The sequence below is a fragment of the Mesoplodon mirus genome (assembly GCF_964341445.2).
Source record: "Mesoplodon mirus genome assembly, chromosome: 5".
Taxonomy (NCBI): domain Eukaryota; kingdom Metazoa; phylum Chordata; class Mammalia; order Artiodactyla; family Ziphiidae; genus Mesoplodon; species Mesoplodon mirus.
Genome location: NC_138980.1, coordinates 117456092 through 118609524, shown reverse-complemented (window position 1 = coordinate 118609524; position 1153433 = coordinate 117456092). Strand labels below are relative to the sequence as shown.

Sequence of the window (1153433 nt, the reverse complement as noted above, 5' to 3'; positions counted from 1 at the left end):
AAATGTGGGAAAATAGTAACTATAAGGAAAATGGAATTGGATGTACATTGTTACCCTCAACGGATGCTGTGAAAGAAAATAACAAAAAGCTGAGAACATTTAATTGGCAATTAAAAGCTAAGTGTGAAACAGATGCTCTCCTCCGTAGCCTATAAAGCAGTGCTTAAAGTGGAAGAGCAGAGAAAACGCCACCCAGCCGTGACAATAGTAGAGCTCCAAAATGGGTTAGGTGCCCAGCCAAAGCAGATCTGCTACGGTAGGACCTTGAAACAAGAGGCAGGGTGATGGTTAAAAATTTTGTGGACCCAAGTGTTCTAATGAGTGGCAAGGTTAGAGAAATAGCTACACAATGCTGACCCATGGAGAGTTTTCTTCTTTTTAACATCTTTATTGGAGTATAATTGCTTTAAAATGGTGTGTTAGTTTCTGCTGTATAACAAACTGAATCAGCTATACATATACATATATCCCCATATGTCCTCCCTCTTACATCTCCCTCCCACCTTCCCTATCCCACCCCTCTAGATGGACACAAAGCACCGAGCTGATCACTCTGTGCTAAGTGGCTGCTTCCCACTAGCTATCTATTTTACATTTGGTAGTGTATATATGTCCATGCCACTCTCTCATTTCGTCCCAGCTTACCCTGCCACCTCCTCGTGTCCTCAAGTCCATTCTCTATGTCTGCGTCTTTATTCCTGTCCTGCCCCTAGGTTCTTCAGAACCATTTTTTTTCGTAGATTCCATATATATGTGTTAACATATGGTATTTGTTTTTCTCTTTCTGACTTACTTCACTCTGTATGACAGTCTCTAGGTCCATCCACCTCACTGCAAATAACTCAATTTCATTTCTTTTTATGGCTGAGTAATATTCCATTGTATATATGTGCCACATCTTCTTTATCCATTCATCTGTTGATGGACACTTAGGTTGCTTCCATGTCCTGACTATTGTAAGTAGAGCTGCAATGAACATTGTGGTATATGTCTCTTTTTGAATTATGGTTTTCTCAGGGTATATGCCCAGTAGTGGGATTGCTGGGTCGTATGGTAGTTCTATTTTTAGTTTTTTAAGGAACCTCCATACTGTTCTCCATAGTGGCTGTATCAATTTACATTCCCAGCAACAGTGCAAGAGGGTCCCCTTTTCTCTACACCCTCTCCAGCATTTATTATTTGTAGATTTTTTAATGATGGCCATTCTGACCAGTGTGAGGTGATACCTCTTTGTACTTTTGACTTGCATTTCTCTAATGATTAGTGATGTTGAGCATCCTTTCATGTGTTTGTTGGCAATCTGTGTATCCTCTCTGGAGAAATATCTATTTAGGTCTTCTGCCCATTTTTGGATTGGGTTGTTTGTTTTTTTTGATATTGAGCTGCATGAGCTGCTTCTATATTTTGGAGATTAATCCTCTGTCAGTTGCTTCATTTGCAAATATTTTCTCCCATTTTAAGGGCTGTCTTTTTGTCTTGTTTATGGTTTCCTTTGCTGTGCAAAAGCTTTTAAGTTTCATTAGGTCCCATCTGTTTATTTTTGGTTTTATTTCCATTTCTGTAGGAGGTGGGGCAAAAAGGATCTTGCTGTGATTTATGTCATGGAGTGTTCTGCCTATGTTTTCCTCTAAGAGTTTTATAGTGTCTGGCCATACATTTAGGTCTTTTAATCCATTTTGAGTTTATGTTTGTGTATGGTGTTAGGGAGTGTTCTAATTTCATTCTTTTACATGTAGCTGTCCAGTTTTCCCAGAACCACTTATGGAAGAGGCTGTCTTTTCTCCATTGTATATTCTTGCCTCCTTTATCAATAATAAGGTGACAATATGTGTGTGGGTTTATCTCTGTGCTTTCTATCCTGTTCCATTGATCTATATTTCTGTTTTTGTGCCAGTACCGTACTGTCTTGATTACTGTAGCTTTGTAGTATAGTCTGAAGTCCAGGAGCCTGATTCTTCCAGCTCTGTTTTTCTTTCTCAAGATTGCTTTGGCTATTCGGGGTCTTTTGTGTTTCCATACAAATTGTGAAATTTTTTATTCTAGTTCTGTGAAAAACGCCATTGGTAATTTGATAGGGATTGCATTGAATCTGTAAATTGCTTTGGGCAGTATAGTCATTTTCACAATGTTGATTCTTCCAATCCAAGAACATGGTATATCTCTCCATCTGTTTGTATCATCTTTAATTTCTTTCATCAGTGTCCTATAGTTTTTGGCATACAGGTCTTTTGTCTCCTTAGGTAGGTTTATTCCTAGGTCTTTTATTCTTTTTGTTGAAATGGTAAATGGGAGTATTTTCTTAATTTCTCTTTCAGATTTTTCATCATTAATGTATAAGGATGCAAGAGATTTCTGTGCATTAATTTTGTATCCTGATACTTCACCAAAATCATTGATTAGCTCTAGTAGTTTCTGATAGCATCTTTAGGATTCTCTATGTATAGTATCATGTCATCTGCAAACAGTGACAGTTTTACTTCTTCTTTTCCAGTTTGTATTCCTTTTATTTCTTTTTCTTCTCTGATTGCTGTGGCTAAAACTTCCAAAACTTTGTTGAATAACAGTGGTGAGAGTTGGCAAACTTGTCTTGTTCCTGATCTTAGTGGAAATGGTTTCATTGAGAATGATGAGAACAATGTTGGCTGTGGGTTTATCATATATGGCCTTTATTATGTTGAGATATGTTCCCTCTATGCCTACTTTCTGGAGGGTTTTTATCATAAATGGGTGTTGAATTTGTCAGATGCTTTTTCTGCATCTATTGAGATGATCATATGGTTTTTCCTCCTTCAATTTGTTAATATGGTTTATCACATTGATTGATTTCCATATATTGAAGAATCCTTGTCTTCCTGGGATAAACACCAGTTGATCATGGTGTATGATCCCTTTAATGTGCTGTTGGATTCTGTTTGCTAGTATTTTGTTGAGGATTTTTGCATCTGTGTTTATCAGTGATATTGGCCTGTAGTTTTCTTTCTTTGTGACATCTTTGTCTGGTTTTGATATCAGGGTGATAGTGACCTCATAGAATGAGTTTGGGAGTGTTCCTCCCTCTGCTATATTTTGTAAGAGCTTGAGAAACATAGGTGTTAGCTCTTCTCTAAATGTTTGATAGAATTCGCCTGTGAAGCCATCTGGTCCTGGGCTTTTGTTTGTTGGAAGATTTTTAATCACAGTCTCAATTTCATTGCTTGTGTTTGGTCTGTTTATATTTTCTATTTCTTCCTGGTTCAGTCTTGGAAGGTTGTGCATATCTAAGAATTTGTCCATTTCTTCCACTTTGTCCATTTTATTGGCATATGGTTGCTTGTAGTAATCTCTCATGATCCTTTGTATTTCTGCAGTGTCAGTTGTTACTTCTCCTTTTTCATTTCTAATTCTGTTGATTTGAGTCTTCTCCCTTTTTTTCTTGATGAATCTGGCTTATGGTTTGTCAATTTTGTTTATCTTCTCAAAGAACCAGCTTTTAGTTTTATTGATCTTTGCTATTGTTTCCTTCATTTCTTTTTCATTTATTTGTAATCTGATCTTTATGATATCTTTCCTTCTGCTAACTTTGGGATATTTTTGTTCTTCTTTCTCTAATTGCTTTAGGTGTAAGGTTAGGTTGTTTATTTGAGGTGTTTCTTGTTTCATGAGGTAAGATTGTGTTGCTATAAACTTCCCTCTTAGAACTGCTTTTGCTGCATCCCATAGGTTTTGGGTCGTCGTGTTTTCATTGTGAGTTGTTTCTAGGTATTTTTGGATTTCCTGTTTGATTTCTTCAGTGATCTCTTGTTTATTTAGTAGTGTATTATTTAGCCTCCATGGGTTTGTATTTTTTACAGATTTTTTCCTGTAATTGATATCTATTCTCATAGTGTTGTGATCAGAAAAGATTCTTGATAGGGTTTCAATTTTCTTAAATTTACCAAGGCTTGATTTGTCACCCAAGATATGATCTGTCCTGGGGAATGTTCCATGAGCACTTGAAAAGAAAATGTAATCTGCTGTTTTTGGATGGTATGTCTTATAAATATCAATTAAGTCCATCTTGTTTAATGTATCTTTTAAAGCTTGTGTTTCCTTATTTATTTTCATTTTGGATGATCTGTCCATTGGTGAAAGTGTGGTGTTAAAGTCCCCTACTATGATTGTGTTGCTGTTGATTTCCCCTTTTATGGCTGTTAACATTTGCCTTATGTATTGAGGTGCTCCGATGTTGGGTGCATAAATATTTACCATTGTTATATATTCTTCTTAGATTGTCCCTTGATCATTATTTTGTGTCCTTCTTTGTCTGTAGTAATAGTCTTTATTTTAAAGTCTATTTTGTCTGATATGAGAATTGCTACTCCAGCTTTCTTTTGATTTTCATTTACATGGAATATCATTTTCCATCCCTTCACTTTCATTCTGTATGTATCCCTAGGTCTGAAGTCGGTCTCTTGTAGACAGCACATGTACTTGTCTTGTTTTTGTATCCATTCAGCTAGTCTGTGTCTTTTGGTTGGAGCATTTAATCCATTTATATTTAAGGTAGTTATTGATATGTATGTTCCTATTACCACTTTTCTAATTGTTTTGGGTTTGCTATTGTAAGTCTTCTCCTTCTCTTGTTTTTCCTGCCTAAAGGAGTTCCTTTAGAATTTGTTGTATAGCTGGTTTGGTGTTGCTGAATTCTCTTAGCTCTTGCTTGTCTGTAAAAGTTTTAATTTCTCCGTTGAATCTGAATGAGATCCTTGCTGGGTTGAGTAATCTTGGTTGTAGGTTTTTCCCTTTCATCACTTTAAATATGCCCTGCCACTCCCTTCTGGCTAGCAGAGTTTCTGCTGAAAGATCAGCTGTTAACCTTATGGAGGTTCCCTTGTATGTTAATTGTTGTTTTTCCCTGGCTGTGTTTAATAGTTTTTCTTTGTGTTTAATTTTTGATAGTTTGATTAATATGTGTCTTGGCATGTTTCTCCTTGGATTTATGCTGTATGGGACTCTCTGCACTTCCTGGACTTGATTTATTATTTCCTTACCCATATTATGGAAGTTTTCAGCAATAATCTCTTCAAATATTTTCTTAGTCCCTTTTTATTCTCTTCTTCTTCTGGGACCCCTGTAATTCGAATATTAGTGCATTTAATGTTGTCTCAGAAGTCTCTGAGAATGTCCCCAATTCTTTTCATTCTTTTTAAGTTATTCTGCTCTATGGTAGTTATTTCCACTCTTTTATCTTCCGGGTTACTTACCCGTTCTTCTGCCTCAGTTATTCTGCTATTGATTCCTTCTAGAGAATTTTTTATTTCATTTATTGTGTTCATCATTGTTTGTTTGCTCTTTCATTCCTCTAGGTCGTTGTTAAACGTTTCTGTATTTTGTCCATTCTATTTACAAGATTTTGGATCATCTTTACTATCATTACTCTGAATTCTTTTTCAGGTAGACTGCCTCTTTCCTCTTCATTTATTTGGTCTGTTGGGTTTTTACCTTGCTCCTTCATCTGCTGTGTGTTTCTCTGTCCTCTCATTTTGCTTAACTTACTATGTTTGGGGTCTCCATTTTGCAGGCTGCTCTGCTGGGCAGGACCATGTCTGGTATTGTGTTTTTGGGTGTCTGCGAACTTATTATGATTTTCGGCAGCCTCTCTGCTAATGGGTGGGTTTGTGTTCCTGTCTTGCTAGTTGTTTGGCATAGGGTGTCTAGCACTGTAGCTTGCTGGTCATTGAGTGGAGCTGGGTCTTAGCGTTGAGATGGAGATCTCTGGGAGAGCTTTTGCCATTTGACATTACATGGGGCCAGGAGGTCTCTGGTGGACCAATGTCCTGAACTCAGCTCTCCCACCTCAGAGGCTCAGGCCTGACACTCAGCCAGAACACCAAGACCCTGTTCAGCCACATGGCTCAGAAGAAAAGGGAGAAAAAGAAAGAAAAAAAGAAAGAAAAAATAAATTAATAACTTTATTTTATTTTATTTAAATAGAAAAAAATTATTAAAAATAGAAAAATAAAAAAGTAATAAATAATAAGAGAGCAAGAAAGAAGAGAGCAACCAAACTAAAAAACAAATCCACCAATGATAACAAGCACTAAAATCTATACTACAAAAAACAAAAACAAAATGGACAGTAAGAGCCCTGGGACAAATGGCAAAAGTAAAGCTATACAGACCAAATCACACAAAGAATCATACACATACACACTCACAAAAAGAGAAAAAGAAAAAAAATATATATATATATATATAAAAGTAAAAAAGAAAGAGATCAACCAAATCAATAAACAAATCTACCAATGATTATAAGCTGTAAATACTAAACTAAGATAAGCATAAAACCAGAAACAAATTAGATGCAGAAAGCAAACCCCATTTCTACAGTTGCTCCTAAAGTCCACCACCTCAATTTTGGGATGATTCGTTGTCTATTCAGGTATTCCACAGATACAGGGTACATCAAGTTGATTGTGGAGATTTAATCCACTGCTCCTGTGGCTGCTGGGAGAGATTTCCCTTTCTCTTCTTTGTTTGCACAGCTCCTGGGGTTCAGCTTTGGATTTGGCCCTGCCTCTGCGTGTAGGTCACCTGAGGGCATCTGTTCTTCGCTCAGACAGGACGGGGTTAAAGTAGCAGTTGATTAGGGGGCTCTGGCTCACTCAGGCCGGGGGGAGGGAGGGGTACGGCATGCGGGACGAGGCTGCAGCGGCAGAGGCCGGGTGACATTACAACAGCCTGAGGCACACCGTGTGTTCTCCCTGGGAAGTTGTCCCTGGATCACGGGACCCTGGCAGTGGTGGGCTGCACAGGCTCCTGCGAGGGGAGGTGTGCATAGTGACCTGTGCTTGCACACAGGCTTCTTGGTGGCGGCAGCAACAGCCTTAGCGTCTCATGTCCATCTCTGGGGTCCATGCTAATAGCTGGGGCTCCCACCTGTCTCTGGAGCTCGTTTAGGCAGTGCTCTGAATCCCTTCTCCTCGTGCACCCTGAAACAACTGTCTCTTGCCTATTCGGCAGGTCCAGACTTTTTCCCGGACTCCCTCCCAGCTAGTGGTGATGCACTAGCCCCGCTCAGGCTGTGTTCATGCAGCTAACCCCAGTCCTCTCCCTGGGATCCGACCTCTGAAGCCCGAGCCTCAGCTCCCAGCCCCAGTCCGCCCCAGCGGGTGAGCAGAGAAGCCTCTCGGGCTGGTGAGTGCTGTCGGCGCCGATCCTCTGTGCGGGAATCTCTCCACTTTGCCCTCTGCACCCCTGTTGCTGTGCTCTCCTCCGCTACTCCGAAGCTTCCCCCCTCCTCCACCCGCAGTCTCCGCCCGCCAAGGGCTTCTAGTGTGTGGAAACCTTTCCTCCTTCACAGCTCCCTCCCACTGGTACAGGTCCCGTCCCTATTCTTTTGTCTGTTTTTTCTTTTTTCTTTTGCCCTACCCAGGTACGTGGGGAGTTCCTTGCCTTTTGGGAGGTCTGAGGTCTTCCGCCAGCGTTCAGTAGGTGTTCTGTAGGAGTTGTTCCACATGTACCTGTATTTCTGATGTATGTGTGGGGAGGAAGGTGATGTCCACGTCTTACTCCTCTGCCATCTTGAAGGCGCCCCCCCATGAAGAGTTTTGGAGATAGTTAATGGAAGATGGTGCCCTGAAAGCCTATTTTTTTTGTGTGTAGAGAAAGGTTTATTTCAAGGACTAAGCAAGGAGAATGGGGCAGGGTGCAAGTGTGAGGTGAGGATGGTGAGGTGCCGGGAAGTGAGCTGAGGTAGGGGGGTGGCTTATCCTCAAAAGATCTGAACTCCGAGAAAAGGCATCTTCTTAAAGACAAAACTACTAGTCAGTGACCATGCCTTTCATTCCATTCAGAGCAGAAAAACCGTATTCTCCATTTTTCTTCAGTAGAGCAGTCAGCACATACGGCATCACTTTTTTCCTCTTTGGCAGCCCTAAAAGAACGCTCCTTTAGAAAATACTTTCTGAAGTGCTGTCTAGAGGTTTATTTTAGATGTGACCATCTGTTTGAGGTGCAAAGGTTATTTTAAAAGGAGCTCTTTCATTTGTCTTTGTGGGAGGAAGTTTGCCCCAGTCAAAATGACATCACGTTAGTGGGGCACCTGTGAAACTATGCGGGAGTTGGCTCAAGTACAAAAGACTGTTTTCCTTTTCCTTTCCTATGGTAGTTAACTTGATTTCTTCTCTCCATAAATTCTTTAATTGGTTTAATAAAATACAGTGAGTGCCCTTTTCTAGTAGTTCCAGTGTGAAGATTTATGTAGTGAAGTTTAAGTAACCGAAACATTGCATTTTGTGCAAAAAAGAAAACTTAAAGGTTTCAGAACAGCTAGAAAATACTTAAAAGAAGAATTTTAAAGCAGTAGGGCTTTCTTTGATAATAATTCTCACGTTCACATTAGTTGGTCTTAAATAAAACCTCCCCTGACATTCTGTAGGCAATAAAGAAGGCATAATCCTTCTTATTTTTATTTCTGTAGCATGTGAAGTTTTACTAGTGGGAGGGTTAAGCTAATGTTTTAAAGGACAGAAACAAGAGAAGAGATTTAATATTAACTGTTGCTGTGCCTAAGGCTAACCAGACAGCTGGGGATTGCCCCAAATTGATGTAAGGTTGTAGCATTTTCCAGGAAAGGCTTAATTTTTCTTTTGAGAGAGGACCTTATGTTACGATAAAAGTAGCACAGGAGTTCAGAATTTCAGATCACCTACAGATTCATCACTGACCCTTCAAATGACTTCACGTGCTTCTGTTATTGTTAAGAGGTAAAATTTCCTAGGTGAAGGGGCACAGAGAGGAAGCAGTATAAGCAGAGCCTGGTGAGGATTACTGTGGTTGAGAGCTGCCTATAGGAACTGTGGTCCAGTGGGGCAGAGCTGCTGCAAGGATCATGGCACTGAAGTAGAAAGTGTTGGGGAAGAAATATCCTAACCTGACACCTCTCTCCACTTACTGTCTGAAATCCCAGAAGCCGGAAGGCAAGGGAGCCTGGGTGATGCCATTATGGTGGTCACATAACAGTGCAGAAAATGGCTATTGGAAGTGGGTGGTCATATTTCCTTGTTTCTTTTCACCCTGTGTATTAGTTGTCCACTGCTGACAAAACAAGTTACCACAAACTTAGTGGCTTAGAACAACATAAATGTACTATCTTATAGTTCATGAGGTCCAAACTCTGAAATACGTCTCACAGGGCTAAAATCACAGTGAGTCTGTGTTCCTTAAAGAGGTTCTAGGGGAGAATCCATTTCTAACTCTTTTCCAGCTTCTAGAGGCTGCCTGTATTCCTTGACTCATTATCCCTTCCTCCATCTTCTAAGCCAGCAAAATCTGGCTGAATTCTTCTCACATTCCATATGTCTTGCTCTGCCTTTTCTGCCTCCCTCTTCTACTTACACCTCTTGGGTTTACATTGGATCCACCTGGATAGTCCAGGCTACTTTCCCCATTGCAAGGTCATTGGATTAACAAACTTAATTCTCCTTTGCCTTGTAACCTAACATGTTCACAGGTTCTGGGGATTAGGTCATGGACATCTTTGGAGGGGTCATTATTCGCCTATCACACATTGTTAGTTTAAAGAAGTTACCTAGTGGAATTCCTTGGCAGTCCAATGGCTAGGATTCTGTGCTCCCGCTACCAGGGGCCTGGGTTTGATCCCTGGGATCGTTGGTGGGGGAGCTAAGATCCAGCAAGTCACAGGGCTTGGCCTTAAAAAAAAAAGAGAGAGAGAACAAAGAAGTTGCTTAGGAATATTAGGACTCTGCTTTTGCCTCACAGTGTAGCAGATAAAGTAATGACCGATGGTCCATCTAAGTATACGTTCAGGATTCTCATGTGCATTCTCTCCTGGTATTTGTCACTGAATGAAGCATGAAGATGTCACTAGTGGAATATATACTGTCACAGATCTACAAGGATCCCATTTGAACACAGTTTTGAATTAAAGATCTTATCAGTGCTTCCCTTATTGGAACTCTTCATGATATTTCAGGATGTTTTAGGTTCTGGCTTTGGCAAAAGATCACATTTTAGGGCAATTATCGTCAACAGGTATTCAGTAAAGTCTGAGGGAAGGCAAGCCTATAGAGTGGGTCATGCATCTTTCTCAGGTGAGGGAGGAAAATGTACCATAGCCACTTCATATTATTGTTGGTGCTTTCAGGGATTTACAGCTACTTTACAAATTAGATTCATTTGAGGACCAAAGAAAATGCCTATTTTCTTCTATTATCTGTATCACAGCTAACCTAACTCAATTTAATTATACACAATTCTTAAGTTCTTTTTGGTAGATGATGGTAGCCAGCAATGGGTGCAGGTTAGCTATGCCTCTAAAACTTTGCTAACAGGTTATAGTCAAAGCAAGACTACAACTAGGTTTTGTCACACATAACAGATATTTATTAAGTCAACGTTCATTAACAAGCTGACACAAACCATTTTATAAACCTTTTCTAAAGGCTTGATAAATTTCCAGGTCCATGTTCTTTTAAGTGCCCTGACCAAAACCACACAGCACAGTGGCTACAACAGCATTCCAGAGGCAGCATTCTTAGCACTACCATCAGTCAGCCAGAAATCCCCCTAAGAAAATGTTTGGATGTAAGACTGTTTAGAGGTCAAGCACCAGGGTCCATCCCTAAAGGTAGAGACCATAGGCTAGTGCTCAATTCTTATATCCTGTTTTAAACTGTTTTAGCCAATTGATATATCTTGAATAACTTTGCTTTCACCAAGGAAAGCCCATTTCTAATATTCATTATGCTAGAAAATAGGCCACTTTTTCAACCAGGTGATATTTGTTTTCAACATTTGCTATGTTAATTATCAACTCCTGAGGTGTTGAAGGAGCTTAGATTAGCTGATGAAGCTCTTGTGATAGCTGCCTCTGAAGTTAGGCCTTTTCGTGTTTTCCTAACTGACCACTCCTGGACTGTTCCTCTTCCATTAGAGCAACTGACTGCTTCAGAATGAAGCTCAACTGACTGATACATGTATAATATCACACTGCTTATGTTGAAGTAGTTGAAACTTTATGATAGGCATCATAGAAATCAGTAGTGAGGCTTTTAAAGCCCACTAAAGAAAATTGCAGAGTTGACTTATTTGTTGATCAAGAGAAAATAATTTGTGGCCTGTGAAGTTGAGTTTTCTGGGCTAATGTAGGTTTACTATACTGTAAATATGTTCTGCATTCAGTTGACACTAACCAGTATTCACTTAACTTCAATACTGGGCATAGCTCTTTAGGTATATCTTCAATGGAGAAATCATCTCAAACCTGTGATTAAATCAGTGTTGGGAGTTTTAAGGGTACCCTATAAAGAATATCCTTTGAACAAACAGAATTAAGACAAAAGAGGAAGGCAGATAAAGGTAAGAGTATGGCCAACACATGATACAAAGAACAGTGGTTAGATCATGGACTTCAGATCATATGGGCTGCATTTGAATCCCAGGTCTGCCACTTCCTGAAGGTGTCACCTAGGGAAAGTTGCTTCCACTATCTATGTCTCATATTCTTAAACGTAAAATGGGGATAATAAGAGTATACCTGCCATAAAAGGTTGCTGTGAGGATTAAATACTTAAGAAAGTGCTGAGGGAAGAAAAAAGTGCCTGGTACATGGTAAGAAGTATGTAAGTATTAGCTATTATTATTGTTGGAAAATGGGGCTACTGTTACCAATCTCTAGAATTAAGAATATTTTACCCCCGTCTCCTGCAAGTCATGGCAGGCCTGGATCAGGCAGGCCTCACCCATAGAGAATCTACTCAGTTAAAACTTGCAGCAGAGAGGCTAGGAGGAGAATTCCCCCTCACAGCAGGCAGCTGGCCTCCAAGAAGAAAACAGAAAGTAGCTGAGCTGGGCGTGACCTGTTTACTCTTCTCGAATTTACAGATCAGATGAGTTGATCTACCTTCTCTGAGATGAAGTAAATGCACAGAGAGCGGCCAGGAGTATTTAGGAAAAACACCCCCCTCACAGAAAACAGGAGTAGAGAAAAGACATTCCTCACAATTGGCCTTTCTCATAGGACACTGTGAGGACCCTTCCAAATGACAGCAACAAAAAGCCAATTTTAGGGCCTCCCTGGTGGCGCAGTGGTTGAGAGTCCGCCTGCCGGTGCAGGGGATGCGGGTTCGTGCCCCGGTCTGGGAGGATCCCACATGCCGCGGAGCGGCTGGGCCCGTGAGCCATGGCCGCTGAGCCTGCGCGTCCGGAGCCTGTGCTCCGCAACGGGAGAGGCCACAACAGTGGGAGGCCCGCGTACCGCAAAAAAAAAAAAAAAAAAAAGCCAATTTTAGCATAAGTATAAAATGACATTTTAAACTCACATTACTGAAATGAATTAAGTGGAATGGCCTCACGCATGAAAGGTACAGATGGTTAAAAATGACAACTTTCTGCCTCTGTCCATCTCTCATCTCTACTTGACTCTGTTCAGGTTCATGTTGTCTCACTGCATATAGATTTCCTTCATGTGGCAGAGAGGAAGACCACTACCAGTTCCCCCTCATGCTCTTCCAACTCTGTGACACAAAAGTCAAGGCCTCCTCTCTTTTACATTCAAACTGAAAACCCTGAGGAGATGCCCACCTCTGAACTAGCTCCTTGGCTCAAGGGATGGTCTGGTTGGGCCACCTCCTGTCCTTTGTGGTTAGTCAATTGGGTTTTATGCTTGTTAGTTCAAAAACAATCACATTAGAAGGGAAGGCCCCTCAACTTTTTCCTTGGTTCCTGAGGGGATCCTGGCCTATTTGCTTGCATAGTGACTGACATGATATTGAATGAATGAATTTCACAATCTTTCAGATTGTGAGATTGAGAATCTCACTAGTTTTTCTATTTTAGACTATTCTTTATCTTCCTAGCCTTTAAAATGTGTTTTAAAACCTATTTTTCTGGGCTTCCATGTGGTTGAGAGTGGTTCCAGTGGTTGAGAGTCCGCCTGCCGATGCAGGGGACACGGGTTTGTGCCCCGGTCCGGGAAGATCCCACATGCCGTGGAGCGGCTGGGCCGGTGAGCCATGGCCGCTGGGCCTGCGCGTCCGGAGCCTGTGCTCCGCAACGGGAGAGGCCACAACAGTGAGAGGCCCGCATACCACAAAAAAAAAAAAAAGAAAAAAAATGTATTTTTCTGAGTCCTTAATAAATAATCATAATTATATCTTTTAGGGGATTTGTAGAGATAAAAAATAAGCTGTTTCTGATATGGCTTACAGCAACCAATTAGTTAGGAGCATCATTGGGTTGCAGGAAATCTCTTAAATCAAGGGAGCTATCTGGCCAGATAAAAAGCCAGAAGAGCCCATGTAGTTTAGAAATAATGGAATGAATGTACCAGTCTAAACATTAGCAATTAAATGGAGACTGTTAAATCAGCTATTCAGGCTATAAGTCTCTAAGAGAGACTTATAAAATGAAATGTATCTATTTTTCATGGACGTTTGAACTCGTTCATACTCCAGTTCCACCAGCTTCTCTGTGTATTCCTTGCTCAATTAGAGTTTTTTGTGGCATGGGATAAAATAATGTTCAGCCTAGTGTTTGGTAATCAATAGACTATAATGCTTAATTTAAATCCTTCCTTACAAATTCAGAGGAAAGATTTTCACTTTTTGATTTGGATACAAGAACAGAGCCAGGGATTAAGAATTGCAGGGCAGGGGGTTTACTTGGGAATGCCATCCTAGGGAGCAGGGGTGCAGGGAAGGACGAGTGAAGCAACAAAGAAGAACATTTTTAACGAAGTTGGACACTGCTGCAGGTGGCTCTCGCTTCTAGGGACCCTTACAAAACATGTCTAGGAGCCCATTCTCCACTGACCAAGGCTGGCCCCAGGGGCATTAATTTTCTCTCACTTCTGATGTGCACATGCATGAGTTTCCAGTAAGGTTTTCTTGGGTAGCCCACCTTGGGCTGTCAGAAATCCCAGGCAGGAAGGAGAGGAAGGGTGGATCAGGAGGCCTTTGAAGTGTTCAAGTGGTGTGTGATGCACTGGCTGTCTACTGCTGTACACTCTTCTAACAGCCTATCTCCTGACATTAACCATATCTCATTCCCTCACATACAATCATGTGTTTGCCAGGAAGCATCATCTTGGGGAGGGCACTATGCCTGGATCTGGTTCTCAGAACTTCTTTGAAGGCCCCTCTCTGGGATTTCCAGAATCTATTTAGGGCTATCAATTTGGTTTGTCTCTTCTAGTCTATAGCATCTATGATAGTTAATTTTATGTGTCAATATCTCTGGGTCACGGTGCCCAGATATTTGATCAGACATTATTCTAGATGTTTCTGTGAGGATGTCTTTGGATGAGATTTGCATTTAAATCAGTGGGATGTGAGTAAAGCAGGTTGCCCTCCACAGTGTGGGTGGGCGTCATCCACCCAGTTAGATACCTGAATAGAACAAGAGGGAATTCTCCAGCAGTTTGTCCACAGATTTCATCTGCACATTCTGCCGTTCCTTTTCTATAGCAGACTGATTTTGGACTCAAACTGCAACTCTTTCCTAAGCCTCCAGCCTGCCAGCCTTCTCCATCAGATTTTAGACTCGCTAAGCCTCTACAATTGCATGAGCCAATTCTTTAAAGTAAACCTTTCTTTGTATATATACATCCTATTGGTTCTGTTTCTCTGGAAAGCCCTACTTATACAGTAGTTATCACAGCTTCAGAGAGAAAAAGGAAGGGTTTTTTACAGGGCTTAGTGGATGGGGTTCTTAAAGTAATTGAATGGCCTGTTACCTAGAGGTCTTTGTTAATATCTGAAAATTAGTGGTGGAAAAATGCTGCTTAAAATAACCCATTTCATACAGAACCAAAATTTCATAGGAAAGTGAGAAAAAAAGCTTCATTGGGATTCACCTTAAAGAAAGCTCATCTATGTCCATGCCACTCTCTCACTTCGTCCCAGTTTACCCTTCCCCCTCCCCGTGTCCTCAAGTCCATTTTCTACATCTGCGTCTTTATTCCTGGTATGGACATATATACACTACCAAATGTAAAATAGATAGCTAGTGGGAAGCAGCTGCATAGCACAGGGAGATCAGCTCGGTGCTTTGTGAGCACCTAGAGGGGTGGGATAGGGAAGGTGGGAGGGAGACACAAGAGGGAGGAGATATGGGGATATATATATATATATATATAGCTGATTCACTTTGTTATAAAGCAGAAACTAACACACCATTGTAAAGCAATTATATTCCAATAAAGATTAAAAAAAAAAACTCATCTAAAGTTGTAAAAATCAGTCAGTTTTAATTATGTCAAATGAAATTTAGGTGTAATTGCAATTATGTACTATTAGGTCAAAAGGTATATTGTGTTGAATATTTTGCATATGATTAAATTTGTAACAAAAATATGACGCACTTTATGTTGACTTTGGCAGCACAATGACTAGTTCAGACATTTTGGCAAAGAAACCTTTTGACCCCTTCATCAATTTTCTCAAGAGCCTCTTGGTATTTTGATAGTCATTCTCTTGAAAGCTGGTGTTGCCTTAACTCGTGTTGATTTTTTTCTTCTTCAATTGCTCACCAGGTAAGCAGATTCTCATTTGTCAATGTCTTATGTAATACGTGAATGTTTCTCTAAAATCCCCTTCTATGGCTTCATCCAATTTTATGTCTTTCAGTAGATTTGCAGTTTCACTTGGAGAGCGGTTCATCATACTTGCATTGTACTCTTGGCTGTTGCACACATTGGCAGTTAAAGACTCTCCAAGAAGGACTCAGGCATGATGGGTTGAGATAGAAGCTGATGGTTAAACAGGGATGATGATGGTAGAAATAAATGGGGTGGTGCTGGTTCATCAGTGGTCAGTTCCTTAGTGCTATGACCAATTTTGTTCCCCTCTAGAGCAAGTTACAACCTGTAATTGCAGGGACTCCAAACAGGGAAAATAACAAGGAGTCCTTTTATCTCAAGACCGCTAGAGGAAGCTGGGTCTATGTCTCCAGGGCTCCCCAAGATTGGCTGAAGCCCAATTCCAAATCACATGGCCCAGGTTGCTGACCCCTGCTTCAGCTGTTAGACCATAGATCCCACTCTGCATTAGTTCGCAGTAGCTTGACTGTATTTCAGACTTTAAAGACATGTCAGAAACAGATGAGTCATGTTTCTTTTGGAACAGATACCAAATTCTGCTATTTTATCTTGGATTTCCGTAGAGACTCCTTCAGACAGGGCCTATGTACTTGGTAATGTTTATTGAGCAAGTTGATAGAGTTGATGAACTCAAGCTGCCACTTTAGACAGTTTCTGATTTTCTTTGTCTGCATGGAGGCAAGGTGACTTTCATCTAGAGCACATACACACAGTTTGCAGGAGCTTGAAGCCTGAAACTTCAGCAGATTGGTTATTTCAGCAAATAGCTTTGAGAACCTGAGCTAGTATGTCCAGTGACAAGATGCGAGAAAAACGTATGCTGACTGTTTTTGGTTGGGGGTCAGGTTCAGTACTGTAAGGAAGTAACCAGGCACTTTGCCCAGAGGTCTGTCTGGACAAAATTACCTGTGTATTTGGCCTTAGGTATGGTATAGTGATTAAGTGTGTGGCTTCAGAGTCACAGGGCTGGGTTTGGACACTGGATCCTCTGCTTAGACATTTTATGATCTCAGTCTAGTCCTGTTATTGCTCAAGTCCTCAGTTCCCATGTATGTAACTAAAAACATTAATGGCACTTGACTCCTTAGGTTACTGTAAGGATTATAAAAGATGATACTTGTAAAGGGATTACACCAGATGTTCCCAAACTTTCTCAGCTCATGGCGCCCTCAGGGTCTCAGTCATTTTTCACGGGGTTCTCAAGCCAAAAGAAATACCTAATGGCACAGTGAGGATGCACAGGTGTAATTCAGGTATGACTCATGATGGAAATATGGGAGCTGAATCTTTCATTTATTAAGTAGTTAGGGCCACATATTTTAATACATATTTATGTCCTAACAGTTTAGTGGATACTTGAAAAGATAATACATATACATTGAAAGATTAAACATATGTTTCATTCTTAACCAGAGTGTTTTACCCATGTGATTATGTGTTTGTTGGACACTGTTAAATTTCTCAAACTTTGAAATCAGATTGGATGTTGCCACTCTCATTTCCTGTTCTACATTGATTTTCCTGCAGTACTTGCTTTTTATCACAGTGCCTGTGGAAAACCCAGCTTCACAAAGATTTAATGTCATCAAAAGGAATGTAGTGTGATCTGATGTTGAGGGTGAATTACGTCAGGTTAGTAGGTCATGCAGTGTTCTGTAAGTGGAGAGGATCATGGTTTTCCTTGTAATGCAGAATAGCTCCCAGAGCTCCTTTGCGTTCACTGTGCTGCCCTGAGGCAGGATACCATTTGACAAGCTTGGGATGACACTCTCTGGCACTTTGATCCCTTATTAATTGGTATCCTGAAGCCCAGCTTTCCTATTCTGTTTGCACATATCCTTAAAAGCTCTTCCAGGTGACTTATACATGTAACATGCTTTGTTGGGGAGGAATGACACTTGAACAAGCACAGTGACAGAGTATGTTATCTGATGAAATCATCATCACTCAGTATCATCTGGAAGAGCAGTTGGGTAGCTACTTTGCACAACACCATTCTGGATTTTCATTGTAGGTGTAGGGCACTCCTGAGAACACAATATGAGTGATGTTCCTTAGAGCTTCGCAAAACGGAAACCCTAGAGTATAGGGTGACAGGCATCGTGCTAAATACTTCCTATGGATTATCTCATTTAATCCTTAAGAAAACCTTCAGTAAGCTTTTAGGAGAGGCAGTATGCCTTAATAATAAAGTTGTTTCTGGAAATAAAAGGTTGGTGTCAAAATCTTGGCTCTGGGTGGGATAGGGAGGGTGGGAGGGAGGGAGACCCAAGATGGAAGAGATATGGGGATATATGTATATGTATAACTGATTCACTTTGTTGTAAAGCAGAAACTAACACACCATTGTAAAGCAATTATACTCCAATAAAGATGTTAAAAAAAAAAAATCTTGGCTCTGTTGCTTACCCATAGTGTGATCTTGGTAAAGTTGCTTAATCTCAGTGCCTTAGTTTCTTCATCTACAAAATGAAGTTAATAATAGTCACCTACCTCACTGAATTTATTATGAGAATAAACTAATTTGTGTAAAGTCCTTTGAATAGTGCCTGACAGCTGATAAATATTAACTTTTACTGTAAGTACTATTATTATCTCTATTTTACATATTACTATTTATAATAGAAAATTGAGGCTTTAGAGATCTTAAAAAGCTTGCCTAAGTTTATATAGCTAGTAAGCAGTGATGAGAGGGTTTGTCTTTCTCCAGTTACAGTGCTCTGGGGGAAAACAAAACTGTCTCCCATTTGAGAGGGCCAAATGTCACCTAATCTACAAGAAAACTTAAAAATCTCAGGTCACTGATATACCCTTATAATTTAAACTCTTATAATTTATAAAATGTATGACCCATTTCCAAGTTTGTTACCTGCTCGTGTACACAGAGCTCTCTAATTTTGCCAATCTATGGCTCAATAGTAAATCAGTGCAACAGACTATGTTGTAACATTTTTCCATTAACATCTTATTTCATTACTTAAGGAAAATCCAGTGTCTTGTCTTGCACTTTACTCTCATGCAGCAAGACTCTATTTTCTGAAAGCCAGAAAATAAACTATGGTGTGTGCATGTCCAGCTTGTCTGTTTCCACCCATGCCTTCATCCCTTAATGAATGACAAGGAATGATATCATCTTTTACAAAACCTCTTAACCACATAACTCTACTGAAAAAATGGTAACAGAATGTCCGACTTTTGGCTGGGAGGAAGGAGAGAGAAATATTCAAAGCCTGGGCCCTTTGGAGAATACCATGGCATGGATGCCACAGGTTGTCAGGACTCTGCAGAAAGGCCTGGGGACCTGTGCTCAGAGCAGGACAGTAGGCCAGGGGAGTGAAGAAGGAGGAAGGACAGGAGAGAAGGGGAGGAAATGGGGGACATTCTGTTTCATAATTAACTTTGTCCAGTATTGCAGGCAGCCACCTGAAGGGGAGAAAACAGAAGTGAAAGGCCACTGACATTTACTAATTCCTGTGTTAAGTATTGTGCATGCATTTTCACATACTTAACCTTTTTACTCTACAAAATAACACTGCAGCATAAATACTATTTAACAGAATATACTGTTATACTGAAGAAATACAGAAAAGTAAGTTGCCAAGGGCTCCTGAGTGCTGGAGCTAGGGTTGCAAATAATCTCTGCTCCCCTCATTCTGTTAGGGAGTACTTGAGTGACTATTAAAATCTTTTGTAGTCATAGCACAGTGGTGTGCTAATTTGCAAGAGTTAGTTCTGCTCATATCTTCCCAGCTCTGAGCTCAGTGACATGTTGTAGCTTGAAATCAGCCCCCGTGGTGGTAGCTTGAAATTGTGGGAGCATGTATACATGTATACTGCAGAAATTGACAAACACTGCTTGGCTCCCTGGAGTAACGTACCACCCTTCCTTGGGGGTAATGAATGGTAGTAAGGCTTGGGATGGAAGGAGAGGTTAACTTTTTTTTAACATATAAATTTATTTATTTTGTTTTTGGCTGCATTGGGTCTTTGTTGCTGCGTGCGGGCTTTCTCTAGTTGCGGTGAGCGGGGGCTACTCTTCGTTGCAGCGCAAGGGCCTCTCATTGCAGTGGCTTCTCTTGTTGTGGAGCATGGGCTCAAGGCATGCGGGCTTCAGTAGTTGTGGCTCACAGGCTTAGCTGCTCTGCAGCATGTGAGATCTTCCCGGACCAGGGCTCGAACCCATGTCCCCTGCATTGGCAGGTGGATTCTTAACCACTGCACCACCAGGGAAGCCCAAGGAGAGGTTAACTTTTATGTGACGAAGAGAGAGAAGGGCATCTGGGAGGGAAAATGAAAAACATAGTTGAGTTCTCAGGAAATCAGTTTTAGGAAAAATATACTTATGAAAGTTGAAGACCTTCAAATTGATTCCCATGAAATTTTGGCCCAGGTGCCTGTATTTCTCCCAGGCAATCTTCATATCCTCTCAGAGGTATGTATAAACTAATTTGAAGATCACCAATGAAAAGATGTAGTATTAAGAAGAAAGACACTATCCCTTTAAATAGCTCACAGTGTAAAAAGAGAGACAGATAAGTAAATAGAAAAATAGAATATGGTATAAATCATGTTTATAGAGCCTAGTTATGTTCCTTCCACACAAGGTGGGAAGTTTGCAAGGCCAAGGGGATAGACTTATCCACAACATGTTGCCCTCTCTCTTTTAGACCAGGTGACCTTTCAGGATACCTGGGATCCTGTAATGCCAGGTTTGCTCAGCCTCTTCTCCGGGCCTGTCCTCCTGAGGACATTTGTGTGCATCTTCTAGGCCTGAAGGGGAGGTAAAGGGTAGTTGTTTGGAGGAATGCGGGCAACAGTTGAGGTTGTGGGCTGGAGTGTCTTCATACATACATGAGACACCTGCCATGCTGAATGGAGCCAGGGATGAGAGGATAAAGGAGGAGGACCCTGGGTCAGGGGAAGTCTCTTCCTGTGCAGCTAAGCACTGGTAGGGAACGTTGCAGGCCTGAGAAGTATATATTTGGATGAGGCATTCTAAATATGAAATTATATTTCTCAATAAAGAAAATAGAATATACTTAACAGCTTGCTAGTTTGATTAATAGGTTTCAGATAGTAAGGTGTATGGTAGGTGGACCTCCATGTCTGTTCCTACCCCAGGCCCTGAAAATGTTGGGATGCAAAGGTTGGAGACTGGCTACACAAACTTTCCAAGCATAATTTGGCAGAGGAGTAAAGTGATCAGCTTTGCATTTCAGGAAGGTCAGGCAGCAGTGAGACCAGCAAAGGGTAAGGGAAGGGACACAACAGCAGGAAGTCCAGACAAGAAATGATAATTCATTGGTATGATGACAGTAGGAATAAAAGGAAGGTGGGTTAGAGAAATATTTAGAATGTAGAACTCACAGGGCTTAGTTGTGACATTGAATTACCATTCAGTTAGAGACACCCAATTACCAGTTGCATATTTGGTCAGGATCTCAGGAGAGAAGTTGGGACTCAAGCTATAAATTTGGGGGTCATAGATGTGTACAGAGGTCGCTGAAGTCATGGGTGGGCAATGAGGTCACTTGAAAAGTAAATAGCATAAGGAGAGGAATCTTGAGACCAAATCCCTGAAGCAGCATCTAAAATACAGGTAGAAGGTGAAGAGTGCTTCAAAGAGGCTGAGAATGAATGCTAGAGAGTGGGCGAGAAACCCTGAGGACATGGTGTCAAGAGGGCAAGAGGAAGCGTGTTTAGAAAAGAAAGGTCAACAGTGTCAAACGCTGTAGAACTGTCAGATAGAATATGCACAGAATAGTGTCCCTTGGGTTGGTAGTATTCCACATCGATTTAGTCTGGTCAGTAAATACTCTTGACTGACTAGGTGTGGAACAGCAGAGATAGCGCAAATCTGTAAAAGAAGAAGTGATACAAAAACCCATGGGAAGTTAATGCAGCCATGCTCTCCTAGTAAACTTGAACTGTGATTGTGATATCATCAGGTAGTTGTCACCAGCCAAGAACCTGGCACAACCCTAGGTATTGTGGAGATGTTAAAATCTGACAGCATGTTGATTTCTAAAGAAGGGGGAAGTACAATAATAAAAACAGATGAATTTCTGTGGAAAAACTTTTTCTAAAATGTAAGTCAGTCGGTGTTATCTGTCGCCACAGTTCTTCCTGAGCTGCTGCTTTCTACCAAACCAAGTTCTATCCTTCTTCCACAACCAGCATAAACCCTACTTCTGCCAAAGCTGCTCCTTCAGGTTTGGCCCCTGCTCATTTGACTTTTCTTATCCACCTTTTGCTACCTGTGAACCACTATTCTACTCTAGTAATTTATCTGTACTATCTAATCACCCCAGTGATATTTTAAGGACTTTGTCCTCCTATCTATTTCCCATGGTAGCTGGCACGGTGGTTAGCAGATTCTCAAATATTTTTGAAGGAATCTTTGATTAGCACAGGGCAGGAAATGTGCCAAGTGAGTGGTGTCACTGGGAACAAGAAGGGCTACTTCTTTATGTCTTAGAAATGAATAATCACAGAACGTTAGAGTTGGAAGGGCCTTGACAAGGAATGGCCTTGTCTAACTCCAAGGTCCATTTATGACTTTTAATTAAACTTTCAGAGTGGACAAGTTATGAGGTATTATTCTTTATGTGGATTATGTAGGTGGTGTCTTCGGGACTTGTCCTCTTTGCTCTCATAGTCATTCCTTGTTCTTCTCTGGGATTGGGAGGCTGACCCATGTAGACTGCATTTCCCAGGTTCCAGCTGAGTTCAGCCAAGGACAGGCTGATGGGAGATTGGAAGGTGGGCGAGGGGAGCCAGGGTGTTTTGCCCTGGTTCTGCCTTGGCTGATGTTTCCAGCAGTGACACTGTCTTCTCCATGGCCCACATCCTGTTGGATGGGTTGCTGTGGTTCCAGGTTGACTGGCTTCTGGGCTCTGCTAATCCAGTGTTGATTCAGGGTGGTGGTGACTTTCTGTGTTGCTAATCTCTGGGCTACCTCACCATTCCCTATTTGGTTTCTAAACTATTTCGTCACTGAGTAACCAGATTTCCTTATTACATTCCCCTTGTTTGGAATACATAACATAAGGACAACCACAGAAATAAAGATATTAAGTGTAGTGGGGCTGGGGCTGGGGGACTTGAAGAAGAGATGAAAAAGAGAAATGAATGTTTTCTCCAGGAAAGAAATACAGGAATGGGTTACTAAAAACAACATGTGCAAAAACTCTGAAAACAAATGTGAGGCCTCACCAGAATTACTAGCAGCAAAAAGATTTTATCATTGGAGTAATTTGAGAATCGATTTCTCTGACTGAACACAGTGGAGCCAGAAAGGAGACAAAGGGGAGCTTGTGATCTGATGGAGATGAACTGGGAAAATTGATTTTGGCACTTTGGCCTGTGGAAGGAAGTGAACCATACATAAGTACATAAGTAGTAAAAAGGGAGTTAGCTGCTACTTGGATGAGTCTTGATTTTAACTTGGTGCCACTGATGCCTTTGACATTGTAAGACAGTTTCTACTTATACCAGATTGGCAATGCAGTGGAGTAAATAACCGAACAATTACTGGTATCAGGATAGAGTTTCTAGATTAGCATCCCTTTGCCTTATTTGTTTATAAATCACCAGTGGATTCATGTCCCGCCTAGAAAACCTCCTACATTCAAAGATGGTCTTTAGGCTCTGTAATTTCCCTGCTGTGGCCAATCTGAATGCCAGTATCTTTTTTAAAAAACTGAGCTATGAGTTTATGTTCCTTGAACTGGAAAGATGAGAGTATCCCAAGGCCCCATAAACCATACTTATGAAGGAAAGGGAAAAATATTCTCATTAAAAAAAAAAAATCCTAATTTATTTTTCTCTTTGTAATCAAGCCCAAGGCTATAGAAAGTTAAAGCAAACCCCTGGCCTGGAGAAGGATACATACGTGGCCATTCTGAATGTAACCAAGGAGGTAAAATCTGGGAACAGGCTCGTTTTCAATGGATTGAAAGCATTTAATCTTTGTAGTTTTTCCAGGAAATGCTGCCTAGATATTGGCTTTTTCAAATAATTTTGTTTTCAAGTTTTCCTGGGGTTTGGAGTATTTTGCTTATTGGATTGGGATTAGGTCGTGGGCTTTTGTGATGTAAATGAACGTTAGTATTCAGCCAAAGGCAGCCTTTGCATTATTTGGCGACATTTCCTCAGGATTCTCCAAAGGAAGCCAGAGACCTTCAGACTTCCACATTGTATCAGAGTGGGACTGTTTTTTCAGATTTTGAGGAAAATCACAATCTTTGCCCATTAAACTGGGGCTGTTCTGGTTTTGTGGACTCTGATTAGTTAGGGACTTCCTAGAAACCAAATCTTGCTCTGATATTCTACTCCTATCTCTTATTTTTTAAAAAGCATCATTCAAATACTTGACAAACTTTTCTTTTGGACTCTTTTAACTGCATTTTTATAGATTTATATAGCTATAGCATTTTTTTCTATATGCCTTACAAAAATTCCTTTTTCTAATTAATTTTCAACCTGCATTATGACTTCAAATACCAAAACAAGGCTCAATACTTTAGTAACAGCAGTGGGCCTCTAATTTATCAATCACTTGGCTTTTCCTTTTATAATATGTTAGTTGGATTTCAGGGGGAAAAAAATCCATAAATCCTAAAAGACTGGGGACCCAAGGCTGTATATTAATAAAAGTGGAAGTGCTGAGGGCAGGTGTGGTTCTATTCTTTGTTCTCTGAGTAGCTACTCCAAGACGGAGGGGAAGTGCTAAGCACTGGGATTCTCAAGTTCATAATGGACACAGAATTTGAGAACTAAAATTCCAGTTACTTGCTTTCTTAATGCCTCAGCTTCCTCATTGAGCAAAAGGATCCTTGTGAAATCATAATAGTAATTATAGCTAACATTTACTGCGTATTCTTCTACAGAGGGATTTACTAACCTATGGAAGGGTCCTGAGTACTATTGATATATATGACAATACATGAAGATCAGTTTCCAACTATATACCTTACAAGCCTACATAGATTTCATATACTTCAGGAAGGTTATGCTTTGAAAACTTAGCACTCCATCCATGGCCAGTCTGGGGCCACAAAAGCTTTCTAGCCCCCAGACTGGGGTCTCTGCTGAACAGAAGGCTGACCATAAGCTGACCCAGCACAAAGCCCTGGTTTCCACACTGACAGTGACTATTAGCCAGGCTCTCAATTACAGTATCAACTTTCTGGAGGAAGACTAGAAAAGAATCACACTCCTGTTATTCCCAGATATATGTAAAACAAGGCACAGTGGTAATCATAAACAATAAAGAGGAGGTTAATTTGCTTTCCATCTAAATCTGAATGCTAGTATAACCATTTAAATAGTGCCAACAATGGAAATAAACAGAAGACTGAGTTAAACCACAAATGTACAGGCCCACACCACTTGGCACAACATAAGAGCCAGCAGTATTGAAATAACAGCAATTAATGCTTTATATGTAAAATGAATCATAAGACTGTAGAGGGCCAGTAGAGCAGTTTATCGAATTGAACCAGTGTGACCCTAGAGAAAGGAATATGTCCTTTTTGAAATGAAGGAATGTGTTTCCATAACATTTCTTAGAAAACAGGTGAGTTCTTAAAACTCTTAGAGCCCAAATCTCCTTCCTTATTCTCCTTGGAGTACTGAGAGGCTGGGGAATGTTGAGATGCCAAGGTAGGGGAAGAGAAAAGGGCATTAGGTGGGGAGCCCTTCAGTCTGTCCTGTGCTACTACTGAGGAATAACGGCATCTTTTTTCTGCCTGGCACAGTTTCTCCACATTTTTTTTTAACCCTAAACTATTCAATATATACTACTCCTCTTGTGTCTACAAAGTGGAACTGCACAGTGGTTCCTCGAGCGTCTCTCTGCAAATAAATGAACTTTGTGTGACTAAAACACAGCATCCTGCATTAATCTTCATATGTCTCAGAGTGAGCAGGCCCAGTTCTTATGCTTCAGTCAAGCATTTGTACAACTCACTGTGTGTTCGGCTTTTAGCATTGAGTGGTGGTAAGTGTAGCTCATCGGAGCTATGGCGATGACATTTGGGGCCAGTCACTTGCAGGTTGTATAACCCCATGCAAATGATTTAATTTCTCTGTACCTCAGTGTAATCATTTGTAAAATGGGTGTGATGATCCTTACCTCATAGGATTATTGTGAGAATTAATTAAGACTGTGTATGTTTACATTCTACCTTGCAATGTGTCTGGTATTAATCACTTCTCAAAAATTAACTATCACACTATTATTACTGCGACCCAGTTCTGCCCCACAGACTTAGAGTCTGGCTGGGGAACATAGGATATATATTTATGGAACAATGAGTAAACAGGTCTTTGTTAGTTTTAAGTTGCAGCTCCCTAGATGGCACTTTCTCAAGCTGGAAGTCATTTCTCTCCTCTCCATGTCCCTGTGCCAATTTGTTGTCATTAGAATGGATTGCTGGGGAGGTTGTGTGAGACTTTTGTAAGCACCAGACTAGGAGTGGGAGATCAAACTCCATTTCAGACTTTCCCTTTTCTTTGTTGACTGGCTTTGCCCAAGTTCCTTAACTCCTTGGGGTCTCTATTTCCTCATCTATAAAATGGGAATAATACCATAATTCCCTCTCAGGATGTTTGTGAGGATCAAAGAGATCATGAAACACCAGAGTATTGAAATTTATTATTAATATTGTGTCGTGGTTATTTATGAATGTGTCTTACTCCTCAAACTAGACAGAAAGATTCCCAGCATAGGGACTTGAACAACCAGTTTTCAAAGGCTGTGGGCTAGTGGGGGAGATTCACTGTAAGAAATATGGCAGAGCAGCACTTAGATAAATATTTCTAGTCCATCACTTTATCTCTTGAGCCTTTGTTGCCTTTTTCCATATAAATTATTTTGATTTTTGTCCAAGGAGGATCCAATGAAGGGGGGAATAGACAGTTGGGACTGTCAGGGAAATTTTGCAAGAACCAGCCAGGAAGGGCAGACAACAAGTAGACAATAGTAATAAAACAAGGTACCTGTTTGTTGGGGTGAGTTTTGAACTATGATAGATATATGCAATGTATTCTTTATTTCCAGGACAAAAACACTCAAGCCAAAATAAACAAAAACAACCATTCACCAAGAACCAACCCAAGCATCAAGAACTCCCCTACTCAATATCATAAGAGCCAAAAAGAATCACAAGTAGTTTTAAGTTGCGGCTCCCTAGATGGCACAGAATTAAAAAGATCTCGCTGATGCTTAGGCCCAAAGCCTTCAATTGTGGACAGCCACAATCTGAGGCTGACTGCATGTATGTCTGGTGTCCTTACACTGGGCACCCAAGAGAAACCAGCAAAACTTACTGAGTAACTGTCACACATTCCTTCAAAGACTGGGAGAGGGGTCGTTCTTATTTATTACCACCTCTTATGATTTTAATGGGGTCCTGATTTGTGGTAACCTCATTCTCAAAGTGCAGAACCTGCAGATCTAGAGGGCCAATTATACTTCGCCATTTTATATAAGGGACTTGTGCATCCTCAGATTTTTGGTATCTGCAGGGGTCCTGGAAACAATCCCCTGCAGATACCAAGGGATGACTATAGTTCATCTTACAACAATCCTGTGAAGGACATATTATTTTTGTTCTATTGATAAGAAATAAAAGAATCAAAGAAGCGAATTAACTGTTTCAGTGCCACATAGCTTATTAATGATGAAGCCGAACTATTAAATCTGATCATGAATCCACTGTTTCTGGAGAAAGCAGATTATTTGCTTTTATCTTGATTTTTAGCAAACATCTCAAAGATTCCACTCTGGCCTTTAAGCAGTGCTTAAAGGACTTGCATTATTCCACAACATTGTGTCTAGTGAGAGGCATATGCAAAACTATCTACACTACAGCATACTTTTTTTTCAGTCTACTTTGTAGGTACTTTTAATCTGCATTTTAGGGAACTATTCTTTTTTAAAATTTTTTATTTTTATCTAATTTTTTAAAGGTTACTTTCCATTTACAGTTATTACAAAATATTGGCTATGTTCCTCATGTTGCACAATATATCCCTTAGCCTCTTAAACACAGTAATTTGTATCTCCCACTCCGCCTTCTATACTGCCCCCACCACTGGTAACCACAAGTTTATTCTCTATATCTGGGAGTCTGCTTCTTTCATGTTATATTCACCAGTTTGTTGTATTTTTTAGATTCCACATATAAGTGATGTCACACAGTATTTATCATTCTCTGTCTGACTTATTTCACTTAGCATAATGTCCTCCAAGTCCATCCACGTTGCTGCAAATGGCAAAACTTAATTATTCTTTATGGCTGAGTAGCATTCCGTTGTACATGTATACCACAGCTTCTTTATCCATTCATCTGTTGATGGACACTTAGGTTGTTTCCATGTCTTGGCAATTATAAATAATGCTACTATGAACATTGGGGATGCATGTATATTTTCAAATTAATATTTCTGTTTTTTTCGGATATATGCCCAGGAGTGGAATTTTAGTCTTTTGATAAGCCTCCATACTGTTTTAGGGAACTTTTTTTTTTTTTTTTTTTTTTTTTGCGGTATGCGGGCCTCTCACTGTTGTGGCCTCTCCCGTTGCGGAGCACAGGCTCCGGACACGCAGGCTCAGCGGCCATGGCTCATGGGCCCAGCCGCTCCGCGGCATGTGGGATCCTTCCGGACCGGGGCACGAACCTGTGTCCCCTACATCGGCAGGCGGACTCTCAACCCTGCGCCACCAGGGAAGCCCGGGAACTATTATTTTTATTTGTCTTCCACAGATTCCTGTATAATTCTGCAACAGGGCAGATTCTTGTAAGAAAGGCAATCATAGATTAGTTTTTGAACTAATCAATTGAAAAAAATTCTACCTCCAGTACAAAAGACTATCATGATTTGATCGTTGTTAAAATCTAATATGCCTAAATACAGGCAACTTGAAGCCTTGTAAATATTTTATTTTTTATTACATTGTGAGCAGCTGTTTTGGCTAAATGAGTTTTCTGGAGCAAGTGTATTACTGTATAATGAAAGTTCACTTCAAAAATGGGATTATTTCCTTCAGCAATTCTCTGATTTATGTAATGTTTAGCAAAAGTGGTGTCATAGAACAGGATATTTTAAAATATTTTTCAGAGGCTCTGGAAGTATTTCCTGGAATACTTTACGAAATTTTGATTTGAAAACTAAGCCAATACACTGTTTAGTTAGGAGTGTTTCCCTGTGTTTGCATAATTTAAGACACTGTGAGAAAAATGGGATCTTTAAGTCTGGGAAGTAAATTCTTTTCTCTTGAGCCAGCCTTATTTTGGTGATCAAAGTGCCTTCCTCATTTTCTTAGTGATTGACATTGAGGTGTGTCCCAGAGTCATCACACTATGTGGGATATTAAAGATCAGATATATACAAATATAGAGCCAAAAGCCTCTGTAAATGTTTTAGTGAGCTTCATGGTTATTCTGTAGTTTATCATCATTTCTACCAGTTGTCACTAAATGCATGATGAATGAGAATGAGAATCAGACTGAAGTGCAGACTGATCTGCCCCAAATTGTGAACTTGGCCAAGTGTGTGCTGAGTTCTTTCCTCTCCTTCCTCTTTTCCTGCAGTCCCTTCACATTGTGACCAGGTACCTAGTCACCCAATGTGTCCTCATGTTCTTCCACTTTGAGTCTCATGCTGGTTTACAAGGGTTAAACTTTTCCCTGTTTCCTTCTGTCCCAGAGTAATCTGGAAGGGAATTTATATCCATTGAGTACCTTCTCTCAGCCAGAATCTTGTCATGATTTTCTCTCAAAACAATCTCCAAGAAATATTAGAGGATATTATTCCCATTTTACACGTGAGGCTCATATACACTGAGCAAATTGCCCAACTCATATCATTAATAATTAGTGGAACTAGTGATATAAGCCCAGGTCTGTTTGACTGACAGCTCATACGCTTACTACCATGACATGCTGCTTCCCAATCTAACTTACTACTTCATTTTTATTACTTCTTCAGAGGCCAGCAAAGTGTCTGATAAGATCAACTCATGAACCAGCTCCAGATAAGTTGTTAATGGCTTGATGTCAAGTCAGTGAGAGTGTGGGATGGACCACCATTCATCTGCAAGTGGTTCCTCCTGAGGTCAGCTGTCTGTGCCCTTGGGAATCAAGGTTGGGGACTGTAGCACGAGGTGAGCCTGGGGGCCTTTACCCAGGAGGAATTTCATTTCTCATTTGTCCCTTTGAGTGTCCTTATTTGGTAAATTTTCTAACTCAAAGTGTGTTCCTTTTAGATAATATTTGTATTTTAAAAACATCCTTGAGTGACGTCGGCAAGATGGCAGAATAGGAGGTCCCAGCCCTTGTCCCCTCACACAAACACTGATTTAACAACCATCCCTGGATAAAAATACGTTTATGAGAACTTCATAGTCTAGGTGAGAGGTCACAGCACACATTTCTGGGGCACAGAAATGAGAAAAGATGCATTGAAAAGGCTGTATATATTAAGAATTTGCAGCTTTTTGTATGTCAGTCATACTTCAATAAAGTGGTTTAAAAAACAAAAAAGTAAAAGCAACCTTAAATGTCTTGAACTCAAGTGATAGAGTAGTGTAGAAATTTTAGGCACAGGGTAAGGGAGCAAGCACTAGTCTTCTCCTAGCTCCTCCCTTCGCATCTCATCCCGCAGAAATGACCTCCTAAGCCACCTACATAGAGGGCCAGCCCGTGAATTATCCTTGACACTCCATCAAGCCTAATCTCACCTGGCTTCAGATGAATAACTGTATGAATGTGAATGTGGCAAAGACAGTTAGTACAAACTAAATACTTCCTGTGCTTCTCTAAATCTGCTCTCCTCCCTGCAGTTAAGGCTGTGTGACCAATTTAGTTCAATGGACTGTGAGTACAAGTTAAAAGTCAATGTTCTTCCTCCATCTCTCGTCCCCTGCTTAAGGAAAGGTGGAAGAAACTTGGATCCCTGAATTATCAAATGAGCAATAGCTGCTCTGGAAAATTTGCCCCACCCACATCAGACTTACCTGAGAGAGAAAAGAATCTTTGTTTTGTTAAGCCACTGAGATTTTAGGGTTTATTTGTTACTGCAGCATAGCCTATCACGTTCTTAAGAACACAAGGAAATTTTGTGTAAAATGCCCTCCTTCTCAGGATAGATGCTCATTAAACTGACCTTGCAGAAACAGACTTGTTATTTGAAGAAAAGTCCTGCCTGAAAACTGGGAATTTGTTTCTGCTTTATAATGACAGCCTTGGAGAACCTTCAGACAGCAAATTTATATGAGTATCGAGAACATTGAGTATTGAGGAACAAAAGTAGTTGTAGTCATAGGCTATAGATAACTATGGTTCTGTGCTATGATTCTCCCCATTCCTGCAGTGAAGGCTTAGTTTTTATATGTGATGCAGCATTGCAAATACCCCTTTCCCAGGTCAAAATGGCTTGGATGATAGAGCTGCTATTTAATAAGAAATGCATCTGTGGCCCATAATGGGTAGTTCTGGCTTTGACACTGGCTTCTCTCTCAGTGAATTCTGGGGTTAAAATAGATGCTATTCTCTATATGATTCTTACAAAAAGAAGGATTAAAAAATTAGAGCACTATAAAGGAAGCTTACAGTGTTGCTGCCAACCCTCCCTGAACCACTTGGCCAGGACATTCCTGTGTGTTTGACAGAAGGCCGTCTGCCTCTTTCCGCCTCCAAACTCCGTGTCATGCTCCAAGGAATATGCAGATGGCAAGAATGCCAAACACACCAACCACATTTTTCTGGGTTGAAGATGTTGGGAAAATTGCAAGCAACTTATCATATTTTTTTCTTTTCATGAAAGTCCTCCTTAATTATCTTTATTGGTTAAAACTCTCTTCTCCAAACTCTCTCCTCCTCTCAAGTTGGAGCTTTTTGCCTCAGAATCTTTCCCCTTAGGCCTTTTGGGCTCTTTCCCATAATAGTTTTAGCCTCATCTCTCAAGGGATGTCTTGTCTGCCCTGACAGAGGCCTATGCAGTCTAAGCAGGCTCAGCTTTTGAATTCACTGCCTTGTTTGAATAGAAGTTTATTACACCAAAACTTGCTGTCTCTTCTTTTCTTTTAAAATCTCCTGACATCTTATTTATCCCCACCAGGATCCAGATAGAGCTCCCTCACATGTGGCTGTTCTGGCTTCATGACAGGCTCCATCCTGCCCACCCCCTGTTGAACTAAGTGAACTCTCAGATTCTGTTTGTTGTGTGTTTAGAGGGAGACACCAAAAGCAAATCTCAGAAAATGATGGTAGGGTCACTTCAGTATCCAAGTTCAATAGAGTAGCTGGGAAGTAGTATTACTGTCTTTTGGGACCATTTAAACCCTGCCTCTTTTGAGGACTATTCAGGAATGGCACTGATTAGTGTTTTAAAAGCAGAGAATTCACAATTCTTATGAAATGTTATAAAGCTATTTAGGGGGCTGAGTTGACTTAATGCCTTTCTTTCATTGAGGAGAGACTGTTAACTCCAAACACTCAACTCACTGTCCTTTACCCACACTTCTGAAACTCTATTAGGGTGGCTCAGACTCCAGATTCACCAGGAGTTTATATGGAGAGTCTGAGAAAAGAAGTGGTGGCTTTCCTGATTTGACCATCTTTATTTATTGCTTCATGACAGTATGGTCATTAATGTCATGACAGGTCATGAACCACAATGATTTATCAAACTCCAGTCAAAAATGGACTACAGTGAAGTCACATGTTAGAAAAAAGACTAAATTCCATAGGCAGTAAGTAAGTGAAAATCACAGAGACAGAATAATTCTTGGAAAGCTTTAAGGAAGATGCTCTGTTGGAAACCAAGATAGATCCAGTTTTCAGATTTTCAAGCAGATGAGCACCAGATGAAGAGGTTGGCTTACTTTTAGGGGCCATGCTATTCCAAAAATATGTAATTTTAAATACTCAAATCTCACTTAAGGGAAAAGTAGATTCACCTCTCCCGTGGCTAGGGCATTTTTTCATTGAAACAAAGGAAGGCAGGTTGCCCTCAATTGCAAACTCAATCCCCAAGTTTCTATGCCTAAATTTGTGTAATTTAGATGCACATATGGTGTGGTTGCACATATGATAGAACTACAAAGGTAGTTCCTGGAAGAAGGGTTGCCAGTCCCTAGTTTTGAGAGATAGGAAGGAGATCTGGAGTCTATTCTGGTGGATGTCACTATCGAGGACAGCAGAAGTGTTATAAAGAAGGGATTATTAAATGTAACCTCAGTGAGGAGAAAGAAACATCCATCTTCTGAATGAGGCTTTGACAGTACAGAGACTACAGAGATGTGTAGAGGGAATGAGGCTTCTGGAGAGAATCTCTAGGTACCTATATTGGAGCTGAAGTTCTAAGTGGATGAACTATTAATGGTTGCCAATCCAGGAGGTGAACTCAAGGGTACACTCTTGTAAAATCTGGAGAGCTCAGGTAGGGCTGTGGGTACCCCAAAGGGCTGGAAGATCCTTGATCGCTGTGATGTCAGAGTTTTGAACAGACTACTGTGTCGAAAGCAACAGTGACAGGAAGAAATATCTGCATTACAGTCCCTGGCTTGGAAACTCTTTCCTGAAATTTTAAAAGTTGGTTGGCAAAGTTTCACTGAAAAATTGTATTATTTTGTTAGTAAGCAACTTTGATGATTTCCATTGTAGCCAGTAGACTCTCTTTTTAATACTTTTCCTCTGGCCAGTGTAGTTTCGACTAGCAGCCCTGAGCTGCCAAGGAAAGATATTTGTATAGGTTTCTGGATAAGACTTGAATGAGGGAAGTCTTGTCCAGGGACATCTCTGCCATAATGTGGGAAGAGGAAACAGGATGAATTCTGACTTGTGTCCTCCGGACTTCATCCCCTAGAGGGCATACCTGCGAGGCTTCCTCACTAGCCACATTGGGATTCAAACCCTGACCAGGAGTCATTACTATTTTTCTGTTAAAGAAACCTGAGACAACATAACAGTGAGCTTTGATTGTCTGACAAATCAGTGGCATCATTGCCATGTGACCTCTGGCTCACACTTAACTGGTAATGCCTGTAAGTTTTGTGTAAGAATCCCATATTTTCATTTATATTAAATCAAATATCAATTTAAATAAAGGGGAAACAAAAAAAAAGTATTCATGCATTGAGAGACCCCAGATTTGGTTCTGGATTGCTTCTAGACTTGGATGAATGAAAGAGAGGGAACCATAGCAATTAGCTGGGGTTTTTTTTCCCTTATAAAGTAAAGTGATAGAGGGTTAGGCGGTGGGTTGTGGATGTTGACTAGCCTGAGATCGGTTGCTGGGCTAGCATTCTACAGGTCTGTGGATGAGCAGCTCTCTTTGCATAAAATACAAATGAAATGTGCTCTGAAACCTGTTCTTTACCTAACAGCTCTTCCTAGAGAGTGTTTCTCTGTTAACTGTGGTTCTGTATTTTGGATTTCAGTAAACAAAAAGATCCATGTGCTTTTTAATAATCCCTATGGTAATAGGTTTCTAATGAGCCTTGTGGCTCCAGAGCTGGGGTGCGTGAACAATTCAGGGCAAATAGGTAGATTAAATAGCCGATGCCAAGTTGCCAAAAAGAGTAATAATATCTGAGTACTGACAGGCATTCTATTAATTGCTCTACCTGCCTTGTTTTATTAATGCTCAAAATAACCCTATGAGTTCAGGATTGTTTTGATCTCATTTAGTAGATGGTTGTAGTGCGGCTTAGCGAGTAATGTCCCCACACTCACAGAGCGAGAAGGTGGCAGAGGCAAGAATTGAATGCAGGTTGCCTGTTGTCGGGAAGGCTCTTTTAAACATAGTGTGATGGTCTGTTGACTTTTTATGTTTATTGCATTAAACTCTTTTCTCAGGGCTTTTGGAAAATTGAAAATATCTTAAAAAGCTACATGTTTTAAGTGCTTTAAAATTGCCATCTAAAAACAAGCATGTAACTTAACCAACCGTTAAAAAATTTATATAAACTTACAGTACAATAAAATGTTCCAATTTTAAATTAAACCGATGAAAATAAATATCCAGTTTAATTCCCAGAACTGTCAGCTACTCTCTATCTATCCAGTCAACTAGACATTATCAGCTCTTTGTGTTTGTCAAGAGTTTTATTGAGTTAACCACCAGTCGTCCGGTGTTTTGATTGTTACTATGGGTGCCGTGGCTTTGCTCTGCTTTGAGAACTGCTGTCAGAAGCGATAACACGTAACTGAACTGGTGTTTTTCCCAATGAAAAGACTTTTAAATGGAAGACTGGCTTAGTGCTAACTACTTTTGATGAAGACTATGCACACAGTGAAACTGCCTCTAACATCCTCACAAGTAACCTTTCCTTGAATGTATATTTGAAAACCCCAAACAAAAGCCAGTGACAACAACAATATTCCCAAGGAACCTATTGCTTTCATGAACTGTCCCGAAGCCTCAAACAGCTTAAAGTTTTTCACAGCTGAGTTCACACATTTTCTGAGGATGCTGAGAAGAGTTTGAGGGGGTGGATCTAGAAAAGTATGAGTGAGGCTAGGGGGAAGAATGACTATTTCTTACATTTTAGTTTGACTTTCCTCCCAAACAGGTTTTATTCATGGGGACCTCTTCTTTGGGCAATCATGGCATTTTCTTATTTTTCATGGTATGGCAAAATATTTAACTTTTCTTACTGGAGAGAGTTGTCATAAAACACATGAAGGACACTTTTGTTTTTTAGCTGCACTAGTGTAATGTCCCCTCTTCCACAAACCACAAAAACTCGACCCCACCCCCTCTGTGGATTTCAGAATACCATTTCTGTCTGTTTATGATCAGGAATGTGTGAGATAAAGAAGAGGCAGCTCTTCTCACCACGAACCACATTTCTGTATGAACCCACAATAGGGTGGGCTTCTAGGAAGACAAGCTTCATGTTCTCAAACTTTATAAATGTTTTCCCCATTCCTCCTCTGCCTTTCTCATTGTTTCTGCTGGCTTCGGGCCTCTCCTGCCTTTCCCTGGCTGCTCTTACATCGATTTTCTCACTGGACTGGCCGGTTAGCATATTAAATATCGTGAGAATAAGCTGCTCCCTGTCCTGGCATTGCTTTTCGAAGGAAACATTTCCTTCCCTTGTGCAAGCCAAGGAGTTACTTCTATGAGGAGAAAGTTGGAGTGCTGATTGGAAACATGCATGATTGCTGGTTTAAATTTGGCTTATTTGCAACAGACAGAGGTTGGGAGAGATAGGAGAGAGGGATTCTCCTGCTTCTGAGGTGGTTCCCCCATCTGCTGCTTATTAGGAGCAATTGTGGAGAAAAGATTTTGAAATTAACTTAGTTGTGGAATAATAAAGTAGGCCTTTTAATATGAGGGATTATAAATGATTACCCTAGAAAATTAAGGGACGACTTTTTCTCCCCTAGGTCCCTTACTTTTTCTCAGGTGGTTTGGCACCAGGTAGAACCTGGAGAAGTATCCTGTACCTTCTGTATCCTCAGTGGATGAAGGTGCTGTTTTGTTCCCTCTGTGTAAAGAGCCTAGATTCAGGCTTTCGAGACCCAGAGTGTACAGCCAGCCAGAAGCCGTTCACCCACACGTCCCCAGTCTTCTGGGATCTACAACACCCAGGGGTATTCTTAGTGACATATACAGCTAAGTGTCTGTGGAGGGGCAGGCCTGCTGGTCTTAACTGTTCTGGAGCTCTCAGGTAGTACCATAGAAGGTGGCATTGGGGCACAGGACTTCAAAGAAACAGTATATTTTAAAACTTGCCTGACTATCTTTCTCATCGTTCCAGCTCCTGAACTTTTTTTAAGAGGTCAGCATCATAATCTGAACAAGACACCCAGCCCTCCTAAGAGCTATTCTCTGCATATTCTCATTTATTCATTTGTTTGTTTTTCTTTTTCTCTCCCCAAATTGAATGTAAGAGCTGCAATAGCAGAGCTCTTGTTACTATCTTATAATCCCTATGACCAGAGCAATGTTTGGACTGTTATAAGCAATTCACACTCAGATGTTGACTGAGTGAATCAAGGAAGCAATGAAGGAGACTCTCTGCCCGTAAAGGGTAATTCTGGATGCCACCTCAGACCCAGGATTAAAGGAGATGGTTCTGCATTGGGACTGAAGGCCCAGAGTTGCGATAGATCAGTAGAACCCCTAAAGTCAATTTAGCCTACATTTTGGGATTAGGCAGGAGGAAGCCTAATCTGTGGAAATAAGACCACTTTCTAGACCACTTTCCAGACCACTTTCAATTACCAAGATTTGGGGAGCTTTTACGTTCACTTGAAACATCCTCATCAGAGAGCTCTCAAAGTAGGAACAATAGTTGTCCATTTTTTATGGCATAAGTTTGCAGGCAAAGTGCTCAATTAGTTCTTTAAGGACCATCTAACTCCATGATTCTGATTTTCCCTCATTAAAGTGCTCCTAGATTATTGATCTTAAAGTTATTTTAAGTAGTCACTTTTGGTTTTAAGAGTCTGATCAGAAAATCATCAATTACCTCAGAAAACAGGGGTTTATGGTAAAGACAGATTTTACATCTTGTCATGAGAATTTTTTGCTTTGTTACTTTGTAATTTCTCTGCTAGAGAGTGATGAAGGTCACCTCTTCATGCCTCAACTGTGAGAGGAGAGGTTGTAACTGAAAAAATTTCCGTTGGTCATTTTGGGTGTAAAAGAGGAAGGCAGGTCATTCCAAACAAGAGAACCCATGAAAATTATGTCTGAGCTTGGCCCTCCTAAGACAGGGATGTCTCTAGTTGGTGCTCAAAATTCTGAAATGTTCATGGAGGGAAATCTCATCGCAGAGGACTGTGACTAATCACAAGCCTTGTCACTCATTATTTTTTAGTGTTAACTTGAGTAGAAAGCAAGGGGACTTTCTGAAATAATCTGCTAAACGATGTCTGTCTCAAAGAGTTCCAAACCTTTTATTTATTAGCTAATAACAAAAAGTCTAATTAATGTGGTACAAGTAAGGAGGAGCAAGCCTCCATAACCTTTGAATAAAAGTATTCTAAATTTCTTGAACTCTTTTAGTCTACCATGATCTCTCCAACTTTTCTGCTTGTAATGACTGTATATCTCCAAATTCTATGAGTAATTGACTTATTTTCTCATTCTAATTCCAAATTTCCTGGCATTCAGAGAATCTTATGGGTCATGCTCAGTTAGTTGCTCCAGAACATGGCCAGAGTCTGAATTCATCGTGTGAACCAAGTGACCATGATGGGGTTTGGGTTCAGCATTGGCTTCCATGAGGCTGCCCCTGGAGAGCTCTAAACAGAGAATTTTCCCTCAGAAGAAGCCACGTACACAGCAATGATTGAGAACCCTGGCATGTCTGAGACAGAAACCTGGCTTGTTAGTGCCTGCAATTCTTTGAGTGTCAACTCATTACAGAACAACAAGGAAGAATTTAGCTTCCATTGAAGCTGAAAGCAGCCTTGGGTAGTACTTAGATGAACTCCCTCATTTTATAGATCAGAATCTGATGAACAAATGCCTTGGCCAAGATCACAAAGGTAGTAAAGGCAGAGCTGGGAGAACTCAGGTAGACTCACTTGAGGAGTGAAGACATGGTTCTGACAAATTATCTCTAAAACCTTTGCTCCCCCACATTCCCCTCTCCCCCTATTTTCTTTAATTTCCAAATGAATACATTAAAATTATAATTAGAATATCAAGTAAAAAGGCAATAAAAAGTCCAATGTTCTGGTAGGTTTTCATGTGTTTAACCTTATCTAGCTTGTGAAATGGAAATAACTTTACCCAAAGTTTGGTAATATTGTTAACATTGTTTAGGCTGTTTGACTTCTCTCTGTAGAAATTGATAATATACCTCTGACTACATCAACGGAGGAAGTATGTAAGTGTATAGAGAAGATTAATATTAAACCAAAAACTCTCATTTATTTGAGAGAGAGATCCAAGTTGGGAAAAAGAAACAATTTATAGAAGAAAGGACATTCATTGATTTCAAATGCATAAAATAAACAGAGCCAGACTAACAATTTATTTATCTGATGGGGTTCGTAAGGAGACCTACTATGATGACAACTTAGTGTATTAATGTTTTGTAATCATAAGTTGTGCTTCTGGAGTATATATAAATTATCCAGAAATGGGGGTTTTACAAAACTAAACTTTATTGCAGACGTTGTTCTAAAGAGTACCAATTCTTATTTAGTACACCTGAACTTAAAAGTTTGGATAGTTTTGAATATTTTTGTTTCAAAATCATGTATTTCTCTGAGATTTCAACATGCTTTACCACAGTTAGGTGCACACACATATAATCTGTGGACTATATTTTGCTGATGAGTATGTGAATCTCAGGACTAAAGGAGAAGGGCAAGGATGGTGTTCACCAAAAACTGATTCTTAGACTAATGACTGCCTTAGGCAAGAGACCACACCCTGCTGTTCCCATTCATTCTAGATTTCATTCTTTAAGACTTTAGCATAGAAAAGTGAGAAATGAAATATGATAAGGGCTACTTATCATTAACATGTAGGTATTTTGAAGGAAAAATTGCCCTTTTTGTTCTTTGACCATGGGACCTGTGTTGAAAAGCAAGAAGAACAATGCCCTATAGATTGATATTTAGGACCTATACGACTCATCTCCTCTTCAGTTCAGGATCAATTTAGTCTCTGATGCACAGGGTAAAGCTCTGGAAAACAACCCAGTCACTTTCATCCTGTTTGAGGACTGCTGACTTTTATCCTTAGTCAGTCTTTTAGAAAAATTTAATTGTTGAATTTGCTTTGGCAGTTAAGCTTGATGTAGTGCATTAAAAAAAAATCGCAAGCCATTTAATTACAATAAAGGGAAGATAATTCCTTAATGGCTGCTGCTGTAATAGATAGTCATAACAGCTTTCTTCATATTTTTCATTTTTTCACCATTTCAGACAATCCAAAGGAGAAAGAATGAGAGGGCCTGTTGAGTGTACTGCCAGTGAGCTAGACACTGAGACAAAGAATATCAGTGACACGGCAGTTCCTCAAGAAACTCAGGCTGTTTAAAAAAAAAAAAAAAAACGAAAAAATGAAAAAACAAAAAAACATGAGCTTGAGAAATTTTGGTGAAACCCTTGAGGAAAAAACTTAGCAATATTAAAGGACATTCTGAAAGTTGCTGGAGATATTTATTTCACCCTTTTCCAAAAGACTTCATTGGTTCAATTCTATTTTATGAGTAGAATTAATAGGACCTCTCTCATTCTCCTCTCCCCTGTTTCCTCCCCAAAACTCCTCAGGACTGACTCCACCTCAGATCACTACAGAATATAGCTATAGACTCAAAGGGAATGCACGCACTAAACTGAACCATGCTCCCTGATATATCACATCCCTCACCCCCAGCTAACACATGCTTTTAAACAAAGCATACAGGGACCTTTTTCAAACCATCTTTGAGTCAAAGGGAAATAACAACAGGTGACACCCCAAGAGCAGCTGTGGTGGCTAGAGAATTATTGCTTCCTTCACTTTGTGGCTCTGTTGAGTCATCAGAAAGTACAAGTGAAAAATCAAAGCCAGATGACTTTGTTCTATAGGAAATGCTTCTTAAGATTCTGATATGGTTAGTAGGATAAAGGCCTTTGTAGATAATCAAACTTTATCTATTTATTTGTTCATTAATTCAAAAATATTATTGAATACCAGTTTGTGCTAACCATATGTTAAGTGGCATGATACAGTGGTGAGTAAAGCAATAGTAGACACCCTCCCTCCCCTCCTTCAATTCTTTACTTATATGTATTGTAACACTAAGTCCCATGCTGGCCACTCTATCTGTAATTATTCCCTCACTTCTTATCACACACTTCTTATCACCCTTCCTTACTTTTATTATCTTTAACCCTTATTACTATCTAATATATAATATATTTTACTTATTTATTACCTGTCTCTGTCACTATAATGTAAGCTTCATAAAGCCAGGAATTTATCTTCTAACGTGTCATAGCTATTTATATACCCAGCACCTAAAACAGTGCCTGGAAATAGGCACTCAATAAATATTTGTTTAACTAATCAATTAATTAATGAATGAAGAAATTGGAGGCAAGGACATAACTACAGAATGGCACCTAAAGCCCTTCTGTTTTCCATCTGGATCTATTCATTTGTATTCATTGCATTTTGTTTTTCAACTTCCTAGACATTTTATTGTTTCTTCTCCAAAAAAGTCAGGAATGACAGTGTCTCAAGACTTGGTAAAAACACAGTTGTGTCTGTGGTATTCCTCTGATCTACACATCAAAACTCCTAGCAGTAAAGGAGATCAGATTTGCCTGGAAAACTTATTCTTGATAACCATATGCTTGCACAAGGGCTCCAAAATCATCTGCTAAAATTTATTAATTGGGTTGATAATACCTACTTTGCTGGGTTTCTATGAAAAGTACATGAGATAAAGTAGTGAAAAACTGTGAAATCTGTATAATGTCTTTAGCTGGTAGAAGTAGTAACATTAATCTGTTTTATAATTTGATTAAGGATCAATATCAAAATCCCTGGCTTAAAATGTCTTGAACTATAGGTCACGGAGATGTAGAAGAACCAGCAAAGAACACCAAGTAGGAACAGCCAGAGAGGTAGAGAAAACCAGGCTATGGTGTTATCAGGGCCAAGTGACAAACTTTAATTAGTAGGCCAATGAAAACAAAGCAATAGCAAGGTGGATGTTATTGATGACTTTTATAAAAGCAGTTTCAATGGATTGGTGAGGGAAAAACTTTATTGAAATAGATTTAAGAAAGTTGGGGACTACAGGTATAAACAGCATTTGCACAGACTTTTGCTATAAACGAAAGGAGAAAAATGAGGTATGAGGTCATAAGAGTTTTTTTTTTTAATGGTGCCCCCCAATAATAACCTGTTGATATACTCTGGAAATGATGCAATAGAAAAGAAGAAAGTTACCGATGTGATTTATAGAAAGGATAATTTTGGGGTCTACTGGACAGGTAGTGATATTGGCCTTAACTAGAACAGAAGTGTTAACATTTTTGCCCATGCCCATGAACTATTAATAGATATTGCAAATTTGGTACAGATAGCTGATACACTGGATAATAAAATTGAAATTTAAAATGTCTTTCATAGTTCAAAAACAAAGTAGGCTATACCCTCAGTAAAAGAATAACCTTAACATTCTACTTTACAAAGGGAGATGCCAAGACAACCTGGACAGTAGGGAAAATATTATCTCTGATGATCCATAGCTAATGGATTACCCCACCTGAGTTTAAGGTTCAAAGCCAGATAATCTGTGATCAGAAAAGACTGCCACCTGAGGAATTATTTTATCATAACTGCAAATTGGTAACACTTCCAGGCACCAATGTAAAGGAAATGAATATTTCTTCTGGAGGAACCTAGTTTTTACTCAAGCTTCGTACAATTTTCATAGATAAATTCTCAATGAATAAGTAATCACAGTCAGAAATTACAGATGAGGTACTGTGAGGGAGAACAAGTAGAAATAACAAACAGCAAAACCAGACCCATAAAGCATCAGTAGTAGAGTTGGTATTTGAACCTGGACAGTCCAACTTCAGAGCCCAGCTCCTAACCACTATGTTATACTATATACTTTTTGGTATTCTGGAAACATATTTAAATAAATGAATGATGGAATCTAAAATGCAAACAAAGAATAAGAAAAACAAGGAAATGGAACATTTAAAAACTAAAAAAAATTGAAGTTAAAAACTCACTTGGAGGCATAAACAGAAGATCAGGTATAATTGGAGAAATTAGTAGACTGCAAGTTAAAGTTGAAGAAATTTCCCAGAAAGTAACAGAAAGGCAAAGTGATGGAAGATATGAGAGAAAGGTTAAAAGATGAAAATCCAAATGTTTAATATATATCTACTTGGAGTATCAGGAAGACCTATTAGATAAAGTGAGAGAAATTAAGTATGTGCACAAATAATGGCTAAGAATTTTCCAGAATTGATAAAAGACATCAATCATTAGCTTTAGGAATTCCAGAATATCAGAAACAGGATATCTAAAGAGACATAACCACACACAAAATCGAAGTACAACATACAAGAGATGAGAAGATTTTAACAAGTGGTCTAAATAGACTGACAGCAGTCGGTTCAAGTGCAGCAATGGAAGGCAGGTGGTGGAATACTATCTTCAAAATACTGAGAAAATGCTTGTTAACTCAATTGTTTATCTATTAAAAGTTATCTTTTAAGAACATATTCAGAAAAACAAAAACAGAAGCTACATTATCAGTAGAACCTCAGTAAAGGCATTTCTAAAGGATGTACTTAAGAGGAAATGTCATAGGAGTGTTTGACCTGCAAAATGAATGGTGAAATCAGAAAACTCTATTAGACATTGACTATCTAAAACAATAATAATAATGCCTACTATGTGAACCTAAAAATATAAAACTAAAATACAGATAATCAAAAGCAGGTAACTTGGGAGGGAGATAATTAAAGCTAAAATTTCAAGGTGGGTAACACTAGACTCTGTTAAATTAATTATGAAGGTCAAAAATTTTCGATGCAATCACTAAAACAAGGAAAGTGTACCTATCAGTCACTCTATTACAGAGAAAATAATGAAATTACAGAAATAAAATATCCATAGTTTTATCAACTGGAATACATGTAAGGAAGAGCAACCAGAATATCCAAAGATCTTGAAACAGGGCATGAAAATATTTAGTTTTGGTAAGAAAATACATTTGGGGGGGGGGATAGCTCTAATAATTTCTTGAATTTGATAGTCTTTGAATGTTTAAGATTTATCGTAAAAGGGCAGGGTTAAATGTACTATTTAATGCTAGAAGATTGAATTAGGGCTTTAGATATGAGTTATAGGGAGGTAATTTGGGGGTTTATTACAAGGGAAATATTTATATAAATGGAATGGTTACACTTGAGACACTGAGCTTTTCTTCACTGGAGGTTGTAGCATTGTCTGTCAGTCAACTTTTGTGTGGCTAACTCCTGCAATGGGTCAAAGTTGGACTAAAAGAACTAAATGAACTCTGCCAACTCTAAGATTCTAAAATAATACTATAGAATTAATTTGTTTAAATCATGCTAACCACCATAAAGGCAGTAATTTATTCAGTCTTTGCAACAGCACCATAAGTGTTGTCTCTGTTTTGCAGGTGAAAATGCTAAAGTTCAGAGAGTGTAAATAACTTGCTGAAAATATGTGGGTTGTATAGAGTATAACTGAGATTTCAATCCAGAACTGTCTTACTCCAAATTGGGAACCTTTCCAGCATGCCTCACTGAACCCCAGAACTAGGAGCATCAACTCAGTTCTAATCTTGCCAGATTCTCACAGGAAAAGTCCCCTCTGTTTCACAATATTTGTGTAGAATATCATAAGCCAAAATTGACAAAAGCAGACACACACACACAGGCTAAATTCCTCATACAGACATTGATGTCTCCTTCCTTTCTGGAAACCTACATATTATAAGCACTTAAAAGAAGCCTTCTTCATCCATAAAAAAATACATTTGTCAGTGTGAATTTTGAGGGTAATTTTGTTTTTAGAACTAATTCCCTCCATGTACAAAATAAACCTTTAATAGTTCTCATATAATTGATTTTCATTTGCATTGACCGATATAAAATTTGTTTTTCTTTTTTGTGTTTGATCCATTCAACGACCTTTAAGGAGGTTTGGTAGTGTTGGATATTCTTGTGCCAGTTCTGCTAATACATTTTAACATTGGCTTGTCTACTAATAAGAGAAGCCCAGAACAGCTGCACTACTACTGAATGAAAAGAAACCTAATTTGGAAGATTAGGTTTCAATTTCATTGTCACTACATGCCGATAATCAGTTGGCATGTAGTGACATTTAAGAGGGGAGTTAAGTAGAAGATAAATGGATAGAAATTATTTTAGACAAAATAGAATAAAAATTGAACATATCATGAAACTGAATTTGCACTAAGTTAAACTGCTAAGTGTTGAACATAGCCACAATGGTCCAGAGAAAGGAGACATTCTGTTACCCTGATTAGAGATGCACAGATTCTATAGACTTGAGCTAGATGGATCTTTCCTGGAAGCAAATTTTCTAGTTAGACAGATTTGATGGCATTTGGTTGGATTTAGGTGAGCTCAAAGTAAACAGTCCAGATCTAAATCCTTTCACCTGGCTGGTAAACCTGTTGGGTTCATAGGTCACTGGGGAAAAATGGCTCGTTTGACTGAATAGGTTTTGTCAAAGCTTCCAGGAGTTGTCTCTGGGCTAAGAAAGGGCATGGAAAAATTTGACCCCTAAGGAAACGGGGAAAATGTAGCGCACACTGTTGGGACCTGTCATCTCCTAAAGTTCTTGCTCACATGTAGGATGAGTATGCACTCTACCCTTCAGTTTTGTAACGGTTGAATTCCAATTTCTACAGCTGACTGCTAGGTATGTCATTTTTACTCTTCTTTTTAATCACCAATAGGCAACAATCACTATTACTGTTGAATTTTAGAACTCTACTTTTCCTTAAAAACACAGGTCTTACTGTGGGGAAAGCAGGGATGATGGCAGGACTGCTCATCTGCTCTCCCTTATCACTGATTGAAGAATGGAGGTAGAGTAGGAGAGAAGGGGAATCTGGTTGATAGTTCCAATCCATTTTGGCTTGCCCAATATAGAAGGTTTCCCAATTGTGTGTGTGTATGTGTAGGTATATGTGTAGGTGGCAATGTTTTGATGCTGTCTTCTGAAGAAATACTGACATAATCATGCTGAGGCTGTGCTTGATATTAGTTCCCTAAAGGAGTGTCCTGAAGGGATACCCTAGCTTCAAACATTGGCTCACTAGACTTACTCTAGGGGACCTGCTGTTTTCATTGCAACACTCCTTTCTTGGGAGACATATATCTTTCTTGCTTTATACAATTGCTAAACTGAAGGAAGTTTAAGCTAAGCTGTGTCTCTCTCATGTATGTAGCTAGGTAAGTTTAGCTAAGGTCAAACTAAGAAAATTTTGAGTCTGTGTCTATCAGTAGTCATCTTGCCTTCCAGGAGGAGAAAACCCACATGCAGAACAAAGTCAAGCAAAGAGAACTGGAGTTGAGATACCAAGAGATCCCTGCAAACAGTTTGGCCTAAACCCAGTTCTGTCCCTCCAGATCCCAGTTACATGAGCTAATAAACTTAATTCTTTTGCTTAAGCTTAGATTTACTTGCATTTTATCACTTCCAACTAAACCTGTGCAAACATACCCATAACCTCCAAGATTCAGAGTAAGATAGACACTGAGAGATCTATTTTATTTGAATCATTGTGATGGCCAGAAATTATATTTATCCAGAGCTCTAAAACTGGCATCGCCAAACCATCATGTAGGATTTCCAAGTGGCCTCATCTTTGCACTGCTTACAGAGAATGGTGGCTGACTCATCAGTATGACCTGAAACCCCAGAGACCCAGATATCCTCAGAGGGGATATCTGTCTCTGATAACCCCTTAAAGTGAATACATCATAAACTAATGAGGGAATATGTGGGCTTCTGTTAGCCTGTGGCTATTTTCCAGTCATTTTACTTGAATGGGACATTTATTTACTCCTTTTTGACATACAGTTTTGTGGCTCCCAGGTTTGATCAGATACTGTATTTTAGGTATTGATGAATTCTTCCTGAATGCATTATGTTTTTCTGTAAAACTCTCTACCAGTCTTCTTCCACTCACCATTTAGGATTTTGGGGGGGTAAAGATGCCCTTTAAATTGTCTGCATTATTAGAATATTATAAACATGGAATGCTAAGTTAAACCTGACATTCTTCCCCTTAGCTCACTGAACTATGACCTTTTTTTTTTTTTTTTTTTTTTTTTTTTTTGCGTTACGCAGACCTCTCACTGTTGTGGCCTCTCCCGTTGCGGAGCACAGGCTCCGGACATGCAGGCTCAGTGGCCATGGCTCATGGGCCCAGCCGCTCCGTGGCAGGTGGGATCTTCCCAGACTGGAGCACAAACCCGTGTCCCCTGCATCGGCAGGTGGACTCTCAACCACTGCGCCACCAGGGAAGCCCTGAACTATGACCTTTTTACTACAAGCACATAAGTTAAGTATGCACTGTCAGCTTTAATTGAATTTCCTAAGTTATATTTATGATTTAACCCTATTCCACAATTGGAATTTTAAAAAGATGAGTCCCATAGTTATCTTTACTAGATATGTATTTATGCTCATGTTCACTCTCACCAATTCTTCTGCCAACATGGCAGGTTTTCATTTTGAGTACCATAAAACTGCATTTGTTTTAGTGGACAGAATTACAGAATTACTGTATTTTAATGATGCTGTTTTCTTTATTCACTGTTCAGGCCATTGCTCTAATTTTCCAGTGCAGTCATGGCTAGGCAAACTAAAGTGTTTTAGGCAGTATTTAGGATGGCTTGCCTCCACCATCCAAAAACATGCTGGTAATACCATAAATCCTTAGAAACTTGGAGATTTTTCTCAGTGTGTAAATACAGAAGTGTGGGATGGATTTTGCTTTGGGTGATTTTGGAGGGGTGGCCATGCAAGAAATTGTTTTCAGAACAATCAGTCCCACCATCTGTGCACCAGAAAACAGATTCATGGGGCTGATAGCTACCCTTGGACACGGTCAGCAGAAAAGAACTCAGGAAACCATTGAGATCACCTACCTTTTATGAGAAAATAATTGGAAAAAATGGCTTTACAGAACTGCCTTTGCCTGGTGGAGAGAATCTGAAGATTATTAGGATAATGCTGATTTTTGTGTTGTTGTTTATATCACATGACTTATTGCTGCCTAACTGGCAAAATACTATCTTCCTTTCTCTTAATAATGAAAGTTTCATACCAGCATTATTAGGAGGTTCTATAAAAGGTCTAACTTTAAAAAGAATATGGAAAAATATGAGTGAGTAAAGAGCATGGAAATGTTGAATTTGCAAAGATGGACTGCTTTCCTTAGGTAAAAAATACCTTCCTAATTTCAAACTCTCTCCAGAGGGCTAAGGAAAGCTTTAAATATCCATTCAAAATTCTTCACAGCCAGACATCTCTTTTAAAGGATTTAGGTTACATCAGTTGATGTAATTAGCTCAGATTGTTTGGGTGATTCAAATCCCAAAGGTAGCAATACATCTGTACAGCATACACATTTCCCCTCTGTGCGAAGGCGCCAGCGGTTTCGATTTTGGTTGGTGTTTTGAGGAGGTTCGAGGGGGGGGCAAGAGAATGAGCTGGTGGAAGGTAATACAGAGGAGAATCATGTGCTAAAAATGTTTTCTGATGCTATCTGATTTCCTCTTAAATCATTCTTTGAAAAAGAAATATCAGTTTGGACTCTGTTAGTGGTCAAACGTATTAAAATAAAACATCTTTTGTTTCATTAGACCAGTTATTCTTTACTCCCCTTTGAGTATCTGGCAAGCCATATAGAGCTGGAAGGAGGTGAATCTTTTAGTCACTCGGTGAACTGGATGATGTGTCATTTATTCACCTCTGACTTGCAGGAAGGGGGTCCAGAATCTGTGCTTTCAGAGAAAATCCAGTTGCTTTATTTTATATTTGAATTTCATATCACATAGAATCTTTAAGCTATGAAGGTGTATTCATGCTTAACTATTTCCATCTCCTGATGGTGTTGCACCTGACCCATTTCATAGCTTTCTAATTCTTAAAAATATGTAGAGCGTCAGATAATGCCATCTTTCATGATAATTATTAAAAAGGCTCATTTCCACTACAAACCCACTCTATTTCTTGACTAGATTCTACATAGCTTTGCCAGTCTCTACTTACTCAGTGTCATATCAGCAATTGTGGAAAACAATTGTTGCTATCTTTTAGATTAAGTTATTTTTGAATTTAGATTAAAATCTTCAAAACTGATGATGTCTCCTATAGTGAGAAGATTTAGAAGAGGTGGATATAATGTGCTCAATTAATTAAGAACTTGGCATATATTTATAGAGTTTTTATTGACTGTGACTAGATCTCCAAAGTTAGAAATACATAATATTTTTACGAGAAAATTTTCTGTTAATATTTTATATAGCTTAGCTTAGTGTTGTGTATATTCATTTGTGGTAGAAAGTTATTATTTTAAGCAAAAGAAACTGTTCTGCACACAATTTTGTCTTTAAAATCAAGACTTCTTTGGTTTGGGAGTACTAGGATTTCGAAATCACATTTTATCCATGTTCTTAGAAATGTCTGGTAAAAAGATATCTGAGCCTTAGTGAAAGAATATAAAATGTAAGAATTTCAATTACACTTGAAAGAAAAGTGAAAGAAAAGTCTCCAACCTGAGACTGACCACAGTATTGGAGGAGCTTAGGTGTTTTTAAATAAATGTCTTAGTTTTTGGCCCATTTGTCTAAACATCACAAGGGAGAGTGCTTTTCCCATCAATTCTAGGGCCAATCTATACAATTCTGGTCAACTTTTTCTACCTCCCTCATCCACTATATATATTTTCCAGGGAACTTTCCTGGTTGGTAATGGTACAGCAAATTTACTCTTACTCCTGGAATTGTTCAACATTAGAGTTGCAAGAGTCCTTAGGAATCATTGTCCAGATCTTTTTTTTTTTTTTTTTTTGGCAGTACGCAGGCCTCTCACTGTTGTGGCCTCTCCCGTTGCGGAGCACAGGCTCCGGACGCGCAGGCTCAGCGGCCATGGCTCACGGGCCCAGCCGCTCCGCGGCATGTGGGATATTCCCGAACTGGAGCACGAACCCATGTCCCCTGCATCGGCAGGCGGACTCTCAACCACTGAGCCACCAGAGAAGCCCCAGCTCTTTCTTTTATAGGTGAGACTTCTGGGGTCCAAAGAGGTGAAGCAACTTTCACAGTGCCATACCATCAATCTTTGTCAGACTGGACTTAAGATTCACTGCCTTTGAGATTCTATATTCAGGCTCTGGAATCCATCACTCTACATAGATTGGTGGATTTCCAGTCCACCAATTGGGATTTTTGAAAGACAGGAATCAACCACTCTGTGTGGTGGTGTCGTGATAGACAAATCCTATTCCAAGCGAAGAGATACACTGCTTAAATGTGACCAGTCTTTAGTACATCAGTGCTATAGCTTGGCAGTTACTCAAACTTTCTGGAAACAATTGCTGCAATCCTCCAGTTGGACGAATTCACTTCTTTCACTTGCAAGGCAGGAAATAAGAATTTCTACACAATTACTGCCCCTTTTTCTGTACAAGGGCTTGAATCAGTGATCATTTTACATTGTTAACAGGTGAATTAGATCTTTTTGCCAGCAGTCTTTAGTCATAATGTTTCATACAGTCTATAAAAGCAGGTCTATCAGTGTGTTCACTTTTCTAGACCAATACTCAAGATGGAAGCTAGAACCATGTGGAACACAGTGGAGAAAATTCTCAGGGGTTATCCTCATCCAGTGTCTTGGTCAGGAGTGTGGGAAGGATTGAAGGATTGATTTTTCATGGTTTGAAATAGTTTTTCACAGAAGAGGGGGCAAGATTTTCTTTAAATGTATAGAAAAGGAATCATAATAAGCAAAATACAGATTTTTTCTGGATGCTCAGCCTGCTAAAATTTTTTTATAAAAGGTTGTTCAAGTTTGAACTATGTAATAGAACTCTCTAAAAATTATGTTTGCATGTTGAGTAGGGCCACACCAGGGAACTGCTCTCAAAGCTCCCTGCTGGGTAGGGAGAAAAAGTGCGTTTGCCCATCTGAGAAAAAGCTGATGTTTTGCTATTTGACACACAGAGAGTCCTGATACCAGATTACGGATGTCCTAATTGAATATGACCTCTGCGTTTCATCTCCCCTCCTGCCCTCAGTAAGCTGTGGAGGGGCCGAAGGAATCTGCTAAGTATAGGAGGAACCGTAGGAGCACAGGGGAGAAACAGTGAAGGAGCTGGTCAAGCTTACTCCCCTCCCCCGGTGCTGGCTTCTGAGCTGAGGAAGGGGAGAAGTTTTAAATTGGATAAGAGATCAAAGTTTTGAAATCACCTGGATGGGTCTTCTTGACAATGCAATGGTGTCTTCAAAAGGTTTTACCTAGGGGAGGGAATTAATAGTTGGTAAAGCAGGTTAAGAGGAGATTTATGAAAAAGAATAAAATTATTTCCTATTTGTGTCCTATTAAAATTACTCAGTAAACGAGTAATACTTAGAAAGTTTTCTCTGATAGGTTACTTACTAATTATGAAGGTGTTTCAATTTCACAAAATTCTGACTTTTAAGAAGTCAGTTTTTATAACAACCTGAAACTAGTCCTCCAATAGACTTTATAGCTTTAGCGCAAATTCATCTCTTTGGGTCCATCCAGAAGGAAACTAATATCTAGAATAACTCTTCTTTACCTTCCCACCTTAATTCTAAGATAACTCTAATTTTAGGTAATGTGTCTATTTCTTTTACCCTCCTGGTCTCAGCTCTGAATAAGTTCCATTAATATATTAAATGGAAGTGCCAGAGTTCAATGTAATTACACTGGAAAACAATTCTTAGTTGAATTAAAAAAAATAAAGAGCTTGAAATAGGTAAAGATTTAACTTTTGCAGTGGTGGTCTCTTTGAGACTATGATTTGGGGAATAGCTCTGTTCTCACAAACCAAAATCTAATCCTTCACATGACAGTGACTAAATTCTCACAGAAACCCTCCCCCACTATTTGTTTTTCTTTTTTGCAATTTCAGATATAATTTGTTGAAGGGGTAGTGAAAGAGTCAGTGCCATCCTTACTCCCTTGATTTCATAGCCACTGCCATCTTGCTGATATCCCACTATTCAGCAGTTGTGAAGGATGAACCCATTATGAATTGGGCAGGCTAGCGAGAAAAGCGAAAAATTCAAACCAGACAGATGTGTGTCTTGCTTCAAGTCTTTTTATGATTTATCCAGGTTGCAATTTTACCTCTGGCTTTCACTGAGTACTTAACTCCAGCAGATGAACAATATTTTGGCAGTGCTGTATAGTGAATGCAAGTAGAGTAAGGATTAATTTTGGAGGTGCTTCCAAACCATAGAACTGGTGGCAGAATGCCAGCCCTTCAGAATGCCTTTCCCAACGGCTCAAATCAGCAAACTCTTGGCTGTTAACAGCCAAATGAATGTTGCAGTTTTCAGTGGTACCTGTTACATTAAATCACATATTGATGGGGAAAGAAAGCAGAAACATCATGCCATTTTGTAGGAAAAAAAATGAAATCCAGAAGCTTTTCTGCCAGTGGTAGCCTAGTTTAATAAGTGAGAAACCGTTTTGGGGGTTTATGGTCTCCTATTTATTTGGGTGGAAACCAACAGAATTTTTCACATGTTACTGTGACTTTCTATGTTAGTTCTGAGGTTGTTTCTTCTCTGGCACGTGACAACCCTTGAGACTGTGCTTTCTACACTCCCTAGGTGTAGAAAGCAAATAGATGCATTAAGCAAAGCCCAGAATCCTAGTTAATAATTCACTGATCTGACAGACAGGTTATTAACAATAGTGTTACCTTCAAATAAATCAGTAAATTATCAGCACATTCCTAGATGTGTGAAGTATAATAACACAGCCCGGACTTAACTTACATTGGGCAGCGTGGATTGGATTTGTGGTATTCAAAGACATTCACACTGCATCCTTTTAACCCATCTCCTAAGTAGTCAATGTTCTCACCTGCCCCATTTTTCATGGCCCCACTCACACACTATTCTTATGGTTTATTCCAAAGCATGTCTAGTGCTGTCTCTGTGACTTAGAAAACACCAGCCCTTCTCTCCATTTCTCTTCAGTTTTCTTGGAGCAGTTGTCTTCACTTTGCCATTTCCTCACCTCCCACCCATTCCCCAATCAACTCTGATAGAGGTTCTATTCCCACCACTTTATCACAACTACTCCTGCTCTAGACTCCAAGGTCTAAGTGGCTAGTTCCAAGGGATGATGTCCTCCCCTCAGGCTACTGTTCTTAGTCTCCCTCCTCAGTATCACCTTCTCTACTTGGAAGGTGTCTCTACCTTAAATGTTTGACTTCCTCAGGGCTCCTCATGGACCTTCTTCTTTTTTCATTTTATACATACACACTAGTGAGTCTGCTCTGCCCCTGTGGCCTCATTTTCTATCTATATTCTCTCACCTGCCAGATCTACCTTCCCTGTTTCTTCTGACTTTTACCTGCATGGTAGACATCTCTATTTGATCTTGTGCTAGTGATTGCACAAGAGTACAACTGTACTCATGGACCTCCTCCCCCAAACTTAATTCTCCTGCAGGGTTTCTTATGTCAGAGAATGATGCCACCATCAACGAACTTGCTCAATCTGGAAATCTTGGAAACATCCAAGTGTTTCTAATGCCCCTTTTCTCTTTTCTCAATCTCCATTTAAAAACTACAACTAGTCCTGATCAATTTTACTTTATAAAAATCTCTTGAATATATCTATTTATCTCCATACAACAACATCCACTTTAATCTAGTCCACTGTCATATCTTAGTAGGTTTAATAGTTTCCAATTGCTGCTGTAACAAGTTACTATGAATTTGGTGGCTTAAAACAAAACAAATTTATTTTCTTACAGTTCTGGAAGTCAGGGTCCAAAATGGATTTCAGAGGGGCTAAAATCAAGTTCCACACTATAAATTAAAAAACTGGCAAACTGGGCTTCCCTGGTGGCGCAGTGGTTGAGAGTCCGCCTGCCGATACAGGGGACACGGGTTCGTGCCCCGGTCCGGGAAGATCCCACATGCCGCGGAGCGGCTGGGCCCGTGAGCCACGACCGCTGAGCCTGCGCGTCCGGAGCCTGTGCTCCGCAACGGGAGAGGCCACAACAGTGAGAGGCCCGCGTACCACAAACAAACAAACAAACAAACAAACAAACCCTGATAAACCAAGAAATAATAAAATTCATTAATCCAGATCAGTAGTAGAATAATGTATTAGTTTCCTATTGCTACTGTAACAAATGACCACAAACTTAGTGGCTTAAAGCAACATAAATTTATTATCTTACAGTTGTAGAAATCAGAAGTCTAAAGTGAATCTGTAGGCTGTGTTCCTTCTGGACACTATAGGAGACAATCTTTTTTCTTGCCCTTTCTACCTTCTAGAGGCGGCTCACATTCCTTGGCTCAGTGACCCCTATACTCACCTTCAAAGCCAGGAATGGCCAGTCAAGCTTTTCTCGTGCTGCCTAGCTCTGACATTGATTGTCTTCTGCCTCCCTCTTTCACATTTAAGAACCTTGTGATTACATCAAGCCCACCCAGATAATTCAGGACAAGCTCCCTATTTTAAAATCAGCTGGTTAGCAAACTTAATTCTATTTGCAACTTTAATTCCCCTTTGCTATGTAACATAAAATATTCACAGGTTCTAGGGATTAGGCTGTGGACATCTTTGTGGAGGAGGAAGAGGTAGGTATTATTCTGCCTGCCTACCACACTGGGCCAGTACAATAGCCTCCCAAATTGTTCTTCTGGCCACCATCTGGCTCCGGCCTATGCTACCAACTATATAACTATATATAGTTTTAATGATAAAATATGCATAATATAAAATTTACCATTTAAAAATACATATTGTACAACTATCACTACTATCTAGTTTTAGAACATTTTCATCATCTCAGAAGGAAACACCATACCTATTAAGCAGTCACTCCCCATTCTCCCATCCCCTTAGTTCCTGGCAACCATTAATATGCTTTCTGTCTCTACACATTTGCCTGTTCTGGGTATTTCATATAAATAGAATCATGTAATACGTGGTCTTTTGTGTTTGGTTTCTTTCACTTAGCATAATGTTTTCAATGTTCATCCATGTGGTAGCAGGTAACAGTACTTTACTCCATTTTATGGCTAAATAATATTCCATTATGTGGCTAGACCATTTTGTTTATCCATTTATCGGATGATGATTGATTGACTTGTTTCCAGCTTTTGCCTACTGTGACTAGTTCTCCTAGGAACTGCCAACCACATCTGATCTTCTCTCCCATGGCTCCCCACACCTTACTCATTTCTATCATTTTAGTGTCATATTCCATTATTTTTTTGTTTCAATATTTAATTCTTTAATAAATAAAATGAAAAATGAAAAACTAAGAATTCTTTGCACAAATGTCCAATTCAGGAGTCTGTGATACACTGATTTCTTTCCAAAGTGTTTTTGATTCCACTGTCCTATGACAGTCTAGTGTATTAGTTAGGTGAAGAGTTCACAGATGCGGAAACTGAGTTTAAAAAACATTTCAGATCACATATTTTGTCAGTGGTGTCACTGAAAAAAGAGGTTACATTACTCATGTTATTCTCTATTTTCATCTTTCCAAGGACAGACTGTCAGTGCATTAGGCATTGTCATTGTCTAGAAATTTTAAAATTGCAGGGCCTATTTTTCATTCTATGGGGCTGACCTAAAATCTATGTTATCCAAAAGGTACAAGCTGTCATAGGTCATGATACAAGATGATAAATGGGTCTAGAACAAGTTCTAGTTTTGGAGTCTTCTTATTTCATAAAAAGGACAATATGAGGACATTGATTGAAAGGGTTTCCACAATGTGAAGCCTCAACATATTACCCATGACTAGGAGCAACTTTTAAGGATGAAAATGGACTTTTGAATATGAGTAAGTGTTAAGTAAAAAAATCAAAAATGGAAATCTGGAGTATCTTTCATGATTTTAGCTTTTAATCTGCTTTTAAAAATTATCTTCAGGACTAAATAAAATTTGAGTTCTTTGATTTTTCTCAATTAAAAAATAATCACTCAATTTTAGAAGTAAAATCTTATTTAATGAAAATAGTAAAGCAAAGACAATTGTAAGTAAACATTACATGGGGATTTCTATTAAATATTATACATTTGTTATAATGTGTTGAATCAACAAAGTAAAAATAGAATGAGGAGAGAGGGAGGAGGGGGGAGAGACAGAGAAAGAGGTATGAAATACCCTTTTTCACATACACAGGTTTCTACTCAAATGGATTGATGTTATTGATCCTTAATGGGTCCTAATGGGGTTTAAAATAAATACTTTGAACTATTAAGTGATCTACTGACATTTGGTGTAAACCTCCATAGAAATGGTAGAAAGAGAAAGCATTGATTGAAATTCTTCAGTGTGTATTTTCTGAGGAACTCCTTCAGCATGAAAGAACTCATACTTTGTCGAGGCAATAATTGACCCATAGCAGGTTCTCAAGAAAAGATCAATGAATGGATAAATACTACATCTGCCCTCCCTCTCAACCCCAAGTGTATTTTCAGTTATACCTGAACACACACACACACACACACACACTCACTCACTCACTCACTCACTCACTCACTCACTCACTCACTCACACAGAGGGACTTACCACCTCCAGAAGGAACTCACTATCCTTTTGTACTGTTTTAACTGTTAGAATTTTTTTTTAAACATCAAATCTCTCTCCTTATAACATTTGCCAGTTAACTTTTGTTCAAGCCCCTAGGATCCAAGATAGAAAAATCTAACCCTTTCTTGCCCAATGAAATGGAAGTGGAGAAATGTTGTGGCCTCTTAAACACTTAACCACTCTTAAAATGTTGTGGTTCCTTTAACTATATGAAAATGATAGTTCTGATAGTCTAAGGTTTAAAATCTTCACACAAAAGGACATCTTAATTGTATCGGAATAAAATGGAATTTTTTCTCCTTCCTGAAAATAGCTAGAGGCAAAAGTGTATATTGAAAGCAGTTAGCTAAATTTCATGGAAACCCATTTTTCCTTATTTGCCATAGGAGCCATGAGCACCACCACCACCGTTAAGGGATTTTGAGGCTGTGGGAAATTATATCTTACTAGCAGGAGTCCTACATCCCTTCATAGGGTCACATAATATTTTAATTGAAGACTGCCGGACTGGCTTGTCTGAGGGTCAGATGCCTCTGCTTAGCACTTATATTATTATGGAATGATTTTGAGGTTCTCAGTCTGAAGAGATTAGGTTTACATTATAGAATGTTGTCAGAGTCTAGAAAAGATTTATAAATGTTTTGAACACTTGAAAGGACCCTGGGATAAATTGCCATTGAATTTGTTAAGGTCAGTGAATAAAAGGAGGGCTGAGCTCCAGTTCCGTTAAAGTACCTCATTAAGCCAAGAAATCAAGCTATTAGATAATCACTAATTGTTGAGCAGTGGCCATTAGGTTAGAAATAGAGCAATGTGTTTTATATGCTCATATGTAAGTAGAATATTGCTTTCATGAAGTGATCAGACTGATAAGGCATGTGCAAGACATGTCATGGACATGCGCTAAATTTCTTTCTTTTCTTCCTCTGTCTCTTATTTTGGGTTATACAAACCCAAAATTGTCCCCATGTGCTGTATATTGGGGCCATCAGACTCAGTGACCAGATTAAATAATTTGTCTAAGTTTCACTAATATGTCTTTATAGGACTTGATGGAAACTTCACAATGCCTGGCACTCTCCCTAAGAAAAGGAGGCTGCCACAAATGTGCAAAAAGACTTCTTTTGGATGCTTCCTTAGTGACGGAAGTTCCTTCCCCTCTTCTAACCGTGGTGTGCACTTTATACAGCTTCTGGCCACTCGGGGTGGAGGTGGAAACATTTGAGCTCGGGTGGCCAGCTTTCCTCCTGACAGATGCCCTCCCCTCAGTGAATGCAGCAGGAGGAAGAAAGTCCATGTGTGCCCTCTGGGGCAATGGTGGCCCCCTTTTCTGGTAGCTGTTCAAACTGGATAAAGGCTGACTTTTCTCTCCACAAAACGGCCAGAGGATGTAGAGGAGTTTATTTCTCCTTCACATCCAGGAGATGCTACCCTTCTTCTCTTACCTCCTCACCTCCATAGGAGAACCTTATTAACCAGGATGAAAGCTTTCCCTAAGTCATCCGAGATCATAGGTGAACACACTTCCCCCATGAGCCTGTGGTCCGGGAGCTGCCCTTGTGGCTCTGGGGCAAGCTACTGGTGATTACGCTGGAAGAGGATGGGTGGAGTGGATTGACCACAGGTAGTGTGTTTTGCTGTTAATTCTGCAAGGAGACTCTGAGAGGATTTACATGTATCTGACAATTACCCTAAAATGCTGCTCACTGTAATGATGTGTTGGGAAATGGAAAATGCTCAGGGTTCATTTAGCAATCATATTCTGATAGTGTTCTCTCAGCATATTATGGGGTTTTTTCCTCCCTCTTTATAGTAATATATAGGAGGAAACACAACAACTTTTCACAGCAACAGAAAATTCATATTCAGATGAGAACCATTTTAAACAACTAGGGAAATTATCTGAGAAGAGACCTCTTTGAAGTGTCTTGGAGGTTTTCATGAATAAACTTTGGAGGGCTGTACATTCTAGCTATCTTCCCCACAAATACAGTTTTTGAGCTTGTAAATGCCCACAGTGTATATGCCTGAACACGTACATGTTTTCATTATGTCCCACAATTCCCTGCCATAATTACCATGGAGAAGAAGGATAGAACACTTAGTTATAGTTAAATTCACACTTGTGAATTTAACTCTTAGTTGTCTTTCAAGGCTGTCCATTTTGATTAGAGCTTGCTTGATTATGTAAGACTATCTCCAAGCCTGAAAATCTGTAACTCTTAAGGAGACCAAGCTGAAGTCTTAACTTTTTTGAAAGTGAATGTCTTCCAAATTTCATCTCAGCTTTTTTTAAAAAGAGACTGTTATTAGAAAACTGTAAGTGTTTGTATTTAAATAGGTGTACAGTTCTATTTTATTGTATATGAATTAATGATGTATTTATATTAAGTTTTGCCTAAAAAGTAAATGTTATTACTATTGGATACATAATTTTATTATTTTTAATCACTAATATGAAGTTAAGTGTGTGGTCAGATGCCTGTCTAGAATCTCTAACTCAATTTTCCTCTTACTTAGTTTAAATCTGTTTTTAAAACAGTAAATCTTGCAAGCAGTTTTACTTTCCTTAAATATCATTTACAAATGTTTTTCCACTTTCTGAAACTCGATCAAGTATACTGTGAAAGGACTTTTAAATCTCTCTGCTTCTTGAAATATAGATAAAAGCTATAAAGATTTCCTACTGTATTTGCTGTTATAATTTTGTACTGAAATCCCACAGACCACAGTATTTACTAAATCAGGTTCTCAGAATAATGCATTGTTTACCAAGGCATGTAAATATGGTTTCCACAGTTAATAAGTACTATTGACTGAAGGGAACCACCAGAACAGCAGAGTTACAAGGGATACTTTATATCACATGAAGAAAAGTTTCTCACTAGATTATTAGGTTTTTGCGATTTTTTTTTTTTTTCCGGATGGTGTGTCAGGAGAATTAGTAGACTGGAAAAAGACTGCAAGGTCAATAGCATAAATTGTATGTAAATAGCCAAAACATATTGTTTGGGTTGCCAAACACCCACAGAAGATTGCATTATTAAGGTAGGAATTTGTACACCTTCTAAATACGAAGTGGCAACATTTCCAAACACACAGGTCATACTCACACGTATTTATGTCAAGCTGCATGGTAGAATGTCCAATTTGTTTATTTTTCCTTGTCTTCTTATTAGATGATGATGCTTGTCAACAATTATTGAGCTCTTGCTACGTGTCAGGTACTGTTCAAGGGCCCTAGATGCTCTATCGATTTATTTACTCCTCTCTAGCATAGAAAAACACATTTTTTTTTCTTGTGATGAGTGGTTTGTTGTTTTTATTCCCTCCTCGTGTAACCTCCTTCACTCCCAAGTCCACTGCCCAGGTAAATGCCATCACATAGGTCTGATTCCTGTCCTACCCTTTCCCTTCCTTTTCCATCTCCCACACCCAGCTCAGCAGCAGTGCTGGTCCTTCTAACTAAACAAGAAAAGTTTTTGTTTTTGTTTTTTTAATGGACACAGTCATTACTCAGCTTAAGTTGATTGTCACCATAAGATAATGTTGCTCTAGAATGATCATAATCTGGCTTTTAAACAAGAGAATAGAAATCTAGGTTTTACATGCAAAATTTCTGATTTTGAAATAATGGTTCAAGTTTTGAGGGGAAAAAACCTGAAAACTGAAAAAATATGCTCTTGGGCATATCTAGGCTGTAAGTTTGAAGTCTCCATTTCTACTCCAGTCAGTGCTCTGTTCATTGGTTACGATTGTAGGTGTTAAAAAACAACTGCTACTTTTATACGTAGAAAACTTTCGATTCCACAAATTACAAACTTCAAAAAAATTTAAAAGAAAAACACAAGGCATCACAAAAAGCACTGACTTCAGTAATTAAGAAATTAATTTAAGAACGATATAAGTCTCTAAGGTTCTTTGTTTTTCTATTCTGCCTCTCCAGTCACATTGCTTATTCTTTTACTTCATTTGGCAAACTTCCTTAGGAACACTGAAAGTTTAGTTAAAAACGCAATGGCAAGGGTTGCCAAAGGGGAGGGGGTGAGGGGAAGAGAGAAATAGGTGAGGGAGATTAGGAAGTACAAACTTCCAGTTACAAAGCAAATGAGTCACGGGTATGAAATGTATAGTGTGGAGAATATCATCAGTAATAATGTAATAACTTTATACAGTGACAGATGGTAGCTAGACTTACTGTGGTGATCATTTTGAAAAGTATAGAAACACTATATTGTATAACAAGAAGTAATACAGTGTTGTAGGTCAATTATACTTCAAAAACAAACCAACAAACCAACAAGCTCATAGAAAAAGTGATTAGATTTGTGGCTACCAGAGGCGGAGGGGAGGGGAGAGGGGAATTGGATGAAGGCAGTCAAAAGATACAGACTTCCAGTTATAAGATAAGTAAGTACCAGGGATGTAGTGTACAACATGATAAATACAACTGACACTGCTATACATTACATATGAAAGTTAAGAGAGTAAATCCTAAGAGTTCTCATCCTGAGGAAAAAATTCAATATCAAGCAAAAAATTAAGGCTTTCTAATTTTCAGCATCCCATTATTTGGATTGTCTTGGGGGTGGCACAGTGCACTTCACTGAAGTAAGCAAATTGTTTAAGAAACTATACCAGGTGGAAAGCAAACTTCAATTAACAGTAGAAAGGAGGGCCCTTTAAACAAGCAAAAACACTTGAGTGTTGTTTACAAGTTGGCAAAAGCCATCCTGTGGTCGAGAAGCTGATAAAGTCTTGAATGAGGGCCAGTTGGGTCTCTAGGCAGAGGAGCGGCCTGTGCACGGTCTGTGGTTCTTCTTAGATGTCTCTAGCAAGCCTGAGGTAGGGCCAGTGTGGATGCATAGGAAAGGGAGAGGAAAAGGAACAGGGAGAAACATTAAGAGAGAAAGAAGAGAGAACTGTAATCATAGCTACTATTCAATAGTGCTAACTATGTGCTGGCTTTGTTTTTTGGTTCTTTTTCTTTCATTTCATCCCCTCCTCCCTCCCTGAGTAAGCCTACAAGGTAAATGTTAATATTTTCATTTTATAGATAAAGAACCTGGGACTCAGAGAAGCTTCTGTATAGGTTAGACAGTGGTGGAGCTGATGTTTAAATTGAAGTCTGCCTGACCTCCAAGCTATTAATCACTACAGTATATGGTCCTCCCAGTGTCTCTTATGGAAAGGGAAATAAGGGTGCCCCAGAAGTTCCCTCAAAGGCCTATTGGCAGCTCCTGGACTAGGCCATAGGTGTCAAGATGTTAAGAACATCTACCTTGACTTTGGCTGTTCCAACCTTAAGATCACTTGAAGTCAATAAAAAATGGCTGGTGTGTCCCAGGGATTAGTTTTATAGATTGCCTAGCACTTCATGCCAAGAGAAGCAATTCCATTTCTCATGTGGCCCCATGTGGTTCCAACTCCCTTTCCTTCCTTGCTGTGCAGACATGCACTGTGGAGTATAAAGAGTGATTTGGTGGCCAAATATTACAGTATGGATGGAAAACCCTTGCCTTATGCAGAAGCAGCTGTGGGGTTCTTGGTATTATTCTTTCTTCTCTGACTGTCTGTTAAGGAAGCCAAGTGAAAATGGACTCTCCAGGATGATAGGCAGTTTATATATGCAGAACTGCACGCATCGACTAGGTTTTTGGTAGTTGGATAGTAGTTTTCCAGATAAAGCCAATGATATTCAATTATGGATGGAGATCTTCAGCATTCAGGTTCTATTTTTCTGACTCCCCAACACAAAACCAAATTATGGTTCATCTCTGCTGTGACTTCACTTCTCTTTTGCAAAAACCAGGATGCCCAAGTTTAAGTGGTTGATACTTTTTAAAGATTTAATTCAGCTTTATTTCAAGGCTAAAAGCCAAGTTCATCATGACCAAAGTATAGGCTGAAAAAAGGCGTATGTAGCACATTAAAAATTTTCTTGATTATGAGAAGCAGTTAGAACTTCCACAGTCTTAGATTTCCTGCCTTTTCTTTTTCCATTGCTGAGTTTTAGATTCTTGTGTATAGATAATATATCTTGTATATCTAGATGAAAATTTTGCCAGAGAACCAAAACAGTCACTATTATTAATCCCCAGTATAGATAAAACCCCAATTAGTTTGTCTTTTTCTTTTTTTTTTTTTGGTTGGGTATTTATTTCTGTTTATTGCTGTAGGTGGCAAAGATTAAACAGTACTGTTAAGTAATTTTTTAAATGTACTGAACATTTATTCTTGGTCAGATACAATACCAAGACATAGCCCCTGCCCTCAAGATTCCTATAGTACAAAGGAAGAAACAGGAAAATAAACTGACAAATACCACGCAGTAAGCTAAGTAGTTATGACCCCTGCCTTTGGTTGGCTGCTGCTTCTCCTTCATCCCAGTGAAAGTGTCTACTTCATTCACAAATGACATACCCAAAGGCTGAATCTTCCTGTGAACGTGTGTGTCTTACGGGAAAGGGAATCGAGGGAGGATTTAGGGGTCAGGAGGGAACTAACTTGATGTACAAGACATTCTTCCAGGCTCGAGGTAGGGTGTGGGCACAGGAGCCTGAATTCAGAGGATGACTTCCCGAGGATGGAGGCTCTTTGCCTTGTCTGGAGCAGCAAAGCTGCTGGAGAGAGATTTCAGTCAAAACTGATACACAGGTGGAGCATTGTAACATTCATTTTAAGCCAATTAAATAGGGTAAGAATGACAAGGAACACCTCTGAGAACTTTGTGATTGAAATGGTTTCCCTGTTCACTGAGTAGAGAGAAAGATGGGTGATGAAAGGAGAAGCATAGTTCTCAGGGTGTAATTTTCAATTTCAGAGCCAGAGTGAGTAATTTATAAAGAAGAGTAAAATAAAGCCAATTTTTGCCCCCCCAGAACAAGCCTAGCTAGTTCAACCAAGCGAAGGGTGATTTTCTATATATTTAATCCATGTAGAGAAGTATTATTTGGAGCACTTGCTAGAACTTCTTCACATTGGTCTATTTGATACATTTGCAGAAAAGTGGTTTTCGATGTATGTTTTTTTTATTAGTTTCTGCTTTATAACAAAGTGAATCAGTCATACATATACATCTGTTCCCACATCCCTTCCCTCTTGCGTCTCCCTCCCTCCCACCCTCCCTATCCCACCCCTCCAGGCGGTCACAAAGCACCGAGCTGATCTCCCTGTGCTATGCGGCTGCTTCCCACTATCTATCTACCTTACGTTTGGTACTGTATATATGTCCATGCCTCTCTTTCACTTTGTCACAGCTTACCCTTCCCCCTCCCCTCGATGTATGTTTCATTGGCCAAAAAGAAGGTTGTATTTGGCTTCCTAAAAGGTGGTTGTGTGTGGAGATGAGTGGAGGAAATTGTCATATTTTTGGTTATTTTAAATTTAATTGATAGAATCATGAACTGCATTCAAAGGCTATGTAGACCATCGTTTTCTGAGAAATTCACCAGATGTTATGTGGTTATATGTGAGCACACCTGAAAAGGATTTTAAACATTAAAGTCTGAATCCAAAACTATTCTTTAACATTTTAAATTTTTCTTAAAAAGACTCTTAAGACTGAAGGATAATAATGTTTAGGAGGTGAGCTTACCAAAGGCCCAATCAGTGAAGCCAGATCTACATGAAGCCCTAAATCAACTTCTGCCTAGTGGGGTCTTAGAATTGTCTTAAATGAAGAGGAAAATTGTCCATAACTGCAAGTGGAAGTAGTCATTAAGACAGGGTCAATCACCACCAAGATAGATCACTTTTCAATTTAAATGTGTTTCATTATTGGACACTATAATAAACCAGCACTGAACAATGAGATCACTTAAATTTACCAGATAGTTCACTGCCTGAGAAACTCGTTGCCTTGCCTTTCTCTCTGTTCTCTCAATACTCCAATACCTGATGCAGCAGATACTACAGAAACAACTAAGGAAAACTCGTCACCCCAGATTTGATCATATATGGGGAGTAAGATGTGATTGCCAAAGATTACAGGTTTATACTTGCCCAGAATATACTTGTGCTATCAGTCAATAGGGTATCTTTGAGTCCCTGTGGGTGAAGGGGAGGCAAAATTTTACCTCTGCCCATCTTAGGTTTTCAGCTGGGACTCTTTAACAAAAAGACAGATTGACAAGAGAAAAATAGTTTATTAATGCATGCAGTACGCATCATGGGAGAAACTTAAACCGAAAGTAATTCAAAATGGCAGCTTTGAGTTCCAGCTTATATAACATCTTCAACAAAAAACATTAAGTTACTAGAGACATGACAGACACAGTAAGGCAGTTTTAGGCTTCCAAAGGCAGCAAACTGGGAAGGTAAACATATGGGTGGAAACTAATGAGGTAAAATTTGTAGATTCCTCTGGTGCCACCTCTGGGCTGATAAGAGTCTGTCTCCAGTGAAAGGAGAGTTTACATCTTGCTTTTAGGCAGAAAAGGGAGAGGTTTTCTCTGCTTTTGCTACTTCTTAATTGCCTTCAGCGCAAAATTATTATTATTATTATTTTTTTTTTTTCGGTACGCGGGCCTCTCACTGTTGTGGCCTCTCCCGTTGCGGAGCCCAGCCTCCGGACACGCAGGCTCAGTGGCCATGGCTCACGGGCCCAGCCACTCTGCGGCATGTGGGGCCTTCCCGGACTGGGGAACGAACCCGTGTCCCCTGCATCGGCAGGCGGACTCTCAACCACTGCGCCACCAGGGAAGCCCCCAGCTCAAAATTATTTTTATGTCAAAGAGGGATATTTTGAGGTGACATATTCTGGTTTCCTTTTAAGGAGCACTTAACAAGGGCCTTCCCTAGCCAAAGGGTGTCTTTAGCCCCCTAAAAATATCCTCTTTCTTCTGGCATCCTGCGTACTAGTAACCACAATTGCTGTTACTGAAGTCTCAACGACGGAAAATGGTCCCATGCCTTTTTTATCTTGAGATCATATTATACTTACAGAAGATTTACAAAGATAGCCAGAGTCTCTGCCCTTAACCCAGCTTTCCCTAATGTTAGCCATTCTGTATATCACCGTCTTATTGCTGTTTGAATTTACATTTCCACAATGACTACTGATGTCAAACATCTTTTCATATGCTTATTTCCACCCATATATCTTCTTTGAGCATCTGCTCAGAAACATCTCCCATTTTTAAAAAATTGGGCTGTGTGTTTTCTTTTTTGGGGGGTGGGTTTGAGAGTTGTTTATATATTCTGGATATAAGTTAATTATCTATATATAGTTAATCTATATATTAATTTCTCCTGGTCTTTGGTGCTCTTTATTTCTTTTTGCATATTCAAGTTTTAGTCTGATTTCATATTCCTTCTGCCTGATGAACTTCCTTTAGCATTTCTCATAGAATAGATCTGCTGGCAATGAATTCCATCAGTTTGTATTTGTTTGAGAAAGTCTTTCTCCTTTAGTTTTGAAAGTTATTTTCACAGGCTGTAGATTTCTAGGTTGATGATTTCCTCCCAGCCCCGATACCATCACTTTAAAGATGTCTCTCATTGTCTTCTGGTTTACTGGTTTCCGATGAGAAATCTGTTGTCATAGTTCTCTTTCTTCCTCTCTGCATGTAATGTTTCTTTTTCTTCTAGCTGCTTTCAAAATTTTACATTTGTCTTTTGTTTTCAGCAATTTGAACATAACATTAGAAGACGTGTTGTGTCTGTATGTGTGTTAGTATTTATCCTGCTTGGTTTTCTGTTTGGCATCTGTAATTAATATTGGAAAATTCTTGGCCAATTTTTCTTCAAATATTTTTTTCTGCCCTGTTCTCGCTCTCTTCCCTTTTTGAGTTTCTAATTACGTATATGTTATAAATGTTTGAAATTGTCCCACAGCTCTTAATTTAGTTTACTTTTCACTCTTTTTTTCTCTTTGAGTTTTAATTTGGGTTATTTATATTGACTTCTCTTCAAGTTAATCGATGCATTCATTGGTAGAGTTAAGTGTACTGATGGGCCTGTCAAAGTCATTCTTTAACTTTGTTACTGTGCTTTTCATTTTTAGCATTTTCATTTGATTGTCTCTCCTGATGAAATTACTCATCTGATCTTACATGTTGCCTACATTTTCTTCAGAGCTTTTAACATATTAATCACCATCATTTTAAAATTCCCTATCAGATGGTTTCCACATCTGTGTCATACCTAAGTGTGGTTCTGATTATTGCTTTGCTTTGTGTCTTCTTTCTTTCCTTTTTGTATACCTCATAATATTTTTTGAAAGCTGAATGTCTTGTATAAGATAGGAAAGACTGAGGTAAATTGTTTTTATGCCTTTCATTAGGTCTTTAATGTGGGCATTGGAGTAAATATAATGAGCAGTTGGGCTGGTTTGAAGTTTGTTGTTGCTATGGTTACCCTCAATGCCCCACAGGCTTCAAATGTGGATGCCTTGTGTTTAATCTGAGAGTTTGGAGAGCAGTGTCAGTTTGGCCCTGCACTCTAAGTCTTCCCTTTCTACTTTACCTCAGGAGGATCTCTTTGTCCATTCTTGCTCCTCTGATGTCCCTCTCCCCACAGTATTCTTGTTACTTGTTATTTGAACTTTTTCCTTGGTGGTGGAGGACAGTGGAATGGAACATCCTCTACTGTTATAACTAAATCTCTGTCTTAGGTAGGGTCTTAGGAGTATGGCCTTCTCAATTCTCCTACCCCTTCTCTGACTGTAATTTGGGGCCTAGTGTGTATTCCTGCCCCTAACATAGGACTAACCTTTTGTCTTTTTCTATTTCCCTCCTCCCACTGCAAGTTTTCATCTGTGTCCTAAGGAAAACATCATTGTTATTCCCCCCTTCCCCAAAGATTAAGACTTTTGTTCCGTAGGGAGACTGGAGACACCGAAGAGGTGTCCTGCTTCTCCCACAGGGCTCCTCTTCTCCTCTCCCAGGTTTGCATTAAAATTGATATTTCTTAAGACTTTTTCTTTTTTGTGGATGAGCATCCAGTGGGGTTTATAGAAAAAAAAAAAAAAGGGACTGAGAGTATGGACTCTCCCAATTTCTGTGGTTCTTAGCTGTTTCATGCTGTCCACCCAGTCCTGTCCTGCCTTCAGCAATTCATCAGTTATTCTAGCTGAAGGCTCACTGGTGTGTGGTTGCTTTTAACCTGGGTTAGTGAGTGCTTATGTCTCCTCTCTCCCAGTAGGTGCCTGTTTCTCTTAAAATTTTGAGCAAGTTATTTGTTCTGCAACTGCAGGTTTCCGATAGGTTAAAAAAATGTCATGAATTTGAAGCTAGTTTAGCTCTTTTTCATTGCAATGCTGTGAGTAATATTCCTTCCAGCTAAGCTCAGCAGATAAAATACAAAACACCCAGTTAAATTTGAATTTAAGATAAATAACGATTAATCTTTTAGCATAAATATAATTCCATACAAAATTTAAATTTAACTGAATGTACTATATTTTTATTTGCTAAAACTGCCAACCCTACTCTGAGCTCTCTGTATCCTGGTGCAGAAGTAGAATTCCCATAGTTTTTATTTGTTTGTTTGTTTTGTGTGTGTGAAGTCTCATCACAAGCAAGTTCCATATTTAAAGAACATTTTAAAACAAGTGATGTTTTAAAAACGGAGCTGAAATAAAATATAATAATGAACGCAAAGGTATCAAGTCATAGTGACATTTGAGGTTTCAATGGAGAGGATATTTTTACTTGAGTTTTTTTAGCCTTTCTGCTACCTGCCAATCGTACCCTATAAGCTGGACTAAAATTTAGGTTTGGTGAACAGTTGCATTTTTTTCCCACTTATTCATTAATGATGTGATTTTTCTTACTTTGGGATCATGGAGTTCTCTGAGAAGCTATTGATAGTTATGAATACTCTCCTGGGAAAAAATTGTATAACATTTTCCACTTATGATTTCAGAGGTTCACATGACTGTAAAGATCTTTTACAAAACCTTAGATGAGGCAGAGAGGGAAGAAATATTGAATGTTACCTCAGCCTATCAATGTCATGTCAGACATACTGGGCTGTGCTATGTATTGTGGAATGGATGACAGCATACTGATTACTGTGAGACTGGAATATATCTATTTTGGTCAAGGAGATACTTATTTTAGAAATAGTTTTCTTTAGCCATTATCTGCATGAGCCTGTGCTCCATTTGCATTTTTATTTACTTCCGTGTTTGACACAGCTATCTATTACACAGAGCAGCATTTTTCTTAAACTTCCAAAGTACAGCAGACACACTGTGAAGCTGAACTTGGATGATCCATCAGTGCAGACAGCCCCGTTTCATGTTCTGGAAGTTTTTCAGAGTTATGTGCTTACTTCCATATGTACCACAATGACATCTCTCCTCTTTCCATATATTGTAATAAGCTAAAATATAGTGGTTGGGTCACTGGGACAAAAGGATGGCATAGAAACAAAACAATGTAACCTCACTCTATTGTTCTTTAAGTTTCTTGTTCTAGACTATGGGTTGGAAAAAAATAGTTGGCAGGCTGGCCCTCTTTTTATAAATAAAGTTTTATTAGAACACAGCTACACAATTTGTTTACATATTGCCTCTGGCTATTTTCAATCTACAAGGACAGAGTTGAACAGTTGCGACAGAGACTGTATGGCTCATGAGCCATGTTTAGTATCTGGCCCTTTAAGAATGAGTTTGCCGTTTTAGACAAAGGACAAAGAAAGATAGGAAAAGAACAAATTTATACATGACCACAAGCTGTTGTGCTACTCATTTAGTTTCCACAGCAAGGTTGTTGCTATGTGAAAAATTGCTTATTTATACTTAAATTCTTTAGAAGCCCCCAAGTTGCTCTCAGAGGCTCAGAGGCAATTTCAATAGCCTCTTTAGACTAGTTTGGAAAATCTCTCCAATTCTCCCTTCTACTTTAATTCCTCATTAGTCTTGGGATAAAAAATCGAGTAGAGTTGAGAGCCAATCAACTTGGTTTTGGGGATAAAAACTAAGCAGAGTTGAGAGAGAGAATTAAAAGTTTTATCTCAGCATGAGATCAGGAAGGGAAGGAGAGAGCTATGTAATCCAAGAATAAATACATTTTATTTAGGAGTCTTTTATCATTCTTGGAAATTTTGCCAATGATTTTAAATGAAAACTAATTTTCTTTCTTTTTTCTTTCTAAATAAGGAAATGCTGAGAGAGGCATTGCATTTTTCTTAAAAAAAAGATCTGTGGAATTTCTTGAAAGGTCAGTTGTAAAATGCTCTCTCTCACACATAGATATACACAGACACAGATAGCTTTTGCAAAAAATATTATCTGGATTCTGGGGCACAGACCATGGGGTTAGGATCTGGGATTTGACCTTCTTTCTGCAGAGAGCTGTCAGGCATTATACAAACTCTACAGGAACCAGTAGTGTTTGGGAAACTGCCTGAGATAGACTGGGTATCTCAGAGTTTACGTGCAGTTGTCCAGATACGATTCTAGCAGTAATCAGAGGTGTTCTTTTACTCATATCTCTGTAAAAATAACAAAAGAATAAACTGGGAGCCAAACCCACACTATGAAATTAACTTAAATATATTTGCTAGAGGTCTTCAGTTGGTGTACATGATAGGTGGATAAACTGCAAACGTTTCAAGTTGGGCCACTACATTTTGATCCAAGAGGACAGTGTATTTGAGTTGTAACTGAGTGTACATGCTGTAGCAAAGTCTGTCGGAGAGAATATTGGGCTGAACAAGTTTTGTGCCTGTGAGGTGAAAATGCTATAAAAAAGAGATGAGAGACGTGTAATAATAAGCCACAGGAAGAGTATATGTTTACTGGGTTATGCTAGAAATTTGCTTCTTCAATATATAAGAAATAGAACCATCAATATTCTAGCAAGTCCTTGACCTGGTAACACCATGCTAAGGGGAGACAAAGTACCTTAGCTTGGGTTCCCACACCCCAACCAAAAACAGAGCCTGAGACAAGAGCTTTAGTAATTTCTCTCTGAGAAGAGGTTAACAGGTGGGAGGGAAAGCCAATAAAGGATGCATAACTGACTTGGTCACCACTGTGAGCACCTGGTGCTTGATGGCACTGGGGCCTTCTGGGGGTCTACATAGACTGTCAGAACTGTCCTTTATGCAGCAGCAGAGGGATGATGATTCTGCTGGCTACTGTCCTACATGGGTCTAGGGTTGCCCCATAAGGACTAACTCCCTTGCACTTCAGGTAGCAGAATTGGCCATCCCAAAATAGGCCTCTTTGGCCTAAGGAAACTATGAGCTGATTATTTTGAGGAATTACAGATAAAGGAGAAACTCTGAAAACAAGAGGAGTAATACCCCTTTCATAAGGGAAATTTACATTAGAATGGGGGCCTGTACCAGGAAAGAAGATATTACCAGAGATCACTTTTTCCCCTGAGAGACTTATCTGCAGGGCAGGGCAATTTTGGTTACCAAACTTTTCCGCTTTTCACCTTCCCATGAATTACCTTCCCTCACTTGAAGCCCCAGACCCTATCCCTCTCCTTAGCTCAGGATGGCATATAAGTCTCAATCGTCTGGCAGCCTTTGGAGTTTCATATCTTTGTGGGGTGTACATAATCAACATTATTGTTCTTTTCTCCTGTTAATCTGTCTTTTATTATGGGGGAGGGAGGGTCTCAGCCACAGAACCTAGAAGAGTACTGGGAAAATTAATTTTCCCCTCCTACACAGGTTTGTACATGTGTAATGGTGAGCAAGTTCCCACAGGAGTCTTATACCTGTAGTGTCAGAAGTTTTGGGGCACGAAGTGCAAAACAAACAAGACAACTAAGGGGAGGTGCTGTCAGCTTATACCTGTGAGAAGCCAGCTGCCATAGCCACAGCTGGAATCAAAGTTTGCTGTGAAGATATTAGGAAGGGGAAGTGTATATTAGAGTTCTATATTGCTGTCTAATAAATGACCCCCAAATGTAATGCTTGAAACAGCATCATTTATTATCTCCATTTCTGTAGGTCAGGAATCAGGTGTGATTTAGCTCAGTCCTTCTCTGCACTGAAAAGCTCTGGATGAATATACTAACATACAAACAATGGAGGTTATGATCAAGCGGATTTTCACCTTTTCCTCAACTATTCTGAAACTTTTGAGATTTTTTGTAAGTTCTTAGTTTACTCATGTAATCAAGACAAATATACAGTTAAAATATATCACAGTTGCTTAAACACTGTTTAACAGATAAATATCAACCTCCTCAGCCAGGCACAAAACACACTTCCTGATCTGGCTTCCACCTATGCCTGGCCTTATTTCTCATAATTCCCTCTCTGCAAAGGCCACATTCTAAGGAGCAGAACTGTTCCCTGAAGATGCCATTCCCTCTGTCTGGAATGCCTTTTCTCTCCTGTTTGCTAAGCAAACTTTTATTTATCCTTTAAAGCCCATCCCCAAAGGTGGTACCTCAGTGAAGCCACATCTGACTCCCCAGGCTTCATCCTCAGACCTCCTTGGGAATGTATCTCTTATAGCCCTTTTCCCATGGTATTTTAAATCTTTCATCTCTCTCCTTCTGGATGGTGAACACAGGAATTCTGTATTTATTCTAAATGTTTCCTCTACAATTGGAAAGCCGATACTTATATGTTTATATGTTTATTTATATGTTTATATGTCTTCCTGTGCTACTATGTTAAGAACCATTTAGCTCAAGTGATACAAAGAAGACTGAGTGACAGAATTATAAATTAAAAGGAATAAATATTTTTCTATCTTTTCAAATTGTCTTTGTTGTGGATTAGTTATCTGAAATTTGAAATATATTTCTAGAAGTTAGTTTACATGGTAAGAGAGTAAAGGAAGAAAGAATGGTAAAATGTAAAACCAAATAGGTCTACTGTATGATCCAAGGGTGACTTTAAAGTCTTGCTATACCCTGAAAATTTCTTTTCATTTAACAATTTTGGATATATATATATATGTAAATATATGTAGTTTAAATTATAGCTAATTTTCCCCTGAGAAACTGAAGGCATCGAAGAGAGAGCTGGATTCTGTTTCACTAAACCAAGCTGACATCTCTGGTTCAATCCCAGCATCTTAAAGGCTACAAAGAGATAGAAAACAGCCCAACTTGCAGCTCAGACCATGAGTGAGTTTGCCAAGCTATACGTTAACAGCAAGCTCCACTGGGTTTATAAACTGCCCAAACTTGGCACATACTGGACTCAGTTTTATTCCTAGTCTGTTCACACTTCAACATCATGTTCTAGAATAATCCAAAATATCATGCTTAAGAAGAGCAATATAGTCTATGTAGTGGTTCATTGGGAAATAGCTTCTCCATGTTTTAATTACCTTTCTTCCCAAGGCATGACAAATGCTTCAGAGACAGCAAATAGGAACCCAGAAATAGTGCCCACACTTTAATGTTAAGTACATATTCTCCTAGGCTAAATGCACTTTTCCTTAAACCTAAAAGTCAGAATTACTAACTTTTAGAACAACTCAAAATGAGAGGACAGAAGGCAGTCTGCACTGTTTCACATGTTAAGCTTTAACAGAGTAAAGAGATGTGTCTGTTTGGCCAGTGGCTGCCAGTGCTAGACAGTGGTTGACCAAACCCTAATGTGGAGAAATATCAAACAAGACAAAGAAAGAATTAGAGGGAAATGGTACAATTCCTCATTAACAGCTAAGTGCCAATAAAAATGGAAAATCAAAATGAAAATGAATCAAAAGGAAATTGTCTGCCCATAAAAATCACTGGGGAAAAATAGACTGCTAAATCATACTGTCATTTTCTTTATACTCAGCTCTCCATTAGGAATGAAAAATAATCCAATTGTACTAAAACTTATCTTGGAAAATCTTAGTACCCACGCTGGTTTTTTGCACACCAGCCCCCTGCATGAGTCAGATCCATTCCCTGCTGTTCCCTGCCCTACTTTGGTCTGAAAGACACTGACGCCTAAGCACACTATTACCAGGGCTCCTTGAAGAATATCCTTGGCCAATGATAGGCACCACCAGGAGATAGGAAGGCAGCATGACAAAGGGGAGGTCATTTTTTTTCCTGTATCCTGCCTGCTTTGGGCTGTTTTCTGGCATTGGGTGCACCCCTCCACCACTAGAGGTCCTATTTTATGGGCCCTTCTCCCTGGCTCTTTCTCTCATTGGGCTTCTCAATGCTTATCTCTCTCCTGCCCCTTCAGGTCTAGGCATGATAATGCCTTCCTGTATTGCTAGTTCCTAAGAGATTCCAACATCGTTTTTGGTCTCTCTTCACCCAGCCTACACCTCTGTAAATGGTCCCTTATGAAAGTCTTTTTTATCATGTGAGTTGGATTCTCTTTCTCCATGGGAATTCAGTGATACAATTCTCCTGTGAGTCCTGAGAGGTAAACTTACTCCTGAAGCATCAAGGCACCTGATTTCGCATCCTTAATCCTCCTTGCTCACACCCCTGCTTATTGGCTTCAGTTGCATAAGAAAATGTGCTTGTTGATCGTAAGTACACTAGTGTAGTTCTGATGAATTCTACTCGTTAAACTCTACCCTGACTCACCCCCACTGACATCTTAAAAATGCCTTCGGTCACTTACATCTCATCATAGTGCTGCCCAGAGCACCAAACCACAAGCAAGTTTTGCTCTGGAGCTGATCTTATGCACAAGATGGTTGGGCGATGGTTGTCTAAAGGCGTGGGAAGGGCGACATGTAGGGAGACATCATGAGGAGGGGTGCCCAAGTTGAGAAAAGTGTGTGACGAAATCTTTTTCTAACCCACACTGAAAATTTGTTTAAGTGACACTTCAGAGAAAGTATAGAATCTTGCTGCTGGAGGGGATAGAATTCATACAGTCCAATGACTTCACTTTATAGATAAGAAAACTGAGGGTCAGAGAGACCCTCTGAGAGACTAAGTGTCTTAGTACAGAAGCAGGACTAGAACTCCAGCTGCCTCTGCAGCTTTTGTTCAATAAAATCTTATTGTGATCTCATATACTCATGGTCTATGGAGTGGGCAAAGTAGTGTGCCAAAGTCTGCAGCAAAAACAATTTATATTGATCAAAGAGAAAAACAATTAGGAACTGATTTTTATTTTAATTTTTGGATGCCAGAATTGCCATGGGATAGGAGATGAAACTTTAATTTCATAGTCTTGCTATATTTTAAGATGGCTTCTATTGAGGAAGAAAGGAAGGGAGGGAGGGAGGAGCTAGTTTATTTAAGACTAAACTTCCTGAGAAATCAAATGTCTACATCTTACATATATTAGTTCATCTGCCAGGTAGACACTGTCTCTCATCAATGACAAAACATGCTGAGTTTGCCCCTGACTCATTCAATATGGCTTCAAAATACAGACTAATTTTTCAGTCATCCTTTAGTCTAAAGCTATAAGTTTTCCTTTTCATTCATTTAAGTTTCCATGTTCATTTGCAGAAATTTTAAACCTACTTTCCACCATAACATGTGACCCCTCAATGTCTAAGCAGTATCATGTAGTGATTAGTTCATGGGTTTGGAATCAGACAGACTGCATTTAGGTGCCCCTCTGACATTTCCACTAACCATGTGACTTCGGGAAAATACAAAGCCTCTCTGGCCTCAGTTGCCTGCTTTGGTAGTCAAACGGGGATGCTAATAATAGTACTTAACCTTTTAGGGATGTTGAAATTAGAGTTTTAAAAGTGAAGTCCTTAATAGAATGCCTGGGGTGTAGTACATGTATGATATAGAATAATTATTATTAGTGGGAATAATTGTTTATAACTACCATCTTCTCTCTTCTCACTTAATTTCCCAGTTAATATTAAAAAAAACAAAACCTTTGCTGCATAAACGTATTTCATTACAGAGATGGTATCTAGCTCAGAGGATTAACTGCTAATGATTTAACCTAGATTTTATACTTCTACGCAAGTAATAATAGTAATTAAAGAGCAGAGCTGCCTGATTAGATTTAACATTTTTTAAAATCGTATCAAAACACAAAGGATTCATTGAAAATGTTATACAGAGGAAATTACCTTTGCCTCCTGTGTGTCTAAGGGAAACTTTTTTTCCCTGAAACTAATTCTATGACTTATTTTATCTTGTATTAAAAGTTTTAAAGGCTAATAAGAAAATTGTCCAACAAGGCAAGTAGTGGCCTGGAAGATTGAAGTACAGATTTTCATAAATCAGACTATTTTCTTTCTCTCTTCCCGTTATATCCAGATAACTGAATAAAAGTTTTGACTTTCTTTTGGTAAATGTTCAACATAATGATTTAGTTTTTGAACTTCAAACAAACTAAATAAACCCAACAGAAGACATAACTAACATAACTAAAGTCATTGCAAAGATAATTTCCCAGTAGTTACCAGTTACCATGGAAGTTCAAGGAATCACTTCTGAGGTCCCTTTTAAAAAATATATAAGTAATGCCTTTATTTGTTAGTCAGAATGATCAGTTAAGACTATTTCATAAATACCATGAATAATATAACATTTTAATTTCTTTTCGTTGATGTTGCTTGCACCATGAACAATTTTAATTTGAACTCGTAGACGTTACATGTGTAACCTCTGACCAGATGGCCTCTTCCAGTTGGTCAAATCAACAAGTCAGTCCATCATTCTAAAGACTTCTTAGGAATCTCCCATTATGTTTTTTTCAGTCCTAACTTTATCCTTATTCCTATTTCAAGATTCATACATGTCAGCATATAGCATCTTTATTATATATTCACATATTAGTCAGAAATACTCTTCTCCATTGAGGGTAAGTGTGGAATTATTATTGGTTGCTTTCAAATAAGAGTTAAACTTTCTCCTCAAGGTCAGCAAATGGGGTTTGAATTTTTTCCATTACCAATAGTATCAGAAAGGATTAGGTTCTGCTACCAATAACAGAATATTCAGACAAAAGTGGCTTCATCACACAGAAGTTTATTTTTCCTAAAGGTTCAGGTAGGCATTTGCTGGCTTGGTTTGGCACCCCTAGGATATCTTGGCCCAGCTCTCTAAGATACGCTTTTTTTTTCTCCTCATGAGTCCAACATGGATGCTGGAGATATGGTGATCATCCTCATTTCCTGGCAAAATTGCTTTCTCAGAAATGCCACTTAATAATCTCTGCTTCTATCTCATTTGCCACCTTCGTCTGTGAGGGAGGCAGGAAAATAAACTCTTTGTAAGAAAAAAAGAAGGAAAAAATAGATGTTAGATTGCCAACTTGTGTTTCTGCCACCCCATTCAGTCTTAGTTGATGTTAATTTTTCTATCTAGACCCTTCTAGGATATTAGAATTCTACAAGAGTCCTTACTTAAAATCACTTCCATATTTGACAGTTATTCTTACATACTTCTTTGTTTTCTAAACTCTGCTGCCCATTTTTGCAAGCTCATGTTCTCCTCAACATCTTAATAAATGAAACAAAACAAAACAAAATAGACAGAATGTATGTGGAGAAGGAGAAGGACCAAACATGTTGTTTAATCAGAAATGAAAAATAAACTGGCAAGGGGACCAAGTGCATCCACTGTATTGGATAATATGTGTGCAGTGGGATATGAGTGACTAATACGGATAAACAACAGATTGTTCTACCAGAGCCCTCAACAATTTCCTCAGGGTTGGAGGGGACAATTGCAACTGTTTGCATCTCTTGGCCCTCCTGCTTCTTCTGATTTGACCCTGCATTATATGTATTTTGGCTTTTGTGTGTCTGATGAAGCAGGCTGCAATTCCTGAGCTCTAAAGAGTGATTGAATCTCTCTTGCATTGTTAAATTCAAGCCAATGAATATATATATGTGTGTGTGTGTATTATATATGTATGTATGTGTGTGTGTGTGTGTATATATATATATATATGTATATATATATATATATATATATATATATATATATATCCATGAAGAAGCCAAAACTAATCCAAAAGCAACTACAAAGATATTTAAATAATTTCCAAGTGTCAGAGGGCACCTCATACCTGAAAATTCACTGTTAAAATGTGAATTGGGGAAGTCTGGGTAAAATGAGAAATAGATCATTAGAATCAAGAAAACTGAACTGCTGGGTTGTAATTAGATGTGGCATTTGCCATACTGGCTGTATATACACTGAGAGCTCTGTGTAAGGCTGAGGCTGTGACAGGACAAACTCTTCCCTCACATAATAATTTTTAACTTTTAAAATCTGTAGCAGTTGGAGCTCTTGTTTTACTGGTAATGGCCTGATACATGTAACAATAAACTATACCATAATAGGGCTTACAGTTGTTATGGGAGATTTTAGGGATTTAAAACCAAGTTCCCCTAGCTCCACCTTTCATTGGCCTACATTTGGGTGTCTGTCACTTCCATAAAATAAGAAAGTGATGTTCTTTCCCACCTAGAGTTCTGTTGTCAAGCTACGAGTCATCTCTTAGAGAGGTTAATGCAGCTCAATAAATACCATTGTGCTTACAGGAGAAGATACCATTTCTGATGACAAGAAGCTCTCAGTGAGTAAATGGTTGTCTTTCCAGCAGACACATGACTCTAGATCTGAGTAGTCTAGTCTCCTTAGGTGAAAACTTTTTGAGAATGCAGTTATTCTTTTTAGTTAGAAAAGTTAGTTATCACTAAAAGTTTATGTGGTTTAAACTGACCCTAGCACATGAAAAGATGCTCAACAGCATTATCCATCAGGAAAATGCAAATTAAATCTACAATGAGAGACTTCCAGTTTTTGATCTGGTATAAAATGAGCTTAGAAGTTGTCACTTTGTCCTAACAACAAGTAAAAAGTTGAACAAACTGAAAAATCAACAACTCCTGTTAGATCTGCCAGAGAAGTGAGATCATAGGAAAAAGGAAAAACTGCAACCCCCAATATTGGAGAGACAGACAGGAAGATACAGAGAACTACAACTTATTGGCGCAGGTATCCATGAGCAAAAATCTCCGTGGGAATCAGTACCTGTGTAGGAAAACCTGAACTGTAATTCACAAATTGCTGGAGCTCAGTGTGAACAAGTGTGAGTTAAAAACTCCAGGATAACACAGTTAGAGGGGCACTCCAACACTTTTGTGAGTTTCACTTCCAGGAACTCTACCATGTTTTTACAGTGAATACCAGAGAAAAATCCCTTCATGCTTCTGGCAGGAGAAGGGGAAAAGTCACCATTTTGAAATAGCCAGAGCATTCTGTTCTTAACAAAGCCTGTCCTCAGGAGAAACTGTGTTATCAGAGTCTAACCTGCTGGGGTTTTATCAGAGCCTATAGAACTCCCAGAGAATAATAGGAGAAAAACTAGATGATTTGGGGTATGGCAATGACTTTTTAGGTACAATACCCAAAACATGACCCATGAAAGAAATAATTGATAAGCTAGACTTTAATCAATTAAATTCTGCTCTGTGAAAGACAATGTCAAAGGAATGAGAAAATAAGCCACAGACTGGGGGGAAATATTTTCAAAAGACACATCTGATACAGAATTTTTATCCAAAGTACACCAAAAACTCTTAAAACTCAACCATAAGAAAACAAACAACTAGATTTAAAAAGGGGCAAAAACCTCTTAACAGACACCTCACCAGAGGAGATATGTAGATGGAAAATAAGCAAATGAAAAGATGCTTCACATCATATATCATCAGGGAAATTTAAATTAAAACAATACAGTAAGTCCCCTACATACGAACGAGTTCCGTTCCGAGAGCACGTTTGTAAGTCCAATTTGTTCGTAAGTCCTACAAATTTAGCCTAGGTATCCAACTAACAGAATCGGCTATATACTACCATACTGTAATAGGTTTATAATACCTTTCACACAAATAATACATAAAAAACAAGCAAACACAAAAAATAAACATTTTTAATCTTACAGTACAGTACCTTGAAAAGTACAGTAGTACAGTACAACAGCTGGCATACAGGGGCTGGCATCGAGTGAACAGGCAAGAAGAGTTGCTGACTGGAGGAGGGAGAGGAAGTGGGAGATGGTAGAGCTGAAGGATCATCAGCAATAGGGGACGAAGGGCAAGCTGCACTTTTATTCATGCCTGACATTGACGACACAGGTTCTGGTTCCTTGCTAGATTCAATTCTATCTACCCACTTGAAAAAACAATCCAGTGATGTTTGGGTAGTAGCTCTTTTTTTCTCATCATAGATGACACGGTAGCATGGGATTGCATTCTTAACAGCTGCTGTAACCTTCATGTACTGTTCTACTTTCAGGTCCTGTGTCTCAAAAACTAACAGTGCCTCCTCAAATAAAGAAAATCCCCTTTCCATTTCCTGTATCGTGAATCTCTTCGGTTCTTCAGTTACTTCTTCTTCCTCTTGTCTCTCTTTGTCCTTTCTCTGTGCCTCCAATTCCATTAAGTCTTCATTAGTAAGCTCCTCGTGTTGCACAGCAAGGAGTTCAGTGAAGTCGTCCTCCTACAGATCTAGCTTGAAATAAAGATGCTGTACTACTGTACTCTATACAGTACTGTACAGTAAAGTACACAAAAGCACAACCACTTGTAGAGGATGCATGCATGTGACAATGTATGCCGGACATGGGAACTAACTTACGTGATTGGACATGTAAATGCATGTTCGCATCTTTGAAAGTTCTCAACTTGAAAGTTCATATGTAGGGGACTTACTATAATGAGATACTACTATATACCTATTAGAATGGCTCAAATCCAAACCAATGACAAACAAATGCTGGTGAGGATGTGGAGCAACAGGGGCTCTCATTCATTGCTGATGGGAATGCAAAATGGTACACAGCCACTTTGGAAGACAATTGGGCCGTTTCTTACCATATGATACAGCAGTATTACTCACTGGTATTTTCCAAATGCATTAAAAACTTATGTGCACACAAAAACCTACGCATAAATATTTATAGCAACTTTATCCATAATTGCCAAAACTTGGAAGCAATAAAAAGTCCCTCAGTAGGTGAATGAACTGTGGTACATCTAGATAACAGAATGTTATTCAGCACTAAAAAGAAATAAACTATCAAGCCATGAAAAGACATGGAGCAAACTGAAAATACATATTTCTAAGGGAAAGAAGCCAAACTGAAAAGGCTACATACTGTATGATTCCAACTATATGACATCCTAGAAAAGGCAAAACTACGGAGATGGTAAGAAGATTATTGGTTGCCCAGGGTTAGAGAAAGAAAGGGATGAATAGGTGGAGCACAAAGGACTTTTATGGCAGTGAAACGATTTTGTACGACTCCTCAATAGCGGATACATGCCTTATACATTTGTCAAAACCATAGAATGTACAACACCGAGAGCGAACACTAACATTCAGGTGATAATGATGTGTCAGTGTAGGTTCGTCAGTTGTAAGAAATTTACCAGTGTGGTGTACAGACAGTGGGCATATGGAAACGCCAGAATCTGCACTTAATTTTGCTGTGAACCTAAAACTGCTCTAAAAAATACAGTTTAGTAATTTAAAAAACCAGTGAGCTATCCCTACACACCTATCAGAATTGATGAAATAAATATTGACAACACTACATGCTGACAAGAATGTGGAAAAATTGAATCATTCATACACTGCTGATGGGAAAGTAAAATGATACAGCCATTCAGGAAAACAATTTGGCAGTTACTTAATAAACTAAACATGCAACTACCATGCGATCCAACAATTGTCCTTTGTCCTCTAGGCTGTTTATCTCAGAGAAGTGAAGACTTAGGTTCACACAAAAACCTGTACACGAATGTTTACACCAGCTTTATTCATAACAGTCCCAAACTGGAACAACTCAGATGTCCTTATTGGATGAATAGTTAAGCAAATTGTGGTAGATCCATACCATGGAATACTACCCAGTAAGAGAACTGAGAATACAAGAAGTAACTGTTGATACAAGAAATATCAACAGTTGATACAAGAAGTAACCTGGGGGCTTCCCTGGTGGCGCAGTGGTTGAGAGTCCGCCTGCCGATGCGGGGAACACGGGTTTGTGCCCCGGTCCGGGAAGATCCCACATGCCGCGGAGCGGCTGGGCCCGTGAGCCATGGCCACTGAGCCTGCGCGTCTGGAGCCTGTGCTCCGCAACGGGAGAGGCCACAACAGTGAGAGGCCTGCGTACCGCAAAAAAAAAAAAAAAAAAAAGAAGTAACCTGGGTGAATATCCAGAAAATTATGCTGAGTGAGAAAGCCTATCTCACCTATCTCCAAAGTTTTTGCACACTGTATAATTCCACTTATATAACAGTCATCAAAGGACAAAACTTAGACAATGGAGAACAAATTAGTGGTTGCCAAAGTTTAAGGAGGGAGCAGGGCATGAGGGAAGAGACTGTGTCTGTGAAAGTACAATAGGAGGAATTGATGGAAATGTTCAGAATGTTGACTTATCAGTGTCAAGATCTAGTTGTGATACTGTACTGTAGTTTTGCAGGATGTTCTCACCTGCAGGCGGCGGGTGAGGGGAACTAGGTACAGTGTACACAGGACCCCTCTCTGCCATTACAACTGCAGTTGTCTATAATTATGTGAAAATAAGAAGGTTTAAAATAAATACATGTAACACATTAAAACTTTACAATTTTTTCTTCAGAAACAATCAAAAACCCCACAGCTGTCCTCAGAAGCGATTTGGCTTTAAAAATTTTTTCTAGCCAAAAGGCTAGAGACTTTCCTATGTGAATTTTTAAAGAGACTCGTCATCAGAAAAAAGAGAAAGCAAGTGAGGGAGATGAAAAAAGATGGAAAGTATGTGTAGTATTTTGCATGGTCCATTCATGCAATAAATGCCAAACTGCCAAGTCACTTATAGAAGAAAGGTTACTAAATGGGAAAATAGGTACTATGTATTAATACATTAAAACACAGGTAGAAGTATATAAATGTTGTCAGATATGTATTAATAGTCATAAATTCATTTGACAAATCTGGCATATTCCACAAAAAAATGCACTAATCATTTCTGTGCCAAGTAGTGGGTATAAAACAGTGAGCAGAAAAGCTCTTACAGCATCTGTCCTCATGGAACTCAATCTATTGGATGCGTGGACTTTTTTGCTCTTCTGTTTCCTTTAGCGTACTCTGTTAAGTTTCATGTGGGATCCAAAGGACATATTTTATATAGTTTGTGACCTTAAAGTGATTATAATTTTGGGTGCAGGGACAAGATTCATAAACACATAATAAAAATCAAAGAAAAGTAGAATATTGGGCATAGGTCCACATTGATAGAAGGTTTCAAGTCTGAGACATCACCTTGAGTGGGTGTGGAGGATGCTTAACTCTGCTGAGGGTGCCCAGACACTTCACGCACAGGTCAGTAGCAGCAAAGGGAAACAGAGTCTCCTATGGTTGACTCTTGGCCCCAGTTTCTCTGTGTAGCCAACACCTCACTGATTCTTCTAAACCAGATTTATTGTTTGAACATCCTTGCTCTCTGTGACTTCTCCCCTCCTAGCTGACACTAGTGTTGCATTTCCATGTTGTCTGTACACTTTTTGAATATGAATTTCCAGAGTCTGAGCCCAGTTCCCTTGTAAGGTTCTTCACTCCCTTTCCAAAGGAATTGGTAAAAATGTTTGACTTTTTTAATGTGTTGGTGACACCACTGAGCACATTAAAGCCTTCTCGGTAAGTAGACCTAAGGATAGCTCTGGAATTCTCTTCCAGCGCTGAGTCTCTAGTGGCTGATAAAGGCATTCCCCAAAGCAGTTATGACAGCATGGAGAAGGTGTGGGAAATGATGTGTTTCTATAGTGGCTTATGAAAGGGGAGTCTTTCATTCAAGAGCACAGAGGATGCCCCATGTAGGAGTGAGTATAGGACACCCTGCTGATAATGTCATTAAGTGAGCTCAGTGTAGACTTGCAGAAATAGAGCGTTACTGCCTGGCATAGCCACCACTGTACACTGACCAGAGGAAGATGGCATTTCATTATATAGTTTCTATGTATTCTCTTATTTTGGGGATTAACAGACACTTGCCTCCACCTCTGTTAAGCACTTCATGAACTAAGGCCTTCCCACTACCAGACAAAGACACAGTTTCTACTGGCTCTCAGGACTCTAATCACTTCTACATACCTCCACAACTCAAAATTCCATGAGGGGCTTCCCTGGTGGCGCAGTGGTTGAGGGTCAGCCTGCCGATGCAGGGGGCGTGGGTTCGTGCCCCGGTCCAGGGGGATCCCATGTGCCGTGGAGAGGCTGGGCCCGTTAGCCATGGCCACTGAGCCTGCACGTCCAGAGCCTGTGCTCCACGGCGGGAGAGGCCACAGCAGTGAGAGGCTCGCGTACCACACACACACACAAAAAATTCCATGAGGACCATAATTTTTTGGACACTGTTCAGCGAATGGGTGGAGATTGTTTGCAATGAGTCTCACTCAGCAACTCAGGGCAAACTGCTCTGTGTTCTGTTTTGTCCTAGTCTGTGGAATAAGCTTTAATAAAATTCACATGCCCAAGGCCTGTGGTTGCCTGTGAAACTATTTCATCCAACAATGAAATATTTGGATTGGCTGACGTGGGCTACCAGCTGGCTAAACATTGGTGAGGCTGGGTGTATTGAAATGGCGTCATTAGTAGACGTTGGCATACACTTTGTGGAGATACAACCACTATAACAGGACTGTGTCCAGCAGAGAATGGGAAACATTTTAAGGGAGGCGAAACCTCAAGCTTACAATATTTATAAAGTACTTTGCAATTGCAAATGGATTTTCTAAAGAGTCATTTTTCTCCCTTTCAAAAGTTTACTTGTATATCCAACATCATGATACCCTGATATAAAAGTAAAATAGTCCTCTAAGGAAACAATGGTGGTTTGTTAGGGGCCCCAGACCAAATTTCCTGAGAGACCATTTTACTGTTATTGTTTAAGTCATATTGACCTGGGGCTCAGAAAATGCAATCTCAGCAGCAGTCTTTATTCTTTCTACATGTTAGCTGTCTCCCATGACAAGCCTTCAGGGTAACAAAAAAATGTACATTGAAAACTCTCATTGTTTGTTTTTCCCGAAGTTCCTTATAAAATGTCAGTATCTTTGAAGGGGTTTTCCTTGAACTGAACTCCTGAGGTTGGAGATTTACCAGGTTGATTTAAGAGTTTGAAATCCTGGAGTGTTTCCATAAAATGAGGATTTACAGTTCATAAATATAATGACAAAAGTGTGAAGATACATTTTTGTTCTTGAAAAACTATTGGAACAAAGGTACTTTTCATAAAAAGCTTCAGTGCTGCCATTTCCTTCAGACAGAAGTCTATTCTGGCTTCATGAAGTGGCTTTTTATTGCCATTTGTTTGATTTGCTCTCCCTCCCTGCTTCATGGGGAGCCACTTCCTCCTGAAGGTGTGCAGATGGAAAGAGGAATTGAATTCTGGGGCATTTAACCAGTGATGAGCATAAAGAAATGAAAGGAAGACATGTTGCAAGGTAGAGCACATTCCTTCTGTTTGTCTCATCTCTACCTGGGTTCAGCTTCCAGATCATTATAGTCTGGTTTTCACATTTATTCTCGGATAGGTAGCTACATTCTTTCTTGCATGTGGCAGCAAATGACTCAGTTATTAATTGACGTTAAATTGGCTACTATGACTAACTGTTTGGGGAAAGAAAAATATGCCACACTCTGGCCTTACCCAATGGTATGGGGAACAATTAGGAAATTGTGTCGCTAACGGACCTTCTCAGTGGATGATAGAAGTGGTATGAGACCAGCTGTTGATGTAGCTCTGCAGAAAAAGACCTGTGTTGAATAATAACAATGGATTCATGAGTCTGGGGAAAATCTCTGGACTTTCTTCCAATTTAGTTGTAAATTGAGCTGACATGATTTCCAAACTCAGGATGAATGTTGGAGCTTACCTTGAAGTTAAAGAAAGAACAGCCTTCCTTCTTTATCCCAATGAGCTTACTTTAACCCAAATCTTAGAAAGGGAGAATCATGGTTCTGTTCTTCTCTGACTAAACATTCTGCTCTATAAATTTCTAGCAACCCAGAAGGAGGGAGGGAGTGTTGTGCTCCCCACACCCCTTAATGCTGATATTTGGTTAGAATTGGAAACAACTTGATATTGTGAAAAGAGCACTAAACCATGCTCTTTGTGTCAAAGGAACTATGATCTAGTCCTGAATTCACCATTGACAATAATTGACTGTCTTCAAAACTGGGATGTTTTGAGGGTGAAAGGGACGGCTATTAATACACCAGGACAACAGGCATAAACCAAGACTGTCTTGGGAAAACTGGGATGTATGGTCATTCTACTACTCACAATGTGTTTGGGCAAAAGAGCCCACTTCCTTAAAGTTATAGTTCCTCATCTGTAAAATGGAAATAATCCTATTTTATAAGATTATTGTAAGGATATAATGAAAGAATATGTGTGCAACTGTTTTGTGAACTGTGAACTATGAAACCATATCCAGTGCAGGTGAAATCATGATAATTAATTTTATCAGCCGTAGCTGTAAAATGCTCTCAAAGGAATGTCTATGTATTTCTCCTTGGACAGGAGCAGAGATTTGAGAGCAGCAATTGCAGATATAAACCCAGATAAGATGCGGTTTCTAGGTTTCTAAAGGAATATTGAAGGAACCAAAGTAGAGTGCTCTATTTTTGACAGATTTTTCCCTTTAAACCAATATAATTTTTAAGAAGAAGTAGGGCCTCATGTGAGAAGAGGACTGTGTTTGGGGAAGTGTTAGGAAATGTTGAAGATCCTGATAACAAAGTTAGACAAGTCTGTTTCTGTGTATATGCAGAATCTGACCTAAAATATAAAGGTCTGACATTTTGCAGAATTAACTTTACTCTTAAGTTATTGCAGCCCTGGTGAGGAAAACCCAAGGACTCTTGATCCTTCTCATGTCATAATTTGATGTTTTTTGGTCTGACTTTGCTGATCATCTTCAGGTCCTCTACCCCATTGTGTTAGTTTGCAGGATTAGAAGGAATCACGATGCCTTTTGTAGAGCTCCTGCCACCACACTGACAACTGTGTTCATGGTCCATGTAGCCTAACCTCCCCCACCATCATCCAGCCATCTGCTCAACCTACTGGCCATAGTTCTCCATTAAGCAACAGGAGGCCAGTCATTAACAAACACCTTCTGTTGGCTTACATGACCGTGACCAAGAAACTTCGATTGGCAGTTTGAGGTCACACAAGACACTTGACTTTAGTATGTTTTATGTAAGAAATTTAATTCACAGGCACGACCATGTAAGCACTATATACATGTCGATTACATGTGAATAATGCAAGGTCCATGGGCATGTATACACAGAACGGCTCTTTTGCCAAATAAGGAGTTTCTAGCTATGGAAGTATCCCTTTAAATCATCCAACACATATTTTGGAACATCTTTTAAGTTGAGAGTGGGGCTAGTTAGGTGATTGGCACAGATTTGTATTTCGTCTCCATTGAATACAGTTTGGTGCTGGGAGGCTGCTGCCCATTCAGGATTTCCAGCTCTTAGATTTCTAGCACACCTGACATAAGTGAAAACTAGTTTCTAGTTCTTGACAGTGAAACATGAATAGAGGTGGAGGTACCTTCCTCCAGTCTGATCCCCATATACTGGTTAAATCTCAATGTCTCCAAGAGCCTGGAGGAGGGAGGGTCCAGAAGGTGAAAAGAGCCTGGACCCTGAATAACCGTGTGGAAAGCTACGAAGCCAAGGAAATTAATGTGAGAAATATAATTCTATTATATTAAAATTTGAGAGGTTATCTGTTAGAGAAGCTAGTATGATCTTAAGTAACAAAGCTAGGCACTGGGACTTTATTTACAATTTGTTCACAATATATTTGAGATAACCTACAAGAATACAAAATTTAAATAGAAAATAAAAAATAAAAATGGGAAAATACAAATTAAATTATAAGACCAAAATCAGTGGTAATTTAGAACAGAAATACTCAGCTGAGCCACAATTTTGGCTCTTCAATTCCAGGAAACCAAAGCAATACTAAAAATAAATTCTTAAAGTTATATGATTCATATTGTCCATAAGAAGAGAGCATACTAATTTCTGAGGCAAAGTAAAAAATTTCCTGACACTTCAGTTTGAAAAAAAATTGTTTTATGGAGTGTCATTTAGAGAATATGTTCATTGAATAATAATGAACAATGTCCTCAACCATATCTCTTAGTACATATAAATAGTGACATTTGTAGAGACATTTCTTGTAAGGTGTTGGCATCTACCACAGGGCAACTTGTCAGTGTGATTTGGCAGTGGGGGCTAGTTAACAGAGATAAATAAGACATGTACCTTGAACTAGAGAAACTCACTTTCCCACTTTAAGTGGGAAAGAAAGATATGTTGCACAGTAAACATCAATACATAGTAATAAGTATGGAGAGAGAAGTATTAATCAGTATGTTCTGGTCAGTTTTATAAAGTTTTCTTTCCTTCTTAATGCTGTTTTTCTTTGGAGCATTTATTTTTCTTGGTTTTATTTATTTTATTTCAACAACATACATTTTCCAAGATAAGAATAAGGAACTTTCTAGATATTTTAGTTACTCCTAAGGTTACAGTCTCTGGAAACAGCACAGAGGGAAGATGAGGAGGGGTAGGCAGAGGCTGCAGAAAAGACATAGGCTTTGGATCACATAGCCCTGGGTTGAATTCCAGCTGTCACATTTATTAGCTGTATAACCTTGAACAAGTTCCTTCACATCTCTCGGTTCTAATTTGCCAGAATGAGACAATAATACCTGCCTCAAAGATAACGTACGTAAACAGTCTGATACTTCATTCGATCACAACTATAACCAATCGTCCTCAACACTACTCTGAATAAAAGATTAAAAAAACTAAGTTTTACTTAAATATTTTCCTTAAATCCTGCTTTCAACTTCCTTTTAGAGTTAAGAAGTGAATGGCAAAAAAAAAAAAAAGCTTGTCTCTTGAATCTCTGCATATATTCTTTGGTCAGTTCAAACCCAACAGTGTTTCTCAAAGTGTGTTCTTCAGATCACCTGTATAAAAATCCTCAGAAGGGTGCTTGTTGACACTTGCTCTTGGGTTTCACTCTCTTACTGAATCAGAATGTTTGGAGAGGGGCAGGAAACCTGCATTTAAAACAAATTCTCCAGGTAATTGTTATATACATTGAAGTTTGAGAACCATTGCCTTAAAGCACCTGGATTTGAACTACCTTAGTGAGAATGGCTACTGGCAAAAACACGTTTATCACAAAAGAAGAGTCATTATATTCACCAAACTGTTTTTATGAAGGTAGGAACATTCTTTTCCCATATTGTTTTAATATTGGTATTAAATATAAAATATTAGAATATAAGCAGTGGAAGGATGAGTAGTCATGAAAAGAGCTGACTTCAAACAACTGAATTTTCAGAAATATTAATTTGATGCATATGCATGCATAGAGATTATTGTACATAAATAATCCTCATAATTGATGTAATTAGCTTTACTTTTCATTTTTAGCCTTTTTTCTTCCTTCAGTAATTCTCCTGTGTCTATTTAGAAGCATCAGCACAGGCTGTTTTTCTCGGTATCATAACATAGTTAATTCTCATCATATACATTTGTAGTTATAGTCAGTTACTAGATGAAAAGACTGGTCCTTAGGGAAGAGTATTTTTAAGGCTTGAAGCTTCAGCTGAAAGAAGTCATTGTATATCTCAACCACTCCACTGCCTCCCAGCCTCATAAACCAATTTCTGATCACTCCTATATTTACTAAATTATTTCAGAAATGAATTCATCATCCATTTCTGAGCTATTCTCCATGACCCTACCACTTGACGACCAAGTCAGATAAATCCAGTAGTGAATTATATAGAAGAATTACAGTGCTTCTTGTCAGAAAATGTACAGGTGAGAAGAAAATGGAACAGCATTTCTAAAAATATCTTTCAGAAATGAAGGCAAATTAAAATAGCCAAGATGTGGAAACAAACTAAGTGTCCATCGGTGGATGAATGGATAAAGAAAATGTGGTATAACACATAGATAGAGAGAACAAAGTAGTGGTTACCAGAGGGGAGGGGGTGGCAGGGGGAGGGTAAAATGGGTAAAGAGGATCAACCTTATGGTGACGAATGGAAACTAAATTTTTGGTGGTGAGCAGACTATAGTGTATACGGAAGTAGAAAGATGGCTGTATTAGTATTCAACAAGATAGGGCTCAGAACAGGAAATATTACCAAGGATAAATGGGGATGTTTCAAAATAACAAACAGGTCAATACATCAAGAAGAAATAACAATCCTAAATTTATGTACACCTAATGAAAGAACATTAAATATCATAAACCAAAACCTGAAAATACTGAAAACAGAAATAGACCTGAAACTACTGCAAACAGAAATAAACAAATCCCAATTATAGTTGAAATTTCAACATTCTTTTCAAAGAATTTGATAAAACAAAAAGAAAAATTAAGTCAGGCAACAGAAGCCTTGAACAAAACTATTAAGCAGTTTGACCAGTCATTTATGGAATACTCCACCCTAAAAAAGAAAAAACACACATTCTTTTCCAGTACACATGGAACATTCATCAAGATAGGCCATATGCTAATTCATAAACCAAATCTCAACAAATTGAAGAGGATTAAATTGTACAGAATATGTTCTCTAACAACAGTGAAATTTAGTAGAAATTGCTAGCAGAAAGATATATGAAAAAAAATTCCCCCAATATTTGGAAATTAAACAAAACATTTCTAAACAACTCATGGGTCAAAAATCAGTCACAGAGAATTTACAACTAAATAATAATAAAAGGCCAATATATCAAAATTTGTGAGATAAAGCTAAAGAAATACTTAGAAAGGAATTTATAGGATTAAATAATTTTATTAGAAAAGAAAAAACAGGGCTTCCCTGGTGGCGCAGTGGTTGAGAGTCCACCTGCTGATGCAGGGGACACGGGTTCGTGCCCTGGTCCGGGAGGATCCCACATTCCGCGGAGCGGCTGGGCCTGTGAGCCATGGCCGCTGAGCCTGAGCGTCCGGAGCCTATGCTCCGCAACGGGAGAGGCCACAACAGTGAGAGGCCCGCATACGGCAAAAAAAAAAAAAAAAAAAAGAAAAGAAAAAACAAAATCAATGATTTAAGATTTCACTTCTAGAAACTATAAAAAGAAGAGCAAATTAAATGTAAAATAAGCAGAAGGATGGAAATAATAGTTGAATAAATGAGTTAGAAACCATAAAAAGCTTGTTCTTTGAAAAGTCAGTAAGATCAATAAAATTGATTAGTTTCCATACAGATTGAAGAAAAATTCACAAGACACAAATTACCTGTATCAGGAGTGAGAAGAGAGAGCATCACTAACGATCCTATAGAATTTAATTAAAAGGATAATAAAGGAATACTTGAAAACACTTATGCCAATAAATGTGAAACTTAGAGGAAAAGACACAATTTTTAAAAATATACTGCCAGAGCTTACTTAAAAGCAATAGATAACCTAAATAGTCCTATAATCTCTAAATAAATTGATTTCATAGTTAAAAACTTTCCCATCAAAAAATCCCCAAGCTCAAATGACTTCACTGGTGACTTCTTCCAGTTAATGAAGAAATTATACTATTTTTACTCAATCTTCCAGAAAATAGGAGGATAGAGTATTTTCTAACTCATCTTAGAAGGCTGGAATTACTGATACTAAAACAAGGCAAAGGCAAAATAGGGACTAAATAGAGAGTCCGGGTACAGATATAGACATATGGTTGATTTTTGACAAAGTTGCTAAGATAATTTAATAGAGAAAGAATAATGTTTTAGACAACTGGTGTTGGAACAGTTAGGTATCAAATGGAAGAAAAAGATCCTAACACCATATATAATTATTGATTTGATGTATCATGGCTCTAAACATAAGAGCTAAAAATGTAACACTTCTAGAAAAAAGTAGGAGAATCTTTTCTGACCTAAGTGAGACAAAAATATCTCAGGACATAATCATAAACTGTAAAATAAAATGAAGAAATTACCTCATCAAAATTCAAAATTTTGCCCTACAAAACTTTTGGCTTTGTAAAATGGACAAGCAAGCCACAGACTGGGAGACAATATTTTCAAAACATATGTCTGATAAAGGATTCCAACCAGAATATACAAAGAGTACTTCTATCTCCATAACAAGAATAGAAACAAATCAGTTAAAAAGTGAGAAAAAAAATTTGGACAGACACTTCTCCAAAGAAGATATAGAAATGGAAAATAAACATATCAAAAATGCTCAATATCATTAATCTTTAGGAAAATGCAAATTAAAACCATGATAAAATGCTTGTTCTCATTCACTAGAATAGCTAAAGTTAAAAATATTGACAATATCCATTGTTGGCTAGGATATGGAGCAACTGGAACTCTTACATATCACCAGTGGGGATACAAAATGGTGGGAATGCAAAATGGATAAAGTTAGGTAGTTTCTTAGAAAGGTAAGCAAACACTTCCCATATGTATTTTCTCAGAGAAAAGAAAACCTATGTCCACAGAAAGACTAGTATGTGAATGTTCATAGCATTGTTTTCACCGTAACCTTGAACCAATTGTGATATATCCATACTATTCAGCAATAAAAGGGAATAGACAGCTGATGCAAAAAACAACATGGATAAATCTCAAAAGCATTTCGCTGAGTGAAAGAAACTAGATATAAAATAGTGGGCACTGTATGATACTGTTTACCCTAGATTCCATAAATGATGGAACTACAGTGACAGAAAATAGATCAGCTGGTGCTAGGTACTGAGGAGAAGAGGAAAGGATTAACAGCAAAGAGGCAGAGGAAAGTTTGAGGTGATGAAAAGGACTTGATTATGGCAATTGGACCATATAGTCAAAATTATTGCACGTTGTTGTATGTAAGTTTTGCCTTAGTAAAGGTTATTTTTAAAAAAAGAACCTGAAAAACTGGTTAACTCCAGTGTTATGCAAGGGAAAATAGCTTCCCCTAGAATATCTTTTTGTGCCTGACAGTAAAGAACTGTGCAGAGAATACTGGGGGAATGTCAAAAGGACCAAGGGACCAGTCCAAAGGAAGGGGCTCTCACTGAGCAGGTCAGAGACAACTTGAACATCAAAATAAATACTGATATACTTCATGTGCATAAAGTGAGAATTGACCAATCCACACTGTTATAAATAAATTAATGAAAAAAATAAACCAGTGGGAGGAGTAAATGGAACACTTCTTTATAGCTAAATGCCATGCAAGTAAAGGTGGAATGGTGGTATTAGCAAATCATCAGTGGGCAGTAAAACTAAAAGTTTTACAACAGACAGGATATTAATGTAGTCTCAAAGTGTCCCACCCCTCCTAATTGTTCTTAATTATAAAGGGAAAAATGGTAACTTCACAGTGGAGAAAACTAACAGACACCATGTTAACTAAGTGATCAAAGCTAGTATGGCCAATACTGGGACAGAAGATACTGATAGCATCTTCTGAGAAGGATGCAGCAACATTTCCTTGCAAAAATGCATAACCTGAATCTAATAATTAGGCAGTACCAGAAAAACCCAAATTAAAGGACAGCCTATTAAAAAAAACTAGGATATATTCTGCAAAAATGTCAAGGTCAAAAACGAAAGGCTCAGGGACTAGAACTCCAGATTAAAGGAGACGAGGGAGAAATCACAGTAAAATATGTTTTGATCTTGGGTTCGATCAGGAAAAAAAAGCTATAAAAGACATTACTGGCAAAATAGTAGCTATAAAATAGCTATAAACAAATGACATTGTAGGCACAATTTGAATATGGAATATGAGTTAGATAACAGTATTATATGAACATTAAACTTCCTGATTTTGATAACTTCACTGTGGTTATTTAAGAGAATATCTTTGCTTTTAGAAAATACACACTCAAGTATTTAGAGGTAAAGGGGCATGATGTTTTCAACCTACTCCCAAATGGTTTAGAAATAGTATGGATACAGATGGAGAGAATCATAAAGTAGTATAAACAATTCATGAATCTGGATAAGACATCTATGGGGGTTCTGTGTAATAGTACATTACAACTTTCCTGTAAGCTTTAAATTATATCAAAATAAAATGTTGTAAAAAAATAATAACCTGGCTTAAAAGGGTTTGGGTCTCTTTTTTAGATTCATCTTTCATTCTCTTAATAACTTGACAGCCATCAACTGAAAATCTGTCATGTGTCAGGAATGGATCTAAGCTCAATCAGCTCTACAGAAACAAAGCTCAATATATTGTTTCTAATGTCAAGAAGTGCACTCCCTAAGAAATATAGAACTGGGATAAGTGATGTAGCAGAGTTGGTCCAGGACAACATGTGAGACATGAGAGAGGCACTGAGCAGATTTGAGAGGCAGGGAGACATCTGGGAGGAGATGACCTTTGAGCTGGGCTTGGAAATTGAGTGGGAGTTAACCAGGTGCAGGAGGCTTCCAGGCAGAAAGGGCACAGATACAAAGGAATGAGTTCAAGTTCAAATGAATGTGTTCAAAGAAATGCAGGTTGGTTTGTTATGAATGGTTGGGGAGAGGTGAGCAGAAGCAAAGTGAAACAGGAGCCCAGAGAGCAGCCAGGGTCAAATTATGAGCATCCTCGATGCCGTGTTGTAGATCTTTTCATTGTACCCCGAATGTGACATTTTTGGAAGATACTCAAGTGGAGATATCCTTCAACACAGAAGAGTCTGTGGCTCAGGAGGATAGTGCTGGGTTGGAAACTGACTTTTAGGAAACATCAAAGTACAGAGGTCATTGAAGCCATGGGGGTGGATGGACTCATGAAGAGAGAGGGAGTTGGAGCATGAAGAGAAAAAGATAACAACATGATCCTTGAGATCATCAATATTTATAGGACACTAGGAGGGAAAGGATGCAAGTTCAGAAAAAGAGGCCAAAAATTGGGAGGAAAACCAGGAGAGAATGAAATAGCAGAAACCAATTTTTAAAAAGCGGTGGGGGGATTTCAACAACAACAACAGCAATCCACAAAGCTTAATATTAACACTTTTATTCCCAGATGAAAATCCCGTATATAGTATCTGAACTAAAAATTCATCTCCTCAGTCATCTACACGTCCCTTGCAATGTGACTTACTGAGCCCTGTGGATAAGTAGGTCAACTACCTTTCCACCCTCTGTTTATAGAACTTCATCAGGAAAAGTAAGGAACTGTACCATCTGATTTCCAAAGTCTTTTCTGCTTTAAGTCCCTGTGATATTACAGATGCTTGCTCAGGATCCAGGACTCGGATTTTTCTATGTTAATAGAAAACAAAGTTGCATGTGTTTCATCTATACTGTGATGTGGCAGGAACTGCAGCTGGATGTGACTTATTTCCAAAGAGGGCAGAGGCAAGGCTTTGGAAACATATTCCAAGTAATTCTAACAGTCTGCAGTCATGTGAAACTTCAAGAGTTTAAAGCAACAGGAGAAACGAGACTGCTATTTGTTAGGCCTGCTCGACCACATGGCTTCATTTACATCATTACATTGGGCTGTGATGTGGGGCTGAGGTTAAAAGTTTAGTCTTCAGACAAAACAGGTGATTCAGATGGTGTCACTCGTGAAGGGCCCAGCCATATACTCTCACACAGACTGTTTCTGGTTTTTAAAAGAAAACTAGTTGTTCATCTACTTGAAAGTATTTGTACACACATATCATTTTTGTGCTTTTCCTATCAGTTTTGCTCAAATAACTGTCAAATATGTGCTTTATGTAAACCCAGTGCTGACCACTGCTGAGGAATAGAGAGATGAAAATGACACAGCCCCAGATCTCGAGGAACTTCCCATCTAACAAGGGCAGACTGACATAGAGGTGTGCGAAATGGGATCACTGCTATGGCAGGAGGGGAGAAAGAAGTCTTAGCTCACTGTGTCCCATTGCAGACACAAACAGTACACCAAACCTTGAGATCTGAGTTGTAATAGCACAAAGCCTTGGAAAGAACAGACAGTATGCATTTGAATTTGGCTATCACCTAAAATATTAATTAGAGGTGATACAAATTTACATGAAGACTTGATATTAAAAGTGGGGTGAAATTCCATTCCCCCTTGTCCCCTTTCCCAAGGGAAGGAAGAGGAGCTTCTGGAAGGATAAGGTAATGTGGTTGCCGTTGGGGCTCTAATATTGTGCTCACCTGTGAGATTCTTCAGCTCCCCGTTTGTGCTGTTTATATGTGAAGGAAGATTCTGAAAAAGTAAGACATTATGTATTTAACAGCCACTTAAGTAGCTCTTACTCTGTGCCAGGTACGGTTCTGATTCACAAAGAGTAACTCGATGCTTTTAATAAACATGTAAAACCTTATTATCCCCATTTTACAGGTAAAAAATTGAGGCATAGAAGGGTTAAATAATTTGCCACAGTCACATTTATTTTATTTCATTTTGTTGAAAGTTCTCAGAGGTGAAAATGGCCTAAGACATTGTTGAGAAGGGGAGGACCTGGCAAATGACACGACAGATGGCTCAGTCCTCAGGCTTAGAATTTTGATGCCGTCTTCAATGCCTCTCTCTCTGCTTTGTGTGCACTCTTCAGAACTTACTGTTCCTTCCCTATGGTATCCCGCAAAGCACTGCCCTTAGTCCTGGGCCACTGAGGCCCCTCCTCTGGGTCCCACACCTCAGGGCCACCCTTTGGTTCCTGGAACTGGCTGGGTCTACTGGTGCCATTCTGGAGGGTGTCCCAAGCCTGTAGGGGTCCTGGGTGGTCCCTGTTTCTCGCTTCAGGGCACCCTCCTTGTTCACTGAGGAAGTACAGACCACTTCCCACTCTTGCATCCTTTCAATCTAACTACAGATCACCTTTCCAACTCCACCTCTCAGGTGTTACACGCTGTAACAAAGCTGAACTGGCTCTTCTTCAAGCTGTCTGTCCCCTTCTTATCTCCTCACCTTTGCTTTTAATATTCCTGCCCCACTTCTGTCTCTCCCGTTTCTCTCTATTAAAATTGTACCCAATCTTGAAGGTTTCACATGCCTCCCTTTCCCCAAACCTTAAGTCATATGTCATAGCTCCTTCTTTTCATCTACAGTGCTTATTTACAAAACTATACTTCTTTTGTAGATTTTTCAGGGCCTCTTTAGAAGCTGACTTAAATGGCATGAAGACTAAGAGGCCTGGCCAGGGTTAGGGTTCAAATTAGTCAAATAGTCGTTCATATTGGCAGAAACATTTTTACTGCTGCCAACTATTGACACTTAACATGATTAGTTTTATTACAGAGAATCACAGACATTAAAGAGAATATGAAGCTTGTTCTTAAAGGGGAGCTGGTAACAGGAATAAGCTTGCAGTTCTCAAGATGAAAAGCCCAAATGCTATTTTGAGTAAAAACTAAGGACAAAAACAGTCTAAACCAAGACGGTCTAAAAATCTTATTAAATGCCATGCATCCACAAAGACATTTTTTTTTCTTTTGGAAAAGAATAGAGTAGGAGAAAAGCAGCTTTCTATCTTTTGCCTTTGTTGTCTTAAAAAAGCAGATTCTGCCAAAACTATAGCAATCGTGCAGATCTTGGCATCTGTGATCTCTAACAGGTTTCAGATTCCGGAAAATGACTTGAAAGTCGCATGTCAGCCAACTAAAGGGGCAAAGGGAAATGCTGATAGGGAGTGAGTTTTATGTGCTGTCGAAATTCTGAGGGAAAAAATATGCAAAATGCTAATCAGAGAGCCTTCAATCTTTCATCTTCCCTTTAGAACAATGATTAAGCTCATAATGTCTTTCAGAGACTTGGGCAAAGAAAAAAAGCTGGAAAATCAGTACAGCAAATGGCAAACATGCCATGGGTGTGGATTAGACTGAGAACCAGCATCAGTGAGAACATGGTATTTGGGTAACACTGTCCCAGGATTGGTAAACTTAGATCTGTTATATTTTTAGTCTGAAACACACTGAAATACACAGATGTGGATGTGAAGGCACAGATGCGATTAGAGCAGGCAGTTTGGTGATGAAGGTTCAGATACCTCTGATTTCATCTAGGTCCAGCCCACCTGTCACAGAGGAGGAAAAGAAGACTCCAGAATAGTGAAGTGGCCTGCTAGAGTGAACAGGCTAGCTGGTGACAGGAACACAATTAGAATCCAGGTCTCTTGATTCTTAGTGCTCTGTCTGTTCTTCACATTGTCTCTTCTTTTTCATTAAGCTCCATTCAGCTTAAAAAGTAATGTTAGATTGGGGGCTTCCCTGGTGGCGCAGTGGTTGAGAGTCCACCTGCCGATGCAGGGTACACGGGTTCGTGCCCTGGTCCGGGAGGATCCCACATGCCGTGGAGCGGCTGGGCCTGTGAGCCATGGCCACTGGGCCTGCACATCCGGAGCCTGTGCTCCACAATGGGAGAGGCCACAGCAGTGAGAGGCCCGCGTACCACAAAAAAAAAAAAAAAGTAATGTTAGAGCCTGAGATCCTATGGTTATCTTACTGTCAAAGATGAACAATTAGAAAATAGATCAAAATTGTATTTTCACTTCTATTGTGAAGGAACCCAACTTGATGGTTTAGGGAAGCCCTTATGTCAATGAGATATCAGGTAGCATGTGATGGTGCAATCGGATTGGGGGCTGGTGGGCCATTGGGTCATAATTAGCCCAGCTGAACTGCTAGCTACGATGACAGAAATATAAATAGGAGAATATTCTCATGTTTTGCAGACTTTAGAATGTTTGTGTGTGTATGTATCATTTACATATAAAAGGTATTTGCTTTATTTCTTTTATTTTTGGAAGTCAGAACCTGCTATTTCCTGAAATCAGTAGTGATTGGAGGGGTGCCTGGAAACAAAATATTGCTACTTAGAAACATATCTTTGGGACATGGACTAAGGGAATGTGGAAAGAGCAAGGAAGTACAGGCCAGATAGTGATCAACTAGGTAATTTGAGTTTTCCAGGTAAATAGGTACATGGGACCTTGAAATTTTTTTAAAAAGGTAATTTGACATTATATTTATTTGTTTGAAATCACTTAGAAATTGATGTGTCATAGGAAACCTTTCAGACCTATGCAAGTACACCAATTGCAAGAATTAGACTTTCTTTTAAAAAAGCAAGGGAGTGTTTATGTGGTAGGGTATAAACTGCAGATTTTTCAAAAAAAACTCTCCCCCAAGGCACTTTTGTTCCCAGCTCTAAAGCAGAAATCGAAGGAAGATATAAAACAGGGAACACAAAGATGTTTCTGTGCTGCTAACATGGCCCCCGGAGTCCAGCATGGGATCCATACTGCAGCAAGCTCATGTTCAGAGATCCAGGCAAGTACAGGGTGCTTTATTTTGTAGACAGCCCAGACTGTCCCAAAGAGATTAGCTCACACTAATAACAGTGCTTAGACCAAATAGCTCCATTCCAGAAGCCAATCCTAAAGCCCTCATGTCTGACCTCAGAAATGTCTTTTTATTTATTTGCGTCCCTGCTCTCCTGACATGGTAGCAAATGGCAAAAACCCTGGTCAAGGATATCCATGTAATGCTGACTTAAAGCAGGCTCAGGTCCAGGAGGGTGTGGCTCATATGCGTTTCTTTTGAAAACTAGGTTAGAAATGTGACCTAATGCTAGAAATGTCTGTAGCTCCCAGAGAGGAGGGAGCTGTGACAATCTGGTGCTGGTGAAGATGGCAACTTGCCATCCTGACAGAATTGCTCAGTCAGCTTCCAGGACACGTTCCTCCAGTTTATTTTAGGAACCAGTAAACTACACTAGAGGGCAGACTAACTTAGACCTTTTTTCCCCTTCCAGTTTAATCCATTGTGTTTGACAAGAACCATTATATCAATAGAAATGTAGTCCTGCGAGTGAATCAAACTGTGGCGATGTTTCATTATCACTGACGGAGATTGTGCCTCTGCTGGTATTTCCTTACTTAACTTTGTCCTAGGGCATTTAATGTCTTAAATGCCTAATCTAGGTAAGATTTAAGGACAATAAAAACAACAAAAAGCCTGTGAAGACAGTAGCTGGCATATAATTATTACAAGCTATCTTAATGGAAAACAAATACCACTGTGAGAAGGAGGTAATGATCAGGTACAAACAGAAACCTTTTCCAAAGGAAGAGGAAATACATGAGACATCATCACAGTGAGATAAATTGGATTCATAATGCTAATTTATGCTTAATATGGTGCTTTGTGATTTCTCATTTTTTAAACCATGAAATCTCATTTCCTTTTCTTTTATGTGACTATGAAGCAGTCTATGGACAAAGAGGACAAGCTGAGTGGAAATGGACAGTTCCAGAAATAAGCTCAGATGGTCCTATACCACCTCAGATCAGCCTTTTTCATAATTTTAAGATGTAGTGGAGAAGGGTGCAGAATTTTCAGACTGATCACTGGGCATAGATATTATGATGAAACTGCTTGATTGACACAACTGTTCACTAGTCATTCTTTTAATTTACCCAGCTAACAGGTATAAGAAATAAATATGTCTCATAACTAGTATATTCAGGGTTGTCCAGAGAAGCAGAACCAATAGGAGATATATTGACATATGTTAATTTACATATATGATATATAATAATAGGATAACCAGTAAGAGATCGATTGATCTATCTATCTACCTATCTATTTGCCATCTTCTTAACTATCTAATTTATTATAAGGAGAACTGACTTATGTGATTATAAATGCTGAAAAGTCCCAAGATCTACAAGCTGGAGAGCTGATGGTATACTTCCACTTCCAGTTATTCATCCAGAAACCACCCTCAACAGACACTCCCAGAATAATGTTTAACCAAATATCTGGGCACTCCATGCCCAGTCAAGATGATACATAAAATCAACCATTGCAGCTGGTCTCTTGTTGTATTTATGTCATGCTTTAGAGATTATAAAGTACTTTCATAAACATCTCTTTTGGTCCTTACCACAAACCTGTGAGATAGGTAGGCTATATTGCCACTAACCTTTTCACAGGTGATGACTGTGACCAAAAGTAATTATTAAGTCAGTGAATGATCTTCATGCCTTTTACAAATTATGAAAATGAAGCATAGAGAGATTTTGTAACTTGGCAAACATATAGTTTATAACAGATCTTCCAAATCTTAGCCCTAGACCCTTTTGACTACATTTCACATTTATTTCAAAGTCTAAACAACAGCTACAAGAACAATCAAGTCTCCAAAAGATGCATATTCTGATATATAATAAAAATTTCCTTGGCCAAGCTTGTCCCTGTTATAACGTACATAGTGTACCTGTAATAGGCTTGACATATTAGAAAAAATGTTAACTTGAACTCATGGTAGTAGAGGTTAAAATGGGCAAGAAATAAATGGAATAAGTATGTCAGCATAATTAATAATCAAAGAGCTACAGGAACTGCCCCAGACCAAAGACTTCTTCCCACTAATAACTCAGATTTGTCAGATTTCCTTTTCTTTGTTACTTTTCTCAGACAGCATTTTTTTCCCCTCAATATATTCCTGGGACGTGTAGCCCATTAAGTTTATAGGATGTTTTCATTTGGTGACCAGGGGCAACAGAGTACTTTAGGGGTGTGGCCTCTTAGTTGTGGCAGATGCTAAAAGGGGGCAAAGAGCGCAGAAAAGGGAACGGAATGCTGAATCAGACAGAGTTTTCATTCTCTTGGTTTTGTGAGTATATAGTAGCCATCCAGATAAAAATGTTAACTCACTCATTCATGTAACTTCTTTCTTTACCTGTAAATGAGAGTTCAGTGTAGTCACATCTTGCTTAGGGACAAGACCTAAAGTTGTCACATAAAGCAAAAATCATACACAGCCAAAATCACCCTTGAAAACCTTAAATCACCCTTGAAATGTAGTATATAGAGTTTTATAATCCTGTTTAACAATTTGTATGCCTAAATGTGTAATATATACTATATAATAAAAATGCATATGCAAATTTAAAAAAATAGACACAAAAATTATATGTATTAAAACCCTAGACTCACACTCAGCATGGCATGATGCTCATGCTTGGAGGGAAGTGTTAACTACAGGTAACTGAGGCTCTCACATCCCATCCCATCTTCCCTCATTCCATGGCCCATGCTCATTCAGTGGAATGGCAGATTGAGTTGCAATGTAATTTTCCTCTTTTAATATTTTATCTTGGCATAATTTCAGATTTACCAAAAAGCTGCAAGAACAGTGCAAAGAATTCCCCAATGTTAACATTTCAACCACATTTGCCTTATTCTTTTTGCTCTCTCGTATTTTTGCAGTAGATTTTAAAAACTGTTTCCCCTTATTTGTGCGTATATTGAGTTCACATATTTTAAGTGTACAAATGATACAACCCCACTCAAGTTGCATCTCAGGGAAATTATGAGAGCGATTTAATTAATGTCACTGGTGTGCATTAGAATCTGACAAAAATGCATAAATCAGAGCTCAGTGAAATAAAGATGCCCAAAATGTTGACCTGGCTAAGTAAATGAATGCTAACAACTGTAAAAAAATGAAAAACAGGCACTTCACTGTTGGTAAAAGTGCTATTTGGACTGAATTATGAAAATCTTCACTAAGCCAGAAAAAAGCCTGCCTTTTTGTAATTTGCATCACTAATGTGCTATTACACATTCATGTTTTTTTGTTTGTTTAACATAGAGATGCAAGTGACATGTATGAGCTCGTGAATAATTCAAAGATCCACTGTGAGTTCTCACCTCTGATTTCCATTGTTCCTCAGCAGAGGAGGTCAGCTTTCCATTACCATCGGAACTGGAAGAATTGTCACGGTGCAATATTATTATTATTAACATTATTACGAGTGATTATTGTGATTACAAGTGATTATTCTTACAAGTAATTATTAAGATCCTGAATTATCCGGTCTTCAAACATCAGGACACAACTCATGCATTTCAAAACATAACTCACTGCATCTTAATGTCTGTTTGCATATGAAGCTGGTCAGTAAGTTACTACCTGATGGAGAACTTGACCATCTTTGTGCTCTTGTACAGGCTTAGCATAGAAGTTACACTTTCTTAAACAATCTGTTTCAGATCATAGAAGATGCTAAAACACTTCTGAGAGCAGAGTAAGGAATATCCAAAAAGGGACCCCCAATGAATAAGTCAAGTCAATTGAAGTCTGCTGTTCTTTTTAGAAACGACACTTTGTCAGCTGGTTGCCTTTATGATTTTAATGATATATTCAATACCTGCAGTACTGTTTCCAAATTGATGTACATAGAACTAACCTCCGTGACTTCCTTTGTTTATAGGATACTTAGTTTTACTTGTTAGCACATCTCGGCCCATGCCCAACACCCGCACACCCCTACCCCACCAAAAAAACAGTGAAAAGATGGAATAGTCAGTGATGGTTCAGAAGCTCACAGAGAAAACAGTCTTTCAAATGAGTGCCTAGTGAACGTTGAGGAACACCAGCTGCTTGCTCTTATCTATTATAGGCTGTGGACATATAAGTCATTGAACCATAGTAACACTGTGAATAGAGTGAAATGTTTACTGTGGATATGGCACAGTGCAGGCACATCGTGGAAGGAAACTGAGGGCAATCCGAGAGCACGGAGACAGAGGACATGGGTCTCAGCACTGGATCTGCCATTTACTAGCTGTGTGACCCTGGGCATATAACTTAAGGGAGAGGCAAGAAGAAGGACTGTGTCTTTAATGCAGCATTTACTGGGACAAGAACTTATCAGAAGTCATGCCATTTAATCCACAAAACAGGCCCAGACACAGATGTTGTTAGCTGTATGCTATCTATGGGGAAACTGAAGCTCAGAGAGGTTGGAACCTGTCACCTTCTTAGAGCAAGGTAAACAGGAGGGCAGGCCACCATAAAGGTTAAGGGTATGGGCTCTGAGTCAGTCGGACAGAGGTTCAAATCCTCTGTCCTAGCTCTATCACTTATTGGCTGTGTATTCTCAGGAAAATTATTAAAATAAGCTTTATTTTTCTCATTTCTGAAATGGGAACATAATCACTTTTCTCTCCTGGGGTTGTTGTGAGGTGTAATTAAGATATTGCACTCAACTCCTTATCTCAGTGCCTGAGCCTATAAAGTGTTTAATTCTTTAGTTACGTTATTATTAATTTATGACAGAAGTGGAGTTTTTCAAACTCAAAAGCTCACAGATAACAATAATGACTCCCCTCTCTTCCCATATTATAAGCTTTTGGGGGAGCTGGTGAAATAATGTGAGGAAAGTATCTTGTAAATGGGTGTGTATGCACACTTTTGCAATTGTTCTATTTGTTCTTTATGAGTATGTCCTGGGTCTCTAGTCGCAATATAAGTTTCTGAAAAGCTGGAGTCATATTTTCATTTCTTCTAGACCTTGTGTTTCTAATTCAGATCTCTGAAAATGTAAAGTCCACAAAAAACCCTGATTCAGTAACTCTCACTGTCATTTATCTGCAGCACTTTTACTCAAATTAGAGTTTCTCAAATTAGAAACTTTTTATTTTGTATTTATCATCTTGGATGGAAAATTATATAATCCAATTTGTCTTATATAGAAGAAGGGTATTGAGACCCAAGAATGCCATGAGTCCAGCAATCACACTTTTATGATATTATAAATCTCCCCCTTCCACATGTCTTGAATATTGTTCATAGCAGCAGAAATCATTTTAAAGGGGCATGTTACTATTTTTAATACCCACAGGTGTTTCATTCTTAAACTTCTTTCTTGTCCACATGAATTGCTACTCTTACCCAGTACTGAAATAAATGCATATTAATTTTTAGGGTTGTTTATTTTATTTCTGCAGGTACATATTAATTTTGGAGTCCAGTTAAACCTGTCTAGACCTTAAATACCAGCAGAGCTCTTAAACACATTTATTTTTTATTGTTTTTGTTACATTCTTTATTATCAGAATTAATGAATGTAGTTTTTATAAAGCTTATTACTTACTTACCCTGAAGACTGGATTTGAGCGTGCTGTTCTGGTCTGCTGAGTAAATGGAGATTTAATTACAGATATTTAATTGCTTATAATGAACTTCACGGACTGGAACTAAATGAGCCCTTCTTACCCATTTTCCATATTTACATGCACTGTACAAACTCATCCTGGTCTAGCTTCCATTCTGTGCAGCTTTCACTACCAACTTATGAATCATCATCTCCTGGGGTTGTGATGTCAAACGTATGTATGTTGGACAGTCATACAGGGACAGTCCCTGGTTTTTAAAAGTATATAAAGGAAAAAATATTTTATTTGAAAGCAGAAATCAGGGTTAACCTTAAGAGAAATGAATTCATGAGCTAAAGAAGAAGATAACCTTCATTTTGGAGAAAGCATAATTGGAATTTTGAAATCAGAAACCTCACTCAAAGATTCAAGTGAAATGTGGAGTAAAATGAAACTCTAATATCTAACCATATTTATTTTCAAAAAAGTCAAATACAAAATGGGATATAATGGAATAGAGGGATTTTGGTGGTAGCAGGACATAGTATTAATATTAAACTGTAACAGTGATTGATTAAAGTTCAGTTACCGTTCCCCTTCACATTACTATTTTTTGGTGAAATGTTATGGAGAAAACTATATTTACTAAGATTTAATGGACTGAATTTTAGTAAAAAAATTATTTTACACTAGAAACACATTTATCCCGAAGTATAAAACAAACTTAAAATATGTATGTGATCCTGAAGGCTGATGAGTGCTTTAATCTGAACAATTTTATGATTAAATTTTCACTTCAAATTAAAACAGGTATTCATATTTGGACTTAGAATCTGGATACCGTTTATATTGGCTTGAAAGCAGGGAGTTAAAAAAAAACTAGTTTCAGCAAAACTGTCTCAATCAATATGACTCCCACTATGGTGCCAAATATACTGTAAATTCACAAATAGTTTTTTTTTTACTTTAAGTGTTCTTTGAATGTTATGTAACATCGTGGTCCCTTTTCTCTGTCTTGTGCATGTTTCCTTTATTTTCCTTTATTAGTAAGTCCATCTCCTTCTCTCAAACCTCACCCCTGGGATGTCCAAGAATCCCTCAGGGTGCTGGCTCAGGTCTTAGAGAGGGTCACCCTCACCTTGGTGCTGGATCCAACTTCAGCTAGGCCAGGGAACCTAGGAGGCCGATGAACTTCACAATCGTCTCTAGAGATAGTTGCTTCAGAAGGAGCTGCAGAAGATCTCAGGTCAAACTCATGGAGTTGTCCATTATCACCACTAAGACCACTTTTAACACTGTCTCCTGTTAGACCGGAAGTGCTGACCCAGGGGCTGAACTTTCTGGTCCAGTGGTTGCCACTGAGGCTGGTGTAAATTCCTTCTCTTGCGACAGTGCTTCAAGAATGTGATACTGGCCTCGGGCAATGGAGTAGCTCTTTTTATTTGATAACACAACGATATTCTCGCTGGCTGCCTTGGGTGTTGGAACATGTTCTCAGGGCTAGTAGTTTATAAATGTGGGGTATCCATTCCACTTTGGTCCTCCTCACCCTCACACTGCATGAACAGTCAGCCTTTATTCCCGTCTCTCATGGGGATTTTATTTCAGGGCTCTCATTACCCTTCCCTGTCACTTGCCGTTTGTAAGGATTATCTCATTTCACCTTGTTAGGTTTCAGTATAAATCTTTTGAATCTTTATAGAGATATATCAACCTTCTGCCCAACAACCTTCAAGATCTCCATCCAACATGTACAAAATATCAGTTCTGCCTCCCTGGATTAGCCTCTACAAATATTTTCATTGAAGCAATTGTTTTCATAGAAAATACTGTATTTCATGAGCTTTCCATTTATGAAATTACAGTGTTTTAGGTTTTGGATAATGATCAAGACTCAATTTAAAATTATCTGAAAGAATAGTAATTTAGTAGAAATTATCTTCATTTGAAAAAGTGTGATACCCTTTTAAAAATTCTTAGTTTGTCTCATTGAAGAAAATTGTACAATATATTCTGGAAAAATATGAAACCTAAATACTCATGAAACTGTACTTTATCACATTTCATGCAATAGCTTTATTATTTTACTTTTTTTCTCATTTGCTATGAGGATGACAAAATGAATATAAACAGTACTCACAAAATTTGACATGTTCACTTTTTTGACCTTCAAAAAAATCAGATAATACATGATAAATTTTAAAAACTAGCTCTGCATTACATGTGGTCTATTGGACACAAACCAAAATCAGTTGATGCTTTTGACAGAAAGGAACTGCAGACATAAGCGTACGGTAGGAGGTTCTCTGAGTGTCGTGGGCTGGAGGGGATGGGTTAGGAGTAGGTGACTTCAGAGTGACCATGGGTGAAGATGTGAACACTTTCCTTCCCGTATGACCCAAAAAGATAGATGGAAGGCTGTTTGAATGTAGTCTAGCTTTGGATGATTTAAGATATATGATATCTTAAATGTCATATATCTTAAACAAAAATATTGAACAATATTTTCAGAGAGTAGGGAACAGAAAAACATCTCCAGTTTAGTCTTTGACTCACCCTCAACGAGTTTCATGGCCATGACTATGAGATATTATGGCAGTCGAGGGTTTGGGACATCTCAATACCATGGGGTTAAAGTCAGCTGTCAGCAGGTATAAGCAAAGTCAGTATTCAAAACAGCACTTTTCATTAAACTAAGACAAATTAAAAATATGCATGCTTTCTTTCCCTTGAATAACACATTTGTAAAGAATTATTGGCAGACCCTTTGAGGGAAGGGAACATCAAGCATTGCGTTATCTCAGGGATTTGGGGAAAGATTAGTTCAGTCAGGTTGTTGGAGGTGTCAGCAGGGGAAGGAGGCTGACTTTCACTATCTCTGGTTCTTCTTGATGGATATGTCATCATGGACTCGGAGTGATTAATTGGAGTGATTTTCACCTCATATTTCTTTGACTCCTTGCACTTGGGCACAATTTTACTGATTACTCTTGGCTCTGTGACAGCCTAAGATAGTTTAACACTTCAAAGGCACAGCCATTGGAATGGAACCCTGTTATTTTTTAATAGGAAGGGGCCCTAGTCATTGTTTAGAGCTTTACCTTTACTTTAGACCTAAGACACATACAAGTTACTTGTTACAAGGATAGCAGGAACAGCTAACATTTATGGGCATTGTGATAAGCAAATAACATGGACAATTTCATGTAATCCTCACGATGATCCTGTGAGGTCCCCAAAGGATCATCATCCTATAGTCCCCACTTTACAGCAAGAAAACTGAGGCACAGACAGGTTTAGAATCCTGCCCAGAGTCACACAACTCAAAAGAGTAAAAGTGAAATTTGATCTAAGTAATCTGGCTGCAAAGGCAAAAGCTTAAATCTTATATCAATACTATACTGCCTTTTTATTTTATGCAAAATATTACATGGCAAATTAGTGCAACCCAGGTTGTCTGCCTCCCAGTCTTCCGCTATTAATCATTTGATTGAGCAATGGTAATAGCCTCCAGTTTTAAATATATTCATTCATCTATATTATATATACACACACATGCACACATATAATCAGCAGTCCTTACTTCATTGTCTTGCCCCTTTCCTCTATCTTTCTTTCTTTTCCCAGCTTTACTGAGATATAAATAACAAATAAAATGGTATGTATTTAAAGTGTACAACTTGGTGATTTATGTATATATTGAGAGATAAAGTTACCACAATCAGGTTAATTAACACATCCATCACATCACATTGTTATGTTTTGTATGTGTGTGGGATGAGAACACTTAAGATCTACTCTTTTAGCAAATTTCAAATATACAGTACAACATTATTATAGTCACCATGCTGTACATTTTGTATTTTCCTAAAGACCTTTGCCATGAGTTTAATTTACTCACCCTAAAGAATTTTGTACAACTGTTAATGTAAGTAACTGTTTGCAAACTAGGAGCATCTTTTTGTCCTTCCCAACCCCAATTCCCATATGTGAATTCTTTTTCCATTTGTTCCCCTTTCAACAAAAGGCTGTTTCTCTTCTGTATATTCCCTTGTTGATCAATTACTCTCCGTCAGTCCAAACACAAAATCCCACACTCTCCCAAGTACCTCTAGCAATTGATTTTATTTTTTGTCTTACTTATGAATTTATCATACAGAAAAGTGCATACACATAAGCTCCTTGACAGATTAATTACCATACAATGAAGCCACCCTGGTCAAGAAATCAAACATTGCCAACACTCAGAAGCCCTTTGTGGATGCTCCCTCATTACGCGCTCCCACCTCCCAAAAGGTAACCTCTATCCTCAATGCTGTGTTGTTTATTTTTTTTTAATATGTAGTTTTACCAGCTATGTATGCATACATTGAGTTTAATTCGACCAGTGTGATTCTCATTGTCTTCCTCTTCTCTTCATCTCCTTTAAGATGTCCTATGTTCTTCTTCTTGTCACCTTCACATTTCCAGTACAGAAACTCTCTGTTTAATCTTTGCATCATGCATATTTGTTCCACAGTTTAATCAAAGTTTTCCCTCTACCATTGCGGTGTACATTCATCTCTTGTGAATTCTCTGCTTGCCTTTTTCTTTTATTCATTGCTTAATTTTGTCCTTACATCTCATCATTCCCTAACATCATGAAAAGAAAGCAGAAATTCAGAAATGTGTTAGGGAAGGAGAAGTGGCAGGGTATGGCACTTAACTGTTTCTTACCTCCAGAGATAAGCACTTGAGTGTGGATTCCACACTTGGTGAGCTCAGATCTCCAAAAGGCTGCATGTCAGCTGCTTGCACTCCTCCACAAAGAGCTGAATCAGTCCTTCCACACCACCCCACCCCATGAAAAATCCTAATGGAAAACGGAAGACGTAACACATAGAACAAAACCTGGGATCTCTTTGTGCTTATTAGAAAAGGCCTATGATCTTCCCCAGCCAAAAACATTTCAACATTGTTTCATTTAAAGAAAATGACTATGCAGCTATCCCAAATCATGTTTTGAAGACCATTTTATGATCTGGGGGAAGTGCTCAAATTTCAAATTTTTTACAGTCAGTAAAAGAGCAGGACCCCAGACTCTATACAGAGCATAATCCCAATTTGGTGAAATAAATGCAAGGGGAAGAAATGTGGAGGAAAATATTACAAAATATTACTGTATTTATCTCTGGGTGGTGGTGGGATTCTGAATTATTTTTTACTTTGTTCTTTACATTTTTCTGGATGTACAGGCTTTTCTATAAGGAGCATGTTACTTTGAAACCTGAAAAAAAAATGTTATGTTAAAAAAAAAAAAAGGAAAGAAAATTAATGACCTCATCAGGTAGTTTTCTGCGTATTCTCTGACAAAAAGAAACAAACGAAAGCAAATCCGGGGAGAGTTATACAAGCCTCAGTGTTTGTCTGAGTCAGAGCCCTGCTCTACAGTCATCATGGACCATCGCCCCCCAGCAAGACAAAAGAGTGCCGCCCCGGAGAACGAAGTCCCAGAGCTGTCTGGGGTCTTGACCTGGAGGAGATTTTGTTTTGATTGCAGACATTTAGGCTGGCACTACTTTGCCCTTTCTGTTCCCATTCCTCAGGTGCCTTGATCTGGGCACTTTGGGGTCGTACTCAGCACCCGGACTTCTCACCTTACGTACCCCTAAGTGTTTCAGTAGGACCTGGGATCCGCGTTCCCCTGGTGAGTGAGGAGGCCGGGAGAAGCAAAGCGCTGCCTAATACTGCGGTCCTCGCCACCCCACACCTGCGTTCTCATGCCTGTGGGGGACACGTGGGACACCAGGGCATAGGGCGTGGCTGATTAAGGACACCCACTCTGTGGGTTCCTTTCTTCCTGCTCTGAGCTCGCCCCCCGCCCCGTACCCCCAATCGTTGGAGACTGCAAAACGATGGGCAGCGCCAGGAAGCAGCTAGAAATGTTGGGTCTCCGTGAAAGTGAGAGTTTGGGTTGCAAAGTTAATTGCAGTTTTCATCAGGATAAAGATATCCAGATGTGAGAAAGAATTAAGTCCTTGACCATGCCATGGAACAGATGACTGAGCTAAAAGAAACATTTATTCTATGAAGGAAGAAAATGAATACACCTGCATTACTTTCTGTCTATTCTCATGTTTCTCAAATTAAATTAAACCATCAAACAGGTTATACTCGCTAAGGGAACAAATGCAATACTTTACTCAAGAGTGTTTGATGTAAATTTCTTGATGAAGGAAGGATAAAAATACATTTACATGATATTTATGGATGTTGTAAGCATTGCAAGGGCTTACACAAAACTTCTTATTTCCAAACCTATCATATAAATGTGCTGAATCCATTCGGTACATTTTATCCATAGAACATTTGTGAGAAGTTATGAGAACAAGTTTCAGGTGAGGCTTGTATCTCATTACTTTAAAGTAGTACTTTATAAGATTTTTGACTGAATCGGAGAATTCTGGAGTTGGATCTCAAGGTTGAGATCATGTAGTTAATTTTTTATATGAAAAAAAGAAACACCGAGGTCCAGAAATAAATATATATACATACCCATTACATATATATGACTTGAAACCTAAATTGAAGTTAATGGAGTTTTCTTCACATTTTAAAATATCCTACAAGTTCAATGCTCTGTTATATCAATATTAATATTTGTCAGTTAACTAGTTGGTAGATTTTTAACCATGGCAAAAAAATAATATTAAGCAAGAGAAGTAAAAGGGGCTAAAAGAAAAAATATCTATCATGAAAGTGGAAACCATGGCTTGGCATATGAAGGAAATAATATGTTTTTATTGCTACTAGTTACACAGCATAATTTTTAGCAGTGTTCTCATCCCAGATGACAGAAATCACCATCACACACTAAATAAAAGCATGGGCTGTGGATTTAGAAAAGACAGAGGGATGATATTTGGGCCAAGTCTACAGTGAAGAGGTTCAAATATCTTATAGAGGATCAGACCAAACTGGTCTTTCAGAATTTGGGACAGTTTACTTTTGGCAAAGTCCAGTTTCCTGTTCACAAGAGCAATGGCTTCAGATTATTTTTTGAACATCAAACAGGCTTTTTTTTAGGACCTCATTTTGATGAGTTCTGATGGGTAATCAGAAATACATGGATTAACTCTGCTTTCAAATAAACATGGGTTTAGCAATTAAAGAGAAGAAAGCTTGGCCCAGTGTGCTCTGAGTCATGCCAAACTCTAAACATGGGACTCGGCAGTTCAGGGTATGGGATGAGAACATGTGGTTGAATTAGGCCTCCTCCAGTATTATCTTAATAACCTACAGGTCACCCGATTTTGCTCAGGTCTATCCTGGAGGATGAGCAAACTCTTGGTGCCAGAATATTAGGGACTGTCCATCAATAGCCAGCCACACTTGTGTGGCAGAGATTCGGGTGACTGATCCTGTGCCACCAATTCTTTGGGTTTAGATGTGTTCCCACAAACCTCATTAGCTTTCCCTTCACATGACAGTACAGCGTGGTGGGTGAGGGCATGGTTTCTGGAACCAGATTCCAATCCCAGATCATCCACTTCCTACTTATGTGGCCTTGAGCATTTTATTTAACCTCTCTGTTTGCTTACCTATTAAATGGGAACAATAATACTGCCTGTTTTATAGGGTTGCTGTAATGATTTTATGAGGTAATAAACAAGTGCCCAGTAGATGTAAGCCGTTATTGGTACCTATTTAAATTCTGAGAATTTGACTAAAATTTTTCAAAAATTTTGTCTCAGGCTCTTAAGAACAGACATGGATGGACCTAGAGATTATCATACTAAGTGAAGTAAGCCAGACAGAGAAAGACAAATATCATGTGATATCACTTATATGTGGAATCTAAAAAAAAATGATACAAATGAACTTATGTACAAAACAGAAATAAACCCACAGACATAGAAAACAAAAACTTATGGTTACGAAAGGGGAAAGTTTGGGGGGAGGGATAAATTAGGAGTTTGGGATTAACATACACACACTACTATATATAAAATAGATAACCAACAAGGACCTACTGTATAACATAGTGAACTATATTCAATATTTTGTAATATCCTATAAGAGAAAAGTATCTGAAAAACTATATATATATATGTATATATATATATTTTTTTATATATATATAGAACTGAATCACTTTGTTGTACACCTGAAACTGACACAACATTGTACATCAACTATACCTCAACCAAAAAATAAAATAAAAAGACTAGACAGCACCGTTAACTCTAATGATGTGATACTTCCAGAGAGAGCTGGACTAGAAAAGCGTTAGCACTTTGAAAGGTCACATTTGATAAGAGACAGATATGGGAATGCTGCTATTCTCAGCACTCCTGGGTAGGGATTTACATTCTTCAGGAAGAAATCAAATTAACTAGGTTTTACACTGTCAGCAAAAATATGGATAATGAGTTTAATAGGAGGAAAATATGGATTTTTCTTAAAGGCTGGTCTACATTAATAAAGTAGATGCTTGATATGCATTTAGATAAACATTTCCCAAAGTTTGTCCTATGGAACACCAATACTATAAGATGCACCTTGCAAAAAGGGTTCTATGGTCCAGTACATTTGGGAAATGATGATTTGCACTATGCCACTATTATCCCACCTTAAAAATTCATAAGGTACCTTAGCTTATGAAAGTCTCTGGTTAGTTCTGCTGTAAAGAAACCTATTTAACTTTAATCCAACATTTCCCAAAGTTATCTGACTGCAGATCCCAGGGGAATTTTCCATGGATCACACTTTGAAACATGCTAATATATATATCATCTAAGGAAACAATCATGGTTTCATTGTGCAAACTCAGGTGTACTGGAAGATTGGATTTCTTCAAAATCTTGCATATTGCTACCTCAACTGTAGGCTTTAAATTATTTAGTAGAGTGAACCTGCTTTATTCCACCAGAAATCTGTGACTTAATCTGTCTTTCTTCATCTGAAGTTACAGAGAAACTGAAATTTCTGCAGGTAACTTCCCAATAGCTGCATTTCAGTACTTTTAGGTTCACTTAGATAAACATTCTTTCTCCACTGTGTTTCCTTAGCCTTTGAATTAATTGGGAGCAAGGAGTGGCACATTCAGACTTGTATGGACTGGACAGAGAGCTAGTGGGTGGAGATCCACTGGAATTATGAAACCAAGGCCATGATTTGAATAACAAAGTGCCAGACCCTCAGTTACTGGGAAGAAAGGCTCTCCCTCCATTTACCAACTGAGCAGATGGGATTCATCCCTGGATGAGACACTTTGAGGACCCCAGAGATGAGGGACAATCGCATCTATCACATGGCAGAGATGCTCAGATTTTTTTTTCCCAGGCCCTACAATCAGTGCCAGAGTCCTTGGGACAGGAAACAGCAATGAAGACCAAGTCAAATTCCAAGCCTCTCAGAATATCGGAATAAAGTGCCCTGTTTTTAGTCCTAGTCTGTGGATTAACAGCTGGGTGTGGCATTGGTGGAGCACAGACACAGACCTTCTTCTTCACTCTGTTTAGAGCTGGGGCTGTGGGATGGGAGAGGGAAACACCAGGCTATTCACAGTGGAAGAGCAGCGCTTTACAGATGCTCATGTCTTCTCCAAGCTGTGGCGATAACAAGGGCAATGGTGTCTGGGGTCTCTAGGAAGTTCTTGTACTCAGTCCACAAGGAGGTTGTATGGGGGATAGTGACCCGGCATCAGGACCCCCGTGAGGAGGAACAGTACTTGAAATACCCTTGAGGCTTTTTATTCTTGCTGCAGCACTGCTGACATTCTACCTTCTACCCTACTTACATGTGAGTTTGTTTTCCCCACCAACTGCACGTGCCTTAAGATCAGACCTGGATTCTTCATGTAATGCCTGCTTCTCTGCACACAGTGCCCTTCACAGAAGCAAGTACTCAAGCAGAGACATATAGATTAAGTCCATATCTCAGATCTTTCTTTAGCTTATCCTGGATGAGGCAGCACAGCCTCAGAGAGTAAGACTGGCACCAATACAACAGTAGACCCTTGCAAAGGAGCAAGAGAAAGGTGTGGCACTGAGTGAAATGTGGCAGGTGGATTCACACGTGGCAGGAACGGGGTGCCAGTCATGCTTGGCAGAAGGTGAGACCAGCTGCAGGAGGAAGGATGTGCAGGGGTCCTAAATCAAAGCCTCATCATGAAATAATTCACCTTGCTTTTGTTTTGGGGTAATCTCTTATTCCAGAGATTAATGGGAACAAAGTGAACTTCAAAGTTCCACGTGTGTGTGAAGGCCTGCTCTACTACATATGAACTATGTTCAAGGCACTGCAGTGGATTCTGGGGCTCAGGCACAGTTCTTGCCCCTGAGGATCTCAGAGTTCAGGAGAGGGAAGCAAGACAAGTAAATGGTGGAGGCACGTAAGAAGGAGAGGGCAGATCTGCTAGAGTGTACAAGGTAGAACAAGCCCTATGAAACTCAGCTTTTGCTGATATTAGAAAATTAGTGGCTAATCTAAATGATTACTAGGTAGAAAGGGCATGGTAGCTAGAAGGGACCTCATGAATGAAGAAAAGGAGGTGAACTACAACCATGGGTGTTTGGTGGGGATGACAAATAGTTGAGAGGACCCAGAGCATGAGTGGAGGCGTTGGCATAAGACTGTAAAAGTAAAACAGAGGCAGGTTCCTGGAGGTCCTTGTCTACCTCCCTCAGGGAGGAGTGGAAGCATCTGACCACCTTTCACCTGGATCTGCAATGATTCATACGTGAATTTTTAAAAGACCACAGAGCTACAGAACATATAGAGGGCTAAGACTGCAAGACTAGAACAAAGAGATAGAAAAATCTGATAATAACTGCTATAAGAGAGAAGGGGGTCATAAAAGGATAGCAAGAGGGAAAGCAAGGAGAACCAACATAGAAACATGAAGACGAAAACATCAGAATGTACCTTCCTTTTGGTGTCTTGGCTCCAGAGTCTCTCTGATCAAATGCCATCTCTTCCAGGAGGACACCCTTTCCTTGACCACCCTTTCTAAGACAGTATCCTCTACCTTGGCCCAGTCACCTTCTGTCCCTTATCTTACTGCATTTTCTTCACAGACCTCATCACTCCCTGGGGTAACATTTGTATCTTGTTTATTGCCCATGAGGGAGGGACTTTGCCTTTGTCTCTGTATTCTCAGCAAAGAGAATTGTGCCTGGTAAGGATAGATACATAATAAATACGTTGTGTAAGAATGAATCGAGGACAATGGGGTCATTCATTGAGATTCCCACTAGTAGAGGAGTAAGTTTTTAGGAGGAAATGAAAAGCTTAATGCTTGACATACTGAGTTTGAGAGGAATCATCAAATACGTATTTGTAGGAACAATGGAAGTGAGACCTCCCTCCATGAGCTATGGAGTGGGGAGAGGGCCATCATAACAACAACAACCACAGCTAATGTTTATTGAGCGCTTGCTATGTGCCAGAAACTATTGTAAGCACATTGCTTATGCTAATTCACTTAATCTTCACAATAGCCCTCAGAAGGAGGTACCATTATTATTCCCACTTTATAGCTGAAAAAATAGAGGCTTAGAATGATTTCTGAAACTCCTCCAAGGTCACACAACTGAGAAGTGATATAATTGGATCTCTTAAGAACACAATTATTTAAAAGTTGGACAGCAGACTGGGAACTGGTGAAGAATACTGGAAGAAGGAGGCCAGAGACATTAGTGGACAAGAGAGTTTAAGAAGGAAAAAGATGACATTATTAAATGCTGCAAGATGACAAAGGAAAAGAGTTCTTTAGTTTGGAAGTTTCATTTACATTTTTCAGAGCTTTTTCAGTGATATTTTCATCTGAACACACCAGGTGTCAGTGGTTTGAAGAGTGACTGGGAGGTGAGTAAGTTGGTCTCTCAGATTCTTCTGAGGAGCTTGGCTGTAAAGGGCTGGAGAGAGATGAGGAAATAACCAGAAGTAGACACAAAGTAGGAAGAGAATTTAAAAATAGATAATATAGATATTATGGGCTGCGGGGGGAAGAAAACAGAGATGGAAAGAATGAAATTACAGGAGAGAAAACAAAGTGCTGGTTTTGAAAAATGTGAAAAGAGATGGGACAGAGAACACAGGTGTCAGAGAGATGACAATCAGGGGCTTGGAAAGTGTGGTTCAAGGCATGGCAGAGGAAGCTGACCAGGACCATGTAAAAGGACTGCAGGTTTCTGGACTTTCAAATAAATTTAGATGATACATTTCTCATGGACTCCGTCTATACGTGTGTGTGTTTGTGAGTACACGTGTGTGCTTACACAATAATACTTAGCATTCTGTGAGTGGAAACTAAAAGGTCACTAATGAGATTGAGCCAAAGTGGAAGGCAGAGTGGCAAGAGGATCCTGAGGGTTCTGGCTGAAGTGATGGCAATGGGGCCTTTGAGAGTAGAGAAGGAAACAGCCATGGGGAGGGTTACGGTCAATGAAAAAAGAGAGGAGGAGGCTTTGAAGATCTGAGATTGGAGAGCAGTTGCATTGGAATCGAGGGGGTGAGATTGCTGGGGCCCAGGACTGTATTCAGGGACCACTAGATGGAGCAACCCTAGGTGATGATGGGGCCCGGGAGGGGTTCATAAGGGTGGGTGGCTGGGGTGGAGTGCAGGTGAAGGTTGTTGGTTTCAGGAAGTGAGAAGCTCTGCGGGTGGGTGATGGACGTGTCACTCACAAGATGGTGGATGCTGTCCAGTGATGGCAGGACTTGGGGTGGAGAAGTGGACAGTATATTCCAGGAATGGGTCTCAGGGGTGTGTGGGCTTAGGAGGTGTGTAGACGACATAACAGCGGCAAGATGAGAGGAATGGCTGGGTGACACAAGCTGAAAGGCAGAGAGGTCATTCTACGAAGGAAAAAGGTTAACGTCCTGAAGGTGGTAAACGGAGGAATAAGCAAATTCTGGAAGCCATTTCCCCATCCTAGCTATTGCTTCAAACCAACTTAGGTACCTCTTGATTCTGTTCGTTTTAGGACACTCTAGATATACCTAAAAGAACCAGCCTTATGCTGCTGCTCCACCCCCTCCCCCCATCCACCTTCCGCCATATTCCAACCCCACCCCCATCTCCCCACCAGGGGTCACTTTCTTTGAGAAAGATAATGAATGCAGGTTTTCCAGTACAAGTGTCTCCAAAGAAGGCTAATATTTTAAGCTATCGTTGACTATGAACTGAGGTCTGATCACCTGTCCACTCAGCTAGGCAAGAACCTGAGAGACGAGAAATTGAATGAGATTTGCCAGAGAGTCTCCAGCAAAGAAAAGTTAGGTGCAGAGCACCTTCCTCTGGCTTGTGCCGGTGATCCAACCTGTAAATAGGAATTCTGACCCTGCAGCATGCATGGGCTACGTGAACGCCCGTGGGAAACTCAGGGGCACTGGACAAGCAGGTGACAAGTGGTGCTGCCCTGAGCCTGAGATGGATGCTCAGGGCCCTAATGGCAGGGCTGTGCAGAGACCTGGTTCCCTTATGAATATAATCCTCATGCTGTTTTTTATCCTTTCTCACTCTTTTAACTTGTTAAAAATAGGAACAGAATTATCTTTGCAGATGAGGCAGCACAGATAAGGAGGGACTGGGAAGGTTTTGTTAAGTCCCTATTTCTGTGTGTCTTGTTTGATGGGAGACAGGGCTCTAGGCTAGTCTTGGTTCTCCACCTACGGCTTTCTCTGAGCAGAGATTCCCGACCCTGTGACTGGGCACTTCAGCAATGTTTGCAGTGAGCCCAGAGAGGCAGTGTGCCAGCCTGGCAATCCAGTGGGCTCCAGCAAACAAACTATTCTCCTCCATCGGTAAACTGCTGTCTTGTCCTCCATCCCTGCTCCCAGACAGAAATGGGGAGAGTCAAACCCCAGTGCCAGTGTTTGCAAAGGTGCTATGCAGAGCTGTAGCTGGATTGTAATGGAGGAATGAAACACACAGAGGTACTGAAGCACAAGTGCTCCTGGGAAAGAGTCCACCCAGAGACAGCAGAGAAAACGGCTCTCTAAATGTGCCTTCATTATCCCAGGTATTTTAGTGGGTTATCTCAAAACAGGTGGCAAAGCAAATACATAACTTCTGAGTGCCTGATTTTATTGGGTGACAAAACATGCTGGGTAGTGAAAAGTGCCTTGGGTGGTTTGAACACTGTAGACACATACCACAGATAGTTTGGTCCTAGTTTTTTCCCAGATGTACAGACTGATTGTTCACAGGGGGAGGAACTATGGATACCCAATAGTTGAGCACTGCCTGCCTTTTCAACTCTTGGAGACCTAGCCATTGATTTTGATTGGGGTCTCCCTCATCATCTTGATGAACCGTGAACTAGTTCAGCAGTCAGCCCTTCATATTTTAAAGAGAACTCTCTCTCCAACAGGTGGGTCCACATATTCACAGTTCTCTCTGTTGCAGACAAAACAGGTCCGATTTCAAGTCTCAAGCCAGAAAAGGCCATTGTTATTGCTCTTACTGCAGGGGAATGGGGAAAGGAAAGGAAAAGCTAGGTAGAGGAAGGAGCTGGCTGGCCGCAATCTCTTCTTTAAGGCTTCTCTTTAGTCCTGCTAAATTCGCTTGATGTTTGTTCATTCTGAAGGTTTCATATTTTGTTCATATATGCATTTAGTCACAACGAAGGCATTTTTCTCTTTCATATAATGTGGAACATTAAAAAAAAATAAGAGTCTGGTGATGCACTGGGGAGGTTTGCTTTTCCTAGTGTGTGGTTCTTGGCCCAGAGTGTATAATGGTTGGAAAAAAATCAACACAAGGCTGCTCTGTACAATATTATGTCTCTGGAAGAGAGTGGTTTGGAGGGTTTTATGGAGCACGGATCCTAAAGGTAAAAGCCTTTAACGAGTCGCAACTTAGAGACTGATGAAACCTTACATTCAAACCTTAGATAAATAAACTAAAAAATTTCCAAAGGAGAGCAAGTCACCAAGTGTTCATGTTTGATTTAGATATTGCATTTAACTATTTTCCAAGTTTGATATATTCCCCTTTTTGGCAAGAAATTAATAAAACAAACATACATACATGTTGGTAATGCATGTCTCTTATTGATGTAATATCTTACTATTAGGATTTTACTATGTCCCTTCTAAAACGACTTGTCACTCTTCAGTTTTCCCCAGGAGCATTGGGGAAAGACCATCAAGTACAGTTTGCTAAAGACTCTTTGAGCAACCCTCTCCATTAAACTTCTCTGCCTTTTATATTTACTGGTCTTCACTGACCCCGTATCTTGGGTTTCTTTCCCCTTAATGACATCACTTATATTCAGAGAATTCCGTAAAGCCCATCACTAGTCTGAGGTAAGGAAGGCTTAGCATGCACTTACGATTTTACATATACCTCATGTTTTAATAAAGGACTGAGGCAGAAGTAACAGATTCTAGGGATGTTGCTGGCCCTCTGTAAGGGATCTTAGTGCAAGGGCGGGGATGTGGTGAAGAGGCTGCAGCACTTGATTCTGAGGCTAAATTGGCAGAGTGCATGATTACGCCTGGCTTCCTTAAGTGCTGTCTCTGCAAAGACAGGGATTTATTGTAAGGAACTTAGGAGTCATCCCTGACTCCTCACTTTGTCCTCATCCCCTAACATCCATTCATTTCCAAATACTGATTCGTCTAAAATATTCCTTGAGCCCAGGCCCTTTCATCCCCCCGCTTTGCCACGCTGAACTGCTTCTAAGCTGGATTGGCTGCCTTTGGTTGCCTGCCCTTTCCAGTCCATTCTCTGCTCTGTCACAATGAAATCTAAGTCTGATCACATACCCTTCCTGAGGAAACACGTCCGTGGACCTCCCATTGCCTACTGAATGAAGAACAAAATCCTTACAGGGCCCATCAGGCCCCAAACGATCTGCACTGCACCCACCTATAGCCTCATCTTTAATTAGAAAAAAAAGTAGGGCCTCCCTGGTGGCGCAGTGGTTGGGGGTCCGCCTGCCGATGCAGGGGGTGCGGGTTCGTGCCCCGGTCTGGGAGGATCCCATGTGCCGCGGAGCGGCTGGGCCCGTGAGCCATGGCCGCTGGGCCTGCGCATCCGGAGCCTGTGCTCCGCAACGGGGGAGGCCGCAACAGTGAGAGGCCCGCATACCGCAAAAAAAAAAAAAAAAAAAAAAAAGAAAAAAAAGTAAACCTAATGAGAGAGAGAGAGATGTTTGGCTAACAACAAACGTGATATTTGCTTGACGCACAGTGCAGTCAAAGAAACAAATAGATGCAAACACAAGTAGACATTTTAGCATAAACCCATGTAGTTCCAGGAACAAGGCTAAATTTTTTTCCCTCCCAATCTGCCTTCTCCCTTCCTTTTACTTTCAGCTCCACCCTACAATCTCAGTTTGGGGTTCTTTCAGGGTCCATGTAAGGTCAGCAAACTGTCTGCACCATGAATGGCCAATAGAAATACAATGTGAACCACATATGTCACCTTACATTTTCTAGGAGGCATATTTTAAAAAGTAAAAAGAAAGAAGTGAAATGAACACATTTCATTTAAATGTAATCATTTCAACATGTAATCAATATAAAAATGATTGAGATATTTTACATTGATTTTTTTTCATTCTAAGTCTTTAAACATCAGTGTGTGTTTTACACTTAGAGCTCATCTCAGCTTGTACCAATCTCATCTCAAATGCTCAATCAATAGTCACATGTCTCATGCCCACGCTATTGGGCAGAGCATGCCTAAGTCATTTATAGAGCATTGCAGGTTGGCCTGACATAAATTCCCATTCTTCACTTCTGTTTTTAAATATTCTGTGTTTTACATTCTGGGTATCCTTATAAGTTAAGACTATACCTCTGAGATTCAGGAATTAGGGTTTTTCCCCTAGAGGGCTCTGGAGCAGTATTCTTCCTTCTCTCCAACAAAATGGCCCCCAGATTCATTGTCCATCAGTCATTTATTTTGACAAGTCAGAGATTCCTAATATAGGGTCTGAAGTAATCACCCTAATTTTAGTTGCCCTCTGAACATCTGCATTCCAAAGTATCCAAGCATTGATGCTCATCCAGTGAGTGACTTAACAATGACTTGTCTACAAAAGGTATTCATGGTTCCTTATAAGAATCCTAAAATATGGAACTAGAAGGGATCATGATTATTATCTAATCCAATGCTGAGTTGTTAGGCAGCTTGATAAGGGAAATACAACCTAACAGTAGTAAGCACACATCTAGAACTTAGATTCCTGGACTCCTGGACCAGTGTGTATCCTGTCCATTACTTAGCATGAATATTGATGATTCACAGTCAGGACTCTGAGACCCAATGAACAGTGTTCCCATCAAGTGCCGTACTCCTTGACTTCCTCTCAGCACGTGATCAGTGAATGCAAATGTCATCTGGGTTAAATAGAAAGGCTGTGGGTAACACAGTATTAAGCCAACTATGCCCAAAGCAGCATGTCTTTTGGTATAGCTGAGTCAGGTATGTAGCCAGTCGTAAACCAAAATGAGACCTACAGATTGTTGCTTTTCTTGAGATAAAAATGCTCTTTTCTCACGCACTCTACTACAGTCTCTTTCTCCCACTTAGTTATGAGTGAAGAATCTCTATATACAATGACAGGATTCCTTTTGGTGAGACTAGCTGCTGCTCAACCCATGAACCACCGCCAATATCCTGGTCGGAGAGCGAGAACCACTCAGCTACTTACATTCAATTTTTGCTTTTGTTCCAAGCTGCTTTTCTCTGTTTGAAAAGCACCAGTCCCCTTATTTGTTCCACTTTGTAGTAATGTGTGAAAAGTGCCATCATTACTGGCAATAGCTTCCCGGGAGCTTTTCTTATCCTGGTTCAGCAGTTGCATGTTAACTAATCTGAAAATTATTTCCATGTTAAGTTCTCTTTTATGTTAAAAATAATAAACAATGTAGCCTGCCTAGGAATTATTTACTTATTTTTAAGCAGGCTTAGTGGACACAGGATCTTGAAAAGATGTGAAAAGTGCTCAGTCTATGCCTGACTTATTCTAAATCATGAAGTGTGGAGAGCGCACTTAAAGAACTCAGACCTGAGCTGTGAGTTAGACGTGTATCTCCCATACAACATAATTGTGGGGTCTGAAAGGCGCGGGTTGCCTCTGTGGAAATACCATGGAGAATCACGTGGGAGGTTTCTATAGCAGTGCTCTTTCCTGCAGCATGCCAGCGAGGCAAATGGCAAAGGAGGCCTGGGACATTAAACCATGAAAAGTCATTAGCACTGTCCTCTAGGCCAGATGATTTTCAAAGATTGCAATGAAGATTTCTCCCAAAGAAGATTGTCTGGTGATTGACTATTTGGCCACTTGAATAATTGCAAACTCATTTCCTTATGAGCATGGTTTCCTTTGGGTTGGCTCACTTGGAATCCTAGGATGTCAGGATCTTACCATCGCTGATGGTAAGAGACGAACGTGAGGTTTTATGACTTGAAAAGGGTCACTCAGCTGGGACTAAAACCCAAATCTATTCCTAATAGTTCCTCAAAACCAGAGGACCTGGTGTGTTGCAGTTTGTTTTATTAACTCATTAAGAGAGCTGCCTCCTGATGGAAATGTCAAAAGAGAATATACCAAATTCTTCTCTCTGGAAAACTATCTAAATACATAGTAGGCATTACTTCTAATATCTACAGTCTCCATTGAATGTAACAGAATACACACTTAGTATTTATATTAATTCTGGTTTTAAGCCTTCCCATCTTAGAACATAGGTAAGCCATTGGAACCAATGATGAGAAAACAGGTTAGTCCCCGTCCAGCCACTCCAACCCAGGGATAAACTAGATTTGAATAACAGTGACAGGGTAGAATTTCCTTACTCACCTCCTGTCTAAAAGAATGTGTGGGGACTTCAGCCTCTTTAAATTCCTCCCAGTTAGCTTAAGAAATCCCTTGAGCTTATTTCCCTATGTGATCATGTAAACAATACTGCTGGCCAATAGGTGGAGTCTTCCATTTTCTCCGGTATACACTTAAGGATGCTGTTCTGGTACCTCATAGAGAGGTAGCCCTTGCTTTCTCCCATCTGTCTGTTAGAGTAATGTTGAGCTCTCTGAACCCCATCTGATCCTCCTTGATGCATTATGTCCTGTGGGACTCCTAATCAACTCCAGACGTAAACCAGACAGACTAGTCAGGCTTCTGTGCCCTCTCCTGCTTTGCATCTTGTGTTGGGTTCCCTAAGTCCTGGTTCGGCATCCTGCTGAAGTGAAGAAAAATTCTCTATCCTAACTCGTCATACACTATTCCACGGTCACAAGGCTGGGCTGCCTCATGCTGTCAACGTCATACAGTGAGCTTAAGGAAATTGCATATTCGCTCCTGCTGCTGTCCTCTGCCTTTCAGAGGCTTCATCGTGTGGGACTGTGGCACAAAGCTGAAGTGGAGGAAAGAGCTAGAGGGCAGTATATATCCCAGTTGTGCTCACACCGTTGCCCTTGGTCCATACTTGGGTGAATCACATTTTTCTGTCCTTAGGATATGTTATTTCACATGGGGCTCTTCGTTTCCCCAGGCAGACATTGTCTTTGAGGCCCCATGCACGATGCTCAGACAGATGTGGATTTATACGATGCACGTGGCTCAAGTCCCTAAGATGAGGATGTTTCCTTCTAGAACAACAGAAGAATGCATTTAATGTAAACGAGTTTCTGATTTCTACCAGAGTTCAAGACACAGAGAGACTTTTTGTCCTGTAGTTAATTTCTTTCGGTTCACAGTTATCCACAAAACTTGTAGTCAATAAGGTACTGTTCGTTGTACCACGTATGAACCATGGAACATTGTAGTCACTGGTATGCTGGTAAATTATCAGCAGCTACCTCTGGAGAGGACAAAAACCCTGATTTGTAGCATTTGTTGATTTCCATGGTGTAAATACTCCCACCAGTGCCAGTTTTAAGCCACCAAAGTAACATCACTGAAGGTGGAATTGGGAAGAGACATTCAGGACCACACCATTATATAGTATTTTCACCACGTAGAGTCAATAGTTATAAATAACCTCAAGGGCAGAGATATTAATAAAACATAGTAAAATAATTAGGAAGTGGTGAATTTTGAGTATTTGTTACCTTTGCTTTGAATATAATTTATTTAATTGTAAATTTATATAACTTTTCAATAATGGCTGTGTTGAATAAGTGCTCACAAAATTTTTGAAAATTTAACAGTCGGTTCTTACAAGCCAGCACAGCCTGGCTCCAGCCCTCCGCTGGGTGTAATATAATGAGGCGAGTCTAATACTAATCTTCCAGAGCTGTGTGAGCTAGCACTGCAGATTGTCGTGAGGGAAAAATGAATGCATATGAAATAAAAATGTCTAGCATAACGCCTGGCACATTGGGGCTCAATAAATTCTGGGTGAGACCAGAATAGTCTTGGATAGTAGAAGAGGCAGGAATTAGTTTGGTGCACTGAAGCAAGTCAGAGCTTTCATCTTAATAATTCTGAGACTGTGTGCATATTGTGTCCCGCTCAGGGTGGATCAAATCCTGCAGTTAGAGACCGAGAAGGAGAAAGAGAGAGACCAAATGACATCATCTTGCTTATGCTCCTCAAATGGTCCTCATTAAGTTGACTGCACAGACTATAAAGAGGGATTTTAAGAGCCTGGAAAAGTTGAAGGCAGACAGTCCCTTGTTCAGAGGATGAAATGGGGGTAAACCATAACATATGTATCAAATAATATAGTCTTTGTTTTATGTAAAATTTATTTTCTTCCCTCCCCTTCCTGGACATGGAAGAGACCTAACTTGAGGTCAGTTCTCAGTACCCTTGAAAGCTGAAGAAAGGGCAGGACTGATTTGACGGCTTCTCTGGCAGGCACACGGCTGGAGTCCACTGCACAGTGGCAGCCTCGCCAGTTAAATTACGAGGGCTGCTTTGATGAGAGGAGGTTTCGTGCTTTATGAGGCTGATAGCATTCAGCGTTTAAACCATTAAATTTGCATCTGGGAAAGCCTTGGTCAGGAAAAGGTAAAAAGGTCAAATTTTCATAATGGCTTTCAGAGCCAAAATGGTATCTTTCCTGAGGGGCTGGCTGGAAAACATTCAGCTTTTTGTTGTAATAGAGGTCTTGCTTAATTGAAAACCAGTGAGATAAAGAGATCTTTTAACAGGATGCTGGATACTTAATACTTAAACTCATTGACAGATATTTTCCTACTAATGATTGGGACTAGTGGCTAAATATAGGGCACTGCTGTAAACAGAATGAATCTCCACGTTTAAAGTTGTGAGGATCTATTCCCCTGAATTCATCTTCATTGATACTGTCAAATTAAGCAGAGAATTGCCACACCTCCCATGAACTTAGTGCAGTGTAGAGTCAGACTTAAAGTCAGATTTTCCAAATTGCTTTAGATGGAACCCCAGAATTTAGTAGGGATTTTGTAATTTCATTGTGCCAATGACAGCTTATTTTATTATTTTTTGTTTGCTTGTTTTTTGGGGTTTTTTTTGCGGTACGCGGGCCTCTCACTGCTGTGGCCTCTCCCGTTGCGGAGCACAGGCTCCGGACGCGCAGGCTCAGCGGCCATGGCTCACAGGCCCAGCCGCTCCGCGGCATGTGGGATCTTCCCAGACCGGGGCACGAACCCATATCCCCTGCATCGGCAGGTGGATTCTCAACCACTGCGCCACCAGGGAAGCCCGACAGCTTATTTTAAAATGATGTTTACTGCCCTAATAGTTCTTAATTCTATTTCTCCCAAGAGCAGTTAGTTCTGCTATAATGTGACACGTGCATGCCTTAAAACCACATGCTATGCAAAATCATTTAACAGAAACCATAGAGCTTTGACACCAAAGCATGAAACACAAAAGGCAAAATTGACTGAACCTCATCAAAGTGAAAAACTTTTGATCTGTGAAAGACCCTGTTAAGAACATGGAAAGACAAGCTACAGACTGGGGAAAAAATTTGCCAACCACGTAGCTGACAAAGGACAGGTATCTAGGATATATAAAGAATTTTAAAATCTTAACAATACAAAAGCAAACAAGCTAATCTAATTAGAAAATAAGGAAAAGACATGAAGAGACATTTTACTGAAGAGGATATACAGATGGTAAATAAACACATGAAGAGACGTTCAACATTAGCCCTTAGAGAAATGCAAATTAAAATCACAAGAAGATATCCCCAAACCTGTCAGAATGGATAAAATAAAAAATGGTGACAATATTAAATGCTGGCAAGAATGTGGATTAACTGGGTCACTCATACCTTGCTAGTGGGAATGTAAAATGGTACAGCCACTCTGGAAAACAGTTGGACAATTTCTTAATAAAGTAAGCATGCAAATTCCATACAGCCCAAAATTTACACTCCTGGGCATTTATGCCAGAGTAATAAAGACTTAGGTTCACACAAAAACATTTACATGTATGTTCATAGCAGTTTTATTTGTAGCAGCCCAAAACCGGGAACAACCCAGATGCTCTTCAACCCTCAATAGTTTGTGGTACATCTGTACCATGGAAGGCTCCTCAGCAATAAAAAGGAATGAACTACAGATATATACATCGTGAATTGCCAGGGAATTACGCTGAGTGGAAAATTTCAATCCCCAGAAAGTGATATACTGTAGATTCCATTTACATAACACTCTTAAATTGACAAATCCATAGAAGTGGAGAACAGATTAGTAGTAGCCAGGCATTAAAGATGAGGAGGGAGACCAAGAGGAAAATAGTAGTATTTATAAAAAGGCAACAGGAAGGATCCCTGTGGGGATGGAATCGTTCTCTTACCTGACTGTCTCAATAACAATATCTTGATTGTGATATTATACTATCGTTTTGCAGGATGTTATTATTGGGGGAACTAACTAGGTAAAGGATACACTGGATATGTCAGTATTTCTTACAATTGCAAGTGAATCTACAATTATCTCTAAAGACAAATGTTTAATTAAAAAATTACAAGGGTACTTTTAAAGAATAATAACCTTATAAAACTGGTAGCACAGTTTTACACAGTGTTTAAGAAATACATAAATACCACGCTAAACATGGCACTTTACCTTAATGAAGAGCTGAAGTTTGCATGTGGAAGTAGGCTTTGCAGGGCTTGCAGTTGTGAGTTACTGTGATGTGGTGGAAGGAGGGTTGTTACAAATGGGATGAAGAGTTATAACACCAGATGCATTGGTGTGGCTCATAACACACGCAGTGAACTGAAGTAGCTGGTGATGTTTGAGACCTGAGATGTTGCACGTATGTGTTTTGTGTATTCCTGCTCATCTCATCATTGAGCTATGTACAGTTTTCTGTGTTCACCTACTGTTTCTTCCAGTCAAAATTACACATAAACACAAAATCTGTGTTATCCTAAAATTGTTTCCTGTTATATCAGTTGCTTTGAAACAAATTTGCATTTTTCAAAACAAGAATTAGAGCAGACCTGATTGTACATTCAGTAAACAAAAGTGATGGTATGTCCAGACAATTATTGGAAAGGGAAGAAAATCCGACTTCAAAATAGATGTCATCAAAGATTTCAGAGACTTTGGGTCATGTTGATCCTACATGTATTCCTTTCTACAACTGGAAAGTATGTTAAAATTTTGGCAAGATTTGGTTCTCTGTGTTTCTCCAATGTAAATTGATTAAACTTAAAAATAAATAAAACCTTCTAGATTTTGACTTAAAGACAGCATTAGGGTGGCATCAGATGTGAGCTAAAAGGAAATAACACAATTTGAGAAAAGAGATTGGGCATAAAATATTCTTTTTTTCTATTTTGTTTATCTTACCTTTACTTTGGTCTAACATGTAAGGGAGAGAAAAACATAGATGTGGTGAAAAATAATAGCTTTTTTTTAAAGGAACTTGAAATTTATTATATTTTGTTATTAAGAAGTATTATACCTAATGAAGTAGATGGGAACATAAACAGATTGAATATTAGAGCACATTATTACAGAATAGAAAATTGAGCCCATGGTTGATTGGTTCACTTAGGTAGAAACAGAGTCCTAATAAAACAAAGGCCATAAGTTGGAGTCCTATGGCCAAGTTAACTGTTTATTTCTGTTGATACAGATGGCTTGCCTAACCAGACCTGCCATCTTGCAATACATCCTATTGGTCACAGAAGAAATTTATGAAATTATACATTGTTCAAATCTGTTGAGACCCTATTGCTTATAGATCAATAGTATAAAGGAATTTTAACTTAGATACCTAGGCAATGAGGCCGCCCATGACATTACTATAATCATGGATTTATTTTTGTATAACTGGTCTCAGAGCTCAAACACTGAAATATTATGTGGTGATACACAAATTATGGGGAGAAAAGCACCAGATGATTTTCTTGTTCCCAACTTAAAGTTAATAACCCCCAGAGATAGTGGGATAAGAAGCGGTTGTGGAGAAAAAGTCTGAGCTGGATGTTGAAACATTAAAAAAGATTCAGTTTTCTAGATGTGAGAAGATGATGGTAACAATGACAAAAAGAGGGAGATACATGTGGGTAGGTTACGCTCCAGAAGAGGAAGACACCACGGGTAAAACTCACACTCTTTCTCAAACCCAACTGTGAACAATAAATTAGTGAAAAACTGAAGGGAAAAGCTCTCCATTTTTAATAAAACAGAGAAATAACCACAACCTCAAACCACAAATTGTAAAGCAAACCTTCCAAATACTGAGAAATCTACACCAACAAAAACGAGAGGGAGCTGAGTGCCCAGACAAACCTTTTCAAACATCAGGCAGGAGACAAATTTCCTTAGAAGTCAGCGTTACGGTCCTGAAAGGCTCAGCCAATGATCCTTTAATTAAAGGGATAAGAGCTCCAGACTGTGGGCCAACCTAGGGGAAGTAAGAGTATTCCTTATAGACAGCTAGCTCAAATAGCTCAGAATGGCCAGGAATTACGTCTGCTCTAGCCTCTTAGCCTAGGTAAGTGATAGGGCAAAGAGGAAACAATCTGGCATTTGAGGGATTGTACTGTGAAGAACACTGGATTTTTGAATGCCAATCTTGAAGGAAGAGAAATACGTACCCAGATAAGAAGAGAAACAGACACGATGAGAAAGTGTCCAATATAAACCTGTGTTGTAGAGTTGTTCATCTGTTTATTCAAATAATATTGAGAACCTTCTTTGTGCCAGAACAACTGCTCTCTGTTGGAGAAACATCTCAACCCTCACAGAGTCACCTTCCAGGGATGAAGTTGCATTCACATTCCCAACTCAAGAACACTCTTCATGACACTATTCTTTTTTTTTTTTTTTTTTTTTTAAATTTATTTTTGGCTGCATTGGGTCTTCGTTGCTCCATGCGGGCTTTCTCTAGTTGTGGCGAGTGGGGCCTGTAGTAATCCTGTAGTCCTGCATTGGCAGGTGGATTCTTAACCACTGTGCCACCAGGGAAGCCCCATGACACTATTCTTTAGCAAAAAGCTGGCTCCATTTAAAAATGAGTAATCATTAGAAAAAAATGAAAATGGATCATACACATGAAAAGTGAGTAAAAATAAAGCAAAGAAAGAACTTAAACAGCAGGTAAATGAAGAATATTATCTTTTTATTTTTATCACTATAAATGTTAATTTCACATCAATAAAATAAGAGTATGTTTTTAATTCCCAGGGACCAAAAATGAAGATGGAACTGAAAACCTCTTCTAATGCTAAGGCAGCCCTAAAGGTGTTTGCCAGTACCAGAAACGCATGGCCATCGATTTTAACAGCTACGTACAGGACAGAAATAAGGCATTAGGTCTGTGCAAGGTGGGGATTAGAACTAAGAATGCTATAGGGTAGGCAATAAAAATTTATGCTTTTTTGAAAAGGGAGACAATAAATTAATTTGTCTTTACAGTGAAAAAGAAAGAAATTCTCTCCTGAGAATTTGTAACTGGAGACCAGCCATTATGTGAGTTTGGAGTTTTAAATTTGGACTACCTGTGCAGTCCAGGAAACCTAAAATAGGAAATTAATTTAAAGTGATCATAAGTGTTCCAGAGTCACTGGAAGAAACCAATGCAAAACTTCTCTGGAGGAATGTCTCTGCCGCTTAAACCCTCATGATTCCCACAAACATAGATTACCAAACTAGGAGCATACACTCAAATTATAAACAGCAAAACAAACCCCACAAATTAACAGAAACAAGTAAGGAATTAAAGCTCAAAGGACTTCAAATTTTGGAAGTATCATGTAAGAAACATAAAGTGATTATCTTTAAATATATAAAGAAATGAGTGAATCTAAGAGACTATGAGAGCAAATTAGAAATGAAATGAAGAGTTTAATGGACAGGTTAAATAGGAGACCAAATACAATTAAAGCAAGGAACAATAAACTGGAAGATAATTCTGAGAAAATCATGCGGAATATACGTCAAAGGGAAAGTGAGGGAAAACATGAAACTGAGTTAAAGAAACATAGGGAGGGTGGTAAAATGAGAAACTCAAAATCTACCTAATTGGATTCTTAAAAAGAGAAAATGATAGAAGCCAATGTTAGAGATAACTGCCTAAGAAGTTTATATAACTCAAGAGAAACGTCAATCCAAAGATTCAGGAATCCCAACAAATCCCAGGAAGAATACAGTAAAAAATACATATCTACACACATTGTTGTGAAACTGCACAACAGCCAAACCAAACTAAAGATTTTGAAAGCACTTTGAGAGAAAAGAAACATTATCTATAAAGGAAAGAGACACTGATGGCTGACTTCTCAACAGCAACAGAAGTTGGAAGATAGTGAAATAATATCTTCAAAATGCTGCCAGAAGAGTATTATTAACTTGGAATATTTTTCCTAAAGAGCAAAATAGTCCACTTTCAGACAAATCAAAATGGAGATTAGATTACTAATGGACTTTCACAACAAAACCTTCTATGAGATGTACTTCAAGAAAAAGGAAATTGAACCCAAAAGTCCTCAGAGTCAAGAAGGAAAGATGAAGAAAGACATGTTAAACATGTGGGAAACTCCTCAAAAATATGAAGCATATAAAATAATAATGATTTCTTTAAAACAAGAGTTTAAGTATAGAAGCATAAATAACAAGATGGAAGATTAAATTGGACTTGTGGAATTTGTGTTCCAAGGTTTTTGTGTTGTATGACAGGGAGGTAAAGATGATTAACTTAAAAAATCACTAAAACAGTGTTAGGGAGTACCAAACATGAGAAGACTCTGGAGGGTGGAGAGAAGAAATCATGCCAGCTAGGGACTTTGGGATCGTTCTTATTTATTTATTTTTTCCTGCCTTTTCAATTGACAGATTTCATGCTATTACTTGATTGAATACTTTTTTCTTTCATTTGTTCTGTTCTTTTTTCTAAGAACAACAATGTATACATTGGTATTCTTTTTTTCTGCTTTTCGTCTTTTTTAGAATCACTTTTATATCTTTTTCTTTTCCATTTTATTTTTATATAATTTTATGAAACTTTTCTATCTCTTGTTTAGCTTTTATTGTTTTTAATGTAGCTTTCATCTGTTGAGGTTTTCTTTTTTTCTTCTATTCTTTCCTGAGCTTTAACTATTTGTTGGTCTTCTCCTGATGTTTTATCATCTTTTCTTTAACCTTTTATATGATTTATTTGGGATCCTTTTTTTTTCAAAGGCCATGTTTCAATCTCTCAGAGAGTATGAGAATGATATAGATGCTTTCTCTTTCATATAAGGTTTTCATGTCCTTCTCCTTTGAGGTGTGTGTGTGTGTGTGTGTGTGTGTGTGCATGTGTATGTTTCTGTGTTTGCTCCTTTCTCATCTTTGGACCCAAGTAACTATATTAAAGTTAGTATTTGCTGATGAATAGTGTGGGGAGGATTAGGACAGGGATCTAAGTCCATATGAGGCTTCAATTCAGGTTTGTTGTCTCAAACATCTTTCAAAAATTTGTTATTCTCTGCCATAGAGCTGCATATTCAAATCACTAATCAACATATGAAAAATGTTCAACATCCTTCATTATCAGACAAATGCAAGTTAAAATCACATTGTGATACACATCCACTCGAATGGCTATGATAAATTGACTGATATTATTAAGTGTTGGAGTGTCTGTGCAGCTACTAGACTATCATATACCATTGGTGGGAAGGATACATTGATGCAAATGTTTTGGAAAATGGTTTGGCCACTAAAGTTAAATATATATATATTCCCTGAGCTATACCAGCATTGATCTGAGTGTTATTATAATGATGGAATAGAGAAAGTCAAGGTGAAGAGTGGATTTAACTGTTACACCAATCTTATTCTGAGCAGTAAAGTATTCACACTTTATAGAGTAAAACACTAGTTTCTTATAGGAAAAAATTAGTATCAAGTTGATACAACAAAAGATACAGAAATAATAAACTTTTGGGTAGATAATTTCTTTATTCATGGAGTCATTCTACAAATATTTGTTGAGATTTACAATGTATCCCCCAGTACAGTTGCCATAACCAAGAGCTAACATCTGGTAGTAGGAGGTAGCTATATAAATAAACACAGTGAAGTGTTGTGTAGCCGGGATGGACGTGTGCACACTTACAGTGAGGGCACAAAGGAGGAAGTGGTTGGCTTTACCTGAGACAGTCAGAAAGGGCTTCATACAGAAGGTTATCTTAAGCTGAGTGTCTGTGTAATCATTATTGTTATTTATATTATCATCATTATTAAAGCATATAATTTAGAAATTTATAAGCATGGCAAAAATTACAAATTAATAGTGATAAAACTTGTATTTTTGATCTGTAGAGCAGCATCATACAATGGTAAAGAACAATAAAGAAAGCTTAGGAGAAAAAGAAAGAGATGGATCATTTTGGGGGGTACAAGCTTCTAATCATTACTTTTTACCCTTGAGTTTGTGTTTGTTGACTGTGATTCCAGTGACTAGGCACTGAAACCTGACAGTTTTTCAGGACTTCCCCTCCCCCTCTCCCCCTCCCCCATACTCCTTTCGTCAAAGCATGAGTAGACCCAGTGTACACACCTGTGAGATCAACTTTCCAGTCTAAATATCTTACATAAAAATCTTTTGAAAGCAACAGGGTGCACTCACTTAAAGCTTGAGGAATGGGAGCCAATTTTTAATTTGTTCCTCCTGTTTGCTGAAAATATAGTATTTTTCTTTCAAAGACTTTATTAGAAGCCTGGTTTTCTTATGGGAACACAGACAAGCAATTTACGGTGATAAATTAGTGATGATGGTTAGAGTCAAGAGTTTCTTCAGTTATTAGAGGTTTGTACTATTTTTCAAAAGCATTAAATTTGCACAAATATTTCAAATTTTAAAGGAGCTGATTCCAAAAAGAGAACTAAGAGCAGTTAATAATGACAGTCATGATGACAACAGGGACAATGATGACTACTACCATACCTCACGATGTGCCAAGAACCATACAAAGCATTTTGCATATAGATTCTCTTTTAAGGGTAAGTGCAAGTGAATGTCAGAGTCTTATTAGAATTATGTCAGGAAGTCTATTGTAAAAATGTTGATGGCAGAAGAAAAAACTTGCTTTGGGTTATTTTTTGAAGCCATAAAAGCAAAGGAAAAATAGGCCTGCTGCCCAAGGACAATGGTACAATTTTGGAGATACGAAAAGCTGAACTCCACATTCTATTTTGCTTCTCTTGTCCGTCAAGAAGAATCATCTATAGATGGAAAATGGTGAGATGAATATGAATAAGGGGAAATAAGCCCATTAAACACAAAATGATTCTAAAAGTGGCCCTAACAGCTCTAAAGGAGTCTACCTAAGGTAAAGACCAGAATAAATTCAACCACAAGGTACAAAAAAAACTTTCAAAGGAGAGCAGCACCAATCTTGGAATACAGAGGACTGCTGAGAGACCAGGGATGTGTGTGTGTAACTCTGCTATTTTACAACAGGAGAAAAGTATACTCCATGAACTGCTTTGACAGCCTAGATTGTAAGAGAGATTATTATATTTTCTTGATTTTAAGTCACACTTTTCTTTTTTGCACATTAACATTTTGGAAAATGAGAGGTGTCTAGTAACCAAAGACAAAGTACACCCTCAAGCCACCAGGCCCAATATAGATTTTTAATGCCTACAGATGCATTAGTGATGATTAGTTACCACGTGTTCTTCTGTTAAGTTATTTGCATTTAACATATATGGTAGATTTGAACTCAAATTTGGTTCCTTTTTTTGTCATATAAAATATCTTACAAACCATTTTGATCTATTGGAATGAAAAGCTATGGGGCATACAGAATATATATTACAAAGGAATGCAATGATGACTGGAAGGAATGGTCATGTTTTCTGGAATAGATCATAGAATTTTCAAAGTTCAAAGTGTTTGTTGCACTGAATCTATGTGATGTCCTCTACCTGACAAAAACTTCAGAGTGCATTTTTTTTTTTTTTTTTTTTTTTATTTTTGCGGTATGCGGGCCTCTCACTGTTGTGGCCTCTCCCGTTGCGGAGCACAGGCTCCGGATGCGCAGGCCCAGCGGCCATGGCTCACGGGCCCAGCCGCTCCGCGGCATATGGGATCCTCCCAGACCGGGGCACGAACCCGTATCCCCTGCATCGGCAGGCGGACTCTCAACCACTGCGCCACCAGGGAGGCCCCAGAGTGCATTTTTAAATTTTGTCAACAGCCAAGCCTAAAAGTAACAAGAGATCAAGACTATGAGTGTGGGTTGTGAAAGAAGAGTATTATGGCAAGCCAAAATTATTCAAAAGAATTCTTAGCTTCTGAATGTAAAGAAGGCTGAGATTTTTTGAAAGTAGTATATAATTATAGGGTAACTATGGGCTAGTTTTAATGAAAGACAAAAATAATGTAATTCCCCCCAAAATATACTATTAAATTGATGTAATTTCTTATCATTCTGTTATATTACAATTAGATAATAATGGCATTAAAGATAAACCCTAACACTTAGGGTTAAATGGTTTTAGATAAAGGGGCCAAGAAAATTCAATGAGGAATTTTCATAAATGATGCTGGATGCTGGACAAAAAGGTATCTATATGCCAAAAAAAAAAAAAGAATTTAGACTCCTTTCACCTTACACAAAAATTACCTCAGAGTGGATCATCAGCATCCATATAAGAGTTAAAACTATAAAACTGTTAGAAGAAAACACAGAAGTAAATCTTTATGATCTTATGTTAGTCAATGACTTCTTAGACATGAAACCAAAAACCCAAGTGATAAAACATTGATAAAAGGGACTTCATCGGGACTTCCCTGGTGGCGCAGTGGTTGAGAGTCCGCCTGCCGATGCAGGGAACACGGGTTCGTGACCCGGTCCTGGAGGATCCCACATGCCGCGGAGCGGCTAGGCCCGTGAGCTGTGGCCACTGAGCCTGTGCGTCCTGAGCCCGTGCCCGCAACGGGAGAGGCAACAGCAGTGAGAGGCCCGCATACCGCAAAAAAAAAAATAATAATAATAATAATAATAAAAAAAGGGACTTCATCAAGTTAAAAACTTTTGTGCTCCAAAGGATACCACCAAGAAAGTGAAAAGACAGCCAGCAGAATGTGGAAAAATATTTACAAATTATAGCTCTGTTAAGAGACTTGTAGTTAAGATATATGAGACTCAAAACTGAACAATAAAAAGGCAACCAAATTTTTTAAATGTACAAAGGATTTGAATAGACATTAATCCAAAGAAGATGACTAATTAGCAAATGAAAAGATGCTCAACATCATTGGTCATTAAGGAAATGCTGATCAAAACCATGTGATACCACTTCATACCCACTAGAGTGGCTATAATAAAAAGTGTTGATGAAGATGTTGAGAAACTGAAGCTCTCATCCATTGCTGGTGGGAATGTAAGATAGTACAGCCACTTTGGAAAATAGTTTGGTCATTCCTCAAAATGTTAAACATAGAGCTAAATATGACCCAGCAATTTTATGCTTAAGTATTTACCCAAGAGAAATGAAAACATATCCTCACATGAAAACTTGTACACAGGAGCATTATTCACAACAGCTAAAAAGTGGAAATAACCCAGATGTCTATTACTTGATAACTGGATAAATAAAATGTGGTATACCCATAAAATGGACTCTTATGCAGCAATAAAAATGAAGTATTGATACATGTACCACATGGAAGAACCTCAAAAACATTAAATAAATTTTAAAAAGCCAGTCACAAAAGAACACATATTGTGTAATGCCATTTAAAGAGAGTGTCCAGAATAGGCAAATATATAGAGACAGAAGGTAGATTTGTGGTTGTCTGGGGCTATGGAGAAGGTGAATGGAATGGGGCAGGGATGGGGAGTAACTGCTAATGGGCACAAGATTTCCTTGGGGGATGGTGAAAGTGTTCTAAAGTTACATTATGGTGATAGTAGTATAACTCTGTAAATATACTAAAAATCATTCAATTGTACACTTTAAAAGGGTGAACTTTGTGGTATATAAACATATTTCAATAAAGCTATGTTTTTAAAAGGCATTAAAAGTGAATAGTTTTCAAGCAAATTGAAAAGAAACCAGAGATCACAAGCGCCTGGACTGAGTTTACTAAAAGTAGGTCAAATTCCATTTTTCACAGGTGGGGTTACTCATCTACTAGATTGAGAAATGCCATTAACCTAGTGTATCTGAATTTTATTAAGGTATATTAGCAAGGTCTCTCATAAAGTCCCATTTGACAATTGAACAATTTTGGGAAATCAGACTTGAAATCATGGAGAGTTTGATGGATTCATAACAGAACAAATGTACAAAAAAGGGCTGATTGGGCTTCCCTGGTGGCGCAGTGGTTGAGAGTCCGCCTGCCGATGCAGGAGACACGGGTTCGTGCCCTGGTCCGGGAAGATCCCACGTGCCGCGGAGCGGCTGGGCCCGTGAGCCATGGCTGCTGAGCCTGCGTGTCCAGAGCCTGTGCTCCACAACAGGAGAGGCCACAACAGTGAGAGGCCCGCGTACCGCAAAAAAAAAAAAAAAAAAAAGGGCTGATTAATTAATATATATCATTGTTAGAGGGATACTTTGTTGTGAGTTGCAGTATTATGTATCAAATATTCTGATTAGCATTTTTATCAATGACTTGGTATATGAATGATCGATGAGAATAATCATTTATTGAATTCTAGCAGCAAATGCTATCACTGACAAAAGATCTCAATATATTTGCTAATATTTATCTGGATACACCTAGTAAAAGAAGCAAGAGGAAAATGAAACAAAAGGCAAGAAATATTTCCTGGGATGAAATTTTTATAGCTTATCATGTATTCATATGTTCCAAGTAACTATAAATGTTAAAATTTAGAAAAATGGGGTCTCAAGTTAGCTACTTATTTTTCTCCAAAGTTCCCCCAAATTTCAATTCTGAACTGAGTAGCTAAAGCCACTGGGTGGTACACACATACTGAACAACATTGCTAGTCTTGGCCAGTACAGTCCCCCATAGACTAGAGCTGCAAGCCGGCCATAAAGGGTAGTACTGGGTTATGTTTCCAGACATAGAATCCACTTGCTAAAGCAAGAAAAGGCTAAGAGACTCTTGGGGAATTAACATCCTAAAAGAACCCATCAAGTCAACCCTCTGCTCTTCCAGCCAGTTTGAAACAGAACTGATGATTCTGTGCACATGTTGTCCTTCTGGATTGCATGTTGGCTGCTCCATCATATTTACTAAAGGTGGAGAAACCAAGTACAACATGTTTTGGAAACTAAATACCTGGTGTTCTGACATACTTTCTGGATGAGCCGTGAGTTAGTGGGTTCCTCACAAACATTGGTCTGTTCACTCATTGTTTACTGGGAAAGATGTTTGCTCTACTCTCTCTCTCTCTTTTTAAAATTGTTTGGTTAGAATAGGTTTTTTCTTTGGACCTTTTGAATGAAGTTGGAAGTTATGGTTCTGCCAAAATGCAGGTTGCAAGGCACCTCTAGGTGACCTAATCTACTACACCAAGCATGAATCACATGCTTTCAACATTTTAGCAAGGGTCTTTCAAATACCAGTGTCTGTCCTGTTCTCCAATGAAATAGATACTTGATGCTTTTCTCCCGGGGCTTCTCTCAGCAACCTACTTCCACAAACAATGCAAAGCAGAAAAGTGGTGGCATTTAAAAGGATGAATGCTGAAGATTACATTTCTCCTCTAAATAACATATACTATGTGAGGGCTTTAATAATTAATCTAAAGTATTCATAACATAGTCATTTCTACCTAGAATTCTCTGATAACATCTCTTTCCTCAGTCATAATATATAATTTAGGTCAAACCACATGATTGCTTTGATTTGGATATGGGATTACTTTGCCTTGATTCTAGAGTTTTCAATGATTCTAGTAATCCTAACAATGCATACCATTTATAGAGAAAAGTGCCAGGCAGTTACGCCAAATATATGCCGTGTAACATGTCCAAACTTTTGGCGTTTCTGGAAGATAATATTACTGTTCTCATTTTCTATGTGAAGGTGTTGGCACTCAGAGTAATTAACTCATGCAGACTCAAAGCTAGTAAGTGGCAGAGTCAAGATTTGAACCCCTATTTGTCGGGCTCCAGTCTATTACCCCCTCTTCTGAGTTGGGTAAGGCAGTCCCACATTCCTTTTCTTTCAGATTTGCAAGGCTTTGTTGTTGCTGAAGTGGGAATATGTAGATGATTATGTAGAGTAATGAATATTAGGTGAGAAAAGAATATTCCACTCAGGGGTGTTAACTATATGTGATTTTAAACCTTCATTTTATAAAAGTTGTAATTAACCCATCTGTTTATTCATAGCACGGATTATTTTCTTAGTCTAAACCCCTACCATTTTTCTACCTATATTAAGTCCTGAGTCTTAGTTTTTGATTTGATATTTTATTATCTTTTCTCCTTACTTATTCTAAACTATACATTTAAAAATAATTTATTTCTCTCATTTATTTGTTATCTCCAATTTCATACTTTTCTCAGACAATTCACACATGAGAAGAATATTGTGGACCACTAATATCAGAAAAGATAAGACTACCAAAAAAAGAAAAAAAAACGCAATCCCTCCCCAAACCTCTATGTTCCTATTCATTTGTCCTGTCTTTTTTTGTGTGTGTGTCTAGCAAGACCCATAGCAGAGATATTACTTCTGTCCTATTTGTGTCTTATAATCAAAGATTTAAGAAGTGCTAGAGCTGCAGTATTTTGTAAGTAAAAAACAAAAAAACACAAAAACTTGATATAGAGGAGGGGAGTAATAAGACCAATTTATGTTTTAGGAAGCATATTCTGGAGATATGGAGCATATTTAGGAGATCATTGTAATAGTTTAGACAAAAGCCAGTGAGGTTTGAACAAAAATAGAGGGGATAGGTGATAGAGGTATCAGATATGGAAGCTGTTAAGGAGATACTATCTACTGAACTGGACGAATGATTGGATGACAGGTATGAGAAAGAGGAAATGTTCTAAAGTGCTTTCAAAATGAAGAAGAGTAGGTTTAGGAGGAAAGGTGACACAAATAGATTTTTTAATCTATTTGCTTATCACTCTACCATTAGACTGTAAGAGTCAGTAGGACACGGACTTAATTTTGTTTAATGCCTGACATTTAATAGGCACTCAATATAGGGTAAGTTTAGTTTTGATTATGTTGAGTTTAAGGCGTTCATGGGTCATATAGTTAGAGATGTAAAGAGACTAGAAGAAAACAACTAAAATACACTTGTAATTCACTCTGGTTGTTAGAATTATGATAATTTTCAATTTATCATTTTATTCTGAGTACCCCAAGTTTATTTTAGTATTTTATTTTGAATACCCCAGATAACTACAGTGAATATACATTTTTATTTTAAGAAAAAGGTAAAGCTTATTTATTGTTTCAAAAAAAGAATAAGACTGGACAGACAAATATGAAACCATCAAGGCAGCCTATAGGGACAAATAATATATATCAAAGAAATAGCTAGAAATTTGAACAGCAAGTTTATACTAATTTATATTCCAATCAAAATTTTGATAGTGCCTGTGTCACCACACAATAGATCACAGATGTCATAGCTTATTTTCAAATTTCATATGCTCCTTTATTATTTATTAGGAGGATCAGAGTTCAGAGCTAAATCACTTGGTCCTAAAGACTAAAAAAGCAAATAGCTGGTAGCATCCCTTACCCATCAGCTCCACTCTTAACATTATCCACTTATCCTTTTGTTTTGAGTTTCTGAAGTCTTTTGTTTTAAGGCAAAAGAGGTCACTATATCTGCCTATAACTGCTGCTAGTTGTCTTTCAAACCAACCTTTTACAGAAAAAATTTTCATAGCAGGCAGACTATTTTACAACAAAATGAAATATGAGGGAAATGAAATAAAAGCCACACATATAAATTAGATGTACATAAAACAGTTCTTTGTTTTTGTCTTTCCAGCCAGTGAAACTTTCAATTGAGTTTCTCTAAAACAGAAAGGGTAAGACCTAACTTTATATAAGTCAGTAAGGCTGCTTTTCATGGCAGCGTAAAGAAAGAAGAGAAAAAAGGCCGAAGAGATTTCTTTCAAGAACCATAAGAAACAAAGAATTAAAGGATGTTTAGTACCATAGAAGAATGGAAGAACTGTGATGCATTTGAGGAAACAGGAAAAAAAAAAAAAGATTTAGCAAGGAAGAGAGTAGGTACAAACAGAGCAGACATATTTCCTCCTGGTTAAAATGTAAAATATTAAGTATTCATTGCAGACAGCAATGAGAGCAAAGTGAAGAGATGGAGAAGGAAAAAAAGAACAAAGGCTGTCAAATGTCATATCGTGTTTCCTGTCATTAGCTTGTAGGATTTTAAACTCTAACCAAGTGCATGATACTCTGTATGTGTCTGTAATGTGGACACACACATTTGATATTTCTGGAAAACTTGACTTTTACTATCGACACTCTTCCTCTGCAAGAGGTTTCTTAGATGCAGACGTATTTTTAGTGAGATATGACAGATTAATGATGTACCAAGAACTGAGAATAAAAGATCTAAAAGGTTTCTAATGTCCCAAGAAGAGAAGAGGAAAAAAGATTACTTTGGGGGGAAAGCACCAAATTCAAAACCATCCTCATATTTCAACATTCAGAAAGAAGTTCAAAGACGTTATCAAGTGCCCCCTTCAGTATTTTACTGTGGGCATCTTCATTATAAAGTCACTAAGAATGTCATAAATGCCAAGTGTGAAAGAACATGATGTAAGGTTTAGAGACTGGGGAAATTCTTGAGTAACTTTTCAAAACCCATGTAGAGGGAAATAGTAAAAACTGCTGGCTGGAATATGTCATGACGTCAAGGATATATATCATTCATGTATTTATGAGCAAAGGTGTTGCTAGCTAGGTCATCATGCACAAGAGACATGGCAATGTTACAAAAGTCAGCTGTGGACCAGTTTCTAGGCAGATTTGAAGTATTTATAGAAGAATATAAATATAAGTAATAATCGTGACCAGGAGAGACTAGCATAAACCATCAATCACAGCTCTTTTTCATAACAGTGAAAACCTACGGAAGATATATTTGCCCTTAGATACTCATCATAAATTTGGGTTTTACATGCACTTAATTTGACTTGTGCAAAATTTAAACATTTCAGTTGTAGTCAACAGTGGCACACTATAACACGGAGAAAAATGTATATATTATATTATTTGCTTGGTAATGGAGTTTATATTTATTCCAGAAGAAAAGGAAAAATAGAAACAGTAATTAGGGTGAGACAAACTGTGAGAGAAATTGACAAATGCAGGAAAGGTGGTACAAGATGGCATTCAAGGGCAAAGTATGCATACATTAATGTATTATGATGCATGAAAGTTACTGGCCTAGGTTGTGAATTATATTATTAATAGCTTGGTAGACTCAGTGGCGATGATCTATTTATGTGTACATGGGTGTGATAAACTGATATCATTAATGGTCTCAGGTCTTCACCCTTCCCTAGGTCCCTGTCCTTTGCCGTGTGACTTTGCATGTGGAAGTGAAGTATATATCCTTGCTTCTTGATTCAGGCCCTCAGCTATGTAACTCACTTTGGCTGGTAGGATTTAGAAGATATGACCAAGCAGAGACTTGGAAAAGTGTTGGCATATTTCTGCTTGTGCTTTCGTCCTCTGCCATCACCATGACGACAACATGTCTGAGCTAACCAGGATGATAAGATCCATGTGGAATAGAACTGAGTCATCTAAGTCACTCTAGCCACAGCCATTAGATCAGCCTTTAGCTAGCCAACCCTACACGTGCAAATGAACCCTGCCTGGATTACAGAGATGCTTAGCCGCAGGCCCTAGATGTGTGAGCAATTGATGCTAATTGTTGTATGCCACTGAGGATTTGTGATTGGTCATTATAGGGCATCTTTGTGGCCATAGGAAAACAATTCAATGGGCAAGATGATTATACTTGTAATATCCAGGGCAGCCAAATGATTTCTTATGGATAGACAGAGTGGATCATATACTTTCGGTTATCTGTCACTCCTAAGATTTGTTTTGAATAGTGGGAAATGATCAAGTTTTCAAAGACTTTTGTAAATGTCTTCCCTTGTAGAAATCAAATATTTAAAATATTTTATTAAATGTATTAAGAACCTAATGTTAGCCATCTGGCCCTCTATTTTGAAGGAAGAATTATAAAAAATAGAAAAGACCCCATAGAAATTTTCAATTTCTATGTAGAACAAAAATTAAACATAATTTTTACCCATATCTATTTTCCAAAGGTTTATGTGCTTTACAATAGTTAACACTGTTAAGTGCTTACTGTGTGCAATATTTTAAGAGAGGTACTAACACTATAATTTACAGTGAGAAAACTGAGACCCAGAGAGGTTAAGAAACTTGTTCAGAATCGCTGAGCTAGGAAGTGATTGAACTAGGACATAATAAACCTCCACACTTAACCACCACACTTCACTAGCCTGAAAAATAGGGAATAATTAAGTGCTAGATTTGGCAATACACTTGTGGTTTTATTTTTAAGGCAGTATTTCAGTGTAAATGTATTTTAATCATTTATAAGTGCCCAATACTTGTAATTGCTTTTCTATTCAATAAAGTGAAAAGAAAGAAATGTAGAATAAGGCATTTGGACACCTGCTGCTAGTTCTATCACCTTTATTTTTAGATATTTTTAGATATTTTTACACAAATTAACCACTTTTGTCTTCATTTCCATCATATACATAACTGGGGCAATAGCTTTTGATTCATTAAAAAAATAGTGCTTTGCATTTCCTACATTAAAATACAGAATAATTATCATTGTTATTTGTTGCATTAATACTTAAGAGATGGTAGTGATGGCAATCACATGATGTCTAATCACATGATTCTGCAATGTATTGATAGAATCCTGATCTATTGATGGTACCACAACCATCAGTATAGATGCCAAGACCCTTTGTACATAGTGTCCCCAATCCTAGGCTGATAATAACCATGCTTTCCCACTTCTAGGCAGTCAGGACTAATACCATTTAGCTTGCAAAAGAGCTATGCCTAATGCAGGCAGAATATACCACTAATTTTTTTTTGGAAAAAAAAAGGTTTTTATTGGAACTCATCTTAACATCAGATATACCTGGTGTTGATTAGAAAGAACCATTTGTATATTTGATATTGATGGTGCCAAAACCAAACAGTGACTGGACATGATGGGGAAAGATGTTGAGAACAAAAACCTGATTTTGGAGAGGAAAATAAAAGCCAGTCAGATTCAGTGAGGATGCCAAACCTGGTACAACAAAATCCTTTTACAAAATATAAATTTATTATGAAAACCTGGAATTATAATCTGAGAAAGGGAAAGAAAGATAAAACAAAGCCAGCAGGAAGGAGGCAGGAGGAGGGAGAGAGGGAAAAAGAGAAAACAAAGGGGAAATGAGAGGAAAAAGAAAATATAGCTGAGCATGACAGAAGTGCAGAAACTTACCTGCCCAAATGGCATTAAAGCCTTGCTATGTAATCTCATCATAAAACAAAGCATGCTGGAATACAGTGCTCTACCTCCCATCCATTACACCACTTTTAATTAGTTACTATGACTAACATTAGACCCATAAAACTTGTGTTGGCTGCACCTCCAACTACTGCGGAGAAAGGTTGTAACATGGGCTATGCTTGTCTTGGGTGGATCCTGGCATTGTAGAGACCTAGAAGAAAAGGGTGAAAACATCTCACGCTGTTCTTAGGCAATAGCTGGAGAAAATGAATGATACAGACCATGAATTTTTACTACTCTTTCAAGAAGAGTTTTTCTAAATGTGTTCCTGTTATTCTTAAACAATGTGAAAGATCACATAGTGGAAAAATCATAGGTCTGAAGCAGAGGTTCTTAACTTTCACTATAAGTCTATGGTATTCTATTCTGGCAACCCAAGCTGACTAAGACATTGATAGTCACAGGAACTAGGAATACCACAGAAATTTGTTGCATACATTTAAAATGGAAAGAAATGTTTAGTTACAAATTATAAAATAAAGATATAAATTGGTTTTCCTATCCAAGTTCATGGATCTCCTGAATCAGAGTCATAAATCTAGGTTTCAATAAGGGCTCTGTCACTTACTGACTGTGCAAACTTTGTCATTTTAACTTTCCAAGCTGGGATTTTTAAAATCTGTAGAATGAGGGCATGAATATATACTTTATAGTGTTGTTTCATGATCAAATGAGATAATAAAGATGGAAAAGCTTCGTAAACTATAAAGCGATAACAAAATGTTAGCTAATTTTATTTTGTTTTTTTATACTTGCATCATTAAAGCAATTTTAAATTTGGTTTGGATTCAAGCCAAATTCAATAAGGTTGGAATCCAATTTGTTCTCTCCTGAAGTCAAATGATTCTTCAATCTCCCATCACCTTCTATGTAAACATAGGAATGAAAAAAAAAAGATGCAAGAAAAAGAGTTGAAAGAAGCTAAATAAAGTAGAGCAGGATCTAGTGAAAGGAGATTAACTGAAGCTAGTTCTCTCCTCTCTTCATTTTTTAAATGAAGTCAAACATTCATGTAGTCAAGTGCACAAAGTGCACAAATTTTAGGATTATACACCTTAATGACGTTTTACTTATCTACAGACCTGGGTAACTACTACCTAGAGCAAATTAAAAACATTTCCAGACATTCACAGAAAGGGAGACAAGATGAAAAGGCAGAGGGCTATGTACCAGATGAAGGAACAAGATAAAACCCCAGAAAAACAACTAAATGAAGTGGAGATAGGCAACCTTCCAGAAAAAGAATTCAGAATAATGATAGTGAAGATGATCCAGGACCTCAGAAAAAGAATGGAGGCAAAGATCGAGAAGATGCAAGAAATGTTTAACAAAGACCTAGAAGAATTAAAGAACAAACAAACAGAGATGAACAATACAATAACTGAAATGAAAACTACACTAGAAGGAATCAATAGCAGAATAACTGAGGCAGAAGAACAAATAAGTGACCTGAAAGACAGAATGGTGGAATTCACTGCTGCAGAACAGAATAAAGAAAAAAGAATGAAAAGAAAGGACGACAGCCTAAGAGACCTCTGGGACAACATTAAACGCAACAACATTTGCATTATAGGGGTCCCAGAAGGAGAAGAGAGAGAGAAATGATCCGAGAAAATATTTGAAGAGATTATAGTTGAAAACTTCCCTAACATGGGAAAGGAAGTAGCCACACAAGTCCAGGAAGTGCAGAGATTCCCATATAGGATAAACCCAAGGAGAAACATGCTGAGACACATAGTAATCAAATTGGCAAAAATTAAAGACAAAGAAAAATTATTGAAAGCAGCAAGGGAAAAATGACAAATAACATACAAGGGAACTCCCAAAAGGTTAACAGCTGATTTCTCAGCAGAAACTCTACAAGCCAGAAGGGAGTGGCATGATATAATTGAAGTGATGAAAGGGAAGAACCTACAACCAAGATTACTCTACCCGGCAAGGATCTCATTCAGCTTCGATGGAGAAATCAAAAGCTTTACAGACAAGCAAAAGCTAAGAGAATTCAGCACCAAGAAACCATCTCTCCAACAAATGCTAAAGGAACTTCTCTAAGTGGGAAACACAAGAGAAGAAAAGGACCTGCAAAAACAAACCCAAAAAAATTAAGAAAATGGTCATAGGAACATACATATTGATAATTACCTTAAACGTGAATGGATTAAATGCTCGAACCAAAGGACAGAGACTTGCTGAATGGATACAAAAACAAGACCCATATATATGCTGTCTACAAGAGACCCACTTCAGACCTAGGGACACATTCAGACTGAAAGTGAGGGGATGGAAAAAGATATTCCATGCAAATTGAAATCAAAAGAAAGCTGGAGTAGCAGTACTCATATCAGATAAAATAGACTTTAAAATAAAGAATGTTACAAGAGACAAGGAAGGACACTACATAATGATCAAGGGATCAATCCAAGAAGAAGATATAACAATTATAAATATATATGCACCCAACATAGGAGCACCTCAATACATAAGGCAACTGCTAACAGCTATAAAAGAGGAAATCAACAGTAACACAATAATAGTGGGGGACTTTAACACCTCACTTACACCAATGGACAGATCATCCAAAATGAAAATAAATAAGGAAACAGAAGCTTTGAATGACACAATAGACCAGATAGATTTAATTGATATTTATAGGACAATCCATCCAAAAACAGCAGATTACACTTTCTTCTCAAGTGTGCATGGAACATTCTCCAAGATAGATCACATCTTGGGTCACAAATCAAGCCTCAGTAAATTTAAGAAAATTGAAATCACATCAAGCATCTTTTCTGACCACAACGCTATGAGATTAGAAATCAATTACAGGGAAAAATACATAAAAAACACAAACACATGGAGGCTAACAGTATGTTACTAAATAACCAAGAGATCACTGAAGAAATCAAAGAGGAAATCAAAAAATGCCTAGAGACAAATGACAATGAAAACGTGACGATCCAAAACCTATGGGATGCAGCAAAAGCAGTACTAAGAGGGAAGTTTATAGCTATACAGGCTACCTCAAGAAACAAGTAAAATCTCAAATAAACAATCTAACCTTACACCTAAAGGAATAGAGAAAGAACAAACAAAACCCAAAGTTAGCAGAAGGAAAGAAATCATAAAGATCAGAGCAGAAATAAATGAAATAGAAACAAAGAAAACAATAGCAAAGATCAATAAAACTAAAAGCTGGTTCTTTGAGAAGATAAACAAAGTTGATAAACCATTAGCCAGACTCATCAAGAAAAAGAGGGAGAGGACTCAAACCAATAAAATTAGAAATGAAAAAGGAGAAGTTACAACTGACACCACAGAAATACAAAGCATCCTAAGAGACTACAACAAGCAACTCTATGCCAATAAAAAGGACAACCTGGAAGAAATGGACACATTCTTAGAAAGGTATAACCTTCCAAGACTGAACCAGGAAGAAATAGAAAATATGAACAGACAAATCACAAGTAATGAAATTGAAACTATGATTTAAAATCTTCCAACAAACAAAAGTCCAGGACCAGATGGCTTCACAGGTGAATTCTATCAAACATTTAGAGAATAGCTAACACCTATCCTTCTCAAACTCTTCCAAAAAATTGCAGAGGAAGGAACACTCCCAAACTCATTCTATGAGGCCACCATCACCCTGAAACCAAAACCAGACAAAATACTACAAAAAAAGAAAATTACACAGCAATATCACTGATGAATATACATGCAAAAATCCTCGACAAAATACTAGCAAAGAGAATCCAACAACACATTAAAAGGATCATACACCATGATCAAGTGGGATGTATCCCAGAGATGCAAGGATTCTTCACTATACTCAAATCAATCAATGTGATACACCATATTAACAAATTGAAGAATAAAAGCCATATGATCATCTCAATAGATGCAGAGAAAGCTTTTGACAACATTCAGCACCCATTTATGATAAAAACTCTCCAGAAAGTGGGCATAAAGGGAACCTACCTCAACTTAATAAGGGCCATATACAACAAACTCACAGTGAACATCATTCTCAATGGTGAAAAACTGAAAGTATTTCCTCTAAGATCAGGAGCAAGACAAGGATGTCCATTCTCGCCACTATTATTCAACATAGTTTTGGAAGTCTTAGCCATGGCAATCAGAGAAGAAAAAGAGATAAAAGGAATACAAATTGGAAAAGAAGAAGTAAAACTGTCACTGTTTGCAGATGACATGATACTACACATAGAGAATCCTAAAGATGCCACCAGAAAACTACTAGAGCTAATCAATGAATTTGGTAAACTTGCAGGATACAAAACTAATGCACAGAAATCTCTTGCATTCCTATACAGTAATGATGAAAAATCTGAAAGAGAAATTAAGGAAACACTCCCATTTACCACCACAACAAAAAGAATAAAATACCTAGGAATAAACCTACCTAGGGAGACAAAAGACCTGTATGCAGAAAACTATAAGACACTGATGAAAGAAATTAAAGATGATACAAACAGATGGAGAGATATACCATGTTCTTGGATTGGAAGAATCAATACTGTGAGAATGACTATACTACCCGAAGCAATCTACAGATTCAATGCAATCCCCATCAAATTACCAATGGCATTTTTTATGGGACTAGAATAAAAAATCTTAAAATTTGTATGGAGACACAAAAGACCCCGAAAAGCCAAAGCAGTCTTGAGGGAAAAACACGGAACTGGAGGAATCAGACTCCCTGACTTCAGACTATACTATAAAGCTACAGTAATCAAGACAATATGGTACCGGCACAAAAGCAGAAACATAGAGCAATGGAAAAAGATAGAAAGCCCAGAAGTAAACCCACACACCTATGGTCAACTAATCTATGACAAAGGAGGCAAGGATATACAATGGAGAAATGACAGTCTCTTCAATAACTGGTGCTGGGAAAACTGGACAGCTACATGTAAAAGAATGAAATTAGAACACTCCCTAACACCGTACACAAAAATAAACTCAAAGTGAATTAGAGACCTAAACGTAAGACCAGAAACTATAAAACTCTTTGAGGAAAACATAAGAAGAACACTCTTTGACATAAATCACAGCAAGATCTTTTTTGATCCACCTCCTAGAGTAATGGAAATAAAAACAAAAATAAACAAATCGAACCTAATGAAACTTAAAACCTTTTTCACAGCAAAGGAAACCATAAACAAGACGAAAAGGCAACCCTCAGAATGGGAGAAAATATTTGCAAATGAATCAACGGACAAAGGATTAATCTCCAAAATATATAAACAGCTCATGCAGCTCAATATTAAAAAAACAAACAACTCAATCCAAAAATGGGCAGAAGACCTAAATAGACATTTCTCCAAAGAAGACATACAGATGGCCGAGAAGCACATGAAAACCTTCTGAACATCACTAATTATTAGAGAAATGCAAATCAAAACTACAATGAGGTGTCACCTCACACCGATTAGAATGGGCATCATCAGAAAATCTACAAACAACCAATGCTGGAGAGGGTGTGGAGAAAAGGGAACCCTCTTGCACTGTTTGTGGGAATGTAAATTGATACAGCCACTATGGAGAACAGTATGGAGGTTCCTTAAAAAACTAAAAGTAGAATTACCATATGATCCAGCAATCCCACTCTTGGGCATATACCCAGAGAAAACCATAATTCAAAAAGACACATGCACCCCAATGTTCACTGCAGCACTATTTACAATAGCCAGGTCATGAAGGCAACCTAAATGCCCATCGACAGATGAATGGATAAAGAAGATGTGGTACATATATACAATGGAATATTACTCAGCCATAAAGATGAATGAAATTGGGTCATTTGTTGAGATGTGGATGGATCTAGAGACTGTCATACAGAGTGAAGTAAGTCAGAAAGAGAAAAACAAATATTGTATATTAACGCATATATGTGGAACCTTGAAAAATGTTACAGATGAACTGGTTTGCAGGTCAGAAATAGAGACACAGATGTAGAGAAGAAACGTATGGACACCAAGGGGGGAAAGCAGCAGGGGGTGGGGGTGGGGGTGTGATGAGTTGGACGATTGGGATTGACATGTATACACTGATGTGTATAAAATGGATGACTAATAAGAACCTGCTGTATAAAAAAATTAATTAAATTAAATTCAAAAAAAAAATTTTCCATATGCCAGATGTTTCCTTCATGCCCTTCCCAGGCTTGTCCAACCCTTACCCTTGAGATAACCACTATTCTGACTTGAACACCATTGATGATTTTGCCTGTTCCTGAACTTCATATAATGAATCATATAGTATGTAGGCTTTTATGTCTAGCCTCTTTGCTCAGTGTCTGTGAGCTTCATCCATTTTGCTGCATGTTATCCATAGTTCATTGCTTTTATTTCTGTGTAGAGTCCCTTCACTTTTAGCACTGGTTTCATCTTGCTCAGAATCCTACTAATTCAAGTTATAATCTGTGCCTCCACTTTAGAGATGGTACAAATATGTTGACCAGTTGCCCTCTTAGAAGAAATAGTTTCCAAGACAGCTCATAATTCGCAGATATTTCCAATTCGGGAAGAAAACTCTTCCATTTCTTGTGGGTATACTTTCTTTCTCTAGGTCTGGAATGCATGAAAACATAAATAATCTATAGTGTGAAACAAGATAATATGAACATTTTTGTGGTCTGTTCTGCCACCATCTTTGAGCAATTTCCCAATAGACCAAATCAACATTGAATCAATAATGACCATTGCTATAAATTAAAGGAAAAAAATCCAGATCTAACATTCACAATAGAAGAGCAGAAAATCATCTGAGACTCTAATACAAACCTCTTCGGGAATTTGTGAGTATAACTCTGGTTCCATCATATTAAAGATTGTTATGCTTACAGAAAAACTGAGACACTGGGATCTGTTTGCAATTACCAAATCAGAATGCAATTAACTAGTCACTGGGAACAAACAATGGTGTCTTTAAATGCCCTTTTGGAAATGTAGAATTGGTAACGGGGATCAGGTTCCCGAGGTTCGGATGTTTTCACTTATGAGTCTTCCTATAAAATATAGGTATGAGGGCCACTGTGGTAGTTTGTCTTAGGAGAGAGAGAGAGAGAGAGAGAGAGAGAGAGAGAGAGAGAGAGCGCGATGGAAAACACAAAGTAAATGGCACTTCCATCTGTGTATTGGAGCTTCTCTTATTCTCAGAACACTTCAAAGGAAACTTTCCCTCCATTCCCTGAGTCATTTTGTTCTGACCTCACTTATGTATAAATACATTTCAACCTAAGGATTGAGGTTTGCTGGCACATGGTCTTTTTTCCTTGTAAAATTATTATAGGAAATGTCTCTGATACAGCTGAGATGGGTAATTCGGGTTGAAAAAAACTTTGCTGCGTATGGAAATAAGAATATTTCATTTTTCTTTCTATAGCAGCATAGCTGACAAGATAGAAACGTTCATTTTCCCCCTTCTGTTTTGCAAAAGCATTTCTCTAGTGTATGATTTCCTAAACATTTGTTTGATGTGTGTTAGCTATTTGATATGTCTCCCAAAATCGGTCTTTAGTCAGCTTTGGGCTCTAGCTTTTAGTGGAGAGCAAAAGCATTGAAATAGATACGTAATGGTAGCAATAATAAAAACAAAATAATAACATTTTCATACTTCCAATACTTGTCCATTACAAGGGACATTAACTCAGTGAAATTAATATCCATTTTCTTTATATTTCTCCTGATACTGTACTGATAGAGGTGGAAAAGTGTAGTACAATTGTTTAAAGTTGAGCAGGAGAAGAAGCAGTGAAGAGCCTGGATGATCCATGAGCTATTTCTCAGACTCAAGTTTGGTTCACTAATGGCCCTATAATGATGATCTCAGAGAGGATCATGGGAGCTGTGAAGGATTCCCCCGAATTCAGTTGACTTCTGAGGCTTATGTTCCACTCACTCAGGAACAGTGGGTTAGTTGAGCCTAGGCACTTTATGCAAAAAAGTAGAAAAAACAATTATCTCTAAAGAGTGCTTCCTCAGCAAGAAGAAAGAAAGCAAGAAATCACTCCTAGTGATTGCAGGCCTGGGGGGAGAGTACAAATAGAGTATCTATACTGTTTCTCTAAATACTTAAACATGATACATCAAGAGAAAATACTCAAATAAAATATCCTAGCCTCCTACCTTAACAAATGTACCTTGATAACAAGCTGGAAAACCAGGTTAGAACTTGACCACTCAAGACTCCTGAGTTCCCAGCTGGCATGTGGCATATAAGGGAGGCTGGTCCAGGCTCTGCCCACCTCTCCCCATAACCCAGTCCCACTTCTCCTTCAAGCCCAGCTCCCTCCGAAATCTCAAGGTTTCTCATGGGTTCACGGGCAGACTAGCCCTCTGGTCCAAGCTCCATCCACAACCCCTGCAAACAGTCATCCCATGGCCAGCCTCCAGGCCTAGGGGTGTGTACATTATTGGCTCAGAGGGCCTCCCAGGAGATCAGACCTGCAGAAAGTGTGGCTCAGGTCCTTCAAAAAGCATTTGGGGCCATTTGTGCAGTGAATTCCGGGGTCCATGTATCTACAGCATAGTGTAGAAACAAGGGGAGGGCCCTGGGTGGGTACGCCCCTCAGCCCCAAAGAAGCCTCACCCCACTGGGAGAGGCATGACTGCAGGAGGCCAGGGTAGAGCCCTTTACAGAAGGGGCCCCCCTTGCTTGGGTCTAAGACAGTACTGAATAGCTGCTCTTGATTATATGTTAAAGGATGTCAGACACTCCCCAAAGTCTGACCCTTAATGTACCAGGGACTGTGCCAGATACTGCAGATTCAGAGATGAATCAGTTACCACCCTTGAATGAATTATCCTCTTGTGAAAAGGCTACTATGAAATGCAAACATTAACACAGGCAGAGAGGGGAGTTCCTTCCTTTCCCAGGACCACTGTAATGTGACTTTGCCCCTAAGATGGGCTAATTGTTCTATTCAATGGGTAGTACTGAAAGCCAGACCCTGGTCAGCACGGCCACTGATTCACATTTTCTGAGAGATATACATGGTCAGGTAAACAGCTCTTGACCTAGTTCCTGCTTCAGTCCTGGCCCACTGCCTGCTCCCCACCCCTTCCTCTGACTGCAGTTTCCTAATCACAAACTGAAGAAAAGGGACACTCCCCTGCCAGCCAGTACCCAGACTAACCCATCCGCGATTTAGAATCTTCCTGAACAGTAGACACACACACCAGGGCTCTCTCCTGGCCTAAACCAGAAACCAGGGGAGGAGGCGTCCAGAAACCAGGGGAGGAGGCGTCTGGGTCTTTTGATTTTTTCCCATCCCCCAGACCCCCAGCTAGATTATCTGAATAACCAGAGAAACCTAGAAGGTGAGACACTTTGCTGGACTACTTGCCCTGTCCCGTTAACAAATTGAGGTCATAATAAAAAGATTGTATTTGAATAGAGACCTAAGGAACCTAATAACCAGATGAAATGAATCTTCTTGGATCCTAGATTTGACAAACCAGCTGTAAAAGTGTTTTAGAAACAATTGGGTAAATGTGAATGTGGTCTCAGTATTGATTGAAATGAAAATTTATTAAAAGGGAAAGATGGGGCTTCCCTGGTGGCACAGTGGTTGAGAGTCCGCCTGCCGATGCAGGGGACACAGGTTCGTGCCCCGGTCCGGGAGGATCCCACATGCCGTGGAGCGGCTGGGCCCGTGAGCCATGGCCACTGAGCCTGCGCGTCCAGAGCCTGTGCTCCGCAACGGGAGAGGCCACAGAAGTGAGAGGCCTGCGTACCGCAAAAAAAAAAAAAAAAGGGAAAGATGGAGATCAGTGATTGGGAAAAAAATCAAGTTGGCAAAAAAATAAAAAAGTACAACACTTGCAGAAATATCTGTAAAGATATGCTTAAGAATTTCCAGTAGTAATCACTGGGTGGTGGCAATGTGAAGTTTTTATTTTTTTCTAATTATCTACAATGTCTGCATACTTCTATAATAAAAGTATTATTTAAAAATAATTAGAAGTTGTAATATTATATTTTTCTTTTTTTAGAGAATTACTACATACCTCTCAGCCTATTCTTTCAGACTAGCTCAGACCTGGTGCAGACCCCAGAGCAAGTTGTGATCTAAAAATCATGCATTCCCACAGGTATTCACAGGGAGAACCACATTAATCTTTTACCCCAAGTTTATTGAGTTAAGGTTAATGTTATTCCTTTAGCTTCCACAGAAATGAAATGGAAACATCCATTTGAAGAATGATTTAAAAAACTATAATAGAAGTCATTTTCTATTATTTCATGTGGTATCTCTTCAGTAAGTACCTAATTTATGAATTCTTTCTGGAGTTCAGTGCCTGGAAAAGAATGTTTTTCCTTTTATTAATTCTTTTTCTGGACAAGAGAATTCTATAATCTATCAGGTTTTCCTGTTATCTTGGCTGCTGGGGAACTCAGATGTAAATTTAGCATGTAATTGCATTAGCTAACTAATTACCTCAGAACTCGCAAGAGTCATCTATTTTCTCATTACATTTCATTATTATTTCATATAAATCTATTTTTAAAACAATTCTAATTGCCCTTTTCTGTTCATATGATCATTTTCTACACCATTTGAAATTCATCTGGGGAGAAGGTAGACTATAAATAAATAATAGGACTGCCCTACAGATCTCTGTAGAGCCTGCAGGCAATTTAACAAGTAGTAAATAGATAGTGTTTTAAAGCATCTTCCCAGCCTGACACTCGCCTCACTTTCTCTGAGTTGTGAGGCCCCTGGGGATGGACCTCCCCCACCCCAGCTGCAGTTATATAACTGGATTGGATGGACACATGACCAGATCCAAGCGTGAGAGACTCTATTCTGGGCATTTGGAATTGATAAAGTGAGTCTCTCTGGTCTTGCTTCCTTACTCAGGATGCTGTGAGGCATAAGTAAGCTAACAATTAAAACAGTATGTAGTTGTCTCTTTTTATCTTTGAAAAGAAATGTAACTTAAACAAATCGTGTTGAATCATCTTATTTTGCTTTTTCTAAAAGATGTTGGAATTAAGAGAATATTCTAAGTTCTGGAACCAAAGACAATCAAACACAACAGTACACTGTGCAGTGTTTCATGAAGCACCCTTAGTGAGGTGGGAGGGGCAGGAGTGAGGTGGCCATCATCATCACTTGGGCATTGAGGACCAACAGCACATTTCATTCCTGCATCCCCCAGTTCCCTGTAGACGAGGAAGATTTCAGGAAAGTTTGTTTTTTAAAGGCTACTGATAATTCTCAGGCCTGCCTGTATCCCTACTTCTTCCAGGAATGAACAAAGAAAGGATTTGTGTCCTTTTTAGTGATGACTATCCCACTGAGCATCATTGCAAAGGTAATGGTGTATGTGCAGTACAACAAAGTCCCTGCCAGGGAAGTGTACTTACTTCCCTACATATAATGATCATTTTCAATCAACTCCACCTTTGTAGTTTCATACAGCAATTTTTGTTGTTGCTGGTGTACTATGTGGCATTCAATGCACTGTGTCTCCAAGTTTCAGTTTATTATGAGCACCGGAGTTGTTCCCCCAAAACTAGGAATTACACCAAATCCATGTTTTGTCTCATCAATTTGGTCTCTCTAACTAAGTGGGTTAGAATAAGAGTTCTCTCTTCTCCCACCAGAACTGATTAGGTTAGTTTTCAATAAACGGTCACTGATTTCAGTTGAATTAAAATTAAGGTCACACTATTTTAAGTGGCATGAGATTGCAGCTTGTTAAATAAGTTCCTTCTGGTTTGGAAGGGTCAATGAGTTTCTCAGATGAGACAGGCTCAGTGCTCTTACAACTAAAATGCCCTGAATAGAGCAGTGAGAGGTGGCTGGGATAGTTAAACCTCCACCAGATCAAGGACCTACTGTGAATCCACTGTACTATCCCTCCCAAACCCCCGACTCAAATTCTCTGCACAGATTTCTGATCCCTCTATTTTCTGATTTTCACATGTCTGTTTAAAAAAAAAGTGATGTATTCTCAAAACAGAAACAGATGTGAGATCCAATTTCTTATTGGAAGTGACAAAACATATAAAGATTTGGCAAGATATGTGTTTCACATATTTCAAGATTTCAAAAATAGTCATCAAACAAATGCAAGAAGAGTTAGATAGCAGGGTGGTCTTTCTCTGGTTTCTTTGTTCCTTTTTCTAAGATTCCCATGATGGCCTATTGTCAATAAGATATGGAAAATACAGAAATGTCTCATATATAACAGAAAATACATACTATTAAAGTAATGATTCAAGAGAAAAAGCAGTAAATGTTCTCCTAGTTTTAAATAACTGAATATAATCATTTCTACATTTTAACGTGACCATAAACTTTCATCAAATCACTTTTAACCAAATGAGCTTTTTCTATTAAAAAGAGAAAAAGCTCAGAAATGAATAATTTTGCTCATTAAGTTCTAAGGGCAGTTGCTATACAGAGCCAAGAAGCAGGTGTAATAGCCTTTAAGAAAGAAAGGTGTGAGGAGGAGGCACACCCTGATGAGCACGTGTGATTGTGATAAGTGACTAAGCTTGCATTTATACAGCACCATTTCTCAGCATTTATACAGCACCATTTCTCAAGGGAGGCAATCAGTAATATATTCGCTACAGTGCAGGGCTCTGCTGTAAAACCCATACTAAAGAGAAATGATGTGGCTCTTTTTAAAATAAAGGCATTTGGGTCTGATGAACACTTATCTAGTTCTTACAATGTACCAGGCATCGGGCTAGATAAGGAATTCTTGCTGTGATTTAACTTTCACAATAACTCTCTTTGCTATCACTACCTCAATTTTTGTAAATGGGGAAACTGAGGGTCCAGAAAAATGACTCAGTCAGAGTCACGTATTTGGTGAATTGCAGAGCCCGGATAAGAATGCAGAACTTTCTGGGGCTAAAGTTGTTTTCACTCTACCCCAGTTAAATCAAGGGAAAATGCTACAAATTTTCAGGGATTCTTATATTTGAAAAGCACTTAAAGTTTGCAAATTAGTAGGACTCTATGGTAGAGATGAAGAAGGGTTTGCAGAGTTTCAGGGATGTGCCAAGTCTGCACGGCTTGGCCGCTTTGGGGGACTTGGTTTAGTGCCTGACACTCTAGTCAAACTCAACCATAGAAATGTTACTGCATGTGTTGCATGAAAAATCTGTTCTCCTTAGAATAGTTGTCTTCCAACTGTGTCTTGAGGAGCCTGAAGACCACTTCAGAGAGTCTCAGGTGGGCGCCTGGGAGAGAAAGGAAACAGCAGCTAAAGAACAAAGAACTGGGGTGGAATCCGTGCAAACAGGGCTGTAAGCAACTTCTCCCCTTTAATTGAGGAGGCTTGATTTAATTTGCTTTGTATATTTATCTCCCTCTTAAGACTTTGCTTGAAGAAAAGGGTTCTGTGGCCTTAAAGTGTTTGAAAACTAGATATTGCATCATTTTAAAGGTTTTGTACATTATGTATCCAATGCATTTAAGGAACCCAGTTAAAACCAGTGATTATGAAATAGACAAGAAAGGAAGGTGGTGCAGAGTGTTTAAGAGTGCATACGGTTATGCGCTATTCTTCATGATGTCACAGTCGATACTTACCAGCTGGTTAATGTTTACCAGTAAGCAGAAAACTAACCAACTCTGTCCATGTTGAGGCTTCTGACATCAAACTTAATAGATGTTCTTAACGGGAGCCTTGTTAGTGTCCCAACAGCTGTCTGTGGAGCCTGAGGAAGTGAGCACGACACTGGTGGTTAGACTTCCAATTTTTAGAGTCACTGTGAGTCTTAAAAGTGAGCTGTGCTAAGATTTCTTACAGAAGGAGACAAATAAATAGATCTCATTGTAGACACTCTCTCCCAAATTATCAACCACTTGGGGATATTCACACACACGCGTGCACACACACACACACACACACACACCCTGTTCTTCTTACATTGCTTCTGAGTCTATGCTCTAAAGAATTTTGTGCATACCGTTAGTGTAACCCCTACTATACAGCTACTGGTGTCTGTGTCTGTTTCTCCCACTGGCCTGTCTGTTTCTCATAAAGATCAAATATTACTCATTGTAATCCCTGGAGTTGGCACTGAGCATGGCACACAGATGCTTAATGACAATTCTTTGAGTATTAAAGACTATATTAGAAAAAAAAAGAGGACAGAAACATATCAACTCTCATTTGATCCTTGTTAATACAAAGAGAAAGAAGGTTTATCTTCAGGTCTTGAAAAGCAGTATGCTGCCTTACAACTTGACTATTATTCATAATTATTCCAATTTCAAAAGTATCTACAATTAGGAAAATTGGTAATGGAGTTAGAAAAATGCCAATTTCTTTTTCTGCAAGACATTTTGCATTAGCAAATATAAGTCTCAGAAGACTAGGTGGAAAGAATGTGTATAATCTGACTTTGTACCTTCCAAAGTCAGTTCGCATAATGATGCCTTTTTATAACAAGGGTGTTGACTGTTCTTTGCAGGAAGAAGAGTATTGGATGAACTTCCAAGCTTCCTTAATATCAAAATCAAAAACTATCCTGACTGTTGTACACTGGTTCTCTGTCATATTTCTTTTACTTTTTCTCAATTTTAATTGGGTTGAAGTAAAATGGCGTGGTTTCTATCTTGTGTGACTCAGAGTTTCCCCATTGACAATCCAGGCCAGTCTGAGCTCAGGGATGGGAACTTATTCCAGGGGACGGCTTTCCTTCTTTGGCACCCAGAAAGGCTAGTTGAGTCTGCTGAGAACAAGGGCCCTGGGACATGATCCTGAACCTTCCAAAGTTCTTACTCCTGAAAGGGGCCTCTCAGCTGCTACAGGGGCCATTGTGACCATTGCTCTATTCTGCTCCAGCCGCCCTTGGCACCTGCTTTATTCCCATGTTTAAATGTCCTTCCCCACTTTCCTCTGGGAGTTGAAGGAAAACATGAATACATCTACTTCTGAGTAAGTTGAAAGGAAAGATGAGAGACACCCTGTTTCAAGGTATGTGTACCTCTCTGTGTCTTGACTAATCTTTCTTCTTCCTTTTTAATATTTACAATTGCATCAACTTGGCTCCGGTAGTTCAGAGTTCACCTTACACACTGTTCTCAGGAATGCTTCTATTTTTTTTCATTTGAAGGTACCTGAGGCAAATGAGGTGGCTTGAATCATGAAGCACCTTGTAACTCCCCAGTTGGGTGGCTGGGACATGATAAGGGAGGTTTTAACAGCATATTCTGGAACAGAAGTTCTCAAGCTCGGTGGCCCATGAGAGTGCCCCCTGCACATCTGCCCAATTCTCTACAAATCTCTGAGTGTGGAACCAAGGCATCAGAGTTTCTTAAAAGTTCTCCAGGGGATTCAAAAGCATGGCCAAGCAGCCACTGCTATAGAGAGAGAGGTATGATCTTTCAAAAATGGTGATTGGGGGTAATCCATTAAACACATTTTATGGTTTGTTTCTTGCTGCTGTAATAGGCATCTTTCCATATCCTGAATGCAGAAGTCCATCCTTTATGAATCTAACTCACCACAAGAAGATTTGACTAAGCCAGATGGTTTTCTTTCAAATTTAGGTACATCATGTAAACAGCACAAAATTGAAACACTGTTCTCTCAGATGAACTCAGAGACCGATAATACATCTTTATGAGCCAGGAGTACTACAATTTAACATTTAGAATTCATTTTCACTGCCATTCAAAATAAATTGCTCAATCACTGATAATTCTAAATTCTTGACTCATACTAGATGATAGAAAACAAACGTGGGTGTCTGGTTCCCAAAAGCTTTCTCTTATAACCCAGTTTCTTCATTCTTTCCCCTCCTGTCAAAATTTGGTGTGAAGGATGAAGATTTATAAAGAAGTGGGTCTAGAAAATCTAATGTCAGTCCAAGAGCCATGTATGTTTTGCAATATCAGTGTCTTCTGTCATGGTTTTTAGTTTTAAATTCTCAGTCAATGTTTTAAAAGGCATAACTCATTTAAATGGCCAAATGTTTCTCTTTTCAACCAAGCCCAGAAATATTTCTTTTACTTTTTGGAAACAAACAGGGTAGGGATTCTTGCTGCTTAGAACACTTCTTGCTGGTAGAAAGGGAAGGCCTCTGTGTTTAGAAGGAAGTGAAGAAAGATCTCAGAGACATGATGTCATAGAGCAGTAAATTAGGGAAAAAAAGGAAAAAACTATTTTCAGACATCATTTAAAAAAGAGAAATAGGCTAAATTTGCTTTGTCAGATTTGATGGACATGCCATAAGCGGAAAGCCAGATTTCTTTTCCTAGAGAACAAGGATTAGTCTCTGGTTGGTAGCTACATTCTGTGAAATACCTTTCTCTTTCTTTAAAGTGTTTAAGAGTGGGTGTATGGCCTATAGTCTGGGCAGGGCATTGGGAGGGCTGCCTCACTGATTGCAAAGGCTCCATCAGTATCTACCCAGTGACGTTATCTTTACAGTGGTGGGAAAGGACACTGCTTTCTCTCCTTTGGAAGCTGCGTGAGTTAATTAATTAGTCTGATAAACCTATGTTACTCTTATTTTCCACAAGAGAAAGGAGGGATAAATCTAGAAATAGCCTCAAAACTGGGCTGAGGGAGCTTCTTTCCTCCATACCCAGACAAAGCGAAACGAAGGGAAGTGAGCCCTTCTCTAGTTCAAAGAAATGGAATATGTTCCCTTTTATAACATGAAACATTTTTATTCCTTCCTTTCAGGAGAAGTTGGAAATCAAAATTAAGGTCACAGGGCCTCTCTGTTTCTGGTGTTGATTATGAACATAATCAAGATCTAATGCCACTGAGAGAAAATCCTTCTGTTAAATTCAGGAGGGCTCTGCGTAGAAGGAACCTCTCTTTGCTCACTCATCTTTAGACACCTCTATCACGTCAGCCCTTTCGGAGAACTTTGTGACCGTGACGAGGAATCTCTGCATTCCTGTTACCATTATTTAAAGTACTTTCATTTATAAAATGGCATGGTTTGACTTATTTCTTTCAATTTGATTACTAACCTTCAGAGTTTAGCAAAACTATAAGTAGTAGGTTACTTACTAAATTAAATAAGTCTTACCAATTTTAAGGAAAATCTGATTGCAAGAATAAATATTTAATATATATAATTAGCACTTTCCTATAGGTATTTGACTAGGCTCTCAAAAGATGTTTGTTGGTTAGTGGTTGATTGATAATAGGTTACCAGTTGAAATAAGACAAGGACAATTCTCTCTAAATACTCAGTGAGATACTTTTGAGTCTATCTGAACAGCATACATACAAAAGGAATGAAGAATGAGCCAGAATAAGATTTTTGCACCTGAGCTGAACTCCAAGAACTATAGCCCATTCCTGGACCTTAGGCTATAGCCCATTCCTGGACCTTAGGTGTATTGATGATGAGAAACAGGCCTTGAACAGGGAGTTGAAGAAATTCAAGTTCAAGTGGTAGAGAAGATAGATGGTGACCTAATCGGGGTCAGGGGTCCAGCTTGGGGTCTGAGATAGCCTTCCTCATGGGTGCACCACACCAGCCATCTAGCTGCTAGGTGCAGGGAGCATGGGAGCAGTCACATGTGATACTTTCTTTCATTTCTCTATTGAAGGAACAAAACAACAGCAAAGTTATTGTTGTTTTCTGAAGTTAGTTTGGGGAGGATGGGAAAAAACATAAAACTAACACATGCTTTTTGTAATAATTCCAACAATACAGACATGTTGTATAAAGAAAATGTTAATGTCTCACCAAAGCTACTCCATTCCAGTAAACACTGTTATCAGTCCAGTGTGATGATGTCTTATCTGCCTTTTCCTATGCTCTTTATAAATATATACAAACACATTCTCACATAAGTCTTCTCCTCTATTATTTTTTTTACAAGCATAGGACCATAACATATATATTGCTTTGCAAACATTCTTTTTAGTAATTACATGATAAATTATAGTATGAATGTCCCACAGTTAGAAGAGGGTGGTGGTCCTTTTTTTCATGGAGGATAGGGGCACAGAAGTTGCATTATTGGGACAAAGAATTATTATGTTTAATAGATACTTTTCAAATATGATTTTTATATGCATTACATATATTAAAATTAGCACAGTGAAATAGAATGTCTCCATTTCTCATTCAGTAAGGTAAGGAAGTACATAAAGTGTGTAAGTTCTCAAGGTCTTTATCTCTACTAAAGACCTCAAAAGATGATGATGATGATGAGTGTGTGTGTGTGCGTGTGCATGAGTGTGTGTGTGTGTGTGTGTGTGTGTGTGTGTTGTATGTTAAAACAAGTCTGGCTTAATAGAGCTTGACCTGGGAAGTTATGGAATTCCTGTAGTTATTTTGTCAGTCAAGGTTCAATCAAAGAAGTAGAACCACTAAAGTATATTAATAGATCTATTGATATTTTATCTATCTATCTATCTATAGCTATATCATCTATAATTATAGATATCATACAGACTTTTAGAGTGATCTGATCTTACACAATCATGAGAGCTGGTTAAGCACTCTCTATAATGCCATTGTCCTTGCATCTGATGCTAAAGCCTGAAGTCTGCAGGGCAGGCAGCAGGAAGGGAAATGGGGAAGAGCAAGCGCAAGTTGGAATATATGAGGACACACACGTCGGTTTTCATTGTCTCTGACCTTGCTGGTGTGTGTCCCACAGAAGCTGGGGATCCTTTGTCTTGAAAGTAAACATAGACACTGGCCCAAGAATCAGAGAAGCTGAAGAAGTTCCAGGGAAGGGGGAGCAGTTGCAGTCTCCAAATCCCACAGAAGAATCTCTCATGGGGTCCACCTTAATGGGAAATGGACAGGAAAGGCAATTCTGGGAAACGTATTTCAGCCTAGCCAAGTTAACACTATGGTTATTATGCAAAAGACTATAATAACGTCTCTAACCAATCCTCAGTATTCCAGCAACATTCTCATTTGGTTTTCTGGCTAGCCCCCAAGAAATTTTTTAGTGATCTAAACTAGAAAAAACAACATTCCCAGAAAGGTGAGATTGTTGTGACACAAACTTGCACATGGGCACACACACACACACAAACATACACACATTCTTTGATTATGATTACTGCCAAGGTTCCTGTTTTAATGTCTAATTCATCTAAGTTTCTACTTTCACCATACACCCTGATTTCTATTATTCTACGACACCAATAAACTCCTGAATAATATAATTTCTGTGTCATCTAGAAGTTAAAACGTCATCATTTATTTTTATGCTTAAAATATGGTAAAATGGGCTTGAGGGAAATTTTTGGCTTTTGTCCAAAATATGCTAAAAGCAACTGCTTGCTGTTTGTGTTGTGTTGTGGTGTGTTCATACCCTGTTGGACAAACTGTATGTCTCCAATCCATCAGCATTTTGGATAGAAGAGGATCAATCTTGTCTTATGATGTCAATAATGTCTTATTGATGGCAACATTGTTTCACTTCAGTGAGTCTTGATTCAAATGATTCTTCTGTCTTTTACGATTAATACTACTTTTAGCCAAATGTATCTTTGTTTTTGGATCACTAACATAGGACATGTGTAAGTGGTTTTGAAGACGCAGGAAGCTAAAATCATAGATATCCTTAGGTGTTCCCTTTGGATGTTAGCAGAAGTATTATTGAACCCATACCAAGTGTGGTTGTGTTTATGAATGTCAAAGGGATTTTCTTTTGTATTGAATTAATGGTCTTTTTGACTTCCTGTCTTCTCATCCTCTATTGCCCACACTATACATTTCAGCTGAGATCACTTAAAAATATAGATAAACTCTTTCCCACCCTGTGTTCTGGGACCGATACTTTTCTCAGTCCTTCTAGACTAGCGCAGGTGAGGTGGCATCTAGTCAACCTTACCAAGTCTTATTTAGACCTCATGCTCTTTTTTTCATTTTTACATAATATATAGTTATTATTTAAAATGCAAGACAAAAATGACAGCTTATTCCAGCAGAGAGAGCATAAGTGTACATTGGGAAAGATTTGGCAAATATCTCAGTCCAACTGCATAGGAAAAAGGCAATGATGGAACAAGATATTAAAAGAAAAATAGACCTTCTGCTCTCAGAGCTCCCACTCCTAGGCCATGTGTGGGAGAAGCTTCCTTTTTACCAAAACGGCTGGTAGAAAAAAGGTCCCAAAATATGGTATCTGAATCACATGGTAAACTTTATAAATTTTCAGATCTCTAAGTCCCATTCCAAAAGTTCTTATTACCAGGTCTAGGGTAGGACCCAGGAAATAGTAAAGAAAACTTTCTCAGCTCTTTGAATGAATAGCTGGGTAGAGAGACAACTGACATGTTCTGTTGGTAAAGCAGCATTTCTATAGCCTCTGTTTTCTTTAGAGACTTACTTTCCAAGTAGAGAAAGTATCATTATTGACCAGTACACTGTTGCTTTCTCCTGTTTTGATCAGGATCAGTCTTATTGGTAGAGAGTCAATTTTGTGCCTCTGTGTTGTGATTTTCTCCCATTAACTTGGAACCTTTACTAAAGTTTTATTATACTTTACAGACTAAGTTTAGATATGCAGGGGGGGCAAGCCTTGCATTTTCCAGGACTTCCAGGGTTGCAAGTGACAGAAAACAACTCTTATTCACCTAGAGATCGTGAATTGGCTCCCAAAACTAGGAAGTCAAGAAGGGAGCTGGCTTAATTCATTGCTAGAAATAGAAATGTAGATGGTGTTGCTGGGGCCCTCTCTCTATCCATCCCTTGGCTCTGCTGCTTTTTGCCATGATGGTTGGATTGTCCCCCTCCTGCTGTAGCCCTCCCTATGGGGGCAGATGACATCCACTGGCACCTTGAGCCCCAATCTCTCCCCAGTCCTTATTTGTCCTTTGTATTGACAACCAAGCATTTGAATCCCAGTTTTAGAAAAAAGAATCTTTTCATATTCTATGTTCTTTATGCTTTGGATGGGAAGAAAAAGGAATAAAAATAGGCTTCTGAATTTAAGAAGAAAGATCATGAATATGACAAACTGCCTTCTTTATGAATTAGACAAAATACTACTTTTGCAATCTAGGTAAGAAGACTGAAAATGTTATCAAATATATTATCACTGAACATTGCAATATCAGCTTCTGAGAGTAAAATTAAAAATCATTTTTATTAATTTTTAGGTAATTAGAGCAAGAAAGGAATTATAGTCGGGACCTGTGTTTTCTTAGAAAAACAAATTAGTGAGATGAAAATGTAGTATGTTTAGGCCATGAAAAGAGGTAAATCTACTTTACATCCACAAAGTGGCATTTCTCTTTCCCTTTCAAAAATGAGTCTTTTTCAGCTGCAAAGACCCTCTTCCCTCTGCAAACTGATATGATAAATGGGAATATGAAATCACTATAGAAGTAGAATTATTATTCCTGTTGTGGGATCTGCTTTTCTCTAAGGCATCATAACTCCACGTGGAGGAATTTAGGATTAACACCACTGGCCTCTCTCTGCCCCTCCCTTACTCCTGCCCAGGGGAGGAGGAGAGACTGCACAGGGCCTCAGAGCTTCTGGGTTGGCTCATCAGATCACCTGGTCCATGCTCCGCCATGTTCTCTGGAGCCTTCACTTCATGGGAGACCTGCAGCTGCTTGGCTCTGTCGGAAACTTTTGGAGGTGTAAATGCTGAAATATAAAATCGCAAGCCATCTTGGCTGCAAATCAAAAGTCACATTGTCCAGTTTATCAGTAACAAAAGTAATACTTTGATCTCCATCTGTCTGACTCTTGGTTCTGTCTCTCAATTCTGCTTCGGAGTTCAGGTAGCAAAGAGAAGGATGCTAGATACTGATCCCCTAAAATCCCAACAATATTGTTATCATAAGCCACAGTAAAATTCATAAAATAAAGGACCGTGTCTTCTAAAGTTGTTTTTCACAGTAGCAAGTGCATGAACACATACATACAAATGGTGTTTGAAAGTGCAGTTTCCAACACCGAATTGGAACAGATGCCAAATAGTTTTCCTCCCTATGCAGCCAAAAGAGGAGAGTAACTCAGGCTAAAATCCAACATACATTTCCAGTCTCATGTGGGACTGAGACAACCAGAAACTGCCACTCACTTTCCGCTTTGCTAATATAATGTAACATATCTTACATCTTTATTTTTCTGAATAATCAACTTATAATTTGACCAATCTTAAAAAAATCAGAAACATTTTTCTTTTTGTTTTATTCTAAATTCCCACTTCAATATATAAACTCCAATTTGTCCTGAAAAGGAGAAAGAATGTATTCCATTTGACAAATTGAACCGCTCCCTCCTCCCTTACCTATCTCCCTTCCCGATTCCTTGTAATTCAGTTTGCTTTGCAATTGAAAAGAAAATACCAGATCCTCTAGATTTTTGGGTGTGATCCAAAATTGCTTTCAAGGATCCCGCTGGTTCTTTTGGTGAAGGAAAATTTCAGTAGATTACCTGACTGAAATAACAGGACCCCAAGAGAATTGGGCACTAAGCAGTGGTGCTTAGCTGCTGAAGTGAACTGGCTTAGTTACTTAGGAAACAATGCAAAATTTAAAAGTAATAATTACACATAAGAACCACTCCTCCCATTTGTTTTAGATTGCTTTTCTTTGTTCTCCTAAGTTGCTTAGATTTGGTCCACTTCCAAGTCCATTTAGAATTCTAGACTCTGGTAACGGAAAAGCCCTTTAATTCATCACCTCCATCCCTTGGATAACTCTTCATGTGTCGACTCAGACAGCTTAGCTGTACAACTAACACAGCATCACATACAAAGCCGACCAGAAAACAAACCCACCCATGAGCTTCCTTTTTAGTATTACTTGTTGATTTTCTCACTAACACTTGGCCGCGAGAATTCATAAGAAAATCTTTGAGAAGTCAGAAGTTTTTGTTTGGTCATTAATTTCAGCATGAAAGAAGAGTATAGAGAAAGCAGCAGAATCTGGGTAAATTTCCTTCTTCTTGATTCATAGTGCCTGAATAAAATGCATACAAGTTTACTTCTAGAAAGAACTCAGCTAGCACAATTAAGCTGACCAAAGAAAGCAGCTTTAATACGCAAGGATTGCCTCCAGCGTTTCACACCCCTCATCTCTTCCATCCCATTAATTCTTTGCCCCTGGATGTTTTTCTTCTCTGAGGAGAGTTTCTGACAGCTGAGGAGTGGGGAAGAGGGAAATTTCTCTCATCCAGTGTTGGGAATTGAAGAGCTACTGGTGAGTCTTGAGTGCCTTTGGGACACAATGGCCTCACTTAGCCAGCTTGTTAGAGTTGCTGTATTTATTTCTTCTTATTCATTGTACTTGCTTGGCCATCCTTTTAGCCTTTTAGTGTCTCCTTCTCCTTTGTGCTTGTTAACATCCTGCACAGCACACCCATGGATAGAGATGATTAGACAGCACAGTCTAGGCTGACGGTAATGGAAAAGCAACACTATCTAAATTCCAAGTCCCAGCTGCATCTCCAAAATCCAGTCATGTTGACTATCTTTTGTGGTTTTCCTACTTTAGATTGATTTTAGAAAGGGACTTGGCCAAAGAACCATTGTTACTCAAGAACTTCTTAATACGTGATGTGAACCATTTTGAAAATCCTAAGTTTCTGGGACTTGGCTTCTAGGTTGCCACCTCTGAGATGTGCTGTAATTACAGAACATTCCACTATCAACTAGAGTTGTCCCTTCAGACTGCACAAACCCCCTCCAATGTTTCACATAGAAATTCCTGGCCAGAGGTAAAAACAGCAAACAAATACAGTCCTTATCTTCTGATACTGGTTAGTTTGCTTCCAGTCCTCCTGTCCTATGAGAACCTCTGCCTTTCTCCTACTTCTTGTGATTAATCACACACACACAGACACACACACAGACACATACCTCCCTGGAAAAACAGTCGTGCTGTTTTCCTTTCTCTGAGGCTAGTCAGTGATAAGAACCATATTTGAAAGCCAAATAGTACAAAGTTAACCTCCCTTATGGCTAAAACACAAAATGCTATTTAGAAAAACGTTGATCCAATCACCTCTGGCTCTGTTAAATAAGGGATCCCTAATGTGGCCCGTGATCAAACTCACTTCCTCGTTAAGAGCAGGAGCATAGGAGAGACAGAGCCTCCTTTGTTTAACAGAGGCTGTGTGAACTCTGCCACGAGTCCCCAGACACCCCTAAGTCCTCTGTTCTGAACGTGTAATTAATTCTTAAGAAACCAGGTACCACAGCAGTCGTGGCTTGACAGTAGATTCATTCAGCACCAGCCAGATGTGAAGGGCTTTCAAAGGGACCAAAAGGCGAGCCTATTGCCTGGGGAAGCTGGAGATGGTAGCCTCTGGTTTGCAGCCTTGCCATCACCTGGTAATGCCATTTCTAATGTATTTCAGTTCACTCTTAAGAGTCACAGATGGTTTTGCAAAACCAAAGGTTATTGATTAACCCAGAATGAGTAGGAGGTCCCTATCTGAGTTCTTATATTTTTCAGCCTAAAATAACTTAAAAACCACTCAGTAGGAAATCCTGACATTAATCATATATTACTATTTTTTGTGCTGTTTTTCAAAGATGGTAATGAGTTATTTTCAGAGCTTAAAGGAAAGACACTTTCTTTTAAAAATTGTAGGTTCTTTAGAGAATTTGCTTCATGGAGAGGAATCATAAGTTTCCTCTGGGGAAACTCCATCAGAGTGTCACTAGATTCAGTTCTATTCAACCTCTATCAGCAATTAGGAAGCTATAGCAATTTCCCCCCCCTTTTTTTTTTGGCAATTAGAAATGACACAAATACTTTGAAATACTTAATGCAATAAGCTAATTTGGAATGAAAAATTATCTTGACATTAGAATCAACAAAACAGACTTTATCAGCAATAAATATGTACACTTACATTCAGGATTTAAAAATCAATTATGCAAGAACAGGATAAAGGAGGCTGGGTTTCTTAGAATTCATATGAGTAAAAATCTGGGGATTTTACTTTTATCGAGTAAAATTCACTAAGAATTGGCCATATGGTTTGGCTATGAAAAAAATCTAACATAATTTTGGACTACATTAATAAAAGGTCATTTGTACATTAGTCACATTGTATTCTGCCCTAGCCAGAGAATATCTGCAGTATTATACAAAACTTGGGACATTGCATTTTTAGAGTGACCCAGCTTGTCCCGAAGGTGCAAATGGCAAGGAATTTGGAAACTTTGTCAGATTGTGTTAAATAAACTGAGTAGACATCTTCTAATACAGCCTCCTAACTGGTGTGACAGCATCCATGCCCAATTATCATTTATCTTTGGCTGTAATATGTTCAGTTATAAGGAGCTCATTACTCTACATTGTTGGGCAGCTTCCAATTTTAAAGTCTTTTCTAACTCTGCCTTCTGTATTGCACTCTTAAATCCTAGATTATTAGTAATCTATTTCTCCTGACAAGCCGTTATAGATTTTGAAAGCCTGTTATGACTTTTTCAGAGAATTTAAAGAAATTGTTTCTTTCCCTCAGAAAAATGAACTTGTGAGAAATCTTATCAATACAGTAATGAACAAAGATGTCTATCAAGTATTTAAAACACGAGGATAGGTAAAGATTGTAATTCTCATAGGTTGTTATAATGTTTGATAGATAATCAAGCTTTTTAAAGACTTCTTCACCTATTCTTATGTTTTGTCCTTTGAGACCCTGGCCTGATCTTTAAACATTGTTAGCAAATTTATCTGATGTAGTGACCTTGAATTACTACAGCATTCTCCTCGGAGGTCATCTCTCTAGTCAATTTCATGATGCAAGTGAGCCACAGCTGGTAGTTTGGGAATGAGTTGATTTTTGTCTTTAGGAATATTTGGGAATATGACTGATGAAAGTAGTAATTTACTGTTTTAAGTTGGCCCTAACTACTCTTTACTCTTTACTCCGCTAAAGACTTACCACGAAATGGTGAAGAAAAACTATCGAAGATAATAATCTTCATGTTACACTTGTTCTTAATTATTTAAAGTCTGTTGAGAGAGAGAGAGATTGGTTGATTCAGACAGTCTAATATCAAGTCACATAAAGAAGGAAGAATGGGCAAGAGACAGGAGCTAAAGGATTCTGAATTTGAAGCAGCACTAATAACCCTAAGTATTAATACCAAGCTTGTTTACAAAACCTCACATATCAGCCACTCTCTGTTAAGTTTTACATCTGCCTCTGACAAAGACAATGATCTAGAGGGTAGTCTGGAATCTTTGGACTTATTTCCCCAAAGGTGATTTTTATCCAATGCTCCTTCACACTCTTTACACAGCGTCTGATTGTTCCAGGTAGGATTCTCTTCAGTCCATCTCTAACAAGAGCAGAAAATATGTCCTTGGCTTCCAAACTCAAGGAGACTAGTACAGAGAAATTCTGTTTGCTTTCATTTTTGCTAAATCTTAGTGGTAAGAGGCAAATTTCAGGGTCCCCTGAAGTCTATTTGAGAACTGAGGATGTCCCCATGTGAAATGTCCCCATGCACAAAAAAGGCTCTGGGTGATAAAGAGAAAAGAAAGGAAGAGAGAAAAGGAACCACACAGGGACTTGATGCCACTTGGATGGGAGCGCAGACAGGCAGTAGCTGAGGGGGGAGGCCGTGGCTATTGCCCTGTTAACAGGTCCCTCTGAAAATCCATCATTAGAGGCGAGTCCTGAAACAAGGTGTGGGAACTGAGAAAAGGAAAAACAGGAAATACACACCAACAATAAAAAGTAGGCTTTTTAATGAAAAACATATCTATAACGTCCAAAGATTCAGCGATGAGAGATGCCAAATTCATGGAAATATTTATTAGTGAAGTGAGTGAGTTCATGTTCCTTAGGATGATCTCTTTCCTCTCCTCAAAGAGAAGAATAAGGAGAAAATGCACAGAATGAAAATTTTATCCGTAAATATATAATCCTATGAAGTATATTTCAAAGCATTGTACAGAATTAATACCTTTGCTACTTCCAATGCTGCAGTTAATTAGCTCAGCCTATGTGGAAAAATGAAAAATGAGAGAACAATGAAGTAAAGCAGGTGCCAAAGGATCCTGGAATGAGAACAAAGACAAGGAAATGAGACAATTAGCAGCCATAGAGCAGTAATCCACAGGCAAATTTCCAGGAGACCTTTATGGTGGGTAATTCAGAAATATTTATTCAGCATTTATTTGTTTAAGACTGTCCTAAGTACTGAAAAAGAAACTATCTAAAAATATGTACAAATAGGTAAGAAACTAAAGAACAAAATAAGGCCATTTGTTTCCAGTAATGAATGTGCACATGAATGAAAAAATTGTGTGGGTGAATTTGGCGTAGACATGGAAGGATCTAGAAATGATATAAATGTTCAAGGTTCTGAATTGCATTTCAGAGACCCTGATAGTAGAAATCATCTAGAAATGAAAGAGATTCTAGCCTTCTACTTTCTTTTCAATCTGCGTGTGAAGAACAGGGAGCCTTTGTTACATCGCCTCATATACTCAGCACGTAGATGGGGAGCATCCTGGGTGACTTAGGATGAAACAAACAACCTCTGGGGTCACCAGCCACTCCTCTACAAAATGACACTTAGAATACTGTCACCTTAAGTGTGGTCTTTGCGCTCTGATGGTTATTACAGTGGTTCTAAGAGAGCCATTAATGGTTTTTTAAGCTTTACATATACATTAAATAATTCTTGAACAACCTCAAGTTTAGGTTCTTTGCCCCCATTTATATCTCACAAATCTAAAGGAAAGTGACAGAAAAGCTTTCCTCATATTGGGAGTGCCAGAGTGACTAGAGGAAATGAGTCATCAAGATAATTTATGATCTTTCCCATAAGTTGCAATGCACGAACATAGTAATCCTTTGTTATCCATCCCCTCAGTGACCAGACTCCCAGACCTTGATGGAACATAATTAAAATAGGATTTCTGTAGACTCAGGCTCTGCTGCATATCCCAAAATGGTTTTACCTCATTGAAATATACACATTTAATAATATTTACTGTTTTTTACTTTCCTACTATATAATCACATTAAGCTAGCCTCAGTAAGAAATTGTTTTTTAGATGAATGAAATAAATTTCATGGTTTCTCGGAGCTTATGATCTATAGGAGAAAAAGAGAAGCCCCCCTGAGAACCGGAATACTCAGTAAAGTGTGCTAGGAGTTACAGGAGAGGCTCAAAGTATTGGAGGAGAGAGAGAATTTACATTCAAACCAGGGGTGTTTGTTCAGTTGTGGTATTTTAAGATTTGAAGCTTCTGGATCAATGTGTAACTTCTAATGAGGTATGGGTTTTAAAACTCTGGTTATTTTTGAGACTCTCTGGATAGGAAAGCCAAAAGGATGCTCTTCAACTCATTTGCAGGAGGTAAAATGTTTAAGAAATCTAAGAGATGGTTAAAGTCCTATATTTTAAATAATAGTTTTATATTTTCATATATTTGTAAAATTTCACTTTGAGTGTGTTTCTAGGTTTATCACATATTACCTTAAATTTTCCCCCACCCCTGAAATGTGATTTAGCCTGATTGGGTGTTGAGGGGTATCCTCCAGGCCCAGAGCAAGGATAGCCTTTCACATCCGGTCTTCTTATAAACACCCTATCATAAAGCACTTATCCTTAACACCTTGGAAAATTGGGTAAGGCCAAGCCTTTTGTCTGCCACGTTATTTATCATGTAGATGTAGACCATTGACAATTCCAGACACCACACAGGGGCAAAGAAATTTCTAAAGTAACACATCAACCTCCCTCTTGAACATCAAACTCTATTCTGTGTGGGAATATTTGCTGAGTCAAACTCTGGTTTGGTAAAAATATTTTCTTGGGTGGATCCAACTCAGCGCTTAAAAAAGTTATCTGACTCATGAAGAACACATTGCACATTGTTTAGTCCTGGATATGCCAGCCCATTACCTACCCTCCTGGAGACATTAGACCACATATCTGCACATGTGCACATGCGTGGTCCATGAGGTCAGCTAGCAATTGCTCATTGAAATACTAGGTGCGTTTTCCTAAAGTTTGAGTATTAACTAAATTATGTAAAAACCATAACGATTTAAAATATTTTCTTCTAGACAATGCAGTCCAATTTTTGGTTTAGAGAGTATGGTCACCATACAGTGTATATACAGTGATGCTGCTGACCCACCTTCAGTATGGCATATAAGTCTTTGCAGTTCCCTAGTGATAATCTTGCCAACTTAAATGTCTGAGTAATAAATTAGTTAGTGAGATGCCTGGCTAGATTTTGCAACATTTGCTTAGCAAAATGGGTTGGAACCAAGTTATGGCCCTTTTAGGGAATAATCCAGGCAAAAAGGAGTATATGCTTTCTGAAGATGATGAGCTGAATGATAGGGAGAGAGTAAGATGCACAATAAATCCCAAGTAGAACAGAGATTCCAGAAAAAAAAATAAGTGCAATCACAATACTATACCTCCACTTCTCTGTCTCTCAGATGTTTCTAATCTCTATTCTGTAAAAGGTTTTCTAAAATGTGATTCGCTTAAGGCACACAATTTGTGCTTCTATGTGCTGCTTCCCATGTTTGGCACTTCTATTTAGAAAGATTTCTGCAACATGTGGGATTGATTTTTAAGTTGTATACAGGTATAAAAAGAATTGGTAATTAGCCAGGGTGTTTAATAAACATAGAAACACCTAGACCTGATCATTCCAGTCTTAAATCTAATGCTACATTAGTCAAATTAACAAATTATTAATAATTATTTCCTTCCTTAAAGGGTGATGTGGCGTAGAGGAAGCAGAATTAATCTTTTTAACAGTCTACTATAAGTTATGCAGTTTATGCACAATAAGTGACTTCTGCTTCATGACAAATGCTATTCTTAGCATTATTTTACTAATGAGAGAAATGGAGACTCAAATTAATAACTAGCCCGAGGTCACAGAACTAGTAGTCAGCAGAGCTAGAACTTGAATTTTGGTAGGCTGCAAAATCCAGGCTCTTTTTAAAACACTAAGCTGCCTGGATCAATTGAATTGATATTGCCTAAATGAAGATATTGATTGATATTGCCTAAATGAAGTTGAATTGATATTGCCTAAATGAAGAACAGTAAACCAAAAACATAAAACCAAGGAAAGATGGGAATATCCCTGTATGATCCAAATTTATTGTTTCTTCCTGGCAGCTATAACTATAGAATCCCTGGTGATCCTAAGCACTCGAAGATGAATGCATAAGGTATGAAAAGTCTTTGCATTGAAGAGCTAACTGATCAACTAATCATTCCAATATGTAGTCTGTGGCAACCTCCAGTGCACTGTGTGGCCGGGGGAAATGAGATATAAAGGAAAGTACCACGGCTTCTTTTATTGGACTAGAAACATAAAAGAGGGGGTTAAGCAATAACACATATGAACATTCATTTGCAATTACCTCTCTTCTAACTTAATGTAGGGCCTTGGGTCATTTGATAAACTAGCAGTTTGGGCAATTCAAGGCATAATAACTTCCTCTCTTTTCATAGATCAGAGTCAGAGAATAACTCTCCCAAATCGTGCGTTCCTAGAAGTCTCTACAATAAGCTTTTGGTGCTAACCAGTCTGGGATTTTTAGCCTTCTAAGTGACCTTCTAACACTTTCCTTCAAAACCTCATGCTTGTGGTTTGCTAAATCTTTCATGGGTCTTTTCATTAGGAACTGCTTCCTTTTCCTTATTTTGCATTGCTTCCCCTTGTTAATGGCAGTACTAAATTTACCAGTTGGGAATCTTCTTAAAGACAATGTGGAAATCAGTATTGGGAATTGAAATGAATTTCCAAAATGTTTATGTATCCAGATGAGTCCAAAAAGCCCAGTTAACAAAAAATGTCTCTGAGCTGTGGAACTGAATGAAGTACCATCCAACTTATCTCTAGTCATCATTTACAGCATTGTTAATATCAGGGGAAAAAATGTATTCCCAGTTCTATATTTATTTACTTAGTTAGTTAGTTAGTTATATAAGATATACTCATGAATGCCTTCTAAGGGCCAGGTTAAATGGTAAGTGAATACCATGAGCTGCTCATGGAGCATTCAGTCTAGTCAATTAAACACATTAACACACAAACACAAGTGTGATAAGGGAAAGTACAGGATGCTGCTGAATACAAGGCAGGGGCATGTAACAGCCCAAAAGATGAACAGGAATAAGCAGGTGAAGGTGACAAAGAGGAGGAGACAGGTCACAGGAAGAGGGAAAATGTGTGGAAGATGAAACAGGAAAGAACACAGTTCACTCAAAGTGCTTAAAAAGCTGAGCAAACTGGAGCTCAGTCTAAGAGGGGGTTAGTGACCGGATGAAGCTGGACAGATGGATGTGGGTTGGGCCTCAAGGGGTTTAGGAACAAGTGAAAGAGTTTAGACTTTGTCCCAGGGAAAAGGGAAGAGTTAAAGTAAGGCAATAGCTTTGTCGTATATTCTTTTTAAGAGATGCTTGTCAAACTTGGGAGTGCATAAAAATCATCTAGAGAACTTTTTAAAATATAGTTTCTTAGTCCCTACTTACAGAGAGTATGAATAGTGGTCCTGAATGGACTTGAGATTGCTGGTCCAGGGACCACACTTTGAGTGGTCCTGTTTTATAGCGTTCGCTCTGACACTCTGCAGAATATGTGGGAAAAGAGCAATCAAGAAATTCAAACTGTCATTTATTTGTTGGTTCATTCACTCATTCAACAAGTGTTTATTTTGGAACAGTCCATGCCAAATAGTAAACACAGGTGATATAGAAGTGAAGAAAACAAAATCTCTTTTCTCATAGAGCTTACATTCTAATCAAGGAAACAGACTCCCCCTGCAAAAAATCTGATAAATAGATAAACTATATGAGTTGGTGATTAGTGCTATGAAGAAAACTAAAACAGGATAAAGGGAATAGGGAATGGTGGTAGGGGGGTGATGCTATTTTAACTAGTGTAGTCAAAAAAGGTCTCCCCGAAAATGTGACATTTGAGTGGCGATCTGAGTGAAGTAAAGAAGCAAGTCGTAGATGAAAGGAAAAGCTTTTCAGGCAGAGGGTTAGCGTGTGCAAAGGTCCTAAGTGGGAAGGTCTGGGGGGAGGTGTTTTGGGGGAGGAATAGCTAGAATGTCAGCAGGAGTCAAAGAGGGAAAGATGGGCATCAGAGGTATCAGCCAAGTCTGGGAGGCAGGAGACTGTGGTAGAGATTTTGGATTTTCTTTTGAGAGAATTTAGAGGTGATTGAAGGGGTATAGGTGTAGAGAGTTTGTTGTTCAATGTTTGAACAGAAGGAAAATTGCTAGTAGCGGTCACTGTGAAGAATGCGGAAAGCTGAGACAAGGGAAACATAGCAGGGCTGCTGGGAGTGCTTGAGGATGCTGTAGTGAGTTTAAGGTGCCCATCGATGTGGTTGTATGATTTTTCTCCAGCTGCTCCAGGTACAGGTGAAGAGAAGGGTGGCAGATAGATTAAGTATTTTGCAAGGAAGATGATATAATTTAAAAATGAGAAACTACAACAATAAATAAACTGAGCCGATCTCACCATGGAATATGACAATTTGTGACTTGTGTATTTTATAGATATACTTTCCTAGATGAGCATATTATTCAATGATTCCAATCTTCTGAGTGCTAATATTCACTAAACATATTCACTAAGTGCTAATATGAACACTTAAAGGCTTTTCCTAAACAGCACATCATCCAAAAGTAACTTAGTTTTGGATATCACTGAAGTTGTATCCTTGCTGACATTTGAGTGTAAGGTCTCCATGTTAAGCCCACCTATCAAGCAAAATAATGAACATACCTTTTTAAGGATGTGGAAGATGGAAAGAATACTGTGTCTTCACTCTATCCTCCTGCTTGGCTGATCTTTTAGTTCTGATTACATTGAAAAACTGATGCAAGCACCCCCAAAAGCTGATGATCTCTAAGCTTGCTTTTAAACACCATCCAATCAGCAGAAAGATAATGGTTTTGGTTTAAAAGAAAGCAGTATCCAATTCCAAAAAAGCTGGAGTAAACAACCATCTCAGCCTCACAATACTGAGGGGCGTGTGTCAGGAAGCACGGTGGTGGGATGCGGTAGTAGTGGCTTGGGAATCACATAAACTGTGTCTTTGCTACTTAAATCTGTGCCACACTGGGCAAGCCACAGTGGCTTGTCTAGATCTTGACTTTCTCATCTGTTAAAATAAGGGTGGTTGTACCGAGATTGTAATGTGGTTACAAAAAACAACATGTAAAAAGCCTAAAGCTAACAGAGTGCCTAGTTCATGGTAAAGCTGCATACATTTTTAGCTGCCATTATTTTTTTTTTGTCTTGATTAACGAAGAACTTAAAAGATGATGAAAAAATGAGTAGGAATGTGAATGGAAGATTTGTGAGAAATAGCCTATATTGAAGGCAATTGAGAGATGGATGAATGAGGACATTTACATTATCAAAATTGTGAAAAAACACATTCAAAACTTACTTAACATTGTTGCACTTTGAATACTATAATCAATGAATATTGATTCTACTGGGAAATAGGCATTTGATGTACTTTTAAGTAAAAATTTAAATTAAAAATTAGGATACAATTAATAAATACAGTAGAAACTTTGGGTTACATTGCAGTAAATGCAATAAAGGAAATCACTCATAATCCCAGTGTCCAAAGAAGATGATCAAAGTTTTGGTGTATATCCTTTAAGCCTCTTACAAAATATACATCAATAATGTGGTTTATAAACAATATAACATTATCTTAAAATTAATTATGGCAATGATAGTGGTTTTATAGTAATGAGAGGTTCGATATTGTATCCAAGACAAAAGCCCATTCCATTGATTTCTTTTCTTACTGTTTATTCCTACTCAGTCAGAACTTCCTAACTCACAGTTATTAAGAATGGGACTAAGTGTTTGATGATTTTCTCAGATAACTCTGGATATTCAGATGAAACAATGACCCAGAAACCCTGGTGCCAAGAGAGTCCAGACAATAGTCCAATATCAAAGTGATAAAAGCTTGCAAGATGAGAATGGCACCAGCATTGTTGAAAAGTTCAGTGGTGATTATCCCCAGCACACATAGTAGGATATACTGTTAGACAACTGGGCTCCCTGGTAGCAATGTGGGTAAGAAGATACTAAAATAATAGAGGTCATATAGAGACTTAACTACCAGAAACAAAGTGGGTGCAAGTACAGCACTGAAAGGCAAGGTTAGAGGGGGTTATGGAGATAAAGAGAAGTTAGCATACCTAACAGCAAAGTGAATGGAAAGGCAACAAGGATATTAATCTATACAATAAAAAGAAATGAAAGATAGATAGGATTAGATGGCCTGAGGGCAGCTGTCCAATAAAAAGTTAAGGTCCATTTCCCAGTTTTAGAAACTGAGCTGTTTTGGGGCTCAGAGCTCACTGACCATAGGATAAGGTAGGTCCCCAAGAGGAAGGACTGTGCAACATAACAGAAATACATAGAGTAACAATCCCCCAAGACCCTTCTCAAAGGAGGCCATTTACTCATGTAACTGTATTGTGAGAAAAGGAGAATACTCAGATGTTTTGAGGTCTGCTCTAACAGGGTCCAGGTTGACATCAACATCAAGGCACATAAAGCATCAAGACGGAAGGTGGCCCTATTCAAGGGCTTACAGAGTGTTCGATCCACTGACATGGCATCCTAACTATCATCCCATCAGACCAAGGATCCCAATTTAAAATAGAAAAGGGGAGGCAGTGGGCACATGCCTAGGCAATTCACTGATCCTACCCTATACTGTAGCACCCAGAAGTTGCCAGCCTGATAAAACAATGGAATGTCCTTAAGTTGGTGTAGGTGAGATCGAGTTTGGAGATGACACCTACTAGAATGAAGTATTATCCTTTAGAACAGAATATACCCCAAATTGATGACTATTACATGATGCTTTGTCCCCATGCAACCAATTCATGGTTCCAGGAATTAAGAGCAGAGCAAGACTGGCCCTACTTACTGTTGTGCCCAGAAACCCACCTCCTACGTGGCACAGGGTTCCCAAGCAAGCAAAAGCAGAAGTTGCAAAGACTTAGTAAGACTTAGGTCCGGAGCTGACACCATGTTGCTTCTGCTACATTTCATTGGTTAAAGCTAATCACAGGGCTAGTCCATATTCAACAGGTATTTACTGCCTTTCCAGAGTAGAAGGGGCTCAAGGTAGATAGCTTGCCATCTTGATGCATCAGGTCCCCTGATTATCAAAAAAACTTTGGACTGTGTCCAGCTGTTTTCAAAATATTCAGGTATTTCCCTTTCCCAGAATGCAGTCATATGAGTACACTGCCATGGGCCCCGTTGGGGAAGAATGAGGGGATTACTACTCTACATACTTATTATGGTGTTGAGGGGGCTTCCTACTGGGAACCTGGTTTGAAAATGTTCTCTTTGGGGGCAACCAAAGGGCACAACTTCTAGGCCACTGGGAACCACCACTGTCACAGACTACAACACTCCAAAACAGCTCATTATTTCCCTTGGGTTTTCCATGGGAACCCAGGCTGTATCCAATTCCAAAGGTAGTGCTTCACTTGCCTTTCTATACCGTGTAGGAAAGCACCTCTAGCGTGAAGGAAGTGTGGGCTTCCCTTCTGAGCACATACCTGTTGTCTCCAAGGTAAGGGTTATAAACTTGGAGTTAATTAGTATGAATATCCTAGGCCTCTTCTTATGTGATCCTGTATTTCTGCTTTAGGGTCTTATTCGTGTTTTTGTCAGATTAGTGTTTTGTCAGATTTTTGTTGGATCTGCAGATCATTTAATAGTCCTAATACCTATCTCCTCTGGCACTTTACTTCTCTCTCCCATTTTTATTTATTAATATTTTATAGGCAGGTAGAGGAGGGAAAATCAGGAGTAAATAGTTTTCTGTCTTCATAATTAAGGATGAGTTTAATTCAGTCATTTGGAGCTGGGGTTGGTGAGGGGAGCCATTAGGGAGAGGAGAGGATGAGCAACATAATTAAGAAACTTTTCAAATTATGCACATAACTCTCTGGTGAGTTGGTAGAGAGGGGAAAGGGAAAAGTTTGAGGACCATCATCAGTACTTTTTAATGGAGAACATATTGCAAACATAATGCTTACTTTCCCAAAATTTATTGGGAAATGGGGAGTATTCATCCTTAATTTTTATCTAAACCTTAATTCAACATTTACAATTTTTAAATTCTTTTTACTCACAATGTGTTTTACAGAATCTGACCCTTAGCAGTTAGTATGAGCTATCATTGCTTTTTGTTGAAATTTTTCTTGTGTCTGTACCTACCTAATAGGTAACATAAAGTAAGTGATACAATTTCTGGAAATTTTGAAGATAGAAAGTTATTTAGAGAGAAAAATGAAATTTGATGAAAAGCCAAGTATTTTCAGCACTCTCTCCATGGCCCTCTTTAGATATCTCAAATTCCTTTGTTTCTGATCAAGTAGCTCCCTCTTTGACTTAGGCAATTGTCCTTTACAAGGTGACTTGAAGGCCAAGTGATACTCTGGGTCAAATTAGCATTTAGTGAACTAGAAGTTTCTGCATACCACCACACTAGCTTGAGGCTTTGATCATGCTAAAAGCCCATTGTCCTAAGTCTGTCAGTGCACCTCCGCCAGACCCAGAGTGAGAACTGTCTCCTTGGTAGCTCAATTTCCAATTGTAAATTCAACAATAAAAATAAACATGTAATATGAGCTGACAAATGGTTGATAAAATATGAAAATATGCTTGACCTTTCTCATAATAAAAGAAATGGAAATTAAAACTATACAGGACATCCTTTTTTTTTTTTTTACTATTACATAAGCAAAACTTTTAAATATTCCTAGTAAACAATGCTGAATAACCTATAGAGAAATAAGCATTCTCATATATTGTTGACAGGGGCTTACCTTGAGTAATTTGAGATCCAACCATTATTTTTAAAGGCTTTCTTTGTTTTCTAGAAAATTTTCAGAAGGTGTTACTCTTCTATTATGTAGAGTATTCTAAAGAGTTGTAATTTTGCTATTTGATAATTTTATTCTGTAGGCAAGTTTTTCATAAAAACATTCCTATTGCCTTGGCAATATACATTGTTTGGGTAATTACTCTATAATAAAATCTTGAGAAAAAATTTGGAAAGTTTTAGAAAATCATACCCAGCATGATTTCTCTTCTGCCTAAAATGACCAGATATCTTACAACTAAATGTGTGTTGATTTACTTACTGATTACTAGTCCAAGAATTCAATCAATATTTTATATACCTTCTCAACATTTCAAGATCGGTAGTGTTCACATAAAAATCCATATTTCTGGCCATACTTAAACTCAGTCTATATATTTCCATGAGAAATCAATGAACTGGAGCTGAGGTGCAGCTGGACACTTTAGAAGGAGCTATACTCTTTGAAGGGACACAATCCCACCCTGCCCAAGTTACTCTTTTATTGTTACCTACATGTCAGTTTATGGTGCACTTTCAGATTCCTACTGCGATTTACTGAGAGTTTCTCAACCTTGGCACCGTTGCTATTTGGGGCTGGATAAGTCTTTGTTGTAGGAGCTGTCCTGTGCATTGCAGGATGTTTAGCAGCATCCCTAGCCTCTTCCTGCTAGATGCCAATAATGCCCTCTCACCCCCAAACTCCATTGCAGCAACCCAAGATATCTCCAGACATTGTCAGTGTCTCTTGGGGGGCAAAATTGTCACCAGTTGAGAACCTCTGGTTTAACTACAATCAAAACTGCAGAAAATATGACAGTTTTAATAAAACATACTTTTCAATTTACCTGTGGATACATGGTCAACCCACTATCTATCTAATATTTAACCAGTTGCAATACAGTAAAAACAACTGTATTTTGAAAGTGATTTCTGCTAGGATCAATAGTCTCTTTCCTTACTTTACCTTAGATCATGCTGCTTCAGATGTTTTTAGCCATGGTTTATGAATTATGCTTGACATCAAGGTTCAGATTATTAGGTTAAGTAAAAAGCAATTTGAAAATGGTCCAGTGGTGGCAAAAATAAGATGTTTATGCAGGAATGTAAGTTATGTAGGATCATAAGGTTGTAAAGAGTCAGCAGCAGCTGTTTTGGGAGAAAGTTTGACTGCGTATCAATTAGGTTCATTAAATGGATTTCCACCTCAAATTCGAATTTGCCTAATCCTGTTCAAATCATTATTCATCTCTGACAAGATAAAACAATTACTAAAGAAAGAAGGTCAAAAAATTGTTTTTCTACTTAATCTTTCTGCGTTTGGATTTAGACAAGTACAGGATAGTCAAAGCACTAAGCTAGGGCACCTCCTTTCAAGGGGCCGATGGTGGGGGAGAGCAGGAATGCGGTGTAGCTGATTCACTTTGTTATGTAGCAGAAACTAACACACCATTGTAAAGCAATTATACTCCAATTAAGATGTTAAAAAAAAAAAAAGCTTTAGTGATGACACTGTGGTCCTCCCCTCCCAATTCTTTTGAAGGAATTTAAGAAAAAAATACAGAGTGAAGTAAGTCAGAAAGAGAAAAACAAATATCGTATATTAACGCATATATGTGGAACATGGAAAAATGGTACAGATGAACTGGTTTGCAGGGCAGAAATAGAGACACAGATGTAGAGAACAAATGTTTGGACACCAAGGGGGGAAAGCGGCAGGGGGGTGGGGGGGGAGATTGGGATTGACATGTATACACGAATATGTATTAAATGGATAACTAATAAGAACCTGCTGTATATAAAAAAAATAAAATTCTAAAATTCAAAAAAAAGGAAAAAAAGGAATTGCCACCTAGTATTGGACAGTATCCTCTTGTGGCTTTATCCTCTTAGACTCAGCCTGACTACAGTGCCTGCCCTGCCTACCTCATAAGGAAATTTTCCACACCCATGGTCTTTTATGCCTGGTTAGCCCTGATTTACATTTCCTGAAAAACCTCGCTAACAACCCCAGCTGATCAGAGGTGGACATGTGACCCAAGCACATCCAATTCCTGACAGGGGATTATGACATTGTTCCGGTCCTAAAAAATGAACTAGACCAAACGTATTTCGTCTTGAGGATTTAATCTAGGAAATATACATAGGAAGTTGAAGTTAATATACTACATCGAGAAATTGGCCAAGGGGCACAGTGAGGGTGTTAAGATAGAGCTGTAAGGCATCATGCCAAATTAATGTTATGAATAAGAAAAACATCTATGAGTATACAGAAACTGAAATATAGAACAATCATATTCAGAATAGAAGAAAAGAATAATTCACTTCTTGACTAGCTATTTGGGAAAGAAAAAACTATTTTTGAATTTCCACCTCTCTCCTTTCATTAGAATTATTTGTAAGGATTCCAGCAAAAGGTAATATTGTCAAGTATGTCAGTTGTGGAATCAGGCAGCCTGGGTTCGAATCACAGCTTTACTATTTAGTAGCTGGAGTTTCATGGTTGTACAAATTACAAAACTCTCTGTGCTGCAGTTTTCTCCTTCCTCACAATATGGAGAGAATAAAGCTGAAAGGAATCATTTTAGAAATAATTTTCTTCTTAATGAGTGGGTTTTTGCATATGCTTACCTTCTTTTGTTCCAAGCTCTCAACGTTGTCTGCGGCCTTCTGTTTTCTTGTTACTTTTTTAGTTCCTGAGAATGTTAAAAACAACAACAACAGCAAAACCACCACCCATTGTGAGCTAGTCACTAGCTTAGGATATTATACCTTCCTGGGAGGCTTTTGGGCAAGTCATTACTTTCTAGGATACTAACTGCTCAAAACATCCCAGGTCCCTACACAATATAGCTCCACCTTTTCCAGGTTTACCTCCTTATTTCTTTTCTGAGATAATCACAGTCCTGAAACATTCACTGATTTCAGATACACCTCTCTCATTGCAGGCTGGGCAGTATGGGAGGCATTTTCTAAGATGAATATGCTGGAAGGTTAGCAGGCAGCAGTCTTAGGATCAATGACTGTAGAAGGGGAGGGAAGGAAGCAAGATGAGCAGAGAAAGAAGCAGGGCTACAGAGCAGATCCAGCAAGGCCTGGGCAGGCCCGACGGGGGACATGGCAGCCAGGATAACCCTTCAGAGATTTCCCAAATCAGAGCAAGGGGACGAGACCTTTATACCCACGCTCACCCCATTGACCAGTTTTAGATGTGGGCGACCCCTGGAAGGGACAACTCTCATCAGCTGAATCAGCCCCCAGAGAGGCCCCACAATTGAGGTCTATTTGCGGGCAGCATCCCCAGCAGTTGTGAAAATACATCCTTCAGTCCTGAAAGGGAATCTTGGGGGGCATAGTCCAGGGTCCCAAACAGACCTCTGCAAAGATAAGGATATTGAGACCAGAAAGATCCAGTCTAGACTGTATCAGACAAGGTCCATATCGGTGTCACCAGCTGGCTTGTGACTCTTCAGCAGGTTTTCTCTTGCCCGTGTAATAAAGTACAGACTCTCCTACTTGGCAGCCAAGCCCCACTGTAGACCTTTCTCTCTCTCTCCTTCCTTTGCAACCCCCAAACCACTAGAATACTTTCTCCTGGGCTCATGTTTCTTCCTCTGTATGGAATACCCTTTGACAATCCAAGCTGTGTCCACCCTGGAAGCCTTCCCATTCGGTCCTTCACTGAACACTCACCCCAGCCTTGGCTACCAGTTCCTTCTGTGGCACATGTAGATAGTTCCATCTGCTCCATTCATCTGGGCCCTTGAATGCACCCTGCTCTGTGTAGCCATATATCTGGGCAATGTATCTATCTTGCTCTGCCTGTGAGATATTAAGCTCCTTGAGGCATGAACTATGTGTGTAACATCCAGCCTAGGGCCTGGTGCACGGTGCTCATCCAAAATACATTTACTCCTCAAACCCTGACCTACTTCAGATCAGCTGTGTAGAAGAAAAAAATCCTTGCTTCTTAAAAATGCTCATGAATGCCCTCCCTGAGCTCTCCTCATACCTGGGTGCCCCTGCTTCAAGAAGAACTCATAAGGCACTGCTTAGTAGACAAAAAAAAAAAAAAGACAAATAAAAGGATGGGGGCCCCGTTCAGATGTCCTCCTCGCTCACAGCATACTTCAGGACAGGAAATAAAGACTTCCTGCCCATTCAAATAGCATTATTTCTGTGTAAGCTTATCTACAGCCATGTAGAACGAAATACACACAAAGTGAGTTAATCATATATCGTATGAATTGGTTAAAATTGAGTTCAAGGAAATCAGAAATTTTTGAAGAATAACAAACTTCTGAAATTCACAGTCATTTCCTGAAAGTACAGTCTGGTAAAATTGGCTTATCACCTCACTTTTAATGCACATATACGATTTCCTTCTTACAACATTTCCCAAAGGGATGAGAAAAAAAAATATTTCACAACTAGGGAAGTTTTATAAGAGGGATTATCTATATTTCCTGAATAAGAAGACTTCTCCCTCTCCAAGCACACCTGCAGTTCCTAATAACCGACTTAATGCAATTTTCCTCTAATTGAATCAAAATTGGCAATGAATGTTGTATATGTCTCAAAAAGTGAATTTTTCAATCTCTTATTTACTGGTTCATGAAACTGGTTCCCTCTAGTTTCCCAGTCTGGAGGGGTGGGTTTGCAAGGAGCAATTAGGGATAAGATAGCCAAAGAAACACAAAGTCGGTCGAAAAAAGAAATCTGTGTGTCTGGCTCTCTCTATGAATTATGACTATTCAAGGGGGAAAAAAATCTGAACCTTTGCCAAAAGGCTGGCGTGTAAAGGAACAGCTGGAGTTTTCTGTTAGGGGTTACAATGCATTGCTTGTTCCATAAGGGGAAAAGGGGATCACTTACCACAGAGACTACACATCGCATGAGACACTGGTACATCTCTACCTCGTGAAGAATTTTCTTCAAAGGAAAAGAACTAAATATTTCAGGAAGGTCATTGGAGATCTTTGGGTACAGACATGCTGACCTTCCTGGTAGAAATTTGTAGCCTTTGTGATGTGCAGACTCCGTCTCTATAGATGCCTTCATGTGCTATAACTTTTATACAGGATGTATTGTTTAAACTGCCAACCCTAGTTTCAGTTCTTTTCAAGGCTCAGGAAATTCTAAGTGAAATAAAACCCTATGGTATTTTTCCTTGGTTGAAATGCAAATAACATTTTGAATAAGAATGTAAACAAGCACATAAACACGGTACCAAGTTGGAACCTTCAATGGGACTCTAAAATTGAAATGTTTTAAACAGCAAAATACAAATGAGTGATGAAGAATGGGGAAAGAATGATAACCACATTTAAAAATCTGTCAGAGAAACCAGAAACTCTGCCCCCACTGTGTTATGTCCCTGAATCTGTGCTCACAGTAGGTCTATCTGTTTGTTTATCAGCCCTGAGAACAGTACTAATCAGTGTAGGTTAAACTCAGAAGAACAGTCCTCCCCACCAGGGTCAAGGCAGAGACAGAGAAAGGGTCACATTTTTTCTAACACTACTTCTAAACAAACAAAAAGCTTTTTAAAGACTATTGGGCAAATCACGTTCAATGAGCTGTGATCAGTTTATTACATGCATTTGGGGTTAATTTCCTAAATTTCTAAAATCAGTGGAAGAGTCAGACTCCATCTTGCTGGTTGAGCATATTAATTTTAAAATTTATCTTTGACTTGCTTTAGGAAGTCACATGTTTAGATATTCATAATATCTATGGAGAGAAAAAGTAGAACTGATGAATTTAAACCAAACTTGAGGGTTTTTTTTGGGGGGGAGGTCTCAAACAAAGGGGAGCAGGTTTCCAGGATTCACTGTAGGAATCCTCTATCAATAGAAGGCAGCTAGCTTAAGGGTGGAGCATACACCAGCCCTTGTTTCTTCTTGGATCATGGTCTCAACAGTAAGCTGCACCAATGGGCCAGGGATTGTTCAGATTCAGGGGCAACTCTGAACCATTGTAGCAGGGAATATGCCACCCACTTGTCATTAGAGAACCCCTCACATATAATTTAGACGTCTGGCATTTGTGGTGAGACTTCAAAAGAAAGAAGTAACTATAGGAGACATGAATAATAGTTTCCAAAAAGGTTCTAGTTGCCTGACGGATTCCTATCATTTAAAATGTCTGTTGGCAGGTATACTGAATAAAAAGGATTTCTTCTCACCAGGATTTTACAAAATTGTTAAATGCTCATATTAATGTTAAAAGACTTGAAGGAAAATAAGAGGAGCCCACATTTTATTTTATGCCCTGTTTGCTCAGATCACATGTTAATGTTTCAGAAAGTAGCTTATTACCATTTCTATTAAGGAAGTCCCTTTCTACTTCATTTACCCGGTTGGATTTCTTTGTTATCCCACTGACAAAAGGAGTCTGTTTAGTACTTTTGTCACTGACCTTTTATCTTTGTTCATAGTTTACTCTATAATATCTTATGTGAGACTATGTATTTTTTAGAATGGGTAATGTCTGTAATCTTTTTTAATACCATACAAAGAAAAAAAGGAAGTCCTTAGTAGTAGAACTGTAGTTTTCAATCACATTTCCTTTTTTAAGCATCCTAATTTTTTAAATTGTGGTGAATACATATAACATAAAATTTAACCATATTAACCATTTTCAAGTATATAGTTCAGTATTAAGTATATTTCACAACATGCAACCAATCTCCAGAACTTTTTCATCTTGCAAGACTGAAACTGTACCCACATTCCTTCCTCCCTCCAGCCCCTGGTGACCACTATTCTACTCTCTGTTTCTATGAATTTGACTACTCCAGATATCCCATATGAGTGGAATCCTACAGTATTTGTCTATCTGTGACTGGCTTATTTCGCATAATACAATGTCCTCAAGGTCCATCCATGCTGTAGCATGTGTCCAAATTTCCTTCTTTTTTGAGGCTGAATAATATTCCATTTTACATATATACCACATTTTGTTTACCCATTCATCTGTCAATGGACACTCGGGTTGCTCCACCTTTTGGCTATTGTGAATAATGCTCCCATAAACATAAATGTACAAATACCTGTCTGAGTCCTTTCAATTATTTTGGATATATAAGTGGAATTGCTGGATCATCTGGTAATTCTATTTTTAAATTTTGAGGAACCACCTTACTGTTTCCTACAGCAGCTATACCATTGTACATTCTCTCTAACAATGCACAAAAGTTCCAATTTTTCCATATTCTCATCATGTTATTTTTGTTTATATGATGAGCCATCCTGATGGGTATGAGGTGATATTTCACTGTAGGTTTTATTTTCACTTCCCTAATAATGAGTGATAGTGGACATATTTTCATATGCTTGTTGACCATTTTTATATCATCATTAGAAAAATATCTGTTGAAGCACTTTGCCCCATTTTAAATTAGGTTATTATTTTTTATTGTTGAGTTGTAGGACTTCTTTATATATTCTGGATATTAATCCCTTATCAGATAGATAATCTGCAAATGTTTTCTCCCAGTCTATAAATTGCCTTTTCATTCTGTTGATTATATCCTTTGATGCTTTGATATAGTTCAGTTTATTTACTTTTATGTTTGTTGCCTGCAGCCATAGTCAGTCAATTGAGATTTGTACATTGTGTAGAGACTTACTAGATTTCTACATCCGTAGTTGAATTTAATGCTGTTCCCATTTGGCAGTAGTTTCTAGTAATTTTTCAAGTTTTTAAGCTTGATGGACAAGATGATGACTCTATCCCTTTAAAGGGTTAATTAGGTTGATGAAAATACAGAGATTAGGGTGTATTTAGAGAACTGCATTTTTTTGTCCAGCCAAATTTATGCTACTCGTTTTTTTGCAGTGAAAGACTGAAGGGATTTTTCATTACTATATATTTTAGCTCTCTCAAGCATAGTAAAAAGGGAGAACTGATGCTTTTAACGTATAATCAGAAACCTATGCATTAGAACCCAACAGAGAAAAGCAAAAGATATTGTTCCTATAATATGTATTGTAACTACAATTAACACAACCTGCCTTCCTCCAAAAACCAAATCTTTTGATCTTCACTGAGACCAAACAGGAGTTTCTTTGTATAGTCTTAAAAGTCCTGAATGCTGAGAAGCTAACTCTGGGGGATAAAATATTAAAGAAGCTCTGTTTGTGTTAAGAGAGCTGTTGCTCAACATTTGTGCAAGACTTAGTTACTCCACTTTAGTGAAAGTAGTACTGTAGGATTGTAGTTTCCTGGTGGAAAATATGGTAGCAAAATATCAATAAAAATTATATGCATTTACAGGTAAAGGGAGAAAGAGCAACAACAACAAAAAAGTACAAACACTTGTTATTCTTCTCAAATAGCTACCATTAAATTTTTCTTTTGCTTTTTTCCCCTCCATTCGATTGTGACACATGTTGAACTAATGGATCTATGGTGTGTAGCATTTATTGTTTTTCTTTACAAATCTGTATTTAAGCAGTTAGAAGTATTTCACTTTTCTTTTTTCTATGGTAATTCAGTAATTACTAAAATAGATAAAGTTTAAGGTCCACAGCTATCTGCGTTATTCTCTGTCTCTCATAGCAGACAGATTCTTACAGGTCAAATCTGAATTTGGTCTTTGTAGAAGTTTTAAGACCTCAAGGCTGTCTCACACTTGCTGTCATTTGCCACTTTTGACTCTCAACTTACTGGGAGAGGGTACATTTCTGCTGGTCATGGACAACTTTTTGTTCTCATATACCTGAGATTTATAAGGACCTGAGTAATGTCATGATAACTGTATGTCACCTCTCGAGATGCAAATCTGGTTGGATGATGCCTCTATGGCTTTTTCTGTGAATACTTGACCATCTATGGAAAGGCAAATTGGCTTATTACATTAAAAGGAATATTTCTTTTCTCTTTCTTTTTTTGTTACTTTGATATTAATACTCTTATTTTTAGTTTTGGAAGGCGAGTAAGTGTTACAGTGAGGAAATTTAGAAATAAACAGAAGGAAAAAATAGAAATAAAAGAAATGATGAAGAGTTAAGAGAAAAAAAGGAGAATGATTAGGAGGAGGAAGTTGGGAAGAAAAGAAAAAGTACAACAGAAGATTTTGATCTGCCCCTCTGCTAATTTCCTACAGTTTGGGGATTTATACTGTAATTATTATTCAAATGACCTTACACATTAGTATGGTAAAATGAAAAGAGTTGATTAATTGGGAATTCAAGCTAAAGGAGCCTTTGAAAGAACCTCATCTAGCTTAGCCCCACAGTTGCTGGGGAGGAAACCACACTGTGAAATGGTTTCGCCAAGTTCTTCCTGGTCATTAATAGTCGAACTGGAGTTAGAACTAATGACCAAGTCAGTATTATAAAGCGACCAACTCAAAATTTAACAAAGACCACCCCCCCATACATTATACACGCATAATTCATGCCACTGCAGTCTGTGTGAATCCTGCCCTAGGTGCTGTGCAACACAATGGAACTGGGTCAGAGGCCCTGGAAAAGGAATCAGAAACAAATTTAGGCCCTGACACAGTAGGCACATCTGTTCACTTTTCTGGTCCAAATATAAGTGTTGGACTGATGACTTCTAAAGTCTTTTCCAGGTCTGAAAATAGATTTCTAGGAATATATCCTCATTCAAACTCACATGGAACTCCCCACATGCTCAGTCCAGGAGCACTTTTCCCAGAGCAATATTTGCCTAGTGGATCTCATCAGCACACAGCCTGCAGTGTCAACACAGTCAGCCTGGTTGGCCAGTCAGGTGGGGATAAGCTTTGCTATTTTACTCACTTTGAAACAATCAGAGTTACACTCTTCATCATCCACACCACCCAAGTGTGTATTCCTGATCTGGCCAAAGTTGTTAAATGGCTCAAAGGGGAAGGAATTTTTTCTTTTTCTTTTTAAAATTCTCAACAGAGAACAAAGTGAAGGATATTAGAAGACCACACACCCACAACTCCTGCGCTAGGCTCTGTATGTCATCCTAGGGAGGACAGGTCCCTCTTTCTCCAGCCCCAAAAATCTAAAAAATAAACCTTAAATTTGTACAGCATGAAGTTAACTCCTTTGCAATGTGGAAAGAACCTCAAAAATAGACTTGGTTTACTGAAGAACAAAAGAATGAAAACAGACGTTAAGACTTTTGTAAACAGTAGAAAATGGTCTACAGATGGATGGATGGATTGCCATAAGAGCTGATGTACTTGTAACTAAGTGGAGGGAGCATACATCCTGTTTGGCCTGGGACAGTCGTGATTACTTCTCTTATCCCAGTGTAACTAATATCAGCACCTCCTTTCACTTCAAAAGTGTCCCACTTGGGACATAAAATAGCATGGTCATCCCTCAAATAGGCCACACTAATGAAAGTAAATCTTCCCCGTTCCAGGAGGGAAGGGGACCGCTCTCTTCAAGGCTCTGTTTCAAGGTCCTCACCTTGAATTCTAAATTCAAGAACATTGGCCTCCTGTATATCCATTACCAAGTTGATCCTCTCACTTCAGTTGCCTATCTGTCTAACCATGAGAAAGCTATTTGATCATACTTCTGGCTGATCCTACCCTTATGTTGGTCCATATAAAGGCAGATTGCCAAAGGCAGCATCTTCTGAGCCGTGTGTCATAACACTGGGAAAAGACCTTCTTCTCTGTTGAGAAACATTGGCTCTCTACAGCTTAACAATTTAGCCCTTATTCTCCCCTTTATGAAGGAGAGTGTGTTAACTGTTAACACGTGCCATTTGCCAGCACCAATAAGAAGGAACAGTTTCATACTGGAACACAAAAAATTAAAAAGCTTGCTTGTGGGCAAGAGAAGTAGACTGTCAATACATTGTGTGTTTTTACAAACGTGAGCCAAAATAAATTTTCAGATGTTTTCTATGGATCATGTGACTGGGGAGAGGAATTGTTGTTGCTGGGCAAGACAGGGCTTCTAGCATCATCACTCATGTGGAAAGTCAGATCATCGCACTGGGGCTTCGAACCAGGAAGTGCTGAGCATCCCATGACACAGAGAAACACATGTGGATGAACAGGGCATCCTCCGTTCCCCGTAAATCCAGATACATCCTGGGGAGCAAAGGGAAAGGAGATGAACCATCCACAGGAGGCATATTTATTCTGCAGCTCCCTCTTTTTTTTTCTGATGGTTGGTTTTAGTTTTAATTTTTTAGAAGTATATGGGGAATAACCTGGGAAGATTCATTTTTGCTTTACAGTGTCTCTAAACAGGCAGATGAGATGTCTCTGCATTAGACAATAATCGTATCAGCTATATCCTATGAGAAGAGCAAGAAGGATAAGATGTATATGACCTGTGATCATGTGTACAAGGAAAAGAAATCTCTTTTTTAATTTTTGCATTTTTTTCACCAGAAAACACTAACTGGAAATTTAAAGTGACCGTGTCTTACTCTGGGAGATTTTTTTTTTAACAGAAGCATTAATAAGGTGTTTCAAGACCTTTCAAAGTAACAAAACCAGAATAAATAATTCACTTGTTTTTAAGACAACAAATGTTAGTGTTATTATTAATAATGTTAATATTTAAGTAGAAGAAAAAAGAAGCCATTTATTATAAAAATATTTTAGCAAACTCAGACTTAGCTTTCTGAAAACAACACCACTCCCCAGTCAAGCTTATTCATCCTATCTAAAATTCTTGTTTTGTTTTTAAGAAATTTCTCATCATCCATATCCCTGAAGCCATGTCTTTCTATAATATTCCTTTGACATTTAAGTAAAGCTTTCCTTCCTAGTTCTGGAAGCCATTTCAGCTAACCTCTGAACACTTTTAAAATCACAAAAGGAGCTAGATTGAACTAAACTGTGTTCTTTTTTGACTTAAGGTAGATTCTGTTCCCTCAGTAGTTATTTAGCCAATAGTTCCCAGGGAATTTTCCTAAGATATAAAGTGAAGAGAATCAAATAGGAGACCCAGAATATTTGTACATAACTTTGGCATTGTATTTGCATAGACCTCCATGGAGCATGAAGTTTGCTTTCTGCCTAAAAATATTTGTTTGCTATGCTTGAGTTAATTTTTTTCTCCCAGTATCATGTCTTATCCCTCTTTGTACTCATTGCATCATTTATTAAAAATATTTATTGAGAGCGCAGAGCCTCAAATGCAGACAGCAGAGCAGCAGTGAGGAGGAAGCGAGAACCCAAGTCCCTCATGGGCCCCACACGGAGCTCAGGACCCCCAAAGAGGCAGCGGCAGGAGCGCACGGTGTACACCAAAGAGCAACTGGACGTGCTCAAGGAATACTTCCAGAAGAATGAGTACCCTGGCTACCAGGACCGCCTGTGCCTGGCGACCAGGCTCAGCCTAGAGGAGCACAAACTGCAGGTGTGGTTCAAGAACCGCCGGGCCCAGCGCTCCCGGCTGCAGCGACTGGCCAAGGGCCGAGGCCAGAGGGCCCGCGATGCTCCCACGGACCCCGGAGCCCCCCGCGCCCCGGGCCCCGCGCCTGCCCCTGTCATTGCCGCTGCCGCCGCAGTTGCCGGCCCCGCATTCCCAGACGGCCCGGGATTCCGCAGGCCCCCTCTGCCCAGCCCCGCGGGGATGCTCCCAGCGCCAGAGCCCAGCATCTCCAGCCACAGCCCGGCCATGTGGGCCCCGGCACAAGGCGCCCAGGCGCCCGTCCAGGCTGCTTCAGCCCCGGCCCCGGCCCCAGTCTGGCCTCTGGACCCCTACGCCCCCAACTTTGGCCCAGATCCTTTTCCAATTCCAGTGATATTCTCACGCCAAGACCCTTCCTTCCCGACGTCTGGGTACCAAACAGAAGATAGCTTTGTGGATGAGAACGACTTAGGCCCCGGCCGGTTACTGACTTTATAGGGTCATCTGTCCCCGCAAAGTCCTGCAGACCCCGCGAGGCCAGAGAGAACTAATGCGTTATGGGCGCAGATGCGGGAAGTGGTGGCCGCTTGTCTTCACAGCTGGTTACTCTCAGCCACTTGTCCGCACCTCCCTTGATCCAGCCTGGGGAGGGGGCATTTTTGTGTCACTGTGAGGCCATCAAGGGTCGCGCAGCTCTGAATGTCCCCCTCCCAGTTAGTATTTGGGGAACACGTGGGCATTTCTGTCAATGCCTAAGTCAGAGGTGGAATTACGTTCACAGTGTACATTTCGCTTTTGTGGATGCTCCCAAGAACTTTCTATAGGACCTTCACCAGCCTCGCAGTGAATTTAATTAAAATCGCGTTAAATCTTTAAAAATATATATATATATATTTATTGATTATAAAACTGTCCCATAGGGGCTTCCCTGGTGGCGCAGTGGTTGAGAGTCCGCCTGCCGATGCAGGGGACACGGGTTCGTGCCTCGGTCTGGGAGGATCCCACATGCCGCGGAGCGGCTGGGCCCGTGAGGCATGGCCGCTGAGCCTGTGCGTCCGGAGCCTGTGCTCCGCAATGGGAGAGGCCACAACAGTGAGAGGCCCGCATACCGAAAAAAAAACAAAAAACAAAAAAAAAACTGTCCCATAAATTGACTAATGAGAATAAATAGGTCTAAGCAGTCCTTGGGAGCTTTTTCATCATGAAAATGATTTCAACTTTTGAAGGGTTTTTTTTTTTTCTTTTTCCATTTTTGCTTCAATTTTTGTTTTTGTCCATTAAAGAGAGTATTCCAAGTAGGATGCTCTTAAGTGACATTCTGGGGGCAGGTCACTCCTCACATTTTTTTTAACTTTTTGGTTTATCAAGAAAAAAATCTAGAAGTGAGAGAACCAAAAGAGAGGAAAATGGCTTAGTTAGAGTCAGTGGAGAGTCTTTGAGGCATGCGAGATCATCACCTCGTCTCTGGGCTCCCATGTTCCCTGAAGCATGCCCTCTCTCGGGGCACCCGTCACCATCGTTCTAGCTACTCCTTACATGACTATTTCCCTCATCTTTTAATGGTTCAGTTGCTTTAGAAAAAGATCTTCCCTGAGCATATAAATGGAAAAATCATGAGGTCCCACTTCTCAAGATGTAATGACTTACTAGGATTTATAAATTTTTCAAAAATGAAATAAAAACCTGCAGATCCAGGCTGCATCATTGTCTCTTTTGCTTACAGAAGAGACTAGAAAGATTTGATGCCTAGTTCTTATTAAAACATCATACTGTTATAAAAATCCTTCTTAGCTGTACCAACTATCTGTAAACTAGATGCTTTCTTTGCCTTTAAGGCTGAAATAGCAGTCTTACTTTTCATACTGTTCTGTGCTTAGCCTTACTTGAAATAAAAATCATGTCCAATTTTCTCACACATCAGGTTTCTTCATATGTGAAGACATTTGCTTTCTTACTTCAGACCAATGATCTGATTACTGTCCTTTAAAAAATAATATCTTGGAGGGTTAGGGTTCATCAGTATTTATGTTCCATTTATTTGCATTCTATCCCTTTGAGAAAATGGCAAATCCCTTTGGTATGCCAGCAGGAGAAGGGATGTACTTACATACAAAAGCAGAAACAACTTTTGTTTTTAACAAATAATTTTTTTCATCCAGTTCAAACAAGGATTTCTGTACAATCTGTCAGTTGATCTTACCGTAACACAGTAAAGCTGACTCACCTGTTTAATTGACAGGAATCGGGTTTGAATGGGCTTGGATTTTTTTAATTTTTATTTTAAAGAAAAGAACTCAGCCTCCAGGAATACCATTTTAAAAATCAGGGCTTAATTCCTCTTCAGAGTTACAATTACTCAACTCTTGTGCCTTATTCATTTTTACATAGTAGTTTTCTAAATCGTTTGTTAACCACTTTACAGCCATTTTACAGATTCATGATGAAATGTATTAGTCTCAGTATATATTAGTGAATAGCTACTTATAAGTACTAATCAAAATGAAACAACCTAGCACTTGAATATTCATGCAGAGTTTTATCTACCGGATAAATTATGGTCACTTGGTTTGGCTGGTCTAGTATCTTAGGCATTAACTGCATAATACTCACCACTTTCTCCAACTCAATTTTGTTGAGAATTCTGTTGTGTTTAAAGGTATCCTTAATTAATACATAAATCCCAGTATAAAATGAGAGATACTAATCAGTACTGGAAAGACATTTTTCTAGCGATTATAATTTTTGTTGTTCATATGTTCTGTATTGATGGGGAAAAGGAAGCTATCTTCTGCATCTAAAGCAAAACTTATTTGTTTTTATTTTTGACAAAAAATTCTAAAACCATAGTTCCTGATAATACCAGAATCACTGAAGTTTTGATCAGACTTACAAAGAGAAGCATTAAAACGTTTTTGTAGTTTTTACAGAACCTTTTAAAAACTTTTCTCCTTATCAGTTTGATGATGATGCATCTTGGTATAGCTTTCCTGTTTCTTGTGCTTGAGGTTTATTGAGCATCTTGGATCTGTGAGCTTATAGTTTCATCAGTTTTAACAATTTTGCTCAATTATTGCTTCAAATAGGTTTATATCTCACCCCTTTCTTTCCTCTCCCTTGGGAACTCTAATTATATATATATATATATATATATATATATATATATATATATATATATATATATATATAGTCATTTGAAGCCATCCCACGGATCACTGATACGTTGTTCTTTTTTGTTGTTTACACATTTTCCTCTGTGTTTTTTCATTTTACTTCTCTGTCTTCAAGCTTTGTAATCTTTTCTACTGCAATTTTTGATCTTCTGTTAATCTCATGCAGTGAATTTTTTTTAATCAGACGTAGTTTTCATCACTCTAAGTTAAATTTGGGTTGTTTTTATATTCTTCAGTGGATAGAATGCAATTATAATAATAAATATTTGAATGTCCTAATCTAATTCCATCATCTTTGTCATCTAAAAGTCAGTTGCAAATGATTGGTTTATCTCACTATTTTTCTTGTTTTTTGCATACCTTTAGATTTCAGACACTGTGAATTGTACTTAGTTGGGTGCTGGATATTTTTGTATACCTGTAAATATATATATATATTTTTTTTTTTTTGAGCAAGTGAGAGTGAATGGTTTCTCACTTTTCCTCTCCAGAACCTGCTGGCTCTCCTGCTGAATGTGTGAGCACTGCTTAATGACCCAGGGGGGACTGCCCCACTGGGGTAAAGGCTTTCATCCAGCTAAGCCTTCCTGATATAATTATTTGGAGAAAGTGGGTAGCAAGATTTGAAAGTGAATTCTTCACTGAAGAATATAAACCAAGTAAGGATAAACACAGCAGTTACTACATGACTTCCAAGTCTCATAAACAGAGTTCTCAGAGCCTAGGCCTCCAGAATGAAAACTGGTATTCTTTTATTTATTTATTCAATAAAGTCCTATGGAGACTACCAGGAGTTAGATAGTCGGGTTCCAGGGGTTCAAACAAGAAAGACTTGAGCTCATAATCTAGACAAAGGCCAGAGAACACATCTAATACAGTATGATAAGGGCCAAGTATGGCAGATACAAGGCCACATGGAAGCAGAGGAGAAGCACTTGTTTTTGTTTTGTTTTGTTTTGTTTTTTACATCTTTATTGGAGTATAATTGCTTTACAATGGTGTGTTAGTTTCTGCTTTATAACAAAATGAATCAGTTATACATATACATATGTTCCCATATCCCCTCCCTCTTGCGTCTCCCTCTCACCCTCCCCATCCCACCCCTCCAGGCGGTCACAAAGCACCGAGCTGATCCCCCCGTGCTATGCGGTTCAGGTAGTTTCTTCACACACATGCCCCAATCAGTACTCGTCTGAATGCTCCTTTGCAGATCCCTGGACATCTATCTCCTGGGCAGCTATCTCCTCTCTGGTCCTCTGCAATCTCAAGGTACCTTGGCTTCCCAGACTCAAAGCTGCCTCCTCAACGCATGAACTCGCTGAGCCCTGCCTAGCTTCCCCCTCCTTTCCTGTGGCCTGGAAGCTTTCTCCAGGCAATTGTAGAAGTCAACTGATGTGTTTTCCATGTCTGAGAGATCCTTCTCCACACGATGCCCAATGTTTTGAAAGTTGTTGTTTCCTATATTTTGTCTGCTTTTCTAATTGTTTCAGGCAGAAGGGTAAATTCAATCCTTATTCCTCCATCAGAAGCAGACTTTACAGGATGGATTTTAAAACAAAATTGCTTTATGTCAGCCCCTTAGCTCCAAATCTCCAAATAGTTTCCCTTGCAACACTCTTTGCCAAGGTCCGCAAGATTCTCCATGATCTCATTACCATTCTTACTCCACTTGACTCTCATTAGTTGTCTGGCTTTTCTCCCAATATGCCAAGCTTGTTCTTGCCCCAGGGCCTTTGCTCTAGTAGACGTCTCCCCCTGGAACACCTTTTTCTCATATTTTCCGATAGCTGACTCCTCTTCACTCAAGGCTCTACTCAAAAATAATCTCCTCAACAGGGCCGTCCTATCTAAAAGAGTTCTGAACCTTACTTCATTGTATTTCCTTACACTGCTTTATTTTTCTAATGATCCCTTATTCCTGAAATTATATTATATAATTCTTTGCTTACTCACTTATGGCTGTTTCTCCTATAAAATAAGGGGAATGACTTTTTCTTATTCACTGCTTTATCATTGCCTGGCACTAAGTAAGTGCTCATTACAGATTCATTGCATGTGTGGATGGGTGGATGGATGGACATAACCTCGGAGTTAAAGGGTAGCAGAGGATCTATATAGGAATTTAGGTACTGATTAACATTTCAAACAACTCTTGTGTCATCAGCTGGTATAGGTGGCTGGAGAAAAAAAAACATTTTTTTGGTAGAAAATGGAAGCTAAAAAATTGCTCTCTTCTTCTTGTTCATTCAGAATTTAAAGGAAATCCACAACCCAGCAGTCAGAAAATGCAAGTGGTTAAAGGTTTACTCTGATGACCTCCCACCCCTTATTTTTCTTCCTTTTCTTGTTGCTTCAGCTGTTGTTTCTCTTTCATTTTGTCTGACAAAATCCTCTCTGTGGCTTGAAAGGCAAGTTCCCTGCCCCATGATGGCTGCATTCATGGTTCTTTTGTCTTAAGTCATGTAGGGCTACTTACTTTTGCCCTGTATGGCCAACAGCCCCATTCCTTTGTGGAGCCTGACACAACTTTGTCACTTTATAAGGCATAAAGATAACTCTTCAGCTGCAGAGGACACATCCTGCCAAAACTCCTATACCATCTTTCAAAGTCATTTTTAGGAACACATTTCTTTCCACTAATGTATCTATCACACATCTTCAGCTTGGCCGAAGTCATTCTGTCACTTGAGCTTGTTACTGAAGTGCCAAGCATCCTCAAAAATAGCATGTCCTACACCATGGTTTTAAGATACAAATTGGATAAGTTGATATTATTAAATACGATTAGACCTGATGCAGTAGATATCTTCTCTGAATGTTAAGTATAAAAGTCTAATTTTTTTTTCCAGATGAAAACAATCCTACTCGGAAATGAATATGTGGATTTCGTCTATGTCCCTCATTTATAAATATACACATTGGTAAAATATTACAAATTACTTCCTGGGGGAAAGGATCTCTCACTCCCCACCCCAAACTCTTGAGAATAAACTTAAATTTAGTGACTTACCAAGTTATGCATGGATATCCTTGCCCTAAAATATTGCAATGGGAGGGGAGGGGAGACATCTGAGGAAAGAACATCTAATTCTGGGGGGAGAGACAGAGGAGCTGAATTTGCAAATTAAGATTTCCTGACTTGATAAACTCCTACTTCCATGATGGTTATAGATGATCACATCATTTCAGGAATATTTATGATTGAAGTTGTTCATGGATTGATTTGGGAAACTAACTGCCATATATATTGATAATACTGTTTCTATAGGAAAGTGTATTCTGAATTACAAATAACCACCTTATAGCTAAGCTTCTTTTTTTATAGCTAAGGTTTTGAAACACAATTTTCTATAATTTGGGGACCCTCTGGATTCAGGGAACAAAAAGACATAATTGCCAGTAAGTGCCTCTAGTGGGGAAGAGAATGATTCACACCCGTAGAACAAAGTAAATCCAAAGAAGGAATAGGTTGGTCTTCTTTCAAAAGAGAAACTTCTGGTAGAGTAGAGAGTGTGAATTAGATCAGGGGACCTGACTCATCATCCCAACTCTGTCACTCCTAGCCTCAGTTTCCTCATCTATCAATTCATGACATTAGCCTTGATCTGTTCTTTGATTCTTAAAGATTGAAGGATCGGAAGAGTGGTTGCATGTGGCCTTGTTGCTACACTGAATCTTGTGACCACTGAATCTTGAGTCTTCCCAGTGTCAGGAGTGGGACTGCCAACCTACAAGTCCCTTGAAGTCAGCAGTCTGCAGCAGTCATCCACTGGAACCAGCTCTAGGCTAAATTGAAGAGACGGCTAACTTAGTCTTCATTCCCTCTTCCCTGCTCTCATCCTAGTGCCGTCCTTCTTGGTGCCCTAAGACTTCCTCTGACTTTGTGGGCTTCTCTTCCTCTGTTGACACCCATAAATAATGGTTTAAATGATGAAAAAGGCTCCATACACTCCTTTCTGGAGTGTGTGCTTTATAACAGAGGACAAAGCCTCTTATTAAGTCAAAGGAATTCATCCCTAAGTGTTGAATCTTAGGCATTAATGTGTTGTTTGGGGAGAAGCTCAGGGGAAAGAGGATTTTTTCAGCACCTAAGAAATCATACTGCATAAATAACCAATTTATTCTACTAGCTTTTCAGAAGTTGATGGTACAGTAATGGTTTTCAGCTCTCTCTGCACATTAGAATCTCTGAGTTTTTAGAAAATATCTGAGGACACAAGTCCTGCCCACAAAGATTCTGACTTATTTGTTCCAGGGTGGAACCTGGGCACTGGGGTATTTTTAAAACTTTGCAGGTAATTCCAGTGGGAGACCAGGATTGAAAGCCCTTCTTATATAGGTACAAAAGCCCCTTTGCCCTTTCCTCCAGAGACCCCTTCTTTCCCATTCCCCCTGGCCCTGCCTCTAGGCCTCTAACAAACCTGACAGTTCACCCCTCTCTCACCTCTGCCTCCTTGCTCCACAGGGCTGAGTGGGCCAGGGTGTCCACTCACTGCCCCAGGATGGAGGAGCAGCACTTCCCTGCCTGGAAAGGGGGTTTCTCTCAGAGGAAGATGTCAGTGGGGCCCCTGACTTGCCTCCTATGTGGGCCTGAGCAGGTGGGCCCTGGCCCACTGGGGAGAATAACATGCTCCTTATTCTCTAAGATGATTTTTCTAGTAGATGGACTTACAAGGGGAATTTTCTGAACAATTTGATCAAATTACAATCTATTTCTGCTCCTGTAAGTACCACAAATCAATAACAGCAGTTTCTATTGCAAGTTAGTGAGTTTGAACACTGGTATTAATGTTTTATGTGCTGAGAAATCTGTACATTTACTTGGAGTCTTTTTCTGAAAACCTTGATCACAGCCTTTTTTCTGTGAGCTCCTAAGAAAGCCATGCACAACTGATGGGCAGTTAATTGAATCAGTGAAGTCTCCCAATTCTATAGCCCTTGATTAATTAATTATTTTTGCAGAGAACTGGATCCACTTAGGCTGGTCTCTTAATGGTTCTCAATTCTGACTGCACATGAATCACCCAGAGAGATTTTTTAAAAAATATCTAGGCTCTGTACAGAGAGGAAAGAAAAACCCTCTGAGGATAGGGCACAGAAATGGTACTTATGAACTGTGCCCCAGGCCAGGAGATTTTAATGTGGAGCCAGGGGTGAGAATTGCCACTCCTCCACAGAGCTTAGCAAGTCGTTTTGGGGACAAGTCCACCGCTGCAACAAGTCTACTCAAACCTGTTCCACACACAGGTGAATTCTCTTCTGAGGTGCGATGTTTGGTTTGGTTTGATTTGTAAATCCTATAATGCTGAATTTTGAAGAATGATGTTGACCAGAAGCAAATGTAAGCAAACCTTTGGGAATCATCCGTTTTTCTGTATTTGAGGAGCTGTTTTATACATAACGTCATAAAAATTATAAGTATTTTTGCTTTTCCTGCCCAACCACGCATTACGGAACTTTGCAAGAAAGAAGCTGGCCCATCATGAGGATAGGACATTTCTTTAACACTTCTGCAACACGAGAATACTGGAGCAACACAGTGACCTCCTTTCCCCTGGCCAGCAGAAGGGAGAAGGACATCACCTGTGACTGGACACTAGAAGGGACTATCGGAGGAAACTTTCTGATATCAGAGATTATTTGGGGGAGGAATTTTTTTTTTTTCTGTCATGAGAAACTGGAGTTTCCTTGCCTCTGGCATTTAGGAGAGCCCTTTAACTTCCTATACTAAAACTTTGGACAGTAGGATCTGAATGCTGTCTTTACCAGCCTTGCTGTAAATGTCCTTTATGATCAAACGGGAATTTTCTTGGGATGAAGAAGAGAACATAATCTGATCACTCCTGTTTCCAGCGAGGCAGCCAAACAGTGTGTTAGGGCCCACGATAGGGAATATGTGCTCTGCAAAGACACAAACCAAATTTGATTTTCTAGTTTCTGTGGAAATCTAAAGATGACATTTAGCAACTACTTCTAGTTGGAATCTTATTCTAAGTAATTGTAAAAAAAAAAAGTACACATAAAGTATACATATATATGTGCATATGTGTATATGCCATTTTTGACAAAGAAGAAGAAAAACACTGTCAAGAAGAATGATGCTTAAAACATGTCAAGACAATTTTATCAAATAGAAAATAAAAGAAAGGGAGGAAGAGGGGCTTCCCTGGTGGCGCAGTGGTTGAGAGCCCGCCTGCCGATGCAGGGGACACGGGTTTGTGCCCCGGTCCGGGAAGATCCCACATGCCGCGGAGCGGCTGGGCCCGTGAGCCATGGCCGCTGAGCCTGCGCGTCCGGAGCCTGTGCTCCGCAACGGGAGAGGACACAACAGTGAGAGGCCCGCGTACTGCAAAAAAAAAAAAAAAAAAAAAAAAAAAAAAAGGGAGGAAGAGAGGGAGGGAGGGGGGAAAGGGAGAGGGAGGGAAGGAGGGAAGGGGGAAGGGAGGAAGACAGGAAGGAGAAAAAGGAAGGGAAAGGAAGGGAGGAAGGAAGGGAAAGGAACGGAGGGAGGAAGGAAATCCTAGACTGTGAGAACCTGTCTGTCCAGACCAGCCGTATCCATCCAAGCCCTGTGAGGATGCTGTGAATGCAGAGTGATGATGACGTAGAACAAGGGTGGAGTCTGGGAGATCTCTTTCTGTCCTTTAGCATCTGTATGACCCCAGGCAGGTCTTTCTTCACCTCTGAGGGCCCCGCCTTCTGAAAAAGGACAAAATTTCCTTTGAGTTCTGAGATTTCCCAGGAAGAGGAATGAGGGGAAAAGTGCCATCTGAAGGCAAAAGGGAAATTTGCTGACAAAATTAGAAACATGCTAGTCAAATTTCAAACAAGTAAAGGCAGTAGCATATTATAAGACAAGGATGTATTCAGGCTCCCCCCATCCCTGATGTATTGACGTGAGTGATATCGGGGTATTTCAGGTTTATTTAAACAGAGAAGCTCTGCTTTGTGCAACTGTATTGCTTATCAGCAGCCTGCAGAGTCCCAAGAAAGGAATGTTTTGAAAATATGGAAAAAGAATGTCAGGGGCGGAGTCTAGCTTTTTGGCCCTGAAACGAGATTGCCCTGTGTTCTCTGGCCATTTTTAGGAATCTGTGTTAGTAAATGGAGGCCACAGCATTCAGTTTTGAGGAAGGTGGGAACTTGTACCTCTTCCTTTCTCCTTCTGTGTCAGACCTTCTAGGGGAGGTTCTAGAATGATTAGGCTTTTTCCAGTATTAGTACGATGGCTCTAAAATCTAATCATTATTTAAAATCTGCTATACTGACTAGGTGTGAGTTTGGGAATATATAGCACCTGAATACCTAGGCGCGTCCTGCCTCACCAAGGAGACGCTGTTATGGAGACAAAGTGCTAAGCTTTCAGCCTTTAGCAAGGATGAAAAACTCCACGCAACCTGTTCTGTTCATCTGAGGTTTATAAGGCTCTTGCAATAATTAACGGGCGAGCCAGTTGACTTAGTGAGGTCTGTCCTCCTGGGAATTTGGGAAGCTGCCCACAAAACACTGGAGCTTTCTGCCCAAGCAGAGGATTACATCCTGATCCTTGGGAGAGACCCTCCCATTTGTCCTTTGAAGTGACTGCTTCTCTGCAGGTGTCAAGTAGCTAGCATCTTGGGGCTGGCTTGCAGATTTGGAGCTTTCTGCTAAGTACTCTCAGCAACGCTTCTCCACGGGTCTTTGGGAAATTTACTTAGTAATCCCTTAAAAGCTTTATGGATATCAGAGACAGTTCTGAAAGTAAAATCAAAGAAGGCTGCCCAGCACTCTCATTCCTGGCTTCAGTTTTTTTAAAGGTGGGGTAGCCCAGGTAAGGCCTGGAAGCCGACTACCTCCTCCTATCCACACATTCAGCGCCCTGCCTGCCTGTTCCCAGTCAAGCACATGGGTCGTAAGTGGTCGTTCTTTGTTAAATGTCCCATACCAGGATTTACTGCACCCAGGAAGAGGCAGTAGGGGTGTGTCCCATTCCTGCGGCCGCCTTGGCTGACATCCCTAGCTCAGCCTGGGGCTCCGGGACCAGCTGTTCCACCAGAGCCAGCCCCAGGTGTTCACTTTTCCTGTTTCCCCTTTCTCTCCCCAGCAGCTCTTTCAACCCCCTCTTAGTCAGGAAAGAGACATGATAGCCCTATTTGCCTCTGTGTGTATTTAGGATATTAGTATTTTCCATATTTTCTGATGATGTCCATTAGTGCTTTGGCAGGCAGGGCAGGACGAGGGGCCATGGAAGGTCACATCGGGACAGGATTCTTTGCTTCCTTCCCCAGCTGTCACTTTTTGAAGTTTAACTTCATTGGTTGTGCCCCTTTGTTTAGCTGTTTCTTTCAAAAATTTTAAAACTTCACCAGACTTAAATTTTATTTAAAATCTGTACATGACCAATTAATTATATTCATTTTACTTCATGGTACGGAAGGTAGATTTTTTGATGGTTCTTTATTTCACCAGTTTTGGTCAGAATAATTGTTAAATATTCTAAAAATGTCTAAATTTTTTTTTTTTGGTTAACAATAGACAATTTTATTTTCAAATAAGACTTGTTTGGTTTCAAGTCCTTGCCGTGTGACTTTGACCAAACTACTTCACCTCTGTAAGAGTCAGTTTCCTTAACTTTAAGAACTGAGATAATAATACCTACAGTCAGTGTTGTAATGATTGCATGAAGTAATGGTGTCCAGCTTTCAGGAGAACACCCGATCTATGGTAAAAAATCCATAAATGATAGTGGCTATGAGGATGATAAGTGAATGCTCTTTGTGCAGAGGAAGGCACAAGGTAGGTGGTAGAGGAGGAAATCAGTGTGTTGGGAATATGCAAGTTTGGAGCACACATGAAAGCAACAAAAGGAAATACTTTATTTAAAGATTACAGTGATAAACAACAGAAAAGAGCTCCAACAATATGTATAACAAGTAGTGAGATAGGCTTTGCTGACATGTACATCACATGCCCAAACACACACTCATTACCTCTCACCCACTTGCATATGCACACATATACATATAAAGTCACATACACACACCACACCCATGTACATACTCATCCACATACGATCATTTATGTATAGATATGTATAATGCATGGCTTGGAAAGCTATTGATAGTAAGGCTTTTAAAACTATGTGTTTAGCGTAATCAGTCAACCTGTCCTAGTCTTACTGCCACAAGTGTCCCTGGCTGTTTCCAGCACAATTCTATCCCAGATACAGGTCATTCACTTGACTATACATTGCATTGTCCTCGTAAACAAGCTTCTTTCCTTTCTGTGGCCCATGTGGTCTCTGTGGTCTTCTATTTTTTAATCTGTTAAAATACTTTGAAGTTCAGCTTTGTGGATTTGACATCCAGCTCTCACTGGAACCTAGTAGTGGTTTTCTATTTCTGGTTTATTGCTGAAGAGTGATCAAAAAGAGAAAGCATTAGGGCAAGGTCACTCCAATACACTAAAAAAGAAATATATCGATGGCGAACATTCCAAGGCAAAAAAAAAAAAAAAAAAAAAAGAGGGCTCTCTCTCTTTCTCTCTCTCTCTCAGGGTGATTTCCTGTCTCTGTCCTGTCTTAGAAAATGAACTATAATTCTCTGAATTATTTGCCACATTACTTACTTTATCAACCATGATATTCCAATCTTTCTATCTGCTTGTAATTAAAGAGAAGAGTCTCTGAATGTCACCAGGACACTGGGGTACAGGCAATGGGACTTGTAAGCTGCTGTAGAAAGATTTTGGTTAAAATTTCCTGCTACTTTAAAACTCCACTACTCAAAAAAACAAAAACAAAAACAAAACCCGTCTAGTAACACTTTACCCCACAAAGCGCTGCTAAACCTGCAGATCTGTGCCAAGCTGCTAACATGAGTATCTGTTCAGACAGATGATGTTTGTACAATCTGTCAAGCATAAAACCTACCTGCAAGTACAATATAGGAGAAGATGAGAGGGGAGAACTGATTATTATGCTCAGAAATGCTTGGCGATCCAAGATAAGAGTAAACACATCCAAATACAGGATGGTCGTGTTACCAACAGAGAGGGCATTTGAGAAGGGTTTGTGCACATGAATCTCCAAAGTAAAGTGTGAAGTTTCCCCTGACAAATAGTGCTGTGGCACATGGTTTTGGGTCCTGCATGCCTGCTGTGGGCCAGCACTACTTCTTAATCTGCTTGGTGTGGATACAATCTATGAAGGTCAAGTGGAGGCAGGCAAAGACGAATACAAGGTAAATGTAGTCAAGACCAACCTGGTGCCTTTGCAAGCTGCTTGGGTACAAGCCTCACCAGAATGATCCCTGGAAACAAACCTTTTGGGGCTCTGAGGGAGCTGTGGATGGATGCAGATTCAACCCTAACAGCACCAAATGATTCCTGGGTTATGGTTGAGAAAGCAAAGAATCTAATGCAGAAGCACTTTGTAAGCACATCAAGGAAAGAAGATAAAGGAGTTTATAAGAAACCATTTTCTCTATACGTTAAGAACAGCGTAACTCCAGACCTGTTAAGCATAGCTCTCTCAAATTCCTAAAACAAAAACAATCTTATCAAGTCTGATCAATTACCATCCGGTCTAGAATATCTCTATGGGACACATTTTAAAGAGGGCTTCCTAGGGTATAGACCCATGAGGCAATCAATTGTTGTCACCAGAGCACCATTACAGGACATGAAATGTGACAACTTCTGAATCTTAGCAATAATTCATTTTCTCCTCACTCTAAATGAGGTCAGTGAAAAGCCGATACTTGGGCTGGACCTCAAACTGTCATTTTAATAAAAACATATATGTAACTATATATGAATGGGAGTTGACGACCTCAGGGTTCTGGCCCTCTGTCAGTTGGCTCCCCAAATCACCTCTTTGGGGAACCCTTGAGAGAAATCCTATCTATGACAGACTTGCTGGCAAGGAAGAGTGGTGCAGAAGAAAGACCTGGAGTTTAATAGCAAACTGTGATCTTATTTAAGTAAACGTGTTCATAGATTATAGTCTGGATATGGGATTAAAAGGTGATGTGAATATAGTGATTCCTTTGACTTCAACAAGTCCATAAAATTTAGAAAGAAAAAAAATTTAATGTTGTGGAAAGAACTGGACACTGGCATTCTCATCAAGCTTTGGCCTCTAAGAATTATTTGACACAGACTAAGTAGTGCAGCCTCTCTAGAAGCCCGTCTTCACACCTATAAAACAGTGGGATTGGCTGAGAAAACCTGTAAGGCTTGCCAGTCACAGCCACAATAACTTAGAATTCTGGATTCCAAGTGTATGGATGAACATTCTTCTGAATTTCCCCAATATGTTGCCTATTCAGTACATTTTGCACCGATAATACTTTGAAACTTTATCAAGTTCAAAATTTCCTATTCAGGCAGAAACTAAAGAATAAAGAAACATTTACAAAATTCCTCTTTTAGTCATTATCTGGCATTGTTTTATGCCATGTGGACAATTTTAACCACTTAAGAATGATACCTTTACTCCATAAATATTAAATGTGATACTAATCCATTGTAATACTAAGTGCCAAGAGTCACAGATAACCATGCTAGTACAAGTTTTCTGCATTATGGTGAGAGAGATGGATTATACAGCACAATGCACTGGGGATATGAGGAGAACATGGAATTAGTAATAGTGTTTGTGTCGCTTTATAACAGCTTTTTGGTCTTTTAACAAGAATCCTGCCATGTGTGCCCTTTAGTGCTAAAGACTTTGCTCAGTGACTATCATTCCACTGCATTTTGCCCAGCATTGATATGTATGTAAAACATACAAAAGGATATCTAATCGTTCTTTTGTAAAAGTATCCATCCTTTTGGGTTTCTCTCTGGGATTGGACTGACCGTGAAGTCAGAAAACTCATAATAACGCTAGTGTTCCGAAAATACAATGGTGTGTCTCCAACCCTAAATAAATTGTAGAATGATGAAACACAATCCCATTATTCCATTTCTTTACATATGTGTCACTCTCCATTAGGTCATAAAATAAGGTTGCAAATTTAAATGTCTCAATGGACAGGGGAAGAGTGAATGAGTGAAACAGCTAGGATTAACATAATAGGGAATGATGGGGAGTGCAGAAAACTGGAAAGTGTGTACCACAACCTAGAGAATGCAAATGAACTTTCTAAAAGAAATAAAACAAAGCCCCCCAAAAACTATGGGGCCAAAAACTTATGACACTGTTCTTTCCATGGATAAGCCACTAAAGTGGATGTGGACTCTTCAAGGTGGAGGAGGGTAAATACTAGTGACTGGCCGAGGTTTAGAAGAGTTTTCATGTCAAGGAGTTTCCTGGTTCCCTGTCTAGCGATATGTTCTACTGCCTAGGGGAGTAAACCACTGCTAATTGCCCTTACTTAAATTTCTATTATCTGAGAAAACAGGAAACAATTTTCATCCCAATACCTAATTGCGCACAGATTAATTTTACTTCCATAGAGAAAATCAAGTGAAGATATGATTCCCCATAAGTGCTATATGACTCTGCTTGACATCATACAACAGCTCTTTCTCATTAAGCAACAGGCTTAAATTCAAAATTTTAAAATATCAACAACATGTTCACATTTTATAGGCAACCATTGCACATCGTGTGTCTAATTGGGATCTAAATTTGTGGCCCGTTGTCAGATAATCTCCTCACTAATGCTCACAACAAGTCTGTTATAGGATTTATTCATTTTGACAACATTACTTTCTTGGGTGTTTTCACTTTCTTTGTTAGGGGTCTCGCTTCAAACTACATTTGATGGAGTACGTGCTAAGAGAAATACAAGCCAGAAGTTAGAGCAATGCCACCAGTCAGATGTTGCTCTGAGGAAATCAAATCTTAGAACTTCCAAAGGAAATGTGAAGAACAAACAGTGCTCGTAAACTCTCGTTACGAGCTCGTTAACCCCAGAGAAGACTATGATGAGTGAACTCTGTTAGAATTTTAGATGATGCTAATGTCATTTGAAGCATCTGCTTAGGTAGGCAGTGAAGTGAGGAGATTAATAATACAGGCTCTGAAGTCAGAGGGCTTGGGTCAAGTCTAAGCTCATACTTAATCACTTAAGACTCAGGTTCTTCATCTGTAAAACGAGCTGCCTCATAGACTTGTTAAAAAGATCAAGTGAGAGAATTTGCAAAGGATTTAGTGTCAATTCTGACACATAGTAGGACTTAATAAATGATAACATATACTACTATTAGTATTTGTCTGAAATTAAAGCAAGAAATCAGATGGCATTTAATTATTTTTGGGTCATAAAGAAGCTTACATTCTACTATTCCTTATGCTGATTGTTTAAAAACGTCAACATTTGTATTATATATATATGTGTGTGTGTATGTATATGTATATATATATTTATATATATACACACACAAACACATATATAGCAGTTTTTGTAAGATTATAGTTAAAAAATGATAATTTTACCTAGAGTTACAATGATGAGGGAATTATCTCCATGCAAACTCCATCAGCAGTGTTGGAAACTATGGCAAGAAACTAGTGTAATTACTACACATTCAAGGCCCTGCATTCTTCTTATTCAATTACTGACTTCACTGAACTTTCAGATTCTTATTCAAGCATGGTGAAGAGTATATAGTATGTTCAATCTCTAGTTGAGTAATTATAAATAATTAAATCTAATTAAACCCTCATTATGCATAGAGAAAAGCCTAGCATTTCCTTGGGTCTTGAGATGTTCACGCAGTCTCATGACTAGCTCGGCTGGCTGTACACAGCAGCACAAAACCTGACTTGATAAGAAACTTAAAAAATCAGCAGATGCCAGGAATTCCCTGGTTGTCCAGTGGTTAGGACTCCGCACTCTCACTGCCAAGGGCCCGGGTTCAATCCCTGATCGGGGAACTAAGATCCCACAAGCCGTGTGGCATGGCCAAAGAAAAAGGAAAAAAAAAACAAACAGCAGATGCCACTAACTCACTTGTGCCCTTGAACAAGTCACTCAGTTTCTGTTAAGACTTAACTTTCTCACCTACATAGCCTGGGGTAGGACCAGTTCCTTCCAAGATTTCTTCCAGATTTCAAAGTCTGTGCTTATATGTTCACCTGCTCCACCTTTTTCATATCCCAACATAATTTAAGGAGAGCAGCACATTCCCATCATAGGCAGTGGGAGAAATCCTAAAATAGGAGGATAGGTGCCGCCTACTGGAGAGTATCAGAATTGCTAGTGGGGTAGGAAAGGGGAATTTGTGGTTTGAAGAAATCCCTCCACCCCAAGGTAATCTTTCAATGCCCTACAAGGGGACTTTACTTCCCTCTTCTCCACTAACTGACTTACCCTAACCATCCAAATATTAAATTTTAAAGCTTATATTATTTAGAAAATCTCTAATCCAGGGGTCAGAATGGGGTGGCTCTCAACCATTAAGAGCCTGTATTTGTACTTTATACAGTCAGTGTTCTTAAGACATTTGAATTAGTTGTCAAAACTTACAATTCAGGAGAATTCACAAAAATCTGAATTTCTGGTTTCCTTTGGAAATTCAGACGATCAGGCTACACTAGGCTCATGTTCCTGCAGAGCAATAAGTGACTGCAGCAGAGAGGTAACTGAATCTCCCTGCCCTCCCACTGTCCACAGCCCTGCCACCTCCCATGACCTGCATAATGTTTATCACTATGCATTGTTCTTTTTCTCTTCTAGTGGAGAAACATTTCTCTATACCCTAGCTCTATCGAAGGTAGGCCGAGTAAAGATAGACCATGCTTTTTACAACCACCCTGTTTCATTCATTTATCATCAGTGTGTCATCTTATTTGACCCTGTACTACAACCCCTTAGTTTGTTTCCCATGGACTGGCCAGTCCAATATCAATTTTTTTTCAGCTTTGTCCTTTTGAGAAATACTTATTTGACCATTTTTTACTTATATTCATACACTCTCAAGTTGATTGCCATATTTTTCTTTCCTTTAAATCCCATTTAACAAAGTATATTATTTGTACAGAAAAGCACACATATCATATGTATGTAATAGAACAAAATTCACAATGGACACAAATACTATAAGGTAAATATAAGAAAATATAAGCAAGAACTTCATATAGAAGATGACAAAGTATCTATGAAAGATATAAAATATCTAATTATAAGGAACAATATGCCATATTCATAAATAAGATGCAATAATATAAAAACATCATTTATCCCAAAATTCATTTATAAAGTCAATAAAATTCCTCCCAAAATTTAATATTTTTTGATGAAACTTAATAAGATGATTCTAAAATTTACATTTAAGTTTATAAAGGCCAAATCTATTGAAGAAAATTTTCAAAAAAGAAAAATGTAGAAGGACTTGTCCTAAAAATTTCAGGACTTTAAGCTATGGAAGTTAATATGATAAAGTATTGAAACAAGAATGAAAAAACAATACATAAATTGATACATCTGCATTCCTAGTTTCTATATTATGGTCTCCAAATATAATTTCCTACTAAAATGAACCAGGGCTCCTTAGAGAAATAGCTGATTCTAGGTTTGAGGTAATACATTTATAAGATGGTCTAAAATATCTTGTCATCTCCAAAGCAAGGAAGCTCTCAAAACTACTAAAATCATGACAGAAGGATTTAGGAGCCAACTTAAAGAGGTTCCCACAGACCAAAGATAATCTGAGTATCAATAAGAATGACAGTAAAAATGATTGAAGTAAATATGTATATATCCTTGAGATCACAGTGATACTACACAACAATAACCACCATAACACACCTCACTCATCATTTTTAGGGGACGCTACAGAACCAAGTCATTTTGCCAAGTAGTATATAAAGGTAAAGAATCAAGCATTTATCCTGACTTTCCAATCAAAACAATAACTCAAGTGATCCAAATAGGTGATGAGAATTTATTTTTATAAAAAGTTTTCAGCTAATAAATGAAGAAGGAATGACAGAATTAGAATATCACTACTTTGTAACCCTTGTGGAAATAATTAATCTAGGCAATGATTACTAACATCACCGAAAGCAAGCAATGAATCAATCAATCAATAAATAACATGGCTTGCTTTCTAATAGAAGTACATGTCTCAAAAGTACCTGTGGGAGTTTTATACATAGAGGTGACTGAGTGAGGACATGGAGAGGCTTAAGGCATTGAAAGAAGAATTTTATCATTGATACTTACATGTCCCAAGAGGAGGGGGCATGCCATGCACTCGGGGTCATGTTGGGGAGCACCAGATTTGGCCAGGAGGCAGAAGGGACAAGGGGAAAGCATGGCCCGTGGACTTCATTGTGTTTTCTGGTGGGAAAGCAAGAGAAACAGTTTAGGATTGGCTAGTTTGAATAATGTTGGCAGGCTCTGGTCTCTAGGGGTCATCTTTAGTTGTCCAGTACCTGGCCCTGGTAAGCAGGGATCTTGCCTCCTGGAATGTAAGGGCCAGATAGAGGAAGTGGTTCGGAGTCTGGGCTCTGAACTGGCTGGTGTATATATGAAAGTCCTTTGCTATCTCTAAGGATTGGCTAACGCTGGGAGGGGCAGCCTCTCCCCAGTCAGCAAGGCCACAAATAACAGAGCATCAAGAATACAGAAAATAGGAAAAGATAGTTTATACAGTACACACTGCCGCATATGAAATATTATTGCCTCCAAATCGAACCTGAAAGGTATAAACCAGCACACACGAAGTATTATTACCAAAAACAATTAAGCTGATCAAGATTTGAGACCTGACTGCCAATTTAAAGGATATAGATTGCAAAGAAGAAATTGTTAAAGGACACCCAAGGATACATTCAGCAAAATCCAAACTATAGGAGACTCTGTAAGACAGATAACACTGTTTCTTAAAAAAAAACAAATTGTGAAAGTAAATAAATAAATAGGAGAGGGGGACATATAAATTAAGAGATCACACATCAATCAATTGTAATATTTAGATCTTATTTGGATCCTGATTCAAATAGACAAACTAAAGATATACAATACAATTGGGAAAACTTGAACAGGAATTGGATATATAATATTAAAAGTTTTCATTAATTTTTTAGGTATGATAATGATTTTGTAGTTATTTTTAAAGAATCCTCCTATTTTAGAGACACAGGCTGAAATAGTTACATATGAAATAATATTCTGTCAGTGATTTGCTCCAAAATACCCAATGGTGGAAATGGGGTAGGTGTATAGGGAGTGGGTGCATGCCTGAAACAAGACTAACCATCAGTTGACCATTGTTGAAGCTGTATGAAATGAACATCAAAGTTCATTATATTATCTTTCTACTTTTTAAATATGTTTACATTTTTTAAAATTTATTATTTATTGGCTGTGTTTGGTCTTCCTTGCTGCGTGTGGGCTCTCTAGTTGCAGTGAGTGGGGGCTACTCTCCGTTGTGGTGTGTGCGCTTCGCATTGCGGTGGCTTCTCATTGCAGAGCACGGACTCTAGGCATGCAGGCTCAGTAGTTGTGGCTCACGGGCTTAGTTGCTCTGCAGCATGTGGGATCTTCCCAGACCAGGGCTTGAACCCATGTCCTCTGCATTAGCAGGCAGGTTCTTAACCACTGTGCCACCAGGGAAGCCCTATGTTTACATTTTTGCATAAAAGTTTAAAGTAAAAAGCTTAAAAAATAAAAAGCTGAGAAATTGAAATCTGACAATATCCAGTTTTGCAGGGGTGTAGAATACTAGGGGTATAAATTGATCCATTGACTGGATCAATTGGTAATTGTGAGGACAGGGGTACTCCATGACACAACATACCTGGTAATTGTGAGGACAGGGGTACTCCATGACACAACATATCTGGTAATTGTGAGGACAGGGGTACTCCATGACACAACGTATCTGGTAATTGTGAAGACAGGGGTACTCCATGACACAACGTATCTGGTAATTGTGAGGACAGGGGTACTCCATGACACAACGTATCTGGTAATTGTGAGGACAGGGGTACTCCATGACACAACATATCTGGTAATTGTGAGGACAGGGGTACTCCATGACACAACGTATCTGGTAATTGCGAAGACAGGGCTACTCCATGACACACCAGTTCCGCATCTACTTACTCCAGAGAAATTTTTCACCTATACATGGGAATATACACACAAGATTGCTGTTACTTGTTGCCAAAAAAAGAAAAAAAGGAAATAACCTAAATGTTCATTAACATTTAGGAAAAGATAAATGAATCCATGTAAACAAAAGATACACCACAAATTTAAAAGACATGAATGAGAGCTTCATGCATCTTTCAACTCTTTTGAGTTGAAAGAAAGCAAGTTGCAGAATAATAGGTGAAATATAATTTACACATAGCTTATATAAAGCTTAAAAACAAGCAAAATTAAATGGTATCATATTTATGAACAGATAACTAAATAGTAATAATATATGAAATATATGTTGGTCTGATAAACTCCAAATTCAGGACAGTAGTTACTGCTGGGAAGGAAGGAATCAATACAGGATCTTGGAGAAACCTCTAGGAAACAAATATATAAGTGATACTTTATCTCTGAAACAAAAATAAAACTAAAGCAAATATAGCAAATTGTTAAAATTCACTAACTCTGGATGGTGGCTACTTAGTGTTTTTCTATATTATTTTCCATAGTTGTCAACATGTTTTAAGTAGTTTATCATCCTAAAATAAAAATGGTGGTATGGGGAATTCCCTGGTGGTCCAGTGGTTAGGACCTGGTGCTTTACTGCTGGGGCTGAGGTTGGATCCCTGGTCAGGAACTAGGATCCCGCACACCACACGGTAGGGCCAAATTTAAAAAAAAAAAAAAAAATGGTGGTATGCTCTGTGTTAATAATGCAAGAATGGAATGTTGCAGCTGTTTCAAAATTGCCTTTAAATAAATTAATAATTTAAGCCAAGGTGAACACAGTAATCGGTCGAGGGAATTGAAAGTTTGAACCTCTAGGGTATTAAGTGAGTGTTGTGCTACCCAACTGGCCTCGTAGCAAAGGTTTAGCTTTAACTGCTATTGAAAGGGGATAAACATATATCATTATACTAGCTTCTATTTTTAGTGCACACAATGAAGATTAGCTGTATTCCTTCCCTTGACTTTTGAAAATCATTGTTTCCACTTGTAATGTAAAACTTTTTTTAGTACTAGCTTGGCTTTGTAGGGTGACTGCATTATTAGATGCCTCATATACACAAATGCTCTCTCCTAATACATTTTAAAGAGCCCAGGGCCTCCCTGGTGGCGCAGTGGTTGAGAGTCCGCCTGCCGATGCAGGGGATACGGGTTCGTGCCCCGGTCTGGGAGGATCCCATATGCCGCGGAGCGGCTGGGCCCGTGAGCCATGGCCGCTGGGCCTACGCGTCTGGAGCCTGTGCTCTGCAACGGGAGAGGCCACAACAGTGAGAGGCCCGCATACCGCAAAAAGAAAAAAAAAAAAAAAAAGAGCCCAAATGAGACATTCACTTTTTCTTTTTACACTGCATTTGAAATTAGGCTGTAGAAAACAGACAACTTAGTGATGACTATCTCCAAATACTGAAGGCAATAAGGAGCTGCAGAACAATCCACTCCTTGTTAGTTACAATGGTTTCTTTCCAAATGAAAAAGATATTTTAAATACTCAGAGCTTGGGGGTTTTTTTTCCTCCCTTTCAATCTTATTTTCTGTCTTTCTTTTTTGTCATTAGTATTGTCCTAGAAAGGAGGACCTGTGACATCTCTTCAATTCTGAGAAAGTTTCATTTAATACTATAGCCGTATTTTACCGTTCTCAGTTGGCACTTAGCATGTTCACTCTCACAGGAAGCAAGGTGTGAAATGTACTATAGAGCTGTCCCATATGCATGACTCCACAAAGATGCCTTCTGCTGCACAGCTGAAGCCTGTCAGCAGTATCTTTGGGGTGCAGCAGTAACAAGTAGTGGTAAATGGAGACAGAAGACTAGCCTCCGAGCACTACGAACCCTCAGCGTCCGAGGGGGGCTATTATTTATTCCTTGTTAAGAAAGCAATAGAGAGATTCCAATACACTTGGTAGAATCCCTGAAAGAAAGCTTAGTCAAAAATCTCTAGGATCCCTGCCTCCTTAATTTCAGGCTGGTAAAACAAGAAAGACCTAGCTCTCTGCTCAGGTGAGTGATGAGATGGCACAATTACCCAAGGGTGGCAGGCTTGGAGTAGACATCACTTTTATAATGTTGGAAAATTGTACATGGTCTTCAGAAGCAAGACCCGATGTAGATGTGTGTGTGTGACATATGGGGGACATTAACCCAGTGCTCTCCTGTTCAGACAATGATGCAGAACAAAAATGTAACAGAAAATCACTCAGGTTTGGAATGAATCATCAGATTCTACCCTCCTTCCTTTTCTTATGGGAGCACGCCAGGAAAATGGCCTCAATTATACAGGGAGGGAGAATGTGAAAGACTAAAGCTGTGCTTAAGTCAATGCAAAGACTATCATATTTTCCCACTCTCCTCTGTTGCCCTTTCATCATATTTCCTTCCTACCTAAACAGGGACTGAAATGGAATAGATACATGAACTCTTTAGTTTCTTTTTGTTAATCTGTACTTTTGCCTTCCATTTTATCTCCCTTGCTCTGTTCTCATCCCTCTCCTATTTTCCTTTCTCCTGCTTCTAGCTTGACATTCATAATAACCTTTTCATTTGGTTTTTACCCCAAACCACGTTTGCATATTTGTTCTTATAACTTCTGGTTATTGCAGTTGTCATAGTTCTTTGCTAGCTGTTTTCTCATCTTGTAACAGCTTCATCATAATTTGGATGTCTTCAACAAAATACATAAACTCATTCTCATACTAAACCACAATTTTTGAAATTAATCCAAAAAAATCATAGTATTTCATAAAATCCCCAGAGTTAATGGGTCAGTAAATAATCATAGGTTGTCTCCAAAAAAACCCCACAAAAAACCCAAAAAGTATTTTTACCAAAGTGAACAGAAAATACAAATGTTCCCTATGAGACTCTGAAAAATATATGAATAATTAATTCCTGTGAACAAAATTCTCCTCCCATGGTTGCGATTATTTTGACTGAAATCTTAAGATTTATTTCTGAGTTTTTCTTGAGTCTACAGAGTCTACCATCTAGTCCTAGGGGTCACAGTTTGTAACAGTTCTTGGAATAACAAGAAAATCACTGCATATGTTCAGTTCCTCTTTGTCTCTGTCAATGAACTTTCATTGGTCTAATATTTTGTCAACAGTTCATCAAGGTAGTGAATGAGCAGTCTGACAGTTCTATCTCCCGGGAGCACCATTTCCATCTGTGAGGTCTTCCAGTTGTCTCTCCACAGAAGAGTGAATGCATAGGATTGTTTTAGGGGCTGGGTGGAGGAGCATAGTCCTTTCATCCTCAGGAGTCTAATCCAATCATGGTAACAGGCCCAGGTCATTTATTCTTTCTCAAAATGTGTTTACAGAAGAATTTTTGTTTGTGTGCTCAAGCTCAGTTAGTTATGTAATGGTATGGAGCATTTAGCATCCAATTTTTGTTTCTGAAGGACTGACCAAGTAAGCTGACCAGACTGGAACCACATCTTTCTCATTGTTATACCTCCAGGGTTTAGCTAATTTAACAACACAATGTAGCACTTCACAGACATTAACTCATTTCATCTCCACAGTAGCCCTGGGAAATCAGGCTATTTCTTTGAATTTATCCCCCTTTTAAGGCTGAGGAAGCTAAGGCACAAAGATGTTCAGTGACCTTACTTAAGGTCACCACAGCAAGTAGTAGAAATTGGCTCCAAGTCTCCACAATTATGATGCTAGTTTATATGTCTCTGCTCTACAGCTTTTGGTGCTTCTACGTATTCAGTATAAGTCTATGGATGAGAGAACAAGTAGAAAAGAGAAAAGGAAGAAAGAAGGGAAGGTGAGGAGGAAGCAATTTTAAAAATATATGAATCTCGGGCTTCCCTGGTGGCGCAGTGGTTGAGAGCCCGCCTGCCGATGCAGGGGACACAGGTTCGTGCCCTGGTCCGGGAGGATCCCACATGCCGCGGAGCGGCTAGGTCCGTGAGCCGTGGCCGCTGAGCCTGCGCGTCCGGAACCTGTGCTCCACAACGGGAGAGGCCACAACAGTGAGAGGCCCGCGTAACGCAAAAAACAAAACAAACAAACAAACAAACAAACAAAAAATATATATATATGAATCTAAAAATATTATTAATGGTTCAGGGATAAAATTTGGATCTGAATTCCCTTGTTATTATGTAGCACCAGCTGGAATAAATTTATCTTTTTAATATATTTTGATAGCTAAAAAATATAGGTAATATTTATTTAAATTTTTTAATTAAAAAAATTATTTAAAATTTAAAGCATAATACAATGAATGTCCACAAAGCTAATACTCATTCAGAAACTAGAATGTAAGTCTACCTATGTGTTACTAACCTACCTCATCTCATTCCCCTGGGAAGAAGTAACAGCTAAGTGAATTTTGTGCTTATGATTCCCTTCCTTTTTTTGTATAGTTTTATCACCTATATAGGTAGGCTGAGCAATAGATTGTTTAGTTTTGCCTGGTTTTGAGCCATATTAAAATGGTATGATACTGCATAAAATCCTCTATAATTTGCTTTTTTCCCTTCACATTCTACTTCTAAGATTCATATACGTTAACTCTTCTTTATAAAATGTCCTATAGTTTTCAATGCACTTTATGTAAATTATCTCATTTGATTCACATAAAAATCTATTGATAATAGATAGGTTGGTCTAATTTTTCCTATTCCTTTTATAACAATAGTATCAAGGACTACTCTGGCAGCCACTAACAAACCCAGATTTTTAGCCCAGCCACCGTATGCATCAAGACCCACAGGTCAATTTGGGTGCTAAGACTTAACACAAACAGCAACACTACAAGCCTTCGTATCAATGAATATGTTTGAATGCTTGCAATTGTGAATTTGCTTTCCATGTGGTGTGGGTGTTCCCACATAATACTGCGAGAAAAAAAAGTAAAATGAGTCAACGCCCTCTTCTTAGGACTTCTTGGAATTTCATCTGATCTCCATATGTATGGCACATAAGTAAAGGTTTGTGTTCATTCCAAATATGACTGTCATGTCTAGTTCACCATATCCAATAGGATATGGTAAATAATAGCATATGTAAATTCCAAAATAATATATCTGAGTGAAGATTCTGTCTTCTATTACCTTCCAAATATCTTTTACAGACATTCTTGCAGCTGCCTGGCAAGCACGTGAGGCAGGAAAAGACCTGACGTTCCTGTGGTTGTCATGGCTTTTGTGTTACTTATTACTCAGTGATGTGCTAATATCTACCTTACAAAATAGCACCAGGTCAGCGGAGAAGTTAGAATTTTGCTTCCTACATGAAATGTTCAAAACAAATATGCCAATGGCCCATGATACCTGTGAGAAGATTAAGAATGCAGAAAACTTCTGTCAACTAAATTGAAAGGGTGCTAAATCCTCTGGTGGTTTCCTCCATGACATTGGACTAACTGATATCTCCCTGTCTAATGTGGTATATTTGACACAACACTGATGCTTTCTTCATGAGTTTTGACTAAAGTTATGGGTTTTTTTTGTTTTTTTTTTTGTTTTTTTTTGCGTTACGCGGGCTTCTCACTGCTGTGGCCTCTCCCGTTGCAGAGCACAGGCTCCGGATGCTCAGGCTCAGCGGCCATGGCTCACGGGCCCAGCCGCTCCGCGGCATGTGGGATCTTCCCGGACCGGGGCACGAACCCGTGTCCCCTGCATCAGCAGGCGGACTCTCAACCACTGCGCCACCAGGGAAGCCCTAAAGTTATGTTTTTATAGGGGGATTCATTAATGAATTGAAGAAACTAACAGGGCAATTCAAAGCATCCTTCCCTGACTATTGGGAAAGGGGTGAGAGGTAAATTTTCCACATAAACTTTTCAAGTTTGTTCTTGTTTGTGGATTAATTAACTGCCTAACCACAAAAAAAAAAAAATAGCCATTACATGCATATATGAGAAGCAGTGTATTCTGTAAAAATAGTGAGAATTGACTTGTGCTGAGACTAAAACAGTTACCATCCTACAGATAAGAACAAGTTGTCCTTTTTTTTTTTTTTTAAGTTGTCCTTTTAAGTAGCCAAACGAACTGCTCCCCTTTGAGTTTATATGACTTAAGAAAAAATGCAGAGCAAAAGTTGTTTCCTTTTGCCTCATTAGCCTACAGCACAGCAAGGAAGTTGAGGGCACTTGATTTGGAGTCAACCAGACTTAGGGTCAAGGCTCATCTTTGCCACTGATTAAACTTGGAGCTTAAGAAAATTACATAAGCTCTTTGAACCTCAGTTTCCAACATCATCAAGTGGGGATATTTTAAATGGTCTTTATTTCATAGAGTTGCTCTATGAGGTAAAGCAGATAGACCAGCTGACAGTCCCTGATATATAGCAAGAGCTTCTTATAATAGCGCGTCCTGTTGGGCGATGAGATCATCCTGCTCATTTAAAGAGTTCTGTCACACTTGCCATTCTAGGATAGTGCTTTCCTGCAGATGAAGTGCCAGTGGCCACACTCTTAGACATCATTTTGCATTTGGTTTCCATGTGGCCCCCCAGCTGGAGCAGAAGGACAGGCGTCAGTGCTCAGCAGCACCTGGGGAACAGCAGGTTTGCACTAGGGTTGCGCTTTCTCTACTCAGCCATCTGAGGGGCCGGCAGGGTCCCTGCAGCCTCCTCTCCAGCAGTGTGACCCCTATGGAGAGTCCGTATACACAACCCAATTTCATTCTGCTTCCACATGGTGATCGTTGTTCCTTTCTAGGGCTTCGTGTTTTCTTTCTTACCAAGTCCTTTTCATGTTGAAGTTAGTCAAGATGCACCTCCACAGCAGGCGTGCTCTCCCCTCCTGATGAGTATCTACTTCTTGTTTTCATCCCACATGGTCAAAGCTGGTTGTTTTGTGAAACAAACAGGCTAGGCTAGAGTGAGGGCAAACAGGCTGTGTTCCCACTCAGTGGGTGGCATCTATAAAGGAAAGTCCCACGTTCGGTACGCTCTCTTACCCAATGACTCTGTTTGAAATGGTCAAGAAGAGCAAAGCAAATCTGGACAAAAGGAATAAAGTTCATGCAAGTGAGATTTGCTGGTTTTGATCACAGCCCATTCTGTCTCAGAAACAAAACTGAGCATGGTGTTTTAAAGACAAGTCATTTGGAAACTGTAATCAAGTAGCACAAATGTACTTACAATATGGAACTGAAGTGAGGAGTTCCATTCTGAAAACTGAATGATTCCAAGGGGCTTCCAATGACTGGTATTTAACTAAAACATGACAATTTTAGCTCACCACTGAATAATACACACCACAGGGAGGCAGAAGATAAAAAGCAAAGGAGAGGGGGACTTTCAGGTTCAGTTCAGGAATGGAAACCATAAAGAACAAGGGTAGAGTGGAGAAAAGAAAAACTGAAGGACAATGTTATGGAGTGTATTGAAGGAGCTATATGTTTAATGAGAAATGGTCATGCTCTGAGTTAAGAGTTCTCTGAACTCTGAAGTTCTCTGAAGTCTCAAGATTCCTCCTTGTTCGATGCTTCCCATAGGCAGTCAGCTGGCAACTTCCTAGGTTGCATGTTCCTCTCACAATAGTTTCATCTTTGACTGTTTGGCTTATCATTTCTTTTTCCCAATATAGTTCTTGTACATACTGTCATTCTTGATGTCTATACAGTCAGCTGCATTGATTGAGACTGACTAGGATTTTCATCTTAAGCAGATTTTAAACTCATTTGAACATATTTCCAATTGAAATTATTTCAGTGCATTCTAGTACACTTTTTTTTTTTACTTTTGAATTTAATTTTATAAGAAATAAATTGAACTGTGGTGGTGGTTTTTTGAAACTGGACACTAAAAGGGTGAAATTTACTTAGTATCAATTATACTTCAAATTTTAAAAAGCTTTAAACAAAGAGAAGTAAATGTTGCAGAAGTATCTGCTAAATTAGAGCGCAATAGATAAACAAAACAAGTTGGGTATAGTATACTGAAGCTTAGAACATCATGAGCCCTAGATTTTAGGCCTAGCTATGCCACTAATTAACTGTGGGGCCTTGATGTGCAATTTAACCTCTAAAAACTCAGTTTATCATCTGTAAGATGAAGGGCTTATCCAGATTAGCATTTCTCAAAGTAGCATTTGGCAAAATGCTAGTTCTTCAGAATGTTTGGAGTTTTGTGTAAAAAAAAAAAGGCGGGAGGGGTGGGATTCCTTTGTCAAATAAATTTAAGAAGGGTTACATCAAACAAAATCAAATAGGTTTATTTGGTGCTGGACTTCTCATGCTTTTTGCCTATATACAAAATGTGTACAAAATTCCCTAAATGTATTTAATCATCATACCCTTTATCCTCTCCACCCCAGCCTCCAGCATCTAGTGTATAAACTTTGGGAGACACTTACTAAACCCTATTATCTTCTTGACAATTGTTCTGATAATTTTCTCAGGCAATAATTTTACTGTAACACTTAAGTTCAAATATAATGAAGCATCAAGCAAAATGAAGTTATTAGTTGCTTATTATAATACAGTGATTTGTCACAGGGAATGAATAGTCAGGACCACACTTCATGTTGCATGTGTAGACACAGACATGTTCAATGTATTCATCATATAAATACATTTCAGGTTTGCCCCAGCATCTTTTGAGTGATTTCTATGTAGAAAGCAGGCTGAGGCTAGCAGAAATGAGAGATAACAGTACAAGTATGGGCAGAGTCAAACCAAAGTCTACTGGAAAATATAAACAATGGTAGGCCTAAAAAATGTTTGAACTCTGTTACAAACTTGAATCAACTATTTTCTCTTTCCTCTCCAACAATTGTAAGAGCCAAGTCATAGTACAAAAGAGATCTCATTTTTAGCCCTATTCTGGGAGCCCCTATACTTATTGTTGGGGTGCAAATCTGGAAATGGGAGGATCTTTTTGAACTGAATGAACTAGATAAGCAGTAGACTGTTTTTCCACACTCTGATCAGCAGCCCAGCTTTATGCAGTAGTGCTTCTAAGAAAAAGCTCATCTTAACTTTCCCAAAGTTTGTTTGGTATATATCAAATTATTTATATGCTGTCAAAAATTGGCTGAAACCCAGTTATTCACAGCTATCCACAATTGCTAGAAAACTTAACATATAATGTTCCTGTGGCCTCTCTGCCTTTCTATGAGGAACTTATCTAGTTATTAATGGTTATTGGCCTCCTTTACCATTCTTTTGCAACAAAATCCTTCTGGACAGCACAAATATAGAAAATGTAAATAGGTCCCATATAATAAATGACTACTTTTACAATAGTTTGACTATATGCTGTATATGATGAACCCCAGCAGTCTTCTCTCTTTCCTAATTTTATTTATTAGCAACAGTGGTTGCTTTTCTTATGTTACCAGAAATAATACAGAATTAAGCAATTCCCAACATATATTTCTTATAAGTTAAATCCAACTAAAAACCTTGCAATTAAGTTAATGGCACCATTTTCTTGGAAAAAAAGTTGAACAAATGCAATGAGGAAAATATGAAGTCCTCAGTCAGAGTTGCAGAAAATAAAATTATGGTATACACAATTGGAAACAGAAGGATAACAGAAGTTTGTGGCCCCTCCAAGGCAAAATTTCAAGAGTGACCTCACTGGTCCTTTACTTGAGAAAATAAACCAATTTAGGTGTCTTCTCCTTCACAATATTAGAGATACTTATGTTTCATTTAAGCTTAAGAAGAAAGGAGGAAAACACATGCAGATATTATTGTTTTCTCCTGTATATTAGAGCAGTGTTTATCCATCAGCTAGTAAATAACTAATTTTTAACAGTAGGATGCTTCCTTCTACTACTGACTATACTTATGCTACTATACTCCAATCATCCTGTAAGGGAATCAGAAGTACCGATGGGGTCACTAATAAACCTCTGTAAATACCTTAAGTTGATATAACTCAACTTTGAATTAGTGAATTATAGTCTCACCTTCAGTCCCTAAACTATAACCTTTAACCTTTCCATAGTCTGCCTGGTCCCAGATGCTCCTCGGACCACTTGGGTGAAAACTGCTTTCATAATTGTAATATTTCTATACTTAGTTTGATATTGCTAACAAAGAATCAGATCTAGAGAATTAATACCATTAGCTTCTAAGACAGAGACATCAATTCTTGACCTAAATGTCAATAGTAAAAAATCTCATGGGATAATAAAATTGTATGGGCCTTTAGATTTTTTTGTTGTTGTTGTAATTTCCTTCAGTCCAGATATTTGCAAAAGACCTTAAAAAGTAATATATTTGATTTTGGTTATACAAGATGGGTAAGTCCGAGAGATCTACTCTATAGCATAATGCCTACAGTTAACAATACTGTATTGTATACTTATAAATTTGATAAAAAGATAGATCTTATGTCAAGTGTTCTTATCACAATAATAATAGTAAGTAATAAAAGGACAGGAGGAAACTTTTGGAGGTGACAGACGGATAGGTTTATCGCATAGATTACGGTATGGTTTCACAGGTATATACTTACCTCCAAACTCATCAAACTGTATACATTAGTCATTTACAGCTTTTTGTATGTAAATCAATCAATCAATCAATCAATCAATAAGCAAACAAATAAATGGAAGAAATTAATTTTTAAAAATAATAATATATTTGAACTTCTTCAAAAATAAAATAACTGCCAGTTATATATGTCTTGTTCCTGTTCTGCAAAGAAAAAAGACTGAAAATGTTACTTGAAAGTTTCCAGCAATACATTCAAGGTACATAGTAAGAGATTTTAAATGCTTATTGAATTGAAAGAATATCAGCTAATAAGTAATAATTTGTTACACAATACCTACTAATCCCAACACTCAAACGTTGCCAAAACTAAACTATGGGCTGAAAAGTTTCAAAAAGCTTTAGAACAAAATAGGAACTGGGCTTTCTTCCTATTGCAGCAGGAAAACAGACATAATGTGTCCCAGCCACAGGGAACATTTTACTGTCCAATGAGTCTTCTACCTGCTATTAAATGCCAGCAAATTCTTCCCAGAGGGGAAATCATGGACATTTTCTGTATTTTGGGACAGAGCAAGATGAGTCTGTGCTCTTCATACCCTTGCCTACATGTCCCTACTATGTGCTAGGACAGGACTGCCATACTGGGTGACTGGAAAAAGGTGATGAGCTACATTTGAGGAGCAAGAGAGAAGATGCCCCTGGTCCTAAAATATCATCCTTCCACATTTCCCAAATGGGTGTCCTCAATTCCTATATTACTGCTTCATGCCGAGACCTTGAAGACTGTTAAAATGAAAATATTTGGGTTTGCAGCACTTTGGCAAATAGGTTTGACCCCATTTGATTTCTCTGATCAAGTGGCAGAGGCTGTCTGTAGTGTGCTGACCACCTCCAAACTCAGCAGAAAATAATTCTGTTTTTGATTAGCGATGTCTGCTATGAACACAGAAGAAGAAATCTGTAACATGTAAGCTGAGTACTTCCTGACCCTGTTGTTTCTGCCACCATTATCTTGATTTTCCTTTGAAGATTCACTTCTTCCCTAACATATCCATTTGCATTCTAAAATATTTGTATCTCTGTTTTTTAACACATTAAAATTCAGATCAGTTTGATTAAACAAGAAATGTGTCAATAATCATAGGTGTTCCCTCCTGTCAACCACGTAGGCAAGCTATTTGGTTGGTGCAGAGAAGGGAGATTTGCTCTAACTTCAGTCCTATAATAAATGCATTGAAGATGAAAATTTTGCGTTGAATCATACACTTTGTGAAAACGTTCAGCAGTTAACAGAGCATTTTGCTGAGACAGAAAGAAAGAAAGAGAGAAAGAGAGGAAGAGAGAAGGAAAGAAAGGAGGAAAGGAGGAAAGAAGGAAAGAAAGGAAGAAAGGAAGAGAGAGAGGAAGGAAGGAAGGAAGGAAGGAAGGAGGAAGGAAGGAGATCAAAATATATTTCAAGCCAGTACAGGGTTGTTCAAGATATTTTAAAAGTGGTACAGAATTACATAACAAAACAATATATGTGTGTGTGTGTGTATATATATATATATATATATATATATATATATATATATATATATGATATATGAGAGAATCTGCAGCAGCAAATTTTTTTCTGAAAAATTAAAGAAGCTGTTTAAAAAGAAGGGCTATCTACCAGTGCAAGTTTCTAATACTGATGTGCTTGGTTTCTTCTGCGAAAGGATATCTTATTTGATGTAATGTACTCCTAAAATACACTTACTTCCATGTTTATCTCTTTTTCTCTAACCATTTATTTTCCATGACAGTTTGATCTTGCTATCTATGACACTTTTGAAGAAGTAAGTCCAGACTTTGTCAAAGGGGTGTTATATATCCTTTTCCATAAGAAAATCTTTGAGACTTTCCTAATAGAGCTTGATCTTGGGATCCATGCTTTCAAAAATAAGTTTAAAGATTTTCTTTATTGAGCTATTTATTTCCTCTGTAGCACTTACCTCAATCTGTAATTATTTTGTTATCTGTTTCCCCGTTCTTTGTCTACCCCATACACTACATGAGGGCAGGGACTTGTCTGTCTTGTTCACTGCATCTCCAATACCAAGCAGAGTGTCTGGCACAATAATTATGTGTGAAAAGGATGATGAATGAATGAATGAAGCTGATGGTGATAGCACAGAATACAGGTGCTTTTATTTTGCAAACAGGTTTCTTCAACAATTTAAATGGGAAGATCCTAAGTAGAGCATAGGAGTCTAGATTTCTAGGCCGCCACTCCCAGTGCATCCCTGCCATTCCTGGAATAAGGGATTATGAGCCCAAATCAGGTTTTCATGCCTCTGTTGGTCCTGACCCTGCCTGGAACCTTTATTCAGCAAAGCAAGCTATGGCACATTTTCTTCTCATTGTTTTACCATTTGAGTCTACACAAAAGTTTCGGCCTTTCAGTTCTCTGCCAAGAAACAGTCTCTACACCATTCATAACATCTGGCCTACAGCTTTTAATAACCCACAGGATGGCTTGACATAAGCAACAGCTAATTTCATATTATGCAAGGTTTTGGTAATATTAAAAAATGAAATAATATACATGAAAATGCTTTATAAACTATAAAACCCTATACAAATGAAATAGAAAATGATCATGATTATTACTATGATCATTGTTGCCTTAGCTAAGACAGAAACCTCTTTGAAAAAGCCTTTTCACATTCTGTTCTTTTGGCTTTTAAGAAATATTGAGCTACATGCTTTCAAGGACATTGTTTCTTGGCATTAAAATAGAAAAAAAATTTTAAATCACATCAACACTTCCAAGTGCTATGTTATAAAAAAGAAGAGAAAAAACAAACAAAACCATTTCCTGTTGACCCAGATCCACCATTTATCCAAAATGTGGAGGACAGGCAATTCTGGGTAGTTTACATTTATCGGGCATATAACGTAAGGTTTGAAATATACTTTCATTTCCTACCATGAAGAATGAGGCTGATTCTCTTTTTACACAAATTGTCTCCTTATCCTGCTTCACAGAAACTATCTCCTCAGGGAAGAGGCCTCGAATCAACACAACAGTATCTCAGATCACATCAGACTCATCATAAGAGAAATAGAAGTTGCCTTAAGTGTAACCTGAAGCATATCAGAAAGGTCCCCTAGACCCAAAGTCTCTACGTAGAGGTCTAGCCTTGAGTTCTGAACAGATGGAATAATAATCCTAGTCTCCCTGACTACTTTCAACTAACAAGCAAAAGTCACGCTAAGCAAATGGGAGTACAAAGATAAATACATACAAACATGCTTCTTTAGCATACAAACTGAATTACATGTTATCAAGAGAGCTCGCTGGAAAAAGGGCAGTATCAGAAAGGGTCTTACAAACAAATTCATCTGTTTCACAGCTTTGCTGTTCAAGAACATTCAGCTCTCTCCCACTACCCTGAGTAATATCACTATTTCCTAATAATCCAGATAAAATAAAATGTAGACCAAGAGTCCCTGAAAGCCCATAACTACTAAATAAATGATATAGCAGGATTCTGAATAAGTTGATAGAGATGTCAAACATGAAACATACTTTCATGAGGGATTGTACTAGAAAAAATCTAGCTCATTAATTTTTGGACAAGCCAAAGCACTTTTCAAGGCTTATTTTTGCAACATCAGTTTCTCTTCCTTTAGCTCCCCTCTAGTTATGAAGAATCGGAGGGGAAAGTAATGAAATCTATCTCTGGTAAAAGGCATCTAATTAAAGAACCTCGATATTATTTACAAGCATTTGACACTGACTTGAGGTTTCACTGATGATTGGACTGGAAATTGGCATTTGTGAAGAAGCTCTTAAAAATATGTATAATTTAGCTTTGGTAGTTTGCTTAAAGTAGAGGTTAGGCTCTGCCAATGACCATTCATGAACCTCTAGGAGTGGATATTCTTTTGGTGAAAAGGTAAAAAATAAAGACTCCTTTTTCCTACCAAGGTGCTAATTATCCTTAAGTTTATGTAGCTCTGACTGTTCATGGGAGATCTTTATAATTTACTACTGGGTAGGTTCTCTCTGTGAAGCTTCTTTTTTTTTCCCTTGAGAGAAAAAATTTTTTTAAACTAACATCCTTGCAAATTGGATAAGTGTGGCATTACAGTGGTTTGCAACCCATTGATAGAGGCCCATATGCTTTGAGCTTTAGTAACAGCATTTGAAAGAGAGATTAAAATCCCCTTAACCAGCAAGCATTCACTTTCTAAAAGTTCCTATTTCCAAGGCATGAAAGCACTGCATTTTGAAAGCCATGTAAGTCCAAGCAAAGCAAAATGTACCTCTACACAAATGAGTTCAGTGGTGGTCAGGGCTTTCAGAAAATGACTTTTTTTGAGGCTGTCTGCCAAAAGAGCTGGCCCTTCACTCAACATCACAGCGTTCTTCTGCCATCATGGTAATTACACATGTTGCCAACCCAATTAAGATTGCATGGGGAGAGATGAGTATTCATTGTAGCCATTTCACTTTACAGTCAGTGGTAAATTCTGTGAGAAAACTTCATCCGGTGACTTTCCCATCCTCTTGGAAGGGGGGCCCTTGGTAGTCAGCCAGAAATATGCAAACCTATCAGTATAATTCATGCTGCTTAGGGGTTCAAAAAAACAGATATTTCCCAAGGGCAAATTAGCCTTTGGCATTGGAGCTCTAGATTATTTATCCACTCAGGCACATCTATACAATGAGAAACAACTGCCTAGAAAGGCAATAAAATGTTGCATACAGTTCCCAGGGGAAGGCCTGCCTGATGAAGCATTTAATCAAGTAGGTCACAGAGCTGTTTGCCTTCTGCACGTGCAGGGGAGGTAGGCAGTGGAGCTGGTTGAGAGGAAGCCATCTAGCCCAGGGCCTGATTTTCTCCACAGGGCTCCTCAGGCCAAGTCCCAAAAGTCCATCTTCAGGCTCTTGGGGTGTTTCCAAGCTCAGAATGTCAGCTCTGCTTTCTCAGAAAACTCAGGGCAGGAAGGTGTTTATTCTCTTACACTCTTCTTGAACTTTCAGACTTGTGGTCAGAGCTTCTTGCTCATCATTTTGAGTGCTTTAGTTTTCTTTCCTCAATAATAATGTAGACTACACAAAGGCAGGATGATGACATGTCCCCCACAGCATCTAAAAGAGTGCTTAGATGGATAATTGGTTCTGAAAAATATGTCTCGATTGGTCTATTTGTGGCTCCTCACCTAAACAAAATTTTTATTTGGAAATGGGAATACCCCAGTCACTTACGTAAACACTGCCTTCGCTTTCTTTTGATCTAAGCTTTTCCCTCAGCCCTTTCCATCTAATGGTTCCCTACTCTAAAGTCTCCTGGGTCCAAAATTTGCTACTTAAAAAATTTTCAGTATATAGGTTTTCAAAGTAACTATGCATCAGAGCAAAAGCACAGTATCCATTTATCTAATAGTATTTTGCATTATAAGAATACAAGGGAAAAGATCTTCCAGAACTCTAGTTGATCATCTCTAGAGGAGTATCTGTACAGATTATCTGGCCTCCTTATTCAGGAAGCACAAAGAACCTTTCTTTATGTATTTGAGTATTATGGATGCATTTGTTTGTATAAAATGGGCAGGCTCTACAATGAGTTCTAGTGCTAACCCCCAGTTCCTCTTCACTGTAGAACTGCTGATGACTCATTTGGGGTCTCTGTGCACTCAAACATAACATAGGATAATTCCAGCTGTATTTTGGTCACATTATTTAGCTTTGATATCTCAAGTTTCCAAATCTGTAAAATGGAAACAGCGATAGTACCAGTTCAAAAGGCTGTTGGGGAGATTAAATGAGTTAATACATGTAAAGCACTTACTGCCTAACACTTGATGTGTACTCATCAATTAATAGTTTTTTTTTTCTTCCAGATTTAGGGATGTTCTGATGTGTCCTAGTAAATCTTGTCCCATATCAGCTGAGAGTAGTAGGGAGATGCCTCTTAATTTGGGATTCTTAGTGCTGAGTCCTTGACCTTTTATCATATACTTGTTCAAATGACAGGCTTCAAGTGATGACTCTATTTCTACGACCTCCAGATTATAACTTAGATTGAGAGATTCCTAAGGACACACTCTATCCTAAATTTCTTTGTATTACCCACCATGTCTAACACAGTATGTCACACAGAGTAAGAGCTCCGTATTTATTTTTTGTTGATATTTTTTTCTGTTTCTTCCTCTCCCGTTGTCCAAGGCTGATTATGGCAGCGTTCCACTCTTCATTCTCTTCCGCACCATGTGTGTTTTGATCTGTGAGGGGTTACAGAGCCTGTGAAGCATAAAGCAATGGGGAACTTAACCCATCAGTAACCAAACATGTGATCCTTGCCAGAACTTTTGCTCTTTAGATGGAAGAAGGGGCAGAGATTTTTTGGGACAGATTTGTGTCCTGGGTCATGTTATTTGTGGGCTACTGGTGGGTTACTTATGGGCAGGCATGCTGATAACATTGGAAGGCAATACAAAATTTTCACCAAAAATCAATTGAAGCCAATATGAGAAACATTGATTTTGATTGTAGCAACTTTGGCTACAATAGTGGGGGAGACAGTCCATAAAGGTGTGTTTATGAGAAATGCTCCACCATGTGAATGAAATAATGGATGAAAAATTCAAATTCACTGGGATAGACTCCTTTCCACACATTCTTATGTGGTCCAAGTACAAAATACCTTTATTCTCACCTATTCATTGCACCTTTGAATACAAATTCGATAGTGAATTGACTTCATTCTCTCCAGAGGAACTGTTTCCAGTGCTAAAAAATTCAACCACAAAAGAAAACCCTTGTAGAGGAATTTCACTCCAGTGGGAAGAATCAACCCCCAAGCTACCAGATTGTTTTTTCATGAACTTTTTGGAAAGTCCCTTCTCTTATTTAGTCCCTTACCTCCCCATTCAGCCTAATCCCCTTATTTTAGTTTCCAGAGTTATCTTGTGATTATTATTAATGTTATTAACATGCTATTTCAGACAGCCTACTCTCTGGTCCATAAGAGTGAAGCATACCCTTTCTTTCCATCTACTGGCAAAAGACCTCTCTTGTACTTTTTTTTTCTTTAAGTTGTGACTTTTCCTGGCACTTTGGTTTCATCTCATTTGTTCTGTGACCTGTGTACAAGGCATGTCTTTTTAGTTGGAAATGAGGTAGGGTTTTTGGTGATCACTTACGCATGTTGCCATTTTCCCTTTGTTTCTCTACCTACTCCATTCTAAACCCCTCACATGATAAGGTGAACTCAATTGATTTTGAACCAGGTGAGAATTGAACTTTGGACTAAAGTTTTAAACAAATGGGTTTTTTGAGTGAAGAGCTTTAATGGTTTTTGCTTTTAAATTTTGCTCTTTTCAGTCATGTACCACAATGTTCATTGCAGCTCTATGTACAATAGCCAGGACCTGGAAGCAACCTAAGTGTCCATCAACAAATGAATGGATAAAGAAGATGTGGCACATATATACAATGGAATATTACTCAGCCATAAAAAGAAACAAAATTGAGTTATTTGTAGTGAGGTGGATAGACCTAGAGTCTGCCATACAGAGTGAAGTAAGTCAGAAAGAGAAAAACAAATACCATATGCTAACATGTATATATGGAATCAAAAAAAATGGTTCTGAAGAACCTAGGGGCAGGACAGGAATAAAGACGCAGATGTAGAGAATGGACTTGAGGACACGGGAGGGGGAAGGGTAAGCTGTGACAAAGCGAGAGAGTGGCATGGACATATATACACTACCAAACGTAAAATAGATAGCTAGTGGGAAGCAACCGCATAGCACAGGGAGATCAGCTCGGTGCTTTGTGACCACCTAGAGTGGTAGGATATGGAGGGTGGGAGGGAGACGCAAAAGGGAGGGGATATGGGGATATATGTACACGTATAGCTGATTGACTTCGTTATACAGCAAGTAACACACCATTGTAAAGCAATTATACTCCAATAAAGATGTTTAAAAAATTTTTTTTGCTCTTTTCAATGCTTTTCTAAAACCTGGTTGTTGTTTATCATTAGTAGAGGGCATTTGAACTGCATGACTAAAAAGATATCAACTATTATTCAGTGTGTTACATATTTTTTAAACACATAAAATCAAATCAGAATTACTTGTTCATTAGTTGGTGACTTAAATTTGCACTATAATGAGAAGAATTTCATGCTATTGTCCAGCATGAATTACTGAGGCAATCTCAAATAAGGAAATCTTCTTCCATTGGTCTGAACATCAGAAAAGGGGTAGTCATGTATCACACTAGTTTCTGTGGCTGCCAAAGGGGTCAGGAAGATCCTTCATGATGTGGGATGAGGGCAGTGATAATTGCAAGAAACGGAGTCTCCTTAATTTCTGGAACCTAAGACAAACCAGAGAGAAGGTTCCTGAAGGCAGGGATGAGATCTTTCTTTCTCATCCTACAAGCCCTCTCTTTCCCACCAGAATCAATAAGAGGGAATTTAAAAAGTCTAACATTAAATCTGAATTGAATTTTTAGTTTCGGTTAGAGTGAAAGCCTTTCAAATCTCCTAGAAATAATCACTAGGCAGTTGCTCCCTCCCCACCATAGCAAGTTACTTAATCTCTGTCTCAGTTTCCTCATCTTTGAAAGCTGTATAGCTTACCTCCTCCACCATCTCTCACATACCCAAACAAAAATATCAGTCCTGCTTGTTACTCAAGCTGTACAGCTTTGTATCTTCAATGTAGGCTATTTCTACACAACTAAAGTGTAACAGAGAATTGAAAGTAGTATGAAGAATTGAAGTCTCAGGCCCAGTATCACTCTTGCAACACTCGGAGAATGACTATCTTTTGAATAGCTGTTTAAGTGCCCTGAAACTAGGCCCTGTGGTAAAGAGAGAAGTAGATGGTATAGGTAATATACCTATACCATGATATAAGTAATACTACTTTACAGCCCATTTGCTTCAAACTTCACTTCACTTCACACTTCACCCCAAGTTCACTAAAATGACTTGTGCTAAGACCAGTATCTTCCTAATTATCAAATCCAATGGAAAGCCAAGCTATTCCCATTCATTATCTTAAGTGACCTCTCTGGAGCATGTGGCACTGTGAAAACGTGGACCACTCTCTTTATCTTGACTCTTTTCTTCTTTTTACTTTGGAGAGATATTATAGAAGAGACAAGGGTACCAAGTCTGGAATCACATGCCAACCCCACTACTAGCTGGTACTCTTAGGCATGTTACCGGGCCTCTCTGTGCCTCGGTGTTCCCATCTTAAAAATGGAAATAATAGAACTTACTTTATAAGGTTATTGTGTTGGTTGAATTAACTGAAGCACAATGCTTAAAAAGAGCTCTCCCATGTAGTAGATTCAATAAATATTAGCTTCATTATTGATAACACTGTTTTTCTTAGCGTTCGTCCTGTTCTGATCATTGTCTCATGGTCTCCTTCAGGGGAACTAATTCCTTCGCCTAATCCCATAAAATCAGCATCCTTGTCATTCTTGCTCCATACACTCAGCTTACATGATCTCATTCACCCCAAACCTTCACTTACAATCAAGAGGTGAAAGCCCCTTCAATCTCAGTCTCCAGCCAGGCCTCTGAAGCTCCAAGCATATCTCCAAGTCTTTACTGTACAATTCCCCTTGTTTGTATTGCGGAAATCCCAAACGAACTTTTTGGCCAACCCAATGCTATCAGTACCTCAGATTTAATATGTCCACAGAGGAACTCATCAGCCCCTTTACAGAACTTTAACCACCAGAGACAAGGCTGTTCTATTCAAAACAAAATGGGCAACATGGGACGGGGCAGGGGCTTGGGGGGTGTGTGTTGAATGTTGACCGTTCTCCAGCTCAGTTCCAGCACAGGGTGGGCAAAGAGACTTCAATCCAAGAAGGTAGATTTGGCTCAGATTTTTATAAACCTTGCTTATAATTCTGAATCCCATTCCATAGGGAATGGGGGATCATTGAAAATTTCCGATTAGAGCAGCACCTAAAAATGTGATCGCATGTTTCTAGCTCCTGTGTCAGCTATTAGACTCTAATGATATCATGGATGACCTCAGTCTCTTTCTCTGTCTTCTATGTACCTCTGTAAAGAGCTTCCTGCTGTCAGATTTTCTCTGAGTGAGCTGAAAATGTTTAATATGTGAACACGAATCCTTTCCACCATGGAAACCTGAAGACCAGCTGCTCGGGCTCCCGGCCTTTTTCTGAAACCTCTGCTGAAATGAGATTATCCAGTTGCAGTTGCAGGACATCAGGCCACTCTGATAGTTGTTGTTTCATGGCCTTTTAGACTGCACTATTTTAACTTGTACCTAGGAGGGTATTTTTCAGATTTCCTGAGTTATGATAACAGTTTAATATTAGATATCTCAATAGATGGTAGATTCTGATTTCTTTACTATCCATATATTCATGCAGCAAAAGTCCAAAGGCCAGGGCCCAAACTGGTTGCTCACTGGTAATAATTTAAGCTACTCTAGAGAGTTAGCAGGGCAGCCAGACAACTCACAGGAGAGGCCCTCAAAGCATCTTTCCTTTATCTGGTAAGAAAATGTAGCAAGTCAAAGAAGATATCCTCACTCAAGACCATCACCTAACACAGTGCAGGACAAAAGAGGATCACAACCACACCAGGTTTGGATGGCATGGAGCATCCACATCCAGGAAGAGAAATTTCTGACTGTTATATGCCAAGTACACAAAAATTACTCAGGAGGAACGCTGTTATTCACACCATTTCATTCAATATCTATTAATTTAGCACCTACTATATACCAATACAAGGCACTCTTCTAGATGCTGGGAATGTTCCAATAAACAAATAGACAAAAATCCCCATACTCGTGGAACTGACATCCTGTTGTACTGAGAAGGAATTTGAGACATAAGAGAAAGTTTGGTTGGAAATGTTTGCTTACTGTTCTTACTGAGACCAAATTTCTTAATTGTACATCTATGCTCTAGTGTTAAAACAAATAATAAAGCACACACACACACTGAGATGTATGCCTATATATGTATATATTCATACATAATCATATATATCAATATAATTAACAACACCATTCCCCTCACCCCACATGTATTTTTACAAGTAAGAAGGTATTCTCTCAGATGGTGTCACAGTTGAAAAGAAAAGCAGATGGTGCTTCTGGACGAGGCAGCTTGCTTGCTGAAATGTCATGGATATAAAGAAATAAAGCCGAAAATGAAAGGCAAGAAAAATTCTCATTTGAATAACGAACTATCTCATGTTCCCTCAGAGCCACGTAGCTCAGATAATGAAAAGAAACACTCTCAGACCCTTTGTTCTGCATGTACAATAAAACTCAAACCACATGTCTGTCATGTAACAAGCCACTCTGGATAATTTCTTGAAGAATAATAATCACTATTTGATGGGACCACTTGTAAAATCCAGAAGGTACACCAGAGAAACTGGCACTCGGAGTAAACCATCCAAGGGGTAATTTGTGGGAACAAATGATACACCGAGTATTGCATTTGAACTTTGAAACAATCACTCACACACAAAAGAAAACTAATGTCTGAGCCCGCTCTCCACCCCAGCTTCCTGTCACTGTTCATTTTTCAGTGTTCCCCATAGTTGAAGGAAGCCCTCGGGACTCATGGCAGCAGATAGTTCAAAATGATGCCTATAAAGCTTTTATAATTATTATTATGTTAAACACATAATTTGGTGGCTTTGTTCTGTGACTCTATGTGCTTATTTCAGCCTTATAATAGTTGCCAGATTCTGCTGCAGGATTTGTATCCTGCAGTGAAACACACAGACCACGGGTTCTTTCCTCTGCACGCACAGTTCCACCAGCACTAGGCGCACAAACAGTGCCCATCACTGTCTTCCGGGAGCCTTGTCCAGACCTGAAGTGACGAAGGGGAGTGACTTTGGACAAATCAACAGCATGTCATTGCAGGTGAAGAGTTGGCCTTTACTCCCTTGAAAGGTCTTTGAGGCCTGGGATAAATTTTGACTCAACACCAATTCAGCTGGTTTTAGGATCAGCTGTTTACTTAAATCTGTAACATCCAGATTTTACACAAGCCAAGAGACCCACCCGCAGAGCCTGCCCAGAGTGTACTGTCTTCCAACTACCTTCTGGGGCAGGGAAAATCCTTCGGGAAAGATGAAATGAACGATACTTGAGATGTGACCTTTAGCACTGTCAGGGTGGACCAGAACCAAGCGGTTAAGGCCCCTGGGATCCCAGTGATGTGGAAGAGGAGCCGACCATTGTATAAACCCCTCTGATTGCCTTGCCCCCCCCACCCCCCCACCCCCGGCTTCCTCCTCCCGAAGCTGCTTCTGGGAGCAAAGCAATTTGCCTGCTATTTGGAAACAAACCACCCCAGGTCTGAACAGACAGAACACACATTTCTTTTACGGAGAAGATGAGATACCCTGAAAGCAATGTGAGCCAGCAAGGGAAGAGGTTTGGAAAATTGATTGAATTGTTTTCCCTTAAGAGTTATTTGATTGAATAGTGAGAGGCCAATTGTTAGGATTTGAAAACAATTCAGAAGCTGTAGAAATCCTTTGATTGTAACCTCCCTTGCCCAGACTTTGGTCTCATGAGGAAGAAAACGCTCCACAATTAGACTCAGCAAATAATGGCTCCACGAAGGTTCTCAGTAAGGGCAGATGAATCAAAGTCAACAGGAGGCAGCCGATAGCAGTGCTCTGCAGTCTGACAAATCCTGGTTTTAAAAATCAGGCCTCTCCTACGTAGTGGAGAAATCGGACAGCATATTGACCAGGTGGTCACAATTAAAATATCGAGGAAGGGCAGACAGACTTTGGTGCCTCTGGGTGTCATATCCTGAGAAGCACACGACCTCATCTCGGTAGTCGTCTGAACAGGACATACATAAAGTTGACTCTAATCATAAGGAAACATCAGAAAAATAATTTTGGAGCACTTTATTTAAAAGGGAGGAGTGAGGCTGGAGGCTTCACAAATGACAATGTGATAAAAGGCAATGAAAGGATAACATGTGATCTTAGACTGGCTCCTGGATGGAGGGGGAAACGCTATAAAGAACACTGTTGGGCTAATTGAAACATGGAAATATTAATTAGAGATTAAAGTATCCAATGTTAAATGCCCTATTCTGGTTATGTAAGAGAATGTCCTTGTTCTTAGGAGATACACACTGAAGTATTTAGAAGTAAAGGGGCATAATATATGCAACATATTCTCAAACAGTTCAGAAAAAAATATACATATATGAGAGAGAGAGAGAAGATGGGACAGAATGGAGGAGGAAGAGAGAACGAGAAAGGAAGGAAGAGAGGGAGGGAGGAAGGAAGGAATTAAGGAAGGAAGGAAGAAGAGAGGAAGGAAGGATAGGAGAACAGGAAGAAGGGGAAAAGTAACTGGAGCAGAATATGAACAATAGGAGAATCTTGGTAAATCATATAGTGATGTTCTTCGTACCATTCATGCCACTTTTCTATAAATTGAAATTAATTCTAAATAAACAGATTTTTAAAAAAGCTTTTAGGATGTATACCAGGGTGTCCTTTAAGAGAAGGCAAATTGGTTCCTCTATTTATGTGTTCTAGTTTATTTCAGAATCTTCTCAGATTAAGGGTGATTAAATGATGAAGGAAAATATACATGGCATCCAGGCATTAGCTAAAACCTATATGAAAGGTTGTGAGTCTATTTTCTGATTATAATATTTGGTTAAGAAAGTATTTGAAAGACATTTAATAATTTTTAAAAACAAATCAATAATACTATAATAGAGCATTTAGTAAACATAAATCAGTTTCTAAACTTAAAGAAAAAAAGCAGCCTCTTCAGCTGCTTGTCCAAGATTCTCAACCTTTCTGGGCCATGGTTTCCTTAGAGTAACATGGAAAAAAATGCTACCTCGACTTCTCCCTAAGGTTTACATGAGATAACATATGTATCGGTGTACATGTTTTACTGTAACTAAAAACATAACTCAAAATAGTTTAAATAGTAAGGGAACTTATTATCTCACAGAAGAAGGTGTTCCAGATCAGGATATTGTCTCAGAATAAATATGCTGAACTTACTCTACTCCCTCTTTTCATGTCCTGCCCGTGTTCCCATTGGTTAGAACCAACCGGAAGCCAGAGGACAAGACAGCCCATCCATACAGGTGCAGACAAGTCGGTCTTTCACAGCAAAGAGAAGGGTGAGAAAAGTAGATGATGGCTATGCAGGGTGAAAGGAGGATATCTGCCCAGCGCAGTTTAGGTTTGGTTGATTGATTTAATGACTGTGGCATCAAGGATCTAGATCCTTCCATTAGATCCTTCTAGATCCTTCGGGGTCTGCCACCCCGAACTTTGGCTTCTTCACCCCCAAAATGGAAAAACTCATTACTTTCAGTCAGATTTCCCAGATTAGGTCTCATGCCCAGCCTAAATCCAATGACCCATTAGGTGAGTGCAATGCTCTGATGGGCTTAAACCTGGGTTTTCAGAAGCCCCTACAGGAGAGAGAATGGAATTACTATGATGGGATTAGCCTGTTTAGAAACCATTCCTTTGTTGCTGCACAAAGGAAGGGGTTGGAATGGAGGTCAGAGAGTTAATCTCAGTGTCTACTATAGATGTAAAGCACCCCTACAATTCCTGGCACTGAGTGGATGCTTAATCATTTTTTTTTCTTCCTGCTGGGCAAGGCCCTCTGCCAAGCACTTTCCTTTCTTGCTTGCTTGCTTTTTTAAGATTTATTATTTATTTATTCTATTTCTTTATTTATTTTTGGCTGTGTCAGGTCTTAGTTGCGGCACACTGTGTCTTCACTGTGGCGTGCGGGCTTCTCTCTGGTTGTGGTGGTGGATTTTCTCTTCTCTAGTTGTGGCGCGTGGGCTCCAGGGCATGTGGGCTCTGCACTTGTGGCTCAAAGGCTCTTTAGTTGAGGTGCACGAGCTCAGTAGCTGCGGCATGTGGGCTTGCCCCGCGGCATGTGGGATCTTAGTTCCCCGACCAGGGATCGAACCCACGTCCCCTGCATTGTAAAGCAGATTCTTTATCACTGGACCACCAGGCAAGTCCCCAAGCACTTTTCTTGCTCCTAAACATTCTGGGCATTAGAATGTGACACATAATTTCTCTTTTTAGAGGATTTGTGATCCACATGAAGGAGATGAGGAATATGAACATAAAAAATATATAACCGAAGAATATCAGTGCAAAGTGGTATATTACTAGGGGCACTGATTTGGGGCATTTAGAATAGTGGTTTCCATGACATGGTCTCTTGTAGACGGGTGGAAAGAGTAAAGCATTACAAGAGTTTGGGAATCCAAGTGCTCATCAAGCATTAACCCTAGGTTTCAGGCTGTATGTGTTAATAGAATAAATATACACCCCGAGTGCACTCACATTTCTTGGTGGTGGAGCAGCCTTCAGCAGTCTCCCCTGCAAATGGGTTGGGTGGTCTAGCGCCACCAGTCCCTTACACACCTGGGCTTTTGTTAGCCACAAGCGGAGCATGGCAGCCATGCTCTCCAGCAGCTGGCTCCTGGCTACTCCTTAGACGAGTGTTGGTGCTGCCTGGATCCCCCTTCCAGTAAAAGTTCCTGCAGAAGTGACAAGTACCCTGGGGAGCCATCCCTCACCACCCAGTTCCCCCCAAGGCAGGCCCTGGTGAGCCAGCTTGTCTTTGGAAAGTCCACTCTCCCCTCCTGGCCATGGTGTTGGAATCCCCAGAGCTCTCAGACTCTCCCCAAGGCTCTAGTGGCATGATCCTCTGTGAACTGGCTGGGGAAGCCAAGAGGAAGCAATTGGGTGGCTGGCAAGGCACAACTGCAGTCACCAGCCTTCGTGTCAGAGGCAACAGAGCCCTAGCTAGGCAGGCTGCAGTGAGCACAGAAGCAGTTGGGTTTCTTTTTGCATCAAAACGCCAAAAACGGGGCTTCCCTGGTGGCACAGTGGTTGAGAGTCCACCTGCCGATGCAGGGGACACGGGTTCGTGCCCTGGTCTGGGAGGATCCCACATGCCGTGGAGCGGCTGGGCCCGTGAGCCATGGCCGCTGAGCCTGCGTGTCCGGAACCTGTGCTCCACAACGGGAGAGGCCACAACAGTGAGAGGCCCATTTATAGCAAAAAAAAAAACCCACCAAAAATGAAGTCAAGAGTACACCACTGTTACTACCCAAGGCTTTCCTTATGCAACCAGCAGAAGTAAAATAATAAAATAAAAATATTATCTGCTAGTATTTGTGAAATGTTAGATACAAATTAAAGTATTATTATATTCATGGTAGCTTTTTGCTATTATATATTTCACTCAAAACTAATATTAAATGAACAACCATTGTCGTAACACATCCCTGAAATACTTTTCATGCTTATGAGATATCAAACTGGAAAAAGTTGAGACCCCTGATTTAGGAGTTCTTAGTTGCTTTTACCCTTAGTTGTTTTACCCTCCTCCTCCCAGCACACGTTCCTTGTCTTCCTATGGGAATCATACGGGCTACTTCATTCTTGTCATGCTGTTCTGTGCCCCGTGAACTTTCAGCTGGAGTTTGTATTAAAGAAAGTACTGAGGAAAGGGAGAGATGTGCCTGGCAGGAGAACCTGACCCTTTTATAAGCTTCTGCTACCAGATCCCACTCACTTTGGCCTGGGCTTCAGAGCATCCACTCTTCTTTCTGGACACAAAAGTGCTCTGTCAGAACTCTTGGGTTGAAGACCCATCTTGCCAAGGAACTATTTTCCACTGACAAATCAAGAACCACATGTGTGAATTTTCTGAGGAAGAACATCTATTTTCCCTCATTTCCCATTCTCAAGAGAGCAATGTAATATTTTTCCTGTAGAGACAGAATTTCCTCTATTTCATTCTCTCTAGGGGATTTGAAATTAGATAGACTTTTTCCAAATCCTAACTCTGTATTTACTAATCGCATGACCTCAAGCTGTATTTTACCCATCAGTAAAAATGGCTTATGGTGAAAGATAGGATATTCATCTTTACACCATCAAATACATATAGGAAGAATTCAGTAAACTGTTGAGTGTATGAAAAAATAAGTAAATAAATTCCTAAACATCCCTATCCCAGCCAAACTAGACCATGATCTTCTTTAAAGCCATAGAAATAAAACGTTAAGTGGCAAGTACAGCTGGAATGGTCTTGGGTGATCTGGAGAAGACATTCTCTTAATTGGAAACCTCTGGCTATTCTATTCTTGGTATATATCCCAAGGAGGTGCTCACACAGATCCAAGAGGACTTGTGCAAGTATGTCCACTGCAGCATTACATGTGGTGGCAGAGAGTTGGGGCGACATGGGTGTCTATCACTGGGAGTGTAACTGTCAAAAGAAATGGATTCAGTATACACATGGCAACATGGATGTATCTTAAAACAGTGGTGCTTAAGGACAAAAGTAAAACACAAAGCAATTTACACACAGGCACACAAAACAGCAATAGTCATTTTGCCAGGAAAGCATGCAAACGAAAGATTCACAATAAAAGCCATTGCCTTTCTTTCTTTCTTTCTTTCTTTCTTTTTTTTTACTTACTTTCATGGCAGGCAAGGTGTAAAAGGGGAAAAATCAGTTTTATTAATCAGATGTTACAAAAGCAATATACCATTCCTTTTCACACAAGAATGAAAAGCAGGGGCTTCCCTGGTGGTGCAGTGGTTGAGAGTCCACCCACTGATGCAGGGGACACCAGTTCGTGCCCCGGTCCGGGAAGATACCACATGCCGCAGAGCGGCTGGGCCTGTGAGCCATGGCCGCTGAGCCTGCGCGTCCGGAGCCTGCGCTCCGCAGCAGGAGAGGCCACAGCAGTGAGAGGCCCGCGTACCGCAAAAAAAAAAAAAAAAAAAAAAAAAAAAAAAAAAAAAAAAAGAATAAAAAGCAAATCCAAGAAATTAGTTTGTTTAGTATTTCTTCAAATCACTTGACATTGGCAATAAAACATTAGCTGAGCTGGTATCTATTATAATTATGCATGCTGATGTATGTTATTTCTTATTCCATGGAACACGTGGCAACTCTCCAGAAACTCTTGGTCTGTTATTATATTGTGATATTCTTCAATACAGAGGAAAACTTTAAAAAAAAATTTTTCCACTTTTGTTTGAAATGATTTCCCATGCCTTTCATGGACCTTGGTAATGTTCCAATACTTTTCTAATCAATCTAACTTTGTAAGTTGTCAGAACAGATTTTCTTCCCTAAAATTTCTATGACACTTAACATTTAATATCTTTTATACATAAATCCTTCTATTGTTTTTTCTTTGTATTGTTTCCTTTGTTTCTTGAGAGTCATTTTTTAAAGATCTATTGAGTTATCTCCAATTTTAAAAGCTTTATTAAATTCTAGAGCTTTAGCTCTAGAATTCTATTTTCAGAAAAACTGAATCTGTAAAATCTTTTTCACAATTTTCTATCATGTTCCTTGGGGTTTGTGACTCACTTCATTTGAAAAGTTTCTAAAAAGAGGGGTGTTAGAACTTTGAGGAGTATGAACTGTTTTGATTGAACTAGTTGGCAAATTCAGTCACATAACCAGAGAATTCTGATAAGAAGTTTGATGATTATGGGATTGTTTTGTTGTTCTTTTCATATATTGAGTGGCTGCTTTTATGAGTTTACCAAAACAGAAGTTTTGTTTGTTATGTTTTTGCCTCATTCTAGTCCATAATCAAAAACTAACTATATCGAACATAAAAGTAAAGATTAAAATTAAACAATAATTGTAACTTGATAAATGAAAGTTCCTTCTTCATGTAAACAGTTTACAAATCTCCCATGTTCAGAAGTTGTTTTCATTGTCTTCTTTGGCCATTAGCATCACTGACATAAAAATATCACACTGCACAAGCTCTTTAATCTATCGACATGATATTGGCCTCCATTCCTAAAGAAAATCCTCTCTATGGTTTCTGTGGTTCATTGGATTTGATAATGTGAATAGAAAAATAACAATTGCCTGAAAACAGAACATAAGGGCTGCTTATGGTGTATTAAAATAATAGATCAGTTTATTGTCATTGGTTTGTTTTGTAGATTTTGGGTTTGTAATTGCTGTCATCCTCTAATCTCCACCTGCAGTGCAGTGTAATTTAGGAGTCACTGGGTGTTGGTTCCATGTGGCTCATTTATGTCCCTGCTACTCAGTGTGGTCTGGGGGCCAGCAACATCAGCATCTGCTATTGTTTTTTGGTTGTGCAGACTCAGGCCCCAATATGCACTTGAATAGACTCTCCAGATGCTTTGCGTGCACTTGACAGCTTTGACCTTCTAAACTGGCTTCTTCTTGCATTCATGCATGTTCCTAACACGACTTCAGTTTCTGGGATGAATTACTTGTTTGTTGCTTAATGAAAATGATTATAACCCCACCAGCAATACTGTTTATTTCTGTGGACTTCTTTTTCACTGTAAGCAGTAACACAAAAACAAACACATTGACTTTCTCCCCCAAGTTAATTAAATCAGCAGAGTCCCATTTAAATGCCCTTTACCTGAAGTTCTGTCTTTAGGAACTGCCCTTCTCTAAGATGTGGCCTCACTAGCAACTCAAAGCTCACCTCAAACATGTCTGTTAACAGATGTTAAAGTTATAAAAACCAAACAGTAAAAGTGGGTCAAGGAAAGAATGCCTGCAGGAAGGAGGAGTGCTTCAGAATGCTCTACTCATTCCCCCTTTGGTCCAAGGGGATTTCGCAGGTATCTTAAAGGCAGAAGGATCTGGCTACTGCAATTTCTGCACAATAACTCTCCTTTGCTCCTTTCTTGAATTTAGCTCAGCAGTTCACAAACTCTAATGTGCTGAAGAATTACTGTACAGCAATCTTATGCAATAATATACATCTTGGCCTCGATGGCCTAGTGAGGAAATTTAAGGGTGGGTTTGACTTCCTGAAATTTTTATCTTATGTAGTCATTTAAAACCTAATCTCCATATAAAATGGGGCTGTACTTTATTGTTTTAAACATCAATAACTGAAGTTCCTGAAGTGTTTGTATCATGTGATTAAATATTCAGAATTACTAGATTATTTTGGCATCAATTTACCAATTTTTTAAAGTACATATGTTATGTAGGTAAAATAATTGATAATTCGGGGAAATGCTCAAATGTTAATAATGGATTATCTGAGTGGGATGTAAAAATAACATTATGTAACAAATTAAAAGTGGAAAAACTGAGTCTGATATTCACCACATAAAATACTATTCCTCTCTATATAATGTTACCTTAGCTGTCCAACTACAATTAAGATTTGAGCTGCATATTATATTTCAGTATTATATTAACTTTGTGTGTTACTGATTGTTCTTTCAAGAACATACATTGGAGAATATATGCAGAATTCTATATATTGTTTGCATCTCTTAAAGATCCCCCAACCATTGGGAATATGTCAGAATGGGTACGTGCTGACCTTGGAACCACTTACCTTTGTGTTACTCCTGTACGTGCCATGTGGGGAAAAAAGGACTGAACATTAAAGAGTATGTGATTGACTAAGAACAGTAGAGACTAGCCAAGTCAGTGCTCATGAGTTAGTAAAAATCATAGTTATTTTGCAATATGAACTTTTCTGTTAATTTGGGTTTAAGGCTAAAGAAGCATTATATAAATACATTGACGTTAGACTGCTGACAAAGTAAAAATGTTTTGTTTTCTGAAAACACCACAGACTATTTCTGAAATGTTTAGACTTTGGCATTAACCAAATGTACTTTCCAAGTACCTTTCCCCTATTTATAAATATGAATACATATAGTCCATATGTTTCTGATTAACTTGCAACTAATTTATCAAAATTGGCAAGACCTATTTGCTAAGCACAAGGTCTAGGGAGTCCATGAAAAAAAAAAGAAAGTCTTTTAAAATCTTCCTTTTGGATTCAGTTAATCCAGAGGGGATTCAAGCTCTGATTATGAGAGTTTATTAAAAGTTGAGAAGCCATTGCATGTTTCTTTTCACTTTATTTTTTTCAAACTTAAAAAAAATTTATTTATTATTTATTTGGCTGCGCCGGGTCTTAGTTGTGGCAGGCAGGTTCCTTAGTTGTGGCTCATGGGCTCTTTTAGTTGTGGCTCGAGGGCTTCTTAGTTGCTGCTCACTGGCTCCTTAGTTGCAGCATGAGAACTCTTAGTTGCGGCATGCGTGTGGGATCTATTTCCCTGACCAGGGATTGAACCCAGACCCCCTGCATTGGGATCGTGGAGTCTTACCCACTGGACCACCAAGGAAGTTCCACTTTATTTTTCCTGTCTTATCTCCTTTGCCATTCTGAGAGGTCCCCAATTCTCCTATTGTTTGCTTTGCTCTCAGGATAGGTGGGACATGTCCATTAACAATATTAACAATGATAAATCCCCAAAATGTGTATTATGAATATGAATGCTTTCATCCCCCTTGATTCTTATTTTCCAAAAGAAAAAAGTTATTTGAAGTCAACTGTATAATAAATTCAGCACATGTGCTTTGAGTTTCTTCCATACTTAACTGGTGGTGTGTTTCAGTCTAGATGTTCTCCACTTAAACATTCCCTAAGACCCAATACAGAAGCTAAGTGTGCATATTAGCAATGGAACAGCTGAATATCTACACGTCAATCTATCTGTTAATTAATCAGTTAAGAAATATTTCATATTATCCAGTCTCCCAAATGTGCTTTATCATAGGACTTACTTGAGCACTTCCTTAACATACAGAACCCAGGTCCCTGCTCTGGAAGCTGCGGAATGGGTATATTTAAACAATGCCACAGAGTGATTCTTGACAATCTGGTCCCCAGAGACACTATGCTGGTTAATTATGCTGCTATGAAACAGAAGTTCTCAAAAGGCCTTGATTTGGGGTCATTTTAATCTTTTCAATGAATATTACATTTTAAATGTACAATTATATATGATTTAGTATTTACATATCATAAGACCTTTCCTATTAATATATTTATGAACTGGAAGATTTCCTGTATCAGACCACTTGTCTCAATTTTTCCTTTGGAAAAATGATCAACATAATATTAAGTATAGTCTTTTTCTTCAAGAAAATTGAAGAAGCTGTTTAGACAGGGGACATAATATGATGGTGACAGCCACAAACTAGCTTTGTGATTTTGGACAAGTTACTTCATGTTTTTGAAATTTATATTTGGCCACGAAGGCAAATATCAAAATTAGAAATGGAGTTGCATATACTTTGAAAACAAAGTAGCGCTATGTCATTGTTTTTACTTTATTTGGTCAAAGTATTTATTTTTACTTTGTATTTTAGGTAACATTAAAAGAGTGGTAAATGTGTAAGTTTACTGTTATAAAATGGGGGACATGGATTAAAACAGGTTAAGTATAGGTTTAGGCAGTGCATTTGTTTTCTATTGCTGTGTAGCAAATTATCACAAACTTAGCAGCTTCCAGAAACACATTTTATGTCATAGCTTCTGTGGATCAGAAGTCCAGGTATAGCTTAGCTGGCTCTTCTGCTCAGGATCTCATCAGTCTGTAATGCTGGATTGATTTGGAGCCTTGAATAGGGAAGAATCTGTTTCTAAGCTCATTCACATTGCTGGGAGAATTTATTTTGCTTTGGTTATAGGACTGAGGGCTCTTGCTTCTTACTGGTCATCAGCTGGAGGCCACCCACAATTCCCAGCCCTCTCCATTGGCAGTTTATACCATGGCCATTTGCTTTTTCAAGGCCAGCAGGAGAATCTCTCTCTCCAGTTCACTAAGATGGAGTCTCATATAACAAAACAATCAAGGAGTGACATCCAGCACCTTTGCTATATTCTGCTCATTAGAAGCAAATCATAGGCTTTATCTGCTCAAGTGGAAGGAATTCTACTAGAGGCATGAATCATGTGGGTCACCACGAGTGGGTCCACTTCAGGGGTGTCAACTAGATGATCTCTTGAGTAAGTTATTTACTTAGAAAATAGTGTGGCTTGAAGTATGGTCCCTAGACCTCATACTTGAGGATCTCCTGAACTGCCTTCTAAAAATACAGATTACTAGGTCCAAAGCCATACCTACTGAATCAGAATGTCTTGGAACAGGTTGAGGGAATCCTTGTTTTTCACAAGCTCCCAGGTTATTCTGATGCATATTAACATTTGGGGACATTATGATTCCTATGATTCTGTAAGTTAATTGTGGAAAAGTAACCTTTAAAAGGCAATGAGGATACCAAAGAAAAAATAAATTGGACTTCATTAAAATAAAAACGTTTGTGTTTCAAAGGACACTGTCAAGAAAATGAAAAGACAATTCACAAAATGAATAATGTACCTAATAAGGATCTATTTTCCGGAATATATTCTTACAACTAAAAATTCTTACAACTCAAGAAGACAAATAACCCAATAAAAAAGGGGCAGAGAATTTGAATAGACATTTCTCCAAAGAAGATATAAGAATCTTTCCATAGGCATGTGAAGATACTCAACATTATTAGTCATTAGGAAAATGCAAATCAGAACCTCAATGAGATACTACTTCACACTCATTAGGGTATTAAAATAAAAAAGATGAACAATAACAAGTGTTGGTGAGGACATGAAGAAATCGGAACCCTTACATATTGTGGGTGGCAAAGACCCCCTCCTTGATCAGACTTAAGTCAGGCTCCTCTGAGCCCTCATCTCCACTAGACATCATCCTTGGCCTGCCCATTCTTGGATTGATGAGCCCAGTTCAGCAAGAATCCTGCCAAGACAGTTTAGCAAGAATTACCCACCTTGATACCCAACTCAGATCCTCTTAATGATTTTCCATCCACCTACTCTCTCACCCTGCCAGCTGTCTGTAAATTCTCAGCTGTTCCTGTTATATCTGGAGTTGAGTTCAATCTCTCTCTCCTGTTGCAATAATTTTGAATAAGTCTTCCTTGCCTATTTAACTCCATCCAGTACAATTTTTTTTTTTTTTTTTTTTTTTTTTTTTTGCGGTATGCGGGCCTCTCACTGTTGTGGCCTCTCCCGTTGCGGAGCACAGGCTCCGGACGCGCAGGCCCAGCGGCCATGGCTCACGGGCCCAGCCGCTCCGCGGCATATGGGATCCCCCCAGACCGGGGCACGAACCCGTATCCCCTGCATCGGCAGGCGGACTCTCAACCACTGCGCCACCAGGGAGGCCCCAGTACAATTTTTATATGACAATGGTGAAAATGTAAAATGGTGCAGCTATTTTGAAAACAGTTTGGCAGTTCCTCAAGAGGTTAAATATACAGTTACCCAGCAATTCCATCTCTAGGTATATATCCAGGAGGACTGAAAAGATACCTTCACAAAAATAATTTGCACACAAATATTCATAGCATATTCATAATAGCCAAAAAACAGAAACAACTCAAATGTCTATCAACTGATGAGTGGAAAAACAAAAGGTAGTATATCCATGCAATGGAATATCGGTCATCCATGAAAAGAAATGTAGTAATAGATGTTAAAACATGGATGATATGAAGACATTTTGCTTAGTAAAAGAAGGCAGGCATATAAGGCTATATATAACATAATTCCATTTATATGAATGTCCAGAAGAATCCATAGAGACAGAAAGGAGATGAATGACTGTCAGGGCTGAGGGAGGAGGGGATTGGGGACTGACTGCTAATGGGTACGAGGTTTCTTTTCAGGATCATGTAAATTCCCTGGAGTTAGATAGTGTTAATGATTGTGCAATCTTGTGAATATACTAAAGGCCACAGAATTTTACACTTTAAGAATGTGAACTTTACGGTATATGGATTATATTTCAATTTTTTGAAGTATATTTTAAAAAGCAGTGAGGAAGAATCATCTTCTGAATGAACTTGCCTCATGTGTGTTTGTGTTGTGTGTATGTCTGAGTGTTGAAAATGAATATTCATTATGAGACTAAAATAGAAATTCTGAATGTTAATATTTCAAACAAGTACACCATCAGAATCCCTTCTCTTTTCCCAATCGCTATACCTAACCTTACATTAAGCTTTTAAGGATTTGTCATCCCTAAATAATCAATAGAAAAGACACAGGGAACTAATATGTGTGAATGAACCTTTTCTGCATCACATTATCAGAGATACACACATCTTCTCAGGTACATAGCTTATCTCACCTGTGCTTCTCTCAAGCTTTATGTTATCCAGGAAAGGGGGAAAAAAGAGGAGGAGGGGAAGGAGGAGAACAAGCAGAGGGAGAAGGAAAAGAGATCAAAAAAGAAAGGGAGAGGAGAAAGTCATCAACGTGCATCCCCAAAACTAAGCTTTCTGGCTTCGTGCTTTGAAGCTACTGCTGGTTTTCTCCAACACCTTCTTGAGATTAGGCATTTTGGCTGCAGAGCATGTTATAATACCTTCCATAAAACATTCTGCAATATTCATTTGTAGCTGTTGAGTTACATAGCCAGTAGTTTGGAAGGAGAGAAATAAACCGGAGAGAAATAAACCAGAGAGAAATAAACTGCTTTGCATAAGAAAGAAACAGGAAACTCATGGGTGAGAGACAAGCAATTAAAACAGCCTAAGGAGGGGTGGGAGAATCTATTTAAAAGACAGGGTCCCAATAAAATGGTGAGATGTCCGGCTCCGTGGCAGGGATTAGCCATTGAGAATGAGGAGGGACTTTTAAAGAACAGGATTCTCTAATACAATTGAAAGTCACTTTCTGAGTGGTGCTATAGTAAATACCACTTGCTTTCCCTCAAAGTCTGCTGAATGCACAGCCTTGTGCATGTAGTAGTGTGAGCGGTGAATAAAAGCCAGGGGTCAGGGAGAGACTCCAGTATACAGGTGAGGCAGTGTGTGGGTTGCAAATGAACTGCACATATAATGAGGTGAGAGAGTAGGGATGTGTAAAAAGCAGGAGATAAACCTGATGAGGGGATATCTTGACTGTATCAGAAGGACCCCTACATTTCCCAGTCTGTGTTCTGCTCAGCTTTCTTCTCAGGAAAGATGGTAATAAGGCCTCCTATGAGTCAACAAAGAGTAAAACTGAAAATATTAAGCTTATATGTTTCTTACCCTATGGACCAATTGTGATTATTTCTGGTCTGATCTTGAGTAAGGACTTGTAAGAATTCAATGTGCAGCATGTCACATACAGAGAATGACCCAAGTCCCTGCTAAAAGACCGGGTTTGAGCCAGAACACCCTAGCCTGCCCATCCAGCCATATTCACTGGGCAACTACAAAGTGTTTAATGCCTTGATCCATGTTTTGGCATGAAGATCAATAAAAGATGGTCTCTGCTATTAAGGAAATAGCTGATCTGTGTTTAAAATGCAAATATAACGTTAATGGTGCTCAAGTACAGTGCTACTCAGAGTGTGATCTGAACACCACTGCTAGTCCACAGATGTTTATTGTTTCAAGATAAGTACAGAAATTGAAAGTAAGTGTTTAAAACTTTTATTGTACATTGACAGAGTAATTTTGTATCTGTTGAATCTAATGATTAATAATTGTGATTGTATTATACATCTTTTTATTTCATTTTTCTATGAATTGATTTGTATTGTATTTTACAAAATTATTAGTCCATGATAGATTGGAGCTAAAAAAATACTAGTCCTTCACCACTGATACTTTGTGAAATTCTGTTCTGAAAGAGAGATGTGGGATGCACTATAAACTTTCCCTGGAGAGTCAGGGTAAACCTCCCAGAGGAGATGATTCTTCAGGAGAAACCTCAAAGATAAATAGATTTGTCAGGCAGGAGAAGGAAGAAAGGCATTGCAGGAAAGAAGTGCTTATACCAAGGTAGAGAGTCATCAGACAGCAAGGTGCTCTCAGAGAACTGCAAGTATTTCAGCATGGGTGCTGGGTTTGGGGGCAGGGGAAATTACCAAGATGAAATTGGAAAACGGCCTTATACCTAAGTTTGAATTTCATATTGCAGGCAATGTGTGAGGTTAGCAGGTAAGAAATATAGCTTGTCTTAGTCTGCTTGGGCTACCATAGCAAATTACTATAGGCTGGATGGCTTAAACAACAGGTGTTTATTTCTCACAGTTCTGGAGGCTAGGAAGTCCAAGATCAAGGTGCTAGCAGATTTGGTTCTTGGTAATAGCTTTCTTCCTGGCTTGCAGACCACCGCCTTCTCACTGTGTCTCTACATGGCAGAGAGAGGAAGCTAAGGGCACTAATCCCATTAAGGGGGGGGGTCCATCCTCATTATCTCATCTCCCAAAGGCCCCACCTCCTAATACAATCACATTGGGGGGTCAGGACTATACACATGAATGGGGGCAGGGGGCACAAATGTATCTCCAAACATTCAGTCCATAACATAGCTAATGAGTTGGCCATATCTTATTAGAGTAGTAATTGTACATCCAGAAGAGCTGCCCAGTAGGCAGCTATGTATACCAGCAAGGTACACTGCAGAGACTCAACTAGGTTCAAGATTCGGTTTGTAAAGTCATCAACCTAAAGGTGATAGTTAAAGCCAAGGAAGCACTATGATGCTACAGATAAGAAATATAGAGTGAATAAAGAAGAGGGTCAAAAACCATGGCAGCTCCAAGGTGCAGACAGGGAAAGAGGAATCTGCTTAGGATTCCATAACACTCCGTCAGAGAGCGAGGAGGAGAATGGGAATGCAGAGTCAAAGAAGCAAAAGAGAATTCCAAGGATGGGGAAGGGCTATTCAGGGAGCACTAAGAAATTGATGTACCCCCTAGTGCCTCCTATTGGCTGGCCTTGTTGCTTAAAATTTCATCATCTGATCATCCCAAATGATGGCAACCTGGTGGTGGAAAGAGACAAGAGTATCTTGACTCGGCTTAGTTTCAGTTCAGACTTTGCTACTTATTGTGTCACCACCAGCAAATCATTTAGCCCCTCAGAACCATAGTGTGGTCATCTACAAAAATCAGGATACTATTGGATTGGCAAAAAAGTTCATCTCGGTTTTCCCATAAGATGTTATGGAAAACCCCGAACGAACTTTTTGGCCAACCCAATATTTCTAGCCACGTCTTCTCCTTCATGGGGTTGTCAGTATTGAGTGAAACCATATGTGTGATTATTAAAATGCTATATCTGCAAAGTGATAATATTTTAAGAGTCTTCTGCTAAGCTGCAACATCTTAACTGAGAAGAGTTAATCCATAATCATATTTATGGATAATTAGTTCTCATCAGCTTCCTCTCAGTGATGGAACATATGCTTAGGTGATCATAGGAAATGTCCACGGCAGGAAATACAAAGTTGGGCATCAGAGGGACACTGCAGAGATGGATGACAACTAAGGACAGGGGCTGTTGAAGAGGAAAATTGTCCTGGGCCAGAATCACTGGGAATAGAATGGGTCATGAATTCACAGCATTCCAAAGTCCCTGCAATCTGGTGAAAGGACAGGTGATCCTTTGAACTTAAGTTTTAAAGTTACATTTAAAAGGCACATGCAGTAGAATAGGCCCTTTAAAAGAAATAATAGCTTAACTGTTGGCACAATTACCAGCAGGTTTTCTAGTGTTAAGTATACATTCTGAAAATAGAAAGGCCATTTCATAAAACTTCCTCTCTAGCCAAACAATCAAAAGCAAGTGTTAAAACTCTCAGACCTTTGGATGACAGAATTACTGAACTCAGGGAGGAGATACATTTCTTACCCTGGGACCTCTAAAATTACTGGTAACATGACTATGGAAAACGTGTCAAACAAAAACACCAACTTCAGACAACATAAGTTCCCAATTTCCCCATGAAGAATATCAAATGTTTTAGACTTACTGGGCCAAACATATGCTCAAGTTAGGTAAAGAGAGTGTGTTATAATATTTTTCATTTCTCTTGCTGTGCATTTATTGTTAATATATTACAAGGAAAATGAAGGTGATAAGTTGACAAAATACAGACTAGATGTCTTGATGGTCAAATTTAGTTCTGATTAAGGCAGCTGCTATTAGGGAATTTCCCATAAAGGGACTTAAGTCTTCCAGCCTTGGGCTTAAGGAGAAAGGGAGTTATTGATGTAGAGATAAATGAAATAAAAGAATAGGGAGATGCCCTGCCAAGTGAAAGATTCTAAAGGGAGACAACTTTTCTTGAAAGCATGTATTCATTCATAAAACAAATCCACACTACAATTATTAATTAGCCCTTTTATGTGCCATACATGTTGCCAGTGCTGGGGAGAGAGCAGGAAGAACTTGGAAGGGGCCCCTGCTCTTATGAAGTTCACAGTATAGTTGGGAAGACTTAGATCAATCAAGCAATTAAACAAAGCATCACCTAACTGGACAGACAATGGAGTGTTGGATGGAGATGAATGAAAGGTCATTTGAGGCTATGGATACTGTTAATGTCTATAGCATCCCCTTTCCCTCCGATTCCTATTTGCCTCACACACTGTGACTCTGTTCCAGCCTTCCTTTGCTTTTAACAAAAAAATCTGAAAGGTTGCATGTCAGAAACCGAAGAAGCTCCTTGGCTCAGCATAGAATCAAGTGCAAGTTCCCTCGCAGCAGCCAAAGTTCAGCCATCAAACTAATGACATGCGTACTACCTATTGTGCTTCATTGTAATTAACCTAAATGGTTCAGGGAAATCACTTTAACTTGTATTATGCCGACAGACTCAAACTACTTTTTTTGCTATTTTTCTCTTTACCTTTTAGTTTAATCTTGTCTGTTGTTGACATCATAGATCATGCTAGGAGAGAGACATCACTGTTTCTCCAATTTGCTACTGTCTGAAATTCCTTCCAAAATGATAAGAGAAAGGAGTGGTGTCTTGTATCCCATCAGCAGGGCTGGAATGAGTGACATTGAAGAGTCAGAGCTCCATATGCATGGGCCCTTCCAAGCAACTTTTTGTATTTGTAATTGTGTATTCTTTTTTCTTGAAGAGTGTCCCCAAAACCTGGATCCACCCTCAAACAAGATTCAAACTAAAAACACTATATGCCCCTGAGAATAAAAAATGTTGACTAAAGTATATTCCTATCATATCAACGGGGCATCACAATAAAAGATGTATTTGCAGGTGGGTCAGTACTGTCCAGGGAGGGAGGAAAAGGTATAGAAATAAACTTTACTGGTCTTCTTTACTCTTGCTTGGGGTGGACACTGTTCAAACATTCAATAATTCAACAAATAGTTGTTGTGTGCTCACTCTGTGCCAGGCAGTGTCCTAGAAAAGTGGGATTTATCAGGAAAATGAAACAACTAATAATACCTGATTTGTAGAGCTTACGATCTAGCAAGGGAAGACAGACAATAAACAGTAAGCATAATAAGTAAACATCTATTACCTTAGAAGGTAATAAATACAATAGGGGGGAAAGGTAGAGCAGGATAAGGGAGACTGAGAGTGTAGAGTGAGAAAACAAGTTCCACACTGATAGGAAAAGACTGGTTATTTTTGTAGCTCTAGTAACAAGACAACTTCAGTGAATCAGGACAACTCACCTCTGTGAACACACTTTTACAAGCCAAGCAATCAGTGTCAATCCCTTTCTTCTAAAAGTCAGCCAATCAGAAAGGAACTTGCTCCAAAAAATCATACTTCTGAGTGCCAACCCACCAATCAACAGCAGTCTCTTGGAGTAATCTCTCTTCTACCAATGAATTCATGCCTCTGAAATTCTGCCAATCCTTAAACTTCATGTTTCCCAAAACTTTATGTAAGATTAACGTAACAGTCTGCTCTCTGCTTTGCTTGGAGAAGCTGTGGGTGATCTGCATAGCTCTCTCTGACCATAGTAAGGAAAACAATTGAGCTTTGTCTTTTTAATCTCTGAGTTGCTAACGATATCGGGTGGTGGACAATCGGACAGAGTAGATCCCATTGAGAAGATGACATTTGAGCAAAGATAAGAAAGCTAGAGAGTTGGCCAAGTGAATAACTGGAGGCAGTACTAAGAAGGGATGAAAAAGGAGTTCACTCTTCCCTAGATCATTTCCTGAGTTCTTCTCAGCAGGAGGTTAATGTTTAAAAACATGGACTTTTTAATGACATGGTTCTTACATGCAAACTTACTACACTACTTGGTGTTTAATCAGAGAAACAAGAATCTATTCCAATATTGAAAGAAAAATTGACAGTGCTAGACATATTGAGAGATGGGCTGTGGCTCTCCAAAAAGGTAACTTCTTGAGGATTTTCATGGAAAATTTGATTATATCTAAATATCACTTTACTTACTGATTTTCAAACCTTATCATCAAGTAACAGGCAATTCCATTTGTATGGAGACATAATGCTGCTAACACTATATTTCAGGTACTATTAAGTAAGTTAATTTATTTAATCCTCATAATAACTCTATAAACTTATATGCATGCATCCCTATACACATACATAAAAATCCTATAAAGTTTTCATTTTACTTATGAAGGAACTGAGGAACTGAGAGGTTTAGCAACTTACCAGTCTTACACATGTGGTAATAGCAGAGCTTGGGTTTCAGACCCAGGGAGTCTGGCTCTGGAGTCTGAACTTCCACAAGACTAGGATATACTACTCTCTGAATGCTTTTATGATGAAGTACTGACTTTTGCAAACTCAAAAATGGTTACTTTCTTGCAAGCAAAGGCAAAGTGTCTTCTCACCAGGCAATCTGAAGTCACTGAATTCACTGTGTAGCCAGAAAGGTTATGTGTTGAGAGAGTCAAAAGAAATGTAGAATGTACAGACCCCTGATGTTTAGAAAAAATGAAACTCTCTAAGACAATAGAGAAACCTTCCTTGGCCTCTCCAAGTACACCGAGGTAGCATTTTCTGGGAATTAATCATCTGCTCATTCACCATTCTCCATGCCCCTCTGCACCTGCTGCATCCACCCTGCCCCTCCAGAATGGGAGCATCTGAGAAGGTAGAAATCTGCTGTCTTCCTCATAAAATCCTAGGTGCCTAGTATGGGGCCTGGCACAAAATAGAGTCTCAGAGTTGTTTTGAATGAAGTAATTAAATGAATGGGGGAAAAAAGGAATAAAATTGTCATTTACATGATGATTGACCTTTCTGTTCTTTTTTATATCTGTGTATGAGTCAAAAATGCAACCATATATTATTCAGTAACCTTGAGGCTGCTGCTTGTCACTTTCATGGAGCCCCAGGTAATTATGCTGTCCTGAAAACATCCATTACTTATGTAAAATCTTCAGATGTTTATCTCTAGGGGCAGTCAACTTTAGGTGACCTAAGGCAATTTTTGGAAGCAGTAGCTACTAAAACTAGTAGAGAGTGGTTGCTCTCTTTTATGTAGATGGTAAATTTGCTGTCTTTAGTGTTGCCTTCAGAATAAGAGAAAGTATGCGCTTTTAGGCTGAAGAGTAGAGATAATGAAATGGTGAGGAAAAGGCCAAATTCTTTGCTGGTTTCTAATGATTAGCAATAAAGACAGTTAAAGTTCAAGGGTGTGCTGTCTGAGGCAGAGTTTTTCACCTCAGGGCAATCTTTGCTTCTTTGTGAAACCAAACTGCCTAATTGGTACCCTCCTCTGGGTCCCAGGAGCCCTGTAAGTATCTAGGGCTCCCAGCTATCTAGCAATAATGGGGACAAGAGGGGAATAAATTATCATTAAAGACTCATTGTCCTCCAAAGCTGGGAGTTTCAGCATTTGAAAACATCAAAATGTGCTAGGTCATTTAATAATTCACTTCCTGAAGCGCAATCTAATCTTAATTGAAATGTATGTTCTAATTAGCACTTTGTGGGAAACCTAAAGTAGAACCACACTTCTAAAGGTATTTCTTTGAGGAAGCCTGGCTTTAGTTTTATTGAACAGCTTTCCCTTCATCTTCATAACTTTGTAGTTCACATAGGTTTTATAAAGATAACTTTATTTTATAAAGATAAATCTAAGGTGGGTTTTTTCCTTAGGATTTGTTCTCTCTCAGAATTCAGATGCCCGGCTCTACAACAGAAAGTGAACATGAGTGCTTTGCAGATGATTTTTACTTGTACATATGGCTATTATGTTGTACATTTTAAACATTATATTTAATGCAGTAAATTCAAGTGCTTTCCATATATTTTTTTTCCTCCAACTCCATGTGGGTTAGTTCTTCCTCTACTATTTCATAACCTTGAGGGATATATTAATAGGCCAAAGAACGACCACATACCAGCTTCAAATTGTATATAGTTAGGACTCTCTTGGCTGCAAGTAACACAAGACAGCTTAAACCATTAGGACAAATATTGTCTCATTAAATGGAAAGTCCAGAGTCAGGGCAAACTCCAAGTTTGATAAGCAGCCCAACAATGTCACCAAAGCCCTAGGTTCTTTCTTTCTCTCCTCTCTACTTAATTCAGTGTCAATGTCATCCAAAGGCTGGTTCCTCTTGTAGTACCAAGAAGGTTGACAGTGTTAATCAGGCCTTTATTCTTTCTTATTCTTGTCCAGCAGGGGAGAGAAAAGAGAATCTCTGCCCACAAGCAAGGTCTCTGCTGCCAGCCTGGCTGGGCAATCTTAGGCTCCAGATGAATTATAGTTTCCAAGGAAATGTAGTCAACTTAGACCTTCAGTGACCAATATGGTGGCCGCTAGTCACATATGGCTACTGGGCACTTTGAAATGTGGCTGGTCTAAGATGATATGTGCTGTAAGTGAAAAAGATACACTGGATTTCAAAGACTTAATATCAAAATTATATCACATATCTCAATAAGTTCTATATTGATTATATATTAAAATAATGTTAGATAAGATAAAATACATTATTAAAGTTAATTTTACCTGTTTATTTTTACTTTTTTAAAAAATGTGACTACTAGAATATTTTAAATTACATATATGACTCTCTGTATTTCCTTTGGACAGTGCTAACTAATCTGGATTCCGCCTGGGGGGTGGGGAGGTGGGCAGGTATACATTAAAACAAAATTCAGGGGTCTTTTAGAAAAAGAGAGAATTGGTGTTCAGTAAACATATGGCCTACTACATCTGGAGAACTATTTCTTTAATTACTCTCGCTGTTTTTATTCTAATTGCTAATTGGTGGCTAGAGGATATAGGAAAATCAGTAGCCAGAGGTGGGTTTCATTTGGTACATGACAGTTTTCTCTAAGCATTCCAAACCTACAACCACTGTCCTGTCCGGGAGTTCCGAGAGAGCAGAGATTTCAAATACTCTTCCTCATTTACCTGCAAAACCACTTACATGTGGGAACAAAACTGGATTGATCTCATAGGCTTGAGTTCTCTTTGACTACTGATGCCAAAAACTCGGCCTTTGTGCACCAGTGCTGAATTGAATCTTGGAGATAGAGTTTGGGGTGAAGTAGCAAAGAATATCTTTATTGCTTTGCCAGGCAAATGGGGGACACAGCGGGCTTGTGCCCCTCAAAATTGGGTGTCCCAACCCAGAGGGTATTTGGTGAGGAGTTTTATCACGATGGTTCCAGGGTGGGGTTTCTGATAAGGATCAGGGTGTGAGCAGGGCCTGCACTCCTTTAATCTGTCCTCAGGTGGTCTCCTGATGAGCTTCTCTGGTTCCTTTAATCTGATCTCAGGTGATCTCCTGCTAAACTTCTTGAAGTTATCAAACTGTGGCCTTCTCTGGAATGAAAAATGCTAACATCTTCCATTTCTTCGGGGTTTAAGTTCTGTAGAAGAGCTCAGAGATATTGTTATGTGTATCCCTTGAGGCATAACCAGGACCCTGCCACAAGGCTGCACTATTGTTTCTTGACTGTTCCTGCCTTGTCTCTGCATCCCCTCCCTTCCCTGATTAGCAACAGTTGGAATCTGCCTTTTGGAACTCAGGGAAGGTCATGGAGGCTGGAGTCTATTCCCTACAAACAAGAAACGGGAGGGCTACCATGGTGGCACAGTGGTTGAGAGTCCGCCTGCCGATGCAGGGGACACGGGTTTGTGCCCCAGTCCAGGAAGATCCCACATGCCACGGAGCGGCTGGGCCCGTGAGCCATGGCCACTGAGCCTGCGCGTCCAGAGCCTGTGCTCCGCAGCAGGAGAGGCCACAACAGTGAGAGGCCCACGTACCAAAAAAGAAAAAAAGAAACGGGAGACAAAGAAAGGCTCCCAAGCCCAGAAGCCCCACAGGATCCTCCTCAGTTTCACTACTTAGGCCTAAACAATTTTATTTTGTTCATATGCAGTATTTATTGTTATTAAAGCTATATGTAACAGCAGCACCAAATGCATAACATTGATTAAAGTGCTGTGGGGACAGGAAAATCATTGATGGGTATTGCTTCCTGCTTTTCTCCTCAGCACTATTTCTCTTTCTCCCCTTCTGTTTTCTTTCTCATGCTCATAGGTAGAAGGGTTCTTTTCCACATTTACCTTATTATGAGGTTATCCTTGTCTCTCTGACAGCTAATTGCACGACTGTTCTAAGAACAAGGATTCAAAAGAATTTGTAATCAGGAGAACTTTAGAAATTGGCAAAGAAAAATCAGTGTGAATTCTCAACAAATTATATGTTATGGTCAAGATTCTCAGTCATAAAGTGAAAACACTTCCTTTGAGAAAATTTCCCCTCTCTCTTCATTCAAGAAGTGCACATGGAGCAGAACTACATTCTCTTTTAGAGTCAACTATACCCAGAGCTGACATTCAGCTGGTGCAGCATACAGCACAGGCTATACCATGAGCTACAATACTGAAGTATTTGTGTAGTAATCAGTAAGTAACCATGGCCTCAAGCCCCCAGATGCCCTTTTTGCCACCCTGGCTCTCCTGGCCTCTCCCCTGCAACCGTGTTTTTTTCAAAAAACATAATTAACTTCCAAGATTAAAAGAGACCTAGTTAACCATGAGCATATGAATGCTGTAGACTCAGGTCATGAGGCCATAATGCCTGGGTCACTCTTCACCTAAGAACTTCCTCATAGAGCAGGCAGACAGCTGTAATTAGAAGGAAAAGAATCAAGTTCTACAAGTGTGCATGCCAACCTAAGCCTGCAAAATGATGGCCAGCGTCCCAACCATACTTTAGCTTTAAAGTTGGATTGAGAATGAAGCAGCTCTTTGTTAAAGCCAAAGTAGAACAAAGCATTTTTTTTTAATCATGCTTGACGTAGATAACAAAAGAAATAAATCCAAATTATAGCATGTGGTTGACCTTTTTTGGAGTGGGGGTGAGGATGGAAGTTGTTGAATGTAGACTTTACAAATGCATATTTGTTGCTTAGTAATATAAGGAGCAGCTTTTTACTAGGGGGGAGGAAGATGCAGGTGGAGAAGGCTTGAATCTGCTTTCAATAGGAACAGACAGGATGTATCTTCTCTGACCTCTTGCTACTCTCCTATTTATGTCAGGCCTTCTGGGTGATTGTGCTCAGTTTCTTATTTAAATCCAATTAAATCTGAGACTTGAGTAAACACACATGTATATCATCCAGAAGATAGTATTAAAGGATTCTGCACTTAGGCCAGAGCAGCTGTATCTTTTCTTCTATTTAAGATTTGTTCTTTTTCTTGGGATCTTTGGGGGAAAAAATTGGCAGTAAATATTGGGGGTTTTAATTTCATACAAAACCAAAGTGTTGCTCTTTTCTGGTCTTTCCCCCTTTTTGATCTAGGCCAGACTGATTATATTAAAACAGAGTCTGATTGGGTCTCCGTTTTCAGAGTCTCCCCATCACCCACAAAATAAAATCCAGCCTCCTAGGGGAACCTCAGATTCCCTTTATGTTCTAGTCTCTCCTTGCCTGTCTAGCTTTATGTCCTGCCACTTCTCACATAGAATATTCCACCAAACCCAGACTCTTGCAATTTCCCCTGCTCAGAGCTATTTCATACCTGCATGCTTTACCAGCCTCGTTTATCTTACCCACATTATTACCATGTGTGTTTGTGTGTGACTGATCCTCATCTAGCTGGTGAGCTCTGTAAGGGATGGTCCTCCCTCCTAATTGCCTTATACTCCTCAGTGGGTAGTACAGTAACCAGTACGTACATGGTTGATGTTCTGTGAACGTCTAATGAAAGAATAAGGCATCATGTTCCTGAGGTATAGGAGCCTGTAGACACTTTCATTATTATTGGATAGTTTCTAGAAAGAAGATGATTGAGGGCTACCTGTGAAGGGCAAGAGTTTGAATTTACGATACTTGCTTACTCGCTTTGTGCCAAAGTAAATGATAAAAGGTCATCAGAAACTATAGGACTTTAGCTGGCATACAACTGTTTTGCACTTCATGGACATGGATGTGGAGGGTATCAATTAATCAAGAACTAAACTGGGAGCATAACCATCCTGAGAACCAGCTAAGTGACCTTGGGCAAGCTGCTTAATCTCAGTATAATCTAATCTGTAAACTGGGAGCAATGATAGACTATTTGCATTCCCCACCTTAGGTGGAGGTGTTAGAAAATGAGAGAATATAATTTTTGTGGACATTTCTGAAAATGTAAATAAGGCAATTCCTAGCAAGGAGTGATCTTGCCCCACCCCCCAGAGGATCTTTGGTAATGTGTGGAGATATTTCTGGTTGTTGCAACTGTTACTGGCAGTGGTCACTGATGCTGGTAAAAAAAAAAATCCACAATTCACAGGACAGTCCCCGGACTCTCAAGAAATAATTACCAGGCCCCAAATAACACTAGCTCTAAAGTTGGGAAATCTCTATGTAAGGGGCACTGTGACATTTCTTAACATTTGGTTCTGTTAATATTTTTTCTTACATCTTTATTAAAGACAACAAAGGATGGCAATAGTACTTAAGTTTTACCAACTGTAACTTGGAGACACACTGGATTTATTGAATTGTAGATTGTCAACATGCCATTCTCTGCCACCTTGGTTAACTAGCTGCTATCATTGAGCCAGGTGCTATTCTAAGCACTTTACCTGTATTAACTCATTTAATCCTCACAACAACCCTATAAGGTAAATAATTTATTACCCCTATTTGACAGATGAGGAAACTGAGCCAAATTGACAAAGCCGGGTTTGAACCCAGTCTTGCTCCAGGCATCATGACAAAGATTCAGCGAAGACTAAGTCTCTCCACCTTCCACTACGAGTATCTCACTTCTGGTCTTAATTTTTTTTTTAAGCTTGTGTGATTTTCTTTTCATTGTCACCTTTGGCAGGGAAATTAACTCTGGTTTCTCAGGTCTTCTTAACGGAGGACCTACTGGTTTGAGGTGCTTGACTAACTGGAGAGGAAAACGGCAACAACATGGAAAAGGACATAAGGAAACAAACCTCTGAAGAATCTGGGATTTGAGCCTGGCAGTCTATGGAAAAGCACTTCATAAGTGGCAGGGCAGTGGTTTTCAAACTATAGCATATTCAAGAATTACCAGGGGAGCTTGTTAAAAATGCTGATTTCCCAGCATTACCCTAAGAGCTTCTGAATCAGAGGATCTAGGAGTCTCCCAGGAATCTGCCTCTTTAACAAGCTCCCACGTGACCCTGATGCAGGTGGTCCAAGCGCACGCCTTGAGAAACACTCTGGTATATGTAGGGCTTGGGGACAAGCACTAGCTGATCCCAGAAGAAGATTTGGGTTTGCCTGCACGTTAATTCAAACCACCTGCGAGGGAGCATATTCGTGCTGTTCTGGTCCTGTAATTCGCTAGCTTTAGGCCAAGGAGGTTGATTGAGAGGGCAGGGATGGGGAGGACGGAAAGGAGAAGAAAGGAGTAGGGCAATTACAACCACTTCCAGGGAGGTGATTGTTTCCCTGCTGACAGAGAAGGAGCTGTCACTGGAGACCCTTCTTCCTTCAGTGTCCCCCTAATTGGCTATTGTGACTATCGTTCTGCCCCAAGGGAGTTTAATAGAATCAAGAAGAGAGAAGAAAAGGATGCCAAATAACTTGGAGCAGGAACAAAAGAGGAACAGGGCTCATTTCCACCAGCATGGAGAGAAGCCCTGATTGGTCCCTTTCCCCAAGGTCCTCTTTCACACCATCTCTGTCCGAGACCTTTCCCCTCTTTTTTCTTTTCTCCCTCCCAGGGACCAATAAATGCAGGTTGTCTGGACAAGCAGAGCTTTATAATTATACAGGGAAAAATTCCGATGGCCCAGAATTCTGCCATAAAGTCATGTTGTTCTATTGCAGCAGCAAAGCCGGGGATGTTTTAACCTTCTCGCTGAATCACATTGCTTTGGAGATGAACACCAGGAAGAGGCTTTTTTATTCTGAGCATCTTTTCAAGAGATCAATTGAGTTATTTTGATTTTAATATCTGAGCAGTATATGACATGCGTTAACAACGTAGGCAACTTCCCTTTCCCTGAACTGAGTAACTTAAAGCCATTTCAGCAATATAGTGTAGCATAGTGATTAAGATTGCCTGGCTTCATTCCTAGCCCTGCAAATCCCTGGCTGTGTGACGTTGAAGATTACTTTACATCTCTAAGTTGCAGGTACTAATCTGTAAAACTGAGATAATAATAGGACCCCACTCTCAAAACACACAGGCGCGTGTGAGCGTGCGCGTACGCACGCGCGCGCGCGTGCACACACACACACACACACACACACACTTCAGTGGATTGTTGTGACCACCAGATGAGACAGTATATTTAAGATATTCTCCCTCTTTCACAATAAACCCACAGTGTTTGCCTCCATCATTCAACTTGTTTTCCCTGAATTATTAATGTTTGATATTTTAAACCCATCTCTGGACAAAAATCAGCAGAAAAACATAAGGAAAAGAGAAACAATGAGAAAGGTGTTTCCACTCTCTTCGCATTGAATTTCAAATTGTGAGCTGGACAACAGATGACTTCCATCCGAAGGGAAGTACACAGAACTTGAGAAGCAGACAGAGGAGAACAAGATAAATCACTCAGTTGCCTACCACACACATCGTGAGATATTCAGTGTGGATTAGAAGTTTCTTACCAACAGTTTGGCCTCCATTTCTTGAGTGGTTTTATATTTCCAGACTGCAGACAAATGATTATATGTGTGAAAAAAATATGTAATAGGCTGGAGGACAGATTCAAGTGAGCCAGAAGACCAGGGGCTCTGGAGTTGCAGCTCTCTGCACAAGAAATCCTCTGAGTGCAGAGTTGCCGCCAGGCATCTCGTTCACGGGCAGCTTCCTCCCGGTGGTGGCTCTTGAGAGTAACAGCCCCCAGTCAGTGTCGGGGTTATTAGCAAGCAACTCATTCCCATTTCGACATTCCAGGAGAGAAAGTCTTGATTTTAAAAACAAAAGAAAACCGAAAAACCCTGCTAAGCAGACTTAATAATACACACACACACCCTTCTCCTTTAAGTAAATTAACCCTTGAGGTATTGTACCTTTACCAGATAGCACAACCTCCTGGGGAAATCGAGTTAGAAAGCAAGCTGTAATTTTACAAAGTAACTTCAAGCACTGTCCTAAATTACTGCTAATAAATTTTATTTTAAAGTGGAACCTCTTATAGTGAATTATATCATATGCCTCATCTCTCAATTGGGTGCCTGAATGAAAAGCAACTATCATAATCTTAATAATAGTTTTAGCCACTCAATTAGCCAGTTTTTACTTTTGGACTTAAAGTTGCGCTATTTTTGTGTGTGTGTGTATTATCCAAGTCATACATGCTTATGGCAAAAATTATTACATTTAAAGTAGTTAATGCACAGATGATAACAATGAATAGTTGACTGGATCATGAGCTTATTTTAAGAATTATAAATAGATCTGTACATATTTGCATGTTCCCTACATACCCCCTTAGGAGGACACAACAAAACATTTTTGTGTTCTAGTTCTCACCTTGATTAGCGTTTATTAAGCATTGATGTGTGCAGAGCACTGTGCTAGACTCCAGGGTTGAAGTGGGAAAAGGAAGAAGAGACACCATGTAATGGCATAAGGTCCAACCACTCTAGGAAGTGTACATTTCAATGGAACAAATAGACTCATGCATAGATAAAGCAAGAGGTGGTGGGAAGAGGAATGAGAAAGCTCTTACTTATGTCATAATAATTGAAATTCCTAGCTTCAAATAGCCAAGTGATAGCATCACTGTTCTAACCTTTCCCAGGATTGGGCAGGAGAGCAGTACAGAGGGAGTGGGAGAGAATTAGAACTCCCAAGTAGAAATGAGCCTGGGTCTGACAGCAGGCTGTACCTTCTGACCTTTTTCACATCATGGTATATTATGTAAAAAAAAAAAAAAAAAAAAACACAATTTCATTTTTACAACGGATCAAGGCAAAAGGACTTGTGTTGGAGGAGAATGAGGCACCAATGACCCAGGTCTTATCCAGCTGCTTCCAAGTCACCTCTGGAGCCAGACATACCCATGGGAAGCCCTGCACATTCAAGACATGCTGCTTACATGGCTTTGCCCACTGAGGAGCCAGAATCTTCAGCATAACATGAAGGAATGTTGTCCCTACAGAGCTAACTATGGTCTGTGGGATGTAGTGTGCTTAGCAAGGCAAACTGAGCTGGGATGGAACCCCAGCCTGAACACTCACTAGTTTACATGACCTTGGGCAAGTTAGCTCACATCTCTAAATTTAGGAAAATGTCTAAATTTAGGGAAATAATATGTAGTGCCCTGTTGAACCATGTTGGGGCCTGAAACAAAAGGAAGAATATACCCTCCTACATACACTTATCAAAATACCCTTCCATATTTTGAATCAAGTAGAAAAAGTTAGCAGAAGCTCTCCAGCGAAAAAACATGCCTTTTTATAAAGCTCTGTGTTGCCCAGTCCACTCACGCCATTACTAACTCTAATCAAGTGGCTGGTGGAGGACATGCTGACTGGGAATGACTGTTCCTATTGCATAATAGTACAGGGTTGTGAGACACAACCCGAAATTTTTATTTTAAAAAAAATTAAAAAATTTTTTTAAATTTTTATTTCAAATTATGTTTTATTCTTCATGGAGTTTTTGTATTAGTTTTGATTTTTAAAAAAATATTACATGAAAATATTTTGTTAAGTACAGAGTTTTTTGATGCCGCTTTAAATTTTGCTTCTGTAGTGAGTACATCACCTGCCTCATCGTGGTCCTGAAAATAGGGACTTTGAAAGACTATTATAATTAGGAGTAAAGACTGTAAAATACCTTCACAAAATCAGTACTTAAAAAGAGTAGCCATTGTGATTGTATTTCTACAAGACCTGCAGAGACTCTTGTAGCTATCACAGGACACATTGGCTGGGAATCCCTGAAGCAGCAGTGTGAGGACCTGCAGCTTAGTCAACAGCCTTGAGAAGATGGTCAGTGAGTTCTGTGATCAGCCCCCAGACCCTTCTCATCAAGGAAGTGTTGATGATTCTTAACCAGAACCTGCAGGAGATGGGGTTTGGACCAGCTGGGATTTCTCTTAGGTTCTGGGGACTCTCTTGTGGATCCCAAGCTGCACGTACACCTGTCACTTTACACCGTAATGATTACACTCAGAGAGCTCTCAGTCTTCGCACCCAAAATAGTCTTAAGTACTGAGTTACCGGTAGATGTCTATAAAAAGCTCTGCTTCTCTCCTTCACATTCAGCAGAATGCAGACAGCCTGCTTGACTGTGCTGTAGGCCTTCTGTCTCTCCAGCTAGGGAACTCTTCTCTCTGGCCCAATATTGGGTCTCAGTGGCAGACCTGGGGATTTTAAATCCCCCTTGGCAGGAGGATCAACTCCCTGCTAGGAGTCTGCCCCAAAGCCTTCTCTGTTAGCAGCACTGGGCCTCTTCCTCCTCAGCAGGGGCAGCAACTCAACAGCTCTCCTGTCCAACCACTTCCCTTCTGATGGTGTGAAAGCTGCAGAAAACAAACCGACGTGAAACATCACTTACCTCTGCCTCTGAGAATATAGTTTGGGGGGATTTGATGGAAAGCATCGTAAAAGCACCAGCGTGCAGTTACATTCAACAAACACTGGAAAATTAGCACACTGACTGCCTCTAACTACCTCCACTTATTCTCTAACGTGGTGTCTAGCCAAACAGTTCCTGGGTAACTTTGTGATATGCTACTTTCAGCTTAAGAAAGCAAACAAATAGGTACTTTAACTTTTCATTCCCTGGGTTGTTTGCAGAGGGAAAAAAAAGAAAAAATCAACCTACTCAATACTGAAAAAATTTTAGGCATCAAGAGAAAGCGCTTACCAAAGGAAGGCCTTGACAAAACGTAATATCTAGACACAACACAGGCCTTCTCGCTTCTGATGCGTTTGCAGCCTAAATAGTAAAATATGCTCTTTCCCATTTCACCTTCTTTCCTCAGAGATCAGGCGGACAAACAGCCCATCACCAACAGTTATCACACTTTGTCTGTCCCGGATGCCAAAGGCTCTGTAAGCAGAGAATGAACAAATGTGAAATAAATGTTAGCTGCTGATTTCATTCTCACTCAGAACCATCCCTCTCTCACTTCTGAGTCACTATGGAGCTCTCAGATTTGCCTCAATCGGACTCATTTTACACTCTGGCTTTTCTTCGATCTGCTTTTTTCTCTTGGTGTGCAGTAAAAATAAAGTGCACTACAAGATGGTGCTGTGTTCTGCATTTGCTTGTTTACATTTTAATTCCAATTCCTTTATTATTTATTCTCATTACAAAGGCAATCTATGTGCTATAAGCTATTCCAAAATAGAAAGATAGAAAGAAAAAAGTGGAAAAAATCACTGATAATCTCATCATCAAAAAATAGTCACAAGCAACATTTTGATGTACCTTCTTCCAGATTTTTCCCTGCCTCCCCTTCCTTATTTATTTATTCTCTATCCATTTTCTTCCCCTGCTTATTTGAAATGCTAATTATATTACATAGCAAATTCCCAACGATTTGTCAGTGTGTTTTCTAGACTCTATCCCAGTGATTTTTTTGTACTGACTCAGAGCTCTGAGGGCTCTTCAGAGCCTTTGGGGTGTGGGCAGGAAGCACATCCGTCTGCTGAGAGCTGGAGGTTCTGGGTCTCCCAGTCCCCTTTTACCAAACCGATTTTTTTTTTTCCCAGACATTTGGGCTTGTGTGTGAGATTTTGTTAGAATAAAGAATTACATGGCAAAACCAAAATCAAATTCAGACTTCACATATTCTGCTCCATTTTCCCATCAGGGTAGACTTTGATATAACGCTTTAGTAGCAGTCATTTTGGTGTGACTGCATTGATGTGACGATTTTGAAGTTAGGATGTCTCTCTATGGCCTAAAAAGCAATCATTCCGTGGATAACTCATCAGTGAGTACTGTGTGAAATAGACGTCCTCACCAAATTCCTGAGCCATCCCTGGGCACAGTTGTCCTTTTCTGATGTCCCCTGTTGGTGCCTCTCTCCATCCCAGGGAAAGAAAAGAGTTCTCACAAGGTCTCCATTCATTCCTGGCTGCTCTCCCCTCCCATTCATGGTGATGTGAAAGTTGGACACACCCCATAGCACTAGAGGCCTCCACAGTGGCTGAACCTGACTTGCTACCCAGGGACTACCCACCTGATACACTAGTTTTCTTGCTGTAGTAACTGCCTCCATGTACAGATGGGACTATGGGGCCCCGATTGCTCTTTGTCTGTCTTCATAGGCCAGGGACAGCTCACCAACCCCATTGTCATCCCCTCCCCCCTCACATTCCCTCACTCGCTAATGAAACCTCTCAATGTCTCACTTCTGCTCCAAGACTAACCATTTCCCAGGATTACTGAGAGTAGGAAAGGACCCACTTCTATCAACCAGGATGTGGTCTTGCCTCATGACCAAGAAGGAAAATAACAGACAAGTTTTACATTGGTATATATTATATATTTAAAGTGTGGGTTATCTGTCCTACTCATGGCTACTTTGTCACATAAGCAAAGTAAGCAAAAAGTTTGTACATTTTCTGAGAATTTATTTGTATATTAAATGGTCTGCCTTTCAATACTTTCATTTCTCTATTTACTATGGCCTTATTCATGCACATTCAATTAATAAGTTATTGAACTCTTTACTAATGGCACTTATTTGAAGATCTAAAAGATATACACCTCTTTTTGTAGACTTCCTCCTTATTCTAAATCTATCTAAATCAACATAAAGTAGATACAAGAGAGTATGTATGAGAAGGGGCGGAGGGGGACTCAGACCTAACACTAACATTTATACAACGCCTCAATGATATATGTGAATTATATGAAATTTATAAATGGGGTTAGAAGAATAGGATTAATATATTTGGGGAGGCTGGTTTATAACAGGCTTTTGAAATATTTTATTGAATTCATATGACTGTAAAATTAATGCATATGTAATTTTTAAAATCCCAACAGTGTAGCACTGAGTAAAGTAAAAGTTCTTCATTTTTGGTGTAAGGGTTAGAGATAGAATAAGGGTAAAATGTGTCTTTGGTACAAATTTCTTGGAAATAAAAGAAAAAAAGTAGGATCACTTTTGTAGGATCATCTTGGTGTGATTATGCAAGAATATTTCAGATTGAAGGTCTACACCAAAACCACACAGTTTTCATTGCTGTAGCTTTATAATACGATTCAATATGTAGCAGGTCAAAGACCCACTAATTACTCTTCCCCCCATCCCCCCGCCCTCAGGATTTTAGTGATGACTCTTACTTGTTTATTGTTCACTTAAGAATCATTTGGCTAAGAATTGAATTAAACTTTGACCTTACAGAAACAGCATTTTTAGCAGCTAAGAGACATGACAATATCTAAAGTCCTAGTCTTTCAATGCAACACTATTATAGGCTATAGGCATTTTGCTTCTGTGAGCATCACCAGAAACTATCTTGACCTTTAATGCTTAACATTTGTCCTCATGATAAATTAGAATTTGTGAACACAGTTGGTGGTTCTTTCTATTTTTACACTGTTTTTCCCCCGGGGAATGTTTCAAAGAAGTGAGCGTGTTGTCCTGATCAATTAGCACTTTATTGGCACCTAAGTGCAGCTCTGCAGCTCTCTTAACAGGAATCGTAGGGTATAAACTTGGTGGGGAAAAGAGGAGGAAGAAACTTCACATTACAAAGTGGGAAGTGGTCTCTTGAAGGCTAATTTTGTTTTTCCTGCAGGTTGCTCTTTGTAACTTCAGAAAATTTATTCAAATGTATCTATACACACAGTTTCTAGGTGGCAACACAAACGTTTCACCCATTCCCCTTCCTCTTCTCCTTTATCTTATGTTCTTGTAGGTTGTGATGAGCAGAGACTCACTCAAAATACTCAGGTTATTGGATTTTATTTTAAAGATATATGGGAAAATGAGGACTCTTTAAGCTCTTTCAGGTTACAAGGAACAGAGAACCTTGCGATGGCGGTTAAATATAAGGATGCCCACTGAAGTAAGAATAACAGGGGGAAAAAAAGAGTTTTATATTGGCATGTATGACATATTTTGAAGTGTGTGTTAGCTGTCCTACCTATGAATATTTTGCTGCATAAGCAAAGCAAGCAAACAAACGAAAACATGAATTTTCTGAGAATTCATTTGTTTATTAAATGATCTGCCTCTCAAATACTTTGATTTCTCTCTTGACTTTACCATGGTTTTATTCATTTTTACTCAACTAATAAATTGTTTGAATGTTTACTAATAGCAGCTGCCCATTCAGGCCTCAAGGAACTAGAACATGTTCTAAAACGGCATCAGAATATAATGCTTCCTACTCTCATACGTCCTTCTAATAGGTCTCAAGTTATCTCTGCTTTCACTTCTTCTGAGAATTCACTTCTGACCAGCGCTCTCTACTCTTTTTTTTTTTTTTTTTTTTTTTTTTTTTTTTGTGGTACGCGGGCATCTCACTGTTGTGGCCTCTCCCGTTGAGGAGCACAGGCTCTGGACGCGCAGGCTCAGTGGCCGTGGCTCACGGGCCCAGCCGCTCCACGGCATGTGAGATCTTCCCGGACCGGGGCACAAACCCGTGTCCTCTGCATCGGCAGGCGGACTCTCAACCACTGCGCCACGAGGGAAGCCCAGCGCTCTCTACTCTTATCCTCTTTGCTTGTGAGCACCTTCTTACTCCTGGTACATGGCATCTCCCTATTGCCTCCTTTCTCTGTCTCCCTCAACCCACGCTACTCTACTCTGCCAAGTCTCTCTGGATATCTGGCGTTCAAATTCACCCGGAGGGAGAATCTGATTAGTTCAGCCTGTCACAATCCTTACTAAAAAGCTTTTGTAGTAGCCTCTAAACGGACTGCTTTTGTATCAGGCATCAGTCCCTGGCCCAGTTAACTGTGACCAGGGCAGGGTCACCTGGCAGAAAGCATGAGTCTCCATGCCAGGGAATCCCCCTGCAGCTGCTTTTCTCTGAAAGACATATTGCATATGACAGGCCTTCAGAGTGGAAGGGCCTGGTTAGTATGGGAAAATTTTAGATTTCTATTCATGCTCACTAAAGGGGTCAACACTTATACGGCCACAAATACAGGTCTTGACATTGGTCATTGAAATGATAGAGCACCACGAATGCAGCTCAAAGTAGCACATGTTGGCAGCAAAGATTTCTTGGCCTTTACCACTCAAATACAGCAGTGAGTGATTCCAGCCAGAAAGGCGTAGCTGATGGGGAGTATGGTATGTGATCTAGATTTCCCCAATCATACCAGCCTGGGGAAAGGACATCAACAGCAGCAGCCAAATAACATTTGTCAGAGTCCATCGTTTTGTGCTCAGAAGGAACTGTTTTTTTTTCACCAATGGAGCTTGCATTTCCTGGAGGGTTTCTCTCATGTGCTAGCAGAAATAAGCCTCTGGACTACTGTGGCGTATTTGACTTCTATCCCTCTTTTGTCATGACTCCTTGTGATGAAGACCCTAACTGCAGCTGATGCCAAGAGTAGCAGCTGTGCCGCCTGCCAAAAACACCATTGCAGCTGCTTCTGCTGCTGCCGCTGCCTTCCAAACAGAAACTGCTCCTGCCTGCAGAAAAAGATGTCACTATATCCACACCAAGTGTAACTCTGCCCACTGTAAAGACATGACAAACAGCCACAGCTGCAGCAAACTCCACTTCCACTAATGTTGCTGCTTTCATTGCCAGCAATGTTGTCACCACCACCAGTGCCACTCTTGGTGTCTATGGGCCAGATGCCTTGCGCTCTTAATGTCCCAGAGAGATGTAAGAAAAAATAGCTTTTTAACTTTTACTTGTTAAGTAAAAGTAACTTTTACTTTTACATTCAAATTTTATCCTCCATAAACTTGGCCATGAGTCCATAGGAGCTGGGCCAGGGCATAATCTAAGTGACAAATTGTGTCCAGAATCATCCCTCCCTTCCAGTATCAGCTCACTGGCTCCTCTCCATCTCCTCATTGCTTTGGGATGAGTTCTTTCCCACAAACTTCTTGGTGCCTCATGTGTATAGGAGTACGATCGGCCTCAGGCAGCCCACAAGCTGCAGAGTAATTAGCCACTTCAGGGGAATTAGCTATACCTTGTTATGTGATTAAGTAATTTAGAGATCACCCAGACTAAACGATATAGTCTATAAGCATGTGTTTAAGGAGATTAGGGGATATCTTAACATATATGATTGATGTGAACAAGAATTCGAATTTCATCAGCTGTATTCTTCCCAGTCTACAGAAAGAAAGAGAAGGTAGGTGGTCTCCCTGCATTACAGAAATGGGAAGACCAAGATGCAGAATTTTTGCACTTATTCAACATCTTTCAGAGGAAGAAGACACTGAATCTGGCAGACAAAGATATCCCAATCATTACGAATGCGTAGTCTATTTTAGCATAAAAATATCTTCTTCTTCACCATAGCCTGAGTAAAATATCAATACTTCCTCAAGATTATTCAAGTATTTGCTCTACTTGTGTGTTCATCAAGACATTCTTGTGGACTATTAAATACATTCACTTTGAGCATTAATAAATTTGGGACTCTGCAGGGAAATCCATCCTCATGTTTAGTGTTGGACACAGTATTAGTTTTCTGTATAATATTGAGTAAGTGTACACTATACTTACTGACTATATGCTACTTTAAAGTTTTAGAAAGTTACTCAAACTAAACTCTTTACTGCGAATTACAGGCACTCTTGATTCATAAACATCGTTATCTCCCTAAATTCATGTTCTTGTATATGATACTTATTTTAAATGGGAAATTAGAGAGACATCACTTAGTTTCTTTAAAAATAATAATTTTTCTGAAACTATAGAGAATGTGTCTTTTGTGAAAAAAAGTATTTATGCTGTCTTTTTATTTCCCCTAGGGCTATTAAACACTGTGCTAGTCCTTTATCAGCAGTGTTTATACTGCATGATTTTGTTTATTTAGATGCTTGTATAGAGTGTAAAATTATGGGTTTGGTGGTTTGCAGCTAAAATTTGCTTCCCCACTTCCATTCTTGCTTTTACTTGAATTTTGAAGGTTGTTTTTTTTTGTTGTTTTTTTTTTGGTATCTTTTGTTTTCCTCTGTAAAGCAGATAAAGAGTATGTAAACTCCCCAAGGAACTCTGCAGATTGATAATTGGGGAGAATTCCTCTCCATTTGGGAGGTGCACAATTTTCAAGTCCAGTCATATAAAAGGAGTATAGCTTGGGTCAGGCTGGGAATTGGCCTTGTAATGTCTGTAGCTTTTCCAGACCAGGGTAGTTCTTCTGCTTGCCCTTCACCTCTCCCAGAAGAGATCCTATTCTCTTTTTAGTTTAGGAAGCAACTTAGGAAGGCTGATTGGCTCAAAGCTGTGGAGAATATCAGTTTTCAGTTCATTTATTCTTTACATGAGTCAAATATAAGCCTACTTTGAAAGAATAATCTAGAGCTGAGTTGTTCACCTCTACTCCTTTAAATGGGTATTTGCTATGCACCCTCTGACCGGGGAACACCGGCCTTGGTCAACTTCTTAGATTGTTCTCAGCTCATCCTGATTTTGTGACTTCTACACTCTTAAGTCTCATGGACTCTTTGGAGCTAAAGTCAGTTTGCCTTTCAGAAGTCTACATGAAGTTACAATTATTGAACCTAACTCAATCATGCACAGCTATACAACATCAATTATATTAGTTTTTATTTTTGTTTTGTTTTGGAGGGCTAGGAAGGTCTGTTTTTTGTTTTTGTTTTTTGGTTGCAACTAACAGAAAATCAACTTGAACTAAGCCAGGCAACCAAAATAGGAAAGGGGATTTATTGGTTCATGGAGACTAAAGACTGAAGAAACAGGAAGGATACAAATGCATCTGGGTCTTAAGTCAACAGGAAACCTCCATCTGGATTTTGCAAGGTCTCTCTCATTCTCATTCTCTCTCTCCCACTTTCCCTCTCCATGACTCTCCTTGGCTCTTCTCAGGGAGTTGCCTTCATTCTCTTTCATGGAAGTCTTCTCCATGGGGCAAGAAACCACTGATGGCTTTTCATTTCCCTGTGTGGTTCCTATATACCAGAGAGGGGTACTGAGTCTCTTCTTGGTGGTTAGCATTGCTCAGGGAAGAGTTCGGAATGGCTTAGCTGGGAAGGTGCCCACCCCTGGACTAATCAAAGGACTAATCAACAGTACTGCTTTGTAAGAATTTGGTGGTTTCCATGGGAACCACGGGTTAGATGGGGAGGGAAGGAAGGAGGAGGAACAAGTCCCCCAGAAAGAAGGGGAGTAAGGGTGCATGGTATCCACAGAAAGGAAACAATATATGCCCATTTGAGAAATGTGGTATAGCTGTATGGACACAAGGTTATTCCTTTTCCTTATTGGAGTAAGCTGACGTATGTTTATTTGTCACTGCCCCACATTCACTCCCAAGATTGGATTTTCCCCCTTTGCAGTATGTGGGAAAAATAGGCTTATTTGTATGTACTTAACAATAATTAAGATCTTTTTTGTATTGTGGGATAAGTTATCTGATTAAATTCAACTTTTTACTTCATGAATTTGTCAGCTGATTGGTTGATTCTGCATCCACAAAGGAGTTTGAAGTGGGTTAAAGGAAACACATTCAGACTCCTTCCATTGTGTGTGATATGCCGAAAGTAAAACAAATTTTCCACACAACCAGTGCTGAAAATAAACTATGATTTCAATCGCAGAATCAAAGAGTCATCCAGAAAACCACCCTTTAGAAGTCTCATAAAACTGCCATTTGAGTTACTTTTTATTTTTTTCTGACTTTAAAGGTTATGTAAGCATTGTGCAGCTCATGGCTCATCCAAATATTGGACAAAGGAAAACTTCAGAAATCTCCCAGGAATTTCCTCTGGTTGTAAATTAATAGAAAGGATGGAATTTTTGACAGTCAATGGATAAATTTAACAAATGATTACTCATTAAAAACACAAACAAAAAGAAACCAAAGCCACCCTGGCTTTGAGCATTGGCCTCACTAGCAAGATTTTTTTCCCATTTTCTTCCCCTTTTGCTCTTATTTAGATGGCTTTAGAGCAAAATGCACTGTTGGAAATTGAACAAACCAATTATCTCTGAATACACTTCTTGCTTCCCTTTTCCCAGAATCCATCTTTGAATGCATACTTGCAGAAAGGGTCTGTCTTGATAGGCAGAAGGACATTTTCCACCAGAGGGCAATTTGGCAATACTTCAGCCACGCAATCTACAGACACTTACTGAAAGCCTACTCGGTGCCAGCGACAGTACTAGGTGCTGGGTTACAGCACTGAACAATCAGGATAAGGACCAATCTTCATAAAGTGCATAATATTCTCCAGTTTCTCTTCTTCCTCCTGCCATCAAAGTTCTGTCCTTGAATTTCTCTTTTTACTTGATCTCCTTTGATCATCACACGTAATGTTCCAGTTGTATAACTTCCGAATCTATAGCTTTGTGTGTTAAATAGAGTCCCATAGATCTAATGGCACGTAAAACTTGTCTGTATTTCTGGTTACCATCTCAAATTCAATATGTCCTGAAAAATGAATCATCGCCATCTGCCTTCAGTGTCCTCCTTCCTCCACTTCTGATCATTTCAGTCCCATTATTGCCACCCCATCACTCAGACTTAAAATCCCAAACGTCATTGCAATGGGTTTAACAGGTCTTTGGCTCCCAATATTTCCTCTTTCTTTGATCCAGATTAAATTTTGATGTCAGAGGAAAATTCATGACGAAAAACCAATCATTAACTCTGATCACATATAGGAAAGAACTTAGTAAATTACAAAAGTGTACCATGTTAGTTCTTTTCCATGTTCGTTATCACGTTACTACTCAGCTGAGGAGTTTTCAACAACTACCTACACTTCTCAAATTCTAAACTCTTGGACTGGACATTTGAGGCCCTATAAGATCTACCCCCTGTCTATTTTTCAGACTTATCTGCCTTCGATTTTTCTGTGCATTGTTCACTGTTCCTTCACAGCCACATTGAAGAGCCTCGTCACGCATGCTTTTCCTTTGTCCTGGAACACACATCTCCCAGTCCGTCCCTTCATGTCTCTCTCCTTGTGACCAACAATTGAACTCTGCCAGGAGGAGAGGCCCTAACGTGGGAGTAACGGGATTCCACAGGGCATAGGATAACTGTGACTTCATGGACCAGTTAATATAAACCTTTGTTTGAAAATGCCAGGCATGAAAAGCTACGAAGAAGTATTGTAATTCAGGGAGGGAAAACGGGCAAAAATTTTATGGGGCTTGAGCAGTAGGATGACAGTCAGCATATGCTACTTTCAGAAGTGGGAATAGAGGGACTGATCTTGGAGTCTGGGTGTTTGGACAGTCTGGAGTTTTGATATCAAGAGCTGTGGGGAGGATGAGTTAGGGGATACAGTCATTTGCAAGGGGATATAGGGGTGGGGAGGAACAGCTGCAGGGACCCAGGACATGTGAGAACTGCCGTGGAAAATTCTCAAGCCTCAGGTCCTTCTGGGTCTCTCCCAGTAGACTCATATCTACTCCACTGTGGATTTACCCTAGATCGGATAGCTAATACGGCCTCCTCTGAATCATATAAACTAGCTACAAAATTTTCAGTAAAGAGAAAGATGAATAAATTAAATTCTACCCTTCTTTGTGTGTGTGGTTCATTTAACTTGCACAAAGAACAACTGAAATCTGGAAACTTCCCAAGGACTTATTGTTTGTGCTTGTCAGCACACCTGAGTAAAATCAAACTCCTAAGAATTATCTAATCTAACTTTACAGGTGGCTACAGGGAGGAATAAATATCTAAATGCTTAGGGGCAAGTCAAGTGTAAAATATGCTTTGTGAAAATGCCTGATGAATTATGACATGATATGCTTCATTATAATAATGAATGATCTGAGAGTAAAGGACCCTCGGGCTTTTGAAGCTCATTGGTGTCAATTTGGGGAACAAGGGTAAAAGATTTAATCTTCAAGCTTGGCTGTTACGCTTTATATTGGGGTCTTTTTAGAAATGTTTATGATTGTTATTCAATAAAAACAACAAAAAGTAGATCTGCTATAGAATTTTTATATGAAAAATTATCAAGCTATAAATTTATCTTGTGATATTTAGTCTATGCCAACTCAATTTTGAAAATAAATATAGAAAAGTTAGAAGTTTATTTCTTGATTATTCATATCAACTTTCCATTTGTAGTTGTGACAGATTTCTCAAATTTGGTATTTCTTACACCGAACTCCTGATCTCCCTCCACCAGCCTGATCTACCTGAATACATACATGTCCAGCTCAGTAAATGGCGACTCCATCCTTCCAGTTGTTCAGGCCATGATCTTGAAGTCACCCCTGACTTCTCTCTTTTTTATATCCCAACGTTCAAGTGATCAGCATATTCTATTGATTCTATCTTCACAATAGATCCAGAATCCAATCAATCACTCCTCATGTCCTTCATCATCACCTTCCTGGTCCAAGCAACCATCATCTACTGTTTATTGCCGTAGCCTTATCCTTCTTTCGGCTTTCCTTCTTCACTCTTCTTCCATATAGTCTACTCTCAAAAGAGCAGCCAGAGTGATCCTCTAAAATCTCACATTCTTCTGCTTAAAACTTTTCAATATTCTCCCATTTCTCCCAAAGTAAAGATCCTTCAAAGTCTCTCAGAGCCTCCAAGGCCCTGCAAAATCTACCCCCTTATCTCATATCCTGTTTACCTCTCTGAACTCACCTCCTGGCACTCTCTCCCCTGCTGAGCTTCAGCCACATTATCTTCCCCGCCCTTCTTCCATTCTCAAGGTGCTAGTGGTAGCCTCTGGGACTCTTCCCTCCAACATGAGTTTTCTATTCCTGACCCCATAGGAGCTGCATCCCCTGCATAAGAATTCCAGCCTTGAAGCTAGCAGTGGACAGTCATCAGGAGAAAACGGTTCCTACCATACTCCTTTAAATTTCTTCTATTGAAGTCACATGTTTACTCTAAGTATGAAGAACAGCTAAATCATACGTGATGGAAAGAAAAGAAAGGGAAGATGAGGAGACCTAATGGAACTATAAATTTATGAGAATGGAGCCTTAAGCCACAGCTGAGATTAATTCCCAAAGTACTTCATATTATTTTATATTCTTACTTTTCATTAAAACGAGAAATTTCACATGAACATTTCTGTACCATTTAGAAGAGAGACATGAATATATAAATGTGTAGACTGTGGTTCCTAGGCACCCAATTAAAGCTGCCAGAGTGGGTTATCTTCCAGATTCTGAGAAACACTGGTCAGCTTTGGAAGACAGAAATATTTCATCATTGATACCTCTAGCCTAGGCAAACAACTGAATTAAGATTATGAATTTTAAGGTCCTAGACACTGACCGAAGAATAAAGGAAATGAAAAAGCAAAAAAAATGCATGTTCTATGAGGTCCAGATTAAGAAACATTGATGAAATTGACAAAGCAAGCCTTGCTCTTTTTAGTATGTTTACACATTTTCTTAATAAAATAAGACTGTCCACATGATTCATCTCAGGTTTCCAGCACTGACTGCAAATATGTTCATCCTTTGGGAAAACAGGAAAGGATATCTAATGATGCAGAAATAGTCATAGAGCAGCCAGGAAAGAAAGAGACCAGAAGGAGAAGCATGGACTGGATGGCAAGAGCTACACCCAAAGAGCTTGAAGTCAGCAATCAAACACCTCCTCAAACTATGCTTGACAATTTCAAGGGGTGGGGGAAATAAAAGAGTAACAGACATTGAACCTCACTCGTTTTTCAGATGTACTGTGATTTTTGCTTGACTTCATCAGTAAAAGTACGCATTACCTTTGTCTTTTATGGTCAATTCCTAGACTATTTTAAACTGATCAAATTTTGTCCAGAAACTGGCATTCTTTTCCTATGATTTCCATATTTTCCAAACTCCTGGAGTTTCCTGAAATTCCTAGCAAGAATTCTAGATATCATAGTGTTAATTTTACTTCTTGTTAAACATATTTTGCTCCCACCATCCATCCCAAATTCCCTTCACATTCCTTTTTTTACTTGTTTGTTTTATTGAGTTTTCAGTTTTAATAGACAAATAAAATTTTAGGATATTGAAAGGTAAAGATATTTACCTTCCTTGATTCCTGAATAGAAACACTTTTATCTATTTTTTGGTTCTTCTGTTGTTTCTTCCTGTATCTCTAGATTATAAATTTACCTGCTAGCTTTTGATTTGTTCATTATAGTCATAATCTGCTATTAGCTTCCTGCTATGATGCATTATGATTTAACACATTTACATAATTATATTGCCAAATTTTATTTTTCTTTTAGTTTGCCTTTGTTGTTTATTTTTGTTTCTATCAACTACAAACAGTATTCTTGACTCTGCTTCACTACTGTTCTTCCCCACTTTCAACCATCTGTACTTATTATACATGTATATTGTCAAATTTAATAACATTTCATTTTGTTCTGTGTCAAGAAATACTTCTATTTTTTAAATATATGGTTTGTTGTTGTTTGGCTAACACCTATTGAGGACTTTCTATGTGTTAAACACTGTTACAAGTGCTTTGTGTAAATTAACTCAAGCCTCACGAGACTATAAAATAGATAACTTATTATTTCTATCCTACAGAAAGGAAATTGGGTAGTATAGAAATCAAGAAAATTTATAGATTCATATAGCCAGTAAGAAATTTAGAGATGGTGCTCGTAACAGCTGTGTAATACTATCTCTTTAGGTTGTCTGTTCAAGTTGAAAGTCATTAACCACTATTTACATTCTAATAAGAAATCAAATGGAATCCATGGCAATGCCAAGTAGTGTGCTAGGATTATACTTAGTTTCTTATCTGGTCTGTTTTCTTAGAGTTCCTAAGTGCTTTTTTTTTTTTCTTACTTTACCTTCCTTTTCTGTCTCCTAAACTGTTTTAGGATCTCAGGAGTAGTATTAAATCTTTTTTTCCTTTGATACCTTTTCCCAAGCCTTCCATCATTCTGCTCCAAGTTGTTCTGATTTCTCTCTAGGATGGATCATCACAGCCCTCTCACAGATGACTGGATCATCTGTTTGCTAGATCTCATCTCTTCTTGGTTTACTGTCTCATTGTGCTATAGCATATTCTCAAGTAATATCCTAAGAAATAGGATAGTATCTTTCAGGGGATGTACATTTTTGAAGGTTTTAAAAATGTGTCCTTCTTTGGACAGTTGATTTGACTGCTTTTATGATTCTAAGTTGAAAATAATTTCCATTCAAAGCTTTGAAGGCTCCATTACCTTCTAGCATTCAAAATGGTTGACTGGATAACCAATGCCAAGCTTAAACTTATTATTTTTGTTGATATGCTCTTTCTTCTCCTTGAAAACTACTAGGATAGTCTTTCTCCATGGTATTCTGAAACTCTATGACAATATGACAATTAATCTGGGCTGTAATACATGAGGCACTCTGGATTCACTGGACTTATTTAGTCTGAAGACTTTTGTCTTATATTCTAGGAAATCTCTGTTTTTGTTTCCTCCCTTCTATCTTTTCTGTTCTCTTTCTAAAATTCCCATGAACAGGCTGTTGAGCTTTTGAATAATTATATATGTGAATATATATCTTAAAGCTTTTTTCTCTTATTTTCTTTTTAGCCTTTTGATTTTTATTCTAGAAAGTTCACTCAATACTCTCTTTTAACCCTTCCATTTTTTTGCTTTTCTATTTTTTAGTTTCAGACAACATATTTTTAAGTATCTAGGGATCTCTTTGGTCTCTGGTTTTTATTTTTCATTGCATCCTGTTTTGTTTTATGGATGCAAAGTCTTCTCTGATTTCTCTATATTAATTAGAAGTGTTTGGGGTTTTTTTTTCTGAATTAACTCTATGTCCTCTAGGATCATGTTTTCCTGTTTGTTAATTTTGATCTTTCTCTTTTTTTGTTGCAGGGTTTTCTCATGTTCAGTGTCCCTTGTTTTTCATTTATAGTTAAGCACGAAGCCACAGAAGAGTCAGTCTCTCTGGGGTGAGTGGGGCTAGTCAACTGGCCAGCTCTCACACTAGGGGACTCTAAAATGACAGAACAGAGGCATTTGCTCCAGTGCCCTTCCTGGCTGTCCTGGTTCTCCTTAGATTGTTCATTCAATACGATGGGAAAAGATCTTCCTCCTTTTTTCATTGGTGGGTTTGTTTGTTTAAGGAGTGTGTGCCTAGCTTCCAGGAGTGCTGTGTGCAGGGGAAGGGAAGGCTGCAGCAGGGTAGTCTATATTCTGTACTTCAATTCACTCCCTATTCAGTGCCCCCTGCTTCACCCCTACTCTCCACTGTCCCTGTGATTCTACGAGCCACATTCTCTAGTGCTGTGAGAGCTGATGAGTTTCCATCTGACCTGCAGCTCTCCCCTCCCCTTTCAGGCTTCAGCCTTCTCTCCTCCACATCAACAAATCCCAATCATCCTTGTCCTTCCAGGAAAGTATTGAAATGTCTATTCCGATGATGGCTCCCTTCCCATTCTCTTCAATGTTGAGAATTAATACTTTCACTATTAATGTCAGACCCTGCAATCTTCACTAACAGAATGTGCTAAATGTTGTGGTTTGGCTATTAAGACATTTTATGTCGGCCCTTTTTTCTCAAAATATACCTCTCTTCAGCCTTGCAGGACTGAAGATATTCCTTTCTGGTTCTTCCACCACAGTGTAATGAAACCGGAAGTTCTGGAGTGAGCCTTAGTTTTGGGTGTTTTTGGGAAGCTCTGAGTGACTAGAACATGCAGCTGGGGCTGGAAGGACTGCTTTTGCTGGAAGCACAGAAGAGGCAAGCTGTAGTCCATCTCAGTGCTGATAGATGTCTCTGCGTGACCTATTTCGAATATTCTGCTTTGGTAGACATTTTTGAAAGACTTACATGATAATATATTAAGTCATTAACTAAAGTTGAGAGAGTGCCGTATCAAGCTACTGAAGTGTTATCATCAAGTTCTGCTACTCGTCACGTGCAAGTAACTGTGTGTGTAATAGTTATAGGATCAGGACGTTGCTGACTCCTACTTTTCCATGGTGCAATGGGACGGAAAAGCCTCCTGTGATGTACGTCCACAAGAATGCAGGTCTCTGTGGGCGCTCATGCAATAAAGTCATGTTATGTCACTTTTAAACTTCCCATAAGGAAAAGTATGTATTTCTAAGTTAAGCATCTATCCCAGTTCAATTACCAGTAAATTACCAGTATGATAAGTGCCCCCCAGATACTATTAGAACTGTTCATTTTTAATGTGCAAGTTTATAAAACGTCTTGAAGCGTGATTGTGTCCCCTTGGCCAAAAAGCTCTGAGTTCCCTGCCCATGCCCCACTTTTACATTAAAGCTGCCACTCCTTGGAAGATAAGTTTTCCCAATATGAAAGAATTTTGAAATTCTAGTGTGTATCACCTGATGAGTTTATTAAAAATACAAAATTCTGGGCCTTGAGCTCAGAAAAACTGATTCAGTAAATGTGGCCCAGGAATCTGCATTGAATAAATTGTGCAGGTTATTCAAATGCAGGAGGTATTGAACCTTCCTTTGAGAATCACACTCTGAGGCATAGAGGAGAAAGAGGCAGATTAATTAGCAAGCCAGTGTCTTTTGATAAATACTTTAAGAGGAAACAGAGTAGAGAAAATCAGTATGTAAAGGTCTCTAAAGGACCTGAGTCCCACTAGTGCTAAATAGATGGTAATTCTTCACATTATACGTGTAAATGAACCAAAAAGATACGGAAATCATTATCAGGTTAATTTCATTTTTTAAAGAAAAACTCATTTACTTAGGTAAAGAACTTTTAGTTATCAAAATGCCAAACTTTGAAATGACAGTATTTTCATTCGCTTTGTGAAACCCTAATTCTACAGAATCATGCTTCTTCAGCATACAGGATTGACTTGTGTCTCCCAAACACAGAAGACACACAACCTCAACCTGCCCTTTTAAAATAAATAGCAGTTTTCATACTTGTCTCTTCCCAAGAATATCTCTTAGTCTCTGAACCTCTATGTGTTTGTTCGTTGTGTCAGGGCAAACCTCAGGCTCAAAGACAAAAGTGAACAGGTGAACATGTTGAAACTGGAGGCCTTTCTTTGCTGTCAACTATTTCACTCAGAGGAAAGATCACCAAAGGGGGCTAAATGGTTGAAGACAAGTATTCAGATGAAGTCAGTATTACATTCAAGCCACTCTATTCTTTTTTTAAAGAACCTGAGCTATTTTTCACTATGTTATCATAAATGTAGGCAGGTAGAAACCTGCAGACTCAAACTGTGAGGGAAGTAAAAGTGACAGAAGTATTTGTTAGATACTTAAGTAGCTTGGCCCATCTTCCTCTAGTGTATATCCACCAGACAAGCAGTTATGATTGCTTTACAGATATCAAATTCTTCAGGAAGGTGACTCACTCTGATTGAAAAGCCTAGCATGATGGGGCCCAGAATAACCATGGCCAGATGCCAAGTGAAATTTCCCCTAAACATGACCATCTTGCCCATTTCCACAATCCCAGACAAGGGTTGCTTCAAATCGATTCACCACCCACCCCATCCCTCTACTGGTTAGAGCAAAAGTCCTTGACTTACTTTCCCAGTCCCCTAAATTGTCCCTTCTAGCCTGCATTTCTCATCTGGCTGTAAGTTTGTGGCCAGTATTTAGTGGCTGACCTGTGGACGGACTTAGCAAAGCTCAGATCTGCTCATCTTGCAGTTTTAAAGATATTTTGATTCCCAAAATGATTAGCTTCTTTTTATACATAGAAATGTCCTCAATTACGAGGCTCATCACACAAGAGGGAGGAGAAAAGAGAGAAGGTAAAGGGAAAATAAAGGGGTCCCTGGAAGATGTCTGCTGTGAGCCAGCACTGGTTCTGCCTATGAACCCTTCACCCTCCTCCTTCAATAGGGTTTGGAAATTGGTACAAGTCTTTCCATTCTATTATTTACCTTGTGATTCAGATTTTATTTTTTTTTAAAAAGGATCAGTTTACCTATAACATATTGTGACCAAAAATAAAACTAAAATCAAGAGAAGTTTGCTAGTTGACTTATATTTTATAGGGTGATGAGAATATACAACGCCTTATGCCAAGTGAGTATCAGTGTTTCAACCATCTTCATTAATTAAAACTGCATGTACTGATGGCCCATTCTGTGCCAGGCACTGAGTTGAAATAAAGGTCCCACTGTGCTCGCTTTGGCAGCACATATACTAAAATTGGAAGGAAACAAAGACAGCATGGCCACTGTGCAAGAATGGCATGCAAATTTGTGAAGCATTCCATATTAAAAAAAAAAAAGGCAGTCCCACTGATCATTACATACATATCACCCAAACTTAAAAAAAAAAAGGCAGTCTTAATTTCTACATGCCACTTGAGTTTATTTATTTTAATTTTTATAAAACAGTTTTTCATTTCTTGCCCTTTATTATCACTAAAGAATATTTTCTGTGTTTTCAAAATCTTCTATGATGGTTCATATGTCATCAGTCCTCAAACTGTGGTTGGTACACGCTGGGATGGAACTGCCATCCAGGGGCTTAGAGTCTGGTTGGTGAGAGAGATTAATCAAAATATGATGATCTAATGCAGTAACCATGTCTGTGATCCTAAGTTGAGATTTTACCTAATAAGTAATAACAATAATTATTTCCTCATTTTTTTCCTGGGTACTAATGAACAACTTTAGAGAGATGCTATATTAATACAGTAACACAAAACACTCAAAATATTTCCATTAGATTTTAAGTTTTTTCTTTTAATTACAGTAGAACATAGGTTTAGCTTTCTTCATTTCACAATACTTTAAATTATAATACATCTAATGAATGAAAGCAGGTGGTTCTCCCTGGCTCCGTGATTGAGTTTTCTGGGCCCAGGAGTAGAAACAGGCTACCCTGTGCAGACAGCTGAGAGCACCACAGCAGGTGAAGCTGAGAAGAGGAATTGAGGAGATAATTAGGCCTATGAGAGTGAACCAAGTAGTGTCAAGTAAATAATTTAATTCTAGCCTTTTTTCATTAATATTAAAAAATTAGACAAAAGGGGAGTTTTGGCTGTCTCCTTCTGGTACCCATAAATTACATGTGTAGCATTAAAAATGTCTGTTCCTGGTCTAGGCTTTTAAAAAGTAGCTCAGGGATTAGATTAGCCATAGGAGGTCTGAGACTAATACCTAGGATTCTGACTCCTAAGGTGATGTTTTTTCACTACCATATACAATAGCCTGATCGTCAGCAAGAGATATCTTGCTGAAAGGGACTTTCTTATAGGACATAAAGGCGACTAATGATCTATTCTGGAATGCCCAGCAGAATTCTTTAGCTTTAGTCTTGAAGATTCAAGTGTGAGCAGCTGTCATAAAGAGCGAGTTCTCAGCAGAAACAAGGGCATGGGCACAGGGCAGGTAGTGGTGGGAGGGGTAAGGATTGTCTCTTCTCCCCCATCCTGCCCCAGGCCAAAATGTTCCCTTGACTCTCATTTCAGAATCACAAGTCAGAGGCAGCACTTGTAGAATGGCTGGATATTCACAAAAGCACTGCTCTTCCTTTCAGTACCCATCCAATCTGAAAACCAGAATGATTGTAATCTTTGATCTCTGGATTCAGCCACAGGGTTTAGAAACAGATGTACATGAAGAGAGACGCTGAGCTGATCAATTATTTTTCTAAGTCATTTTCTAACAGTCATATGAGAAATCTCATGACAAAACCCGACACAATTTAAACACAACTTTAAAAATTGCTTTCAGATATTATTATAAAAACACATCAATAATTAGTCGATAAAACTAACAATGTAATAGGGAGGTCAGAAATTGAGTTTTTACAATTAATAATAGAAATCACAGAAAACACACCATTCAAAGAAAGTAAGTGCTATTTAACACGTTTTTCTCCTTTTCTGGAAATGAAGGATGACAGTCTCAGAACTTCAAGAAGTAGAGGTATTTCTGTGAAAAGCAATCAATTAGATGGGTCAAATGACGCTATCAATCATTTACATCTATGTATTCCCATTAACATTTACAATCTGATCAAAGTTTTGGCTCTCCAGCTGGTCCCCATAAATTATATTCACAACACCCCAAATTTGTAAAGTGTTCAGTCTCAATTAAAAATAATTTGAAATTAAATTGGCAAGGGTGTGGTGGGTGAAGATTGAAATGCAAAGCAGTGCAGGCCAGAGGGTAAAGTTAAATTTGAACCAAAGCCACAGCATCTTGTTATAAATATGCTTAAAATGTAAAGTCTTTGTCTTTGTCAAATGATGTGGGAAACTGAGAAAATTCTGTGGGGATAATTAAAAGAAAGTAAAGAGAAATCCAAAGTTACCTTTGATTTGAGGTATTCAGAAAATTCAAAACCAAAAAGATTTTTGATTTCGTTTTGGCTTGAATTATCTAAACATAATTGCTATGAATTTCTCCACTTCAGTTATTATGTTTCCCTTAGAATAAAAGATAAAAGGATACTATTTAGAAGCATGTTTGTTGAACAACAGCTAGAGTGAATTAATAAGTATAGTCTATACAAACACGTAAATCCCCACAATATTTCCATTCTTCTTCTCACTTCTTTCTTGAGAATATCTGGAATTTTAATTGCCAATTATTCTTTTTTAAAGTAATAGAATACTATTTACACTTAACTATAAGTTCTATAGTTTTCCTTGATCAATTATTATTTTTTTAACTCATAGTTTTTCTTATACTCAGTTTTTTATTTTGCTGTAGCGTATCCCCTTGAAATTCTTTCTGAGAAATTCTGTGGGTGGTAAACTTCATGACTCCTTATAGGTCTTAGTATTAGTTTGCATTCTTGATTCAAAATTATTTTCCCACAGAAATCTTGAAGAAATTGTTTCACTATTTTCTTGCATTCAGTGTTGCTGATGAAAAGTCAATAGAACATATTGATCTAGCACAAAGTAGGTAGATTCTGGAATTTAAACAATGAAAGAGATAAAGGAGTTCAGCATTTTTACAGTGAGTGATTAATTTGAGCAAGGAGTGAAGGGTGGACAAAAGGGGGGTGATGAGAGTTTGAAAGTGGTAGGATCAATGGATTGGACTTCTTGACAAGGTCAAACGATAGATGGAGTGGGCATACAGAGTAGGTTTGATGATTAATTTTATGTGTCTATTTGACTGGCCCATGATGCCCAGATATTTGGTCAAACGTTATTCTAGATGTTTCTGTGAGAGTGTTTTTGGATGACATTCACATTTAAATTGGTAAATTTAAGTAAAGCAGATTTGAGTAAAGCAGATTGCCCTCTGTAATGTCTGTCAGCCTCATCCAAGCAGTTGGAGGCCTTTGGACTTGAATTGCAACATCAGCTCTGCCCTGGGTCTCAAATCTGCCAGCCTACCCTGAAGATTTTAGACTTGCCAGTCTCCATAATTGCATGAGCCAGTTCCATAAAATCTCTCTCTCTCTCATACCTATCTATCTATCTGTCTATTTATCTATCTATCTATCTATGTATCCAGGTACTGTCGATTTGGTTTCTCTGGAGAACCCTGACTAACACAATAGGTGAGCTGGAAGGAAGCACAGAAAGTCATGGTCAGAAGGTAAAATTGAGGATTTCTGATTGAATTATCTGAATAAATATATGTAATCTCTGATAGATTAAAAACATTAGTGAAAGTTTTCTAAAATGCTTAACCCATTCACAGGGCATTAATAAAGAGGCGGGAGTGTTTAGTTATACGCAGTATCCCATTTCCTTAGGATGTACTTAAGGTTAAGCTCTGTTCTTAAGGTTATACTTCAGATGATAAGAATAAATAATAGTAACAGTGATCATGGTGATGACACTGGTAGCAATAGTGATATTAACAGCTAACAATAACAAGTGTTTTGTCTATGTCAGGCTCTATGTTAAGCACTCCAAGTGTCTTACTGCATTTTAAACTTCACAGTAATTATGAGATAAGCACACTAGTGCACACTAGTTAGCATTATTTTAGAGATGAAGAAACTGAAACATATAAAGGTGAAACAAATTATCTAAGACCATATAACAACTAAGGGGCGATGTGGTCCTGGAAACCAGATCTGCTTTATCACTCCACTTACCTCTTTGTATATTTAACTTGGACACTAAGGTAGAATAATCTAGAATCACTACCTTATTCTTCTTCCCTTCCCCTCTACAATATCTTGCTCACGTGTTATTCTGTCCTCAGTCTTCTTCCTGGACTCTAGTGAGCCTGTGTCACTAACTAGATGCTCATCCCCGGGCAATTCACATCAGCCATGCAGACCTCGCCGTCTCATTCTACAATGTGAGGCTATCTTGGCCTCTGTGCCCCTCTTGCCCCCTCATCTTGTGAGCCTGTGCATTTGCCTAACATTTATTTCAGTAGCTGTACTTGTTTTCTTTCATTGCGTAACAAATCACCACAAACTTAGAGACTTACTACAACACAAAGTTATCATCTCAGTTTCTGTGGATCAGGAATTTTGGCACAATGTAACTGGATGCTCTGTTCCGGGCCTTACAAGACTGAAATCAAGAGTCACCTGGGGGGGCCTCCCTGGTGGCGCAGTGGTTGAGAGTCCGCCTGCCGATGCAGGGGACACGGGTTCGTGCCCCGGTCTGGGAGGATCCCATATGCCGTGGAGCGGCTGGGCCCGTGAGCCATGGCCGCTGGGCCTGCGCGTCCGGAGCCTGTGCTCCGCAACGGGAGAGGCCACAACAGTGAGAGGCCCGCATACCGCAAAGAAAAAAAAAAAAAAAAAAAAGAGTCACCTGGGGCTGTGAGCTCATCTGAGGCTCAGGTCCTCTCCCAAGCTCACCAGCTGTTGGCAGAATTCCGTTCCTTGTGGTTGTAAAGTCCCTGTTTTCTTGCTGGCTTGTGGTCGGGGATCATACTCAGCTTCCAGAGGCCACCTGCACTTGCCTGACATGTGGCCTCTCTGCAGTTTGTGTTTTCGAATCCACCAGGAAAATCTCTCTGATGTGTCTCTCTGTCTTCTAGAACCTCTATTAATAGGGCTCATCTGATTACATCTGACCAACCCACACTCAAGGAGATTTTTTTCTCCAAGCAATATGATTTAGAGGGCCATCCATTCTGATACATGTTGTTTTTGCTCATTTATTTTTTAGTTGCTATATTGAATCCCATTGTATGAACATACCAGTCATCCTTTGGATCTTAGTTCACATATTTCTTCAGGAAGGACTTTTCAGATCTGACAAACTCCCCCCAACACCTCATTACCATTTAAATAGATAGATAGATATAGATCAGTCAGGTCCCCTAATGAGGCACTCTCATAGCACTTGGTAGTTTTCTTTGTAATGCATTTTTACTACTCATCATTATTTGGATTACTTGGTTAATTTCCCTCTTCCCCACCAGTTCATAAGCCCCATGAAAGAAACAATCATGTTTATTTTGCTCACTATCATGCCCTCAGTTCCTAGCATGAAGGAGTTCAATACATATTTGTTAAGACTGTTCTGGTGCAAACATTTCTAACAGCGTGGTTCTGATAGAATTATATGGCCATGGGCATTGGTGAAATGTGGAAGAGAACTTCAAAGTCAAATCCTCTGTCAGTGAGAGCAGGAAACTGGAGGTTGGTGCACACAGGGCAACAGACTTTGGAGCTGCAATAATGCTGGATCCCTGCAGTGGAGGGACAGTCATTGCTTCTCTTTTCTCCATCAATAGAGAATTGTGTGTTTATGGGGCTCAAGGTTATTTTCTTTTGAGAGAGTTAATTGATGGAAGGTTAAATAAAGACACAAGTTTTTACTTAAAGAAAACAGAGAAAATGAAGAATTACTTTAATTATGAGCAATGTGTCAAAAGAAATGTTTCCAAAATTAATCTTTTCTGGGAGTGTAAAAATTCTTCCTATAATTCATTTTAACTCCTCTTAAAAAAGGAGGGGGCTACATTCTACCCAATCCTTCTCTTGTAGACACACACACACACACACACACACACACACACACACACAGTGTTCAGTTAGCTCCTGCTCAGATTACAACAAACAACATGAATTAATTACAGGCATTAAAGCTTTTCTTTCCAAGGTGTTTGCTTTCCAAAGATTAGTTTTTTCCGTGTTAGCTGCAGGAGGTACCCCTTTATGGTTAAAGAAGAGGCTCATTCTGGAAAGTGACTATAAAAGCCTTAGCACTGCTCCCCTCCTTCAAAATACCCCAAAACCAAGAGGTCAAGGGTCAGAAATGTTACACATCCAATTGTGTCTTTTAAAGACAGCTCAACTGAAATTCTCCTGGAGAAAGAGAGCAGAACAATCTTGGAATGGCTTGACTGTTAACATTTGTTCTTAATATATCAAAATTCTCCTACTCCTGTTCACAGAGTTTCTGAGTATTCTCTGAAACCTTTTCAGTTGAAAATCAGTCCAATCCCAGTAGTATGGGAGGATTTAAAAGAATGGAGAAGGTGTTCCATTGATTTCTTTTTTCCCTTCAATGTAGATTAGTGAGAACACTCTAAGACGTTGTTTCTTACAGGTCAGGGTTTGTTTGTTTGTTTGTTTTTCCTTCTTGGTCTCCCTAAGGGGAATGTGTTGGTAGGGGAGGAATTGTTGAAAAACAGGAAGGAGGAAGCGAAGTGTGGGAAGAGAAGGATCTAAGATTGAAGATGTTAAGTGTAAAGTGAAATTGTCAGGATTTAAGTAGCTTCATCTAACTAACCTGCCATGAGCTCTGTGTGGTGACATTATAATGGTCCTGCAACCTGAAACCCAGGAAAGGCAAGGAAAAACAGGGGGAAATTTGAGGTTTCCTATACAATAAATTCTGGCCAAGAGCCAGAAGCTTTGAGGGTTTTGCAGCCATTTTCAGACTGGTCATGTTTCTTTTTTGTTTTAACTTTACACTCATGCGGATTTTCTGGAAGTTCAAGGAGAGAGTTCACAATGTATTGGCCTTGGCTTCAGTGATTTGTGATAAACAGTAACCTTCTGCAGAGTTTAACAACGGTGGGACAAAGCACACCGTAAAGAATACAGGGTAACTTCATATAGTATTAAGGAGTCATTGACATAAAAGTCCATGAAATGTTAGGTCTGTGAACAATGGCAGAGCAGAGTAGCAGAAAAACAGTTACTGAAGATAAGTGGCTAAACCTAACGTTGGATGTAAGGCAGGCAGCAGGGGATAAAATGTCAAAAGAAGCAGGTCATAGATCTCTATCTCTTGTCTCAGCAGAGGAGGTCAACCAGATGTATAAAAACAACTAAGGATTTGGAAAGAGAACAGCGGGTCCTTTCCTTCTCCCCACATGCAAGGGAAATGGACATAGTTTTAAGAGAAATAAGTGAGGAATCGATATTCCCAGCTCCCCACATACCACCCCATTGTACTGACACTGATGATTTGCTCGGGGTCAGATGAATATCTTTAGAGGCTCTTAACATGGAAAATATTATGAGGTCCTTCCCACTGGCAATTTAAAACAATACCTAAAGAGTGAAACACAACTTGCAGGAATGCTGAAATTAAAATAGCCTCTTTCTAGATCTTTTTTAGTAAGAAAAATAGCTTTACTGAGGTGTAACTGACATATAATAAACCAGATGTTTTGATTGCAGAATCTGGCTGAGTTCACTGGAGCTTGACTTCTCTTATTGGTGTGGGGTTGGTGGCTCAGCTTTGTTGTTGCCCTGGACCCACAGTGAGTCTGCTTGTTGGTTGATAACCCCCTGGACTCCTTCCAGATCCAAACAGGGGCTGGAGAAGGCAGAGGGAGAGGACCGGGGCACAGGAACAGAGCTTACACTAGATAACTGTGGAAAGCCTTCCAGAATCATCTTCCCTCTGAAGTGGCTGCTGGTCCCAGGCCTCAGCCCTCCTGGCCAGTGAGGAGGGTGTGAAGCAGTCCTCTTCCCCACATGGGCTGGGCTGCTGCATCTGAGGTGGTGTGAGCGAGGGGAGAGCCCTGACAGTGCCATGGTGGTCACTTAGCAGTTGAACTTCCAGGCTGCAGAGTCAAGCCACTGAAGGGAAAATGTCTGTACTTGAAGTAATCATAGGCTTTCTCCTCTAATACCAGCCTGTCCTGCCAGAGTGTCAGCAGCACAAAGGGCCCCAGTATTCTTCCTCCATCACAGAGTACATGGCACATCCCCCTGCCGCTTGGCTCCCAGCTCCCTGTCTGGACAGGAACACAGCTGGGCTTTCATCTAATAAGGGGTGGATTCAAGCTGATTACTTTTGTTTGGCCTTCACTGAAGACAACAGAGCAGGAGGCATTTTACATTTGTCTTGTATTCGAAGCCCCAATGCAGGAAGACTCAAGAACATTTTCTTCTCAGAGCAAAGGCTGCTAGTGAAAAATCACATTAAGAAAATGCTCAGAATTTTGTACAGAAGGCATATATTACTTGCATCATCAGAAAAATAAAACAGGATTAATTTAAAAGAGGCAGAAAGAGAAAATCATCTTAATATTTTCAGTAATTGTCCAAAAGATAAATTGCTCTCTTTTCCTTACTCTCTCCTTGGCAATATCCTCTACCCCCATGGCCCCAACATTCACCCATAGGCTGATGGTTCCCCAAATCTATATCCTCAGCCCAGTCTTCCATATGAACCCCAAACTCATGTGTATCCAACTGACTGCTTGTTGTCTCAATATATAAATATATCACAGCTTCCTCAAACTTAACACTTGAGACACTGAAATTCTTTCTTCTTTCATGACCTTCCCCAAATCCTCACCTCCTTCTATATTCTTTCCTTATTTATCATGCACTCAATCAATAATCCAGTTGTTCAAGTTATCCTTCTCTCCTTTTTTCATTTCCCTTTATCCTAACATTTCCTATATCCCATCAATTTTCTCCTTCTGGTAAAATTATACTTTCCTGTATAATAATACTAACACTTATTTAGCACTTGTGTTGTTCCAGATACTATTCTAATTGCTTTGTATGTATTAATTCATTTAACCCTCACAATGACTCTAAAAAGCAAGTACTATTTTAATCCCTATTTTACAGCTGAGGAAACTGAGGTACAAAGATGTTATATAACTTGCCATATAATGTCATACAACAGGTAACTAAAGGAGGAAGGGCTCAGACCCAACTGAGTAACACCAGGGCCTATGCTCTCAATCCCAGTGCTGTTCTGCCTTCTCAAATTATTTATTATATACATTATATACATATGTATTTACATATACACACTGCTGTCCGTCCTCACCACTTACATAAAGCTCTGACCATAATGTATCTGAATGATTCCTCCTCCAGAATTAAGTTCCTAAACCACAAATGTGCCACACTCCTGCTTAATCTCAATGGATTCTTAGGAATGATTCTCAATCATTTTCTCAGATGGTCATTCTCACAGATGTGTTGCTGAATTTGAGGCAATATGCACGTGTTTTGCCTTATTGGTCCACCAGGGCTGATACTGTGGCAGTGACACCTATCACACAGAACACTGAATTGGGGTGATCATGAAATGATGGAGAAGGGGTGTGGGTTGCTAAGTAGCCTAGAGAAATGTTAAGTTGGGCCAAGGAAAGCACATGTCCACGGAACACGAGTGAACTTTTCCATCTTTGTATAATCAGGGCAGGATGCAGTTCTACTCAAACCGTTGGCAAAAAAGATCTGCCATAAATATGGATGCAAGTTCATTTCTCTCAGGTGCCACCAGAAATCCAGTGTACAAACAGATGTGAGAAACTCAGACCTGTTAGGAAAAGCAAGTCTAGAGGATAAAGTTCAAAGTCCTTCTCACATCGACAATGCCATTTGTCTATTCTCTGGTCCCATCTACCATCACCCCACTTCTCCCTTCACCCCAAACTCTGCTCCAGCTTTAAGGACATTATGTCTGAGCACACATTCCTCCTTCATGCCTCCCCGCCTAAAGTTTCTATCTCCTCTGCCTAGACGGCCCTTTCTTGGCTTTCTGGAAGGTGTGTTTTTGTTTTTTAGGGCTTCACTCAAAGATCATCTCCTGTGCCTCGCCTACGCTTTGCACTGCGTAGATAAGCTACTATTCTCCCCTATACTGTGTTCATATACTCACCTAAATCAAATTCTATTACAGTGTTTCACAGAACATCGTAATCGTTCATTCTTATGTCTCCCTCACTAGACCAGTAGCTCCTTAAAAGTAGGGTCTTTGGTCATCTTTATATAGCAATTCCAAGCATACTGAATAACATATTGTAGATGCCCCATAAATACTGGAATGAAGGAAGGTACACTGTTTCTAAACTATTTAGTGAATCAGGTCACAAGTGTGTTGTTTTGGCTGAAATGACCTGTATAGCACATTCTCTTTGACTTTATCATTTTTATGCTACAAAGGAGAAAACACCAGAAAGCTTTATTTCAGCTAGTTGTCCTTTTTCCTCAAATAACATGGGAACACCTATTATAAAAAGTGCCAGTAAAGGGCCAGAGATGCTTTAATGGATTCTGAGGATGAAGGAAAGGAGTTTCCATGTGCTAGCAACTTAATATTTTCCTGCTTCAGCTGTCCTGCCAGAGACTATAATTCGGGAACTGATCTCAAGCTGAGCAGAGGAAAAAATTAGTTGCTTAATGAAAATGGCCAAATGTTATCAACAGCTATTTTGTGAGAGGAGATGTGTCAGGAGCCATCCCCAGGTAAAATGGACTTCTGCTGAATTCCAGCCATCTGCAGGCTTATGAAGCCTCGCAATACATCTCCTGAGGGAGCCTTTTCAGTTTTGTGCTTTTTCTGATGCTAAGAAATCAGACCCTTGTGATTTACTACAGGGCAGTTATAGGGATGAAGTCAACTATTTCCTAGGAAATCTAAAGACTGAAATGAGAAATTCAGAAAATAAAAATATTTTCTATGTTAGAAAAATATATATCAGAAAGCTTGAAAAGTAGGAAAAAAATAACTGTGCTTAATAAAATGTAGAGTAACGAGAGTCTGAAAATCCTTTAGTTTCCAGTATATTTTTTAAATATCTAAGCTATATTAGTTTTCTTTTTTGCCTGGGGAATTACAATATTGTGACTGTGTAAAAGAGTATCATTCTAAATAAATATTGTTAATTTCATTGAATATATCTTTGAAGGTTTAGTGTTTTGATGTTTGAGGTCTCCATAGCATATTATAGAGAAGGAATATAGCACAGAAGAAGTATTAAAGGGCTCCAAGTAAGAAATGCTAGTCTGGCTTTATCATTTACAAATTCTGTGACCTTGAGCAAGTCATTTAGTCCCCGCAAAGTTTCAGGTACTTCATCTATAAAATAATTTTTTGATAGTGTTTTAAAATTAATTTATTGAATTTATTCATTTCTGGATGCACTGGGTCTTCATTGCTGTGCGTGGGCTTTCTCTAGCTGCTGCAAGCGGGGGCTACTCTTCGCTGCATTGCGCGGGCTTCTCATTGTGGTGGCTTCTCCTGTTGCGGAGCACGGGCTCTAGGCACGCGGTCTTCAGTAGTTGTGGCTTGCGGGCTCTAGAGCACAGGCTCAGTTGAAGTGGCGCACAAGCTTAGTTGCTCCGCGGCATGTGCGATCATCCCCGACCAGGGATCGAACCTGTGTCCCCTGCATTGGCAGGCGGATTCTCAACCACTGCGCCACCAGGGAAGCCCCTATAAAATAATTTTTAAAGATATCCCTACCATTCCACTCCCTATGTTCCTATCTCAGCTCATAAGGTGGAAATTGACCAGTACTTCTCACCGCATAGGCAATTCTTTGAGGCCAAACACAACTATTTTCTCTGCATTTTACTTTTCCTTCCCATGAGAGGAAGAAGTGATGTAATTGATTGATGCAATTAGGGAGAGTCTAATATCTATTAGTCTTGGTTTCTTTTTTGGAAGGGATAATGCCTTATTTTTTTCTGTTTAAATGTGGCCACTTTTTCGAGGTGGAAGGCTATTATCTTTGTTTTCAGTTGTTTCAGAATCAAGAAGAGGGGATGCATAATTAACTGGTAATCTCCAGTGATTCCCAACAATAACACTTGTGATGTTAGTTGCAGATCAGGAGGGCAGAACGTGCAGCAAACCTGCCATTGCTCTAAGGACTCGATGGAAATCCCAGTGATTTTAAGATATCATACAGCAGTACAAAAAAAAAATTTAATCTTATTAACAGAGAAGATAGTGAGGGGTTAGAGGTGGTAACATTCAGAACAGAGACTCTAACAAATTTTTGAAAATCTGAAAGGGTATAAAAGGCAATTGACATATGAAATAGAACACAGCAAAATGCAGGTCCAAATCCACTAAACCCAGACTGCAGTGGAGATGGAAGTGGGAGTCAGTTTTCCCATTGGAGGCCCCAGGCTGAAGGTGGCAAATAAGGAAGAGTGTGGGAGAGAGAAACAGAGCAAACAAAGATTATCTGGAGGTCTGTGAACCAAATCACTGCCCAGTGTACCTCTCATCTCTCCTTCCTCGCACCAGAAATAGAAGGTCAAGTAGCCTAAATTGCTTGAACTGCTAAGGCTTATGTTGTGGTATACAAGTTTGAAACCTCTTTGTCCTAGCATTTAGAGAAACCGCAACCTATCAGCTGATGTCCAGATCACTCACCCTGAAGCAAATCATTTTATTTGACACACCCTTGTCCACATACATAAAATTGTCCGTCAAATTTCAATGTAGTGGAGGGTACTTTTTGGGAAAAAACCTATTCACATACCAGCAGATGACACTTATACCAATCACTTAAAATAAAGAGCCTCATTCTTTTTTTTTTAAATAAATTTATTTATTTAATTTATTTATTTTTGTCTGCATTGGGTCTTCATTGCTGCACATGGGCTTTCTCTAGCTGTGGCGAGCGCGGGCTACTCTTCCTTGTGGTGCGCAGGCTTCTCATCGCGGTGGCTTCTCTTGTTGCAGAGCATGGACTCTAGGTGCGCGGGCTTCAGTAGTTGTGGCACGCGGGCTCAGTAGTTGTGGCGCATGGGCTTAGTTGCTCCGCAGCATGTGGGATCTTCCTGCACCAGGGATCGAACCCATGTCCCTGTATGGGCAGGAGGATTCTTAACCACTGCACCACCAGAGAAGTCCAAGAGCCTCTTTCCTTATTCTTAAAGTGATTGAATAACAAAAACTATAGGAAAACTAGAAGCACAGAAGAAAAAGGACAGAATAATAAAACAGAAAAATCAACTTGGCAGAAAACAGAAGAGAGTTTAATAACAGCACTTGTATAGCACTTATTTGATGTCAGGCATTGTTTTAAGGACTTTATATGTATTAACTTACGTATTCCTCACAACTACCTTGCCAAGTATGTATCATCACCATCCTCATTTTACCGGTAAGGAAACTGAGGCACAGAGAAGTGTGGTGAGTTCCCCAAGGGCATCCAGCTGGTACGTGGTGGAGGCATGATTCTAACAGGGGAGCCTGGCCCCAGAGTTTGCTCTCTTAATCAGTCTGCCAATTCTAATTAATATCCTACTGTGATGTGAGAAGACATTATATTCATGTAATAACAATAGAATGCAATATTTTAAAGGAATCTCCCTAAAAGTTGTTTAAAGATACAGAGGCAATCATGAGCAAGAGATACCATAGCTCCAATCTATTTGCCTAATTATATTCACAAACTGAATGTACAGACATTTTAGAAAAATTATGAAGTATTCTATTTAAACCATCCTACACAAGTGGAATCCATCCTAATATGGAAAGGTTGCCACAGAAGGAAATTCCACAAATTTCCTTTGTAAACCTTTGCAATATTTAACAACCCATCTTATTAAGAAATTCTTCTTATATCTAACCTAAATCCCTCTCGCTACATTTTTAAACATTTCCTTGTTTCCTTATTTGGTGGAGATGGAGAACAGCTGGCCAGCATTTTGCATATTTCACCTTTAGGCCAAAATAATGACAGTTGTTTTAACTCTTCCTGGAAGGCTGTGCTCTCTATCCCTTTATTCCATTTTCTTAGATCTCTTCTGAATCCCCCTTCCATCTTCTCTGCATTTCCGATTCACCTTTAGGGCCCGTCTGGGAATTGAGCAATGGGAAAAAATTAACTCAGTCCTTTTTCAACATTATCAACACCAATTTCTAATTTGTAAACAACACTGTTAGAAGTACTTGAATTCATACTGAGTCATAGTGAGTAAGTCACATCCTGAGAACACTGATAATGAAAGAGAAATTATACTGACGCCTCCAGGACATGGGAACATTATTAAGGGGCAACACGGACAAGAGGGCAGCAGGAAAGAGCAAACCGTGGGTGTAGAGCAAGGACAATGAGTTGTGTTGGATGGGGCTCTGCTGAAAGTGGGAGCAAAGCTACACTCCTATGTCCTGGGTGTGTGTGCTTAGGGAGGGAAGCTCTGTGTGTGGTGAGGCAACTAGGTCACTTCCCCGGGGTGATAGCGTCTGTGCACAGCAGATGGGAGCTGGCAGAGGTGGGATGAATGAGCCATTTGAATGGGACACACCAGTTATGAGGATGACTCTGTCTTCCGGCTGCCAAGGAGAGGGCTCTGCTGCTCTGATGGGGTGAGAGCAGGTGTAGACGGTGGTGGTGTGGAGAGACTCGGATCAGCCAGGCGAGGGCCTCCGTGGAATCCAGGACCAGTAACACCTTGTGTTTGCCCAGGATGGCCAACAAAGCACTTCCACATTCTTGATTTATGTCACACTTCGCCCTGTGATGTTAACAGGCCACACATATTATCACCGCTCTACTGGGAAAGAGAGGCACGCACAATCACATGACCAGAAAAAAAGGGAGGAAAGCCCCTTGCCTTTTTGCCTCCTCCTCTGGTGCTCTTTGCTCCACACCACCCTACCTTTCCTGCAAGAGTTCTCAGGGCACGTATCAGTGAGCATTTTGTTGAGATTCTTCTGTAAGGAAGAGGGTGCTGCTTAATTAGCTAAAGACTTCCGGTACCTGAACCCAAGATGTGCAGAGAGCATGCTCCATAAACACTGAAAGGAGGTAATAACTAATATGATGAAATGGCAAGGAGGAGGAAGTTGTTTCATTGGCACGTTGAATGGTAGCCTGTAGACTCCCCCAAACAACTGATTACCCTCAGGAGACACCGTTTACTCTGGTTCAGGATCAGACAAAGCTACCTTAACCACTGTTATACACCTTGGTGAATAAACACTGAACAGAAAGAAGACAAGTTCCTTAAATACATGTGCTCTTTAATCATATAAAAGAATATATTCAAAGAATTATTAATGTTATTTCCTATTCACAATACCCTAAAACCAAACATTATCCCCATCAGGGTAAGCTGTGTACATTGAATTGTTCATCAGTCAAGTAAGAACTGAATACTCTGTTGAAACCAAAGCAAAATTAGTTTTTTTTTCCCACGGTAAGAAAAGGCTTCTTCTTCCCACTCCAAGAGTTTCCACACAGATTAGAGAATGGTCTATTTTATTTTAACAAAGCTTTTGGCAAAATGTTAACCAGCCACAAATGTGGCCTCCAAGCCCAGGAACCAAAGAAACTGATACTGTTCCTTTGAGAAATACATAGTTTGTCCAACAGATGAGAGAAAGTAGAAAACCCTAGTTTGTAACACCTAGTAAATTAGTAAATCCAACTATCCCAATTATAGTGTGAAATTTCTCATAAATCAGCTGCCATTAAGTCACATTACACAATATCACTTTTTATTTTTACCATATTTTGTCATGCTTCCCAATATAAATTAATGGCTAGCTTAGTGTGCTCAGTTGTTTATTCATTCAATACTCTTACAGGAATATGGAAACATTCAGCCTGTACAAGTCAGTTAGACCACATGCAACCGCCAGTAAAGAGCAAGACAGATACATCTGGCCCCTGCTCCACAGGGCAGTCATATAGGTGGCCAGATCCAAATCTTCCTGACCAATCAGAAAGAACAGCTATTAGATATCTTGGAACCAACCATGGAAGTATAACTATGAGCAATAGAATAGAAAACTCATTCTAAATCCCATGAGGCTATCCATGGAAAAGTACAGAAATTTTTTTGTTTTGTATTTGACTTCATAGTTCTGCCATTTTAATAAAAAATATATTCTTGGTCCTAGGAATATAACTTCTCTAAATGATATTCCTTATTCTGTACAAATGTTCTTTATGTATTCTGATTACTGTAGGCTTAAAACTTCAATCATGAGATGATGGTGTTTATGGTGGTTTGTGGACCTACGTTCTCCATCTCATATATGTCTGAAGAATATTCAGTCTTATTTGCTCAGGGCATCAGTAGTTATAAACTGTCTACACAGTGTATCAAAGCATTCATTTATCTTAGTTCATGGTGTAAATAAGGCCAGGTAGTATATTTGGTCCCTCTAAGAGTCATGCATTTTACACAGTGACAAACTGCTGCTTGGTCACCCTTGAACAGACCACAAAGGGAATTGGGCATCTTTGGATGATTCATTCCAAGACCTATTGCCTGCCAATGAAAAATGAGCTCTTGGGAGCCACTAAATGTGGGTTCTGTTCCATTATGTTCATCTGCAACCTTCTAATCTGCTTGTGTAGCCATTGAAATGTTTGCCCATTTCACACAGCCAGTGATCCCAGAGAGAAGGCCCTTGGAGGGACCAGGAAATCAGTGTGGGTCCAGAGCTTCCACAAAGAGCCATCTTCACTGGCTGCACCACTCCTCTGTCCTGGCCTGGACTGGGTACCCTCTTTTGAACTTAGGCTGGGATGGCAGAGTTTCTCATCCCCTGTGATCATTTTTCTACACAGCTTTTATTAACTGAGCAGAGCAGAGAAATGCAACTTGCATTATAGCCAAACTAATATGTGGTAGAAATTCCCTGAGGGATTAAGGTGAACATACTGTCCCCTCCCTCTGAGAGACAAAGTCAGGAGAGTGACAAATCTGAGTTCTGCTTCATTATGCAAAATATACAATCCCCAAGGGCTTTATCTGAAAGGAATCTAAAGACTAATGAAATATAAAATTCCACCCTATAAATGAAGAAACTGACAAACCAAGAAGTTAGCAAAGTGATTAATGTAGGTCAGTGGTGGAATAATGTATTAGCTTCTTATTACCATGAGCTTAAAATACAAATTTATTTTCTTAGAGTTCTGGAGGTCAGAAGTCTAAACTGAGCTAGCAGTGTTGTGTGCCTTCTGGAATCTCTACAGGTGCTTTTAGAGGCTACTGGCATTCCTTGGCTCATAACCCCACAGTCCCTCTTCAAAACGAGCTATGTAACATTATCAGGTATCTTTCCTCTCTGACCTCTGCATCTCTTGTCACCTCCCCTTCTCTGAGTCATCCTCTTACAACGACCCTTATAGTTAATAATCTCCCAACTCAAGATCTTTAACTTAATCATGAACGCAAAGTTTCTTTTACTGTGTAAGGTAGTATATTCACAGATTTTGAGCATATGGGGTGGGGGTCGGGGAGGAGGCAGGATATTATTCTGTCTGCCACAAATAACAACCAAAAAGTCTAAACCTCATTAGTGACTAAGGATCTAGCAAATACATGTGTTAATTTTGTTTTAAAAAGTTTAATAATTATTTACTAGATCTGGGATACTGTGATTGACAAACATGGCAAAGCAAATAATAGGCCTGAAATTCTCTTTATTTACTTTGCAAAGGTATATTTTAAATGTAATTCGCAAGTAGAGAAGCCTTCTTAAGATCCTTAGAAAGAAAAAAAATTAAGAATAAAACTGTGCTGACATATAGGAAACAAAGACCTCATAATCCCAATATTTTAAAAAATGATCTTACAAATCAAAAAGAATGGGATGAACAACACAATAGAAGACATGGATAAAATGAGCAATTTACATAATAAAACACACAAATGGAAAATGCATATATAATAAGAACTCCTGTTTTACTTCTCAGATTGGCAAGATTAAAAAGATAGGTGATAATAATCTTTACAGTGGCCTACAAGGCCTGCATGATCTGCCTCCTCTCCCTCTCTGATCCTTCTCTCTCCCTCTCTGATCTGATCTCCTCCTCATCTCCACCTCACTTGTTTGCTCCATCCAAAAAAAGATGCCCTTTCACACACTGTAATAAAACAACCTTGCAATATCTACTAAAACTCAAATCTATATACCATTTGACCTAGCAATGCACTTATAGGAATTTAACTTTCATAAATATTTACACAATGAGGTTGTATTACAAAAGTGTAACTAAAAAAACTTCCCTGGTGGCGCAGTGGTTGAGAGTCCGCCTGCCAATGCAGGGGACACAGGTTCGTGCCCCGGTCCGGGAAGATCCCACATGCCGCTGAGTGGCTGGGCCCGTGAGCCGTGGCCGCTGAGCCTGCGTGGCCAGAGCCTGTGCTCCACAAAGGGAGAGGCCACAACAGTGAGAGGCCCGCATACTGCAAAACAAACAAACAAACAAAAAAACTTGGAAACAACCTAAATGTTCCTAACTAGAGATTTGGTTAAATAAATTAATGTAGGTTCATAAAACAAAATACTATGTGACAACTAATTTGAGTGTGTGCATGTGTATGTATGTGTGTAAAATATTTCTCAAATATACCGACACGGGAAGATTTCTGAATTGTGTCATTTAAGATAACTAGTAACATGTCTATTTTTGTCCTTCAGGCTGCTGTAACAAAAACATCATAGTCTGGGTGGCTTATAAACAACAGAAACTTATTTCTCACATTTCTGGAAACTAGAAGTCTAAGGTCAGAGTACCAGCACGGTTGGGTTCTGGTGAGAACCATCTTCCAGGCTGTAGGCTGTCCGTCTTCCCATTGTCTGCTCACACAGTGGAAAGAGAGATGAGAGAGCTCACTGGCATCTCTTTAATAAGGGCACTAATCCCAGCTATGAAACCTCTGCCTTCATGACCTTTTTACCTCCCAAAGGCCTCTCCTCCTAATACTATGTCATTAGGGGTTAAGATTTGAAATTATGAATTTGGGAGGGGTACACAAACATTCAGTTCATAACAATGTATGTTATGTATTATATACTTATTCATTATACTTTGTATTACTTATAAAACAACTGTATCCTAATACACATCCTTTCCAAAATACCTGAAAATGGCTGTAAGAGGAATGAATATTGTTTTCCATTTAGCTGATTATTGACATATATAAACTGTCTTAGTCCATTTGAGCTGCTCTAACAAATTGCCACAGAATGGGTGGCTTATAAACAACAGAAATTTATTTCTTACAGTTGTGGAAACTAGAAGTCTGAGATCAAGGAGCCAGCATGGTCAGGTGAGGGCCCCCTTCTGAGTGGCTGATTTATCATCATATCCTCACATGGCAGAAGGGGCTAGAGATTCTCTGGAACCTCTTTTATAAGACACTACTTCTATTCATGAGGATTCCACCCTCATGACTTAAGCATCTCCCAAAGGCCCCATCTGGTAATACCATCACATCACTTTTGGGGATTCGAATTTCAACATGTGAAGTCTGGGGGGACACACACATTTGCACCATAGCATAAACCCAGAGGAAACATTTCTTCAAATCATTTTTTTAATTCTCCCTTCCAGTCAGAGAGAAAAGACCTAGCAAAAACTGGCTTTGTCAAAATACTGGAAAATCTCATTCCTTGTAGTCTCTGTTTTACTAGTCAAAGTCACCACCGTCTGTTATACACATTATACTCAAAGCCCTTTGGATGTTTTCATTACATTACGTATTACATAGAGAAGACTTAGGCATCCTTAGAATTTTTATAAGCATATGTTCTTCCTTCCTTATGAGGAAATGTAGATCTCATTAAAGTAAATTTTTCTAAAATGAAATATTTTAATATATAAGCTTAGTAAGACTGCATCTGAAAGCCACAACTTTTGCTACAATCTTACGTATGACCAAATTGACCTACAGCAAATTTTACTAAAGACAGAGCAATAACAACTTTGTCTTATTCTTTAAGAAAACTCAAAGACAGTGGTCTTTGTGTAATTTCTTCTAGTTTTCACATGTATATTATTTTTGTTCTCACTAAAATGGTTTCTAATCATTAGTGTCACCAGTTAAAATTATTTTAAATAACCAAATTCTCTATTTTTACCTTTAATGGAGTCATTTCCAAACAATCATTTTCAAGGTTGTTTTTAACTTTTTTTTTCTGCAAATCCATACATGCAATGTTATAGGCAATTTCCCTCTGGACAACATCCTCCTAGCCATGCATGTTCAGTTTGTTCTCAATGTCCTACAAAAAAAAAAGCACTGTGTAAGGTTAAGTTGAAGCAGATTAAATTTGAATTAGAAACACTTTTGTATTAACATGGAAGTGTTAGTCATATTTCCCCCTTCTACTCTTGGAAATCAAAAAGACAAGAAATATAAAAAGAACCCACAAACTCCATTTTGGCAAAACTAGGTAGCAGATTTAAATTACAGTCTCAAAAATAAATGTGAAGGCTACCAAAAGCAGCCAAGACCAGGCAGAAGCCACACATAAAACATGAGGAAAATAGCAAAGAGAGTCACAAGATGATCCAATGGCAGCAGATTTCAAAAAAACACACTTCCTGCAGGCGAGAGGTTCATTGAGAGGTGAGGAAGCTGTATCCATGTTGGCAGCAATGGATGTAGGACCTGTGTGAGTAGGGCTGGCAGCAGAAGTCTTCATGAACACAGTTAATTAGAGAGAAGCAGAGAAGGCGGGGTTACATAAAAAACACCCAGCTAAGCCATATTAGAAGGAAGAAGTCTGTCTCTGAGGAAGCAGAATAGGAGAGAGCACTGCATTAGGAAGCCTGAAAAGCTACAGTGGTGTTTCTTCTCCTATAGGAGCTTTCTATGAAAAGTTGCTCAGGAAAATTCAAATTGTTCATTAATAAAAGGAGTTGATACAGTATTGATACAAAGGTTACATAAGAGAAGATATGGAAAATAGCACTAAAACCTTCAAGTACGAGTAACATTCGCCAGAAAATGTTGCCACAAAGCAAATGAAAGTTGTAGCCAAATACTTCATTGTGAATTAAAAAATTTAATAGATCAGTTTTCTCTATAAAAGAAAATCATAAAGCAGAAATAAATAAGTAAATAATAAAGATATGGAAGACTGAAGTAACATGATAAATAAGACATCTCGTCAAATCAACTGATAAAGTGATATATGCAAGAAGAAATTTCTGACTATGGTAAACAAATGACTAACCTTTCTTTATATCATTTAAACATTTTTTCAAACATCTGTTTTATTCATTAGATTATTTAGTTTTCTCAACAAAGAGAATTATTTTTAAATAGTTAATATTTCTCTTTGGTTTACCATCACTTTGAGGAATTTGGTGCACCTAGGTCAGTGTTTCTTGAATTTCAGTAATATAACATTTTAAATGAAGAGAAAAGTTCTTGAAGCATTAATGTTAACTATAATTTTTATTATATTTTTTAATTGTACATATACCAAAAAATTAACTGTAAGCTTGTCTCACAGTTGTGCTACAACTATAAAACCAAAGCAGACAAATCAATGTAAACAAAATTACAAACATGAAGAAGTCAAAATTGAAATTAACAGATTATGTGATAAAGTACATTGTGTGGAAATGAAGTCACCATTCACAAGACCAGTAGAGAGTTCACATGCCAACACCTCTGTGTGCCCTTTGAAGATTCAAGTCTCCTTCCAAGTCTTTTTCAATTTCAAATTATGCCTAATGATGTAATTTGTTCTTTACTTAGTGGGAAGCCATCATTTCTAAATTAAGTAATCTTTTGTTCTCTTTCTAACTAGCACACAACAATGACAAGGTAGTTTTTGGTACCAATAAGAAAGTTGAAAAAAATGCAACTGTAAGCACTAAAATCAGATGGTGCTATTCAGCTATAATCATTCAGAATAGCAAACTGAGCTTCTACTAATTTTATTTTAGCGTTTTGTGGAATACAAAACAGAACTTTGAAAGTTATTTTTAGTGTTCTTTCAAACCCCTGTTTGAGAAACATTATTCTAAATTTTTAGAAACCTAAAAATTCCCTATAACCATCTTTAGATAACCATACTTGGTATGTTCTTGGCAAGCCAAGTGTGATTTTATAACATCCCAGAATTCTTGCTGCCTGAGTCTCACATTACACACAAGAGTACTGTTTTGTGCCCTCGTTATAAGACTTAATATCAGTGTGGAAATCTCAGGAACTTAATGTTTCACCTTTTCTGAGAGTAATAAAGACTCCAAAAACTCAGGGTATGATTCTTTAGATTTAAGGGGGAGTCAATTAGAAGACTTCAAGATTCCAGAATACGTAGTTAGGGGTCAGAGTCTGAACCCAGTGGACAGATGGAGAACTTTGGAGCTGGGAAAAAATGAGAACATTAAGAACTATAAAGACATATAGTTTTATCTTCAGTACATATTACATACTATAGATGTAGAAGGGGAGATATGCAAATAATCAGTGATAGACTCAGAGTCACCCCAAAAAATAGATTGAGATTCCACCAGTCTCTTCTCCAAGCGCTGAGGCTATAGAGCCTCTAGGCTTTCACAAGGTGCCCTCCACATAGAAAATTCCCCTGGATACAGGAACTCACAAATCACTTGCTGGTCATCGTTAAGTTTTCAAAGATGCCTCTTTATGAGAATTATCATGCCCTCTTCTTTACCTCCCATACTTTCTCTGTCCACTTGTTCTAGAAAGAACTGTTCTGGAAGTCCCTTCAAGTTACTGTCTTTTCTGAAGGAAAATGGATAGCAGCAGGTGCTTGAGAGGTGTTTTCCCCATGAGAATAGATGGGAAATATTCCAGGTCTCTCTTCAAAACTATAATAGAATTAAGTTAACATTTAAGGCGTGACTAAGAGCTATAGGCAGAATCAACTAGTTCTTGACCATATTCTACATGTGCTTGTAATGGACTATAAAAAAAAAAAAAAGTGTGCTCAGGTTAAGAGTTCCAGGAACTGGTTAGTCACAGCTTTCCATGCTTTGTCATGGAGAGCACTTTTAAGCAACGAGAACAAATAAAAATACTGATCCCAAACCATATTGTTTTTATCATAAAAATATGGTAAAAACAGAGCCAGTGCAGTAAAAGTGAAATAACTATACAAATGTTATCATGCGACTCTGGTTTATTGAAAGAAAACCTCAACAAAACTATCATGTCTAGATCCAGCATCTAGGTCTCCTAGTCATAATGCACTATAACTAACAGAAGTGAGGGTTTATCCTTGCATTTGCTTAAATTTGCTATACTAACTTAGCTTTTTGTTTTTTTTAAGGGTGTATCAAAATAGGTTTACTCCCTTTGGGCTTTATCTCCAAATTATGGTATTTAGTTCAGTGCTATACCCAGCCTATAATACACTAGCAATAACGTGTGATGTACTGCTAATATCCTGGATATTTCTACTGGCTGTGTTCTTGAAGCAATGTAGCAACTTAGCACCATGCCTGTTGAACAGTTATGGATCACACGTGGGAGCAAATATTATCCTGTTACCTTTTGTTCTACTTTAAGTTTTTTCATCATGATGTCTCAAGAAATTTTACTATGAACTGCAAGTTTTCTTCTTTTCCTATTCTAGATGAGGAGATATTGTATGACACAGGTGTTTTCAGATGCATAAGTACACACATATACTTCTCATCGCCACAATCATTTTAACTGTCTGGATGGTATACTACCCCTGCACTTTACTCTTGGAAGTGGTCCTTGCTAACTAAGAAAATAGCTTTGGTTCATGTATTAGTCTGCTAGGGCTGCCATAACAAAATACACAGACTAGGTAGCTTAAACAGCAAAAATTGACTTTCTCACAGTTCTGGGGGTTGGAAGTTTAAGATCAAGGTGTCTGCAGTATTGGGTTATCCTTCAGCCCTTTTCCTTGGCTGGCAGATGGCCATCCTCCTGCTGTGTCCTCGAGCAGTCTTCTCTGTGCATCTCTGGTGTCTCTTCCTCTTTCTGTAAAGACACCAGTCCTGTTAGATTAGGGCCCCACCCTTATGACCTCATTTAACCTTAATTGCCTCTTTAAAAGCTTTATCTCCAAATACCATCACATTGAGGGTTAGGGCTTCAACATGTGAATTGTTGGGGGCATACAATTCAGTTCATAACAGTTCATAATCTTAAAGAGATAATGGGCTGGTGTCTCAGTAATAGATAAAAACAGTCACACATTTCTCCTCTAAAGTCTCCAGATCTTTTCATGATATGTATAATCTTAACCCCAGGGTACCGCATCACATCATGTGTCTTTCCAACCAACGTTATAATGGACACAAACACTTCCAGATGTTCACTGCTGGCTGAATCAGCCTAGAGCTGGATTCATGAGCCCTTTTCATACCAGAGATTGGAGAAATAATTCTATTCTCTGCTCCAACTGGATCAATGCATAAGTGGCTGGAGTTATTTCAACTGGTATCATTTGGTCTAACCAAAAATTAAAATATGGCCTCATGAAACAAACAAACAAGCAAAGAAAGTTGAAATTATTCAGGTTAGAGGCTATAGACCACTTTGACAGCATGATCTCTGCTGGAAGGAATGCTCAGGCAAGCAGATAGAGCATCTCTAATTATGAGGGTGTTATAATATCACTGTCCTAACAAGTGTCCTTTAAGTTAGAACTAGAAAGTCTCCTCCTGTGAAAATGGAAAGTTTGCTGGGATTATTAAATTTTCATAACATGGTAGAGTTAATCCACTTGTTCTAGAGGGCAGGGACTGGGTAAAACATGAAGACAAGGATGAAATCACTCAGTAGCCTGACTGAAGTCAGGAGAAGAAATCTGTGCTCTAAAATAAGAAATTTTCTCTGAGTACCAAAAAAATGTAAACTCTGTAGACTCCTTCTATCCCTTATCAAAGTCCACTGGAAGATACACAGTGGACAGACCAGGTCAGGAAAACAGAAAAGGACAAAGGCAAGACTTCAGTTCCTCTTTATTAACCACCTGAGTTTCATTTTGAAGTAGAAGAGAAAAGGAACCTCCTCCAAAACAATTTCACCATTGTCGGTTACTCTTCAGATCTCAGCCTGATTCCCTCCTCAGTTCTCTGAATCAGAAAAGAGCCACATAAGACCGTGAGTGCAAATAAAATCACACAGACCAGTAGGCTGAATGTTGATTTGGTGTAATTAGGCAGCCCTGAGAGCTCTCAGTAGAAACTGCTTTGATTTTTGACTTTTAGAAAGTTGTTCTACCAGAGGATTATTATGGTAATTGAAATTAGGAATAGAATTATGGTTGGACCCTAAATAACACGATGTGGATGCTAAAGCTGGTATTTAGCTGTTACACTGAACAGTTTGGAACAATGGGAGGGACAGGGTGTACTCGTGAGGGCTCTAATTTTAATTTTGGGATTGCCAATTTGTTAGCCTTTCACTGTTTCCTTAAAGGAAATGCAGGGTCTAAAGGAACTTGTTCAAGACCTATATTTAAGTAGAAAATTATGAGCTTCACTTCCTAAGGAGGAGATATTTAACTTTTTCTTTCTTTGAGGGTAGTTCACATTCACAGTTCTCAAAACCTCTGCTACAAAATGAGAGATACTCTACGATGGATCAGTTGTAAGAGCTCATTACTTTGGGAGCAATCCGTTTTACAAGTGTTTGTGTAACCCATTTTTCTGCAAAAAGGGTGTACGTAGGGGTGCTACTATAAAGACATGATTTATAGGCAAATGTATGATAGAAGATCAAGACTAAAATTCGCTTGTCATAAAGCATAATTCTGACAGTTAATTTGCTCTTATCTTCATCTGCAGACATTTGAATGAATGTATATCAATGGCAAAGAGTTGTTATGTATCTTCATTAGATGATAAAGAGGATTATTATGATAATTGAATTCAGGAGTCACAAAGAATCAGATTAGAAATTAGAGTCACAAGGAGCAAATCAGTGAAAAGTAGGGAATATTTGTTTTGAAAAACAGAATAGGCGTGGCCTGTTATGTTTTCCCCAAATTGACAGTGCATCTCACTTTTGTCCCTACCTTTAAAAAAAAAAAAAAATACATGTGATATTCATACACAACAAAGCTAGGGGAGAGTCCTTGTTATCTCGGCCTCTGAGAGAGAAGCACTATTAACAGTGCAGTGTGTTATTTTTTCAAATTTATTTTATGTATATACTATCATATTACTATTGCTGTAAGAATGGGAGTATATATAGTACATGTTGCTCTGTGATATTTTGTCACTAAACATATCATAGGTGACTTTCTATGTCATTTAATGAGAGAGAAATGTACAAATCACAGACATGTGCTAATAAATACATTAAAAGTTTTTGGAACAAACAGGAAACTATAAACTGTGCTTTGCTCTACAAAGTGAAAATAGAGATGAGGACAGTGACTGCAAGACTTTTAATTCTCCATTTTGTTTTCTTTTAAATTATTAAAGTTTTATATATAACCATGAATTATTTTTATCATAGAAAGCTAGAAAAGCAAGTGAGCAAGAAAGAGAAAAAGAGAAAGGCTAAATTTAAAAGGATAAAGTAGAAAAACAACCCAAGTTTCCTAGTTGTAATTTTTGTACTAAAAAAAATAATGAAAGATCAAATATTTAATCTATTAAATCTTTGGCTACTTCTAGAAAAGTCCATAAGCAGTAAAATTTTATCCAAACTCCCAGCGCAAATCGTTAGCTCTGGTACAAACCAAATCGACACCCCTCTCGTCCTCTGAGATGTGTTTTCATCGTGAGCTGCCCAATCTTGCTTTATTCATGTACTCTCCATGACAGGGAGGGATAATTCTAATACAAAGCATTGTTTTTTTGTGGCCAACCTAACTAATGACTCTAATGAACAGAAGGCCCAGTAAGTTCCCTGAGAAGTTTGATTTCTACAGCCTACTTTTGGGTTCTTTTTTATTCCAAGGTAATGCCTGGACCCAGTGGAGGGAAATCTTTGTTTATTTCCTTTGATCTTACTAAGAGCTCATTTAAAGCAAAGGTCCCAACTGGGGACCTGCACGTGAGGACAAATATACTAAAAAGTATGATTTCTTGGCATTGCGCATCTTTCCGGTACATTGCACAGCGTCTCCTCTATGAAGACTCCAGGGAGAAATTTCCTTCTGGTCTCAAGAACAGTTGAAAGCACCTGAGCAATTGATTTGTTTTTACATTATGGACAATGTGGATTTTCCAATAAGGCCTGTTTCTGGTTTTTATATTATTTAAAATATGTAACCTAGATGTCCCTAGATCACACTAGCCTAGGGGCACAAGTGAGTCACATTAAGATTAACTCCCAAATACTACTGGCTGATGGGCCTCAACCCATTGCAGAGAAGACCCCATGCTCCAAGCATTTCTGCAAATCCCTCAGGGGGAATCACATGTGTTTACATTCATTGATTTTTAAGTAGAAGAAACCAACTGTGTTAATTTAAGCAAAGAAAAACAAATTTATTGCAAGCATTAGGACATGACCCGTAGAACCTAAGGGCAAGAATGCATCCTTGCCTCAGAAAAGACTGGAACCAGAGATTCCAGTGTCATCAGGATGTTTCCTCATCTCTGTTTCTTGCTGCCTAATATTCTCTCTCTCTCCCTCTCGCTCTCTCCCTCCTCCGCCCCCAACCCCTCTCTTTCTCTCTCTCTCTCAGCTTCTCCTGCTGATCCAACTCAGTAACAGAAAATAAAGACAACTGAGGGCTCCCAGGTTTATATGATGCGCGTCCAGCTACCTGGAAAGAGACTGAAAAATATTTCTGGGTCCCTATTCTGAATTTCTGGGGAAGGGATTGAGAGCTGATAGTCACAGCTTGAAGAGAGTACTCACCTTTGTTTGCTCCAGCCCACTGTGGCAATGGTGACAAGGACATGTGGCCTTGCAATGGCCTTGTGGCTAGGTGGGTGGGAGGGTAATTCCCAGAGAAGGGGATGAGCAGAGCTATGCTGACAGCAGAAGACAGCTTCGGGGGAAAAGAGACTGCCCTCTGGGTATGGTCACCCACCCCCATGGCCCCAGAGTGAGCTGCCGGGCTCATGCAAAACTCTGCTCTGCATTGCTCATCTGATCCAATTGCTGAGCAGTTTTAAAAGAGATTTTTTTTAATGAAAGCAATATTTACTGAAGATGTGACCTTTGATACTGCTGATTGGTGAAAAATCTTTCTGGAAGAAAATTTGGAAATAGGTATTTAAGAGCCTTAAAATGCAAAGATCTTTCGACCCATTTCTGGAAATTTATCTAAGAAAACAGACAGATATATGTAGAGGTTTATCACATAACGAAATTGTTTATAGTGGAAAATTGATATGATGTTAAAGTGTTATAGTAGTTGGATAAATTATAGCACATTTGTTTCATGGACTATAACATCCATCTAAACATACAGTATATTTATTAACCTGGAAAGATGGTTGTGTATAATAATAGATATGAAACAGAACAGAACACGCAGCACAAAGTTAAATAGTCATTTCTGGTTGAGCAAGTATAGTTGATTTCTATATATTTTCTCCAGATTGGTTTATTTATGTTTTCTAATTTGTCCTCAATAATTGTGTCACTTGTATAATATTTTTTTAAGCTTTTGAAAAATCACACTAGTGATACAAGTTTTTTCAACACATAAACGTTACCCCAGCATTAGAAATAAATGTTTGTACATCCTTCTTTAAAAAACAGAAAGGACAGCTCTCATAGTTATAGAGACTATGCTATGTAGCCCTCTGTATATTAATTTCATAGTCAGCATTCAAAAATAGGAGAAGGAGGGTGAGAATAAAGAAAAAGTGCACAGAGATCTAAGGAAAAAACTTCTCTCTTTAACACCTTTGTCAGCTCTCCATCCTTCCGTGGTTCTCCAGCAGGGGTGGTACCACTCCTAGGGGCTGTTGGGAGATATTGGGCAGAGGACATTTTTGGTTGTCCAGGGACTAGTGAGCATGACTGACATTTAGTGGGTCGAGGGAAGAGAGGCTGGCTACCCTACAAGGCTTGGAAAATCCAGAACAAGAAAGACTTGTCCTGCTCAAATGTCAATCACACCCTCCACTGAGAGACCCTGCTAAACTAAACCTCTCTGAACAAAATCCAAGGCCTTCACTCGCTAACCCCTGCCTATTTTTCTAATCTCCTCTCTCCCAGCTTCCCTTCCTGTTTTATACCCTGCTCTGTCCCACTTTAATTCCTTTTTCCTCTGTCCCATGCCTTAACCATATCAAATTTCTGGCAATTCTCATAGAGTGCCAAGAAGTATTATGCTTCTCAGCTTTCATTTGGTTTAGATTATTTGCTCTGCCTAGAATACTCCTTTCATAAAGTCCTACTTATTCTTGAAGATTCAGCTTAATCATCTCCTTTGTGGAGCCTTTTTTTGGATCATAATTCTTCCCCTTTTTTGCCCTCATTGTTACTTCTGTGCATCGCTATTGTAACACTTAAAACACCATACAGTATTTCATGTCCGTATTCTCCTACTAGAGGTACAAGTTCCTTGTGGGCAAGGAGGGAATACTTATTCATGGCTTAACCCCAAACAAGAGGAAAAAAATCTCATGTTGCTCAACAAATGCTTGTTAGCTGGGAGAAAAAAATGGAAATCAGCTTTTCTTTCTGTTGCCATTGAAAAAAATAGAAAATTAATTCAATCAGTAAAAAAAAAAGGGTTTGATTTCTGCCTCCAAATTATTTTCCATTTCAATAAAAATAATGTTGACATCTGCTTCATTACAATCGCACAAAATGATTGGGGGAAAAAAAGGCAAGAAAATATATTTATTGGCTCCAAATGTGTCCAAAGGCTTAAATGCTAAGAAATCCACATTTATGTATGGTATGTGATATATATGTGTATCATTCTATTTGTAGTACAGTTTATTCTATTATAATGTAGACCTGCTGGCAAATGCAAAGCAAGTTTAGGCTAAGAAGAAATTCCAATAATCTTTATGATTGAAGTTCAAGGAACTCCGAGGAGATTCATTTTTACTGACAGTTGCCTCTTTTTGCTTACAGAACATATGCTATGTTATTGTGATCACTGAATTTAGGGAACTGAGCTATAAAAACATATTGAGCAAATTAAAATTAAGAGTCAGGGTCCAGGGCTTCCCTGGTGACGCAGTGGTTGAGAGTCCGCCTGCCAATGCAGGGGACATGGGTTCGTGACCCGGTCCGGGAGGATCCCACATGCCACGGAGCGGCTAGGCCCATGAGCCATGGCCGCTGAGCCTGCGCATCCAGAGCCTGTGCTCCGCGACGGGAGAGGCCACAACAGTGAGAGGCCCGCGTACTGCAAAAAAAAAAAAAAAAAAGAGTCAGAGGCCAAAGACAGTGATCTCACTTTTGTTTTACGTGTCTTGATCTTTAAGGTTAAATGTTTTCCCCCTTCTATTAATATAAAGTGTTTAGAAATATATTAGTCATTTATTAATAGGGCATCTATTAATTATGTTCATATTTTAGGAGACAAACACTGTTCTCTATTCTAATTAACAACTTGAAGCAATTAAAACATCAGATTTGTGAAGGGTGTCATAACCATCTAATGTTTCAACTGGCTATTTTATTCCACATCAGACACCACTCTTCCCCCTTGAAAATGATATAACTACAGTGTACTAAGCACTGTGTATATTACTGTGGCAGAAGCAAAAAAATAAGAATCTGAACACTCCCTTCTAACTGTTCAAACTTTAGTAGAAGGAAGAAAATATACACATAGATAAAGTAAAAAGAGTAATGACAAATCAGAGGAGAATCTTCTGGTTGCAGGAAATGTGAGAACATCTGAGGTAAAAATTGAAAGGTGGATAAGTTTTGGACTGCTTCATTCATGTGGATGAAGACTATGACAGATTCAAAAGAAACAGTCCTTGCAATCATAAAGATTTCACAAATAGTAAATTATTTTATTTGAAAATTAGGATGTATCTGTTCTTTATTTTAAAAATTATCAGTAGGATTTTTGCTTCAGGTCAAAATGGAATAACAGGGACTGGATCTACCCTTCTGCCTGAAACAACCAAAAATCAGAAAATACCTGAAACAATGGTGTTGAAGACACTAAACATCTATCAATAAAATACAATGATTCCTGAGAGATGGGAAAGAAACAAAGTGAGCAAATTGCCCCAGTTTACTGCTAGGGACCACAGCACAGAGAAGGAGAACTTGGGTGGAGTACTGCAGATTCCCTGAATTGAGGGAATAATGATGAGAGTCTGGGGAAATAAAAGCAGCAAGAGCTTGAAAGACAGAAAAACAAAGGAGAAAATTGCACAGAAAAAGAACCCCGGAGGCTCTTCAGAGTATCTCCATTGAGTATTCAACAGAGTATTGATAAGTGCATGCATGAGGAAACCACCCGGAGCTAGGGAAAAAACTACCCCCAAAATAAAAAAGAAGAGTACATGGGCTCACACAGGGCAAGAAGTATTGTCTGTCCCACCAGTCATACAGAAAAAACTCATAATTCAGAGGGCATCACAGAATACTTAGAATAGTCTTACTTCATGAGTGAACAATCAGTCCTAGTTTAAACATGGATCTAGTGCTGTTAACAAATCTTAAAATCAAGACCCAAAGGGATCATACTGTTTCCTAAGTAACTGAACAGCACCCCAGAACAAACTTCAAGAATATTCATAGGGGGCTTCTCTGGTGGCGCAGTGGTTGAGAGTCTGCCTGCCAATTCAGGGGACACGGTTCGTGCCCCGGTCCGGGAGGATCCCACATGCCGCGGAGCGGCTAGGCCCGTGAGCCATGGATGCTGAGCTTGCGCGTCCAGAGCCTGTGCTCCGCAATGGGAGAGGCCACAACAGTGAGAGGCCCACGTACCGCACACACACACACAAAAAGACTATTCATAGGAATATAAAAATGTCTAAAACCAAACGCCAACTTGACCTAATTAATATATGTGAGATGTTGCTAAGGAAAATATATACCCCTAAATGCCTATATTAGAAAAGAAGAGAGGTCCATCTTGGAAAAAGAAAAGCAAATGAAACTGAAAGAAAGTGATAAATAAGAGAGTATGAGAGTGGAAATCAATGAAAACCCAAAGCTAGGTTTTTAAGGTTTGTTTGTTTTTTTTAGGAAGATCAAGAAAAGTGATAAACTTCTATCCAGACTGATTAGGGAAAAAAAGAAAATATAGATATTACTGATACAGATATTACCAATATTCTGACAAGATTTGCTCTTTTTTTCAGTGAAACTGTTACTTCTTACTTGGTAGTAAATGCTAAATGATCTTTGAACACAAGTATTTTCCTACTTGTCTTGCCTCTTATTGAAAACAGAAATGTCTTTACGTTTGTGTGTACGAAAAACATTTAAAATATATAACAGATTATCTTATCAAAGAAACTGAAATCTCCCAGCACCAGGAGATTATGTCTGAAAATGAAACTGCTTATGACTACCATCATTTCAAAAAATAATTGCTCTTCATCAAGTGACAGTAGTTGAAACCTGATTTTTCTTTGAATGTACATATGCTTTACCTCAAAAACCTGTGACATGTTGCTATGAATTGAAGAAAGTCTTTAAGTGCTCAGACCTCAAGTATAAAAATATGTCCACATTTTCCTCTGATCTTGAAGATTGACCTGTACATCTTCTAACTGTGCTCTAAACATTTCTATCCATATTTGATTGCTCCAAAAAAAAAAAGAAACCCTCTGAGATTAGTTAAATAACAGGCAATCTGTTTAGGGTTTATTTCTGTCTTTTGGGCTTTATCAGGATGGAAGAAGCTTGTGATGTAAATTTCTCAAGTAAATATTCCTTGATTATCAAAATGAGATTTCTCACCAGCATTTTGCTTTTAACATCAGAAAGAAAGATGAAGGGAAGAAAGGCGATGTTTATACAGGGAAGCTGGGCAGTTGTTCAGGAATGAGTTCCAGATGCTATGGCCTTGAAGACCTTGGCTTCCATGGAAGGCCTTATGTCTTTCATGGTATGAGAAGCTCAGGAGAATAAATTTCCTTTCAAAACCAAATAACTCAATCTCTTCAGTAGTTGCAGCTTGATGGAAGAGGGTTTATTTACCCTGTCAGGTAATGTCAATACACCTAACAGGACCATGGTGCAGGCAGGTTATCGGAGAAACTGGAACATCTCCAAGGAATCTAGATGTATATAATATCAACTTATTATAGATTCTGCTGCTATTTCATTCATGATGCTAATTTATCACAATTCAAAAGAATGAGACGTTTTCTCTAAGCTTATGTATGAAAAATGGGGGACTTCCCTGGTGGCGCAGTGGTTGAGAGTCCGCCTGCCGATGAGGGGGACACAGGTTCGTGCCCTGGTCCAGGAAGCTCCCACGTGCCGCAGAGCGGCTGGGCCCGTGGGCCATGGCCACTGAGCCTGCGTGTCTGGAGCCTGTGCTCCGCAACGGGAGAGGCCACAACAGTGAGAGGCCCGCGTACTGCAAAAAAAAAAGGGAAAATCCAGACTTTTTTGGATGATGTAAATCTTCAAAAAATTTCTGAGGATGTTTTCCTTAAAGAAGAGTTTAATGGCTCTATAGGTGCTTGTTAAATAAAAGATTATAATAGATACAAACACATTGAAATGGCAAAGACTTAATCCTATGAGAAACTTTCTGTGAATTATATCTTGTCTGCTATGAATTTTATGTACATTATTAGGTTTAGATGAAACATTCTTTGTGTGACTCTATAATTTTGTTAAGAAGAAGGCTTTCTGTTATCAGTTTTATAGACTTGCCAAATCATGACAAATGTACTGAGCAGTAACTGTGTGGAGCACTGACCCTTGAACTTGTAGTTCATCCCTCATCTCTCAGTTTCCACCACTGCTCCCTGACAATCGATTCTCCAAACAAAAACAGTCAGAATGATCTTTTCTAAATGGAAAGAATTCATATCTTACTTCTGCTCAAGACCCTCCAATAGGTTTCCATCACATTCAGAATAAAACCCAAACTCCTTATTGTAGCTTTAGAAGTTTTTCATATTCTAGACCCTGCTTACCTGCCCAAAGTCCTTTCATTCTTCTCCCCATTCACTCACTCTGCTCTAGCTACCTGCACCCAATCAGCAGTGGGAGCAGAAGTTTCCATTTTTTGTGTGCAAACATGGAGACTTGGTACATATTGCACATTAACAAATAACATACATTGAAAGGAGTTATTCTGCAGGTATAGAATTTAAATATCCCTGGAGAGCATTCTATCCAGCTTTTCCTTCTAGGTATGGACAACGTACACTCTTACATTCATTTCCTCTTTATAGATCATTGTTATGATGGGCCCTCTGAAGAAGGAGATAGAGGGAAGAAGGAGATAGCTAAAAGTCCTCCCTCAAAACAGTTTTTAAAAATTGGTTTATTTCTTATTTTATGTTATATAGATCTCTTCTCAATGGTTTATGTCTACCTTCACAGATTGAGATTCATTCCATAGGGGGATGGAAATAATGATTTTGAGAAGCCTGGCTACGTTACTCTCATATTATTTACATTTTGACTGGTTTGCATTTGCTTACATATGGGTCCAGGAGGGGAAGGGGCAGTGTCAATTTGCCTTTAGGTTCATTTCTTCCAACTGCAAATATGAAAGATACCTGTCTCCACATTTGTACTTTAAGATGATCTGTTTTGTTATTTTAAGTTTCCTATACATTAAACAGCAAACTCCATTTTTCAGTTCAGTCTCCACCACCACTTCCAACTGTTGATTATTGGGCACTTGCTTAGAGCTGGAATCTGATCTACGTGGCTTAAATGAAGCAGCTCACAAGTGTCCTGCAAGGGCAAATCGTGGTGGCCCTTTCACACGTGAGGAAACTGAGAGTTTAAGTGGTTTATCCAAATTCATGCATCCTATAAATACAACTGGACTGAACAACCAGGGAACTTTCTTTTGTCTTGGCTGGTAAAGTATTTGTGGCTGGTTAACTGGTTACCTAACAGCTGGTTAGAGGCTAAAGTTCAGTGCTAATGAGTTGAAAGTCATAAACGGGAAGTTTAAGTGCAGGCTTTCCTGTGATTCATAACTGAAAGTTCAGCATTTAACCCTAGACAGTCAACATATACTGTTATTCACAAGGAGGACAGAGTGAAGGGTGGGTGGCTTAGTGTAATTCCATCACAAATGCAGGAAGCAGTACTCGGAAAACATGTTTCCTAATGAATAGCCAAAATCATCCTCTTTTTCCAAGAGCAACAATAAGTTACATTTAAGCTAGGAAATCATCAATAGTTTTCACTCTAATAGCCAGGCAATGGAAAAACCAGAGAATGGTTGAGCTGGATGCTACCAGCAGATCTCTCTGGTACAATCCCTTCATTTGACAGATAAGAAAACAAATTAAAATTCAAGAGCAGGGACAGGGGCAGGGATTACTGGATTATTTCCCCAATGTCTCTAAACCAGAAGTACAGAGTGGAGAGTAGAACTTGATTTCTCTGACTCTTGGTTTATGGTTCTTTCTACCAAACTAGGGAGAGGGTATGCTGCAGCCCCAGCCTGAGCCTGAGAGAAATTATTTTCTGGCTACCTCCTGAATGTGAAGAACACATAACTAACCTGCCTCCAGATGTAAAAGAGAGAATGGAATGCATTGTTTCCCTTAGGGGATGGCCAAATCAAGAGAACACTTTTTTTTTTTTTTTTTGATTCCCATTGAAAGCCTTTAGTTTTCCCTTAAAGCTTATTGAAATTTACATTTCAAATTTTTCTTTCTTTGCCTCATTAGTTCCCCTTTCTTCCTCTCAGAATCCTAAACCACACCATTCTCTGTGAGCAATGCTCCCAAGGTTGTCTTTCATGGATAAAACACCAACCAGCCTCTCCTAATGTCTGTGGGCACTTCAAGAACAGTGCCTGTTCCTTGTAGATTTCTTCTCTCTCTTCACATAGAAAATAAAAGAAATTTTCTAGAAAGAGATTGACTTTCATAGAAATACTGATTTCTAGCATATGTCTCTCTGTGTAGGTAAATTCTCCTTTCACCTTTAAATTGTGTAACTTGGCAGGATGTTGACAAAATAACAAACATGGAGACCAGGAAATTGTATAGAAAGAAAAATAAAGTAAAATAGGAATCTAAATATTTAGTATACATATATGATTCACCCTGTTTTCAGCCAGTTAGAGTCAACTTTTTATTCTTTGACTAAATTGAAAACAAGTGAAAAGAAAGCAATGTGATGGTGTAATACAGTTAATAAAGTCTTTTGTTTATATCACCATCACACTTTTAAATTATACTTTCTAAATTTGACTTCACATCTCCATGATACCTAATGAAAGCTGTAAATCAAGTAATTGTGTAGATTTTATTCAGAATTATAACACTGTACTCTTAATATTACTCATATGCTTAAAACAACTATGATGGAATTCTTTGTGATTTATTTAGACCAGTGGTTCTCAAATGTAGTGAGCATCAGGGTCACTGAGAGGGCTTGTTAAACAGAGATTGCTGGGCCCCCATCCCCAGATTTTCTGATTCAGTAGGACTATGTGATATCTGAGAATTTTCATTTGTTAAGAAGCTCCCTGGAAAGGCTAGTCCTGCACATTTTGAGAGCCACTGATTTATACCAATACAAGTCTGAAATTCTTTCTTTATGTTGGTGTAAAGAGACACCTTAACACAAAAGCAACCTCAGACACAGACCATTTGGCAAGAATCAGATTTGGATTTTTCAAGTGTCTGGAGAAAATGATTGTGGACAATTTCACTTTGCCTCTTTTCAGCAAAGTCTCTTCATCCAGGTGAGCCTCAAGTGACTCCCAGCCAGACTGTCAAATCTAATTCCAAATCCTAAGGTACTTGGAAAATACAATAAAATGTTTGTAAATGCAATTGATCTTGTGAATACATAGCAAGTGTCCTTAGAAACTAGCTGTTCATAGATCAAATTATGTAAATGCTGCTCAATGTTCATAATGTGCAAATGAGAAATACTGAAAGAAAGAAGCCCCACTCAACAGTTTGGTTATTAGGAACTACCTGGGTGGCACCCTTCATTCAGCCTTGTTCTCATCCTGAATGAAGTCAGTCCCTTTGCCCAGTAGTCAAAACAAACATTAGCAAGACAAGAAAAGAAGGAAACAATGAGGAAAGACGTAAATAATTACCTTATAGCTACTTGTAACATTGCTGCAGTTTTTATGCACAATAGAAATAGTCCCAGTTTTTCTTCCATTAAAAAAAAAAAAAGATCCTAATCATAAATATAAGTCGTGCTCATTTACTTCCTCCGTGACAGAGTCAGCTTCAACAACACAGCTGGCTGAGATTTATTGCGCTAGACAACTGTTTGAGATCCATGGAAGCCGTTTGGGGAGCAGATAAGCACAGCCTAACTAGAGAAACACTAGGTTTACTTCGGTGTGGTCTGGTTGGTTACTCATTCTTCCTGGACTATTTCCTGAATGGAAGTAATCTATTTTGCAGTGGGTCTGAGTACCTTTTGTGAGAGACACTCTATGTTCTGAACCGTAAGTGGGAACTTCAGGCTTCACTGCCATCAGGCCTCCCCTGAAAGGCCAGTAACAGCTACGAAAGGACTTGATAATTTAAGATGAAAAGGCATGATTATGAGTCTCAAAACCCTAAGTGCCAAAAAGCATTTAAACAGAAGACTGACAGGCTTGTCAAGCAGTAATGCATCTGTATTTGCATCTGACCTGAAAGCACTTTCAACATATGCAAAGAAAAAAAAAAATCAACTGAAGAAAAGTTTTTTTGGAGCAAAAGGTCACCCCAGCTCTTCAGCTGTCACCCCAAATTAGACGTTGTTTGGAATAGCTCTGTCTTTAGGGTTATATATTTGTTTTCTTGAAGGATAAAGTAAGAGCAAGAGGGACAAAAAGAATGCATTTCATGTCCTTTTAACTGCAGTGAATCCACAGGCACTGCTTCAAAGATGGAGACTGAGCTGTCTGTCAACTTGGGTAGACATCTCCTTTGTCAACACTTTTGTCACCAACTTCCGTCTGGTCTGCTCGTAGCATTTGTAATCATTTCCTAGTATAAGGGGTTGGAAAAAGGTCTCAGTTTCATTACATCAACCATAGGTCAAAGTCTCCATTGATAAAGTGTGGATAGTAGAAGCCAAAAATATTTTAACCTTGGACTTTTTATTTTGTTCCAGCATAATAAACCTATGTATGAAATCAATCGAATGGGTCTTGCAAAGGCCTATGCCAATTAGAGAAAAAAAATTAAACGTTTCTCTTACTGTTATCTGCCCATTATTCTCAACTGTCATTGTGTCTGTAACATAATGTGGATTCACTGGGTTTAACTAGGAATTTGAAGGTAACCTTATACACTGTATATTGTAAATGTTGTAAATTGATCAAATATATATGCCTTTGAGCATATATATTTCTCTTAAGAAAGAGAACTTTAGAGTAATTTTACACTCTTTTCCAGATATGCTTAAGTCCATTTTCTGTTGTAATTAACATAAGGAGAGCTCTCTTGAAGCTATTTACAGAATGCAATGTCTCTAGGGGTTAGTAAATTGCATGCTTTTGAGGTAATTTCCTAAGGAAGAAGCTTTTATACCTTACGATGAAATCTCTTGGACACCTCCCATGGAGCTACAGTTGACTTTCATATACAACATAATGACTACATGTCAAAGAAAGAGTGAAAACTTGTACGTCTTCAAAGAAATAGGAGCCCATAAGCTTGCTTTCGTTCTTTCGACACATTTAACATACAGTTAGCCCACAAAGACATTTGAAAATATATTTTCTTTTGCAAAGATGGGTGATTGTTTTCAACATTACAAAGCAACTGTAGCTTCCTTGTTTAAAATGTTTTGTTTATTACTGTTTTGTCGGGGAAGAAGAAAATTCTTCAACAAAGTAAGGATTTTGTAAAAATATAGACCTTAATGAAAAATCATATTATGTTTTATGAAGAAAACAAGCAAAAAAAAAAATCTCTTGGTCAAAGTTCCCAGGAACTTAATAATTATAGGCTATAATATATATATATATATATATATATATATATATATATATATATATATAAAATTTATATATATGAGCCCAGATCCTATATATCAGAACTTTAGAAATCTTAGACATTCTTCGTATTTTCAACTAGCATCATGATGCAACTCTGTCCTATCTTCTATCTGTCCTTTCTGCAATGCTTTTTAATTTATACTCATTAGTATAAATGAGTGTCACTGCTATTCATGAAATGTTTCAATATCTGAGGGTAGCTTAGTGTAGATACATATATATATATATAGTTATATTACAGGTCTGAGAGGGTTTTGTTTTTGTTTCTTTTTTTTGTTTTTTTTGCGGTACGCGGGCCACTCACTGTTGTGGCCTCTCCCGTTGCAGAGCACAGGCTCCGGCGTACAGGCTCAGTGGCCATGGCTCACAGGCCCAGCCACTCCACGGCACGTGGGATCCTCCTGGACCGGGGCACGAACCCACATCCCCTGCATCAGCAGGCGGACTCTCAACCACTGCACCACTAGGGAAGCCCTTGTTTTGTTTTTTTAATTACTGAGCTGTTCTAAGCATAACCAAATACTGTAAAAAAAGGTTTTAAGAAATAAATTATCCTGCTAAAAGCAATTTATATAAAAATATAAAATATTTTGAATGACCTTGCTCAATAGTAAATATTTCTAGCCATAATAGAAGCCAAAGAAATAATCATATTTTCTTGGGAAATTAAGTCAAAACAGGATAGGTTTTAGCTTCCTGAAGTTTAAAAAGAAAGTTATATTTGGGAAACTGGGCATCATAATAATATTATATTAACTTTCTGTAGTGCTTTTTGAGTTTGCAAAACACTTTCAGATATATTACCTTTTCTATCTTCAAAATAGCTTCATGAGACAGACAGTGCAAGTCATCATTTTCCAGATTGGGAGATTGATGCCCAAATTAGTTACCTGTCCAGGTTTATGCAACTCTCAGCCATGCCTCTGATTCCAGCCAAGTCATGGTGAACACGAGTATAGATTTTGACCCACTTCCTTCTGCCAGTGCCCATCCTCAGATATAAGCTCCTGAATGCTAGCTTCCTTCCAGGGGCTTCTCTATCTCTCGTGTGGGATGTCCATTTCAAGGGAGTCCACGCAGCATTGAGTTGAGCCACCAGAAGCATGAGGGAATAAACACCAAGTGGGGCAATTCTCAAAAAATGGGGGAAGGCAGACAATGGATAAAGCCTCTTCCTTTCATGCTCTGTGTAGACAATTCTGAGAAGCCTTTTAGAAGGAGTTTTGTGTGAGCCTTTATAAGGCTCCTGAGAAGACCAACGCAACATAGCATTCTCCAACACCCTTAGAATAGCATTCTCTCCTTCCATTTCCCCTTTGTCTGGTCTCCAACTTCTGTTCACATCCCCAAATAAACTACCCTGTCTCAGACTCTGCTTTCCAGAGAGGACTCAAGTTAAAATAGTCACCTACATAGTCAGAGTAGGTAGTGGGAAGTAGTACGGTTTTGGACCTCAAGAGAGGAGTAGACATTTGAGATACGTAGTTGGAAATAATTGTTTATTTAGTTTAATTGTTTAGTATGTAGGGAATTCCCTAGCAGTCCAGTGGTCAGGACTCCGTGCTTTCACTGTTGAGGGCTCGGGATCAATCCCTGGTTGGTGAACTAAGATCCCGCAAGATGCGCATCTTGTCCAAAAAAAAAAAAAAAAAATAGTGTGTAAAGCCTTAGGAATACATGGTAGAAGAAGAGAAAGAAGAGGGAGAATCCTGAAAAGAGAGAAGAGCTACAGACAGAACGGTAGGGAAGAGCAACATCAACAAGATACATAGAGGAAAAATATCTAGCAAAAGAGAAAGAGAAAGAATAGTCAGGGAAGTAAGAAAACCAGAAAAAGGTAGTCATGGAGGCCAAGAAAAGAATTTCTACAAGGAGCCATTTTCCACCTGGTTCAGTGCTGTGTTCCAAGATGCCCAACATGAAAGACTAAAGAAAAGTAGGAAAGATACAGAAAGGGGAAACAGTGTGCTATACTGGACACATGTTTGGTTTTTGTTGCACTACAGAGTATAGCACATGAGCACACAGACAATTCCAGTGCTTCTTCCCAGTGGCTGGTAGATGAGTTTCTAATTGTGACCTCCTATAACCTCAAGCTGAAAAACACACTTCACAGTGGTTATCTCTATGTATTTTCCTGAGTATGCTTTACAAAATAAAATGCCAGTTGTCCAGGGAGCTTATCATCCTATCTGAATAACCATAAAATGATCTAGAATACCATAGCAAAATAATTTTTCAAGATTATTAGTTTTCTTCTTAAAAGCATTTGCTGCAATCCTACATGTGTGTATGTGTCTGTGTGTGTGCATTTAAAAAGTTTGGAAAAACATATGCCAACATAACAGTGGCAATCATTGGGTGTTGGGATTACTGGAATATTTTAGGTTTTTTTTTGGGGGGGGTGAAGTAGAAAAGAATAGCTTTATTGCTTTGCCAGGCAATGGGGGACACAACAGGCTCATGCCCTTCAAAAACTGTGTGTCTCAACCAGAGGGAATTTTTTTTTTTTTACATCTTTATTGGAGTATAATTGCTTAACAATGGTGTGTTAGTTTCTGCTTTATAACAAAGTGAATCAGTTATACATATACATATGTTCCCATATCCCCTCCCTCTTGTGTCTCCTTCCCACCCTCCCTATCCCACCCCTCCAGGCGGTCACAAAGCACCGAGCTGATTTCCCTGTGCTATGCGGCTGCATCCCACTAGCTATCTACCTTACGTTTGGTAGTGTATATATGTCCATGCCTCTCTTTCACTTTGTCACAGCTTACCCTTCCCCCTCCCCATATCCTCAAGTCCATTCTCAAATAGGTCTGTGTCTTTATTCCTGTATTACCCCATTTTTTTTTCTTCTTAAATTCCATATATATGTGTTAGCATACGGTATTTGTCTTTCTCTTTCTGACTTACTTCACTCTGTATGACAGACTCTAGGTCTATCCACCTCATTACAAATAGCTCAATTTCGTTTCTTTTTATGGCTGAGTAATATTCCATTGTATATATGTGCCATATCTTCTTTACCCATTCATCCGATGATGGACACTTAGGTTGTTTCCAGCTCCGGGCTATTGTAAATAGGGCTACAATGAACATTTTGGTACATGACTCTTTTTGAATTATGGTTTTCTCAGCGTATATGCCCAGTAGTGGGATTGCTGGGTCATATGCTAATTCTATTTGTAGTTTTTTAAGGAACCTCCATACTGCTCTCCATAGTGGCTATACCAATTCACATTCCCACCAGCAGTGCAAGAGTGTTCCCTTTTCTCCACACCCTCTCCAGCATTTATTGTTTCTAGATTTTTTGATGATGGCCATTCTGACTGGTGTGAGATGATATCTCATTGTAGTTTTGATTTGCATTTCTCTAATGATTAAAGATGTTGAGCATTCTTTCATGTGTTTGTTGGCAGTCTGCATATCTTCTGTGGAGAAATGTCTATTTAGGTCTTCTGCCCATTTTTGGATTGGGTTGTTTGTTTTTTTGTTATTGAGCTGCATGAGCTGCTTATAAATTTTGGAGATTGATCCTTTGTCAGTTGCTTCATTTGCAAATATTTTCTCCCATTCTGAGGGTTGTCTTTTGGTCTTGTTTATGGTTTCCTTTGCTGTGCAAAAGCTTTGAAGTTTCATTAGGTCCCATGTGTTTATTTTTCTAGGAGGTGGGTCAAAAAGGGTCTTGCTGTGATTTATGTCATAGAGTGTTCTGCCTATGTTTTCCTCTAAGAGTTTGATAGTTTCTGGCCTTACATTTAGGTCTTTAATCCATTTTGAGCTTATTTTTGTGTATGGTGTTAGGGAGTGATCTAATCTCATACTTTTACATGTCCCTGTCCAGTTTTCCCAGTACCACTTATTGAAGAGGCTGTCCTTTCTCCACTGTACATTCCTGCCTCCTTTATCAAAGATAAGGTGACCATATGTGCGTGGGTTTGTCTCTGGGCTTTCTATCCTGTTCCATTGATCTATCTTTCTGTTTTTGTGCCAGTACCATACTGTCTTGATTACTGTAGCTTTGTAGTATAGTTTGAAGTCAGGGAGCCTGATTCCTCCAGCTCCATTTTTCGTTCTCAAGATTGCTTTGGCTATTTGGGGTCTTTTGTGTTTCCATACAAATTGTGAAATTTTTTGTTCTAGTTCTGTGAAAATTGCCGGTGGTAGTTTGATAGGGATTGCATTGAATCTGTAGATTGCTTTCGGTAGTAGAGTCATTTTCACAATGTTGATTCTTCCAGTCCAAGAGCATGGAATACCTCTCCATCTGTTTGTATCATCTTTAATTTCTTTCATCAGTGTCTTATAATTTTCTGCATACAGGTCTTTTGTCTCCTTAGGTAGATTTATTCTTAGATATTTTATTCTTTCTGTGCAGTGGTAAATGGGAGTGTTTTCTTGATTTCACTTTCAGATTTTTCATCATTAATGTATAGGGATGCAAGAGATTTCTGTGCATTAATTTTGTATCCTTCTACTTCACCAAATTCATTGATTAGTCCTAGCAGTTTTCTGGTAGCATCTTTAGGATTCTTTATGTATAGTATCATGTCATCTGCAAACAGTGACAGCTTTACTTCTTTTCCGATTTGGATTCCTTTTATTTCCTTTTCTTCTCTGATTGCTGTGGCTAAAACTTTCAAAACTATGTTGAATAAGAGTGGTGAGGGTGGGAAACCTTGTCTTGTTCCTGATCTTAGTGGAAATGGTTTCAGTTTTTCACCATTGAGGACGATGCTGGCTGTGGGTTTGTCATATATGGCCTTTATTATGTTGAGGAAAGTTCCCTCTATGCCTACTTTCTGCAGTGTTGTTATCATAAATGGGTGTTGAATTTTGTCGAAAGCTTTCTCTGCATCTATTGAGATGATCATATGCTTTTTCTCCTTCAACTTGTTAATATGGTGTATCACATTGATTGATTTGCGTATATTGAAGAATCCTTGCATTCCTGGAATAAACCCCACTTGATCATGGTGTATGATCCTTTTAATGTGCTGTTGGATTCTGTTTGCTAGTATTTTGTTGAGGATTTTTGCATCTATGTTCATCAGTGATATTGGCCTATAGTTTTCTTTCTTTGTGACATCCTTGTCTGGTTTTGGTATCAAGGTGATGGTGGCCTCATAGAATGAGTTTGGGAGTGTTCCTCCCTCTGCTGTATTTTGGAAGAGTTTGAGAAGGATGGGTGTTAGCTCTTCTCTAAATGCTTGATAGAATTCGCCTGTGAAGCCATCTGGTCCTGGGCTTTTGTTTGTTGGAAGATTTTTTATCACAGTTTCAATTTCAGTGCTTGTGATTGGTCTGTTCATATTTTCTATTTCTTCCTGATTCAGTCTTGGCAGGTTGTGCATTTCTAAGAATTTGTCCATTTCTTCCAGGTTGTCCATTTTATTGGCATACAGTTGCTTGTAGTAATCTCTCATGATCTTTTGTATTTCTGCAGTGTCAGTTGTTACTTCTCCTTTTTCATTTCTAATTCTATTGATCTGAGTCTTCTCCCTTCTTTTCTTGATGAGTCTAGCTAATGGTTTATCAATTTTGTTTATCTTCTCAAAGAACCAGCTTTTAGTTTTATTGATCTTTGCTATCGTTTCCTTCATTTCTTTTTCATTTATTTCTGATCTGATTTTTATGATTTCTTTCCTTCTGCTAACTTCGGGGTGTTTTTGTTCTTCTTTGTCTAATTGCTTTAGGTGCAAGGTTAGGTTGTTTATTCGAGATGTTTCCTGTTTCTTTTTTTTTTTTTTTTTTTTTTTTTGCTGCCTGAACTGCCATTCCACAGGCTGCGGACGTTCTTTTTTTTTTTTTTATTTTTTTTATTTTTTTTAAATTTTATTTTATTTTATTTTTTTGCTTTATAACAAATTTAATCAGTTATACATACACATATGTTTCCATATCCCCTCCCTTTTGCGTCTCCCTCCCACCCTCCCTATCCCACCCCTCCAGGCGGTCACAAAGTACCAAGCTGATCTCCCTGTGCTATGCGGCTGCTTCCCACTAGCTATTTACCTCACGTTTGGTAGTGTATATATGTCCATGCCGCTCTTTCACTTTGTCACAGCTTACCCTTCCCCCTCCCCATATCCTCAAGTCCATTCTCTAGTAGGTCTGTGTCTTTATTCCTGTCTTACCCCTATGTTCTTCATGACATTTTTTTTTCTTAAATTCCATATATATGTGTTAGCATACAGTATTTGTCTTTCTCTTTCTGACTTACTTCACTCTGTATGACAGACTCTAGGTCTATCCACCTCATTACAAATAGCTCAATTTCATTTCTTTTTATGGCTGAGTAATATTCCATTGTATATATGTGCCACATCTTCTTTATCCATTCATCCGATGATGGACACTTAGGTTGTTTCCATCTCCGGGCTATTGTAAATAGGGCTGCTATGAACATTTTGGTACATGTCTCTTTTTGAATTATGGTTTTCTCAGGGTATATGCCCAGTAGTGGGATTGCTGGGTCATATGGTAGTTCTATTTGTAGTTTTTTAAGGAACCTCCATACCGTTCTCCATAGCGGCTGTACCAATTCACATTCCCACCAGCAGTGCAAGAGTGTTCCCTTTTTTCCACACCCTCTCCAGCATTTATTGTTTCTAGATTTTTTGATGATGGCCATTCTGACTGGTGTGAGATGATATCTCATTGTAGTTTTGATTTGCATTTCTCTAATGAGTAAAGATGTTGAGCATCCTTTCATGTGTTTGTTGGCAGTCTGTATATCTTCTGTGGAGAAATGTCTATTTAGGTCTTCTCCCCATTTTTGGATTGGGTTGTTTGTTTTTTTGTTATTGAGCTGCATGAGCTGCTTATAAATTTTGGAGATTAATCCTTTGTCAGTTGCTTCATTTGCAAATATTTTCTCCCATTCTGAGGGTTGTCTTTTGGTCTTGTTTATGGTTTCCTTTGCTGTGCAAAAGCTTTGAAGTTTCATTAGGTCCCATGTGTTTATTTTTGTCTTTATTTCCATTTCTCTAGGAGGTGGGTCAAAAAGGATCTTGCTGTGATTTATGTCATAGAGTGTTCTGCCTATGTTTTCCTCTAAGAGTTTGATAGTGTCTGGCCTTACATTTAGGTCTTTAATCCATTTTGAGCTTATTTTTGTGTATGGTGTTAGGGAATGATCTAATCTCATACTTTTACATGTCCCTATCCAGTTTTCCCAGCACCACTTATTGAAGAGACTGTCCTTTCTCCACTGTACATTCCTGCCTCCTTTATCAAAGATAAGGTGACCATATGTCCGTGGGTTTAACTCTGGGCTTTCTATCCTGTTCCATTGATCTATCTTTCTGTTTTTGTGCCAGTACCATACTGTCTTGATTACTGTAGCTTTGTAGTATAGTCTGAAGTCAGGGAGCCTGATTCCTCCAGCTCCATTTTTCGTTCTCAAGATTGCTTTGGCTATTCGGGGTCTTTTGTGTTTCCATACAAATTGTGAAATTTTTTGTTCTAGTTCTGTGAAAAATGCCAGTGGTAGTTTGATAGGGATTGCATTGAACCTGTAGATTGCTTTGGGTAGTAGAGTCATTTTCACAATGTTGATTCTTCCAATCCAAGAACATGGTACATCTCTCCATCTATTTGTATCATCTTTAATTTCTTTCATCAGTGTCTTATAATTTTCTGCATACAGGTCTTTTGTCTCCTTAGGTAGGTTTATTCCTAGATATTTTATTCTTTTTGTTGCAATGGTAAATGGGAGTGTTTCCTTGATTTCACTTTCAGATTTTTCATCATCAGTATATAGGAATGCCAGAGATTTCTGTGCATTAATTTTGTATCCTGCAACTTTACCAAATTCATTGATTAACTCTAGTAGTTTTCTGGTAGCATCTTTAGGATTCTCTATGTATAGTATCATGTCATCTGCAAACAGTGACAGCTTTACTTCTTCTTTTCCAATTTGGATTCCTTTTATTTCCTTTTCTTCTCTGATTGCTGTGGCTAAAACTTCCAAAACTAGGTTGAATAAGAGTGGTGAAAGTGGGCAACCTTGTCTAGTTCCTGATCTTAGTGGAAATGGTTTCAGTTTTTCACCATTGAGGACGATGCTGGCTGTGGGTTTGTCATATATGGCCTTTATTATGTTGAGGAAAGTTCCCTCTATGCCTACTTTCTGCAGGGTTTTTATCATAAATGGGTGTTGAATTTTGTCGAAAGCTTTCTCTGCATCTATTGAGATGATCATATGGTTTTTCTCCTTCAGTTTGTTAATATGGTGTATCACGTTGATTGATTTGCGTACATTGAAGAATCCTTGCATTCCTGGAATAAACCCCACTTGATCATGGTGTATGATCCTTTTAATGTGCTGTTGGATTCTGTTTGCTAGTATTTTGTTGAGGATTTTTGCATCTATGTTCATCAGTGATATTGGCCTGTAGTTTTCTTTCTTTGTGACATCCTTGCCTGGTTTTGGTATCAAGGTGATGGTGGCCTCGTAGAATGAGTTTGGGAGTGTTCCTCCCTCTGCTATATTTTGGAAGAGTTTCAGAAGGACAGGTGTTAGCTCTTCTCTAAATGCTTGATAGAATTCGCCTGTGAAGCCATCTGGTCCTGGGCTTTTGTTTGTTGGAAGATTTTTTATCACAGTTTCAATTTCAGTGCTTGTGATTGGTCTGTTCATATTTTCTATTTCTTCCTGATTCAGTCTTGGCAGGTTGTGCATTTCTAAGAATTTGTCCATTTCTTCCAGGTTGTCCATTTTATTGGCATAGAGTTGCTTATAGTAATCTCTCATGATCTTTTGTATTTCTGTAGTGTCAGTTGTTACTTCTCCTTTTTCATTTCTAATTCTATTGATTTGAGTCTTCTCCCTTTTTTTCTTGATGAGTCTGGCTAATGGTTTATCAATTTTGTTTATCTTCTCAAAGAACCAGCTTTTAGTTTTATTGATCTTTGCTATCGTTTCCTTCATTTCTTTTTCATTTATTTCTGATCTGATTTTTATGATTTCTTTCCTTCTGCTAACTTTGGGATGTTTTTGTTCTTCTTTCTCTAATTGCTTTAGGTGCAAGGTTAGGTTGTTTATTCGAGATGTTTCCTGTTTCTTAAGGTGGGATTGTATTGCTATAAACTTCCCTCTTAGAACTGCTTTTGCTGCATCCCATAGGTTTTGGGTCGTCGTGTCTCCATTGTCATTTGTTTCTAGGTATTTTTTAATTTCCTCTTTGATTCCTTCAGTGATCACTTCGTTATTAAGTAGTGTATTGTTTAGCCTCCATGTGTTTGTATTTTTTACAGCTCTTTTCCTGTAATTGATATCTAGTCTCATAGCATTGTGGTCGGAAAAGATACTTGATACAATTTCAATTTTCTTAAATTTACCAAGGCTTGATTTGTGACCCAAGATATGATCTATCCTGGAGAATGTTCCATGAGCACTTGAGAAAAATGTGTATTCTGTTGTTTTTGGATGGAATGTCCTATAAATATCAATTAAGTCCATCTTGTTTAATGTATCATTTAAAGCTTGTGTTTCCTTATTTATTTTCATTTTGGATGATCTGTCCATTGGTGAAAGTGGGGTGTTAAAGTCCCCTACTATGAGTGTGTTACTGTCGATTTCTCCTTTTATGGCTGTTAGTATTTGCCTTATGTATTGAGGTGCTCCTATGTTGGGTGCATAAATATTTACAATTGTTATATCTTCTTCTTGGATCGATCCCTTGATCATTATGTAGTGTCCTTCTTTGTCTCTTCTAGTAGTCCTTATTTTAAAGTCTATTTTGTCTGATATGAGAATTGCTACTCCAGCTTTCTTTTGGTTTCCATTTGCATGGAATATCTTTTTCCATCCCCTTACTTTCAGTCTGTATGTGTCTCTAGGTCTGAAGTGGGTCTCTTGTAGACAGCATATAGATGGGTCTTGTTTTTGTATCCATTCAGCCACTCTGTGTCTTTTGGTGGGAGCATTTAGTCCATTTACATTTAAGGTAATTATCGATATGTATGTTCCTATTCCCATTTTCTTAATTGTTTTGGGTTCATTATTGTAGGTCTTTTACTTCTGTTGTGTTTCTTGCCTAGAGAAGTTCCTTTAGCATTTGTTGTAAAGCTGGTTTGGTGGTGCTGAACTCTCTCAGCTTTTGCTTGTCTGTAAACGTTTTAATTTCTCCATCAAATCTGAATGAGATCCTTGCTGGGTAGAGTAATCTTGGTTGCAGGTTTTTCTCCTTCATCACTTTAAGTATGTCCTGCCACTCCCTTCTGGCTTGTAGAGTTTCTGCTGAGAGATCAGCTGTTATCCTGATGGGGATTCCCTTGTGTGTTATTTGTTGTTTTTGCCTTGCTGCTTTTAATATGATTTCTTTGTGTTTAATTTTTGACAGTTTGATTAATATGTGTCTTGGCGTATTTCTCCTTGGATTTATTCTGTATGGGACTCTCTGTGCCTCCTGGACTTGATTAACTATTTCCTTTCCCATATTAGGGAAGTTTTCAACTATAATTTCTTCAAATATTTTCTCAGTCCCTTTCTTTTTCTCTTCTTCTTCTGGAACCCCTATAATTCGAATGTTGGTGCGTTTAATGTTGTCCCAGAGGTCTCTGAGACTGTCCTCTGTTCTTTTCATTCTTTTTTCTTTATTTTGCTCTGCAGCAGTTATTTCCACTATTTTATCTTCCACCTCACTTATCCGTTCTTCTGCCTCAGTTATTCTGCTATTGATCCCATCTAGAGTATTTTTTATTTCATGTATTGTGTTTTTAATCGATGCTTGATTCATCTTTAGTTCTTCTAGGTCCTTGTTAACTGTTTCTTGCATTTTGTCTATTCTATTTCACAGATTTTGGATCATCTTTACCATCATTATTCTGAATTCTTTTTCAGGTAGACTGCCTATTTCCTCTTCATTTGTTAGGTCTGTTGGGTTTTTATCTTGCTCCTTCACCTGCTGTGTGTTTCTCTGCCTTCTCATTTTGCTTATCTTACTGTGTTTGGGGTCTCCTTTTTGCAGGCTGCAGGTTCGTAGTTCCCGTTGTTTTTGGTGTCTGTCCCCAGTGGCTAAGGTTGGTTTAGTGGGTTGCGTAGGCTTCCTGGTGGAGGGGACTAGTGCCTGTGTTCTGGTGGATGAGGCTGGATCTTGTCTTTCTGGTGGGCAGGTCCACATCTGGTGATGTGTTTTGGGGTGTCTGTGGACTTTTTATGATTTTAGGCAGCCTCTCTACTAACAGGTGGTGTTGTGTTCCTGTCTTGCTAGTTGTTTGGCATAGGGTGTCCAGCACTGTAGCTTGCTGGTCGTTGAGTGAAGCTGGGTGCTGGTGTTGAGATGGAGATCTCTGGAAGATTTTCGCCGTTTGATATTATGTGGAGCTGGGAGGTCTCTTGTGGACCAGTGTCCTGAAGTTGGCTCTCCCACCTCAGAGGCACAGCACTGACTCCTGGCTGCAGCATCAAGAAACTTTCATCCACACGGCTCCTCAATTTGGGATGATTCGTTGTCTATTCATGTATTCCACAGATGCAGAGTACATCAAGTTGATTGTGGAGCTTTAATCCGCTGCTTCTGAGGCTGCTGGAAGAGATTTCTCTTTCTCTTCTTTGTTATCACAGCTCCCAGGTCTCAGCTTTTGATTTGGCCCCGCCTCTGCGTGTAGGTCACCGGAGGGCATCTGTTCTTCGCTCAGACAGGACGGGGTTAAAGGAGCAGCCGCTTCGGGGACTCTGGCTCACTCAGGCCATGGGGGAGGGAGGGGCACGGAGTGCGGGGCGAGCCTGCGGCGGCAGAGGCCAGCGTGACGTTGCACCAGCCCAAGGCACGCTGTGCGCTCTCCCGGGGAAGCCGTCCCTGGATCCCGGGACCCCGGCAGTGGCGGGCTGCACAGGCTCCCCAGAAGGGGGGCGTGGACAGTGACCTGCGCTCGCACACAGGCCTCTTGGTGGTGGCAGCAGCAGCCCCAGTGTCCCACTCCCGTCTCTGGGGTCCGCGCTTTCAGCCGCGGCTCACGCCCGTCTCTGGAGCTCCTTTAAGCAGCGCTCTGAATCCCCTCTCCTCGCGCACCAGGAAACAAAGAGGTAAGAAAAAGTCTCTTGCCTCTTCAGCAGGTCCAGATTTTTTCCCGGACTCCCTCCCAACCAGCCGTGCCGCACTAACCTGTCTTCAGGCTGTGTTCACGCCGCCAACCCCAGTCCTCTCCCTGCGCTCCGACCGAAGCCCGAGCCTCAGCTCCCAGCCCCACCAGCCCCAGCGGCTGAGCAGACAAGCCTCTCGAGCTGGTGGGTGCCGGGCGGCACCGATCCTCTGTGCGGGAATCTCTCCACTTTGCCCTCCGCACCCCTGTTGCTGTGTTCTCCTCCGCGGCTACGATGCTCCCCCCTCCGCCGCCCACAGTCTCCACCCGCGAAGGGACTCCTAGTGTGTGGAAACCTTTCCTCCTTCACGGCTCCTTCCCACTGGTGCAGATCCCGTCCCTATTCTTTGTCTCTGTTTTACTTTTTTCTTTTGCCCTACCCAGGTACGTGGGTAGTTTCTTGCCTTTTGGGTGGTCTGAAGTCTTCTGCCAGCACTCAGTGGGTGTTCTGTAGGAGTTGTTCCACGTGTAGATGTATTTCTGATGTATCTGTGGGGAGGAAGGTGATCTCCGCGTCTTACTCTTCCGCCATCTTCCCCGGAAGTCGAATTTTTTAGTTTTAAAAAATATTTTTATTTATTTAATGAGATTTGTGGGAAGGGTATGTTTTTCTCTTAGAATTAATACAAAAACTATCAAAAAATTTTTAACCTAAATTGAATTATGTAAAAAATGTTTCCTTCATAAATTGTTGGCTACTTAAACCATCTCATCTTCAATATGTTGTCAACTCTTCTATTTGCAGCCCAGATAAATGGGGTTTTCTTCCAAAGCAGTTACCTGTAGATGGAGGTAAAAGTGGTACAGAAATGTCTCCCTGCTGGCTTAGTGCAAATAGATCAAGGAAGGAAAACTGCACACTCATGCAGCTCTTGTTTTCTGTGGATTAAAAGATATTAGTCCTTATTGTAAATATCTGGGACATCAAGTGTGTATTAATTTTCCCCTTTAAGGAGAGGTGTGAAGGGAAACTCACAAAATTTAATCCTAAAAATGACCTAATTCTGAATCAGAGGTATTCTTCTTAGAAAGTGATGGTTGGATTTATTTTGTGTTTTTGGTTTTTAAATTTCATTTCAGTAGGCTAACAGATGTGTCAACTTTCATGCTATCATTTGAAATACTGAATGGATTCAGCAGAAGTTAGTTGATTTTCTCTGATAGGAACCTGAAATGTTTTCTCTTTTGAGGGTTTGGAATATATAAAATTGATTATAAGAAGGAAAATTCTTCAGCAAAAGGCTTTAATTTACAAGAAACAACTTGCATCTCCAAAGACATAACTTTGAACCCTGCTGAAGATTTGGTGTTGGGTGAACCCTGACAGCAATAAGAGTCTTTCTGGTTTACTGTGCAGGGCACCAAATCCCTTCCATCAGTGGTTTTCAACTCCTCAAGGTTAAAAACTCATTGTACCAAAACTAAAAAAAAAAAAAAAAAAAAAGACAAAACTCTCTGTAATAGTTGCTGTTAGGGAAATATATAATGTCAGAGAGCTATTATAAATTCATTATGTCTTTGAAATAAATGTTTTATTTTAAAAAATTCCATCAGCATCCACACACATTCGAATATATGTCATTTATCTGGGAGTCTAAACAAAGAAAGCATCAAAAGTGGAAATTTCCAGTTTTTCTCTATGACCATAATTTTTTTTAAATCTCCATTATAATAATTGAAGGACAATTTGTTATAATGCGTAATATTCAAGGAAGACATTGTGCAGTAGGAGCAAATGAGCAATATTGACAAATGTGGTATGATTCAAACAGGTGAAATGCCCACACATTGGTCTTGCTGTTTGTATATTTTGGCAAATAACAAATGTTTTAAAGATTTAAACTGCAATGGTTAAAATGCTTATTTTTATGCATCTTCTTTCTTAATATATATAACAGAAAGAAAACCCAAAAGAATACATCCAGAAAATTTGGAGTATACTTGTTTTGAATTGACGTATCTAAATTTTGGTAGTCATTAATTTGAAAGTGGTTATTTCCATTTAGTCTGAATAAACACCCTTCTACTGGGAAGATGTATGTGGAAGGGTAATTTTTTGAGATCTTAGCATCTGTTTTGTTTACTTTTTGATCTTTCCCTCCCCTGCATTGTGATCATGAAGCACAGTGTATCAATAAAGACCATGAGTAAGGACTCTCAGTCACAGTGCAAAGTGAAATCACCACAAAAGCTTACTGATTGGCTTCCCTAGAAAGTCCAAGCATGGCTAGAACCAAAGCTCAAATGTTGCTAACTGTCTCTGCCTATCTCTGCTCTGCTTTTCTTTGGACTGTTTCCATTGTCTTGTGGGCTCCCACCCCAGCTCTCAGCAGCTCCAGAAAAAAAGCCTTGGGTCTTACTGGCCTGGCTTGGGTCTTCTGTGCATCTCTTACCAATCACTATAGTTAAAGGGATAAAATACTCTTATTGGTCAGGATTGGGTTATGTGTCCAGCTCAGCAAAAATTCTTCCCATATAAGCCAAACAAACTAATAGTGGGGAAGAGTTGTATTCCCCAAGGAAACCAAGGTACTGTTACCAAAATAAGGAAAAGTTACAGGGCAGACAAAAGCAAATATATTCAAATCTCCCTGTCTCAGGAATTTTTACAGAGATGAAAGCAGATGTTGCTTGAAGACCACATTCCAGCAGGTCCTGAGCCCTTAGGGATCCAGGCAGCCTGGAGCCAGAGAGCAGTAAGCCTTGCAGGGAGACCAGTGAGAAATGCAGGGGCCTCCTCAGGCTTTGGTGCTACACAAAGACTGAGGACTCTGATACAGCCAAGGGGAAGGAAACCCAGTGATGATTATGACAGAATTTCCCATCAGCCTAGTATGTTGGGTGCTTGGTATTTGATGACTAAGATTTATGTGACCACCCATATTATTCAGGAAACAGGAAGTACTTAGAGCATATGGACTCATGCCATCTTTGACAAAACTATGACACTCTAGGAGCCTGTGAGCTCTGGGTTGGAAAGTAAATTCCAGATCCACTTCAGCAGTATTATGCATAAACACACTGTTGTGAAACAGATCTCCAGAACTTTTTCATTTTACAAATCTGAAACTATACCCACTAAACAAAAACTCCTCTTTTCCTCCTCCAAGCCCCTGGTAACCACGATTTTACTTTCTAGTTTCATTCCATTTGTGATTGAAAAAAATACTTTGTGTGATTTTAATCTTCTTGAGTTTGTTAAGATTTGTTTTGTGGCCTAACATGTGGTCTATCCTGGGGGATGTTCCATGTGCACTGAAGAAGAATGGGTATCCTGTTGTTGGATGGAGTGTTCTGTATATGTCTGTTTGGTCTAATTGGTCTTTCCTATTGTTTAAGTCCTCTATTTCTTTATTGATCTTCTGTTTGGTTGTTCTAATTAACCTTTATAAGTCTCAGTTCCTCATCTGTAAAATGATGAAAAAAGCAGTACCTACCTCACAGGTTGATATAAGGATTAAAAATGCTACTCCTCATTAAGTGTTAATACTTGACATGTAGTAACTGCTCTTTAATGTCAGTTACTATTATTAATCCCAAAGAAAGCATGAAAAGGTCAGAGTATATCCATCACCATATTTCACACATCAGTGCAAGATGCTTAGCCAAAAGACCAAAAGGTACAATTAGTTGAATTATTGAAGGACAGATTTGCCAAGCAGTGGAAAAGAGGAATATTACAAATTTCATTTGTATTTATTGTAACCCAGTTGTCAGCTGGATGCCTTCCTACCTCCACCTTCAGCCATCTACCAATCAAGAAGTCTTCCTGCTCTCACCTATATGCTCTCATCACAAGATTTAGGAATACTTGACATAAACTCCTAATTTTCATGACCCAGAAGGGTCCAGAGCCCTCCCCATACTTTCTACCGATTTGTAACAATTTGAATTCTAATATTTTCCCTGAAACTGTATAGGATGCCTTGTTTCAGCCTCTGCTGACCTAGATCCAAAATTCAATTTCTTAGCTGATGTCCACAAAAGATCAATTTGAGGGGACTTCCGGGTAAGATGGCGGAAGAGTAAGACGTGGAGATCACCTTCCTCCCCATGGATACACCAGAAATACAGCTACACGTGGAACAACTCCTACAGAACACCTACTGAACGCTGGCAGAAGACCCCAGACCTCCCAAAAGGCAAGAAACTCCCCACATACTTGGGTAGGGCAAAGCGGAGAGATTCCCGCACAGAGGATCGGTGCCGAGCGGCATTCACCAGCCCGAGAGGCTTGTCTGCTCGCCCGCCGGGGCAGGCGGCGCTGGAAGCTGAGGCTCGGGCTTCGGTCAGAGCGCAGGGAGAGGACTGGGGCTGGCGGCGAGAACTCAGCCTGAAGGGGGCTAGTGTGCCACAGCTAGCCGGGAGGGAGTCCGGGAAAACTCTGGAGCTGCCGAAGAGGCAAGAGACTTTTTCTTCCCTCTTGGTTTCCTGGTGCGCGAGGAGAGGGGATTAAGAGCACTGCTTAAAGGGGCTTCACAGACGGGCGCGAGTCGCGGCTGAAAGCGCGGAGCCCAGAGATGGGCGTGGGATGCTGGGGCTGCTGCTGCCGCCGCCAAGAAGCCTGTGTGCGAGCGCAGGTCACTGTCCACATCACCCTTCTGGGAGCCTGTGCAGCCCGCCACTGCCGGGGTCCCGGGATCCAGGGGCGGCTTCCCTGGGAGAACGCACGGCGCGCCTTGGGCTGGTGCAACGTCACGCCGACCTCTGCCGCTGCAGGCTCGCCCCGCACTCCGTGCCCCTCCCTCCCGCCCGGCCTGAGTGAGCCAGAGTCCCTGAAGAGGCTGCTCCTTTAACCCTGTCCTGTCTGAGCGAAGAACAGACGCCCTCGGGTGACCTACACGCAGAGGCGGGGCCAAATCCAAAGCTGAGACCCAGGAGCTGTGAGAACAAAGAAGAGAAAGGGAAACCTCTCCCAGCAGCCTCAGGAGCAGCGGATTAAAGCTCCACAATCAACTTGATGTACCCTGCATCTGTGGAATACATGAATAGACAACAAATCATCCCAAATTGAGGAGCCAGGAGTCAGTGCTGTGCCTCTGAGGTGGGAGAGCCAACTTCAGGACACTGGTCCACAAGAGACCTCCCAGCTCCACATAATATCAAACGGCGAAAATCTTCCAGAGATCTCCATCTCAACACCAGCACCCAGCTTCACTCAACGACCAGCAAGCTACAGTGCTGGGCACCCTATGCGAAACAACTAGCAAGACAGGAACACAACACCACGCACTAGCAGAGAGGTGGCCTAAAATCATAAAAAGTCCACAGACACCCCAAAACACACCACCAGACATGGACCTGCCCACCAGAAAGACAAGATCCAGCCTCATCCACCAGAACACAGGCACTAGTCCCCTCCACCAGGAAGTCTACACAACCCACTAAACCAACCTTAGCCACTGGGGACAGAAACCAAAAACAACGGGAACTACGAACCTGCAGCCTGCAAAAAGGAGACCCCAAACACAGTAACATAAGCAAAATGAGAAGACAGAAAAACACACAGCAGGAGAAGGAGCAAGATAAAAACCCACCAGACCTAACAAATGAAGAGGTAATAGGCAGTCTACCTGAAAAAGAATTCAGAATAATGATGGAAAAGATGATCCAAGATTCTATTTCCAAGATCCAAAATCTTGGAAATAGAATAGACAAAATGCAAGAAACAGTTAACAAGGACCTAGAAGAACTAAAGATGAATCAAGCATCGATTAAAAACACAATAAATGAAATTAAAAATACTCTAGATGGGATCAATAGCAGAATAACTGAGGCAGAAGAATGGATAAGTGAGGTGGAAGATAAAATAGTGGAAATAACTGCTGCAGAGCAAAATAAAGAAAAAAGAATGAAAAGAACAGAGGACAGTCTCAGAGACCTCTGGGACAACATTAAACGCACCAACATTCGAATTATAGGGGTTCCAGAAGAAGAAGAGAAAAAGAAAGGGACTGAGAAAATATTTGAAGAGATTATAGTTGAAAACTTCCCTAATATGGGAAAGGAAATAGTTAATCAAGTCCAGGAGGCACAGAGAGTCCCATACAGAATAAATCCAAGGAGAAATATGCCAAGACACATATTAATCAAACTGTCAAAAATTAAACACAAAGAAATCATATTAAAAGCAGCAAGGCAAAAACAACAAATAACACACAAGGGAATCCCCATCAGGATAACAGCTGATCTCTCAGCAGAAACTCTACAAGCCAGAAGGGAGTGGCAGGACATAATTAAAGTGATGAAAGAGAGAAACCTGCAACCAAGACTACTCTACCCAGCAAGGATCTCATTCAGATTTGATGGAGAAATTAAAACCTTTACAGAAAAGCAAAAGCTGAGAGATTTCAGCACCACCAAACCAGCTTTACAACAAATGCTAAAGGAACTTCTCTAGGCAAGAAACACAACAGAAGGAATATACCTACAATAACGAACCCAAAGCAATTAAGGAAATGGGAATAGGAACATACATATCAATAATTACCTTAAATGTAAATGGACTAAATGCTCCCACCAAAAGACACAGATTGGCTGAATGGATACAAAAACAAGACCCATATATATGCTGTCTACAAGAGACCCACTTCAGACCTAGAGACACATACAGACTGAAAGTAAGGGGATGGAAAAAAATATTCCATGCAAATGGAAACCAAAAGAAAGCTGGAGTAGCAATTCTCATATCAGACAAAATAGACTTTAAAATAAAGACTACTAGAAGAGACAAAGAAGGACACTACATAATGATCAAGGGATCGATCCAAGAAGAAGATATAACAATTGTAAATATTTATGCACCCAACATAGGAGCACCTCAATACATAAGGCAAATACTAACAGCCATAAAAGGGGAAATCGACAGTAACACAATCATAGTAGGGGACTTTAACACCCCACTTTCACCAATGGACAGATCATCCAAAATGAAAATAAATAAGGAAACACAAGCTTTAAATGATACATTAAACAAGATGGACTTAATTGATATTTATAGGACATTCCATCCAAAAACAACAGAATACACATTTTTCTCAAGTGCTCATGGAACATTCTCCAGGATAGATCATATCTTGGGTCACAAATCAAGCCTTGGTAAATTTAAGAAAATTGAAATTGTATCAAGTATCTTTTCTGACCACAATGCTATGAGACTAGATATCAATTACAGGAAAAGAGCTGTAAAAAATACAAACACATGGAGGCTAAACAATACACTACTTAATAACAAAGTGATCACTGAAGAAATCAAAGAGGAAATTAAAAAATACCTAGAAACAAATGACAATGGAGACACGACGACCCAAAACCTATGGGATGCAGCAAAAGCAGTTCTAAAGGGGAAGTTTATAGCAATACAATCCCACCTTAAGAAACAGGAAACATCTCGAATAAACAACCTAACCTTGCACCTAAAGCAATTAGACAAAGAAGAACAAAAACACCCCGAAGTTAGCAGAAGGAAAGAAATCATAAAAATCAGATCAGAAATAAATGAAAAAGAAATGAAGGAAACGATAGCAAAGATCAATAAAACTAAAAGCTGGTTCTTTGAGAAGATAAACAAAATTGATAAACCATTAGCTAGACTCATCAAGAAAAGAAGGGAGAAGACTCAGATCAATAGAATTAGAAATGAAAAAGGAGAAGTAACAACTGACACTGCAGAAATACAAAAGATCATGAGAGATTACTACAAGCAACTGTATGCCAATAAAATGGACAACCTGGAAGAAATGGACAAATTCTTAGAAATGCACAACCTGCCAAGACTGAATCAGGAAGAAATAGAAAATATGAACAGACCAATCACAAGCACTGAAATTGAAACTGTGATAAAAAATCTTCCAACAAACAAAAGCCCAGGACCAGATGGCTTCACAGGCGAATTCTATCAAGCATTTAGAGAAGAGCTAACACCTATCCTTCTCAAACTCTTCCAAAATATAGCATAGGGAGGAACACTCCCAAACTCATTCTACGAGGCCACCATCACCTTGATACCAAAACCAGACAAGGATGTCACAAAGAAAGAAAACTACAGGCCAATATCACTGATGAACACAAATGCAAAAATCCTCAACAAAATACTAGCAAACAGAATCCAACAGCACATTAAAAGGATCATACACCATGATCAAGTGGGGTTTATTCCAGGAATGCAAGGATTCTTCAATATACGCAAATCAATCAACGTGATACACCATATTAACAAATTGAAGGAGAAAAAGCATATGATCATCTCAATAGATGCAGAGAAAGCTTTCGACAAAATTCAACACCCATTTATGATAACAACACTGCAGAAAGTAGGCATAGAGGGAACTTTCCTCAACATAATAAAGGCCATATATGACAAACCCACAGCCAGCATCGTCCTCAATGGTGAAAAACTGAAACCATTTCCACTAAGATCAGGAACAAGACAAGGTTGCCCACTCTCACCACTCTTTTTTTTTTTTTTTTTTTGCGGTACGTGGGCTTCTCACTGTTGTGGCCTCTCCCGTTGTGGAGCACAGGCTCCGGACGTGCAGGCTCAGCGGCCATGGCTCACGGGCCCAGCTGCTCCACGGCATGTGGGATCTTCCTGGACTGGGGCACGAACCCATGTCCCCTGCATCGGCAGGTGGACTCTCAACCACTGCGCCACCAGGGAAGCCCTCTCACCACTCTTATTCAACATAGTTTTGGAAGTTTTAGCCTCAGCAATCAGAGAAGAAAAGGAAATAAAAGGAATCCAAATCAGAAAAGAAGAAGTAAAGCTGTCACTGTTTGCAGATGACATGATACTATACATAGAGAATCCTAAAGATGCTACCAGAAAACTACCAGAGCTAATCAATGAATTTGGTAAAGTAGCAGGATACAAAATTAATGCACAGAAATCTCTGGCATTCCTATATACTAATGATGAAAAATCTGAAAGAGAAATCAAGGAAACACTCCCATTTACCAGTGCAACAAAAAGAATAAAATATCTAGGAATAAACCTACCTAAGGAGACAAAAGACTTGTATGCAGAAAATTATAAGACACTGATGAAAGAAATTAAAGATGATACAAATAGATGGAGAGATGTACCATGTTCTTGGATTGGAAGAATCAACATTGTGAAAATGACTCTACTACCCAAAGCAATCTACAGATTCAATGCAATCCCTATCAAACTACCACTGGCATTTTTCACAGAACTAGAACAAAAAATTTCACAATTTGTATGGAAACACAAAAGACCCCGAACAGCCAAAGCAATCTTGAGAATGAAAAATGGAGCTGGAGGAATCAGGCTCCCTGACTTCAGACTATACTACAAAGCTACAGTAATCAAGACAGTATGGTACTGGCACAAAAACAGAAAGATAGATCAATGGAACAGGATAGAAAGCCCAGAGTTAAACCCACGGACATATGGTCACCTTATCTTTGATAAAGGAGGCAGGAATGTACAGTGGAGAAAGGACAGTCTCTTCAATAAGTGGTGCTGGGAAAACTGGATAGGGACATGTAAAAGTATAAGATTAGATCACTCCCTAACACCATACACAAAAATAAGCTCAAAATGGATTAAAGACCTAAATGTAAGGCCAGACACTATCAAACTCTTAGAGGAAATCATAGGCAGAACACTCTATGACATAAATCACAGCAAGATCCTTTTTGACCCACCTCCTAGAGAAATGGAAATAAAGACAAAAATAAACACATGGGACCTAATGAAACTTCAAAGCTTTTGCACAGCAAAGGAAACCATAAACAAGACCAAAAGACAACCCTCAGAATGGGAGAAAATATTTGCAAATGAAGCAACTGACAAAGGATCAATCTCCAAAATTTATAAGCAGCTCATGCAGCTCAATAACAAAAAAACAAACAACCCAATCCAAAAATGGGCAGAAGACCTAAATAGGCATTTCTCCACAGAAGATATACAGACTGCCAACAAACACATGAAAGGATGCTCAACATCTTTACTCATTAGAGAAATGCAAATCAAAACTACAATGAGATATCATCTCACACCAGTCAGAATGGCCATCATCAAAAAATCTAGAAACAATAAATGCTGGAGAGGGTGTGGAAAAAAGGGAACACTCTTGCACTGCTGGTGGGAATGTGAATTGGTACAGCCACTATGGAGAACGGTATGGAGGTTCCTTAAAAAACTACAAATAGAACTACCATATGACCCAGCAATCCCACTACTGGGCATATACCCTGAGAAAACCATAATTCAAAAAGAGACATGTACCAAAATGTTCATAGCAGCCCTATTTACAATAGCCCGGAGATGGAAACAACCTAAGTGTCCATCATCGGATGAATGGGTAAAGAAGATGTGGCACATATATACAATGGAATATTACTCAGCCATAAAAAGAAATGAAATTGAGCTATTTGTAATGAGGTGGATAGACCTAGAGTCTGTCATACAGAGTGAAGTAAGTCAGAAAGAGAAAGACAAATACTGACTGTATGCTGACACATATATATGGAATTTAAGGGGAAAAAAATGTCATGAAGAACATAGGGGTAAGACAGGAATAAAGACAGACCTACTAGAGAATGGACTTGAGGATATGGGGAGGGGGAAGGGTAAGCTGTGACAAAGTGAAAGAGCAGCATGGACATATATACACTACCAAACGTAAGGTAGATAGCTAGTGGGAAGCAGCCGCATAGCACAGGGAGATCAGCTCGGTGCTTTGTGACCGCCTGGAGGGGTGGGATAGGGAGGGCGGGAGGGAGATGCAAAAGGGAGGGGATATAGGAACATATGTATATGTATAACTGATTAAATTTGTTATAAAGCAAAAAAAAAAAAAAAAATACAGAAATCTAATTCTCCCCCAAACCTACAAAACACAGATTTACATTCCTTTCTGAGAAACTGGGCAATAAAATATTCACCAAAATTTTATATAACAAAAAAAAAAAAAGATCAATTTGAGCTAACAATTTCATGCATTCTAAAACGTTCCTAAAGTTTCACAAGGTCATGGGAAGAGGTCACATCCCACTCTGCCATTTTCCTAGACCTACCCTGTTCATTCTCTCCTTCCTTTGCTCCAACCACTCTAGAGTAATAAGCAATCCTTACTCATATCCCTTGGAATGAACTTTTTACTTTCAAGTACAATTATCAAGATATATTTTCCAAGCAAATGTAGTTTTCTTATTGAGGAATTCTATTGCAAATGTTAGACAACTAATATTTTTAAGCCCATGACATTCAGTTAGGCTCCATTATATACTCCCATTCAGGAGACAGAAACTGTGCCCATTCTTCATAAAAGTTATAGAACAGGAGCGAGACCTTTTTTTTTTTTTTGGCCACACTGCATGGCATGCGGGATCAAACCCATGCCCCGTGCAGTGGAAGCGTGGAGTCCTAACCATTGGACCACCAGGGAATTCCCAGGAGTGAGGCCTTGAGCAGAAATGCTACCACCTAATCTACTGCAAATGAAATAACATTACATGACACTGTACCAATAATGAACACCAAGAGTGTAATGAATCTGCAAGAATTTTAAAATGAAATATTACTATGCTTAAAACTCCAAATTATTATGACTATCTAAGTGTTTATAATTGCAGACTTACTTTTATCTCTGTTTTCAATGCTGATATTTTGTATAATTTGTATATATTTCATTAAACTCTGGGGATTGCAACTAAGACAAAGAACGTGATTTTCTGGTCTATAGGAGATTAAGATTCCTTCAAATTATCTGTGTTTCCAAGAGAAGATAACTCTGAGATTACAAAAGTATTTACTTAGAAAGTTAATAATAGATATAAACTCCAGGAAGGCAGGAACTTTTGTTCACTAAAGTATCCCAAGCTCATAGAATAGCATCTGGCAGGAACTCACTTCACTTTGGAAAAATTAATTAACGTAATAATTTATAGAACTTCATTTATCCAACTTACATTTATTATGTGCCTATTTTATGCATGGCTGCTTCTAGGTGAATTAGACTTTCAATTTATCCAATTTTATTTTTAAGGTCCCCAAATATTGAAACTTCCATCACTTTCTTAGAGAGATTAACAGCTCTTATACTTAGGAAGCTTTCCCTGACAATTAAATATTTTATTTTTCTTTTTATTCTTTCACACAGCTCAGTCCTTCAACTTCCTTCTCAGGTGATCTTTGCTGGCCTATGCGCAGCATCTTTTCTGTACAGTATGACTTGTGCTAAACAAAGCATCATGTTCCAGATGTGAACTCTTGAGTCATTTTGCAAGGAGCTATCAGTTCTCTGTTAAGCACAATAATTAAGTGTAGTTTTTTGTGGCATTCAATTTTTATATTTTTATTGACATAATTGCTACTGAAAATTACCTTTCCTTTTTTCCCTTCATTTGGAACTTTTTCGGGATGACTGTGTTTTCATCAGTATATTACTAAAGCTAATATCTAAAAAACTTCTACAGCTAACTTTGAGAGTCATTTTACCTACATTTTCTCATGTAATTCTCACAATAAAATCTCAGTGATATAAATATTATTATTATGGCCATGATACAGGTGGAGGATGGGGTCACATAGCTATATTGAACTGAGATTTGAATCTGTCTGTTGTGACTCAAACTCTTAACTACTCTGCTATTGTTGTCACATGTTAGATCGAGTTTATTTACACTTAACTACTTTTGGTTTAATATTTAAACTTTCCTTAACTACTTTTGGTTTAATATTCAAACTTCTGTGCTTATTGTTGGTCTATATCTCAGGACAAAATCTTGGGATGGAAAGGTTCTTATTTTTCTCCACACTCGGTACAATAATACACGTTCAATTTGGAAGTAGATGTTTGTTGGTAGCCTATCAGGTATCCATTCCTGTCTTTCCCCTTCCTAAGAGCAACCAGATTTTCCTCTGGGGGATCAATCTTCCCCCATTGTGCAGCAAGCATATGGTTTGAATGGAACTGACCCCACTTCCTGCTCTAGGTGTGGACTGTGATATCAATCCACCTGTTCATCCAATTCCTGATGGTTGAGGAAGGAACAGTCATTTAGATTAAAGTCAATCAGAACATGGCATTCATTTGACTTCAGAGACTGGTTTAGCTTGGTCCAGGGTGAAATTCAGATGTTTATGATATGGTGGAGGGAAGAAAAGCCCTCTCTCTTGCTTTGGATAGTGTCATGAATGCTAGTGAGACCTGGAATTGCTGCAACTGTTTGGTTATCATGATGGAGGCCAGTCTAGACAAACCAATGCATAGAGTGAGACTGAGCCAGGTGAACTGATGGGAATTTCAGCCAACTTCCTGGTTAAACCATGACTGAAGCCCACTCTGTACAGATGAACTAATAGTTATATGTGCCAATAAATTTCTTCTGTCTTTTGTTGCTTGGAACTGACAACATCCAAACTAATAGAACTACTCTCATTTTTATTTCTTCTTAATTTTCCTTTTCTGTTACTTGACCAAGAAGTTTCTCTCAAATTTCTACTTTTGAAGGATATATTCTGTGTTGAACTTTGTCCTTGGAATAACATAAATTTTAAAAACTCATTTAAATTAGTTTCTAGATTTTTCTAATTTCCTAGTCATTTCCTTTTTTGGTGCTTTATTCACTTGAAATCCTTTCCCTGAAGCCCATTTTTTAGTGTACTGAATTATCACAGTTCAAGGTCACCATAGCAAAGTTGCCTCTTAACTTCACATTGCCAATCAATTAGTTCCTGCCAGTAAGCTGTAAATATAATATAAATATTCCTGTCAATAAGCTGTGGATACAGTATGGCTTTGCATCCATTCAGACCACAAAAACCATATAATCTTAATGGTGGAAGGAACCTTAGAAGTCATCTAATCCTGCTTAATTATTTTACAGATTGGAAAATTAGAGCCAAAAGAAATTAAATGACCTGCCTAAGGTCACACAGCTAATGGTAGGTCTCCTGTGATTCCTGGTTCTTTCCAGTAAATCATGCCCCCCCATGTGCAATGAAGCCTACCAAAATTAAATAAATATAACCCAGTATTTCAGGAGACTAGTATAATTCCATAATGTCTCATGTAACCAGTGTGCCATAAACCTTGGAAGCAACATAAGAAGGGCACTGAAGTGAATTGAATGGGTTTTCAAGTCTCAGTGGAAATTAATATAGTTTTCTGTGGTTAAAATTCGATTTGAATTTTGACAATCACTGAAGATTGATTTTTAATACATTTTGGATCATAAAGTTGACTTCTTAATGCTAAAAAATTTCACTGAAGATACAATGTAGATTGTTTTCATAAAACAACAGAAATATTAAGTATGAAAGAACATGATTTTGGGTGGACTCTTCTTTCCCTACTTGAAGACAACGATATTTATATATTAAAATTATTTTTCACATACTTCCTATAGAGCAGATACACTCCTCTGTTGTTCTCCTCATATGTAGCATGGCTCTCATCAGAATCAGCCTGGGACAGTTCTAAAATTACAGATTCTCAGATGCATCTAGAACCAGAAGCTCAGAAGGAGAGCTCAGATATCTGTATTGTTTTAAAAGTTCCTCTGGTGATTCTGCTAGTTGGTCAAGTTTAGGAAGCACAGCTCTATAGCATTCTATAAAATATGTGTCTAGACATGTTTTACTGTAAAAACAAACAAACAAAAAAACTCCAGTGTACAAACACACACACTCATTCTGTGAACAGTGGATGATGACTACAATACTTAACAAGATAAATAGTCACATCTTCTGTGTTGGTGAAAAGAAGCATGCAAAAAAAAAAGCCAAATTTCATTGACTCCATGATACCATTGACTGTAAGATGCACCATTATTTATGTACCACTTGGGGGAAAGGAAAGTTACTAAGCTGACATGCCATCAGTTGTAACATGCCTTGTGATTTCAGAGATGATAAAAAACATGCATCTTAAAATGGATGAAGTACAGTAAGTTCTACTCTTGTAATTGGAGTTATAATGGTGCCCGCCAGGTTGAAAGTGAATAAAAGAGGGAGATTAACTTCTAGAATATTAGGATAAGGGGAAACCATATTAATGATCCTAGCAATGCTACTAAGAAATCTCTGTGGATCTTATATGCATCAACTTCCAAGGCTTTTCTGATAACCAGAAATCCATCCTGCTGAGATATGAGCTCCCATGACATCTTAGGGAGCTTTGGTTAAAATTGATGGTGGAACAAGACCCTTCATCTACAGATCTGACTTGATGCACACCACCTCCACCCACACCCTGCCCCCCACATTCTTCTCAGAGGGGTCACAGAGAAGCAAAGTACTGAAAGCAGAACATGCAGAAGAAAAAGAAAGTGACTGTTCATAAGGGTGGCACTCAATTTTTATTGTGCATTGCGGTGAGAGAATCTAATTTTAAAGGGTTTCATATTATTGTTTCTTGGACCAAAATTGTAGTTGTATTTTCTGTTAGGCTGCTCAACTTGGTTCCTATAGCCAACTCTAGAAATGCTTTTAGTTTATCTCACAAAAGAAAAGCCAAGATTTATTGAAAGTCTTTGGTATTAATAGGTGAATAGTGACTGAAAAGTATGGACTGAACTTATATTCTAACCAAAGTAAACCTCTTATCCTTCTCCCTCCTTGCTATTCATTGTAAATAATGATGCATTTGGATTTATCTGTCTTCTTTGTTTCAAAACTACCCATACTAATTTCATGGACATAATATCCTTCCTTGTTTATAATATTAATGTCATATATTTTAGCATTCCCTCTGGCTGCCCTGCTAACTCGGTTTCCTTTGGTCCTGAGGATACCGCCTCCCTTTATGCTGTTGGCTTTTCTTAAGTGTGCCTTAAGAAAAGGATTTTTTTGGATTGTGCCTTTATGTTTACCATTGGGAGTCCTTATTAGATTGTCTTGACACATCTATTCATGTAGTTTCTTTGGGAGAATGTGGGCACTGCTGTTGCAGCTTGCATGCCACGCTGCTTTTAGTGAGAAAGGGGGTAGGGCAAGATATGCCACTAGGCAGTAGCTGTTTTCGTGATCTGGGGTGATTCCTTCTTTAATCAGAGTGCCCGTTTTCGTTGTCCCTAACTGGAGGCAGACTTTAGATTTTGTGGTCCAAGGTAGGAACATGAATAGAGCTCAACATTCATTTCTACTCCTTATGACTGACTCCAAATAATGATCCTATCCAATGTCCCACCTATGCTTGGCTTCCTCTCACTCTGTCTGTGACCCACCGCTAGTGCTCCTCTGCACGCATCCTGGCCCACAATTTCTCAATTTAACTTGATGTCATCTGCTTTCTAACATTCATGGGTTCATCACAGGTTTCAGTCATCTGAGTTTTATGTCTTATTTTCATGAGCAGCTATATATTTATGCATGTTGTATGTGTAATTTTAGAGGTTTGGTGAAGGAGGGTTGAATGTCAGTTTGCCAGATTGGAAGATTGGAGGAGGGAAAAAGTCAGGGTATTTCCCTTCCGTTTCATCTGTTTTTTTTTTGGCATCTCTAGCAATAGTTCTGTTTTCTCTGCGGCTTCAATACCCATTTACCCCACGTTTAAGGATCCCAGACCAAGGCTAGACCAATAGCTGTATGGTTCTACCCTCTAAGCTGTGTTCCCAGAGCTTGTAAATAGTGGTTTCCTGCTATCGTATGCCTTTTATTTCTCTTAACATCTCCTCTTTTCCTTTCTACATTTTGATTGTGTGGTAACCAATCACCTGTACTAAATTCCTTTCATTTAAAATGCCTGGGACTTTCCTGGTGGTGCAGTGGTTAAGAATCTGCCTGCCAATGCAGGGGACATGGGTTCAAACCCTGGTCTGGGAAGATCCCACATGCCACAGAGCAACTAAGCCCGTGCGCCACAACTACTGAGCCTGTGCTCTAGAGCCCCACGAGCCACAACTGCTGAGCCCGCATGCCACAGCTACTGAAGCCCGCATGCCTAGAGCCCATGCTCCGCAACAAGAGAAGCCACTGCATTGAGTAGCCAGCTCACAGCAACCAAGAGTAGCCCCCGCCTGCCACAATTAGAGGAAGTCTGCAAGCAGTAACGAAGACCCAACGCTGCCAAAAATCAAAAAATTAATAAATTTATTAAAAATAAATAAAATGCTTAGAATAGTTTGTTTTCTTGCTAGTCCCTAAATGATAGAGTAGAAGACCAAAGCACCTTCTCAATCCACCATCTTAAAATAAACATTTAGAAATGTTAATAATGTTTTAAGAGCACAGTTGAAATGCTATTTAAAATCATCTAGGAAACCACAGATCTATTTTCTGTACCAGGTCCACAACTCCCTAGCTGAGTAATTTGACAGAGCAGTTGGGACCATTCTGGTCGTTACATAGGCTGCCATTTCCAGGCATACCTGCAACTGTGCTTTAGTGACAATGATTATTATTTATCTAATACTGTTTATATCCATTTTTAATTTGCAACCAGAAGAACTGTTTTCAACCTGCACTGCACCTGTTTTTATGTTCAAAAGAATTTTGATGTCAACTCCAGCCAGCTGATGCAGTTTGGTGTTGCCATGCTTGCCATGAAAGACATTACTTCAGCCACCAAAAGCCTTTAATTGTCTACATATTTTAATTTCTTTGGCAAGCACTTTGCCCATTTAACCCAAGAAATCAAAACTCTTGTATTTTCTTTGTCCAACGAGAATTTCCTCCCTGCATTGTCCTTGTCTCATGGCAAGTGAGGAAGAGACGGTTACCAAGGAGCCACTGTATGCAACTCATATTTCTCCAAGGCCCTTTTCTTCTCAAGAACCATCAGTAGCTCTTCTCCCAATTTACTCCTTGCTTTCAATTAAAATTTTAGGTTTAGATCAGTAATTACTTATTATTTTATATAGAATGATTTAAGATTACCCATTAACAAGTTCAGCATGATGGGTTTTTTTGGGTTTTTTTTTTGCAGTACGCGGGCCTCTCACTGTTGTGGCCTCTCCTGTTGCGGAGCACAGGCTCCGGACGCGCAGGCCCAGCGGCCATGGCTCACGGGCCCAGCCGCTCCGCGGCACGTGGGATCCTCCCGGACCAGGGCACGAACCCGTGTCCCCTGTATCGGCAGGCGGACTCTCAACCACTGCACCACCAGGGAAGCCCAGCATGATGTTTTTTAACAAGAGATTTTTACAAGGCCTAACTTCTTTTTTTCTCATGAATATTTATACCTCTGAGCTAAACACAAGAGCTTTAAGTCATCCAGGTGATGATTTGTTCACAGGTAGTTGTAATTAAAGCAAATCTATTTTAAAGTGACCTTCCATATGTGGACACATCTTGTACCTGAATTATAAGCATTCATTGTAATTGAATAGGACAGCTAAAATTTTCAGTTTGGATCTTCCCTCTCTAAATTTCTAAAGCAACTCAGATTTTTGTATAGGCCCTGAGAAACTGCAGTTTGATAACCACATAGCAGCTTTTGAAAAAATAGGCCTCTGACAAAGCAGATTCCAAACACAGTTTCACTAGACTTTTAAGAGGACCATCATTTCTTTGTCAAATCACACACACACACACACACACACACACACACAAAAACTCAGTCTAAAATATTCCATAAGCGTAGACCCTTTGAAGATGGATGAAGAACAGCTACAAGGCAAGAAAACAAAGTTTTCATTTCTTCTGGAACTTAGAATAGCTGCTTCTTCGTTCTGCACAATCTCACCCACTAATAGTTTCACCCACTGGTCTGACTGAGGCAAAATAAGTCATAGGCTGTATCTCAGATATTTGTTCTGACAGTCAATGTCTTACTTCTCAAACAAGCTAAAATAAGGCACCATGAACTCTCTACAAAGGAAGTAGACAATATATATCACCTCTATACTGGTTTACTCACCCTTCCCCAGATTTCCATCTGGAAGCACCATTTTCAAGCAAGCATCATAAATATGTGGAGGGCCAAATTGGCTGGCTGTGTAAGTACTTATGCCTCAGAAAACCCTTTTATTCATGGCAAGGCTGGATTCCACTGGGACAGCCAATGTGGGCACATTTAGCCTTGGCTTTTAGTCCTGGCTCATTCCTTCCCTCCTGAGTTTCTGAGCCACATATATTTTAATCATTCCAGCACACTGATTCATTGAAAAATAAACACTGGGGCGATAATTAATTAGAAAGGCTGCATATTCTTCTCCTACAGCAAGTTGAGTCTCTTCCTGCCAGAAATTGACTGTCAGGAAAGGAGGTGTGTAATATCCTTATGTTTTGGTTTACATTGGTTCATTTTTCATCAGATCCTCCAAGCTTTGATACCTGTGGCTTAATATTCATAACATTTTGCTTGGATTTTTGACTTTATTCAAAACCCGTAGAACTTCCACAACCAATTGAGACAAACCAGATGAAAGATTTCAACCACATCCACTCATCAAACCAATTTGTTGCTGTTTTCTTAGGTTTCTGATTCCCCCATCTGTGTGGCTTGGTTCATGTGAGGCCAAATTCAGAAATGGGTGGGAACATATTGCCTAACTAAAGGAGTGTTAATCATTTCCACTAATAGAGGGAACCTTTTTATTGCTACTTTACTGATGGAATCTTTGCCCCAAGGCAAGAAACAATAACAAAATCCCTCCTACCTTCCTGTCTCAAAAGAATTATAATCTGTCTGGGAAACAGCCATCCCCAAGAGATGTTTATTGAATGCCCTCAGGGGGTGGTACTCCTCTGGAAATAAGCAGCAGGTCAGGAAAGAGTAAGCACTGCACTTGGAGGCTCTGGGTTCCAGTTCTGGTCTGCCATTTATATCCGTTCTAACCTTGGAGAAGAACGGTCATCATTTACTGAACAGCTCAAATTTGCCAGGTATTTTCCATCCATTTAAAAAATGTCACTAGGGCTTCCCTGGTGGCACAGTGGTTGAAGGTCCGTCTGCCGATGCAGGGGGCGTGGGTTCGTGCCCCGGTCCGAGAGGGTCCCGCGTGCCGCGGAGTGGCTGGGCCCGTGAGCCATGGCCGCTGGGCCTGTGTGTCCGGAGCCTGTGCTCTGCAGTGGGAGAGGCCACAACAGTGAGAGGCCCGCGTACCACAAAAAAAAAAAAAAAAAAGTCAATAATGCTACAATAATGATTAAACCCCCATTTTATAGACTAAAATGAAGTAAGGCACAGAGAGGTTCAGTGACCTGCTCAAGTACTAATAGCTAGCTAGCAATTTGCAGAGCCAGGAGCTAGCCCTGGGTTTGATTTTTCAGACTCCAAAGCCTACTGCCGCTTCACTATACTATGACAAGTAATTTTCCTTTGCTGGGTTTTAGTTTTGATTTATTTTAATCTGAAAAAATAAGATGATTGGACTAAAACTTAAAAACCCCTTTGAACATGGATACCATATGGTCCTATAATTGAGCCTAAGCTTTAAACGTGTAGAGATTATAGTTTGGTTCAGTTCAACCCAAACAATACACATATTTATAAAATAAATTTGGGCGGCAGTGGGGAGGGGTGGTATGAGATTAAGGGTCTGGTATTAATCTGGGAAAGCTTCCGGCCTAAAGGGTTTTCATCTGGTACAGGCAGGAAGAGACACGATGTAGGATGGCAGATGGGAGGAGGTCAGCTCCAGCCTCCGAGGGTCTCTGGGCAAACGCGGTCGGGGAGGATTCAAAGTAAGAGAACATTAGCAGGTCTGACTGGCTGAATGACAGACTCTCTGGATCAAGGCATCCATGCTGAGGAAAAGGAAAATGGGTCCTTTACTCAGTATTCTTCCCTCCATGGGAATTCAATAAACATTACTGACTGACTAGCTGAGGTGAACTGAACTGCAGAATTGCTTTGAAGCCCATAGTTACAAGCTATAATTGAGAAACTGTCAAGAGATTCAAATTCATGGAAAACCAGGAAAGAATAATGTTTCCATGTTTCAGAGCTTGCCAAAATATAGTTCCCTTTCTGCTGTTCATTTCCTCCCCGGCTTCTAATTCATTTTTTAAAACTTTTCCATCAAGGAGAAGTCTATTTTGTAACTATGCATAATTACTGTTTAGCATCTTCCTTTCTTTTCAAAATGTTGAGAACTGTAACTTTTCTAGTACCCTAGGGGGAAAGGGGCACTAGTTGTAAAGACTGTTCTATTTGTTTTCCCTGATAAAGGACCCTATTAAGAAAGGAATACTAATATCCACAGGATCACTAGCTACAAAATAACCATAAATAAATGCAGGTTGAGAACTATAGCCCAACTCTGTACAGTGAGTTCTTCCAGTCTTTTTCCTCTGCCACTGTATTAATCGTTGGCTCCTGAGCGGCTTGAAATATGCGATCTTTGAACCTATAAAACAATCATATATACTATATGCCAGGCACCTTTTGCTAGACACTTTATGTGTATTACCTTTAATCTTTGAAGCAATTCTTTAAGGAAAAGGAGATGTCAGGGCAGAGTAACATGCCCATGGTGGTAAAGCCAGGTCCCAACGCTGGTCTTTTTGACGTCAATCCCTTTCTCCTTCCCCTCTGTACCTTACAGAAGACAGGTATCGACCAGCAGGTACCTGTGCTTGTCCTTCTGACAAAATCACTGATGTGATCTTTAATCATTCTTTCAGAGTATCTTTGGACTAGTCCTTTACAGAATCATGTGAAATGTGCCATAAACACAGCCACTTATACCCAGATATGTCCCGCACCTTGGTCTGGAAGCAAATTTTCCATTTTGAAGTTAATGGGTGAAATTTTAAAGAAAGGGCCTAGGTGTGAAGAACTGTTTACCAGAAAGTTAAAATTACTGTTTAAACAGACCTCTTCGTTAAGCGATAAAGGCAAACCTTGGGATGGGTGAGATCCTGCTACGTTCTCATGCAGGTTAATAATTGCCTTACAAACGAGCACAGCACATGGACACTCAGTTGCTCCAGGTCAATTTCCTGCAAAGATAAACAATGACATGGGCACTACTAAAATCAAATGCATCTGCTTAAACATATATGTCTATATGCCCATAAATGTGTACATATGGTATATTAGGTTGTTTTCATTCGACAATTTTTTAATTAATAAAATTCACTCACAATTTGACTCTCTAAGGAAAACCCAATGATTGATCATCTCCTAGGTTATCTAATTAAGTAGGTCTAAATAAAAGTTTGCTTTTCTCAAAGGATCCATGTAATATAAATATTAAGAAAAGTACAGAGTGGATTTGTCAGCTAACTCATCTTAAGTGAAGGAACAAGAGGTCTTGGAAATCACAATGATGTGTTCATTTCACTTTGTTGAATAAAAATGATAGATGCCATGGCAATTTCAACAAACAAAGCTAAGGAAACACAGTGTGAGGGCAGCCCATGAGGAAATTAGTAGAACATGGAGAATAAGCTTCTTGATCTACTGATTTTTGATCCATTGCAATTTATTATGTATCTTCATGCTCTTTGAATCTGTGATTCTCTGTGAAAGTTGTTTCTTTGTTCTTAAAGCAGAAGTTAGGTGCAAATACTAGGAATGAGACAGAAGTAAACCGATGTGGTTAGCCCATGAGCTCAGGGCTAAATCCCAAGCTATAAGTTTTTCAAGTCAAAACAAATGTGTAAACTAAGAAAAATGTCTTGGTAAATGCCACCAACCCAGCGATTCCCACAGGCACTCAAAAAGCCTCAGCTACAAAACTACTGTGGAAGAGTTGAGTATTTGGAGACATTAGCTAGGATAGCCTCAGTCAGCAGATAGCATTTGGATCAATAATCACTCCAAAAATTATCACTCCAAAAGCAGTCAAAGGCTTCTTATTGTTTACGTTAGATTTATTTGTGTATTTGCGCACTTACTCTTGCCACTAAAATAGCAAGTCTTTTGTTCAAAGTAGAAAACTGCCATTATTTTATTTATTTCATGCCTTCATGATTAATACATTGTCCTCCTTCTATGGCACCACTAATAAACTTGGTATGTTCTTTTTTGGCAAATTCTTGAAGATAAAAATTCAATAAAGACAGAAATGTTAAATATCTTGAAATCAATTTGGACCATTTTTCAGTTCTTTTCTCTATAATTCCTCCTTTTTAAAAAACACGCAAAGTTTAGACTCAGAAGAATTTTATTTTCAAATTCCAAAATTTAATTAGAAAACCTTACTTATTAAACAGTAACTGGATATCAGTTTAGAACCATTTTCTCCCAAAGGGCTGGCAGTATACGTGGGAGTCTTCGAAATTTTCTGGCACATCAAACACCTAACACCTTTAGCCTTTCCTTTCAGGGGAAGAACTTGCCCATAGAACTGTTTCACTACAGTTTTATTAAGCAACTAGTGACAAATAATATTTTTATATCAACCCAGGGAGGTAATCTAAGTACCTTAAATTATTGACTCACTGTTCTGAAAATGTTAAACATATATTGCCCTCATGTTTTAAAATGTATCCTAAGAAACAGACTTGCCTGGTCATTGCAGTGGACAATCTCTAGAGTGTGGACCACATTCACAGAAGTAACTGATATAATTGTCTGATATCTAAGTTATTGGTAACCTCCACCAGTAGCATACAAATGAACTTATTTACAAAACAGAAATGGACTCACAAACATAGAAAACAAACATGGTTACCAAAGAAGATGGAGAGGGGGGAGATAAATTAGGGGGTTGGGATTAACATATACACAGTACTATATATAAGAGAGGTAAACAACAAGGACCTACTATATAGCACAGGGAACTCTACTCGTATCTTGTAATAACCTATAATGGAAAAGAATCTGAAAAAGAATAGATAGATAGATATGTATAACTGAATCACTTTGCTGTACACTTAAAACTAACACAACATTGTAAATTAACTATACCTCAATTTTAAAACTGTAATTATAAAGAAGAAGACCAAACCTTCACTTTATGGTACTGGATTAGGCACCACACAATCATGTGCAATAGACACAATCTGTTCCTGCCACTAGCTCCAAAAATAAAAATGACTGTGTCTTCATGTTATCACATATAATGTATGTTAATTCCATCGATGTGATTTGAGTCCTGATTTCTAGTCTGCCTTAGTATAAGAAAAAAAATGAAAAAAAAATTGGGTTGACCATAATTCTTTTCAGGGAAGACACTGAAATTCTTCAGAAAAACTTTCATAGACTCTTGGGATTAAAGGTACAAGTAAGGCTGCTCTTCAAACTGTTCTGCAAGACCAAGTGGAAGAATTTCCTGGTTATATCAGAGAGGTATGGACAGGAGTGGAAATTAAAGGAAAATGGAAGAAGAGGAGTAAAAAGAGTGCTAACAAAATTCTGTCACTCCACAGTGAGACCCCATTCACCTAATATCTTCCATAAAGTTACAGAACCCCAAGCTGCTTCAGTTCATGTAGATGAATCAGTAAATTTATTCACTTTTTAACTTAGTTATTAAAACAGGTGACAGGAGGGCAGCTGGGACTGCAGGTTTTAACAGAGAAGTGAAGTAGACAAAGAAAGAGGAGATAAACTTTAAATCAAATTTTACTAATACCCCAAGGGGAAAATAGGCCCCAAATGGAGTGTGGGTTGCATACGGTTTTTCCAGACCTTTCCAAACACTGTGCAGTGAGCTTCCCAAGCACAATAATCTCATACTGTATATAGAAAACTATCTCCTGAAGGACACTGCTGTTTGCCCTAGTTTCATATGAACTTTTTTACTGACTATTCCTATATCATATAGACTTACCTTTTATGCCTATAATCCTGATATTCTTCAATTAGATTACAGCAGAGTTATGGACAAATAGAGGTATTTCAGGTGTCCCTTTACATACAGATTTCAAAATAATGTACATCTTTCAAAATGTTTAGAATTTATCATGAATTACATATTTTCAAGGTATGAAGATGAAGTAAATTAAAAATTCTCTTTATGCTATTACCATGTGGCAATCCCCACATGGGGGCTGATAAATAGAAATGCTTGTCACCCTTTTTGAATGATATGGGGAAATTAGTCTTGAATAATGCAGATTATTCAGGGTAATTGGGAATGTTTCTTTGGCATAGAGTATGATCACCCTGCTGTTAAAGAGATTGGAAAAAGCATCAGAGAGTAGCTGGCATGAGATATGGAACTTGAATGACAGGACTATAACAGGCAGAAATGAGAAGATATCATTTAGAAAGAGGGAAGACACGGGGACAAGAAATCAGATGTGTTTGGGGGAAGAGCCTACAGTCCCATTCATCTGTAGAGTGAAGTCCAGAAGTCAGCCTTGGGAGCCAGCTCTTGGCACAAGTGTCAGTGTTCTCATGATGGAACAGTGGTCAGCTCCTTCACTGAGCTTTTTATGAAGCAGGCGTTGACAAGAGGAAAGCAGAAAGGAAGAAGTTGGAAGATGCTAAGTGTTGACTACAGCTGGCAAATGGGTGTGATTGGGATCAAAATTATTAATGTATGACTGTTGCCAGCCTTTCCCATCCACCGACTGGCTCAAGAGGAGTTTTGCTTTTCTATGCCATTTCTTCCCTTTCTCCAGCCACCTAGGAGGCCCTTGCCTTGTCAGTTTCATTCTGTAGGTTCTCACAATCAAGAATGGAAAATAGACAAAAGAGCACATAATCAGAGAGGCAACAGAAGGCCTGTGCCATTGTTATTGGAATATAAAGGAGTACAGCAATCTTCAGGAAAACCCAATACACAAGCTGAAAACAGCTTTCTTTTTCTGTTTCTTTTTCTTTTTTTAATCCAAAGCAAAGTTAGATAATAAGAACCAGAAGTTTAAGGAATATCCTCTGCAGGGGGTAGCTCAGCACCATTGTAATTTAGACATAAATATAAATTATATTCATTGGTTAGTGGGATCAGGGCTATTATGGTAGGCATAAATAACAGACTGGGGAGATTTTGCTAAATTAGACAAAGACTAGGGAGACATTGAGGGCTCCTGAACAAGGTGGTGATGTGATTAGTATTCTTCTTTAGGAAAAATTATCTAACAGCTTTATCCACATAAATGAGAGAGGAAAAAAATTGAAGACAAGTAAAATCAGATAGACTTTGCAATATGCCAGGTTAAAGGTAGTGAGGAACTAAAAGAGGAGAGTGAGGACAGAAAAGAGAAGATGGCAAGGTATTTGGAAAGCAAGCTCAACAGTACCATGATGAGAGGAAAAGGAAAAGAGATAACAATTTGAGGTTTCAGGCCTCAGAAATTGAGGGAATAGAAGTGCCATTAACAAAAGTGAGGATACCAGAAGGAAAAGCTGACTTCAGGGCAGACATCGTTAGGTCAATTTTACATACATTGTTTTTTATGTACATCTGGGTGAGAATGTCCCATGGACAAATTGAAATGTAAGCTCCAAGAGGAAAGGCCTGTGTGTGCCTTGCTCCCTTTGCCCCATGGTATCTCTGAAGCCCAGCATATAACAGGTGATCAATAAACACTGCTGAATAAATGAAGAATGAAAGTCTACCCAATACTCTGAGTTCTTATGATACATGATTACAATTTTTCATGCTTGTTTCTCTTTATTTATAGATTCTGCTTTATACACATGCGTCTTAGATCTCCATTTCCGAGTGCCCTCAACCCTTGTTTGTTGAATTAATGTTAGTAGATGCTCTTTAATCGTAGTTTATGTACAACCCCATTCACAATTCTCATCTGCTTTTAGCATATTCAAATAAGATAAAACTCACTAAATGCCATATTAATATAAATAGAGAAATATACATGTCTCTAATACTTATTTTAGGGAAAGAGCAACAGATATAAATAACTACAGGTATAACTACGTAAATAACCATCAGCATTTCATCTGGTTATTCTGTTTGGTTAAGAGCCTACTTGAAGTTGTCAACTATTACATTTCCTTTCAACTACAAAGAGCCTGAAAGGGCTTCCCTGGTGGCGCAGTGGTTGAGAGTCTGCCTGCCAATGCAGGGGACACGGGTTCATGCCCTGGTCCGGGAAGATCCCACATGCCGCGGAGCGGCTGGCCCCGTGAGCCATGGCCGGTAAGCCTGCACATCCAGAGCCTGTGCTCCGCAACGGGAGAGGCCACAGCAGTGAGAGGCCCGCGTACCGCAAAAAAAAAAAAAAAAAAAAAAAAAGAGCCTGAAAAAGACTGTTGGGCAACAACTTGGAAAAGACTATTTAAAAGGTAAATATGGGTCCTGGTCGAAGATGGCAGCGGCAGCTGGAGCCCAGGTTTCTGGGCTGCTAGGTCGTTCCTGGCTGTTGAGCCAGCCTATGTCGAGTGGCGCCCACAGCGAGGAGGGCTCAGCTCGCATGTGGAAGGCCCTCACCAACTTCGTGGTGCTCCCCGCGGTGGGAGTGAGCATGCTGAATGTCTTCTTGAAGTCACACCACGGAGAGGAGGAGAGACCCGAGTTCATCGCCTACCCCTACATCAGGTCCAAGCCCTTTCCCTGGGGAGATGGTAACCATACACTTTCCGTAACCCTCATGTGAATCCGCTTCCAATTGGCTATGAAGACGAATAAAGAGAACCTGGACCACTACCCAGTGAAGACCACAACACTGGTTTGGACCATTACTCTGCACACATGGACCAGAAAATTGTACGGGACCTTAAGCTCACCTCCTTATATCCAGTGATGACCATTATACTTGATGACCATTATACTGATCTTCTGTCCCTTTGCTTATGGCTTAAATAAATAACTTAGTCACGAGCTGAAAAAAAAAATGTAAATATGTTTTAATTTCATGAATGGCTGGAGATTCCCTGTACTCAGCAGTAACATATGACTCACATTTGTCCATGGCACAAACTTGTAGAGCAGATACAGATCACAAAACTGACTGTCTCACAAGGCTCCTGTGATACAAACTTTTCCCAAGGTCCTCTCTCTCCTCCTGCAGTGTGTGAGGGCCTTCATAAGGAACATGGTGTTTCTATTTCAGAAAAACTGCACATCCCATATTCTATTTTAAAGGATTTGACAATATATGACAATATATGACAATATATGAACAGTGTATATATTTATATTGAAAAGGTCTCTTTGGTCATTATGGATGATTCACTGGAGATGTTCCTCATAAGCATGGATTTTAATCTGCAGTGATTCGCCTTACCCCTTGGACTGAGATGGCTTCATGAAAGTTAGATTTTTTTTTTAAAGGCAAACCTTGAAAACAACATCTGGTGTTGAGTTCAGAAATTAGAACCAGATATGCTTCCTTATCCATATTTCGGTTCACATGAGTAGGCTGCCAGGATGGTGAAAGGGAAAAGGTTTGCTAATTTAATTTTTGTTTTGTTTTTAAAGAAATAATAGAAATATTTTAATGCTCAAAGTAGTTATGGGTCTTTTTAAGTATACAGACCATCCCTGAATGTACATAAAGAAATATTAGAATTAATATAAATTTTAGGTAATAGTTAGCATTGTAACAATTCACATTCAAAGGATTCGCCGAGGGTTTCCTCTAAGTAACAAGAGCCTCATAGTATAAAGGCCTCATAGATTGCTTTTAAAACCAGTTTTCCAAATAATTTATGGTATATGTGTTCCCCCAAAAAACTGAGACAGCAAATAACTATTTGATTCAGCTATATTTCGAGCATTAGTATACATCCCATTCAGAATGTCAACATGAAAGAGCAACTAGAATTTTTGTTTTCTAAAACTTCAACAATAACTAAAGGTATGCACAGAAACGTTGGGGATGGTGATTAATAGAATTCTAATTTGGGGTTTACAATTTACCAAGCACTACAGAGCCTATTTTATTTTGCCTTTATAATAAGCTTAAAGTAAACCAAGCATATATTGTTATTTCCATTTAACAGATGTTAAAATTGAAATCTTCAAACATAATGTGTTACATAGTTACTTTCGTAGATCCAGTAAGTACTAGAACCTAGATCATCTGTATCTTAGAGCTTTTTCTATTATTTCATAATACCTTTCTGCATGATGAAAATCCAACCAACAGTGTCCCTAATTGGCTGGTATTTGAAACCTTGGTTTTAACTGCACTCAATTCTAGAAAAATCGATCTGAGTGAAACATCAGCATTAAAAAACAGACATACTAACATTGCACTTGGAATATCTGTGTGATAAGGAATCCATTAGATCTGGAACTCATTACTTTGACAGGATATCTCTATTAGTGAATTTTTCTAATTGACTTTGTAAGTATGATTTTTATCTTCTACTTTTTTTCAATTGTTTTACATGTAAGTTTCTCCATAATCTTTCCATTTCAAGCAATTCTACATCATGAAAATATGTCCTTTGTTCATCCAAGTGTAGAAAGGGTATAAAATTGTCTAATGCATATGCTACATCAATAAGATTTATTTTCCTTTTTTGGTGGGGTGGGGGTGAAAAGGCATCTTTTAAATTCTGCTCTACATCTTACAAATGAGAAAATTGAAATGGAATGTTTCCCTTTTTTAAAATAGGGTTTTTCTTGGTGGCATAGCCCTTTGGCTATTCTGTTGAGGTCAAAGTCTTATTCCAGCACTAGATTATTGGGTTTCCCAAAATGAGCATGAACCCTGGGACATTTTGCCTTTTTCTTACTCCCTCCCCAAATAATGGATAGTCAATCCGTCTCTTTATATGAGATTAATAGCAACAACAACAACAATAATAGATGTCTTTAATTATAAAATTTAGTGTTTCCAGGTGTGGAAAAACAGTAAGAAAGGATGAGAAAATTACAAAATAATGATAATGCATACTTTTTTTTTGTACTTTATAGTTAATACAATTTGGCTGATTCCTCAAAATCTATGATGTAGACAGTGAAATTTTTATTCTTTCTGTGCTCAAGAGATAGAAATAGGGGCTCAGAGAAGATAAATAAGTTGTGCAAGCTGATATGCTCAGTAAATGGCAGAGGTGGATTAAGAATCCAAGCAGCTCTGCTCTGCTACTGATTTGCAGTATTTATGCTACCAAGTTCTCTAATTCTGAAACTACATTCACTTTGAATAGCCAGATGAGACAAGTGCAGACTGGTCTGAAATTCAGGAGCTCTGAATTCCTGTCTCCACCCCATTTGGCCTGATTTAGTATTCTCAAGTAGCATGACATCACAGTTAAGTGCATGGGCTCCAGAGGCACCCAGACCTGGCCTTACATCCCCATTCCTCCACTTAGCATCTCAAGGAAGCTTCACAAGTTAGTTTCTCCAAGCTTTAATTTCCTCATCTGTGAAACAAAAATTGTTATGAAATTTAAATATAACAAATGTAAAAGTCTTGGCCACAATAAGTATTGGATAAATCATTGCTACTAGCACTTCACTTTATGCTGATTTCTCTTTTCCCATTAATACATATATTTCTTGGAGGAAAGAAAGTGAAAACCCATATAGGTTTCATCACACACAAAATGCTGACCACACACAGAGAGCCCTCCCCCAGGCACTTACGTTCTACCTTGGACACCTTGGAAGTATTGCAAAGGTTCTTGAATACAGATGTACAAGAATAATTTCTTTGAACTGAATAAGTAGTATGTCTTACAGAGCTATGTGACTCTATTTCTTTTATCTCTAGGGTTTTGATCTCATAATAAATAAGCTGAAAATTTACTAAAAAGCTTTATTGAATTCCAGTATAGATTTTCTTGATCAACAGATGGTTAGAGTATTACCATAATTGTAGATGGGGTAGGAAGGCATTGCTTTGTGAAAATATCTGACATTATTCAAAAGGGATGGGAATCAATGTTAGTTTTCAAACCTCAATCAGCATGAATTCATAAGTATTTCTAAAATCAGATGGTACAGTTTGATACTGATTCCTAGAGGCTAAAGGATTCCTTTTAATTTATGGCTTGGATTCATTTCCTTGAATGTATCCCAACAACTAAAAAAAGATCATGTTTGATGAAATAATCATAGTTAACAATGAATGCCCTGTTTTTTCCTTGTCTCCTTTTAATTCTGTTACCATTCCAAAAATATAGGATTGGAAATCAGTAGTAATAAATGTAAAGGTGAGAAACTCAATTATAATTCCAAGGGACTCATTCAAAGACACCCCAAAATCTTTACACAAATATTAGTGTTGATAACTCCATTAATATACTTATGTACATAAATTCAGAGTATTTCTTTATCATTTACCATGTTCTCAGTCACAAGTAATAGGAAGCTCAAAATGGATTAAACATTAAGGAAACTATTGGCTTTCATAGCTGGAAATTCAGAGGTAAGGTGAACTTTGGAGGAGGCATTATCCAGTGGTTCTGGTTGGGTTCCCTGACAGTTTTCTCTGCTCTGTCCCACTCCTCAGGATGGAGCAGAATAGCTTCAGAAGATACAAACCCCACAACAGCAAATGACCACAGCCAAGAGAATAAAAAAGTAGCATTCAGAACTCTCTCATAAAAGAGAGAGAACTTCTTTCTGAATCCCCCAAAAATTCCCCCTCAAATGTGTTTGGTTGAAATTGAGTTGCATGCTCATTTTTATTCCAGTGTTTGGGGTGGTAGAGTGATGGAATTATGGCCACTCAAGGTCAACTTTCCCTGAGGTACTTGGCTGTGTAGTAAAAGGGTAATGAATGAAACAAAACTGAGATTCTCTTGGGAAGGAATAAATGGAGAATATGTACCTCTACATAGGCAACGATCAGTGTCTTCTGCCTCTTTCAATATCTACCCATTCATTTTTCTAAGAGGTATTAACTGAGATAGTTAACAATATCTACCCACTCATTTTTCTAAGAGGTATTTACTGAGATAGTTAAGATCCTGAAACAAAAATACTCCTTCTGATATACTCTTGGAAGAAAAGTACAAATATTTTAAGTATTAAATAAATTGGCTTGAGCTATGAAATTCTTATATTGCTGGCAAGCAACCATGTCACAAGTCATGGACAAGATTAAACTTTAAGTTTAATGGCTGGGATAAATCCAAGTGTAAGAAAGGAGCACACTGCAAATATGTTTCATGCTCATACAATGGTGCATATCACCTCTTAAAAATGTAAACCAGAAGATTTCATGCAAACTAAAACACGTTTTCTCATAGAAAGCACTCAGTTTTGGGATAGGCATTCAGGAGTGGGATGGTATTAAGATTCATATAATGCCAGATGCTACTATGATCCACAAATTAATTTTAACCAGTGATCTGTCCAGAACCCAGTAACAAAAATACTTCCCTGGAAATGAGATTTTACTTAAAAAAAGATTTATATATGACTGTTAATGTTTACCACGATTTTTAAAAATGAAAAATGAAGATTTTCAGAGGTCTAATGAAGCCAAGAGGAAAATAAAGACTTTCTGGAAATGGTGTTTTGGACAGTGTTGACTGCATCAAAGTAGGAAATATTTTTTTTTATTTTAGAATTTCTTTTTATTCATGCCGTATAATTATTTTTAAAGCACTTACAAATCTCTTCCCCAAAAATGTTTGGGCTTTTCTCTTTTTTTAATATATATATTTTTTAATGTGACTTTATTTGGAAATAGGGTCTTTTAATCTATTTAATTTATTTATTTTTGGCTGCATTGGGTCTTCGTTGCTGCACTCAGGCTTTCTCTAGTTGTGGCGAGTGGGGGCTACTCTTCCTTGTGGTGCACAGGCTTCTCATTGCAGTGGCTTCTCTTGTTGTGGAGCATGGGCTCTAGGCGCACGGGCTTCAGCAGATGTGGCGCTTGGGCTCAGTAGTTGTGGCTCACGGGCTCTAGAGTGCAGGCTCAGTAGTTGTGGCACACGTGCCTAGTTGCTCTGCAGCATGTGGGATCTTCCCAGACCAGGGCTCAAATCTGTGTCCCCTGCATTGGCAGGTGGATTCTTAACCGCCGCACCACCAGGGAAGCCCTGGGCTTTTCTTTAAAACTAATTTAACTTTGAAAAATTATTGTTTATATTAATTGATTAAGTATAAAACGGATACTATACCCAGAAAGAATTAAAGTGCATAGTCCTGCCCTCAAGAATTTAAAATCTATTTGAGGACATCAATCCAAAAATATAAGAAACAATTAATAAACAAAAAAATGATAGCATTTAATTAACCACTAAATTGTGAATTAAGGCATAGTCATATAGAAAAGACCAGATGAGGAAAATCATGTACTTCAGAGAAGTTGCAGAAGCCTTATTAACATCATACTAACATCTATTGAATACTCACCATGTACCAGATATGTTTAATAACATATCATTTAATCCCACTACAACCCTATACATTCCAATCATTATCATCAATATTTTACAGACAAAGAAATTAAGGCTTAGAGAGATTAACTTGCTCAAGTTGAAAAGTTAGTAAAAAGCAGAATTGGGAATTGAGCCCATATAGTCAAATCCTACCATGTGGTTACTTAGTTACTAAGGTATTCTGCCTCCATGGAATATGACAAACTTGGTGAGCACTTTCAAGACTTAGAGGTCCTTCTAAATCAAGGAGGATAGAGAGAGGTATTTTAGGAAGGAGGACCAACACCATTGAAGGCATAGTTGCTGGAGTGTCCATGGTATATATTAGGGCCCTTAAAAGAAACTGCGCAGACTGAGTCTAAAGTTTGAACCAAGTCAAAGAGAAGAAAAGGTTGGACAAATTCAGTGGAGTTGGGTTACAGAGATTAACAGAGGCATTGATGGTTTTACAAAACAATTTCTCAATATAAAATAACCATTTGAGGGACTTCCCTGGTGGCGCAGTGGTTAAGAATCTGCTGGCCAATGCAGGGGACACGGGTCCGAGCCCTGGTCCGGGAAGATCCCACATGCCGCGGAGCAACTAAGCCCGTGCGCCACAACTACTGAGCCTGAGCGCCACATCTACTGAACCCCACATGCCTAGAGCCCGTGCTCCACAACAAGAGACGCCACTGCAATGAGAAGCCCGCACACCGCAATGAAGAGTAACCCCCGCTCGTGCAACTAGAGAAAGCCCGTGCACAGCAACGAAGACCCAATGCAGCCCAAAATATAAATAAATAAATAAATTTATAAATAAAAATTAACTGTTTGAACTCTTTCCTCCCCTCTCTTTCTCTTCCTCAGCTGCATCTTCAAATTCCAAAAGACTTGAAATGAATCACTAGAGACCACCCAACATCTTTCAGACATTTAGATTAAACTCAAAAGCATAGAAGTGTTCTTAATAGCTAAAAGGTTAATACTTTTCAAATCCTGGGTCAGCCTACCCCAGAGAGAAAGCAAGAGACATCCTGGTAACCTGGAAAGCCCCCAGGCCCCCAGGTGACCTTCCAGGGATGCTCCTCCACATTCCACATATTTTGCAGTCTAGCCTTGCCTTGTCAGTTCGAAATGGAATGTTTATAAATACGTGGTTAATCTCTGGGCTAAAAACTGGCCATTGTGATTGCCTCAGGGAAAGATAGCTGGATGGTTGGGGAACATTCAAAGAGAAGAGACTTGCTTTCCTTCTCCCTACAAACCCCTTGGACGTTTTCAATTTTGAAGGCTATACATGTTTATGCAATATGTTTATTGCAAATAAATTAACTTTTTAGTGGCCTTTTTGCCTGTCTCAGAATGCATTCAAAGCACAATTGCCAGCCAAGTTCCCAAAAGCACAGTTCCCATCACATCCTGCCCCATCCCAAACCTTCAGTGCATGCCCATTACTAATAACTAACTCACAAGGTTCACAAGAATTGATTTACTGATATCTTTTATGTTTCACACCACACTTTGAAGTAGGTTATGCCTCATATGACAAGTAGTAAAATGGCACGTAGTGAATTTAAAAGATTTGTTCAGGGTTACACAGCTAACTGGTAATGCTGCTGAGACTTGAGCTTTTAATACATGCCACTTTCTGTGATATCATGCAGCCTCTCACATACAGCATAATCAGATCAAAACTCTTTAGCCTACCATTGATTTCTAACCTTCCTTGGAAGTTTTCTCATGCAAATCCCCAACACCTATCCTTTGCTCCAGGTAAACTAGTACTTAAACACTGGTTCCCCAAATACCTCTCACTCTTCTGTCACTGTATCTTTTCTCATGTTCTCTCTTTCCCCTTAGAATGTCTCCCCACTTCATTTGTCACTGAAAATCTTCCAGTTAACCACAAATGGTCCCCCTTAATGCACCTTTCCCAGAATCCCCCAGTTTTCAATTATTCTCTTCTCAGTACTTTATTATATATCTCACAAAACTACATGTTAGTCTTAAGGCTCCCTGACTTCAGACTATACTACAAAGCTACAGTAATCAAGACAGTATGGTACTGGCACAAAAACAGAAAGATAGATCAATGGAACAGGATAGAAAGCCCAGAGTTAAACGCACGGACATATGGTCACCTTATCTTTGATAAAGGAGGCAGGAATGTACAGTGGAGAAAGGACAGTCTCTTCAATAAGTGGTGCTGGGAAAACTGGATAGGGACATGTAAAAGTATGAGATTAGATCATTCCCTAACACCATACACAAAAATAAGCTCAAAATGGATTAAAGACCTAAATGTAAGGCCAGACACTATCAAACTCTTAGAGGAAAACATAGGCAGAACACTCTATGACATCAATCAGAGCAAGATCCTTTTTGACCCACCTCCTAGAGAAATGGAAATAAAGACAAAAATAAACACATGGGACCTAATGAAACTTAAAAGCTTTTGCACAGCAAAGGAAACCATAAACAAGACCAAAAGACAACCCTCAGAATGGGAGAAAATATTTGCAAATGAAGCAACTGACAAAGGATTAATCTCCAAAATTTATAAGCAGCTCATGCAGCTCAATAACAAAAAAACAAACAACCCAATCCAAAAATGGGCAGAAGACCTAAATAGACATTTCTCCACAGAAGATATACAGACTGCCAACAAACACATGAAAGGATGCTCAACATCTTTACTCATTAGAGAAATGCAAATCAAAACTACAATGAGATATCATCTCACACCAGTCAGAATGGCCATCATCAAAAAATCTAGAAACAATAAATGCTGGAGAGGGTGTGGAAAAAAGGGAACACTCTTGCACTGCTGGTGGGAATGTGAATTGGTACAGCCGCTATGGAGAACGGTATGGAGGTTCCTTAAAAAACTACAAATAGAACTACCATATGACCCAGCAATCCCACTACTGGGCATATACCCTGAGAAAACCATAATTCAAAAAGAGACATGTACCAAAATGTTCATAGCAGCCCTATTTACAATAGCCCGGAGGTGGAAACAACCTAAGTGTCCATCATCGGATGAATGGATAAAGAAGATGTGGCACATATATACAATGGAATATTACTCAGCCATAAAAAGAAATGAAATTGAGCTATTTGTAATGAGGTGGATAGACCTAGAGTCTGTCATACAGAGTGAAGTAAGTCAGAAAGAGAAAGACAAATACTGTATGCTAACACATATATATGGAATTTAAGAAAAAAAAAATGTCATGAAGAACATAGGGGTAAGACAGGAATAAAGACACAGACCTACTAGAGAATGGACTTGAGGATATGGGGAGGGGGAAGGGTAAGCTGTGACAAAGTGAAAGAGCGGCATGGACATATATACACTACCAAACGTGAGGTAGATAGCTAGTGGGAAGCAGCCGCATAGCACAGGGAGATCAGCTCGGTACTTTGTAACTGCCTGGAGGGGTGGGATAGGGAGGGTGGGAGGGAGACGCAAAAGGGAGGGGATATGGAAACATATATATATGTATAACTGATTAAATTTGTTATAAAGCAAAAAAATAAAATAAAATAAAATTTAAAAAAAAAAAAAAAAAAAAAAAAAAAACTACATGTTAGTCTTAAATTGAGTTGAATTGGTATTTGTCTTAACCTCACTACAAAACTGTAAACGTTGAGAACAAAGATCATTGCTATCCATGTTCGTTTTTCCAAATATCTAGGAAACTATTTTCACTTATTAGAGGCTCAGAAACATTTGTTGAATTCAGTTTGATAACTGATTTTTCTGGAACACCAGGTGTGCGTTGTAAGATGAAGCAAACTTTGGAGAGAACCCAGAAACTGATTTTACAGTAGACATCACGAACTGGTAGTTTGTGACACTCTGAAAGACATGTGTGTTGTTAGCACAGGGTTTGTTTCTTTGGGGGTTTAATTTTTAATTTGAATTATTTGCCAGCATTTAAAATCAGAAGATCTCATGTAAAAATCTAAATTTCTAGCTTTTCTTGAAAATGGGAAAATCTAGCAACACTGAGCCTGCTCTACCACATGACAAAATTGGCTAGAGTTGGTAAAACCTGCCCATTTTCAATAAGGTGCAGGCTGTCTGGTGTGCCACAGCCCACCATTCATGGTTGTCTCACACCGAGGGGGCTATACTGATTTGTGATACCTGTTGGATGCTATACATTTACGTTTGCAATTCCTACCAGAAATGTTGATCCTTTTTCCTTCAGAAAAAAGTCCCTGAGGCTCATTACCTCTACCCAGAGCTCTACACCTATTTCAACAATGGGCTGGTGAAAGCAATTTTCTCAACCATCTTTGAAAAAGTAGCTTACCCTCCTCATGTAGGAAAACCTCAAGGAGAAGTTAAGTCAGTTGTTACATTCAGGTGTATTGATGGAAATACAGAGAAATTCTATACACAGAAAGAAAACTGTCATTTGAACTACAGGATGTCACACTGAGACATTGCCAGGGAAGCTATTTACTAGTGTCCCACAATTGGGGGGGAGCAGAATACAATGCAGGTGACAGAATCCCATAGCAAGAAGGGATCTAAAGAAAGGCAATCCAATGCTTTATTTTTATGACATTCCTACCAAATTGATTTTTTATATCTTCAGCTCTCTGATGAGGGCAAGCCCATTTAAATTTTCACAATTTGTACTTCAAAAGCATTCTTTTTTGCATGTAAGGAAAAGATGATTTATTGTAACTTTCCCTCATTAGTCCTTCATTTACCCTCTGGGGTAACAATAATCACATGTGACAAACTTTTTTTATATTTAAAGACAATGGTCATAGTTGCCTCAAAGTCTTCCATTCTTCAGGTGAAACACATTTGGTTTCTGGTTAGTAAGACTCTCTTCACCCCCTGATTATTTCTTCTCTGGTTCATTATATTCCATCAAAATTCTTGGCACCCCAAACTGGCCAGAGCATTACAAGTATTGTCTGGTCCAACAGAGCACAGCAGAGAATACTGAATCACTTTGTTACAATAACTTTATTTATGCATTCTTGAAGTTTAATTAGTTGTTTTGGCAGCTACAAATCTCTGTTGACTCACATGTGGTTGCAGTCAACTGGAACCGAGTTGCACCACCAAGTTCTGTTAAAGCTCATCTTCACCATCGTGTGCTTCCACAATTAGCCTTCTGGACTTCATATTTATCCCCATTAAATCTCATCATGTTTATATTGGCTCATTATTCCAACCTGTCAAGGTCTTTTTGGATTTGATTCTAGAACTCTCTCTCCTTGATTTCTATCTCTGAAAATTTCATGTGTAGTCAATTATTTCCTCCAAGTCACTAGAAAATAAGCAGAGCAGGAAAGGACTGTGCTTCAGGTCCTCCTTCCTGGTTTCCAGATTCAAGCTGGTCCCTCAATATGTTTTGAGAAGAGACATTTACCTGTCAGTGATCCACCCAACTCTATTGTTAGTTTTCTTTATCTGTCTTTAAGAATACTATGGGAAAAGAAATGTTGAATCCCTCAAGTGCACATGCATACACAAAAATATATACTTTCCTCGGGAGAGGATTCATAGCTTCCACTAGATCGTCAGAAAGTTTCCTGACATAAAAAAGATTAAGAACCATTAACTTATTAATTCTCCAGATACACAATATATTAAAATAGTTCTATTTTTTAAATCTCTGATGATCATTATTTATTGAGTGCCTACCTTGTGCCAGGAAAGCTCTAAATATTGAGATATCAATGTGAACATAATAGACCAATCCTCTGCCCTCATGGAGTTTACATTCTAGTGAGGCAGAACGTTGACCATAATGACCAAGATTAATAAGGAAGCCAATAGTATGTTTAATAGTAATTAGTGCTAAGGAACAAAAATAATATAGAGTGAGAGGATATGAAGTGTTGAGTGAGAAGGCTGCCTCACTGAGAAGATGACATTTGCGTAAATACAGCAGCAAGTGCAAGGCACCCTGTTAGCAAAATGCTTAGTCTACCCAACGAACAGTAAAACTGCAACAGAGGAAGCCAGGGGAAATAGTAGAGATGATTTAGGAGAGGACTGTGGGTAGGGAAGCCAAAATATTTCTCCAATGTGGAGGGAGTTTCCCCTTAGGGTGCAGCTAGAAATGTGGGAGAGAGGTTTTTTTAGTTGTCTCAAGGACTCCGGGACCCTACTGGCACTTTAGGGGAGCAGAGGCACTCTGTAGGACTCTTTTGTATGGTGGAAAGCTGTTTTGCCCATTGACAACAATGGACTTTACTCCAAATGAGATGGGAAGCCATTAGAGATCTCAGTGCAGGAGAGTGAGTGGTCTAACATATTTATCAAGGCTCAGCCTAGCCGTCGTGTTGGAGATGAAGAAGACCACAGCAGAAGCACAGAGACCAGTTAAGAGGCTGTCACAATAATCCATGTAAAAGATGATGATGGCTGAACCAGGGTGGTAGAAAGGAGGAGATGACAACTGGTTGGATTCTGAATAACTACTTAAGATTGAGTCAACAGGTATTGCTGATGCAGTAGAAGTGGCGTGAGAGAAAAAGAAGAGTAGAGGATGAATCCAAGATTTTAGGCCTGATTACTATCTATCATTTGGAAGGATAGAATCGTCATTTGTGGTTGTGATGGAAAACTCAGAGGGAACACAATTTTGGTTGGAGGCGGAGGGAGTAGGAAGAAAGGCCACATGGCATAGCCACTTAGACTGATGGATGAATGCAAGTATATAAGGATATGTATTGTATGTAGATACAGTTACAGAGAGATAAAGATACAGATATGAGTACTGACACAGAAAAAATATAGAAATGGGGATGTAGGAAGAAATCTAAAAGAGACCAAAAATGTTAACACCAGCTATCTCTAGCTTTTTACTTCATACGAAGATTTTTCTCTTACATGTTTCCTAGATTATTTACATTAAGCATGTCTTAATTTTGTGAAATGTAAAAATTTTGAATATCTACAACACTCATTTATGAAAGCGACAGAGCTCTGATGTGGTTTTTCTTTTCAGTAGACTCCTCCTCCCTCTCCAACTGCTTAGGCATCAGTTAGCAATGGACTCCCCACTTGCGAGGCCACTTGTAGGGATTTTAAATCTCAGCCTTACTCTACTGTGGTCATTATAACCATGCAATACATTTCCAGACCCCCAGGATTTTCATTTCGAGGAGAAACGGTGGAATTGTTAGCAGCTGGATCCTCTTTGAAGGAGCAAGCCACACATATTTATAGAGCTTTGGGGGATTGTAGGAGGAGCGAAACAATTGTCACTCAGGTCCCCTTTCCTGGCAGCACCTCAAAGGTTACCAAGTGAGAACAGCAGTGCCCAGCTGCCCTGAAAATCCAGAGAGAGTGAAATTTAAAACTTGAATTGCCTCTCTCTTCTCATTATGTATTATTTGTCAATCATGGATAAAAAGTGGTTTTTGCCCTCCAGCTGCTAGCCCTGGGGTGCACATATCACTCAGTGGTGCCACTTTCTTGTGGAACATTGCAAGAAAAATCAACGATTACACCTTTCTTTGAAAGGAAGTGTGGTCTTTCTTTTCCTCATTTTTTTTTTCTTTTTTCATTTTAACCTGATGGCTTAAACTAAGAAGGCAAGTCACTTGGAAAAATATAAATAAACTTTGTTGTTATGGTGATAGACATCTTAGATATGGAAATAATATGTATTAGAACACATACACTTTCCTTTTTCCTATTGGAGCCAACATGTCTGAAATGTACTGAATGACTACAGCCTGGTGGGAGAGGGATACTGTACTCCTTTGTACCGGACCTTGCAAGTGAGCAATAAAATGCACATTATCACTCTGTATGAAATTCAGACCTTTAAAAATAGATTCATTTTGATGCCCGCCTTTCAAGCTTGTTTTACAACATCAAAACACATCGCCCTCATTTGTACATTTCACTCATGTGATGATGGAGTGCTTTTAAAAAATTTTTAGCACCATTTTAGGACTCAGTAACTTTTTATTGTACTCTGCAGGGAGTGAAGATACAAAGCTCAAATACGTTTTCAGTTGATGTGATAAATACGCATTAAGCCATACTGTACACAACTTTCTGTCTAATGTTCTTAAACAAAGTACCAAAGCATCATCTGTTATTCAAGCACATTCAAATAGGAAACATTAGCATCTGTTTGTTTCTAAAATTTGCACCTTTGGCTTGTATAAAGGAGAAAAGTCCCAATAGAGGCAATGCTGAACTTTTTAAAAGATTTATTTAGTCAGGAAAAGTACACTAAAGGCATCAGTTGTCACAGTTTTATTCTTTTGTAAGTTAAATACCACTCACCAAACAATTCAAAATTGTGGTTAAAAGTACACCTTTTATAGGTGAATCAAAATGCTAACATAATTGATAACCTACAATGAAACAGATCCTGTTAAATTAAGATAAGACGATATGGTCTCCCTCTCATTCTTTTCTTTTTGTCATAATTCCACCTAGGCACAGACATTGATGCCAACTGGAAAAATCCAATAATGGAAGCCCCAGCAGGTTCAGCTTCCCCTTTCATGCTCTAATTGACATGGAAATGTGAGGTGATCACATATGTCATAAATTTTACAGAATGTAGGTTTGGGCAGTAAGGACAATCCAATAGTTTGGGCCCACCTATTTCTTCAAGCTTCTTATTTTCTGTGGGCAGGATATGCACCCTGCAGTAAGCTCAGGTTCAGATGGAACACACTGTACTGACTGGGCTTCTGGCCAAAGCTGTGCATTGCCATGGCATTTCATATGGTTTCCACCTGAGTACTGAGGATGTCTGTCTGTACCTATGAATGTATGTATGCAGGCTGCCACCTCAGCTGGTTCTGATTTACACCTAATTCTCTACAGGATCCCTAGAAGTGAACTTTGGTGAACTTTGTACAAGTTTGACCTTCAGAACAGACCTGAAATCCCAGTTTTGTCTGGGATTCAATTTCAAAGTGAGGACGTCTTTCCAAGTTACATGTTTCCAACTATTGTTGATTATTTGGCCCCAGTATCTATCATGTTTAATATTGTACATTACTGAATATCTAGACAGTGTTAAAGAACTGGAACTTAGAGGACCAGCACCATGGAATGGGTGGTTGTAGAACATCTACAGTTTCAAAGTGTGTCTCATTAAAGAAGCTTCCAAATACGTGAGGATTTTGTGGTGGTCCTTGGCAACAAGTATCTACTAGTTGCTTTTAATGCTCCTCTTTTTCTCTTTATACCTCTTTACTCTTCCCAACTGACCCATCAAAACTGAGATAATAAGTCAGCCAAACTGAATGCTTGCTCTTGCTTTGTTGATTGTCTCTGAGTTCCCAATTTTATGCCTTTGTTCTCCTGTCCTTTACATGGGCTACCTTTCTCTTTTTGCCATGTGTTCATAACCTCACTAATCATATGGCTCCATTTACAGCCTCTTCATCCATGAAGACTTTCATGACCCTGTCAGCTGGAAATAATCCTTCCTTTATCTGAGCTTCCATAACTCTGATGGAGTGGTATCATCACCATCATGTATATACATGTATTATCTCCCACACTAGACTATAAGATGCTTGAGGGCAGGACCAATTTTTTTAAAAAAAATTTATTGAAGTATAGTTGATTTACAATGCTGTGCCAATCTCTGCTGTACAGCAAAGTGATCCAGTTATACACATACATACATTCTTTTTTTAAAAATTATTTTCCATTATGGTTTATCACAGGATTTTGAGTATAGTTCCCTCTGCTATACAGTAGGACCTTGTTGTTTATCCATTCTAAATGTAATAGTTTACATCTACTAACCCCAAACTCCTAGTCCATCCCTCTCCCTCCCCCCTTCCCCTTGGCAACCACAAGTCCGTTCTCTATGTGAGTCTTTCTATTTTGTAGAGAGTTTGATTTGTGCCATATTTTAGATTCCACATATAAGTGATATCATATGGTATTTGTCTTTCTCTTTCTGACTTACTTCACTTAGTATGATAACCTCTCGTTGCATCCACGTTGCTGCAAATGGCATTATTTCATTCTTTTGTATGGCTGAGTAGTATTCCATTGTATATATGTACCACATCTTCTTTATCCATTCATCTGTTGATGGACATTTAGGTTGTTTCCATGTTTTGGCTATTGTGAACAGTGCTGCTATGAACATAGGGGTGCATGTATCTTTTTGAATTATAGTTTTGTCTGGGTATATTCCCAGGAGTGGAGTTGCTGGATCATATGGTAATGCTATTTTTAGTGTTCTGAGGAATCTTCATACTGTTTTCTATAGTGGCTGTGCCAACTTACATTCCCACCAACTGTGTAGGAGGGTTCCTTTTTCTCCACACCCTCTCCAGCATTTATTGTTTGTAGACTTTTTGATGATGGCCATTCTGACTGGTGTGAGGTGGTACCTCATTGTAGTTTTGATTTGCATTTCTCTAATAATTAGTGATGTTGAGCAGCTTTTCACGTGCCTACTGGCCATCTGTATGTCTTCTTTGGAGAGATGTTTATTAAGGTCTTCGAGGGCAGTACTAATTCATCTTCCTTTCACTCAATTGTTAGAAAGATGATAGAGTCACTCAAATGATTTGTTGAAAGAATAATGAATGAATAGATAGATGAATATTCATTATATTCAAATATAAAGTGACAGGAGAACTTAAATACAGGCAATAAGTATCATAAGAGAAGGCTGCAGTGATAAAAAGTATTTAAAGAGGAAAGACATTTTCAGGGCCCTCATTGCTCTTGTGTACTGTCTAGTTAGTGCCAACGTCACCACCACTGTGAGCCTCAGAAGGACAAGCACCTCATGGTCCTCATTCAAAGCTACATCCCCAGTCCCTAAGCCCGGAAACTGGCATATAGCAGACACTCAATAAATGTTTTTTTTTTTGAATGAATAACATGTTGAATTTTTAAAAGCAAAGACTCTTTATATAATGTAAGCCTCTGGGCTAGAAAGAGAAATTTTAGGGACATCAGGAGAAGATTTAAAAAAAAACACACAAAAAAAACCCCTAAAGCATCTTAAGGCAAAACACTAAAAATGTTCTCCCAATATCTACCTGTCTGACCTTGTCTGAGCCTCCTTGAGCTTTGAGTTCTCCCCCTGTTCAATGTCAAGTTGATGAGACAGCCACAAATGATAAACTCAACCACTCTCTGTGTAAACTCAACCACTCTCTCATTAGCCCAGAAACAGATTAAAAACTGATACTGGCTCTTGAGAGTTCTTCTGTTGAGCACTCTCTTATTTCCAGAGTAGCTCCAACTTTGATAAGATCCAAGCCTTTGGAGGAAAGATTAGCATCAAGCCCAGTGGGGATTTTTAATCACATTAAAACAAGATAACATGTTATCTGAGAGAAAATTAATCCTCACATCTAGGCCATGTTATTTATGCAACTTGACACATGGGTATTCTTTTAAATAGTTATCTGGTCCATTTCATTTCATAGACTTTATTGCCTTGACACCTAAATATCTTTAATTTATGAGCATTCAAATGTTTCTTGATTAAAATAACTAGAAATTTTATTATTTCTTGCTTCATAAAATAAGTCATATAGTCAAACTCCTAAAGAGAGCATGTTGATATCATATTTCCAGGTTTATAACATCAGGTACCCAAAACTGACAACATAAACAAATTCATTTAGTTCTGCACTTACAACTTAATATTAGTTGGAAGAGATCTACAGAAAATTACCTGGTGGCTGGTGCTCATTCATGAAGTGATGAAGAAAGGTGGATGCATGTTTGAATGAACTTTGTAAAACAACTAACTGCTTGTTTTGGTATCATATCCTACTTCAAAGTATGCAAAAGCTTTATTTATTTATTGAACTAGCTATTCACAACTCTTTCCACAAATGACTTTATTTTTTTTAACATCTTTATTGGAGTATAATTGCTTTACAGTGGTGTGTTAGTGTCTGCTTTATAAAAAAGTGAAACAGCTATACATATACATTTATCCCCATGTCTCCTCCCTCTTGCATCTCCCTCCCACCCTCCCTATCCCACCCCTCTAGGTGGACACAAAGCACCAAGCTGATCTCCCTGTGCTATGAGACTTCTTCCCACTAGCTATCTATTCTACATTTAGTAGTATATATATGTCCATGCCATTCTCTCACTTCCTCCCAGCTTACCCTTCCCCTCCCTGTGTCCTCAAGTCCATTCTCTACATCTGCATCTTTATTCCTGTCCTGCCCCTAGGTTCTTCAGAACCTTTTTTTTTTTTTTAGATTCCATACCTATGTGTTAGCATACAGTATATATTTTTGTCTTTCTGACTTACTTCACTCTGTATGACAGCCTCTACTTCCATCTACCTCACTGCAAATAACTCAATTGAGTTTCTTTTTTATGGCCGAGTAATATTCCATTGTATGTATGTGCCACATCTTCTTTATCCATTCATCTGTCGATGGACACTTAGGTTGCTTCCATGTCCTGGCTATTGTAAATAGAGATGCAATGAACATTGTGGTACACGACTCCTTTTGAATTATGGTTTTCTCAGGGTATATGTCCAGTAGTGGGATTGCTGGGTCATATGGTAGTTCTATTTTTAGTCTTTTAAGGAACCTCCGTACTGTTCTCCATACTGGCTGTATCAATTTACATTCCAACCAACAGTGCAAGACGGTTCCCTTTTCTCCACACCCTCTCCAGCATTTATTGTTTGTAGATGTTTTGATGATGGCCATTCTGACTGGTGTGAAGTGATGCCTCATTGTAGTTTTGATTTGCATTGCTCTAATGATTAGTGATGGTGAGTGTCCTTTCATGTGTGTGTTGGCAATCTGTATATCTTCTTTGGAGAAATGTCTATTGATGTCTTCTGCCCATTTTTGGATTGGGTGGTTTGTTTTTTTGATATTGAGCTGCATGAGCTGCTTCTATATCTTGGAGATTAATCCTCTGTCAGTTGCTTAATATGCAAATATTTTCTCCCATTCTGAGCATTGTCTTTTTGTCTTCTTTATGGTTTCCTTTGCTGTGCAAAAGCTTTTAAGTTTCATTAGTTCCCATTTGTTTATTTTTGTTTTTATTTCCATTTCTCTAGGAGGTGGGTCAAAAGGATCTTGCTGTGATTTATGTCATAGAGAGTTCTGCCTATGTTTTCCTGTAAGAGTTTTATAGTGTCTGGCCTTACATTTAGGTCTTTAATCCATTTTGAGTTTATTTTTCTGTATGGTATTAGGGAGTGTTCAAATTTCATTCTTTCACATGTAGCTCTCCAGCTTTCCCTGCACCACTTATTGAAGAGGCTATCTTTTCTCCATTATATATACTTGCCTCCTTTATCAAAGATAAGGTGACCATATGTGCGGGGGTTTATCTCTGGGCTTTCTATCCTGTTCCATTGATCTGTGTTTCTGTTTTTGTGCCAGTACCATACTGTCTTGATTACTGTAGCTTTGTAGTATAATCTGAAGTCAGGGAGCCTGATACCTCCACCTCTGTTTCTCTTTCTCAAGATTGCTTTGGCTATTTGGGGTCCTTTGTGTTTCCATACAAACTGTGAAATTTTTTGTTCTACTTCTGTGAAAAAGGCCATTGGTAGTTTGACAGGGATTACATTGAATCTGTAGACTGCTTTGGGTGGTATAGTCATTTTCACAATGTTGATTCTTCCAGTCCAAGAACATGGAATATCTCTCCATCTGTTTGTATCATCTTTAATTTCTTTCATCAGTGTCTTATAATTTTCTGCATACAGGTCTTTTGTCTCCTTAGGTAGGTTTATTTCTAGGTATTTTATTCTTTTTGTTGCAGTGGGAAGTGGGAGTGTTTCCTTAATTTCTCTTTCAGAATTTTCGTCATTAGTGTATAGGAATGCAAGAGATTTCTCTGCATTAATTTTGTATCCTGCTATTTTACCCAATTCATTGATTAGCTCTAGTAGTTTTCTGGTAGCATTTTTAGGATTCTCTATGTATAGTATCATGTCATCTGCAAACAGTGACAGTTTTACTTCTTCTTCTCTGATTTGGATTGCTTTTATTTCTTTTTCTTCTAGGATTGCTGTGGCTAAAACTTCCAAAACTATGTTGAATAGCAGTGGTGAGAGTGGACTACCTTGTCTTCTTCTGATCTTAATGGAAATGGTTTCAGATTTTCACCATTGAGGACCATGCTGGCTGTGGGTTTGTCATATATGGCCTTTATTATGTTGAGGTAAGTTCCCTCTATGCCTACTTTCTGGAGGGTTTTTATCATAAATGCGTATTGAATTTTGTCAAAACCTTTTTCTGCATCTATTGAGATGATCATATGGTTTTTATCCTTCAGTTTATTAATATGGTGTATCACGTTGATTGATTTGCATATATTGAAGAATCCTTGCATTCCTGGGATAAACCCCACTTGATCATGGTGTATGATCCCTTTAATGTGCTGTTGGATTTTGTTTGCTAGTATTTTGTTGAGGATTTTTGCATTTGTGTTCATCAGTGATATTGGCCTGTAGTTTTCTTTTTTTGTGACATCTTTGTCTGGTTTTGGTGTCAGGGTGATGGTGGCCTCACAGAATGAGTTTGGGAGTTTTCCTTCCTCTGCTATATTTTGGAAGAGTTTGAGAAGGATAGGTGTTAGCTCTTCTCTAAATGTTTGATAGAATTCACCTGTTAAGCCATCCATTCCTGGACTTTTGTTTGTTGGAAGATTTTTAGTCACAGTTTCAATTTCAGTGCTTGTGATTAGTCTGTTTATATTTTCTATTTCTTCCTTGTTCAGTCTCAGAATGTTGTGCTTTTCTAAGAATTTGTCCATTTCTTCCAGGTTGTCCATTTTATTGGCATATAGTTGTTTGTGGTAATCTCTCATGATCCTTTGTATTTCTTCAGTGTCAGTTGTTACTTCTCCTTTTTCATTTCTAATTCTATTGATTTGAGTTTTCTCCCTTTTTTCTTAATGAGTCTGGCTAATGATTTATCAATTTTGTTTATCTTCTCAAAGAACCAGCTTTTAGTTTTATTGATCTTTGCTATTGTTTCCTTCATTTCTTTTTCATTTATTTCTAATCTGATCTTTATGATTTCTTTCCTTCTGCTAACTTTGGGGTTTTTTTTTTTGTTCTTCTTTCTCTAATTGCTTTAGGTGTAAGGTTAGGTTGTTTATTTGAATTGTTTCTTGTTTCTTGAGGTAGGATTGTATTGCTATAAACTTCTCTCTTAGAACTGCTTTTGCTGCATCCCATAGGTTTTGGGTCATCATGTTTTCATTGCCAATTGTTTCTAGGTATTTTTGGATTTCTTCAGTGATCTCTTGGTTATTTAGTAGTGTATTGTTTAGCCTCCATGTGTTTGTATTTTTTACAGATTTCTTCCTGTAATTGATATCTAGTCTCATAACGTAGTGGTTGGAAAAGATAGTTGATATGATTTCAATTTTCTTAAATTTACTAAGACTTGATTTGTGACCAAAGCTATGATCTATCCTGGAGAATATTCCATGAGCACTTGAGAAGAAAGTGTAATTTGATGTTTTTGGATGGAATGTCCTATAAATACCAATTAAGTCAATCTTGTTTAATCTGTCATTAAAGCTTGTGTTTCCTTATTTATTTTCATTTTGGATGATCTGTCCATTAGTGAAAGTGGGGTCTTAAAGTTCCCTACTATGATTGTGTTACTGTCAATTTCACCTTTTATGGCTGTTAGCATTTGCCTTATGTATTGAGGTGCTCCTATGTTGGGTGCATGTATATTTATAATTGTTATAACTTCTTCTTGGATTGATCCCTTGATCATTGTGTAGTGTCCTTCTTTGTCTCTTGTAACAGTCTTTATTTTAAAGTCTATTTTGTCTGATATGAGAATGGCTCCTCCAGCTTTCTTTTGATTTCCATTTACAGGGAATATGTTTTTCCGTCCCCTCACTTTCAGTCTGTATGTGTCCCTAGGTCTGAAGTGGGTCTCTCGTAGACAGCATATATACAGGTCCTGTTTCTGTATCCATTCTGCCAGTCTATGTCTTTTGGTTGGAGCATTTAATCCATTTACATTTAAGGTAGTTATTGATATGTATGTTCCTATTACCATTTTCTTAATTGTTTTGGGGTTGTCATTGTAGGTCTTTTCCTTCCTGTGTTTCCTGCCTAGAGAAGTTCCTTTAGCATCTGTTGTAAAGCTGGTTTGGTGGTGCTGAATTCTCTTAACTTTTGCTTGTCTGTAAAGGTTTTAATTTCTCTGTCAAATCTGAATGAGATGCTTGCTGGGTAGAGTAATCTTGGTTGTAGGTTTTTCCCTTTCATCACTTTATTTTTATTTATTTATTTTTTTTGCGGTATGCGAGCCTCTCACTGCTGTGGCCTCTCCCGTTGTGGAGCACTGGCTCCGGACGCGCAGGCTCAGCGGCCATGGCTCACGGGCCCAGCCGCTCCACGGCATGTGGGATCTTCCCGGACCAGGGCACGAACCCGTATCCCCTGCATCGGCAGGCGGACTCTCAACCACGGCGCCACCAGGAAAGCCCCCTTTCATCACTTTAAATATGTCCTGCCACTCCCTTCTGGTTTGCAGAGTTTCTGCTGAACAATCAACTGTTAACCTTATGGGTGTTCCCATGTATGTTAATTGTTGTTTTTCCCTTGCCTCTTTTAATATTTTTCCTTTGTATTTAATTTTCGATAGTTTGATTAATATATGTCTTGGCATGTTTCTCCTTGGATTTATCCTGTATGGGACTCTCTGTGCTTCCTGGACTTAATTAACCATTTCCTTTCACATATTAGGGAAGTTTTCAACTACAATCTCTTCAAATATTTTCTCAGTCCCTTTTTTATTCTCTTCTTCTTCTGGGACCCCTATTATTTGAATGTTGGTGCATTTAATGTTGTCCCAGAGGTCTCTGAGACTGTCCTCAATTCTTTTCATTCTTTTTTCTTTATTCTTCTCTGCAATAGTTATTTCCACTATTTTATCTTCCAGGTAATTTATCCGTTTTTCTGCCTCAGTTATTCTGCTACTGATTCCTTCTAGAGAATTTTTAATTTCATTTATTGTGTTGTTCACCATTGTTTGTTTGCTCTTTAGTTCTTCCAGGTCCTTGTTAAGTGTTTCGTGTATTTTCTCCATTCTATTTCCAAGATTTTGGATTATCTATACTACCATTACTCTGAATTCTTTTTCAGGTAGACTGCCTATTTCTTCTTCATTTGTTTGGTCTGGTGGGTTTTTACCTTGCTCTTTCATCTGCTGTGTATTTCTCTGTCTCCTCATCTTGCTTAACTTACTGTGTTTGGGGTCTCCTTTTCACAGGCTGCAGGTTCGTAGTTCCCATTGTTTTTGGTGTCTGCCCCCAGTGGCTAAGGTTGGTTCAGTGGGTTGTGTAGGCTTCCTGGTGGAACAGACTGGTGCCTGTGTTCTAGTCGATGAGACTGGATCTGGTCTTTCTGCTGGGCAGGACCACATCCGGTCGTGTGTTTTGGGGTGTCTGTGACCTTATTATGATTTTAGGTAGCCTCCCTGCTAATGGTTGGGGTTGTGTTCCTGTCTTGCTAGTTGTTTGGCATAGGGTGTCCAGCACTGTAGCTTGCTGGTTGTTGAGTGGAACTGGGTCTTCATGTTGAGATGGAGATCTCTGGGAGAGCTTTTTCTGTTTGACATTATGTGGGGCTGGGAGGTCTCTGGTGGACCAGTGTCCTGAATTCGGCTCTCCCGCCTCAGAGGCTCAGGCCTGACACCTGGCCAGAGCCCCAAGACCCTGACAGCCACTCGGCTCAGAAGAAAAGTGAGAGAAAGAAAGAAAGAAAGAAAGAAAAAGTTAATAAAATAAAATAAAATAATTAAAATAAAAAAATATTATTAAAAATAAAAATATATAAAAGTAATTAAAAAAGGAAGAAAGAACAACCAAACCAAAAAACCAATCCAACAATGATAACAAGCACTAAAAACTACACACACTAAAAAAACAAAAACCAAAAAATGAACAGACAGGATCCTAGGACAAATGGTAAAAGCAAAGCTATACAGACGAAATCACACAAGGAAGCATACACATGCACACTCACAAAAAGTAAAAAAGTAAAAAATATACATATAAAAAAAGGAAGAGGGCAACCAAATCAATAAACAAATCTACCAATTATAATAAGCTCTAAATACTAAACTAAAATAAACATAAAACCAGAAACAAATTAGATGCAGAAAGCAAACACCAAGTCTACAGTTGCTCCCAAAGTCCACCACCTGAATTTTGGGATGATTCATTGTCTATTAAAGTATTCCACAGATGCAGGGTACATCAAGGTGATTGTGGAGATTTAATCCGCTGCTCCTGAGGCTGCTGGGAGAGATTTCCCTTTCTCTTCTTTGTTCGCACAGCTCCTGGGGTTCAGCTTTGGATTTGGCCCCGCCTCTGCATGTAGGTTGCCTGAGGACATCTGTTCCTTGCCCAGACAGGACAGGGTTAAAGTAGCAGCTGATTAGGGGGCTCTGGCTCACTCAGACTGGGGGGAGGGAGGGGTACTGTATGCGGGGCAGGGCTGCAGCAACAGAGGCCAGTGTGACGTTGCAACAGCCTGAGACGTGCCACGTGTTCCCCCTGGGAAGTTGTCCCTGTATCACAGGACCCTGGCATTGGTGGGCTGCACAGGTTCCCAGGAGCGGAGGTGTGGATAGCGATCTGTGCTTGCACACAGGCTTCTTGGTGGCTGCAGCAGCAGCCTTAGCATTTCATGCCCATCTCTGGAGTCCGCGCTGATAGCTGCGGCTCGCGCCAATCTCTGGAACTTGTTTAGGCGGTACTCTGAATCCCCTCTCCTTGCGCACCCTGAAACAATGATCTCCTACCTCTTAGGCAGGTCCAGACTTTTTCGGACTCCCTCCTGGCTGGCTGTGGCACACTAGCCCCCTTCAGGCTGTGTTCATGCAGCCAACCCCAGTACTCTCCCTGGGATCTGACCTCCGAAGCCCGAGCCTCAGCTCCCAGCCCCCGCCCACCCCAGTGGGTGAGCAGACAAGCCTCTCGGGCTGGTGAGTGCTGGTTGGCACCGATCCTCTGTGTGGGAATCTCTCCACTTTGCCCTCTGCACCCCTGTTGCTGCGCTCTCCTCCGTGGCTCCGAAGCTTCCCCCTTCCGCCACCTGCAGTCTCGGCCCGCGTAGGGGCTTTCTAGTGTGTGGAAACCTTTCCTCCTTCACAGCTCCCTCCCAGAGGGGCAGGTCCCGTCCCTATTGTTTTGTCTCTGTTTTTTATTTTTTCTTTTGCCCTACCCAGGTACGTGGGGAGTTTCTTGCCTTCTGGGAAGTCTGAGGTCTTCTGCCAGTGTTCAGTAGGTGTTCTGTAGGAGTTGTTCCACATGCAGATGTATTTTTGATGTATTTGTGGGGAGGAAGGTGATATCCATGTCTTACTCCTCTGCCATCTTGAAGGTCCCTCCCACAAATGACTTTAAATGGATTCTTCCCTGATATGATTTCATTAGAAGTGAAAGGGAAAGTTTACCATTACTTAACAAACTTTACCTGGTTAGTGAAAATGAAAAGTATAAATGAGATTATAAAGAGAGAGTTTAAGATATGTCAATACCTCAAATACCTTTAACAATTTAATAAATATCATTCATATATCAATTACCTAGCCAGGAAACATTGCTCAATCACTAATATTAAATGAAGCAAGTACAGCCAAAAGCTATTTAAATCCAATAATATGAAAATTAACATTATTACATTATAACCAAATTACATCCAGTGAACTACCAGTTATTCTTATTTACTTATTATAAAGAAAGCTAGTCCCAAAAGCTCTCTCTGTTACCTGGGTTGTTACTATTTATAACTGTAGCAATCAAGTTCCTATAAAGTCACTTAAAGCATATTTAATATCACATTCTCAAACTAAAATTTTACAACATCAATTACCAAAAAGGTGATAGTACAAACAAATTTATTTAGTTTAGTCACTTATTTTACTTTAAAATGTTCTACTTTGTGTGTGATATGCATTCTAGCAAGCTACTCATAGGATGCATTCTAATTTTCAGATACAAACTACAAAGGCCTGCATAATTACATTTCTGATTTGGACTAATGCAGTAAAACAGTTTCAAAATTCTGATAAGGAAAGCATTCACTCAATATTTTAGGTAATCATTAATTTTTCACCTGAAAACACAAAGTGACTACCTCAATGATGAGTTCAAGCTTAATCATAGGTTCCAAAGTGTTACGTTAGTTAAAACATGACAAACAACCACAAATCAGCATTTCTTTTCTACCCTCACTTATTCATGGAAATGCTATGACCAGGCTTAAACTACACTATCACATATTCCCTCTTTTTTGAAAATTAAAACCAATAAAGTAGGCAGAACAGGCATTCTCACTCCACTTTACATATGAGAATTTTGAGACTCAGAGATCACACAGTTGGTAAACAGCAGACCCAGAGAGCCAGATTGCTGGGAAAAGAATTTGCCAGCAAAAATTAATGAAGCATTTTGCATTCAGGTCAATCATAACCACTAGCTCTTCATTTCCTATATTTTTTCCAAGAACCCTTATTTGCTTTCCTATGGATCAACCTAATTTGTTTCTACTCTACTCATATAGTAGCATGTCTACTATATGTGATCCATTTATTCCAGTCAGATTTCTATTTTCCATTGTCCTTGGACTCAAGTGTTGGTATCCTTAAACAGTTTTGGGGGTTTTTTAGGTTGTCAATCAAAGGTCCTATAAGTTTTTCTACCTTTCAAAGTACCCTGTACCTGAGAAAAATTAGAAGAGCAGAAATAAAATTCAGCCAGGTCAAAAACATATCTTAAGAAGAAATTTGCTTTGTGTACTGCCATTTACCAAGTACTCACTTGATTCCTACCATGTATCTGACAATGATTGAGGGAGTCATTACCTAACAAGGGAGACATATAATAAGCCAAAGATGACTACATGTACCATGGTATGTGCTCTAATAAAAGCAACAAGTTAGAGAGCTTCCAGGAGGGCGTATGTAACACTGGGGGAATTAGGGAAGGTTAATAGAGAAGGGTCATTGAAAGATGAAAAGGAATGAGCAAAGAAGGCCAATCCAGGTGAAGAAGAGAGTTGCCCAACCTGGTGTGGCACTTTTAAGAACCTGCCTCTTTCTGGCAGAATGTGATGTGTGCCACAGTGTAGAATTTCCCATTGCATGCTCAATTTTACTAAACTTTTCTTCTTGAAACTCCATTTTTCACCAGCTTTGTATGACCCATCTGCTACCATTCTATACCTTGACCTCTACCCCATTGGCTCGATAAAGGAGCCAATCTGTCTTACACCTTGACCCTAGCAATGGTTCATATCTCAGCATAATTGTGGGAAATTCTTGGACAACACCACCTCCATTCAACCCAAAGTCTAGCACCTTCCAATGATCCATAGCTCCTTAAATCACTTCTCTATCAAGTCTGCCTCTTCCTCCTGGGCAGGACCTGAAAAATGGTGGGAAATCACAGGATATCCTCCAGAAACAGACAAAAGTTGAATACGGCTAGAAAATGTTTGGGAAAAAACAAATACTAGAGCTAGAAAAGTAAAAACAACAACAGTAATAAAAATTTTCAAGCATTGAGCAGTAGCTATCTGTTAGGCATCATGTCAAGAATTTTTGTGTTATCTAATTTAATCCTCACAACAATTTCACAGGGTAGATCCTCTTACTTTCTCTATTTTACACATGAAGTGACTGACGTTCAGAGTGGTTCAGTAATTCCTGAAAATCACACAAATGGTAAAGGAAACAGTCAGGCTCACCCACACTCCAGAACCCACACTCTTAAGCTATATGCCTCCCAAATGTAGATCGGGTTAGCTTGTAAAACCCCATTTCGTGCTTCATTAAAAATCTGAATTTGATTCTTATGCAATGAGCCATTGAAGGTTTTTAAGCAGTGGTGTGTTTAGACTTGAAATTTAGAAAAGGTCATTCTGGGGACATAGGATAAGATAGAGAGAATGGAGACAGTTCAAAGAGCGCTGCAGGACCCCATGGTGATGAAATGAGGCCCTCAACTTGTATGGTAGCCATGGCAAAAGGAAGTGATAAGAAATATTTGAGAAGTAACTTACCATGTGTGAATGGATGAGGAAGGGGAATCAAAGAGCATTCCAAAGTCTTTCATCTAGCTGGCTATTGGTGGCTGCGAACAGTATCAGCAAAGAGAGAGAACACAGAAGGAACTGGTTTAAGAGACAGGATAAGGAGTTGTATTACAGCCCACCACCAGACACACTTCCCTCCATGATCAAGCTTGCTTGGTCCAGATTGTTCTTCCAAGTCAATTTTATAGCTGAAATTTTTTTTTTTTTTAAGTAACTTTCTTGGAGATCTTTCAAAGAGTATAAAATCCATGGAGACTAAGAATTTGTGGACAGTCTGTTCTGATGGGTCTGGCTTCACATTCCCTTCCTACTCTGTTTTCTAGAATATTTCTAGGCACCACAAAGAGAATCCACTACTATCTTCCAAATCAGCATCCAAGCCTTACAGGAAAAAGCCCACCCAGCAGGTTTTTAATTACCTCTACATCTAACAACCCAAATATCTTCATTATCTTCTCTTTTTTTTTTTTTTTTTAATACCATGACTCATCAGACCACCAGGTAAAAAGCCTCAGGTCAGCAAGCCAGCAGCCAGGGAGAGCACAGAAAGGAGAGAGAATGGCTCTTAAAGTCTCTCACTTCAAAAAGCTTTTGTAGCTTATTCTTGCAGAGCAGAAAGCAACTTTTGAGTAGTCCAATTTATTGAGATACCACAAGGCTGACACAGTTGAAAATCAGTCCTAATATGAAAATATAAATTGGCTTCCCATGCTGAGAAAAACATTTCCACAGAGCCAAATATTTCATCACAATAACTAAAGCCTCTGTCTTAGTTCTAAGTCATGTGTCAATAAGAGGGTTGCTTATTTTTTAAACCTTGTGTCATGTGACCCAACTGCACCATCTATAATAATTTTCTGGAGTGAAACAGACAACCAGGACCCTCTCTCAAACACAAATACTGAGGCCAAGTCAAATCAGCAGCTGCTCTGTTTCTGAATGAGCTGTTGTAATTTAAACGTCTCATTCCATTGGGAACTAAGGGAGGTGACATAACCCAGAAGAAGCTCGGAAGTGAGAGTGTTTGTGGGGGTGGCTGAACTATGTGACCTTTAAGGTCACCTTTAAGGTCTGCCCTCCAATTCTGTCTTCAGGAGTCAATGAATGTACTTCAGGAGTTTTTGGTGCTCAGGACAAGCTCCTTGAGATTTTAATTTGAAAGAAAAAGAAAAGTGAGGCTACAAGTAGGTGGATATGATAAAAGGTTTTTCTTTACATCACCTTCCATGGAAAGTATTTTTAAGTAGCTAGTTAAACAGTGGATGTCTATTATGCTCTGTATTATGAGAAAACAGGAAGTTCGTTTTCTTGGACCAAATCCATACTACAATGAAGAGTGCTTGAGTAGCAGTAACGGGCAGAGATCAAGTTGATTCTAGGACTTTGCTTTAACTCAGCTAAGACTATCACTAAGCACTCTCTGTATTTTATTGTTTAAAAAACAAAATAGAGATAGTTAAAATGAACTTGGAACATGATACACAGACTGTCACTTCAGTAATGTGGTCAAATTTTCTCATGAAAGGTGGATCTCAGTTTTTATTCTAAATTGTACAGAGTCCATTTTTCTGTTTACTAAATGGTATCATTCAGTTAGCATTCAATAATGCCTAATTTAAAAGATCATATAATTAGCTCAATAGATGCAGAAAATCATCTGACAAGATGATAAGATTCAACACCCTTTCAGGATAAAAATCTTCAACAAACTAGAAATATCATGTAGTCTTAAAAAGAAGAAAATCCTTCTCGTTTGCAATAATATGGATAAAACTGGAGGACATTATGCTAAGTGAAATAAGCCAGACACCGAAAAATAAATACTGCATGATCTCACTTATATGTGGAATTTTAAAAAGTCAAACTCTTAGAAGCAGAGAGTAGAATGGTAGTTACCAGAGGATGGGGGTGGGAAAAATGCAGAAATGTTGGTCAAAAGGTACAAAGCTTCAGTTATGCCAAATGAGTACATTCTGGAGATTGAATGTGCAGCATGGTAACTATTGTTAAAAATATTGTATTGTACGCTTAAAATCAGCTAAGGGAATAGATCTTAATCTTTCTCACCAAAAAAAAAGATAACAATGTGAGGTGATAGGTATGTTAATTAGCTTGATTGAGTGTGGTAAACATTTCACAATGTATACATTTATCAAAACCTCACATCGTACCCCTTAAATACTTACAATTTTAGTTTGTCAGTTATACCTACATAAGGTTGAAGAAAATAATGGAAAGAATGGCTAATATACTTCCACTTAGAATTTGGCTTGTTGTATTATATTCCAGTTTGGGGAGGAGGGTACAGTATAAGACATAACTCTTCTAATTGACTAAACATTCCAAGCAGGGTTTTTACCATTTATTTTTAATATTCTTTAGAGAAAATTTATCAGCATGATCTTTTGGTTGGGCCAAGAGCATTTTACAGATTTATATTTGTTACATTGAATAGTAGTATGTACAATAAATATCTTAGAAATTTTCCAGCTAGTTTAGGCCTCTTATCCTAAAGTTAAGATTGCTATCAAAGCTAACATTTATGGAAAGATCATGATGAGATTAAGAAAGTATTGAGATTCTGTCTTTGTAAAAGCATATAAGGTCCCTGGGTATAAGGGTCTAATTATCATGGTATAAGGTCATGTGCCATATCCTAGACCTTACCATGAACTCTGAATTTATGTCTCAAGTGATATATAGTGCTAATTTCAATTCCAAAGGATCTAGAAGTTACTCATATTTAATCATTTATGTTATATATTGAACCAATTTCTCACCCTCTATGAGAACTGCCTGGGATGTTTTATGAGCCTGAAATTCCCCCATAGGCCATCTAGTGTGTATCCAAGTGTTCTGTGTTACTTGGATCAAAGTACTCTATTTACAGCCTTTGGAATACCACACAGCTTCCAGTGATTTCTGACCTTCTGTGGAAGTTTGGATATGGGAGTGCTCGTCAGATTTGTCTAGTGGACACCGCCTAGACGTGGGGTCCGGTCCTCCTCTGTTCTTGCCCTCCCTTGACCCCCAAATCCAGGATTGCTGGCAGAGTAGTTCATACATAGCTCAGCTTGGAAGTAGAGCACACCCATCCAAGCCTTAAGGACTGCTTTCAAAATGACATTTTGAGAGTAAATTTGGGAATCTTCTCAGGCCTTCAGCTGGGACTCTTTTCCAAACTAGTGCTGCTGCTTATTTGGTGCGCTCAAATTGGAACAATTTCTCAGGTACTCTGAGGCTGTCTTTGACTGTGAGGAGAGAAGCAGAAATGAAACCACTGCATCCACTTATCTCAAAGACAGAAGTATCCTAACCAGCAGAGATGATTCAGCCATACCAATCTCTTCCTACTTCTTCTGGCCTCTGATTGGCTTTAGTCTTGGGTTCTGGTTTTTTTCTTGTTTGGGCTTTGTTTCTATTTTCTAGCTCTCAACTTAGCTTGGCCCTTGTTTTTTATTGCTTAAATAGAGCTGTTTAAAGAACACTGATTAATGGATTAATGTGAAACTGGAGGGAGCTTTTCAGAAACCTGTGCAGAGTATCCTTTGCCCTATTGTCATACTCACCTATTCCAATGGCTTGGATAAGACATTATGCTTCTCAAAATTTCAAACTCTACATGGTAGAATTCATATTAATATTCTTTATATTTATTCAGGGCTTTGCTGTTTTAAAAAGTTTCTGCATATAGTATCTCATTTGACTCTAGGAATGATGGGTGCAGATGATAAGATAAATTTCAGTTCAGTATGAAAGACAGCTTTCCATAAATTGACCTGTCCACAAATGAAACAGCAAGCTTCAGAAAGAAATGAATTCCAGGCAGTGGAAATGTTTGAGTAGATGGTAAACAGTCAACTCTCAGGGATTTTGTAAAAAGATCCTTGGTTTGGGTGAAATCTTGGATTAAATGACACTGTGATGAGAAAGAGAGAAAATGAGAGGAGATACATATTAATTCAAATATATTGTCTCGGGAGAGAGAAAAAAATGAGAACACAAGCTACAGTTTTCTCAAAATCTTTGGCTAGATTATAGAACTCCCAAATACAGCTTTAATATAGCACATGTAGTTGAGCAATTCATCATTTTTTAGGTTTTGTTTCAAAAGTTCAATAAGAATCTGAAATGGTATAGGCTTAAATCATGGTCTCAGGATTACAACAGGGATCTGTGATTTACTTCTCCTCAGACCAAAATGACCTAAAACTGAAGAGTTAATGGGAATATCTGAAGGGTTAAGTGTAAGTGGGAGCAAGATGCATGTGAAGACTGAAGACACTGCCCGGGTACAGATAGAAGGATGGGGGTGGGAAGGTCAGCTGGCTGTGGAAAATGCTGGGGTGGCCAAAATGAAGAGAGTAGAATTACCAACCCAGCATAGGGCAGGGCTAGAATGAGGTCACTGCCCTTTTGAATTAGAAGCAAAGGAATCAAACAAACAGCAGAACTGGTTTGCATTAGTGCTTCCATAGTTGGAAGAAATGCCTCCCTTCTTCACTCCAAGACCAGCTCCAGTGGAATGTTTTAGTAAAATATTCACTTGGCCTAGTCCAACGTTACCTTAAGAAAGAAATCTTTTTGTAAGTTCTTAGAAAAAAGTTTTTAATGATTTTATGGTACTGGGACGGGCAGGTAGGGCAAGGGACCAACACATTTTCCTTTCTATTTTACTGAGGTGATTTTTTTGGGGGTGTAATATACTATAATGTAACATAAATAACATTAAATTCAAATCACTTGCTGTCTTTCATATCTGACTCACATCACACATAAAAAAAGATTATGAAAAGTGTTATTTGCTTGGCTTGGGTACATTTTCTATCCTACACCTTGATTGCCATTGACAGGAATGCCAGGCTAAAGATGCTCTTCAAATTTTACCATGTGTAAAAGTGTAACTTGGAAAACGTTCAGGATAGTTGCTCACTTTTTTCAGGGGAAACTGATTATAAATTACTAACAATGCTTTATAAAATGATAAGTACCTAGCAATCAGATCTTGTTGTTTTTGTTTTGTGTTTTACCATTCTCCAATAAAAGAAACCAGGGCTTCTTGGAGGAACATCTGATTCTAGGACTAGGACAGGAAATATATAAAATGATCCTGGAACATAGTGCCAGAAAGTAAGGAAGTTCTCAAAAACAAAACAAAACAAAACAACAAAACAAAAAGAATCTAAAAAGACCACAATGATGGGGGGGGATGTCAAAGAGATACAGGCACCAACTGAAAGCTTCCCAGTGGCCCAGCCAAAGCGGAAATGATTTGAGCAGCCAAGTAAATAAAGTTGTATTGGATAATAACCCAAAGTATAAAATAAATATTAGTGAGTCCAGACAGCTATAAGAAAATAGGATTGGTTAAAAAATAATAATAAATTGGGTAAAGAGACAAATCTTTCATGCAAAAATAATTCCAAATAATTTGTGAAGCTATTCTGCCCTCAGGGAGGTGGAGCATAATTCCCTACTATTTTAGTTTGGACTACACATAGTAACTAACTTCCTGCCCAAGTGTACTGTATGGAAAAGGTAAAAAAGAGAAGCTTTAGAGTGTAGAAATCTGACAAACACCGCCTGAACCAAGTGGTCAAGGTTAACATCACAGTCATAAGTCATATGCATAGTGTGTGATGAGAAGGGCACTTTACATGTGTGCTCTTCCTCCCCCAAACTCATAAGCTCAGTCTAATGATGAAAACAAAAATCAAAGAAATCCCAACTGAGAGCCATTCTACAAAATGCCTGACTAGTGCTTCTCTGAATTGTGAATGTTTTTACAAACAAGAAAAGCCTGAGAAACTGTCACAGCCAATAGGAGCCTAAAGAGACATGAAGTCTAAATGTAACGTGGTAGACTAGCACAGAAAAAGGACATTAGGAAAAAACTAAGGAGATCTGAATAAAGCATGGACTTCACTTCATAACAATGTATCACCATTGGTCTATTAATTATGACAAGTGTACCATACTCATATAAGATATTAATATTTGGGGAAACTGGATTCAAGGTGAATGGAAGCTCTCTGTACTATCTTTACAATTTTTCTATAAATCTAAAAATACACCCCAAATAGCTGGAATTATGCTACACTAAAGCAATTTCTCTGAGATGATTTTTGCTGCCATGAAAAACCACCTACCGAGATAAGAAGCTTTCTTGACTTTTCACGCTTATTAGCTTGAAGATTACATGTAAGAAGGGACGCTGGAGACCCACTTCTTGAAGGACTTGTCAGTGAGAAAATTTAAATGTATAATGAACTATGTGCCACTGTGTAGAGCACTTATACCAGCGCTTTTATGGGTTTACCTCTGAAGTGGAGATGTTGCTGCTTTCATATTCCACTTGCAACATTTTTAAAAGCACGAAAGTGTTCTAAGGCAGTAGTATCCATATTACAGCAAAGCAACCAGTCAAAAAATAAAATAATGACATATCAGTTGTTTGGACTGTAGAGGCTATCAGACAACCAGGGCGAACAATTAACAAGAGCCCGCTTAGTTTGCTAAATGTAAATTTCTTCTTGAAAGATGAGTGAAGAACAGGCTTCAGCTGGTATGGAAGGCAAATATGTGTGCTTTTTCATTTTGAACAAAATTTTGGCTTTTAACTTATTCTTCCTTGAGTGCATTATCTTGAGAAGAAAGAAATGAGAGCCACACAGAATGTTTCAGTTTTACATAGCAACATAGGTAGATCTGATCATAAAATTTCTAAATTTAATTAAAGTTTATCACTGTAAGCAAGATAAATCAATTGCCAACAAATATGGTCACCTTCTGCTCTGAGAGGCTCTTAGCCAAAAGGAGAGAAAGCCCTGTCTTTTTGTGGAAGAGCCTTGGGAAAAGAGGTTCAGTGAAGAATTTGTCTTACTCTGATGGGTAGAATTGAGCATGAGACGTGAGAAGGGGACAGCATAAAAACATAATTTATGTTACAGTTTATAACCTGACTATTCATACAATGGCATCTACACTGGCACTGCAGGAGATTCATCTTGAAATTGTAGGCAGGAGCCCAGTAACCAAGACTAGCAATCTATGTACCTAACACACACAGGTGAGAAAACAGAGGCACAGAAAGCCCAAGTTATTTGCAATCATACAGTCATGCAGGGGGTCCTGGACTGGGGCTCTGTGACCTTGGGTTCTTCCTAGGAACGATCCCTGCCTCTTTTACGAATATCAACCTCAGCAGATAGACCTAACTAGTGTTCTGGGAGGCTACAGAACACCTAATGTCAGGTTAAAAAAAACCTGCTCACAAAGTTCAGGTTGATTGATCCTGATTCTTTTCTTGAAGCAGAAGGAAGAAAAGATGCTCCTACCCTTTCACTGTGTCTCTCACTGAGACCTCAGAGTTAGGAAAGCTCTGTCTGAATGGTGTCACTCTGCCTCAGAAGTTCAACTTGATCAGCTCATATACCTATGCAAACCCCACCAAGCTTCTGAAGCAATCACACGAGGGAGTCTAGACATGTTCTGATGCACACGAAGAGCAGGAAACGTGTCCTGCGCATCTCAGCATCTGTGCGGGATGGATACGCTCACTGCCTCTGGCAGAAGCCAGCTCAGCGTGCCCCCTTGATTCCAGCTCTGAAACCCAAGTCCTGTGTTAAGAGCCAGAGGAGGGGGGCTCCGTGCTGCATTAGGCCAGCCCTGCCGTGCACGGCTGGAGAAGCACATCAGTAATAATTTAGCACTCAGCAGCTGCAAGAGCAGGGGTCCCTGCCAAGTGCCAGTCTTTGATTCTCCTCTCTACCAGGCAGTAGCTAGTTCATTTCCTGGGCACCCAGCCACATTTCAGAGAGAGCAGGACTGGTGATGGCTGGGACAGCACAGACACACAGCCCCCTGAACAAGTAACGGCTATGAACCAGCCTGCACCATTAACAGTGTTGAAGAATTGAGCTATTAGCCATAACTAAGAGGATACGGGGAATGATTCATTTATAGAATTGTAGAGTCAGTAAAACTGTAAAAAGTTCTAAATAAACGCATTATAATAAGCAGAACATGATTTAGAGCCCCAGCTTACAGGGTGGCTTCTAAGGTAAGATCCAGTTTTGTTTACATGGATTCTGGAACTCAACTGGTTTTATAATTAAAAAATAAACAATCCACCGTTTCCTGTCAGATCCCAGGGTGGTTCCTTGGAGTCAAAGGGGCATCCGTCATTCCAAACATAAGATAATCAATGGATAAGAGTGTGTATGTGGGAAGTAGGGTTTATGAAACAATGGCTGCCTCGGCGGTGTGTGAAAGGCTCCTCGAATTACCACTGCCCAACAGAAAATCTCATTCATATCTTCCCTAGTTTTTCACCATCAATCTCATCTAGATCAGATCTATGATTTCAACATCAAGTCCTGTTCGTGGTGGCATTATTGCAGCACTCTGTTTTTATTGGAAATGGCAGCTCTTATTTCAACAGACCCCCTGGCTTCTGTTTGTGGCAGTCTGGGTTTGTGTTCGTTGTCAGCCTAAGGGTTAAAATTCATTTTAAATTACAGCATGATGGATGCAATCCTTCTTTTCACTTGCTTCAGGAACCATTTGGTAATTTGCATTTAAAGTCACAGACTCTATTTGGGTTTAAAAGCGAATTGTATTATAATTAGTCTTTTTTTTTGAAGGTACAAGGAAAAATAAAATCATTATTTAATCGACAGTGAGCTAACCTGGCATGTTGCTGAAAAGTTTTTGAATACTAACGATAAGTTAATTCTGTAATTTAAGATAGATGACAAGGCAATTGCAGTCACCATGTTTTGAACATCTGTATGCATATTTTTTCAAGAAAGAAAGAACCTTGAATCATCCTGGCCTTAACCCCTTAGAAGTCCTAAGGGATGCCTGAGCCAATTAATAAGGAGCCCCTTCACTTGAAGTATTTGGAAAGCCAACATTTGTGGTTAACAGGGAACATCAGTTAATCACATATTAGGGATGATTCCTTTGTTCACTGTATAAAAGTGGTTTCTAGCAGATATTCTTATATTCCCATACACAATATTTATCTTCTCAAAGCCAAACAAATTCCAACAGCCAATGTGACCTTTAAATAGTATTTTTTTCTGTCTCTTAGAAAACAATTTAAGGGGTTTCACTATATTAGTGGGATTTTCCCCTTTTTTTTTCTAGTCTTCAAAAGATTTTACTTTCATCTTCTTTTGCTTTCTCTCCAGCTACAAAATGTGCTCATTACGGGCCTGTCTGCCAGCTACAAAAGGGAGGAGACTCCTATTTCAGCAGGTCTGAATCTCAATAGCCACTTTCATCTCCCAAGAGTTCAATTCTGCTCTATTTAATAAAACCCAACACTTCAGTTATCAGAGTCATTAGGAGGAAGCAGGATTGGAAGAAGGAAAGCCTTCATTTATTTCAGTGCCATATATAATTACACCATTTATTTCCCTAATGGGGTCTACACTTTTCCACTACCTTTTTTCTCCTTTCAGAATATTTCTAAGGAAAGCTTATCATTTAGAAAACAAAGACTAAGCAGTAACAAAATTTAAAAAAACACTCCTTCAGAAACCAAAGTAGTTCTAGTACCAGGCAGTTAACACCAAGTAAGTGCCAGGATGCTATTCATCCCTAAATAAACCAAACCCCCCTGAATATCATTGTCACTTTGTTTATTGTCTTTTCCCTTCAACTAAGGTGAAGTATTTTGATGAGCCAAGTTTTCCCTATGACACAGAATAAAAGGGATTTAAGTTTGATAACTCTAAAGGGCTACAAGTCTCTGTGGACTGCAGATATGACCGATAAAAGTTACAAAATGCATCTCCTGAAGGTGCAATCAGAAATCCAGTATTACATTAGCACATGAAAACCAAGCTCAATTAATTAATTATTTCTAATCATCCATCCTTTGTTTAAGAAACTAAAAGTTACAATTAATTGAAAGTGCAAAATATCCTGAAAATTATCTGTTAGGTCTATAGGGAAGTGGTTTTCAATGGTTTTCCACCAAGGTCATCCATATCCTGATTCCCCAGAGTTCTGTGAGCTATGAGATAAGCCATCAGCTCTTCCTGATTGATATTAATTCAGATGATTTAAAAAATGAAATCACATCATCCTAGAATTTTTTAAGCAGAAAAAAAACCCCAAACCCATATAGTTTGGAAATTGCTAACCTGGAGCTCATAACCTCCTGAATATATAAGCATAATTGTTTATAGGTATGTGCATACTTTTGGGAAGAGGATCCTTGGGTTTTGTCAGCTTTCTTAAAAGATTTATGACCCAAGGAAATGTAAAAATTATTAATCTAGTTCATTCTCCATCTCTGCAAGAACTTGCTATATAATAAAGCTGTATTTTTTTCTAATGTTCTAAGCTAATCCATGATTGATGATCAATCTGCATACTGTCAGCCAGAATTGTGTAATATTCTCCACATACAGTTGTTGGTTCAGTGCATTTAATGAACAGAATCAGAAACTTTGCAACACAAAGCAAAATGTGCTCTAACTTGCCCTTGGTCTCCTGGGTCAAGAGCTTTATTATAGTCGTATAGATTAATCTGACAATTTTCTTTCTTCAGAAATCATTGCTGGTTCTTATTCAATCTCTCTATAAAATATAATAAAAACTAATTTTTATACCTTTTTCATATTTTTTCAAAGCCTTATAAAGGTATGCTGAGCTATAATTTCTAGTCTTGATGGACTGAAACTGGAAATGTGAATTTCATTGAGGAGTGAACTGGAAACCTGTAAAGATTATGGATGACATGTGCACCATATGGAAAACATTGTTCAAAATTCAAATTGTTCCTTTCAAGTGTCTCTCACATCTCAACATGGCTTTGTTTTTCTAACATAAAAAGGTCAGATCCCTGGTATGAGGTGTCTTTTGCCTAGATTTGACATCCTGCAGCACCAAGAATCTTTTTTTGTTTTGTTTTTCTACTACTTTTCCTGGTGTTAGTTTACTCCTCATCTCTTCCCCACCTTCCGCATCACATGTATTCTCCCCTTCCTACTCAGCCTTACCAACCAGAAAAAGAAAATAAAACTTGTAATGTCATGTAAAAGTAGACCAAAATGAACTATCCTGACAATTATGTGAAAAACAACAAAATCATAAGTCATTACAATCTATATAGTAAAGCAAAAGTCAAAGACTCCCAGGCATCTGAAAATGAAAGGAAGGGAAAATCTTACTTTTTAAATTTATGTGAAATGTATGAAGACAGAGAAATAGATTTTAACTGGTGGTCACAAATGGTGGTGGTTTCCTCTAGATTTACTCAAGAAAAGGCTACATGTCTGGTTTAGCTGAAGCTAGTTCCCTGGCAAGAAGAAAATGGAGTTATAAGTGCCTCTACTTTGTATAAATGTATACACTGATTTCAAAACTGATGGTGTTCATGTGTCACTTTCCTTTTTCAGTAACACTTCCATGTATCTAGCTTACAGAATTCAGAGTCATATCACATGAAAAGGTCTAACCCTGGTGTCAAACCATCTAAGTCTTAGACTAGAGCCACCACTTACTAACACTGTAACTCGTCTCTTAATCTCCTGAAGCCTTCATATATTTAGGTACAAAATGGGGATAATAATAGCAACTACTTCAGACTTTTTGTGAGGTTTTAATAAGATCATGAATGTAAAGCAAAATGTCTGACACACTCAAGTTTGCCATAAACATTACCATTATTAGTACTGTTATTTTTATTATTATTAAGTTCCGTGCCTTGTGCTCTCATTTCAGAAAACAAGCCACAGTGCCCTTCTCGTTGGGATTCCAACGTCATTCAGATCATTTTCATCTTAACATCCTTCTATACCAGTGGTTCTCAAACTTCAGCCTGCATCAGAGTCACCTATCTGGCTTGTTTAAAAACACAGATTTCTGGGCTCTGTTCTCATTGTTTCTAATTCAAAAAGCCTGGGTAAGCCCAAGACAGCATTTCTAACAAGTTTCCAGGTGGTAATGATGCTGCTAGTCATGAATCATACTTTAAGCACCAATGCTTCTATATCAGGGTTGGCAAACTTTTTCTATAAAGCACCAGGCAGTAAATATTTCAAAAGCAACCCTGGACAATACATAGATAAATGAGTGTGACTGTGTTTTGGTCAAAGTATATTTAGGCACAGTGATACCCTGCATTTTATATAAGGAACTTGAGCATCTGTGGATTTTGGTATCTTGGGGGGGTGTCCTGGAACTAATTCCCCCGTGTATACAAGGGATGACTGTACTTGAATTTTATATAATTTTTATTTCATGGAATATCATTCTTTTTAAAATGTTTTAGTCATTAAAAAAATTTAAAAAAACATTCTTAACTTGTGGGTCATATGGAAATAGGCTAGGGGCCATTTTTGGCCTGTGGGCCATAGTTTGTCAATCCTTATTCTATGGAGACCCAAGTGCTCTTTACCTGCCCAGTCTGAAGCAGAGTCATCGACCTTCCTCCCTGGCTCAGCCTGAGCCTGGTGGTTTACTCACTACCAATTGGCATCTCACCAGCAGGTTGGATAAATTACTGGTTTTTTAGCCTGCTCACTACTGCCCTTCCTAGAAAGTGCTACTTCTATTACTCTAGCTTATTAGCTGCAGCTTCGGCCTCTCAGAGCATATACTTCAGTATGTGTAGAGGAGTCGGTTGTCTCTCCAGTGCTGATATCCCTTGTCTTCTAACAAGTTTACACTAATTTCCTTTAGGGTGTGTACTTAATTTCCTCCACTGGTAATGGCCCTGTGATTTGGGTAAGTTAGGCCAATCAGAGCATCTGATTTCCCCTGGTCATGGTGATTGGTTTAGGACCTCATTCTGGCCAATGAAACATGAAAGGACTTTTGCTGGGGAATCATGGGAAAGGAGTTTATCCACTCTTCATCAGGAGCTAAGGAAGAGGTCCTTTCTTTCCCTGTGTACTGCGTGGTAAGGAAGCAAATTCCGTAATTGCTGTAGCCATTAATGTTATTATGAAAGAAATAAGGGTGAGGCAAAAGCAAAAATATAGAGGATAGAGCTGAGAAAACTATATGTAAACAACCAGAGTCTTATTCACAGTTCGTGATCACACTTCTGGATCAAGCCACATCTGAATCAATTGGATTACTTATTAACTGTGATTAAGGTTTTTTATAAGATTCTCTGATTTAAGCAGCCATTGAAAAACTTCATCAATTTTTCCCCTCCTCTTTTCTCTTATGGGATATACTTCAATTAGGCGTTACACCCAGGGGTAAGGGATAAGAGAATAAGTAATTAAACCGTTGCTGTAATCTTAATTACCACTAATTGAATGAACCCTTGGTGTGGCAGAATAAGATTGTTTCTTGCAGTCTTTTTTATCAAAAGGCTATTTGACGGAGTGGATGGATAGTCAAGGCAAAGCTGGCAGGAATTATAAATATTCTTTGATTCCCTTTCTCATTTGTTTCTCATTATAGAAAGATGACCTATGACTTATTTAGAAACATCTGGGTATCTTGAGGCATATTCTAAGAACTCTCCTTATTATAAGACTTGAATATATACAAAGTGCTTGAGAAATAAGAAGCATAATTATGACTAGAGTCATAAGTAGCGTAGATACCACTTCAGTCATGTCTTATGTTTTCCAGTGTTTAAAAAGATCAGTTAGCTGTTGTTTGACTTCATCTGGGTGTCCCTGTCCTTGTTAGAAGATGGGAAGCATTCAACCAGCCACCTATTCTGGAGGATGTTATTAGAAGGAGCACTTGACAATGAGCTCTTCCTGGATTCTTTAGTGGGTATAAAATAACACTGCATAATTGTGAGAGTCTGTGGGTAACTTGCATGTCCTTGAACCCCAAGAGGAATGTGTTGGAATAGTTATTTTAGTTTCAAACAACAGAAACAAAATATAGCTAATTTAAGCAAAAATAATGATAATATTAAAATAAAAGGAGTAGGAAAGTTACTAGAAAGCTTTTGAGGGTTTTCATGAGGATCTCACCAGAATGCTGCCATTAATGCACCTTAACTCCACTTACTCCAAGACTCACTGTCTCTCCAAACTAGATTTCAGATACCTGGGGGAAAGAATCTGGTAGTCTCTCCTAGCCAGGTGTCATCCACACCTGGAAAATTCAGCCCTTTGTGGGGTATTCCCAGAGAAGCAGGAAAACTAAGCTAGGCTGGCAATCAGAAAGGGTCTAGCTCAGGAAACTTGTATCAGGTACACATCACTCAAACTCACCTGATCTTTAGGAAAATGCCCGAGTTGGGGGCAAAGATCTAACTTCCATAAGAAGGAAGAAGTCTATTTCTTGTCGAATTCAATCAGACTTAACATGTTTGGTTTTTTGTGGGGGTGTTTTTGTTTGTTTGTTTTTGTTTATTTTGCTAAGGAAAAATTCAGTATTAGGCATACATCTGCATTTTGATGGCCAGGGCACAGCCTGTTCCTCATTGCCTTGGTGTTCAGTACCTCATGTCCATTGAACTGGCAGAAAGATAGAAGCTGTTTAAGATGCTCCTTAGGAAGTGGGTGATGTTAATGAAAGTTTTGAGCCTATTTCTTACCTAGAGAAATCAGTATAATGTATGGTCATCAATAGCAATAGCAACAGCTACTTATTTACAAATTGACCTCTCCATGAGTCACTTTTGCTATACCAGTAGCAGTATAATATCTGGCCCATCTCTAAGCCTAGCAGTATTTTCTGGTGAATGACCCTGTAACTCTCTCCAGCAACAAGCTAGGTGAACCTAATCTGATGGTGGGGAAATGCATCTGAACTCAACTTCCCATGGGAACTTGGATCTGCAAAGTCTCCAGGAGCTGAACAGCTATCTCTTATTATTGTCCTAAACAACTAATGGCTTATTTTGCTTGGCAGCTGAGTCCAAATCATGTGTTCCTCCAACTAATGTTACTTTCAAACCTGACCTATGAGAAGGAAGAGCAACAGGGGTCAAGGTCCATTTCCTGGAGCACCCTTTATATTAGCTATGCACCAGCCCAAACATGCCCCCCTGAAGGATGTGGGGTAACTAGTTACCCATGGACAGCTCACATTTCTGCCTCTACATTCTTGTCTTCACCAAGTAATACCACTTGGGTTAACTCTAAACTTTTTGCCCAACACATAGATATGCCTGAAGTTACATTCAAGAAAGTTGTAGAAGTCAAGAGACTAGAGGTAAAATCAGACTAGATTTGCCCCAGATTTGTTTTCGTTTCAATAGCGGTGCTATCAACCTAATGATTGTTAAAATTCTTAAGAGAAAAGTGGTGTTTGGCAGAAGATTTTCCTGCTTTTTTTTAAGGAGTTTAACTTTTGCTCCTGGGATATGTGCATGTGCAGAGAATTGAACACCTTCATAAATGAGAGTGTTCCTTTCTTTCCTTTTCACATATATTTACTTCCAGTAAATCACTTGGGGTGTGAGGATGAGAGAAGAATAGCATATTGATTCAGGGTTCTATGTAAAGACAGGACAAAGGTCTTACAAGTATGATCATCTCATTGTCATTATTCTAGAGAAAATGATGTTTTTTCCTTTTTCCTACATGTAGCCCAAATCTCCAAATTCCTACTCTGATTTAGTCTCCACTTTCCAGGTATGCCACTTCTTTACTGTCTACTGAAACTCCATGGAAGGGAATGGGAAAGCATAATGACTGGGCACTTTTGATAGATATTTGTTGCTTTGATACCTGCTTAGCATTTGAACCCCCTCCCGGTAGGTCCCTTACTCCCCTACAGAAGTAGAAAGGACCAGATAGTTGCTCTACTCATCTGCATGGCAGCCAGGGCACTATCAGAAGACCTAAACTTGACCAGTAGTAATTGCCACTGGAATAAATTGAAATATTAGCCTCAATTCTTCATCCCATCCTGTGTGTGTGACTTTTGCTATGTCACTTCACAGCTCTTCTCATTAGAGGTGGAATGTTTTTTGTTGTCCCCTTGACTTTGGGCTTGCCATGTGACTTGGATTTGCCAACAGAATGTTAGTAGATTTGATGTTGCAGAAATTTGAAACATACTTATACAGTTTGGCTTGCCATCTTGAACTTCTGCCATCACCGTGAGAAGAGATGTCAGGCAGCTGACTGATGCAAAAAAAAAAAAAGAGATAAGGAGTTTTAGTGGAACCCAACTTGAGGTTTGGAGCCAAGTACAGCCAAGTATAGCTTAGATCAGCTAACCCCCACCTCACCCACAAATGAACAAAAATAAAATACTGTTATTTTAAGCCACTGAATTTCAGAGTGCTTTGTTATGCAGCTCTGGTGTGGGAACAGTTGACCAATACACTCAGCTTGGCACTTTGAATCTATAGCCCATGATGCATAGGAACAGACACTGAAGAATTTATCTCCTCCACAGAGAGACTGTATTCAGGGACAAGTGATGAAGTGCTGAGGACAAGGCTCAGTGTGCAACCAGGGCATTAACTTGGCTAAGATTTTGGCTACCCAGCTTCCCTCTGTTCTTGTTTGATTTCCTTACCTGGTTTGTTGGTCTTCTCGGTTATTCTATGAGATAACTAATATCCTTCCAGTGAACTTATTTTCTGCTTAACTTGGTTTGGGTCAGTATGTAGTGTTTGCAAATAAGAACCTGTCTGAATCAGCCCTTATATTTCACTGGAAGTGGAGGATATGGAAAAGCAGAGAGTGAAACTGGCCAAGAGTGGAGGAAGCAGGGACATTAGTTCATGGGTCCACAGTTCTGATGGCAGGGTGTGGAGAATTTCTGCATAGTGTAAGGTGGGGTTTTTATTTTATGCTTCTGAGAACTTTCAATGATTCCTACTTTCACATAGAGCATGTGAGTAATGAGGTCGGTGAGTAGGCTTTCTTTCAAAAGGAGTGATCAAACTTTTTCAGTCAGTAAACTATGTTCATCAACAATCGTAAAACTAATAAATTATGTCTCACTGACACTTCTATTCCTTATGTAATTGTGTTTTTTTCACATCTTTTTGGAGTATAAATGCTTTACAATGTTGTGTCAGTTTCTGCTGTACAACAAAGTGAATCAGCTATATGTACACATATATCCCCATATCTCCTCCCTCTTAAGCCTCCCTCCCACCCTCCCTATCCCATGCCTCTAGGTCATAACAGAGCATTGAATTGATCTCCTTGTGCTATGCAGCAGCTTCCCAGTAGCCATCCATTTTACATTCCGTAGTGTATATATGTCAATGCTACTCTCTCACTTTATCCCAGCTTCCCCTTCCCCACCATGCCCTCAAGTCCTTTCTCTATGTCTACATCTTTATTCCTGCCCTGACACTAAGTTCATCAGTACTGCTTTTTAAAATTCCATATATATGTGTTAGCATACAGTATTTGCTTTTCCCTTTCTGACTTACTTCACTGTGTATGACAGATTCTAGGTCCATCCACCTCACTGCAAATAACTCAATTTTGTTCCTTTTTATGGCTGAGTAATACTACATTGTATATATGTGCCAGATCTTTATCCATTCTTTTTTTGATGGACATTTAGGTTCATTCCATGTCCTGGCTATTGTAAATAGTGTTGCAATGAACATTGTGGTATATGTATCTTTCTGAATTATGATCTTCTCAGGGTATATGCCCAGTAGTGGGATTGCTGGGTCATATGGTACTTCTATTTTTAGTTTTTTAAGGAACCTCCATACAGTTCTCCATAGTGGCTCTATCAATTTACATTCCCATCAACAGTACAGGAGGGTTCCCTTTTCTCCACACCCTCTCCAGCGTTTATGTTTGTAGATTTTTTGATGATGGCCATTCTGACTGGTGTGAGGTGATACCTCATTGTTGTTTTGATTTGCATTTCTCTAATGATCAGTGATGTTGAGCATCTTTTCATTTATTTTTTGGCCATCTGTATGTCTTCTCTGGAGAAATGTCTATTTAGGTCTTCTTCCCATTTTTGGATTGGGTTGTTTGTGTGACATTGAGCTGCATGAGCTGCTTGTATATTTTGGAGATGAATCCTTTGCCAGTTGCTTCAGTTGCAAATATTTTCTCCCATTCTGAGGGTTGTCTTTTTGTCTTGTCTTTGCTGTGCAAAAGCTTTTAAGTTTCATTAGGTCCCATTTGTTTATTTTTGTTTTTATTTCCCTTACTCTAGGAAGTGGGTCAAAAAGGATCTTGCTGTGAGTAATGTCATAGAGTGTTCTCTCTCTGTTTTCCTCTAAGAGTTTGATAGTGTCTGGCCTTACCTTTAGGTCTTTAATCCATTTTGAGTTTATTTTTGTGTATGGTGTTAGGGAGTGTTCTAATTTCATTCTTTTACATGTAGCTGTCCAGTTTTCCCCACACCACTTATTGAAGAGGCCGTCTTTTCTCCATTGCATATTCTTGCATCCTTTGTCAAAGATAAGGTGACCATATGTGCAGGGGTTTATCTCTGGGCTTTCTATCCTGTTCCATTGATCTATATTTCTGTTTTAGTTCCAGTACCATACTGTCTTGATTACTGTAGCTTTGTAGTGTAGTCTGAGGTCAGGGAGCCTGATTCTTCCAGCTCTGTTTTTCTTTCTTAAGATTGCTTTGGCTATTCGGGGTCTTTTGTGTTTCCATACAAATTGTGAAATTTTTTGTTCTAGTTCTGTGAAAAATGCCATTGGTAATTTGATAGGGATTGCATTGAACTTGTAGATTGCTTTGGGTAGTACAGTCATTTTCACAATATTGATTCTTCCAATCCAGGAGCATAGTATATCTTTCCATCTGTTTATGTTATCTTTGATTTCTTTCATCACTGTTTTATAGTTTTCTGAGTACACGTCTTGTTCCTCCTTAGGTAAGTTTATCCCTAGGTATTTTATTCTTTTTGTTGCAATAGTAAATGGGATTCTTTGCTTATTTTCTCTTTCTGATATTTTGCTTTTATTGTATAGGAATGCAAGAGATTTCTCTGCATTAATTTTGTATCCTGCGACCTTACCAAATTCATTGATTCATTCTAGTAGTTTTCTGGTGGCATCTTTAGGATTTTCTACGTATAGTATCATGTCATTGGCAAACAGTGACAGTTTTAATTCTTCTTTTCCAATTTCTGTTCCTTTTATTTCTTTTTCTTCTCTGATTGCTATGGCCAGGACTTCCAATACTGTGTTGAATAATAGTGGTGAGAGTGGACATCCTTGTCTTGTTCCTCATCTTAGAGGAGATATTTTCAGTTTTTCACCATTGAGAATGATGTTTGCTGGGGGTTTGTCATATATGGCTTTTATTATGTTGAGGTAGGTTCCCTCTATGCCCACTTTCTGGAGAGTTTTTATCACAAATCAGTGTTGAATTTTGTCAAAAGCTTTTTCTGCATCTATTGAGATGATCATATGATTTTTATTCTTTAATTTGTTAATATGATGTATAACATTGATTGTTTTGCATATATTGAAGAATCCTTGCATCCCTGGGATAAATCCCACTTAATCACAGTGTATGTTCCTTTTAATGTGTTGTTGGTTTCTGTTTGCTAGTATTTTGTTGAGGATTTTTGCATTTATGTTCATCAGTGATGTTGGTCTATAATTTTCTCCTTTTTGTGATACCTTTGTCTGGTTTTGGTATCAGGGTGTTGGTGGCCTCATAGAATGAGTTTGAGAGTGTTCCTCCCTCTGCAATTTTTTGGAAAAGTTTGAGAAGGATAGGTGTTAACTCTTCTCTAAATGTTTGATAGAATTTGCCTGTGAAGCCACCTGGCCCTGGACTTTTGTTTGTTGGAAGATTTTAAATTTCAGTTTCAATTTCATTACCTGTGATTGGTCTGTTTATATTTTCTAATTCTTCCTGGTTCATTCTTGGAAGGGTGTACTTTTCCAAGAATTTGTCCACTTCTTCCAAGTTGTCCATTTTATTGGCATATAGTTGCTTGTCATAGTCTCTTATGATCTTTTGTATTTCTGTGGTGTCTGTTGTAAGTTCTCCTTTTTCATTTCTAATTTTGTTGATTTGAGTCTTCTCCCTTTTTTTCTTGATAAGTCTGGCTAAAGGTTTATCAATTTTGTTTATTTTCTCAAGGAACCAACTTTTAGTTTTATTGATCTTTGCTATTGTTTTCTTTGTTTCTATTTCATTGATCTCCACTCTGATCTTTACGATTTCTTCCTTCTACTAACTTTGGGTTTTCTTTGTTCTTCTTTGTCTAGTTGCTTTGGGTGTAAGCTTAGATTTTTTATGTGAGATTTTTGTTGTTTCTTGGGGTGAGTTTCAATTGCTATGAACTTCCCTCTTAGAACTGCCTTTGCTGCATCCCATAGGTTCTGGAGCATTGTCTTTTCATTGTCATTTGTTCCTAGGTATTTTTAAATTTCTTCTTTGATTTCTTCAGTGATCTCTTGGTTATTTAGCAATACGTTGTTTAGGCTCCATGTATTTGTGTTTTTTACTGTTTTTTTTTTTTTTTTTTTTTTTTTACTGTAACTGATTTCTAATCTCATAGTATTGTGGTCAGAAAAGATGCTTGATACAATTTCAATTTTCTTAAATTTTCTTAAATCACAAAGGTTGATTTGTGACCCAGGATATGATCTATTCTGGAGAACATTCTGTGTGCACTTGAGAAGAAAGTGTATTCTTGTGCTTTTGGGTGGAATGTCCTAAAAATATCAATTAGGTCTATCTGGTCTATTGTGTCATTTAAAGCTTGTGTTTCATTATTTATTTTCTGTCTGGATGATCTGTCTGTTGGTGTAAGTGGGGTGCTAAAGTCCTCCACTATTACTGTGTTACTGTAGATTTCTCCTTTTATGGCTGTTATCATTTCCCTTATGTACTGAGGTGCTCCTACGTTGGGTACATAAATACTTGTAATTGTTATGTTTTCTTCTTGGATTGATCTCTTGATCATTATGTAGTGTCCTTCCTTATCTCTTGTAACATTCTTTATTTTAAAGTCTATTTTATCTGATATGACTATTGCTACTCCAGCTTTCTTGTGATTTCCATTTGCATGGAATATCTTTTTCCATCCTCTCACTTTCAGTCTGTATGTATCCCTAGGTCTGAAGTGGGTTCCTTGTAGACAGCGTATATATGGGACTTGTTTTTGTATCCATTCAGCCAGTCTTGTCTTTTGGTTGGAGCATTTAATCCATTTACATTCAAGGTGATTATCGATATGTGTGTTCCTATTACCATTTTCTTAATTGATTTGTGTTTGTTTTTGTGGGTCTTTTTTTCTCTTCTGATCTCTGCTTAGAGAAGTTCCTTTAGTATTTGTTGTAAAGTTGGTTTGGTGGTGCTGAATTCTTATAGATTTTGCTTATCTGTAAAGCTTTTGATTTCCCCATTGAATCTGAATGAGATCCTTGCTGGGTGGAGTAATCTTGCATATAGGTTTTCCCCTTTCATCACTTTAAATATGTCCTACACTCCCTTCTGGCTCTCAGAGTTCCTACTGAAAGATCAGCTGTTAACCATATGGGGATTCCCTTGTATGTTATTTGTTGCTTTTCCCTTGCTGCTTTTAATATTTTTTCTTTGTGTTTAATTTTTGGTAGTTTGATTAATATGTGTCTCAGTGTGTTTCTCTTTGGGTTTTTTTTTTTTTTTTTTTTGCAGTATGCGGGCCTCCCACTGTTGTGGCCTCTCCCGTTGCGGAGCACAGGCTCCAGACGCGCAGGCTCAGCGGCAATGGCTCACTGGCCTAGCCGCTCCACGGCACGTGGGCTCCTCCCAGACCGGGGCACGAACCCGCGTCCCCTGCATCGGCAGGCGGACTCCCAACCACTGCGCCACCAGGGAAGCCCTCTCTTTGGGTTTATCCTGTATGGGACTCTCTGTGCTTCCTGGACTTAATTAACTATTTCCTTTCCCATGTTAGGGAAGTTTTCGACTATAATCTCTTCAAATATTTTCTCAGGCCCTTTCTTCTTCTCTTCTTATTCTGGGACCCCTATAATTTGAATGTTTGAGCATTTAATCTTGTTCCAGAGGTCTCTGAGACTGTCCTCAATTCTTTTCATTCTTTTTTCTTTATTCTGCTCCCTGGCAGTTATTTCCACCATTTTATCTTCCAGCTCACTTATCCGTTCTTCTGCCTTAGTTATTCTGCTATTGATTCCTTCTAGAGTATTTTTAATTTCAGTTATTTTGTAGATCATCACTGTTTGCTCTTTCATTCTTCTAACTACTTGCTAAACGTTTCTTGTATTTTCTCCATTCTGTTTCTGAGATTATGGATCATCTTTACTATCATTACTCTGAATTCTTTTTCAGATATGTTGCCTATTTCATCTTCATTTATTTGGTCTTGTAGGTTTTTACCTTGCTTCTTTGTCTGTAACATATGTTTTTGTAGTTTCTTTCTTTTTTTTTTTTTTTTTGATGGGTGGGGCTGTATTCCTGTCTTACTTGTTGTTTGGCCTGAGGCCTCCAGCACTGGAGTTTGAAGGCAGTTGAGTAGAGCCAGATCTTGGTGCCAAGATGCGGACCTCCGGGAGGCCTCACTCCGATTAATATTCTCTGGGGTCTGAGGTTCTCTGTTAGTCCAGTGGTTTGGACTCAGCGCTCCCACCATAGGAGCTTGGGCCTGACCTCCAGACTGGGAACCAAGATCCCACAAACTGATAAGAAATGGTGTGAATAATTTTTCTCCACTGTAAGTATAGCTTATTGTCCAATATGCCAGCCACTAGCCACATGGAGCTATTCAGCATTGAAAGGTGGCTAGTTCAGATTGAGATGTCCTTCACTCTGTTCAGTGGCCACCAACTGCATCCTTAGTTTCACTTAACTTCTTGGAAAACGCATGTTGTTGCTCACAAAGAGAACAGGAGGGCGTTGAGGAAATGTATCACTTCTTCTAACTGTGCTCCTGTCACTGGAATCCCTGCCTCACCCCATGGGCAAGCGGCCAAGCAGGCCCCTTATCTAATTGTTAATACTTAGATGGCTTTTTGATATTCTAAGAACTCCTAGTGAGGAAGGTGGAATAAATCATTAAGTGAGAAGGAAGGCTTCAATCATTAGCCACAACTCCTATATTATAGGCTTCTTCAACATGCCATTCATTAACCTGGTTTCAGTAATTAACAGAATTATAGAAAAATGTTTTAAATGTCCAAAGCTATACATAACTGCTACAAAATCATTCATACTCAGATTTTCTTACTAAGACTTGTCAAGTGCTTCATTTTTTCAAAAGCCTGAAAGTATACATAATTGAGTGGTGTAATAAATACTAAATTCTCTAGTATTGTATTAAGTATGTAATGTGAATGGAGATATGTTTGCCATTATTTTCATAAACCAGAGAGTCAGGAAATTTTATAAAGTTGACATCTTTGTGTCATGTAATTGCAGATAGATGCATATAATTCCATTTAAAATAAAAAAGAATTGAGTTTCATCACTTAAAAAAATAAATTCATTTACTTAGCATGAATTTTACATTCAATGCAAGACATTTATTTCTGGAACTTGGATCACACTCACTGTGTTGTATATGTAAAACCTTCATTGACTAGTATATACATTTTAAGTTTATTATCTTTTGCCTTTACACAAAACCCTTGGCAGACTAGTCTTAATGCATACATGTTGGAGATAACTGAGTCTGTTTCTTGTCAGTTCTAAATTTAAATGATTTACTTTTCTTGATGGTTGAAAATGCTTGAAGTTGGGGCATTAGGGGGTAAATTCAGGCCATTTGTGCTTCTTCAAAGAATTTAGAATTTACATGATAGATGAAAGGTTACTAAATACTGTTCACATTCTGGATTTAGAGAGGCAAATAGGAGTGCCCATCCTTAAATATATTAACTTCATATGAAACATCTAGTTTGAGAAAATGAGTGTGGGAGGAAGTGGGAAAAAGGGAAGATTAGAGCAACATATTTGGAGAGAAAATGACAAAGACCTTTTATATTCTCATGGGAATGAAACAAAGAGGGGAAAAATATCAATAAAGCAAGTTGCAAAGAAAGTTTGATGGCCTGAAAATAAAAGCATGAAGAAAAAAAGTAGAGCATGAAATTCAAATGTACATTTGTTGCCATTTATTTTATCATGTATGTTTACCATAAAAATACAGATTTAAAAAATAAAAGGAAAGAGAAAAACACTGTCATTCCTACCCCTAGAGAAAGTCATTCTTAGTATGTTGGTATATATTTTTACAGTCTTCTCCTAAAAATGTGTGTGTGTGTGTGAGCACACACACACATACACACTTACACGTAGAGGATTTTTTACACTAAGGGATCTCATTCTATCAAGTGTTTTGTAACATATTTCATCACTTAATATATTGTGTGCATCCTTTCATGTCAAAAATCGACTTCAATATAAATTTAATGGCTGCATAAATATTCCATTTTGTAGAATAAACAAATAAATGAATTCTATCAAAATATTCTGTAAATTGATCCCTCACAAATTCCATTATTAAAATGGAGCTACAGCCCCCCTACACCCTGAATGACTGAAAAACTGTGGAAGCAGAGGCATCAGTAGGCTAGAGTGCTGTTGCATACAGGAGTGCTTTGCTTAGTCTGAAGGATCTACAGCACTCCCACAGCCTCAGCTCACTGTTCAGTTTCCTGTGTCTGATGTTATTCAGTCTCTCTCACTTCCCAGATGCCTAATTTCTTTTGCCCAACCTGGGGAACATCTCTGTTTTTCTCAGTGTCCTGCAATGTTTGATAGAACTGGATTCAAATATGGTACTTCAGTGGCTGATTCCCCCATCTAATGCATGCACGTGCTTCACTGAAGACTCATGGTCTTGGGGGAGGGAATAATTTAAAATGCATCATGTCCAACTCTAGAGAAAACTGATAAAATATGAATGTTAAGCTTTTTAAGGGTGTGATTTCAGTTTGCAGGTAGAGGTGAAATGGAGAGATATTTCCAAGTGCCCTTGAAATAATCAGAAATAAGCAGTCAACTCTTTTGCATACATGTGCCTCTTATCTTGAACAAGAGACCTGTTCATGCAGACCTAAGTGGAACTTTGGAATATCCATTTAACTTAGGTACCTGTGTAATATACATTAATCTTAGAGGACACTGATATGATTTGTGCCGTGCTGTCCTTTTAAATATGTCATTACCAAAGTGGAAACAATATACTTATCCAATAACAGTCTATGGGTTAGATAAATTATGTTGTATTCGATAGCAGAATACTCTCCAATTATTTTTAAATGGTATAATAGCAAAAATCTATAATTTATGTAAAGATGTTCATGATGTATTTTTTTGTTTTAATTTTTTATTATTATTAAAATTTTTTAAATTGAATTTTCATTTTATAGTTGACTTACAATGTTGTGTTAGTTTCAGGTGTACAACAAAGTAATTCAGTTATACATATATTTATTCTTTTTTTAGATTCTTTTCCTATATAGGATATTACAGAATATTGAGTAGAGTTCCCTGTGCTATATAGTAGGTCCTTGTTGGTTACCTATTTTATATATATTAATGTGCATATGTAAATCCAAAACCCCTAATTTGTCCCTCCCCCGACTTTTTCCCTTTGGTAGCCATAAGTTTGTTTTCTATGTCTGTGAGTCTGTTTCTGTTTTGTAAATAAGTTCATTTGTATCATTTTTTTTAGATTCCACATATAAATGATACCATATGGTATTTGGCTCTCTCTCTCTGACTTACTTCACTTAGTATGATAATCTCTAAGTCCATCCATGTTGCTGCAAATGACATTATTTCATTCTTTTTTATGGCTGAGTAATATTCCATCATATATATGTACAACATCTTCTTTATCTATTCTTCTGTTGATCGACATTTAGGTTGCTTCCCTGTCTTGGCTATTGTAAATCGTGCTGCAATGAGCATTGGGTTGCATGGATCTTTTCAAATTATGGATTTCTTCAGATATATGCCCAGGAGTGGGATTGATGGATCATATGGTAGTTCTATTTTTAGTTTTTTAAGGAATCTTAAAAATTCCTTAGTGGTTGTACCAATTTACATTCCCCACAACAGTGTAGGAGGGTTCCCTTTTCTCCACACCCTCTCCAGCATTCACTGTAGACTTTTTGATGATGGCAATTTTGACCAGTGTGAGGTGATATTTCATTGCAGTTTTGATTTGCATTTCTCTAATAATTAGCAATGTTGAGCATCTTTTCATGTGCTTTTTGGTCACCTGTATGTCTTCTTTGGAGAAAAATCTATTTAGGACTTCTGCCCATGTTTTGATTAGGTTTTTGTTTTTTTGACATAGAGCTGCTTGAGCCATTTGTATATTTCAGAGATTAATCCCTTGTCGGTGGCTTCATTAGCAACTATTTTCTCCCTTTCTGAGGGTTGTCTTTTGATCTTCTTTATGGTTTCTTTGCTGTGCAGAAGCTTTTAAGTTTAATTAGATCCCATTTGTTTACTTTTGTTCTTATTTTCATTACTCCAGGAGGTGGATCAAGGAAGATGTTGCTGAGATTTATGTCAAAGAGTTTTTTGCCTATGTTTTCTTCTAAGAGTTTTATAGTGTCCGGCCTTACATTTAGGTCTATGATCCATTTTGAGTTTATTTTTGTGTTTAGTGTATGAAAATTGTTCTAATTTCATTCTGTTACATGTAGCTGTCCAGTTTTTCGAGCACAACTTATTAAAGAGACTTTCTTTTCTCCATTGTGTATTCTTACCTCCTTTGTCATAGATTAATTGACATAGGTGTGTGAGTTTATTTCTCAGCTTTCTGTCATCTTCCATTGATCTATATTTCTGTTTTGTGCCAGTACCATACTGTTTTTTGTTTTTTTTTTTTGTGATTCATTTTATTTTATTTTATTTATTTTTTTATTAGTTTCTGCTTTATAACAAAGTGAATCAGTCATACATATACATCTGTTCCCACATCCCTTCCCTCATGCATCTCCCTCCCTCCCACCCTCCCCATCCCACCCCTCCAGGCGGACACAAAGCACCGAGCTGATCTCCCTGTGCTATGCGGCTGCTTCCCACTATCTATCTACCTTACGTTTGGTAGTGTATATATGTCCATGCCTCTCTTTCGCTTTGTCACAGCTTACCCTTCCCCCTCCCCATATCCTCAAGTCCATTCTCAAGTAGGTCTGTGTCTTTATTCCCGTTTTACCCCTAGGTTCTTCATGACATTTTTTTTTTTAAAATTCCGTATATATGTGTTAGCATACGGTATTTGTCTTTCTCTTTCTGACTTACTTCACTCTGTATGACAGACTCTAGGTCTATCCACCTCATTACAAATAGCTCAGTTTCATTTCTTTTTATGGCTGAGTAATATTCCATTGTATATATGTGCCACATCTTCTTTATCCATTCATCCGATGATGGACACTTAGGTTGTTTCCAGCTCCGGGCTATTGTGAATAGAGCTGCGATGAACATTTTGGTACATGTCTCTTTTTGAATTATGGTTTTCTCAGGGTATATGCCCAGTAGTGGGATTGCTGGGTCATATGGTAGTTCTATTTGTAGTTTTTTAAGGAACCTCCATACCGTTCTCCATAGTGGCTGTACCAATTCACATTCCCACCAGCAGTGCAAGAGTGTTCCCTTTTCTCCACACCCTCTCCAGCATTTATTGTTTCTAGATTTCTTGATGATGGCCATTCTGACTGGTGTGAGATGATATCTCATTGTAGTTTTGATTTGCATTTCTCTAATGATTAATGATGTTGAGCATTCTTTCATGTGTTTGTTGGCAGTCTGTATATCTTCTTTGGAGAAATGCCTATTTAAGTCTTCTGCCCATTTTTGGATTGGGTTGTTTGTTTTTTTGCTATTGAGCTGCATGAGCTGTTTATAAATTTTGGAGATTAATCCTTTGTCAGTTGCTTCATTTGCAAATATTTTCTCCCATTCTGAGGGTTGTCTTTTGGTCTTGTTTATGGTTTCCTTTGCTGTGCAAAAGCTTTGAAGTTTCATTAGGTCCCATTTGTTTATCTGTGTTTTTATTTCCATTTCTCTAGGAGGTGGGTCCAAAAGGATCTTGCTGTGATTTATGTCATAGAGTGTTCTGCCTATGATTTCCTCTAAGAGTTTGATAGTGTCTGGCCTTACATTTAGGTCTTTAATCCATTTTGAGCTTATTTTTGTGTATGGTGTTAGGGAATGATCTAATCTCAAACTTTTACATGTCCTTGTCCAGTTTTCCCAGCACCACTTATTGAAGAGGCTGTCCTTTCTCCACTGTACATTCCTGCCTCCTTTATCAAAGATAAGTTGGCCATATGTGCGTGGGTTTATCTCTGGGCTTTCTATCCTGATCCACTGATCTATCTTTCTGTTTTTATGCCAGTACCACACTGTCTTAATTACTGTAGCTTTGTAGTATAGTCTGAAGTCAGGGAGCCTGATTTCTCCAGCTCCGTTTTTCGTTCTCAAGATTGCTTTGGCTATTCGGGGTCTTTTGTTTTTCCAAACAAATTTTGAAATTTTTTGTTCTAGTTCTGTGAAAAATGCCAGTGGTAGTTTGATAGGGATTGCATTGAATCTGTAGATTGCTTTGGGTAGTAGAGTCATTTTCACAATATTGATTCTTCCAATCCAGGAGCATGGTATATCTCTCCATCTATTTGTATCGTCTTTAATTTCTTTCATCAGTGTCTTATAATTTTCTGCATACAGGTCTTTTGTCTCCTTAGGTAGGTTTATTCCTAGATATTTTATTCTTTTTGTTGCAATGGTAAATGGGAGTGTTTTCTTGATTTCATTTTCAGATTTTTCATCATTAGTGTACAGGAATGCCAGAGATTTCTGTACATGAATTTTGTATCCTGCTACTTTACCAAATTCATTGATTAGCTCTAGTAGTTTTCTGGTAGCATCTTTAGGATTCTCTATGTATAGTATCATGTCATCTGCAAACAGTGACAGCTTTACTTCTTCTTTTCCAATTTGGATTCCTTTTATTTCCTTTTCTTCTCTGATTGCTGTGGCTAAAACTTCCAAAACTATGTTGAATAAGAGTGGTGAGAGTGGGCAACCTTGTCTTGTTCCTGATCTTAGTGGAAATGGTTTCAGTTTTTCACCATTGAGGACAATGTTGGCTGTGGGTTTGTCATATATGGCCTTTATTATGTTGAGGAAAGATCCCTCTATGCCTACTTTCTGCAGGGTTTTTATCATAAATGGGTGTTGAATTTTGTCGAAAGCTTTCTCTGCATCTATTGAGATGATCATATGGTTTTTCTCCTTCAACTTGTTAATATGGTGTATCACATTGATTGATTTGCGTATATTGAAGAATCCTTGCATTCCTGGAATAAACCCCACTTGATCATGGTGTATGATCCTTTTAATGTGCTGTTGGATTCTGTTTGCTAGTATTTTGTTGAGGATTTTTGCGTCTATGTTCATCAGTGATATTGGCCTGTAGTTTTCTTTCTTTGTGACATCCTTGCCTGGTTTTGGTATCAAGGTGATGGTGGCCTCGTAGAATGAGTTTGGGAGTGTTCCTTCCTCTGATATTGTTTGGAAGAGTTTGAGAAGGATGGGTGTTAGCTCTTCTCTAAATGTTTGATAGAATTCGCCTGTGAAGCCATCGGGTCCTGGGCTTTTGTTTGATGGAAGATTTTTAATCACAGTTTCAATTTCAGTGCTTGTGATTGGTCTATTCATATTTTCTATTTCTTCCTGAGTTAGTCTTGGCAGGTTGTGCATTTCTAAGAATTTGTCCATTTCTTCCAGGTTGTCCATTTTATTGGCATAGAGTTGCTTATAGTAATCTCTCATGATCTTTTGTATTTCTGCAGTGTCAGTTGTTACTTCTCCTTTTTCATTTCTAATTCTATTGATTTGAGTCTTCTCCCTTCTTTTCTTGATGAGTCTGGCTAATGGTTTGTCAATTTTGTTTATCTTCTCAAAGAACCAGCTTTTAGTTTGGTTGATCTTTGCTATCGTTTCCTTCATTTCTTTTTCATTTATTTCTGATCTGATCTTTATGATTTCTTTCCTTCTGCTAGCTTTGGGGTTTTTTTGTTCTTCTTTCTCTAATTGCTTTAGGTGCACGGTCAGGTTGTTTACTCGAAATGTTTCCTGTTTCTTAAGGTGAGATTGTATTGCTATAAACTTCCCCCTTAGAACTGCTTTTGCTGCATCCCATAGGTTTTGGGTCGTCGTGTCTCCATTGTCATTTGTTTCTAGGTATTTTTTAATTTCCTCTTTGATTTCTTCAGTGATCACTTCGTTATTGAGTAGTGTATTGTTTAGCCTCCATGTGTTTGTATTTTTTACAGATCTTTTCCTGTAATTGATGTCTAGTCTTATAGCATTGTGGTCGGAAAAGATACTTGATACAATTTCAATTTTCTTAAATTTACCAAGGCTTGATTTGTGACCCAAGATATGATCTATCCTGGAGAAAGTTCCATGAGCACTTGAGAAAAATGTGTATTCTGTTGTTTTTGGATGGAATGTCCTATAAATATCAATTAAGTCCATCTTGTTTAATGTATCATTTAAAGCTTGTGTTTCCTTATTTATTTTCATTTTGGATGATCTGTCCATTGGTGAAAGTGGGGTGTTAAAGTCCCCTACTATGATTGTGTTACTGTCGATTTCCCCTTTTATGGCTGTTAGTATTTGCCTTATGTATTGAGGTGCTCCTATGTTGGGTGCATAAATATTTACAATTGTTATATCTTCTTCTTGGATCGATCCCTTTATCATTATGTAGTGTCCTTCTTTGTCTCTTCTAATAGTCTTTATTTTAAAGTCTATTTTGTCTGATATAAGAATTGCTACTCCTGCTTTCTTTTGATTTCCATTTGCATGGAATATCTTTTTCCATCCCCTTACTTTCAATCTGTATGTGTCTCTAGGTCTGAAGTGGGTCTCTTGTAGACAGCATATATATGGGTCTTCTTTTTGTATCCATTCAGCCAATCTGTGTCTTTTGGTGGGAGCATTTAGTCCATTTACATTTAAGGCAATTATTGATATGTATGTTCCTATTCCCATTTCCTTAATTGCTTTGGGTTCGTTATTGTAGGTATATTCCTTCTGTTGTGCTTCTTGCCTAGAGAAGTTCCTTTAGCATTTGTTGTAAAGCTGGTTTTGTGGTGCTGAACTCTCTCAGCTTTTGCTTGTCTGTAAAGGTTTTAATTTCTCCATCAAATCTGAATGAGATCCTTGCTGGGTAGAGTAATCTTGGTTGCAGGTTTCTCTCCTTCATCACTTTAATTATGTCCTGCCACTCCCTTCTGGCTTGTAGAGTTTCTGCTGAGAGATCAGCTGTTAACCTGATGGGGATTCCCTTGTGAGTTATTTGTTGTTTTTCCCTTGCTGCTTTTAATATGATTTCTTTGTGTTTAATTTTTGACAGTTTGATTAATATGTGTCTTGGTGTATTTCTCCTTGGATTTATTCTGTATGGGCCTCTCTGTGCCTCCTGGACTTGATTAACTATTTCCTTTCCCATATTGGGGAAGTTTTCAACTATAATCTCTTCAAATATTTTCTCAGTCCCTTTCTTTTTCTCTTCTTCTTCTGGAACCCCTATAATTCGAATGTTGGTGCGTTTAATGTTGTCCCAGAGGTCTCTGAGACTGTCCTCTGTTCGTTTCATTCTTTTTTCTTTATTTTGCTCTGCATCAGTCATTTCCACTATTTTATCTTCCACCTCACTTATCCGTTCTTCTGCCTCAGTTATTCTGCTATTGATCCCATCTAGAGTATTTTTCATTTCATGTATTGTGTTTTTAATCGATGCTTGATTCATCTTTAGTTCTTCTAGGTCCTTGTTAACTGTTTCTTGCATTTTGTCTATTCTATTTCCAAGATTATGGATCTTGGAAATAGAATCTTGGATCAGCTTTACTATCAATTCTTTTTCAGGTAGACTGCCTATTACCTCTTCATTTGTTCGGTCTGGTAGGTTTTTATCTTGCTCCTTCACCTGCTGTGTGTTTTTCTGTCTTCTCATTTTGCTTATGTTACTGTGTTTGGGGTCTCCTTTTTGCAGGCTGCAGATTCGTAGTTCCCGTTGTTTTTGGTGTCTGACCCCAGTGGCTAAGGTTGTTTTAGTAGGTTGTGTAGGCTTCCTGGTGGGGGGGACTAATGCCTGTGTTCTGGTGGTTGAGGCTCGATCTTGTCTTTCTGGTGGACAGGTCCACGTCTGGTGGTGTGTTTTGGGGTGCCTATGGCCTTATTATGTTTTTAGGTAGCCTCTCTGCTAATGGGTGGGGTTGTGTTCCTGCCTTGCTAGTTGCTTGGCATAGGGTGACCAGCACTGTAGCTTGCTGGTCGTTGACTGAAGCTGGGTGCTGGTGTTGAGATGGAGATCTCTGGGAGATTTTCGCTGTTTGATATTATGTGGAGCTGGGAGGTCTCTTGTGGACCCGTGTCCTGAAGTTGGCTCTCCCACTTCAGAGGCACAGCACTGACTCCTGGCTGCAGCACCAAGAGCCTTTCATCCACCCGGCTCAGAATAACAGGGAGAAAAAGCAGAAGGAAAGAATTAGTAGAAGAAAGAAAGAGAGAGGGAAAGAAAGGAAGAAGGGAAGGAAGGAAGAAAGAAAGAAAGGAAGGAGGGAGGGAAGGATGAAGGATGGAAAGAGAGAAGGAAAGAAAGGAGGGGGGGAGGGAGGAATAAAAGCAAAAGGAAGAGTGAATGGAAGAAGGGAGGGAGGGAGGAAGGAAAGAAAGAAAGAAAGACAGGAGGGAGGGAGGGAGGAAGGAAAGAAAAAGAAAGTGGAAAGAAGAAGGGTGGGAGGGAGGGAGGAAAGAAAAAGAAGGAAAGGAGGAGCGGAGGGAGGGAGGGAGGAAGGGAAGGTAGGAAAAAAAGAAAGAGCAGGTAAAGTAAAATAGAATAAAGTATGAAATATAGTAGCGTTATTAAAATTAGAAAGTAATTATTGGAAAAAAAAAAAAACGGACCGATAGAACCCTGGGACATATGGTGGAAGCAAAGCTATACAGAGAGAATCTTACACAGAAGATTAGACATACACATTCACAAAAAGAGAGCAGGGGGAAAAATCAAAAATCTTGCTCTCCAAGTCCACCTCCTCAATTTGGGATAATTCGTTGTAAAAAGAGGAAAGGGGCGAGAAGTCTGAAATCTTGCTCTCTAAGTCCACCTCCTTAATTTGGAATAATTCGTTGTATAAAGAGGAAAAGGGGGGACAGTCTTAAATCTTGTCCTCAAAGTCCACTTCCTCAATTTGGGATGATTCGCTGTTCATTCATGCACTCCACAGACGCAGGGCACATCAAATGGACCGTGGAGCTTTAATCCGCTGCCTCCGAGGCTGCACAGAGAGATTTCCCTGTCTCTGCTCTCACAGCTCCCGGGTCTCAGCCTTGGACCTGGCCCCGCCTCTGCGCGTAGGTCGCCGGAGGGCGTCCGTTCTTCGCTCAGACAGGACGGGTTTAAAGGAGCCGCTGATTCGGGGGCTCTGGCTCACTCAGGCAGAGGGGAGGGAGGAGCGCGTAGTGTGGGGCGGGCCTGCAGCGGCAGAGGCTGGCGTGACGTTGCAGCGGCCCGTGGCGCTCCGTGCGCTTTCCCGAGAAAGCCGTCCCCGGGTCTCGGGACCCCGGCAGTGGCGGGGTGCACAGGCACCCCGGAAGGCGGGGCGGACAGTGACCCGCGCTCGCACACAGGCCCCGCGGCGTCGGCGGGCGTCGGCGTCGGCGTCGGCGGGCCGCGGCGGCGGCGGCGGCAGCGGCGGGCGGCGGTGGCGCCGGTGGCCCACGCCCGTCTCCGAGGTCCGCGCCTTACCCGCGGCTCACGCCTGTCTCCGGCGCTTCCCCAAGCAGCCCTTTTAATGCCCTCTCCTCGCGCACCAGGAAACAAAAGGGAAAAAAGTCTCTTGCCTCTTCAGCAGCTCCAGACCCTTTCCCCGGACTCCCTCCGGGCTAGCCGTGGTGCACTAACCCCTTCAGGCTCTCTTCCTGCCGCCAGCCCCAGTCCTCTCCCTGCGCTCTGACTGAAAGCCGATACCCGAGCCTCAGCTCCCAGCCCCCCCGCCAGGGCGGCCGAGCAGACAAGCCTCTCGGGCTGGTGAGTGCCTGAGGGCACCGATCCTCTGTGCCGTAATCTCTCCGCTTTGCCCTCCACACCCCTGTTGCTGTGCTCTCCTCCGCTACTCCGAAGCTTTCCCCCTCCGCCACCTGCAGTCTCCGCCCGCGAAGGGGCTTGTAGTGTGTAGAAACCTTCCCTCCTTCACGGCTCCCTCCCACTGGTGCAGGTCCCGTCCCTATCCTATTGTCTCTGTTTATTCTTTTTTTCTTTTGCCCTACCCAGGTATGTGGGGAGTTTCTTGCCTTTTGGGGGGTCTGAGGTCTTCTGTCAGCTTCCAGTAGGTGTTCTGTAGGAGTTGTTCCACGTGTAGATGAATTTCTGATGTATCTGTGGGGAGGAAGGTGATCTCCGCGTCTTACTCTTCCGCCATCTTCCTCCAGACCCCCCATACTGTTTTGATGACTGTAGCTTTGTAGCATAGTCTGAAGTCAGGGAGCCTCATTCCTCCAGCTCTATTTTTCTTTCTCAGGATTGCTTTGGCTATTTGGGGTCTTTAGTGTTTTCATACAAATTTAAAAATTTTTTGTTCTAGTTCTGTGAAAAATGCCATTGGTAATTTAATAGGGACTGCATTGAATTTGTAGATTGTCTTGCGTAGTATAGTCATTTTGACAATATTGATTCTGCCAATTCAAGAACATGGTGTATCTTTTAATTTGTTTGTGTCATCTTTGATTTCTTTCATCAGCATCTTATAGTTTTCAGAGGACAGATCTTTTGTCTCCTTAGGTAGGTTTATTCCTAGGTACTTCATTCTTTTTGATGTGATGGTAAATGGGATTGTTTCCTTAATTTCTCTTTCTGAGCTTTAATTGTTAGTGTATAGGAATGCAAGAGATTTCTGTGTATCAATTTTGTATTCTGCAACTTTACCAAATTCATTGATTAGCTCTAGTAGTTTTCTGGTAGCATCTTTAGGATTTTCTATGTATAGTGTCATATCATCTGCAAGCAGTAACAGTTTTACCTCTTCTTTTCCAATTTGGGTTCCTTTTATTACGTTTTCTTCTCTGATTGCCATGGCTAGGACTTCCAAAAGTATGTTGAATAAAAGTGATGGAGGGGACATCCTTGTCTTATTCCTGATCCTAGAGGGAATGCTTTCAGCTTTTCACCATTGTGAATGATGTTAGCTGTGTGTTTGCCATATATGGCCTATATTATATTGAGGTAAATTCCCTCTATGCCCACCTTCTGGAGAGTTTTTCTCATAAATGGGTGTTGAATTTTGTCAAAAGCTTTTTCTGCATCTATTGAGATGATCGTATGGTTTTTATTCTTCAGTTTGTTAATATGGTGTATCACATTGATTGATTTGCGTATATTGAAGAATCCTTGCATCCCTGGGCTAAATCCCACTTGATTGTGGTGTATGATCCTTTTAATATATTCTTGGATTTGGTTTGCTAGTTTTTGTTGAGGATTTTTGTGTCTATGTTCATCAGTGAAATTGGCCTGTAATTTTCTTTTTTTGTGGTATCTTTGTCTGCTTTTGGTATCAGGGTGATTGTGGCCTCATAGAATGAGCTTGGGAGTGTTCCTCCTGCAGTCTTTTGGAAGAGTTTCAGAAGGATAGGTCGGAAGGATAGGATAAGATAGTTTCAGAAGGATAGGATATCAAACATTTATCTCTTCTCTAAATGTTTGATAGAATTGGCTTCTGAGACATCTGGTCCTGGACTTTTGTTTGTTGGAAGTTTTTTAAATCACTGTTTCAATTTCTGGTGGGCAGGGCCATGTCAAGTAGTGAGCTGTGAGGTCAGTAAGGCTCTAGACAGCCTGTCTGCTGATGGGTGGGGCTGTGATCTTATCCTGCTGGTTGTTTGGTCTGAGGTATTCCAGCACTGGAGCTTGTAGGCTGCTGGGTAGGGCCAGGTCTTTATGCCAAAATTGCAACCTCTGGGAGAGCTTACACCCATCAATATTCTCTGGGGCCTCTGTCACCAGTGTCCTTGCTGCCCCAGTAAGCCACAGCTGATCCCCTCCTCTCCAGGCAACCCTCCAAGACTCATAGGTACGTCTGGCCCAGGATCCTATGGAGTTACTTCTTTTTGCTGGGTCCCAGTGCACGTGAATCCTTGTGTGCACCCTTCAAGAGTGTATTCTTTGTTTCCCCTAGTCCTGTGGAGCTCCTTTACTCAAGCCCTGCTGGCCTTCAAAGCCAAATGCTCTGGGGGATCCTCCTCCTGATAGCAGATCCTCAGGCTGGGGAGCCTGACATGGGGCTTAGAACTCTCACTCCTATGGGAGAACCTCGGTGACACAATTATTTTCCATTGTGTGGGCCACCCACCCAGTGAGTATGGGATTTGATTATATTGTAGAAGCACCCCTCCTACCATCTCGCTGTGGCTTCCTCTGTGTCTTTGGGTGTAGAATATCATTTTTGTAGGTTCAAGCTTTTTTTGTTGATGGTCGTTCAGCAGTTAGTTGTGACTTTGGTGTTTTCATGAGAGGAGGTGAGCTCAAATCCTTCTACTCCACCATATTGTCCAGGAATCTCCCATGATGTACTGATAAACAGGGAGGCTACAAAATAGCATGTGCTATTTTATAAAAATAAATTGTATGCTTTATCTTTACATAGCTATCTTTGCATGAATATCTTTACATGAATTATTAATGGTGGTTGTTTTAGACTGATAGGATTATTGGAAACTTCTATTTTTTTTCTTTTTGTGTATTTGTATTTTTTAAGTTTTCTGTAATTCATAGATTTCAATTTTGTAGTGAGATAAAAAAATTTGAAGGGGCTCATTATACCATCTCTCAAGCAGATGGCTTGTCATTCAGAGGTTGCCATTCTCTTAAAAGGCAGAATCAATAGCAGAAATTAGAAGTATCTCCTGCTGAGTGACTCATACTGTCTAGGGTGATGAGAGGTAAGGGGCAGCTACATTAGCATGTTTCCTTGGATTATCATGAGTAAAAACATTTGGACAGCAGAGAGTAGGGGGAAATGATTAGCAATTCAAGGCCTAAAAGTTATTTTCTTAATATTTTTTTCCTCCTTCTTTTCTTTCAAGTTGATGTGGACATTTCCCTTTGCATGGTGTAGCTAATGGGTGAGCTGATTCTTGCTGATATTCATAGAATAGGTTAATCTCAGGATTAGGTTTAAAAAAAAAAAAAAAGGAGCAACAAGCACATGCTCCCTGAATATTTCCTACTGAAATAACCACTGTTCAAATCACAGAATGTCTCCTGTAACTCTTTAAAATGATTGAAGTGAGTCCTTATAGAATTTCTGGCAAGGTGAATTCCTGGGTACATTTCACAAAGTAGAATTTCCAACCACAGTGGGATTTCCAAGAATATGTCTAGAAGAAAACAAATGAATCTTCACTCTCTAAGAGCTCTTTTTCTTTGTTTAACCAACTGCTGAGAAATATAAGTGGGGGCCAGTGAAGAACAGCTTGTGCTATAAATAGTCATCGGTTTTTAGAGCTGGACAGGCTTTTAGAGATCATCTAACTCAAATCTGAGAAAGATGAGGAGACTCGCCCCAAAGTTTTGTATCTATCATACAGATGGCGGCTCCCTTCTCACCACTTTCCCATTATATACGTGGAAAAGGAGGACTGCATTCACTTTCTTAGGCTGAAGCTCTGTTCCTTACTCATATTTTCTCATTATGCCTTTTGGCATTTGTGCCGCAACTGCAACTACATATGCTTCAGTAGATGGAAGAAGTGGGAGTAGGATTTGTAACATGAGCTATACCTAGATTATGTGGACGAGAATATTAAATAGAATGTACTCAGAGATATTTGTCCCCTTTCAAAGAAAATTAAGCATAAGAATTCAGTTTATTTCAGTTTTAAATCTCAACAAGTTTATTCTCTGAGAGCCAATTTCTCTAGATTTCCGTGACATTTTCAGATGGAGCAGAAAAAGTCCCTATGGAATAGATTAGAGAGTGTTAATATGCTTAAGTAGAAAGAAAACCTCTATAGAAGAATTAGTGCACGTGACTAAGGTTCTGTGAAGTCTGCTGATTGTACCAGCACCAGCTCACCAGTACCTTCCAATGACCACTTCTTTCCTTGTAACTCCATTGGGTGTGATTCAGATTGACCAAGATCATCTATCATTTCGTTGGACTTCTTCACAGCCCCTCTGCTTCCTAGCTGAGTTATTTATGTAACATTATTCCACATGGGAAAGTCCAGCTGTTAAAGTTTTAGAATCGGGAATAAGAACAGATTTTTATTAGATCTTTCATCTTGTCTACAGTGTGTTTTTCTTGGTTTAAATAATGATAACAGCATGCTAGCACCTCTGCCATAACTCACTCTCCTGTACGTGTCTTTGGAGGGGAGAATACCCTTGTACTTCTGGAGTTCCAGAATGAGGCTTATATAAAACTGAATCTGAAATCAATGTGTGGGATGGTATAGTCACCTGGTGAGTTTGAACTCATATGCCTGGGGTAGGCACTGCAGAGGTAAAAATGATAGAACTAAACTACAGATTGGCGGGAGCAAGGGAGGGATATGAGAGAGAGAAAAGAAAGGAGTTTAGGGGATTAGAAAGTTTCTATCATAGAAGGAAAGTTGTACTGTTTACAAAAATAAGGAAACCCAAACAGAAGCAGATTTAGAAGGGATAAACAGTTTTGTTTGGCATATGTTTTTGACTTGCTGGGAGGCGATCCAAGTGGGTCTTTAAGAAGATGTGATGCCCTTGTGTCAGCTTGGTTAGGCCATCCTACATTTCCCAGAACTCCATTTCCTCTAAGGTTTGGTTAGAGTGGGCCACAGGAGAGTCTCATGTGAAATTTGAGGGCAGAGGTGCAGCAACCACCGTTTTGTTAGCTCACACATGTTGTCCCAGGTGTGCTAAACTTTTTAGCATGAGGCAATGGCTGGGCCTATAACTATTCCACTTTCTCCTTCAGTTTCTCTAACCCTTGGCCAGACGTGTGTTTAGCTCCAAGGTGAAGGGCACTGGCTTCTTTCTGCAGGACGTCCACAGCACCAAGATCAGAGCAATAATAACTGATGGGTTTCAGTCCATCCTGAAGCTTCTAGCCTTTCCTTCCCAATTACCTGCCCTGTGGATTTCAGTTCCAATACGAGATCCAAGGACAGCCTGATAGACACTATACCTGTTCCAATTTTGCAAGCAGGTATTGACTCATCCTTTGCATGAGTCTGCCAGTCTTCTCTATGGCTCAAAGCACTGCATAATTTGGCTTATTTTTCTATCCAACTTCTACCATTCTTTGTCTTATTTAGTTCATGCTTGTTTCCTATCAACTTCTCCACTTCAAGTCCCAAGCTCTTTCCCATCTCTGGGTTCTCGAGTATGCTGTTCCTTCTGCCTCCTGGCTCATGCTCTTTTCGTCTGCAGGTCTTAGCCTAACCCATCAACTTTATGGACTGGCCATCTCTGACCACTCCATCTAAAATCATCCTTTGTTTGGTGTCTTCAAGGTCCTTACTAGAGGTTGTGTATGCCTATCTAATTATTTTGATTAGTTGGTCTTCATTAGACTCGAGGTTCTGTGACAGGAGGAGCTGTCTTGTTCCACATTGTATATGCTGATGCTGGCACTGTATCTGGCAAACAGCCAGTTCTCAAAGGATTCTTCTAGAAATAGAAAGGAAGATGTGGAGGAACCTACTTTGTGGGACAGCCATGTCAGAGGGATTAATTTTACATTCCTTGGAGGCATAAAGACTATCCTGAATTCTACCCTTATTTCTGTTATTCATGGCAAGTCAAATAATTGCCTAGGGATTCAGGAACCATCTCAATAGTTTCCTATGTCCAATTTCTGTCTTAACAGATTCAATTACGCCTCTTTGAAAGGATGCTTGTGATAGTAATACTTAAAAATAAAAACAACTAGGATTGGAGTTGCCAGTAGTATGAATGCAGTTTTAAGTTATGGGTTTTAAGTTCTGTTACTGTATGTTATTTTAGCTTTGATTCACTTAGAGCTCAAAACAGTGACCCATTAATAAAGATCTGAATGAGGTTTAGATTACATACTCATAAAACTAACTTTTCTGAAAACTCATCTAACTTTATTACCCTATATTTTGTGTTCTACAGCTCTTTTAATTTCATACTGTAAACTTCTTAAACATATTTTATAAGTCAAAGTACTCTCATCACTTTCCAAGATTTAATAGAGGTTCCTCCATTTGTGAATAACATTAGCTAAAAAGCAGGCAAAGAATAAACAATACTCTTATTAAATAAAATCAAAAGGAAAATCCTATCTTGTTTTTCTAAGGCCCTAATGAAATGTTATTGAAAGAGTATTCTACTTTCCTTTCAGTCTCCAAGATCAAATCTTTTGGTGTTACCCTGAGTCTGCAGATCATTTTTCTTTAAAACTTCACTACTGCAAATATTCCTTCTTTGATGCCAGCCTTCTTGAAATCCTTCATGCCTTAAATGTGTCCTTATTTCTTTTTAAGCAGTCTAATATCTTTGCACATTACTTTTCCAGCATTTAGCCTACACATACTACGTGATCAAAAGTGTTGAAGTGGCTCATAAATTAGACGTTTTTGGCAATTTGGGTACAAACCTTCGATTACTACACATTTGCTCCCAGGCTACCTCCCTTGCCAAATAAAGCTCAAACAGTAGTGGTGTCTGGGTATTTTGAAATTCCTGAGTGTTCTCATCCTCCACAAAGTGTGTGTGAAGTGACGTACCCTATTTCCAATATTTATGTTTCTCTCTCTTTTTTCCTCCCAGCAAATCTGTTATGGTTCAGGATATTAATGCAAACCCTCCGAATAGAAAACAGACTTTGCTTTCCTACTGTGTTAAACTAATGGTCTCAGGCAAAGCCATTTTGAATTCTTTTGATCTAAGTTAGAAATCAGAAACTTAGTAATTTTTCTCTATAGTCTCACATCAACTCGTAGTTACAGTGGAGCAGTGAGGGAGGTTTATAATATACACTGAGGATACAACTAAGATACTGTTTTTCTATTCGTATATGAAGTACTTTTTTTTTTTTTTTTTTTGCGGTACGCGGGCCTCTCACTGTTGTGGCCTCTCCCGTTGCGGAGCACAGGCTCCGGACGCGCAGGCTCAGCAGCCATGGCTCATGGGCCCAGCCGCTCTGCGGCATGTGGGATCTTCCCAGATCGGGGCACGAACCCACGTCCCCTGCATCGGCAGGCGGACTCCCAACCACTGCGCCACCAGGGAAGCCCTATGAAGTACTTTTTGAATTCAAAACTCAATTAAAAATATAGTTGTTGCAATTCACTTAGTTAAGTCAATTATTTCCGGTAACAGGTCTAACAAATGTTTGTGTGTTAACTGGGTGCTGGGAAGATAACAGTAGAAAGACCATGCTACCCAAAGCAAGGTACACAGTACATGTTTTTTTTTTTTTCCATATTTCTCAATAAATGGTATAAATTGGCTGAATAATCTCACTCTGATGGTCACTGCTCACAGATTTTGATAGCTACTTGCCAGAAGGCTTGGGCATCTGAAGGCTCTCAGTTGAGGACAAGTTGAAAGTCACTGTCAATAATTAATTGTTGGGTTTCCCTGGTGGCGCAGTGGTTGGGAGTCCGCCTGCCGATGCAGGGGACACGGGTTCGTGCCCCGGTCCAGGAAGATCCCACATGCCGCGGAGCAGCTGGACCCGTGAGCCATGGCCGCTGAGCCTACGCGTCCGGAGCCTGTGCTCTGCAATAGGAGAGGCTACAGCAGTGAGAGGTCCGCGTACCACACACAAAAAAAAAAAAAAAAATTAATTGTCACTTGTACTCAGAATCAAATTTCTACCATCTCTGGAGGGAATTCATGACTTCACATCTAAAGCAACTCATTAGACTCTTGAAGGCTCACTCAAAGAAACAGCAATATAATAGATTGAACAGCTTTAAGATGTAAAACAATATAAAAATAAAACTTCCCCAAACCAACCTTGACCAGCCATGAATTAAAATGCAGGTAAAACAAACAGAAACATTTCTCTATTCCCATCTTACTCAAAACATGGCAATTTCAATACTCTAACCAACCCCTAAAAAACCTTTCACTCATCTGACAATAAGACAAAACTAGGAGGCTCTTGCAAGTTCATTTTGATTTTTATTACATACCACAGACGTATGCACTAACCATAGAGTAGGATGATTTTTTATATTCTCAAGACCACAGGAAATATATTTCCACATACCCCCTTTTTTTTTTTTTCTGATATTGGAGTGGCATTTCAGATAACCATTTTGGGACTGGTTGAGGGCTAAGTAAAAGAAACTGTGGAAGGCAATGTATAGATTACATAATCATGAAGCTATTTTTGGAAGCTAGTAGTAACTTATTGAGAATAACAGGGCTGTGCAGTACTCACAATGCTGATATTATACAAGTACTTATATTTTGTTCATCTACTGTTACTGGATACCAAAGAAAGTAAAGAGGGGTCCCTAAGAATCTTCCATTCTCGATTTCAGTTTCCTATGATCCAGTATTTCTCAAAGGCTTTGAAAGGAGCACGTCCTTGTTTATTAGAAATCTTTTCTGTGCACCCTGGAAATGTAGAAATTGCAACCACCTTCGCTTCTTATGCACATGCGTGCTTTAACAATCCTGACTACTTTTGGCACTGATAGAGTATGAGCTACTCAGAGTTCCTGAAAATACTTGACCTGACTGGTAAGTTACCTTGGCTTTATGCTATGCAGGTGCCTCTGGAGAGGAATGTATTCTTGGTCCAAAATAAGGTTGGCATGGATATATTCAACCTTGTTTACACATACACCAAGGGAGGATTTTATTTTTATTCTTGAATTTTTTTGTCAGGCAGGAGGAAGCATATTCAACTTCAATTCTGAGGTAGATAATAGATGGAAATGAGAAAAATACAAGACCCTCTAGGATCTAACCTCTCTCCACCTTTCTAGGCTTATATCGTAGTGTAGTTGACCCTTGAACAATGTGGGGGTTAGGGGCGCTGACCGTCTGCGCAGTCCACACTCCAGGGATATCCTACAGTCAGCCATCCATAAGCGAGGTTCCGTAGCCACAGATTCGACCAACCTGGGATCGTGCAGTACTGTAGCATTTATGACTGAAAAAAACCCAACATATAAGTGGAGCTGCACAGTTCAAACCTGTGTTGTTCAAGGCTCAGCTGTACTCCCCAAGTGGCTGGCACAACAAGCTAGGTACTGATGGTCCATAATATACCCCTGGTGCTTTTGCATATTGCTCTTAAATTCAGCTTAAGCCTTGCTTCTCTGGAAGGAAGTTCATATCCCTGACTGAGCTGTCACCTTTTTATTTTCTTCTAGAATCCTGGTGTTATCTCAATAATAAATGCTATCACATTGCACTTCATATAAAATAACCTGATTTCTCTCTCACTCACTACATTATGAACCGCTAGAGGGAAGAAAACCGTGTACTTGTGTTCAGTGATAATAGATTGAATGTACTCTCTTAATGCCTCTTAAAAATGCTGAGGGCTTCCCTGGTGGCGCAGTGGTTGAGAGTCCGCCTGCCGATGCAGGGGACGTGGGTTCGTGCCCCGGTCCAGGAAGATCCCACGTGCCGCGGAGCGGCTGGACCCGTGAGCTGTGGCCGCTGAGCCTGCGCGTCCGGAGCCTGTGCTCCGCAACGGGAGAGGCCACAGCAGTGGGAGGCCCGCATACCGCAAAAAAAAAAAAAAAAAAAAAAAAAAAAAAAAATGCTGAAATATAAATATTCTATTGAAAAGTGGTAGGTCTTTTTCACAAAACCAGGCAGAGATTTTTTTTTTTTTTTTTTGATGCGGGTAGGAGTTTATTAATTAATTAATTTTTGTTGTGTTGGGTCTTTGTTTCTGTGCAAGGGCTTTCTCTAGTTGTGGCAAGTGGGGGCCACTCTTCATCGCGGTGCATGGGCCTCTCACTATTGCGGCCTCTCTTGTTGTGGAGCACAGGCTTAGTAGTTGTGGCTCACGGGCCTAGTTGCTCCGAGGCATGTGGGATCCTCCCAGACCAGGGCGCGAACCCGTGTTCCCCTGCATTGGCAGGCAGATTCTCAACCACTGCGCCACCAGGGAAGCCCCGAAATCTGTTCATTTTTGATTTTGTGAACTTGAAGAAGTTACTTCACTGAAATCTCAATTTTGTGCTAGGTTAGAACTAGACTGATCTGCATTTTACTAAGATGATGGTGTCTATTACAAGTTACATATTACTACTTTTCCCAGCATAGGACTGTTTTGAATCTGACGATGTACGAACATTCAGGATAGTAGTGTCTGGCACAGCAGCATAGGCATTAACAAAATACTGGACTTGAATCTAAACTTTTTTAAGCCACAGAGGGAATTCAGCAGACTATGTCTTCTTTTGATTGAACATCTTTTAAGACTGCCTGGAAAGAAGGCATGCTCCTGCCATTGGCAAAGCTGAGGCCAATCAGGAACTAAACATCAGCACAAAACAAATTCCAGGCAAGATGAAATCAAGAGATTCTGGAGCCAGGAAGGAGCTTAGGGAGGGTATTTGAATCTAGCAAGCTGTGGACGTTAGTGCCCATCATCCCATCTGGCCCTGCACCAAGACTATGTGACAGAGGCCGTCCATCTGATGTTTAAATTGATCCTTAGTCCTCTTCTGCATCTTACCACCTCACCAAGACCACAAAAGGAATATCTGAATATTCTGTGGGCTTAAAACTACCTACACCACCCTTTGGGTTAGAGAAAAGGATTTAGTGGTAATTCTTTGGAAAAAAAATACATTAAAGAAAATGCTCATTGCTTTTCTTCACAGGATCTTGTGTCTTTCACCACCTCCCAAAGAGCTTGTGTTTCAAAAGGTCAGAATGTCTGGGGTCAGAAATAAGCTGCTTCCCCTTCTGTTCAGCATCTACACACAGTAAAAAAATGTTTATATGTTGCCACAAATTTTCCAAAAAATTACTTCTTCCTCTACTTTCCACCTACCTCCTCTGAAATGCCAACTTAAAAGAAATGTCCTAGAACTGATTATCTAGAATAGTCCTCCCTTTTTCATATTAGATTTGTGTTAGTATATAAAAAATTAGTTGATATAGCTTTTGGAAAGTCTAGTTGGCAGCAGAGCTGGACAACAGATGGCCACTCAAGAAACTAGACCCAGAAAGGTGACTTACTCTGCACGTATATGCTGATAAGAGTCCTATTTTGGTGATACCCTGAAAATCCTTGACCTAATGTAAAGCCCAAGAGACAGTGCAGAGTAGGAACAATTATCATAACCTGATTAACCCGTTTAAGGCAAAATATACCATTTTAAACCAGCTATAGGTAAGCCAGAAATGTACAATAAATAAATATACTGACAGCCAAACAGCAGCTTTTATCTTTTGCAAAAAAAAAAAGCAGGCAATGTGTAACAAGATTTTCTTAGATGTTTCCTAGAATTCTAAGTACTTTAAAGTGGTCCTAAAAATAGGTAACTTTTAGTTCCATACTTTGTTTCTGCAGAAACAGCTACTGGAAGGCTCGTTTAAAAATAATTCTAAACAATTTTTTTTCTTAAAAAAAAGTTTATTCTTTTTATCTTTATGGGGAATTAACAGCTGACGACAATATCTAATTAATACTATGTATAATGGGCAATTTTTAGTTAAGAAGTTCTCCTTCGCTTTGAAACTTTAACTGAATTTTGAAATGTTAACCATAAATGTGTAATAACGGCTCTACTACAAAATTTATGCCACATTTCCAATGTTTCTCTTGCCTCAGTGAAAATTACTGAAGGTCCTCCTTTATCATCAAAGCTCAAAGACATTTATGCCATGGCATACGGTAAGTAGATGTGAAAACTGTTTATCATCATGTAGTAAGTTACACAAGATTCCAGTTCAAGTTGATAGACAAAACATAAACTAGATTTAAAGTGCTGTATTAAAAAACAAAAACACAGTTTGCATTTTGGGGTAATTAAAATGTAGAGACCCAACACTAAAAAGAATGAAAAACACGTGTAAGATTATCATTCTGTTTAGCTCTTTTTTACTCTAAGCATGTAGTCTTATTCCAAAAACAACAGTTAGCTGGTCAAATTTATGCTTAAGACATTGATCCATACTTAACCAGAGGTTTCAGAGGCGATAACACCAGTCAGGTATTCTGAATTCTTTTATGTTAAATAGGAACATTTTCTCAATAGCACTCTTAAGTCACTTCTCATTTATCTTCCTCCTTAAGAACTGCATAGGCTTGTTTTAAATAGTTTAAATACCTGTAATAAACTACAGTTTGCTAACAGTAGAGGTACTCTGGTTAATGCTCAAAATGATGTGGCCAGAGGAAAAGCAAGCATTATTAAATATGAAGGCAGTCCTTTCCAACACGAATTGAACCTTTTTTTTTTTCAATAAAAAAGCTAGTCCAAAAAGTCTCATTCTATAAAGATTTATCGTTTCCAAATCATGGTGAAAGGAACTTAAGTAATTTACCAATTTTGTTTTCTCTTATGTGCCTTAAAGATACCTCACTAAAAACTGGTATCTGACACAATAGAATGACATATGCAGAATGTAATATTGTAGTGACAGTACTGAGGTTGATTGTTACAGACATATTTAAACTCTGAATATTAAATGGTTACATCCTAATTATTTATATAGAACATTGGTCCAATAACAAAAATAGAGAACAGCAGCTGAAAATTTATCTCATTCAATGTTCAGAGATAAAAGGGTTAAACATTCTTTCCATTATTTTCTGCAGATAAGTCCTTTTTTTCATATTTAAATCTGATTGCAACTGAATTCTGGCATTTTTCCAATCTACTGTATGAAGAGGATGCTGAAGGCCATCACAATACAGCATACCGCAACATAAGGACTCTTCCGTTCACCTGTTGGAAAAAAGGTAGATATATTCACGTTGGTTAGCATAAGGTTATTACTTACTACAGGAAAGGGGCATATAAAAAACCAAGATAAAATTCTTGCCTATGAAGCCCATATATTTAGGGGCAGGGGTGGGCAAAACAAACTACATGCAACATAAAAATGAGTATACTCCAGAATGAGCTAAACTATACTGATCTATTTCTAAGACCACCTCCTTTTCATGCCTTTAGAAAACCCTTCATGAGCCATTTCAGTGTCACTGCATAAACCCAGATATTAAAAAATATAACACAGAGTGTAGGCTAAAGAGCCAAATGAAATTATCTCAAAAACTCAATTAAAACCAAAGAAATAGTGCTTGTTTTTTCCCTATAAAAAAGGGAAATTTCCACCTATAAAAAGAAATTCAACATACAGTTTCTAGCCATACTTTTTTTCTTCATTGATAGCAATTCATGACAATTATAAGGGGTAAAAAATAAGCATTCCTAGATAAAAATAAACAGAGGGTGTTCAATCAAACTGCATTTACAAAATCAACATAATGTAGAATGTTTAATAAAAACATATCAGAGAAAACTAAACTATTTCTGAAATGGATTTCATATCAAATCTTTTACAGTATAATTACTCTGGGTTAGAGATGTAGAACTTAGAACAACCACTTCTGTATTAGTCAATTTTCACATGTGTTTAAGGAGTGTTTGTTTATACTCAGAGACTTTCCTTTGCATGAAGTAGATCTGGAGTTGGCTTGTGAAACTGTCTTATAAACAGAGATCCTGCAATTGTGAGCTAACTCAAACTCATCTTGTTCTTTCCTGTTTCTTCAGTAATTGCAAGGCTGCACAAAGCACCAGGCATTTTTATGCTGCCTTGAGGGCACGTAAGAAAGGAAGAAGGAAGGAGAAAGAGTGATGTGCTACTTCTAGGAATAATCCTGGGTATGTACCTGGTTCCTTTACAGAGATGGTTTATACTCACCTCACCTGTGTTTTTCTATGATGTTTAAAATAATCTTTTCTAGTAACTAAGTTCCGTATTTCACTAGCAGGTTCAGTTAACTACTTCTGGAAAATGTCAATCTTGACCACTCTTATCAACTTAAAACCTTGAAGGTCATCTTCATTTTCAGAGCTTCCTCACTGAGATCATAGTGATACAGTCAAAAAATTTATATCTTTGTTCAATGGTAATATTCACAGAAGGCATTATACACATACAAATAAACATTTGGTGTTTTTCTGAAAGTTTTTTTCTATCCGTAGACATTTAATGGCCTGCATTCCAGCTAAAGGAAAAAATCTAGAAAGTGAGAAAATACAGTGTTTTTACAATATTATCTCAACTGGAAAAAAAAATCTTTTGAAACTACAAAATACCGTGGTTCCTCATTTTTTTAGCCATGCTGATTCTTTCAGGGTAAAAAACTCAAGTTATCCAACAAAACAACAACAACAACAAAACAGTCAGACCAAAATTTCTGGGAGATCTCATCAGGAAGCCTGTCACTCACCATAGGGCTGGATACTCTCACTGTCTAATATAGTCTTCTTAAACACTAAAAGAAGAAACTAATATTGTCCTAAATTTTCCATCTGCTGGAAATTAATTTTTGAGGAAGTTCTTCTCTTCCTCATCCTCCAACTTAGAATGCTATAATTTACATACGGGTTTCATTTTCCCGTTTTTAATTTTCTTAAAAGAGACTGCCATGTGGTAGAGGCTAAACATCTTTGGTTGAACTTGGGTTAGAATGTTACTTCTTGTCTGGTCTTAGGTCTCTATAAGTGAATGTGAAACAGTTGCTGTAATGTGATGTGTAACATGATAAGATGATCTGGCTGGGCCTTTTCCCATTAAAACTGTTTCCTTTCTTTGTGGATATATTCTGTGTCAAGATAAGAGAGGAGCATGTGGTTGAGAAAGCACCATATCACCATCAACATTTTCTAAACCACTTTGCCAAAATGAAAAGCTAATGCTTTCCACATAATTGGCAAAAATGAATAACTGAACCATTTAACCTATGGTATTCATATAGTCAAGACAGGAAAATGGAAATACATGGGCAAACAAAAAAAGGCACAGTTTATAATTAGACATAAAAATAGGTAGTACTACAGGATAACATGAAGAAAGCTATAAACTAGATGTCTGAAAACTTTAGCTATACTTTCAAGTAAAAATTGTGAACAAAAGGATCACCTGGATTGGCTACTAAATGGAGTTGTACATCGTTTTCTAATTTATTACACAAAAGGTGGATTTAAAATATCTTAATATTTTATTCATGAGCTAGCAACTTTAATGTTAGTATGACTCTAATCCAGTGATATTCTCTACTCCCTCAAACTGTCTTGCTCTTCCATATGTTCTCTCTCTTTTTTATTGAAGAATAGTTGATTCAATGTTTCAGGTGTTCAGCAAAGCGATTCAGATAGACAGACACACACACACACACACACACACACACACACATTTATACATATACTCTTTTCCATTACAGGTTATTACAAGATATTGAATATAGTTCCCTGTGCTATATAGTAAGTAGGTCCTTGCTATTTCTATTTTATCTATAGTAGTGCGTATCTGTTAATCCCAATTTCCTAATTTATCCCCTCCCCTTGCCCCTGCCTTTCCCCTTTGGTAACCATAAGTTTGCTTTCAATGTCTATGAGTCTATTTGTTTTGTAAATAAATTCATTTGTATCATTTTTTTTAGATTCCACATATAAGTGAGATCATATGATATTTGTCTTTCTCTGACTTAATCTCTAGATCCATCCATGTTGCTGCAAATGGCATTATTTCACTCTTTTTTATGGTTGAGTGATATTCTATGACTGCAATGAACATTGGGGTGCATGTATCGTTTTGAATTATGGTTTTCTCTGGATATATGCCCAGGAGTGTGATTGCTGGATCATATGGTAACTCTATTTTTAGTTTTTAAAGGGTTCTCCATAGTGGCTGCACCAATTTACATTCTCAACAACAGTGTAGGAGGGTTCCCTTTTCTCCACAACCCCTCCAACATTTACTATTTGCAAACTTTTTGATGTTGGCCATTCTGACCAGAGTGAGGTGATACCTCATTGTAGTTCTGATTAGCATTTCTCTAATAACTAGTGATGTTGAGCATCTTTTCATGTGCCTGTTGGCCATCTGTATGTCTTCTTTGAAGAAATGTCTATTTAGATCTTCTGCCCATTTTTTGATTGGGTTGTCTCTTTGATACTGAGCTGTACAAGCTGTTTGTATACTTTGGACATTAATTCCTTGTTGGTCACATCATTTGCAAATATTTTCTCCCATTCCATAGACTGTCTTTTCGTTTTGTTTATGGTTTCCTTTGCTGTGCAAAAGCATGTAAGTGTGATTAGGTCCCATTTGTTTATTTTTGTTTTTGTTTCCATTACTCTAGGAGTCATATCCAAAAATATATTGCTGCGATTTATGTCAAAGAGTGTTCCGCCTATGTTTTCCTCTAGGAGTTTCATAGTATCTCTTAAAATGGATTAAACAACTAGATGTGAGTTTATTTTTCTATGGTGTTAGAGAATCTTCTTAATTTCATTCTTTTACATGTAGCTGTCCAGTTTTCCCAGCACCACTTACTGAAGAGACTGTCTTTTCTCCATTGTATATTCTTGCCTCCACTGTCCTAGATTAATTGACCATAAGTGCGTGGGGTTTATTTCTGGGCTTTCTATCCTGTCCCACTGACCTATATGTCTGTTTTTGTGCCAGTACCATACTGTTTTTATGACCATACCCTTGTAATAGTCTGAAGTCAGAGGGCAAGATTCCTCCAGCTGTTCTTCCTTCTCAAGATTATTCTGGCTAATCGGAATTTTTGTGTTTCTATACAAATTTTTAAATTATCTGTTCTAGTTCTGTGAAAAACACCATTGGTAATTTGATAGGGAATGCAACTGAATCTGTAGATTTCCTTGGGTACTATGGTCATTTTAACAATATTGATTCTTCTAATCCAAGAACACGGTGTATCTTTCCATCTGTTTGTGTTATCTTCAATTTATTTCATCAGTGTCTTCTAGTTTTCCGAGTACAGGTCTCTAACCTCCTTAGCTTTATTGCTAGGTATTCGATTCTTTTTGATGAGATGGTAAATGGGGAAACTACTAGAGCTCATCAACGAATCTGGTAAAGTCGCAGGATACAAAATTAATATACAGAAATCTATTGCATTTCTATACACTAACAAACAACGAAATACCAGAAAGTGAAATTATGGAGACAATCCCATTATATTCTCTCTTTGTAGTTTACGTGAGGTATTATTACCAGCCTGTTCCTTAGCAAGATTACTTTTTTCCTTGAGTGACTTGGATCTTGAAGCAAGGAGTTTGGTGTATATATATTTACATTTACCATTAGCTATCAGCATTAGCCCTTGAGGGTGCTTTTTTGTCTCGTTCTCTCCCTCTTCTTGGTTACTTTTGAAGGGCTTAAGATTTCTTCTGTTGTTTCAGGGTTTGCATTGGGACTCTGCAAACGTGAACTAAAAGCATCAGAAAATACTGTCTCTTGGGGAGATTGGCCAAGATGGCGGAGTAGAAACACCCGGAGCTCACCTCCTCTCACAAGCACACCAAAATCACAACTATTTGCAGAACAACCATCAATGAAAAAGACTGGAATCTACCAGAAAAGATCTTCTACAACCAAAGACACAAAGAAAGAACCACAAGGAGACAGGTAGGTGGGAAGACTAGCTGTATAGTCAAGTCCCATACCACTGGGTGGACAACCCACAAACTGGAGAATAATTACATTGTAGAGATTCTCTCAAAGGAGTGAAAGGTCTGAGCTGAACATCAGGCTCTCCAGCCTGGAGGTCCTGCACTGGGAAGATGAGCCCCCAGAGCACTGGCTTTGAAGGCCAGTGGGCCTTAATTTCAGGAGTCCCATAGGACTTCGGGGAGAGAGACTTCACTCTTAAAGGGCACCCACAAAATTTCACACACTCCAGGACTCAGGGCAAAAGCAGTAATTTGATAGGAGCCTGGGTCAGACCTACCTGCTGGTCTTGGAGAATCTCCTGGAGGAGCAGGAAGCAACTGCAACTCACCCTGGGGACACAGACACTGGTGGCAGCCATTCATAGAGTTACTTCTACCATGGGGACACTGGTGCTAGCAGGTACCATTGTGGAATCTTCCCTCTAGCTTATTAGTGCTAGGACCCAACCGTGCCCTGGCCCAACAGTCTATAGGTGCCAGTGCTGGGACACCTCAGGCCAAGCAACTCACTCAGTGGGGATAGAGCCCCACCCATCAGCAGACAGGCTGCCTTAAGACCCCCTGAGCCCACAGCTGCCTCTGATCATGGCCCTGTCCAGCAGGGTCCCAGCATCCAGTTCCCCAACCAGTGGGCAGGCACCAGCCCCAGAAACTCCTGGAGCCCAGCCCTGCCCTTGCCTCTGGACCAGCCTCATCAGGTGGCAGACACCAAATGCAAGAAAACCACAATCCTGCAATCTGCAGACAGCCTGCCCACACCCCTCAGTAGGCCAGACCCTGCCCTGGGACCAGTTGGGACATGGTCCTGCCCACTAGCAGGCCAACACAAGTTTCAGGACACCCTGGACTCCATACAAAACTGTGTCAGGATCCCCTCCCCACCCCCCTCAGTGGTGCTGGGAAAACAGCTACATGTAAAAGAATGAAGTCAGAATAGTTTCTCATACCACATATAAAAATAATCTCAAAATGGATTGAAGACCTAAATGTAGGACCGGAAACCATAAAACTCCCAGAAGAAAAATTAAGTGGAACACTCTTTGACATAAATCATATTTTTTTTGGATCTGTCTCCTAAAGCAAAGGAAACAAAAGCAAAAATAAACAAATCAGACCTAATTAAACATAAAAGCTTTCACACAGCAAAGGAAGCCATCAGCAAAACAAAAAGACAAACTACACAATGGGAGAAAATATTTGCTAATGATATGACTGATAAGGGATTAATATACAAAATCTATAAACAGCTCATACAACTCAACATCAAAAAAACAAACAACCCAATTAAAACTGTGCAGAAGACCTGAATAGACATGTTTTCAAAGAAGACATAGAGATGACCAACAGGCAGATGAAAAGATGCTCAACACTATTAATCATCAGAGAAATGCAAATTAAAACCAAAAATGAGATGTTATCTCACACCTGTCAGAATGCCTATCATCAGAAAGAACACAACAAATGTTGCTGAGGATGTGGATGGTGGTGGGAATGTAAATTGGTGCAGCCACTGCGGGAAACAGGATGGAGGTTTCTCCAAACAGTAAAAATAGAGCTACCATATGACCCAGCAATCCCACTCCTGGATACATATCCGAATAAAACAAAAACATTATTTTGAAAAGATACATGCACCATAATGTTCAAAGTAGTATTACTTACAATTGCCATGATATGGAAGCAACCTAAGTGTCCATCAACAGGTGAATTGATAAAGATGTGGCACACACACACTCTCTCTCTCTCTCTCTCTCTCTCTCTCTCTCTCTCTGGAATACTACTCAGCCATAAAAAAGAATGAAAATTTGCCATTTGCAACCACATGGATAGACTTGAAGGTTTTTATGCTAAGTGAAATAAGTCAGAGAAAGACAAACACTGTATGATATCACTTATATGTAGAATCTAAAAAATAAAACCAAATAGTGAATATAGGAAAAAGTAAACAGATTCACAGATCTAGAGAACAAACTAGTAGTTACCAGTGGTGAGAGAGAAGGGGGGAGGGGAAAGACAGGAGTAGGGAGTTCAGAAGTACAAACTGTAATGTATAAGACACATAAGCCACAAGAATATATAGTACAACACAGGGAATATAGCCACTATTTTATAATAACTATAAATGGAATTTAACCTTTAAAAATTATGAATCACTATGTTGTACACCTGTATCTTATGTAATATTCTACATCAACTATACTGCAATAAAAAAAGAATACTGGCAAATAAAATGCATTTTAATTCATTTACTTACCAATCATTTGAGAGTCTACTATGTGCTGGGCACTGTGTTAAATGTTATTATATACATAGTGTTATGGGACAATGTATAGTATATATTGTTATCTAACCATAAACACAAACACACTTAAGGTGCTACTAATCTTATTATGAAAAGTTAGAAGATATCCACATTTACACAAAGTTCAAGTATGACCACATACATGGATTCAAAAGATGAAATAGTTCATGTTTTCTAAAAGCAACCAATAAGATTCTATGACCTAGCAGAGGGCGATTAGATGGTTGCTCAGCAAGCCTTTCATTAAACGGAAAAATCATCCTGTTATCAAAATGGTACACATCATACAGAATTGCATGCTCTATACTAAAGTATGTATGCATAAAACTATACATATGTCTGAAATCTCTCCAAAACCAGGAATGCATAGTATTTGATATCTGAATTAGAGAGACTTTTGTCATATTTTCCATCTCCCTGCTAATGAAGTATTATGAGCTATCTATGAAGTCTAGTTTTAAATAGTGTCAGGAAAAGAGTTAGGTGGAACTCTACAAACTACTGCAAAATGCACATAGTTGGGAAGGCTGCACTTTAAAAACTGACATTTGATTTGTTTGAATACAACAAGTAAATTGGCCAACAATTTACAGATGAAGAAGTGGAGAGGGATTATAGATAGATACTCACCAATTCTGGCACACTTCCAAAATATACCCAACAACCTGCAAAAGAATAAAAAAAAAGTAGCTACTGTTTACTGGGAAAGGTGAATTATTCAGAACTATATGGAGAATTTATTATATACTAGTATTTTAACTGCTGATGCTTTGCTTTAAACTGAAATGTAGTTGATGTTGAGCCACCACTTATGGAGAAAAGCAGGACACAATAATAGCTTATCAACCATCAATGTATAGAAACTGTCAGAAACTGAACATATGTTGCGTCACAGGTTAAGCCCAAAGTAAATTAATGTGAGAGTGGCAAAAATTTGCACCAGGGCTTACTATCAGAAGATTGATTCAGTCAACTTCAAGTGCTTTACCTTCAAAAGCAGAAAATACATATGCCCATTTAAATAAATGTTAACTTTGAGAAAACAGTAAATGGGAACAGTTGGTTCTGGATAAATTTTGACATTAAAAAATAAAACTCATACTGAAAAAACTTACTTCTTACTGAATATAGTTCTTTATTTAAATGATCTATAATCATGAACTCCAATGATAGCATTTACATAACTATAACATTAAATAAGGAGGAATACAAAAATATGAGCCTATATTTCAGTGTAATATATTCAATATAATATATTTCAACATATATATTTCAATGTAAGTGGAAAACCCTAGTTTCATATAATTGTATATGAAATTAACTAAATATGCCATTTAAAACACATATACTCTGGAAATAAGAAAAATTAGACTAATGTGTCCATTTCAGTTCTATGAATGAATATATTATGAATACATATTATATAGATATATCACTTATTTTGCATGCATTAAAAAATACCAGCTCAAAAAAAAGGACAAGTCATTCAATGAATAGAGATATTTTGAAAAAAAACACACTGTAGACAACTATTTTGTTGGTGTGACAAAAGAATAGAATTATAGTTACACATGGTTACAAATCAAGATAAATTAACATTACTTATTAGGACTGGTATAAGAAAATCATAATGTTTAAATTACAGGGAAATTTATAAATTTTTTTATTTTGCCCAAAGAGATGGCTGGCAATGAATCATTGTATTTGAATGGTTAAGACTGAAAGAAAATGCTGATTCAATTAAGTTCTATACACTTTCCTCCTTCGAAGTGTACAGTAAATTCCTGACATCAAAGCAAGAAGTCTCTTAGTACAGATTAAATGAAACGGGCAAAAATACAAGTTTATTGTGAGGGATGGGCATTCTGACAGGTGAAACAATTTTCTTCTCATAGGAATAAAAAGGACAAAAATCATATACATTCTTGAAAGCAAAGGATCAGGGCTAAATTGTGCCTAAGTTCAACCCTACTTAATTGGTTGCATAACTGTGGGCAAGTTATTTTACCTCTTTTATCTCTTTATCTCATCCTCATAGGGTTGTTACAAGGATTAAATGAGTTATTACACAGAAAGTCTTTAGAATAGTGATTAACATGCGCTGTGTTCAGTATTACACAGGCTAAAGGTGTATGTGACATAACTCCAGGTATCACTTAAATTGGCTTACATTTCATCAAAAAATGAAAGACAACTGGTTAGTGATCTGCAAAGCCCTGAATGCTTGATTCTAAAAGTCTATGGATTATAAAATGCATTACTGACTTAAAGCTTCTCTGGCTGAGGTACTCAGAGGCAGGACACCTGAAGTTCCTCTATGCTTAGGGCCCCACAGAATAATCTGAAACCACATGACCACAGTCAAGGTCTTTTCAGGTCTTATAGTCTAGAAATAACTAAAAGCCTCATTAGGAAATTGGTATAACACACTTAGCATATTGAAAGCTATTTAAATGAAAAAAATTTCCCAACTTGGCAACTTAAGAGATTAATTGGTACTGCTTTGGCCTTTTTCATGTATTTCCCTAGCTAGACATTTCTGTAATATCCCAAATGCTAAAAGGAACTTTCTTAGCTGGTAAAAACCAATGCAGATATGCTGCTTAGTTTCTATGGATATAAGCCAATAAGTATATCTGCTGATAAAACTATTAAGTCTACGAAAATATGAAGCAAGACAAAGTAGCAATCTTTCTTTGCTGCTTTTTAGTTCTATATTATTTGAGGCAGCAAAAAATTAATTTGTTATTTTCAACAGTGAAGTTATCAAGAACTCATTTTATCTAATTGGTCCAGATTATCTTCACTTTAGCATGGAATACTCACTATAATGAAAGGAAAGCTTATTTTTTTTAAATTTATTTTTTGCGGTATGCGGGCCCCTCACTGTTGTGGCCTCTCCCGCTGTGAAGCACAGGCTCCGGACGCGCAGGCCCAGCGGCCATGGCTCACGGGCCCAGCCGCTCCGCGGCATGTGGGATCCTCCTGGACTGGGGCACGAACCCGTGTCCCCTGCATCGGCAGGCGGACTCTCAACCACTGCGCCACCAGGGAAGCCCGGAAAGCTTATTTTGAGTCTCATAAAAATATGTATTACAACAGAACAATGACCAGTAAAAATTTCTTCTACAGAAAATACTTCACATGTACAAGTCAAAATAAAAGGGGCTTAACATTTATATAAATAGAAGCAAAGTTTTTAAAAAAAGCTTTGAAACTGTTGACTATATCATTATATATTTTAAAATGTGAAAATAGGCATGCTATTTCTTTGGTTTTTATGTAGGAGAAATATACTACTACTCAACCTCTACTGTAAGGTTGGCAGCCCTGAGAACTCCTTTTTTAATGTAGCATGTTATGGATGTATTCCTGCTTCCAAAGGAATGAGGAGCAGACATTTCCACATGCAATCTACTTTTTTTGTCGCAGCATCAGAAAAGTACAAATACACTGTTCTGCCACTATGAGATTATTCTTCAATGACATAAACACTTAAATTCCTTATTAGACATTATGTATTACATTAGAAAGCTAAACTAATGATCAATGATACTGTTTACTGGATTCTACCATATGCTTTAACTATAAGTTAATCGTTGGGGGTTGCAGAGGAAGGGTAGGAGGAAATAAAACTGGCTGGGTAGAAAGGCTTCAGGCACAACTAAGCAACAAAGAAGATTATATAATTTCAACAAAGGGACAAAGTATTGAGTGCTGAGTTCAGAGAAAAAGGTGGACTGATGAGAAGATAATGTCTACAAAGGAAGTGAGGCATTGTCAGAAAAACTGATGGACAAATAACATCTATTTTCACCTTCAGTAGGTTAAATAAAATCCCTCATGCCAATAGAGACAGACAATCAGTTTATTGGAACAGGATTATAGATTTTCATTATTCAAAACTGGTTAGGGGTTCTATTTATATCTTTATAGATGTTCAAACAAACCTATGTAATAAAAAGAAAGGAACAGTAACAAAAGCCAAATGATTTAGATAATAGGATGTTTGAATAAATGTTAATTATGACTCCAAAGATATAATAGAGTTGAAGGAAAGAGAATTATTTCCTCTCATGGTTGAGTATCTACTACCTGGCCTTTTGTAGGGGCTTTTTATTAGTGGAAAAGCAGAGTTTGACCTTGCAGGATCTTAATTTGGCCCTTTTCCTTTCATCAAAAACAAAAAAGGTGCTGGAGATAATTAATTATTTGTATGTGAAGTATTCTACTATTCCATCCTATTATTTCTTAAGATGATTAAGTGAGGTACAGGATCTTACCACAAAAGAATTAAGACAATTGTGAATTCAAGAAATAAATCTGTAAGGCAAAGAAAGTCTGCATAGTTTTCACCACATGGTCTCTGTTTTTTTACATACTTGTCCTTCTGGTTGAACTCAATATGCATTTCTGTATTAGGAACATGGCACTTAAAAATTTTAAGTCTTTGTGGTGTCATTTTTTTTTTTTTTTTTTTCCTTTTTGCGGTATGCGGGCCTCTCACTGTTGTGGCCTCTCCCGTTGCGGAGCACAGGCTCCGGATGCGCAGGCCCAGCGGCCGTGGCTCACGGGCCCAGCCGCTCCGCGGCATATGGGATCCTCCCAGACCGGGGCACGAACCCGTATCCCCTGCATCGGCAGGCGGACTCTCAACCACTGCGCCACCAGGGAGGCCCTGTGGTGTCATTTTAAGCTTAAATTTTTGGGGGGTGTGAACATATAATTAAAAGTGATGTGACATGCCCAAAACTTAATTTTCATTACTTTTTTAAGTAAGCTAAATAAATTTCTCCAAAGATGTTTGCTTTATGATACAGATGAGGAGCCTATATGATTAGACCAATCTTGGAATGAAGAGGCAATGTCTATATTATTATTTTTATGGACACAGCGCTAATAAGATGTTTAATGCTTTCAAAATATGATAACCAATTTTACTAATATTCTATTAAATACTAAGGCCAAATACTGTCTTTGAAAGTACTAAATTGTAGCTTCAATCTCCGAAAAAAATCTATCACATCTTTTAAAATACACTTTTTTTTTCAGTCCAACACATTTCAGGTCACTTCTGATATTTATATTTTTATTTAGTGAGCTTCTGTGAATATAAAGATTTGGATTTTTAAAAATAGGGAAAAAATAATATAAAAAGTTATTACAAACTAAATTACATACAGAAATTAAATTATTTAATGACTTTCAATAACTGACATTCAATATCTCTAAGAACTAATTTGGGTGATTAGACATTATTAGTGACATACCCAGTTTTATTCCTGTCCAGGAGGCTGGGTGCCAAGGATCGGATATAAGCACAGGTACATATAAGCAGCAAGATTACAGTCAACAGACTCTGAAAATTGAAAATGGCAGACTAAAAAGAGAAAAAGAAAAATTAATGTCACAAGATAAACTGCACAGGTAAAAAATGTCAATTTCATATTAAGAATCATACTTTTTTCTTCAAAAAGGCAAACAGAATGACATGTCTGAGAACACTTTAAAAGCAAAACCACAAGGTATTTTGAGAGCATACTTTCGTCTCCATTCTTTGGGCTAAGGAATTCAGAAGATGCAACAAAAATTCTAAATTCAAGAACTTAAAAACACTACCCAAAATGTCATGAATCCAAAACAGCTCACCAAAGCTTAACCAATAATTAATAGAGATATTATTCTAGGATCCCAGACTACTAGGCAGGATATGGGGTCTCCAAGCTCTGCAAGTAAGCTGGTTATATGACCTCAGTTGACTATTGGCTTCTCTAAATCTCTGTTTCACATCAGTAAAACTGGGTGGAGAATGGGGAGACAGACTCAATGCTGGCTCAAGTTTCTTTAAATGCTGAAATTCTTTTAGAATAAGAATGCTTTAAATTTAAGTAATCATGTTCTATTTATTGACTAATAACTACTAGCCTATTAGGTTTTGGTGAAAGAAAAGAACTTGCTCATTCACTGCTGAATTTTTAAAAGTTATTAAAATAAAATTTAACACAGGATTCTGTTCCTGAAGAAAACTGTTATATGTTTATCACAATACTCATCCCTGAAGAGTGGACATTGTCTATCAACTCTGAATCTCCAGCACCTGACTATGTGCCAGCCGCACAGTGGGAGCCCAATAAGAGATGACTGAATACAGAAAACAATTTTTAAAAAGTGCAGGAATACTACTGTACGTATAATAAAGAATAACATTTCCATTATATACAGGCAGCTAAAATATATCAATCTCACACAGTAGCCAGCAATATGCTTATTTAGTAAATTCAGAAGTACTTCCCGAGGGGGATCATGATGGCAGAGTAGGAGGATGTGAAGCTCACCTCCCCCAACAAACACATCGAAAATACATCTACATGTGGAACAATTCTCACAGAAAACCAATGGGAAACGGGCAGAAGATCTATACAACCAAAGCTGCAAGAAAGACCTCCATGTAAGTAGGTAGGACAGGAAAAGAAAAAAATGGATCAGGATGGGACCTGAGCCTCTGGGGGGGGATGTGTAAAGGAGAAAAGGTCCACACAGGCAGGCTTAGGGAGACCCCTTGCCTGCTGGGACAGACAGAGGGGCTAGAGAAGCCTGGACTTTACTTGAGAGGAGTATGCGCAGGCTGGCTTGCTAACAGTCACGGTGGAGGGAGACTGGTGCTGGCACCTGTACCTCACCACACTTCCCAATCAAAGTGTGAATCTGGTGGGGCTACAAATACCTACAGCAGCTAAGCAGTGAATCTTGGCAGACAAACCCTAGGGAAAGACTCCATCTAGCTGCAAGGAGCTAGTCCTGAGGGTCTGGGGTGTGGTCCAGGTCTAACAACAGAGTGCACTGTCCCGATGTCAGCACTCCTAAGGCGGGGGTGGGGGGAAAGGGGGTGGGTCTGGGCTTTGTCAGCAGCACCTGGTGGAGCACAGAAAGGCATATATCTGGTACAAAGCCTCTAGGGAGGAGTACTCAGTGCTCCAGTTCTGCCAACCCCACACCTCTGCTTGGAGTTGGATCTGGGGTGGACAGGTCCTGGGAGAGGCCTGCCACAGAGGCCGTCAAGGTCCCAGGCAGCAGCCCAACCATCTTGATTCATGCAGCCACAGCACCCTGGCCCCCAGCGCCAGCCTAGTCCATACCACAGCCTAGCACTACATCTAGGACGAACACAATGGAAAAAGGGAAGCAACTTTGGACTGCATGGGAGGTACATAGGTTCACCGTGACCACATGGGCCTCACCTGCTTCAGCGGTCACCTCCTTTGGGACAGGGCACACACTCAAGGGCAATGGAGCCTCATCAAATCCAACCCTCAGGGCTTCTACTCCAACAACTGGGGAGGAGGCCCTGACTCCAGCAGGCCATGGAGCAATGAGGGGGCTCTGCCTAACACCCAGTGCAGGCCCTGGACACCAAAACACCAATCACATACCCACCAAGGGGATGACAGCCAGCAGACTCTGGGGAGAAGAGGTGGCTGGCATCCATACCAAAACCAGCCCTCACACCAAAAATACTGGACTCACACAGAGTACATATGATGCTCCCACGTTGAAAACACCCCTTCAAGACCACAGTAGAAAACGTTTCTCCTAAATTCAGACAGAAGAAGTTAAGCAAAATGAAAAGGGAGAGGAGCTACTCCCAATTAAAAGAACAACAGACATCCCCTGAAAGAAATGAAGCAGACCTCACCAGTATCCTAGACCCTGAGTTCAAAAAGAAGATAAGAAAAATGCTAAAGGAATTAAGATTACCAATAGAAATGCAGACCACTGTAACAAGGAACTAGGAACTACAAAGATGAAGCAATCAAAATTAGACATCTCAAGTGCTGAGATAACAACCAATCTAGAGCAATCAACAGCAGACTAAATAACACTGAAGAACAAATAAGTGATCTGGAGAACAGAATGATGGAAATCACTCAATCAGAACAGCTAAAGAAAAACAAAATTTAAAAATGAAAACAACTTACGAGATTTCTGGTATAACATTAACCATACTAATGTTCACATTACAATGGTCTCAGAAGAAGAGAGGTAAAAGGGGATTGAAAATTTATTTGAGGAAATTAGGGCTAAAAATTTCCCAAGTCAAAAGAAAGAAACAGATATCCAGGTACAGGAAGCACAGAAGGTCCCCAAAAAGATGAACCCAAACAGACCTATACCAAGACATATCATAATTAAAATGGCAAAAGTTAAAAACAAAGAGAGAGCTCTAAAGGCAGCAAGAGAAAAACGAAGAGCCATATACAAGGGAATCCCTATCAGGCTATCAGCTGAATGAATTCTCTGCAGAATATTACAAACCAGAAGGAAGTGGCATGATATACTCAAAGTCCTGAAAGGGAAAAACCTGCAACATACTTTACCCAGCAAGAATATCATTTAGAATAGAAGGAGAGATAAAGAATTTCTCAAACAAGTAAAAACTAAAAGAATACAGCAATACTAAACCTACCCTAAGGTCTCCTCAAAAGAGAAAAGTAGCAAGAATTTATACGAAAGTGAAAATTACAATAGGAAAGGCAAACATATAAAAGAATTGAAGATCATTTAAATAAGACATTACATTGATTAAAAACAAGAAGGGACTTCCCTGTAGCGAAGTGGTTAAGAATCCACCTGCCAATGCAGGGGACACAGGTTCAATCCCTGATCCAGAAGATCCTACATGCTGAGGAGCAACTAAGCCTGTGTGCCATAACTACTCAGCCTGCGCTCTAGAGCCTGCATGCCACAACTACTGAAGCCCACGCACCTAGAGCCTGTGCTCCGTGACAAGAGAATCCACCACAATGAGAAGCCCATGCACCGCAACAAAGAGTAGCCCCTGCTCACTGCAACTAGAGAAAGCCCATGTGTGGCAATGAAGATGCGATGCAGCAAAGACAAAAACAAAAACAACAACAAAAAAAACTGTAAAAAGCAAGTAGAGATAGTTATGGATCAACATACTTGAAAACCCAGTTCACCACAAAATAAAAAACATACGATAGATTCACAAAAATCAAAAAGAAAGGAACTCAAGCATAATACAAAAGAAAATCATCAAACCACAAAAGGAAAAAGAAGAAATCAACAAAGAAGTACAAAATTAACTGGAAAACAAGGTTTAAAATGGCAATAAGCACATACCCATCAATAACTACTTTAAATGTCAATAGACTAAATGACCCGATCAAAAGACACAGAGTGGCAGATTAGATAAAAAATAAGAACCTACAATATGCTACCTACAAGAGACTCACTTCAGGGCTAAGGAGACACAGACTGAAAGTGAGGAGATGAAAAAAAATATTTCAGGCAAATGGAAATGACAGTAAAGTGGTGGCAGCAATAATCATATCAGACAAAGTAGACTTAAAGTCCATAAAGAAAAAGGACATTATACAATGATAAAGGGATCAATACAATTAGAGGATATTACACTCATTAACATATATGCACCTGGTATAAGCATCTAAATATATATCAATAGAATACTAACACATAGAGGGAGAAACTGGCAGAAATACAATAATAGTAGGAGACTTTAACATCCCACTGACATCAATGGACAGATCTTCCAGACAGAAAATCAGTAAGAAAACAGATGTCCGAAATGACACAATAGACCAGTTGGACTTAACTGACATCTACAAGACACTACATCCCAGAAAACCAGAATACACATTTTTTTTCAAGCGTACATGGAACATTCTCTAGGATAGACCACATACTGGGTCACAAAACAAGCCTCAACAAATTTAAGAGCATAGAAATTATTTTAAGTATCTTTTCTGACCACAATGGTATGAAACTAGACATCAACCACAGGAAGAAAAATGGGAAAACAACAAACATATGGAGACTAAACAACATGCTACTAAAAAAACCAATGGGTAGGGGCTTCCCTGGTGGCGCAGTGGTTGAGAGTCCGCCTGCCGATGCAGGGGACACGGGTTCGTGCCCCAGTCTGGGAAGATCCCACATGCCACAGAGCGGCTGGGCCCGTGAGCCATGGCCGCTGAGCCTGCGCGTCCGGAGCCTGTGCTCCGCAACGGGAGGAGGCCACAACAGTGAGAGGCCAGCGTACAGCAAAAAACAAACAAACAAACAAAAAAAACAAAAAACCAAACCAAAACAAAAACCAATGGGTAAAGGATGAAAAAAGAAAAAAAATCAGAAAATACCTTGAGACAAATGACAATAAAAACATAACTTTACACAATCTATGGGATGCAGCAAAAGTTGTTCTAAGAAGAAGTTCATAGCAGTACAGGTCTTCCTCAAGAAATAAGAAAAATCTCAAATAAACAACCTAACCTACTACCTAAAAGAATTAGAAAAGAACAAACAAAACCCAAAGTGAGCAGAAGGAAGGAAATAAAGATGAGAGAAGAAATAAAGATTAAAAAATCCCCAAACTAACAGAAAAGATCAGTAAAACGAAGAGCTGGTTTTCTGAAAAGATAAACAAAATCTACAAACTCTAGCCAGGCTCACCAAGAAGAAAAGAATGGGCCCAAATAAACAAAATAAGAAATGAAAAAGGAGAAATAACAATTGATACCACAGAAATCATAAGAGAATACTATGAATAACTATATGCCAAGAAATTGGACAACCCAGAAGAAATGGACTAGTTTCTAGAAACACACAGCCTGCCAAAATTGAGTCAAGAAGAAACATAATTTTTAACAGAACAATCAAAGTGAAATAGAACCTGTAAGAAAATACTCCCTGCGAACAAAAGTCCAGGTCTGGATGGCTTCACTGGGAATTTCTACCTAACCTAGAAAGAACTTAAACCTATCCTTCTCAAACTGGTCCAAAAGGTTGAAGAGGAGGGAACTCTACCAAATTCATTCTATGAAGCCACTATCACCTTGTTACCAAAGCCAAAGACACTACAAAAACAGAAAATTATAGGCCAATACCTTTGATGAATATAGATACAGAAATACTCAAAATGTTAGCAAACTGAATCCAACAATGCGTTAAAAGGATCATACACCATGATCAAGGGGGATTTAGCCCAAGGATGCAAGGATTTAACAGTATCCACAAATCACTCAATGTGATATACCACATTAGCAAATGGATGAATAAAAATCACATGATCATCTCAATACATATAGAAAAAGCAAACAAAATTCAACATCCATTCATAATAAAAACTCTTGTGAAAGTAGATACAGATGAAACATATCTCAACACAATAAAAGCCATTTATGACAAACCCACAGCCAACAATACTCAACCCTGAAAAGCTAAAGGCCTTCCCACTAAATTCAGGAACAAGACAAGGATGCACACTCTCACCAATTCTATTCAGCACAGTATTGAAAATCTTAGCCACAGCAATCAGACAAGGAAAAGAAAAGGTATCCAAATTGAAAGGGAAGAGTAAAACTGTCTCTGTTTGCAGATGATATGATACTCTATTTAGAGAACCCTAAAGTCTCCACACAAAAATTAGCAGAATAAATGGGGCTTCCCTGGTGGCACAGTGGTTGAGTCCGCCTGCTGATGCAGGGGACAGGGGTTCGTGCCTCGGTCTGGGAAGATCCCACGTGCTGTGGAGCGGCTGGGTCTGTGAGCCATGGCCACTGAGCCTGCGCGTCCGGAGCCTGTGCTCCGCAACGGGAGAGGCCACAACAGTGAGAGGCCCACGTACCGCAAAAAAAAAAAAAAAAAAAAAAAAAAAATTAACAGAATAAATGAATTCAGCAAGGTAGCAGGATACAAGATTAATATACAGAAAGCCATTGCTTTTCTTTTCACTAACAATGAACTATCAGAAAGAGAAAGTAAAAAAACAATCTTGTTTAAAATCATCTCAAAAAGAAAAGAAAACCCTAGAAATAAATTTATCCAAGGAGGTGAAAGACCTATATGCTGAAAACTATAAAACACTGATAAAGAAAACTGAAGATAACTCAAAGAAATGGAAAGATGTCCCATGCTCTTGGATTGGAAGAATTAACATTGTTAAAATGGCCATACTACCCAAAGCAATCTACAAATTTAATGCAATCCCTATCAAAACACCCATGACATTTTTCACAGAACTAGAACAAATAACCCTAAAATTTACATAGAACCACATAATTCCCAAAATTGCTGAAGCAATACTGAGGAAAAAGGACAAAACTGAAGGCCTAACACTTCCAGACTTCAGACAATAGTACACAAAGCTACAGTAATCAAAACAGCATGGTACTGGCACAAAAACAAACATACAGATCAATGGATAGAACAGAAAGCCCAGAAATAAAACCACACACCTACGGTCAATTAATCCAGAACAAAGGAAGCAAGAGTATATAATGGAGAAAAAACAGTGTCTTCAACAAGTGTTGTTGGGAAAGCTGGACAGCTACACATAAATCAATGAAACTAGAATATTCCCTCACACCATATACAAACTCCAAATGGATTAAAGACCTAAATACAAGACATGACACCATAACTCCTAGAAGAAAACATAGGCAAAACATTCTCAGATATAAATTGTAGCAATATTTTTTTTAGATCAGTTTCCCACGGCAAAAGAAATAAAAGCAAAACAAACAAATGGGACCTAATCAAACTTAAAAGTTATTACACAGCCAAGGAAACCATCAACAAAATGAAAAGACCACCTATGGAATGGGAGAAAATATTTGCAATGGATGAGACCTACAAGGGGATAATATCCAAAATACACAAACAGCTCATACAACTCAATATGAAAAAAACAACCCAATCAAAAAATGAGCAGAAGACCTAAAACTAAATAGACATCTCTCCAAAGAAGACATTCAGATGGCCAATAGGCACATGAAAAAATGCTCAACATCACTAATTAGAAAAATGCAAATCCAAACCACAATGAGATATCACCTCACACCCATCAGAATGGCTCTCATCAAAAAGTCTACAAATAACAAATGCTGGAGAGGGTGTGGAGAAAAGGGAACCCTCCTATTCTGTTTGTGGGAATGTAAATTGGTGCAGCCAGTATGGAAAACAGTATGGAGTTTCCTTAAAAAAGGAAAAATAGAGCTATCATATGATCCAGCAATCCCACTCCTAGCCATATATCTGGAAAAGATGGAAACTCCAATTTGAAAAGATAGATGCACCCCAGTGTTCATAGCAGCACTATTTACAATAGCCAAGCAATGAAAACTAGTCAAGTGCCCAACAACAGTGGATTGGTTTAAGAAGATGTCACACACACACACACACACACACACGCACACACGCACAAACACACAATGGAATATTACTCAGCCACAAAAAGAATGAAATACTGCTATTTGCAGCAACATGGATGAACCTAGAGAATATCACACTAAGTGAAGTAAGTTAAAGACAAATATCATATGACATCACTTATACGTAGAATCTAAAACATAATACAAATGAATCTATATACAAAACAGAGACAGACTCAGAGACACAGAAAACAAACTTATGGTTGCCAAAGGGCAAAGGTACATGGGGAGGGATAAATTAGGAGTATGGGATTAGCAGATGTAAACTATTATACATAAAAGAGATAAGCAATAAGGGTTTATTGTATAGCAAAGGGAGCTATATTCAATATCTTGTAATAACCTGTAATGGAAAAGAATCTGAAAAAAATATATCTGAATCACTTTGCTGAACACCAGAAACTAACAGAATATTGTAAATCAACTATACTTCAATTAAAAAAAAGTATTTCTTGTAAAGTCAGGAGTTAGACAAAAAATAAGAGTTGTAAAAAAACTATTTTAAGGTGAAATTGTTACTTGCAAATATAAAGTGTTACCTGAAAAGCCCAAAAGAATCTAGTGAAAAATGATTACAGACCATAAGGGAATTAAAATTGATTAAGGTGGCTAGGCACATATTTAAAATACTTAAATCAACAATCATCAAAATTACAGTATCAACCAGTTGAGAAACAAAATGGAAAAAATGGACTCCATTTATAACAGCAATTAGAACAAAACACTAAAATATATAGGAATAATCTTAACAAGAAATCTGTAATATTGGCATCAAAGGCCAATTGACAAAGCCTTAAAACATACTGAAGCATACAAAAGTAGAATGGAGTGGTATGCCAGGTTCTTATATTGAAAGGCAATACTGTAAAGCTAATCTATAAATTTAAAATGAACCCAACTGCAACAAGTTACTTTTGTTGAAATTGACAAATGATACTGAAATTCATATGGAAAAATAAGGAAGAATAGCCAAGAGATCCTAAAAAAAGAATTAGCTATCAGAAACTGTCATAATATTTTTTAACCTTTTACACATTTAATGATTTTTATTTGCTAACTATTCAAAACATTAAAAAAATTATACATGTTATTTGCCAATATTTTAAGGACAAAAAAATGCTTCTGTACAATGCTATGTGATGGAAAAACATGATTTCACAATCGGTATATCTGTAGCTATGTAAACCTTTATGCAAAGAGAAGACAATGAAGTGATTATCACTGGAAGGTTTTCAACCTAATTATCAACTTTTCTGGATTTCTCAGATTTTCTAAGTGTTACGATTATGGTCTGAAGAAGGTAAAATTGATTTGTAATTACTATTTTAATAACTGTTCTCTGTGCAAATCATTTCTTCATGGATATAATAAGGATAAAGTTTAATATGTCTTGTTTTTAATTGAACTGGATTTTAACCTTGCATCTGTGAAAGCAAGTAATATATATTTTTAAACTTGAAATAAATCAATAAAGGAAATGGTGATCAACTCTAGAGAGAAATCATAGTATCTCACAATGCTTATTTTTAAAGGTCATATTTTGAACATGTATATGAATCTGTCGATGAATAGTATTTGATAATAATCTAATAAAATATAAAGCAGAGGTTTCCTCCTAGCCAACATAACTAAACATGTATTTGATATCTACTTTGTCTGGAGCATGAGGGTAGACACTGGATTAAAAAAAGTACATAGCAAAACAGGAGACAAGATGGTGGAGCAGAAGGACTTGAGCTCACGTACTCTCATGAAAACACCAAAATTGCGACAAACTGTTGAACAACCCTAGACAGAAAAGACTCCAATCTACCAAAAAAGATATTCTACATCCAAAGATGAAGAAGCCACAATGAGACAGTAGGAGAGGTGCTTTTGGCAGGTGGGCGACCCACAAACAGGAAAATACTTATATTACAAAGGTTCTCCCACAGGAGTGAGAGTTCTGAGCCCCACGTCAGGCTCCCCAGCCTGGGGGTCTGGCAGTGGGAAGAGCAGCCCCCAGAGCATTTGGCTCTGAAGGCCAGCGCGGCTTTAATGTAGGAGCTCCACAGGACTGGGGGACAGGACTCGACTCCAGGGGGGCAAACACAAGGTATCACGTGCACTGGGACCCAGGGCAAAGCAGTGACTCCATAGGAGCCTGGGTCACACCTACTTATGGGGATTGGAGGGTCTCCTGGGGAGGCAGGGAGTGGCTGTGGGGGCAAGGACACTGCTGGTGGATGCCCAGGGAATACCCACTGGCTGCCATGTTGGCCTCAGCCAATGGCCTGCACGCTCCAGAACTGGGATGCCTCAGGCCAAACAACCAACAGGGTGCGAACACAGCCCCACCCATCAACACACAGGCTGCCTAAAGCCTTACTGAGCTCACAGCCAGCTCTAAACACACCCCTTGACACGGCCCTGTCCACTAGAGGGACAAGACCCGGCTCCACACAACAGTAGGCAGGCAACAGTCCCTTCAACCAGAAGGCCTGCACAGACCCCTGGACCAACCTTACCCACCAGGTGCATTCCTATACACTAATAACGAAAGATCAGAAAGAGAAATTAAGGAAACAATCCCATTTACCATCGCATCAAAAAGAATAAAACACCTAGGAATAAACCTAGCTAAGGAGGCAAAAGACCTGTACTCTGAAACCTACAAGACTTTGATAAAAGAAACTAAAGATGACACAAACAAATGGAAAGATATACTATGTTCTTAGATTGGAAGAATCAATATTTTCAAAATGACTATAATACCCAAGGCCATCTATAGATTCAATGCAATCCCTATCAAATTACCAATGGCATTTTTCACAAGAACTAGAACAAAAAAATCTTAAAATATGTATGGAGATACAAAAGACCCTGAATATTCAAAGCAACCTTGAGAAAGAAAAACAGAGCTGGAGGAATGAGGCTCCCTAACTTCAGACTCTACTACAAAGCTAGTCAACAAAACAGTATGGTACTGGCACAAAAACAGAAATATAGATCAATGGAACAGGATAGAAAGCCCAGAGGTAAACTCATGCACCTATGGTCACCTAATCTATGACAAAGGAGGCAAGAATACACAATGGAGAAAAGACAGTCTCTTCAATAAGTGGTGCTGGGAAAACTGGACAACTACATGTAAAAGAATGAAATTAGAACATTCCCTAACACCATACACAAAAATAAACTCAAAATAGATTAAAGACCTAAAGGTAAGGCCAGACACTATAAAGTCTTAGAGAAAAACATAGGCAAAACACTCTGACATAAATCATAGCAATATCTTTTTGGATCCAATTCCTAGAGTAATGGAAATAAATACAAAAATAAACAAACGGGACCTAATTAAACTTAAAAGCTTTTGCACAGCAAAGGAAACCATAAACAAAACGAAAAGACAACCCACAGAATGGCAGAAAATATTTGCAAACCAAGTGACTGACAAAGGATTAATCTCCCAACCTAAACATCCACCAATAGAAGAATGGATAAAGAAGATGTGGTATATATATATAATGGAATATTATTCAGCCATAAAAAAGAATGAAATGCCATTTGCAGCAACATAGATGGGCCTAGAGATTATCATACTAAGTGAAGTAAGTCAGACAGAGAAAGAAAAATATAATATCACTTATATGTGGAATCTAAAAAGATGATACAAATGAACTTATTTACAAAACAGAAACAGACTTACAGACTTTGAAAACAAACTTATGGTTACTAAAGGGGAGAGGTGGGGGGGAGGGATAAATTAGGAGTTGGGGATTAATATATACACACTACTATGTATAAAATAGATAATCAAGAAAGACCTACTGTAAAGTACTAGGAACTCTACTCAATATTCTGTAATAATCTATATGGGAAAAGAATTTGAGAAGAATGGATATATGTACATGTATAACTGAATCACTTTGCTGTACATCTGAAACTAGCACAACATTGTAAATCAACTGTACCCCAATATAAAATAAATATTAAATTTCAAAAGAGGACACAGCATGATTCCTTTTCAGTTTATAGCTGACAACAAAAATAACTGATACTCACAGAATTCTTTTTTTTGGTTATCCTATCTATCCTCATATTTGAGGCAGTTGTTATTAATATCCTTCTTTTATACATGAGACAACTGAAGCACACAGTAGTTATAATCAAGTTAGAATATTAAACTTTAAAAACTCAATAGCAACTCATAGCATATGTAAATGATAAGTCAGCAATGCTCACAAAAAAAAGAAAAAGAAAAAAAAAAGGCCATTTTCCCAAAGAAAGGTCAGGAGAATCTTCAAGGAGAAGGCAGGAACTGAATCAAGCCTTAAATGGCACAGTCACATGGCAAAGAATAGAGAGTAGGCTCCAGAGGAGACAAAAGCATGGAAAAGGTCCCCACTGAATCAGGAATTCGCAAGTTCAGGGAATAATGAGCAGACTTATTGTTTTAAGCAAAGGATTCACTTAGTTAAGTGGTTGGAAAAGAAATTTGCAAAGTAGGTTTATCATCTTCCTAATAGAGTATCTAAATTCATGATTTTGCAATGTATACTTTTTTTATTCCTTGAATGTCTTGTTAAAGAAACATGCTTACATGATATGTCTGGGATTGGTTTCTAAATAATCCAGTGTGTATGGTGGGAGGCGTGGGGCTGATGATGAAACACTAAGTATCTGAGACTTAGTTACACTCTTCTTTCTTCCTTTGTATGTTTGAATTTTTTCAAAATAAAAGATTTTTAAGAGGCACTTAAAAACATATTGTTATTAAAGAAGTGGGGTGTGTATATCTGTGTGTGAAACCGTTTACAACTGAAAACCATTTACAAGTATGCACTATATGATACATACAACTTTGTTCCTGGGGTTTATAGACCCTTAAATTTAAACAAATAACCTTAGGTGGTACAGTCTTTTAGATGTACTCAGTCTCTGGTCAAGAGTGTTTCAAACTCTCGGACACTAGCCTACCACTGCTCAGCCTACCTAAGCATTCCTCTTAATGCTTAGCATCTGTTGCCCACTGATAAAATTTTAGTCTCAGAGTTAAAGGAAACAGATGTTACTGTCCTTCAGAAAAATAATTGAGATTTTCAATACGAAAATGTTATTAAAGGGAAGGGAGGAAGCTAAGAAGCAAGCAAACATTCGATCACAATATAGAGGGTAAGATGATTAAAAAAAAGGTGATAAGGGAAGTAAAATTCATTTACTATGTTTTTTTTCTCAGATCCTTCAAATCATGCAACCTTTTTCAAGGTACTCTGTGTTTTTGTACATGCTATCTATTTTTTTCAACCTTTTGGTCTCAACTCAAGAGTCGCCTCTTCTGAAAAGTGTTCCTTGTACCTACTCCCCACACCAAGCAAAGTCTGTATCTTTGTACACCTATGTGTTACACACATACCTGCCACCCACCAAATTGTAGTGTAATTGTCTCCTCTATTTTATTGAGGTTCTTATCAATCCCCTGTGCCTATTAAACAAAATAGTGCACAGTAGTCACTGAAAAATGCTGAACTAACAGGAACTTGACAACAATTGCAAATAATGAACATTTTAACAAATTCAAGAGAACATTTTAACAAATTCAAAAGCACACTTAGATTACAAATTAACAATGCATGCTATGTTTTCTTTAAGAGAAACCTCCACACATTGCTTTGCATGTATATTTACTTGTCTGATATTTTGGAAAATTCAGAATGAAGAAGCAAATATATTTATGTTTATGGTAAGGGACCAGGCTGTAGGGTTTCTCCTCAGCATCCAAATCTTTTATCACTAACTGGAATTCAGAGAAAGTTCAATTGAGCAGCCAGCCTCGAGGTGCCTGCATATGGGAGTGTGTTTTTCTGAGTCCACTTAATTTGTAAGAGAGACACCCTCAAGAGTTCTGGATGCCTGAGTAGGCAAGCTGGCTGGCAGAAAATTCTTGGACCTGAAATAGTTCTCAAACCTAAGGTTTACCTAATTTTCATCGAGTACACCCAGTGGCAATGCCCTGTGACAATGCCAGGGAGTATACAATGGCACACTATTCAGTTTAATAAATTTAGCTAACTATTAAATAACACACATTGGAACTAAGGAGTTATAAAACACAAGACAATGTGTTTGTTCTGGAGGCTGTAGGGAAGAATCTCTTTTCTTGCCTTTTCCAGCTTCTAAAGGCTGCCCGATTCCTTAGCTTTGTGACTTCCTGATCACTCTGACCTTGACAACTTCTTTTGTTATGTTATGACTGTCCCGCCTCCCTCTTACAAGGATCCTTGTGAATAAACTGCCCTGTCTCCCCATAATTCAAGATAATCTTCCCATTCCAAAATTCTTAACTTAATCACACATGCAAAGTCCCTTGTGTCAAGTAAGATAACATATTCACAGTGTTTTTTTTTTTTAAAAAACGGGGTTGGGGAGAAGGGCATTGTCTACCACACCTACATTTCCTTTTTATAAAGAGGTATCCAGTAACATTCCCTAGACTCAGGGCTGCCTGTAGCAACTTCTGGAGCACATCCTCAAATACAATCAGAATGGTAACCTTTGGGGTCCTGGAATACAGGAGCCCTGCCCTGACCCTAACTGGCAATGAAAATCCCAAACTTTTTTTCTCCAAAGGCCCCTTTTACTATCCCTCCATATTCCAGACCCATCATACTACTCAGAGCTGATTAGAGCTTCTGATATGCTTCAAATCATTGTACTAAACTAACTTATCCAAACCAGAGGAAATACACTTAATGACTCAGTCACTTTGTATAATCAATCTGAAGTAAATCGCAATTTTGTTATTTTTGAAATAACAAAAATAATTCAGACTTTCAGTTGGTCACCACTAGATCAAACTGTTCATCAATGAAAGATAGAGATTGGCCAATGCAAAGCTTAGTTTCCAAACATGAAATAACCTCTAGTGTTGACACATCTCTTTAAAATTCTCTGTTCTCAAGTCAATTTGAAAAGTTAGGAATATTTATTTCAGATTCAATTTCTATCATTTTATCTATAAAGATATAATTTCTTATTTTCAGAGTCATTCCTGAACGTTAAAACTATATTAAGTATGGATATAAGGGCAAGAATTCAATACAGAGTTTTGTTTTTAGCTGTAGAAATAAAAATGCTTCTAAGTAAAAGAATACCCAAAACATTAGGAACAGAGGAAAAAACGGTGAAAAGATCCAAGCAACAGAACATAACAAATAAGGAAACATTGAGAAAAGCAGAAGAAATACACATATTGATATGCTAAACAGTGCTCTGCCCAAGATGCTAAATGACTGGTTTCTAACTGTACTTAATTGGCAGAAAGACTTCGACTAAGCCTCCAGTATATTCATTAGTCCTGGATCACTTGAGCTTCATGGAGCTTATTTACTTATTTTTAGGATTAGCAACACAAATTATTTAACCAATGTATTGATTAAGGCCCGTTTTTATGCATAACACTGTCTAGGAGCTTCAAATGTTGACTATGTGGGAAATACATTTTTACTGACACATTAACTAATTCTTCCAGTTTAACTGAATACCAGAATTTTCTAAAACTGCAAACACTAACAATTTTACTTGTTTTAAAAACCTACTGTTTTTACACAAAACTAAAGTCACTGATCCCTTTCTGGAGGTGGAAGGAAACCCAGAAATGACATTCCTGACCTAATTGTGATAGAAATTATACAGCACTGGAAAAGTGGGTCAGCATTTTATCATTTACAAATCTAGGTGAGGTCAGCATTTCCCAACTAGTTTCTACTTGTAAATTCATATGCACCACTATTATCCCTTAAAATGGAGAACGTGGAAATACAGGGACAAATGTAAGGTAATATGTGAATGTGCAAAGACACCCAACACTCCGTGTGCCCAAGATAAGTGACCACAGGTGACTGAAAAGATTTCTAATAACACACAGAAATATTAACATTTTCTTTTGCACCTCAACTCTATTCTCCACTGGCAACATTGGTGGTCATTTGTGCCTATTTTCATCTCATTGTCATGGTACCTAGAGTGCATTTGCTATATTTGTGCTGCTTAATTTGAGCTATTTTATGGACACCTCACATCTAAATATAAAGCAACAAGAGTGTCACAGGTATTAACAAGAGAAAGCATACATATAACTATGATTAATAGTAGACCTAAGAAAATGAAGATGTAAATGCTTCACATGTCCTTGATAAATTGATAAGAGAATTGATAAGAGATAAGAGAATTGATAAGATAATTGATAAGACTGATAAGAGAAACTATTCTGAAGGAAAAGTGCAAATTCTGCTATGAAAAAAGTACTCTGATCATGCAGTCAGATAAAGACAAAGAATGACAAAATGGAAAAACCTGCAAAAATATCAAGTCAGGGTAGGAACGCTGGCTACTCATTAGAATCACCTAGAGCTTTTAAAAACAATCAATGCCCAGAAATTTGGACTGAATTGGGTGGGCATATAGTTTCTCAAAGTTCCCTGGGAGTTTTTACTTGCAGTCAAGGTTACAAGTCACTGTGCTACAGAAGACCAGCATCTACTTCAGATACCTACCTATTAGCCTGAGGTAGTAGTTTTCAAACTGTAGTTTATGGAATCTTTTCATGGGTTTATGTAGTCAAAACTACTTTTATAATGCTAAGAAAATAACCTGCCTTTCTACTGTGATGTCGTTTGTATTGATGGTGCAAAAGCAATAGTAGCTACAGAATTGTCATCTTAACAAACTCCCTCCACCCTCAACCACTGAGGCATACAAACACTGCTTTTTCTCTTGAATTTCCTGTGGAATTATCGGCATTGTTGTATAATAAAAAGGGCTCAAGGTTTGGTGACAAACAGAGCTGTTAAGTTTAAATTTGAGCTTCACTATTTATCAGCAGTATGGTCTTGGGCAAGACACTTAATCATTCTGCGCCTTTTTCTTCATATGTACACTGTGGCCAATAATGTAAGTTTTCAATAAAGCATTGTATGTAAAACACATGACAGAGTAGGTGCTTAATCAATATTTCCTTGCAATCCAACCAATTATCTAAACTGGAGTTGTGCTTCACCACTCCTTACTAAGCACCATCAAAATGATTTTATTTATCCTTATCTTTCAAACCTAACTACTATTGTCAAGAGTTAAGGCATTCAATCATCTACTATCACTGTATTTGTTTCTAAACTAGTCTTCCAGATTTTAATCTTCTATGTAAATAGACCCTGCACATTGTTACCAGTTGGTTTTCCAAAATGCACACCATTCTTTTCCCTGCTCAAAGTCTTTATCAGGTACACAAACATCATCAAAATATAAAGGCCTTGAAATGACTTCAAGATCTGGCCCCAATCTTTCTAGTCTCATCTCTCATCATTTCACTGCTTAACTTCTGTTCCTGCCAGTCCCCAAGCAACTATTCGACTTCATGCACTTTGTGTCCATAACTACCATTTCCTTTATCTGTCTGAAGGATAGAAAATGCTTTCCCAGCTCTAGCTATTGATTCCTTCCCTAATCCCTACTCACTCCTTAATATACAGGTCAGAGTGTTACCTCTTTGGGGATGTCTCCCCAGCAGTTCTGAGCCACAATTACTCTTTGCTCTGTTTCTAACATATTTCCTATGTATCTCAGCTACAAGATGAGGGAAACTATCTCACACCCTTTCTCTGATATTTGATTTAACTATAAAATGGGGGCAATAGGTCCTACTTTGCAGGGTTTATGAGCATTAAATGAATACATCTATAAGTCACGTAACACATCAACAGAGGAAGAAATGAAGACAAACTTCCTCAGGTTGATCAAGCAAAGGCTGGGCACTGGGAATGATTCTAACCCTGTTTGGCTCAGTCTAAAGCCCATGTTCTTTCCACCACACATGTCGTCTCTCTACGTCCTAGCAGCTAACACATAAAATTTACTTATTTAATACTCGCCCCCACTGGACTGTAAAATCCTTGAAGACAATGAGCACGTTTTACATGACTTTGTATCCCCAGACTCTCATTCATTTGAGTACCAACTCTGACACTGTGATGTAGAGATTAAAAGACGCAGTTCCTACTTTAAGAGCTCTGCCTAGAGAAGGGAAAAATATAGGCAACACTTTACTGCTGTTTTCTATGCAAGAGAAGCACTGGGGGTATATACATGGAGTACAGATGTCCAAATAGATACCTAAAAGGAGCAGAAGAAAACAGAAGGTACAGGGAAGGCTTCTTGGGAAGAGACGAAATTAAAAGTATTAATTCATAAATGATATAATTATCAGACTGTTTATGCTTTGATACTTGTAGATTATTATTGCTGATAAACATTTTATGGTCTTCAAATGCATTTTAAAAAATGGATCATTAAAATACAGTAATTCAGATTTAAGTTATTATCACTGGGCTACCTCACAAATATACCAAGTGTAGGTACAAATTCAAAAAGAAACCTCATTGTGTAGCTCTTCCAACTACAATGTACGTTTTCTGAAATGTGGACAACTTAAGCTCACAGGAACAGGGCAGGAATGAAAAATTAACCACCGGGCAGTTGTTTCTATTTTCCCCCATGTCTGATTGACATGTTATATCTGATAGCAACAAATCATTACGACATATTTTATCCTCAGTTATGTTGTTTTTATTAACAACAGCATGAGGACTTCTGGCATCTGGACATTAAAATAAGTTTGAGTTCTGGCTTCACTACCTACTAGGTGTATAACCCCAAGCACGTCAGTCTCCTTGTGCCTGACTTCCATTGCCTGCAAACATATATTCAGTTTCGAGCCTGAAATAAGACAGTGCTTATAAACTGATTTTTCAAATGCAGCCTGGTACATAGCAAGTGCTAATAAACGAGAGCTTTATAGTTACTTTGAAAAAACAAGTATGGCCAGATGATTCAAATACTATTAATCTTAAACACAGTATGTCTTGCTTCTAGATAGCACATAAGACAGTAAGGTGATGAAAAGAATAATCTATCTCTGACTGTACTATGAGCAAAATAACCCAACTTCAGCCTCGAAGAGCATATGCAAGAATTAAGAGTAACAGTCTCTCTACTCTTTTTGAATTGAAAAAGGAACCACATTTTCTAAGTTAAATAACCGCTCACTCATGACACAAGTGTATCCGTCCTATCATGTGGTAGGTGGAAAAAGACGCTGGCCAAGGAAGGAATAACCCGCTAATAAACTGCCATCTCATCTATAAATGGTAAACTTCTCCAGGGAAGACACTGTGACTTATGCCCCAGCTATAACCAAAGTAGCTGGCATAAAGCAAACAACAATTAATGAGTTTTCGATTAAATGTCTAAGGGTTTTGTGCTGTATGGGATTCTGCAGGAACTTCTGGGAACACAAGCTCAGCAACTTTTCACTGTATAAGAGCTTTTTTGTCATGGTTGCTTTTGATACCATAATAAAAGGTATGCATCTTTTCCCCATAAATATGCTCATAAACGCAAATCTGGCACATGGACCTCATACATTCACCTCGAGGCCTGGTGTAGAGGCTGTTGGCATTTACCGTAACAAAGGTGAAATGCCTGCAGACATAGCTTGGGAGATTTTTGCTATTACTACTGATTATTACATCTGTCCTCTGCCTATGCTGGCTTTATTTTTCTCAACCTGGAGACGTAAGCATTTTGCGAAATTTTGTGACTTATTTCAAGCTTTTCTAAAAGGCCCAAACTATTAAAGGAATCTGCAATAAGACAAAGTAACACATAAAACCTTCTTAATGTGCGGAAGGGGAGGAAGGCCCGAGGCCAGACACACTCCAAGCACATTAAGCTCCTAGAAGAGAAGCCACCTCCGCAGACAACTCCAATCATTAAAATATAGCTCATAAAGTAGCATCTCTAAAGTTGAGAGAATGGAGTTGGAGGGACCCAAAAGGCCACTAATTCAACATGTGAAAATTAAGGTGTAGCACTTGGGGTTTATTTGACAGCAGGGAAATAAAAACCTGGATCAGGCCCGTAGAGAGATAAGGCGCCGCAACATAACAAGCGCAAACCCGGGCAGCGCTAATGCCTCAAAATGACCACAAAGAGTCTAAATAACTGATGGGTTAAACCAAACCAGCGCACTTCTTCGAAACAAGTCAGGAAAGTGGCCTCGGCGTGTGAGGAGGGGTTCCGCGGCCCCGGGGTCTTTCTTGGGCTGCCGGCCCTGGTTCTCCCTGGTTGGACGTGGAGGGGCCACATGGCTCCCGGGCCTGTGCATCCTCCGAGGCCCGGGAAAATCAAGTTAGTGACAGGGTTCCCTAGCCGGGGACCCGGGATCGCCGCCCAACCCTCCAGCCCTTGTGCGGGCCCGCAGCCCCTTCACAAAGCTCAGCCGCGACCCCAAAGCCCCGGTTCTTACCATAGTGAGGCCGGCGAAACACCAGCCACATCACCCTTCCGGGCCCTGGGCGGAAGAGGCGTGCTGGCCCGACTTGCCTTTCTCGCTCCTTCCGCGGTCTGGTTGGGCCTGTCAGGGTACCTCCTCCTGAGCCGCACGTCTCAGGCTCTACGATAGGCTCCTCTGTACCGGAAAGGGCGGGGTTTAAGTGACGTCATTCAGCCCCGCTGAAGTAAATGACACTCTCATTGGCTGCTGGTCGTCTGCCTGTGGGAGCGGGGCTTTTCGAGGAGACCGGAAGTGGAATTACTGACAGGTAGGGTCCTGAAGTGGCGACTGCCTCGGTGGTCCAGTTCTTTTCTTTTTTAGCTTTGTAGAACTCCGCAGCGCGCAAATTTTTTCCTGCTTGGATTCCCCCGCCTACGATGTGTAAGCTTTTGGCCCTTCTGTTTATGGACTCTTCGGGAACACCTGGGTTCCCTGGGCTTACACGCAGGGCGTTCATCTCCTGGGCTCCCTTCTCAGTTTCTCCCTTTGCACCTGAGAGAGATTCTTTGGAATGTAAAGCGCCTTTGAAATGCCCTGTAAAGTTGTGGGATTAGGAGGACACTTGAATTCGGTGGGTTGTGTTGAGAAGGTGTTGCATCATTTCTCTAACATTGGCGTTCTCTTCCAATCCCCAGCTTTTTGTAAATTGTAAATGGGTTCCATCTGGGGCTGAAACGTACTAGGCCCGTTGGGGTCAGGAAAGAACTTTCTGTGGTAACAAATGGAAAGAAACTGCGTTTCCTGAGTTCAGTAGTTGATTAGGTACTCCAGAGAAGGAGTCCAGCTGTAAGATCAATAACATGCCAACTTTTTCTTTTAATCAGTAGCATTATTATTTAGCTTTCTCTAATTTTAATAATCCCATTAGATAAGACTCTATTCCCCCCACCCCGAGATTCTTTTTAAAATGTTATCAGTTTTTTAATGCTTTGACTTAAAGTGGGGTAGAGAAAAAGAGGAAAGGAAACTCACATGAGGTGTTGATTTATGTGCTGTTCTTGGCCAAACTATGAGACCCTTCTATATTTAGGGCAACACAGTGATTAGAACATTTGGGTTTCTCCTGTGATTACATCGTTGGCTACAGCCCAACACGTTTTCTTTTTTTTTTTTAACCATAACTAACTTTACTTTTGAATCTATTGAATTGTTAAGAGTTGGTCAAATACACAAATTTAGCAAGTATTTAGCTGAGCTTTATTCATGGGATCATGAGAGTGCAGTAGAGGAATAAAGATGGCCTGTTCCTTCCAGGAATTTAATGGGCATGGGGAAGAGAGGAATAAGAAATGTATAAAAACGTACTGTACCCTCCTCCTATCAAAAAACAAGCCATAGTGCTCTGGCTTGTGATTGCTTTAGAGTATACCTTGCAAGTCTTGCCATTCAAATTAAATAACCTTGGCTTAGTTATGGGAAATTATGTTGTGCAACTCATCAAGCTTGGCTTCTAAAGTAGTAACTGTGTCTGCAGACATTTTGCTTTCATGTGAAGATTGTCTTCATCTTTAGGAACGCTTAGGGTAATATGTAATACCTGAAGTGCACCAGGAAACTGAAGTTGTTAGAGATCACAATTTACTATATTTATGGATTTGAATTAATTTTAGGCCATGGGCTCTTATGTACTTCAGCTTCAAAATAGGAAAGAACAATGTCAGTTATTTTAAAGTTACCCATAGAGGAGCCCACATAGCAATAGATAAGGCTGAACATACGTAAATGTGTAGTTTGTTTTTCATGTATCACAGCAAACAAAGTTAATCTGATGTGTGGCAAGATCTCTAGGGAGGTGGTAATTGAGTTATATGGTCATTAAGCACATAAACTCCCTGCTCTTGGTTTTCACTGCCAGTGAACTAATGTAAGTACTATCTTACATTGCCGTTTCCAAAGTCTACTTTCCATAGCTCTGCTATGGATTCTCATTTCAAACTATCTTGGATCATTTTCTTACTTACTAAAAATGAAATCTGACTCTATCATTTCCTTCTTCAAAAATTATTGTCTCTCCTGCATCCAGAAGAGTATTTTAAACTTTGGTTTCATGGGTTCAGTAGGATTGTATGCAAAAATAGTATGTATTTATGTTTTTCTGTGGAGAGAATGCATAGGCTTCCCCAGTTATTGTAAGGATTAAATGAGTTATTACAAGTAAGTCATCTAGCCAGGTATTTGACATACACTAAGCACTCAGTAAGGGTTGCCTGTTGTGTGCCTGGCTTGCTTTCTTCACTAAATTAAAAACTCTTTGAAGGGAGGGATAATGGTGGAGGGCTGATTGACTTGCATGTTAAGCACTCAGTAAAAGGTTTTTTAAATTAATGGTTTTTAAAATTAAATTGGTATTGCTTTTATACCACCAGACCACTTTCTTCCCTCTTCTCTTTTTACTTTGTGTCTAGTATTGATAGCGTTGATTATTTCCTTTTATCTGACTTCCTTTTTTCCCCCTCATTCAATGATATTCACATATGTTAGAAGACAATGGTTTTACTTAACTCGTTTTCTTTGATCCTCAACTAGTTTTCTTTGATCCTCAACTAGTCTCCATAGACTGAGGTTGAAGTTCTTTGTTATCTAGTGTTCGTCTTTGTCCTTTTTTTCTCCCTCTTTTTTTTTTTTTTTTTTTGCCGTACGCGGACCTCTCACTGCCGTGGCCTCCCCCGTTGCGGAGCACAGGCTCCGGACGCGCAGGCTCAGCGGCCATGGCTCATGGGCCCAGCCGCTCCGTGGCATGTGGGATCCTCCCGGACCGGGGCACGAACCCGCGTCCCCTGCATCGGCAGGCGGACTGTCAACCACTGCGCCACCAGGGAAGCCCTCCCTCTTTTTAAATTCTCTTTCCCCATGGCTCTTAGATTAAGACCCATAAAATTTTGATTGACCTGCATGTTATTTCTTTCACCTTAAGAAATGCTTCTTTTAACTTTTCTCTACTTCCAACCCCATTTATTTGCTCCTCTGAGCAAAAATCCTTTAAGGAGTTTCTATGCCCCAAGTCCCAATTTCCCTTCTACTGTTCTTTCTTGACCCTTCAACATGGCTATTGCTCCCCCAAATGCTCTTGTTAGCGTCAGCAGTCAGTCTGAAACTGTGAATTGTTCATTTCCATATATCATTGCTATTTCTTGTCTCCAAGCCTTTGCTCGTGCAGCTTCTTCTACCTGGAATGTGTTTCCTTGTCTTTTTCCTTCCACTCCTAAACCTTTTCCACCTTTTAAGATTTATATCAGATATAACTCAAGGAAGCCTCCCCTGAAATTTCATGCTGGTTAAGGTGCTACTTTTCAGACGAGCTCCCACCCTGCCTCTGCACTTTACAAGCTTGTATAATAATCCTCTTTGGGTGTTTCTATCTCACCAGAGAGCTGGGGATATGTCTTACTCATCTTTGAGATATGAAAGCCTGGTACATAGGATGTAGTCAGTGAACATTTTAATGCATTAATGGCATGTCCAAAGTCACTCAGCTACGAAGCTGTAGAGTTTTTATTTCAATCTGGGTCTTCTGAGTATAAAATCAGTGCTTTATTTGCAATACCTTGCTTTCAAGAAAGAAGGTGGCTATCTTCAAGCTAGTTCTTTTTGTACTAGTAGGAGGTAATTAATGCATTTTATAGCCCTGGGCAGTTTGTTCCTTGTCCTTTGTGAAGCTGATGAGAAAGTGAGTTGTGTCTTTTTCTAAAACACTGGCAGAAATCAGTGAACAGAGGGTTATTATAGTCAGCAATTTTTTTTTTTTTGCGGTATGCGGGCCTCTCACTGTTGTGGCCTCTCCCGTTGTGGAGCACAGGCTCCGGACACGCAGGCTCAGTGGCCATGGCTCACAGGCCCAGCCACTCCACGGCATGTGGGATCTTCCCGGACCAGGGCACGAACCTGTGTCCCCTGCATCGGCAGGCGGGCTCTCAACCACTGCGCCACCAGCGAAACCCAGCAAATTTTTAATATTGATAAAATTGGGCTCTTTCTAGAAAAAAAAACACCACTGAGACTTCTGTTGCCCAAAAGAAAAAATCTGTGTAAGATTTCCAAACTGTTGATGAGGCATTCATGCTTTTACTAGATGCCAGTATTGCCAATAGCTTTAAATTAAACTTTTGCTTTTGTGCTATTGGGAAATCCCAGGGTATTTACAAGGTAGTGCACAGATTTTCTCCCAATGATGGAAATTTGCTCTTAAGATTGAGTTAATGATGGTTAGTTTGTTAACATGATTTCTGATACTTGGCACAAAAGTTAGGTACACTAATTTTGCATATAAAACACTGTTTAATTCTAGATAATGAGCCAGACTTTCCAACTACCTTTTATGGCAGGCATTCTGGATTCAAACTTCTCTCTGAATATCATCATCATTGTTGCAGTCTGTAAACCAATCTTTTATAAATTTGTCTAGCTTTTAGGACTAACAAAAAAGGAAATAATTTAATTAGATAAATTCTGAAAACGCTTCGGCGGCTTTCACCCTTAGCAATGGGGTTGAAAATGATGATTAGGCTTGGAATTGCTGCAGTCAAAAACAAGTATTACTTGGAGTACACTCCTGAATTTGTGCCTTGTTTCTTTGAGCATTACTAACCCTGCAGAAGTGACCAAAATGTTGAAATAAGCAAGGAGTTCAGTCTGGTCTTTGTGTGAGAGGATGCTATTAGCTTACTTGTAATTTTGTCGGAACAGTTAGTGAGAATTTTATTGAATAAAGAAAGATCTTGCTCAGTTGGAACAGAAACAAGTGGCTGCCAAGAAATAAGATGCAGCCATTCTTGAAGAGACTCATCAAAGTGTCCTGACAGTATAAATATTGACATGCTGAGATATGTCAATATTTACCATAGAATTTGGAAGTTGCCAAGTTCCTGTTTAAGAAATGTGACCCTAGCATTGAACACAGTATATCAATAAATAAGGAGCATGTCCAAATGAACAGCTGCTCAGAGAAAATCTCAGAGAAAATAGGATAACATCTGTCTAAACTTTAGGGCACTTCAAAAGTTAAATTTTAAAAATTTATTGATGCTTCTTTGGTAATTTTTAGGTAGATACATGTATAATATAGTATATTAATATAGTTCTATATGTAGGTTTAACTTAAGTGTTTTTTAAAAAAAATACCACATGGTTGCAATTTATAACTTTGTAAATTAGTGGTGCTGTGATACTCATCTCTAAAATGAATAAAAAATAAATCTTGCCATAATATTGTGTTTAAGAACCAACCTCTTCATTTTAAGCATTATTCTTACAGAAATTGGCTCGTCATGCCTTAGATGTTACTTTTGGGAACCAAAAGTTTGTGCTCTGAGAATTTAGCAATAGAGAAAACATAAGCTTCTGAAGTTTAACTGTAATGAAGAAATTTGTCCTGGTTATTATCTGAAAACTATGTCTTAGAAGAAAATCTGTAGGGTAATGAGCAAGTAAAGTCAATATGTTTGGTTGAGTATCACAGATCACCACTGTTAATTCCCATATGAATATCACTGTAATATAACAGAGCACTTGGTGAAAAACAGATGTTTGAAACCTTTATATCAAGTCATTGGAACCACACAAACAACGTGACATCTATTTTGCAGACTTCTAGAAGGTTAAACTTAACGTTCTTAGAATAATAATAGTCCAAGCAGTCCTAGAAGAGCATAAACCATGGGTATTGGGACTGGTCCTCTCATTGCTTCTCTTTTCTGATAGCAAAGATTGATTTTGTACAGTAATCTAATCATGTTACCATATTGTAATGTTATGTTTATATTGTGAACAGTGAATCCAAAGTACAATTGAGGTCATATATTCTTGCAGAAGCTACATTTGTTTCTATAAATAACTCTTTGCTTAGAGGTTCATAAAAGGCTTTTGATCTATTTTCAGTGTATTAAAGACAGAAGCAAAAACACAATTTTAAAATTTAAATTGACTGGATCCCTCTTTTGGGGAGGCTTTGCCAATATTTTGAGGTAAGATGTTGAGTTTTAAGGAGAAAACATTAGAATATTAATTAGTGATTTTTAAAACTTGGGAAACATTTTTTGCCCTGTAACGAAGACTTGAACCTTTGTTTTGAATAGACTTTTATGATTTTTTTTCTAGAATCATTAGCGCCTTATGCAAAATATTTACCAGTTGTCTTCTTGAACCACCTGTTTACTGGTTATTTATTATGTAGTGACAACAAAGTCCCAGTGTTTTTGAAATGCCATGTGTTTTGGATTTGATAAGAACGGAAGCATATAGAGCTGAAAATGTAAAACTTCCTGTTTGGTATTGAATATTATGTTTAATAGAGTGTTTCCCAAAGTGTGTACTTATACCACTGATGGAGTATATACATTTGCTTACTTAAAACTGTTTTGCACGTACTTTGAGATAATTCACGTAACCAATGAATGACAATGAAGATTCGTCCTGAAATATGCCTGATTCCAAAGACTGACACAGGTAGCTTAAGGAAAAAGGAATTTCTTGGCCTCACACCTAAAACATTCACAGTTAGATCTAGATTTTGGTGCTGCTGAAATCAGATCTGACCTGCTGGCCACCCCTCAGTTCTACTTTCTGCTCTCTTGGTTTTGTTCCCAACAGCTCCAGTCTTGGTTTTGTTCCCAACAGCTCCAGTCTTACAGCGTCGTAACACCAAATCCAGTAGAGAAGAGTATCTATCCTTTATATTCAAATAAAAGTCCTGAAATTGAGCCTTACTGGCCTTAGTTGTCCTAACTTGAATCACGTGCTCATCTTTGAATCAGTTACTGGGGATTAAAATGTAATGTTGGTTTAGCCCGGGTCTGTGTTCTGCTGGAACTTGGGGCCAAAAGTCAGCTTGCTCATAGCCTGTGGATAAGAATAGCAGATGTGAGGGGGGGGGTCACTCGAAGTTTTATTGCTACCAGTAGGGAGTCTGTATTGGGTAACAAAAATCAACAAATTCTCTCTAAATGTTGGGTGAATGAACGCTTTTAACCTGAATTGTGGTGGGGCATGGACCAAGACACTGATGGCATTCTCTGACCAATGTTTAGTGACAGCTAATAATACAGAACTCTTCAGTTGAGAATGGAGGAGGAAAAGTATAAACTAGAGTCATTCCAATTGGTACAGATTAAATGAATTCAGCCATTTAAGTTAGAATCGTTTATTGATTACGAGTCAGGAACTATAATAGGTATTTAACTTATATTGGTTAGATAAAAAAATCAAAGATGTCATGAGTCTAATGATGTGCCATAGGATGGGAAATTTTGGAAAGTTTCAGTACAATTATTACTTCTGGTTTCTTTATTGTGGATATTCTGTGCAATCTTTGAATATACTTGTGATTCATATTGAATATTTTGTTCAATTAAAATTTTTTACACATTTTGGCCTTAAGACCAAATTACTATTTTTTAAAATGTTTGTTTATTTTACTTTATTATTTATTTTCTTTTTATTATTTTTTGGCCGCGTCGCGTCTTAATTGTGGCACGCGGGATCTTTGTTGAGGCATGCAGGATCTTTTTCGTTGTGGCGTGCAGGTTTTCTCTCTCTGGTTGTGGTGCGTGGGTTCCAGAGTGCATGGGCTCTGTAGTTTGCTGCATGGGGCTTTAGTTGAGGTGTGCGAGCTCAGTAGTTGTGGTGCATGGCCTTAGTTACCCTGCGGCATGTGGCATCTTAGTTCCCTGACCAGGGATCGAACCCACGTCTCCTGCATTGGAAGGCAGATTCTTTACCACTGGACCACCAGGGCAGTCCAAAGACCAAATTATTAATGTATAGCTGATAAATATTGAAATAATTTAGGTATTTTTATTATCACCTTTTCAGTTGATTATACAAAACAGATTTTTTATCCTTAGTATCTTTGATTCATTATTGTATAATAAAATTCAACAATGCATTATGCACTAGTATCCCTGGTGTAATGTTTATCAGATAGGAGTATTTACTAGGACCAATAATGAGTTCCATACTTCTTTAGATAGGCTCCTAAATTTTGAAGTATTAAATTATATATGTAAGAATAAATTTCTAATAGACGACTTTTTCTTTTTTACAGAAGTACCCTATACAAACAATTATCCTGATGGTCAAAGAACACTTTTTGAAAACACTTTTCTTTTTCTTTTATTTATTTTTTTAACATCTTTATTGCAGTATAATTGCTTTACAAGACTGTATTAGTTTCTGCTTTATAACAAAGTGAATCACTTATACATATACATATATCCCCATATCTCTTCCCTCTTGCGTCTACCTCCCTCCCACCCTCCCTATCCCACCCCTCTAGGTGGTCACAAAGCACCGAGGTGATCTCCCTTTGCTCTGCGGCTGCTTCCCACTAGCTATCTATTTTACGTTTGGTAGTGTATATATGTCCATGCCGCTCTCTCACTTTGTCACAGCTTACCACTTTTCTTTTTATACATTTTATTATGGAAAATTTCAAACATATGTAACAGTAGAGAGAATAATGGATTCCTATTATCTAGCACAACAATTATCAACTCATGGCCCATCTCATTTCATTTATATCTTACTCAAACTTCACTCTTCTTTTCTAAATTATTTTTAAACAATCCCAGACATCATATCACCTGTAAATATTCTAACATGTATCTTTAAAAAGTAAGGACACTGTAGAAAACATAACCACAATTCTATTAACATAGCTTAAAAAATTAACAGTAATTCCCTAGTACTACCAGGTACCTAATCTGTCTTCAAATTCCTCAAATTACTACTTCATAAATTTTAATATTTTGTTGGTTGAGTCAAGATTTAAATAAGGTCTTTAAATTGCAGTTGCTTGTGGCTTTTAAGTCTCTTTTAACTTAAATAGTCCAACCCTCCTCTCCCTTTTTCACTGAAGTTTACTTGTTGAAAAAACTGTCAGTTGCCCCATGAAGTGTCCCACTGTTTAGATTTTGCTGATTGCATCCCTTTAGTGCCATTTAACATGTTCCTTCATCCCTTGTGTTGCCTATAAATTGGAGGTTTGATCTGATTCTGTTGAATTGTTTTTTTTTTAGCATGAATATATCATAAGTAATGCTATGTAGAGTTTTATGGCTTTTACCAAGGCCACCAATGGGTTATGAGTTTTTTTTTGTATTGGTTAAGCCAGTGGGTTTTGAATTCTTTTCTGTTTATATCTCAAAATACAGTAAGTTTGGCTTTAAGACAGAATTTGTATTAGGAAATAAAAGAAGTCAGGATGTGGGGAAAGGGAAGAGGAATACTTATATATATAGATATGTTTACTGGCCATAAATTTGTCATTACTCTAGTAACTCTTCACTTCTCTAATTTTAAAACAAGTGATGTTAGGAGTTCCTGTCTTGAGCCATATAGACTCAAAGAATGTTTTTCTTTAGAATTTCATGAGTTCTCATTAGTAGAAGAAGGATTGGCTCTATACTTTGAAAATTCTATTTGTGGTTAGAATAATCTAAAATAAAGCAGTTGTTTGTAGAGAAGGTATGGTAAAGTTGTATAAAGAACTTTCCCTCTACTATTTGAAGTCTGTACCTGGGTTATTTTGGGTTATACATCAGGTCATGATTTAGATTTGTGTTAATACATTGTGATACTTTGTTCATAGGTTAAGGAAAAGCAATTCAGTACCTTGATAGCTATAAAATGAGAAAATTCAGAGAGAGGCTGAGAGCTAAGAAGTAGAGTTAAATATGAGACTCATAAAGAGGCTGTCTAGGGTTGAGACACTTTTAAGGCAGTGTGTTGGATAGACCTAGTTTTGAATACACTTCTATCTTTACTACACCTTGCTGAATTTCAGTTTTCTTGTTTTTAGAATGGTTCTGAAGATTAAAACAATATATGTAAAATTCTCAGCACAGTTCATGACATATGCTCAGTTCATTTTTGTTCCACTCCTTCACTGACAGCCATATAGCTTGAGTTTTTAGGATAAATTAATGACTTAATAAAGCTCTATCTGTATCGTACATTTTAATTAGCTATATATGTACCTTAATTTTTCTGTGTTTATCTAGTTGTTTTTGTTCTCAGATTATTACCACCCTCTTTTTCATTTTGTCCCGAGTCTAAGAACCTCCTTAGATATTAAACCAGATATACCTGAACTGAATGTTTTCATCTAACTCTCTAACCATGATCTTCATGTCCTAGAATAGTCTAACTTGATTGAATCTTATTGGCCATCAGTTAAATAGATACCTCTATTACAGATAATTTCCAAATAAGATTTAACCAAAAATTAGGCATTTCCAAATAACACCAGTTCTGTAAAATTGGTCATGGTCATCATTTGTCTATGTTTTCTGAGCAAGCAAGATACCATACTAAAAGACACAAAAAATTTAATATGATTTTGTTTTTGAAAATTTGATCATTTATTTTGATGTATATCTTTATTTAGTTTGGAGCTAGGTCCCTTTTTATAATGAAAAGCATTTATATCAGTGGGCATCTTCCTGGATATTTTGTGCTATGTTTCATTGGACATTCTTGTATCTTGGCCAAAGAGGAGTATTCATGCAGGAAGAATTGAATTTACTAATATGTGTTTCACTTGTTAATTAAAGATAATTTTCAAGGCATTGGATTACATTGTTGTTGTTTTTAGTGAATCTACGAGTTTATTATTGGAATTTTATTTTATAAACATTGGATTCCTCATATGGACATACTCTTAATATCTCTTGTTTTTGTTTATTTTGGGCCTGTAAGTTTATTTTTTTTTACATTATAAAATGTAGCAACTTCATATATCATCTACCATGTATTTAAGGTATCTCTTCCTTACTTTTTTATTATTATTTTAGCTCCCATCTAGCAAAATTATATACTACCTTGTATTTTAGTTATAATTTTGTAGAACTCTATTTTGTCATGTTCTTGTAACTGGATTAAAAGCTCCTGAGGGAAGGCATCATTCCTTTTTTTTTTTTAATTTGCTGGCGTTCTTATTGAGCACAAAGTTTGCACATAATGCTTCCTCAGTGAATGTTTGACTGGTAATGGAGTGGACTTTTTTTAACTGGCTTTCCTCAAATTGATATCAGTTCATTATTTCAATTTATGGAAAGTTTTGGTTTTGTTCTATGTACTAAGTGACTCTGAAACTAACTTTACTTTGAATGGCTGTTCAGATCAGCTCTTTAAATTCCTCATTGCAAAATTAAACTTACTTCTCTTCCACAAAGTAGCTTCATTTGTTACTAAATATTTTATTAATTCTTTGGGGAAAGTGTTTGTTTAAAAGATAATTATTTCTAAAGAATGTGATATTTCCAACTTCTTCCTAATGAGAAAAATCATCATTGATGACTGTAGTTTGAATTTTGTTGATGACTTTAATTGTTTTATAGGATGAACATCTCTGATTCAGTGCTATTTCATAATCTTTTTAGGATTTAGTTTCAAAATTGATGTTTTGTTGTAGTCAGAAAAAGACAATGGATTGATTAATCTTTCTGATTAATATGGTAATGCAAAGAGGCTCTTTCTTAGCTATGTGACCTTATTTTTTTGCTGCCTCCTCAGATATTGGCTGCCAGACACTGCCATTCCACACTGTAGAAGCACAGCCTCCAAAATTCTGATACCTTAATAACAAATGACTTTTAATCTAGGTTAACTTCATTGCTTGCTTTATTCAAATGTTGTAGAAGTCAAACCATAGGAAGTCAGCAGAGTGGTACTAGAATTCTGAAGCTGTCAAAATTCCATTTCAGAGTCAGAAGCTGTATACTCTAAACTCACTGTTGAGTGATTCAATGGGCATAATTCAGCTCAGGCCCTCTTCCATCAGGAGGAAGAGCTGGAAGAATCTCTCTGAACACGATGATCCTGATATCTTTCCTATATTAGACCTTCTTTCTTTTTTCCCCAGTTGGTGAATAAGATGATTGACAGCTGGGATCCTTGGAGGCTGATTCTAACTGCTTTCAATGCTTCTGGACCTTGAAAGGATGGATAGATATTCACAGGTATAGACCAGAGGTAGATATTTTAGGAGAGGGAATAGCATAAGCAAAAGGGCAGTTGCAAGGGTGCATTCAGAATTCCTACTCAGCCTTTAGGTCTTAGATCTCATTTCCTCTAGAAAACTTCCCATGACTGTCAATCTGGGTGTGTCTGATCTGGGTTCCCCTCTTGCCTCTTACTGCCTTTTTATGGCTCTTAACCTCAATGTTTTGTAACATGTGTTTATTTGACTTTCTCTTCATGAGAGTATAAATGTTCTGAGGTTAGGGGATATGTCTATTTTATTCATAGGTCTATTCTCAGCACCTAGCATAGTACCTGTTGTCTGGCAGGATCTAAATAAATATTTATACATGACTCGTCATATTTCAAAAGTCACTTTTTTTGTGAGAGGCCAATCTGGGCCTCTTTATCCAGTGACATTAGAAAAGACCAGATTTCTCAGGTAAAGATTCCCTATTCCAAGAGCTTGGGGACAAAAGAATTGATTTCCGATTTAGTGGAGGATATACACCAATAGCCTTAAATAAAGCTGGACTAAGGCTATTTTGTTTGGCAGATTGGGGTGTTTTCCAGCACCAATAACCAATTCTCCAGTTCTCCAATACCAACTAGGTGTCCGAAAATTCAATTTAATTCTTACACTGCCTACCTGGAGTTAGTGTCAGTTTCCATAGGTTAGAGGGTTCAGTCCCACAAGACTGCTGTCACTTCAGATGCCAGTTGCAGGTCCCGGGTCACCCATACTTCTGACCTGCTATAAATTGGGGGTTCCCATGACCATCTCCTCAGATTTAATAATTTGCTAGAATGGCTTACAGAACTCAGGAAAACACTAAAACACTTTACTTTTTAATTTACTGGTTCAGTAAAAAAGATACAGCTGAGGAACAACTGGAAGAGATGCATAGGACAAGGTATAGGTTAGGGTGCAGAGCTTCAGTGTATTGACTGGGTAAGCCGCTCTCCCAGTACTTAGATATGTTCACCAACCCAGAAGTACCCCTCCCCCAATTTCTTTGTTCCAGAGTTTTAATTGAGCTCAATCTCCAGTTCCACACTCCTCTCTGGAGTTGAGGTGGGGGTGAGGCTGAAAGTGCCAACCCTTTAATCTTTTGGCCTTTCTGGTGAACAGCCACATCCTGAGGCTATCTAGTGACCCCACCCTAAGTCAACTCATTAGCATAAACATTGGTATGATTGAAAGGGGCTCTTCATGAAAAACAAAAGACACTCCTGGTGTTAGGACTTGTACTCTTCATAAATTGTACAAGGCTTGATTTAAATTTTAGGGATGCAAAGTTTCAATTCAATTTGAGAATGCATCACATAAGGGGACTCAGAATTGAATCTTTTCTTTGATCTTGGAATCTCCTCCCACTAGAGTTATCCACAGTATGTTCAGGGATGTGTTTGAAAGTGACTCAGACTCAGCAATTACAGCATGGGAGGTAAGTGTGTAATTATTCATCCAGTTAGGTATGTTAAGTAATCATGTGCCATTTATAACTTAGTATAATTTGAACCATGTGAAATTGCCATTTTTTTATAGGTTAAAAAATGTGAAATATTGGCAATTTCATATGGTTCCTAAATTATTTTGTTTGGCTGAATTAGGTAGGGTCACCAGTTGAGGATATGTTGTAGGGTTTTTTTTTCAGGGTTAACTCTCATTTGTACCCCAGTCTTATCATTCATCCCCTTGTTTGCCATTAGAAAATAGGCAGATAAATGGGTATAGTTTTAAGTAAATGGTGGATTTGTGAATGGGGGAAAAGTATAGTACAAGTCTTGTTTCTTTTCCATACAAGTGCTTTTAGTTACATTTCAGTTCTGAGCAGCACATTTTTCTAGTAGAAGAGGCTTGAATCTTTTGATCTTTTTGATCTGGCCACCCAAGATGTCTATTCTCTTGATCTGTACATCCCCTGCTTAACCAGTGCCTGCTTCACCTACACCCTCCTCACAGGACTGACCTTCTTACATACGTGCCCCTGCCCCAGCTAGTGATTGTTCACATCAAGGGTCAGTGAGGGGCCTGTGCCCCTCTGCTAGTTTCCCTGGTAGTTGAGGAGCCCACCTGATGTCAGTTCCCCCTGTAACTGGGAACTTCCCCCTTCCCACCCCCCTGGAGCGAAGCCTGCCATCACATCCTGCCTGCTGTCTGCCACACTTGGTGAGGTGTTGCTCCAGGATCTTGCTTCAGACATGTAAGCTCCCCTTATACATTAAACCACTCATGTCTCTGTTACTGACTCCAGGCTCTTTCTTCGGTCTTGAAGCTGGGCAAGTACAGGCCTTGCAGGCCTGCATGGTGTAGCCCAACAACTTTGTGTAAGCTTAACTGATGGTGTTTCATAGGAACCTCTTCACTCTTTCTGAAATTAAAATATGAGAGAGGGTCAAAATTTTGAGGCTTAAGAAATCATAATTGTTAAATTCTTAATGAAAAAATACTGTTGCTTAAGCTAATACTATATTTGAGGTACTATCTTACTTCTTCATTTCTGTTAAGTGTCTTTCTCATAAGAAACTGCAATCAGAATGGAAGTATTGTTGTGAACATTTAGAAAGTTTCCAAAATGTTAAGTATACTCTCATTCTTTCTGCCAAAGTTGTTTGTAATCAAAAGTGTCCATTTGATGAATATAAAGGAAATCATAGTCTTGGAACTTTGAGTCCAATTCTAGGTGTTAGATTTTATGTGGGAAATTTATTCAGGCCATTTTATTGTTTTTTAATACTTCATTGGGTAAGAGAAAAGAAAGGAGAGGAAGTGGAATTTGAACAAATCACTGAAACTAATGATTATTAATGGTGTTTGTAAAAGATAAGCAGAGGAAATGAGCAGTAATATGATATTTGGAATGCCAGCAGCTGGCATTCCATACTCATAAGAGATAATTGAAAATAGTCTGTAACCATGGCAAAGATACTTTAGGTTTAGACTTATTTTATTGTTCTAATGCTTTATTCCTGAAGCATCAGATTGTTTATTTAATGTCTTCTTTGAATATCAGCTGTATATTACAAGTGTTTGAACAAGATTATACCAACAGTTTAATTATATTTTGCTCTTAGGGTAACCAACCATCCTAGTTTGCCTGGGGTTGTTGAGAGATTTCCTAGGACATGGGACTTTCAGTGTTAAAACCGGAAAAATCTCAGGCAAGCCTGGACAGATGGTCACCTTACTTTCATTTCAAATTTAATCGAATGGAGAAAATCCTGACATAATTAGAAAGGTATTTAAGAATCCTGTAAATTCTTTACCCTTAACGTTTAGAAAATTCTAACTTGAAAACATTATTTCAGGAAAGCATTTCTTCTATAGAAGGTTAGCTTTGTTTTAATTGCTTTGGAAATTTAAAGGTAAATTGATTTTTTGGTCATTTTTAAAAAAGACCTTAATTTACCCTTTGGTCACATAGATAACAACCAGCAAATCGACATGCTATTAATAATGAAAATGCTAGGAATAAATTATTAATTAAAAAATACTCAGTGTGGGAATTCTGATAAGATAAACAGGAATAGTCATTGCTTTTAAGAAGTTCTGAACAAATAAGAAAATAGTCTTCTTTTCTGAAATTGTTATATGATGTTTGTCTTAAACGTAAGTAGCTGAGCGGCTGTTGTATAAACCTTTCTTTCCTTTTTATATATCCTTGAAGTTTTGTAACATGATAAACTTTTAAAAATTTATCACCACACTTTTGGTTTACAATTTATATTTTTTTCTTTTCCTCATTTTTAAAAAAGGGAAGGTCAAACAGAATAATGTGATCAGGAATCTAATTACAGACTATTAACAGCATGTGCATGTGCTAATCTTTATTCTGAACTCACTTTAGTTATCAGCCTACTTTTCTCAACAAGGGGGCACTTAAGTTAATTGCTTCATTAGAAACATGCTTTTACCCCTTTCTGATCCATAAGTACGACTCCTTGGCAGAGCTGCAGAAGTTTGAACACCTGCAGCCCAAACATCTTGAAAGGAAGCCATAACTCACTATAAAGGAAAATAAAAGAAGCTCAAGTTCAAAATGGTGTTATCAATGATACAGTGTTGTCACTAACTTGAGCTGACCTAAGAGAATTGGCTTCTGCATTGCTTCTTATCAGCATCCAAAAGGGCATACAAAATTCTTTGTAAACTAATTTAAAAAGTGTCTTGTTTATTCAGAAGCAACTGTGAATGGTATTTGTTCAGAGTCTAGATCACATCAGCCAACAACTTATTTCTCTTCTAAGAGAGGAGCCAAGTATCAAAGGCACAAAGTACTAAAGATAAGCTTCTCAATTCTCAACTGTTCTGAGCTCTCAATAAAGCTACTGATGTACAAATTGGGGTGGGACCCAACTGTTTCCACCTGCAGGCTTGTCTTAGATCCTTGGCTCTGGCTCCGAGAGGTGCTGATACTAGTCTGACCTTTAGTGCCCTTAGAAAACAAAACGCAGGCTTTCTTATGGCCCTAATCAATCATTCCTTCTGAAGAATCCATCCCCTTTCTTCAAGTACTAGTCTTGGGGCAAAAAACCCATGGCTGACTATTCCCATTTACAGTGCTGGTGAAAGCAGAGATCCTTGATTCGCTCTTAGGGAATCTTAAAAGACATTATAAGTCATCCTTTTTCCTGTTTCTATGGTGGAGTCTTAGATGTTTTGTATTTGATATTTAATGAGAGGGTGACCTCAGTAAGTAAAAGAATGAAGTGCTTTCAAAACTGGTTCAAATAGTATATTATCAGGAAATTAAGACTCAGTTGATATAAAGAAAACATTTATAAGGCTATTGAGGCATAAAATACTTATAGGATACTGAGTTGTCACATTTGAGCTATTAATATGTTAAGTCCCTAAGTGTGGCCAGCAGGTAGCATCCAAAATTTCAAATCTGAGTTAACTAGAATAGAATCTTTAAAATAAAATCATTTAGTTTCTGTGATGAGTATCTAGAGTTAATCAGAAAATTGGAAAATATTTGAAACATGAATAATTCAAAGATGTTAGAACTAATCTGACCCCTAAATGTCTTTTTAACATTATTATGACTAAAACCTTTTGTATCATTGTGAAAGTAGGATTTACTGATAGGTATCTGGAATATTGAATTTCAAATTAACTTGTTTCTATAATTAGAAATTTGTCACTTGTTTCAAACATGCTAAGAAATAACAGTGAAACCAATTGCTGTTTTAGAGTAATTCTAAGTTTCATTAATGCTAAAAATAGTCAGGATTCTTCAGGCACATTTAAGAAAAAATAATCTGCATAAGTGTGTGTGTATCTTTGTGTGTGCATATAAATTCTATACAGGCAAAAAACTTCATCAGTAGTTTCTATTACATTCTTCCCTCCCAGAATTGTGGTTTTGGGCCCATTAGAATTATGTAAGCCTATAAGTATGTCTTTTTCAATGATCGGCATAGAAAAACAGTAACACATATTTTCCAGTAATTTTCGAATTTAAGAATTGCAGACCATGTGGGTAATTTACTGCATGTTAAATGTATTGACTAATTGACCTAAAGAAAATATTTACAAGTGGATGAAGCATTTCAGAATTAAGTACATCTAGGCAAAGAAGAGCTCAATGTAGGAAAAATTTTTGACTAAGTGAAATATTTAAAAATAATTATATTTTTTCAGTGATTATGATGTAGTCAAATCTACAAATTTCATATTTAAAAATATTAACATAATTTATATGGCTACAAATATGGTTATTTTAAACTGTCTTTTTCTTCTGGGAAGAAGAATAATTTTCTGAGTAAACTTTAGGTAGATATTAGAATGATTGATAACTTATCAATTTAGAGGTATCTTACACTCTTTTTTTTTGGAATTTTTGAATTTTATTTTATTTATTTTTTTATACAGCAGGTTCTTATTAGTTATCCATTTAATACATTTTAGTGTATACATGTCAATCCCAATCTCCCAGTTCATCACACCACCCCCCCACCCCACATTGCTTTCCCGCTTTCGTGTTCATACGTTTGTTCTCTACATCTGTGTCTCAGTTTTTGCCCTGCAAACCGGTTCATCTGTACCATTTTTCGAGGTTCCACATATAGGCGTTAATATACGATATTTGTTTTTCTCTTTCTGACTCACTTCACTCTGTATGACAGTCTCTAGATCCATCCACGTCTCAACAAATGACCCAATTTCGTTCTTTTTTATGGCTGAGTAATATACCATTGTATATATGTACCACATCTTCCTTATCCATTCACCTGTCGATGGGCATTTACGTTACTACCATGACCTAGCTATTGTAAATAGTGCTGCAGTGAACATTGGGATGCATGTGTCTTTTTGAATTATGGTTTTCTCTGGGTATATGCCCAGTAGTGGGATTGCTGGGTCATATGGTAATTCTATTTTTAGTTTTTTAAGGAACCTCCATACTGTTCTCCATAGTGGCTGTATCAATTTACATTCCCACCAACAGTGCAAGAGGGTTCCCTTTTCTCCACACCCTCTCCAGCATTTGTTGTTTATAGATTTTCTGATCATGCCCATTCTAACTGTTGTGAGGTGATAACTCCTTGTAGTTTTGATTTGCATTTCTCTAATAATTAGTGATGTTGAGAAGCTTTTCATGTGCTTCCTGGCCATCTGTATGTCTTCTTTGGAGAAATGTCTATTTAGGTCTTCTGCCCATTTTTGGATTGGGTTGTTTGTGTTTTTAGTATTGATCTGCATGAGCTGTTTATATATTTTGGAGATTAATCCTTTGTCCATTGATTCATTTGCAAATATTTTCTCCCATTCTGAGGGTCGTCTTTTCGTCTTGTTTATAGTTTCCTTTGCTGTGCAAAAGCTTTTAAGTTTCATTAGGTCCCATTTGTTTATTTTTGTTTTTACTTCCATTACTCTAGGAGGTGGATCAAAAAAGATCTTGCAAAAAAAAAAAAAAAAGATCTTGCTGTGATTTATGTCAAAGAGTGTTCTTCCTATGTTTTCCTCTAAGAGTTTTATAGTATCTGGTCTTACATTTAGGTTTCGAATGCATTTTGAGTTTATTTTTCTGTATGGTGTTAGGAAATGTTCTAATTTCATTCTTTTACATGCAGCTGTCCAGTTTTCTCAGCACAACTTATTGAAGAGACTATCTTTTCTCCATTGTATATCCTTGCCTCCTTTGTCATAGATTAGTTGACCATAGGTGCGTGGGTTTATCTCTGGGCTTTCTATCTTGTTCCATTGATCTATATTTCTGTTTTTGTGCCAGTACCATATTGTCTTGATTACTGTAGCTTTGTAGTATAGTTTGAAGTCAGGGAGTCTGATTCCTCCAGCTCTGTTTTTCCCCCTCAAGACTGCTTTGGCTATTCGGGGTCTTTTGTGTCTCCATACAAATTTTAAGATTTTTTTGTTCTAGTTCTGTAAAAATGCCATTGGTAATTTGATGGGGATTGCATTGAATCTGTAGATTGCTTTGGATAGTATAGTCATTTTCACAATATTGATTCTTCCAATCCAAGAACATGGTATATCTCTCCATCTGTTTGTATCATCTTTAATTTCTTTCATCAATGTCTTATAGTTTTCTGCATACAGGTCTTTTGTCTCCCTAGGTAGGTTTATTCCTAGGTATTTTATTCTTTTTGTTGCAGTGGTAAATGGGAGTGTTTCCTTAATTTCTCTTTCAGATTTTTTGTCATTAGTGTATAGGAGTGCAAGAGATTTCTGTGCATTAATTTTGTATCCTGTAACTTTACCTAATTCATTGATTAGCTCTAGTAGTTTTCTGGTGGCATCTTTAGGATTCTCTATGTATAGTGTCATGTCATATGCAAACAGTGACAGTATTACTTCTTCTTTTCCAATTTGTATTCCTTTTATTTCTTTTTCTTCTCTGATTGCCGTGGCTAAGACTTCCAAAACTATGTTGAATAATAGTGGCGAGAGTGAACATCCCTGTCTTGTTACTGATCTTCGATGAAATGCTTTCAGTTTTTCACCATTGAGAATGGTGTTTGCTTGGGTTTGTCCTATACGACCTTTATTATGCTGAGGTAGGTTCCCTTTCTTCCCACTTTCTGGAGAGTTTTTATCATAAATGGGTATTGAATTTTTTCAAAAGCTTTTTCTGCATCTGTTGAGATGATCATGTGGTTATTCTTCTTCAATTTGTTAATATGGTGTATCACTTTGATTGGCTTGTGTATATTGAAGAATCCTTGCATCCCTGGGATAAATCCCACTTGATCATGGTGTATGATCCTTTTAATATATTGGTGGACTCTGTTTGCTAGTATTTTGTTGAGGATTTTTGCTTTTGTTGAGGATCTATGTTCATCAGTGATATCGGTCTATAATTTTCTCTTTTTTGTGATGCCTTTGTCTGGTTTTGGTATCAGGGTGATGGTGGCCTCATAGAATGAATTTGGGAGTGTTCCTTCCTCTGAAATATTTTGGAAGAGTTTGAGAAGGATGGGTGTTAGTTCCTCTCTAAATATTTGGTAGAATTTACCTGTGAAGCCATCTGGTCCTGGACTTTTGTTTGTTGGAAGTATTTTAATTTCAGTTTCAATTTCATTACTTGTGATTGGTCTGTTCATATTTTGTATTTCTTCCTGGTTCAGACTTGGAAGGTTATACCTTTCTAAGAATTTGCCCATTTCTTCCAGGTTGTCCATTTTATTGGCATAGAGTTGCTTGTAGTAGTGTCTTAGGATGCTTTGTATTTCTGTGGTGTCTGTTGTAACTTCTCCTTTTTCATTTCTAATTTTATTGATTTGAGTCCTCTCCTTCTTTTTCTTGATGAGTCTGGCTAATGGTTTATCAATTTTGTTTATCTTCTCAAAGAACCAGCTTTTAATTGTATTGATCTTTGCTATTGTTTCTATTTCAGTTATTTCTGCTCTTATCTTTATGATTTCTTTCCTTATGCTAAGTGGGTTTTGTGTGTTCTTCTTTCTCTAGTTCCTTTAGGTGTAAGGTTAGATTGTTTATTTACGATTCTTCTTGTTTCTTGAGGTAGGCTTTATTGCTATAAACTTCCCTCTTAGAACTGCTTTTGCTGCATCCCATAGGTTTTGGATTGTCGTGTTTTCATTGTCATTTATCTCTAGGTATTTTAAAATTTCCTCTTTGATTTCTTCAGTGATCTCTTGGTTATTTAGTAACGTATTGTTTAGCCTCGATATGTTTGTGTTTTTTACGTTATTTTTTTCCCTGTAATTGATTTCTAATCTCATAGCGTTGTGGTCAGAAAAGATGCTTGATATGATTTCAGTTTTCTTAAATTTACTGAGGCTTGATTTCTGACCCAAGATGTGATCTATCCTGGAGAATGTTCCGTGTGTACTTAAGAAGAAAGGGTAATCTGTTGTTTTTGGATGGAATGTCCTATAACTATCAATGAAATCTATCTGGTCTGTTGTGTCATTTAAAACTTGTGTTTCCTTATTAATTTTCTGTTTGGGTGATCTGTCCATTGTTGTAAGTGAGGTGTTAAAGTCTCCCACTATTATTGTGTTACTGTCGATTTCCTCTTTTATAGATGTTAGCAGTTGCCTTATATATTGAGGTGCTCCTATGTTGGGTGCATATATTTTTATAATTGTTATATCTTCTTCTTGGATTGATCCCTTGATCTTTATGCAGTGTCCTTCCTTGTCTCTTGTAACATTCTTTATTTTAAAGTCTATTTTATCTGATACGAATTTTGCTACTCCAGCTTTCTTTGATTTCCATTTGCATTGAATATCTTTTTCCATCCCCTAACTTTCAGTCTGTATGTGTCCCTAGGTCTGTAGTGGGTCTCTTGTAGACAGCATATATATGGGTCTTGTTTTTGTATCCATTCAGCGAGCCTGTTTCTTTTGGTTGGAGCATTTAATCCATTCACGTTTAAGGTAATTATTGATATGTATGTTCCTATTACCATTTTCTTAATTGTTTTGGGTTTGTTTTTGTAGGTCCTTTTCTTCCCTTGTTTTTCCCACTTAGAGACGTTCCTTTAGCATTTGTTCTAGAGCTGGTTTGGCAGTGCTGAATTTTCTTAGCTTTTGCTTGTCTGTAAAGCTTTTGATTTCTCCATCGAATCTGAATGAGATCCTTGCTGTGTAGAGTAATCTTGGTTGTATGTTCTTCCCTTTCATCACTTTAAGTATATCATGCCACTTTCTTCTGTCTTGTAGAGTTTCTGCTGAGAAATCAGTTGTTAACCTTATGGGAGTTCCCTTGTATGTTATTTGTCATATTTCCCTTGATGCTTTTAATAATTTTCCTTTGTCTTTAATTTTTTTCCAATTAGATTACTATGTGTCTTGGCATGTTTCTCCTTGGGTTTATCCTATATGGGACTCTCTGCGCTTCCTGGACTTGGTTGGCTATTTCCTTTCCCATGTTAGGGAAGTTTTCGACTATAATCTCTTCAGATATTTTCTCGGGCCCTTTCTCTCTCTCTTCTCCTTCTGGAACCCCTATAATGTGAATGTTTTTGCATTTAATGCTGTCCCAGAGGTCTCTTAGGCTGTCCTCATTTCTTTTCATTCTTCTTTCTTTACTCTGTTCCGCAGCAGTGAATTCCAGAATTCTGTCTTCCAGGTCACTTATCCGTTCTTCTGCCTCAGTTATTCTAATATTGATTCCTTCTAGTGTATTTTTCATTTCAGTTATTGTATTGTTAACCTCTGTTTGTTTGTTTTTTAGTTCTTCTAGATCTTTGTTAAACATTTCTTGCATCTTCTTGATCTTTGCCTCCATTCTTTTTCCGAGGTCCTGGATCATCTTCACCATCATTATTCTGAATTCTTTTTTGGAAGGTTGCCTGTCTCCACTTCATTTAGTTGTTTTTCTATTTTTCCTTCATGCAGTAGAAATCTGTCTCACTTTTCATCTTGTCTCTGTTTCTGTGAATGTGGTTTTTTTCCACATGCTGCAGGATTGTAGTTCTTCTTGCTTCTGCTCTCTGTCCTCTGGTGGATGAGGCTATCTAAGAAGCTTGTGCAAGTTTACTGATGGGAGGGACTGGTGGTGAGTAGAGCTGGCTGTTGCTCAGGTGGGTAGTGCTCAATAAAACTTTAATCCACTTGTCTGCTGATAGGTGGGTCTGAGTTCCCTCCCTGTTGGTTGTTTGGCCTGGGCGAACCCAACACTGGAGCCTACTTGGGCTCTTTGTTGGGGCTAATGGCGGACTCTGGGAGGTCTCATGCCAAGTAGTACTTCCCAGAGCTTCTGCTGCCAGTGTCCTTGTCCTCACGGTAAGACACAGCCACACCCCACCTCTGCAGGAGACCCTCTAGCACTAGCAGGTAGGTCTGTTTCAATCTCCTATGGGGTCACTGCTCCTTCCCCTGTGGCCCAATGCACACACTACTTTGTGCCCTCCAAGAGTGGAGTCTCTGTTTCCCCCAGTCCTGTCAAAGTCCTGCAATCAAATCCCACTAGCCTTCAAAGTCTGATTCTCTAGGAATTCCTCCTCCCATTGCTGGACCCCCGGGTTGGGAAGCCTGACATGGGGCTCAGAACCTTCATTCCAGTGGGTGGACTTCTGTGGTATAAGTGTTCTCCAGTTTGTGAGTCACCCACCCAGCAGTTATTGGGTTTGATTTTATTGTGATTGCACCCCTCCTACCTTCTCATTGTGGCTTCTCCTTTGTCTTTGGATGTGTGGTATCTTTTTTGCTGAGTTCCAGTGTCTTCGTGTTGATGATTGTTCAGCATTTAGTTGTGATTCTGGTGCTCTTGCAAGAGGCAGTGAGAGCATGTCCTTCTACTCCACCATCTATTTTTTTTACGTGCAGGCTCAGCGGCCATGGCTCACGGGCCCAGCCGCTCCGCGGTATGTGGGATCTTCCCAGACCGGGGCACGAACCCGTGTCCCCTGCATCAGCAGGCAGACTCTCAACCACTGCGCCACCAGGGAAGCCCCCTACTCCACCATCTTGAACCAATCTCATTAGACTGTTAATTTTAGATTTTTTTTCTATCGTTCTGGAAGTTTCTCTGCTTCCTTGTGCTTTTTTCTGTAAGATAGTACAGCTCTAGCCTTCTATAATTAAGCATGCCTCTCATCCCCCAGAAGATAGAGAAGTTAGTTTTGTTTTGTGAAGATCTGACAGAATGAGTTGTTTTGATTTTCATATTCATTTGTTAATTGAGAAAAATATGATGCTTTATTTAGGAGAACATAATAGTTTTAAATTGAGAAAGCAAATTAAAATGACTTAAAAATTTGGCTTTTATTAAAACTTATTAGTTATCAATGAAATGTCAATTAATAATTTACCTTTGGATTGTCACAACATAGTATTTATATTGGTCATAAAACTTGGAGGCAATTTTATACTCTTAGCTTTTTTAGGATCACCTAGTAAGAGATTCATGCTATGTGATTGAAGAATAATTCTCTCTAGTTTTTCATCTTTGAAGTGTGTGCTTTGTTCCGCATTTTGACTTTTTATAATGTTTTTTCTTTGCATATTTGTAATTTTTAGGGTATTCCTTTAGTTTTGTTAGCATCTATAGCTTAAGTATCTCTTAATGAAATGTACATGGGCAAAGGATATTCCAGTATTAGAAAAAATATAGTTTTTTGCTTTGAACTAAATAATACGTGGCATATTGCAGTCTGGTAAGTTTGAGGTCAATCTGGGCAAGATTCTAGAGTGAATTACTGGAAGAAAAGTTTTTGAATTAATAGAAAAATAACCTGTAATCATTAGAAATGAGAGTGGGATCACTAAGAAAATGTCTGTCTTAATTTCTTTTCCCTCCCCTCCCCTCCCCTTCCCTTCCCTTCTTTTCTTTTTTTTTTTTTAATAGCACTCCTAGACTGGCAGAGTAGGTAGGTTTTACGAAGGACCATCTTGATATCCTTGTGACTTAAATGGAGGTATCAGCAGTACACCCACCTAGTAGTAGTGATTGATGTCTAAGAGAGGCTTGTTTCTAATGGCAGGCCACAGAAGTCTATGCTTGTGCTTATTCTGCTCAACATTTTACATAAATGATTTTAATACTCAGAAGGGAGGTTTATTAAACTTTTAAATGGCAGGGTCAGCAAGGGATTATAAATGTGCTGGATCACAGTAATAGAATCACTATTCAGTGTAACCTTGACAAGCCAAATGTATAATATTTGAAATTGCTCACCTGCAAAGAATGAACAAAACAAAAATTGAACCTTGTACACATATTCGGTCACATGATTTATGACAAAAGTAACAGCATTGCAGTAGGAAAGGGTAGTCTTTAATAAATAATACTTGGTCAATTTGATATCCATGTGGAAAAAATATATTTTGACCCCTCCTGACAATTGATGTACAAAAATCAATTCCATATGGATTGCAGTTCTAAATGTGAGAGGTACAATTATAAAGCTCTTAGATAAACATAGGAGAACATCTTGGTGACTAAAGAGTTCTTAAGTAGTACAGAAAAAGTATAACTATAACATACAGATTTTGATAAATTTTAACTTCGTGAAAATTGGAAACTGCTTTTCATCCAAAGATACCATTATGAGAATGAAAAGATAACTTACAGAATGGCAGAACTGTACATATATCTGTAAAAGGATTCATAGTCCAAAAAGTAAAGAACAAAACAAAAAGAAAATAATATATCAATAAGAACGTCAATAAGAAAAATACAACTGAATAAAAACATTGGCAAGATTTAACAGATACTCCACAAAACAGGATGTTCAAATGCACAATCAAGATATGAAAGGGACTCAACATCATTAATCATCAGGGAAATGTGAATAAACCATTGTGTAATACTACATACCCACCAAAATGGCTAAAATTAAAAAGATGAGAAATGTTTGTAAGGACATGTAGTGATCAGAACTGACATACCAAGTGTGTAAATTGGTGCAAACCTTTTAGAAAGTTTTTGGCTGTGTACTACTAAAACTGAACATATGCATATCCTCTGGTCCAGAAATTTCACTCATGGGTATATACTCATAGGTATATGCCCAACAGAAAAGCCTAGATATTGCTAGCATATTTATGGAAGCACTATTTATGCTAGTCAAAACCTGGAAAGTACTCAAAAACCTGTCGCTAGTAGAATGGATAAATAAATTGTACTATACCCACATAATGGAATATTATACAACTATGAGCATGATCTACAATTCTAAGAAGCATTTCTCAAACGTAATGTTCCATAAAAGAAGCCAGACACAAAATAAAATGTGCTGTATGATTATATCTACATGAAAGTACAAAGATACTCAAAATTCTAATCTGTTAGGAAAGTGGTTATTTGGGGACACAGTGACTGGAAAAGGGGCGTTGTGAGAATGAGTTCTGGGGTGGTAATGTTCTGCTTCCTGATCTAGGTACTGCTTACATGGATTTGCTCAATTATAAAACTTCCAAGTTAGGTTTTAGATATCTGTACTTTTGCCTGGATATGATACTTCAATATAAAGTTTTAAAAATGCAAAAAGTTTATTAGCCTTAGGCTCTAATAGCTTGATATAATCCATCTCCATTACAGGGTACTTCTATCTCAGTGGACAGAGTGAGTCCTGGGAACCCCTTTCTTAGAGAAGATGTGATAGGTATGGCCAACTCTTGGGTTCTGAGATTTTCTTTTCCAAATCTTTATGCTACTCTCCTTTTTCATTTACACAGTCTTTCTCCAGACAGAGACTAAGAACTTGATCCAATTTATCCTCACTAATTATAATCAGATTCCAATCCTGAGATTACTCCCAGATCACTCACACAAGTTCTTGTGACCATTTGTCGTAGAGAAAGAGGCTTTGGGGAAAATGTGATCTTCATATTGTTGGAGATGGTCATTTTTATTCAGCTACACAACTTGGGCAAATCATTTATGAGCCTCTGCTTTTATCTGTAAAAATTGTGAATCAGTATTGAACAGAACTGTGATTTACTGAGTTTGATGGTTGGCTATTATATAGCTTTTTGTTTTACTTATTTCCTTGGTGCTTTGTATAGCTGAGAGACCAGTACAGAAAGCATCATTATTTGATAGTCACGGTTTCCTGCAAAAATATTTTTTTTCTTTTATAACAGGTGATCAGAAATGGAGAGAAAAGTAAGCAGAATCTATCTTGCTTCTGAACCTGATATAATGCATTTTCTACAAGTTGCTTGGGAAAAAACACTAGGATCTGGTTTTGTTATTACACTTACTGATGGGCAGTCAGCATGGACTGGAACAGGTAATGTTAAAAGCGAATTTTTTAAAGAAAAATTTCAATAATGTGCTATTCTTCAGTCCTCAGTGATACTTCAAATTAAAGTGTTTCTTTAATAGATATTGGTTAAGAGGAACATGATTGCTTTTACTTGTTACTGCTGTCTGATTTACACACAGATTTGTAATATTAATATTATTTTCTGTAAGTAATTAATAGAAGGATAGAGAAATAACCATTTGAGTCATAGTTCTTGGAGTTGGTCAGAGTTTTTAAAATGATCTCTTTATACAAAACATAAATAGTACTTTTTATATGTATCTTTTCTTAGGACCCCAGGGAAATATTGGGAGGCACAGGAAGGTGGATTGGCTGGGCCAAGGCTTGGGAGAGTGGGGTGATGGTGGTTTTCTTTTTATTTCATATACTTACATTGTTGAATTATTTTCCAGTGAACATGTACTACATTTGTAACAAAATGAAGCAGAACTAGTAGCCTAAAACTTTGTAAACCAAAGTTCAAACCCATATATGGGATTTTGGCTGTTATTTTATGAAATAGACTTTTGCTTTTTTTATCTTTGGTAATAATCTTTTTAAAGAGGTTAATGACCCTGAAATCATTTATGGAACATTGCAGGTATAAAGTCAAAATATCTAGAATTATGTTTTACTCATATAGCAAAGTTTTGTTGATAATATACTTCTAAAGTGTTTTATTGAAAGATTTAAAAAGCTATTTCTACAGTTATGAAATAGTCATTTCTAGAGTTATGTTGTAAATGATGTTTTAGGTAAAATAATTTTGTCATGTTAATTTATGTGCTATTTGTATCTTCTATCAACTTTTGAAATATTCCCCTAAAATTTATTACTGTAATAATTATTATCACCTTTTAAAATCACAATACATTGTGAAGTTTTGTTTTCTTCTTGAGTATTACAAATTCTGTTATACAACATAGTCAAACTGAATTTGTACTTAGAGGGTTTTGGTTTTTATTACTCATTTTTTTATGACAGAGAATGAGGAATGGTAATATAAGTATTACTGTAAAATAAAGAAATTTCAAGGATAATGTTTGTAGTACCTGTTATGGTATCTATTTAAGCTGTAAATTTCTATGTAAGAGAATTCAGTTGTTGGTTTGTTGTTGCAGTGCAGAACTGGAGGAAGATTTGTCAGGTTAGCTCTATGTATGCTGGTGAAGGTATACCCAACTGACAATAACTCTGTTTTGGGGTAAATGGTACACAGGGTTGAAGACAATGGCAGTAGGCTAATGCCAGTTTTCAGGGAGAAAAGAACAGTTCCAACAGCACAGCCCAGGAGGCAGGTTCTAGGTGATGTGGTTGGTTGTATGTAAGGAATTTATAACTTAGATATTTCCAATTAACCAATGGTTTATTCTGTATAACAAGAAGTTATGGTCAGACGGATGACCTTGAGGTATTTTAAGAGCCTTAATTATCAAAGAAAAATATTAAATTTTGATGTAGTCAGTAAACCTCATTCACCAAGACAAAGAACAATATTACGTTGTTTGAATTTTTTTTTATACCATTAAGGACTGGGAAAAGAAAAAGAATACTGTGGTTAACTCTTAAATCTTAATTTAACCAGAAATTTAAGTTAACTTTAAATTTATGGAACGTTTTGTTTATGTCATACAAAATGTGCTGGCAGTTGTTCTTAATATTGTTAACATGAATATTGTTTCACTAGCCTACATTCATTGAGAGCAAAGGACACATCTGATTTGCCAACCACTGTTCATAAGTATTTCTATCAGTACATAGGACATACAGGCCTTGATGGATATTCTCTGAAAGAAAGAATGAAAGGATGCCTGAAATATATAAAATTGGTTAGGAAAAAGAAGAAAGTAAACTACTCATTTTAGAGTTAGCATATATTTTAATGAAAACTCCAGTTTCATATTTACTTCTTGGCATTGATCATAAATGCAGTATGTTTTACCATTTGTTTTTCAGCTAATGAAATTTAGTGTGACAAAAATGTGATATCAAACTTCTGTATCCCTTGGTGGATTGTTAATATTTTGGCTTCCTGTACTGAACAAGCTTTCAAACAGAAAATTTTATAGTGCACTGGATCTGGTCATTTATTTTCAAAGATACTGAAGTTTTAAATCTCACAAATGTTTAATGCCTTTTATTACTCACTTGTGTGAATTTCAGGGACAAAATACGTAACCAAATAATATAATATTGTTTCCATGTTTAGTTAAGTCTTATACATAAATATAATTTAGTTTGGCACTTTATAGATAGAGAATAAAATAATTAAGAATATTGAAACAATTAAATAATTGAAACATGAAAATGAATTTCCTTCCTATACCTCATCCTGTTTTTTGTACAACTTTTTGATTTCTGCAACCTTCAATTTGGATAATTTTTTTTCTCTTTTCATTTGAGTGAAATTAAAAGGATGTGGGGTTCCTTTTAATCTCCCACACACTAAACTCACTGATTTCTTTTCCATTAGCAATGTTTTATCTAATGAATGTTTTGGGGTCTAATTATCATGTGGTCTATCATCACTTCAGCATTATAGAGGATTGTATCACAGGATTAAGTCACAAAGTGGGTTAATGATCGATGACTGTTATTTGACTTTCATAAGAATTGCAGTCAGCGGTAAGAAACTTATATCACCCATCTCTGGAGTAAAGTTCATTGAAGAGTAAATTAAACTTTTTAATGCATTTATTATCAAATAATTATATCCACCTATATTTGTTCTAAACACTGATATGTTTGGTGACCTATATGGAGATTATGTGACAGAGCTCAGTAGAAAAAGGATTTTTAAAGAATGAAGTAGAAAAGTGGGTCCGTGATATGATGACTTATTAAGTCTGTGTGTCTTCTCAGCTCTGACACAAACTTAGGATATGCAGTCTTTTGGTTCATTATACATAAGGATCCAAAGTAAAGAATTTTCTTTCCTTACTTATATCTTCACCTACCCACAAATGGTGTTAAAGTGATGCTTTCTTGGATCCTACCTATCCGAGAACAATTCCTTGATTTTTGGTCATCTTGGCCTGCTCACTTTTTATGCCATATTATGTTGCTCATCTGTATCCTTGCTGAATTTTATTATTTCCATGGCTTTTATCCGTGGTCACTGAAGTTTTTAAAGGAGCTTTGACTGCTTACAGCTGTGCTTCCTGCAGCACAAAATTCAAAACCGGTGACCAACTTGTTTTTCTAGGATTGAAGTTCTAAATAGGCAGTCAGAATTTCATATTGACTGTTATAGGAAATGTTCAAGTAAATTTTTCTTCTTAAACTAATACCTTTTTTTTTTACAAAACATATTTTTTAAAGGAGAGGCATAAATAGAAATAATTTCCTTTCACATGTTTTTTTCCTGTCAAGAATGAAATATTTTGAAACACTAACCAATGCAGCATTCATAGATGGAGTAACATACTAAGAGGGTATCTGAAAGGTTATCTAAGATGTCAGCACTTGAATCAAGGCTCCATAAGCCTGGCATTTTTGTCTGTCTAATGGTTGTATCCCTCGTGCCTAGAATAGTGCCTGGCACATAGTAGATTCCCATTAAGCATTTTTGGACTAAATGAATTGAATCAATAAATTCTATTAAATATTTTCAGACAGGCATCTTTTCATTGTAATGAAATTTAGAATACTTTTTACTAGATGTTTTATCAGACATACTTTATTATTTTTTTAATTTAATATTTATTTTATATTGGAGTATAGTTGATTTACAATGTTGTGTTAGTTTCAGGTGTACTGCAGAGTGATTCAGTTATACATATACATATATCCATTCTTTTTCAGATTCTTTTCCCATATAGGTTATTACAGAATATTGAGTTCCCTGTGCCATACAGTAGGGCCTTGTTGGTTAGCTATTTTATATATAGTAGTGTGTATATGTTAATCCCAAACTCCTAATTTATCCCCTCCATCCCACCTTTCCCCTTTGGTAACCATAAATTTGTTTTTGAAGTCTGTGAGTCTCTTTCTATTTAGTAAAGAAGTTCATTTGTATCATTTATTTTTTTTCATGTTTTCTTATGTTTTTCTATAGTTGCATTAAAGATAGTTTCTACAGATTATTTCCTATTTCTCTGAGAAGTAATTTCTCTCTCTCTAGGTACTTATAACTCTTCAAAATTATCCAAACACAAAATATGAAATTATTCCTCAGATAATATGCATTTGCCTTCTTACTTTTATGTTTTTTCAGAAGAGCTAATAGGGTATTTGAAAGGTCAATAGATTTGATAGTGGTGATCATCTTAAATATGCATATGCTTCAGAGAGAGAAAAAAGTATGTTGAAGTATTTTAGAAGCCGTAAAATTACACAAGAATATTTTTATTCTTACCTTTTTTCAAAGGCTGTGTTGAGACTCATATTTCAATATTAGAATTTATCAAAAACTGATCAGGAAAAATATATGGATGCATTCCCAGGCTCTTTTCCTCATTGCCTGTCATGGGGCTTCCAGACCCTTGATAGCACATGGACCAATGTTATGAAAAGCTGTTATATTTTTAGGGATTCTTTTTTTTTTTTTTTTTTTTTTTTGCGGTACGCGGGCCTCTCACTGCTGTGGCCTCTCGCATTGCGGAGCACAGGCTCCAGACGCGCAGGCTCAGCGGCCAGGGCTCACGGGCCCAGCCGCTCCGTGGCTTGTGGGATCTTCCCGACCGGGGCACGAACCCGTGTCCCCTGCATCAGCAGGCGGACTCCCAACCACTGCGCCACCAGGGAAGCCCTTTTAGGGATTCTTTAATCAAGATTTTATTGTTTCTATATTATTTCATACCAGTGTGTTTTCTTAATATTATGGAAGTAAATAATTTAGCTAATGTCCCATATCTCTGCTTCACCTCAAACCAGAACAACCAGAGAGATATAAGTATGACCCCAGTTTTACCACTTACCTACTTCATGACCCTAGATCATTACTTGATCTCTCTGAGCCTCACTTTTATCTTTTGTAAAATGAGAATATCTATCTTTCAGTGTTGTAAGGAATAAAATAGATAAATGTAACCTTTAAGTAAAAAAGTATAGAACCCTATGAGTCTTTCATCATTGTGGTATCCTGAGTTGATACAGGAAACCACCCAACCATACGTACATTCCAAATAAATATTAGATTAAATCTTGTAATTTTAAAAGCAAATAAAGAGACACATTGCAGCCTTTGAATGTAAGAAAGGGAATCCCCAGGTGCCATGTGTGAAGAGGTATCTGAAAACCGAAGTGGTTAATGAGAACTAAAGAACTATAAGTTCATGGAATATCTGAACTAGTTACACATCTAAGTGACTGTGGTTGTAATACCTGAGTGGAGTGGCATGTTGAGACTGCAGGCCTCTTAAGGAATTTCTTTATCTCTAAAGATAAAGAAAGTAACCTGGAAGTGATCCTGTTAGAAAAATCTTTAAAAAAACAAACAAAAAAATTACTCTGGCTTGGAGATGTAGAATCAGAGTAGTCACGAAGGGTTATGAGTAAATTAAAAGTCCTAACAGAAATCAGAATCCTGTCTGTGTTATATAAATGTGAGGGTGGGGGGTTTAAATTTGAGCTCTCTTAAATTTGCCACGAGTGTAAAAACCAAGTGAAGAAATTAACTTTCAAAACTGGACCAGAACTGGTGAAACCTGTAGGGACTACAAGAAAGGCCAACCAGCAACCTTCATTTAAAGCCTTAAATGAAGGACTTCCCTGCTGGCACAGTGGTTAAGAATCTGCCTGCCAATGCAGGAGACACGGGTTCAATCCCTGGTCCGGGAAGATCCCACATGCTGCGGAGCAACTAAGCCTGTGCTCCACAACTACTGAGCCTGCACTCTAGAGCTCATGAGCCACAGCTACTGAGCCCACGTGCCACAACTACTGAAGCCCGCGCACCTAGAGCCCGTGCTCCACAACAAGAGAAGCCACCGCAATGAGAAGGCCACACGCCACAACGAAGAATAGCCCCCACTCACCACAACCAGAGAACAGCCCACGTGCAGTGAAGACCCAACGCAGCCAAAAATAATAAAATAAAATAAAATAAATAAATTTATTTAAATAAATAAATAAAATAAATAAGTAACGTCTTAAATGAAGACTTTCTGCTGTCCAGAGCACTTGATACTCTGGCTAGAGGAGAGTCATGTTCACACCTCACAAAGCAGGAAAGGAAAAAAGGCAGAGCAAGAATGTGTCAGCAGCTAGAAGAAATGGCATTCATACCCTAGGAACCACGCAAAGAGAGTGATCTGAATGAGATCTTAAATATATTTAAATCCTTCAAATATTGAAAATAAGGGTGTGGCAAGAACAAGATATTATGAAAAAGAAACAGAGGATATCTAAAATTGAACATGTAATTATTGAATTAAAAATCTCTATGGATGAGTAAAACATCAGCTTTAAATGTACCTAGATGAGAGAATTGGAAGCCAGATATATAACGCAAGCCGTAGAGGAGACAATAAATATTAATTCCCTTCCCTTTCCTTCCTCATCGACTCCCTTCATCTACCGTTTTTATCGTTGGCACATAATTAGATGAGAAGAATGAACTCCATTTTTAGTTTAATTTGACTCTGCCCATGTGAGTGAGAAATAGACTATAGACTATTTAATCTCTTTAATAATTGAGGCAAGGAAGAAAGATGTTTTAAAATATTGAGCTTACTAATCATTATAGGAAATAATTGCTATGACCTAAGAGCAGGTACACAAGATGGTTGTTTCTTTGGTAACTTATAATCCATGTATTTGATCTGAGGACAGAGAAAGAACACAAGGAGTCTAATGCTTTCCGATGAGATTTGAGACTAAATTAATGTCTCAAAAATTGCTAGTTCAGTTAAAAGGTATAATTTGACTTAAAAATGTGTGGTGCAGACATTGATTTTACTTTTTGTTTAAATTTCTGTTACATAAGTAATAAATTAGTAGCAACAGGTAAATATGTTTATTCTTAGGTTTAGAATTTATTTTCAAGTAAATAAGGCTTTTATTACTGTTTCTCATAGTTTGTGAATCAGAGATTTCCCAAGAAGCTGATGACATGGCAATGGAAAAAGAGAAATATGTTGATGAACTGAGAAAAGCATTGGTGTCAGGAGCAGGACCAACTGACACATACAAGTTTAATTTTTGGAAAGAGTCTTGCCACTTCTCCTTTGAGAAAAACTTGAAAGATGTTTCAGTAAGTAAAACTTTCCATAATGTTATAATTGGTAAAATGTTAGAGAATACTTATTGAGAAATTATTTAAGTAACTAGCATATTATTCCCAGAATAGCTCAGAAACAAAAGTTTAAAAAGTACTTGGTTTCCAAGTGGAAGAATGCTTCAAAGTTATATCATTAAATGCTTTATATTAATGAATTGTGAAAAAAATTATTGGAAAATATATTTCATTTTTAATGCTTTAAGACTAAGTATTATTGAGATAATTACATGAATGAGCAGTATGAAAAGTGGCGTCAGAAGTTTTAGACCGTGAGACAAGGCTTACTGAAATGAGTTTGGGGAAATACTGATTTTTGAGAAAGAAAATAATATATTTTTCTTTGAATATTTAATAATTATAACCTATTTTCTTCTTTATTAGCATGTATTTGCAATTACAAAATTATATAGATAAGTGTAGTAAGACATTTGATTAGAAATTAAGGTATTTTATTTATATTATCAAAGTTAGAAGTATTAAAATAGAAAGAAATAACTTTCAACCCAAGCTTTCTTAAGTTTACAGTTATTGAACAGTTTGTGCTGAAACTAAATTGAGTTTAAAAAATTCTCTTTAAAAAAAATCTTTAATTCAGAATGATTAAAGGGATTTCACCAATTAGAGAAACATTTGAAGCAACAGATGGAATCATTAATTTGAAATATATATTATCCTGTATAGAATAATACAGAGAGCCTGGCTTCAGTAATTATTTTTGAAAAATTTAGAATTATTCTGAATTGTTTAGAAGATACATACTTATAGTACTTAGCTGCCAATTTATGTAAGTTTCAATAAGCTGAGGTTCTTAAGATGATAATTTAAATTAGGGTAAGGTTTGAACTGACTATTGAAATTTTGTTATTTATCGCAAAGTGCTCTTTCCTGTGGCTCAAGTACAATCAAATGATGTTATATACTATGGAACTGCTGACTGTTTCTTCTAATATTTTGAAGCAGATCATTGTCAAATTGGTTATAATGCCATTTCCCACTCAACAAGCATATGTATGTAATGACTAACATTATTTCATGCCTCCAGTTTCTGGTTTTCATATGTTTTGTGTACACTGGTGCATAACAAATTAAGAGTGTGAGAGTACTTTTGGGTAATTGAAAGGCTTTTGGTATCTTTGACATGGTGAAAAGGAGGGTTTGGATGGAGTACTTGCCATGCTTAGCTATACATTGGAACTTGCTGCCTTGGTGAAGAAAGTCCTCATGACTTCAGTTGTTTACAATTGGCTTGGCATGTATCAGACTCAAAAACCGTGACAATAATCCTGGAAGATAGCTTGCTTACTACCCTGATATTAATCAACTTTATCAGAGCCAAAGGCTTGAACCACTAGCTTTTCAACAGGTTTTCTCAAAAAATAGAAACAGAGTAATAGATTCCTAGTAAGGCAAATAAGTGTTGGTTCCCTAACAAATATGCCCTAAAGCACTACAATGCAGTTTAGATACCTGCCTCACTATTTATTCATTTATTAATTTGCCTATGAGAAAAAGAAAGGCTACTTTCAGAATGGTTTGATGAGGAGGAGTTCATGACTTGGCTTACTTGAGAGATATTTTTGGATGTTTGAATGAGATAAAACTTTCAGTATGAGGTGCTACAGTCAGCCTTACGGATGCAGATGAAAATCACAAGTTTATTTGGCCAAATTTCCGTGGGAATCTTCTAGTGCTGTAGGATGTGCTTCTGCAAATTGAATTTTAGAGTGACAGTATCTTTTAAATTCATCTGCTGGCAAAAATATGCAGACAATTGGAAACATGGCAGAATACTTTTTAAGGCTAATTTTGCTTTGGATGACCTAAAACTTTAAAAGGAGTTTGTAATCCATTCCTTGATGACACAGATGTCTGATTGTTACCAAAAATGACCTCTTACACTTAGAAGAAAAGAATAAACATAGATTCACCTCAAAAGGTTATAGTGAATTACGTTCTGTTGTTGATATAAGGTTACTCTCCCATGACAAAGAATATTCCATGAGTTCTAAGTACATTTGCTACCAGTTTCATACCTCTTAGAGTCAGGGTTTTTGGGCATTTGTTGTCATCAATTCAAGAAGTTTTATCTGTCTAATTCTGTGTTGAAGATCACTGCATAATTTGAACATTTTGAGTATTCAAGTCATATGACTTATTTGAAATTTACATTTCTATCAAAAATTTTTTTCCTATTTTTAAAACAGAAGTAACTACCAATTTTTATATTCAAGAAGACCTGTTTTTTTTGAAATATTACCTTGTGTTTTAATTGTCCATTTCCAAAGCAATGAAATATTTAATATGTATAATGTATATGTTGATGTTTATATACATTTTTTGAGGGATGGGTCCATAATTTTCATGAGATTGCTTTTGAGCTCATAATACTCAAAATTTCATTTTTGCTCTCATTGGCTTTTCCTTACAGATAACATAGACTTTTAATTTTAGCTTAATTCTCATTGGGATAAATGTTGAATGGCCAGTTGGACGCTAACTCTTTTTCTCCGTACAGTACAAACCTCTGGGACCCTTCCTGCCCCATCACCAGGACACTTCAGTTGGCAGTAGATTGTTCTGGATGACAGCATACTCTAGTACAAGCCCTTAGAACTCATTATCTCTTCACTATAAGTACTGTCGCCTACTCAAGAGATTATCATGTACTTTGTGTCACCGTTTTCCCTCTGCCTTTCGCAGTTCATATGGATTTTGCAGTATATACTTTGTCATGCAAATAATACATCTTAATTAAAAATGTCTTCCTCTTCTTCTCTCATAATTTGCTCTGTTCCTTCAGAAAACATTTTCATTCATGAGCCATGTATAAAAGACCTAATTTTTTTTTGATAAGAGTAACCCTGGGGGGAGACAAAATACCTGTATGCAGAAAACTATAAGGCACTGATGAAAGAAATTAAAGATGATACAAACAGATGGAGAGATATACCATGTTCTTGGATTGGAAGAATCAATATTGTGAAAATGACTATACTACCCAAAACAATCTACAGATTCAATGTAATCCCTATCAAATTACCAATGGCATTTTTACAGAACTAGAACAAAAAAATCTTAAAATTTGTATGGAGACACAAAAGACCCCGAATAGCCAAAGCAGTCTTGAGGGAAAAACATGGAGCTGGAGGAATCAGACTCCCTGACTTCAGACTATACTACAAAGCTACAGTAATCAAGACAATATGGTACTGGCACAAAAACAGAAACATAGATCAATGGAACAAGATAGAAGGCCCAGAGATAAACCCACGCACCTATGGTCAACTAATCTATGACAAAGGAGGCAAGGATATACAATGGAGAAAAGACAGTCTCTTCAATAAGTGGTGCTGGGAACACTGGACAGCTACATGTAAAAGAATGAAATTAGAACACTCCCTAACACACACAAAAATAAACTCAAAATGGATTTGAGACCTAAATGTAAGACCAGACACTATAAAACTCTTAGAGGAAAACATAGGAAGAACACTCTTTGACATAAATCACAGCAAGATCTTTTTTGATCCACCTCCTAGAGTAATGGAAGTAAAAACAAAAATAAACAAATGGGACCTAATGAAACTTAAAAGCTTTTGCACAGCAAAGGAGACTATAAACAAGATGAAAAGACAACCCTCAGGATGGGAGAAAATATTTGCAAATGAATCAATGGACAAAGGATTAATCTCCAAAATATATAAACAGCTCATGCAGCTCAATATTAAAAACACAAACAACCCAATCCAAAAATGGGCAGAAAACCTAAATAGACATTTCTCCAAAGAAGACATATAGATGGCCAGGAAGCACATGAAAAGCTTCTCAACATCACTAATTATTAGAGAAATGCAAATCAAAACTACAAGGAGTTATCACCTCACAACAGTTAGAATGGGCATGATCAGAAAATCTATAAACAACAAATGCTGGAGAGGGTGTGGAGAAAAGGGAACCCTCTTGCACTGTTGGTGGGAATGTAAATTGATACAGCCACTATGGAGAACAGTATGGAGGTTCCTTAAAAAACTAAAAATAGAATTACCATATGACCCAGCAATCCCACTACTGGGCATATACCCAGAGAAAACCATAATTCACAAAGACACATGCACCCCAATGTTCATTGCAGCACTATTTACAATAGCCAGGTCATGGAAGCAACCTAAATGCCCATCGACAGGTGAATGGATAAGGAAGATGTGGTACATATATACAATGGAATATTACTCAGCCATAAAAAGGAACAAAATTGAGTTACTTGTTGAGACGTGGATGGATCTAGAGACTGTCATACAGAGTGAAGTAAGTCAGAGAGAGAAAAACAAATATCCTATATTAACACATGTATGTTGAACCTAGAAAAATAGTACAGATGAACTGGTTTGCAGGGCAGAAGTTGAGATGCAGATGTAGAGAACAAACATATGGACACCAAGGGGGGAAAGCCACAGGGTGGGGGGTGGTGGTGGTGTGCTGAATTGGGCAATTGGGATTGACATGTATACAGTGATGTGTATAAAATTGACGACCAATAAGAACCTGCTGTATAAAAAAAATAAATAAAATAAAATTCAAAAATTAAAAAAAAAAAAGAGTAACCCTGGGTTCATAGTTTAGTTTGCTCATATGTCTGTTTTCTCATCTATAAAGTTTTGAAGTGATTTCTTGGATTCATTCCAGGTCATCTAACATACTGCAGTTTTATGTTTCTAAAAATAGTCCTAATGAAGGAAAGCCATGAGGTTTGAAAGAAAATTAAACATGATAAGCACACATACACACACCCACACACACACTATAAGCATACACATGAAAATTGGCTTTAGGTTTCTATTAGAATTAAAATAAAGTCTTTTTGCATTTCTCTCCCTTCCTCTCTCCTGACCCCACCAGCAGATATTGGCTTCGGATATAGTTAGCCTGAAAATTTGATGACTTAAATAGCATGGAGGTTTGCTTTTCTCTGATGTAATGATCCAAATAGGCAGGCCTGGGTTAATACAATGATTTTATGATGCAGGGGCCCAGGCTTCTTCAATCGTGTTGCTTTACCATTTTTAACAAGGAGTTTTTATCTCATTGTTACTGTTATGCTCACCTTTCAGGCAACAAGACTGAGTTAAAGAGAAAATAAAGCCACATGCATTTTCTTTGACCATCACTGTAAAATTGCATGCATTACTTTTGCTTGCATCCCATTGTCCAGAACTGTCACATGGCTTCACCTAGCTGCAAGGGAATCTGTGAAGTGTGATCTTCAGCTGTGTCCTATGCCCAGAAATTTTCATTACTGTGTAAAAAGGGGAAGGTGGATATTGAGGGACAAGGAGCAATCTCTGCATGTTACAGTTTAGGAGAGATTGAAGTGTCATTCAATCATTTAGAAGGGTTTACTTTTATTGTTACAAGGGTCTTTCTCTAGAATTTTCATTATAAATAATTGTTTCAGTTGTTTAAAAAATGTTACAACATATAGTAAGATATAGGTTAGTTTGTATCTTACTATATATCATAACTATTTTTTTAAGTGGAAGTTAAAAAAGTTCAATCAACCTCCCTACATTTATTTAACTTACATTTCTCAGATATAGAAAAATGAAGTAAAATAAGTTAGCCCAAAGCAGTCAAAGTTGTTTTTAAAAACAGCAGTCTAAAATCCTATATTATTGCCATGTGTCCCTGTGGTTTGGGGGACTTTGAAATCAAATGGGTATTTCCAGATGAAGTATCAGAATTGGAGCATTTGTTATGGTACTCTGCCAAAGAGTTTGTCAAAAATAGTAATGATTTTCAGGTTTGTGGGAGTATGGGTTGCAAATGTGTTGCTTGAATGCCTCAAAAAGAAATTGTAGTATTATTTATTTCCATGATAAAAGTATTTGTATACATACGTCTGCCATTTTTGTATTAAAGGCTTTATAATTCCTGACCTTTTGGAATGTGGGAACTAAATCAGTAATGTAAGTGGTGCAGAAGTCCTGATCAAAGTATATGTTTTGTAGCTAAGTCATGGAAAAGACTTTAGAATTATTACTTAAAAAAATTAATTTTTAGTTATACAGTTTTGTATTTGAGAACTCATTTTCCTTTTCTTTTTTCATATTGCTCTGCTTTGATTTAAAGTGTTTTCTTCTTTTATAAGAAACACCTCAGTCATTATATTTTAATTTTTTCAGTTATTCCAGGATTTTTCAGAAAATAAACAACTTAGAGCAAAAACAGAAGTAGGAAGTAGCATGTAAAAACTATGCTCTGAGAACTTTTGAGTATTAATATTAATATTTGCTTATTATTTTTCAGTTAATCTCCTTTTCAGTTAACATGTACTCTCGCTTCATCATGTGGCATTGTCATCGTCACTCTCTGTATGTGAGGAAACAGTTGCTAAAAGCATAAGCAAGTTCCTAAGGAAAGCACAGGTAGTAAGTCAGGTAGGGTAGAATCCAGGTCTCTGTCAAAATCAAGTAAAATTATTGTTGTGGTTGTTTAGGTGTAGTGTACATACAATAAAATGTACCTATGTAAAATTCAAAGTTTTCATTACTCTAGACAGTTCCTTTGTGCCTCTTTGAGGTCAATCCCCAATTAGCCCCTTTCTTCCTCACTCTGCTTACTCTCCAGGCTCCAGGCAGCCACTAAACTTTTAAATTTATATGGACTTATACTGAGGCTCCAGATATAGTCTCTCTTGTTCAGTGGTCTTTGAACACTTGAAAGAAATGTTTATTCTGCTGTTGTTTGGTGGATTGTTCTATAAATGTCAGATCAAGTCAGTTGAGCTTGTTTAAGTTTTCTATATTTTTGCTTATTTTCTATCTACTTGTTGCACCAATGACAGAGAATGTATTCAAATCTGTAACTGTAATTATGGATTGGTTTATTCTCCTTGAAGCACAATCAGGTCTTGCTTCATGTATTTTTGAATCTTTGTTATAAAGTGCAAAACATTAAGGTTTGTCTTGTCCTTGTGATGATTTGACCCCTTATCATTATGAAATGACCCTCTAACACTTAAAATTCTTTGATCTAAAATCCACTTCCAGCTTTCTTTTGATAGGAGTTAGCATGGCGTATCTTTTTCCATCCTTCTGCTTTTGACTATTTTTGTCTTTATTTAAATTGGGTTTCTCTTAAGAAATATATAGTTGGATTTTGCTTTTTTAATCCAATCTGGCCATCTGTGTCTTTTAATTGGGGTGTTTAGGGCATTTACAGTTTATGTAATTATTGATGATGGTTTTAAAATCTGCTGTCTCTTTCTGTTTCACCTTATTTCCTTGTTTCTCTTATTGTGTCTTTTTTTGGACTACTTGAGTATTTTTTTATGATACTATTTAATCTTTTTGGTTGGCTTATAACTCATTTTTATGCTATTTTAAAGCTTGCTTTAGAGTTTATAGCATGTATCTTTACCTTATCACAGTCTACCTTGAAGTGATATACTGTTCTACAGATAGTTTAAAACTCTTATAGCAATATACATTATATATACACACACACATTATACATCCATTTTTTCTCTCCTGGCTTTTATGTTATTTTGGTCATACATTTTACTTCTATTGATATGTATGTTATAAACTCCACAATATAGTATAATAATTTGTGTTTTTAACAGCCAATTAACTTTTAAAATCTATTTTGAAATAATTTTAGACTCACAAAAAGTTTCAAAAATAATACATAGAGTTCAGGATACCCTGCACCTGGGTTCCCCAGTGATAACAATATATAACCATAGTACATTATTAAGAGCAGGAAATTGACACTGGCACAATATTATTAACTAAACTACAAACCTTATACAGATTTTGCTACTTTTTACAAGTAATCTGTTTTTTTGTTATGCTTTTTTGTTTCATTTTTGTGTGTTTATAGTTATATGAATTTTATTACATGTATGGATTCATATAACCACTACCACAATCAGGGTGCAGAACTGTTCTGTTATCACAAAGAAACCTCTTCGGTCCTTTGTGCTACCCCTTTATAGTTGTACCCGCTCTCCAATGTAACCCTCAGCAAACACTTATCTGTTCTTCATTACTGCGCTTTTGTCATTTCAAGAATATTACATTAATGAAATCATACAGTATGTAGCCTTTTGCGATTAGCTTCCTCCACCCACTGAGCATAGTAATGCCCTTGAGAGACATTCAAGTTGTTGCAAATATCACTAATTTATTTTTATTTATTTCTGAGTAGTCCATTGTATGACTGTATCAGTTTGTTCATCCATTAATGACTTAAGAACATTTGTGTTATTTCCACTTTTGGGCTATTACAAAGCTGCTTTAAACATTCATGCATAGGTTTCTGTGTGAATATAAGTCCTCATTTCTCTAGTGCAGACATTGGCAAACTATATCCTGTAAATCGGCTGCCCATTTTGGTAAAGTTTTACTGGGACATAAGTGTGCCCATTTGTTTGTGTATTGTCTGTGGCTGCTTTTGTGTTATAATGGCAAAGTTGAATAGCTGCAACAGGACACTGTGGTGTGTAATGACTAAAATATTTACTTTTGGTCCTCTTAGAAAGAGTTCGCTGATCTCCGCCTTAAGATAAATATCTAAGATTGGGAATACTGGGTTGTGTGATAAGTATGTGTTTACCTTTATAAAGAAACTGCTAAACTGTTTTCAAAATTGGGTGTACCATTTTATATTCCTACCTGAAATGTATGAAAGATCCACACTCTTTCCAGCACTTAGTGTTGTCTGTATTTTTTATTTGAGCCATTCTAATAGGCATGGTATGTATGGTACCTTATTGTGGCTTTAATTTCTATTTCCCTAATGGCTAAGGCTGTTGGTTTCATGTGCTTATTTGACATCTGTATAACCTTCTTGGTGAAGAGTCTTTTCAAATTTTACCCATGTTTTTAGTTGCATTGTTTGCATTTATTTATCAGATATGTGATTTGCAAATATCTTCTAGTCTATCATTGGTATGTTCTTTTTTTTTTTTACATCTTTTTTTTTTTTTTAAGAGAAATTGCAGAAGAAACCAGAAGTTTCTAGGAGGTTGAAATGAGGGTTTTTTTTTCTTTTTAAATTTATTTATTTATTCATTTTTGGCTGCATTGGGTCTTCGTCACTGTGCGTGGGCCTCTCACTGAGGTGGCTTCTCCTGTTGCAGAGCATGGCCCTAGGGCGTGAAGGCTTCAGTAGTTGTGGCTCGCGGGCTCTAGAGCGCAGGCTCAGTAGTTGTGGTGCACGGGCCCAGTTGCTCCGCGGCATGTGGGATCTTCCCAGACCAGAGCTCGAACCCGTGTCCCCTGCACTGGCAGGTGGATTCTTAACCGCTGCACCACCAGGGAAGCCTTGGTATGTTCATTTTATTAATAGGGTCTTTTGTAGAGCAGAAGTTTTAATTTTTGATGAATGGTCCAATTTGTGGATTTTTTTTATTTTTATGGATTATTCTTTGGTGTCATGTGTAAGGACACTTTACCTATCCCTAGGTCATGAAGATTTTCCATGATTTTCTTTAAAAAAGTTTTATAGTTTCATGTTTTACATTTAGATCTGTTATCTGTTTTGAGTTCACTTTTGTTTAGGTTAAGGTTCATTTTCTTGGATATAAATGTCCAGTTGAACTAAGACCATTAGTTGAAAAGACTCTCCTTTCTCCATTGAATTGCTTTTGCCCCTTTATTAAAAATCATTGACTGTACTTGTGTGGGTCTATTTCTGGACTCTGTATTCTGTTTCATGAATCTATATGTATATCCCTCCACCAGTACCACACTGTCATAATTACTGTAGCTACATTATAAGCCTTAAAATTAGGTTGTGTAATTCCTCTAACTTTATTCTTTTTTCAATGTTGTTTTAGATAATTTAGTTTCTTTGCCTTTCCAAATACATTTTAAAAGCAGCTTTACTCTATTTACAAAAAAACCACAATTGAATCTTCTAGTCCATAAGCACAGTATTTTTTAGATTTTCTTTGATATCTTTCATCAGTATTTTGTAGTGTTTATTAGCACACAGATCCTGTACGTGTTTTGTTAGATTTATTTCTAGTTGTTTCAGTCTTTCTGGAATTATTATAAATGGTTTTGTTTTTTTAAATTTGAGTTTCCAATAATTCTATTACCCATATATAAATATAGTTTATTTTTTTGTGTTGACCTTATAATCCCCAACCTTGCTAAATTTCCTTATTTGTTCTAGAGTGTTTTGTTGTTGTTGTTTTATTATATGTGTGTAGTTTTGTTGGTATCTTTTACTTATATAATAATGTCTGCCAGTGGGTATAGTTTTATTTCCTTTTCTCCCCCCCAATCTTTATGCCTTTTATTTCCTCTCTTTGCCTTATTTCACTGGCTAGGACATGAAACTACTATGTGGAATTTTAGTGGTGAGAACAGAAATCCTTGCCTTATGCCCCATTTTAGGGGGAAGGCATTCAGGCTTTCACCATTAAGTATGCTGTTAGCTGTAGTTTTATTTTTCAAATGCTCTTTATCAGATTATGGAAATTTCTTTCTATTCTTAGTTTGCTGATTGGTTTTATTATGGATAGATATTGAATGGTCTTAAATGCTTGTTTCTGTATCAAGTCGTGGTCATATGAGTTTTCTTTTTTAGACTGTTAATATGGTGGATTACAAAGATTGAGCTTTTGCCTTGAATTCCTGGAATATACTTGATCATGGTGTATGTTTGTGGTACTGGGGAGAAGAGTGCCACCTGATTAGTGCAGGGTGAGAATGGCTGGATGTTAAGTCCCTGCCCACCATTTCCATGGCCACAGCCCCAAGCAGAGAGAGGAAGGGACTTCACCTTCTGAGTTCAGGGTGAGGGTGGTAGACTAGGCTCCACCTGCAGCCTCCTGTCTTTAGTACAGGATTGGGATCAGGATGCGGATAGGCATGTTTCTTCTGGGTTCTTAGCCTGAACTGAGAGGGGAAGGGTTTTAGGCAAAAGGCTTCTGCCTCTCCTGGCTACCCTTTTCTACTTACCACAGCCAGACAGAAGTAGTTTTTCTTTTTGTTTATTTGTACCCACTGGTGTTTTCATGTTGCAGGCTTCTTTAATATCCAGGTTGGATATATGAAAGTCAACAAAACAAAACCAACCAGGGAACTTTCTGCCAGTCTTTCCTCAAGTTCCAAGGTTCCTAGTAAATCTGCTTTCTTTTCTCTACCTTAAAGAATCTTTTAATAGTTGCTTTAAGTCTTTCAGGATTTTTGTTTGTAATTAGTGAGAGTAATAGAATGTAATGAGCTATCTCCATCTTGTCCAGAATCAGAATTCTGAGTTGTCTTTTAAAGTGATTTAAATATTTTGAAAGTCTTTTATATTTACCCACAAATTTACCTCTTCTGGAGCAATTCATTATTCTGTGTAGATCCAGTTTTCCATGAAATATTATTTATGTTCTGTCAGAAGGACTTTGTTTAATGTTTCTTTTCATGAAGGTCTGCTTGTGATGGATTCTGTCAGGTTTTGTGAATCTGCAAAAGTCTCTATTTCACTCTTCTTTTTAAAAGATATTTTCACTGGGTAGAAAATTCTAAGTTAACAGTTTTTTTCTTTCAGTACTTTAAAAATGTTGCTCTATTGTCTTCTGGCTAGTCAGTTGTCATTGTTCATATCTAAGCAATGTGCCTTCTTTCTCCAGCTTCTTTTAAGATTTTTCTCTTTATCACTGTCTTTGAACAATTTGATTATGATATGCCTTAGTGTAGTTTTTTATCTTTATTGAGCCTCTTTGATCTGTTAGTTTATATTTTTAGTCAGTTTTGGAAAAATTTGGTCATTATCCAAATAGTTTTTCTGTTTCCCTTCCTTCCTGTTTGGAGACTCCAATTATATATATCAATACATGTATATTATGTTGCTTGAATTTGTCCTATAGCTCCTTGAGCCTCTTTTCTTTCTTCCTTTCTTTTTTTTCTCCCCATTTTTATTTTTGAATAGTTTCTATTGCTCTGTCTTCATATTCACTAGTTGTTTCTTTTGCTATGTGTAATATGCTGTTAATTCCATTCAGTGTATCTTTTATCTCAGAAATTGTGGTTTTCATCAAAGTTTGATTTACATCTATTTAATGTCTTTTCTAACTCTTCTTACCATGTTTCTTTTACATTCTTGAATATATGGAATAAAATTATAGTCACTTTCAATGACCTTGTCCATTAATTTGGTAACCTGTATTATTTTGGCATAGGTATTGATAGATTTTTCTGCCCTATCATATTTTCTGTGTTATATTTTCCCTTTTTGTTGCATGCCTGCTAATCTTTGATTGGATGCCAAATATTGTAAATCTTACTTGGTGCTGCATATTTTTGTATTTCTATGAACTTTTGTTTTGTTCTGGGACACAGTTTAAGTTACGTTGGAACAGTGTAATCCTTAGGGTCTTGCCTTTTAAAGCTCTGTTAAAGAGGACCAGAACATTTATTTTAGGTCCAATTTTACACCCTATTGAGATAAAAGACTTCCAACTCCCTTATCTGATTCCCATTCTTTCTACAGAGGGTAGTAAAATGAAGAATTTTGCGATTATGTGTAGCATGTTAGCTTTGTCTGTCAATTACAGTACCTTAAGTTAGATCACATGTTGTGATAATGTCTCTTAGATTTGTTGCTTATTTTGCCCCTACAGAAACTTTTAAAATTTGAGATGGTATTTCCCCCCTGGGTAGGATGGCATGGTCTTCTAGGTATCATGATGCATTGCATCATGCCATGCACTTAAGACACTAAGGTTAGGAAGAAGATTATCAAGACACCCGAGTTGTGATAATCTTCATTATTTAGTTACTTTTTTTGAATTTGGATTTTCTTTTAATTCTCATGACACTCCAGCTTTAACTAAGTCATTAAGTTATCATCATTTAAAATTTGAGTCTACTAAGGATAAAGTACTTAAGGTGATTCTAGGCCTTTGACATTCTCACTTCAGAATTTTAAATTTGCAAAATATTTTTAGGTCACCTACATTCTTTTTTTTTTAACATCTTTATTGGAGTATAATTGCTTTACAATCACCTACATTCTTAATACTGTTTTAAATTATTGCATAGAAAAAATTAAAATTAGTTATACTTAGACAACTTGATTTTCTGAAGCTGTAAAGACCTACGGTCTTCTTTATCAATTTAATCAAATTACATTCAGTTGTTTGTTTTCTTAGATAGGCATTGCTTTTTTATTTCTAGAAGAAAATTGTTTATTATGAAATTCAGTCAAGAATCAGATTTTCATTGACTGTTACTATCCTGAAATTGTAGGTAAATAACCAATTGAGAAAATTAATAGAATCTAAAATATTTGAGGAACATGTAAAATCAGATGGTAATGATGATGATGAAGGTGGTACATACTTTTGTATTAGCAGGAAAAATTGTGGAACATAATTGCTAATTAAGTTGATATTAAAACTAGGTATTTTAAAAATGAATGCAGAACAGAAATCTTTAATGTTGATAAAAAATCATAACTAATGTAATAATTAGACCACGTAGGATATTTCAGTGGTTAGGGTTGGAAGAGATGCAGTGTAGTATAGCTGTATGTACCTCTTCAAAAAATATTGAATTTAGGAAGTTTATAGAGAGAGAAATACTGTTCAAATGACTTTGAAACTATTATACATTTTTTAAAGGCTATACTTTTATACTTTAAAAATTCACTACTAAAACAGTTTATAGCCTACTGCACCTATGTAACCCATTCTGGACATGCTACTGTCCCATTGCCTGATGACCTGATTTGGATCTCAGGTGTGAGACTGTGGGCAGCTTATTCAGTTGTTTGTCCTCAGTTTTTCTCTTGTAATTCAGAAATAATACTAATACCTGAGTTAGTGATTGTAAGGATTTAATGAATTAGTGTATAGGTGTGTGTGTGTGTATACTTTTTCTAGGACAGTTCTTGCTTATAATAGGCACTTTATAAATATTTGTTGTTATTAATTACTTACTTGGGTGTCTCTTCCATTATACAGTAAAATCCTTGAGGGCAGTGACCATGTCTTAGCTGAGTTTGAAATTCCAGCAAATCTGGATGTCTTGGGAGTGACCTTTTGTTGAGAGGAAATGTGGCATAATGGAAAGAACTTGAGATCTTGTCTTGAGTCTTGTATCTATTTCTAATTATATGGGTTTCAGCAAGTCATTTGTCTTTATTTAATGATGAAAAAACTGAGTTCATATAGGCTAATAATGAGAACACCCAGAGTTTATGGCTGTAGGCAGTAAGATTGATGTGTGTGTGCAGATCTTTGTTTACTGTGAATTGTATGGTTTGTGACCTGTCCCATCAGGTTGGTGCCTTGTATTCAGAAGGGCCTCCAGCATATACTTCTGATATTATCTATAAATGGGTTTATACACATTGTCTTAGCAGATATTCTTTATGCCAGTTTAAAATTTTATCCCATTTCAAGCTATATCATTTGAAGCACACTATAAATAAAATCAATTTAAATATGATGATATAATTTTTGTAATCTTGATTTCACTTTTGATGTGTCTGGAGATTAAAAAATTGGGAGTGACGTAGAACTCCCTTGACCTCAGAGAAGCCTTGTTAAACACATGTTATTGTTATACTGTATGCTCTATCAGATGTAAGTTTACTGGTGGATCCAGAGCTTCGTTTTCTCTGTTGAATTTTCTGGTATAGTAACATAACATACGTTGATTAAAATTGGCCCCATAGTAAATAATTTTTATTCAAAACAGGAAGCATGCAAAAAAAATAATTGTTTAAAAAGGTATACCATTATAACAATTAAAGATTAATTGCTTTATTTGTGCAGCTTCTGGAGAGGGTATGATATTTCTGGCTACAAATGATCCAAAACCAGTCCAATAGTGGAGATATGCCCATGTGACTAGAACGATAGTGGTGGATTATAATGATGTTTTTCCTGATTTGTTATGGTTCTTGATCAATTTATATCTTTTGACAGCTATCTTTTTTAACACTTTAATTTTAGACTTATAGAGAAAGTGGCAAAAATACTAAGGAGAATTCCTGCATATCTTTTACTTTATATTCCCTAATATTCACATTTTGCATAATCATGGTACAGTTATTAACAATCAAGACATTAACATTGACTCAGTAATCTACAGATCTTATTTGAATTTTCCCATTTTTACCACTCTTAGTCTGCCCTGGCTTCCATAACAAAATACCATAGACTGGTGGCTTACACAGCAGAAATTTATTTCTTACAGTTCTGTAGGATGGGAAGTCCAAGATCAAGGAACCATCCAGTTCAGTTATTGGGAAGAACCTGCCTCCTGGCTTGCAGTCGGCTGCCTTCTTGCTGTATTCTTATGTGGTGGACAGAGAGCTAGCTCTAATCTCTTCCTCTTTTTTTTTTTTTTTTTAAATTTAATTTAATTTAATTTTTTTATACAGCAGGTTCTTATTAGTTATCTATTTTATACATATTAGAGTATATATGTCTTCCTCTTCTTATAAAGTTACTAATCCTATCAGGGGACCCTGCCCTTGTGAATTCATCTAAGCCAAATTACCTCCCAAATGCCCCACCTCCAAATACCATCACATTAGAAGGGGTTAGGGCCTCAATGTATGAATTTTGGGGAGAAACAAACATTTCAGTTCATTATGCTCACTAAAGTTTTTTTCATGGTCCAGAATACAAGTGTCTCACATTGCATTTGATGGTCTCCATTATCTTTTAGTCTGTGAAAGTTCTTCAGTCTTGGTTTTCCTACCTTTGAAGAACACTGGCTGGTTATTTTGTCTGATGTTTTCTCATGGTTAGGTTGAATTTATGGATTTCTACAAGAATATCAAAGAAATGATGTTCTATCCTTCTCAATGCAACATATTATGAGGTACATGTTATCTATCTGCATTATTACTAGTGATATTAACTTTGAATACTTGATTAAGGGAGTGTCTGCCAGGTTTCTTTCCACTGAAAACTTGCTATTTTTTCCTTTTGTTGTTAATAAGTATCTTGTGTTTAGGTAATTTTGAGAGTATACAAATATCCTATTTTTCATCATAATTTTACCCACTAATTTTAACATGCATTGATGATTTTTGTCTCCAACAGTTATTAGTCTTATATATCTAATTATGATTTTCTAGTTTCATCATTCCTTTACTTCATTAATTGGAATTCTTCATTAATTGGAATTCTCCTGTAAGGAAAAGCTGTTTCTTCTCTTCCATTTATTTATTCAATTATTTATTTATATGAGTGTATAATCTTATGAGTACATTTATTTTATTCTATGGGTTAAATTACTCTCATTATTTGTTGCTCAAATTGTCCTCGATTTTGCCATTGGGAACTTCGTCAACTTTCAGGTCTTTGAGATATGTCTCCATTACCTTGAGCCCTTCCTGACTTTCTGGCACTGCAAGATGTACCAGGCTCATCTTGTCTTTCCTGACTCAGCCCTGGAATCAACCATTTATCCAAAGAGCAATAGTTCCTTTTATTTAAGATTACATTTTATAATCAACATCTGGATACTAGCTGGTCTTCTTGCTACTGCGGTGCCATTGCTTCTGGGTCCTCTCAGTGGACTAGCAGAGCTAGCAAATACATGTGTAAACTTATAAATATATGTGCACACATCTGCATTTCTCCATTTGTATATATGTTAAAAGCCTTTAGTTCAACCCAGTGTCACAGAGTTTATTCTAGCCTTTTCCTCTTGCTTATTTGCCACTTCCTCTGGCAGTGAAAAGTCTGGCTTTCATTATCCACAATATGTTTACTTATTTACTCAGTCCTAGTGTAAATGTAAAGTAGTTTCAGAGTTGTTTACTTATATCCCAGTGAAAAACAAATTTTCTAAATATAGTGCACTATTTGTATATAGTTCTTTTTGTCTTTATCCTTACAATGTACATTTAAAATACGATTTTCCAAAATGTCTTAAATTAGTTTTGTTCCTTCCCATCCTTTCAGTGTTCCTATTCCATTTTGGGTTCAACTCACATTCCGATTGATATTATTTATTTAGTTTTTGGGATGTGAACAATTGCCAAGAATCAGCTATATACAAAGGTATATTCAGAAAAGGGCCACTTCTCCCTCATCCCTACTACCCTCTTCCCATTCCAATACTTTTTTCATTAAGTTCCCAGCAGCTCCTCTAGGTAACCAAGCTCATTAGTTTCTGGTTTATATGTCCCGTATTTCTTTTGTACAAACGAGCATGTATACTTTTTCACATTTTATTCTTTCTTATATGAAGTGTAGTATGCTGTAAACACTTTTTTTTTTGAATTTTTTATTTTTTCACATAACAACGTTTCCTGGAAATCACTCCATGTCAATTCATAAAGATTTTCCTCTTTCATCTTTACAGGCACTTCATATTCCATTGTGTGGTAATATAAAATTTTCAACTTCTCTCCTATATATGAGCATCTAAGTTGTTTCCAGTATTCTGCAATTCAGAGAGTGCTGCAGTGAATTATCTATGTATTTTTGCATTGTTGGGGGTTTATCTTCAGGGTAAATTCCCAGATGTGTGATTGCTAAAAAATAAGTGCATATATTGTTTTCTTAGATATTGCAATTCCCCTCCAGAAGAGTTGGACCAGGTTGTATTACCATCAGCAACATATGAAATTGTCTGGTTCCCCAGAGCCTCACTAACAGAACATACTGCTATACTTTTTAATTTTTTCCAGTCTGATAGGTACAAAGTGGTACCTCAGTGTTAATTTGCATTTCTCTAATTTTGAATGAATTCGAACACCTTTTTATATGTTTATGGGTCATTTTTGTATCTTTTTTTTTATATATGGTCTGTTCATTTATTTTACATTTTTTTCTGTTGGATTTTGGTCCTTTGTACTTGAAATGTTAAGAGGTCTTTCTGTGTTAGAGGCATTAGCCCTTTGTGTGGGTATTCTTTTAAAGTGTTGCAGTGAGATTTATTCAGTCAGTGTGCTTCTTTGGAGTTAAACTTCCCAAAATATTAATCTGAAACAGATAAATATATAAATAGCCTTGTGCTGAAAAAATAATGCTATTTCAATCTCTTTGTGACAGAAATGAATCAGATATTTTGATTACCTCTGTAAGGCCCTTGTTATTCTCTAAATACCTCTTATATATACTATCTTATGAAAAGTGCATATTTTTGTGGGTATGTGGAAATGCCTTATTCTTCAAGAAGTTTTCACTTACCTTTTTTTTTTCAAAACTGGTGTCACCTTTCTTGTTATTCCTATAGGTCATCGAATTATTTTGTAATTCGATTTACACTTGAGTTGAGTTCAATTTATAGCTGCATAAGGTCTGGGACATTGTAATTGTCATGTTTCATTATTTTACTGTGCTTAATAATGAGAATGACCTCTGTATGCCATACATTATGCCACATGCAACCCTGATGATTTTATGAAATAGGTCCTGTTTATTCTCACTATTATGGATGAGGAAACTAACATTCAGTGGTGTATTACTTAATTCGGAGCCAAATAGCTAGTGAGTGGCAGAGTTAGTGACTTCAAAAGCATGTGGGCTAATTACCATGCTCTATATAATATCTCTTAATTTTGGATGTAGTTAATGTGCTCAAATTTTTATTGAATTGATTTATTAAAGTTCTAAGGCATTCACTATATTCCAGGTGTAAAGTTGGGAGGGCCTTGGCTAAAGGAGCAGCAGTAAGTGGAAAGAGTCATGGCAAGACAAATTGCACATCCACATGCAGCCAGTATATACTGAGCTTATGTTGCCAAGTTTGTAAGGATCTTTGAAGTTTTGTCAGGGTAAGCTTCCTTATTTTTAAAGAAATTATCACTAATTTTGATTACACTGGTAAAATAGCTCATTCTGTACATGGCAACTGGGTAGATGACATCCCTGAGATGCCCATTTCCTTTGTATGTTGTTTCAAAATTGTTATTTAGAAATCCCAGCTGTGATTTTATTTTTATTTCTAAGTGCTAAATGTTAGACATTATTAAAATCTCCTTCAGATAAATTACTTGTTCAAATAATTTTTACAAGTCCTGTTTAACATAAATTTTTTTCAATAGGTTTGCTTGTCTATTTGGGATACATTACTTTTGATACAACTTCATTTATATTATGTGATCTTTTACACTTCATACCACTTAAATATAGAGATTCAAACAGTTATCAGTGACAGAATACTTTTTGATGAAAAGTGACAACTTTTTTTCATGTCATTTTACAGCCTCCTTATAACCCTGTGGAATAGGTATGATTATTTGTTAAGGTGATTCAGAGATTAAATGGTTTACCTATTCCAGTGCTGTTTTGATTTTTGGAGAATCACTTTTATTAGTATTTTTTTTTAATTTACTATTATACTTAGGTATAGTAAAGTCTGTTGAACATTTAAATTAAATGAAAATATAGAAATGTAATGTAAAACAGCTGTTACTTAATTTTTTGGGGGGAATAGCTGTTACTTAATTTTAAAGATATTCAATATAAGTTAATATTACAAGTTCACTCAAGTTGATTAACTTTTCCTCTTAATTAAAAAAAATATGACTGCTAAAAGCAAAAATTTTAACATTATACTGTGGGATTGCTATTTACCATCTCTTTTTGCTCCTTATTCCTTCCTGCTGATCTGTATTCTTATCTGGTATCATTTCCTTTTAGCCTAAAGATGTTGCTCTAGCATTTTTTGTAGTGTAGGTTTGCTGGCAGTGAGTTCTCTTAGTTTTATTTTATCTGCAGTTGCCTTTATTTTGCCTTCAATTTTGGAAGATCTTTTTGTTGGGCAAAGAATTCTAGATAGACTTTTGTTGTTGTTTTAGAAATTTCAGTGTGTTAATTTTCTGTTTTTCAATCTGTTGTTTCTGATGAGAATTTAGCATTCATTTGAATTATTGTTCTCCTGTTTATAATGTGTTTTTTTCCTGGCTGCTTTTAATAGTTTCTCTTTATAGTTGGTTTTAAACAATTTGACCATGATATGCCTAGGAGTGGAGTTTAAAATTACTTCACAGGGGTTCCTGAGTTTCTTGAATCTGTAAGTTTATGTCTTTCACTAAAATTGAGAAATTCTGGGCCATTATTTCTCAAAAAAGTTTTATTTACTGTCATTCTCTTTCTTCTTTCCTTCTGAGACTTCAGTTAAAGGGTCCTGAGCCTCTATTTATTTAAAAAATCCTTTTTCTCTCTGTTCTTCAGATTCAATCATCTATATTGATCTTTGTTCAAGTACATTGTCTCATTTTTCAATTCAATCCAGTAGTTTTTGAATTTAATATTTTTTATTTGTAATATTTCCTTTAGGTTCTTCTTTATAACTTTTATTTTTCTGCTAAGATTCTCTACTTTTTCATTTATTATCATCATATTTTACTTTAAATCCTTGATCATAGTTATATTGGCTGACTTAAAACCCTTGTCTGGGGCTTCGCTGGTGGCACGGTGGTTGACAGTCCGCCTGCCGATGCAGGGGACGCGGATTCATGCCCTGGTCCGGGAGGATCCCACATGCCGTGGAGCGGTTGGGCCCGTGAGCCATGGCCCCTGAGCCTGCACGTCTGGAGCCTGTGCTCCTCAACGGGAGAGGCCACAACAGTGAGAGGCCCGTGTACCGCAAAAACAAAACAAAACAAAACAAAAAAACCCCCTTGTCTGCTAATTGCAACATCTGGATAAACTCATGTCAATCTTCATTGATTGTATGTATTCTATTTTTAATATGTTTTTGTTTCTTCATTTGTTGAGAACTTTCAGATTTTGTCCTGGACATTGTGAATGATATATTGTAGAAAGTGGATTCTGTTAGACTCATTTGAAGAATATTGAATTTTATTTTTGCCTGTTTGTTTTTTAAGTCATTTAACTTGGCTGTACTCCAACTTCAAATTCTGTTTCCCATGTGGTGGGTGTTAGCTGAAATTTCAGGTCAGTTCTTTTAACCTTAGGAAGGCTGCTTGGAATCTTTGTCTTACATACTTGTTTTGAGGATTAGCAAGAGACTTGAACAGTTTATCCATAGAATTTAGAGCTTCCCTTCTCTGGTTCTCTCCTTTACAGAATTCTTCCCCTTACTTTCTTGCTGTGGTTTCCCTGGATTCTGTCTTTCAATTCTATAGGAGAGTAAGACTACTGTTTTCTATTAAATTTTAACTGCTCTTCATGGCAGGGATTGGGGTCCTAACTCAGGCCATAAAAATGAGAATCTTACTCAGTGCAATTTCCTTTTTTCCAAATTCAGCCTGCTTTTGTTCACTTTCCTGTGCCTTCAGTTCTTTTTTTTTTTTTCTGAACTATTTTATTCAGAGTTTATAATTGTTATCTAAGGTAGGGTTGGTTTTATGGGAACTATTTGACCATGACTAGAAGCAGAGATCTGTACTTAGCTTTTGAGTTCTCCAGTCCCTTATGGTCTGTGGCTTTTCTCCATATTTCAAAAGAAGTATGTTTATATTGTTGAACTTTATGCTTGTTCAGAAATTGGTGCTCTGGCCTAATTTCTTAGAATCAGTCTCTCTGCTGTCCTAGTTTATGCCTTGTCTAATTAAAGTCATGCCTGTATTTGAAAAGTGGACAATTTCCAGGGAAAGTGAGCAGCTGGTATTGACACTCAAAAGAGTTATGAAATGAAAGTAAGCAAAGGGCCAGTTCGGCTGAACCTCAGGAAAAAATATCTAATGGTGAGATTTGTGAGACTAAACAATCTGGCAAGGGGACTTTCTCTGAGCTGTTTCAAACTGAATTGGAAAAGTCAGAGGAAAAACAAGTAATCAGCCCAGGTCATGTATTGGCTGATGGACAGTTTATATGATCTCATAGTTACCTTTCCTAGTGGCTATTTGACTGTGTGGTCATTATCAAGAAAGCCTTTTAGGTTTTATTTTATTAACATGCGTGTCTGCACTGGAGTGACAAAATGGATTCCTCTAAAAAGTTTATAATTGATAGTAAAAATTCTCCTGGAAAGGAGGAAATAGTATGATATTAATTTTATATGTTCTTTATATAATTTTTTGATATCAAGGACTTGAACTGTTTATCATTGTATTCCCAACACCCAGGATAGTGCCTGGCTCATAGAAGGAATTCAATAAGTATTAGTATCCTTTGTGCTTTTATTATGCTTACTAAAAAACAACCTAATCTCAAATGAATGTCAGTTATTGAAAGTGACAATTAAATTTGATGTTTTCTATTATTTCTCTTAGTCTTCTCTGTTTCTGTTTCCAACCCTAAGTCCAGAGGCCTGAATTTAAGATGTTTAGGTGTGCTTTGTAGTTTTGGTCACAGGAAAAAACAAAAGGTTAATTTTGTTGTAACTGTGAAATGCACTGTAGGAAAACAGAAAATCAAAGTTTTTTTTTCTGGAAGAGAGAGTATTAAACAAAGTGGTTAACGGTACCAGATATGAAGTCAAATAGTTCTGACTTTAAATTCTGGCTACATATTACACTCGCTTGTGACCTTTGAAAACTTCCTTAACCTCTCTGAACCTCAGTTTCATCATCTTTAAAAAATGTGGATAATTAATACCTATTTCATGTGGCAGATGAGAGTTTAAGATGAGATTATTGTATAAAATGATTTAGCATCATACCAGATACACGATAGACACTCAGTAAAAGCTGCTATTTTGTGGCGATTCTTCTATTCATCTTAATCTTCTTTGTAGTTTCTTCTTTCTTGCTTTTTAGGTAATTTTATATTTTAACATGGGACCACTTACTTGCTCTGTGACCTTGAACCTTTCTGGTTTACTTTTGATCCTCAGTTAAAATGTTTATGAAATGAGGAATTGAATTAACTCAGAGTCTCTCCCTTGTGCCATCTCTGATTGATGGGAGCTTCTTGGAGCTCTATTCTTCAGAATACTCTGGAGCTACTTTCATGGTTCACTAGAGGACATCCTGTAATGATATGAATCTGAACCAGATTTGACATCACTTATCTATTCATAGGCTCAGTCTTCAACTTCCAGTAAAGGAGAATGTAAAACAAGTCCTTAAAGACATGTTTATGTAACTTTACATTTTTAAAGACAAATACTTATTGAGTGCCTGCTTTATATAATGCCTTGTGTTAGGTGCTTACTTTGGGTTTGTGAGGGGTGAAGATATCAGTGAATAAATGACTTTCTGTGGAATAGATAGCTTAATTAGGACATTTAGTATAATAATAATAAAGAAATTATAGTAAAGACACAAGAAAATAAGACACAAAGAAAGACACAAAGACACAAAGAAATTGTATTAAATGTACTCTAAATAGATATGCTTTTTAACAGAATATTTAACAAGCTGTAAGAACTTTAATTCCTACCAGCAAAAACAAGAGTTTATGATAATTTATTTTTTCAGTGTTGTACAGTGAATAGCCCTATCTAAAACAAGAAATTTATCATTAAATCAGAACACTAAAATATAGGGCATTTTGTATTTAATTATCAGATCATATAGTTGATACGTCAATATGACCATATTGATTTATATTTTTATTTCCTAATGGTTTCTGCAGCCAGGCAGAGATTTGGATCAACCCATTGATGGTTCTTTTTGATGGATCTTGAAATGTGAGAAAAGTCTCCACTTTACATAGTATTCTGGTATTCATAGAGTTTATGTTGGGCTCTTGTTCTGTTTAGTTAATCAGGGTTAGCATGTATTCTTCAAATGACTGAAACACATTGAAATGTGTTATATTACCTTACTCTTGGTCTACAATATTTTAATTTTTATTTTTTTGAGATATAGGAAACGTGTAATGAATGTCATTACATGTTACATTGTGTTACATGTTATACTTTAATAGCAGCGTAATGATTAAAGGCAGCTTTAAAGCAAAATGAATAATTTATTCAACACAACAAGAAACTCCAAATATTTTTAGTATTCTAATTATAATTCTTGTTCTCCTTTCAATTTTTTGAAGCAGTGATCAAAGAAGTTGCATTTCTGCGTGATTCAGTATTTTGAAATATTTAGTCCCAACCAAAGTAATATTTCATCAAAAGAGATGGTGTTGTTAGAACTGATTTATAAATGCACTGATATGCTAATTCTCTAAGCTGCTATCTGGCAGGTTGTAAATGTTTTATATAGGAGCACTTTTTTTGGGTTTTGATTAGAGTGAGCAGAGGATATTGTTTATTTCTATTAATGTAACAGTTTGTTTGGTATACTGTGGCTAAACTGACTGCAGTGTCAAAATGGACCACCCACAGAGAGTCCAGTGAGGGCTTACTGAGGATTGGCTGCTTAAACTGCTGCCACTTACCCAAATAGCATTGCTGATTCTGTGACTTAGTGCTTGATCTAAGTTAGTGATTACTTAGAAATGAATCTTTCCAAGTGCCTGAACTGCTGATATTCTATATTAAAAAATATAGGAAGAATCTTCTTTGGTATAAATCTAAAATCTGATAAGTAAATTGAATCTTCAAATTGTGGCTATTCTCTTAAATATTAGCATGGAAAACATCTTATTATTTTAAATAATGTCTAGCTTTCTATATAATGCTATCATTCTTCATAAAATATTATATTTGTATTGTCTGTCTCTGTTTTGCCACTACAGTGGGATTTTTGAGAATATTAAAAAAGCAGTTATCTCTCTGATACTAATTTTATTTGGTGTCCTTGAATGATGCACATTCATAGCAATCTACCATAATGAAGTAAGTGTTTTACTTTGCAGGAGAAGCCTCTTGCTGTTAAATCTTCCTAAGGATGATGTGGTAGATCAGGGTTTGAATGGTAGTATAACTGTTTGGTCTGAGGATATAGTGTTTGGAATAGCAGAGGTCACTTGGAGTTCAGAGTGTTTCTTAGGTAATTTAACTAACTGCTCAATTAAGGGAAAAAGGCTTGCTCTAAGATGAAGTTGTTTTTATTAGTCACAGAAAATATAGGTACAATGAAGATATTTGTGAGTATTTACTACTTACTGAGGGTTTAACATAAGTACACACACACACACACACACACACAAGTCCTCGCACTGATGGTATATGAACAGTGAGAAAGATTATTGGACTTGTGCGCTATGAAGTTTTTCCAAAAATTACTCTGTGCTCTGTCACACAGCTATAAACTAGTGTGAAGGATTTCTAGGATTTAGTGTGGTTGGAATTGTTACTTTCATGATAAACATAAACCTAATTATTCAGGGAATTGGGTGTTTGTATAATTCATAGTCTGCTGGTCAAGAGAATTTTTTTATATTGAAATATATGTCATATAAATAGAGCTCGTGTGTTTTTTTAATATAGTAAGTTTTAAAATAAGATTTGTTTAAAATAAAAACAAAATTCCTACATAAGCATTCTTATGTAAACATAAGCATATAGCACTTTTTAAGTGGTTTGTTTGTCTATGGCCCTCAATGTAGAGAGTGGTAAGTTAAGTGAAAATGAGTTAGTGTAAATTATGGTAATTTATGTTACAATTATAGTGGAGTCTTGAATGAGGGCTAAGTTTTAAAATCAGTTCCTAAGGTAATAGTTGAATGTAATAAAAATTACCCTCGAAAGTCCTTTAAATTGGTCTTAAGTATAACATCTATGGCACTATCTAAAATAAGTCCAGCATAGGCAGTTTTTTCCTCTAGTGATAAAAGATATTACTGCTTCTTTCACTGGCCACCAGGTAAAGTAGTAAAAGCTACCTTTAGTTTAGGTGCTTTGTACCAAAAATATTTGTTTGTATTTTTTTACATAAGTACATAGAGTTGATTTTGCGTATCTTAAGTATGTGTATGATGTAACTTCACAGTATTGCTTGTGGTAATAGCCTAAGGTAAGTATTTATAAAAAGTTGCCAAGAAGAAAGGAACATAGAGGAGCTACAAACAACAGCCAGAAAACAATTAATAAAATGGCAATAAGTACAAACCTATCACTAATTACTTTAAATATAAATGGACTAAATTCTCCAGTCAAAAGACATAGGGTAGTTGAATGGATTAAAAAAAGAAGATCCTGAGCTTCCCTGGTGGCGCAGTGGTTGAGAGTCCGCCTGCTGATGCAGGGGACACGGGTTCGTGCCCCGATCTGGGAAGATCCCACATGCTGCGGAGTGGCTAGGCCCGTGAGCCATGGCCGCTGAGCCTGTGTGTCCAGAGCCTGTGCTCTGCAATGGGAGAGGCCACAACAGTGAGAGGCCCGTGTACTGCAAAAAAAAAAAACAAAAACAAACAAAAAAACCCCCTGCTATTTGCTGCTTACAAGGGATTTACTTCAAACCTAAAGACACTAACAGACTGAAAGTAAAGGGATAGAAAAAGGTATTCCATAAAAATCGAAATGAAAAGAAAGCTGCTTTGTTAATACTTATGTCATAGAAAATAGACTTGAAAACAAAGACTGCAAGAAATGACGTAGAAGAGCAGCATAATGATAAAGCGGTCAGTCCAACAAGAGGATATAAAACTTGTAAACATTTATACACCCAACATAGGAGCAACTAAACATATAAAGCAAGTGTGAACAGAAATAAATGAAGAAATAGACAACAATATAATAATAGTAGGAAACTTCAGTACCCCTCTTACATCAATGGATAGATCACCCCGACAGAAAATCAGTACGGAAACAATGGCCTTAAACAACACATTAGGGCTTCCCTGGTGGCGCAGTGGTTGAGAGTCTGCCTGCCGATGCAGGGGACGTGGGTTCGTGGCCCGGTCCAGGAAGATCCCACATGCCACGGAGCAGCTGGGCCCGTGAGCCATGGCCGCTGAGCCTGCGTGTCCGGAGCCTGTGCTCCATAACGGGAGATGCCACAACAGTGAGAGGCTCACATACCGCAAAAACAAAACAAAACAAAACAACAACATAAAACAACAACACATTATATGGGATTAATAGATATATGCAGAACATTCCATCCAAAACAGCAGAATACGCATTTTTTTCCAAGTGCACGTGGAGTATTCTCCAGGATAGATCACACTTTAGGCCACACAAAAAAAGAAGTCTCAGTACATTTAAGAAGACTGAAATCATATCAAGCATCTTTTCCAACCACAGCACTTTGAAACTAGCAATTAATTACAAGACGAAAACTGGAAAAAACACAAAATATGGAGACTAAACAACATGCCACTGAACAGTCATTGGGTAAACAAAGAAATAAAAGAGATCAAGAATACCTTGAGAGAAATGAAAATGGAACCACAACTTTCCAAAATCTATGAGACACAGTAAAAGCAGTTCTAAGAAGGAAGTTCATAGTGATATTGGCCTACCCCAAGAAACAAGAAAAATCTGTAATAATCTAACTTTATATTTAAAGGAACTAGAAAAAGAAGAACAGATAGAGCCCAAAGTTAGTAGAAGGAAGGAAATAATAAAGATCAGAGTGGAATAAGTGAAATAGAAACTAAAAGTAAAAAATAAAGAGATCAATGAAACTAAGAGCTGGTTGTCTAAAAGATAAAATCGACAAAACTTTAGCCAGACTTATCAAGAAAAAAAGAGAGAGACGCAAATAAAATCAGAAATGAAAGAGAAGAAATTACAGTCAGTACCACAGAAATACAAAGGATCATAAGAGAATACTATGAACAATTATATGCCAAAAAATTAGACAATCTAAAAGAAATGCATAAATTCCTAGAAACATACACTTTTCCAAGACTGAATCATGAAGACATAAAAAATCCAAGACCAACTGGACCAAAAATCCAAGACCAATTATTAGTAATAAAATTGAATCAGTAATCAATAAAACTCCAACAAAGTCCAGATCCACATGGCTTCACAGGTGAATTTTACCAAACATTTAAAGAAGAGTTAATATCTATTCTTCTCAAATTATTTCAAAAAATTGAAGAAGAAGGAACATTTCCAAACTCATTTTATGAGGCCAGTATTATTCCTGATACCAATACCAGACAAAGACACTACAAAAAAAGAAAATTACAGGCCAATATCCTTGATGGAAATCAATGCAAAAATCTTAAACAAAATATTAGCAAACCAAATTCAACAATGTATTAAAAAGATCATCCACCATGATCAAGTGGGATTTATTCCAGGGAGGCAAGTATGGTTCAACATCCACAAATCAGTCAATGTGATACACCACATTAACAAAACAAAGGATAAAAGTCATATCACCATCTGAATAGTTGCAGAAAAAGCACTTGATAAAATTCAACATCTATTCATGTTAAAAACTCTCAACGAAGTGGATATAGAAGAAACATAACTCAAGATAATAAAGGCTATACATGACAAACCCATAGCTAATACACTCAGTGGTAAAAAGCTTTAAGGTATTCCTCTAACATCAAGAACAAGACAAAGATGCCCACTCTGGCCACTTTTATTCAACATAGTATTGGAAGTCCTAACCATAGCAGTTAGGCAAGTAAAAGAAGTAAAAGTCATCCAAATTGAAAAGGAAGAAGTAAAACTATTACTGTTTACAGGTGGCATGACACTGTACATAAAAAACACCAAAGACTCTACCAAAGATATGATTTGAACTAATAAACTAATTTAGTAAAATTGAAGGGTTTAAAATTAAGATACAGAAAACTTGCATTTCTATATACTAACAGTTATTAGAATGAGAAATGCAGAAAACAATCCCATTTATAATTGCATCAAAAAGAATAAAATACCTAGGAATAAATTTAACCAAGAGGTGAAAGACCTGTACCCTGATAACTATAAGACATTGATGAAAGGAATTGGAGGTGACACAGATAAATGGAAATATATACTGTGATCATGGATTGGATGAATAAATATTGTTAAAATGTTTATACTACCCAAAGCAGTCTACAGATTCAATATAGTTCTTATCAAAATACCCATAACATTTTTCACAGAACTAGAACAAATAATTCTAAAATTTGTATGGAACCGCAAAAAGATCCTGAATAGCTAAAGTAATCTTGAGAAAGAACAAAGTTGGAGGTATCACATTCTCTGATTTTAAACTACACTACAAAGGTACAGTAATCAAAACGGTATGGTACTGGTACAAAAACATACATGTAGATTAAGGGAAGAGAAATGAGAACCTAGAAGTGTAAAATGTTGCCAATATGTAATCAGAAGAGCTTGGGCTTTGGTGATAGATAACTCCCGTTATCTATCACCAAAGCCAGCCCATTCACTCAGTGTGTGGCCTAGGGCATTTTCCTAAACTTCTATGCGTCAACCTACTTACAATGGGAACAGTAATATTTCTCTGATAGTGTGTGAAAGTGGTCTAGTAATAAGTTAACAACAACTACATTTCTGTTTTCTTTTTCTATTTCCCCATGAATGTAACTACAAACACTTTTGAAAAGTAACTAGAATTACATTGGTTATTTTAAGTGCATCTAATTTATAAAGACTTTTTAAAGCCAAATAATTTGTTATTAGTCATAACACATTCTGTATCCCCTTCCTGCTTAAAATATTTTAACAATTCTCCAAAGTTTTCTGATAAAACTCAAGTTTTTATCATGGCACATGAGGCCCTTCATGATCTGGTGTTGTCCAACTTTCCCTGTCCACTTTCACGAAGAAACTCTTTCTGCTGGTGCTGCTAGTTCTCTCACTATCCTTATCCTGACTAACTGCCAGCACTTTGACACTTATCAACATATGCCCCTTGGTTTCTCAAGTCATCTCATCTCCACCCTGTCTTCTCTTACAGGTCTGAATTCTATTCCTTCTATGTATTTCCACAACACCCTGTATGTTGACATAGGTATTGTAAATATTTAACCTACCTCTTAAATGCTGTGCTTTACTTTATTTGAGGTTGTGGACCATGTATACACAATACGCAGCATAAGTATGTGAGATCATTAACCAATCTTTGGCTCAATTAAAATGTGGAATTTTGAAAAATAGAGAAGAGTTTATTTGAGCACTGCTCTGTTCCTTTGAAATAGTTTTTGAGACCCACAGTTTTCAGTTGCACACTAAACTGAATTTTTTATGGACAGTCAAGATTCCAACTGTATCATATTTTTATGTTACAAACTGAACATCGTTGCTTTTTGAGAACTGGTGGTTTCCCATGAACAATACAATGGGCTTGAAAATGTCTTCTATGCTTTACTCAGAGGGTTTATCACCCTTTTAATTCTATTGGCATCAGAAGACAAAATAATCATCATCAGTAGTCAATTTTTGTCTGAGCATCTAGACATATTAGTCAGAAGCACTTGTGAGAAACTGGTGCGCCACTGTAATTAACTAACTGGGTGTTGCATGGAAGCAGTTGGCAATGTCACAGTCAAGAGATTTCAACTGTGATAAATCTGCAGAGTGGTTTGCTTGTAAATATGGGTGCTATTTTAGGAAAAAAATATTGAGAACTGCTTTTCTAAATCAATGCTCAACTAGTCTGTTGGCCAGATGCCGCCTGTCTGCTGTTTTTTTAAATAAAGTTTTATTGTAACATAGCTACGCTGATTTGTTTCCATATTGTCTGTGGCTGCTTTTGTGCTACATGGCTGAGACAAATCATTGCAACAGAGAACTGCATTGTCCTCAAAGGCTAAAATATTACTATCTGACCCTTAGCTGAAAAAGTTTGCTGACCCTTGCATTAGGTATTTTGCCAGTTTTACAGTTTGACAAATGTAGTGAGAAATTTATATATACATGCTCTAGCAAGGAAAGTAAACTCCCTCAGATGCAGGTTAGTAAAATGAAACCTACTTTTGGTTTTTATTATATCTATTAAAAGTATACCTTTGGGCTTCCCTGGTGGCGCAGTGGTTGAGAGTCTGCCTGCCGATGCAGGGGACACAGGTTCGTGCCCCGGTCTGGGAAGGTCCCACATGCCACAGAGCGGCTAGGCCCGTGAGCCATGGCCACTGAGCCTGCAAGTCCGGAGCCTGTGTTTCACAACGGGAGAGGCCACAACAGTGAGAGGCCCGCGTACCGCAAAAAAAAAAAAAAAAAGTATACCTTCAAAATGTAAAAATCATGACTCTCCTATAAATATAAAATGAACCCATAAAAATTTCTACTTAACTCATTAATGAGGGAGCCTATGTTAAAAATATTTCAAAGGAGAATATTATATATATGTGTATTTAATCAGTAATTCTGAAATAAATTTACTAATCTACATAACACTGCATAATATTTTATAGGGCAATGTAATATCTGGAATCATATTTTCTATGGGTAAAAATGAGTGTATTTGTTCCAGACAAAATTCATTTCTGTGTACAAAATCATTAGCACTGTCAGTTTTCTATAACTTACCAAATTATAAAAGAGCCTTGTCTAAGACAGTTATGTTTATACACCTCTATAGAATCAGATAACTTGGAAGGCTCTAGAGAACATCCCGCATTCCATTGAAAAGACTGGGAGATATCTCTTTGCCTATTTCAAAGTCTTTAACAATTTTCCCAATCAAATATAAGCCAGTTAAAAAATACTTTGAAACAATAAAAATGTAGGAATTAAAATAAAAAATAATGCTATTAACTGTTGTTCCAAAGAAAATGAAACACTCAGGTATAAACTTACTAAAACATGTATAGAATCTATATCAGAAATCAAAGAAGATCTAAATCAGTGGAGAGATATATTATGTTCATGGATTGGAAGACTACGTAGTAAAGATTTCATTTCTCTCCAAATTGATCCATAGATTTAATTCACTTTCTATCAAATTACAGTAAGTTTTCTATAGACACTGTCAAATTTATAAATTTTATTCAAATGGAAAGGCATAGACCCTAGAATATCTAAACAATCTTGACAAGGAAGAATAAAGTGAGAGGAATCACTCTACTTGATATGAAGGCTTGCTATAGGCTACACTAATCAATACAGTATGGTGTTGGCAGAGACATAGACACAGATCAATGGAACAGAATTGAGAACCACTGAAAGACCCACACAATTATGACGTTGATGTTTTCAAGAAACGATTTTACTTTAATTCATTAAGTGTTGTAATCAAAGTAGATATAAAGTCCTGAGACAGGAATTATCAGGGAATGGTCAACTGTGGGTCAAGGAACCAGGAAGTGCCTCAAGAGGTGAGCATAGTAATTAAGATGGCTCTGCTCCACTTTGCATCATTGTTTAAGATTTATGCTAATCTAAAATTAGCATAAATTAGACTTTTTTTTTTTTTTGCTCTGGCTCTCCTTGAGGAAGATGGTGAAGAGAAGTGAAGTGGCTACTACTACAGCCACCTGGGACTGCTCCCCAATCTTATTTTTTTTTTTTCCAACTGATTTTGATAGAAGTGCAAAAGCAAGTAAATGGAGGTAGGATAGCCTTTTCAACAAATGGTGCTGGAGCATCCATAGGCAAGAAAATGAAGCTCAACCTAAACCTCATACCTTATACAAAAATTAACTCAAAATGGATCACAGGTTTGTTTGTTTGTTTGCGGTACGTGGGCCTCACTGTTGTGGCCTTTCCCATTGTGGAGCACAGGCTCCAGACACGCAGGCTCAGTGGCCATGGCTCACGGGCCTAGCCACTCTGTGGCATGTGGGATCTTCCCGGACCGGGGCACGAACCCATGTCGCCTGCATTGGCAGGCGGAATCTCAACCACTGCGCCATCAGGGAAGCCCCGGATCACAGGTTTAAATGTAAAACATAAGACTATATATATTTAGAAAAGGTGACATAAGGAAAAATCTTTGGGATATTTTTGGGATCTAGGTATAGGTAAAAAGCTCTTAGCCTTGATGCCAAAAGCATGATTCATGAAAGGAGAAATTGTTAAAATGGAACTTAAAAAAACTTAAAATATTTGCTTTGCAAAAGACCTGTGAAGGGCTTCCCTGGTGGCGCAGTGGTTGAGAGTCCGCCTGCCGATGCAGGGGACACAGGTTCGTGCCCTGGTCCGGGAAGATCCCACATGCTGTGGAGCAGCTGGGCCCGTGAGCCATGGTCGCTGAGCCTGCGCATCCAGAGCCTGTGCTCCGCAACGGGAGAGGCCACAAAAGACCTGTGAAGAGGATGAAAAGACAAGGTATAGACTGGAGAAAATATTTGCAAACCACATTTCCCACAGAGGACTAGTGTCTAGAATATATAAGGAGCTCTGAAAATGCATTAGAAAAAACACAAATGATTAAATTATAACAATGGGTAAAAGACATGAACAGACATTTCACTGTTCTGTTCACTGAAGAAAATATTTAAGTGGCAAATAAGCACATGAAAAGATGTTCAACATCATTAGCCATTAGGGAAATTCAAATTAAAACCACAATGAAATATCACTGCACACCTATCAGAATGACTCAAATAAGAAATAGTGACAGTAGCTGATGCTGGAGAAGATGTGGAAAAACTATCAGGTGCATTGCTTTTGTGAATATAAATTGTCACAGTCACTCTGGAAAACAATTTGGCTGGTTATTATGAAATAAAACATACACTTATCACATGACCTACCAATGATACTCCTGGACATTTATCCCAGAGAGATGAAGACTTATCTTTACACAAAAACTGTTCAATAATGATTATGGTAGCTATGTTCTTAGCCAGAAACTGGAAACAACCCATATGTCCATCAACAGGTGAATGGTTGTACAAACTGTGGTACATCTAAAATGGAGTACTACTCAACAATAAAAGTGAATGAACTATTCCTATACACAGCAACTTGGATGAATCTCAAGGGAATTATGCTGAGTGAACAAGGCCAATTGCAAAATGATGCCATTTATATCAAATTCTTGAAATGACAAAATATAGAGATGGAGAACAGATTAATGGTTGCCAGGGTTTAGGGACAGAGCAACACGAAGGATTCTTATGGTTGAAGAAACTGTGGTAATGGAATGTGCTCTTGATTCTGGTGATGGATACAGGAACCTACACATAAAATACCAATACTTAGAACTTAATATACACACAAAAATGAATACATGTAAAACTGTAGATATCTGGATGAGTAGAGTATAGCAGTGTCAATTTTCTGGTTGTGATATTGCACAATAGTTTTCCAAGATGTTACCATTTGGGAAACTGGGTAAAATCTACAGAGGATCTCTTTGTACTACTCCTACAACTGCATATGAATCCACAATTCTCTCAACATTAAAAATTTAATAAGAAGAAAAGAACATGGATCTTTCCAGAACATTCTTTTAACCTTAAAACAGTTATTTAAAATAAATATGTTTGAAGCCCTAGAACAATTGTACTTCTATATACAGGTAAATATTCTTAGGTATTAAGTTTAAATTAGGAAGGGGGGAATCTCTTAGTTCCTTAAAATTAAACAAACGTGGATATATATTTTTTAATTTGAATAATTAGAAATCAATATTTATCATTAACAGCAGTGAAATTAACATTTTTAATCTTTTATAGTTTGGTAACAGCTAATTCATTACTTTAGTTACCAAGAACTATTGTATCATTTAAAAATTTCTATAAAATACTAGTTATAAGTTAGTATGTTTTGTACTATATAGGCTTAGAAAATAATAAATAATTTTAAGCCATTCTTATGGAATTATAAGTAGTTCTGTGACTACCTGGCTAACTATAGCTCCATTTTAGAGTACTCCTTGGGATCAGTCCTAGTGTCTGTAGTGACAAAGTGCTTTAGCAAGGGAAATGATGAATATAGAAAATATTGTAGTTATGTATGGATTTGGATAATTTCTACTGAACTGAATGTGTATTATAAAACTTGACTGTTTTTATTCCACATTAAACCACATATTCAGGTTACATTATTATGTACTGACATCTAATTTTTTCTTTGAGTGAGTTCCTGACTTTTCCCTAGTGGTGCAATTTCAGCAGAAATGTATTAATCGGAAATAACAGTGCACATAGACCCTTGGTAATCAAAATGGAAAAATGTGTGTCACTGGTTTTAAATGAAGTTTTTTTATTGTTCTTAATAGAAGCACAACTAAAATGAAAATAGCTTCCTTCATTTTTATACTAACTGAAGATTTTATAGCTTTCTTGGAAATAATTTCTGTTCATCAGCTTTTAGAGTTAGATAAAAAATAATATACATTTAAAAACTTTTCATTGATGAGATTTTCTATAAACCTTCTACAAAGGAAAAGATAATTACTTTTGGATTCAGTTCAGTGACAGTTCTTGTTCTTCATATATCACTTTTTTGACAGTAGGTAAACCTGGTATACCAGGAAGAAAGCCACCTGCATACTAAATATCATTCTGGTCTCTCATCTTATTTTCTCCAATGTGACAGTCAGTGGCTATACTATTCTTATAAAACGCTATCTTGTGAAGAAAATACTGTCATGATTATGATATATGTTTTCCATAGAGTTCTGAATCTAATTTCAAGACACTATGTTTATTCTGAAAAGTAAAATACACATTAATGATTGTTTTAATTTTATGAAGACATTTGGTATCTTTTCCATGTTTGCCTGTGTCTAAAATTTATAGTTAGATACATAGATATAGATATATATAGATATCTCCTTGCTACTTTACAATACAAGTTTTTGCATATAGTAGGTATTAGTTTTCTATGGCTGCTGTAACAAATTACCACAAGCTGGATGGCTTAAATCAAATTTATTCTCTCACAGTTCTGGAGGCCAGAGGCCCCAAATCAATGTGTCTGTGTAGACAGGGCCATACTCCCTCTAGAGGTTCTGGGGGAAAATCTTTTCCTTGCCTCTCCCAGGGTTTTTTTGTTTGTTTGTTTGTTTTTCCAGTTGAAAAAAACTTGTGGTGAAAAATCATGTAGCTAGTTAACCTCTAAAGTCTGACTGTACGATCAATTTTAAATGCTACAAAGAAGTCTGATTGGGTTTGTCAGCTCAGGACCTTGGATGAGCTACTTACCTCTATATGCCTCACTGTCTTAAAAGGTGGGGATTATAGTAGCACATATCTCTTAGGCTAATAGGGAGAATTAAATGAGTTAATTCATAATTAACTGTGAGCTATTATTATAATTATTATCTGAAATGTACACAGTTCTTAGGGATCTACCCTCCCAACTAGAACATAAATACCACGAGGACAAGAAATTTGTCTTGTTGGTTGCTGGGACTCCAGAAGCTAGAACAAGAAGCTAGAACAAAACCTGACACACACTAGACCCTCAATAAACACACCTTGTTATGTTGTCTTTTTCCAGCTAACCTATTCTTTTAAAATCAACATTATTAACATTTTTGAAATTTAACTTTTATTTTATCTGCATATGAACATCTAAATACATTTACTACCTCCATCTGTGTCAGAGTTTCTCAGCCTAAGCACTGCTGACATTTTGGGCTAAATAGTTCTTTGCTGTGGGGGTGGTGGGAGCTGTTGTTGTAGGATGTTTAGCAGTATCTTTTTTTTTTTTTTTTTTTTTTGGCGGTACGCGGGCCTCTCACTGTTGTGGCCTCTCCCATTGCGGAGCACAGGCTCCGGACGCGCAGGCTCAGTGGCCATGGCTCACGGGCCCAGCCGCTCCGCGGCATGTGGAATCTTCCCGGACCGGGGCACAAACCCGTGTCCCCTGCATCGGCAGGCGAACTCTCAACCACTGTGCCACCAGGGAAGCCCTTAGCAGTATCTTTGACTTCTACTTACTAGATGCCAGTAGCAACTTCCCAGTTGTGACAACCAAAAATGTCTCCAGATATCGCTAAATGTCCCTGAGGGTCAAAATTGCTGCAGTTGAGAACAACTGACTTTAATTCAGATGTCTCTCTCTAGCTGGCATTTCCCTTCTCAAATGTCCTGCTTGACCCCAGGAAGTCCTAGTCCCACTAGCTTCCCCTCCTGCGGCTTCCTAGAAAGTTTCTCACACATTGGCATGGTCCCCTGCCTTAGTTCCCTATGTGATAACCAGTACGCTTTACAAGGAATTACACAGAGAAAACCACTGAGTGCTGAATATGGCTGTTCTGAATTATCACATTGCAGGAGTTAACAAAAACAACAAAAAAATGGTGAAATACATGTAACATAAAATGTACCATCTTAACCATTTTTAAGTGTGCAGTTAAATGACATTCACATTATTTTATTTGCCTTTTCTCGCTTTTATAGCTGCTGTTCCTTGTCTTGTGGCCACATCACTGTAGTTTCTGCCTCATCTTTATCTCACCTTCTTTGTGTGTGTACGTGTGTGTGTGTGTGTGTGTGTGTGTGTGTGTGTGTAAACTCCCTGTCTTATAAGGAGGATAAGCTCTTTCTCTCAAGACCTCTAACTTAATCACATATTTTGCCATATAAATTAATATTTACAGGTTCCAGGGATCAGGAAGTGAATATATTTGGGGGGAGCCCATTATTTGAGACCATCACAGTAGACATTCATTAAATATTTAATTATAGACAAAATATGGAGTTACTTTTAGGATTATTTTATGTAAGTGATTTCTTTACATATCAACTTTACAAATCAACTGGACAAGTCACGAGGTAACTACAAAGTGCCTCTTGGTCCCCTACAGGATATGGCTCAAACTTCTTCACATAGTCTTTAAGGTGCCTGTTACTTGGCTTGTGTCTTCATCCCCCTTCATCTCTAATCTTTCCCAGTCTTATGGATTCTTATATATCCAGACAGATGCATGTGGTCTACCCAGAAACTACTCTGTTATTTTATTCTGTACTCTTGCTGATGTTCTCAACTTATCCAGAATTCTCTTTTTTAGCCCTTCATGCATTCTTTAAAACAAATAATTCTTAGGTTTAGGGCTGAGAAACAAGGAAGAAAATGGATATAATTTAAACAAGCATATCCAGTATTATAATAATCACACATTTGGAAAAGTAACAGTTTGTTTCTTTGTTTTAAATTTAAATTACCACAGTTTATTTATCCAGTCACCTACTGAAGGACATCTTGGCTGCTTCCAAGTTTTGGCAACTATAAATAAAGCTGCTATAAACTTATGTCCACACAAAGACGTGAACAGGGATGTTTATAGCAGTTTTATCCATAATTGCCAAAACTTGGAAGCAACCAAGATGTCCCTCAGTAGGTGAATAGATAAATTAGCTGTGGTACATCAGATAATTTAATATGTTGATAATGGGGGAGGCGATGCATGTGTGGGGGGGTAAATGGGAAATTTCTGTACCTTCCTCTTAATTTTGCTGTGAACCTAAAATTGCTCTAAAAAAGAAAGTCTTAAAAATTTAATTTCTAAAAACAAAGCTTGTCAGATCTTGCTTGCTAAAAGTATGCTCAAGATTTGATTCTCGATCAGACCTCCTTGGGGGAGTCCTCATTAAACTCTGAAGAGAACCTTGATGTATTTCTAAAGAGGGAAAGGATTAAAATACTTTAACAAAATATTACTTTTGTCACCTTTAGACAGTTAACAAAATACTACTTTTGTCACCTTTCCCTCAGTTCCTACATTCAAGCAAGTAGTATACAAAACTATTAATTGCTCCATACATACCTGTCACCTGCCAGTTGTATTTACTAGCCTAAAGGGGTTTCATGTGATCTTACATTATGTGAAATTGGAAACTAATAAGTTAGATGTAAAGTACAAAATAAATGTTTATTGAGTCTCTAACTCTGTCCTCAGTGGATTTCATTCCAGCAGGTGAAGATTCATTTTAAATTAGCCTCTTCTAGAATTATTTAGAGTTGAAATCAGGAAGCAGCTCTTAGATGATCATAGTTTAGGCCTTTTTCTAATACATCAAAAAATGAACCTAAAAATGCTGTTCAAGCTGTAAGAATAGACATGATTAGAATATGATTAACTAATAGTAATTTAGCATGTAGAATGCTTTAAAATCATTTACACAATTTGAATGTCAGTATTCATTTTGGTACCAAGAGAAACTTAAGAAAAGTCATTTTCAACACAATGATTTCTTTCAAAAATCATTTAAAAACTAGAAACTTCTAGGATATTTTGTTTGAAACTTTTATTTTAGCTGTTTTTTCTCTAGCTTTATACAGGCAATATGAACTGTAATCTTCATTTTTTTTTTTTTTTTTTTTTTTCGGTACGCAGGCCTCTCACTGTTGTGGCCTCTCCCATTGCGGAGCACAGGCTCCGGACGCGCAGGCTTAGCGGCCATGGCTCATGGGCACAGCCGCTCCATGGCATGTGGGATCTTCCCGGACCGGGGCACGAACCCGTGTCCCCTGCATCAGCAGGCGGACTCTCAACCACTGCGCCACCAGGGAAGCCCTTCATTTTTTTTTACATGTTAATTTTACTCTCATTAGTTAAATGCTTTCTGGAAATTGGTAGCTTTAAAATGGAAGAGTAAATTAAACAAGTTATTATAACTGATAGGTCAGTTGTGAATGAAATATGTTCAGTGCCAGAGAACTCTTAACTATTTCATTTCAAAATTTTTAGAAGGGCAAACTGGAAAGGATATAACCTTTCATTCTGAAATGAGGTCTTCAAGCATCATTTATTTACAAAAGTATATTCTTCAGGGAATGTAACCTATCTTCTTTGCCTTTTGACAAACAGTTGAAAATTTAAGACATTCATCAAAGCAATTCCCCGGCCAATAATGGTCTGGTCCAGATGGGATTTTCTCAAGTGCTTTGTCTGGGCTAGTTCTCAGATGTGATCAGGCTTAAGTGAAGGGGCGTTCATTGCATACCTAGGGAGGTTATTGCATCATTTGATAGACTTCACTTTAAGAAAATGTTTTGCTTTGTTTGGATTTATATTGTTATTGTAGTCATGCCCTTTAAGCCACTTCTATTTTTTCCTTTTACTCATCCTCTTTTTTGCCCCTACTGCTATATTTACATTTGTTTCAAGGTGATTTATTCATTGTATAGAAAGCAAAATGTCTTTTATGGAATGATTCACATAGTACATGTGAGTCTTAGGAACTGAATTTAGGTTTCTAGAGGACCTAAATGCTAGTAATAGTAATTTCTACATATTATTGTTTTTAAATTATGTGTACTTATAGTATGTTTCATAGATCTTTTTCAGCTATTCTTTAATAAGTAAGAACTTTTATTTTTTGAATTATTTGAATGTTTTATATTTAGGAATACTCATACCTATTTTGATACATGGAATACAAACATGGAAGAGAAGGGATTATGGCAGAATTACTGAAAGTTTCCTAAACAGGCATACATAATGTTATTTAATTTTGAGTATGTATTGTGAAATCATATTATTACTATATAATATAATTATGTAATTATATTATGAGTTTGTGCTAATATCATCTAAAATAAATGAACAAATATAGTTACCATTGTATTTTTGCTTGTGCCAAATGTACATTTTGTATAGTTGAGTAAATAATAATTACATAACAGACATCTCAGTCCTAGTTACTGTATATGTCTTTACATTGTGTATTTCATGTAATAGCTTATTTCTGGCTGAGGGTTTTATGCACTTTGATTTCTTTTTGTCTCATCTTTCTAAACATTGTTCTTTTCGTGGATAATATGGGGTACAAGTAGTTTAAAAAAACTAACTGTGGGCTTCCCTGGTGGCGCAGTGGTTGAGAGTCTGCCTGCCAATGCAGGGGACACGGGTTCGTGCCCCGGTCCGGGAAGATCTCACATGCCGCGGAGCGGCTGGGCCTGTGAGACATGGCCGCTGAGCCTGCGTGTCCGGAGCCTGTGCTCCACGACGGGAGAGCCCACAGCAGTGAGAGGCCTGCGTACCGCAAAAAAAAAAACCAAAAAAAAATTAACTGTGTATTCTATTATCTTAGTGTTTGTAGTGTAATTAGAAAAACTTAATAAAAACATTAAAACTAAATGATAAAATTCTCGATGAAGACTATGACTAAAGGCCTATAGCTCTGAGTGTATCCTTGGTATTCAAGAATTTACACTGTTGTGCTTCCAAAATTTGTGATGTAAAATAATTTCTTAAGGCACAAATTCAAATCCTGTATACCGCAAAGGATCTTCTGTGGAAGTTAAGTCACTAAGTGAGAGAGTAAAATTGATAAATTGATAACTCAAAACAATTTTGTCTTTTTGCAACCCACAATGTTATAAACAAAAACTATTATGAAGTAATAAAACTATTTCTTTGTGAAAATCGTTATTCACAAGGAAATGAAAATGTGCTAGTGATGAACTGGCATTAAGAAATAAAATGTAAAAAATAAAAGTTAGGCAAACTGAGCACTACCATGTGAACATGCCATTTATTACTTAGGCTATGGTAGTTATTCTTTAAAAGGTTACAATATTTCGTGAGCATTAAAATATTAATATATTCTCAGTGATATACTTTTTTTAACATCTTTATTGGAGTATAATTGCTTTACAATTGTTTGTTAGTTTCTGCTTTATAACAAAGTGAATCAGTTATACATATACATATGTTCCCATATCTCTTCCCTCTTGCGTCTCCCTCCCTCCCACCCTCTCTATCCCACCCTTCTAGGTGGTCACAAACCACCGAGCTGATCTCCCTGTGCTATGTGGCTGCTTCCCACTAGCTAGCTATTTTACGTTTGGTAGTGTATATATGTCCATGCCACTCTCTCACTTTGTCCCAGCTTACCCTCCCCCCTCCCCATATCCTCAAGTCCATTCTCTAGTAGGTCTGTGTCTTTATTCCTGTCTTACCCCTAGGTTCTTCATGACCTTTTTTTTTTTCCTTAGATTCCATATATATGTGTTAGCATACGGTATTTGTTTTTCTCTTTCTGACTTACTTCACTCTGTATGACAGGTCCATCCACCTCACTACAAATAACTCAATTTCGTTTCTTTTTATGGCTGAGTAATATTCCATTGTATATAGCCACATCTTCTTTATCCATTCATCTGTTGACGGACACTTAGGTTGCTTCCATCTCCTGGCTATTGTAAATAGAGATGCAGTGAACATTTTGGTACATGACTCTTTTTGAATTATGATATACTTTAAAAATAATCAAAAGTCATAACTGAGAAATACTATCATATACATCAAATTAAGTTCCTTAGTGAGATAATACTTTTAGGTAGTGAAGAGGTCTAAGAAATTGATGAATCTTACTTAAAAATTAGTTTTTATTAGTTGAACAAGGAAATGTTGAAACTAGGGAGTATCTCTCAGATCTATGTCTTAAACATATCTAAAATCGAAATCCTCAGTATTTATTTGGTAAAATATTAATTATTGCAAAACCACCTATTTTAAGGTACATATAATCTTCAATATGAAATATATCACTAATCTTATGGCAAAACTTTTGGTTATTTAACTAGCTGGAGATATATATACACACATATGTATTTTCTCTTCCTTTCTTTCTAATAAAATTTATATGCAGTGAAATGCACCTATTTTAAACATACAGTTTGATGCCTTTTGAAGATGTATACACCTATGTAACCACCACCTCAATCAGGGTACAGAACCTTAACATCACCTCAGAATGTTTTCTTGTGCCCCTATCCAGTCAATCCCCAGCCCCTATAGGCAGCCACCCTTCTGATTTCTCTCAAGGTAGATCAATTTTGCTTGTTCTTGCACTTCACATAAATAGAATCATACAGTATGTAATCTGATATGGCCAGCTTCTTTTGCTCAGCATACCATCTGTGAGATTCATCCAGTTGGTGCCTGTATCAGTAGTTCATTCCCTCTCATCGTTGAACAATACTGTGTTGCTTTCATATACCAGAATTTGATTATCCATTAACCAGTTGTTGGACTTTTACATGGTTACAGTTACAACTAGATTTGGTTTATCTTATTTCTTTAATTGTTTTTTTTCTCATCAATATTTTTAGAGCAGCTGTAGGATCACAGCAAAATTGAGAGGAAATTACAGAGATTTTCCGTATATGTATAGCCCTATTCCCACGCATGTACAACCTCTTCAGTGATCAACAACCCCATTTGTTACAATCAATGAACCTTCATTGACACATCATTTATCATCCAAAGTCCATAGTTTATGTTAGGGTTTAGTCTTGGTGTTATACATTTTGTGGGTTTGGACTAATGTATAATGACATGTATCCATCAATTACAGTATCATGTAGAGTGTTTTCACTGCCCTAAAATCCTCTGTTCCTCTGCCTACTTATCCTTCTCTCCACTTCAGTCCCTGGCAACCACTGATCTTTTTATTATTTCCATGGTTTTGCTTTTTACAGAATGTCACATAGTTGGAATAATACAGTATGTAGACTTTTCAGATTGGCTTTTTAAATTAAATAATATGCATTTAAGATTCCTTCATGTCTTACACAGCTTGATAGCTCATTTCTTTTTAGTACCAAATATTATTCCATTGTCTGGATATACTACAGTTTATTCATTCACCTACTGAAGGACATCTTAGTTGTTTCCAAGTTTTGGCAGTTATGAATAAAGCTGCTATACACATCTATGTGCAGGTTTTTTTTGTAGATAAAGTTTTCAAGTCCTTTGAATAAATACCAAAAAGTGCAATTGCTAGATTGTGTGGTAAGAGTATGTTTAGTTTTGTAAGAAACCCCCAAGCTCTCTTCCAAGGTGACTGTACCATTTTGCAATTCCACCAGCAATGAAAAAGTTTCTGTTGCTCTATGTCCTGTCAGCATTAGGTGTTGTCAGTGTTCCAGATTTTGTGCTTTCTGACAAGTGTGTAGCGGTACCTCATTGTTGTTTTATTTTGCGGTTCCCTGATGACATATGGTGTGGAACATCTTTTATATGCTTATTTGCCATCTGTATATCTTCTTTGGTGAGGTGTCTGTTAAGGTCTTTCCCTTATTTTCAAATTAGGTTGTTTGTTTTCTTATTATTGAGTTTTAAGGGTTCATTGTATATTTTGGTTAACAGTCTTTCATCATATTTGTCTTTGCAAATGTTTTCTTCCAGTCTGTAGCTTGTTTTTTTATTCTCTTGAAATTATCTTTTGCAGAACAATTTTTTGTAATGAAGTTCAGTTTATCATTTATTTCTTTGGTGGATTGTGTCTTTGGTGTTGTATCTAAAAACTCATTGCTGTACCTAAGGTCATCTAAATTTTCTTCTATATTATCTTCTAGGAGTTTTATAGTTTTGTACTATACATATAGTTCTATGATCCACACTTTGAGTTAATTTTTGTGACGCATATAAGGTTTGTGCCTAGATTTTTTTTTGTGTGTATGGATGTCCAGTTGTTCTAGCATGATTTGTTGAAACCAACTGTCTGTGCTCCATTGTTTTGCCTTTGTTCTTTTGCCAAAGATGTTTTTCATTAATTTTTGAATGTCAGAGACTATGTTTATTTAACCACTGTTCCTCAAACATTTCCATTCAATTATTCTTTTTGGCTAAAGGGAGTGAGCTGGGTGTATGGCCTATTAGTTAGCATAAATGCAAAATTTCCTTGAAGTGTATTGCTTTAAATATTTCATATGATGCTTTCTGTTAACATGGCAGAAACTCAGTATAAATTCACAAAGTTAAGAAGAATAGCAGAGGATATCTAAAAAATAGATCAGCTCGGTGCTTTGTGACCACCTAGAGAGGTGGGGTGGGGAGGGTGGGAGGGAGACACAAGAGGGAGGGGATATGGGGATATATGTATATGTATAGCTGATTCACTTTGTTATACAGCAGAAACTAACACAACAATGTAAAGCAATTATACTGCAATAAAGATGTTAAAAAAAAGAAATATCTATACAATTTTTGAAGATGGGAGACAAACGATTTGTAACTCAGTAAGTGGAATGGAAAAAGAGTCTAATTCTTTTAGGAGAGGTTGCTACAGAGGCAAACAGATTCCTAAACAGAAAGCCTCAGGAATTGGAGGTATCAGTTATATACCTCCAAAGCTAAGGGTATAGAACACTGTTAAAATCATGATAATTTGTTTAAGGCTAATAAGGGACACTTAGACCACCCAGGTAGCCATGCACCTAATTTTCCCTCTTCTCATTCTCAGAAAAAAAAAAAAAATCTGCGTTTACAGACACCAAACAAAGCTGAAGAAAGGTTGAGTGACTTTACTAAAAACATGAGGATTAAATGAAAGTCTCCATAATGAACACTGGGAACAGGCTCCCTTCCCTTGCTTAACTGCAAGAATATAAGCAGCCAGTCTTATAACTCCTAAGGACAAGGATGAGCTGATCAAGAGTAAAGACTCGGATATCGGCAGATGGTGGTGGTGGGGTCTTTGAATACAGTGACTCTGCATGACCACACTATACTGAGGCCTCCCTATACAGAGATTACAATCAGGTTTTAGTTTTTCACTGTCAAATACAGATGGCTAGCAAAGATTGCCAGACATTGGGGGAAATCCTGTAATATAAAACACAGTGATCAAATCAAATAAAAAATATAAAACAACTTTGAATAAACAGAGATACTGAAGGGGAAAGAATAAATTTCTAATAACTTATAATTAATATGTTCAGATAAATAAGAGAAGTTTGCATTAGTAAGGCAAAGATAGGATATATGCTATTAAAACAGAGCTGTCAGAGAAAGGGCAAAGGGTCTGGGAAATTAAAATAAGTTTTAAAAAATATTAGAATAGTGGAAGATAAACAAAGGCAGTCTTCTAGGAAGTAAAATTATAAGAAAAAGAGATTAACGAAATGGGAGAGGAAAGAAAATTTGATAATCAATCCAGGAATTGCATTCTTTAGTAAGGGTTCCAGAAAGAAAGAAAGAGGAAAATGATAAAGAAAAAGTTAATTTTTAAAAGACAAAATACAAGAATATTTGTTGGATACGTGGGACATATATAACATATATGAAAGTGTCCAGCACAGTGAATGTAAAAAGACCCATACCAGCTCACATATCATTGTGAAATTTCAAAGCACCAGTAATATATTGATGAGCCCCCAAAAATCTGGAAAAGGAAGAAAATAGATAGAATAAATATACACTAAACATTGGGAATGAGAAAATATTTGTAATTCTCAATAGCAATACTGGAAGCTATCAAGAAGTAGACCAAATTTTGAGGGACAATAAGGTTTAACCAGGAATTCTTTCATAACCAACCAAACTGTCAGTTGTCAATAAGGATACTTGCAAATATTCAAGGTCTCAGAAATTTTATCCAACAAAAATTCCTTCTCATTAAGTTTCTTAAGAGTGTGTTTCACTAAAACGGGAGTACACCAAGGAAGAAGGAAAATACAGGTAATTACATCATAAATAGATATCCAAGGAGAGAAGCAAAGGGAAAGATAGGTTGATGGTGATGGGGTAAAATCCCAGGATAACTGCTTTGTTTCAGCCTTAGGGAGTAACCACCTGAGAGTTGACAAGATGATGGAGGGCTTTAGGAAGGTTTTACCCAGGGGAAAATGTATTGCCTAATTAATGGTTGTCCATGTTGAGAGACATTTATAACTCTGTTGGAGACTTTGGGGATGAATTAGTGATAAGCATGTAGAATACAGGTGCAAAAAATGAGGCAATAATTAATTCAGAGAAAACAAATAAAGTTGACCCTTGAACAGTGTGGTAGTCAGGGGCACTGACCTCCTACCCAGTCAAAAAATCTACCCGGAATTTTACAGTTGGCCCTTTATATCCACAGTTCCTCTGTATTCCCGCTTCCTCTGTATCTGCAGCTGTGCATCCCTGGATTCAACCAATCTTGGATTGTATAGTACTATATAAGTGGACCCATGCAGTTCAAACCTGTGTTGTTCATGTTAACTGTTGCTGTACAAGAAAGAAAATAATAAAACATAGTGTATTATGTAGTTCAGCCATGAACAGTTTTACACATTGCATCATTATGTAAACACTGAAATGATTTATTAAGAAGTTTAACTGTGGTGAATGAGTGGAAGCAGAGAAAATGAATTAGGGGTGAAGAGTGGTAAAAAGAGTTAAATTCACATCTTGCATAGTGAGGAGATTGAAGAAAGACTGTAAAGGAAATAATTAGTGAATGGCTAAAATTGACAAGTTGTGAAAAGTAGCTAAAAGCATGAAAAGGGATGCTTCTCTGGAGCTGGGATCTGGGTGTGGGAGTGGAATGGGGCTTTTTCAGAATAAATCTTGTAGAACTCTTTGACTTTTTAAATTACATGTGTGCATTATTTTGGTTAAAAATGGAATTAAAATATGCCCATGACTTCAATATTCTCTTCCATATTGTACTTGTAATAGTTTTAATATTAATAAAAATTTCTACCTCTCAAAATGCCTGAGTTAAGTGTTCACTGGATGTGCCAGTTGAATATGTGGATTGCTGTGCCCACTTCCTTGGACCATAGCCGCATACTTCTAATACGATATAAAACCTAGTCTGAGAAGTATAGATTAAAATTTTTTTTACATAAAAATCGTGCTGTGAACATTTAAGAACATGAATACATTTTTAATAAATAAAGTTATGATAATGGCCACTAGTGCACAAATGAAAGCTGTTAAGAAAAACACAACACCCCCAAACTTCGGATATTCTGTGATTGAAAACAGCAATCTTTGTTTTGAAATTTGTTGTCCATCCAATCTGCTGTTTATCAAGAACCTACATTTAGGTGGATAGTACATTGTATGGTGAAGAGTTTGCTTATTCAAATGCTATTTGGAAGTTTTTGTAAATAAAGATATGACTGCTTTATAATAATCTCATTGTATTGAGGAAGCACTCCCTAAATCTAAATGCTTATGTGGGATTTTTATCTCTTGAAAACAAATTGAGAAAAGCTGACTGTATTCAATAACTTTAAATTTGTGAAACCATGGGATTTCTATCAAGTAAAGGACTAGGACATCATCTTCTGTAACAATCTGTCATGCTTCTGGGCTAGGAATAAATCCATGACAGGAGATGGATTAGATGATCTAATAGTTATTTTTCCTTTTAAAAAGAATTCTTGTTTTCTTTTTAATAAATTAAGAAAAACAACCACCCCTCATATGACAGGGATTAGATCTCCTTCTAGATTGTGAAAGAATTATTGTCTATATTTTAGAAACAATATAAGAGGATTTTATATTGATAATTAATGTAAAACCATTGCCAACCTATGAAAGAGACTTTATCTTGAATGTATTTTAAAAAATAAACCAATAAAATTTACCTAATATACACAAAATAACAGTTACTTCATGCAAAGATGATAGTAATGTCAAATACTGTAAAGTATTTGTAAATACTGTAAAATACTGTAAAAAAATGAATTTTGAGAAACAAAAGAGGAAGGTAGGGGGAAGTAATTTATGATTGGGCAAAGACAACTTGATGTTTGTCTTTTATGACTCATAATGAATATCACAAATTTGTTTTTCATGAGACTGTGGCATATTAAGCTGGAGAACTGTAATAGATTTTAATCGTAGGAGACAGAAGGGAATGTTGCCCAGTTTTGCTGAGAGAAACTGTGCTTTTTTCTTTAGTTATGAAATAGAAAATAGGATAATCATAAAGAACTAATCTTGTGTGTACAACATTGAGCAAAAAGTATTTATTTTTTAATTCTTATAGTTATGTTCATTCCTTTCTTAGTTTTCTTATACCACTCACCAAATTGCATTACTTCTCCAAGTAAAGGTATATATACTTCTCCAAGTAAAGATATACTTCTCCAAGATATATGCCACTATGACACAGACATCCAAATTAAGAGAAGAAGACAAAGTATTGAGTAGAGTTCCCTGTGCTATACAGTAGGTCCTTATTAGTTATCTATTTTGTATATAGTAGTGTGTATATGTCACAAACTTAGACTTTTTTTTAACATCTTTATTGGAGTATAATTGCTTTACAGTGGTGTTAGTTTCTGCTCTATAACAAAGTGAATCAGCTATACATATACATATATCCCCATATCCCCTCCTTGCACCTCCCTCCCACCCTCCCTATCCCACCCCTCTAGGTGGTCACAAAGCACTGAGCTGATCTCCCTGTGCTATACAGCTGCTTCCCACTAGCTATCTATTTTACATTTGGTAGTGTATATATGTCCATGCCACTCTCTCACTTCATCCCAGCTTACCCTTCCCCCTCCCCGTGTCCTCAAGTCTGTTTTCTACGTCTGTGTCTTTATTCCTCTCCTGCCCCTAGGTTCTTCAGAACCTTTTTTTTTTTTTAGATTCCATATATATGTGTTAGCATATGGTATTTGTTTTTCTCTTTCTGACTTACTTCACTCTGTATGACAGTCTCTAGGTCCACTCTAGGTCCATCCACCTCACTACAAATAACTCAATTTTGTTTCTTTTTATGGCTGAGTAATATTCCATTGTGTATATGTGCCATATCTTCTTCATCCATTCATCTGTGGATGGACACTTAGGTTGCTTCCATGTCCTGGCTATTGTAAATAGAGCTGCAGTGGACATTGTGGTACATGACTCATTTTGAATTATGGTTTTCTCAGGGTATATGTCCTGTAGTAGTATTGCTGGGTCGTATGGTAGCTCTATTTTTAGACAAACTTAGACTTTTTGATGATATTTTCAAATAAGAGTTTACCTACAGTTCCAGAGACACCCTGACAGGATAAAAAAATAATATTTTTTTATCTTACTTCTTAAAATTTGAGTCCCATTGTCAGATTAGATCACCTATATTGCACTATGAATATTATTTATTATTGTAAATGCATGATTTTATTATGATTAGACGTGCATAGAATTTTATATTAAACCGTTGTAAAGGCACATAATTTTATGTTAAATCAATAATTTGTTAAATGTAAACATTTAGAAGAGTTCCTTATATTTAAGACTGTGTTTAATGTTTCTCATTTTCAATATGTCGTGAGCTAAAATTTTAAAAATAAAAAAGAAGTGGAAGTGGCTCTGAATCTTATCTTCCAAATTTTACCCTATTTCTGAAATTAAATTAAAAAATTAAGCTTATTAAATAATTACATTTCTGAGAGCCCTGTAAAAGACTAACTTTTAATGATAGGGTATGCCATTTGAATTGTATCAATCAGATAATATTAAATTATTTCAGGGAACACAAAAGAAAAAGCTCAAGGAGCCTATGCTTGTGATTGTACAGCAGTCAGCTTTCAAATTCATGATCAAACACATAAATCATATTCTATAGATCTTTGATGCATTATTATTAATTATAATTATGTATGTGCAGTGTCTATTTGGAAAGTAGTCTAATCAATTCTGTTTCATTTACTTGTATTTCCTTGAAACGTTCTAGTAATAGCCTCTTTGTTCCAAGTTATCAAATTTTTTATAACCAAAATTAGATATTAAGTATGTGTAGTCAGCTATCACCAGTGTACCATATAGGATGATTGATAACTTTTGTTTATATTATTCTGTGAAGTTCTTTTGTTTATTATTACTTCAGATAGTGTTCTTTCAGAATTCTAATCAGATGGCATTTTCATGTAGGAAGTCAGATTGCCTGTCATTAGAGTGTTCCTGCTTTTCTTCTCAGTGTATCTTCATGACTTATCTTTTGGTTGTTTACAGACTGCTATCACCTCAGTGCCATAAGAGATAGTGTAGACCTCTATGTCTTTTGTCCCCCCACTTAAGAAGACCAAATATAAATTTGATTACTTGGAAACAATTATTTTTAAATTTTGTCACATGATAGTCTATAAGTTGTCATTTTTCAGGCACTTAATATAGCATTTATATGAGCTAGGATTGTTATAAGTGCTATATCAGCTAATTTAACAATAACAACTATATGCAGTTGATACTATTTATTTATTTATTTATTTGGCTGCATGGAGTCTTAGTTGAGGCACACTGGATCTTTTAGCATGCGGGCTTTTAGTTGTGGCATGTGGGATCTAGTTCCCTGACCAGAGATCGAACCTGGGCCCCCTGCATTGGGAACACGGAATCTTAACCACTGGACCACCAGGGAAGTCCCTTGGTTGATACTGTTATCATCCCCATTTTACAGATGAGGAAGCTGATACACAGAGAGGCACATAGCTAGTAAATGACCATTGTGCCCTCAGTTCTTTTTATTTTTATTGGATGAATAATAAGAAATTTTTTTTTATAGCGTTTATTTTTACTTGTTGACAGTTTGCTTTATTTATTTATTTATTTATGGCTGTGTTGGGTCTTCGTTTCTGTGCGAGGGCTTTCTCTAGTTGTGGAGAGTGGGGGCCACTCTTCATCGCGGTGCGCAGGCCTCTCACTATCGCGGCCTCTCTTGTTGCGGAGCACAGGCTCCAGACGCGCAGGCTCAGTAATTTTGGCTCACGGGCCCAGTCGCTCCGCGGCATGCAGGATCCTCCCAGACCAGGGCACGAACCCGTGTCCCCTGCATCGGCAGGCAGACTCTCAACCACTGCGCCACCAGGGAAGCCCCCAAGAAATATTTGACCTTAAAAAGCGTCCCTATGATTACAAATCATACCTTTTAATAAATAAGAATAAAAACAGTATCTGATTAAAGAAGTCTAAGGAATCCCTTTAATACTTATTAATATACTCAACTTCCATTTATTTTATTTCAATTCAAATCAGTTGCATTTTTTTAAGCCTCAATAGAATTATGTGCTAGTAGAGCACTGGGTTGCTCCAGGTTACTCATGAAGTACTGTTCTTTCCTTCACTAAGCATATTTGTTCATTTGTCTTTTCTATTAGAAGTATAAAGAACTTTAATAAGTAGACTATATTTTCTATATTGTCCTTGAATCTGGACTCATAATTTCATGTGGATTTGCTACTTTTGGCTTACTTATACCAGCAACTGTTTTGTACTCTTACCTTAAATTCTAGTTTGGCATATGCCTTTAAATCTTAGTCTCTATGAGTAGATATTGAAGTCCAATGCTTATGTAAAATTTAAGTTCATTTATTTTCTGCAGTGAGGATGCTAATTCCCTTTTATGTTGGGTTACCCTGCTTGCTGTTGTCATTTTTAACTAAATAGCTATGGACTATCCGAACTTCGCATGGCTAAGCATTAGTTGATCAGGGGAAAAATTAAATTAAATTGCGTTTTATTTCCTGTCTTATCTTTGGATTTCTATTTTAATGACAATCAATTTGTAATAGTGGAGTTTATGGAGTTTACCAATTACAGTAAACTCACAACCCACCTCTTCAGCTGCTTTGATTATTGAAAAAGGAAGGAAGAAATATATCTGGAAGGCTTTTGATTAACTCTTAGTTATATACCTACTAAAATGTATCACACATTTTGCCACTGGGACATTTTATAGCTGTCTCCTTTTTGTTTTTAATACACTTTTTTCCCCATGTGAAGACATCTCTAAAGTTACTGGGTTTCTAGAAACATAAATAGAGAACAGATGGCCACTCACACCTTATGATGAATACAGTGGGGACAGAGGACTTTCATCACGTCATGGGCAACATGCTAGCTGTCATGTGGTGGACATCTGTGACTGAAATAGTCCCTGCTGCTGTTGTGGAGTCTCTCAGGTCTGGTGTCAGTCCTTTTTACAGTAGCTTATTTTCAAGCAATTGGGTTTCTCAGTTGTTTATTAGTCTGAAAAAAAGAAAGATAACTCTGAATAAATAAGAGTTAGGAAGTGTCCCAAATAAAGTTGTTTTTCTTTTAGATTGTCCTGTAGTTGTGCAAACTGATTCGTTAATGTTGACTGATATCTCATTACTCATCAGCATTGCCAAATTTGGGAATTGAATTTCATTAATGAAACGATCTTAATGGACACATTGCTATACTTGTATACCTGTGGACAGAGCACTGTAAAACAAAATAAAGCATTGCAATTTAGATTAACTCAGGGAGAAGACCAAAGGTAAAAGTTAAATCATGAATTATATCAGTAGGCTTCCAATATTTATAACTTTAATATCCAAATCATGAGCAATCCCTAAGGGTCTATGACAGGACAGAAATGATCAGTAATTTTCTGTAACTATGAATTTTAATTTTTCATCGCAGATTCTTAGATGGCAGAGTTTCCTCTTTATCCACATATAATATGATATTTTGTTACAGTAGCCTTTGAAGTTTCCAAAACATTGTGTCTTTTTGGAAAAATGGTCATCAGATCAGAAGGAAAATTTTGGTGAATATTGAAAATGCTCTTAACTTGTAACAAAACATATCTGAAACACATCTCCTGAGAGCAGTGTGGCTTTGAAAATGTTAGGAGCTATTAGAAAGGTTTATGTTTTGTAAATGTGAATTCCTAAGGTCTTAGAAAATCTAACCATCATGTCAAAGGTCTTGTATGAAATTTGTAAATAAATGGTATAATAGAGGGCATTAAGGTTCTTAAACAAAACAAAGCAAAAACAGAGACAAAACCAAAAATTACTGGTTGTTAACTTAAAGGATAAGTTTTAAAAATTACCTGATTCTTAGAAAGAAATTTGAAGTATTTGGAAGTCTTATCCACTCTAGTGACCTCTATATAAGAATTTACTAAACAGAAAAAAATCTCAGTTTTATACTATCTAAAGTACCATGAAATTTGAAATTGTAGAATATATAGTAATTAATTTTATTCTGTCAGCAGAGCCTGTGAGTTAATTTCACATATTTAAGCTGTTCTTCAGAGAAATTTTTGTTACACATGTTTTACAGTAACATTTTCAATAGATTATTCTTTGGAAAAGTCAAAAATCATTACTTTTTAGATAGTATGAAGATTAAGGACAGGAAATTTTAAAATTTTACACTTTGGTATATATTTTGGGCATGTAACATATTATATTAAAGTATTTCCATTAAAAAAAATTCTTTCAATCTCTCATATTTTCTCCCAAGCTAAATAAGACTGCATCTATGAATCACATTGATTTTATTTTGTTAAAGACTGTAAGAAATTATTAGGAGTAAACTCATAATTATAGCTGGCAATATAAAACTTGTTAGGAATATGAATTTGCTTTATGGAGGATGTATAAGTTATGATTGTGTATCGTTTGATGTGTTTATTTTGATATGTTTATTTAATTTTAAATAGTAATTAAAATTGTTTTTCTCTCAATGCTCTAAATAATGTGAAATGTTAAAGAAACTATTACCTGATTAGGTAAGGGTTTAAGATAATCCTATTATACAATAAAATAACATCCTAGAACTTTAAAACTTTGAACAAACATGCAGAATTAGTTACCATTTTTCAATTCAAAATGAAAACAAATGTGAAAGTTTCCTGATCCAGGGGATAATGAAATAACCCTCCTTTCTAAATAGGTATAACCTCTGAAAGTAAAATTAGTTTCTGTGAGGAGATATTCTTTCTGAAAAGTCTCTAGCATTTCTTGAGGTGAAATACATGTCTATGATTAGGGTAATCTCTGGACATAATTGATTTTATTAGATTTATCTTAAAATATTATGAAGAAGACACTATGGAATTAGAGGATTTTATGTTCTGGATAGAAAACTGGAATCGTGGTAATACTGCATGTTGAAATCGCGGAGGACAATGATGCATAATCCTCAGGCCTTTTGTAAATCCAAGTGGACAGAGAACATGACCTTCTTGTCATTCACATTTGTGCTGAGCTGATCACTCAATAAAATACCAAATGGTATTCATGAAAGTAATGTGAGTGATCAGAAAATTGTTATATGGATTTCTAGGACTGACCTATGATATAAGTCTCCATCCCATTCCAGGTACATAGAAATGCTGAGACATGAAAAGAGGGGTGAAATCTCCAGGGGACAGAAATGAAAAGATAACTTGAAGCTGGAGTTTTGCTGCATTGGCCAGAGAGGTCATTTGGCCAGTATAGTTCTAGAGACTTGAATTTAATGTCTACATGGTGATAGGATACTAGGGATTCACTGTGGGAGGCAGGGCAAGGGTGAAAAGGGAGGGAGCCTCTTGTGCACATGTCTAAATGGAATCAGAGTTTATAATGTCCCCACAGCACAGGGATCCCAGGCCAAGAGTTTGTCATAAATAATTTCTCAAACTCTTGCAAAAGCAAATGCTAAGCTATACAGAAGCTAGTGCAAAGCCCATGCAAATGGGAATCTTATGAAGAGAATACCCCTTCTGAAGACGAGTTCAAAATAAAAAATTCCAGCCCACATGAATCATCTAACATGACTAACATGATACAGTCAGCAACCACAATAAAAAGGACAGTTATTACCATGAAGTATGAAATAATATAAAAAAGTAATATAAACTTAAGCATATTTTAAGTGATTAAGCATATTTTAAAGGAATATGAAACAATAAAAGGGAGCAAAGGAAACATAAAGACATAGAAAATAGAGGAACAAAGTAAGATGGTAGAAATAAACTGGTAAATCAATTATGTGAATATTAACTCTCTTAATGAAAGAGATTCTAGATTCTACAAAATGCAAAATCCAACTTTATGCTGTTTATAAGAAAGACATCTAAAACATAAGGATCAAAATGATTGAGAAGAATGATAAAAGTAATGCACCAGACAAATATTAATCAAAATATAATTTATGAGGGAATTTTATTATTATACCAAAAATATACCTGAAGCCAATAAGTGTTGCTGGGAATAGGGAAGAACTAGAAAAACATAATAATTCTGAGAACCTGTATTCACCAGACAACATAATCTCAAAATTCATAAAGTAACAATTAATTGACTCAGTTACAAGTTGAAATTTAAAAATCCAAACTCATATGGAAAGTTTTTAAAACATCTCTCTCAAAAATCAATATATTAAGCATATGAGAAAACAGCAAGAAAATAGAAGACGTGAACAGTGTATTTTAACAAGATTACTCCGATGGGTGGATGGATGGATGGATGGGTGGATGGGTGGATGGATAGATAAGCAGATAAGTAGATAGATAGATAAATGGATAGATGGATAAATAGATCTATCTAAATGGGTAGATGGATAAATAGATCCCTTTATCTAACATTAGAGAATATACACTTCTTTTCAATCTTACTAAAGCATGACACAATATTTAACTATGTACTAGGCCACAAAGGACTAGTAAACTAGAGAATCAACATGCAGTTCTAGGGGCTTCCCTGGTGGCGCAGTGGTTGAGAATCTGCCTGCTAATGCAGGGGACATGGGTTCGAGCCCTGGTCTGGGAAGATCCCACATGCCACAGAGCAACTAGGCCCGTGAGCCACAACTACTGAGCCTGCACGTCTGGAGCCTGTGCTCCGCAACAAGAGAGGCCGCGACAGTGAGAGGCCCACCCACCGCTATGAAGAGTGGCCCCCGCTTGCCACAACTAGAGAAAGCCCTCGCACAGAAACGAAGACCCAACACAGCCAAAAATAAATAAATAAACAAATGAGGGGTTAAAAAAAAAAATTAAAAAAAAAAAAAGAAAAGCCTTACAGAATTTAAAAAAAAAACATGCAGTTCTAGTTTTCTATAAAGAGTTAATTACGAAAAGATTGTCTCTGCCACAAATATAAAGCATACACATATAAGAAAATTCATGGGCCAGAGAAGCAATTTAAAGAAAGTTTATGTAATATTTAGAATTGAACAGCAGCCAAAACACTGCATATCAGAACTTGAAGCTAAAGAGTTAGCATAGTTTTTAAACGCATATTTTAGCAATGATTGAAGATTGATGAGCCAAGCTTTCAACTCAGTGCCACGCGATCTGAGAAGCAGGGTGTACAACAAAGAGAATCCTCAAGATGATGCTGAAGGGAGATCCAGGATGACTGCACTACAGTTGACTTAGAGAGCATACATCCATCTTGGAGTAGTGGTTGGTCAGAGAGCCAAGAGGGATGAATCTGAGGGGGCTGGTAGTGGGTGTGATTATTTGTTGTGTTGGATTGTTTTGAGTTAAGAGTTGAAATTTGCCAAACGTAAGTTGTTTTTAATATTTCCCCATTATCATTTAACATCTATTTTATCCTTCCATTTTTTAAAGAATATGTTTCAGATTTATGTTCTAATTTTTTGTAAAATAGTCATTTTTTCATAGTTCATTTCCTTTTTAAAATTATGGATGATTTTATGTTGTTTGACTAAGTTTAAAGGGAAGTGCTTTTGTTCGGTTTAGAATATATGCTGACTGGATAGCAAAGAATACCACCTTGAAACTGTTCATCTGAGGACAACTCTAAATTTTAAATACTATTTTCTCAAAGATTGATTTTCTTATATTCCTTGATTTGGAGTAGACTTTCACCTTTAATCTAGAGGGAATTGTTTTGTTCTCTTTAGGGAAAGAGAGTTGAACTTTTACAAGAGGATTATGAAACACGAAGCGAGTGCTGTACTTGCTAACATAAAATGAACAAAATGGACACATCATGTCACGGGCTGCTTGTCTCCCTCAAGAGACAAAGACTAGGCCAATCTGGGCTCTCCTTCTATGAAGTTAGAACAGCTGGAGTTTGACATTTTTCTTCTCTAAATCTAAAGACTGGATAATGTTCATATTGGATCTTACTTGTCTTTCCCACTTTTGGTCTCCTGTGTTCTTTTTGGCTTGGGATCTTGGTTAGTGTGCAGGATAAGCTTGAGAAAAAAAAATCCTTCTCATTTCAGGATGAAATATTTAAAATAAACAGGCTGTGTGTTTATTACTGTGGAAACCAGACAGTAAGTATGACTGTAAACAGAGTGATTTCAAAAGACTAAGTGATTAAATGCCAACAGGACTGCAATAATGCTATCATTCTTTCATAGCTTTTATTTCTACCGTAATTATTGAAATGCTTTCTGAAATAATTTTATGAAACTTACGTTAACCTTTTGTCATACATACATGATTTTTTAAAGAGTTTTAGAAGAAATGTCATTTATTTTACTGAATGGAGAAACTTGAAGGTATACTTGTTTTCAGCAATTATGATGGCTAGACTCTTCTGAAAGTGTTAAATTCTCAGGAATCACTTAATAACATTTTTCATGTTTGTTAACCATCAGTGAAATAGTGATTTTGTATCTTGTGAGTTTGCTGCATCCATCTGCTTTCTTCTCCAGTCTTTTCATGGGAATGCATTCTGAAAACCTAGTTGTAACTGTCCAACTCCTCTGATATATAACTTAAGATTTTATGTAACACAGGTTATTTCTCATTCTAGTGAATCATTTTGTGCCTGATAGGACATTTGGGTAAAGCTTAATGAAACCAAAGTTGCTAGAAAATGAATTCGGCTTGACTCACTCATGGTAGTTGCACCAGCCTTATCTTGAATCAGTCCCTGTTGTTTCATTCAAAAAAACTGTATTTTCTATATACTAAGTACATTAGTTTTCTATTGTTATATAACAGATTGTCACAAATTTAGCAGCTTAAAGCACCATCCATTATCTCACAGTTTCTATAGGTCAGAAGTCCAGCCATGGCACAAGTGGGTTCTCTGCTCAGGATGTCACAAGTCTGAAATCACAGTGTCAGCCAAACTGCATTTTCACCTGGAGCTCAGATTCCTCTTCCAAGCTCAAGTGGTTGATGGCAGCATTTATTTCCTTGCTGGCTGTTAGTCAAGGATTGTTCTCAGCCCCTGGAAGCCACTCCTATGGCTCCCTCCATCTTCGAATCCAGCAACAGAGAACTTCCTTCAAGTTGACTCCTTTCTCTTCACAAAGATCCCAGTCCATTTTGAGGGCTCACATGCTTTGCTCAGGCCCACCAGAATAATCTGTCTTTTTAAAAGTCAGCTGTGCTATATAACCTAACCTAATCATGGGTGTGACTATCTCATTAAATTCTCAAGTTCTCACACAAAAGGAGAGGATTACACGGAACATGTACACCAGAGGACTGGAATCTTGAGGTGCATCTTAGAATTCTGCCTACCATTAAAATAATAGAGGCTGTTAGGTATGTATTTCTTCAGTTTCTTTTTTCCATCTTCATCTGTGTCTGTATTCTTTTCTTCCTCTAGTTTCAGAAAAGGAAGACTCTTTATTTGAAGTTTAAATTCTTCCTTCCTGGTCTTTCCCACCCCTCCTTGAATTTGCTCTATTAGACCTGCATGTGTTCTCACCCTCACACTCAGCTTTACTCTTGTATTTTCATTTCTCCCTGTCTATTTGCTCCTTCCCTTCAACTTATATGTTGCGTGGTCCTCAGTTCTCTTCACTCAAGTGAATCTGACTGCACTTTTCTATGGCTCAGGTTTAAGTCCACTATCTTTTTTGTTTTTGTTTTTTTTTTTGTGCTGTACGCGGGCCTCTCACTGTTGTGGCCTCTCCCGTTGCGAAGCACAGGCTCCGGGCGCGCAGGCTCAGCGGCCATGGCTCACGGGCCCAGCCGCTCCGCGGCATGTGGGATCTTCCCAGACCGGGGCACGAACCCACGTCCCCTGCATCGCCAGGCGGACTCTCAACCACTGCGCCACCAGGGAAGCCCCCACTATCTTTTTTGAAGGAACTTTTCCAAACAGCTGATTTTCCTGTCTCTGGTCCTCCCTACTCTCATCTACTACCAGAGGGACATTCTAAAATGCAAATCTAATCACACTATTCTGCTTAAAAATCAGTGGAAGTCCCACCTTGTTGCCTTTACCAGAGGACCACATATGGACTACAGACAGGTTATGTTTGGCCCTTATATGCAGAAAACACTTTAAACCAGTTTCCAAGAATTTAAATCAGGAGCTTATACCTAAAAATATGGATTTCTGGCCTCTCTTGAAAAATTAGAAATCTGAGTAGTCTGGCCTACATTTCTACAAGGCAACTACTCCTTCCACTATTACTACTACTAGCTGCCCCTGTACGTGGGAAATGCTCTGTATAGTTTTGCCAACCCATCAACTTCATTCATTTACTTTACTTGCCTAGCCCCTGAAGACAGTGACTTTACAAGCCCTGACCTAGAGAATAAAGACTAAATGTCTTAGCATTTATCATTTTTCATAACATCATTCCATTCATAATTTTCAAATCATGTTGCATCTTAGTTGACTGATTACGTTTCAGTTTCTCCTGCCAGATTATGATTTCCATAAGGACAGGAAGTATGCTTTGTTTATGCTTTCACTCTCAGCCCCTAACAATTTCTAACACATACCAGGAACTCAGTGAAATTGATTTAAATGGTGCTGATTGTACTTTCACACTTACATACTGATTTTATGTGTCCATATAAATTGCTAAAAAGGCAATACAGACAAAAGTAGGTATCAACTCTCTAGCACTATTGGAAAATCTTAAAGCATAACTTTATGGTCTACCAAAAGTGAATCAATAGAGTCATTTTGACTGACAAAGAATAATCCATTGTAATACTGTTATAGTGGCAGTGGTGGTGGAAACCCTTCAACATTTTCAATGTCTTGTTCCTTTTATACTTTCATTGGAGTATAGGAATTTGGACTCCCCTGACGGTGTTGTATGTTCAGAACATAGAGAAAATAGGGCTTCCAGTTAGCTCTTGTTCCTTTCTCTGTAAGATACTGAAAGGCTTTCTCTTTGCTTACATCCATCAATCAATAAATATTTATAATTTTTCGAAGTAGGTTTCCTAACCATTGCTATTCATTAAAGAGCATTTTAAACTATGATTTTTTAAGGTGTTTTGAGAATGATGGTTTTGGTTATTGGAGGTGATTAATAGAATTTCCACTGTAATTCTTTATGATTGGATTAAAGCATGAAAATGTAAATGGGATTATTGAATATACATAAATCTAGAAGGATGAAGTTTGTAGTGCTTTGTGTACTTAAATTTTCTTGTTAGGGTTTGTCTGCAGATTTTAGTTCTGTTTTTCAGAAATGTCATATTGAACTACTTTAAAAAAATCTTTCTCTCCAGTATCCCACAGAAGCATACTTGCATGGAATTAGAGGTAGATACTCATGTTAAAAAGAATCATAGATTGTTGTTGGCAATGAGAGGGAAATCATATTTAATCCAAGACAGGGTGGTTCCTCTAGGTTACTCACTGATGAGACAAAAACAATGGAAAAATTTGCATCATTGCTCTTTTTCTCCCTCTCAGTAAAATTGTGAACAAATTCTTTTTGTGATCCTGTTTTTGTGTTGATCTCACAAGTTGAAAACATTCTGGACTGTTCCCTATTTCAATGGTAGTTCACAGTGATGACGTGAATTGTCTACAAGAAATTGTTTTCTGCATATGTTCCAAAAACAGTCATTATTTGCGATATTCTCTGGTTTTATTTTTAAATATTGTTTCAGTCTTTCTTTATTTTGTTATTTATAATGTTCAATCAACACTCATTAAAAAAAACCAAAAACCTGGATAAAGGTAGTGCTTACCCACTTCACGTTTTTTTATTTTTTTAAATTGAATTGGCCAAAAGATAATCAGGGCACAGTGGGGAAACCTAAGAAATGAGTTATCTTTAGGACATAACCATAGGCACTATAAGACTGAAATACTACCTGTATTAGAGTTTTCCAGAGGAAAAAATATATATCTCCTATGTAAAGTATCTATCTATATAGATACAGATATCGTAAGGTATTGGGTCACACAGTATGGAGGCTGAAAAGTCTCACTATCTGGAGACCCAGGAAAGCTGGTGGTGTAGTTTAAAGGCCTGATAGCTGGAGAGCTGATATTGAATTTCCAGTTCAGGTCTGAAGCCCTAAGACCAGGAGAATCAAGGGCAGGAAAAGATCCATGTTGCAGTTCAAGTTGTCAGGTAGAGAGTGAATTTAACTTTCCTCTGCCTTTTTGTTCTATTCTGGCCCGCAGCTGTATGGATGGTGCCCGCCCACAATGGGGAGGGCAATCTATTTGACTTAGTTCAGTAATTCAAATGCTAATCTCTTCCAGAAACACCCTTACAGACGCACCCAGAAATAATGTTTAACCAGCTCTCTGGGCATCCAAATAAAATTGACACATAAAATTAATCACCACACTAGCTATTGCCAATCTTGATATTGAGAGTCTGATTATGGTCCTATATATTGATATCGTCCTTAAAATTTCACACTGCTACTATAATCCCCAAAATGTGCCCATCTATTCTGAGATTGATGAACTTGTGAAAAACATTGAATATAATGAGCATTTTTAAAAATTGAAGTATAGTTGATTTACAGTGTGTTAATTTCTGCTGTACAGCAAAGTGATTCAGTTATATATATACATATATATATTATATTCTTTTTCATTATGGTTTATCACAGGATATTGAATATAGTTCCCTGTGCTATATAGTAGGATCTTGTTGTTTATCTATTCTATATATGATAGTTTGCATCTTAATGAGCATTTTTAATAACACTTCTCATATTATATAACAGGTACCTTTTTATAAGAGTCTCTTTGTGGGCAGGAGCACTGTATTATTTCTTTGTACCTTTGATATATATATATTAGTATTTGGTGAAAAATTCCTTTAAACTGTTAGTTGGGTTAAAAGTGTGAGAATGAACAATTCTTTGAAGTTACATATTAATTTTTCTTTTTCTTTTTGAATGTCACTCATATATTACCTGGGAATTAGGGTAAACAGGTTGGATGATAGTATTATTTCAAATTTTTGAAGTTCAAAGATCAAGGTCACAGCTTGTTGGCAAAGCAACCTCATCCTAGACGATAATATTTATATTTTGTATATCTTGTTCTGGAATTTAAGTACCAAGAATGCGGATAACATAAAGAAGAGAATTTCAAATTTTAGAGCCATTTTGTGACACATCCCGTTTTTCTTCATATTTTTAGCTTCAGCCAAAAGGAAAATATACATAGGAAGAAAGAAGTGTGTTAAGAAAAAACAGAATTCAAATCTAATTGTCAATCTTTGATATCACATTTAGGTCTAAGAAATGGCTATTAAAACCAATTTAATTGTTACATTTGACAACATCAAAATTGTAAAGTAGACTTTGAATTTATGCTCAATAAAAACAGTTGCTGCTAAGATACAGAGTTGTTAAAAGTAAAAATCTCAGTTAAACAAATGCTAAACAAATAGGAATTTACATTTCAGATAGCTATTCCAGTAGATATTCAAGTTCAGAAAATCTTTCTAGATTGCAGAGTCAAGGTGGCCAGATTTCTTAAAATCATTAAGAGGAGATCTACACAGATGACCTTTGAGGGTGGAAGTATATTAGGTGTATCCATATGGATGAGAGTATTTTGGTTAAGGGGAAGATAAGGGCAGAATAAAAAATAGCCTTTTTTAGCCCCCCAATAATGCCTGGTTTCTATTTCCTATGAGACTAATGTGCAATGAACTAAAATATTAGCTCTGTCCAGTTTAGGAAAACAACCTAACCTTATGGGAGCCATCTTCTATTTATTTACTTAAAATTACTACTTCCGTAGTGATTCTAAGGAACATGGAATGTGATGATTGCTGTCACTTAATATATAGAATCCCTTTGGGAAGAGTTTAGGTCAAATCATTTCAAAAGCAGTTGGCCATCCCCATGTAACTTTCTTTGGCTTATGCATTGGCCCAGTTAGCAATACTTCAGTGGCAAATTTGAGTTTATCCAAAGCATGAACTTGTAAAAAAGCTTGCCATGAACTTCAGAAGTGTACTTACCCAGTTTAAAAATTAAGTAAACCTGTCAGAGCTCCCTTTCCAATGAGGAGCTCTGTATGTGCACACCAGGCATTATGGCCTCCTTCTTCAATTTATAACCAAACACTGATTTATAAAATTAAGTCATGGTAATTTTTAAAGAGTCTACATTCTGTGGTTTTCTGAACTGGCTTATTAAGGGGAGTGCTTTTTTTCTCCGTTAGTATGTTGTAACCTTGACGATAAGTGCCAAAGCGTTTCTCATAGCTAAATATAAACCTTTGATCTGACCTTTTGAGTCATACAATCAAAGAAAAATTATTCTTTAAAAATTTTATGAAATATTCATTTTGTGTCTGACATTATTTCCCCATTGGCTGTGACTTTTCATGTAACCATATATCTCAGTATACACGGTATTTTCAGAATGCCACCCTCCCTTCCATTGCTCCCTCACTTGAGTTTTAGAGATTCATCCCTTAGCACCCCATTGAATGAATGGAGATTACTACATTGTCAAAATACAATAACTGCTATACCATTTGGACATTTTTGGCAATGGGTAAGTGTTCTCATTTGAGATTGCTTCATAAGAAACAGTTCACAGAAGTGGAACTACAATATGCCAAAGCAGTTGATTTCTTTTGGACTTAACTAAGTTTCTGGTTTTACTATTTGCTAACAGCAAGGTGCTATTATATGTAACATGACTTATTTACATAATTACCACAAAACACTTGGTATTTCATCTAGTAATGACATTATTTCATTGAAAACAGTAATTTTACTACTGCAATATTTTGACATTTTTGTCTGGCTACATTTACACTTTGAGCTTTTAAAGGCTGAAAATTCATGGTTGTAGTATTATAGTTTGTATCAATTTTTCTAAAATTAATCTACTAACATTGTAGGCCTTATAAAATACTACTACCCTCTTTACATTTATGTAAAGCAGATATTCTATCTGGTTCATCTTTCTGTAATGTAGATTGCCTTGTACATATACATGGTAGGAACTAAAGAAAGAATATTTAATTGAATTTCAAGTCTTCATGTAGGATTCTACAGAAACTTATTGACCATATTTCATATATTCCTTGTACTACTTTAGTGTTAGATCCAGAGCTCAAAATCTGAATTTATTACGATTAGCCCCAGAGAAATATAATTTGATTTATTTCATCACATTGAGTGGTGAAACATATTCTCTGAACATGTCTTTATTATTTTGAGGACATTAATTCATTGACTTCTGGTATCCAACATTGCCATGGAAATCCAATGCCATTCTAATTCCTTATAACTCATTCACAAGTAACCTATTTTATTGCTGTGTAATCTCTTAGGATTCTCTTTTTGTCCCATATGTTCTAAAATTTGATGATGCCTTGCCTTGCTATGAGTCCTCTTTTGATTAAGAGTGCTGGGACCTTAGTAGACCCTTTCCATTGGAAATTTAAATCTTTCAGTTCATGTATTTCTTCTGCTTTTTAAATTCCTTCTCTGTTTTGTTGTCTCTTTTGGCTAATTCTATTATGTGGATTTTAACTCATCCTGTACTGTACTGATCCTCTCATTTTCTCTCCTATTTTCCATCTATTTACTTATGTGTGTGTGTGTGTGTGTGTGTGTGTGTGTGTGTGTAGCCCAGAATTCCATCCTTTGACACCTCAAGTCAGGAAGAGAGGACTCTACTTGTTCTACATGAGCTCTAGGACCGGACAGTGCCATGTGAGGAACAGTCATACAAACATGGATCTCACCCTATTTGAGTACTTTCTAGTTGCTGCCTGTTTTCTGTCATTCTTCAGTCCTTGAAATAGGTTTTGTTTCTTGGGTGTTCTTTTTTTTTTTTTTTAAGTGTGGGGGGGCGTCAGAGTTTATAATTGTTACCTCCAGGAGGGCTTAGTCTAATACAGCTTACTTTGCTATTAGCTGAACTAGAACTATCTCAATGTTAACTTTTAATTACATTTTTCTTTGTGAGAAAATTCAGTTCAATGCATGGTTACCATCCATTGTACTCTCCAATTCTTCTCAATCTCATTAAAAATAGTTGTTAATTTTTATACTTTACAGGCAGTTTTCCTATTAGGTAATTATCACCTAAAAAAAACTACCTTGAAAAATTTAAAATGTTTTTTAGACCAATAATTTCTTTTTATCTTGTCTCTATGTCAATAAAGAAATAAAGTAAATATTACTAGTTTTCTATATAAATAATTTAGATTGGAATTTGTTTTTTAGAGATCTGCCATTAAATTATAATAAGTATGCTTGTTAGGATTCTTAGTAAATATATTTGGATGAAAATCCTGACAGAAGAATTTTTTTTATTATTATTTTTTTAACATCTTTATTGGAGTATAATTGCTTTACAGTGTTGTGTTAGTTTCTGCTGTATAACAAAATACATCAGCTATATGCAGACATATATCCCCATATCCCCTCCCTCTTGCATCTCCCTCCCACCCTCCTTATCCCACCCCTCTAGGTGGTCGCAGAGCACCGAGCTGATCTCCCTGTGCCATGCAGCTGCTTCCCACTAGCTATCTGTTTGACATTTGGTAGTGTATATATGTCCATGCCACTCTCTCACTTCGTCCCAGCTTACCCTTCCCTCTCCCCGTGTCCTCAACTCCATTATCTACGTCTGTGTCTTTATTCCTGTCTTGCCCCTAGGTTCATAGAACCTTTTTTTTTTTTTTTTTTAGATTCTATATATGTGTGTTAGCATATGGTATTTGTTTTTCTCTTTCTGACTTACTTCACTCTGTATGACAGATTCTAGGTCCATCCACCTCACTACAAATAACTCATTCGTTTCCTTTTATGGCTGAGTAATATTCCATTGTATATGTATGCCACATCTTCTTTATCCATTCAACTGTCGATGGACACATAGTTTGCTTCCACATCCTGGCTATTGTAAATAGTGCTGCAGTGAACATTGTGGTACCTGACTCTTTGAATTATGGTTTTCTCAGGGTATATGCCCAGTAGTAGGATTGCTGGGTCATATGGTAGTTCTATTTTTAGTTTTTTAAGGAACCTTCATACTGTTTTCCATAGTGGCTGTACCAATTTACATTCCCACCAACAGTGCAAGAGGGTTCCCTTTACTCCACACCCTCTCCAGCATTTATTTGTTTATTTTTGGATGATGGCCATTCTGACTGGTGTGAGGTGATACCTCATTGTAGTTTTGATTTGCATTTCTCTAATAACTGGTGATGTTGAGCATCTTTTTGTGTGTTAGTTGGCAATCTGTATAACTTCTTTGCAGAAATGTCTATTTAGGTCTTCTGCCCATTTTTGGATTGCATTGTTGTGGGTTTTTTTTTTTTTTGATATTAAGCTGCATGAGCTGCTTGTATATTTTGGAGATTAATCCTCTGTTGGTTGCTTCATTTGCAAATATTTTCTCCCATTCTGAGGGTTGTCTTTTTGTTTATGGTTTCCTTTCCTGTGGAAATGCTTTGAAGTTTCATTAGGTCCCATTTGTTTATTTTTTTTTATTACCATTTCTCTAGGTGGTGGGTCAAAAAGGATCTTGGTGTGACTTATGTCATAGAGTGTTCTGCCTGTGTTTTCCTCTAAGAGTTTTATTGTGTCTGGCCTTAATCTTTAATTATCTTTAATCTTTAATCTTTAATTAAAGACCTTAGGTCTTTAATCCGTTTTGAGATTATTTTTGTATATGATGTTAGGGAGTGTTCTAATTTCATTCTTTTACATGTAGCTGTCCAGTTTCCCGAGCACCACTTATTGAACAGGCTGTGTGTTGTCCATTGTATATGCTTGCCTCCTTTATCAAAGATAAGGTGACCAGAGGTGCATGGGTTTATCTGTGGGCTTTCTATCCTGTTCCATTGATCTATATTTCTGTTTTTGTGCCAGCACCATACTGTCTTGATTACTGTAGCTTTGTAGTATAGTCTGAAGTCCAGGAACCTAATTCCTCCAGCTCCATTTTTCTTTCTCAAGATTGTTTTAGCTGTTTGGGGTCTTTTGTGTTTTGATACAAATTGTGCAGTTTTTTTGTTCTAGTTCTGTGAAAAATGCCATTGGTAGTTTGATAGGGATTGCACTGAATCTGTTGATTGCTTTGGGTAGTATAGTCATTTTCCCAATGTTGATTCTTCCTATCCAAGAACACAGTATATCTCTCCATCTGTTTGTATCATCTTTCATTTTTTTCATCAGTGTCTTATAGTTTTCTGAGTACAGGTCTTTTGTTTCCTTAGGTTTATTCCTAGCTATTTTATTCTTTTTGCTGCAATGGTAAATGGGAGTGTTTCCTTAATTTATTTTTCAGATTTTTCATCATTAGTGTATAGGAATGCAAGAGATTTCTGTGCATTAATTTTGTATCCTGCTACTGTACCAAATTCATTGATTAGCTCTAGTAGTTTTGTGGTAGCATCTTTAGGGTTCTCAATGTATAGTATCATGTCATCTGCAAACAGTGACAATTTTACTTCTTCTTTTCCAATTTGGATTCCTTTTATTTCTTTTTCCTCTCTGATTGCTGTGGCTTAACCTCCAAAACTATGTTGAATAATAATGGTGAGAGTGGGCAACCTTGTATTGTTTCTGATCTTAGCAAAAACAGTTTCAGTTTTTCACCATTGAGAACGATGTTTGCTGTGGGTTTGTCATATATGGCTTTTATTATGTTGAGGTAAGTTCCCTCTATGCCTACTTTCTGGAGGGTTTTTATTATAAATGGGTGTTGAATTTTGTCGAAAGTTTTTTCTGCATCTATTGAAATGATCATATTGTTTTTATCCTTCAGTTTGTTAATATGGTGTATCACATTGATTAATTTGCGTATATTGAAGAATCCTTGCATTCCTGGGATAAACCCCACTTGATCATGGTGTATGATCCTTTTAATGTGCTATTGGATTCTGTTTGCTGGTATTTACTTGAGGATTTTTGCATCTATGTTCATCAGAGATATTGGCCTGTAGTTTTCTTTTTTTGTGACATCTTTGTCTGGTTTTGTTATGAGGGTGATGGTGGCCTCGTAGAATGAGTTTGGGAGTGTTTCTCCCTCTGCTATATTTTGGAAGCGTTTGAGAAGGATAGGTGTTAGCTCTTCTCTAAATGTTTGATAGAATTCTCCTGTAAAGCCATCTGGGCCTGGGCTTTTGTTTGTTGAAAGATTTAATCACCGTTTCAATTTCAATGCTAGTGATTGGTCTGTTTATATTTTCAATTTCTTCCCAATTCAGTCTTGGAAGGTTGTGCTTTTCTTAGAATTTGTCTGTTTCTTCCAGTTTGTCCATTTTATTGGCATATAGTTGTTTGTAGTAATCTCTCATGATCCTTTGTATTTCTGCAGTGTCAGTTGTTACTTCTCCTTTTTCATTTCTAATTCTGTTGATTTGAGTCTTCTCCCTTTTTTTCTTAATGAGTCTGGCTAATGGTTTATCAATTTTGTTTATCTTCTCAAAGAACCAGCTTTTAGTTTTATTGATCTTTTCTATTGTTTCGTTCCTTTCTTTTTAATTTATTTCTGGTCTGATGTTTATGATTTCTTTCCTTCTGCTAACTTTGGGGTTTTTTTGTTGTTGTTCTTCTTTCTCTGATTGCTTTATGTGTAAAGTTAGGTTGTTTATTTGGGATTTTTCTTCTTTCTTGAGGTAGGATTTTATTGCTATAAACTTCCCTGTTAGAACCGCTTTTGCAGCATCCCATAGGTTTTGGGTCATCTTGTTTTCATTGTCATTTGTTTCTAGGAATTTTTTGATTTCCTCTTTGATTTCTTCAGTGATCTCTTGGTTATTTAGTAATGTATTGCTTAGCCTCCATTTGTTTTGTTTTGTTTTTACAGTTTTTTCCCCTGTAATTGATATCTAGTCTTGTAGCATTGTAATCAGAAAAGATACTTGATATGATTTCAATTTTCTTAAATTTACCAAGACTTGATTTGTGACCCAAGATATGGTCTATCCTGGAGATTGTTCCATGAGCACTTGAGAAAAATGTGTATTCTGTTGTTTTTGGATGGAATGTCTTATAAATATTAAGTTTGTCTTGTTTAATCTGTCATTTAAAGCTTGTGTTTCCTTATTTTCATTTTGGATGATCTGTTGGTGAAAGTGGCATGTTAAAGTCCCCTACTATGATAGTGTTACTGTCAATTTCCCCATTTATGGCTGTTAGCATTTGCCTTATGTATTGAGGTGCTCCTATGTTGGGTGCATAAATATTTACAGTTGTTATATCTCCTTGGATTAATCCCTTGATCATTATGTAATGTCCTTCTTTTTCTCTTGTAATAGTCTTTGTTTTAAAGTCTATTTTGTCTGATATGAGAATTGCTACTCCAGCTTTCTTTTGATTTCTATTTTCATGGAATATCTTTTTCCATCCCCTCACTTTCAGTCTGTATGTGTCCCTAGGTCTGAAGTGTTTCTCTTGTAGACAGCATATGTACAGGTCTTGTTTCTATATCCATTCAGCCAGTCTATGACTTTTGGTTGGAGCATTAAATCCATTTACATTTAAGGTAATTATTGATATGTATGTTCCTATTACCATTTTCTTAATTGTTTTGGGTTTGTTTTTGTAGGCGTTTCCCTTCTCTTGTGTTTCCCGCCTAGAGAAGTTCCTTTAGCATTTGCTGTAAAGCTGGTTTGGTGATGCTGAATTCTCTTAGTTTTTGCTCATATGTAAAGGTTTTAATTTCTCCGTCAAATCTAAGTGAGGTGCTTGCTGGGTAGTGTAATCTTGGTTGTAGGTTTTTCCCTCTCATCACTTTAAATATGTCCTGTCACTCCCTTCTGGCTTACAGAGTTTCTGCTGAACGATCAGCTGTTAACATTATGGGGATTCCCTTGTATGTTATTTGTTGCTTTTCCCTTGCTTCTTTTAGTATTTTTCCTTTGTATTTAATTTTTGATACTTTGATTAATATGTGTCTTGGTTTGTTTCTCTTTGGGTTTATCCTGTATGGTACTCTCTGTGCTTCCTGGACTTGATTGACTCTTTCCTTTCCCACATTAGGGGAGTTTTCGACTATAATCTCTTCAAGTATTTTCTCAGACTCTTTTTCTCTTCTTGTTCTGGGACCCCTAGAATTCGAGTGTTGGTGCATTTAATGTTGTCTCAGACGTCTCTGAGACTGTCCTCAATTCTTTTCATTCTTTTTTCTTTATTCTGCTCCCTGGCAGTTATTTCCACCATTTTATCTTCCAGGTCACTTATCCATTCTTCTGGCTCAGTTATTCTGTTATTGATTCCTTGTAGAGTATTTTTAATTTCAGTAATTGTGTTGTTCATCACTGTTTGTTTGCTTTTTAGTTCTACTAGATCCTTCTTAAAAGTTTCTTGTATTTTCTATATTCTGTTTCTGAGTTTTTGGATTATCTTTACTGTCATTACTCTGAATTGTTTTTCAGGCCGCTTGCCTATTTTGCCTTCATTTATTTGGTCATGTAGGTTTTTACCTTGCTCCTTCATCCTGAACAAATATTTTTGTCGTTTCTTTTTTTTTTTTTTTTTAATGGGTGGTGGTATATTCCTGTCTTACTGGTTGTTTGGCCTGAGACATCCAGCAGTGGAGTTTGCAGGCAGTTGGATAGAGCTGGCTCTTCGTGCTGAGATGAGGGCCTCCAGGAGGCCTCACTCCGATTGATATTCCCTGGGGTCTGAGGTTCTCAGTCCAGCAGTTTGGAGTCGAGCTCCCACCACAGGAGCCTGGGCCCCACCTGTGGCCTCGGAACCAAGATCCTGCAAGCTTCATGGCACTGTGAAAAAAAAGAAAAAAAAGGAAAAAGGAAGAAAAAAGAAGGAGCAGTACAATATCAAAGAATAAAAAACAAAATAAAATTAGAAAGATAAAAAATAAATTAGAAAAATAAAACTATAATTGAAACAATTGCAACAAGGTAAGAAAAAACCACAACAGGAAAAAGAAAAATAAAGGGGGAGGGGGCGGAGAACAAGCCAGAAGGAGAGATCACTAACAAAGTATAAAAATAAAATTAGAAAAGTGAAAGGTTTATAAACGAATCAACAACAATGAATCAATAAGATAAAGCAACCCCAATCTAAAAGAGGAAAAAAAAAAAAAAAGCCTTGGCTATAGGGGCAGAGTTTAGGCAGGGGGTGGAACTTAGGCAGGGGCAGGGTTTTGGGTGGCAAAGAACCTAGGCGGGTGGAGGGGTGATGGTTGAGTGTGCGGCGCGGTCTCTGCTTAGGACCTACACAGAAGGGGAGAGGTAGCGTGTTGAAAGGAGGGCCTTTGGATTGTGGAGTTCGGAGTTCTGGAGTTTGGAGGTAGGGCCCTGGGTGGGGTGTGTGGGTGGGGTTTAGGCCCAGCGTTGGAGGGGGTCTCCGAGTGTAGAGGTAGGGCACTGGGTGGGTGGGTGTAGGGGCGGGGCTTGGGCTCTGTGTGGCAGGAGGGAGGCTCCAAGGGCAGAGGATTAGGTCCTGGAGCCCAACAGGCTTCCCGTTGCCTAAGTGGACAGGGAAAGCACAGGCCCCGTTCCCTTCCGTTCCTTTGCACCCCTCCCCCACCATCTCCCCCAGGGTCTCCCCGTCACCGCCGGACCCCTAACCGTGGGTGGGTCCCGCTGGGTGTAGGAACTCCTTCCCTTCCCCAGCCGCCCCTCAGGGGTGCCGGTCCCGGGGGTCTGGCCTTTACTTTTGCTCCCCCTCCTCTCCCTCCCACTCCCTCAGGACCCGTTCGGCTGGAGGGAGCCTAGGTGGGCAGAGGATCAGGCTTGGGATCTCAGCAGGTTCCTGGGAGTCCAAGTGGGCAGGGGAAACCTGGTCACTCTCCCTTTTGATCCTCTGCCCTCCCAATGGTTCCCCAATTTCCCCCTTCAGGTGTGGGATCCCTTCCCCTCCCGCATCTGCCCCTCAGGGCCTCCAGTCCCATCCCGCCTCCACTTCTCCCCCTTCACTCCCCCCACACCTCACGTCCTACCTGGTGACCTACTCTGGGGGTTCCTCCCATCCCCTTAGGTGTCTGTGATCCCCCACCGGTGCCTGGTAGGTGCCCTAGTCATGAGGAGGCGCGAATTCCGTGTCCTCCTAGTACGCCATCTTGATTCCGCCAAGATGGAATTTTTTAATCCATAGTTTAAAAAGACAGTTATTAAGCTTTGTGAGATTTTTTTTGAAAGAAATTCATATACCAAACAAAAAATGGACATATTTTTTCTGGATTCCTATATTTTATCATTTCATTTAAACTAGGATTTTAAAATCCTAGTTGGTACTTCTATGGCTTTTTAAAGATCACCCCTTTTGAGTTTACTAGTTTATGATAACTGATTTTAAGGAAATGCAGTTATAGTTAACACAATAAGTGTTTATGATTTTCTTTGTTTGTTTCCAAAAATTTCTAATGTCAATATAATGCCTTTTAACTAGTCAAGGTGTTTCATGAAATATATATAGTTCAGTGCTTTGGGATTGGGAGAGTGGAGGTTGGCTTTAAGTTTCTGTAATTTTTAACTGATGAAAGTCCAGGATTCATAATCAGAAAAAAATGTAAGATTCTATTGTTTTCATTTAATTTTCCTAGAGAATGTTAGAGAGACCTAAGCAGTTGTTACTAAACAGTGTAAACTGGTTTAAATTCAGAAATAAATAGTCCATGATATTTTGTACTATGTCTTATTAAGATATATTTCCTAAGTATCTCATAGTAGATATTTTATCATATTGTAAGTTTTTTTTTCCCCAGTGTTGGCTTGCTTATTGTTTCTATGAGGCCTTAGGAGCTAAGCAATAGCACACAGTGATTCCAGCCCCAGTGAGATTTTTCTCTGTCATACTCACTCTGGAATGCTACTGTGTTAAAGTAATCAACCGTTTTTAGAAGACAAATCAATATCAAACTAACTTAAGAGAGTGGAGTTTTTTGTGCCGTTTGGTATTATTTCTGTTGTGGCTTATTTGTAAAATCCTTCATGCCCAGCCCTTAGATTGTGTTCATGAATGTCTTATAGGATAAGTCATTATTTTGAATACAGTGGTTATATTTGCTTGTTCACGACCCACTTCAAATAAATGTCAGTATTGGGATTCTAAAATAGAGACTGCTAACTTTCCCAAATACCATACAATCCTTTTGATATGACCAAGGAATTCAAAATAACAAAAAATAAGACTACTAAGTAGGCAGTTACATTCATATTTCTACCTACACATCATTTGGGAGTCTTATCCGCTACAGTGTAGGGAGTTTGATTAAAAAATAAGCAATTGGTACAGCCACTATGGATATAAGAGTATGTACATTCCTCAATAAACTAAAAATGGACCTACCATCTGATTCAGCAATTCTACTCTTGGGTGTATATCCAAAGAAAACGAAAACACTACTTTGAAAAGATATATGCATCCCAGTGTTCACAGCAGCATTATTTACAATAACCAGGATATGGAAGCAATTTAAGTTTCCATCAAGAGATGAATGGGTAAAGGAGATATGGTACACACACACACACACACACACACACACACACACACACACACTGGAATATTACTCAGCCATAAAAAGAGTGAATTTTTGCCATTTGCAACAGCATGGATGGACTTGGAGGATATTATGCTTAGTGAAGTAAATCAGACAGAGAAAAACAAATACTACATGTGTTCACTTAAATGTGGAATTTAAGAAATAAAACATGAATGAATGTAACAAATCAGAAACAGACTCAACAGATACAGATAACAAACTAGTGGTTGCCAGTGGAGAAGAGGGATTGAGGGAAGGAGCAAGATAGGAGAAGGGGATTAAGAGATACAAACTAAGAGGTATAAAATAAATAAGATACAAGGATATAATGTACAGCACAGGGAATACAGTCAATATTTTATAATAACTTTAAGTGGAGTATAATCTGTAAAAATATCAAATCACTATGTTATACATCTGAAACTAACATGACATTGTAAATCAACTATACTTCAATAAAAATTTTTTTAAATGAAAATAGAAACGAACAAAAAATTAACAATGAGAAACTTAACCAAAGGATATAAAAATAACCCTTGATTAGATAAAGAAATGCAGTGGTCCTGAATGGAGAAATTACACTGTAATTCATGTTGGAAATAAGTTAATTCCTTATAAAATAACTTGAAAATGAGTGTAATTCCAAACCAAATTCCTAGTATATTTTTTATGCTTCTTTGTTTGTTTTTAGTTTGTCTGAAATTCTGATATGTGTCACTTTTGCCATATTCTCTTAGTTAGAAGCAAGTCAGAGACCTGCCCACACTCAGGCAGAGGGAATTACATGGGGCCTGAGTACCAGGAGGTTGGGATAATCGGGGGCAATCTTAGAGGAAATGCTGAGTATTCTGTAAGCACTTGTTTTTCTGCCTGTAATCTTCTGATGGCTTTTTCTTAGAATAAGTTCTGAACTTGTTACTGTGGCCTACAAAATCCTATATGGTCTACTCTCCTGTATACCTTTCCAATCTCGTCTCTGTTCTCTACCTCAGTTTTTGCAAGGATTGTTCCCTGACCACTATATCTAAGCATACTCTGCCCTCTAGTAGCTATCTTATGACTCATTTTATTTTCTTCATTGAATTTACAACTGTGTGAAATTATTATTTGATCATTTGGCATCATCAGCCTCCTCTACTAAAATATAAGGTCCAAGAGATTGGACACATTGTTTTTCTTGTTCACAACAGTATCTCCAATGCTTAACATATAGTACACACTCAGAAAGTCTGATAAATGAAGGAATGAATACATTCTATGTTTAACCATGTAAGAATGGGGATACTAATTTGAGTAATATGTAGCCCCTATCCCTTTGCAGCTTTCAGACTAGTACAAGAAAAAAAGTTAATATTGTAATGCTATGATAATTGTCCATGTTCACCCACTAGACTACCCAAATGTAACTGAATGAATGTCTAATGGAAAGTACAGGGAGGAGTTAGTTTAGTAGTGAGAGAGATGGACAATGAATTCTGTCTTAGCATTTGAAGTTTCAGGTCTGTATAGGACATACTGGTGACATCACTCCAAAAATGAGTTAAATGTTTATAGAAGTCTGGACTTTAGGAGAGGTACCACCTGTAGATACACGTTTGGCAGTTTTCAGCTTATCTGTAATAATGGAAGCTGTGATTGTGGATAACCCTAAAACTCTACAGAGAAAAAAGAGAAGTAGGTCAAGGGACCATTCCAAGAAATATTACCATATAGGCTCTAAGTGGAAGACAGAAGTATGTCAAGGGACCATTCCAAGAAATATTACCATTTAGGCTCTAAGTGGAAGACAGAGAAGCATACTATGAAGATATGATTAGATGAATATTATGAGATCTAGTAGAGTGTCAGGAAATCCAAGGCAATATTTCTTTATCAGAACCTAATATCAAAATTAAAGTAACAGGCAAATAATCGGCAACCCCTGCCTTCTACCTACCCCACGACCCCCAATTCAGTTAACTTTTAGTTGATTCTAAATCCATGTATAGTAAAAATTTTCATTGTTAATTATAACCCCTAATTAGACCAGATAAGTCTTCTAGTTTTTACTATATTTTCCATGAACCAAAAGGCTCATCACCTCTATTTCAAAACATAATGGAATGAACATTTACAGTCATTCAAAGTAAAAGTAACTTCTGAGATACTCTTATCACGTGAACCTTTGGGCTTTTCATTCTCAAGGATTCTCTGACTCCCACAATGAATTTTGCAATTATGAATACCAAATAATTCTTAGATGGTACTTAATATATTAAAGCATATAGCATGGCCTTAAAATCTAATAATTTTTATCCCTATAATTAGAGCTCAGTGTATTTTCACTTTTAGATGATTGCATTTTGATTGTAAGAACCTATAGGATCTACAGATCTACAACTCTGCATACGCAGAGCCTTGTTTGATCATATAATCATCTTGAGATATTTAAACCTTGTTAAATAAGCTTTAAGAAATTTGGTCAAGAAAATAGTTGGAAAGGTGAGATTAATAGTCTCACAATAAAGCTCTCTTATCTGTTTAGAAAGTCCTTATCAGTATTCTTTTCTCAGTTCTAGCTACCTTGGAAGTTAAATGTGACCAGTTGTCAACCTAGGTATGTCACTGCTTTAGAAGATTCATTTGTAATATTTTTTATTTAAATCTAAAATAACATTTCGGCAGGTCACAAAACCAAAGAGTTCATGATACTAAGATCTTAGTAAAAAATAGTTGATTCAAAATACTTACAGTTGATGATTAACATAACTAGGCCAAAGTAATACAGTTTAGTTTCTTTTTTACTACATAACTTGACTGATTTCCTTTATTACTAGAATTTTACAACTATGTATTACAACAATGGTATATTTACAACTATGTATTTGTCTACAATAGACAAAATATCCTGTATTACAAACTATAATTGAATAGGCTTTACTTTTTTAGTGTATACATATCTAGACACAGCTAAACTTTTCTTTTAATACTAATAAATTTTAAAACACATACTGAAAAAAAAGGAGTTCCTATCTGACCATTATTGCCTAGGAATCACATCAAAATATCTTTATTCCTCCTTTTCCTTTAGCTTTACATCTTGGTTCCCAGGACAGTAACGAAGATTAATTTTGTAAGGTTATTTAGACTACTTTGATAACATATCAAAATTCAGCTCTTTAGTTGATATATTCTTAGCAGAGTATCAACTCACACCTTGATAATCCTCCTATCCCCAGAAACATTTGGAATGACCATAGACAATTCCCCTGGAATTAGTGTTTAGTTAGTGTATTTTACCAATACTATATATTCTCTTTTATCTGTTTGGCCACTCCAAAGAACCTGATAACTGAGTACATATATAACTTTATACATTCTTTAAAAAAAAAGTATGTTTTTAGGTTTTTATAAACTTATGTATTATCACAGTATTGAGAGCTATTATGCAATATTTTAACCATGCCCTTTTGGTTGAAATTATACTATTCAATAAAATAAAACTGTTACATCCTTAAACAGATTAAAATATTTCTTAATTTGTATTCAGAGAATCACTGTCCCAATTATTTCCTTTACCTGCCACATTATAATTGTATTCTCTTATTAATAAGGATCATTGCAATTTTTAAAAATTCGTCTTTATTGAGCACTTAATATATGTCTAGAACTGTATAAGACACTGTGGAGACTAAGGAAGACATAAGATAGGGTCTCTGACCTCAAAGAGGTAGAAATTTAAAGGAAAAGACTGCATTTCTGAAACAACAAGAGAAAAATATGGGGAGGATGAAACTGAGTGAAAAATTGTGTGAGACAAACTCTGAAGTATCAAGAACAGAGAAGCCAATGTAGGCTAAAGTAGTTAAAGAGAATTTGATCTGGACTTTGAAGTGATGAGTAAGGGGGTGTGCCATTTAATCTTGGATTTAAAGAATTGACAGATAGGTATCCAGAATAAAAGCCTGGCTAAAGAAAATGGATAAGTTTTCTGAAATTGAGAATTTTTAATGCAGATCAGATCAAAGATGCTATCTGTTTTGCTAGTTAAAATAATGACAGTTTAGAGTCAACTAGCGCAACCTACTATGATTACCAGTATTTAAGAAGTTAATTGTTTTCAACTTTTTTTTACATGGAAAAATAAAAACATAGCTTAAAATCTTAGATTATAGACTGAATGAGATGCTTAGTATAGGTCTGTGTACACTGAATTCTCCATACGATCTTGAGAACTAACTACAAGAAAGAAATTTATTTTTGCCCATGCCTCTAAAGAAGAGATATACTTTCAAAATGTCTTTAATTTGTGGTTTCTGACTCATTTGAAGTCCTGATTTCATATTGCAGATTATTTTGAAATTACAGAACTAATAAAGAACATCTGTGTTAATAGCCTTACATGTCCAACAAAAAACTAAAGTAAAAGATTTTTAAATTGACAAAAACATACAGTGTAACTTTTGTTGGAATTTGCTAGTTTTAAAAACAATACTTTTCTAAAGTTGTCACTTCATTTGAGGGATGGTATAAAGATGGGCTGAATATAGAGTTAGAGCACAAAAGTATTTTATGCTTCTCAACTCATTAGGCCTGATTTGAGGCCCTTCTATAAATGCAGTTCACATGGGCGTGTGGTCCCTTGCATCTATGAGGTAGACAGGCTGGAACAGAGGTAGTGAGAGTGGAAGGGTGCTTCCTGCCTTGGCTCTGAACCATACAGACAGGATGGTCCAGCAGACTCACTCTCTCATACATTCCAGAATTTTTCTACAAAATAAGCAAATATCTCAAGTAAAATATTTTTCTTGGATTGAGTTTTAAATACTTCTTGATTATTTTTATTGTTTGGAATAACAGATGTTCACGCCTGTTAAAGGACCCCAAACTAGTGAATATAATTAGAAAAAATAGAAACTGAAAAATACTTGCCTACTCTTAAGAGGAAATGACATTTTAAGTTTATTCTATACCGAATAGCCAAGAAGAAATTTAAGAATTCTCGTTTGAGAATGGACTTGAGGATATGGGGAAGGGGAAGGGGAAGCTGTGACAAAGAGAGAGTGGCATGGACATATATACACTACCAAACGTAAAATAGATAGCTAGTGGGAAGCAGCCGCATAGCACAGGGAGATCAGCTCAGTGCTTTGTGACCACCTAGAGGGGGATAGGGAGGATGGGAGGGAGATGTAAGAGGGAGGAGATATGGGGATATATGTATATGTATAACTGATTCACTTTGTTATAAAGCAGAAACTAACACACCATTCTAAAGCAATTATACTCAAATAAAGATGTAAAAAAAAAAGAATTCTCTTTTGGAATTTTGGATATAAGGATTTGAATGTTATTTTGAAAGAAGTTTCTTGTTATTAGTGATTTAAAATTATTCCCTTTTTCTTTTGCCATCTAAAATAGAATGTTAGGGGGCTAGACTTGTGATTACCTATGCATTGTATTTTACTGATTACTGTATTCAGGATCAGCTTGTGATCCTGAATATCACACTTTGAAATGGATAATGGATCCTTATCCATTTGACATTGTTGAAACTTCCAAGTGATGAAAAACTCTTTTCTTTCTAAAAATGTCCATCTTAGTCAAAGCTTCCTGACAATTGTGATAATGCGAGAATACAAAATCATGGTGTGGGTTTATGTTTTACTGATAATGTAATCTATTGTCTAAAGATAAAATAAGCTTATTTTTTCTTCTGTATCGACTCAAAAAAGTAATATTCTACAGCTAATCTTTATTTTTTGTATGTTTGTTTGCATAAGAGAAGCTTTAAAAGGTTATTGCTCAAATTTACTTTCAATTTATATATTCTTTACATAGATAAAACTTTCCTATTGAAACTTATATACTTGTTAAATGGACTCATTATATGCACTTATATGCAAATGTTTTTGGCTATTTGATTCTAAGTATAAGAGAAATAAATCAGATGTGACAAATAGTCTGAAATAATTTCAAAATTCTTAGAATTTTTCCAAGTCTCTTTTGGGTAAAGGTTTAATAATAATAATTATACTATTTTAAAATAATAATTTTACTATTAAAATTAGAATTCAGCTCTAATTTAGGTTTTATTTATCTATCTACACAACTGGATGTACTTATTGAAATATTGAAATAAAGGACAATTTTTCTTAATCTGATTCCCATTTTGTTAAGAAAGAGAAAGAGGTGAGATAAAACAGATAAAACAAATTAAAAGATTAAGAAGACATTGTGACCGCCTCGGATTTCAAAAAAAAATTACACAAATACATACACAATTTCTTTGTGACTAAACCAGTACTATTCAGTCCTCTAAAATGTGCCTATAATACAAGAATGTAAATATCCTTTGTTTTCCTTTACATTTTAAGAAAGTATATATAAATGTTTTTCAACACCTCGGAATTGTCAGTGTTTAACTCTTTTCACAGGGTTTCTAATATATTAAGTAAAACATCTACCTGTGTTTTCGATCTGAAAATTTTAAATAAATTGGTAAATATAATTCACCCAGAAAAGTTTACTGTGTGGGGTTAAACAACTAAATGCTTCTAAATTATAGGAATTAACTGAAATGTTTTATAAATTGCCACTCAGATTGCAAACATTGAATTTTTACTGTAGTGACTTTTAGTTTTATTTGTAAATTGACTAACAGTGATTTGTCTCAGAATTATCAATCACTGTTAAATATTTCTCAATCTGTATGTAACATATTTATAGAAATACTCCTTTACAAGCAAGACATTTTAGAAATATTCCTATTAGTGAATGCCATAATAGAAATTACTGATCCAGGAGACAAACAACAACACAAAACCAAAAAAACCCTTTTGTACTCTCAATTTTGCCACCTACTTAATGCCTTTAAAATATCTCTTCAGAATTATGTATAGGTTCTGAACCTAATTCTTCCTCTTACTTGTTTGTTTAGCATACTCATTTATGTCAGGAAACAGTGTAACAGGATAGTATAGTAGGATCTTGATTTTATTCCTTCAATATATTAGATAACTACTCTGAACCTCACTTTACTAATCTATAAAATGGATATAATAATAGTTCCATTTTGGTGATGATTAGATTAATTTGTATTTGTGCTATGCTTGAGTTATACTTCAATTATAAGGTATGGTGGCTATATAATTATAATTGTCATTTAAAAGCTTATTTTAGTTACAATAATTCTCATTTTAATAGTAAGGACATTATAGTTATTAGTAAATCATTGTGTTTCAGTATCTTTATCTACCAAATGAGGAGAGCCTGTGTTCCTTTCAGAATTCCTTAACTATAATAAAATTGTATTACACTGTTTTATTTTGTAGTGCCCTCTAACAGAGGAATTAAGATATTTTTATGTCTTACCTTTATGCAAAAGTACTCAAGTTTGACATGTGACATTATTATTTATAAGTTATAGTAATAAATTGTTGGTTTTTGATAAACCTGGTAACAGTCATTACTCCTTTATCTGTTTTTTAAAACCTGTTTTTTAAAACCTGTTTTTTATATTTTTCTTAGATATTACAAAAATTTTTCTCTTCACAAGTAGCTTCTGTCAGTTATTTGATTTTACCATCAGTACTAACAGAAACTAGAGTTAAGAATCTTCATGTAGGGACTTCCCTGGTGGTCCAGTGGTTAAGACTCTACGCTTCCACTGCAGGGGGCACAGGTTTGATCCCTAGTCAGGGAACGAAGATCCTGCATGCATGCCACATGGCCAAAAAAAAGAAAAAAAGAGTCTTCATGTATAATTTCTTTCCTTATTCTGAGCATAGTGACTTAAATTAGGTAGTAGCAAACAGATGGTAGTATGCTTATATGGTATTTATGTTGTTTTCTTTGCTGCTAGGAGGTGGGGGAATGACTTACCACTTAAAAAGAATTATTCTTAGGTTATATGTTGATTTATATGATAAGCTTTAGTAAGAAAGTAGGAAATTGCCCAGTAATTTTGTTCATTGTATTTATATATGGTAAATGCTCTAGATTTAAATCTTTTACCTTTTTCCCCTCAGAAGAAAATATGTGTATTTAAAACTGGGCCACTCAAACTTGATATTCTCCCCCAAAGCTAATCATGTTTTCCTTTCATCCTAGTTCAGACTTGGTTCCTTCAACCTACAGAAAGTTGCAAACCCAGCTGAGGTCATTAGAGAACTTATTTGTCATTGCCTGGACACCACTGCAGAAAACCAAGCCAAAAATGAGCACCTGCAGAAAGAAAATGAAAGGCTTCTGAGAGACTGGAATGATGTCCAAGGACGGTGTGTGCATAATGTGCTTGTATCATAAAAACACTAAGTTCTTTATATCATTGTAGCTATAAGTTAATGATTTATACATTTATAATATATGTAGACTAGCATATATTTAAAATGAAATCTGTCATTAATTATACCTTTGCTTAATATGATTAAACTAAATTATTGGTCATTATTGTACATTATATGAGTACATTAACACTTTTAGGTCCTTAGTATTTGGTGGCACCGGCAAACTAATAACAATAAGGAGTAATTGGACAATGAGAATCAGAACCCATTAATACTAATCAAAGTTTAAGAAGTTGATGTTTATAAGGATTAATTGACTTCAAGTTATAAGATTAATAATGAATAAAAAAGACATGAAATATAAATAAGCATAGTTGATTCCTTATTTGGAATCTTTTTATGAATGGCATCTATTTCAGGTGAAGTTTGTGTTTGGTTCCTAATAAAGACTTATTTTTGCTGATTGATTGAAAATTCATACTATCAGCATTTTAAAAAGAAGTAGTTGTTACTACTGGATAAGACATTTGAAAGTCTTTATTTTCCTGATTTTCTCCTTATCTTTTAAACGATGAAGAAGAAAGTGACCTATCTTCTCAATTATGCATTTTCTCAACTATATCATAATCTAGGCTGGTCCAGGGTGTAGCGTGTATTACTCTATTATGTAAAAGATGTTTGAAGAAAATAAAATATATGTTCTGAATATTTGTATCTCTATAAAGATATATTAATATAATATGCATGCATTTGTATATATATACATTGCAACATTTGAAATAATTATGTAGAATATATAAAATAATAATTATTATTATTACATCCAGTATGTAAAGTAGATTTTTTATCTTCCATTCAAACCAGTTGCTCTAAAACATAAGAACATTTATCCAATTTAGGGTCTTTTTAGGGCACTCACTAAGATTGTTCTTTATGGACATTAGTAAGTATATGGGGGAGTGCATGAAAAACGTGAAGGGTTTTATCATCATCAATATATGTATGTGAAAATGAGGTTGACTAGAGGAAATTGTTTCTATACATTTACTTATATTTATTAATTAATGCAAGGCATCAACTTAACACCTATCACCTAAAACTTGGTTCTATTTGGCTCTCATTTATTACATTAATAAAGTATCTTGTTTTCTTTTAGTTTTGAATTAATTTTTATCTCCAATTATAGAAAGTGATTAGACCAAATCAAAATTATATAAATGTTAGGAAACCATACAGAAAAATAATTTAGCGTTTCTCTTTAACTTTCTCTTTAAAATTCATGTTCCTATGAATTAATATCAAATATTTGTTCTAGAAAGCATGTTTTGGGGCTCATGTCAGTAGTTTGGGTGTGTTTTTCTATTTTATATACAAAATAAATCAAATGAAATGAGACGTACTCTGGTCGTGATAAGCCATTATATTAAAAACTCAAAATACCCTCAGGATGATTGGAAATTTGATTCACAAATTGCCCACAAAAATGCAGACTGGGTACTTGGTACTTGAGCAAATTGCTTTAAAATGTCTGCCAGAGGTTGAAAGAGGTATTATCTCATCAGTATTCAACAACACTGCCATAGGATGGAAAGCAGCAGGGAACAAAGATGAGACAGTGGAGACAAATATACCTTGTGCTGTAAAACAGCATATGAGGGTATATATAATATGTGCCCCACGGATGCTTGATTTGCTATTTCTGAATTACCCAGAAAATTCTTTTGTGTTATTGTGGCAAAAAGTTACCTATTTGATCAAAAGCATAGCCATGTAGCTTATCACCAGTCTTATGCTCCAGCTATTCTTTTTTTTTTTTTGTAAATACTGGATCACATATCTTCTTCAGGAATTGAAGATGTGTGCCCTTGGAGTGGCCCTTCAAACAGAGGAAACAAAATCCATTCCAGAGAATTCTAGGCTCTTGGTTGTATTCTAGATGTTGGATTAGTAGATTTATCTATTTTCCAAATTTGGTTTTCTTTCCTATCACAGAGAAAGTGGCCATTTTAAAGAACTGTAAATACACCTTGGTCGTGGCCAAGCAGTATTTCCTGAAGTGTTCCCTCTCCAGAGCCTTAGTACACTGGGAAATGAGTAAAGGATTTACAGCTCCTGCTTCCATAAGGCAGTAGTACTGATCAAGAGTCTTTAGAGAGATTAGAAATAGGATACAAACATAGTGAGTTAGGTAACTGACCACATAGATAGTAGAGTTGAGGTCATCTCATTAGGCCTGGTCACAGTTCAGTTTCCTGTGCTGCTTCTGATTAGTCTTATATCTGTCCATTCATGATCCAATCATTTCTTCCTTATCATTGTTCAAGACTATGTGTGCCTGGGAGAGTGGGGGTGTGGGGCACAAAATAGGTGCTGAGAATTCCCTTAGAAGCTATGGTACATAGGTCTGAAATATATTTAATACACAATAGGATATTATATGAGCAAAAAGCAGTCATATACATGTGTGCTTATACCATGGAAAATGTTCATGATGTGTTGAGGTGAAATGTGAATTTCCAAAAATATGAAGAGTATCTCATGTTTTTTGTAAAATATGTCTTTAGATAGAGAGTATCTAGAAGGAGAAAATTCAGTGATAATAGTGTGTGTCTGAAATTGTGGATTAAATTTTCCTTTACTTCTTGGGAGTATTTTTTGCATATATTTTTATATTTAAATATGTATCATTATTATAATCAGAGCCAAATCTAAAGCTATTTCCATTTGGGATGACAGTGGAGAATAAATAAGGTTTGAGTAAGGAGTGAGGAATTACAGTAAGAGTAAAAAGAATGAGCTTTAACGTGTAGACTTTTAACATATATATTTGCTGTTATTCTTTTATTTGCTATTTAATAATTGCAGTCTTAGCTCCATTTTAAACAAGTGACATTACTGGATTAATTTAATTCTGTATAGTTTAGATAAAGGAGAAGACATTAGAAATATTGTATGTAAATCCTTAGGTCATTAGCTATATTTATTTCACTGGTTTTTCCTATTTAGTTTCAAATAACAACTCTCAAGTTCCACGTTACTGAATAGGTCTTTTGTTTGCACTCAGACATCAAGTTAGAAACTCTCTAGCTTTGCTCTGAGTTATAGTTATTAAACCTATAATTGAAGGCAGTTTTCAGCATTTTGAATTGGATTGACGCTCATGGAATCATTAGAATAGAAGAGACCTTGAAAGCTCTTCTACTTCATCTCTCTGCCTTCAAGCTAGGATCACATTATAGCCAGATGAATTTAGTCCAATTTTTAAAGACCTCAAGAGGTATCTTCAACTCCCGTTGGTAGCCCATTACATTGTTTAAGAACAGTCACAGGCAGAAAATTCTTCCTTCCATCTATTGGTAATCTGAGTCCTTCATGGTGTACTGAAGGCCATTTCCTCTTGTTCTGTCATCAGAAAGGATGAGGAACAGCTGTTTACCATCTTCTTCAGTACTTAAAGGCTTATTAAATCTCTTTACCACTGCTTGCTTTTCCGTTTCTTTTTAGCATTCTTTGTCCTCTGAACTCTATGTAGATTTTCTTTTGCTGCACAACCCTGACCTGGATATAAATTTGATCAGAGCTGTAAATACAAGGATTACTGCACTGTTTCTAAGTACCACATGTTCACATTTACATATATATTGTTTTATTTTGGGTTATCATTTACTCTTTTATTTTGGATGTTATTTCTCCATGAAATTACCTTGTTTCTGCTCTCATTTTTGTTGTTTTTTTGACACTTATTCTTAAATTCTTTGTTTTCCCATCCAGAAATATTTTATTTTGAATATTCAGTGTTTTCCATATTTAGTTTTTACTCTTTTAGTTTTTTTTTTTTTTTTTTTTTAAGTACTATCCTTTGGTCTGAGTTCCTAGATAACCTCAGTCCTAGGCTGCTAATTAAACTTTATTGTTCTGTTGTCCCAGTCACTGTTAAAAGGATAAAGCATCATTAGGCCTTTCCTGTTTGATGTTTATGGTTTCATCAGGTTTGAGCTTTGCTTTGTAGATGATCCTTGGACTAGCTGTGGTCTGATCTGGTTGTATGTGAGTTCTCCTTTAGTATTGCTAAACTTAGCAATGAATCCCGTATGTCTCACTTACTAATACCTGTTCATTTCTTGAGGTGGAGGGTTGGCAGGAGGCAAGTATCAATAATATGGAAGGCATAGTAACATCATAATGCTGTAAGGGAGGAATGGCATTACAAATGTGATGGGAGGATGGTATGTACCTGTTAGTTACTGAATATTAAATAAAAAGATAGAGTTCTCTGAATTTGTTAATAATTAATAATCAAGAGTAAATTCATATCCTGAAACTATTCACAATAATACTATTTCCTAGCCAACCCCCACTCCCCAGCTTTGTCTAGGAAGTGTTATTCAGTTAAATGATTAGAGGTTTGGTTGTAATAAAATCCTAAAGCTTTGCTAAAACCAAGCAAGGTTAACTCACAGAATGCCATGCATTCTACTGAGTTTGCTTTCCTATCACAGAAATGTTGTTACCATTGACAATGTAGCCGTGACACTATCTATTTAGATAAATAATATTCTTTAGACAAAAAAGATATATTTCATTTTGATATCTATTTTCATTTTTAATTCATGAGTTATACCAAATGTTAATTTTAATAAAGGTTTGGAAATTTGCTTGATAGTTGATAAGTACACTTAATCTTTCAATCAAGAATTATTGAAGTGATTTATATGGAAATTAAATATGCCTTTAAATCAGATAAATTACTAATTGGTTACTATTGTTATGGTTTTACATATTAAATTATACAAGATTTTTATTTTAAATTTTTATAACTGATTTTTCCTTTGTATATGTTTAAAGTATTTTATTGTACACTCAGGTGTATGTTCTAGTTATCATTTAACATTTGTTGTTGTGTTACATTGGAAAATAGTACAAGAAAGTAAGAATATAATGTTTACAAACACTTTGCATCTGAAATATAAATGCAGTAACATCCCAGCTGAAAATAAGCCATCAGTATTGGCAGCTTCTCCTCAACTTTGGCTCTATTTTTTTCCCCACACCTTTTGGAGTACTTCTTTCTCAGAGAGCTTTGCTTGATGATAGAGGTACTGCTATATTAATATTTATCACAGTTTTTTTTGCAAGTGGATAAACAATTTTTTAAATTAAAGTTAAGCCTGTATAAAATGTTCAGCAAGTACAGATGAGTATGAAATTAAAAATCCTCTATCCTTAGCCTACCCTTGGAAGTAATTAATTTTTAGAATTTCTATTTTCATTCTTTTGGTGATTTGCTACATATACTTATTCACTCTACTTCTTAATGTTCTGAAATTTAAGATTTACTTGTTTGCTCCCTGCTATAAGATGAGGAATTTTGAGCACTTCCCCTGGTCTTGTTTTTCTCCTCTGAACCGCATCCCAGGTTTCATTTTAATTTTACTTTCATGCATCTTTTGGTCACATTTATTTATTTTTAAGTCCATTAGCCTTTTAGGCAATGTAATTGATTCCCTCTTTACAAAATATAAGCATTAAGCATCCCTACGCTCTTTCATTTATTTTCTTCCTTTCTATGCCTAAACTCTTTTAGCTGTACCATTATGTGCATCACTTAAATATCACAATTTTTTAGAAGCTTGAAGACAATGAAAAATATTACTGTTACAATAGTGAATAGCTATTAAAGGAGTGAAAAATATAATATTCAGAAACACTGGTTTTCCATTTCTTTATAAGATGTCCATATTAACTTGCTCACTTCATTCATTTATCTGATAAATAGCTATTCAACATGTGTTGAATGCCAAACACTATGCTAGGCACAGAGGATAAAGCAGCCAATAAAACATACATGCTCTCTGCCCTTACAGAGTTCACAGCCTTGGCAATGACTACGGTATAAGACTGCTGTAATTGGTCCCAGAAAATATAATGCCATATGTTCCCTTTCATCCCATGAGAGGCCCTAATTCTTTGCATTTCTAGCTAGGTAGTCTCTTGAAAGTATAAGGGCATGTATATCAAATTTTGACATTTTTGTTTCTAATTATTTCACTGAAAAATATATATAGTTAAATAATATATATAATGAAAATACTAGAATACCTGTATAAAACAACAAGTATAATTAACAGTATGGTAAAGAGAAAACCAGGCAGAGCTAAACTACTTTTAAAAGAATATATTACATGAAATAATTTATATTTGAATCTTTAAAATAGAGGTTTATTCATGGTGTGTGTGTATGCACATATCAAGTATATACAACCTCTACTAGTTTGCCTTCTTTATTTTATATATATCTGAGAGATTAAAATTAGTAAGTCTCTTGTTAGCTCATTTGAACATTGTAGGAAGAATTATAGACAGAGAATTTTATGTTTTGTCTTATATATCTAAAATTTAAAATGTATAGTGTTTCACATTTGCTGTTTCATTAATCTCCTTAGAAATTTCAAGTTGGATAAATATGTGTGTGTGTGTGTGTGTGTGTTTGCTGGGTTATAAGATACAACTGGGTATGTCATGTTCTTGTTGTGGAGCAGTTCATAATCTATTTGGGGAGAACAGATTAGGTAAATCACTTAATCACAAAACAAGATCATGGTTGCTATTATAGTAATATTAACAAAGTACAAGAAACATAGGCTATAGTTACTCTTGTTTGAAATTTCTCCCACAAATATGTGCTTTTGGAAATAAACCATAGATGTGAATAAGTTATTACATTTAGAGGTTTAGATGTTTTAAAAGCTTTTTTGCTATCAGTTTCCAATTTCTATCCTTTTCTCAGTATGTAAACTACAAACGCTAATGAACAATAAGTTCTAATTATTTGTTTACCTGTATAAAACTTTAAATCAATGAAAACATGTTTAAATGATTTTAATGGTATTTTTCTTGAAAAATTTTCTTGAAATTGTCTTCAGTATTAGATTGAATAATGCTAAAACAAAACACATGATTTATTTATTTGTTTATTTATATTTTAGATTTGAAAAATATGTGAGTGCTAAGGAAGCTTTGGAGACTGATCTTTATAAACGGTTCATTCTGGTGCTGAATGAGAAGAAAGCAAAGATCAGAAGCTTACATCAATTGTTAAATGAAGTTCAAGAACTGGAAAAGAACATCGAGCATAAAAGGTATTTTGACCTTTCTGTTTTGGGATGGCAGATGCAGACATTTTAGTGGAATTTCTTCCCAAACTTAATGAAAGTTAGATGCCAACTTTTTAGTAATATGAGATCATTTGATAGTCTGGGGTTGGATGCTCTGGTTGTTAGATGCAGTGGACTGGAGAATTCTCAACATGATCTCTCCATGCCTGCCCAACTGTCACACCTAGACTTAAATCATAAAACTGGCATGAGATTTACCTAAATAATATTAGTTTAATTCTTAGGCATCACTAAGAAATATATTAATTAAAAGCTTTCATCTTCTGCAGAACCATAGAGTTGGGCACACATTTGTAATCTCGATGTCTAAGCAATGCTTAATTTTAGAATCAAGTGGCTCTAAGTGTGAATATGTACTTGATTTTTAAGGAAGAATCATAGGTGACTTATGACTGGTATAACTTGGACAATCCTTAAACTCTCTGTGCCTTACTTGGATATCTTCGTAATAAGAATAAAGGTACCCATCTCAGAGTTTTGGGGAGACCAAATGAAAGAACTGCTTTGAGATCAGTAAAGTACTGATTACTCTGTGACCCACAGAAAGTAATTTAGAAGAATAGTATTGTGATTTGATAGATAAATAATAAATGATAATAAACTGACTCAAGAATTAATTATAGTGAGCACTAAACCACATGTATATAAGGTAAAAGAGAAACTTGTTCTTAAGAGAGTTAACATATAGTCTTTAAAGTGCTTTCATCCTAATTATATATATTTCAATATATATTTGTTTAATTATAATGTTTTTCCAGGGATATTTTCTATAATTACTTACTGGTGAATTTGATACCTAGCCAGGAATGAACCATAAGTCTACCTCTCTCTGTTTCTAGGGAAACTCCAACATGTTCTGAAATGACTACTGACAGAGATGCAATCTATGATGAAAGTACTGATGAGGAAAGTGAAATCCCACCTAATCCCTCTGGGTTAAGTCCAGGTAAAGTAAATACATTTATGTCCTTTGTTGGACATCTCACTTGGGCTTATTATTTATTACTTATTATGATAATAAACCTTAAAGAAAAATGTTATGAAAATAATTTTTTCTACACACATTCTTTAGGGTTTTTAGTCTAAAACCACAAGTACTTAATGTTAAAAATTAATATTTATTATAAAATGCAGCAACTCATTGGCAACAACAAAACAAGCAAGCATGCACATGTATATACATACACACACACATATACATCAAGGTATACTATTCCTCATTAAACAAAGATGCATAAGCGATAAGCAAGATATGTCTTCACGTCAAATATGTACCAGGAACTCTTCTATGCAGTAGAGAGCAAAACACAAAAATTTCCTCTTTCGTGGAGTTTAAATTCTAGCCAGGGAAACAGAAATAGCAAGATGAGTAAATTAAAGTGTGTTAGTGATAAATGCTGAGGAGAAAAATAAACCAGGGAAGGATGATAAAAAATGTCAGGGTGGGAATAGGGATGAGGGCTGTGATTTTAGCTAAGGCACCAGAAAAGACCTCGGTGAAAAGGTGTAAGTCTACCTGTGGGAAGAGCGTGCCAGGCAGAAAAAGCAGTTAAGTACAAAAGCCCTGATGTGGGAGTTTGCCTGATGTGTTCGAGCAATAGCATGGAGAGCAGTATGCATAAAGTGGAAAGATGAAGATAGGGAGTATTAGGAGATGAGGTCAAAGAGGCCAGATGATGTATAAGGTCTTCTAGGCCATTGTATGGATTTCAGTTTTCAATTTGAGTGATACTGGAAACTGTTACAGAATTTTAACTAGTCAAGTGACATGATCTGACTTGAGTTTCTTTCTTTTTTTTTTTTTTTTTTGCGATACGCGGGCCTCTCACTGTTGTGGCCTCTGCCATTGAGGAGCACAGGCTCCAGATGCTCAGGCCCAGCGGCCATGGCTCATGGGCCCAGCCGCTCCACAGCATGTGGGATCTTCCCAGACCGGGGCACGAACCCGTGTCCCCTGCACCAGCAGGCGGACTCTCAACCACTGCGCCACCAGGGAAGCCCCTGACTTAAGTTTTAACAGGATTAATCTGTTGTGTTGAGAATATAGGATGATAAGTGCAGAAGATATAACAGACAGAAAGCTAGTTCAACAGTGAGTGAAGGATGAGAGGGCCTTAGACGAGAGTGAAAGCAGTGAAGGTGGTAAACAAAGGGCAGATTCTAGAAATGTTTAGAGGCAGCAGAATTTGCTGATGAAGTGGGTATGGGTCATCAGAGAAAGATAGCGGTGATGGTAAGCTTTTTGGAATGAACTATTGAAAGATGCAGTTGACCTAGCAAGGTGGGGGAGACTGCGAGGGGAAGGGCTGGAACTCAGTTTTGGAAACATTAATTCTGAGATATTGAGTAGAGAGATGGATATACAAATTTGGACTTTGGGGGAGGGCTCCTGCTGATAAATAAGATGGTATTTAGAGCTGGCTGAGATCTGAAGGGAGTTTGAGAAGACTGAAAAGAGCAGTGGTCCAGGGACTCAGCCCTAATACACTTGAGTGTGCAGAGGTCAGGAAGATGAGGAGACCAACGCAGAAGACTGAGGGAGCAGCAAATATTGTAGGTGTGGGATCCTGAAAGCCAAGTCGACAAAGTGTTTCAGGGAGGAGACTGTGATCAGCTGAGTTGAATGCTGCAAATTGGTCAAGGAAGAGGAGGATGAGCACTGACTGCTGTATTTAGCAATATAAATGTTATTGGGGCTCTTAATAAAACATTTTCAGTGGAATGGTGGGGAATAGAATAGGAAGCACAAAAGGAATAAGAAGAGAGAATTGGAGAAGAGATAGCTAATATAAGCAACGTTTTTAACAAGTTTTACTGTAAAAAAAAAAAAAAAGGAAAGACCCAGGTCAAGAGCTCGAGGGGGAAGTGAGGTCAAGAGGGTTTTTTTTTTCTCTTAGATGAGAGAAATAATGCTTTGTTTGCATACTGATGGGAGTACATAAGGAGAGAGAGAAAAAAATGTCCAGGCAGTAGACAGAGGTAAGAATTGCTAGAATACTGTCTCTAAGTAGATAAGATGGGATCAGATGCACAAACGGCAGGATTCATTTAGCTAGGAGCATGGGCACTTCCCCTAATGACAGGAAAGAAGGTAGAATAAATGAACAAAGACACAGGAAAGTGTCTAATTACATTCATGGAAACGTTCTGTTGTTGATTAAATTAGTTGATTGATTAATCTGATTCTAATTAGATTTGAATTGGGTCAGTCACACACAGACTCTCATTTTGCACATGAGAGTAAAATTTCATTTGGAGGCTATGCTTGGTTTACATTTGTGGCCCATTTAAAATGAAATCCTTTTTTAAAATAATCAGATGTAATTGAAAGCTCACAAAGAAAGAGAATCTGTACTCTTTCCAATTTGAACGTTCTGAATTTTTATTAAACACAATGGCCTTTGATTTTGTTCCCTGTTCAGAGTATCTCACGAAACTTTGATGTAGATGAAAATTATTTTTGAAGAGAAAGTATACGGTTAAACATGGGTACATGAGAATGGGGTCCTTTATGTGTTGTCTCTTTTAAGCAAAGCTTTACGTTATAATTGTACTCTTTTAAATTTGGCAAAATTTCTCTTCAAAAATGTTTAGGTCATTGCATATTTTTTCTATATTTTACATGGAATTTTTTCTTTAACTCATATCTAGTTCACAACATATTTGACCATAGGTCTCTGATTCTAATTTTTTTTGTTTTGCATTTAACTTGCTTTTTACAAGTTTTCTATGTCAAGAATTAAGAGCATTTTTTATTAGAAGTTTTAACTATTCTTTTCTCTCTGCTTCAGCAAGAAGTGTTCATGAAACTGGTTTGCTAAAGGAAAAAAAAAGTAAATCTTAGATCTAAAATGCTTAATTTTGCATTAAGCACTAGATTCCGTAGATCTGAGGAAAAACATTATACATGTTAAATAATAAAATCAGCCTCATAATTTACCATATTCCATAATCTATTCTTTTATGGCGACAAAATATATTCTTAGTCCATGAGTTTTTTTTTTTTTAATCACAGTTTAGTCTTTTGGTATTTTATATATTACTACTATGTGTTTGGGGTACAACAGTGAGAATTTCTTCCCTATTCTGCTGTCTTGACAATAACTTCTTAGAGTACCAGTAAATACATGAATTTATTTTAGATACTGCAGGTTCATGTGTGTTTTCTGTACAATAAAAACTAGAGGAAAACAAATCGATGGGATTTAATACATTTATCTTTCAGAAAGCCATTTCTTTAAATGGCTAGATCTGTAACTTGATAGTAATTTTTATTATAAAATATATTTTCATTATTAATTATTAAAATCACCAGATTTCCTCATGAGTTGTTTACATTATTACCTCATTCCTGCATAATGAAGAGGTTTAGTGAGCCCAGAATCGTTTAGTGGTTCCACAATATTCATTCAAGTAAAAGATTTGAATGAATATTGTGGAACCACTAAACAATTTTTATGCATATACCCAGAAGTAGGGAAGGGATATTGTAGTTTGTAGGAAACTGATAGGTAACATTTTTATGAATAAGCAATCTGTTTTATTACTTTCTTCCTCCAAAGTTTTTAAATTTCCCTCATCGTTAGGATTGTTGAGGAAATAACTAATGACAAGTAGTTCAATCCAATAAGTGACATCATGTTCATATGTACTACACCATATTTAAAGGTTTAAGAAAAACCTTTAAAATATTCACTAACAGTTTATTAGCTAAAAGTAGATCTCTGAAGTATTCTAAAACTTGAACATCACAGTCGATAGCACCCCACGACTATGTTTTATGTTTTTCTCTAGTAAGATTTGCTTTCTCCATGTCTTAATTTCCAGAATTTCTAGAGAGGTAGCAGTTGTTTTACAGACTTTATTTTCTAAACTGTGACTGCATACTGAAGCCCTAGAGTTCATAGATATTCACTTTGTTTCAGATTAAGATTATGACAGATAAACTAGTTGCTGTGTTCCCTATTTATAGCTCAATTCCTGGATTACAAAGGAGGATGGGTCACTTTCATTCTCATCTAGTTGGTATTAACTCCTTGTGGCTTTCCTGGTTAGTCTGGACTCCTCCTGCCTCCAGAGTTGTTTTTGTTTTTTAATTCAATGGAAACGTATTGGGTTATTATAGATATTATTAAACAACCTTCTCTACAGGAAATCCTCTGTTTCTTTAGTTACAATTCAAGGTAATACCTGAGGTCCATCGCTGTGGAGAAACTTCAAGTTGAACTAGGTCCACTGAATAACAGAACCTCACCAAAATATACAGAGATATAAGTGTAATTGGTATAGCATTTTAGTGACAAAAGGCCACTAAGCAGCAGTGCGTGCAAGTGGCCTTTCATTTGCCCCAACAATAGCTGATCTAACCTAAGAAATAACTTAGGGTTATGCAGATTTTTATATTGTTTTATAACCATTTTGATACTGCAATAAAAGTAGAATTATGTGAAAACAATTTTTAAATGTATGTGAATGTTCTAAGAATTTTGGCAATTATTACAAAGCATTTCTTAGTCTTAACAGAATTCAAAATGCATGTGAATATTTAGGGAAAAATTGGGTTTATTTTATAGAAATAGGATCTTTATGTGAAGCATTTTGAAAACATATGGTTAATTGGCTCCTACTTAGCCACGACAAGAGAACTTATTTTAACATGTCATTAATTATTTTTAATATTATTTAAAATTATTTTCATGAATAACCAGTATTTTAAAATTATAGTTATTTCTATTAGAAATTGACAAATTTATAACATTTAGAGAACAATTAAATCAGCCTTACCAAAAGTTCAAATAAGAAATATACTTATTCTAGAATGTTTTAGCCTTCTTAGCTTCATATAAAGGTGCACAACCACTAAAAACTGATAAAATAAGCTTTCTTACCACTTTTCTGCATAATTATTAGCCCGAGATTTAGCACATTCATTTAATTAGTCCTCCTTCTTAACCAACAGGAAGGTCCCTGTATAACTGCTATCAGTAGTTCAGGCTTCTCTTAGTTGGTGGGCTTCCTGAAAGGAAGGGTAATCATAGAATAGCCTTTTTGAATATAAATGAATGGCCATGTCAAACAGTTGATGAATACTGATATAGTAGCTTTTAAAAATAGAACAGAATGCAAAATTTCCAAGTATCAAAGAGCTCGTTGCTTTGAACACTGAATGTCTCCTCACAGAGGGGATAACAGCATGTCCTGCCAAAGAGATTACTCAGAATTCAGCTTTAGAATCACAGACTCTGCCCTTAATATTATCCAGCTTGTTTATCATAGGCACACTTGTTTATAAATTCTGAGTAAAAAAGCTTGATTTAGTAGAACCTATCACAAAACTGGAAAAGCAATTTGAGTGTATTTCCTAGCGATCATGGGCTCTTATATATAAGCAACTTTGCAGAGGAATGATGGCATATATTTGAGAAATCTAGATCTAATATAGTTCTAGATCTTCTAGTACAAGCCCATCATTTTTCAGATGAGGAAACATAGGCCTAGAAATGTTAAGTACATTACTTTTGGCCACACAGGAGAAAAGAATGAGAAAATATTTGCCTTCTGTAACAATAGAGTGCCCACTTTTGCACATTTCTTTTTGAGGTATTGTAAAAACCCTTGGGACTTTGCTAGCACTAAAGAGACTGCCACTGATGCAATAGAATAATGAGAGCATTTTTTTCTTCTAAAGAGAAGAGAGATCCTATTTATACATAAATTTTCCATAGAGGTAGTCAATATCATCAGATTAAACAAGCTAGGCTCTATGATGTAAAGCTTGTGGAGAAAATTCCAGAATGTACATATTTCTATTGAGGTCATCCCTCTTTATATTTTTTTTAATTGAGATATAATTGACATATAACATTGTGTAAGGTGTACAATGTGTTGATTTGGTACATTTATAAATGCAATGTGATTACCACCGAAGAGTTAGCTAACACCTCTATTACATCACATATTTATCATTTCTGTGGTGAGAACAATTAAGATCTAGTCTCTTAGCAACTTTGAAGTTTATAATACAGTATTATTGACTGTAATCACTCTGCTGTGCATTAGATCTGCAGGATTTATTGATCTACTAGTTGCAAGTTTGTACCCTTAAACAACAACTCCCCAATTTCCCCACCCCCAGCCCCCAGTAACCATAATTCCACTCTGTTTTTATGAGTTCGGCTTTTTTAGATTCCACATATAAGTGAGATCATACAGTATCTGTCTTTCTCTGTCTGACTTACCTCACTCCCTGTGTATACTAATTGCTTTAGATTTTGACTTAGTATTTTATTTACCTGAGAACTCTCAAATGTACCAAAGGTATTTAGCAAATTTGTGATAACTTCTCTATACCCCACTATTAAAATATAACTTTGATATAACCTCCTAGGCAACTATTTCTACATTTTTTTATGTTCTTGGAGAGACAAAAATAAATTCTGTTAAGGATATTTGTCTCCGGCTATGGGTGATGAGAAGGTTGGCAGAATCTCTCCTCCAAAAGTAATTATGTATCTAAAATTGCCAAAAAAGAAATAAACATATACTTCATTGCTCTGGAAATGAGCAAAAAGCAAACAGCAATATTAGAAGTATTTATGCTTAAAAAAATTACTGAAATTCAGGTAAGAATTGGGAGTCTGTGGAGTTCTTGCCCCAGCTACCCGCGTTGCTGTTCCCGCATCCTCTGTTTCCTGAACTTGATAGATATGGAGTTCTGTCAGGACCTGGGAGGACTGGGAACTGTTTCCAGCCATGAGGACTGGAAACTGTTATGCCTGGACCAAATAGGTCTCACTTAATTATCAGTGGAAGGTGATACCCACATCCAACAGTGTTGTTGGTGGCAGTAACTATCTTGCCAACAGTGGCTAACTGGGTTGGGCCAGTGAATCTAAATAACGTGAGGTTAGCCTGCTATGTGGCTACATTTATACCATCTTTCTCCAAGTATGTATGACTAGGATTTTACAGAGTATGGCGACTTGACATAAGTAGTCATCTACATGATGTTTCAATGGGTAATACATATGTGAGAAAAAACTATGTGGTCACTTATTTAACTTAAACAATTTTTTTCTTTCCTGCATAATCTCTCCTAGTCTCTAATATGTTAATGTGCATAATGATGAAAGATAGAATGTATTGTGAAACAGATCTCAAAATTATAAGACCTTAGGAACTTTAAAAATGGGCTTTATTATTCTGTGGAACCCAAGTGAGAAACTCTGCTTTATATGGTTTTGAATCGTATATGAATTAGGTGAGAAAAAGGGAAGTATCTAAAGAAAATAAATATTTTCCCATATTTCTGTATGTCCCAATTTTAAGAGGACATGTACTAAACATGAGCAGAAGATCATGTAAATAAGGTTATAGTCTCAAAGTGTAGCATAACCCATGAGAATCATATTAAACCTTAGAACATGCAGTGACTTGCAGGAATTCTGAGAATAATTTAAAAATGTTATTTTACCATTCTTGTGGTAAGAAGCCTGATCTGAGAATGGACTTAGGACAAATGTTGGTTGATATAATTAATGTTAATAAGTGACAGAAACACTACATAAATGCTTTTTAATTTGTTCAATCCAAAGTGAGTTCTTAAACTCTGGTTCTTTTTCTTGTTTGTTTTTGTTTCGTTTTTATAAATTTATTTATTTTTGGCTGTGTTGGGTCTTTGTTGCTGTGTGCGGGCTTTCTCTAGTTGTGGTGAGCGGGGGCTACTCTTCGTTGCAGTGCATGGGCTTGTCATTGTCGTGGCTTCTCTTGTTGTGGAGCACAGGCTCTAGGCACGTAGGCTTCAGTAGTTGTGGCATGTGGGCTCAGTAGTTGTGGCTTGCAGGCTCTAGAGCTCAGGCTCAGTAGTTGTGGTGCACAGGCTTAGTTGCTCTGCAGCATGTGGGATCTTCCCGGGCCAGGGCTCGAACCCATGTCCCCTGCATTGGCAGGCGGATTCTTAACCACTGCTCCACCAGGGAAGCCCAACCTCTGGTTCTTAAAGAATGTTTAGTGGGGAGATCTTTGAGCCCTTTGGAATTATATGTAAAATTATATGTATGTATGCATGTATTCGTTTGCTAAGGCTGCTGTAACAAAGTACCACAAACTAGGTAGCTTATACAATAGAAGTAAATTGTCTTAAAGTTCTGAAGACTAGAAGTCTGAAATCAAGATGTCAACAGGGTTGGTTCCTTCTGAGGGCCATGAGGGAGAAGGATCTATTCCAAAATTCTCTCCTTGGCTTGTCAATAGCCATCTTCTCCCTGTGTCTCTTCACATAATCTTCCCTCTATGTATACCTGTGTCCAAATTTCTTCTTTTAATAAGAACACCAATCATATTGTATTAGGACCCACACAGATGAGCTCATGACTTTATTACCTCTAAATACTCTATCTCCAAGTGAGGTCACATTCTTAGGTACTGGGGATTAGGACTCTAAAATATCTTTCTGGGAGGGGATACAATTCAACTCATAACAATGGAAATGTACGTTTTTCTGAAGCAAGGACCCAAACTTTTTATCTTTTCAATAGGAACCATGTTCCAAAAAAGATTCAGAACCATTGACCTAGGAAAACGATGTTTAAACCAGAAAAGATGGAATAAGACTCATTAAAAGGAAACTTAAGCTTAGAATAAATGAGAAATTGAGGTGAAAAGAAGAGAAAATAGCCATGTTCAGACAGAAGCTAAGTCACCATCTATTAATACATTGGATTGGAGGTTTGTCTAGAGCTGCATTGTTCAATAAAATAGCCATCAGTCACTTGAAGCTTTCAAACAGTGGAAATGTGGCTAGTCCAAATTGAAATGTGCTGTAAGGATAAACCACACATTGGATTTCAAAAATTTAGTATGAAAAAAGAATATAACATGTCTAATAAATTTTGATATTAATTATATATTAAAATAATATTTTAGATATATTTAGTTAAATATAATATTACTATTAACTTCATCTTCTTTTTTACTTTTTAAAATAAGGCTAATAAGAATTTTAAAATTCTCTATGTGACTCACATTGTATCTCTATTTTACACACGTAAGATCTATTTGATCTTAATGTTTAGAAACCTTCCATCTCAGGCTGATTCTGTGGTTCTAGAACAGATTTAGAGTATTGTGAAAAAGAAATCAGATTTTACTAGCAAGTTTTTATGAAGCTCTTAAGGTAAGTCATGAGACCTTTGGGTGGGTGTAGATGATTGTGGGTGTAATTGAGTATTGTAATACCTAGTAAACGCAAAAGGTGTTACACTGTTTTTTGGATTCATTGTAGTAAAACAGATTTCAGAAATCTGTTTTACTACATTTATCAATTTGACTGAGAAAAATGAAGCTAAACATTTTCACTGGTGCTGTAAAACTGCAAACCCCTGTTAAGACAAAGGGGTGTAATGCATCAGCAATCTCTAAATCAGCTGAATGTCTATACAGTAATATGTAGGATTCTCGTCTCTCTGTGATTGTGACAGGGATCTCTACCACAGACAGCACATCTGGTTCCTTTAGCCATTTCATCAATATCACCTATAAGCCATATTTAAGATCAAAAGGATAGAGAAGGTTACCAGTGATGAGGTTCTGGAATGTTGCCAGCCCACCAGCATTGACAACGATATTTGCTGCAACTTAACTCTGAGGGCCTGGGGATGTGTGAAGGATGGATATCAGCAGGCTTGCTAAGCAGAGTCTGAATGCATGATGCAGTGAAAGAGAACAGTTACAAGTAGGGTAGGCAAAAGAAGTACTCAAACTGAGACCCTAAGTGCCAAATTCAAGCCTTGTAAAGCTCAAGAATGCTGAGAAATAGTAGCTGCAAATATATACCTATTGGCACTCAGGATTTTGTGGGGAGAGGGGAAGGGTTATAACTTGGGGGATGACAGAACCAAAAAAACTTAGGGTACTTTCAAGCACAGTGACTAGCTATATTAACAACCATATTAAAAAAAATTAAATGCATAACTTGGACTAAGTCAGAGGTTGTAAACTGTTATCCTTGTTACAATCTAGGTCACATACTTTGTTTTTCCTCGGTGATATCAGTGTTTCAAATAATAAATTTGAATGCATTTAAACAGGGCATAGGTTTCCTTGTTTTCTGTAGTCCTCAACACTTCTCTTAGATCTGGCTTACTTCATTCATTGATATCACTTGCATGATTTCTGGAAGTATTTGAGTGTGTGGCCCCTGGAAATTGATGCTTATACTGTCAATGAAGACTATCACAATAGTTCTTCTATCTATCATAACTATCATGTCATTACTACTACTACTCCTACTACTACTACTATCACCACTACCGCCACCACTACCATTACTACATCTACTTCTATTACTATTACTGTTCTGTTATGGTTCCACTACCATTATTACTGGTAGCATCATCACCACCACCACAACGACTACAGACTCATAGTTATTTTACTCACAGCCCTTATAAATGGGTGCCAGAGTCTCTTCTAGGTTTCTTAGATGCATTGTTTCATTTACATCTAATAATAATCCTACAAAGTGTGTACTGTGATTATGACCATTTCACAGCTGAGAGAACTGAGGCACAGAAAGATTAGAGAACTTGCCCAATGTAACAAGCCTAATAAGTTATGGAGTTGAGGTTCTAACACAGGCATCTAACCACAGAGCTCATCTCTGAGAATGCTTCCCATGCTAAAATTCTTCATGTTCAGTAAATAGAACACTAATTTATTAAAATCTTAAGAGTTCTGTATGATTTCATATTTTAATTCAAGTATATTTGATGCCTTCATTTTTATAAAATAATTTAAGCCTCCTAAAAAAGGAAGCATGGAATATTTGGCCTCCTTCTTACTTAATAGAGTGGGCACACATTCTACTAGAAAAGCTATAGCTTGGTGACATTAATGCACAGTTAAGATGAATGAGAATGTTCATGTCTCTGTTGGAAGTTGTGTTATGATTTGATGGCAAAGCAAATAAGGCAGGAGAATGGTGATTTATACTCAGTCCTTGTTTAAAAGCCTTGGGTAAAGTGCTAAATAAATATTAAGTAACACTATCAAATGTCCATATGGACATTAAAAAATATAGATTCATAGTTTTAAGTATAGACTTATTCTATATGCTGTTTATTTATTATTTGGTGGATAGAAATTTTAGAATTGTTTTATCTTTCTGGTGAATTGACTTTTTCTTATCATTATGAAATATCTCTCCTTATGTCTAGTAATGTTTCTTTCCTTAAAGTTGTCTTTGTCTGATAATAGTATAGCTATAACTTTCTTTTCCTTGCTGTTTACAATGGTTTATCTTTTTCATGTTTTTCCATTTTTTTCAACCTTTCATATATTTAAAATCTGTCATTTGTTAGCAATATATAGTTGTTTTTTAAATCTACCCAGATAATCTTTGTCTTTTAAATTGGTTTGTTTACTCCCTTTATAGTTCAAGTAGTTACTTATATACTTAGATTTAGATCTACTAAGACACTATTTGTTTACTTTTATTATTTAAACTTCCCCCTTGTTAATTGTGCATTAACTTGTTAATTATGCATTCTTGTGTCTTTTTTTTTTGTTTTGCATCTTTGTCTTAGTGATTACTCTAGAGATGGCAACATACATATCTGACCTATTACATTCTAGTGTAAATTTAACTTTCATACTTCCTAGATAATGCTAGGACTTAGGGCACTTTAACCACTTAGCCTCATCACTATTTTGCATTATTGTAACATGTATTTGAATTTGTCATATATTCGAGACCTCATAAAGTATTATTATTGTAACTTTGAAAAGTTAATATTCATTTATGTTTATCCATATCTTTACCTTTTACTTTGTTCTTTATTCTTTTCTATGCTTTCTGTTTTCATTCCAGATTATTTTTCTTCAACTTAGAGAATTGCCTTTAATATTTCTTTTAGTGTACTTCAGATTTTGACAAATTCTCTTGGTTGTGGTTTTTGTGAAAGCCTTCAGTTTTTTAAGGAATTTTTGCTGGTATGGATTTCTAGGTTGACAGTTGATTTTCCTTCAGCACTTTGAAGATGCCGCTCCATTGTCTTCTGGCTTCTTTTGCTCCTTGGAAATGAGTCAGCTCTTAGTCATATTGATGCTCCTATGAAGTTAACGTCTTTTTTTTATTCTTGCTGATTTTATCCTATGGCTCTGGTGTTTAGCAAGTTTTCTCTGATGTACCTAAGTGTGGTCTTCTTTTTATTTTTCCTGCTTGAAGTCGTAGAGCTTCTTGAATTGGTAGCTTGGCATCTTTTGTCAGTTTTAGAAAATTATTGGCTGGTAATTTTTCAGATATTGACCCGATCCTGTTCTTTCCCTTCTCCCTTTCTGAGAATACGATTACACTGATATTTGAGTTTTCCACATGTTAGAGTTTTCACCATGTTTCACACATTTCTTATGTTCTTTTCCTTAATTTCAATCCTTTCAGATTTCTGTGCTCCAGCCTAAATATTTTCAACTGATCCACTTTTGTTTATTAATATTTCCAATATTTGTTAATTTGTTCTTTACTTATCTCCCTTTTATATCAGGAGTCAATTAGGGAGGTATTTTAATCTACTATGAAGATATGTTTCTCTCCATTAGGTTGTTAGCTGTTCGAAGGTGGTGGTCCCTCATGGCACCTAGTTCATTCAGTGTCTTGCAACTAAAAGGAATGTAGTAATTTTTAAAAAATAATTTATTTAGTAAATTCAATTATGTGTATGCCCCATATTGTTTTACTGAAGAAAGATATATGCAATGTACTTTGAAAGTGTTTTTTCTCCATTGATGATATAAAAGTGCCGAAACTAGTAATAAGCATGTTGTAGTCATATACTAAATGGGTTTGTAGTAAACTGTTCATATAATTAAGAAGTAATTGTCTTAAATTATCTATATGGTTTTCTCTGGTTAATACTGTGCTCTGTGACATGCATTTTCAACATTGTTGTCTAAAGACAGATATTAGCATGTTTTCCAGTTGGGATGATTTCAGCTGCAAGTATTACAAAGACTCAGTTTTAGGTAGCAACAAGGAGTTTATTATCTCACATAGCAAGTTTGAACATAAAGAATTTCCATGGTTGGATAATTCAGTATGTCCACACTGTCATCAAGAACTCAAGTTGTTTTTATCTTTCTACTCTATTCTCTTCAGGCTTTTTCTTTCATGTGGTAAAATACTAGACGGCTGTCATTGCTTCAGCATATCTATCATATGTCTATGTACATTTCTTCTCAGGGCTTCTTAAAGAATTGCCACAAACCCTTTTCTGAAACCATCACTTGTAGGGAGAATGACATACCTTCAGTGATTGGCTTAACTAGTCAAGCCTTCATCCCTAAGGCTCCCCTGTGAAAAGTGAACAAAAAGCATTATCTGTAATCAGAAAAGAAGGGATGTTGGAATGGCTGTTGGCTAGACGTGGAAAAAAGCAAAACTAAGAGTCATCTCCTGAAAAAGTTATATTTTCCATGCCACTGTCAGGAATCCTTCATGCTTGGTGAAGTGGATTTATCAAGGGATTTCCTAGGAAACAAACTGGGTATCTATATTTTACAACTCTGCACTTTATTTATTAAAAAGGTCTTTATTTAATCTCAGTTCTGTGATCATTGAAATAATGTATAACAATTTTTACAATGAAGTATGTCTGTTGTTCATAATTTTGAATATATGTGGTAGACCAAAACATTGGTTTCATGCTGAATCTCATTGTGATACTACTTTTAGATATGTCGTCTTGATTATAAATTACTTGAGAGCAAAAACCAGGTACTTTTCTGCCTCCAAAGTTTCTATCTGAAGTAGGACTTGCATAAAGGTTTTAAAGAGGTAAAACTAATCTCTAGCCTAAGCCAACACTTGAAAAGCAATTATTGATAATATTTTCAAGAAAAACTATAATAAAATCACCAGTGCTCAGTTGCTAGAAAGTTGAGTCCACATCTAGGGTTTTAGATGCTGGCCAATAATTAATGAGCATCCATTCATAATAGATATCTACATTTCACTATTTTAAAAAACACTATTTTGGAAGATTTTTATTGTTGTTTTATTTTTCATTTATAGCATGTAAACTTTGGTGGTTAACTTCCTTCATTAAAAAAAAGAAAAAAATGTTCAGAACTGAAGTGCCCTAGATGCTGATTTTTCAGGTCATCAGTTTTGGCTACATTCTCTTCCATGAGGCCCTTTATGATATTCTGCTTTTTCCTTTACCTTAAACATTTACAGTCTCTTTTTTTGATTAAGATATATTTAGGCACGATACACCTTACCATCCCTATATTAGCAAAATGGGATTTATGTGTGTCAATAATAGCCAAATACTGGCAATTCTGTGTGTTTCAACCAAATATTACAGCTCCCTTGGTTCAGAAAAACAGAGACCAGCTTGATTTGCAGAGGATTTGTCAAGTGCAAATTAGCACCTTAACTGAATCCCAGCAAAAGATAATTAAAATCAACATAAACAACTCCAGAATTTAAACACTATTGTTCATTCTTTCCATGTCTCTTGATATAATGCTCCACTGTTTATCATTGGAGGTGGGCTTTATGGCATTGGGAGGGAACTAGGAATGGTGTTGCAATGTAAATGGGAATTTTAAAAAAATTTGGTGTGTAAGCTGGCCTTGATATGAGGCTTTGACATATACCATGATACCCTTAGGCATTATGATGGCAAATATTGTGATGACTACAAGATGCATTAACTAAGATTATACAAGTCAGGCTGAACTCTTTCCTCAATATATCACTTTGGTGACTCCAAGGTTATTAAAACTGCTGAGGCCAGTAGTGTTAACAGTTGGTGATAGGATTTCAGGGATAATTCTATTATTGTTGACCCAAAAGGCCAGTGACGGATTCTGAAGAATGCCTTCCTTTGAATACATTTGTAATGGTTTTTATTTGGAAGAAATGGTTCAGTTGAGTACTAACAGAAAGATAAATTTGAACTAGAGAAATATCTTCTGACAGATGATCTTCATTCCATTAAAAATATTCTAACAAGAAATATTAACATATTTTTTGCTAAAAATGAGTTTTGTGACCAAATAAGTTTGGAAAACACTGAGTTAATAAAAACTAAACATGTTTCTTCTAAATTGTTCAGTCTTTAATATGGTAATTAGTATGCACTTTTTAATACAGCATGCACTATTTTCCACATTTTACCATTTGAATGATTAGAAAGTTAATTTATTTCCAACAGAACATGAGATTATTGAAAATTAAATAAAATGCATAACAATATTTGATATACTTTTTAATTTGCCTTCCTATACTGGGATTAATTTCATTGATACTAGATTAAGTTTTTAATAACAGTGTTTACTGAAGTAGAGGATCTGTGCATTTATCTTTATTTACTTTTATTGGTTATTCTTTTTCATAGATATATTGGTAGCATACTTGATTTAGAAGTGCAAAATTATGAAGTTAGGTAATATTTTTAAAATAAAAATTTTAATAGTATCAATTTTTGAGAGATTAAAAAATGTCAAATAGGTTTAGTTTACCTGACAAAACACTTGGCACTTTCCTTAATAAAAAAGACTAATTTCAAAGGCTAATTAATGTGACTTTCTTCTTGAAAACTCTGAAGGCTTCTTTTCATGATTTTTCAACTGCAGATCAAGACTTCACAGATCTTTCTCTGCTATATTATGGTATAGCTTTCCAAAGTGAAATAAAATAGACTATGCTACCACTAGAGTCAGAATTCACGTGAACAATATCTTTAAAACATGGTGTGCAAAGTATTTTATACTTGCTGTAATTTCCATTACAAAGGAGATTAGCAATAATGAGTCATTTCTTTAAAAAATTTAATTGCTTTTTAAGTGACAGCCTTTCTTTTACATTTTATTTTAAACTCAAAGATAAACAAAACAAAAAAATAGCATCTGATAGTTAAATGGAGAACCTCCCATAGTCATGCTGTCAGTTGGAAAGCCTTTATTTTCAAGCCAATTTCTTATAGCTCAAGTTACAAAGAGTGTGATTGGCAGCTCAGTCACTTGGTAACTCAGAAGTGTGTCGCTTTAAAAACATAAGATGAAGGTGCTGCCACTTTATTAGCATCTTTGTGTTGCTTCATTCACTTCATGCTTATTTAGGACCAGAGAATTAAAAACCAAAAATTAAATACTTTAAGAACTAATCTGTGTGGCTCACTTAGAAGGAAATTTGACATTTGAATTCTGATAAGTCACCCTCTTGTAAGAATTCCTTTTTGCCTAAGGTTGCTTGTGTATTGTTCTATCTGCTTATTTAAATATCACATAAGTGGTAACAACCCACATATTTTAGATGGTACCTCATTTTAGTGCTACTTCTTTATTTGATTGTCAGCATCATGTAAATAAAATACATGTTCATAAGGAGAAGCATAGCCTATTTTAATGGAAAAGATTTAGACAGTGAGCTGAGAGCTCATGTCTAATCTTCCCGTTATTATTGTGGATAAGGATACATGTCCCTTACCTCTGTATCAGGCAGGGATTCTGGAAGCCATGTATCAATAATATATATGAAAGTGTTTGCACTCTCTAGAGCACATGGACTAGTATTATTCTTGTCAATGTTACTCTTTCATCTAGGAGATAACGTTTTTCTTTGTTTCCCATATTCTTTGTTCTGTGTTCTAAGAGGTAGATGAGTTAATTTACTGTTATTCCTGCATCACCTAGCACAGAGCCTTGCTCACAATAGAATTTTTAAATTTGTTTATAAAGTGGTGAATGCATCCTTTACAGTATAATTGAATATATTTGACATGAACATAATAAATGCAGTTTACATTGGATTATTATTTTAAATTCATTTTACCTGTCATGTTGCTTAAACATCATTAGTAAAATTTCACAAATTTGGTCTTTTATTGTTGTTACCTGGCATAACATCAGGACTGCCTCAGAGTTTATTTTAGCATCGTAATATTGCTAAACAAAGCCCAGCAGTTATGACTTTTATTTGGCGCAATTTCCTACCTATTTCAGAAGGATAAAGTATGGTTTATTCAGTTGTTTTTCTCTACGCTTCATAACACTTATTTAAACATTGTGTTATATCAAATTAGCCTAAAAGACTCCATTCATTCTCTGTTCTTTGGCTGGTGTGCCACTTACTCACAGATTCATTGACTATGATTGATTATAAACTGCCTGTGAGACCCACTTACATGGATTCGTCATTTGTTAGAGTTTAAATGAGTCACAATTCCCTCTGCTATTGGACTTTACAACGTGTTATAAGGTGTTTTTAATGACTTTCCCTGCAAAATACACTTCTTTCATCTGCAGGTCAGCTTGGTTTAAATCTCTATTTTGTTGGACATCACCCCAAAGAAAACTTTTATTCTTCATTATTCTTTTCTTTCCATGAAATATGTTCTTTCCTAAAATGTTTTAAAAGCCAAAGTGCAAACTAATTATGCTTCCATAAAATATTTTCACATAAAAGTTGCAATATTCTACATCAGCCTTTTACATTTTCTGCATTCCTGATCAATTTTAGAATGTTCAACAAATGCCACCAATTTAATCAGTTGTCTACTTACCTGATCATGAGCTCCTAAAGAAAAGGGATAATACCATGGTTTACTCTTGCTTCCCAGCATCAGCATAGTGCTTTGTACCTAAGGGGTAACCAACATTTTTTGTCACACTGAATTGTCCTAATATTTCCATAAAAGGTCTATGAAAGATCTTCCTAGGGAGAGCTCCACAAAAGTCTTTAGTAGAACTATTGCCTCAAACCAAAAATTCAAACAATAGCTGAGCTGTCACGTTTCTTAGGTGGCTGTGCAAAAGACTAGGCATTAGAGCATTAGGACTTTCATCTGAAACTACTCGTACAGTTTGAGGTTGAATATGTGGAGTTTTGTCCACATTCATCTAGATAACCTCTTTTATGCCCCTTTCATTCTAATATCTAAATTAGGATAACTAGGATTATTTTAATCAAATTCTGTTCAAGAGCAAGGTCAATGAGTCTGGTAAGTTTCTGGTCCAAAGAGTAATGGGAAAGTGAACTAACATTGATTTTGTGCTGCCCTGTTGGGATGCCATGCTGTGTGCTTTACATAATTTATCTCATTTAATCTTGACCACAATCAATATTAGGCCTTAGAGCTCTCAATTCAAGAGAGGTTAAGTAATTTGTCCAAGGTCATTCACTTAGTAAGATAAACAGCTAAAATTTGAACTCACTTGTGGCTGACAACAAAGTCTATGCTTTTTAATTACTAACTCTGTTATTCAGGTTCTCTTATTATCAAGTAATAACTAGATTTGGTTGTTAAATCTTATTTTATATGGGTGAACTGACAAGATTTAATATAAAGAATATTGAAGTCAGAAAGCTATTTTGACATTTATTATACTGGAAAATAAACAGTTACTTAGACATTATTTATTATTTAATTTGATGCATAAAAGGATCAATCTGTAAAGAACCCCTTATAGTTGAATAATTCCAATGTCAATATAAATCTTATTTCTCTAACTTTGACCTGCATACCCATGTGTTCTGTGTCTGTCTGTGCAATAGGCAAATGGAAGTACCCAACCGATTCAATTCTGATTTTCTCTGGATGTGAATCCAGAGAAAGAATAAAATCCTCCTCTACTCTTCCTTAATCTTCAGCGCTATTACTGTTGTTAATAATTGGCTAGAGTCCTTCCTCGGTATCTGTGGGGTATTGGTTCTAGGACCCCTGTGGATACCAAAATCCAAGGATGCTCAGTCCCTTATATAAAATGGTATAGTATTTGCATATAACCTATGCACATCCTCCCATATACCATAAGTCATCTCTGGATTACTTACAATGCCTAATGCAGTATAAAAGCTATATAAATAGTTGCCAGGGTACAGCAAATAAGTTTTGCTTTTTGGAACTTTCTGGGATTGTTTTGCCAAATATTTTTAATCCACAGTTGGTTGAATCTGTGAGACCAACTGTACATCACTTTTGAAGCATTAATTTAGTATAGTATAATTGATTTTTTGCTTACTGATTGTTGCATTAGGGGCAACTCATTCTTCCCCAGAAAAGCACAGATCTCTCTTGAATTAATATATTATCCAGAAATGTTTATTTCCTATAACTTCCATTAAAAAAATCTTATAACCAACAATAATTATTGAGTGATTTATACCGCAATTATTTACAGCACTATGAAACCTAGGATTCCACTGTAGTGCTACCAATACCTTAGTTCTTTCATCAAGGCATTTTTTGCTAACCTCTTGCATCTCATTTTTCTCATCTATAAAATTTAAGGAGAAAATTAGATGATCTCTGAAGTTCAGCCAACTCTAAATTTATGGTTTTCCAATGCATTTAAAGTCTACTGTTTATTCTACAATATAATGAGGTCAGGGGAAGTCTGTGGTGGCCTAGGAGATAACTATGTAATGCCATTTGGTAGAAGCATATTCCTAAGTTTTCTTCTACCTATTGCCATCCCAATAATTCTGAAAAGAATTATATAAGTGACTCACTGCTGAAATCACAGCTTTATTTCCCTCCATCTGATTTTTGGAAAGTCCTAAGGTATTTGATAATTCTGCCCATCAGAAATTATAAACTAGAAATATAATCAAGGGGAAACTTAAAAGGTATAAAATTTATCAGCCTGGGCTAGAACATTTCTTCTGTGTCACTAGGAAAATGTATGTTTTACCTTATTTGTATTGCTAAGTCGGGGCAGGGGATATATTAATGGAGACTACTATAAGTTCCAAAAGGTTTAAATTTAAACCTCTTTAAATAAATCTTTATGATTTACATATTTATATAGTATTAATTATACCTTTAATATAGTATCCATCAATACTCAATAAAAATTAGCTGAAGCTAGCATTATTATTAATATCGCTATTACTATTGGTAGTGGTCATGGTAAGATGTACCACTGTTAAATATTATATTTTATTTAAATTTTCAAAAAATATCTAAAGAGAATGTTGCCAATAGCATTCATTCTAGAAATTCAAATATTTATAAAAATATTCTTGGAATTTAATCTTAGTAGAATTTGATGAGATTTATGAAGAGTTATAGTGGCAGTACTCAGAAGATAAGAGCTTGCCTCTTGAACAGATACTTTTGATTTTGGGAAAGGATCTGCCAGTCTTCAGAGAAATGTAAATTGTTAGGATAAACAATGAGCCTTCATCCCTGTGTGCCTTTCAGAATTTGGACAAAGCTGCTGTGTGCTAATAATCTTTTAGTGCTTATTTGTATCAGTAGATGTTATTAAATGCTCACATAGCTCTTTCTTGAGCAAATTCTGTAATTTGCAGATTGATTTTAAATAGCACAAAGATAAATATTAAAGGATGAGCTATGAAATAAAATAATAAACACTAATAAATGCCAGTAGACCCAAAGCATTCATCTATGTGTGTATATGAGCAAATAAGAGAGAATTGTATTTACATATGTGATTTTGCTGATGTTGAAGTAAGTTTGATTTTTCCATGAGTCAATTTATTCTTCATAAAAGAAGCAAGCTTACATCATACCTTTTAGCTATATGGTTCCCAGGTTCATTAGTAATAAAAAAAAAAATTAAACCATTTTCTTAGGAAATGTAAAATTTTTTAAGATACAGAATTTTTGAAGCATAGAAACTAGGCAAAATAGGGTTAACTTTTTCTTTCAGAAATAGTTAGTTGCTAAGAGACCACCAATAGATGTAATGATTCCAAGTTTCAGGCATCTCTTAAATAGGCTTGTATCTCTTTATCAAAGTTGTTTAATTCCTGTCACACTAGACTATGTCATTAATAATTAAATGCCTAATGATTCTGTTCTCAGAAAATTTTAAATTTTGTTGGGGAGAAGAAAATAGTGTGTTAGAAAGCATCAAATTAATTTATTTACTTCAACATTTGTTAAGTGCCTGTTAGGTGTTGGGCCTGATGTCTGGCTCCAGGGATGCCACATTGAACAAGATGCTGTTTCTGCCTTTTAGGAGTTTAACTTCTATTTGAGGAAAGGAACAATTAATTACAATGTAAAGTAACAAGTGTACATCATAGAAGGTACTTAGTATACGGTAAGTGAATGAATGATTAATGAATGAATGTTTAAAATGCTATGTAGAAAGTGCCCTGAGGTAAAGAGGATGGTTTACAGAGATGGTGAAGTTTGAGCTGTATATTGAAGAGTGAGGAGTAAAACTAAAGAGTGAGAAGGCTGAGAAGGTAGTACAGGACATTCCAGGTAGAGAAAAAAACATATGCAAAGGCATGAAGGTGCTTTGTTTTTTGTTTGTTTGTTTTAAGAAGAATAAAAGAGTAGGACAAATTCAAGGAAGGGAGACAAGTTGTATGTGACTGGCTCCGAACATGTGTGGCAGAGTGGTGAGAAGTGAGCTGGACAGGAGGTCTGAGAGTGTTACGATTAGACTGACATTTTAGAAAGAAAACTCTGGTTAGAGTGTGGAGGATGGGCCAGAAAGAGGAAACCCAGAAGGCAGAGATGAATTAAAAGGGTACTGAATAAAAACAAGAGAAAATAGTGTCCTCCAGAATAGAGGGGAGAGAGACAGCAGGCTGTTGGAGATAAAATTTGACAGAACTTGGTGATTTCTTCCACACGAATGGGAGCATCCTGACTTTGAGGTTTCCATCGTAAGTTAGTAGGTAGATGGTAAAGCTAGAACTCAAAACTAATGAATTAAAATTTTCACATACTAAATTTATGTTTGGGAGACCATATATATATATATATATATATATATATATATATATATATATATATATTTTGGCTGTGTTGGGTCTTCATTGTCGCACATGGGCTTTCTCTAGTTGTGGTGAGCAGGGGCTACTCTTCGTTGCGGTGTGGGGGTTTCTCATTGTGGAGGCTTCTCTTATTGTGGAGCACAGGTTCTAGGCACACGGGCTTCAGTAGTTGCAGCACGTGGGCTCAGTAGTTGCAGCACACAGGCCCTAGAGCACGCAGGCTTCAGTAGTTGTGGTGCATGGGCTCAGTAGTGTGGCACGTGAGCTCTAGGCTTCAGTAATTGTGGCATGCGGGCTTAGCAGTTGTGGCTCGCGGGCTCTATAACACAGCCTCAGTAGTTGTGGTGCATGGGCTTAGTTGCTCCACGGCATGTGGGATCTTCCTGGACCAAGGATCAAACCCATGTCCCCTGCATTGATAGGTGGATTCTTAACCACTGTGCCACCAGGGAAGTCCCGAGACCTCAGATTTTTCAAAAATATACTGGAAACAGTTGGAATCCTGTATCCAGAAAGCACACAATGGTAGATGCTTGTGCCTTTGTGTGTAGGTGGTTTCTGAAGCTGTGAAAGTGGGCAGGGTCTCCAGGGAGAACCAGTACCATGAGATACTGAGAGCTCTGAAACTTACCCTCTAAGGGCACTGTCAGAAAAAACAAAGATTATTTTTGAGGGGTTTCTAAAGTAACCCAAAATAAGTAATACAGATGTGTGAAAACCAATCTTTATATTTGACATCTGGTTAATGTCCCACAGGACTTTCAAAGAGTGATTCATTCACTGTGTTAAAAATTCAGCAATAAAAAATAAAGAAAATAAAAATTTGAGTTGTAAGATTTTTAAGTTAATACATTTGTTAAATCATTGGATTCATATTATTTATTTTAAAATCCAAACAGCCCAAGTCTGTTTTTCTTGTAATGAATATACGTGTGAATTAATTCTGTTAAATAGAGTAATACTTTCCCAGTGCCAGTTCACTGATCCTTTTTTCTTCTCACCTCAGAAGAAAAGTCTATCTCTTTCAAAAATGGCTTATGCTCTAAAATAAGTCTTTCAACTTTTACTTATACAATAAGAATATATTTCACATATCAACTGAGTAAACACATTTGTCTGTATGTGTGTGTAAAGCTGACACACATTTTATGAAACACTACTTACGCTTGTTATATCTTATGATCTCTGATATTCTCTAGGATATTTTATTTTTTAAAAATCTGAGTACCGGGCTTCCCTGGTGGCGCAGTGGTTGAGAGTCCGCCTGCCGATGAGGCGACACGGGTTCGTGCCCCAGTCCTGGAAGATCCCACATGCCGCGGAGCGGCTGGGCCCGTGAGCCATGGCCGCTGAGCCTGCACGTCCAGAGCCTGTGCTCCACAACAGTGAGAGGCCTGCGTACCGCAAAAAAAAAAAAAAAAAAGTAATTTCTGTAACACCACATTGCTGTTTGTATTTGCAAACAAGACACCTCTCTCTCTAGAAGTAGCAGTAGTTGGTAAGTGTTCTGGTTATACACTTGTCTTCGAGGGATAAGAATGATGTTTTAAGGGCTGTGGTGTCATTAAGTTAGTTTTGCAATGACGAGAAGGTTGAGTGAATGTTCCAGCAAAAAATGAAAATATATTCAAGAGTGTACTGGTTTGCTAGGGTTGCCATAGCAAGCCTGTGGCTTAAACAACAGAAATTTATTTTCTTACATTTCTGGAGGCTGGAAGTCCCAGATCAAGGTGTCATCGGGTTTAATTTCTACTCTCTTGTTTGCAGGTGGCTTCCTTCTCGCTGCGTCCTCATGTGGCCTTTTTTCTGTGTGTGCATATCCCTGGTGTCTCTCTTCTTATAACGGCAACAGTCATTTTGTATTAGGGCCACTCATACAATCTCATTTAACCTTAATTACCTCTTTAAATGCTGATCTCTAAAATCAGTAGCATTCTGAGACGTATTGGGGATTAGGGCTTTAAAAATATGGGTTTGGGGGGGACACAATTCAGTACATAACAAGGAGTTTCTTATCATGAAAAAAAGGTAATCTCCTGCACATAGTTACCTGGATTGTGGATCAGTTTAATGAAAATGAGAGCTAACAAAGAGATATTGACAGATAGAGCACTGATCCTGAATACTGATGTCAGCAGGATAAAGGAGGCAATAGGTGAGGAAATTGGAAGCACATTTTTATGATGTGGAGAAAGGAAGGACAAGACAGGAAGATGTGCTAAATTTGTTAGCCTAACCAGCCTCCTTAGATGCAAGCATAAAGTTGATGTTCAGAGCTCTGCAAAGTTTACATCTTGCTTCATGCCAGACACTGAGAAAGTCTAAATTAATAGAGCATGGAGTAAGTGATAGTAGGAATGTGGCAGATGAAGGCAGGCTCTCAGAGCATATCTTTTTGAGATAATACATAAAGTTAAAATGTTTGGAATATGTGTGTAATTTGAAGATACTGTTTTTCTAAAATTCCAAAGATTGTACTATTTTACATGGTGAATGTAGTAGAAAACTGAATATAACTCTCCTCATCATGTACTTTAAGTATTAGTTATTTCTTCCTTATTATGGGTTAAATTTTCCTATTTTACATGTTTAGTAATTTTTTTTATTATATACTAGGCATTACGATCTTTATGTTGTTGAGAGTCTAGAATCTGTTGTCTTTCTTTAAAGAGTGTTGAATTTTGTTCTGGCAGGCAGTTAATTTACTGGCAAACAAGTTTGACCCTTTTCTTTTCTTTTTAAGCTTTCTTAAGGTGGGTTTAAACATTTCAGAAGTATCGTTGAATGCTCAGCATTTTCAATGTGGTGTTTTACTCTGCCTGTCAGAAGTTCTTCATCTCTCAGTATATATTTAACATCTGGAGTATCTATTCAGCTCACAGCTCTGGCTCATCAGCTATTTTCTGCTGAGCTTCACAGTCTTGCTCTCTGCACTTGCAGCTTGTTATTCATCCAATAACTTAAGGTGACCCTTTTGGGGGCTCATTTTTTGTGCAGTTATTTCTTTTTCAGTACCCAGCCCCGCAGGTTCCAACTATTTAAATGACACCAGACTCTGATTTCTGCCTCTTCAGTTGAGTGAAATCATTATGCCGGGCTTGAGTTCCATCTACCTCCCTGTGCTGCGGCCTGGAAAGTGCCACCAGTCAGAAAGACAGAGTGGTCCTGGGCTCACCTCTTGTATCTCCCTTTTTTCTGGAAGGATAGTCCTGCATTAACTACTGTCCAATGTGGAAACCAATTATTTCTTCCTGAGGAATTGAAAACACCTTTAACCTGAGTTATGATAAAATTAAATTCAGCTTTGTAGAGGTTATTTTTTTGCTGAGGTTAATTTCATATATTCATACTAATATTACTACTGTGTTGAAGAAGTTAAACATGGCTATATGTTAGCAACATATCAAAGATAAATCACACCAGTTTGAAACATTAATGTAAACCACTTTATAGGAACCCCATCCTGAGAAGGAGAAGCATGTTAAAATCGCTTGTGTTGAGAGAGGTGTTCTGAGGATGGTTCTACTAAAGAAAGTTTGTTTTCTTAGCTTTTGATGTCCTTGGGTAACAAAGTCAACATTCTTCTGTATTTAATGAAAATAGGTTTGGAAATAGCAACAGGTGTTTTGGTAATAAAAAACTATTCATGGCTTAAATCATTAGGGTGCCCTGTTTTCTTTATTATAATTACTGAAACAAGAGATTTTGAAATTAAACTGTTGCCCTGTAGACTTGAAGAAGGGAGTCTAGGAAGTGACCTTATTGATCTTTGGACCTATCATGTTTAGTATAACAACTTAGAGTTAGTAGATTTTAAAATAATTTATTGTCCAAAAACGTAAACAAAACAGAAACATGTAGCTACTAGAAACCTAAGAATATCATTTGTATTGTCATCATAGAAATAACATATTAATAAATATAAAATAAATAAGGAAAAGTTAGACAAATTACTTTTTGAACGACTGTATAAGATTTTTTTCATGAATGTCAAAATGTGCCAGTTTATTTTTTTTTTTTTTTTTTTTTTCTTTTTGCGGTATGCGGGCCTCTCACTGTTGTGGCCTCTCCCGTTGCGGAGTACAGGCTCCGGATGCGCAGGCCCAGCGGCCATGGCTCACGGGCCCAGCCGCTCCGCGGCATATGGGATCCTCCCAGACCGGGGCACGAACCCGTATCCCCTGCATCGGCAGGCGGACTCTCAACCACTGCGCCACCAGGGAGGCCCCCAGTTTATTTAAATTTCCAATTTAAAAATGTTATGTGATATCTGTATTTAAAAAGAATGATTATTTACCTAAAAGTTACATGGATAGAATAAATAATTGTTTGAGAGATATTTAAAAATATTTCATGTGATCAGTGAAGAAAAACATATAAATTAATTTTAGATAGAAGTTCAATAAATATTTCCTCCTTGGTCTGTCTTTTCTCCCTCCGAATCATTCTCCTCCGTCCCCTCTTCACCCTTTCTTTTTTTTTTTTTTTTTTTTTTTTTTAGGAAGGATTCTTTTTTCTTTTTTCTTTTTTTAATTTATTTTTGGCTGTGTTGGGTCTTCGTTTGCTGTGCGAGGGCTTTCTCTAGTTGTGGCGAGCGGGGGCCACTCTTCATTGCGGTGCGCGGGCCTCTCACAATCGCGGCCTCTCTTGTTGTGGAGCACAGGCTCCAGACGCGCAGGCTCAGTAGTTGTGGCACACAGGCCCAGTTGCTCCGCGGCATGTGGGATCTTCCCAGACCAGGGCTCGAACCCGTGTCCCCTGCATTGGCAGGCAGTTTCTCAACGAATGCGCCACCAGGGAAGCCCCCCCTCTTCACCCTTTCTGTTTCTCTCTCCCCCTCCCTGCTTTCTGACTTTATTTTAAAAATAAATACATAAATTTGGATCTAATATTATTGTGCGTTATCGTGATCTACTGAAAAAAAAAAAGCCTTGAGGCCAGGTCTCCCAAAATGGTGAGATAGTGATCTGGGTAATCAGGCAGAGGTTCCAGTTACTTCCCTGAGAGATAACATTTGCATTTTGCCAGTGTATCTGGATAATTGCCTCTAAAGCCTGATTTTCTGTAACTGTAGAGGCATGGCATGAAGGTGTGTTCATACCATCCTCTTTCCCAACTTTGACACTTTATGATTGAATTGCTTATTTTTCCTTATTTGTGTTCTTTCTACTTCCCTAAATTCAGGATTCAAGGCAATTGTTTGAGTGTCATGATGGGCTTGACATCTATGTTGTTACACTGGCAGCCAAGGTCCAGCTCTTGGCAAGGTCTTAAATCCTGCATGATTATAGTGGGAAGCAGCAGCACAGCACAGGGAGATCATCTTAGTGCTTTGTGATGACCTAGAGGGGTGGGATAGGGAGGGTGGGAGGGAGGCTCAAGAGGGAGGGGATATGGGGATATATGTATACATATGGCTGATTCACTTTGTTGTACAACAGAAACTAATGCAGTATTGTGAAGCAATTATACTCCAATAAAGATCTATTAAAAAATAATACTAAAAAATAAAAGTTTTGACAACATACAATATGAATGCACTTTAAAAAAAAAGAGAAAAATTTAAACCTTACAGAATTTCTAGTTGCTGCTTAAACCATTTTAAAAATGTACCAAGGGGCTTCCCTGGTGGCGCAGTGGTTGAGAGTCCACCTGCCGATGCAGGGACACGGGTTCGTGCCCCGGTCTGGGAGGATCCCACATGCCGCGGAGCGGCTGGGCCCGTGAGCCATGGCTGCTGAGCCTGCGCGTCCAGAGCCTGTGCTCCGCAACGGGAGAGGCCACAACAGTGAGAGGCCCGCGTACTGCAAAAAAAAAAAAAAAAAAAAAAAAGTACCAAGTGTTAAGAAAGGAAGGTGATTTTTTTTATGTCTATTTTCTATTCCATTGTTGTTCCTAGATTATTATCCCTTATGGGTAGAGATTGTGTCTATTAATTTTTTTAAAGGGCAATTTTATAAAAGGCTGGTATCTATTTAATGCATGGTTTTCATGACATATATATTTAACTAATGATCTATATTAGTTTATCCATAAAGAACAATTACAGGAGTCTGTATACTGGCTCAGCCATTTATTAGCTTTGTGATCTTGGGTACTTAATGTCTCTTGAATGATTTCTCATATGGAATATAAAGATGATAATAGTGCCTATCTCATAGAGTTGTTGAGATTCAATGAGTTAATCTAAATGAAACACTAGAATAATGTAGCTAGGTATTTGCCATTATTATCAAAATAACAGCTAATTTATTCATATGCTAATATGTCTTAAAGTCTTACTGTTATCAGTGTTCTATGTAAGCAATCGTACATCCTATGTGCTTCCTTATATAAACAGTAAATGCAAAGTATATGCATTCTGCTATGATCACAGTGTTTGTCCCCCCAAGATTCATATGTTGAAATTCTAATGCCCAATGTTTAGAAGTGAGGGCTTTGGGAAGTGATTAAGTCATGAGGGTGGAGTATTCATGAATGGGATTAGTGCCCTTATAAAAGAGGTTCAAGAAAACTCCCTTGCCCCTTCTACCATGTGAAGAAGGAGAAAAAAGTCAGCAATATGCAACCCAGAAGAGGGCCTTCACCAGAATCTGACCAATCTTGCAAAATCAGAATTTAGAGGTAATTATTCAGATACACTGGCAAAATGCAATCTTCACCAATCTGACTAGCCTCCAGAATTGTGTGAAATAACTCTGTTGTTATGAGCTACCCAGTTTGTCATACTTTGTTATAGCAGCCCTAACAGACCAAGATACATTCCCATTTTCTTACATAATATTATTTTGTTTCTGTTTGATTAAAAACAATAATGCATTTTCATTTAATAGTCTTATTAGAATTTAGAAATGTGACCTTTCAAAGTTGATTTTCTATTTTTGAAAGTATTTATTTCAATATATTTAAATGTTACTACACAAAGTGACTTAGACTTAGAAATTAGAACACAATGATCTAGTCTAATCCAATAATTTTTGTTTAGGAAATTTAGGACTAGCAGAGTTACTTTTTAAATTTCACTATTAGATGGTGTCTTAGATGAGGATTAAACTGTGATCTCCTAATTCACATCTAGTGTACTTTTAACTACTCTGTGCTGATATTATAGGGCTCAAAAAAGGGGGAGAAGGTCTTTGCTGTCCGAATATTTGAACAGAAATATATTTAAAATTGTCTAAGATATCTGATTTGGATGATAAAGTTTGTGGGTATGTGTCTTTCTCCTGCCTGGTAACTACTCTCTCTGTCACTACCCTTCTAATAGCTCACAGATTAACATACATATCTAAGAAAGAATTGTATATTATGAGCAAAGAAACACATGCCTAATTGCTTTTGCTGTGTAAAAATGTACTCTTTTTAAGATGTGAAATATTTATGAATTGACAATAACAAATCTGCTAGAAGATTTAAAGCACTCGGAACTTTGGTTCTTTGACTCTACTCTGAGGTTATCATTGGTAACTGGTATTTGAGTTACTCATCGTTAGCACTGCTGTGCTAATGGATTAACACCTGTTGAAACTTTTCAAAAACATAAGTAATAACCTATGACTTATTGCATCAGAATTTTTAACAGGTGAGGGCTGGGGTTTTACATTTTTTACGTGCTGAGGATTATAAAATGCACCTCCTGTTGAGAGCTACTGCTATAAAAGATAGTTTTGGTGGTTATGGGAAACGATTTAAAAAAACCCACCACCTAAAGAAAGTATGGTCCCTAGGTAATCTTTTATACTATTGCTACACCTGTATAGGAATCTTCCAATAATATCATTCCAAATATGTTGTAAAGAACACCAGTTCCTCAATATGTTAATAGGTTTGAGTAGGGAAGTTGGGGACGTATTCTATAAAGTTTTAGAATTACAAGTTTCAGAAAACACAAACTTCATATGTTTAAGATCTTCAGAATGTTAAAACAGAGTTGTTTCCCAATTCTTTTATGGATTCTTTTATGGTGGACTCTTTTGTATGTTCTACATACCAGAAACACATAAAACAAAAAAGCGTGGGAATATTCAGACTTAAAACTACATTAATTCTGAGAAATATTCCCACCAGAGGGATGACTGTGGGCAGGGGGACACATTAAGGTTACTGAATAAAAAATGTTGACACTTTCTCTCTATTAATACCAACTTAATTTGCCTACTTCTGAGTAATTATTTGACTCTTTTCAGTCATGATGAGTCAGAATGGAACTCAAAACCTTACTCTTCCCATTCCTGTTTCTGCTGAATCTGTACTCATCCTGAAAAATCATTCTTATACAATACTCTAAGATACTTTTGCTAAACTATTAGAGTTGGCATTAAAGATGATATCCAAAAAAAGTAAGTATTTTTTTTATGTTTCTGTTGAATCAGTACCTGAACCAGAAGTTTAAACAAACATTTTGTGCTGAGTCCACTCTAAGACAGTAACATCAGCTTTTACTCAAATGATTTATGAACTCATTAAATTTACCTTTTTTTCCTCTGCTGTTTGAATTGGTAAAATAAATCCAATGGCAATTATTTAGACAGTGAGTTTAACTCTTTGTATAGTCATCTACAATAATCATGTGACCAACAAGAAATGTGTTACTGTCTGTTGAATACTCATTCTTGAAAGTCTCCATTTCTTTCACCCTCGTGTTTCTATATTTTCTCTATCAAGTTATTTGTCTAAGTTTCTGACCAGTTATTTTTTTTTTTTTATCTTTGGCCTTGGTTAGGCATAATACTTCTCACTTTTATTTAGGGCATTTACAGTTTTTGGTTTTCTAATTTATGTATAATCTATATGTATTTATATAGATATGGATCCATTTATCTATCTGAATAAACACCAACACAAGTACAGACTTTTTTTCTGCTTCTGTACTTTCCCGGCTGTGTTATGGTAACTTCCCTCTGTAACTGTGTTTCTTGGCTAAGATGTCTGGTAACCATTATTTACAAATAATATACTCTTTTGTACAAGGTTAGAATATTCTCCACAAGGGCATTTTAAATGCCAACCGTAGTTTAATGTATTAGGTTTTGAAATCAGTGTTTGCTTTATAATGAATATTACAGGCTGTTTTTTTAGAAGTTATGTTTATGGATAAACAAATCAGTCAAACTTTTATGTTTTTTTTAAAACTTATTTTTATTGGAGTATAGTTGATTTACAATGCTGTGTTAGTTTCAGGTGTATGGAAAGGTGAATCAGTTATGCATATATCCACTCTTTTTTAGATTCTTTTCCCATATAGCACAGGGAACTCTACTCAATATTCTGTAATGGCTTATTTTGCTATTTTTGCTTATGTTTAACTGCAAAAGGTTTGCTCTCTTTTAGAGTCTATTTATAAAATCTTCAGTATTTTCCTTGGTGATGTTTTCAATCAACAATGATATGTTGAGCACCTACAACATACCAGGCAACATGATGAACTATTTTCCTAAATGTCAGTTTATTATGGATTAATTATAAACATCAAAAATGTGGGGATACACAGCATTTACATCATTGGAAAGACATTACTTATATTGGTAGTCTTATCATTTTTTTCATTTTATACAAAATTATAATGCCTAAAAATTTCTAGCTCTTCATAATAACAGTTTGTCCATTTTCATTTTTGACTAAACATTATGGTAAGTGCATCTGTGCAAAAGCTTGTTTTATGAATTTCAGGGAGAGTAAGACACATAACTCTGTGAGGCCAGCTATTGGTATGATGTCCCTACTTCCCATTTCATGATTAAAATACCTTGAGAGATTGAAATTTGGACTAGTCGTTTATGAATTATAGTGAAGTGGCATCATATATATACTTAATTTAACCTTATTTAACTAAATTTTCTAGATAAATACAGATTTTACAAATGAAGAAAATCACAGTTTTAAATAGTTCTGCTGACTGCCTGCTATTCTACTTAACAAGTCTATGTCTACAGTGGTGGATATAATTAAGCCTGACAAGAGTAAATACCATTGTGAAAAACCTAGGAACAAGTATGACTAACTTTAAAGTTTGGGGCTATTGACAAGGAAACGGTAATTACTGATTTAGGTAGCCAAGCAAATAAGGTGATAATGTGACCCAGGAAAAAAAAAACAATGAAAAATTAATTTGGAACCAAAAAGAAATTTGAATAAGAAAGCATCAGAGGAACTGATACATCTTTCATAGAAGGTTAAGATAATGACATTAAACTAGAAGAAGTAGGAATTGAATCTTTCTGTATTGATGATGTGTTTAGATTATTGAAAACCTGGGGTGATTTTCTTTCTGAATGTAATTTCTCTATGAAACTATGTATGGTATTCATTAAGTAGTTATGTATGAACATTACCATACAGAGTTATATATACTGTGTATTATTGTACTTATTGGACAATTTAAGGAATTTTCAAGGGTAGTTTTGCTTATTGTGATTGTTTGCCTTATTCACTGACTTTACAATAAAATTTAACCCCACTTTATCTACTTCTCCTTAGGAAAACCCAAAACAGTTTTTCTCTGTTTTCCTTCATCTGTGACCTTAATCACTCTTCTATACTGCAGTGATAGAAGGAGTAAAACGTACTATGAAGGCACAGAGAAGGGATATCTAATTGACACTTCTAAGGCCTCCTGACAGAGTAATATCTTTACTGAGATATCAAGGATGGGTGTGAGTTAGCCAGTGGGTGGTAGATGGTGGAACACTATTCCTAGAAGAAGATCACATGTGCAAAATTCAGGAGTAGAGAGAGAGGTAGAATGGAACATCAAACAAAATTCAGTAAGGCTGTAAAAGTAAGCTGAATCAGGAAAAGTAGGAGACAATAAAGTTTATTAGGAATTTTATCTTTTTCTTCAAGGCAGTAGAAGAGTACATGACTTGATCAAATTTGTATTTTTGGAACAATTCTCCTAGATGTTTTGTAGGGAATGAAGTGTAACTGCTTTGGCCATTTATAAGCTATAGCAATAATCTAGGTAAGAGATTATGGACGTACTGGGGATGCAGAGAATTATTAGACAAATTTAAGAACTTTTTAGGAGGTGCTGATTGGATGTGTAAGATGAAGTTTTGGAAGGCATCAAGAATGATTGTTTGGCTATTGGCAAGTTGTAGGGATAATGGCATTATGAAGGCTTTGTCCTGAGACTGCACATTACTGAGCAACATGTTGAAAATGATTGTTAGACAAGCTTCATAAACATGTGAAGAGTATATATTCTAACGTGAAGATCTAACGTGAAGAGTATAGATTCATAATAAACTAATAACTTTCTGAAGTATTACTCTCTGTCAAATCAATGCCTAAAATATTTTTTGCTCTTATTTGTTTACTTTTGAGTATTAAGATGAAAGAATATACAAATTATTTGTTTAAAAATAAACACTTTACAGGGTTTTTATTGAAAAATTAAAAATCCATGAGCATTATGAAACAGTGTAAAATGTTTGGAAATGTAGATGTTTGGAAATGAAATTTCTGAAGAAAAACTTTCTCATTTGGGTAAAACATTTAACCCCAAACTAACTTAAAAGTGCTTCAAAATGGTCTGAAAGCACATTTCTTTTTCTTACCAAATTTAGATAATATTAAGGTAATCATTTTTAAAAAGCATAATAACTTAAATTGTAGAATCAAGGCATTTTTTTTTCCCACCGGAAATAACTATTTGGTCTAACTTCTCCACACCTGATTTTGTGGATTAAAAATAAAAACCTTCACAGAATTGTTACGGGATTTACACTAAGTCATTAAGACGTTGATTAACAGAGTCAGGTTTAGGATCCTTGTGAAGTATTTTGCTAATTCTGTGTAAATGTTATCTTAGTTATTTGACCATTTGGCACATATTTTTTTCTTAATCCTTCTTAGTGAAAGTATTACTTTAATCACATTTGGTTTGAAAGATAGTTGGCACAACATGCCTAGCACCACAGATCTGGGAATCTCCCTTTTGAAAAGCATCCCACAGTTGTCAAGGGACACCTCGGAAATTTAACTTCATATTTGCCTCTTCATACAACTACTCCAAACTGGCTAAGTGATACCAGAGAGGCATTTACCTCATTGTAAAGGAGTTTAAATAAGTGCAAATAAAGCACTTTTTCTTAATGTATCAAAGTTATTCTAAATCTAAGATTAAGCAAATACTAGCAAAATGAAGTGGGAAAGTCTATCATGTCACAGAACCACAGTCAAGTTCTTCTTCTTACCCCTGTGAATATTCAAAGAAAGGGTTTGTGCTGCAGGTTAATGACTCTTACCTACCCAATTCATCAGAAGAGGAAATAGAGGTAAGTTTAATGAGTTCATAAATCATTTGAGTAAAAGCTGATGTTATTGTCTTAGAGTGGACTCAGCACAAAATGTTTAAAACTTCTGGTTCAGGTACTGATTCAATAGAAACATAAAAAAAAAAACTTACTTCTTTTGGATATCAGCTTTGATGCTAACTCTAATAGTTTAGTAAAAGTATCTTACGAGTATTGTATAAGAATGATTTTTCAGGATGAGTACAGATTCAGCAGAAAAAGGAATGGGAAGGGTAAGGTTTTGAGTTCCATCCTGACTCATCATGACTGTAAAGAATCAAATAATTACTCAGAAATAGGCAAATTAAGTTGGTATTAATAGAGGGAAAATGTCAACATTTTTTATTTTGACTTGCTAGTTACACTAGTGATCTTGTCCTAGTTCTAACCAGTTCACCTAGAGTCACTGCAGATAATATAATGGTAACACATTATTAAAATAGAAACAAACTGGAAGATTCCCTGTATCATTTCATTAGTTTTTGTATTTCACTTATTTTTGTCCATTTTTTTCAGTTATACTAGTTCAATAAAATCCTCCTGAAGCTATGTAAAATGTCCAGGTTTTATTAAAAGTTGGCCAACATAAAAGAGGATGAAAATTTTAAAAAGCTTTAAATCTATTAAGAAAATGCTGGAAAAAATGTCTTAAGTTGACAGAAGTCCATACCTGACTCATGTACAACAGTGAAAGCTTTATGTTGGCTCCAAACATTGCATGATGTAGGTCATAGGCAGAGACCCCTTCATAAAGCTGGTGAAAGCTGAAAAATTGTGGTTTTGTTTTCTGAAAGCTTATTAACCATTAAAATGACTTTCCAGTGTTTGTTATTTTGAATCATAAAATAATATAAATTGAAGGCTAATGTTGCTCTTTCATAAACTGCTTTTCCCTACTAATATTTTTATTTTCTTAATGTTAACTGGACTGGCAGCAGCAGGCATAGCTAATCGATAGCGTAGTATTTTATGTAGATTTAAAATAATTTTTTTAAAGTTATTTTTAACTCTATTAGTATTTGAAAATTTATGCCAATCAACTAACATTTATTGAGGAATTATTATGTATTAGAAACCATGCTAGTCCGTCTTATACCAACAGTGAATTAGACAAGCTCAGCCCCTGCCTTCATGGAGTTTTATAAATATTAGATAAATTATTAAAAGTATGATGAAATCTACTAAGGATGTTGTGGGGACTTATGAAGGACTACTAGTCTTTTAATTTTCTCCTTTGGGAAACCTACTTCAGAGCTGGCTGATACTAACAATTATGCTTTCATAAGAAATACCCATACAAGAAAAAAAAAACAAACCAAAAACCCAGAATGAGAAATCAGGTTACAATTGGTGTTTCATAATGAAAAAAGAGGAATTAAAGCTTCACAGATTAATTTGGAAAACAGTAAAAGGTTGGAAAATTCTGCCTACCTTAGAACTTTCAAATCCGTGCCTTTATAGTTGCTTGTGTAACTAATAGCTTTCTTGCAAAAATAGTTGTGTCTTTCTGCCCTTCAATTATACACTTTTTGAATACATGGTGATGGTGTCTTTGGGATAGTGCCTGACACATAGAAGCTACTCAATAAATATTTGTTGAATAAGTGAAAGAATAAATGAATCCTTAAGATTTCAAGAACTGAGTTCATTTAATATTAAAATTCTTAGAAATATATTTTTAAGTGGATTGTTTTGTAGATATGGAACAAAACTTAGTATATTCAACTTATATTTTTTTCTACACTGTGAACACTTCTGAAGCCTGTATTTTATCTTTAGTGGCCCACCCTGCCTCTGACATTGAAAGTATTGGATTTCCAAAGATGACCTTTTGGGTTACCCCAGTGTCGGTAAGTATTTGTCATTAAGTCTGACTCCCATCTGTGCTGGCTAAAAGAGGAGCCTGACTTTTGGAAAAGTGTATGCACATGGATGTGCGTGCATACATACACTTTTAAGTGTTTAGTGAGATGTTAATTATCAGTTTATTTGGTGATTGCTAATAATAGGTTAGACCATTGACCTTCTGTGTAAGATGGTCATCAGTTATTCAGGTTAGATTGTGAAAGCTGGGTAGAAACTGATTACAGATTTAGAAAAGGGCTATTTGACGGTGAGGAAAAAATAATGTTTGCTTGTTTGGTCAGATTAGAAATTTACTACCTCAAGATAAGTCACTTTAAGATACTGCTTATTGAAGTATGGTGTGACTAACCTTATCTAAGCTTTTTTTGCTTATCTTTATACCTGTCAGTAAGACAAACTACAGAGGCACATTGATTGGTTATTTTCCTTGGTGAAAGAAAGAGTATGTTTTTTGAAGTTTCAGCTCTACTTAGGGTAGTATTTTAAGGTTTGGATTTTGGTTTTTCCCCTCAATATTTTACATCTTTCAAAAGAAAACACAATGACTTATTGATTCTAACACTTAATAAACATTTATGAAATGAATAAATGAATAAAATAGAAAAAAACAGCCACAGCAGGCTGGCTGATCTATATTCATAACAGATGATAGTTCTGTGACAGTTGGGTTATTTTGAATTTGGAAAACCATGAATTTATTTTAATTTTTTAAATTTAATTTTTATGTGCCTAAGAAGCTTTAGAAGATAGCCTGAAAGCTCTTCAGATTCACCTAAATGAATCTGAGTATACAGGTGTTGAAGGGCACACACATTTTGTTAATAATACTTATTGCTGATATCAAATATTTCTGACAATATCAAATATTTCTGACACTATGATTTATAAAACAGTTATATTATCCCATGTAATCATGGTTAATATACATTTTTTCACAGAGGAACTTAGAGATTCTGTAATACGTCAAAGGTAAATGGCAGAAATAAAGATTCCAACTCAGGTCTTCTAATTGGATTTTTCCCTATACTTCTTCTGAGGTCCATAAGTAAATAAGTTTTGATTAAAAAAATAAGATACACATTTCAAAATAGGAGTTCAAGTCATCACGTTTCTCATGTATAACACGATTGGGTAATACATTAGGAATATAGCAAACTATAAGGCATGGCCTCTAGCTGTTGAGTGTTCATAATCTATTTGGGAAATAGGAGATATACATAAAAAGAATAACAATACAAGATAGTATGTGGAAAATGAGTGGTTCAAACTATAAGCCCTATAGAGAAAGGAGAGATTGCTATGGATTGGAACTACTAGGGGTGACTGAAATGACTGAAATGGGCTGTGCTGAAGGGGAGCACATAGTTGAGCCAATAGAGGATTGGAGGACATTCAAGACAAGGAAAGTAAGGAACAAAAAAGGAAGATGTCGGAAGCCTGGAGCCCTTGGAATAGTTTATATATTATGGTAGAAGGTTTGTGGGAGGTATGGTCAGAGAGGCAGGTGAGGGTCATGTTGTAGGGAGATTTGAATGTAGGACTAAGATCTTAGGACCTTATTTTATAGGTGATGGGGAACCAAAAGTTTTTTGTTTGGATATGGCATATTGTAAATAGCATTCATTTTTTTTCTGCTCCAGGGACCTGAAGATCAGAGCCTTCTTCATTCAGTAATTAAAGAGCTAAGGAGCTATTGCCATGAATAACATGCCTCAGGACATTAATTTTTTTGTGTGGGAGGGAAGTGGGTTCAGGGGCTGGAGATAGGTGTATATGTTTGGTGGGGGACCAGAAGGAGAATGGTGACAATCTCCATTACAGTTCCATAGACTCTTTGTGTATGTGAAGATATGTATATTATGAAGAAGGAAAAAAATCCATAGATATGAGATAATAAAGAATCCCTAATAAAATTAATTATAAATCTGAAAAATGATTTTTAAAAATATCAATATTTAGGTGTTTAATCATCAGAGACTTAAGTTTACCAGGTAGTTTAACTCATGGGGCTTAGGCAGTTTAGCCAACAGTGTCATTTCACTTCAACATTGAGAGCACCCAGGAAGGCCAAGACTCTGCCCCGCTCATGTCTGAACCACTGCTGCCAAGCTCCTGTAGTTCTTCTATCAGATGAGAAGAAGGGTGGCTTTCTGTGGAGCCTCCTTTTACAATAAGAAGGCTTGTGTAAAGATTCCCCATTTTCTAGATGCAGTGAAGCTAATTAGAAATTGAAATTCATCCCACAGCTCTGCCAATCAGTATTTCAGCTGTAGTAAGTTAATTGGCAATAGTTTTTTCTTTTCTTTTCTTTCTTTTTCCTTTTCCTTTCTTTTCTTTTCTTCTCTTCTCTTCTCTTTTCTTTTTTTTAATTTCCTGGAAATGGTGAAAGACACATTGTTATGACAAAGAAACTGATGATAATATTAAAAACTGAGAATTCTGGTTGTGGAATCTCAGAAAAAAGCTCCCCTGTCAATATCAGATTCATACTCTTCTGCCTGGATTTGAAAGCTTGCAAATTTATTTAACATGTCTCTCTATCTTCTTTTTCCTTCCTCTCCTTACCTGCTGCCCATACTTATCCAGTCTCATTTCCTGCATCTTTTTCTCTCATGAACACTCCTCCAAACAGGCCACACTCCTTCTCATTACCCTTTGAACATTTGTTATTCTTTCCAACTATATTCAAACTCTTCCTCACAGCTAAAATGAATATGTATTACCTGGTAAGCTTAATATGAATTGATTTTTTTCCTTAAAAATGGCATGCAAAACTTGAAAGTGAAAACTTTGTCACCATTAAAAATATGTAGGGTTATGAATAATATAGACATTTTGGAAGTTCCATATTTGGCTTTGTGTAGATGTAGTTCAGATATCTTCTGTTGTATATAAAACAGCTTTGCTTGTTTTGAGATCCAGAATCGTTGTTCAAGGCATCCAGAGTCAGAATAGAAATAAAGTATACAGCCTTGAGACCAAATGGAATGTGAGGACCAAACATCAGCACAAGTAGTGGAGAGAGGTGCGATGGCTTGAAATTTGAGGAGTGCTCGAGCTGAGCAATTTAACACGTAGGTACCAGATGTTTGGAGTAGCGCCTCATTTTCCTGGTTACTGGCATTGTAGTGCGAAGAGGAAAGGATAAGATGGAATGTTTTCCTTTTTTAAAAGGCTATATAATTATTATCAAAACTTCGTGTTAAAGACATATATATTAAGTGAATCTATTACAATATGATTCGCTATTGCATGTATGTAGTAAACTGAAGGGAAAACTTTTTCTCATGGTGCAAACACAAACCAGAAAAGATATACTTGGTTTAACCAGTAATTAAGCTTTTACGGTAGTCATTTTTCCTTATGGCAGTGTTACAGAGAGCTACACTGTAACTGTAAAGAGAAAGGAATAAACATGGTGCAGTAAACTGACGTGAAACTCTTGATTATACAAAACTCTTAAGTTCTTTGTGGTACATAATGGTAGCCACCAAGAAGTTTAAACTGTAGGAATAATAATAAATTATCAGATTAGGTTTTCCCACATATACAATTATCAGCTAAATATTTACTAACAAGTAAAGACAAAATAATTCATGAACTTGTTCTATAAGCTTGAAGAAGTTCCAGCTGTGTGTCCTTTTAGGTGTTCCAGTCACCCCCTCATATAAAATGTTCACTTTTGACAAATATAAAGATTCCTGAGGTAGGAATGGCAATTTTTCCTGGCATCAGGCAACCATAATCATCCAGAGTTCACAACTAGACACAGAACTACTTGAAGATTTAGCACAGGGCATTGTCTCTAAGAGTAAACAAACCTCATTGGATTCTTATAGCCTGTTCATAAAATGGTGGGGAGTATCTCTAAAATATTTTAGCCAATTTTTGTATCTTAAATGCCTTTAATTTTACTCATGAGAGCTCATATGCAATATTCATCATGCATATTTTCATACCTTGTTTTCACCAATAGATACACATTTTTGTCATTCAGTATACTAATTAGTGAATCATCAGTTATTGAGATGTAAATAAAATAAGTGCCTCTAGTAGCCCCCTCAAGTATATAGACTTTATTATTAGAATCCCAGAAAACTACTCCTGGTCCGTAATTCTTGAGTAGATGCCACGCTCTTACTAATACACACCTTTAATCACATTGAATTTTAAAATAAATTCAAGGCATTATAACAAATAATATAACCATTTGACGTATAAAATACCCTATTGGGTGCCAATGCGTAAGTTGTTATCTGGAGTTTTGAAATGAATGGCAGAACTTTTATGTAACTTTATTTTTTAAAAGTTCACCTTAGCTTTTAATTTAAACTTAACGTTCTTCCCTCATAATGTCTAACATGTCATTAAATGCAATCTTTCTCCATTTTACAAGTCTATCTACAGTTGAAGCATCCTCTAACTCTGATAATTTTGCTAGTTTTATTCATAGACAAGATTGTACTTTGTTGATTGCTTATGTGATTGAGTAAACCCTGTGTAAGAGCTGACTGGGTGAGAAATCAGAATTATCTTCCTTAGTCACCTCATAGCTTAATAAAAATCAGGGTATCATTCAGCTGGAATACATTCAGAGAAAAACCCCTTTTTATTTAACTTTCTTTATTCCCAATACATTTTTAGAGGTTAATAAAATAATGTATAAGAAATCTAATGGAACTTACATGTCTTAATAACTTAAGCAGCTTTGGAAAGTAAAATATGCTTTGATGAACATTCAGTTAATATTTTATCAATAAGTAATTTGCCTACCAAGCAGAAATATTTTTTAATTGTCATAATGATAAAATATAAAAGCAAAAGCTGGGCTTCCCTGGTGGCGTGGTGGTTGAGAGTTTGCCTGCCGATGCAAAGGACGTGGGTTCGTGCCCCTGTCCGGGAGGATCCCACATGCCGCAGAGCGGCTGGGCCCGTGAGCCATGGCCGCTGAGCCTGCGCATCCGGAGCCTGTGCTCCACAACGGGAGAGGCCACAACAGTGAGAGGCCCATGTACCGCAAAAAAAAAAAAACAAAAAAAACAAAAAAACAAAAAAAGCAAAAGCTGTGTGATTTGGGCAAGTTACTTAACCTCTCTAAAGTCTTGGTTTCCTCATAAATAAAATGAAGTTAGTAAGTACTTCACAAGGTTAAAGATGAATAAGATAATATTTACAAAACCCATAGCAAAGTGTCCAGCACATACATTCTCAAAAATGGTTGTTAGTTCCAGGAAAAAAAATCCAAAGAAGTATTTCAAGAGGGTGGTCAGTAGTGTCCAAGTGATGTCAGGTCACTCAGAGAAACCTGGACTGCACAGAATGAGAACTCAAAATGCAGACTTTTCTTCTAGAATGTGATATATGTGTACCTGAACAACTACTCACTCTGCAAATTAGCACACTAAAATTAATAGAGCTTATGGGGAAAAAAAGTTAAGTTTTGGGCAGAGCACTTAAAGTCTATGCAGCTTTACATTGTTGTTGTTAGTTCTCCAGTTACAATGCTAATAAAAACATCAACTCCATTAAATCTCTAACAACATTTGCACCAAGCATCACAGTCGGCTAACCCTTTGCATCATCATACTTCCTTTTAAACGGAGGAGATAGGAGGTATTGAATGCATTTGATTACACTCGTTTCATCAAAATTAAACATCTGATTTGAGATACAGGGAGAAATGTCTTCACAGCTCTTTAGGTGTAATTGCAGCTTCAGCAGAGAGCTTAACTTTTGAAAAATATAGGGTTCTTGACTCCACTAAACCAGCCCGTTTGTGCTAACGGGATGGACTTGTATAGGATTTTTAGACACTCATCTCCACTTTTTAAGGCCTTTATACATTGCTAAGGTTTTCTCTTTAATTGGGGTGAAAGCTTGCCCCTGATCACTTTTAAACATTAACAAGCTGGAAAAAAATCATATGAACCAACAGGACATCCAGAGTCCAAATTATACTGATATTGTTCATGATTTACCAATAGCAAAGGAGCTCTTTTTTACAGAAATATGTGTTATAGAGAATATACTGTGTATTGGATGAAACAATGAATATTCTGAACTCCCCTAAAGCTCTTGGCAATTAAGTTTTTCATAGAGAATAAAGGAATATAAATCAAGCCTGTTTCTATTGTTGCTTCTGTTTCATGTATATCAAACATTTTTCAGAGTAATTTAATGGTTTAGCCACATTAGAGACATCTGATAGTATTTTCTTAACATTTTTCTTGTGCTTATTCCCTACAGTTGGCTAAAAAGTTTATGAAAATTATCTCTGGATCACTAGAAGTCCCCATTCCTGCTAACAATTACTGTTTTGCTGTCAGTTTGATTCATTATTTCCATAGCAGTATCCCCCCCACCAAACACCTTTTAGAGTTGCCTCTAATTTAGTTTTATCTATGCATTTGAGAAGGTTGTTGTTCAAGATAGGCAAAGACTGTTTTGATCACGTTGTTCCGTGTGTACAATATACTTCAGATTTTATATTGGTATTAAAGTATTATATACTATCTAACTAGCTCACTTCACCAAATCTGAATAAATTAAAAAAGTAATTTTGCTATATTTCAATGTGTCACTTTATATCAGTGCTCAAGCGGCAAGTTGATACTGTGCTCAAAAATTATATGCATAATTTTGTTGGGTCACATTTTTATGTGATTTTATTTTAGCTACTGTAAGAAGAGATGATTCCATTATTTCAAGTCCTGATGTCACTGATATTGCACCAACTAGAAAGAGGAGGCAGCGGATGCAAAAAAATCTTGGGACAGAGCCTAAAATGGCTTCTCAGGAGCATCAGCTTCAAGAAAAGGAAAAGTAAGTCATTTTATTCTTTGCCAAATAGTGAGATGACATTTAAAAATCTAATATATAATCTTAAAATTATATTTTTATTTCTGAATTTACTTATGGCTATTTTTAAGAACAAAAATTATGATTTTGGAAATTGTAAAATGTTTGAATCCATTTATTTTCTCTGGTTTTTGGTTAATTCCTATTAATATTTAAAGTGGAAGTGCTAAAAATATAAGTAAATTTTTTTCCTTGTGGTTTTATGGATTAATTAGAAATGGCATGTAGGATACTAAAAACATTAGAATCCAGCTTGTGTTCAGTAAAGAACTTCGATCGAATTTACTGCTTTAAAGAGACTCATAGAACATTCGGCTTAGCCACTTGATTTGATTATGTTTGGTATTTTTTCAAGTAAAATGTCTCTTTGTAGTAATCAATTTATTCCTATTAGATTTTGGAATTATAAACTGTATTTTTGCTGTTTTTCACTTTTTGCTTCAGACTTCCCTCCTTCAGTATACATCCCAATTTAGTTGTCATATGTTGAGGTGTTGGGATAACTAACATTTCATTGCAGTAAAACAGTCTGCATTTATAAGGAATATTATCAGTTGAATCCAAAATGAATGTACAAATCATTTGTACGTGTGTGATTGATATATATATATATATATATATATATATATATATATATATATATGCCCTAAGGTTTTATTTCTTTTTCTCTAAACTTTTTATTAATTTAGCAAATGGTAGTTGAAAAATAGCCTTGTGACAGATGATATTACAGACCACTGGTATTCAAAGTATAGAATGAGGATCTGAGGGTTCCCAAGGCCCTTTGTGGTGATCCACAGGGTCATCCCTTCTTCAGTTCCATAGCTATGTGAGGCCAGATTTTCTTCATATATTTTAATTAAAATAATTGTCATATCTGTTTGAATGCAGAAGCTAATGAGAATCTAACTGTTTTCATTCAAGCCAGCCATCAACAGATTTGCAAAACATTGACCTCACAAGATTTTTTGTTTGGGAAATATAATGATTTTTGTGAAGAATGTGTTATTCATGTTATCATATACTCGGTTTATTTTTTTTTAATTATTTAATGCATATTTTAAGTTTTTCTCAGTTTTTATTTTGAATATGGCAAATACAGTCCACATGAACAAAAGTTCTTGAGGTCCTCAAGAACTTTTGAAAGTGTAAAGGGGTCCTGAGAGCAAGAAGTTTTAGGATTCTGTTATAGACAATGAGGATGCCAAGACAGGCACAATCCATGCATTCAGGAAACTGAGCCTGATAGGAGGGAATTTTCGAGTTTCTTGCATAAAAGTTTGCATTGTACAGTTAATAGTGGCATTGTTTTGTTGTCTGTTTATCATTGGGTTTTGAGTTTATAGTTGCATTACCATGGCTTATTAACCATTATATCCCATTAAATTTAGCTAGGAAGCCTGACTTCATTACTTGTTTTCAATTCTAAGCATATGCTGGATTTCAAACATTTCTGTAGTCGCTCACAATGGTATTTCCTCTGTATCTCCTGCAGTAGTCTCTCAGTAGAATTTACATTCATTGTATGACTACCACATGATTTCACATTGTCTAAGGAAATGCCCAGTAGTTACTGTTGTTTGTTGAGAACAAAATAATTGTGGCTATGGCCTTCCCTCATTCATTCGTTCATGTATCATTCTTTTAACATATGTTTACATGCTGAGCAAACTTGACACAGTCCCTGATGTCATAAAGCTTAGTCTACGTGAGAGGAGACAAACATTACTCATATGATTACATAGATACGAGGAGTACAGTAGTGGAGTAGAGAGCAGAGATTTAGGCAGAGGAAACAGCCTGTAAACGTGCTGAGGTGGACTGTGTGAGGGTGAGGGCAGTGGAGAGGGAGCAAGGAAGGGAGGGATTGCGATGAGGCTGAAGGCTGCTCAGAGGCCAGTCCTAGCTGGGCTGTGTGACCCTTGTTAAAAATTCAGCCTTGGGCTTCCCTGGTGGCGCAGTGGTTGAGAGTCCGCCTGCCGATGCAGGGGACACGGGTTCGTGCCCCGATCCCGGAAGATCCCACATGCCGCGGAGCGGCTGGGCCCGCGAGCCATGGCCGCGGAGCCTGTGTGTCCGGAGCCTGTGCTCCGCAACGGGAGAGGCCACAACAGTGAGAGGCCCGCGTACAGAAAAAAAAAAAAAAAAAAAAAAAAAAAAAAAAAAATTCAGCCTTTTCTCATGTATATGATAGCATTTCTGGTTCTCACATCGCAGAGGATTTTTCTTTTGGTTGTCCCTACCTTTTGATATTGCTTTTTGACTCTTCTTAAGGGTTATCAAAATATTAGATTGACTAGAAGTCTCTGATATTTTAGTCATTATTGTGTCTTCTTAGATATAGTCATTTAAAATTATCTAAAGCTATCGTCCTTCCTTTCTTTTTCATTTTTTAATTCTGCTTTCAAACTGCTGAATGTTGTACAGTTTTGGATTCCCAATAATAAAACTTTAATTCTTTTGAAACACAGGAAACTAGAAAATTGAAAACATACTGAAACTTATGTAGAGTACTCACAAGGATAATAGCCTAAATTGGCATGTGTTAGCAGTCCTGCGGTGCAGAATTGTACTGACATTTTGCCTTTTTCTTTTTTTTTCGGTAAATATAAATTGTTTTCAGGAATATTTTTAGATCTTTGATGATCTCCCACTTTTAGTAAGACTCTGAAATCCTTGAATCTGGTATCTATTGATAAATATTCATTAAAATTTTTAGTGTGACTAATCCACACAATATGATTATACTTGGGGAACCCTCATCCTGTCTGTCAACTAGCGTCAACACTAAGAGTTATTATTCAACATAACCATGTGGTATACATTCCTTGCTATTTACTATCTTACATCACTTGAAATTATGATTTGTAGAGTTGTTTGGTATGTCCTTTTAATTCTACATATTAAACAAAATGAACCAGCTGACAAAGACTACAGAAACTGTGAACTTATTTTCATCCTTATATACTTTATTAATATCATCAGGTAAAATTCTGAGTGTAAACAATTTAAAATCACTTTCTATAAATATACAATGGCATGGACTTCCCTGGTGGTGCAGTGGTTAAGAATCCGCCTGCCAATGCAGGGGACACGGGTTCGAGCCCTGGTCCGGGAAGATCCCACGTGCTGTGGAGCAACTAAGCCTGGGTGCCACAACTACTGAGCCTGCACTCTAGAGCCCGCGAACCACAACTACTGAGCCCATGTGCCACAACTACTGAAGCCCATGTGCCTAGAGCCCATGCTCTGCAACAAGAGAAGCCACTGCAGTGAGGAGCCTGTGCACCGCAATGAAGAGTAGCCCATGCTGGCTGCAACTAGAGAAAGCCTATGTGCAGCAATAAAGACCCAATGCAGCCAAAAATAAATAAATTTTGAAAAGTAAATTAAAAAAAATATATATATATATATACAATGACACAATATGTATTTAAATTAAATAACACTATATTTGGGCTTTATTAGACACCCAACTTAAATTTTTAATGCTTTATCATATAACATAATAATTGAGGAAGAATTTTCATTTCAATTTTTTAAATTTAAGAGCTCTTATTAATTCTTTCAACATCCTCAGAAAGCTAATATAATAAAAGTCTGTTAATACCATTTTGTTGGTATGACATGAAATCATTATGGCTAGGTAGACTAGTTGGATTATTTTAACAAAATGATTAATCCAGTCATTATTCACTTATTGGTCTAAATTGAATCAATGTCCCAGTCTGTTGAAATTAGCAACCAGTTAACAAAGTCAGCCAATAAACAAAATGCTCAGTTTAAGTGATTTAATCAATACTTTAATGTCTGTTACTTCTTCAACTATTTCAGCTCATTTCTCCCCACCTGCAAATTCTGCTTTACCTTCTTTTGGCTGTTCTGTTTCTCATTTCTGTAGATTTTCTTTATCAAAAGCAAACTACTTTTTTAAGAGATACTGAAATTTGTATCCGAACAAGGGACCTATAAATGAAAACTTTCTCTTAGAATCAGGGCTCCAGACCCTGGGAGAGGTGACCAAGAAGAGAGCCAAACCCAGGTTACAACCAAATCATGTTTGTACTGGAGTCCAAGACAAGGAGCCAAACACAGGGCTACACCATGCAGACCTAGTTACCAAAACCGGGATATGAAGTTCTTATTGGAGCAGGAACAAGGGTTATCGCAAATCTCAAGCAACTCTAACTTAATTCTGAGCTCCTCCTTAAATGACTCTTGACTAGAAAAAGCATTAGCTTCTGTAGTCAGAAAAGCTGCTAAATATATAGGTGGAACAAAATGCCTCTAGCTCCGAGATTTGAATAGGGGGGGCAAGAAAGCTCAGACGTTTATTCAAGTTAAATGATATTGAGTACAGAATTTATTCTTTATGATAGCATTCACAGACTGCATTCTACAGAATTATATAAAAGGAGATCTTAATAGGTATCCCACAGAGGGTTTCATATTCAAATAAGTTTAGAAATTGCAATTTCTAAATTCAATTGGAATTTCTAAACTTATTTGAATATGAAACCCTCTGTGGGATACCTATTAGTAAGGATCTCCTTTTACATAATTCTGTAGAATGCAGTCTGTGAATGAGAAGGAAATCCAAAAAAGAGGGAATATATGTATACGTGTAGCTGATTCACTTTGCTGTACAGTATAAACTAACACAATATTGTAAAGCAACTATACTCCAATTAAAAATAAATAAATAAAACTAAATTTCCCTCTCAAAAAAAAAAAAGAAAAAGAAATTGCTGCATACCACGCTCCCTTATGCTCCAACCCCTAAAACTTGGAGATTTATATGTTAAAGGATCTAAAAAAATCCATAGTAAATAATTCATTTGACTTGTTTAATCATTTTTCAAAAGTACTCAAGCATAGCACCATCATGCAGTCTGCTTTCCTCCCTCCCAAAAAGGGATTAGAGACAGTCCAAGGGGTAGCATTCTTTAGGGCCGTAGTTTGGGATATGAACTCTCAAAATTCTCAAACATTAGTGATTTTAAGTATATAAGATCCTTTCAACCATAATTATAGGGTTTTAGGCATTAAATGTATCTCAAGAACAAAATGTTAGTTTGTATATAGGACCTTCCTCCCCACCTCCCCATCTCCCCACAATCCTATTGCTTAGAAAACCTCCTACTTGTCCGAGCAACTGCCCTTCTGGGAGCAGCAGGGTCATTTTCCAAGAGAATTCTAGTGATTGGAACACATTCGTACACCCCTAAAAGAAGGAGTTCAACATCATCTCAGCTGCAGGATAAAATCATTAAAATAGTTTGGGCCAAAAGTACAAAAAAATACTTGTATAGTCTTTAGACACTTTTTTTTTTTTTTTTTTTTCTTTTTGCGGTATGCGGGCCTCTCACTGTTGTGGCCTCTCCCGTTGCGGAGCACAGGCTCCGGACGCGCAGGCCCAGCGGCCATGGCTCACGGGCCCAGCCGCTCCGCGGCATATGGGATCCTCCCAGACCGGGGCACGAACCCGTATCCCCTGCATCGGCAGGCGCACTCTCAACCACTGCGCCACCAGGGAGGCCCTGGACACTTTTATGTAGTCTTTGTTTCTGCAGGCTAGCAAGTAAAAATGTATAGGTTCACATATCTCATGTAAGGCACACAGACATGATTTAGTCTTCTTTGTGATGGATGTTTTCTGAAAACACAGAGTTCTAACACATTGTTCCAAACAACCTTAAAAATATTACCAAATTATAACTTTTCACAGATGTTGCTTCTTGAACTGTAAGGAAGAAGTTTTAACTGTGTGTTCTGAATCAACCTTTAAGTGGTCCCGTTAAGCAGTTGTGTAGCTGCAATATTTTAGGTGTTAGGTTGTAAATCAACATGTGCATCCGCACGCACATGCAGAGTCATGCACCCCTACGTTAAGTTCACGATTTAATTAGCCAAGGTTGCACAATCTTATCATAGTCCATGTGGCTGCACAGAGCAGGAAAAGGTGCAGCACATCTTAGCACAGTATTTCTTCACCTCCTTGGAGTGGGGTGAGGTACTACACAGCCACCACTGATACAATTTGTTTAAGATACAATCTTCCTCGACTCAGAAAAGCTCAGTCTTTCCTTTTTATTCTAGAAGCTTACAGCATCATCCAGGATGAAATTGCACAATCCATGCACTTTTGTTTAGAGGAATAATTATACACATCAGGCTCTCCTGGCTCTGAACCAAAGTTCTCATGTCTATCAGAGCTTTCCAGGGTTCTAGAGAGTCCACTTCCCCACTGTAGCCCAATTGCAGTCAAATAGAGTTTAAATGAAATATTTACTATTACTAAGATTCTTCTTAGGATGATGTGTTGAAGAAAGTTATTTGCCTTCTTCCTGTGTTTCTGTTATCAATGTTATAGATTATAAAAAACTAAATAAAACCTAACAGTAGGGAGGGAAAGAGCCCAGTATTTATTAATTAATTATCTTGCTTACTTTATTTTTTTTTAACATCTCTATTGGAGTATAATTGCTTTACAATGTTGTGTTAGTTCTGCTGTATAACAAAGTGAATCAGCTATATGCATATGTATATCCCCATATCCCCTCCCTTTTGCGTCTCCCTCCCACCCTCCTTATCCCACCCCTCTAGGTGGTTGCAAAGCACGGAGCTGATCTCCCTGTGCTATAGCTGCTTCCTACTAGCTATCTATTTTACATTTGGTAGTGTATATATGTCAGTGTTACTCTCTCACTTCATCCCAGTTTACCCTTCCCCCTCCCCGTGTCCTCAAGTCCATTCTCTTTGTCTGTGTCTTTATTCCTGTCCTGCCCCTAGGTTCATCAGAACCATTTTTTTTAGATTCCATATATATGTGTTAGCATACGGTATTTGTTTTTCTCTTTCTGACTTCACTCTGTAGGACAGACTCTAGGTCCATCCACCTCACTACAAATAACTCAATTTCGTTTCTTTTTATGGCTGAGTAATATTCCATTGTATATATGTTTTAGGGTAGTTTTAGGTTCACAGCAAAATTGGGTGGAAAGTACAGAGAGTAGCCATCTACCTCTGTCCCCACACATGCACAACTTCCCCCACTCTCAGCAGCCCCCATCAAAATAGTACATTTATTACAATTGATGAACCTACCTCGACAAATCATTATCACCCAAGGTCCGTATTTTACGGGTTCACTCTTGGTGTTGCACATTCTATGATTTGGACATATATATAATGTATATAATATAATATAATAATTTGGACATATATATAATATATATAATGTATCCATCATTGTAGTATTATACTGAATTGTTTCATTACCCTAAAAATCCTCTGTGCTCCACCAATTTACCCCTCTTTCCCCTTAACCTCTGGCAGCTACTAATCTTTGAAATATCTCCATAGTTTTGCCTTAACCAGAATGTCTTATAGTTGGAATCATACAGTATGCAGCCTTTTCAGATTGCATTCTTTCACTTAATAATATACACTTAAGTTTCCTACATATCATTTGATGATTTGATAGCTCATTTCTTTCTGGTGCTGAATAGTAATCCATTGTCTGGATGCACCACAGTTTATCCACTTACCTACTAAAGGAATCCATTTATTTCTCAATAAAATGAGGTTCATCTTCTTTGTTTCCCAATTGTAAAAGCACCGCATGCTTATCTCCCTCCCAAAAGCAGAAAGTATACAGAAACAAAATGGTAGCTAGGATATGCATAATCCCACCCACATGGAGACCACCACTATTACCACCATGGTATTCTGTATATTTGCAGATCTCTTCTCTTCCACACTTTACGTGCAAAACAAGGCTCATACTGTTTATGATGTAGCCTGCTATTTTATTTTATTTTTTGTGGTACGCGGGCCTCTCACTGTTGTGGCCTCTCCCATTGCAGAGCACAGGCTCCGGACGCGCAGGCTCAGCGGCCGGCTCACGGGCCCAGCCGCTCTGCGGCACGTAGGATCTTCCCAGACTGGGGCATGAACCGGTGTCCCTTGCATCGGCAGGCGGACTCTCAAACCACTGCGCCACCAGGGAAGCCCGAAGCCTGCTATTTTAATATTTAAATATATATCTCTACTTTAATAGATACATTGCTTCAACATCATTTTATATTTATAGTGTCCCCTTGTGTAAATGTATCATAATTTCTTTAACCATTTCCCATACTATACATTTAGGCCTTATCCACATTTGTCCTATCGCAAAGAATGTTGTATATACTTGTACATAAATTTGCACATATGACTGATTGTTTCCTTAGTATGAATTCCCAAAAGTGAAATTACTAGGTTAGTAATGTACTTATTAGGCATATGTACTTGTTAGTCCTTTGTTATGTTTTGACAGAGTTCCTCCAGAAAGCTATCACAGCTGGTACTCCCACAAGCAGTGTTTGCCTTTTGTTCTTTTGTTTTCCAATTCATTCTGATCATTGCTGGGTCATTTTAATCATTTAATCAATAAATAGTATCTCATTGTTTAAGTTTTGTACCTAGCCTTTAGAGACATCCTTTTTCTCTGACATTTATTGATTATTGATATTTCATCTTTTTTTATTACCTATCCATAACCTCAGCTGATTTTCAGTGGAGGTCTTTGTCTCCTATTGCTTTATGTCTAAAAGTATTAATTTTATTTTACCCAGACTATCATTTGCCTTTTAATTTTTGTTAATGATATTTTGTATTTACATAAGTTATTAGTTAATCAAATCCATCTATCAATAATAATGATAATATTTAACATTCACTGAATACTTATGTCCTAGATACTGTGCTAAACCCTTTATATACGCCCTTTATATGTCTCACTAAACTATACCCATTTTATAGATTAGGAAGCTCAGTCCTAGAGAGATTAGATAACTTGCCCAAAGGCAATGCTACGTCTGTGATTTTGAATCTAGGATCATCTTATTCCAAAGACCATACTTTTTAGCTACTTTATTATACTGCTTCAATAAGTAATATTTAATACGATTAGTGTGCGCCAGGGGTTGTGTTAAGCACTTAAATTCCTTTAATTCATTCATTTAATTCATTCAATTCTTACAGAAACTCAGTGAATTAAGAGATGAGTAAATATGAGATTCAGTGACTTTCGACTGTTTGTTCAAAATTTCTACAATAACACAGTAGAGATAGAACTGCAGCTCTGTGGGTACAAGGACTGGTTTAATAGTACCTCCTGCCTGCCTTTCAACATGGATATGAGGGTCAGATGAGATCACATGAATGAAAGCACCATCTAAGTAGGAAGCTCTAAGACTGTGATACACTGTTATTTTTAAAGCACTGTTTTCCCAGGGCTTTTGGCTAAATCTTGGAAATCTCTTCCTGGAAAGGAAACTTTGTTTATGGAGTTTTTTAACCTGTAGTGTTTCCTTTCCTCATAATTCTTATGGAAATGAGGATTGCCCATACCTTTCTATGGCACATTTGCTGAGTGTTAACTCAGCAAATCTTCTTTCCTTCCAATTAGCAGTCAATAAGATTATATTGAAGGAAAATAACACAATTGGAAGACCGGGTTTTAAAAGCAGTTGATAATACGTAAGTAAATAAATAGATAGATATTTACATATATTTACATTATATATATGCATTTGTATTCTATCATTTTGTTTCATTCAAAATTTAATTTCTAACTCATTCAAACATTTACTCATTTTTTACAGTTTATTCATTTGCATCTGCCAGTTTAGAATATGGTAGTTGACCATCCTATTCTTTCAAAAAGAAACTATTTTCATGTTTATACCTTGATTGCTTTTTTTTCTAATTTAAACCTCAACATATCTGATGTGTGTGTGTGTGTCTGTGCACGTGTGTGTATTTAATTTTCGTGGATAATATAATTTATCAGATTTAAATATCTAATTCTTGAAGGTTTTTGGTAACTGAACTTTAAACTTCTCTAGTGTCAAATTAGGGACATAAAATGTATGTGCAATTGCTATATATTTGCTTTGGTCATCATTAGCAAACCTCATTTTTTATACAACTTTAATTTTATCATAATGTTTATCTTAGTTGCAAAAGTAAACACAGTGGTGGTTTTAAAATGAGATAGGTTTTTATTAACTTCACTGTGTGTTTACCTAACTCTTCAGGCTGCGGCTCTCACTTTCCTTGCTGCATGTTTTGATTAATGGCCCCCTGGACTTGTTCCAGAATATACTGATTATGGTCAGTGCATTTCAAAGATGATTTATTAGTTGTGTTTGCAACTCAAAATAATTAAGTAAAGATTGATCATATGCATTATTATAGGTTTGCCAATAAAATCAGCAGTTACACTTTAAGATACAGGTTGCCTGAGTGGACTTTTTTTGCTATACAGAAAGGACAAAATATTAATATTTTTAAAAAACATATTCAGTATCAACCACAGCTTTATGGCCTTTTAAAGCATGATTATTAAATATGTCCGAAGCTTAGGCTTATAAGTACATGCATTTTAAGTTCTTTTTTAACATAATTTCAAAATAATATGTTTCAATGGAGATTACATAGATGTTTAAATAGAGTATTTCCATGTTTATAGCTCACCCTGGGAACAACCTGTACTACAATTCCCTCAGGCTATTACATGCATTTAGATTTCAAATTACTGACAGACTTGGATTTCTGTTTTAAAACAATTTTAATAAGAAGCTATTATAATCTTTCTGTGTTTTAGGTAAAGGGAATTTATCACATATTTCATATATATTATATTTCTGTCACTTGAAAGACTTTCTCACATAAAATTTTTCCAAATTTCACTTGATAATCATTATTGTTTCAGGCATTTTAAGTACTCTACCAACACAGAATAATGTGTAAATATTCATTATACCTGGTCAGAGGGGTTATTAATCAAAGGAAGTGACTCCCTGTTCATAATTTATAGTTTAATATTCTTTTCTTTTTTTTTTGCGGTACACGGGCCTCTCACCGTTGCGGCCTCTCCCGCCGCGGAGCACAGGCTCTGGATGCGCAGGCCCAGCGGCCATGGCCCACGGGCCCAGCCGCTCCACGGCATGCGGGATCCTCCCAGACCGGGGCACGAACCCATGTCCCCTGCATCGGCAGGCAGACTCTCAACCACTGTGCCACCAGGGAAGCCCTCATATATATTATATTTCTGTCACTTGAAAGACTTTCTCACATAAAATTTTTCCAAATTTCACTTGATAATCATTATTGTTTCAGGCATTTTAATTACTCTACCAACACAGAATAATGTGTAAATATTCATTATACCTGGTCAGAGGGGTTATTAATCAAAGGAAGTGACTCCCTGTTCATAATTTATAGTTTAATATTCAAAGAAATATAGGAGCATTTATTTTTTATTATTTGGCATACTGTATTCAAAATTTACATTTTAACAGTGAAATTCTATAACTTAAATCATCTACTATGATATGTAACTAAATGTTAAATAGGTATTTGTTTTGTATTAAACATCCTGAAATGAAATAAAATGGCTGTTTCATGTTCTAAGCTTGTGTGAAAGCATAAACTACTTATGTCAAAATAAGAAGATATAAACCCACAAGTAACTGAGATCTTGGCAAGTAGAGTAAGGAAATCAAATATGAGGATAAAGAAACAAGAAATGAACAAACAGAAAACCTAAATAAATTAAAAGTATATAACTATTCATAAGTATTATTCAAGGATTTTGTTCAGTTTTGGTAAATCATTATGAAAGGACAAAGAATACAGACATGCTTTGTTTAAACATCATTATTAAAAGTTTTTTCAGTAAAATTTTAGGACATTGTTTACTTGAAAATCTTTTACAATAATTTTGTTTCTAAGTAATTCCTTAAATTATAATTTATCAGTGACTTGAATAAAGCAATGTTATCATTACCAGCATTATTGAATGCTGTCTTCTGCATACACCACTTCTAGAAATGCAGAATAAAGACTGTGTCTTCTACAATCTTTGTATAGGAAATAAAACAATGAAGGAAGATTAATCAATAGCATACATTTATCTTTTCCTTTTTGGCCACATTATTTTTCCTGACAGACTATCTTTAATATGTATATAGCTAAAATGTGCTAAACTCCATAATAGGTACAAGAACTTTGAAATTTCAGAGAAGGGAGAGTTGATATTCCATTCGGAGGACTATGGAATAAGCAGATGTGATAAGATCAGAGAAGACTGGCTAGAAGAAGGTGATATTTGAGTTTAGCTTTGTAAAGTAAATGGGGGTGTCTAGAGACAAAAACTGAAGAAAGATAATGCAGAAACTAATAATTGAATCCAGGCTCCCAACTCCCCTTCTTTCTTTTAGTAATAGAACCCGTTCTGCCATCCCATGCATCTGCGTGTTTTAACAGGGCACATGGCTCCCAGCCTAGAGGATACATTTCCCAGCCTCCCTGGCAGTGAGTTATGGCCATGTGACACAGTCCTTGCCAATAGGATGTGAATGGGAATGATGTGTACAATTTGGGGATCTTGCCCATAAAATGATTCGACATACATTCTTGACAACCCTGTCTCTTTCTCCCTTCTCAGCCCATCTTCTACCAGGCATTTAAGGAAAACATCCTAGGAGATGCTAGAGTAAAAAAAGAGGAAGAATTGTAGTCCCTGGACAATCTTATGGGGCAGGGCAGCATATCCACCACGGACTACCCACTACCTTTAGACTATTGTGTGAAAGAGAAATAAATGTCTAGCTTGATTGAGCCATGGTGCTTTTGGGGTCTGTTACAGAAATGAAATATCTCCTGACTAAGAAGGGCCTTCCTGTCAGAGGAACAGAGTGCATAAGTAAATATATGGAGGAAGAGTCTGGAAGATAGGGAACCAGTGACCTTATCATGAGATGCAGAGAAATGTGAATAAAACTAGCGAGGTAGATGGAATTTGGTACTTAAATGCTAAGCTGATTTATTTGGACTTCTTTTATGAAAGCAGCAAGGACCTGTTAAACATTTTCAGCCGAAGAATATCATAATGAACAGTACGTTAGGAACATTTCTTTGGAAACCATACATTTGATGGAGGGAATGTTTACAGATTGGCAGTGAAGGTAGGATATTACAGTAGTCCAGGAAGAATTATCTGAAGAAGAATAATGATTATAGGTGTGAGCATGATTGAAAAAAAGGGAAGGGATGGATTGAGAAACACTTAAGGTTGCTATCCTCTTACTATGGAAGAACTGGGAAACCTCATCAGTTATTGAAAGCTATTTGTTAAACATTGTCTTTATAAAAGTAAGTCATCTGTCTTACTTTAGAAATCAGCCTACCGCAAAAGCTGGATAAACAAAACTTGGTGGTTATGGGCATTGACTTCCCAGAAGACTGGAAAAGTTTTCTTTGTCAGGCTGGGATATTTGTACACTCAAGTATATAGACATATACTACATTAATTTTATATTATTTTACTTCTTTTTATTTATTCAATTTTTTAAAATTAATTTTTAGCATATAAGAAAGTATTTTAATCAGTAGACTATGTCCAAGTCACATTTTTTTATTTATTTTTATTGTTGTCCAAGTCCCATTTTTAAAAAAGTTGTCATTCGGGAATGTGTACTATAGCCTCTGAAAGCCTTCCTTGATGTAGGTGGGGTTCTTGTTAGCTCCAATCCCAGGAAGTATTCCTTTTGGACATGTACTTTCATTGCAGTCTGAAGTTATGGGATTTTTCTTACTTGGAGATATATTCTACTTATGGACTACAGAGAAAATCAACTTTTTCACTGTCACAATCTGTTATGGATATAGTGCTGATTTTATAAAGTGTTTTGCCTAGGGCCAAAATATCTGACTTTGTAGGAATTTCCAGACTATAGGGGATAAAATAGGAATTGTACTCACAAATGAATTTGGCAAACTAATAAAGTTATGAGATAATGATATAAAGCCAAACGGACCTATATATTCAGAAACCGTGAAAATAATACTTTTTTATTTATTGAGGTTTATTTTTGGTTAAGCAATAAATGACACCATATAAAGCACAGAAACTGTTAAAGAAAATATTTCATTTGTTTTCAACTGCTATGTGTGCAGGTAAGACAAACGAAAATCTCCATATTCTTACTGAGTAATAAGATGGTCTTTCAGTCTAAAGTATACTTTCGGAGTCTTCCATATAAACTGTTAGGAACATACACCAGTAACTTCTAAAGGAGGAAAATAACCCAGCATAGGAAAGAAAACTAACCATTACAGATTATCATTAGATATGGTTATAGGCCTCTGTCTTTTATCTCCTCCTTAATATAGGAATGGAGTACCTATTATGTGTCAATTACTGTGCCTGGTGCAGGGCTACAGCACCAAACAAGATAGAACAGGTACTTTGCCTTTGGAAGGATATGATATAGTTGCAGAAACAGATCAATAAATAATTACAGTCCAGTGTGATAATGAGGCCATGTGATATGAGGTCCAAATACATTTGGAATGCCGAATTAAAATGAATACTAGAGGTAGGCACCAATAACACAAAGGAAAAATTATTACCTTTTTTCCGTTAACCCAGGATGGACATGCAGATAAGTGACTGCAAATAAGAAAATATATTACATTAATAGAGTTCAAAAATTAACCTCCAAAACTGGGAATTTCATACAAATCAACCATTACAGAAAAGAAAATATTCTACAACTAGCATGATACCTGGCACATAGTTGGTACTCTATAATCATCAAGTAAATGAAGTAATAAACAGGTCTATAATGAGATAAAGGAGATATCAAAGTAGATCTCATGCGGTTGAGTCTTCCCATTTTTTGGTAAATGTTTCTACCATCTACATAGTAATGAAAGCCTGAAATTGAATCATCCTGAACTTCTCCCTTTCCCTCACCCCACATCCAGTACAACTGCTCATCTCATACATTCTGCCTTTAAAATATCTCTTAGAATCTTTTCACTTGTTGCCCGTTTCTACTGCTGCTAAGCTAATGTAAACCACAATCATAATTTACCTAAATACTGCCGCCTGCTCCTTCTTGGTTTCCGCGTTTCACTTCTCCATCCTCTAATCCATTCTCCACATACTGAACTTCAGAAAAGAGAAATTTGATTATATCTTTATACTTCTCACTGTCTCTCCCACTTCCTATACTTTCCCTAAAATATTCCAGTGGCTTCCCATTGTACTTAAAATCTAAACTCATTACCATGCTCTGAATGACCTTGCCCCTGCCTATTGAACTAATTGTGTGATTCATTCGTTTAACAAAGATTTGGGGACACAGGCATATATAGTCAATTCTCATTCACAGTAGTTATGTACTATAAAGTTGCTGGGGACACTGAATTAACAAATACTGTGTCATTGTCTCTAGGGGAAATACAGGGTTAGGTTCCTGAAGCCTCTGGTCACATTTTTGCCAACCAATCAATACATAACCTTGTTTTATGTACATTTCTGTTTAAAGACACCATATTTGATATATATTGTTGATTTATTAACATTGAACTCATGGCCAACAGCACTATAACTCATGCTTGGATGAAGCTTATCTAACATATATTTTCTCCTATAAGGAATATCATAGCCTTCTTGTGATTGGGAACATTAGGTAGCACTCCAGTTCTATACTTGGGGGCCATTTAAAAAAGCAAAATCAGCAATAAAAAGCACAAAAATGGAAAAAAAGGCACTAAATACACTGCAAAAAGGACACTTGTGTTTACAAGTATGAGAGGTGAAACTGGAAGATGCTAACCTTGTTCCACCTCAGCTGGGCACATGTACTTCAGGGACTCAAATTTTTCACTGCTCCATGCATGAGCATGTCTGCAAATGACTGAGAGAACACTTTAAGTGTAGATTTGAAGGTTGGAAATAAATTTTAGCTAGTAGGTGAATCTGGAATTCATGAATAATGAGGATTGACTGTAATTAGTATTTAAACCATGGGATCAGAGAAAATTCTGAATAAAGGATACCCATGACTGAGCCTTTAGAACGTTTGTTTCAGGATTTGGGGATTAGGTTCTACATATATCATCAATGAGAGGCCAAGCTCTGAGAAAGGGGGACTATTACATAGGAAGAAGATGAGGTGATTATGATTTAATAGAAGCTAAAAATATGTTTTGAAAAGAAAAGATCAACTCTCAACTGCTACTGAGAAATCAATAAGGACAGAGACGCTACCCGGGTCTCAGGGAGTTTTGAGACAGATGACTAATTAGAGTGGAATGAGGTGAGAATTAGACACATAGAATATGGGTAAAACTTTGAAGGAGTTTTGCTCTAAAAATGAGCAGACAAGTAGAGATGTAGCCAGAGAGGACTGTAGGCTTGCTTTCTTGCTTATTTAATATAGGAAGTAAGAGAATGTGTTGTTATGCTTTTGTTGATGACCAAGTCAAGTAGAAAATAGTGATCTTGACCAAGTTATTCAACGTTTCTTGGCCTTACTTTTTCTTTCTAAAAAATGTAGGACTTAACCAGACAAAATTATCTTGATTTACTTTATATGTAGTGAAACACCATATTATAGTGATTTAGAGTATGGATGCTGAAATCCAACTGCCTGGGTCTGTGTTTTAGCTTCACAACTTACCACATGTCAGCTTGTGGACATCACACTCAACCTTTATATGCTTTGATTTCCTTATCAGTAAAAAAAAAAAAGGGTAATAATAGTGCCTACCTAGATTTGTGAGAATTTTTAGATAGTGCATGTAAAATTCTTAGCACAGTGCCTGGCACAAATACTAGCACTCAGTACATGTTAACTCTTTTCTATTTATCATCATTTTTATCATCTATCTCTAATATGCTATCATCTGTGAATTTCATGTTTATATCACTTGTTCTTTCAACTCTCTGCACATGCTCTATAGTATATACATAGTGTGGAAATGTCTTCCACCATTTTCTGTAATACTTTTATAAACAATGATAATTTCTATTAGTGAACCAGTAGGAAGTCCCATATTTAAAGCAGGACTCTTTGGAGGAGATAGTTTTTCTAATAAAAAAATTATTCAGCAAATATTTGAAGGCCTAATATTTGCCGGGCACTGTCTTAAGTGATATAATAGTGAACAAAACAGAGTCCTTGCTTTCATGGAGCTGAAGTCTTAGTTGAAAAAGAGAAATCTTGAACTCATCACAAATTTCAATTCCTTTTCGAAGTCCTGTAACATGTGTCTTTGAAAATTTAGAAAATCATGTTTTAAAAAAAAAGGAAAGGAAAGGAAAGATTTTTGGAAAGAAACAAATGTCAGAGGAAGAAAGAGAGGGAGTAAAAGGGAAGAAAAGAAAAAGGGAGGGAAAGAACCTCAGTATGATAATGTGTAAAGGTTAAAAGTTTATTTTTCTGGTTGTCTGGAGTCTTGTGTATATCTGCCAAATCCTCACTATTAATAATTTTTTTTTCATGATTTAAACATGCTGTCATTTAAAAAAATCATCTTCTAACTCTAATCTTAATGTTACCCAGTCAGTGGTGTTCGCTAATATGTCATATATATCTCATCTCAGAATTCAGGCCCACATTTACTGAGTACCAGACACTGTACCATTCCTTTTTCTCAAGGAGCTAGCAGCCAAGTCATCTAGTTAAAAAGATAATTTCTACATAATATAACAACTTTTAAAATACAGATATACACAGGCTACATATAGGAAAACAGAAGGGATTTTATTTAGCCCTTTATAATCAACTGCTGACTCAAATGTATTCCTGAATTATGTTTCAGAGGTAGTATTATACCTTGTCTATTCAGTGAACCCAACTGAAATTTTCTTTTTGTTAAAGTCACCTGAAACTTTGAAAAATCTTGTTTCTTTTGGCATTTATATTATTTTATTTCATTTTCTACTGTCTTTTGCACTTTTCTTTAAACTTTATAGTTATTGTAATTCTATTCTTTATTTCAAATAATTTATAATGATAAGACATCCAATCCAGTGACTCATTCAGTCTGAACTTTAGAGATATCATAGATCACTGATTTACTCTAAGATTCTTAAATTTATTACTTATTACACTCCCATTTGGATTTCAAGCAATGAAGGGGATGCTATTGTGCATTCTGTAAAGTAGCAGACTGTAATTCTTTTCTTCCTACTATTTTATTTTCATTTTGCCCACTTGCTTCAGATAATTATTGTATTAGTATTGGAATGAAATTTATTATCTAATCCAAAATATATGGTCATGTAACCTTTATATAAATATTTTGTGGGACAAAAAAGTTTTACTGCTTTAAATGAAAGCCTGTTTCACATGCCAGTGTCTACCTATTAGCCCTACTTCTTCTGCCTTCTGTGTCATATCAGATATTCTACATTAAAGTCACTCATACAGTATAGTGGAGTTGTGTTCTAAATGCAAACAGCTTATGCACATTCAGCATACACTCTCCATTCCCCTCTCCCACCATAAAAAGGGGAGGAGGAAGGAGATAGGAAAAAGAACAATTTAAATAGTTCAGGGCATTCTACTCAGACATGCCCAGGAGTGGATGTCAAGTGGGAAACATATCTTCTTATCCCCTGTTTTCTCATTATTCTTCCATAATATGAGGAGCACATCTAAAGAGAAACCTTTTTCATACAACTGGCCACTAAACACAAGATAACTACTTCACAAAAAGCCATTTATCAAAATAGCAGGAAAACCCCGTGGTGCTGGACCAATTGAAATTGGTATATCGTGATGGAGTATAATGTTTTCCGAAGGGCTTTTCAGGATAACTTGATTTTCACATTAAGACATACCATTAAAACCCAACCCCTAACTATCACTGCATTTAATTTGGAGACCATTTCATCCTCTGAGTTTTCTCCTCTGCACACTAGAAGAACCTAAGTTTACCAGCACTCCCCAAGTATAGCGTGGTTTTACATGGGCAGTCTCTTGGTTGGGGTTGCCTTTCACTGAACGTGTATAGTTTGCCATCGCTCCATTAAAGTCGTGTTCCCAGAGTCCCCTTATATTTCAGATGTGGTGTGATCTATACAGAGAAGAATGAGACACCACACTTCTGTTAATATGGGATGTTCCGTTGCTGTTACACCTTTTTTTTTTTTGCGGTACGCGGGCCTCTCACTGTTGTGGCCTCTCCCGTTGCGGAGCACAGGCTCCGGACGTGCAGGCTCAGCGGCCATGGCGCACGGGCCCAGCCACTCCACGGCATGTGGGATCTTCCCAGACTGGGGCACAAACCGTGTCCCCTGCATCGGCAGGCGGACTCTCAACCACTGCGCCACCAGGGAAGCCCGCTGCTACACCTTTTATTCTTCAGATGTCACTAATTTTTTTTTTTTTGAAAACCTACTTAAAAAGGTAAGTACGAATGCCCTGAATTTCCTAAACTTCAGTTGTGCATGGGCCACCATTTGGATTTGCATTGTATCTGAGTTTCACCGCCTCCCTCCACGACTTTTGCCACTTCTTGGTAACAGTTTCACTATGAGTTAATTATTGATTAAATCACTTTACTTTTTAAATTAAATAAACTTATTTAAAGAAGAAGCTACACTTTCTTATCTTAAATGGAGAACCAGTATCACTTGAACGTAAATGTAAATTTTCATACAACATAAAGTTAATGAATACAGTAAAATTTGATCGTTATCTGAAGGCTCTGCACCTGTCTATGGTTCCCTCTCTATTAAAAGGTCTACCAGCCATCAGCTCTTTGAGAGAGAGATCACTAATTTTACAGCTGTAGCAGCTGCTGCTGCTTCTCAGTCAGGACTCCCCAGGTAACTGCCTTCTAAGGACATGCCATGGAGTAAAGAATTAGAGATAGATTAATATCATAACTCTGTTCGATGCTGTGTGATTTGGGTCAAGATACTTTATCACTCTGAGCCTTAATAGTCTAATTTCTAAAGTGGGAATAGTAATACCCACCTCGTTAAAATTGATGAGGGGACTAATATAATGTGCCAGTCACGTGGTAAATGCTCAGCAGTGGTTACTACTGCTACTCGGTTCTTGTTCATTTTCTTTTTCCCTTCCAGTGTCTGACTGTCTAGGTTTGAATGCAAATTGTCTTTCAAGTTAACTACTTGTGATAAAATTATACTATGAAAGCATTTAATTTACGTATTATTACGTTTAATAATTTATAATCTAATAATTTTTATCACTGGAAATTCCAGAATAATTATAAAGTGGCCAAAGATGAATTTAGAAGTGTTATGTTATGTAACATTTGTTTCTTGCTTGCTGATACCGTGTACCTTGTACATACTCAAATCATAAATACCTTTTCAACAGATATTTGCTCAGTACCTAGCATGAGCCAGGCACTGATCTCGTCACAGAGGATATGGCACAGCACAAAACAGCTGACGTTACATTCTAGTGGTGTGAAATAAGCAAACAATAAACAAACAAGGACACATCAGATAATAATCAAGAGATATGCAGATAATTAAAAGAGGGTGACATGGGCTTCCCTGGTGGCACAGTGGTTGAGAATCTGCCTGCTAATGCAGGGGACACGGGTTCGAGCCCTGGTCTGGGAAGATCCCACATGCCGCGGAGCAACTGGGCCCGTGAGCCACAACTACTGAGCCTGCTCATCTGGAGCCTGTGCTCCGCAACAAGAGAGGCCGCGATAGTGAGAGGCCCGCGCACCGCGATGAAGAGTGGCCCCCACTCGCCACAACTAGATGCACAGAAACAAAGACCCAACACAGCCAAAAATAAATTAATTAATTAATTTTAAAAAAAGTAACAAATGTGCAAGTACAATTGGTGTCTTTAAAAAAACAAAAAGAGGGTGACGTAAAAGATAGTGATAAGATGGTTCCTCTTTATATAAAGAGGTCATGGAAGGTCTCTCTGAGGAATTGATATTTAAAAACGGAACCTAAATGACAAGCAGACATTGCTGCAAAGACTGGGAGGAAACAAGTAATGCAAAGGCCCTAAGGTGAGCCAAACCTGGCATGCTGAAGAAAAGAGGGTCCATGTAGTGGGAAAGCGAGGGAGTGGTATGTATCGATAATATAACTGTGTGGTCAGTGAAATGGATTCAGTCAGGTCATGCAGGGCTTTGAGGGCCGATATTCTTTAAATTTTAGTCACAGTGTAATGGGAGATTTTAAGGAGGGAAATGTCATGGTCTGATGTTTGTTTAAAAGATTGCTATGACCACTATGTTGAAAACGGATGTAGAGGTGGGGGTTAGTGAAAACAGAAGATCAGTTAGGAGGTTTTACGGTAGTCCAGGTGAAAGTCGGTCATGGCTCAGGCTATTTGTGGGGAGAGCGAGGCGTTCTTAGACCGCGGGTATGCTTTAGCAGTAAAGTTGCCAGGACTTGCTTCTAGGTTTGACTTAGAAGAATAAGGGATGGAGGGGAATCAGGAGGATTCCTATGTTTTTAGCTTGAGAAACTAGGTTAGTGGTGCTGTTTTCAGACACAGGAACGACTAAGAAAGCAGATTTGCAGAGCAGAAAAATGAAAAGTTCTGTTTTGGCTAGGTTATGTTTAAAATACTTAGTAGACATCAAAGCAGAGATAGCAAGATATATGATTCTGGAGTTCCTGGAAGAGTGAGGTCTGGAGATAAAGATTTGAGAGTCCTAAACATTTGGGATTTATGGCTATGATCTTAAAGTGAGAACACTTGGCATGAGTGAGTTTCTCTTCAGCAGTTCTTGAGTGATTCCTAATGTGGAGCTTTAAACAGTAAATACAGTAAAGGTAAAGAGAGATAATATTGTAGTGTCAGAGTTCCAGGCTTTATTCTTTAATAGATTGTAACATCTGTGGAAAAATGAATTCAGTCCATTTTTGATTATCTATTTTATGATTACACCTGGCTTGCATAGCCAGGTGATTACTTTCTGGGCTTGCAATTCATCTGAATAATTTTGTTATCTATTTCTGGCAACTTTCCGGTATCAGAACTGAACTTTAAAATATAGTATTGGGGGAAAATTTCCAAAAGGACATAATTACTTTACTGAAATCACACTTTAATCAAGCTGTTCTCTTCATGTACTGGATCAAAAGAATTTGTTGGGAGCCTTTTAAGTCATAGGTTCTAACTTCACAGTCCAGCCAAGTAGAGAAAACAAAGATACATGAAACCATAATAGACCAATTATTTGGGTGACTGTGATAGTCATTAGTTCTGTTCACTAAATATTTCCAGTTCTCTGTCATCTGGGCACATGGTAAAACTGAACTTCATAGCTATAGCTGAGTGCAGCTGTGATTCTAGTTCTCACCGGCAAATTTTGATTAAAAGTGAGCGTCGTGTAATTTCTGAGCCAGAGAACTTTCTTTCCTTCTGCCATGGTGACTGGCAATGCTGGTAACTGCCCTGTCATCCAAAGTCCTAGAATGAGGACAGCACAGGGTGGAGCCCCCAAGCTACCCGTGATGAACATATGGCACTAATGAGAAATCAAAGCTTTGTTGTTTCAAGCCACTGATTTATTGGGATATTTGCTACTGTGGTGTAACCTAACCTATTCCAACCGATAGAATAGAGTGTCTAGTCTACATATAGCATATTCTTAGTACCATCACAGTACAGCTTAAAAAAATAACCATAAGACAACATTGGTTGAAAGTTCAATACCACTCCCATGAAGTAAACATTGACACCCTTGCCATAAACAGAGTAGAGGGTCACAATAAGCCACTGTTTAGCTACATTATTACAAACTTATTGCATTACATTATTACAAACTTAAAATATATAACATCATTCCAGATGTTATGATCGGGAAGTTTTATTTTCTCTCTGTACCAGTGTAATTGCATAATATGGAAACTTTAGGAAACATCAAATTCTCAACAATTTTGCAAATTAATATCTTGTTTAATAAAGAAAAATACAGCATTTTCAGCTTTTTCTCAAGCAGGTAGTAGGGGTAGATTTTATTATTCACAGAGCTATTTAATAAATGCTCTTTTATAAACTCATCTTGTGCCAGTCAGACAAATGGAGTCCAGCTCCCATCCAGAAGGTTAAGAGAGAAAACACTCAGAGATTTGACATCACTTCACCCCACCTAGTGACTTCACTTTCCACTTGACTTGCTTGTTGTCTGGCTCCGTTATTCATTGAACTAAAAAATGTACTAACCAAATTAAAGCTGTAGTCTTCACTTGCACTAAGTGTGCAGGGATTAACCACAATGCTGATGACCCAGAAACTCATTAATTGAGTAATTTTTAGTCATAAAATTTTTGAGGCAGGAATGCAGTAAGATAGTCCCTTCTCTTCCTTTACCAAATACTTAATAATATCTTCATCCATTGTTTAGTTGTAAACTGGCATAGAATGTTAGCCAGTGAAGCATGGTAGATGGGCTTTATTCACGGTCAGTGTCTGTGCCCACTGTCTATCTCCTCATGATTTCTCTGTATATCCTGGAGTTTACTTTAGTGTAGAGTTTGCCTACACTATACTAATAGTATCTATAGGAAAAAATTCTGGTGTTTCAAGGTAATGTTTGCAAAGAATCTCCCCTGTAACTTATTAATTGCAAACCAAATAGTATTCTACTCAAAAAGGCATCCTACAATGTTGGTATAGTTATAAGAATATCAAGCAAGGGAGTAGGAGACCTACGTTCAAGTTTCAACTGTAATTTACTAAACTGTTTGCCTTGTTTAACATCTTTCAAATCTGCCTCCTCCGTTCCGTGTCCCTGTCACCACCTTGGTTTAAGCACTTGTTACATAGCAACCTTCCAGACTTCACACAGCTGCCAGAGTGACCCTTCTAAGGTGTTAATCACTTCAAGTCTTTTAATGAGTCCCTACAGTTTTCAGGATAAAGTCCAAACCCCTCAGCTTAGTACACAGAGCCTTTCATGAGCTGCTCCTGGCCTAACTCTCTAGCCCCGAGGTTGTAAACTGGCAGGCTATTAGCAAAATTCAACTCACATATGTGTTTGGTCTTGTTTGTACCATGTTTTCTTTAAAATTTGGTACCAACACTTATTTAAAAATTAAAAGATTTCTGGCTTCTCTTCAGATTATAAGATTATCCCCTCACATGGTGACAATTGGCTATACTGACATTTGCTCTTTAGAGAGGACATTAATTTACCACAGACCTCATCCATGAAGTTTCACCCATTTATGTAACTTGTGTGCATTCAAATTTTAACCCCCTAGTGTTCTCCTCTCCAGCCACTTTTAAAGGTTTATCCTTTAGAGTACTGAATTATTCCCAGTTCTTCCAAAGTTTTATGCTTATCCTTGCCTAGAAGGCCCTACAGCCTTTCCATTTCTTTATGTCACTGGCCCATTCACTTCCTTCAAAGTACAGTAAAACTGTTGCCTTCTTCAGAAAATTCTTCCAACCTATCCTTCTGAGGTACCTGCATTACCTTATTCTCCCCTAGCATCTATCACACAGGATAGTGTTGCTGATTTGTTTGTTGGTATTCCCGCTAGGCAGTCAACTCCTTGGGGACAGAGATAATGCATAATTTGTCTTTGTGTCATAATTTGGGCTCTAGGAAGCCACTGTGGGCCTTAGTATCATCATCTATAAAATGAAGAACATAGATAATCTCCAGGGTCTCTTCTTATTTGAAAATCTGCTTTATACTGTTCATTTTTGGGAATCTGGGGTCAGAGGCTGCTTTGAATAGATTTTAACCAAAGCTTAGATATAACAAATAAGACTTAAAGTAAGGCATGTTGTGCCCTAAGGCACCAAGTAACAAAGATATTCCCCTCCAAAGGGGACTATATGCTTTGGTTGGTCATTCCTATATAGAAGCTGACTGCTTGACTGATCATTGTCCAAAGAAAGCAAAAGACTAATCCATTGGGCATCTGGTGGCATTTAATAAAAACGAATTATTGGTGCTTCGAAGAGGGCACTTATTTAACCTTAATAGCAATCTGTTTGGCATCATGAGGAAGAGACAGAGAAGAAGAGGAAATATGTCAGAGAGAAATAGAATCTGATTCAAATGTTACACATGGGTTAGTTACCGTTAAAAGCAGAACAGAAAATGGGTACCTCCTGCTGGTGTCAACTGGTTTGGGTGTATTGCTAGCCTGAATTGGATCGAAATAAATATACTAGCCATTATCCCCATTATAATAAAAAAACTTTAACCCACTAGCCATTGAAGCCTCCACTAAGTATTTCTTAATACAAGCTACCACATCCATGCTACTTATAAGAGCAGTCATCATTAACTTACTATATTCCGGCCAATGAACTATTACAAAAATATTCAACCCAACAGCATCAACAGTAGTAACAGTAGCCCTGGCCATAAAACTAGGACTATCCCCTTTTCACTTTTGAGTGCCCAAGGTAACACAAGGCATCCCATTAATGGCAGGCCTAATCCTATTGACATGACCAAAACCTGCACCTCTATCAATCCTTTAGCAAATCTCACCATCAATCAACCTAAACCTAATACTATCCCTATCCATACTGTCCATTCTAATTGGAGGGTGAGGTGGATTAAATCAAACCCAACTCCGAAAAATCATGGCTTACTCATCAATCACCCACATAGGTTGAATAACAGCCGTCTTACTATACAACCCAACTATAACAACTCTAAACCTAGTAATCTACACTATAATAACCCTCACTATATTCATATTATTTATTCACAGCTCGGCCACTACTATACTGTCACTGTCACACACATGAAACAAAACACCTGTGATCACAACCCTTACCCTAGGCACTCTACTGTCAATAGGGGGACTCCCACCACTATCAGGATTCATGCCTAAATGAATAATTATTCAAGAAATAACAAAAAGCAATAATATTATTTTACCCACACTTATAGCCATCACAGCACTACTTAACCTGTACTTCTACATGCGACTCACATACTCCACTGTGCTGACCACATTCCCCTCCATAAAAAACATGAAAATAAAAAGACAGTTTGACTCTACAAAAATAATCCTCCTACCAACTATGATCGTAATATCCACAATACTTCTGCCCCTCACACCAATACTATCAGTGTTGGATAGGAATTTAGTTTAAAACAGACCAAGAGCCTTCAAAACCCTAAGCAAGTATAATTTACTTAATTCCTGCCTAGTAAGGATTGCAAGACTATATCCTACATCAACTGAATGCAAATCAAACACTTTAATGAAGCTAATCCTCACTAGATTGAAGGGATACATCTCCCAAGAATTTTTAGTTAACAGCTAAATACCCTAGTCAACTGGCTTCAATCTACTTCTCCCGCAGCAGGAAAAAAACAGCGGGAGAAGCCCCTGCAGGGTTGAAGCTTGCTTCTTCGAATTTGCAATTCAATATGAACAATTCACCACAGGGCTTGGCAAAAAGAGGACATCACCTCTGTCTTTAGATATACAGTCTAATGCCTACTCGGCCATTTTACCTATGTTCAAAAACCGCTGATTATTCTCAACCAACCACAAAGACATTGGTACTTAATATTTGATATTTGGTGCCTGAGCTGGAATAGTAGGTACCGGCCTGAGCCTGCTAATTCGTGCTCAGTTAGGTCAGCCTGGAACACTGCTCGGAGACGACCAAATTTATAATGTGGTATTAACAGCTCATATATTTGTAATAATTTTCTTTATGGTCATACCCGTTATGATCGGTGGCTTCGGAAACTGGCTACGCCTCTAATAATTGGAGCACCTGATATGGCTTTCCCCCATATGAATAGCGTGAGTGAGTTTTTGACTACTCCCTCCTTCTTTCGTATTGTTGCTGGCACTGTCAATAGTTGAAGCCAGTGCAGGTACAGGCTGAACCGTATATCCACCCTTGGCTGGAAATTTAGCACGTGCAGGAGCTTCAGTTGACCTTGCTATTTTTTCCCTACATTTAGCTGGTGTGTCCTCAATTCTAGGGGCTATCAATTGTATCACCACTATTATTAATATAAAGCCACCACTATAAACCAATATCAAACACCATTATTTGAATGATCAGTATTAATCACAGGAGTATTACTTCTATTATCCATACCTGTACTAGCAGCCAGAATCACTATACTGCTAATTGACCGAAACTGAAACACAACCTTTTTTGACCCTGCATGACCCTGATATAAGATGGGGGAGATCCCATCTTATATCAACACCTGTTTTGATTCTTTGGACACCCTGAAGTATATATTTTAATCCTGCCTGGATTTGGAATGATTTCACACATTGTAACCTATTACTCAGGAAAAAAAGAGCCTTTCAGGTACATGGGTATGGTATGAGCTATAATGTCAATTGGATACTTAGGGTTCATTGTATGAGCCCACCACATATTCACAGTGGGTATAGACGTTGACACACGAGCATAGTTTACATCAGCTACTATAATCATCACTGTCCCAACAGGAGAGAAAGTGTTTAGTTGACTGGCAGCACTCCATGGAGGTAACATTAAATGGTCCCCAGCCATGATGTGAGCCCTGGGTTTCATCTTCCTTTTCACAGTCGGTGGGCCAACAGGTATTGTCCTAGCTAACTCATCATTAGATATTGTCTTTCATGATACTTACTATGTAGTCGCATATTTTCACTATGTACTTTCAATGGGGGCTGGTTTTGCTATCATAGGAGGGTTTGTGCACTGATTCTCACTATTCTTAGGATATACATTCAACTCAACATGAGCAGAAATTCACTTTGTAATCATATTTGTGAGTGTCAACATAACTTTCTTCCCACAACATTTTTTAGGTCTATCTGGCATACCTCGACGATACTCCGACTACCCAGATGCCTATACAACATGAAACACTATCTCATCAATAGGCTCATTCATCTCATTAACAGCTGTCATGGTGATAATTTTCATTACCTGAGAGGCATTCATATCCAAACGAGAAGTCCTAGCAGTAGAACTTACTACTACAAACTTAGAGTGGTTAAATGGCTGTCCTCCACCATATCATACATTTGAGGAGCCAACTTAACGTCAGTCTAAAATAGTCAAGAGAGGAAGGAGTCGAACCCTCTTTTATCGGTGTCAAGCCAACATCATAACCACTATGTCTTTCTCCATAAATGAGATATTAGTAAAATTTTATGTAACTTTGTCAAAGTTAAGTCACAGGTGGAAATCCTGTATATCTCTACAGCATATCCTTTCCAACTAGGGTTTCAAGATGCAACATCACCCATCATGGAAGAATTACTACACTTTCACAACCACACACTAATAATTGTCTTCTTAATTAGCTCTCCGGTTCTTTGTATCATCTCACTAGTGCTAACAGCTAAGCTAACACGTACCAGCACAATAGACGCACCATCTGAACCATCTTACCGACCATTATCTTGTTTTTATTGCCCTGCCATCGTTCCGAATCCTGTACATGATAGATGAGATCAACAATCCATCTCTTACTCTAAAAACTATAGGCCACCAATGATACTGAAGTTATGAGTACACTGACTACAGAGACTTAAATTTTGACTCCTATATAATCCCAACATCAGACTTAAAACCACGGGGAGTTACAACTGCTAGAAGTAGATAACCCAGTAGTGTTGCCCATAGAAATAACAATCCGAATACTGATCTCCTCTGAAGATGTATTACACTCATGAGCCGTACCTTCCCTAGGCCTGAAAGCAGACGCAATCCCAGGGCGCCTAAATCAAACAACCCTAATATCAACACGACCAGGTTTGTATTACGGACAGTGTTCAGAGATTTGTGTATCAAACCTTAGCTTCATGCCAATTGTCCTTGAATTAGTACCCCTAAAATACTTCGAAAAATGATCCGCATCAATATTCTAAACTCATTAAGAAGCTAGATAGCATTAATCTTTTAAGTTAAAGACCAAGAGCTGAGACTCTCCTTAATGGCATGCCACAATTAGATACATCAACATGATTCATTACCATCTCATCTGTGTTTCTAACACTGTTTATTATATTTCAACTAAAAGTCTCAAAGTACACTTATTACCCCAACTCAGAATCAACACACACCAAAGTGTAGAAACAGTCCACCCCTTGAGAAACAAAATGAATGAAAATCTATTTGCCTCTTTCATAACCCCAAAAATAATAGGACTCCCTGTAGTTATTTTAATTATTATGTTTCCAAGTATTTTATTTCCAACATCAAAATGACTAATAATCGCATAATTTCCCTTCAACAATGACTAGTCCAACTTACATCAAAACAAATAATAAGCACCCATAATCACAAGGGACAGGCTTGATCATTAATTCTAATATCACTCATTTTATTTATTGGGTCAGCCAACCTTCTAGGACTACTACCCCACTCGTTTACACCCACCACACAACTCTGAGTAAATGTAGGAGTAGCAGTTCCCCTATGAGCCGGCACCGTGATGACAGGTTTTCATAACAGAACAAAGGTATCTCTAGCTCACTTCTTGCCGCAAGGCACACCCACCCCCCTCATCCCCATACTAGTGATTATCGAAGCTATTAGCCTGTTTATCCAACCAGTAGCACTAGTTGTGCAATTAACAGCCAATATTACAGCAGGACATTTATTAATACATCTAATTGGAGGGACAACTTTAGCACTAATAAGCATCAGCACTACCACAGCTTTTATTACATTCATCATTCTTACCCTACTTACTATCCTCGAATTTGCCGTTGCTATAATTCAAGCCTGTGTTTACCCTCCTAGTAAGCCTATATCTGCGTGGCAATAATAATGACCCAGCAGACCCACACATGCCGCATAGTAAAGCCCAGTCCTTGACCCCTTACAGGAGCCCTTTCAGCCCTCCTAATAACATCCGGCCTAATCATGTGATTCCACTTCAACTCAATAATCCTACTAATATTAGGCCTACTAACTAATACTCTAACAACATATCAGTGGTGGCAAGAGAGAGAGCACTTTCCAGGGCCACCATACACCAACTGTCCAAAAAGGGCTTCGATATGGGATAATCTTATTTATCGTCTCAGAAGTCCTCTTTTTTACCAGCTTCTTTTGAGCCTTCTATTACTCAAGCCTCGCCCCTACTCCTGAATTAGGCGGGTGCTGGCCACCAACAGGCATTCGCCCTCTAAACCCCCTAGAGGTACTGCTTCTCAACGCTTCCGTGCTACTAGCCTCTGGCGTGTCTATTACTTGAGTCCACCACAGACTTACAGAAGGAAATCCGCAAGCACATACTCCAAGCCCTCTTTATTACAATTGCCTTGGGTGTGTATTTTACACTCCTACAAGCCTCAGAGTATTATGAAGCTCCACTTACAATCTCAAACGGAGTATATGGATCAACTTTCTTCATGGCCACAGGGTTCCATGGCCAGCATTATGAGCCCATAATCATTGGGTTCACCTTCCTTACTGTCTGTTTTCTGCGCCAATTAAAATTCCACTTCACATCCAGCCACCACTTCGGCTTTGAAGCCGCTGCTTGATACTGATATTTTGTAGATGTTGTGTGACTATTCCTTTACGTATCCATCTATTGATGAGGCTCATAATTCTTTTAGTATTAATTAGTACAACTAAATTCCAATCAGTTAGCCTTGGTACACTCTGAAAAAGAATAAGAAACTTAATAATAACCCTACTAACAAATACAGCACTGGCTTCATTGCTCATACTCATTGCCTTCTGACGCCCTCAGCTAAACACTTAAACAGAAAAAATAAGTCCCTATGAATGTGGATTTGACTCCACAGGATCCACCCACCTGTCCTTTTCTATAAAATTTTTCCTAGTAGCAATTACATTCCCCCTCTTTGACCTAGAAATTGCCCTCCTACTGCCCCTCCTCTGGGCAACTCAAACAAATAATCTAAAAACAATACTTACCATAGCTCTACTTCTAATCGCATTATTGGCAATTAGCCCAGCCTATGAATGAACTCAAAAGGGGCTAGAATGAAAAAAAAAGGGGGGGGGCTAGAATGAACTGAATATGGTACTTAGTTTAAAATAAAACAAATGATTTCGACTCATTAGATTATGACTAAACTCATAACTACCAAGTGTCTTTAGTGTACATAAATATTATTATAGCTTTCACAATATCCCTTGTAGGGCTGCTAATATATCGATCCCACTTAATGTCCTCACTATTATGTCTAGAAGGCATAATATTATCACTATTCATCATGGCAACCCTAATAATCCTAAACTCACACTTTACCTTAGCCAGCATAATACCAACCATCCTACTGCTGTTCGCAGCCCGCGAAGCCACACTCAGATTATCCTTGTTAGGAATAATATCAAATACATATGGCACCGACTACATACAAAACCTTAACCTCCTCCAATGCTAAAATTTATTATCCCTACGATTATACTATGCAATGGGCGATCCTTAGGATAAGTTGGTATGACAATGAATACCTTAAAACCATTTGATCCAGAAATTTAGCCTCCAGGAATTATCCTAAGGAAATAACCATGACTGTGCACAAAGATCTGACTTATTTATAAAAGCAAAAACAAACACACAAACAAACAAAACCACAGAAACAGTGTAAATGTCCAGCATTAGGAAATTAAGTCAATGGTTTTAAACCAGTACTTGTTTGAGTACAGGGCTCCATAGAAGTGTGTTGACAATCACCTCAGAAAAACCCTGACCCTTCATCACCATTTCAGAGTATTTTCATTTTTATTTTTTGTACATATTAAGGTTACATGTGAGATTTTCTTTAGAAAAAAATGATTCTGCACATAAAAAAATTTGAAAACCACTGGATTCAATACATTACAGTAATTGATATAACAATAGATATGGAAACAGGTATGTTAACAGATCAGTTTATCTTTGGGTAGTGATTATAGGTCATTCTTTTTCTTAGTTGGGTTTGTCTCTATTTTCCACATTGCCTACAGATAATGTGTAATTATTTCTGTAGCCAGACCCCAAAAAAATGGTTTTTGAAAAAAAGAATTAGTTGACAGCAATAAATATTCCAGAAGCCATTAAAAATTTCCCAGGTTACCATTTTTGGCATTCAAATCATAGGTTTTATAAGCCCACTACCATTATGAAATTTTTCCCATGAAATATCATAGGCTGTAGAGAACATTGAAGATATAGTCCAACCCCCTCATTTTATATTTGAAGAAACTGTGATCCAAAATGTTTTAGTATATTGAAGCTAGGGCTTAGAGCCTGTGGTCTTGTGAGATTCCATGTGCTTTTTCTGCTGTTCACCTAATTTGTAGAATGGATAGTTATAATTTTCATTTCTCTCATTTTTGTGTACCTAGTCTGAGCATCTGTCATTGTGTTATTGCTTACTTTTTCCTATGAGTGAAAATTTGAAGTACCAATGGTCAGAATTTCTCTATTTAGAGAAATTGGCACAAACTATAAAACATTAAAATGGGTCCTAAAACTGTCATATGACTCATTGTTCTGATTTATACAATTAGAGTTTTATGATCTACTGTATTCCACTAATTCATTAAATGTGTATGTTCACTTAGATTTATAATTTAGAGCTGGATTAAATTGACCTCAAATAATTCTTACAGTTCGCCTTCACTCTTGGCATCTAAAAGGGAGACATTAGATACATGTTCCATCTGCCCCGCCTTCCTTCTCAGACATGAATGTACTTGGAAATCACTCTTAGTTGTGTTTCAGGATCTTAGCTCTGAGTTATCTTGCTATGATCACATTGACACCCCCCAAAATGTTATGGCTTTGTGTAATATTTTTTACATATATGTATATATGTCAGTACTTTCCTATGGTTCTTTTTTTTTTTTTTTTTTTTTTTTATGACTCCGTGTGTTTGGGACTTTGCTTCTAGGGCTGCTGGAGACAGTAGTGACACCTCCCATTGAGAGGTGTGTTTGCCAGTTTAGTCATTTTCCAAATCAAACCAGGTCCCTCTGGGAGTCCTTTGTGATTCTTTTATTTATTTTTTATTTATTTATTTATATATATATATTTTAACATCTTTATTAGAGTATAATTGCTTTACAATGGTATGTTAGTTTCTGCTTTATAACAAAGTGAATCAGTTATACATATACATATGTTCCCATATCTCTTCCCTCTTGCGTCTCCCTCCCTCCCACCCTCCCTATCCCGCCCCTCTAGGTGGTCACAAACCACCAAGCTGATCTCCCTATGCTATGGGGCTGCTTCCCACTAGCTATCTATTTTACATTTGGTAGTGTATATATGTCCATGCCACTCTCTCACTTTATCACAGCTTACCCTTCCCCCTCCCCGTATCCTCAAGTCCATTCTCTAGTAGGTCTGTGTCTTTATTCCTGTCTTACCCCTAGGTTCTTCATGACCTTTTCTTTTTTTTCTTAGATTCCATATATATGTGTTAGCATACGGTATTTGTTTTTCTCTTTCTGACTTACTTCACTCTGTATGACAGACTCTACGTCCATCCACCTCACTGAAAATAACTCAATTTCGTTTCTTTTTATGGCTGAGTAATATTCCATTGTATATATGTGCCACATCTTCTTTATCCATTGATCTGTTGATGGACACTTAGGTTGCTTCCATGTTCTGGCTATTGTAAGTAGAGCTGCAATGAGCATTTTGGTACATGGCTCTTTTTGAATTCTGGTTTTCTCAGGGTATATGCCCAGTAGTGAGATTGCTGGGTCATATGGTAGTTCTATTTTTAGTTTTTTAAGGAACCTCCATACTGTTCTCCATAGTGGCTGTATCAATTTACATTCCCACCAACAGTGCAAGAGTGTTCCCTTTTCTCCACACCCTCTCCAGCATTTATTGTTTCTAGATTTTTTGATGATGGCCATTCAGTATGAGATGATATCTCATTGTAGTTTTGATTTGCACTTCTCTAATGATTAATGATGTTGAGCCCATGGTTCTTTTTTGTTTTAATGTTAAGCAGTGAAAATTAGGTAGCCCTTTGAACTTGGAGATGCTGAAGAAATAGTGTGAAGTAATGTGTTTCAAATAAAGGAAATTGGATAGGTTGAAAAACATGTCACTTCCTCAAAACCTTCTCTGAACCCCCAGCTCCCCCGTCCCCACCAAAAGTGAGTAATTCATAATGAAAAGCAAACAGAACAAATACATGGCAGTTTTCAGTTTAGGTGAAGGTGATATTGTTTGTTATTGAAAAAAACTAGAAATGAGAGGGACTTTGTAGTGCATTCTTTTTTAACTATTTCCCCCAAGAATCTTAATGTCTGAATTTACTTAAAATGCAGACCTTCCAGGCTTATATCTTATAAAGAGCATTTTGCTAAAAAGAGTTGTAACTTAAACTGAAATAATTTACACAGTTGTTTTTACTAAAATAGTAGATTTAGCATAAATTTTAATATATTTTTAAATGTCATAGTTTTGCAAATCTGTTTTCTGATTTCGTTATTCTAACTGTTTTAATACATTAGGGCTGCTGTTCATTTACTCTCGGAATCAAGCACAGAAGCTCACAGAATTAAAAATTGAATCAAATTTGTAAACAGTTTAATAACTTGAGCTTACATGCAAATTTATTTTCTCATGATTAAACCTTTGATGTAATGCTTCCAATGAAGCATTCAAAAGCTAGGAATGCTATGCCACTAGCTAAATGTTTCAATATTGTGGCACTTCTTGGTTAAAATTTTGAGTTAAATACCTATAGTATATAGTTTTAGAATAGTAGCACTACCTGATTTTATTTTCCAGATAATATTTAAGAAATCACATTTTATTTATATATAAAACTGTACAGCTTTTAAAACACACACACATATTACTTCATTTAGTTTTTACACAAAACCTGTAAGAGAGGGAGATGGAAGATTATTCAGAAATGAGGATAGTGAAGTTAGTAAGGGACCCAAAATTTCATGGTTGTGCACAGGTTCTTAGAACCTGCTGTGTGTCCACCATTGTTTCCACTAATCTTTTAGCCTCTATAAATGAATATGTGTACCCTAGAATTTCTTACAACTTAATAAAAGCAAGTTACAAGATTGTACATACATTATAATGGCAATTGGTAAAAAACAGAACAGAAAATGGCAAGTATTTTCTATTGGTGAATAAAGGTTTTGAAAAGTTACATATACACTGTTAATAATGGCTACCTCTGATGCAGATGGGGGTTGGAATTGGGGGCGAGGGTGAGTATCTCAAACGAGATTTTAGCCTTATCTAAAGTACAGTCTAAGTACATTCATGTATGACTTGTAGAATTTAAAATAATTTTTAAAAACTGTAAGGAATGTATTGTTGGATTCTGGGAGTTATTGGACTATATCAGGAAAGAGAAGGGATAGATTGAGAGGTAAGTGGGGGAGTTACTACATTTTGTAAATAAAAACAGGTCATCAAGCTGTCTTTGGAATCTCTGTGTAAAACAAAGGAATGGAAAGTAAGTATCTTTTCAGAATCATTCTGATTTGTTCATAGTTTTGGGAAATACTCTGCAAAGAGAAACTGGCTGTGGTGCTATATTGTGCAACAAATTAATATCAATCAAAGTGAGGGGGGATGTTTGTTTCATCACAATAGCTTTGGTAAATTAAAAGTAATAAATCCCGCTGAGAACCATGAGTATGTTCTTGTAATTCTGCATTGTATAACTTTCTGGTCCTGTGGGTAATTCCTTTGGCCTTTATTTAGAGGGGTGGAGGCATGGACTGTGGTTACCTCCGCTTCTCTCCACCCTCCTGGAATGTAGCGTCTGATTTACAAAAACTTAAAAACATGACTTTTCACAGGAGCTCGCTATTACCTTTTTCAAAGTTTGCTTGAATCAGAAGTGGGATTCGTGTAAAATATCCCCTGACCTTGTCATGTGTTCCTTTAGAAAAGCCAGCAGATCCAGCCCTTAATGCTTGGTTAGTAAGAGAATATCCATAGCTGGGTGAGGTTCTAGAATAATTTAGCATCCACCACACATCTCTGACTGAAACCTAAATGTGACTCTTGGGACCAATGGACTATGACTTGGTCTGTCTGTGTGAATTTCAGTATCCTTTCTCCACTAATCAATTTCATGCCTAAAATCTCTAAAAGAAGCTCCCTGTTACAGTTCTTCTCTGACCTTTCTGACTCACACATTCACTTTTCCATCTGACAGCTTGTCACCTTTATTCCACGCCCAAAGCAGCCAACTGTGGTCTTCACCCTCACTTAGTGGCTCTCTGAAGTGATTCTCCAAGATCCTCTCTTTATAATACAGGCAACTCTCTACATTTATTTGTGATAACAGTAATAATGATAGCAATAATAACAGCAGCCATAATTTATTTAGCACCTACTATGTTTTCACCATTCACTACATAGATTCTCTCTAGTCTTTACAACAGTCTTGCAAGGTAGGTCTTGTTATCCTCATTCAACTCATGAAGAAACTGAGGTACAGGGAGCTTTTCCAAGCGAACTTTCCCAAGGATATGGCAAAGTAAGGATATAGATCCATGTCTAAATAGTATACTCCAAAATAAGCGTGCCTGATAGCAGATCTCACTCTATAGTGGTAACTGTGAGGTTCCAATGAACACATATTGCTATCAAAATCAGTTTTTTGCCACGCATCAGTTTCTTGTTAATTTTGATGTTTGCTATAAATTAAACAGATATGAGTTAAACTGTTGAAAGGTAGTTACTATTACCTTTTCCTGGCATTTTCTGCTTCAAAGTCTATATTAAATGCTATTTTCAGATATTTATACTAATCTGATTATCTGCTAGTCACATTCCTATCCTAGAAATTGTTCAAAAGAATTGCATACCAGTGGTCTCTGTTCTTCAATAACTACAACAAAGTCAACATATAGTCAGTCACTGGTTTGGAAAGGTGGAATGAATTCTATTCATTCAAAATCATTTCTTGGTTAAATAGCAGTTAAGAACACAGGCTTTAGAATCATGAGCTCCCAGCTTTTTTGACCTCAGGCAAATTACTTCATATCACTAAACTTTTTTCTTCTCTGTTAAAGGTCATATTAAGAGGTCATAGCTTGTAGTTTTTTGTTTGTTTGTTTCCTCTTGTTTTGATGTTGAATGAGATAATCCATGTAAAACACATAGCATAGTGTATATCTTATGATAATAAATGTTTCTCTTTATTATTATGTAATTTTTATTTGAAAATAATTGTTTAGCATTTGTAGCTATGTAGCATAATGACTTAACACACTTGACATACTGTAAAAATTTGTTGATTTAGATCATAAAACATTGCAAGGTTTTGGTGAAAGTTTTTATTATTCTTAGCTAGACTGCAAATACATACTAATGTGTAGTATATATCTTGAAGCCCTTATCTTCCTTAAAAATTTCTTAATTGGTAGTAAAGATGGAATTAAGAACAGAATTCGTTGTTTGGGACTTTTATCATGTGAAAACATATTTTCCCATTGCTGCTTAGATCAGATGCAAATAAAAAGTTATTGAACATCATTATTCCAGTAACATGAGCCATCTTCTTGGTCCTAAATGTCAAAGACCTAAGCATTGCATCAGTGTCACTGGGAAGCCTAAGGCAAAAATGAACAAATAGAAAATTTTGTGTCAGTCAAGGTTCTCCAGAGGAACAGAACCAACAGGAGAGGGGTGTGTGTGTGTGTGTGTGTGTGTGTGTGTGTGTGTGTGTGTGTGTATGTACACATATACACTTTCATTCATACATATATACACACATATGTATATGTATATATATGAATTGTGTGTGTATATACATAATATATGTATGTATACACACACAGTTCTAGTCAACATATTCTTAGATAGGCAATTGGAAATGAAAGGCATACATACTAGATCTGTCAGTGGATTTGGTATTCGGTCCATTCATAAGGTTTCAGGGACAATATGAGGAAGAAAAAGAAAAATCTTCAGTGCAAAATTATTGGCAGAAGCTTATCCATCTGACAAGGAAATCTGTTTTCAAACAACGTACAACTCAACATGCCAGGGCAACAGGGAGAAGATAGCACAGCTCTCTAGACCTTATTCTGCAAAAGTTAATCCAAAGGGTTGAAAAATAAAGCTGAGTTAAATTTTATTAATGTTGATGTTTGATTATTTCAGCCTGACAATTTACAACACCATTTTATAATGCAAATAGTTTTCTTTGCTAACCTTATAGATGATTCAGGATGGAAGTGCAGACAGGTATCTAGAATCTAATCATAAAATCCTTGTGATATATCTCATCCATAAATTATGCAAAAGACTGTGGATTGCTGTCAGTGTTTTCACCATCTGTACTATGTTCAGTCCTCCCCCAAATTTGAACATATTTTAAATTAATGAATAAATTCAGTATTATATAAAATATTTACAGTTCACAAGGTACTTCCATATACATTGTCTAATGTAATAATTTTTTTTCATCTTTTCATGAAACAGCTTTTGGCTTAATTGATTTTCTCTATTGCTATTTTGTTTCCAATTTCATTGTTTTTTGCTCTAATATTTACTGTTTCTTTTCTTCTCGTTGTTTTAAGCTTAAATTAGTCTTCTGTCTCCTCAAATGGAAGCTTAGGTTATTGATTTTAGATCTTTCTTCTTTTCAAATATATGCATTCAAAGCTACAAATTTCCCTCTAAGTACTGCTTTTCATCCATCCCACAAATTTTAATAAGTTGTATTTTCCTTTTCATTTACTTCAGAGTTTTAAAATTTCTCTTGAGATTTTTTATTTGACCCATGTGTTTAGAAGTATGTTGTTTGGAAGTAATTAGAAATATGTTGTTTAACCTCCAAATACTTTGGAATTTTCCAGCTGTAACGTTTCTGTTACTGGTTTCCAGTTTATTTCCATTATGGTTTAAAAACATACTTTGTATGATTTCTGTTCTTTTAAATGTGTTAGGCTATGTTTTATAGCCCAGTGGATGGTCTATCTTTGTGAATGTTACTTGTGAGCTTGAGAAGAGTGTGTATCCTGCTGTTGTCGGATGAAGGATTCTATAAATGTCATTTAAATCAAGGTGATTGATAGTGCTGTTCAGGCCCACTGTATCCTTACTGATTTTCTGCCTGCTTGATCTGTCAGTTACTCAAATAAGGGTATTGAATCTCCAACTCTAATAGTGGATTTTTCTGTTATACCTTTCAGGTCTATCAGTTTTGCTTCTTGTATTTTGACCCTGTTATTAGTTGCATACACACTTAGGATTATTACGTTTTGTTGTCTATTATATCTTTTTTTGGTTTTCTGAGAAAAGCATTATTTCTCTGATTTTGAAGGATAATTTCACTAGATATAGACTTTTAGATTTTTGGGCTTTTTCTTCAACACTTTAAATATTTCACTCCACTTTCTTTTTGTTTGCATGGTTTCTGATGAGAAGTCCACTGTAATTCTTTACTTGTTCCTCTCTAGGTAAGATATCTTACCTGCTCTTGCCTCTTTCAAGATTTTTTCTTTGTCTTTAGTTTTCTGCAATTTGAATATGATATGCCTAGGTGTATGTTTTTTGTTTTATTTTTTTTTCTGATGTTTGTCTAGTTTGGTATTTCCTGACCTTCCTGGATATGTGGCTTGTTTTCTGTCTTTAATTTTGAAAAATTCTCAGACATTAGTACTTCAGATATTTCTTCTACTCTGCTTCCTCTTCTTTCTTCTTGTGTATTCCAATTATTCATATGTTATACTTTTTGAAATCGTCCCATAGTTCTTGGATATCTTGTCATTTTTCATTCTTTTAATGTTTCATATTTCAGTTTTGCTACTTTCTGCTTACCTGTTTTCAAGCTCACTGATTTTTTTTCCCTTGGCTGTCTGCAGTCTGTTGATGAGCCCATCAAATATATTCTTCATTTCTATTATAGTGCTTTTGATTTCTAGCATTTCATTTTGATTTTTTTCTTAGAGTCTTCATCTCTCTGCTTACATTGTTCATCTGTTCTTGCAAATTGTCTACTTTTTCCATTAGCACCCTTAACATATTCATTGTAATTATTTTAAATCCTCTGTGTGATGATTCCAACATCTATTCCATGTCTCAGTCAGGTTCTGATGCTTGCTTTTACTCTTAACACTGTTTTTTTTTCCTTGCTGTCTATCATGCCGTGTAATTTTTTGTTGAAAGCTGGACATGTATTGAGTAATAGGAGCTGAAGAGGACTTTAATGTGAGGATTTATGTTACTGTGCTCGGAGTTGTGCTGTATCTAATGTTTATTGTCAGAAGCTTCAGATTCCCCCGGTGCCCTTGTTTTTGTCTCTCCTCTTATCTTTGGACTTCCCTGAATACTTCTCCTCAAAGAGAGTCTGCATCTTCCAGCTCTTTCAACTCTAATCAACTGTGTTTTACTGAAACCCTATTGGTGTGATGGTATGGTGTAGGAGAAAGGCATTCTACCTTTTTATGATTAAATATCAGTCTTTCAGCAGGCCTGTGTCTTGAGGCTGTGAGTTTCATAAGTGTTTATCTGGTGTTATAGCTCTTTTTCCCCCTCTTCTCTTAAGTGAAATAAGAAAGGGAGGGAGGCTGGAGCATGAAGAATATCCTTACCCGATGTGGGAAGAAACTCAGATCAGGTCTTTTTCCCTGGAGAGTAGGCCTTTGCTACAGAGAGTCTCTGGGTGTATTTCACAAAGATGACTCATTCCCTCCCCCCTGCTAGAATCAGGAGAAGATCTTTCTTGGATCTTCACTATGAGAACCTGGTGGGATTCCTGGAGGCAAAATCCAGGAAAAGGTGGGGATTCCCCAAAATGTGCCCCCCACCCCAGGAGTTTCTTAATCTCCAGCTAGTCTACATTCAGTCTCCAGCAATGCATTGCCATTTAACCAATTTATGGCTCCCGGGTCCTCAACTCCAGGGAAACAGATCTCAGCCTTGATAATCTGGATTAACGTATCTCTCCAGATTTTGAGGTGGTGGTTTCCTCTCCAATCTCAATTATCTGATTGGTCCAACAAACTGATTTTCAGTTTGTTCAGCTTTATTTGTAAGTATAGGAGTGATGACTTCCAAGCTCTTTACATATCAGAAATGAAACTGGACATCTCCCTTATGCAATACATTAAATTTACTTAATCCAAAACAGAGAACTGAAATATTGTTGACTAAATTCAGCTTTAACAATTGAGAAATTATAAAAATGTGGTTACGTATACATTATATAAGAATGATATATAAAGTGGGTACTTTTATTAATTCTGTTTAAGAAAGTCAAAACTTAAATGTCCATCTGTATTTCATTCATTTTATAAATACTTATTGCATGATAACTACATTACAAGTACTCTGATTATATTCTGTACCATGTGATTTATAAGGATTCTCTGCTAAAAATAAATCTTCATTACTTGGACACTTAAAAAGCACATTATTAAGGCTCAAGCTAGCAGTTTCTTGACTGAAAAATAGTTGGGAAGAATCTGTTTCACCTTATTATTTGCATAAAAGGAAATTTTTCATTATTTGTGACTTCTTGTTTAAGAGCTCATGTAGTAATTTAGAGAGCTCAGGGATTTTCTAAATTAATACAAAGAAGTCTAAGTTCTCTACAGTTTTCTTTTCTCTAAATAAATTGAATTTTTATCCTTTTGTCAATAGTCACTATTCAGAGATTTGTAGAATGCTACAAAATTACCAATCCTTGTGAATATTGGCCGGTAAAGATGTGCTTTTCTTTAGGCATGATAATAACAGTATCACTTTTTTTGGGGGGTGGCTGTGTTGGGTCTTAGCTGCAGCACCTGTGATCTTTGCTGCGGCACGTGGGATCTTTTGTTGCAGCACACGGGCTCTTCGTTGCGATGTGCAGGTTACTCTTTAGTTGTGGCATGCGGGTTTTCTCTCTCTAGTTGTGGCACACAGGCTCCAGAGCGCACGAGCTCTGTTGTTTGCAGTACGCAGGCTCTCCTGTTGTGGCATGCAAGCTCAGCAGTTGTGGCATGTGGGCCTAGCTGCCCCGCAGCATGTGGGATCCTAGTTCCCCAACCAGGGATCGAACCCACGTCCCCTGCACTGGAAGGCGGATTCTTTACCACTGGACCACCAGGGAAGTCCCAATAATAGTATCACTTTTGAAGGAGAAATGTACACTCAAAAATCATTACTTCGTCATGTTTTGTGGTCATTCAGCTTAGGTAGGTTATGCGTGTGTTGTCAAGACTTCAAAATCAGCAGATGAATATGAATAAATTCAGAAAGGAAATAAAATAAACATTGCTGGTAACTTTTAATATTTCGACATGTAAGTATGTAGAATACAAGCACAAAATGTATTACTATATCTTATTTTTCTGCAATGTGTGAAGATTTTCAAAAGCAAAACAGGGCTTCCCTGGTGGCACAGTGGTTGACAGTCCGCCTGCCGATGCAGGGGACATGGGTTCGTGCCCCGGTCCGGGAAGATCCCACATGCCATGGAGCGGCTGGCCCAGTGAGCCATGGCCACTGAGCCTGTGCATCTGGAGCCTGTGCTCTGCAACAGGAGAGGCCACAGCAGTGAGAGACCCGTGTACCGCAAAAGAAAAAAAAAAAAAAAGCAAAACAAAACAAAAATGTGGGAGGCACTCTGGTGAATTGGAAAGCCTAGGGGACAAAGAGTTGAAAGATTTGGGTTTTAAGCTCTGGTTAGGCAACGTGTTTGTGTGACTTTGAGTTCATTTATCACCTCTCCTTCCTTTTAAAATTTCATACATAAATGAGACTTTTGGATCAGGTCATTAGTAAGAGTAGTTTCAGCTCATAAATTATATAATTCTACTTCACAGTTCACACTAGGATTATGCAATTATAAATTTTATAAAATATGTATAAAAAAAGTTTTGTCATTTTCCTATAAAATTTGCCTGAATTTTCTTTCTCTCTTTCTTTCTTTCTCTATTTTCTGTTTCTTTCTCTGTTTTTTTCTTTTGTGTTGGGAAGGGTAGAAGAAGAACATTGAAAAATTTAAATACTTTCCCCAAAGAATAATAGCAATGCTTTCCTTGGATAAAAATTTGTTACTGGACTTACACGTAAACAAGGTGGATAGATGCTTATATAGAATAGTTGTTGGATCAGCAGAATAGAACATCTTCCCTCTGACTTAATCCACCTTCAAACTTCATTTACTGTTTATGGTTTATTTCTTTAGGTTAAGACAGATAGGCCTGTGCTTTTAAAATTTCTGTACACCTGATTATTACCAACTTTATCTGCCAAATCATTTTAATTTATTAGGTGCTTTTCTATGACACCTGATTCAGAGGCACTATGTGTTAAGACTTTTTATTTGGGAGAAAGGGAAGGAGAAAACAACTGGATCCTGGGGCATTGGTCAGAGAGGGTAAATTTTGATAGGTAGATAGATATGAAAGATACATACATACTTAAAATTTTGCATTTGTATAAATGTGGCATATATATTGTGTGTATATGTGTGTATTTATATATATTTGAGGTGTAGGGCAAGATGTGGGACTTGAGGACATTCTGTGAATAAGACATAAAGAAAGGTGAAGCGAAACTACCAAAGTTTGTAGGGAAAACTGAATCCCATCATTTCTCATAAAGCAACATCTCAGAGTTTGTTCCTTGAAATAGTAAAAGGAACTGTCCGGCAAGTAAGAGGTTCCCTAGCCATCTGCTTTGGGGAAACTTTGCAGGCTATAGCCCTTCCCTGAGATTCACAGTGAACATTTACGTGTTAGCTTTATTGAATCAACATTTCTCAAACGTGTTTGAATTTAAAACACCTTTTACTGGAGTGTCTCATGGGATTTTGGAAAACACTTGCAGAGAGCACTTTCTGTTTACAATTATTACAAATTCTAGTAAGTATCCTCCTGAATAATTGGGATTGACTAAATATTTTTCTGCTGAAGAATTCAGTGTTTTGTGGTATTCATTAGCAACAAACTTAAGCTCTAGTATCTAATTTGAAGTAAATCTTTAAATATGTATTCAACTTTCCCACTGTTTGCCTTATGGTAATGAAGTGGCATTATTTTACTTCATATAAATGAAATTTTAAATTGTACCATATTTCCAAAATTAATGAAATGATTTATTTTTGTAGATAAAATAATTTATAGTTCTGCAAGTTAAACACAGCAGGACTCTTTCTTTATTCTCATACTTACAGGCTAGTTAACATCCCAATGAACTTAATGGACCGGCAATTCTTTCTTTCCTCCCCCCCACCTTTTTTTTTTTTTTTGGTTTAGTTGTTTGACCAATCGCATATTAATGAAACTATTTTTTCATAAATTCACAATTTCATCAAATGTGTGTCTTTTGTTTATTTTCTAGACTAGCTGACAAAAATATATTTTGGATTTTTCTTAGTTCACCAGAAAAGAGAGGAACTTAAGTCTTTATTTTATTGTAGATTTAGTGACAGGATAAAGTGATCTTTTAAAACTCAGTATATAGTATATATAGGAACTAGAATTAGTTCCTATTGTCATAAAAATAGAAATAATAGTGAGATTTATTATTGGCCCATTTCTTGCTCAATGTAATTTTATTTAACAGTTATAATTTAAAATGTAAATAAAGATATGGATCTCCATTTTTGTCATCTGACTAAGCTGTTCTTTTCATGGATACATTCCCACCACACCAGCGACTTTGTCTCTAGTCATAGACCCAGTAGAAGATGTTCTCCACTCCTTATTATTTGTCACCAGTCATATTCATCTTATATATCACTATAGCTTCTTCCCTCCTCTCCCAAAGAAAATGATGTCCTTTTTCATGACCAAACCTCCACAATCTTATCTCCTAATACTACCCTATGCTTTACTTATCAGTTACTGTTCTCAAATCAGACTTACTGAAATTCTGTAAATATTTCTCATCTCTTCACTTTTATGTTTTTGTTTTGCCTAAACTCTCTGCTTGAAAATTCTTATTTCCTATTCTTTTATAGTCCTAGCCTTTAAAAGTCACCTCTTCTACCAGACTTTCCTGGAAATACTGAGTACAGTCTTTCCTCTTTGAGCTTGTAGGCTATTAAGTACATCATCTAATTTTTAATCCATTTTGCCTGGTATTTATGTATGTGAATTACCTCCATACTAGGTTTTTAAGCTGCTTGAATGCTGAGGCAGTGCTCCGGCACCTTCTGTATTCATAGAGCTTCCATGTTAGGAAAGTAACTTTGTAAAAAGTTGACAAATATAAAAACTAATCGTACACTATGATGTATGCTAAAAACAGGGAGTTGAGATACGTGGTCAGGAAAGACTCGAGGCAGGTAATATTTAAGCTTCATGTAAATAGAAGGAATAGGCTTTTAGAAGTGAGATGTTCCGTGAAGAAAGAAAGGTATATGCAAATGTTCTAAGGTGGATAGAACCTCGGCATGCTTAGGTAGTAACATACATAGGAGGTTAACACACACACACACACACACACACACACACACACACACACACACGGAGATGTAGGCAGGCCAGATCATGCAGAGCTTAGAGCCCAAAGTAAGGGAGGTTGAATTTTATTCTTTGTGCTTTGGGAAACTTGCGGGGTTTTAAACAGTGAATTTTGTTATTTGATTTACATTGTGAGATCACTTTTTCTGCTCTATGGTAGATTGATTGAAAGTGGTCCCAAGTGGAACTCTGGAAGACCAGTTAAAAGGCTGCTCTAATCCAGATGAAAGATGAAAGGGGTGATGTATTGTCAGATTCTAGATACAGTTTGATGCTTTGCAGTGGAAGATAAGAGAGAAGTAGCAAATAAGCATGACCTTGATCTCCTTTACCTCCTCTGCTCTTCTTTCCAGATAGCAGCAGCAGTGATATTTAGCATTACTTTTTGCCAGAGTGTAAATTATATAAATTACAAATCTCTCTTGAGGTTGACTTTATTTGATGTAACGTTTGGAAGAGTTCCAAAATGATTGGCAGAAACAATGTGTAAAATCACTTGGAATCACATCTACCTCTTTGCCTGTTCCATCCATCTTATTCTGACACTATTTCAGCACATCCTTTCATTTCGAATGAATCTCATTTTCTTTTATGATACTCTTGTATAGGACATGCAGATGAAAATTAATTTGGTACTATGAGAAATGAGAACTATTTTAGCAAGGATATGTCACCATGGCATTCTCTGCAATAGCTGTCCTTATCAGCACTATCATTTACACTAGCCAAGTGTTATTCCCCCTAAATTTAAATCTTGCTTCCTACCACTTATGGCCTTTGAGTCCATGATAGAAAAAGCAAAAGCAAAACTAAGGGGGGGACCTCTTCCATATAGAATGTTTATGCTACACAGACATATTATTCAGACTAATTTTAACTTCACTTACTCAAACTTAAATTACATATACTTTTATATGTTAGCCAAATTCCAAGTAAATGAAAATTATAAAGAAAATAGAGTTTTCTTTAATATTCGCTTCATTTGTGTTAACGAACTGAATGGCCTCAAAAATCTGTGCATAGAAATATTTTCTCTTGAGTTTTCTAAGATTATTTAGAGAATACACTAATATGCAAATATTTTAAGTATCTGTTAATAGCAAGTAACAGAAATATACAGTGTTTACTTTGGGGGATTGGCTGTGAAGAAATACCTAACAGTGAGGATTATTAAACTTTAGACGATATTAAAGAGTGAGATCAGAGAATACTTTAAAAATAGACTTATTTAAAAAATAAATCTATATCTGTTATCTATATAGTATGTGTATATACACACAAATAAAATATACCATAGCTCAGTTGCTTTTCCGTGTAGGTCATAGAGATATTGCCTTAAAGATTGCGTCTTAAATTCTCTCTTTTTAATGAATGAAAAAATTGTGTGCTTTAACATTTTCAGTTATTCACCAAAGAATTTTAAAGTAATAGCTATATATTTAGTAGACCTAGTTTCTGTTAGTTCTCTTTGGCACTGAAATTGTAAACAGGTAGGTAAATATCTGTGAAGATATGTCCTTTCACACGCTCTTCAAGCCCTCATTATTTCTTATCTGATGTATTATAATTTTTCCTAACACATCACCCTGCTTCTAGTTTTCCCTTTCTCTAAGCCATTCTCTGTCTTGCTGCCAAAATGATCTTTCTAAAACATATCTAATCATGCCATTCCTTGTTTAAATTCATTATTTTAAAATCCAAACCATCTCTCATTGCGTGTAGGACCCCTCAGTGCATCATCTCTTTCTGTTTCTGGTTACACAGCTGATGTATACCATTGTTACCCCATTTTGAAGTTAGGAGACTGAAGCTCAGAAAGGCTAAAGAACTTCAGCAATGTCACAAAGCTAATAAGTGACAGAGTTTAGGTTACATGTTATATGAATTCAGTCCTTTGAAGTTTGTTGAAAATTTTTTTAGGCACCATAAATGTTCTATATGTGCTAGAAGAGAATATGTCTGCATTTGTTGGGTGAAGTGTTCTATATATGTTCAGTGGGTCAAATTTGTTAATCTTCTTATTAAAATCTATATCCACATCCATTTTCCTCTGGTTATTCTATGAAAAGAGATGTGTTAAAATCTTTCACTACCATAATAAGCTTGTCTATATCTTATTGTAGTTGTTAATCTGAGTCTATGTTATTAGATAAAATAGTTTATCTTCCTGAAAAATGGAATCTTTAAATTATTATAAAATCACTCTCATTATTTCTAGTAATTCTGTTTATCTCAATAAAAGATATTAATATAATCACATGAGTTTTCTTTTTGTTAGCATTTACCTGGTATATATGTTTTTCCATCTTTGTTACTTTCTACCTTTAGATATCCTTACATTTTGGAAATCTCTCTGGTATACTGCATTTAACTGCATTTTTTGTTCGTTTTTGTTTTGTTCTGTTTTGTTAATCTCATCTGATAGTTTTTGTCTTTCAACTTTTGTTTTTTTACTGTTTTGGAGTAAATATACTGTTTCTCTTCTTTTAGTGGCTACTCTACAATTCCAACATGTTTTCTTAACTTATGAAAGTGTAGAAGTCAATCATGTACCCTTTTGCTCCCATCAGAGAACACAATATTTGGAACACTTGAATTCCTTTAAACTTTAATTCCTTTAATACCTAAATCCCACAAAGTTATATGTTATTTTAATGTATTTGAGGATAGTTAAATTCTTTTTTTTAAAAGACATTCTTCTTATTATTTCATATATGTAGCCAGTGATCATTTAAATTTATCTACAAATTTATAACTGTCACTGTTCTTATTTTCCTTTTTGGATTTAGAACTACTTGCATTTTAGAACTACTATCTGGGATTATTTTCCATTTATCTGAAATACATTCTTCAGAATTGCCTTTAATGAAGCTCTATTAGAGGCAAACTTTCTCAGTTTTTTAGTGGGTTGAAAAATGTCTTTGACTTTTGCTCTTGTGAAAATTCTACTGGAGCTAGAATTTGGGTTAGCAGTTATTTTCTTTCAACATGCTAAAGATTTAATTTCATGGGAAATTGAACATTTGCTGACAGTCTCACAATCACTCTTAGGGAGGTAATCTGCCTTTTCTCACTGGCTACTTTTAAGATTACATCTTTGTCTTTGGTGTTCTGAAGTTTCACTCTGGTACATCCAAGTGTGAATTTATTTTTGGTTATTTTGCTTGTGATTTGTGATTTTTAAGGAGAATGATTGGTCACTTTCATTGGTTCCAAAAATTTCTCAGTCATTATTTCTTCAAATATCTCTTCTGTCTTATTCTCTCTGTCCCTTTCTTTTGGAACTCAAATTACACTTAGGTAAGGCCATCTTACTCTATTTTCTATGTCTCTTAACCTTTCTTTGACTTCCTATGCTGAATTCTGCATAATTCCTTCTAGTCATGTTTGAGGTTACTAATTCTCTCTTCATATCTGAAAACCTAATCTCTGTTAAGCCTGACCATTGAATTTTGAATTTCAGGTATTATATTTTTTATTTCTAGAAATTGTATGTGGTTCTCTTTCAAATATGCTTTATCATTGTTTATAGTTTCCTGTTACTATTCTTAAGAGTATCTTTTATTTCTTGAAATTTAGTAAGCATTGTTATTTTATTGCTGTCTGTTAGTTCTAATATTTGAAATCTTTGCAACCAGTTTCTGTTGTTCTTGTTTCTACTGTTCTTGTTCATAAGTGTTGTTTCTTTATGAGTGAAGTAATTTTTTACTGTGTGATACTCATTTTTTCTTAGAAAATTACTTGTAGGAGGTCTTTGAGACCTAGTATAAAGGTGTTTTCTCTGAAAAATATTTGTCATTGCTTCTGCCACAAAGGGGCACTAATGGTCTTCAACTACTTTAAACTACCTGGTTTGAGGTGTTCTCATTTGTTTATTTTTCATTTTTATTGAGGTATAATTGACAAATGAAAGTGTAGTCTATTTAAAGTGTACAACATGATGATATGTATATATTGTGAAAGAATTACCACAATCCAGCTAACACATTCACCGTTGAGGGTTTGCTTTTGTTTGTTTGTTTTTTAAACTACCCAAGTCACATTAATTTGAGCTGCAAATACACCCAAGGGTAGGTTTGTGGTTACTAAATGAATCTCGGGTGACCCACTTCTATGGGGGAGGGTCTCCTCTTTGGGCAATCCCTAAGCTTTGTCTCTGTACCCCTGTGCTCTGCAACTCTGTGAAAACTGCAGCTTAAGGTCACAAAGTTCCAGTAAATGTCCTCATGCAAAAAAAGGCTTTAGTGCATTTTAACCCTCTAGGGTACTGCCTTCTTTAGATTTTCTTCTAATAATTTCCCTAGTACTTTATCAGCTCTCCAATGCTATTAAGAAAAAAACCCAAATGTATGTATATATATACACACACACACACACACACACGCACACACTCACACTCCAGCATGTTTAGTTCTTTTAAGCAAGAGATATTATGCAAACACCTAGCCTTTCAAATATTGGAAACAATCATTCAAATTCATAAGCTAAAATTTAGCAAGATTTATACTAAAGGTATAAGTAGAATAACTTAATGGGTAAAGTTAATCAGATGGCTATAAGGCAGCTTATTGTGACATACAAATTTCATCTTTAATAGAAAACAAATTGTGGAAGACCTAATTCAAGGAGAAATAGCTCATAAGGGTTCTTAGGAGGGTGAAAAATAACACCAGCAAAATTAATAATAGCTAATACTATTAAGGACTTAAAATGTAATGATTTTTCAAAGTGCTTTACATGCATTACCTTAGTTAATCCTTCCACTAAGTCTATGACATACCTAGTATTTTTATCCCCATTTTATACATGAGAAGACTGAGATGCAGAGAATCACAGATTATAAGTGGTATAAAAGGGAGTCAAACCTGGGTAGTAACAGTCTAAAATCCATGCTTTATCTATTGATATATTGCTGCCGTAACAGTAAAGGAAAATGATGGATATATATTTTTAAATTTATGTGTGAAGAAAGGTTTCAACTATATCTCATTGTGGGTAAAATTAAAGCAAAACATGCATTTGAAAGAACAGTTATTACATAGTATAGGAGAAATCACATAAATGTTGGCTGGTGACTGAATGTTCTTATAAGAAAGCTTTAATTATTATTGTGATAGTATAATATAAAGTATAAGGAAAATAAGTAACAGCAATAATCTACTATACTTCCAAATTGTAAAAAAGAGAGATTATTTTCATGGCAAATTTTAAAGAATGGGTCAATTAAAATAACTTTAATTTTATACTGCAATAACTTGTGAAAATCAAGTATAATCTAGCAAAAAAACCTACAAATAACACAATAGAAAATTCAATTAAAGAGACAAAGAATACCACATACCCTACTTATATTTAGTTAATATTATGTGGAGTAAACTATTTAAGAATGAAGGATTTGAGGGAATGATTCATCTGAGTGCAACTTCAAGTTAAAAAAATGGTTACAAATATAATTAGGGAAAACTGATAATATTTGCAGATGACACATGGCAAATCAGGAAACAATTTGAGAATATAGTAAAACTAATTACTTGGAACTCAACTACATTCAACCCTTGTTTAACTGGCATAAATGGGGTGACAAATAGATAGAAAGGAAACCACAGACTACCCAGAATCCTGGTTAAAACAAAACTGTAAAACTAATAACAATATGACATAAAACAAATTTATGAATAATCTAGTAGTTCAACACAGTCCACAGATGTTACCCAAAAGTGTAAAAGAAATACAAGTACTTGGATTTAAGACCATGTAAATTATCTGCCAAAAAAGTACTGGGCTGTTAAACAACTCTTAGTAAAGATCCTTGTATTTATGAGTCTTGAATTAAGCAGACACATGCCTCCTTTCTCTTTCATTCCTACCCTTAATTAGAAGTTCAACCAAACTTCTTGCTCAGTGGTGTTAGAATACAGGCATACCTTGTTTTATTGAGCTTCACTTTATTACACTTCTCAAGTATTGTGGGGTTTTTTGTTGTTTTGTTTTGTTTTTTACACATTGAAGGTTTGTGCCAACCCTGTGTCAAGCAAGTCATTTTCCAATAGCATTTGTTCACTTCATGACTCTGTGTCACATTTTGGTAATTCTCAGAATATTTCAAACTTTTTCTTTATCATTATATTTGTTATGGTGATCTATGATCAGTGATCTTTGATGTTACTATAGTAGCTGTTTGGGGCTGCCATGAACCACACCTATGTAAGACAACAAACTTAATCAATAAATGTTGTGTGTGTTCTCATTGCTCCACCCACCAACCATTCCCCCATCATTCTCCTTCTCCTTGTGCCTCCCTATTCCCTGAGATACAATAGGATGTTGAAATTAAGCCAATTAATAACCCTACAATGGCCTCTAAGTGTTCAAGTGAAAGAAAGAGTCTTACTCTTTCTGTAAATCAGAAGCTAGAAATGATTAAGCTTAGTGAGGAAGGCATGTCAAAAGCAGAGATAGGCTGATAGATAGGATTCCTGTACCAGTTAGCCACACTGTGAATGCAAAGGGGAAAGTTCCTGAAGGAAATTAAAATCGCTTCGCCAGTAAACACACAAAAGATAAGAAAGTAAAACAGCCTTACTGCTGATATGGAGAAGGTTTTTGTGGTCTGGATAGATCAAACCAGCCACAACATTCCCTTAAGCCAAAGCCTAATCCAGAGCAAGGCCCTAACTCTCTTCAATTCTGTGAAGGCCGAGAGAGGTGAAGAAGCTGCAGAAGAAAAGTTTGAAGCTAGCAGAAGTTGGTTCATGAGGTTGAAGGAAAGAAGCCACCTACATAACAAAGAAGTACAAGGTGAAGCAGCAGGTGCTGATGTAGAAGCTACAACAAGTTATCCAGAAGATCTAGTTAAGATTATTAATGAAGGGGGATACACTAAACAACAGATTTTTAATTGTGGACAAAATAGCCTTATACTGGAAGAATATGCTATTTGGACTTTCATAGCTAGAGAAGAGAAGTCAATGCCTGGCTTCGAAGCTTCAAAGGATTGGCTGACTCTTGTTAGGTAGAGGCTGGTGCAGCTGGTGACTAACTTGAAACCAGTGCTCATTTACCATTCCGAAAATCCTAAGGCCCTTAAGAATTATGCTAAATCTACTCTGCCTGTGCTCTGTAAGTGGGACAACAAAGCCTGGATAATAGCACATCTGCTGACAATATGGTTTACTGTTTTAAGCCCACTGATGAGACCTACTGCTCAGAAAAAGATTCCTTTCAAAATATTACTGCTCATTGACAATGCTCCTGGTCGTTCAAGAGCTCTGATGGAGATGTACAATGAGATTAATGTTGTTTTCATGCCTGCTCACACAACATCCATTCTGCAGCCCATGGGTCAAGGAGTCATTTTGACTTTTGAGTCTTATTATTTAAGAAATACATTTCAGCTTTCTTCTTCCTCTTCTGGGGACGGTACCTAGAGGCATTCAGGATGGTTCAGCGTTTGACATACCATCGTAGGCTGTCCTACAATACAGACTCTAACAAAACCAGGCTGTCCCGAACCCCTGGTAATAGAATTATTTACCTTTATACCAAGAAAGTTGGGAAAGCACCAAAATCCGCATGTGGTGTGTGCCCAGACCGACTTCGAGGAGTTCGTGCTATGAGACCTAAAGTTCTTACGAGGTTGTCTAAAACGAAAAAACGTGTTAGCCGGGCCTATGGTGGTTCCATGTATGCTAAATGTGTCCGTGACAGGATCAAGTGCGCTTTCCTCATTGAGGAGCAGAAAATCGTTGTGAAAGTGTTGAAAGCACAAGCGCAGAGTCAGAAAGCTAAATAAAAAAATGAAGCTTCTTTGAGTAATAAAAAAATCAAAAAGAAAAAGAAAAGACATACATTTCATAAGATGATAGCTGCCATAAAGAGTGATTCCTGGGCCTCCCTGGTGGCGCAGTGGTTGAGAGTCCGCCTGCCGATGCAGGGGATACGGGTTCGTGCCCCGGTCTGGGAGGATCCCATATGCCGCGGAGCGGCTGGGCCCGTGAGCCATGGCCGCTGGGCCTGCGCATCCGGAGCCTGTGCTCCGCAACGGGAGAGGCCACAACAGTGAGAGGCCCGCATACCGGAAAAAAAAAAAAAAGAGTGATTCCTATGATGGATCTGGGCAAAGTAAGTTGCAAACCTTCTAGAAAGGATTCACCATTCTAGATGTCATTAAGCATATTTGTGTTTCATGGGAAGAGGTCAAAATATCAACATTCACAGGAGTTTGGAACAGGTTGATTCCAACCCTCATGGATGACTTTGTGGGGCGAAAGACTTCAGTGGAGGAGGAAACTGCTGATGTAGTGGAAACAGCAAGAGAACTAGAACTAGAAGTGGAAGATGTGACTGAATTGCTGCAATCTCATGATAAATCTTGAGCAGATGAGAAATTGCTTATTATGGATGGGCAAGAAAGTGTTTTGAAATAGAATCTAGTACTAGTGGTGATGTTGTGAAAGTTGTTGAAATGACAACAAAGGATTTAGAATAAATATTGCACTAGCTTATTTAATAAAGCAATGGCAGGGTTTGAGAGGATTGTCTCCAACTTTGAAAGCAGCTCTACTCTGGGTAAAATGCTATCAAATAGCATTGCGTACTACAGAAAAATTGTTCATGAAAGGAAGAGTTAATCAATGTGGCAAGCTTCACTGTTGTCTTATTTTAAGAAATAGCCACAGCCACCCCAACCTTCAGCAACCACCACCCTGATGAGTCAGCAGCCATCAACATCAAGGCAAGACACTCCACCAGCAAAAAGATTGTGACTCTCTGAAGGCTCAGATGATGGTTAGCATTTTTTAGTAATAAAGCATTTTTAATTAAAGTATATGCATTTTTTAGACATAATGCTATTGCACACTTAATAGACTACAATATAGTGTAAACATTTATATGCACTGGGAAACCAAAAAATTCATGTGACTTGCTTTATTGTAATATTCGCTTTATTGCAGTGGTCTGGACCCCAATCCACAATTATCTCTGAAGTGTGCCTGTACCCCACAAGTACTTCTATATGAGCTGAGGGATAGGGCCTAGTCTATCAGGCTGTCTTAGGTAGCTCTGTACCATTTATTTATTACTACAAATATCTTTTGGTATATAGTTGTTTTATTCATAGTAATTTTCATTTGTTTACAAATATACTCTTTATGATTAATTATTACTTTAGTTTATGTTCTCCCAGGTAATCAAGAGTTGAGTGCCCTCCCAAATATATAATCATTTAGATATTGTCTAGAGAAAATTTACCTTTGCTTTTTTGCTGTAAAAATTTCACATAAACTATAGATTTTTGCATAAATTGATATTTAGATAAAACTCTAGGAATAATGTTTCCTTTGTTTCAGAAAACAAAAACTTTGTTTCCTTTAAAGACACACTCAGATTGGTTGGTATGATATAGCAACCTAAAAATATTTATTAAATTGAATTACTGAACTGAAGTTGAATTTCTAAATTAATAACAAGCATGGAAATAAACTAATTATAACTAATTCATATCCTGAGAACATTTTATAGTGATTGGGGAAAAAAGAAAAAAAACCAAACCTTACTAATCATTTTGCAGCTGAGAAGACCATTATACTGAGCTGACCAAGACCTCACAACAGCAGCCTATTAGAACGGAATCTTCAGCTTCCAAATGAACTTTTTTTTTTATGATGGACTATATTTTTTAGAATAGTTTTAATTTAGATTTACAGAAAAATTGAGAAAATAGTACAGAGTATTCCCATATATACCCCCCCTCATCTTCTATTATTCACATCTTGCCTTAGTATGATACATTTATTACAGGTAACACACCAATACTGAAACCCTTATTTTCAACTAAGTCTATAGTTTAATTCTGAAAATCACCCTTTGGAAAATTCTGTCCTACAACATACCATGGCCTACCACATTAACTTAGATTGGGTTAATATATAAATCTGAAAGCATTAAAACTCAGTTTCATTAGAATTATCTCTGGAAGTGTAGCTAAGAAATTAATAATAGCAGTTAGTTCTTAGAGTTATTGGCTGAAGGTATAAAAATGAAGGGAAGATCTGTTTCTTGTGTACCACTGTGTACCTTTTAAAGTTTTTACCAAGTATATATATTACCTATTTAAAAATTAACAAAAATTAGGGCTTCCCTGGTGGCGCAGTGGTTGAGAGTCCGCCTGCCGATGCAGGGGACACGGGTTCGTGCCCCGGTCCAGGAAGATCCCACATGCCACGGAGTGGCTGGGCCCGTGAGCCATGGCCGCTGAGCCTGCGCATCCGGAGCCTGTGCTCCGCAACGAGAGAGGCCACAACAGTGAGAGGCCCGCATACCAAAAAAAAAAAAATTAACAAAATGCTATAAATTCGATTACTCTGTAATTCAGTCTGTCCTGGAAAAAAGATTTTACTGTGTAAATATGGATTTTGTTACCATAACTTTTATAATACATGTCCACAGCAATAAAACATTGTTGCTAACTAAAATCATACACATATAACCTGTTCTCAAATATAGGATGGTAAATTGTTTAACATAAAGCAATCAGTATAGGAGTATTTTAGAAAATAACTAACACACGATGTTCTTAGATAAGATAGTGAGAAATCAGAGAATTATACTCACAAGACATGCATGTCTATAATTTAATAAAATAAATAGTGTAGTATGCCTTATTGATTTTAGTTTTTAACGTAATATGAGTAATATGTTTTTAAAAGTTGGTTATTCTGGAGAAATTAACCCAAATTTGCCAAAGAAAATCAAAATAAAAGTTCATTAAACAATGTGTTCTGCAAGGAGGGATTCATCATAATTTAGCCTCTGTGCAAGCAGCAACTTTCTCAGCCATTTCACTGGGAAGTGTCTATCTAAATAAAATTGTTGTAAAATACTTGGCTAGTGGGGTCTATACTATAGCATATTATTCTGATTTACAATAATAAAATTATAACCTACTTTCATTTATTTTCCATGTATTTATACTGTTATTATCATTATTATTAGTTTACCCTTTCAGTAGTCCTGGAAAATATACTTTTTTTTTTTTTTTTTGCGTTACGCGGGCCTCTCACTGTTGTGGCCTCTCCCCCTTGCGGAGCACAGGCTCTGGACTCACAGGCTTCGGACGCACAGGCCCAGCGGCCATGGCTCACGGGCCCAGCCGCTCCACGGCATGTGGGATCCTCCCAGACCGGGGCACGAACCCGTGTCCCCTGCATCGGCAGGCGGACTCTCAACCACTGCGCCACCAGGGAAGCCCGGAAGTATACTTTTGATGCCACTTTCCAAAGCAGGGGACGGACACAGCAATCAAAGGTCTTTTTCTAGGTTACCTAGAGATCTCAGAGCATCGTCAACTCTACTTTCTTGACCCAGGTCCAGGTACCCCCTCTTTATATTATACTCCCTGACTGTAACTACAGCTTAATTATGCAAAGCCTTAATAATTAGAAATTCAAGCAGAATTAATTAAAAAAGAGAAAGATGATATTAAGTATTTTTAAAATAACAGTGTCCAAGGAGCTTCAGAATAATCTCTCAGGATCACAACGCAGTGAGAACTGATTCTCAGGATGGTCACATGATGGAGATGTTAAACTTTAATCTGCAGGCTCTATTAATTAAATCAGGAAAGTAGGATGTATTTCACAAAAGTTTTCAGCGAACATCTCTTGCATTAGTGCTCAGTTATCCCGAAAAAACTCAAAACTATTAACCATACCAATTTTATCCCTGAACAGTCCAGTGAATTTTCTACAGAAGATTGCAAATTCTTAGTGAGCAGAAACCATGTGGTCCTCATCAAGAGTTGTTATGATACCTATATGTGCTGTTGCGTAATCAGTGCTTGTATCTATACATCAGTAAATATTCATGAGGACCAAGAAGTAGGAAAATGAGTAGTTATTAAAAACCATGGAATTTGTCATCACATTAAAATTTATTTGAGATTAATTTGTCATTCTATCTTCATCTCATTTTAGACATGTAAGGAGAAATATTTCAGTAGATGAAATCACAGATTATTGAATTCCCATGTTAGGCTTTATAGTCACAATTTAAAGCGGGGCCAAACTTAAAAACATTCAAGTAATCAGGTAAATCTCTTAAGATTGTGGACTCTTAAGATTGACTTCAGGTGCCAAATGTTTAAGATTTTATGTTAACAAAAATAATTTTATGATCAAAGGAGTGTCAGTGTCATAGAAATGGAGTGATACAGTTCCCAGCCATTGTTGTTTTAGACTTTGTATAGTTTAGGATTTTCAGCAATACCTGGCACTGGTGGAGAGTGGATGATGCGTGCAAAGCCACAGCGGCAATATCCCTCCCCAACTCCTGTGAGAGGGCTGATTAGGCAACAGGAATCTGCATCACTGAAGTGCTTCAGCCCGGCCAGTGTTTCTATCACAGAGGCTGGAAACACTGATTCATCTTTGTGCCTTCTTTTCTTCCATTGTGAGGCACAAAATACAGAACAGAGAACAGAGCACAACAAAAAACAGGGGAAAGGAGAAAGGGAAATGTTGTAACTCTAAAATATTTAATTGTTCAATGCTTTGGCCAGACCTTATTTCTGCGACAGTAAGTAGTCAGAATTGCTCGTGTTGGGGATTCAAGGCTATTACTACACCAGGGGAGAGCACAGTTTCCTTTATTCCTGCTCCCCCTGTTATGTATTCTAGCCTCACCCTGGCCAGATATTGAACAGAAGTACAAGACTTTTTCCCAAAGTATTTCAGTCCAGCACACTTTTTTGCTAATGGAAGAATTTGAAAAGCGCTCAGGGAATTCTGATGGGATTTTTAATTTTATTAATTCAAACTAGTAATGTTTACTCACTTTTTTCTAAAAAGTGGTTATACATGGTTTCTGCCAGTTGTTTGGCATTTGGGGGCAGTGGAGGAATGGTAGAGAATAGGTAATTTTTCTATCTATGGCCCTTCCATAAGCAATTCTGAAAGATCTCACACTATACTCAACACAGGGGCTACCAGCTTTCCTTAATGTTAACTCCCTAGACATAGCTATAATTTAGCTGAGAGATGAACAAGTACACAAAATCTATACTTCAAGGCAAAATAGAACATATATCTTAAGAAAACTGTAAGAAAATATTTTTATTTGTTAAGAGAATCATAAGCAGGGTGTCATAGACCGGGTGGAGGGCATACTGAAAGTCATGACTATCAGGAAGCTTTATACCGAAGTGGTAAAGAGCTGGGTTTGTGAATGGTGAAGGCAAGGCAGAATCCCAACAGAGAATGACAGATTTAGAAGCACAGGAATAGAAAAACAAAAAATATGTGTGAGGGGCAGAAAGCAGTTAGCAGTTCTTTTTTAGTTGAAATGTAGGGCATAGCAGGAAGATTGAGAGAACTGCGTAAGTAAGGTGAAAGCCAGGAGGCATTATGTGGTTATGTATTCAGTTCTTTACTACATGTACATGCTATAAAGGATTGGCTGTCTAGAACCATGTGGAATTCCAGATAGAAAATTCCAGATCAAATAACTATAAATGATTGAACCTTACATTTTAACTTTTGTGAAGAAAGCCCTTATGAAACATGCAGTATACTCTACGTCTCACTAAAGCATGTTATATATATTTCCCCCTTTCCGACTGTGTTTCATGAAGCCCTAAAAATTTGTCAGATATACTTTGGAGGACCAAGGGAGCTGGTGGTAAATGAGACGGTCTTCCTGCTACCTCCTCTCCCTCATTCCCAGGGCAGTTTAACGTTTTACTGTTTTTCTTGTTAGATTACTTCTACAAGATTTCATTTGAAGAAGGAGTTCCACCAATAACATGAAGTTTGAGTCCAGTGAGAAACCCTTGTGTAGTCAGATTACTAAGAAAGCATTGACGTATTGTAAGCAGTTTATTTTCTTTAATGTAATAGACATAAATGTCGTAGATAGATGAATAGATAGAAGCATAGGCACATGGATGGAAGTAGTAGTACATGGTAGGGGATATTTGAATGAAAAAATATGTGTGTGGGAAGAAGTTAACATCATATTATAGAAATAGACAACTTTTAACCATTTATCTTTTGGAGAACATAGAGATCTTGTTTAATATATGGATACAGGCATTTACAAAATAATTACCTGGTTTCCTTAGAAGGGTTAGTGCCGAAAGTCCTCCACACTTTTGAACATGTTTTTTGTCCTTAATTCAAAAGTTCTCTTTGAAAATTTTTACATCCTGAGAAAATGTAAGTACTTGTAATATTTGGCATGTTTGTTACCTAATAGAAAAAGATTCTTATTAAATAATATCTCCTAAACTTAAAATAATAGTAAATAGAATCCTAGTTGTGTTTTTTAAATGAAATGTTTCTAACTTTTACTCCTTGTATAATCCACAAGCCATTCATTAAATTTTAACTTTCATAATCATTAAATCTTTGTGCAACTTAGTCTTGATTCATAATTATTTCAATTAATATTTTTATCCCAATACTCAAATCTGACTTGAGTTGTCCATAGTTCCATGTTTAGGAATTCATGATATGAAAACCATCCTTTTCATTTCTTGCATAGCAAGATCAACTCTTAAGAGAGTATTATCCATAGAAAATGTAATGTGCCCTTTTGAGATGGCTATTTATGGTGATCACATTAAATTACAAACATTGAAATATTAAAATAGAAATTTTCTCTGTGCTCTGTTAAGCTACTTTTGTTAATATTTAGAGGAATGTGATTTTCTGTGCTTTTTTAACAGAAAGAATTATTTTGGGTCTTCTCACAAATGGATTAAGGATTTAGGAAAAAGGAACTTTTACATTCTATCTACTGTCATCTCTTTGTAGTTGGTGACTGGTCTAAGTACAAAGTGAAAGCACAGGAAATTAATAAGAATTTTTAAACTAATGTTTATATAATAGGAAGTTCAGAGAAAAATACACATATTCTATACATATAAAAATAGGCATATGCTAAAAAATGTATTAAACCTCCATGTTGTATACACCTCAAATTTATACACTGTTACATTCGGTTATGTCTCAGTTTTTAAAAAATCACTGTTTTAAAAAGGTAAACATGTTTTTTAAGCTTAGTAGCATGAATTTCCTTTTGCTGTATTCAGGAATGACAAATAATTAACTGCCTGTGAATGCAAACTAGAGTATCTGATGTCCAGGAGCTTACATTCCTTCTGGGGATAAAGATGTGGTCATATGTGAAGATAACTGCACACAGTCATAAATCTTATGATGGTAAAGGCAATATTACAGGATCCTAAAACTCTCTCTAAACTGAAGTGATGGGGGAAGATTTTAGGGAGTGGGAAGGATTTCTGTTGGTCCTGGCAATAATGAGGGAGAATTGAGCTGTAGGGAGAGGAAGGAGGAGGCCATTCCACCTCCTTCCAGATGGGGGAAGTTCATGTAGCCACTTGTGGACGCTTGATGTGCTCTAGCAGGAGGTTTATCTAGTAGAGCAGCAGGAGTCCAAGCTAAATAGGAAGGATGGGCCAGATGTGGGGAAGGTGATAAAAGAAAAAAATCCGCCTGGCAGCATTAAAAAGTTTATTTATTTATTTATTTATTTATTTATTTATTTTAAAATTTATTTATTTATTTATTTATTTTTGGCTGTGTTGGGTCTTTGTTTCTGTACCAGGACTTTCTCAGTTGTGGCAAGCGGGGGCCACTCTTCATCATGATGCACGGGCCTCTCACTATCACGGCCTCTCTTGTTGCGGAGCACAGGCTCCAGACGCGCAGGCTCAGTAATTGTGGCTCACGGGCCCAGTTGCTCCGTGGCATGTGGGATTCTCCCAGACCAGGGCTCGAACCCGTGTCCCCTGCATTGGCAGGCAGATTCTCAACCACTGCACCACCAGGGAAGCCCAAAAGTTTATTATTTTTATATCATGTTTTCACATGTGTTCTATACCTTTCTGTGGCAGGTAGGATAATGCTTCTTCCCACTCACCATCCCAAGATGTCAGCTTCCTAATGCCTGGAACCTGTGACTGTGTTATCCCATGTGACATGTGAAAGAGGAAGGCGTAGTGTGGTAGGCTGAATAATAGTCCCCAAAGACATCCAAGTCCTAATCCCTGGAACCCATGAACGTTATCCTATATGACAAGTGAATTTTGTAGTTGTGATTAAATTAAGGATAATTAGATGCAGAAATTATTCTGGATTGTCCAGATGAGCCCTAAATACAATTACAAGTGTCCTTATTTAGGAGGAGGAAGAGGGATATTTCAGACAGATGAGAAGGAGGCTATGTGATGAAAGCAGAGTCAGAGAAGATGCTGAGGTGCTGACTTTGAACACAGAGGAAGCGGACATGAGCCAAGGAATACAAGAAACATATTTCTGTACACTGGAAAAGACAAGGAAATGGATTTATTCTAGAGCCTCTGGAGGAAGCTTAGTCCTGCTAACACCTTAATGTGAGCCCCATAAGACTCCTTTCAGACTTGTGGCCTCTAAAACTGTAAGAGCATAAATTTCTCTTGTGTGGGTCACCAAGTTTGTTATAATTTAGCCACAGAAAATTAATACACATAAGGTATCATGTGCTCATAAAGTCATTGGAAAACCTGGACTGTGCTCTAGTGGACTTATAAGAATGGTCTACCTCAGGCTGCCGTGAGAACACAAGAAGTCATTACCATAACTCTAATCCAGTTGCCAGGAACCTCCTCTGCATGACAGCCTCAAAATTGGTGAATGGCCACTGGAACTTGTATTCTGACTGTCATCTCAGCCACAACAACCTCTTGACATACAGCTGAAAAATGGGCACAGGAATCTGCTGCAGGAAAAAAAACCCAAAAAAACCCCCCACCTCTTAATTTTCCATTAAGACTTTGCTTTTGGGGGTATGGGGGGACAGTAAAATAAGTCAAGAAGCTGTCCTTTGCCTCCTTTTCACCTTCTAGATATCTCAGTAGTTTTACAAAGGAGACAGAAATACAGTTTTTAGCTTTCCAGCTCCTGCAGTAGTAAAAAGTTATCCTAGAAAGAGAATGAATGAATGAAAGATGAGCAGAAAAATCCACAGAATTTATCACAAAGGTTTTGAGGTTATTTACATGACCACTCTGGCCTCCATCATTCCCTATGCTTTTTATAAAATTACAGTTGACCTTTGAACAACATGAGTTAAAACTGCGTGGGTCCATTTAAATGTGGGTTTTTTCCAATGGTAAATACTACGTGATCTGCAGTTGGTTGAATTTGCAGATAGAGAAAAACTGCATTTGGGGGGTGGATTTTGACTGTGCAGAGGGTCTGTGCCCCTAACTCCCCATTGTTCAAGGGTCAACTGTACTTTCTAAGCAATGTGAATTAATAAAATTGCCAATTAATGCAGCAATGTGAACAGAACATCTACTGTGTGCAGAGTATCATATGAGGTCAAGATGGGAAGATACTAAGGAAAGGAAAGACTTGGTCCCTGTCCTTTCAGAGAGTACATGCTTAATGTGAAACAGAACTGATGTGTGCATATAGGTAATACAGGATAAATTGTGTTTGGAAGTTCTGAATGAATTCAGAGAGTCGTCATGTGGGAGGAGAGTTTTGAAAGAAGAGACTCTTTCTCTGAGAAGAGTAGAAAATGCACCTCTGGATGATTGAGAACTTAGCTTATCTGTAGGATGGAGGCAGGAGGGAATGTAGTCATATGTGTGATTCTAGTTGGTTGGCACACAAGTAAGCATGGAGAAGTTATGGAAATGAAAGTGCTAAGGTTGACATTGTTGCTAAGTAGCCAAGAGGAAATTGAGGAACTGATTTTTCTTAGTGAAAAAGTTATTATGACCTGGTAAAATCATTGGAATAAGCTCTGAGAAAGGAAGTTAGGAAACAAGAACACTTGCGAAATTCATTTAAGGATGCTGAGATGGCATCCAAACTGCAAAAGGCAAAACTCTTACATCAACTGCTGATGAGGTTTGACTGAAAAGAGACCATGCTGCAGATACACAAATAGCTCTTTTTCTTGTATTTTTAGAGTAAAAGTAATGTGTAGAGAAGGTTTTTTTAAAAGTACAGAAAAGTGTAAAATGAAAAGTAAAAACCTCTCTCATACTCCACTCCACTTCTGGATCTTCTGTCTAAAGGTTCCTGCTATTAACCGTTTCCTAAGTATCCTTTTGGAAAGCATTTTTCTGACATAAAGACCACATGTAAATATACACAGATAGGATCATGGTATTATACAGTGCTTACCCTGTCCATTGAGATCTTTTAATACCAACACATTTAGATCTAACCTATTCTTGGTGTGACTCTAAAAGTATCTCATTGTACAGAGTTCTCATGATACATATAATCAGTCTACTACTGCAGGATATTTATGTTGGTTTTTTCCCCCCAGTTTTTACCTATTTGTCCCATTTACCTCTCTGAGCTCATCTACTCTTCTCCCTAGGGCTCACTCTGCTCCAGCCACACCAGCCTCCTGCATATTCTTCAAACACATCAGTTGTAGCCTTGCTTTTGCACAAGCATCCCTCTGCCTAGAATGCTCTTCCTTTACATATCGACTTGCTTCCTCCTTCACACCTTAGCTCACATCTCAACTTCATCTTTTTTTTTTTTTTTTTTTTTTTTTTTTTACGGTACACGGGCCTCTCACTGCTGTGGCCTCTCCCGTTGCGGAGCACAGGCTCCAGACGCGCAGGCTCAGCGGCCATGGCTCACGGGCCTAGCCGCTCCGGGGCATGTGGGATCCTCCCGGACCGGGTCACAAACCCGTGTCCCCTGCATCGGCAGGCGGACTCTCAACCACTGCGCCACCAGGGAAGCCCCTCAACTTCATCTTTGATTGTGCTATATGATATTGTAATTCCATCACACTTCCAGTCTACTTCCTTTTAAAATTTTTCTCCATAGAACATTTCACTCTCTAAAATATCATATGCTAATTTATTTTATTTGCCTCTTTTTTCCCCTAAAATTTAAGTTTCATAAGGAGAGTAATTTTGTATGTTATTTGTTACTAATACCTTTAGGAGTTAAGAATTGCTAGACGTGTCTAGACAAGAATATAATCTTAAATAAAATCTTATTCTCAATCAAATTATTTAATTATTGTTTAATCTCATCTTTGCTCCATATATCTCTCTTTTGATTTTCAAATATCTCCTAACACTGTAGACTTTTCCTTTTAGTAGATATTACTTTTATATTCCTTTAAAGAGGATGATCTTAGCACATAACAGACACCAGTTTAAAAAAAAACCAAAAACTGTATTAGTCAAATAAATAAATCATACCCCTTGCTCTAATAAAGGGATAAAGGTAATATAGTCCCATACTCTGATAATTATCCGTTAACACCATTTATAGGTAATACCTGATCTAGTGAAAGAAAATCATTTGATTGCACAAAAGAGTTCTAATTGCAGATAAAATTGTTATGTGTAATAGTCTGGATTCTCTGTACCCAAAATTGAAAGAGGGAGCAATTTAAATGATGTAGATGATAACAGCTTTCAGTGGACACTCTTGTTCCAATATTCAGGAAACAATAGTTTTGAGCATTATGGGTGCTATAAATTTATATCAGTTTCACTTCATTTTTTTCAAGTTGCAGAATTTGCCACAAATTTCATCAGATATTTTGGAATGACATAGCAGGGTGCATCAACAAAATACCCAAATCTTTTGACAGTAAGTGCTTTCAGAGATTTTAGATCCTTCTCCTTCATGGAAACTTTTATATTATTAACATAGAAAAACTTAGATTAAATTATTTTCTTGGTAGCTTGGTATGTTCTATTAAGCTACAGCAAATATTTGTTAATAAGGTTAACAATAATTAAATAGTTGTTAACAATATTCACTTTTTTATTTTTCAAATTGCTGTTAATCTCAAGTACACTTTGGAGAACAAACATACAAACAACTTGATACCTCATAATATAAAGTATGTGGGTAAGTTAGATCTGTCTACCTTCCAGGCACAAGTATAGAGGGCTTATTTCATGGCTTTAACTGGAATTGTGGAATACAGGTAGGAACATTAATGTAATTGCAGAGATGTAGTGATCCCTGAAGAATGGCCTCTATCATGACATTTATCATCCTTGATCAAGGTGTAAAGAAACTGTAATGTGTTGTGATATTTTCTCTTATTACTCATGATTAAGTCACACCAAAATGGCACGAAGACCAGGAAACCAGTTAGATGTTCACCAGTGGCATTCATATTTAATCTCTGAGAGATCCAATTGACTTCTATGAGTTAGTTAATAGTTCATTACCTAGTATGTATGATTTTCAAATAAAACAATCCTTTTAAAGATAATAATTGCAAATATGTGAACTGTATTTTTAATTAGAAAAATAGTGAGCTTGTACTGGTAAGCTATTTCTTATCATATGTTTGGTGCTGTCACACTTAACAGTTATTTAATTATTTGTAAATTTTTCTGGTTGAAGAATTTTTTCCTATTTGATGTCAGCATAGTTTTTGAGTGTTGTCAGACATTAAATGGGAACCTAATTATAAAACAAATTCAGCTGTTCAATATATATGGCCAGGGCTTCCCTGGTGGCGCAGTGGTTGAGAGTCCGCCTGCCAATGCAGGGGACACGGGTTCGTGCCCCGGTCTGGGAAGATCCCACATGCCGCGGAGCGGCTAGGCCCGTGAGCCATGGCCGCTGAGCCTGCGCATCCGGAGCTGTGCTCCGCAACAGGAGAGGGCACAACAGTGAGAGGCCCGCGTACCACAAAAATAAATAAATAAATCAAATAAAAAAATATATATGTATGGCCACTAATAATGCTATTATTAGCCTGTGAAAGCCTCTAGTCAGTTTTTCTTAATACTGAATTCTACTGAACACTATGAACTCACAATTTTGCATGACTTTATGTACAGTTAAAACCTCAGTGAAATTATGTATTTGTTTATTCAACAATTATATAGCATTTACTCTGCACCAGGTAATGTACTAAGGACTGAAGGTATCACCATGAATAAGATACCTCTCCCTCACTGAGTGTGATAGACTGAATAATTGCCCCCTAAGATGTCCATATCTTAATCCCTGGAACATGTGACTGTTACATATACAGCATGGCACAGACTTTGTAGATGTGATCAAGTTAAGGATCTTGGGATTATCCAACGATTATCCTAGAGTATTGAGGTGGACCCAAATGCAATTACACATATTCTTTTAAGATAGAGGTACAGGGAGATTTGACCAGAAAGAAGGAGAGAGAACAGTGTGACGGTGGAGGCAGAGACTGGGGTGACGTGCCTCCAAGCCAGTGGATGCTGCAACACGTATAAGCTGGAAGAAGCAAAGACCAGATTCTTCCCTAGTGAGTATGGAGGGAGCTAAGCCCTCCTGACCCCTTGATTTTGGTCCAGTGATACTAATTTTAGACTTATCGACTCCAGAACTGTGAGAGAATAAATGTGTTTTGTTTTTGGCTGCGTTGGGTCTTCATTGCAGTGCACGGGCTTTCTCTAGTTGTGGTGAGCAGGGGCTGCTCTTCGTTGCGGTGTGCGGACTTATTACGGTAGCTTCTCTTGTTGCAGAGCAGGGGCTCTAGACACGTGGGATTCAGTAGTTGTGGCACATGGGCTCAGTAGTTGTAGCTCGAGGGCTCTAGAGTGCAGGCTCAGTAGTTGTGGTGCACGGGCTTAGTTGCTCCACGGCATGTGGAATTCTCCCGGACCAGGGCTCGAACCCCTGTCCCCTGCATTGGCAGGCGGATTCTTAACCACTGTGCTACCAGGGAAGTCCCCAATGTGTATTGTTTTTAATCATCAAGTTTGTGATAATTTGTTGCAGTAGTCACCAGAAATGAATATACTGAGGTACTCAACATTTAGTGAGAGACAGACACAAAAACTAATAATTATTGTGCAGTGAGAGTGCTATGGGAGGTATGTGGGAAAAAGGAAGTGGGAGGACACGTGTGGAGCACTAACTCTGACAGATCAAGTTCTTATAAAGCTACTTAGAAGATCTGGACTGAGGCTTGAAGTAAAAATAAGAGTTTTCCAAGCCAGGAGAGGAGTACAAAATGGCAAAACAAAAAAAAATGCAGTGAGTTGTATTACAAGACTGTATTTTGAATTGCATATTTTATTTCAGGAAATACTAAGCGCTAACATAATTTTCATTGACTTTTAATATTTTGATTAGTTGTCATTTATCAAAGAAGAGCATAAGGCTGTATGAAGCATTCTTGGAAAAAGTAGTATCATATATACTACAAATAAGATAAAAGAATAATCCAGTGTTACAGAAGTAAAGAATAATTATTATTTCCTGTCATTGCTAGTAGCTGGGTGTTTTAGAGAGGTTATTACATGGAAATTTTGATTAAAGTCATCTCAACAGTGTTGTAGTGTAATCAGTTGGAGAGAGAGATCATTTATTCTAGTTATACAAATAATCACCAGCCACTCAAATCGTAGTAAAAATAAGGCAACAATTTTAATAAAATCTTTCTCTTATCTTCTTTCATTTTATTTGGATTATTAAGAAGTTTGCCTAGAAATTTTGGGCCAAGTAAAAAGTAGAGAGAGGTCATTTCTCTGTATTCTCTTGTCAAAATTAAACAATAGAAGTAGTGATGATGACTGAACAAAACACCTGATACTGTGTTGCGGATCCCTATAAATTTTGCAAACTGAACAGAATCTGCATGAGTTTTGAAATCTATTTTCAAAGTTGAATTAAGTATTAGAATGATAACAAAAAGATAAATCAAGTGGATATTTATTACAGCGTGCATCAGGTATCAGTGATTTGGCTGTGAGAACAAGATAAAGACAAATAAATTATAATATAAAGGACAATTAGATTATCCAGGATGACAAGAAAAGTAAAATTAAAAAAGCAGCTGTTGGTTTTAGTTCTTTTCCCAGAGCCAAGAAACTGGATTAGCTGATCACTAGATACTGAGAATTTCATCCCCACACCCTTCACAGCATTAGGCATTATCAAACTTTTTAATTCTGTAGGGAAAGAAGCCAAATACTGGCACTTCCCAAAACACTAGGGAAAACATTTTTTTAAATAGTGTTTTAGCCATATTCACTAGGCTTGCTCCCCTCCTCAGCATCTCCAACTCACCTGAGGGCCGTGGAGCTCACAACCCCTCCCCAGACCTTCCTGGACTCTGACCCAAACCCTAGGTAAAATGAACCATGTCTACACCCCACTCAAAAATAGATTTGTAAACTCAGCCACTCAGGGAGGTCTAATTTCACATTTCATTTTGGCAGAGGGTTTTCTGGGATAATTGCCTCCAATACAGTCTAAACAACTTTGCTATTAATGGAAATCGAAGCAGAACTGAGAAGGAGATTAGAATTCATTTAGATGGCAATATTCTGTTTTGTTTTGTTTAATCAATGGTCCAAGAGAGCTTTCCCATTGATACAACTTTAAAAATACTTTAATCATATGCACAGTAACTATACTTGAATAATGGATGGCGCTTAGTCTAGGAAATCCTCTTTCTCCTTATTTCTGTGAGCGTAGTTTCATTTTTTTCCTGTATATATCATTTTTTTCTTCTATATCCTATAAATATAATCAAGGTAATAGTATAATAGTATGATAACCTATAGGAACAGTACATATGCTAAAATTCACTTATAGAAAAAATTTATTTTAAATATTTTACAATTTCTACTTCTCATTTTACTGCAAAACAAAAGATTTCTATGATTATCCTAAAAATATACTTATCCCTTAGTTTTGTAATGAGATACCCAAGTGTTTCATGTACATTGGTAGTATCATCTGTTTACAGAGGCATATACCTTTCCATTGATTTTCAAGGATTTTTCATAAGTTATGTCTGTCAGCTACTCTGTTAACAAAAAATATAGTTTTATGCTGTCTCTATCTCTCTGGTTTCTATCCACATCAACCTAAGCCTGGAAACCAGTCATTACAAAATTATTTAGTCTGCTAGTCTCTAGACAACAAATTATTTCAGTTAGTTACCATTTGACAATAATAGGGAAACTAAGCTGAAAAGTAATTACCAGTTTAATCAGCCAATATACCAATGTGAATTTTACAAAAGTCACAGTTGTACTTGGGATACTGTGTTAATTTATTTAGAATGTTAACAGGTCTTATCCTTGCCCCAGCCTAACAGATGTAAGAGAGAAACAGTAAGATGTCTGCATCAATGCTTCTTTTTTTTAAGTACATAAGATGGGGTTGGCTTTTGCTATCTCTGCAGCTTTTTGTGCAGCTAGAAGAAGGAAAATACAGTTTTTATTATTCTAGGAAGAATAAAGTATGCTCTAGTAAATGGGATCTATTTGACATGAGGTAGTCACCTTAAGAGGGTAAAGATTTTGATTGACTCAAGATAATATACCTACTGTCACGATTTAAATTAAAAAACAAACCCACTCTGTAAAAACAGACTAAAAATCACTTGAAAATAGAATTATTGGGAACTCACAAGATTGATTTGGTCCCGGGTCATCAACTATAATGGGATCTCTCCCCACTTTTTGCTACTTTCACAGATAAGATAGGAGCCCTTCAAGTGATTTTTTATGAAGTTGCTTCCTAGAACAATGTAGAACAGTATAGTCTTTCTTGACATGTAGGCATTTCCTATTCTATTCCCTACTACGATCTAATTCCAAAGTCAATATTCCCTTTTTGCAGTGAGGCTGGAAATGTTTCTGCCTCATAATCAAACTATCACATAGTTGAGCTTATTGTACTTTTAGAAATTGTGACTTTACTTGCTTTCAGCCAGATTCTCTTGTTACTAATAGGCAGTTTTCCTCCAAATTCCATTTTATTTATTCATGATAGAATCTGTGTCTAATTTTTTAAGTATGATTGAAATAAATTAAGTAATCTTTCTAACCAGGCGTGAGCCATTTCACATTTTATATTCTTTATGGGAAAATCCGTTTTGTATCTATATATTCTATTAATACCACGTTTTCCACTCTTCCATTTTGAACTACAATATGGTTTATTTCTTGAAGTTTGGCTTTGACAAGTGTAATTTTGTCATTGCATAACATGAGTTTTTAGTACTGTACATTTCATTTGGTCTTATAGCGAGTAATTCTTGCCAGAAAGCATCTCATAATCTATGTCTTAAAGAGTGTAGAAATAAATAGAAAATCTTAAGAAGAAACATATTCAACATCCCTTGACAGTTTGAAACTAACAAGCCCCTTTCCTTAATCACTTTCCTCCATTACCAGAGGCTTGGTAAGGAACTCTTATTGCTATTCCATGGATATGTATTTCACAATTAACAATACACTGTATTTTTTTAATCAGTAGATTTTAAAAATAACTAACAGCATAACTCCCTATGTTAATCAGAGATGAAAAGCTCATCGTGAATATAGCTTGAAAATGCTCTTTCAGGGGAAAGATTGCTACCTGTTTTTAATTTGTATGTTTTGCTTATTGAGGAAAACTTACCATAAAGTAAAATTAAGGATTCTTAGTTGTATAGTGCTATGAATTTTGACAAACAAACAATAAAACTAGGAAATATTTCCATCATCCCAAAAAGTGTCTTCACGCCTGTTTGTAGTCAATACCGTCTTCCCACACTCAGCCCTGGCAACACTGATCCATCCCAATTTTTGCTTTTTCTGGACTGTCATATAAAATCATGCAGTATGTAGCCATTTTTGAGTCTGTCTTCTTTCACATAGCATAATGCCTTTGAGATTCTTCCATGCAGAACTGTGTCAATGTTTCATTGCTTTTAATGAGTAGCACTCCATGTGTGGCTGTATCATGATTATTTATCTATTCACCTTATAAATTCTCCCACTATTAATTATATTATTATTGTTATTATTATTTGGCTATTATTTTAAAGTACTTATTATGTGCCAAGTACCATGGCAAACTTTTTACGTAATTTGAATGATTTAATGCCGCAAATTTTAGCAGTGTTTTTTTTTAACAACAGAGTCAGACTTCAGGTTTGACTCCTATCTCCTCCACTTATTAGTTTTATGGCCTTGGGCAAGTTACTTAACACCCTTTAATTTTACACAACTATGCAAAGGTGATGATAATAATACTACTTCACAGGGCTGTTGTAAAGATTAAATGGGTTAGTACCTATGAGTGTTTGACTCTTAGTGTTCAGTAAATATCAGTTATATTTTGTAGGGGTTAGTCCCCAATTTGAAGAGGGGACAAACTCAGAAAAGTTCAGATTTCCTCAAAATCACATGATAACTAAAGTGGAAGATCCAAGATTTTAATCCAGCTTTATCTGACTCCAAACTAGGTACCTCTTCCATGACAAGACATTATTTATTGTCAGATTGAAATCACTGGATCTTTCTCTGATATTATGGCAAACTAGACATTCTGAGAGATCCACTAAAATGTAAAATGCTGAATTATGAATATACATATTTTTTCTAGTGCACACAAAAATGAGATTAAAATTATAAGAATCTTCAAGACCAAAACAGCAAGCTGAAGCCAAAGCAGGCACCTTGCTACAAGCAGTAAACAAACTGAAAAACTGTGCTGCCCTGAGATAAACATGCTGACTGAATGCAGCCACTGAAAGACTACATTAGGCCCTGAGCACCCAGGAGTAGTACCCCCTGCTCTCATTAGAAATAAACACAAATCCTCTCTGGAGGAAGGTCCTCAGATTTTGCAAGGAACGAGTCATTTTAATATTATCAAACTTTTCTGGCAAAGTGAATGGGAGAACACTCCCAACTCATTCTATAAAGCTAACATAACCTCAGTTCTGGAACCAAAAAAAAAGTAACAGCTCGACACAGAAAATTACAGACCCATATTATTCCTGAATATAGGTGGAAAAGAAAAATCCTGACTGGTATTAGAAAACTAAATCTAGCAATGCATATTTTAAGCATAAAAAATATATGATGAAAAAGTTGGGTTTATTTCCAGGAGGAATAATTATAATATATCACATTAGTAGATAAAAGGAGAAAAAACATATGATCAACTCAATTGGTGCATAGAAACTTAATGAAATTCACCACCCAAGCATAACATTTCCTTGAAAATTAGGATTTATAGGAATTTCCTTACGTACCTAACAAAAGCTCGTGAGAAATAGCAGTGTTGTTTGTATTAGATAGATAATAGATAGATAGGTAGATAGATAGATAATGTGTGTACATACACAACTATAATATGTATACATATGTATATAAAATCACACAATATAATATTATACAACAGTGAAAATGAATGAGATGGAATCATAGTTACTTAATGTTGAGTGAAAGAAGCAAGTCACAGAAGGCTAGCCATAGTGTGATTCCATTTTTATAGAGCTCAAAAATAAAGTAGGATTTATACATTATTTAGGAATCTGTACATGTGTAATAAAACTCTCCTTTTATGGCAAAGGAATGATTGACACATAATATAGGTTACAGTTATAACTCTGTGGGGAGGCCAGGGGAGAAGGTTGGGGAAGGAGCATGTTGGATGCAACAATATTAGTAATTTTGTATTCTTAAATTAAGCTGTAGCAATGCATTAGTTTGATTTATTATGATGATTTTTATATGTATTTATATAGTATGTATCAAATATTACATAAAACTATTTTTAAGTTATTGAAAACACTGAGTAATTTAAGGTAACAGGTTTGAGTTTTCCCTTTTGATGCTGGAGAGAAAGGGGAAGACACAGCAAATCAATCTGCCAGGACATTTTTGACTATGTAGTCAAACAATAAAAGAAAACCCTGGGGCTAAAGCATTAAAATACAGCTCAGTATTATGTCCCCAAGGGCCCAGGTTATTTGAGAATACTTACAACTGTTTCTACCTCAGCCTTAAACTACAGCAGGGCTGGTTGGATACAATATTCTAGATGCCTTTGATGCTGTGTGCCCACCTCGTGTATAGTTTCCTAACCAAAGTGTTCCATAGAAGTAGACTTTGGCATGCTGATTTTCCTTGTTTTCAAGGGTCTCCTTGAAGAAGAAAATTAAACTCTTAAAAGGCTTTGCTGTTAACTAGAGAAGTCCATCTCTACTTGTCAGATGGTGCTCTGACACATGAAGAAAACAAGCAATCGATTATGTAAATAGGTAGACAGCTTTATGAAACACAGACTAGTGACCCTTGGAGCTCAGAGAGTCAATGTTGTAAAACATAGATGATTCCTGACAGCTTTTACATGGGTTTTGTTTATCTGCAATGAATCCATATATATTGAATCAACATTTAAACTATATGCAAAAGAAAACATTTGTAGTCGTTTAATACTGAGCTCACATTCTGAGGTACTGTACATGAATACTTACCCTAACAGTCATTAATTAGATCTATAGGAGTTGTATGGCCACTAAACATTTTATTTTCTGTTGAAGTAAAATCCTTTGAAAAGGAGAGGATATAATGTAAACTTTATTGGCACAATCTTTACTAATAAAATGTAGCAATAGACATCTGTCCCAAAGATATTTGACTGAACACATATAATCATCACTTACCTCACCACAAGGATAATATAGCAAAGCAGCAGAAGAAGAGTTTATATTTTAACATCTCAAAGTACCCATTTTTGTATTTTCCACTACTTCAGGATGGATAGTACCATATGGCTTCCACATAAGTGAACCTGTTACCAATAAACTAGGACCAATGTGTAATTACATTTTCAGTGATTCATCTGTGAAACACCCTGGGTTATTTTACATGGAAGCATCTGGTTCACATGTGTACAGTGGTTATTCTGTGGTGATTGACATCTGTATTCTTCTAATAAAGTCCCAGTCTCCCAGATGTGAGCCATTGCCTTCTTTCTTATACAGACAAAACCTGCGTTTGAAAAATCCTTACCTCAACCCTGAATATGAACACTTCAGCCTTCTACACACACACACACACACACACACACACCACTTGCACTGTGACTAGAACATAATATAAATATTTCATGCAGTGTATTTCAATTGTTGAACAGATGTATGTGAGCACCTTTATCTCTTTCTATGTTTGTTTATACCATGACATCTGTTTTAGATTTTAAGCTCAAAGAGGGCAGTGACCATGTCAATTGACTATTATGCAGACAATGTCCAGTAAAGCATAATTCACTCTCAAATGTTTATTAAGTATTTGTCCATTAAGATGGTGATGTTAATGACTTTAAGGAAAAATAGAGCTTATAATCTGACTGTAAACACCTTTTTGTGCTTTAAGAAATATTTGCTGTAAATGGCCCTGCTTTCAATTTCACACATTATAATTAACCAGGTAACATATAGCTATGTTGTTTTGAGCAGAATTAGTTTACTTTATGTTAGAATAATTCTGTAGTGATGCATGATATGAGATTTCAAAGAGGCAGAGTTCAGGTCAAGTTTCATGAAGGTGTAGAATTTTAGCTGAGCCTTCAAGATTAAGTAGAATGTGGGCATGTAATAATGAAGGAAAAGACATCTAAGGCAAAGGGAAAAAGGGAAAGAGGCACTGGTTAAAAGCATGGAGGAGGCCAGCAGGCCTGGGCTCAAGTCTTGCACTGGCCATTTATGAATTGTGAGAACTTGGGTGAGTTGCTCAAATATCTAAGCTTTTGGTTTCTCATCTGGAAAATAGAGACTATACAGGACATAAGATTATTGTGACAATTACATGAATCAGGAGTTTAACGCAGTATCTGGCATAAGGAGAACATTTAACAAGTGTTAGCTGTTGTTCTCAGTGATAGATTAGCAACTTTGAATAGACTTTCAACAGAATTTTGAATATTGAATTTGAGAAAAAACAAGACAGGGAGGGCAGCTTCAGACTGTGTTGGAAGATCTAAAACTTCCAGGTGGGATTCTTATTTGTACCAAGAAAGGTCAAGTTTCTCTTCTAAAAAAGTTATCTTTTTCCCTCTTAAATTATTCTCTTCAGTTACATATGTGGCAGAGTGACATCAGAGCATGATTATGTATGCTTGAATTAAAATATCAATATCTCAATGAATAAAAACTTTTCAATGAGTTGTCACCTTTGTTTTTTGTTTTTGTTTTTGTTTTTTGTACTTTTACTTATCCTCTGCACACAAGGCTCAGAAACATTGTCTGCTCTGACTCTCCCTGAATTCTGTGAAAAAACTCTTTGCCTTATCTCCAAATTGATAATAACCATTTATTTCATGTGTAAGAAAGAGAGTTTGGCCCCACACGTCAACTAGCAGACACAAAACACTTATCTTCTGTAATAGGTCAGATGACCTAATCTAATTTCCCCAAGAAAAATAAATAAAACTAGCAGTCAGTATATAATATTTATGAGGTCCACCTCTGAAGTCCAATAGCAAAACCTTTTGACTTAGAAGCAAAGTGAGGGTGGTCTTCAATGAGAAACATAAATAATTTCTAACTATTTTCTATGTTGGTAATATTTTATTTATTTTATTTTAATGAGTACTCTTCACTTTCCCAGGTTTTTGTTTTTGTTTTGTTTTTAATAAATTTATTTATTTATTTATTTTTGGCTGCATTGTATCTTCATTGCCACATGCAGGCTTTCTCTAGTAGCGGTGAGCGGGGGCCACTCTTCATTGTAGTGTGAGGGGCTTCTCATTGTAGTGGCTTCTCTTGTTGCAGAGCATGGGCTCTAGGAGCATGGGCTTCAGTAGTTGTGGCTCATGGGCTCTAGAGTGCAGGCTCAGTAGTTGTGTCACACGGATTTAGTTGCTCCGTGGCATGTGGGATCTTCCCAGACCAGGGCTCGAACCCATGTCCCCTGCATCAGCAGGCGGATTCTTAACCACTGCACCACCAGGGAAGTCCCAGTTTCCCAGGTTTTAATCACTATTTTTTTCCAGGTTTATATATATTGTTACTGTGTTTGTTCTTAACATAGAACTTTCATCTAAAAATAATTTAATTTCCAGGTAGTTAAAATACATATATGCTACTTTCTTCGTTGTGAGCTGTACTTTTCCCCTTAGCATTCCTAAGAGTAAGAAATTTCAGGAACTATAGTCTTATAGTCAACCATTTTCATTTAGAATTAAATAGACCTGTTGTCTTAACATTACTTAGAAAGAGTATATTTAAGGATGTTCATTTAAATATAATTTACAACAAGTATTTAAATTATTTCTAGTATTTGTCTATGGATCAAGATTAGTTATAATTTTAAGGTAGCTCAGTGTGATGGAATACTATGAGGACATTAAAAATGATAATGTAGACCCATAATTGTTGACAAAGAGAGGTATTCCTCAATTAATTTTTAAGAAAAATATAATAAAAAGTACTTTTCATAGTAGTTACTTTAAAAAGACTTTGTATATATAATATCATGTATATAAATTCAGAAAAGATATACACTAAAATATCAACAGGTGAATGAATAGACAGAGGATAATCTTTATTTTATTCTATTTTGATGAAATTTTTGAAGTCTTTGTAATATACATATATATTACTTTATATACTCCCAAATAAATAATTTTTTTGTTGCTTGCATCTACTAGGATTGTTACAGGATTTTTGAATTTCTATATTTGAAATCTAAGTCTTCTTAAGAAATGATTAGGAAATGTCATTATTTCTTTTTACCAAATATTTAAGAAGTAACAATTTCATGCTAAGGAATTTTTTTTTTTTTTTTTTTTTCGGTATGCGGGCCTCTCACTGTTGTTGTGGCCTCTCCCGTTGTGGAGCACAGGCTCCGGACGCGCAGGCTCAGCGGCCATGGCTTACGGGCCCAGCCACTCTGCGGCACGTGGGATCTTCCCGGACCGGGGCACGAACCCGTGTCCCCTGCATTGGCAGGTGGACTCTCAACCACTGCGCCACCAGGGAAGCCCAGGAATATTTTTTTTATTATGATTCAACACCCAAAATAAGTTAAGGAGAGAAGGTTATACAGAAAATTTAGATTCATAACTTTGGATGAAACCTAAAAGTTGCACTAGTCTCTTCTATCCTGAAAATACAATACTAGAATTTTGGACCTACAAGGGAAATTCAGATGTGGAAATAGCCTTTTAACCCCATCCCACCTAAATGTTGGATATTTGGATTGGGTTTGTCTGGATAGTGTCTATCATTATTTTAATAAAATTCTCATGAGTATAAATAAATGTTTCCCTTAAGTATTCAGTGTTCTGATACAGCAATCAATTCCATTTTCTTTATGAGAAAAGTTGCTTAAGGAAAGAAAACAGTCATTGCTATTGTGAGTAAAAATTACTTTTAATCGTTAATAATCAAGTATCTCTTCAAGAGTTATGGGAAATTACCATGTAGTAAACATCAAAATCTGTAACATGTTTATTTTTATGTGTACAACTGCAAATACAAATAAGCCTTCCATAAGCACAGATGTGTTCCTGACATCTAGATTTGGAAAGTAAAATATTTTTTTAATCTTATAAATCAATACTTTGTACATACTTCATCACACATGTTATATTTAATTATTCAAATACATTTTTGTTCAACTGGACTGTGAGATTTTCAGAGTCTGGGATTATGTTTTATTTGTTGATCTCAGAAGCTGGCACAGTGCCTTATACTGAGAAAATATTGCTTGAAGTAAGAAATGTATGAAAAACAGATTTTTATAATTATGTTGACCACTAGTTCTCATCATTAATACTTTCTAATAGTTTGTCTATATCATAGGCTAAATAGTCTTAGTGGAATGATCTGAGAAAATCTATTATTTATAACATTTCTAAAAAATGTATCCTGAGTTTGTTTAAAAACAAACTCTATTAAGAACAATTCTTTCCTAAGTTGTAAATCTCCTATATGTGGTTAAACTATACAAAGATAAGCATGGTTCCTGCCTTCTGGAAACTTAACACTCTTAAAAATGGAATTTTTAAGTGGTCCTTCTAGTCACTTCCAAAGTTCTTAGTTATAGAAAAGTGTCCAGTGATAGATTAGGAAATGTCAAATATCTTTCTTCTTTTGCAGTATGATAAGCGGGCCTATTTTTACAGAAAGCAGTAAAAGAATGCACTGTAGACAGCAATTTAAATGAATTAAGATTTAAGATTTTCTCTGATTACCAATCCACAGAGGCCTAGTAACATTTTGAGGGGACTTTGGAGGTTATATATATTTTAAGGGAAATTATGATCAGACTGTAGAATCTAGCTGAATATTTTCCATGCATGGTTATAGCCTGTTCAATTTTCATGGTTGTCTTTTGGAGCTGCATGTGAATTTATGGGTGACAGCTTTCCTAATTCCAAACAACTGTTAGAATTTCTTGGTTTAACATTTAATTTCTGTTTATGGTTTCTGATTTTTGAAATCTGATTATTCTTCTTCATTGGTCATTGAAGGTGAGATTGTTGGTGGTACTTCTGTGTTGCTAACAGGGGTCACATTTCTTCTCAGAATAAAGGATGTATGGAGATGAAGATTTTATTTCACTTCTGACTTTTACTTGCATTAGTAATGAAAGTGTGATTGCTTCTTACTGTTTTTGTTTCTCAATAACCAGATAGAAGAGGTTTAAATTAACTAACACTCCTAAAGCTTAAGTAATAATAATAATAACTTAATGAAACTTAAGTTAATAGAAAATCCAACTAACTAGATCCTTCTAGTAGTTGAGTTCTGAGTGTGTGTTTATTTAGAAGTTGACCAGCATTTGCTAGTGAGGCTTTTAGCCATGAGGATTGAAACACCATTCATTTAACCATAGATCTCCCTTCCCAAACATTCCAGTGAAGTGGAGTATAACTAAACTAATGGTATTGTGTGAACTTGTAAGCATATAAATTTATAAACATCCAGAACTACTTGGAAAAGTAAATAATTTAAGTTACTTAATAATGGAAAGTGAGCTAACTAGTGGCCAGCAAAAGTTGTCAGAAATTAAAATTTCCTTGCTGAAGTATAAATTTTATGTGATTGCATTTCTAAAAATCTATATAGTTGCCCTTCTGATCTGGAATGGTTTTTATTCTGTGTAAATTGTATATGAAACTAGCTATAGCTTTTTCATACTCAGCTCTTAGAGAAAAAAGGCAAACACCCTCAATAAGACACTTCTTAGTCAGTTTCAGTGCACATAGTTCATTATTCTAGGAATTGTGCCAGATTCTGAAAGAAACAGTAATTCTAAATCATAGTCCTTGTTCTCTGATTGCTTACAATGTAAGTGACAAAGATGTGCAGAATTAAAGTCTGAGGTTGATATTCCTTCCTTTGAGAAGTGGTTTCTATACCCCCTCCCCTTGTATCTAGGTGGGCTTTTGACTCTTTTGTAAACAATAGAATGCAGGAGAAGTGATGCTCTGTGATTTCCAGAGAGGCTAAGTCAACAAAGGCACCTCATGCTTACAGCCCTAAGCTTTCATGTAAAAAGTCTGACTATCCTAGGCTGCCAAGCTGTAAGGAAGCCAAGCCACTGAAGAGTCTCCAGGAGCCAGTCCTACTCTTTCAAGGCTCCCAGCCAAGCACCAGATATGAGTGAATGAGCTTTTCAGAGGATTCCAGCTCCCAGCCATCATGTCAGCCCCAGTTTTTCTGGTATCCCCAGTTAAGGCCCTGATACCATGGCGCGATGACAGACCATCCTCACTGTGCCCTGTGAGATTCATGGAAAGTATGAACATAATAAAATTGTCATTGTTTTGTGCCACTAAGTTTAGGGTCGTTTATTACACAGCAATAGGTATAGGAACAAAGAGCTGCTTGATTTAAGATGTACTATGGGAGAATAGGAGATGATTAATTCCTCTGCCTAGGAGGGTTTCCCAGAAGCAGTGACATCTGAACTTGGCTTTTAATGATGAGTAGGAGCCTGCTAAGTAAAGAAGGCAGGAGAAAGAGTCCTCAAGCTGAGGGAACTGTATGGAAAAGTATGGCAATGAAGACAGAATGATGCATTTGGTGGATGACAAGAAGTTTGGTGTGGAAGAGCATTGGATAGCTAGAACCAGAAAGGCAGACATGAAGCTAGAAATTTTGTGATTTTGTTTTTTGTTTTTTGTTTTTTTTGCTATGCCAAGTGAGTTTCAACTACAGCCTTGTAGGAGTACAAAGTAATAATCAGACTTGTGTCGTAGAAAGCATTTGCAGCAGTTGGAAGATGGGCTGAAGGAGAAAACAATAAAAGGCAAGGAGAAATGTCAATAATTGTACAGTTCAGGGCTTCCCTGGTGGCGCAGTGGTTGAGAGTGCACCTGCCGATTCAGGGGACACGGGTTCGTGCCCCGGTCCAGGAAGATCCCACGTGCCGCGGACTGGCTGGGCCCGTGAGCCATGGCCGCTGAGCCTGCGCGTCCGGAGCCTGTATTCCGCAGTGGGAGAGGCCCCAGCAGTGAGAGGCCCGTGTACTGCAAAAAAAAAAAAAAAAAAAAGAAAAAAATTGTACAGTTCAGATGGCAGATGATCAAAGCTGAGATATATAGCTTTCTTATAGTAGCAAAATAAGCTCAGTTAGGTAACAGTGGTTATTTAAATTGCTGATCAGTTATTTACTGAATGTGTCTGTTCCAGCCTTAATAATTAAGTGCTACAGCCAGTCCAGCATTTTGGCAAATCAAACCAATGCCTTTACAAAACACTGATCTCATTACATTTGTTAATGATAGTTCAGTGCCATGTAAAATCTTCCTCCACTATGAATTTTGGAGAATTATGACTAAATAATACTATTTTTACATTTTTTAAGACATAGATTGCAATGGGACATTTAAAGGAATGAGACCAAACTGTACCAGTTAATACACTAATGGAACCATATGTGGCACTTACTCTACTCCCTCAAAATAAACATTAGTTCAGTAAAAAATCTTGAAAAAAAAGGTAATTTATGTAATCATAAAGATATCACAATGAGAAAGGTATATGGTGCACTTAGTAAAGATAGTTATCTAAACATAACACACAACTGCAGTCAACAGCTTTTTGTGTGGATTGGATTGTAGTTTAGCAGTGATATTTGAACTTTTTTTGAAATCATAGTACCATACATGTAATAAACTTTTCCAGGGCAAAAAGGTTAGATAGGTCTTTCTCCAGTCATTCTGAGCATATAGACTGAATCCTCCATGGCTTATACTGCCTTATCTCACAGTGACTTGCCACCAGTTGTGAGGTATAGTGATTTGTTTTAAAAACATTCTATACAACTTGGTTTTACTTTACACTTTGGTTATATTTTTAAAGTCAACTGAAAATTTTAATCTTTTTAATTAAAAATCAAAATCCACAGAATTTTGTAGATTGTTTCCATCTGCCTTCTTGCAGTGCTCTGACTCCTTTCTGGCATGTTTCTTTAAGACAGAACATCTCCCAGAATTTGAGCAGAGACTGTCTTTACATTTGCCAATAATACCACATTGAGTTAGTATGCTTTGTGAAGAGATGTTTTTTGTTTGTTCATTTTATGTATCAGTTATATGATACTCATTTTATCTAAAAGTTATATGATGTTGGTGGTGTTACAAAGTAGTCTGTCTTCTTTAAAATGTCTGGCTGCCACATGATCCTTGGTCACCCATTCCATGAAAAGCTAGGAAAATATTCAGGAAGGATTTGGGGCAGACTGATACTCAACAAATCAAAAGGGAAAGAGATAGGTAGGCCACAGCACAGGATGGCACTGATGAGAGGTTTGCTGCTTTGTGAGCCAAGGAATTAATTAGAGTGGGTAATTTTGAGAACACTAAGAATCAAGTCCACTAGCTAGGACTAAAGTAATGGAAAAATCTGTTAATTAAAATAGAAACTGAATTCTCTTACTATAAAACAAAAGACAGTGGAGCTTTAAAAGAGAGAGAGAGAGAGAGAGAGAGAGAGAGAGAGAGAGAAGGCAAGGGAGGAGAAGGAGAAGCCTAACAAAGCAGAGTATTTATTTGCCAGGAAACTACATTCATTCTTATTAATTTACAGGTCAAAAAAAAAATTACCAGTGAAAAAATTCACCAAGTAGTTCCCTGAAGAGAAAAAGCAAGTGCTTTTCAAGTGTTAAAAAGGAGGTTTACTGGTGGTTAGGCTAATTAAGGATTAAAACTCCATTCTGAATAGGACAGAATGAGTCCATACATCAGTACATAATTAGTTAAAAAAAAAAGTCCCATTGTTTATTGGTCCAGAATAAGTGTGAGCAATTGTTTAGGTTCAGTTTGGGTCTGGTGTATGAAGGTCACTGAAAGTGCGTGGTCTGGACAGACTGCAATAATTTGCAGGACCAGTGTAAAATGAAAATGCAGAGCCCTTTTGTTCAAAATTATTAAGAATTTCAAGACAGTGACAACAGACCATTAAAGCAGTGATGAGGCCCCTCTAAGCTTGTGGCCTTGTGTGACTGACAGCACAGTAACACACCCATGAAGGTAGCATTGTCTGTGGTTCTTTAATAGCTTCACTCGTTAGAGCTGTCATAGTGAAACAGTCTCTGTGTTATCCCCTAGACAAGGGTTGTAGTTAGTGTGTGTTCAGGGCAGCTCAGCCGCTCAGGGTTACCTCTGCCTTGGACCATTTGTTTGTTCCCTTTGTATCCCAAGCATCTTGCACAGTCTCTGACCCTTGGTAAGCACTCAGTAAATAGTAGACACGGTAGGTGATGGATGATGTAGTTGACAGCCTATCTCAATGATTCTGGTTCAGTTCATCTCTAGATAAGGAGCCCCAGTGTGGATTCTTTTGAGTTTCAGGTCATATTGCACAGACCTTGCAGATGCCTCCTCCAGCCAGCTTGAAGGTTTCTTTTAGCTCTGGGCCTTGTGGGTCCTGCTCTTTCTCAAAGCCTGTTTCTCTGTTAAGTGATCCTGAAACATTTAAACTGATAGATTAGAGTAACAGTTGAGCCCTAACCAAGTTAAGGCTGGAGCGGTAGGCAGAATAATGCGTTCCCCACCCACTGCCGCCAAAAAAGGATGTCAAAGTCTTAATTCCTGGAACCTGAGACTGTGTTAGAGCACATGGCAAAAGGACATTAAGGTTGCAGATGGATTAAAGTTGCTAATTAGCTGACCATAAAAGTAGCTAAATTATCCTAGATTATCCGGGTGGGTGCATTGTATCACAAAGGAAGAGAGAGGCAGAAGGAGAGTCAGAGAAAGATGTGACAAAGGAAGCCGGCTCAGAGTGATGTGATGTGAGAAGGTATCCACCTGCCATTGCTGGCTTTGAAGATGGAGGAGGGGAGTAGCCTCTGGAAGTTTCTCCGCTAGAGCTTCCAGAGAGGAGCACAGCTCTGCCAACACCTGCATTTTAGCCCAGTGAGACGTGGGTCAGATTGCCGACCTCCAGAACTGTAAGATAATGAATTTGTGTTGTTTTAAGCTGCTATGTTATGGTAATTTGTTACAGCAGCAGCAGGAAACCAACAGCTGGTTCCACATTGTGGTGAAACTATCACTCCTGGTCCCTGGTTCATTAGAAGTCACTAACCTCCATGGCTGGGTATTATTTTCTGCCCATGCTTTTTCCACTTCTCTTGGTAGCCTGAAGTAGAATTCTTTTTTTTTTTTTTCTGTGTTTTTTTTTCCTTCATTGGACCACTACATTTTTGGGTTCACGCTAGTAGGTATTGTATTCTCAGGAAAGCAAGCAATGCAGGCTGTTCTAGAAATACTCGTTTCTTGGGATATTAGTAATTGAGAGATAGTGAGAAAAGAGGCTTTGACTGCCAAATTCATTTGTAAAACTGAGGATAAACAAGCTATTTTTTTCCTTTAAAAAGATATAATCTGTGTATAAATTGTTTTTTTTAATCTCAACAGTTTAAGAGACTATCCAGCAAAAATTATCCCTGGCCTTCAGCCCAAGCTCCTCTCTCCAGAGTCAGCCATTGCTGGTTTCTTGTGAATCCTTCCAGAGATACTCTGATATTCTATATACATATAAATGCATACATACACACACACATATAAATTTGTACATATATGTGTGTGTGTGTGTGTGTATATATATATATACACACTAATTTTCTACACACACTCTCCTGCACCTTGCTTTTGTTTTACTTAATAATTTAACAAGTTTATGGAATGACTTTAATAGCTTTAAATGTATAATATGCACATGAAACACTTAGAGGACTTAATGGAGAAAAATAAATACTTTCCAAACATTTTAGACTGCAGATTTTATTTTTTAGAGTGTCTCATGGAATTACTTTTTCAGACACACTGCACAGCACCAACTTGCCTTCCTCTGCAGTAGAAATAAGAATTAGTGACTCCCATATACTGGTATAGTAAGAAGGGTATGGGTTTCGGAGTGAGGGAAATCTAGGCTAATACCCGGGCTTCATTGTTGACTTGCCTACCTGCTCACATTCATGTTTATTGGCTGTGTGGCTTTGGGCAGGTTGCTTAACTTTATTGAGGCTTCTTGTTAATACTGTCTACTTCATTCATTCAATCATTTGTTCATTAATTAATACATGCAATCATTGGAACGTTTATGAGCCAGGTCGTATAAAGCAGAGTCATTCTACTTGAAAAGCTTCTAATCTAGTGAGGGAGGCTTCATTTGTAACACACCAAGTAGCAAAGAGCAATGGCCTGTCTTAAAAGTAAAGTTGTGGAAAATCATTTTTTATTAAGATGACAGTTTTCTGCTTTTATAGGCACAGATCACCAGTAGCAAATGTCACCTATACCGTTTCAAAACTTGCAAGGGATACAGGAAGTTTAACATAGGGTTTTTCGGGTATTGAGTTTTTAAAGCATGTATGGGCTTTGATATTGCTGATCTAATGAATTATCACGGTAATGTTACTTATCTAAATAAAGTAGAGTAAGAATGACAAAATCTTCCAATTTATTATTATGAAATTCCTACATAAATTCTGGCATCCTTGTGGATTATGGACATATTGATCCTAATGTTTGTAACTTTAAATGTTAACTTGGATAAAACTAGAGAATCTTATTTTCAAACCCATAATATGAATATTTTACAGGGAAATTTTATAATTATTCTTTCCCAATATCTATAAAGCATGTAAGTGCATTTTAACATTGTGTATTTACTCTTCATAAGTCTCTATTCTATGTTTCATTCAAAATTACTTATTTCAAAAGCCTATTTCTATTTTATTCTTTTTCTTGATAAAGTTAAACAGCAAAAGAATATTCATTAGAAAAAAAATATAGGAATTTAGTTGAAAATAACTAACGCAATTTATTTATTTGCCATTTTGGTTGCCAGAAAGAAAGTTTCAACTTCTTTTCATTTTCTCAGACTAGTGAAATGCTGTTCTAGGCCTATTGAATTCCAGACAATGTTTGGAATTCACTTGTTTTACTGAATCCTGATGACTTCAGTCTGTTAATTTATTTAGGAGATGCTTTTGGTTTTTATATGGTCAACTAGAAATGTGTAGCTATTTTCCCATTTATTCAAAGTTCAAATATTTTTTTAAATACCAAAATTTAATTTGAAAATACAGTGGTAATGTTGGTGATGTCAAATCTTTAAGCCCATTATTTATAACTTTTCCATTTAAAAGATATTTCTCTAATTGAGTTTGTTCCATAATGAGAACTCTGTTAAGGCCAGTTCGATAGCTGTCTAGTTATTTAATAGTAACAAGTACATAATACTTTGACTTGGCTGTTTTTGTGGTCATTTTGATGAAGGTTTGATTTGTTACATCCTAAAAAACAAACCATTAGATATTTGGCTTTTATTATTACCATTTGGTAATAATATTCGGGTCTGTTTCTCTCCTAATACATTGCCCTTACCTCATCTCTTGCCACACATCTGACCTCTACCCCAGTCCCAGGGGAAAGTCAGAGGTGAGGTGGGTAGATGCCAGGGAAGTTGCTAGTAAAACAAAGCTCTCTTTCTCTCTCTCTTTCTGTCTCTCTGTCTCTGTCTCTCTGTCTCTTTCTCTCTCTCCCACTCTGTCTATCTATCTATATACATATATATATATATAAAATTATTTTATCATAATGTGAGAGAAAGAGCTACTTACGAATGCTTTGCTTTGGTGGCCAGGCAGGAGTTGACCATTAACCATTTTGCTAGATTTTTGCTCTGACAGCTGCAGTCCAAGGGTTTAAGACTTTCTTCCTCCCAAAAGAAAACATTCCCTGTTCTTCTTGTCTGTAACGAATCACAAGCATAGCAGCATCCTTCCAGCTTATTCTTCTCAGCTCCAGATAATTCTTAGTGGGTGAAAATAATTTACCTAATATGTGTTTACAGATTCAGCAGTCAAAGTTGTATAGAAAGCCAGCATTTGGGTGGCAAATGGGAGTACCACAAGCTGTGGGCACACAAAATAAACTCGGTTCTTGGTTGCCACAACAACTCTCTTCCCTGGTTCTCCCCATATCTCTTGAATCATTCTATTTCAGTCTCCTTTTATTCATTTCTCTCTCTTGCCATCTGCCCCTGTAATTTTAACATTTCCCAGGATTCTATATTAAACGTTTTTTCTCTGGTAGACTCTCTCTGGGAGTTTCTTCAACTCATTTGAAGATCTCTTCAACTCATTTGTCTTTAGTGGCCAGTAGTAATGGCAGTGACTGCTATCTCTGTACATGTAGTCCAGTCATCTCTCCTGAGCTCTACATCTATACAAGCATTTACCTACTTAACATCTATCTCCATTTAGATATCCTGCGGTCACTTCAGAGTCACCCATTATACCTGAAATGGAACCCTTTATGCATAGTACTCAACCTGCCCCTTCTGTAAAACCATCTTCACAATTGCCAAAGTTACAAGACTCAGAAATCTGAGAGCATTGTCTTGGAAGGGCAAACAAGATCCAGAACTATTATGTACATACACAGATACACACACACACACACACACACAATCAGTGTTCAAAGAGTAATATTTATATAGTTTTGCATGTTTTTGACTTTAAGTAAATAGAATCATATTGTGTATTATTTTGTGCCTTGCTTTTTTGTTCACCCATCATGTTTGAGATTCGTGCATGTGTGTAGCTGCATCATAGTCCATGGTGTGAAAATTCTATAATTTACTTGCCCATCCTGTGAAGAGACATTTGGGTAGTTTTCAGTTTTTCACTATTATAAATAATGCACCTGTGAACATTTGTGCACATATATCCTGACACACATATGCAAATATTTCCCGGAGTATGTAACTAGAAGTGGAATTCCTAGTTATAAGTACATAAATCTTCATGTACCTGGACAGTTATTGCCAAATTGTTATCTAAAGTAGTTTCAAATGTTTACACTCCAGCCAGTAGTAATTCATCTTGTCATTTCATGTTCTCTGTGATCTTTGCTATTGTTGGACATTTTCGTTTTTGCTAATCTAGTATAAAATACTTCATACTGGTTTTCATTTGCACTTCTTTGGTTTCTAATGAAGTTGAGCTAGTTATCATATGCTTATTTGCCTTCACTGTTCCCTCTTCTTGGAAGTTCTTGAAGTCTTTGGCATATATTTTTTAATAATGTTGGGTTTTAAAAAATTGTAGGAATTCTTTAGATAATCCTTTGTTAATAGCATATGTTGTAGTATTTCCTCTCAGTTTGTGACTTGTCTTTTCATTGTCTTTAAGATGTCTATTGATGAATAGGAGTACTTACTTCTAATGCTTCTTATGTAATTGAATTTATCTATGTTTACCTTTATGGTTTCACTTTCCACCTTAAAAAAAACTTTCTATCTAAGATCCTAAAGAAATTCTCCTCTGTTTTCTTCTAAATGCTTTAAAATTTTGCCTTTTCTCATTTAAATGTTTAATTCACCTGGAATTGAATTGTATGTGTAGGTAGAGATATAGTTAAGCCACATACAAATTGACTTTTGGTTTTTGACTTTAGAACCATTGTTTGTGTCATAGTCAAAGGAAAATGATTTTTCAAGTGTCACAGTGCCATCAATCATTACACCTTTTCCTGGACCTCTCAGTCTGCTCAAACTGGCACCTTGACATTTTTCAGAAATATTATTTTCAGAATATGTTATAAAATGCAAGTAATTCACTCCAAACAGTACTAATGATTCTCATTTAAATAAGAAAAGATTGATACTCCAGCCATGGTAATACCAATATAAACGTGGCTGAGAAAATGCCTTTACAAAATGAGCCAATAACTGGAAATAATCATTTTAAAAGATGTCGGTAATTTAACTCTCAGAAAGTTAGAAGTCAATCATTCCTTCTAACATTTAGAGAAACTTTCCCAGGATGAGATATTTCTTTTGACAAATCTAACTTCTGATCTACACTATTTACTTTTAATTAGATGGTGGTAATGCAATTTTGATTCAGGTTATAGAGTGTGTGTGTGTGTGTGTTTTAATGCAGTGTGAAATCAAGTAATAAAACATAAAACTCTCTGCAAATTATTGAGACCATAAGCCATTTTTTAATAAGGCTGTCATCATCTGGAGAAGTTTCATTTATTCACTTTATTTGAAAAGTCCTTATACTTTAGCCTTTAACTCTACAAAGACTATTTCTTATTCTGTCATTAACCTTTCCTTTTTAATTCACCTTTTTTCATTTATTCCACACGTATTTATTGAGAGTCTGTATTTTGCAAAGTAGTCTATTTGAGTATAACTGTCTCAGAATTTAGGGACTGAAAGAACTTCCAAGATCATTTATAGTAACCCTAACTTTCTACAGCTTAAATCAAGACAGAGATCCAGAAAGGTGCTGCCACCTGACCAAAATCTTAATGTGGTGAAGCATAAATAAAGATCGCCTAAGCTTGGATTCAGGATTCTTCCTTTTGAACCATGTTGTCCATAAAAACTATCTAAAAGTCTACTTGAATCCTATATACTGATTTAATGTTTATAGAAATTCCTAAAGGGATATATCACTGTGAACAAATTATATTACACAGTCGTTGCCTTAAAGCTACTTATAAAATGTTTAGGGTGAAAAAACATATTTGAAAAAAAATTAGAGAAAGTAAAAAGTTTAACTGAAAGATTCCTGAGGGCAGAAATTATGTGTTACCTTTATCAAATTTGTTATATTTTCCTAACACAATGAGCTGATCATAGTACATACTTAAATATTGATTAAAGGAAAAACTAGTATTGAAATATTGGATGCAGACATTTGGTACTTTAAATGATTAGAGAAAATGAAAATCAGCTTCAATGTGGAAAGTTAAAAAAAAAAAAGGAAAAAGAAAAAAAGTCTTCATGGAAGATTTAGAATTTAAAATGGGCCATAACTAGTGCTTGTAACTTAATTAGAAAGAGAGGAACTCCCAAGTTTCAAATTGCTTGTTTAGCTCACTTTCTATTAAGACTTCAGGTACAGGTTCTCTGAGTTATTTGCTTTCAGATTTCACCTATAAGCGTGAATGCTTGGAATAAGCATGCTCGTGAAAAAATAATATAAATATACTAAGATATAGGTATAAGGTTATTGATCGTTGTGTTGTTTATAAGAGCATTAAGAAATGGAACCAACCCAAACAGTCATCAGTGTATTCTTAGTACAAACAAATTAAAATTAATGATGAGTATAGATCTAAATATATTTTTCAACATGCAGAGACATTTCTAATATATTTTAGAATAAAGACATCAAGCTGAAAAATTATATGTATAATCTCATGTTTGTAAAAAAAAAAAGACATGAAAATACAAATGATGCAAAGTAGGATGGTGGACATTTTAATTTTCTTCATGTTTTTCAGGAGTTTTATAAAGTCTTACAATAAACATTTATTACTTATAAAAATGATTAAACTATTTTTTTGGCTGTGGGGAGAGTTCTAAATTTACTCTGTTGACTTGCCACAGATATGAAAGCTGTACAACAATGATCTCCATTCATGGAACAGCTTTCATTGAGCACCTATTATGTACTAGACACTAAGAACAAAAGAGTCAAAATCTATATCTTAGGCTCCCCGTAACTTTAGAAGGAGATGGGAATCTTAAATGGAGAACCAGGGATCTATTCCCTTCAGATCTGTAACTTCACAGTGGTCCTTTTGTCATATGCTGATTTTTTTTTAACTAAATTGATCACTCTTTCTGTTCTGGTTGTACAGTGTCTAGACGATGAATGAAATTACAGAGGTTTTTCCATATCTGGCTTTTTAATTGAAATAATTCAATTCTCTCTTTTGCAAGGAGGAAAAAAAGCAATTCTAAGATGTATAATGTGTTTTGAGTTGACATTGAAAACTTATACATGTAATAATTATACTTTTGTACTGTATCATTTTCTCCTTCTATGGAATATATTTTTAGATATTTAATTACATGTTACAGTAATTATGTCAGTATTTATTGTTAATTTTAACATTGAAACTCCCAGAGGGTAGTACTTGTCATCTTGACAATGCATTAATGTGTAGCACCTCCGCATTCCTGTGAGGGTTATGTTATCTTAACTTGGCTTGCTCAGGATAAGATAGAACATGTCCCAGGCCTAGTAGCAGCCAACCATGGTTAATTGTATGCAGTCATGAGGCCAAGGAGGACCCTGTGGTGGATTCATTTTTAATAATCTGTTCAACTAAGTATGGGTGCAGGCTTTTGGAAGTACTCATAATCTAAACATAACATTTGGGGATCTTTAGTTGATTAGTCTTTTAAATTAAAGAAACTATTAGCAGGAGCTCTTTTGTAATTTATGCAATATTAGGAGCTAATAATAGTAGTTTCCAAATGTTTTGTGGGAATTTACAAGCATTTTCATTTATAACATCTCATTTAATCTTTAGACCACCTCTGAGGTGAGAGAACAGAAGTCCAGTTAGGTTAAATGACTTGCCTAAAGTCACATGGCTAATAAGAAATAGACCTGGATTTAAACCCTATGTGTCCTGACTTCAAGTCCTATTCTTTTTGTGTATGTGGGTGGCTGTGTTGGGTCTTTGTCTCTGTGCGCAGGCTTTCTCTAGTTGCGTCGAGCAGGAGCTGCTCTTCGTTGTGGTGCACGGGCTTCTCATTGCGGTGGCTTCTCTTGTTGCGGAGCATGGGCTCACGGGCTTCAGTAGTTGTGGCATGCGGACTCAGTAGTTGTGGCATGCGGGCTCAGTAGTTGTGGCTCACGGGCTCTAGAGCACAGGCTCAGTAGTTGTGGCACACGGGCTTAGTCGTTCTGCGGCATGTGGGATCTTCCCAGACCAGGCGTCAAACCCATGTCCCCTGCCTTGGCAGGTGGTTTCTTAACCACTCACCCACCAGGGAGGTCCCTCAAGTCCTATTCTTTTTTAGCTGTACCAAACTGCTATGATGCTTCTGCCTTTGTAGTTGGAAATATGGGTATTTTACTGCGTATTACTGGGTTGATTCAGACAAGCTTTATACAAGGTTATAAATATACATTCCTAAGGTCTTCTTCTGATTGAGCTTTGTTACCCTCCAGCTCACCATTTTTGAAACACCAATTATCTGTTAGTGATCATGCCTTTTATCCTAGGACTCAGAGAACATTTACATAAATATAGAGATCAGTCCATTCATTTAGTAACTACAGTACTGAAACTGAATAAATTCACTTACTAAATGAAGATATGTAGATTCAGTAAATGAATGTGGACCAACAGCATTTCATCAACAACTGTAAAAACGTGAAGTCATTATATACACACAATCAAATGACCACTAAAAGAAATTTATGTGATCAGAACTTCCTGCTGTTGAGATTCAAATGAATGTTAATAGTTAGAATTTAAGGGAGCCGAAGGAAAGTGTAAATTGTGATGGAATTATTAAAGAAATGGCTTGAGAAATCTTCAGTATCTTGGCATAAAAGTACAGCACAGAGGATATTTTATTTCTTGACCTTAATTATGAATATTGTTGTAGGCCCTTGAATTTTCGTTAGCTCAGAATAGAGGCAGATTAATTCCAAAGCAGTTAAAGAAATTAAATGCCTTTCATCTCTCTTTATGTTAATGCAGCAGTTTGGAAACAGGGTTTAACTTTTATTTCACTTATGTATCTCTTAATTTTCTTTTACTCTGTATATAGTTTTTCAAAATAAAATTATCTTGATTTTTCTTTTTACTCTAGGCTTGATCCTCCACTACCTGAGATGCTGAAAAAGGATCACAGCCCAGCTGAAAACATGTCTTTAGAAACTCTAAGAAACAGTAGTCCAGGAGACCTCTTTGATGAGATTTAATTGTCTCAAAAAGTACTTTGATGTTCACAAGACTGTGTTTTCTGTTCATTTCCTTAAATGGCAAAAGAAAAATTTCAACTCAGCAGCAGCTCTTAGTGTGCTTTACAATGTAATTACATACACACTGAGCTGAAACCATTATGCAAAATGGATTACACATGTATATGAAGATATGATTTGATGACAGTAGTGCATTATTCTAAGCTATTCATTCAGCATGCCTATAATTAGATAAAATCTCAGACCTTTTTGTTGCAAAGGTCACATTTACCTTATTCAGTTCACACATATTATATGTAGTAGCTATCTATTCTGTCTCAGAAGATTTTGAAAATAGGACAAAGAAAATGTCTACAAATCCTTTTTTGAATAGTCATTCTGAACACTGATGTTTGAACATTTTAATTTGTGGAATGATGTGTAAAATCTATTTTTAGTTTGTACACAAACAACCTGAAAATCTGATGATAAAACTTTTGATTGAAGATTTTGTGTTCTTAATAAAAGATGTTATTTAGTTTAACTTTTTCCTGCAATATAGTAACAGGTCTTTATAGAGTATATATTAATATAAATGCAACCCTGTTTTGTATCAGAGTGTTTTTCAGAGATTGTTGATAAAAGCTTTATCTTATAGGTACAAGGGCCCTCTTTGAAGACAAGGACCTTGTTGTATCCACTTATCTACCCCCATTTACATCTGGCACAGATTTTTTTTTTTAATATTCATCGTTTCTACTTCCTGACCTCTCATTCACTTCTATCCAGCTGAACATCCATTCCCTCTATGCCACTCAAGTTAACAATGACCACCATGTTGCTTGTTGGTCCATTCCCAGTCCTCATCTTACTAAGCCTCTCGGCGAAACATTTGACAGAGCCAATCACTTCTCCTTAAGAAACATTTTCTTCACTTGACTTTTGCAATAACATATGCTATTTGTATTTCTCTTCCATTCTGGCCACTAATTTTTTAGACTTCTTGGCTGAGTCCTTCTCCTTGTCCAACAGTTAAAAGTTTCAGTGTCCTGGGCTTAATCTTTAGCCTTTTCTTTTCATTATTTACATTGTCTCCCTAAATTATCTGTGGTTTTAAATACCATCTATATGCTAATATCTCCAAACTTAAAATGCTTCCCTTTCTTCCCTTCCCTTCCCTCCTCTCCCTCTCTCTCTTTCTTTCTCTCTCTCTCCCCAACTCCCCCTTCCCCCCTCACTCCTGTTTCTCTGTCTCCCTAGAAAGTAAACCCCATCCTAGCAGAGGCATGGCCATCTGGTTTATCTCTCTACCTGCCAGTACCTAGGACAGGGCTGGATTCATAGAGACTTAGTAAGTGTTCGTTGAAGGAATAAATGCATGTCTATCACATAGTAGCCCCTCAAATCATCTAGTTTCTTTAAGTTACTAGATCACTTTGAAAAGAAACTCATTAAAAGATTGAAATTTAGCTTGATGATTTGATACAAAGAAATAGTTGTTCAGAAAGCTCAACTACCTTTTGTGATTAATTATAAATAAATATACATATATGTTTACGCATAGGCTTGACTACAGAGAGGGAATGAGAAGGAAATTATACATTATTGTTTATATCAGAAATGGGATTTTATTAAGTCAATGGAACAACAAAATATTTTAAATAGAAATTTTACTGTATTTTTATTTCTATACTAGCTTCCATTTAAGAGGAAAAATTTTAATTAAATGTAAATATAAATATGTGAAATATAATTATAAAATTCTACTCAGTCACCTAGGAAATTCACTATAATAATGAATTAATATAATCCAAGATTTACCTTGGATCTTTCCAAGGAGATTGTGTACATAAAGTACCAGAATCTCAAGATAATGATACCACATCTGAATAGACCACAAATGACTAACCAAAATTAGCATACATCAGTGTATATATATATGTATATATATATATTTTTTTAAGTGAAAGAGAAGAAGAAGAAAACAGAATATTGGCTGTTAACTCACTAGTGGTGAGAAAGGGATACATGGAAATTGTTTCCTAAGTAATCATAACAAGGGAATCTGTAAAGTTCATGGTACAGTTGACCCTTGAACAGCATAGGTTTGAACTATGCAGGTCCACTTATAAGCGGATTTTTTTCAATAGTAAATAATATTGTACTACACAATCTGCAGTTGGTTGAGTCTTCAGATGCAAAATTGCAGATATGGAGGATCTGAAGATATGGAGGAGCCACAGATAAGAAGGGCTGACTATAAATTATACTCAGATTTTTGACTATCTGAAGGGTCAGCACCCCATCCCCCATGTTGTTCAGGGGTCAGTTGTATTTTTTCAGGGCAGTGGATCTTTTCAACCACTGCTATGTGTCAGATTAATTCAGCTGGTTAGAACAGAAAAGAATAAGCCCATAATCATAGTTTCCTCTTTTCTATCTCTTGTGGTTTTAAAGTTCTTGTCCTCTATAGACAGATATCTATAGATTTGGTTAAGATGTCCAGATTCTATCATTCCATGCCATGATTTTTTTCCCACATTTTTCCATTGTCTATACTCTAAAATAGATTTTTGTGGAAGACACTGAAATGGAAGGCACAAGAATTGAGTTATAATGCAGCATGGCTTTTTTTTTTTAACATATATACAATTTTATTTGCCAATTATACCTTGATAAAATGGGAAAATTACCAAAGGATTTGAATAGATATGTTTACAAAGAAGATATAAAAATTGTAAGAAACACATGAAAAGAAGCACAACTTCATCACTCATTAGGGAAATGCAAATCAAAACTATATTGAAACCCCAATACATAAAACAGATAACTAATAAAGATCTACCCATAGCACAGGGAACTCTACTAAATACTCTGTAATGACCTACATGGGAACAGAATCTAAAAAAGAGTGGATACATGTATACATATAGCTGACTCATTTTGTTGCACAGCAGAAACCAACACACATTTTAAATCAACCATACTCCAATTAAAAAATAACTATATTGAAACCAGGTCACACATACTAGGATGGCATAAAGACTATGCCATATTGTCCTTATGCTGGCATAAGGACTCCTGTACAACCAAGGCTATAAGATAGATATACACATAACTGGGAAAAATGGAAAGAAAAGCAATTGGGTCAGGACTTGTGCTCCTGTGAGGGGATTCAGAGAAAAAGGGAGATTGTATGGGTGGGCACCCTCCCTGGGGAGTGGGTGGGTCGAGAGCCACAGACCCGGTGTGTCAGTTCCCGGGTCCTGTGTAGGAGACCAGCACCCTTGGCTGGTTGAAGAACCTCTGGGACAGATAGAAAGGCTGGAGAAGCCTGGACTCCTTCTTAAGGAGTGCACACATGCTGGCTTGCCACCAGACAGGTGCTTCATGTATTTCAAATATTTGTTCAGTTAAGATACCTTTGACATCTTCAGCATTATTCTTTCTGGAAATGTATTTTGTTTTGAAATTGATTTTATTTGATGTTAATATAAAGACTCTAGCCTTATTATTATTATTACTATTTGAATTGTACATTTTTTTCTGTCAATTTAGTTTTAACCTATAATATTTTAGGTTCTATTGTGGGAAGCATAAAGTTAAGTTTTTTTTTAAAACACATTCTGTTAATCTCTATCAGTAGATGGTGTTTAGACCATTAGCAATTAGTTTGATGTGATAGTTATGATTTTGTTTCAGTCTACCAATTCATTTTTTGTTTTATAAATTATTTTCTTGTTGATGATAATGATTATGAATATGATTTTGTTCTCATTTATTTATTTAATACCTTCATTGGAATATAAGTGCTTCACAATGTTCTGTTAGTTTCTGCTGCACAACAAAGTGAATCAGCCATACGTACATATATATTCCCATATCCCCTCCCTCTTGAGACTCCGTCTCACCCTCCCTATCCCACTCCTCTAGGTCATCACAGAGCATCGAGCTGATCTCCCTGTGCTATGCAGCAGCTTCCCACTAGCAGCATGGCTTTTTTGATCTTGGTGCCCTCACTTCTAAAACAAGGTGATTGCATTTCTGAAGGTTTTTTCAGCTTAAGATTTATAATGATTGACCCTGGCATCAGATGGTATGGGTCATGCTTCATTAGGGAAGTTCATGGAAGAAAAAAAATCCCATCCCAGGAAGAGAAGTCTTTATTATGTAGTTTTAAAAAAGGTCAGGAAACTACTTAAAACTTTTTTCTTAGTGGTTCATAACTCAAATTTATAAAATACTAGATCCCATGTTTTGGAGCCAAGCAGCTCTTGGGTAAGTTTGTTTCAACAAATGTTTCTAAGGGATTAGTTATGCACAAAATACAGAACTGAGCCATGTGGAGAATTTAAGGATAAATCCATCCATTCACCAGATATTTGTTAAGCGCTTGCGTCAATCTCTGTTCTGGGCACTAGATGAGGCAATGAATAGTACAACTGCTCTGTTACTGTGGAGTTTATAGTGACGTGAAATTTGGGGTCTGCTCTCCAAGAGTGGAGTATATGAGTGAGTATATGAGAGTGGGGTTGAGATTGGGCTCGAAACCGCTGTATGGTGAACTATAATATCAAGGAGTAGTAGGATAAGTGGCTTAAAGAGAAGGATAAAAAATTTAAAGTTGCGGGTGAGGATCCATAGAAGACAAAGGATCCAGTTGGGGGCTTAAGAGAAATTGGTAGGGGTTGGGGGAAAGTCAGCTGAGGGTGAAGCTGTCTTCCAGGTCAGAGGAGAGTACAGAGGGTCCTGGGGATTCAGGTGTGAGGTTAATTTCCAAGTTTGTAATTGTGAATCATCCGAATGAAGAAGACAAGTTAAAAGGTATCCCAGGAGGAATGTTGGCCCGGAGCGTTTAAGAATGTGAAACTAAGTTATATAATAAAGATATGGAGAGAATTGAGCTCCATAGTTCTAACTGGCACTTCCTTGGGAAGGTATGGGCTGCCAGAAAACTTCAGGTCATGGAACCCTTCCTGGGCATCTGGGAATGGGAAAGGAAGGCCAGTCAGTAGGCCCCTTAGCAGACATTTCCCTGAGGTGCAGCCAACCCTCATCCTTTTGTATCTCTCTCATTCTTTTACTCAGTTATATTTGTATAGAATCCTTTTTTAATAAAATGAAATTAAATAGCTGACATCTAAATTCATGAAAGGCCTCATGAACTTACCTATAAATCAGGAAATTTAAAAAAATAGGTAGTTAACACATTTTGTAAGGGTGAATGATATAGTCACAAAAGAACTATTCATGCATCCATGTGTAGCTATTGTCTGAATTAAAACTTTTCACTGCTGATCTGACAGCTTCTAGTAAATGCTTCTCAGGAGGGCAGATTTCATTTGCAAGTGTTCTGTGCTCAAACCTGAAATGATTTCCTCTATTTTAATAACTGGAAAGGATACCTTGGAAAATATATGACAGGCAAGCACCATCTCCTGTCCTGTCTCCCAGCTCTCTTTTACCTACTCAACCTAAAACACTCTCCAGCCTCCCTTTTACTCATTTTCTCCCTTTCAAATATCCACATTCCCTCTCATTTACCAACTATGATCCTCACTTTTTGATTTTCCTCTCCTCTATTTGAATAAAATTCAATATGAATTTTATTGTTCATATGTTGGTTTTTCTTCTCTCTTCTGGAGGCCCTTCATCCTAAACTCTCATCTCACAATCTCACTGAGAACTATGCTTTTTGAGTAAGGGTCTCTTTGTCCCTAAAGGCTCTTGGTTCTACAGAAAAAAGACAGAGATTTCCTTCTTGACAGTAGATGTTCCTATTAATGGCAGGAGCAATTTTGGTGGCCACTGTTCCAGTAAATAGAATGTAGGTTAGTCCTGAAACACTTACTTTTTTTTAAATTTATTTTTTATTGAAGTATAGTTGATTTACAATGTTGTGTTACTTTTTGCTGTACAGCAAAGTGGGTTCTCCCTCTCCCTCCCGCTTTCTGTCTCTCTCTCTCTCTCTCTCTCTCTCTCTCTCTCTCTCTCTCTCTTTCCGTCTCTCTCTCCCTCCCTCCCTGCCTCTCCTAAATGGTCCGATTGAAAACCTCATGAGACTTCTAGAGTCCCTACTGGGACAAAATGGTGGTAGAGATGATGAGAGAAGTAGGCTTGAAAGAGGTGGTTTTGTCCTTATGCTTTGCAAACATTTAGGGAACTCAAGCATGTGAAATTTTCCAGAGCCCCTACTAAATAATATTGGAAACAATCTTGTTCCACTCCCCTAAGAGATATAATGTATCTCTCTGAGGAACTAAGTTTACAGAGGAGTAATTAGATTACTATGAAAGATTAAAATATTGTCAATAAATTTTTGCTCTTCACCACCACCACTCAGTTGACTTGCTTTGGCTGATAAAATGTGGATGAAATAACAATATACACGTTTTTGAGCCTAGGAGTTAAGAGGCATTACATGTTTCTGCTTTTCCCTTTGGGAGATGCTGATCTCTGCCATGAGACAGACACGCCCCGGGTAGCTGTCACCCTTCCTGCCTGGGACCCTTGTGAGCTACAGAGTGGAGTTGGACTCAGTGCCAAGCTGGAGCCAAGCTCACTACCCTGAAACCTAGAGAAGAGCCTTCCGTCTGAGCCCAATCTAGATAAACTGAACTATAGTCAACCGTGCTGATTGTGAGCATGAGAATAATTGCTTTCTACTCAAAGCCACTGAGATTTGGGATAGTTTGTTATATAACTATTTTGATAAGCGCTGACTAAAACAGTTAATCACATAGAATAACAAAGACAATTTTGCATTTGTAATAGCTTTCAGTGTATACATGGCACAAAAATCTGGTGTCTTCTGGCTAGAACTTGATAATAGAATAAATAGGAATTAGGAATGTGAATTTGGGGACTTAAGCCAGGTTTCTACTCTGTGTCTGCCAGCTGTTAACTGTCTAACCTTGGGCAAATTCTCTGAACTTGAGCTTTCTTATCCATACATTGAGAATTAAGTAAGATAATGCACAGTGCCTGCTTCACAGTAAGTGAAGCACATAAGGAAGATTGTATGATTGTTACTGTTGTTCTGTCTTATGATGGTTGTGTTGCACATAATGAATCAGCACAGTTATGTACCACCAGATTATCAGTTACACTGACCCTCTCTTTGAAATTTATTAGCTCAAGCTCCTTGTCCCTGATCCGTTCTAAAGTCTGATGCTTTTCCCAAGAATTTTGTGAATTCCTGCGGGGTTTATTTTCATGGCTACCTCTGCTCTGAATTCTGTGGGGCTGAGCCTCATGTTTTATCAACCCCAATTTTCTTTTTTCTCCCATCCATGCCAACTCAGCCATGGAACTCACTTCATTTTCTTTGGTTTACATGACAAAAGCACTGAGAAATCTCTGTGTATAGCAGAATTTATTGAAGGTGTGGGTCAGAGAGGCAGTTTACCTCAAAATGAGTACTTATATTTGATTTTACCATAACTCTATTCTTTAAAGTCTTCTGGCTTTCCTACTCATGAATCTCCCATTGGCAACTTGTCTCCATAAGATCCAGCCTGCTGCCCCGTTGTCCATCCATCCCTTCCCTCTCTCCTCCCTCCTCTCCTCTCCTCTCCTCTCAGCTTTCCCCCAATTCTTCTTATTTTCTCATGCAGAACCACTCAGCTATTATCTCTTTCTTTTAATTGTTCCTTGTTTTTATCAGTCAGGGAACATGTTTTCATATTACATTTTCCCTAGTGTTAAATGTTAAAATAATACTGTCTACCCCCCCACCATACCTGCAATGTCATTTTTTAAAAATGGCATGACTTCTAGGCAAAGCAAGACCTGATTGAAGATATTGACCTATCTAAAGAAATAATGTAACTGTCAGAAGGGAGGTGGATTGGCCACTGAAATATAAAAAATGAAGAACTCCAGAGGAAAACATTTTAGGTGTCTGTCCAAGTGCTTTCTAGGGAAGAGAAAATCTATCCCAGAGCTTTAAGTATGTTCATGTATTCACTCATTAATTCATTTATTCATACTCTTCCTCAAAAGATAAAATTGCAGTTCTTCTGTATTGGCCATAACTGGTTATCTTTCCTTATGATTAGAATGTCAAAATTCTGACTTGGAGACAGATCTTCATACTTAACAATATATCATCTGGAGGCCATGTTTGTTTAATAAGAATTTTATATTCTGTAAGAATTATGGAATTTGAGGAAGGTGAGAGAGAGAAAAAAGTATATAATAAAACAAATACTAGTATTTTCTTGAGGACTTTTATATAAAATATTTACATTTCTGAAGGGCATTTCTTTTTTTAATTAATTTATTTAATTTATTTGTTTTTGGCTGCATTGGGTCTTCATTGCTGTGCGCGGACTTTCTCTAGTTGCGGTGAGCAAGGGCTACCCTTTGTTGTGGTGTGTGGGTTTCTCATTGCGGTGGCTTCTCTTGTTGTGGAGCACAGGCTGTAGGCACGCGGGCTTCAGTTGTTGTGGCATGTGGGCTCAGTAGTTGTGGCTCGCATGCTCTAGAGCGCAGGCTCAGTAGTTGTGGCGCATGGGCTTAGTTGCTCTGAGGCATGTGGGATCTTCCTGGACCAGGGATCGAACCCGTGTCCCCTGCATTGGCAGGTGGATTCTTAACCACTGTGCCACTAGGGAAGTCCCTGAAGGGCATTTCTTTGGTTTTTTCTATTACAGCCCTAACCTGTCATACATGACATCAGTAACTTTCATAATTTTTTAAAAATTTTTATTGGAGTATAGTTGATTTACAATGTTGTGTTACTTTTTGCTGTACAGCAAAGTGAATCAGTTATACATATATATATACACACTCTTTTTTAGATTCTTTTCCCATATAGATCATTACAGAGTACTGAGTAGAGTTCCCTGTGCTATACAGTAGGTTCTTATTAGTTATGTTTTATATATAGTAGTGTGTATATGTCAATCCCAATCTCCCAATTTATCCCTCCCTCCACTTACCCCCAGGTAACCTTAAGATTGTTTTCTACATCTGTAATTCTATTTCTGTTTTGTAAATAAGTTCATTTTTACCATTCAGTAACTTTCTAATTGCCTACAATCAGCCAATGTTGAATTTCTTTTGCTGATAGTAACCCAGTGGTACTTTCACTTTTACTATCCTTTGTATCAGTCATCTTATTAAACTTAAGAATTTGAAATTTGGATTCTGAACAAGGATATGGTACCTTAAGCTTACACACAATTCTCACTTATGGTTAGAACACAAGTCCTGACGTGTATATGTTCATTCATTCATCAAATGTCTACCCAACACTTTGTGCCAAGCACTCTGCCAGGTACTGGGGCTAGAAAAATAAATAAGACATCACTTTTGTCTCTCGGTGTCTGGAAGTCGAGACTAAGAAAAGAGGCAGAGCTGTACACAGACAATCAGGGTGTGGTAAGTGCCGTGAAAGAGCTGTGCCCCGTGTGCTCAGTGCACAGGGAGGATCAATCTGATCTTATTTTGTTGGGAGAGTACAGGGAGAAGAGGCTGTAGCCAAGGGAAACTTGAAAGAGGAGACAGAAGAAGTTTGAGCTGAATTCTGGGATGACTCTGGCCTTGCCAGTTGGCTGAGGGATCCTCAGCCGTGTGTGAGGCTCCGAGGAATGGGTGAGTGTGGCATCTTCTGTGCCTTGTGGCTTCAGTGAAGGGAGAGAGAAAAAATGAAGCACGAGGCTGAGAGGGTAGTGCAGGCTACCTATTGGTTTTGACTTGAGTGAACGTCTATAGAAGGATCTTAAGGGAAGTAAGGGGTGACATGATTAGATTTGTACTTTGAAAGGGAGCACATAAGGGCATAACCACAGGCACCCAGAGGTCTCCCATCTCTTTGTGGCTTGTATAACTCCATGATGCTTTGTCAAAACCCACTGCACACCACCACAGATTAAACCTTTCCGATAATCTTTGGAAGTTGCGAGTCTCCTGTTAGAGCGACATGACGCATTCACAACAGATGAACCCCTTTCTAGTGCCTGGGCCCAGGCCTTTGGTACAAGCAGAAATGGTTTCATCATTTCCTCTCAGAGCGATTTCAGGATATTTTTAAGCCTCTTGTGGAACTAGCCTCTTTCTTGAACATTCCCAGCCCTGCTTTGACTTCCCATTTCCTGCAGACTGCGGCTTGTATACACCTTTGGAGGAGCTGCCGTCGCTGTCCTCATTAATTCACTTCTTGCACCTCTTTCTGGAGGCTGTAGGTGCAACCACACTATTGGAAGCAATATTCACATTTATTTCCTAAGGCTTCAACACTTTGTACCTGTTCTGGATCCAAACCTCACCGGGGGAGGGAGGGCGTGGATTTCAATACACTGGTGCCATTCAATGGATGTTAAATAACATAAAGCATCATGAAAGAGGGGCTTAAATCCTGGAAGGAGACATTGTGAACTAACCCTTTATTCCCTGGGATTCTGATCTCAGGACAGTTAAGAGCTATAGAGTACCTTTTCCCAAATATAAAGTGGCAGAAATAACACTTTTTGAAAAATCAAATTATATTTTGTTTTCAACTTTCAACAGAAAACTTGAGACAATATTTCTCACTGTCTTTCTAGTAGATACATATTTTGGCCACTATTTCTCCACAGATTTCAGTGGGCAAGTGCGTGAGGAGGTACTTTTTCCACCTCACTGATGATTTTCTCAGTAACTGAACTTTATAAGAATATAGAAAATCTTCACAAGTCAGTCTTCCAGTGCACTTGAAAATAATTAGGTGTTCTATCACTTTCCTTTATCGCCTTATCAGAGGAGCATTTGCAACCAGGCCTTCTATGAATGTGGCTAAATCATACCATAGAATCATTGAGAATGTCTTAAATATTAAAACAAGTATCAGCGTCCCCACATCAGTCCTGCTAATGGAACAACCCAGCAGCCTGTTATAAAGAAATGTGAGGCTTAGTCCTTATTTTATTCCATTTAATTAGAGAACAGCTGAAAATCCTGTCTTGCATTTTCAACACATGTTTCCAATTAGTGTAGCGGAGCAGGACCCTGAATGTGATAAAAGCACTGATGTGTACCTTTGGTGCCTGTACAATGTACTCTTTCATTTTACAAGGTGGCTGAAGTGCAGTTTTAAATATCTTTTTTTAAATGTTAACAAAAACTCAGGGGTATAAACTTAGAAAAAAGTGAAGAGAGGCAAACACAATTTTGTTTGAATTGCTTGCCTAGACTTTTAGAACCCTGTACGCAGAAGGAAGCTTATTTGGTAAAATCTGCACTGGGCATTTACAGGCTTGTGTGCAAAAAGCATTATGGTTTATGCGAATTGTGCTCAGAGGCCATTAGACAGGAGATCCATCACCTCAGGAAATACCACTTACTGTACTGTAAATTTGCTTCATGTGACCGATCTGCTTAAAAGGCAATGGAAATCCCATTCAAATAAATTGTTTCAGACCATGCTATAACTGATAGGACATTTGCCTTCGGTGAAACTCTTTCTGGGTAACTTTTGGAAGTTCATATATCTTTAAGTAGGAAAGTAAAACTGGTATTCAAGAATCTGGGAATTAGATGTGGAAAAGCGTAATTTAGGTCATCACATCCCACCTCCTGCCAAAATAAAGGGAACTAGCAAGAGGAAAAAGTAAGATAAAACAAGTAAAATATTTTATGACTCCTTCACATGGTGTGTGTTCCAAGCTGTGCCAGGAACAGTGGAATGATTTTCCATTTTGGGTCATGGGAAAGCATGATGTCTTTAGTCCAAGAAGGTAGAGACACTTATACTGTTATAGGGTCCTACATGAAGATTAAAAACAAACCTCTTTGTGCCTGAATTTTATTTTCAAAGCTACCATTCCAGTTTTGGTTCATAATTCACAGACTAGAGAAATGTGCCCATCAAAAACAATAAACTCCATCTCCTAGACTCATTACCAATTACTTTATTCAGAAATAACCAAAAGTGCCAAGATAATAACAAAAATCTGAATAGAGGGCTTCCCTGGTGGTGCAGTGGTTGCGAGTCCGCCTGCCGATGCAGGGGACACAGGTTCGTGCCCCGGTCCGGGAAGATCCCACATGCTGCAGAGCAGCTAGGCCTGTGAGCCATGGCCGCTGAGCCTGCGCGTCTGGAGCCTGTGATCCACAATGGGAGAGGCCACAACAGTGAGAGGCCCGCGTACAGCAAAAAAAAAAGAAAAGAAAAATCTGAATAGAATAAAACTGAGTAACTGGATTCCTTATAACTAACTTAAACTTAAGAAAAAATAACTCAAGTGAGAACACTTAAGATCTACTCTCAGCAAATTTCAAGTATATAAAACATTATTATTAACCATAGTCACCAAGCTGTTTATTAGGTCTCTAGAACTATGTATCTTATAAACTGAAAGTTTGTGCCCTTAGATCAATATCTTCCATTCCCCAGCCCCCCCCCCCCAGCCTATCATAACCACCGTCGTACTCTCTGTTACTATGAGTTTGGCTTTTTTTTTTTAGATTCCACATATAAGTAAAATCATATGATATTTATCTTTCTGTGTCTGGCTTATTTCACTTAACGTAATGCCCTCCAGTTTCATCCATATTGTTGCAAATGGCAGCATTTCCTTCTTTTTAAAAGCTGAATAATAGTCCATTCTATATATATATATATATACCACATTTTCTTTATTCATTCATCTTTTGACAGACACTTACTTTATTTCCATATTTTGGCTACTGTGACTAATAATGCTTCAATGAACTAATTTTCAACAAAGGTGCCAAGAATACACAATGGGGAAAAGATAGTCTCTTCAATAAATGGTGTTGGGAAAACTGGATTACCACATGCAAAAGAATGAAAGGAGTCTTATCTTGCACCATACACAAAAATCAACTCAAAATGGATTAAAGACTTAAATGTATGCCCTGAAACCATAAAACTCCTAGAAGAAAACAGGGGGTAAGCTCCTTGATGTTGGACTTGGAAATGAATTTTTTGGAATTGACATCAAAGCACAGACAGCAAAAGCAAAAATAAACAAGGGGGACTGCATCAAACTAAAAAGTTTCTGCACAAGGGGAACCATCAACAAAATGAAAAGGTGACCTGTGGAATGGGAGAAAATATTTGCAAGTCATACATCTGATAAGGGATTAATATCCAAAATATATAAGGAATTTCTACAACTCAATAGCAAAAACAACAAATAACCATATTTTAAAATGGGCAAAGGTCTTGAATAGACATTTTTCCAAAGAAGAAGTAAGATGCCCAACAGGTATAAGAAGAGATGCTCAACAGCACTAATGATCAGAGAAATGCAAATCAAAACCGTAATGAGATGTCACCTCACACCTGTTACAATGACTATCATCAAAAAGTAAAAGATAGGGGCTTCCCTGGTGGCGCAGTGGTTGAGAGCCCACCTGCCGATGCAGGGGACACAGGTTCGTGCCCTGGTCCAGGAAGATCCCACATGCCGTGGAGCGGATGGGCCCGTGAGCCATGGCCGCTGAGCCTGCGTGTCCGGAGCCTGTGCTCCGCAATGGGAGAGGCCACAGCAGTGAGAGGCCCGCGTACCGCAAAAAAAAAATAGTAAATGATAGGGACTTCCCTGGTGGTCCAGTGGCTAAGACTCCATGCTCCCAATGCAGGGGGCCAGGGTTCAATCCCTGGTCAGGGCACTAGATCCCACATGCCGCAACTAAAAATCCTGCACGCAGCAACGAAGATCCCACGTGCCTCCACTAAGACCCGGCGCAGCCAGATAAATAAATATTTCTTTTTTAATAAAGTAAAACATAACAAGTATTGGTGAGCATGTGGAAAAAAGGAAACTTTTGTGCACTGTTGGTGAGAATGTAAACTGGTTCAGCCATTACGAAAAACAGTATGGAGGTTCTTCAAAACATTATATATACAACTGCCATACAATCCAGCAATCCCACTTCTGTATGTATCCAAAGAAAATGAAATCATTATCTTGAAGAGATATTTGCACTGCCATGTTCATATTAACTTTAAATATCCAAAATAAAGATCTGAGCCTTCACCTTATGTGACTGTTGGGCTCTTCTCTCTACAGGTTCTCCCTGGTCATCATTTATCATTTCAACCAACTATCTGGCTCAGAATTTAGGTCTCACTTTCTTCTGTGGGCCACTGATCATTCCTTTATCTTCCTAGAATGAGTTTCCTTAAGCTGCCACTGCCCCACCATATTGCTTCATCCCCAAAAGGGGCATCAAGCCTTCTTTGATTCCCCACGGTGCAGCAGAGACCAGGCTGTTACTTTAAATAAGTCTTTATCAAGGTCCCCAGAGAATTCCATATTGGTAAATGTGGTGGTCATTCCATGCTACAACCCTGATTACTTGAAAACCTAAAAAGTTGGCAATTATGCATGGGAAGTACACCACACTGACTAATTTAATTACCATAACCAGACCTATAGTGAGTCACCAGTGACATGCGAGCATGTTGCAAGAACCAGCTTATCATCACATACCCTCCAGCACACACATATGCACCCCCCTCAATGGGAGTCTCCCCTCCTGGCCCAATTACCTTGAGGCCCCAAAGGAAAAAGAAGTCATCTTAAGTCAGCTTCCTGGCCCATCACTGCATATCCCAGGATCTGTCTCTTTCCAGGATGATTGTGTTCATTCTCCAAGGGAAGCTCCATACTCTAACTGAACCAGCCTTAATCTATATATTTCAGCAGACAAATGTTTCAATATCAGTATATTTCTCCCAAACTGTGACTATTGAGCCATTTATTACACCAAGTATGGACATCTGTAACTCAATCAAAAGTCTTTTATAAAATGTCACGTTCAGACATACCCAACTTTCCTGCAGTCTTCAGATTCTCTGATACAAGGATCTTGTATGGGAACAGTAACGCATAAACACATGCATTTATGTACACAAACACACACACACACAGGCCTGCATGCTCTGAGAGGGTCTTCTTAACAATAAACAATATGCTATTGTAAAGCAGCATAAATCTATATAAAGAAAAATGTTGTCTGCCCTGGATTCTGCCCTCCTCCACCACAAAGAGTATCTTCAGAGAAACAGAAGTCTGTTAGATTATATTTGATTTATGTGACTAAATGGACCTCTGGGTTTAAAGTATCTGAATCCAGGTTATTATTTCTCCCCCAAGAAGAACAGAGGGTAGTTACTTTCTTTATTTTTCAGAACTGAAAGCCATATTGGATAGCTTTTCACAGAATCAAAAATCTGTCTGCTCTAGGTCTCACTTCTTGGGATATAAAAAATTACTTGCAGCGTCAAAGTGGCAGATTCCTCAGCTTCTGCCTTTTGGTGTACAAGAACTTTGAAGTACAGACATGCAGGAAATCCCATTGCATTTGATTTGCTGAGTGTTTGTGGTTTATACACATTACTTCTCTATAATCTGGGCTTCCTTTATCTATTAGATAATAGTGATGCTTTGCTTCCAAAAAGTTTTCATGCCATACAATAAATTCTCACAACATCTTTTCTGAACTGGGAAATGATAGCTGTCTCTAGAAGGAAGATAGTAATGTTTTTCTAACTGTAGAACTGTCATTAGGAAAAATTATAAAGAGACTTGCCATGTAGTTTCTTAGAGTGGCCGCTAAGAAATTAAATCTGATTAATTGCCTTTCAAATAAACTGCAATGCATCAGAGCCATCTCTTTTTTTTTTTTTTTAATTTCTTCTATGTGGGACTAGCACATTATGGAAAAAGAAAAAAAAGCTTTTCCCTCATTTGTCCCACTTGATCTCTCATGAGCTCTTCAGTGGGTCCCCACTGTTGTAACTATCTCTGACCTTCCCACTAACAAAATAAACCTGCCCATGTCTTCTGTCCTGGGACATTCCTGAATGACAAGGTGACTAATAAATTGATGCCAAAGATAGATGGGAGTTAATTTGTACTGGGCTACCCTTTGTCTTGTCATATGATCAGTTTGACAGGCCTTCGTTGATCTAACCCAGAGTTACTGACATAAGATTTTAGGCTTTGTAGCCAATCAGTAGGGTTTTTCTTTTCATCAGTCATTTAGTGGCCCTTGAGTGCACAATGCGGGCACTTCTGGGTTCCATTGCAGTAGAACTGCTTCAAATGCTGCCCAGAGACAACAGAGTCAATGCAGGCCCTTCGAACTGTTTTTAAAACATGGCTGTGGACCCTTATTTCAATAAGCTCTGCATTGAACCTCAGTATATAAAATAACAAAAGAAGAGTTGCTTGGTTGGGGTAGGATCCTGGAGCTATGCCCCTTCATCCTTTGGGAACAAAGTTGCAAGCCATTGGTCCAGTGATTAAGGGGACAGATTCAAGAGTCAAACAGTTGAGTTCAAACCCCAGTTCTGGATGACCCTTGGGAAATGTCTTCCTCTCCTTGAACTTCAGCTTTGTCATTTCTAAAATTCAGCCAATAATCCCACATTGCAGGTGGTTCTAAGGATTAAATGAGATCATGTAAAACAGCGTTTAGAACAGCGCCTGGTGCACAAGAATAGCTGCACGAGGGATACAGGTTATTAGTGTTAAAATGCCACTTCCATTGCAGCCAAAACTGTTACAGAGGAAGGATGGGGACTGTATGATGTGGGACCAACAAAAGCTGATGCTGGTGACTAACTAAACACTCCCCTGAGGATAGTGGAACAGTCTTATAAACTGAGCCACACTCCCTGGTGTGGCTGACAATGAGTAATTCAGCAGAAGGGAGTTGGCCACCCTTGTCAGGAAGTTGACCTGACTCTGTGTATAGAAATTCAGGTCACCGATGAGCCCTAATCCCGTAGCTCCTGCCACAGTTCTTAACTTAGAACAAATGTACTCATTTGTAGAAGAAATTTCAACCCTTAACATACGCTAATTATAATTTTTCTGGGCATTCCTAACAGACTTCCTAGAGTGAAATACACTCAATTAATGGTGTATTGATAGCCTGTTGATGAGGCAGATTATGTTGGAAATATTTTATGGGTAAAAATTATAAATATTTATAATTATAAATAAATACTTTATGTGTAAAATATTAGCATGGAGAGAGACAGAGGATGTGATAGATGATAAGTAATGGGAACGTGAACTGGAAAACTCATGTTGAAAACAGAAAAATGGTCCCCTTGCACCACAATATTTGAATTCTTTCATTTTTGTCCTGCTAACAGCACAGAGAAGCACAGTATTTCAACTAAGTGTGTTAGAAAGGTATTGGCATTAAACAGATATCTAGCAATTTGAATGATTTCTTCAAAGTGACTGAAATACATTTCCTCATTTTTTCTTTCACTTCTACATATTGCTTCAGATAGGATTGCACAAGCGATGATCTTGCAAGAAATAAGACCTCCACTGCAAATGGTTTGCACCATTAAAATACAAAAGAAAATTCACAAGCCAACAAAGCTAAGATGAGAAAAGTTAATATTTTTCTTCCCATACATCCAATCTGTCTAGACTCATTTCAACTTGGTCTGATTTGCTGATCCCAAACCTGGATATATTGCTTAGATCTTGCCAGGATCCTGAGAAAGGACAAGAGCCCCCCACTCAGGTTGTAGCTATTTCAGGGCTGCTTCTACTTCCCCAAACTCCTTACCCTCTATGACCACTGAGGCCTATTAAAGCCTATTGCTGAGAACTTGGCAATGAGGTCATGTGAGCTTTGGCACTAAGTATCTGATTCTCATTGCAGAGTCCTGATACCCCAATTCTCAAAGCCATGGCTCTTGAGCGGTGGCTTCTGTCTGACTGTCATGGGAAGTGTCCTCCCACTTAGAAGAAAGGTAGATTCCCCCTAGAAGCATGTCATGCCCACTCTCCACGTCATGCATCATGGGTCACTCAGATGTACCCCCTGAGATGGGTCGCAGGAACAGAGACATCATCATTATTTCCTCCTTCCTTTACTTATACTTGAAAGAGACAGAGGAGAGCCAGTATCTTTCAGGGTCCCCACTTCCTGTCTGTGTCTCTGCTTGTGAAGAGTGTCAACAAACTCAACGGAACTCATAATCTCCCTTCTGCTTTTAGCCACATCTTGTTCCTACTTGGGTGTTTTCCAGATGGGTGAAAGGCACCAACCTTATCAGGATTATTAATGACTCTTACACCTCCCTGACCAGATGTTGTTCCCTATCCTAGGCCCCAGCCAATCACCAGATCTTGCTGTTTCTTCCTTTGTAATGTTTTTTCTGTTCCATGAATACTACCACCATCTGTTGCCTGGATCAATGCGACAGACTCCTAACAAGTCTTCCTTCCTCTAACCTTGCCCCATTCCAATCCTTTCTTCCACTTCAGTCATTTTCCAGCTCAACATTCTTCAGTGGCTCCCCACTGCCTTCAATGAAAGAGTCCAGTCTTCTTAAATTGTCTTACAAGGGCTGTCATATGATTCCTCTTCCCTCCGGTGACATTTTTATCATTCCGCCTTTGTTACCCTTTCCCCCCAAATACTCTACATTTGACTGGCACTAAACTACTCCATCTCTCCACAATCTCTCTTCACCTCCAAGCCCCTGCATCTGCTCTTTTGTTTGTCTTGGGTCCCCTTTCTCACTTCACTTTCTCTGTTCTCTTCCCCTCCTATTCATCTTTCAAGTCCTGAATTAGATTTCACTTCCTCAGGAAAGTTTCCATGCCCTTCTACATCCTGATTAGGCATTCCTCATAAGTCCTTTCTTAACGCAGTGTTTTCCCCACCTTAATACTAATATCTAGCACACTTTATTGTAACTGTGTATTTCCCTCTCTGTCTCTCTCACACTGTCATTCATAAAGACTAGAACCCACTCCTTCTTTTTCACTGTTCTATTCTTTGTACTTAGAACAAGTCTTCCTGAATGAATAAATGAATGAGTATAGTTGATACAAACTTAAGTATTCAAAGGAGTGTCAACATGTCAGATGCGCCTTAGAAAAGCAAGTGAGCTGACAACCAAAAAGTGACCTTTGGGCTCATATGGAAGTGGCTCGTGATCATGACAAGAGCACTTTCAGTGGGACAACGGAGACAGAAGTCAGAGTAGAGTGGGTTGAAACTGGCTAGGACGTGAATTCATGTAGACAGCAAATATAGACAAGTTTATTGGAAAGTTGTGCCATGGTAAGAAGGAGACACTGTTGATGCAGGAGGGAGAGGGGGCACCTGTAGGAAGATACCCATGAAAGACTGGAGAAACTGCCTGTGAGAAAGTCAGAGCTGTCCTTAGGGTCACACACAAGGCAGCCACAAAAGAAGCGAAGCACAACTGGGCTAAAGTCTACAAGCACATTTTGAATCCCAAGTTCTGATGCCATTTGCTAAGACAAATGAGTTGAAATTCCATAAAGCACTCAGAAAGAGGTTTACAGTGTTGCTTAGCTCTGCTTTGTATAGCAAGTAAGAACTTTATTGGTAGACTTTGTTGGCCTATGGTAATAATATATATATATATATATATATATATATATATATATATATATATATATACTTTTTAAATTTATTTATTTATTGCATTTATTCTTGGCTGCATTGGGTCTTTGTTGCCGCGCGGGCTTTCTCTAGTTGCGGTGAGCGGGGGCTACTCTTTGTTGTGGTGCGCGGGCTTCTCATTGCGATGGCTTCTCTTGCTTTGGAGCACAGGCTGTAGGCGCGCGGGCTTCAGCAGTTGTGGCATGCAGGCTCAGTAGTTGTGGCTCGCGGGATCCAGAGTGCAGGCTCAGTAGCTGTGGCGCATGGGCTTTGTTGCTCCGCGGCATGTGGGATCTTCCCAGAGCAAGGCTGGAACTGTGTCCCCTGCATTGGCAGGCAGATTCTTAACCACTGTGCCACCAGGGAAGCCTTTTTTTTTTTTTTTTTTAACTGAGATGCAGGAAATCCTTGTGCTTTCATTTATTATTAAATATGGACGTTTCAAAGGTATGGAAAGTCATGCAGCAAACAACCGTGTATCACCACCTGCCTTAAGGAAGAACATATCGTTAAATGCAGTAGTGGACCTGCTACATCTTGAATTTAAAACAACTCTTCTAGTTGTTCAAGTCTCTATTCAAAACGCAATTCATTTTTTATCATGAAAGAAAAAAGTTTCCACTGCGAAAGTCATAACCAACTTGTTGAGGTTTATACAAAAAATATTTTCAGTAAACAAATCCAAGTACAGGGTTTCAGGAAGAAAGTGTGAGGGTCATGATGATAAAACTAGTGGAAGTCCAGCAGATGTGCCCCAGGCTTTCCTCATTGTCGTCAGTCATAAGCCTGTCCTACCCTGTGGTTCCCAACCAGTAGGTCTTGGGCCCCTGGGTGTAGCAGAATTTATTATAAGGGGCCTATATATCCGTATGCACATTTAGTATAGTAGACTAAATAAATAATATGTCATATACACACACACTACTATTTTTTTTAGATGTCTATAGATGAAATTTTGAATAAAATACCAATTTGCTTACTTGCTTTACTGAATTAATAGCAGCCTTTGGTCACTGTGTGTTTTCTCAAATCGTAGACATTGAAAATATAATGTATAGCATGATACAGTCCTCATACTCAAAAAGGTTGGTCTCTTGGTATAGTTATTTGCTAGAAAGCCACTGGATGATGAGTTAAACAGGAGGCAAAATGTGTTCTTTAATATTTTAAAAATTGTTGGCCTTATAAAAATCTGTTCTTCAAAATACTTGCAATATGTTTCAACACACAAACTTGTTTTATTCACAAACGTATGGACACCAAGGGGGGAAAGTGGCGGGGCGGGGGTGGGTGGTGGGTGGTGGTGGTGGGATGCATTGGAAGATTGGGATTGACATACATACACTAATATGTATAAAATAAATAACTAATAAGAACCACTGTATAAAAAATAAAATTCAAAAAAAAAACTTGTTTTATTCAGTCTTTGCTTCTGCAGGATGCTTTTGTGCTAAAGCCCACCTTAGTCCATACTCAACACAGCAAACACCTCAGATCTTGAACCATCAGAGCATCCAAAGGCCAATTCTTTAGGAGTCTGAGTGGGGTTTCTCTCCTTCTTTGACCACAGATAGTATTTCCAGAGGCAGAAAAGTAGGATCAGAAATCCCACCTTCCTTTTACTTCCCTTCTGCTTGCCATGCCCTGAGGCCCACTGGGCTGCTTCTATCAGACATGACTCATTTCTGATTTGCCCAGAAGAAGCACTGTTTTGTGTGTTATTCATGCAGAGGAGCCCAGGGGCTTCTTATGTGCTTTCATCTGGCCAGATACTTGGATAAGAACCCTTCATTGAGCGTTGATTTGTTTAGTCGTTATTTGTTTCAAATATATTTGCCCCTCCTCACCAAGAGAACAAGCTACTCGAATAGCTGAGCACATAATTCATATTGTGTGTCGAGTGGCATTGACTGTGGAGGAAAAGCAACACCCAACCTTGTCTCCAGTTCTCTTCCTCACGAGCATCTAATTGAGCAGCAGAAATGCTCTTTCAGTCAAGGCAAGTTTTACAGAAACTCTTCCCTACAGTATTTCCCAAGTTGAGAGAGCACACAAGATGGCACAGTGACCCAGCATCATTACTCTGAATCCTATAATGAAAAATTGATTTCTTTATCAATTTTCTCTCAATCCTCTGATCACACAAAAGAGATCTTAAGTTAGTGCTGGCATGTGTTTGACATTCCTTACAGTGTCCCCTGCCCTCTCTCCACTTTTCTTTTCTTTCTTTCTATCTTTTTCTTTCTTTCTTTCTTTCTTTCTTTCTTTCTTTCTTTCTTTCTTTCTTTTTGACAGAGAGAGTATCTAGGGCTCACATTCAGCATTTTTAGCACAAGGTAACAATATTTACCTAAACTTTAAAGCATTGTTTTATATTCATTATATATTTTATAGCTACCTCCTATTTAAGGCAAATAATATACTCTAACCATTTACAGTAGTGATGTAATCTTTTAAAATAGTAGAAAAAGTGGGTCAATTTAAAGAAGAGTATTATATAGATATTGGTGGTTTCACAGTACAGCAAAAACCATGTGAGTTATTCAAGATCAAAGTTTGTGAGATCCTGTCCTATCACAAAGCAAATAGATTACTAGGAGACACAGAATACTAACCTGTGAGCACGAAGTAGTTTATCAAGGTAGAAAATCCACTCATCACCCAGCATCCTTAATAAGAGGACCCAGAATAAGTCAGTGTTATGGCCATAGGGCTGTGAGTTCTGATTTGACCCTTTCTGCCACATTAGCAGACGCTGTTACCACTTGCATTGGCCCCAGCAACTCTGAAAGTGAAGAAGAATGATAAAAGCAGTTTTTCATCATGTTTTTAACCTGGCAGTGTATCATTTTTCCCATGCCACAGTGTCACAGGCTCCATTAATATAAGGGGTTAAAGATTATGTTCTGAGTGGCTGGCAAAACAGTTCTCAAGTGCATTACTCAGCTCAAGGCAGACGTCACAAGGGGAACTGGCTATCGTTTTCAAGCCAGTGGGTGTAAAACTTACTGTTCCTTTCTATTTGTCTGTGAGATAATTCTGGCTCTCCCTTTCCCTCCAGGATATGGCTGCCAAAACGAATTAATCCCATACCCCATTCGTTATGACCTCCACAACAGAAGTAAATGTTTCTTACTGCTAACTGGAAACATTCCCCCCAAATGATCTCAAATAGCGTGAGTGCCTGTTCCATAATTCCAGCAACAGTTTTTTTTTTCAGCAGAGTGGAGGTAGCGTCACAGTGGGATCAAATGGGCTGGAGCCACTAACTTTGATGTTCCAATCCTGGCTCTCCCGCTTCCTAGCTCTCTCCTCTCCAGCCAGCCACTTAACCTCTTTTTGGAAGGCAGTTTCCTCCAGAATGAGACCTGCTCATATGTACTTCTTGTCTGAGCGTGGATAAGGCAGATGCTGTAGGCAGTAGCCACAGCCTAATCGACAGTGCAGAAGTGCTTTCCAGAAGTTTTTATTTTCTAAGTGATTTCTTAGATCACTTAATTTCAAATACTCCCCACCAGTGCCCAAGACTCCAGCCAGACAGAAAACCCTTGCTTGTACTGAAGAATATCCCTTTGCCTGGTTGTGGGCTCATTAACCACATAGCATGATACACTTATAGAAATAGTGGGCTTGCTTTTCTTACTATCTCTACGTTGGTGGATATCATCTAAGTGGAAAATTTTTCAGTTTTTTTGTTGTTGTTTGTTGTGTTTTTTGTCTTTGCTTTTGTTTGTGCTTTGAGACTCTGAATTTCCAGATATCTGCAGAAACCGGAAAAAATACGCCTTACTTCCCAGAGAAATAGTTTTTATAAAACAGAGATGTCTAGGACTTCCCTGGTGGTCCAGTGGTTAAGACTTCGTTTTTCCACTACAGGGGGCTCAGGTTCCATCCCTGGTCAGGGAACTAAGATCCCACATGCCACACGGCATGGCCAAAACAAACAAACAGACAGAGATGTCATTTGTTATCCACAAAACATGCTTTGCCTTTTGACATCACCTGGAACGTTGACAAGATGTACTCATGTGTCTACTTGGGCTGAGAATAGATAGCCAAAGTTGATCTTGGAAATACATAAAGATGTCACTGTTATCTTTCACCTCAGCCATACCAAAGAATTGGATTCGGTTGGAATAGGTATTTGCTGAGCAGTAAGGAACACTGAGAGAACAGATTTTATTTAAAAGTGGCAAGCTAGAAGTGGTATCTTGCATGGACAAATTAGTTTGTGTGCTTGAGCCAAATAGTTAGCAGAGAGCAAGAGGCACCTAGCTTTTCAGAACCCTGCCCCATAGGCTGTTGACTCCTGGTAGCTATTTCCTACGTGATACTCTAGTGGACTGAAAAAGCCAAGTGACTTCCAAAATTTACCCTATGTTTACATAAAAGCACAACATACATGGAATGTTTTAGTCACACTAAATGCTTTGGTGTCTCATCTTTAATAAGGAGCTAACTGGATTAAATTTAAATCTCTCAGGTATAAGGTAAAACATACATTTAGAGCATTTTTACAACTTTTGTGACTATAGAAAGCAATAAATGTAAACCAATTTGTGAACCTAACCTTGATGCCCAGGGTTCAAAGGAACAGGTTATAATGGACAAGACTGATGAGAAACCACATGTGTAGAAGATCATGGTGAAATGAAATAAAAGAGGCCTCAGAGACATTTTTTGTACCTGATTTGGCCCTATCTATTGACCACTTTGGCTTTTCATCTGTCTCACTGGAAATAGTTTTCAACAAATATGTCCATTAGACAAATTACAAATGGTGTGTTAATGTGTTTGATGAGGTTTTTCGTTTTTCTTTCTTCGAAGCTCTGAAAACAACTTTCTGGTAATTATTATAATTGAAGTCCACTTGCAGACTGGATTCCCTTTATTTCTTACTAACCATGATTTTGGGCTGAATTTCCACCAAGGGAAAGTAGCACTGGTGCTAATCCCAACTTGGCAGAATTACTGGGTTCCACCCCAGCAGTCACCAAAACATTTGGGTTTAGTCAGAACACCAATTCATCACTTCCTAAAACCAAATCTCTTCTCCATCCTTCAATAACCTGTTCATAGACCATAGGGAGAGTGAGAGAAATGTGAATAGACTCATTGAATAATAGGGCCCAGGCCTCTGAGGTGTCAAGAGAGATCTGAGCCACTTTCATTTTTTTGAGTCTCCTGGAATATTAAAAAAGAAGAAGAAGAAATGCCAGAACAGGATAGCAGAAATTGTATCACATTTTAAGTACTTAAAAGCATGCTTTAAACACATAAAAAATAAACTAACCTTTTTTGGAATGCAGATCAAAAGGCCAGATTTGAGGCCCTTTGTGAATATAAGGCCCTGGCTAAATGGCTCTCCTGAAGCCACCTATTTCCCCGCCATTATGGCTCCTGCTCTGATCTGGATGGAAGTTCCAAGATCATTTAGCCTCATTTGATAGATAAGAAAACTGAGGCCAAAGAATGTAAATTATGTGCTTTGCAGCACAGTTAGTTGATGACAAACATATCTCGGTTTGCTCTGTATGTAGACAGGAGGCACAAGAGGAGGTCTTGCATGGGTGGAGTGACTACCAGCAACTGATCAGGTGACGCGTATTGAGAGCATTATTGCAGGGAAAATAAAAATATTGGTCAAAGGCACCATAAAATGGACTGAGTCATGGCCAGATGTGGCTAATCAAGACTCCAGATTTAAATATCCACACAATTTCGGTGAGTGCTGTAGTTGTAATGCTACTCCGTAAGTGGAACCCAGAAGTTCCTTATTTCTAATACTCTTTCTTACTCTGTTTTTAGTCCTCTGGTTGGGAATCTATGTGAGATCCCTGTGTAGAGAGGAGATAACTTTTTCCAATGAATGTCTAAGCTAGGAAGCAGGAACATTAGGAGTTGATTTTGACTCAGTCTTTTGTGAGACACTCTCTTCTCTGAGTCATGCATTAATAATTTGGATCTCAGCAAGGATTTTATTTATTTAGGGGAATTTTACTTTTCTAGACAGCCAGAATAATTCCTCCCTTGTAGATATCAGAAGCAGACACTGGAAAAGCTGCTTTCTGTGTCTTTCTCATAGTGCAGGGATTCTGGGCGCCTTGGTAACTTGGCCAGCCATCTTGAATCAAATGTTAGACAAGTATTGGCTCTATCTACTCAGAGATCATTTCCAGCTGTTAGCGCAACACAAATATGAGATCTTCTAAGGCAAGTAAACTTGAAATTTGTATTGGATCCCCCATACAAAGATTGGATGCAATGATTAAAAGGAAGTGTCAATCCCCTGTGTTTTGAGGGTGACAGGATACAGGTATCATAACACTGTTAGTGGAAATGTAACTTGATGCATACACTTTAGTAGGCAAATTAGCAATATGTATCAAAAACCTCAAAATGCATATATTTTCCAATTCAAGATGGCAGACTGAACACATGCATTGGCCTCCCATTTCTTCAAAGACCTCATTGAATTAAAAGTATGGAAATATAGAATAGAATATCCCCTTTATATCTATATCTCTCAGAATTCAGCCAGAAAAAGTTGAGCCAAATAGTTCAATAGAGGGAACTCACCATGGGGAACTATTTATGAAGGTGTAGGAACATGTTAAAAAAAAAAAAAAACAGATACATTAGCAACATTGGGTGCTACTATCAGCACTAGGGCTCAAAAGACCAAAGAAGAAGTTATTACCTCTGGAGCCTAGGAGCCAGGGCTATGTGGCAGGAGCTGGAACCATGCGAAAAGGGGCTGCTTGGGGTCAGGACATATCGGACAAGATGGAAAAATGTAGCCACTTTAGAGATACTGCCCAAGGCAGAAAGAAAAGAGAGAAATATCCTGCCTTCTCTCTTCTTCCTTCTCTCCAATATCCATCCTATCAGTTTCCCACTGGCTGAACCTAGGTGGAAGCCAGTTGGCATGGACATGTCATTTGCAGGAGTCACTTCCCTGTGATGGAGAGCAAAGCAGAGGAGTGGTGAATAATGGCTGAAAGCAAAGCAAGAAGGCAGCTGCCTGGCACAACAGACGGGAGCATGTGGGTGTGTCTGTGTTACTAAAGGGTGAGATATTTAATAACTTCTGGACTACAAAATATAGACAGGAGGCATTAGAGGAAAAGGGCAGAGAAATCATCAGCTTGGAGGAGACTCTGTCAGCTCTGTACGTAGAGGAAGAAAGCTAATCTGCCCCGTGGAACCCCAGATGCCTTTGGTACAGAGTCAGCAGACATAACAGAGGGAGAGAGTGAAAGATGGAGCTAAAAAGAGAGAGATTACTTAAAGGTCTGAATATGTTCTGAATTCTTCCAGTCAGCACCCCATCTCCAACATGTACACCATGAGCAGGCGGCCAGCAATTTACCCCCAGGCAAAACATGACCACTCCTCTCTAAAATTAAACAAACTGGGAAAAGATAACATTTCTAAATTTGTTGGTGCCTCAAAGGGAAGCCATTATCATTGGGGCATTTTGCAGGCACTCAGCCTGACAGCCAGTTCCCACTCCATTGATCCTCAGTCAGAGTTCACCAGTCAACACTGCCTGACCTATCCTAGGAAGAAATTTCAGAAGGGAACACACCCATTAGGAAAACAGTGTTATTCATACAGAAGCAGAAACATCTATTCCATCTACCCAAGCCTCCTTTTTTAATAACGGAGAGGAATCACTAGAATGTAAGGAGAACTAGCAATATAAAAAGAGAAATACCAAATTTTATAAAACAGAAAAACAAAAAAGAACTTTAAAAATCATCCTTATGCCCTCAAAAAGATTCAAGGAAGCATTACATCTACAAAACAATAAATAGAACAATGAGGGAACGAGAAGAGGTATTAGCAATTTAAAATGTAATTGCCAAAATTAAAAATTTAGTAGAGATACTAGAAAAATAAAAAAGAAATCTTCCAAAATATTAAACAACAAGCAAAAGAGGGAGAATATGAGGAACAAATTGAGAGGACCTATATTCAACCAATAAACACCTGGAAAGAGAGAGAGAGGCAAAGAAGTGTTGAAATGATTCAAGCAAATGATAAAAAGATATGTACCAGAGCCAAAGAAGGATAGAATCTTTAGTTTGAAATGGCCCACTGAATGTTTAACCCAATGAATGAAAAAAGACCCCCACCTAGCCACACTGTGGTGAAACAGTTTCAGAACAATATAATAAAAAATAAGAATCTAAAAGCTTCTAGGAAGAAAAAGGTCACAAGTTATTGCAAATCTGCTTGAGAGTACTTCAGCAGCACAGATCAGCAACCTAGGAAGGGAGGAACAATAGATCTGACCCAGGAAAGGAGTAAAGGGATGTCCCAGGTTGCCACAGGTCTAGGGGAGTGAGACCATAGCCCAGGGATAGGCTTCTGGGACGATCCATGGCTTGTGGAATAGCGAATATGACTTAGAGTGTGGGAAAACTAAAGGACAAATAACAAAAGGGATGGGGTCGGGGTGGAAATAATAGGAATTCCAGGGGAAAAATTGTACTTGATCAAAGTAGGAAGTAAGCTAAATGCTGTGATTTTAAGGAATTGGTGGACCTTCATGCTAGGAACAGTATTCTTTGGGTGGCCCCGATTCCTGAACGAGGGCCCACGGGGAAGGCATTGAAAGCCTAGTGCATCACTTTGCATGGCGTAGATCTGTTTTTGCATTAAAGCCTGACACCAGCAAATCTGTTTGTTGGTTTTCTGCTTTAAGAAACAACCCAAGGACATAAAACGGCAGATTTATCTGTGGTTCCAGGAGAGAACAGAATAGGAACTACCTGGATTATTTATATGTCAAAACAAAGCTAACAAAAGATGGAACAAAATTTTTCTGAGAGGAAAGATGGAAGGAAAAATAGGATACTAATCATCTCATCTTTTAATGGGGGTTGAGTATCAAGAAATACTGTCAATATAGGAGAAAGAAACTGGAATTTAGTTATATTATCTAATAAAATTACAAAAGTAATCAATAGTAGAAGTAGAAGTAGTAATATAACAAGCATTGAAAGAAGGAGGTGAGAGGGAAGAATGAAAAGAAGCAAACTCTGTCTTTAACTCAGGGAGTCACTGCCTGTTGTCGAAAGGAGTTAAATAGAAGAATATCCGTATTATCTAGCTCCTCAATACACCGAAGTGTGGTCTGCAGACCAGAGGTTTTTTTTTTTTTTTTTTTTGCGGTTGTTGTCGCCTCTCCCGTTGCGGAGCACAGGCTCCGGACACGCAGGCTCAGCGGCCATGGCTCATGGGCCCAGCCGCCCCGTGGCACGTGGGATCCTCCTGGACCGGGGCACGAACCCGTGTCCCCTGCATCGGCAGGCGGACTCTCAACCAGTGCGCCACCAGGGAAGCCCAGAACAGAGGTTTTTTTGGGTTTTTTTTAACATCTTTATTGGAGTATAATTGCTTTACAATGGTGCGTTAGTTTCTGCTTTATAACAAAGTGAATCAGTTATACATATACATATGTTCCCATATCTCTTCCCAGACCACAGGTTTTGACATCACCTATTAGAAAAGCCGAACCTCAGCTCCTCCCACCCCCGACCCCTTGCAGGACTACTGAAATGGAATCTGCATTTTAACAAGTTCCATCAGTGTTTCATATGCACGTTAGAGTTTGAATAGCACTCTTCCAAAACAGTGAGTCTCAGGTTTGGCTATGCATTATTAGAATCACCTAGGAAGATTTTTAAAATATTGTTTAATAAGGGGCAAAGGCCAGACCCCACCTTAGGAGATTATGCTTTAAATGGTCTGGGATAGAGTCCAGAAATAAATAATTTTTTAACAGCCTCTAAAGTGGCTGTAATGTATAGTTATGGTTGAGAACTTATGATCTAGAATGACTGTGGTAAATGACCAAGAGAATGGAAAAAAAACAATTTCGAAAATGTGCTTCTGGATCTATCTGGTCAATGGACTGAGGATGGGGAAGCATGGGAAAGAGCACGATTATTTTGATTGTAAGAAATTTTGTAATGTTTGATCTGTACCTTGTGAATGTATTACTTTGAAATATATGTTAATTTTCCATGCATATACCCTTTGACTCAGCAATTCTACTTCTAGGAATTTTCTTAAGAAAATAATTCACCAATTATACAATTATTTATGTTCATAGAAGTTCATTATAATGTTCATAATTTTAAGAATTATAAACTATAAATACTGCACACCCATATTTATAGCAGCACTATTCATGATAGCTGAGAGGCAGAAGCAACCCAAGTGTCCATCAGTGGGTAAATGGATAAACATAAAGTGGTACATACATTCAATGGAATATAATTCAGCCTTATAAAGGAAGGAAATTCCTTTACATGCTGTAACATGGATGAACCTTGAAGACATTAAGCTAAGTGAAATAAGCCATTCACAAAAAGACAAACACTGTATGATTGCATTTATATGAGGTATCTAAAATAGTCAAATTCATAGAAACAGAGAGTGGTACTTACCAGGGGCTGGGGGGAGAGCTGATGATTCATGGATGTAGAGTTTTAGTTCTGCAAGATGAAAAAGTCCTGGAGATCTGTTTCAAAACAATGTGAATAGGGCTTCCCTGGTGGCGCAGTGGTTGAGAGTCTGCCTGCCGATGCAGAGGACACAGGTTCGTGCCCCGGTCCGGGAAGATCCCACATGCCGCGGAGCGGCTTGGCCCGTGAGCCATGGCTGCTGAGCCTGCGCGTCCGGAGCCTGTGCTCTGCAATGGGAGAGGCCACAACAGTGAGAGGCCCACGTACCAAAAAAAAAAACCAATGTGAGTAAACTGTGCACTTAAAATGGTTAAGATTGTAAATTTTATGTTATGTGTTTTTCATCACAATAAAAAGGATGTATTTTGGTAAACAACTCTGTGTGTTTGAATGCATATTAAAAATTACAGAAGCGGGGCTTCCCTGGTGGCGCAGTGGTTGAGAGTCCGCCTGACGATGCAGGGGACACGGGTTCGTGCCCCTGTCCGGGAGGATCCCACATGCCGTGGAGCAGCTGGGCCCGTGAGCCATGGCCACTGATCCTGCGCGTCCGGAGCCTGTGCTCCGCAACAGGAGAGGCGACAACAGTGAGAGGCCCGCGTACCGCAACGACAACAACAACAACAAAATTACAGAAGGGTATGCAACAAATTGGTTGTAATGCCTAGCACAGCTACAGTTAAGACCTCTTGTCTTACCTTTCTAGATTCTCTAATATTTATAGAGTAAGCACAAAATATTGTTGTAATTATGAGGAAAATACAAAGTTCTTTTGATTTGAAAATATAAAACAAAACTTCCATTGGGGCTCACTATGAGTGAATGACTCATGTACTGCAATCAAATCCCTTATTTTCCAAGGAAGCAATTCCATTCTCCTGAGAAGGTCAAGGCTTCACAACCCTGTAGATCTTTGAATACTGTCTGGATCTTCTGAGACTTCTGCAGTTCTGTCTAGTCTTGGGAAGAAGAAACAAAAGCTAGTTAGCCCTCTTTCATGTGAAGTAGTAAAACTCATTATCTTCAAAGAACAAATCGTGTTTCATAAATTGCTTTAACTTCAAGGAACCAGGAAGCAGAGGTAGACATTGGGGAAAATAAGAGGTAGGGGGCCTAGGGAGGACATTAATTGCTTTGGACAAAATGGCCCAGCCCAAGTGTAAGTTGACATTTTAGCTTTGTGTTAACAGCTGTTTTATCTTGACCTCGCCTGTGTATCCTGAGCCACAGTGACAAACAAGTGGGTCATTACATCACAATTGTTTTACTACTATTTGTGTATTTGCCTTTTGGCGCTTGAGGCTGTGGTCCTTTGCTACACTATATTGTGCTGAAAGGGGATCATTAATCATTTTTCTTTTATTTTAAAAGATTGGCCAGATGAAGTATCTATGAAAGTATAAGAAAGAGTTAAAGATTTAAAGAAAGTTAAAAAGTTCAAGATTATTAAAACCAAATGTTCAGAAAAGGAGTTTCCTGTGAATGTCAAAGTCTCTCTGTGGCTCTGTAATGCTTTTACATTCTACCAGATATTAAAGTTCATCAATAAGACAATGTATATCTCAATCAGCAAAACCCATGGATCATACCTGTGTGGGACTTCTTTTGTGGGGTTTTAAGCATTCTAATACAAATGGCTCCAGACACCAACGCTGAGTGCTTTTTAACCTCATAAAAATCAGATGGTATGCAATAGTCTTGGCAATCAAGAGTTTAAAAAAATTGATAAAGGTATCATAGAATAAATATAGCAGTTAGATATATTTGAATCAAAGAATTTAACATGGGCTTCCCTGGTGGTGCAGTGGTTGAGAGTCTGCCTGCCGATGCAGGGGACACAGGTTCGTGCCCCGGTCCGGGAAGATTCCACATGCCGCGGAGCAGCTAGACCCGTGAGCCATGGCCGCTGAGCCTGCGCGTCCGGAGTCTGTGCTCCGCAACGGGAGAGGCCACAACAGTGAGAGGCCCGCATACCGCAAAAAAAAAAAAAAAAAAAAAAAAGAATTTAACAAATCTTATCTTCAATCTAACATTAGAATTGTGATCCTAACCTACTTCTATTCTTGTTATTAGGCTTGAATATACAGCTTTGGTTTGTCATTCTCATTTTTTTCTCACTTTTATTTTTAAGGAATAACCCTGAAATATCACATTTCTGGTTCATCTTTTCCTTCCTATAATCCATTACTCAGTTTAGAATACAACTTCCATTTTTTGAAGAGAATGAATGTAGTTGCTGAAGATAAAATAGTTTCAATAATTCAGTAATGATTTTTGCAGTATAAGTGACCCAAGTTTTTATATACTTAGTAATCTTTCATGATATTGGTTGTTGATATTTTAGTCATGAAAAAAGAAGGAGAGGGGGGATAAAAGTAAATGAGAGAGAACAGAAGTAAAGAAAGGAGGGAAATGAGGAAAAAAAGCAAAATAAAAAAGGAAGAAGGAAGGAGAGAGGGAGGGAGGAAAGAAGGCAAACAATCAGAGCTGACTTTTCAGATATGTGTTTCTTCCGATATTGGAGCTAGTCCAGAGTAATCAATTGAATTTCCGCACTAAGTCCAATTTGAATAAATGTTCAGATCTGTAGAATAAAAGTAAAACACATACAAAAATAGCCCCAAGTTGTTTTATTGAATCTAAGAGAATTTCTTTTTTTAATCTTAGAGGTAAAATGTTGCTACAGTGTTTCAAAACAACATTATAATTTTTAAATAATGTCATGCAAAGGGAAAATAAATTTTCTTATTGCCTCCAGGATAATTTGGGTAGCAAGCCACACAAAACTTTTGAGTGGATTTGTGCTGACTTAGAAAACATTCTCAATATCTGGGTCTTAAAAAAATTGTGCTAAGCTTGCAATTCCTTAGCAGATCAAGAATAAGAACTGTCTTAGGCCATTTGTTGGTTTTTCTTTAGTTTATATGTAGCCAGCTGGTTTCTGACCTCTTTGTGTAAATATCCAGCTTTTCACATAATCAGACTCCATATTACCTTGTTATGACATCATTCAGGGCAGACTTTGATCCCTTACTAACTTTTCCAAACTGTACACAGAGACTTAAATAACAATAAGAGGATGGCTGCTTATCCACTAAATACCACTGCTGGTGGTGTAAAAAAATGTATATATGTATACATATACATACTGAGAAGTATATCCTATTTGATACTGGATTACTGAATTTTCAAAAATGTATATCTCTAGTGAAATATACATTTAAGTTCCCACTTTCTGCAATAGTAACTGATATTTTTGTTCAACTGATATTTTTAAAGCAGGTGAATTGAAATATAGGATTCAGAAACCCTGTCACATATTATTTTTCTACATGGATAGATGAAAGTAAAAGTTAAGCTGTATTCTTTGGTGATCCAGGAACCATGGTATAAAACAATGATCTCGTAAATTATTTAAAAATGGCTTATTTAGTGTCTGATCAAGATAAATGACACAAGGCAGGTGTAAAAAGGATTCCCACTAGCCACTGACCCATAAACAGTAGTGTCATTTTTCATTTTTAGAGAACCTAAATCAATTTAAAATAATACCACATCTTTAGATATAGAATTAAATGTCCTAAATTCTGCTTCACAGGATATTTTAATTAATGTTATTTTTTAATTTAAAAATACATTAAAACATTCTGATTTCTATAGAACTTGGATGGCTATTAAATATGAATCATCTTTCTCTGGGCACACTGTATCCCCAACACCTAGAACAGTGCCTGGTACATAGTAAGTGTTCAATAAATATTGTTGAATGAATGAATATGAATAACATATTAACTCATGTGGAGGTTTGGATACTAAAAATGTTGTCACACACACAAAAGATAAATATACAGAATTAATAGACACATAATAGTAATGAATACTTATTGGCCACTTTTTATGTGCCAGGTATGATGCTAAGTGCTCTACCTGTCTTCTCTTAAATAATGATCAAAATAGCCTTATATAAAGTGGTGGTTAGGCTATCTCACATGAAAAACTGTGGCTTAGAAAATAGTAATAATATGTTCAAGGTTACACAGCAAACAAATGGAGCCTCAGTTAAAATTCACACCATCCTGGCTCTAGGGCATACATGTTTTTAACAAGTAGGTACCACTCTCTTCGACACACTGGTTTCATGGTGACTTTATGTTCTCTAGGATCAGTCATAGACTACAGCTACAAAGAAAAGAAAAACTACATTTTCTACTTCTAGAAGAATTAAGGCTCTCATGAAGTATTGTTTTCCATCAACAGATTAAATGTTTCCATTATTATAGTATGTAGAAATTTTAAAATCGATTGATCATATTGTGCTTTTTCTGCTCAATACATAGGAATTTATCCTGTAAGTACATTTGCACAAATGGGAAAAGAAGTAGGTATAAGGATTTAATGGTTGTGTTTTTTCGTAATAGCACGAAACTGGCAACAGTCTCAATGCAACTCAGTAGAAGTCTGATTAAGCAAATTATGAATGTGTAGTGGATGGCTACACAGTTATTAAGAAGACTGACAAATGAAATTCCAAATTTGAAAAAGAAAATAGCAAACTGCACATGGGTACCACAGACTTGGAATCAAGTGGATCTGGGTTCAGTCCCAGCTCATGCCCACTTACCAGATGTGTGACCCAAAGCAATTATTTAACCTTTGTGAGCCTCATTTCTTTCATCTGTAAAATGTGGATGCTAATAGTATCTACCACATGGAGTTGTAAATGGCACTGGTGAAGAAGGTGTGGGGGGTTGCGGGAGGGAGTTTAAATGCTGATCCAGCATATATTTTTCTGTCTCCATGCTGCAGTATTTGAAGTATCTGGATCAATATCACTAGATAATTACCAACGGCAGTCATAGGGAAAGATGACCAAATTGCCGTGCAGAGTTACAACATTCTCAAATTCCTTTTTATTTTTATTTATTTATTTTTTTAAACATCTTTATTGGAGTATAATTGCTTTACAATGGTCTGTTAGTTTCTGCTTTATAACAAAGTGAATCAGCTATACATATACATATATCCCCATATCCCCTCCCCCTTGCATCTCCCTCCCACCCTCCCTATCCCACCCCTCTAGGTGGTCACAAAGCACCTAGCTGATCTCCCTGTGCTATGCGGCTGTTTCCCACTAGCTATCTATTTTACATTTGGTAGTATATATAAGTTGATGCCACTCTCTTACTTTGTCACAGCTTACCCTTCCTCCTCCCCGTGTCCTCAAGTCCATTCTCTACATCGGCGTCTTTATTCCTGTCCTGCCCCTAGGTGCTTCGGAAACTTTTTAATTTTTTTCAGATTCCATATATATCTGTTAACATATGCTATTTGTTTTTCTCTTTCTGACTTACTTCACTCTGTATGACAGAATCTAGGTCCATCCACCTCACTGCAAATAACTCAATTGCATTTCCTTTTATGGCTGAGTAATATTCCACTGTCTATATGTGCCACATCTTCTTCATTCATTCATCTCTTGATGGACACTTAGGTTGCTTCCATGTCTTGGCTATTGTACATAGAGCTGCAATGAACATTGTGGTACATGACTCTTTTTGAATTATGGTTTTCTCAGGGTATATGCCCAGTAGTGGGATTGCTGGGTCATATGGTACTTCTATTTTTAGTTTTTTAAGGAACCTCCATACTGTTCTCCATAGCGGCTGTATCCATTTACATTCCCACCAACAATGCAAGAGGCTTCCCTTTTCTCCACACCCTCTCCAGCATTTATTGTTTGTAGATTTTTTGATGATGGCCTTTCTGACTGGTGTGAGGTGATACCTCATTGTAGTTTTGACTTGCATTTCTCTAATGATTAGTGGTGTAGAGCATCCTTTCATGTGTTTGTTGGCAATCTGTATATCTTCTTTGGAGAAATGTCTATTTAGGTCTTCTGCCCATTTTTGGATTGGGTTGTTTGTTTTTTAGATATTGAGCTGCATGCACTGCTTGTAAATTTTGGAGATTAATCCTTTGTCAGTTGCTTCCTTTGCAAATATTTTCTCCCATTCTTAGTGTTTTCTTTTCGTCTTGTTTATGGTTTCCTTTTCTGTGCAAAAGATTTGAAGTTTCATTAGGTCCCATTTGTTTTTGTTTTTTTTAAATTTCCATTTCTCTAAGAGGTGGGGCAAAAAGGATCTTGCTGTGTTTTATGTCATAGAGTGTTCTGCCTATGTTTGCCTCTAAGAAAACATAGTTTTCTTATATAGTCTTTGTGATTTCTGTCATAGAGTGTACTGCCTATGTTTGCTTATAGTGTCTGGCCTTACACTTAGGTCTTTATCCATTTTGAGTTTATTTTTGTGTATGGTGTTAGGGAGTGTTCTTTTTTTATTATTTATTTATTTATTTATTTTTTTAAATTAGTTTCTGCTTTATAACAAAGTGAATCAGTCATACATATACATCTGTTCCCACATCCCTTCCCTCATGCGGGAGTGTTCTAATTTCATCCTTTTACATGTAACTGTCCAGTTTTCCCAACACCACTTACTGAAGAGGCTGTCTTTTCTCCATTGTATATTCGTGCCTCCTTTATCAAAAATAAGGTGACCATATGTGCATGGGTTTATCTCTGGGTTTTCTATCCTGTTCCATTGATCTATGTTTCTGTTTTTGTGCCAGTACCATACTGTCTTGATTACTGTAGCTTTGTAGTATAGTCTGAAGTCCAGGAGCCTGATTCCTCCAGCTCCGTTTTTCTTTCTCAAGATTGCTTTGGCTACTTAGCATCTTTTGTGTTTCCATACAAATTGTGCAAATTTTTGTTCTAGGTCTGTGAAAAATGCCATTGGTAGTTTGATAGGGATTGCATTGAATCTGTAGATTGCTTTGGGTAGTAGAGTCATTTTCACAATGTTGATTCTTCCAATCCAAGAACATGGTTTATCTCTCCATCTGTTTGGATCATCTTTAATTTCTTTCATCAGTGTCTTATAGTTTTCTGCATATAGGTCTTTTGTCTCCTTAGGTAGGTTTATTCCTAGGTATTTTTTTCTTTTTGTTGTGGTAGTAAATGGGAGTGTTTCCTTAATTTCTCTTTCAGATTTTTCATCATTAGTCTATAGGAATGCAAGAGATTTCTGTGCACTAATTTTGTATCCTGCTACTTTACCAAATTCATTGATTAGCTCTAGTAGTTTTCTGGTAGAGTCTTTAGGATTCTCTATGTATAGTATCATGTCATCTGCAAACAGTGACAGCTTTACTTCTTCTTTTCCAATTTGGATTCCATTTATTTCTTTTTCTTCTCTGATTGCTGTGGCTAAAACTTCCAAAACTATGTTGAATAATAGTGGTGAGAGTGGACAACCTTGTCTTGTTCCTGAGCTTAGAGGAAATGATTTCAGTTTTCCCACCCCTGAGAACGATGTTGACTGTGGGTTTATCATATATGGCCTTTGATATGTTGAGGTAAGTTCCCTCTATGCCTACTTTCTGGAGAGTTTTGATCATAAATGGGTGTTGAATTTTGTTGAAAGCTTTTTCTGGCTCTATTGAGATGATCATATGGTTTTTCTCCTTCAATTTGTTAATGTGGTTTATCACATTGATTGATTTGCATATATTAAAGAATCCTTGCATTCCTGGGATAAACCCTACTTGATTGTATGGTGTTTGATACTTCTAATTTGCTGTTTGATTCTGTTTGCTAGTGTATTGTTCAGAGGAGTTTTGCATCTATGTTCATCAGTGATATTGGCCTGTAGTTTTCTTTCTTTGTGACATCTTTGTCTGGTTTTGGTATTAGGGTGATGGTGGCCTCATAGAATGAGTTTGGGAATGTTCCTCCCTCTGCTATATTTTGGAAGAGTTTGAGAAGGATAGGTGTTAGCTCTTCTCTAAATGTTTGATAGAATTCGCCTGTGAAGCCCTCTGGTCCTGGGCTTTTGTTTGTTGGAAGATTTTTAAACACAGTCTCAATTTCAGTGCTTGTGATTGGTCTGTTTATACTTTCTATTTCATCCTGGTTCAGTACTGGAAGGTTGTGCTTTTCTAAGAATTTGTCCCTTTCTTTGTGGTTGTCTATTTTATTAGCATATAGATGTTTGTAGTAATATCTCATGATTCTTTGTATTTCTGCAGTGTAGTTGTTACTTCTTTTGCATTTCTAATTCTATTGATTTGAGTCTTCTCCCTTTTTTTCTTGATGAGTCTGGCTAATGGTTTATCAATTTTGTTTGTCTTCTCAAAGAACCAGCTTTTACTTTTATTGATGTTTGCTACTGTTTCCTTCATTTCTTTTTCATTTATTTCTGATCTGATCTTTATGATTTCTTTCCTTCTGCTAACTTTGGGGGTTTTTTGTTCTTCTTTCTCTAATTGCTTTAGTTGTAAGGTTAGGTTGTTTATTTGAGTTGTTTCTTTTTTCTTGAGGTAGGATTGTATTGCTATAAACTTCCCTCTTAGAACTGCTTTTGCTCCATCCCATAGGTTTTTGGTCATCATGTTTTCATTGTCATTTGTTTATAGGAATTTTTTGATTTCTTCTTTGATTTCTTCAGTGATCTCTTGGTTATTTAGTAGTGTGTTGTGTAGCCTCCATGTTTTTGTATTTTTTACAGTTTTTTTCCTGTAATTGATATCTAGTCTCATAGCATTGTGGTCGGAAAAGATACTTGTTACAATTTTAGTTTTCTTAAATTTACCAAGGCTTGATTTGAGACCCAAGATATGATCTATCCTGGAGAATGTTCCATGAGCACTTGTGAAGAAAGTGTATTCTGTTGTTCTGGATGGAATGCCCTATAAATATCAATTAAGTCCATCTTGTTTAATGTATCATTTAAAGCTTGTGTTTCCTTGTTTATTTTCATTATGGATGACCTGTCCATTGGTGAAAGTGGGGTGTTAAAGTTCCCTACTATGATTGTGTTACTTTCAATTTCCCCTTTTATGGCTGTTAGCATTTGCCTTATGTATTGAGGTGCTCCTATGTTGGGTGCATAAATATTTACAATTGTTATATCTTCTTCTTGGATTGATCCCTTGATCATTATGTAGTGTCCTTCTTTGTCTCTTCTAATAGTCTTTATTTTAAAGTCTATTTTGTCTTTCATGAGAATTGCTACACCAGCTTTCTTGTGATTTCCATTTGCATGGAATATCTTTTTCTACCCTCTCACTTTCAGCCTGTATGTGTCCCTAGGTCTAAAGTGGATTTCCTGTAGACAGCATATATATGGGTCTTGTTTTTGTATCCATTCAGCAAGTCTATGTCTCTTGGATGGAGCACTTAGTCCAGTTACATTTAAGGTAATTATCGATATGTATGTTTCTATTACCATTTTCTTAATTGTTTTGGTTTTCTTATTGTAGGTCTTTTCCTTCTCTTGTGTTTCCTGCCTAGAGAAGTTCCTGTAGCATTGGTTGTAAAGCTGGTTTGGTGGTGCTGAATTCCCTTAGCTTTTGCTTGTCTGTAAAGGTTTTAATTTCTCCATCAAATCTGAATGAGATCCTTGCTGGGTAGAGTAATCTTGGTTGTAGGTTTTTCCCTTTCATCACTTTAAATATGTCCTGCCACTCCCTTCTGGCTTGCAGAGTTTCTGCTGAAAGATCAGCTGTTAACCTTATGGGGATTCCCTTGTATATTATTTGTTGTTTCTCCCTTGCTGCTTTTAATATTTTTTCTTTGTATTTAATTTTTGATAATTTGATCAATATGTGTCTTGGCATGTTTTCCTTTGATTTTTCCTGTATGGGACTCTCTGTGCTTCCTGGACTTGACTGACTATTTCCTTTCCCATATCAGGGAAGTTTTCAACTATAATCTCTTCAAATATTTTCTCAGTCCCTTTCTTTTTCTCTTCTTCTCTGGGACCCCTATCATATTCGAATGTTGGTGCATTGAACATTGTCCCAGAGGTTTCTGAGACTGTCCTCAGTTCTTTTCATTGTTTTTTCTTTATTCTGCTCTGTGGTAGTTATTTCCACTATTTTATCTTCCAGGTCACTTGTCCATTCTTCTGCCTCAGTTATTCTGCTATTGATTCCTTCTAGAGAATTTTTAATTTCATTTATTGTGTTCTTCATCATCATTTGTTTGCTCTTTAGTTCTTCTAGGTCCTTGTTAAGCATTTCTTGTATTTTCTCCATTCTATTTCCAAGATTTTGTATCATCTTTACTATCATTACTCTGAATTCTTTTTCATGTAGACTGCCTATTTCCTCATTTGTTTGGTCTGGTGTGTTTTTACCTTGCTCCTTCATCTGCTGTGTGTTTCTCTGTCTTCTCATTTTGCTTAACTTACTGTGTTTGGGGTCTCCTTTTTGCACGCTGCAGGTTCGTAGTTCCCATTGTTTTTTGTGTCTGCCCCCAGTGGTTAAGGTTGGTTCCGTGGGTTGTGTAGGCTTCCTGGTGGAGGGGACTGGTGCCTGTGTTCTGGTGGATGAGGCTGGATCTTGTCTTTCTGGTGGGCAGGACCATGTCCGGTGTTGTGTTTTGGGGTGTCTGTGACCTTGTTATGATTTTAGGCAGCCTCTCTGCTAGTGGGTGGGGTTGTGTTCCTGTATTGCTAGTTGTTTGGCATGGGGTGTCCAGCATTGGAGCTTGCTCTTTGTTGAGTGGAGCTGTGTTGTAGCATTGAGATGGAGATCCCTGGGAGAGCTTTCACCGTTTGATATTTCGTGGAGCCGGGAGGTCTCTAGTGGATCAATGTCCTGAACTTGGCACTCGGCTCTCGCACCTCAGAGTCGCAGGCCTGACACTTGGCCGGAGGACCAAGACCCGGTCAGCCTCATGGCTCAGAAGAAAAGGGAGAATGGAAGGAAGAAGGAAGGAAGGAAGGGAGGGAGGGAAGAAAGAAAGAAAGAAAGAAAGAATAAAGGAAGGAAGGAACAAAGAAATAATTATTAAAAATAAAAAGATTAAAATGTAATTAAACAAAAGAAAAAAGAACACAAAGAAAGAAAGAAGAGAGCAACCAAACCAAAAAACAAATCCACCAATGATAACAAGTGCTACAAAGTATACTAAGAAAAAAAAAAAAAAACAGACCGAACCCTAGGACAAATGGTAAAAGCAAAGCTATACAGACAAAATCACAAAAAGAAGCATACACATACACACTCACAAAGAGAAAAAGGAAAAAAAAATATATGTATATATTAAAAAAAAAGGAAGAGTAACCCAATGAAAAAACAAATCTACCAGTGATAATAAACTCTAAATACTAAGGTAAACATAAAACCCGGAACAAATTAGATGCAGAAAGCAAACTCCAAGTCTACAGTTGCTCCCAAATTCCCCCGCCTCAACTTTGGGATGATTTGTTGTCTATTCAGGTATTCCACAGATACAGGGTACATCAGGTTGACTGTGGAGATATAATCCGCTGCTCCTGAGGCTGCTGGGAGAGATTTCCCTTTCTCTTCTTTCTTCGCACAGCTCCTGGGGTTCAGCTTTGGATTTGGCCCCACCTCTGTGTGTAGGTCGCCTAAGGGCGTCTGTTCTTCGCTCAGACAGGACAGGGTTAAAGGAGCCGCTGATTCAGGGGCTCTGGCTCACTCAGGCCGGGGTTAGGGATGGGTACGGATGCGGGGCGAGCCGCGGCAGAGGCCGGCATGACGTTGCACCAGACTGAGGTGCGCCATGCGTTCTCCCAGGGAAGTTGTCCCTGGATCCCGGGACCCTGGCAGTAGTGGGCTGCGCAGGCTCCCGGAAGGGGGGGTGTGGATAGTGACCTGTGCTTGCACACAGGCTTCTTGGTGGCGGCAGCAGCAGCCTTAGTGTCTCATGCCTGTCTGTGGGGTCCGCGCTGTTAGCCGCGGCTCGCGCCCGTCTCTGGAGCTCCTTTAAGCAGCGCTCTTAATTAATCCCCTCTCCTCGTGCACCAGGAAACAAAGAGGGAAGAAAAACTCTCTTGTCTCTTCGGCAGCTCCAGACTTTTTCCTGTACTCCCTCCCTGCTAGCCGTGGTGCACTAACCCCCTTCAGGCTGTGTTCACGCCGCCAACCCCAGTCCTCTCCCTGCGCTCCAACCGAAGCCCGAGCCTCAGCTCCCAGCCCCGCCTGCCCCGGCGGTTGAGCAGACAAGCCTCTCGGGCTGGTGAGTGCCGGTCGGCACCGATCCTCTGTGCGGGAATCTCTCCGCTTTGCCCTACCCAGGTACGTGGGGAGTTTCTTGCCTTTTGGGAGGTCTGAGGTCTCCTGCCAGCGTTCCGTAGGTGTTCTGTAGGAGTTGTTCCACGTGTAGATGTATTTCTGATGTATTTGTGGGGAGGAAGGTGATCTCCACGTCTTACTCCTCCGTCATCTTGAAGGTGTCGTCCTCAGATTCTTTTTTAAAAGACTATTTCTGGTAGAAATATTAAATTTTACTAACAACTGTATCTTTTTTACTTACCAGTCCAAGTGCTTCTTTATATGACATAGTCAATGGACCTCCAATCAGATTCTTTTACTGAATGAGGAAAATGTTCATGAAATACCTTTCAAGGGAGGAAGAGCTGTCTGACAATGCCTTTTTTTCCCCCTTTTAAATCATTAATACTGTTAATTACATGTCAGTAAACAAGAAGAGAGACAAACATTTTAAGCACAACAAGATCAACTGTCTGCATCCAATACTTAAACTCCATTTTCAGTTGCAGCTCTCTGCCTATCAGTGTACAGTGAAAACATTCAGACTTTGGCCATAGAACTGGCTTCAGGAAAAAAAAAAAAATCTAAATAAGCCAGCTCTCTGAGCCAATCTTATTATCAGAAGCACAATGAACTCATTAATCTTATTCAGAGTTTTACCTTTTGTCATCATGTTTTTTGTTTACTTTCCTTCCTGAAGTAAAACATGTTTTCAGTTCTGAATCCAAACTCTTGATAATCTCCTCCCTTTGGAAAAGCTAGTCTGCATCTGTATAAGGAAAGCAGAGCTTCAAAGGAACTTCCTAAGTTCACTTCAACCTCAAAATAGGAAAATTAAAATTACATTTCCAAAGTTTACTATTTTACTTCCCTGTGGTTCACACTAAAAAATTGGGACATAAATGTAGGTAAGATTGGGAGCAGGTGAGACAAAAGCTGCTGGGACTCCCAGGCCTTATTGTAGGCAGTTTACCTGAGGATAAAGTCCACAGACTTTAACACGGCATACACAGCTATTCCTGATGGGCCCCTGACACTTCATTCCAATTTCAGGTTTTGACTTTTCTGAACATACTTCATTTCCTCACATGCTTATAGGCCTTTCAAAGTGCAATCCCTATTGCCTGGAACTATTTGCACCCTTACCTGTTCTGTGTGACTTCTCCTCTTAACTCCTACTTATTATTGTTTCTTTATCCTTCAGCCAAGATGTCACTTCCTTTGTGAAATCTGCTGGGGCCGTGATTGGCTGAGGTAGCTCTTCAGTATGCTTCCATGGCTCTGCATAGTTTTGCTGTCTTGATACAGTTATCACAATATATCATAGTCCTTCCTGTTCACTGATGAATTCCCAGGTCTTAGCATAGTGTGCTGAGACCAAAGGAGGAGTTTAACAAGTAGATGAATGAATACTGCATTTTCTAATACTGAGTAAGTAAAATATGTCTCTACTCCAGACCTGCAGAAGAAAGCATAAGACAGGTCACCATTGAAAAATAGAATTCTTATGTAAACTATTCATGTAAACAGCATGCATGAATCCTAATTGCATTTTGTTAAGTGAAAGAAGCCATACATAAAAGGCTGCATATAGTGTCAATATGATTTCATTTATATGTCATTCTGGGAAAAGCAAAACTATAGGATCAGGAGATAGATCAGCCATCTCCAGGGGTTCTGGGTGGATGGATGGGGAAACTGTAAAGTGGCAGCCCAGGGAAATTTAGGGTCATGGAATCGGTCGGTGTGGCACTGTGGAGCTGGATGCATGACTCCATGCATTTGTCAAAAATCATAGAGCTGTACACTGTGCAACCTGTATGCAAGTGTAAAAGGATTAATCAGGATGTTGAGAGAACCCAGGATGGGATGCAGAGTGTGACAAATGAATCTAACCATTAAAACACCACAGTACCTGCACTGTAGGCAGTGACAAATGCCGAAATTAGTGGGTGGAAACTTTAAGGAGGAATGGAATGTTTGCATCACTTTAAAGTATCTCCTTTATTTATGAATTACTGTGGTGGTTTTAACGTATGTCCATAAATTCAAGAAGTTGAAACTTAATGTCCTCCTCTGGCTGAACTTGGTGACTTGCTTCTAACAAATAGAATATAGAAAGGGAAAAATAGTAACTTCACATTGGAGAAATGTAACAAACACTAGGTTAACATGCATGTCACAGTCAACATCGCCAGTGATAAGACCTATCAAAATCCTGTACCTCGTTTTTTTGTTTTTTTTTAATATTTTCTTGGCCGTGCCATGCGGCATGTGGGATCTTGGTTCCCATGCCCTTTGCATTGGAAGCATGGAATCTTAACCACTGGATCGCCAGGGAAGTCCCCAAATCCTGTACCTCTTGACGTGATGTATTGAGAAGGCACATCACTTCTGTGGATTCCTCTTCCAGGACCCATAAGCTCAGTCTAATCATGAGAGAAAAACACCAGACAAATCCAGATTGAGGGGGCTTCCCTGGTGGCGCAGTGGTTGAGAGTCCGCCTGCCGATGCGGGGGACACGGGTTCGTGCCCCGGTCCGGGAAAATCCCACATGCCGCGGAGCGCCTGGGCCCGTGAGCCATGGCCGCTGAGCCTGTGCGTCCAGAGCCTGTGCTCCCCAACTGGAGAGGCCACAACAGCGAGGGGCCCGCGTACCACAAAAAAAAAAAATCCAGATTGAGGGGCATATTGCAAAATACCTGACCACAAATGTGTCACAGCCATAAGAGAGATGAGGAAAGACCAAGAAACCGTGACAGACTGGAGGAGACTGAGGAGACAGGATGAGTGCATGTAGTGTGGTGTCATGAATTGTATCCTGAAACAGAAAAAGTCATTAGTGGAAAAACGGAGGCAACCTGAATAGAGGTTAGTTAATAGTATTGCACCATTGTTAATGTTGATAGATGTACCATTGTTATGTAAAATGTTAATATTAGAGGAAGCTGAATGAAGGGTATATGGAAGCTCTGTTTACTGTTTTTGCAACTCTTTTGCAAATCTAAGATAATTCCAAGGAAAAAGATTTAAAAAGGAAAAAAAAGGGTACCAGATAGTTCATTGATTTGCTGAGATCATAGGAGTAGCAGGCTCAAAGGCCACACAACCAGAAGCACTGTCCCAAATGCTGTGGTGAAACTGACCTCCCCAGCATATGGCTCTCTCTGCTGTTTGAACTGCCAACACCACTGGCACTGATTCACCCAGAGGGAGCCATGGTCCCTGCTGCCCTGGGAATGGAGTCTTGTTGCAATAGTCACTGACTCTAGAAAGAATTCCCTGAGCTCCTGCTTTGTATCAATAGCCTTCTATTCAAAATATGGCATATGTATGTGATTAGTGGATGTCAGGTCTTATGCCTATATCTTGCTTAGAGAAACTGGGAAAGTGAGTGTCTGGCCTTTTTTCAGTTTGTCTAATGATGGATAGATAATAGATGAATATAGGAAGGGAGTTCAGATACTTGGCAGCCAAGGATAATGAAAAAAACCTGCTATATTTTGTGAATATAATGTTGGTACAATTAGAACATTCAAGCTATTATAAAAGAAGTCTAAGAGCAATTCGATTCAGCATGTCTAATTGTATAAAACAGAAAACTAGGTAGAAAGACAAGGTAAACAGAAGTGTTTTGTTTAAGCTTTGAAAGATATGTATTTTGATTTAACTTCCTAGTATTCAGTCTCCTACAACTCATCATTTTTCTTTTTTGGCAATCCTGCCCCTTCACGTTAAAAAAAAGGGGGGGGGAATGCAAACAAAAAGCTCTGCATCGTCTGTTTCCAAGTGAAAATATTTATTCCTCTCTCACTGAAGACAAGTTTTTGTCACAAAGGTTCTTCTTAATTTTAAAATATGCATCACTTATAAATCACTAATAAATATTTCAGGGATTTAATTTATGAAACAAACCAAATAGATAATGACTTGTACTCAAGCTTTAAAAATCAAGTGAGCATCTATGCTTTCTTTTTTCTTTTCCTTTTCTTTTTTTCTTCCTTTTTCTTTTTTTTTTTTTTTAATCTTCTGTGAGCAATGAACTCAATGCAGACAGTGTGGGCAAGTCTGAGCAATTATCATCATCCCAATATCGACAAGTTTCCCTTTGTTGTTACCATGTACCTTGGGACACATTCATGGTCTCTGCTTCTACCCCATCTGTTATCTTTTTAAACTTATGGACAGTTAACTGACTTCTGAAATGGAGAGAAATGGAACTGAAACACTCTGGCCAATAATTACTTTTTAACCTTCATAAGCGAGTCTGGCTGCCTCCATGATAAAGTGTCCAATGAAAGAGAAAGGGCAACAATGTCCTTTCAAGCATTAATCATTACCTATTGCCAGGGATTTGGAGAAAAAATTAAGAATGTCTTAATGTGTGAAAATTCATTATAAATTCCACCCCCCTCAACCAAAATCTTGGCTCATGATGGAGCTACCCATTCCTTACAACCATGATAGGAAAACTGGCCTTGAACTTCCCACTGTAACTCAGCCACACTGAAAAATGTGGCAAAGACTGGGTAGGCTTAGGCAACAGAAATCTGAACTCAGATTCGTGCCTTGTAAAAATGCCCTTTCAGCGGCAGGAAGGGGACAGACACATCCACCTGGACCCAGATCTCACCTCCAAGTTATTGTTGCCTGTGAGTGTCTTAAGCCAATTCAAATTTAAAAGTTTTCTTGGGATTTCCTTGGTGGCACAGTGGTTAAGAATCCGCCTGCCAATGAAGGGGACATGGGTTCGATCCCTGGTCTGGGAAGATCCCACATGCCGCAGAGCAACTAAGCCTGTGCGCCACAACTACTGAAGCCTGTGCACCTAGAGCCCGTGCTCCACAACAAGAGAAGCCACTGCAATGAGAAGCCCACATACTGCAATGAAGAGTAGCCCCTGCTTGCCACAACTAGAGACAGCCCGCACGCAGCAACGAAGACCCAAAGCAGCCAAAAATAAATTTTAAAAAATAATAAAAAGGTTTCTTTTTTATAAATCTGAAAGTAAAAAAACCAAAAGATTCTTCCCTTCTGACTGTGTGAGAACATAAACGAGTGAACTCAAAGAATAGAAATATAGTAAAAGAAAAACTTTATTACTGCCTCCCGGCATCCCTAGACATGGAGAGAAGAAGAGAAGGTGAGAGAAGGTCCTTTGCCTAGAAAAGATGTAAGAGTTATAAGGCTTAATATTCCAAGCAGGAGGGGAAGAATGACTCAAGTATTATGATAAAAATGCTAACAGTAATAACTAACATAGATTGAGTGCACACCATGTGCCAGATACTCTTTTAAATGCTTTATATTGCTTAACTTGTTTAGTCCTCAAAACAACTCTATGATATAGGTATTATTATTTTAATGACTTAACAGATAAGAAAGATGAGCACAGAGATTTTAATCAAATTGCCAAGTGACTCAGCCACTAAGAGGTGAAAGCAGGATTGAACTCAGGTAGTTTACCCAGACTCCACCACGTGAGTCTTTAAGGAGTCACAGGTCCATAGGATTTGAGAGGAGGGCAGCAGGTCCCTCAGCAGGTTCCAGCAGATTTAGTGGAGAGAGAACCAATCTGACTACATGTTCTACTGGGCCAAAGTGGTTGCTGGGAGCAATCATGACTCTTAACAGGATCAACCAGGCCTTTGCAGGTGAGGCCACGTGTACAAATAACACACCCATTTTCCCCAACACACATCACTAAATACCAATCATAATCTTTATTTAAAATGCAGCATTCGCCCCAGTGTTCATACTCCAGGACTGTTTTAGTTCAGATAAATAATGTTAGGTGCTGTTAAAATCCCAGTGACCTAATAAAGTAAAACTTATTCTCACTCTCGCCATTCTCTGATGCAGGTTGTCAGGGAGCCCCTGCCCCACCCACTTGATCAGGGACCTAATTTGCTTCCTTCCTCAACACAAGCTTGCCTAGTGTCATCTAGTAAGTGGATGAGGAAAGAGAATGAGAATGGAGGATCCCAAGAGAGGTTGTTAGAGACCAGGCACATGACTTCTACTCATGTTTCATTGGTCAGAATGTCAAGAGGCCAGGAAGTACAGTTTAGTGTTGGTTCCAGGTAGAAGAGGAAAGTTGTGTGTATATATAGGCACTGGCGTTCTGTGCTACAAAAATTCTAACCGATTTTACCAGTATGTTTATGTGGTAGGGTGTATAGGCTTCAACTAATTTAGGAGATTATCTGGGAACCAAAGGGAGAAATTCTGACTTCAAAATAGCTTGAAGTATCTGCAGTGCACACTTGTCTTCTGACCACTCTTCTTTGCTATGTTCTCTTGTTTGCTCATGGGATCAGTTTATGACCTGGCTTCTGGCTTTACAATGGTTTGTTCTTCAAGCTCATATTAATCCCTTAAATTCTGTCAATGAAATGTCCCTCCATAGATTTCTCCACCAGTAAGGTACCCATGATTATATTTGAGACTGTGTTTTTTTGTCTCCCCAACATTGTCTTAGAGTGAATTGCTATTAACTACTCAAATATTTCTTATTTTGATTTTATTAAAAATAAAATATGACTGATTCCTTAAAAGGTATATTTTATCACTAACTTTATAAAATACCAATACATCGCAATATGATATTCTGAAATCATAATTTTTAATATTTGTGCTGAGTGATATGGGCTATATCCAAACCTTCAGAAAAATTCTCTAAAATTAAGAAATCATGAATATGTTAAGAGAGCAAAATGACTCATAATGGATGGGTCACTCCATTAAAGCATTTAGCATTTCTTATTATATTTGCTTTGGAAAGTATCAACCTTGCTTTAGTGATGAAAGAACTTAGCTGATCTCCGGTGATTACAGGAGGGAGTAAAGGTTAAGAGCTTAGACTCTGGTGACAGACTTCTTGAGTTTTATTAGCTCGTGTTTTGGGGCAAGTCACTTAACCTTTCTGTGCCTCAGTCTCCTCAGCTATAAAACAGAAATAAGAATAGTACTTACCCCATAGGGTTGATGTAAGAATTAAATAAATAGTAATAAATAAGTTTAAATAAATAAGTTAAATAATTGTTATATCTTCATAACAACCTAGTGGGGTGGCTACTATTATTTTATACCAACATGTGAAAGCACTTAGAGTAGTGCTTGGCCCATACTAAGTAACCAATAAATGTTAACCACAATCATCATCAGTATTATCATTATTATTATTTATTATTACCCCTGCCAATCAAGAAATCATTTTTGCATTTTTAGATAAAAGCTTTATTTTTATTTTGAGATAGTTGAGAGCCAAAGTATTAGACTGTGGTCCAGAAGAAATACTGCACTGAGGATTAGTTGTTAATACACCCAATGGTCAAGAGTCAGCCAGCTTGAGCCCTCATTCTCAACTATAATTTATTCATTCGTTTATTCATTCAATCAATACTTATTGCATTTCTACAATGTGTCAATATTATAGCTCTGCCACTTAGCAGCTGTGTGAACTGGAGCAACTTTCATTACCTCTCTGAGCTTGATTTTCTTCATCTGAGAAGTAGAATAATAATATCTACTTTTATCTCTGTTGTGGAGAGTAAATTAAGTAAGAAATTTTATGAAGCACTGGCATAGTGCCTGGCCTGTAATAAGCACTCAATAAATAAATTATTATTTTTACAAAAATTAATATTAAAAGGTGTTTGTCCTGAGATATGGTTCTTTCATACAGTTTTTCAAAGTGCAGATCTTGATCCATTGGTAGGTGGTAAAATCAATTTTTAACATAAAATCAGCACTTTTAAAAAACAAAATTTGGGGGCGGAGTCAAGGTGGCATACTAGGAGGACACGGAATTCACATCTCCTCACAACTAGGGCACCTACCAGGCACCGGTGGGGGACCATGGACACCTAAGGGGACGGGAGGAACCCCCAGAGCCTGGGTAGGATGTGAGGTGTGGGGGGAGTGAAAGGGAAGGAGAAGTGGAGGTGGGACGGGACTGGAGCCCCTGAGGGCGGCTGGGGGAGAGGAAGGGATTCCACACCCGAAGAGGGAAACTGGGGAACCATTGGGAGGGCAGAGGATCAAAAGGGAGCGTGGCCAGGTTTCCCCTGCCCACTTGGACCCCCAGGAACCTGCTGAGATCCCGGGCCTGATCCTCTGCCCACCTAGGCCCCCTCCAGCCGAACGGGTCCTGAGGGAGTGGGAGGGAGGGGAGGGGGAGCAAAAGTAAAGGCTGGATCTCTGGGACCGGCACCCCTGAGGGGCGGCTGGGGAAGAGAAGGAGTTCCTACACCCAGCACGACCCACCCACGGTTAGGGATCCAGCGGTGACAGGGAGACCCTGGGGGAGACGGTGGGGGAGGGGTGCGAAGGAACGGAAGGGAATGGGGCCTGTGCTTTTGGAGCCTCCCTCCTGCCACACAGAGCCCAAGCCCCACCTCCATAGGCAGAACACTCTATGACATACATCACAAGATTGTTTTTGACCCACCTCTTAGAGAAAGGAAAGTAAAAACAAAAATAAACAAATGGGACCTAGTGAAACTTAAAAGCTTTTGCACAGTAAAGGAAACCATAAACAAGACGAAAAGACAATGCTAAGAATGGGAGAAAATATTTGCAAATGAAGCAATTGACAAAGGAATAATCTCCAAAATTTACAAGCAGCGCATGCAGCTCAATATCAAAAAACAAACAACCCAATCCAAAAATGGGCAGAAGACCTACATAGACATTTCTCCAAAGAAGACATACAGATGGCCAACAAACATATGAAAGGATGCTCAACATCACTAATCATTAGAGAAATGCAAATCAAAACTACAATGAGGTATCACCTCACACCAGTCAGAATGGCCATCATCCAAAAATCCACAAACAATAAATGCTGGAGAGGGTGTGAAGAAAAGGGAAGCCTCTTGCACTGTTGGTGGGAATGTAAATTGATACAGCCACTATAGAGAACAGTATGGAGGTTCCTTAAAAAACTAAAAATAGAAGTACCATATGACCCAGCAATCCCACTACTGGGCATATACCCTAAGAAAACCATAATTCTAAAAGAGTCATGTACCTCAATGTTCATCACAGCTCTATTTACAATAACCAGGACATGGAAGCAACTTAAGTGTCCATCAACAGATGAATGGATAAAGAAGATGTGGCACATATATACAATGGAATATTACTCAGCCATAAAAAGAAATGCAATTGAGTTATTTGTAGTGAGGTGGATGGACCTAGATTCTGTCATACAGAGTGAAGTAAGTCAGAAAGAGAAAAACAAATACTGTATGCTAACACATATAAATGGAATCTAAAAAAATTTTTTGTTCTGAAGAACCTAGGGGCAGGACAGGAATAAAGACACAGACGTAGAGAATGGACTTGAGGGCACCGGGAGGGGGAAGGGTAAGCTGGGACAAACTAAGGTAGTAAGATTGACATATATACACTACTAAATGTAAAATAGGTAGCTAGTGGGAAGCAGCTGCATGGCACAGGGAGATCAGCTTAGTGCTTTGTGACCAACTAAAGGGGTGGGATAAGGAGGGTGGGAGGGAGACGCAAGAGGGAGGGGATATGGGGATATACGTATGCATATAGCTGATTTACTTTGTTATACAGCAGAAACTAACACAACACTGTAAAGCAATTATACTCCAATAAAGATGTTAAAAACAAAAACAATATTTAAAAAAATAGACTAGGCTACAATAGAATAGTATACATGAAAGGAAGAGGTTAATATAGAGCAATACAGGTAACAGTGTATCACATGTACTGAAACATTAATTTTACCTATGAAATGCCTACATGTATATGGATATTGATTGTGTGTAAAACATATTTCTTACTATGGGTTGCAGTCAAGAAACTTTGAAAGCTTTTTAACAATATATGATAGTGCTATGTTGGTACCTTTAATTGCCCAGAAGTCAGAAGATTGTGTTTGTTATGAAGCTAGTTCAAAGAAATATCTTTACCAGCATGTGGCAGAAATTGCACATATAGAATTTTTAACTCAGTCAGTGCCAAGCTTCCTTGGTTTGGTGGAAAGGATTAAAACCATTATCTAAAAAGGAAAAATCAGCATTATTGATAAATTGCATTTTTATGTGCTACTTCTGCCCACTGTCATTCTGTAAAATTTAAAAAGTCATTTATCATGGAGATAAGTCATATGAATGTATGATACCTTCGAGACATTCTGCATTAAACCTGCCTTCTCAGATGCGAGGGGAAATCCAGCAGTCCTCTGTTGTTCCTCGTGTTTAGCCATGTAGACTACAGGGAAGAGAGCTGTCACCAATCGCCTGAAAAACTAGGTGAATAACTGCCACCTTCTCAGGAGTGTCCTTTGCCCTAAAAGCCTTCAATTCCAGATCATCTGTCTTTAGAGTTTCTTGGCCACAGAGGCTTCCTGTCTCTTTTTCCAAATTAAGGGCACTCAACGGAGCTGCCACACTGGGCACTAATGAATTCTCTGAGACTAATCTACACAGTAATGAGAACTGGTATCTGTCACTCACTCTCCCAGGAGGTAACAGTTCACACGCCATTACATCACCCTATTAAAATAACTTATTAGCTGTGTTACTTGTCCGCTACTATTCACTAAGAAGGTGCGACCAAAGAGACATGTATTTGCACAAATGATGAGATTTAATTTGATTTCTTCTCCATTTTGTTTTTATGGCTGAGTGCACACATGCTGTAAGTAAATGTAAGCATTTTATACAGATCATCTGTACCTTAGGGAAGCATCAACACAATTATGACTTTTCACCAATTAGATGAAAAACAAGTTAGATGAGACTCTGCATCCCATTCAAAATGTGTGAGGAACTCGTATACTCCATTCCTTGCATTTTTGTATCCCAGGAAGTATTTATATTTTTGCAGAGGCTTTCGTTATAGGCATAATACCATGAAACCACTGATAAATGATTCTGAGAGCTAAATTAGGGCGGGTAATTTTGGATGGAGTAATAGAGAGTTGGTACAATTTTTATCACAAACTCACCAAATTATGTAAACATTTCTTTGCTGTTTATTTTTGTCAATGTAATATCTCAGTAAGAGCACGGGCTTTTGTCCTTATATGGAGGTTACTTAAGTCCTGGCTTTTCCTTTTGGTGGTTGGTTGTGTGATCTTAGAGGAAATTACTTAGATTTTTATCCTCATTTACTTCATGTGTAGGATGAGAGTAAAATAATATCTATCTCATAACCTGAGGTCATTAAGAGGATTAAATGTGTTTAAACAGTGCTTGACCCACAGTAAATACTGAATAATACCAATTATTATTATCATTATCCAGTCTTCCTCCTTAAAGAAAAAGTCAGAAAGAGATTTTTTTGCATTTTTGCTATATTTTAAATTTTTCTTTTGATGCAGTTGTCTGAAAACAGTTCAAAAAATACTGGAAAGCAGCATCAATGCTTTAGTAAGCTCAGTGGCCCCATCAATTGCCCTGCAGGTCCATCCTCCAACACCGTTCTCTGAAGAAAAGCATTTCTTCCACTTATTGCTATGGCTCTGCCAGTTATTAGCTGTGTGATTATGAGCAAGCTTCTTTAAATCTCCAAGCTTCGTGTTCTTCTTCTTTGGAAAGGGGATAATAATACCTCCTTCATTGTATTGCTATGAAGATTAAATCAAATTAAACAGACTTTGTAAAACATCTATCACTGTGTCTAGCAGGTGTAAGTATTCAGTAACCTGCAATTGTAATGATTATTATTACTCATAATGCCACTGACCCATCATCTGTAAGAACAGTTCTGAATTACTTTCTAACAGTTGCATAGATGCACACTCTATCCTCCCCACCCTTGCCTAGTCTCTCTTGTGTCCTCAAAAGCCAGCAGTCCCAGGAGGCTGCCTGGAAGTGCACTTATTGTAGAACAGAGCTTTTCAAGCTAGACCATGTCATACTTAAATAGAATCTATAATTTTGGCCTCATTTGCTCAACATTAGAGCAAACTATACAAAGTAGCCTATGTTAGTGTCCTAGTTGTTTTATTATTATATCATTAATTGGATTAACTACTATTTAAAAATGTTTTAAAATAACATTTGTATTCATATTATCAGTGAACAACATAAACCACTCACAGGCTTTCAAAACTACTGGAATTAAAAGGATATTCCAAAAATATCAATCACATAAGGCCAATTATTCTATAACATAATAGGTTGAAGAAGAGATTTGATAATTTTGTATTTTTCAGAGTCAAGCTAAATTCATGAACAACTGGCAATTAAAATTGTACCCAAATGCTATTTAAAACAAACCAGATTCTTTCCTGCACTTTGGGACTTGGCATGAGAATGTTTTGGGAGTTTTATAGCCGCATGGTGCATACAAAATGAGGTGCTGAATTTCTGTCATTCTGCATGAAATATGTCTTTCCAGATTTGTGTTTCCCACAAATCTTATCATAGTTTTCTAAAATGCAATATAGTTTGGTTAAAAGCAAATTCTTAATAACAATCTTGAAAATACATATAAAGAGTTATCTCCACTTTTATTTTTCTTGTCTAGACTAAAACATCCTTAATAGATAGCTCACCATCTTAAATTAGAATAATAATAATAATAGTAATACGGTAATAATAGCAAATACTTCTTCCCTACTTCTACATCCTGCATAAGCCGCTTACACATATTTAATCCTCATAGCAACCCTATGAGGTAGGTACTATTTTTGACTCCATTTTACATTGCAGGAAAGTGAGCCCAGAGGAGTAAAGTAACTTGCTGAAGGTCACACAGGAAGTGGAAGAACCATGACTCAGACGTCAGGTTTTTACCCTAAAATATCACCTGGCTAAAATTGTTATGTGGTCAAAACTTACTCATCAATGTCAAACTTATGGCACATCAGTTGGTGATGAAGGCCACTGACTTGGAATGCAGTACTCGTATATAATTCCTAACTAGGAAGAAAAATTCCTTCTTTTCTATGGCCTGGTTTCTCTCAAACTAAGCTAAATTTCTTTCCTGTTTGCATGATCTGGGCTAGTTTACATGACTAGTTTAGATAAAGCAAGTAAGAGAAGATACTTTAAAAAATCACATTAGTATAAATTTCTAACTCAAAATTGAATCGTTTATTGGCATTTGAAAGCAACATGGTGACTGTATCAAGCTAATCAAAAAACAATGTAGGTCTTTTAGAAAAAGCTGGTTACAGGGATAGTGTAATTGACCTTCTAACATGCAGCAGCCATGTGGTTTGGGAGCTGACCCTAATTCTGGAGGCAGGTTCTGATTCGACTAAGCCAATTATAATAATCCTATCTTCCTTGCCAGTATTTCTTGAGGAACCCGTGCTTAAGCCAATCAGAATACAGCATTCCTCTGGCTGTCATTTGCTGAAGAATGAGTGACCTAAGTTGGCCCAGTCAGACTCAATGGGAGGGACTTACGGTTGAGAGGAGCTGCCTTTACTCCCACTGGAGAAATAGAAGTGGGATGAAGTTAATACTGTGGACAAGATAGAAGAATGAGAAAGAACCTGGATGTTTGATGACATTCTTAAGTTGCTAAATCCACCAGCCCTGAAGGCCACACTACCTTGAACTTCATCTTGAAGGAAAAAATACATTTTTTATTACAGTTTAAGTTTGTTTTAAGTCTGGCTTTCTGTTAATTTTTTCAGCTCAAGCACAGCTAGGAAACACATTTTCACCCCTTAGCACCTGCCCTATAGTCTTGGTTTTAAAGGGGCAGTTAGGATCTGTGCATTTTGAATCATTAATAATTTGGTTCAAACATATGAACTGACCCAGATTCATATCTATATTTATTAAGCACATAATGTAACACATGCCAATAAAACAATGTAGACACTTTCGTATACATTATCTAGAAGTACCTTCGCAACAGGCTCAGGGAAAGAGAGATCATTATCTGCATTTTTTAGGTGAATAAGTAGAATTCAGAGTGGTTATGTTACTTTCCTCCCATCACACTATTAGTTGTTGGAAAATTCTTACTTGAGCTCAGGTCTTTCAAATCCAGTTTCCATTACCCTGGCACTTTGATTCAGTGCAGGAAAGATGGGGATGCATGAAGAACCCCATATTGTATCATTTGGAGGCAATTTCTTTTCATGGGATAGACCCCTACTTACTACCATGAACCTTATACTCTAACACTTTTTTTCCCTGTTGTATCTTGTGGAAAATTACCAAAATCATCATGTGTGTAACATTCTATAATTCTATGAAAATTGAAGTAGAAATATCTATTCTGGCACAACTAACACATTTCTGAAGTTTCTTTGCAGTCACATAATAAAATTATGTGTATATATATGTATGAATATATATATAATATATATATAGAGAGAGATAGTATATCTGAAGCATACTTAATTTAGCTTTTAATTTCTTTATTGTCTCACGCTTCTCCCTTTCTTGGATTTGCTAACTTAAAACATTCTAATGCCATTCTAAATGGGAAATATTCCATACTCATTCTAGGGCCGCATGCTGAATTAGGTTTGAATAACATAGTAAATAAAGATGATTATCACACAAGAGAGTGAAACAACGCAATGTCAATCTCAGATGACAAGATCTCTGTAGAGCTCTGCTTTTTGCTTTTAAAAGCCTGAAGTTCTTCAGAAAGGGCTACTGCAGATTCTCTTGATTCTTATAAAATAATTTGTCTGGAAAGATAAAAACTCAAATAATCAAAAATTTTTCCTCTTCCTCTCCCATCCAGCGCTTTCTCTTGAGTGTTTCTTTTAAAGCCATTGCATTTGTTGCAGTTTTGGACTTTAGCATGAAATTAATTTTTACCATAGCCAACAACTGGTGTTCAAGCCCAAGTGTGGCATGCAAATTGTCCAGAGATGTTGTAAACCTAGATCTCAACCATAAGGCTGGGGAAACATAGAACTTGGGGAAGCAGGATAAGTTCAGACTTTGACCAGTCATACTAGCAATGATTTAACTCAGCGGTCCCCAACCTTTTTGGCACCAGGGACTGGTTTCCTGGAAGACAATTTTTCCACGGATGGGGGAGGGGGGATGGTTCAGGCAGTAATGCGAGTGATGGGGAGTGATGGGGAGCGATGGGGAGCGATGGGGAGCGGCAGATGATGCTTCCCTTGCTTGCCCACCACTCACCTCCTGCTGTGCAGCCCCATTCCAACAGGCCACGGACCAGTACCAGTCCACGGCCCAGGGGTTGGGGGATCCCTGACTTAACTTCAAGGATCTCAGTACGAACTAAGAGGCATTGTAAGGCTGCCCAGAGCGTGCTGGGCTGAATAGAAATTCCATTGGATATTGATAGGTAATATGTATTCCATGGATAGTAAGTACTCTATGGATAGTAAGTATTCCATGGATACAGGATGTAGGATTGCCTAAATTTATTTATCCGAAGAACCTATTGTGTGTGTGTGTCTGTGTGTCTGTGTGTAGCATCTTAGCAGACCAGTGCTCTACAAAACACACATGGGGAAGTGTAAAACACACTGTATAGAAAGGCTCCATTTGAAATAGGTTAACTACATGAAAATAAAGAGGATACAATGGAGAAAACATTTCTTTTTAACTATTTTTGTTTGGAAGTTTTACTTTGAATCTTTTCATTGAAATAATAACATTTTGTTTAGTGTAAACACTACTTTTTTCTAAATAAATCCCTCTCCATTTCTTCTTTTTACTCTCAAGGAAACTCTGAGAGGATAATTAGGACAGTTGTATTCTATTTTACAGTTGAAGAAACTGATGCAGAGAGAAGTAAATGTCTTTTACACTTAACATAGGCTAGGTAAGGGCATTGGAAAACTAGGGCCAAATCTGGTTTGCAGCTTATTTTTGTGCAGTCTGGAACTAAGAATTGTTTTAAAGGCTCGTTAAGAAAAATAAAAAGTGGAATATTTGCTATCTGGCCTTTTACCAAAAAAGTATGCCAACCTCTGGACTAAGTTATGCTGTGGTAACAAACAATACTTATATCTCAGTGGTTTTGTCAGACAAAAATGTATTTCTTGCTGACACTGCATGTCCAACACAGGCTGCTGGGAGTCTCTGCTTCCAGATCACTCAGGAAGCCAGACTGACAGAGACCTTGTGTCATTATATGCTTCTGTGGCTGCCACAGCCACTGGAAGGGAATATGATGAGATGAACACTGGCTCTCAAAATTTCCACCTGGGTGTGAAACATACCACTTCTGCTCACATTTCACTGGCCAAGCAAGTCACATGGTGTCATCTCACTTCAAAGGGACAGGGAAATGCTGTCCTACCTTGTGTGTACAAGAAGGAAATCCAAAAATATTTGGTGAACAATCGCACTAATACAGGGTACACATACTCGCACACACACATATGTGTGTAGGAAGCTAATTCAAGAAACTATATCCTGTGAAACTTGATTTATTGATCCTTTCTCTCTCTCTCTCTCTCTTTCTCTCTCTCTCTCTCTCTCTATATATATATATATACATACATACAAACATATATGTGTGTAGCTATCTCTATTATATATATAGAAATCTCTATTATATATAATTCTTATCCTATGTATAATTCCATATATATATATCTCAACATGTAATAGTTATCTCTTTATATAGGTAGACCTATGTATCTATCTGTTGACAAATATTAACATTAGAAGGAAACCTACAGCTGGTTCTAAGGAAACTTTTTCTATTTTATAAAGACAGGTGAGATTAATAGTGACAGATCCAAAGTGCAAGATTCTTATCAATTTTTAGGTTCCCGATAATCTCTTGAGTACTTCTTCCTGTACATTAAACTTCTTCTTTTCTAAGTAAAAGCCTTATATCATTTTGAAATCATGCTAGATAGATTTGTTTGTTTGTTTGTTTTTGCGATACGCGGGCCTCTCACTGTTGTGGCCTCTCCCGTTGCAGAGCACAGGCTCCAGACGCGCAGGCTCAGTGGCCATGGCTCACGGGCCTAGCTGCTCCGTGGCATGTGGGATCTTCCTGGACCTGGGCATGAACCTGTGTCCCCTGCATCGGCAGGCAGACTCTCAACCACTGCGCCACCAGGGAAGCCCTAGATAGATTTTTATATGTTCTCATGTTGGAAGTATTTGCTCTGTGTGACAAAGAGAAGTCTGCCTACCCCCAACCCCCACCATCCCCCCACACACAGCAAAGAACAATCTTGGTTTCCAAGAGTCATTGTGAATTGACAGTGTCCTTACTACATGCCTGCATGCACAAGGTCAAACTGTGCTCTGAAATAATCCCACACCTGAGAGCACAGTGGCCACACTCTTCCTGGCTCAGTGGCTAAGCAAGAAAATTTGGGGTGATAAGGAAGTGAAGGAATCATTTTTTTCCTCTTCATGTATGTGTCCTTCCTTCAACCAGAGATTATTGGTGGGTTTGTCTCCTTCCATCTTCAGCCCTTTCTCTTTACTTAGGAGATGCCAAATGAGAGAAACATCAATTGTGAGGTTTCTTAACCATACACTTGGCCATTCCATCCGTGTACACTTTGTCCCTAGAGAGCTATTACTGCAAAAATGGCAAGTTACAAATAACCAATTCCTGGTGAGGGGGAAAAACCCTGAAAGGGACAATTTCTTTTCAGGAGAATAAATCATAATATTTAAAAAGGGGAGATCTTGGAAAAAGCCACCAGTGGAAGAGTCCAAGCAGGTCTTCCATCTGTGTTTGGGGAATGGTTAACAGCAATATGTGGGAAGTCAAACAAAAATGGAGAGCAGAGATTTTCTTTGCTTATTTTTTTTTTAAAGGATGTTTGTTTAAGGAAAGTATGCGTGGGGGCAGGAATGGGGAGAGCCATGGCTCCAGTGAAAGAGATGAGTCTTGGTGAGACAAATACCAGCAGTAGTTCAAAGGACTTCTTGGCATGAAGATAGTAAATAAATGAAAAAGGCAATTTTCATAAAAAATATTTGCCCAGCCATAGAGGGAAGACAGTGAAATTGTAAGGTTGCTGTTCAATAATTAAATCCATCCTGTAGGGCTCAACTCATGAACATCACTGATATCCATCTCAGTTGGTCTCTGGGTTTTTCCATTTTTTTCTCTGAAAGTCTCCATATTTCCATTGAATTTCTTCTGGAATTAACCTGTACCTCTGAGAAATGTGATTAAACTGCTTTTTTTTTTTTTTTTTTTTTTTTTTTTTTTTTTTTTTTTGCGGTACGCGGGCGTCTCACTGTTGTGGCCTCTCCCGTTGCGGAGCACAGGCTCCGGACGCGCAGGCTCAGCGGCCATGGCTCACGGACCCAGCCACTCTGCGGCATGTGGGATCTTCCCAGACGGGGGCACGAACTCGTGCCCCCTGCATCGGCAGGCGGACTCTCAACCACTGCGCCACCAGGGAAGCCCCTAAACTGCTTTTAAAAGCCCCTGGTTTCCATCAGGAAAGAGAAAATATAAATGCAAAGAGAGTGCAATAGCTCCTAGCTCTATTTCCACGGCATCTGGATGTCAGCAAGTTGGAGAATAAAGTAAGGAAGGCATTTTATCAGACACTATGGAAAGTGATGCAGAAATCCCAGAGAAGATAGCAACTTTTTTTTTTAAAAGGAGCACGAACATCCAGTTATAAAGGCTACATTTTGGTTAAAGATTATGTCTGCTGAAATGAAAAGAGTTGGAAGAATCATTTTATATGACTTTGTTGGCTCATGAATATAATCAACTTAAAAATATTGTAAACTCTTACTTTGAAAGGACCCAGTAATAATTTTATTATTTGTCTTCAAAGAGAAACAAGTTTAAGATTCTCAGTTTTTCACTGATGAAATTACAGGCTATCTGGTTCTCTATGCAGATGATAAAGGAACTTATATAAAATTTTATCCCCACATATTTAAACCTTTCTTATTATTGTAAATTCAAGTCAATATATGAAAGTTAAAACATAGCTCATATTTGGACTGAAATTAAACTTATTTCAAAGAAAATATTCAAATATACAATGTATCATTCAATTTCAGAAAATAGAAAGTCTTCAGACTTTACATATTGCAGGCTTTATATGTTAGTGGATCATACTTAATCACTGAAGGGTTAATATTCTATGCATACTGTAATTAAAAATAAATAGATTTCTAAGCCATCTTGTTCTCAAATGTGCCAGATGAGGCAAACATTTCACTTCTGTAAAAATAACCTTCTAATTTTGAAGCATTAGTTGAGCCTCCCATCAAGGAATTCTGTGGTGTTTGTTCATTTATCTAAGATACTTTTTTTTCAGACTCATGAATATTTATGAACTACTGGGTTCAACTGAGTGTTATAAGAAGTGAGAGGTAGTGTCTTCCAGATGTAAAGGGTGCTTTTAATTCTATTGCTTCTCCAGATATTCACTGGCATCTTGTCATGCTTGAATGAGCCATTCAAAGTAGAGCTGCCATCTAATCGAAGTACCTGAAGTGCAAAGACGAGAGGAGAATTTAATGAAGCATAAATTGTCTGTTCGGTTGGAGATACAGACTCCTTTACCATAGCACAATTAAATAAAGCATAGTGAAGGCTTCCATTTATCAACTGCAGCCACCTTCTGTTTTGCAGACACAAAACCTACAAGATCAATTAATGTCTTTATTATGAAGTGTGATGCATGGACAGTAAATGTGTTCTGTGTGTGTGTGTGTGTGTGTGTGTGTGTGTGTGTGTTTATAATTAAGAGTGTACTTTGGGCTTCCCTGGTGGCGCAGTGGTTAAGAATCTGCCTGCCAATGCAGGGGACACGGGTTCGATCCCTTGCCTGGGAAGATGCCGTGGATCGACTAAGCCTGTGTGTCTCAACTACTGAGCCTGTGCTCTAGAGCCCGTGAGCCACAACTACTGAAGCCCATGTGCCTAGAGCCCGCGCTCCCCAACAAGAGAAGCCACTGCAATGAGGAGCCCGCACACCACAAGGAAGAGTAACCCCCGCTCACCGCAACTAGAGAAAGCCCACAAGCAGCAGCGAAGACCCAACGCAGCCAAAAATAAATTAAAAAAAAAAAAAAAAAGAGTGTACCATGACAGATGTACCACTCTGATGGGGGATATGCGGGAGGATAGTGGGGGGAGGTTGTACATGTAGGTTCAGGGGATAAAAAGGAATTCTTTGTATATTCCACTCAATTTTATTGTGAACCTAACTAAGACTGCTCTAAAAATGAAGTCTATTTTAAAATATGAAAAAATAATAATAAATAAAAGAGCCTACCATGTATAAGACACTCTGTTCAGTGCTGGTAGAGGATACTAAGATTAATCAAAATGGTCCCACCAGCTATAGGAAACAATAGCCCTTATCAGGTACCAACAAACTGGCTTATTGTTTAACAAAAAAAAAAAAAGTCATTATGCAGCTCTTCAGGCTAAGGCTGTGAAAAGTGCAGGCATTGGAATTTGGAGGAATGGCAACTAGAGTGGCTCAATGGAAAAAACCTCATCTATTTTTGGGATAATGAACTTTCTTCTGGTTGTGAACTGTATTGAATTTCTTAGTCTTATGGGTGTGTCCATGGGTGACTATGAGCAAGAAAGTCAGAAGCTTAGTCATTAAGGGGAGAGAAAGCAGAGGGCTGTGGGAGGAGTAGCAATGGTCAAGTACACACTCTCCCCACTTGTAATTCTATGGGAACCAAGCAGCTCAAGACATGGAAATGACAACTGGCTGAGAGACCAACCAAGTTCAGGAAATGGGAATGGCAACAAAGAGATCTAAAAATCCACCAATAACATGCTATTCATTCATATATTCTTTAGTTTAGAAACTGTTTCTTGAGGACCTATTCATATATGTAAAGTGTTTGGGGTGCTAGTCACCAGGTATATAGTAGTGAACAAGACTGACATATTTCCTGCCTTTTTGTCATTGATAATCTAGTGGTGAATGGTTGGCTCTTTGTGCCAGGAGGCTGTATCACCTGCCACTTTTCCTTTTACCATCACGGAGCTCCAGGATCCAGTTCAGGATCATTCATTGCATTTAGTTGTTATATCTCTTTATAGACTTCTTTCATCTAGAATAGTTCTTCACCCTTCCTTTCATTTTCTTGACCTTGACTCTTTGAAAAATACAGGCATGTTATTTCACAGAATTTCCCTTAATTTTGGTTGTCTCATGTTTCCTTACAATTAGAATCTTGTTTTCCTTCCATGGCTCTATAGATTGGTCCTCAGCCTAAGACTCAAGGGGACCCTTCTGCAGATCCAGAGCTTTCTGTCTGTGCAGTTCCTTCCTCTGGTAACTCTGTCGCATGAATTCTAACTCCTTGGCTTTCCTAAACTCAGATCTCTATCTCCTGAACTCAGTGAAACCAGTGTGCTTTGCACATTGCACATTGTACTGTGCTGTAACCTGTAAACTACCTCCAGGAAATAAGCTCTCCTCTTTCTTGCCCTTCTCTGGGATAATGGTATGGTGATTCCTGTTGTGCAATGTCTTAAAATTATTGTTTCACATGTTTTCTCATGTTCTCTGATTGTTTAAGAAGAAAGAATTTATTTGGTCCTTGTACCCTATCACGACCAGAAGCCAAAATCTATTATTGTCTTCTGACAATTGAAACTACAGCATAAAAATTTAGTGAGTTGACAGATGCTAAATGCCTAGATTGACTGTAGTTTCCTTCTTCAAGTATATGTGTCTGGAACCCAGAGCTTACTCCTGATCAACTACTCCAAATTGGACAAGTCTTTTCAATAAAGAATTATGGTACAACAGTCCTGATGGGTCCCAACTGTGTGGCAGGGGACGATCCCCCATCCCAACACCTGCGGGTACATGCACAGAATGCCCATGGTGCCAGGGAGCTCCTGAAGGGACCGCAGCAGCCACAACCACACATGTAAATGGATTAAACGCAACAACCAAAAGACATAGACTGGCTGAATGGATGCAAAAACAAGACCCATATATATGCTGTCTACAAGAGACCCACTTCAGACCTAGAGACACATACAGACTGAAAGTAAGGGGATGGAAAAAGATATTCCATGCAAATGGAAATCAAAAGAAAGCTGGAGTAGCAATTCTCATATCAGGCAAAATAGATTTAAAATAAAGCCTATTACAAGAGACAAAGAAGCACACTATCTAATGGTCAAGGGATCAATCCAAGAAGAAGATATAACAATTGTAAATATTTATGCACCCAACATAGGAGCACCTCAATACATAAGGCAAATGCTAACAGCCATAAAAGGGGAAATTGACAGTAACACAATCATAGTAGGGGACTTTAACACCCCACTTTCACCAATGGACAGATCAACCAAAATGAAAATAAATAAGGAAACACAAGCTTTAAATGACACATTAAACAAGATGGATTTAACTGATATTTATAGGACATTCCATCCAAAAACAACAGAATATACTTTCTTCTCAAGTGCACAGGGAACATTCTCTAGGATAGATCATACCTTGGGTCAAAAATCAAGCCTTGGTAAATTTAAGAAAACTGAAAGCATATCAAGTATCTTTTCCGACCACAATGCTATGAGAGTACGTATCAATTACAGGAAAAAAACTGTAAAAAATACAAACACATGGAGGCTAAAAAATGCACTACTAAATAACCAAGAGATCACTGAAGAAATCAAAGAGGAAGTAAAGAAATACCTAGAAACAACTGACAATGAAAACACGACGACCCAAAACCTATGGGATGCAGCAAAAGCATTTCTAAGAGGGAAGTTTATAGCAATAAAATCCTACCTCAAGAAACAAAAAAACTCACAGATAAACAACCTAATCTTACCCCTAAAGCAATTAGAGAAAGAAGAACAAAAAAACCCCAAAGTTAGCAGAGGGAAATAAATCATAAAGATCAGATCAGAAATAAATGAAAAGGAAATGAAGGAAATGATTGCAAAGAGAATAAAACTAAAAGCTGGTTCTTTGAGAAGATAAAAAAAAAATTGATAGGGGCTTCCCTGGTGGCGCAGTGGTTGAGAGTCCGCCTGCCAATGCAGGGGACACAGGTTCGTGCCCCGGTCTGGGAAGATCCCACATGCCGCAGAGTGACTGGGCCCGTGAGCCATGGCCGCTGAGCCTGCACGTCCAGAGCCTGTGCTCCGCAACAGGAGAGGCCACAATAGTGAGAGGCCCACATACCGCAAAAAAAAAAAAAAAAAAAAAAAAAAAAAAAATTGATAAACTATTACCCAGACTCATCAAGAAAAAAAAGGAGACAAATCAACCAAATTAGAAAAGAAAAAGGATAAGTAACAACTGACACTGCAGAAATACAGAGGATCATGAGAGATACTACAAACAACTATATGCCAATAAAGTGGACAACCTGGAAAAAATGGACAAATTCTTAGAAAAGCACAACTTTCCGAGAGTAAACCAAGAAGAAATAGAAAATATAAACAGACCAGTCACTAGCACTGAAATTGGAATGGTGATTAAAAATCTCCCAACAAACAAAAGCCCAGGACCAGATAGCTTCACAGGTGAATTCTTTCAAACATTTACAGAAGAGCTAAAACCTATCCTTCTCAAACTCTTCCAAAATATAGCAGAGGGAGGAACACTCCCAAACTCATTCTACGAGGCCACCATCACCCTCATAACAAAACCAGACAAAGATGTCACAAAGAAGGAAAACTACAGGCCAAATTCACTGATGAACATAGATGCAAACAAAATACTAGCAAACAGAATCCAACAGCAACTTACAAGGATCATACACCATGATCAAGTTGGGTTTATTCCAGGAATGCAAGGATTCTTTACACAAATCAATCAATGTGATAAACCATATTAACAAATTGAAGGAGAAAAACCATATGATCATCTCAATAGATGAAGAAAATCTTTTGACAAATTCAACACCCATTTATGATAAAAATGCTCCAGAAAGTAGGCGTAGAGGGAACTTACCCCAACATAATAAAGGCCATATATGATAAACCCACAGTCAACATCATTCTCAATGGTGAAAAACTGAAACCATTTCCTCTAAGATCAGGAACAAGACAAGGTTCCCACTCTCACCACTATTATTCAACATAGTTTTGGAAGTTTTAGCCACAACAATCAGAGAAGAAAAAGAAATAAAAGGAATCCATGGGCTTCCCTGGTGACGCAGTGGTTGAGAGTCCACCTGCCGATGCAGGGGAAATGGGTTCATGTCCCGATCCGGGAGGATCCCACATGCCGCGGAGTGGCTGGGCCCATGAGCCATGGCTGCTGAGCCAGCGCGACCAGAGCCTGTGCTCCACAACAGGAGAGACCACAGCAGTGAGAGGCCCGCGTACTGCCAAAAAAAAAAAAAAAAAAAGGAATCCAAATTGGAAAAGAAGAAGTAAAGCTGCCACTGTTTGCAGATGACATGATACTATACATAGAGAATCCTAAAGACTCTACCAGAAAACTACTAGAGCTAATCAATGATTTTGGTAAAGTAGCAGGATACAAAATTAATGCACAGAAATCTCTTGCATTCCTATACACGAATGATGAAGAATATGAAAGAGAAATTAAGGAAACACTCCCATTTACCATTGCAGCAAAAAGAATAAAATACCTATGAATAAACCTACCTAAGGGGACAAAAGACTTGTATGCAAAAAGCTAAAGGACACTGATGAAAGAAATTAAAGATGATACAAACAGATGGTGAGATATACCATGTTCTTGGATTGGAAAAATCAATATTGTGAAAATGACTATACTACCCAAAGCAATCTACAGATTCAATGCAATCCCTATCAAACTACCAGTGTGATTTTTCATAGAACTAGAACAAGAAATTTTACAATTTGTATGGAAACACAAAGACCCCAAATAGCCAAAGCAATCTTGAGGGAAAAAAACGGAGCTGGAGGAATCAGGCTCCCAGACTTCAGACTATACTACAAAGCTACAGTAATCAAGACAGTATGGTACTGGCACAAAAACAGAAATATAGATCAATGGAACAGGATAGAAAGCCCAGAGATAAACCCACACACATATGGTCACCTTATTTTTGATAAAAGAGGCAAGAATATACAATGGAGAAAAGACAGCCTGTTCAATAAGTGGTTCTTATTGTCCAGTGGAAAACTGGACAGCTACATGTAAAAGAATGAAATAGAACACTCCCTAACACCATACACAAAAATAAACTCAAAATGGATTAAAGACCTAAATGTAAGGTCAGGCACTATAAAACTCTTAGAGGAAAACATAGGCAAAACACTCTATGACATAAATCACAGCAAGATCCTTTTTGACCCACCTCCTAGAGAAATGGAAGTAAAAACAAAAATAAACAAATGGGACCTAATGAAACTTAAAAGCTTTTGCACAGCAAAGGAAACCATAAACAAGACGAAAAGACAACCCTCAGAATGGGCGAAAATATTTGCAGATGAAGCAACTGACAAAGGATTAATCTCCAAAATATACAAGCAGCTCATGAAGCTCAATGTCAAAAAAAAAAAAATCCAGTTAAAAAATGCATGGAAGACCTAAGTAGACGTTTCTCCAAAGAAGATATACAGATTGCCAACAAACACATGAAAGGATGCTCAACAATACTAATCATTAGAGAAATGCAAGTCAAAACTACAATGAGGTATCACCTCACACCAGTCAGAATGGCCATCATCAAAAAATCTAAAAACAATAAATGCTGGAGAGGGTGTGGAGAAAAGGGAACCCTCTTGCACTGTTGGTGGAAATGTAAATAGATACAGCCACTATGGAGAACAGTATGGAGGTTCCTTAAAAAACTAAAAATATAAGTACCATATGACCTAGCAATCCTGCTACTGGCCATATACCCTAAGAAAACCATAATTCTAAAACAGTCATGTACCACAATGTTCATTGCAGCTCTGTTTACAATAGCCAGGACATGGAAGCAACCCAAGTGTCCATCGACAGATGAATGGATAAAGAAGATGTGACACATATATACAATGGAATATTGCTCAGCTCTAAAAAGAAACGAAATTGAGTTATTTGTAGTGAGGTGGATGGACCTAGATTCTGTCATACAGAGTGAAGTAATTCAGGAAGAGAAAAACAAATACCGTATGTTTACAGATATATATGGAATCTAAAAATATAAAAAATAAAAAAATGGTTCTGAAGAACCTAGGGGCAGGACAGGAATAAAGACGCAGAGGTAGAGAATGGACTTGAGGACATGGGGAGGGGGAAAGGGTAAGCTGGGACAAAGTGAGGGAGTAACGTGGACACATATACACTACCAAATGTAAAATAGCTAGTGGGAAGCAGCCGCATAGCACAGGGAGATCAGCTTGGTGCTTTGTGACCACCTAGAGGGGTGGGATAGGGAGGGTGGGAGGGAGATGCAAGAAGGAGGAGATATGGGGATATAAGTATACGTATAGCTGATTCACCTTGTTATACAGCAGAAACTAACACAACAATGTAAAGCAATTATACTCCAATAAAGATGTTAAATAAATAACTAAATAAATAAAAGTGCAAATGAAAAAAAATGTACTAACTTACTGTACAAAAAAATGTTAGACAAATTTGTAACAGAGGTTAACAACTTTTACATAGTAGTTGATTATTGGCAGAAGAAAATTTGATCTGTGTATCCTGATTTCCAGCCTGAGCTTTTTTATATAAACTAAATAAAAGTTATTTCATAAAGTTTTATGACAGTGAAACACTTTAGAGGTAAGTATTAGGGACTAGGTTTTTCTCTAGTATTTTTTTTTTTTTGGATGTGTTGGGTCTTCGTTTCTGTGCAAGGGCTTTCTCTAGTTGTGGTGAGCTGGGGCCACTCTTCATCGCGGTGCGCGGGCCTCTCACTGTCGCAGCCTTCTCTTGTTGCGGGGCACAGGCTCCAGACGCACAGCCTCAGTAGCTGTGGCGCACGGGCTTAGTTGCTCCGCGGCATGTGGGATCTTCCCAGACCAGGGCTCGAACCCGTGTCCCCTGCATTGACAGGCAGATTCTCAACCACTGCGCCACCAGGGAAGCCCTCTAGTATTTTAAGTATATAAAATTGTAAACTATTTTTGAATGTTTTAGACTTTTGTTAAATACAAGTGATTTTTGTCAAGTACATTTTCTTTGTGTTTCTTTTTGGATTCTTCCAGGCTTTATTTCCTTAAAATGAATGTTTAACCTACTAGATTCACTCACACAATGACAATTGGCTTTCTAAGAACTATTAGATGGGCAAGAAACCTTTGAGCCTAATAATAGTTCATTCTTAGAAACAGGAAACAAAACTTTGCCAAGATTAAACAAGACCAAACACCAAAGGTTCCAGGTCAGTTTGAAACAGAAACCACAAATTTTGATTGGATCTAAACATGGCAGTGTAAGACTCTCAAGGATTGTTTCCAGTATTATATAGAGGAGATATATATACACAGTCTAACAAAGGGAGACAGGAAGGCCAGTTTAATCTAGCAGAACGTTCAGGGAAGGATTGAAAACTCAAGTGTGTTGTCATGAACATATACCTGGAGCCCCGAGTCTCATGTTCTGTCACTAACACACCTGGAGTAAGTTAACAGAAGGACAAATGCTTTTGGAGACGTCAACTAACTTTTCTGAGGTGAATGAATGACATACAGCACTATGCCAAGTACACCCTCCTCCTCAGAGAGAAAGCAAAGCTAAGAAATGAGAGTTCAAAGGATAGAGTTTAAACATGAAAAAATTAATTTCAGAATTCTCATTTTCTTAATTTATATGATGTAGTTAACTGGCCAGCATCCCCTCATTTGGTTACCAGGAGGCTAAGAAAAGCAAAAAGATATTCATGAAGTGTTTTCGAGTCACTAAAAAGAAAGTGGAAATATACATTAAAATGCTTTACTTTTAAAGTGCAACTATAAAAGAAATTGTTATTATACAGCTGGAAACCAGTTTTTCATTGTCAGTGGAACTCAGGGAATACGACTCTTGGGTTTGTTAGCACTTCAGTGTGTTTCTTAAAGGGCCTCACAGATTCAAAAACACAGACCATAACATTTTTTAAGCTTTTTTTTTTTTTACTATGAAATATAATGCACATAAAGAAAAGTATAATATATAAAATAACATTATTATAAAACAAAGTAACATGGAACCACCGCATACATCACAAAATAGAACAATGTCAGCAACCCACCGGTCCTTCCCAAGGTTTGTGACATATTGAGTTGTTCGTTAAAATAATCCATAATGTTTTCAGAGGATAAAAACATCATAAATCATGTCTTCAAAAATTCACATCCCAGATAAGAGGCATGTTCCAGACTCACTTAAACACGGTAAATTCAAACCAACAATAAGCCAAGATTTGTATTTGGTTTGAGTGAAACATGTCAAGTTAGGAGTTAGAGATAATGAATACAGTCAGTATCCAACAGAAAACTCAGCTCTGCCCTCCTGGTACTTTGCTTCACAATGAAATTATGCTGTTAAGATCTGAGACCCACCTACGGCTTTTGGCGGAGAGAGGCGCCTGAGAAAACAGGTAAATATCATAAGGCCTCGAGGCAAAATTTGTGTAGGAGTAGGTTAATATTGGCCTGATCTGGCATTCACTTTCTAGAGTAAAGGAAGAACTTGTCTTTCTCACAATTTACTTGGTGTTCTTGCTTCCATCTTTCCCAGACCCAATGCTTCCTCTTAATTGGAAATTGTTTCTGGCAGCAGGTATGTGGTCACGCACAGCTAGAGAGTCTTCACAAATGGATTCCAAGATAGCTTCTCTTCAAAAGAGGCCATGTGCCTACTATAATATCTTTTCCTCACCTCTTCGTCACCAAATCTTCTCCCGTATGTTTTGAGATGAGCACAGATTTCTGAGATTTTGCATACCAAGTTTGTTAAACTTTTGATAAGGATAACTCCGTAGCTGGGTGCAATTGTTAGGTGAGTAAACTCAATCTCTCTCTGTATATGTAGCTTCATCAAGAAAAACAGAAAGAATAAATGAATAAGTGAATGAATGAGTGAATGGAGTCCTACTTGTGTGTGCTTTCCAGCAGATTCTGGGCTGCTCATGTCTTGGAACTATTTCTTGTCCCAGCAGAAAGCATATTAGAAGCTTCCTGACTAGGACAAAATTGATTTGCACACCAGATTCTTGTATCCTTACTGGTTACCTGATCAACTGCTGCCCGTCTTCGCTGTCAAGGTTTTTTCCTCATCACCTTGCCTAACCTCTGGCTTCCCTCTTAATTGCCTCATGCCATCTTCCTGGTCTCTACTCACTTGCCTGGGCTTTGGCTTGTGTGGCATCTGACTCCAACATGGATCCTGCAGCTAACCTGGTTATGGCACAGCCTTGCTGTTAACCCCTGGCACTTATGTTTTCCATTTCTAACCAAACTGCCTTACCTTTGCCTTTGTTTGAGTCCTTGACCAACTTCTGAACTCACCTCCTCTCCCACACCCTCAGCCTTGCCTCACTTTTCTCAAGGCCTGCCTTTGCCTTGTCACATGACACATTCTGTTCGGAGCACCAGGCACTGGTCATTGTTTAATGCACTCTCTGTATTTTTATGGCCATGAGATTATTTGTTTCTCCAGCTATACTATAAGGACTGATTTAAGACAGGTGCCATTTCTGCACCTGCAGCATCTAGCTTTTTGCCTAGAACTTAATGTGCCTATATGTACATTTGTTGACGAAAGCTTTTAACCTGGACCAGGATGATGCAAGTGACATGGAGTCTAATCCCTATCTAATACTATAACCTTAGGCAAGAGATTTGATATCCTTGGTTCTCAGTGTCTTCACTTGCAAAACAAGGATGATCATTGGGATGTCCAGCTTCAAATTCTTCAACTGTGCTTGATACTCAGAACCTTAATTATGAAATCTTCCATAATGATAGTACTCAATTTTCATCCTAAAAGGGGGATCTGCATTGTTCTCACCATTATTCAAAACTGATTTTCATAGAAAAGTGATTTTGAAGGCAAACAATCCATATTTACCTTTCTCATGCCCATCACAGTGCTTAGCAGACAGGTTCTTCCATCCTAGGACTAATGTAAGAGATGAATCGCCACCTAGTGGACATGTCCCTAGCCTGTGCACTCCCCACCAGAACAAGAGGGAGCTTTGTTCTCTGTGGCTGATGGATCCTACCCACAGCTTCTTCCTCCACCTGACATGCATCTCAACCTTGTAACTGCTTTTGCTTTCTAAAAAAAAAAGTAACAGACACGTTCATTTTGGTAAGAAAAATGTATTTATTTTGACCATATTTGATTTAATTTTTACCTGTTTGTGTTTCACAGTTACAGTGTGGTAGGCATTTTAGGGAAAAAAGATAATGTCCAGCAAACTCAGACTGAATCTTTTTAGTCTCTTATCAGTTTGGTTTGAAAACAGTCCTTGAGCATTCAAAGACACCTTGGCTAGACACGCAGAAAAGGGATAGTAGAATTCACACGTCTCCCAAGCAGAACAGACTATAGGCAGCCCAACTTTTCATCCAGTTCATCACCAAAGGCTCAGAGTTTTACAGTTTTTTTTTTGTTTGTTTGTTTAAAGGAAGACCATTTAGAGGCTAATTTAGGGCTTTGGATTAGTAGTTATTTCTGTGTGGAGTGGAATCTTCGCCTGGATAATGTTTTCACTGAGCTTAAAGAAATCTAAGTGACCACTGCTTAGAATGAACAAAAGGATATAACTGCACTAGTTTTTCTTTCTCCATCTAGGAAAAAATAGCCATGAGTTCTGTCAGTGGAGGTTCAAAGAAGCTTAGGAGAGGGTGGTCTTAGTTAATTAATGCAATAGCAAGAGAATTGCTACAGATCTTCAACACAGCTTCTGATGCCTCTAAGGTACTTAATTATTTTAGCAACAGAAACATATTCATTTAGCCAGCGCTAATGATTCCTTCCAGCAGCCCCAGATTGTCCAGCTATTCATACTGTAATTGCAGCACAAGGCTCTACATTTCTCCCGCCTTCTCCACAAACACATTTTTCCCCTTTTCATTAGTTTTTCTTTGCCAGCCAGCTCATGACCTTCTGAGAATTTAATTCCTGTTTCCTACAACCAACAACCCAGAGCAAAATTTCTTCACTTCTCCACAGACTTTTGTTTAATTTCTCTCTCTGATATCTCTTACTATGTCTCAAAAAAAACTTTGGAAGTTCTTTGAACCTAAAAATAACTTTTCTATTGATCCTAATATCTATTCAAACTAAAGTTCTCTCCACCCTCCCTCCTTACCCCCTTCCTTCCTTCCTTTCAAGATAATCGTTCCAAACAGTTCTAACCAAGGTATTATTACAGTCTCCCTGAGTTCTACAGACATATTGCCCAGTGGCAATCCTGTAGAGCCTCAGTCCTAACTAAATCACTCAAAGGATTTTGTCAAGATTTCTAAGCCATGTTCTTGTACCTTGCTCTTGAACAGACTTTACAGGCTTGCTCTTTTTACCTGTATTTTCTAGAAGCAGGTATGTAAGTCAATCCAAATAACCAAATAGAAAGGACTCAGTAGGGGGTGGAGGGAGGAATGAAGAAATTATCAGCCTAGAGCTAGTCTTACTCATGCTTTCACACCCGACCCCCGAAGGAAAATATACTGTCCTACGAAAGCTATTCTTGTCCCTCTGCTACATTCATACTCTTAGCAAAATCTCTACAGAGATCAGGAAAAAAGACTAATTTCAAAATGAATATACTAATTGATAAGCAATCAATAAATATCTGTCAATGTGCGTTAGGCTGTCTTAGGTGTTGAGTAGAAAAGAGAAATAAATGTAAAGCACTGTACTTGGATTCTCCGAGCTTAAAATATTATTTGAATGTTGAACTAACATTTAAATATTCATGGAAAACATAAGCAGCCATGTCATAAATCACATGTAATTTTTTCTATAGAAATCATGGCAGAGTTAAGCCTTGTGTTGTTGACCAAGGACTTGATGCTCAGCCCTTCATGGAATTAAAAATGAGAGCCACATTAAGTATAAATAGTATATCTGTATGGTATAAATGTTTCTAAGAGGTGTATCAGGAGATCAGACAGTGAAATGTGGTATATTCTGTCAGATGGTGGACTGACAAAAAAAGTATATGTTCACATCTTAATCCCCGGAACCTGGAAATGTGACCTTATTTGAAAAAAAAGGGTCTTTGCACATGTAATTAACTTAAGGATCTTAAAGTGAGATTACCCTGGATTACCCTGGTGGGCCTTAAATCCTATGACAAGTATCCTTATAAGAGAAAGAAGAGAAGACACAGACACAGAGGAAAAGGTTATATGAACACAGAAGCAGATATTCAAATTTTACAGCCACAAACCAAGGAACCCCTGGTACCACAAGAAGCTAGAAGAGGCAAGGAAGGTCCATTCCTAGAGCCTTCAAAGGGAGAGATGCCCGGCTAACAACTTGATTGCAGACTTGTAGTCCATAATTGTGAGAAAATAAATTTCTGTTATTTTAAGCCACCAAGTTTGTAGTAATTTGTTGTGACAGACACAAGATTTTAATACACATGGTAACCAAGTACATAAAACCTTTCGATGGTCTTATTTTACTTACCATAAATTCTGCCTGACCTTTACTGTAATTAATCAGAAATTAAAGGTATAGCCATATAGGATTAACGAAATTCAGTAGATTTTCTCTGGGGAGTGTGATAGCATCTTTGAAGAGATGTGTGGGGATGATAAAAAAGATTTACAGAAACTTATACACATGTATCTGCTTTGCTCTCACCTTTTTCTTTTCTTTTCTTTTTTTCTAAATTCTGGGTAACACCTAAAGGAATTAGGGAGTAAGCTTTGGCTCATCTGTTACTCTCAAACCCAAGTGTTCCTGGCTTCTTGAGGCAAACCTAATTTTAAAAATTGTATTGTTTTTCTTATCTGTAACACATTTGAGAAAACCAGATCACAAATCTTTAAAATATTCGAACCAATCCTTTAATTTACCACAGCATTACTTCATCATTTTGGAATCCTTAAAGCTATGTTTGGATTTGATGACCAAATCGTTGTCGAAATTTGATCCTGAATGTGTATAATTAAAAGCGTTTGTATCCTAGTCATAAGACTAACTCTTTATCAGATATTGTTTGTAATCATAATCATTAGTCAATTTAAGGGAAATCCAAGATATAATCCTGAAGTAATGACATTGAATCCTAAACAATGCCAGGTATATAGTAGGCGCTCAATAAATATTTGTTCAGTGAATGAATTTATTCCGCTAAAAAAGAGTTTGACTTCAGGTAGTCCTCTGGTTAGAATTGCATAATAAAAATAAACCCATTAAAGCTGAGGATACCTATAGAAAGTCAGAGACAGTGATAAGATAATACAATGTAGAAGAAACAGCTGCAAATCCCTAAAGAGGCTGGAAGAGTGACGCTGCCTGGAGTGAGATAAGAGAGGGGTTGGGACTGGGGTAGCTAGAGGGCACACACTGTCTTGAGGGAGCAGCCACTACTCAGCTGTAGCCAATTGTCCCCATGCAGAAATTTGAAACTAATTAACCATTCGTCTGTATTTTCAAGAGAAGCCAGAAATATAGATGAGAACACTTGCCATTTTAAAAGTTGGCAATGAATTCACTTTTTAAAAAAATTCTCTGTGATGACCAAACAAAACATCTGCTGGCAAGATAGGGCTAGAGCCCTCCAGTCTGGGTCTCTGCTTCCCAGCATCTTTCCCTTTCTCTACCTCCCTCGAGTTTCTCTCTATTTCCTCTTTCTTTCGCTTTCTCTCCTCAGCCTCTTGAACCACTAATTGTCTAGAAACTAATGTCTCCGATAAAAGTTGTGCAGGGCAAAAAGACCGGAGAACTGGATGGGTTCTGAATGTCAGAACAAGGCTTACCTTGTGCAAGTCAGAAAACAGACCAGGAAGCAAGTAAATGGGCTTTGGATGTCATAAATGCTGGGGTTTAGTACATAATCTAATGAATATCTAATCACTGGAACATTAATTCTTTGGTTCTTAGTTTCTCCATCAATAAAATGGGGATAATTGCACCCATGTCAACTGCACCATTATTATGAAACCAAATGAGATAATAGTTTTAAAAGAGCCGCATCAATATAAAGGGCTGTACAGTTAGTAATCATACAGTAGTTACTAGTAATGAGAGGCATATTTGTGTGCTGCATGTTTGTTATCATATGATGGTTTTATTCACAGAGCACCAGAAATGTGGGTAGCCAGAAGTCAGATAGTCATAAATCAAACATGCTGTAGTGAGTTCTACAAGACAGTGTATAATTCAGTGCTAAATTATGTGGTAGAGACTAAAAGTGCTATAAAATTTCAGAGAAGATTGATGACAACTAGAGTAATAGGAGAAAGAGTCCTCAAGGAAGCTGGACTTATACTAGACTTTGAAGGCCACAAAGGATACTCATAATATTATTGGGTTGTTTCAGTTGTCAAAACAAATTTTACTTTAGAATCACGTTTTTATGAATATATCCTATGTAGAGCAACAAACAAGTTTAGTTGTTGGTTTCCCAAACTTCATTCATTCGTTCATCCATTCATCCATCCATTCATTCATTCAGCTGACACTTATTGACATCTATATGTGCCAGGAACTTTGATAGGTGCTAGGAACACATTGTCTGTGTCCTTGGGGAGCTTACCATCAAGAAGTTTGGAAAATGCTAGGTTAATCAAGATAAAACCTTTTTGGGTGAGGTTACTGTGTGTATGTGTATGCGTATATATATGTGTGTTTAACTGAAGAATTTTCAGATCTTTTGATATCCTTGAGTCTGAAAATATATAGAAAATGGTGTATTGAGAGTTATTTTACAGATTAGCAATTGGACCCAGCAATTAGCCACCTGAAAAATTGTCTAGAGGTTGAAGAAAAATATTGTATCATTTGAAAACATAATATTAGACTCTTCAAACATAAATTGATCTTCTGTTTCCTGCATGTATAATAATAGCCAATTTGTAGATTACAGAGATATTTGAAGGTATCCAGGAACTCATCTATAGTGAGGTATCTAGGAACTCATCTAGTGTCACTGGTTAATAGGGCTTGTACATATGTCTGACCACTGTGATCAGCAAAATACAAAACCATTTAAAATTGTTCAGTCATATTGTTATTATGTAGTTGGTCAATTTTTAGGATGTCTATCATGGAGTTGCGCTCAATTTTTAAATTTTATTTTAGAATAGGATTCTCTGACATACGTTACCACCAGTCTTAAAGACACATTACAATACTTGTGTAGTTTATTTTGTTCTACTGTTTTCTTACTAAAACAAAACCTCAACTTTAGGAGCTTCAAAATTTATTTGGAAAAATATTGGTCTCATGTAAAGCTGACTACAGTGGCAGGTCTATATCTTACCAATAACTTAAATTTTGAAACATGGAATTTCTGTGAGAGATTTTGAATGAAACTATTGTTTCATTCTTCTCTAAATCCATAGTTCATTCATTATCCCATGCAATCACCAATAAACAGGCACCTAGTATGTGCAAAGAGCACCAAGGTTCGAGGTAGCTTTTTTTCAGTAATGACCATGCATTTTAAAATAAGCTTTCTACTTGTTTGCTCTAATTTCAACTTCATGACTTTGTTTTTTTATAAAAAATGCCAAGTATCTCTCCATTTTTGAGGGATTAAATAAAGAAGCATTTAAGTAATAGTGTTTTTAAAGTAGAAAAGTAAGTTAGATTTAAGAAAAACAGACCCTAAGGAAAAATACAGAGAAAAAATAGGCATAAAACATAAGCAGCCTGAGCCAATGATTTTCAAGCAAAATTGTTTTCCAAAAAAATAATTTTCAAAGTTTTTCAAAAGGCATCTAGGTTTCTTGAAGATAAATTATATATTATAACATTTAAGGTAAAATTCAGCTTCTTTTTTATACATTAACCTTTATCCATTAACACAAATACTAATTGAATTTAGTTTACTAAACTCTAACATTTTTTGAAAATTAAAAATAATTTTAAAATTAAATTTAAATAATATAAAGCTTTATAATTTCTTCAGTAATTTAAGCTACTTTGAAGCATAGTAGTATTCTCTTTAAATTCCTTTAAGAAACTATCTTGTTTGAAAGCAGAATGCAGGAATGCCGTAATTTTTGTTTCTACTTTTCCTATAACTGCAAGCTCTTTGCTCTAGCTATCTCCATACCAATGATGTAGGTTTCTAGTAAGGCAGCCAGCAGGTTTTTATTCCCACTTAACAAATGTTAGTAGTAACAATGGTAATGGCCAATACATAAAACAAGCAAATCCACAAATCAAACCAAACCTAAACAACAACAGTAACAAATAAAGTTTTCACCTGTTGAGCCTAAAGGTGGAGTATGAGACTAGTAATCAAAGATGTGCTTATTAAAAGGAGAATAAACATTATTTATCACCTGACAGATTAGTGTAGATTAAAAGTAATATTTTATCTGATGATTCTGAGGGCACAGAGAAACAGTTGCACTAAATAAGTAAACTTCTGGAGGGAAATGTAAAATGTGTGCATCTTTGCTACCTGGTACTGAAATGTCCATCCCAGCTTTGGTTTCAGCAGACACCAGTTGGAACTATGCAAATAACCAATAGCAGAGGACTTGAGTACTAAATCACTGTACATCCAGACAGAAGCTTAAAGCATTTTTTAAAATGTTCAGTGAAATTGGTTTTTCATGAAAAATAAGTTCTTTTCAAATTATTTTAGCTATTTAGTATTACTAAGTATTATTATATTAATGATGTTAGTATTTAAATAATTTTACTCAGTGAAAACTGAGTAAAACATACTACAGAATACTTAGGGTGTTTAAGATGCTAAAGTACATTATGGATTTTCTAAAGGAAGGTTAGTATTTAATGTTTATGGGATCAGAGAATCCTTTTTCCAAGACATAGGTAACAGAATTAGTGCTCTAGGAAACTATATTCTCTGCTTTCTACCATATAACCTCTCCTTTTAATTCTATATCCCTGTTATTTCAACATTTTTAAAATTATAATATTTTTGAAGGTAAAAAAATCATAAAACATTGTATAAGGTGTAGTATTATTGTTATTTAATGCACTTAAAATATATGAAGTACATATGAAAAAATATGTATATATACTATATATGAAAATATGTAAATAAAAGTGTCTAGAAAGCTATGCATCAAAGAATTTGCAGTGCTTATCTCTGAAGAGTGGCATGACTAGTAATATTTCTTTTCTTAATTATATTAATATTTTCCTGTAAAGTATATGTATTGAGATAATAATTTATTATTTATTTCTTTAAATTATTGTTTCAAGAGTATAACATATAAAGATTAGGAAGGTGAGTAGTATGGGCTTAAACTTGAGATTTATAGCAGAGCATTAGGAGACCCATAAGAACAAGATAGGGGTCATTAGGAAAGCAGGTGCCTTAACAGGAGGGTGTCAGAGGGGAAAGCTGTATCTCTTGCAGAAAATGTATAACTTATTCACATTGGAACTGTGGTTCAGTTGTATCCATTTGTGAGCTGGATCTGGCTTGTACCATCATCATAGGGCCAACTGTGTGCACCTCTTCCCAGGAACTCATTCAGTGATACCACACTGATAACTCAAAATTGGCCACAGTGAGAGTATTTAAGCCATGAAAATTGGGAAACACTATAAATCAGGGATCCTGCACCTCTGCAGAGAGCCAACTGTTAAACACTTACCATCACAGTACTGGTTATATGCAAGTTGTTCATGCACCTAAAGTATGCTTTTCTTTTTATTTTTAATAAATTTATTTATTTTATTTATTACTTTTGGGTGTATCTTCATTGCTGTGCACAGGCTTTCACTAGCTGCAGCGAGTGGTGGCTACTCTTTGTTGTGGTGCGTAGGCTTCTCACTGCAGTGTCTTCTCTTGTTGAAGAGCATGGGCTCTAGGTGTGTGGGCTTCAGTAATTGTGGCATGCGGGCTCAGTAGTTGTGGCTTGCAGGCTCTAGAGCGCAGGAGCAGTAGTTGTGGTGCACAGGCTTAGTTGCTCCATGGCATGTGGAATCTTCCCAGACCAGGGGTCGAACCAGTGTCCCCTGCATTGGCAGGCAGATGCTTAACCACTGCACCACCAGGGAAGTCCCCCAAAGTATGCTTTTCTTACTGCTACCTACCACACATGTATCTCTTATGGTAAACCACCTCTGCTTACACGACTTAAAATCTTTAGAGGAAATGATTAGGTTGGTTTGGTCAATTTCAAGTTGATAAAGCAGGCTTAGGAAAAAAACTTTGAAGAGTGCTATCTACTAAATATGGAGATATTTCTTCCTCCATCTTGACTCCATCCAACAATTCACCCAGCCAGCCATCATTATAACCCTCAGAAGTAAAGAAAGAAGAAGGCACTCAACACAAAGTCTAATCACCTTGGATTATTTCCACCTGGAATACCTGAGGAGCTAAGGGTGTTTTCTTTCACTTGACTCTGTGAATTGACTCTTATTTTAGATTCAAGTTATTTCTGTGGCCAGAGATACTTATTTTATTTCTATATTTGGTGTTAATATTGGTATCTAAACTAACAACAATCCTAAAAAAATTAAGAAAGCAATTCTATGTACAATAGCATCAAAAAGAATAAAATACTGAAGAATTAATTTAACCAAGGAGGTGAAGGACTCATATAATGAAATCTACAAAACATTGCTGAAATAAAGGAAAGATAGATAAATGGAAAGACATCCCATGTTCATAGATTGGAAAATTTAATATTGTTAAGATGTCAATGCTACTCAAAGAAATCTACAGATTTAATGCAATCCCTATCAAAATCCCAATGCCTTTTTCTGCAAAAATAGAAAAACCCATCGTAAAATTCATACGGAATCTCAAGGACTCCAAGTAGCCAAAAAATCTTGAAAAGGAAGAACAAAGCTAGAGGAATCGTATTTCCTGTTTTCAAAACTTACTACAAAGCTACAGTAATCAAAATAGTGTGGAGTTGGCATAAAGACAGACATTCACTTATGTGAAATACACAGAATAGTCAAATTCATAGAGACAGAAAGTAAAATGGTGATTCCAGGGGCAGGGGGCAGGGGGGAGGGGGAAGGTGGACAGAAGAATGAGAAGTTATTATTTAATAGGTATAGTATTTCAGTTTTGGAAGATGAAAAGAGCTTTAGGGATGGATGGTGGTGATGGTTGCACAATAATGTGAACATACCTGATGCCACTGAACTATACACTTAAAATGGTTATTTAAAATAGTAAATTTTTTGTTATGTTTATCTTACCACAATACAGAAATTGGGGGAAAATAGTAAATTGATTTTTCAATAATTATGATAAAACATTGACTTTGGAGTTTTTAAAGACTTCAGCCTACACCACTTGAGCTTTCTCTTCTTTCTCACTCTTCACTATTGTTTTTGTTTTGCTTCACTTCAGGGCCTTTGGATCCAAAAAGTTCATGTTCAAAACTCTTGAAACATGGGCACATTTATTTACAGGCCTTTTACACACAGTGAGGGTGTTTCAGTTGCCCAGTTCCATCACCAGTCTGAACCTGCACTAGAGGGATTTATTACAAATGAACACCTTGTAGTCAGGGCCTCCTCTTTGCCTCAGGACACTCACCATCTTGAGAGGCTCCCCCAGAGGTTGCTCAGCCTTCTGGGAACCATTTTACTTCCCCCGGAGGGCTGCCACTTTCCACGCCACCACCTCCGATATGTGCATGTCAGTGGTTTCACCCAAAGGCTAGAATAATTTTCTCCTCTGAATTGGCTTTCATTTGAAACAATATAAAGATGGAAGAATAACATGAAGGGAATGGATACTTAAAATGTGCACTAATGAGAACCCTCAGATCCACAAGTCCATGAACTCTCCACTCTGTGACTTCCCAGAAAATGATAGCCAGTGACTCAGATGAGAGCGTCTCAGGGCTGACCTTCCTTTTGAGTTGTCAGAGAGCGGCATTTAAATTGCCCTAACTCCCCAAAGCTAGGAAATCTACTCTTCACAGACAAAACACCCTGCTGACACCAGAAAAGACACAAAGCATAATGTGACCTGTTAATCAGCCACCAGAGTACCTAGGGCAAGAAGGTTCTTTACAAACCCTATTTAATGAGAGTTGCTTGATAAACCGCATCAGATGTAAAGTATAATAAAGTGAAAAAGTCCTTAGAGGTCTCTCTTGCGGTTTAGCTGATGTGTAACTGGGTTTCTAAGCTACCCATCTTCATTAGTAAGTTCTTACAATTGACTGGGTGCGGCCCTTTTTCATTTTGCAATTCTGGACACATTAATATGTTTTTCACTCATATTTCAATAAAGCTGTTGGAGGAGGGGGAGTAGAAGGAGGGGGAGAGAAAGGAGAGGGGAGTCGCCACAAAGCAGGGATTTTCTTCTCAGATTTTAAAAATGAAAATAGATTGTCAGACACTAGCCTGATAATTGGTCATTGTTCCCATGGTCTGGGCCTTGGGCAAAGTCCTTTGTGTACATTATATCCTCTAATACCCACAAGAACCCTATGAGGTAAGTAGTGTCATAATCCCTATTTTACAGATGAATACACTGAAGACTTCTCTTTTGGGGAGATGGTAGAATTAATTTACTTTTCCAGGTTTATTTAGCTAGTAAAGTGGTGAAGTCACATTTCAAACCCAGGCAGTCTATTGCTATTTCAACCTTTATATGTCTATGAATAATTTTTTAATGACGACAAAATAGGTGCACTAAAGAGTTTATTTCATTTTGAGAACTGAGAAGGAAACAAAAGAATCTCTGAAGTAGAAATTAGATGTTCTTTCTCATCATTTATTTTTTTCACCAAATAATTTTTCAGGTTATCTAGATGTCAAACGCTGCTCCAGAAATCTGAGACACAGCTATAAAACAAAATAAAACAAAACGAAAAAACAAAAAAACCACGATCCTTGCTTTATAGTTATGTAACCCATGAATTTTAGCCTTCTGGGATAAATGTAATAATGGAAGTACATACAATTTATAGTAGCAGATTCCCTGGTTAAGAATCCGCCTACCAATGCAGGGGACACGGGTTTGAGCCCTGGTCCAGGAAGATCCCACATGCCGCAGAGCAACTAAGCCCGTGCGCCACAACTACTGAGTCTGTGCTCTAGAGCCCACAAGCCACAACTACTGAGCCCCCGTGCCACAACTACTGAAGCCAGTGCTCCTAGAACCCGTGCTCCACAACAAGAGAAGGCACCGCAATTAGAAGCCCGCTCACTGCAACAAAGAGTAGCCCTCACTCGTTGCAACTAGAGAAAGCCCGCGCACAGCAATGAAGACACAACGCAGCCGAAAATAAATAAATAAATAAATTTATTTAAAAAAAATTTTATAGTAGCTACCTCTTCTGAGAGGCAGCAGGGGTGAGGTAGGGGTGAGCATGGGACTACCTCAGAAAAACTTCATGGAGCACTATAAACTTAATCTAGGTCTTGAAATTTTGGTCACTTTTTTCCAGATAAACCAAGGTGGGAAGCAGAAAAAGAAGTTTACAGGCTATAGAAACAACATATGAGGCAGGCAGGGTGGTATAAAAGAGCAGATGTTTTCAAAGGTAGAAGCCACAAGGAAATTAATTTTTAAGTCAAATAAGAAAAATCATCCATATTAGAGTTGGAAATTTCTGGAACATGAAGAGTGTCCATTAGGCTATAGTAATTTCCAGAAATAAACATGAAACTCATTGTGCTTTACAGCCAAGATGTGAAAAAAGAAAAAAAGATGAACTTGAGGAGTTTAGCTGTGATAGACACTTCAGGTCACAATGTGTGACCTAGGATTGCTCAGTGCGTGGTATCTCAGTAAAATGAAAATAATTTGGGTCTGGACTAAACTTTTCCTGGTAAACTAAATTTTACATGGCAACAAGACCACCTCAAAGATATTTTAATAAATGAACTAATGTTTATTAAACCTGCTTTATAAACTTTACACTTTTATGAAAATGTCATAAGCTACTTTTCTAAATCCCACTTTCTCTTTAGGAAAATGGAGCACTTGAAATGCCCAAACTTTTAATGCTCATTTTCCCCTTACAGAGTCTTATTCTTATGAAATTGCTGTCTTACTTTTGTTGGAAAATTTTAAGTCTATCATTTTTAATACCATATAAATGGACGTTTCTTAGTTATCTTCTTAAAGAATTTATGGTTTTACTTTTATAGATTATTGACTTAACTTGTAAACATTGCATTAACTTTAAAGAAACCTCCAAAGACAGTTTTTTGTTTTTGTTTTTTTTTTAAGGCCAGAATTTCCTGAAGATTTTGAAACTTCAGTTCATGTTTATTATGACTACCTCAGGGACTGATAGGAGTCTGAGAACACGGATAAGTTATTACAGAAAGTCCTATTGAGCTTATTTCAAGAACATTTCTATCTGTGAGGGCTAATACCCAAGGCTGATGCTATCACATCGTGTTACTTTGAAGCTTGGTAGGGAAAAAAGAAAAAAAAAAAAGGTGAAAAGAAGCATTTAATTGACTAAAAGCAATGGAACAAAACACCGATTGATTTTTCTGTGTTCTTGCATAAAACTGAATGAGGCAGAAGACAAATTATCAAAATCAAAATAATACGTCCCCAGAACAGAGTTTATCATTACGTCCGGGATGGTAAGGATTTACAGAGCGCTTAACTAAGTCTGAGGCCACTTAAATGTGATAAGCAGTTTTGCCACACACTTCCCTTCCTTTTCCTCTTTTTTCTTTTTCTTTTTCTTTTTTTTTAAAGAGGGTGGGAGTAGGGCAGTCCCTGTTCTGTTCAGCCTCAGTTTAGAAAAGAAAAAGGGGAAAAAAGTGGCCCTCTATCTAAACAGTAAGAACTTCCTGGGAAAGTTAAAGAATACTTATTCTTTGGAAATTCAATTGTAACCTTTTCCTAGATTAAGTTTTGCTTTGGACCTGATGGTGTCTCAGGTCTGAGAATAAAAAAAAAAATTTGTCACAATCCACACTGTCATGCTCTCATAAGACATATATGAACTTGTTTGCTGTAATCTCACTCTTGCTCTCTCTGCCCTCAGTCCCTTTCTCTATCTCCTCCAAAAACTGTATAGAGACATATATGGTATGTTGTACATGGACATAGCAGAGGGCATCAGTCATATCTTGACTGCTTGAGGTAGTGCCTTTTTCCTCTGAACTTCAGGTTTCCCTTCTGTAAAGCTAGAGTAATCATATCTACTCTTCAAGATTATTATGAAGATATGCTTGGCTTATATTAAATACTCAGCAGTTGGTGGCCATTATTACTGTTATTTTTATTATTGTCATTATTATTCTTTATTACTACCATAATCATGTTTGGAGAATGAATGAAAGAAATTTAGAGCTCCTCTGAGATTGTAGTACCTTTTGTATCTTTTAGCCACACACTTTCCTGGAAACAAAATATTTTGGTTTCCATAACAAGAAGATAGAATAATGATTAGACTTATCACCAAAATAGAAGTAAGAAATCAATGCCAGCCTTGTACATTTACCTTAACCAAGAAGAACATCCTTTTTCAAACCTAATGGTGGTTGCCCCATTCAGTTTAAAAACTAGTTTTGGCTGCAAATTTTTGAATGTAACTTTAGCCAGCATTTTAGGTTAAAATTGTTCTAAAATCATTATTTCAAGATGGCTAACAGTACTGCCCCATGCCAGCCACACGAAGCCAGCACTCCCAAGGGCCTTCACCTCAGGCCACAGGCCCTCCTGCTTCCCTTCTTGCTCTCAGGAAGAACTGGAGACCATGTCAGCCATACAAAACGCAAAGCTAATTTTCAAGCAATATGAGAGTATTTGAAAGCACTTCTACTAATTACAACTTATGACATAGGAGATATAGTAGTATTTTGCTCATAGTAATACAGAACAAGTTAGAGTAGGAAAACTTCTGAATCAATAAAGAATGCTTGCTTTTAAGCCTATTCCATTTCCTATGAAACGTACTTGAACAAGAGGGAAAAATATATGACTTTTCAAGGAAGGGGAAAACTTGTGAATTAAACTATGAATTTTAGGGTGTTTTTAGAAAACTATCTCTTCGGTCTGTGGAGGCAAAATTCAGTTTTGCAGTTGCTATTATTATGCATGTGTGTTTTAGAGCAACTGGCAGATAATTGCAGAATATTGTTACAGTGCATATAAAATTTTGACACTATTTTTCTTACACCTGCAGAGTTGATATGATATATCCTATTGATGAAAATATTTTATACTTGTTTTCTTCTTACAAATTAATTATCTCAATCATCACTTAACTACATCTCCCAATTAAAGCACAATTTTAAGTACCGAAAATCAAATTGGACCCTTCAAATAAATGAATCCCCCAATATCACATGTTCTAAATAAACTAAATTTGAATTCAATATCTAATCTTTCTTTCATAAAAAAAGTCTCTAGTCATTTATGTCAAAATTGGACCTCCCCAATGGAGTTCCTATGTACCTATTTCCGTCCTCAAACCACTCATTTGGTTCACAAATCACGTAATTATGAGTACAAAGGGATCTTGGGAAGTGCAATCACTTTACTGGTGCATGTAAGTAAAATATGGCTGCTCAATTTCCATCTTAATGCATGCAAATAATAGACCCACACATCCAGGCATAACTGCCCCTGTGCACAGCCAGTCATGTTGGCTATCGAATTTAAGGAGATAACCCTGCTCCTCTGAACATGCTGAACAACATTCAGCAGAATTGTCTCCAACTCTATTTTTGTTTAAATGTCTTACTTTTATTTCTAAGTAGGTAAATATTGAATTCTAGTAATTAACTTTTTTTTTTTTTTTTTTTTTTTTTTTTGCGGTATGTGGGCCTCTCCCTGTTGTGGCCTCTCCCGTTGCGGAGCACAGACTCCGGATGCGCAGGCTCAGTGGCCATGGCTCACGGGCCCAGCCGCTCCGTGGCATGTGGGATCTTCCCGGACTGGGGCATGAACCCGTGTCCCCTGCATCGGCAGGTGGACTCTCAACCACTGCGCCAGCAGGGAAGCCCTACTTAACATATTTTTATCTTTTGCCTAAGAAAGTTGATGTGTTACTATATTTTATTTTATAATGAAACTACCACATTGTCCTCTGTCAATTCTATAATCCTTGTAGGGCTTTGGATCTAAGATTTGCTAAAGGTGTGGCCTAACCTCCTTGAGCTTTGCTGTCCTCATTGGAGAAACGGAACTGTATTTAGGGGTGCCATGCAGAGCACAGAGGCTGTACGCTGTGCAGTGTGAAAGATGCTTGCACAACTGGACACCACAGCTCAACTATCTATGTTAGGATACAGGTTTAATCTTTGTAACAGAGGCTCAAAATTAGTGACTTAACAAGCTATCAGTTGATTTCTCTCTCATGGGTCAGTCTGATTAACTGAATGTAAGCCAATCAACACTGTCACGGCAGAGTCACAGGTCCTAGGCTCCTTCCCCATTGCTTCTCTGCCATCCCTAGGCTGTTGTCCTATACACATGATCCAAGAAGGCTAACTGCCACATCTGCATTTCAGGTGGCAGGATGAAGGAAGAAGGGAAGAGGGGCCATGTTGCCATCCTTGAAGGACATATCCTAGAATTTGCTCACATCATTTCCCCTCCTGTCACATTGGCCAGAATCTGGTCATGCGGTCCTTTGTGATTGCAAGAGACTCTGGGAAATGTTTTCATTTTCCCAGCAGTGATAATCCAAGTATGCTATGCAAGAAGGAGTGACCTATTGGACAGTTAGTTGGGGGGAAGTACACCGACTGTATTTCTTTATTTTCTATGTTCTTGACACTCTAGCATTTGGGGCCTTGATCCTGGAGGGACTGCTCCTCCTGGAGCCAGCTAATTCCTAAATAAGAGCATGCCTCCCACTCAGAAACCAACCAATCCAGAGCCCATACCCTCAACCATCTCTTGTATCAAATGCTCACACACCAAGCTAACACAATCCCTACATCTTCCCAGAGCCAGGGGCTGAACAATTAGGGACCACCTCTACAGCCCAGGGCCTGCCAAACTATTCAAACTATCCAACCCCAAAGTTACTCAGTGAACCTACCCTGTCTTGTCCATACCTCCCACAAAGTAATGATAATAATAATAATAATAATAATAATAAAAGGCTCTGGATCATGTTCTGCTCTCGCTTCTCTTCTGGCTTTTGACCATCCTGGTCCTTCTCCAGGTGACCCTGTGGGGCATGCCGTTCATCTGTTTCTAGGTATCTGCAAGTACAAACTTCTTCCTTCATGACAATCATTTCCATGTCTGCTGTCTTACTATACCTGACTAAAACTAATTCTGGGTACTTTTTTTTTTTTAACATCTTTATTGGAGTATAATTGCTTTACAATGTTGTGTTAGTTTCTGCTTTATAACAAAGTGAATCAGTTATACATATACATCTGTTCCCATATCCCTTCCCTCTTGCATCTCCCTCCCTCCCACCCTCCCTTTCCCACCCCTCTAGGTGGTCACAAAGCACTGAGCTGATCTCCCTGTGCTATGCGGCTGCTTCCCACTAGCTATCTATTTTACGGTTGGTAGTGTGTATATGTCCATGCCACTCTCTCACTTTGTCCCAGCTTACCCTTCCCCCTCCCCGTATCCTCAAGTCCATTCTCTAGTAGGTCTGCGTCTTTATTCCCGTCTTGCCCCTAGGTTCTTCTGACCATTTTCTTTCTTTCTTTCTTTCTTTTTTTAAATTCTGGGTACATTTTTAACATAGGGAGCAACTAGGAGTCTCTGCCAGAGGGCCTGTTACTATCTTTCATATATACTACACAGGGATAGTTCAAGGATTAAGTCACTAGTGAACACTAACTTTGTAACTTTGTAAATACTAACATTCTATACAAATATAAAGACAGTTATACAATCCAAGAGTAAAAGATCTTTAATATGAAAATTTTTAATATTAATATTTATTGTGTCATGCAGTTGAAAGTAACATCCCTCACCACTAACTTTTATTCTGATTTGGCAAATGCTGTAAAAAGAATGGCCAGATTTGAGATGTGGGAGATGAAATCTCATCCCAGTGCTTAACGGTGAAGGGGCAAGTAGAAACTAGATCCCCCAAGTTTTAGACACCTTCTATAGAGCCTTCTTGTCTTTATTTTGGTTGATTGTGGGGACAATGGTAATAGAAATTTCTTCCATGAATTACTGAAATTTTCCTTGGTTTTCCTTGTATTACCTTTAATTTTTATCACTGAGCACACTAATAAGAAAACTAGAAAGACAGAATCTTCCATTTAGTTGCCTTTAACAATTAACACTGAGAAAAGAGGTGTTTTTTTTGTCCAAACTGTTTCTCAACTGTTGAACTTCAAATGTGCATGTATTACAAGGAAAAATCTCCCAGCAAAAGCTACAACCCAGATATAATACAATTCATTTGTAGGACAAAGTTTTTGTGTGGTTGACAAACTTGATACAAATGAGAATGACCCAGTGTACTTGTTTATATTGCGCATTCCTGAATTTCACTCACAGAAATTCCAATTTAGTGCGTTTGAAGAAGGGCTCCGGCACCTGCAATTTTACAAGCATCACAAGTAATTTTTTAATATACATTTTTGTTAAGACCTTTTGAGATATAATTCATATACCATACAACTCACCCATTTAAAGTGTACAATTAAATGCTTTTTATTGTATTCACAGAGTTATGCATCCATCAGTGCTAACGTAATCCATAACATTTTCATTACCACAAAAAAGAAACACCATACCCATTAGCAGTCAACCCCATTTCCCTGTACTCCCCAGCCCTAGGCAAAGCACTAGTCTATATTCTCTCTGTATACATTTGCCTATTCTGGACATTTCATGTAAGTGGAATCATACATTATGTGGTCTTTTGTGTCTGGCTTGTTTCCCTTAGAGTAATGTTTTCAAAGTTCATCCATGTTGTAACATGCATATATCATTACTTCAGTCCTCTTTATTGCTGAATACTATTCTTTTATATGGACATACCATATTTTATTTATTCATTCATCAGCTGATGGGCATGTAGATTGTTTCCACTTCTGACTACTGTGACTAATGCTTCTACGAACATTTGATTATAAGTTTTTGTGTGGATATACGTTTTCATTTCTCTCAGATATATACCTAGGAGTGAAATTTCTGGGGCAAATCAGTAACTTTATGCTGAACCTTCCGAGGAATAGCCAGACCGTTTCCCAAAGTGGCTGCACCATCTCACATTCCCAACGCCAGAATGTGAGGGTTCTGAATTTCTGCACATATCACCAATGCTTGTTATCTGACATTTTGATTCCAGCCATCTTAGTGGGTGTGAAGTAGTATCTCATTGTGGTTTTGAATAATATTTTCCTGATAGTTAATCAGCATCTTTTCATGTGTTTACTGGTTATTTGTATATCTTCTTTGGAGAAATACCCATTCGGACACTCTGCTCATTTTTTAAAATTAGGTTATTCATCTTTTTCTTACTGAGTTGTAAAAGTACTTTATATACTCTAGATACAAGTTCCCTAAGACAGATGATTTGCAAAAATCGTCTCCTATTTGTGGATTGTCTTTTCACTTTCTTTAAGCACAAAAGTTTTCAATTGTCGTGTAGCTCCATGTTTTCATCTTTCTGCTGTTGCTTGTGATTTTGGTGTCAGAGCTATAAATTCCAAATGATTTTTTGCAGTGACACAAGATATATCTTGAGAAATGCTGACCTACTTGCAGATGGTCCTTGACTAGTTTATTCTTTTTTTAAAAAAATAATTAATTAATTAATTTTGGCTGCATTGGGTCTTCTTTGCTGCACATGGGCTTTCTCTAGCTGTGGCGAGTGGGGGCTACTCTTCGTTGTGGTGCGCGGGCTTCTCATTGCGGTGGCTTCTCTTGTTGCAGAGCACGGGCTCTAAGTGCGCAGCCTTCAGTAGTTGCAGCACACAGGCTCAGTAGTTGTGGCGCACGGGCTTAGTTGCTCCGCGGCATGTGGGATCTTCCTGGACCAGGGATCAAACCCGTGTCCCCTGTATTGGCAGACAGATTCTTAACCACTGTGCCACCACAGAAGTCCTAGTTCATTCTTTTGGAGGCTGCTCTTGTGGATGTATTGAGAGCTATCCTCAAGGAGAGCTGGGAAGGTTAGCCTAAGCACCCCTGTTACAAGACAGTCTTCCATTTAGTCATTCATCTAGTAGCTATTAAAGTATTACAGACATTATGAAAATTAGAAAGAGGTACCAGCTGTGGGAAGATAGAATCTTTGGTACAAGTCTCAGTGGTAGGCTTGTGTCAGATGTGGAAGACCGTTTGCCCCTTTCTCCTGTCCTGTGTAACCCTGTGCTGGGTCAGTGGCTTAACTAACAGACCTTGGGAGCTATTTCAAGCCCTGCTTATTCGCTTGGCTGGACACTTGTATAGTGCACAGCTGTACATGGTGGCCTGGCCACTTTATTGGGTGCTTTGTTTTGTTATCTCATCAAATCTTTGTGTTAACACCTCTGTTGTATAGATATTGTTACCCCCATATGGCCAGTGAAGATATTCGGGCAGGTCAATTGGCTTCCTTAAGTTTACAAAACTTGTACGTAGTAGTAGAACTGAGATGTACACCCCCATCTGGTGACTTCGATTCTAACGGTCTTTCCATTATGCAACTTTCTTGTATTCTATGTGTCACTCAACTTTTAAGACCTTAAAGCTTAGTAAATTCCTCTATCTGAAACCAGATCAGGAACTACTTGACATGTCGGGAACCTATTTACCTTGCCTGAGTCTGAACTCAGATCACTACTACCTTCCCGTTGCTTCCCTACATCAAACACCTGCCCTTTGAACTCAGGGGCTTGGCAGTGTTCCTCTTCCTGTGCTGCTGGACCAGAGGAAGAGCTCTTCTACTTTCATGGAGTTGCCAAAATGCTGTGAATCAGAAGAAATTCTGGAATTTAGGATGGGATTACCTAATCCCTGGAATGCCTGGAAGGTTTTTATTCAAATGAGACGTAAAGGTCTGGGATATGAAGCTCATGAACACACACAGGTACACAAGGGCACAGAAAGAAAACCAAGGGGCTATGGCAGAGGAGACTGGAGGAAAGGCTTTTATAATTCCTTTCTTTGCCGGCAAATCCTTTTTTCACCCATGAGATACATATGGCTGCATCTCTGGACAACCTGACAACTTGTTGTTCACCTCACTGATACCTCTCACAACTGCTTTCCACCTATACTATGTTTCACTGTGTGTGAGTGTGTGTGTGTGTGTGTGTGTGTGTGTGTGTGTGTGTGTGTGGAGAGAGGGGCTGTCTATTTTCTCTCTTCTCCTCAAGGGAGAAATAAAAAGGAGGCTACAAGAGAATGATTCACAGAAATTCAGGATGTCTGTAGGAAGTAGAACTCAGCATAGGTAGTGGATTTGTTGCTCATCCTTGTACCTACCTGAACAGGAGCAAAGGTATTTGGAGAGAAGTGATTGGAAGGACAGAGGGCATGGGTAGCCTGTGTTCCCACTATGTGGTCTGGGAATAATCAGGGTTTGGGGTATTTTGATGGACTAAGTGACAGAGCAGAAAGCAGCTGCACTAAGCTGCCTTGCTGGGGTCCCAAGGGTGGCCTGTCAGACTAGGGGACCACAGCACCAGGGGATATGGGGCATATCAACTGAGATCAAGTGGAGGAGGGTGAAAGAAGCACAGCTGCATCTCCTAGGGCAGGGAATCGCACAGGGGGATGTCCCTTAGAGACTCTTGGAAAGTACACATGTGTCCTCCGTGGCCAGAGTTGGGATACCTGCCACACCAAGGGTATCAGCTGTCAGTCACTGTTATCCAAGGAAGCTTTCATGATTCCAAAGAGGATTAGAACAGCAGCCACTTAAGTAAGAGGCTCTTGTTCCTTTCCTTCACCCTCTCTTCTGCTATTTCATAACAAAGATGCTAAAGCCAGGAAAAGACCAAAAGCAGGGTCTCAGAGCAGCCTGCCCGGTCACATCCTCCCCTCCCCCATTCATGTCCCTTGAGCCACAGAAATAGAAGCTTTGGTAGAAAGAAAGCCTTAATTCATATATGAGGTTAGCATTTTAAACTCTGTAAAAACAGGCATAGATTAATGAAAAGTGTACACATAGTTATGAAATCTGCCCAAGATTCAAGAACTTTATTCTCAATGTGAAGGGGACTTTTGATATAGTAGTTTGGGTAGTGACTGGAAAAATAAAACCCAATAACTTCCAGGTTTTTATTTTTTCACCTCACTGAGTAGAGTCTGCCAGATAACCTGGTTTTAAGCAAACTAATTTTGTACTCACCTTTGCTCTTTACTACTCTCCAACTGTTTTCCAAACATCATCTACTCATCTGTTCCCAAGTTAACGCTGTCCTCCCTCAGGTTCTTCTGTTTGTGATCAATACCTTCTGTCTTCGTTAGGCATCTCTGGGTCATCTTAGGAAATAATTCCCAATTACAATCGAGTTTCTGGCTTATTGCTCAGGTGTGAGCATTCTTTTTTTTTTTTTTTTTTGCGGTACGCGGGCCTCTCACTGCCGTGGCCTCTCCCGTCGTGGAGCACAGGCTCCGGACGCGCAGGCTCAGCAGCCATGGCTCACAGGCCCAGCCGCTCCACAGCATGTGGGATCTTCCAAGACCGGGGCACGAACCTGTGTCCCCTGCATCGGCAGGCGGACTCTCAACCACTGCGCCACCAGGGAAGCCCGGGGTGTGAGTATTCTTGATCTCTACTTCTCCACTTCTTCCGCTCTAAGGACACAATTCTCTTTCCCACAGGAGGTATCCTTTCCTATTTTGTTTACAGTCTGATGTGCCAGTCTCTACTTATGAATAATGTAAAATTGTTCTTTCAGATCTCAGAATACATTGTCTCAAAGATTTTAAATCATGTGGAGCCTACTCATTGAGAGTATACATTGAGGGGTGCAGAATTAATGGTATTATTGTTTACAATTCCCATATGAAAATGCAACCACTGTTCCCACTTGGTTTGCTGGGGATTTGGATTCCTCAACTGCAAGAGGAAAAGGGGCTCTCTTGGCCCCTGGAACTGGGGCTCAGGTGGAGTCAGGGCTGCTGATGGCACATGGTGAGGACAGATGGCTCAAAAAAAGGGGAGCTGGGTAGGTATGGGGAATCTTCCCTGCCTGCTACATTTTGGCCCCAACCTTTCTTATTTATCAGGGCATAGAACACACTCAGCAGAGTGTTCATTCCACATCTATTCAACACATATATGCTGAGCACCTATTATGGGCCAGGCACTGGGCTAAGGAACTGTATGTACAGTGTGAACCTAACATATAAAGGCCCTGTTCTCTCAGAACTTCCACCAGCGACTACATGTCTGAAGTAAGAGGACTTTGCAGAAAGTGAATTTATAGTCCTTCTAGACTGTAACTTCCATGAATTTAAGATTCATTTACGATTTCCAGGACAGCAATTTTTAGGCCTCATCTGGCTAGTTCTTCCTGGAGGTTGAGTTGTATGAGGGAGTCAAACTAGATCTGTGGGCGGGAGAAGAGGCACTGAGATTCAGGCTGGGGATCCTGTTAACAAGACAGCACTGGGTGTGGGAAAGGTAGCAGTAGGGATGATGCTGGTGTAGGTGGAAAGTGGCCTAAGAGGGAGGAGCTGCTGGATGGATTCACACTCCTCCCTGATTCCTAAGACTGTCATCTCATCTCACCCCAACCCAGGTAGAAAACCTGTTGTTGTCAGCCCTGCAGTCCTAGCCAGTGCAGGTGGTGATTAGAATATAGAGAATTACAGCAGCTGTAATTGGTACCCCACCTGTATCCCCTTACTGTTATCATTTCCATGCATGCTGGACCAACTTCTCATTGCGGACCCAGCATCATTTAACCTGAGAGCTTTCTCTGGCCACCAGAGCCCAGTCTGCCTGCACCCATGCAGAAGTGGCAGACTTACCCCCTTGGAAAAGCCCTCAACCAATGACAGGTGTATAAATATTCCAGCTCCCTCTCTCTCAGATGGGATACCACTGAGGTTCATGTTCTGCATGGTTTCTCAGCATCCCCTGGTGAGACCAAGCTCCAGTTGCCCGTAGTGACAATCTGCTTGAAATGCACCCTTCATTAGCCTCCTTCCCTGCTCTGTCTCATTCCCTACTTCTCTATAGACATTTCTTGGCCTTGCCTCCCAAATAAACTACTTGCACTCAAATCCTTGTTTCAGGGCTTGTCTCAGCGGGAGCCCAAGCTAAGATAGACATTGTGTTGTTCCTGTTTCTAAAAAATGTCATTGAGGTTTTGATAGGGATCCCATTGAATCTATAGATATCTTTGGGTAGTATGAACAATATTAACTTTTCTAACCATGAACACAAGCCATCTTTCCAGTTATTTGTGGCTTCTTCAATTTCTTTCCTCAATGTCATTTAGTTTACAGTGCATAGAACTTTCACATCCACAGTTAAATTTATTCTTAACTAAATATTTTATTGTTTTTGATGCTATTATTTTCTTTATTTCGTTTTCAGATAGTGGTTACTGTGTGGAAATGCAACTGGTTTTTGTGCATTGATTTTGCATTCTGCAACTTTACTAGTTTATTAATGCAACAGTTTTTTGATGAAGTCTTTAGAATTTTCTATAAACAAGATTGTATCATCAATAAACTGAAACAATTTTACCTCTTCTTTTCTGATTTGGATACATTTTTTTCTTTTTCTTGCCTAATTGTCATGGCTAGAACTTCTAGTACTATTTTGAATAAGAGTGGTGAGAGTGAGTACCTTTGTCTTGTTCCCGATCTTAGTGGGAAAGCTTTCAACCTTTCACTTTTGAGTATGATGTTAGCTCTGGGATTATCATATATGGCCTTTTATGTTGAGAGTAGGTTGGTTGTTGCCAGTGGATGAGAGGTAGGGGAAATGGGGAGAGATTGGTCAAAGGGTACAAACTTTCAGTTATAAGATGAGTAAGTACCAGGGATCTAATGTACAGCATGGTGACTATAGTTAACAACACTGTGCTATATACTTGAAAGTTGCTGTTAGAGTAGAGCATTAATATTCTCACCATAACAACAAAAAAATGGTAATTATGTGAGTTAAAGGATGTGTTAACCAAGCTTATTGTGGTAAACCTTTCACAATATATGCATGTATCAAATCAGCACATTTTACACCTTAAACTTATACAATGTTATGTGTTAATTATATCTCAATAAAACTAGGGGAAAAAAGAAATAGATATTATGTGAAATCGTATGGGAAGGAGGAGGTAGTCACAGGCAGCTACCAACAGAGAGAAAAAGAGATACAAATTCCCCAAAGGAGTTGCAGAAATAGGGCATGGGAAGGGCCATTATACATTCACAACTGCATTTTTGGGTGAAACTATAAATTTGATACTATATTTAAAATAAAATTATTTCAACTTTCTGAGGACTAAGAAGAATAACAGTTTTTAGCACAATGTTCTTTTCTCTAGTTTTTTAATGTCTACATTTGACACTCATGTTCAACAGCCAAGGACCCTAGTGTCCTTGGGGTGAGCAATTTCCTTGAATTCTTTTCTTGTTAGAATGACATTTAATGCTTTCCTTCCACCTTTTAACTGTTTTTTTTTAACATCTTTATTGGACTATAATTGCTTTACAATGGTGTGTTAGTTTCTGCTCTATAACAAAGTAAATCAGCTATACATATACATATATCCCCATATCTCCTCCCTCTTGCATCTCCCTCGCACCCTCCCTATTGTACCCCTCTAGGTGGTCACAAAGCACCAAGCTGATCTCCCTGTGCTATGCAGCTGCTTCCTACTAGCTATCTATTTTACATTTGGTAGTGTATATATGTCCATGCCACTCACTCACTTCATCCCAGCTTACCCGTTCCCCGCCCCTCACCGTGTCCTCAAGTCCATTCTCTCCATCTGCGTCTTTATTCCTGTCCTGCCCCTAGGTTCTCCAGAACCTCTTTTTTTTGTTTGTTTGTTTCCATATATATGAGTTAGCATATGGTATTTGTTTTTCTCTTTCTGACTTACTTCATTCTGTATGATGGACTCTAGGTCCATCCACTTCACTACAAATAACTCAATTTCATTTCTTTTTATGGCTGAGTAATATTCCATTGTATATATGTGCCACATCTTCTTTACCCATTCATCCGATGATGGACACTTAGGTTGCTTCCATGTCCTGGCTATTGTAAATAGAGCTGCAATGAACGTTACATGACTCTTTTTGAATTATGGTTTTCTCACTGTATATGCCCAGTAATGGGATTGCTGGGTTGTATGGTAGTTCTATTTTTAGTTTTTTAAGGAACCTCCATACTGTTCTCCATAGTGGCTGTATCCATTTACATTCCCAACAACAGTGCAAGAGTGTTCCCTTTTCTTCACACCCTCTCCAGCATTTATTGTTTGTGGATTTTTGGATGATGGCCATTCTGACTGGTGTGAGGTGATACCTCATTGTAGTTTTGACTTGCATTTCTCTAATGATTAGTATTGTTGAGCATCCTTTCATGTGTTTGTTGGCAATCTGTATATCTTCTTTGGAGAAATGTCTATTTAGGTCTTCTGCCCATTTTTGGATTGGGTTGTTTGTTTGTTTGGTTTTTTTTTTGATATTGAGCTTCATGAGCTGCTTGTATATTTTGGAGATTAATCCTTTGTCAGTTGCTTCATTTGCAAATATTTTCTCCCATTCTGAGTGTTGTCTTTTTGTCTTGTTTATGGTTTCCTTTGCTGTGCAAAAGCTTTGAAGTTTCATTAAATCCCACTTGTTTATTTTTGTTTTTATTTCCATTTCTCTAGGAGGTGGGTCAAAAAGGATCTTGCTGTGATTTATGTCATAGAGTGTTCGGCCTATGTTTTCCTCTAAGAGTTTGATAGTGTCTGGCCTTACATTTAGGTCTTTTATCCAGTTTGAGTTTACTTTTGTGTATGGTGTTAGGGAGTGTTCTAATTTCATTCTTTTACATGTAGCTGTCCAGTTTTCCCAGCACCACTTATTGAAGAGGCTGTCTTTTCTGCACTGTATATTCTTGCCTCCTTTATCAAGAATAAGGTGACCATAGGTGTGTGGGTTTATCTCTGGACTTTCTATCCTGTTCCATTGATCTATATTTCTGTTTTTGTGCCAGTACCATACTGTCTTGATTACTGTAGCTTTGTAGTATAGTCTGAAGTCCAGGAGCCTGATTCCTCCAGCTCCGTTTTTCTTTCTCAAGAGTGCTTTGGCTATTTGGTGCCTTTTGTATTTCCATACAAATTGTGCAATTTTTTGTTCTAGTTCTGTGAAAAATGCCATTGGTAGTTTGATAGGGATTGCATTGAATCTGTAGATTGCTTTGGGTAGTATAGTCATTTTCACAATGTTGATTCCTCCAATCCAAGAACATGGTATATCTCTCCATCTATTTGTATCATCTTTAATTTCTTTCATCAGTGTCTTGTAGTTTTCTGCATACAGGTCTTTTGTCTCCTTAGGTAGGTTTATTCCTATATATTTTATTCTTTTTGTTGTGGTGGTAAATGGGAGTGTTTCCTTAATTTCTCTTTCAGATTTTTCATCATTAGTCTGTAGGAATGCAAGAGATTTCTGTGCACTAATTTTGTATCCTGCTACTTTACCAAAATCATTGATTAACTCTAGTAGTTTTCTGGTAGAGTCTTTAGGATTCTCTATGTATAGTATCATGTCATCTGCAAACAGTGACAGCTTTACTTCTTCTTTTCTGATTTGGATTCCTTTTATTTCCTTTTCTTCTCTGATTGCTGTGGCTAAAACTTCCAAAACTATGTTGAATAATAGTGGTGAGAGTGGACAACCGTGTCTTGTTCCTGATCTTAGAGGAAATGCTTTCAGTTTTTCACCATTGAGGATGATGTTAGCTGTGGGTTTGTCATATATGGCCTTTGTCATGTTGAGGTAAGTTCCCTCTATGCCTACTTTCTGCAGGGTTTTTTATCATAAGTGGGTGTTGAATTTTGTCAAAAGCTTTTTCTGCATCTATTGAGATGATCATATGGTTTTTCTCCTTCAATTTGTTAATATGGTTTATCACATTGATTGATTTGTGATTATTGAAGAATCCTTGTATTCCTGGGATAAACCCCACTTGATCATCCGTCTTTTAACTTTGATTTTTTTTATCAACTCTGGAAGACTTTCAGAAACTTAAAATGAATTCTGAGTACATATCTAGCCAACTGTTTTTATTATGGGAAAGTAAGAAACACAGTTTCTTCATCTATAACTAGATTAATACCCAGGATTCAATGTCAGTAGAATGTGTGTGTGAAGAGATTTTCTAGTAAAGGAAATAGATTTGTTGGGCTACCATTCTTCCCTGATCCATTTGTAGTCAGTGGCATGTTTTTAAATGATGGCTGAGTGAACCAGCCAAAGGACACACCCACACAAATACCTTTTCCCCCTCTACGTTCATTTGTCATTATGTAGGTCATAAGCTTGACTACTCTAATAAATTAATTTTTTCTATAGAAATTATAAACTTCTTTAGGATGGGAAGCATTTCTTACCTTTTGAATTATTCCTGCATACCTAAGGTCTAAAACAGTGCACATAGAAGGTGCTCAGTAAATGTTTGTGGACTTGAACAAAGAAAATAGAAACGAAATTGAGAGCAGTCTGTTTGTGACAAGTATTTGCTGAGTCTATAGATGTTCTTCTCTTCTTTTTTTCTTGATGAGTTATAGCAAATATTTAATCTCATTTGTATCACAGGGTTAAAATGTGGTCACTCATATTTTGTGACAAGAGCCTAAAGTCCCTGACATTCATCTCGTCCTTCAATTCTTTTTACTGATAGAATAAAAATAATAACTGCTGTTACTTCTACTCCCTGTTCTGATACCTGTACTAGAGTTCTCCAAACATTCTTCTCACTCTGCAGAACGTCCTTTGTTTTCTGTCTTACTTCCACCTTTGCTCACAGGAGACAGTAATGATGCTATGTTGGCTTTTTGCCCCAACCATGGTGCTTTCATTAAGCTTCTTGTCCTCTGGGTCCCATTGTCTTCTAATTAAATACATGGAGCCTGGTACTCACTGAAAGTACACAGCAACTGCTAAAGTTTTGCCTCTTAAGAAAACCTCTGCGTTGCTCTCTGCCCTGCCGCATAGATTCTAAGATCTCTACCGCTTCCTTGTGTTCAGAAACAAGATTTTTCGGTTTGCCTTGGTTCAATCAGACAGATGCTTTATAAAAATAAATTAAAAATAAAAACCCTTATACTTGTCAGTCTGTAGGAGGAAAAGAAAAGAGATTGAGAAAGTGACTAAGGAGAGGAGTAAGGTTGCTATCTTTGATTCAATTTAGTTGGGCTGCTTTATTTATGCCTTGATCTTTTCCTTTACAAAAACGATGGCATTTTTGATACTCTCCTCCAGGCAGCCTCCCCAGGGCAAGTGCAGATGTGCTGAGCCATTTGGCTGCAGCGTGGACCTACTCAGAGAGCCTCCCTTCTCCCCAATGAAGTCATCTCCTCTCGGCAGCCCAGCGTTTCCCATCACTCCATGTTGGAACTTGGCTTTGGCTTGCATAGTTCTGTCATGATGTAGATGGTCTTCCAGTTAAGTTCTGGAGAAATCTACCCAACCATGAACAGGACATTTACAGCAAAAAAAAAAAAAAAAAAAAAAGAGCCCTTTTATTGAAAGAAACATTTTACTGTAACATTTTGATTTGGAGGTTGGGGAGCAAAGGCTTGGTATCTGATTTCTGGGGGGAAAAATCACATTCTTCATGGCTTTCTAAGGATATTTGTCTGTATTTAATTTCTCTGAGTAATTTATATACTTCAGGCTAAAGTGTAATGAGCTTGTCACCATCACTTTGCCTTTTGTAGGGTTTCTTTTATTTTTTAAAGAAAGCAACAAAAACCTTATATTATTGAATAGTTCTGCATTTCCTAGAAACCAAAGAAGATTTGAAGTGTTGGGTAAAATGTCTTTCCCTAATCTGTAATTTTTTTTTTTAAAGCAATCTTAGAGGGTTGACTTCCTTTTTCTAGGGTATTTCACATTTTTAATCTTTCACATTCTTTCACCACCCAGAGAGGATATTTGCTTCATTGTGCCTAGGATCAGCCAGATCAGGGACTTGAAATGTGAACTCTGTTTTTGGAGTGTGGATGGGACTGGAACCTTGTCATTCCTAGTGCAGCAACAGATAATACGATGTCTAAGAACACTTCACCTGATCAATAAAAAAGGAGAAGACTGAAATGTGATCCTAAAGGACCTCAGAAGGAGGTTTAGATAAAGATAATGAAATTCTCTGGAGACCCACCTGACATCTACACCTTTCTTCTCTAAGTCTTTGGCTGTCTGCCCTCTGACCTCAGCCAAGTTCCTAAAGACAAGATCAAGGCAATGAAGCAAGGCATGTAGCTTCTGGCTTCTGGTTTCTTGTAGACACCAGCACTGGGAATGAAGAGCTTGTTTTATCTTCACCTGGGACCATGGAGTATACATACAGAACATTCCCAGTACAAGGACATGATTTAAAGGGGGATGCACAGAATGATATTTTAATTACTGTTTAATTCAGACAAGTGTATTGGGCAAATATAATTTTAGTTATAAAAGCTGCAAATATATATTTTCTCATTCAAGGACTTTTGATGATTTTTCAGACATAGGAGAATAAGAAATAACTTTCTCTCATTCTCTTTTTCTTGATTAAAGAAAGAGAGAAAGGAAGGAAGGAAGGAAAGAAGGAAGGAAGGAAAAGGAAAAGGGAAGAAAGGAAAGGAAAGGAAAGAAAGGGAAGGGAAGGAAAGAAAAAACAAAGAAAGAGAGATAAAGATGTCCTCAAGGAGAGTTACATATAAATAATACAGCTGTAGACTCTATCCTGGATGTACCAGGTATGCTTTCCTTTTTATTCTTTCTCTATCGTAAATAGCTAGAGGGTGAATTCTGCCTTAGAGAAAGAAAGCAGATATTCAGGGGTGTCATTTCATTCTGGTTATTTGACAGCTTGAAGAAGCATTTAATTTTCTAAATAATAATGTTACAAGCCAAGGTAAAGAAAAGGCATGCAGTTTAAAGCTTTTCAACTTTGTCCAAGTTCTGACTAGTTATGTCTGCCTGAGAAAGTGCCTTTGCCCTGTAGAACTACTCAATCAAGAGTTGTAATGTCTATGGACATTACAAGGAACCAAAACGTTGGAGGGCTGGAGGAACACATTTGGCAAGATAAAGGAAAATATCTCAGTATGTAAGGAGTAGCTGACCCATAATTTTAATCATGTTCCATTATGTACAGATGGTATTATTTGTAGTGAATGTTAACCATTAACATTTGCTTGAAAATGGATATTAATCTGCTATTAGTTTCTTGTTTCTGCTCTAGGTCTCCTTTGTAGAAAAGTTTTACTTAACTATATTATGAAGGGAGAACAGGGTAATGGAGAGATAATAAGCTTTTCAGATTGGCAGATCTACCACTTAAAAAGTGGCCATGGGCAGGACACTTAAATTCTTTGGAACTCAACTAGGTTCACTCAAATTTAAAAATGAGAATAATAATATATACCTTGAAGTGTTTCAGAGAATGATCTAACCTAATGCCTGGGTATAAACTTCAAAAAAGACTCTTTTATTTCATTTTTCTCCGTTTCTGAGTGAGCTCATCTTGGTCATAAAGATGCTATGAGGAGCACTGAAAAGACCACTGGGCCAGGAGTCAAGAGTTGTGTGCTAGTAACAGCTTTGCTATTAATCGTGTGATTTTAGGAAAGTCACTTTCTGGGCCTTAGTTTGCTTATCTGTTAAATGTAAAGGTTGAACTCCAATTCTGTTCTATGGCTCTGTTATTCTAAATATATTTTAATGGACTAGAATCTCAATGTTGGAAATGGTCGTACAATAACTGTACTAAGAATAAATAAATCATTGTAAAAACAAATAAGTTGATTTCCAAATCCTAGAATTAATAGTTACATCGTTCACTGTAGTGAGCTCATAGATAGATAGATAGATAGACAGATAAATAAATAATGCACATTCTGAGGACTGAAGTTCTCCTAACAAATCTTGTACCTGTTTATTAATTAAAATCTATGATCATGCAGAACACATACAACTTTCAAAAGAAACATTACAACAAGAGTCTAGGCTGCTACAAGTTTTAAAGTATGAGCTTAAGCCAACCTACTCAAAGAAATTCAGAGTGAAAATGGACTTTCTCCTTTAATTATCACTCTGTGAGGTGTTGTGTTTGATATAATTTTATAAGTAGGGACTTCAGAGAGAAGAATTATCTCATTTTCCATATTTGGAATACTTCCATATTTGTGTAGAAAGAAAAGTTTGCTCTCCACTCCAGTATCCCCAGTGTTAAACTGATGTGCACCTTGGATTTATTTTGTTTCCATTATATAAACTCAATACTTGACTTCAAAGAAAAGTAAGATACAAAGTCCCTCTTTTCTAAGGGGCAGAAATCCTTTGTGTCAACTGGTTGACCCTTGCTCTGTCAGGTCCTATTGGAAGTCTTTTGTAACACAATGCAGGGGACTCTTCCATGTGTTGATGCTGTTTACATAGTCGGGTGGACCCGGCTAGATATAAAAATCACATAAACTCATGAAAGATTATGGTCCCGTTTCCTGACCACAAGGATGGTGATTGATATATCCAAGGAACCTCTGTTACTCAGAAAAATTGCTAAATGTTCTACCATGAGGGGCACTTTGAAACACTGAGGGAAAGAAAGAAAGAAGAAAGCTGAATCTAGACTTCTGTAGGTTTGTGGCAGGGGAAGAGGATCTGTTTGAATCCGACAAGGGATTTGCTTCGGGGAATTTCCTGTCCAGCCCATTATTACCGGGGTCTTTGTAGATTGCGCAATGACGTTGGGTTCCCCGTTGGGCAGCTCCCGGGGAAAGCAATGGGGAATCCTTACACTTTCCCTCTAGGTCTCAGAAGGATCTCGTTTTCTCAGTGTCTCTTTCAGGTTGGCAGAAGCCAGGAGCCTGACACTTCCCTCAGATGGGACAGGCAGGCTCGGTGGCCGCGTAAACACACTGTAACCAAGTTCTTTGCTGATTTTACAGAGTTTCATTTGCTCCCAAGAAGCACTGACGGTACTCAGTTGTCTAGTGCTGGCCTGCCCCACAGGAGCCTGGGGGCTCCTTTCCCCTAACCCAGAACTAGCAGCACGGGGGGCGGGGAAGCGGAGGTGGGGAGGGGTGGGAAGGCAGTGGTTTCCTTGCGCACAGCGCGATGTTACTTAGTGAGTCGCTGAATGGGGAGCGCTGCTGTCCCCAAGCCGATTGGTACTTCTTGTCAGGAAGAAACGCCGAGAGGTGGGAGTGCCTGGGGAGGGAGGCAGGCGGTCCCTACCGCAAGCGCGGGGAGCTGCCTTTCCGCTCCTTTGCCTGCTTTCCAAGCCTGGGCTTTTAGGAGTGGCTGAAGCTGCGGAGTGCTTGAGGAGCCTGTGAATGAACCCTCCTCCTCTTCCTCCTCCTCCTCCTCGCTGAGTCTCCTCCTCGGTGCTGACGGTACTGTGATATAATGATGATGGGTGTCACAACCCGCATTTGAACTTGCAGGCGAGCTGCCCCGAGCCTTTCTGGGGAGGAACTCCAGGCGGGCGGGCGCAACAGCCGCGAACATTAGGTGCTGTGGACAGGCGCTGGGACCGGGCTCTGCGGTCAGCCCCGCATCCTCCCGCATCCTCCAGTACCATCCCGCACCCTTCCCCAGGCCACCGCGCTTCCTATGTGACCCGCCCCGGCAACGCCGAGCCCAATTCGCGCAGCGCTGAGGTGAATTTTTCCCCTCAACTGCAGTAAAGCCGCCTTTCAAGGTAATCACGTTTCTTTTGTTCCCCCTTAAAAAAAAAAAAAGAAAAGAAAAAGAAAAACTTATAGGAAAAAAATCGAGTTTAGAAAAAAGAAGTACGTTGTAATTGGTAGAAGGCTTTTAATTAAGGCTAAGAGAACTAGCTCTGAGAAATTAAGAAAATATGTGCACTGTAAAAAATGCAGGTAACTTTCAGAAGGATGTTTGGAGAGAAGAATACAGAGGGACCTTGGTGCTGAAAAAGATCCAGACAAAAGAAGCCCGGGGTGGGGTGGGAGTAGAAGGACAAATGGAATTGGGGGAAGGGAGGGAAGGGAATGCAGAGAACCCCTAGAAACGTCGTGGGGTCTTGAGCTGGAGAGGAGGGACCCGTGGCACCTTGATCCCTTTTTTTTTTTTTTTTTTAACCTGCTCGAGGCAAAAGTTTGAATGGGGACCACCGAGACTTGCCTACATACAAGTCCCCGAAGCCGCCTTGGTGCAGGCCACCTGGTTCCCGGTCCCTGATGTGTGGTCAGTGCCCGGCGTTCCTGGAAAGCTGTTCCCAAGCAGCTTCTGACAGGGCGATCCGGGACCTGCGCGGACGTGACCCCCTCAGCCCGCGGGCGGTCTGGGAGGAGGTCCGGTCGGGGAGGTGCAGGGTCCCCGGTCCGCGTCTCTTCGGCAACGCGGGGGCTGTCAAGGCTCTCTCCGGTGCCCCTGGGTTCTTTTGTCCTACGCGCGGTGCGCCGGAGCCGGCCGGGAGGGAGCAGGGAATGGGGGTGGGGTGTTTGGAGCGCCGCGGAGGTCTGCAAGGCGCCAGGGCGGGAAAAGCTTGCCCCGAACCAGTAGGGATGTGCAAGAATTTTATCTCGCCCTGAGGAGCGAAGTGGAGGCTTTTGCTCTGGTCTCAACGAGCAAACCAGCGCTCAGATCGCTCTTCAGACAAAGGTGGCGCGGGGACCCGAATCTGGGGCCTCTAGGACCAGCCCTCTCGCCCGGACTACTGCAGCCCTCCTTTTCCTTCCATTTCCCCACCCCCTCCCAGCCCGCGGCCCTAGTTGAGCAACTTTACTGGCGGGTCTTGCGGCGGCGGAGAGCGAGTGGCGGCAGCTCCGGGGGACGCCCTCGGCTGGAGCGCCCCACCGCCCTGCGGAGGCGTGGGCGCCGCCGGTCTACACCCCTGGTGCGTGAGGGCTGGGGGGCATCAGGGTTGTCCAGGCTCACTGGCTGTGTCACTGGGCGTGGAGCAGTCAGTGGGTTAGGCAGTGTAGAGCGAGGTAGAAAACTAGTGTCATAGCTTAAACTATTTGCTCTCGGATCCAGCTGCGCCGTAGCAAGTCCTCCTGCAAGTCCCCGGGAGATGCTACGGGAGGGAGGAGAAATCTACGCGGCGCCTGGAGAGCTGTCCCGCGGTGCGCACACCCACAGGCGGAAGGATAGTCTCGCTATCTGTGTCCCGTTTCTCATCTTTGTCTCTCCCTCTCTGTCTCCATCTTCTCTGCCTCTCTTCCCCTCTTCCAGCCTCTGCTTGGTCTCTTTCGCTCCTGTGTCCCCTCCCCCCACGGCTGACAAATGAATGGCTAGTGTGAAATCCCTGCCTCCTCTGTCCGCGGAGGCTGGCAAGGAGGGAGGAGCGAGGGAGGCGGTGCGCTCCTTCGGATCTACCCCCACTTGCAGTGCTTCGAGCTTGCAGAACCCAGATGTCTAGGAATAGGGAGTTTCTTGGTGGGTGTGGGCGCCCCCTGATGGAGAAATGAAGCACACGTGGAGGACAACGAGCCCCCCGCCACCCCAAACCAAATGAGCCGCTTTCACAGCCATGTATTCAAGGATGGAGCACCCTAGCTTCCCCTTTAGTTGTTAGTTTTCTACTTCGGAATCTGCGACGTAAATCTAGGGGTTTGGAGGGCCCAGGAAGGAGACTTGTCTTTAAGGGCCGAAGCGCCTTCTCCCGAGTCTGCTGGGACATGCGCGGCACTCTGGACCAAGCCTGCAGTTTGGTGGACTAACGCACGTGGCCAAGGGAGGATCCAGGTTTCGGGGGGCTTGGCGCTCAACCTTGGACGTCACTTTAAGAAAGATCATACAGAATGCCTTACTTTTGGAAATTTTATTAAGGCCCACGACCACTCGAACCCGAAGCTAGAGCCCCGCCCCAGACCATTGCCTAAGAAGGGACCCTAATCCAACGTTTAAATTTCCTCAATTTCACAACACTCGCCGAACGTGGAAATTTGGGAGGAGGGAGCCGGGAGGAAAAAGGAGAGAAGGGAAGGAAAGGGACGGTGGGGAGAAAGGGAAGAAGAAAGGAACAGAGACGGGGCACATGCACGCAAACAGCCGGGAGCGGACCGGCCGGGTTCCTTTCAAGGTTTTGGACTAAATTTCGCGTCTCCTTTTAAGCCATTGTTTAAATCCCCAAAGCGATAATAAACCCTACTGAAGCGGCGTGCTGGGAGGGAAGGCGGAGGAACTAGCCCCTTAGAGAGGCTGAGGCTGGGGGCATCTCTCCACTCAGCCCGCGCGAAGGGAAGAACCACACCGGGCGCTTCCCGCAGCGCCGGGGCTCACCAGCCGCCGCCACGTGGGCTGGGGCTTCAGCTCCCAGCCCGAGACGGGTGTGACTTCTTGGGCTCGGAGACAGCTGCACTGCGGGATCGGCAGTCGCTCAGCGCAGAGGCTGGCGGGGCGCCGCCTGGGTCCCCGCCCAGAGGCCAGTGGGGGCGTGGCTTTAGTCCTTCCACGGGACAGGGGCGGGGCGGGGAGAGCTGAGCCGCTGGGCGGGGAGAGCGGAGCGGCGGCGCACCCAGCGCTTAGGCTCCGGGAGGCTGCTGGAGCCGACCAGACTTCTATCCTGACGGCGCTAAACACTCTTATTAAATAAAAAAAATTTGAATTTTTTTTTGCCTTGCTTCTTGGGAGTGGTAGGAGGAGTTTTCCCCTTGCGGCAGAAAAGAAGTAAGGATTTACTCCAAGCAAACATTTTTGGCAGAAATATGAGACGAGTTTATCCTGTGATCCATATATTGACTTTAAAGATCACTTTTAGTCAATTACAGGATAATCACCTTCCATACGTCCTAAAGAGTTCGTCTAGCATGGCAAACAATTGCCATTGACAGGACTGATAGATTCCATGACCGCAAACCTTACGGGCTGTGAGTGTAACCCTGGTCCCTTTGCATCAGGAACTTTATTTTAGCTCGGGCCCGGCCCATAGTGGGAGCTCAGCTCATATTTATGAAATGACTGAGCTAGTGACTTGGGGGAATGCGGCTCAGAGTTGATGCCGCCACTTAGTGCTACATTTTAGACCCTCCTACTTCTTCGCTTTATCTTGGAAGAACAGAGTTTTAATGATCTATTCCATCTCCAATTCTGACATCTAATTGATCCCCTTTCCCTTCCTTTTTGACTCCTAAAAGCTGTGACCTAAATTCTTTTAAATACTGCTTGGCAATTGTGCCAACCCTACAGTGAAAATATTCCTCTAAAGACCTAAAATGGGATGTTTTGATTCTAATATAAAAATAGGAAGGCGTCAAAGTAAGCAACAACTAGTTTTCTGAGATAAAATCTGTTCCAGTTTGGAGAATATGTAACTTGGGATGTGAGGGCATATCAAGCAGAAGGTCTCAGAGGCTGACTTCTGGTTCTGCGTTCTATGTGAAAAAAGGAAGATTTTACAATTGTATGTGCCTGTCCCAACTAAACTGCAAAGGGTTCCATGGATTCCAAAGTGGCTGAGCAATTACTTGCTCCAGCAGAAAGTCCACGGTCCTTCATCTAGTGGGTGGTGGGAAGAGGGAGGAGATTCAAGACAATTGCTAAAGATTTGTGTAAGATTCAAAGTTTCGCTTTGTTTTCCTTAGTAGATAAAAAAAAAGAAATATAAAGTTAGCCCTAAATTGTATTTCCTGCTTTTAATTTAAAGTTTAAAAAGAATTTAATTTTAACTTTAATTCAAATTTAAAGTTCGAAAAGAATCCCCCTAGATTTATATATGTTTACAAGCATAGGTTTCTTCTTTTTCCCTGTGCCTACAAACTGGAAGGAAATACCTGTGCTATCCTAAGATACCTATATCTGCACCCTTGTAAATTGTTTGGAAAGGACCTAAAAAGTTAAGTTAAGGCTGAATATGATTAATGTTAAAGATATAGTCATTGTTCTTTCTTTCCTCACATTATTACTCTTAAATACTTTGTGGTTAATGATTGGTCAGTAATTGAACATCAGAGCCTTTGAGAGCACAAAGATCAACCAACACTGTCATCCAACAGCCATATAACTAAGTTCTTTTTGCCTAGTGGGATTCAAACATTTTTGTTGACTTTATTCATGGACAAACATCACTAGATACTGTATTTAAAATGGGATATTGCCCTGTGACTGAACAGAACTTCTCCAGACCCATGGTTCTTTTGAGGAAGAGAATGAATGACTGTAGTAGGCCATTATTCCACCACCCACCTAGAGAAACCAGTTAGGACTCACAAATACTCATTGTTGGGGGTTACTGGCTCTGGTATGAGAAAACATGCTGATTGTTGCATAGGTCTGTACCTTACCAGAAAACACAAGGCCCGTACTCTCTCTGATTTGGAATCAGAACAAGGAGAAGTAGAGATAAATGTCTTGGCCAAGCCCCACTTCAGTTAGTGAACGTTTGCCAGTTTCCTCTGGTAGCTTAAATGTGGTTAATTACTTATATATACATTTATACATTTATATTATGTATATGTTCTCCAGGGTACTTGACTGCCATGTTCTTATCACTGAATGTGCCAGAGGTGGTTCTATTTCAGTGGTCAGTGCAAAGCATCTTTATGTAATGTGTTTGTTTGTTGTGTTTGCCTGAAATGCCTCTGGATAGATCTATCATCTTTAAAAGGGTGTAAATGCAGTTCCACATTTAAATTTACCTTTTTCTCTGTATACATCCTTTCTTTTTCTGTGTACATCCTACCTCATTCTTCTTAAGAATTTTAAGAGGTGTTTATGTCTGTAAACATGAGATTACATAGTTTATGATAAACACATATATAATATATGTTATAATGTTTTTATTATTAAATTACTGAGTTGGTATTACCTGTGGTGTAGTGGAAGGAGCACTAGGCTTAGAATCAGAAAGCTTGAGTTGCATTTCCTCATTGAGGAAACCAGGTTAGACACAACTTTTAGACATTTGGTGTCAAAAATCTATTAAATGGACATGCAGTTATAAACATCAAAAGGGTGAATACCTGTGAAAGGGCTTTGATAAATGAGAACTCCACAAATAAATGGTGTTAAGATATATCCCTGGGGCTCATATTGATCTAATTCTATGATCTTAATAATAACAGCATTACCCAAATCATGTATTTCCTACTAAACCTACAAAATGTGTTAGAGAGGGACATACTGTTTTAAGAATTGTCTAGTTTCACACTTGTATGTGGAATCTAAAAAAAAAAACAATACAAATGAACTTATTTACAAAACAGAAATAGACTCACAGACATAGAAAACAAATTTAGAGTCACCAAAGGGGAAAAGGGGAAAGGGATAAATTAGGAATTTGGGATTAACAGATACACACAACAATATATAAAATAGATGAACAACAAGGACCTACTGTATAGCACAAGGAACTATATTCAATACCTTGTAATAACCTGTAATGGAAAAGAATCTGAAAGAAGAATATATATATGTGTATATCTATATATCTGAATCACTGCTGTTCACCTGAAACTGACACAACATTTAAAATCCACTATACTTCAATTTAAATAGAAAAAGAATTGTCTAGTTTCATTGAACAGAAGACAGAGTCCAGAAACAGGCTCAAACGAACATGGAAATTCAGTGGAAATGAAGAATTATTCAGTGAATGGATTGGGCACAGTGGATTGGTTCACTCAAAATACAAGTCAATCTTTACCTCATTTCTTATCCCAAAATAAAGTTAGGATAGATCTAATATGAAATGTAGGTAATGACATTTAAAAAAATAACTAGAGGAAATTATAAGATTTTTAAAATAATAAGCTAGGAGTAAGGAAACCTATGCTAAGGAAAAGGTGAAACCCGTGCTAAGGAAAATGTAAAACCCAGAAGCCATACTAGAAAAGATTAATAAATCTGACCAATAACAATTAAATTATTTACATGAAAACAAATAACACATCTGGAAAATATTAGCAACATATGAGAGACAAAGAGCTAACAACTATTTTGATATGCCAGGACCTTTTACAAAAACTAAACCACAATCTATCAAAAAGAAAAATTATCAAATGTTTTATGCAGGCTGCTAACAGAAAGAGAAAAATAAATGTTTTAAAATCATCTGAAAAATTGCTCAGTTTCATTCATAGTTAAAGAAATAGTAATTAAAACAACAATGATATTCTGTACCATTTTTTCATCAGTCAGAGCTGTAAAGATAAAAAAAGTTCAATGAAAGTTTGTGTTGGTCAAGTTGCAGGGAAACTGGATCTCTCATATATGTAAATAGGTTCATCTTTGTTAGAAAGTGATTTGGTAATAGCTATCAAAAAATTTTTTAAATACATATACCTTTTGACCCAGCAATTCCTCTTCTAGATATTGTCATATAGACATTGGTATGAATGCCACCCAAAACAAATGGCCAAGGATGCCCTTTGCAGTATTAGTTCATAGCAAAAATTTGGAAACACCTTAAAGGCTCATCACAGGAACTGGTAAAATAAAAGATGCTACATTTATCTAGGGGAAAACTATGCAGCTGTTAAAAATGACACAGACAAACTGTATTAGCTGATTCAGAATATTCTCGAAGATAAACTGTGTTTTAAGTGAAGAAAGTAATGTACCACATAGTGTAAAATATGCACCCAATTATGTACAAAATGGGCATATTCATTCATTCAACAAATATTTACTGGGTGTCCTGGGCATTGTGGATACAGCAGTGAACAAGACATCAAAAGCTACATTCCTGGAGCTTATATTATGGAGGGCAGAGAAAGGCAATTCCCAAATATACATATACAATGGGGAGATGTGCTATGATGTAAATAGAGCATGAGAACGGGAATGGAGAGTGCAGTGTGTTGTAGATCAAGGAGGAACAGGTTCTCCAGGCAGAGAACAGAGCAATGCTAAGGAGCAATGACATGAAAAAGCTTAGCCAAGTCCAGGTGCAGGAATCCAGTCACATGTTAGCGGTATATTCACACGATGCCATTATTCCTGTGAAGCAAATTCATGACACTTCATGTTTAAACCATGATATCTCTCTCTGCATTACAGCGTTTCCTCCTTTGAGAAAGCACTCCGTAGCAACATGATAGACAATGCTCTTTACATCTACTTTGTGGCTGAGGTATCCTGGACAATTGGTTGTCTAGGGTAACTAATTCAAAAACTGGAAGACAAACCACTGTGTCTGCATCCTTAAGTCACCCTTTGCTCAGTGGAGCTTCCCCAAGATCAAGGGAGAATACTAAATATCTGTTTACTAGAACCTTGGCTCTCTCTTTCTCTGAGGCAGCCCATAACCGGCCTGACCATTATCCCCTCTGCAGACACCTCTTATGGATAGGAATCCTGTTGACCTTGTCTCTTGTGTCTCCCAGGCAATTAAACAGCTTCAGTCAGCTGTGACTTGATTGTTGAATGACTTTTTCCTCTTCTCATTGACTTCACTGGAATAGAAGACTAAATATAGGCACTGGCTGTCATATCTCCCAGGTCTTTCTGTGCAGACAGACTCGTTATCACTAACAAATAATGCTTACAAGACCCACACACAGAAGAGCAGAAGAATAGAGATGGGGGTCGGAGTGGTGCTCAAAACAAAGAAGCTCCAGAAAGTTTCTCAGTTAGTAAAATCAAAGAAGGCAAATGGTGTGCTTTAACAACCATGACCATGAACACAGTCTTATAAAAATTACAGAAATAGAATGACATCCATGGGCTCTAAGGAAGAGGCAATGGAAATATAGTTCTGAGGTCAGAACTTGGTGTATTTGAGTTGCAAACTCTGGTGACTACAAGGAACAGGCATGGAGTGGAAATGTATGAGAGGCCAAGAGGGGCCAGTGCTAAGCTTGAGTGCACGGAGCCAAGGCCAGAGGCTGCTGCTTGCTTAGTGCTAATGATTGGCCAGCTAGAATATGGACCTTGAGCTGCTAGGTCTGATTTCCCAAAAAAAGTCAGAGATCTGGGACTTAGTGTGAACTGTCCAATTTTTAAATGTTGGCAACTTATTTAAACATATTTTTGCAAATATATTTAAAACATGACTGATCTCTCCCTTGCACTTTTAATGCACTGGCTCCTTCCCTAGCCTTGTCTTAGTGACAGTCTTACTTGAGCAAGTGATGAGTATACTTGTTATATAGATGAAGAACTGTTTCCTCCCCTCCCTCGAAAAAAAGCCACTTTTGTGAGGATGAAGTATGGCACAGAGTTAGACTTTTGAGTATCTGCCTTGGACAGGAGATCAGGATGCAAAAGACCCATTCCTGGTCAGGATTACATCTTCCCCTCTGGTTTTGTTATAAGATCCAACACTCTAGATATTGACAAACATCAGATATTATTGAGTCACAGTAAATATTAAATGTATTTCAGGTGTTAGTTGGCCCACTCACCCATGTTTAAAGAGATTGTTGACACTTCTCTTCAAAGTGTATTTCTGAATAGGAAATAAGGGCATTGGTCACACATTTGGTCAACAAACCTACCTCAAGGGTCACTCTGAAGCTGGCACTGTGGGTGAAATATTGTGGGAATTAATAAGCTGAATGTGATACCGGCTCTGCCTTCCAGAAGCCTACTGTTCTACATAGGAGATAAAACATGTTTCTAAATAATGATTCAGAGCACATAGAAATAGGTTATAGGACAATTTACTGTGAGCATGAAGTTGTACACAGCTATAGTAGTAACCCAGGTTATAATTTTCAAATCTAAGAGCTTTAAATACTTTTCTTTTTACTACTAGTGATATGAAACCAGGAAGAGAACACTGGTAGAAAGCTTGAATTAGAAATGTTAATAATAAATATTGAGTACTGAATATGCTGTGTATCACTGAACTATATTTTATATACATGCTTTTATCAATTCTCATTGTACTGCTTTTCATTATTAAATAGCTACTGGAAATGAGAGAGTTAGTAACTTACCCAAAATCACAGAGTATTAGCAGAAGATTTGGAAGTTGAATTCAGGGCTATTTGACAATGGAAATAGACTTTTAACAGTAAGCTTATAAAAGTTTCCTGAAAAAAAGAAAAAAATTAAGAAAAATTTTTCTTGAAGGACAATAAGAAATTATTGTTTGTAAGCACAATTAAAGAAAAGTTTCTTATTTGGATTCAGTTAGTGCTCATGGAATACACTGTCTTTAATAGCATTGTATGATACAATCTAAAATTTCATTTTGTTGAAAACTAACTGTAGGGTATGTGAAGTTGATATCTTAATTTTTCCCTGAAATATTGTTATAGTATTGAGATATAGGTATATGCTTCCTGCTTGCTGTGGTATCTTATTAAAAAAAAAGAAATGTAGAAACCTAATTTCCCAGTTAGTGTGTAACAACATCTATTAGCATATCTCAGTAATTATATGATAAATAAACTTAATTATCAAGGTTACTTTAGGATTATCAACTGTATATTTTTCATTGTGAGTTGTCAAATGGCCTATTGATGGAAAATATGAGACATATAATGTATTAGGTAAAAAAATGGTCTTCAGGACATATCTAGAATTTTTTTAGAAAGGTTCTAACACTTATTTCAATATATATAAAATAAAGCAATCAGGTAGAGAAGAATATCAAAAGTAAAGGTATAGCTGTCATAAATTATGAAATTGAATTTGAGCCCAAATTGGACTTGGATTCATTCTTATAGCATTTACTTCTTTTTAATCTAGGTTTTCTAAATCATACACAATTTAGATATTTTCTAAGGCAGTTATGCAGGGCACCTACTCAAATATGTGTCCGTTAGGATGCCTTCAGCGACAAGCAACAAAAATCCTTGATTTTATTTGTTTAAATAATAAAGGAATTAATTATCTACTATAAAGAAAGTTCAAGGTTATGGTTGGCTGTAGGTCTAATGCCTGAGCACTTCAGCCCTGCCTCTCCTGATTCTTTCTCAGCTTCATCCCAGAGGGTATCTTATATACTCATGGGTGCAAGATAGATACAACAGTTTCACGAGGTATATCCTATCTTGATAATGTCCAGTGAAGAAAAGCAACCATCACTTCCTTTTTTCTCCTCTTAAAATGAATATACCATTCCCAGGAGCAACCCCTCCATGCAAGATCCTCTCACATCTCATTGGCCAAAATTACATCATATACTCATTCCAAAACCAGTCATTGGCAAAAGAAATGGGACCAATGTAATGGACAAAGAATAATCAGGATCATCCCCTTGGGCTGGGGTTTGACCCAGGTTCCATTAAAGTATATGGCTGTGTGAAGGAGGGTAGATACTAGAATGGAATTAGAGTTTTGTTAGAAAAGAGAAAGAGGAATGGCTACAGGATAGCCAATCCACAATGGTTGTTATAGAACAGTCCTAAATGTAACTGAGAAGGGAATAACTGTGGAGATTAAATAACCTTCTGCAGTTCTTCTGAGCTTAGCTCTTTGATTTCTAGATGGTCCCCAACAATGGTACTTATCCTCCTCATAATGATAGCTTCATAGATATTTGAGCTGGAAGGGACCATGCTGAGACCCAGATTTGTTAAATGTCTTCACACAATAAATTAATGGCAAAGCCAAGGCAGGGTTTCTTGACTCTCAGTACAGAGTGTTTTCTTCCATTCTTTACCCTCAGACAGTTGAAACTGCTTTAAAGCTCATGGCAAGCACTGGCCTTTTCTGTAACTAACAGCTTCTTATAAAATATTTATTTTGTTTGCTCAGCCTCCTAGAAACTAAATTGAGTTTGTGCTTTAAAAAGCCTGCTGAGATCCTTGTTCTCTGTTCTGATACCATGTGCATGAACCACCAATGGGTTTCCTCCTACCTCACATTTGATGTGAATCCCTTTCTTTTAACATCTCTCTCAATTACTTCCCCATCTTCTCTTGCTCCATCTATGACCAACTTCCTGTTTCTAAATAGATTTTGTGGTCGCCCCTCCCTCCTTGTGCCAGCTCCTAGCCACTAGTTACTTAGGCTGTGGTCTATATTGTTCTTCCAACAGCCTACCCTGTTGTGGTTGCCCCACACATCCACATTGTTATATGTCCCCAGTTTGGGTTCTGGGATTATTTTGGTAACTACCACATTGGGTGAGAGTCAAACTAATAATTTAAAGTGTTGGGACAACTTCTCCTATTGCAAGTCTCCTCCTGTTTTTACAATCCAAGGGGAGCTGCTTCTTGTACTCTTATTACCTATAATGCACAAATAGAATGTGATGTATGGCCTCCCACAAACCTGAATGCTTATGATTTACTTTGTGTTTTTCTTCATTTCTAGGACAAGATGTTGATAAATATAAAGAGCATCTTATGGATGTGCTCTACCTTAATAGCAACCCATGCACTACAGAAAGGTGAGTGTGTTAACAATTTTTTTAGGACTAATTGAAATAAAAATTGAAGTACTGGGGCATGGAATGGGGTTATGGAATCATTAAAATAAAGGATGAATTTTGATCTATTCATTGCTGAACACTTTTAGCTAAAATATTATTAGGTTGAAAACAGTGGTTTTAAATAAATCAATCATAACAAAATAATGAACCAGGTGCTAAAGAAGCAAGTGGGCTTTCAGTAACTTCCCAGATTACTTTCAGACTGTGCAAAAAGGCTCACATGTGGGGCTGGGCATATTTTTAAGTTCTGCTTTCTTCAACACTGCTCAAAAATTTTCTATATAAAAAAAAAGACTACTAAACATTCAGGAGGATAGAGTTTGAAAAAAGTAAAGAAGATAGAGGGCTGATAGCCAAGTTTTTCCCCCACCTCCATTTCTTTTTTCCTTCCCTCCCTTCCCCTCCCCTCCCCTTCCCTTCCCTTCCTTTCCCTTCCCTTCCCTCCCTTCCCCTCCTCTCCTCTTCCCTTCCCTTCCCTCCCCTCCCCTTCCCTTCCCTTTCCTTCCTTTCCCTTCCTTTCCCTTCCCTTCCCTTCCCTCCTCTTCTCCCCACCCCCTTTCTAGTAACTGGATAAGTACACATCCACTGTTTTTGTTAGCTGTAAATTATATATCCATCTAATGAAGGTTCTGTGATTCCAAATTTGTGGACTCTGGTCTATGGAAAAAGATACTGTGCTGAGTTTCAGTGATCTGCTCCCATCAAGGGTCTCTCCAGACTCAGCTTCCACTTCTTTCTCATACCCACTCTATGCTTCTGGTCTCTGCAAGAATTTACAATTCCATTCATAGACCTTCTTAATCCCTTTTTTTTACATGCAGTTCCTTCTGCTTGACAGTCCCTTCTCTTGTTCTCTACAGTTCCACTTCAGTTCATTCTTAAGACTCAAAATTTAAGTATCATTCCATCTATTCATCCATCCATCCTTCCACCTATCCATTCATTTATCCATCCATTGACAGTGTTGTTTGAATACATTCTGTGTGCTATATGTTAGTCTGGGTCTCCAGGGATATATCGGTGGATGAGTCATACATAGTCTTGGATTTCATTAAACCTAATCTCCTTAGTTACGTGAGGTAAGCGATAAACAAGTAAACAAACAATCCAAGTACTTCCGAATAGATGAATATAAAGCAGAATGACATCATAGGAAATGGCATAGGGTGGGGGGCGGGGGGGGGATAAAGGGTCTTTGAGAAAGTCATACTTAAACTGATGTGGGAATGATGAGGAAGAGCCAGCCAGCTAAGATCTGGCCCAAGTTAGATAGTGTGTTTGAACAACAGAAAGTTCACTGTAGTTGGAGAGCAGTGATCAGGAAGAAAGTAGGAGATACAGACAGAGAGATAGTCAGAGGTCAGTTCATATAAATAGTAACAATATCTAATACTTAGAAAAGAGCTTCCTATGAGCCAAGAACAGTTTTAATGCTTAACATTAGCTTATTGAAACATTCATTATCCATAGAGGAAACTGAGAACCTAAGAGAGTTGCTCAAAGCCACACAACCAGTAAGTAGCAGAACTGGGAGATAAACCAAGGCTGTCCCAGGAGTGTGTGAGCTTTACCTCTGTTACATTTCTTATATATATAGGGCATTGTAGCTTTAGAAATGACTAGATTTTGTTTCCAGGAAGCACTGAAGGAAGCGCTGAAGGGTTTCAGCAGGTGAAAGACGAGTTGATGAATGTTTTCAAAGTTCCATGTTTGCTATTCTATGTAGATTTGATTGTAGGAGAGCAAGAGTGGCAGCAGGGAGATCATTTAGGAGGTTATTGTGGTCACCTGTGTGTGAAATGGGGGCATGGCAGAAGAGCTGGAGAGAAGTGAATTCTCATCTCTCCAACATGGAGATGGAGGATTCAGACCAACAAATGGATTGGATGTGGTGTGGTGAGGGCAAGAGAGGAATCAAGGGTGAGCTGACTTCGGACATGGCTCTCATTCCCCTTTCCAGCCAATTTAAAAGCCCTTTCTCTATGTTCCCATTGTCCCCTGTGCTGTGACATCTGTTATAGCCCATACCACTCGCTACGATAAGTTATGCTTCATTTTTCTTCCCAAGGGGAGTGTAGCTTCAAGAGAGCTGTTTTTTATTTTCTAGCAGAGTTCCTGACACACTGCTAGCACTTAATCAATTTATGTGTTGAGTGAATAAGTGAATGAATAAATAAACAATGTGTGAATACCACAGTGAATGACCTGGATGGCCGTTAGAGTCTAGGCTCCACCAATCCAAGAGCCCAGGAGCTGTCCTTTTCAGCGTTTTCAGGAAGTAAAGGTTGAAGTTCACAGAGAGGAAAGGACAGTGGCATCCAGTGAAGAAGGAAGACATAGAAAGGAGATAGAGAAAAGGAGTTGGTTTGGGTGGGAAGTAATAGGAGGGAATTATAGAGAAAGTAGTGGGAGAACCTTGAGGAACAGGGCAACTAACCCTCCACTTAAAACAAAGAAAGAACTCATACAAACAGTAGGGAAACGAACAAACACTTATGGTATAGCTCCTTGATGGTATTTTAAAATAGTAGTAATAGCTAACAGTATTGAGTGATTTCTACATTAGGCCTCGTTCTAAGTATTTTACTTTGTTAACCTTTTTTAATCTTAGCTCTCCGATGAGACACATGCTTTTATTCTCCCCATTTGGCAAATGAGGAAATTGCAATACCAAAAGATTTAGAGACATAGCTAATGTAGAAGATCATACATCAATTTAGTGATTGAGCCTGGAGGTGAACCCAGGCAGTCTGGCTCCACAGTCCATGCTCTCAACCACTGTATTGTACTTTATCCCAAGCATCAAGTTCTTTGCAAATCTGCAATCACTGTTAAGAGATGTCATTAGTTTGGGGCTAATTTCAGAAGAATTTTTACTTTTTCATGTGAGGGGTAAAAATTGAAAATGTAAGATCCATATGAAACAGGTTTGCCAAGTTCATAGTGAATCACAGAGCAGTAACTAGTTGAGTCAACACGAGTACTCGTATCTTAAGGTTTTCTCTATTTATGTCTAGGCATGCAAAAGGTCAATAACTAATGAACACTCTGTCTATTGGTTTCTGGATTTATTTTAATGCATGAAGAGCTCTTTGCTTTAAAAATACCCTTTATATTGATTATCTAGCATTCACCCAGTTATTTGGATATTCCTCTAATATTAATAAATGCAGCCATGCACAGTTATTAGTAAATGAATGAACAAGAGAGTGACATTAATACTTGAGAGGGTGATAAATTCCCCTATACTCACTCTGACAATTATTTGGCCAAGGTCTGTGTGTGTGTGTTTGTTCAAATTGTGTAGATAGAATTTGCATCATCCTTGCTCTGCAGAATTTATTGGCAGAGAATGAAACATAACTGATCATTCATTGTTCAGAGATTTCTCCCTTGCTGTATTCATTTAGACAACAAACTATCTGGTGGGAATAGTGAATTTTTTTTAAAGCAATTATTTTTTTTTTGAATTTTATTTTATTTTTATTTTTTTATACAGCAGGTTCTTATTAGTCATCAATTTTATACACATCAGTGTATACATGTCAATCCCAATCTCCCAATTAATCACCCCCCCACCCCCACCCACCGCTGCTTTCCCCCCTTGGTGTCCATATGTTTGTTCTCTACATCTGTGTCTCTATTTCTGCCCTGCAAACTGGTTCATCTGTACCATTTTTCTAGGTTCCACATATATGCGTTAATATACAGTATTTCTTTTTCTCTTTCTGACTTACTTCACTCTGCATGACAGTCTCTAGATTCATCCATGTCTCTACAAATGACCCAATTTCGTTCCTTTTTATGGCTGACTAATATTCCATTGCATATATGTACCACATTTTCTTTATCCATTCGTCCATTGATCGGCACTTAGGTTGCTTCCATGACCTGGCTATTGTAAATAGTGCAGCAATGAACATTGGGGTGCATGTGTCTTTTTGAATTATGGTTTTCTCTGGGTATATGCCCAGTAGTGGGATTGCTGGGTCATATAGTAATTCTATTTTTAGTTTTTTAAGGAACCTCCATACTGTTCTCCATAGTGGCAGTATCAATTTACATTCCCACCAACCGTGCAAGAGGGTTCCCTCCCTTTTCTCCACACTCTCTCCATCATTCGTTGCTTGTAGATTTTCTGATCATGCCCATTCTAACTGGTGTGAGGTGATACCTCAATGTAGTTTTGATTTGCATTTCTCTAATAATTAGTGATGTTGAGCAGCTTTTCATGTGCCTCTTGGCCATCTGTATGTCCTCTTTGGAGAAATGTCTATTTAGGTCTTCTGCCCATTTTTTGATTGGTTTTTTTGTCTTTTAACTATTGAGCTGCATGAGCTGTTTATATATTTTGGAGATTAATCCTTTGTCCGTTGACTCATTTGCAAATATTTTCTCCCATTCTGAGGGTTGTCTTTTCGTCTTGTTTGTAGTTTCCTTTGCTTTGCAAAAGCTTTGAAGTTTCATTAGGTCCCATTTGTTTATTTTTGCTTTTATTTCCATTACTCTAGGCGGAGGATCAAAAAAGATCTTGCTGTGAGTTATGTCAAAGAGTGTTCTTCCTATGTTTTCCTCTAAGAGTTTTATAATGTCCGGCCTTACATGTAGGTCTCTAATCCATTTTGAGTTTATTTTTGTGTGTGGTGTTAGGGAGTGTTCTAATTTCATTCTTTTACATGTTGTCGTCCAGTTTTCCCAGCACCACTCATTGAAGAGGCTGTCTTTTCTCCATTGTATATCTTTGCCTCCTTTGTCATAGATTAGTTGACCATAGGTGCATGGGTTTATCTCTGGGCTTTATATCCTGCTCCATTGATCTATATTTCTGCTGTTGTGCCAGTACCATATTGTCTTGATTACTGTAGCTTTGTGGTATAGTCTGATGTCAGGGAGTCTGATTCCTCCAGCTCTATTTTTTTCCTTCAAGACTGCTTTGGCTATTCGGGGTCTTTTGTGTTTCCATACAAATTTTAAGATTTTTTGTTCTAGTTCTGTAAAAAAATGCCATTGATAATTTGACAGGGATTGCATTGAATTTGTAGTTTGCTTTAGGTAGTATAGTCATTTTCACAATATTGATTCTTCCAATCCAAGAACATGAAATATCTCTCCATCTGTTGGTATCATCTTTAATTTCTTTCAACAGTGTCTTATAGTTTTCTGCATATAGGTCTTTTCTCTCCCTAGGTAGGTTTATTCCTAGGTATTTTATTCTTTTTGTTGCAATGGTAAATAGGAGTGTTTCCTTAATTTCTCTTTCATATTCTTCATCATTCGTGTATAGGAATGCAAGAGATTTCTGTGCATTAATTTTATATCCTGCAACTTTACCAAAATCATTGATTAGCTCTAGTAGTTTTCTGGTGGCATCCTTAGGATTCTCTACGTATAATATCATGTCATCTGCAAACAATGACAGTTTTACTTCTTCTTTTCCAATTTGTATTCCATTTATTTCTACTTCTTCTCTGATTACCGTGGCTACGACTTCCAAAACTATGTTGAATAATAGTGGCAAGAGTGGACATCCTTGTCTTGTTCCTGATTGTAGAGGAAATGCTTTCAGTTTTTCACCATTGAGAATGATGTTTGCTGTGGGTTTGTCATATATTGCCTTTATTATGTTGAGGTAGTCTCCCTCTATGCCCACTTTCTGGAGAGTTTTTATCATAAATGGGTGTTAAATTTTGTCAGAAGCTTTTTCTGCATCTATTGAGATGATCATATGGTTTTTCGTCTTCAGTTTGTTAATATGGTGTATCACATTGATTGATTTGCATATATTGAAGAATCCTTGCATCCCTGGGATAAATCCCACTTGATAATGGTGTAGGATCCTTTTAATGTGTTGTTGGATTCTGTTTGCTAGGATTTTGTTGAGGATTTTTGCATCTATATTCATCAGTGATATTGGTCTGTAATTTTCTTTTTTTGTGGTATCTTTGTCTGGTTTTAGTATCAGGGTGATGGTGGCCTCATAGAATGAGTTTGGGAGTGTTCCTTCCTCTGCAATTTTTTGGAAGAGTTTGAGAAGGATGGGTGTTAGCTCTTCTCTAAATGTTTGATAGAATTCACCTGTGAAGCCATCTGGTCTTGGACTTCCGTTTGTTGGAAGATTTTTAACCACAGTTTCAATTTCATTACTTGTGATTGGTCTGTTCATATTTTCTATTTCTTCCTGGTTCAGTCGTGTAAGGTTATACCTTTCTAAGAATTTGTCCATTTCTTCCAGGTTGTACATTTTATTGGCATAGAGTTGCTTGTAGTAGTCTCTTAGGATGCTTTGTATTTCTGTGGTGTCTGTTGTAACTTCTTTTTCATTTCTAATTTTATTGATTTGAGTCCTCTCCCTCTTTTTCTTGATGAGTCTGGGTAAAGGTTTATCAATTTTGTTTATCTTCTCAAAGAACCAGCTTTTAGTTTATTGATCTTTGCTATTGTTTTCTTTGTGTCTATTTCATTTATTTCTTCTCTGATCTTTATGATTTCTTTCCTTCTGCTAACTTTGGGTTTTGTTTATTCTTCTTTCTCTACTTCCTTTAGGTGTAAGGTTAGATTGTTTATTTGAGATTTTTCTTGTTTCTTGAGGTAGGCTTGTATAGCTGTCAACTTCCCTCTTAGAACTGCTTTTGCTGCATCCCATAGGTTTTGGGTCATCGTGTTTTCATTGTCATTTGTCTCTAGGTATTTTCTGGTTTCCTGTTTGGTTTCTTAAGTGATCTCTTGGTTCTTTAGTAACGTGTTGTTTAGCCTCCATGTGTTTGTGTTTTTTACGTTCTTTTCCCTGTAATTCATTTCTAATCTCATAGTGTTGTGGTCCGAAAAGATGCTTGATATGATTTCAATTTGCTTAAATTTACTGAGGCTTGATTTGTGACCCAAGATGTGATCTATCCTGGAGAATGTTCTGTGCGCACTTGTGAAGAAAGTGGAAACTGCTGTTTTTGGATGGAATGTCATATAAATGTCAGTTAAATCTATCGGGCCTATTGTGTCATTTAAAGCTTGTATTTCCTGCTTAATTTGCTATTTGGATGACCTGTCCATTGGTGTAAGTGAGGTTTTAAAGTCCCCCACTATTATTGTGTTACTGTTGACTTCCTCTTTTATAGCTGTTAGCAGTTGCCTTATGTATTGAGGTGCTCCTATGTTGTGTGCATGTATATTTATAATTGTTATATCTTCTTCTTGGATTGATCCCTTGATCATTATGTAGTGTCCTTCCTTGTCTCTTGTAACATTCTTTATTTTAAAGTCTATTTTATCGGATATGGGTATTGGTACTCCAACTTTCTTTTGATTTCCATTTGCATGGAATATCTTTTTCCATCCCCTCACTTTCAGTCTGTATGTGTCCCTAGGTCAGAAATGGGTCTCTTGTAGACAGCATATGTATGGGTCTTGTTTTTGTATCCATTCAGCAAGCCTGTGTCTTTTGGTTGGAGCATTTAATCCATTCACGTTTAAGGTAATTATTGATAAGTATGTTCTTATTGCCATTTTCTTAATTGTTTTGAGTTTGTTTTTGTAGGTCCTTTTCTTCTCTTGTGTTTTCCACTTAGAGAAGTTCCTTTAGCATTTGTTGTAGAGCTGGTTTTGTGGTGCTGAATTCTCTTAGCTTTTGCTTGTCTGTAAAGCTTTTGATTTCTCCATCAAATCTGAATGAGATCCTTGCTGGGTAGAGTAATCTTGGTTTTAGGTGCTTCCCTTTCATTACTCTAAGTATATCATGTCACTCCCTTCTGGCTTGTAGAGTTTCTGCTGAGAAATCAGCTGTTAACCTTATGGGAGTTCCCTTGTATGTTATTTGTCATTTTTCCCTTGCTGTTTTCAATAATTTTTCTTTGTCTTTAATTTTTGCCAATTTGATTACTGTGTGTCTTGGAGTGTTTCTCTTTGGGTTTATCCTGTATTGGACTCTCTGCACTTCCTGTACTTGGGTGGCTATTTCCTTTTCCATGTTAGGGGAGTTTTCAACTATAATCTCTTCAAATATTTTCTTGGGCCCTTTCTCTCTCTTTTCTCCTTCTGGGACCCCTATAATGAGAATGTTGTTGTGTTTAATGCTGTCCCAGAGGTCTCTTAGGCAGTCTTCATTTCTTTTCATTCTTTTTTCTTTAATCTGTTCTGCAGCAATGAATTCCACCATTCTGTCTTCCAGGTCACTTATCCATTCTTCTGCCTCAGTTATTCTGCTATTGATTCCTTGTAGTGTATTTTTCATTTCAGTTGTGTTGTTCATCTCTGTTCGTTTCTTCTTTAATTCTTCAGATCTTTGTTAAACATTTCTTGCATCTTCTCGATCTTTGCCTACATTCTTTTTCCGAGGTCCTGGATCATCTTCACTATCGTTATTCTGAATTCTTTTTCTGGAAGGTTGCCTATCTCCACTTCATTTAGTTGTTTTTCCTGGGTTTTATCTTTTTCCTTCATCCAGTACATAGCCCTCTGCCTTTTCATCTTGCCTATCTTTCTATGAATGTGGTTTTTATTCCACAGGCTGCAGGATTGTAGTTCTTGCTTCTGCTGTCTGCCCTCTGGTGGATGAAGCTAAGAGGCTTGTGCAAGTTTCCTGATGGGAGGGACTGGTTGTGGGTAGAGCTGGCTGTTGCTTTGGTGGGCAGAGCTCAGTAAAACTTTAATCCACTCGTCTGCTGATGGGTAGGGCCTGGTTCCCTCCCTGTTGGTTGTTTGGCCTGAGGCGACCCAACACTGGATCCTGCCCAGGCTCTTTGGTGGGGCTAATGGTGGACTCTGGGAGGGCTCACGCCAAGGAGTACTTCCCAGAACTTCTGCTGCCAGTGTCCTTGTCCCCACAGTGAGCCACAGCCACCCCCCCCCGCCTCTGCATGAGACCCTCCAACACTAGCAGGTAGGTCTGGTTCAGACTCCCATGGGGTCACTGCTCCTTCCCCTGGGTCCCAATGAGCACACTCCTTTGTGTGTGCCCTCCAAGAGCGGAGTCTCTGTTTCCCCCAGTCCTGTCAAAGTCTTGCAATCAAATCCCACTAGCCTTCATAGTCTGATTCTCTAGGAATTCCTCCTCCTGTTGCCAGATCCCCAGATTGGGAAGCCTGACTTGAGGCTCAGAACCTTCACTCCAGTGGGTGGACTTCTGTGGTATAAGTGTTTTCCAGTTTGTGAGTCACCCACCCAGCAGTTATGGGATTTGATTTTATCGTGATTGCTCCCCTCCTACCGTCTCATTGTGTCTTCTCCTTTGTCTTTGGAGTGGGGTATATTTTTTGGTGAGTTCCAGTGTCTTCCTGTCGATAATTGTTCAGCAGTTAGTTGTGATTCTGGTGTTCTTGTAAGAGGGAGTGAGAGCACGTCCTTCTACTCCACCATCTTGAACCAACCTCTCCAGGAATAGTGAATTTTTGTTAGCATTCATTTTTATTTCTTGCATTGTCAGAGTTTCAGACAAGTTCTTGCAGGTAGCAGTTTTTTTCTTCTTCTTTTTTTTTTTTTAGCATGCACAGTTGGTAAACATTATCCTTTGAACTACTAAATTTCTCTCTTAAAATATTTAGATTTGGCAAACTTAGTTCTTGTTACCCAGTGCCTTACGACCCAAGATTTCATACACAAAAGACTTGGCCACACAGCTTTTTGTTCATCCTGCTGTTAAGACTGGATTCTACATGAATATTTATTTACATCCAGCTGAAGCTTTTAATTTTCTTGTATCTGTAAACACCCAGAACAATAAATAACCCTTGGGAAAATGCCTGTTGATGTAAGTTTGTTCTAATATATTTTTTCATTACAGCACAGTTATTGAGTAATGCTCCAAGTGTCAGAAACCTCCCAATCAGATACATAGAGGTGAATCTCATATCTGCCCCTATACCTCTAAAATTGTGAAAAGAACTGTAATTTAGTAATAAATATTAAGGAATTGAAAGTCACTTATCTTAAACTCATTTTAAAGGAACCCATAAAGGGTCTTATAATTTATATCATAATTGATGTTGATGGTAAAGATGTTTATTCTCCATTTAAAAAGCAATATTTTGGGGCTTCCCTGGTGGCACAGTGGTTGAGAGTCCGCCTGCCGATGCAGGGGACATGGGTTTGTGCCCCGGTCTGGGAAGATCCCACATGCCGTGGAGCGGCTAGGCTCGTGAGCCATGGCTGTTAAGCCTGTGCATCCGGAGCCTGTGCTTCACAACGAGAGAGGCCACAACAGTGAGAGGCCCACGTACTGCAAAAACAAACAAACAAAAAAAAAGCAATGTTTTATTTGTGAAGTTAATGATCTATAATTCTTCAGGAAGGAAGATGGGATTTCCTAGAACATATGATGAATATAAATTAGGAGATTTTTAGTTCATAAAATTTTCACCCCTTCCCTTCTCAGGACCCCTCTTCTTGGCAAAAAAGTACAAAATATCTTTTTGTTGTCTTCACCTCCCTAATGGGATCTAATCTTTTTGAAGTTAAGTTTCATTCCTTAGCATCTGTATCATTTCTAATGCATGTCCATTTTGAGATGTGTGTTACTAATGCCTTTAAGCACTAATACACCAAGTGTTAGATACATATCATTTTGTTGATTAACATTATTTCACTCCACCTAGAGGCTACTATTACTATTCATCATATTTGCATGAACTGGGAGTTCCTTGTGCGCTAATGATAATTTCTATTCTTATTACCAACACATTGTCTACCCAACTAGTAGAGACTGGAAGTTGGGGGAAAAAGGGAGAAGAGAGGTATAGATTCCTATAAGAGTGAAACAATGTGGGGTTTTTGCATGTAATAGTATTAAATTGTAGTCAATGTGTTCTTTCTCATTAAAAGTTTAAGGGCTTAAACAGACAGGCATTCTGTAGATTAATACTTTAGAAGTTTAGGTGAACAGACGCTAACTCCCCCACCCCCTCAGGATATAATCTAGAGGTAATGTTTCACTGCAAAGTGATTGCAGCTGGATTTCTCATTACAATGAAAGTCTTTGGTTCAAACACTGAACCAAAGAGCATTCTTCAAGTTCTGGGCTTCCCCCTGTTCCAGTCTACTGAAGTATGTTTTAAAATTTTCACTTCCCCTTTGAGTTGTTTTCATTTCCTCTAAGGTAATGTGGCAGTTATCTTAATCATTTTTCTTCTTCAGACCTGTAGACTTAAATTTGTTTTTTAACGGTTCTTCCTAACATTGGTCCAGTCTTTTAAACCTGCATTGCTTAAGTCTAGTCTTCTCTTGCCCTTGATTGCTTGTCTCCCTACACTTGCCTTATTTTATCACTTATTTTGTTCATGTTAAACACTAAGTTACAAATACTTTAAAATGAATGCCATATTTTTAGCACATAAAAAAATAAGCAAGGGGCTTCCCTGGTGGCGCAGTGGTTGAGAGTCCGCCTGCCGATGCAGGGAGCATGGGTTCGTGCCCTGGTCTGGGGGGATCCCGCATGCCGTGGAGCGGCTGGGCCCGTGGGCCATGGCCGCTGGGCCTGCGCGTCCGGAGCCTGTGCTCCGCAGCGGGAGAGGCCACGGCGGTGAGAGGCCCGCGTACCGAAAAAAAAAAAAAAAAAGCATTATTAATCCCTGTCTTTGTTATAAAACATTACTAAAATTGTGTACTATTCTCTGTATATAAAATCATTCTAATTATTTCACATATTGAGGATGTAACCAACCCCCTGTAATGGTTCTTATCCATTCACATATTTAATAGACTCAGTTTGTTAATTTAGTATTTTCTCTTTCCTCTAGTCAAAGTGGGAAAAAGCCCACCTGTTAAGGGCTCCCTCTCTGGAAAAGTCAACCTACCTTGTCATTTTTCAACCATGCCTACCTTACCACCCAGTTACAACACCACCAGCGAATTTCTCCGAATCAAATGGTCTAAGATTGAACTGGACAAGAATGGAAAAGATTTAAAGGAGACTACTGTTCTCGTGGCCCAAAATGGGAATATCAAGATTGGTCAGGGCTACAAAGGGAGAGTGTCGGTGCCTACATATCCCGAGGACGTGGGCGATGCCTCACTCACCATGGTCAAACTGCTGGCCAGTGATGCAGGCCTCTACCGCTGCGACGTCATGTATGGGATTGAAGACACACAGGACACAGTGTCATTGGCTGTGGAGGGTAAGGCTTTGGGAATCTAGAAGAAGGTAGTATAACACGATACCTGGTTCAGAAGTGTGGTGAAACAATATTCAAAAGTAGCCATTGCTCAGGGTTTGGACAAGGCGAAAAAAATCAGTCAACACAACAGTCCATGTCTTTCACAAAAAATGAACTGTTATTTGTTCAGGAATCAAGGAAGGTGACTTTATACTAGATATAATGAATACCTCAAGACATGGTTTATAGCTCAAGAATCATTACTTCATTATTGAGACCCATCAGTGGTTATTTTTTAAGACTGTAAAGGCTGTTCTACATTTTGTTTTAATTTTAACATATGTGTATATGTGCATATACATGCATACACATACACACATATAGATATATACATACACACACACAGGAAAAAACCTCTTTCTTCCTTTTTCTCACTCTCCTAGCATGATTATTAAAATCTTTGAATTTGCTTTTAAGAAATATAAATTATATCTTAACTTACATTGAAGAAATAAGGCACCTAATAAGTACCATGGTATATATCACAGTGCTTTGAGAAAGCTAGGACTCAAACATTTGAATTGGATCAAAACAAGAACTCAGTGAATTTTTTTTAAGGTCAATGCACTGGTTGTTGTCCAGTGTCTTGCAATGAGACATTTTAGTTTTAGCCCACATTGAGCGGTGGTTTGTATGTCATTTGAATTTAAGTTAGGAGACAAAGCAAAGAAAAATTGCTTTAATTGGGTACACACATAATGCCATAGCTCTTGGAAGAAAAATATTTTGGCAAGTTATTAAGCAAAATTCTAATACCCAGACATGATGGAACAGATTTTTCTTCCAACCCTCCACTTCCCTATAAAATATTTACCTTTCAGAAATATATACAAAGGGTTTTATTAAAACTCTTTCTTGTGTAGCCAAAAGGAAATATTTTGAATTTCAGATGTGACAGATTAATTTTCTGAACATCCTTTTCCATTCAGATTCTATTGCTCCCTTCTATAAATCCATTTTTATGTTTTCCAGGCATCCACTAAACACCCTGGGCTCTTTGCTCTTTTAACCCTTTTATCATTTACTTTGGTTTGTCTAGTATTGTTTTTTCTACTGATCTCTCTCTTCCTCTTTTTGTATAATGTAATATACATGATAGATATATATATATATATATATATATATATATGGTGTTAGATACACATTGCATATAAATATATATATACATATATGTTTTTAAAATCCCACTTCTTACAATTTTCATCATTAAAGAATTAGCAGTGGATTTGCCCCTTGCCCCTTTGAAACAATGAAAATCCTCCACTTAATCTCCTTAGCCCCATGAGGTCTTCAAATTATCCCAGCAATTGCAGATACTTATACAGCCTGGTATTCCCTGCCTTGGTCATGGAGGCCCCTTTGTGCCCCCTTACTACCAATCTTCAGTGCACATGGAAGATTTTTAATTACCAAGAAGGCTATTTGAAGCTTTGATCAACATAAGACTAATTTAAAACCATTCAAAGTCTGGTTTAAACCTTAGAGATCATTATAAACTATCTTTCATACTTACTAGATAGCACCATATATACTTCCTGGTAATTTTAGAGTCATTCTACAAAGCTACAGATTTTATGAAAGGCATTTGATCAGTTTTTTCTTTGCAATATCAGAAATGGGAAAATGAATGTTAGTTGTCAGTGCATCTACTTGGTGCCTCTGCAGGTCTTTCTGTATTGACACTGATCAGAGGTGCTTATTTATGACATGGCTAGTCTGTTCCCTGTAGATATTTTATTGGCACATACCTGTTTTGGAAAAGAGAGACAATCTAAGGATAGGCATGTGGGAGACAGTCTTATAGCTAGAAGTCAGGCTGTAAGAGAGAGAGAGAGAAAGAGACTTGTCAACTCCAGGAAATTACTAGGAATAAAAGGAGAGTAGAAGATATCTTGGAAACCAAAATTAATTCCACCTAACAAAAAAGTGGTCTTAAATGATATGACTCAATAAAATCTCATCCATAAGACCCAATTACCCCAAATTCTATTTTCCAGTGACTTCCTAGGCACATCTGCTTGACTCACTTTGCTCTTTTATGAAAATGAGTCACCATATTTACTCCAGTTAAAAATAGAGATGCTTTTGGTAAAGTAGGAGAAGAGGACCAAAGCTCCACCCCCTCAGCTGCTCTTTCTTCAGGCCTTTGACAATTCTTTGAGCCCTGAAACACAGTTCAAGAACCACTAGTTTGGGCCTCCCTGGTGGCGCAGTGGTTGAGAGTCCGCCTGCCGATGCAGGGGATACGGGTTCGTGCCCCGGTCCGGGAGGATCCATATGCCGTGGAGCCGCTGGGCCCGTGAGCCATGGCCGCTGAGCCTGCGCATCCGGAGCCTGTGCTCCGCAACGGGAGGGGCCACAGCAGTGAGAGGCCCGCGTACCGCAAAAAAAAAAAAAAAAAAAAGAACCACTAGTTTATGTAACTCCTAAAATACAACGAAGTGGAATTTGAGGCACATATCAGGATGCCTGGCTTCTGCCCATGGGAGTCTGGAGAATTTTATTTCAGGCCTCCTTTGGGATAAAAATCATACATCTTACCTGTCAAAGCGGAGACCCTAAATTATGAATATGATAAACATTTATCACAGCAGCCTATCCAACATTTTTAAATTCTTTATCTAATTTGACCTTCTATCAATCAAATAACCTAAGCAATATTAGTTATACTTTATGAAGGGGGAAATTAAGACTTATATATGATTAAGGAGCAAATTAGAGATTGGAACAGGCCTTCTCACTCATACCTAGTCCAGCATCTTTTCCATTTTAGTATATTATCTCTGGAAGTAAGTATTACAATGCTTCATGTTTGTAGGAAGTGGTGCTGGTGAAGGCTCCATGTGCTTCTATTGAGTTGGCCCTGAGTAAAAACATGAAGTAGGAGAAGTTGATCTTGTGGCCCCCTTAACTCTTTGTATCTCTGGCAGCACCTACTCCATTTAATTGTCCAAGGTTCCCATAATAGCCTGAATACTACCTGCAATTAGGACAACTAGTCACCATTTGGGATTTAGTGACTTAAATCTTTTTTTTTTTTTAGATTGTTTACATGGGAACAGAAAATTCTTGAAACTCTCTAATGGAGCAGAATAGAACACCTAAGTGAACAACATTTCTGGGGCTCCTCAGATCACCATAATTTTGCATAATGCTACATAAAATAAAGTAAAAATAAAGAAGTATCATGATGTTATTACCGAGTTAGCAAGTAATTTGATGAATTACTCCAATGAGAAACTGCACAGTATGGTGGGAGACTTGAACTTGCCCATAATTGTTTGCTGCTATCTTTGCAGGGGTTGTGTTTCACTACAGGGCAGCGACCAGCAGGTACACTCTGAATTTTGAGATGGCACAGAAGGCTTGTTTGGATGTTGGGGCTGTCATAGCAACCCCAGAGCAGCTATATGCAGCCTATGAAGATGGATTTGAGCAATGTGACGCAGGCTGGCTGGCTGATCAGAGCGTTAGGTGAGCGGTCTGGGGGCCACCAGCTTTAATTCATCTATTTGGAGTGAGAATAAAGTGCTACCTACTAGTCCTTTATTTCCCCAGGTATCCCATCCGGGCTCCCCGAGAAGGCTGTTATGGAGATATGATGGGGAAGGAAGGAGTCAGGACCTATGGACTCCGTGCTACGCATGAAACTTATGATGTGTATTGTTACGTGGACCATATAGATGGTAAGATGTTCAAATTTCTATAGCTTCATTTGACCTAAGAAAATTGAGGAAAGACTGGGAGCACGTGGGGATAGAGCAAGTCTTCATGCTTGTTTGGATTCCAAACAGCAACATTTAGTTTAAATAACCGTATGATTCTGTGGTGAAATAAGCTTAAATTAAAGTGGAAAGAGAACGAGGGCTGTGTAAATGGTTATGTAGGTTTGAAATGTCTTTAGTTAATGGCAGGTTTGCTTTCAGTCATGCTGCCATTGGACTGTTTCCAATACACTTTTAGAGTATTAAGAATAGAAACCTGTAAGGGTGGTACCTATTCTTGTAAGAACTTCAGGTAAAATCCTGTGATGACAAACCACTGTGAATCCAAGTGCTGATAAACACCCCGAAGTGCAGCTGAGTAAGGCAAACTAGCCCAGGAAGGATTTTCATGGTTTGCTTCTCCTTGTGTTCACTTTGCTACACTAATATTTAGAGCAATCATTCATTCATTCAACCAATGAACACATTAAAAGAAAACACCTACTGTGTGATAGGTACTCTGCTCGTACTTAGGACGCTGAAGCCGAGTAAGATATAAGCCTCGCTTTAGAGATGCTTAGAGTCTGATTGATTCTGGCACTATCATTTCTCACTTAGCATGAGTTAGATTCTTAGAGACAAGTTTGAGTTCTCTTGTGGTGATGTAATCTAAGGACACAATGCAGTTTTATTATAAGAATAGAAATTTCTGTGACTTTTGAAGTGGAATTTCATTTGTAGCAACAGGTATCTTAGAAGCCTAAATATATAAATAGAAGTATTACATTGAGTTATACTTTTAATTTTGGCTGGCTCCACAGGAAAAAATGATCTCAATTTTCTTATGTGTAAAATAAGGAAGTAGGACTAGATAACTTCCATAGTCCCTTCCAACATTAAAATTCTATGATTCTATGAATTGAAAAAACAACCTCAGAGACTGAAAGCTAGAAAATAAGCAGCTTATATTTGCCTAATGCCCTAAATTTGAATAGGATGGCCTGCTTGCAAGAAAGCTGCTAAGTGTGGTTCTCTAGCATCTTAACATTCTTATTATAACTATTATTTAAGACTGATAAATGTGTTTTCTAAACCATAACTTTGATACTAACAATTTCCATTTTTTACAAGGACAAAGGGAAAAGATATGTAAAATCCATGCTATGAGATATAGATAGATAGATATAGCTTAGCTCCTTCCTTTAAATTTAATTTTATTTTAAATTTAGTTACCTTTTTTCATAGAATAGGAGATGGTTGGTGGGATTCTGGTTCTAGGAAATAAATTTGTTATTGCTATCTCAGTAAGATGGAAATTTGTATTCAAATTCACTAGGTGGAATTTGTTTTATCACTGTGGTTCTCCTTTGGAATAATATCTATTAGAGTGATAGTTATAAAAATTTCAGGAACACTGGTAATGCTGGAACTAAACCAGAGATAGTTTTTGAAAAAGTATACATAACTTCTAATTACCTAAAAGATCTTTACCAAATATAATTGAAATGTGGTTTTCAAGTATAAATCCATGGCCAATTTGATCCCAATATGAATAAGCATCACAAGCCAGACTCCTTGATGGAAAGACAGGCTTAAGTATTTACAATGCTCCTGGAAGGAGCACCTAGGGGACCCTCTGCATGTCTCTTCTTCAGTCTTATCCTGAGAGAGCTACTGAAACCCCAGTCTCTAAGGCTGCAGAATCCCTAACTTCTTTGAAGGCCAGAGGACTTTCTGCTTCTGCAGAAGTTCCAGAAATTCCTTGCCCTGTACAAATTCTGTGTGAGATACTTTTGACAGGTCTTGGTGGTAAAAGCCCTACCAAGGATTCCTAGCCACATTGTACCCACTGAGAGCTGGTTTCCCAAAATCTGTTCAGAGGATCAAAACTAGTGTTCAGGGAAAATTGACCTCTGTCAGAAGAGTCATTCTGAGGATGTATGCGTACACCACAATGAGAAGGATTTATTAGTCATACAGGAACACCTCCATAAACATCGCCACTTCTAGGGCAACTGGTATTGGTCAAACCAGTCTCTCCTCCAGTGTAACCCAACTGTATTTCATACAGTTGTGTATTTACTTGGGATAATTGTTCCACATATTTGATAACTGAAAACTTGTAATGTGTAATGTAGCATAACTTTAGTTGGAGTATTTATACCAAAACAACAGAATTTGAACTTTTTTATTTTATCACATAACAGCTGGAAGAAAAAGATAAAAGAATAAGTATAAATAGGAATTCAAGCACTGGCTGAAATTTGTGTCAGCAGAGTAGCAAGACGCCCTGATGTGGGCAACCTTGGGAACCTATCGCCTCTCCTTCTCTGGCCTATATTTTCCATGTTAGCCCTACCCTTTGGCTTTTCTTTCACCTGGAACAACTACCACCCTACCATTCCAATTCCCTGACCTTCACACAAGCTTCCCAGCACTTGGATGTGTCTGTATTATGGGCTCTCACACTGATCCCATATCCCGTTCCTAAGTCCCAGTTGGTCTCTCTCACCTTTACCATCTCCAATCTTTGAATGTGTGACTATAATCACCCTCCTGCAAATGTCTGCTTATTCCTCCATCTCTCCTACTAGACCATGGATTCTGGGAGGGAAGGAATCATGTGTATCCCCACTATGTCCTTGGCACATAGTAGGTGCTCCATAGATGGAGTTGAATAAAATGAGTGAATTAATAAATTAACCTCCAAACTCAGTGCCAACTCTACTCACATGGCTTTACACTTGCACTTTGGATAACTTTACACATCTCCGGGCTTCATCACAATTCTACTTCCCAGTTTTTCATTGCTCCAATGTCCTTACTGGTTCATTTAATTTCACTTTTGCTCTTTTGTATGTAAATAAGTCAAATGCCTTGTGGGATGAACAGGGCACCAAGAGACACCAAACAAACAAAAAAAATGAAAAATGATAATTTTTAGTTTTGCATGTCTAGCCCTGAACTCTCTTCTGAATTCTATACCCACAGTTTTATTTTGTGAATCATTTTTAAAATAAATTTACTTATTTATTATTATTATTATTTTTGGCTGCATTGGGTCTTCGTTGCCACACAAGGGCTTTTCTCTAGTTGGGGCAAGCGGGGCTACTCGTCTTTGCGGTGCGCAGGCTTCTCATCGCAGTGGCCTCTTTTGTTGTGGAGCATGGGCTCTAGGCGCACGGGCTTCAGTAGTTGTGGCGCACGGGCTCAGTAGTTGTGGCTCTGGGGCTCTAGAGCACAGGCTCAGTAATTGTGACACACAGGCTTAGTTGCTCCGCGGCATGTGGGATCTTCCTGGACCAGGGCTCGAACCTGTGTCCCCTGCATTGGCATGCAGATTCTTAACCACTGTGCCACCAGGGACGTCCCTGTGAATCATTTGTGTGTCTCATCTCTGGTTTTCTGTTTTATCTCACAAATAATCCCCAAGCCTTTAACAGTTCTTCAGGGGACCTGTTTTATGACCATCAAAGCACATAAACACCATGGCCATTATCATTCCCCTGCTCAGCGTTGTGTAGTGTGAATTTCCTGTTGCCTTCCTCCTCAGGCTAACTCTGCCTGACCTGCAAAGCCCCTCAATCCTGGTTTGGGAGTAACCTATTCAGCTGTGTTTCCCTCTCTCCAATATGATGCCACATATGTGCACCAGTCATCCACGGACCCTCTGCTACCTCCTGCCAGCAGTCCTGCTTTGATCCTCTCTGAAAACACAAGCCTCTCACCTTTCCAGCATTCTACTCTTCCCTCTGCCTATGAACAGACTGCCTCCAAGAGCCCGTCTTTGCCTCTTCCAGCTCACACTGACATTTCCTGATTCTGAACTCCCACTTTTCTTAGAGTTAGTTCCACATATCTGGTGTTTAATTCTTCTCTGGTTGCTTTATGTTCATCAGACACAAACTATTAACTGTTATTTTTATTTCTGAAAAACTTCTGTAAGCTCCTAATAGAGCTAAAGCCATAGTCATCTTCTGTAACTTTCCCAATGACAATGAAGAACCTATTCCAGTAATAGACACATCATAGTTATTCAAGAACTACTTGGTGGTAATTGCAGTATTTCTCGAGACTTTGTCTCTTTCAGAGGCTGTCTCCACCATGCTACCATTTCTACAGTGCTTGAAAAAAATGCCAAGCTTCGTCCACCAACTTACTAAAGATCTTTTTTTTTTTAATTGGATCACCATGATACTAGTTTTTTCTCTTTGAATTTCTTCTCTCACTCTTTTCTGTGGTGTCTCTTAGAAATAATTCCTTCCTAGAGACACTCTTTTCTCCTTTCCAGCCTCTCACAGTCATGGCCCTTTCTTGCCTTCCCAGCCAATTGTCCTCTCTGGCATCGGTTCCTTTGTCCCTATTCACAAATTACAGGTTTATTTTTCTACTGCTTCCTCATGTCAAAATCCAGGATAGCTCTGTCACCTCTATGACTTGTCTAATGCCTCCACGTCATGCTTGTGTCTGACCTAGAACCAAAAACAACCTTTCGTTTTTCTCTTAATGAGCTGCTTTAGATATGAAAAGCTAAAATTTTAGTTAAAAGGCTGAATGTCATTAAACAGGTCTTAGAGCAAGGCTTAGTTCCAGCTTCTTTAGAGTCTTTGATAGGATCAAAATCAAATATATCAGATCTGGAAACTGTGTGATTTCCTGCCTGTGGATGCTCAGATTGACTTAATTTTGATGGAATTTACAGCATGTAATCTACAGAGTACTTCACCAATGAGAGTTATTTAAGAATTAGTGATAACTTGGTTTATTCAGTTAAAAAGCCCCGTGTCAGCTAGAATAGCTTCCTGCACACTCTGGTTCAGCAGATGGGTTCAAATATTGATTTTGGATTATAGAACCTCTCCACATTGGTTGAGGTTGGTGCTAGAAGATGCTGAAACTTTTTAGTTATTCTCTGTAGAACTCACAGAATCATAGATCACAGTTATGGCTGTAGGTTCCCAAATAGACTTTAGATATTAACACACCTTGCTAAGGATTTGAAACTGAACTTGGAGTTGTTTTTGTTTAAGTGTTTGAATGGTCTAGCTAAGAGCCACTGAGGAAGGTGACCAGGCATGGCACCCTGCAGCACCTATGGAAAATGCGTCCTCATTCAGTACGGTGACCTGAATAGATTAACTGTGAGGTAGCTCCATAGGTAGGGTAAGGAAAGAAACTATTTATTATATGGTTGCATTGCCATTTAACTTAATTCTCACAAAAACCTTGACAGGCATTTATTTAAAACCTTTATTTTTACACATAAGGAAACTAAGGCACAGAGGTTAAGTGACTGGATTATACCCTTTTTCCTGTTCTACTGTAGTAACTTTTCAGGACCACCAAAGATTCCCCAGTAGAGCAACAGGCAGTCTTAAAAACCAAGAGGTTGCAAACTGCTCTTAAAGCTCCCCCAAATCTCTGATTTCTCACACAAAAATATCCTAATTCCTAAATCATTACTCATTATTTGAGTAATGACTGCATTCCTGTTTGGATTGCAGTGATTGGAATTGCTGGGTTAAATGAGAACTCTATTTTTAACTTTTTGAGGAACTGTTTTAAAATTCTTACCAGCAGTACATTAGGGTCCTGATTCTTTCATTCTTTTTTTTTTTTTTTTTTTTTTTTTGCGGTACGCGGGCCTCTCACTGTTGTGGCCTCTCCTGTTGCGGAGCACAGGCTCCGGACGCACAGGCTCAGCGGCCATGGCTCACGGGCCCAGCCGCTCCGCGGCATGTGGGATCTTCCCAGACTGGGGCACGAACCCGTGTCCCCTGCATCGGCAGGCGGACTCTCAACCACTGCGCCACCAGGGAAGCCCCTGATTCTTTCATTCTTGCCAACATTTGTTTTCACCTGACTTTTTGATCATAACCATGCTAATGTGTGTACAATGCTATCTCATTGTGGTTTTGATTTGTATTTCCCTGATAGCTAATTATGTTGAGCAACTTCTCCTTTATGACTATTGGCCGTTTACCTATTTTCTTGGAGAAATACCTATTCAGAACCTTTGCCCATTTTAAACTGGGTATTTGTCTTTTTGTTATTGAGTTGTAAGAGTTCTTTGTATACTCTAGATTCAAGACAGCCTATTCAGATACATGATTTGTAAATATTTTCTCCCATTTGCCGATCTGCATTTTTAGTTTTTTAGTGGGATCCTTTGACACACAAAGTTTTTAATTTTGATGAAGTCCAATATCTACTTTTTCTTTGATAGTTTGTGCCTTTGGTGCCATATCTAAGAACACATTACCAAATCTCAAGTCATGAAGACTTACTTCTGTGTTTGCTTCTAAGAATTGTCGTTTTATTTTTATCTATTTTGAGTTATTTTTTGTATATGGCGTAAGGTTAGAGTCCAAATCCATTCTTTGATATGTGGATATTCAGTTATTCCAGAAATATTTGTTAAAAAGACTATTCTTTCCTCATTTAAGGGCCTTGGCACCCTGTTGAAAATCAGTTGATCATAGATATATGGTTTTTTTTCTGGACTTTCATTGATCTATATGTCTATACTTATGTCAGTGCCACATTGTGTTGAATACTATTGCTTTGTAGTAAATTTTGAAATTGGAAAATATGAGAACATATTTTCTGAACAGAACAGAATTTTCTGTTCTTTCTGAAAAAGAACAACTGTGTTCTTCTTTTTCAAAATTGTTTTACTTCTGGGCCTCTTGAGTTCCCATATGATTTTTAAGATCAGCTTGTCAATTTCTACAAAGAAGCAATTTGAGGTGTATTTTCATCTTAACAATATTAAGTCTTCTGATCCATAAACATGTGATTTTTTTTCCATCTTTTTTTTAGATTCTTTACTTTCAACAATGTTTTATAGCTTTTATAGCTTTCAAAGTATAAGTTTTGCTGTAATTTTATTAAATTTAATCCTAAATATTTTATTCTTTTTGATGCAAATGCAAATGGAATTTTCTTTATTTCTTTTTCTGATTGTTCATTGGAAGTGTATAGAAATATAATTGATTTTTTTTTTTTTTTTTTTTTTTTGTGGTACGTGGGCCTCTCCCTGTTGTGGCCTCTCCCGTTGCGGAGCACAGACTCCAGACGCGCAGGCCCAGCAGCCATGGCTCACGGGCCCAGCCGCTCCGCGGCATGTGGGATCTTCCCAGACCGGGGCACGAACCCATGTCCCCTGCATCGGCAGGCGGACTCTCAACCACTGCGCCACCAGGGAAGCCCAGTATAATTGATTTTTGTATATTGGTCTTATATACTGTATCCTACAACCTTGCTGAGATTGCTTATTAGTTCTAATAGTTTTTTTAATGGAATCCTTAGGATTTTCTATATACAGTCCCTTTTATTTTATAATGTCACCTTAAATAAGTAGAAAGTAGAAATGTCTTGACATAAAACCCTTGAAGCATGTGGCAGTCATTTGCTTTAAGGTTTTGATATCAATTTCTGGAATTCTAAATCAGAAGAGCTTCTTTGGAAATACAGTGGCCATTTAATTCAGCTGTGTAAAGTAAAAAAAAAAAAACTAGGCTGATTCTCCTGTGTTGACCTGCAGCCATACTGAGCCTGTCAAACCAAATAACACACTCAATCTCATATATTTTGAAGACTCAGACATCCAGAAATGTTTTAGAACCTCTTTCTCACTCTAATTAAAATCTTACTGCTCTGTCATTGGGAAAGAATGAGATCCGACATCCTGCAAACCATAAAAATATGTTTAAATTTTAGTGGGATTTCCTGTGTCTTTAAACCTTTCAAATGACATATATAAGATCTTGTGTAATAACACATTGACAAATATGTGGATTCCCTTTCCCATGAATATGATCTGATTTAGAGAATGTTAACTGACTATCACAGCTGACTGATGACAATTCTCTAAAATTAATTAGAGGTTAAAATTTTCAAAAGTGTCTATGCTTTAAGCCACATTATGCATCTACTTCAGCCTAAAACAAGTGAGAAATTTGAAAGGTGCTGACCTGGCTTTCCAGTCTCATTACCCCTCAAATGAGAAACATTGCCAGCCTAACACTAGAATTGGATGAAGTTACCTTGGCAGCCCCAGAAGTTTTCTTGTCACTGTTAACAGAAGGTTTGTTTCTGTACAGGTTAAAGGATCAGATCTTAGGGGGAATTGACATGCTTTTGAATTACCTACAAATATTGGCTGTCAAGAGATTATATAGTAGTGTAGGTTAGCTGTTAACCAACCATGTACAGCTGATGGATTTTGTGATCCCGGATAATGAGTATTAGTCTTTATTGCTTTGATCTTGTATATATAGACATGGGCAAAAAAGAGAAAGATAGAGAGAAAAGAGAAAAAGAAGCTTCCTTTGAAAAAAAATAAAAGTCCAAAACTTTAAACCTAGTAATAATTATGTTGAATTGTCTTTATCACCATAATACTTGCCATATATTCTAAGTAGTTTTATCCTATGGGCATTTCATGTGACTGTTTCCAGTTCACACACCACATCTACTTTTGCACACATTTATTACTCATATACCATTTTGACCCACATTGCAATGAAATGTAGTAACAATCACAAATCTTGAACTTCCTTACAGTGAACAAAAAATCAGGAAGTTCTGTTCTCAAATGGGCAAAGGGACTCATGATTAGTTTATAAGAATTGATTTTCAGACCAGACAGTTCAGGATAGAAAGGTAATGAGCACAAATAAACAGAATAAGTATAAACGTTGATCACACTACCCAGAAAATAGACGCATCTAGATAATTGTGGTGATATATCAGCTTTGACTACCACAGGCAGCGGCCCATCAGCTGCAGTCCAGGAAAGAATTGAATAATTATCTGTGATCTGCTGATGCCAATTCCCTGTTTCACCTTGGTGATCTCAGGGAATTTTCAGTGGAAGAAAAATATCCTATCTTAGCTTTGCTCTGGACCCAGGCTCTTGCATAATTTTTCTGAGCTACTCCTGAGTGTAAAGTCTAGCTTTTGAACAGTGTAGGTCATCTTAATGTTTTGATTTGTTTTCATCATTGCTTGCCATTTTAGTATGTGTCATTCTAAAGTCTGCTAAGAAATAGCTTTTCCATTTAGCAATCAGAAGTGTGGAAAAATAACATGCATGGTCCACTTTCCAGGGAGTGTTTTAGCAGTTACTTGTCAAATTTAAGTATTTTTTTCTTAATATTTCTGATGATGTTAATTCCTATGATTAAGACAAATTTAGTTTGTAGAATGTCACCACATATTAAAGTCTCATCAGCAATGTCTTCCAGTTTCTTCTAGGACATCCCTGGAAAGTTGGAATAACAGGAATAATTCAAAGCCAGATCATTTAACTTGAAATTTTGGAAAATTAGAGGTTATATATGTTTTCCATATGAACATGCAAATTATCCTGTGTGTGAAATCCTCTGTTCTGCATTATAGTTTATGTGTGTACTAATGCAAATATATGTGTATACATGTCAGTAAATTCTTACTTACAACAACTTAACTTGGCATTTTACCTTAAGTCATGCATTGTTTTGTGTATAAAGGATACTTTGTGTATTTCTTTCCTGACATTTTATTTGCTTTCCTTAATCAGCGAAAAAGTGATAGATAATTTTTATTATTTAATTATATTATATCATAGATAATTATTTATTATCTATAATAATCTATGAGAGATACAATTATCTCATAGATAGATAACATTTAGAAACATGTTTCAAATCTGTATTCTTGTTACAAATTTGATAATAAATGTCCTATAGATGTAACTGTTTTGATGAGGCAGCTTCTGGAACTGAATAGTAGACTCCTTGTTAACTTATAAAAGTGATGCTTGTCTTCCAGGAAGGCATATATCCAGTAAAGCTAAAATACATTCAATTGTTCAGTCACAGTATTCAAGAGTAGAGCTAGAACACGGCCTTGTCCGACGCTAATAATAGGTGTTTTCTCTCTCAAGGAAGGCTTTGCTCTCTCTTCTCACTCGTAAGGTGATACTGTGATAAAATTCAGAAGGAACTTTTATTACTTACATCAGAGGCCAAAAGGTGCCTTTAAGATACCCTTGGGGTAGGAACTTATACAACCTGACTAATGAAGTCCTGTTGGAGAGAGAGAAGCTAAGCAAATGCACTGAGTTGCTTTGCTTGATTTCCCATGTTTGCTTTCTCTCTCTCTGTTCCTTTGGTTCCTGGTTTGGCTTTGCCTCTGGACTTTAGATTTTATCTCTTGGTATTTCCTCATATGATCATTCATTTTTGGACCAAGCCTAGGCTTACATTCCTGTTACTGGGCCAGACTTAATTTCTGTCTAATGTCATTAATGCTATGAATGACTGATATTAGAGTTTAGAACATATAATTTGACCTATAAATAATTCCTGACTATAGATTTTAAAACTGAGAGTAGATCAATAAAATCTTTGAAAATCTTAACATCTTGACTGCTCTTCTCAGTGTAAAAGTGGACAGTGTTTAGCCTAAAACCTGCATTTTTCTATGGGATATGGGATTGAAAGACTTGCGCCTACAGTTAGTGACTAAGGAGGAAGACTGCTACTTTTTTCTGCTCTACCTTGCTTGACTTTTTGCAAGAGCTTCTTTTAAGAAATGAGACACTTCTGTGTTCAGCTTAAATATGGTCTTGGACACTTTATCAAGGTCCCTGCTCTGCGCCAGATTCCTTTGCTCCCTTGCAGTCTCTGATACACCCTTGGGAGGCAATGGACTTCATATGCCCTTTGCTTTGTTTTTTGGCTCCTGCTTTGATTCTGTCTGATTACCTGGTCTACGCAGTCTGCTTCTATTTCGAGCAGGTTAACACATAGGCTACCAGAAACTTAATACTAAGTTATCTTTGTTATGGCTCAATTGAGATTCCTTTTCCTGATTGAAACATACATGTCTCTAGAGCAGTGTTTTCCAAACTATTCCATGAAACAGATCCATGGACTGTTAATTAGTCTTCTATGAGAAAAGGAGATTACTCTGGTCAAATGGCTTAAAAATCCTAAGTTCTTTGTGGGGACTCCCAAATAAATACTATAATATTAACTACTCTGAGAAGCCTTACAGAAACGAAGACCTGTCAGATGACTTGTATTTGTTTCCTAAATGCCAATGTCCACGAAACCTCTTTTCTTTGGAATACCTACTCATGTCTCAAGGATCACCAGAAAACTGTTGAAGACATTTTTGGAAATTATATTCTTAGAACTTGGACCATAAGTTAATAACCTTTCCAATCCACATCTTCAACAATAAGCTTTTAACAGGTTAATTCTGATTTAAACAGCAGATCTCCTTACATTTGTATTATGTTAGATAAAAAATATATAATGTCAAAGGATTATCTATTTAAAACCAGGCAACTAATGAATCAAAAAGTACTTGACAGGAAGTTATTTTAGTTTTGTCAATAAAATGTAAAAATAGATGTCTTAGAAATCAAGGACACAGTAATATGAATTAGTTCAGTTATTGCTATCTGTATATTACCTATTAATTCACTTTTTTTTTTCTTTCTGGTTTTGGTTTTAGTATGAAACTGATGCCAGGATATTCTGGCATATTTGAGAAAAGTAGATGTCTGGCTTTAATAATTTGAGGTTGAAACATAGGAAGGACAAAGTTTAGATATTCAACTTATTGCTTTCGGTAGAGATTGAGTGTCAATTCTAAAAGCTTTAAGACTCAGTAAGAGAATTCCATAGTGTGGATGCTTCACTATATCATTAGATTTTTGAAGTGGACAAGGTAATGTTTATGTTAAACAGTTATGATTTAGGAAGGCTTAGACTTTTTTTTTTGGAACAGAGTTAAAGTAAATGTTTTTCTTTTCCTTTTCTCATTATTTTGAAATGAAACAACAATTATGACATATATGATGACAGGCCACACATTATCTTTAGAGATGAATTGGTTTGATTCTCACCTTAGGGTAAACTCAATTAATGGCAGTTAAATCTTCCTTTTTCATCTGAGTTACATGAAACCCAATGGTGATATCTCTTTCAATAAGCTTTTAAAATTTTATTTGCAGTGTTTGATAAAATTTTACATATAAATGAAAAGGAAAATAGGAGGCTTTGGGATAACAGAATTTAGTTAAATAAGTAAAATCATTATTTTTTGGAGATTGGATAGATGGAAGTTGTATCCTCCAAACAAGTGAATTAAATCACTGTTTTGATATAAAGTCAGATTTAACAAGAGTTTTTGTATGAAAAGTTCTATAAGTAGTTCTTTATTGATTTAATAATAAGGGTACTCTCTTTTTAACCTGCCAGCACCTACTAAAGCCTTTCTTTCCTTTAATACCCCAAACATGTTTGCTATTTAAAATAGGGAAAGCAGTTACTCAGAAAATCATGCCGTCATTTCTCTTCATTGGCCCTTTGGTATGGCTGTGTTTGGAGAAGTTGATTTCTTCCATCATGTGGACTAAAATTGCTGTTTGGAGAAGCAGAGTTTTATTCAGTTAATTATATTTCTCTGTCCTTCTCTGGTTGGCTGATCACTCCTGTTACTGAAAAGGAACAGTACTCTTGCCTCATTGTAGAAGTACCTCACAATGCAGAAAATGAAGGCAACAAAACTGATATTCCAGCTGTAATAACAAATCCAAGTGTTCCACCTTGGAAGGAAGTGTGCTGGCCTGCTGCCCTCTTTCACACTTACATTCCTTTCAGACCAAATGCAAGTGTAATGCTGAGGTGAACAGGGCTGCTGAGGCTGCTTGGGGTGATGCAGTCTCTCTTGTCTGCCTTTCCCCAGGTTGCTTTGAGCCAAATCCATAGGTGAGTGAATCTCCTGTCCCAGACAGCAGCTACCCAAAGGTCTGCAGCAGAGTTAGTGCTCTTTAATGTGCTGCTTGGGAAGGATGGAAGAAAAAGGACCCCTTGTTTCTGAACAAGAACTTGAAATGCCATTCATTTAACAAATTATTAAGTACATATTATGCAACTGGTCCTGTGACCCTTAAGCTTTTCAAACTTAGCGGGAAGGGAGACATTCTAGGAATGGGGAGGGGGAATCTTTGTTCTTATAGTATATTTTTGGATGTGAGATTACTGTCCTTTGCCAGCCTAGATAATTAAGGACAAAAACCCATTCTCACCTCTACCTTGCTTTTTTCAGTCAGGTAAAAGTCATTTTTCTTTCTCTTCTTCAAATAGCTCTTATTGGGATTTGGCCTAGTTTCGTTGGTAGCATTTTTAGATTTGCAGTGAGAAGAGCTGATATGGGTGATTTGGCCTTTTTCCCCTGACTGATTTTTCTTGTGTTATAAAGCTAGGACACACGCACAGAGAGAAATGGCTCTACTCATTTTAAACAATCCCTTGTTACATATGGAGTTAGTTAGGTGAAGATCCAAATCATGAGAGCTCTGCATCCCAGCTGTCTAATGTCTCATAGAATCAGAGTGGCCTCAGTGAGACAGAAACAGGACCCACAGCTGCTGTAATAATGGCCTATCAGTATGTTAGCTTCCTCTCTACCTCATTTTATACTCCTCCCCTTGCCTGCTATATTTGCTTAGGTATTCTCTAATTCTGTCTCCTTTAGCCACTTATGTGCTCATGTGTGAAAAGCATCATTTAATTCACATTGCATTTATTTCAGCAAGTTATTATGTTAGTTACCCAAGTAAAATTCCAATTTAACAAACTCTCTGGCATTTCCAGAATACTTTATTGTGACATGTTAAGTGATAATGAACATACTAATTGGGTCTAATTGAGCCTGGTGATGAACAAAGTAAATGTTCTGCCTTTCTTTGTTCATCAATAAGCAATGTAAGAGTCTCTGCAACCTAGTTAGAGCCCCTGCTAGCACATACAGTAACTTTGTGAGAACCGCAAAGGGCGCTCCTTCTGGGCAGACAGATTGCAAAAGGTATCCACCCTGGGCAGAGCAAGCAGAAAAAGCGTGCCCCTTCCTCCAGGGAGGCTTTGGTACCTTTGGCTGGTTGAATGGGGTACTGGCCCCCATACACTCTCAGCCCTGCCCAAGTGCAGGCCATGACCTGCATAACTATCAAGGCAGCCTTGTGCCTAGGACAGGAAGGCAGGAAACAGCATTCCATTCTGCCTCTTTCCCGTCCCCCTCTTCAGACCCTGGAGGTCTTCTTGTTTTGTTGTTTGCTTTGATGGGAGTTAATCCATTTTGATGGTAGAGATAGATGAGAGAGTCAGAGAATTACTATTTGATTTTAGGGTAGACAAAGAAAAATAACCTCAGTGACATTTCAATGCAACTTTCTCTTTCCAACATGCAATGTTAATAAGTACATCACAACCTTTTTCATTCAAGAGAAAACCCGTTTCCTGGCTGGTAAACCAAAGAATAATTTGGAAAAGATTGTTCATTTTAAAGAACTGATTGTAACTTTATTATCAAATGACTGCTTCTATGGCCTATGGGAATATATGTATATAAAATGAAACTTTTCTGGCATGTGTTCTCTTTTTTTATTGTGTTATTTCTTATCATACACTAATAATAACAAAATGCGGTAACATTGAGTTTTCTGCTTTAAAGTATAGAAGCTGCTACCTTGCCATGAAAAAAAGAATTACGTGCTTTTCCCCATCTCCCATAAACAGAAATGGACTGAATAGTAAAATTTAGACCCTTTTTCCTCTTCTGATTGCAGGTGATGTGTTCCACATCACTGCTCCCAATAAATTCACCTTTGAGGAAGCTGGAGAAGGGTGTGAGAACCAAGATGCCCGCCTGGCGACAGTGGGGGAGCTCCAGGCGGCGTGGAGGAGCGGCTTCGACCAGTGTGATTACGGGTGGCTGTCGGATGCCAGCGTTCGCCACCCTGTGACTGTGGCCAGGGCCCAGTGTGGAGGTGGTTTACTTGGGGTGAGAACCCTGTATCGTTTTGAGAACCAGACAGGCTTCCCTCTCCCTGATAGCAGATTTGATGCCTACTGCTTTAAACGTAAGTGTTTGGTACCTTTTTAAACATTACGGATTTTTAAAAAAATACTTCGAAGCCATGCAATTGATGTTCAACTAGCCATTGGAATGATTCCATGTCTTGCAGTGTGTGCACGGAATGGAAACAGTTCAGTGACTTTCAAAACCAAGGAAATGCAACAACAGTGATACAGTTAAAATAAGAAGTTTGACAAATGGGTGTTTTTAGAGAGGATGAGGAAATGTCAGGTGCAGGCCTTAATGTGATGCATTGCACTTAGAACCATAGAACATGTTTCTGCATACTTATTTTACATTAATTGCAGTCCTTCAATGCAATTAGATTGTTGATGCTATAATGCTGGGACCAACTGTGGCTGAATTGAATCCTTGAATTCTGTTTATTTCGTCTTTGTTTGCTGTCACCCTTTCTTTTAAATGGCGGAGGATTTAAATTTCAGTAATTGCAGGTGAGTACTTGGAGCTGACGTGGATAATACCTAAAAATGAACCATGCTATAAATAAAAATCTTATTTTATCTCATTTTATTTCAAATAATGGAAATGTGTGCCTTCTAATGCTTAATTCTCTAGTATCACATTGAAGTACAGTATATGCTTTTTGCAAGCTCTAACATAAATAGGCTATCTTCAGTCAGGTTTACTACTTAAAATGGATTTTAAGTAACATTTCTCAGCATTCATGATATAATTATTTTAATTCTTCAGATGTCCTTAAATTATTTTAGCACTAGTAGTCACATGCTATAGTGCTTGTAGAATGCTTAATTAAACAAGCAAGTAATCCAGAGTCTCATTGTGATATTTAGTAGGATCTATATTGTGCCAGCAAAACAAATATCTCCTAGAATTTTTGGTGACCTTGAGTATATTCAAGATAGAGCCTCGTTATATTGAAATACAGTGAGAACTTTTTTTTTTTTTTTTTTTTTTTGCGGTACGCGGGCCTCTCACTGTTGTAGCATCTCCCGCCGCGGAGCACAGGCTCCGGATGCGCAGGCTCAGCGGCCATGGCCCACGGGCCCAGCCGCTCCGCGGCATGTGGGATCTTCCCAGACCGGGGCACGAAACCGTGTCCCTTGCATCGGCAGGCGGACTCTCAACCACTGCGCCACCAGGGAAGCCCCAGTGAGAACTTTTTACTAAGTTTCCAATATATATTGTTATAGCGATACGTACAGTCATCCCTTGGTATCCATGGGAGATTGGTTCCAGGACCTTGGGAATACCAAAATCTGCAGATGCTCAAGTCCCTTATATAAAGTAATAATTGCATATAACCTACACACACCCTCCTGTATACTTTAAATCATCTCTAGATTACTTATAATACCTATATTATGTAATAGTATATAATACCAACTATGTAAATAGTTGCTGGCACACAACAATTTCAAGTCTTGCTTTTTGGAACTTTCTGGAGTTTTTGGAACTTTTTAATTTTTTTAATCAGAAGTTGGTTGAATCCTCAGACGTGGAACCCATGGATATGGAGGGTCAACTGTAACTGAAATGAGTAGAAAATACACTAGCTTATTTTGTAATTGGTTTCTGAAGTGAAATATACAGACATTCTTCATCAACCAAAAAGACACAGAACTGGTATGTCTGAGTAGTCAGGAGAATAGGTGTTAGTGCAACAGAAAGGTATGATTTTACATACTGCTATTTCCCAGCTAAGATACTTCTGTTTGGATCTCTCTGTAAACTCAACTTTCTGAGTGTTAAAGCCACGTGTTGTGTATCAGTGTGATACAAGCTGGCCATGAAAAGCCATTGAAAATATTAGTTTTTGTTCCTAGGCCCTGAAACTACAGAAAAAGTCTTAATCATTTTTAGGAAAACAAACAAACATCAACAATAATAACAAAACCTTATCCCTAGAAGTAGAAAGAAGTAGAAAGATATCATTCCTTTAAGCCATATACCCATAGTGGGTTATGGGTATATTTTCAAGTAGTTCAAGCTTTAAAATCAATTTTACACTAAGTGACTGATGTGATTAAGGAAGAAAATCAAATCTGTGTGTGTGTGTTGGAGAGGGGATGGGGACAGGTGGGTTAGAGAGGTTAAATTAAGGAAGGAGTTGAATTATCCAGCATGACTACCTTGTTTGATTTTATTTTCTTGTGCTTTATAAACCTGGCACTAGAAAACTTTTAAACATTTTTGTTCTCCTTGAGAACAAATTTAAACCAAAGCCTGTCTGTAGCCACAAAGAATTCATCCTGATGTGTTTTAAATTATTTATTTAAATAAGGAATTCACATGAATGTGCAAAATAACAATGTAGTTAGATTCAAATAAAATAAACACCTACTAAAAATCTATATAAAATATGAATAAAATTTGAAAGCTTAGGTCCATTTTTTTCTCCCTAATTCATTTGAATCTATATAACTTAGAAATATATAACTGGCAAATATAATGGATTCAAATTTTCATTTTTCTCCCCACCTAAGCTAAAGGCTAGATTCTTATTTAGTTCTTCTGTAAGACTCTATCATACTCAAAATTTATTCAGCCTATAAAAGTTCAAGAAAGTTTAGTCATACATAAAAGCCTTCCTTAAATCACACACAATGCCAACAGCCTCCCTAAATTTCTAATTCATTTTTCAAAGATTCTTTTAAAATATACATTTTTTTTACTTTGAAAAATATTCTCAAAATGACTTGCCTGCTGTCCAGTTTCCCACATAGTTGAGTAGTGACTAAATTTATGGAGTTAAAGTTGGTAAGAGTTATGGCCTTAAGGACAATTCCAAAAGTGATTTCAGAGATGTACAGCTGGCTGGTTAGGTAGAAGAATTTAGAAATATAACGATATTTTTCTTGTTTGCTTTTACCAAATGTAGAAAGTATTTTTAAGGCCACTTCATGGTGAATAAACAATACCAGATCTCATTTTGCTATAATTCCCTTTTCCTTCTAAAATCACTGAATAGAACACTAACAATGTCTGATGATAAATATAATTAGAACCTGTTCTTGTCAAATAGATTTGAAAAACAAGTAAATTAATGTCCTTGTGAAATAAAGTTTTCCTGCACATTTCCCCTTGATGGTTAAATTGTGCACTTTTCATTTTTCTTTGACCTCAGAGTTAAGCAAGTTCTATGAAATAGAGTTATGCAGGGCTTTGAAGGATCATCCATACTACCCAAATTTAAGTGAATCAAAACTATTGAAGACTCATAATAACCTCTCACTTAATATTATTAAAGATCTCCAGGAGAGGGAGATAGGGAATATTTCCTAGAAAACCCATTCCAATATCCTATTACTATCACTCTCAGTTTTTCCAATTATCTAAATCCTTTGCATTAGAATTTGTGTTCATCTTTCCTTCTTAAGTTGGAGACCAAAATCTAAATTACAGCATTTCTACTATTGAAAACAACTGTTTGGTTGTCCCTCAGTGTCTCCCTCAGTTGAAATAATTTCCTTATTCTGAAATTTTAATTTCGGGCCTCTAATCACCTATGCCATCTTGCTTTGAACCCTCGTTGTTTTTCACGTCCCTCTGTTGGATTAAACTTGGAGCTAGAGATAGTGGTCTAGAGAAGGCTAAATAAGTACCCACCACTTCCTATGCTATCTTTCTTATATATTTGTTCACTTCTACAATTGACCTGCCCTTCTAACCAATGGTCAGTATATTATGTTTTTTGTGCCCTAGATCATAATCTGACCATAGGTGTCAAAACTTATCCTTCCCAAACTGGTATTTTTTAAATGTCTCTGTTTCTTGAATTTGAATTGGTTAGCATTCAATCACTCGTAAAACTTTAAAAATTAGTTTGAATTCTAATCTATCTCATTGTTCCAAACTTTACTCTTTCTGCAACCATGAACCCAGGATCAACTTATTGAATATGCAGTGATTTCCCTATAATGTAGGCAGTATGGGTATAAGTTAAATCGACCATCATGCTGCTGATAGGGTTTTTATCTTTTATTAGGAAAATCTGCCTCATGTCTCACAACAGAAGCACTGGAGAAGATAGTCCATAGGATATAAAATACCATAAAGTACAGTGATGTGAAACATCTGTGTGGCAGACAGCTGCAAATGTTGGAAGGGAGCTTTTGTGGGAAAAGAATCCTGCTGCTTTCTGTTGGCTTCCTTGATAATGAAGTTGAAGGGACACTGGTAGTTTTCCAGGGCAAAAATTTCTCCATGTGATCCTCCTTCTGGAGAGACACTTTTAGAATAATCTGGAGTCGTGCTTTCACCTTTGTAATAGTCATCATTAATACACTGGCATTTATTCTTAAGATATTTCTTTGTAAATATTTGTGTTTTTTAAAATTAGTTCCTTTGTTTTGGAATGGTTGAAGCAAATGGCTCAGATGCTCAGATATACTGAGTTGTGATGGAAATCAGCTGTTAAGTTGATGAAAAAGCAACCCAACCCCAAAAGGAAGTCTGAGGTTTTCCATTCCAAATAGTAGAATTAATCAACTTAATTATAAGCAGGCTTTTAAACAGGGCTCTCAAATTATTGAAAACCCTTGTTTTTGAAAACAAAGTCACATAGATCCTAGCTTTGTAAAGGAGATTCTCTGAGACATACTACTGTCATATTACTGTGTTCCAGGCCTAGAGGAAGGCAACACCAAACAGTTCAGTAATAAATGATAATGACAGACAGTTATGTAGTTTTTGAAATCTGAGTCCTTCACTTTTAAAATGCTATAAAAGTAATTTCATAGCACTGTGGAAAGTTGCTAATGTAGAACTTGGGTTGGAGCATAGGAAGACCTGATTCACAGGCCCTCTTTTGGCCCTATTGCAGTTATCACCTCCTTTTAAGTGAATTTCATCAGCTATGGAACTACTCAGAGGGAAAAAGCAAAATTAGCTTTTTTGTTGTTGTTAATAATAATATGATTAAATTTTCTCTAATGTGCAGTGTGCTAAGTGTTTATATTATGCGTCCATGGGAACTTTCTCTGTATGTACATTTTACTGTTTCCCCAAAGAATGCAGTTATAAAACAAACATGATATTTGGCAGTTAAATGAGGTAACAGTTATGGAATTTCAGAGGATAGAGAATTGAATGAAAAGAAAAATAGTCAACCTCACTTAGGTTCCTTAAGTTGTTCATGTCAATCAAAATAACAAAAGCTTCTTCCAGGAAATGAATGCAGAAAAAGCTTTCTTTTAAAAAAGGGGGAAAAAAGTTATTTAACATGTTTTTGAAGAGTGCGATTCTTTTTTGTTCTGTTGTTTAGTTTTGTTTTAATACAAAGGGATAAAAAGTGGCAGACTGAAGAATTTTTAACTACATCATAATGAAATGGCCACCAAGTTTTTGTTATAAAATTGATGAATCTGGGCTTTAAAATGGTCTGGGAAATGACCACAGCTCATACCAGACAAAAAATGAGGAATCTGTTACAGCTCAAGTCTGATTTACAACAAAATCGTATCATTTTATCATTAAATTTTTAAAATAGACTTTCTTTATTAAAGCAGTTTTAGGTTCACAGTAAAATTGAGTGGAAGATGCAGAGATTTCCCATATGTTCCCTGCCCGCATTCATGCACAGCCACCCCCATTATCAACATCCCCCATCAGAGTGGTACGTTTGTTACAACTGAGGAACCCACATGGACACAACATAATCACTCGAAGTCCATAGTTTACACTAGGGTTCACTTTTTGTGTTGTACGTTCTGAGTTCGGACAAATATATAATGACATGTATTTGCCATTCTAGTATCATACAGAGCAGTTTCAGTGCCCTAATATCATTAAGTTTTGATGGAGTAGCTGGAGCTCAAAAGTATCCAGTTTTGTTTTCCAAGGACTCTGGTTTGGGGATTATTAAGAGTAAGCCACAAGATATTGCAGATACTACAGATATTACAACTTTTATCAGGGGAACAGACATTACCCATACAACTAGTTTTAAATCATACAGGATGTAGCAAAACAATGACTACAGACTTCCTCAGATCAGTTCCTTCTGAGTCTAGTGGCAATCAGTTTTTGATTTTTGAAAATCTGAATTTAAAAAAAAAAGAATAACAAAATCTTTATGTGCTAAGCTGCTGCATTTTCTTTATGTTGAGATGGAATCTTATCTACAACACTCTCACTTTTATACACAACTTAAATTTCTTTAAACAGACCAGGCCATTCTCTGTAAATCTGGAGGCATTATAATGTAGCATTTTATGATGACATGTTACTTTTTATTGCCTGAGCCCATTCTTTCTGATGCTCAGGGTTGTTTCCAGTGATTTGTAATTACAGAGCTAAAATATATCATGTGGGTACTTTACTTCCTGTTCTATGTTTGCATTTCCTGCTAAAAGTAAGGCTGGAACCAAGACCCTTAAGAGTTACAAACATAATGGGTAGAACATAGAACAAGATGTAGAACTACAACAAATGCCAAGCAGCCTTGGCCAGAGGCATTTTATTATTTATTATAAACAAGGCTACTCTGCAGACTTGAAAGGAATATGAAGACAAATGTCCAACACCAGGGATCAAGTGAATAGTGGTGTTAATATCCTGTTTTTATGAAAGCCTCCACATTATGGACAATGTAATCATTGATATGTAACTCGTGTTCATTTGATGTGGCTTTTTTGTTGTTTTGCAGTCTGAGGCACTCCCTCTCCCCAGAGACATTATGTAGCTAGAGACAGAAGCCTCCAGAATAGTAGCACTAAGTTCTCCTACTAGACTTCAAGTTGGTGCTGTAGTTTCTGATAAATAACGTACCTACTCTTTCCAAACTCTGCATTTATTTATTTATTTATGTTTAACTTCTCCTTATCTTAAAACTACATAGTATTCACTTCTCTTAGCCAAGAACAGTCATTCATACCTATGGGTAAAAGCAGTGTTAACCCTTTCAATATAAAACAAGTGATGATTTGTGATGATTAAATGTTCAATTGTCTGTCTTCGGATTAATTTAAGTATAGTTTTTAGACTCCTCTCCATCAGAAAACACTTTGGGGTCGCCCCAAAGTACACAACAGCACTTAACAAACACACTGGACATACAACTTTTTATTAGTGACTTGTCTAATCAACTCTTTGAAATTATTTTCTAGCTAAACAGAATATATCAGAGGCTACAACCATCGAACTGAATATGCTTGCAGAAACTGCCTCACCCACTTTATCGGAAGAACTACAAATGGGACCCGACAGAACTACACCAATCGTCCCTTTAATCACCGAATTACCTGTCATTACAACAAAGTTCCCTCCTGTGGGAAATATAGCCAATTTTGAACAGAAAGCCACAGTTCAACCTCTAACTATCACACACAGAATAGCCATGGAATCACCCGCGCCTGATGGGAGTACTAAGAAGCCTTGGGATATGGACTATTACTCACCTTCTGCTTCAGGACCTCTTGGAAAGCCAGACACATCTGAAATTAAGGAGGAAGTGCCCCAAAGTACAACTGTCATCTTCCATCATGCTACTGATTCATGGGATGGTGTCAAGGAAGATATACAAATACGAGAATCAGTTACACAAATTGAACAAATAGAAGTGGGTCCCTTGGTAACATCAATGGAAATCTCAAAGCACATTCCTTCCAAGGAATTCACTGTACCTGAAACGCCATTTGTATCTACAACAATGACCCCGGAATCCAAAACTAAAAAGAAAGCAGTAAGCACAGTCTCTGAATCAGTGACCACAAGCCACTATGGGTTCACCTTGGGAGAAGATGATGGTGAAGACAGAACATCTACAGTTAGATCTGGTCAGAGTACCTCGGTCTTTAGCCAAATACCTGAGGTCATTACAGTATCAAAGACTTCAGAAGACACCACCCGCACTCAACTAGAGGAGGTGGAATCAGTCTCAGCATCGACGATTTTTTCACCTGTAACTATGCCTGACAGTGATGGGTCATCCATGGACCACTGGGAAGAGAAACAAACTAATGGTAGGATAACTGAAGATTTTCTTGACCAGTATATGTCCACCACACCTTTCCCATCACAGCATCATACTGAAGTAGAATTGTTTCCTTATTCTGGTGATAAAAGACTAGTTGAAGGAACATCCACAGTTATTTATCCCTCTCCGCAAACAGGAAGAGAAAGAACAGAAACACTAAGACCAGAGATGAGAACAGTTACTTATACAGATGATGAAATACAGGAAAAGATCACCGAAGATTCATTTATAGGAAAAACAGAGGAAGAAGGCTTCTCTGGAATGAAGCTCCCTACAGCTTCTTCAGAGCAAATTAATCATACAGAGTATTCAGTGGGAATGACCAAATCTTTTGATTCCCCAGCCCTGACAACAACAAAGCTAAGTGTGGCACCGGCAGAGGCAACAGATGTGGAGAAAGACTTTACGACAACTCCAAATGGATTAGAAACAGATGGCTATCAAGATACCACAAAGTATGATGAGGGTATTACAACAGTGCATTTGACCCAAAGCACTTTAAATGTGGAGGTAGTTACTGTATCAAAATGGTCATTGGATGAAGATAATACAGCATCAAAGCCTTTAGGGTCCACAGAACATGCAAGCTCTCCAAGATTGCCGCCTGCCTTACTCACCACTATGGGAGTGAGTGGAAAGGATAAAGAAATCCCAGATTTTACTGAAGATGGAAGAGGTGAATTCGCTCGTATCCCAGATAGTACTCAAAAGCCATTAGAGGAGTTTACTGAGGAAGACACAACAGACCATAAAAAATTCACAGTCAGCTTTCGGCCAACTACATCAATTGGTGTCACAGAAAAGTCAACTTTGAGAAGTTCTACGACTGAAGAAAGAGTTTCTCCTATCACAAGCACAGAAGGCCGAGTTGTTCATGCAACCATAGAGGGAAGTGCTTTGGATGAAGGAGAAGATATGGATGTCTCTAAGCCTGTATCTACTGTCCCCCAATTTACACACACTTCAGATGTGGAAGGATCGGCATTTTTAAATTATAGTAGCACCCAGGAGCCTACTACTTATGTAGACACTTCCCATACCATTCCTCTTTCTGTAATTCCCAAGGCAGAATGGGGAGTGTTGGTACCTTCCACTCCATCAGAAGGTGAAGTTATAGGTGAACCCTCTCAAGACATACATGTCATTGATCAGACTCACTTTGAAGCTACTATTTATCCTGAAACTATAAGAACAACAACAGAAATTACACAGGAAACAACTCAGGAAGAGTTTCCATGGAAAGAAGAGACTCCAGAGAAACCAGTTCCTCCTCCCAGTTCTACAGCTGACACAGCCAAGGAGACAACCTCACCCTTGGATGAACAAGAGAGTGATGGGTCAGCATATACAGTCTTTGAAGACAGATTGGTGATAGGTTCTGAGGGAGTCCCAGTTTTAGAAACAACTCCAACTGGAAAAATTGAGCAGAGTATGTCTTATCCACCTGGTGCTGTCACTGAGCCCAAAGCAAAAACAGATGGAGTGGTAACACTAATACCAAGCATGGAGCCAAAGGTATCTTTAAGCCCAGGGCCTGAACAAAAATATGAAACAGAAGGTACCAGTCCAAGAGCATTTGTATCACCTTTTAGCACCAGTGTTACCCAGCTTATAGAAGAAACCACTACTGAGAAAAGAGAGAAAACATCCCTAGATTATACAGATTTAGGCTCAGGATTTTTCGAAAAGCCCAAGGCCACAGAACTCCCAGAAGTTTCAACAATTAAAGCCACGGTTCCAAGTGATATCACTACTGCTTTCAGTTCAGTAGACAGACTTCACACATCTTCAGCATCCACTGAGAAGCCGCCTCTCATTGACAGAGAACCTGATGAAGAAACAACCAGTGACATGGTAATCATTGGAGAATCAACATCTCGTGTTCCTCCCACTACCCTTGAGGATATTGTAGCCAAGGAAACAGAAACAGATATTGATAGAGAATATTTCACAACTTCAAGTACTCCTTCCGCCACACAGCCAACAAGACCACACACTGTGGAAGGCAAAGAAGCCTTCAGACCACAGGCACTTTCCACTCCAGAACCCTCAGCAGGGACAAAATTCCACCCTGACATAAATGTTTATATTATAGAGGTCAGAGAAAACAAGACAGGTAAGTCTTTGCTTTCTAGACATACCAGTCAAGGCAACCAGCATTTTATCTTGAAAATTACTTTTGGAAAAAAAATAACAACATGCCAAATGCTGCCAGTAGAAGATAACTGGAGTGTGAAAAAATTCTGTTTTAGCTTCATGTATTTGTACAAGAATTGGAAGAATATGTTAAACAATTTGGAAGAATGTTAGATATTATTTTATTTTAAAAGTCATAAGAAGCCCTGCTTTGTCATCTAATATAACCAAATCATCACTGTTACATCACTTCAGAACATGCAGAACAAAATGTTTTAATTTCAGTGTCTTTCCATGTGTTACTACTCAAGTGTAGTACTAGACTGTGTTAACATTCCATTGGTCTTTAACTATTAACCTTCAGTACTTACACTGTGGACAGCTAAAACCGTATTGCATATGCCTAGGGCTGATAAAAAGACATCTAAAGGTTTGTTTTGGGTTTTCTTTTGCAGGTTTATTATACAACTTTTGGGGTGGGTAATGTGGGTCTGTAGTTTAAATGTTATTTTAAAGAAAGTTCAACATATTTTCAAGCTGTTTTCCTTGGGGTTTTTTTGTTTGTTTGTTTTTGTGGTACACGGACCTCTCACTGTTGTGGCCTCTCCCGTTGCGGAGCACAGGCTCCAGACGCGCAGGCTCAGCGGCCATGGCTCACGGGCCCAGCCACTCCGCGGCATGTGGGATCTTCCCGGACCGGGGCACGAACCCGTGTCCCTTGCGTCGGCAGGCAGACTCTCAACCACTGCGCCACCAGGGAAGCCCCTGTCCTTGTGTATTTTAATGAGGCTTTACATATTTAGAACAAATACAATCTACCTCAGTTCTAGGAAATGCTGTCATCTATTGTGTCAAATATAATTTCATAAAGTGGATATGTCAGCATTACCTCTGTTCCCTAAAAACCAGGCTGTAATTTTATTTATTTTATAATTTAGTTATTTTATCTCTAGGAATATTCACAGTGCCTTCTATTCTGTTCAAATATTTTATATATCTCTCTGGCAAAGTTCTTAAAAGCTGTTTCTTTACATTGATTAATACTTGCAATTTTTATCATCAAACATAACTTATTCCTTCCTAAAGGTCAGTCAACTGTATCTTCTAAATTCGGTAAGCTGAATTGCGAATACATAGTGTATGCAATTCAATAGATCTATTCAGGTTTGTTTGTCTTTTTTTAATTTAGAAGTTAAGATCATTGATTTTAATTAAGTTGCTGTGTTTTAGTTTTAATATGTGGATTAAAGGAATAAATACTCATTTTTCCTTGACCTGGCTCTGAGAAGTCAGGCTAGAAGAATGATCTTGAGCAGGTTTTCTCTCTTAATGTTGGGCTATAACCCTCAAGGTGTCATTTTTCTTAAGAGGGATGCTACCCTCATTAGCCCGCTCAGGGGTGCACCTGTTGGGAACACAGGTGGCTCTAATGTCAAGTCAGCTGGCTCCCAGTGCTGTTAGATGGTAACTTGGCTTCTATCACCCAGAACTTTCTCAGTGTAAAAGTTCATGTGGGGCAGTGAACAGTAGAGAAGAGAATACACTCCCAGAATATTGACGTTAATCTCCACTTTCCAATATCATTGAACGAGGCCAGGATTGGAGCATTATTTTCCTGCTAATAATGCTGTTTCTTGGAAACCATAACATATTTCTTCTCTCTTACATTCCTCTTCCGCCTCTTGGAGCTGGAGTTGGAGAGAGAACGAGAGCTGCCAAGTAGTGGGAATGAGGATTCCGGTTAGTAGGGTTGGAAAAGTGACAAGAAGATATTACTGTGAAGAAGAAAGAATTGAAGAGAAGCATAGGGATTACTATGAACACTTAATTTGAGAATTAAAAAGAAATACTTGAATGACTAATTATACAGAAGTTTTTCCCAATTTAGATTACTCTCTTCTTAGTGTAGATACTACATTGAATCAAATGATATAGAAAACAGTAAAAAAAAAAATGTTCTGCATTTAAAAACTCTTCTAAATGGGAAACTGTGCGTTCAGGTGAGGGTGATCAAATTACAAAATGGAAAAAGTGAAAGTCAATCTCCGTGGAAGAATTGGCAGTCATCAGGGAAAAACAAAATCTAAGTTTATAAATGCTTACTTGAAATGGAATGGAGGATCTGAGTAACCTAACTCAGAAACCATTTATACAAAGCATGTATTTTTATCTGAATTGTCAGCTTAATTCAGCTGGGTCTGGGAAACACAACTAGGTGTTTCCTCCTCTTTCTTCCACTTTTAAAACATGTGACCATGATTTCCCTTCAAACTAATTTTCGTTCAGCATTTATAACAATGGGTCAGAAAACTCTGTGGAAAGGGAATACTTGGTTATCTCCTTCGGCATGGGGTTCCAGTGAGTGGTGCGGGGTCTGGGGGTGAGGATAGGACATGTCTCTATCTAGTTCCCTCCCTCCATCTCTCTCTCTTTCCCACCACCCCAGCCCCCTCATCTATCTGGCTTTTTCGGGTGCTTTATACATGCCATTCTCCTTAAGAATAAAAACACTGTATTGTCTTGATAAGACAATGAGGTTGACTCAGATCCAACTGCTTTACTTATACTCATTTGTTTCCTATGTGAAATTTAATTTTTCAAGGATTTTTCATTTTGACAAGGGCAAACCCTAAAGCAGATGTTAAATTAATGAGTTTTAGGGCAGGTGTACATTAATAAGGAAAAATACATATGTGCCTGGAAAACCAACCTTTTTATGTATTAAGGCACATTTTTCCAAACTGGAAAATCCTTGGTACATGTACAAATTTATATAGATCTTTTCATAAACATAAAATTGAACTCTACACATACTGTATATTCAAGTAAGCAAAAATACCACGCATGCTACAGTAAACCAAGGCATTCATAATTTTTTTGCTGCACTCAGCAAGTCATATAAATCTTGATTTTCTAGAAAAAAGTTTTACTATTATGAAACAAAACATGCTATGCAGGACATGTTTATGTTATATTTGTTCCAGTGGATCTTAATAGCAACTTAGGGTGCTATTGCTAGAGGGCAACTGTAGTTAGCAGTTAAACAAAATCTGAAGGAACTTTTCAGCTCATAAAACTTTTATGAGCTGAAAAATGCTATAGGGTGGGTTTAACAGTGGTTCAGGGGATACTGAAAATATGACTCCTGTCTATTTCAGGAGTAATTTGCACACCTGCATTTGAAAAATTATTGAAAGGTTTTCTTTGTGAACATGTATGAAGTCTATAGAGTTTAAAGGCATAGGAAGAGTTTTATCAATTCTGGACTTTTTTTCCTTTTTTTTAAAGAATGTTCCTCGAAATCATCTGAAATGTCACAAGTTAGTGTAACAGGATTCTGAATGTTTTTAAAAACTGATATACTGTACTTTTAAGTGTACAGATATTAAATTTAACATTATTATGCAAATGTTCATGGTTATAACCTTAAAATAGGTGGCTTATTAGTTTTTTTAAACAAGTTTTAAACAAGTGTATACTACATACTATTTGTTAGGCCTGCTTGTTATTATTTTCTTGCCAGGTGTTCCTTTTTGCTAGTTTTATAATTTATATCTATCCAAATCTAAGTGTAAGACAGGTACTAAGCCAATATTAAACTAAAATGATATATATATATTAAATATTGATAAAATTATTAATGAAATGGCATTAAAGATTAATGAGATTTTGAGAAGAATAATTTTGGCCTCTAAATTAGAGTTCATTTTGCTTGTCTCCTTATTGAGTATTATGGTACTTTATTGCTGACATCATTCAGAAGTAATTCCCATATGATTAATCCCATCTGCATTTTTGTTTGTACATTCGAGAAATGTATATAGAGATAAAGATTTATTTTCTGAATATGATGCTGTTGAGGAGAGGGTAAAGAATAAGGGACATTAGTTCTGAGAACAGGGGATATCTGGGTAAATGCCAATATTTATATCATTGATTGTACAGTCATCATTTTTTAAAAGGTAATATTAGCCCAAGATAGCCTCATATAATTTTTTTAAATAACATTTTTCATTTTTATAGAATTTATTATGTAGGAAAATTATTTTCAGAGTTTTAATTATAGGATCAGATTCCTTTCTTCAAATAAAATGTTATTCAGGGCCTCTATATTTTGAGTAGATAAAAAGAGTGGCTGTTCTGGTTAGTGTTTGAGGGGGGTATCAGGAGGCCCATTTTCTTGGGACCTCTCCCTCACCCCCAGTGACAGTTTCTAAAGTAACATGTACCTCAGAACACAGCTAGAAAGAGAATGATAACATGTAAGTAATTCAAAATAAGCAGCAACATTTAATTCCTGAATGAATTGATTTTTTTAAGTAAAAACATTTTCTAAATTGGCCTAATTATCTATCTATCTATCTATCACTATAATGATACACATTTATTAACTTTTACCTTTGAATAACTCTGTATGATCCCATATAAAACAAATTAAGCAAATCTAGCTTCAATCTTATTGATACCTATGTGTAATCAAAATCATAGATAATTACATGTCAGAGTATGTGCAGAGCAAAGTCATCAAGCACACACTTAGAGCTTGATACTTTCAGACCACTTTTTACATATTTTATCATGTTTAAACCTCAGAGATAATTTGTGAGGCAAGTAGGGAAAGTATCGCAGATGGGCAAGGGGAGGCACACTGGGTCTGACACTTTGGCACTGGTCTATGTCTTGGCTCTCCTTGGTGCATTTTTGTAGTGAGGCAATTCTCTCCCCTGATGAACTCACAGGAATAATGACTCTCTATTGGCTCAGGTGCCACCCTGTCCATCAATTTCTGAAAGAACATAGACTCTGGAAAGACTGGCTTCTCGTTGGCATTCTATTGGTTTAAAAGCAGATGGCTTATATTTAGTTTGCTGCTAATATGGGACACTGTGTATGCTATTCAGATACCTGCTATTGCAAGAGAACAGCATGCTGAAATCAGTAGCTCTGATTCTGGGCTGTTTCTCTCCTGCAGAATTTTGGAGCACTTCCCTGAAAGTGGGTGGGGTGGGTGCCTGCACATTTGAGTGGTTCCCTTTGCTGGGCTCCAGCTGTGGCTCCCTTCCAGAGAAGCACATTTTTTTCTGCAGGGAATTAGGATGGCTTCCCCCATTTCTTCTTGGCTGTCTAGAAAAGGATTGAGTTCTTCTATTAGTCAAATAGTGAAAAAAGAAGAGACTGTCTATCTTCCTTTCGCTTCTATAGTAGGAAAAACAGAATTGACCTTAATGTTTCTAAATTATTAATGAGCTTAACGCTGCACTACAGACCAAAAGTTACCTTTTTACAAAGTCCTCCTAAGTGAAATATTTTGTATGTATAACACATACGGTCCCATAGAGACACACATGCAAACATACAGAGAGTCTCAATTTTTTAAAGCTTTTTTTTAAAAATTAATTTAATTTAATTTATTTGGGGCTGTGTTGGGTCTTTGTTGCTGCACCCGAGCTTTCTCTAGTTGCCGCGAGCAGGGGCTACTCTTTGTTGTGGTGCACAGGCTTCTCATTGTGGTGGCTTCTCTTGTTGTGGAGCATGGGCTCTAGGTGCGCAGGCTTCAGTAGTTGTGGCTCATGGGCTCAGTAGTTGTGGCTCTCAAGCTCTAGAGCTCAGGCTCAGTAGTTGTGGCGCACGGGCTTAGTTGCTCCGCAGCATGTGGGATCTTCCCAGACCAAGGCTCGAACCCGTGTCCCCTGCATTGGCAGGTGGATTCTTAACCACTGAACCACCAGGGAAGCCCGACTCTCAAATTTTTAAATGCTCTATAAATATTTTATTAACCCACTAATCTCAAGGAAAAATTTAAGAAATTGAAATTGTATTTCTCACAGGTTGAATTTTACTAATAAAAGAGATGTTCCATAGATAGCTAGAAGGAACTTGTTGTCTTCTTCCTAACATGAACCAATGCCTATTCTTTCTGAAAATGGCATTTGCAATTACAAGTTGCTATTATCAAAACTACTACTGAGGTAGGACGTTAACCAAAGGCAGATACCACTTAGTTCTTATTGGCAGTGACCTCTAGAGAAAGGCATACACTGTCTTCCAGCATAGTGCAGTCAATCAAGGGTTCTCTTCAGGTAAAGCTACAACATGCCTTGTTCTTTAACAGAATTAAAAGGGGCACAAACTAAACATAAACCATAGGCCCTGCTCCCAAGGATTTTAAGTGCATTTTGGGGAGCCAATATTAACACAATCAAATATAATTACAGTACAGAAACACATAATTACACACTTGGTATGAGGTACTAATTGTGAATGGCAGGTGAGGTCAGCAAAGAAGGAATCAATGAAGGCAGGGGATTCAGAGAATAGTTCATGAGGAGGAAGATATATAAGTTAGTCCTTGTTGGAGGGGTAGATCAAAAATAAATTACCAGAAACTAGTTATTAGCCAATTGCTTCCCAACAGAGGCTCACCAGTGGGGCTAAGGAGCCCCAAGTACGATCAGGCATTTTTCCAGATAGGGCTGGGATGACAGAGTGGGCATCCCTCCTTCAGAAGATGAATGCCTTCTTAGGATTCACCTAGAAACCTATACAGATTCATGGATACCAGAGATATTTAGGCAGCTTCCTCAGGAGGGATTGTTCTCACATTTTTCTGTTTTTTAATCATACTTTTTGATAAAGATAGTGTCTTCTGTAAGTTAAATACGTTGAACTTTTCAAAATACATCCCTATGAAGTATCACGGTTCAGAGTTACACACTTGTAAAGTTAAATGACAGAAAACTACTCTTTAAAGAGTGGGCTGCATGTCCTAAACGGTGATCTATAGGTTTATGATATCTTAATTCAAGTGAAATTTGAATCACTAATATTACAGAAGCAGGTGCTGTAAGTTGGGGAATCTAGAGTCAGTCTCTCCTTTGATTCTCGGCAATGCGGACCCAGGAATTTCTCAAATTTTCTGTCAGAATTTTTTGCCAGTAAAATGGATGTAGTGGTGATTATTGTATAAAAAGAATAATATTTCCTAAATTCTGACCCATACTCTTTTTTCCAAACCATAGGGATTATGAAATAAAAAGATGATTATATATATATATAAACACATATATGTATCCAAACATATATATAATATACACGTATTCAACAAATAGTCAAATAATTGCCATACACTAAGTACTACACTAGAACTGGATTTTTGAAGCACACTCTGTCTGTGATATTCTGAACGACCATGGATAAGTAGTTGGTTTGCTCCATGGGATACATGGAAGACGCAGTTGATGTAGTGGAAAGAACCTTTGGAAACAGACCTGGGTTCATGGTCAACATTGTTATTTCTGATCTGTTTGGTCTTGAGTAAATTGCTTGATCTCCATAGACCTCAGTTGTTATATCATTAAAAATACATGCTAATACTACAAACTCACCATATTGCTTAAAGGAGAAAGGATCTCTTCCAGGGTTTGCCAGTCATGGTGGCAGACACATCACACATTTAACACTCCTTAAGTGACTAGAAAGCACCAAGCACAGTGCCTAGCACGTGGCAATGACTTAGTACAAATTAATTCCCTCTCAGCTTCAGCACTTATTTCATTCTGAACTTCTAAATGTAGGAAGATTTGGACTGTTTTGTATTAAATAGGTTAAAAATGGAATTATCTTAAAATTCAAGATGATTTATACCAGGGAGCCAAATATAATTATACTATAGTATCGCTTAACTACAAGAGCTTGTTAAAACTTTAATCTTCTGTGGATTGTGTTTGTCTAGGATGATGCCATTTTGGGTGCAAATCAGAAGCAGCTGCAGCCCTTATTTAAAATTTAAATATAGTTATAGTATTGATTCTATAATATCTACATGTAGAATTCACTAGCTTTCTGCTCTTTTTCATGTGTGAAAATTGGGCTTGTGATTTTTGATAACTACCAATTTAATTTTGTTTCAAAGAAAAGATCTTTTTACGAATTCTTTACAAATTTTTCCAGGTGCTGGGCCAGGCCTCTTCTTGCATATTCATAGAAAACATGGGCATTCCCTGCTGTCTTTTTGTTGTTGTCAAGGAAACCCCCCAGTTCTCTACACAGGGATTACATTCTTCTTTCTTAATAGCTCTTAGATCATTCATTTGTGCAATGAATAAAAAATGTATTCACGGGCCCAGACAGTGTTCAGATCTTTGGGGGGGGGGGAAGGGGAGGGGCGTAGCCAAGGGGAGAGACGTGTGGTGAGAGGAGCAATAGGGATAAAAGAAATGGAAAAAGAAATGCTTTGTGAGGTTCCATTTTAATGAGGTAAAGTGAACAATTTATTTTGAAAAAGGCATTACCTGTTTTTGTCAGTTTACAAAATTTCTAACGTTGCACCTCATTGAGGCCAGTTTGTCACGTACAAATCGAAAAGCTGGTGAATAAGTGACTTTATTGATAGGATTCCAAGAATGGGGCCCTAGTTGAGGGCGTGGGGATGTGTTTTAGTGAAAACTGTTGTATATATTTTTTCATTTGTATGGAAGTACTTTGATTTTTTTTTAATAACACAATTGAGGCAATAGAAAAGGTAGAATATTCTTTCAACCTAGGGCATCATGTGGACAATTGAGAACCTATTTTATTGCATTAGAAAGTGTGCTCCTTAGAGAGATATGCCAGTGTTTAGACTTTGAGTATGGATCAGGAGGGAAACATTGATCTATTGGCATGAAGGCTGTAATTATTCTTAACAAGAGTGGTTTGATTTGGGGGAGGAAAATAAATTATGGTGAACCTTCTAAATACTTGCTAGAATTATTGTGATAATATATAAAGCATTTTTCCATGAATAATTTGAAGTCTAAGTAGGAGATCTGAAACTGGAAAGAAAGGATCTGTGGAGTGAGAGGAAAAGTTTAATTGTATTTCAGCGTCCGTGTCTATGAAAATCTGACGTATTGTGTCACAGTACTATACCCGGACTTGCTTGCACCCAGTATATAATCAGCACACACTACCTTGACTGGCTTCTAGTGACTTTATGTTTTCATTTTAATACCACAGTATTCCTGGCGTCTCACAGGGTGAGTTAGTTTCTTTGGCTGTATGCTGCGCATAGTGGTTTTTCTAAGTTGAGAAAGGGAAAAGAAAATATACTAATGTATGCTTTTGTAGAGTACAATGGAATATACTAAAATTATCATTTTTTATTATGTTGTGATCTTATCTTGCTCTGCTCTGCTCTATAGGGGAACCATTTTACTCTCTGCAGATAAAACATTCTCTGCCCATCTCTTCACACTCACCTCCAGGAAATATTTTAAAGGCTTGTTGAAATAAAGTCATTCAATCAAGCTGCTCTGTGGCTGGAGGAAAGAAAATAATGTCATCCATAGCTTAGTTGGGAAGGCAACTTGAAATAGTTAGTAAGCAACAAGAGTATGCAATAAAGGTTAGTTGGTTGCTTTAATAAAAGGAAAAATAGAGGTAATATGAAGTAAGTTAATATAAGTGGCACCTTTTAGCAGGCAAAGTCTCAGAATTGACCTCACAGGAAACTCTGGGCATTTATCCCCTCACTGAGCAGCCATCCATTTTACTCAGGAAGACCCAGAGTAGCACCAACCAGGCATCAGCCAGCTGGCCAACAATGATGCCATTCTGTAGAGGGGTTTGAGGAGCACCAAGAAATCTCCCAGGGCATAAATTTTGCTCACACTGCTTCTCAACCTTGGCTCTATATCAGAATCACCAGGGAGCCTCCAGATAAAAATATCCACTACCCCATCCTCCACCAGATAATTTGAATCTCAATTTCTAGTGATAAGGCTTAGGCCTTTGTACTTTTCTTTTTGTTTCTTTTCTTAAATTTGCTTTATTTATTTATTTTTAATATTAGGTATCTGTATTGTTAAATGCATGTGATTTTGATGCCTAGAGAATGTTGAATTCTACTGGTAAAGTAAAGGCTTTCTGACCTCAGACAGAGGCTGAAATATAGACATTCCTGGGGAAGGGGCTGCTTTAAGCCTCTGCAAGTTTAAATTGTATTTTACCATTTTTAAGGAAGAAAAAATATATGCTTAATTTAGTCTGCCCTGAGTGAAACTGTGGTCTTTGATCATGTTTTGGGAAGTGTAGCTTTTCTCACAAATGTTAAATGAACCTTGGCATCTGTAAGTAAGGAAGAAAGTAGAATTAACTATCATTGAAATATATGTTTTTTAAAGTCTCAGAATAATTGTAATTGAATCAAAAGTGATAGTGAAGAGTGGAGAATACATCTGGAATTACCCAGAACTGCATACCTCACTTTGCTGTACCCATATTACCTTCTCTCTATCAACATGGAGATTAAAAGGAAATAAATATGCTTATAGCTTAAGGACCCTTTTGGCTATACTGCCAAAGTGAATTTGTTCATTATATATTTACATTTGAGAAAAACAGTGTGATAAGCCTATACAGCTTCTAGATTTGGAAAGAAAAAGAATGATAAAAAGAATATTGAGACTGTGCCTGCATATTTACATTATCTGATTTTTATAACCATAGAAGTCTTTAGTATTTGAGTTATCTGTATGCTGTTTTAGTTGTATCTCAGAATTTGAGCTATTATTGCAGCCAAAAAACAACACTTTTTCAGTCCAAAAAAAAAAGGCAAGTCTTTCAAAGGAAGTATCAAACTAGTAAATGTAAACTTTTCCATTCTTTTTTTATAATTAATTAATTTTTTTTGGCTGTGTTGGGTCTTCGTTGCTGCACATGGGCTTTCTCTAGTTGCGAGGAGCGGGGGCCACTCTTTCTTGTGGTGCGCAGGCTTCTCATTGCAGAGTACGGGCTCTAGGCATGCAGCCTTCAGCAGTTGTGGCACATGGGCTTCAGTAGTTGTGGTGTGCAGGCTTCAGTAGTTGTGACGCGAGGGCTTCAGTAGTTGTGGCTCATGGGCTCTAGAGCGCAGGCTCAGTAGTTGTGGTGCACAGGCTTAGTTGCTCCGCAGCATGTGGGATCTTCCCGGACCAGGGCTCGAACCTGTGTCCCCTGCATTGGCAGGCGGATTCTTAACCACTGCACCACTAGGGAAGCCGCAATTTTTCCATTCTTGATGATAAATAAATGTGTAGACATTCATCCAACTAAATTCCCAAAAGAAGGGCTAAGTGGCTAGTGTAAGGAGAGCATTACATGTTTAAAGGATCCCTTCACTTTAATTATGGAATATAGAAGTTAGTAAGGAAGGTGAAACAAGTATATAATAACAACTAGGGAAGTTATAAATAAGAATAATATGACATAAGTCTTATGGCATACAAATTAAAGATACAGCCAATTTGGGCTGATGAGTTTTAGTGAAGAGATATCTAGGGGCTTCTGCTGGATCATTCATAAATGCAGGGATGAAGTTCAAAGGAGGGTTTATGAAGATTCCAAGTTGGGGACAGGAATGTTCTTGTTGAACAGAAGTGTGAGTTGGGAACGAGGAGGATCTTGAGATGGGGGCATGGATTCTCTGCATGCAACTTAGAGATGCAGAGAATGAGAACAGAGAAAAAAGGCAGAGGATAAATGTGGGTACAGTGATGGAGCTGTTTGAGCACCCTATTGAAGAGGTCAGGTGGCAGAGATGACTTTTGAAGAAGGGGTGGTGTAATTAAAATAAAATGGTGTTTGGTAAGTTTAGTTTAGTAGCTATAATTTGGGGGCTTAAAAGGAAGTATATATATGTATATATATATATACATATATATACACACACATATATATGTATATATGTATGTATTTATGAGAGGCTTTGTTTTACTTTAGTCAAAGCTTTTTTACTTAAATTTTAAATCCTTGATTTTGACCAAAGTACTTTTCTGGTGTTAGGACAATCTGGTAATTATTTGTCTATTATCTACCTCTCTGGCCTCTATTTATCTATGAAAAGCTTTGACAGTCTTAGAGAACTAACATGAAAAAGATAAGAAAAGTACTGTGGTATTGTTGGTTTTTGTTTATTTGCTCTGCTTTCAAAGAAACACTTAGAAACCAAAATAACCTGGATTTTCTTTCATATAGCTCTTTATCTTATTGTTCAAAAATGCTTGAAGGGCCCAAAATTACTTGATTAAGCTCTCCAGGAAAGCCCTTACTCTTTAAAAACTGGAAGTTAGGAAGTCCCTTGGGCCTCTTCTATAAGCAAGAAAAGCCCACACTCAGTGATAACTCCTTAAGGGCACTTAGACCAGATGACTATATCTAAACACATTCTTTCCACTTGAAAGAACAGCATTATTAGAGAATTATCTGAATTTGGGAAAAGAGTTGATTCCCACTTATCATCCCCATATCATGTCTGCCTCAAAAGTGAGGCCATCAGAAACACTTATATTGTTTATTACCCTTTTCTGGGTGTAAAATTCATGAATTGAAAAATATGGAGCTCCTCTCTCAGCAAGAGGGAGCTGTCAGTGTAAGACAGCATGCTTGGGTGGTGCACCAAATGAACCTCAGCTAGCAGAGCTACTAGGGAGATGCAGGTCACAGAATCCAATCTTTCTTTCTTTCTTTCTTTTTTTTTTTTTTTTGTGGTACGCGGGCCTCTCACTGCCGTGGCCCCTGCCGCTGCGGAGCACAGGCTCCGGATGCGCAGGCCCAGCGGCCATGGCCCACGGGCCCAGCTGCTCCGCGGCATGCGGGATCCTCCCAGACGGGGGCACGAACCCGCGCCCCCCGCATCGGCAGGTGGACTCCCCACCACTGCGCCACCAGGGAAGCCCGACAGAATCCAATCTTGATCTCCCAGCCTCTAGCGTAATCTCTCACCTCTGGAGGAATTGGGTATTGATATAAATATCACGTGATTTTCAATTATTAATGTAATTAAGTACGCAAAAACAACTGACAAGATTTGGGGAGGATGTTTGTATCTTTTTGCGGTACGCGGGCCTCTCACTGTTGTGGCCTCTCCCGTTGCGGAGCACAGGCTCCGGACGCGCAGGCCCAGCGGCCATGGCTCACCGGCCCAGCCGCTCCGCGGCATGCGGGATCCTCCCGGACCGGGGCACGACCCCGTGTCCCCTGCATCGGCAGGCAGACTCTCAACCACTGCGCCACCAGGGAAGCCCCGGGATGTTTGTATCTTGATCACTAATGTCAATTCTTTTTTCAACATCCTGAGTTGGCACCATTTTTAGTGCCTCAAATTTTGAAAATGATGGGGAATTTAGGATGTCTGAGACAATCTAGTTGAAATGCACATTAGGTGGTTTGCTTTATAAGGTGCCAGTTAGCATTTTATTTTAATTAAGAACATATCAAAAGGTGAATGAAATTGAAACATTTGTTTATGTCTGGTTCTTAGATTCATAGGTATATGTCAGAAAGCTTAAACATCTTAGAGAACTTCCAGTTTTCTCTATTTTAGTTCTATAAGTGTTTCTTAAGTACTTCAGTATGGCTGTCTATTGTATTTTTTAAATAAAGAACCAAAATCTTTTTTGATGCACATTAAGATGAAATCTATTTTAATAAAGAAATGTGATCCTAATATCTCTTTGCTGAGTAGATTTGTATATAATTACATTTAATTAAAAGCTCTTAAATTGTAAAATTCCCTATAGAGAACATGAACTTTAGCCAGCTGCCTCTGCATCTTAGCAACTATGTTTTGTGTCTGCTAACAGTAAGACTGGAAGACTTGTGCTATGTCTACAAAACTCTGCCATGAAGTACTTAAAAATACTTGGTGAATAATTTGAGGTCAGCTAGCAGTAAGGCTTTGTGTGAAATGCCATTAAAAGAAATCTATTAACCGTGGTACTAGTATATTCAAGTCAAGCTGTTAAAATACATTCATGTAAACATAGAAAAGATTATACATACACCTTGTGGAGTTTTGTGGTTTGACTCTTGCAATCCAAATAAAAGTTATATCACCCTTAGAATAAAATTCTAAAATAGAGCCGTCTTTTATAAGGACTTGTTCATCTAAGAGCTGGGAATATTAATTACTCCCTGAGGTTGCACTGTTGGTACAAAGTAGAGCAGATCACAACTTTGTAATGAAATACCTGCTTTCACGATAGCACAGGTGTCCCCCTGCCACACCCTACAAAGAAACTTTTCTGGTTTATAATAATTATAGCTCTTGCAACTCTCTCATAGCATGCGTGGTGGGTGATGGCGGTGACAAGAAAGGGAGATGAAGAAGTAATTTCAGAAACTAAATAAACAAAGAGGAGCAAATAGGAATATGGGTGAGATGTAGGTGGCAGTGGTAGGAAAGAATTCACCTATCTATACTAGGTAGGTTTCATGAAATTTTAAAAATATGGAAACAAACTAGCCACGCTGAGAATGAAATGTAGATTTATCTGTAGAGAATCTGTTGGCAGAAAAAAATATCTTCAAAGCCCTGGGCAATGAATATTTTCGTCACCCTCAAACCAATACTAAGAAAACGGAAGATACCATTTGGAACACAACTTATTTTAATAATAAATACTAGTAACTTAATTGTGAGAAGATTCCTCGGGAATCTTCCTTCAGAAAAAAGAAACTAATTCCAACTCACATTTCATATCTTCGTTTTATTTAAGAATTCTCATTTAGTGAAATATTTTTACAGTACATATCCAGTGAGCACTTTTAAAATCACTGTTTATTACGATGTGCTGATAGTTCTTTGGTCAGTGCCAGCTTTAAGGTACCATGAGAAGCATAAGATGAAACAGCTTAAAGTATTTCTGTGTTTTCTACCATTCTGAGGCAAGTCAGATCAGATGCTTGTAAGGCAAGTGGAAAAAGGAATCCTAATTTAAATTTAATGATTGGTACATTCGCAATATGTACACTGAAAAAGTGTCCTTTTTTTAAAAAAAAAATAGGGGGCCTCCCTGGTGGCGCAGTGGTTGAGAGTCCGCCTGCCGATGCAGGGGATACGGGTTCGTGCCCCGGTCTGGGAGGATCCCATATGCCGCGGAGCGGCTGGGCCCGTGAGCCATGGCCGCTGAGCCTGTGCGTCCGGAGCCTGTGCTCCGCAAGGGGAGAGGCCACAACAGTGAGAGGCCCGCGTACAGCAAAAAAAAAAAATAGGGAGAAAAGAGTTATAGTAAGGTCATTTCTCTAACCTATTGGCAAGAACATTTGTTTCAGAGAGAAAAGAGAGAGATTTAGAAGATACCCTTGGAGGTCTTAGGTCTCTGTAAAATTGGTAAACATGTGTCTGCCATATAGTCTCATAGATAATAGGTACTCAGTAAATTTTGTGCAATCAGTTGGTCCTGGGGAGATAACATGTTTAGGTGCCATGCATGTTTGTGGTGGTATGCTTAATTTTGCATGCAAAAACCAGTATGATGCCGAGCTGTGTTGTGAAGTATATGCAAAGACCACTCTCTGCTGTGTTTGTATGGCTGTGATTGAAATATTGTGATATTTATTTAGGTTAGAAAATATATTCCATCTAACATTTGAGTCTTTTGGTGAAATTTTCTAATACAATGGTCTAAAATACTAAGAAGTCCTCATAGATTTATGAGCAGTAAGAAATGTCAGAGTTCCTTACCCAAGTGGAAAATGGACTAAAAGAATATTATCCTTTGTTCATTGAACTAAAACTAGAGAATATAAAGTGAATGTCAGGGACATTAATTAATTGAATTAAGTAGACAATAAGAGTTGATAGTCAATGAAATTACTATATAAATTGTTGATTTACAATGACTTCTTTGTTTTCTTTGCTAGAAAAACATTTTATTTTAAATTATTCATTCCTTTGTAAAACATGTAAGTGAGCATCAGGGTGTCAGTTCCTTTGACATGCTGACATTTGACACACTGACATGCCTCTGTGTCTTTTCTCTTTCTGCTTTATTCCACCCCACTTATTTTTAGAGCTACCCAACATGATACTTAATGAAACCTCTATCTATAATTATTCACTAAAAAGATCGTGGGATATGTTTATATCAGTTTTGTTTTCTAAAAAAGTAAGGAATTTATTTAGAAATCCATACAAATCTATAATAACATTGAGTATTTTTACCCTATTGCTAGCCTAGGAGTTTATAAATAAAGAATACCAAGCAGTTATTTCCTTATCCATCCTTGTGTTTGGCTGGAGAAGCTTGGCTGAATGGTTAGTTTAATCTCCACTATTTGCAAAAAGGTACAAAATGTGGTGGGGATTTTTTATGTTTTTGACACAGACCCGTGCTTCTTATTGAAATTCTTTCTGTATTTAAATATAAGATGCTGTGGGAATTTAGCAACTGTATGTGTGATAATTCTTAATAGTGAATTCTCATTTACACCTAGTGAAAGCTAATGAAAAGTGTTGTAGGTAAAATGACACTATAAGCAATTTAAGATAAGCGTATTTTTGAAGTTCCTGTTAAATCCTACAGAGTTGAACAGAATAGTTTAACTGAGTGTGGCTTAATTCTACTATGTTCAAATAGTATTAACAATGAGAGACTACTCGATTTGGTGATTAGATAAGATTGTCAATGTGATATTTCAAGAGATTCATTTGTACAGAAAGCATTTAAAGATGTATTCTCATATACCTATATATGCACATGCATATATAGTCTCTCACATTCTTTTTTCTTAGTGAAAGGTAGCCTTCAACACAAGCCATATTAAAAGGTGTTTATCATCTGAAGATGTTTTCTTTTAAAATATATACACCATGAGGCAATATAAGATTACAGTAACAACTTCAGTGATCTAATATTGAACGAACTTATTCTTTTTGGGAAAAGAAAGGTAAGGCATTTAGCCATTTCCTTAAGTTTGGCAGTTAGGAGTAGTTGTAACATCTGTGGCAGAAATCATCTGTATTCATTTTATATTTTTATAATATACTGGAGTTATGTATTGACCTCATTTCTCTTTATGGTAGAAATATTTTTCATTCATTTGAATACATATACTCCTTTGTTTACATAGTTGAAAGGCTGAATGTATGGGGTGGAGATATAAGGAATGATTTGTAGTGTGTGAAAGTTAAATAGGATGGATATATATATATATATATATATATATATATATATATATATATATATTTAGGGAAGAGTATCCCACTCCAACACAAATAGTGTTTTATGGAGACAATACAGTGAAAATGGGATACAGAAAAAAAAAGAGTTTTCGTTTTTGTTTTTTTAGAGTGAAAGGGATAAATGTAAATATGGTATATCTTCCAGTTACATAAAAGTCTTGTGGTCTTTGGGGTTTTTTTTAGCAAACCATAGTTAAAAACAAAAGGAGCTCCGTAAAGTTTCTGTTTGTTTGTTTTTTTTTAAGTTACCTTTTTTTTTTTTGGCTGTGTTGCATCTTCGTTGCCGTGCGCGGGCTTTCTCTAGTTGTGGTGAGCGGGGGCTACTCTTCCTTGCGGTGCGCGGGCTTCTTATTGCAGTGGCTTCTCTTGTTGTGGAGCATGGGTTCAAGGCACGTGGGCTCAGTAGTTGTGGCACACGGGCTCTAGATCTCAGGATCACTAGCTGTGGTGCCCGGGCTTAGTTGCTCCGCGGCATGTGGGATCTTCCCGGACCAGGGATTGAACCTGTGTCCCCTGCATTGGCAGGCGGATTCTTAACCACTGCACTACCAGGGAAGCCCCGTAAAGTTTTTATTGACAGTTCATATACTTCTTATATATTTATGTTGACATAAAGAATATAAACAATATTGCTACCTTTTCAATAGAGTATTTTTCTTTTTTGACATCGGTAAATGCTAGATACTGATCCTTTCATGCGTGGAAGGGTGCGGCTTATTTATTTATTTATTTATTTGTCTGCGCCCAGCCTTTGTTGTGGCGGCATGCCCCACCTTTCGTTGTGGCATATGGGCTCTAGTTCCCTGACCAGGGATGGAACCCAGGCCCCTGCCTTGGGAGCGCCGTGTCTTGACTGCTATCCCACCAGGGGCATCCCGGGAGCAGATTCTTACAACAGGAGCCATCTCTCTACCAATGGGGGGCAGGGGTGATTCCATCGTAATTATTCCCCCTCTAAGTTCTCAGGTTCAGCCTAAGTGTGTGTGTGGCATGGATTAGGGCTAGGCTGAAAGTGAACTCTGCGACAGTGTTCCTGGGGCCAAAGGAGGAGACACGGGGCCATCCCCCGTGCTTCTCTTTGTCTTCTTCCTGGGTTAGCACACCCACAGGTACCTTTTTGCACTGCCGTGACACTGAGACTAGGACAGCTGCAGTGACAGGACCCTCTCCTAGGATGACTGAATTCCTCTCTGATGAAAGTGAGGGTGCAGAATGGCCTCCCTCCTGGTGTTTGCACAAGGAGCTTTGCTGGTGGATATCTGGAGACAGAAAAGACAATTGGGCTTAGTGGTTGGTACCCTGTGGCAATCTACAATCTAGGAAATGTTCTGAGGATAAGTGTTATTTAAAGTATGCTAGTTCTAATGTTTAGCTGTGACTCCTGAACTTCCTTTGGAGAAAAGGTTAATAAAAAGAATGATAACTGACCAAATCCAGGTCACCTCTCATGAAGGATAAAGGTGTAAATGTGTGGAGGGCTCTTCTTTCCTGGTGCTTTCAGTGAGCCATCCCTGCATGGAGACCACCCTCTCCCTCCAGGACTTCCTGCCTTTGTGTATGGGATGTGCCTGCAGCCTATGCAGCTAAGTCTTGTCTCACTGTTGCACTGGGGTGGGGTTGTCATCACACTGTGAAAGGGCTATAAAGAAATCTCTCTTTTGCTTTTCTAAAAACAGTCTTCTCTAGGACAAATTATGACAAGAGTCCAGAAGGAATCGCTTCTCATTTCCTTATTGAATAGAGGGCGTCTAAGCGTCCTCCTACATTAAGGACAGCAATCAGTTACTTTTTCTGTATGAGCTGGTGAAGTGGTCTTAACTTTTAACTTTTTTTCAGGTCACACAAAGATGAATTCCTATATTTCATGATTACAATGTGTGTATGTGATTCCTTGTTCCATTTTAAGGACATTGCTGTGTTAAACATGTTGAAGAGTTTTCATAACCCATTGCTACAATCAAATTAGATTTATTTTTCCCATTGCTAATATCAAACAGCAAATTCGAAGACTGAGAACCATGTATAGAAGGGTGATTGCTCTTAATGTGAAAAGATTTGAATCCTTCTTTTTGTGTGAGAGTGTGATCAGCCAGCCTTGCTATCAATTTCTTCTGTCGTACACTGCCAAATCTTCTATTTAAGTATTGTGAAAACTCTTTGTTTTTTTCAGGTCGAATGAGTGATTTGAGGGTAATTGGTCATCCAATAGATTCAGAATCTAAAGAAGATGAGCCTTGTAGTGAAGAAACAGATCCAGAGCATGATCTAATTGCTGAAATTTTACCTGAGCTAATTGAAATTGATCTATACCACAGTGAAGAGGATGAAGGGGAAGACGAGGAGTGTGCCAATGCTACTGACGTCACGACCACCCCATCTGTGCAGTACATAAATGGAAAGCATCTAGTTACCACTGTGCCCAAGGACCCAGAAGCGGCAGAAGCTAGGCGTGGCCAGTTCGAAAGTGTTGCACCTTCTCAAAATTTTTCAGACAGCAGTGAAAGTGATAGTCATCAGTTTGTAATCACCAAAACTGGAATGCCTACTGCCATGCAACCTAATGAGTCTAAAGAAACAACCGAATCCCTTGAAATTACATGGAGACCTGAGATTTACCCTGAAACACCAGAGCATTTTTCAAGTGGCGAGCTTGATATTTTCCCCACAGCCCCAGGCCATGAGGGAGAAGCCACAGAGGGGCCAGAATCAATCACAGAGAAAAGTCCTGACCTTGATAATCTGGTACATGAACATACTGAATCGGTACCTCTGTTTCCTGAAGAGTCTTCAGGAGATGCTGCCATTGACCAAGAATCTCAAAAAATGGTCTTTTCAAGGGCTACAGAAGGAACATTTGGTGAAGAGGCAGAAAAAAGTACTTCTACCACATATACTCCAAGTATAGTTGCAAGTTCTGTATCAGCGCATGTTTCAGAGGATGTATCATTTACCTTAACAGGGACTCCGCGGCCTGATGAGCCATTGTCCACAGTAGAAAGCTGGGTGGAAATAACCCCTAGACAAATTGTAGAGTTCTCAGGAAGTCCTTCAATTCTGATTCCAGAAGGCTCTGGGGAAGCAGAAGAAGATAAAGATAAAATGTTTGCCATGGTAACTGATTTATCACAGAAAAATACTACAGATTCTCTCATTATTTTAGACACTAGCAAGATAATGATCACAGAGAACCTTTTGGATGTTCCTGCAACCACCATATATTCGGTTTCTGAACAATCTTCTGCAGTAGTGCCTACCAAATTTGCAAGGGAGACAGACACTTCTGAGTGGGCTTTCAATACATCTCTTGAGGGAAAGACAAGGAAAGATGAGAAGAAGGGAACTACAGGTATGGCTTCTACAGCTGAGGTACATGAGCCCACACAGAGATCAGATCAATTAACTTTACCCTCTGAATTAGAAAGCTCAAATGAAACTACATCTAGTGATTCAGTATCTGCTACCAGAAAGAGTTTTATGTCCTGGATGACACCCACACAGTCTGAAACAGAAACAGCAAATTCTACTCTTGTCTTTACAGAAACAAATGTTTTAGACCATCTGGGGGCACAGACTGCTGAGCCCAGCCTTAGCAGTCAACCTGGGGTTCGGGAAGTGCCACCCACTGTCCCAGGTAGCCCCGTCTCTGTCTTTATGGAGCAGGGCTCTGGAGAAGCTGCTGCCGACCCAGAAACCACCACTGTTTCTTCATTTTCATTAAATTTAGAGCCTGAAATTCAAGCCAGAAGAGAAGCAGCTGGCACTTTGTCTCCACATGTGGAAATTGTATTCCCTTTTGAGCCAACTGGACTAGTTTTGAGTACTGTAATGGACAGAGAGGTTGCTGAAATTAAAAGCCAAACATCCAAGGAAAACATGATTTCAGAGATCTCAGGAGAGCCAACTCATGGGGCAGAAATAAAAGGCTTTTCTACAGATTTTCCTTTGGAGGAAGATTTCAGTGGTGACTTCAGAGAATACTCAACAGTATCTCATCCCATAACAAAAGAAGAAACATTAATGACGGAAGGCTCTGGGGATGCAACATTTAAGGATACCCAGATGTCACCATCTGTAATACCTACCTCAGACCACAGTAATCACACAGCTGACTCAGAAGAGCCTAGTAGCACCTTGGTCAGCACTTCAGCCTTCCCTTGGGAAGAGTTCACAGCCTCAGCTGAGGGCTCAGGTGAGCAATTGGTCTCAGTAAGCAGCTCTGTTGACCAAGTGTTTCCCAGGGCTGTGGGAAAAGTCTTTGGGACAGATTCCCCATTTATTGACCAAAGATTGGGTGAAGAAGGTGCTATCAATGAAACTGATAAAAGATCCACCATCTTGCCAACAGCAGAAGCTGAAAGTACTAAAGCTTCAAAGGAAAAGGAGGAAGTGAAGGTCAATGGCACAGTTTCAATGGACTTTCCTCCAACTATGGAGCTGGACAAATTATGGCCCAGGAAAGAAGTCAACCCTGTAAGGCAAGGAATTGAAAGTGAAATAGTGTCAGAGGAAAAGATTCAAGAACAAAAATCTTCTGAACCCCCTCAAAGTTCTGTTGCACCAGAACAAACAACTTTTGATTCACAAACACTTCCTGAAACTGGACTCCAAACCACAGATTATTCTACACTAACAACAAAGAAAACTTACAGTAACAATAAGAAAATGGAGGGGGAAGGCATTTCCTCAGTTGACGTGTCTACTCCAAACCTAGATTCAGAGGGCTTACAGTCATATACTACTCTCCCTGAAGTTACTGAAAAATCCCATATTTTCTTAGCTCCTGCCTCAGTGACTGAATCAATACCAGCTGAAAGTGTAATTACAGGTTCAACAATCAAAGAGGAAGAAAGTATAAAACACTTTCCCAAAGTTATGAGACCAATAATTGAAGAGTCAGATACGGATCTTTTATTCTCTGGACTGGGATCAGGAGAAGAAGTTCTGCCTACTACAGTATCAGTGAATTTTACTGAAATAGAACAGGTCATTAGCACATTATATCCCCAGACTTCTCAAGTGCAAAGTTTAGAAACCAGTATCTTAAATGACACAGCTGGAGACTATGAGGGAATGGGAAATGTGGCAAATGAAACCAGACCACTCATTTCCAAAACAGACAGCATTTTGGAAGCCAGTGAGACAGCATCCAGCACAACCTTACCAGAAATTTTAAGTGACACCACAACAGAAGGACCCTTCACAGCAACTCTCACTTTCTCTACAGACATGGAACATCCTCAAAATCAGACACACAGTTGGGCAGAAGAAATCCAGACTAGGAGACCACAGCCTACGACTGATCAAGTCTCTAACGAGAATACTTCAACAGCAGAAACTAAAGAAACAGCAACCTCTTCCACTGATTTTCTGGCTAGAACTTATGGTCCTGAAATGGCCAAAGGATTTGTTACATCAACACCAAAACCATCTGACTGGTTTGATGAACATTCTGGAGAAGGATCTGGGGAATTGGATGTGGTTGATTTAGTCCACACTTCTGGAACTCCTCAGGCAACTAGGCAAGGCAGCACCACATTTGTTTCTGATAGATCCCTGGAAAAACATCCTGAGGTTCCAAGTGCTGAAGCTGTTACTGTTGATGGATTCCCAACAGTTTCAATGGTGCTACCTCTTCATTCAGAGCAGAATGAAAGCTCCCCTGGTCCAACTAGCACACTGTCAAGTACAATGTCATATGAAACGTCCACAGAAGGTGCTGCAGACAGTTTCCAAGACCATTTTGGGGGATTCGAGGATTCCACCTTAAAACCTGACAGAAGAAAAGCCACTGAAAATATTATTATAGATCTGGACAAAGAGGACAAAGACTTAATATTGACAATTACAGAGAGTACCATCCTTGAAATTCTACCTGAGCTAACATCAGATAAAAATACTATCATAGATATTGATCACACTAAACCTATATATGAAGACATCCTTGGAATGCAAACGGACTTAGATACAGATGTACCCTCAGGACCACCTGGCAGTAATGAAGACAGCACTCAAGTTCTAGAGAAGTATGAGGCAGCTGCTAACCTCTCTTCAACTGAGGAAAACTTTGAGGCCTCTGGTGATACTCTTCTGGCTAATTACACTCAGGCAACACATAATGAATCGATGCCTCCTGAAAACAGAAGTCAGTTAGATCACATGGGCTTTATCTTCACACCTGGAATATCCATCCCTAGCCCAGAAACAGAATTAGATGTTTTGCTTCCCACAGCAACATCACTGCCCATTCCTAGTAAGTCTGCCACAGTTAATCCAGAGATTGAAGAACCAAAAATTGAAGCAAAAACCCTGGATGATATCTTTGAATCAAGCACTTTGTCTGACGGTCAAGCTATTGCGGACCAAAGTGAAATAATATCAACATTGAGCCATCTGGAAAGGACACAGAATGAGGATGAAGAAAAGAAACACGTGGGTCCCTCTCTTCAACCAGAATTCTCTTCCGGGTCTGAGGAGGCACTGATAGATCCTACACCCTATGTAAGTATTGGTACTGCCTACCTTACGGCTCAGAGTTTAACAGAGGAACCTGGTGTGATGGAAGGATCCAATCCCCCAGCATCCACGGATACGTCAGCAGTTTTAGCTGTTGCAGAGCTGTTCTCTCGGACACCATCATCTCCTCCACTCAGTGTCCACTTAGGCAGAGGAGCCTCTGAGTACTCAGAGGACCCCCAGCCAAGAGCTCTGCCAAGTACAGATGCCAGCACATCCCCAATACCCCCAGGAAAACTTGCAAATATTGAAGTGACTTTCAAACCCTCAAGTGAAGAGGACTTTCACATAACTGAGCCTCCATCCATATCTCCTGACACAGAGCCTTCAGAAGATGAAAGTAAACCTAAATTATTAGAACAAATGGAGGCTTCTGCCACAGAATTAATTGCTCAAGAAGAAACTGAAATTTTCCAAGACTCTCAAAACAAAACCAGTGTTCAACTTTCTGGAGACCCAGTCAAGGTATTTCCCAGTATTGAAACACCTGAGGCTGGGACTGTTGTCACAGCTGCAAGTGAAATGATGTTAGAAGGTGCTACACTGTGGCCACATTCTACTTCTGCTTCTGTGATTTATGGGGTCGAGGCAGGTGTGGTGCCTCAGGCCAGCCCACAGACTTCTGAGAGGCCCACCGTCCCTTCTCCTCTGGAAATAAACCCTGAAACACAAGCAGCTTTGATCAGAGGGGAGGATTCCACAGTAGCAGCACCAGAACAGCAAGTATCGGCGAGGATTCTTGATTCTAATAATCAGGCAACACTAAGCACCGCAGAGTTAAATACTGAGCTTGCAACACCATCATTTTCCCTTCTGGAAACTTCTAATGAAACCAGTTTCCTGATTGGCATTAATGAAGAGTCAGTGGAAGGCACAGCAATCTATTTACCAGGTAAGGGCACAACATTGATAAATCTGTTTCCAAGCTTGGAAACAGTCCCTTGGTCCTAACATAGATGTGTATATAATTTTTGCTGTGATGTTAAAATCAGTGAAGGTTTTTGTATTGTTCATGTAACAGCATGACAGGCCGTAGTATTGATTCCATAATGAGATGCAAAGAAAGTAAGTATAGACTGTTTGGGGGCTTTAAAGATATGCTTTGTATTTTTCTGGGTGTAAGAAACAACATACAATTGCAACATGGAAAAATTGAAATTGTTAATGGTATAAAAATTCAATTTGGTTTTACCCACAACTAAAGTATTGCTTTGTCTTATATCCCATAGTTATACATCTTAGTTTTAAAAACAGGAAAAACATCTTATTTTTAAAAAATCTCTCATGAATGGGTGCAATTATGGCAATATCAAAATCTGTCGGGTCTTTGAAAATGAGATTAGTAAATAACTTTAATAAACACTTCACATAGTTTATGCAATATTGGTTATCAGCTCATACTTTTGTGTAATTCCCGTGCTCCAGATTGTCTACATAATGCTTCTAACACAGTGCCTAGCCATAGGGAGTATTCATCCAGTATATATTCAAGCTCTGCCTGTTGAGAGAAGATTTCTGTTTTTTTACTGAATGAACAGGAAGCACGAATTTGATGCTGGTTCATGTAGACTATGTCATTTAAGCTTCAAAAAAAGGCTACAACGCACACGTTATTATCCGCATTTAAAAGGGTAGGACGTGGAGGTTCAGAGAAGTTCTGTAATTTGCCCAGGGTTGTAGCCACACACATCATGGCGAAAGTGGGATTTGAACCCAAATCAGCCCCACTCCAAAGTAGGTGTTTTTTTCTACTGGTCTTTGGTGGTTTCCTATTAATATAGTATAAAAATGAATAATTGATATTTAATGATATGTAAGTCAGAAATCTTGGAATGTTTACTGTGTAGAATTTATTTTCCTTTTAATCTAGCTTGATAATGTTGAAAAGTTCACTTTAATGGTGTTTTCCAAGAACAATGGAAATAACAATGTCAGTGGAATCCACAAGTAGCTATCACCACCTAGTTGCTACCTAGAAAAAGAAAAAAAAAAACAAAACAGTACTTCTAGGACTGTGTTGGTTGAAAATATGCTTTTTTTTTTTTTTTTTGCGGTACGCGGGCCTCTCACTGTTGTGGCCTCTCCCATTGCGGAGCACAGGCTCCGGACGCACCGGCTCAGCGGCCATGGCTCACGGGCCTGGCCGCTCCGCGGCATGTGGGATCTTCCCGGACTGGGGCACGAACCCGTGTCCCCTGCATCGGCAGGCGGACTCTCAACCACTGTGCCACCAGGGAAGCCCAAAAAATATGATATTTTGATATCATATTTATATGATATCAAATATATGAAAATATTTTAATTAATATGTTTTACAGCATGACTGTACTTAGAATTATTCTTCTGATCGTTTCAAACTTATCTTTTGTGCTACTAATGCTTCAGTTTGTTGTGCTTCAGATAGAGTGAAATAGTCATAAAGTGTAACTTTCATGAATGACTTGAAGTATTTCGTGAATAAAATTGATCAAAGGTGGCTGATGGATTTTTTTGTTGTCACTCTTTATTTAATCTGTAAATGATAACCTAGTAATCTGGCCAATATTTATTCTTTTGTAATTTAGTTGAAATATACTTCAGGTTAGATAAAATATGATATAGAAATCACTGGTAATAACTATATATAGAGAGAGTGTTGGATTTGACAAATGAATGAGAAATGTGTACCAGTTATCCAGTCCACAATGTTTACCTAGAATCAGAGCTTGCGTCTTCATTGCAAAACACATTGTCACTTTAGGCTAATTCAGTAAACAGTAGCTCCTGTTGGATTGCCTGGTCTATCTGTTGCAGTTTCAGCTTTCAGAGATGACTAAAAAGTGTTTAGGGGAGAATAAAATGCACAAAAACAAAACTATTCTAATCTAAACTACTTTAACTTCACAGCCCCCTTCCTTGTCAACTCCTTGTCCCATACTCTCGCATGGTGTCTCGCGTCTGTGGTAGGAATAATGCTGTACTTCACATTTGTGTGGCACGTCGCACTTTACCAAGCCCTTTCACTTAAATGTCATTTTGATTTTGCACTAAGAGCAGCATGTAGATGTGCTGTTGACCATAGCCTTGTCATCTAGGCAGTGTGCTTTCAAAAGCAGAAGGCTAAAATGGCTAGGGCGATTTTAAATATCTTTAGAACTATAGGAGAGTCTTAGCAAAATTGGGGTCGCTTTTGAAGAAGTAGTTGCAACCATCTGAGTTAACCTAATTTTCATGTTGAACCCACACCTGTGAATGTGTATCTATCAAGTCTTTCTAGTAGTCCAGAATTTTCTTAACACTCAGAAAGTGTGAGTTTGACTTTCCTGGGTGGGAAAGGCTCAGTTATCTTCTATAGCAGTACCTGTTTATCCAAATATTCATGTTTCATAAGTAGACATCTTTTCTTCATGTACATTATTTCAGACTTTCAGGACTTCAATTTTTGACAATATGGTTTTTATTCCATATATGACCTATTTATTTCAATTCTTTTGTAAAACATTTAACTCTCATTTGGATTCTTAAACATTTGAAGCAAGCAATTCTGGAAAAGTATTCAAATAATATATATAAGCTATTAATGTAAATAAAGTTATCCATGCAATATAACAGAATAATATAATGTATATATTATACAATAACATATGTAATAAAATATATATTATACAGAATAATAATAATATATTACAGAATAATATATAGTGTAAAAGTACTTGCATTTAGAAAACTCGTATTAAACTGTTTTCTCCTCATAAATTTGTATCTCTGGCCTTTATATTGATCCTCTAGGAGTGTCAGTTTTGTGTTTTAATAAGAAAATTGTAATAAAAATTTGGGGTTTCATTTAAGGTGAGGTTTTTGTATTTGGGTTTGTTTTTATACAGTAGAATTTAATCCATGTGTTGCTTTTCTTCAAGTATAGTTTAAAGGAGTACATTTGGAACGTGTTTTTGGAAAAAGCATATTAATGTAGCAGAAGAGACTTCAGTGCACACTTTCGAAGAAAAAGTTTCTGAGCATTAAGTGGTAAAAGGCAATAATAATTCAAATGATGGTAACAAGCCAATGCTAAAAAGAATGCATGTTCTGTGTATCCAGCCATTTCACATGAACTAACCTCGTTTAAAAGAATACATTTTCCATTCACTGTGCACATACGTGTAATCATTTTGACTAAAATCAATTGCCATTATCATGCCAACTAAATCTGCAGTAGAATGTATTAGTTGCCAGATACCATACAAAATATTGTTTAAAATAATGATGATTGAATCCCAGAAATGAATAGATGCAATTTGTAATAATTAGTTATAAAGCCAAGAAACACTCCAGAGAGAAAAGTTAATGTTAATTTTTAATGTGTAGTATCTCTAAATTGCTATGGTAAAGCTTATGTTATGGTAGCAAGAAGTGGCATTTTATGCTAAAATATGTTGAAACTTAGAGATGAGCCTAATTGCTTTTCTTTCTTTCCTGAACATGGTAGGACCTGATCATTGCAAAACAAACCCGTGCCTTAACGGGGGCACCTGTTATCCTACTGAAACTTCCTATGTGTGCACCTGTGTGCCAGGATACAGTGGAGACCAGTGTGAACTTGGTAAGATGTTCTCGCGTGAAAGACTGTAGTGCTTTTCCAGAAGATGTACTGGGGGAGAATTTATATTGCTTGAATCAATCAGAGGATTTCGGAGAAACCTATGTGTAGATGAATTACATGTTAAGTGAAATTAAAATCATAGAGTAACTTAAGTAGGGTGTGGGAAAGAGGGATAGATATTTACTGAATTTTGTTGATATACCCAAGACTCAATGAAGCTTACTGGGGTCAGCTGTGTCTTTGTGTGTTTTTTACACATAGGCTTTACAAATGTAAAGTTGCTTTAAGTATTGACAAAAAATTTTAATCTGTCCCCACATCTGCATATCAATAAATTATCAATTTAAATACAAATTTTGTAAGAAAGCTCTATTTAAAAAATAGGGAGTTTTTCTGTTTTGAGATAACTTGTTGCTCTCAGGTGGAACGGGAAAGCTCCTTCTCTGGCTGTCCCCGGAGACCAGCCTCACCCACCTCTCCCTCAAGAGCTTGTGACATTGTTGTCTTCCTCCTCTCTTTTGGGTTCCAAAGAATATCACTGTCTCTTTACTAAATCAGCTCCTTTTACTCCCATTCTTATTTAGGTTTCCTTTTCCTTAAAAAAATTTTTAAAAAGGACCCCAGTTTTTATTTGGCTGAATATAGATGTTGACTCTAGAAAAGAAATGATGGGATCTACTGACTAGGTGCTCCTTCTGGCAGCACCATAATGGTTTACTCATAATGATCGAATTAAGAAGGCCCATGGATTACACTTTAGATTACCCCAGCATTCATGTTAAAAGAATACTTATCATTAAAAAAAAAAAGTCAACAGAGCTAGTAAGCTCTATTTGTGTACTAATCAGTGAGGATATAGAGATCGCAATAAATAACATTTAAGAAGTAATTATATTTTAAATATCAAATTTACATATATATGTATAAAAACATTTCTGTGGCCCCCATTCTTTTTCACATTACAATCAGTTAAAAATAATTTAATGAGTTATTATATGTGAAGCTATTAGATCAGTGTGGGCTCTCAGCGAACACTATAAAAGTATTTGCCATCATTATTATATAATATTTTTCCTAAGGCCATTTCTTTAGGGAAGAATACAGTATATACCTCTTAGAAATTTAATTTACTTTATATATTCATCTTTAATACTTAATATAAACATTAATTAAAATTTTAGTGGAATTACAAAATGCTATGGAATAAAGGCATTCATTTCATCACAAAAGATCATAGAGGTCTATGTTAGAAAGGGTGCATTTGATGTAGATTGAAGTTGGGGAAGATTTTGATAAGAGGAGAGGGGGACTCAACACAGCAAACAAAAGCACAGAGACCACAAACTGCAGAATGCATCTGAGGGGCTATGAGTATTCAGGATGCCTACTTAGGGGTTTGTGAGAGAGAAACATTGGGAAAGAATATTGGAAAGCTGGTTGGATCTAGATAGGTCTAGGAAGGTCCTGGATCCAATGTACTGAAGAGGTTTACTTCATACTCTAGTCAAGTGATTCTGAGACTTAAGCATGCGTGAGAATCCCTTATAGGGCTTGGTAAACTACAGTTTGTTGTTCCCATCCTCCACAGTATCAGATTCAGTAGGTCTGGGGTGGGCCTGGGAACATGCATTTCTAATCTCAGGTGATGCTGATACTGCTGGTCCAGGGACCACACTCTGAGGACCACTGCCCGGGATAATTGGGGCCCTTGGAATGTTTAGAAGTCAATGAGTAAACTTATCTTGATTGTGTCTAAAGAAGATGACAATCAGCAGAGTGAAGGATATATTGGAGAGGGAAGAGCCCAGAGGCTATGCTCAGTTAAGCATTTTCAGTGTTTCACATGTGAGGTCATCAGAGTGTGAGCTGGGATAGGGGGTGGGAAGGCTAGGGGGATTCTTTATTGGTTTTAGGACTCATGTGACTCATCTAAAAGCAATGGAGATAATGACCCTACTCTGAATATGTTTGAAATTTTCTTCCGGTTGCCAGATTTAGCAAATAAAAATATTAGAAGATCAGTTAAATTTGAATTTCGGATTAAAAAAGATAATTTTTTTAGTATAAGTATGCCCTAAATATAGCATGTGACATACTAAAGTTTCTCCTTTTTTTAATCTGAAATTAAAATTAACTGGCTATCCTGTATTTCACCTGGCAATCTTACACTAAATAAGATCCTTTGACCTGTTTTGAAAGTAGTTTTGTGGCCTTTTATGATTTTATTTCAGATTTTGATGAATGTCACTCTAATCCTTGTCGCAATGGAGCCACGTGTATCGATGGGTTTAATACCTTCAGGTGTCTCTGCCTTCCAAGCTATGTTGGTGCACTTTGCGAGCAAGGTAAGAGCTCTTGCAACATTTGTATGATGAACAGGTTGATATTTCAACTGTTAATTATAGACAGCCCTTTTTTTTTTTTTTGAGCAATTTTGGCCATGCTGCAAATTCTTTTTTGTAGAGGAAATTCATAGGTTGCCTAAACACATTAGGTTTCCTGATGTGTTCGTAGCTCACAACATCTGAACAACAGTGTTGATTTGATCATTGTTGTTTAACTGATAGAATGGAATTGCAGACAGGCACACTGAGCTGAATTTAAGGACATCTGTCCACCTAAAGGAATGTTGTTGTATGTATTCCTCCTGGGGACAAACTAGGCATTGATCTTAATCCATGTACGTGGCTTGTACCAAGGAGTATTGAATTCAATGTTAGTTGCCTTTATTTTCTCCCCCTAAGCATGTGAGACTCAATGGGCTTATTGTTCATAGTCAATCATCTCTGGAGAATGAGTTAATACAGTTGTGTGAATACGTTCGCCTTGGCTTGGCAAATACTACAGAAAAGATATTGTGAACCAGGTTTCTTTCCTACTGAAGAAACATCTACTTTCATTCAGAAACATCTGAATGAAAGAAAGGCTTAAATTCATGATGGCTTGAATCATGTGATCCCTGTAATTTGCATTTTGTGGCCAACATGAGATGTATTTTGGGTGGTTAATGGTAACATTCCTGAGCCCATCAATCAGAAACAGATTGCATACTCAGCACACTCAGTTTTGGACCATCGATTTCTTCTACTTAAAGTCATACGGTGGTTTGGCTTTGACAAAAGTGCTTAATGCCAAACTTCCATTCCACCAGACAAAACGAAAATGAGTGTCTAATAACTCAGGCACATTGGGTCTGGCCTCACATTCAGCTTTGCAGCATTAATCTGGATGGCACCACAATTAAAGAAAAACTAAAAGGAGCATGCATTGAATTGCCAGTGGAAGGGGATGGATGATGCTTGGGTTTTTTAGGATTTTTTTTTCCTTTTTCTTTATTGCATAGGATGGGTCTGTTTCAGAATTTTAAAAGGTAAATATGATAATTGACCAGACAAGATCCTCTTCTTTAAGAAAAACAGTAAGAAAGATGCTATTTGTTGAAGAAAACAAAAGGGTGAGATACTTGAGACATTCATATATCTTATTGATAAAAACGATTCTGGCTTCGCTTAGTTCCAAGTATAAGGAGTGATTCAAAAAATCATTTGTTCAAAAAGTGTTTATTGAGAACCTACTGTCTTCCAGGCACTGTTCTGGGCACTGGCAATAGAGCTCTGAACAAAACAATGTCTCTGATCTTCCTAACCCAGAATAATTCTTGGCAGGGAATAAAAAGAGATAGTATTTGTTGGATACTTTATAATTTACCATATGCCTCCAGGGTACACCATTTCCTTTGGTTGACAGCAGTATTTCTGTGGGTTAAGTGGGCCAGAAATTGAGGCTCAGGAAGGAAAAGTGATGTGTTCAAAGTCACACAGCTAGTAAATTAGACAGTGGGCAAAATGAACCTAAGTGGCCTTGGAAAGCCCAGGTTTTTCTCAGTATCTTTATTCTTCTAAAATAACTTTTAAATATAAGCATTTTATTTATATGTGAATCTGATAGATTCAACAGTAACATACTTGGAAGGGAGTTTTGGACCAATTACCTTTTTCTTCTCTTTAAAAGAATATTAAAAAGGAAGTTTTCATTTTTTTTTTTCCATTTCTGGTACCACCTAACTGTCAGGTATATTCTATTTTATCTTAAAGCAAGTTTAACTTTCATCCACAATATTTGCTGAGAAACAGCTATCCCAGTCTGTTTACCAGATGCAGCTGTGCTCCTGTGATTTATTGCCAGGACACTGATTTTTTTTTCCTCTTTCCAGGTTGCCTAAGAACAAATGTTTTCTTCATTAACAGCAGCATTGTTGTCTAAACAATTTTCTATCCAAATTTCGGTGATGACTGTGTTGTTTCTTCAGCTGACCTATTCTGTTCTCTGCTTTAGAAACTTCACAACTCCCAATAACTCTGAAATAGGGGACACATTTGGTGGAATGATAACAGATCTTAAAATCTAGAAGAAGGTCTTAGAACATTGGAGAGACAGTTCTGTACACAGTTTGCCCCCAAAGTCAAGATACAGCTTGCCAGCCCAAAGTGCTGAAGTGTTGACAGTTTCTTAAGGCTTGAGGGCTATATGTCAGAAGTGTTGAAAACATTACCTATATAGCATAAAGAGAATAGATTTTTAGTGAGATTGTTTAAGAGTGACAGTTTCAGCTTCTGTGGTCATGAACAAGTGTTGTCGTACCCTTCCCCACCTCCCCCGAAACACACAGGCAAAATTAATCTGGGACCTCGTAATGTAACCTATGCACTATGGGAGTTTTAAAGTATAAGAAATATTTCCCAATGTAAGATAACACTTAAGAAAACATCAATTCAAAAGAGTTGCCTTTTAATAGATGATATGTATGTCACATTATTTTTAAGTAATTTGAAAAAAACAGACTGCTTCTGAAATTCTCCTTTCAGAATAGCCTCCTAGAAGATGCTGCTTGATACATAGTCCTTAATTACATATATGATGAATTCATGAATAGTAAAAATTAGGTGAATCATTGTGGATATTTGGCTTTTTAAAAAATAAAAACTCATCTGTTGTGTGATTTGCACATTATCTACAATCATTGGGAAGTTATGAGAGTACAGATAAATAATCTGTCCCTATTTGGTTTTAGCAGAACCACTGCCTCTATGTTTTGGACCCATGTCCTGATAGGAATATACACACCTGCTAATTGAGGAAGGTATTATAACAATGTCGTTGTCATGCATCTAAATTTTAGGATCCTTTGGTTTTTTGTGTGTAAGAGGAAAAATACTTAATCTATCTTAGTGATAAAAGACAAAGAAAGAAAACCAGACTAAAACCATTTGGGTTAATAGAAGATAAGAGTGTATAGAATAATTTTTTTCTGATATATTATTCAGTAAGTTACGGCTCCTCTAGAATCTTAAACTGCGTGTCTTCAAACAAATGATAATTTCCAAGGTTAAGGGAAGCTATGCTATTACAATATCATATCATTGACTTTGTCAGTAAGGGTAGTCTAAAAAATTTTCCAACTCTCCTCCCCTATAAACTAACCCCTTCATATGTGAAGATCTGTTTCCTCCCCACCCTTCCCACCTCACTTCTGAAATCTTCCATGTGAACTCCCCCCCCCAAAAAAAATCACTACATCCAAGTAGCCAAAATATGCTTCACTCTTGGGTGCCAAGTGCTACTGTTATACCAAACCACCTAACTGTGTCTTGAGTCCTTTCCTGTGAAATTTGGTGGTGTCCAAACAACTCTGTAATATAACTCAAAACTTCCGGTGCACATTGTTTAAATCAATTAGTCAGCTGGCTCTAACTAAGCAACAGGCCTGATAGACTAAACTGAAATAAAGACTGCTCTCAGAGATAAGCTGCATCTGTTGTATGATTATGGTCTAAATCACTGAAGCCAGGAAAAAATTAACTCTCTCACCATGCAAGCTTTCCCAGAATTACAGGACGAGGAGGAAATGCAGTGAGAATCAGGAGACAATCTGACTTTCAACTTGACCACCAAGTCAGACATATAAAACGAGCATTCATTTCATCTAGTAGAGTTTTATCTTCATCCATCAGTAAAATTAGGGGAGGGGAGGATGATCATTAGATAATCTGGAGTTTTCACAGTGTCTCCAATTTCATAAGCTTTGCAGTTTTGTTAGTTTTTACACGTAACTAGTTCAGTATCTTTGTGAGATGTTTTGTGAAAGTTAAAATTATTTCTATTGATTGCTTAATACATACAATTTAATCTCACCTGTGAGTGGTGGGCAAGTCCGAGGGAAGATTACCAATGAGAATGAAGTTCTAGGGACTTCCCTGGCGGTCCAGTGGTTAAGACTCCACGCTTCCACTGCCAGGGGCGCGGGTTTGATCCCTGGTCAGGGAACTAAGATCCTGCATGCCGTGCGGCATGGCAAAAAAAAAAAAAAAAGAGAATGCAGTTTTATGAGCAAGACTGCTTTCCTATGAAATACTTAAAAACTGGCAATCTAGAAAGTATAGCTGAAGCTTACTGCCAGTGCAAAATTTAGACATATTTGAAAAGTGTTTTCATCTCACCAGGATACTGGTTACAGTGTGCTTGTTGCAAAAGAGAAAAAAATATATGTATATACACATACACATATGCATATGTGTATATGGCGTGATGGAATGAGGGTACTAAATTAAAGTCATTCTTGATAAACTTCAAATCCCGATGCTTTTGCACTGGGAGTTACCCATATTGCCTCTCATTTTGGGAAAAAGGCTCACAGTCCTTAGCTATATCCCAGAAGCTGCCGACTGATGAAGAATTTTTTCCCTCTTAGAAAATCTTACAAGAGCCTGTGGCCATCCAGCTCTCTCTTCGGGAAGTGGGAAAGGACTATTTCCAGAGCCTTTGAAGTCCTTAAGCAAATAGAGCATTCATAATCCTTTTAACCAGAATTCTTATCTTATCACTTGAATGATGCTCTTTAGAAAAGTTGTGTTGGTAAGGAATTAGCCCCAATTGCTTCACAAGTGAGTCAGTAGACACTGCAGTCTAAGGAGCTTTTGAATGGCCCCTGTTCCAGTTTTTCTCCTGCTGAAACTGGCTTTCATCAAGGAAAGAGCAGTTCGATAGTGCCTTTCCAGTCCTAAGATATATTGCCACCCACTTGGCAGGAATCATTTGGGCTCTCTTTATCATAATTTTTTTGTCATCATGACCAAAATTTGTGAATCCCTTGCTTCGAGGACATTGCATTGATATTGGTTTGGGTCTTCTATGAACTTTTGGATGGGTGAACCAAGTCTGAATGACATAGATGAGTTTAATAAGCCCCTGCCTTGTTTCTTCCCAGACACGGAGACATGTGACTATGGCTGGCACAAATTTCAAGGGCAGTGCTACAAGTACTTTGCCCATCGACGTACGTGGGATGCAGCTGAACGGGAATGCCGTCTGCAGGGCGCCCATCTCACAAGCATTCTGTCTCATGAAGAACAAATGTTTGTGAATCGTATGTACCAAATATACATGGGTTTTCTGAAGCTTCATTCATTCTTACCACCTTTTTAGTTTTTCCTGTATCTAACTGAAAACAAATAGCTTTCTCAGTTGTGACTCAACTTATTAAATCCTTCATCTGTGAACTGAAATCATCTCTACTACATGAGCCCCCTACTTTGAAAAACATTCAACTGTAACATAGGAAGGCATTTCATGGTTTGCCAGCAGTAATAGTTGAAACAGCATGCTATAGGTCAAATCACATATGAAATTACTATTTGATCATATTTTGACTTACAGAAGTGACCACCTCTTATGTTTCCAATCTAATTCTTCCTAGGCTTTTGGTCTCTGTTTTGAATATGTACATATGCTGTCTAAAGTAAAAGAGAAAATTGCTTTCAGTTATTTTTATCCCACTAATTAAAATTGAATTATAAATAGCACCCTAATCTTATCCTCTGTGCATAATTGGTTCTCATCCAAGTTTCTAATTATTTTAGACCATAGAAAGTGGGCCTCATATTAAGAACATGAATTGAGGGAGACTGAAAGCTAATGAAACTTATCACCAGAGCTGTTTAATAACTCCTTAGACTATAGCAAAGAGGAGGGCAGCTAGCTTTTATGTAGAAATTTTTTGCTCATGAAGCATTGTTTGATGCTCTATTAAATATGTTCTCGTGATGCCTGCTCTCTCTTAGAAGTTTGTTAATTTGCAATCTGAGTAGAGGTTCATTTAACTTTTTTTCATGGTGTCTTTGCCTGTGACTCATTTCATGGTGAAAGTAATTATTTTTGAGGAAGTTTTGCAGATCTGTCCAGTCTAGGTGTTCACCATTAAAAATGCTTTGAGAAGAAACATGTGGCTTCCAAAATGAGGCTAGCATGGGTGAGATCTGTCACATTTTATTGGTTCACTGAATTTTTGCCAATTGCCCAATTTAATAAAAAAGTAAGTGGAAAGTTTGTATCATGAGTAAAGATGGAAAAAAATACTTAATTGTCGTGCACTGCTAGGGAAATAATTGTCCATGTCTGATATTTTAATGTTTCATGATATTTGTAAACTAGCTTTTTGGTTTGAAACACATTGGGCAGAAGAACAAAAGATAGACCATGAAAGATTTTTATGAGCAACTAAACAGAAATCCAGCCAGAAAAGAGGATGCATGATTCCTGCCAAAAATAGTTTGCTTCGATACATTTCGTCCATATGTGGGAAAGATAATAAAATGTCTGTGTTGTTCCCCTTCTCAGGTGTGGGCCATGATTATCAGTGGATAGGCCTCAATGACAAGATGTTTGAACATGACTTCCGTTGGACTGATGGCAGCACACTGGTAAGTTACTGATGAAAATGATACTGATTCTAGAACTTGGTACTGTGGGTTGATTGCAGAGGCACATTAGACTGGAGACCAGTTAAACATCTTGCTCAGGGTCACTCGGTGAACTAGACGGGGGTTAAAAATAGAGGTAGTTCCCTGAGAACTGATCCATCTACCAGTGCTCCAGTCAAGGTGGCTCTCTTAAAAGAAGAGTGTATCCAATTTCCATTGAACCCGTAAACCGCAGGCTCAGCAGAATTGCCTCAGGTCTGTATTTCAGATGGTTATCTTTGTTTTGTATAGCTTCAAAGCAAAAAGGAAAATAATACACATAAGAGAAAAGGTCCTTTAAAAAACACCTTTTCTTCTTACATAATTGCACTGCAAATCTGCTATAAGGCATGGCTCATTTTTATCCAAGCAAACATGCTCATTTTTTACATCTTAAAAAAGATTGTTGAATTATGATCTTGTAAATTTCTTTCCATTCACTCTGCTGACTAATTATATGGTTTTTTAGCTTTTTCTACTTCTTGAAGAAAGGAGTGATTTGATACCCACATCCTTGAGTAAGCTGCAATAAGGGTCTTAAGTCAGGATGGGTGAAGCTGTTTTGAGTCACTACTAGTAAATACACAAGTCTAATTCTTTAGAACTAGTTCAAGTGTGGTTAGCTATAGTGGTGGTTCTGGGCTCTGGCTGTTCATTAGAATCACCTGGGGAGCATAATTAAAAAACTGGTGTCTAGGCCTCAGCTCAAATTCATTAAAGCAAAACCTCTGGCAGCTATATTTTCTATGTGTTCCCTGGGTGATTCTAAAATGCAGACAGAGTTGGGATCCACTGGGCTAGACAGTTAAGTGTAAATTCAATTCTAACTTAGACAAACAAGAGGAAGACTTGAAAATAAGCACACACAAAAAGAGTTTAAAAATTAAGTTTCATTCATTACTGCCATTCATCTGCATTTAATGAGTTTGGCAAAACGTAAAGTTCATTCTAGAACAGAGGCCAAACAAATAATTGTTTTCAGAAGTTCTGCTCTGCCTGTTCAGGAAAGCTTCTCTGTGCTCTCCTGGACGTGCCCCTCAGTTTATGTCTGTGTCACTCATTGTACTCAGTGCTTTGCACTCATTTATTCTCCACAGTAACTTTAAGAGAGGCATTAAGTGTTTTGTAGGTAAGGCAAGGGATGGTCAGTTAGGCTAAGCTATTTGCCCACAGTCACAATGCTATTAAGTGGTGAAGCCATAGGCTTTCTCCTAGCTGGCACCTCCTTGACTTTAAAAAGCGTATCCCTTATCACATTTTGCCTTTAGGAACCCTAAAATAAAGCCTGGCTTGCCCTCTCTCTGTCATCACTCCTTATGTTTAATCAGCACTGTTTGTCATTTGTGTGCCTGAGTAGATTCTTTGGCAAGATGCAGAAAAAGTAGGGAAAGTAGCTTGTTCATAAAATATATTCCCCGTAAGGTATAGGATTACATCTTCTACATGAATAGTCTCATTTTCTTCTAATTGTCCTGGGTGGATGGTATATCTGCAACTGTTGTATCTGTATGTTTTCATTTTGCTGAAATGAATAATAATTTCAGGGAGATAATTTTGGTCAGATTAATAGTGGTTGGTATAGCATGACTTCTTATGTATTCATTTTAATTGAAGATAGACAATTTTGTTTTTACTAATTTAATTTATAAGTGAACATAAAAATTAAAAGGTTTTTTTCCTTTATATTACAGATAGTTTTTATAGACTTTTTATAATTTTATTAATGTATATTATAAAGTATAGGTATTTAGTCAGTTTTCCCTTGTTGAGTGTAGGCTTCATTCCTGTGGGAGAAATTAGGTCTAGGATACCCACTATTAAGACTTCCTCCCAAAGACTTTCCCTTATAAGTGGTCCAGTGAAAGTACAGAAATTAGGTCTAGGATACCCACTATTAAGACTTCCTCCCAAAGACTTTCCCTTATAAGTGGTCCAGTAAAAGTACAGGTTCTTGTGAGCTGTAGTGCAGAAGTTAAAATGCCAAGGACTCAGGTGGCCAGTTGCAGTTGCTACTTCCTTGTGCCTTGCAGACCTGGACCACGACTTATCTCAAAGTGTAACTGTTGGCTGGGTGCCTGTATGGTCCTGCCCTGAGCCTAAAATAGTTGCATTTGCCATAGTGAAGTGAATGTAAAGTCTGTCATTTGCAACATACTGACCTGATAGGCCAAGTCCCTGACTGTTTCCAGTCTGTCCTTGGTTATATAGAATTGATTTGTATATTTTCATTCTCAGCATTTTTCTGTTTTACTAGGTGTTTATTCTGGTCTCTCCATTAGCAATTCAGCTCTTCAAAGAAGTGGTTCTCTTGCCTGCTTTCTATTTCTGAAGGTGTGTAGGATAAGGCCCTATGCTTCTCGTGAGCTTGGTTAATGGGACTGAATATTGGCTTATAGCTGGCAGATGAGTGAGGTCTGTAAATTATCTTAGGGAATTTATCTTGCCTGTCAGGTGCCATCCAGGTGTACTTGATTTCATCAGATGTCATTATTCCACTATGCTGAAGCAAGCCAACTCAACTCATGTTTTTGTCTGTGTCCATTAATTTTTAATGGACTGTGCTGTGAAATATACTGTGAAAAAAATAACTTAATTACAATTTCCATAGTCTAGACTGGTTCTAAATTTGGTAAATAAGTGGGCATTGCACTTTGTCGAAGGAGAAATATTGATCTTCCTATGAAATTTTCAGAGGAAGATAACATAACCTAAGATAGATAACTATACAACATAAACAAGAAACGTACCCTTAATTCATTCACATTTTCTAATTGGAACCTAAGGGTTATGGAGAGAGCACCAAGGAAGGGCCTCAATTTGAAGAGGGCAGCAAATGAATTACATACACAAGGCAAAGTTTATCAAAGAAAGGAGACAAGCAAATCCAGGAAAAACTCTGACGGACCCTTGGTTTCTTCTTAATTCACTCTTTGTGTAAAATAAAAGTGTGCTAAGGAGTGTCCTTAACTTTGAATATTTTGGAACAGAAGAGACCATCTGCCCAACAGCCTGTCTCCCTCCCATTTGACTGATCTCTGGCCCACTTTCTGCTTTTCTAACCACCCTTGCCTCCATCCCTTCCTTTCAGAGACAGCCTAGGTGTCTCTTAAACTTGTTTGTAGTTCTCTCTACAGCCACCATCCCCTTAACAGGTTCCATATGTGCTCAGGCCTTTGAATAAAATAGTTCTCCTTTGTTTCGCTGTTTACTCCAAGTGTCTTGCTTTTGAAAGTAGCCCTAATAGTAAACTCTTCATTGGGAAAAGCAGTATCTGCTTACAATTGGGAATGGTGTTAACTTGACTGTGTGCAATTTCAAGAACTTTGTTTATGTTTTAGAGTGATTTCTCCCCTCTCCCCTCCACCCCCATTTTTTGTTTGAAAGGTTTATTAGAGCTTATCCTTCTTGGGAGGTGGAGCAGTATTAATACAAAAAGAACCTTTGATATTTACCGTATATTATCTTTTGTTATTCAGTCTTAGAGTAAAAACAAATAAGTTTATAGTAGGTCTCAATTTCAATCATTTCTTTTCTTGAAATAATTAAACTTTGCTTCCAATAAACTTGTAGTGTATCGTATTTAATACGATTATCCTTTATAGCTAGACTAATTCAATTTATATGCTTATACTAAATTAATAATTTTATTTGGCCAAGTTATCTACTTTGCCCTTATTCTTCAGATTCTGATGGATTCATCCCACATTATTGGTTTCTATAATAGGATGTTGATATCACTAATAAAATGCCAAATTCTTGCTTTTATTGGATCTTTAAAATCTTTTTTATTATTTATTTGGGGTGTTTACCCAGTAGATTTCACAAAAGTGTACTCATGAACAGAATTGGTTCTAGCCTTACCCTTGTGATTTCTATTAAGGTTATTTTCTCTTAACACATTTCAGTTTTCACTTTGTCACTTGGTTTCCTACTAAGCAGTCACATTTCAGTTTGTCCTTTGGTTTTCTACTCACCGGTCATTCTTTAACTTGACTATAGATTTCTAACAGCAAAATGCCCCAAGTGCTTATTAGAAAGCCTGACAAATAACTTCAATAATGAATTACTTTACTTGTCACCCAAGTAATGTCTTCAAAGACACTAAGTTAAACCATCCAAGTTAAATACACATTAAAGCTGGCAAACTTAAACAAACATTTCTTATCTAGCTTCTGTACTATTAGCTAACTTTTAAGTTCTTTCTTTAACCTATTGTTAAATGAATGACTAGTCTGAAGTGTTTTCCCCTAGATCTGTTGTCCAGTGCCTGTGACCTTCCTCTCCCCTTGCTCTGAACTCTTGTTACTCCCTTTTTAATTTTGCAAATGTCTTCCTCTTGCCTTCAGTATAAAATTCTGTAATTATTATCAAGGCATACCAAGCCCACTTACTCCATCTGCTACTTCCTAAGCTGCCTCATCTCAAAATACCCACAGTTCCAGGAATAAGCCATGACATCTCACTTCTGCTGGTCTTTGCATCCACTTGCCCTCGTGCTTAGAAAATGTTCTCACCTCTTGCCCTAACTTCATTTGATAAATGTTTGAATACCTTGTTTAGCCAAGAGTCACCTTCTTCCAGGAAGCCTTCCTAGTTGGGTGTGACTAAGAGCTCCTCCTGTGTGTTCTAGAAGCCCTTGGTACCCTCTTCCCATCCTACCACTGGCCTCTATAGAGTTAATTTCCTGACACTGAGCTTTCTGAGGTAGGGATTAACTTTCATCTCTATTTTTTCTGCACCTAGAAGAGTGGTTGACAAAAATAGATATTTGAATGATAATCAATATCCACACATTGCTCAACAAGTTCACTTTGTTATCTTTTCAATCCTGAAAGGACCAATTAAGTCTTTTGGCTGAATCTCTATATGACAATTTTTGTTTATCTAAATTAAATATTTTATTTAAAGTTGTATCAGTATGAAAAACATTAAAACATAATAGGTGGTACTTCAAATATGACGAAAAGAAAACAAATGTTTCTCAGAAACAGAAGTATGTAGCTGAGCATAATGCACTTACAAAAGTTATTAACCCAAAGGAAAACAGATGTTCCTACTGGAAATGATGACAGTTTTGTCCATGGTTGTCCCAAGAATACATAAGCTTTGGGAAGAAGAGATGGAAAGCAAACTTGTCGAATGTTTAAGTTATATCAGGGCAGATTTTCCATGAAGTTTTAGGAAACTGACAATTACTCAAAACTTTGACTTAAAAAAACCTTATTATCCAAATCCAAAATGTAGTGAAACAAGCAAAAGGAAATCTCACTCCTAAGTGTTCTCAGCTCATTTCATTTTTTATAGGTTGCTTGACCAAGGATGACTTGGTTGCCTAAGGTTGGACAGGGCTTCCTTTATTTATCCTTTATTTATCCACTATTTGAGTCTGTTCTTTCAAGCACCAGGGAACACTATGGAATCATTTATGTTTCTTCACCTATGTACATCCTGGCAAAATCATTTTTACAACTTGCTTTTCAACTACAGACTGTAGTGTGTCCATGGACAGCACAGTTAGGGAGATATTGGAAACCTGTAGGTGCCTTAATCACATTACTTTTTATAACATGACTTCCTAACCAATGGTTTAAAATCAAGCTGTGGACCTCAGAGATTTAAAGCTGTTACCGTCTTGCCCCCTCCTCTCCCTGAGCCCCAGGAATAAGATTCTCGCAGTGGCAATTCTCCCGAGGTCTGTATTGCTCCCTTCTGTGTTCTTTTTAGTGAGCTCCTGCAGCACCTCAAAGCTCAACCCTCACCACTGGGGATCGGATGCTTCAGTGGATCAGATGAAGTTACTTCAAAGGAAAATGTCACCTTAGGTTGCGTTGTCCAGAGGTTGAGGATTGAGTAGAACTGACAATCCAGTTCTCTTCTAAAAATGTTGAGGAGCTTTAGGAAAGTTTGATTTGTAAGGGAAAAAAAAACCAAAAAAACCTCTGACTTTATCCTTATACATTAAAAAGAACATTTTCTACATCTCTTTTACATTTTCCATCTGTCAACTCTATTTTATCAGCACTCAGTGTCAACCCATGCAAGGCTGCTGGCTTGTCAGCTTCCTGGGAAGTAGTCATGGCCTCCTTCTCACTCTCCAGTGTCCTGTTTGGAGAAAACAGAGACTTCCTTTCCTCTGCACTTTCTGGATCTAGTCAGAAAGTTCTCAAACAAGTTACTAATTCACAGATCCATAAATGTCTTATTTTCTAGCGCTAACCAACTTATCTTGCCCCTTGTTAGTTAGGATATAGATTCCAAAAGGCTAATTGATGGCCTTTTGTGCTTAAAAAATGCTACATGAAAAAAATATTTCTGGAAGATAACTGAATTCGGCATTTTTTTTTTCATTTTGATAAACATGGTTAAGCATTGGCAAACTGACACACCTAGAATTTGGGACACCCACTTGCCCTCCTGGTTATGCTGCAGAGTTAATGAAGGAAAATAGCCAAATCGGATGTGGAATTGACTTTAAATCCAGAGACCCATTTTCTCCTTTCATAAATAAACATGTCAGTCTGTCAAGCAAAGTATGGTGAGAAAAAAAACAGCTTTTAAAAAGGTAGAAACAATAAAGAAATAGCCCTTAACCCAGGAAGAGACACCTAAAAAGGAGTAACTCGCAGGCCATAAACCATTATTCTTTTTTCTGCAGGAATGTATTATTATTACCCTTTTATAGACACAAAGGTTCATATCCTCCTCCCTCTCCCAGATGTCTTGGACACTGAAAAGAGAATCAAGAGTATTAACTAACTCCCTGTGTTTTCTAAGCTGGTTTGTAGGTTTGTAGGTTTGAAGGATTGCAAATGATTTGGCAGAAAACAATGATACAAAACAAAACCCCCAAACCAAAACCTTAAGTTTTACTTTTTCTACCTGAAAATCTTAGAAGACTTCCTGTAAAGTGTTTGCAGATGGGTGTGTGTCGGCTGTGCTGTGGTTTTAGCTCCAAGTCAAATGCCACTTCTCTGTGAGCAAGTCACACCGCATATCAACATTAATTTGTTAAATCTCACAGGCTTCATTAGATTAATCTAAAAGCCAAGGAAAACATATGCTGTTTCTTCATTCTTTAGCACATTACTCACCAGTAGAAGAATTTTCAGTTTCTTTTCTGAGAGACCATTGAGCTCTTAGTGAAAATTTTTACTTGTGTTGCAGTTCAGTTTGATTTGAAACCAAGAACTGGTTCTTCTGATTCTTCACATAAAATATATTGAGCCATAGTGTAGTTCTAGAACACAAAACCCTCATCTCCGCCTTTCCCTTCCTTGAGTGCAGATGGCTATTGATGGGCAAACAGCTGGAAGAACAATATTTACCCACCCCTGGAAAATCATTTCATATTTGACAAGATTCTCCTTGAAAAACAGAAGAATTTATCAACGTGGTAGTTCCTTTTCACAGATGCTTTTCCAACAGTGCTCTGTGAAACCTTAAAAATCACACATGGTTATTTAAATTTAATTGCTAATTAGTTTACGGCAATGCATAACCATGGAAAAGGCCAAGAAAATGTTGAATGGGTTTGGCAGTTTCAAGTTGCATTTGGATCGTGAGCACTTCCTGACTGAAGACCTGTACAAACAAACTTGGGGCGAAGGAACCCACTGGCACCATTCATGGTGGGGATTAAATGCAAGTGGCTTAGTGGGGCTGTGCCTGGGACCCCGTCTCCAAGTGCTCTCAGAGTGGGAGGAACTCACATCCTTTGGAAACTGCTGTGGATAATTACTACTTTGTAGGGCAGTGAGCTCACGCTATTACACAAGATTAGTGCTGTGCTCCAGAGCTGGCAGATTGTCTCTCCCGCACAGAGATTTGCCAGCTAGGAAAATAGTGGGCATATTGCCACTTTCACAGCTATCAGGAGACCCCGAGTTAGTTTTTTTTCCCTTCGACATATTCATGTTTGTAGGATCCCACTCCAGGCTGCCAGCCTTGGGCAGTGACACCAAAACAAATGTCTCTTTCTCCTTTAAAACAAAGCTGCTCTTTTCCTTTTGGTTGTTCAACTAAAAGACAACAGCCAAACCATAACCTCCTTTAAAACATAAATAAACAAGGACCCAGACCAGAGTAACCCGCAGCAAGTACGCGGATCAGAGGAGGGAGGGTATATTTCTACCTTGCAGTGAGGTCATTTGCCCCAACAATTTAAAGAAAACAAAATTAAATATAATCCCCCACAGACAGCAAACAAATGCCTCTTGTGACCACAGCCATCTAGGGAAAAAAGGCATTTTAAAGTTAACACATGTTTTGATTTCTCTAATAAACAGTCCTTCTAAGCTCCGGGCAGATAACTGTTTGACCTGTGTTCTGAAAGGTGAGGGCCGGGGGATAAACCCAGAGTGGTTATTCTGAGTTCTTTATTTAGTGCAAAGGTGGTTTCTTATCAGCATATGTTTCAAAAGGGTAAGCCGTCCTCTAGGGACTGTGTTTTCTATTTGGAGTTTGCTTTTACCCTTTGGTGGTTATCTGCTTACCCCTGGCATCGACTGCATTTGGATGTTATTTGTGGCCATGTGAGTACAGCAGTGGCGCTACCGGTTCCAGGTGATAAAAGGAGTTTGAACACAGAGAAGCTCAGCTTTTCGTACAGGTGTCATGTTTTTATAGCTAATCTACATAAGTTTTTACCTAAAAACAGACTAAACCACATGCAGACATTAATTGTGTGCCTTGATGTTTATTTATGATCTGCCCCGTCCTAAGGATTTTAGGTGGCTATTATAGATTTGGCTTTGCTTCTGATGCAACTTCACTGTTGATGTAAATCATCTGATAATTTTAAAAGGACAAATAGAAAAAAATAAATATTGTAGTTGAACGTTTTAGTCAACTAGAAAATTCAGATTATAGCTATATTGGCCTGTAGCTAAATAGAATGGAGTTGGTAAATACTGTTTAGCTGAGGTCTATCTTTTAGCAAAGTGTTCTCTTCTTACTTTTCCTCACAAAACTGAGGGAACATATCACAGATAATCCTTTAATCTTTTTTTCCATATGGAGGAAATAATCATGGTTTGGGGCGGGGCGGGGGTGGGGGAGGACGTCTACATTGCTTTGTTAACAGTGACTTAGTTGGTAATTCAAAATCTAATGATGGATGGATATCACCACCTAGTGGCCATATAGTATTTTGCGTTTCAAAACTTCACAGTCCCAGAACTCCACTTAGGTCTCTGCAGGAATAGTATTCTCTGTGAATTAAGTCCCTATAGCTTTGGGTTTTAAAATTCTAGTATGAATTGCATTATATCATGAACCAGAAAGTTAAATGTGAAATGAGATGATTTTTCAAATGCAGCGTAAAGCTAATACATGGAGTCACATGCTTAGTAAAATCCTAGCAACTGAGGTAAGCATTAGGACCAATCTTTCCCGTATCTTCACTTTATACACAGTAATAGCAGTGGAAAGTTTTCCTTGGCTGGTTTCCTTGGCATGTGAACCTAGAGGACATTTTTGGTTTTCTTATGAAAATTTTTTTACAGTGAATTAAATCAGCAGCGTTTGGGGGAATAGAGAGTAGGTAGAAAGCAGAGACTGGACTGTTCACGGAAGAAAACTCCAAATTATAGCTTGAAGCCTTAATTTCTCCCAACAATTACCATAATATATTATGTCAGAGCATGGCTTTACTGGACAAATGTCAAGAGCGGTTTTTATCAATGGAATGTGTGTGGTTAATTGTTTAAACATACTTGGCAAAACTCATAATAGTTCTAAAACATAAAGCCTTTAATTGGCCATTTAAGATAATCTAAATTACAGTGAATTTAAAGAATAAAAGGTGACTCAATCTAAGCTGAAAAAACTATAGGTAAATATGTGGGTAGGTACAAGGTCAATGATAGAGTAGGCAGATGCAGATTCAAGATTTGTAGTTTCAAATATACATGAGAGACCCTGAAGATCCATAAATATGAACTATTTCGTACTTTTTGCTCAGGCACAAATTTGAACTGTACCCACTGGCTGGCTAGTCTGTAAAAATCATTCAATTAGCTAGCAAGTTTGTCCAATGGACAGCTCAGTTTTCCCATCTCTAGGGGTCTGTTGATATTTATTCTACTAACTATTTAACCAGTTTGGACCTTCTCTATTGTATTTATGGTGGGGACCTCTCTGCTACACAGGTCTGTGTGAACAAGGGCATTCCCAAAGGTCTATCCTAGATATATCCTTCCCTGCTGCCAAGAAATACTGTATTTGTAGGGGGGGGGGGTGTATGTGTGTGTGATGGTAGTAAATCTCAAATTTGTGTCCCACAAAAAGATGAACTTTAATTGTATCTAGTGTGTGAAAATTCCATTTTCTTTTTATTAGAGAGGAAAAGAAACCAAGAGATTCTAAACAGAGTATCTAACTGTTTAGAACTTGTTAGTGCCCATCGATTATCCTTTATAGTTATTTGACCAAATTAAATGGTAAAATCTCAATGAAAAGAATTTGAAATGGGTCAAATATTATGGAGAAGGGCTAGTTATCAACTAAGTTTTGATAAGCCCAGTTGCTTTGAAAACTTCTTAGTTTTAAATTCTGATAAAAGGGATTTAAAAACAAAACTCTTTCATGTTCCGGGAATTCTTTCTCTACTAGAGGTTGCAGCATGACCTTATTATCTTCAGGGTTTTGAATTTTGAATTGACATTATCTTCTAAAGACAAAAAAAATCTTGATGTGGAAAAACAAATACTGTTTTGGAATGTTGCATGAAGGGTAAGTCATTCTACGGTTCAAGAGCCTTCCGTGATCCAGCCTTTTCTTTTCACCATCCAGCTGCTTGCATATTTCCTCATAAATCAATTTGCTTATATATGTATCATATAAAGGACCAGCTGGGACGTGACTGTCACAGCAGTTAACTGACTAATACTGTATGGTCTTGTTTCCTTTCTTGAACTGAAAGCAGTGCTCAAAGCTGAACCAAGCAAACTCCTTTTGTAAAGCAAAGCAAAGCAAAGTACCTGATTTATTTTTAAATCTTGTGTATTTCTGAAATAATGCTTTTTTAAAAACTGAAGTATAGTTGATTTACAATGTTGTGTTACTTTCAAGTGTATAGCAAATTAACTCAGTTATATGTGTGTGTGTGTGTGTGTGTATTTTTTTTCAGATTCTTTTCCATTATAGGTTATTAAAAGATAGTGAACATAGTACCCTGTGCTATACAGTAGGTCTTTGCTGTTTATTTTATATACAGTAGTGTATATCTCTTAATCCCAAACTCCTAATTTATCCCTCCCCACCCTTTCCCCTTTGGTAACCATAAGTTTCTTTTCTATATCTGCGAGTCTATGAAACAACACTTTTTTAACCTTAGAAAAAAGACAGTGATCCACCTCTAGTTCAATTACATTACAGTTTTTTTTGGCGGTACGCAGGCCTCTCACTGCTGTGGCCTCTCACGTTGTGGATGGAGCACAGGCTCCGGATGCGCAGGCTCAGCGGCCATGGCTCACGGGCCCAGCCACTCCGCGGCATGTGGGATCTTCCTGGACCGGGGGCACGAACCCGTGTCCCCTGCATCGGCAGGTGGACTCTCAACCACCGCGCCACCAGGGAAGCCCAACATTACAGTTTTATCTTCCATTTATTTTGTACATGCTTGTGATACTAGTTATCTGCTGAGATTTCAGGGCCATTGATCATGGTGGTGTGTATTTTAAAGATAAAAGATCATCTGGTATCTCTGAATGACAGTTGGGACTCCTAGATACTATATAGTCAGAGTCACCTTGAAAGGATGTAAACCCTGTCTGACTTTAGTAGGTTGCTGGTAACTTTCAAAAGCAGAGACCCTACCCCCATCCCCAAACACAACACACACCTTTTCCCTCCCCGTATGTTGATTGAATTAAGTTGGAGACTTTGCAAAGAGCTGGGAAGGAGAGAGTAACTCTTCAGCCATTCTGCTTGAGAAACCTAAGTCAAGTTTGTCTTAGATCTGTGGAATTGAGATCACTCTCCAAGAGTGGAGAATATTGGCAGGCAGGGGAATCCCATGTGCTCCATAAGACCCGCAGGATAATTCTCTGCTTTTATGTTAATATAAGGCAGAAGTAAGTTTTTGACAATAAAATACAGATTATTTGGAATAAAATAATCTAAGCATTTGTAAAGTTTGATAGATTGTAATGAATAACTTCAGTCTGCTCTGACTTTGTCCTCTCAATATTAGGATTGGTTCAAAATGAATTCTCTGGTTTGTGGAGACAATTTTCATTCAAGAGAAAGGTACTTAGCTGTTAGATTTTGGCCAGGATTTTTAGAATCATTTTATGCTTTTGGCAGCTAACTTGCTTGAATCTGATTGGGGGGAAAGGAAAGAGAAAACAATAATTGAAAAGTTAATAAATCCAGTTTAGTTGAAATGGTTGTCTTTTGGGACACTTTTTTTTTTTTTTTTACACATACAAAGAGGTAATCATTTAATTGGAACACTACAAGTAACTTTTTCATATAGTGTACAGCATTAAGCAGTTCATACTAGGTATAAAAAAATTACTTCTTAATAAAATGCATGTTTGTTATAGAACATGTAGATAAGTTTACATCTGAGCTGGCTTTCCTTTACATCAACTACGTGACTTTTATGTCATAATTTTCTCTGCCATCAGAAGAGAACAAAAATGCACAGTAACTTAGGGGTTTCTTTTCAGACATGGGATTGATCTAATTCTGGTCTCTGGGGGAAACAATGAGAGTTCAAGGTTTGGAATGGAGAACATGAGTCTCTGAGACAAAGACAGGCTGAGGTCTGATCAGCATTTATTTTTATCCACAGTGTTAAAATGAATTCTCCCAAGCCATGCTGTTTGGAATAATTTTAGTTTGCCCATCCAGCCCTAGAAGAGGGTCGACCTGGGCTAGATCACCCAGGATGTTTGCTTATAATCCCAGCGAGGAGAAAAAAATCCAGATGGGAGCAGAGAATATTTCTCTGCTCATTCCAAGAGTCTACATTTCTGTATGTATGAGACACCATCTATGTGAGAGAGGCTCGATTACATTCTTATAGCTCAGAATTGATTTCCTGAGGAGAGATCTCTTCCTAACATTTAGCTTTAGTGAAAAAAATACATTATTGAACCTAAAATCAATGATTTATTTTTTCTACTCTGTTTCTCTGCAAGTGATATTAAATAAGGCTATAAGAATTCAGGAGAAAACAAAGAAAGTTGTTCAGAAAACTGGAGTTTCCTTTGCTAAGTCAGTTTGGCAGTAACATGGAGCAAAATCAAAGCATCCTAGCCAAAATAAATCTGCACAATGGAGCAATCAGATATGAGGTAATAGTGTGACATGCCTGTGGGTATCAAACATTCTTGTAAAAACCACAGACTTAAAATTTGGTCCTGCACCATTAAGCCACAGTTCTGCCAAGCAACAATACAGATCACTGCTGCAAGCCAAATGCAATTCCCACCCAAAACAATTAAATCTTTTACCAGAGGTCTGAGCCTGGGAAGCTTAAGGCCTGAGAATTACTTTGGTGGCATGGAATCAGAATCTCATTTCAGTGTGAAAATGAGATGGTTATTGTTCAGATCAGGAGGAAATGTCAGCTGCAAAATACATGGCAGTCGAGGGACTTGGATGACTTGAAGTGATGTTTGTTGAGGTTAGATTTAAAAAGTGTTAGCTAAGAAATCGGTAAGTTCTTTCTGATCACTGCATAGGTCATGTTATAATGTTCATTTTTACTGATTAGAAAAGTAATTCATGCTCATTCAAGGGAAGTTGGAAAATCTGTAAGAATATATAGAATAAAGTATTACCTTAGTCTCATATCACTAGATATAAACTTTATAACATTTTACTGTATTTTCTTTGGGTCTTTTGCATACACACACACACACACAGCTGCATTGAGAGTATGCATAAAATTTGGATTATTGTACATTTTTAGCACTTTGCTTTTTATTTAAGTTAACACTTCTTTTAGTATCTTTCATCTCCTTATATAGTCCTCAAAGCCAAGATATTTGATGGTTATATAATGTCCCATTTGTCTGGCTATACCATGATTTATTGAATATATATTTGCTCTATAGATTTTTCCCACTTACTGCTAGTGTAATATTTTAGATAAAATGTTGTTCATATCTCTGATTATTTTTTAGGATAGCATTTTAGAAGTAGAATTATGAGGTCCAAGAGTAGGAACTTTTTAAGGCTCTTAGTATGTATTGCCAACTGTTTTCCAGACCAGTTATTTACTTCTGCTGACTTTGTGATTGTCTTGCTTGCTGTTTGCCAGCAGCAAACAACATTTTCGAGCAGGGGCAGGTATGGATAGGGAGGAACGCAGCACACTCTGGGGTTCATTATTTCTAAATATGAAATTATTAATTAAACAACACCAGTATGTGCCAGGCATAGCTCCTAGCACTGGGGATACAGGAGTAAACAAAAGAAGCCAAAATCCCTGTCTTCAATGAGCTTACACTCTACTAAGGAGAAAAAATATAATAAGGAAGTAAAATGCATAGGATATTAGAAGGTAATAAGTGTTATGAAAAAAATAGAACAAAGAAGGGAGATGCATAGTGTGGTAAGGACAAGGAAAGGGGAGCACTGCACAGTTTACACATGGTATTGGGATGCTGGAAAATTTTCCACCTTTGAGGACATTCACTGTTTTCCTGAAAGAGGTCAGTTAGAAAGTAAACTAGAAAGTATTGAACTCTAAAATCCAAATTAAGTATATGAGGAACTCTGGGACCTTTCACCATAAAAAGTATTAAATGTAGATCTTTGTTAGTTTTAAGGAATTCTTATTCTTTTATTAATTTAATTTTTAATTTTATCCTGCTTTAATTCATCTGTTAAAGACAGCTTAGTTATACAGCAGCAGCAGGCTGAATGTGACATTTATATCTGCATTGTTACTCCATTTCCTTTTGTTATCTATTAAAGGAGGGTAGCCGGAAAAAAAAAAAAAAGGCAAAAATAAGGCTTGGTGGGTGGAGGGTAAGAGAAGATAAGGAAAGGAAAATAAGCAAAGAAAAGGAAAATAGAGAAATAATTAGAAACCCAGGTCAAATCAAATGTCAGTTCACGGTCGCAGGAAGACCTGCCAGACAGAATGCTTTGGTGAGTATGGTCCTCTGAGCATCTTTCCCAGGGCCACCTAGGGGGTAGCTCAGTGGTACCATTCAGGCTACTAGAGTTGAATTTAAATCCATATAATTCCTGGATTTCCACCAGAGAAATAAAAACACCCTTAATTCTGTGTTTTGGGGAAAAAGTCTTTATTAAGCTTCCCTTGGTTCTTTGAAGTTTTATCACTTTTCAGAGACTCTTCTTTACATAGCAGAGGTCTCTTGTCTCCTATCTTAATTTTGGCATGATTGAGGTGTATTTCAAAGCAAAGCTAAGCAAAGAGATTGAAGGAAAAGTAGAAGGTCTCTTAATCCTGAGGTTTTCAAACTTAACGTCTTCTTCTCACAAATTATTTTATCAAAGATCTAGGTTTTTACCATATTTTAAAGCTTTAAAAACCGCATTATTTTCTGAGAAGAAAGAAAAATTAGAGCCATTCTCTAGTATATTTATTATACATTTTTAAAAGACATAAAGATAGCCATGGTGCTTTTGGGAGTAACTAGCAGGACTGTTTTTTGGCATGCTCTGAATTGGAAACAATTGCCTTAACTCATATACAGTTCTTTCTTCTCTGACTTTGTCTTTTTCAAATAAAATCTCTTAACTCACTGTTTCAACCACAGACTCATATTTTTTTCCCCTTGGTTCTTTTTTTTTAAATTTTTATTGGAGTATAGTTGATTTACAATGTTATGTTAGTTTCAGGTGTACAGCAAAGTGAATCAGTTATACATACACATGTATCCACTCTTTTAGATTCTTTTCCCATATAGGCCATTACAAAGTATTGAGTAGAGTTCCCTGTGCTATACAGTAGGTTCTTATTAGTTAACTGTTTTACATATAATAGTGTGTATATGTCAATCCCAACCTCCCAATTTATCCCTCCTCCCCCTTTCCCCCTTGGTAACCATAAGTTTGTTTTCTACACACAGATTTATTTTAAATTTAATTCAAGGAAAGACTAATAGATCTGTAGGCCTAGAAGAAACAGTCACATTTGCCATTGTCACATAAATCTGAATACGTATTTCTTTCATATGAAGGAAATTTGTCTCCACCAGTCTGGTCAGCATTAGATGTGATTTAAACGTGACAGTAGGCAAAGCATATTGGGAAAGCAATACCCAAGTTGAGCCAGAGAAACAATGAACAAACATGTCCCATATCACATTCTAGTTAAGAGACCGGAGGCTAGAAAGCTTCTCTCTTATTTATGGTCCAATATTATTTTCATCTCACTAAAGTTTGTTATTTTTGAATAGGCATAAGGACTGTGTTTTTCATATAATTACTGGTTGATATGGAGGTTACATTTTAAGGCAACAAAAAATTGAATGTAAACCTAAAAGTCCTGGGTGTTTAACATTGCTAAGTTTCAAGTTATTCCCAGTCTTGCTGGATTACTGTTAGAGATAATGCAGACCAAGTACCAGAAGAGGGCTTCATTCATTACTGGTGCTGAATAAAAGACATGTATTACTGTGATGGAAGGCAAAAGATATTTCTTGTTATATCTCATTGCTCAAACTAGGGAATCAAAAGGTATCATCTAAAGATGTAGATATAAAGGTAACCAGTAGAAAAACATCAGGTCAATAAAATTCCTTTTAATTATCTGAACACACATTAAAGAAAAGCAAACATATATTTATAGTAAGACATATATTTTAAAGCATTATCTTGTATATTAATATGCATAAATGTGATAAATGTTCCTATTAAAACAACTTCCAGATTAGATCATAAAGCAAAACACAACTGGATGGTGCACATAAGAATCATATCTAAAACAGAATTACTCAGAAAAGTTGAACATAAAATGATGGGCACAGGTATATCGGGTAAACAAAAAAATAAATATAGCAAATATATCAATTTATATATATATCAACATAGCAAAGAATTTGGATGAAAACAATTACATTCAATAAGACAAAGGTACTTTATAGTGGTAAAAACATAAAAGAAGGAATGACCATTTTATTGCACTATAATCACCTCTACATAAAATTATATGTGCACATAGGGTTTGGAAGAAAACATGACAGATTAGAGTGATGAGATTATGAATTTTTTCTCTAGTCGTTCCACTTCCATTAATGCTGTTATAATTAATAATAATGACATGGTTAAAATTCTTAAACTGAGCATTGATTCCTTAGATATATCTCATCGCCAAAGGAAAATATATATATATTTGTTGAAGAGAGACTTTGAGATATATACATTTTCCACTCAGAGTGTAAAAATCTTTTTCTTTACCACCAGAATTATTTCAGCTAGATGGTTCAACAGAAATTGTTGAGTCCCTTCTAATTTAATCGTGCAGTAATGGCACTGTCGCTTTTATAATATGCTTCTCTTTGACTGTCAATAGTTATCTTCTCCCTCCATTTTTACAGCAATATGAGAACTGGAGGCCCAATCAGCCAGATAGTTTCTTTTCTGCTGGAGAAGATTGTGTTGTAATTATATGGCATGAGAATGGCCAGTGGAATGATGTTCCCTGCAATTACCATCTCACCTATACCTGCAAGAAAGGAACAGGTAATGATTACTCCATTAATAATGTATACTTAATCTGCATTTCAATTATCAAGTAAATTCAGGAAGAATAAATGTCATTCTGTTTTTTTGGGTTTTTTTTTTTTTTGCGGTACGTGGGCCTCTCACTGTTGTGGCCTCTCCCGTTGTGGAGCACAGGCTCCGGACGCGCAGGCTCAGCTGCCATGGCTCACGGGCCCAGCCACTCTGCGGCATGTGGGATCTTCCCGGTCCGGGGCACGAACCCGTGTCCCCTGCATCGGCAGGCGGACTCTCAACCACTGCGCCACCAGGGAAGCCCAAATGTCATTCTTTAAGACATAAGCTGGATGTCACATATGGCGTCTCTTATTGCTCTGGAATGGTTTACTTTTTCAATATAATTGAAAAGTTTGTTTTCAGTAATGTGTTCATCTTAGATTTCAAGTGCTTAAGATAACAATGTAGCATTTATGTAGAAAAACTACCTGGCAGTATTTTTAAGAAAAACAATTGCCAGCCCAAGGGCCTATAAACCTGTTTATTTTGATGAGGAGAGCATTAAAAAAAAAAAATAGTTGTAGAATAAATAAATAAATAAAAATTTTAAAGAAACAAAAAAAATTTTAGTTAGTTGTCAACAATAAAAAACTGGTATGTATCATAAAATAATGTGAAGTTTTTACTTAAAAAAAAAGAACACCTGGTGCCATCTGGCCCATGTTCAAATTTATCAGTGGTTTAAATACTGCAGCTGAAACTACCACCCTCCCTTCGTGGGACTGTGGTCTCCAATTCATTGCAGTCCTCATTCAGACCTTTCCTCCTTTTTGGTTAAGTTCCTGGTCTTTATAGGTATTTGAGTTTTTCACTCATTCCCTTAGAAGCTCCATCTGTACACATAAACCATAGGACAAAAATGCCATCCCTATATCTATTGTTGAATACCTTCAAAATATGATACAATAAAAACATTTATGTTTATAAGTTAATAATATAATGAGAATTGCTTAGTTGATATTAAACAGATAAAATTAAGAAAGCTGATTTTTGAAAGTGTTTATCATTGACCAATATGTTCAAATTCTAAGGCACACTCTATAGACTTCTTCCTTTAAAAAATAGGATTTCCATAAAAATTTATAAACCTATTTGCAATTGATAATGATGTTAGAACATGAGTATTTAATCTCTATACTCAGATTTTACCCACCTCAATTAAACATACAAAGTACAAATGCAAAATACAAAATCCATTTGACTTATTTTTGAATATAAAAATAATAAAACTAAAAATACACTCTATAGGTATTTTAGGAAAGACAAACACTACTAGAGAAATTCTATCAGAAGAAAGAGAACAGTAAGATACACAAAACTGAGATGAAACTCAGCTGTTATCCATGACTACTATACTCTGCCATTCTCTTGTCTAAAGCAGAATTTATTCTGAATATCTTTTATGTGTGAGCAGCTTTCCTGACTATGTACGTTACTTCCGCACTTATGCGATGGAACTTGTGAAAACAGCAAATCAAGTTATTTGCTCTTTTCCCTGTTTCTAGTGTAAGAAGTCTTTAAAGAACTGTTTGTCTTTATCCAAATGTCATGTTTGCCCTCTTAGATCTCCAAATGTTCCCTGGAGTCATGCTTTTCATTTTGTGATCCAAACATTCTTTTATTTCCGGTGTTGTTTTTTCCTATGCCAGGGTTTATTAGCAGCAGCACTATTAACATTTTGGGCCAGACAGTTCTTACTTGTTGGGGCTGTCCTGTGCATTGCAGAATGTTTAGCATCATCTCTGCCCTCTATGCACTGAATGCCAGTAACATTCTCCTCCACTCCACATCCTCCTTTGCTTTGTGACAACCACCCATGTCTCTAGCCATCACCAACTATCCCTGGGAAAGGAGGGAGAGGAGGAAAACTGCCCCAGGTTGAGAACCACTGCCTTATCTAAAAAGGATTCACAAAAGTAACATCATGGTAGACATTTACCAATGGGGAAAGATTTACAAAACATTAGGTCTACCTCATTAAAGGAGAAAAATAAAACAAAACAAAATTATTCATATATTTTATCTCCCTACTGTCTGATTTTTATTTGTGTAGACTTAATTCTTTGTTAATCAGTACTCTGGGGAATGTTATGAATTTTATAAATGTCTGTAGACTTTTATAAATGACACTTATTTTTCCTTTCAGATATTTTAGACATCTTAAACATGCAGACCTAGGTCGTTTTAATTAAACACTTGCAAAGAAGGATTATATTATATATAAAAGACTTTAAAAAAAAAAAAAACACCACCTCGTTTGATACTATCTACACATCTTTGGGGCATCCTGCAGGTTCCTTCCAATCCCATCCATTTACTTCCCAAATCCAGCCATAGATAATGACTTAATCCCCTTTCTTTTCTCTTTAGAATTATCACATATGCTTGTATCTGTAAACAAATTTTTTAGTTTTGCACATTTTTGAACATTAAGTAGAATCATACTGTTTGTATTTTGTGCATTGCTTTTTTTGTTCAGCATTATGTTTGTGCAATTTATCCATGTTGATGCATGTAGCTGTATTTCTTCATTTTGGCTGCTGTGTAGTATTACAGTATATGACTATATAACATCTTATTTATCAGTTCTCCTGCCAGTGGACATTTGGGTTACATTCAGTGTTTTCACTATTATAAACAATGTTTCTTCGACTATTCTTGAACTTGTTTGTGGTAGATCTCTGCAAGTTTCCATAGGGTGTTTTTCCAGGAGTGAAGTGCAGAGTCATAAGATACATGTACTATCAAATTCACTAGAAAATGCCAAATTATTTTCCAAAATGGTTGTACCAATTGTCACTCCCACGAGCAATGTGTGAAAGGTCCCGTTACTCCACATCTTCTCCAGCATTTGATATTAATGGACTTTGAAATTTTTGCCAATCTGGTGGGTATAAAATGTTATCTCTTGTGATTTAATTTACGTTGTCTTGGATACTTCTCCCTGGATATCTTTTCATACACTTTTATTTATAGCTCTTCTTTTGTAAGGTTTCTGTTCATGTCTATTGTATATTTTAAAAAATTGATTGCTTCTCTTTTATATATTGATTTGTGAGTTTTTTAAAATGTCCTGGTTATTTATCCCTTGACAATTATATGTTGCAAATATCTACTCCCAGTTTGTAGCTTGTCTTTCCCCATGGCATTTTTTAATGAACAGAGTTCTTCATTTTGTTGAATTTTCCTTTATGGTTTAAACCTTTTTGTGTCTTAAGAAATCTTTACCTATCCTAAAGTCAGAAAGCTATCCTATGTTGTTTTTAAATGTTTTATAGTTTGTCTTTTACATTTATATATTTAAACCATCTAGAATTGATCTCCCATGGATTCTCTGAGGTAGGGAACCAAATACATATTTTTTTCCATATGAATACCCAATTGTCCAAGTGAAAAAACTACCTTTTCCCCACTGCTCTGCCATGTTGCTTCCATCAAATATCAAGCATATATATGTGGATCTATTTCTGGTCTGTTTGCGTGTCCTTGCCAGTACCACACTCCCTGAATTATTTTAACTTTATAATAAGTCTTCATTTATAGTTTTGGAAGAAATCTGTATATTGCTTTCCTCTCAAATTTAAAGACAACTTTTAATTAGTCAGAATCAAGTATAGTGAGTTATCTAATTGATAATTTTTAACCTTCCGTATCACTTCCATCTCATTCTATCTGAAACTTGCTAGTATCTGGACCCTAGTATAGACTTTCCATATTACAATAAAAGAAGTGTAGATATCCAGATGTGGGTTTTCATTGAACTATATACATAGTGTAGGTTATTAATTGCAAATGACATATTATTATAGAAATCTCAGTTTATCTTCTACGAATTTGTAAAAATCAAATACATACACAAATGTTTCTAATTTCTTAGTTATAGATAGTAGGACTTTATAATCTATTTTTAGGTTATGTCTATCTGAGTGACAATTTCTTATGTGAATGAAAATATATGCTTGGATTGTGTTTCATTAAAGACAGCTTTGTTTGCTATGGGTCAATACATTCTAAGCTGTTTTGTCAGGCAGAAGTAAATTAAAGGAACTAAATATTTAAGTTAAACCTACATTTGTCATTTCAAAAGAATATGGTTATAAACAGCCTTTTGAATATGTAAATAAATTTAATATTCATGAACTTTTGACATCCAAACATCTTGGTACCAAGGTTTCTGGTAATCATCCATCCTCCCATTGAAGATTTGCATTATTTCATGAGAGAATATGACATGCTTATCAGGTGGGCCTCATGATGGCATTCTTAAAGTAAACTATTGATAGGAAATGTCATTTAGGGAAATTATATTGAAGTGAAGTTATATTTTTATTAGAGATATATAGCAAAACACAATCACTTAATAAAAGTTAATTTTTAAAATATATCATTTAAAACAAGTACACTAATATTGAATAAAATTACAAATTAATACAAATTCAGTTGAACCAATTTTCCCAGCTTCTTGAGTTTCGAAATTGTGAAGTTTCTTTTACTACTATTTCCTTTTTACTATTTCTACCATCACTAAGTTTGTTGATATACAGAATTTTTTATTGTGGGTTAAAAATGATGGTTATATATTCCAAGATTTACCTTTACTTACCCTGCTTAAGAGTTGAAATTTATATTTATAAGGTAATTACAAAATTGAAGCATGAATACTATGTCCTGACTTGCTCCCTGTCTCTGTACAGAAGACAGAAAAGAGCAAATAAACATAATTGAACCTGGAGATATTTTATTTATACTGAAGAGTCGGTATTTTATCCATATTTTGGACATATTTTGTCCACATTTTGAAGCTATGATGTTATTATAGATTGTAAGTTTTTTGGGGAGAAGTGACAATAATAGTTAATTATTACAAATCTATTATTATTTGAAGTGAAGGTGGGTAATAAATAAAAACATTGGGATGGTGGTGAAGACAACATCAACAGGCCACATGGTGGCATGAGACAGGAAATTCCAAATTCCTTTTAATTTAGAATTTTTTTCAGAAAAGTAGCACCTCCAAATGGACAGATGAATGTATGACCATATGCCCTATGGTTCTTTAAAAAAAAAAGCACAATTCAAGATGACAGAATCTGAGATTCAAACTAGGCCCAGAGCCTTACTGTTTAGTTTTGTCTTGAAATTTTTCAATTTCTTAATCTAAATGACTGCTGAAGGTGCTTGATTGGGTATAATAAAGAAGGAAAGGGGAAAAAAAAAGAGAAACTCATGCCAATAGAAATACTTAGATTATTTGGAAATAACCCAATTTACTTTTCTTTAGTTGCTTGCGGCCAGCCCCCTGTTGTAGAAAATGCCAAGACCTTTGGAAAGATGAAACCTCGTTATGAAATCAACTCCCTGATTAGATATCACTGCAAAGATGGTTTCATTCAACGCCACCTTCCAACCATCCGTTGCCTAGGAAATGGAAGATGGGCTATGCCTAAAATTACCTGCCTGAACCGTAAGTGGTCCTTTAGAAAGAATGGACAACCATGCTATAACAACTACTAGACACCCTCATTTTACGGCTACGGTATTGGTAGTTTAGGGTATGGAGCAAGTAATATTGTTGTGTTTTCTTTTCTTTCTTTCTTTCCTTCCATGTAGCATCTGCATACCAAAGGACTTATTCTAAGAAATACTTTAAAAATTCCTCATCAGCAAAGGACAATTCAATAAATACATCAAAACATGATCACCGTTGGAGCAGGAGGTGGCAAGAATCAAGGCGCTGATCCCTAAAATGGCGAACATGTGTTTTCATCATTTCAGCCAAAGTCCTAACTTCCTGTGCCTTTCCTATCACCTCGAGAAGTATTATCAGTTGGTTTGGATTTTTGGACCACCGTCCAGTCCCTTTGTGTTGCTGTGCTCGAAAACATTTTAAATGAAAGTATTGGCATTCAAAAAGAAAGCAAACAAAAGGAAAGAAAATAAGGGCAGAATGTAACCATTTCCAGACTATCTAATTTCTTTAGTTTTCTATTTGCCTCCAGTGCAGACCATTTTATAATGTATACCAGCCTACTGTACTATTTAAAAAGCTCCATTTCAGCACCAATGGCAATGTAAATAAGATGATTTAATGTTGATTTTAATCCTGTATATAAAATAAAAAGTCACACTGAGTTCGGGCATATTTAATGATGATTATGGAGCCTTACAGGTCTTTAATCATTTGTTCGGCTGCTTTTGGTAGTTTGTTTAGGCTGGAAATGGTTTCCCTTGCCCTTTGTCAGCAAGATGGAGGATGGCTTTTCCTGGACTATTAACAAACACAAAGTTTTGTAGATCACTGCACCATTTCCACCCTAGGTACAGCCAGCTTCCATGTGATGCTGAAGCCTGGCTGGCTAATGGGATCCCAACGGAACTAGAGACTGCAACGTGGAACTCTCTTTTTGCTGCATTCCTTTTTCTTCACTTACAAGAAAGGCCTGAATGGAGGACTTTTCTATGACTAGGAGCATTTTTTAGGGGTCAAAGTGCTAATTATTAACTCAACTGGGTCTCCTTTTTAATGGCTTTTATAACACTAACTTGCAAGATTACAGATCAACAACATTTCAAATGGATATAGACCTAGGGCTCTGGAGGGAGGGGTTTTGTTAAAACAACACACATTCAAAGAAAGAAATTTTGTATATATAACCATTTTAATCTTTTATAAAGTTTTGAATGTTCATGTATGAATGCTGCAGCTGTGAAGCATACATAAATAAATGAAGTAAGCCATACTGATTTAATTTATTGGATGTTATTTTACCCCAAACCTGAACATTGACATAGTATGTTAGTTATTTTTCAGTGTTAGCCTTTATACTTCCCTCACACAGTTTGGAACAATATAATCTAGGTAGTCTGTCCCTGATTAAATAATGGGATGGATAGAATGCATCAAGTGTTTATTATAAAAAGAGTGGAAAAGTGTATAGCTTTCAGCAAATGATGTTTGCCCATTCTAAGCAAGGAGCATATATATAGAAATAGTGTGGGTGTTGCTTCCTATTAGGTGGAGTGTATGTGTTAAAGTTTCTCCCTATCTCTTCCCACTCTGTTTTCTCCCCTTAATTTGAATAAAATGACTGCTGAAGATGACTCTGAATCATTATCCACTTAATTTAATGTTTAAAGAAAACCCTGTAATAGAAAGAAAACATTTAGGAGTCTTTCCCTAATTTTAGTTAGAATGATCTTGAGAGGACAACAAATAAAATACAAATAGAAGAAGAGCAGACCCAACATGGATTCTTTTTCACAGAACCTCTTTTGACTTAGAAGGAACCACAGTAGCCACAATCATACACACTGTTTTTAGGCAAGTTCCCTTGGTTGCTGCGTTAAATGTGATCCACCTTTGGGTGTTCTAGAGCACAGAACAACTCTGTGTCTACCTATTAGGTTTTAATTTTTCCTCTTTCATTACAATGCACATAATACGTTCCTGTATTTATATTATAACATGTATAGTGTAAAATGTGAATGAATGTTTTTTGTTTTTTTTTTTGTGAATGAAAATCTAAAATCTTTGTAACTTTTTATACCTGCTTTTGTTTCGCCAAAGAAACCTAAAATCCTTCTTTTACTATACTGTGACTGGTCTGGTTATTTACAACTTTAAACCCTAATGTGCACCAACATTTTTACATTCTAGAACTATCATGAAGTACAAGCTGCTGGCTTGGATGAAATTATTTTATGGCTAGCAGAGAGGTGATTATAAATGTCCCTGCAAAAATTGAGATAGTAATTCTGATAATGTTTACATATACATTCTTAGGCTTTAATCTCAAATATGAAGGAAACATGCAATAGGAAAAGTGATAGGTCACACTTACAGAATTCTTCCTATTAACCAGGCCAAGTGTTTTATGTGTATTATCTCCCAACAAGCCTAAGAGAGAGGCTGTTAATGTCTGATTGATGAGGGATCAAGCATAGAGAATTCAATTCATTTGTCCCAAGTTACATAGTTTGTTTGTAGTGGATGTAGGTAATCTCCAGAACCTGGAGATTAATAATACTCTCAATAAAAACATAAAATATTATGTTCTCAATTGTTATACATTTAGGAGGTTAATTTATTATTGGCTAGAAGATCATATCTAAAAAAAAGATCAGAAGATGTCAAAAACACCAAGTTCCTATCCATCCAGATATTCATCCACCCCTTTATTTTCATTCATTCACTATTACTAAGTACTTACTATGTATTAGGCACTGTACTAGGCCCTGGAGATTCAGCAGTAAATGAGCTAGACAGGTCTCTGCCAATGTAAGATTTTTATACTGGATGCATCCCATGGGAGTTATTTTACAGCCCATTCTATTCAATCTCTTTATTGATAATTTGGAAGAAATCCATTATATATTCTGCAGCTGTATAGAAGATATCATAAAGGACAAAGGTGAGTGGAAAATTATTTTGAGGTTTCTTTCTTGGAATGTCAAAAATATGTGGGAAGTTAGGCATGAATAGATACAGAAGAGATTCTTTTCCTTGCTTAGCTTGTCCTTTTAATATTCAATCTGTCATATCTTTATACAGAACTTTAAATAGAAATTACCCAAGAGAGTATATAAGAATTTATATTACTTGTGCATATACACCCTTATTAGATGTTTATAAATCCATCAGATAAATTTTTATTGACCTAGGTGCAAATAATAGAGTCTATGGGATGTTCCATTACCCACAATGCTGGAACAGAGTGAGAAGTTTAAGGAGGCTCAACACTACTCAAAGTCAGCCAGAGGTGGTTTTCTATTCACTTCTAAAAGTTAGGTTGCATATCAGGGGAAGAAGAGGTGTTTTCTTGGGTAGCTGAAATGGAAAAGAGGTATGAGAGATTGTATCGGGAGGAATACATCATTTTAATGTGATAGCAAGTAGAACTTTGCTGATCTTAAGTGAATTTTCAATTACGGTACAGGAAGTAGGAACTGGATTAGCCTTGAGCTAATTGTGCAGGAGTCATATATTATGCAAAATAAAGTTGTGGAGTTTGAAAATGGACAGAAAAAATATAATAGGTTTCAAAGAAGTTCAGAGTTGATTTTGTGCATGCCTGTGCAAGACTGTCTCCCAAGAAAAGAATCTGCAAGAGAAAATATATCTTAGATAAAAGCAAAAGATGTTATTATCAAGAAGGTAAAGACTCAGTGATGACTTCAACATTTTTTAATGTGTTTCTTTTTATGTTTCCCAGTATTACAAATGCAGTGAAGTGGTTTTTGAAGGAAAAGGCCTGCAGTGATGGTTTTGTACCATTTGTGCATCCTTTCTTCTTTTCTTTTAACTGTGCTGCAGTTCCCATTTGCTAAACAAACCAGAATTCACCCAAATGATTCTTTTCTAAAACAAGTCTATATACAAAGTTTATAAAGGTCTTTGAATGAGTCATTCAAGAGTGTATAATCTTTTCCCATTATTACTCATTTCTGAGTGTTTGGATCCCAGCTGGACAAGAAAGAGAAAATGCCAAACAAGAACAAGAATGGTTTTTGTTGAGATGTTTACAGAATAGGCAAAGCCTGGGTTTTCATTGGAATTTAAATTCACAGTTCTGTCTGAGTCCATCAAATGATCCCTGCTGAAGATTAAAAGTTGATTGCCTTAAGGCAGTAAGTCGTAAGTGATTTTTTGATAGTGTGTACTCTAAAATAACATTTTAAACTCTGTATCCATCACATTTTAAGTTGTCAACCAAAATGTTTTTCATCATAAAGCAAAACAGTTGTAAAGGATTTTAGTTTTGGCATATTCTAAATATTGCTGTGCTAAAATAAACATGTAATATCACTCTTTTAAATATATTCAGTGGATTCTAAATACTGTAATAGTTTGATTCCCACTATCATCCATCTAAAAAATACTTGAAGAAAAATACTCTTTTAATAGATATTTTATGTTTTTATTTTTGGACTTGCTTTTTTAATTTCAGTTCCCCCATGGAATTGTATCTAAATATTATACATTTATGTGCTTGAAAGTCTTCTATTGATTAAGCTATCAACATATATACATCAAAATTTGTACTTTCAAGTGGAAAATTAATTTTGTCTTATGAACATAAACATAAAGGTATAAAAGTTAAAAATCCTCTCCTGGATTAAGTTATCATTGTAATTTATAGGTATATAATTTCTCAAAACAATATTACACTCTTACAAAATCTGAAAGCTAATTACACAAATTGTAACATTTTATTAGAAATGTATTTCAATGAGATGATTAGGGCTGTTTTCCCCAATTCACATTTCCATGAGTAAATATTACCTAAAACTAGAATGTGTCATGGCTTAGCATCAATTCTATTCCTATTTTATTCTTACAGATTTAAACATTGAAAAAACTTTCTCACTTAAATAAGTAAATGGAAATGATAGTTTTATTATGCAGAACTCAATATTTTTAAACTTCTTTCTGAATTATATGCCAAAAATCATATAGTGGTCTGTCAAAAATTACTATCAATTACCTTTCACTTGACATCTCAATGAAGTCCTTCTTAAATTTTTTTGGTAAACACCTGACTTAAAAAACGTTTTGATTTGTACACTGTCACCAGAGTCATTCATTTTGATTCATCCTTTTCTCTGTTCATAATTTTTACATCCCATGTCAATGCATCCTAAGACTCAGGATGGATGAAAGGTGTGTTCGATGTGGTGGTTGTTTCTTTATGAAGTCAGAGTCTAAAGCCTTCGGTTTTCAAAGCTTGTTTCCTGAAACAACAACATTAACATCACCTAGGAACTTGTAAGAAATGCAAATCCTCAGGCCCTGCTGTACTGAAATAGAAATTTGGGGGAATGAGGAGAGCAACCTGGGTTTTCACAAGCACTCAGGATGATTCTGATGAATTCTAAAGTTTATGAGAACTGGTATAAAGAAGATGATATCAAAAAAGTTGAAGTTATGGAAATTTCTTCCTTTTGTGTGCCCATGTACCCCCCCCCCACCAGAGTCTTTATTTTGCATGATACATGACTTCTGGACAATTAGCTCAAGGCTAATCCAGTTCCTACTTCCTGTCCTGTATTGAAAATTCACTTAAGATCAGCAAAGTTCTTATCAAGCAACCCTGATTTGGAGACCACTGCTTTAAGATACACAGTCCTTAAAGTATTTTTAGATTTTTAGTACATTATCCATCTGTACTTGTGAGCATGTTTGGTGATTGCTTTCCAAATATTGAATGGGCCTCTGGTTATACAAGAAAAAAGTGAAAAGCTTTCTCTACAGGGAAAGCTGAATAAAGAGGCATGGTTAAAAATAATCATTTCTTAAAAGACAGACCTGAAACAAAGCTTGAAATGAAAGAATTAAGACAAATTTAAAAACTGAGAAATAGTAGAAGCAAAAAAGATAAAACTTCCTAACAATAGCTAGCCAAGAAAAGGAACTTCAAATTCAGTGGGGAGCCCTAAAAGAGGTCTAGATGGGAGAATCAGAGTGAATTGATCTATAAATAACTCCAGTTCCTAAATCAGATGACCCTCTCCAATGCCCATTAGCCAGATTGAACTCATCATTCATTCAATAATGTATATCGAGACTTACCATGTGCCAAGCACTCTGCTAGATATCGGGGATACTGTTATAAACAAGATAGGCCAAGTCCCTCTCCTCACTGGAATTTACTGTCTGATGGGAAAAATTATCAATGGCACTAAAGCAGGAAGAGATCTGAATTCTCAAAATGTTGTTGCTAAAGTCTCCATTCTTGGCCATCTCTTTGCTCTGTTCTCCATCTTCACCCGATTCCGACCATAACCATAGGCCTTAACTCACTCCTACATTATAATTTCCATATCTCTTTCTTCTGTGGGAAATGTATGTATCCAGCTGGTTGGGTTTCAGCAGTACATTAAGTTCTATATGTCCCCAATTGAAATATCCACCCATCCTACTGATTGTCTACACATTTTTTTTTAAACTAGGAGTCTAAGAGTCATCCCGGACTCCTAAGTTATGCCCATATTCAATCAAGAACCAAATTCTATTAATTCCACCTCCAAAATTTTCTCATATTATCATCTTCTTTCTATCCCAACTGTCCACACTATCTCATATAGTATTACTGTCTCTAGATGCATCACTTTCAAAATGATCTTTTAAACTACTACAGAGTATTTTTTCAAATGTGCAATCAGAGCTTGGTGTCCTACAGCTCAAAATTCTCCAGAAGCTATTGTTTACAAAATGAAATTAATTTTACATGCATAGCAAAATGCTTTGGGGGGAAAAAACTGTCTAGGTATTATGTGCTTGAGAATAGAGGAACTGATTTAGAAATCTTAAGTAAGTCAACAATTAAATTTAAATAATTTACGTTTTAATCAATTAAATTTAAGTTTTAGTTTTTTTCTTCGAATTAGATCCGTTTGGCTTCCTGTTCAGTCTCTGATGAAAAGTCAGTTTCCCCTTGTAGCGATTGTGTACAAGGTAAAAATGGAAGACCAGAAATGTTCTCTAACTTAATGGGACAGAGGGTTTACCCCTCCAGATACACTCTCTACCCTTCTCCTTCTGCTTTGTGCCCTGGGAGACTGACACCCGTCCCCACATAGCCCTCTCTACCTCTTATTCTCTACTGCTGTCTCACCTTGACCTTTCAGGACTGAGGGAGTAAGAGCTCTCCACTACTACTGGTCCATGGGTACTGCACTATAAATTGTGATTTCCTTAAGCTACCCATCTGTATATTAAAGAGTCCTTTTGTTAAACTCTCTTCATCTTACCCAGTTTGATTGTGTCATCTGTTTCCTACTGGATTCCTGACTGACAAAGAGTTTTTAGATGCAGCGCTTCAGTGAAGTTATGGAAGTAACCCAGTCCCTATCAATCACAGGACGGGCGTGCTACATTACAGTCTGGAAGCGACCACGTTGGTTCTCTCGGTTTCTTTCATAGCATCTTATTGTGAGGTTATATCTTTAGTCCTTCCTTATAGCCACTAAAAGCTAAACATGTGCTGGTTGCAACTGCCAGCCATTTTTCTGCCTCAGCTATGCATAAACATAGCCACGCTGCAGACTGCTTGGTCCTAAGGCTGTGTTCTCTGGCTTGATTTCCAAAATTAAATGTGATACTTCTCAGCTTGAAATCACAGTCAAGTTCAGTAATCAATGCTTGTCTTATAATAAGGAGCAAAGAAAAGAGTAGGTGTCAAGGTTTACATGTGCATAGCTTTCTCTGAGATTAAATCCCCAATATTTTTGAAGTTTTATGACCACACATGGGGAAAGTGGGAAGAGAAAGGAAGGGAGACTGGTATTTTAAAGCTGCCAGACCATTTTGTTTCTCTGGATAGAGGTCTGCTTCTGTCTTTCAGAGAAGTTTTTTCTCCCTTTGTTTTTGGAGGAGCCATTCCAGGGGGGGTCTGTAAGTTACACAAGTTTAAGACCAAGCTCCTACTTCAGAATGAATTGGTAAAAAGAGAAGCTGAGTTGCTCTGCATTAAAAAGTGGATGTTATCTTCTCATGCAAAGTGGTGTATTTTTAGAGTAAATTTTTACTTTGAGAAATATTCTGTTTACCTTCTCTAGGGTCTTGATTCCAAGGAGTGGAAAATTATTGGCAGAAGGGCCTTCCTGTGTCGAGGAGGGAAGTTAGTTTCAGCAACCTGGTAGTAGATGTGCTGAAATTAAGAGAAACAGGTCCCCACCTGTGGAGGGGCCTGTAACCTCTGTAAGTAGTCGATAAACTGCACAGTTCTGAGTTATTTAGCTGTGTAAGAATTCTTTACATTTCCTCACGTCCTCAGCATAGTTTTCTTAAGTTAGGGCTTAACTGAGCTTTTCAGAATTAAGGGATAGGCCATGCCCTCCTATGGGAAGAGTGGAGAGGTAAAGAGATCAGCAGCAGCCTTAGAAAGCCAAGCACAGATGGCGTGATGGGATCTAGAGTCATGTGCCTGGTACCAGAAGGCTGGCTGGGGTCAGAATGACATGCCAGGTGGATTTATGGGACTGGGCAGTGCGCCGGGAACATTTGGTGGAAGGAATCTGCTAAAATGTTTAAATTTTTTGTCAAGTAACAAGTGGTCTTGGAAATATTGTTTGAGCACTAAAGGGAAGTACAATTTCTTAACACTAAATGTGGGAACATCTGTTTACACAGGCTTTTTTATAAGTAATATGATTGTGTAATACGTGGCAATACTTATACTTTTACCATGGAGTCTCTTCTACCTTAAGATGTGAGGTGAATTAACAGATTCTTTTATTTTGCATAAGGATATGTAGGGCAAAATGAGTAATTTGGGAATTTAAAAATGAACACATAAGCAAGAAAAAAAAGTAACCCAGTAAAGTGAATAGAAGAAAATTAGCTAAGTAATTCCAGAAGAATGAGAGTAATAAAACAATACTATGCTTTTGGATAAGGATTTAGGAAAGGAAGAAGACTTGCTGGGACTTTGGAGGTTGTACTAATCTAGGCAGAGACAAAACATGTCATTAAAAAGCAGGCACTGGGATTTGGTGATGCTCTGATTATGAAAGAGGATAAAAGAAAAATATTAATTATAGCATTTTGAGTACAGCATTAGGGAAAATAGTAATGCTACAAAGAGTTCATGCTAAAGAGAGAAGGTGATTTACCTGAAAAACCAAGCAATATTTGAAGCTCACTAACAATGGGCAAATATCAGTTGCTTGGGGGTTTCTGATTGTATAAGAATGAAAAATGAAATCATTTAGAATGATTTTTAATTAACTGAGTTCTTGAACACAAAGATACCAGTCCTGTCCATCCAAAGGAGGAGGCCCAGGATGGAGACTAGACCAAAGGATGAGAGATGCTGAAGTTACCCAGCATAAATGGACCACTGTGCAAAAGCTGGAAAATATGCATCCAGGCTGAAAACCGTGTGGGCAAGTAATGTTTGTTGAATCATTTCCTGAATCATAATTCTCATTTTTAGATGCCATGAAAACACTTTCAGGTATTTGTTAAATTATGTCATTGCTCTTTTATTGTTCTTAATTTATTACCTAAGTAATCCCTGCTCATTGTAAATGCATTGGAAAATTCAGAAAAGCACAAGTAGGAAAATAAATGTTCAAGAGAATATTTGCTTGAGGTCACTATTTTTTACCCATACCGTCCCAAAGAGTGCTCAATAACTATGTGTTGAAGGTACTATTTACTGGGTGCCAGTCCCTCTCATAAGCGAATTGCCATCTGTCTTCTTTCATGAGAATGTAAGCTCCGTAAGTACGGGGACTCCTCTGTCTTGATCATCACCATGTTCCTAACACCTGCAATAGTGCCTGGCATGCAGCAGGCACTCAATAAATATTTGCTAAATGAATGAATAAATCACCTCTCTTAATATTCATGTCGATTTTACTGTCATTCCTATTTCCTGGTGGAGATACAGAAGCCCAGGGAGATTACACTGACAGCCCCAAGTCTCCTAGTGCATACTCTAGGATGTGCACCCAGAAAGCCTGACTCAGGAACTCATTGATACATTTGGCCGATACTCCTCAGATAGAGGGGGAGCCTGTTGAAACTAAGGTCAGTGGGATGAATTAACAACGCCATACTGAAACCAAGACAGAAATCCCTTGTCTCCTTGCCTCAGGTACCACCAAGAGCCTGTTATGTTATACTCATTGAGCAGTTCTATTAACCAGTAGCATCAGCATCAGAAGCTGAGGACAGAAAAAGAAAAATGTGAAGCCGTTTCTCTCTGTCTCTCACCACTCTTTGCTCCAGAAATATGCCATCCACTGTTGTCTGTCACCTAAGTTAGTGGCTGGCTGAATGGTTTAGCAGATGAGAAGCTGTTGGGATTTCTAGAAAATCACGTGAATGTTTGGAAAAATGCAGCTGCAATTTGTGTCTAAGTCTGCAGAGTCATGCAGAGTCAGTGAATGTCAGTGTCATTTCATGCTAGATGTCAGTCCATTGTGACCTTCACTGTTGCCTATTTAACCAAAGTAAATATTTGCCGTTAGAACAGAACCAGAAGTTGCTTTCCAGCAATATGTGAACAAATCTCCATGCAGCCATTTAACTTGATCCTGGAGACCAAGAAATTATTGCCTGAAATTTGCAGATACAGCCATGTTACAGCATTCACAGTAGTCACTGATATGTTTTATCACGTGTCCTGAGAATGTTTATGTATGTGAATAGGTATATGTATGTGTGTGTGTATATATATATATATATATTTTTTTTTTTTTTTTTTTTTGCGGTACGCAGGCCTCTCACTGTTGTGGCCTCTCCCGTTGCGGAGCACAGGCTCCGGACATGCAGGCTCAGCGGCCATGGCTCACGGGCCCAGCCGCTCCACGGCATGTGGGATCTTCCTGGACTGGGGTACGAACCCATGTCCCCTGCATCGGCAGGCGGACTCTCAACCACTGCGCCACCAGGGAAGCCCAGGTATATTTTTGAAGTGAATGTTGAGATTAAATAAAATACCCAAATTACTGCTTCAATGAGGATGTAGCAGAAAAAAACATGAAAATAACGTGCTCTAAATTTTCATAACCCTTAAAAATTTAATTAGATTTAGGGTACAGATTTAAAAGTACACATTTAGTCATTTGTGCACTCACTTTTACATTCATTCAACAGATATTTTTTTGAGCAGGAACTACACTCCAGGAACTATTCTACTGAATTTCTTAGATTCATTTCAGACTTTATTATGTTGTTCTGACAATAGCACAAGGCTCTTCTGGTTTTTAGAAGTTACTCCCAACAAATGAAAAATTTCAGCTTTCCAGAAATAAATTGAGAACATCCTACACCTATACTGACACACTGAAAATATATATGATCGGCCTCAGGATTAAAGATGTTTCAGAGTAAAGCAAGCTGTGTTGGCAGCTAGAAATAGCCTGTGAGTTCAGAATGGAAATAAATGTTTGGGGGTAGGGAGGAAGATTTGTATCTAAGCAACAAGTCGTTTGTAATAATTCTGTGATAAATAAGGACCTTCGTCTTGAATACATTGCTTCAAATATTTCTTTTAAAGTCATGTCTTCCACCATATTGTAAGGAGATTTACAGTGTACTGACATGGTGCCAAACAATGTTTGGGCTGAACTTTCTCTTCTTATGTCTCCCAGTTCATTGTCTGGGAGTTGGGAACTGAATACTTATGCTCCAAGTGGATGGCAGAGCCCCCTGCATATCCTAAAAGCCACTGAAAGATCCTGAGTTGACCCTGCAGAGGGTGCCTTCAGGGGGAGGGGTCATTATCAGACCACAGGCACTAGAGGCAGATTAGGTATGGTAGAAAGTAGATCTGCCTGAAATCAGAAGGCGTAGGATCAGCCCCCAGCACCTCCATCTACCATCTACGAGGCTTCTTGAGACTTGGTCCCTATGGGACTCAGTTTGCTCACACAGTGTTGCTGGCTCCTAACTGGACCTAAATGGTGTTTAGGATTTGGTGATGTCTGATACACCATGAAGAGATTATTCTTAGGAATCAAGTTTTATGAATACATTTCTACGGGGAATTTTGGTTTAGCTGAAAACTAAGGCAAAGATGTTTTCTTTGTTTTTTCCAGGTGAGGAAGTGAGAGGACAGGGACCTACCCCATCCATGTCTACCCCATGAGGCATAAGCGGAAGGCTCTATTTTTATTAGAGAACCTGACATCAAGGCTTATTCAGTGCTGTGCTTTAGGGACAAAACAAGCCCATAGTTAGGGGGAGAAAAGCAGAGAAAGTTGAGTGGCTGCAAGCCAGGCAGCAGTGGGAATGTTGAGACACGGCAAAAGAACCAGAGGCCACTTTGGGAGCTAGGGATGTTGTGAGGCCCTCTGAGCATAGACAGAGGCAGGAGTCAGACCATTTTAGCTATTTCAGCCAATGTGATTCCCTCTGAAGCTGTTCTAGTGAAAAGGGCAGGAGAAGAGGCCACTGGTAGCAGAAGAACCCTTCTTACTGTGAAAGGTTATTCCAAACCACGAAAGAAGAGCTCTCTGTGTCAAAAGGGGGAGAACTAGGAGCTGCCTGCTCAGCACACCAGGTACCTATATATATATTTTTTAAAGCTCCACCAAGCTTCCGATTTGTAGCCAAGGCTGAAACCAGTGTCTTCGAGTAGTGCTTCTCAAACTTGAATGTGCCTGCAAATCACCTGGGGACTTTGTTAAAATGCAGATTCTGCTTCGGAAGGTCCAAGATGGGTCTGGGGTTCTAACAAGCTCCTAAGTGATGTTGATTTTGCTGGAAGATAAAACACACTTTTAATCGTAAGAGCTTGGAGCACTGGTTCTCATACTTTAGCGGGCATCAAAGTCTGCCAGAGTCCTTATTAAAACACAGATAGTTGTGCCCAGCTCCCAGTTTCCAATTCAGTTGATCCAGGGTAGGGCCTGATAATTTGCATTTCTAATAAGTTCACAGGCAATGTAGCTCTGGACATGATCCTGTATGGCAGTGGTTCTCAAACCTGCCATAGCTGGGAAACTTACAAAGCATAGTCAGGCGAGGCCCTCCACCCTTCCCAAGCCTCCCCACCTCCCCAAACCCTGCTCTCACAGAATCTGTTCTAAAGCCCCCTGGGTGATCCTAATGCGCCCTCAGGTTGGAGAACCGTTGATAGAAAGCTTCATGGGTCACATAAAGGCTTCACATTTTATTCTAAATATAATACCATGTACTAGTTGGCTCTGCTTTTAGAAATAATTGTGACTGGATATAAAGGTGTTTGAAGGCAGATCACTGATGAAATCCTGACGACTGAACTACATGCCTTTATCTCTAAAGGTGAATGAGTAATCTCTATGAGGCAGACACTGTCTTCACTATCTCTTTTATTACAAATAAGGGAGACTCAGAAAGGTTAATCAGACGACTCTTTAATTCCTGTGGAGATATATATTAAAAGATACACAAATTGGTTAATTTTGAAATCTACTCATGCCAAACTGGCTCAGTAGATTTGCTCCCACTTTTCTATTAACTTTGGTCTGTTCCATTATGTGTTATGTGGCAGAAGCTAATTACTGGGAGCCTGTAATTTGAAGTGACAGGTAATTGAAACTTGGGTTCTGTAGGAATATCTGTGTAATGCATAATACATTATTAAACACGAATTATTTAAAGCACAAGTGAAGCCAGTTGAAGTCATCTCCAGCAGTTGGCGGTTCATAATAAAATTGAAACTACAGATAATTAGCATGGGTCCAAAAAAGCTCATTTCAAGTTGGCCTGCAAAAATTATTTTTCATCATTTGATATTAATTATGACATGCTAATATGTCTAATTTTATTTGGCCCATCTACATTCACCTCATGTACTCAGAATGAAAAGCAGAACGAAGCTGTAAATCCAAGAAAGAAAGAAAATGATCTATCCCACACTTCTGTTAATATTTAATCTTATTTACTGGATTAATACTCCGAGGTTGCCAACACAAACCTCAGTGGAAATGGTGACTCTTTTGAAAGAATGTGAAATCAGATTTTAGTTTCAAATGGAATATTATTACCTTATAAAATTTGATCACTTGATTTTTTTTAAATGGAGAAAAGCCTCATTAGAACAATGGGATGTGTATCACCAGTAGTTTATATATTACACACTACAGTAAATATAATAAATATGTAACATATAAATAATACATAACATAATGTATAATAAATATGTACATATAATATAAAATACCTAGCTCTATATGTATCTATATAATTTCCTTCCCGGTCTTTGCTTCTGAAATTGTCCATCTGAAGCTTTGGATCCTGCAGGAGCATCACTTATAATGATGATTGTAAAAGAGTAGACAAAATGTGCAGATTTCATAAAGTACAGTCAAAGTAATAGCTATTGATGAACGTACCACTGTGAATTGCAGAAAAGCCTCCAGAATCATGCAGTATGCATTTCTCCAGTACAAATAATGCCATACTGCTATGAAAATAACAGCTCTGACTTCCTCTGCCACCTACCTGCAACTTGGGGCACTGGCAGTAAAATCCACTTCTAGCCCATTTTACCATCTTTGTGGGACCTTTAAAACCCTAACCATCAGTATTTAGTTTTCTACAAGAGCAGCAATCTCTAAGGCTAGTTATCTTTGTAATGGAAACAAACTTTAGGTGTAAATATTTATAGTTATAAATGTAGCTAGAAACCACAGACCTTTCTGACCCCAGGTCTTTCTTGTTGGCGATCCATAAATAAATAAATAAGTAAACAAACAAACAAATAAATAAATAACAAAATCTCTTCCTAGTCCAATCCTTACCAAAAAAAAGGCAAAATTTTCCTAAGATTCTCTGGCCACAGAAGACACAACGCCTGTGTTTTATGCCAGGTACATTTGATCCAGTTGATCAGTCATTTAAACTCCTGCAAACACTTCATTCACTTGACTTCCAGGAATCACATTAACTTGGTTTTCTTCTACTCCTTGGGCATCTCCCTTGCTGGTCCCTCCACATCTTTTCTATTTATACTCTTTCTCTTGTTGATCTCATCCAGTCTTGTGACTGTAAACGCTATATATGTTTATGACTCAGCCTGGATATTTCCCTTGAATTCCAGACTTATATGGCCAATTGCCTACCCTACATCTCCACTTGAATGTTAACAGATATCTCAAATTTAGTGTGTCCAAATACAAATCCCTGTTCTTCCCTCCTACTTCATCCAAGGAAGAAACTGAGCACTGTGAGGAGGAATAACAGGGGGGAGGGTATTTACTTTTGATGGAATGGGAAGACCACCCTGAGGAGGTGACATTTAAGCTGAGGGGAGGTCTGAAGGATGAGAAGAAAAACAGGAAAGCAAAATATAAATCTGGGGCGGGGCGGGCATTTCAGGGAAAGAAAATCTTATGTGAAGACCCTGAAGGAGTAAAGAACATGGCATATTTGAGAAACCAAAAGAAAGCCCATGTGACTGAAGTGAGAGATTGGCAGTTATTTCCTGTAGGTTCTACAGTATCTGTGATGGTTAAGAGAGGAGTCCTAGAGCTGGACTCCTGAGGTCAAAACCAGGTTTCGCCTCTTAACAGCTTGTAATATTTGACAAGTTACTTTACTCTGTAGCATATATTTTAGTATAAATGGGAACATCTATTTTGAATTCAATTACTTCTCCCCACATCTAAAACTGCCACTTTGGTCCACCATCATTTCTGGTCCTCCTCCTAAAACTGCCTTCCATTTGATCTCTAGGTATTTACTCTTAACCCAATACAATCCATTCTCCAACAGAAGTCAGGGTGATTTTTTTTTTTAAGGGGAGTCTGTGTCTTTATTGGCCCGCAGGCTGCGTGAGGGGGATGAAGCGGGAGGAGTGGGGTCCCTGATGCCAGGCAGCCGAGCTTCACGGGCTTGTAGGTGATGGAGAACTCGCCTAGGTAGAAGCTGATCATCTCAGGGTCGATTTCCACCTGGCTGAAGGCCTGGCCGTTGTAAACATCCACCATGCTGCCCCGCATCTCGGGCGAGATAATCACCTCGAGCACGGGCGTCTTCTCCACCTGGGGCTTTTCCGTGGGCGGTGCCTCCTCCCTGGCCTGCGCAGGCGCTGCAGCAGCAAGTGCGGCTTCCTCCGCAGGCCAGGTCTCAGCGGCGCGCGCTGTGCAGCTGCATCCGCTGCTCCTAGGACGGATGTCCGGCAACTGGTTGAGGTCCACACCGAGGCAGGTGAACTTGCGGAAGGTCCGCTTCTTCTTCGGCTCCACTTCGGCCATTTTGTTGGTGTTGCGATAAGCCAGGGTGAGTTATTTTTTTTATAGAAGTGTAATCATGTCGCTTACCTGCTCAAAACTTTCCTAGATTTAAAGCAGATTCATTGAGAATAAAATACGAAGGTTTTCCCTGGCCCTCAAGGCTTTGCATGCTCTGACTCTTCCCTGCCATCCTAGACTCATTTTCTCCCGGGTTCCCTTCACTCACTATGTTTTCTGTCTCGTTTGCATTCTCATCTCCTGGCCTTTATATGTCATGTTTTCTGTATCTAGAATGTTCTTTCTCTAGCTCTCCACGCCTTATTTTTCAGGTCTCTGCTCAAATGTCCTCTTAATGACTTTCCTGATTATCACATCTATGCAGGCACATGCTTTGTCCTCGGTCCCTATGAAGCATTTACTATTTTATGTTTTACTTTATACTCTTCATCAGCTGAAATTTTATTACTTATTTCGTTGTTGCTTGTTTCTTGCTTGTCTCCCTTACTAGCTCTCAGTGTTTGTAACTGTAACATACTGGAGACTCAATACCTATTTGTTGAATGAGGGGATGCTTTTCCATATTCTGGAAAATGAAAGAATGATTGAGGATATTTGCTTGGAGTTTGTGAATTATTTCCACTTGTCAGAGATTCAGATGGAAAGTTTTTTTTTTTTTTTTTTTTTTCAGTTGCCTCACCTGTTTCTCCTCTATCAAGGATTGTGGTCTGGTGCTGCCTGTTGTTCAGTATCTGAAAACCATTGTTTTTCTATAGCTTATCTGTTTGTTTTTTGTTGTTTAAAACAAAAAAAGTAAATCTGGTCCCCATTTCTCTATCTTGGTGGGAACTAAACAATTGCACGTATATGATTTTTATGACTCCAAATGGTTGTTTATACTTTGTATGGACTTTTACAAATAGAGAGCATCTTACATAAAGGCAATTCATGCAGATCATTGTGTCCTTTCTCCATTTGTCTCCAGGTTCTTAATACCCAAGTCACTGTGCTGCCATCTTGGGATACCATGCATGATAATGGAAGTTTTATGAATACAAATTTAGAAGGGTCTGATAGCATTTCCTTAGTTTTTTTCCCTAGAGCTCATCTCTGTATGTCATATCTAGTTGGTTGAAGAGCCAGGGCAGATCCCAGAGGAGATGTTTCTGGGAGACCCATAAACCGAGATGTGACTGAACCCTACGTGGTGCTTTGAACAATTCTTACTTATTTTTCACTAAACCAGATAGGTTGTTTCAAATCTGAATGCTAGAAAAGGGAACACACTAAGTTAATATCTGCAAGAATTTAGTTGTTCTAAGAGTCAACCCAAGATTTTTATTGTAAGAAGAGTTTCCGCCTCCCCATCTTGGAGATATATTTAAATAATAAAATTGAATGTATGTGGAAATTTATTCAATAGGTCTATACTTGGAAATTTGGATTACAATTCAAAACAATAAGAAATATTTTCTATAGAAAAATCAGGCTTCTATTACATGGATTTCTAGTCAGAATATTTCAACTTAAATATCCTGGGATTGACTTTCTACAAACTGAGAAGTGGATAATTAGATACGAATTAATCTACTCGCACTTATAATTTCTATTTTCATTTCGAACAAAACATTTTCTCCATCAGTTAAAAGGCTGAAAATGAGTGATTTTATTACAGCGTAGAAAATTCCGTGTTATTTAATCCTTTGTGTAGTGAAAGGGAAACACGTAAAGAACTTTGAAAATGACTTTGCTGTTGGTAATTGTTCTGATGTGTGGTGCCAATTTCTGCATTCAGACCTGGTGTGATGCCAAGAAGTTGTGTATGGTTACTCTTAATGTATTTTTATTATAATAGAAATAAGGCATGAAGAACATAATGATACCCTGGAAGGAGGGAAAAAACTAATTTAGAATGAACAACCAGTTCTGACACAAATGAGGGATATCAAGTAGTGAATTTTTTATAATGTAACTTGAGTTTAGATGTAAATATAGCATTGAAAGTTAGTGTTCCACACTACTAGGTTAACCCTAAGGGCTTGACATCAATGTCTAGCTTTTAGGGACTAACTTAACTTGGATTAAAAGCTTTGTTGAAGTACTGATATTTTGGTTAATGAGTTGTTTAGAAGACTTTATTTATGAAAATCTCATTCACCAGAAGTCTCTGGGAGACACTTGCTATTTGTTGGGTAGGAAAAAGAGGGACAATTATGACAAGGAAGGAAAAGAAAAATGATTTTCTCAGTCAGACTTACATGGACCAGTCCCCAAATGATAGGTCCAAATTGCCCTGAAAATATTTCCATGACACTGGAACAAAATGTGAATTACGTGCATTTATTCAAGAAATGTATAAATATATGATATGCAGGAACTATGCTTCAGTCTTTCTTCTAGATATTTTGGAAACATCAGTGAACAACAAAATATCTCCATAATTCCTGCCCTCTTAGAGCTTAGGCCCTATTAGGGGATAGATACACAATAAAAATAAACATAACTGAATATATTACAAAGTAGAGAAAGTGAAGGGGGCTTCCCTGGTGGTGCAGTGGTTGAGAGTCTGCCTGCCGATGCTAGGGGACACGGGTTCGTGCCCCGGTCCAGGAAGATCCCACATGCCGCGGAGCGGCTGGGCCCGTGAGCCATGGCTGCTGAGCCTGTGTGTCCGGAGCCTGTGCTCCGCAACGGGAGAGGCCACAGCAGTGAGAGGCCTGCATACAGCAAAAAAAAAAAAAAAAAAAAAAAAGTAAAGAAAGTGAAAACAACTTTGGGAAAAATAATAGTTAAGTGGAGTGGGGGCAGGCAAACTGAATGCGTTGTCAATGATGTCTGAGTAGGTCTCATGCAAAGCGTAATATTTGATCGAAAACTTGGAGGAGATGAGGTCCTTGGCTAAAATGATATCAGAAGAACTAGTGGTTCCAAGGGAGTGGTCAGTACAAAGGATCTAAGATGGGAGATTCCTTGAAGTCAGTAGGAAACAGCAAGAATGGTGTGTGCAGAGCAGAATGAGCAAGGGGGAGGAAAAGATATTATCTCAGAGAGATAACAGGGAGCTAGACCTTTGGGTTTTACTCTGAGGAGCAAGATCCACTATGTGAGTCTACTCACCTACCCGTTCTTAAAAGCTTCTATCCCAAGAGACCCATTTTGTTCTACAGGTCTAAAATTAATTATGTACATCGGTCACTATGACTGAAACTGTACTACTTCTGATTCCAAGCACCAATCACTGTCTTCCCTCCCAGAGCATCAGCATCATCACTTACTTTATATTAAGGAGTGATAAGTCAACAGTACTTAACCAGTTGATGAAGAAGTCAATAGCAAAGAGAGCTTCATAAATTGCCACAGTCAAATTTCTTTTTGCAATGAGCTAGGACGTGGGTCAGCAAACTTTTTCTGTAAAGGGGCAAAGAGTAAATACTTTTGGCTTTGCTGGCTGTATGGTGTCTGTTGCACATACTCAGCTCTGCCCCAGTTGTGCAAAATGTGTAAACAAATATGCACGGCTGGGTTCCATAAAACATTTATTTACAAAACCAAGTGGTGGGCTAGATTTGGGCCGCAGGCTCTAGTTTGCTTTCCGTTATGATAGAGCACAGGGAATATATTAGCTTTGGAGAGCAGGGCATTAGCTGAGGGGTGGGGGGTGCAGCATGGTGCAGGAGAAAGAGCAGTCATTAAACTCTGGACTCATATAGACCTGTCCTTCAAGCTCAACTCTTCTACTTAGCCAGTGCACATAGCAGGTGTTATGGGGTGAATGTTTGTGTCCCACCCCATGCAGGGCTCCTTTTCTGAATTTCTCTCTCAGAAATCTATTTCTGGAGTGTCCTGCCCTTGCAAGACGGCCACCGTCTACTTAGGCCCTGTTTCCCCATGCTTGAATGTGTAAAACTACCTCAGAGGAAAATCCAGGGGGGACGTGGAGCTCACCTTCTATGCTTCCTTCTCTCAAGGATTACAGCACCTATATTGCTGGTTCTTCAGTGTCAAGCAGTTGTTTGGTATATTTTATCCAGTTCTCATAATGGCCTCAGCCGTAGCGTTAATCCAGTACAAGATACTCTGCCATGGCCAGAACTGCCTCCCCTTTATGCTTCAACTTACTGTAATATAATTTCCATCCCACTACCCCATTGAAACTGCTCTTGCTAGAGTCACCAATGATTTCCATGGTCCTACTCCAGTGGATTCTTTTTAGGCCTTATCCTGTTCCATCTCTTAGTAGCATTTGACACAGTTGACCACTTTCTGTCTTTGGCTTTCACACCATACACTCTTGGTATTCCTTCTACCTCTATGGCCATTTTTTCTCAGTCTCCTTCATTGACTTAATTCTCCTTTACTCAGCCTTTAATGTTGGAGTTCCCCAGGCCCTCCGATAGGACGAGTCTTAAGGGCTTTTTTCTCCTCACTGTACGCCCCCTGTGTAGGTGATCTCATTCAAATCTGATGATTGCCATTGTATGCTGGAAACTTTAAAATTCATATTTTCAGCCCAGGCCCCACTTCTAAGCTTCACAACTTAGATCTAATGGCCAACTTGAGAGCTCCACTTGGATGCCTTACAAGGTTTCCAAATTTAGTATGTCTAAAATGGAACTATTTTTGTGCTGTATGCCGACCTCCCTCTTCCAAGTTCACCATCTTAGCACAGGGCATCCTTCACCCCTCTCCACCCTGTAACTCTTGCCAGGCACTTGGGAATAACCCTTGATTCTTCCCTTTCACTTTAATCCACCAGGTTTCAGTAGCTCATCTTTTAATCAAACTTTCAACGCTATGAGAATCCATCTCTTTGCTGGCTGATGACCTTAGTTTGCTTTGTCCTGGGCCAAGTGCATTGTTCTGGAGCCATCGGAGTCTTTTTTTATTAGGGTATGTGAGGGTATAGGGGCACAAACCCTGAAATCTCACTGTATGGCAGCATAGGATACATACAGATATTCACAGGCAAGACCAAAGTCATCAAATAAAGACTAATGTATGTTCTCTATGCTTTAAGACATTTAGCACATTTATGGTTAGTTTTTAAGTAATTTGTAGGAAATTTTAGAAATTTAGAGGCTAATTTTCTGTAGATTCTGTAAGGCTCGCCTTATGGAAAATAGTCTCCATCCAGCAGAACTGTATTTACAATTTGTGAAACTGCTGCTAGCTAGATTGGCTTTCAGTTTATATTACACAGGCTGATATTTTAGGGTTTTTTTAGTTGTGGGTAACTGGGGGTTTTAGATGTATGCATGCCATGTAGTCTATTAAATATCTTGAAAATTAAAATGCTTATTAGAAAGAACAATATGTTTTAACTAATGAGAAATGGTCTAAGTAAAATGGTACTCATATTTTATATATTTCCTTCAGAACCCCTAGTCACAGCACAGTACCCACTGACCGTGAGTGACCTTGGGTATGTCACTTACCTCACGTATAAAATGGTGATGGTAATAGTGTCTGCCTCATCAGTTGCTATGAAGCTTAAGGGACTTAGTATTTATAAAGTGCCTAGAACAGTGCCTGGCCTAGGACAAACATGATAACCATTTGTTAAGTAAATTAAATAAGGTATTCCTAGCTTCTCCTTTTTAGTTTCTCTATTGTTTTGTGAAAGAACTAAGGAGTCAGGAACCCTGGATTCTTACCTCGGAGGTGTTATTGCTTAGTTGTGTGGCCTGTGTGCCACTTAGTGTCCCTTAGCTTTGATTCTGCATCTGTAACATGATAAGTAACACTTACTGGCTACTTTTCTTGTGCCAAGTACTCCATGAAGCACTTGACCTACATCATCTCATTTAATTCTCACAACTACCTCAAGATAGGTGGTAAAATAATAACTTTCATTTCATCTGAGACTTAGAAAAGCTAATAACTTGCCTGAAGTCGCACAGCTGGTAAATGTGGCATCGGGCAGCTTGTCCATTTCCAGAGCACAAAGCTCTGACCTCTGCTCTGAGCTCCTGAGCCTCACTCCTCATTCTTCCCCAGTGGCTGGCTGCTTGTTTCTTACAGAGCTTTTAGGCATTGAAAAGCAGCCCGGGTTTCATCCAGGCCTCTGCCTCTGCCTCTGGGTGGGCCTTTGTTCCCTGGCTTTTGGTTTTTCTCTGTCATTGCTTTCTTTCTAGGATGCATTTGCAGTTATAACAGAGAAATCATGCAGACCCAAAGTCCTGTGCTGCTTCTTTGGCATTTTTCTTCTCTGAACCAGGTCCTGGTTTCCATTGGCAACCATGTAACTTGATCCCCCACAAAGCAGTTCTCCCTGTAGTGTTAGCATTTCAAAACTGAATCCCTTGTCAATATAATTGTTTGTTGTCCAGAATCCAGATTGTCCTTACAGTGGCCTTCAGGAGACAACATGTATGTCTATTTGTTGTTTAATGCCTTTGTGACCCTAATGGTCAAAGGAGCAGGCCAGGAAGGAAGGAGGCAACACAAGGGGAGAGTGTCCTCAGACCAGCAGAATCTTGTGATTCTTCTTAAGCCACACTGTGTGTAGGGGGATGGGGGAAGGCTTCATCTGTTCCTCCACTCAGGACCAGTAGAATCATTCAATGTCACTGCTAGAAAGGATCATAGACCGTATCCCAGCCACCATGAAGATGAAGAAATCAAGACCATTATTAGTGGCTACTTGCCTTGCTCAAGGTCTCACGTCACCTTAACATTGGACTGGGACCAGCCTTCCTGACACCGGCGCTCTTAACCCTGTGTGGTGTCACCTCCTCCACATCAAACTCGTGTGTAGCAGGTATGGATCCCAGACCACAGATTCAGGTGTGCAGTGGGTTGAATTGTGTCTCCTCAAAGAGAAGGGACCCTGGTATCTGTGAATATAAATGTATTTGGAAATAGGGTCTTTTCAGATATAATCAAGATAAGATAAGGGCCTATTGATTAGTGTGGATCCTGAATCCAGTGGCTAATATCCTTAGAAGAAGAAGAGAGGACACCCAGGGACACGCACACGTGAAGACGGAGGCGGAGACTGGAGTGAGGCAGGCCTGCCAAGGCCTGCCAGCAAGCACTAGAAGCTGGGAAGAGTCAAGGGCAGGCGTCTCCCCTAGAGTCTTGGTGGGGAGGATGGGCCTGCGGCCACCTTCATCTTGTGCTTCTAGCCTCCAGAACGGAGAGATTAAATTTCTGTTTCTGCAAGCCACCCATTTTGCGGTAACTAGTTGTGGCAGTCCTAGGAAACTACTACAAGGTGGCTATTAAATATAATTTTATTTTTCTGTAATTCAACGTGACGTTTATTTTGTCTTTCAGTTCTGCCAGGGGGTAAACACTTAAACCCAGGCAACTGAGGTTCCTTCCACCTCCCAGGGTTGTGCCTAAACTACAAGTTGGGCCCAACCCAGTTGTCTGGGAACATGCCTTGTGTCCGTGCCCATGGCCTCTACATCTCTGATGGCTCCAGGGGCCTCCAGAACACCGCAAGGCACAACCGTCTCAGACAGGCAGTTTGCACTCATGTAAGCCTGATTGAGGTGGTCTGGACATTTCTGCAGGAGTGCTTCTTTGTCATTGACTCAGCCAGGGAAAAAAGCTTTAGGGCCCCTCCTCCCAAGACCCACCTGTGTCTGTTCTCTCATCTGTACCCCAGCTCTGCAGTTATGGAAAAATAATTATACCCACTTCGCTCTACCTCATTTCTTGGCTCTCTTGCTATGCTCATTATCGACGCCTTGATCCTCTAACTTCCTTACCTAGACTTTTGGGGTACAAAAGCCCAGATATTTGCCAGGTCTTTCAGCTTTCTGTCTGGCCACACCCCTCCCCTGAGGCAGTGAACCAAGAATATCTACTCTAGGGGAGGGGGGAGCAAGGAAAGTGGAAAATAGCAGTGGAAAAACAAAGAACATTAGTTGGTTTATCAAAACTATTATCTGGATGAATGTGATATGGAAGAAAAATGTGCTCCTGAAGCCAAAGAGACATGAAATCAGATGCCAACAATGCTACTTTCTAGCTGTAAATAGAGCAAGTTATATTTAGTCTCTCTGAGCCCTTGTACTCTCACTTACCAAAATAGGGAATTAAAGACCTACCTTCTGGAGTTGTAAGGATTAAATTTAGTGAGATAATATATGCAAAGTCGTAGTACTTCCATTTAGCAGAAACACAAAGAGGATACCAACTAGCCAAGCCAACATTGTCACAGAAATGACTTAAGAGTGGGTCAATGTCCCAGTTCTTTCCTAAGCAAGCAGCATCCGTGAAGATGCCAGCTATTTATTTAGCCTGAAGATTCATTCTGTTGTGGCCTCCCACTACTAAACAAGATGCCGCTATGGAGGCTGGCCAGCTGCTTAATTGTCTTTCTTGTGCTAAGGAATAGCCTGAGGATAGGAACTAGATTTTCAGTTCTTCCCTATCATCATCACTTTCAGGCTTTGGTGCACTTGGTTTTTTGTGCTTTCCTGAATCCAGATAAATACTCTGCAGACAGACAAATGCCTTATATTTTAATCCACTTGGCTCTTAAACTGGAACACTGCTGAACTCTTGTGGGGAATGAGGAGTGCTCTGGTGTTTTTTCAGGAGCTGGAGGAATCCAGCAGAGCCCTGCTGATGTTGCCAGTTTTCCTTTTCTGGCTACGAAGTTGTCATGAAGATGCAGAGCCGCTAGATGTCACCAGTGGGGAACCGTTCCGCCCTGCTCTCTGTGGTCTCTCCTGCGAGGAGAGGTGGTGATGTACTATAAGCCTTCTTTTTAAAAAATTGTTCTAAAAGACTTAATTTTTTTAGGGCAGTTTTAGGTTCATAACAAAATGGAGAGGAAGGTCAGGAGTTTCCCATGTACCCACTGTCCCCAAACATACCTGGCTTCCCCTATTATCAACATCACTCACCAGAATGGTACTTTTTCTTTTTAATCAAGGATGAACCCACACTGACACATCATTATCACCAATAGTCCATAGTTTACCGTAGGGTTTACTCATGTTGTTGTATATTCTATAGGTTTTGACAAATGTATAATAACATATATCCATCATGAGACTGTCGTTGCTATGGTCTGAATGTTTGTGTTATCCTCCCAAATTCATAGGTTGAAATCCTAACCTTCAAAAGTGATGGTTTTAGTAGGTGGGGCCCTTGAGAGGTGGTTAGGTCATGAAGATGGAGCCCTCATGAATGGGATGAGTACTCTTATAAAGAGCTCCCTAGCCCCTTTTGCTTTGTAAGGATATAAGGAGAAGTCAGCCACTCAGAAGGGGGCCCTCGCCCTACCATACTGGCACCCTGATCTCAGTCTTCTAGCCCTCAGAACTGTGAGAAATAAATTTCTTTTGTTTGTAAGCTAAGCAGTCTGTAATATTTTGTTTTAGCAGCCTGAGTGGACTAAGACAATCATAGCAGAGTATTTTCACTGCCCTAGAAATCCTTTGTGCTCTATCTGCTTATCTCTTCTCCATTTCCCTCGCCCCTGGCAACCACTTATCTTTTTTTTTTTACTTTTTTTTTTTTTGTGGTATGTGGGCCTCTCACTGTTGTGGCCTCTCCCGTTCCGGATGCGCAGGCTCAGCGGCCATGGCTCACGGGCCCAGCTGCTCCGCGGCATGTGGGATCTTCCCGGACCGGGGCACGAACCCGTGTCCCTTGCATCGGCAGGCAGACTCTCAACCACTGCGCCACCAGGGAAGCCCACCACTTATCTTTTTACTGTGTCTATAATTCTGCCTTTTACAGTGTCGTATAGTTGGATTTATACAGTATTGTAGCCTTTTCAGATTGGCTTCTTTCACTTATTAATAAGGTTACTGCACGTCTTTTCATGGTTCAATAGCTCATTTCATTTTATCACTGAATAATAGTTCATTGTCTGGATGTGTCATAGTTTATCCATTGACCTACTAAAGGACATCTTGATTATTCTCAAGTTTTGGCAATTATGAATGAAGCTGCTATAAGCATCCATGTGTAGGTTTTTGTATGGACAGGAGTATTCAACTCCTTTGGGTAAATACGAAAGTGCGTGACTGCTAGACCATTGGTAAGAGTATGTTTAGTTTTGTAAGAAGCTGCCAAACTGTCTTCCCAAGTGGCTGTACCATTTTCCATTCCCACCAGCAGTGAATGAGAGTTTCTGTTGCTCTACATCCTTGACAGCATTTGGTGTTGTGAGCGTTCTGGGTTTTGGCCATTCTAATAGATGTATAGTGGTAACTCACGATTGTTTTAATTTGCATTTCCCTGATGACATATGATGTTGAGCATTTTTTCATATGCTTATTTGCTATCTGTATATCTTCTTTGGTGAGGAGTCTGTTAAGATCTCTGGCCCATTTTAAAAATCAGTTTTTTTTTTATTATTATTGAGTTTTACGAGTTCTTTGTATATTTTGAATTAAAGCCTTTTATCAGATGTGTCTTTTGTAAATATTTTCTTTAGTCTGTGGCTTGTCTTCTCATTCTTTTAATATTATCTTTCACAGAGCAGAACTTTTAAATTATAATAAAGTCCAACTTAACAATTATTTCTTTCATGGATCATGTCTTTTGTGTTGCATCTAAAAAAGCATCACCATACCCAATGTCATACCCAATGTCATTTCCTATATTACCTATTAGGAGTTTCATAGTTTTGTGTTTTACATTTAGGTCTGTGATCCATTTTGGAGTTAATTTTTGTGAAGATGTGAGGTCTGTGTCTAGATTCAGTTTTTGCATGTGGATGTCCAGTTGTTCCAGCACTATTTGTTGAAGAGACTACCTTGCTCCATTGTATCACCTGTGCTCCTTTGTCAAAGATCAGTTACCTGTATTTATGGGTGTCTATTCCTGGACTCTGTTCTGTTCCATTGACCTATTTTCTTATTTTTTCACCAGTACCACACTGTCTTGATTACTGTAGCTTTATAGAATATCTTGAAGTTGGATAGAATCAGCCTTCCTTAAATATTGTATTGGCTATTTGGGTCTTTTGCCCCTCCATGTAAATGTTAGAAGTTTGATGATATCCATAAAATAACGTGTTGGAGTTTTGTTTTCTTTGAAGTTTGCTGATATCCATAAAATAACGTGTTGGAGTTTTGTTTTGTTTTGTTTGAAGTTTGCTGATATCCATAAAATAAAGTGTTAGAGTTTTGTTTTGTTTTTTTAATAAATTTATTTATTTAGTTTTGGCTGCATTAGGTCTTTGTTGCTGCCTGCGGGCTTTCTCTAGTTGCGGCGAGCAGGGGCTACTCTTTGTTGCCGTGCGTGGGCTTCTCATTGCGGTGGCTTCTCTTGTTGTGGAGCATGGGCTCTAGGTGCGGGGGCTTCAGCAGTTGTGGCGCACGGGCTTAGTTGCTCCATGGCATGTGGGATCTTCCTGGACCAGGGCTCGAACCCATGTCCCCTGTGTTGGCAGGCAGATTCTTAACCACTGTGCCACCAGGGAAGTCCCCGTGTTGGGGTTTTGACTGGGATTGCATTGAACCCATACATCAACTTGGGAAGAATTGACATCCTGTGTATTATGCCAGTCTCAGCCTTTAGACAACCCATGTGGTAGCTGGACCCACCCTTGTGGTTCTTACTATGATTGCAGAACACTATCAGTAATAAACATCAAAGAACTTAAAAAAATGTTTATTATTTACAAGTCCTGGAAATTACATGGCACATCTGGGGGCACACAGTGAAGTCACAGGTAGAGAGAGAGAGAGAAAGCACAGACCCGCTTTTATTGGGGTCAAGGGTGCAGGCCTAGGGAGGGGGCCTAGGGTTTTCAAGGCTCACTCTGTATTGGTGAATTTAAAGCATAAAAGTGGTAATTAAAGGCTCAGGAAGAGAAGAAATACAAGCAGTGCAAATGGTTAGTTATTGAAATCAACTAAGATGTCTAAAACAAAGGAGTCTGGGGGAAAGGTAAGGGAGGTGGCAGCCTGCCTCTTTACCTAGCCGTGTGGCTCTTACTAAGGACAAATGCTGAAGAAGTCAAGAATATGGTTAAAGGAAGGCACATGGCTCTTTCCTCTAGAATGGTGATGGGGCAGAAGGTGGGAATGGACCGAGCATTTCAGGACTGGGGCTGCCTGCGGCTCAGTGTTCCGCCTTGTCCAGGGACACACCTTCCCGGGGTGCCCACAGCCAATGACTGACTGGTGTATAAAGGGTCCGTCATTTCAGTGCAATGTGGTACAACTCTGCAGGGCCATCTTAACTCCAGAACTCCCCACAGGGTCAGCTGAAGCCGTTTATGAGGCCTGCATCATAGCTTGGCTTCTCCCTCAGCTAACCCTCCTTCCTTCTCCTCCCCTCCACGGGCACTCCCTAGTAAACGTTCTACTCCAAGCCAGCTTCTTGCAGAGCCTCTCCCACATCTGTGTGCGTGGAGAGACAGCTCATGCTCCACAGTCAGGGTTCCCTTCCCTGCTGGGAGCAAAACTGGGTATTCCCCAGTGTGAAAAGGCAGAGAGAGCAAAATAATTGACTAACACTGAAGACTAGCTGTGGTACCTCTTAGCTGGCTACGGATGGAGGTAACGTCGAACACAAGCGTATATGAAGAGTGGTGCCCCACACAGATCAGTGGGCATTAACTCCCTAATTCCAGTAGGAATTCATATTGTATAATTTTCTAACTCAAGATAATTAGGCGAACTCCTAGTCCTTTTCAAAATTCAGTTTAAATGTCACTGGTCCTGTTATTCTTTCTGTAGCTTCCTCAGAAAAGGTCTATCTCTTCTTTCACTTTGCTTATACAGCACTTGACATCCGTGTCATATCAAGGAGATGGGAGATAGTGGATGGGGGAGAGCAGTGTGCCCTGGAGGCAGGCACAAAGTGGGTACATTGTCTGTGGAGAATTTAAGAACAATAAGAAAACAGACTAAGGGTCAGCCTGCTTTCCATTATCACCAGGCATTGGCAATTCTAAACAATGTCAGTAACAAAATACTGCTTCCTCCAGTGAGGAGTGCTCCCTCTCCCACCCCCGTAATTCATACACTCCTTCCTACCTCTTGGTCAGGAAGACATACGACTCAGTATGTACCTTAATCATGGCACTTTGTATTATACTGTTTACCCCAGACTGTGAGTTCTTTATGTCTAATTTAAGTATGGCTGATCTTTGCCCCCTCTTTGTCATCTCTGTATTATCCCTATTATAATTCCTGGCCCAAAGTAGTCACCAATAATACTTAATTGAATGAGTAAAGGGTAGTAATTCAGTTCTTCATCTACATGTGGGAGTAGCAAGTTATTACAGAGATAATAAAGTCTTCTAGCTGTAAAGCTCAATCAGTGTCCTAAGTCAATGTCATTATGATCCCCTCAAACTTGATTTTCTTTTAATTTTCCACAGTTATTAAATCAAAATTCCGCTTTTCCTGGTACCACCAGCATAGTGGAATCGATGAAGTTATGTAACAATAATAACTTAAATGTCACTAGCCCTTGTCCCTATCTGCCTGCTCAGGACCAGACCCTATTTATTCATGTATTCAATTGTGCAATGGACAAGAATCCATATAGTAAATAAATATTGACTCCCATGTGCCAGGCACTGGGCTAGCACCTCTGACATCTCATCCAGTTATGTCTGAGAGTTCCAAGTAGATGTCTTAGCCATGATCACAGACAGAGTGAAACTTAAACACTCTTACATTTCTCTTGCTGATAGTGACCTCCTCCCATAATGAAACTTCAATGCATTATTTAATAGCAATGTCTCTGACTATGAATGAGTCTTTGCAAAGTCTCCTTCCAAGGATGAGGAGAAGAGGGCAAAAAAAGAAAGAAAATTCTCCCTAGCCACTCATCACCCTTCATTTCTCCAATCAATCCTTTACGTTATGGCCAGACTATCTTCCAATGTCTATATATAAGTTTAAGTCATCTTTCTTCATCAAATTTCATCAGTGGTTTCCCATTACTACAAAATACACCCCAAACCCCATGACATTTAACGCTAGTTGAAGAATAAAAACATACAAATAAATGTCACAGAACCAAAATGACAAACATATGGGAACTCTCAGGCTTTTTTTCTCCCTGCCAACTGAAGAGTGGTCTGGCTTTCCCCTGCTCAGTTTTTTCTTTCCTTTTCTCTTTTGGGGAGAGTTCTCCCAATGTTCTATGCACAGCTGCTTGTTGTTAGGTATAGTTCAGGGGCAAGAGGGAGAATGGGCCTGAGCTTCAGTGTGTGCTCAGCCTACCGAGTGGTGCCAGGAGATGACGGTCCATCCATAGGTGGCAGGTTTATCTTCTTTGCACAGAACTCCTGCAGAGTTGGCTTTTGTGAATCAAAATTGGGAGAAACGATGAGAAGGCTGAACAAGAAAAGAGAAGGAAAGGTGCCAGCGAGAGGATAGCTAGGACTGAAAATGGAGTTTTTAGGGTGGTTACTTTGGGAAAGGACCAGAGCAGCTGTGGGTTGGGAGGGAACTGGATGGGGGAGAAATGGGATTTTAAGAAGTATTGCTCAAATAAAGAATCTGAGTTACTTTGAAATTTCTTTTGGTTGCTGGATGGTGTTTTCTTTGTCTGCCATAGTGTTAGAAAAATCATTTTACATTCCAGACTTCACGTCTCAGTTTAACTAGCTAACCAGTTAACTAAGGTCTGCAGCTGCCTTCCAGGTGAATGAATGCTGGGAGAAGAAATACTCTCATCTTCGCATGTATCAGCTGTTTGACCTTTTGGAAGTTAACACTTTTCTTAATTTCCATGTTTTCATCTGCAAACTAAGGTGGTAATAGCACCTGCCTCGTGGAATGGTTGTGAGGATTAAGTGAAACCGTGCGCATCTACAGTGCTGTCCTCGGTGTTTCGCGTCGTGTGAGTGCTCAGTGAATGACAACATCCTGTTACTGTTCATGTTGTTAGCTGGAGAAACTCAAGCAGAATCCTTGGAAGTCTCCACAAGGAAATTATGTGTCCTGGCAAGCTAGATGGGCCCAAGAATAACCCTGGGGCTTGCTGAATTACAGTGACTGGCATCAAAGCATTCTACGCCTTGCAGTGGTTCCTGTAGTCTGTAGACACAGCATATTTTCATATCTAACTTCTAACATGTCAGATTTCCTCTAAGTAGTAGTTTCTTATGCTAAGCCTTTCATATAATTTTAACATTTTTCTGCATCTCATTTGCTTAAGTTTGTTTTTCTTTTTCCTTCCATATGCCGTCTTGTTTGCTTTTTCCTACTCAACCTCACTTCTAATAGAAGGATTGAAGGATCGCAAAGGGCTCCTCCAAATTTGAATTTGAGGTAGAAATATGCCTGTCATCTCAGCCATCTTCTCCATACGCCATTGCCTTCTTCCCTTTCCTGCTCCCTATTTCTCCTATGGACAACTTACTCTGCAAGACCTCAGCTCTTTCACCTTCAGAGGGGAAAAGGATGGAGGCCTTTAATCAGCTGTATCAGCTGTTTTTGTTTCATAAGGAAGCAACAACAATAAAAACAAAACCCGCACTGCCTCAACACCTACTTGTAATTATAAGCCAGATACAAATTAAAATAAAAGTCAAACAAACACTGGGGCAAAAGCTCCTTGAACTAGAGTGTTCCAAAGGGACTGTCTTTCCCTTGGTTTTATTTCACTTTCTCCTAAAGCTTGTTCTTTGATTATTGAATTGCAGGGTTCTATCCTCTCATACCATTTTCAAAGGCTCAGTGTTCTTAATCTATGGCCTGAGAATACCAGCACGAAAGCTCTCTACTGGAATCATCCATGGAAGTGTTTCAAGGGGATAAGACCCTTTATAACTATCTTAAAGACGTGTGTGTGTGTGTGTGTGTGTGTGTGTGTTCATATGTATAAACAGACCATTTTCTGGGAAAAGGCTCATATCTATTAGTAAAATCCCAAAGACCCCTCCAAAATTAATCACAATTGGTAGGACTTTAATCCTTCATCCAAATACTTAATTCCATTTATTTCTTTTTTTTTTTTTTTCTTTTTTGCGGTACACGGGCCTCTCACTGTTGTGGCCTCTCCCACTGCGGAGCACAGGCTCCGGACGCGCAGGCTCAGTGGCCATGGCTCACGGGGCCAGCCGCTCTGCGGCATGTGGGATCTTCCCGGACCGGGGCACAAACCTGTGTCCCCTGCATCGGCAGGTGGACTCTCAACCACTGCGCCACCAGGGAAGCCCCATTTATTTCAGTTTTGTTCCTGCTTCTCTCATTGCAGTTATATTTTCTTTTTACCCTAGTAGTTCTATACAGGCATTTTAGATCTCGAAGCAGAAATATTTCTTCCTTATTCACTATCATTTGAGAGGATTAACTCCCAGTTTAGGGCCTATGGAATAGACATTTCAATTAAAATAAACTTTTCAAAGAGTGTGGATGTGTGGTGATACAAAAGGTCATGAAGCCGGGCTCCTGCTGTCTAGGAGTCTATAAGTAAAACAGGAAGGCATATATATTTTTTAAAAAATGACCATCAACAACAACAATCACAGCAATGCAGTCATATGGGGAATAATGGGAAGGATAGACGAGGAATTTCTAAACCTATCCAGGAGAGTTAGGATGGAGCTGTTGAAATAGGTGATATTCAGATGTATCTTGAAGGGCCTTGAGGAATTTTTATAGGGAGAGCAGGTGGGAATGAGCATTCTTGGCAGGAAGGGGGACAACAGTTAGTTTGGGTGTGTCTGGGGCCTGAGGTAAATGGGTCAGTGCGGTGGGACCTGTGACTGGTAGGGAACCTTGGAGTCAGGTGAACGATCCCAGGTGGATGACTTGGGATTTCAGGTGAAATCATCTATGCATATATATGGGGTGTGTGTGTGTGTCCTTACATATATGCCTATCTAGAGAAAATGTACTTTGGGTGAAGTCTGCTCAGTTGTTGAGAACTTCCAGGGCGTGGGATACGGGAAAACAGAGGGTGAGCAGACAGAGACCATATTGGAATTGAGGAGTCCAGGATCTAGAAAGGCACGTCCAGGTCTGAGGTAGAGACACAGGGATAGTTCCCTGAGACGTGAAAGAGGACCCGAAGCTGCCAGAGGGGAAAGAAGCCAACACTGCTGTATACGCTGTTTGATTCTATGAGCACTTTAAAACGCAACAATGAATATAGACCCTTAAACACTTCAGTTTGATTGTTTAAATTGGGAGCTTTAAGCTTATTTTATCAAGAAGTATCTTGGGTTTTGTGAAGAGCATTGTGCAGAGTGCAGTGGTTTAGGTCATGCAGTTATGTTCCAAATGAAACCCTATTATTCGCTGGTAAAGGTCAAATACAAAATGACTGTTTTGAAAAGGTGACTCACGCATAATTCCTTTGCATTTTAATAAATAGCATGTTCATAGATACTTTATCCTGAGCATGTCTTTGGTGCCTTGGCAAATAGGGCCACATAATATTTTCACTGATAAACACATTACCGATGGCAGAGCCTATAGACCACAGAAAGCAAGACTAAACATTGTAAAGTTGTTTGTACGTTATGGCTCTCTGAGAAAGAACCAGACGTTTGTATCCTTTGCCTAGGGCTGCTTAGAGACAGTTTAGCTGTCACATAGTTACTAAATGGGCTTTTAATTTACTATATATATCTGAACCTGAGGATAATGTTGTGAGTATTTGAGAATTGGCTTGTGGAAGAAGCTACATTTGGCTGTTATCACTGCTAAAGGGGCCAGTTTGCAGAAAAAATATTTTTAAGGTGTGCTGAGATAATACATTTGAATTAAATTTAGTGGGCAGAGTATGGAAAGAGTTTGCTCTGAAGATAGCTTTTATCTAAGCCCTTTTCCATGATAAAGATAGAAAATTTTATAAGCTGTTGTTTTATTTGTTTTTTTTCCTCCATCAAATAATATTTACTAGTTATCTTTTTTGATGACACAGGTCTTGTTTCTTCCATTGTTACCCTTGCTGATTTTGTCTAAGCATGTTGCCAGTGTATACCCTTAAATCAAGAAACCCCAGGGTCTTGCTGGCAGAAGGAAGTGTGATAATTTTTTACAGGATATAGTCACAGATTATAGGATTTGTTAGAAGTGGGGGGAGGGAAGAAACAGCCACCTGGAAGTTGCTTTCCGCCTCTCAGAGCTGCAGCAGTCTGTGGAAATGGTGACCAGTACAGTCAGAGAGAAGACCCCCTTCCTGAGTCCTCCCAGGCATCCCCAGGAGGACACATTTGCAGATGGGAAGTAGCAGACAGTGCACCTCTTAGGGTCTGGCCCTGCAGGGCTCTGGACATTTCTGTATGCAGACTTTTTCCAGAAAAACTGAACTGTGTTAATAATGACTAAAAGGTGTTTCTCCATAGTTGGTTGTTAATAATAAACTGAAAAGCAGTTTATTAGTCTGATTTGACATCTTGTCATTACCACTTAACTTAGATGCTGATCCGCTACATTGATTTTTAAAGCTTTACGTATCCTTTGCATTTACATTGTTAGCTAAAAGCATTTTGTCGAAAAATTTCACCATCTGGCAATTTAATTCTTTCCAAGTGTCTCTTGTTTAAATATGAAACCACAGCTTACACTTTTATCTAGCAACCACTTAACTTGAACACAGTTATTTAAAATTTTTAAACTGTGGATAAACCTAGTCACATAAAATTGTAAATACTGTATACTTCAAAATATTACCAGCTTCTCCTAACAAAATTTAGTATCAGCAATGCTATTGCCCTGTGTGTTAACAAAACAAACAAAAAAACAAGAACCAACCCTGTATCTTGTTTAGAAAGGTTTTTCTCCTAAAGACAAAGATGCCATCAATGCTAGCTCGGAAGGATCCGTTTAACAGCTGGTGTGTGGCATGCAGTGCCTAAACACTTGTTACATAAAGATGGCATGAATCTAATAAATAAAAATTATTCAAATGGTCATAATTTTAAATGCAGTTAAATCAATGCATCTGGGTACATAGGATTTAAAAAAATTCTCTCTTCATCCGTAGCCTCATCTGGAGTTACTTAGCATGTTTGTTTTGAATCTCTGACTGCTAACCTTAATCCCATTTCTCCAGCATTCTGCTCAGCAGTTGTCCTTATATTATCATGAGGTTGTTGCCAATACTGAAAGTTTAGAATTTGCTTTGAAATTTCAGGATGTTTCCCTGCTCTCAGCACTATAAAAAAATGTATATATGTGAAAAAAAAGATTTTTAAGTTTCTCTTCAGTGCTTATAGGGAAGCTGTTTACCTGAGCACTTGGGGGAGAGAGGAAGTCCTCAGGGTGTGTGTGAACAAATTCAGTATTTGGGAAGAAAGATGCCAGCTGATACTTCAAAATATTGCACTACATCACGAACGTCTGTATTGTTTGTTATATGTGAGGTGGCATACATAGCTTGAGAACTGCTGAAATACATAACATTGTATGACTCGACCAATTAAGAAACATTTTAGTCAAACCTGGAAGTTGGTCTGCTTTTAAAACTGGTAGGCTTTCACAAGTTCCACTGGGACAAGTTACATGTATTTCCACTCCTCTATTTAGCAACCAGAGGAGCACCTACAGACTTGGAAATTTGTCTCATGACCCTAATTTCTTCCCATATTTACCAAGACCAACTCATATTAAATTGCCCAGCAAAACCTGAACAAGCATCAATAATATTTTCCTGTTACACAATTTGCTTTTCATTAAAGGCTACATGAAGAGGAGAAACTCAATTATTTTAAGATAAGAAGTTAGATTAGGTGGAACTCTGCAGATATGCCAGCCATCTGGTTCTGTCACAGACTCCCTAGGGATCCTGAACATGCTTGCAACTGAAAAGAATTTGAACCTGAATGACTTTTATTTATTTATTTTTTTTTAAATTTTTTTTTTTTGCGGTACGCGGGCCTTTCACTGTTGTGGCCTCTCCCGTTGTGGAGCACAGGCTCTGGATGCGCAGGCTCAGCGGCCATGGCTCACGGGCCCAGCCGCTCTGTGGCATGTGGGATCTTTCCGGACCGGGGCACGAACCTGTGTCCCCTGCATCGGCAGGTGGACTCTCAACCACTGTGCCACCAGGGAAGCCCTGAATGACTTTTAAATTGGGACATAAAATGTGGCAACCCAGACTATGCACAGATACTTAGCAAGGACTAAGGACTACCAATTTTGAGGTTTATGCTCCATGATGTTTTCTTCAGAGAGAACTAAAAGGGATGCAGACACTTGTTAATAATTGAATAAAAACTCTTTCCCTAAAATTAAACCATAGCTATAAGATATACATATAGATAGATAGATAGGTAAAGATATATTTTAATTTTTATTGGGGTATAGTTGATTTACAATGTTGTATTAGTTTCAGGTGTACAATAAAGTGAATCGGTTACACATGTACATTTATCTACTCTTGTTTTAGATTCTTTTCCCATATAGGCCATTACAAAGTATGAGTAGAGTTCCCTGTGCTATACAGTAGGTTCTTATTAGTTATCTATTTAACGTATAGCAGTGTGTGTATGTCAATCCCAATCTCCCAGTTTATCCCTCCCCCTGCCCCTTATCCCCTGGTAACTGTAAGTTTGTTTTCTACATCTGTGACTCTACTTCTGTTTTGTGAATAAGTTTATTTGTACCCTTTTTTTAGATTCCACATATAGGCAATATCATATGATATTTGTCTTTCTGTGTCTGACTTACTTCATTCAGTATGACAATCTCCATACATGTTGCTGCAAATGACATTATTTTGTTCTTTTTATGGCTGAGTAATATTCCATTGTATATATGTACCACATCTATATGATATATTTTAAATTATTCCAAAAAGTCTTTTGCTCTGAGTGACCTTTCTCATTTGCCAGTTTGCAGGGAAACACATTATCGGTAGTTAAATTCTTATGTAAGGAAACTTCTGTAAAGAAAATCTAAAGTGTTATATAGATTAGTCTAAAGACTATAAAGTAACAAATCTCATTTTCATTGTAGAATTTTCTTTTTTAATTGAAATGTATTTGACATATAACATTGTATAAATTTAAGGTGTACAACATGTTGATTTGATACATTTATATATTGTAATATGATTGTCATTGTAGTGGTAATACCACTATCACATTACATAATTATCATTTCTTTTTTTGTGGTGAGAATAAAATAAGATCTAGGAAAGGATTATTTTCATTTTCACATCAGACACCTCTTCAGCTATCTCTCCCTCAGTCAAGCTGCACCGTTTTTGAGATCTGCAGTGAGCAGTATATGAGAGCACAGGCTGCTGGACCATATAGGAAGTGGAGAAGTGTGCAGGGTGTTTGATCTCAACAAACTTGCGGTTTTTCTTTATCAAAAATGTCACATGTCAGAACACGGGTCCTATGTCAGAACACAGCTGACTTTGTAGTTTGTCTGGCAAACACCAATTTTAGATCTTTTAAAAATCATTAATAAGGACATTGCCTCCACAGCCTGCCACAATCCCCCATTAACTACCAAAATTGCATTTTCCTCCACTAAGGGACTGCAGTCTGTGCCAACACAGGCCTAGACAACAGATGTTCCAGGATGATCATTTAAAGATGTCTCAGACTTTTCATGATGTAATTGACAGTGATTTTGAGACCATTGACTCTGATTTTGAATCCTAGAGGGATGAGCTCTGATCAATGGAAAAAAAGCTTCACTTGCTACAGGAAGATATGCCAAGCCAGGAAAATTTTTTTGGTTCAAATGTCGCTAGAATTATATATTAAGAAAATTATATATTCAAGTAGTTCAGCCCATGCAGAAAACTTCCAAAGGAACGTGTACGGCATAAATCTTACATTGTATTTGATTTTACAATTCAGTAGGTGTTTGTAAACACAAAAGACCATGAATAGCCAAAGCAATCTTGAGAAAGAAGAACAGAGCTAGAGAAATAGGCTCCCTGGCTTTGGACTATACTAAAATGCTACAGTCATCAAAACAGTATGGTACTGACACGAAAACAGAAATATAGATCAATGGAACGGGATAGAAAGTCCAGAGATAAACCCACACACTTATGGTTACCTAATCTATGACAAAGGAGGCAAGAATGTACAATGGAGAAAAAACAGTCTCTTCAGTAAGTGGTGCTGGGAAAACTGGATAGCCACGTGTAAAAGAATGAAATTAGAACACACCCTAACACCATACACAAAAATAAACTCAAAATGGATTAAAGACCTAAATGTAAGGCCAATACTATAAAACTCTTAGAAGAAAACATAGGTAGAACACTTTCTGACATAAATTGCAGCAAGATCTTTTTTGATCCACTTCCTAGAATAATGAAAATAAAAACAAAAATAAACAAATGGGACCTAATTAAACTTAAAAGTTTTTGCACAGCAAAGGAAACCATAAAAAAAAAATGAAAAGACAGCCCACAGAATGGGAGAAAATATTTACAAACACAGCAACCAACAAGGGATTAATCTCCAAAATATACAAACAGCTCATGCAGCTCAGTATCAAAAGAAACAAACAACCTAATCAGAAAAGGCGTGGATTATCTAAATAGACATTTCTCCAAAGAAGACATACTGATGGTTAAAAAGCACATGAAAAGATGCTCAACATCACTAATTATTAGAGAAATGCAAATCAGAACTACAATGAGCTATCACCTCACACTGGTCAGAATGGCCGTCATCAAAAAATCTACAAACAAATGCTGGAGAGGGTGTGGTAAAAAGGGAATCCTCCTACACTGTTGGTGGGAATGCAAACTGATGCAGCCACTATGGAGAACAGTATGGAGGTTCCTTAAAACACTAAAAACAGAGCTACTGTATGATCCAGTAATCCCACTCCTGGGCATATATCCAGAGAAAACCATAGTGCAAAAAGATACATGCACCCAATGTTCATTGCAGCGCTATTTACAATAGCCAAGACATGGAAGCAACCTAAATGTCCATCAGCAGAGGAATGGATAAAGAAGATGTGGTACATATATACAATGGAATATTACTCATCCATAAAAAAGAACAAAATAATGCCATTTGCAGCAACATGGTTGAGTGAAGTAAGTCAGACAGAGAAAGGCAAATATCATATGATACTGCTTATATGTGGAATCTAAGAAAAAAAGCTGCAAATGAACTTATCTACAAAACAGAAATAGAGTTACAGATGTAGAAAATAAACTTATGGTTACTGGGGGTAAGTGGGGGAGGGGTAAATTGGAAGACTGGGATTGACACATACATACTACTATATATAAAATAGAAAACTAATAAGAACCTATTGTGTAGCACAGGGAACTCTACTCAATACTTTGTAATGGCCTACATAGGAAAAGAATCTAAAAAAGAGTGAATATATGTATATATATAACAGATTCACTTCGTTGTATACCTGAAACTAACACAACATTGTAAATCAACTATACCCCAATAAAAATTTTAAAAATAAATAAATGTTTGTAAAAACATACATTTGTGAAGAATTTTGGTAATTCTTTTGAAAACTACATTGTCAAGGACAGAATCATTGTGTCTATTAGAAATATGGGTACAATTTATGAGGCCCAAATTTTGACTGTGGGGCAAGAACTGTTTAGGTCTTAAATTGATCATCACCAGATTGAAGAAGGAATAACTTGCTTTGTGCAGAGCATGGTATATAGTAGACTAGAGGGCAGTCATTATAAAGTTGCTATTTGATTTACTGTGCTTGAAAAGGAAATCACAAATAATGATTATGATGATGATGGTAATGATGACTAATGATGAATATAGCATTTCTTGAGCACCTACTAGTGCCAGGCACCCTTAGAAGCACTTAACGCATTTAATCAGCAAATAGCCTTAACCAATGGGATAAATGCTGAGATGAGTTTATTTCCCTCCTAATCTCAGGCATTCATAAATGGACCACTGCCAATAAGATATTAGAGTTGGGTAAAATATTCCAGGACTTTTTGGAGAAGGTCAACCTTGACTGAACACCTGAGAGGTGGCTGGTTTTTCGGGAGAAGCACACTCATCTAGCTTGGGTGGATATTAAGGCAGGAGCTTGGTTGTGGCCACCTTATAGCAGATGTAGCAAAGCTCCACTGGGGCTTGAGTTCCACTGGTTTGTTTAGTTCTCCTTTTACTCTGATCATCCACCTTATAATAGAAAACTCAGGCTGTTCCCCAAAAAGGCAGTATTGCCTATCTTGAGTATGTATGGAAACTTGTGTGGTGTGTTTTGAGTTATTAGATTGATTGGAAGGGAGTAATCACTGGCAGTGAGTGGCTGGAAGAGTGAGGGATGTTAAGTGCCCTGAAAGGTGAGATAATTCCACACAGTAAAGAATCATTTTATCCAAAATGCGCATGGCACTTCTTGAAATGCAGTGCAGGTGATTCAGGTCCGCACCAAGAGATAGCCAGGGTGGCTTTATAGTGGCAGACCTGGAATCGAGGATGGTACAGTGGGCAGGAATTCTTAGAATCAAATCTGGAATACTTTTTTCCAAGTTTTTTGGAAATTGTTAGACTCCAGTGAGAATATGCTAATGTTATGGCACATGAATTTGTTAAACAATTTTTGCATAATGTACCTTTGCTGTGGAAACTTCAGAATTAGAAAGAAAAAGGATAACCCCTTTATGTTATGAGTTTGGTAGTATATATCTTGTATGTTATGAGTATGTTAGTGTATATCCTTCCAGGCTTTACTATGCATATTAATAAATTGACTGCACAAAGATGAGATCATAAAGACAACACACTTTCTTAATTGCCATTTTTGAGTATTTGCATGGAAGGGAATAAGTTTCATAGCCTCAGATAAATACTATATTCTTGTAAATTTTTGATGTTTTTTAAAAATTCTGTATGTGAAGAGACATAAATATTTAGATTTCAAGTAGCAGTAAGCTTTAGTGATATTTTAAGTGTTTTATTTGTCTTTGCTTTATTCCAAACAAGATTGGAAGTGGTTCATTTACATTACATGTCAGAATTGACTTGTGAAGTAGTGCTTTGGTGAGTAAGATAAGGGCATTTCTGCAGACCACTATCACAGGGATAGCTTTCTTCCACAGACTCTCTAAAGCATTAGGCAGCAGTCTCTAGATACTGTTATTCTGTCTATTGCTTTGAGAATTTCTAAGTTTCCAAAGTTCATCCTGAGCCGTGCTCTCCTATCAAACCCTCCAGACCCTGATGCCTGAACTTTCCTCCAATGACCCTTTAATAGGGAGCCAGTTCTCAAGGGATTTGTCATCCTTCAACAATTTCTTCTATCTTTTTGGTGGCAGGTAACTGTTATATTGTTAGTGCAGTTAATTTGTTCTTAACTGTTAGTTAATTTGTTTTTTTCTTTAGAATTTAGAATTTTTCTTCTGGGTGGGGAGGATACAAAACAGAGCTTTATGCTTTCTTTTTGCACAGGCAGTATTCTGATAGAAAGCCTCCATGCCTTGAGCCACTAGTCTTTCTTTTGTTAGTCTAAAGCCAGGGAAGGAAGGGCCAGGTCCCACTCCCTCTGTGAATGCTAGACCATTGGCCTCTGTGCTCTCTGGAGGGGCCAGGAAACTAAGGAAGCTGAAGAATGGCTAAAGGACATTTCAAGCTAATTTATTATTGAATTGTGTTGTTCAAGTCTTTCACTTGCCTCAAGGTGAGTTGCAGCTGACTCAGCTCTGTCAGATTCATAGGCCAGTTAGGAAATCACTTATAGCTTTATTAATGACATAGTTCATACATCTCATATTTACTAGAATTGATGAATCAATTAATTAATTGATTTAGCAAGTGTTTAATTAAAATCTGTAATGATGACTTAATTTTTATCAAAAACCATGACCTTTTCACATACATAATGGAAAATATGATATAAAATTTAACAGTATTTTTTCCCTGAATGTTTGGATTATGAGTAATTTTCATTATCTTTCTTCCCTATTTTACCAGCATTGTGTTAGCTTATTTTTTGTTTTGTTTTGTTTTGGGTCTGAGGGCCCATGTTGTAATATAAAGCTCACAGTGAGCATAGGTCTTTTTCCCTGAGATAACTAAATCTCAGAAGCCACTGGCTTCAATGTGGAGTTTGAATTCTTGTCCCCAAAATGTTTTACACAATTATTGTTATAGCTCTTGGATTTTGGTACTTTATATGGGAAAGAAGAGTTTGATATTAGGATACATGTGGCTTAAAGTAATTTTTACAGAAGTGACAATAATAAGGCAGGCAGGCAGATAAATAGCTTATTACAACACATTTGCTACTATAATGGGAACTATTACTAGAAGAAAAAGAGCAAATCAAATGAATTAAATGTTTACATTTGAAGAATTTCTAAGTTTGATCAAATTCAAACCAATTATACTATTTTAAAAAATTATTTTTTAATTGTGAACTATAAATATCAATCCAATCATATATCAGTGGGATGGCTTTGATTTTTCCTCCTAAGTCTGTTAAGACCAGTGTTTCTCAACCCTGGCTACTTATTAGAATTAACCAGGGGTCTGTGGGGGAAGGTTTAAACGATCCTGATCTCCAGGTTGTACCCTTGAGCATGATCTATGGAGAAGAGACCCAGACATCAAAGTTTTTCTAAAACTCCCTAGCTGATTCTAATATGCTTACAACTGCTTTGATAGATTATTGAATTTTTATGTATATTGAACTGAAAGATTGGCTTTTTTTTTTTTTTTTTTGTGGTACGCAGGCCTCTCACTTTGCAGAGCACAGGCTCTGGACGCGCAGGCCCAGCGGCCATGGCTCACGGGCCCAGCCGCTCCGCGGCATGCGGGATCCCCCAAGACCGGGGCACGAACCCGTGTCCCCTGCACCGGCAGGCGGACTCTCAACAACTGCGCCACCAGGGAAGCCCTGAAAGATTGGCTTTTAAAAAACATTTTTTTCCATTAGAAACGCAGAATTTGCTTCTCAGCCGCTTGAAATTTGGCTCCTATCACAGGAATAAGTATCTTCCCATGGAGCAAGGATGTTCAATTTGGCCGACCTTAAGTACAGGGAGAGCCACAAAGGACTGTATTTATCTTTCCCCTGGGCTCACAGCAGTCATTACACGCAAATATGTTTATTTATCAGAATAATAAATGAGTGGTTCTGCAGTTCTGTTTCAGATTCACATGCAAGATTCTCAGTATCTTCAAAGAAGGGCCTTTCAAAGACTAAAACCTCAAACTCCCTTGCTTTTTATCTTTTTCTGCTCTCTACATATATATGAGTTTTGGCAGGCAGGATTTTCATTGACTAAAATCAAAGGGAGAAACATTAAAAAAAATTTAAAACAACAACAGAAGAATCCCAGATATTTCAAGCAGGATGAAGAGCTGGCAATCGGGCTCCTTCCTTAGAAAGAAAAATATGGGAATACGGTATTCTTAGAATTCTATCCCCATCCAAGAATCTTACATTTGTTGATCAAACCAATAGTTTCATTGTTAGAAAATGAAGAATCTAAGCTTTCTCTCCACCTTGGGAATACTCTCCTGAATAAACGGACCTCAGGCTGTAGCCAGATACCAACTGAATGAAAGAGCCATCTTTTAGTAGCTGAGGCATGTGAAACTGGACAACCCCAGTGAACAGAGATAAGCTGAAAAGGAAAATTGTTTGATTTCAGAAAAGACATGGAGTTACCCTCTGGGCTGACCCAAGTTGTCTCAGATGATGAGTGGCTATGGAGGTGACAAAACTTTATTGGCCTGTAGGAAATATAGACAAAATAAATAAGCTTCGTTTGCTCTTAGTGAAAAAAAAAATGTGTGTGCAGTGAATTTCCTCCTTAAGATTGGAGTGAGTAGCCTGCTGTCAGTTTCCTAAATATATCACCTATAGAGAAGCACAGACTTCAGAGCCATCTTAAGCTCTGCCCCTAAATAATCCTAAATGAAGGGCCCAAGAAATCATACTACCCAATAATGCTTTAATGTAACGCTTAAGTTTTTTTTTTTGTTTTAAACTGTCCTTGCATATCTGACCATCCTGGACAGGGTTGCTTCTACTCAAGAATATTCTTAGTATTAAGCCTTGTCACCTGGTAGAGAACCAAGGCCATCATATCTGAACAGTGAACTTGTTTTTATTTAAGCACTATGAAAACCCATAGGACCCTTCAATATTAGTACCAAGCAGGTTTGTATATGACCTAGCCTTAATAATACAAGAGATTTGCTGGAAAAGTGAAGGTGATATCTTTCATCTGTGTGAGAACTTAAACACTAAAAGAAGATGATTTAATTTTATGTTATCCTTGGACTTTCTTCTCCAAGGTTGTTCAGTGTATTCCAAATAAGTATGGACAACATTTTAAAGTTCATTTTTCTGTTTGAATGTCAGCGACCCAAATTGCTTTAGGTGTGCTTGCATTCAAGTCATTGCATCAGCAAGAGACTCTTGCACCCAAGAAACCATTTTTAAATACCAGGAATATCCAGAAACTGTTTTCCACGTTGAAAATTCAGGAAGGAATGGAAATATTGAAAAATATGTTCCTTGTTACTGGCGTGTAAAGTGCTAGAAAGACTTTAGTAAGAAAATTAAAACCTTTTCAATTCAGTACTACTAATTAAAGTCATACAGTATCTCAAGTATGTAAATCTAATCAATGACACCACAGATTCCTGGGATTGCTGACCTGGTGAACAAAATAAATTGTACTTTGACATATAAAAAGCCAGTAGATTTGGGGATACTACTATTGCTGATTTAACAACAACACAGATGTATACTCTGTTTTGTTGTTCTTATTAACTTTACAAAATATAGGAAATGGGAATTCAATTGTGTTTACAATTTGAACTCAAATGTATCAGAACAAGGTTGGATTAAATGTCTTTTCTTGAAATAATGTATTTATAGAGTTTGACACAAAGAAAAGTAGCTAAGATTCTATAACTCAGAAGAATCAAAAGATACTGCAGTAACACAAAATTAACTTTTAATGTTTGTTTACCAGTTCATTGTATCTTACAGAAAATGAAAACATTTTTTTTTTTTTTTTTGTAATACAGATTGGTTCTTCTCAGATTTGTACTCGGTAGGTATTAAATGCCTTGAAATACTGACTTCCTTTTAATCAGGTGGCATAATGGCTTTTGTATTTTTCATTTCTCTCGTTGTACATCATTGCTGTGCTGGCAGTAGTGAGCTATGATACAGTTAACTTCTCAACACAACTGTGTCAGTTATCCATCGATCATTCTTGATGCATTCTGTGCTGAGAATGGATGGGTAATTCCCTTTTCATCCTTCCCTCTTTAGTGGTCAGCTACTCCTTGAGACCACCATGTTCTTTGGAGCATTGAAATCAAGAAACCCAGTATGGCTGCCAGCAACCAAATTGGAGTCTCCTTTGAGACTACTTCTAATTGCCAAAATAATAAGTGACTATATTATTGCATAAAATAAAACTTTAACAGGTACCGGCCCCCTTTCTATGAGAGAAAGTTTAAATTTACAAATACCATATTTGACTAGAAATTACTGTGATCAAATATGGCAGCAGTCATTAAAAGATGGCTTCCAGTGTTAACATGACTAACTTGTTTTTCTTCTTATACTGTCTTTTATACGAATCGTTTCTTTTTGTTTAGGTTTTCCCATGTAGGTGAGTCAGTGAAATGTGCAGATATACTTTGTTCCTTAAATGGGCCAAGTGTTAATTATGGACAAAATGATCAAAAGATTTCCTAACCCAGACTCCCATCTCATCCCTCTGATACTCTTGGTACCCAAGTCTGAGGAGCAATTTTCTGAATTAACCAGTGTTGTACCGACATTCTGTTAGGAATTGTGTTAGGATAACCTTTCTTTTTCAGACATTCTCAGTGAGATACCTTGAGGAATTAAGTAAGACAATAGACATTTGGTGGAAAATGGCAAAATAAGAACATTAAAAAGAAACTCTTATTCAAGGAGGAGTCCAAAAAGGTATGGGAACTCTGATCCTTTGGGGGAAGTCAGAAGAAGATAAAAATTCTGCCCAGCAGTATTCATTCTTTTAAGACATATATATATATATATATATATTTTTTTTTTACAAGCATGGAAAAATGGTGTGCAGTCAGTATAGATTTTAATCAGCTAACAGTCACTCCAGAGATTTTGATCAGCACCAATTCCTGTACTAGTAAGTATTCAAAAGTTAAGAAATGCTACTATGCTTAATATTATAAAGGTAGAGTTCTGCAGCAATAACTGAAAATTATATATCTGCTTCAATAGAAATTTGTGTCCACTTGCAATTCCAATAAGATTCTTGTAATGTGGGTAATAATCACTCAAGTATGGGTTTCCTCCAATGAGCTAACCCCCATATTTGAGGTACTAGAGTCACTATTTTGGAGATAGTCCCTCTTTGAATAATATATTCATCTTATCCTAGACCATTCAGGTATTTTTAATTTAGAAGTTTGAGTTCTATTTGTATTAGCAGTGTTTGAGTTAAACCTCACAATCTCTTTGGATTTATATTTTTTGTACAATTTGCATATCCAACCTAATGTAAAAATGTGCATGCATACATTCTCATCTTTTAATATGAAAGCATCTGAAAACTTCCAGATATGCTTTTGGTGGAAGAAATGATCTACTTTTATTTATAATATTCTGCCTAGATAATGTATGCATATAGTTATGATTTCATGGAATTCCAATTGTTCTATACCTTCCACACACATAATTCTACATTTATAGAGTAAATTTATTAGAATTATTACAGAGCTTTGAATGCAACCACAATCAATTCAGGAAACAGATTTATTTACTCACGTTCATGGGAGGAAAATCTACATAAAAACATTCATGAAAGCATACGAGCTATGTCATACTTGGATTATTATACTAAATCCCATTTATTAGAACTCATTGTGAAACAATGGGAAACCATGAAATGTAATTTGAATACAAATATTGGTCCCTGTGGGGTCTCAACCATCATAAAAATATAGGAAAACTGAGCTTTATTTAAGATTGGAGCTGCTAACAGGGAAAACAGTTTTCCTGAAGCTGTTCTTACCCTTTCGTTTAAAGCCCTGAAGATTTTAGTGTAAACTCTTTGATGACAGCTTCAGCATTTCATTTAAGCCTAATGATGATCAGCAAGAAAAGTGACATCACTGACCACATTTTCTATATGGAGAAAGGTTTAAAACTACTTTGTTGACTTTTTCCCCCAAACACAGGCACCATTTGGGCTTTCTAGTATATATACAAATAGGAATAATAAGAATTTTTAAAGTTGGGTTCTTATTTCTTGGTTAGACAAGTATAGTAATTCATTCCTTTTATGATTTAAATTTTTGTCGTGTCATGTAAATAAAGAAATATTAAATATTTTAAAGTTATTTTTATAGGACAATAACATTTCGTAGGCTAACATAAAATCAAGCTGCTAAATTTTACAATTTTTCTGTCCAGCAGTTTATCTATATAACTGCCCTGAGTAGATGCTAAATGCTGCTTAGCAAACGGCCCTTAGAATTTAAATATAACTCAGTAAAGCTACTCAAAAGATAAAACAATTCTTCTCAGGCATGTGTAATTTTAATTAGAAGAAGGTAGGAGTCTCATTGGTTAAATATTACTTGCTTATTTTAGTTTCATACTTCATATAAATGGGATTATTAAGGGGTTTTAACTGTGCTTGTTATTATACATTGGAGTCCATATGAATTTTTTTTTTTGGTCAAAAAGGCAGGATTTTAAAGAGTAAAATAATTCTGTCTGTTGGAGCTTTGAAATATTTTAGAAAAGTGTAGATTGTTCCCTTGTGAAACTAAGTTTTGTGCAGCCTCTCAGAATCTCAGTTTATGTAAAGAAGCCTGTATTTCAAATCTGTTGCTCTAATCTGTTTATTGTAGTGCATTTCAAAATTGTACAAATGTGTAAAATTTGTGCTTGTGGCAGCTGCTACTCTGAGTAGCTTTACTTTCCTTAATTTAATCCTAGCAATCCTTAAGCTATTGCATGCCCCGATCATGAAAGGATACTTCGTTGGGATGATGTAGCCTAAACAGTTTGGCTCTAAAGCCTCCTTATGTAGTGCTTCCCTTAAAATTATATTAATTTATAATATATATTGAATGATAGCTTTACAAAAACAAATTAATGAATTGGTCTTTATGAAAATGACTTTACAGTAAGTAAAAAAGGGTTATCACAGTTTTGGTAACTTGCATGAGTTCATATTGAAAAAAAAACCTTTCACATGTTCTTAATGACTTTAAAACTGACGTGCTCTAGGGGCACGCTCAGTTGTATGCTCTGAAGCAGTAGACACCATACAGCTTATGCTTTTTATCTGGGAAACCCACGAAGCGCACTGCAGCCTCAATAGGACTGCAGCGCCTTCTTGGCCTAGAAATGGGGTAGCGGACACTGCCGTCCGCCATCCAGCCTGCATCGCAACGGTCATATCCCAGAAGTTTCCAGGCAGTGAATATCTGGCCCACTTTAGCAATCTGAGCACCATCATTGAGACAGGCCTGCACCGCTTCGTCGTAGGTCAGCTTGGTGGGGTGGATCAGGTAGTAAAACCGGCCTGCGGAGAAAAGGAGAGAGGGTCAGTGGGCCTGCCTGTGGCTCAGCCCCACAGAGGTGGAAGGAGCCCTAAATGGAAGTGTTTCTCAACGAAGGGGGATATAGAGCAGTGTCTGTAAAGGTTCTGAAACACAGGATCGTCAGTTAAATGTAGTGCCCCTAGGTTGCTCTCCATTAAATTAGTTTTTTCCTTGTCCCTTAATGTGTGTCCAGACATGCCCTTTTAGAGCTGTAAAAAAGAAAAGGGAAAAGACAGATAGGTCTCTTTTAGCTAATTAGTGGCAAAAAGGGCCCTTCTGTGGCACTAGAGAAGACAGGATTCCATGTTAAAAGCAAGAGCTATTTAAATTCTAGCTGTAGCAAGACTGAAGCCCAGCACAAGTTTCTAGAGAGGCAAAATTTGAATGTGAAAGATCAAAAAACATTCCTGACAGAAAAGTCCATTTAAAAATAATCAAAAGCCCTCAAGGCCTTTTCATTACAGGTATCAATAAGACATTATTCTTATTCAAAGACTACAGTATGAAAATGCAAAACATACAGGAAGTCACTTGCCATAAATAATGTGAACTCAGTTTGTTCACTCACTAGCAAAGAGGAGGAAGTTAGTTATTTTTTTCAGTTTCCCTCTGTGGGAGCTCTGACCCCTAACCATTTCTTGATTTTACAAGAAAGAGCAAGTTAGTCTCAACCACGAATTCAATTGTGTTAATTACTGAGATTCCTTCAATTTGTATCAAATATGCATGAAATGTATAAAATATGACATCAACTGACTAAAGTGATACCCATCAGTGCAAGATTTTCTCAGACTTTTAGTTTCAGGCAGAATAGAATCAGACTGTCTAACCTGATTACACATTGTAATGTGATACCCTCCTGCCTCTCTTTAAATACAGATGATTGAAGTCTAAATTAATGCTTGCCTGTTCTTTCTAGACTAAGAGGATATGATTTGGAGAAAGGGCAGCCGTCTCGGGAACATTAATAAGAGGGTTAGTTCTATCATCTGTAGCTGAGGCCGGCAAACTACAGCGCACGGGTCCAGTGAGGTTTTATTAGAACGCAGCCACACCCATCTGTTTAATATTGTTCATGGCGGCTTTTGTGTTATAACGTACAAAGCTACATGGAGTAGTTGCAACAGAGACCATATGGCCCACAAAGCCCAAAATATTTACTGTCTGACCCTTTACAGAAAGTTTGTTGATCCCTGATCCCTTGCTGTTTTTGCCAAAGCATGTCACCAGGCACCTGAAATATAAAATAATGGGGCCAGGGCCAGCCTCGTGGGTTTGCGACCTGTACAGTTACACTGGGCCGCACGCGTGATTTAATGCTTTTCTGTGTCATCTTAAAATTCTTAATAATTGTTTAACAAGGAGCCCACATTTTCATTTTGCACCGGGCCCTACATGTTACGTCACTGGTTCTGGAAGGAGCAAGATAGGGTTGGGAGCTGTGTCGCATTCAATGAGTCAGTCATCAACACTGATACAACCTGGATCTCTCACTTCCGCTTTCACCTCCAATGTTATTTCTACTTAATTTTCTTGCAAAGGTCTCTTTATCCTGAGCCCTCTCTTTATCAGAGAGATAATGCTCTCTCTTTATCCTAAGCTTTGCTGATCATCTATGAATGAATTGACATTGTAATTTAGAGAAGAAGACCATGACACAGATGCCATCCTTACTTCAGTGGAGAGGTCTCTATCCCATGGAGGACACACAATGGCAGCATCATCTTTGGCAGTAAGAGAAAGACTCCATACAACATGACAGTTAAACTATTTCATAATAACAGTTGGATGCAATAAAACCAGAGAATCATGGAAATATGTACTCTTGCTTGATGTCTGTGGATTTTAAAAAATTATGACATTTACGAATTTCTTATATCTGGAGCAACACTTGAAGGCTTTTTTTCTTTTTTTGTAAGTAGATAAGATTAAAAGTTTAATGTCACATCATAGTATGTATTGGTCTCTGGGATAGGAAACAAGGCAGTATGGTTAATATCTTACCATTGAAGTTGGATGTAAAACAGAAGACATCGTATCTGCTTTTATCTTTGTCCCAAAACCCGTAGTTCCTGACTCCGGGCACTGTGTTCTGGCCTCCGCAGGGTTCTCTGGGTTTTGTGATGGGATACTGTACAGACCCATCACTAAGCCAGCCAGCATTGCACCAGTCCAGCCCACCCCTCCAGGCATCGTACAGCTGGTCAAAGGAGGCGATCACAGCATCCTGGTCCAGACAAGCCTGCTGTGCCTCGTGAAAATTGAGATTGTAGCGCCCCAGTCGTGGAAAATAAGGAAATACCACACCTGTCCAAAGGAGAAGGCAAGGAATCGTTAGTGGCACAGATAGTAAGAACTATGAGCAAATCCCACTTGAGTGGGGAAAAACCTAATAGAATCTCCATCAGATGAAGAAGCTGTCTTTGTTCAACTTGCAGTGTTTCCTCATGGACCCATTTCCCTTCAAACAACCTCTCAGCATCTCACAGTTAGCTCTTTGGTCTGGTAACTTCAGTGATTTACCTCTTTTGCTAAGAGTTCAGCTCAGTCCTCACAATTCTCCTTTCCGAAACGATTCGTCTGCAGATTATAGCTTCCAAATAGCGCTCCCTGAGAACTTACCTATTGCATATCTGGCAACAACACAATTAAGCGGTCTTATTTCATATTAATAAGGTAACTTTTTACAGTGAGGCACTTCCGTAAAAAACATCGTGGCTCTCTTATCTGTTTCAACTTTTAGTGTAGTTCTTAATCTTATTTAATTCTGTCCTTGAATAATGTGACTAAAATAAGAGCTTTCGTTTTTTTTGTTGTTGTTGTTTTTTTTTTTTTTGCGGTACGCGGGCCTCTCACTGTTGTGGCCTCTCCCGTTGCGGAGCACAGGCTCCGGACGCGCAGGCCCAGCGGCCATGGCTCACGGGCCCAGCCGCTCCGCGGCATGTGGGATCCTCCCGGACCGGGGCACGAACCCATGTTCCCTGAATTGGCAGGCGGACTCTCAACCACTGCGCCACCAGGGAAGCCCAGAGCTTTCGTTTTTAAAATGTTTCCATTACTATTTTTCAGTTTCCATATTCATGTATTGCAAACTGAAACTAAGCTTTTAAAAACATTTTTATTGCAAATAGGAAAAAAAAAAAGCTTCCAGAAGCTTGTCCTGTGCAAGGTAGGTACAAAACAGACATCTGTCAAAGTTATTGCCAGAGAATTAAATATTTTAGAGGACAAAAACCCTTAGTATATGTAAACACTGTGACTTGGCACTTGACTTTGGGAAGATGCAACAGCTTTCCAAAAGCATTTCTTTCCAACAGATAATCATGGGAGGTGTCTGAGCTGTTTCACAACTTTCTGCACAGTTTCTTTAAAGGATAAGGATTGCATCATAAGAAAGCAAAGTTGTTTCATTTGTTGGACTTTATGAAGGACCACTATCAAAATGTTTCCCCCATGGTTGCTAAAAGACAATTAATTTCAAGTGATTATTCAAGGCTTTGCCTTGAATTTTTAACTATAATTAAAAATAATTCATATTTTAGTGTGTGGAATGTAAAAAAACTGTCTGCTGACGCAGTAATTTGGTGGATTATACCAAATGTGCTATTTTATGAGACTGCAGACCCTATACAAGATGGGTCCACAGTCCACTAATAGTGTAACCAGTACACAGGAAATGTATTCTTTTAGAAATTGTCCTGGAAGACTCTACAAGAAGAAATTTCAGTAGCCTAAATCAAGTCACATCCACTGAAAGTCTCTGCTGGACACGTTTGTCCCTGTAGGGCAGTCCAGCTGGCACCATCCACTAGAGGCAGAGATCCAGGAAGGCTTCCTGATCTCATCCTGCCTTCTCAGGTTCTTGGCTGAAGGATCTGTAAGCTGAATCAGAGCCAAAAGTAAGGAGGAAAAGACGCCCTTCGTTGCCTTTGCCCCCTGCAGCAGTGGGCGGAATGGAGGTGGGGAAGGCCTGAAGATGACTCCTTCTAAGAAGTGCTGTGCCCAGGCCTCCAGCTAAGACTCAGTCAGCACTGGGAAGGAGCTGCTCTAGTGCTCCCCGTCCCCTCATGCCTTCCATCCTCTTTCTCAGCAACCCCAGGAATGCCAATGAAAAGGAAAATATTTAATTTATCCAGTAGAGGTTTCCTTGGCAGCTAGACCTTAAGTGAGAGACAATCTCAAAGTATTTAAACCTAAATTCAACCATTTAGGTTGAATTCCATTTCTCAAATAGCTCAAGATGGTAACAGTGGAGAATGTAGACTATTTTAATTTATAATAATTTTAAAGACCTAGACAACCTCTCAGTTTAAATTCACCAGACTGTGTTTGGTGGCCTTCCATAGGCATTGTGAAAATTTTTTCTTTAGTAATTTGTCCTTGATTAACCACTGAGTTATGTTTGATTCAGTTCCAAATCCATTGTAATATATTTCTGAGTTCCTTTCAAATTTAACATAATTTCATGCAATCATTACTCAAAGTGAAACCCTATATTAAAATTTTACTATTTTTCAATTGTAAGAATAAATGATCAACTTACAGTAACTCAAAGGATTTACTTAGCAGATTTTAATTAATGGTTGATGATGCTGAAAAGAACACATTCCAAGTAAATCAAGGTCAATTTCTGTGTCCCCACCAACATTTTAAAAGTTTCACTGTATTGTACACATTTGGTGCATACATTTCAACAATCAAATGTTTCGTGAAAGTGTGGGCATTTCTGGAACTGCACGTTTGTTAGTATTTTATTTATTTGCTCATTTTACTTTCAGCTAGTTAAGATGTCAACATCTAAAACTATAATTACAGAAACCTTCTTGGCTCTGTGGAAAAAAGTGCAATTCCTACAGCTGAATTATGGAGCAAATGGTGATTGCTTTCATCCGGCATTACAAAAATAAGAAAAGTTAAACCTTCATGGGTGAGAAAGAAGGGTATATGATTATTTTCCAAATATGGTTATTTTATACTTATATGTCAAAATATAATCAGAAGCTCTTTTCCATGAAGGGCTGGTATGCATCACTAAAAAGGGGATTAATAAGGAAGATACCTCACATGGAAAAGAATAATATCAAATGATGTGGGTAGTTTAGTCAACTGAAATGTTTTAAAAACATTCTTTAAGACTTACAGTTGCACAGACCAGTTCATCCTAGTGGTTGGCAAATATCAATTTGTTGGATATATGAAAGGTTTTCATGCCATGGTACATATAAAAGCTTAAGGAAATTTCAGTAACTCCACAAAGTAAATATTTTTAGTAATAAAAAGGTAGAGACCATGCAGAACAATTTTACCTTCTTCAGTGCCTCTCAGAGCCACATAGCCTTTCAGTGCTATGTATATATCTGAAATTAGCTTTCTATTTCTAAAAGTTCTCAGACTATATTTTTGTGTATTTGGCCCCATTTTCATCAATGGAACACCAATACAGTGGGAGATTGGAAGCACAAATATGTTTTTCATATCATTATCTATATGTTTATTGATTGCACAAATGAATTCTGTATTGGGCTACTCATGAATGTCTAGTGACACTCTCCTTGTTATATTCATATAAGGCTTGTCTCTTGCTGGGTGGTGTTGTTTCTAGCAGTGTGGGTAATTTGGTAGTAATCAGAGGGCTTTATCCTATCCAAAATGCTATATGAAAAATAATTGTGTTTCCACAGCTAATTCCAACTCATATGTAGGTCAGTTTTTCAAAAGGGTTTACTTTTTTTTTTAATCAGTGTGATTTGAAAAACAGATCTTAAAACACAACTAAGAGCAAGGCATTGTGCTCAGTACTCTAGGATACCTTGAGTTTGGAGTGTGGCCTGTTTCTGCAAAAAGTCTATGATTTGATACATATACTATGGATATATAAATTTGAATCCAAGACAGAATAAAATCTTATAAATACAAACCATACAATTTGGGCATCTTGAAGAAGAATGATATTTTTCTAATTGGGAAAATTCTTCGAAGCACATAGCATTTAGTCTGGTATTAAAGGACCAATATGATTAAAGGCATTGTACAATTACAGTTGGAAAGGCAGCCTAATTATGACATTCAAAATGATACACTTCCCTGGTCTTATTTATGCATGTTAGAAGATTGACAAGGAGCTTGAATGAAACTTGCTGATTGGTAGATGGTCCTCTATAAGGATGTAATTGGTAATGGAAAAAGGTCAGGACCTGGAATAAGAGCTAGTAAATGATAACCACAAGGTATCTCTTGTGCTACATGTGGTTTATCATAGCCTTCAAACTCTTATGTATATAATTGCTGCACCTTGAGCATCTACCCCAGACTAGGTGGCAATTGTCAAGTCCCTCACAGTGTCCATCCTCAGGTAGCAATCAAGGTTCCTCAGATTTTATTCTATAATTAAAATGTTGTAATTTTATTTTAAAATGAGTTCTTATCTCATGTTGAAGTATAGATAAAATAATGTCTTGAGAGTTTCTTGAAAATTATTCATTGGGGGTGGGAGTAAATAAAGCAAGATAAAATAAGATTGGCTATATCATGACATTTTTTGAAGCTGGTGATATATAGAGATTCATTATACTAGTCTTTCTACTTTTCCGAATGTTTGAAATTGGCTATAATAAAAAGTTTAAAATTTTTATCCCACCCCGTTGCCATGCTGAGCCTTAAACCAGTCAAGGTGGATGCTAACTGTCTGTGGCATCTGTTATTCACATTTTGGCCTTTGAAGAGTTTCTCCTTCACACCTGTGATGCCCTCCTTCCCGCTTTGTCATGCTCTCTACCCCTTGAAAGAACCAGGTTCACCTTTCATGGCCCAAATCAAATGTCTCTTCCTTTCCACCGCCTTCCATTTCATGCAGGCTTTTTTTGTACTTGAAAGTGTAAACCCACCGTATCAAACATTCACTCACCTATAAACTATTTACTGAGCACCGACTTTGTTTTGGCACTTGACTGCCTCAAGTAGATCCTACTTAGCAGGTGAAGATGGACAATTTGCAGATATTTACAAAACAAAATGTCATTAGAATTACAATGGAAATCTGTAGACTGTGCTCTGAGAACATCATAGCTGGGGGTGGAAGGGGAGGGCTCAGGGTAGAGTTCATCTTTTCTTTTTTAAAAACTAAATTTATTTATTTATTTATTTTTGGCTGAGTTGGGTCTTTTTTGTTGCGTGCGGGCTTTCTCTAGTTGTGGCGAGCCAGGGCTACTCTTCGTTGCGGTGCGCGGGCTTCTCATTGCAGTGGCTTCTCTTTTTGCGGAGCACAGGCTCTGAGTGCACAGACTTCAGTAGTTGCAGTGTATAGGCTCAGTAGTTGTGGCTCGTGGGCTCTAGAGCGCAGGCTCAGTAGTTGTGGCACACGGGCTTAGTTGCTCCGCAGCATGTGGGATCTTCCCGGACCAGGGCTCGAACCAGTGTCCCCTGCATTGGCAGGCAGATTCTTAACCACTGTGCCACCAGGGAAGTCCCTTTGATCTTATTCTTGAGGAATATATTTTCTCCAGTTCAGAAATGAATTCATGTATATAATGTTAAATATGGAAATGTCAGTTATTTCAAGGCAGAGCCTCTGGGTAATGACTGCTTCTTTGGCCAGAACAGTACAATGACTCCTTTTTATAGTACACAAGAAAGATGGAAAAACATTCTCTGCAGTGAGAATGGGCACACCAATTAATGAAGTATGACCAAAGGACAGTCCCTAGGTCATCTCCCAAATAACTTTGGGGCCTTTGAGAAAACTTCAGAAGAACTGAGGCTGTCAAACACCACTGTCTCTCTGAAACCTCCATTTTTTCCCACCCCAACAGAAGCTTTCTCCTTCCTGCAAACTCCCAGATCATAGTAGATAAAAGCATAGACTTCATTCAGTGCCCTTGGTATCAAATTCTAGCCCTAGCTCTTACTCCTAACCATGTTATCTTAGAAAAGGAGCTTTCCCTAAGTTTCAGCTGTCAAGGGACATTACTGAAAGTGAGCAAAATAAATATGCATATGATTAGAGCAATTTGTTTTACCTACTTACTTTACCAAATACTACCTTATTTTAAAGTACTTACTTTTGAAATATCTTAGAATCTTTAATGGACTGTAAGATTGTTGAATGAAAGGAACCATGATTTGGAATTTTTTTTTTTCTCATGGTACCAAAACAGCACTTGTAAAAATATTTATCAATTAAGTTGGTTTCTTGGACACATTTACTTAGCTCATATATACGTATGTGCTATATGGTAGAGAAGTGTTATGAAAGCATGGAAAACATGGAGATTTGGGAGAGTGCAGGGCCTATGCAGGAAAAATTACTCTTCTTACAATTCCCCTTCAACACCTCTGATTGTGTCTTAAAGGAAGTCTCAGTTTGACCGTAGAGTGTATTATCTTCTAACACGTGTTAAATCTGCTTTTCAAGAAAAGGGAGAGCTGGCTTCATGCTCAAAGCCACCAGCAAGCATGTATCCATTTATAATTAGAAATATCTTATGTTCACTGTACTTATTTTTATGGTTTCCTTCTATTTCTGGCAAGTTATACTGGTTTCTATTTATTTAAAATGTATTTTTAAGTAAGTGTAGGGAGATAATAAATGTGGCATGTGAATTACTTAAGTTTAAGAAAAAGTAACTTAACAGATAATACAGTTCAACCTATTGTTCATAGATTGGAAGCCAAGGTACAATAAGGATAAGTAACTTGCTCTGGTTACAAAACATATACTGACAAAGCTGGGACTAACATAAGCATCTTGATACTACTAGCGTCCAGTGCCTGATGCCCCTTTGATAAAAGAAAGTGACCCTCAATTAATATTTGATGATTGACTGTCTTCTCTAAGCCAATTACTTCTTTCATCCTGAATAATGCCAATGTTCATGGATATGGAAGTGAATCAATAAAAACTCAAAGTATAAGGTGGCATGCAATCAGGAGCCAAGAACTACAAATAAGAGAGACAAGAGAAGGTCACAAAAATGAACTTTACAACATCAAGCAATGTATCAGATACATAAAGCTAATAAACCTGCACGCATGTGATGGCACTCTGTGGGATTCAGAAGGTCACATCTTCAATGAAGTGCTAGTGTGCCAAACATATTTTTCCAAAAGCCACAAATCTGGCCTAGAATGTGGAAGGAGCTTCTAGCAAACACACACCTATAGTTTATATAAGGAAGGAAAGTCTTCTATTAATGCAGCCAAAATTCATCCTTCCATGTAAAGAAACACTGAAATTCATGAATAAAGGGTGTCTTGAGATACATGAGAAACTAAGGAGAGGCCTAAAGGGCTTTGGGCAGAGGGGAAAACAGGATGGCATGGATACATTTTATTGTTTAGCTTTGTATACACTTTGATCTTTGAACCTACTAAATGTATTACATATTTAAGAAATAAAACTCCCCCCACAAAATGCCTTGACCATTTGGTATTCAGTGTTTAAGAGACTCTGGACCATTAAAAAAAATTACTTCTTTACAAGAATATTTAAATAAATCTAGAGTCTACTTTTTTGTTAAATTAAGTTTTCACAGTTACTTTATAGAATACAATTAAATGTATTTTAGTTAGCAGACGTCCTTCACAAAACTTGCCATTATTTTGCAACTGAGATAATTTTAGAAGCATAATAAAAAAGCCTCCACTCTGAATTTCTTAATAACTATGTAATGAGATTTAAATTTTGAATGGCATAAGGCAGTTTCTGAATGTTGTTAATTCAGTTCCACTGCATGTTTCTCCTACTTGCAAATAGCTTCAAATTTGCATATAACCATTGTGTGTACATTTCAAATATGAAAGCTGGAATCATAGACAGATTGCAGGTTACAAAAGAACAGAAAAACATTCTTTACATGGACTTTTGATTTCTCACATCAGCACTGTGGTAACCATTAGACATTACTTGTCATGAAAAAAAAAAGCAATGATTAATTATCATTCCTAAGTTTAACATGATTTATAGATACTTACCTTGTAAATCTAATGCTACCACAGCAGTATCATCTTCTAATCCTTCAATCACCTCACACTTGTATCTCCCATAATCCTCCAGGGTAAGGTCTGTGATCACCAGAGAAGCATCATTATCACTGCCTCCTTTCAGAAACACTCTACCCTGGTAGCCCCCATAGGTTTTCTTGTGGTATCCCATGGAAACAAAAACATCCACTTCCTTGAGGTAATCTGAAGTTAGCTTGGTCCACTTAATTCGGATTTTGTGGGTTCCTGAGCCAAGTGCTGTAGGGTCTCGGTAAAATTTACATGGCAGTGTAATATTGCCACCTCTGTGTGAGAACACCTTGGCTTGTTCTGCTTCCACAAGTAGACGGGGGCCATTTTCTGCTATAATTGAAAAGAGAGGAAAAAAGGAAAGAACCATTAATATGCTTTTAGACTTTTTTATAATATGAAATATACTACCTACACAGGGTATCTGACAGTAGCATTAGCGATAAGCTTCTCTGCATTGTTGAGCAGTGATCTCCTTTGAACCACATAGAAAGGTACCTTTAGTAACTAGAGGGCATCTACAAGGTAGTCATGTCTTTTAAGCTACTGAAAAAAGGAAGGGTGTACATTGTAATCAATGAGAAATATTGGCTCTAATACTCTATAGTCATCTGAAGTTTGAAGATGTCATTGTAAATTCCATTTATTTTTCTTCTACAGTTAAATATTAAAAACGTAGAAACGAGACCAAGAGAAGTGACAGGGAACCATAACTATTTAGTCAATATAAACCCAAAACGTTCAAGCTAGGTAAATTGATCTCTCCCCAGCTGAGCTTTCTAATACGATAAATCTGTATTGTATTTCTAGGAAAAGTATACGGCAACATGATTAACTTTCATTGTACTGTCTGGCCAAAGGATTAGAATGTCCTCCCATCTCTGGCTTCAATTCAAATATACACCTGCGATATGCCGTTCTGGAGCATTTCAAGCAACATGTATGTATTATTTTCACACAAAGGCCAGACATCAGAAAGTTATTTTTAGTGTATCCAAAGTTATATTTATTTTCGAATTAACCAGATAATTATGTTTCTTTATTCCCTTAAATCTCCTTCTACACGCCCCCCCCCCACAACCGCCGCCGCCGCTGCCCCTGCTTTCTGCTGTATCTTGGTTTACAGAATCCTCTCGCTTTGCTTCTGCCTTGCCATGCCTTGCCCTTTCGCTTCCCTCCTCCCTCCTCCAAGGATTTTATTGCCTTCCTGGGAGCACCATGATATTCCTAGCCTGCCAAGTCAGCACGGCCGCCCGGCCTCTGGAGAGCCAGCTGTTATTTTCAGATCTTGGCTTTCTCTGGGGTTTCCCCTGGTTCACTCATTGCGCTTTTGACCTTGACAAGGTCTCTTGAGGATGCGCAAGCTTTGAAAATGAGAAAGCGATATAAGAATTCCTGGACACACATACCTCATCCACACACAGCTTTCAAAGGCTGCCAAAGCTGTCTTTCAAGCAGCCCTTCCTGCTTTAGGCTGGAGGTTCTGAATAAACCTTGGTCACGAATCGTTAACGATAGTACACAGGTCATCAGGAGGAGTAGCCAGTCATCTCCAGACAAACCTCAAAACTTAGTTATTTAATGGCGTACGTAGGATTCAGATTTTAAAATAAAGGGTCTAAGAATAGACAGTGGTTATATTTTTACCATAGAGCAATCAAAATTCATATTAAAAAATGAACATATTCATGTCAGCCCCAGTCCTCAGAAACTGAACAGTTTAACCACTTTTAAAGCCATCAGTGCCCCTACTTTGAATAGATCATAAAATGAGAGGATAATGGCTTAAGTAAAATGAATCACAAATCCAGCTCATTAAGCATTTCCTTTAGATTCTCTTCTTTATCTTCTTATTTAGGCCCATAGAATCATAAGACATAAAAGGTAAATGTATCCAACTCTACCCTATGTAGAATATTCCCCCTGCAATATCCCCAGGGACTGCATCCATATTCTACCTAAATATTTCTAGTATCTTCTTTCTGGGAGGAGGAAAAGGTGCTGTTTAATAAGTCTGCTCAGCAATGCCTGAGGCCCTAGGGAACATGGATCTACCCACTACCTTGGGAGGACACCTGAAGCTTGGCCTTCCCATGCTGGGACTTGAGTTTAGACAAGACATGAGGCCTTCAAAAAGTTGCAGTTTCATGATTCTCTCAAGCTTTTTTACTTTAAACTCAAAACTAATGCCCAAGTGCACTGGGCTAAAGGGGAGTTACAGTAGTTAGGAACATGGGCTTTGATGTGTTAGAGACCTTATTCTAACCTCACCTCTTCAATTTGCTAGCTCTGAATCCTTGAGCAAGGTGTGCAAGCCCTAAGCCCCAATTGCCTTACATGTGAATTAGGGAAAGTAATATCTACTATGTATAGTTGACCTAATAGACACATAAAGCACTTAAAATAATGACAGACCCAAACTGTTCCTACTGCATAGTTTTTCCCCTGTATTTCTCCTATATGATACTACCTAATATTGAGCATAATTTTGACATATATTAACCTTCCGTGGTTCCACTTACTTATAAAGTTTTTAACCATGTGGAGTAAAATAATACATACAATGCCACCTGTGTTATATAGGAAACTTGGAAATTATTGTGTGGTTTAGCATAATCATAAGGTATTCCAGAATGAATACAAGGCCTGTGTGTTTCATAAATTAAAGAGTTAAAGCACAGATCAAAAGTCTTGTACAAGAGACTGAAATTTCTAATTTTTTTCTGAGGTTAACTGTAAATCATCTTGTAGTATTCTAGAAGTATAAGCTTCTGATTATTTTTTAGGTACTATTTACTTATACTCTAGCATTCTGCGTAGATGATGACTTATGTGGTATAATGTTGAGAACTAAGCAGACACCAAAAATCCATTGGCTTCCCACAAAATAATTTTTCTAACAAGTCTGCTAGAATGTATAAATTTCTACCATTCTTATTTTTGGGGCAGCTGGGGTGTTGAGGTAGTAGATGCCACGAGGCCCTGGATAAAATTCAAAGAACCCTAAGAAAGTTGGGTAATGTGTAACACTTTGAGTGACTGAGGGCCACTAACGTTCATTAACCTAAATCCCCAACATGGCCTTTAGAACAATGTGTTTTATTAGTTTGCTTGCTTTTAGAAGCTCAACATTGCAGATTATACAGCATTGAGCATTGCTGGTGGGAGTGGCCTGTTGCAGAGCAGGTAAGATGTAGGAAAGAGCACTGGCCAGTGAGTCAGGAGCCCTGGGTTCTGTTGAAGGCTCTAGCAGGGCTTAGCTGTTTGAGTGACAGGTCTACATCATGAGAACATTGAGCTTAAGATTCGTATCTGGCTCCCTATGGCAGGTTGTCATGATAGGGATCAGCCAGGAAACACACTAAGAGGGAGAGGGTAAAGGGCTGGAACAAAGGGGGCCTATAATGCTGATGGCAAACTTTGCACAGTCTTGTCTAGAGTAATCTGATCATTGGGTTAAAAATGTGTATTGGTTTGAAATTAATGTTTAAGTCAAAACTGTTCAATCAGCAGGGCAGTTGTAAAACAAATCAAATGCAAAAGATAAAAATAAACCTTGGGCCTCCCTGGTGGCGCAGTGGTTGAGAGTCCGCCTGCCGATGCAGGGGATGCGGGTTCGTGCCCCGGTCTGGGAGGATCCCATATGCCGCGGAGCGGCTGGGCCCGTGAGCCATGGCCGCTGAGCCTGTGCGTCCGGAGCCTGTGCTCCGCAATGGGAGAGGCCACAACAGTGAGAGGCCCGCGTACAGCAAAAAAAAAATAAAAAATAAAAAAAATAAACCTTGATCATCAGAATGACTATTGCTTATCCTTTTTATTTTTTATTTTTTTTTAAATATTAACTAGAGAAAACCAAGCAGCATACATGTACTCATTTTAGGGGGACTGAATTTTTTTTTAAAGTTCAATCTGTAAGTTACAGGAATTTCATATTTTTATTAGTGAGTGTCAGTGACAGTGATGAAAGATTTGATGGCCTTCAAAGACCACAGTTGTCTCCAGGGGAAACAGCAGGGCTTCATTATTATTTTACAGTCTGCTGTGAAATCCAGAGGACATCATTCAGTTTCACCAAATGATGAAAGCAATGGCATGACCAAAAAACTGATCTTTGTATCACTCTGTAATTTAGATGAAATCTTTTAAACAATAGGACAAAAACAATTTAGAAATATGGTATTGGACTATTACCTATTGTTCTTAGTTCTATTAAAAGTTTAAACATTTGGGGGGGCAGTTCATTGCCAAAGAAATAGAGGTAACAGAAAGAAAAAAAAAGGGATTATGGGTCAAAGTTTGTCTTTTAAAAATAAATAACTTTTTGGATTGTACAAAATAACCAGTCTTAGTGTTGGTTACTTTCTCACTGGTGTATAATGAAGGAGCCTCTAGACTTTTGGTTTTCCTAGACCAATAAAATGTAAAAAGAACCCAAACAAACAAAACTGAGGAATATATTTAAGATGGTTAAAAAAGACAAAAAAATATTCCCCTCCCAAGAAAAAAATTCTACCACCATCATTTGATTTTTTTATTGTGGTAAAATACACATAACATAAAATTTGCCATTTTAACCATTTTTAGTGATTCAGTGGCATTAATTACTTTCACAGTGTTGTTCAACTGAGGCAGGAGATAGATGGGCCACAGGCTGAGCAGCTGGAGTTTGTCCCCTCTGGAGAGATACTTCAAGATGAAGATAACAGCAGGAGCGGGGAGAAGCTGAGCCTGCCCAGGTAAGAGGTACAGAGACCACATATTTTTCATTCTTGAGGTCAAGGAGACCTTCCCGACTACACCTGTGCAGAAAGGCTCCTCAGGGGTCAAAAAGGGAGGGAGTGCCACCCCACAGTAGGTGATGTCATCCTACCCATAGGCCTCTTTGCTAGAATCCATCTTGGCTAAGAGATGCGCACGCACACAGGGGAGGACCCTGAGACAAACCAAAGATGGACTCAGAGCCAGGCAAAGCAAGATGACTGGCCAGAGGAAACCCAGAAGAAATGCCCCATATAAGTGATTCAAACTACCACGAGGGCGCGACTCTCTCTCTGAGTCTGCCCGAGTGTGTGTGTGTGTCTGTTCACACATATTCTTTTTCCTCCTAATAAACACTTTACTTGTTTCACTACTTCCGCCTCTTTGTGGAAGTTCATTTCTACAAAGCCGATGGGCCAGGGGCCTTGTCTCTGGCCACTGGCCTTGGTGGTCTGGTGGCTAGGATTCAGCGTCCTCACTGCCTTGGCCTGACTTCAGTCTCTGGCCGGGGACCTGAAATCCTGCTTCAAGCTGCTGCAGGCCGAGGCCACCTGCGATCACAACCACCACCACTATCTATTTCCAAAACTTTTTCATCACTCCAAACAAAAAACTAATTCCTCCCTGATATTCCAAACTAGTAGGCAGACACTCAAGTGCCAGCTCCACAATGAGTCATTTGAAAGTGCTGCACAAGGATTTAAAGACGGTTCCTTATTTTTGTGGCATCTGTTACCACTTTGGTGGGTTGAGATGTGTAAGACTAACACTTTGGAAGCTGCTACTTCCTTTAGGGTAGCCAACCTGCCCGATGATGAGCAACCAGGATGGATTTGTATCCTCATCGTTGTGCTTACCACAGTCTACTGAAAACAGTCACTCTGTCTCCCTAGTCCACGTCTTGTTATATTGTTCCTCCAGCATCAAAATAGTGCCTGGCATGTGATAAGTGTCTGTGACTGAAATAGACTAATGCCCCCCAGAGGCTGTGCTCAGCTATGGCAGTAGACATAGACCCCTGCCCTTGCTTTATACCATATTGCTCTAAAATGAAAACACTTTATAAAAACAGGTAAAGAGGGCTTCCCTGGTGGCACAGTGGTTGAGAGTCTGCCTGCCAATGCAGGGGACATGGGTTCGTGCCCCGGTCTGGGAAGATCTCACATGCCGCGGAGCAGTTGGGCCCGTGAGCCATGGCCGCTGAGCCTGTGCGTCCGGAGCCTGTGCTCCGCAACGGGAGAGGCCACAACAGTGAGAGGCCCACGTACCGCAAAAAAAAAAAAAAAAAAAACAGGTAAAGATACATATTAAAGACACAATATTTAAAAAGAATACATAATTTAGACATTTGTCTCTCATCTTACACATTACATTTGAGTAGGATACATAATTTAGGAAAAAATCATCTTACTCATTAATCTTTAACTGTTTGTAACTACAGTCAGCCCTCTGTATCTGTGTGTGCCTCATTTGGGATTCAACCAATCAGAGATGGAAAATATTTGAAAACGACATTCCAGAAAGTTCTGAAAAGCAGAACTTCAATTTGCTGCTTGCCTAAGTATTTATATAGCGTTTACATTGTATTTACAGCTATTTACATAGCAACATTTACATTGTTTTAAGTATTATAAGGGATGATGCCTGTAGGTTAGGTGCAAATACTGCAACATTTTATACAGGGGACTTGAGCATCTGAGGATTCTGGTATTGGAGTTGAGTCTTGGAGCGAATCCCCAGTGGACATTGAGGGGCGACTGTATTTTGTTTCCTTCAGACTGGAGTAAATCCCATTGTTCCCGATGTTGCTCACTGGGACCAGACGCTCCCATCAGTGGTCTTGATTCTGCTGTGTCTTGTCAGCTTTGCATCAGAGATGTTTACAAGGGCCCTCCCCACTGCCCCTCCCTCTCTCCATCTAGTCTTTACTGTCCTTTCAGAGGGCTTTTCATTTATCAGAGACAGAGCTTTAGTTTCTTGCCCAGCTGTTCCTCAATGTAAGGACTCTGAGTCTCTCCTCTATGACTCAGCACTTCAGGAAGGGTGACCTGAAGAGGGCAGGAAAGAAGCTTTAAGGAGGATCCATGTCTGCCCTCTGCCCTCTACTACTTGACTTGGGTTTGAAATCCTGTTGTATTTATCTCTGGCCCATCTTTGCTTTTACCTGGAGTTCAAATGCTGACCTGAAGACATATAAGAATATGTGTGCTTCTTACCATTTGTGTAACTTGGAAAGAAATGTATACTTACATAAACTATATCTGAAGGAATCACTAGAAACCCATGAAACTAATAACCATGGTAGCCTGTGGAAAGAAAAGGTAGATGTCTGGGTCGAGAGCTCCTGGGATATTTTCACTGTGTATACTCCCATATTTAAAAATTTTTGAACCGTGTGCACGTATCACCTGTGCACGTACTAAGTAGAAATGGAATAAAAATATAAAAAATGGTTGACAAAAATTAAGAAAAAACTTAATTGCCAAAGATAAACAAAAAGCTTTCCCTAAAGTGTCTCTAGAAATACATACAAGAAGCTGGTAGAAGAAGCTGGTAGCCAGAATTGCAGTATATTGTTATAATTGGAAGATTATATTTCTGTAGAAGACCTATGGCTCTGTTAATAATAATGTTATATTTAAACAGGTCTTCAAAACCTGAAAATTTTACCTCATTTTTTCAATTCCTTTAAGATACCACGGACAAAGGTACTGACTGTCTTCTAGTTTTGACTATAAAGGAAAAGTCCAAAGCTGAAAATAAGGTAAGTGAAGGTTGCTCTTTGCTGTAAAGTGATTACTGCTGTTTCTCACCCTCTGTGACCCTGTCTTTTGGCCTCACAGGCTACAGGAACATTCTCCTCCCAACACCCCTCTGCTGGGGCCTACCTGCTCTCTAAGCACTGTATGGTCATTGTGCCCTGCTAGTTCCTATCAATCTACAGCTGAACCAGATTACCTAGAATTGTGTTTCCAGTTTCCTTAAATGGTATGTGACCGGCATTATCTGATGTGATGCGCTGTGGAGCATTCCCTTAGGTATTGACCACATCCATCTTCCTTCCTGTATGGTCAGACCACTCAAGATGGCTGTTCTCTTGCTTTCTGTACATCCCCTGCTCGACCAGTGCCTGCTTCACCTACTCCCTACTCTCATGACTCACTTTCCTACACAGTTGCCCCAGGCCCCAGCAAATGATTATTCTACCTTTAGATCAGAACGTCTCCACCATGATAGCTTATCAAAGGGGAGGTGAGGGGTGTGCTCCTCTTCTGGTTTCCCTGGTAACTGATGAACCAACCTGACATCAATTCCCCCTATAAATGGTAACCTCCCCTCCCCCCGGGGAGCTAAGACTGCAGCCAGGTCCTGCCTGCCCTCTGCCACACACAGTGGGGTGTCGCTCCAGGACCTTGCTTCAGACGTGTAAGCTCCCCAACCCATTAAACTGTTGATGTCTCTGTTGCTGACTCTGGGCTCTTTCTTCAGTCTTGAAGCTGGGCAAGTACAGGGCTTGTAGGCCTGTGGGGTGCAGCCCAACACTTGCCTTAGAGCTAAATTGATTCTGTGATGGGAGACAGCCCAACACCAACATATAGTGTTGTTTCGGGTGATGTTGATCATGAATGTGTACCATGTTATTATATCCAAGTTTCATAGTAAAAAATAAGGATAAGTGCTATCACTATTTTAGAGCCTGAAGGTTTTTTCAGGGACAGTGGAAATTTTTCTCCCCAAAGGATACTTCAGACAGATCTTTGCCATATAAAAGTTGAGCTTCTTTGCTGGAAATAGGCATCAAGAACCTCCAAGTAGTTCTAGGGAGTCCATTGAACGTAGTTCAAAAATCTGTGTTCTGAGACGTAAACCTGAAACTGGGTTACTATCTTGAAAAATATTGTCTCTTTTTAGTTCCTTTTTCTTCATCTTTTTCAACCAGGAAGAAGTAAAGTGTGATGAGGGTGTTTAGCTCTGTTCTACTAAATTCTTTGTGGCTTTTGTCTTTCCACATTCATTATTGTTTCAACTGTTTTCTCAGCAGCTATAGTTTATTGGTTAAGCATGTGGACTGTGCCTCTTACATGGTGTCACCTAACCTTTATGTGCTCAGTTTTCTCATGAGTAAAATGGAGTTAAGCCACCTTCTTTGCAGGGTTCTTGGGAGGGTTAAAGGAGGTGATATGCTGAGAGCTTAGCCTAGTGCCTGGTACCCTGAGTGCCCAGTAAATGTTGGCTGTTACTAACAAACATTTACTGAGTGTCCAAAGTGTGCCAGGTATGCAAACCAGCTTCTGTCTTCGACATTTTCTTCTTTCCTGTGCTCTTTCAGAAGACAGTTCCTAGAAAGTACTGATTCCTGAAAACTCGCATCTCATCAACTGATGATGATTCTCCTAATCTAGTGGTTCTTAATAGAATAGGAGCTCATTTCAGGACCACCACGTTAAAGACTTTTCAAAAACTACCCTGTATCTAATCCAGCTTCTTCCTGCTTCCTCCTCACGTTCCTTGGGGGTTCCAGAAAGTCTTCGTTTGGGTGTAGAGGTGGAATGTGTGTATTGGTAGCTGTCACCTCACCTTGCTCCTTGAACTGCTCTTCAGAATCACTATGGTGGCCTGAGGAAAAGTTTCTCCAAGGCTTGAGACCAAATCTTTTTTTCATAGTGATTTGATTTCTTCTGGAACATAATTATATCAGTTGAATGGAATAAAATGGGAGCCGTTTTTACCCACTGCTTCACTCAGAAGTTTTTCAGAGAAGGCTTAGATGGAGGCTGTATGGTTCCTGGTGGGTCAGGAGCAGAGGAATCAGCCTGCCTGAGTTTGAATCTCAGCTTTACCACTTAACAGCCATACGACCTGGGGCAAGCGACAGACCCTCTCTCAGCTTCAGTGAGGATAACCACCTTTATCCAGTGTGGTGGTGAGGGCTAAATGAGATGACCTAGGTAATGAAGTTTCTATTGTGTATCACACAGAGTAAGTGGTTTTAAATGTTAATATTAATTTATCAGTATTATTGCCATTGGTTAAGTCCAATATAACTGGTCCCAAAACTTGAGACAGTCATACTAGCTTTGTCAACTCGGAGTTGTCTGCTCTTGCTAATAATTTTCAGAATTTAAATTTATGCATGTTATCAAAGATTTCTGGGTAAAGAAATAGCATTTGATTTCTATTATTTTAGTCTTAGAAAAAAAATAGAGTTATCACAGATATAGAGAAATTAAGGAATACATTATAAGAAAATAAAATTTGAATGTTTCACTAATATAGTAAGTGACAATCTTTGAAGAATCATACTTTCCAGGACTGTAATACAGACTTCTTTCAAAGGGTGTGGAGAAACTGAAACATTAGCATGAGTCATTCTTCTTCATTAGGCTGTAATTAACCACACAGTCCCTAATATTGGAAATGTGTTTTTATGTGGTAAAGGACTCAGATCTACTTGTCTCTGCTCAGACTATTTCCACTTTGTGGTAAAACGTAAGGTCAAGTTATCCATAATTTGCAGAAAGGACACTGTAGGTTTTATACATTGGTATGCTTAGTGTCTTCACTTAGTGTGAAAGACATCAAGATAGTACTATACCGAGTCAGTTCTGGAGGCAAAAGAGAACTTCTGATTCTTAATCAACAATCATGAATTGATAGCATATAACGTGTCAAGTATTAAGTTTAGTGCTGAAACAAAATGAAAGGTAAGTCGAACACAAAAGCCCAGGTGGGCAAGGCTGAGGGAAAATTAAGGGAGCATCATGGTCTTGAGAACACAAGGAGTGAAAGGGACCGTACCATTGCTGGGTGCGTGCACTCCATGCTCACGGGGAGCAGGTACTCGTTCCCACTGATGTTGTCCAATGGGAATGCAGGCTGAAAAGCAGTAGGTCTTTGGATTTTTCAACAGCTGCTAGAAATACGCTTTTTTTTTTTTTTTTTTTGGCTGCACCTCGTGGCCTGTGGGATCCCACTTCCCCGACCAGGGATCAAACCCCCGCCCTTACACTCTTGGCAGTGAAAGCGCAGAGTCCTAACCACTGGACCACCAGGGAATTCCCTAGAAATGCACATTTTAATGTGAATATCTCCTATTTTTAAATACTTTCAATTAATTTAGATTTTTTTTAAAAGTTACCTGGGGAAAAAAATTACCACATATCAGTGATCAGGATTTAGACTCTGGGAAGTGAATATGTGACCTTTGTATCCTCCTTTATCCCACCTGTTGTTGCTGAGGGTTTCCGAATTTCAGACCCGGGCGATCTCCTTGTCTCTGCTTGCATTTCCTCCTTCTCCTGTGATCTCATCTAGTCCCATGGCTATAAATGTTGATGCGCTGGTGATTCCAAAACTTTCTAGCAGTGTACTTTTTCCTGAGCTCTGAACTAGTAAATCCAATGACCTGCTGGTCATATATTGGATGCCAAACAAATAACTTGAGTCCTCCTCTCCTGCCCAGACTTGTTCTTCTCCCAATCTTCCTCAGTTCATTTTATGCCTCCGTCATCTGTCCATTTGTTCAAGCCAAAATCTAGCAGGTGTGTTTGATATGTCCTTTCCCTTAATCCCTACGTCTAGTCTATCAGCAAGTGCTGCCATCTCTACCTCATTTTTTTTTTTCCAAATTGGTTCGTCTCCATCCATCTCCACTGCTACCATTGTGGTCCACACCACCATAATTTCTCACCTCAACTACCTGAAGACCCTCCTAAAAGTCTCCTCACTTTTACTCTTGACCCACCATAATCCAGTAGTCACCTGGTCTTTTGTACATGTAAATCATATTACATCATCCCTTTGCTCAAAACCTTTTAGCCATTTTCAAGCACTTTTAGAATAAAATCTGAACTCTATACTCTGAACCAAATAAGAAGTACAATGGTCTCACTCATGCCTCCTCTTCCAGTCTCATCTTAAACCACACCCTCTCCACTGCCAGGCTGTAGTCCCTTTAGCTTCTTTCTGGTTTGAAAATACCATGTTTATTCCCATCTCAGAGAATTTGCACTTCCCATTCTTTCTACCTGGAATGCTCTGTCCCTGGCTTTTGATGTGACTGGCTTCTGCTCGCTATTCAGAGCTCAGCCTAGCCCTTCCTAATGCCTCTCTATGGGTTCATCCTACAGCCCCCTAAAGGCTCTCTCACAAGATTTTCCCCCTTAAAAACACTTCTATATTTATTGTTTATATGTTCATTTGTTTTTATTTATTCAACTACATATGGAAGCCAAATAAATAGTTATAAGAAAAGAGGCCAAAACTTGGTTTGGGAGCACACTTTGATTTTAATGTATTATGGGCAGCCTATAAATAACTGTTATATTATACATCTTTTAAAATAAGATATTCCATTTACATGGAAACATCTCTATGAAGTATTAACGTCCAATCAGCTTTTCAGTATTTTAAGCTAATTAAGACCCTTTGTTAATGATTGTGTGATAAAAAGCAAGGCAAAGTGAGGACATAAAATAATCATATGTAGATTCTGGAGATTTAAAACCTTTCAGTATAATTTATGACACTTTTCAAGAGAAAATAAGAATTGTTCATAACCCACATTATTCTAGGGAAGAAAACTTTAGAATTTTCCTCTCTATTCTTGAGAAAAGCAAAAAACAGAAAAGGAAAAAACCCTTGTGTGGGGCTTCCCTGGTGGCGCAGTGGTTGAGAGTCCGCCTGCCGATGCAGGGGACGCGGGTTCGTGCCCTGGTCTGGGAAGATCCCGCGTGCTGCGGAGCGGCTGGGCCCATGAGCCATGGCTCCTGGGCCTGCGCGTCCGGAGCCTGTGCTCCCAAACGGAAGAGACGGAAGAGGCCACAACGGTGAGAGGCCCACGTACCACACACACACAAAAAAAACAAAAACAAAACTCTTGTGTGAGTGTTCATTATTTTTTACTAGCAATATTATTGGTCACAGATAATCATAAATCCATTGTGAAAAAATGTAGCCATATAACTAAGAAAATAAAAACTGTATGTAATACATACTGTAGTTTATAACGAAACCTGTCTTTAACTTACATGCCTTTCACCTGTTTCATCTGTGCCTTCCCTACCATTCAGAAACTCTGAGCCAAACGGACAAACGTCATTTCCAATGCTTTCCAGGAACAAGGCAAAGCAAGGAAGCAAACAAACACCACTTCAAATAGAATCCTCTAGAAGTGGAAATCTCCTCACTTCAAGGATATGTTTTCAGTGGTGTTTCTATTTTAAATTTATGATCTCTCTTTAGAAACAAGAAACGACTCTCCCTTCTTTCCACCCCCTTCACCTAATCTGAACCCTTGACTGTAGTAAATGCTCCCTGTTCTAACTTGCTTTGTTAATTTTGTACTTGATGAACTACGGTCTTTCTGTGTTTTTATCTTTAATGTCCTTGTCTTGTTTGAGTGGACAGTGTGTGGGAAAGGTAGGTAGAATTCTTGTTTCACTTGATATTCTTTAGTACATTTCACAGCATAATCCTTGAGTATGTAAAAACATACTACTCAGAGCTTATACATGTGGTAATTAGTTACCCAGTAAGCAGTCAAGTCAAGCAACCAACGTGTTTAATTAAAACAAGATTAAAATGACTCCAATTTGTACTGACTACTTGATAATCATTTTTGAGAACATATGTATTTAGTGCTGCTACTACATTGTAGCAATACAAAATACACAAAATGTTTTTGAAGTGATTTGTATAGAAATTTTAGATTTCTTATGCTTTCAGTGTCTTCATTTTGAAATAAAAAATATTTCTGTAACAAAGATCCCCTCCCACCCACTGGATATTTTCACTTTGATACCTCTTAATTAAATATTTTAACTTAGCACTTTGGTAGAGTTTTGTACTCCGAAATACATTCCTAAAAGAGTAGTTTCCATTTTCCATTTAAAATAAAAAGCCAAAGCAATAAAGAAATCTAACTATTCTTTCTTGGTATCTGGGAAAGTCAGAGAAATATAGCATGTTGAAATTACTTTAACATTAAGCCATTCAGCTATAGGTCAGTGCTTTAGCTGAGTCAACACTGGTTCCAGCAAAGCTGCAACCAAAGAAAAAGGCTTCTCTATTTAATGGATTTTTCTGGGGGGAAGAAAAAAAGCTTTGGGAAAGTTTCCAAACAGTCATTGGCTTCCTGCATAATTTGCCAATTTCAGCACTCAGGATGGAACAGAGAAAGCAATGGCTGTTCGTGTGAATTTGTTGCTACCTGAAAATATTAAATATAGGTTTTTATACCTGGAAATATTCTAAAATTCATTGTTTTAATAGATGCATTATAGAATAACATAGAATTCAGCATTTTAGGCTACTCAACAACAAGTTTAGAAATATTCTTAAGGTGTGTTTTATGGGTTTAAAAAGTGAGTATGAATACAAAATTCTAAATAGTAGGATATTTTTGTTTGGTAACTAATTATTCTTTTCTTCATATTTCAACCTCTATATAACACTTATTTTATTGTTTTTTGTCATCTTTGTCACCCCGATAATATTATCATTAAGCTCATTGAGGAGATGGTTTGTTCTTCCATAGAGAATAACTCAGTATTTTGCACAAAGAAGGCCAATGTTTAGCAAATGCCCGAATGAGTAGATTATTTCAAAAGGACACACAAATACAAAGAAGACTGGGCAATGGGCTAGCAAATGCAAAGTTGCATTTCATTCCTTGCTTTTTCTATTTATAACCGTTGTGTATGTGTGTATAAATGTATAAACTATATGTGTGTGTGTGTGTGTGTGTATCTAGTATACCAACTATGTAGTTGAGAAAAATTATTGCCATGCTTGACTTATACCTATAATTTAAAGAAACTGCTTTATTGAATGGCAGTTATCACAGTTAGTAGTTCTATATTCATAGTAATGTCTGCCTTTCACTAGGCCATAAGCTTGATGAAAACAAAGACCATGAGTTTGGGTCATCATTCTATTCCCAATGCCTATTAAGGTGCTTACTGTAGATGACACATTTGTGCCCCCCCCCCTCAAATTCATATGTTGAAACCTGATTCCCAGTGTGATGATATTTGGAGGTGCGGCCTTTGGAGGTGATTAGGTTATGAGGGTGGAGCCCTCATGAATGGAATTAGTGCCCTTATATAAGGGACCCAGGAGTGGTCCCTTGTCCCCTTCTGCCATGTGAGGACACAGAGAAAAGACGGCCATCTCTGAACTAGGAAGCCAGCTCTCACCAGACACCAAATGTGCCAGCACCATGATCTGGGACTTCCCAGCCTCCAGAACTGTGAGAAATAAATTTCTATTGTTGATAAGCCACCCAGTCTATGGTATTCTGATATAGCAGGCTGAATAAGTGTATATATGTATGCGTGCAGTATTTTTACATATGTATGTATATGCCTATATACATTTTCCTTCTTCCCTTTTGGTTTTATTTATTGTATTTATATGGTGATATTTTTATTCTGATCAAATGATAAGGCTGTGTTTAAAGCAGTAGGTTCTTATTAGCATATTTGGTTTCACATCCTATAGTAAGTTAAGAAGAGATTTTAGAATTAGGATGTTGCTTATTTTTATAATTTCATGATGAAATTCTCTAATATTTTATTTTTTTATTTTTTTATTTTTATTTATTTATTTATTTTTGTGGTATACGGGCCTCTCACTGTTGTGGCCTCTCCCGTGCGGAGCACAGGCTCCGGACGTGCAGGCTCAGCAGCCATGGCTCACGGGCCCAGCTGCTCCGCGGCATGTGGGATCTTCCTGGACCGGGGCACAAACCCGTGTTCCCTGCATCGGCAGGTGAACTCTCAACCCCTGCGCCACCAGGGAAGCCCTCTAATATTTTATAGCTCATAATTTCTAGATAGTATTACTAACAGTGTATACATTTAGCCAAATGCAATTTGGAAAAGATAGTTGATATTCATGGATTTTGCATTTGTAGCTGCAGATGGTGTACTCTGCCTCGAAAAGAAAAAAATAAATTATAATTTAACTTTTAGTAACAGACTCATGGAGTCTGAGTCCAAACAAGTTTTAAGTGGAAGAGAGAATGCTTATCTAGCTCTCCCATTAAACTTTGGCTCTGTAGATGGTTTATGATCATCCATTATTAAATTCACTTCACTCCCTTTGATCCTCTCTGCACCACCAGATCCCAACTCTTGCAGATATTACATAAGGAACACGATAGCATTGCAGTGACCAAATGTAAATCAAATACTCTTCAAAGCTTCGTGCACACATTAGGATTGCTGCATCCTGCCTCTGGTGGATTCTCCTGGATTGTAAGACGCTATGTGCAGTGTGGGAACAATAAAAAATGACCAAACAAAAATTGCTATCGAAACTCAGAATCCTCTTCCTTATCTGCTGCCTCTCATCGTACAAACTGTAAAGTTTCCTGATATTTGGAAAGACTGACTAGGACTTGATTAGGAAAATTTCCTAGATTTTGGTCCTGAATTTATTTAACAAGTGTATTGATTACCTATACTATGTGCCCAGTATTAGTTTAGGTGACTGGGATACATCAGACAAAGATCCCTGCCCTCATGGAGCTGATATATGTTCTTGTGGCAGAGATGGACACAAACAATTGCATAAAAATAAGTAAAGTAGATATCCAGGACTACAGAGAAAAGGAAAAGAAGATCAGAGATAGATCGGGATGCCAGAGGAGGGGAAGAGCACAGTAGTCAGTGTGCATTCATTAAGAAGGTGAAAAATGATCCCAGATTTGAAGAAGGGGGTTAGCCAAGAGAAACTGCTCCTCATCAGCCATGCAACCTGGGCCAAGCAACATTTAAGTGCTGGGTCTTGAACAATGGCATATTGATCTCAATGATCTATATTAAAGTCCTTTTAAGTTCTTAAATTCTGTAAACTATGATTTACTTTATGCCAACATTACAGAATGAAAGCAGTGATCTATTAATGTACATTAGGCCCACACAATGTGTCATGTGTTGCTAAATGCCATGGATGCCACAGGATTTGAGAAGTGCTCATTATGATAGTGGCAATTTAGAAGTGTCTCATTGCACTCATTCATGTATTCAGCACATATATTAAGCACCTACTATGTGCCAGGCACTACTGTATAGCTGGAGTGTTACAAAGCTGACAGTCTGATGCTAAGCTAGGATGGAAGAGTGGTTTGGGGCACAAGAAGGGGGAACCAACCACATTGAGTGGAGAGTGTCTACTTCTGCGAGGGATTCTAGATCTACATTATTTTTGCCACCCACAGAGATGAACTTCTGACAACACTTTCTTTAAAGAAATCTAATTGCTTTATCTTTTGAGAAAAGTGACCATAAGTTTTACTTATTATAAAGAAGGGAACTGTTTTCATCTCTTAAGATTTCCTCTTATTATTCTTTTAAAAAATTTAATGTAGCTTATTTGTGTTCACCTAATAAGTATATTAAGGGGAATAGTACTTAAGTTTGGAAAGCTTCATTTTCTACACGGAAAGTAAAAGTGATCAGATAATGTTTAATGCTATTGGAGAAATTTAGAACTGGAATTAAGGAGGGCAAAGAAGGCCACTTATAAAATGTTTATTACTTCATTAGAACTAAGGTAATGATATGGTTCTGCTAGCAAATGAATTTGAAAAGCATGACCTTTTCCCACCAGTATTTGTGCTCCTTTTTCTATTTAAAAATCAGTTTTCCGTAACAGTGAAGAAATAATCAACGTGGCGATAACAACTATCGTCTACTGGAGCTTATTGTGTTCTGGGTACTAAGCACTTTTCCATATATTATCTAATTTAATTCTCACAAAGCTTTATAGAATAACAGTGATTATACCCAATTCTATAGATGAGATAACTGAGACTTGAAGAGATTAAGTAAATTGCCCAAGGTCTAAAGCCAGTAACTGGCATTAGGGGAAAAACTCCTGAACTTGTCATCAGAAGACCTGCACTTGGAATGCCAGAGGCAGGAAACACTGGATCGCTGACACGGATAAGATCAGGCGGTTACATATTCAGTATAACTATAATTGTTCTGCAGCTATTTTGGTTAATAGGCAAATGGTCATAAAGTTTCTCTGCTGTCCATATAAATGTCTTTTTAAAAGTTGTATTTTAAAAAGTATATTCATCATCTCTGAACTTCTGCTGGTAATTGAAAGTCTACAAAGAGTTTTTTTAGACCAGATCCAAATATTTTAAAAATTGTGCTTTTGTGTGATTTAGTACTCCATATAAAATTCTTCCTAATGAACTCAAGTTTCAAAGGATTGAGAAGTTGTTTGACTAGGCACATCATGAAACGAGGAGTATAATCCATTAGTTGAGATTGTTATGGAGACAATGTCAACAGTTATCTCTTCCTGTAGAAGTATTTGAGGAAATTACTATCCCCCACACTGCAAACAGTATATGATACAGAAGCTGATATCTTGATTGCAAATTTTGAGCAGACTCCATGGACAAGTGTAGTTTACTTTCTTATATAACCAAGTTGATTCAATAAAGAAATTAAAGGAAGTGAATTAGTACAAGTGCAATTTTATCTAAAGCTTTTCAATAGAAACACTTTGCACAGGAATCTATACTTGCCATTTTTTCCCCTGGTATTCTGACTTTTTTTTTTTTAAGCCAGATTAAAAAATTTTTTTTGCCTATATCTCTATAGAATCTCCCACAACTAGATAAGGAGGAAGCCTTCAGAAAAAATAATTAGGTAACTCTTATGCATAAGAGTTAAGAACGTGCTAACAAAGTGTTCAGCATCTTTATCAAGGCAGCCAAGGAGAATTTGAGGATTATGTGCATTATTCCCCTGGTATTATTTAAGCCTGGGAAACTTGAGGTACAAAAATAAAAAATTAATTAAAAATGAGAGATAGAAAAGGTGTTTTTGTAGTAACACGAATTTTGAATAATTTTCTGTCACTGAGAGAAGCTCATACTGCTTATCAGTACAATTTGGGAATTTGAGATTCAGATTACTAATTTAATCATTTGATTGCAAAATTCTTATAAAATTTTATGAAGGCTTCAGCTCCCTTAAATTCCTTCTGGGCCATGTTTTTGTTTTGTTTTTGGAGGGCTGTGTTTGATAAATAAAAGTTTTAAATATGAGAAAATAATCCAGTATGTAAGTAATGAAGGTTATCTGCTTTAATGATTATCTGCTGTGCTATGGATTTATTTTTGTGTTATAAAAGGCAACTGAAATTATGGCAGGCCATTTGGAAGTGTTTCTCTGAAGGGCTGAGAACATGAAAGTTCAATCTGAATGCTATAATAAAGTAAAAAGAAAACTTTTGTTGGATAAAAACTAATGAGAACAGGTATTTGGAGCAATTTTTTAAAAAAATTTCAACTATGGATATAGCATCATAATATTGACCCAAATCACATATCAGTGTTAATTTCCACAAGCAAAATGTAGGCCTTGTAGTTTTTTGTTTCTTGGGTTTTTTTTTTTTGTAGTTTTATTACTTGAAAGCTCAGAGCAACTTTCTAAGAACATGAATTTACAATTAAAATGAAGTGGACTAGCAAGTGATTTTTTAAAAAATTGGATAGTGTAGGCAAATAATCTGGATAATTCTGATACCTTGTGTCAGCAATTCCTTTGCACTAAATTTCAGCAGAGTATATGGGAATGGAAAGACTGGAGCAACAGAAGTTTTCCTTGCTGAGAAAACTTGAGTCTGACTTACAGGCTTCCTTCAGGAGTCACTTTTAAAACGTTAATATGGTTTTAAAATAATATTTTTATACTCTGCATGAAATTTAGACTAAATGATTTATACATCGATAACAGGTATCTAGTCTAGTAATGGCTTGAAACCATTGCTAAAGTTTATCCTCCATCGGATTTAAAACTGCTATTGTTAACAATTACTAGGTATTACTGTCTGGCTGAATTGACTTCTGTGACTTGATGTTAAAAGGATGTTCTCCCTCATCAGAAATCTCTATGTGTAAATATCTTAAGTCTCTGGAAAACAGCTTTGATTCTACTATATATAGTAAAGGAAACAGCTGAGTCAGCAGCTTGCATAGTAAAACTTATGATTATGTAATTCCTTTTTATGGTCCAACAGTGAAAATCGTAAAGCTGTTAGAAACAAAGAGAACTGAAAGAGAAATGCCTAAAATAGCTAGACATTGTCAAATTCAGAATTCTATCTGGGTAGTTGTAATTCATGCAGGAAAATACTTCCAGCCAGACCTACACTATCATTTGACCTTCACAAGTCATACTTTTCAACAGTGGATGCAATTTTCTGAGACTACACCTTTGACCTTGAAGCTATAACTTGATGTTTTATGTCTCTTAGCAAAGTTATAATGCCTCTGGTCCCCAAACTGAGTTCATCTAAAATTCATACCATCATATGTTTAAACTGTTAAATCCTGTAATTCTTATTTTAATTATTCAGCATACAAGGGCAAAGAGAGAAGCTCCAGCTCCTTTAGAATTATATTTTTCTTATTGCATTGAAATGCAACATTGAAAGCTAAGTCTTATTGAAAGCTGTCTCTTAGCTTTCTTAATGCAGGATGTCCCTCATCTGAAGCTGGGGCTGAGGAAATAGCTGCATTGTACTGCAGCCTCAAATCCTGCTACAGCTCCCAGGCTTAGGATTCAGCTGAGCTGAAAAGAAATATGCAGAGCAATACATTGGTCTATGGGAACTAAAGCTTTACCGAAGGAGATTTTAATAGGGTAAGTTAATTTTTCCTGAACCTTAGCTTGTCTGACTTTCATTTTCATGTTGTTTTTCTTAATGATGATTCTAACAAAATGACCTTACATCTTAAGTTTTACTTCCTATTTCTCCCCCCCTTTTGCCTTGCCTCTAAATAAACTTTCTACCCTCCATTCTACTTAGAAGATAGCAACTGAAAAGCCTTGAACAATTGCATCAACTCCCTGCAGTTGGACATTCTTAAGCCAATCCACTTTAATTGTTCCCCGATTCTTAACTCTACTGTAATGCAATAGCATTCAAAAGCCAGGGAGCATGATCACCAATTCGCTGAAAGGGAAAGTCAATGCAGCAGAACTAAAATTAAGAAACACTAACCAAGCATCTCAACTCTAAGTAACTTGAAATGAATTTGACTTTCATAAGAGAAGCTGTGTTTTCTTACCTTGGATGTGAATAACTCTGTCATGATCTACAGTATAGTTGTCTGAATGATGATCGGCCCAGCAGATTGAAATCAGCACCAGAAGAAGGAGACTCTTCATCTTTGTAGCCCAAAGAATCTTCTTCACTGTGAAAGCATCACATACAAAGAGGCTTGTGAGATTTGGAACCCTTTGGAGTGTTGCACTGCACAACTTATTACTGCCTTATCATCATAGAATGGGTCTGTAAAAATATTTAACCCAATGTGCTCAGAAAGTTACTGTAGCTGTCTTTGGGAGCTGAAGACTGCAGCTTTGAACAATTCCAATTTCTCTTATGTAGCCAGAGTCCAAACAGTGTTTAACTCTATCTTTGCAGAATTGTAAATCTAGAAATTTATTTAGAACAGTATAGTTTCAATGTAGAGAGTTATAGCAAGTTACAAAAAGACATGGCAAGGATATACACAGACTTTTCAAAAATATTTAAACCTCTGAATTTGAAGTATAAGTTAATAAAACAGTTTGATATAGCTACATATGCATATTTATCATCAGGTTTAATTCAGAACTGAATCCATTCATTTTACATATGGCTTCCTAAGCAGGTTAGATTTGCTTGTTCTAAATAGAAAAGAGGACACACAAAAGAATGCCTGATTAAACAGAAGCAGCACATTTGTTACAGACTCACCATCTTAAACACTGCTTGGGTCTATGGTGAATAGTTGAAAATTATAGACAAACTAGGTTAGAGTTGTGCATGCTACCGGTGCAGTCATCCTGATTGATTTTTCATTCATTTCTACCTAAAATGCTGACGCATCAACTTGGAGTGCCAGGTAGGGTCTCTGCAGTCAGCAGAGCCACGGCTGCAGGGACCGTTCCTGCCAGCCTCCCAGGGCAATTAGGCAAATAAAGAGCTGAAATAGACAGCCAGGCGCAGCTCTAGTCCTGAGTGAAAGAGGCTGAGCCATCGCCTGGCAGTCCTTTATTGCAAGACCGATTTGACAAAAAGGGACACAATCCCCCCAAAGCTTCGTCATTCTAAGGACCAAAAAGTGATTCCAAATAATACAAACCAGACGACCTTTGCAGTATTTGCCAGGCAAGATTTTCAGGGTAGCTCCTCTTTTAATGTGGAAGCTGAGGCAGATATTAACAAGAGCTTTCTTTTTCTCTCATGCACACAGCAGCCTTAACAATACTTGGCTATTTTTAAGACTGAAATTGCACAGTAATGATTTCTCACACTAGTTTGTTTTTTCCAGGAAAGCCTGACTCCCTGCAATACTTATTAAAGAGCTCTGAGTCTGTTCCTGGAGGTCCTTGCAGGCCAGCCTCTTCTCCAGAGGCTAATGCACTACTCACAGACGTCCCCCAAGTCTCTTGGGACAGCAATACCTCTCTGTCTTCTCCCCTCTAAAAATCTGCATCGTTGTGATGCTTAACGGATTCAGTCTCTCATGTTTGCTTTAACCCTTTTTCTTCATTATGTCACAGAAAGAAGATGGTGGATGAGCAAATTGAGAAACTTACTTTCCCAGGAAACCTAAAACTGTCACCTGCAAAATTCTCTCTGATTTACTCATCTTGTTTTCAGGAGTTCACTTGCTTGCTCCTCTCAGGTTTTTTGGGAAATGATTATTTTTTTGAAGCAAGTGACTTTTTTCCATAGGAATACTGTTAACAAATATTACATGTTTTCAGCCCCGAACTACGCTTTGGGTGAACAGATATAATAGAGGTGACCTTTTGGAATTTGGAATATGATTGACACAGTTATAGACAGACACATAAGACAGTGGGTCAACGGGTATACGAGGTGTCCTGTGCTCTTTGCTCACCACGGGAATCAGAGGAGAGGGGGAAATGTGGAAGAGAGGGTGTGAGAAAAACATACAATTTTGACTGTTAAAGGAGACATTCTAGGGCTTCCCTGGTGGCACAGTGGTTGAGAGTCCACCTGCCGATGCAGGGGACACGGGTTCGTGCCCCTGTCCGGGAGGATCCCACATGCCGCGGAGCAGCTGGGCCCGTGAGCCATGGCCGCTGAGCCTGCGCGTCCGGAGCCTGTGCTCCGCAATGGGAGAGGCCACAGCAGTGAGAGGCCCGCGTACCACAAAAAAAAAAAAAAAAAAAAAAAAAAAAAGGCAGAGAATTTGCTAGATTATCTTTCACATTAGGGTGGACATCTACAGTATAATTTATAGGGAGTTGTGTACTCCCCCCTAAACACACACACACACAGTTATGCATCCTACCACAGAAGTCACCCTGATTTTTACTCATTTGTACCTAAAATATATCACACACAAATTTATCTACTTTAATTCCATATCATAGTATTAAAAATTATATCACTAAGGATTCATTCCATTGTGTCACAGTATTAAGTATCCAACGACCCAATTTTAAAATGCAAACATCCTGGGGTGGGGGCAGTGCTGGAGATAAATAATAATAACAGCAGTTCCTTTTAATTGAATGTCTACTATGTGCCAAGTGCTCTGCTAAGCACTGTGCGTGTAATGGCTCATGCAGTCTTTATAATAATCCTGTGAGACAAATCTTTCCATTTTTTCTGACACAGTTACCTTGCTGGAGGTCACACATCTAAGAAAGCGACAATGTTTGTATTTGCCTTAGGCAAAAGCAACACCTACTTTGAGTTGCACTTATTTTTCTGAAAGAGAAAGTTGTTTGTTTTGTTGCCTTTCTTATTTAGGCTCTTTTACTTGAATGTAGGTGATATGAAAACTTTGACTTGTTATATGTGAGTATAAACTTTTTTTTCCAAGGCTTGCATATGAGAGCCAGATGGCACTTTTCCTGGCAAGGTCGTGCCCTGCCTTGTTTACAGCACCACTCTGGTGCCATGAGCACCACCACGGTGGCTCATATGTGGGCACACACACGTGCATTCACACGTGCACCATCTTTAAAATAGCTGAGGACATTACACGTCCTCAGTGCAAATACCCCTCCATGGGCATCAATGCAGTCCAGGTAGGAGAAAGTGGAAATGGTCTCTGTTACCCTGGCGGTATAACAACTGTGTCACCAAAAGACATGAAACTAGGAAAGCAAACCTCAGGGACACAATTTTCAGGTGTTTAAGCAAACTGCAAGTACACACGAGGTACTGCACACCAGGTTGAGCTTCCTGAGAATGAGGGCTGTGCCAGCTGTCTGTGTGCTGGTCCCCAAAGGAGAAGGACACTGAACCCTGTTTATTTGCATTTGTAATGATGTCTTCTCTGACTATCCAGGTATTTTTGGTTAAAATTTTTCAGTTTTTGATAAGAGCAGAATTTAGGAAATTTGGGGGCTTCTATAGAACCAGTTATTGCCAGCCTTGAATTAATAGTCTTAGTTCACCTGCAGCTCACACACTGCTGGTCTCTTTCTACAGCCTACCAAACCATGCCACCATGATGCTATAGCCAGCTTCAAGATGAGTTCAAATTGAGATGTGTGTGTTCACAGTCACAGGCATGATAGTACTGTGATTTTACAGTTCTGCTTTGGTGACAATTGAACCACTATTTGGAAGCAAGATATCTGCCCAACCTGAAAGTCTAATAGTTTGATAGACACAAAGATATACAGTACCAATAAGTCTAATACCAAAGTGGCCGACTGCTATTTCTTAAACACCTACTTTGTTAAAATTATTGTATTAGGCAATGGGGAAATAAAACAAAGTGGAAGGCATGTATGCTATTTTCTGTGTCTTGAGAGCTAATGCCACATATTTCCTGAACTAGTATTACAGTGGGCCCTCTTTATCCATGGGTTCTGCATCCTCGGAGTCAACCGACCTCAGAACAAAAATGTTTAGGAAAAATATTGCAGAAAGTACCAAAAAAGCAAAACTTTAATTTCAAATATTTTCATAGCATTTACATCGTATTAGTTATTATAAGTAATCTAGAGATGATTTGAAGTATACAAGAGGATGTGCCTAGGTTATATGCAAATATATTAGGGACTTGAGCATTTTATTTTATTATTTTTTAATAAATTTATTTATTTTTTGGCTGCATTGGGTCTTCGTTGCTGTGCACAGGCTTTCTCTAGTTGCAGCGAGCAGGGGCTACTCTTCGTGGAGGTATGCGGGCTTCTCATTGCGGTGGCTTCTCTTGCTGTGGAGCACGGGCTCTAGGTGCACGGGCTTCAGTAGTTGTGGTGCATGGGCTTAGTTGCTCCACAGCATGTAGGATCTTCCCAGACCAGGGCTCGAACACGTGTCCCCTGCATTGGCAGGTGGATTCTTAACTGCTGCACCACCAGGGAAGCCCTTGAGCATTTTATATAAGGGACTTGAGCATCTGTGGGTTTTGGTATCCACAGGAAATCCTGGAAGCCATTCCCACAAGGACTCTGGGGACAACTGTACATGCTTGGTACTGTCCTTGAAGCTTCACCAACTTAACTGTTATTTCTCAGAACAGCTCAATTGAAGTATGTTAGTGTACACATTTTACAGCTCCGGAAACACGTCAGAGTGGTGAAGTCCACATCATGTAAAGTGAGAAGCTGGGGATCTGGGCAGTCTGATGTGACCCCAGAGTCTGCACAATCCACTGCCATCACTGGTGTCCGGTGTACCCTGAGGAATGCCGTCAGCTCTCACAACTCTTTCAAGGCTTCACAAGGAGTGCTTCTCCTCATCCTTCTCTCACTGGGTTGTAGGCATGGCACTGATCACAGCACTCTTGGCACAAGACGTGTGTACATCCGAAGTTGGAATGCTTTCCTCACTGCACGCCCATCCTGTGTGCCAGGAGGAAGTGTGAATGGAAAACTGGACCTGGGAGAAACCAGGACTAAAGGAGCCAAGACTGAGGTGAGTTTTTACACTGTTTAAAGATCACGTGTGTAGTTATATAGAGGACAGGTGAAGAGTTGTTTTTTTCCTCCATTGAGGGCATAATTAAATACACCAGGTTTCAATTCAGCACTTGAAATGTAGTTTACAGGTTATGAGAATCAATACAGAGGTTGCTAGAAACCGAATGAGCAAACCATAGAATCTGATTGGACAGAATTATTTTACAATAGACTGAATTTTCTCCTCCTTGATACCTTTCAAGTCTGATCTAGTTACAGGCAGAAGACGGTGCATGATCAGTGGTGCAGTGAAATGAAAAAAAACCCGAGGGACTGCAAAAGTATACTTTTTCATTAGGTTAAATTAATTCAACTTTTAAAAATTGTTCTTTTTTTCTGAAGAAACTTTTCTGACTATTTTTCTGTTAGAATGGCCTTTATTTCATGGAATTATAACTTTTAGACTTTTTAAAATTATAGATTATTTTATACTTACTTAGCAATATATTTTTAATGACAATCTTATGCTGACTCATCACTTGTTTTGTTTTTGTTGGTTGGCTTTGTTTTCTGTTTTGACTCTGCAGGTATGTAAAATCCAGAAGTCAGACCACTGACCCAAATGATGGCTAAAGAACTCAGACTACTGATGCATTTGAATTGTTCAGTGTGCGGAGGGACCCCTGGGTGTTTACTTAAGCCCCAGGATTTACTGCACACAATGGGGCAGAATGCAGAACTGCTTGGAATATACCCAATGATCAAAAGAGAAGCCATGAATGAAAAAAATCTGTGTTCAATTATACAACAATAACTACCCTCAGGGAGTGAGTCTGTATAAACTCCAAGTGAACAAAACATCTGCCCTGTCATCTTGCATTGTTCTATGAAAGTGCAAACTACTGAAGAAGTAGAAGAGAATTTATGATGCCCTGAATTAGATGTCTAGCCACAGACATTGTGGTAACCTCCTTCTCAGGCCATGGCCAGTCTGCTTGCTTCCTTGGCATGATCCTTTGGCAACCTAAGAAGCTGGAAAAAGTCCTAGGTCAGGAGGAAGAAAACATGAGTTCTATACCAGGTCTCATAATCAACACATCAGGTCTCAATTTTTTCATCTACAAAATAATAATAATTTTTTTCCCCAAGGTGAAAAGTGTTTTTGGAAAGTACAAAAACTATGCAGACCAAGGTATTGTTATCAGGCTGGCATGGCTCACCTCAAACCTGATTAGTTTTCATGGATAAATGTAAGAAAATAGCAAACTAAAGATATTTCCTTCTCAGAGGCAGGTGAGTTCTAAAAAGTTCACTATCGCTTGTATGTGGAATCTAAAGATGATACTTTAGATTTAGATAAATGAACTTATATACAATACAGACCCACAGACAGAAAACAAACTTATGGTTACCAAAGGGGAAAGGTGCGGGGGAGGGATAAATTAGGAGTTTGGGATTAACATATACACACTACTGTATATAAAATAGATAACCATCAAGGGCCTACTGTATAGCACAGAGAAGTCTACTCAATATTTTATAATAAACTATTGGGGAAAAGAATCTGAAAAAGAATATATGTGTATATATATATATATATATATATATATATATATATATATATATATCTGAGTCACTTTGCTGTACACCTGAAACTAACACAACATTGTAAATCAACTATACTTCAATTAAAAAAGAAGTTCACTATTTGGAATGAGTGCAGGAATCAAAACACAGAGGAGGGCCTGAAGCAGCAGCAGTAACAGCACCAGGCAACTCGTTAAAAAAGCGAATTCCCTGGGCCCTACGACAGATCTCCTAAATCAGAAACTGAGGGTAGGGCCCAGCTGGCAGTGTTTCACAAGCCCTGCCCCCTCCTCCAGGTGAGTCTGACGCAGGCTCAGATTGGAGAACCACGTGTCTAAGCCTTTAAGAATACCAGGCGTTCTTCATTTCGTGCTTGAGCTTCAGGGAGTCAAAGCTGAGTTATGAAAGGAAAGGATCACACCAAGGACAAGGAAGCAACAGACTGACCGTTTCTAGACTACGAGGTCACCAGAGTGTCCGGTAATGTTAAAGCCTTAGAATAATTGAGCATAGGGTCCTCACGACTCTCAAAATAAGCTGCATTTAAAATTTTATGACTTTTTTCCTTCCTCCTCCATACTTTGAAATCAGCCTATTTAATTTCCATTTTGCCCCTAAATTTTTCATTTCAAAGATGTTTTTTATCTTTTGCTTTTCTGCTTCTATTTCTCCATTTGTTACCTACAAATCTTACCCATCCACTGTAACTTCATTTTTTCCTCTTCTCTTTTCCCTGTATTTATTATATTTATTACATTATTTGATATTTGATGTGATCATATGATTTATCATCCAAACCAGGGCAGAGAGTGAACAGAAGAACTATTTATAACTGTATGGGAAACCAGTACCATGTAAATGGGGGCTATCCTAGGGAGATGGTTAATATGTTATGAGTGTGATGGAGGAAAGGCAGAATTTAGTTTCATTCTTTGCTCTGTCATTCCAGTTGTGTGACTCTTAAGTAATTCAACTGCTTCAGGGTCAGGTTTTTTTTATCCATCAATTAGAATAGTTGGTGACAAATGTCAAAGTCTTCCACACATTCTTTGTTGTTATTATTCAACTTTTTCTTAACGGAGATATCAGGCCCTCCATTCTACTTAACATTGCATTTTAGGACTGTTCACCTCAAAAAACAAATTAATGGATTTTTAAAGGGATGACATCAATAATGCTTGTTTAAGTAGCTTTTTTTTTTTTTTTTTTTTTTGCGGTACGCAGGCCTCTCACTGCTGTGGCCTCTCCCATTGCGGAGCACAGGCTCTGGATGCGCAGGCTCAGCAGCCATGGCTCACGGGCCCAGCCGCTCCGCGGCAGGTGGGATCTTCCCGGACCGGGACACAAACCCGTGTCCCCTGCATCGGCAGGCGGACTCTCAATCACTGCGCCACCAGGGAAGCCCTAAGTAGCATTTTGATTCACTTATTGCTTTTTGGCTGGTTATTCTTTGCCAGCTGTCTCTTGGAGGAATATTGATAGAGTTAGGGACAAACTCAGCAACTCTTCACTTAATCAAAGCACATTTGCTCCAGCTTCTCATTGACCCATCTGAACCTGCTTTAGATAATTCCTGAGACAGGGGTTAGACCTCTCCAAAACCAGCTTTATGAAAGGGTTCCACAGTGGTTTTGTTTGTTGATTGCTTTTCTAAAACAAACATAAAAAGCATATAGAAATTAAAGCACAAATTATATTTGGTGTTTATAGTGTTCAGTCCTGCAAGTTTTTATTGAATCCCTAGGGAGTATGGGGGAAAGCAGTGCATATACATACTAATAAGCACAGTGACTTATTTGGACTTTTCTTGTTTCTGAGTATCTAATAGCCTGGCATTGCTGAACGAATAAATGAATGAGGCATATACAGCAGGATTCTGACACTCCCAGGTTATAGACGATGTGAAACCCTAACCTTATAGTGATGCTTAAGAGCTGGGAACATTTCATTCAACGTTTATTTACATGCAATACCTTTGGTTGGAATTGTATTGGAGAGTAGGCAGCATAAACTATGCCTCTCCAATCTTATGAGATACCAGTGGACAGGTAGATGTCAAAGTCCACTCATATAACAAGATGGAAAAAATATAAGTTGTAACTATAGTAATGCCTGCGCATTTACACGGGCAGTCAGTAAGACTGTCTTCCCAGGTCATGCCAAGGAAATTCCAGACTTGCTCTCATTATAGTCCAATATTCTAGTTCTAATGCTAGTGGATAATTCACAATCTGTTGGAGAAAAAACTAGTATAAGATATGGGCAGGACTTAAGGTCTCAAAGCCCTGGAGTGTAGTGGACGTTGGTACAGTAGCTTGGGCATGTTCCTGTGAGCTGTCTGTGTGCCACCTGCAGCATTCTCACATCTACTCAAAAACCTTTCAGTTACATGAGATTTCTAGGTTTTTAGGGTTGGGGCCATAATTAATAGTTTGTTTCTTAACCAGAGAGTTATTAGTAAAGGAGGTCAATAAATGTGAAGAAGTACATTTTGATGATAATGGTGAGATTAAAAGAAAATGAATCTTTTACCTTCCCTTCTGTTTACCTGTGGGGAACTTATCCTACATTTGTTGCCCTAAAAAAAAAAATCATGATTTTACCATAGAACATTAAAAATTAGACTATAACTGATATGCATATTACATTGCTATGCAATTAAAAATGCATCCTTCATAGAATGCAGAAAACATTCATTTTCTATCATTACATGTAAAGAAAATTTTCAAAAATCAAATTGCCTCACGAGCAATTCTTAAAAGATGATTAAACCTGTTGGTATATAAATTAGCAATGCTGTCACTTCCCAAGCTCACTTACAATTTCTTTTATAGTTTGATTGCTAAATGCTGCCATGCTAAATGGTGTCTTGGCATTATAATCATGATCAAATTATGGGAATAATAAGTCCACATGCTAGAGGTAATTTTGACTAAAATTAAAATTTCACTAAAATTTTGTTTCTGGACTAGAATAATCTCCTCAAAAACCAAACAAGAAAAACTTGTACATATGTTAGCATTGTTCTGAAAAAAGTTTTTTTACTCTAAAGCATATACTTGCTAGTCATACTTGTATAGGAAACACATCATTTTATAGATTCATTCTTCCTTGAGTCCATGATCAAAATTCTCAGTAGCATCAATAACAAAGCATTATACTGAATAATATTAAATGTTAAAAATATTTTTCTTAATGTATAAAATCAAATGACTTAACTGCCATTCTCAGTAATACTAACTGATTTTTGAACGCTGACAAGGAATTTGGCACTAAATTTAAAACTCTACAAAGGTAAACATATTCCCTAGTGAATTGCAATGCAAATAGAACTTAAACACAGGCATTTTAAAGAGATTGGAAGGCCCCTTTTAACCAATGATGTATAGTAAACAGTTTTTCCTGAAACAATGTAAAAGAATGAATATATATATATATACCTATATGAGTATTAAGAGCTTAGATTGCTATCTCATTGTTTCCTAACATAACAAATCTAAAAACACAAAAGTGAATAAAATAAAACAACTTCCATTTTTATTAATCTTTTACATCATTTTAACACCATGGAAAATAACTCTTTGTATTTTAATGTGCAAATATGAATAAGATGAGGTTAGGACTGCTTTTAAATGTAGGTTACATAAAAACAAGTTACTCTAGCTCATATTCACACAACTAAATGAATCTAAACCTCTTAGCTATAGACTTTATAATTTGAAAGTTTTTTTATACTAGAAGTAGAGTTTATACATATAGAAAACTGATCATAACATGAATTTCAACTAAATTGCTTTTGAAAGTTTCTAATTAAGCTAGCAAAACAGTATTTTAAGGCTCCATTTCATTTAAAATGTTAGCATTTCTTATAAAGTTCAAAATTTCAACAGCTGTCAAACATTTTATTAACACTAGATCTAAAAATACAACTGCAAATTATCTACAACACAGCTTTGGTGCATCACAGATGCGACAGTAACAAGTTTTCAACATAATGCAAAATCCAACTCTAAGCTCCGCACTGAATCCTACATGGAATTCTAAACTAGCTGACAACAAGAATCAGGCAACTCGCAGATATTTTAAATGATGATCAGACTCTGAGAAGGTGTAGAAAGATTTTAAATATATGTCAATTCTGATTTTTTACTGAATGCAATGAAGAGTTTTATGATCAATGTTTTCCTGAGGTATCTGATCATACTAAGTCATGATAAAAACAAAAATAAATCCATTAATGATCTTTAGAGCATAAACTTCTCTCCTCTTTGCTTGATACAGTCCCCCACCTCTTTTGGCTGTCACTTTTAAGATATCTTCCAAGACCCTGAAGCAGGTTTACTGTTGGTCCACATCCTACGTCAAAGCATGATCTCATCAGAATTCAGTTCGTTGGCTTATGAATAACAAAGCCTGTTCCAGTCTGAAAGGCTGTGTCTACACAGCACAAAAAGGGAGAATCCAGTATTTTCCAATTAACTTGGCAAATATTGACTGCTAAGCTCATTAAATCAAGTTTCCACATTGGTTTTGAGATACAAGATACAACCCAAGAATATGTCTTAATAGATTAAGTTACAGTGATCTTTCAGTGTTTTTTAAGCTTTTAAAACTAAATAATCCTCATTTACATCTTCTTTAGCTGAGGAGTTTTTTCATTCTGAAAACATCATTTAATCAACCTTCTTTATAGGCACTGAAGCTTAGACAGTCAGAGCTCTAGACTCTAAAAATAGCTACATAATTTATAACTTTCATAAAGAAGAATGCCATTTAAAACTTTTATGTAATATAGGCATTAGTCTTGCCATTGACTTAGAAGTAAATAATCATCTGTGAGTATAATGCATAAAAATATGGGCAGTATTATCAGAAGTATGGAAAGTAGGTACACATAAATCTCAAAGGCTTTTCAATGTCCTAAATACCATAAAATTACCAACCCGAACCCTGCCGCAGACTTTCAATCTCCCTCCATATTCCCACCATTAGAATTACCAATACAAAGTTGCCCAAGGTCTTTTCCATTTCAAACTTGACCATGGTTTTGTAAGATATTATGGAGAGACTCAAGTCTATGCTAGTGAGAGCAGTGTAAAGGTGACAGAGTTCCTGGGTGGGTGCTGTTAGAGTTAAGAGGAAAGGAGCAACCATAAAAACTAAGTTTCATAGAAAGAAATGGCTGTTCATGAACAATTGCCTAAAGATCAGAATTCTCATCAATGCCGGGTAAATGACAGTTGAGGATTATTTGTGTACTAATGACCTTTGAATAATCTCATTTTGCTAACTTCAGCAGTACACAGATCTATCTGTATCTAGGCGATAAAATGTAATCCTGAGAATAAAGTACCTAGAAAGCAAGGGAAATGGTAACACTGTACAACTCCTCAAAAAAGGAACTGCTATTAAAAAGTTGTAGAAAAACCTCACCAACTCAGCTGTCAGTCATCACCCTCAGGTGTTGGTAATAACTGCAACCTGAAAATCATTTTTAGGGTACACAATACTGCAAATACTGAGAGAACCACGAAAGGTATAAATGTCATGGGAAATAAAATGTCAATGGCTGATTCAGAGTGTGCATTTGCAGACAAGCGTTTAAAAGGCAAAAGCTCCTACCACTGAGAAGCAAGCAGAAAAGAACAAGAAGAGGAGGAGGAGGGAGAAGAAAACAGCAGCAGCTGGGCGGTGGCGAAGGAGCAGTGTCCTTAGAGCTAGTGGACTCCTGAAAAAGGCAGCCAGCAGCACAGCCACTGGCGATGGGAGGAATGACTTGAAAGACAGATATCCCCATAGAGAAAAAATGGCCAGATAGGCTAAGTGAACAATCTGAACAGATCCAGGGAGGGAAAAACCAGCCTGACATATCTTGAGGGCTCCTAATATGTACCGTGCCATGTGAAGCCATAATTCAAGTAATTATCCATTGAGCACCACTTCATGCCAGACAAGTAGAAATAAGGTTCAGCTTCAGATCGCAAAGCAGTTACCCCTTGGGAGGCTGTGAAGCAGTAGACAGAGCAGGATGCTAAGCATATATATAGAGAGAGGCATCCCCGTAGGATACTACTGAAGAAGGAGGAGATCTCTGGTATGCAGAGGGAATGGCACCCCCTGGAGCTGTGAAATGCAGCAGCCTTGGCAGGCACCTAATCCTGTGCCTGGGAGGGGCTAGGAATGATTTCACAAAGAAGGTGACTGCTCAGCTGGATCTGAAAGAAGGAGATAGAGAAGAGGGAAAGGGATATCGCTGTCTATTAGAAGAGCACATGCAAAGGAAATGAGCTGTGAGAGGCTTGGGCTGCTTGTGTGACTACATGTAGCTCCCTGTGACGGGAGAGTAGGATAATCAGAATGGACTGGCTGGAAACGAGGCTGGACAGGCGGGCAGGGGCGGGGACAAGAAGGCCTTGCATGTCACGCTTGTTTGCATTTTTCCTGATGCTCTCAGCTCTTCTAAACAAAGTGCCACAACCACCGAGAGTTATTTATCTTTACACATCTCACGATAATATTCTCAAAATACAACCCTGTTAGAGCATATTACTAAGAGGAATTTTCTTTTTCTTTAAGTATAGTTGATCTACAATATTTCAGGTGTACAGCAAAGTGATTCAGTTATACATATGTATATATATCCTTCTTCATTTTTTTTCCATTATAGGTTATTACAGGTAATGAATACAGTTCCCTGTGTTATACAGTAGGTCCTTGTAGTTTATTTTATGTATAGTAGTTTGTCTGTTAATCCCAAATTCCTAATTTATTCCCCCCTCCCCTTTCCCCTTTGGTAACCATAAGTTTGTTTTCTAGGTCTGTGAGTTTATTTCTGTTTTGTAAGTAAGTTCATTTGTATCATTTTTTTTTAGATTCCCCGTGTAAGTGATATCATACATAGATAGTGTTTGTCTTTCTGTGTCTGACTCACTTCACTTAGTATGATAATCTCTAGGTCCATCCATGTTGCTGCAAATGGCATTATTTCATTCTTTTTATGGCTAAGTAGTATTCCATTGTGTGTGTGTGTATATATGTGTGTGTGTATATATATATATATATATATATATATATATATATATATATATATACCACATCTTCTTTATCCATTCATCTGTCGATGGGCATTTAGGTTGCTTCCATGTCTTGGCTATTGTAAATATTGCTACAGTGAACATTGGGGTGCATGTATCTTTTCGAATTAGAGTTTTCCTCTTTTCTGGATATATGCCCAGGAGTGGATTGCTGAATCATATGGTAGTTCTATTTTTAGTTTTTTAAGGAACCTCCATACTGTTCTCCATAGTAGCTGTATCAATTTACATTCCCACTAACAGTGTAGGAGGACTCCTTTTTCTCCACACCCCAAGAGGGATTTTCTTAACCATGTCATATATTCTCTGTTTACTAAGGAAGATGCAAACATAACATGCTTTAAAAAGATTTCCAATTTTTAATGAAAGTAACATGTAAAAATTTTTTAAAGTAACGGGTTAACTTTTAGTATTGGATTCTCACGCTTCAGGAACACCAGATTAACATAATATTGCTATAAATTCAATGATCAGTGTAATTATGGAACACACTCGAATTGTAATACATTTTCATATTGGGTTATAGCAAAAGGCTGTCAAGCCATGTACTTTAAAGTGCTTCTAGGAATATATTTTATAGGATTTGAGAGCAGAATCCAGCCCATTGCATGGATGCATAACAGCTGGAATGCAAGCTCCAAGAAGGTAGAAACTGTGTTCACCACAATATCCTCTGCACACAGTAGGAGCTCAGGGACGCTGGTTTTGCTTTGTGCACTGTAGGATGATGAATGGCAGCCTCCAGTGCTATATAGTACACAATCTGCACAACCATATGTTATAGCTCTCTAGATATTAGATATGCCACACACATGCACACACACACACACACACACACAACTTACCTATTGGACAAATCATCACATTTCATACAAACTTAGAAAACAGTCATTTAATTTTCAAATGATAAATGAAGCACCTAAAAGTGTTCGATTCCATGCTAATGTTACAAAAGTTTAAACCCCCTGAGGACAAAATATGTATTTTATTAGTCTTTGTACTCCTGGCACATAGTGAGTTTTCGGTGAGTGTTCAGTGAATGAATTAAAAAGATTGGCATTTCTGTGGTTCTAAATGCAGCTGATGGAGGGTGTACTAGAGTTAACTAAGTAATTACTAGAGTCACTACTAGTTACTCCATTTTTTTTTTCTGTGACCCTTTCTGGCCTGCCTCAACCTCAACCTGTCATCTTTCAAGTTTGCTGCTCATTTGAAAAGATAATCTACATAATCTGACTTAAAAGGACCACTTTTGGCCAAGAGCATAGGACTGCCTGTATCTTCCGGCAAGTGTTTCCACCCAGGTTCTTGAAGTTCATTTGTAGAACAACATAAGGCATAAAATCTTTAAAGGCATTTACATGGACTCTCATTGCTGTCTGCCTCCTCTACCCCCACTGCTAATCCCCAGCCCATCTTATTGATAGAATATTCTCACACTGATAGAAAATAAACACCATACAAGCCATTGAAGGCTTCGTATGAGTAGAATTGATTTTTCATCAGCACTTCCTATTTGATTTCTTCACCCGGTACTATGGAGATTGTTTGAAATTGTACTACCACCAACAGCAGGCTCAAAGCAAAAACTATAGATGTAAAATATAGTCAAATAGGGGCAAAAAAGGGAAAGAGCAAGACCTGAGGACAAATTATCTATCTCATTTCCTCCTACTTGCTAATTTAAAATTTGCTTAAGGATCATGACTTTTGATGCACTCCTTACACAATTATCCGACCTCTGTCATGAAAAGAGAAAGGTGTGACACGTAAAACAAAGAAGCAGCCATTGCTAGTGGTGAAAAAAAAAAAGAAAAGGGAGCGAGACCAGTCTGTCAAACGTAATCACCTTAGTGAGGCTCTCTGAACTCTGTTGTCCTTTTCTGCCAGGCTAATGGAAGCCTCCCTGGGCTTAGAGGAGAGACAAAGAGAGTGAATAGTAAGAGCAGCCATGAAGTAAGAAGGTTCAATGTCATTGGACTTCAGATGGTCGTTTCTAGCAATGAATGAGTTCAGGGGCAACCACGTCACCTCTTCATTCTGCTAATGCCGAAATGCGTCAGATCCAATGCCCACACGGGCATATGCCGCAGTCCCCACTCCACCCCGCCATGTTAGAAACAGTCTACAAGTGAGCTTAGAAACGCTCAGTGAATCTATGATGCTGGGCCAAAGGGGGTGGTGGAAGAGAGTAAAGTGGGTGGGGTGCAAAGTACCACAAAACCGAAGGTCATTTAAATTTCAGGAAGTTCAAGGGCAGGATAATGTTTATTTTCTTCACATCTGGAAGGGTGTGTCATTCTTTTCATTCATTCCTGAATTTCAAGGGAAGAATTTCATTCTGTCAAAATGCCATTGCTTAAAAAAAAAAAAAAGGTTAATAGGTTAAGTTGGCTGTTCGACAGTTAAGGTAGTTAAGGTGACAGGTATTTTGGAATAAGATTTAAGATTAAGATTTCCTCTTCCAAGAGGGGAAATGTGCTTAAAGTATTTAATAAAATGTATACAATAAAACTGGTATGAAAAAGGGCAACTTGTCATTGAAAAGCAAGCAAACAAACAAACAAACAAAAAACCCCACAGGAAAAGAGGAAGAGACAAGGATCTCATTGAACCATTAACTTCTATGATCTGGTTTAGGCAAAATCAATTTTTAAGAACTGCACAGTTGGCAAATATTCTCTCAGTATGTAGTGAATGGCCAAAGGATACATCTGCTGTTTCTCCAATTGAGAAGAAGAGCATAGCCTGCTGTTAGGAACCTCTTGACTACGATTTGCATTTTTAGTGATAGTTTAGGAAGGTCTTTGCAAAATAACCCTTTCAGCAAAAGCATAAATTTCTATTTAATCATATGCAAAGGCAGAATAAATAACTACTTACTGGCATCATGTGAAAAACATTTATTCAATAATATTTTAGAAGCAAGTATATAAAATGAAGTCTATATCACCATTATGGAGACCAAACCAGGAAGGACCTCTTTAAATCCCACTGGATCGCATTTGGTGTCATACTGATGTGATTAGACACTCAACTTCTCCAACTAGGATGCAGCTGCCTTGATCAGAGCAATGCCTACATTGTAGTATCTGTCCTTGAATCTTCAGCACGCAGGCTGGAAAAATACCCTCATGACTATCTTTCAATTTATATCTGTCAATTTTAATATTTTGGAACACCCTATTCTTTAATCTACATAATGGAAAGAGAAAAAAGAGAGAAAACATCAGGAGGATTGATAAACTTTTATTTTGTGCTCTTTGGTGTTGGAATATCTAAATTCTGGAAATGCATTTATATAGAACATTCCTAGTTAGTGCTCTTCAACTGAAACATCAAAAGAATATTTCTATCCCCTTGGTTTTCTTAAAGTACAAATATTAGCTAGACAAGAATTTCTAAGTCACAAAACAGGCCAAGTGGGACAAGCTAAATTTGCTCCTGCATCCCTCCATGTCTTCCTTTGTTTCCATCTTCTTCTTTCTCTGTTTAGAACACGCTTGTGTCTGGGGCATTTTAGCTACTCATGGATCTATACTTCCAGGCTCCCACCTCAGACCTGCTGTCCTGACCCTCTCCTCCCTTGAAACCAACACTTCCTTTGTCTTGAGTCTTCTGATAACTATTGCTTCTCTACTAATGCTTTTGATTCAAAGGTTTATCTTTCACAGTGAGCATATTAGGCAATGGGAGAAATATTTTGTCCAAGAAGTCATCCTGTTGACCACTGAATCACACCATCCACCTTGGCTGCCTGTTCTGGGGCACAGGCTCCATTTATCTCTATGCAGTAACATAGCTCCTGCCATTCTTTATTTAGTTCTCTTGACAAATTAAACTTTTTGGTGCCCACAATGGATCTGGCATAAGCTCACTGGCACAGTCCCACTTTAAGAAGTTCACATTCTCAACAGCAAAATCAAGCTGCTTCAGAATACTAGCATAATTGGCAAATCAAATTCCCTCCAATAATTAAACACACATGAAAAGCAAATAGTGGTTGACCTCGTTTGTTGGCATCCATGATTTTGGATAATTTCCTGGGATGGTATTTGCCAAATGCAGATTAGAGTCTTTGTGTGTGTGTGTGTGTGTGTGATAATGGGTACTTTAGGAAAGCTTATTTAAATGGGAGACATTTATATAGACTTGAGAGACAACAGCCCTAGAAAATGATGCATTCTGGGCAATGGTGGAGAGAAACAGGAAACCTTTTGCTTATGGACAGTGAGAAATAGCTGCTAATAATTCCACTAATAAAACAATGAGACAAGAAAACTAAGCTGAAGGCCATGACAATATTCATCTGCCAACCAAAGCTCCTTTGGCCAATCACTGATCAAGGTCAGCAGCACCATGGAGAACTTAAATTCAGTGTTCTGTATTCAGGACAATTCTTAGTACAGACATTGTATTTACACAACCAGAAATGCCATTTAGAATGAATTTGCCTGAAGGGTTTGCAAAGTCTACAATAGGCAAATAGTCTACCTTATTTAAATTTGCTCAGTCCACTAGCCAACCACCCCAATTTTTAAGTCCCTGTTTGTGGAAGGTTTTCTTTTTTCATGACAGAATTCATTTGACTATCCTTTCTATTTGGGGTGGGTGGGTGGAGAGGGTTTGGGGTTGCTGGATTTAGCCAAGACCAATATTGAGTGCTCTGAGTACTAAGTGGTGACAGTTTTCACCGTCAAACTGTTAGACTGACACATCTAGTGTAGTACTGAAAATCAGAGTTACAGGCATTTGAGTAGTGAAGATGACTAATATTGTCAGCCTGTCCTGTGTTTCTCTGGAGGGAATAGCTACCTAAATGGATATTTTTTTCAGGGAAATAAAAGGCCTCACAACTGAAAGACAATTTTTTTTTTCACTGACCAGCCAAGAAGAGTAACAAGGAAAAAGGAGTCTCTGGAAGAGAATGGAGTGCCCATAAAAGCAACTTCAATTACTTTAGTATTTTGCCTAGGGCAAGCTGTAATGGGGGGATAATATTGAAAGAACACATAGGGGTGATTTCAGACCCAAAAGTGGAAATGAAATGTGCAGGCTAAGTAATAGCCAATTTTCTCAGAATTGCACAGAGTTCTGTATTTACCACATGTCCCAGATATTTTAAATTTATTATACACTGATTTTAATATAGACTGCAGAATGTGTGTATGCATCTATTTACATATAAAAATAAGCAAACCACGTAGTTTACACACACACTCTTAATTAATTAAACTTGGCTAATTCTAAGCCCAAATATATACACATCTTTTTAAAAAGAATTTCTTCCATTGGATTTGTATAGAATTTTTCACTCTTCAAAGTCAGAGATGGAAAATTCTATATGAATAAACAAAAAACATTGAATTTCTCTTCATTCTTTCTTAGATTCAAAGTTAAAGGACTAAAGTTTTTTTTTTTTACATTTATAGTATTATTAGTTCACTACTTTCTTCAAAGAACTATTTTTAAAAAGACCACCCAGAAGTTTCAACTAATTGAGGAAGCAGTCTTCAGCTTACTTAAAAAGAAAGGCTGCATGGGACACATTCCTGGCACCAGTACTCTGTCATATCTGTTTGGGCTGGATATAATGCAAAGGACAATCTTAAATTTTGAAAGGAACTTGGTATTTTCTTTTTGCCCCTAAAACACCCAAAGCAAGAAAATAGTTAGGAATTTCTGATAACTTTTTCAGAGAGATTGTTTTATAATTTGAGGTTTAGTAACGCCAGGGAAAAAATGAGCCACCCAAGGAGATCATAAAAGCCAAAATCACAGATGTAGAAACAGGTTTTAGTAGTGTGATGAGTTTCCGAGTTTGGGGAAAGTATAAGATGTTATTCAAAGTGGATCATTTAGGCCATGGAATTCTCATTAGCTGTTTGGTCATGAGAGAAACATCTGTAAATGGGAACTAAAAGGCTTTATGAAAAATATTTGATGAATACATTGGGACTTGCAATAAGAAAAATCTTGGGTAATGGTAGAATTAAGTTGGAAATCAATAACAAAAAGATATGTGGAATATATCCATGTATTTAGAAACTAAACTACCAACCTCTAAATAATCCAAGGGTCATAGAAGAAAATCAAAAGGAACATTAAAAATTATTTCCAACTGAATGAAAGTGAAGATTCAACATATCAAAATTTCTGGGATGCAGCTGAAACATCATGTAGTGAAAAATTTATGGCTTTACATACCTACAGTAGAAAAGAGGAAAAGTCCCAAGTCAATGACTTCAGATTCCACCTTAAGAAACTAGAAAAAGAAGAGCATATGAAACCTGATATAAGCAGAAGAAAGAATTATAAAGATCAGCACAGAAATCAATGAAGTAGAAAACAGAAACAATGAGAAAATCAAAAACCAAAAGATGATTCTGTGAAAAGATCAATAAAATTGATAAATCTCTATCCAGGCTAATCTGATGAAAGATAAACAATAGGACTAACCATACCAAGTGTTGGAAAGGATGTGAGCAACTGGAACACTGTCACACACTGCTGGAAAGAATGTAAAATGATGTGATCACTTTGGAAATTGTTTGGCTGTTTATTAAATAAATAAACATAGTTGGATAGTTGAAAACTTTCTGGGTGATGAACGCTTTTATTATCTTAATTGTAGTATTAGTTTTACAGGCATATATACATGCAAAACTTATCATTTGTGCACTTTGAACATGTCCTGTTTATTGCATGTTGATTGTACCTTAATAAATGTTATAAGTTAATATAATCATCTGTAATTCCAATGGAGATTAATTTTGTTTGCATTTTATTTCATACTTATCCAAACATTTTAGCCAAATATAACTGCTTTTTATTTCTGCTGAGATGGAACAAAATTATATGGCCTTTTTAAAAGCGATTTTTAAAACTGAATATATCATGGGCATCTTTTCATTTCATTAAATCCTCTTTTACATAGTTTTTAATACCTGCGTGTTACACTATTGTATGTGTATGTCAAAATATTTTAAATAATTACCCATTTTTGGATATTTAAGTATATTTGTATTGTTTTACTAATAAAAAACATTATTACATAGCTTTAGGTAAATATTTTCTTCAGCTAGATTCTACAACGTGAGGTTACTAAATTAAGATGTATATCCACAAAGTTGTGCAGCCATTACTGCTATCTAATTCTGGAACATTTCATCACCCCTAAAAGAAACCCTGTACTCATGAGTAGTCACTCTCCATCCCCCCCTCCCCATTCTCTGGCAAGTATTAGTCTACTTTCTGTCTATGTGGATTTATCTATTCCAGACATTTCATGTAAATGGAATCATACAGTATGTGGTCCTTTAATGACTGGCTACTTTCACTGAGCATAATTTCAAGGTTCACCCATTCTGTAGCATGTATCAGTACTTCATTCTTTTTATGGCTGAATAATAATCCATTGTATAGATACACCACATGTTGTTTATCCATTCAGCAGTTGATGGATATTTGGGTTGTTTTTTCACTTTTTGGCTCTAGTGAATAATGCTGCTATAAACGTCCATGTACAAGTTTTTACGTGAACATATTATACACCTAGCAATGGACTTGCAGTTCACCAGTTTATATTTCTACCAGTGATGCATGAGGGTTCCAACTTCTCCATGTCCTCACTAGCACCTGTTATTGTCTTTTTAATTATATCCTCCCTAAGTGGGAGTGAAGTGGTATCTCATTTTGTTTTTTATTTGCCTTTCCCTAATGACTAATGATGTTGAGCATCCTTTCATGTTCTTATTGGTCATTTACATATATTCTTGGAAAAAATGTCTCTTCAAATCCTTTGCCCATTTTTAATTTTTTTTAAAGTGTTGTAAGAGTTATTTATATACTCTAGATACCATATCCTTACTAGATATATGATTTGCAAAATTTCTCCCAGTCTGTGTGTTGTCTTTACATTTTCTTGATATTGTCCTTTGAAGAAAGGTTTTAATTTTGATGAAGTCCAAGTTATGTATTTTTTATTGGTTGCTTGTGCCTTTGTTGTCATGTCTAAGAAAACATTGCATATTCTAAGTTCATGAATATTAATTTCTATGTTTTATTCTGAGTTCTATAATTTTAGCTTTTATGTTTAGACCTTTGCTCTATATTGAATTACTTTTTGTGTGTGATATGAGGTAGAGGTCCAACTTAATTCTTCTGTATGTGGCTACCTAGTTGTCCCAGCATCAATTTTTAAAACAAGTATACCTTCTCCATTGAATTGTTTTGGCACTCTTGTTGAAAAGATGGTACTAATTTTTAAGAACTCTTTGTATATTAAAGATACTGCTCCTTTGGTGTATGTTGAAGACATTTTCCCTCTATTTTGATTAATAGTGTTTTCTGTGTATAGAAATTGTGAACATTTATGAAACTAAGTGTATTAGTATCTTCCTCAATGATTTCTTCTGCCATTATTAGATAAATATTTACCTATATTTCCCCTTAGTATTAGTTTATGAAAATAATATAAATAGTTTTATATGGTGCTTTACATTTATTATCATGGTAGATTCTCAGAACTACAAACACTATGAGGCAAATACTATCAATCATTCTATTTTAAAATGGATAATGAAACTCAAGGAGCAATTTGCACAATGTACATAGGTGGTCACAGTAAAATCTGAATTGGGATTTAAGCTCAGGTCTACCTAACCCCATAGTGCAAGCTCCAAAATAACTGAAATAACTTAAATTTGAACTTCATCATGGATATAAAAAGTTGCCCCAATACTTCTCTAATGCGGCAACCTTATACATGATGCTCAATTCTATTTAAGGATTAGCCTCTCTTGATTAAGGGAAATATAACATTTTTAGTGTAGAATATGCTATTTCAAAAAATTTTAAACATGTTTAATAAATTTTTAATCCCCATGTAATATATTAGTTATGAAAAATCAAATTTACTGTTGTTTGTAAATTATCAATGATTTTAAAAAAGAGAGAATGCTAAGTCAGTAAAAAGTAAACTATCAGTATATAAAATAAAGTTGAGGTTTTAAAAACCATAAAGTAGCCAAACAAATGTAAAATATTTAATACAATGTATCTTACCATCAATAAACTATTGAAGGTAATTTTTTTTAAAGTATTTATTTATTTATTTGTTTTGGCTGCGCCGGGTCTTAGTTGCAGCACACGGGATCTTCGTTGAGCATGCGGGATTTTTTTTTTTTTTTTTTTTTTAGTTGCAACATGCGACTTCTTAGTTGTGGCATGGGGACTTCTTAGTTGGAGTATGCATGCGGGATCTAGTTCCCCGACCAGGGATCGAACCCGGGTCCCCTGCTTTGGGAGCTCGGAGTCTTACCTACTGGATCACCAGGGAAGTCCCTTGAAGGTGATTTTTGTTTTTCATAGAATTGATTCTTTCTGTCTTCCATCTCCTTCCATACTCCCCCTTGAAGTAAGTTTCTAATCCCTGTTACGCTTTGTATCTCAGCCCACAGGCAAAGGTTTTATAGAACCCATATGTAAAGATCTGGCTTTATAAATAAAGGTCCAGTTTGTCTGCATCTCCCTTCACCACTTTTCACTTGGCTGTTTAACCAGTTAGTAAACCACCAAGGGCAGATAATCTTGACAGAGATTATTTTTTATCAAGTGTGTGTGTCCAAAAAGTGTTTTGGTGACCTTATATGATGACGACTATTATTAGGGCATCTTACATAGAGCCTGTTCATGCTGAATGACAAGCACTTTTCTGGTTGTCCTTAAGGAGCATATATACAGTTCAAATTGTAAAATTTATTTATTGACTGATCGATTGGCTGCATTGGGTCTTCATTGTTGCACGCGGGCTTTTCTCTAGTTGTGGCCAGAGGGGGCTACTCTTTTGTTGCGGTGCGCGGGCTTCTCATTGTGGTGGCTTCTCTTGTTGTGGAGCACAGACTTTAGGTGCGTGGGCTTCAGTAGTTGTGGCTTGTGGGCTTAGTTGCTCCGCAGCATGTGGGATCTTCCCAGACCAGGGATTGAGCCTGTGTCCCCTGCATTGGCAGGTGGATTCTTAACCACTGAGCAACCAGGGAAGTCTGAATTGTAAATTATCAAGGCCCAGGATGCCTTTGTTTTACTTCAAGGAGAAATCCTATGGGCTGTGTAGAGAGTTGCTCTGCTCCTGAGCCATCTTCCTTAATCAAAGGCCCATAGGCATTACACAAAGCACGAGTGCAATTACATCAAAATCTCAACTTCACAGGAAGTCAATACACTGTAAGGCATTTTTGTGTATGCTTAGGTAATTTTCAATTATATGTCAGGGCACAGATGAAGGGAAATGTTTTTGAATTCATTCAAAATTAAGTTTCCTATACTGTTCACGCATGCACCAAAAATTCAGATTTGTGATTCATGGGAACATTCTGTTACATAAATGAAAAGTGTAAACAAAGAAAGAACTGATTCCCAATATATTTAATAGTAAATCAATCCTGTTCCATAGTTTAGGATAATAGGTTTAATGAACCACCGATTAAAATGTTGGTAATAATAGGACCATAATTCAGGCTACACTTCTACTTTAACATCAAGAGCAGAACACCAGAATTCTCCTGTTGGTAGGTTGAAACAAATGCTTTATTTAAAATCTACTGCTGTACTGTGTAGAAACCAAGAGGTTTTTAAAAGTGGGAGGCCTGGCATTCGAGGTATTGCAGATGTCTCATCTCTGAATGACCCTCTTGCCTTCCATCAGTGTGAGGTGACAGCTGCTGTCCTATGGCAAATCCATTACCTTTCAGAATTTACAATTAATATTATTCAGGAGTCACAGATTTTTCACTTCTCATCCTTAGCATGGATACTGCAATACTGGTGCAGACAAGGAGGATTTGGGTGGAGGGAAGCATTTTTTCAAAGAATGTACAGTAATACAAATTAATGTCACATTTTGCTTTATACCAATTACAGTAAATTGGTATTTTCTTTTAATGTTTAGATCTCATATTCTTCAAAATATTTTATCTTTGGGAAATTAGTGCATTACCACTAATCATAACTATTAGACAAGCTTGGTTTCAGTTTTTGATATCCTAACAGTTTAAGGATATAGATATTCAATGACGGTACAATGCTGTTTTCATTCTGCTATCTGAAGATTAATTTGAAATAGTAACAATACGTAATGAAGTGAAGTTCATAAAAGAGTGCAGTTGATCAATGCCTTCTGTTTTCAAAAGAAAGGTTTTCAAGTCTCATTGACATTTATTTTCCGTTTCTCTGGTGCACTGGCTATTTGTTTAATAAAAGGAGACCTTTCCAGTTACAAGGACATTATCTTACTCATTTCAATAATTCTGTGAGCACTATCAATCAAGAGGTTTGCTTTCAAGTCACGTTAATATAAACGAAGTTTTTTCTTTCAGAGTTTCAAGGCTCAAAGCCCACAAGGGCCATAAAGCCTAATACTAAGAGTAGTTGAAATGTAGCTTAGAAGCTACAAGAAATAAAATGATCTGCAGAGTTTGGAATGATGTGCCCAAAATAACAAAATTTTACAGAACATAACAGTGTTTTGCATTTAGAATTAGATTGCTCAGATATAAACTGGGGAAGGTATTAAACTTATTCAATGTAACTTCACAGGGCAAAACGAGAACACGTGGATGGAAGTTAAGGAAGCCAGTTTTGCACAATGTCGGGAAGAACTTTTTTGGTAAGTCCTCTAAAAGTGAAATGAATTGTCCTGTGAAATACTAGTGCTTTCTGCCGCTGCAGGTGTTGAAGCAGATCAACAAACATCTGTCAATTATACTACACAAGGGATTCCTAGAGTGGGTGGAACATTGGAACAGATTTGGTTCTTTGAACTCCAATTCCCAATCTAACCTTTCAGGTCAGAACTCTTTAGGACATCAGATGGATAAACAATCTGCTAACAAGAAAGACATTTCAACAATTAAATACAGTATAACACATAGAAAGTGTGCTAAGTAATGGTGATACAAATAAAATATTAAGAAAGAATTGAGAGAAAAGTGAATTCCAGCTAGCAGTACAATGTAAAAATCACTTGGAGGAAGTGCTATATGAAGGATCCTAGCAGGAGTCATATTTCAGGTGGGAGGAATAATGTGGTAAGGGATGCCCGCCTGAAAGGAGGGCATGAGCAAAGAATTAGAAGAGTGTAACTCCATGAATGTCTGGTAAGAGAAGAGAAATATTCTGGAGCTTTTAATTATCAGAATCTTTGTGATAAATTTGTATTTATTTTGGCTGCCAAGACCTGTCTTTCAATGCCTTAAACAAATAGTTATAACATTGTAAAATATCTGGCATACATAAAAAAGAATGAAATAATGCCATTTGCAGCAACATGGATGGACCTAGAGATGATCATACTAAGTGAGTCAGAAAGAGAAAGACAAATACCATATGATATCACTTATATGTGGAATCTAAAATATGACACAAATGAACTTATCTACAAACCAGACTCCCAGACGTAGAGAACAGACTTGTTGTTGCCAAGGGGAAGGGAAGGGGGTGCGGGAGGGAAGGACTGGGAGTTTGAGATTAGCAGATGCAAACTATTATATACAGGATGGCTAAACAACAAGGTCCTACAGTGTAGCACAGGGAGCTATATTCAATATCCTGGGATAAACCATAATGGAAAAGAATATGACAAAGCATATATATATGTATAACTGAATCACTTTGCTGTAATATACAGTAAGTCCCCTACATACGAACCTTCACGTTGTGAACTTTCAAATATGAGAACGTACGTTTGCATGTCCAGTCATGTAAGTTAGTTCACGTGTCTGGCGTACATTGTCACATGTGGCCATCCTCTACAAGTGGTTGTGCTTTTGTGTACTTTACAGTACTGTATAGAGTACAATAGTACAGTGTCTTTATTTTAAGCCCAGGATGTCCGGAAGCAAACGTAAAAGCAGCGGTGATGTAGCTAGTACCACTGTACTTTTCAAGGTAATGTACTGTAAGATTAAAAATGTTTTCTTTATTTTTTGTGTTTGTTTGTTAAGTATTATTTGTGTGAAAAGTATTATAAACCTATTACAGTACAGTACTATAGAGCCGATTGTGTTAGTTAGGTACCTAGGCTAACTTTGTTGGACTTACGAACAAATTGGACTTATGAACGTGCTCTCGGAATGGAACTTGTTTGTATGTAGGGGATTTACTGTGTGTATATATATACACATACACACATATATAGATAGATATAGGTATATATATATATGTATATATATATGTGTGTATATATATCACCGGCATAAATCATCAACTTCTCAATCATATTTATTTCTTCTTTGTAATCTAAAATAATCTTAGTGATAAAGATAGGAGACTCCCAAATTGCTTCCAGAATTTTCCTAGATAGCAATAGGACTGTACAGCATCTGAGAACAGATTGCAGGAACTGAGTCACCACTAAGATTTATCTCAGTGCAGCTCCTTTGGGGAACCAGCCACACTGCTGTCCCTCTAGGCTTGAAGACTTTGCTCTCAGAGAAAGTAGGCTGACTCGATAAGATCCACCCAGAAGACGACCAAGCCAACCCACTGATTTTTGGCATTTTCCTAAAGTGAAAAGAAAAGCAAAATTTCCAACTAGCTAATTTTGCTACTTGTTAGTCTATCTGAAGTCTTCTGTTTCTGGAAGTTTTTAACATTCTCTCTTTGTTTTTGTCAGCAGTTTTTCTATATCATGCCTGGCTGTGAGTTTTTCATTTTTTTATTTTCTGGTTTTTATCCTGTTGGGCTTTGTAGTGCTCCTTGAATCCCTGACATGGACAGTCACAAGTTATTCTTTCTAAGAGATTGTTTCTGCCCCACTTGCTGATTCTCCTGATGGGACACCAGTGTCTATACCCCACATGACTTTTACTTTTTTTCCCCTCCAGTATCTTTCATCCTTTTTCTATCAGGTTTCAGTCTGGTTATTTTTTCAGAACTATTTTCCAGTTTACTAATCATCTCCTCAATGTATCTAAACTTTTCATAAGCTCATGTATTGAGTTCTTAATTTTGGTTATTACATTTTCTCAGTTCTAGAGTTTCCATTTGAATCATATTTTTGTAGTTTCCAGTTCTTTGCTAAATTTCTTAGGACCCAGTTTCTTAAAATAAACATAAAATCTGCATCTGATAACTCTAATATTTAGAGCTATTGATCTGTTTCTACTGTTTTAATTTTTCTGGTCATTTGATCCTGTCAGCTGGGATGCCGGGTCACTTTAGATGAGAGATGAGGCTGGAAAGGTAAGCTAGAGCTGGTCACTGAGAACCCTGCCAATCATATTAAAGAACTTGGACTTAATTTTCACAGCAATAGAAAGGCATTGAAGGGATTTAAGCAGGCAAGTCTTTTCCATTTACACTTCAGAAAGTGTGAGAGAATGTGGGAGAATGCATTAGAAAAAGCAGTAAGACTTTCTAATCTAGGCAGTAAGACACAGAGACCAATGGGTAAGGTTTATAGGAATTTGAGAAGAGAGGGTGGCAATTCGGGGTAAGGTTTATGCTAATGGAGATAAAAAGGGTGTATATATCTAAGAGATATTTATGGGCTAGAGTCTACATGATGATTCCCATGTTTCTGGTTTTTGGAAACTGAGTGAAGAGAAGATGGTGCCATTTACTAAACTAGATAAAATTGGGGGAAGTTCAAATTCAGGAGAAAGAAAAGGAGTTGATTTGGGACCTGTGGAGTTTGAGGTGTTAGGGTGACTTCCTAGTTGTGAGATGTCTGTGGTCCGGACACTCGGGAGAAAATTCTGGGCCAGATGTAAAGCTCTGGGAGTCATCTGCACACAGGTGAGAGTGGTGTAATGCAGAGGAGTAGATGGAAGAGCACAGGTAGGGTGAGGCATCCTGGGTGGAAACTGTTCGAGTACAGAGCTGCCAAGGGGCAGGCAGGCTCTTGGAAGCCTGAAACAGACTGAGATGGAGTCAGCAAAGAAGTCTGTGGCAACTAGGGGAGTGGCTGTCACAGAAGCCAAGGGTAGAGATTGTTGTGAAGGGAACGTGGTCACCAGCATGAAATACCACTCAGCAAACATACTGTAAACAGCTCATTGGTGACCCTGGTGAGGAGTGTTCCACTGGAGTGCAAGGAGAGAGCACGTTGCCAGTGGGCTGAGGAGTGGATGGGTGAAGGGGTGGAGAGTGTGCACGGGGTGCTTCTTGCCCTCAGAGTGAAGTCTGGCTCTGAGGGAAGGAGATAGCTGAGTAGATAGGATGTATGTGAGGTTAGGGAATATTTGATCATTTTAGGACCAAAAGATTTGACCATGATCAAATGCCAATAGGAGGAAATTACCAGAGTGGGACAGGGTGAAGAATACAAGAGAGAAAAAACCTAATTAATAGCGAATATCTTTGAAAAGACTGGGGACTTCCCTGGTGGTCCAGTGGTAAAGAATCTGCTTTCCAGTGGGGGGACACGGGTTTGATCCCTGGTTGGGGAACTAAGATCCCACATGCTGCGGGGCAACTATGCCCATGTGCTACAACAAAAGAACCCACAACGAAGATCCGGCATGTCGCGACTAAGACCTGACACAGTGAAAAATAAATAAATAAAATTTAAAAATATTTTTTAAAAATTAAAAAAAAAAAAAAAGACTGGAGGATTCGGGATCAAGAACTCAGGGGGCAATGTCTGCCTGAGATGCTTAGAGGCAAAGGAGAGAGATCCTTTTCTGTTGTTTTTCCTAACAGAAGGGAAAAGAAGGTTGTGTTAGGGACTAGTTTTGGTGACAGGACAAAGAGGGAGCTCTTTACAGATGGTTTCTCTTTTTAGCAGGATTAGGGAGGCTTGGATATCTGCTGCAGGCAGTTGGAGAAGCAAAAACTTTCAAGCAATATGGTAGAATGGCCACATGGCATTAAAGATTCAGCTGAAATCAGATACCATGAAGCTGTGCCCTGGCCCCATGCTGCAGGGTGATGAGTTCTCCCAGCAGTTGCCAGCAGTTTGGAGCAGCTGTGGAGGAAAGGGACTGTTAGATGTACCCTGGAAAAGGATTTGAGCCTGCTGGGCCCCTCTGCAGACACCAGGACAAGGCTAATGAGAATGTTGACAAGTGTGATGGACAGTGGAGATGAAAGGGAGCAAGTAGGTAAAAGGAAGTCTGAGATGGAGGTTCCAGGTCTGTTCGATGAAACAGTAGTCTGTGACTCCACATTTTCTAGTTTGGGTGATTGGGATTATGATGATTTTTAACTTATATATAAGAAGACCGGTTTGCTTGAGACAGTCTTGGTTTATACCTGTTTTGCTGGAGTAATTAGTAAGGCACCCCATTTCATTTCACTTTTGAAAGTGTCCTGGTTTGGATAATAAATGAAATGTCTTGGTATCTATATAGAGATGACATGGGCCAGGCTTGGTAGAAGGGAGATAATGAGTTTAATTTTGGACATGTTGGGTTCAAGGAGTTTATAGGAAATTCAGGTTAAAAGGTTAAGTAGACCAAACATACAGGCAGATACAACCTATACTCACCCATAAAACATAAATTAATACAGTACTAAATGACTTATAATTTAGTGATTATCTCAAGGGATTTACTAATTTGCAGGTAATACATTAAACTCCTAGAAAATATTTGCATTAAATACTTGAGGGTCCTTTCTTGGTATTAAAATATGTGGCCTTTCTGAGTGAAATGGAAAATATTAATCCTGTGAGGAATCATTGTAACATTGACCAAATTGTCAATCTGGTACAACACATTAATGGACTGAGTTAAATTGGGTCATATCTCAAGACATCACAAGGTGGCAGCACAACTACAATAGGACATATAATTAAGTGAAAAGATCTTTTCAGATATTCTGCAGTTAGAATAGTTAAGAGTTTATAGCCATTGTACATTATACAAATTTTTCTAAATGTATTCTCTTTCATTTAAAAGCAATTAATTTGTTTTATTATTATTGCCAACTTGAAGATGTGAAAATTAAAAAGTTTTATTTTGAAACATACATTATTTTTAAATATTTTAAATGGACTAAAACACATCACTGATAGACACTCATGGCATTCTTAAGATAACTATTAGTATCCAGGGTATATCATACAGTAGTTATAAATGTTTTATAAATTTTCATCTTGATTGGTATATTGTAGTTACATCATTTTATTTACAGTATCTTTTTAATGCATTTGTGTCACTCATGAACATTCACTCAGTAACTTCATTTGTTGGCCTTTACAAGGGGAGTGTTCAGAAGTCTCATGAAGAAATTCTTGTTTGCCATATTTTGGCTTTAGTAACACAAATGTGGGAGGTGGGTAGGGTTATCTGATTTAGCCAATGGAAAATACAGGATACCGGTTAAATTTGAACTTCAGATAAACAGCAAATAATCTCTTTAGTATAAGAATGTACCATGCAATACTTGGGACATACTTATACTAAAAATTACTCAATTCTTCAATATAGTTTACATGGTAACCCAAGTAGGGGGCAACAGGAGGGAGAAGAACTAGGGGGAAAAATAAAGCAAGTTGCAGAGAAATCTGGGATTCTAGGCTCCAAATCTGACCTAAGATTTAGAGGTCTTCAGGACCAAGGAACCAGAAAAAGAATTATAAGTGGACTTGAACTAGGCTACATTCTGTGGCGAACTCATTTATATGTTAAGCTAAACAACACGGGCTAAGACTAATCAAGTACTGTGGTGAATTACTATCTACACCACACATTGATTACTGATTTTCAAACAACAAAATGCAGCAACATATATTTAAAGCTAGCTCAGTTTTGGACAAAATTGAATAAATAACTGCAATTCAGACATTTTGGGGGCTTACCCATGCTCAGGGTTATCATTATGAAAATCTGTCATTAGAGCCTGAAGGCTTGGAAATGCCATTTTAATTTCATTTAATTCAACAAACATGTCTGGCACCTTCTGTGTGCAGAGGACTGACTAAGACTGTGAGATATAAGAATTAATAAAACATTGATGTTATTCATCTCGGTAGACATTTATTGTTGATAAAATGAAAGTGAAAATCATATGTAAATAATGGCAAACTCATTCTTACCAATTTTTTCCTGGGTTTTAGTCCTTGGTCAACTGTTTCTCCCTTTTTTCTTCCTTGGAATGAACTCCTTTCTCTTACGTATGATTTGCAACTACCATTTTAATACTAAAGACTTCCAAATATCTATTCCAGCCATGACTTCTCCCCTGTACCTAAGTATGTATGTTTAACTAATATGAGTTCTTGGCTGTCCCATGGGCACTTCCTATATTAGACTCACCGTTTTCTCCAGAAACTTTTATTCTTCCTTTATTCCCAATCTTAGTCAATTGCTCCCCTCTTCATGTTATCATCTGCCCTTGAAACATTCACACAATCCTCAAATTCTGTCCCCCAGCCAGTGTATCCTTATTAGATCGTGCCTATACTGTTCTATGTCATTTCTAAACTCATTTCCTTCCTCCAGTCTCAATTTCCTTAAATTTAGAGATTTATTAAAATTATCAATTAATTTTATTTACATTATTAATTTTATACCAATAATTATTTTTTAGTCTGAGAAGAGTTTATGAATTTAATGACATTGAAAGATAAGAAGAAGACTGATAAGGAAACAAAGGCAGAGTCAGGGAATGGCCTGGGGTTGGGAGGTGTTCAGACATCTGAAATATAGGCACTTGGAAGAGAAGGTGGGGAGACCCCTCAAGTCTCAAGTTCAGCATGGTACTAGGCACTGATAGAAACAACAGGAAGCATTTATAGGGCACTTACTGAATGTCAGGCACTCATATCCCCCAGCTAGGTGACTGATGCAGGTCAAAGATCACTATCCTCTAAGCTGCAGGGAAGTAGGGGAAGGAAACCAAGTCTCTCAATCTGAGTCATTTAGTCCTAGCAATTTAAAAAGTGATGAACACATCTTTATATTACAGGAGCATCTTACAGGAGCATCAGTGGTGGCATAATCAAAGGAGATAATCAAAGAAAACATAAATAAATCTGAAACAACTAATAACGTGATTATCCGTATGCCCTATGTCAAATATAAAATAGGAAAATATTTAAACAAATGACTCTGATCATTTGTTTAAAAAGCCAAGGCAAATTTTCACTGTTTTTTTTTTGCTTCCTCCAGTTAGTTTTCCAGAATCTGTAGTTAGCATTGATGTTGAAATTTCTCTGAAACCAAATGGAAAGTACCTGAGCACACATTTTAAAAAGATGCTGGCTTTGACCCATATTTTCGACAAGATGGCTAATTCCTGTGCTTGTCTTATGCATATCCCTGTCTTCCTCCTTCAAAACCTTGACTTAGAGGAGTTCTGGACAGAATATGTGGATTCTCACTGCTCCATCCATCTATTTGGGGTGACATAGGGGCTCAAACAATAGAACATAAGAAGCTATAGGTGTTCTACCTGTCCAGGGGAAGCCACCCAAGCATGGAAATAAAGGGCTTAGAGGACCCAAGCAAAGAGAACAGGAGGGTTCAAAGGGATGGGCTGGGATGCCCCTTGCGGTGGGGGAGGGAGATTGTGTCTGGGCAAAGCACTGGGGGGAGGGTGGAAGGACAGGTTGATCAGGCCGTGGGTTAGCAGGACCCAAGGTCCTGCACATTTCTAGAAACAGGCCTTGAGGGAATCTCTGTGGCCTCACATATGGAATGGGGATAACAGATTGAAGACCATGGAGGACTAAATCGGCTTAATTATACACTGTGGTGTAAGGAAGGGAAGGCCCCCAGATGCTTGAAATTCTTTTCACAGAAAACAAAACATTTACTTTACAGAGATAAAAGGCTTGAAATGTAAATGCATGAGTGAAACTCATTCACACTTGGGTGTAATCAGTCAGTCAAGAAATCAATAAACAGAGAAGTATCAGATTCTTGGGGTAGGGAGCGGAGAGCAGGAGTCTCAGTTTAAGAGGTGGGGCGGGGGTTGGTGGAGGATTTGGCTAAGTGCCACGGAAAGAGACCCAGGATACTAGGAAGGCCAGCTTCACCTACTTGGCACATTTTACTAGTGATTCATGAGGTGTGTCCATCTGTCTTCTCCACTGGCTTGTGAACTCCTTGAGCCGGTGACTCTGTAACACCTAGCATGGAGCCTGGTGCAAATGCTAAGCATGAAATCATTCTGTGCTCAGGCTGAATTTTAGTTCCCAACTGGTGGACAGCAACTGTGTGCAAATGAATTTTTGCTTTTCCTGCCCATCCAAATAGACAGATTATTGGAACCCTTGCCCTCCTGGGGTTTTGGAGTGTCAGAACTGCCCTCTCAGGCCCATCTGTGCCCACACAACCAAGAAACAAAGCTCTTACTCACTCAGCTAGGAGACGGCAAACAAGGGAAAATGATTTTAAAGATGCATGCTCAAAATTCTCCTAATACAAAAACTATGAGGCGAGAACAGTTTGGTTGTTTCTGTCGCTTAAAATGTACCTCAGGATCTTGCAACATTTTCCATTCATTATCATCAATGTGGGCTTTTTGATTTTTTTAGTATCAGTTTTCATGGTATAAAGTGAAGGGCCCAGCACCCAGAGCTAGCACAGTGCCTGGCAAATAGCAAATGTTCAATAAATTTTTGTTGAATGAACAAATGAACGCATGAATGATCGATTGAGGTGATCCCCAAATTCCAAATAAGAGAGTCAAAGTGAGGAAAATTAACATCATATAGGTGGAGACTAAGCTGAAACATTATCCATGAAACTTTGTGAAAAGTTGAGGAAAATCCAGATTTATCATTAAAATAATTGAATGTTATTAACTTAATTGGATTTTATTTAATACAGTAAATGGAATTGGAATATAGTAATCAGAATTTTGGAACCAGTCAAGTAAATTGTGTTCTCTTTGGGTTAAGCAAGGTTGGCCAAAAGGGGAAATTTCTGTTGTCCTTATAAGACTGAGGACCTATCCCTGAACTTCCGTTATTTTTCTAGGTTATTTAGAAAACTCTGTGAGTTTGTTTGTTTTGTTTTGCAAATAGCCCCCTGGCTTTCTTGCAATACCCCCATCTCAGATATCACTCCCCTATCCCCTATTGAGCTATAAAACAATTAATAGAAGCTCAAAATAGTCCAGCAACATTTGCTATTTTAAACAAACCTGGTTTTGTCTGAACATAGCTAAGAACTCTTCAGCCCCAGCAAAGCCCCCTCCAGGTCTCCACCACTGGAAAAAGCCGTTATGCAGAGCTCCTACAATACAGCCAAGAACCTAGTAGCATCAGACTATTTCAGAAAGCTTGGCTGGTTCTCTCTTGTAGAGTTTGTTCTTCTCTAGTATCAAGTCTCCTGAAACCGTTAAAACTTCTTGTAACGGTTTTCCAATTCATGACTAAATTTCTACTTTGAGGACCTCTGACTTTTAGGCAATCTCTCACTAAAATGAATCTATGATTCACGCTGAATCACAAGGATGATCAGATGAAATCGTTAACAGAATGCTGTGTTTCTGGTGGATAATAACTCATTGGAAATAAGAATTAAGATAATATGCTTTATTTTACATGATTGCTGATGTTGATTCCAGCCATTACCTCCGATCAAGTCAGGATATAATTTTGTGGCATTAATGAAGAAAGACTTAATGAGCAGCTCTCCTTTCACAGCGTAGGTCTCCCTGTTGTACACAAAACCAAAGTCCCCTAAACAGGAAGGTTGCATTCCACATGAGCAGGCCTAACTCAATTTGTGGATTACACCTTCAGAGCTCAGCAAGCAACAAATTAATATTTTTCTTTTCCCCGACTGAGGCATTTTTCTTTCCAATCTGAATTTCACAACTTGTCTTGATTAAGGCTGATGTGCTGAATGCTGTTGCCATTAAGTCATGTATCTTGCAAAGAGCCAATTGGAGTAATAATTCATATATCTCCTAGAGTAAAGTTTTTCAAAAGTCTCTGTGCAATATTCTGATGGATTAATCTCCTATGATAGCCTGATGCTTTTAATTAATTTATTTATTTATTTTTGGCTGTGTTGGGTCTTTGTTGCTGTGCGGGCTTTCTCTGGTTGCCGCGAGCAGGGGCTACTGCTCGTTGTGGTGCGCGGGCTTCTCATTGTTGTGGCTTCTCTTGTTGCGGAGCACAGGCTCTAGGCGCACAGACTTCAGTAGTTGTGACACATGGGCTCAGTAGTTGTGGTTAGTGGGCTCAGTAGTTGTGGCTCTCGGGCTCTAGAGCACAGGCTCCGTAGTTGTGGTGCTCGGGCTTAGTTGTTCCATGGCATGTGGAATCTTCCAGGACCAGGGCTCAAGCCCATGTCCCCTGCATTGGCAGGTGGATTCTTAACCACTGTACCACCAGGGAAACCCCTGATGCTTTTTTCCAACAGTGGCTTTCCCTGTAATTGTTCTTGCTTAAGATTTTTTTCTATCATGTCGACTTAGAAGCAATGTTCCTGCTTCAAAACTACATATGAACAACAGGTATAGATGAAGTTGTTCTACATGCTGATCATTAGTGTCTGAGAACAATATTCTGTAAAACATACCTCACTACCCAAAAGCAATTTTCCTGCTTCAAAACTACATATGAACAACAGGTATAGATGAAGTTGTTCTACATGCTGATCATTAGTGTCTGAGAACAATATTCTGTAAAACATACCTCACTACCCAAAAGCAATTTTTACTCTTATCCTTTTGCATTTAGTGAAAAAAAATCTAAAGAATATGTAATAATATGTGCTAGTATCAGTGTGCTAACCTTTTAAGCTAATCATTAGTTACCCACTTAAAATCAGTAACAGTAAGCTTTATAGAAATTTATTTCCATTTGAGAAAGTGATTCAAGATTCAAACTCTCCCCACCCTTTTTTAAGCTAGGTCATGACATCTCTGCCAAAAACCAATCCTGCATTAGAAGCGAGTTACGGTTATTAAACTGTATCCTCATGGAGGCAGAAAGTTGATGGTAAATTACCCAGTAAAGAGTAAACTGATTTTAAATGCAGCTACCGGGAATTTAATCAACCGTTAAGTGGTGCCTTGATTTTTAAATTATACAAAAGTCAGCTGCTGTATTTTCTACTCTGAGCACCTACCCCAGCGTCTGGCCTGCAGTTAGTGTTCAATGACAACAAAATAGAAATCTCAGAATTTTTTACTAAGAGGCTGGTGAGAAAGCTTTCTTTGACTCGTCCACTAGGTGGCACATAGGGACCGTGCTTCACACGTGGAACCTTCACAGACCCTCCCATTCATAGTGTAAATAAAGAGCTGCATTATTAATTTATACCATCGCGTCCACTCTACACCTAATATTTGTTTAACCAGCTGTTTCCTCGAATCCTCCTTAAACACTATTGATTAAAATCCTAAGAATATTCAGGTTTCCATTCCAGTTTTTCCCCAACAATATATTGTTACCTTTAAATAACAGACTAAATATATTTAAATACCATAGGCTAAGAACTAGGGTTACTAATAAGGAATACAGGAGGTCGGAAAATTAACTAAAGGTAACAGAAGACTATAATGTAAAGGTTATTTTCAAATTTCCTCTGCATTTTGCTGGAATTTTAACTGGTGGAATACCATTATTTAAAAAATATAACCTGGAAAATAAAACATGCATAGGGCGAAAGGAAATGAAAAGAAAACCATTTCTGAAAAAGGGAGTTATTTTCTGAATATGCCTCTTGTTCATCTTTACAAAGATGAAGTGCTGTGCTACCTTAAGATTCAAAGACTTCTTCAACTACTCAGAAAATACCGACATTCCACATCCAAGATGCTAAAAGGCAGGACTGTTTAGTAGACCATCTATTCATAAAGCATCTTTCTGAGTTCGCCGAATGTATTTATCCTGGATGTGTTACCGGCTCCCAAAGGAAGGAAAAGGAAGTGAAACCACTAGGGATATAATGAATCGATTCTTCTCTGTGAAAGTATCTTCAGTTCTTCTAAATTACAGTGTCAGTCATTCCTCTGAGAGACAGGGCCTAGCTGACAATAAATGGCTCACTTTATAAGAACATGATGTTCTCCTCTTGCTTGTTTCTCACAGGAAGCCCAAGCCCACTGAACACTCCTCTTTGGAATACTGGCCTCTAGGTTCATTCTCTTTGGAGACCAGTGGTCTGGAGGTTGTTGGGTTTCTCTTGATCATTAAGTTACATTTAAACAAAATTACTTCTTATCTAGTTTTCCCATTTTTAAGCTGTTTTCAATTTTCTGAAGAGATTACCAAAACATGTAGTCATTCTCTTAGCTTAAAAATTAAATTAAGAACATATAGTCCCAAAGTGTCTAAAGGCTAAAGCTTAAATGCTCAACCAGCATTTGGCATACATTCTATTTTAGTGAATGAAAGAAAAACTTCTTTATTCATAAAAATATATGGAACTGAAGTTAAAAACTGATGTAAGGATTAAGAGATATCACACTAAAAGTTATCCAAAGAGAACTACTATGATGTATTTTTGGTGGAACAATATTCCCATTTTATGATTCCATTAAAATATCTAAGTCACTAAAGTGTGTATAAAATTACTGCAAATTTAGTACACTGAAATAATCAAATAGAAATGGTTACCAGAAACTACATTTGTAATGAATAAATATTACATTGCATTCAGAAATTAATTCACAGGCTTTATTTCTTAAGAACCATCAACTTCCAAGAGGTATGTTTGATTTTATGACATCACACTGGAACGTGTACAGGAACACTTTCCACCCTAAAAACTCCCAAATGTATTGGCTACTTTGTGTATTTTTCCAGGGGTAAATGAAAATAAAATAACTTATTTTCAAAATAATAAACCATCTTATTTGGAACACAACAGTCATAGTCAATGGAAGAGAACAACTTCATTTCAACCCAAAAGAGTTCAGATTTGCTTAAGATGGTAAATAAACAGTCTCAACACAAATAATTCCTTTAAGCAACTTTTAAAAGTAATCTTACCAACCATGACTTAAAAAGTCTTTTTTCAGTGCATTAATATTATCTACCAACATCATTCTATATATGAAAAGCATCATAATTCTATGATCTTAATTTCACAATTAAGTTGAGAAGAGTGGACCAAAACTGGTAACATCTCAAAGATGATCAATCTAACAGGTATTACCTATGATTACAGTAACTTTCTTTTTCACATAAACTTACATATTCTCTAAAAGAAAACTCATACATGTGGAATGGACATTCCCATTCCTCAGCATTTTCTTCAGTCTATACTATCCGTTTTTTCAGGTGTTATAAAAATGTTTGTTGAAATACAGATGGAAACGCTGCCACTTGGAAACCATGCATCTACCAGATTTATAGTAGCACTAGCAAAAGCTGGGATACTGGACTTAATTCTTGCCCCAGTCGAGACTGAGCTTGTTTACTGCAGTACAGCATTTTATCTGACAATATGCATCTTAAAAAAAAGTTGAGATGTCATGTTAAACTCAAAAGAAAATTAAAGAAAATAAGTTATTTTAATGTATACATATATCATGATATGCATTGCTCTTTGATATCTTAAAGATATCAAGGTTTGACAGAAAGAGTAAAAAAATTATGGAAGTTTTACCTTGTCCTAAAATCCAGAAGTTCAGATGCTCTCAAGTCCTGCTGAAGTTGGAGCCTGGAGATCAAGTGAAGCTAGGGCTCTTTCCCCTCACCTTAAGTTTGTCTCTGGGTAAGTGTGTGTGCTTGTGTGAGTGTGTGTGTGTGCCTGCGCCGCGCAGAATGTCTCTTTGTGGCGCTGGATGGCAGAGGTCCTGGTCCTGGGAAGAAGGAGGCACTTTCTCACCAAGAGCAGAAGAAAAGCAAAGCAGCGTCACCAGGAAAGTTCTCCTCCCAGATCCCCTAATTACAGCCTAACGTGCACTTCATGCAAACTTCAGGGAGGAAAGGAGGGGCAGCTCAGTGCCCAGACCTTGTGAAACAGCAGCCTGTTAGATGACTTTGCCCTCTGCTCCGATCCCCGAGTAACCCGCTCCTCGGGGGTTCAGGCAAAGCGGTAGCTAAAACCACAAGCCCCCCACTCACAGCACACCTCCTGGATCTGTCCAGAGGAGATGGGGCAAGGGGCTTGTGGAATGATCGTGGGGCAGCGGGGTGAGGCAGACAAGCGGGGACAATGAATTTTCATTTTGCTTTTTAGCCTCTGCTTAAAAGGAAAATCCAAAGGTAGGAGAGGTCCTCGCTTTCCCGCCTCCCTCTCCCCCAAGTAGATCCAGGGTAACCAAGTAGAAAGGTTATTATGACAACAGCGGATAAAGCTTCCTAAACTTGAGGTACCCTTTCACCCAAATTGCCAGAAGTATGCTTTCTTGTTTACTGGCCTCAGTATTGATATTGAGTTTGAATCTCCGTTAACAAACAACTGCTGTCTTATCCCTGGATGACAGAGCTCAAAGAACCTAGATTTATTTATAGAGTGAAGAATGCGAGGGGCATACAGGATGGGTGGGGTTGGCTTATGGATCCATACCCAGGATTAGAACCAGATGGGTACAGGGCGCGCGCACGCACGCACACGCGCGCGCGCGCGCGCGCCCCTAAAATAACCACTGGGGAAGATGCTGGGACGCGCGGGAAAACGCCTCCTGAACAAATAGACATTTATTTATAACTTCTGGGAGAGTATATAGGTCCATTGATTCCCGCTTTGAGTAACCAAGGGTTTTGGAGAGGAAACGGCTTCATATTTCAATAACAGAGCCACCTTTGATGGAGCCTAGGAGAGGAAAAAAAGAAACACACCGCAGGAAGCAAACGGCTGTTGCAGCCGCCGGGAGGAGGGAGCAGGGCTGGCCCGGGGATGAGGACAAGCAAACAAGCCCAGAGGCCCCTGGCCAGGGAGGAGGCGAGACGCAGGCCGGTCCGCCTGGGGGCCTCGCGCGCAGGCACCCTGGGCGCAGGGCGCTCAGGGGCGTCCAAGGAATCGGGGCTGCGCTCCCGGCTCTCGCCCTCCGGCTTGGGAGGCGCAGGCCGGGCTGCGGGCTCGTCACGTCGGCCGCCGCTCAACTGGTGCACTGGAAGGGCAGGGGAACCGGTGGGGCAGAGGTTCTGGAGAGCCAGAGGACTGATGGAGCAGAGGGATTGGTGGGGCAGGGAGACTCGTGGGGAGATGATCTAGTGGGGTGGGAGGCACGGGGACCAGTGAGGCAGGGACGCCGGTGGAGCAAGTGACTCGTGGGGCCGATGAGCTAGCGCGGCAGGGGGACAGGTGAGGCAGGGGCGCGAGTAGGGCGGTGCGCGCGGTCTGAGCTGCGCTGGAGGCGGCGAGCGGCGCTATTGTCTTGGAGATAAAACCTAAGCAGTGTTGGCGGCTTCCTCTTAGAAGAGAGGCGGGAAGGAGGTCTTTAAAAAAAAAAAAAAAAAAAAGTCTTCTTTCCCGCTTTTCCCTGATGTATTTCACCGGTTCCTGCCCCCAGGCTCACCCTTGCCATTCGGGTCTTTGGTAAATTAACAAGTGCCTCTTGAAAAGATTTTATTCCAAAGACAAACCGAACACCCACAAAGTCTGACTGGATGAATACAGTTATATTCGAAATGAAATAATTAAAAACGAATCCTGCAGCAGGCAATTCTACAGTTTTCTTGTAATTTCAAAACCTGGGCAAGGCGCCTCTTTTCATTTTTTCTGTTTGTCCTCACAGGGAACAGGCCGCTCTAGGCTTTGCAATTTTATGTCGTTAATTTCGTAGCTATTGAGACAGCTGTTACACTGTAGGCCTCACATTAACTGCCAATGAAAATAAGATACATCTCTGCCTTTCAACAGTGAAAAGAGTTTTTATGCTATTTCTTGTAAATGTTCAGGATGGTATGTATTTTAAGGAACATAAAGGAATTGGACCTAAGAACAAATATCCTACATTTTTCACATTAAAGCTCCACAAAGGTGGTGAAGCTGGTGGTACGTGGCTATGAAATGATATAAATATAGTTAGAATACTGATCTTGTTCCCTCTGCTTAAACACCTAATCTCTGGGAGTTGCCTGGGCAGTAAATCAGATTAGCTGGTCCATCCATCATGGCACGTGTTTCTTATTCTGCGGTCTTCTCCATCCATATACTTATTCCAGCAGAGCATTAAAACAATGTAATGTGTTCTCTTCAGAAATTGTTTATTAGCTACATAAAACCATCCGTTTTGCATTTTAGATCACAGTGAGTTGTACCAGAATTTTTTTTTTTCAGGTAAAACCATACCAATTGAGACAGGCTTCCAGAGTCTTCTCGTCAATCCTTCCTCACCCCTATTTCCTATCTTCCCAGATAGGCCAGTTGCTAGTTGTGTAGTCAGGCCACCTGAGATGGCTATTCTCTTGCTCTCTATACATCCCCTGCTGGACCAGTCCCTGCTTTACTTAAATCCTACTCATCTGAGAGATCCTCCTACAAACTTGCCTTTAGCCCCAGCTGGTGATTGTTCTAATCTTTAGATCAGAACACCTCCACCAGGATAGCTTACTAAAACGGTGGTGAGGGGCCTGCCCCTCTGCTGGTTTCCCTGGTAACTAATGAGCCAACCTGACTTCAATTCCCCCTATAATTGGTAACCTCCCCTTCCCTCCGGAGCCAAGACTGCTGCCGTGTTCTGCCCGATGCCTGCTGCACTTGATGGGGTGCTGCTCCAGGACCTTGCTTCCGACATGTAAGATCCTCCCCTCTCCATTAAACCAGGGGCCCCCAAACCCTGGGCCGCGGACTGGTAGGAACTGGGCCATGAAGCCGGAGGTGAGCAAGCAAATCTTCATCTGCTGCTCCCCGTCGCTCCGCCCCGGTCTGTGGAAAAACTGTCTTCCCTGAAACTGGTCCCTGGTGCCAGAAAGGTTGGGGACCGCTGCATTAAACCACTGACGTCTCTGGCACTGACTCCAGGCTCTTGCTTAGGTTGAGGCTCAGCATGTACAAGGCTTGTAGGCCTGTGGGGTGCAGCCCAACACTAGCCTTTGTTAAAAGATCCCCAGTACCGTGTTTTTAATCACAAGTACTTAAACCTGTCAGTAGTATATATTTGATTTTACTGATATTGACGCATGTATTGATATTATATACATTTCGATTCACTTGGGGGTTCACATGGTGTACTAATTATTTAAAATTTACACTGGAATTAGCTTTAAGTCTTTTAAAAAAGATTTTTGTGTTTAGTTAATGTTCAGTTTTGTAACTATTTATAGAGGTATACGTTACTTTGATCAGTCATTATAATTATGCATCAGGGCAAAGTCATTATAATAAGCTTTGGTTTAAAAAAAATCAAATCAGGGCTTCCCTGGTGGCGCAGTGGTTGAGAGTCCGCCTGCCGATGCAGGGGACACGGGTTCGTGCCCCGGTCTGGGAAGATCCCACATGCCGCGGACCGGCTGGGCCTGTGAGCCATGGCCCATGGCTGAGCCTGCGCGTCCGGAGCCTGTGCTCCGCAACGGGAGAGGCCACAACAGTGAGAGTCCCGCGTACCGCAAAAAAAAAAAAAAAAAGGATTCTGGGTATGAAGATTCCTTCTAATTATTAACATTAATAATTCATGTGGAAATGTTCCCGAATGCAAGTTTGTGTGCCCCATGCATGGTGAGGCCAAACAAACAGTGGAGTTTGGAGCAGAGAAAGGTTTATTTCAGGGCCAAGCCAGGAGAACAGGTGGCTCATGCTCACAACCCCAAACTCCCCCATGGTTTTCTCGGAGAAGGTTTTATAGGCAAAATGTGGAGTAGGGGCTGCAAGGTGTATGACTTTTTTCTGATCGATTGGTGGTGAGGTGATAGGGTGTTGCTTCCTGGAACCTGGTCCTCAGCCTGAAGTTCCCATCCTCCACCAGGGTAGGGATCTTAGTTCCTGCAGAACTCAAAGATATTGTTATGTATATCCCTTCAGCGGGGGGGGGGGGCGCGGGGGGCGGGGAGTGGGCGGGGAACCGGGACCCTGACCCATTGCTGCACTATTGCTTCTTGACTGTTCCTCCCCTGTTTCTGCATTCCCTCACATCCTTGATTAGCTATTGTTTGAATCTGCCCTTTGGAACTCAGGTGAGATCTAGGAGGCTGAATGAAACCTATTTCCTACAAACAATAAACTGGGGACACAGAAAGGATTTGTACCTGGGAGGGCCCCAAAGGGTCCTGCTGAATTTCAGAAACATGTCTTTCATGGCCTAATGAAGTATTTTGGGGTTTTTTTGGAGAAGGCAGGGAGAGCAGCTTTCTTAAATTACAAGGAAAAAAAACCCCAAATATTTTCTTCACAATTAATTTTCAAAATGACTTATATGCTTAAAATTCATGTGAAGTTTTACCTTAAATTACCTGGCTAAGTGCTAGAGATACAGAGCCTAGAAGTTAAATGACAAATCAAGGTTCTGGAAAAGCCAATACCAATTTAGAGCTAATGGATATTGAAAACACCTTGTTTTGCATAATGCAAAAGTATTTTTTAAGAGTGAAAAATAGGCCAGGGCTTCCCTGGTGGCGCAGTGGTTGAGAGTCCGCCTGCCGATGCAGGGGACACGGGTTCGTGCCCTGGTCTGGGAAGATCCCACATGCCACGGAGCCGCTGGACCCGTGAGCCATGGCTGCTGCTCCTGTGCGTCCGGAGCCTGTGCTCCGCAACGGGAGAGGCCACAACAGTGAGAGGCCCGCGTACTGCAAAAAAAAAAAAAAAAAAAAAAAAGGTCAGAATGGTGTTATAAAATGTAACTTTGCCTTCTTTTGCTAATTGTAAGACAATTTGAGTAATTGGGTTGAACCAGATAAAATGGAATATTCAACCATTTTTGACCTACCAAAAAAGGCAATTCATCTGGCTTAACCTAGCACAGACTTAAATATGTGCATAGTATAAACATAGCAGGAACATTTTTAACATTTAAAAAATATCGGTATAAAATATCATGAATCTTTAATGTGTGATAAATTTGCAAGCAGAGTGGTATTCCTCCTGGCATATTACACTTCTAGTGAAATATACATTTATATTCAAATGGAGATTATCTAAATTCATCTCCTTTTCAAACTCTGAAAGTGGCTGCTCTATTATCTACTGAATTTCAGAGAACTCCCTCCCAGTGAATTTGTGTTTCCTGGAATTTTTGCCTCAGACTAATATCATAACTGGTGGAACATCTGCTAGGAAAAAGGTGCAGCTATGTGCACTCTGAGGTATTGGGATGGGGGTGGGGAGGAAAGCCATTTGACCTTTCCTGTCTGAGGGCTCAGAACTTCATTAAAGCATCCCTTGGGCTTAGGGGCATAACCATGAGAAAGACATCATTTGTAATTAAGTCGTTCCCACTGGCTATATTCCTGTTGAACTCCATGATTAAGATACAAATTCAATATTTTAAATGGTCACAAAGCATTTGATAAAAGGTTATTTTGCTTTTAATGCAATGGGTGGGATGACTTTCCAAGGGCCCACTTTTTGTACTCTCACTCTTAAAAAGTATCCTGCAGAGAGACTCTTCAAAGGGCAAATGAAGTAATTAGGCAATAAATTGTTCAAATGTTAAAAGCAGAGATGTTCCAGAAGCTAGTGAGGCCACATGAATATCATACCAAGTGATAAATATCCTCAACTCCTGAGAAGTTAAGTGCCTGCATGTTCTCTGGCTTGTCTGTTGGATTGGTTTTGGTTTCACAGCATCTTTCTTGTAATCTATTGTTCCCTCAGTGTGTTTCTTTTGTCCAGAATGCCTAAACTCTTTCTTTAATTTTTCAGTACATTGATGTCTATTTGATTATTAACTAGGTAACTAGGTTATACTCATTTTGCAGTAGGGCCCAGATTTAGTCCCATCTCCTTTGTTGTGCTGTTAATTGTTAAGAAACTTCTTCCCCCAGTCACAATCCCATACTACTCTTAAGAGCACTCATTGGCCAATTTTATACTACCTTGCATTTTATTTATATTTTCATATATTTAGTTTTTTTTTAAATCAGTTGTACTGTAAACTCTCTGAGGGGCGATATAATATCTTTGCATCTTCATTTTCTAGCACACAGCCTTGATGGTAGAAGCTGTTCAAAAAATATTTATTGCTGTTGTTGAAGATGACAATGTCACCTTTTATATTCAGGAGAGACAATAAGAACAAATGAAGGAAGCTAGTTATTGAACAAGCTAGTTCAGGGTATTTTGCATCTAATAGCCAGTGGCATAAATAGTAAATCATCAGAGGTTGATTAATAATTTGTATCATTGTTATTGATCTCATAGAATTAAAGGAAACATAATACATATTTTTCTTCCATGCTTGGCTGATGAGTGATTGTATAATGATAATCAACAAAGATAAGATATTTTACTCTTAAGAAACTAGGTTGACGTTAGTCATAAAATAAGGTTATTGTCTTAGAATTACAATATCAGCCACTTGAATATTGATTTTTTTTGCTTGTATTTATAGTTATTTTAAATTTAGGCCAATTATAACTATCAATAAATGTAGTCCTTATTGTATTTTCTTTTTGCTCCCTATAACCTTCAGAGAAAAGGATGTCAAGTCTAATTGAGCTGAAGTGATTTATATACAGTTCTTCTTAGGGTAAAACGGGTGAATTAGCTAATGCATCAGGTTGGCATAGGGCAAGACTACTCAGGAGAGACTAAGGTGTAGGGCTTTGATTATTGGGAAGTGAAGGAAAAGTCCAGCCTTGTCAGAAAAATGGAGAGAAAGACAGGAGTATATTGTATCGGAAACCTATGGAGAAGAATTTCAAAAGGGAGAGACTGGTAAAGTGCCAAGCTTAGAGACAGTTCTACTAGAGACTAGAAGAGAATATTAACCTAAATACTTAGAACAGCATGCCTCTTAGTAAATTTTGACTTAAGTGGTTTGGAATAAACATCTGGATGTTTTTAAAATCATCTATATCGGTCTATGTTTTTAAAATCGTCTATATCGGTCTATGCTAAACTTGATAGGTAAAATCTATTTTTTTCTTAATATCACCAGAAATACAGAATTAATTCTTTCTTTACATCCAGGTTTTAGGCAGGCACTAGGCAGTATTTAAAATAGCTAATATACCTATCAATATCTTTATATTCATGTATCTATCATATGTATATCCCCCTCCTTTTTTTTTTTTGCATTAAGTTCATTAGAAAGCTCACTTGTGGTCTATTTTAAGCATTGAGGAAGTAAAAGGATTTTGGAGGGAGCCTTTGAACAGTACATGCGGAAATAGTCTTACATATGCATTTATCTTAAACTTCCTTTCACAGACTAGTTCAGCCAATTGATTCTACTGTAAATAGGAAATCTGCACTTCTTCCTTAACCACAATCTAGTTGTTCCAACATATGGCTAAATTAAGGTACGAAAGGTTAAATTGGAAGGAAGACTCTTGTGAATAAACAAAGAAAGGAAAAAGAGGAAGTATTTCTCCATTTTGTGTCTAATTGCTACTGGCCTTGTTGCTGAATGCCCCACAGTTCTTCAGTAATCCTGCCCTAATGGCAACTAGAGAATATTCGCTTGCCGGTGCAAATGCCTGGTGTTGGATCTCTTTTGAGCTTAAAGGCCGGTAATTTGGGAACATGAAAAATTTGCAAAGTTGAGGTGCCTATTATCTCATCTTGTATATGGAAAGAAATGTCAGTAACTTTAGAATCTGGTGATCTCTAGGAATTTTTTCCCTATTAATGTTCTCTATTCTAAACTCTGTTGACCCCCTTCCAGTAACACTTAAATAGAAATAGAAAGTGTTTAGAATGAAAAGTAAGCTGAAACGATTTAATTCAATCCTTCACTTTCTGGATAAGTAAACTGAGTCTGCTCAGATTAAGGAATTGTCCCCAAAGTTACGCACATATCCTGATGTAAGTCTGTGAATTGTCAGAGCCACCCATTTCTGCGAATCGGAGTAGTATTAGGATGCAGTTGTGACCAATGTACTTCTTTTAGAACATAGCTAAGAATTAATTATTTCTTCCTCTCCATTTATTACCTTATATCTCTGTTATGGAACTTTGCACAGCTCAACTCATAAGTTGGATATATATCTATCTCTCATTATACTGTGAGCACATTGCTTGTTCATGTCTAATTCATTCTTAAATCTTCCAGTGTTGCCTCCACCCCGTCCCAAGCACAGTGCCTTGCCCACGTAGGGGTAGAGAAAAGCTTGCTGAATTGAATCACGTCAAAACCATAGAGAAAGCATGTTAACAGGGAGAAATCGGAAAGTGATTTCTAGTCAAACTTTTCAGGTTTATCTTTCATTAAAAAATAGCCATACATTTTGATTTAAAACCCAGCTTGACTCATTTTTATGCCCTTTATTTCTTCCCTCTTAGTTTGTCTCTTCAGCATCTTAATGCCTTGCCACACAAATGCTTGATCTTTCCTGCTAGTTGGAAATTACCATGTCAGTAATCTGTTGACTCTGGAGGGAAGTCTGAAATGTTTCTCACACCTGTCACCTCTTTTGCATTTTGAATATGCCTTTCTTATTTGATCCCTACTCTTTTGTAGTAGCATCCTGGTGCCTTCCCTGACTTAGTTCTTCTTTGCAGCGGTCCATTTCTACATGCCTGTAATACTATTTTCCTCTGCCATAGCTCTGAACATAGCACTTCCTTCATCAAAAACTTTTTGATAAGGCTTGCGGATAGCTGAGTTCTAAAAACTTAAGATGTGTATTTAGTTTTGTGACCTATACATTAAAATCTATACTGCTTTACTGTAGTTGGCCTGAGAGTGGCATTCTTTACTCTTTGAATTAACTGCTTTCTTTGGAGGCTATAGAAACTACCTCTGGGTCAAGTTAAGTGAATATTACCAATAGTGGTTCATCAGACTCTGGCAACTCCTAAAATATATTTTTTTCATTACTAAATTACTGTGCATGAATGTTTCTTAAACAAATATGTCTCTGCTGAATGGAATTTTGTACTCCAATTTCATAGACAGTCACTATGCTCCATTTCTGTATATCTAGGCTCATAAAATAATAGACAAATATTTGTAGAGCAAAAAATATGCTTGATAATTTTGTATTATGGTTTGATCACTTTGTGGATTTTCTTGTGGATAAAAGGCTTTGTGTTATTTGAGTATTACTTATTATTTGAGTACTACTATTAGAATTGTGTGCAGAGAGTTCAGAAGCCCCCTCCCTCAACTGGAATATTTGTAAAAAACTAACAAGCAAACAAACTGTGTGCATGGCCTTCTTGAGATTCTATTTCTTTTAAAAAGACAATTTTTTAGAGCAGTTTTATGTTCACAGCAAAATTGAGAGGAAGGTATAGAGATTTCCCAAATATCCCCTGCCCCGACACACGCAGAGCCTCCCCCATTGTCCACACCCCCCATCAGAGTGGTATATTTTTACAAATGATGAAACTATATGGACACATTCTTATCGTCCAAAGTCCATAGCTTACATTAATGTTCACGCTAGGTGTTGTATATTCCGTGGACCTGGACAAATATGTAATGACATGTACCTGCCATTTCAGTATCATAGAATATTTTCAGTGCCCTAAAAATCCTCTGTGTTCCACTTATGCATCCCTCCTTCCACCTAACCCCTGGCAACTGCTGACTGAGTTTCCATTTTTAATGCCTCTAGATAATTTAAGAAGCTAACAGTGAGCTTCTGTGAGATCCCATACTGAAGGAAAATTTAGAGTCCTAGAAGCCACTTAAAAAACACAAATTAGGGAACTTTAAATACATGTTATTTATTTCAAAATATGTCTAATATTGTCTAGTTCTATATAGAAGGGGAAAATAAAAGTTTTGAGGTAAAATAATTTAGTATATCAGGAGTATATTCCTGGCTCTTAAATGAGAGTAAAGCTTCATTACTGCCTAGTAGACTGTCACGCAGCCTGCTTCACTACTACTGATATTCACTAACTTTCTTTCAATCTTTATTAATGGTATTATTTTCTATTTTGTAATTTTGCTATTAAATATCATGAATTGTTTTAATCAACTACATAACTTAAAGTGAAATTAAGGTTCACAGCATTATTTTCATTTCAATGTAAAAGATGTATGTCATTTGTGACTACCCTTTGATAAGCTAACTATGAAAATGACTTCTTTCTACCACCTTTTTTTTTTTAAATAATTAAACTTGAAGCATATTTTGTCTCAGTTCTGGCTGTCAAAAGATATCTTTTTCTTTAGAGGGGAAAAAAGCACTCAAATAATAAAATACTTAATTTTAATGCCTGTATTCTTTCTGTATGCTGATATTATCAAAGAGTAAGAAAAATAACAGGCCCATGGCTGTAATTTCCATTCTTTACTTGACCTCTAGGAATGAAGTAATTTGATGCAATACATGTTTGTTGTTTTGATGGGATGACTATTTTAGTTGAGGTTAATTGACCAATAAGATAACAATCTGTTCTTAATGCTTTAAGTCGTTTAGTTTGTGTTCTTGTATCAAAATATTCATCAACAATTGTTCAGGCTATTTTCATTTGTTCAATCATCATGAGACAATGAAATAATAATAGAGTAAAAGCATACATGTACATATATGCTTTTATTCTGTGGCGGGAACTGGAAAAGGGTGCATTACAGTAACTGAATGGTTTTGAGGTCACATGCTTAGTTGAACTTGTACTTTATATATTGGTAAAATGATTCTCCATAAAAGCCTTTGCATCCTCCTGTCCAACAGAACACATGTTCCGTCAGGGAAAGGTTTATAATTATGAATCTTTGATGCTTGGAAAAATTCCAATTGCACAGTAATTTTGGAATCCTAATTGTCTTGCTAGGTAAACTTTTGTTGGTTTTTCTCAAAGACATCTTATGATTCTCTCTTCCTAAAAAGTGTTTACGAGCACATTGATAAAAGGGGCTGTAATCATTTCTGGTTTTTATTGGTACTTGAGGAATAGATTTTGGGAAAAGTCATCCATTTAATCTGCCAAAATACTGAAAGACTTCTGCTTATGCGGTCTTAGAATTTCAGTCTCTATAAAATGATATTTTATACCAGATTAAGTTGTTATCATTATAATACATAAGATTGCTGCCTACCGAGGTCTAACCATTTTTAGGAATTAAGAGTGCAGTTACATATGAACAAGAAACAGAAAAGGGCCAGAACTTTAAGTTTTCTTTTGCTCCCATTATTAAGGTATTCTTCATATGAGGGACGATAAACGATGGAAAATGTAATAGATTTGGAAGTGAATGTTATCTAAATTTTTTGTCTTAAAGAATTACAGCTTGAGGTTCTCTGTCATATACTCCCTTAGCATCCTGAACCCCTTAACAACATATTTTTATGACTTGTTTGATATCTGTCTTCCTTGGTAGAGTTTAGGCTACCCTAGGGCAGAAACTAAGTCCATTTTATTCACTGCTTTATCTTCGGTGCCTACCATGTGGTAAGTTATTGACAAATATTTGACAAGTATTTTAAAAATAAAGTTTATTTTAAAAGTAATAAAAATAGAAAAGAGCAAAAGCTCCTTAACTAAATTGAGGTTTCATGTCCAGGGTGTCTTTAATTGAAGCTTTGAATGAAATTAACATTTGAGGGAAAAATGTTTCCCTACCCTAATTTATATATTCCTCCTCATAAGTCTTCTTCCAGATCTATTAATAAGAAATGGTATTAAATTCCTTTGAGCTGGGATGATCTAACTTATAAACAGAGTGGGAGGCAATGTTAGTAGTATAATTTGAGGGACAGCAAGAAGTAGGTCTGTTCAAAAATAGCTCCCACCTGCTAGCCAGAGTATTTGGTATCCCCATCATTGGAGTTGTTTTGTTGTTGTTGTTAAAGGGTCTCTAGGAGAACCATTTTAAATTTATATCTTCTGGTCATTATGAAAACAAGATGACATACCTCCTCCTTTCTGGGGCAGGACTTGTAATTAGGGGTTATTGTGTGAAAGGTAACAGAAACTTTTGATCAGCAAAATGATATATGATGGGCTATCATTTTGTTGGATAGGCAGAGATTTTCTACCTGAAAAAAATTTGAGAAAGAGAAGAAAACATCTCTGAAAAGTTCTCTTAAGCGTCAGGTAAGGATTAGAAGCTATTCCTTTATGGAGGGTAAGCAGAGATTAAACAATATTAGCTACAAGATTATTTGTGGAAAATTTAAAGAAATAAAAGAAAAATGAAATATTCCTGAAGCATGAAAGAACCCAATGTATTATTTATGTATTTGGATTATGGAATGGGTAGGATGACAGGGCCAGAGTTTGAAGGGCAGTGATGGGTAGGACACATACAGGGGTGAGGAAGGGGTGTTGCTTAGCAACCCAAAGGCCATCAAGGCGAGGAGACCTTTTCAGAAGAGATGCCCTGGCTTACGGAATCACCATTTGCCCACTTACTTAAGCCAGGAAACGAAGGAGAGGTGGGAGATTTTACTTGTTTTACTTAAGGCTGACTGTGATATCGTGATTTATAATAAGCAATATATCTTTGATATTGGTCCTTATTTCTAAAACCCTTGGAATTCCCCAAGTGATAAGACAGACAAATGTGTCTTTTGTTATGTTAATGAGGTGACTTCTGGACAGCAGCTAGGGATGGGGGCTGGTTGTCAGTGGAGCCAACCAGGTGATTAGAGGGTTGGGAATTTCAGTCCCATCCCCTGACCTCCTGGGAAGGGAGAAGGGGCTGCAGGTTGAATCAGTTGCCAATGGCCAATGATTTAGTCAATCATGTCTTTGTAATGAAGCTTCCATAAAATCCCCAAAGGAGAGAATTTGGAGCGCTTCCAGGTTGGCCAACACATAGAGTTTGGGGAGAGTGGCACCTTCTGAGAGGGTGTGGAAGCTCCCTGTGCTTCCCTGCACCTTGCCCTATGTATCTCTTCAGTCTGGCTGTTCCTGAGTTATATCCTTTTAGAATAAACCGGTAATCTGGTAAGCAAAATGTTTCTCTGAGTTCTGGGACCTGCTCTAGCAAATTAATTGAACCCAAGGACAGGGGTTGTGGGAACCTCTGATTTATAGCAGTCAGAAATACAGGTAACAACCTGGACTTCTGCTTGGCATATGACGAACAAGGAGGGAGTCATGGGAGCCTCCAATCTGTAGCCAGTGGGTCAGAAGCACAGATAACCACCTGTCTGATGTGGGAGGGGAGAGGCAGTCTTATAGGCCTGAACCCCTAACCTGTGGAATCTGATGCTCTCTCTGGGCAGATGGTGTCAGAATTGAGTTAAATTGCAGGATCCCCTGCTAATGTTCTGAGCTTTGCTTGGTGATGTGGGGGAAGACCGTCCCCCTCCGCAAACCACAACTGAATTGGGTGCTGTTTGTTGGTGTGGGGAGAAACCTCCACACATTGGGTGACTGGAAGTAAAGTGTTCTGTGTGGCTGTGTCTGTAGCATGAGAGTAAAAGAGAAACACAGGGGCAAGGACTGGGTTTCCCCTACACAGGTAGATGGAACTGCGTTTTTCCCATTTATTGACTCTCCTGTTTGGCATTTACCTTTTCTATTTTCTGCTTTCTCTCTGGTAAAGATGATACTGTGTTCTGTGGTGGGTAGGAGGCAAACTCAGGAAAGAAGGAAGGAAGTAATTCATGACTTATTCCCATGATAAATAGTCAGGCTTCTGAATCATTAAGAATATGAGTCATTTGCTACTTGTTTTCTTAACCCAGCTTTTCCTCCACTGAATAAATGAATGGCGTACAAGTAGAGGAAAAGCAAAGGATGAAGCCACTACCTGGTACAGGTTATTTATATTCAAATCTGGGCCCTGCCCCTCCCCAGCAGAGTCCTCACGCAGGTCATCTAACCTTGTAAACTGAAATGTATCCGCTACAAAATGAAGATCATAATGGCTGCTGACTGCCCGGCTATGTGAGGGTTAAAAGAGCATGAAGAGAGCATAACCGGAGCCATGTGTTTGCAAACTGCTTGGTAAATATCAGCTGTTATTCCTGAGGAGACAAGAACCCCCAAGCCTGGCCAGGCTCCAATGATCTCTAAGTTAAAGATGACCCAGAAATTCCTGATGTATTTGGAGATTCCAGTTTTGACATCTTTCTAGCTAAATATGGGAAATTATCCAAAAACAAAAACCGCTGAGGGCTCCAAATGGCATCAGGAAGTAACTGCCTCACTGTCACAAATATGAGGAAAAGGAAACCTTTGATCTCTAACAAAAGTGATATTTCATTGAGCCAGTTTTCTCCCTAGAAGATTTGAATCACGGGTGGTTTGTTTCACATGAAGTTAATGCTAACTCATAACTAAGTTAATAGAGAAATGTTAATGAACTGTAATCACGGAGAATTTAAAATACTACACGCTGGATAATTAACTTGACAAACAAGTCATGCTGGGCAGACTAATTTAAATACTCAACCTTTTGAACTTCCCTCTTGCACATTACAACAGACCTACTTTTTTTTTTTTTTTCTTTTTTGGTCTAAACTCTTGTCACTGTTTCAAAATTTTCCTCGAGAAGCTTCTGAAAGTATCTTCTTTCCCTCAATTTGAATGCCCAACCAACTGTAAGTTTGGCTGCTGCTTCATACGCTTTGCTGCTCTCCTAACAGCATCAACAGTGTCAGCTTTAAAACCAGTGGATACTCTTCAGTCATCATATGCTACTTTTATACTGTTGTCCACATTACATGTTTTTTCAGATCATTTATTCCTTTCACTTTGGTGATGATCTTCTCTCCTTGTTCTCACAGATCTCTAACCACTGCTTTGTTTTGCAGGTTTTTTCTCTTCTGCCATCCCTTTAGTGTTTCCAAGGTTTAATCCTTGGTCTGTTGCTCTTTTCTTTTTACCCGTTCTTAGATAATCTCGTTTATTTATTATCAACATGTCAATCACTCCTAAATCCGAATCTCCAGAGTTTAGACCGTAATTTTCAGATGTATGGCTGACCATCTGTCCCAAGTGAACACCTGCACCTAAACCAGCCCCCTCCTTCTCTTTATCTCTTGTCTTGGCTTATGGACTCACCACCTACCCATTCACCTACAGCAGAAAGCCTAGGAATCATTCTCAGCTTCTCCTGCATCTCCACCCATCTCAAAGTCCAGTCAGATTTACTTCCCAGTATTTCTCATTTCCATCTAAATGCCTGAGTCTTTACTGACTGAGTCACTGTATCTTTATTATTTTAGTAGCCTTCTAAATGCTCTCCATTCTTACCTTTTAAATAATGATGATAACAAACCCTGAAATAGCAGTTACTACTTGCCAATCTCTGTTCTAAGTGCTTTATTTATATTAACTCATTAAATTCCCAAGATAAGCTCCCAAAGCAGGTACTCTTACTATCTGCTTTTTACAGATAAGATCACTGAGGCACATAGAGGTTAAATAACTTGATCACAGAGCTAGTGGAGGCAAGAGGTAAACCCAGGCAGTCAGGCTCCAGAGTCCATCCTCCTCACTGTTACCAGAGTAATGGATGCACAAGGACATTTAACTATGTTGTGTGCCTGGTGCCCATAGCCCAAAGAACAGAGCCTTAATCTCTTCAGTGGGGCATAAAAGCTCGGTCTCTACCTGTCTGTATGGCTTCAGTTGTCACCTCCCACTTCACACTGTGTTCTAGCCACACTCACCTGATGCCATACTCTGGCAATAATCTCTACAGCAATGATGTATTCTCAACCTTTGCTTGTCTACCATGCAGCTCAGCATTCATTTTCTCTGTTCTCATACTGATATATTTCTTTCTTTTTTCTTTTTTTTTTTTGCGGTACGCGGGCCTCTCGTTGTTGTGGCCTCTCCTGTTGCGGAGCACAGGCTGCGGACGCGCAGGCTCAGTGGCCATGGCTCATGGGCCCAGCTGCTCTGCGGCATGTGGGATCCTCTTGGACCGGGGCACGAACCCGTGTCCCCTGCATCGGCAGGCGGACCCTCAACCACTGCGCCACCAGGGAAGCCCTGATATATTTCTTAAACACACAGTTACGAATGCTGTAATATTTCATCCAGTTTGTTGAAAGGGTATTGCGCCAGACAGAATTCCAGGATGCCCCTGTCTTCCCCAGTTCCTGACTCTTGGTGTACCTATAGCTTCTCCCAGCTATTCAAACAGACAGTAATCTAGGTATTGCTATGAACGGATTTTGTAGATGTAACTAGGGTACCAAATCAGTTGACTTTATAGTAAGGAGATTGTCTTAGTGGGCTTGACCTAATCACATGAGCCCTTTAAAAGCAGAGCGTCGTTTTTTGTTTTTTTTTTTTCCATCAGGAGGAAGTCAAGAGATTCAAAGCATGAGAAAGATTGGATGTGCTGTCACTGGCTTGGATGGAGGAGGCCCCATGGCAAGGGCTGAGGAAGGCCTCTGGGAGGTGAAACTAGCCCCTGGCTGAAAGTCAGCATGGAGACAGGAACCTCCGTTCTACAAAGGCAAGGAACTGCCTTGTGCCAACAAGAATGAGCTTGGATCTATTTTTAAATACAAGATCACACCATCTGTGAGTAAAAACTGTTTTACTTTCTGATTTCTAATCTGAATGAATTTTATTTCTTTTTCTGCCTGATTTCCCTAAGTAGAACTTCTAGTATGATATTGCATAGAAGTGGCAAGAGTGGTATCCTTGTCTTGTTCCCGAACTTAGTGGGACAAACTTTTTTTTTTTAATTTATTAATTTTTGGCTGCGTTGGGTCTTTGTTGCTGCGCGTGGGCTTTTCTCTAGTTGTGGTGAGTGGGGGCTACTCTTCGTCGTGGTGCGTGGGCTTCTCATTTGCAGTGGCTTCTCTTGTTGCGGAGCATGGGCTCTAGGTGCATGGTCTTCAGTAGTTGTGGCACGCGGGCTCAATAGTTGTGGCTCGTGGGCTCTAGAGCACAGACTCAGTAGTTGTGGTGCAAGGGCTTAGTTAACTCCGTGGTATGTGAGATCTTCCCGGACCAGGAATCGAACCTGTGTCTCCTGCATTGGCAGGCAGATTCTTAACCACTGCACCACCAGGTAAGTCTGGGGACAAACTTTATTTAATCTTTCCCCATTAAGTATGATGTTAGCTTTGAGTTTTTTGTAGATGCCCTTTTTCAGTTGAGGAATTTCCCTTCTCTTCCCAGCTTATTGAGGTTTTTTTTTTTTTTTTTTAAATGAAATTATGTTGGATTTAGTGAAATGGTTGTTCTGCATTGATTGAGGTGATCATGTGTTTTTGTTGTTTACTCTATTGATATGTTGTATTACAGTAATTGATTCTGTGATGTTAAGGCTATTTATTTCATTCCTGGGATATATCTCATTTGGTCATAGTGTATAATCCTTTTATATGTTGTTGCATTCAGTTTGCTAATACTACATTGAGGATTTTTGTGATTCATAAGGAACGTTGGTCTGTAGTTTTCTTTTCATGTCTTTGTCTGGTTTTGGTACGATGATAGAATAAACCACAGTAGAATTATATTATAAATCAATAAAAGAATGAAATTTAGAAAATTCACAGATATGTGGGAATTAAAATAGTCATAAATAACCAATGGTCAAAGTTGAAATCACAAGCAAAATTTCATTAAAGATGAGTGAAAACAAAAACACAACATGCTAAAATGTATGTGATGCAGATAAAACAGTGCTTTGAGGGAAATCAATGCTGTAAACACATAGATGAAAAAAGAAAAAAAAATCTCAGATCAATAACCTAACCTTTTAACCTTAAGAAGCTACAAAAGAACTAGCCTAAACTCAAACTAAACAGAAGGAAGGAAATAACAGTGATTGAAAATAAATTAAATAGAGAATAGAAAACATTAAAAGAAATAAAACCAGAAGTTGGTTCTTTGAAAATATCTACAGAATCTATAAACTTTCATTTATAGAATGACCAATAAAAAAAAAAAAAGAGAAAGGGCTCAAATTAGTGAAATCAGGGTAAAAAGAGAACATCACTATCTGAGCCCTAATTTCCTCATCTGTAAAGTGAAAATTATAATATATGCCTCATCAAGTTTTCATAGATATTAAATGTGAAATTACTGGCTACTGTGCCTGGAATATAATAGGCTGTTATGAGAGGTTGTTTCCCCCTTCCTCTTTTGTACTTCTAGTTCATTTTACACTGTTTAATTCTTTCCAAAGTCTAGCTTAAAAAACCAGAAGTGATTATCCATACCTGTTAAAATCTACTTCACTGCTTATCTTCAGTGCCTTCCATATTCTAATCCCAATTTACCTTTCCATTTATAGTCCTCCCCTACACTTTGGCATTGATGCTTAGCTTCAGCCAAACTGTTTCATTCACTTCTCCTTGGATTGTAGATGATGTAGGGATTTGTTTTCATGTATTTATCTGTTTATTTTCTGGCTCTGGCTTTCCCTTTATCTCTGTTTTTTCACTGGTACTCTGCAGACTATTCTTTTCCCCTCCAGCCCAGACCAGAGCAGAGCAGAATCAATGAGTCAAGGCATTTCTTATTTGAGTGAAAGGCAGAATCTTTTGGCTTCTGCTAGCAGATCTGTTTCTGGATCCCCTGCTCCTTATATAAACAACCTTCAAATTTTTCTCTGTCCCCATACTATATACCATTTAGGCCCTCAAGTCCTGCATCCCTCTTTAACTTTTCTTTCATGTCCAGTTTGAAGCTCGTCCATTTCTGAATGTGATTGCAATCAATTTACTCAATTATTTTATCTTTTGATTTGTTTAATTGCTTCATGACCAAAGCTTTAGTAGGGTGTGTATACCAGTGTATTGTTACAATGTTACCTTGGATTGAATTACAAATATCAAAAGAAAAAGCTCAAAATTTTAAAAGGTGTGAGTATAAAAGTAAACAATATTTCAGAGAGGGGTTAATAAAAGGAGTTTTTATGCAGTTCGTTCCTGCATAATTTTGCCCACAGCTTCTAAAATAAAAATGAGGTATCGTTTAAACAGTGCCATTCAGAAAATGGTAACTTCAGACAGATCTACTGCATACCTGCTGTAAAAGATTAGGAAATCAATCACACACATTTTCCCACTTCCTATCAAACAACTTTGTCCTGTTTTGTCAGGCTTATTATTATTTTTTACATTTTGAGGTTTATAGTCTTGGCCTAAAGATAAATTGACTGCCAGTTAATTCCCCAGCAAAAATGGGTGTGTTCGAGATCAAAAAAGAATTGAAATTCAGGTCTGCAACCGTGGCGAGCCATATGCAAGTCCCCAGGCAACAAGAAGAGAACTGTTTTAAAGAGGGTAAAAGGGGGGCCTCCCTGGTGGCGCAGTGGTTGAGAGTCCGCCTGCCGATGCAGGGGATACGGGTTCGTGCCCCGGTCTGGGAGGATCCCATATGCCGCAGAGCGGCTGGGCCCGTGAGCCATGGCCGCTGAGCCTGTGCGTCCGGAGCCCGTGCTCTGCAACGGGAGAGGCCACAACAGTGAGAGGCCCGCGTACAGCAAAAAAAAAAAAAAAAGAGGGTAAAAGGAAGTTGGGAAATTTGTAGTAGACAAAGTGTTCATTGGCAGAATTGAGATTTCGAGATGTAGTAGCTTTTCATTGGCTACATAGTAACAGTCTCTCATTGGCTGAGCTCTTGCCAGCCAAGAAGAGGAAGCCTTTCTTCTTCCTGTTGGCCTCTGCTATTATGATAGGGTATGAGAGCTTCTCCTTCTAGCCTCCTGATTTTATTTTAATAGAGGTTTCTGTTTAATTTTTATAAGAGTATACGCATTCTTGAACGGGCTTGTTAAAACTAAGCAACAAAATGTCTACATCCCTTTGAGATGATAAATATATTTTTCACTATTTGTTCTGTGGATGCATAGTAGATTCTGTTGTATGGCTGTACCATAATTTATGTGACCTAAGTATTATTATAAGACATGTATGATTTTCCATTTTTCTTATATAAACAATATTCTGATGATCATTTTTATAGGTAAATTTTGCTCATATATTTAATTTTTTTCATTCTTTCCTAAGTCTATCAAGATAAACAAAGGCAAGTTTAAAAATATAAGTCTGGGTAGTCATTGGCTATCATGTTGACCAAGCACACAGGAGTTTCAATTAATGTATATTAAACCTACTGTAGTTCACCGGTAAAATTAAAATGTAATGTGTTTTTCCCCAGGGTTTTGAAAGTTGCATTTAGATAACATCTGAAAAAGGTATGCTATCAAACAGTGCAGAGTATTACTAATTTCATTGTTGAGGCAGTTTTATGAAATCACTGCCCCCACAGCACAGCTTTTATGCTTTATTACCTTTTGACGTAAATGATTACTTACAAAAACTGAAAACACAATGAAAACGTCAGAACAGTCCTGGTTTCTACACATCCTTGGCTTTATAGACTCTAGCGCATTGTGAGGTTTCAAGTGTGCTGTCATTAAGAATTGCTGACACACATCTCTTTGGAAAAATACAGGGTAATGACTTTTCCAAATATTTCCTTCACTGACTGTTGTATTCAAAATTCTAAATCTAAAATTTTATTTTTATTTATTTAGTTAATTAATTAATTTTTGGCTGCATTGGATCTTCATTGCTGCGTGCAGTCTTTCTGTAGTTGTGGTGAGTGAGGGCTACACTTCCTTGTGGTGTGCGGGCTTCTCATTGCAGTGGCTTCTCTTGTTGTGGAGCACGGGCTCTAGGTACGTGGGCTCAGTAGTTGTGGCTCATGGGCTCTAGAGTGCGGGCTCAGTAGTCGTGGTGCATGGGCTTAGTTGCTCCGCGACATGTGGGATCTTTCTGGACCAAGGCTCGAACCCGTGTCCCCTGCATTGGCAGGCAGATTCTTAACCACTGAGCCACCAGGGAAGTCCCTAAATCTAAAATTTTAATATGCAGATTATTGTTCCCACAATTGCTGTATAATCCCACCCATTTTAGTGATGACATTTTGTGTGCTTAAGGAGAAACATTGTCAGAGGCTCTACATATGCATTGTAAATATAGAGACTAAAAGAATCACTGTTAGCTAGGTAGTACTTTTCATAATATTTCCAATAACAATGACTTCACAAAATGGGTGAAGTTTGGAGGAGTTTATTTTTAAGGATCTACCTGAATATGTGCTTAGGTTAAAGGAGAGGCAGTGTGCATTAATAATTCAAAATGCTATCTTTTATACTTGCCTAATTAAATAAGGCTCTTCACTGAATCTGTCGAGTGGAGTGGCGTGTCTGTATGCTACTAATGTCTCCACATCATTGGCTTTCCTCTTCTATTTAGAAGTGTTTAACAGAGAAGCAAATACTATTGTAAATATGCCATGGCTTTGCAAGGGATAGACAGGTAAACAAACATTTAGCTGAGATCCTACTATGTAGTGGGCACTATGATACTTGGTAGAGGTCTTAAGATCAACGCTCTGTGGTTTCTGTCTTTGAGTTTACAGTTTAGGGGGAGAAATAGACACACAAACAGGCCATCTCAATATAATAGTTTTAGATTAGTATTCAGGCAGAAGCATTCAAAGTATTTTGGGAAACAGAGTATTGACCCTGTCTGGTAAGGTAAGGAAGGCAATGCCTGAACCAAGTCTTCAAACTTAAAAGCTAGACACATAGAGGCCAGTCCATGCAGCTGAATGGATGGGAGCAGTTTCCACCTGGTTTTATCTAGTCCTGCCTTGGCCAGTGTGCTGAGTGCAGTTGTTCAGGCTGTGCATTGGAGTTCAGCCCATGCTGCCCTCACTTGTAATTCATCTGCCTAGAGGGGGCACCTTTCTGTAACTCCCCCATCCACAGAGGTGCCTTTTTAGATTTGTTCACTCAGAAGGACCTGTTTTCTTGCAGTTTTACAAAGGTGTTATACTTTTAGCCTTGTACTGCTGGTCAGAGAGCAAGGCTTGCTCTTCATACCATCTTTAACTCACGAGTTTTCTAAGCATCTGACAGTCCCTCATCCTCTTTTCTGAAAGCTTCCAAGTGTCCTAAGTTTTCTACCTGTGGGTTGCCAGCAGCTAGCGAATTGAGAAGCAGATGGAGAGGCTGGCTTGCACCCCGGGCTGTCTCTCTGTGGTCTAGGTCAAAGTCAATACAAACCAAAAGAAATGTGGACAACTGGCTGCCCACTCAGGGAGTGTATCTCAAAAGGGAACAACTGCACACTGAGTTAGCTTCCAGAAAAGTGAGCTCCCAGCGGCTCGAATTTTCTCCACTATCTTCTCATTTCTACATGGTGCCTCCCTATCTTTTTATTCTTTCCTCCCAACTGGTTGCTTCTATAGACTCTGCCAGTGGAAAACTTCCTCTGCCATAAGCCTCCAAATCGCTTTCTCTTGCATTGTTCTCAGGCTTTGTTTATCTTCGTGCAGTAGGTGATCATATCTACCTGTCCCTGTGCAAGCCTGGGAAATGGAAGAGGTCCCCTGGGTGGGGGATGGAAGAATTCACTAAGTACAGGGAAGGTGTGGATGGTAGGAAAAAGCAGGTTAAAATTTAGAAATATATTTATTACCGCATGTGTATATGCTGGAAATCACTCACAAAAGAACTTTCAGGGACTACCTAGGGTAGTGGCCAGTACGTATAGCCACTTGTTTTATGACTCCTTCATTCAGGTAAACTCAGTCTCTGAGAACTAGGTCTAGTACTGGTACTGAACAGTGTCTCAGTACAATTTCAGAACTCCAATAAGCAAAGAGATGTGCTTGGTCAGCACCTGACTATCTTTGAAGTCGTTTAGCAAATATTAACCCTGTAGATAATAAAGGATGATGATAAATAGTTTAAATTCCTTTTCTACTCCTTGGGGGAGACATAAGGAGGCCCCTAAGTGTATTCAAAAGCCTTTGAATTTCTTATTTAGTATCTCTGAGGCATTCCAAGGAAAGGTTGCAACCTGGGAAGCATGACTTTGAACAGAAGTTGTGTGATCTTCGGGGAAGTCCCAATCTAGCAAAGTCCTGCTTTACTTAGAAGTTGGACACAAAAATCTGATCCCTAGCCAAGAAAACCAGCAGTAGTTGTTCAGCAGCAATCAATTGGCAAGTAAAATATACATTTTGGAGAGGAAAAGTACTGGGATATTATCTAGACATTATCTAGAATCATCTAGGCAGATTGGATGAGAGTAGGCAGGTGCAAAGTAATTTCGGTAAGGTGAACAAAAGTCTGCACACTCTGCCATCACCCTATGCACAACCTTATGGCAGTGCTTCATAGGTGTAAGCTGAAGACCACTGAGAGCACAGTATCCTGGGATACAGTAAAGTGTCTGATTCCTGGATCCTACCCTGGCTTAATGGCATCAATCTCTCCGAGAGTGAGACTTGAGAATCTGGCTGTTTTTTTATGACCCTGAGTAACTCCTGGGTCTAACATTTAAGAATCATTGACTTATAGAATACTATGTACTGTATACAATACTAACAGGCAACCTTGTGGGAGTCTATTTACACAGAGAAGCTACAGAAGTAAACTTGAAATGTAGAAATTCCATGGTATGCACGTGTCTCTTCATGGGAGGTCTGCGGAGATATATTGCTACTTAAAAATATGAGCACTCCTACCAAGCCAATATGTTTCTCAATTAGGTTTTTCCTCCGTTAAAAAAAAATTAAATAGAGAGTTTTTTTTTTTTTTTTTTTTTTTTTAATGGATGAACTGGGAGTGGATAGATGATGAGGAAGGGAAGAAATGTCTGATTTTATAACTGAAGTGATAAATGTGGGTATGTAAATTGCACTGAGTGCTCTGGTGGTATGCTGGTAAATGTTGAAGCACTAGCTCTTTGGGGAAAAAGTCCTGATTTGTAGAATTCACTGATTTTTGTGGTATAAATACTTCCAGATTTATCCATTTCAAGCTACCAGTGATTTAACAACCAGCTAACAAATTTCCTAAAATTTTAATACCAGTTATTATGAACCAATACAAGCCTACCAGCCAGCTCCACTGATTTTATACAGATGCTAGTATATTTATATCTCTTTTTCAAAGTGAACTTTGTAACTTATTTATTATATTGAACCGTACATTGTATCCTCTCCAAGTCCCAGCCAACATTTGTGTGTCAACGTATTGTTTCCCTTTTGTTGCGCTTTTTGCATCATTATGACTTTGATATGTTAACGTGGCCAGTGCACTTTTCATTCAATGTGATTTTCTAGAATTACATATTCTTAATGTGCTTTGAAAAGGAACAAAGAGACTTTATAACAGTAGCGGAAAATGAACTACAACTACTATATGAAGTAAAAGTTATGTTTTAGAAGTATTTATAAAACTAAATGGCACCAATATATCAGATACCAATCTGATTTGTCTTAAAAAAATTTCTCCTTTGCCAAATAATTTGTTCATAGACTTGGAGGATAAAGAGGTATCTGGTTCAATTGTTAGAAAACTCTGGCAGGCAGTGCATCTGTCACGGAAATATTCGTTGTATAATTTTCTGAAAGGAAAGTAAAGGCATGAGGAGAAATTTGGGAAGATCTGTTAACAGTATCTACAGATATCCACATACAACTTTTCAGAGCTGGAGAGGTTAGTGAGAAAGACAGATATATTTTGGGAAAGCTTCCCGTGATAATTCTGATTTAATTATTATGTAACTGTCTACAGACTGTGCTCCCTGCATCTGCCCAACTCACTCTCTCTTCAGAAGCACTTTGGTAGGATATAAGCAAATATTGGATTAGAGCTATGATTATAGTAACTTGGTTCTACCTGAAAATGCTATTTTTAGAGGAAATTTGGAATTAGGAATTTAATTTTTCAGAGTGCCATTTAATTGTTTTACTGAGTAATGCAGCTAAAGCAATGTGGGCTAAGTAGCAGGGAGGAATTGCATGGGGATATTGGTTAAAAATGGTAAACATCTGGATTATGTGTTATGGACTGAATAGTGTCCCCCCCAAAATTCATAGGTTGAAGCCCCAACTCCAACCTATGACTGTATGTCTTCCTGCTTCATGACGTATGCAGCTGCATATGCAAAAACATTATTTTGAACATCCAGCATTACCAGGTGGTATGAGTTAATCAGAAAAAGTAAATCAAAATCTGTCTTGAGTGTCCATCATAGTTGGCAAGCAAATTCTAATATACTGTGGAGGAAAAAAATTTAATATAAAGAAAATATATTTCAAGATTGGATGGAAATAATTTAAGGTAGGACTCTATTGTCCAATTTTCTGTATTATTTTAAATATAAATTTAGCTGTTTCCAAAATAATTTAAGGTAGATTTTAAAATACTTATGTACATAACTGATAAGTTCTTCTGTATATTGCTGTATGTGGGAGCGTTAAGGAGAAAAAGGGAATCACATGGTAAAGGAAAAGTAGTTCTGCTCACCAGGGATAACACGGTCTGCAGAAGTGCAATTAAATTGGCTCTGGGAGTGTTGGTATTTCAAGGAAGGAATAATCTAATAGCTTGCATAGATCTCCTTGTTGGTATTACTTGCTTTATCACTTTGCAGTACATTTCATTGTCCAAACTCTGCTTAACATTCTGCTGTAGAACAAAAATAGCTGATTTCTAAGAATGAATCATGATGGACTGTAGGGTTTCATCAGTTCACTTAGGTGCAGTTTTTCCTTGTGGCCCTTAGCTTTCCCTTGCAGCTGGGTGATTGCAGTATCCCACATATTCTGGCTTCATGAAAAGGAAGAACGTGCTTGCTACTGCCCTATTTTCTTTTTTTTTAAGTATCTGTATCTAATATATGTGTATATTTCCTGGCTAAAACAAAGGGTGACAAAGATCCTTCCTGTTTTTGCTATCTTTGGTCTCTTCCTGCATTCTTCCCTCTGGCTCCCCAGCTTCTTCAGATCCCGTGTTGCCCATTTGCTTGAACTTTGACCTCCCATCCGGCACCCTCTGTATTAGTCATGCTCTTGTCTCTGACTGTGTAAGATCTTTAGTATTTTTGAGGATTCTTCTTTTCTTTTTTATCATAGATAAACTACTCAGGTTAGTTTTGGGTTCCAATAACTAGAATTCAATTTATTGAATTCACAAGTTCAAAAACTTGTGAGTTCAATAAGAGTAAGTTATTGTTTTTAGCTTACAAATCTTACGATTATAATTTTTAGGTCCAGCGACTTTTGACCATCATTTTTGTACCATTTCGAACTTAGTTAACTAATAAACACCTTTAAATATATTTAGCTGAATTTATAAATTAAATATATTCAATATTCTTCTTAAATATTTCAGTCGTCCAAAAGACATGTTCAAAGTTAAAAGATCATCGTTCTGCATAGTAAATATTTCCCGTTAATGTGACAAATTCTTTCAATTCTCTTTATATAAAACAGTTTAACTTTTATTGAACTCTATCCTGGGACACTTCATCTTAAGACTGAAGGTTTCTGCTTGGTTCTACCCAGCTGTCATGTGCTACTGAGAATTTCCTTTAGAGGAAAGCCATCTAAATATGGATATCTCTCAGTGCAGTACCTTCTTCAGTTTCTGCCTGTTTTTGATCACTCTCCATTGCTTTCAAATAGTTGTTTTTCATAATTTGTCCAAAATTTTAATTGTTTTCCGTGGGAGAGTTATCTGATACCAACTACTTTATCATTACCTGAGCTGGACCTCTTGTATCAGAGTCTCTTGATTTGTTAACCTGTCACTGAATATAAGGTGAAGGCCGGGGAAATAAAGATACAGCAGATAGTTACCAAACAACAAATAATGTCTTCTTTCATAGGCAAAGCTGGAAAATTAAATGCAGAATTCATACATATCTTGTGTCATACCAATGAAGTAAAATGTCTGAAAGTCTATTCTGCTGCCAGCAAACTGTTGACCTACTAACTAGCAAGACTAAAGAGAAGCTGTCTTTTCATTAGTGTGACCAGCAGTGCTCTGCACTTGGCAGTGGCCCACAGCTGGTCTTTCAAAACTGTGCCCTAGAACCAAAGTTGTATTTTGTTCTTCTTCAAGTGGCTCAGATACCTGACAAATGGCAGATTATTGGCCTTTTAGCCTGCAAAAAATAATGGATATGTCTTTAGCATATTGAGACACTTATGCAGACTTCAATAACTAAATTCTGTGAGTCTAAACCCATAAGAGAATTTGTCATTACTCCATTTGAAACGTACATGCTATTAAAATGCCTCATTAAATATGATGGATAAAAAGTAGCAAGGAACAAGTACAGAGAAGGATAGTGGGGGAGAAGATAATTTCCAACAGAACATTACGCATAAAATGTATCTGAGAAAAAGGTACAAAGAAAAGTAGGGAGATAGGATAAACCATCTCCAACAAAAGACTAACACCTTTTGTGAACTAATCTAAGTCAATTTAACTGGCCAACAATGTCACCTGAGATGAATAGGAATATGTAGGGGCTACGCATTCCCACCTTTGTGTTACCAGGTGATGTTTTATGAGAAAAGCAAGTCTGAACCTCGAACCCAGTTCTGCCTAATGTACAAACACCTGTTAGCAAACAGGAACAAATACAGTCATATAATCCATTCTTATTACTTCTGGAACATCCATCTCTCTGTCCTCAGCCCCTCTGACATGCATCTTACTGAAGCATTCAGCCAGAGGCCAGTGTAACCAACACTTACTGGGGTCAAATGACAGGGCTGTCCTTGAAATGGAGTGGCCCAAGGCTGTTGGAATTCTAAATCTCCAGCGATTCCCAATTTAGATTTGCTGAATTTTTATGCCTTCTTTATTTAGTCTCACATACCCTTTCTAGCCAGTCATATATTTCAGAAACCTTTTCAGCAATGAAAACTTTTTTTTTAAAGATGATACACATTTACTACTATATTTTTTAATCATGTGGTTAGAAATTACAGAAAGGATTTTGGATAGGCCTTCTACAAGAAGCAAATTACTTTCTTCAGTTTCAAGTTTAACAGTTATTACGTTTGTTACACTTCCAGAAATAAAAACTGAAAACAGCCCCCCCCCAGAAGAGATATCTCAAGCTTTTTGCAGATGATTTACTACATTAATCATATCTGTTCATTCTTTTTTTAAATTAATTTTTATTGGCATATAGTTGATTTACAATGGTGTGTTAGTTTCTGCTGTACAGCAAAGTGAATCAGTTATACATGTACGTACATCCACTCTTCTTTTAGATTCTATTCCTGTATAGGTCATTACAGAGTATTGAGTAGAGTTCCTTGTCAGCAATGAAAACCTACTGCTAAGATTTCTTTGTGATTAGTAAAGTTTCTCGTAAAGATTTTGATAACATATTAGAAGGGCTTAAGTGCACTTCCAGAGTATGGATTCCTCTTTAAACTATTTCAAATGGTAACTGAATGCCCCACCTTGAGGATTAGAGTTAACCTATACCTGTATACATGACACTGCTTACAGCTGGGTTTTAAAAGTAATTTATTACACAGATAATATAACGTTCTCAATGACAATCAGATTTGTCTAGAATCTCTTAGCCCAAATGAATAGATTTGAATCACCACCCATGTACTGAGGGTAGACACTGCTAATGAATAATTAACTGCTTTTCTTCTAGGATTAAATGTAGATTCAAATCTTCAGTGGCAAAGGCAGCGACTACTAGTCAGAATTTTCAGTCAAGATATAACTTGTCATCCTAACCTTAGTCCTTCCTCAGTTTAATATCAAACATTTATCTTATTTAAACATCGAAGTAATAACCAACATTCCCCATTGCACATATTGTATGGCAGCAGCTTCAGCAATACATATCTGACATTTGCAGTCATTAAGCTTTTTTTTTTTTCTAGTAGAGACAAATAAAGTGGAAAGCAGTTCAGTTCTGAGCATCACAGCTTTAAGAGAAGTCAATATTGCAGATGATTGCTTGGAAGTTGTAGCAGCAAGAGACCACCTATGAGGAAAATAGAGATAATTACAAACAACAATCACAGCTGTTAACGACAGCACTCATAACACATCCTCAACATGAAAAGATTGCAACTGATGCATCAGATGTTCAGCCTCATTCAGTTACTGTGATGGACCCAGAGTAGAGACAATCTATAGACGAAGCCAACATTAACAGCAGGAGACGTCAGAATTAAAGTCCAGAGCTTTCCTTGCATGAGAAATTTTTAATCATTTCAGAATTAAGGCCTAAAGTCTTAACGTATTTTGCATAAGAAATATATTACCGAAAGTTTACTTATCAATCAACGCTGTAAAATTTCTTACCATACTTTAACATTTCCTATAGATGGCACTTGAATCATTGTGCTTATTTTTCCCAACTGCATAAAGAACCACCCTTCATGCAGATACTGTGCTCTGCATTCTTGAGTTCCAAAGCCATTTAGGAAACATTTCATTGTTCCCAGACAGGAACATATAATTTTCAGTAGCCAAGGACTAAAGTATGTTGGATTTTTCTCCAGAAAAATAATTATGATTTATTGAAGAATATTCATTTTTGGAAACACTTATTCATTTCATTTCCTGTAAAACATATTTAATATTGGAGTTGTTTAGTGTCTTTTATCCTCTAATTTCTTTTCTGTTAATATCTTACCCAGCGCAAGAAATAACCAGCCACCATGACAAGTAATACAAAAAAATAAACCATGCATAAAAATAATAATAGTATAAGTCCAATAGACTAATTCCAATTCTGATAAAATCACATATAATTTAAACATAGTTAATACTACTTTGAAATAAGCAGCATAATCAGAATATATTAAGATTTATAAAAATGATAGAATAAGATGATATTGCCATCACCTCTTTTCTTTGTGTCCCAAATCTGCATTTCCTGTTAACATGAATTATATGCATTTGAACTGTTTATTGTCACACACAAAAAAGATGTTTTGCCTTAGGCAAAATGTTAGTATACAATGTATTTGCTTAAGGGACACTGAAATGCAGGAAAATATTGATGAATTTAGTTTTTGTTTGAAGTCAATGTGGGTTAGCTGGTCTGTAGTGAGATTTAGCTGGAGGTATCTATTTGAGAGACAAAATCCTGCAGATTCGTTGCAGCCTTGGCCAGAAAGGAGCTTCTACAGGGAATGTACAGAGGAACATCTATCCTAAGCGCAGAGGAAGGCAAAAAATGATGTGTATAGAGTTAGACAACTTAAAAGAGAGAAGCGGGTTATTAAGAGAATTCCTGTGTCATATATTGTTTTCTCTTAGATGAGAGGTGAGGTCAGTTAAAAAACCCATAGTGATAATTACTTAGAAGTCTAGAAAGTAGCCCCATTTCTTTTTCAAACCTTAGTTTTTTCCCCCAAATCTGTTTTCCCTCCTGCTGATGGTGATTTTGGGGGGGACCTTAGAAAAACTTACTTTTGCCATACACCTGGACCCATATCAATGTGGAGATATAACAGTGGGAAAACTGATTTCTTACCTTCCTTAACAGATCTTCCATCTGTGTTAATAAGTCAACAAGTTAAGCAACTTTCGAGTATATCCGAATGCATTCTCCATGGAAGATATATTAAAGTTTTCAAAGCATTGTCACATTTAGTATTTCTCTTGATCTGAACAACAGTCCTAAAAGTAGAAAGGAAAGACATTCTTGTTATTAATAAGACACTATCAGCATCTCATATTTATAGAGCATATAAATAATATGCAAAATGTTTTCATGTAATTTTCTCATTCCAGCTTCAAACAAATTATCAGAGTATCAGAACAATTTGCAATAGAATAAATATGAGTAGTTAATATTCACAAAAGTTGTTCAAGATCACTTAAGATCAAAGAAGTAAAAACTAAAATTACCGAAAAATATTTTCACCTATCAAATAATTGAGGGAATGATATACTCAATTTTTTCAAGGGCGTGTGTTGGCAAAACAGGTACTGTTAGGTGCTGCTGGGAAAGTCGTAATTTGTTATGCCTTTCCTGAATGACATTTTGGCACTAGAAATTTATTCTGAGGAAAAATGGGAGCTATAAACAAAGGTTTACCTGTAAATGAATTCATTACAGAGTTTTTTTTGTAATATAGAATATTAGAAACCACATTTATCTGGGCAAATGTAATTTGAGGCAGTCATCTTGGAACATGAGATCTTGGGAATGTAGACCCTATACTGTGAAACCAAAGTTGGAAGAAGGTTGGGATCATAGCTGCCCTAATCATCTACACTGACATCCCTAGAGTTTAATATGAAAAAAATAAAATACTTATGTAGGGCACTATTCTTTGGGGACTCATTTGTTACAGCCCAACCTAATTTTAACTGGCCTAGGTATACTTGCTTGCTTATGTATGTATGAATGCATTTATTTAATACATAAAAATGTGTCCTAGGAAAACTCTCAATCTCTTTATTATAAGCATAGAATCTGTGTTATTAAGGAAATTGTAGGAATGAGCCTACAAGGTAATAACTTTACCCATTGCAAAGCCAATAGATTTTGAAAGCTTAAAGTTATTTTTAAAACTATCAAAATGTATGTCTCTGATTAAACTGGCTTAGGTAATATCCTTTATTCTGATTCTAGGACTTGATGATCCTGAGATCTCTTTTAGCTTTATGAGTCTATGGCTGATTTAGCAGCCACATTTATTATTTGGAGAAAATGCGAAAGATGGTGTTAAATGTTCCTCAAAGTGGAATTGAGGTTTTAATTATTATAGGATATATGGGAAGAGAGACACTGAACAGCTCAATTCTAAGCCTGAGAATTTTTCAGTGAATATTTAAAAATACAACAGTGTGGCTGTTCAATTAGAAAGCTCTTGGTATTTGTTTGTTTGCTTTCACTGGGCACAAATTTGGCCACTCAAGTCATTACAGCACTTCCAAATTAATAAGGAGAGAACTTTTTTAAAGCACTGATTAAAACTCCCTTAATTTTCACTTAAAATCAATGCTATAAAAACTATAACACTTTTGGCTATGGATGCATATTTTGTGATGTAAAATAAAGGCCACCATAACAGTTAGTGAAATCTGCAAAGTTGAATTCAGTGTAATGGGCTGTAGGAAATCCTCAGATTTCTTCTCTTCCTGAATTATTATAGTAAAAATGCAGATTTCTTAACTATTAAAACAACTTTATTTAAAGAATACAGAGTCTCTTCCACAGATGTCCTCTCAGCAGACTTTGTTCTTTTCTTTGTGACAACCTTCATGCTGTTTAACTCTTCTATAGCACCTTACATTATTTATTATTTTATCATTTCTCCCTCTCTCCCTCCTTTCCTTCTTTCTTCTTTCTCAGTTATTGAGATCAAAATGTCGGTGCTACTATAGATAAGGACAATGGGAAATTGTAGCTTCATTTGTGCAGCCAAATGGGCCTAAAATACTCCCTCGAATGAATTTTTGCCCTGGACACTGATGTAGATGAACCTGCAGGGTAGTGTACCTGTCATGTGTGACCTGAGGACATGTGGCTGCAGAGGCGAGCTCTGCCCTTTTGGAAATGCCCTCAACCCTTAGTTTCTGTCCCAGCTCACTATCCTGTTCTTCTCTTCCCTCTCTCTATCTCTTGGATGAAGCTTCTTTCTTCCCTGCTGCCTCTTTTTCCTTTACCATATTATCCTTAGGCTCAGATAGTCCTAAGGTTCGGTCTTCTTCTATATACCTACTTCCTTTGGGGCCTCTTTTTATCCTTGTGGTTTCACCTATTATGAAGGCAGACACCAAATATATTTCTCCAGTTCCGACTTCTGGGCCCCTCACTGGACATCAGTATTAAAACTCGTTTTTAAAACCAAACTCTTTCTCTTTCCCCTTTATAAACCATTCCTTTGATGTCACATTTTTTGCTACTATATCAGCACTTTTCCAGTCCCCCAGACGCAGAAAGTCCGATATCCTTTCCTCTAATCAGACATTCCTTTGCCATATCTCCAGCATCCATCCTTTCCTCTCTATTTCCACTGATACCAGGCTGGCTCCATTCACTGTGAGATCAATTGCACTGAATCTGAAAGGACCACACAAAGATTAGTTTATGCTCGCTGTGTTTTCAGTCTTTCCCTTGTCCAGCTCACCCTGCATACGTCTGTCTTTTCTAAGATTAATCTTCTTTGCCTTTGGGATTAAATCCCTTTATACTGCATTGGAGGGTTCACACAATTTACCTTTTATATACCTTTGCAGCTAATCTACTTCTCTCACACAAACTTTCCATTCCAGTCCAACTTAACTAATCGCTATTTCTTTAATATTGTTTTTCCTCTATGTCTTTGCTCACTCTGTTATCCCTACCTAGATATATTCAGTACATTTCTCTAGCAAAATCGCACCCTTTCTTTAAGGTCCAACTTAAACTTCACCCCCTTTCGTGAGCTTTTCTCAACATAAAATTACATATGCTGCCTTTTGAGTTCAGTGATGAGTTTTTATAACATTTCTTGTTATTTATCAGTTCTATGATGCTTTGTTGCTTTGTATATTTTAATACGTTTTATCTCTAGTTTTACATTATAAGCTACTTGAGGGCAAGGAGTTTATTTGTATTTTCCACTGTTAATAGGAAGGTTCAACATATCAGTTACTGATTGTTACCTAGGTATTATGTCATCTATTATAAAAACTACTAACCTTCTTTCTTTCCATGAATGATGAGTGATTCTGAAAGTTATTATTCAAAATAGCTACCTACATAATAGGAACTGAATTTTTCTTGATGACATATCTACTTAGTTTTTCTTTCCCACTTAAATACTGATGTGGGTTTTACTCTATTATTAATTTTATTCAACTCTTGGAGGACTCTCAGGGTCTTTAGAGCTCTAGGGCTCTATTTATCCATGGTAAATAATATCATCATCCAAAAAAGGAAATCAGCAAAACAAATTTCCTCATTGTATAACCACATGTAAAACTGCCAGATTTAAACTATCTGAGAACAGGAACTACCCCATAAGATTCCTTTGTTAAAATCCATAAAGCTTTGAAGACATTTCCAAGGCTAAAGGTAACACATAGTCAAGTCTGGGGTCCAAAAAAACTAAGGAAAAGACTTTTCCCAGAAAGACAGTATAGTTATTGCTGTCCTGAGACATGATCTTTTTCTCCCCCTACAAAAAGGTGTGTGTTGATAATTAAGCTAAGAGTAGATTCCCTTTCAGTTTTTGAAAGCAAGGGTTGGTAGCTGGAAGTAAGAAAACTAGTATAATGACAGCAATTTCCTAATATAAAAAGCCACATTGCTTAAATTTCAGCATGAAATCAAAAATTTCAAATAAATGGAATTGATGTTCTAAAAAGCAGTTCACATAATTTGCCGTACTTACACTATTCTTTTGCAAAAGAAGTGTAGGAGAGCCTGACCAGAAAATGATGTAGTTGCTGACAGAGAAAGCCCTTTATTCTCAAATGTGAAGTAATTTGGACTTTTTATATATTGAAAGCAGCATTGAGTTACAGCCATGCTGGGGTTGTAAAGATCTATAGAGTCCTCTCTTTAAAATAATTTTTACTGCTTCATCTATAAGCAGAAACATTAGAATCCAATTTTCCATAAACTGCACTCATCAAGTATTCATTAAAATATTCCATGCATATTTCCCATAGCCTCTTTTTTGCATTCTCTTTTCCAGGCAAGCTAAACTAGTAAGTGCTCGCTTGGTATAATTCCCCATCTCTGAATTTCTACTCTTACTGTCTTTCCCCCAGAAGTCCCAGGGGATTGCAGTACATAGGCAACCCAGTCTTAAGTCATTTAAGGCACAACTAGCCACACCCTTTCTAACAGCAGACAAATATGGATTCAAGTTCACCCTTAAGTTATATCAAAGTCATCTAGCACATACTCAATTCCAGCTACTGAATAAACATCATCTTATATCTAGCAAAGGTAGGAGCTCTAAATAGTTAAAATAGTGGGTGTATAAACCACCCTTGCAGTTTGAACAGTGATCTTGGAAAAATATCACGGTCTCTAATTTTTGGATCTTAAGATACTTGCTGAAAGAGCAAGAACATAGAGTTTTTAACATCTAGATTTCATTTTCAGGGCTCCATAGAGCATTTTTGTAACACACCAAGTCTGTAGTCATTTCAATGGCTGTTTATGTCCTCTGTCTCAGCCAGTTCAAGTGGAGGTTAAAGTTGACTGCTTCAATGGTGCTTCCTATTTTGAAGTGGACCAATTTTCTGTTCTTTGGCAGTGTGACTTTTTAGCACTTCAGTGTATTGCTTGCGATCTGTATTTTGATTGCTAAGGTTTTCAGACTTTGTTTTGGAAGTAAGAACTTTTGATTATTTCTTTGAAAGTTCTAGCTTTAACTGATCATGTTTAGCATGTGCTTAGAAATTAAAGAAACAACATCTGATTAGATGCTTGAGAGACTGCTGAGCAAAAGACAAAAAGCTGACTTTCAAGTCAGTAGGTGAAATGCCTGGACTGAATTGGCTTATCTATGTAAGGAAGTTTCTTAAAATATAATTGCTGAGAGTCACTGTGTCAGGTAATTGGCTGAAGTTATCTCATGTATTTGTCATGGTGACTCTGTAAAATAGGGATGAGTAGACCATGTTGTGGACGTCGGCTGCTTTTTGAATTGCTTTCATCTTTTTCTTTCGGAAACTACCTCTCCACGTAATTCAAGTGGTGCAGTAAGGTAATTGTGCCTTCACTTCCATGTGACGTAGATGAGATTTGCCAGTCTGTACTAACCTCAGTAGCCAAAGTTACTGTCCCAAGAGAAAGCACTCAAGAAAAGCCATCCAGAATCCACGTTGGAGATTCATGTGGTTCTTAGAGGGGAGATACCTTGCCATTTTGTCTGAAGTTTCTAATATTGAGAGTATGTATACTTGGAATGGCAAGGGACCATCTTTGCTATTCCCTGGGAAGAATATTCCTACAAATGAAGCCAATCCAGAGGAAAGCAGAGCCAAAAAACTATGTTAACCAGTACTCTTTTTTTTTTTGTTTAATGCTGAAGCCAATTTTAGTAGGGTTACTGACATTTACAATCAAAAGAATTCTAACTAATATTCCCTTCCAATTTTGTTACATGAAAAAGGTTACCTAACTTTGCCATATATACACAGCTAGTAGGTGGCAGGCCCAGGATTTGAATACAAGTCTCTACGATTCTAGAACCATTGTCACATAATAACACTTAGAGTAGCTTGGGGAATCTTGGGACCAGTCAGCTACTTAAGACATCCAGATGGCCTTGGACTCTGATTCCAAATTGTGCAAACCATTTTCTTCCCAAGAGGTTTTTGTGTGTCCCCAAATGATAAGGGGACTAGTTTTTGAAGAGTGGATGTAGCCCCACAGATTCTCACACATCTTATCTATTTTTGTTAAGACAGTCTTACAGCATGTTTGCTTATCTTAACCTTGGCAAGTGAGAATGTTTTGTAGAAATTGACTCTTTACCTCTATCAGTTGGCTTGCACTGGTTAAAAATCCTGACGTTTACTGTTGTACAAATAGTCAATGTAATCTGGTACCGAATGATGGGAGTTGCTGAGAGAATCCCTGGATTTCGATCACCAACCTCTCCTGAGATGGACCTTCCCACTTTCATAGGTGGAGCAGGGTTGTTTCTCCTCTCTGGCCCCTGCTGTGTTTTGATGACCCAGTTGGTAAGAGGTCTCTGCTTGGATGGCATGGATAACTGTAACGTGGGGAAGCTGCTTCTCTGATGTCTGAGACATTCTGTGAATTCTTATACTCTGGTAGATATTCATGGACCACTAAGTATATCCCCTTAGGTTGAGATAAAAACAGCTATAGGAATTTCAAAAGATTTCAAAACCCATTGTAAAATTTCCTTAAATTAATATGTTGGAAAAGAAGTTACAGTGTTAAGATAGATGGTAGTTAGTTGTAAGGAGAATTGCCTTCATTTCTTTCTTTATTTCATTTCTTTCTTCATTTAAAGAAATTTAAATCTCTTAATTTATGGGGATAGGGTTGCAGGTATTCAATTAATTTAAGTGTCTCAGACTTAATACATACAGTGAGAACTTAGGAATGGTAGATTGTTCAGGTGTCATAGATGTTCAGGTTTTTGTTTTATTTTTTGGACTCTTTTGTTTACTCCAAAGCATGAAGAAAACTTTCAATACATTGATTCCAAAGGCTAGGGTTCAAATATTCAATATTTTTCAGAGTGCACATTTTAAACTCAGTTTACCCAAGTTCCAGGACAGAGGCTGAGTTAAATACCTTATCAAAATTACTCTAAAGTGAATTTGTATTGCCTGCTATCCATTCATATTTAGTTAAAAAAAAAAAAGAAAGCCTGCAACTTTCTTGTTAGAAAATCTGGTGTTTGGGATTACAATAAATAAGCAGACATGGCTAGCTTAGCCTCAATATTAAGTCTATTAAAGTATACTATAAAATGCAAATTGGAAAGTTAAACACAGTGAGTTGCACAAGCATTAGCTTCTGTTCCTTCCTGAAACTGCAATAAAATGACAGTAAAGGAATTTTTTTAAGGTTGTAAATAACAAGGACAATGAGAAGAGATGAGAAGATGTCAGTAACACAATGTTGGAAGCTGAAGAATGGATGGAAGAGTTATAACTGACTTAGCAGATCCCAGAAAGCTGAGTCCCAATCACACAGTGGAGAAAGCAAAAAGCAAACTGATTTATACCATGGGACCTCCAAAAGGCTCCAGAATTGCTGTTGCTGGCTAGTGCTGGAAGTGGAGATGCAAGTGCGCTGAAAACAAGGGTTTGGGTTGAAAGTTTTTTAAGAAAGTTAGTCCTCTAGTTCTTTCTTCATCTCTGTGAGGCTCATCGCTGCTCCTCCCCAGTGTGGCAGGTTTGCTCTCTATAGAAGGTCTCTGTCCTGTTTCCGTTCTAAGGCACACGGAGAACAGAATGCCCCATGTAAACAGGGAATGAAGTGAAGATTTATGTACTCTATGTTGACCTGCTAAGCTTGGCTGTTAGGCTTATATCCTCAAGCAAGAATTGAAGAAGCTGTCTCTGAGGGATCTGATTGGTCACCCAGTGGACTAATTTAGGCAGACAGTACTGAAAAGAATTCACATTCAATACCTATCAATACCTATGGAGGCAGCTCCATGTAAACCTTCTAATCAACAGTTGATGGCTCAGTCATAAATTTGAGCAGACAGTCAAGGATCACTAAGTATTTGAGAAAGCCTCCAATGTGAAAGCCATAAACCAAAATAAAGAAACAAAACAATTAAGAAAACCCAATAACTTGGAGGAAAGAGATACATGAAACAAGGAGAAAAACAATAATGACTCAAACCCAGTTCTCTTCAAAACACTTAGAGATAAGAAAATATGTTGTGTCCAAAAAATAAAAAAAGAACGCCAGTAAAACAAGACACTTTCATAGAATATAACAGAGCTCTTGGGAATTAAAAATATATGAAAGAACAGAAATGAAATACTTTGTAGAAGTGTTGGAATGGTTGAAAAACTCCCCCAGAAAATATAGCAAAAAAAAAAAAAAAAGAATAAAAGATAAAATTAGAGCACCAATGTAGAAAGTTCAACATCTGAGGAGTTTGGGGTGGGGGAAGTGGGAGAATATCACAGAAGAAATAATTTAGTGAAATTCTGAGCATTGAAAGTTATGAGTTTCTAGATTTAAAAATGTATACTGTATCTGATACAAGGAATGAAAAAAAAAGGCCTCATACCTAGACACACTATTTTGAAATTATCTTGAAATTTCACAACATTAGAGACAAAGAGAATAAACTAAAAACCACTTTAAAATTCCGATGGGAAAATGGCTTCTAATCTAGAAATCTGTGTCCTGCCAAACTATCACTCAAGGTTGGGACAAGATTAAAGACATTTTCAGAAATGTAAGACCCCCCAAATTTTAGAACCCACGTTTTTCTCCAGGGATATTAGTGAAGTGTATGCCTAAAATAAAGAAATAAACCAAGAAGCAGAAGACACAGGATCCAGGAAAGACATCCAACATAAGATAGAAGAAAAAGGAATCTCTAGGAAAGAGTTCAAAAGAATAATTGGCCTTTATTGAAGCTTATCATCAGGCTCTAGGAAAAACTTTTTCTAGAAAATAAATTTGAGTGCCTAAAAATTTTCAATTAATTTAGAGGAGATTTAAGTAATGGGTGGGGGAATAGTATAGAAATCAATTAATAATAAGTTATAAAGAAACAAAGTGCACAAAAATAAGATGCTTATTAACAATAGAGACAGTAAAATGTTGTGTAGAAAAGGCAAAGTAATCATGGTATATACTAAATAGTATGCTACAGCTGAAAAATGAACATTGATCTAATAAAAAATATGTTTTGGTTGTCTTGAGCGAAGGGGAGATGGCAGGATGAATGCATGTGATGGGAGCCTTGTCTGCACAGTGGGAAGTCAACAGTGTCTAAAACTCAAAGATCAAAAGAAGCAATTTAAGTAAATTAGTCAGAATAAAAATTAATTTAAAAGTTTTTAAATGATTTAAAAATGGTTGCCTCTGAAAATCAGGAAGTAGTGGTACATGGGAGGTCAGAGGCGTGCTGTGTTTTAGAACAAGCTATTAACTCTAAACTGTGTTCAGGTATAACTTTTCAAAAATGAAAAACCAAATTAAGAATAACAATAAGGAAGGTACATGCTGGAAAAATGTGTCAAAGGATACATAAGCATTTGGAATACAATTTTCATGGACTTCCTCCCCGTTCTATGTCATAACATGTAGTCATGATTCTGTGTGTATATAGACATACATATTGTACACACATAAATATATTTTCATATTTCTTTTTACTAATGAGAATAAATCTGCAGTGAATATCCTTAATCATGTAACTTTATTCATAAATATACACATACACATGTGCACACACATGCTTATACATATATCCAAATAACTATTTTGTAACTTAGAAATGAGGGTCTCCAGAAGGGAAGACAACAGAGAAAGTTCCAAAATCACACCAGAGCACCCTCCGGTACACATAAAGCATGAATTTTCATTCTTACCCATGTGTTAGGTCAAGCTGAAGTGCCACTTCTTTTTTTTTTTTGGTGATTAACATAATTTTATTCATTTATTTTTTAAATTTAATTTTTTAAATATTGGCATATAGTTGATTTACAATGTTGTGTTAGTTTCAGGTGTACAGCAAAGTGATTCAATTATACATATCCATATATCCATTCTTTTTCAGATTCTTTTCCCAATAGGTTATTACAGAATATTGAGTAGAGTTCCCTGTGCTATACAGTAGGTCCTTGTTGATTATCTGTTTTATATATAGTAGTGTGTATGTTAATCCCAACCTCCTAATTTATCCATAACTCCCACCTTTCTCCTTTGGTAACCATAAATTTGTTTTCTAAGTCTGTGAGTCTGTTTCTGTTTTGTAAATAAGTTCATGTGTATCTTTTTTTTCCCTTTAGATTCCACATATAAGTGGTATCATATGATACTTGTCTTTCTTTGTCTTACTTCACTGAGTATCATAATCTCTAGGTCCATCCATGTTGCTGCAAATGGCATTATTTCATTCTTTTTTATGGCTGACTTATATTCCATTTTATGTACGTGCTGCATCTTTATCCATTCCTCTGTCAAGGGACATTTAGGTTGCTTCCATGTCTTGGCTATTGTAAACAGTGCTTCAGTGAACATAAGGGTGCATGTATCTTTTCAAACTATGGTTTTCTCTGGATATATGCCCAGGAGTGGGATTGCTGGATCATATGGTAATTCTATTTTTAGTTTTTTAAGATGCCTCCATACTGTATGTTCTCCATAGTGGTTGTACCAATTTACATTCCCACCAACAGTGTAGGAGGGTTCCCTTTTCTCCACACCCTCTCCAGCAATTATTGTTTGTAGACTTTTTGATGATTCAAATGCCACTTCTTTCATGAGCCTTCCCTGACCTATCCATCTGAAAGTGAAGTGTACTGTCTGTGCCCTTCTCTGTCTTACCTTTTGGTGTCATAAGTGATTTTCTTTCTGTTTCTTCCCTCTAATCTTCTGTTACCACTGATAGCTCCCTAGCTTTACATTCTCACAAATTCAGTCTCTTGGTGAGACTGCTTGATTATTTCTTTGGTTCCAAGTTCAAAACCAGCTTGGGTCAGGTGCCCTTCTCTATGGCCAGGGCTTAGGGAGGATTTCGTTGACCATAGTGGCTCCTCTTAAACTGTGCGTGAAGGAGAAAGGCTGTTTCCATAAGAAGGTGAAGGTACTAGACAGATGCTCCCTCAAGTGTTTTCTCCACTGGTATTTATTATTATTGCTTTGAGAAAGAGATTATTGAAAAGATCACATTGGGTCAAAACTGTTAATAGTACGAGATGTAGAGTATGTATGCATGTATGCATGCATGTATGTATGTATGTATGTATGTAGAGGTTTGGTAAACTGAGCCGTGTAGCCTGGTTCAATGCTGCTCTATTCATTACATTAACTTGTTCCTTTGTTAGGTTTAATTAATATTGCATAACATTATTTTTAACAATTTCCATTTTGCCATATACAAATCTGGCAGTCAAAGCAATAATTTGATGAACTATTAATTCTCTTTACTAATAAAATTTATCCAACACAGCATCTTCAGAGGCATGTTCTGAAGTGTTTAAATCTTTTTAATTTCTGTAGAAATTCCAGTGAAAGGTTAGGATGAATCATTATGGAAGAATTAGATTAAACCAGCATCTGTTCAATAGAGAAAGGGACATGACTATAGGAAACAGAAGACACTGGGGGGAAATGTACTGTTTACCAGTTTAACGTAGCAATAAAATTGTCCAGCACAACCCATTGATTCAGGAATTATCGTTGCACATCCTGTAACTGAGCAACAAAGTATGGCAAGAGAGCTTTTAGAAAAATCTATGGGATGTTTAGATTATAAATAGAAATGTCAACTTATAAATACTCGTTGGAGGGGCACTCACCTCACTGAGAAATGATTCTCGTGAACAACATATTCAGGCTCGTTGTTATTTCATGGTTCAGGTTTTCACACTGAAAATACCTTGTCCTTTCTTTGTCTAAACATGTGTCTGTTCATTTATACTTAGTCCTGAACAGAATGACTTAAACATTATAATTTTCTTTAAAGAAAGTTGTATTCTTTGAGGAAAAGTTGCATTTTTATGTTGGATTCCTTTGTAATTAATGGATTAATGTTGAGCTCTCCTTACTTCCACATAAATGAGTATCTGATTGCTTATGTATTCAGTGTACATATTCCTAATTTAAAATATAGAACCTAATCATCCGATTTCCCCTGCTTTGAGAGCCTTGCTCTCCCAGCTAACCATTCATCATTTAAATTGCTGCAGGCACACAGAAAAGGATTTCCTTCTTTATATTTTCTTAGTATATTTTCACAGAAAAGAAAATTAATAGAAGTGTAAAAGACTCCCTGAGAACTTCTGGGCCACTGCGATTTAGAAATGTTACTGAAGTGGTAAAAAAAAAAAAAAAAAAGTATGAAATAAAAGAAACAAAAAATGAGGCTAAGGAAACCTGCAATTTTGATTTTTAAAGTATTTGTGATGAGCAAAAAAAAAAAAACAAAACACTAAGATTCAGGTTGCCAACCATAGTGTTTCAAAACCCACAACTAAGCTGGGACTAACACATTCTTATACATCCTCTCACTAACACAACTGCTAGATGATGGTGGCAAATGCAGACACACCCACTTTCATTCTTAATGAAAGACAAGTAAATTACAACTGTAATGAAATACTGTTTCCAGCTATCACACTGGCAAAGTTAAAAAGGCTTGCTTATATGCTTCGAGGGTAAAAGTGTGGGGAAGACAGCTTTCTACCTTCACACACCACTGGTGGGAATGTAAATTGGAATGATCTCCACTGAGGATGATTTGACAGTATTTACCATAATTTAAAATGCTCATACTCTTGGCCTAGAATTCTACTTCTAAAAATGTATTCTTCAGAAAATAGATCCACATGTACAAGGACATTCATTGTGACTTTTCTTTTTGCAAATAAAATAATAAACCAGGAAATACCTTAAATGTCCATCAATAGACTGCTGGTAAATTTATGATAGGGAAAGTCTATGCCATAGGCAAGAGGTGTTATTAAGTGCAGAACAGTGTGTAAAGGTGAAACACTACCGTTCATGGGTTATTTTTCTTCCTTCATTTTTTTTTTCTTATTTTTAAGGGTTTATGGAAGGCTTCAGAAAAGCTACATAAAAAACTATTTACAAAATTTGCATTGGGAAGGGGGGCTTGAGGAGGACTGGGGTGGTCTGTTTCCATATATCTTTTTGTATTGTGAAAAAAAATGATGCCAACATAACATTTTCTGTTCAGTTAAATCTTCAAAACAAAATGGCAAACCCAGTTCCACGGGCTTAAGTTCCTACTGACAGCTGCAGCTCTCACCTGTCACAGGTACCCCTAAATGTCCACAGGGAAGCTCTGGAGGTGCAGGGAAGGTGGAAAACAGTTGGATGGAGCATATATTGTGACATGAGTAACATTAGGAACTGTGATGTTACCTCACATTTTTTGAACACTTACAACATGCCAGGTGCTGGTCAGTTTTCCATGCATTAACCTACTTAATCCTCACATCTATCCCAGAAAGTATGTATAGTCATCATCTTCATTTTACAGATGAGACAGGCCTGACAGACAGGGAGGTTGCAGAAACTGCCCCAAATCACATAATTATGAAAAGACTGCCTACAGTTTCAAGGACTACAAGCACTGCGCTGAGCAGAGCAAAAGGTCCCTGCCTTCCCACCAACACTCTCCTGCCCTTTTATGACCAACTAGATCCCCAGTCCAATAAAAAAGGTATTTTTCTCTGTCAACTCATTCTCAAAAAGGGAGACCTGTTTTGATTCATTATTTGGATTTATAAATATTTGCAGAGACTGTGTGGGCACTATTAAGACTAGTTTCTTGGAAATTGGAAGGCTAAACAAACAAAGGAATGAGTGAAAGTTATGCCAGGCAAATGCCAAGAGAAGGACAGTGGGTTGTCGACATTAATATCAGAAAACACCATGCAAAAGTCATAATACAGGAGGAAAATTTTTTAAAATATTGACAGAATATTAAATTTTCACAGTGAAAATATCCACAGCCATGAATGTTGAATTGTTAAATATGTACAACCAAAGATATTAAAAATTCAAGAGGAAATGGACAAAACCACAGTCAGTATGGCAGATTTTGACACTCAGCCCCTTCTGTCTCTGTCACATCAAATAGATGACTAATGATGATATCAATAATAATAGAGGAATAAAAGAAAAAGGAATTAAAATATATTTACTGCCTTAAAATGATTACAAATCTATCTCATAAAATTTGAATATGCATTTATTAAAATTTTTAGTGGTCTAGGGATTTTGATGCTTCCTTTCCCTATACACTTTCCTGATGATAGAATAGATTATATTAAAAGGTAGAAAAAAACATGAGCATACTGTAGGAATTACGCTCAGATGCAGACAACAGTACCATTCTTAGTAAGTTAGAGAAAAGAAAGTCTCTAATAAAGTATCTGGAGTCACACCGTTAGATACTGTCAATCTTAGGGGTAGACGGATATTTGCCTTGTAGCTCTTTCACCCTGTTGCTGGACCAGGAAAAGTGGAATTTCTTTAACATCCTCTACCTACAAGCAGGCCCTGATGTAATCATCAGTAACCAAATGACTGACAACCTAGGCCAGAGCCCATGCCAAAGAAGCAGAAAGATGCTGATGGGAGATCAGAAAGGATAAAGAACCATGGAGGGAAAGATCACATTTTTGTTGATTGAGCACCAGGATTTCTTCTTCTGCAAATTGGCTATTCCCAATCTTATATCCATTTTAAAATTAGGTTATTTTTCTTTCACTTACTGGTTTATAGAAGCTCTTTATATATTATTTATAGTAACTATTTATATTCAAATTATACCTATTATGTCCAAATATTTTAATATTTCTATTCCAATAATTATATCTATTGAATGTTAATGTTATTTTATATACAAATATATCTAGCATATTCACATATTTCCAGTGCATTTTCCGGTTTATTTTTGTGTAGACTTTTTGTCTACAAATGTTTATATTTGATATAGTGAAGTGTGTTTATTATTTCCTTTATAGCTTCTGGGTCCTTGTTTTGTTAAGCAAAATTTAACAACTCCTCCAGATAATATTTTTCTCCCAAACTGGAATTTCTAAATTATACCCTGGTAGTTCAACTTACTGTTCCTTTAGGTGTTTTAATTATTACATGGACCTCCTTTAACCTTCCGCATCTATTCCTTACAGTAACTTTGGAGTTAACCCCTCACCCAGGGCTCAGTTTGGAGAATAACCTTGGTGACTCTTCTCTTCCTTGGTCCACTTCATTTTCATTTTCTCTTAGCCGTCTGTGTTATGCAGTCTGTGCTCTGCTTGGATGTTCATTTCCTAAAACCTGTCAACAGGGAAGAAATAACTATAACTGCCTTGATCCATAGAGAGATACAGAATATCTTTATTTCCGTGTCAGATTTTATTTTTCCCTATTGCAATTTATAATTTCAAAATTTTCATTATCTAAGCAACACATCAGTAAACATACAAGCATATTAACATGCCCTTGATTACTCTCTTCCTGTGGGACATACACCCTGCCACATCTCTTCACTGATTCACAGCCCTCAGCTGATGTCTTTAAGTGGTATCTGTCACCCCAATGGGGCGGTTGATGCTATCTCTGCTCTGAACCCCATATTGAACCCCACCACTCTTCGGAACTGCTTTGCAAGGGCTCTGTTCTCTCACTGTTCTATCAGTCTTTCTCTACTTGTCGCCACCTTGGATCTTCATGGTGCTGGGAGCTTTTTTTTTTTTTTTTGCGGTACGCGGGCCTCTCACTGTTGTGGCCTCTCCCATTGCGGAGCACAGGCTCCGGACGCGCAGGCTTGGCGGCCATGGGTCACAGGCCCAGCCGCTCCGCGGCATGTGGGATCCTCCCGGACCGGGGCACGAACCTGTGTCCCCTGCATCGTCAAGCGGACTCTCAACCACTGTGCCACCAGGGAAGCCCTGTGCTGGGAGCTTTGAGAAAGTCTGGCAGAGTGGGCAAAGGGTCTTTCCCCCGGCTTTGTATTGTACCCTTTTAATGGAATTCAAAAGCTGAGTTATTTGAACCCAATGATACATGGAGTTCAGTGAGTATCACTGTTTGGATTCCTCAAAAGCCAACTCCAGGACAAGGATTTGGGAGCAGGTTGTTGATTTGTGAGATATTCCAGTAAGCATGAGAAAAGGAGAGAGGGAGAGAAAGAGAAAAGGAAGAAGCACTGATCAAGGTTATGATAAGCTGGTTATGTGGAGAAACAGGGGCTCCATCTGACTAGGGGCGGTCTGAGTTATTGGGTGGAATACACCACAGACTTGTCCGCTGAGTATCTAGGAAGCTTCGGTATTTATCCTCTGACTCCCATTTCTCATTTGTTGAGGGGTGCTCCTGAGGGTGTTAAATCTCCAGCATTTCTGAGCTATGCTGCAGCCCTGGGAAAACTCCCACGGCTTTGGAGAAAGCCCTAAGACTGAGAAACAGAGAGCTGGCCACCTGTGTGGGAATGTCCACCATGGCTACCAGTAAATGGAGTGGGCATGGGTAGCACCTGCCACTGAGGAACTGCACCTTTGTTGTATACGTAAAACTCCCTTCTACCGTCACTGCAAATGTATGTTCCGGTGTGTTTTCTCTGAGCCAAGTTCACCGCGAATGCTGCTGTCCTTTGTGGGACGCACTTGCTGTCTGCACACTCCTCACCCTCCTCCTGTCCTCCCCCATTCACTCTGTCTGCTCCTCCGGTTTTCCAGGCAGACCTGAGATGTCCGAACCCCACAAATGGATACAGGTTCAGTTATTTCCTAGGCGTCCCATGAGGCTTCCATGCAAATAGATTTCCCAGTAGTTCACAAGCTGCGGCCCATGACATATTTGAACTGTCAGCAGTGGACACAGCCGTGGTCAGGCTGAGCATCACACCATACAACCTTAAAATAAAATTTAATCTTTTATGTCTTTTTTCTTTCCTGAACTCTGCCGACTGGTACTTGACTTATTCTATATGATGTAACGTAGATTTACTTACAAACAGTTCTTGCCAGGTTTCCCTAGATACCCTTAGCAACCGGCTTCTTAAAACTTGCCTAATGTGCAGACTTCTGTCTTTTAAAAGGACAGAAAATTAATCGGTTCTATCATGCATAGAATGCCACATAATTGTTGTCTCTGGCTTGTTATATACAGCCTCTTCCATTTATTTACTTAACGATGACTTTGGAAGAAATGGCATTCAGTCAGAACCGTTCCAAGGACAGAAGAGAATGACTGGGGTTCAGATGATTACTGAAGTCCTCCCTCTTCTGTTGATTTATGCTAAAGCTCCAGGCAAGCAGGCCAGCTCCTCTATGTTGCATTTCCCTCAGTTTTAATATGGAAATGCTCATGTGCTAAAGGACTCCAGGGAAGGAAAACCAGGGGCAAGATGAGTTGCCCCTGGCAGAATTGGAAGTGGAAGGACTTGACAGAGGGACAGTATGTCAGAGTTTGCAGACTCTTGTTAGCAATTGACATTAGGTGAAATTAACTTGTGTGTGGGGTACCTTCCCAACTAGCCATGCATCTGAAGTATCCCTTGTAGGGTTGAAGGATTTGTTGTTTGAGTTATTTGGCTTCTAATATTGGTTGCAATCTGATTGGTGTCTCCTCTAGAGGACTTAGTTTAGTGCTTTATCCATGGTATACTTAATAAATGCCAAGTGATGTATTGCTGTACATTGAGGCTGTATTAAATAGCCTCAAACCCCTATTTAATATTTTTCTCTGTATTCGGGGGAAGGGTGCGATAAATTCACAAAGAAATAGAGAATTTCTCTTTTCCTCTAGTTCTAGAACTGAGGAAAATAAAGCAATCAGTCTGTTTGTTCATTTCTCTCCAGTTCACATCTCTGTGTCTCTGTTTACCGTATTTCACACACACACACCCCCACACCCACACACACACCCACACAATATGTAGATTCTCTTTTCCATCCCAAGGACATTCCTCACACTTAAAGTTGCCCTGTCTTGCCCTTTTGAGATCCATGGTAGAGGCAGTGTGGAATAGCGTAAAGAGCTGAGGTGTTGTTTTTTGTTTTTTGTTTTTTTTTTTTTTTTTTTTGTGGTACGTGGGCCTCTCACTGTTGTGGCCTCTCCCGCTGCGGAGCACAGGCTCTGGACGCGCAGGCTCAGTGGCCATGGCTCACAGGCCCAGCTGCTCCGAGGCATGTGGGATCCTCCCAGACCGGGGCACAAACCCGTGTCCCCTGCATCGGCAGGCGGACTCTCAACCACTGCGCCACCAGGGAAGTCTAAGAGCTGAGGTTTTGACAGTAAACAAACAGTTTTGAATCCTGGCTCTGCTACTCAGCTACATGGCCTGCAAGTTACACAAACTTTCCTGAACCTTCCTTCTCTGAAAGTCCAAATAGTTGCTACCTCTTGCAGTGAGAGAATGAAACATCCCTTCCCACGGTACGTGGCTCATGGTACAATCTCCCTAAGAGAGGATTAGATTTCCAGCCGTTATGTCCCCCTTGTCCATGTATCTTGCTTTAGCCAATAGAATGTGAACAGCAGTCTTAGGAGCCATGTTGTGGTTCCACTATTGGTCTTTTCTCCTGTCACAAGATGAGTATGTCCCAGATAGGGGCTGTTCCTTCAGCTTCGGTCCAGAAGAACAGATGACATAGAGCACAGACACAGTGGATTCACAATGGAGGCCTATGATGTGAGCAGAAAACAAACTCTTATTGCTGTAAACCAATAAGACCACACAGCACCTTAGCCTAAAGTGATTTATACATTTCCTTATCTGTAGGATAGGGATAATAATATCCACTCTGCAAAGCTAATGTCAAGACAGAGTGAGATAACTATATAAAAGCCCAGCAACTGGTAGTCAATCAACAGCTTGGAGATGGCGGTTTAAAAGTTTTAGGAGCTAGAAAGGAGGAATTTCTGGAGCCCCTACTGCATTATTTTTGAAGGTGCTTCTAATCAAAGGAAGGCCCTTCTTTCTGAAGTAATCTCTTTCCTCCTTTCTAGGAAAATGTCAGCATATAATTCAAGTCACCGTTCGAATTTCACATCCTCAATAAAGCTTTGCCCAACCCTCTGTCCCTGCGCAAAATCAATTGCCTCTGTATGGCCATAGCAACATTGTATTATACATGTTGACATGCTGAATTTCCCATGATACTGTACAGACCTTTAAGGTAGAAACTGATTTTCATATTCAAACATCCAAAAAGCATTGGAATAGGTAGAAATTATAGTGGAACCTCATCATAGAAACAATTTTAATTTTTGCTGAGAAACATAACAAAATTTGATATTCCATTATCTTGCACAATGACAAACACAGCTAGTTATGTGCATTCCAACGATCGGGTTTATGGGGTAACGGAATGCAGTAGGCACTGCATATAAGAAGGGTGCCTTAGAATTTTTCATCCTACTCTTCATCACTGGGATTAGAAGCAGAATGGTTTGAGTGTGTGCATATTTTCCTTTTGTCTTTTTTTAGTCTCCTTTAGTGGGTCTCACAGTATGCTCTTTATAAGAATGTCTGTGTGTAATATATGTGTGTTTATTGTAGTTTAGGGGCAAGTGAATGGGTTTTTAAAGAAAAATTTTTAATAACTTTATTGAAGTAAAATGGACATGTGATACATTGCACAGACTTATAAAGTACAGTTGAAAAGTTGTAATATATGTTTATACTAGTAAAACCATCACACAATCAAGATAAATCTATTCCAGTACAAGTTTTCCTGCGTCCCTTGTAATCTCACCCTCCCCCCCATTCCTCCTCACTGGCCCTTCCATCCCTAGATGCCACTGACCTTCTTTCTGTAACATAAGTTAGTTTGCTTTTTCTGAGCTTTATATAAATGGAATCATACAGTATGTACTCCTTGTTGGGCTTCTTTTGCTCACTATAATTATTTTGAGATGAACATTTGGGTTTTTCCCAGTTTAGGGCTATAGCAAATAAAGCTTCTTTGAACATTCATGTGCATGTCTTTGTATAGGCGTATGTTTTTATTTATCTTAGGTAAATACCTAGGAATGGAATGGCTAGATCATATTATAAGTTTATATTTGACTTTTTAAGAACCTGCCAAACTGTTTTCCAAAGTGGTTGACCATTATGCATTCCACTAGCAGTGTCTGTGAGTGCCAGTTTTTCTACATCCTTGTCAACATTTGGTATGGCCAGTCTTTTTAGGCATAGCCATCCCAAGAGGTATACATCTCATTGTGGTTTTAATTTGCATTTCTCTAATAGCTCACAATGTTTAGCATCTTTCCATATGCTTATTTGGTACCTATATATTTTCTTTGGAGAAGTGTTCAAAATATTTTTTCCATTTTTTTTGTTATTTGGATTTTTACAATTGCAGTTTGCGAGTTCTTTATATCTTTTCAATACAAGTCTCTTATCAGAAATATGCCTTGCAAATATTTTCCCCATCTGTGGCTTGTCTTTTCATACTCTTAAGAATGTCATTTAGAGAGCAGAAGTTTTTAATTTTAATAAAGTCTACTTTATCAATGTTTTCTTTTATGGATATACTTCTAGTGTCTAAAGAATTGGTTCCTAACCCAAGGTCATTTAGATTTTCTCTTAAATTCTCTTCTAAAAGTTCTATAGTTTTAGGTTTAACATTTAGTTCTGTGATCTGTCTTGAGTTAATTTTTATTATAGTGTGAGTTAGGCATCAAAGTTCATGTTATTGCATATGGATTTCCATTGTTTCTGCCACTATTTGTTGAAAAGACTATCCTTTCTCTACCTTTGCAACTTTGTTAAAAATCGATGGTCCATACCTTGGCAATTGTGAATACTGCTGCAATGAACATGGGAGTGCAGATACCTCTTCAAGATAATGATTTTGTTTCCTTTGGGCAGATACTCAGAGCTGGGATTGCTGGATCACATGGTAGTTCTTTTTTTTTTTTTTTTTTAATTTCTTGAACAACCTCCATACTGTTTTCTATAGTGGCTGTATCAGTTTATATTTCTACCAAAAGGGTTCCTTTTCCTGGACATTCTTGCCAGTATTTGTTGTCTCTTGTCTTTTTGATAATAATTCTAGCTGGTATGGGGCAGCCTCTCACTGTGCTTTTGATTTGCATTTCCGTGATGATTAGTGATATTGAGTACCTTTTCATGTACTGTTGGCCTTTTGTAAGTCTTCTTGGAAAACTGGCTCTTCAGGTCCTTTGCCTATTTCTCAATTCAGTTATTTGTGGTTTTTGCTATTGAGTTGTATGAGTTCCTTGTATATTTTGCATATTGACCCTTTATCAGTTTTGTGGTTTGCAAATATCTTCTCATATTAATTATTAGGTTGCCTTTTCATTTTGATGATGGTTTCCTTTGATGTGCAAAAGCTTTTTAGTTTGATTTAGTCCCACTTGTTTATTTTTGCTTTTGTTGCCTTTGCTTTTGGTGTCAATTTTTAAAAAATCATTGCCAAGACCAGTGTCCAAAGGGGCTTACCCTCTATAAAGAAAATGTGGTATGTATACATAATGGAATATTATTCAACCTTAAAAAAGAAGGAAATCTTGCCATTTGGAACAACATGGATGAACCTGGAGGGTTAGAATATCTAGTATAATGTTGAACAGAAGTGGTGAGGCTGAACATCCTTGTCTTGGTCCTGTTCTTAGGAGGAAAATATTTAGTCTTTCACCATTAAGTATAATTTAGCTGTAGTTATTTCATAGATATCCTTTTTCAGGTTGAGGGAATTCCCTTATATCCCTATTTTGCTAAGAGTTTTTATCAGAAATGACTTTGATTTTATCAAATACTTTTTCTGAATTAATTTGGATGTCACATGATTTTGACATGTATATGAACAACTAGGGTGAATTACCTTGATTGACTTTTGACTGTTTAATCAACCTTGTTTTCATAGGATAAACTCTATTTTGTCATGATGTATTTTCATTGTTTAATGTATTGCTGGATTTGATTTCCTAAGATTTTGTTTAAATGTTTGCATCTCTATTCATGAGGGATAGTCAGCTCTATTTTGCTTGTTTGTTTTTGTTTTAGTTTTTGTAATGCCTTTGGGTTTGATTAAAGAGTAATGCTAGCCTCATAGAAAGATTTAGGGAGTAGTCCATTCTCTTCAATTTTCTCAGAGTTAAAGCGAAATTGGGATGAATTCTTCCCTACATGTTTGGTTGAATTCACCAGGGAGACATCTGGGCTTGGAGTTTTCTGTGTATGAAGGTTTTTACCTACAGATTCAATTTCCTGACTAGATATTGGGTTATTCCTGTTATTTCTTTCTTTTCTTCTTGAGTGAAACTAGGTAGTTTTATCTCTCAAGAAATTTGTTCAGTAAAGCAATTATACTCCAATAAAGGTGTAAAAAAAAAGAAATTTGTTCATTTCATCAAAGTTGTCATATTTATTTGCATGAAGTTGTTCATAATCCTGTCATTTTTAAAATATATGTAGAATCTTTGGTGACGTTATCTCTCTAATTTCTGATATTGATAATTTTGTCCTCTTTTTTTTGGGATCAGTCTGACTAGAGGTTTATTGCTTTTATTGATCCTCTCAAAGAACCAGTTATTGGGACTTCCCTGGTGGCGCAGTGGTTAAGAATCCGCCTGCTGATGCAGGGGACACGGGTTCGAGCCCTGGTCCGGGAAGATCCCACATGCCACGGAGCAATTAAGCCCCTGAACCACAACTACTGAGCCAGTGCTCTAGAGCCCGCAAGCCACAACTACTGAGCCCATGTGCCACAACTACTGAGCCCGCGTGCCTAGAGCCCGTGCTCCGCAACAAGAGAAGCCACCTCAGTGAGAAGCCTGTGCACTGCAACGAAGAGTAGCCTCTGCTTGCCACAACTACAGAAAGCCCACGTGCAGCAACGAAGACCCAATGCAGCCAAAGATAAATGAATAAATAAAAATTAAAAAGAAAACAGTTATTGTTTCATTGGTATCTAGTCTGGCTGGTGGGAACAGGTGTTATTCCCTGTCATGTCTGAGTTTCAGGAACTGTTCTCTCTTATCCTTACAGGTGGTTCTGTCTCTGTCTGTGGGCAGTTTCTTCACATGCACACACTGATCTAAACTGTAATGAATATTCAATAGCGACCTTCTGCAGATCTCCAGTGTTCTTTTTCTGTGTAGCTCACTTCTCTCCAGTACTCTGTCTTGAAACTACATCTTCTTGGTCTCTTTAGACTCTTAGCCTTATCTCTTCACCTCAGGGAGTCCACCAAGCTCCACCTGGATTCCCCCTCCCCGAAACACCATCTGGAAACTGTCTTGAGGCAATAAGCTGGGCAGTTATAAGTATCACTTCATTTATTTCCCATCCACAGGGATCACTATTTTTCTTTGCCTGATGTCCAGGGTCCTTAAATTCATTGCTTCAAATACATTGTCTGATTTTGAGGATTGTTTTAGTCAGGAGAGTAAATCTAATCCCTCTTCTGAAAGTCTCTCTTCCAAGACGGCAGAAGTCCCTCAAAACTAATTTTGATTTTGTGATTTTTCACCTCATTAAATTAAATCTGTGAAAGTTAATTGATTTGACTAAGGTTTTACTGCTAGTAAATAAAGCCTAGGTAGGAGCAGTTAGATCTAGAACTCACAACCAGTCTGTATTTCATGCAGCAGTCAATCCTCAACAAACTTGGTTTAAAACAATTGCATGTAGTCAGATGTATGTTTGGGCACATATGCACAACTATACCAATTTTTGGTGCTTGATAACTTAATTTCAAGTATTTTACACATATGCCAGTAAAAAGTAGTGAGTGCAGTAAAATGATTTTTGCAAAGAAGATCTATTCCTATCTGTATGCCTACAGTTACTTCGGTGTAAATTTACCATAACCTAGAGTTACAGAGCTAACAAATCTAATTTTACGGAGTTTTTCCAACACTAATCATACAAAACTGTCAGCTGTCAGCTGTGAGCTATATGTTTATTTTGCATTAAGTATATCCTAGAAAGTGAAAACTTGCATCCACATACCATGGTTTTTATGCAGAAATAATACTTAAATTGACACATAGGGAGATTTAATTTCATTTGCATATTTTAACATTATGAGACATTATATCTGCCAGATTTATTGGTGAAAACAATGTTGTAGATTATTCTAAAAGTAAAGTTGGCTTATTTTTGTCTGTTATTGGCAAACACATAATATTAATTTCTTCCATCTGGGAAAAGCCCTAGTGCTGAATGGAATGTATCATAGGAGAGTTTCTGGCAAGTGATATATATACTCAAAATATATTTATTGAGTGAATGAATGAATACTTGCATGTTTCTTCAAGTTCCTGCCCCTACTTTTCTTTTTTTTTCACACACACACATTGTATTTTTTTCCCCAAGAGATAAATAAACTGACACCAAGCATTGTAAATGGATGACCACAACAAAAGCAACGATGATTGCAATTACCAAACACGAAACACACTCATACTATGTCATAATAATGACATTCAGTCCAGTAATCCTCCACTGTAACAGCTCCTTTACTTTGCAGTGAAAATTGATTTGTATATTTTTTGCCTCTGAGTCCTTGTGGGATTTTTTTTTTATTCAAACAGAAAGTCACAAAAATTATAATCATCCTCATCAGTTCACTCAGTCCCATGTAATTAATTTCTTTTTCATCTTGATCTTTTGTTAGCCCTTTTATGAATTCATCAGTTTTCCATTAGAGTTCTGAAAATGCTTATTCATTCAGTTCAGCAGTATAGTCAGTTACCAGAAACCTGTACTTGTCAGAGTCTTTTCCATGAATTCCTTGAAGATGAAACCCTTTTATAGGAACATTTTTGCAAAAACTGATCAGAGTACACCCAGAACTGTCTGTAAATGACAAAAGACTTAAAAATGACCATGGTTAAAGATTTGATGAAAGTTCATAATAATGCAATTGACAAGGAAATTTAGTTATTTCCAAGATATACATTTTAAAGTAAACACTAGAATTATGACTTATAACATTATACCAGAACATACAAGATTTTTAGAAATTTCATGTAATGTCTGAAACATTTATATTAACATATTTCCATACAAATAACATAAAGAAAGTTTAATATTAGTTGCTTTTTTTTTGTTTCTTTGTTTTTTTATACTGCAGGTTCTTATTAGTCATCAGTTTTATTTATTTATTTATTTATTTGCAGTACGTGGGCCTCTCACTGTTGTGGCCTCTCCCGTTGCAGAGCACAGGCTCCAGACACGCAGGCTCAACGGCCATGGCTCACAGGTCCAGCCACTCCGCGGCATGTGGGATCTTCCCAGACTGGGGCATGAACCCGTGTCCCCTGCATCGTCAGGCGGACTCTCAACCACTGCGCCACCAGGGAAGCCCTAGTCATCAGTTTTATACACATCAGTGTATACATGTCAATCCCAATCTCCCAATTCAGCACACCAACATACCCACCCCACCATGGTGTTCCCCCCTTGGTGTCCATATGTTTGTTCTCTACATCTGTGTCTCAACTTCTGCCCTGCAAACCAATTCATCTGTACCATTTTTCTAGGTTCCACATATATGCATTCATAAACGATAGTTGTTTTTCTGACTTACTTCACTCTGTATGACAGTCTCTAGATCCATCCACGTTTCAATAGATGACTCAATTTCGTTCCTTTTTATGGCTGAGTGATATTCCATTGTATATATGTACTACAACTTCTTTATCCATTCGTCTGTCGCTGGGCATTTAGGTTGCTTCCATGACCGGGCTATGGTAAATAGCGCTGCAATGAATATTGGGGTGCATGTGTCTTTTTGAATTATGGTTTTCTCTGGGTATATGCCCAGTAGTGGGATTGCTGGATCATATGGTGATTCTATTTTTAGTTTTTTTAAGGAAACTCCATACTGTTCTTCATAGTGGCTGTATCAATTTACATTCCCACCAACAGTGCAAGAGGGTTCCCTTTTCTCCACGCCCTCTCCAGCATTTGTTGTTTGTAGATTTTCTCATGATGCCCATTCTAACTGGTGTGAGGTGATATATCATTGTAGTTTTGATTTGCATTTCTCTAATAATTAGTGAAGTTGAGCAACTTTTCATGTGCTTCTTGGCCATCTGTATGTCTTCTTTGGAGAAATGTCTATTTAGGTCTTCTGCCCATTTTGTGATTGGGTTGTTTGTTTCTTTAATAATGAGCTGCAGGAGCTGTTTATATATTTTAGAGATGAATCCTATGTCCGTTGATTTGTTTGCAAATATTTTCTCCCATTCTGAGGGTTGTCTTTTCATCTTGTTTATGGTTTCCTTTGCTGTGCAAAAGCTTTTAAGTTTCATTAGGTCCCATTTGTTTATTTTGGTTTTTATTTCCATTACTCTAGGAGGTGGATCAAAAAAGATCTTGCTGGGATTTATGTCAAAGAGTGTTCTTCCTATGTTTTCCTCTAAGAGTTTTGCAGTGTCTGGTCTTACATTTAGGTCTCGAATCCATTTTGAGTTTATTTTTGTGTATGGTGTTAGGGAGTGTTCTAATTTCATTCTTTTACATGTAGCTGTGTAGTTTTCCCAGCACCACTTACTGAAGGGACTGTATTTTCTCCGTTGTGTATCCTTGCCTCCTTTGTCATAGATTAGTTGACCATAGGTGCCTGGGTTTATCTCTGGGCTTTCTATCCTGTTCCATTTATCTATGTTTCTGTTTTTGTGCCAGTACCATATTGTCTTGATTACTGTAGCTATGTAGTATAGTCTGAAGGCAGGGAGTCTGATTCCTCCAGCTCCATTTTTTTCCCTCAAGACTGCTTTGGATATTCGGGGTCTTTTGTGTCTCCATACAAATTTTACGATGATTTGTTCTAGTTCCATAAAAAATGCCATTGGTAATTTGATAGGGATTACATTGAATCTGTAGATTGCTTTGGGTAGTATAGACATTTTCACAATACTGATTCTTCAAATCCAAGAACATGGTATATCTCTCTATCTGTTGGTATCATCTTTAACTTCTTTCATCAGTGTCTTATAGTTTTCTACATAAAGGTCTTTTGTCTCCCTATATAGGTTTATTCCTAGGTATTTAATTCTTTTTGTTGCAGTGGTAAATGGGAGTGTTTCCTTAATTTCTCTTTCAGATTTTTCATCATTAGTGTATAAGAATGCAAGAGATTTCTGTGCATTAATTTTGTATCCTGCAACTTTACCAAATTCATTGATTAGCTCTAGTAGTTTTCTGGTGGCATCCTTAGGATTCTCTATGTATCATGTCACCTGCAAACAGTGACAGTTTTACTTCTTTTCCAATTTGTATTCCTTTTATTTCTTTTTATTCTCTGATTGCCATGGCTAGGACATCCAAAACTATGTTGAATAATAGTGGTGAGACTGGACATTCTTGTCTCATTCCTGATCTTAGAGGAAATGCTCTCAGTTTTTCACCATTGAGAATGATGTTTGCTGTGGGTTTGTTGTATATGGCCTTTATTATGTTGAGGTAGGTTCCCTCTATGCCCACTTTTTGGAGAGTTTTTATCATAAATGGGTGTTGAATTTTGTCAAAAGCTTTTTCTCCCATCTATTGAGATGATCATATGGTTTTTATTCTTCAATTTGTTAATATAGTGTATCACATTGATTGATATGCATATATTGAAGAATCCTTGCATCCCTGGGATAAATCCCACTGGATCGTGGTGTATGATCCTTTTAATGTGTTGTTGAATTCTGTTTGCTAGTTTTTTGTTGAGGATTTTTGCATCTATATTCATCAGTTATATTGGTCTGTAATTTTCTTTTTTGTAGTATCTTTTTCTGGTTTTGGTATCAGGGTGATGGTGGCCTCATAGAATGAGTTTGGGAGTTTTCCTCCCTCTCCAATTTTTTGGCACACTTTGAGGAAGATGGGTGTTAGCTCTTCTCTAAATGTTTGATAGAATTCACCTGTGAAGCCATCTGGTCCTGGACTTTTGTTTGTTGGAAGATTTTTAATCATAGTTTCAATTTCATTACTTGTAATTGGTCTGTTCATATTTTCTGTTTCTTCCTGGTTCAGTCTTGGAAGGTTATACCTTTCTAAGAATGTGTCCATTTCTTCCAGGTTGTCCATTTTATTGGCACAATGTTGCTTGTAGTAGTCTCTTAGGATGCTTTGTATTTCTGGGGTGTCATAACTTCTCCTTTTTCATTTCTAATTTTATTGATTTGAGTCCTCTCCCTCTTTTTCTTGATGAGTCTGGGTAAAGGTTTATCAATTTTGTTTATCTTCTCAAAGAAGCAGCTTTTAGTTTATTGATCTTTGCTATTGTTTTCTTTGTTTCTATTTCATTTATTTCTGCTCTGATCTTTATGATTTCTTTCCTTCTGCTAACTTTGGGTTTCATTTGTTCTTCTTTCTCTAGTTCCTTTAGGTGTAAAGTTAGATTGTTTATTTGAAATTTTCTTGTTTCTTGAGGTACGCTTGTATAGCTATAAACTTCCCTCTTAGAACTGCTTTTGCTGCATCCCATAGGTTTTGGATCATCATGTTTTCATTGTCATTTTTCTCTAGGTATTTTTTGATTTCCTCTTTGATTTCTTCAGTGACGTCTTGGTTATTTAGTAACGTATTGTTTAGCCTCCATGTGTTTGTGTTTTTTACATTCTTTTCCCTGTAATTCATTTCTAATCTCAGAGTGTTGTGGTCAGAAAACATGCTTGATATGATTTCAATTTTCTTAAATTTACTGAGGCTTGATTTGTGACCCAAGATGTGATCTATCCTGGAGAATGTTCCGTGTGCACTTGAGAAGAAAGTGTAATCTGCTGTTTTGAGATGGAATGTCCTATAAATATCAATTAAATCTATCTGGTCTATTGTGTCATTTAAAGCTTCTGTTTCCTTATTTATTTTCATTTTGTATGATCTGTCCTTTGGTGTAAGTGAGCTGTTAAAGTCCCCCACTATTATTGCATTACTGTCGATTTCCTATTTTATAGCTGTTAGCAGTTGCCTTATGTATTGAGGTGCTCCTATGTTGGGTGCATATATATTTATAATTGTTATATCTTCTTCTTGGATTGATCCCTTGATCATTATGTAGTGTCTTTCCTTGTCTCTTGTAACATTCTTTATTTTAAAATCCATTTTATTTGATATGAGTATAGCTACTCCAGCTTTCTTTTGATTTCCATTTGCATGGAATATCTTTTTCCATTCCCTCACTTTCAGTCTGTACGTTTCTTTATGTCTGAAGGGGTCTCTTGTAGACAGCATATATATAGGTCTTGTTTTTGTATCCATTCAGGAAGCCTGTGTCTTTTGCCTGGAGCATTTAATCCATTCACATTTAAGGTAATTATCGATATGTATGTTCCTATGACCATTTTCTTAATTGTTTTGGGTTTGTTTTTGTAGGTCCTTTTCTTCTCTTGTGTTTCGCACTTAGAGAAGTTCCTTTAGCATTTGTTGTAGAGCTGGTTTGGTGGTGCTGAATTCTCTTAGCGTTTGCTTGTCTGTAAAGCTTTTGATTTCTCCATGGAATCTGAGTGAGATCCTTGCTGGGTAGAGTAATCTTGGCTGTAGGAGTTTCCCTTTCATCGCTTTCAGTATATCATGCCACTCCCTTCTGGCTTGTAGGGTTTCTGCTGAAAAATCAGCTGTTAATCTTATGGGAGTTCCCATTATTTGTCATTTTTCCCTTGCTGATTTCAATAATTTTTTTTTCTTTAATTTTTGTCAATTTGATTAATATGTGTCTTGGAGTGTTTCTCTTTGGGTTTATCCTGTATGGGACTTGCTGCGCTTCCTGGACTTGGGTGGCTATTTCCTTTCCCATGTTAGGGAAGTTTTCGACTATAAACTCTTCAAATATTTTCTCGTGTCCTTTCTCTCTCTCTCCTCCTTCTGGGACCCCTATAATGTGAATGTTGTTGCGTTTAATGTTGTCCCAGAGGTCTCCTAGGCTGTCTTCATTTCTTTTCATTCTTTTTTCTTTATTCTGTTCCACAGCAGTGAATTCCACCATTCTGTCTTTCAGGTCACTTATCTGTTCTTCTACCTCAGTTATTCTGCTATTGATTTTTTCTAGTGTAGTTTTCATTTCAGTTATTGTATTGTTCATCTCTGTTTGTTTGTTCTTTAATTCTTCTAGGTCTTTGTTAAACAGTTCTTGCATCTTCTCGATCTTTGCCTCCATTCTTTTTCCCGAGGTCCTGGATCATCTTCCCTATCATTATTTTGAATTCTTTTTCTGGAAGGTTGCCTATCTCCACTTCATTTAGTTGTTTTTCCTGGGTTTTATCTTTTTCCTTCATCTAGTACATAGCCCTCTGCCTTTTCATCATGCCAATCTTTCTGTGAATGTAGTTTTTTTTCCACAGGCTGCAGGATTGTAATTCTTCTTGCTTCTGCTGTCTGCCCTCTGGTGAATGAGGCTATCTAAGAGGCTTGATGGGAGGCACTGGTGGTGGGTAGAGCTGACTTTTGCTCTGGCGGGCAGAGCTCAGTAAAACTTTAATCCACTTGACTGTTGATGGGTGGGGCTGGATTCCCTCCCTCTTGGTTGTTTTGCCTGAGGCAACCCAACACTGGAGCCTACCTCGGCTCTTTTGTGGGGCTAATGGTAGACTCTGGGAGGGCTCATGCCAAGGTGTACTTCCCAGAACTTCTGCTGCCAGTGTCCTTGTCCCCATGGTGAAACAGAGCCACCCCCTGCCTCTGCAGGAGACCCTCCCACAGTAGCAGGTAGGTCTGGTTCAGTTTCCCCCGGGGTCACTGCTCCTTCCCCTGGGTCCCGATACTCAAACTACTTTTTGTGTGTCTTCCAAGAGTGGAGTCTCTGTTTCCCCCAGTCCTGTCAAAGTCCTGCAATCAATTCCCACTAGGCTTCAAAGTCTGATTCTGTAGGATTTCCTCCTCCTGTTGCTGGACCCCCAGGTTGGGAAGCCTGATGTGGCGCTCAGAACCTTCACTCCAGTGGGTGGACTTCTGTGGTATAAGTGTTCTCCAGTTTGTGAGTCACCCACACAGCTGTTATGTGATTTGATTTTATTGTGATTGCACCCCTCCTACTGTCTCATTGTGTCTTCTCCTTTGTCTTTGGATGTGGAGTATCTTTTTTGGTGAGTTCCAATGTCTTCCTGTCGATAATTGTCCAGCAGCTAGTTGTGATTTTGGTGTTCTCGCAAGAGGGCTGACCCTACTTTTCATTCTTTTTATTTTTAATTGTACAAATATTCACTAAGTGCTTAAGTACCAGGCACTGTAGAAGACACAAACATGAATACATTTTAATTGCTACACCTCAGGAGCTGATGGTCTAGTAGATGGCATTAGTCAGGAGGCACATACTATAGAGTACAAGCTGATATGTGTGAGGTTAAAGCCATAAAAGTGTACAAAGAAAGTTCTATAGGGACTGATCATCTCAAAATCAGGAAGCAGTCACCTCCACTTGAGAGAAATTGGGAAAGTAGACAAGGCATTTGTGATGGATTTGGAAGTATGGGTAATGTTTTGATAGGTGGAAATAGGGATGCAGGAAATTCCTAGCAGGAGAATAACATGTACTGAGATATTGCGTTTATCTAGTGAACAGAAAAACTGCAGAAAGAGCTGAGGGATGAAGCTAGAGTGATAGGAAGGATGAAGTGGCAGTTATATTGTTAGCAGCCATGAAATGAGCAGGAGAGTTTATATTTAACATCATTAGACAATTGGAAGCCTTCACATATTTTAGTAGGAATTTAGTGTGTGATCAGGGCTGTTTGTATGAATATAAACTGACACTTGAATTTAGGAAAGAACTGGGCAGTGATGAGAGGCATGGAAGCCCAGCTACGGCAAAAGCAAAATAATTCTCGGAAGAAATAGTTGAAGTATAAGTTGGGGAAGATTGTAAAGATGTTCCAGAGGTAAAAATCTATGTAATTTGGCAACTGATTAAGTACAGTTATTAAAGTGAAAGGGAAGGAAGAGATTTATTTAGCTGCAAAGAAAGAATTTTACAAATTCAATTCAATTTGAATTTATGTATTCAATTTGTTTGTAGCTAACGTTTCCAAATTAGAAACCACAGAATACTGAACCCAGAGATGAAGTATGTGTGAGAACACGCTAATCTGAACGTAAACTTTGTCCTTAATATCTGTACACAGAAACCGAGGCCAGAACAGTTAAGCCAACACAACAGGGTAAATAAACTTTTGAAAAGTACTCACATTATTAGTTCTTTTTTTTTTTTTTAAGACATGAATGACTTGGCAGTTCTGAGCTTACTTGGCTAGTAGAGTAGTCATACTATTAACAGAATCTGGAAATCTAGTGAGTAGGCTAATAAACTGATTACTACTAGTCATATGTTCTTTGACTCTGAATGCACTTGGACCACCAAAGCAAAATGAACAAAAAACAATATCTTTCTTCTTTTTCTTCACCAAGTATAAAATTGTATTCAAACTACCAGGTCAAAGACATGAGAGGGAGTTGCAGATGTTTATAGCAAATCAAATATAAAAGAGTTCGAAGAACAGATTATGTTTCAGAAGGCCACGTTTAAGTCTATTCATTGCAAGGTCCATATAAAACTATGCAAACACCTGGACCTTTCCTGAGTTAACACTGAGCTCACAGACACCTGATACTGAGGCTCAAACATTTTTTGATTCCAATAATCACTTTTGTCTCTTACTCCTTTTTGAAGATTGTGTGGACACCATACTTTTCTCATTCTGCACATGAACCCTCTTTGGCTTTCAGACTTATTCCTGATTTCAAAGATTTCATCCCCTACCCAACCATCACCATTTTTCATAACTCTCAATTATTTTATGATCTTTTATTTTTAATAAAAAATATCTCTCTTTTTACCAGCACTTTTAGTATTTCCACTGAATTTTCATATATCACACATGATAGGATTTATGTTCATGAAGCATGACAACACCTTCTACTAGCAAGTACTGTGACAGACAACACTAAATGAATGTACACAACTGCTGAAGTCCTCCTTGTTTGGGTGCAGAAATGAAACAACCTTTGCTTTGGCTATGAAAGTCAGTAGGTTGAGAAGTTCATGAGTACAGGTGAGGTGTGTGTACTCTGTGGCCTCAGGCCTTCCGTCTCCTGAGAACATACAGGAAGTGAGTCAGTCTTTTCCTGCAGGTCAACCATGACAGTGTAAACTAAGCAATTCAAGCCTTTTCTCTCTCTGTGAAATGAAGAGACAGGCTCAGTATGATAAATATTTCATTAATGTTTGGGCAGCATCTGAATTCCCCCATATGAGAAAATCACAAGAAACATCTATGAAAGCATTCTTATGAGGGAACTTCTCACAGAGAAAATGCATCCATCCCACAGCTCACCTGCCTCTCTCTCAGGACTTGGGACTTTTGCAAGCCTCAGGTGGGTGCCACGTGAGGGTGGGGTGGGGACTTTCTTCTCATCTCACAAAGTCTGTGCTGGGACAAAGTCCAGCTGTCCACAACACTTTTCCCATCCAGGGAAAGAAGCAAGTATTGTAATATTCTCCTTGATTTGTATTCCTCTTTGTAAATTTCTTTTATTCTTTCCCTCCACTACTTAAGTGTTACTTTTCTTTAAATTGCACTGGTTCTGGATGTGCAAAGGAAGGGAGGGTTTAGAGGGAACTTCAGGGTCTTAAAAGGCATCAGTTAGAAACCTAGAAATTAAATGACAACAACAACAAAAAAGCAAATTGTGAGGCTGGAAATTGAACTAAAATATATAGGAGAATAGTTTGCATGCAATATAGTATTGATTAATTGTCTTTTGTTCTAGAAAGCAAAATTTTAGAAAGTTACTTTTGTATCTGGAACAATGTAAGTTGCATTTTCCAAGTCCAGTATTATGGATGGTTTCAGAGAATTGAGTGAGACTCAATATTTAATCAGATTTCATTTTCCCTATAAGGTTAAGTGGAAAATTGAGAAAAATGTCTCTTTTCTAAACACTCAGACTTATTCATACAGAGAATAAAGAGCAATAGGGAAACCTATGTAAAAATAAAAATCCATCTAGATAAATATGACTCCATTTTTTTTTTTTTTTTTTTTTTTTTTTGCGGTACGCGGGCCTCTCACTGTTGTGGCCTCTCCTGTTGCGGAGCACAGGCTCCGGATGCGCAGGCTCAGCGGCCATGGCTCATGGGCCTAGCCACTCCACGGCACGTGGGATCTTCCTGGACCGGGGCACGAACCCGTGTCCCCTGCATCGGCAGGCGGACTCTCAACCACTGTGCCACCAGGGAAGCCCATGACTCCATTTTTTAAAAATCATATAGCAATATACTGGAGAAAATTTAGGCAATAGATTGCCTATTGACAGTGGCTAGTATCTTCAAGCCAAAGATTTGTGTATGGTTGTGGCATTGTTTTGTGTTGATACTTGAGCTTTTTTTTTTTTTTTTTTAGTTTTAAATAACTAGTAACCACATGCTCAGGATTTTGTAGAACAGTCTTGATTTAAAACAGCGCTGTCAACAGGGTGATTTTGACCTCCCTCCCCTGCCCCCTTCAGGGGACAATGTCTAGAAGCATTTTGATTGTTACGAAGGGTTGGTGCTAATGGCATCTTGTGGGTAGAGGCAAGAGATGCTGGTGAATGTACTGCAATGCACAGGACAGTCCCCTACAACCAAGAATTATCCAGGCACAAGTGTTATTGTAATAGTAATATTCAGTGGTAATACTCTGGCTGAGAAACCTTGATTTAAAATATTCTATCCCATCGTCTTTCTGCATGCTCATCAGCTCATGTAGTCTGGCATTCCTAATCTGGAGTTCAATAAGTATGATCCAGTCATTTTATTCTACAGTGGGCTTCACTTAGATCACGTTTTACAGCAAAAATACTTAAAAAGTACAATTTTACATGTAAAATTGTTGCCTAATATAACATATAAATTTATTTTTTTGTTTTAGTTCAACTCTGTGTTAACATTTTGATACAGTTTGTGCAGGTTTATTAAGCCAGTTAGCCATGGAAAACACATTCTAAACTGACAACAGAATGTTTATGCAAACATAGGTTGGAATACCAAGTTAATAATTTTTATTACAAGAAAATCTCAAAAATTTAAATCAAGAATTCCAAGCTCTAAACCATGACTTTGTCTCAATAGCATTTCATTTGCTCTGGCTTTCTATATAGAACAGGTACTGACATTCTTCAACATGGGCTAAAGATCAACATTTTACCCAGTGGTTGCAGAATGACTGAACATACTGTTCCTCCTTTCCAGGCCCTGCTGTTTTACAAAGAGGCCATTTTGAGCAACACGTACCTGATAGTGGGTGTGCAGCTGGGAGCTTTGAGTGGGTGTGAATAATCTTTCTGTGGGTTGAGTTGTACCCAAGAACAAAGTAAGACCTGAGCCTCAGAATGCAGCCTCTGTACTCTCTTTTGAAGAGTTTTGTTTATCTTTAGGTTAAATAACATTCTAGAATATGTAAGCAAAGTCCCTGAGGCACACGGTGTAGTAGAACAGATTGCACAAAACTGAAGCTTTTATTAGGCAAGCTGTGTGACTGGTGCTCAATGGACATTCCAGTATCATATGCATTTTCAAAAAACTTAGATGTTCTAGCAGTAAGCTAATTTTTGAGAGGCCACAAGTGTTATGCATCTGGAAATATAAATGTAAATTCCCATCAAACGTAACTGGTCTGTTAAAGGTCAACAGAATTATTACCCATCCTCCCACCCTTGCCACCTCCTTGGCCTTATGATCAAAGCTCACTGTGTATTGACATTTTAAAAATGAATGTGACAAAAATTTATTTTGTTACTATCCTCCCAAGTTCCTATTCTTTAGGGAAAACTAGTTGTCTAGGGTTGCCATCTTTTGATCCATGATAAAGCATTCAGGCTTCAACTGTATGTTCAGTTTTTTCTATTTATTCAGTCAAAAAAAGAAGATGGAAATATATAACCTCAGAAATATCAGAGTCACTACAAAATGCCCTCAATCAAGTCTAAACTATTTTATTGTTATTTGTGGAGAAATAAGGTGCATAATACCAAATTTCAAAATATACGTTTAAAATTGAAAATATAATACAGGTATTGCTTTTCAGTTCTAGATCATATTATCTTTGGAAACCATTTAAGGTATTCTAAGAGTTTTAACAAAACTAAGCCTGACTTATTCGCCAGGACAAGCAGAGATTAACTCTTGTTTATGATGAGTTTTCTTATTGGCCTCCTTAAGAACAGTAGTTTTAAAATCAGGTTCATTGTTTCTATGGGGTAAGAGAAAGAATTGCCAGGAGAGAGGAAGGTATGGAGGATATAAGGGAGTATGACAGGAACAGAATTTTCAAGGTTCTTGGGGCCCAATATTTGTCCATTTCTTATCGTCAATACTTTTCATGGATTCTCTTCCTTTTTCTTTTGTCTTCTTTTGGGTTTACAACTTTCTGGTTTGACAAATTAACAAACACATAACTGAAATAAACTTTTCTGTGTTTATTTCTCCCTTACTTCATTGCAAGTATTTAAATATTCAGTGTAAGACAGTATATGGCCTTGTGGGGATAGAAGATATGTGGCCCGTGGTACTTGTTCCAAAGAGAGCTCTGCACATCTGCAAAATTGGCTGACTAGCTCTTAGAGAGGTGCAAAAAGATAGATTCCCTTAAAATCCTCCTTTTGCTTATGCACTGCCCTCCCTTTTTAGCTTGACTTCCAATTTCCACCTAGAGAATCACTGTTATTCATGGCTGCAAATTTACCTAAGCCAATTTAGCTGTTTAGCAAATGTCAGGGTTTTTTGGTAAATATCAGAGAGGTAGGGGTAGTTACTGATTTTCTGCCAGCCTCTCTATGAACTAATGGCCAGATGGTTAGTTACAATGAAAGCAAATCTGAGACCAAAGTCTGCCAAATGTACCTGCATTTATTAGTGAGCTGTCACAAAAAAGTATCAGAGACTGTTCTCAAAGCATGGGGAAACATCTATCCTTAAACTTTCTGACTAGTACCATGCATGAAAAGTTTACTTTGAGGAGGATGCAATGGTATTTTTTTTCTTATTTTTTATTACTATTAAGATATAATTAAAAGACAATCATAAATGTTAGTTTGTTGCATTTTGATAATTTTATATACCCATGTAATCACTGTTACAAATAAGATACAGTTCGATATGTTTTCATTCCCCCCCCCAGAAAACAACCCGATGCTCCTTTCCAATTAATCCCCTCCCCCAACAACTGTCTGGTTTCCATCCCTGTAAATTGGTCTGTGTGCATTCACATTTCATATAGGCAATTGTATTCTAAATAAGTTTGTAGTTGATTCGGGACAGAATCCCTCAGGAGTGAAGAGTTGCACTGCCGGATGGGCTGGATTCTTACTCTTCCAATCACACCAGGGATGAGGGTCTGCAAAGTCTTTCTAACCAACTGTATCTTAAATATTACTCATTTCACAAATGAAGAACTATTTCTTATACTCATTATACTATTTAACCAATCCACTGGCATAGATTTCAATAACAATACATGAATCAGCTCTCTTGAGTAGTGTATTAAAGTTTTCCCACCTCTATTACATACTCGGGATTGATAGAGGAAATTGATAGAGGAAATTGTGATGATCTTGCTCCTGGCTTTGCCTGTTTTCCTGAATAAATCCTACTCACCCTTAAATGCACAATTCAATAGCCCTTTGTCACCATCAAAGCAGGGTTTATTGTTTCTTCCATTTCCCATGGTTCTTTGTAAGAACCTTTATCAAAGCACGTATAAACAGTGAATTTACCACATAATGTGCTCTTTCTTGGCATGTAGATTTTCTCTTCAGGAATCATATCTTAGACATCTCTGTATTTTCCATGTAAATCACTGTACCCTCCAGCACAGAGTGCTAAATAAATATTTGTTGCAATGATAAATGGATAGATGGATGACAGATGAATATAGTTAAAACACTCATGTGTTATCTGGGGCTTTTTGTTCAAAGAGTAGTTTATCAAGAATTCGGGACATTGTTGAGTTTTGGGGAAAAGAATGTCTTCATTGGGGGAATTTCAACCACAAATGCTCTCTGGATGTGTGGGCCAGAATGATGCCACCTCATCAGGAAATATACCTCCCTAGGTCACTAAAAAGAGATGGATGATGATGAATTCTATAAAAATAAATTTCTCTTTTCTCCTGATTTTTTACCGAGGGTTTACATTGCTTCCTTGCCATGACAATTCTCCTTCCATCCTGCCTTAGTCTTTTTTTTTTTTTTTTTTTTTTTTTTGCGGAACGCGGGCCTCTCACTGTTGTGGCCTCTCCTGTTGTGGAGCACAGGCTCCAGACTCTCAGGCTCAGCGGCCATGGCTCACGGGCCTAGCCACTCCGCAGCATGTGGGATCCTCCCGGACCAGGGCACAAACCCGCGTCCCCTGCATCGGCAGGCGAACTCTCAACCACTGTGCCACCAGGGAAGCCCCCTGCCTTGGTCTTTATATGAGGTTTATTATATTATTGGAGCATATGAGGTTAATCATGTCAGTGAACTAGCTAGAGTTCATTGCAAGATTTTATCTCAGAGATATTGAGATGACTGGCTTAGAAAGAAAAGATTCCTGGAAAACAGTGATTTGGATACCTGTGACCATCTCCCTCCTAGCCACGACTTTTGCTTCCTGCAATGGTAGATAAAGCTTTCTTCTGAACAGAAAATCTTAGGTACTGACGTATCTTACTGGACAAAAAACTCAGCCCGGGTTTTATTTGCTTCATGATGCATCAGAAAACAATAAAATTCTCAGTGTCTGTGGCAAGTTATCAGTTAATTGATCCTAACTTGGCATAATCACAATTAATTTTTTCTTAATTTTTCGCATTGGACATGTGCTCCTCTGTAAGTAGAGAGGAAATTTTTATTGCCTAATAGATTCTTAGCACTAATTAGGCTTATACAGTTATAGTTCGGTGAACTAAAGAAGAATGCTACTGAGAAAATTAGCACACTAGTCAGAGTTTTCAATATGAAATGGAAAAATGCCTTTACCGAAAGAACATCAGTCTTATACCTCTCCTTCTAACTCAGAGAAACATTCCATTTCTAGCTACATACTCCTTCTCTGCCTCATCTTCCAAACTCATGACTCTCTCCTTCTGCCCTGGTCCCCTTTGAACTATTTCAAACCAGATGTCAGAGCGATTCTGTTAAACTGCAAATCAAATTATGTCACTCCTTCGATGAAAACTTTGTAGTGACTTTCTGTCTCAGTCATCCCTAAAGCCTATCACTATCAGTTTATCCAAGGCTGTAAGAAATGTGGACCTCGCTCTGGAACAAGAGACTGTTTCTTCCAAGTCTCTTCTTTATCTAAACATCCTTGAGAAAATAGCCCAGAACAAAGGCAGTCAGTATCTCTGACCACAAGATGTGTGGAAATGTGAGACTCATGGAAAATTATTTCTCAGCAGCTATGCATTTTGTCTGTCTTGTTTGTTGCCTATATCCCCCATTACATTTTAAACTCCATGAAGTTAGGGGCGTTTCTCTAGCCCCTAGAAGAGTACCTAATAATAGATACTTAACATGTGGTGTTGACCAAATGAATTAATGTCTAGTCCTTCATTAGAGGTTACAAAGGAAGCTGGCTGACAGAACCCTCCTCAGTTCAATGATGTGAGTATGAGGCAGGCTTCTATGCCAGATAGAGATATTTGACCACCGATTCCCTCTTTTTTTTTTTTTGTGGTACGCGGGCCTCTCACTGTTGTGGCCTCTCCCGTTGCGGAGCACAGGCTCTGGACACGCAGGCTCAGCGGCCATGGCTCACGGGCCTAGCCGCTCTGCGGCATGCGGGATCTTCCCAGACTGGGGCATGAACCCGTGTCCCCTGCATTGGCAGGCGGACTCTCAACCACTGTGCCACCAGGGAAGCCCTGATTCCATCTTCTACTGCTTAGAAAACTGTCAGACTCATGGTAGGCATTCTGTAATTATTTGTTGTATATATATGATTTATTATTGGATCATGGGATTACAAAGCTGAGAAGTCCAAGATGTTCAGTGAGCAAGCTGGAGACCAGGAGAGCTGATGATGTCAGTTCCAGTGCAAATCCAAGGGTCTACAAACCAGGAGAGCTGGTAGTTAAGTTCTAATCTGAGTCTGAAGGCTGGAAAAGACCTATCTCCCAGCTCAAAGATAGAAAGAATTCTTTCTTACTCAAGGTTTTTATTCTATACAAGCCTTTAACAGATTGGATGAGGTCCACCCACAATGGAGAGGGCAATGTGTGTTCCAGTTGCTTAGAGGAGAAAGTGAGGGGTGAAGGTCAGGAGATGGGGTAGTCTGTAGGATCATGATTGTGACTAGGAAATAACCAGGGTGAAGAGAGACTTGGGTGGAGTAGGGAAAATGCCTTGGGGTTTCCTACCAGGTCTGAAAGATACAGAAACCTAGTATGGCACTCATGGAAACTTCTGTGTTCTTTTCTTCTGCTAACCCAGGGAAGGCCCTGAGAAGAAGACTTCCTCTCTCAGTTTGTTCTCTGTGCTGGGAATTTTAGACTGGAGCCCCACCTCTTCAGCTAACTACTACTTTCTTTGTGATACCAAGGGCCTCAAACTGGAGTGGGGAAGGGGGACAAGTGTGAATCTACTGAGTGAGTGTGGAAACCATATCAGGCCAAGGGCAAAATTAGGACTTCTCTATTAAGTACTTGGTCCTACATATATCACACAAAAGGCTCTAACTAGAAATGTAATAAAGTTTTATGTTTAGAAATTAAAACTTTATTTGAAAAACAAATCTCATCTCATCTAAGAAGCACCCTGACAGAGGTACCCAGAAATAATGTTTAACCAAATATCTGGGAATGGGTCTCAAAACTGGCAAGTTCTGGTAACTTGGAAGTGAAAGAAGAGAGACTGTCTCCTGGAGTGTATATCCAGTTGAGTTTGGAGAAAAATGGACAAAGACCATTGAGACCACCCTGGGCCCAGTCAAGATGACACATAAAACTAACCATCATTATTGCTATAGTTCCTCCGATTCTTAACAGATACTAATAGATAAATAGCGGTGTTCCAAGGATCTAGTGAGTTCAAACCACTGTGTTCCGGGTCATCTTTACCACACACAAAACTTAGGTGGTCAAAGGTGACAGAGGGTTAGTCCTATTCAGCAGATCATGGCTGTGGATGGTGATACGAACAAGCTCACACTAAACTAACTGAAAATAAGGAATTCAGAAATACACGGAAGACAAAACAATTATCTCTAAAAGGTAGGAAGGATGCTATAAAGATAATCTTGATGTGTTTGATTGCCCATGAAGTTGACATAGTGACAGAAATAGAAGCATTGTGCACTGCAAAAACAACATCTCCTTGATTTGTTGTTATTAGATATCTGAAACATTGGAAAGTGCTGAGGTAATGGGACCCAACAACAGGCAAGTTCTGGTGGGTTGGGAGTGAAAGAAGGGAGATTGTCTGGATCTGGAGAAAAATGGGCAAAGACAATGTGAGGATGAACCACCAGTGTAGCTAATAGCACTGCATCATCCAGCTGTCCTCTTTACTCACATAAAAAGCCATGAAATCTGCTTGCTTTCTAATATCTCTTTTTTTTTTTATCATGGACAAATGAATTTTTTAACTCTCTAGTAACTCAATCATAGAACTGCATCTCATTTTATTGTTTTCCTTGGGCTTAGGGTCATAGAATATTTTCAGATTCTTTTCAAATAATTCTTTTACAGAAGGTACTACTCAATATTTGATTTTTTCCCCATATAATACAGTAGTGCCAAAAATAAGTCAGAGTGAAGCTCTAAGTAAACAAATTATTAGAGCTGTTTACTTTTTTAAATGAAGGTGTTTGGCAGATAAATTACAGTTTCATATGTACCATCTATTTATTTAAAGAATACATTGCAATCATTATCCAGGTGTCTTGTAATAAAAAGTTTTAAAAACAGTCTGTACTGTTGCTTTTTCATTCTGAAGGAATCACAATTTCACATGTTGAAAATTACCCAAAGTTATTTTTCTTCTGGAAAGAAAACTGGCTTTGACTCATCAAAATCTCACAAGACTTCAATTCATTCGAAGCTTTAGCTTCCCTTTTGGTAATTTATTCATGACTTATTCACTACTGAGAGTGGCCAATCTCCTAGGTAGAAATGACTAGATTTCTAGAAATGGTGTCTCAGTGAGTCATCATTTTGGCCTGAAAATCCCATTCCAGGGGTAGAACACCAGGGATGGTGGCACACCCATTATGAGACATATGTTAGTAAGAACTGAAGCATTTGTGCATGAAAATTTTTTTCCTCAAGTTTTTGGAGGTAAAACAGAGAAATTGAACTGAGTTAGGAGTCATTCAGTGGCAGTGGTCATGTACTGTTTTGTGGAACAGGATTAGGCAACTACAGACTAGCAGTGCTTCAGGGATTGGTTCCCTATGGGGTTAGTGATATAGGCTTGGAAGTAAGACCAGAGTTCAGGACCAGCCAAAGCCAGTTACTAGGAAACTGAAAATCCAAAGAGCCAGATGGCATGGATTACAGAATTATAATTGTGAATGAGCAGTTATGATTGGGAACCAGTTAGAAGCAAATAAGTCAGATAGGGACTCAAAGTAAATGTAAGACATTCTGATGAAATCTGGCTGATACAGACTTGCTGGCTGAGTTTACTTTAAAAAAAAAAAAGGCTTCTTATGGTCCTCATAAAACTCAAATAATACTTGTGGGTATACATTTAAAAATTAAGGGGAGAATTGACGTCTTTGCAATATTAAGCCTTTGCATCCATGAATATATCTTTACTTATTCAAGTCTGTTTTAGTATTATTCCTCTAAAAGTCTTTCTATCTTAGGTCTATTCCTGGCTTCATGGTGATTTTGTTGTTGTCGTTGTTTTATTATGGAAAGGAATTTTGTTTCTATTACATTTTCTAATTGATTATTATTGGTGTATAGGAACCTTAATAATTTTGATGTTGACCTTGTATCATGCACACTTTGTGAAATTTCCTTTTAGTGAAAATTCCACAATAATCACATAGGTAGCCAATATATATAATTTCGTTCTTTATCTCCAGTATATTGCATTGGCTAAGATTTATAATCCAATAGAGGAATTATCTTCATTTATTTTTTAAATGTATTTAAAAAAATCATAAATGTTGAATTTTATGAAATGCTTTTTTTCCTGCATCTGTTATGATCATGTGGTTTTCTCTATCATCTGTTCACTAATGTAATACCTAATAGTTTTCTATTATTGAACTCTTCTTATATTCCCAGAATAAACAGAATTAGGTCATGATGTATTATTTTATACACAACTTTACTCATTTAGATAATATATTATTTAAGATTTGGGCATCTATATTTTTGTTAGATTGGTCCCTAAATTTGATTTGGTTTTAAAATGTGCTTTATAAATGTAGGTCTGTCTTTTTCGTTCCTAATAGCGTTTGTGTTTTATTTATTTTATTGATTAGTCTTTATTCTATTTGTTTTTTGGCAAAGCATATTTTGATTCCACTGGTCATTTCTTTTCTTTCTTTGCTTTTTATTTCACTAAAACCAGTTCCTAACTTTATCATTTTCTTGCTTCAACTTCTCAGATTTATTTTGTTTTACTTTTCCTAGTTTCTTGAGTTAAATGCTTAACTCATTTAGCTTTTTAGGAAACTCAGTTTCAAAGTACTTTCCTTTTCAAAGAAATGAATTTATACATTTTTCTTTGTAGTACTTTCATTGTCATTTGCTTCTAAGTATCTCATAATTTCCATTGTAGTTTCCTCATTATCCTATGAGCTACTTAGGGTGCATTTTAAGGTTTTAGTGTGTGTGTGTGTGTTTATACACGTGTGTGTTTTCATATAAGAAAACAAAGTCTGTATAATATTAATCGAGATATTTTGAGACATACTCTATTCTCTAGTTTCTATCTCTGGGTTGTGGTTTTAAGGTTGCTTCTACCTATTCTTATAGTACAGAACTAGGTCTTAAATTTATGGTTTAAAGCTTCCTCCCTGCTTTAAGTGGAGGATACAGAAAATCTAGAGACCAGTCCTACAGGTCTCTTGATTTAATACTTGATCTTAACTCTATCTGTGTTCCTTGCCTTCCTAAGTCAGCTGCTCCATGGAAACAGTAACCCTAGGAAGTGGTTGGGAGTAGTTTTTGTTGTTGTTATTTTTAAGTGTGTTTTATGGGATGGAAACACCTTTCCTGTCTGCACTTTAAGCAGTGATCACTGACTCACCTGGACCAGATTTTGGCTACCTGCTCTCAGGAGCTGAACTCTTGGCTATTGCTGCCTACTCTTGGACACAGGGCTCTGATGACCAATGGCTTGGGACCCACTCAGTGTCTTGAGTTGTTTGTTTGTTTGTTTGTTTCTGATTCAAGAGAAATTTTATTTTGCTTTTGATCCTACTATCCCATTTTGGTTTTTCCTTTCTATATTTTATTTCTATGTGTTCAGATCAGAGGGAGTTCACCAAAGCTTTACTGGGCTTTTTTTTTTTTTTTTTTTGAACTTTTGGAGTTAAAGTCACTTTGAAAGGGGCACAGTCTCTACAGTTAGATGCACTCCACAGCCTTCTCTCTTACTGGCCCTAAAAGCTGAGTGTGCAAATTCTTATGTAAAATGCAGTTCTTTAATTTTCCAACTCATAGATGCCATTATTTTTGACTCATTAGTATAAAGGATTTTGAAAAATTTACTTCGCAAAATATCATCCCCCGAATTTTGCCTGCATATAGCTTTACTCCCTTTAGATTGCAAACAGAGTATCTACAGAAGAAATGGTTAATGGCTAGTCTCAGAGTCTGCATAAGTATTGGGAGCAATAAATGATCTTTTAAAGATCACTGAACCTTGCTTGGCCTTAACTCCCTCATCAGTTAAAATGAGAGAAATGGATTTATCTGACCTTTGAGATTCATGTAGGAACATGGCTGGGTCTATATCCTGAATCTGAGTAAAAAATATAATAATACTAAACAGCACTTGAGAGAACCTACCATATGGTGTGTAACTGGGTGTGATGCTATGTCTAATCCTGTTAATTTAAAATTCCTAAAAAACGATTAGTGAGTTGGAAGACAGGGTGAAACACACATTAATTACATGGGCAAATGATGCTACATAAGGAGGTGTTGCAACTGTGAGGGAAAAGAGAAATGACAGGTGTGGTTTATTACCTATGCATGGCCAAGAGAGAGCAAAGGACTCGCTGACTGATGCACACATTATGTTTGTTATTCTAGCACAAATTTTTCTTAATGACCCAGGTTCTCCCATTGTTTAAATTGTTCCCTTAATTCTTCCAAGGCAGTTGGCATACCATGCCCTGGAGTCTCAAAACTGCCTTTGATGTTATACTGATGCCCCAAATGTTATACTTCTCAAAGTGTAGTTTAGGCAGTTGAGAAGATCTCACTCAATTTAATGTTTGGTTTTAAGTACCAGGGGCTTTTGCACAATATTTTGTTTTCTCCCTGGAGAGTTATATTAATTGCAATAGGAACACCGAAGTGGTAACACACTTAGCATTATTTATCTCTGCATTGGCACATGGAGGGCCTATTTAGCTAGTGGGGGCATCAGAAGCATCATTTTCAGTTTCTAAAGAAATCAAGTTTTATTCCCAATCCTTTGCATTTCTTAGCAAACTTCTCTGTAGACTTAATGATCTATTCACCTTCTCAAAAGAGCACTAAATGTTAATAACGAAATATCCCAAAGAGACCAACATTTTGTTGACTTCTAGTTTTCCTAAATTTTTAGATTTGCTGATTATGACATAATTTTGGTTACTTATTCTTTCATATTTCTTGTTGTTGTTGCTGCTACTTTGTCGAACCTCAAAGCAATTTCATAACTTTGACTGGCATGCTACTACTTCCTGGTGCCCTGAAATGTTTATTTCAGTACACATGCTCACAGTTGCCATAGCTCAAGTTCAAGACTAATATATCATTGTTATCAAATATTTGCCCTTCACATTCCTTTCCGTTCCCCAGGTTTTGTTTTGTTTTAATTTTGACTGAAATGAATTGAAGTTACCCCTTGGGTAACTTTACCCCCCAGCCCCCATGAAAAACAAGAAGACAAGTTCTTTCACTTTTATGTTTTACAGCTATTCACTATATAGTGTAGCTGAAAGGAAACATCAAAGATGAACTAAACCACATTTAAATAGACTTTCACACATTTTTATCTGTATTCTTTTCAAGGAGAGAGAGAACAGATTTTTGCCTTTCTCTTTTCTACCTTCCTCTTTGAGTGGCCATCATCAAACATCCTTTCTTCCATTTTCACACATTAAGCCAGTATTTATCTGACAAACCATTTCTTCTCTTTTATCTATCTTATTTTGAACGCAAGTAATGCATACTCATTGTATACATTCCTGAATAATATGAATTCTTGAAAGCACAAAAAAGATTCAAATCTAAAACAATAAAATCCACCCAAATTTGTACTCCTCTAAGGCACCTACTGCACTGTTTTGCATGCTTACGCACTGTCTTCTACAAATCTTTTCTCATATACACGTGGTTCACAAGGCTTTGATCAACTTTGCTGTTATCTTTGAAGAACAGTGATAGTTGCCTACCAGGATACGTCTACTACTCTGAATTTTAAACGTTTGAATTTCATTTAAAAAGCAAAATGATCCATTACATCATCATCTGCTGGAAAAGCTCAACCAAGGCCAGTGTCGTCAGGATCAGGCTTCTGAGAGCTTGAAGCTGCAATAGAGAAGTGCCCCAGCCACGTTTGCCTGCAGGTGGGCAGTCAGAGGGACCAGTGTATGTGGACATAGGGAACGGCTCTGGCTTCTCCAGCAAGTCTACACATCTGAAAGAAAAATAACCACTTCCCAGACTATAAACATTAATGAAATAGCATTTTACTTCTTTGGCATCAAACATTAACTGACTGTTACATACAGCCGTATAATTTATAATTCTAAAAAATCATAAAATATAATCAGGTTGGAAAAATAATCTTAGTTTGGTTAATCTTGTGATTTCTCTCCAAAATATTTCTGGATTTAGTCACTGGTATCCTGTTACACCCCAAAGATATTTCACTGTACGCATATTTGAATCAGGTACAGAATTTCATGAGTTGAATCTTCTTTATCTTCTGCCTCAAATCATGTTTCACATGACTAAAACTCTTCGCACAATGTCTACCTACATTGTCCTGTGTATGCAGGATTGGGTGAGATCAGAGGACACCAAATGGAAAGCAATGGGCCAGACCTGGCTCACAATTATCTTTTATTTAGGTCTGAATTTTTTAAAAAAAATTTAAAATAAATCTGTTGCCAACATTTAAAAACGGATAGAATGCACATAAATATATGGATGCCTTGCTTTTCAAAAGACCAGACAACGCTGGGACTATATTGAAGTCTAACAACCGTCGGCTTGGATCACCATATACGTGGGGCACGCCCTCTCTTGCTATCAGCCCATCACTTCCAGGTCTTCCACACCTGGCTGCTGTTACTCATTCACCTCCATCTGCTTTCACGTCTACACTTCTTCTCTCTGTGTTACTCTGCTTCCCCCTCACCACTGAAGTTCTTCACGGGCTCATAGTATAACCACACCTTGCAACCAATTATTTTTCCTTTCTTAAACTTATTTCTACTTCTGGAATATTCCTTTTGTTGTTGCTGGGTTTTTTTTTTTGTTGTTTTGGTTTTTTTTGTTTTTTGTTTTTTTGTGGTACGCGGGCCTCTCACTGTTGTGGCCTCTCCCATTGCGGAGCACAGGCTCTGGATGCGCAGGCTCAGCGGCCATGGCTCACGGGCCCAGCCGCTCCACGGCATGTGGGATCTTCCCGGACCGGGGCACAAACCCGTGTCCCCTGCATCGGCAGGCGGACTCTCAACCACTGCGCCACCAGGGAAGCCCTGTTGTTGCTGTTTTGTTTCCATAGGTCCTTTCTCTATTTTCATAGTTGCCTCGTGTCACATTTTTATATTCCAGTTAAACCATTTGCAGTTTTCTGAAGTTTCACATGGTCTTACACGTCACAGAATTCCTTCAGCCTGTGTTCTTTCCTCTTCTCACAACGCCCGTGTTCTTCTCATCCATCCTTGGACATCACATAGTCATCCTCCAGGAGTCAGTACCAGTGCTGCCTTTTGCTGGCACAACCGGTCCCTCTACCAGCTAAGTTAAGGGTCTCTCCCTTTGTCTGCCAGAGAAACCTTAGACACAGTTCTATTAAAACACGTGTCCCATTTATAACTCTAGCGTGTGCTTGTTGATCTGTTTATCTGTAGCCCCTCAGCCTCTCTGCCCTGGACTCATTCCTTGAAAGTCAGGACCAGGTATCCTCAAGGCTCAGTGTGTTCACACTCAACAATGTGCTCAGCACATAGTAGGAGTTGAATAAAGGAATGAGAAGTAAAGGATGCACTTAAAGATACATTTGTGGTTCTCTAATTGTTTCATTACATTTTGCTTTATTTGATGACTTTTACTAAACTCACACTTCTAACATTTGATGGCATAAGATTTCTGCTATCCTCTTCTCTTCCCTTCCTTCTTTTCTTCCCTTCCTTTTACAGGCTGAAAGCATGCCCATGTACACACACACACACACACACACACACACACTGCCTGCACCACCACTACTGTCACACAGCAGAGTAAGTATACTTAAAATGGTTCACTAATTTGGAAAGTTCCAGTAGCACAGAAATGGAGATCCAGAATTTGCAATATAAATATCAGACTTATATGCTATAGTGTCTTATATACTTTATTAACTTTTATGTTTAAAACTTGCTCTAAAAGTAAATAATAATAATTAGAGGAAGAATTTCATGTAGAGATAGAATGAAAGGAAATTCTGAAGGCTCAAAAGACTGCTAGTTACTATGGATCGTGTAAATGTGGCTGCTTTCAGAAAAGATGTTAGAAACTTTTAGACAAAGCTGTAAAGGAGTTGACTACAGAAACCTTCTTCATGATTACAGTATCATGTCTACTTGCAAACGTGGGCCATGAATACCCTCATCTGTGTGCCTACTTTGGAGCTGTTTGTCTTTATAGGACTTTACACAGCTGCCAGCTAATGCAGACCTTTATATGCAAAATCTGACACTGATATTTTCCCCCAAATGACACTTCAATTCATAAATTATATGAATGTGGGTAGCACTATTCATTTATAAAATAATGCAGCTATCACTTAGTAATGTAATTCAAAACATCCTTCACTTTATTTAGCCATTTCCAACCCCATTACATGTGATGATGAAAAGAATAAAAATTGATTACACGAGGAGTAAAAAGTGGACAAAAACATTTCCCGGCATGTTGCCTGCCTCGTGGCAAAATGATGGAACTGTAGCATTTTATTTCCTATTGAGGAGATGTTTCTTGCTTAGGTGGCCTGTTTCTGATTAAAAGCATGTTTGTAATATTGCATTTCACTTCCATAAACAGAAAAATATGTTCTGTGCCAGGAAAGAGTCTGGTACTAGCTGCAAAAACAAAGGAGATGCTATTGTGGCAAGACAGAATATCCCTGCTTCCAAAGCTGGTAGGATGGCTGGTTTTGAAAATGTAGCACATCTTGTCTCTTAGCTTCTAATTTCTCTATATTGGGTCAGGGATTAAAGTGGTAGTGGTAACAATAATAGTTGCTAAGATAACAATAATAGCTCTAAGTTTTGGAACTTTTTCGAGTGTGTTACATTACAGATAAATATATTATCTGTAATTGTCAAAACAACCTGGAAATGTGGACTTATTGTCCTAATTTACAAACGTGGGCTCTGAGCCTGAGCCCAGTTAAGTGACTTCCCTGAGGTGGGCAGTGAGTGCCCAAGCCCAGACTGCTGCTCTCAACCCTTTCTCTCTCATTCTTGTACCTTCCTAACTTAGGGGCTATAGTTAGTGTTCCTTTGTGAAAACTAGGAGGTTTCTGTTGACTGCCTTCCTTAATGTAGTTTGTGGCTCTGTGTGATGGGGGCAGTCTTTGCTTGCTTCCATAAACTTTTTAGACTTCTGAAAGTATTTTGCTGTTTAGAATTTTCCTTTTGAATTTGGGAGAACTGGTCTGGATGCAGGTCTGCTCTGTCTGTTTCAGGAGGGGCAGGGAGAAGGCACATCCATCTCTCCTGTGGTACTTGGGGAGGGTCATCCTGGCAGGTCATCCATCATGGGAGCATTCAGGACACAGCCGCTGGTGTACTCATTTACAGATGCTGACTGAGAAGCAGCTCAAATTAGAGTTCGATGAAAAATAGCTTGCTAAAGGGCAAGGGAAATATTTCCCGTTTACTTTTCCGATATGTGGTGCTAGATATGGGGACCTTGCATTCTGAGCAGAAGGTTGCTAATTTCTCACATGATCTTTATCAAGAAGTACAAAACCAGGGAGCAGCATACAGCCAGAGGAACGCATCTCAGGTGGCTTGTGAATTACACAGCCAGATCGCCTCAGCTGTCCAAGGACTGTTCCAAAGTCATACACATTCTTTATTCATTAATTTAAAATTTTGCTTAACATTTTTATAGGCATAAGTCTATTCTGCAAGGGGAAAAATCCATTCCAATGAGAAGAAAAAGAGTAAATTTGGACATTATTTGTTTCATAGGAAAGACAGTCCTATACTTACAGAAAAAGAGTAAGTGCTAAGATGATATATGTGTTCAAAATACATTCACAATGTGTTTTTGCATCTCATTTATCAAAACTATCTAAGTCTCACTATTATTTCCCTCTTCCTAAGATCCTATGCCTTATTAGTAGCAGATGGAGCCCTGTAGACTAAATGTTCGGTTTTAAATATAACATGAAGCTTATTGCATAGAACTGCTTTCCTTGTCCTCTTTTAGTTTACTTCTTTTTCTTAATCCTAAATGATCCTGATATTGTATTTTTAGTCAGTTGGACTCTTTACCAGTTTTATACAGAAAAAGGTACTGAGTTGGATCTCAGGGTGAAAATTTGATAGTTGGAAGTAAAAGAAAGGATTTAAGGAACCATGATCAACACCAGAAAAACTTTATGTTAAATATAGACAAGAAGATCATAAAATAATGGCTGTAACTAGATAATGTTTTTTTTTTTTTCAAAAACCCCACCCTCAGGAATGCCCTGGCCATCCAGCAGTTAGGACTCCATGCTCTCACTGCTGAGGGCCCAGCTTTGATCCCTGGTTGGGGAACTAAAATCCCACAAGCTGCGGGGCACAGCCAAAAAAAAAACAAAAAACAAAAACCCAGCTTGATGCTTATCACCATAGTATAATTTCTGAAGCAACTGTCATGGATATATTATGGAAGGGCAAAGGAAAATGAATCAGATATTTTTTTGCATTTATGTGTCTACTCATTCGATCGACATGTTCTTCCCTCTGTTTGGCGTAATCTGAAAGTGGTACTTTTGAAATTATTAACACAGCACAGATGGCATGCTCTCATCAGTAGGGCCTCTACACAATCCATGAACAGACCATGTCTGTTCCACTTCCAAGAGTTTCATTCTGAATCTCTCTCTTCACCTGTCCCTGTTCCTGCCCTCCAGGGTAGCACACAACTCTCTCTCACTAAGCCTTTTCTGGGGAGCCCAGTCTTCCCCTCCCTCAGAAAAAGTGTAGCATTTAATTACATGTTGCTTAGTCCTCTGCTATGTTCCTCTTTGGTATGAGTCTCTCTCTGCAGCACCTAGACCGTGGGTCCCTTGAAGATAGGGAACATGGCATCTGCATCCCTCAGCACAGAACGGGGCATCAGCTCTCAGCAGGAACTCATTGATTCAGAGTCTGCTTTCTGCTACTTTACTTTTATTATTTAATTGGGTGAGATTCTGCAGGGCATAAACTATACCCTTGAAACCAAGGCACCCTTGGGACTATATTACCTTAAGGCACACGGGCCTTATTTATTTACTGTTTCAATATACTGAGTTAGCTGTACTATCAATCACACCATCTGACAGTCTTAAAAAATGCAGTGCTTCTTCTACACTTTTCGGCTTTGCTCCTTCTCTTATGGCCTTTTTGAAGCAGTGGAGAGGGACTAGGGAGGAGGAGTGCATGTCATGCTCTGTCAGCTTCTAGAACCTCAATTAGAAAACTCAAGGAGAACAAGAATTCCTTTTGTCATATACTTTTTTTTTTAAATAATAAAGAAGTACCTTCCTATAAGTATAGAAAATCCTAGTATTTCTTTTCACTCTTACAATTAGAGGCATGGAATGAGCAGGTGATGCTTCCCTTAGGGTGGCATTTGTCCAGGTGGATCTGTGGCTATGCTCCTGCTTTCTCTTTTCATTTAGAAGCCATCTGGTTCTAGTGCATCTGAGATGGCACAGGTGAGTGTTTGGGGGCTTGTTTAGGGGTGAGTCCTCAGGAACTCTCAGCCAAAGGACATTTCCAATGAAGTGTTCTAAACAGCACTTCCCTGGCCATCAGGTTTTCTGGGAGCTCTGGATTTGGAGGATGAATCTAGGGGCAATGAGCTGAAAGTAAGTGTAAGAGGGAAAAATTAATCCCAGGACAGAACCACTACAAAAACAGCCAACCTAAAGAGGTATACAAATTTTAGATGTATCCCGGTTAGTGTTGAAATACCCATTGTTTGAAGGGTGTCTGCGCAGAGGGGGAAAAAAAAAAAAAAGGTCAAACCTATCTTATGTAAGGAAAACAGAAAGCTGGGTCCAGCCCAGGCACAAGGGACTGCTAGGAACTTTGTGAAGAAACTAGGACAGTGGCCACTTTGGTTGAACTAGGACAGACCCTGATCCTAGCAGAAATCTTGGGTGAAAACCCAAGACTTGGGTAAAAGATTCATTAGGTAAATCAGATACACACGAAGGGATCTGCAGTCTTATGCCCTTACAAGTACTCTGAATGCTAAATGTATGCTGAAACTGGGGGGGCATCTGGCAGACAGGATCCCTGACATTCTTTGCTGGATTGTGGGAGCTCTCAAGCTACTACGTGACATGACTCTGATTGCCTCAGGGTCCTGCACTCCACACACCATTATTACTGGCCTCAGGGCAGGACAAGTGTTGGCCGGAATTCTTATAAAGACTCCTGAGAATTCAGGTCAGTTTGGCTTTCAGTTGAAATGGCACTAGGGTGGCCTCAGACTCTTGGGCCCAACCTTGTTCTTGGGTCTGCCCTAGAGTGAACCCAAACCCTCAATGCCTAAATTACTTGGATGTGTCCTCTGGCTTTCAAGACCACAAGGGCCCTCTCTAGGCAAGAGCAGACTCCAGGATTAGCCCAAGCAAAATGTATTTCTTTGGAATCCATCTAGGATGGAAATAGCCTTCCCAGGTCTGCAGCTGTGTGTGGTACAGCACTGCTCAACCCAGCACATTCTCCCTAATGATGACTTCAGAGCGAGGGTGGCGCTAAGGCGGAGGCTGAGGGGAGAGGTTTCTCAGAAATGTCAGTTTCACAAAGCAGCTCTTTTTCTCAGTTGAACAACTTTGAGCCTATTGCTTTCATTTCCCTCAAATATCTATCAGGGCTTTGTAACTTATGAGCAAACAAACTGAGACAGAAAGCCATTTTTTAAGTTAGTTTTATATTTGGTACAGGATTAGAAACTGGGCTCTGTTCACACGCCAGCTATAGCCTGTAACACAGAAACTGTGCCTGCTCTTCCAACCCATTGCAGTGATGTTCGGTTGGAAGGGGATTAAGGATAAGAAAAGTAAAAACAAGGTCAGTTTCTATTTGTAGGTAATTCTCAGTGTCCCCTCTCAGAATCTCAACTACTTCTTTCTTGTTTTCTTTTCCATGTGTCTCATGGCCTTAAGACTCATTGGAAACACTAACGTCCTACGTTCTCATCAATGGCCACGGATCGTAGCGCCACACACTCACGTTTTACTGCAGTGTCCTGAGCTGCCCAGTCGCCTCATACTAAATTTAGGATTTAAATAGAGTATTTTCGTTGCAGCACTACTAGAAAGCAGCTGCAGTAAGGATAAATGGTTCTGCTGCTTTGGTATTGCTGTAATGGGAAGCATAATTTTGAGAGTTACTTTTTGTTCTTTTTTTTAATTCCAAGATATTTTATGGGAAAATAAAATATTTTCCCACTACAGCAGGGGCAGACTACCCCCTCAGATAAATGAATTCCTTAGTTAATTTTTTTAAACTAAGCAAATATAGAGAGAAACTAATTCTTTTCTTGAGCGATTCTGAGTAAATTAATTGTATATCCAGATCTAGACTCTAAAGCAGAAGTCCCAAGTTGAAACAGTGGTCATCCTCTCAGCCTCTTTAGTACCCTTGGCTGTTCAACTTCGCGTGTCTGGTGTTATTTTCTAATGATTCATACGGATGCATCTTGCTCCCCAACAAGTACCCTGAGGAGAAGGACAGATGTTAGTCTTCCTCAGACTCTCTCATAGCACCTGCCATGGACCTGGGCACACAGTGAAGCCATCAAGAAATCTTTGCTAAAGGGATGTGCCCTGTTGGCCTAAAACGATAAAAACAGACAGTTATTTTACCAGAGCAGAGTGGGCTTATTCAGTAACAGAAAAGAATCACAATTCGGGAAACGCAGGTTACGGCGAACCACAGGCAAGTCCAGAGACCAAAGGAGAGGAATGTTCTTTTATAGGGAAGAGGGAGTTGGGAGGAGCTATTATAAACAAAGAGTCCATTGGAGGAAACTGGGAGTTCAACGTGTAGTGGCATTTCATTGGCAGAGTTGTGACAGTCTCTCATTGGCTGGGCTGTCGCTGGGCGAAGAGGAATCCTTCCTTCCTCCTGCTGGATAGTAAGGTAGTAACCTTCTTGCTGCTGGAGTTGCAAAGGTTCCTCTCTTTGTTTTTGGCCTGTAACTGATCTCAAGTAGCAGGGTGTGAAATATTTCCCTTCTGCTCTCCTGACTCCATTTTAAATGAGGTTTCTGTTTATTAGTTTTCACATCCTTAATATGAAATTGACATTTTAGAATCAAGACTTACTTTAATTTCTATTCTATGACCTCATCTGGACTTTCTAATTTGGAGTTTACAATAAAACTTGATTATTTTGGAGAATAATAAAAAGAGACTTACTTTAAAAAATAGTTTTTTGAACATATACAAGTATAAAATATAAAAGCCGCTACAAAATATAAACTTAAAAGGTAAGGCTGCTTCTTACCTCTATCTTCTAGTCACCCAGTTTTCTTCTGAGAGGCAAACAGAGGCCTCCTGTGTAACTCTCTAAAAATACTACGTTCATTTACAAACACACAGAGAAATATATATGTACATTATCAAATTCTAGCAAAATATGTACACTGTCCTGCAATTGATTTTTTTTTTTCTTTTACCTAACAGTATATTCTGGAGAATTTTCTGACAACACATAGAAAGCTAATGCATTCTTTTTAAGAGCTGCATAGGATATATTCTATGGTTGTATATTTTCCCAGACTTTTCACTATTATCAATTACATAGTAAGACTATCTTTGTATATATGTCATTTTATAAATGGGTAAGTATAGCTAAACGATAAATACCTAGGAATAGAACTGTTGCATAAAGGCATTGACAAATTGCTTTGAGCCAACTTTCTCTCCAGCCAACTTACAATGCATGTAGTGACTGTCTCCTTGACATGCCCTGTGATACCCAAGTAAAGAAAGTCACATTATTAATGGCAAATGCTTACATAGCACTCAGCCTACACCAGGCGCTGGTTTATGTGCTTTACATATATTAGCTCAAACAAGACTCACTACAACCTTGTGAAGGAGGTACTTTCATCATCTCCAATATACAGATGAGACATTTTGCCTCAGGTCACCCAGCTAGTAAATAATAGATGACAGCTGAGCCCAGGCTGTCTGGCTCCAGGAGTCAGTTCTTGTAAGTATGACCCTAAACTGCGCTAAATCATGACAATTTTTAAAAAATATTCTGTATGAGATATAAAAAGAATTTCTCAAGAAATAAAAGTTCAACTGTTGAATAATCATTGCATCAGACTCTACCATTGTACCCTCCTTGTTGCAATCTTCCACAGCACCCTGAGCCCCTCCCCAGCATTTCTTGAAAGCATTAGTTCCTGGTTCGCTAGTACATTTGTTCATAATTTGGCAGAATATCAATGCTCATGTAGATGAAACTTGCATTGCTCTGGCTTATCAGTTTCTCAGTCTCCTCTCCCTCAGTTACCTTACCTTTCACCTTACCTCAGCTCTTTTTCCTGCTATCATAACCAAGATCTAGATCTTGTCATCATCAATAACTGCATCTCATTTATAATGTCACTTTCAAGCATCCTACCTTCAGACCAACAGTTCCAATGTTCCTACTCACTTCCTCTAATACCCCTACTCCACCAGCTCAGTGACCTTACTGAGGTCTACATTCTATTGATACTGTGAACAAAGAAAGAACAAAGAGCATCACTCATCACCCAGTTATATCAGAGTTAAATCATAACCTATGGCAGTTGCTCACCAACAGTGTACCGTGAAAGGAATTCAGGATGAAAAACAGGATAAGGCACTCTCTGCTTTGGATAAACAGCCCCTAGATAGTTGAAAAGCACTAAAATCATTAACTTGATTTTATACATACATAGAAAAGCACTAAAATCATTAACTTGAGATATCTGTTCTTGTATGCTTGACTACATGTATTTCCTAGACAAAAAAAATCATATATATGCTACCTTCTCCCCTACCTCTTTGGACCAGTTCCTCAGAGCTGTCTCCTGGGCTATAGTCCTCAGAAAGACCCTGAAAGAAAACTTAAACTCATAACTCTTATGTTGTGTGCTTTTCTTTAAGTCAACAATACTGTCATTTTTTCCACTGTCATCCCCACATTGGTGCCCTCACTTTTCCCATACACAGTAGCTTATCTTTCACAGTTCATTGCTGTAATCAATTTTACCCAGAATGTTGCATAGCCTGAAAAATCTCTCTGCTCCTTTGCCCCTTTCTATATATTCTTAAAACAGCAGCCGACTCTATTAAAATGTAAGTTAGATTAAGTTACATGTTAGTTTAAAACCCTCCAATGTCCTTCCATTTCACTCAGGAAAAAGGCTAAGTATTTTAAATGGTTTATAAGGCTGTATACAGCCTCTCTGGCTGTTTCATACCACTCTACTTAAGCCACATGTTTCCACCCGAAGTCTTTGTATTTGCTTTGTGACTTTGCCTGGAATATTTTTCTTCCAGATATCCACAAGGCTCTCTCTCTCACTTCCATGATCCCAAGAAAAATAGTGTTACAAGTATGATAATTTCAGTCACAAAAATCAAGTGTGCAAATGTTAATTTTGTTCCTTTTTTACTACTGAGCTCAACATAGTGTATTTCCCTTCATTAACTGAACTTTCAATCAAGCTTTAATCACTTACTGTTAAAACTTGGTGTTAAATTATGTCTCTCACACTCTTTCTCATGAGCTTTTCCTCATAGGTAATACAAATTCCTGGTTTTGGAGAGGTTTACTTAAGAGATATGACATGGGAATGGGGATACATTTGTTCCAGAGCAACAGGCTCTGCCAAGACTAATTTTTGCTTGAAGTGTATACTTCGTATTTGTTTGCAGCTTTGTTTGTAATAACAAAGAACTAGAAACAACTTCAGTATTCCATAAGTGGAAGATAGTGCTTGGCACACTTATACAATGAAATGCTATTTAGCCATTAAAAAGTAATGAAAGTGTATCTGAAAATGCTAATTTGGAAAGGTCATCAAACTAAGTGAGAAAAACATATAGAGAAAAAAGATATAAAACAGTGTATACAGTGTAGATCCTGTATATTTTCTCTAGATATAGGTGAATAATAGAGTTATAGTTAGTATAATATAAATAAATAAATATATTTCTTTTAGTATACATAGGCAACCACTAAAAGAGTTCGCTCTGGGAAAAGGGAGGCTGAGGAGACAGTTTTC

General features: G+C 37.9%; 6 protein-coding genes and 1 pseudogene across 16 annotated transcripts; 4 read left to right on the top strand and 3 right to left on the bottom strand.

Moving 5' to 3' along the window:
- The first annotated feature begins 362684 nt into the window (after nt 1–362684).
- LOC309804383 (cytochrome c oxidase subunit 6A1, mitochondrial-like) lies at nt 362685–363143 on the top strand (annotated as a pseudogene). Its single transcript has one exon. The product of its transcript is annotated as a cytochrome c oxidase subunit 6A1, mitochondrial-like (transcript).
- Nucleotides 363144–436534: 73391 nt separating this feature from the next.
- Nucleotides 436535–470285, bottom strand: TMEM167A (transmembrane protein 167A). The gene is made up of 4 exons (XM_082623127.1): nt 470176–470285; nt 449853–449962; nt 445213–445247; nt 436535–437510 (listed from the first exon to the last, which is right to left on the bottom strand). The coding sequence occupies exons 1-4, from the start codon at nt 470176–470178 to the stop codon at nt 437440–437442; spliced, it is 219 nt and encodes a 72-aa protein (XP_082479253.1). The 5' UTR covers nt 470179–470285; the 3' UTR covers nt 436535–437439.
- A 123-nt stretch (nt 470286–470408) lies between these two features.
- On the top strand, nt 470409–832339 carry XRCC4 (X-ray repair cross complementing 4). Of its 7 annotated transcripts, XM_082624083.1 has the most exons (9): nt 470478–470583; nt 497185–497333; nt 504368–504543; nt 586292–586458; nt 593454–593606; nt 594482–594588; nt 637244–637391; nt 702197–702279; nt 729545–729665. In XM_082624083.1, exons 2-9 carry the CDS (start codon nt 497195–497197, stop codon nt 729571–729573), a joined length of 1002 nt encoding a protein of 333 aa, XP_082480209.1. In that variant the 5' UTR covers nt 470478–470583; nt 497185–497194; the 3' UTR covers nt 729574–729665. The 7 variants fall into 7 exon arrangements, with proteins under 7 accessions (XP_082480204.1, XP_082480209.1, XP_082480203.1 ...); XM_082624078.1 differs by lacking the exons at nt 470478–470583; nt 702197–702279; nt 729545–729665 and adding exons at nt 470409–470470; nt 829868–832339; XM_082624077.1 differs by lacking the exons at nt 702197–702279; nt 729545–729665 and adding an exon at nt 829868–832339.
- On the top strand, nt 690032–690719 carry LOC309805121 (large ribosomal subunit protein eL34-like). Its single transcript, XM_082622950.1, has one exon. It carries the CDS (start codon nt 690072–690074, stop codon nt 690423–690425), a length of 354 nt encoding a protein of 117 aa, XP_082479076.1. The 5' UTR covers nt 690032–690071; the 3' UTR covers nt 690426–690719.
- A 1379-nt stretch (nt 832340–833718) lies between the features above and the next one.
- Nucleotides 833719–948428, top strand: VCAN (versican). Of its 3 annotated transcripts, none has more exons than XM_082620306.1 (15): nt 833719–834296; nt 845774–845849; nt 857615–857992; nt 861331–861505; nt 861590–861717; nt 876365–876658; nt 883743–886727; nt 905902–911136; nt 914710–914823; nt 917055–917168; nt 922088–922246; nt 923497–923579; nt 941147–941291; nt 946609–946791; nt 946938–948428. In XM_082620306.1, exons 2-15 carry the CDS (start codon nt 845780–845782, stop codon nt 947063–947065), a joined length of 10191 nt encoding a protein of 3396 aa, XP_082476432.1. In that variant the 5' UTR covers nt 833719–834296; nt 845774–845779; the 3' UTR covers nt 947066–948428. The 3 variants fall into 3 exon arrangements, with proteins under 3 accessions (XP_082476432.1, XP_082476434.1, XP_082476433.1); XM_082620307.1 differs by lacking the exon at nt 833719–834296 and adding an exon at nt 835346–835457; XM_082620308.1 differs by lacking the exon at nt 883743–886727 and having other exon boundaries at nt 833740–834296.
- Nucleotides 948429–962495: 14067 nt separating this feature from the next.
- On the bottom strand, nt 962496–963020 carry LOC309805396 (small ribosomal subunit protein uS19-like; the record flags this gene model as incomplete). The annotated part of the gene is made up of 1 exon (XM_082623308.1): nt 962496–963020. The coding sequence occupies one exon, from the start codon at nt 963018–963020 to the stop codon at nt 962496–962498; it is 525 nt and encodes a 174-aa protein (XP_082479434.1).
- A 30766-nt stretch (nt 963021–993786) lies between these two features.
- On the bottom strand, nt 993787–1066103 carry HAPLN1 (hyaluronan and proteoglycan link protein 1). Of its 2 annotated transcripts, none has more exons than XM_082620309.1 (5): nt 1065313–1066103; nt 1026293–1026418; nt 1005391–1005762; nt 997426–997728; nt 993787–995402 (listed from the first exon to the last, which is right to left on the bottom strand). In XM_082620309.1, the coding sequence occupies exons 2-5, from the start codon at nt 1026390–1026392 to the stop codon at nt 995113–995115; spliced, it is 1065 nt and encodes a 354-aa protein (XP_082476435.1). In that variant the 5' UTR covers nt 1026393–1026418; nt 1065313–1066103; the 3' UTR covers nt 993787–995112. The 2 variants fall into 2 exon arrangements, with proteins under 2 accessions (XP_082476435.1, XP_082476436.1); XM_082620310.1 differs by lacking the exon at nt 1065313–1066103 and adding an exon at nt 1045997–1046050.
- Nucleotides 1066104–1153433: the final 87330 nt, after the last annotated feature.

Bases quoted from the DNA above. Each gene is read 5' to 3' on its own strand.
- TMEM167A (XM_082623127.1), bottom strand. The intron at 445,248-449,852 runs GTATGTCACTAA...ATTCTTTTGCAG, and splicing joins CTGGACAGGAATAAAACTGG to GTTGTTGGGTATATTTTGGA. The intron at 437,511-445,212 runs GTGAGTATCTAT...TTTTTCCAACAG, and splicing joins TTGGAAGTGTGCCAGAATTG to GTGAACGGAAGAGTCCTTAT.
- HAPLN1 (XM_082620309.1), bottom strand. From the start codon at position 1,026,392: ATGAAGAGTCTCCTTCTTCTGGTGCTGATTTCAATCTGCTGGGCCGAT. The intron at 1,005,763-1,026,292 runs GTAAGAAAACAC...TTTCAATTATAG, and splicing joins CAGAGTTATTCACATCCAAG to CAGAAAATGGCCCCCGTCTA. The intron at 997,729-1,005,390 runs GTAAGTATCTAT...TCCTTTGGACAG, and splicing joins GGTAGCATTAGATTTACAAG to GTGTGGTATTTCCTTATTTT.
- VCAN (XM_082620306.1), top strand. From the start codon at position 845,780: ATGTTGATAAATATAAAGAGCATCTTATGGATGTGCTCTACCTTAATA. The intron at 857,993-861,330 runs GTAAGGCTTTGG...CTATCTTTGCAG, and splicing joins AGTGTCATTGGCTGTGGAGG to GGGTTGTGTTTCACTACAGG. The intron at 914,824-917,054 runs GTAAGATGTTCT...ATTTTATTTCAG, and splicing joins TGGAGACCAGTGTGAACTTG to ATTTTGATGAATGTCACTCT.
- LOC309805121 (XM_082622950.1), top strand. From the start codon at position 690,072: ATGGTTCAGCGTTTGACATACCATCGTAGGCTGTCCTACAATACAGAC.
- XRCC4 (XM_082624078.1), top strand. From the start codon at position 497,195: ATGGAGAGAAAAGTAAGCAGAATCTATCTTGCTTCTGAACCTGATATA. The intron at 586,459-593,453 runs GTGTGTGCATAA...TTTATATTTTAG, and splicing joins TGGAATGATGTCCAAGGACG to ATTTGAAAAATATGTGAGTG. The intron at 594,589-637,243 runs GTAAAGTAAATA...ATTTTATTTTAG, and splicing joins TCCCTCTGGGTTAAGTCCAG to CTACTGTAAGAAGAGATGAT.